Source organism: Pinus tabuliformis, chromosome 7, assembly GCF_031772625.1.
Source record: "Pinus tabuliformis cultivar Carrire ecotype Pingquan chromosome 7, CPIR1, whole genome shotgun sequence".
Taxonomy (NCBI): domain Eukaryota; kingdom Viridiplantae; phylum Streptophyta; class Pinopsida; order Pinales; family Pinaceae; genus Pinus; species Pinus tabuliformis.
In genome coordinates this window covers 282876849-284030281 of record NC_142293.1, presented here as the reverse complement: position 1 = coordinate 284030281, position 1153433 = coordinate 282876849, and the positions used below count along the sequence as shown (strand labels likewise).

Genomic DNA, 1153433 nt, shown 5'->3' with positions numbered 1-1153433 from the left:
ATACATCATATCAGTTTAATGACCTAGGCATGCAAGGAGGAAGAGGAAATGATAGAGGTGGTTATGGTGGATGCTGAGGAGGTTATAATGGACGAGGTTGAGGTTGATATGTTGTAACATGCATTTTTATTGTTTATAATATTCATTTTTCATTTAAGAATCACTTGAACATACTTCAAAAAGAAGAGATAAAAGCAAGATGAAGAAGTGATAATGGCATAGCGGAATCGCTAAAGGAATTGTAAAAGGATCGGCCCCAGAGTAGCTAAGGTTGCTATACAAATCACTATATAAATGGTTATATGGAGCTAGACCCAATATATATATATATGTGTGTGTGTGTGTGTGCATATTGAAACAAAGTAATATATCAGATTTGCAAAAGGAACAAGCGTTAAAGGGTTAAAGCCAGACCCGAAATACTATAAGTTGTGTTTTATAAAGTTCAGCGGGTCTGCAATGATATGTATGATTGGTTTCACTGATAGCGTCGATTGTGATTTGGGATCGCAGGTCGGACCCGAAACATATATACACTGTGTTTAAAAGTCTCGTCGGGTCCGTCGCACCGTAGAGCTATGGACATTGGGTTCAGCCAATTGTGACTTGCAATGGTGGACCCGAAAAGATATATATTGCATTTATAATGCTGTTGGGTCCGAAATAACACAGAGTGCTTATTATATATGTATGTGATCTCGCCGATTGCGATTTGAGATAAGGGCTAGACCTGAAATATATATATATATATATATATATATATATATATATATATATATATATATATATATATATATATATATATATATATATATATATATATATATATATAGATATATTTTGTTGTAAAGTCCCGGCGAGTTCGCGAGGCGTAGGAAAAGGCGGATTTAAAGTTACAAGTGGGATTTCGGGCGGAGCAAAAATGGTAAGTGGTTTTTATTGGAGCTCACCTGATCCCACTTATCATTCGACATGTAGTAGCTGGGTGGAGAGAGAAAACCACCCATTTCGGGCGAGTATTCTCCGGGCTTATGTCCCACCCGAAATCTTTGTAGACTGTCTGATCCACTAAGTGCAGATCTACGGTGGGGATCTATCGGGCAAATCTGTTGCCTAGAGAACTGTGCAGAGGCTTTGAAAAGTGCGGAAAAGGTATGTTATGCACGCTTTATGGGTATGTTCATTATAGATGGTTTATAATGAATTTAGCGCGGATATAAGGGTTTATAGGTAAAGACCATGGTATAACCAATGTTAAGGAGTGACTTAAGCAAACATATATATATATATAGATATTTGGGTTAATAAAAGAATATAGAAGGTTTAGAAGGGTTGATTGAATCCCGATAAGTGAATGTGATTAAGGGTTAGTCTATGTTGGGTTTAATAAATCATTCCGCATAGGGATTTATGAAAGGGGCCTTAACCATTATGGATTAAAAGTTTGACTCGGAAGATCATTAAAGACATAGGTCCTGGTACATGCATAAGCCTAGGTTTACACAAGTCAACACAGTTCATTACGGATAAAGTGAATTAAACATCATTTAGGGCATTTACAGAGGAACTCAACAACGGATTAACAGAGTAAGCCAGCAGTTATCGTCTTCTTCTAAATTCAGTTATGTTCCTATTATTTCATGTTCTTTGAGGTTTCTTTTACCCTCTGTAAAATTCTGTAATAGTTTTTACTTCATATAGTTAGAGAAGCAGTTAAATAATTTGGGGAGTTTCAGAAATCAACCACTGTTCCACAATGTATAAAAAGATGAAAATTTAAAAAGAAAGGGTTTGAATTTTGGAGAACCCGGAGACTAGGCCACTGTATTCCTAATATCATCGTTTATTAATGGAAGAATCAGAAGTTTCCATGAGTTGTTGGGTATAATTTTGTAACCTTCTCTGTCATGTGTCATGCTATGTTTTCTTCTTTCAAGTATAGTAATGAAGTTGCAGGTCTCTATTTGCTTATGTAGATAAAGTTAAAATTCCTTAAAAGAGCGCTCCTATACTTGAAGTTTCCACCTTCCTTTATAAGTTATAGATAATAGTTTCTGTGAGAGACAAGCATATTATATTTAATTTCTCCAAGAGTCACAGATAGTAGTTTCTGTGTTAAGCAGCATATTGTCTATGATTCAGTTCTCATTTTGATAATTCTTCTAAGTTACAGATAGTAGTTTCTGTGAAAAACCAACATATTATCTTTAACTTCTCCTTCAAGCTTTCTTCACTCATCATTTATATCTAGCAACAAATGGAATTTTGAAATGTTCCGGTCATACATGTATTAAGGGTTAAAGACCAAGTTTTCCAAGTCCTTCAGTTGAGAACACCACAAACAATAAGTGACAGTAAATAGTATTTATTAATGTCTTAAGCACAATTTCTCTACAGCCAGGAAATTGGTTTCTTAAGGTACAACATAGGTCATGGTCGAAGAATATTATAATGCTTCACAAGTTCGCAATAAGGCCACGTGGTGACTAGTTTTCCTTTAATGGATAGAACTAATTGAAAATTACGCAAAATGTGTGGTTTGGGTGATCACTCTCTAGAATAATTCCTAATATTTCTAGAAAAAATACTGAATAAAAGAGCTATGAATCTTCTTCAAACTATCCGAAATCTGGATTTTTTGAACTCAAAAAATCTCCACATTATTACTATCTGAAGTTAGTCAAGATAATACTTTAGGAAATAAACAAGTTGTTCGGCTATCCAAGAACACTGCCAAATATCTAGATATGAAACAACATAGTGACAAAATGGAGAAGCTAATGAAGATGGTAAGAAGAGCTCGACAAAGGGTAATATATTGGATGGATTTATGGAACTGTTGAAAGAAGAGAAGTCAGTTGGTTGTTTAATCAAACTTTGCAATAAACCGAAATATTACAATGAGGAGAGAAATTAGTGTGGAAAATTGTGCCAGCTATCCCAAGGAAAACACTTGGAAGATTACGATCCCCAACTAGACCTGGAGAGAGTCAAATATATGAAAAATAAAATCATGTTAGACTTTGGCTCTTAAGTGAGCATCCTTCCAAGACAAATGTGGATAAATACGAGAAGGATAACTCTCCAAATAATGACCAACTATCTTAAGCTTGTAGATCAAGGATTCATCAAACCCATTAGAATAGTAAAATAAGTCAAGACATCAATTATGGGGATACTAAAATTTGTCAATTTTGAGGTAATTGACCTAATTAATGGAATACCAATGTACCTAGCTCCAGTTAAAAGATCATGGGGTCGAAGAATGAAAGCAACAATCTCCCTGGAAAAGGATAGAATCAAGCTAAAGGAGAATAAGAAAAATATTATAATTCCACTTGAACATAATGAAGGGAAACCCTAGGTTGAAGCATGTGAAGGCGATATAGAAACAAGGAGTTTACACTAGATACTAAATGAGGACAAGGGTAATGTGGATCCTAATGCATTTGGGTAAATTTTATCAGGATCCCTACTCTCCATAGGAAAAAATATAGATACCGATTTTTATGAATGAAAAATTGAAACCTATGAATCCAAATTGAAAACTATGACTATATGGCCTTGCTTTTCTATAAAAGCATTGTCTATCATTCCAGAAAGGAATTTAAAGAAAACCCCAACAATGCTACCATTTTACTTAAGAAAGGATTTCAATGCCTCACTCATATTTAAAGAATGAGCTTCCCTTTTAAATCATGTCAAGCAATTAACTAAAGCCATTACAGAATAGGGAAAATGCAAAGCTTAGTCCAAAACTTCACTTAACAAGCATATTCTCGATGGGACATCCACGCTTCCCAACTTTAGACCTAAACAACAACAACAACTTACTTTATAAAAAGGTCCAGAGGACAAAATTGTTAGCACAAGTGAATATCCCAAGTTTTAATCTTGAACAAGATTGTATGATACACATACAAAATTATGAATCGGAATCGAAAATAACCAGGTACAAGAGTGAGAGAGTGTGGCTACTTATGTTCCACAACACTCTCAACGAATTTTCCTAACAAATGGTACAAGCTTGAAGAATATCTAGGTCATCCACTCCAATGGAGTGACTTAAAAGGTAATTTTATTAAATATTTTGAATTACGACCAAAAGAGAAATAACTAGTCAAGAAAACTCAACTATTAAATAATTTTTTAAAATGAGTCAACTACTTATCATAAAGAAAAAGGAAGAATAATAGTTGACTCCTTGTAAACTTATGTATGCAATTACATATCAAGCTTATCAAATTAGAATTCAACCAGACATTTAGAAATGGAAAATATCCATACTCTGGGACAAATCTTCCGTTAGAAAAAGGACCATCCCGAAAATCTTAAGTTAAAACAATATTTAAAGTCAAAAAGGATGAAAATTATAAACTTGATAAACTAGACTTCACACCCGTTTATCAAGAAATAAAAATTGGGCGCCAAGGACTTGACAAGTCGAAGGATCTCGACAGGATGGATACAAAAATAAAGATCAAGTAAGTCAATATTTTAAACAACTACTGACAAAAAATGGCCTGATTGAACAACTATTGGTCAAATAAACAAACAATAAATTTTATCAACTACTTAAAGAGTGCTGATATAGATTTTCCCACACATATAAATATCTCAACGGATTTGTCAAAAAAATTGGGGTGATGAAAATCGACCTCATTCAAGGAGCAAAGCCAATAAAGAAAAGGAAATGCAAACTAGCTCACAAATACAAGCCAATTATTCAAAAGGATATAGAAGGGATGCTAGATGTTGGCATCTTCTATCCTATTGAAAAATCAAAATGGGACAGGGCCATGGTCATGCAACCCAAGGAGCACGACCTGAGCAGATTGAGAATGTGTATCGATTTCAATGGATTGAATAAGTTGACAATAACTAATCCATTCCTTACACCAATTTCAGACATGATCGTAAAAAAAGTTGTGATTCATGAATATTGTTCCTTCATAGATGATTTCTTAGGGTACAATCAGGTACCCATTGCAAAAGAAGACCAAGAAAAGACTATTTTGTTACAAAATTCAGCTCAGCTCTTTTGAATATATAGCAATGCCTTTTGGTATAAATAATGCACCAACATTTTTCTTTAGAATAATAGTAAAGGCATTTCAAGAGTATATTTATAAGATGATGCAAGTAAATTTTAACAATTGGACTGTGTACACATTGTTAAAATAACTTTTTTAATGGTTAAGACTCATGCTAGAAAGATGTAGAGAAATCCAATTGTCTCTAAATATTAAGAAATGTATCTTTGCTACTCTTATAGTAATATTTCTAGGATATTTCTGATGGTGCTAGACCCGCCAACATTCAGGGGATCTCCCTGATATGAAGTCCCAACCATACCTCACACCGTTTGGAGTAGGAGTCCCAACAATGGGTGGTAATGTTATGCCTTTACCGCGGAAACTCGCATAGGGAAGTATGATAACTTTGGGTGAGAGCAAGTGTGTGACCCCGTAGAGAGTCAAGTGTGATGCATGAAGGTTCTAACACATGAAGGGAAAATGAAGTGCACCCCTTGAAAGCCTATAATAGTATGCAACTTGAAAGGAACACATGAGCGAAATGACATCACAAGCTAAGATGTAGAATAGTCCACATGTTAAAGTGATGAGTTAATACAACAACACACATTCAACAAGATTCATACAAATACAAACGAAATAGTTCATAAGCACATGTGTAACTTAAATAACATACATTTCCAATACAACAAGAATACTCCTACTATATTAACAACATATGCATGAAAGAGTGTTGGCTTTGATTTTAGTATTATAATTGAAAGTTCCATCCATACATACACCATTGATGACCACTAAACTCAATAATGGAACATTACAGTCAAGAACACTTGTTCCTCCAAAGAATTATACTCGCTCTATGCTATGGAGAAGCCAAGGCTGTTCACAATACTTCCAAGATCTTCCTAAGCCTAAGCCTAGCCAAAATCTTGGCTCCCAAAAGCCTGTTACATGAGTTATGAGGTTCGATTTATAACAAGAGGGAGGTGACTCTTCAACTCCCCCTTTGTGACCTTTGGACTACCCTCATGGATCTTCAAATTCTTCACAAAATAACATATTACATTACATGACGATTTTTCATATTCCAATATTGACACTTGGAATTTCACTTACAACATAATTACAAATAATATTTCATTTTACACTTGTACCCATATAAGGCAAAATAGGGTAGAGACAGCTTGACATACTAACAAGACAAGACACTATGATTCTTGAGTTTGGGAAGACTTTAGCTCGACAAATTCCACTTGATGCTTCTTGGTCACGCAACGATGCCAAGTTTGGTATTGTAAGATGACATCTCCAAATTGCATGATGGTGTCAGGGTAGAAGTAGACTCTAGCCTCCATAGCATCCGGGTACAATGATTTGGAACCAGTCTTAACTTCTTTCTTGAGCAAGAGCAACATGGTTCTGATTTGGATAGGACCATCGAAGTAGTTTTGCATGTTTTGTCTATTCAACTCTAAATACTCCTTGGTGGTAGCTTGTATCAGCTGCTCCAAGTACTCTTTAATCTCCTACCTAAATTGTTGTTTGTGTTTAGCTTTAGTGAGTGAGCTAACTGATGGGATATTGTGGGTTCTCACCATGAAATCCAAATTATTGTATAACTATACATATGCGGCCTGAATGTTTCCAATGAACGAGGCAAGCTACTTGTTGTTTTGAATCGACATTCGAACTCTTGGTTTCTCCAGCTCTGCCTACGGCTTCATCTTATCTACCAAAGTAAGTGGTGCCCCTTTGTATTGCATTGTCCATTCTTGTATGGTGGTGATGGTAGTTTATACATTCCTAAGAGTCTTGAAAAATTCCTTGATCTATTGTTGCAAACCATGCAAGCGGAAAACTACCTTATGTATGGTCATGAGCTCCTCATAGAGGTCCTACATGGTCTCTCCAAGTGTTGATACTTCACCAGGTATCACTGCTCTCATTTCCCAAAGTAGACCTATGCGGGAGCTACATTCTGCACTGCGCCATGGAGTTGCTCTATATATTTCTAGGAAACATGTAGATTATGTATCAATTGCTTACTCTAGGGCACTAAATACTAAGTGTTTGATCTTTTCTCACTCGTGAAGGCCAAGTTGGCTTCAACAATGGCATTTGGATTCTTGTTGGTGTCTGCCACTATCACTCTTTCTCTATTGGATGCAAGTGATGCATAACCATCCAGAAAATGCTCTTTTCGCGCTTGTATCATCCTCTTATGAAGTTCATTATATGACAGATTGTACATATCCATTACCAGATCATTATCAAGAGGAGCTATGTCCCCTTCCTTGCTCAGGGATAATTTTGTGGCTAGAGGTAGTGGAGACTGAATGGTGACTTACGGTGCACTATAATTCAGGTCAACATATTCATCCTGTGGTTTTGGTTCCACCTCCATGTCCTCAACTTCATTCAAGTCTTCAATCTGTTGAGAAAGCTCCCGATCCTGCATCTATTTGCTCTCCCCCTCTGTTGATGGTTGGTTTTGTCCTTGCTCTTTAACTTGAATCGATGTTGTTTCTCCTAAAATTGCGCCTTGCCTTTCTTCTTCTTGCTACTTCTACTTCTCCTCTTGCTCTCTCCTCCTTTGTTCCCATTCTTCCCTCAGTTCTTGTTCTACTTTCAATGCCCTCAGTTCTGCTTCCTACAATCTTTGCTTTTCTCTCTTCCTCCACTCTTCTCTCTATCTCCTCTACTTCTTCTGCCAAAGTTTCTTGTATAAGGATTGAATCCGCTTTCACTCCGTAACTTTGTTCTCCCTCTTTTCTATTAGAAACCTTTCTCTTTACCTGATCTTGTACTAGATTTCTTCCTTCTGTTAATGTTGTTGGAATTTCTACCATGTTAGTTTTGACTCCTTTTCTATAAACAATTGAGTGTCTGTGTATTGGAAAGTTAACTGGTGCTTGCTTAATTTCTTCCCTAGTACTACTTTCAGTGGTCTCTCTTGAAGCAGATCTCTTTGGTGCCATGGTAACAATGACTGCTGGAGACAATTTATTCACAAGTGTGGTACCTGTGGTACAAAAATGACACTCATGGAAAGAAAACATTAGCTTCAACAAATCAACTTTCAAGGCATGATCAAGCAACAAAATGGGCATCTGATGGGAAGGATTGTGCAATTTACATTGGCAGGAGGGACTAGCTACCTGTGGAAACTACGCACTGTGTAGTCCCAACAACCAAGGTCGAAGCTTGAGGCTTAGGACTGCACAATGTGTAGTCCCATCCTAAGCAGAGACTGGGAGAGACTACACATTGCGCAGTCTTAGTGGACAAGGTGACAGGATGACCCCTGGAACTGCACAATGTGTAGTTTGATCCAGGCTGTACTGTGCACTATGTAGTTCCATAGGCCAAGCTTGTGGCTTGAACCTTAGGATTGCTCAGTGCCCAGCTGGGCAAGTTTAAACTGACCGAGGAAAGTGCAGTTCTGCCCCAGGGAAGTGTGAAAAACGAGAAGATCTAAATGATGGTGTTAACTTGAATGTAGATCTAACTAAGTGTGAATGAATCATGATAGATCAAGTGAAAAGATGAATGAATCAGAAGAGAATCAAATTGGTGAGGAGAGTCATCAGAACGATGACCATCGGTGCAAAAACAAAGAAATAGATGCACAAATTGTGAAAGGCTAATGATAACTTGAAACAACACTTCTACATGCTAAAATATGTTGAAACACAAACAACCATGAGGAGAAACAAGTAGAACAAGAATCACACAAGTGAAACGACAAAAAGTGGCAAAAAAGGTGATAAAAGAAAAACTCACTTGAAAAAGCGATGATGACCCCACCGAAGGTTTCTTGCTCTCTTTGGGAATGCTAGAGCTCCAATATTGAATGTCCATATGAGTTTTAGAGGCATCAATTAACTAGATTTGAGCAAATGAGGTTTTATGACACGTATGGCTGAGATTTAAGGACAAAGGTGACACTTGGCAAAAACTTCTAAAAATAGCAATGTGCCATCTTCGGGAAACTAATAATAGACCCCTACTTCCTAGGGATGTTTTTTCCATTTATTTTTTTTCTTTTCCAAGGGGAAAATTTCCATGCACACTTTCGAGAAAGACTGTGCAGTTCTGGGGAACTGGGCAACTTTCTAGCTCAGTGTGCACATTTCATTTTTTAAGGTTAGTGAGGGATGTATAATTTTTGGGCTCAGTGTTGGGCTTCCTTCCATGATTGTGCAATTTCTGATCTCAACGCTGACTGCCAGTCATGACTGTGAATTTCCTATCATCAAAGTTGTTTCCCTCATGGATTGTATAATTTTTGGAGGCAAGCCCAAAACTACTGTATGACCAAGTTGGGAGATCAACTTGTGACTTAGAAGAATCAACTAAGTGAGAAACACAAGAAAAAATGAAAATATAAGTCTCATTCGAAGCATGAATACCTGGATTAGTGTAAGATCAGTTGTTGTAGATAAGAAGGGAGGTTCCAAAATCAAGGCATAGGAATTTTTTTGGAGGGTGGTTGTAGCCACTACAACATTGGCGACACACTGGTAGAATCAACTCTCTGTATGGACCTTGTCTCATTCAAAAAAGGTCCAACTCTTTCGGAAGTATTGTTTAGTTCTTCAATTATCAAAGCTTCTTCACTTAGCTTGAGTTAAATATGTAGTCCCTACCACTCTCTTCATGAGCAGCACACATACCAAGCCAAGTCAAGTTGTTTCAATTGGGGATGAGGAGTATATAGATGCACAAGTAAACGAGGCTATCAAAGTTTTTGGTTTCATCCCTGATGTTGCTCCACTGCTAGCAAGCCTGGAAAATACCTCAGTGGAGTCACTTCAGGAGCACAAGAATTTCTCCACTGCTAATGAGCCTAGACAATACCCCAACAGAGTTACTTTCTTCACCTCTCTTTGTAGGAATCCTTTCTCTTCTTTCACCCTTTATTTCTTTTTTTTTTCAAAGAACTGTGCATAGGGACTTATTTATTTCATAGGGAAAAAGAGGGACGCTAACTTATTGAGAGAAGAAGAGGTTGTCCCTTCAGAGAAGGATATTTATATATACCTCTGACATACTTGTTAAGGTTTTCCCCCTCTCCTTATCTACTCAATTTAGTTGACAAGGGTTAACCGAAAATACAAGACCGACTAGAGTAGGTGGTACTAGTTAAAAGTGCAAGAATTGTGATTTCACAATGACTCTCACTGAAACGAATGGATTTTACATTAGGGTATCATCAACTAGAAGAAATGAAAGATTCGCATCAGGAGAGGGAATAGGCATATAACCAAGCATTGATAACAATACAATTTCTTCTTGGACTTCAACTAGCTTACCTAGAAGCCAAACACAGTTTCATGTGGAAACTAACCTACAACTAAAAGAAAACAAACTAAAGGAAAGAAGAGAAGAAAATGAAACGAAGAAAAGTGAATTAAATCAAAGAAATAACAAAGAAAAGAAAAACTACTCCTACTCCTAACCTAAGTAGAACGTAGGCCATACATATGTAAGATGATACTTCTAATGCAGCCACCGATGCATTGGTTGGCCTATATAGGTGAGGGAATGCATGTCAAGAAAGATATACAAGCATACCAACAAGCAAGAAAGATAAGTCAATACAAACCAAAATGTTCAAAGTTTGAATGCACCCACAGAAAAGTAAAAATGGAAAGCGCATGAAAGGCACTCTATGGATGTACCATGGTGTCCAAATAGATTGCGAGCGGAAGACAAGTAGGCACACACTTTCGAACTATGAAGGCGAGAGAACATGAAGAAAGAAGAAATTTTTTATTTTGCAACAGTTCTCACCACGTACGACTCCTCCAATGATTGAGTGATAGAATTGTGTAATACAGATGGAGGGTTCGATAATTGTAAGATAGATTGATTTTAACTATGTGTGATAGAGTGATGAAGAGCCTCAGAAGATTCATCATTATTTTGATCGGAAGTGGAATTGACCTCAAGACTACGAGAACCTGACATAACCATCATCTTAGCCTAGAGTGCATTGATAGCTTGGGGAAGTTCCAACTCATTAGTAGGTAGATCGTCACAGATCGGTGATTGGGAAAGATTAGCATTGGAAAAATCAAAATCATGATCAAATGAATAAATGAAGAGGTCATGAAATACATGATAAGAAAGATCAAGATCAAAGACAGAGGCATCCTCATGATCTGATGAATCAGAAAGAGGGGAAGATGAAAAATGATAAATTTCACCCTCTAAGTTTTCAGAAAGATGAGAGATCAGGAAGATCAAGAGTAGAAGATTCATCCTCTCAACATCTAGATGAAAAACTAACATCTGAAGTGTTCTGTGAATGATCGGAGGTAGTAACAGCATCAGGAACTCAATTTTCACAAGATTCAATAGAAATTACAAAATAATGGGAAATGTCAGAATGATGGAGAGTTGCGGAAGGAAGAGAATCCTCCTTTGTCATAGATTCTTGTTTAGCTATGGGTTCCTCGACATAATCATCGTGAATGATATTGCAGGTTGGTTGTTCAACATCAAATGCATCTAGAACTTGATCCTCATCAACATCACATGATAAATTGAAATAGGTGAACACAACACATCAAAATTTGGAGGATCATAAGGACCAAAGGATGTTGGATGAGGAAATAAAACATCATCACAATCATTGGAGTCACAGTCCAAATATATGCTGAAATTATAAGTAAGCGGGGTAGGAGAAAATGGTGGTAGATCAACAAATGAATTCTCAACTTCTCCCACCTCGACCTACGGAAATAGAGTTGTTTGATGAGAAGGGGACGGAGGATCACTTGAAATAGCAACCTTGTCTGTCTCATATTTAGAAACTCTAACACCGAGGTATGTTGGGAGAGGTTCAAAAGATTCTAATCCGCGTGGATTTTTTGAAATGTGAACAAGATATAGAAATCTATCTACCAAGAAAGACCAATCAAATTCATCCTCATGAAATTCAAAGCAATAATGAATGAAACGACCGTGAAAATCCTGCACAGATTCATCAGGTGTTTTTCGCAATTTCAAAATTTTCTTATTAAGAGCTTTACGATCATAGAGATCGAAAGGAATACATGACTCTATGAAAATTTGTTTGAAAGAGTGAATGGAGTCATTAGGAAATGTAGTACACCAGTCTTGCACGTTCCCTTTGAACCTGAGAATGCGAAACCTACAACCAACATCCTCACAGTGGATATTGTGCTTTGTGCAGAAATAAAGAAACCGTGCAGTGTGTTAAAATAAGGTTGTTTTACCCTTGTTTTTGAATTTTAGATTGGAAAAGTCATCTATAATTCTTGCTGGTGCTTTCATATTTGCGGATTTAGAAAAAAATGTCAGGGTTATGATTTGGTGAGAAGTCATGTAATAAGTGTAAAAATTCAAAAACATACTTCAAGAGCTCAGCTTGTCATCTAGCCCTCCTTCTAGTGCCAAAAATTTTGATGGTGCTGGACCCACCAATATTCAGTGAATCTCCCCAATATGAAGCCCCAACTAGACATCACACCATTTGGAGTAGGAGTCCCAGCAGTGGGTGGTAATGTTATGCCTTGACTACGAAAACGCGTAGATGGAATCATGATAAATTTGGGTGAGAGAAAGTGCGTGACCTTGCAGAGAATCAAGTGTGATGCATGAAAGTTCCAACACATGAAAGGAAACGAAAGTGCGCACCTTGGAAGCCTGTAACAGTATGCAGCTTGAAAGGAACACACAAGAAAAATGGCATCCCAAGCTAAGATACAGAATAGTCCACAAGTTAAAGTGATGAGTTAATACAACAACACACATTCAACAAGATTCATACAAATGCAAATGAAATAGTTCATAAGGATATGCATAAGTTAAATAACATACATTTCCAATACAACAAGAATAGTCCTACTATATTAACAACATATGCATGAAAGTGTGTTGGATTTGATTTTATTATTATAAGTGAAAGTTCCATCCATACATACACCATTTATGACCACTAGCCCTAATAACGGAACATTACATTCAATAACATCTGCTCCTCCAAAGAAGTATAGTCACTCTACGCTATGGAGAAGCCAGGGCTCATCACAATACTCCCAAGCTCTTCCTAAGCCTAAGCCTAGCTAAAAGCTTGGCTCCCAAAATCCTGTTACAAGAGTTATGAGGTTCTCTTTATAATAAGAGGGGGTTGAATCTTCAACTCCCCCTTTGTGACCTTTGGACTACCCTCATGACTCTTCAACTTCTTTACAAAATAACACATTACATTATATGATGACATTTCATATTCCAATATTGGCACTTGAAATTTCACTTACAACATAACTGCAAATAATATTGCATTTTACACTTGCACCCATATAAGACAAAATAGGGTAGAGACAACTTGACAACCTAACATGACAAGACACTATGATTCTTGATTTTTGGAACACTCTAGCTCGACAACTTCCACTTGATGATTCTCGGTCACGTATCTATGTGAAGCTTGGTACTGTGTGATGACATCCCTAAACCACATGATGGTGTTAGGATGGAAGTAGACTCTAGCCTCCATAAAATCCAGATAGAATGATTTGGAACCAATCTTAACTTCTATCTCGAGCAGGAGCACCATAGTTTTGATTTGGACATGACCATAGATGTAGTTCTACATGTTTTGTTTGTTCAGCTCTAAATCCTTCTTGGTGGTAGTCTGTCTCAGTTGGTCCAATTTCTCTTCAATATCCTGCTTGACTTGGTGTTTGCATTTATCTTCGGTGAGTGAGATAACTGATGGGATCTTTTGGGTTCTCACCATGAAATCCAAATTGTTATACAACCATACATTTGAGGCCAGAATGTTTCCAATGAACGAGGTGAGCTGCTTGTTGTTCTGAATCAACATTTGAACTCTTTCTTTCTCTAGATCTGCCTGTGGCTTCATCTTCTTCACCAAATTAAGCGGTGCCACTTTATATCACATTTTCCATTCTTGCATGACAGTGATGACAATTTTTACATTCCTAAGAGTCTTGACAAATTCATTAATGTGATGCTGCAAGATATGAAAGCAAAAAATTGCCTTATGTATGGTCATGAGCTCCTTATAGAGGTCCCACACGGTATCTCCAAGTGTTGATACTTCACCAGGTATTTCTTCTCTCAGTTTCCCCAAGCAGACCTATGCGGGAGCTTCATTTTGTGTTGCACCATGAGGTTGTTCTATCTCTTGCTAGGAAACCTGTAGATTATGTATCAATTGCTTACTCCTAGGTGTCAAATACTGAGTGTTTGATCTTGTCACACCCACGAAGGCCAAGTTGGCTTCAACAATGGTATTTGGATTCCTGCTAGTGTTTGCCACTATCATCGGTTCTCTAATGAATGCAGGTGATGCATGACCATACTGAAAAATTCTCTATTCGCGCTTGCACAATCCTCTTCTAAAGTTCATTATATGACAGATTGTACACATTCATTACCAGATCATCATCAAGAGGAACTATGTCCCCTTCCTCGCTCACGACTAACTCTACAGCTTGAGGTATTGGAAATTGAATAGTGACCTATGGTGCACTAGGCATCATATCAACATATTCATTCCGCGGTTCTGGTTCCACCTCCATGTCAGAAACTTCAATCAACTGTTCAATCTATTGAGCAAGCTCCCAATCCTTCATATGTTCACTCTCCCCCTCTGCTGTTGGTTGGTTCCGTCCTTTCTCTTCTACTTGAGCCAACATTGTTTCTCCTCACATTGCACCTTTCCTTTCTTCTTCTTCATGCTTCTACATCTCCTCATGTTCTTTCCTCTTTTATTCACATTCTTCCCTCAGTTCTTGTTTTTCTTTCTATGCCCTCAGTTTTTCTTCCTGTAGGATCTTCTTTTCTCTTTTCCTCCTCTCTTCTCTCTGTCTCCTCTTCTTACACTACCAAAGATGCTTGCATAAGGATTGAATCCTCTTTCACTCTACAAATTTATTCTCCCTTTATTCTGTGAGAAACCTTTCTCTTTCCCTGATCTTGTACTAGATTCCTGCCTTCTGTTACTGCTGCTGAACTTGCTTCCATGTTAGTGTTGGCTCCTTTTATATAAACATGCGAGTGTTCGAATATTGGAAAGTTAATTGGCGCTTTCTCAACTGGTTCCCTAGTACTGATTTCAGTGGTCTCTCTTGAAGCATCTCTCTTTGGTGCCATGGTAACAATGAACGCTGGAGATAAGTGCTTCACATGTGTGGTACCTGTGGGAAAAATAGGACACTCATGGAAAGAAAACATTAGCTTCAACAAATCGAGTTTCAAGGCATGATCAAGTAGCAAATAAGACATTTGATGCGAAGGATTGCATAATTTTGATTGGCAGGAGGGACGAAATACCTATGGGAACTGTGCACTATGTAATCCCAATAGCCAAGGATGAATCTTGAGGCTTGGGACTACATAATGTGTAGTCACAACCTGGGAAGAGACTGGGGGACACTGCACATTACGCAGTCTCAGTGGCCAAGGTGACAAGCTGACCCTTAGAACTGCGCAGTGCGCAGTTGGAGCCAACCTGTACTACACATTGCGCAGTTCCAGAGGCACAGCTTATAACTTGAACCTTAGGATTGCGTCATGCCCAGCTAGGCAAGGTAAAACCTATTGAGGAAAGTGTAGATCTACCCCAGGTAAGTGTGAAAAATTAGTAGATCTAAGTGATGGTGTAAGCTTGAGTGCATATCTAACTAATTGTGAATGAATCATGATAGATCAAGAGGAGAAACTGAATGAATGGGAAGAGAATCAAATCAATGAGGAGAGCTACCCCAACGATGACCATTGATGCAAAAACAAAGAAAATGATGTAACACTTGTGAAATTACTACGATAAATTGAAACAACACTTCTACAAGCTAAAATATGTTGAAATTCCAGCAACCATGAAGAGAAACAAGAAAAACAGAGTTCACACATGAGAAACGACAAAAAGAGACATAAATGATGTCAAAAGGTGATAAAATAAAGACTCACCCAGAAAGCGACGATGATCATGTTATCACCTGGATTGAACCTCAGGCTGAAGGAAGGCAATGCCAGGGTAACCACAAACCATGCATAGCCAAGTAGCTAGCCCTACTAGGGCGGGAGAGGGATCTCTCCGTAAGGATCTCAACCAAGATGAATGGATCAGGAAAAGGATTTTAGGCTAGGTATAGTAGCATGAAGTTTTGATTGGATTTTAAAGGCGTTTTGCTAGATCAAGAGGAGTTGGCAGTTTAGGTCTAGGGAATTAGGTCAAAATTGCAGGGTGTTCAATGGGGCAAGGTAGGCATAAGCTTTAGTACTCTAGGGCTTGATGGGATGAGATGTTTAAGACTGGTGAGAAGCTAAGAAGAGCATGTGAAAACCATGGATTCTTCCTAGACTGCAGAAATCATGAAATGGTGAATGGTTTCCCAAGGCAGAGCACTGATGTAATGAATTCTGCCTATCAACTTGAAAACATTCAACTAGAAGCAATGAAATGATTAAAAGAATAAATAAAACACATTAAAAAATGATCATAGAAGAAGAAACTGTACTAAAACTCCATACCACATGGATCCCATAAAAATAACTACAATTCTTATTAATCTCCTACTAAATTGCTGCAAAATGGTGTAAAATCAAGGTCTGAGCATCCAGCTAAGTCCAACCCTTTACAATGAGAAAGAAGAAGAAGATATAGACATGAATTCAACCTCCTCCCATCCTCAGGGGTCGAATCCATAAGATGAGGAACTAATATAACTAATACTAAACAACAAACAGGAATATAGGCATCTCAACAACTTGCCTGTAAAAGTGAAAAACTGATTCATTTGAGCTCAAACTGACTTCTAAGGTAATGAATCTACAATCTATTACTATTTATCTATCAAAGTTACATGCAAAGTCATCATTTACAAAGTTAAATCATCCTCCATGAGAGAGAATCCATTATCAAAGTCAAAAAAATGGAAAACTAGCAATCCTGTGCAAAAACTGCCATATGCACAGCGCCACTGGCCCAACGCGCAGCGCCACTTCAGGTCCCGTTTGGAAGCCTTCATGGCATGACAATTGAGCTCATGATAGCTCATTAGAAAGGTCTTGAATTCTAGTTTCCAAAACACTTAGAATTTTTTCATTTGAAGCTCATTTGACACCTCAAAACGTGCTTTTCCCAAGACTGCTTCTGTGTGTCTAAAAAGTGGTAGAAAGGTCATTGTTAGGGTTTTTTTTTACATTTTGGTGGACTAGTTCTACCCCAAAAACTTTGAAAATCTCTTGGGTGCATGTCCTCATTGCTATGAATCCAAAAATGCAAACCATTTCTCATTTGAGTGCCCCTAGGAAAAGCGCAGCGATTTTCCTATGTAAAGAATTCCAAAATTTGCAAGTGACAAACATTCCTCCAAACTTGCCCAAAATTGGTATGAAGCACCATCACAAAGTGTCTTGAGGAGCCAAGGAAGCTTCAAAAAGCATCCTAAGACTATCCTCCTCCTTTTTCTCTTTCAAAGCCCACCTAAGCCTAGCTTTCATTTTCTTGACCCTCATATTGCAAATATTGTTTCGAGTCCTGTAACGATAGGCCATGTGTCTGATCATCTGATTTTCTCTATTAGCCTTCTGCAACAGCTTCTCAAGGTGAAAATTTGACTCTCTCAAGCCAAGTTTCTCTATCCTCTTCAATCTCCTTCTCAATAGGAGTCAAAGGGATTTGTGCCTCTTTTCCACTTTGTCGTTTCATCTTGAGCATTTCTAGATCCATGAGGACTTGTTTGTCTCTCAATTGCTTGTTTTCTTGCTACAAATATGTGATGACATATTTGGCCCTCTCCAAATTGTTTGCCAAAGCCTGTACTTGAGCTTCCCTTTCTAATATGATGATATCTTTGATGGTTTCTTTGTCCTGAGCCTCCAAGTCAATGATTTCCACTCCATGATGGGCATAGCACTGCTCTGGCTCATCATGCTCAGTCAAGTCAAAGCCCCTTTCCTCCTCATCATCAAGACTTTGCTTTGGTATCTTTTCCTTCCCTTTGTGTAGCTGCTACACCTGTACCTATTGTGTCGATGAAGAAGGCAAAGCCCCTTCCACATCCCGTGGAGCTAGCATTTGCCTATGGACCGATGTAGAAGGAAAGTTCCCTTCCACATCCCGTGGAGAAAACACTTGCCTATTGGCTGCAAATAATCTCCTTGTGACCCTCTGATATGTCATGTAAACTGGCACCTCATCATTTCTAGTCTTCTTGGCTTCCTCATTCCCCTGAACACTGCTAGAAGGTCCTCCTACTTCTTGAGACACTAGTGGAGGAATTTTAGGACCCCTAAAGAGCTACTGAGGAGACTGAGATGATGAAGCACAATGATCTTGATCAGGGAGTAGTGATAGAGATTTCTCATCTGCTGAGGGTATGGCTTCTTCTGGGAAAGATGATCCATCTTCTAAATATTTCTGAACAAGAAGTAAAGGAGGTTTAACATCCTCACCCTAGTAAAATGCGTGAGAAGCCTAATGTGATAGGTGTATAGCCTGGAGAATCTGCCCTCACAAGTGAAATACTTCATGATGGTTTTCATCATGGGAACATACTTGTCTTCGAGAAATATGAAAAGGAAAAGTCTCTTCACCTCATATCTGTACTGGGGTTTGATATAAGGCTCATAGTAGTGTTCATCTTGGTCCTGGTCCTTATACCACCTCTCCCCTACATTCAAAATCCTAGTGGCATATGAGATGATAGAAGGTGAAACTGTGAATGTTATCCCTGCAAGAGTCACCCTGTTGTCCCGAAGATGAGCTACAAAACGTCTAGTGAGCTTAGGGTGATGCTGAAATCTCTCTACCTGCTCATAGAACTCATAGCAGCCAAGGTAGCTGAAACATGTGACATCCAACTGAGAGGCCTCCAATTCCCTAAGTTTTGATGGCACTTCTCTGATAATCCTGTCTCCCTTGTGTAGTTTTCTTTGTTGCCTAGCTCTATCTCCTGAGGTGTCACTATCTGTGTTTGACTCCTCCTCATAGTCTCGGTCCTCTTGGTCCATGTTTGCAAGGTTGAGGTTGTATGAAGGGAATGAGTGAAAGTGTTTTTAGGGATGAGGGGATGGGAGATGAGCTTGTTGCTAGGAAATGAATGAAGGAGTAGGAAAGGAGAGGGAGGGCTTGTTTTGAGAAATTTCCCTTAGGGAAGAGGGATGAAAGGGATGGGAAATATGAAATAGGGATAAAGGGAAAAAGGGATAGGGGATAGGGAAATAGGGATAGGGTTTAGAGCTATAGCGAGTGATAGGAGGAACAATAATAGTTTAGGGTTTTTAGGCATACAAGGGAGATTTTTATGGTTTCATGTTTACCAAGGAAAATGATGCTTATGATGTGGATATGCAAACAAAAACCGAAGTGAGGGATGTCAACTCACTTGTGGGAAGGTGAGAGAGAGAAAATTTGGAGTTTGTTGGAAGTTTTGAGGCTTTTCTAGCCTTCCTGCTCAACGTGTAGTGCCAGTGCCCAGACGCGCAGCGCCACCCTGGAAGCGCAACGCCAGTGTAAATTTACACTATGAATTTTTGCCAGACGCACAAAGTTGGTCTCAACGCATAGTGCCAACCTGTCTGCCTTAGAAGCGTAGCGCCACTCTATCAACGTGCAACGCCACTGCTCCACTTCTCCAGAAGCGCAGCTCCACCTTCCAGAAGCGTAACGCCAAGCTTCCTTCACCCAAAAATCACTCAAGATTGCCTCTTCTTCTCACTTTTTTGACTCCTTGCTTGCCAATGAGAATAATGAATTTGAAAATGAAATGTGGGAGCTTAAATAGGAGTAGATTTTGATTTTTGACTTGAAAATCCCACTTTCTAATGTTTCTTGTCCTTCTCAAATTTCTGTTTTAATGCCCTTTCTTCTTTGTCTCTTTGCAGGTGGATAAATGTTAGACTTGAACTAATTTTTGTAGTGTTTCTTTGTCATGCATTAAGGAGAGATGCTCTTGTGCATCTGGGATCACTTATTACATATAGTGACTTAAAATTATATATGAAATACAAATAAACTCAAAATACTCTATTTTCACCTCAAAAGGATGTTTTTAAGGTGAAAATTACATTAGGTTAAAAGATAGTTATTTCAGTGGCTATCACCTACAAGCCATCATGCTTAACTTATTCATGATCCTCATACCCGTGCTGACCTTTATTTACACAGAAAATCAGGCATCTTGACCTTGGTGATGAAAACCTATAACCTAATGAAAACATTGCCTATGGCCTAATGGACCATGATTGAAAATTGACCATGAAACCATAACTAAAGACAACTTGAAGAAGGGTAAACAAGTATACTCTATGAGGGAAAAATTTAACTTCTAGAGGAGAAGAACCATCAGTGGATCAATGTGACATGACCTAATGGAATGATGAAAAATTTTCAGTATGGGACCCATAAAATGACAATGCAAAGAGAAAATTTTGATCCCTGATGGAAGTATGCAGATACTGACACTAACATTGGCCTTATTGGGGATGGTAGCTCCTTGGAGGTGTCAAGAAAACCGTAGACCAAGTGCCTCGTCCATTGGGCAATACGGTCAAAACAAAAAAAAGTGAAAAAATGACTGAATACAAACTGAAAAATGACAAATTGACAACACAAACTGACTTTTAATCAACTAAAAACCGACTCGATACTAAAACACAACTAACAAACTAGAAAGGATGCTCAAAATGGAGATTATTCAATAAGACCTACTCTAACTATTCCATTCATCACCTGATCAAGTGAATTGAAACAACCAATGCAAACAAGTAAGCATTCTGGCTGCTGTTTGAATTCTCTGCAAGTGCTTGTTTATGAGAAAGAAGAGAGAACTACTGAAATGCAAACTCCCATGAAAACTTGTAAACAAATCCAAATTTTCCTTGATTGAATAATATGGATTCTCTATCTGACTCCAAAAACACAGCATGAGGATCTTGAAATTCATGTGTAATGGCACTTAGCTCATCCAATGGATTACTTTGCTTCTCCTCATACCATGAATGAAAACTTTCATCTGAGCTTTGTGACGAGACCCCTGCTGAAAATGACCAAGAAACTGGCTGTCGGATCAAGTTTGTATCAATACTTTTTTCAAGCTCACAGTTAGCTAATGGAGAAGGACTTTGACTGCAGATATCATCCAACACATCAACTATTGGATCATGAAAAACTTGAAAAGACTGTTGCAACCCATTTTTTATTGGTTCTAATGAGATTGCATGATTTTCTATAGGCTGCTCATCCTTTATTGAAGATATACTATGAAAATTTCCCTTCAAAAACTGAAATGATTCAAAACATAATGGTACGGAATCATCTTGCATCATCTGATCAAATGTTCCAGCTTCCAAGTCTTCATCTGCAACCTAACATTCAATGGAATTCGGGGGCTGCAAATCTAGATATGAGAAGTCTTGAACAAGGATTTCATTACCTTTTAGATGGTCCAGATCAAAACTTATCGACCGTTGATTTCTAATTGCAAGAAAGTTGTCTCTGATGAACTAAAATGAAGTAAAACAAAGAGGCAAAGATCCTTCACTTACTTCAAAATTTTCTGCACTTTCCTCCTCACTTCCATAGCGAATATGCATCGGTTGATCACTGTATTCGAGCTGCTAAAAGTGAACTTCCTCTTTCAACAAACCAACTGTTGTTTTGTCTGCAAGACTAGCTTCTGTTTGGAGAACATAATCATCATCATATTGATCAAACTTAGGGAAATCATCATTATAAAACACATCATCAAGCATACATGTCAGATCAATAGATCTCTCTTCTGTGAGCTGATCTATAAAACAATCATTATTAGATCTATGAAAACTGGGATAAGAAAGGAAATGTTTTAGATCAGCCACTTGTTTTTCTTTAGTTAGCGAGCCATGGTCTTGAACATCATACTCATTCCTTGTGGTGATCTTTTGCATCATCTCTTCCACTACACTTACCAAAATGTCGAGCTTTACCTCTAAAGATGTCGGTTCCTCTAGACCTATGTTCTTCATCTCTTCTTCCTTCAACTTTTCCCTTCTGATCAGCATATTAGCCTCTACATCTACTACACTGTTTTGTATCTCTTCAAGTGTTGCAAGGTTCCTTTCTCTCAGTTGAAACTCCATTTCTGGATCAAAGGCTTTCGGATAATGAAAGAGAGTTGAATCAGGAGGAGGTCTTATATTAGCAGGCATCGAAAAATAGACTTGGTTAAACTTGGCAGAAAATTGTTGTACTATCTCCCCTGGCTGTATTTTCAACTGGTTATACTCTTCTAGAATCAAGAAAGGGTTATGTTTGACCACCCACTTGTCGAGGAAAACTTTGACGAACTGCTGGAAATATGAGATTCTCGCATCAGGCAAGGTTTTGAACCAAATCTTGACTTTGCCTTGCAAAGAAAGAGCAAAAAGCCTAATACTGACATCCTCTTCATCAACTTCAAAAAGGTCAAGAAAAGAATCAAAATTCAGTACATGTCTCTAAGCAGTGATGTTGTCACAATCACCATCAAATCTTGGTAGATATAGGTAATGATTTTTAGGGAAAGCATGGGATATAGGAGGTAAAATCAGAGGCTTGTATCTACCCAGAATTTTACAAGGTATAGGAGTATATACAAAAGCTGTAGAATCAGTCTTGGTCTCTTTAGGTTCATCAGTTTGAAGACCGCCATCATAAGATTCGGAGGTAGGGTCTTGATCAAGATCAAAGGCATGCAAATATTTTGTATTCGCAATCTTCAAATGGAAGGAATCACATGCAGGTCTAAGATATTTTCTGAAATATAGTATACTTTGTAAAGCCTTCTTGACATTCTCAGGAAAAGAGAAGAAATAATTTATAACAAAGAACATAATGTCTTAGATGAAATTCCAACTTGAATACTTGATCTTTCCATATTGTCCTTTCATGTTTTTGCTGGTTGGATTCATCCTCCAATGAAGTCCTTAGATCTAATCTCGAAATTGATTTAGAGTCACAAGGTGAATGATTTCAGCCTTCCGGTGTCTGATCATTGTCCACCATCAAAAATTAGATCTGAACTTGATACATTTTGCTGAGGAACATAAAACTACGTTCCCTAGTATGGTTGCCACTATGTTATCACCTGGATTGAACCTCAGGCTGAAGGAAGGCATTGCCATGGTAACCACAAACCACGCTTAGCCAAGTAGCTAGCCCTACAAGGCCGGGAGAGGGTTCTCTCCATAAGGATCTTAGCCAAGATGATTGGATCAGAAAAAGGATTTTAGGCTAGGTATATTAGCACGAAGTTTTGATTGGATTTTGAAGGGGTTTTGCTGGATCAAGAGGAGCTGGGCAGTTGAGGTCTAGGGAATTAGGTTAAAATTGCAAGGTGTTCAATGGAGCAAGGTAGGCATATGGTTTAGTACCATAGGGTTTGATGGGGTGGATTTTTAAGACTGGTGAGAAGCTAAGAATAGCATGTGAAAACCATGGATCCTTCCTAGACTGCAGAAAACATGAAATGGTGAATGGTTTCCCAAGGTAGAGCATTGATGTAATCAATTCCGCCTATCAACTTGGAAACATTCAACTAGAATAAATGAAATGATTAACGGAATACATAAAAAACATTAACAAATGATCACAGAAGAAGAAACTTTACTAAAACTCCATACCACATGGATCCCATAAAAATAGCTGCAATTCTTATTAATCTCCTGCTAAACTACTGCAAAATGGTGTACAATCAAGGTCTGAGCATCCAGCTGAGTCCAACCCTTTACAATGAGAAATAAGAAGAAGATATAGACATGAATTCATCCTCCTCCCATCCTCAGGGGTCGAATCCCTAATATGAGGATCTAATCTAACTAATACTAAACAAGAAACAAGAATATAGGCATCTCAACAACTTGCCTCTAAAAGTGAAAAACTGATTCATTTGAGCTCAAACTGACTTCTAAGGTAATGAATCTACCCTCTATTACTATTTATCTATCATAGTTACATGCCAAGTCATCATTTACAAAGGTAAATCAACCTCCATGAGAGAGAATCCATGATCACAGTAAAAAAATGGAAAACTAGCAATCCTGTGCAAAAACCACCCTACGCGCAGTGCCACTCGCCCAACACGCAACACCACTTTCAGGTCCCTTTTAGAGGCCTTCCTGATATCCAAATTGAGCTAAAGATAGCTCATTGGAAATCTCTTCAAGTATAATTTCCAAAACACCTGGAATGTCTGCATTTGAAGCTCATTTGACCCCTCAAAATTGGATTCTCCCAAGACTGCTTCTGTGTGTCCAAAAAGTGGTAGAAAGGTCATTTTTAGGGTGTTTTTTGACCTTTTGGTGGACTAGTTCTGCCCCAAAAACTTTGAAAATATATAGGGTGCATGTCCTCATTGTTCTGAATCCAAAAATTCAAACCATTTCTCATTTGGGTGCCCCTAGGAAAAGCGCAGCACCAGTGCCATTGCGCATCTAGGCACTTTTCCTATGTAAAGAGTTCCAAAATTTGCAAGTGAAAAAAATTCCTCCAAACTTGCCCAAAATTGGTGAGAAGAACCATCACTAAGTTTCTTGATGAGCCAAGGAATCTTCAGCAAGAATCCTAAGCCTATCTTCCTTTTTTCCTTTCAAAGCCTGCCTAAGCCTAGCTTTCATTTTCTTGACCCTCATATTGCAAATCTTGTTTCGGGTCCTGTAATGATAGGCCATGTGTCTGATCATCTAAATTTCTCTATTGGACTTCTGTAGCATCTTCTCAAGGTGAAAGTGACTCTCTCAAGCCAAGTTTCTCTATCCTCTTCAATCTCCTTCTCAATAGGAGTCAAAGGGACTTGTGCCTCTTTGCCACTTTGTCGTTTCATCTTGAGCATTTCTAGCTCCATGAGGACTTGTTTGTCACTCAATTGCTTGTTTTCTTGCTCCAAATATGTGATGACATGTTTGGCCCTCTCCAAATTGTTTGCCAAAGCTTTTACTTGAGCTTCCCTTTCTTTTATGATGATTTCTTTGATGGTTTCTTCATCTTGAGCCACTAAGTCAATTATTTCCACTCCATGATGGGTATACCACTGCTCCAGCTCATCATGCTCAGTCAAGTCAAAGTCCCTTTCCTCCTCATCATCAAGACTCTGCTCTGACATCTTTTCCTTCCCTTTGTGCAGCTGCTGCACCTGTACCTATTGTGTCGATGAAGAAGGCAAAGCCCCTTCCACATCCTGTGGAGCTAGCATTTGCCTATGGCCCGATGAATAAGGAAAGTTCCCTTCCACATCCCGTGGAGAAAACACTTGCCTATTGGATGCAAATAATCTCCTTGTGCCCCTCTGATATGTCATGTAAACGAACACCTCAAAAGTTCTAGTCTCCTTAGCTTCCTCATTCACTTGAACACTTCTAGAAGGTCCTCCTACTTATTGAGACACTGGTGAAGGAATTTGAGGACCCCTGAAGATATCATGAGAAATAAAGGTCTCCCAAGAGATGTTGAGGAGACTGAGATGAATAAGCACAATGATCTTGATCAGGGAATAGTGATAGAGATTGCTCATGTGCTGAGGGTATGGCTTCTTTTGGACAAGATGAGCCATCTTCTCAATATTTTTGAACAAGAAGTAAGGGAGGTTTAACATCCTCACCTTGGTAAAATGCATGAGGAGCCTGATGTGATAGGTAGACAGCCTGGAGAATCTGCCCTCACAAGCGAAATACTTCATGATGATTTTCATCATGGGAACATACTTGTCTTCGAGAAATCTGAAAGGCAAAAGTCTCTTCACCTCATTTTTGTACTGGGGTTTGATATAAGGCTCATAGTAGTGTTCATCTAGGTCCTGGGCCTTATACCACCTCTCCCCTACATTCGGAATCCTGGTGGCATTTGAGATGATAGAAGGTGAAACTGTGAATGTTATCCTAGCAAGAGTCACCCTGTTGTCCCGAAGATGAGCTACAAAAAGTCTAGTGAGCTCAGGGTGATGTTGAACTCTCTCTACCTGCTCATAGAACTCATAGCAACCAAGGTATCTGAAACATGTGACAACCAACTGAGAGGCCTCCAATTCCTTAAGGTTTGATGGCTCTTCTCTAATAATCCTACCTCCCTTGTGTGGTTTTCTCTGTTGCCTAGCTCTTTTTTCTGAGGTGTCACTGCTTGTGTTTGCATCCTCCTCATAGTCTCAGTCCTCTTGGTCCATGTTTGCAAGGTTGAGGTTGTATGAAGGGAATGAGTGAAAGTGTTTTTAGGGATGAGGGGATGGGAGATGAGCTTGTGGCTAGGAAATGAATGAAGGAGTAGGAAATGAGAGGGAGGGCTTGGTTTGAGAAATCTCCCTTAGGGAAGAGGGATAAATGGGATGGGAAATATGAAATAGTGATAAAGGGACAAAGGGATAGGGTATAGGGAAATAGGGATAGGGTTTAGAGATGTAGTGAGTGATAGGAGGAACAATGATAGTTTAGGGTTTTTAGGCATACAAGGGAGATTTTTAGGGTTTCATGTTTATCAAGGAAAATGATGCTTATGATGTGGATATGCAAACAAAAACCAAAGTGAGGGATGTCAACTTACTTTTTGGCAGGTGAGAGAGAGAAAATTTGGAGTTTCTTGGAAGTTTTGAGGATTTTCTAGCTTTCGTGCTCAATGTGTAGCACCAGGGCGCAGACGCACAACGCCAGTGTAAATTTACACTGTGAATTTTTGCGAGATGCGCAACGCCAGTGTCAACGCGCAGCGCCAAGCCTTCAATGTGCAGCACTGCTCTGCCAATGCGCAACGCCACTGCTCCACTTCTCCAAAAGCACAGTGCCACCCTCCAAAAGCGTAACGCCAAGCTTCCTTCACCCAAAACTCACTCAAGCTTGCCTCTTCTTCTCACTTTTTTGACTCCTTGCTTGCCAATGAGAATAATGAATTTGAAAATGAAATGTGGAAGCTTAAATAGGAGTAGATTTTGATTTTTGACTTGAAAAACCCACTTTCTAATGTTTCTTGTCCTTCTCAAAACTCTGTTTTAATGCCCTTTCTTCTTTGTCTCTTTGCAGGTGGATAAATGCTCGACTTGAACTGATTTTTGCAGTGTTTCTTTGTCATGTAGCAAGGAGAGATGCTCTAGTGCAGTTGGGATCAGTTATTACATATAGTGACTTAAAATTACATACGAAATACAAAAAACTCAAAATACTCTGTTTTCACCTCAAAAACATGTTTTTGAGGTGAAAATTACATTAGGTTGAAAGATAATTATTTCAGTGGCTATCACCTACAAGCCATCATGCTTAACTTATTAATCATCCTCATACCCTTGGTGACCTTTATTTACATAGAAAATCAGGCATCTTGACCTTGGTGATGAAACCCTAAAACCTAATGAAAACATGCCATATGACCTAATGGACCATGATTGAAAATTGACCATGAAACCATAATTGAAGACAACCCGAAGGAGGGTCAGCAAGTATACTCTATGAGGGAAAAATTTAACTTCCATAGGAGAAGACAACCATCAATGGATCAATGTGACATGACCTAATGGAATGATGCAAATTTTTTAGTATGGGACCCCTAAAATGACAATGCAAAGAGCAAATTTTGATCCCTGATGGAAGTATGCAGATACTGACACTAAAAGATCCCACCAAAGGGTTCTTGATCTCTTAGCGAAGGCTAGAGATCCAATATCGAATGCTCAAATGAGCTCTAGAGGCGTTTATTAACTAGATTTGATAAAATGAGGTTTTATGACATGCATGCCTGAGATCAAGGACAAAGGTGACACTTGACATAAACTTCTAAAAGTAGTATTGTGCCATGTTCGAGAAACTAATAATAGATCCCTACTTCTCAGGGATGATTGTTTCCTTTTATTTTTCTTTCTTTTTCAGGGGGGACTTTCTGTATACACTTCCGGGAAAGACTGCATAATTCTGCGAAATTGGGAAACTTTCTGGGCAACAGAGTTTCTAATATTAGTGAGAGTTACACAGTTTCTAGGCTCACTTATGGGATTCCTTCCATGACTACAAAGTTTCTGAGCTCAAGGCTGACTACCAGTCATGATTGCACAATTCCTATCATTAAGGTTGTTTGCCCTCAAGGATTGCGCAGTTTTTAGAGGCAAGACCAGAACTGCTATGAGACCAAGTTGAGAGATCAGCTTGTGACTTAGAAGAATTAGCTAAGTGATAAAACACAAGATAAAATTAAAATATAAGTCTCATTTGAGGCATGAATACCTAAATCGGTGCAAGATGAGCTGTTGTAGATAAGAAGGGAGCTCCAAAATTGAAGCATAGGCAAAATTTTGGAGGGTAATTGTATCCACTACAACAAGTATGCAATATCCAATGATGGGATCAAAGTAGATATGGAAGAAATCAAAGTGATCATTGAATTAAAACCCCTTGTTAATCAAAAGGATCAAGATATTTTTGGGGCACACAGGATATTACAATTTTTTTTTCGACATTACTCTAATTTCACTTTCTCAATTGACAAATTCCTGAAGAAATATGTTCCATAAATTTGGACAAAATAATGTGATGAACCCTTTCAATTACTTAAAAGAAAGCTATTTGAAGCCCCTATATTAAAATCCCCCCACTAGTCCAAGAAATTCCATGTACATGTCAACACATGTAACGTTGCAGTCAAGGTTGTACTAGCAGAGCCAAATAATGATTCCACAGACCATATGAATGCTCATGCTAGTCGAAAAGTAAAAAAAGATGAGAGAAATTTTTCAATGATGGAAAAAGAGGCACTTTCAATGATATTCGCTCTCCAAAAATTCCGCCATTACCTCCTAGCAAACCCTTTCATTTTTTTACAATTCATCAAGCCTTAAGGTACCTTATTAATAAACCTACCCATCAAGGTCATATCTGTCATGGTTATTGTTACTATAAGTATTTGAATTAGAAGTAATAGTCCTTCCAAGAAAGAAAATGGCAGTCCCAACCATTTGTCTTGACTAGAGATAGGGGAGGGATAAATAGATATCGATTATGATCTACCTAATGCTCATCTATTCAAAGTTGAAGCAATCCCTATGGAATTGAAATAAATTTCCTAATTATTACACACAGGGAAAGCACCTAATGAATTGTCTAAAAATAAAAATAATACCTTAACAATCAAAGAAACACCATTTTCGTTGATAATTGGTCAATTATATAAGCTAGGAACCAGTGGGATACTTAGAAGGTGTCTAATAGAACATGAAAGGGAATTTATTATTGAGGAAGCTCACAAAGGAGGTGTTGGTGGACACTACCAAGGATACACAATTGCAAGAAGAATCCTACATGCTAGATTATGTGGTCGACCCTATTATGAGACTATCAAACACAAGTCCATAAGTGAAATGTCTGTCAAAGGCTATGTTAACGATTACAGAGAAATCATATGCCACTCCATTCTATAAACCTAAATCTACATTTTGATATTTGAGCGATTTAATTTATCAATTCTTCTCCCAAAAGAGGTAAAAGAATGGGTGTAAAATACATCATTACAATAGTGGAGTAATTAACAAAGTGGGCAGAAGCAAAGCGAGTCAAATCCTGTACAAAGGAAATAATTGTAAAATCATTTATGAAAACACAGTAATAGGATTCTGCTACCCCCTGACTCTAATTAGTGATAGCATACACATTTCGTCAATGATACAATCCAAACAATGTTACAAAAATTTATGATTGAGAATAGAAAAATTACATCATACTGCCCACACGCTAATGGTGAAATAGAATCATTAAATAAAAAGTTGCACAAAAGACTTACAAAAATATGTAACATCGATAAGGGTGATTGGGACGATAAAATCCTAGCGGTCTTGTAGGCATATCAACTACATACAAATAGTCAACTAGATACACTGTTAAATTTATTTTATGGACAAGAAACAATTATATCTTTCCACTACACAACAAATGTTGCAAATTTATTGACCGTGTTAAAATATGATGATAAGAAAGATGAAAAGGAACGACTGTGCCAATTGTAATGTCTAGAGGAAGAGAAAATCCATGCATTACACCAATAGCAATTAAGCAAAAAAAAAAGTAAGAAAGCATGGCATGATAGAAATTTGCAAACAAAAAAATATCCTACTGGGAGACTTAGCATTATTATACGATAGTCGAGTAAAGGGGAATCTAAGGAAATTAGATATTGCATGGCTTAGCCCTATTGTGGTTGAAGACATACATTCTTCAGGGGTTGTACATCTAAACACACTGCAAGTGAACTTATTCAAATAACTGGTAAATGGTTCCTGATTCAAGAAATATATCAGTTGGCAACATCAACATGTGACTAATGAAAACCTATCTTAGGCACCAGGAACATGGGATAATTTGAAAACCACATTGTGACAATCTAGCTAACCAAATAAATGTATATTATTTTTCTTTAAGTTAATTTAAGTCATTAAAAGTAATGAATAAATAGGATTATTGTCACCACTTATAAGGCCAGTAAAATAAGAGTTCCAATTATACTAGCAAGTGTCGAAAAGTAATGGAGTGAGGACAAGACTTAAGAAAATTCCTAAATAGCAAGTCACATGAAAATGAATGTCAACACTGACACCTACAACATCAAGAAAAGAGAAAATACTGATGAATTAGATTCAAAGAAAATTTCAAAAGAGAGGTTGACTTAATTAAAAGGAGAGAAGAAAGATCGCAAGTCAGAAGCCGAACCAACTAAATGTCTATAATTGACCAAGACACCATAAATGATGACAGGAACAAATCACATTTAAAAACTCACAATAAATTAGCAATTTTAAAAAGAAAATTATCCACAAAATCTTGAAAAGCAAGGTGGCCACGTTGCACTGCACAAATCAAGAGTTATGGAAAAAGAGAGTATTAATGGGGCAAGACACATTCAATGACAGGTCGACGCACTTAATTCGAAGAGTACTTCAAAATGAAGAGGAAGTGAGTCCATTTCCAAGTCAAGGTGATGCCAACAAAGCCAAGAACTAAGGTTAAATTTAACAAAAGCATAGCAACAAAGTTGGGTGTTCAAATATATATTATCTAATAGGCCAAAATGAATGATCCATCTTGGGAAACACACCTTGAAGCCTTTAAGAAATGGGCATGGTCAACAAGAAATGGACCACGAATATGTGGATGATTCACCAAGATGACATACAGGACTATTTGGGTCCATCAATGGTCTTATATTTTTAAGGAATTAAGGAGGACGCCACAACATTTATCTTCAATTGTTACACCATGATGGTACCCTATGGTTGAAAAACCATTAAACATCATATCCACAACCATTTATAACATCGTTGGTCTACTACACATTAGGGATAAAATACCAAAGACGGTTGACCCAATTTCTTGGATCAAAGAGTTTACAAGTGGATCAACAACAAATAAATCCAAATGATTAATAATCAGTCAAGTCTAAGATCCCTAGGTGAAATGGGTATGCATCATAGTCTCTTTGTGTCTTACTCTATCTCAATGAGAATCTAACGTAAAACTAAACATGCGTCAAGCTATCAGACAAATCACAAGGCTGGCGAAACAATATAATTATGCGGACCATGGCACTGACATGGTAAAAAACAACTGCAAAGAATGCCAAAATTCTAGTAAATTTATTCACCTCCCATTACTTTTGATTTGGTTAGCCATGATGTAGGTGTCCCTAGCTAGAAAAATACTATTTACAAAGAAAAGTGTCCCTATGATGAATAACTACAATATTTTTGTACATGGTTGGTCAAAATCCACTGATTCGGTCTCACCACAAGAGTTGTTTATAAATTGGTTGATGAACTTAAAACTTATGAAAAATAGATGGAGGATCTTGCAACAAATTTGATGCATACTTCAAAGTACTTCACATATCCAATTGGGCCTTGAAACAAAAAATATATGGTACATTGTTTATGACAATGTTCAACCCCAAGAACTTCCATACTAGACTTCCATTCAATATATTTTCGGAAAGCTTAGTTAGCTAAAAAATACAGTCTTCCTAATACCAACAGTTTCTTGGGAACCCTAAACTAAAATATATTTTCCACTAACATATGGGGAATGGGAGGAAGAAAGGGAAGCATAAATGTGCGCAATGCCTTTCAAGGTCAACTTGTTGGGCCCCTTTCCAAAATCCTCAAAGAAACTAAAGAACAAAAAAATTGACATATCAGTCAAATTTGGGTAGAAAGGATTCAAAATCAACTAGAAAGAGGTCTTAGTTGATATTACACTGAATGACACAAATATGCAACAACGCCTTGACACAATAGAAAAGCGGGTGTTGGAGAAGACAATAATGAAGGGCCAAGCACCAAAGCAGCCAAGGAAGACACAACAATTTTTGGGGTCATTTGTTAGCTTAGATATTATACAATATTTGGGTCACGCTAAAGAAATATTTATCGATACATTTACACAAAATATGTTGTTGAAATAGGACAAGGAAGCAAGACAACATATAATTCCATTGTAGTCAAGTGCCAAAAGGGGAACATTGCCAACAAATTTAACCAAAGGCCAATCGAGTGGAGGTGATAAACAAAAAAACAATTCCATGATATTGACCTTACAGGAGACTCACCACCTGTCACTCTAAAACCAATTGTAGGGGTGAATGGTGGTTAACATACACATAATGGAAAATAGGTCAACATCCAAGAAACATCATCATAATATATCAATCCAATTGACATGGGTAAGGGCACTCCGGTTAAGACACATACAACACACCCCAAATTTAGCATCAAGCTACATAGTCGACCCTGGTCAAGACATCTACCGGAAAAATAAGGCTAGGATCGTCGAAGAAGCCACATGAAAATAATGACAAGGGAAAATCTACAAAAGAAAAACAACAAAAAAAATTGACCTCTCTACCTTATGATATTACTTATGCATTTGTCAAGCTTTCTTTTTCTTGCTTAGAATATACAACAAAAGAAGCTAGGGGGAGATGGCAAAAGAAAGCGGCCTATGATGACAAATTAAGAAAAAGAAAGCAGTAAGAAGAGGAGAATTGTTCAAACTGTATGAGCTTCATAGCAAAAAAACTTAATTTAAACATTTCGGCCCAAATTAATGATCCAGTTGTTGCTATTCAACAGTTGGTCTACCAATTAGTAGACGAAAATGTGCGAATAAATGAACAGGTTGGCCAGCTACAATAGCAAGCAAAGAAACAAGGAAACCAAGAACTATTGATCGCCATTCCAAAAGAATACAAAGCATTTGTGAAAGCTAAACAATGTTTAAATAAAAACTTGGACACGGTTTCCACACTTGGAACAATTTTGAAAAATTAGACGACTTACTTATCAAAGATATGCAGTTGACTATGAGTACAACATATGATAATTCGTGACTTATTGTCATGGAAACATACTATATTTGAAATTCGGGCTAGGATTGAACTAGAAAACCACATCCAATAAGAAAATAAGTTAGAAATGTAGTTAATGTAGGAGAAAAAGGAAGTGGCTTACGGAAGGAATGAAGGCACGAATTGAAGCAGATAATGCCACTGAGCATCTATAATATATCAAAGTCAAAATCCAATAATTAAAAAATAGGGAATGCCTAAACAATGGTTGACCCAACATACTTCAATGGCTGATAAAGTGTTGTACTTGGAAGACATGAAAAATTTGGAGGTGCAAGCCCAATATTTTGCAAAATATTGGTTGATTTTTGACCAACACCTTCAAACACTTGCACTAGTAATTTATTAGATGTCTTTTTAAGAAGCACCTATCCAACCACTATTATCTCAACCAACCCCTCCTTGGACTAAATTACAATTTTTTGAAGCCAAGTACGTTGGAATGTGGACCAACACCTTGGAAACATCCTGGAATTCCATAGTTGTAAGTTGAGGGTTCATAACTAGTCACTGGTGGAGAATAAAATAAGAGTAATTTACATTTTAAGTCCCCAAAGAAGAACACAAGTAAAATTTATGACCAAGCTACAAGGATTGTTTTCCATCCATCCCGAGAGAAACCATAAGGTCAACCATCACGATCGATAACCAAGTGATATTCAACCAACCAATATTATTCTCTCTCTCTCTCTCTCTCTCTCTCTCTCTCAATAGTATATATGTTGTATTCTATTCATTCTTCCTTTTACTATTCATGTTGTAGAGGAGGTTTTTATTGTATATAGGGAATGATTGAAATCTTCAAAAAAAAAAAATAACAATTTTAAAGAAAAGAAAAAAGAAGAAAAAAGGGGGAAGGAGGAAAAGGTAGCGGTATGTGGGCCTCCCCCGCTTTTTTCATCCAATGGTTAAATAATAAGAACCTATTGTTGGGTGGATTTTCATTTGTTCTGGAGTGGTCCAATCCCATCGGGGTAACAAGCGAGACCATTAAGTCAATGGCTACCCCTTGAAGAGTCAAAGTAAAAAAGGGAAGCACCTCATATCAACGACCAAGATTGATTTCATGGGGTTGAGCCTCATTCCCAAACCCTTCGAGGCACCCTAAAGGAGGGTGGTAACTAGGCATTCCTTTGGTCATGCTAGAGCAACAACAATGTTAGCAATTCAGGACCAATCATCAAGCGAGCGTGGCAGGTGAGCACGAACCTCTCAATAATTAGTCGCCCCCCTCCACTTCTCGTCTAATTCTATCATGCCATGTATCACCTCCATGTCACTCCTCATTTTTCTTGCCTACACACCGGCATAAATTGACCATTCCGATTCAAATTTTCCCATTTTCTGTTGTTCCGATTTATTCGCCAATGTCCTTCACCTGATCGTTGACCAGTGCAAGAACCTATTGTGCCCATAGTGTCCAATCGCCTCCAATCAATTGGTAACTCATAATTCCCCATCCTTACAACATCATTATCATGATTAAAATGAAGAAAGTTTTACCTAAGGTGTCCAAACCTCAAGAAACAAAACCCTCAGGCCACAAAAAACTGCTTATGGACACTGAAGTGGAGATTCATGACCCTTTTTGCCCTCTACACCTAGTCGACCTCTTTTTTGACTTATACGACAACTATCTAAAAAAATAAGACTTGTTTGAGTCATTGATTTTGGATTATACTACCTTATCACCCCAACTATGTACCTTCCCTCTAGTTTGTATCCTGGCTTATGACCACCTATATCAAAGAGAAAAAATGCTGCATATCATCCACTGGGAAGAAAATTCTAGAAGTCACTCCAAAATTGAACCAAAATGACTTTGTTTACCCAAGATCCATAATTTTCAAGAAATTCAATGAGACCACCGTCATTTCCAATTACAATAGACTCTCAATTGAAAAAAGACAAGCCCTATTCCAACAAATTGCAGTGCCCAATGCTCAATTACCCTCAAATTCATAAACATTCCCTATTTCCTTGTTTTCAGAAACCGTGCAACCCATCTTGGACATAATTTTGTTGCTTCTAGGCTAGGATGAAGCAACAAAGGTCACCAAAGAATCTCTATGGTTCTTACATTCAATGATCAAGCCTGGCAATATTCTTGACAGTCTTGGATTTCTTGCTGAAGATATCAAGTTTCAGTTTAACCATTTTTACTTGCCTTCTATTTAAGATACTACTCCATACTTGTCTACTTGTTCTTGTACACTCATGTAGAGGAATTTGACTACCTAAGCCTGTGTATGATAGACTCTAACACACAAAGAAAATATGTAGTTGACTTGGATAGTGCCTTGAAGAAGAAGTCCAACAATGAAATGTTTTCCCAATTTATTTCCACCTTTATGTCTAAAACATATAATATCATCAAGAATGTTTCTCCCCCTAGAGTCCTGCCTAAGTAGAGAGATCTCTTTCAACTTAGCAAGGATACCAGGGTAGGTGACTAGTTCTTATTTGGATATTATACTAAAATGAGAGTGTATGGGTTTGAACTACCTCCTTATCAATTACCTATGTTTATGCCTATGAGGGTCTTTTCCTTAGAGTTTATCAAGAAAATCTTAAATGTTGACCAAATCACTTTGTCGCTGCCAAGAAAGGTTACATGTTTAAGCTTGGAAGAACTGTGGACCCTTGAATTGTGAACAACAAGTAAGCCTTCCAACAGGTAAAAGATATGTTAAAGGAATTAAACTTTGAAATAGGAGAAGTTTGGAACTATGATCCTCATGGTATTATATCTAAGAGGAGGAAATACGTCAATACTTCTTATTATGAACATGAATCTAGACCTGATTTAAAATGAAAAGCTAATTTAGACTCTTGGCCTATCAACAAGAAATGGAAGTCGAAAAATCATCCACAAAAGAAAAAAGCTAGAAAAGGAATGTTGATGAGGTTGAAGATATGATGATGGAGAAGGCACCATTAACCAAAAAGGTCAAAATGCAGGAAAAAAATGATTAAGAGATTGAGGTCAAATTGACCGAGGGAAATTTGGATTAATTAGGTTTCCAAGTGCTTTTAAAATATCCCCACCAGGATGTCACCTCTAGTTCAAAAAAGGTAGCCATTATTGGCCCTTTAGGGAGTACATAAGTAGCAGGCCCTAAATGCGAGGAAGGGAAGATGATGGAGGAGATTAAAAATAAGGTTAGAGAGGAAATTATATAACAACTAACATCTCATTAAGTCCCATACCAAACCAGGATTTTAGCTTCCCTGGACCTAGAAATAAATCATTTTTTTTTTTACTATATCATCCTCCAATGCAGTCCATTCCATCTAGACCACAATTCAGGATAGTATATTTGTCATTGGACATGGATAGTGTCCCTTTGTAAGACAATATCAACTTGCACAGACATGTAGGAGAAATGATCAACATTGAACTAAGCAGAGGAGCCTTGACTATTAGCAAGGCTAAGAAACTATTGGAAAAATATACTACCAAGATAAAATAGGAGAGGGACAATTCAAGAGCCCTTAATTTACAAAATGAAGGCTTCAAGGAATTTATTATGAAACTTGGGGTAGACACAAATCACAAACCTATTGTAGCGGCCATTATCCAAGGCTCACAGTTCGAAATTCAATCATTGAGGAAACAACTTAAGATGCCTACAATATAACATGTACAAACAAAGGAGTTGACCTAGGTACAGAATGAGAAGTAAATTCTATCCAAAGAGTTGACAGAGAGAAATAATGAGGTGTTGTCCCTAAAACATAAAGTTGTAAAGCTTCAACAAATTATTGACTCTCATATTTGTGTTTTAATTGTACTAGACAACCCACAAAACCCTATAGAACAATTGAACAAACCTCTTACTGATTTGCAACAATCAGAGAGTGAGCTCAAAAAAATACAAACTGACCCGGAAAATACCAAGTACGTGCTCTCAAACAAGGAGAAATAACTTGATACAACCGTAGGGAAGTGTAGAGCAGGATAACATTATTTTGTAGGTTGCAAAGGGTGAGATCAAAGCGCTTAATAATAAATTGAAAGGTAGTATGTCTCTCATTCAAGTTAGGAAAATAATTTGAGACAAGACTATTTCTGAGGTGAAGTATATATGGGATCATATGAATTTAGTTGTAGAACAAAGAGCTACAGTTAAGAGCACTGCATATTTCATCTTGTCACCCAAGAATGAGGATGTTAAGAATGCGAAGACTGCTAAAACGTTCATCAAGTACCTCAATGAAAAATAAGCCAATGACCTGAGAGCCATGTATATCATAGAAAAGACAAGGGTAATTATTGAGATTACCAAAATTATTCAGAGGGAAGTAGAAAGGGATAGAGTTGAGGCATGTTTGAATGATTTGGAAAAGTTGGTAGTTTCATTAATTACAATTTTGATCATTGATTAGTTGTTGGGATTTTCAAGGGAACTCGCTTCCAAGGGAGAAATATGAGAAATTGTTGGTTGAGGCCAAGAGGAAGGTGGATTCTTCACATGAAAATACTACCACTCTCAAGAGCAGAACTATAGTCAATTATCTGCAAAGGGATTTTCAACTATTATGGTCGGTAGAAACCTCGTTCGTTTACATCACACCCATTCACACTCCTACACTAGATTCAACACTATGGCAGAAAAGTGAATAATTTATAGTCTACCGTAGGTCCAGATAGTGGAAACTGGGTCCACCTTGAGATATCAAAGGAGTGATCAATGAAGATATTTTGATTTAGGAAATCATGACATATCGATCCTATTTGGCAACTTTGTAAATATTTTATTTTCAAGAAGGAATCAAGTTGTTATGCAATCATTAAGACAAATAAGATAGTTTCAGTCTCGCACAACTGAGTAGCTTAGATAGTTGTTGCATTTCAATATATTTTATAACTTTTCTTGTTTTGATTCTCCCTATAAAAGGGAAGAAAGACTCATTAGTAAGGGTTCAATTTTCTACGAAGGAGGTTGCCATTGTTCTGAAAATTTTACAAGTTTTGGACTTATGAGATGTCTATTATTCTTGAAGATTAATGAAGAATTTTCCTGGTGATTCCAAGCATTGAGATGTGTAGTATTTGTTTATATATTTGTTTATCACTTCATATGTGTTCTTATTCTCCATAAATCATGTAATTGTAGCTGATGGTTTCAATTTTAAGTTACAGATTTACCTATGTTATGTGATGGAAAATGGTACCTGTGATATGTCCAATTGCAAACCTTAAATGTGCTCCATGGTTTCTACATTTCATGTTCTTCATCCTAATTTTTTATTCTAATGGATTCTATTGCATAGGATTCTAGGTTTAGCCTTTTTCATTTCATTTCTTTCTTTGAATTTCCTCTTTCACCTCAAGTACAATAATCAATGAAATTAAATTCCTTGTGTGTAGACCACCAGATTTGAGCACTAACTCTCGGGATGGTATATTGTTTATCTATAATTAAATTTTCCTATGAGTGGGTTAATTGGACTAGTAATATCAATTTGTATCTAATCTTTGAGCAGAATGATTTTATCCATAAGACACATTAAATGTCCTAGGCATTAACCTCTCCCCAACCTGGAGGTTGTCTCTAGGAACCACAAAATATTATGGTGTCATTTACATGAATGAATTAGAATATATTTCCCTAGGTATGATTTTTGTGCATTCCTTTATCCGATGAGCAAAGGAAGTGTGGGTTGAGATCTCTCACCTAGGAAATTTTTTTCAGATTGTAATCCAGACTTTTAGGAGGCCTAACACTCGTTCAGATACTTCTTAGTAGAAAAATCCTCTTGTCCCTGACCCAAAACAAGTTATAGCTAAGAGAATATGGAAATAAAGAACCCCCAGTGCTCCAAATCCAATTGTTTTTACCCCAGAATCCTCAACTGCTAGTTCTCAGAGAGCTAAGATAAATTCTCCTGAAACCTCATCCAGGCTTTTGGAATTTTGGGAGGAATGATTTCTGCCACCTATTTTTCACCTTTTAGAACCTAAGGCCAAATAAGTCTTTGCTAGTTTTGTTCCTTTCACATTTCATATCTTCCTTGAATTTGAAGAGATTAAAGATATTCTCCTTCATAGTGTACCCCAAACTTCCATAGCTATTTCACATCCAATCTCAACAACTATTTTCCACTCTATTCCCCTTCCAGTACCTGCAATAAATATTCTTCAACATCCTTTGCAAAATATGGCTATCCCTGGATCTTTACTCAACATATATGTCCCTTTGAACTTGCAACAACATATGAATGCAATGCCTTAAGACTACCTCAAATGTAGAAATTTTGAATAATATGACACTTATTCAACATAGATTATCCCGATTATACACTATTGCAGAAAACATGCTTAATACATAACCTCCTCTACGTTGATCATCAATTTAGAGAAGCAGAAACAATAACATGCGCACATAGAAGCATGAATCACACATATCAACACAATATTTTCCCAGGGAAAGCATCTCGCTAAAACCCCCAACTATCTGTATATTATATTGATTGAGAACATTTAACATAACATAGTACAATACTCCTCTCAAGTATCCAGCACTATCTCCGCATGTTACACACAAAACTAGCTCATATTTGATCTCTGAATCTCCCTCGTTGCTTTGCCTACCTCCACTGCACAATCCTGCCAGAGAATGAATGAGAATGGCTGATCCAAACTCCTATTTACCTTGTGAAAATCACCCACACTGTAAATCACGTGAGCAAAAGCTATATTTCACTTGGTATTGGCCCACACTACGCAGAGATCATTGGCATAACTCAATCCCATGCATGTGCACAATCTCATGCACAACTGATAGCAATCTCAACCTCTAACACCTGTCTCCACTGAACTGTACATGCACTGAGTTAACTGATTTATTCTTCAGTTGCATTATGAGTTAATAATTAGTGAATTAATTAATAACTAATTCACACAACTCATCACTTAGTCTATTGATCAGCTAGACTAAATACATCTAGTTCAACTAAGTCAACCTGAACACAACTCCATTAACTGCTCATCCAACTCCACAGAACTCAACCACATGAGTTCTAACTGATGTCCTGCATGCACCAACTCAACTGACTCATAAAGAAAGCGTATTTCCTTCTGACAGCTACATGTGCCACATCTGTAGCTCAAACTGAAGTGCTCCAAGAGGATAAGATAAAGTTTATAGTCTAAATATTATTATGAGACAATGATATTTGAATTTTTCTATTTTTGACTAGTAGTCTAAAAATAGACCCTTATCACTCTTGTTGTGATCCAAAAATAGACTTTACGCCATAATTTGCCTGTGGGCCCACTTAGTGAAGATGACTCCTTTCCACTAAGCTCCATCATCTTGTTGCATTCTCAACAAGCATTTCTTGTTGAACACTTTTCAACACTCCCTCTCAACAAGAAAGGCTTCCTCTCAAACCTGATCCTATAACTCTGGAATGTTCTGCATGCAACACATCTACCCGGTCCACTTTGCTCCAACAACACTTGGAACAAAAACACTCCCAATTGACCACTCTGTTGGGCTAGCAACATACTCTGATGTTGAAGCTCTACCTGCTGCTGACAAGTGCCCCCTCTCTGAAATCTGTGCTACTGCAACATCTCCATGCATCTCGCACCATTGCACACCTCTATGTGCCACCTAGCACTGTGCAAAACACTTGTGCCTCTCGCATTGTTGCAGCCTGCATGTTATGCGTTGTCCTGGGATTCCCTGCACTGTCACTCTCTTTTCTGCTCCATCCACATATGTCTCTACCCAATCAGTCAATTCCTGCTACTCCACATCGGGGCTCCCGTAGCAAGGTCTCATCTAAGAGGTTGGGTACCTAAAGGATCCTGCCCCTCCTCCTTGGGACGATCACGCCACATCGCCCCACCTCATACCTGGAGGTATGGCTGCATGTGGTCCCTCAACCCACCTGGCTCGAAGTTTCCCCCTTCTGGAGGTCTCTGCATCAGTAGATGTCTCTACTCGATCTCCTCTCAGCTTCCCTTGTTGTGGCTGCTCCACAACCTCCTGAAGCTGCTGCACCAATCGTGGCTCCTCCACCATCGTCTGAGACTTCTTCTGGCTCTGCATGTTGAGAGGTAATATACGCTCCCTCTCAACCACCAAGTGACAAGTCTCCATCAGTTTCCTCGCTGCTCAAGGCTTTTCATGCATCTTGAACCTCAAGAGCATACAGGTTCTTGACCCATGAACCAACCTGCTTCACCTGTCTAGTGATGATGTGTCTAAGGAAAACCTTTCCCTTACTGAAGACTACATCATAGCCTCTGTCTTCCAGTATCGCGATCGGCAACAAGTTTCTCTTAGTCCTGGTACATACTTGACATCGGTCAAGGTAAGGTGAGCTCCATGCTCCCTCTGAAATATAACCATTCCTACACCTGAGACACTATACTTCTCATCATTACCCATCGCTATGAGTATCTGGAGATCTTTCTCCTCCAAAGTACTGAACAAACGTTTGTCACCGGTCATATGGAAAGAAGCTCCACTGTCAAGAAACCAACCACTTCCCACCATGGATGAAACCATGCATGTGGAGAGTGTGAAGTCCAACTCAAACTGTGAAGCAAGTGAGGCTGCCTCACCTTCAGATCCTTCCCTGGATCCCTTCTTGGACTTCTTCTTTGGGCAATTAGTAGCATAATGGCCCAACTCATGACAATGAAAGCATCTCACCTTCGACTTGTCAACCTTCTTCCCATCATTGGAAGAACTGGATTTGGAAAGAGAAACCTTCCCCTTCCCCTTCCCCTTCTTCGCCTTACTCGCTAAGGCACAATTCTCCTCATCATGCATAGATGAAGAATTGTCTCTGGTGCGCCGTCTAATCTCCTCTTGCACAAGATCCGACCAAAGTCTCTCCCATCCTGGCAATTTCTCCCTTCCATTCACTGAGTCCTGGTAGCTATGCCAACTCTTAGGAAGGCCAAGGAGTGCTAGACTCACCATATCCTCATCCTCAAAAGTTACCCCCACACTTCCCAACTCATCCCAACATTGGGTGAACTTCGTGAGATACTGGGGCATACTGTCTCCATTCTCACACCTAATGTTTTTGAGTTTATCCTTGAGCGCCATTCCACCAACTCAAAACTCAACCGCTTCTGATCTAAAATTCGTGAGAACAAAGTATTTCTTGTACAGAGATCGACTGTATGGGCATTCACCGGATATCTCAACTTCCAAAAGAAGGATGAATCCAAAGGCTACCTGGCCCGATTACAGACTCTGCCTGAAGAAATAAAATGTAAACACTTTCTGAATAATAGATCTGATGATCAATCCTCGCTTTGATATCCTATAGAACTTTTTCTACAAATCAACCAGCTCCGATACCATGTAGAAATTTTGAATAATATGACACTTATTCAACATAGATTATCCTGATTATACACTATTGCGGAAAACATGCATAATAAATAACCTCCTCTACGTTGATCATCAATTTACAGAAGCAGAAACAATAACATGCGCACATAGAAGCATCAATCACACATATCAACACAGTATTTTCTCGGGGAAAGCATCTCGCTAAAAACCCCAACTATCTGTATATTATATTGATTGAGAACATGTAACATAACATAGTACAATACTTCTCCCAAGTATCCAGCACTATCTCCACCTGTTACACACAAAACTAGCTCAAATTTGATCTCCAAATCTCCCCCGCTACTTTGCCTGCCTCCACTGCACAATCCTGCCAGAGAATGAATGAGAATGTCTGATCCAAACTCCTATTTACCTTGTGAAAATCACCCACACTGTAAATCACGTGAGCACAAGCTATATTTCACTTGGTATTGGACCACACTATGCAGAGATCATTGGCATAACTCAATCCCATGCATGTGCACAATCTCATGCACAACTGATAACAATCTCAACCTCTAACACCTGTCTCCACTGAACTGTACATGAACTGAGTTAACTGATGTATTCTTCAGTTGCATTATGATTTAATAATTAGTGAATTAATTAAAAACTAATTCACACAACTCATCACTTAGTCTATTGATCAGTTAGACTAAATACAACTGGTTCAACTAAGTCAAATTGAACACAACTCCATTAACTGCTCATCCAACTCCACAGAACTCAACCACAAGAGTTCTAACTGATGTCCTGCATGCAACAACTCAACTGACTCATAAAGAAAGCGTATTTCCTTCTGACAGCTGCATGTGCCACATCTGTAGCTCAAACTGAAGTGCTCCAAGAGGATAAGATAAAGTTTATAGTCTAATTATTATTATGAGACAATAATATTTGACTTTTCTATTTTTGACTAGCAGTCTAAAAATAGACTCTGATCACTCCTGCTGTGATCCAAAAAGAGACTTTGCGCCATAATTTTCCTGCGGGCCCACTTAGTGAAGGCGACTCCTTTCCACTAAGCTCCATCATCTTGTTGCATTCTCAACAAGCATTTCTTGTTGCACACTTTTTAACATCAAACCCTTGTCTAGATTCATTTGGGAAGATGATATCACAACCCATAAACATATTGAAATGTTTTGTGCCTTACAGAAAACTTGAATGTTGAGCATTTAGATGTGTTGTTAAGGTTATTTGTATAATCTTTAGATGGGGAGGCTAGAGAATGGTTCAATGATTGTAAGGTTAATTTACTAAGTAAACTAACACATGTGTTTTAGTTGTCAATCCGGGTTTGTAGACTTGGAAGCATGTCCAAAATATATGGATTTCAGGTGAAATCAAATTAGGAAATAAAGACTATAAAGTTAAAGGAAGTGCATATTACAAATACAATCTAAGTTTTAAAATACTAACAAGTTTCCTGTTCAAGATGCAACAAGCAAGAGAAGAGGCTCCTAACTTAGGAGGTCTTGGTTGTCCTTCCTCACAGTATTGTCCCCAAGAAGAGAAACTAAAGAGCAGTGGTTTGTAATGTGTAGTTATAAAGAGAAGAGGATCCTAACTTAGGAGATCATGGTTGTCTTTCCTCACAAATCTACTCCAATAACATTACCATTGCATCAAATAAAATTGGAATTCAAGAAATAATACAAGAAATGTAAAAAGGATGATTTTAGCTATGATTCATAACTTGTTAGAAAGAGAATTTAACTTAAATTATTGTTTTTCCTTTCATATGAAAATTTGATTTTAAACTATCATCATCCCAAAATCACACAAGAAGCATCACACATCTAAATAACTGAAGCATAAATATGAAACAAGAAATACTGAAATTAAAATTATACTAATGTAATCAAAGTGTACTTAGCTTGGTATGGGGGCCCTCCAACCTTGCCTTGTACACCTAAGGAACTCTCAACTACAACTAACTTATGAAAATATCCACAGCATGAACAACAACTTAGAACAGTAGAAAGTATTCTTCAAATTATCAAAAGGTCTCCAATAGTCTGAATACAAATTACATACATGAATGGTTCATAAACTCAATTTAAATAAGAAAATTATAAACAAACTTAGCTACAATAGCTCTAACAATCTTTATCTATCCTAATCCATCCATCCAAGTCGAACTCATTAAGTCTGGTTCACAAAATTAGGCAAAATCCCAAAAAATAATATTCTGCCCCTTTTTAATAGGGATTTCTAAATAACATGTCAAGTTTGACCAGCGTTGACTGAGGTTGTATTTGCTCATTTTGACTGAACCAATAGGTTTTCATCCATCCTTTGTTCCCAATCTTTCCAAATATGTGCTCACCTCTCGCCCAGGTGTCCTACACATATGACTTTAACAGAGATATTACGGGAATTTTTATTGTAGTCCAAATTTACTCTTAAAACCCAATTTTTACAAAAATCTCTAAAAATTGAAAAACTTAATTTACTTATCTGAATATGGAAAATGAGTGTGAAATGAAGCATATGTAAGTGAAATATGATGGAATATGGTGGTAAATGGATGGGTTTAGGATAGGCAAAAATGACAAAAATTGAGAGCCAACATCTCCCCCTTGCTGATACTCAAGCATGTCATCATGCTTGATTCCTCTGTTTGGACCTTTTCAGTGATGTTGCTCCTGTTGTACCTGAACAATTTCTAAGTAAAATATCAATTCCCTCATGTTCCTCTGCTTTGTAGATGGCAATGTTTACTTTTTGTTTTTCATATTTATATTGCCATAACTTCTTTTCTTTTAACCATATATAGGCTTGTTTAGAAATGAGCATGTTATGTGTTTCAAGCCTTTTGATTTGCTTGTTCAATTTATTTTTTTCTTGGACTATGTTGTTATTATTTTCCTTGTACATTTTTCTCTCTCTCTTCAAGTGTCTTTCCATGATTTTAGTGTGCTCTAGCTCACTAGTCAACTCTGCTATTTTCATCAAATATTTCTCACTGTGCAATTCTCTAGATTCTTCTCTTGCCTCTTTAGCATATGAATGAGATGAGGTAGCTCCAACCCAATCATCCTCAAAATAATAGCCTTTTTCTATGGGCTCTTCTCGAGCTTCCTCCTCCAATCTCTGAATGATCTCATCAATTTGTTTTGATGTTTGTGGAGGTTCAGTTTCAACAATCTCAATTTTTGGGTCTTTCCCTTGGTTGTTTGGCTCTTCTTGTGACTTTCTTCTTGATCTCCTAGGAATGGAAAAAAATGATTTTTCTTTCTCAATCATAACACCATCCTGCTTCTTTTTCAATCTTGTCCCTGGATATAAAGGAGAATTCATGATACTTTTTGTGACATGTAATTGCTCAAACCTTTCCTCATTCCCTGTTAATTGGTCTTCAAAGTGATTTTTGGCCAAAAACTCATTCCAAAGTATCCCTTTGTTTCTTGCTTGATACTCCACAAGGATCTTAATCAACCCACAATGATAGACATTAGCCTCTTTCGCTTCAGTTTTTTTTAAATATTTTCTATCATTTTAGTCAAGATCTTTGAAAAGAAGTAAGGAATATTGATTTTACAGTCTCTGATATGTTGAAGCAATTTTATATGGTCAAGGTAGACTACAATGTGCCTATTGTCACAAGTAAAATATTTTTGGATGATCACAACTAATTCTGACCAAGGCTCTCTGAATCAATCCCTTAAAATTCCTTTTTTCCTATCAAAGTTCCATTTCCTTTGTTTTTATAGGAAAAAGGTCCATCCTTTCTCCTTAAAATGTAAACCTTTGTGATGTTATTCTCCTATTAGAGGAAGTTCTAATGCTTGAGATATGAAATTTAGATTCACTGGTATAGGAATTTCACCCACTTTAGTTTTCCCATTGTCAAAATTTTCTATGAATTCTTATGTAATTCTGTCATTGTGAACATTAAACTTCCTAGGGAACTCCAATAGTCCTTGAAACAATTTTTCCATTGCTTCCTTACTCCAATTTTCTACTCTGAATTCTTTGGGTTCCATTTTTGTTTCTATTTGCATATTATCTATATACCAATTTATATAACCTTGTCTAGTAACTAATCTCATTACGAAGATATTAAACAAAACGTTTTTTTATTCATGCAATAACAATCTTGGTAAATGCATTTACCGAATCTCCTTAGCTTTTGAAAACAAGTGAGTTTACTTCCTTTTCTTATAAATCTTCAATTTTCTTGACTTCTGCTGCAAATAGTATCAACACAAGGTTCTCTGTTTATAAATCTAATTGAAGAAATATTCCGACTATGTAAAAATACCCAAAGGAAAATATCGACTATAAGAAAACCTCTCACTATTTTTGCAAATTGTATTTCCTCATAAAAATTTATGAAAAAACCTTCTTTTTTTTAGAATCTGCGTACTTTGTTTTTGAAAAAAGATTCATTGTGCAAAGTTTTTGACAAAAATTGCATGAGGAAATCGTGGTTTTGATACCTGAACTGCAAGAAGAGTTTGTAGAAAACCTTGTAGAAACCTCTTGTTAATTATTTGTCTTCCCTATGTAAAGATATAGTTTCAATTAAACTCATTTCTAATATCTTGAGAAATCATGGATTCTACAAGTGGCAGAGGATTTTGAAGATGACAAATCATTAAAAATATAGAACTGAAGTCGCATTTTTCTCCCATTGTGACACATCTTAAAAAAAATCTGGAGTTTAACTTTTCGAAATCGTTCTAGTTGTTTGAAGAGTCTTTTATGCTTACCTTATCACTAAGATTCATTTCATTAATTGAAGAATTATCTGCGTATTTTGTGGATTTTGTTGGAGCTTGGCGCAGATGGAATCCCAATCGCTTTCTTGTTCCTCAAACAACCAAGTTCCTTTAAATTCTCTTACGCAACACAGGGTTTTCCTTTCCTTATTTCTCCACTGCTGCTCAAGGTTCTTCTCTTTATTTCACCACGTTGCTCTTCAATTTTTCACACTGCTCTTTCATAATCTCTGCACAACATAGGGTTTACTATTTGTGTTTTTTTCTTTGGTTAGAGCTTCATTACACTGTGGGTGAATGCGTACTATTTCTCTCTGATTTTGAGCTGAGTTTTGCTATAATGATGAAGGAGAATACGCAGAGTAATATTTCTCTCTGATTCCTTTGAAATGTTTTTGACCATTTCATTGTTTAGCTGTCTTGTCCATTTTGGTTTGCGCTGCCACTTGTGTTAACACATCACGATTCATTTACTTATGACCGTGCTACCTTTCGTATACCCTTAGACACTTGTTTATATCACTAAGGTCACATCATAGTTTGTATGGTTAGAGTTTTGAATACTCATAACCATTAGGACCCTAGTTTATGATTTCATTTTGTATGCAACCTTAGCTTAAAATTTCGTATTGCATGCAACCTTAGCTCATCATTGTTTATCCATCATAGTTATATACATGTTGCATATTCGTGTTTTTATCATTGTAACTTTTGTCCTTTTTCATCATATACTTATGTATTTGATTTTGAAATGACCATAGTTCTAGGTGATTTCAAATCAAAATTTTCTTCATATTTTTACAATGATACTAACTTCTTGTTCTTGTTTTGTAGATGCATAAACCAATCCTTCAGGTTGTATCAACAATTTCTCCATGATGCATTTTTTTTAAGGAGATGTGGCCAACAATATTGGTAAAAAATTGCAAATGATATGATTGAGTAATGAGATGTGAATGTATGGTTTGGTGATGAAATGAAATGTGAATGTGTGGTTAAGTGATGAAATGAATGAATATGTAGGGTGATATAGGATAATGTACAATGTACATGGCTAGAAGTATTGCATATTCAAATTTTAAACTAAGTTATCAATCTTTAGAAAAATTTTCAAAATAAAAGGCTTTAAGAATGCTTTTAAACTTATAGTAATTTTCCCTTTTACTTGATAGTTCATTGTCAATGCTTTGATTCTTTTGTTAACACTTGACCTTTTCAAAATGAATTCTTGTCAATGCTGGACTGTAAATAGATGTTTTTAGCTGATTCTTAGGTCCCTTTGTTTTTTATTTGAAACAAGTCCCTTCTGTATATGATATTGATCTTATTTGAAACATGCCCCTTACCTATAAATGTTGATTTTGTTTGAAACAAGTGTCTGCTATAGTACAACTGCTTGATATTAAACCATTGCATGGTTTGTTGGTTTATTATGAATCTTCCCCCTTGCTGATATTAAGACTTTTCCTCAAGTCCTTAAGTTTTTGGAGGATGATTGTACAAAAATAAAAATGAAAAACATAAAATAGAGAATTCATATTGGCCAAAGATGTTGGTTTTCCGATATGAATTCGAGTTTGTATTGTGTCAGTATCCTGGATTTTCACAAGCAAACTCCTTTATTATTTTCTAACTTGTATTTCTATTTTTATTATTCTGGAAATAGGGAACGCATATTACTATGTTGTTCCAATACTTCCATATTGTCTTCTACCGAGACTCTGTTCAAAAATTCTTCTTTATTGATAGGTTTGTTGTAAACTTTGAGTCTATGACCATTAACTAGAAATGAAATTGTTGCTTCATTGATTGTTTTTATCTTGACTGCTCCATTTTCAAAGATTTCTTCTATTTCATATGGCCTAAGCCAATGAGTAGTGAACTTAGCTTTGAAATCTTTGTACTTGGAGTCAAAAAGAAGTGTCGAGTCTCCCTTATGAAATTTTTTGTTTTTGATAAATATGTCACGCCATTTGATTCGTTGTTGTTGTACTAGTGAGGCACGTTCAATTCTCTGTTGTCTGGTCTCATCTAGTTCATTCAGTTGCATAAGTCTCTGTTGTTGAGCTTCTGACAGATCCAATCCTAATTCTGCTGCAAGTTTGAATGTATGAATTTGAAATTCGATTGGTAGCAGAACTTCTTTACCATATACCAGTTGATATGGACTGAATCTAATAGTATTTTTCCATGTAATTCTGTATGCCCATAATGCTTCTTTCAATTTGTCTGACCAATATTTTCTGTTCATTTGTACTTTCTTTGTTGTGATGTTTTCCAAAACCTTATTAGTAGATTCCACTTGTCCATTTTCTTGTGGATGATACAGAGTAGACTTTCTATGCTTGATTTTGTATTTTTCTATAAGATCTCGAACAAGTTTAGAATTGAATTGCGTTCTCTAGTATGTAAAAATTTGTCTTGGAACTCCAAATCTTACAAATATTTCTTCAAAAAGGAAAGAAACTATTGTTTCTTCTATTGCTCTTGCCACTGCTTTTGCTTCAACCCATTTTGTAACATATTATGTACATACTAAGATGTACTTCTTTCCATTTGAAGGTGGGTTAATTGGTCCCACAAAATCTAGAGCCCATTGTTCAAATGGTTCTATAAGTACTTGTGGTTTCAATGGCATCTCATTTGATACTACAGGTCTTCCAGTTCTTTGATAGATATCACATATTTTGTAATAGTTCTTTGAGTCTTTGAAAATTGCAAGGAAATAGTAGCCAAGTTTAAGCACCTTGTATGATGTCCGTTTATCTGAAAAATGGCCACCACATGGTTCATCATGACATGATTTTAGAGTATCAAGAATTTCATCTTCTCTCATACATTTTCTTATCAAAAGATCAAGACTAGTATAAAAGAGGTCACCATTGACCCAAGTATATCTAGCACTCTGTTTAATTATTTTCCTTTTCTGCTTGCTAGTGAAATGGGATGGTAATATTCTAGATGACAAATAATTTTCTATATCTGCAAACCATGGGGTTTTAACTATTACAACAAATAGATGTTCATCAGGAAAGTTGTCTGAAACAGGGATAAGATCATCAGGAGAATTAAGTCTTGACAAAAAATATACTACTTGATTATCTTTTCCTGGTCAATCTAGAACAGTGATATTGAATTCTTGCATTAGTAATAAACATCTAGTAATTTTTCCATTAGTTATTGTTTTGTTCATTAGATATTTAATGGCTGAATGATCTATATGAATAAATACTTGATAGCCTATTATGTAATGCCTAAATTTATGGACTGCATGCACAACAACTAACATTTCTTTTTCAGTTACTGTGTAATTTAATTCTGCCAAAGTTAAATTTTTTCTTATGAAATAAATGGCATAGTTAAACTTATTTTCTTTTTGTCCTAGAGATGCTCCTATAGTTGTTTCTGATGCATCAGTGGATATGTGGAATGACAATGACCAATTTGGTCCTCTGAGAATGGGTGCTACAGACTGTTCGTGTCTAAGTGTGAATGAAATATTCAACCCTTTCCTACATGAATTCAACAATCCGGGTGCATACAACTTTCAAGGTAACGCGCAAGGTATATGCAGGGGCAAGGTTACAGCCTTACATCAACCAAGGATTCGTGATTACGAAATCAACACATTGTTGTAACAGTAATAAAAATTAAATCGCAGAACTTAAAAGGCATTCAAAACAATCTATAGAGATTCATAACAATAATAAGAATTAAACACAACAAGTAAAACAACATAAAAAAAGGAAATGTGCAACACCTGATCAGAAGAGTGGGCCCAACTCTTTGATCAGGGCTACGTTAAATTACAGCTAGAGATAGAACAACAAAATTTCTTGTATTTTATTAATCTGTAAAGAGGCTATTACAATACATATATCTGCGCGGCTAACCCTTAGCAGAGGAATAAAACCCCTTTTATAAAATACATGGGTAATAGCATATTCCCCAAAACCTGGCAACTAAATGCCCAAAATATACAACAATTTAGAACAACACTAGTCGCTGAGAGAGCGAGAATAGAAACAATCCAAAATAGGCTTGAAAACAACTGCGAGTTGGTTATGTTGTCTTAGCATTGCCGAACAACTGCTGTGAATTGCAGAACTGCTGCTACATGCTGCAAAAGAGATACCTGTTCACCAGAATCTGTGGACATAACAAGTTTTAGTAGTTCGCATAGGCAAAATCCTCATGACTTTACTTCATTAATTAAATATTCCAAGAGACATAAGAAAGAAGGGTTACCTCATAGGTTTATCATAATAAATTCATGTCAATTAGTGTAAAAAGGATGAAGGGATGGGAAAAAATGTGAGGAAAAGATAAGTAGATTTCGTGCCCAACATCTTCCCCCAACTAGCCCTCTACATGCCCTCATGTAACTTGCTGCCTTTGCAGGTCTGGGTTAGATCGACTATGATCATAGTGGAGTTGGGCGAGGTCATATTCTTCTACCATGTCTTTTCCTAGGACCTTGTATCCCTCTGAGAGAATGAATTCCTTCCACCAATCATCTGGTACATTGTATGCTGGGGTATAGTGCTCCACTGGCAACCAAATGATGGGGAACCTGAACTGGATTCCCATCCATGGGACCCTGCACGTTTGAACACATGCCACATATTTTGGCACTCGACTAAGTGCCCGTGCAAAATTTGGTGCTCCAAAAGGTTCCCTGTTCTGGACAGATGTGGGTGACATCATCCACCTTTTCTGGCAACTATCAAGGGCCTCATCCTGGAATGTGACTATTTGTTTGACACAAAGATCGATGCACCACCTCTATGTCCTCATCATCCGTTCTCTATTTCCCTCGATCTCTAAAAATGTGGTGTGCTTATTGTACATGGTTACTGACTGTTTGTGCTCTCCTCTCATCATAAGAGGCTTCGTGGTTTGATTTGACTCAAACATATTGGAAGCCTTCTACCAGTTTATCTGATTGAGAGTGTAGGAGGTAAAATCCCTTAAATGAATGTCCCCCCCATATGGGACCGGATTAAATTATTTGTCCGCACACATGAGGTATCCATGCAGATAGAGCTCACACATCAAGTGTTGGGTTTCTAAGTCATGGATTCTCATTATACGAAGGAACTGTACATCATCCTCGATCTCATGACTAATCTCCTTTTTAATGCTTTCCAAACTAGAGAAAATAAATCACTCATGCAAGAACAAGGCATAGCTAGAAGCAGGAGAGTGACATGCCATTACCTCTTGTGCCAAGTTGAACATCTGTTCTTTGTCAGCCTTCAATTCCTTCACTTGTTCTTCCAACCATTCTACCTTGAGTTGTTTCTTCACATACCTCAGCCGCAATATGTCCATGCACTCTACATATTCGAAAATAGCTTTGGATGCCTGCTCCTGGGCTCTTTTTACCTCACTCTGGTAGCGGGCTGCAGTGGATTTCCACGTTTGAATCTCAGCTGTCAAGGAGAATTCACGACCTTCGAACAAGTGCTTGATAGGGTCTATCTGAGTAGCAACAGAGGTCGTCGGCACATTGTCTACTTGTGTTTCTGCCTCGGCCACCGTTTATACTTCCTTACCTGTTTATTGAGTCGATGCACTTGCTTCCTCAACCTCCTAACCTCTGTTTTCAACCATATTGTATCCTTGAATTGTCGATGGTATTTATTTTTAAGGGGCGGCCTTCGTTGCTCGCACAATTTTATCCACTCCTGCTTAAAAACCACTTCATCTTACTTTGCAGCTGGTCCAGTAGGTAGTGGATTACTCGGAGGAATATCTTCTGGGCCTTTTGCTGGGTTCTCTTGCCTCGGTTCCTCTCCCTCAATTACTTCTTGCTTGAAAACCACCTCAATCAACCTTGTAGTTGGTTCATCAGGTGTTGGATTACTCAGGAGAGTATCTATAGGTTCATCTATCAGGACCGTCTTGATTGGTCCCCCTTCATTGGGAGAAACTGCTTCTTTCTTAACAATTACATCGACCTGCTCTAAAGTTGTTTCGGCAGGTGGCAGGTCGACCAAAGGAGTGTCCACCGATATTTCGACTAGAATCTCCCTTCCTGGTTCCCCTGTTTCAGAAGCACCCGCTTCTTCCTCTCCTCTGGGTTCCAGGGCCTCTGCCCGAGCAATGCCTTCATCACCCAGCTACTGTTCTTGTTGTTCTGCGAGGTGTTCTTCCTCCCTCTGTCCTTCGGGACGGTCTTTCTGGGAGTTTGCAGCTAATAGACTAGCAACAATTGAGCCTTTAATCGACCCATCAAACTTCAGAATAGGAGGAACAACAACCTCCTCCTCTGAGCATTGGGGAGAATGAGACACCCTCACCCCTTTTAGAATGGAGGCACAAAAAGAAAACTGAAAAATGTTTTCTGCCTGGTTTATAACAGTCCTAGCTATGACTTCGAGCTCTTTTCCCTTATCGGCAACAATTCTGCTCTAGCCCGAGACTTCCTCCTATGCGGCCTCCTATCCCGCAGTTGACACTGGTTCTTGTGGAGCAGTGTCAACCTCAGGATTTAATTCTTCCACATTTTCCAGAGCCGAATGGGTTGGTGGTGGTTCTTGTGTGACACCACTGCCCGTATCCAACATTTCCTGAGTAGATGACGCTGGCACTGTTTCCTCTGGCACGTCATTAATAAAGGTGGACTCTTGTATCACCGTGTCAACCCCATCCATTGTGTCCATAATTCTTTCCTCTGTCGGCTCCATGGTCTCTTCTGCCCTGGTCCGTCTTCTTCCATTGGCCTCACAGTCGAGGTTGTTTCTTGTGGAACAGCCTCGGCTGTGGCACTAACAAATTCTTTTGTTTCAGCTCTTTCCTCCCTTGGTCTGTCTTCCTCCATTGGCCCCACGGTCGAGGCTAGTTCTTGTGGAACAACCTTGGCCGTGGTGCTAACAATTTATTTCGTCGGTTCCACAGTCGAGGCTGGTTCTTGTGGTACAACTTTGACTATAATGCTGCCAATTTCTTCCATCTTTGACCTTACTTGTTCAAGTCTGTCTTCTTTGTTGGATCCATAGTCGAGGTTCGTTCTTGTGTAACAAACTTGACTATTCTTTCCACTTCAATCTCCCTTCCTTGCTCTGATTCTTCGGCCTCCATTTCCATCTCTTCTGGCTCTTCTTGATCTACATGTTCATCCTCTGCTACTGCTTCCTCCTCCATTCCTTCTGGTTCCTCTTCCCTAGCATCTATAACAACTGCTATCTCTTCTTCTGTCAATTCTCGAAATGTTTCCCACGGAATTTGAAACCAAGCTAGTGCATGCGTAACCAGTAGTCGAACCAGCCCATGGTTGGTAATGACTGCTGCAACTTGTTGTGAGCATCGAGCATATTGCGCCATCAGTTGGAGGCTTTTTAACAAAAAGAAAGGCATGTTCAACGAGAAGACCTCCAACTGTGGAAATCAGAGGTGAGCTAGCACCCTGAAGTGATACTTGAATATAGTGGTGTACCTCCCTTTGCAAGTTATGTATTTCATTACAAAACTTGCTACATCGCCCCATGGATGTGGTAATGAATTCCGGTCATACCCCCAGCCTTTTTGAACGATGCTCTCACCAGCTTGCAGGAATGCTTCAGGGAACTCCAAGAGGGAGGTTCTCCGTGAAAACCAGCTCTGTCCTTGCTGGGGTAATCCACTAACTTCTGCGATGGCTTCCTCTGTGATAGGGATTTCTATCCCTCTAACCCGTGAGCTTTCTTCGCCCAAGTTAAGTGCGAATTCTACTGCAATTCCTTCGTCGAACCCTTGCAACCTGTCGAGATAAACATCCCAACCTGCATTAACAAAGATCTGCCACACTTCCCTATTGTTGCGAACCAATGTGGTATCCTCCAGCTTGTGACGCACAGCCAACCCACCCATCGTTGTAGAAACAATAGTAGCACAGTGGACACAACCAATTGTTAGCGAGAGAGTAGCGACAATCCACACTAACAACGGAAATGTTAATAGCATGGTGGGGGCATGAGGTAAAAGGACAGTGAAAATAGCCGGTAAATTTTGGGAATCGCAAAGAATGATGGTGAATTAAGATAGTACGATGGAATAATTAAAATAATTAATTTCGATGCATTAGGAAAAGACCTATAGGTTATTGGTGTACAAAATTCAAATTCCAATGCATCGTGGCCATTATTACAAAATCAAGGTATTTTTGGGTTACCATTCGCATCAGATTTAGTAATGATGTATCATTATTGTGGTTTAAGTATGCCATCGTTTATTCATAACGGGAACCCCCAACTTAAATGTGGTTGTTCGTAGCACGTATATGTCTCATTAATGGAATATTTTAATTGAATCCGTAAAAGTCAATGGAGGCGTACCTGGCGACCTACCTGGTGATGGAGTAACAACAAAGTAACCGGTGGAGTAACAATAGTGGAGGAGTAACAACACCAACGAAGTAACAATAGTGGCGGAGTAACAACATCGATGGAGTAACAGCATTGGCGGAGTAACAACAGTGGCAGAGTAACAGCACCAAATGCCCTGATCTTTGTAGCGTGTACTTTAACCATTCCACACAATCCCCCATGTTCTTGTCTTCTTTTTGCATGAAATTAAAAAGTTCTTCCTTAATATCTCGAGATTTACAATAGTCCTAATACTTCTCTAGGAAAGAGGTTTTCATCTCATCCCATGTGGTGATAGTCTTTCCTCCTAGACCCATAAACCATCGCAGGGTTATCCCTTTTACTGTAGTAGGGAAGATTTTCAATTTTTGAGCATCCGTTATATAGTCATATCCCTGAAATACAATATAAAATTGAAACAGGAATGTGTCGAGATCCTCCGAAGTCAGCCCATGGAAGTTAGGTAAAGTTGTTAAAGGAATGGGCTTTGTTGGTGCGCCAGTCCCAAGATCCCCAATTGGGAATTCAATAGTAGAGGTTGTAGGTGCCATGAATATCCTCCAATAATCACTGGGGATTTTAGCAAGTTTTGTAGGAAGTGGTGGAAGGTTTCTTATCACAGGAGTTTGAGTTGCTTTAATAGCACTCCCTTTATCCCTTGGTGATAAAAGAACCCTACAAATTCTTCCTCTCTGTCACAATGGCTTGGATTTTTAGACCCCTTCTCTGCGACTTCTTCTTCCTTACTGGAATGGGCTGATCCCTCAGATCTTCTGCTTATAGCTTCTTCTTCCTCTATTACCAACAACGGTACTCCTTTCTCGGGTATACTGTTGTATAACTCTTTTGCTACTGGAAGGGTATGCTATGTTGAATCAACAGGGGGTACTATGGATAGCACTCGTTGTTCTACAAATTGTCCCACAGCTCTTGTTCAAATACATGGCCTTACAGGAGCACGAAAAGATGCCTCTGATTCAACTTTTTCCATGATTTGCTGTATATAAGTATTCCTTCCCAAATCCTGTCCTCCCTTCTTTGGGGCTATTCCTCTACCCATTTTATTAGAATCTCTATCCATACAATTCGGTGAGAGGAAAATATCTAAATTAAGTCACTATGCTCAAGACCTGGAGTAGGGTGTCAAAATACCATTCCCTCCCCAGGGAAAGAGATCGATTTTTAGCAAACAAGAAAGGAAAGACAACTTAAAAAGAGATCTAGGGTTCAGGGCTTGGAGCAGGGTTTCAAAAGACCCTTCCCTCCCCAGGTAAAGAAACCAAACAAGAAAAGAACACCAACATACAAGGATATCGACAGTGTTAGCGCTTGAGATTTTACCCTAGGCTGAGGAAGGTAAACCTTCAAGGCTACATCAAACCATTTCACCTCGTAGCTAGCCCTACGGGGTATGAGAAGGCTCTCTCCGGTCAAACTCGGTAGATCTTTCAATAGGATGAGCTGACCCAATTAGGAACACTGATATTAGGCTAGTAAACTGATAAGGAGGGTTGATTTAAAGTTTTTGGGGTTTTTGGTGGCAAATTGAGGATCTGCAATTTTAGGGTGCGGGGATTTGACACAGTTTCTGCAGGTGGGTCTTTGGGGCAAGGTAGGAGTTTGTGCTGATGCCTTTAGCTGAGATGGATGATCAAGGAAGAAAAAAGAGAAGCTAAAGAGGGCAAACAATGACTTTGAATCCTCTCTAGACAGTGGAAAACATAAACATTAAACAAATTTGAAAGCTGAGCATGGCAAGCATGAATTCAAACTTTATCACTTCATTTGTTTAATAAGCTGCAGTAAAGAAAGAGATGGAACACATAAACACACTTACAATTACAATAAGAGAACACACCATCAACACAAGAGTCCACAAGAATCCCAATGATGTCTGCAAAACCCTGGTCTTCCTTTTCCTCAAATTGTAGAGATACAAGTAAAATATACAATAGGAGCTTCTCCCTCAAAAGTCCAACCATGAAAATGAGCAAGAGAAGGCATAATATAGATGATCTAACTCCTTTCCCCACCTCTAGGGGTCGAGCTCAGCTTCCTAGGAGCTGTTTCAACTAATTCTAAACTGAGCACTAGATAATAGGCAGTCAAAACAACTTACCTCTAAAACTTAGGAAACCTATCCATGCATTAAATATTTACCCTTTACATGAATGAATCTTCTAGAAGTGTTAAACAAGAGTAAAAGTGTCTTAGAGTTATAATAATTACATCAAAGATAATCATCTTCCACCCCAAAAATTCAAACTGAGTCAAATCTGCGTTTTCTGGGCTATACAGTGCAATCTGGCAAAAAACTGCCTGACTGGTCGTGCCCCCCTGCCTAACTGGTCGCGCGCGGGGTGAGACCAGTCAAATGGCCAAAACCTGTAAAATTCCCAAAAATGCCAAAACTGCCTCAAAACTCTCAAAATTTCTTGGGTTTGCTGCTAGGAGGATGCTAATGAGTATCATGGTGAGTGAGAGAAGCCTCGGCCAAGATACGGAGGGGATTGGTCTTCTTTTTCCGTTTTTGTGCCTTGGCCAAACTCCTTGGATCCGGCGACTGTAATTTTGGAATTTCTCTAAAAACATGACACCTGTGCAAAAAGTGAAGGAGGTTTTTCTTCTTTGGCATGTTATGGACAAAAACCTCTTTCAGTTTTCCAAAATTCATCTTTTATTGCTCTGAAACATAATTTGAGTGCAACTTGTCCCGATGTGTGAAACAAGGGATTTTGTCGAAATGAAGCGAAATGAAGGGGATAGGGGGCTTCTAAATTCTTGGGTAAATTTTTGGGAGTGGGGAGGGATGTTAGGAAGTAGGGGAAAGTGGAATCTCAGAGATTGAGTGAGGGGAAGGGGTCAAAAAGGGCAAAACACAGGCCAAACCTAGAAAATTGCCAGGTTGTAGCTAGAAACTAGGGTTTGTGCAAAAATGAGGAATTTGGCGGATCTAAGGGATGGGAAGTGTTTGATAAGGTACTTTAAAGATAGGGGAAGGTGTATGAACATCAGGATACAAGTTTTGCTGATGATTTGACCGTCCAAGAGAAATTGGCTTTCAAAACCCTAGGAGAGGGAAATGACCTTGCCAAGGCACAACTGAAGCATGAATAAGGTGTGAAATGACTCATTAGACACTGACATGACAATGAAAACCCTCTGAATGATGATAGCCTCAGCTGAATGATGACATGGACTGACATTTGGGCAAACCCTAGACCTAATGCCTAGTGACCAAATTTTGCTTGAAGACTCACTGAAATGACAAAATTTGACCTTGACACTCTGAGACCACTTTGTAAGAGCATATTTGATCACTGTAGGAAGGCTGGGAAGACTGACACTAACATTGGCTCCAATGGGGATGGTAGCTCCTTCGAGGTGCCAAGAACCGTAGACCTCTGGGAGAGCAGACCAGTGTTTTCAACCATTGGGCAATGGAGTCAAAAACTCAAGCTGAAATGCATAACTGGAAACTGATAACTTGACAACAAGACTGAAAATGGACTAACAAAGGACTCATCTAAAAACTGACTCAATACTTAAACACAATCGACCAACTGAAAATGATGCTCAAAGTGGAGCTTATTCATCACAACCTACTCTAACAGTTTCATTCATCACCTGATCAAGTGAAATGAAACAACCAATGCAACCAAGCAAGTATCCGATCTGCTGTTTGAAATCTCCGTAAGTTCTCACTTATGACCAACAAAAGAGAACTACTGAAAGGCAACTCCCATGACAACTTAGAAACAAATCCGTAGAATGATATGAATTCTCTATCTGCCTGCAAAAACACTGCATAAGGATCTTGAAGTTCAAGCACACTGGAACTTAGCTCATCCAATATATTAATTCTCTTTTCCTCATACCATGAATGCAAACTGTGATTTGAGTCTTGTGATGAGACCTCTGCTAAAAATGACAAAGAAACTGGTTGCCGGATCAAATTCATATCAGCACATGTTTCAAGCTCACATGTGGTCAATGGAGAAAGACTTTGACTGCAAACCTCATCCAAAACATCAGCTATTGGATCATGAAAAACTTGAAAAGACTGCTGCAATCCCATTTCTATTGGTTCCATTGTGATTACATGATTGCCTACATGCTGCTCATTCTTCACTGAAGATGGACTATGCAAATTTCCTTTCAAATACTGAAATGATTCAAAACAGAAAGGTAGGGAACCTTCTTGTATCATTTGATCAAATATGTCAGCTTCCATGCTTTCATCTGCAACTTGACAAACCAATGGCATTTGGGGACTGCAAATCTGAATATGTAAAGTATGGAGCAAGGTTTTTATTGCCTTCAAGATGGTCTAGATCAAGACTTGTTGACAACTGATTTCTAATTTCATGGAAGTTGTCTCTAATGAACTGACATGAATCAAAACAAAAAGGAAAAGATCCGCCACTTACTTCAAACTGTGCTGCACTTTCCTCGTCAATGTCATAGCTGATATGTGATGGCTGAACATTGTATTCAAACTGCTGAAAATGAACTTTTTCCTCCCACAAACTAGCTGCTGGTTCGTCTGCAAGATTAGCTTTTGTTTGGAGAACATAATCATCATCATACTGATCAAAACGAGGAAAATCATCACTATAAAACACATCATCGAGCATGCAAGTCATATCAACAATTCTTTCTTCTCCAAGATGATCTACAAAACAATTACTACGACAACTAGGGTAAGAAACAAAATGTTTTGGATCAGCAACTTGTTCTTCTTCAATCAACACGCCATGAACATCATAATCTTTCCTTGAGTTGATCTTGTCCATCATCTTTTCCACTGCACTTACCAAAATGTCAAGCTTTACCTCTAGAGATGTTGATTCGGCCAGATCTATGTTTTTCATCTCTTCTTCCTTCATCCTTTCCCTTCGGATCAGCAAATGAGCCTCTACATCTACTGCATTGTTCTGCATCTCGTGAAGTGTTGCAATATTCTTTTCTCTCAGCTGAAACTCCATCTCCGGATCAAAGGCACCTGGATAGTGCAAGAGAGCAGATCTAGTAGTAGGCCTTATATCATCTGGCATTGAATAATAAACTTGATTAAATCTGGCTGAAAACTGTTGTACTGTCTCCCCTGGCAATCTTTTCAGCTGGTTATACTCTTTTACAATCAAGAAAAGGTTCTGCCCAATCATCCACCTATCGAGAAAAACTTTGACGAACTGCTGGAAATCTGAGATGCTCGCATCAGGCAGGGCTTTGAACCAACTCTTAACTTTGGCTTGCGAAGAAAGAGAAAAAAGCCTTATACTAACATCTTCATCATCAACTTCAAAAAGATCTAGAAAATTCTCAAAATTCTGCACATGCTGCTCAGCGTTGACATTCTTACTTTCACCATCAAACATCGGCAAGTATAGATCATAGTTTTTGGGGAAAGCATGAAGAAAAGAAGGTAAAACAAGAGGTTTATACCGATCTGGAATTTTACAAGGTATAGGGGTATGTACAGCAGGTATAGGTTCATCACAAAATTCGGAAAAAGGATCTTGATCAAGCTCAAAAGCATGCAAATATTTGGTATTCACAATCTTCAAAGGGAAAGAATCAACGGCAGGCCGAGGATCTTTTCTCAAGCATAATATACTTTGCAAAGCCTTCTTGACATTCTTGGGAAAAGAGAAGAAATAATTTATGACAAAGAACAAAATGTCTTGGATGAAATTCCAACTTGAGTACCTGATCTTGCCATATTCTCATTTCATGTTTTTGCTGGTCGGGATCATCCTCCGGTGGAGTCTTTGGATCTGATCTTCAAAACTGATTTAGAGTCGCCAAGTGAATGATTTCAGCCTTGCAAGTGTCTGATCGTTGTCCACTATCAACAATCAGATCTGAACTTGATACATGTACTGGGGTAAAGTGTCAATGAAGCGCTACGTTCACAAGCTCGCGGAGATTGACTGAAGCAGCGTTTATCTACTAACACTGATGTAAAACAAGAGCGTTTTCGAAGGCTACCTGGCGTAACTTCAGGCTCCGTCTAAGACTTATGAAATAACACGTCAATGAGCAAAGGATTAGATGTTCTCCCCAGTATGGTCGCCACTATGTTAGCGCTTGAGATTTCACCCTAGGCTGAGGAAGGTAAACCTTCAAGGCTACATCAAACCATTTCACCTCGTAGCTAGCCCTACGGGGTATGAGAAGGCTCTCTCCGGTCAAACTCGGTAGATATTTCAATAGGATGAGCTGACCCCAATTAGGAACACTGATATTAGGCTAGTAAACTGATAAGGAGGGTTGATTTAAAGTTTTTTGGGGTTTTTGGTGGCAAATTGAGGATCTGCAATTTTAGGGTGTGGGGATTTGACACAGTTTCTGCAGGTGGGTCTTTGGGGCAAGGTAGGAGTTTGTGCTGATGCCTTTAGCTGAGATGGATAATCAAGGAAGAAAAAAGAGAAGCTAAAGAGGGCAAACAATGACTTTGAATCCTCTCTAGACAGTGGAAAACATAAACATTAAACAAATTTGAAAGCTGAGCATGGAAAGCATGAATTCAAACTTTATCACTTCATTTGTTTAATAAGCTGCAGTAAAGAAAGAGATGGAACACATAAACACACTTACAATTACAATAAGAGAACACACCATCAACACAAGAGTCCACAAGAATCCCAATGATGTCTGCAAAACCCTGGTCTTCCTTTTCCTCAAATTGCAGAGATACAAGTAAAATATACAATAGGAGCTTCTCCCTCAAAAGTCCAACCATGAAAATGAGCAAGAGAAGGCATAATATAGATGATCTAACTCCTTTCCCCACCTCTAGGGGTCGAGCTCAGCTTCCTAGGAGCTGTTTCAACTAATTCTAAACTGAGCACTAGATAATAGGCAGTCAAAAAAACTTGCCTCTAAAACTTAGGAAACCTATCCATGCATTAAATATTTACCCTTTACATGAATGAATCTTCTAGAAGTGTTAAACAAGAGTAAAAGTGTCTTAGAGTTACAATAATTACATCAAAGATAATCATCTTCCACCCCAAAAAGTCAAACTGAGTCAAATCTGCGTTTTCTGGGCTGTACAGTGCAATCTGGCAAAAAACGGCCTGACTGGTCGCGCCCCCCTACCTGACTGGTCGTGCGCGGGGTGAGACCAGTCAAATGGCCAAAACCTGTAAAATTCCCAAAAATGCCAAAACTACCTCAAAAATCTCAAAATTTCTTGGGTTTGCTGCTAGGAGGATGCTAATGAGTATCATGGTGAGTGAGAGAAGCCTTGGCCAAGATACGGAGGGGATTGGTCTTCTTTTTCCGTTTTTGTGCCTTGGCCAAACTCCTTGGATCCGGCGACTGTAATTTTGGCATTTCTCTAAAATCATGACACCTGTGCAAAAAGTGAAGGAGGGTTTTCTTCTTTGGCATGTTATGGACAAAAACCTCTCTCAGTTTTCCAAAATTCATCTTTTATTGCTCTGAAACATAATTTGAGTGCAACTTGTCCCGATGTGTGAAACAAGGGATTTTGTCGAAATGAAGCGAAATGAAGGGGATAGGGGGCTTCTAAATTCTTGGGGAAATTTTTGGGAGTGGGGAGGGATGTTAGGAAGCAGGGGAAAGTGGAATCTCAGAGATTGAGTGAGGGGAAGGGGTCGAAAAGGGCAAAACACAGGCCAAACCTAGAAAATTGCCAGGTTGTAGCTAGAAACTAGGGTTTGTGTAAAAATGAGGAATTTGGCGGATCTAAGGGATGGGAAGTGTTTGATAAGGTACTTTAAAGATAGGGGAAGGTGTATGAACATCAGGATACAAGTTTTTCTAATGATTTGACCGTCCAAGAGAAATTGGCTTTCAAAACCCTAGGAGAGGGAAATGACCTTGCCAAGGCACAACTGAAGCATGAATAAGGTGTGAAATGACTCATTAGACACTGACATGATAATGAAAACCCTCTGAATGATGATAGCCTCAGCTGAATGATGACATGGACTGACATTTGGGCAAACCCTAGACCTAATGCCTAGTGACCAAATTTTGCTTGAAGACTCACTGAAATGACAAAATTTGACCTTGACACTCTGAGACCACTTTGTAAGAGCATATTTGATCACTGTAGGAAGGCTGGGAAGACTGACACTAACAGACAGCTCAGGACCTGGAGCAGGGCGTCAAAGGACCATTCCCTCCCCATGACAAGAGATTGGGTTTTAATAATGCAGAAAAATTCAAAACAGTTAACCAAAGAAAACAATTTGGCCTAAAAAACAACAAAAATCACAACACTACACTCAGGACTTAGAGTAGGGTAGCACTTCCCTCCCTAAGATGAGAGATTGATCCTCTAGTTGATACAGATCGTGTCTTGCACCTTGTTAGCCTCCTCGGAAATAGCGCCAAAATGTTGGTGTCTGAGTGTGAATAAAATATTCAACCCTTTCCTACATTAATTCATCAATCTGGGTGCGTACAACTTTCAAGGTAATGCGCAAGGTATATGCAGGGGCAAGGTTACAACCTTACATCAACCAAGGGTTCATGATTATGAAATCAACACATTGCTATAACAATAATAGAAATTAAATTGCAGAACTTAAAAGGCATTCACAACAATGTATAGAGATCTGTAACAACAATAAGAATTAAACACAACAAATAAAACAACATACAAAAAGGAAATGTGCAGCACCTGATCAGAAGAGTGGGCCCAACTCTCTGATCAGGGCTGCGTTAAATTACAACTAGAGATAGAACAACAAAATTGATTGTATTTTATTAATCTGTAAAGAAGTTGTTACAATACATATCTCTGCGCGGCTAACCCTTCACACAGGTGTTGGAATTATGATGCATGTGTTGCACTTGATGGCAACCCACTTATAGCAGAACAACTCTCTTGTATGTGGTAACTAAATGAATCCAAAGAAGAGATATCAGATGTGATAGAATGCATAACAATAGATGTGATGAAATGCAAGATAGTTTCAAGGAATCAGTTCAGAAGGAAACTCTCTCAGATGAAATATCACAGTATAGCAGGCAAACAACAAAGAGTGTTTACAGATGTGATGAAATGTAGGGCAACTTCAAGGGATCAGTTCAAAAGGAAACTCACTCAGATGAAAGATCATAGTATAGCAGGTAAATAACAAAGAATGACAGATCAAGTCTTCACAGAATGAAAAAAGATAGGTATATGCAAGTTCACCATTGACCAAGCTGCATATACATGCAGTTTCACTGTATATAAGTCACGTATACGTACACACGCACTTTCACAGAAGGAAAAGCGTGTATACCTTGGAAAACTAAATTTTGGTCCGAAGTATTTGGTCCATGGTATTTTGATCCATGGTATTGGTCCAAGGTATCTAGTCCGAGGTATTGACCCTAGGTATTTGGTCCAAGGTATTGGTCCTAAGTGGTTTGGTCCATGATATTGAGAAGGCCTAAAACTACATAAGGAGGAGAAGATCATTAGGCCAAGGCAGACATGTAATTGAAAATGTGATAAAGTGTGAGATCCAGTATGCAGGTTATGGGTTTATGATGCTTTGCTTGATCTGAGCCAAGCAGGAACCTTAGCGGTTGATGGAGTACTAGATCTAACGATGGATCAGGATCTTAAGACTTGGAATGAATTATCTTTATATGGTTTTATCATGTTTATTCTAGATCTATATACTGATGCATGTGTTGTTCTATAAATATTATGATCTGGGTATAACTGAAGTCTGGAATGGATGCAAAATTATGAATGAATATTTACAGATGTATACGTTGGTTGACTTGGTAAAAGCGCGTATACACGCAGGTTCGACACATAAAAGTAGTGTATACTTTATAAACTATGATGTTTGAAGTTATAGTTGGTGCAAAGTTCTGGGTTTTTGCTTTATGTTCTGGTGACTGCATTCTAGTGACATTGTTTAGATTGATTAAGTGTGATTTGCTTCAGTGATGATGGATGAGACCTAATGATGGAGAGGGATCATAATGACTTATCATTATGTGATTTGATGGGCTAGATCTGATTGCTAACACATGTTTTATCCTTTTTATGTAATGATCTAGGTATTTTTGAAGTTGGGAAGAGAAGCGAAGTTATAACTATGTATTTATAGATATATACGCCGATTTGATTTGATGAAGTTGTGTATACACCCTGGTTCGGCTCTTCCAAGTTGCATATACACTTTTATGCATGTTTTTGAGATTAAGCTGGTTCTGAATGATGATACAATGTTTTGGTTACATATCTATGTACTGGTTACAGTGATCTCACTATTCCATTTGAGTTGTTGAAGTTGATTAAAGTATGAATGAATAGTTGATTCAGTCGTGTTAGAGGTTCAAAGGTTGTCGGTGATTGATTGAGTTTGGTTGATTCAAAAAGTAATGATTGAGTTTCAGTGATTGGTTGATGCAAATGTAATTGATGGTTGTATTATAGTGGTGATTGATGTTGAGCTTCAATGTTGTTGATGGGTTCAGTATGAAAATTGGATGAAACGTGGCCTTCAGATTATGGTGTTGTGTTCCAGGAGTACCCAATATGAAAATTTATGAAACGTGGTCCCTGGAGGAAGAGAAAAATTTGTAGCCTTCTGTAGGTCGGCGCCTACATACTAGTAAACATATTGGCTAGTACAAGAGCTAGGGGGTTGTAGCTCCCTTCCAGTAGAAGCTGGAGAATGAGAGAAGGTTGTAGCCTTCTGTAGGTAGAAGCCTGCATACTGGTATGAGTCTACACTAGTACAATGTTGTAAACATATTTTCTTATTATTGAAAGAAGACAGAGATGACAATAGCAGGTCTTTTTACCCACATTGGGTTTCCACCTTAAATCTTGGTGTTCATGTGTGTTGCTTATGTGTGATGGTTCTTTCTATTATTAACTACACATGGTTACTGTTTAATGTTTAATAAAGTACAAATGCATAGATTAAAGATCAACATATGATGAATTAATTGAAACATTAGTTTGCTGGATATATGCTTTTTCCTTAAACACAGTTGTGTGCACACGCAGGTTAACTTCATTAAAGTAGTGTGTATGAAATGAAAGATATTATTGACTTGACTAATACTGATTCACCCCCCACCCTCTCAGTATTATTTCCAACAATTGGTATCAGAGCAGGTCCTTTGGTAGAAGCTTGATCGCTTGAAGGAGATCCATAGAACAATGGGAAAGAAGCTAAAGAAGAAAGTGCCTAAGAAGAAGAAGACATCTCAAAGGAACTATGACAGTGGGAGAGTCAATTGGGGATTATGTGGAAGCAACTCTTCAGATTCAGAATCACCTCAGAATGAAGATGAACAAGCAAAAGAACTATCAGGTATGAATTTGTTATCCTCTGGTGATACATTTCTCCATCCATTTGAAGATGATGAAAGTGATAGCGAAACAACTGAATTTTCTCTTATGGGTGAGGAAGAAAGATATCAAATAGAGGAAGAATTTAAAAGGCTTACAGGAAAAATTAGAGAACAACAATATGTTATAGACATTTTTGTGCCTTACAGCTCTAAGCATGAAATGTCCATAAACCAAGGGATCCTAAGTCCCTAAAAGTGTTGTTATTACTCCTAAAGGAACAAGGTCAACAAATTACAGCTTCTCCCAGAAGTTCTCCACTAGAAACTGCTCAGAACTAGTCAAATCAGGATCATTTCAGCTGATCATACACTGGCTAGGTGCGTTGCAACGCACTTGAATGCACTACCAGGGTGCGTTGAGCAGGAAATGACAAGTGGCAGATTCATTCCACGAGGTGGAGAGACAATGGAAGCTTCCAGAATCTTCCCCAATGACACTTGCCTCACTGAATTTGACCAGTGATGAGTAAGATGCTCTCAGTCTCCAAGTGGAAGCAAGAACTGATAGAGAGAAGCCACTAATCAATTCATGAGCTGACCCATCCTCTTTGCATACATCTATATATGGATCCCTCACCAAGAGATCCAGAGGCTGGAATTTTGTACATTGCAGAGATTTGCTGTTGGTTTTGAGATAGATATCAGAGTATTGGGTGATTTATGCTTTGTTGGAGGTGAAGAGGGGATTCTATGCTGGGAGGTTGATGCTGGATCAGGAATCATCGGTTGTAACTCCTCCTGGATCTTCTTTTTTTATCAATAAAACTATTTGAGTTTCTCCTACATGCTTGTATATCATTGATGTTTGTTATATTTGTATGTTTAGCTTAAATCTGATCCTAAGCTATTTATGAACATAAATCCATGTCTTTGTGTAGTTTCTTTCTTCTGTGATCTTACAGGAACTTAGTGAAGCTGGGCAAGTAAGAGAGCAGGTAGCTGGAAGCTATCAAAGAGGAGAGAGATTGGATCAAAGGACTAGCGCAAGACACAGGTTGGTTCATCCTATTCCTCTTCGTTTATAGTTCATAAAGGAGAATACAAGAGTAGTTTTCCCTGTTTGTTTCTGAGGTCACTGTCACACCTCAGTGGGATAGGGTCGTTCTAAATAGACACTTTTCCCGTTAACAAAATGGCGACTCCGCTGGGGATCGTGTCTAGTTAGTTTGTTTGTGTTTCTCTTGTTGTTTGTCTCATAAACTTAGAAGTGGCGAATCGAACTGCATTAACCATTAACAAATGCAAAGTAGACATCTACTGCTTCAATCCATTCACTGGATCTGTTTATGATTTGAACAGCTGATTCACAAATGATCTGATTACCCTTTGTGATAGCTCTTAAACCTCTTTTAAATCAACCCTCTGATTGTGCATTACTGATTGCTTTTACTCGGCCAAAAACCATAGATTAAACTGCAAACTGTGACCCAGAACCCGGATATAATTCTCATTTCTGCCCTAGCGCAGGTGCTATGAAGAGTTCCTGCATTTCAGCGCAGTTCCCGAGAGGGAAACCTGCGTTGCAATCCAGTTTCTCTGTGTACCAGGTCCATTGATCAGCTTAGCCCTGTGCAGCTGAGGTTCTTTGCTCATTTTTTCCAGTTTTGCCTCTGATTTTTGCAGCCTGTAATCAGTGTGTGTGTTTGTTTAAAAGCCCCTTTTCTTTGCCTTGATTCTGCCTCAGTTGTATAAGAGAAATTGTATTTGTTTTTGTGTGTTTGTTGCGTCATTTACAGTTTCCCATTGCAAAAGTAGAATAGTCATACTGTCGTCCTTTGATTTAGATCCGTCGTAAGTGTCGATTTTGATCTTAGGAAAAAGTTTATTTGCTGTTGACAGTTGATTATGCTTTTACTTTTGCCTTTGGCTTGAATTTGTGAATTTCTAGTGTCGAAACAAGTGTTTATTTCAAAATCATAAAGTGTCGTAATCGTCTCTACCTTTTGATTTCGAAAAGAAGCTTGTTTGTGTTTTTCACTTGGAAACGAATTCAAATTTGTACAACAACTTTCTTTTTAGGCATCAATATTAAGAAAGTGAAAAACAAATACATGCACATGTACATTTGCATATTGACAGTCTGTTTGGCTTGATTTAGGAAAAGTGCATTTATAGTGTGCTCTTTGCTCTTTAAGAAAAGATTGTGTCTTTCTTTTCCCTTTGTAGCTAGGATTTTCATTGCTGAAAAGAGATAAAAGCTTGCTTATCATCTTTAGATTGCATTTTAGGAATTACATCTACATCTCGTGGTGAACCCAAAAGGCAAACTTCATAAGAAAGATCAACCTAAAATAAATTCAATGAACTTAACAACGCTTTGTAACTTAACGCACAACATTTAGAGGTCTAGGCTAGAGACATATTCCGGCGTCGTAAAGCCTGGTAATTGTTGTCCTCACTGATGGTTGGGTGATTCCTCCACTTTGAGACAATAAGTGCCAGTACGGACTTGTGCTCCCATGTACCGTCGAGTATATATTGGGAGACCCCTATATGCATAAAACATTTATCCATAGGAAGCCGTGTCGGCTGCCCTACTGATCGCAATGCACCGAACACAGCATTCGGGAAGATTGACTGCCGTACCGTAAAAATTATTTTGCAGTTTTGCGATTGGTTTGGTACTCCCTCTACCTAGACCTCCAGAGCAGTCCCTTTCTTTCCTTTTCAGACTCCTTAACAGAAAAGGTCCATCTGAGCACTTGTCACTTCAGGCTCATTAAAAATCGACGGAGACTAGAGTCATCTTTTGTTTTTCCTCGACTCTTAAAAACTGAAAAGACAAGTTGTGTCAAAGCGTGTTAAAATTTATTTTAAACGGAATATTCATCCCCTTTTCCTACGTTGATCTTTGGGTTCAGAAAATGGAGCCTACCAACCAAGGAATTCCCCTTGGTGGAAATCCTAGTCCCTTCTCCTCTTGGGGAGATGTTGGTGCGCCCCATATGGCCACATTGTCGCTTCCAGGACTGACAATTGGCTTGCCAGTATGGCTCTTCTCAACCAATGTCGTTCAGAACACCATTATTCCTGAACAATCGAATCAGCAATTAGACGAGTCCAGAGTTACCCACCAGCCTTCTACTTCCTATAATTCTTCCTCTCTGCCTTCCTCTTCGCTTGATGGAACTGGTAAAGCTAAAAGCCAAGTTCCTAAGGAGAAGAAGGAAAAGAAGAAGAAAGAGAAAAAGAAGAAGGAGCCAAAGGCGAATGGGGGAAAACGAGTGTCGTCTAACGAAAATCCACACACAACACCAACCAGACCTAAATCACCATGTGTCATTTGCAGAGGATACCACTTTCACAGAGATTGTCCTTGCATCCCCCGGATACTAAGGGACTGGTCTCCTCGTTTGCACAATCCGGTGTCATCAAACTCTAGAGATCATGTTGAAAGCACACTGTCAACTAGTGAAAGTGAAGCCCCAGGACAAAGAAGGAAAGCTAGATTTCCTTGTAAACTATGCGAAGGCGACCATGCCCTCCACCGTTGTCCCTTCTTAGACGAGGCTAAAAGAGTTTTGGATGATCGTCCGTTTTAACCGTTACGACTTCCTCCTGGATATAAAAAACTCTTGCCGAGTCCGTCACTAGTTGAGAATCCAGCTGGCCCGCTCAGGTGGTCGGCTGAAGCGCCTATCATCGAAGATAAACCAACTGAATCCATACCAGACGAAAGTCAAAAGGTCGAGGCGACAGTTGACCCGGTCTTGCCTTCAGAGGTTTTATCTTCGGATGATACAGTCACTGAAGAGAACAAGGATGACCCCGTCCAAATTCTCTTCATCAACACAGACTCCGACGAACATGGGGGCAATCCACCCATTCCTTTACCGTAGGAAGGAAGTTCGTCAGAGCCATACCCGGCCGTCTACTCGGTCCCACCTCTAAGCAACCTAGTTGTATCCTTCGACTGGAATCAACTAGGCAGACCCCGTTTGCCGGCAAGCATACCGTTCCGAATTATCGTTCAAATATATAGAATGGTCATGGCTGGTACCATCATAGATGAGGGGGCTTCTGTGAGTATCCTTTCCTCTATTGCTTGGAAAGCGCTTGGTTCGCCATCGCTGTTGCCTGAAATGAGAAACCTGACAGGCTTTGATAAAGGAACCAGTCGACCTTTAGGGATCCTTCCCGATGTGCCCATAACATTGAGAGGGAAGACAATTCGCATGAACGTCATGGTCTTTCAAGGATCCTTGGATTATAACCTACTCCTTGGACGAGACTATATTTATTGCATGGGAGCCATCGTCTCCTCACTCTTTAGGGTAATGTGTTTTCCGCACGAAGGAAGAGTGGTCAAGCTCATGGACCAGCTTTCATTTCCCGGATCACACATAGCAAATAGTCATATACCGTCCCTGAATGGTCTCTTCACACAAGAAATGTCTCAATCCCCAGTCTGTCCTCCCGATGAGCGCGAGTAATTCGGAGGGATATGATTGAAACCCAGGGGGCATGCATCCTGGTCTGTTTTGGCAGGAAAACTTCGGGTATAGGGTAGGTTTCCGCGGGAGAATATGACTAGTCTGTACCCCGTCCGTGATTGGAAGAGGGGTTATTCTAGAATAAGATTCTCTTGTCAAGGTTATGTGAGTTGGCGGGCATCGTCATTCACCTTTGTTTATTTCGAGAGACATCACGGGAGAAGTGTTTTGTTTACACCATAAATTGAACAATCTTTGGGTAACCTGTAAGAGGTAGGCCTCTCCTGATAGAACAAATGTTTTGTCTGCAAATTGAGGGGTAACCTTGAAACTCTGTTTTATACCTGGGGGCATGCAAACATTTTGGAATGCAGGCGAAGAGCGACTATTTATTTTTTTAAATTTATAGGACCTCTAACCCTTTAAACTCGTAGGATTGGTTGTTTCCTAACTTGCATAAAGAAAGGATGTGGGGCGGCACTCGAAAGATTGCCATTTTTATATGAGAAATTCTTATCATATGACTGGATTAATCGAGCAGTTTTAGCACATAGTTCAAGCTCGTTAAAAAATAGACATAAGACCGAGCAAATGTTTCCACCCGCGTTTAAGCTCGTTAAAAAATGAACTATCCCCTGGTAAATAGCCACTGTGAATGAAGCATTTTCAGCCATTAAAGCCTTGGTCGTGTTTGCACCGTCACCTCCACTTTTCCATTGGCCGATCATTCACCTCCATTTGATTGTTTACCTATTTTGAGGAACAGCTGCGAAGAGTTATTTCACTAGCCATCCTTGTGACACTGCCGTGACTGGAAAATTCCAAACCTTACCTGGAATCAGCTGCTACCCATTTTATCACTCGTTCCTCAAAAGACGAGTCTTCTTTAAGCTCTTTTCATCTGACTCGTGAAATATGAAAAGATTGTCGAGTTTTGGCCTTCCAGCTCGTTAAAGCGACAGGAAGTGCTATCCCTCCTCTAGATTTTAATCTTTTTGGACCTGAGGGATTATTGCAGAAAAAGATCGAGCGCTTGTTTTGTTCGGCTCATTAAAACTATCGAAAATTCATCCCTTCTGTATTGTTTTATACTTTTTCAGACTCAAGGGATTAGATGACGAAAAAGGAATTTTGGAGTTACCTTTACGTACCTTTTCAGACTCTCTAAAAATGAAAAGGACCGAGTTATCTTTGTCGTTAGACTCGTTAAAAAGATCAATAGTGACAAACTTGTCTTTAGACGAGAACGAGTTTCACTATCGCTAGGCTCGTTAAAGCATAGCGATGGGTTTGCCCGAAGGGAAAATTATAGAACAAGCATATGTTATCCTCCTCAAGCTTGACAAAAATAAAGAGGTACTGGTCAGCAATGACTGGGGGGAAATTGGGAAGAATACTCAAAGAAACTTTATTGGTAGCAAGTCGCTCTTGAACATGACACTTCCACTCCGTGCCTGAGTCGGCTTGGGTTGTTTCATTGACCGGTCACATCACCATGGTCATGCCATACCATCCACATTTGGGGTAAATGCTACCAATCCATCACATAAGTGTCGCCGACGTGTTCAAGAGAAGTCATCCAGAGAAGTCACCCGTGTCCCATCCACTACCATACATTATACTTCATTCTTTCATGACCGCCACCCTGAACCATATATCATCAGATCGTTTTCACCTCCATCAAAATCATTTGCTCCGTTCCATGTCATTGATGTGGGATTCATTAAGGCCCTCCTTTGATGGATCGCTTCTTGTCGACATTAGCTCATTATCCAAGAAGTTGATCTAGGAACACCCCATTCAGTACTTTGAAGCTTCAATGCCTCAATGGCAAGTTTCTCACTTCCGGCGACAGGTATACATCAATGACCTTCGACTGAAAGATTTTGCGTGGTGTTCGACGCCAAGTCCTTTATTCACACCACGTGAATTGTACTGCAGTACCTTGAGGGTCATTATCATTATCGGTGATTCCTCTTGCGCTTGTTAACAGTTTACATCATTGACTGGTAATCAAGCGATGTCTTTCCATGTTCGACTTCAAAACATTTCTCACATGGATCGACTTGTACTTCGAGTAAAGATCGGACGAGATTGAAGACCCCGGATCTAGTTTCATCCATCCGGGCTGCGATATATATTCAGGAAAAATAAAGACATTGAAATGTACAACATTGCAGCACAGATAATCATCCTACCAAAAGGATGATGATTTCATCAGAATCATCAGTCTACCATCAGACAATTGTCTGTCCTATGTACATGAAAATGAATTTATAAAGCTGAGCATGGGAATGCCAACCTCAGCTAGATCATGAAAACAGTATGAAGATAATGTATTGTATTGTATCTTATTACAGGTCTCCTCCCAGCATTGAAAGAACTTCGGATCCTCCTAATAAAGCATTTCACCCGATAAACGGCTAGTGGGCTCCGGTATTGTAGCAATAATGCTACAACTCCTGGAGCTTCCTATCTCTAATTTTATCAACCCGGTAGTTCGTAACAAGCTTGGAAGCGACGGTGCTGTATGCACAAGTACTAGCTCTTGTCGCAGCTGGCACAAGTCCGCTAGGGCTCAAGCCAACTTCTATATGCTCTCATAAGAAGCTTTCTAAATGATGGACGAAGGTTGTGGCTTGCCCGTATTTATCCTAACACTTCTTCGAGCTTTAAAGTATAGAGGGGTCTCCCTATTTCTCTTTTCTTTTGGCTTAGGTGGCGTGCTGAGGCCAGCTAGTACAGCTGCTGCCTCCCTTTCAGGAATATCAACCTTCTTCTCCTTGGGTTTCACCTTTTCAGGGCTTCCTGTAGAAGACCCTGTTTTAGCCAATTTCGGGCTTCCTGTAGAAGACCCTTTTTCTGTTTTCGGGCTTCCTGTAGAAGACCCTTTTCCAATAATTTTCGGGCTTCCTGTAGAAGCCTGTTTCTGCTTTCTTGTAGACACAGGTGTCACCACCTTGGCTTGCTTTGCTGCATGGGTTTTGCTTTTTGATTTGGTTGCGGGTGATGATGAGGTACTTGTGCTGATGTGGACCTTCTCAGCTTTGTCCGTTCTGCTCTGCAACCTTTTCTCTCTTGCTGACAAGATGGGTGTGTCACCTTTTTCCTCAGCATCCTTTTTCTCATGCTTCCTCCTTTGTTCTTTCTTCTGCACTGTGGTCGGGGTCTTCTGGCCTGTTTCTTTCTTTCCCGCGGCCACTGCTTCTTTTTCCTCACTGCTGGAGGAACCATTTTCTTCAGTCAACATCCTTATGTCTCCATCTCTTGTCAAATTTATGAATGCTTCCCATGAGAGGGGAACCTTATATGAATGAAGCGCATCCTCCACAAGAAGTTTGATCAATCCATGGTGGGCTACCTGATCTGGTATGCCTTCTTTTAACTTTGTGGCACACTCAATTAGAGACTGTAGCAGGAAATAAGGGATGCTCAGTTTATTTTCTACAGGAAGATCAATCTGGTGCCTCAATTCAGTGAGAAACCGAAAGTGATACCCGTACACAATGCTAAAACGGCCTTCACAGGTTATATACTTCATGATCTGTAGGCTAACTTCATTCCATGGTGGCAGCAAACTGGTTCTACGCACCCCATTTTTGTCCTCCGTGAATTCCTCCTCAGGTGGAAAGAATTCTTTCTTTGCCTGCTGGCTCAACTTCCTTTCTTCCTTATCCCATGGCAAACCCATTGGAAGTTCAGTAATTCGACTGATATATTGCGGGGTGAGCTTGAGGCTTAGGCCCCTGAAGTTCATGGTGGCCAATGTTTTGGATTTTGGCCTCAAAGCTTGTAAAAATTCTTCTGCCACTTCGTCGTCATAACCCTGCAACTTGTCACAAAAGGATATCCATTGTGCTCATGTGAAGAGCTCCACCACCTCCTGGTTTTCTCTTAACTTTGATGAATCAGTAGGTTCCCGTCTAATAAACCCACCCGGCATGATAAAAATTGTTGCTAGAGGTGGCGAATGCGGAAGAAATTTAGCCTACTGAGACAGAGCATAGAATTACGCTTCTGTTGTGCAAATAATCCACAAAACTTATCCCTGAGGACCTTAACACAGTTTAATTACACTGTCATCCTGTAGAACGACAGTCTATGCACAGTAGACAACACTTGCAACAACTTTCTACGACCAGACTGTAGACGACGATTCCGCCACCTTTAAAAACCAATTGCATGGAGAGTTCAGGGTTACCTTTTTATCTGCCACCTATTTACGTGAGGAACCCGCCTTCCTGTAGAAACATCTTTCCTGTAGGAGTAGCGCGTGATTCCTGGGGAAGACTGCAGTTGGTCTGCGCTCTCGGTGTTGCTTCACAGACGTTCTGATAGCCAAAGGCTCGGAGTTTCGGACTGCAGAGGGATCTGAATGTTCACTCGAGCTTCAAACGGTGAATGATAAATGCATGCGGGCAATCTAGCCGATTAGATTTGAATTGGCGGAATCCGTGGCGCGGGGGTGAGCTGTCCCCGCCGGACCATTGGATGACGTCATTCCATCATTTGTCTGCGAGTTCACTTACTACTGCATCATCCCTCCAGCAGATCCGCCGCCGTTTCTTCTGCTAAATCCGTTTTTCTCGACGGGGATTGTTCTCACGTGTGTGTTGCACATTCCTTTTGTCACGGCCGCCACCCAAACATCTGACTGGACCATTAACCGGTCGACGTGGCCAGTCAACTGGCCATACAGCCGCTCAACCCATTCACTTCACACTTTGCAAACAATTCAAAGTAAAATTCATGCAATCTGACAGAAGAAAGGGTCGAGACACTTACCTGCGCGGCTGCAACACAATTTTTCGGGTTTTGGACGATGGTGAATGGATCTATCTGCTGCTGGTGAATTTGCACAAGCCCGGAGGTTCACGTTTACAGGCTGCCGATGATGGAGTTGATGCTTGGTTGCATGTGTCCACGTTCATTGCATATGGCCAGCGCTGTGAATAGTATACACTCTAGCGGGCTTAACTGTTACAGGATTCCCATGGGATGTCTTGTAACAGTTCTTCCTCCTTGGGTGCATGTTGCACGACGAAGGATCTGGCCTCCCGATCATGCTCCCAGGGCTTCTGGATGGCTGGGATGGATATGGTATGAGATCTTAGTGTTTTTTTCATTTGAAAATTGCTTTTTCTTGATAACTCATCGATCTGCTTTGCTGGTGCAGGTAACTTCGTTGCATGTTGACAAGGATGGCAGGCGAGGTGACAACAATGTGCAAGGGAGATAACAAGAGCTTGCATGCGTCCAAACCGATCCTTAGTCGTTAGATCTCCTCATAAAATGGATTTTGGGTCGTCCTGAACTTCTACAGGAAGTTTCCTGTAGAAATACAGAGCTTCCTGTAGAAAGGTTGCGTTCCCTGTAGAGAGTTTGCACCTTCCTGTAGAAAATCTGCGTCTTCCTGTAGAAAATCTGTGTCTTCCTGTAGAAGACTCAAGCCGTGATAAAATTGCACATACCTTGGAGAAAACGAGTACTCTTGGAGGAGGTGCTGGTGAGGTCTCCTGACAGCATGATAAGGATCCTTAGCTTTGAGTTGAGAGGCTTCCTCTCCTCCATAGTACACCTGCAACTTGCATGCAACTTTACTTTATGAATTTGCTGACCTTGTTTTTTTCTTATTGTTTTTTTTTTTCCTTTTTTTTTTTTGAAAGATAACAGGGGCGCCTCAATGAGGTTTTCACCCTTGCCATTTGCCTTAAGCGCCTCAGAGAGGTTTTCACTCAAGGATCTTTTTTCAAATCTCTTTTTCTTTTTTTTTCTTTTTTTTGAAAGACAATAGGGGCGCCTCAATGAGGTTTTCACCCCTACCACCTGCCTTGGGCGCCTCAGAAAGTTTTTCACCCAAGGATCTTTATTATTATTATTATTATTATTATTTTAGATCTCTCAGGGTATGCCCAAAGGAGAGGCAGAACCCTTCTCTATGACCAACACTGATTTCTCCATAGTTTTGATGAACTCTTGTCTTGAGAGAGGCTTCCTGTAGATCTTCAATCGATGCCCATTGACAAGCATGGGGATGGCTTCCTCATAAATGGTCCGAATAAGAACAGATCCATTGTCATGACATGTTTCCACTGCATATGGTCCTAGCCATCTGGTTCTCAGCTTCCCCTTGAAAGCTTTGTATCTGGAGTCATACAACAAGGCCCAATCTCCCGGCTGAAATTGCTTGTCATGGAGATGTTGGTCATGCCACACCTTTCTCTGAAGTTGAACCACTTCTGAGTGAAGGAGGGCCTGCATTCGATGCTCATCCAGTCCATTCAGCTGCAATAACCTTTCTTGTTGTGCATGGCTGAGATCTAGGTCCAGCTGAGCTGCCATCGTCAAAGTGTTGTATTCAAATTCAATGGACAACAAAGCTTTCTTCCCATAGACCAGCTCATAAGGTATGAAGCCGGTGGTGGTCTTCCAGGTGGTGTTGTAAGCCCATGTGGCCTCAACCAGGCGATCTGCCCAGTCCTTTCTGCTGCTGCTCACCACCTTAGTCAAGATCCCTTCTAATGCTCTATTGGTGACTTCCACCTGCCCATTTGCTTGAGGGTGATAGGGGCTGGAAGTCCTATGCTTGATCTTGTGGTGAGCTAGTAAGTCTTCAACCAGGTTGGATGTGAACTGGCTCCCTTGATCGGTGATCAGCTCTCTTGGGTAGCCAAACTTGTAGAAGATGTTTTCTCTTAAGAACTCGGCCACCTTTTCTTCTGTTGCTGCTTTGATTGCTTTAGTCTCTGCCCACTTTGTCAGGTAGTCAGTACACACAATGATGTAAGACCTTTGCCTCGAAGGAGGTTGATTGGACCCACAAAGTCCATGCCCCACTTCTCAAATGGCTCAGGAGTCACTTGAGGTTGGAGAGGCATCTCATCCCTTTAAGTCGGTTTCCCCATTTTTTGGCATTGGTCACATTGGCTGATATATCTTCTGACATCTTGATGAAGTGTGGGCCAATAGTAGCCTGCCTGCAGGATCTTGAAGGTAGTTCTCTTTGCTACAAAATGTCCTCCACAAGGCCCATCATGACAGGTGAGGAGGATATCAAGGACTTCCTCCTCCCTTACACAACGCCTTAAGATCTGATCGGGGCCAAGCTTGAACAGATTGCCCCCGATCCAAGTAAATGAGGCACTTTTTCTGATGATTCTGCTCTTCTCTCTTGAAGATAGGTGCGGAGGGAACTGTGCTGAAACAAGGTAGTTTGCTATATCAGCAAACCATGGAGAGAGTGCTGAGATAGCAAAAAGATGTTCATCAGGCATCTGGTCATCCACTGTTCCATCCTCATCTGCAGACAAATCCAATCTAGATAAAAAGTCAGCAACAACATTTTCTTTACCTGGTTTGTCAACAATGGTCAAATCAAACTGCTGCAACAAAAGTAACCATCTAATAATACGAGCATTCACATCTGGTTTATTCATTAAATATCTAATTGCAGCATGGTCAGTATGTACAAATGTTTGATAGCCAGTGATATAATGTCAGAACTTGTTGAGTGCATGGACCACAGCCAAAAACTCTTTCTCAGTCACAGTGTAATTCAGTTCAGCTTTGGACAAGTTTTTACTAACAAAGTAAATGGCATATGGAATTTTTTGTTCAACTTGTCCTAAAGCTGCACCTATGGCTTTGTTCGAGGCATCAGTGTGGATGTGGAAAGGTAGGGCCCAGTTTGGACCTCTCAAGATTGGGGCTGACACCAACTTGTCCTTTAATTCATTCAAAGCCCTCTGACAATCATCAGTCCACTTAAACTCCACATCTTTTGCCAACAGGCCAAATAATGGCGAGGCTAGCTTGCTGAAGTCCTTAATGAATCTCCTGTAATACCCTGCTAATCCTAAGAAACTCTGAACATCCCTTACCTTTTGAGGAGGTGGAACCTTCTTGATGAGAGCAATTTTGTTAGGATCCACCTGTAACCCTTGGCAAGAAATGGTATGGCCTAACACGGTCCCTTCAGTCATCAGGAATTCACATTTTTCAGGACTAAGGGACAGGTTCATCTCAATGCATTTGGTTAGGACTTTTCCCAGATTGGACAATGCTTCCTGGAAATTGGCCCCGTAAGGAGTGAAGTCATCCATATAGATTTCCACTGCATCATGGACCAGCTCCGAGAAGATGCTCAAGACAGCTCTCTGGAAGGTAGCAGGAGCATTGCATAGCCCAAAGGGAAGGACTCGGTAGGCAAAGGTACCCCAAGGACAAGTGAAGGTGGTCTTATCTTGGTCTTCCGGGCTGATTTGTATCTGGTTGTACCCGCTAAACCCATCCAGGAAAGAGAAGAACTTCTTTCCTGCCAGTCCATCCAACACTTGATCTATGAAAGGTATAGGGAAATGGTATTTCTTGGTAGCTTTGTTCAGTTCTCGGTAGTCCACACAGATTCTCCATTTCCCATTCTTCTTGGGAACCAACACTAGAGGGGACACCCATTCACTATCTGAGATGGGGTAAATGAATCCGGCATCCAACGGTTTTTGCAATTCTTCCTTGACAATGTCCTTAAGGGCTAGATTCATTCTCCTCTGAGGTTTCCTAACCGGTTTACAACCCTCTTTGATGTATATGTGATGGGTACAGACCGAGGGATGGACTCCTTTCATCTCCTTATAGCTCCAAGCAAAAGAATCTAGGTGACTGGCCAACAGGCTACACAGCTCCTTTTCCTGGGAAGGAGATAGGGAGGAGCTGATCTTTAACGTTCTCTCAGGGCAGAATTCCACATTTTTGACTCTGGGAGTGATAGGGTTGGTCGTACAAAGATCCACTAAGGTGCTGGCTTGGGCATCCTCCACCAATTTTTCTAAGGATAGTGCACTGGAAGGTGGATTCTGGATCAATGTCTCAATCAAGTCATCCTCGGTTGGGGGGTCTCTTCTAGTGGTATCTAGGGTGCAAAAAGGTGCTGAGTATACTTCATCCTCTTCTCCTTCCTCCAACCAAAGTGGTAAGTCATGCTCTAAGGAAGGTTGGGCAGGAGGGTATAGGACTAGCTGCTTGGACATAGGACCATTTTTGATGGTCATATTCCCTGCACGACAACTTATGTAAGCATCTGCAGTGGCTAACCAAGGCCTTCCAAAAATAAGAGGATATCCAGTAAGCTTGGCCTTGGGTTGCAGAACCAAGAAATCTGCAGGGTATTCCCAAGAGTCGACAGAGACCAAGACATCTTCCACAATCCCTTCGGGAGTCACAGTGGAGCAATCTGCTAGTTGCAGAACTGTCGAGGTCTTCCTCAAGGAACCCTGAAGATTGAGCTTGAGCATGGTATCCCTGGTCATCACATTAATGGCAGCCCCCAAATCAATCAAAGTGTGAGGTATGATGATGCCATTGATGTGGACATCTACTACAGACTCCCAGGATCTAGATACTTTGGGAAGATGACTTGTCCTAACATAAGGTCAGGCAGTTGTCCTAAGACATTGATGGTTGAAGCATCTCTCTTTCGCCTGCCTGGGTGTTTGAAACACTTTTCCTTAACCAGTTTGTTGTATATTGGCACATCCTTGATGGCTTGGAGAAGTGGTATTTTCACACACAACTGCTTGAGCTCACCCAGAATCTCATCCTCCTCTGGGTTGGGTTGTGTGGTGGCTGTTAGTCTCTCAGGAAAGGGTGGAATAGCCTTTGGTTCACTTTCCTGTTTATCTTCCTCATCCTCTGGGGGAGGAGGTTGGCGATCTGGAAGAGTCTTGCCAGATCGAAGATTGATCTCCTGGATCTCCACAGCATAAGTAGGGCATGATGTTTCCCCAGTGTATACCTGCTGGGCCTGTCTACTGTTGGGGTTCGGGTTCGATTGAGCAGGTATTTGAGGTTGCCTTGGAGGAGCAGAAGGTAATGGTTGAGGTTGAACTGGTGGTGGAGGCAAAATGGCAGGAGGAGTGTTGTATTGGGGCCTCCACCCTGACTGAGGTGCATTCCACTGAGGCTGTGGCTGGGCATGTGAGTGATAAGAATGAGTAGTGGGTTGAGTAGGGTACTGAGGTGGATAAGACCATGGAGGAGGCATAGACCAGGAAGGATGAGCAGGGGGACCCCAGGAAGGCATAGGAGTCGATTGGTTGGGGCTGTAATAAGCTTGAGGTGCCCCTTGCATCCCCTGCTGGTAAGGTCTAGGTCCTTGTGGCCTCCTTTGGTTGAGGTAATAGAGAGGTTCAGTGGGAGCTTTTGTCCCTTGGTACATGGCTTTAAATCCAGGTAAGGTTGGACATTGGTTTGTGGGATGGTCCTCCTCACAAACGAAACACACTTCAACCGAATGAAATGGACATTCGTTCTTAGGGTGTCTCCTGGTACATCTAGGGCAGAAGATAGCCAAGGCTCTCTCAGCTTCTTCTTTCTTCTGCTGGATCCTGAATGTGTCCAGCTGCATGGCAATGGTCTGTCTCACCTCACTCTTAAGATCTTCCAATTGATTTGCAAACTCATGTTTGGAGAAAGGGACACCAATTGAGAGGAGGTTTCCTCTACCTCGTTTTCGAGCTGCCCTGGAGTGGTTTCTAAACACAGTCTTGATGTCCTCATAAGGCAGTTGGTAAATGTCCCCCCCAGCTAACATGTGAAGGGTATCTAAGAGGTCTTCAGGGACTCCTTGGAGCAGGACCAACTTGAGGGATTCAGGGTCAAGTGTGCACCTGGCCCGCTTATAGCTAAGTTGGAACCTCTCCTCATAATCCTCTAAGGACTCATCATTTCCCATGGTCATCCGAAAGATTTCTCCCTTGGTTTCCTTGGACCTACAGTAGTCCCGGTACTTGGTATTGAAAGCTTGTTGCATCTGAGCCCAAGTAGTGATACTATTCCCAGGTAAGCCCATGAACCAGCGTAATGTTGCATCCTTAAGAGTGGAAGGGAAGAGTTTCAGCTTCTGCTCATCTTCAGTATAGTCATAGGTTCTACAAAGGACAAAAAACTTAAACAGGAAGGTATCAGGATCTTCAGTAGTCAGTCCATGGAAGTGAGGTAAAGCGAAGGGGCTAATGTTCTTCATTTTCATCTCTCCATTGGTCTCTCGGATGGGTAAGGCACCTTCTATTCTCTCATCTTCTCTTCTATTGTCAGCCATAGCTTCAGATGGGATGGTCTCTAATTCTTCTTCTGCTATAGGATCTTCGTATATCTCAGGAGGTTCACCTATAGGTTCTTCTGGATCACTGTCACCGAAGAAGAGAGAATGGTGACTCAGTGATGTGGTGGGGGTGTTGGGTAAGAATTTTCCTGTTTTATCTCGATTCCTACGAGGCATGAAATGGAAAGACTTGTTTTGATTGCTTTTGTTTTTTTCTTTGGTACCTGCAAAACTGAAACAGATTGATCTACAACTAACTATCTTACTGAAATAAAGATGTAGAATTAAATTGAAAGCAGGAAAGAACTAATCTACTTTTCTCAAATGAAATTGTAGGAATGGAAATACTAATCTACGCTTGCAGAAATGAAATGGCAGAACGGAAATGCTAATCTATGAAAGCAGGAAATGCTAATCTATGAAAGCAGGAAAGGCTAATCTATGAAAGCAGGAAATGCTAATCTATGAAAGCAGGAAATGCTAATCTATGAAAGCAAGAAATGTCTATGCTACTTTTGCAGAATGGAAATGAAATAAACTACTTAGCAGAAGGCAAGAGTAAGAAAATAAAAGAAAAGCAACAATTACTAATACTCTGACGCTTCCCCGGCAACGGTGCCAAAAAGATGGTGGGCTCCAGTATTGTAGCAATAATGCTACAACTCCTGGAGCTTCCTATCTCTAATTTTATCAACCCGGTAGTTCGTAACAAACTTGGAAGCGACGGTGCTGTATGCACAAGTACTAGCTCTTGTCGCAGCTGTCACTTGGTCAGCTGGCACAAGTCCGCTAGGGCTCAAGACAACTTCTATATGCTCTCAAAAGAAGCTTTCTAAATGATGGACGAAGACTATCTCAAAGGAAATTAACCTACTTTGCAATAATGAACTAAAAGCCAACAAAACAGGGAACCCTAGTAAACCCTAATCTGACTAGTCTAATCTCTATGATGCAATGGTGGGAGTGCAAACTTCTAGAAATGATGCCATTACTTCAAGTGATGTGAGATGCATGAATTTAAGCTACTTCTACTGAAAAGAACATTGTTTTTGTATTTTTGCTTAAGTGGTTGGAGTTATTATGATTTTGTTTCTTATTAGGGTTTGACTGTGCAGGGGTAGTTCGAAGGGAAAATAAAGCTTGGGAAAGGTCAGGAGGGTGTTGTGGTCACCAACAACCCCCCTCTTTGTTTGATATTAGTAATAACATCAAGCAAAGGGGGACCCTTAACCAAAAATCCAAAAAATATTTTTGTTTGAAAAATCTTTTGTATTAACTTCCTAAGAGCTATATCGCGTCGCAAAGGAAAAAGAGGCGCTCTCCCAAAGTGCATAAATACACTGAAAGGGAGCGACGCGAGAACTCATCGCACCGCGTGCATTAAAAGCGCTCAAAAAGGGAAAACCTAAAGAACCGCCGACGGCCGATATGCGACGTCGCACGTCGCAATGTCGCATAAGCAGCACAAAGTGACAAAGCGAAAAACTTGCGATCTTGCGATATGCGATTTGCGACCATGCAAAGCTGCGACCTGCGATCTATGGTTTGCGACGAATGAGACCATCAATTGCTGCGATACCACTTATTTACATCGCAATCTTCAACGCTGCGATGCAAATCGCAGAAGCCATTCATTGCAGGCATTCCTCGGCATGATCTGTGAGCCCAATATTAGGCGCGCACCTTACGGGAAATTAATGATTGTACGCCTGTGTATCCAAAGATGATTATGTTGCGTTTTTCGAAGAGTCAAGTCATAATGGGTGACATGATTATGCATTCATTAGAACTTAATTGCTTTCATGTCAATCTTTTCTTCTGTCTCTTTTCATTTACGTGAACTATAAGTCAGCAACTGATATAAATCTATATGCAGGAAACATCTAAGGAAAAGCGCCAGAGCTAGAAGAACAGAGAGGAGATGACTTCGAAGATGGATACCGCATACAACAGGGCCGTGGATTCCAGAGTATCACTCAACAAATGCTGATGGAAATAGGCTATCCAGGACTCAGAGTCAAAGGCGAACAAAAGCAAAGCGTTTATGAAAGATCTTGAGTCCCAAATTGGATAAAGCAAAAAGAAAAACGCTTAAGGGGAAAGACGTCTCAGAAAAGCCTGGAACAAAGAATGGAAACAAGTTTCAATTGAGAAAATCGTTCAGGCAACAAAATCCCCAGCTCATTGAGTCATTCGCACGACCGGAAACCGAAATAGCAAAAGCACAATCAGTTTGAAAGAAATCTGAGTTGTACTAAGTATACACGCCGTGAAGACACTCCTCCAGAAGAACACTTTCAAAAATATCTTCTAGTTTGTCAGAAAGAGGTGCCAGCTCTTGCTATTTCTAATTTTCAAGCTCGAACAAAAGGAAACGACAAGCAGCCGACTCTTTCACGGCAAACAGCACATCGCTTACAGCACTAAGGAGCAGATACAGAAATGGTTAGAAATTAGATTCAGTTTTTAGAAATAAATTTGTTTTAGTAAAAGGGCAGTCATTTGAAGCCGTTCCCTAAATTTTTGTAATTAAAATTAGCCGGTTAGTAGTATTTAACCGTTCTCGTTGCATTGGAGAAGGGTTCGGAAATTTTTCAAAAAACTTGTCCTCAGAACATGCACTTTTGCACCCTCGGAGGGGGTTTTTGATGAATGGACGGATCGAGATTTATTTATGTTTGCATTTTAATACCTGCTACTGATGTTGCACTTCTGTACTCTTAGTAGGCATTAGAAGTAAGTAGATATAGATCGTTATTGCTTAAGGTCTGTGAGTATAAAATCAGTCATAAATGGTACTTTTATCTCTTGACGAATTTCTGCTTGCATTCTTAGAGTAATATACACCTGATGTTGTTTATATGTTAATGTATGAATGAGTGGACTACCATTTGGCACTTTTGTACGGTGGAGTCATTGATTTGTGCTTAATACATGAATAACTGATTATGCGATATGTTGTTCACAACCGTTTTGCTTAACTTTTTATGCAGGATGGTTCATCTTAATTGATTTATATTCTCATAATAGCTGAATAATCTTCATTACCAGTTATTGTGTGAAATCTTTCTAGATCGCATAATGGAAAAAGTTCTATCCCGGGTTAGCGTAGATTAGATGTGTTGTTCTTGATAGATTAAAGTAGTATAAAATTCAGTCTCAGAGTTTAGAATTAAATTAGCTTAGAAATAATTCCAGATTTTCATTATCATATTCTACACACACACACATCACCAAACTCTACACACACACACCCCTTAGATCGGGAAGCTGGTCCCGTTATCCCCAGTCGGACCCGCTACACCAAACGGGCACGGAGCCGCCAACCAAGTTCCCGACCGGGTGGGTATCCCCCTTGTTGTTGACCCGATTTCAGGGCCCTCAACATATTTGGCGCTAGAAGGAGGGCACGAACTATGAATGGCACCTAAAGCAATATCTAAATACCATTCTGAGAGTAATACACCCTCATCAACTCCCTCGACTTCTCCAACATGGTTAAACCCGGAATTTGAAGTCGCTCGAGTATCTACCACTGCTACATATTCGAATATATCAGACCATTCTATCATTGAACCCCCTGAAATTCAAACTTTGATTCGTAAACTCCAGGGATTCTCTATTTTTAACCAGAAGTCTGATAAATCTAAAAGCAGCGTGTCTTCGCAGTACAACCCTGCTCATCCCCTTACCAGATTAAAGAGTGAAAAATTTGGCATACAACAAAGTGAACTCCCTCTTCCTACCAGGAAAAGAGCAAGGAAAACGCCACCAGAGTCTGACAGTAAGACTCCTTCATCCACTTCGTCCATATCAACTCCCTCACCGCGAAGTCAACCACCCACTCTTTCATTCCAACTCACTCACCCATCTTCTACAAACCTTCCTCTTCAAACATCAAAGATCTTAATATCTTCATCTTCTCAGCATCAGGGATCATCTTCTGCACTTCCACTAACTAGCAACTCAACGATGGCCCAGTCTCTATGGAACAATCCTGGGGCGGTTTTAATGCCTCCACCCCTGAGCCCTATACCGGCCCATCTTGAGAAATGGCTGCCTAAATTCAATCCGGAAGCAGGCATGCTAGCCGAGGAACATATCAATAATTTCATGCTTTCTGTTAATCTCAACGGAGTCACTAACGAAGACGTTGTTGTCCGGCTTTTTCCTTATACAATGCAAGGAACAGCCGGGTCATGGTACTTTTCGTTACCTTCCGGATCCATCACAAGCTGGGACATTTTTCAAAGTCAGTTCCTCACCAAGTTTGGTGATGACAGATCCACGGCAACATTGATCAATGACCTATCTAATCTTAAAGCTGAGGCTAGAGAACCCATTAAAGATTTTAACTTACGGTTCAATAAGATCCTCAACAAAATCCCCGCTGCTTCACAACCCAGCGAGGAAGTAAGATGTGAATGGTACATCACGGCTTTACCTCCAAACTTGGCTATCTTCGTAGATAGGGCAAACAAGACCACCTTAGTCGACAACTTGACAGAAGCGTTAGCAGTGGAAAAACGCGTGGTAGCCCTAGAAAAGAGATCTGCTATAGAAGAACGCAAATCTAAGAAGATCTCTTTCAAAGAAGACACCAAGAAGAAGCAAACGAGAGACCCTTTCGATTTGGAAGGATTACAAAAAGTGTTGAAATCCATGTCCAATGAGATGATTGATATTAAAAAACAAGTAGCAGAGACTTCTTCGAAAAAGCCCTTTAGGACTTTTAAAAGAAATCCTCCCATGGAGGTAAAACCACCTAGTGTTGTCTCAAACGTTGAATCTGAAGAAGACGAAGAAGAAGAGAATACCACTGAAGGGCAGACCGACGAGGAAGAGGTCGTAGAACTACAAGGAATGTGGGACTTCATCCTCCCACAAGAAGAGGATCAAGAAGCATTTCCTGTTAGCACGAGAAGAAAAAATCAACTTGATCCTCCCCTAACTACCCCAAAACAAAAGGGCGCAAACCCTGCAACAAAAGAAAAGGTCGCAACAAAAAAGACAACTGCTAAAGTGACCCAGCTTAGCCCAGTCCAATCTGATCAAACGCCTCCATCAAGAACACTAATAGTTTCGGATGAAATGGAATATAACATCATTGATGACATGAAGAAGACCAGGGCTAATATCACTCTGTATGAATTGATTAAATTGAAACACCAGCAGAAAATAATGATGAAAGAATTACATGTTGTGTCTACTACATCTTTACCTACAGCTGTAGCTTCCCACAATTTGGGAAGGCCTCCAACCAACACGATCAATAAAATTGGTCCAAATGACATCGCCTTGATTGGAGGAAGATCGAGATCTCATACTCCTCCTTTTCTTCTCACATATGAAATCTTCAATAAAAACGTGCATAATTGCTTGGTCGATTCTGGTGCTTCAACGAATATTTTACCCAGGTCAATATGTGCCAAATTGAATGTGCAACCTCAAAAATCCGCGGTACGTATAGTTCAACTTGATCGATCCCAAGTCGAAGTGATTGGTGAACTCAATCAGGTGACCATAAGATTGTCGTCTAACCCAAAAGTGTGTTGGGTTATCGACATTCTAGTAGCTGATATCCCTGAGTTCTATGGTTTGATTCTTAGCAGGGATCAAGGATAATTTTAGGGGCGAATGTTTGCCCTTTGGCGAAATTAAGGGGTTTTAAATTTTTAGTGGGCGAATATTTTGTATCATAGTACATTTTTACAAATCACCTCAAATAGCCCACCTTATTTTAAGGGAGAGGGTAAAAAAGGTAAATTTAGCCCTTGAAATTAGGACTTACAACCTTCCATTCACCCATTTTCAAAAATAGGTTTTATTTAAGTGAATCCATTCGCCCATTTTCAAGAATAGGTTTTATTTAAGTGAATCCTATGGGCCAAATACCATATTTATAAAAGAGGTATGGTAAATTAATAAAAATATAAATAAATGAGAGGTATGGTAAATAAATGAAACATTTTTTATATTTACTCCATAAGTCACCTTATATACATGTAAGGGTGTAAACAAATAAAAATATAAGTAAAGTTGAGGTATGGTAAATAAATAAAACGTCTTTTTATACTTACTCAAAAGGTATGGTAAATAAATAAAAATATAAATAAACTAGATGTATCGTAACTAAATAAAACCTCTTTTTATATTTAGTCCATAACCCTCGTTCTATTTATGAAGGCTCAAGAAAGAGGTTTTATTTAAGTGAATCCTATGGGCCAAATACCATATTTGTAAAAGAGGTATGGTAAATTAATAAAAATATAAATAAACGAGAGGTATGGTAAACAAATAAAACATTTTTTTATATTTACTCCATAATTCACCTTATATTTAAGAACACTCAAAAAATGGGTTATATTTAGGTGAAACCTATGGCCAAAATACTATGGGACAAATACCATGGACTAGATTGTTATTAATACCATGCAAAAAACCATTATTAACCCTAATATTAGAATTAATAAAAATAAAAATGGCACATGGTATTGACCCATGGTATTCACCAAAATGGCACATGGTATGGACCCATGGTATTCACCTGGAATGTAGCCTATTTAAATGGGGGAATTAAACCAGCATGTAGCCTATGCTAAGATTCACTAGGACTTTACAAAGTTTTATTATTTAGTGAAAGACTCGCCAAGATCTTACAAGATTTTATAATTGAGTAAAATATTCGCCATGCCTGGTGAGAGATTCGCCAAAAAATTATATATACATATATTATTATTGATAAAATCGCCTTCCATTTTTCCTATATACCATGGAGATTCGCCCATTTATTATATTTATAAATTTAGGGGGGGTTCTTAAAATTTTCCCTGGCAGGGATTGGTCGGAAAAACTCCACGGATATTTTTCAACCGATTGGTCGCACATGTGGTTACCATACAATGGTAAACCAAATCAGATAAAGGTTGAACGAGAATTGCACCAAAAATACATAGTGACAGAACTGGAAGGAGAAAATGAAGCCATAACATACAATAGCAGCATTGTAGGCAATTACGCAATAGATTCTTTCCTAGGTAATTTCAATGCTCATATTTCACCATACTTAGAGAATTCAGTTTTATCCCAAGTTGAAAATTTCTCCCAAACTGATGACTCAAAATGTTTTAGTTTTTTAGATAATTCTGTAAATACATCTTTATTTTGGAAATTATATTTTGACGGATCTAAGTCCAATGAGGGAGCGGGAGCAGGATGCGTTCTGATTAACCCAGACGGGAACAAGATTATGCTCACATGCAGACTTGAGTTCGATTGCACGAACAACACAGTGGAGTACGAAGCCTTGGTTCAAGGCCTATACAAAGCAATCAGATTAAACGTTAAGTATCTTCAAGTCTTTGGAGATTCGGAGATCGTCGTAAAACAGGTACGTAACACCATACATTGCCTGTCAAGTCATTTAAAGCATTATCAATCATTAGTTCAATATCTCACTGCACATTTCATAGCATTCAACATCTCGTCAATTCCAAGAATTCAAAACGCGAGCGCAGACCTGTTAGCTAACGTAGCCTCTAGACTTATCCCTTCTGAAGATTTTAGTCCTGATAGGTTTTCAATAGAATTAATCTTTAGACCATCCATCCCTGACAATATCACCAATTGGAGAGTGTTCAAAGACGATCCTGACATCGTAAATTTCCTTACTTCTGAAGGATCCTACTCAAATCAGATAATCGACGAAGACCATCATGATCACCAAATACAACAAAATGGCTCTGACAATGCTATACCGAAATCGGTGGTCAAGTTAAAAGATTTATATGATTTCAAAAGTCGGTTTAAAAGGTCCGCCAATGCTAAACTTTGCAGTTCTACCCTGAACTATGAATTAGTAAACCTAGGGACCGATCAGAAGCCACAAAACGTTAACCTAGGTCACGGCCTAGCCCCTGAAGAGAAATCAGCATATATCCGTCTTCTGAGACAATACAAAAACGTTTTTGTGTGGGGGATTTACGCAGTGCATTATATTAGATATCATTTTTGGGATTCAACTGCGTTAAGTAAGTCATTCAAAGTATGACCATTTCCATGAGAGGTAGTCGTAAAGTGACTAATTTCTCATGATTTTTGAATAGTTCACTTAGCACTCATTGCATCGGGTGATGCTCACAGGGGTGAAGAAGTGGGATTGAAACTAGTGAAATGTGGAGAACGAATCACATAGCATCAATCATCACTTCCGGGGGCTTGCACCCGGTAACCAGGACTTCCCAGGAGGGGATGGGTGACCTCCTGGGAAGTCCTGGTTACCGGGTGCAAGCCCCGGAAGTGATGATTGATGCTATGTGATTCGTTCTCCACATTTCACTAGTTTCAATCCCACTTCTTCACCCCTGTGAGCATCACCCGATGCAATGAGTGCTAAGTGAACTATTCAAAAATCATGAGAAATTAGTCACTTTACGACTACCTCTCATGGAAATGGTCATACTTTGAATGACTTACTTAACGCAGTTGAATCCCAAAAATGATATCTAAAAAAAAACGTTTTTGCCTGGAATTACGATGAGCTAAAGACATACAACACTTCTATCATCCAACATGTTATCCCTATGATTGATAATGAAAAACCTGTAGAGCAGAAGCTCAGAAAAATACACCCTAACCTAGAAAATCAGATAAAAACTGAGCTTAATAAGTTGTTGAGATCCAGAATAATCTTCCCCGTAAGGCATTCTAAATGGGTATCCAATATGGTGCCCGTTAGGAAGAAAAACGGAGACATTAGAATCTGTATCGATTTCTGAAATCTCAACAAAGCCTGTCAAAAAGATAACTTTCCCCTCCCACCTATGGAGCAAATATTACAGGCAGTAGCAGGCTCAGAATTAATGTCATTCCTGGATGTATTTTCAGGATACAATCAAGTACTGGTGCATCCCAATGATCAGTTAAAAACTACGTTCCGAACCAAATGGGGCACTTATGCATATCAGAAGATGTCATTTGGTCTGATCAATGCCGGAGCTACCTTTCAGAGAGCCATGGACATCGCGTTTAAAGGGTTAGTCAATAGATCAGTAGTGATTTACCTGGATGATATAACAGTGTACTCCAAAAAACGAAACAACCATCTCAAAGATTTGAAGCAAATCTTTCAAAGATGCTTGAGGTATGGGATTTCGCTCAACCCAAAGAAATCTTTCTTTGCAATAAGCGAAGGGAAATTGCTCGGATTCATAGTGTTGAAATCTTGTATTCACATAGAACCCGACAGAATCAAGGAAATCTCCGAAATATCCATACCCCATAACATGAAAGTCATGCAATCCTTCTTTGGACAGATCAATCTTGTCAAAAGATTTGTCCCGGATTTTTCACGTATTATTTCTCCCTTACAAAATATGATAAAAAAGAATTCAAATTTCAAATGAGGTATGTTAGCGCTTGAAATTTCACCTCAGGCTGAGAAAGGTAAACCTAAAGGCTACATCAAACCATTTAGCCTCGTAGCTAGCCCTACGGGGCAGGAGAAGGCTCTCTCCGGTCTATCTCGTAAAATCTTCAATAAATGAGATGACCAATAGGGTAACACTGATATTAGGCTAGTAAACTAATTAAAAAGGTTGATTTGGGGTTTTTTGGGTTTTTGGTGGCAAATTGAGGAATTGCAATTTTGGGTGCGGGGATTTGACACAGTTTCTGCAGGGGGTTCTTTGGGGCGAGGTAGGAGACCGTATTGATGCTTTAACTTGAGATGGATGATCAGGAATGAAAGATGAGGAGCTAAAGAGAGCAAACAATGACTTTGAATTCCCTTTAGACAATAGAAAACATGGAAATTAAACAAATTTAAAAGCAGAGCATGGCTAGCATGAATTCAGACTTTAACACTTCATTTGTTTAATGTGCAGTAGTAAAGAAAGGAAATGAATCACATAACAAAGCTTACAAGAACATTTAGAAACACACCATCAACACATGAGTCCACAAGAATCCCAAAGATGACTGCAAAACCCTGGTCTTCCTTAGCCAAAAATTGCAGAGATACAGTGAAAATATACAATGATAGCTTCTCCCTCAAGAGTCCAACCTTCCAACCTCTGAAAATGATTAAGAAAATACATAATATAGGCAAGCCAACCTCTTCCCTTACCTCTAGGGGTCGAGCTCATCCTTCTAGGAGATGTTTCAACTAATTCTAAACTGAGCACTAAAATCTAGGCAGTCAAAACAACTTGCCTCTATAAGCTAGGAAACCAATCCATTTATTAAATCTTTACCCTTGACATGAATGAATCTTCTAGAAGTGTTAAACAAGAGTCAAAGTGTCTTAGAGTTACAAAAATTACATCAAAGATAATCATCTTCAACCCCAAAAAGTCAAACCAAGTCAAACTGTGCTTTTTCGAGCTGTACAGTGAAATCTGGCAAAATCTGCTCAACGGGTCGCGCGCACCCTGCTCAACGGGTCGCGCACATTGGGAGCTATGTTTGAGGCACTTCCCGGTGTCAGAATCAGGTGCATGATATCTCGTTGGAAAGTTCTTTGAGTCTACTTTCCAACCCAACTATAATTTTTCAATTTGGAGTTCATTTGCCCTATCAAAAATCAATTCTCCCAAGACAGCTTTCTGTAGTTCAAAAAAGTGGCAGAAAGTCAAATTTTTCATGTATTTTGACCTTCTGGAGGCCCAAAACTCCATAAAAACTCAAGTCCATCCATAGGCATATGTAACTTTGCATAAAAAATCTAGAAATGCTGAGTTTTTGCAAAAAGGAGCTGCCATGACAAAGGGTCTCACCGGGGGTGAGACCCGTTGAGGAGCCAAAACCTGTAAATTTCCAAAAAATGCCAAAATTACCCAAAATTCTCAAAAAATTTTGGGATTTGAGCTGTGGCTAGGCTATTGAGTGCCATGATCTTTGAGTGAAGCCTCAGCCAAGATATGGAGGGGATCGGGCCTCTTTCTCCTTTTTTGTGCCTTGGCCAACCGCCTTGGATCCGGCGATTGTAATTTTGACATTTCTCTAAAACCATGACACCTGTGCAAAAAGTGAAGGAGGTTTTTCTTCTTTGGCATGTTGTGGACAAAACCTCTCTCAGTTTTCCAAAATGCATCTTTTATTGCTCTGGAACATCATTTGAGTGTGACTTGTCCCGATGTGTGAAACAAGGAATTTTGTCGAAATGGAGCGAAATGAAGGGGATAGGGAGCTTCTAAATTCTTGGGGAAATTTTTGGAAGTAGGGAGGGATGTTAGGAAGCAGGGGAAAGTGGAATCTCAGAGATTGAGTGAGGGGAAGGGGTCCAAAAGGGAAAAACACAGGCCCAACCTAGAAAATTGCCGGGTTGTAGCTAGAAACTAGGGTTTGTGCAAAAATGAGGAATTTGGCGGATCTAAGGGATGGGAAGTGTTTGATAAGGTACTTTAAGGATAGGAGAAGGTGTATGAACATCAGGAAACAAGTTTTGCCGATGATTTGACCATCCAAGAGAAATTGGCTTCAAAACCCTAGGAGAGGGAAATGACCTTGCCTAGGCACAACTAAAGCATGAACAAGATGTAAAATGACTCATTAGACACTGACATGATAATGACAACCCCATGAATGATGATAGACTTAGTTGAATGATGACATGGACCGCCATTTGGACAACTTTAGAAGGATTAAAAGCAAACCCTAGACCTAATGCCTAGTGACCAAATTTTGCTTGAAGACTCACTGAAATGACAAAATTTGACCTTGACACTTCAAAATCACTTTTTAAGAGCACATTTGATCACTGGAGGAAGGCTGGAAAGACTGACACTAACATTGGCTCCAATGGGGATGGTAGCTCCTTGGAGGTGCCAAGAACCTTAGACCTCTAGGAGAGCAGACCAGTGCCTTCATCCATTGGGCAATGGAGTCAAAAACTCAAGCTGAAATGCATGACTGAAAAATGATGACTTGATAACACAAATTGACTCTCACTCAACTAAAAACTGACTCAACACTTAAACACAACCGACAAACTGAAAATGATGCTCAAAGGGGAGCTTATTCATCACAACCTACTCTAACAGTTTCATTCATCACCTGATCAAGTGAAATGAAACAACCAATGCAACCAAGTAAGTATCCCGTCTGCTGTTTGAATTTTCCACAAGTGCTTGCTTATGAACAACAAGAGAGAACTACTGAAAGGCAACTCACATGACAACTTAGAAACAGATCCATTGAATGATATGGCTTCTCTATCCACCTCCAAAAACACTGCATAAGGATCTTGAAATTCAAGCACACTGGAACTTAGCTCATCCAATGGATTACTTCTCTTCTTCTCACACCATGAATGCACACTTTGATCTGAGCCTTGTGACGAGACCTCTGCTGAAAATGACAAATAAACCGGCTGCCAGATCAAATTCATATCAGCACATGTTTCAAGCTCACATGTAGTCAATGGAGAAAGACTTTGACTGCAAACCTCATCCAAAACATCAGCTATTGGATCATGAAAAGATTGAAAATACTGCTGCAACCCATTTTCTATTGGTTCCAATGTGATTACATGATTGTCTACATGCTGCTCATTCTTTACTGAAGATGGACTATGCAAATTTCCCTTCAAATACTGAAATGTTTCAAAACAGAAAGTTAGCGAACCTTCTTGTATCATTTGATCAAACATGTCAGCTTCCATGCTTTCATCTGCAACTTGAAAACCAATGGCATTTGGGGGCTGCAAATCTGAATATGAGAAGTCTGGAACAAGTTTTTTATTGCCTCCAAGATGGTCTAGATCAAGACTTGTTGACATTTGATTTCTGATTGCATGGTAGTTATCTCTGATGAACTGAAACGAATCAAAGCAAAAATGAAAAGATCCTTCACTTACTTCAAAATTTGCTGCACTTTCCTCGTCACTGTCATAGCTGATATGTGATGGCTGAACATTGTATTCAAGCTGCTGAAAATGAACTTTTTCCTCCCACAAACTAGCTGCTGATTTGTCTGCAAGATTAGCTTCTGTTTGGAGAACATAATCATCATCATACTGATCAAACTGAGGCAAATCATCAGTATAAAAGACATCATCAAGCATGCAGGTCATATCAACAGTGCTTTCTTCGCCAAGGTGATCTACAAAACAATCATTATCAGATCTATGACAACTAGGATAAGAAACAAAATGTTTTGGATTAGCAACTTGTTCTTCTTCAATCAGCGAGCCATGAGCTTGAACATCATAATCATTCCTTGCGTTGATCTTGTCCATCATCTTTTCCACTGCACTTACCAAAATGTCAAGCTTTACCTCTAGAGATGTCGATTTTTCCGAATCTATGTTTTTCATCTCTTCTTCTTTCAACCTTGCCCGTCGGATCAGTAGATGCGCCTCTACATTTACTGCGTTGTTTTGCATCTCGTGAAGTGTTGCAATATCCTTTTCTCTCAGCTGAAACTCCATCTCCGGATCAAAGGCACCCGGGTAGTGCAAGAGAGCAGATCTAGGAGTAGGCCTTATATCAATTGGGATCGAATAATAAACTTGGTTAAATCTAGCTGAAAACTGTTGTACTGTCTCCCCTGGTAGTCTTTTCAGCTGGTTGTACTCTTCTATAATCAAGAAAAGATTCTGCCCGATCATCCACCTGTCGAGAAAAACTTTGACGAACTGCTGAAAATCTGAAATGCTTGCATCAGGCAGGGCTTTGAACCAACTCTTCACTTTGGCTTGCAAAGAAAGAGCAAAAAGCCTAATACTGACATCTTCTTCATCAAATTCAAAAAGATCTAGAAAATTCTCAAAATTCTGGACATGTTGCTCAGCGTTGACATTCTTACATTCACCATCAAACATCGGCAAGTATAGATCATAGTTTTTGGGGAAAGCATGAAGAACAGAAGGTAAAACAAGAGGTTTATACCGATCTGGAATTTTACAAGGTATAGGGGTATGTACAGTAGGTATAGAATTAGTTTTGGTCACTTGAGGTTCATCAACTTGAAGATGGTCATCACAAAATTCGGAAGAAAGGTCTTGATCAAGCTCAAAGGTATTCAAATCTTTGGTATTCACAATCTTCAAAGGGAAAGAATCAACTGCAGGCCGAAGATCTCTCCTCAAACACAGTATACTTTGCAAAGCCTTCTTAACATTCTTGGGAAAAGAGAAGAAATAATTTATGACAAAGAACAAAATGTCTTGGATGAAATTCCAACTTGAATACCTGATCTTGCGATATTCTCTTTTCATGTTTCTGCTGGTCGGGATCATCCTCCAGTGGAGTCTTTGGATCTGATCGCAAAAATGATTTAGAGTCGCCGAGTGAATGATTTCAGCCTTTCAAGTGTCTGATCGTTGTCCACTATCAACAATCAGATCTGAACTTGATACATGTATTGGGGTAAAATGCAAATGAAGTGCTATATTCACAAGCTCACGGAGATTGACTGAAGCAGCGTTTATCTACTAACACTGATGTAAAACAAGAGTGTTTTCGAAGGCTACCTGGCATAACTTCAGGCTCCGTCTAAGACTTATGAAACAAACACATCAATCAACAGACAAGTTTGTTCTCCCCAGTATGGTCGCCAGTATGTTAGCGCTTGAAATTTCACCTCAGGCTGAGAAAGGTAAACCTCAAGGCTACATCAAACCATTTAGCCTCGTAGCTAGCCCTATGGGGCAGGAGAAGGCTCTCTCCGGTCTATCTCGTAAAATCTTCAATAAATGAGATGAACAATAGGGTAACACTGATATTAGGCTAGTAAACTGATTAAAAAGGTTGATTTGGGGTTTTTTGGGTTTTTGGTGGCAAATTGAGGAATTGCAATTTTGGGTGCGGAGATTTGACACAGTTTCTGCAGGGGGTTCTTTGGGGCGAGGTAGGAGACCGTATTAATGCTTTAACTTGAGATGGATGATCAGGAATGAAAGATGAGGAGCTAAAGAGAGCAAACAATGACTTTGAATTCCCTTTAGACAATAGAAAACATGTAAATTAAACAAATTTAAAAGCAGAGCATGGCTAGCATGAATTCATACTTTAACACTTCATTTGTTTAATGTGCAGTAGTAAAGAAAGGAAATGAATCACATAACAAAGCTTACAAGAACATTGAGAAACACACCATCAACACATGAGTCCACAAGAATCCCAAAGATGACTGCAAAACCCTGGTCTTCCTTAGCCAAAAATTGCAGAGATACAGTGAAAATATACAATGATAGCTTCTCCCTCAAGAGTCAAACCTTCCAACCTCTGAAAATGATTAAGAAAATACATAATATAGGCAAGCCAACCTCTTCCCTTGCCTCTAGGGGTCGAGCTCATCCTTCTAGGAGCTGTTTCAACTAATTCTAAACTGAACACTAAAATCTAGGCAGTCAAAACAACTTGCCTCTATAAGCTAGGAAACCAATCCATTCATTAAATATTTACCCTTGACATGAATGAATCTTCTAGAAGTGTTAAACAAGAGTAAAAGTGTCTTAGAATTACAAAAATTACATCAAAGATAATCATATTCAACCCCAAAAAGTCAAACCAAGTCAAACTGTGCTTTTTCGAGCTGTACAGTGAAATCTGGCAAAATCTGCTCAACGGGTCGCGCACCCCTGCTCAACGGGTCTCGCACATTGGGAGCTCTGTTTGAGGCACTTCCCGGTGTCAGAATCAGGTGCAGGATAGCTCGTTGGAAAGGTATTTGAGTATAATTTCCAACCCAACTGGAAATTTTCAATTTAGAGTTCATTTTCCCTATCAAAAATAAATTCTCCCAAGACAGCTTTCTGCAGTTCAAAAACGTGGCAGAAAGTCAAATTTTTCATGTATTTTGACCTTCTGGAGGCCCAAAACTCCATAAAAACTCAAGTCCATCCATAGGCATATGTAAATTTGCATAAAAAATCTAGAAATGTTGAGTTTTTGCAAAAAGGAGCTGCCATGACAAACGGTCTCACCGGGGGTGAGACCCGTTGAGAAGCCAAAATCTGTAAATTTCCAAAAAATGCCAAAACTACCCAAAATTCTCAAAATTTTTTGGGATTTGAGCTGTGGCTAGGCTATTGAGTGCCATGATATTTGAGTGAAGCCTCAGCCAAGATATGGAGGGGATCGGGCCTCTTTCTCCTTTTTTGTGCCTTGGCCAACCGCCTTGGATCCAGCGATTGTAATTTTGAAATTTATCTAAAATCATGACACCTGTGCAAAAAGTGAAGGAGGTTTTTCTTCTTTGGCATGTTGTGGACAAAAACCTCTCTCAGTTTTCCAAAATTCATCTTTTATTGCTCTGGAACATCATTTGAGTGTGACTTGTCCCGATGTGTGAAACAAGGAATTTTGTCGAAATGAAGGGGATAGGGGGCTTCTAAATTCTTGGGGAAATTTTTGGAAGTAGGGAGGGATGTTAGGAAGCAGGGGAAAGTGGAATCTTAGAGATTGAGTGAGGGGAAGGGGTCCAAAAGGGCAAAACACAGGCCCAACCTAGAAAATTGCCGGGTTGTAGCTAGAAACTAGGGTTTGTGCAAAATGAGGAATTTGGCGGATCTAAGGGATGGGAAGTGTTTGATAAGGTACTTTTAGGATAGGGGAAGGTGTATGAACATCAGGAAACAAGTTTTGCCGATGATTTGACCGTCCAAGAGAAATTGGCTTCAAAACCCTAGGAGAGGGAAATGACCTTGCCTAGGCACAACTAAAGCATGAAAAAGATGTAAAATGACTCATTAGACACTGACATGATAATGAAAACCCCATGAATGATGATAGACTTAGTTGAATGATGACATGGACCGCCATTTGGACAACTTTAGAAGGATTAAAAGCAAACCCTAGACCTAATGCCTAGTGACCAAATTTTGCTTGAAGACTCACTGAAATGACAAAATTTGACCTTGACACTTCAAAATCACTTTTTAAGAGCACATTTGATCACTGGAGGAAGGCTGGAAAGACTGACACTAACAGGGTCTAGATGAGCACGAAGCGTTCAACTTAATCAAACAAGCTATCATCAATGCTCCATCTTTGGCCACCCCAAATTTTTCGGAATCTTTTATCTTGTACACTTTTGCCTCAGAGAAATCCTATGCCGCGATTTTGACCCAAGCAAATCAAGAGAAAGCGGAAGCTCGAATCGCATTCTTTAGCTCGAACTTACAAGGTGCTGAAATTAATTACTCAGACGTAGAGAAACAAGCATATGCTGTTTTCAAAGCGATCACATACTTCAGACCTTTCTTGCTTAAAGCCCACACTAAAGTCGTAGTACCGTTTCCGGCGGTAAGAAACCTTTTGGTGCAGAAAGACGTGGGCGAAAAGAGAGCTAATTGGATTACCGCTTTACAAGAATATGATCTTGAGATCAAACCAGCAAACATCGTAAGAGGTCAAGGCTTCTGCAAGATGCTAGTCGGAGCATCGCAAATCCTGGAGAACTCATCTGAAAAGGTACAAGCGTATGAGGTAAGCCTAAACGATGCAGAATCATCATATGTTGACACCATTTATTTTCTTAAGAACGGGTATGCTCCATCGCGTCTGGATCATACCAAGAAAAGAGCTCTGAGATTAAAAGCTAAACAATACCAGCTCATAAATGATGTCTTGTTTAAAAGGAATTACGATTCTGTGCTTCTTAGGTGTCTTGAGAAAACTGAAGCCGAAAAGGTTTTGCAGGAACTCCACGATGGACCAGCGGGTGGACACTATGCCGGAGATGCGACTGCACATAAAATCTTGCGTGTAGGATATTATTGGCCCACGTTGTTCAAAGACTCATACAATCATGTAAGGAAATGCCAAGTCTGCCAGACTGCTGCAGGAAAACAAAGGAACCGTCCATGCCGCTACAACCAGTCATCATCGACCAACCATTCAGTCAATGGGGCTTGGACATAATAGGTGAGATCGTTCCTCACTCTTCTAAGCAGCATAAGTATATCCTTACGGCAACTAATTATTTTACCAAATGGGTAGAAGCAGTTCCTCTCAAGACAGTTCATTCTGAAAATATTATTGAATTCATAGATCAATTTATCATCACTAGGTTTGGATTGCCAACAGAATTAATGTTTGATAACGCCTCATATTTTTCTGGAAATACTATGACTGAGTTTGCGCTTAAAAGAGGGTTCAAACTGAAATATTCTGCAAACTACTATCCGCAAGGTAATGGATTGGCTGAGTCAAAAAACAAGAACCTAATCAGAATTATCAAAAGAACAGTCGACCAAAACCAAAAGAATTGGCACAAAGCGCTGGTAAATGCTTTATGGGCTGATAGAATCACAAAGAAAGCTTCAATCGACACTTCTCCCTTTAATTTAGTTTATGGGAGAGAAGTGGTTCTTCCGACTCACCTAGTCATTCCCTCTTTGTCTTTAGTGCAATATATCGATGAAGTATCTACTTCCTCTTTACAATTAAGACAAATGGAAATAATCAAACTAGAAGAACAAAGAGAACAAGCTAGGAAAACCCATGCTCATCACCAAGCGCTAATAAAATCTTCTTTTGAATCAAGCATCATAACCAGAAAAAACTTTCAGATGGGTGATTTAGTTTTGAAATGGGATAAGGCTCATGAAGAAAAGGGCAAACATACGAAATTTCAAAAGCTGTGGCTTGGCCCTTTTCAGATTGTAGAAGTCGTAGGCCCGTCTACATTCGTGTTGCAGGATCTGGCAGGTAGGAGAGATTCTTTACCTGTCAATGGACTGATTCTTAAATTATACTTTCCATAGAAGAGAATTCTTCTAATTTTTGTAGGATAGATTTAGTTTTTAGTTTTTATTTTGGTTTTGTTTTTCTCTTTTTATGAATAAAACCCGTTGTAAATGATCATTTAAAAAGGATTCATGAAAGAGCACGCCAATTCTCTATCAGATTTTGATTTCACTTGTACAAATAGAATTTTTTTTGAAAAATCTGAATTTTATTATTGACAAATAGAGTTAACTTCACTTTGACTACGATACTTGTTTCAACCTCTAAAAAAAAAACTTTGACAAAAGCAACCTTTGGTAAAAGAATTGTTTTGTATCAGCACCATGAAAGGTATCATCAATAATAAAATAAGCATTCTCTGCAAATCTGTTGTTTTCAAAATCTCTATTATTGTCGTCCAGAGCTTTCTTAAGGAAAAACAATGACTTCCTCCCTGCTAAAAGGAAATTACAGCATTCAGAGAAACAATCCAAGGAAAACACTATATCTCAAAGAATAAGAGGTCTCATCACGAGTCGGCTTATCATAATCACAGATATTATAACTTGCTGACTTTGCCAATACTGTCTATCAAAACAGGGCAACGACTTAAGATTGTTGCAATCAAAAGACAAGAGGTCTCATCACGAGCCGGCTTGTTCAACAAAAGTGTAAATCAAGTGAATGACTGTGTCATAATTTGGCCACCAAACCAAGACATTGTTCTTTAGAGAATTAAAAAAGGAAAAGTGTGTCAAAAAGGATTTTTCTCTGGAATGTTGCGAATAACCTCAAACAGGAAAAAGGATCATTGCTGGATAACATGGTAACCCTGTCGAGGCTATGGACGCTTGCGGGCAGCAGAGGCTCTACCTACGACAAATGAGCATACTTTTAAGCCAGTACGCAGAGAAGACCTTATTTTATCTTTTATCAAGACCAAGTAATGTTTGATGCAAATGCAAGAAAAAACCTGAGGAAGCAAGCAATTGGGATATAAAAAGGGTTGAGACAAAATATCGTCGACAAGGTGAGGGGTAATCTACTCTATCTGTCCATAACAAAATTTAGACATATAAAAATTTTTCTGTTTCGGAAGTGAACGGTCAATAGAAATGCAGAGATAACTGGTTCTTCACAGTGAATCGCCATTGTTGTGGTCACCAACAACCCCCCTCTTTGTTTGATATTAGTAATAACATCAAGCAAAGGGGGACCCTTAACCAAAAATCCAAAAAATATTTTTGTTTGAAAAATCTTTTGTATTAACTTCCTAAGAGCTATATCGCGTCGCAAAGGAAAAAGAGGCGCTCTCCCAAAGCGCATAAATACACTGAAAGGGAGCGACGCGAGAACTCATCGCACTGCGTGCATTAAAAGCGCTCAAAAAGGGAAAACCTAAAGAACCGCCAACGGCCGATATGCGACGTCGCACGTCGCAATGTCGCATAAGCAGCACAAAGTGACAAAGCGAAAAACTTGCGATCTTGCGATATGCGATTTGCGACCATGCAAAGCTGCGACCTGCGATCTATGGTTTGCGACGAATGAGACCATCAATTGTTGCGATACCACTTATTTACATCGCAATCTTCGACGCTGCGATGCAAATCGCAGAAGCCATTCATTGCAGGCATTCCTCGGCATGATCTGTGAGCCCAATATTAGGCGCGCACCTTATGGGAAATTAATGATTGTACGCCTGTGTATCCAAAGATGATTATGTTGCATTTTTAGAAGAGTCAAGTCATAATGGGTGACATGATTATGCATTCATTAGAACTTAGTTGCTTTCATGTCAATATTTTCTTCTGTCTCTTTTCATTTACGTGAACTATAAGTCAACAACTGATATAAATCTATATGCATGAAACATCTAAGGAAAAGCGCCAGAGCTAGAAGAACAGAGAGGAGATGACTTCGGAGATGGATACCGCATATAGCAGGGCTGCGGATTCCAAAGTATCACTCAACAAATGCTGATGGAAATAGGCTATCCAGGACTCAGAGTCAAAGGCGCACAAAAGCAAAGCGTTTATGAAAGATCTTGAGACCCAAATTGGATAAAGCAAAAAGAAAAACGCTTAAGGGGAAAGATGTCTCAGAAAAGCCTGGAACAAAGAATGGAAACAAGTTTCAATTGAGAAAATCGTTCAGGCAACAAAATCCCCAGCTCATTGAGTCATTCGCACGGCTGGAAACCGAAATAGCAACAACACAATCATTTTGAAAGAAATCTGAGTTGTACTAAGTATACACGCCGTGAAGACACTCCTCCAAAAGAACACTTTCAAAAATATCTTCTAGTTTATCAGAAAGAGGTGCCAGCTCTTGTTATTTCTAATTTTCAAGCTCGAACAAAAGGAAACGACAAGCAGCCGACTCTTTCACGGCAAACAGCGCATCGCTTACAGCACTAAGGAGCAGATACAGAAATGGTTAGAAATTAGATTCAGTTTTTAGAAATAAATTTGTTTTAGTAAAAGGGCGGTCATTTGAAGCCGTTCCCTAAATTTGTGTAATTAAAATTAGCCGGTTAGTAGTATTTAACCCTTCTCGTTGCATTGGAGAAGGGTCCAGAAATTTGTCAAAAAACTTGTCCTCAGAACATGCACTTTTGCACCCTCGGAGGGGGTTTTTGATGAATGGACGGATCGAGATTTATTTATGTTTTCATTTTAATACCTGCTACTGATGTTGCACTTCTGTACTCTTAGTAGGCATTAGAAGTAAGTAGAAATAGATCGTTATTGCTTATGGTCTGTGAGTATAAAATCAGTCATAAATGGTACTTTTATCTCTTGACAAATTTCTGCTTGCATTCTTAGAGTAATATACAGCTGATGTTGTTTATATGTTAATGTATGAATGAGTGGACTACCATTTGGCACTTTTGTACGGTGGAGTCATTGATTTGTGCTTAATACATGAATAACTGATTATGCGATATGCTGTTCACAACCGTTTTGCTTAACTTTTTATGCAGGATGGTTCATCTTAATTGATTTATATTCTCATAATAGCTGAATAATCTTCATTACCAGTTATTGTGTGAAATCTTTCTAGATCACATAATGGAAAAAGTTCTATCCCGGGTTAGCGTAGATTAGATGTGTTGTTCTTGATAGATTAAAGTAGTATAAAATTCAGTCTCAGAGTTTAGAATTAAATTAGCTTAAAAATAATTCCAGATTTTCATTATCATATTCTACACACACACACACATCACCAAACTCTACACACACACACCCCTTAGATCGGGAAGTTGGTCCCGTTATCCCTAGTCGGACCCGCTACACCAAACAGGCACGGAGCCGCCAACCAGGTTCCCGACCGGGTGGGTATCCCCCTTGTTGTTGACCCGATTTCAGGGCCCTCAACAGAGGGCTAGGAGAGGTTCCAGGGGATCCAAAACGTCGTTCCACAGAATCCCACAACGTTCAGATGCTTGGCAACCGAGGTTACAGGTTTCTACAGGATGTCTGCAGGGGATCCTACAGGAAGCTCGGGATTTCTAGAGGAAGTCTGCTAACTTCTACAGGATGTTCTGTGGTTGGAGTTTTGGGTGATGGAGGAGTGGAGGAGTTGTATGGGTGGATAGGTAGAATGGAAAGGGAGCTTATGATGGCTCAGGGATAGAGATATGAGATGAGGAAAGAGTGGGTACAGTTGGTTGGTGGATAGAAGGGTGGAAGCAATGAAAAGTCCAAAAAGATGGAGCTACGTGAACAGTAGAAGTGTTGGGAGGAAAACAAGCTGAACAGATGTTGGGTAGGTGACTTTAGGCGTGGTTGAGAAGAAGAAGAAGATAACAGAGTGATGCAATGCAGTGTAAAGGAAACAAATCTGCACAAAACCAAGAATTCATCAACCTATCCTAACTGTGTTATTAAATCAACGAACAACAAGGTAAACTTCAGAGAAAAATCGTGCATGGAGTTGGAATGAAGAAATACTGCTCAAGATCAGAATGCATGGATGGATCTACGATTGAAATGACTGTGTTGCAGCTTGAATGAAAGTGTATGACTGCGTTTTTTTGGTGGCTGGTACGGTCTACACCCCCAATCTCTAAACAGAGATGGCAGTGAGTGCACTGTCAGCCTTTTCTTGGAGCTCTAATGAATGCTGATCCTCCTACTCTAATCTAAGCAACTAAAAGCACTTGAACCGTAAACTAATCCTACTCAATCACATAAAAGAAATCAAATCAGCAGACTGTAATTTCTAAATGCATGTCAAAACAGAGGAATAAAGTGCTGAAAAGAAAGACAAGTAACAATACAAGGAAGAGGAGGTCTATTGCTCTCAGGTTGGGCCCTAACCTGAGAGCTATAGCTCCCTTAAAAACTCAGAATTGAATCCAAAGCTGCCTGTCTTTATTGAATAATCATGAGTCTAATAACATGCCAAAACTGGCTTACAAAGAGCAAAAACCGAGCTGTAGCTCGTGCTTAGAAATTGCAACAGTAGTTCAAAAGTTCAAAAAGCTCCTATCAAAGGCTACGGCCTTAATATTTATACATGATGAGGATCCAGCTGGCTTCCTCAATACGTGGAGCTTGGCTGTCCAACTGAAAGTCAAACTGCTGTAAACTGTTGTTCCTGTAGAATCCGTTGGCTGCCTTTAAGCTCGGTGGGGAAAGCTGTTGGAGCTCGGAGTTAGGGTGGAGATCACAAGGGAGGTCATTAAGGCTGTAGACAACCTCCCTATAAACCTGCAATGCCACCTTTGTTGTCTCTTTGTCTCCTTCTGCGTGGTCTTTGCTCCCTTAAATGCCAAAAAACCTGAAATCATCATGTATTAGCCACATAGATATAATGTCTGCCCTTCTTCCTACAAATAACACGAATATACCAAGAAATGAATGCATAAGTGATAAAATATGAAGGGTTGAGCAAGTTAAGTAGGCCAAATGAGCCCAAATTGTTACCAAAAATTGGGGCTCATCAACGGCCTCATACTTTAGGGGGCAACTATTATAGACATTTTTGTGCCTTACAGCTCTAAGCGTGAAATGTCCATAAACCAAGGGATCCTAAGTCCCTAAAAGTGTTTTTATTACTCCTAAAGTAACAAGGTCAACAAATTACAGCTTCTCCCAGAAGTTCTCCAACAGAAACTGCTCAGAACTAGTCAAATCAGGATCATTTCAACTGCTCCACTAGTTAGCTACGTTGCAAAGCACCCAAATACACTGGCTAGGTGCGTTGCAATGCACTTGAATGCACTACCAGGGTGCGTTGAGCGGGAAATGACAAGTGGCAGAGTCATTTCACGAGGTGGAGAGACAATGGAAGCTTCCAAAATCTTCCCCAATGACACTTGCCTCACTGAATTCGACCAGTGATGAGTAAGAGGCTCTCAGTCTCCAAGTGGAAGCAAGAACTGACAGAGAGAAGCCACTAATCAATTCATGAGCTGACTCATCCTCTTTGCATACATCTATATATGGATCCCTCACCAAGAGATCTAGAGGCTGGAATTTTGTACATTACAGAGAATTGCTGTTGGTTTTGAGATAGATATCAGAGTATTGGGTGATTTATGCTTTGTTGGAGGTGAAGAGGGGATTCTATGCTGGGAGGTTGACGCTGGATCAGGAATCATCGGTTGTAACTCCTCCTGGATCTTCTTGTTTTATCAATAAAACTATTTGAGTTTCTCCTACATGCTTGTATATCATTGATGTTTGTTATATTTGTATGTTTAGCTTAAATCTGATCCTAAGCTATTTATGAACATAAATCCATGTCTTTGTGTAGTTTCTTTCTTCTGTGATCTTAGAGGAACTTAGTGAAGCTGTGCAAGTAAGAGAGCAGGTAGCTGGAAGCTGTCAAAGAGGAGAGAGATTGGATCAAAGGACTAGCGCAAGACACAGGTTGGTTCATCCTATTCCTCTTCGTTTATAGTTCATAAAGGAGAATACAAGAGTAGTTTTCCCTGTTTGTTTCTGAGGTCACTGTCACACCTCAGTGGGATAGGGTCGTTCTGAATAGACACTTTTCCCGTTAACACAATATCTATTGGAAAAAAGGGAATGTGCCTTCAAAGAATAAGCTACCAAACTAAAAGCTCATCTAGAGGAAGGAAACAAAGTAAGGAAGAAATTCAAGGAAAAAGAAGATCAATGTCAAAAGCTGTAGGATGAAGTGACATCATTAAGAAATGAAGTAAATGAAAGGAGCACAACAATCAAGAAACTCAGAGATAGATCCAGTTACTATGAAATTCTTGAAGCTAAGATCCTCTTGCTAAAAGGAGATCTTGAAAAATCAAATAAGCAGAGTAAAGAATTACTCCAAGCTCTTGGAAAACAAGAAAACAAAGTTCTTGAATTAAGGCAACAAATGGAAGAAGGAAAAAAAGCTGAAGGAAGCATGAAGAAGCAGTATCTTGAAAAGGAAGAGAAACATCAGGTTGAGGTAAATATTCTAAAAGGTAAATTAGAAGAAAAGGATAAGCTTTTACGATTTTAAGATAGTACTAAGATTTTGGATGATATTCTTAGTAGTCAAAGATCTCCTGCCATCAAATCTGGTCTTGGTTTCCATGAATCTGTTGAAGGTGAATATAGCTCACCAGTGAAGGCAAGGAACTCTAATGTAAAACCTGAAATGCTCAATAAGGAGATTAGAGGTCAACTCCATCAACAACCAAGGAAAGAAATTCTTCAAAGAAAATCTTTTACTCCTAAATATGGAAGTGATAGTCGGTTATTTCCTCAAATGAAAAATGTTGAATGTTTTATATGTCATAATCTTGGACATGTGGCAGCAAGATGCAGAAGTAGAATGGTTCAAGGCCATCACATAAAAAGATCATCAGCTTGCAGGTACTTTAAGGGATATTGTTTTTCTTGCAATATGTTTGGTCACAAAGCCATTTACTGCTATAGAAGAAATATGAAACATGTAAGATGTTATGCATGTAACAAGCTTGGACATATAGAAAAGGAATGCAAGAGAAAATATCGGGCACCATACCAAAAGGAGAAAACATCATCACATTCAAAGATATGGAAGAAGAAGGAAGTATAGTCAGAAAAATGTGGCATGGCACAGTGTACAGACATGATAGACATGGGAGAAGACAAAAGTATGAAACTTAAATGTTCTAAATCTCATACGCAAGTTTCATAAATACAAGTCGCATATATACGTGAGTTCAAAGCTGCACAGTCACGTATATGTAGTTTGAGAAAAATGCAGTGGGACAGACTTAGAGAAACTAATTTGATATGATTCAGACAATTATCAGTTATCTTTTTTGTTGTGATGATAGATGACTACAATTTGTGTATGTTATTTAGAAGTGTTTTTAATCCTCACAAGTTGTTGATAACTTGATGTATATCTAATTGATGATGATGCCTTGATATTTCTTACTGATATATGCAGTGATCAGATCTAACAATGAACAAGTGGAACAGGTTCAGGGGGAGAACATGCTATGCTTCTAATAAAGCATTGTTGGCATTATGTTTAGAATTCTTTGGTACCTAATCAATGATGATGATGCTTATATATCTAAATGATACAATGATACATCTTGCTATGTTATGGTTATAAGTTGCCCATGATAAAGTCTCATATGATACTTGGGGTCACATAGTTGGTATTCAGATCAGATTTATGGATGATTGTGGATGACTCTTTGATGATGCATATAGTCGATATATGTTGTTTACATGGTGATCTTCATAAGGACAAGGAGAAGTACAAAGCTTCAGTATACAACTTCATTATTTGATTATGAGCCACTCATTTCTTTTATGTTGTTGTCTTCATGCCTTCAAAAATGCATAGAGATCATATGGTGCAATTATGATGTAGGATTTCTATAGTTCTTGACTCTCACATGGTTGAGGATTATTGTTGTTGAGGATATCAAGAAATCTTGACAAATGACCATGAGCTCGTGATTTGCTAGATACATATTGATATCTCTTTGATGGATACATGGATGATTACATAAGTTGCATATTGTTGGTTGGCCAAGAAAATGGTATTATTGCAGGCCGCATGAAGACATAGCTATTTGAAGACATGGATATTCAAAGACATGGCTTACTTAACCACATAATGATGATGATTTATTATCTTATGATGATTGGTTGATACTCACATATGTTGATTATCATGGTTAATTCTTATCAGATGTGGGATGTTCCCTAGTGATGATACATGGTTGATATATTGAAGGTTATTGTGGAAAGATAATGAAGTACTTGATGATAATAGATGATGTCTATGGTATTTTCACATACATATGATATGATGTGAATGATTTGGTGGTACCTCTTGGAGATATGACATTTGCTTAGTTGATTCATGGAAGGTTATGGAAACGAAGCAAGTTGATCTTGATGAGATCAAGAGGATGAGTTGATATGAAAACATACTTTGTCACAAGTTGATGATATTTGCACTATCATATCTTGGGAACTAATTATGGACATATACAAGTTGTTGGTATGGATGCTGTTGACAGAAGCTTATGGAGCAGATCATGCTTGGTGTATGATAGTTGCTGAAGATTATCATCGTCTTGTTTAGATATTTGGTCTCTATTATAAATGTCATGTATATCATTCAATGTAAAGGGAATATATAGACCTATGATGTAATAATTTTTCTCTATCTCTCGTAGTCTTTTAATGAGTCCTTTTGATCACATGATGTAATTTGTACCCCCTCTATGCATGGGAAGGATGATGTAATAATTTCTATATTTCAGTCATGTATAAACAATTGATATATCTCTAGTTGGTTGGGTGGATGAGTCAAGTTTGGTATATCCCCACTTGGTTGGGAGAATGGATGTATGTATGAGTCATTAATGATAGGAAGGTCAAAATCACATAGTTGAGTTATAGAGTCATGTTTTCTTCTTGAAAATATTTGCAGACTCTGCATGTGCTCAGGGGGAGCATGGATGATACAATATATCTCAGCATGAACAAAGGGGGAGTTTTATCAGAGAACTCATCACGTGCTTAGAGGGAGCATGATCACTGTTTATATTAAACTATTTAGATATGGAAGTCTTCTTTTTGGTTAGCCCTTTTCCCTTGATATCAAAGGGGGATAATATCTTGGTTCGCCCTTTGCCCTTGATGTCAAAAGGGGAGAGTATTTTGGTGTTGCTTGTTATCTCTAACAGTTTCTACAACTTGCAATAATCAACACCAACATGGTTGTCATCAAGTCCAAATGGGGTGATTGTTGGCATTATGATGCATGTGTTATGCTTGATGGCAACCCACTTATAGCAGAACAACTCTCTTGTATATGGTAACTAGATGAATCCATAGAAGAGATATCAGATGTGATAGAATGCATAACAATAGTGTTTACAAATGTGATGAAATGCAGGGCAACTTCAAGGAATCAGTTCAGAAGGCAACTCACTCAGATGAAAGATCATAGTATAGCAGGTAAACAACAAAGAATGACATATCAAGTCTTCACAGAATGAAGAAGGAGAGGTATACACAGGTTCACCATTGACCAAGTTGCGTATACAAGCAGGTTCATTGTATACAAGTCACGTATACATACACATGCACTTTCACAGAAGGAAAAGCGCGTATACCTTGGAAAACTAAATTTTTGGTTCGAAGTATTTGGTCCATGGTATTTTGATCCATGGTATTGGTCCAAGATATCTGGTCCAAGGTATTGACCCTAGGTATTTGGTCCAAGGTATTGGTCCTAAGTGGTTTTGGTCCATGGTATTGAGAAGGCCTAAAACTATATAAGGAGGAGAAGATCATTAGGCCAAGGTGGACATGTAATTGAATATGTGATAAAGTGCGAGATCCAGTATGCAGGTTATGGGTTTATGATGCTTTGCTTGATTTGAGCCAAGGAGGAACCTTAATGGTTGATGGAGTACTAGATCTAACGATGGATCAGGATCTTAAGACTTGGAATGAATTATATTTATATGGTTTGATCATGTTTATTCTAGATCTGTATACTGACGCATGTGTTGTTCTATAAATATTATGGTCTCGATATAACTGAAGTCTGGAATGGCTGCAAAATTATGAATGAATATTTATAGATGTATACGTTGGTTGACTTTGGTAAAAGTGCGTATACATGCAGGTTCAACACATCAAAGTATCGTATGCCTAATAAACTATGATGTTTGAAGTTATAGTTGGTGCAAAGTTCTGGGTTTTTGCTTTATGTTCTAGTGATTGCATTCTGGGGACATTGTTTAGATTGATTGAGTGTGATTTTCTTTAGTGATGATGGATGAGATCTAATGATCAAGCAGGATCATAATGACTTATCATTATGTGATTTGATGGGCTAGATCCGATTGCTAACACATGTTTTATCCTTTGTATGTGATGATCTGGGTATGTCTGAAGTTGGGAAGAGCATCAAAGTTATAAGTAAGTATTTACAGATATATATGCCGGTTCGATTTGATGAAGTTGTGTATACACGCTGGTTCGGCTCTTCCAAGTTGTGTATACACTGATGCATGTTTTTGAGGTTACTGTTGGTTCTGAATGATGATACAGTGTTCTGGGTACAGATTTGTGCACTGGTTACAGTGATCTCTCTATTCTAGTTGATTTGTTGAAGATGATTAAAGTATGAATGAATAGTTGATTCAGTTGTGTCAGAGGTTCAGAGGTTGTCGGTGATTGATTGAGTTTGGTTGATTCAGAAAGTAATGATTAAGTTTCAGCGATTGGTTGATGCAGATGTAATTGATGGTTGTATTACAGTGGTGATTGATTTTGAGCTTCAATGTTGCTGATGGGCCCAGTATGAAAATTGGATGAAATGTGGCCTTCATATTATGATGTTGTGTTCCAGGAGTATCCAGTATGAAAATTTATTACACGTGGTCCCTGGTGGAAGAGAGAAGGTTGTAACCTTCTGTAGGTCGGCGCCTACATACTAGTAAACATATCAGCTAGTACAAGAGCTAAGGGGTTGTAGCTCCCTTCCAATAGAAGCTGGAGAACGAGAGAAGGTTGTAGCCTTCTGTAGGTAGAAGCCTGCGTACTGGTATGAGTTTGCACAAGTACAATGTTGTAAACATACTTTCTTATTATTAAAAGAAGACAGAGACGACAACAGCAGGTGGTTTTTACGCACATTGGGTTTCCACCTTAAATCTTGGTGTTCATGTGTGTTGCTTATGTGTGATGGTTCTTTCTATTATTAACTACACGTGGTTACTGTTTAATGTTTAATAAAGTACAGATGCACAGATTAAAGATCACATATAATGAATTAACTGAATCATTAGTTTGTTGGATATACACTTGTTTCCTTAAACACAGTTGTGTGCGCACACGGGTTACCTTCATTGAAGTAGTGTATATGAAATTGAGTATGAAATCAAAAATATTATTGACTTGACTAATACTGATTCACCCCCCCCCCCCCCTCTCAGTATTATTTCCAACAACAGGAATAAAATCCCTTTTATACAAGACATGGGTAATAACATATTCCCCAAAACCTGGCAACTAAATGCCCAAAACATGCAATAGTTTAGAACAACACTAGTCATCGAGAGAGTGAGAACATAAATGGTCCAAAATAGGCTTGAAAACAACTACGAGTTGGTTATGTTGTCTTAGCGTTGCCGAACAGCTGATGTGAATCATGGAACTGCTTCTCCATGCTGCGAAAGAGACACCTGTTCACCGGAATATATGGAAATAACAAGTTTTAGTAGTTTGCATAGGCAAAATCCTCGTGACTTTACTTCATCAATTAAATATTCCAAGAAACATAAGAAAAGAGGGTTACCTCATAGGTTTATCATCATAAATGCATTTCAATTAGTGCAAAAAAAATGAAGGGATGGGTGAAAATGTGAGGGAAAGATAAGCAGATTTGGTGCCCAAGAAAGACAATGTTTGTTTCAGTTTTTCAAATGCATTTTGACAATTTCTAGTCCATTGAAACTCAATGTATTTTGAAAGTAATTTGAACAAGGTTAAAGCTATCTTGCTGATGTTTTCAATAAAATTTTTGTAGTATCCTACATATTGAAAGAAAATTCTTACTTCTTTCTGTGTTTTTGGTGGCATTAAGTTTACAATTACTTGTATCTTTGTTGGGTCTACATTAATTCCAGAAGAAGAAATGTGGTGTCCCAACACTATCCCTTCAGTTAACACCATAAAAAAATCCATTACTGAGGGATAAATTTGTCTCTATGAATCTCTTTAGAACTTTTTCAAGATTATTTAAACAATCATCAAATGTACTTCCATAAACAGTAAAATCATCCATGTATACTTCAACACATTCATGTATAAGATCTGCAAATATAGATAATATTGCTCTTTGAAATGTAGCAGGTGGATTACATCGTCCAAAGGTAAAACATTATAAGTATATGTTCCCCATGGACATGTAAATGTAGTTTTTTCTTGATTTTCTAATGCTATCTTGATATGATTATATCCACTAAATCCGTCAAGAAAGGAAAAGAACTTTTTCCATACTAATGAGTCTAGTACTTGATTAATGAATGGTAGTGGGAAATGATATTTCAATGTTGCTTTGTTGAGTTCCCTATATTCTACACATATTCTCCATTTGCCATTTTTCTTTGGTACCACAACTAGAGGAGAAACCCATTGAATATTAGAGATAGGGTAGATAAATCCTACTTGTAATAGTTTTTGAAACTCTTCTTTCACTATCTCCTTCATCATTGGATTCATTCTTCATTATGGTTGTCTTACTGGTTTGATTGTTTCATATGTGTAAATGTGATGGATACATGTTTTTGGATGGATTCCTTGCATGTTTGTATAGTCCCAGGTAAACTATTTTGAATATTTATGTAATAATGCAATTACCTGCTGTTCTTGTGATGATTGTAGATTATTACCATTATGTAAATTCTTGCAGGATTGATTTCAATGATTTTGCTTTGAGAATTGGTAATTTAGTTGATAGGAAACATGCTTTCAAATGCATTTTGTAATGATTGAATAGTACAATTTTCCTGAAAACATTGATTTAGAATATGTTTTGCAACTTCATATTGTGTTATTCTTAGCTGCTCAGAAATATCAAGTTATGGGATAAAAAGGTCTATTAAATCCTCATTTTCTTCTTGTTCTCTAAAATTAAAGGCTTGATTAATACTTAAAATATGTAGAGTTTCTTCCTGTTGATCATCAGACCATGATAGTAAAGAAGGTGATTGAGCAGAAGGATAAAGTGTGATATGTTTCCTTTCATGTCCATGTGCTATGATCATGCTTATTGATCTGCATCCAATGAAGGCATTTGTTATGGCTAACCATGGGCTGCCAAGAATTGAAGGATGGCCTCCTAAATTAGTTTTTGGTTGCAAGATTAGAGAGTATAATGAATATTCCCATGAATCCAAAGAAACAATGATGTATTCAAGTATTCCTTTCGGTACTACTTTAGATCTCTCTGCTCATTCTAAAATTGTAGTAGTAGATCATATATTTGGTTGTTTTAAATACTTCATAGTTTCTATTGTCATGACATTATAGCAGCTCCTAGATCAATTAATGTTTTAGGGAATGAAAAATTATTGATTGAAATGGTAACCATAGGTATCCATGGATCAATATATTTTTCAATTGTTGTTTTTACAGACATGAGACTAGCTATTTTTCCAGTAACCTGGATTGCAGGTGAATCTCTTTTCTTTCTGCCAGTTTTCTTAATGCATAATTACTTTATTGTTTTTGTATATATTGGAATATCTTTGATAGCTTGAAACGAAGGAATTTTGACATAAGAATTCTTTAATTTATGTATGATATCATATTTAGGAAGAGAAATTGAAGCTTTCTGATCAACTAACCTTTCCGGGAAAGGTGGTGTTTGAGTCATAATAGTTTTTCTTTTCTGAATTTGATTCCTTGGATTAGATTTTTCAAATTGTTCTCCTTCTTCAATTTGTTCTTCTATGATTGGTGGAGAATATTTTTGGAGAACTTTTCCTAACCTCAAGTGGATGTCTTGAATAGGAAGAATAGAATATGTAGGAAATAATGTTGTTTCTTCCACATTATAAGCTAGCCTCTCCACTCTGTTACTCGGATTTGCTACTGGCTGAGCTGGTAATTGAGTTGGTCTGGGTGGTGGTTGGTTAGAAGGTAGCTGAAGCTGCTGAGGTTGAGTTAGTGCAGGAATTGATTGTTGTGTGAATGGATTTGATTGAGGGGATTGTTGGAATTGTTGATATGGGAAGTTGAGGATGTGGCTATTGATATGGCTGATAAGATTGATATTGTTGAGGGTAAAATTGTTGGAGAGGTTGAGCTCCATAAGCATATCCTTGCCAAATTTGTGAAGGTTTGTTTTGGTTTTTATGAGGAGGCCAAACCTGCCATGGCATAGGAGGATTCCATGAATTTTGATACTGAAAAATCTGGTGAAATTATTGAGGAAACTGCTGAGATGTACCTGCAAAACGTGGTTGTCGAGCTCTTCTACCATATAATAAAATCCTTGAGTTTCTTCTAATTGATCTGCTTGCAACTCTTTTAATGTTGGACAATCGTCTGTAACATGATTTTCTATACAAAGTCCACAAACATGTATATTATCCAAAGGACATTCTCGTAAAAGATGCTTCTTCCTACACTTAGGACAAAATATTGACATTGTTTGTTCTTCTTCTTGTTGTTTCTTGTTTGCTTTTAATACATCAACTTGTGTTCCTAAGGTGCTCAAAATATTTGTTTTAAAGTTTTCTAACAAACTCCCTATTTCTGCTCTTGTTACTCCTCCTGTTGTTGATTTAGAAGCTCTAGAAGTTATATCTCTTTTTCCTATTTTGGATCTTCCTCTAGGGTGATTTTGACATAATTCAACAATTTCATGAAATGGTAAGTATGAAATATCTCCTTTACCCATTACATTGAGAATATCAAGATACTCATCTCTTATTCTTTTAAGAAAAATCATTCTAATGGTATCAGGATTTAGAGAGTGTTGTTTGGGTTTTTGCAGGTTGTAAAGAAATCATTCCAAATATTCTTCCAAACTCTCATATTCTTGTTGAGACATTCTAAAAATATCTTATTTTGAATCTCTAGGCCTACAATAGGCTTGATATTTCTTAAGAATTTTTTTCTTCATTTCTTCCCAAGAAGTAATAGAGTGTTCTCGTAATCCCATAAACCATTTTAAGGACGTTGATTTAAGAGTAGTAGGAAAAAGGTGAAGCTTTTGTGTATCATCAGTATAACCATAAGTTCAACATAAGATATCAAATTCAAACATGAATGAATCAGGATCTTCAGAATACATTCCATAGAAATTTGGTAAGACTGAAGGTGGAATATTCTTCATTTTTACCTCTTCCCCTAGAATTTCTCTAGTATCTACAATTGGGAATCCAAAAGTAGCTCCTTCATTATTTTCTATTTCTACATCTTGTATTCTCTTATGATCATATTTTCTTTTGACATCTTCTATTTTCCCTTCTGCTTCTCTACTTGTCTCTTCTTCTCTTCTTCTTTGCCATTCTTTTTGTTGTTTTTCATATTGTAACCTTTGTTCTGGAGTGAGGATATTTGATCCTTTCCCTTCTTCTGCCACATCTTTTTCAAAAGTTTCAAATGTTTCAATAACAACTTGAGATTGAACTTGTTTTATTTGTTAAAACATAGGCCGATCTATTTGTTCACGAATAGGTTGGTCAATTGGTTTTGTTGTCTCTCTTTTTTTCCTATGGAAGATATTCCTATATGTTTCTATTTTATCTTCATTTCATAAGCTAACAAAGTTTGTCTTTCAACAAGAGCTAACATTTGTCCTGAACGTTGTTTTTCCTCCAACTCTTCTAAACTTGGTTTTCCAACAATTCGTGTAGTTAATTCAAATGGAGGTAGTCCTTATTCTACTAGTGGTTTAGTAATTGGGGGGTCTTGTTTTATGTATCTACCTTTTTCATCTCTTTGTCTAGGCATAAATGACCATAATGAAAAATCCTATTTACTTTTTATGTTTTTGTTTAAATCTTCCTATTTTTATTAACTTTGAATAAGCTTCCCTGGCAACGACGCCAAAAATGTAAGGTCAATTTACTAAGTAAACTAACACATGTGTTTTACTTGTCAATCTGGGTTTGTAGATTTGGAAGCATGTCCAAAATATATGGATTTAAGGTGAAATCAAATTAGGAAGGCAAGACTATAAAGTTAAAGGAAGTGCATATTACAAACATAATCTAAGTTTTAAAAGACTAACAAGTTTCTTGTTCAAGATGCAACAAGCAAGAGAAGAGGCTCCTAACTTACGAGGTCCTGGTTGTCCTTCCTCATAGTATTGTCCCCAAGAAGAGAAACTAAAGAGCAGTGGTTTCTAATGTATATATAGCAAGAGAAAAAGCTCCTAAGTTAGGAGATCTTGGTTTTCCTTCCTCACAGATTTACTCCAACAACATTACCATTGCATCAAATAAAATTGAAATTCAAGAAATAATACAAGAAATGTAAAAAGGATAATTTTAGCTATGATTCATAACTTGTTAGAAAGACAATTTAAATTAAAATCTCGTTTTTCCTTTCATATGAAAATTTTATTTCAAACTATCATCATCCCAAAATCACACAAGAAGCATCACACATCTAAATAAATGAAGCATAAATTTGAAACAAGAAATACTGAAATTAAAATTATACTAATGTAATCAAAGTGTACTTAGCTTAGTATGGGGGCCCTCCAACCTTACCTTGTACACCTAAGGAACTCTTAGCTACAACTAACTTATGAAAATATCCACAACATGAACAACAACTTAGAATAGTAGAAAGTATTCTTCAAATTATGACAAGGTCTCCAATAGTCTGAATACAAATTACATACATGAATGGCTCATAAACTCAGTTTAAATAAGCAAATTATCAACAAACTTAGCTACAATAGCTCTAGCAATATTTATTTATCCTAATCCATCCATCTAGGTCAAAATCATTAAGTTTGGTTCACAAAATTAGGCAAACTCCCAAAAAATAATATTCTGCCCCTTTTTAATAGGGATTTTTGAATGACGGGTCAAGTTTGACCAACAGTGACAGGGGTTGTATTTGCTCAGTTTGACCGAAAAAATAGGCGTTCATCCATCCGTGGTTCCCAAGCTTCCAAATATGCACTCAGCTCTCACCCAGGTGTCCTGCACATATGAATTTAATAGAGCTATTATGGGAATTTTTAGTGGAGTCCAAATTTACTCTTAAAACCTTATTTTTACAAAAATCTCTAAGAATTGAAAAACTTAATTTAGTTACCTGAATATGAAAAATAAGAGTGAAATGAAACATATGTAACTGAAATATGATAGAATATGATGGTAAATGGATGGGTTTAGTATAGGCAAAAATGACCAAAATTGAGGGCCAGCAATGATTTGGATAACAACTCAATCAACACGTGGGAAGAATTAGAGAACATATTTATACCAAAATGGGGTGATAAAAAGGGCCATGGATACTTTCTAACTGAATTTAATGAAATAAAGAAAAGACCAAATGAAGATGTCACCAAATTTATAAAAATATTTAACAAATTTTATAGTAGTTTGCGTGGTTAAACCCCCACAGGTAGTAGCCAACGCGGTATTCGTTGGAGCCTTTGAAACAGATTTTGGATTTAATCTAAGGGAAAGGGAATTCCCCATGGTGGACGAGATACAAACTTATTCTTTGGAGGTAGAGGTGAATTTTGCATCAACAAGGAAGTTGAAGGTAAATTTAGAACATAGTGATAGGAGAAAATGGAAAGAGGAAGCCAGTTTCTCTGCTCAAGCTCAGGAGGCTCAAGAGAATAATTTGGATGAGATGAGTAAGATGATAAAAAAACCTCTCAAAAAAATTAGTGAAGTTATAATTGGAGAAAAAAGACCCTCCTAGACAAATACAAGATGGTCCTAACAGAAACTTCAATCCCCAATATAGAACATCTCCATTGCAACTTCTGCAAAGAGAAAGAAAAGACCAGCAATACCAAGCACAACCTCCCTTAAAAGGCATTAAAGACAAACTTAAAACTTAGGAAAATTAATACTCAACTCTTTTTGAAAAGGAGCATGAAATAGAAGCACAAGAAGAAGAGGAGGATGATCTGAATGCTCATTTGGATAAAGAAGAGATAGATGCTTATTTCAAACAATTTGCAGATTTCATGCAATCATAGTTGCATAGGAAATATGACTTAAGGTGTAGAAAAAGATCTATTACACAATATCAAGGTGAATAGCTTTCCCGACATGCCACCCACAAGCAAATGGATAAGGGGAAGCAACCTGTTAATCCTGACCAAACAACCAAAGAATAAACATCCCATCCCACACATTCTAAGCCTGAATATGCAAACACAGAACAACAACCTGTGCAACCCAAAATAAAAAGACAATTGATCAAGTAAAAATGGATAAGAATACCTCTACCTTTCGTTAAAAAGAATAATTGGAGAAAGTGAAGATATTTTTTCCTTTAACTGAATTGTTGAAACAACCTTCCTATAAAAGGAAAATTTATGATTTCATTGATGTGTCTCATGTTACCTCAACACAAGATAGTTTTAATTTGTAGGAAGAGAGACTCGTGGTTATGTTTGGCCCACATGTGGAGGAGCAGGACCCTTCCACCCCTCCATTCTATGTTACATTGGTGATTCATGATCTGTTGTTGCATAATTATATGCTTGATTCAGGGGCTTCTCATAATATAATGCCTTTATCTATCATGGAGTATTTAGGCCTATAAATAACAAATCCATACATATATTTATATTCCTTTGATTCTAAAAAGTTAAAATGCCTTGGGATGATCAAGGACTTGATAATTAATTTGGCTCAAATCCTTGTGAAGATTGTGGTAATGCACATTGTGGTTTTAGACATCCCTACAAGATTTAGCATGCTCCTTTCCAAGTCATGCAGAATGAATCTTAAATGGTCCATAAAACTTGAACTCAGATATGCCACTATTCCAGTGTTTGGAGTAGAAGAACGTTGATTGTACAAAGAATCCAGATTTGTAAAAATTGTCACTAGAGTGGATAGTTCTAATAATTTTCCAATACATAGTGAGGAGAAATATATTTCATGCCTTTTTTTGGAAATGGATAATCAAATTATGGAGGACACTAAAGTGGAAATTCCTTGATAGGTCAGTAAGCATGAAATTGAAATTGAATAAATTTGGAAATTATACTTTGATGGGGCCTACTCTAAGGAATGAAATAGAGTAGGTGTGTTGTTGATACCCTCATAAGGTGACCTCATCCCTCTCTCATATAAATTAGAATTTTTCACTACAAATAATATTGCCGAATATGAAGAATTATTTTTGAGCTTACAAGCTGCCAGAAATCTAAAAATTGAATGTTTGACAGTTTTTGGAGATTCTGAACTAGTTATAAACAAATTAGGAATCAATGCCAAACCAAACATCCCAAGTTGAAATCCTATAGGAATGAAGTATGGGAGTTGATTGAGAGTTTATTTTTGGTGTTTAACATTCATTTTCTACCTATAAAGCAAAACAAAATGGTTGATTCCTTAGCAACAACAACCATCACTTTGAAGCCAACACAAAATCCCCTTCTCAAATATGAAGTTGATATTAGGCACATATAATATAAAATATTGGTAGTGTTTGAGGATGAGGATCAGATTAAACAATTTATAGATTTGAATTGTCCAGATCTATTCGTAAGTAACTTCACAAGTTGGTTCTAGGCCCGACTAAGAAGATCCTATTGTTTCAGGAATTTGATTTGGAGAGGTGTTGGGAATGTAGAATTTTCTCTACAAATCAGCTAGCTCACTGATATCATGTAGAAATTTCACCTGCAGATAAAACTAATATATGCAATGTACTAAAGCATAATACTAGATCTACATCTACCATAAACTTTGCGGAAGCTTAATTGAACATGAGCAACATCAAGCATGAACAGATATAACTGAGAATGATAAGTAATCAACCATAACACAGAAGATATAACCTGGGGAAAGCACCAACCTAAAACCCCATATCTGTATTATCAATCAAGTGGAAATCCTCAACAACATACAAAAAGAATCATCTCAAAAGCTATCCTGCTCTCTCTGTACTCTGATGATGTAGCTCATGGACTACCTAGGCGTGTATATGTAGGTTGCACAAGTCCTCCAAGCTCCTATTTCCTTGCGTAATTTTGATTGGGGTCCAATGTCATAACATGTGTGAATTGGCCACATCATACCTGCTATAACCTCAGGTCCAACTACGCAATCCATAAGGAATAATATTCCTTCTGCATGCGAGGAATATTCACCAGGAATATCCTAGCAACTGATAGTACATTGTCCCTCCATTTGATCTCAACTAGGTCTCTGTCTGAACTGACATGCATGAGTTATCCATGAGTGAATCTTCAGTTATCTGAAAATACCAGTTGTTACATGCAAGCAAGCGTTAACAAACTGAATCTCATTAATTTAACAACTTGTTAAATTAATCTAACTGGACTTGACTCAGTTAACTAAGCCAACTATTTACAACTCATCCTCATCCTTTAACTGATGGTTAAATCTCTCAATCAAAGGATAAACTATTGCATGTCCTCACATAGACTTCAATTTCATAATTCCTTAAGTAATTAACTCAAATTGAATTGATTAATTAATTTACAAACCACTGTTAATATCAAATTCGAATTTTACTTCCTATTTCTAGTCGAGGGACTGACTAAAATAGGAATCCACACTGAACTGCTAAAAATAGAACTTCTATTTTTAGCACTTCCATTTTTCATTCCCTATTGCCTAATCTAGCACTGATACCCAAACTGCTATTTTTAGCAGTGCTATTTTTAGCACTTCTATTTTTAGCTATTTTTTGTTGCCATTTTTCAACACTCCCTCTCAACAAGAAAGGCTTCCTCTCGAACCCGATCATGTACCTTCGGAATGTTCTGCATGCAACACATCTACCAAGTGTGGTTGCTCCAGCAACTCTCGGAACAAAAACACTCCCAACTGACCTCTTCGTTGGTCTAGAAACATACTCTAATGCTAAAGCTCTACCTGCTGCTGACAAGTGCTCCCTCTCTGACCTCTGCGCTACTGCAACATCTCCATGCATCTCCCACCGTTGCACACCTCTCTGTGTTACCCTGCACTGTGCAACACACTTGTGCCTCTTGCATTGCTGCAACTTGCTAGCTCTGCGTTGTCCTGGGATTCCCTGCACCGTAGCTCTCTCTGCTACTCCATCCGCTTTTGTCTCTACCGAATCAGTCAGTTTTTCTACTCCTCATCGGGGCTTCCGTAACAAAGTCAAATCAAGGAGGTTGGGTACTTCAAGGATCCTGCCCCTCCTCCTTGGAAGGATCACTCCACATCACCCCACCTCCTACCTGGAGGTATGGCTGCATGTGATCCCTAAGCCCACCTAGCTCGAAGTTTCCCCCTACTGGAGGTCTCTACTCGATCTCATCTCAGCTTCTCTAGTTGTGGCTACTCCACAATCTCCTGAAGTTGCTGCACCAATCATGGCTCCTCCATAATCGTCTGAGACTTCTTCTGGCATTGCATGTTGAGAGGTAATATACTCTCCCTCTTAACCACCAAGTCTCCATCAGCTGCCTTAATGCTCAAGGCTTTGCATGCATCTTGAACCTCAAGAGCATACAGGTTCTTGACTCGTGAACCAATCTGCTTCACCTGTCTAGTGATGATGTGTCTAAGGAAAAGCTTTCCCTTACTGAAGACTACATCATAGCCTCTGTCTTCCAGCATCACGATTGACACCAAGTTTCTCTTCAGTCCTGGTACATACTTGACATCGGTCAAGGTAAGGTGAGCTTCATGCTCCCTCTGAAAAATAACCGTGCCTACACCTGAGACACTATACTTTTCATCATTACCCATCGCTATGAGTATCTGGAGATCTTTCTCCTCCAAAGTATTGGATAAACTGTTGTCACCGGTCATGTGGAAAGAAGCTCCACTGTCAAGAAACCAACCACTTCCCACCATGGATGAAACCATGCATGCGAATAATGTGAAATCCAACTCGAACTGTGAAGCAAGTGCCTCACCTTCAGATCCTTTCTCGGATCCCTTCTTGGATTTCCTCAGTGGACAATTTGTAACAAAATGGCCCACCTCATGACAAAGAAAGCATCGCACTTTTAATTTGTCAAACTTCTTCCCACCATGAGAAGAACTAGACTCGGAAAGAGAAACCTTCTCCTTCCCCTTCTTCGCCTTACTCGCTAAAGCACAGTTCTTTTCATCCTCTATGGATGAAGAACCGTCTCCAATTCTTCTTCTTATCTTCTCCTGCATCAAATCCGACCAAAGTTGTTCCCAATCTGGCAATTTCTCTCTTCCATTAATCGAGTCCTGGTAGCTATGCCAGCTCTTAGGAAGACCGAGGAGTGCAAGACTCACCATGTCATCATCAGAGGTCACAATCCCTACACTTCCAAGCTCATCCCTGCATGAGGTGAGATTATTCAGATACATAGGGATCGTGTCCCCACTTTCACACTTGATCTTTCAAAGTTTGTCCTTCAGTGCCAGCTTCCTCTGATCACTGCTATTTTGATAAAGATATTTCAATGTTTTCCACATCGAAAGCAGATTCTCCTTCCCATGGAGGCTCGAGGCAATGTGATCTGGAACTCCCTCCAAGAGGATTCTCCTAGCTCTAGCCACACACTCCTTCCATTTCGCCAGTTGAGTAGCATCAGTTGGCTTCTGGACTTCCTGATCAATGAAGTCTTTTAGGCCATTATCTTCTAATACTGCCTCCATGCGATCCTTCCAGGCTATATAATTCGAACTGCCATCAAGGGCATATTCGAGTCTCAAACCATAGAACGCCATTGGTGAAATAGATGTGATAAGAACTCAATTCAATATTCAGAAACCAAAAACTTCAACTTCTCGCTTCTTATATATTGTTCTTCCTTGATCGCCTGTGCTCTGATATCATGTAGAATTTTCTCTACAAATCAGCTAGCTCACTGATATCATGTAGAAATTTCACCTGCAGATCAAACTGATATATGCAATGTACTAAAGCATAATACTAGATATACATCTACCATAAACTTTGTGGAAGCTTAATTGAACATGAGCAACATCAAGCATGAACATATATAACTGAGAATGAGAAGTAATCAACCATAACACATAAGATATAACCTGGGGAAAGCACCAACCTAAAATCCCATCTCTATATTATCAATTAAGTGGAAATCCTCAACAACATACAAAAAGAATCAACTCAAAAGCTATCATGATTTCTCTGTACTCTGACGATGTAGCTCATGGACTACCTAGGCTTGTCTATATAGGTTGCACAAGTCCTCCGAGATCCTATTTCTTTGTGCAGTTTTGATTGGGGTCCAATGTCATAACATGTGTGAATTGGCCACATCATACCTGCTATAACCTCAGGTCCAACTACGCAATCCATAAGGAATAATATTCCTTCTGCATGCAAGGAATATTCACCAGGAATATCCTAGCAACTGATAGTACACTGTCCCTCCATCTGATCTCAACTGGGTCTCTGTCTGAACTCACGTGCATGAGTTATCCATGAGTGAATCTTCAGTTATATGAAAATACCAATTGTTACATACATGCAAGCATTAACAAATTGAATCTCATTAATTTAACAACTTGTTAAATTAATCTAACTAGACTTGACTCAATTAACTGAGCCAACTAATTATAATTCATAATTACAACTCATCCTCATCCTTTAACTGATGGTTAAATCCCTCAATCAAAGGAGAAATTGTTGCATGTCCTCACCTAGACTTCAAGTTCATAATTCCTTAACTAATTAACTCAAACTGAATTAATTAATTAATTTACAAACTGTTGTTAATATCAAACTCGAATTTTACTTCCTATTCCTAGTCTAGGGACTGACTAAAATAGGAATCCACACTGAACTGCTAAAAACAGAACTTCTATTTTTAGCACTTCCATTTTTCATTCCCGTTGCCTAATCTAGCACTGATACGCAAATTGCTATTTTTAGCAGTGCTATTTTTATCAATTTCTTGTTGCCAATTTTCAACAGGGAATGTTGTTGCCTTGTCCAAAAGGAGTATGATGTGGGTGGGTGGAGTTATAAACCATAAAAAACTAGTTTCCCTCCTTGTAGCACCATATATGTTGATAGTGATGTACCTGGAAACATTCAAAGGGGTATCCCCGATATGCGGTCCCAGTTAGACCTCACATCATTTGGTATAGGAGCCCCATCTGGAATACGACCTGACTGTCATTATCTTAAAGATATACCTTGGATTTAGTTGTTAGAAAGAGAGAGAATCGCATATGCGCCTTAGAGAAACAAGCAAGTGTGTGTTGTGAGTGTCCAATTATAGATGTATCTAAGTCCTTTGACTGTGGAGGAGAAATAAAGTGAGCCTTTGAGAGAGAATTAATAGTACTACCCTAATAGAGACACAAGAAAAACGAGAAATATTTTCCTAGCATCAAGCAAAATAGTTCAGATAGATGTGGCAATCATTGTTATCATTACAACACATTTCCAACAAGAATCACTGAAGTAACCGAAATAGTTCAACTAATTTAGTACTAATGAAAGCAACCATGAAAATCCAAAGAATAATCTCAGAAACATTCACAATCCATATGTGGAAAAATGTTGGCCTGTAAGGCTTCAATATTAATTAAAAATCTAGAGAAACATAAATACAATGGACAACACTAGCTCCAATAGTGGAGCGTTAGAGCCACTCCTTGCTCCCAAAAAGTACTAACTTTGTCTCTCTAATGCCTTATGGGAGAAGCCAAGGTTAAAATTTCTTTAAATGAGGAATAAGGATCTATTATAACTTGAGTGACCTTTCACATCCTCATGACTCTATACTTTCTATCTTTTAGTGACCTTTAGAGTTCCAAATGACTTTTGGAATTACATATGACTTTTGATATTACATGTCTTGTGGATTTCCGTGACCCTTGAGTTCATACATGACTCTTAGACTTCTACTTGTTTGTATTTTTCAATGATTACAATCATACATCTTGACTTCCACGTCATCATATGATGAAACTGGACACATCACTATCTTAAATGACTGGGGCTGACAGTGGCTGATGACATGGATTTTCTTTAGTGGTAACATAGTTGCCACTGTATCTTCTCTTTGTTCATCTTTTGTTCATAACATTTTCACCCTGTCTTCAATATTGGAGTATTTAAGGTGCTTCTATCATCAAGTTCTAGGTGTGTTCTTTGTTCTTTTCGTGATTCCTTTGTGTATCCTCTTTGCCTGATCTTCCTCGTGTGTGCTTTCCATGAGGTCCCTAGAATACCTATTTCTGTAATCACTCATGATGAGTAACTATCACTCTAAAAATCTCCTACTCTACCATATTTTATGTATATTTTCCTGTTCATGCATTTTGGTGTGCTCAATACAGTCAAATGAGCTTTAGGGAGCACTTTGGAATGTTGAAGGACCGAGGGGAGGCTTCATCGTGTGCTCATGCACTCAAGGAAAAAAATCACTTAGGGAAGGGCGCACGTTGCAAGTTTGAAGGAATAAGAGGAAGACTTCAGGCTTCCCAAGTGCACGATGCGCTCAAGGGAGGGAGGGAGGATGCAGGGTGCACTCCCGAATGTTGAAGGTTGAGGCTTAATGTGTTCGGGGTGTGCTCATGCACTCAGGAGGCCTTAGGAAGGATGCAAAGCACACTCGTGAAGGTTGAAGGTTGAGGTATCATGCCTTCAAGGTGCGTTGGTGCACTCAATAATTTTAGGAGGGTGCATGGTGCATTGGGGAAGGCTAAAGGATTGATATTTGGGTATTTAGGGTGCACCAATGCGCTCAGGGAGTGCACTTATTCAAGTCGAAGGAGTGCGCTCAAAGAAGACTTCGTCATTTTGGAGGGCGCAATTCATAACAAGGAATGGGATTCCTGATTTTGGAGTGCATTTATCTCTCAAGGAGGGTGCAGGGTGAACTTCTGAACAATGAAGGGTCTACAATTAGGGCTTCATAGTGCGCTAATGCGCTCTTGGCCTTAATGGGCTCGTTTTGCAACCGAAATTTGTCCAAGTGTGGATGATCAATCACAGGGTGAGAAAGATGAGTTCTAGACATAAAACCATGTGTGAAACATATTAAATCATCGAGAAAAAATAGAAAAATTTGATCAACAAGGAATATACATCAAAACGCCACTTTATGAACATTCCCGAAGTATAACTAGTGAATTGTGTGCGACTGCGACCCGAAAGAGTCGTTTACAACAACAAAGGTGTTATGACCATGAAATGCGTATAGAGATGTTCTATTCAATGCAACGACACTTGAGGAAAATTAAGAACACTTAAGTGATATAAAATAACCCAAAATGACACTTGACGACAGAGGTGACACTTGATACAAAAATGAAGTAGGCTGCAAAATTTGAGTGTAGTGAAATTTTGGAGGTTGTTGTAGCAGTGAAAAAACTTAGTGACTAACTGGGCGGACTTCATCTTCTTTGTCCAGGAATAGCTTTCAGTTAAGGTTCAAACCTTCAAGAAGTATTGATTTCCCCAAGTTCCCCCTTTCGACCTAGTTTCATACATAGCATCTTCTCTTTTCTCTACTTGGTTGAACTCGCACAAAGATACATCGTATCACAATCTGTTCAATTCAATAAAGGGTAATGTGCACATCGAGTTTTTAGGTTATTTAGAGTATAGAGTTTTCATCATTGGTATTTCTTCATTGTCAGCAGGCTTGGATAGTACCCGGGGGAGTCACTTTAGGATCGCAAACATTGCTTCATTGTGAGCATGGTTGGAAAGTACCCCGGTGAAGTCGCTTGCTTCACCTCCCTGTACAGGAAACCTTTCTCTTGTTTCACCCTTTATTTATTTATTTAATAGAATTGTCCATTGGAAGTTATTATTTTCAACCGGCTGAAGAGAGATCCGGACTTATTGAGAGCAGAGGAGGTTTTCCCTTCAGAGATGTATTGTAAGACCTATGATATTGGTTTGCTCACTTTAGATTTCCCCCTTATCCTTTCTCTACTATGTTAGATAAGAAATAACACACAAGTACACATATATCAAGTAGTTTATGTACTAGCATATGCATGGATCTAATAGGTTCCCTCAAGGTTCTCATATTGGAAGAATCATATTTTCCATATTAACTCAACCTATGACATCTTCTCAAACAAAGAAGGAGAACAAACAAAAAGTTAAGCATTGTAGGTGTCACACTTGCCTTTGATTACACTACAAAATATTTGGTCCATGCACTTTACACATAGGTATTATTTATCTACAATGACCGACAATAATACCTAACAAGACATGATGACATACAGACAGACAACTACCAAAATAACAAAAGAAAAGAAAACACAAATCAATATATACAAGAAGTGCAACTCGTAGTTGCTACTGAAAATAATGCTTAAGGTCTCAGCCATTTACGGGAAGGTGATCAATCCTCCTATCCAAATATTTTAGCTTGAAGGCATTGCGGCCAAGCCTCTCTTCAATCATTAAAGGTCCAATCCACAATGGTTGGAACTTAGTGTGTTTACATTTGTCGGCATGGGGTTTATCTGATTTTAGGACTAGGTCACCCACATCAAATATCTTTTCCTCTGCGGATTTGCTATCAAACCAATGCTTTACACGATTTTGATGTATGGTAAATTGGTCTTTAGTTTTGAGCCTCTCTTCCTCGAGTTTGAGTAAAGTGTTTATCCTGTTCTAAACCGGTAGGCAGGGCTTGCCTTGTAACACTTGGGAGAGCTGCAAGGCAGGGAGATATAGGTTCAGGGGAAATAAATTCTTTAGCATTCTCTAGAAAGTATGGCAAGGTTTTTAGGGAAGGATTTGGAGTTACACGGTTGGCCCAAAGTGCATATTCAAAGAAGTATGCCAGTTCTCTTGTTCAGAGAAAATGGTCTTCTTAATTAGGAAAATAAGGTTTTTATTTGTTGATTCAATTATACCATTTCTCTAGGGATAATAATTATATGCATGCTTTAAAACAATCCCATTCTCTAATGTAAATTCACAAAGTCTTAATGATGAAAATTAAGTTTCATTATCAAAGACAAGTGATGTAGGAATGCCAAACCTGGTTATGATGTTGTATTATAAAAAGTGAATGACTTCCTACTGACTTGCTTGCCTGAGAGGAACTGCGTGTGACCACTAGGTCAAATAATCTGTAGTTATAAGGATATATTGGTGTTGCTTTGACGAGTGTTGGAAAATTTCTCCGATAACATCAAGACCCCACGGTTGAAAGGTTCTTCAATAGCTACTGGAAGCAGTGGGACAACTGACCTTTGATCGTGACTGACACATTTTTAACAAGCTTGGAACTTGAACAAATAAGCGTGCACATCTCTAAAAAGAGTGGGCCAATAATAACCATCCATCATAGCTTTGCATGTTGTGGTGTCGCCTGCATAGTGGCCACATGTCGGTCCATCATGTAAATCCTTAAGGACCTTCTCTGTATCTTTTGGATCAAGGAACCTTAGTAGAAATCCATTGTGGTGCTTCCATAAAATCACTCCATGGACCAATTGATAAGATAGAGCCTTTAAATTAATTTCCATTTTCTGTTTGTTCAATAAGTGTGAGGGCAAGGTGCCATGCTCCAAAAATTGTCGCAGATATATATACCTAGGCATTGTAGACGTGGACTAGGAAATGTGATCGATATTGCACATTTCTATATCCTGCTCCCATCTTGAAACATCATGTCTGGGAGTGTCTCATGCCTTGATTTCTAGTCTGCATAGGCCATGACCCTTTATAATATGAACTAGTTTGAATTCTATGTCATACTCTTGAAGATAGGTAATCCATTTAGCCCCTTTTTCAACCAATTCTTGTTGTATGAGCAATGTTCTTACTACTAGATGAGGCAAAAATATAGTCATATGATATTTGAGTAAATAGGACCTAAATAATTAATTGCCTTGTATATTGCATATGCTTGTTTATCAATGGCAAGGTAGTTTAATTATGGCCCTTGTAGACTAGCACTCATAAAAGAAATAGGTCGCTCATTTCCTTCACTGTCCTTTTGAGTTAACACAACCACAATTGATAAATCTGAGGCGAACGTATAGATCATGAAATATTTTCCATGTTTTGGACTGAATAATGCGGGTGCATTGACTATAACCTGCTTGATCTGAGAGAAAGTTTCTTTCTCCCATTTTTCCCATTTGTATCATTGCATCTTTCTTGATCATCTCCTGTATAGGTTTGACTATCTGAGCGTAAGCAGGGAAGAATTTTCTGAGGAAATTAATTTTCCCTAAGAAATACTGCATGCATTTCTTGTTCACCGGAAACAGGATCTATGTGATAGCGTTGACCCTCTCAGGATCAATTTTAATTCCACTTTTTGCTATGATGTGCCACAATAGAATCCCTACAGACACACCAAAGATGATTTTATTGGGATTAATGAAAATCCCATACTTCTGACACCGCTCAAATATATGCTTTAGATGATGTACATGACCCAAAATTTTCTTTGAAAACATAGTAACATCAACTAAATAAACAACGCTTTGGCCTATAAGGCCACAAAAGGTGATGTCCATTTCTCTTTGAAAAGTTGCACTGATATTGATTAGTCCAAATGGAATTATCTTGAAAGCGAACGTTTCCCATTTAGTTCGTAAGGTGGTTTTCAGTTTGTCTGGTTCCGTTACTAGTAATTGATTATAGCCTAAAAATCCATCTAGTAGAGAAAACATTTCAGACCTAGATACTATCTAGAGTATCTACTCCGTTGATGGCACTAGATATTTATCTTTGTTAGAAGCCCAATTAAGATTCTCCAAATCAACACATAAACGTATTTCACGAGAATTCTTTCTAACCAGGACCAAGTTGGAAACCCATGTGGAATGCTTAACTTTGAAGATTATCTAGGCATCCGACAAATTTCTCAATTGCTTCTGAATGAGGGGTTCTAGCATTGGATGGAATTTCTGTAGTTTCTTTTGGAACGGTTTAACCCCTTGTTTTATAGGAATTACGTGTTGGATAATATGAGTGTCATAAGTCATCAAATAATCATATGTCCATGTGAACATGTCTCGATACTGCTTGAATAGGCGAATAAACGCTTTTCGTTCCTGCGGGGAACAACATGTACTGAGGTTCACATATTTCAGATATTGTGGGGTTCTAAGTTTGACTTGTTTAGATGGAAGCTTCAAACTCTGAGTCTTTATGTTAGTTGTTTTTCTAAATTGGTTCTGCAAGTCATATAATTTCTCTAGATACACCACACATTTTGGCATAGTGTTTCCTTTGGGTGCTTTGGGTGCTTCCTATAGAGCCTAGTCATTCTCATCCTCCTTTATGAAAGCGCCTTTGAATATGTTAGAATTTTCCATAAAGTGTAGTATTTGTTGGTCATCATTGAAAATGCATAAATTAGTAACATTGTCAAGGACAGCTGGTTTATGTAAAATTTCAATAGAAAAACCATTTTCAATGGAAACATCCTAACAACGACATTTATTAACGCATCTCTGCGACATTTCTAACTCTAGGAATAGAAACAATATTGAAATCTTTGAAATGATTTATCAAACACAATACCTCTTGTTGGTAGTTTTTAAGATGAGGTGAATCACAATGTATAGTATCTCATACTTGACGAGTGACCACATATGATTCATCGATTACCTTTAGGAGCTCTACCTTCAGGTCAATAGCTTTCTTCAATCCAAGTACGAGTGATTCATATTTTGTAGTATTATTAGTGCACTCAAACTCAAGATAGCATGAAATTACATGTTTCTTGTTATGCAGGTTTGTAATTACATAACCAACTCTGAAACTGTCCTGCATCTTAGAACTATCAAAATAAAGAGTCCAAAAATTGTGAGATACTAAGTTGTTTCCTCGATTATTATTCTTACTAATACTAAAATTACTACTATTATGTACATCTATATTACATGATTCTTTGCACCAGCTGGAGAACAAGTAAGGAGTTCCCGCTAAGTATATGTTGGAATGGGTGATGGTTGTGCAAGGTAGCACCCGATGTGAGTTTCCAAAAAGTAGTTTCTGAAAATTAAGTCTCTGAAAGCAATAACCTCGTTTTTCCCTTCGAAGGGTGTAATAGTTTGTTTCATGTAAGATTCTGATTCCACCTAGATTTGGTTATTCTTGCCCTTGTGTGGAAGCCATAAATGGGATCAATTGGTAGAAAAATATCCCTGTAATTTGCTAGACTAGTCTCTACTTAGCAATACACCATAGGCCTTCGAAATGTCCATAATCACTATGTTTATGCATTGGTGAACTCGGTGATCAAATGATAAGCGAATAAGAACATTCCTGAGTTCACCAATAGCTTGGGCAAGAGACATGTCTAGCTAAAAAATATGTGCATTGGTCTTATCCCATTTGGCATTGATTTTCTTGGCGATAGACAATGAAATTACGCTTACGGATGCACCAGGATTGACTAAACAATTATGAACATTGTAATTGAAAAATTTAAAAGTCAATAAAAATGGAGGGAAGAGAGTATTAGCTTGTAATGTTACAATGTTAAAAACTGATTCCAAGGGACCAAAAGACTTAGTAGACACCTTTTGGGAAGAAGAAATATTATCACCTGATGAAGGTTGGGAAAGGGCTCGACACCTGTAGTCTCTTCAGTCACAACATATTCTTCCTTTTCTTCCATATTTTTAGTCTACTCATTTGAAAGTACTGAGTCATTAATGTGCACAGCCAAAGCGTTCATGTTGTGATTCCACTATGGACATGTATTTTCTGAATGATATTCTTGATGAAAATAATAGTATTGGTCCATGCCCATGATTTCGACATTCAACATAACATTCGAGCTCTGTGTGGACCTAATCTACTGATTACTGTTGTTATTGTTATTATTAGTCCTTCTCAGGAATTTGAACTTGGGGGGCTTGCTGTTGACAATGGTCTCGCTTATACTTTGTTTTAATTCTTCCAATTCATTGGAAAAGTCTTTATGGTTCAGGTCAAGCTTTCAAGAACAATAAATTATTTATCCTTAGCCTTGTTTGAATAGGTCTAAGACCTTTTTCCAGTCTCCTTGGAGTCTTTGGATGATTCATAATTGAAAATAACTCCAATTTCACCCAAGTCCTTTTCAACATCGATAACTTCTTCAAAATTTTGCACCAAAGTTTCTTTCGTCATTCTCGTTACGAACCGAGCAATGCTTATCGACAAGGTAGAAGTGTAGTAGTCAATTAAGATGGAGTCATGAGGCTTCAAGTCTGTGGAAAAATTATTCAATATCTGATTGAACCTCTAATTAAAATCCTTGACATTTTTTTTTATCCATATTTATATTCCCTAAATCCTTTAGTAACATGGTTGGGGATTTTTCATCAATGAACATTTTAAGGAACAACCTTTTAAACCCCCTCCAATTCTAAATTGAATTTACAAGAAGATTATGGTTCCAAGCAATTCCTCTACCATCTAAGGTACAAAAAAAGAGTCTACATTCAACATCTCCATAACATACACCAAGCATTGTAAGGTGTAGTTAGACATTGTTGAAATAGTCTTCTTCTTTGATCAACTTGTCAAGGTCATATTTTGTTAACAATTTTTTTAGGTATCTTGGCATATTGTCTAAAATACAGGAACGGAGAGTGGGCCCTGAGTCATCCAATCCAGATCTTGGTCTACCATATTTTTGTCTCTGTGCTCCTCCTCATCTTCAAAATTAGATGAATCCTCTCTGTGATCGCATATTCCGTGGAAAATTTCATTTGAAATCACAATGTTATCCTCGTATCCTTCATTGTAAGGTGGAAGTTGTTCTTGGTGTTCTGTGTCTTCCGTGGATTTTTCTAACTCTTCAAGAGTAGAAAAATATATATCTTCCACTGTAGTAACCACTATGCTAGTAGGAGTTGTTTCTTTTCTCTTCAAAAAATGAGGAAGATGTTTTGCTATAGGAATCAATTCAATAACCTTCATAAATCGACAGGTTATAGGTAAAATTTCCCAGATATTTTCTTAAGTAACTTGACAAATTGGTTTCGGGTTGGACTAAGAATATCCTCCTGTTTCAGGAATATGATTCTGAGAGGTGCTGGGGATGTTTCTTCCTTTTCCAAAAGGAGTGTGAAGTGGGTGGGTGGAGTTATCAGCCATAAAAAAAAGTGGCTTCCCTCCTTCTAGCACCAGAAATGTTGACAACGCTAGACTTGCCAACATTCAAAGTGGTCTCCCTGATATGCAGTCCCAATTAGACCTCACATTGTTTGGTATAGGAGCCCCATCCAGAATACGGCTCGGTTTTCGTTATCTTAAATATATGCCTTGCTTTAGCTATCAACAAGAGAGAGAATCATAGATGTGCCTTCGAAAAATAAGCAAGTGGGCCATGTGAGTGTCCAATTGCAGATTTATCTAAGTCCTTTCACTATGAAGAGGAATAAAGTGAGCCTCAGAGATAGAATTAATAGTACTACCCTAATAGAGACACACACAGAAAGAGAAAGATTCACATAGCATCAAGAAACATAGTTCACATAGATGTGACGATCATTTCTATCATTACAACACATTTCCAAAGTAAGCAATGAAGTAATCAAAATAGTTGAACTAATTCAGTACCAAGGAAAGCAACCATAAAATTCCAAAGAATAGTCTCAGAAACATTCAAAATCCATGTGTGGAAACATGTTGGCTTATAAGGCTTCAATATTAAGTAAAATTCTAGAGATACATAAATATAATGGACAACACTAGCTCCAATAGTGGAGTGTTAGAGCCACTCCTTGCTCCCCAAAAGTACTAACTTTGTCTCTCTAATGCCTTATGGTAAAATCCAAGGTTAAAATTCCTTTACATGAGAAATGAGGATCTATTTATAACTTAAGGATTGACCTTTCACATCCTCATGACTCGAATTTCTATCTTCTAATGACCTTTTGACTTCTGCAACCTTTGGAGTTCCAAATGGCTTTTGGAATTACATATGACTTTTGGTATTACATGTCCTTTGGAATTTTGTGACTCTTGAGTTCATACATGAGTCAAGTACTTCTACTTGTTTGTCTTTTACAATGATTACAATAATACATCTTGACTTCCACATCATCATATGATTAAACTAGACATGTCACTATATTGGATGACTGGGACTGGCAGTGACTGAAGACATCATTGCCACTATATATGCTCTTTTTCCATCTTCTGTTCATAGCACTTTCACCCTCAAAAGGGTCCTCAATCTTGGAGTCTTTAGGGTGCTTCGATCATAAAGTTCCAAGTTTCGTGCTTCCTTTGTTTATCATCTTTGCCTGATCTTCCTCGTGTGTTCTTGTCATGAGGTCCCTAGAATATTTGTTTCTACAATCATGCATGACGAGAAAATATTAGTCTAAAAATATCCTATTGTACCATATTTTATGTATATTTTCTTGTTCATGCCTTTTCGGTGCACTCAAAACAGTCAAAGGAGCTTTAGGGCGTAAGGGTGCACTTTGAAAGGCTAACGAAATGAGTAGGGTAGGCTTCGGGGCTTCGTCATGTGCTCAAGGAAAAATTGCAGTTAGGGAAGGGCTTCCTAATTGTGATATGCGCTCAAGGGAGAGAGGGAAGGTGCAAGGCGCACTCTCAAAAGTTGAAGGATGAGGCTTCGTGCCTTCGGGGTGCAAGATGAGTTCTAGACATAAAACCATGTTCGGCACATACTAACTTATCAAGAAAAATTAGACAAACTTGATGAACAATGAATATACATAAAAATGCCAAATTATGCACATTCCCCAAGTATAACCAGTGAAGTGTGTGAGACTGTGACCTGAAAGTGTTGTTTACAACAACAAGGGTGTTATGACCATGGAATGCATATAGAGATGTCCTAATCAATGAGATGACACTTGATAACATTCAATAACACTTAAGTCATATAAAACAACACAAAACAACACTTGACAATTGAGGTGACACTTGTTATGGCAATGAAGAATCCTCCAATATTCAATAGTAGTGAGATTTTTTAGGGCGTTGTAGCAGTGCAAACATAAGGGAATTTAATCCCGAAGGGGCTAGTTCCATTAGAAAGATTATTTAATGCTAATGATGTTGGAGCCAAACCAACCAAGAAGGAGCATGAGGAGGATACAAAAGACTTTAACATTGGTACAAAACAACAACCTAAACTAGTTAAATTAGCCAAGGGGATCAGAGAAGGATACAAACAGAGGTATCTTGACTTGTTCAAAGAATATGCTGATATTTTTTCCTGGTCCTATGATGATTTAAAAACATACGATATTACTAATATCATTCAACATAAAATTCCTTTAAAATCAGGAATCAAACCTCATAAACAAAATCTCAGGCAAGTTAATCCTCTTCTTCTTCCCCTGATAGAGAAAGAAGTGAAAAAAATGCTCCAAGCTAAGATCATTGTACCTTTGAGATACTCAGATTGGGTGGCTAATCTAGTTCCTATCAGGAAGAAAAATGGAGAGATTAAATTGTGTGTGGACTTCAGAAACCTAAAAAGGGCTTCTCTAAAGGATAATTATCCTTTTCCCAATATGGATTATGCTATACAAAAAGTGGTAGGATCATCAAGGTTGTCCACGATTTATGGGTTCTCTGGTATAACCAAATTGTTGTGCATCCTAATGACCAGAAAAATATTGCCTACACCACATCTTGGGGAACATTCATGTATGCCAGAATACCTTTTGGCCTCATGAATGTTGGTGCCACTTTTTAGAGAGCGATGGATATAACTTTTGTTGGGGAGAAGGGTAAATTTGTGGTCATTTACCTGGACGGCATAACAATGTTCTCAATTTATGATGAGGAGCACTTGCAACACTTACACCATACATTTGAAAAAATCGAGAAATATGGATTTTAATTGAACCCAAATAAATCCCAATTTTTCCTCAAAGAAGGTAAATTTTTAGGATGCATAATGTCAAGAGGAGTGAAGATCAACTCCAAAATGATGGAAGCAATTAGTAGTATCCCTTTTCCATGAAACAAAAAAGGAGACTCAAATTTTCTTAGGTAGGATAAAATTCTTGAGAAGGTTTGTATCCAACTCTACTGAAATTGTGAGGGAGATTACAGATATGCTAAATAAAGATAGAGAGGTTAAATAGACGAAAAAATCAAGAGAATCATTTATCATAATAAAAAAGGCCTTTGGAAAGGCCCTAGTGTTGGAAAGCTCTGATTATCAAAAGCCTTTTCTTATATTCTCCTTTGCATCTCCTAACGATGTTGCAATTGTCTTATTTCAGAAAAATGAAGAGGAGAAGGAGCAACCCATTGCATTTTTTAGCCAGGTATTGAGTGATGCAGAACTGAAATATAACATTTTGGAAAAATAGGCCTATGATCTCGTCAAAACCTTGAAGTATTTCCAGACTTACATTTTGCAGTATAGGATAATTTCTTGTGTTCCTATAGTATATGTAAAATAAATTCTCACATAGGGAGATAGTGAAGGCAACACAGGAAAATGGATAGCTAAAATTAAGGAATATGACATGGACATCAAGACTACCAAACTAGAAAAAGGGCAGGAATTGGCTAATATTTTTTCAGAAGCGATTTACCAGGCATTAGGTATAAATTTACTGGTTGAAAATTTAGAACAAGACAAACAAGACAAACAAGAAAATGCAAAGGGAGAAGCACAAAAAATTGCAATGAAGTATTTGATTTCTGAGTGGTACAAATTTATTGCCCACTATTTGTTATTTTTGGAATACCCACCTTAGTTTGGCAGAGCTAAACACAGGGCTTTGAGGTTGCACAAACACATTTTTTTATATCTTAAATGGTCAATTGTATTGGAAGGACTCTGTGGGAGTTTTACTACTTTATTTGGTTCAAGGAGAAGCCAACCAAAAAATAGAGGAATTTCATGGTTTGTGTAGGACACTACAACTGGAAGAAATCTGGTTACTATTGGCCTAAGTTTTTTGGTGACATGCATGATCGAGTGAAGGCTTGTAAATAATGTCAAATATTTGCTAAAAAGAAGAAGTTGGAACCCATGCCTTTACTCCTTGTTTTCGTCGAAGAACTATTTAGACAATGGGGGCTAGATTTTATTAGGGCAGAAGTGGTCCCTGCTAGGAATTAAACTAATAAAGTGGTCATTAAATTCATGGAGTAAAACATTCTAGCTAGGTTTGGTTGTCCAAGAAAAATAGTCACTGATAATGATCAAGTATTTAAATCTGCCAAGTTTATCATTTTTTTGTTAGAGCTATAACATTATTCTGGGGCACTCCACCACTTATTACCCACAAGTAAATGGGTTGGCAGAATCATCAAATAAGACCTTGGTAAGGATTCTTAAGAAGACCATAACATAAATAAAAAAGAATTATGATTCTCAACTCAAGTTGTTATTGTGGTCAAATAGAGTCACCACTAAGAGATCAACTAGTAAGTCTCCATTTAAGCTAGTGTATGGGGCTTCAACAATTTTTCCTACTCAATTGACTAGGAGGATGAAATAGTTGGTAGAATTGCATGAGAATAATGAACAAGTGACTTAGAATTTGGTCAAGTACCAGGACAAGATGAAGGCCCTACTTGACAAAAACGATAAGGACAAAACTTTTCAGCCAGGTGACCTTGTACTCAGATGGGATGTCAGGAGAGAGGACAAAGGAAAACATGGGAAATTTGATCCTTTGTGGTTTGGGCCCTCCAAAATAGTTGAATCCAAAGGGAATAATACATTTATGTTGGAGAATCTTGATGGTGAAGTGTTTCAGCTGTCTGTGAATGGGAAGTACCTCAAGCATTATTTTTAACACTAAAGTCATTTGTCCATTTCCATTGTAAATATCAATGATCCATTGTATGTATCAGGGTGTTTTGTTTTAATTTTTAGTTTTGTACATATTTTAACTCCATGCCAAAGATGAAAGAACTAATCAGCAGGTTCTCAATGCCTTGTTAGCAAGACACTGTCCTTAGTTGGATCCAATGTTGAATCCTCTTCATTCTTCCTTTTACTATTCATGTTTGAGAGGAGGTTGTTCTTGTATGTAGGGAATGATTGAAAGCTTTACAAAAACTAAAACTAAAACTAAAAGAAAATCAAAAAGAATAAAAAAGGTGGAAGGAGGAAGAGGTAGCAAGTGTGGACATCCCTCATATTTTACATCCAATGGTTAAAAAATAGGCACTTGTCAAGCGGGTTGCCATCCATTATGGAGTGGTTCAATCTCGGAGAGACTCTGGCGAGGTAACAAGCGCGTCCATTAAGTCGATATGTACCCCCCGAAGAGCCAAAGTAAAAAAGGGAAAAGACATAGATCAATGACTAGGATTGATTCTAGGGGGTCGAACCTCGTTCTCAAATCCTTCGAGGCACCCCGTTGGAGGGAAGTAATAAGGTATGCCACCTATCATGACAATGTGACAACAATTTCAGTAATTCGGGACCATTCGTCAAGCGAGCATAGAAATTGAGCGCAAAACTGTCAAGAATTAGTCACCCTCCTCCACTTCGCGTCCAATCTAATCATGCCACATGTCACCTCCACGTTTCCCCTATTTTTTCCTTCTTACAACCCTCTGTAAATTGATTTTTCCCATTTTCTAATTCTCCTCTTGTTCGCTAACATCATTCGCCCGATCGTCGAACAGTACAGGAAACTATCATGCCCACAGCTTCCAAACGCCTCCAATATCTAGGTAGCCTTTGATTCCCTAACCTTACAACATCATTATCATGATTAAAATGAAGAAAGATGCACCTAAGCTCCCCAAACCCCAAGGGAAAAAGCCCCCGAGCCACACAAAACTGTTTATGGACACTGAAGCAAAGATTCATGACCCTTTCTACCCTCTACACCTAGCTGACCTCCATTTTTTTAATTATATGAAAATTATCATAATAAAGAAGACTCATTTCAAGTCATCCAGTCTGGATTATACTACCTTATTGCCAAAACTATGTACCCTTTACTTTAGTTTGTGTCCTAACTTATGATCACCTATATGAAAGAGAAAAATTGTTGCATTTCGTTTTGTCGGGGAGAAAATTCTGGAAGTCGCCCTAGAATTGATCCAAAACGCCTTTGTTTACCCAAAATCAAAAAATCTAGAGAAATTCTCTAATACCACCCCCATTTCCAATTACAATGGACTCTCAGTTGCATAAAGACAAGCCTTATTCCAGCTTATTTCAGCTCCCAACGCCCAATTATCCTCAAATTCAGAAAAAATCCCTATTTCCTTGTTTTCAGAAACTGTGCAACCCATCTTGGCCATAATTTTGCTATTCCTAGGCAAGGATGAAAAAAGAAATGTCACCAAAGTAACTCTATGGTTCTTACATTCAATTATGAAGCTCGACAAAATTCTTAACATTCCCGCATTTCTTACTAAATCTATCAAGTTTAAGTTTAACAATTTTTACCTTGCCTCCTATTTCTTATGCTACTCCATACTAGTCTACATGTTCTTGTACACTCATGTAGAGGAATTTGACTACCTAGGCCTGAGCATCATAGAATGTAACAAGCAAAGAAAATTTGTAGTTGACTAGGATAGTGCCTTGAAGAAGAAGTCCAATAATGAAGGGTTTTCCCAATTTATTTCCACCTTTATGTCTACTCAATATAAGATCATCAATAATGTTTCTCCCCCTAGAGTTATGCCTAAACAAAGAGAGATCCTTAATCTTATATGGGATACTAGGGTAGGTGATTGGTTCCTATTTGAATATTATATTGAAATCAGAGTATATGGATATGAACTACCTCCTTATCAATTACTTGTGTTTATGCCTACAAGGATATTTGCCTTAGAGTTTATCAGGAAAAGCTTAAATGCTGACCAAATCCACTTTGTCCTTGCCAAGAAAGGTTACATGTTTAATCTTGGAAGAACTGTAGGTCCTTTCATTGTGAACACCAGGCAAGCCTTCCAACAAGTAGAAGATATGTTGAAGGAATTAAACTTTAAAATAAGAGAAGTCTAACACTACGATCCCCATGGTATTATATCTAAGAGGAGGAAAGACATCAATGCTTCTGCTTATGAACATGAATCTAGACCTGAGTTAAAATGGAAAGCTAATTTAGACTCTTTCCCTTTAACCACAAAAATGGAGGTCGAAAAACCACAAAATAAAAGACCCAAAAAAGGAATGGAGGAGGAGGCACCATTAACCAAAGAGGCTAAACTACAAGAACATAATGATGAAGAGATTAAGGTTAAATTGATCGAGGGAAATTTGGACCAACCAGGTTTCTAAGTACTTTTATATGATCCTCAGTAGGCTGCCACCTCTAGTTCAACAGAGGTAGCAATTCTTATATCTTTAGGGAGTACATCAGTGGTAGGCCCTAAATGGGAGGAAGGGAAGATGATGGAGGAGAGGAAAAAGGTTATAGAGGAAATGTTATCACAACTAGCATATCATTCAATTTCATGCCAAATCAAGCTTTTAGCTACCATGGACCTGGAAAGAAATCAAATGAATTTTTCACTATATCATACTTCGGTGCAGTCCATTCCATCTGGACCACGATTCAGGACAATAGATTTGTCATTGGACATGGCTAGTGTGCCTTTGTAAGACAAGATCAACTTGCATAGGAAATGATCTATAGTGAACTAAGCAGAGGAGCCTTGTTTATTAGCAAGGCTGAGAAACTGTTGGAGAAAGCCACTGCCAAGATAAAACAGGAGAGGGAAAATTCAAAATAGCTTAATTTACAAAATGAAGGCTTCAAAGAGTTTATTTTGAAACTTGGGTTAGACTGAAATGAAAAGTTGTTGTGGAGGCCATTATCTGAGGCTCACAGTATGAAATTCAATCATTGAGGAAAAAACCTAAGATGCTTGCAGCGAAACATGTACAAACAAAGGAGTTGGCCCAGGTAGGAAATGAGAAGGAAATTTTGTCCAAAGAGTTGATAGAGAGAAATAATGAGGCAGTGGCCCTCAAACATAAAGTTACAGATCTTCATCAAAGTAATGACTCTCATATTTGTGATGTAATTGGATCAAACAACCCACAAAACCCTACATAATAGTTGTGAAAAGCTCATACTAATTTGCAGGTGTCAGAGAGTGAGCTCAAAAAAATACAAATTGAGTTGGACAATACCAAGTACCTTCTCTGAAACAAGGAGAAACAACTTGAGACAACCAAGGGAGGCATGGAGCGGGATAATATTAATTTGTACGTTTCAAAGGATGAGATCAAAGAGTTGAAGAATAAATTGAAAGGTAACATGTCTCTCATTCAAGCTAGACAAATAATTTGGGACGAGATTATTTCTGAGGTGAAGAATATATGGGATCATATGAATTTAGTTTCAAAAAAAAGAGTTGTAGTCAAGAGCGTTGAATTTTTCATCCTGTCACCCAATAATGAGGATGTTAAGAATGTCAGGATTGCTAAAAAATTCATCAGGTACCTTAATGAAAAAATAGCCAATGACCTAAGATTCATGGATATAATAGACAATATAGGGGTAACTATTGAGATTACTAAAATGATTCAAAGGGAATCAACGAGAGATAGAGTTTAGTCATGTTTGAATGGTTTGGAAAAGTTGGTAGCTGCATTTAATTCCAATTTTGATCAGAGAACTAGAGCAAGATTTCCTAAGTGTTCAGACTTTCAAGGGAACCTTCTTCCATGAGAGCAGTATAAGCAATTGTTGGTTGAGGCCAAGAGCAAGGTGGATTATTCGCATGAAAAGACATCACACTAATTCACACTCCTACACGAGAACCACCACTATGGAAAAGTGTGAACAATTTATCAATCCACCACAGGTCTAGACAGTGGAACCTGGGTCAACCTCGAGAGATCAAAGGAGTCATCAATGAATATATTTGTATTTAGGAAATCATGTCATTTTGCAGCTTTGTATATATCTTATTTTCAAGAAGGAATCATGTTTTTTATTCAATCATTAGGACAACTAGGCTGGTTACACGCTCACACAACTGAGTAGCTTAGACAACTGTTGCATTTCAAGATATTTTGTAATTTTTCTTGTTTTGATTATCCCTATAAAATGGAAGAAAGACTCATTAGAAAGGGTTCAATTTTCTGCGAAGGAGGCTACCATTGTTCTGCAAATTTTACAAGTTCTGGACTTATGAGATGTATATTATTCTTGAAGAATAATGAAGAAGTATCTTGGTGATTCTAAGAATTTATAAGTGTACTATGTGTTTCTATCTATGTTTATCATTTCATATGTATTTTTCTTCTCCAGAAATCGTGTAATTGTAGTTGCTAGTCTCAATTTTAAGTTATAGATTTACCTATGTTATGCGATGGAAAATGGTGTCTATGATATGTCATATTGCAAACCTTAATGTGCTCCATGGTTTTTTCATTTCATGTTCTTCAACCTAATTCGTGATTCTACTAGAATCTAGTGCATAGGATTATGGGTTTAGCCCCTACATTTGGTTTCTTTCTTTGAATTTCCTCTTCCACCTATACTACAACAATCAATGAAAGTACACTCTCTGTGTGTATACCACCAGATTTGAGCATTAACTCTTGGGATGGTATATTATTTATCTATAAATTAAATTTACCTCTAAGTAGGGTATATTATTTACTAGTACTATCAATTTGTATCTAATATTTGAGCATAATTATTTTATCCATAAGACACATTATGATGTCTTAGGCACTGACCTCTCCCAAACCGAGAGGTTGTCTCTAGGAACCACAACACTATCCTCTTCACTGAATTTATCTATTTGGTAATTCTCCAAATATTCCCTTTCTTTAGGACAAAGAAGGCATTGGGGGTGGGGGAGATGTTTAAGGGGTTGTCGAGTTGACACACAAAAAACTGTATTGTAATTTAGTCAATTCCTTAGTCGAGTCGACCAACAGACTTAATCTGGTAAAGTTGGTTCAGGTAATTAAACTAGCATAACTGTCTATTCAAAGCATGTGTGTGTGTGTACTCGACTCTATGTACTAGTCTTGATTAGAATAAATTTTTGAGGATATCATGAGCTAGCTATTGGATCTTGATGCTGCTTGGGGTGACATAAGTATGATTTTTTATTTTAATATTATTTCCTTTGTATGATTTTTATATCTTTATGAAATAAATAATCAATAACGAAGGAAATAATTTTGGCATGGAAAGATGTATAACAAAATATATTGATAATGAAAATGTGGGAGTAGTATGACCATAAGTGTATCCTTGTCATTATCATAGAGGAAGACGAGAAGATGAACTACACAAAGAGGTAGATAGACTTCTTTGAGTTATGCCATGGAACTTAAAGGGTTTGACTTTCCATGTGAAAATGGAACAAATATAAGATATCCTAGAGTAGATTAATGATGAGTGGTAGGAATATAAAAAGAGTGGGTGCACTTGTTTTGATGATTAACCAATGTTATTGCCTATTACCATGAGATCCGTCATGATTGAGGTCCTCGAGCCTAGATTTTATATATTTTTTAGTATTTATATGTGTACATGTGTGAGTGTGTGATCAGGGGCATTGGACCCAATATTAGAGGACATTTGTCGATATCATTTACTTGAACTTAAATATATATATAGAACTATTTTACTTGTGTGTAAATGATGAATGTATTTGCATGATTGTGCTTTCAATTTATTAATGTTGTAGATCCCTACATAACACAAAATTTACCAATTCATTAGTGATATGATTTCTGCTTTGAGAAACATGAACATATATCATATTAAAATAGAGTTCAAGAATCCTTACTTGAAAAAACCCACAGAAAAGAGTAGGATCACAAATGATTTACTAACAATTCAGTTGAGACATTACTAGTTTGGAACCTAAATGAACCACCAAAGATTGAATTCCATGGGAGATGGACTCTAAAATTATAAATTCAATTACAATGCTATACTTTGTGATATTATTGGTTGCAATTCCAATGCAAGCACTACTAAAAGCAACCAACTAGCTTGTTGGAGACTAAATTACCAAGAAAAAAATATGTATTCCAAGTGTGATGGCTAGCATCATCAACAACCCCTATAAATGTCACATCATCCATAAACATTTGCCAAGAATATCAAAACATAATAAAAAAAAAAAACAAAAAACAAAAACTAACAAAAATTGTAACTATCAATGTACAATAGTTACAAAGGACAAATTCCAAAGCATTATTGTTCAAGCGTAGTACTTCTTGAGGTAGATCCCATTTCAAGGATCACTCAGCACATTTCCATCATAATCCTCAAGTTAGTGAGCCTATTTTTTGAGAACAACCTTTACAATGTAAGGCCCTCACTACAGAAACTTAAATTTTCTTGCCCCTAAAGTGTCCATGTCATGATCATAGGCAAAAACAACATATACATCTAAGAATATCTAAAGGTGGATAGACATGTCATATAGAATCTTGATATTCCTCCTATGTGCCTCATTCACTATAGTGGCATATTGACACTACTCATAAAGATGTTCTAAGTGAATTTCGTGCTCTCTAAGACTTGACATGTCAAGTAGAAGCTCGACTACTAACTTTAAATATGAAATATCACATTCAATAGGGAGAAACACTTGCACCCAATGAGCGGGTTGTAAAGAGGTAAACCCTGTAGTAGCGTTTACCAAATTTAGATATGCTTAAAGTGAAATATAAAGCATGATGTTCCTATTGGACTTATTTGAATTTATAATGTGTTCCAAAATGGCCTTTAAGAATTTTATGATTTCTTATTTCCTTCGATATAATATGGATATGAGTGATTTTGTCTAAACCATAATTTTGAAGCCAACTCGACCATCAACTTATTTTGAAAGTGATTGTCCTGGTTAGTGACAATCTCTCTTGGCAACTAAACCTAGTAATAAATTGATTAAAGATAAAAATTGTTGCTTTCTAATCATCATTTGAGAATGTTGGCATTACCTCACCCCACTTTGTAAATTAGTTTATGGCCATGATAATATACTAATACTCCCTAGAAAAATATGAGTGGCATATCATGAAATCCACCCCCTTCTTATTGAAAGAGCAGACAAGAAGGACAAGAAAGAGAGTAGCAAGATGCACACACATTTTCCTAGTAAAAATCTAGAATAGGTGACACTACTTGACTATCTCCATATAATATTTAAAGATTATCTAGATTCAAAAGTATCCCACACACATAATTTTTTGGGCTATAGAAAATCCCGACAAATATCTACCACATGCTACACTATGGAAATTATTCAAAATTTTCTTTGCTTCCTCATGAGTTAAAAAACACTGCAAAATTGAATCTACCCCATGAAAATACAAAGTGTCATGTTTATGAGGTAGTCTTTTGCTAAATAATGGATACAATGTTGATCATTGTATGAGAAATATGGAGGTAACTTCATATCCTTGAGATATATAAGGATATTACCCTACCAAGGATCACTAAAGGAAATGAAAAGTAAATGCTCATTTGCAAAAGGGTATATTTTGTAAGTGTTCTTATTTTTTCTAGGAAATTCCAAAATTAACTCTACAAAGATTAGAGATTTCTTATATTTTGTTGATGTAAACCTGATTGAACTCTTGAAAAATCAAAATACACATTGAACTTTCCTTTGAAGACCCGCCTATTCAAAACAAATTGGAAGGGATTGACATCAGCTATAACAATGGTCTTCTTCAACATAATATAATGAAAAAGATTTTGTACCACATAAAGTACTGCTAAAACTAATTCTCCATGCCATGAAAAAAAAATTAGTTTGGGGCATATCAAATCTTAACATAGATAATGGATGGCATGCTCTTTTATCTCATCATATTCCTTAACCAAAATCGTATCGATGGTAGATTATGTTGTTGCAATATACAATAGGAAATACCCACTATAGTCTGAAACATGGCAGGTAGAGATTAAATTCTTTTTCAAAGCATGAAAAGATATCTCGGAAAAATTGCCCCACTTTTACTATTTTTTCCACCTAGACCTCCAATCAATTTCATTAGTTCCCTTGATTATAGTAACATTTACTATTTTTATCCATTTTTCGAGTCTTGAACTTTCAGAGCTATTTCGACCCCATAAACGATGTTTTTTTGAGATCGTCATAGGTCCATATCCATAGACAAGGGCTTGCCACAAATTTTGTATTACTCGGAGAGATATTTCTAACAAGGTATCATACGCGCCAAATAGAGACCATATGACCAAGTTACGCCCTCGGGAAGTTGGCTTCCCAACTAACCCCAACAGGGCCCACAAAATCTTGGTGTTCCATCTCCTACGGTTAGCCTTTGTTTTTCAATAATAAAAACGTCTCTTGAGCCTCATTGTAACAAAATTTAGAGGCATGTAGCTATGACATATCTTCTCACAGATAAGCTACCATCCGCCAAGCTAGTTTATTTCCATTCCGTATGTAAGCATATTTCAGTTCTTTGATGTAGAAGTTTTATTTTAGCTGCATATCTGTGTTTATGTTTATATCTGTTTACTGTTTCATTCCTGCATAAGTTTGGATCAGTGGTATCAGAATTTTTTTCTCTTTATTTGTTTTTATTTACATGTCCCCAACTAGGCCAGGGTATAAGGAGTTAGGGCTCAAACTAGTTGAACATTTGCAAGACCAGCCTTGTAAACCTTGACGGCCTCCCATGGCGGAAGAAAAGAAATATGAGCAGGCAGGAGATCCTTTCAAAATATTGTTCGAAGAACCTCTCAAGCGACAAAGGAATGCAATGATGGACAAATTTGCCTATATCCTTTGGTAGCTACCCACAGAAACACATTATAATCTAGCAGCCGTTGTGGAGGCGCAACTCCCTTTAAGTTACAAGTCAAATTTGACATTCCCATATTTGAATTCCGGATAGCTGCAGACGTCGTAGAGAGATGGTTAAAACAATTTTAAGGATATTTTTCGGTTCATGACTTTTCTAATTGGGAAAAGATTATTTTTTCACTCCTCAAAGCCACCCCCAAGTCAAGGACTAGTGGGAAACCTACCGTGAACAGAAGGACGCGAGAGAAACCTCAATGTTTTCAGCTCCACACACTTGGAATTATTTTCTAGACACCATCAAGGAACAATATTACCTTGTCAAGGGTGATGAAGATAAATACATAAATTGGACCATGCTACAGCAAGGAAGGGACCAAGACGTGTTAGAGTTGATTTTTTTTTCATACCCTCGCACGAAGTTTGGTATCAAGGATTCTGAGCAACATTTGGTACTCAAATACCGCGACTATCTACACAAGTACATCCAATATGAGATGGAGCTCCTGGACATCTCCTCATTTGGCATTGCCTATTGATACATTGTCAAGATTAAGCAAAAATTTAAACAAAAGAAGCAAGAATTTGGAGCTGCGAATATGAATCAAGGGAAAGGCGCCCAAATCGTAGAACAGAGGACAAAGCTAAGGTGGGGAGACCCAGGAAAAGATTTTGAAACTGCAAGGAAAGAAAAATACCACGAAGATAAAAAAGGACACAGGAAAATGATGTGAGTTCCAATAGAGCCCCACGCACAACACAAGTGAGTTTCGAGCGAAGCCGTCACTAGTGGTCGAGTTGAAGGCTTTTGAATCAAACGCATGTTCCAAATCAAGTCAGGACTTGACAAGAGAAATGAAAAATGGAAGAAGATTATTGATGCAAAGCCCAGAGCCATCGTTTCCACAACCAAGATCAAGAAGATTGAGCTTGAAGATCCAAAGAAGGGGGAGTGTCTCTTCCACTCATAGATGTGAGTAAAGGGTTCTCTGTTATAGTTCATTGTCAATAGTGGGAGCCAAAAGAACCTCATTTCAGTAGAGTTCAAGAAGCAGTTGGGCCTACTAACCACACCACACCTGAAGCCATACACTATTGGGTGGCTTCACCAAGGACGAGATCTTCACATCAACCAACAATGTCTCCTTCCCTTCAACATCAAGCCCTTCACAGATGATGTACTATGTGATGTTGCTCGTATTGAAGTTTGTGATGTACTATTAAGCCAACCATACTTGTCAAAATTTCATGTTGTGTATGAGTCTAGGCCTCGCATTGTTATTATTACTTTGGGTATTAAGTTATACAGGATACCATAGGTAGCACCGTCTATCGCCATCTCTTTGATATTTGTGAAGCAATGCCGTAATATCATTTCCTAGACTGAGAAATTTTTGTTACTTATGATTCACCCTTAGGAAAAGAATAATATTGTGGCCACATCCACAGCCTCTAGACAAAACTCCTCTACACGGAAACAATAGATGTACAAGATTGTGGAGGAGTATAGGGACTTCTTCACCTCAACCATAGGGGCACCCCTACACTTCCAAGTACTCTATCACTCTGACCCTGGGTATGCCACTACCCGATGAAACGATCTATCAATCATCTGTTCTGGAGGATGATGAAACCAAGAGGAAGATTTAGGAGTTTTTGCAAAAAGGGAAGATCAAGCCAAGTTCATCACCCCGTGGGAGCCCAATCATGTTGGTAGAGAAGAAGGATGAGACTAGGAGACTTTGTATTGACTATTGGGCACTAAATAAGATCACTGTCCGGAATAGGTATCTAATCCCACAGATTGATGACCTTTTAGACTAGCTCAAGGGGGAAAATATTTGAGCAAGATTGACTTGAAGTCCATTAATCACTAGGTACCAATCAAACCCTCTGATGTGTGGAAGACTACCTTCAAATCCAAGGAGGGCCTTTTTGAATGGTTGGTCATGCCTTTCGGGTTGACGAATGCCCCTGCAACCTTCATGAGGCCGATCGAAGACGTCTTGAGACCCTTCACCAACTCATTCATGGAAGTGTATTTGGATGACAACATGATCTTCAGCGAGAGTTTGGAAGAGCACCTTCACCATATTGAATAGGTCCTCCAAACCCTGCGTCAACCCAAATTGTGTGCCAATTTGTAGAAATTCACTTTTGGTATGACCCAGGTTCAATATCTCGGGTACATCATTGGCGAGTGGGGTGTGCATGTGGACCCAACCAAGATAAAAGCTATTCAGGATTGGCCAGTCCCAACCACTCTAACAAATCTCTGCATATTTTTGGGCCTTGCCAATTTCTACTTCAGGTTCGTGTTGGGTTTCTCTCATATCACTTGGCCTTTGATTCAAGTCACCAAGGGCGAAGAAAAAGAAAAGTTCTTTTGGTCTGAATCCCAATAGAAGAATTTTCCAAGTTGAAGCATAACCTCTCCTGTGCACCAGTGCTCACAGTACTAGACCTACAACAACCATTTGAGAATGGCACAGATGCCTCCGATTATTCTATTGGTGTAGTTCTTACTCAACAATGACATCCAGTGACATATCATAGTGAGACACTTTTAGACAGATTCTGAAAGTATCCCACCTATGATAAATAGATGTATTCCATTGTGTAGGTCTGCTGACAATGGAAACATTAGATTCTAGGGAAGCAATGGTCATCCACATAGACCACTGACCCCTACAGTTCATACAAACACAAGGAAAGTTACAGAACGATTTCCATCAGAAATGGTCCACATACCTGCAACAGTTCCATTTGAACATCAAGTACGATAAGGGTAGAATCAATAATGTTGCAAACTACCTCAGCGGACTTTCGGTCATGGTGCTAACCACTGTGCTCGATTCTTGTGGACACGAGACTTCAGAATGGCCACATCTTACAAGAGTGACCCAGAATTCAACATCGCATACTATATGCTTCTGAAAGGTTAGAAGGCTCTAGAATTTCATCTCCAGGATGCACTATTATTCTACCTGGGACACCTCTGTGTACCTTCGAGCGAGTGTGCCAAGATTATTTTGGAGGTGCACTACAGTCGAGTTGTTGGACATTTTGGGGTAGAAACGATAGTGGCAGTGCTGCAGAAATATTTTAATTGGCCAAACCTTTGACACGATGTTGCAAAGTACATTAGGTCCTGCACTACCTGCACCATTGCCAAACCTACAATCAAGAAGCAAGGCCTGCATACTCATATTCCTACTCCTACTTGGCCCTAGGAATCCATCTCCATGGATTACATGGCGATCCTTACTTCTACCAAGTATGGCGACGACTGTATTTTCATGGTCGTCGACAGATTCTCTAAGATGGCCATTTTGGCTGTTTAAAAATAGCAACAAGAAATTCCAATTTAATTTGTCCTTGAATTAAATTGTGAATTAAAATTGAATTCTATTCTCATAAAAACTTTTAAATAGATAATTAAGTTTAATTAACTTAATTGACTTAAGAATTTCGAGTTGGAAGTCTATATAAAGTCATGTAGAGTGATCCCTAAATTTTAGGGGCCCAGGTTGAGTTCTTTTGAGTTGTAATTAGATAACCCAATCTAACTGAGTTATAGTGAGTTAAACTAGTTCTAACTGTTGGAGAAACTAGTAGGAGTCTAGTAGTGGGTAAGTGCACCAATGCATCCTTAGTACCACACCAGTTAACTGAAGATTCACTCATAATTAACTCATGCATTTCAGTTCAAAGGAAGACCTAGATGAGATTAGAGTGCAAGGAAAATGTACCATCAGTTGTATATTTTTCTTAGTTGTACAGATGGTGCATGGAATTAGTTGACAACCTAAGTTTGGATTGTACAGTTATGGAGGAAGGTTTTTCCCAATTAAATATGGAGTGATTCTCTCAATAATTGCGCAAGGAAGTAGGGGCTTGGTAGGTAGCAGAATTGGCTAACTGTTGGCTAGAGAGAGCTTGTAAGGCAGAGAGTTAGATCATACTTGTGCAGGGATTTTTCTAGTGAGAAAAAGCATTGTATTTTCTTCTCAGATATTTTGGTTAATGCAATATAGATAGTTGGGGTTTCGATCAGTTGCTTTCCCCAGAGAAATATTGTGTTATGTGTGATTGATATTCTTCCTCTTTCTAATTATTATTTTCATCGATCATCATTGGTTTCCTTTGTAAAGAGTAGAGTAGATTCTTGTCTCGTGTTTTAGTACATTACATGAGTTGTTGAATCCATAGTAAAAATATACATGGTATCAGAGCTGAAGATGGTATAGAAGAGGATATTTTGAGGTTGTTGTGCAGGTGAAAATCGACTTTGCAGTTAATACATCATATCAACAACATGTTTATCTACGGTTGCGACTTTAGTATACCTTGGAAGGAAGATCAAATTACATAGCATGGAAGGACAAGATGGAAGCAGTGTTGGAAGACAATGGCCTCAAGGAATTCATTGATTAAGGCATTCCTAAGCCTCCAACATCAGATGATCAAGATCTGGCTGAATGGAGAAAGTGTGTGGCAAAGGCAAGGTGAATTATTCTTGAGGGAGTTTGAGACCACATTGGCTTGAGTATTCATGGAAAGGAAACTCCATACTCTATGTGGAAGGCATTGACAAACCTATTCCAGAATAGCAATGACCATAGGAAGTTGGCACTGAAGGACAAACCCAGAAAGATCAAGATGGAGAAGGGCGATTCAATTCTGAAATACTTGAACAAGTTCACTCATTTTCATGATGAGCATGGAAGTGTTGGGATTACTATTTCCGAGGATGATATGGTGAGCCTAGCTCTTCTAGGATTCCCCAAGAGTTGGCACAGTTATCAGGACTCTTTCAATGGGAGGGAGAGGATGCCAGATTGGGAACGCCTGTGGTTGGATTTGGTACAGGAAGAGATTCAGAGGAGCACTAGGGAAATATCCTCATCAAAGACTGATGATGAGGAAAATTGTGCCTTGGCGGGTAAGGAAAAGAAAGGGAATGGGAACGCATCCCATTCCAAATCGGTTTCTTGTCATGGAGGTAAGAAGAAGGACATGTTGAAAGTCAAGTGCTTTCATTGTCACGAGTTGAGACATTTTGCTACAAATTTTCTGCTCAAGAAGTCTGAGAAGAAGTCCTTAGGAGGAGTGGCAGTGGAGGCTCTTGCCTCACAATTCTAACTGGACTTTACCCTCATCGCATGCATGGCATCATAGACGATGGGTAGTGTATGGTACCTAGAAAGTGGAGCTTCTTTCCACATGACTGGTAATAAGGAGATCTTCAGTGATTTGGAGGAGAATGATCTCCAGATGCATATCGAGATGGGTGATGATGGGAGGTATAGTGCTATCGGGTTGGGTACAGTTACCTTTCAGAGGGAGTCGAGTGCTCCCCTCACTTTGCAAGATGTTATGTATGTTCCTGGTTTGAAGAAGAACTTGGTATCTGTTGCCATTTTGGAGGATAGAGGCTATGATGTGATCTTTAGGAAGGGAAAGGACTTCCTTCGTCACATAGCCACGAGAAAGGTAAAGAGGATGGGGATAATTTGGGTGAAGAATCTCTACAAGTTGGAGGTAGAAGATTGTGTTTCCTTGAGCAAAAAAGTAGAGACGATGCAGAGCCGAGACATTGGTGAGTTGTGGCACAGGTGGTTGGGTCACTTGCATCATGGTGCTTTGAAAATCATGCAACAAATATCTACCAGTATTCCCAAAGGTACACTAGAGAAAGTTGATGCGTGCAAAGGCTGTACTTTGGGAAAATTCACCAAAGTTTCCTTTCACGAAAAATACAGTTGAGCAAAAGTGATCCTTTATCGAGTCCATTCAAATGTGTCTCGACCATTATTGACAACATCCATGGAAAAACATAGGTATTATGTCATATTTGTTGACGATTTTTCTCGTAAATGATGGATCTTTTTCATGCAGAAGAAAGATCAAACTTTTGCAAAGTTGTGTGAATTTAAAGCATTGGTCGAAAAAGATACTGGCAGGAAGGTTAAAGCTCTTGGGAGAGATAATGGTGGAGAGTATGTGTCAAATGAGTTAAAAACTTCTGTGCGGAAGAAGGGATTAAACGAGAGTTGACAAAACCTCATAACCCATAGTAGAATTGGGTGGCTGAAAGTAATAATATAAGCATTGTAGGGGCAACACAAGTGATGTTGCATGATCAGGGCCTACCGCTACACTTGTGGGATGAGGCATGCAAAACAACTACTTATTTGTAGAACAGAAGTTGCCATCGGATTCTTGGGATGAGTACACCAAATGAGGCTTTCTTAGGGAAGAGACTAGATGTGGGTCACTTCAATATTTTTAGGTCATTGGTATATTTCGATGTGACCAAATATGCACAAAAGAAGCTTGAGCCGACAACAAAGTTGGGGGTATTTGTGGGGTACACTGATACACCTCACAGCTATCGGGTGTACCTTTCGACCAGAAAGATGATAGTGGTTCACATGGATGTAAAATTTGATGAAGAGAAGGCCATGAAATGTTCCCTTGAGAGGGAGCTTCAACTATATACAGTTGAGGAGATTTTAGCTCCTAAGGAGGAGCCTCAAATTGATTTGAAGCATCCACTTGCAGAGGATCTGGGAGTGGAGACATCCACTCAGGCATAGTCTTCCAGAGATGGGAGGAATCACACCAGAGAGGCTAACATGTTATTGTAGGATGCGAGAGAGAATGTGGGACCACCCACATCACAGTGCAGGCAAAGGAGATCACCTGAGAGGTACATTGGATACATGGCTCTTATGAGCAGATGTTTTGAGACAGAACCATCTTATTTTGCGAAGGCAGTGCAACAATCGTTTGGGTTGATTCCATGGTGGAGTATGAATTCGTTGTTTGTAACAGTGTTTGGGATGTAGTCCCTAGACTGGCAGACAAGTCAGTGGTGAGATCCCGATGGATTTACAAGGTAAAGCAAGCAACAGAAGGTAGTGTGGAGAAACATAAGGCTAGGTTTGTGGCCCGAGGCTTTTCTCAGGTAGAGGAGATTGACTATGATGATAACTTTGCTCCTGTTGCAAGGTACTCATCAATCAGATCCATTTTGGCACTATCAACACAGATGGGTTGGAAGATACATCAGATGGATGTAAAGACAACCTTCCTTAATGGCATGATTGAGGAAGAGGTCTATTTTGAGCAGCCTAAAGGTTTTGAGACCTTTGACCATGAGTCACATGTCTGCCGACTCAAGCGAATGTTGTATGGGCTAAAGAAATCACCCTGTGATTGGTACACCAAGATTGATAGCTACTCACCAGGTTGGGCTTCACCAAAAGTGAAGTAGACGTGAATTTATACCATATTGTGGTGGAAGGTAAATTTTTTATTATTGTTTTATATGTCGACGATTTTATTTAGAAAAGTGATGATAAGTTGATCAATTCTTGCAAGGAGGATCTTGCAAGAGAGTTCGAAATGAAGGACTTGGGGCTCATGCACTACTTTCTAGGCATGGAAGTATGGCAAGGTAACGGGGAAATTTTTGCCTCTAAGGGAAAGTATTCCAATGAGATACTGAAAAGGTTCCACATGGAGAGCAGTAAACCCATGGAGACTCCTCTAGTAGGTAACTAGAGGAAGGAGGATGCTACTTTGGGTGAAGTAGTAGAAGCTATTGTTTACAGGAATCTTGTGGGTTCACTCATGTCTTTGTTGAACACATGACCAAACATGTGTTATGCAGTGAACCAGCTTAGTAAAGCGATGGTTATGCCTACCAATTTGTATTGGAAGGTGGCCAAGTGTGTGTTGAGATACCTCAGAGGCACTAATCAATATGGATTGTGGTACAGATAAACAGAGGGAGTGAAGCTTGAAGGCTTCACTGATGTAGATTGGCAAGGGAGTCCATCCAAAGAGAAGAGCACAACAGGAGGGATCTTCAGTATTGGGTCAGCAGTTGTTTCTTGGTACAGTAGCTCGTCCACCTTCCCCCTTGGCACGCAAAGGAGAGGTGGTCTATACCTAGTACATTATTGCTGAGCATTCAACACCTACGTAGTCACTGCAACCAACCAATATTTAAGACGCTATTATCCATTAATGGACGGGGTTGTATATGTCCACCCCTAGATAAACACTCTGTACTTTCAGATTTAAAAAAAAATAGTGTGAAATTTATTTTTACTGTTAAAAACAAGATTCAAACATTTTTAGTATAAAAAACCGAATAGATAAATACTCTGTACTTTTAGATTAAAAAAATAAAAAATGATCTAACAATTTTTTACAGTAAGTGCAAATTTCATGCTTAGGTAAACAAAGACAACTTCTTCTTTTTTTACATCGTTTCTCTCTACATTGGAATGAAAATGAAAACAAAAAAAATGAAACTGAAACTTCTGTCAATATCATATCATTTTGATCAGCAACTAAGATTCATCTTAACTCAGGACTAATTTATATGCATAAAAATAGCCTACCTAAAATCCTTCTCATCAAACTCAAATGAAAAGAGATGGCAGCTTCTTCACCCAACAACCTCCTCAAAAACTGCAAACTCTAAGCTTGTTGTTTCTTTGTGTCAAAATGAAGATCTTGTGATCAAGTCAATGTCTACTTCATCTGTAGCTGTAATGTATCAATTTTTTTGATAAGCCTCTCAATCCTTTAAACTAAAAACTATTGTATCAATTTTTTTATAATTTGACATTACAAATTCACTATTTGCAAATATTTAATTTTCCAATTTCAAGTATTTTAAATGTCTAAGACCTAATTCCAAACATTTTTGGATAATATCATTATTATGAATGCAATTACATTTCACTATGATCTTAATTTTTGTCATATTAACTTTTTTTTTGAATGATGGGGAGAGGGTGGTCAAGGCTAAAAATAAGTAACCTACCAATGGGCATTAAATGAACGAGGGTTGTATACACTCATAGTTAGATTTTGGCCAGTTATCCAATGCTTAGATTTTGGCAGGCCAGTTATCCAACCCTAGGCATATACAACCCCCGCTCATTTAATGCCCATTGGCAGGCTGTATATTTGTTGTCGGGTGGTCAACACCTAGTACTTTCAACAATATGGGGGACGAGATGGTCTATACCTAGTACATTATTGTTGAGCATTCAACACCTACGTAGTCACTGCAACCAACCAATATTTAAGACGCTATTGATCCATTAATGGACGGGGTTGTATATGTCCACCCCTAGATAATGTACTTGCTTAAATCCAACAATGGATATATACAACCCCATCACATTAATGGATCAATGATACAATAAATATTAGTTACCATGTAACCATTGCGTCCAAAACTAAGTTGTGTCATGTTTAAGGCCTTAAAAAAAAACAAAAAAAATTAAATAATATTTATTTAAAAAATACTCGATTTTAGGAAAAAATAAAAGTCCCCATTTATACTAATGGAAAAGATAGCTTAATGAGTTCGGAATATCAACAAATATGTAATAAATACCAACTTAAAATGACCGCATTGCAGTTAAATACATCATTTGATATCAAAGTTCTAAATATAATTTTTCTTTTGTTCTTTATATTATCTCGCACATCTTACAATCTTTTGATATCAAAGTTCTAATTATAATTTTTCTTTTGTTCTTTATATTATCTCGCACATCTTACAATCTTTTGATATCAAAGTTCTAATTATAATTTTTCTTTTGTTCTTTATATTATCTTGCACATCTTACAAGGCCTCCTGTTGTAACATAATTTGGTTTTGATAAGTTAGTATATTAGTCAAAAGAAATAATTTTAAAATGATAAGCTAGGATATGGATGCAAAAGAAAGAAGAATTAAATGTTAGGACAATTTGATATTTTATAGGCATCCATATTAATAAAATGATAGGTGTTAGCTGCCCTAAATAAAGAAAGAAAAAGAAAAATAAAATGTTAGGGAAGCAAAAAAAAAGAAAGGCTTCAATTTCATATTATTATAAATGCAAAGGCTGCTAGTCCAAATGCGCCACATCAGAAAATGTCAAATTATGTTAATATATAATTACTTCCTTAATCAGGATTAATTCTTTGATTATAAACTTTGGCATTTCAATTATTTTATAACGTGCAAGTTTGATTTGACCCAAATCAATAAGCGACAAAAAGTCTTGTCGATTTCGAATAACGAACGCGCATGATCCGACGGTTGATTTATTCCCTGTCTAGATCAACGACGGGGAGATATTTCGCACCCCCCTCCACTATTTCATGTTAACGCAATGGGGGGAGGGTTCGCAAAACGGTTTCCATGGCAGATTCCCCGACCTTACGTGTTGTCCCCACATCTCCCCGCACAAAACCACAAACAACTCCTTACCCCCCCGGAAACCAATCATGGTTTTCTCCGCCAATGGTATTGTCACCCCGCCAAACCCGTTATCTCTCCACTAATCCCGAGATGACACATCACCTATCCATTGCTTATTCCTCCCATCCATTACCTCTTTACATGCTTATCCTCTCGTTTGGCATATCCATTGTATTCATCCGTTGCAGTCCCACTCCTTTGCATTTAAAGTTGGTATGATTATTAACAAAACCATTACCCTTTCCCGCATCTTATAAATAAAACGAAATGGCCTCATTGTCACTTTCTTCTGATTATTCTCCATTGTTTGCAGGTATACAATGATTGCAGAACTTCTGGTTTTTTGCTCAGACTGTCACTTATAACCATATTTCTTTCTGTCTGCCACCATGGCCACAAAAGCAAAATCAAGAAGCAAACCACAGAGGAAAGTACTGTCACCCTGAACCCAACTTGACCTTGACCATATTCCGATTGTTGATTCACTATTCAAAGTTGCAGAGGCCAAGTGTGAGTTTGATTTTTATGAACTACACTTGTGGCTTAAACAAAACTATCTCGACCAACAAGATCCGATTAGGTTTTAGGAATCCCTGTTACCTTTTTATAGTTTCCCAAAGACACATGAATTCCATGACCTTATTTCCCAGTGTCAAGCCAAGTATGACCTTGTGAAAAGGGCAGTCATGGCTCAGAATGGAGACATTCTGATAACTATCTCTGCTCAAACCATAAATGAAATGCTCTTAGTTCCTCAAATTGACTCCTTGACTCAATTTTCACCAGCAACACTTATGGATCTGTACCATAAGTTAACTTTCCCACAGAGAGCCCAAATATTCGAAATCTTTTTGCCTGAAGATGCAGAATTGCCCAAAATAAATCCACCTTACTCATCTGCCATGTTTCCTGAAGCCTCTAGACATTGCATTTCCCTGCTTTCCTATTTATTAGGATACCCTAATGACCAGTCCGTTGATGAGGTAATCCTTGGTTTCTTATCCATTTTCAATAAAGACCAACAACCAACATTCATGTATAATTACAACAAATTTTTGGCTGATAATATACATGAAAAATTCATAAACTTTACTGTGCAGGGAGTGTTCAATTACAACTCTATAATTGTCTACATGCTTCTTTTCCAACAGGGTGATCTATTACTAATCAAACTTAGTAAGCATGATGAACAAAGAGTGAATCAATCAGTGATTCACTGGACAAAAATGGTCAGGGCAACTTCTACCACTTCATCATTTGCAGAATTTGTGGATGCATTCATACATCCAGTGGTACATCTCCTTAACAGCTAGACAGAGCCCAGGATTGGGAATGAAATTAAAAGGATCCTACACCTAAGTGAACAAACCAAAACTGGTGACCGGTATTTATACCAGAATTATAATGAGATAAGAATATATGGTTGTGAGATTACCCCATACAAGCTGCCTAAATATGTTCCTTTGAGAATATTACTCTAGAATATATCAGGTAGATGATTCACATGGATGAGCTACATTTTGTGTCAAGTAAAAGAAAGTCTCAGTTCAAGCTAAAAGCACAGAATAGGTCATCTATTTGCAACACCGGATCTGCTGGTGTTGAGTCAGATGCATTATTGAAGAAGATCCAGTTTCACCTGGTCCTATGATCCTTTTGGCATCATTTCTGCCTTAAGGGTGAATTTCAAGATGACTCCTTATAACCATACTCCAAGGCAAGAAATTGAAAAGTTTATCAATCAAGAAATATGGATTGATGGGACTCTTCAAGAGGCAAATGAGCAAGTCGTGTCTACTCCCAGTGACTAGACTCCAGTTGCTTAGAACAAGCAACATAAGATGCTGAGAGAGGAAACTTCATCCACTGAAGATGTGCTGAATGGGTTCATTTTTCAGGGAAGGAAGCCTAAAGTCAACTTGGCCACATTAGCAGAATAGACTCCACCAGTGATCACTAATTTTGGAGATCCGGAAGTATCTACATCAGCAGGAGTTAGTACATCAACCACTCCTCCCATAGTTAGTGCTTCAACTACTCCTCCTACAACTTCACCTTCTAGAGAGCCTCTAGAAATTATTCAGTCAACAGGAACCAACACTTCAAATGATTCAAACATATTTTCAATATTTCTGGAAATTAAGCAGAAAAATGAGACTTTAAAGTCCAATGTGTACAGTCAGTTCTGGAAGAAAACTTCAACCTCTCAACATAGGCTCCTTTCTGCTTTTGATAGTGAGAAGGGCAGAATGAAAATGGCTTTCTTACAAGCCCATATTCCATTTCCTAAATCACCATCTGATTACAAGAAGACTGTGTTTTCATTTGACACTAGTCAAATCCATCCAATTGACCAGATGGACATGCATAGACAAACTGGTGAGATGTTGTTTTCTACTATGACAACCACATCCATGTCTCTTTCTAAACTCAGGACTTCTCTATCAAATGTTCAGTCCCAACTTAAGTTAGAAAATATCTCCTCTCTAGCTAAAGACAATAGAATAAAATCACTAGAGGATTTTGTGATTAAAGTGGGATATGATCCCAAGGATGTAAAAGCTGCAGAACTACTCCTTAAGAAGAAAGATGCAGACATTGCTGCATTGAAGAAACAATTGAAGCTACCTTCAAAAGAAGATCTCCTAACCAAGGATATGCAGAAACTAAACAACAAAAGGAGGATATGCTCAAGCTTATTATTGAGTAGAATATATAGTTGAATAAGATGGAAGAACAAATTGAAGAGCTATCGAAGGAAAATGAAACAACACAATTTTCCATGGTGACCATTACAACAGTCCCAATAGAAGTTGCAGGTATAGAGCCTAGTTCCTCGTCTAAAACCATTGAATCTACATCAACAATAGCTGACCCAACCAGATTAGCACAAGAACTGTCAATCCAGAAGCAGGAAAACCAGAAGCTACTTCAAAAATTTCAAAATCTGGAATTGCAGAAAGTGAAAAATGATACTAAGTATCTAGAAGAAATGCATAAGACTCACAAACTAGAACTTAAAATCTAGAAGTTGGAGAGTGAGTCACTAATGGAAGACACTTTGGCTCATGCCAAGGAGAGTCAATCCATGACAGATGTATGGCCATCCATACAGATTATTTTTGAGCAGCATGAACTCATTACTAGGTGCAGAGCAGTGATTGAAGAACAAAAAATAGCCTTGAAGACCAAGCCAACAAAAGCCACATATATGATCAAGGTTTTAAATTCAAAGAGAAAAGAGGAATTAGAAGAAATAAACATCTCTGACAGAACAACCACCATCTTAGAGATCAAAAAGGTATTACAGAAAAGGAATTTGATCAATCAATTGGAAACTAAGTGTAAAACCCTGGAGATTTCTGTCAAGAGATTTCATTCAAAATTTAATGTTTTAAATCAGAAAGGATTGCTAGGATTAGTAGGTTTGAATGATAAGTTGATTAGATTAGATGATTATTGCAAGGAGTTATATGCTATTGCAATAGATAGAGCCAAATTTGCAGGAGTGAAAGGACAAATAACAGGGAGGGATTTTCTAGAAGCCTTGGAATATGATTTAACCATCTTACATGAAATCAAGCACTTGTTTCTCACCAAGCCTAATTTCGAAAGATATACAGAGGTGGATGAAACATTCAGGAAGATGGTAAATGTAGAAATCCCAAGTGAACAAAGATGGGATCATTGGTGTGAAACAATTGAGTAATTCCTCATTGTGACAACAACACAACTAATTAATGTTTTCAGGACAACACATCAGTGTTTTTAGGCCAGATCATCAACAGATTCCCAAAGGATAGAGCCACCTCTTCAACATTTTTGTGGTTCCTATTATATTGTTCTATTTTTGTAATTTTGTACTATTTTGGTATTCTATTCCGAAGAGATTGTAGATCATTTGTTAAATTTTGTATAAACAACTCCTCCTTTGAGTTATTATGGGTTGAACCCTTGAACAAGGTATCAAGCAAATTTGCACTAAGCTGGAGCATTTTTGAGATAATAAAAGACTCTGGATTTGATTCATATGGTTTGTCTCGCAGTGAGTTGTATTTCATCTTGTCTATTCATTTTGTTTTCTTCATATAAATTAAGTCTTTTGCAGTCATTCGATTTAAAATTTAATTGAATATCAGTTTCATTTTGAATCCTCTGTGAAGTTGTAATTTAAATGAGAGGAAAATTTATAGAACTATTTGTTATGGCAAATTCCTCTTTGAGTATAAATTACACTAGATCTCTGTAATAGCTTGATTATATTTTGTTGATTAAGAAAGCATTGTTTTCTTAATTTCTTCTTATAAATGTTAAATACTCAGTTTGAATATTAAATCAATTATAGCTCTGCATACTCTACTTCTCCATCCCATTAAAATCAAACTAACCATGTGCAGTTAAAGAACAACCTTTTATTTTATTAAGAATTTATCTAAGTTTAAAGCTCCTGTTTATAAATAGTTCACTGGTCATCCAATCACTCAAAACAACAAAACATTATAGATTCTTTGGAATAACTAATTGACCTTAGGTTATCTCAAAGGACAACATCAGATTGGCGTTGTTGCCAGGGAGCGAAGGATTGAAAGATAAGTTTTCCCTGGGGGCAACAATTTTAACTTTTCCTTTAAGGTGAATAAAGGATAGCATATAGGTCAAAATATTTCACCTGGCGATTCCACTGGTCCAAGCTAGCTCCTTTTAAGCATACTAGATCAAGTTCTGATTCTGAGATTGTTAACCCTCTGTTAGCCTCCTGCTGCAGCAGGTATTCATCTTTCATGATTGACATTTTTACATGCCAAATATGTCATACTTTGCAAGCTGCAGTGTTCCATATTTCCAGAAGAGACCAAAGAACAAGCCATGAAGTGTGTTAGTCCAAAGGCCACTTATGTATTCCAGTTTTGGAGAGTTTTTAGAGGGAGGTCCAAACAGTCTAATCTTGGTCTCCCTAGGTTTCAATTTCATGTTTTAGATTATAGAGAATGATATCTGTCCAAACAGTTCAATCTTGGCAGATCTGTAGATAGGTAGAGAATCAAAGGGACCCAACTGTTTAATCTGGGCCCTGGCAGAAATAAGTGTAGATTTAGATAGGAAAAATTCAAAAGAAAAATTGTAAATCTGGGTTTGCAAGTCTAAGTGCACCCACCCAAAAAAGAAGAAAAATGTTAGAAAAGTAGGCTGGGTACGTAGCTGTATGGTTGCAGAATGATAATTTGTGATCAATTTTGTGGTACAAATTGTTTTATCTTTTCAGATCACAGTGCAGAGAGTTTTCGTGTAAAAGGGCTCAAAGGTGGACATCACTAACTCCCCCTTCTTCTAAATCCCTGAGTCACTTACTAACTTCCCAAAGAGGTCAATATCTGCTTGATTCCTCTTAGTTTCATCAACATCCATATCAGTTGCCTTGGTGAAGATCTGCTTCACTTAAGGACTCCATTTTTGTGCAAGTCCTTTTTCCCAAATTTAGCCTAAGGTCCTCGACCTTAGCGCTTGCTGATCACCTTCATATTAACTACTAACAGTATTATATAACTCCCTATCAGTTTCCCCCTTCCCCTACTAAAACTTTGTATATAAAATTCCCCTATGTGAATATTTCCTCCCTGGCAATATAGCCTTATTTTTTATAAGTCCGGGAAAAAACGGTCCATCCGGGGCTGTTTTTAGCCCATCCGAGTCATCACAGGGGTTAGATGACACCTGGTCATGCTAACAGCCTCTTCCCTAGCCCTAAAACCCTCAAAACCCCCTTTTTTCCGCCCCTAACCCAAAGTTTTTGCATAAATACATTAACCCCGCGCATTTTTAACCCAAAAACCCCCATTCCCTAGGTCTAAACCCCACCGCGCGCATATGTAATTCAGAATATTCCTTGAATATTCCCTGCCCGTATACCCCCGCCGACTCACCATCGCCGCCAACCGTTGGATCATCCGCCCCGCAGATCTACGGCTGACGGGCCATCCCATCTCCGAACCGCCCGAAGGTTAGCGTCCGGGAGATGGGCGGTATTCCCGCCGTACCTCCCGCCACGCGTCACCTCCTGGGCTGTGGCGGAGCCCCCTCTGACAAAACCGCTCAGGCCCAAGGGCGGTGCGCCCAGAAACCGTTTACCGCCCTCTCCCCTGTGACGTAAGCCCCACGTCACCTGCCGCGTCACCCCCCTTGCCCAGTTACCGCGACACGACATCTGCCTGCGTGTCCTGCCACCGTACCGCCGAGTCATCTACCACGTGTCCTGCCACCGTACATGCCACATCACCATCCGTACAGGATGATGTCAACATGCTGACGCCATCCTGCCACATCATCGTGCTGACGTCACCCGCCGTACGAAGTCGCATCCGCTGACGTCATGCTGACGTCATCATCACTTTTTGGGCGCAAAGGCGAAAATCACACTTCAGAGCCCCAGAATCAGTTTTTGAGGCAGTTTTTGATGAGCGATTTGCGCTAGATTTTTTGGGTCTGAATGGGGAATCTTCAGGGAATCTTTTCATTCTGCAGCCCCCAAGAAGTCCGAAAGGCGCTGAATGAGCCGTTTTTCTTTGCGAGGCACTCTGGAAAGAGCAGAAAGCAGTTTTGAAGGAAACAGAGAGCCGAACAGCGGCCATTAATTTGTGATTAGACCCACAACACGTCAAAACAGCATCGGTTTATTGCCAAAAGAGTATCAGAGGAATAAGAGAAGCCAAAGAGTATCAGCCGAAGATTTTTAGGGGCTCGAAGCACCTGAACATTGATGAGCCCCCCAGAAAGTCAAATCAGGAGGCGTAAGCCCATCAGAGCTCTCAAATCACCGTCAAAAGCATTCAATACCGCCGAACAGCAAGGGTGCAAAGACCAATGCACAGTTATGACAGATGAACAGCACAGAGCCACCAGGACAGACATTAACTCATTTTGATACAGCTGCCCCCAGCATAGCTCAAAGATATTTTCTTGCATTTATTTCTGGATAAGATTAGGTTAAAGTAATCAGTTTTCTGTCAGACCTGTTAGGTCGGCTGTAATAGATAATTTTGATAAATCTTCCCTATATATACTACCCTCTGTATTGTTTAAAGGGTCGGTTGGTTGATAGTCTTCAGTGGAGACTCGCACTATATACTTGATATATTTTCTGTAATCAAAGACTGCTAAAAGGCTTGGAGGAAAGACTGTCTGCTCTGTGTCTAATGGTTTTGAAGAAGTGAATTTGGAATTCTTGTGCTGCAACATGACTCAATAAGTTTTCCTACCTCTATTTTTCCATTGATATACCGTCTAAAATAGTAGAAAGAAAGAATAGTCTAGAATTGGTTTAACTGCCCTCTATGCTCATTTTCTGCTATTTCTTTATGTTTTCATCTGGGTTAGTAATGAATATGAATTCCCTATGGCTCATATTTCCCCTAATCCATTCATCTTTGACAGTTGTCTAGGAATTCTTAATTGCTCCTAGATAGAGCTCATTCACCTTTCCCCCTTTAAGCTGAGTGAGAGATTCTTTGTTGCCTCTCATTCCTTATCCCTCATTCCATCCTTTTAAGCTTTAAGTGTTGTTTCATGAGCAGCTACCTTGCTCCTTATTTCTCTTGTGACCAAGAAAATGCACCAGCAGTCCGACTCCTTGACTCCACGCCCAATGGTTTGAAACTTACCAGACTATGTTTTGCCTCTCTACTTGAGACATCTTCCTTCCCACCAAAATCAAAACAAAAACCCCTGAACTCGATAACTAGCCTAAAATCATTTTCAACAAAAACTAAATCTGAAAGAGAGAGCCCTCTCTGACTGCATGTAGGCTAGGACCTGCAGCCCAAAGTTGGTTTGTGGTTACCTCGGCCGTACTCCCTTGGGAGTCAAAGGGAACAACCTGAGTGATAACATAATGGCGACTCCGCTGGGGAACTCACCTGTTTATTACTGTAAATTCCCAATTTTGACCAGTTTGCCTTTCGCTTCAAAAACTTTTTGAAAAATCCCAAAACAAGAAATCAAACCCTAGAGAAAATCTCCCTTTCTTCAGGATTATTTCTTGCTTAAATCTGGTCTGTGTCGGTGGTCAGAGATCAGACCCCTCAAAATTGATTTATCCACCTGGCGACTCCACATCATCCTCATAATAAAGACTCCACTGGAGAAATGAACCCAAAAGAAATTTATGAGCAGATCAGGCTTTTGACCTGGATTATTATCCAAGAGGTCATGTTCTTTCTCCTCCATAAAATCTTACTATACATATTGTTTGAACTTGACTTTTATGTTTTTCCCGTTGAAAATGTTGAAGAAAGCCCTCCTTGCACACCAGAACAACATCCTTTAAATGCTGCTAATGCTCACCTTATAGTCAAGGAGGACACTACTGTCAAAGCAAATCATCCTATCCCTGTTCATACCGAACCCAGTCATTTAGTCCCTGTACACAATCACGTACCTCGTAAGGTTCCTGATAGATATAAGCCACTCATTCTGCCTCCCGTGCTTAATCCTTTGCCCAAAAATCATCCCATGTATCTCCCAAAATTTGATGGAGAGAATGGAGTTACTGCCCAAAAGCATATTCAAGCTTTTGAGGATTATTTAAACATTTTTGAAGTGGAGGATGAGGATGTTAGTATTAGGCTGTTTGCCCTTTCTTTGCAAACTAAAGTTAGGACTTGGTTTAAAGCATTGCCTGAGGCAAGCATCTCAAATCTCCAGCAGTTGTTCAAACTCTTCCTTGATAGATGGATGATCAAAGTCAATTTCCTCGTGCTCATAGAAGAATATAATCAGTTAAAAAGGATTCCAAATGAATCTGTTCAGCAATTTTCTGACCGATTCAATCAAGTTTATCATTCTATACCATTGAATATAAGACCTCCCCCTAATTTGGCCCTATTACATTATCCAACAGCATTTGATCCAGAAATGGAATTTCATCTGAGAGAAAGGAGCCCCTCTACTATGCAACAGATGCAGAACATGGCAGTAGATGTAGAGGTTAATCTGAAAGTTAGGGAGGGGAAGTTAAAAGCAGAAAAAGAGGATGAACTTGATATCTTTTTAAAGAAAGCAGAGGAATTAAAGTAGATGTGCACGATAGAAGTTAAATGTTCAGAGCACCAAAACAGATCTGTTTTGCAAAAGGAAAATAATTATATTCATGAACAAAACTGCCACAAAACGGATGGCATATTCATACCGCCACACATGATGGAGCAGTCTCCTGATATAAACTATGAATGTAATAGCTTCTCTTCTTTCAATTGTCTGCCCAAATATGATCAGTATGATGATGATTGTGAGCCTAACGACCAAATCAGTCTTGCAGAGGAGTTACATCTTATTTTTGCAGAGAGCACAGTTCAGGCTCAGTTGCCTGAAACCAATGACCAGCATGCCCATTTCAGCTATTATGACGAAAAGGAGGAAAAGGCAAGAAATTTTGATTTCAGCGAAGGAACTTTACCATTTTGTTTCAAGTCTTTTCAGTTTAGTAGGGAAAACTATCATGCCATTAATAATCAAGTGTCACCATGTTATGTTACTGATCAACCAGAAGAAAGTTCAGGCCCCGCTTCTAATGCATTAGCACTAGATTTGCAGCCCCAAAGTGCCAGTGAATATCAGATTGAGGAAGACTCAAAAACGACAGCATGTGACCCGATAATCCAACTGGATTCCCTGCCTATTGGTTTTCAGCCATCTCGGATGATTGAAGAAGAAGAGGAACAGTCAGCACAAATCTGTCAAGTGCCATCTGAGCCAGCTTTCAAAAAATTACAGGTACCATCCCATGTTTTGCATAATTCATCTGATGGCAAGCTGTGTGATGAGATAAATCACTGCTCTTTTCCATTAAAAGGCTGCAAAGATCAAAATCAAGTTATTGATGATTCCCCAATTCCGAAGCATGATCTGTATCCCAAACTTTTGTACAGTTCTTTTATTCAGTCCAACAATAATGTATATATGCTACAGGACCCTTTTGTACAGTTTCTTATTTCAGCAAAGAAGGTCAGCAGTTACCTAATATTCTCAAAAATTAACAAAGTCATATCAGATTGCAAGATCTCCATTTCAGATAACAGCAAACACAAGCAGCAAAGACCATTCATGTTCACGATGCTTAAATGGCTGCATTGGCTGTTTCATTACACCTAACAGCAAAGTAAATGTTGGTTAGGGTAGGTAGGTAGGACTAATAAGGCAGCCGACCAAGCAAATTTTGCAGAATACAGCAGCAATTGAATACAAGGCAGTCTGACCTGCTGTTCTTGGCTTTTCACAAGGAAAAGCCATCCCCAAGTGGAGCCACTGTTAGCCTCCTGCTGCAGCAGGTATTCATCTTTCATGATTGACATTTTTACATGCCAAATATGTCATACTTTGCAAGCTGCAGTGTTCCATATTTCCAGAAGAGACCAAAGAACAAGCCATGAAGTGTGCTAGTCCAAAGGCCACTGTTGTATTCCAGTTTTGGAGAGTTTTTAGAGGGAGGTCCAAACAGTCTAATCTTGGTCTCCCTAGGTTTCAATTTCCTGTTTTAGAATATAGAGAATGATATCTGTCCAAACAGTTCAATCTTGGCAGATCTGTAGATAGGTAGAGAATCAAAGGGACCCAACTGTTTAATCTGGGCCCTGGCAGAAATAAGTGTAGATTTAGATAGGAAAAATTCAAAAGAAAAATTGTAAATCTGGGTTTGCAAATCTAAGTGCACCCACCCAAAAAAGAAGAAATTTTTTTAGAAAAGTAGGCTGGGTACGTAGCTGTATGGTTGCAGAATGATAATTTGTGATCAATTTTGTGGTGGAAAGTGTTTTATCTTTTCAGATCACAGTGCAGACAGTTTTCGTGCAAAAGGGCTCAAAGGTGGACATCACTAACTCCCCCTTCTTCTAAATCCCCGAGTCACTTACTAACTTCCCAAAGAGGTCAAGATCTGCTTGATTCCTCTTAGTTTCATCAACATCCATATCAGTTGCCTTGGTGAAGATCTACTTCACTCAAGGACTCCATTTCTGTGCAAGTCCTTTTTCTCAAATTTAGCCTAAGGTCCCCGACCTTAACGCTTGTTGATCACCTTCATATTAACTACTAACAGTATTATATAACTCCCTATCAGTTTCCCCCTTCCCCTACTAAAATTTTGTATATAAAATTCCCCTATGTGAATATTTCCTCCCTGGCAATATAGCCTTATTTTTTATAAGTCCGGGAAAAAATAGTCCATCCGGGGCTGTTTTTAGCCCATCCGAGTCATCACAGGGGTTAGATGACACCTGGTCATGCTAACAGCCTCTTCCCTAGCCCTAAAACCCTCAAAACCCCCTTTTTTCTGCCCCTAACCCAAAGTTTTTGCATAAATATATTAACCCCGTGCATTTTTAACCCAAAAACCCCCATTCCCTAGGTCTAAACCCCATCGCGCGCATATGTAATTTGGAATATTCCTTGAATATTCCCTGCCCGTATACCCCCGCCGACTCACCATCGCCGCCAGCCGTTGGATCATCTGCCCCACAGATCTACGGCTGACGGCCGGTCCCATCTCCGAACCGCCCGAAGGTTAGCGTCTGGGAGATGGGCGGTATTCCCGCCGTACCTCCCGCCACGCGTCACCTCCTAGGCTATGGCGGAGCCCCCTCTGACAAAACTGCTCAGGCCCAAGGGCGGTGCGCCCAGAAACCGTTTACCGCCCTCTCCCCTGTGACGTAAGCCCCACGTCACCTGTCGCGTCACCCCCCTTGCCCAGTTACCGCGACACGACATCCGCCTGCGTGTCCTGCCACCGTGCCGCCGAGTCATCTACCACGTGTCCTGCCATTGTGTCCCTGCCACCGTACATGCCACGTCACCATCCATATAGGATGATGTCAGCATGCTGACGTCATCCCGCCACGTCATCACGCTGACGTCACCCACAGTACGAAGTCGCATCCGCTGACGTCATGCTGACATCATCATCACTTTTTGGGCGCAAAGGCGAAAATTGCACTTTGGAGCCCCGGAATCAGTTTCTGAGGCAGTTTTTGATGAGCGATTTGCGCTAGATTTTTTGGGCCTGAATGGGGAATCTTCAGGGAATCTTTTCATTCTGCAGCCCCCAGGAAGTCCGAAAGGCGCCGAATGAGCCGTTTTTCTTTGCGAGGCACTCAGGAAAGAGCAGAAAGCAGTTTTGAAGGAAACAGAGAGCTGAACAGCGGCCATTAATTTGTGATTAGACCCACAACACGTCAGAATAGCATCGGTTTATTGCCAAAAGAGTATCAGAGGAATAAGAGAAGCCAAAGAGTATCAGCGGAAGATTTTTAGGGGCTCGTAGCACCTGAACATTGATGAGCCCCCCAGAAAGTCAAATCAGGAGGCGTAAGCCCATCAGAGCTCTCAAATCACCATCAAAAGCATTTAATACCGCCGAACAGCAAGGGTGCAAAGACCAATGCACAATTATGACAGATGAACAGCACAGAGCCACCAGGACAGACATTAACTCATTTTGATACAGCTGCCCCCAGCATAGCTCAAAGATATTTTCTTGCATTTATTTCTGGATAAGATTAGGTTAAAGTAATCAGTTTTCTGTCAGACCTGTTAGGTCGGCTGTAATAGATAATTTTGGATAAATCTTCCCTATATATACCACCCTCTGTATTGTTTAAAGGGTCGGTTGGTTGATAGTCTTCAGTGGAGACTCGCACTGTATACCTGATATATTTTCTGTAATCAAAGACTGCTGAAAGGCTTGGAGGAAAGACTGTCTGCTCTGTGTCTAATGGTTTTGAAGAAGTGAATTTGGAATTCTTGTGCTGCAACATGACTCAATAAGTTTTCCTACCTCTGTTTTTCCATTGATATACCGTCTAAAATAGTAGAAAGAAAGAATAGTCTAGAATTGGTTTAACTGCCCTCTATGCTCATTTTCTGCTATTTCTTTATGTTTTCATCTGGGTTAGTAATGAATATGAATTCCCTATGGCTCATATTTCCCTTAATCCATTCATCTTTGACAGTTGCCTAGGAATTCTTAATTGCTCCTAGATAGAGCTCATTCACCTTTCCCCCTTTAAGCTGAGCGAGAGATTCTTTGTTGCCTCTCATTCCTTATCCCTCATTCCATCCTTTTAAGCTTTAAGTGTTGTTTCATGAGCAGCTACCTTGCTCCTTATTTCTCTTGTGACCAAGAAAACGCACCAGCAGTCCGACTCCTTGACTCCACGCCCAATGGTTTGAAACTTACCAGACTATGTTTTGCCTCTCTACTTGAGACATCTTCCTTCCCACCAAAATCAAAACAAAAACCCCTGAACTCGATAACTAGCCTAAAATCATTTTCAACAAAAACTAAATCTGAAAGAGAGAGCCCTCTCTGACTGCAGGTAGGCTAGGACCTGCAGCCCAAAGTTGGTTTGTGGTTACCTCGGCCGTATTCCCTTGGGAGTCAAAGGGAACAACCTGAGTGATAACACCCTCTACTAGATCCAGAAAGACTTATTAGGGGAGACTCTTTAAGGAGAAGACATAGAACCTTCTTCAGCTTTACACCCTGAAGACATCTAATCTGTAGATCCTTTTTCATTTGTGCCATCCAATCCTGATTGGACTCAACTACCTCCTAGGGTTTCTGAACTCCATTCTAGAGGAGTAGATCTTCCATCAGCCTTTTTAATACAATCACTTGAGTCATATCAAGTTCCATCCATTCCTATAAATTCACCTTCATTTGAGGAAGAATTGGGTTTACATTTACCTGAATTCCAACCTACAGACTTCATCTCGCCAACTCCTTATTCTATTCCATCAACCTCTACTAATATTGAAGAGACATTCTCTGTCTATTCAAATCCTTTGTTTGATAATAAAGAAGACTTTCCACCAAGAATTCAGAAGTTGGTTATTAAAACCCCTTTAAAATCATCAAGGATGCCTCCTCCCTCTTTCTCTCCTCCTCATACTAATACCCCTACTGATTCATCTTCATCCCCTTCATCTTCATCATCTTCCTCTTCCTCCTCATCGTCCACTCACTCACCCCATACTCCTCCTGCCAATATGGCTTTTCGACCCATTGTGCAAGCAAGGTATGCTTCTCTAGTTCTCCCTGCAAAGTTGGAAAATTTTCTTAATGGATATCTAAAACATATACCAAGATTTAATGGAGAAACAGGTCCCTCAACAGAGGATCATGTATCAACTTTCCTAGATTTTGCTGACAATATGAACCTAGAACAGGAAGATGTTTATATGAGATTATTTGTGCAACCCTTATAAGGAAATGTTAGGATCCGGTTTAGGCAACTTATGGCTAACTCTATTACAACACGAAATGATCTCATAACTATCTTTAAAAATCAATGGGGGGTAAAGAAGGATCATGTCTATTTTCTCACTGAATTTGAAGATTTGAAGAGAAACCCCGATGAACCAGTTGCTAAATTCATGAAAAGATTTAACAAAATCTATCATAAAATGCCCGTTGATTGTAAACCACCAGTAGCAGCTGCAAAAGTTAGATTTTCCAAAGCATTTGAAGATGACTTTGCAGTCATGCTAAGGGAAAGGGTTTCTAATACATTAGAAGACATGCAGACAAATTATATAGAGGTAGATGCTAATAGGTCTGCTTCTGGTAAACTTAAGGCTAAAGCAGAGAAGGAAGAAAGAAAATTAAAAGCTAGGGTTGATGACTCATCTTCTTCCAAATCTAAACTTGAAGATTAGAAAATTGATGAAATTACATCTTTTCGTAGAAAGCTTTCTAATAGTATTTCTAAAATTGAAACACAACCTAGAACTGCTCAGCAAATTGTTGTCAGACCTCAAGCTCAAACTCAATTCCGAAGAGCTCCTTAAATGCAGATTCTTCAAAGACCAGGTTTTGATCAAAACATTCAACCACCCTTGTTGATTGATGATCAACAACCACAGGATTGATACCCTTTAATCACTGAAGATTTCAATAATATTGATTCTTCAACAGTACAAATGGCAATCGTTCCTTCATCTTCACCTCAGTCTTTTGAACAAGAACAAGGATATGCTCAACTTCCAAAATACCAAGCATTCTATAAATTTCTGATTGTAGAATTAAATAAGAGGTATGATCTAAGACCTCGATTAGGTACAGGTAGACCTTCAAAATCTACCACTATAATTGAACCTACAATAAAATCTATTCAAACGCAAACTCCAACACCTCAGACTACAGAGTCATCCACTAAAACCTTTTCATTTGACAAGACCATTTTGACAACTTTCAATATTGAAAAGGAATTGGAAAGGGTCAAGATCCCTATCCCTTTAGCTGAACTTTCCAAAAACCCTGGTTATAAAAATCAAGTGTCTAAATGGATACAGTCCTCTAGTGTAGATGTTGAGGGAGATGTTATTAGTTTGCAAGATGAAAAACCCTCAGTAGTGTTTGGCCCTAGTTCTGATATGATTGATGAGATTGTTCCACCATTTTATGTAACTTTAAAGGTTCATGAAATTCTTTTGTATAATTGAATGTTGGACTCTGGAGCTTCTCATAACCTTATGCCAAAGGTGATTATGGACCAACTTCAGTTACAAGTTACTCGTTCTTATCATGATATTTACACCTTTGATTCAAAGAAAGTACCATGCATAGGATTAATCAAAGACCTAGTTGTGACCTTAACCCAAATACATGTCAAGAGTATAGTTTTAGACATAGTTGTCATTGATATTCCTGCCAAGTTTGGCATGCTCATGTCTAGATCATGCTGTGCTAAACTTGGAGGATCACTTCAGATGGAAACGTATTTTGCTACTATTCCAGTCTATGGAGGTGAACATTTAAGGTTTTATAGGGAAGTCAGAATCCTTCATACTGTTTGTAGGTCCGATCAAGCAAAAAATCACCATATTTATGCAGTTGATCAGGATTTTGGTTGCTTTCAGTTATCTTTACAAAACTCATCAACACTCAACTTGCCATTAAAAATATAGTTTCCAAACTTAAAATTGTAGAATCAAATATCTGGAAAATTTATTTTGATGGCCATTGCTCAAAGGAAGGAGCGGGAGTAGGAATTGTTCTAATTTCATGAAATAAAGAAAACATAACTCAGTCATGTAAACTTGAATTTGAGGTCATCAATAATGTGGCTGAGTATGAGGCTTTTCTTCTTGGTCTTGAGCTAGCTAAGAGTATAAAGGTTCAAAACTTGAGTGTCGTTTTTTATTATGAGCTAATAGTGAAGCATGTTAGAAATCTGTGTCAAACAAAGCACCCAGGGATTAGCTCCTATAGAAATGAGGCTTGGGATACAATTGAAAATTTATTCCAAGGATTTAACATAACTGCTATAGCCAGAGATGAAAATATGCATGCTAAGTCACTAGTTGTCTCAGCAAGCTCTTTCAAAATCCCTGAGCCAGTATTGTTAGAATATCAGATTCAAGTCAAGTATAGACCATCGATTCCTGATATTAAACCTTAAACACTGGAAGATTTTTGACGATGATGAACAACCAAAATCTTTCCTTCAAGTCATTGATGAATTTTCAAATATGAAAATTGAAGAAGATCAAAAAGATGTTCAGGAATCAAATTACCAAAGTCTAGAAACTTCATTCGGTCCTAAAATTCTTGATCATGACATCATCCAATTATCTAATAATTTTATTCCTAAAGGATTAGTTCCATTAGAAAAACTATTTGATAATAATGATGTCTGTAAAACCCCTTGTTTAACTCACCTGAAGAAGAAATCGAAGAATGCAATATTGGGACTTTGAATGATATGAGGAATGTTATATTATCATCAACCTTGCCTTTGGATGTAAAAGTCAAATACTTGAATCTTCTTAAAAATTACAAAGATGTTTTTGCTTGGTCTTATAATGAGTTAAAAACTTATGATACATCTTTGATTGAGCATAAGATTCCTTTGAAACCAGAAGCAAAACCCTTTCAACAAAAACTAAGAAGAATAAATCCTATACTGCTTCCAACTATTGAGAAAGAGTTTAAAAAGCGGCTTGATGCTCATATCATAGTACCTTTAAGGTATTCTGACTGGGTAGCCAACTTATTTCCAGTCAGAAAGAAAAATGGTGAGATTAGGCTATGTGTACACTTTAGAAACCTGAACAAATCATATTTAAAGGACAACTATCCATTGCCCAAAATGGATCATCTACTTCAGAAAGTTTCAGGTGCAAATAAGATTTCTATGCTAGATGGATTTTCTGGTTACAACCAGATCATGGTAAGTCAAGATGACCAAGACAAAACTGCTTTCACCACTCCTTGAGGTACATTCATGTATGCTAGAATTCCATTTGGATTGACAAATGTTAGAGCCACTTTATAGAGAGCCATGGATCTAAAATTTGTAGGTAAAACATCTGAATTTGCTGTCATTTATTTAGACGATTTAACTATTTTCCCTGATTCTCATGAAAATCATTTAAAACACTTGAGCAAGGTTTTTGACGGGTGTAGGAAATTTGGCATATCCATCAATCCAAAGAAATCTTTATTTGCTGTAAAGGAAGGGAAATTACTAGGGAATATAATCTCCAAGGAGGGAGTTATAATTGACCCAAAGAGAGTTTCAGCTATTCAGACCCCATCTCTACCAAGGAATAAGAAAGAGATAAAAACCTTCCTCTGGAAGATTAATTTTCTCAAAAGGTTCATCCTTAATTATGCAGAGATAGTTAAATATATAACTGATATGCTAAAGAAAAACAATGAAGTGAAATGGACAATTTCTGCTAGATATTCTTTTGATCAAATAAAAAAGGCTATATCTAAGGCTCCTACATTAGCTAGTCCTGATTATTCTTCACCTTTTAGCATATTTTCTTTTGCATCTGAGACAACCTTAGCTGTTGTACTTTTACAGAAGAACACAAATGGTGATGACCAACCTGTAGCCTTCTTTTCCAAAGTCATAAGGGATGCTAAACTTAGGTACGATATTATCGAAAAACAAGCTTATGCCTTAATTCAATCCCTCAAAGCCTTTAGAACCCATGTCTTGCATTCACACATTACAACTTATGTCCCTAATCATGATGTTAAAACTGTTTTGACCCAGCCTGATACTGATGGAAGAAGAGGGAGATGGATTACCTAAATCCTTGAATTTGACCTTGAAATTAAGACCACAAATCTAGTAAAGGGCCAAGGCCTGGCCAAATTGTTCGCTGAATCCAATTGCAAAGTATTGGGGATAAATCTAGTTTCTAAAATTTCATCTGTGGAGAATCCACAAGAACCTTCCTCAATTTCATCTGGGGAGAATCCACAAGAACCTTCCTCAATTTCGTCTGGGGAGAACCCACAAGAACCTCTTTCTTCAGATCAAGCCATTCTTGTTCACATAGATCAGAAATATCTACTCTTTGATTGGTACTCTGATATTGTGCAGTTTCTTAGGGATTTTCAATGTCCAACTGATCTTGATTTGAAGTAGTGTAAAGCCTTGAAGCTTAAAGCAGTAAAATACTACATTATCAATGCTAATCTATACTAGAAAGACCCTCTTAATATCCTTCTTATTTGTTTAATTGAAAATTAAATAGAGGGAATTATAGATCAGTTCCATGCAGGGTTTTGTGTTGGACACTATGCCTGGAGGGCAACAACCTACAAAATTTTAAAAGCAGGTTTCTACTGGCCCATACATTTTAAAGAAGTTGCATACCATGCTAATTATTTGTAGGGAAACAAAAACTGTCAACAATTCCTTTAGTTCCAGTATTGGTTCATGCTCATTTTCTACAATGGGGGTTGGAATTTATAGGGGAAATTCATCCACAATCAAGTAATCGACACAAATGGATTTTAATTGCTACAGACTATTTTACCAAGTGGGTAGAAGCTATACATGTTAAAAATGCATCTGATACTGTTATGATTAAATTCCTTGAAGAAAATATCCTATCAAGATTTGGATGTCCTTAATAGATTGTTACAGATAATGCAATGACTTTCATCAGTGTTAAAATGATTGAGTTTTTTCAAAAGTATTTAATCCTATTACACCATTCTAAACCATACTATCCACGGGGTAATGGGCTAGCAGAGTCCTCCAACAAGAGCTGAGTTAAGGTCATTAAGAAGACTCTTCAAGACCATAAAAAGAGTTGGGACAACCACCTAATCCATGCAATTTGGGCAATCAAAGTTTCTCCTAAGAGATCAACATGCAAGTATCCTTTCCAATTAGTTATGGAAATGAAGCAGTTTTTCCCTCTCATTTATCTTTACCTGTTATGAGATTCCTTCAGGAATCCTATGAAGAAAAAGATGATTTCTCAAGAAGGATTAATCAAATTATTGAGTTGAATGAAGAAAGGGATGAAATTCAGTACAAGCTAAGGAAATACCAAAATAATATGAAGGAACTATTTGACAGAAAGGCTAGAGAAAGAAATTTCAAGAAAGGTGACCTAGTTCTTAGATGGGATACAAGGAGAGAAGATAAAGGCAAGCATGCAAAATTTGACAACCTTTGGTTTGGTCCATTTAGCATTGCAGAAGTCAAAGGGAACAATACATTCATCCTATAGAATTTGGAAGGAGAGTATTCCTCATTGCCAGTCAATGGGAAATACTTGAAACATTACATTTAGTATTAACTTTTCGTCCATTTATTCATCATCTATAAATATCTGGAGAGTTTATTTTATTTTTGAAAAATTTGCAAGTGAGTATCTATTTTAGCAAAGACTCCATAGCCTGAGGAGAAGGCACTTGGATCTACTTGTTCTCTGCATCCCACAGGGGGAAGCAGTCCCTAGCTGGAGCCGATGTTGTAACATAATTTGGTTTTGATAAGTTAGTATATTAGTCAAAAGAAATAATTTTAAAATGATAAGCTAAGATATGGATGCAAAATAAAGAAGAATTAAAATGCTAGGAAAATTTAATATTTTATAGGCATCCATATTAATAAAATGATAGGTGTTAGCTGCCCTAAATAAAGAAGACAAAAGAAAAATAAAATGTTAGGGAAGAAAAAAGAAAAGAAAGGCTTCAATTTCATATTATTATAAATGCAAAGGCTGCTAGTCCAAATGTGCCACATCAGAAAATGTCAAATTATGTTAATATATAATTAATTCCTTAATCAGGATTAATTCTTTGATTATAAACTTTGGCATTTCAATTATATTATAACGCACAAGTTTGATTTGACCCAAATCAATAAACAACAAAAAGTCTTGTTGGTTTCGAATAATGAGGGCACATGATCTGACGGTTGATCTACTCCCCACCCAGATCAACGGTGGGGAGAGATTTCACCCCCCCTCCACTGTTTCATGTTAACACAATGGGGGGAGTCTACAAAGCGATTTCCATGGCGGACTCCCTACCCTTACGTGTCGTCCCCGCACCCCCCAACACAAAACCACAAACAACTCCCCCCCCCCGCAAACCACTCGTGGTTTTCTCTGCCAACGACTCTTTCACCCCGCCAAAGCCATTATCTCTCCACTAATCCCGAGTTAACACCTCACCTATCCGTTTCTTATTCCTCCCATCCATTACCTCTTTACATGCTTATCCTCCTGTTTTGCATACCCGTTGTATCCATCCATTGCAGTTCCGCTCCCTTGCATTTAAAAACGCTACGGTTATTAACAAAATTGTTACCCCTTCCTGCATCTTATAAATAAAATGAAACTGGCCTCATTGTCACTTTCTTTTGATTATTCTCCATTGTTTGCAGGTATACAGTGATTGTAGAACTTCTGATCTTTTTTCTCAAACTGTCACTTATAACCATATTTCTTACTATTTGTCGCGACCCAACTTGAACTTGACCATATTCCGATTGTCGATTCACTATTCAAAGTTGCAGAGGCCAAGTGTGAGTTTGATTTTTATGAACTACACTTGTGGCTTAAATAGAACTATCTTGACCAACAAGACCGATTAGGTTTTGGGAATCTATGTTACCTTTTTATAGTTTCCCAAAGACACATGAATTCCCTGACCTTATTTCTTGTTGTCAAGCTATGTATGACCCTATGAAAAGGGCAGTCATGGCTCAAAATGGAGACATTCTGATAACTATCTCTGCTCAAACCATAAATGAAATGCTCTTAGTTCCTCAAATTGACTCTTTGACTCAATTTTCACCAACAACACTTATGGATCTGTACCATAAGTTAACTTTCCCACAAAGAGCCCAAATATTTGAAATATTTTTTCCTGAAGATGCAGAATTTCCCAAAAGAAATCCACCTTACTCATCTTCCATGTTTCCTGAAGCCTCTAGACATTGCATTTCCCTACTTTCCTATTTATTAGGATACCCTGATGACCAATTTGTTGATGAGGTAATCCTTGGTTTCTTATCCATTTTCAATAAGGACCAACAACCAGTATTCATGTATAATTACAACCAATTTTTGGATGATAATATACATGAACAATTCATGAACTTCACTGTGCAGTGAGTGTTTCAATTACAGCTCTATAAGTTTCTACATGCTTCTTTTCCAACATGGTGATCTATTACCAATCAAACTTAGCAAGAAGGATGAACAAGGAGTGAATCAATCAGTGATTCATTGCACAGAAATGGTTAGGGTAGTTTCTACCACTTCATCATTTGCAAAATTTGTGGATGCATTCATACATCTAGTGGTACAACACCTTAACAGCCAGACAAAGCCTAGGATTGGGAATGAAATTAAAAGGATCCTACACCTAAGTGAAAAAACCAAAACTAGTGACTGGTATTTATACCAGAACTACATTGAGATAAGAATATATGGTTATGAGGTTGCCCCATACAAGCTGCCTAAATATGTTCCTTTGAGAATATTTTCTCTAGAATATATCAGGCAGATGATTCACATGGATGAGCTACATTTTGTGTCAGGTAAAAGAAAGTCTTAGTTCAAGCTCAAAGCACAGATTGGGTCATTTATTTGCAACACCATATCAGCTGGTGTTGAGGCAAATGCATTGTTGAAGAAGATGAATTTCCAGCCTAGTTTCACCTGGTCCTATGATCCTCTTGGCATCATTTATTCCTTAAGGGTGAATTTCAAGATGACTCCTTATAACCATACTCCAAATCCAGAAATTGAAACGTTTATGAATCAAGAAATATGGATTGATGGCACTCTTCAGGAAGCAGATGAGAAAGTCGTGTCTACTCCCACTGACCAGACTCCAGTTGCTCAGAACAAGCAATAGAAGAGGCTGAGAGAGGAAACTTCATCCACTAAAGATGTGATGAAAGGGTTGATTTTCCAGCAAAACAAGCCTAAAGTCAGCTTGGCCACATCAGTAGAAGAGACTCCACCAGTGATCATTGGAGATCTGGAAGTATCTACATCAATAGGAATGAGTACATCAACCACTCCTCCCATAGTTAGTGCTTCAACTACTCCTCTTGCAACTTCACCTTATAGAGAGCCTCTAGAAATTATTCAGTCAACAGGAACCAACACTTCGGATGATTCAAACATATTTTCAATATTTCTAGCAATTAAGTTGAAAAATGAGACTTTAATGTCCAATGTGTACAGTTAGTTCTGGAAGCAAACTTCAACCTCTCAACATAGGCTCCTTTTTGCTTTTGACAGTGATAAGGGAAGAATGAAAATGGATTTCTCACAAGCCCATATTCCATTTCCTAAATCACCATTTGATTACAAGAAGACTATGCTTTCATTGACACTAGTCAAATCCATCCAATTGACCAGATGGACATGCATAGACAAACTGGCGAGATGTTGTTTCGTACTATGACAACCACAACCATGTCTCTTTCTAAATTCAGGACTTCTCTATCAAATGTTCAGTCCCAACTTAAGTTAGAAAATATCTTCTCTTTAGCTAAAGACAATAGAATAAAATCACTAGAGGATTTTGTGATTAAAGTGGGATATGATCCCAAGGATCTAAAAGTTGCAAAAATACTCCTTAAGAAGAAAGATGCAGACATTGCTGCATTGAAGAAACAATTGAAGCTACCTTCAATAGAAGATCCCCTGACCAAGGATATGGTAGAAACTAAACAACAAAAGGAGGATATGCTCAAGCTTATTATTGAGCAGAATATATAGTTAAAAAAGATGGAAGAATAGATTGAAGAGCTATTGAAGGAAAAGGAAACAACACAATTTGCTATGGTGCCCATTACAGCAGCCCCAATAGCAGTTGCAGGTACAAAGCCTAGTTCCTCATCTACAACCATTGAGTCTACATCAACAAAAACTGACCCAACCAGATTAGCACAGGAACTGTCAATCCAAAAGTAGGAAAACCAGAAGCTACTTCAGAAATTTCAAAATCTAGAATTGCAGAAAGTGCAAAATGATACTAAGTATCTAGAAGAAATGCATAAGACTCACAAATTAGAACTTAAAATCCAGATGTTGGAGAGTGAGTCAATGATGGTAGACACTTTAGCTCATGCCAAGGAGAGTATTTGGAAAAAATCTGTCAATCCATGACAAATGTATGGCCATTCATACAGATTATTTTTTAGCAGCACGAACTCATTACTAGGTGCATAGTAGTGATTTAAGAACAAAAAGCAGCCTTGAAGACCAAGCCAACAAAAACCATAGATATGATCAAGGTTTTAAATTCAAAGAGAAAAGAGGAATTAGAAGAAATAAACATCTCTGACAGAATATCCACCATCTTAGAGATCAAAAAGGTATACAGAAAAGGAATCTGATCAATCAATTGGAAACTAAGTGTAAAACCTTGGAGATTTCCGTCAAGAGATTTCATTCAAAATGTAATGTTTTAACTCAGAAAGGATTGCCAAGATTAGTAGGCTTGAATGATGAGTTGATTAGATTAGATGATTATTGCAAGGAGTTATATGCTATTGCAATAGACAGAGCCAAATTTGCAGGAGTGAAAGGACATATAACAGGGAGGGCTTTTCTAGAAGCATTGGAATATGATTTAACCATCTTACATGAAATCAAGCACTTGTTTCTCACCAAGCCTAATTTCGAATGATATATAGAGGTGGATGAAACATTCAGGAAGATGGTAAATGTAGAAATCCCAAGGTAACAAAGATGGGATCATTGGTGTGAAACAATTGAGTAATTCCTCATTGTGACAACATAACAACTCATCAGTGTTTTTAGGACAACACATCAGTGTTTTCAGGCCAGATCATCAATAGATTCCCAAAGGATAGAGCCACCTCTTCAACAGTTTTTCGGTTCCTATTATATTGTTCTATTTTTGTAATTTTGTACTATTTTGGTATTCTATTCCAAATATATTGTAGATATTTTGTAAAATTTTGTATAAATAACTCCTCCTTTGAGTTATTATGGGTTGAACCCTTGAACAAGTTATCAAGAAGATTGTACTAGTCTGGAGTGTTTTTGAGATAATAAAAGATTCTGGATTTGCCTCATATGGTTTGTCTCTCAGTGAGTTGTATTTCATCTTGTCTATTCATTATGTTTTCTTCATGTAAATTAAGTCTTTTGTAGTCATCCGATTTAAAATTTAATTGAATATCAATTTCATTTTGAATCCCCTGTGAAGTTGTAATTTAAATAAGAGAAAAAATTATAGAACTATTTGTTATGGTAAATTCCTCTTTGAATATAAATTACACTAGATCTCTGTAATAGTTTTATTATATTTTGTTGATTAAGAAAGCACTATTTTCTTAATTTCTTCTTATAAATGGTTAAATACTCAGTTTGGATATTAAATCAATTATACATTTGCATACTTTACTTCTCCATCCCATTAAAATCAAACTAACCATGTGCAGTTAAAGAACAACCTTTTATTTTATTAAGAATCTATCTAAGTTTAAAGCACCTATTTATAAATAGTTCACTGGTCATCCAATCACTCAAAACAACAAAAAATTATAGATGCTTTGACATAACTAATTGACCTTAGGTTATCTCAAAGGACAACACCTCCCATGCCCATGAATTAAAATATCATATTTTATAAATGCAATGATTCTGGAAAGGGTGAGTGCTTGGTGAATCTTGAAATTACAAGTGGCTCGGAGGCTGCGATTCTTTATATTATGAGTCATTAGACTTGCCATGCCAACTACATTATTATTTTATTTTTATTTTTTTTTTTTTTTTTTTTTTTTTATTTATTTATTTTTATTTATTTATTTATTTATTTATTTTTTAATTTATTTATTTTTTTATAATGGAGGTCCCACATGCCACGTCATCACCTTTAATCGCATAAGCGCAATTTCATAAAAAAATCAGAGGTTTTGCAAGTGTGCACATGCTCTGTCCTCCGATGAAGCAGATGCGATATTCAATGAACTATTTTTAATGAATCTGTCGGATCCACAACTCTATCGCAATCAGAGGTTTTAACATCCCTTTGAAACTTGCGATACTGCGGATGTGATATTACATTAAACAGTTGTTAATAAATCCGTCGGGTCTATAGCCTTATCGCAATCGACACTTTGCGGGACTTCGACTAGTACATGGATTAAAAATGGCCTTAACCCTCGCAGTTAACCGTGATCTAAGGGTTGACTATGAGATCGATGACTAGGATTGAGTGCAGGACTTCAGCCACGATCAAGGAAGTCCGTACTTTCCTACCCCCACTCTTCCGATAGTTGTTCTTCTTTACTCCTCTGTTATCATTGTTGCTCTTTGTTCTTTCGATAACACTTACCCTTGGGCATATGCGATAACCTACTTCTCTTGCTCCGATGACTTGTTTCTTTGATGGCTTTTGATAAACTCTTCATCTTACTCTTTGGCTTCTTGCTCCTGTTGCTTTACTGGATCTACTGCATCATTTGTTGTTCAATTGTTGTTCAATTGACCTCCTACGTCATTTGTTGTTCAATTGTTGTTCAATTGACCTCTTGTTGTTCATTGCTGTTCAATTGACCTCCTGCGTCATTTGTTGTTCAATTGACCTCCTGTTTTTCAATTGTTGTTCAATTGACCTCCCGCGTCATTTGTTGTTTAATTGACCTCCTACGTCATTTACTGTTCAATTGACCTCCTACTATTCAATCCACTTGGGTCCTCCATCTCATCATATCATCATATATCAAAATTTCATCACTATGAACATTATGATCAATGGGCATCAATGGGCAATCATGTATCAAAGAATTTGCCATCCCAAAAACTGCTATATTGACATCAACGACAACCTAGATTAACAGTTTGTTTATCTTGGAGAAAGGAAGAGTATCAAGGGGGTGAGGGAGGTGATGGGTGAGTTAAAATCATGCAGAAACGCAATTAGTTCACCATGTAGAGAAGATTCTACTTCAGTTTGGATTCTACTTCAGTTTGATCCCTTTCTCTCTCACACACTCTACTCCTTGAACATTTTTCTTTGATTAGCTTTTGTTCTCTAGCCACCAAATCTCGTCTACTCCAAGAACATTCTTCAAAGCAATGTGAATAACACTTATCAAAGTGGAACAAATTTTGACTGCTATGTGAGTGTTTCTTAAAATGAGAGCATCCTTACACAATATATACTATTCCAATTGGATTGTTGCAACTACTCATAAATAGGCGCTTTTTTTTTTCCATTGTCAATAGATCCAAGCCCATAACTAGTATTTCTTAAAATGCTAGCATGATACCTTTTCTGTTGGTCGAAGTATAATTACAAAAATTTCTTAGAGAAGGTCCCAAAGTGAGGTATACATATGGCTTCCTTAGTGTTGTTAGTAGTTATTTCTATCTCCTGAAAATAGTTTCCAAAGTGTTGCCATAATCCAATTCTCAAACCACTACATAGTCATCATTTGAAAGTACATCAATTGGTGCTCATGTGGAGGGCTGAGATGCTATATAAGAATAGGGAATATTGTTGGTAAATTTAACAAATATAAGTGATTTTTCTCATGCCAATGTCACCTTCAAATTCACTTTCACAAAGCTGTCACAGAGTACTGTTCATGTGGCCTCACTACTGGAATAATATGTGATGCTGCTATAGGTGTTGTTTGAAACATATCCTGGGAAGAAAATAGCCTTAAACCAAGAAATATTGCTGCATTCTAGTCGTAATGCAAGTAGCCTTGCATAATACTCACCTTCAAGACTTCAGGTACAGAGTGATGTCATAAATAGCTTGAAATAATAATCTAGAGCAAGATCAAATACACACAAGAGTGAGGAATCTACAACAAGGCCGAATCATCAATATGTTGCATTGTTGCACTAAAGAAGCCATAAAATTCACCTTAGACAGGCATATAAATACTTTTCATATTAAAGATGAAGAGAAGTTGGTCCTAATTTCTCCATTTGAAACATGCCAGGTCTATTAGAAATGAGTTTATTTCAATGTTTTTATTTTTTAGACTGATGTAGATTTACAAAAATAAGGCATTGATGTTTTCCATTTATCAAAAATTGGAAAGCAACGATATTACAACTACAGTGGACACCTTGAGCTATGTAGAAAAGTTTGCAACAATGGGCCTTTCTTATAATTTTCTTAATGTAGAATTTAGAAATGTTCCAAGATATTTTGCCTTGTATTTGACAAGGTACAACTAAAACTCATTAATATACATCATAAAATATTTTTCACCAATGTTGCAAAAGTTGTACTTAACAATAACTCAAGAAGGGCCTGAAAAAAGAAAATCAGGGAAAAATTATAAAAACCAGCAAGAAATTGAAATAAAAAACCAGAAAACCTATAAAAGAGAAAATTTATGCTTATATGAAAAGTAGGAGCTTGAAACCCCATGAGGTGAGGGAAAACCTGATTCTGCAGAAGTTTGAGGCTTTGTCAACACATGAGTGAAGATTGTGACAACAATATGGTCATCAAGAGTTGAACGTGTCACTTGTGGGAATTGCTCTTGGGTTGGAAGGTTAACACTCCTCACAACCACCCAACCTAGCCCCAATTTACAATTTTTTTTTGGAATATATATCCTGGCACTTCCTCTCATTCTGAGGATTGTACCCAGGGTAAACCCAAATTATTTGGGGCTCAGGGCAATCAACAATACATTCATTAAGAGGTCAACATGACACTTGTGAGAATTGGTCCTGGGTGTGGAGGGATAACATTACTCCTCAATTCCCTGGGCTAGACCCAATTGACTAAAATGCTTTTTCCAAAATATATCCTGAGAAAACCAAGGGAACTTTGCCTCATTCTGAGGATGGAACCCAAGATTAAGCAAATTCCTTAGGGCCAAAGGCCATATCAACATGTCATTGGTGGGAATAGAACCATTGTAGGGAGGATAACAATCATTCCACCTAACCAGTGGAGCTAGACCCAATTGACATCAGATGTGTTTGCAGTTAGACAAAGGTGTAGGAATTTTGGAAATGAGTTTTTTGGTGTTTTTGGACAGTCAGATATTGCTCTTATTTTGGTTGTTTTCCAGTGTGCTAAAAAAGAGCAGTCGTTTCTTTTTCCTTTTTACTTGAAACTTTAAAGTATCTTAAAAAATAGTTCAACAATGGTAGATGGTCCTTAGTACGCTAGCCAAACAAAAAAAATTCTTACTAACTTAAAACTTCTCTAGGAGGTCCCACCTTACCAATTTTCAAAAAGGTGCAGTCCAGGAGTCCCAGAAGAACTTATCCATCCACTTGACTTTCAATTCCTGTTCCAAGTGAAAAATGAAATACTATTCTACTAGTAAATTGTTCCATAAATAGAGCAATGACTATGAGGGGCTTGTTGGGATTCGAGTTCATTTGAACTTCACACAAGTCTGTTGCTCCCAGTGTTATTTTCCATGTTTGATGCATCTGTGAGTTGCATTTTCTCCCTTTTGAATGCAAATAATGGAATTTTTGCACTACATTAAATGATGATTTCCTAAATTAATTTCCAGTCCCCTGTTAGAGGAGGTTAGAAGAGGGCTTCTTGATAGGATTAATGATTAAGCCTATGTGTCATGTTTTGGGCCTTATACACAGTGAAACTGCAAGATCTTTAGAAGTGAGGGAAGTTGGGGTGAAGTTATGGGCTTGAAGAGAGGGAAGTTGGGGTTCCATTGTATTGCATAACTTTTGCACAACACTCGGTAGGGATCTTAATTTGGCCAAGCATCATTGATCTTAATTAGCTCTATGATTATTCTTGCATAGATCATCCCATCAATAACATTTACTTTTTTTCTATTGAACTCATTGGACATTCAAGTTTTATTTCCATTTGAAATACATATGGGAGACATGGTGATATTGATGCATGATTTAAAACTTTCTTCACTTGTTTTGCATTCAACGGGATTTGGCAACTGTGGTTCCAGGTCTTGAGCCAGCAGGAATTGATCTTCTCTCAGTGAGGACAAACATTATCTTTGTTCTTTGGAATATGATCAAAGGATGTCAGGTAACAATTTTTCTTAATGCTGACAACTTTGTTGCTTGTTTCTTTGTTTTTCTGCCACCATGTTCCCTCCCAGAAAATGTTGTGCCTGGAGCCTAGTAGATGCATCACTGCTCGTAGTGCTCAGGAGCATGAGTATTTCAAAGATCTAGGTTTTGTACCCTGACCTATATATTAGTTGTGGGGATAAAAAGATTATTGGCATGTTGTAGTGTAGCCTGCATCATCTCACCAGTGAGTTGCTCTTTGGAGACTAGTAAAATAGATGGAAACATGTATAAGTAACATGATCAAGTATACCATGTTTTAAAAAAAAATGCCACATTTGTTAAGGATTTGCACCATTGGTGTAGCTGGATTGTGGTGGTTCTAGTTCTTCAAGACTATTGAGCAAAACTTTATTTGGAAATTAAGTTGTTTATGATTGTCAAAAATCACTGATCATTTGAAATTCTTTTCCATCTGTTGTCACTGACGGGGTATTTTATAATATTGTGCAATCTGGTTTTCTATGCTTTATAGCACGAGTATTTACTTGTTATGGTGATGTGTAGAGGATATGATATTCAAGAGGTTTTTATGCTGGTTTTGATGATAACATCTCAATGGTGATGGAACCCTTGCTTTGAATCATGCAAGGTTCCAATGGTGAACCGTGAAAGAGAATGCTTATTTTGGATTCTAACCACGAAACTTTTCTCAAAAGTCCAACCCATAGAAAAAGGTGAAATGTTGTATATAAATGATGTTTGTTTCTGAGCAAGAAATCTTGTTAAAATTTGCAATATGATATATATTAGTGACTATGTTTTTGAAGCAAGTTTTTTGCTTGGGAGGCATAGTTTTTTTTCCAATTATATTTCAAAATTTAACCGTGCTTGTTCTTGATGGTTTTACAAAGGTTTTTAGTGACATTGTATTCCTTGTTGAATGAATGCTAGGGGTGCCTTGTTGAGAATAAGGGTATCTTCTATGATATTGATGTATTTTCTTCAATGGATTTCATGCACCATATGTTTGCAGTGATGATCAAGTAACTCTGTGATTATCTTGATCTACATGGATAACTCATTGTTGGTGTTGTTTGGTCATGGGTATCACTGCATTATTGAGCTCTTTGGATTAATGATGGAGATGATCACTGCTCGTTGCTTCATGTGATCCTGTGCTTCTTCAGAAGAGGTTGGCAAAGTAGTTGATCATTGTTTTTCCACCACGGATGTAGCATTCTCTTGTTTGTGTAAGAAATTATGCCTGAATTTAGGTTCTTACATTGTTTCATTGGTGATTGACATGTCTTCTTGCTAAAGTTGTTTTGGTTATGATCAAGTTGTGTGAAGTTTTAATAGTGTTGACGCTCTTAGTTGCTTTGTGGTTAGGTGCATGTTCCCAGAAGAGCTTATCCATCCACTTGAATTTCAATTCTTGTTCCAAGTGACAGCTGAAACATTGTTCTACTAGTAAATTGTTCCATAAATAGAGCAATGATTATGAGGGGCTTGTTGGGATTCTAGTTCATTTGAACTTCACACAAGTTTGTTGCTCCTAGTATTATTTTCCATGTTTGATGCATCTGTGAGTTGCATTTTCTCCCTTTTGAATGCAAATAATGGAATTTTTGCACTACATTAAATGATGATTTCCTAAATTAATTTCCAGTCCCCTGTTAGAGAAGGTTAGAAGAGGGCTTCTTGATAGGATTAATGATTAAGACTATGTGTCATGTTTTGGGCCTTATACAAGGTGAAACTGCAAGATCTTTAAAAGTGAGGGAAGTTGGGGTGAAGTTATGGGCTTGAAGAGAGGGAAGTTGGGGATCCATTGTATTGCATAACTTTTGCAGAACACTCGGCAGGGATCTTAATTTGGCCAAGCATCATTGATCTTAATTAGCTCTATGATTATTCTTGCATAGATCATCCCATCAATAACATTTATTTTTTTTCTATTGAACTGAGTGGACATTCAAGTTTTATTTCCATTTGAAATACATATGGGAGATGTTGCAGCCCATTTTGGTACAGCTAAAACGTCAAGGACAAGAGAGAATCATTTTGTTATTTCTTCTGATGTTTCACCAGAAATAGTGCAATCGAACTTTAAAATGAAAAGTTTAACTACACATAACTGGTCACTCAAATAAGCAATAGTTGTAATGAATATTGGCATTTAAGCACTGCTAAAACAGAAAAAACTATTCAAAGATCTCTGCCCGAATATTCATTGATGAGGAAGTGGAGGTTTCTTCAGATGATGACTTGTTTACAGATGATAATGATGAATGTGATAATATCATTGAAGGAGAATTAGAATCAGATAGCTTTATAGACGATGGGATAGAGCCAACAGTAGGATCTACTCGATCTGAAGGTGATCCAATTGACATAATGGCGGTCTACAGGAGGTCCTTATTTACACAGTCACCACTAGCCGAAGAGTGGAATCATTGGGCTCATTCTTGTCCGGCACAGGACTATGATGGGAGTGGAAGTTCAGATCCTTCAGGGAGTGATAATGCTTTTGTAGATAACAATATTGGATCAGATAACAAGATCTTTAGATGACATGTCTAGCGAAAACATGTTTTCCCAATACATGCTCTGGACTTGCACTGTTTTGTGAAGCCAGTTTCCTTCTCGCACAATGCCATTGACATCAAGTAGTCAAGTAGGACATCTGTGGAAGCATCTATTATAGATAATTGCATTAATGGAAAAGTTAATATGAAAGATCATATGAAGCCAGCGAACAGAAGAAAGTAACCACTGGGTAAACCAATTTTCGCAAGTGGCTCAGTAGGTGAATTTCGATTGCTTATTATTGGCAAACAAAGCCAAATTTTAAAAATCCACGATCTGGGTTTTGTGCAGAAAGGCCCTAATTGACTTCCGCGAGAAATTTCCATAAATTCAAAGTGGTTTCACATATTTTCTGAGTTCTTTCAAACACTAGTTTTCATAAAAACGCCCTGCAAACTATGTATGATCACTGGAATTCGATTTGTCTTTTCGATTTTGATCAAAGGGAAAAGTGGAAAGTCAACCAGAGAAATTGTTTACAGACAAGCTGAAAAAATTTCACATGGGAAAAGATTTGATTTTGCACTGATATTGTGAAAGGAACCTAAGTCATCGAAAAAGCCGATTTTGGCATGTCTCTAACCTCACAGATAAACTCAACGACAAACCTATTTTTGGTGAGATGTTTGGCGCTATAAGACTCTTATCCAGGGGAATCGAGTAAGAGCCATTTAGGAAATTTAGTCTGATCTTCTAATCGGGTGGATTGTAGGGGCAAAGCTTTAATTCGTGTTGGAAATTATTATAAATGATACCAGAGCACTGTCATCTGCATTGTCTTCAGGGTTTGATGTTAATGTCAGAGGAATTTCTTCAGAAGTGTCATCTAGGCAAATGAGCCTAGTCCTGTTTTACCTATTCTGAAATTTGGTAGAAGGGATAACTGAGCATCCGTGCAAATTCTGGGCAATCATCTAAACAACGTTCAAGTTTCCAAATCGATGGCTCATGATAACAATGTTCTAAATCAGTGGAAGCCCGACAGCACAAACCGCATGGGATTTATGTGAAGAAGCGCCTCTGGGATTGGTTTTTCCCAAACCACTTATCAAAAAATTAAAGGTCAATATTTACTACGGCATTACTCATCCTTATTTCCCAAAACCACCAGAGGTACTCCCGCAAGTAGTTTCCGGTTTTGATAAATGACATATGCGTGAAAACAGTTGACACGCACGGCGATATTCACCCTCAGGCACAGAGACTTGGGCCCGCATATTAAATGCGTATACCTAAAGACCCAAAATGTATATGTTTGAGGAGTTTATTTTAGAGAATAAGGTCTATATTAAATATATATATATATATATATATATATATATATATATATATATAATATATATATATATAATATATATATATAATATATATATTATATATATATAATATATATATATATATATATATATATATATATATATATATATATATATATATATATATATATACATACAGAGATTCACTGTCGTCGTTTTTATCGGACTTTCTACTGTTCAAGAAGAACAAGTATTACTGGAGGTTACCTGGCGATAGACAGACTCTGCCTCAGAAATCTTTAACAGACATTTACAAACTGAAAGACTCTTCTAATGGTTCAGTCACTTTAGTTTCTCACCAGTGTTGAGCACACTGATGCGCAGGCTTCTAAAACACCTAAGGACTTGAGTTATTCTTTCGTGGTGCAAGCAGATCAGACCCTTAGGTCCGCAGATGCAGAGCAGGAAATACACTCGACTCTGAAGACTCACAAAACTCACACAAGACTCTTCGACTCTCTAAACTCCGATGCCAAACAAATGAGCCTTACCCTCTTTATATAGGAAGCGAGGGGGGACAAACATTACTGTTGGTCGGAACAAAGAAAAGACTTAAAGCTAAAGGAATCATTGCTTTTCAGCCTTTATCAGAGCGACGTCCGCACAAATATTCAAGTCATTTGAATGGACCGAATAATTGCTTTCGGGTAACGCTAAGATATTGTCTGTAAAGTAGATTCGTGTACCTAAAGAAAATCTGACAGACATCATGACTCTCTACACAGTGGATGCTTTTTGTACTAAAAGCCCACAAGAAAAGACTAATTACATAGTGAATGCTTTGGAACAGCAAAGCTCACGAGAAACTGGCCACAATTAAGCCCTTGTGACTGGTACGAATCAAAATACAGTCAGATCAGGGAATCTGCCTCTTTTGTAAAGTATATCATCACATGCTTTGGTGTAGATCCGGCGAACTATCATTGGTTTCCCAAGGATAATTTGATGCTGAACTTTGGTTAGGATATACCATTCTAAATGCTCTCTCATATACTCTTGGAGTGAATAATTTATTCTATGAAATGGATCCCACTCCTTGACTGTCATTTCTTTGACCGTCTTATAGATGCTATGAAAACATTCCCCAATATTATTTTCAAAACATTTGTCACAGAGTTCTCTTTCGTAATTTTCATGATATATTGGGTCCATAGCGGTCCTGCTTATTCCATAATCTGTACACCAATTCTGAAACCACTGACATTGTTGATTTCATTGGGATGCTGCCAGCGTACTAAATTTCAGCTTTGTATAATGGGTCTCCTCTTTATCATCAACATTTAGGAAGTCCCACCATAACTTCTTGTAGTCTGCAAAATCATAAACGGTGTCAGGAAAAATTACCCTGGGATCATTTCTGGGCCACCTGGCACATGGTTGGACAGGGAATTGCCCTGGTTCATTCCACAAATCTCTTGTCCGGTAGATACAATAGTAGCTTTCATAAACTCCTGTACTGCGGCCTCCATGGTACCAAATGCCGGCAATATCATGAAAATTTTGTTCTAGGACCCGACGAGCAGTCCCGGCGTCTGCTTTTGCTTTGTCATATATCATATCATGGATCCATTTTCTGCCCTTAGGGTAGACTTTTCTTTCAGGTACATAGTGCTGAAGGTCAGTGTGAGGCTGCAAATTTGCATCAAGGACTTTTGTATTCCTTAGTTGCCATGTGGGTCTCCAGTTATTTTTGTATGTTTCCCAGTCTTGATCATCTGGGATGGTTCTCAAGACTTCTTGCTTTTGCTGCTGGTCCCATTCAGTAATAATCATCATAACATGTGCTTCCTTTTGATCAATGTATTCTCAGCTAAGAAATTCAGGAAGACTGTTATCTTTACCTTTGATATGTTCTACTGAAAAATCAAAATTTGCAAAGAGTGCCAGCCATCTAGCAAACTTTGCTTCTCCAGCTTTTTTGATATCTTTGGATAAAACCTTCTGCAGTGCTGAAGCATCTATTCTAAGAAGAAAAGGCTTGTTTATTAGATATACTTCGAATTTTCTTATACAATTCCATGTTGCCTTTACTTCTCTTTCAATGACAGAATAGTTTTGTTCTGCTGAATTCCAGACCCCTGATGCAAATTGCACGACTTGTTCTTCTTTGCCAATTCTTTGTTTCAGGATTCCTCCCCACCCAATATTACTAGCATTAGATTGGACTATCTTAAAAGCCTGATCATCAGCTACATACAATATAGGTAAAGATTTTACCTTGGCTTTAATTTCTTGGGCTGCCTTGGTGTGGAGGTCTGACCATTCAGGGGGATTTTTACCAAGCCTTTTGTTGAGCACCTTCTTGTCGTTGGCACAACCCTGGTAGAAATTGCTGACATAATTTAGGCATCCCAGAAACCTTTGCAACTGTGTCTTATCTTTAAGCACATCTGGGAATTTGTCTGGAAATTCAATGGCATGTTGTTGCAGAGAAATTTACCCGTTACAAATTGTGTGTCCCAAGAATTTTATAGAAGTCTGGAACACTTCTATTTTCTTCTTGCTCAGTACTAGGCCATTTCTCTGAACTAATTTCATAAAAGTATTTACATGTTTAAAATGGTCATCAATTTTTTTGGAAAAAATTAAAACATCATCAATATAAACAATCAGCCAGTCAAAATATGGCTTGAAGATATCATCCATGGATTTCTCAAACTTTGAGGGAGCATTTTTTAGACCGAATGGCATGACATTCCATTCATAATGCCCTGCTGGAATGCTAAAAGCAATCTTAAATTTATCAGCTTCATCAATGGAAACCTGCCAAAATCCTGCTTTTAAATCAAACTTTGAAAATATCTTGGCACCTGCAATTCTCCTGATCAAATCTCCCTTGTGCGGAATTGGGTAGGTGTCATCTACCAGAACTGAATTTAGAGGCTTATAATTTATTACAATTCTAGGAATACCTCTACTCTGTTCATCTCTTTTATTCACATAGAATCCATAGCAATTCCAGGGGCTATTGGATTCTCTTATTAATTTTCTATTAAGAAATTGCTGGATTTCTTCTTGGCAAAGTTTTCTATAGTCTTTGCTCATTGGGATGGCTCTGCTCTTACAGGGTTTTCCAGTATATCCTTCTTTGTAAGACAATTTGATAAAATGTTGTTTTTTGTGCCAGAAAGCATTTGGTTCTTCTGAACAGCATGTTTCCTCCAATTTTTCTTTTAGGTCCTGGATTTTTCTTTTGACTTGTGGCAGTTTTAGCTGTTCTTCAAACCTCGGTGTGCCTTTCAGATCCTTGAGATCTGACAATAGAAATTCTGCTCTGTCCAATTTTTGCATAGCTTGGACCATTGTTGAAATCCTTGGACTTGAAACATAAGGAAGTTCAATTCTTTTTCTTTTGCCTTTTGATGTGGGTACTGAAATGAAATAGCCAGCTCTTCTTCCTTTTAGCCTGGCTGAGCCATGGGGTTCTACTGCAGCTAAAAAGACATTTCCTAATATACAGTCGACAGGGATTTCTGCAATGGCAAACTTCATATATACACAGTGGGTATCAAAACATAATGACGCTCTAGGAATTTCATATTTGAGTTTTTTGTTTCCTAGTCCTACAACTTCCCTTTCAGCTGAAACCCAATATTTCGTTGGAACATTCTTAATGTTAAGAATGTTAATATCTGCACCAGAATCTAATAATGTAGTCATGTGAAAGATTTGTCCTTGGATACAGATTTTTACCTTGACATGGTGTTGCTGGTAGGTGATGGTGAACAACCTCATATCTTTGAAACCAAAATTTGGGTCTTCCATTCCTTCAGCAACTTGCATTTCTTGATGATATGTTGTAGGATTCCAGGAATCTTCTTCTTTCTCTTCTGCATTTCTTTTTCCTTTTTGTATTTCTACAATCTGAGCTTTAATTGCAGAGATTTCTGCTTTAAGATGGTGAATTTCACCACTTACTTCTCCAAGAGTAAGTGACCTTACTCTTCCTGGTTTTTGATGATGCATTTGAAATGACTTAGTATTTCTTTCATAAGATGCATCAATAAACAAAGGCTTCTTACCTGATTCTTTAGAAGCTTTGGTTTTGAGCTGGTCAGTGAAAGCTTCAATCAGGAGATTCTTCATGTTTCCTTCCTCCATTGCCCTGATCTAAGACAAAATCTTTAATTCTGCTTCTTCTTCAGTAGATGCCATGAAAATTTTTCTTTCAGAGGCTTAGGCTTTTCTTCTTCACTGCAGTTGGTGTAATATTCTGAATCATTTTCATATATGGCATGGCAAACACACTCATCTGAATCTGAGCATGAACATTCTGGTGAATCTGATTCATAACACTGGCCAATATTTCCCTACAACTCTTCTTTTGATGTAGAACTAAAAGAATCAAGAGAAGATTCTTTTAGTTGGTGTTGTTGGGTTGTGTCCCTGATGGAAAGATTTGGGCATCTTTCTGTAACATGTGTCTTGGATTTGCATCCAAGACAAAAAAATAGGTCCTGAATGTTCTTGCTTGACTTGTTTGGACTTCTGAGCATATACAGTTGTTTTCTTTCCTTTATTTAGCTTTGATTCTTCTCCTTGAGGACATCTGGAAGCTGTATGCCCATTCTGGCTACACAGCCAACAAGTGATTTTATTCCACTTTTCTTGTTTGTTGGAGTGCAAATGAATATCAGGGGGGTTGTAGTAGTGAGTCTTCGGAACATATCTGTAATAACGCTTCTTTTTGTTCCTCTGATTTTTATCCTTTGCAGGATATCTTCTTTTGTCCTTTGGATAATTTCTTTTATTCTTGTAGAAAGTTTCTTTAAATTCTCTTTAAGCTCTCTTTCTGGACTTTCTTTTCCTCACCAAAGGATCATCTACTGTGAGTCCATACTTGCTGCAGATGGACTTTTTGTCTGACAGTCTTGATAATTTTTCCAGTGACCTGTTCACCTTTGAACTGGTACAAAGACTCACCAATATCTTTGTAATATGGGAATATATCTCACCCCATGTGTAAGATTCAAAAGGTAACTGGAAAATCTCTTGCATCCTAATATAATCAACAAATCTAGAAGGTAGAGCAGCAAGGTATACCTATTTCCACAACAGGTTCTTGGAGTCTTTGACCTCATAGATCTGCTGCATCCAGTCTCTATGGAAATCATCAAACTGTGACATCTTATGGCACTTGAGGTTCATCAGGATAACCTCATGTTTATTTGCTATCTTTGTCTCACTGCCGCACCAATGTTCCATTATATACATACATACATACATACATATATATATATATATATATATATATATATATATATATATATATATATATATATATATATATATATATATAATTTTTATATATGTAATAGTTTTAAATAATTTCAAACAAGAAATAGTTTTATAACTGTTATGAAAGCAGTTTATTAACTGTTTTGAGAAATCAATTTCTAAAACTGATTCGATAGTTAATCAAAGAGGGAGAGAAAAATCCCAAAAAGGGGGGCGAATTTTGGAGAACCTGGAGACAACACTATTTTGTAATTATTGAATTGATGATTAATAAAAGAATCAAGAGTTTCCATACATGTTGGGTACGATTTTGTTATTTCTCAATTGTGTGTCATTTTTGTTTATTCATCTTTTTAAATATGGTAATGAAGCAGCTAGTCTTTATTTATTGATGTAAATGAAGTTAAAATCCTTAAAGGCGCTCCCATATTTAAAACCTTTTTTCATATGTTTCCTCTAGAGTACAGAGAATAGTTCTTGTTAAACACAGCATATTGTCTTTAATTTCCTTACATATTCTTCTCATCACATTCATATTCAGCATCTCATGGCATTTTGAAACTTTCCAAGTCATCTAAATATTGAGAATTTAAGGTCAAGTCCTTCAGAGTCTTCAAATAAGGAATTGAACAGAGATACAAGAGACAAGCATAATAAATCATTAATGTCTTAGGCACAATTTCTACACAGCTAGGAAATTGGTTTCCTAAGGGACAACAGGAGACATGGTGATATTGATGAATGATTTAAAACTTTATTCACTTGTTTTGCATTCAACGGGATTTGGAAACTGTGGTTCCAGGTATTTATCTAGCAGGGATTGATCTTCTCTCGATGAGGACAAACATTATCTTTGTTCTTTGGAATATGATCAAAGGATGTCTAGTAACAATTTTTCTTAATGCTAACAACTTTGTTGTTTGTTTCTTTGTTTTTCTGCCACCATGTTCCCTCCCAGAAAATGATGTGCCTGGAGCCCAGTAGATGCATCACTACTTGTAGTGCTCTGGAGCATGAGTATTTCAAAGATCTAGGTTTTGTACCGTGACTTGTATATTAGCTGTGGGGATAAAAACATTATTGCCCTGTTGTAGCGTAGCAGACATCATCTCACCAGTGAGTTGCTCTTTGGAGACTGGTAAACTAGATGGAAACTTGTATAAGTAACATGATCAAGTATACCATGTTTAAAAAAAAAAATGCCACATTTGTTAAGGATTTGCACCATTGGTGTAGCTGGATTGTGGTGGTTCTAGTTCTTCAAGGCTATTGAACAAAACTTTGTTTGGAAATTAAGTTGTTTACGACTGTCAAATATGACTAATCATTTGAAATTCTTTGCCATCTGTTGTTATTGATGGGATATTTTATAATATTATGCAATCTGGTTTTCTATGCTTTATAGCGCGAGTATTTACTTGTTATGGTGATGTGTAGAGTATATGATATTCAAGAGGTTTTTATGTTGGTTTTGATGATAACATCTCAATGGTGATGGAACCCTTGCTTTGAATCATGCAAGGTTCCAATGGTGAACCATGAAAGAGAATGCTTATTTTGGATTCTAACCACGAAACTTTTATCAAAGTTTAGCGCATAGAAAAATGTGAAATGTTGTATATAAATGATGTTTGTTGATGAGCAAGAAGTCTTGTTAAAATTTGCAATATGATATATACTCGTGACTCTGTTTTTGAAGCACGTTTTTTGATTGGGAGGCATAATTGTTTTCCAGTTATATTTAAAAATTTAAACCTACTTGTTCTTGATGGTTTTACAAAGGATTTTAGTGACATTTTATTCCTTGTTGAATGAATTCTAGTGGTGCCTTGTTGAGAATAAGGGTATCTTCTATGATATTGATGTCTTTTCTTCAATGGATTTCATGCACCATATGTTTGCATTGATGATGTAGTAACTCTGTGATTATCTTGATCTACATGGATAGCTCATTCTTGGTGTTGTTTGCTCATGGGTGTCACTGCATTATTGAGCTCTTTGGATTATTATGGAGATGATCCCTATTCGTTGCTTCATGTGATCCTGTGCTTCTATGAGAAGAGGTTGGCCAAGTAGTTGATCATTGTTTTTCCACCACGGATGTAACATTCTCTTGTTTGTGTAAGAAATTATGCCTGAATTTAGGTTCTTACGTTGTTGCATTGGTGATTGACATGTCTTCTTGCTAAAGTTGTTTTGGTTATGATCAAGTTGTGTGAATTTTTAACAACATTGACCCTCTTAGTTGCTTTTTGGCTAGGTGCATGTTCCCTGAAGAGTTTCTCCTTTGAGTTTAGGTGCATGTTCCCTAAAGTGATTGGCTTTCACTACCTTAAATACAAACATTATGCAATCATTGAATGCTCTTGTTTCGATCATCAATGTCTTGCATACACTTGATTGCTTATAACTAGGTGTAAAATTCCAAACAAGAAAACTTCCCAATTGACCACAAATTTCAGAATTTTTTCAATGAATATTTCAGCTAGAAATTTTGTCAAACACATCATATAGATGTTTTTGTAGGTGTTATCTTACGATAGTGAAAAAATAACATACCATTGAAGCCCCAAAAGAGTTCAATCTGATATATTCATTACTCAGAAATTTACATACAACTGATACATATAATTTTGACCACCAACTCAACACAATATCACAAGGAAATAGATTCTGGAAGCACAATTTCTTGTATTCAACGACAGTAAGATTTACAAGCCTCGATTCCTACCAAGATTACATGCACAGTAGGTAGTGAGAGGAAATATTGAAATGGGTTAAACTATAGAGTGAATCAGGGCATCAATGGTGTATAGTGGATGTATACAAGTCTTTTTTAATTTGGAATTGGATATATATTTGATTATTTTTTTTAGGAAATTCACATGAACATATCCAAGTGACACCACCGTATTTGTGGATGATACAGCTAACAAACTTGTAACATTGATTAATGTGTTTCATCTAGGAAGATTTGATTTTGGTACCTATTGGCATAGAACTTGCCAAATGTCCAACGATATTGGAAACAACTAGTTGATTTAACCTCTTGGACTTGTATATATTTGAAATATATTTTTATATGCTTGCACATTAGTCATACATACCACATTTGAATTAATAGGCAACAATGGAAATACATTTTTAAGTGGTCACACATTAGTCCTATTGTGAATTCGATGGCCACCTTGGGCAATTAGAAAGAAAGAAGCACAAAAGGAAGGTGAAGTTGCAATGGTGATTATTAAGTTAGTTGTTAAAAAGTTGCACACTTAATGAGATAGACACCTATTGATATATAAAGATGGGGAATCTATCATCCTTCCTTATTAAGTGCTCCCCACTTCCTTAGTGCGAATTGCAATTTTTTTGTTTAAAACTAAGATCAATTGATCAAAATTTTATCATCAATGTCATAAAGCTCTGACATAAGGATTGCCAGTTGACATGAATTATGCAATGATTGCTTAACTAGATAGTCCATGCACCTAGTATAAATAAAAAAAGTAATAGTTAATCCCTTGTGCACTTTACAAAATGGTTTTTTCTTGCTTAATTTTTGAATTATAATCTAGTGCATTAAAAGTTAATTGGAAAGCAATGCATAAATAGGGATTGCATGTATGAGATATTTTTTTTTTTGGTTGAATAGCTAGTTACATAGTCAACATTGATATCTAGTGTTGGTTGGAAAATATAAATGATTAGAATGATTAGAGAGAGAGGAATTCATGTGACCCCAAGGAGACGATCCTTGCAAAAGAAACAATAAGAGGATGAGTTTGTTTTGCTACTTTCCTCTAGGCTCTAGAATGAAGGTCCCATAACAATATTACTTCTGCCAACCATGATAACATCTGGATTTACATGTTTCAATTTTTCATGAGTGCCATTACATGGAATTTTTTTCCTAATTAACTCTTCTTCACTTTGGGTAGAGAGTGATCAAGAATGAAAACTACGTAAGCAATACATAAAAGCATGGAGCAAGAATATGTAACAAACACATGACAAATTTGTTATTCATGAATGATATGTTGAAAACGAAAAACAAGTTTAATACTCAAGGCTTTATTAATATGAAAAACAAGTTTAATACTCAACGTTTTTTTATTTTGTATTATTTGTTAGAAGATTAAAAATGTGAAAGAATAAAATTAATAAATGAGAGATTTTAAAGCTAAAATGAATTGGTTTGTACCTATCCAATACTATTGAATGCATTCATTGTTTAGAAATAATAGCAACAGGATGATATACCAACATGAGAAAACAAATAAACAAACCCTGTCCTTATTCTTCTATTACTAGTATTATGGAAACCTAAAACCCTTCTATTGCTAGGGTTTTGACCTAGGAATATACTTGTTTTGGTTTATGAATTGCTTAACAAGGCTTGAAGTCATTACAAGAAATACTCATTATGAATTTTGTTAGCCCTTTACAAAGTCTTTATTATTTAGTGAGATTCACCAAGTTCTTATAAAAGTTTATAATTCCATGAAATATTCGCCTTGATTTTACAAGATAATATAATATGGTGAGAGATTCGCAAAAAAAATTATATATACATATTATATTATTGATAAAATTGCCTTCCATTTTTCCTATGTATCATGGGGATTCGCCCATTTATTATACATATAAATTTAGGATGGTTCTTAAAAGTTTCCCTGGTTTTGAGGCCCTAAACGACGTTTTTTGGAAAATCTGGGAACAACATGGGTCCATGGACCGATGTTGCTCTTCCCAAAGTTGTAGTTCTCTGATAGATATTTCTAACGAGACATTGTGCATGTCAAATAGAGATCGTATGCCAAAGTTACGGCCCCCGGAAGTTGATGTACCAATTTACCCAAACGGGGCCCATAGTTTGGTGTTTCATCTTCTAGGGTTAGGCTTTTGGATGTTTAGGGTTTTCCATTGTTTCTCAACAATAAATAGGCCTTCGAGCCTCATTGTAACACAGTTCAGAGGCATGTAGCCACCACATCTCTTCTAAGAGATAAGCTACCATCGCCCTAGCTATTTTATTTCCATTTCTGTTTGTAAGCATATTTCAGTATTTTACATTAATGAAATGAAGTATTATTTCTGCTGCATCTCTGTGTTTATGGTTATCTGTGTAATTTATTTAATTCTTGTTTAAATCCGAACCAGTGGTATCAAAGCGGTCTTCCTTTCCTCTGATTTTCATTGCATGTCCCCAACAAGGTCGGGATATAAGGAGTTATGGCTTGAATTGGTCGAACCTTTGCAACACCAGCCTCACAAATCCCGACAGCCTCCCATGGTGGATGAAAAGAAAGACGATGGGGGAGGAGATCCTATCAATATCTTACTCGAAGAAGCCCTCGAGCAACAAAGGAATGCGATGATGGACAACTTTGCCCAGATCCTTCAGTGGCTACCTAGGGGCGATGCATCAGCTTCCAATAGCTACCCTGGAAACGCCACATCGTTTAAGGTACAAGTTAATTTTGAAATCCCCATATTCGAGGGTCAGATAGATGCAAATGCCATCGATGAATGGTTAAATCTGCTAGAAGGTTATTTTTTTGTTCATGATTTTTCCAGTCAGGAAAAGATTATTTTTGCTCTTCTCAAAGCAACCCCCCACGTTAAGGACTGGTGGGAAACCTACTGCGAGCAGAAGGATGAAAGTACAGGCTCACTATTTTTAGCCACACCCACTTGGAATTCATTCCGAGACGCCATCAAGGAGCAGTACTACCCTGTTAGAAGCTATGAGGATCAATACATAAAGTGGACCACGCTACGGTAAGCAAGGGACCAAGACGTGCCGGATTTTACCAATATTTTCCATACCCTTCGCATAAAGTTGGGTATCAAGGATTCGGAGCAGCATTTGGTACTCAAATACTGCGGCTGCCTGCACAAGTACATCCAGGAAGAAATAGAATTCATGAACATCTCCTCGCTTGGCACGGCATACCGATATGCAGTCAAGGTTGAGAAAAAGTTTAAACAGAAGAAGCGAGACTTTGGATCTATGAATCTGAAGCAAGGGAAAGGTGCCCCCAAACCGAAGAACAAAGGACAAAGCCAAGGCGGGGCGGCCCAAGACAACCTGCCAAAGCTGTAAACAAATAACAGTGACACAAAACTGAAAAAGGACACAGGAAAGTGGTGTGAGTTCCATAAGAGCTCCACTCACAACACAAGTGAGTTTTGGGCCAAGCAGTCACTGGTGGCTGAGCTAAAGGTTTCAGAATAAGATGCATGTTCCGACTCTGAGTCAGAACCCAACAAGGGGAATGAAAAAGGGAAGCAGATTATCGATGCGGAGCCCAACGCCATCGTTGCCACCACGAAGATCCAGAAGGAGGAACCCGAAGATCCAGAGGACGAGGAGTATCTCTTCCACTCCCAGACGTGGGTAAAGGGCTCCCCACTATAGTTCATTGTGGACAACGGGAGCTAAAAGAACCTCATTTCGACAGAGGTCGTGAAGCGGTTGGTCTTACCGACCACAGCACATCCACAATAATACACCATCGGGTGGCTTCACTAAGAATGGGATCTTCGCGTGAGCCAACAGTGTCGCCTTCCATACAACATCAAGCCCTTCATGGATGAGGTATTGTGTGACATTGCTCCCCTTGAAGTTTTTGATGTATTATTAAGACAACCATACTTGTGGAAATGACATGTTGTGTATGAATCAAGGCCTCGCGTTGTTATTGTTACTTTGGGAAATAAGTTGTACAGGATACCGGAGGTAGCACCACCTTCTAACTTAGCCACAGGAGAACCCACAGTAAAAACCATTTTTTGTCAATGTTTCAAATCCCAACAGGGATCCATCATCAAGACTGTTATTTATTTTTGATAGTAGAAGAACTCAATTGCAGCTCTTCTTGCTATCTTCACCCTAAATTTTTTGAGTAAAATGATTTCACTCCATGTATCCCCTCCGCATAGGGAAATGATTCTAGATTTAAGACTTCTGTGGTTAATATCTTCTAACTTAGCAACAGGAGAACCCACAGTAAAAACCATTTTTTGTTAACGTTTCAAATCCCAACAGGGATCCATCATCATGACTGTTATTGAGTTTTGATAGTAGAAGAGCTCAATTGCAGCTCTTCTTGCTATCTTCACCCTAAATTTTTTCAGTAAAATGATTTCACTCCATGTATCCCCTCCGCATAGGGAAATGATTCTGGATCTAAGACTTCTGTGGTTAATATATTCTAACTTAGCAACCAAAGAACCCACAGTAAAAACCATTTTTTTTCAACGTTTCAAATCCCAACAGGGATCCATCATCAGGACTATTATTGATTTTTGATAGTAAAAAGCTCAATTGAAGCTCTTCTTGCTATCTTCACCCTAAATTTTTTGAGTAAAATGATTTCACTCCATGTATCCCCTCCGCATAGGGAAATGATTCTGGATTTAAGACTTTTATGGTTAATATCTTCTAACTTAGCAACCGGAGAACCCACAGTAAAAACCATTTTTTGTCAACGTTTCAAATCCCAACAGGGATCCATCATCAGGACTGTTATTGAGTTTTGATAGTAGAAGAGCTCAATTGCAGCTCTTCTTGCTATCTTCACCCTAAATTTTTTGAGTAAAATGATTTCACTCCATGTATCCCCTCCGCATAGGGAAATGATTCTAGATTTAAGAGTTCTGTGGTTAATATCTTCTAACTTAGTAATCGGAGAACCCACAGTAAAAACCATTTTTTGTCAACGTTTCAAATCCCAACAGGGATCCATCATCAGGACTATTATTGAGTTTTGATAGTAGAAGAGCTCAATTGCAGCTCTTCTTGCTATCTTCACCCTAAATTTTTCGAGTAAAATGATTTCACTCCATGTATCCCCTCCGCATAGGGAAATGATTCTGGATTTAAGACTTTTGTGGTTATATCTTCTAACTTAGCAACCGGAGAACCCACAGTAAAAACCATATTTGTCAACGTTTCAAATCCTAACAGGGATCCATCATAAGGACTGTTATTGAGTTTTGATAGTAGAAGATCTCAATTGCAGCTCTTCTTGCTATCTTCACCCTAAATTTTTCGAGTAAAATGATTTCACTCCATGTATCCCCTCCACATAGGGAAATGATTCTGGATTTAAGACTTCTGTGTTTAATATCTTCTAGCTTAGCAACCAGAGAACCCACAGAAAAAACCATTTTTTGTCAACGTTTCAAATCCCAACAGGGATCCATCCGCCATCTCTTTGATTACTGCAAAACAATGCAGTAAGCTCATTTCCAAAACTGGGAAAAAAAATTTCCTGATGATGCGCCCTCAAGGAAAGAAGAAGACAGTGGCCATGACCTCCAGACAGGGCCCCTGCGCATGACAACTACAGATGGACAAGGTCGTGGAGGAGTACGAGGACATCTTCACCTCCCCCGCAAGGGTTCCTCTGCACTGTCAACTCAAGCACTCCATCGATCTGACCCCAGGTGCGTCGCTACCCAATGGACCAATCTATCAGCACTCTGTTCTAGAGAAAGATGAAATCAAGAGGCAGATTCAGGAGTTGTTGTAGAAAGGTCACATCCGCCTGAGTTCATCGCCCTATGGGAGCTCGATCATGTTGGTACAGAAGAAGGATGGGACTTGGAGACTCTGTATTGAATATCGGGTGTTGAACAAGATCATTGTCCATAATAGGTACCCGATCCCACGAATTGATGACATCCTGTACCAACTGAAGGGGGCAAAATGTTTCAGCAAGATCGATTTGAAGTCAGGATATCACCAGGTACCGATTGAACCCTCTGATGTGTGGAAGACTGCCTTCAAAGCCAAGGAGGGCCTTTTCGAATGGTTGGCTATGCCTTTCGGATTGATGAATTCTCCTGCAACCTTCATTAGGTTAATGGATGACATCTTGTAGCCATTCACCAACTCATTTGTAGTGGTATACTTGGATGACATCTTAATCTTCAGCCAAAGTTCGGAAGATCACCTCCACCACATCCGACAGGTTCTCCAAACACTGCGACAACACAAGTTATGTGCCAATTTGGAGAAATGCAATTTTGGCATGACCCAGGTTCAGCATATGGGATACATTATTGATGAAGAGGGGGTGCATGTGGATCCAACCAAGATCCAAGTCATTCGGGATTGGCCATCTCCAACCACTCTGACAGAGCTCCGCAGCTTTCTAGGTCTTGCCAACTTCTACCGCAGGTTCGTGTTGGGATTTTCTCATATCACTTGGCCCTTGAGTCAAGTCACCAAGGGAGGAGCGAAAGCAAAATTCTTTTGGTTTGAATCTCAACAGAAGGCATTCACAGAGTTGAAAGATCACCTCTGCTCAGCACCAATGCTCACATTACCAGACTTGCAACAACCATTTGAGGTCCAGACAGATGCCTCTGACTATGATATTGGGGCAATCCTTACTCAACACGGGAATCCAGTGGCATATCACAGTGAGGCACTTTCATACACAGTCCAGAAGTATCCCACTTATGACAAAGAGATGTATTCCATTGTGGAGGCCTGCCGACAATGGAAGCATTACATTTTAGGGAAGGAAACGGTCATCCACACAAACCACTGTCCCCTGCAGTTCATACAGACCCAAGGGAAATTGTAGAATGATCGCCATCAGAATTAGTCCACATACCTGCAACAATTCCATTTAAATATCAAGTATAAGAAGGGCAGCACCAATAATGTTGCAGATTGCCTCATTCGACCGCCGATCATGGTGTTAACCAACGTGCTCAACTCTTATGGGCACAAGACTTCTGATTGGCCACTTCTCTACAAAAGCGACCCGAAATTCGGCCACACATACCTGTTGGCATTATGATGCATGTGTTGTACTTGATGGCAACCCTCTCATAGAAGAATATCTCACTTATGTATAACTGGGTGAATCTTCAGAAGAGATATCAGATGTGACTGATGGAGGACAGCTCAAAGGAATCAGATGATGAATCTTCAGAAGAGATATCAGATGTGACTGATGGAGGACAGCTCAAAGGAATCAGATGATAGTTCTAAGTATGACAAGTTAGCTTTGCCATCAAGTCCAAAGGGGGAGATTGTTGGCATTATGAGATAAGTGTTGTCCCTGATGGCAAACCTCACTGATGTCAAATCATAGTACAGAAGGTCAGCAGCAAGGAATTGATGATCAGACTATAAGAAGAAGAGAAAGTTCATACACGCAGGTTCGTTAAGCCCAAGTTGCGTATACACGCAGGTTGGCTTCAGCAAAAGCGCGTGTATGTGGAAAAGTACCTTTGGTCCATGGCGGTTAGTCCTTGGAAGTTGTGCCTATGGTTTCGGACCATTGTGTCTCGACGGGCGTGTCGATCCCTAGTTTTGAAGTTGATGGTATTGGATTTCTATGGTTTTGGCTCTTGGTATTGAACAAGGCCTAAGGCTATATAAGGAGAAGGAAATCATTAGGCAAGGGCATCTGAAATGGCTTGAATATCTGATGAAGCATTAGATCCAATATACAGGGTTATGGGTTGATGATGCATTGCTTGATCTGAGCTAAGGAGAGATCTCACCGGTTGATGGAGAACTAGATCTAAGGAGAGATCGGGATCAAATGGTTTGAAATGAACTATCTTTATGATGCTTATTCTAGATCTACATACTGACGCATGTATAGTTCTATAAGTATTATGAGTATGACTGATGTCTGGTACAGCTGCAAGTTATGAGAAATTATTTTTAGATCTGTACGCGGGTTGTCTTTGGTAAAAGCGCGTATACACGCGGCTTTGATTCATCGAAGTAGCGTATACATTGTAAAGCTTGATATTTGAAGTTGCAGATGGATCTGATGGTTATTACAGAGTTCTGTATCTGTTCTGTGTTCTGGTGACTGTTGTTAACAGGGTTTCAGAGTTTGATGATTGTTTTGAGCTTCAATGATAGTTATGGGTCCAGTATGAAAATTGGATGAAAAGTGGCCTTACAGATTATGTGTTGTGCTTCAGTGTATCCAGTCTGAAAATTGATGAAACGTGGTACCTGGAGGTGAGAAGATTGTAGGCAAGCACCTACGTACTAGTATCTAAGCTAGTACAAAAGCTAAAGGAGATCTTTGGAGCATTGTAGCAGGTAGCAGCCTGCGTACTAGTAAATGGATCGGCTAGTACAAGAGCAAAGGGGGTTGTAGCTCCCGTACTGGTATAAGACTGCACCAGTACAAATATTGTAAAAGGATTTTCTTATTAAGAAGAAGATTGAGATGACTTGCAGCAGGTGGTTTTCACCCACATTGGGTTTCCACCTTATATCTTTGTGTTCATGTGTGTGGCTCTTGTGTGATGTTCTGTTCTGTTATTCTGCACCTGTTTACTGTTAATATGCTTAATAATGATCTGATGCATTTACTGAAGATTAAGCTAACTGAATTATAAGATCTCTGGATATACGCGAGTTTCATTAGACACAGTAGCGTGTACACGCGGGTTTACTTAATTGAAGTAGCGTATATGTTTCTGAGTATGAAATTGAAAAGTTTGATTGATCTGATAATACTGATTCACCCCCCCCTCTCAGTATTATTTCCAACAATTGGTATCAGAGCAGGTCCTTTGGTAGAAGCTTGATCGCTTGAAGGAGATCCGTGGAACAATGGGAAAGAAGCTTAAGAAGAAAGCTCATAAGAAGAAGAAGACATCTCAGAAGGACTATGACAGTGGGAGAATCGATTGGGGATTAGGTATAAGAGGCTCTTCAGATTCAGAATCAGATTCAGAATCATTATCAGGTATGAATGTGTTATCCTCTGATGTTCCTGCTATATTTCCTTGTGAAAGTGATGGAAGTGATAGTGAAACTACTGAACATGCTTTTATGGGTGAGCAAGAAAAGTATCAAATAGAGGCAGTATTTAGAAGGCTTACAGACAAAGTTAAAGATCAACAAGATCTATTGAACAAAAGGGAATGTGCTTTCAAAGAAGAAGTTACCAAACTAAAGGCCCAACTAGAAGAAGGAAACAAGGTAAGAAAGCTACTCAAGGACAAGGAAGACCAATGTCAAAAATTGCAGCATGAAGTGACATCATTAAGAAAAGAAGTCAACGAAAGAAGCACAACCATCAAGAAACTCAAAGATAGATCCAGCTACTATGAAAATCTTGAAGCTACGATCCTCTCACTAAAGGAAGATTTTGAAGAATCCAAGAAGCAGAATGAAGATCTACACCAAGCAATTGAAAAACAAGACAACGAAGTCATCAGCTTAAAATCACAGTTGGAATGTGCCTTCAGAGTTCGTCAAATTCAGCAGGATCTGTATGAAGAACAAGAAAAGGAGATTCTCAAACTAAGGGAACAAATGGAAGAAGGAAGGAAAGATGAAGAAGATTTGAAAAGGCAATCTCTTGAAAAGGAAGAACAGCTTCAGGTTGAGGTAAATATCTTGAAAGGTAAACTAGAAGAAAAGAATAAGCTTTTACGATTTCAAGATAGTTCTAAAGTCTTGGATGATATTCTTAGTAGTCAAAGGTCTCCTGCTATCAAGACTGGTCTTGGTTTTCATGAATCTGTTGAAGGTGAATCTAGCTCACAAGGTGAGGCAAGGAACTCTAAAGAGAAAACTAAAATGATCAACAAGGAGATGAAAGGTCAACCCCATCAACAATCAAAGAAAAGGACTCCTCAAAGAAAATATTTTACTCCTCCTATGAATAATATTGAATGTTATGTATGTCATAATCTTGGACATGTTGCAGCTAGATGTAGAAGAAGGAGAGTTCAAGACTATTATGCGGACAGGTCATCTCAATCAAGGTACTTTAATGGATATTGCTTTGCTTGCAATATGTATGGTCACAAAGCTGCTGATTGCTACAGGAGAAACATGAAACATGTAAGATGTTATGCATGTAACAAGCTTGGACATATAGCAAAGGAATGCAGGAACAAAGGATGGACATCACATCAAAAGGAGAAAACCTCATCACACTTGAAGATATGGAGGAAAAAGGAAGTACAGTCAGCACAATGTACTGAGACACAGCACAGCATAGACATATCAGACTCAGGGGGAGCTGAAAGTGTAAACCTTCAGTGTCCTGAATCTCATACCCAAGTTCCTTAAAGGGAAGTCGCGTATATACGCGAGTTAGACACTGCAAAGTCGCGTATATGTCAGTCTGAGGAAAAGCAGTGGGGACAGGCTCAGAAAAGGGATCTGATATGATTCAGTCCATTATTTGCTCTATTGGTTAATAGTTACAGTCTGCTGAGGATGTGTAAAAATGTTTTGATACTTGTAAGATGTCTAGAAGTGTTTTGATCCTAACCCGATGATGATGATGATGTCTTGATGCTTATTGCTGATATATGCATGATCAGATCTAACAGATGGCACAGGTTGAGGGGGAGCATATGCCTTTAATAATTCATTGTTGGCATTATGGTTAATAGTCCTTGGTGATGATTCTTATATGGCTAAATGATATATCTTGCTATGATGTGGTTGTGAGTTGTCTATGATAAAATCACATATGATTCTTGGGGTTACATAGTTGATGATCAGATCAGATTTATGGTTGATTCTTTGATGATGCATATATGGTGCTTACATGGTGATCTTCATAAGGACAAGGAGAAGTACAAAGCTTGAATATACATCTTCCTCACTTGATGATGGGTCACTCATATACTGCTGTTGTCATATGCATAAAAATCATACAGTTATGATGCAGGCACTCTTGTGGATAAGGATTGTTGCGGTTGATGATATCAAGAAGTTTTGTCAAATGAGCTTGAGCTCAAGATACATAATGTTGATACATGGATGACTACTCAAAGTTGCTTTATTGGAGACATGGTGATGAGTTCTTATCTATATGATGATAGGTTTATACTGTTAATTGATGCAGATGTCCCCAAGTAATGATACTTGGATCATGTAGAGCTTGATGAAATGGCTATGGTGGTTTCACACATGATACAATGTGAATGACTCTGAATTCTGTTCAAAGGGATGAATTGATGCAGACATACCTTGTTATAGGTTGATGACCTATTCTCTACAGGACATTTACAGGTTGCTGATATGGAAATTTGTGTACGCGTGTTGTTTAAAGGATATCCGCGTGCATACGCTGTTTTACAAGGGGATAGTCGCGTATATGGTGTACGCGTGTTGCGTAAGAGATATCTGCGTATATACGCCTATTTATGTGTATACAGACGCGTATATGGAGATTTGAAGGAAATCAGCAGGGACAGATGTTGGTTGCAGAAAGTCTGATATAGGTCTGACAAAGATCATCTGGCACAGGTTCAGGGGGAGCAGATAATCTTCCAATGATGCATTGTTGGCATTATCTTAAAGCTTTTGGTTCTAGTTCACATTTGGTGTTGATTTCAGGAGGAACAAAGGCGAAAGGAGAACAGAAGGATCTCTTGGTTGCTGATCTGAATGGTGATTATCAGATGCTGCTAGTGACTTTCATAAGTCTTGGTCTAGTTATTTCGTCTCTATGTCATATATCTCTTTTGTGGTATCTCTTTCATGGTGTCAAGGTCATGTAACGGCCTATTTTGGTTTCCCCACTATGCCTGGGATGATTGATGCAATATGATTGGTTGTCATATGTAAACTTTTGATGTATCCCCACTTGGTTGGGTGGATGAGTCAATTTTTGTATATCCTCACTTAGTTGAGAGATGGATGTATGTATGAGTCTTTGGTGATAGGAAGGTCTTTTATGATGTATAGAGTCATGTTCTTCTTGAAGAACATCTTATGCAGATCTTGCCTATAGTCAGGAAGAGCATGAACAACACACTTCAGCAGTACAGAGACTTGGCATGTACTCAGGGGGAGCATTGACAGATTGGTACACCTTGGCATATACAAAGGGGGAGATTATTCAGAGATTTCAGCAGGTACTCAGGGGGAGTATGGACAGTGGAATGATTCAGCAAAGGAAGAGAATATCTTGGTCCACCCTTTGCCCTTGATGTCAAAGGGGGAGATTGTTGGCATTATGATGCATGTGTTGTACTTGATGGCAACCCTCTCATAGAAGAATATCTCACTTATGTATAACTGGGTGAATCTTCAGAAGAGATATCAGATGTGACTGATGGAGGACAGCTCAAAGGAATCAGATGATGAATCTTCAGAAGAGATATCAGATGTGACTGATGGAGGACAGCTCAAAGGAATCAGATGATAGTTCTAAGTATGACAAGTTAGCTTTGCCATCAAGTCCAAAGGGGGAGATTGTTGGCATTATGAGATAAGTGTTGTCCCTGATGGCAAACCTCACTGATGTCAAATCATAGTACAGAAGGTCAGCAGCAAGGAATTGATGATCAGACTATAAGAAGAAGAGAAAGTTCATACACGCAGGTTCGTTAAGCCCAAGTTGCGTATACACGCAGGTTGGCTTCAGCAAAAGCGCGTGTATGTGGAAAAGTACCTTTGGTCCATGGCGGTTAGTCCTTGGAAGTTGTGCCTATGGTTTCGGACCATTGTGTCTCGACGGGCGTGTCGATCCCTAGTTTTGAAGTTGATGGTATTGGATTTCTATGGTTTTGGCTCTTGGTATTGAACAAGGCCTAAGGCTATATAAGGAGAAGGAAATCATTAGGCAAGGGCATCTGAAATGGCTTGAATATCTGATGAAGCATTAGATCCAATATACAGGGTTATGGGTTGATGATGCATTGCTTGATCTGAGCTAAGGAGAGATCTCACCGGTTGATGGAGAACTAGATCTAAGGAGAGATCGGGATCAAATGGTTTGAAATGAACTATCTTTATGATGCTTATTCTAGATCTACATACTGACGCATGTATAGTTCTATAAGTATTATGAGTATGACTGATGTCTGGTACAGCTGCAAGTTATGAGAAATTATTTTTAGATCTGTACGCGGGTTGTCTTTGGTAAAAGCGCGTATACACGCGGCTTTGATTCATCGAAGTAGCGTATACATTGTAAAGCTTGATATTTGAAGTTGCAGATGGATCTGATGGTTATTACAGAGTTCTGTATCTGTTCTGTGTTCTGGTGACTGTTGTTAACAGGGTTTCAGAGTTTGATGATTGTTTTGAGCTTCAATGATAGTTATGGGTCCAGTATGAAAATTGGATGAAAAGTGGCCTTACAGATTATGTGTTGTGCTTCAGTGTATCCAGTCTGAAAATTGATGAAACGTGGTACCTGGAGGTGAGAAGATTGTAGGCAAGCACCTACGTACTAGTATCTAAGCTAGTACAAAAGCTAAAGGAGATCTTTGGAGCATTGTAGCAGGTAGCAGCCTGCGTACTAGTAAATGGATCGGCTAGTACAAGAGCAAAGGGGGTTGTAGCTCCCGTACTGGTATAAGACTGCACCAGTACAAATATTGTAAAAGGATTTTCTTATTAAGAAGAAGATTGAGATGACTTGCAGCAGGTGGTTTTCACCCACATTGGGTTTCCACCTTATATCTTTGTGTTCATGTGTGTGGCTCTTGTGTGATGTTCTGTTCTGTTATTCTGCACCTGTTTACTGTTAATATGCTTAATAATGATCTGATGCATTTACTGAAGATTAAGCTAACTGAATTATAAGATCTCTGGATATACGCGAGTTTCATTAGACACAGTAGCGTGTACACGCGGGTTTACTTAATTGAAGTAGCGTATATGTTTCTGAGTATGAAATTGAAAAGTTTGATTGATCTGATAATACTGATTCACCCCCCCCTCTCAGCATTATTTCCAACAATACCAGACACTCTTGGAGGGTCAGCATGTTCCAGATTTTCACCTCCAGGATGCCCTGTTATGCCATCTGGGTCACCTTTATGTTCCTTCAAGCGAGTGTGCCAAGATGATTTGGGAAGCACACTACAGTCGGGCTGTTGGACATTTCGGTGTCGAGAAAACGGTGGTAGTACTGCAGAAGTATTTCTATTGGCCAAATCTTCGACAGGATGTCGGGAAGTACATCAGATCATGCACTGCCTGCACCATTGCCAAACCGACCATCAAGAAGCAAGGCCTCTATACCCCATTTCCTACCCCTAGTTGACCTTGGGAATCCATGTCCATGGATTACATGTCAGGCCTTCCTTCCACTAAGCATGGAAATTACTGTGTTTTTGTGGTCGTCGACATGTTCTCGAATATGGCCATTATGGCGGCCTGCAAGAAGAATATCACAACAGAAGCCACTGCTAAACTCTTCTTTAAACGAGTGTGGGTACACTTTGGGATCCCACAGTCTTTCATCTCATATCGGGACAGTAGGTTCCTCAGTACATTTTGGTCCAGTCTCTGGTCGATGTTGGACACCAAACTCACTAAGTCCGCAGCCTTCCATCCTCAAACTTATGGCCAGACAGAGGTTATCAATAGGGTGATCATACACATTCTGTGCATGTACAACTCAAAGCATCCACACACATGGGACGAGAACCTCCCCTATGTTCAGAACAGCTACAACTGGGCTCTCCACAGCTCAATTGGCCACAACCCTTTTCAGGTGGGCTTGGGATTCCAACCACTATGTCCCATTGATGTGGCCATGCCATTTGCAGCTACTCACGTAGATTCGGCTCATGTCCAGTCCAAGAAAGATAAGGAAAATAGCTTCATTTAGCACATCCAACATATTCGCCAGCAGTTCCATGAAATTTATGAGAAAAAATTTCGGCGTAAATCACATGATCTTACATTTGTCGATGCATTTCGAACCAACCAGTGTGGTTCATCGTCAGGAAAAGTAGAAGAATCGGATCTAGGTTGCATGTTAAATGGTTAGAGCAAGATCTGAAGAAATCAAATGCCAAGTACAAGCAATGACATTATCAACATCAGGTGCCACACAAGTTCCAGGTGGACAACAAAGTCTGGTTGCATTTGCAAAATGAATGCCTTACCAGAGCCTATCGGAAACTTAGACCACTCTGATATGGTCCTTACACCATTACTAAGGTTGTGGGAGACAATGCATTTAAGCTCAAAATTCTCCCATTCCTTGGCCTGCACCCAGTGTTCAATGTGGACCACCTTCGACCATACTTTCCACCATTACTAGACACATCCGACATTGCAGAACAGCTCACACCCACAGAGTTAAATCCAAATTGCATGGAACAAGCTGCAACTAATCAGATCATGGACACACATCAAGCACACTCGCCAGCAGAATATCTAACTGTATCGAGTTGTCAAAGCAGGCCAACTCCTTCACCAGGGCAAGTGGCTCACCAAGGACCAAGTTCAGCAGAAGTTCCCTCATCTCATGGAGGAACTCAACACAATGGGGACCATTGCTTCCTAATGGGGGAGGAATGATCTAGGTGGATATTGGTGGCCACCCACCAAGTCCATTTGGACCCCCACCATTGTTTCTTTCAGCTTTTCAGTTTCCTTAATTGTAGCACAATTTACTATTTTTAGCAGTTTTTCAGGTTCTGAAATTCCGGAGCCGTTTTGAGGCCCTAAATGACGTTTTTTGGAAAATTTGGGAGCAAACGGATAGATCTTTCTAATGAGACATTGTACACATCAAACGGAGATTGTATGCCAAAGTTACGACCCCGTGAATTTGATGTACCAATTTACCCAAACGGGGCCCACAGTTTGGCGTTTCATCTTCTAGGGTTAGGTTTTTGTATGTTTAGGGTTTTCCATTGTTTCTCAACAATAAATAGGCCTTCGAGCCTCATTGTAACACAGTTCAGAGGCATGTAGCCGCCACATCTCTTCTCAGAGATAAGCTACCATCGCCCTAGCTAGTTTATTTCCATTTTGTTTGTAAGCATATTTCAGTATTTTACATTAATGAAATGAAGTATTATTTCCACTGCATATCTGTGTTTATGGTTATCTTTGTAATTTGTTGCGTTCTTGTTTAAATCCGGATCAGTGGATGCCTTCAATTATCTTAGTCTTTGGTAAGTGTAACTACATTTTGTCACTCTTAGCTAAAAAAACTTGCTTGATAATACTATTATTTCGCTAAACACTTGGTATGTCAATAGTATTTTTGAGTATTACGTAATTCTTTGGGCAAAAGTTTTGTTTTTTTGTCATCGGCTTCCCTAGTGGCAAACCACAATAGGAAAAGGATTGTTTTATGCTCTCTTTTAGATAATCAATAGAATATCAAGCTTAACAAAAAAACACTTAAAACACTTAGACTTCCTCATTTTAGAAAAATGTGTGTATATGTATATATGTATGTATGTATGTATTTTAAAACACAATAAATATACATAAAGAAATCCTAAACTTTTTCTCTAGAAAAATGTTAGAAAGTGTAACAAGAAAGGCTCAATTTGACTTTAGCCTTAGTCAAATTGAATAAATCAAAATTCCACATCAGCGGGACAACTTGGAGGCAGTTAATTTGTGTGACATGACTCTTGTCACTTAGATCAACAAATTTGAGTTGGTGGGCTTGGAGTTCAGTCATGCATGTGTTGATTGTTAATTTATAGCAATCTAGTTCAATTATTTTTAGTTGTACTAAGTTAACTGGCCTCTAACAATTAATGGAGTCAATGGAGGATTAGTTGTGCAGTTAGACATCATGTAACTCAGATATCTGTTAGTTAACTGATCAGTTAGCCCAAAATAGCTTATGCATGCAAGGAATTCGTATTGCTTAGTTGTGGTGGAGATTCCAAGGTAGTGTAAAATTAATTGTATACTAGACAGTGTATAGATTTTGCATGAGGTCAGGTGATCAATCCTTGGGAATTGTGCAAGAAGATAGGAGAAAATTCATATCTTTTAGCAACTAATTTTCTCAAGAATTGCGCAAGGAAATATGATACTAGGGGTAATAAAAATAGTCTAAGTGTTGGTCAGTGTTGTTTATTCAGTAGTGAGAACAATTATTCATTTGTAGCTGGTGCTCAGAGCTAGAGCATGCAATTGTATTAGTTTATCTATTCAATTGATTAATGCAAAAAGGTTAGAGGCATTTTTCCCAGTTGGGTTCCTCTAGAAACATTTGTGTACTTGTGAATTTGATTGATGTATTTATGTGCATGTTGTTCTAAATTTTGAATTCCTTTCCGCAGAGCAGTAGAGTAGAATCATGTCTCTTGATTTCAGTTTAATTTGTTGAGCAGTTTTAATTCTATCACCAAAATTTGTACATGGTATCATAGGTGGAATCACATTAGAACCAATATTTCGAAGTTGTTACTCAGGAATTTAGAATTTGCAGCTTCAGTGTAGCAGGTTATCTTCAGAGTCAGGACAATGGCCTTCAACCCTGGATTGATATTAGAGTAAGCACTTGAAGGCAGCTCGAGTTTCATTTCTTGGAAGGACCACATGGAGGAATTGCTTGATGAAAATGGCTTGCTAGAATATATCAAGAAAGATATTGCAAAACCACAATCATATGATTCACAGAACCTAGCCAAATGGAAGAAAGATGTAGCCAAGGTGAGGAGAATAATTCTGGAGGGAGTGAGAAACCATGTGATCTCAAATCTCCATGGGAAAGAAAGCCCTTTTGCAATGTGCAAGATATTGATTGAGCTATTTGAAAATAGCAGTGACCATATAAAATTGGCCCTCAAAGACAAACTTTGAAACATAAGGATGCAAAAGAATGAATTTGTGGTCTAATACCCGACAAGGTTCACTCAAGTTCGAGATGAACTTGGAGGGGTTGCGGAGAATGTTGCAAATGTTGACCCGGTGAGCCTAGCTATTCTAAGCCTTCAAAAATCCTGGCATAGCTACTAGGACTTTATGAATGGAAGGGAGAAATTACTGAATTGGGAAAGATTGTGGTCCGATTTGGTACAACAAGAGTTCTGTAAAAATACCATAAATGGAGTTTCATCCATAGAAGAGGATGAAGATAATTTTTCCTTGGTTGGAAAGGGTAAGAAGGGAAAGAGGAAGAAATATCCAACCAAACCAGAATCCATCCAAAATAATGGAAATAATAAAGACTTGAGCAAGACAAAATCCTTCAATTGCCATGAATACGAATACTATGCTATAGAGTGTCAACATGAAAAGTCTAGCAAGAAAAACTCAAGAGGAGAAATAGGTGAAGCATTGGCTTCACAATTCGAGTTAGACTTCACCTTAATCACATGCATGGCCAACACTATGATGGGGAGTATGTGGTACTTGGATTCAGGTGCCTCGTTCCACATGACATGGTGTAGAGAGTTCTTCAGTGACCTGGAGGAGAAATATCTCTTGATGCATATTGAAATTGGGGATGATGGAAGGTACAGTGATATCGGAATTGGAATTGTAACCTTTAAGAGGGAATTGGGCTCTCCTCTTCGCCTCAAATATGTTATCTTTGTACCAGGCCTAAAGAAGAATCTAATCTTCGTAGCAGTTTTGGAAGATAGGGTCTATGATGTAATTTTTAGTAAGGGGAAAGCCTTTTTGAGACACATAGATACCGAGAAGGTGAAGTAGATAGGTGTTCAAGTCAAGAACCTATATAAACTTGAGGTGGAATCTTGTGCTATATTGAGAAGTAAAGCAGAAAAGTGCAAAGTCATGACATTGGTGAACTCTGGCACAAGAGATTGGGCCATTTGCACCATGGCACCTTAAAAATTATGCAACAGATTACCACCAATCTCCCTAAAGGATCCCTTAAGTAGCATGATTTCTACAAAGGGTGCACCTTGGGGTAATATGTCAAATCCACATTCCAAGATCGAGAGAGCAAAGCTAATGCAATCTTGGTGCAAGTCCACTCTGATGTTTTTAGACCCTTCTTTGTAGCCCCCACAATAAAACATAAGTACTATGTAATTTTTATTGATGATTTCTCAAGAAAATGTTGGATTTTCTTCATGCGGAAAAAGGATGAGGTGTTTTTCAGATTTGTATAATTTAAGGCATTAGTTGAGAAGGAGACTAGGAAGAAGGTGAAGGCTCTCATGAGTGAAAATGGAGGTGAATTTGTTTCGAATTCCTTCAAGGACTTATGTGCCAAAGAAGGAATGTGAAGAGAAATGGCAACTCCCCATAACCCAGAGTAGAATGGGGTATCTAAGAGGAAGAAAAAGATTGTAGTTGGAGTTGTAAGAGCTATGCTACATGATTAAGGTCTGCCACTAGATTTGTGGGAAGAAGCATTTAACACAATAGTCTATTTGCATAACTAGAGTCCTCACAGGATACTTGGTATGATCACATAGGAGGAAGCTTTCTTTGGGAGAAAGCCTGATGTGTCTCATTTCAAAAAAATTGGAGCTTCAATTTATTGCCATGTCTCCAAGGATTATAGGAAGAAACTTGAGCTTACAACGGAGTTGGGAGTTTTTGTAGGATACACAGAAACTCCACACAATTACCGCATGTATTTTCCTTCGCTCATAATGACAGTTGTACGAAGAGATGTTAATTTTGATGAGGAGAAATCTATGAGAATCTCTCTTGAGAGGGAGTTGCATATCGCACCGGAGCAGGAACTTTTAGTTCCAAAGGAGGAGACTCAAGATGAGCTTCAGGAAGTTATGGACCAAGAGCAAAGAGGAGGTTGAATGGAGACAACCACTCAATCAAAGACATTTAGAGAGGGGATAAAGAGAACCAAAGAAGTTGATAGATTGGTACAGGATGTGAGGGAGAATGTGGGAGCTCCATCATCTTTGTGCAAGTAGAGGAGGTCACCTGAGAGGTGCATTGGATATATGGCTCTCATGACTGAGCTCATAGAGACAAGGCCATCCTCTTTTGAGGAATCAATTGAGCAACCTATTTGGGTCGATGCCATGGTGGAAGAATATGAATCCATCATATTAAAGAATAGTGTTTGGGAAGTGGTCCCAAGATCCGAAGATAAATAAATGGTGGGTTCCAGATGGATCTTCAAATTAAATCATGCATGTGTTGATTGTTAATTTATAGCAATCTAGTTCATTTATTTTTAGTTGTACTCAGTTAACTGACCTCTAACAATTAATGGAGTCAACGGAGGATTAGTTGTGCAATTAGACATCAGTTTAACTCAGAGATCTGTTAGTTATCTCATCAATTAGCCCAAAATGTCTTATGCATGCAAGGAATTTGAATTGCTCAGTTGTGTTGGAGATTCCTAGGTAGTGTAAAATTAATTGTATACTAGATAGTGTACAAATTTTACATGAGGTCAGGTGATCAATCCTTAGGAATTGTGCAAGAAAATAGGGGAAAATTCATATCTCTTAGCAGCTGATTTTCTCAAGAATTGCACAAGGAAATAGGATACTAGGGGCAACAAAATAGTCTAAGTGTTGGCCAGTGTTGTTTATTAAATAGTGAGAACAATTATTCATTTGTAGTTGGTGCTCAGAGCTAGAGCATGCAATTGTAATAGTTTCTCTATTCAACTGATTAATGCAAAAATGTTTGAGCCATTTTTCCTATTTGGGCTCCTCTAGAAACAATTGTGTACTTGTGAATTTGAATGATTCATGTATGTGCATGTTGTTGTAAATTGGGAATTCCTTTCCGGGAAGCAGTAGAGTAGAATCATGTCTCTTGATTTTAGTTTAATTTCTTGAGCAACTACAATTCTATCACCAAAATTTGTACATGGTATCATAGGTGAAATCATATTAGAACCAATATTTCGAAGTTGTTCCTCAGGAATTTCGAATTTGCAGCTTCAGTGTAACAGGTTATCTTCAAAGTCAAGACAATGGCCTTCAACTGTGGACTGATATTAGAGTATGCACTTGAAGATAGCTCGAATTTCATTTCCTGGAAGGACCACATGGATGCATTGCTTGATGACAATGGTTTGCTAGAATATATCAAGAAAGATATTGTAAAACCACAATCATATTATGCATAGAATCTAGCCAAATGGAAGAAAGATGTAGCCAAGGCGAGGAGAATAATTCTGGAGGGAGTGAGAAACCATGTGATCTAAAATCTCCATGGGAAAGAAACTCATTTTGCAATGCGGAAGACATTGATTGAGCTATTCGAAAATTTCAGTGACCATAGAAAATTGGCCCTCAGAGACAAACTTTGAAACATAAGGATGCAAAAGAATGAATTTGTGGTATAATACCCGACAAGGTTCACTCTAGTTTGAGATGAACTTGGAGGGGTTGGGGAGAATGTTGCAGATGTTGACCTGGTGATCCTAACTCTTCTAGGCCTTCCAAAATCCTGGCACAACTACCAGGACTTTCGGAATTGAAAGGAGAAATTACTTAATTGGGAAAGGTTGTGGTCCGATTTGGTACAAGAAGAGTTCTACAAAAATACCATAAATGGAGTTTCATCCAAAGGAGAGGATGAAGAGAATTTTTCCTTGGTTGGAAAGGGTAAGAACGGAAAGGGGAAGAAATATCAAACCAACCAGAATCCATCCAAAATAATGGCAAGAATAAAGACTTGAGCAAGACAAAATGCTTCAATTGCCATGAATACAGGTATTATGCTATAAAGTGTCCATGTGAAACGTCTAGCAAGAAAAACTCAGGAGGAGAAATAGGTGACGTATTGGCTTCACAATTCGAGTTAGACTTCACCTTAATCACATGAATGGTAAGCATTGTGATGGGGAGTGTGTGGTACTTGGATTCAGGTGCCTTGTTCCACATGACATGTAGAGAGTTTTTCAGTGAACTAGAGGAGAAATATCTCGAGATGCATATTGGAATTGGGGACGAAGGAAGGTACAGTGCTACCAGAATTGGAATTGTAACCTTTAAGAGGGAGTCGGGCTCCCCTCTTTGCTTCAAATATGTTATCTTTGTAATAGGCCTGAAGAAGAATCTAATCTTTGTAGTCATTTTGGAAGATAGGGGCTATGATGTAATTTTCAGTAAGGGTAAAGCCTTTCTGAGACACATATCTACCGAGAATGTGAAGTAGATAGGTGTTCGATTCAAGAACCTATATAAACTTGAGGTGGAAACTTGCGATGCATTGAGCAGTAAGGCAGAAAAAGTGCAAAGTCACGATGTTGGTGAAATTTGACATAAGATATTGGGCCATTTGCACCATGGCGCCTTAAAAATTATGCAACAGACTACCACCGATGTCCCTAAAGGATCCCTTGAGCAACATGATGTCTACAAAGGGTTCACCTTGGGTAAATATGTCAAATCCACATTCCAGGATCAAGAGAGAAAAGCTAATGCAATCTTGGTGTGAGTCCACTCTGATGTTTTTAGACCCTTCTTTGTAGCCTCCACAACAAAACATAAGTACTATGTAATTTTTAATGATGATTTCTCAAGAAAATGTTGGATTTTCTTCATGCCGAAAAAGGATGAGGTGTTTTAAAAATTTGTAGAATTTAAGGCATTAGTTGAGAAGGAGACTGGGAAGAAAGTGAAGGCTCTCAGGGGCAACAATGGAGGTGAATTTGTTTCGAATGCCTTCAAGGACTTATGTGCCAGAGAAGGAATGTGAAGAGAACTGACAGCTGCCCATAACCCACAGTAAAATGTTATAGCTAAGAGGAAGAAAAATATCGTAGTTGGAGTTGCAAGAGCTATGCTACATGACCAAGGTTCGCAACTGCATTTGTGGGCAGAAGCATATAACACAACAATATATTTGCATAACTAGATTCCTCACAGGATACTTGGTATGATCACACTGGAGGAAGCTTTCTTTGGGAGAAAGCCTAATGTGTCTCATTTCAAAAAATTTGGAGCTTCAATTTATTGTCATGTCTCCAAGTATTATAGGAAGAAACTTGAGCCTACAACGGAGTTTGGAGTTTTTGTAGGATACACAAAGACTCCACAAAATTAATGTGTGTATTTTCCTTCGCTCATAATGACAACTATGCGAATAGATGTTAAGTTTGATGAGGAGAAAGCTATGAGAATATCTCTTGAGAGGGAGTTGCATATCCCACCGGAGCAGGAACTTTTAGTTCCAAAGGAGGAGACTCAGGATGAGCTTCAAGAAGTTGTGGACCAGTCACAAATGGACGAGAAAAGAGGAGGTTGAATGGAGACAACCACCCAATCAAAGATATTTAGAGAGGGGATAAAGAGAACTAGAGAAGTTGATAGATTGGTGTAGGATGTGAGGGAGAATGTGGGAGTTACATCATCTTTGCGCAAGAAGAGGAGGTCACCTAAGAGGTACACTGGATATATGGCTCTCATGAATGAGCTCATAAAGACAGAGCCATCCTCTTTTGAGGAATCAATTGACGAAGTAGTTGAGCAACCTATTTGGGTTGATGCCATGGTGGAAGAATATGAATCCATCATGAAGAATAATGTTTGGGAAGTGGTCCCAATATCGGAGGATAAATCAGTGATGGGTTCCAAATGGATCTTCAAAGTAAATCATGCAGTGGACGGCAGCGTCTAGAACTACAAGGCCAAATTTGTAGCCAAAGGATTGTCTTATGTAGAGAGAGTTGACTATGAGGAAACATTTTCCCTGGTGGCAAGGTATTCCTCCATCAAATCAATGCTTGCATTGGTTGCGTAGATGGGGTGGAAGATCCACTAGATGGATGTGAAGACCATCTTTCTCAATGGTGTTGTTGAGGAGGATTTGAGACATATGATCAATAGTCTCATGTGTGTAGATTTAGGAGAGCATTGTCTGGTCTCAAACATGCGCCTCGAGCTTGGTACACTCGGATTGAAAACTATCTTAGTGGATTGGGCTTCACAAAAAGTGAAGCAAATGTGAACCTATATCACATTGTGGTAGATGGTATGTTTCTTATTCTTGTTTTATATGTTGATGATTTAATATTGAGAGGTGATGACCATCTAATATGCTCTTGCAAACAAGATCTTGAAAGGGAATTTGAGATGAAAGACATGGTCCTGACGCGTTACTTCCTCGAGCTAGAAGTATGGCAGGGTGATGGTGAATTGTTTATGTCTTAGGGGAATTATGCCACCGAGATACTTCAGAGATTTCACATGGAGAATTGTAAGCCCATGGACACACCTCTAACTACAAACTATAGGAAGGAGTATGCTACTTCAAGTGAGCCAGTAGATGCTACTATTTACAGGCAGCTTGTGGGGTCTTTGATGTATCTTGTGAACAAAAGAACTGACATGTGCTATGCAATAAACCAGATGAGTCAATTTATGGTTAGGCTTACCAAATTGTATTGGAAGGCATCAAAGCATGTGTTACAGTACCTCAGAGGTACTACCCAGTATGGATTATGGTACAGACGGACAGAGGGAGTGAAGATGCAAGGCTTCAACGATGCAGATTGGGCAGGGATTCCATCTGACAAGAAAAGTACATCAGATGGGATCTTCAGTGTTGGGTCCGTAGTTATTTCGTTGTACAACAGGAAGCACATGTCTATGGCACTCAACTCAGCAGAGTCTAAATACATGGTTGCAAGTCAAGCAGTGATATATTGTGATAATCAGAGTTGCATTAAGCTCTCTGAGAATCTGGTATTTCATGACAGGTCCAAGCACATTGATATTTGGTATCGTCATTTATGGGACTATGTGCAGAGGAGAATTATGTTGCTATAATACATTCCAACCAAGAAAAAATATGTTGACATCTTGACAAAGGCATTGTCAAGAGGTAGATTCGAATTCCACATGTGCAGGATAGGGGTGGTTCAAAATCCATTTCTTGCTAAGAGGGATTGTTAGAAAGTGTAGCAAGAAAGGTTCAATTTGATTTTAGCCTTAGTCAAATTGAGTAAATTGAAATTCCACATCAATGGTGTTAGAGTCGGTCTGGTCAGCCCTTCGTCAGAGATCAAAACTCTTTATGCATTTCATTTTTAGGTGTCCTGCTCCATTCACTCAGTTGTATTCCGCTAGGGGCATGCCATGATCTGACGGAGAAAGTCATGCTAGTCATTTCCCCTCATGTCTGGCTCTTGCTGGCTTATGTCTTTGTGTCAAATAATCAAAAAGTCCATGACAGTCAATTTTTGGTCCTACAACGAAAAAAGGTCATTTTTGGTCATTTGGTCTAGGAATTAAAACAATTTGGTCTTTAATATGCCCAGTAAAGCCATGCAGGCCAGAGGGCTATTCTTGCAAAGTAATGATCCGCAGAGTTTCATCATCATATTGATAGACTTCGACTATTCTTCAAAACTCTGTTTCGAAGAAAAGTCAAATAGTGTCATTTGTGACAAAATTTTCAAAAAGAGTCGACAGTTGATTTCTTCAGGTGCAGTCATGGTTCCCGTGACCAGATGCTCTGTCATGCAATCCCTGCAAAAAGTGTCAAAAATTTCATCGTTTGAGCCAAAATTTCAGAGGAAAAGTGAAAATCATGGTTATATTAAAATCATTGACAAAATGTTGAACAGAACATTAGAAAAGTGGGTTTTTTAAAAAGTAAATTTAAAACATGACCTCCAAGGCTATATATACAAGTTTTCATCAAAATCAAAGGCATTGTGCTAATCCAAGCCTTGGAGAAATGTTGCAAAGGGTGTGAGTGTGCATCGTGAGTGTTTAAGGGAGTTGGAGGCAGTTTGAAGGCGTGCGGTGCACACAGACAGGGGCGCAGCGCACACACCGAGCGCGGCGCACACAGAGCCTGCCCGTAGTTCAAACTTTCCACAAGCACGGCGCATACCCAGCGCGTGATGCACTGGGCTTTGCGCGCGGCGCACAGGGACAAAACGCCCATAACTTCACCAAATCACCTCAAATATTTGTGGTGCTCATCTATTTGAAAGGTAGGCATGAAACATAACTTGTGCATCAAATTTTTATGGTGGTATAAGGGTTTTTATGCTTGTAATTAAATGCAAAAAAAAATCATAAAGCAAACACAAGAATACATCAAAGAAAAACTATTCTTCTAGGGTTTGTGCCACAGTGTTGTTGTTGCCAAGGTTATTTTTCCTACCCTACCCCTGTTCCTTATTCCCCTATTGCATTCTTCCTACTATCACTACCCTAAACACTACCAAACTCATTATTCCCTTACCCCTCCTCCTATCACTCAATACAAACCCTAAAACCCTACCTTGCCAAAAAACCAAACCCTACTCTATCAAAATACCCCAAAGCCCCCTACATATCCCTGAACAAAATTCTCCTACAACCCCTATTCCCATTATATTACCCCCCTCCTAATGCTCCCTTGTTTCATTGTCCCCTTGGTAGCAGATTATCAAAACAACCTAGCTTTCATCATCATCAAAGGGGCAGCCTAAATTCAGTTTATAAAACAGCAGTCATGGAAATCGAGGTTTCATCAGAGTATGAGGAGGAAACCCACAGTGATACAACTTTAGGAGAACAAGCCCCCAGGAGACATCACCGGAGTGGCAAACATGTTAGAGATGAGCCAAACACCCTCACCGAGTTGCAGGCATGCCCTCTTGCTATGTCATGTTTCCAGCATTTAGCATGTCTTGAATTTTGTCAAAGGGTGGCAAATGTCAGAGTTCATCATGAGTTGGCCCGTCTTTTTGCACTTCACCTACATGGAGGTCAATCTATCTTGGCTGGGGTCACCTTCACATTAACACCTGAAGCCATATCAGTGGCAACAGGCATACCAAATGTTGGAGAACAGTGGCATAAGAAGAAGAAGGTGGAGAGGCATCATTATGAGCCTTACATTAAGGCCAGTTGTTTGAGTCAGCTCACGAGAGTTTTCCCGTTTAGATTTTTGAGAGATGAGTATGATCCGCTCATGAAACTGATCATGAAATACTTCAATTGTGAGGGGAGGTTTTCTTGCCTTTATGCCTATCACATCAGGTTGCTCATGCACTTTACCAGGGTGCGAATGATGAACCTCCCATTTTTCATCTGCGGGAACATAGAGAGGATGAAAAATTCCATGCAGCACAAGACCCCTCAACAGCAACTTAACAGTTTTTATCACTTTTCTCTTATCCGGATTTTGGTAGATCATCAGTTGGGATTGCAGGGTATTGCTTGGGAGGACTTCATCTCCTGTGACTTCTTCAGTGCTCCACAGGTAGTATCAAAGGCAGAGCATGAGATAGGTGGTCCATCTCATCAATTTGAGCGACATGAGACTGCTACTATGCCAGTATACATCACCTATCAGAGAGGCAGTAGACCCTTATTTACGGCAGCAAAGTGAGTGTTATCTCCACCCGGGGTGGAAGGGGCCTCGCTTCCGACATCAGCATCACATGAGCAGGGCAGAGGTAAGGAGCCAGTGCAAGAGGAAGGGCCATCAGGTGAACGAGAGACTGAATTCGTTCTCCTCCATGATGATGAGACAGATACAGAACCAACAAAGGCAGAGCTTACAGAGATCATCCAGGAGCAGATTTCAGTGATTGAGTCCTTATACCTTGACTTGGAGAGGGCCAAGTGTAACATGAAGTACCTGGAGCAGAGAAACAAGCAGCTTGAGGATCAGCAGACGATTATGGAGCTGCAAAACATTCGTGAACATCGCCAAGCTACTCAAAGGAAAAGAGTTGAGCTCACATCATTGGAGAAAGAAATCAATGAGGAGCGGGAGGCCCATCTCGAGAGCGTGACATGCACTTGGAGAGGCTGCTATACAATTCCCATCAGGACCTTGCCTTACTGAGACACATGGCTTATCGTTACAGGACATGAAACATGAGTGCAAGGGCCCGGATAAGGAGTTTGAAGGCAAAATTGAGGAAAGCAACAAGAAAGGAAAGTGAGGCAAAAGAGCAAGATCGGCTTCGAATCTTGGCTGAGGCTTCCTTGGCCCATCATAACACCCCATAGAGAACCTCCAGCCCAAATTTCAAGAAATTTGCGGAATTTTTGGTCACATGACAAGTTTTTGGGCAAAACACAGGGTTTTTCTCCCTGTGGCACGGCGCTAAAATTATAGAGCTTCAAATGAGGAATGGTTTGCATTTTTGGATTCAGCATGGAAAATCACGACTACTAGTGCCCGGACAAGAAATTTTGGCAAGGTATGAGTCTCCAAAAGGTCAAAAAACACCCAAAAATGGCCTCTCTGCCCCTTTTTTGACACACGGGAAGCAGTCTTGGGAGAATGAAGATTTGGAGGGGCAAATGAGCACCAAATTCAAAAATTCTAGTGGGGTTAGAAAGTAGACAGGACAGGATTTCCAACAAGCCCACTTTCGCACATTTTGGAGACCTGCAAGTGCCCCAAAATAGGCCCCAAAGTAGCGCGGCGCACAGAGGAAAAATTGCCAAATTTGCTTCCGTTTCGCGAAACTTCGGTTTGCGACTTCTCCAAGTGGGCCCACTCATCTACACTTTGGTTTTTTGGCACCAAATGCGGCCTTTAAAGTATTTTTTTTCCAGATTGAATTCTATCCAAGTGGCGAAGGAAGGCAAATGGTCACCCAAGCCAAATGTCATGTTTGTAGTGCTGCACCTGTAGCTGATGGTTGGCTCTTCATATCCATTTTGTAATGATTCGAGTAACTCCCCAACCCTTGGGCGTTCTATCTCTTCCTTACACATTCTATATATTGTACGCAAGCTATTTGCAAAATATTGGTTGGCTTGTAACTTCTGGGAGACTATGGGAAAGAAACTCTGTTTCTTCACTGTGTATTTTTGACAGAGAATTAATGAAAGGCAACGGCTTTGTTTCATGAGATTCTAGTGGTTGTGAGTGTAGAAAATGTGTCTTTTATGTTTTCATATGTATTTCGTTATGTTTCATAATTCAATTCATGTTCATTTCTAGTGAAATTTTCTGAGTGAGATTAGGTAGAATTCAATTTTATTGCTCTGCCTGTGGGAAAATTTCATGTTCAGTGTTTTTCTTCTGTTGAAAAGGATTCATGTAACTATGCCCTTTTCACTTTCTTCAGCAATCTATTCATGCTGCGTTACCTCAAACTAAATTGTTACATTTTTCGCCTACCTTGCCTCACGGAATAATCTATGCCTTTGTATTAAATTCTTTGTTCCTTACTGACCGTTGGTCCCATACCATCCCAGAAGCTCGGTCATTCATGAAAATGGTTTCTTGTATCCCTATTCACTTACTAGCCTAAGATCAATATTGCATTGTAAGTCATCTCAGACCGTTTTTTCTTATATATTCACTGAGCGTGACTCAGAGAGAGCCCTCTCCTGCTCTGGTAGGGCTAGCTACCAGACTGAGCGTGGTTTGTGGTTACCCTAATTTTTGCCTTCCTTCAGCCTAAGGCAGATTTAGGTGCTAACAAATGGGACAACTTGGAGGTAGTTAACTTGTGTGACATGGCTCTTATCACTCGGGTAGATCAAAAAATTCAAGTTAGTGGGCTTGGAGTTCAGTCATGCATGTGTTGATTTATAATTCATAGCAATATATTTTAGTTATTTTCAGTTGTACTCAGTTAACTGACCTCTAATAATTAATAGAGTCAGTGGAGGATCAGTTGTGTAGTTAGACATCAGCTTAACTTCGAGATTTGTCATTTAGCCAATCAATCATCCCAAACTGGCTTATCCATGCAATGAATTTTAATTTCTTAGCTATGGTGGAGACTCCAAGGCAGTGTAAAATTAATTGTATACTAGATAGAGTTTACAAATTTTGTGTGAGGTTAGGTGATAAATCCTTGGGAATTGTGCAAGAAAGTAGGCGGGAATTCCTATCTTTTAGGAGCCAATTTCCTTAGGAATTGCACGAGGAAATAAGATACTAGAGGCAGAAAAAGTAGGCTAAGTGTTGGTCGGTGTTGTTCATTTAGTAGTGAGAACAGTTATTCATTTGTAGGTGGTGCTCAGAGCGAGAGCATGCAATTGTAATAGTTTCTCTACTCAACTGATTAATGCAAAAAAGCTTGAGGGGTTTTTCCCAGTTGGGTTCCCCTAGAAACATCTATGTACTTGTGAATATTATTGATGCATATATGCACATGTTGTTATAAATTGTGAATTTCTTGCCGCAGAGAAGTAGAGTAGAATTGTGTCTCTTGATTTCAGTTAAATTTCTTGAGCAGTTGCAATTCTATCACCAAAATTTCTACAAAAGAAATAATAATAATGTAAATATATATTGAAGAATAATAATAATAATAAATTTTCCCCAATGATGTGTTATCGTTGGTTTAAATGCATGCAAAGGATGATATGATGGAGCCTCCCACCACCCCACCTCCCTGCATGCTCTTGTTGGAGCCAAAGTTTAATATGCCTCGTCGACCAGGGCGACTTGTGGATCAAACTAAGAGAGTGTTAACTCTCTCCCGGGCCAAGGCTTCCAAAGCTTTCATTGTGATGTTAATTCTTGAGGGTGACTTCCTATTTTCTTTGTTGCTACTTCGCATCCTCCTCATGTCATTTGATGTTCCTACCATGACATTCAACCAAGGCACTTTTTCTTGGGTGCTACTTAACACTCTCCCTCCATCAACCTTCCTATCTCCATCACTAGTGTTTTTTGACATAGAAGGATTTGTCCAGATCCTCTATGTTTCACAGCCCTCTTGGCAAGACAAAGTCTCCATCTTCTTTGGCTTGGGGCTTCTCTAGAACCCTATTCAAAACCTTCTTAGTTTAGTCTGTGTGTTTTTTCCTCTGGCAAGCATGACCCAACAACGAGCCCATAGTTGCAAAGGAACAAGGGCCATGGTACCATGTGTGGATATAAGGCACAATTTTGAGTGGATTCCTCTACCCAAAACTCAGTTTCATACACTACCATAGTTCTAGTCCAGACTCCATGATGTGGAAGAAGAAATTCACTAGGAAAGGCAAGAGATTCTTGACTCTAAGGTATCGGAGGGGGTCGCTCCATGGGTTTTTGATCCAGATCATTTCACTTCATGGATGCATATAGAATTGCATTTAAAAGATCATGTAACCATGAATGAATACACATAAAAGAAGTGGAAATTCAAAATGAAACCATCAGAAATATAGAGACACACAAGTTTATAATGGAGTTCACCCTGTGTGGCTTACGTCTTTGGGCCCTCAACAATGTGGGGAAGCCTCTTTTATTAATCTTTAGCAAAATAAAAAATAAAAAATAAAAAATAAATAAATAATAATAATAATAATAATGCATACAAATCAAATTTACACCTTATACCTCCACTTCGGGAATGGCCTAAAAATGCATATCTCTACTGAAGAAACAGACTACGTGGTTGGATTCAGGGTGAAATTTTGTGAAATTTGACTATAAAGTTGGCCCAATTCTGTTCTCGTGACTACTGGAGCTCTAGGGAATCTAAATATTCCCAGTAGATTCTCTATGGAATATCCTAGGGAATTCTACTGAATATTTTCCTAGAATATTTTCTCGAAATCCGCACTCGGTCAGGTCCCTAGGTGCATGGTTCTGGCATCGAGGTTCCACAAAATACATTCCTCTCATCAGTCATGCGACCCTCTCTCCCCCCTGTCTTGTCGATAAACAAGGTTTAAATACTTGAAAGTGGGTGGACCTATCAAGGTCCGCCACTTGGGCGCATTAGTCTCTTCCCATAACAGTGCTCGAGAGACCCAGGGTTGAGTCCTATGTGGTGCATTGTTTTGGCATTTTTATTTTTTAAGTTCGGCAGTCGGGCGGGTTCGATCCCCACCAGTCCCCTCCAATCGTATGACGTCATTATAACGATGGGCGGGGTCCTAGGTTACCAGCGGCCCCTGACCCAACTTGATTTGTATTTTAATATATAGCATGGTTGTTGGTTCGGTCAACAGGGTTTTATTTCCTGTCAACCACCCTTTTTTATATATTTTTTTTTAAATTCAAAAATCCCTAACCACTAAGTTTTTCCAATGAATTTTCAGGAGTCATTAGGAAAATTAAGTAGGAGATAATTTGGTCACTTCCATCTGCCATAAAGATCCAAAATTTCGCTTCGTTAAGAAAACCAATTGGGTGCCACGTGGCGCATTATGATTTGTATGTACTGACTGGGTTGTTGTGTGCTATTGAAGTCATCTACCACATGTCACCTCTTGATTGGTTTCCTATTGATTGTATCGCCATGTCACCTTGCTCACATCAACACCTATACTATTGATGTGCTATTGAACTCATCTACCACATGTCACCTCTTGATTGGTTTACTATTGATTGTATTGCCATGTCACCTTGCTCACATCAACACCTATACTATTGATGTCAGCTGCCACATGGCAGCCTATGGGTCTTGCCTGCAAAAGACTTTAGTTGTTTCACAAAACCTTCAGTGAGCCATAACTTTCTCATACAATGTTGGATTGAGGTTCCATTCACATTATTGGGTTCACAATGACAAGCTCTTAGATTTGAGATAGGTTTTGTTGAGTTTTGAGGACTTGAAAAATTTGGCCTTTTAGGATCCTCCCAGATCGTTCCTCCCCACTAATGAGCTTTTGGGCCTCCAAAAGCCTTATCATTCAATTGGAAAGTGAGGAAATTTATCCCTCACTTTCTCCTTTTCAATCCAATGGTCCTTACTTGGATGCATTCCCTTGAAACCAATACGAAGGTACTCCACGTCTCCCCGTCATGAAGTCCTAGTCCTCCTGTTAAGAATGATATCTTCAGGTAGCTTATCCAAGTATTCAAGTGCAAAATTATCCATTGTATGAACCTTCCAAACCTCCTCGGTGTGCATGATCAAAGGAGGCTCATAGAGCTTCAATTTTTCAAAGTTCACCACTGATTACATCTGCATGTATGTTGGCAAGTCAAGGCGAAAATAATTGTCTCTAATCCTCTCTAATATGGTGAAAGGACCATATCAAATTGGTCTCAATTTCTTGCCTTCCCCTTTCATTTTGTACTTGTTGATATGGAGCCACACCCTGTCTCCAACTTGGAATTGGTTATCAACCCAGTTCCTATCATGTTGAGCCTTGTATTGAGCTTGACTTTTCCCCAATTTCTCATGCACTCCCTGGTGAATCATATGAATTCGTTGAATAAAATTATGTTCCTTGTCCATGTCACTTTGTTCTTTGCAATGTTCATCTCTCTTGAGATCATGTCTAAGGTATCCTTTGGAAAATATCCAAAACATGTCTCAAACGGTGACCTGCGATTAGATGAATGCATAGCCCTATTATACGCATGGTGCACATAAGGAAGTTGCTCATCCCAGATGAAATTGTTGAAGAAATACCATCCACCTTAAATGATGTGTCTATTGTAGCTTGGCCTTCGATTGGAGGTATTGTAAGGGTTGGTGATTTGTGTGAATAATTGTCTCCTTACCAATCAAGTAGTGCTTCCAATTATTCACACTTTACATTGTTAGGGCCTAAATCTACCTCGGGCTGAGAAAGGCAGGTCTAGGGTAACATCAAACCACGCTTAACCTAGTAGCTAGCCCTACCAGGTCGGGAGAGGGCTCTCTCCTTGTCAATCTCAAAGAAAATATGGCAAGTAAGGATTGAGATGACTGATATGAATTCTAATTTTAGGCTAGGTATGTTTTCTCAGAGGATTTTGTTTGATTTTAATGGTTGGTTACTAGATCAGATGGGGAAGGCAGCTTTGGGTCCGGGAAATCAACTCAGATTTGTAGAGGTTTCTGTGGGGTGAGGTAGGGAAGTGTTTTAGCACTTTGAAATGAATGTGATGGTGAGCCTAAAGACTGGTGAGGATTTGGAGAAGGCATGCAAATGTCATGAGTCCTCTTCAAACAGTAGAAAACATGTAGAACTAAATAAACCCCAAGGTAGAGCACTGAAACACCAACGAATTTCACCTTTAAAATTGATTCATTTAGTTATGCAGAAAGAGAGATATGATGGCACACATAAACATAAGATCAACTGAATTACAAATAAGAACACAATGCTAAATCACATTACCACAAGAATCCCACAAAATGTTGCAAAACCTTGGTCTATTTCCTTGCCAAACTACAGAGATGAATGTACAGTAATGCTCAAAGCATTCACAAGAGTCCAACCTTCTACCAAATTCCAACCCCTACACTATGAAATTCATAAAACGTATACATTTTTTCATCCTTGTACTAAGGGAATTGATCTCAACCATTTTCTTCAAAATAGAATCAGTGACATTAAACTTGGACCAAATTTCTGAAAATAGGTGTTGAAGATGAACTCGTATCTCCTAAACCATAGCACCTGTTACAAAACTGAAAGAGGTTTTTGTAGATAAGATCATGTTAGAGAAAAACCTCTCTCAGATAATGTAAATTCATTTCCATTTTCTTGTAATATTTGCCACAGAATCATCTCTAAAACAGAAAATCATTAAAAATTTAAATCTGTGAAAATGAGCTATAAATATCTAGTCACATATCCCAATTCATAACACTTGTGAATAAACTGAAAGATATTTTTGTTATATGACTCGTGATTAACAAAAACCTCCTTGGGTTTTGAAAAATTAATTTCCATCTGTTGTAAAATGGCACCGCACTAAAATGACTAAAACAGTAAAAAAATATGAAAATTTTGCTTTGTTTTAATGTAGGTTCCAAATATCACTGTATATCTCCCACATAGTAGCACCTGTGCATAAACGGAATGAGGTTTTTGTTATTTGGTATGTGATGGACAAAAACCTCTTTCACTTTTAAAAAATGTCTTAGCATTATTTCAAAAATTGATTTTGTACTAAACTTGTCATTGTGTGCAGCAACTGACCTCAAAACATGCATAACCAAGAATCACTCATTCATTTCGATCATATCTTCTAATCCGGGAGCCGGTTATGGGAATGTGGTATACCGTTGGAAATATCTTTCCAAGCTTCTTCTGATGGACACACTTGTGACATGTTTTGTGCTGAACATCACGTGCAAAACATCTAACAAAACCAGACATAGTAAGATCTCATGTTGATCCCTGGTGATAGGTTGCAAAGACTGGAACTAACATACACCAAGGCATAAAACTCCTTGTCATATTTGGGATAGTTCACAACAACTTGGGAGAAAGTATTTGAATGGTAACATACATGTTTCCTTTGTTGCATCAACCCAGCTCCCATGTCGTAACAACTGGCATCTGTTTCAATTTCAAAAGGTTGTTGGAGGTCAGGCAAGGCCAAAACTGGTACGGTATTGATCTTCTTTTTTAGTTTATCGAAATAATTTTTTTACTTTACTCCCCACTGAAAGGTCTACTTCACACTCATCAAAGCATGCAAGGGAGATGCTAGGATGGATAAGTTGGCAATGAACCTTCTCCAATATTGCACTGCACCCAAAAATATATGAACCTTTGTAAGATGGGTGGGCTTGGGCCACTTTACAATCACATCAACTTTTGAAGGCTCTATTTTTAACTCTCCACCTCCAACAATGTGACGTAAGTAAACTAGAGATGTTTTACCAAATTCACACTCAACTTTTCTTTTTGGAAAACATCAAGCACCTTCTTAACATGACTCACATGATCTTCCCAAGTTCTACTAAAAACAAGAATGTCATCAAGGTATACAAATACAAAATCATCAAGAAAAGGTTTGAAAATGTCATTCATCACCCTCATGAATGTGGTTGAAGCATTGCACATTCCAAATGGCATTACCAACCATTCAAACAATCCTTGTTTTTCCTTTAATGCAGTCTTCCACACATCATGTTCTGCAATGCTAACCTGATGATAGCCACTACGCAAGTCCAATTTTGTGAAATAGACAACATTTTTCAATTCATCTAATGAATATCAATGCGAGGGAGAGGGTATCATTTTTTCACCGTTATTTTGTTGAGTTCCCTGTAGTCCATGCACAGCCTCCATGTGTCATCCTTCTTTGGAACCAAGATGATGGGTGAACCGCATGGAGAAGAACTGGGCATTATGACTCCTTGGTTCAAAACTTCCTGCACGTGTTTCTTTATCTCCTCCATTTCAATGGCTGACAACTTGTGCATAACAATGTTAGGTAAAGGAGCATCCTGTCAAATATGAATTTCATGTTGGATCTCACGCTTTTGAGGCAATCCACTTGGTTCCTGAAAAACCCTATTATAGTTAGAAATAATCTCATATAACTATTTTTTGTGAGTGGGAACACAACCTTGGAAAGCTTTAGAGGCTTCTACATTTTTTCCCTTACTACTATGAGCATGCGCCCTTTGTTGAAATTGATCAAACTCTTCATCTCACCTGCACCAACAAGACTTGCATTGATCTTTGCACGATGAGCCAAGACAATGTACTCCACCTCATCTTTCTTGAGATGGTACTTGTTTTCATGTCAAAAGAAAACTACTTTCTTGTCATACAAATATGGATTCCCCAACATAATGCCACAGATATCCAAAGGTACAACATCAAGATCAACATCATCTACAAGTTTGGATGCAATCACAAATTGAGCCCTGCACTATTTGGTTACATGCAATTTCACTTTGTCACAAACCTAACCAAGAGGTTAGGGTTTTGGATGAGGCTTGGCCTCCAACCCTATATTTTTAACCAAGGATTCTGAAATCAATTTTACTTGAGAGCCCGAATCAAATAATGTTTCCACTTTAATATGTTTCATCACAACCCTAATATGGAACAATTCACTCCTCTTTCGTTCATTAACAAGAGACTCATTCGAAGAACTTGTACTTGCATGCATTTCAGAATTTACATTAACATGAAGAGAACAGTTACCTTGTATGCCCACTATTGTGATCTATGTCTCATCACAAAAGTCAGATCCAAGGTCCCGCTACATAATTTCCATTGTCTTTTGCTTGCCTTTTCCATCAAATCTCTTTGGATTCAGTTTTGGATGCAATTTCCAACAATGTTCATCATCATGGCCTTCCTTCTTGTAATGTGTGCAAGATGGTTTTCTATTAGAGAAAAATTCGGTTTAAAAGTGCCTAAGAAATTTTCACGTAATTTCCATGTCATAATATGTAAACCAATCCGAAATCTTTAAATTTAAAAAGAGGTACATGTCCTAAATAATTTTAAATTGTTTAATTTGGGTGTTCGTGAAATATTTTATTAATGTTATTTACCTACCTTACCCATATGAATTAGAATATTGAAAAAGTTATTAATACAATGTAAATATTGATAATAGTGAGAAAATATAAATTAAAAATGTGGTCCCATTCGACATTAATACCCATGCCAAAAAAATAAATAACAAAAAAAATAATATAAATTATATATAGACGGTCAAATATAAAATAGTTAAATAGTTAAAAAGTAGTTAAATATAAAATATAAAATAGTTAAATATTTAAAAAGTATATATATATATATATATATATATATATATAATAGTTAAAAAAAAAAAATATTCCAAAAATGAGTAATTAACATATTTCAACAAAAAAAATTATAGAATACATAACTAAATATAAAATATTTAATAGTTAAAAAATATTTAAATGTAAAACAGTTAAATAATTAAAGAAACATATTCCAAAAAAGATAAATTATTGGACAAAATACCAAAACAAAAGTTAAATATAAAATATATAAACAGTTAAATATAAATATATATAGACAGTTAAACATAAAATATAAATATAGACAGATAAATTTAAATATAAAATATAGGTGTAGTCTAATTTATAGATGAAATAGTTTTTTTGACAATCATTTTTCTGATTAATTTTAAACAAAATCTGGCAGAGATTTTTAAAAAATTGAGTTTAAGTTGTTTAATTTGTAAATTCAAATGCCCCGTGCGTTTTTTAGAGTGTTGAATCCATTTATGCATTCAAAAATGTATTTTAAACAACAAAAAATCACATTCTTATTTGAAATTGTATCATTGGATTGGATTCTGGTGAAAAAGGTTATTTTGTCTATAAATTAGACTATGCCTAAAATATATATAGACTATGATTTTAGTAAAAGACTCATATATTAAGGGATTTCAATACAAGTAAAAAATTAGAAATAATATATTAATTTTTTTTAATTAAATCTCATGCTAATAAATATTGTGGAGCATAGATAAAAGCAAAGTAATATTAAAAATTTCTCTACATGACCATTTTTATTGATTTCTTAATTTTCCATAGGATGCCACTTTTAGGTTGAAATTTCCTCTAATGAGAGTGACATCCAATAAATTAGAATGGCCTTCAGGATTAATTTGATAAGGAGTAATCCTCCCACCCTTGATAACCAACACGTGCTCCATGCTTTGAGTCTCTTTTCCATTTTTTATAAGAGCCATTTCTAATATGCACTAGTATATGAATTGGACTCTAGTAGGAACCCAAGATATTTGAAGTCATTCTCCAAATTAGCCTGATTGAAAGGAAATAAATGCATATATAACCTGAGCTCGCCTTTAGAATGACCGAAAGGGGTGATGGTTGATTTTCAAATATTGATTTCCATTCATGATGTTGCTTCCAAAAGAGAAAGAGCTTCCTTTATTGAGCAAGTGTCATTCTGGGAACCGTCACCAGGGATAAGGACATCATAAACAAAGAGGTGGGTGATGCAAAGAGTGGGTGCCACCCTTAGACCCATTATATCATGTCTTCTGTGGGCTTCCTCAAGGGATCTATTGAGGCCTTCTTCCACCAAGAGAAAGAGGAGGGGAGATAGAGGGCAGCGTTGCCTTAATCCACAATCAACTTTGAAGAAAGGAGAAGTAGAGCCATTTATGAGGACTGAAAATGGATGTCATGGAGATGCAACTCATAATCCAATAGATGAAGTCTATGTTGAAGCCAATGTGGGTAAGAAGAAGTTGAATGTATAACTAGTTGACTTGGTCGAAGGCTTTTGAGAGATCAATTTTCAGAGTGGCTCCTTTCAAACACCGTTGTTTGAGACTATGGAGGCCTTATTGGGCCACTCCAATGGCTTCGTGGATTTGTTTCCCTTCTAAAAATTAAAATTGTTCCTAAGAGATAGATTTCAAAAGGATGGGTTTAAGCTGAAGAGCTATGGTTTTGGATATAATTTTTTAAATGCAATTATAAAGAGAGAGAGGTCAGAAATCATCAAAAGAAGATGGATCATCAAATTTGGGAATTAAATGTTGTACACTTGACCTGCGAAGAATACCTGAATGCCAGAAATATGAAACAATATTGCCAAAAACATAGAAATAGCACATGAATTGAGACAACCTGCAAAGATATTTTATTATTCAAAAGCATAATACAATTTTTACTTGCCTCTTTGAGGGGGTTGTTAATTTTCATAGGGATATATTGTTATTTGCTTTGATAATTGCATTTCTTCATTAATACATTAAGTTCACCCCATATCATCATTATATAATTCAGATCTACACCATTATTCACAAATGCAGCAAAACATAAAGGAACAATAGAAGACAAGCATGCACACGCATAGAGACACCAGGATTGATCTGAGACCAGGGAAAAACCCACAATGGGGAAAACCCTTGCAAATGTTATTCTTCTTAGATTGTCATCAAATTATTTAGCAAAAGAGAGTGCAATGATACATAACTTTATCTATGCAACAAAACAACTATGATATCCATAAAACAAATCTAATCATGCTTATAATCAAACCCCTCATTTTGATGGTTGTAATGTGTTGTCACTGAATGTAGTCAACTATTGGATATTGTTGAACATTGAGCGGAATATTTGGAATACTAAAATATCATCTTTGAGTCTCGGACATAGGGAGGAGGAGTTGTACAAGTTTCTATAACAGTCGACGCTCTCTACAAAACTGGAAGACTGCATCCGGAACATATCTGGACACTCCCAAGTGAACTGGATGAGGGTGCCCGAGGTCAAAAATACTCAGATCTACTTCAAACCCTATACGCTCTCATAATTATTCTATGTGAGTGCTTATGGTAGCCTGGACACTCTCAGGACCATATAGTGTGTGCGTCTGGGGACCAATGCAGACGAACTGTCTTTGAAACCCTAAACGCTCCCTTAGGATTTTGTGCCAACGTCTAGGGCTTTCTAGATGTTGTTTTGACCACTGTGTGCCAATGTCCATGGACTAAAATTCCCATTTTTTTGCCAGCGTCCAGGAATCAGAAAACCCTATATCAGTAGGAGCTTTACCCCTAAGATTTCGGACCCTTGCATGAACTTTTCTCCGACAGACCTGTGTGAACCAAGACAATAAGAGAAGAGAAGATAATTTGATCAATGTGATGAAATGAGCTTGAGGACTCTTCTATTTATAGGATTTCATGAGGGTCCACTTGAGTTTGAGGCCAACCTATCTAATTTAACATGTGCTTAGGGCCGACCTAACCCAATATACATGAGTGAATAAATAAATTCAAAAATCAACTTTCGCTTGTCCAAATAAGGTGATATTTAGGTCGATTTTGGTCCTCTCGAAAAGAAGAATGTAATGCAATCATAATCTTAGTCATTTGAGTTGTCCAAGGTGGAATTTGACCGTGGTTGCAAAAATTAACACTCCCTCGCAACTAGGGATAATTCCACTTGCCAATATTTTTCCATCGATCAAAATGTCATTTTGGTGTCTTCAAGTGTCATCATGTATCATCCCTGATCATCTTTGTCATGTATTCATCATTCCATGACCACCTCAAGTATCTCATCATCACAAATCATCAATGTACATCTCGATCTATCCCTTGCTTATTCTTGTTTATCTCTTTATTGTTCCTGCTCATATGCTGAACATTATTGAATTTAGAAGAAGAAGAATTTTTTACCGGATAGGAGCTTAAGCTACCACCCTTTATCCATCATGCTACTACCTAGAATCTCTACCAATGGGATACTACCCCCAATATCATCATCAATCGTCATTAGAGGGCATATCATCAAGGAGCACATATCAACCTAGAACCACATCGGGGAAGACATCTCGACCTGAAATCTCATGGGGGAGATATACATCTACAACCCCATATCGAGAAATAGTATATCAAAACACACAGGGGATAACATCTCGACCCTGGGATCTCAACAGGGAGCTCAATCTCAACCTCGAATCGCATAGGATTATCTCAACCCATCTGTTGGGTGCTAAAAGGTGTGTCTTTTAAGAATCCTAATTACCTCACATTAATTATCAACCTGGGTGAGTCCTTTTGTTCCAAGAGTGTACACAATATGTGCAAGCTATGAATCTAGAGAGTAAAGCTTTAAAACAAGTTATTAAATTCAATACAAGTATAAACGGATGCAATCATAAATCTCAAGCTTGTAACTTTAAGGGAAGTAATCATATAAGCATCACGACTCAATCTCAAACAAAACCATAATTCAATCTTAATTAACCAATTCAAATGATAATCAATCGAGAGCACCGTAGCATTAACTGAGCTCTTTCAGCTGGACTTAAACTACTGGATAGAAGGAAAGAATTTGATCTAATCAATAACACTCTATCCTTTAATTAACCAGAAATGATTCTTTAACTGATGACTAATTCAATCCATGACATGAATAAATAAAACCAATTAGAATTGCGCATTAATGAAATGAATACCCGAAATCCGAATTAACGAAAGTAAATCAACTGCAAAGTTGTAAAGCAGAATAAACTTGCAGGAAACGGAAAAGTATAAAACAAGGAACAGTAGTAAGATCCACCAGAGATCGGGCCCTAGCCACCAGCGAATACTGCTTAGCTACTTCAGAATATCTGAATGAACAGCAACGCAAGTTATATATTAATCATCAAATTCACTTGTCATTACAATATGATCTCGTTCTTCAGAATCATGCTTCTGTAAATTAAAATTACAATTGAAGTAAAAGGCGAGAGATCCCTTTCTTCCTTCAATTTTCCCCTTTATAGTCAAAAGGAAAAAGATAAATGTGATCCCTCAGGATCAGGAGATCCTGAGGGATTCACAACTAAATGCTATCTTCAGACAATTCTTTCATCTTGCGTTGATCCTCTTGATTCATTCCTTGGTTCGACCGCACATGATGCGCCTCATTTCCCTTGATTAGCTTTTGTTGTTCCGACTTTGGAACAGCAGTTATTCCATCTATTCTTTTTCTACATAAAAACAATGAGGGTTAGTTTGGACGGTCAAATCGTATCAAGAGCAATTTCATTCATCCCTTATCAAAATCCTATCAATATGTTATTATATCATGGCACAAAATGGATAAGAAAAGATGAAAAAGACAGTGTAATCAAGATAAAATGCATACCTATTGCACGGCTCAACATACTCCCCTGCTTATCTTGTTTCATGTCCTCATGAAAAATGAATAGTTCCTGTGTAATGTAGTTAAGGAGTAAGCTGGAAAGAAAGTTTCTTCATCAAGCTAAAAACCGTGATGTTGTGCTAGAATTGCAAAGGATGCCTTTTCGTGTCCTTCAGGCAAATCATAGTCAAACCGATACCCTTCAGGAGGATACCAAATAATGGGACTCCTAAATCGACATCCCAACCAATAAGGCCCTTCCCTCAAGATAAGATTGTTGTATGTGATCAACCGGCTCACAACAGCTTTGAAATTCCCATAATTAAATGGTTCTCTTTCCTTAACACTGTTAGTTGAGATCATCCATCTCATTTTGGATGCAATCAGGGATCTTTCCTGAATGGAGAGGAAATATGTTGTTCCTTTCTGCACAATTTCCTTATGTATGGGCCCTAAAATTTTAATCACGCCCTCTTGTGTCATCAGCCTTTTATGTTTAGCAAACAGTTGCAAAGGGTGAGCAAGCTCACTCCTTACCCAGAGATCCAACCCATGTTCCTGTCTTTGGAAAGAATTATAAGCCTTAAACCACTTAAGTTGATTAACTACAAAAGAGATAAAAGCCTGGAACTAAATGCCCCAACAAAAGGGCTAGGATTCTTATCCACTTCTTCTTCTAATACGAAATTATGCAGATAAAATTCGCAAAGAAGCCGTTGGACTTTTGCCCCATGTTCCTTACAGCAACTTATAAATTCTTCAGTTGTCTTTAATTCGATTGGCTTGCCATCTTTTACGGCTTTAATCTTTAACAATAAGTAACGTTCTAATAAGAACAGGGCATAATTTGTGGCAGGAGACCTACATGTCAAGACATCCAAACATAGTGAGCAAATGGTGTTTATCTAACTCATGACTCTGTCCAGCTTGGTATTCACCTTCTTCAACTTTTCTTCCTCCTATCTAAATCTATCAAAATTCCATTCTCAGTTATGGTTAATTCCCTAAACTTCTTTTGCAACTCCTGATATTTTTGCAAGGGAACTGTCTCCTGTTCACATCATTCTAAAGCAAGCTGGGCTTGCGTCAGCTCCTCCTGTAGCTTTAGAAGAATAGGGTCATTGCTTGACAGGATATCCTTGGCTTGCTCTTCTATCTGAGTGTCTGTGCTCCGAGAGGATATATCCTCGGTCTACACTTTCTTATTGTGGGAGGACCAACTCTCCACTTGAACGGCTGCATCCACTAAGTCTGCATAAAAATTTGCCTGGGTGGCTATTGTTTGAGTAGGAACGAGTTCAGTTTGGGTTTTTGTTGCCCTACCCTTACATATTTCCGTTTGCGTAGCCACAGTGACTACCTCAGGAGTAGTGCTCTGGGCTTTTCCATTTGCAATTTCTTTTAACTTCCGATGTAGCCTTTTAACTGTCTTTTGAAGCTTTTGGTATTTTTTTCTCAGCTTCTTTAGTTTTTCTCTGGCTACTCGCCTCTTCCGAGGAGCATCTTTTACACTAACGGGCTTGTCAATAGCTTCTGTATCTAAATATTCCTGTTGTTTATCATGGTTGTGCTCCAATAGAACCGTGTCACTAGACTGGTTGTCGGATTCATGAATAACTTCTGTGTCTGCTTCCTCTTCCTGGTCTATAGCCTCTGGAGAAGGTAGAATTTCTGTATGACCAGAATCCCCTGGGGATTGGGCTTCCATTAGGTTAGGATCAAGTGATCCTCTAGGCTGCATGTATGCATTCATATTTGCCAGGACCTAAGCCATCCCTATCTCAAAATCCTACAAAAGATCATTTTTGGGGCTCATGGTTAGTGTTTGAGGAGGCCCTATTTCATTTTCTAGTTCATCATCAAAATGTTATGCTCATTCTTGCTCTGAGTCTGGTTTATCCTCTTCCTTGGGTTCTTGTTTTGAATTGGCCTCTTCCTCGAGTTTTGATTCTAAATGACATCCTTCCCCTTGTTCAGGTGCTTCTTCCGGCTTTGGCTCAGAATTGCCTGGTTCCTCTGATTCTGGTTCGGAGTCCTGTATATTAACTGGGCTAGATGATTCCACTGGTCATTTAGTGCTATCTTGAGGACCCTCAGGTTTCCTTTAGACTGGGTTCAACCTTGCAGACTGTTTGATCTTGTGAGGTCTACTTTTTGAAGGAGTTGTCCTTTTTCTCTTTGGAACAAGGTTCTGTTGGCTAAGTTCCAAGGTTACAGAGCTTTGGGCTAAAAGGCCTTCACCACTCTCAAGGGCCACTATGAGATCATTCCATGTTAAGTTTTGTTCAGCAAGATTATGACTAACTATTAGTCTGATCAAACAATGGTGACTAACTACAGTGTCGGGATGTTGAGCCCGTCTTATCCTATCGGCGGTGTCATGCAATAATGAATTCAAAAGTGATGGCAAATGAATAATGAGATTTTGCTTTAGAACGGCTAAGAGTTTGAGTTGGTGTGGCCTTACAACATCTCGTCGATCATCACAGGTAATGTACCTCTGGACAACTCTTTCCAATTTTCCCCATGGTTCTTCAAGAGAGGATGGTCGAATGCCCTTGCCTTTCTTGGCTAATTCTTGTCCTGCATCTCTAAAAATCTCCACTGCATCATGCAACATTATGTGCTTTTTAGACCATACTGCTCCTTCCGTCAGCAGCCCAGAAACTTCGGCTATCACAGCGTTTGATACTGTGATTCTTCTACCTCTCACCAAGGATAGCCCATTCTGTAGATGATGTAGATGATGTACCCATAATCTCATTTATAATAGACATAGAGGATTATAACCAGAGAAGTGGAACCATCATGGTAAAGATGATCAATCAGTATCATATACAGCAGAAATCAATACAGTAAAGTAATATATAAATAATTGTGTCCCTTTCGTTTTTTTTTTAAATATATCATCAAGAAGTTGTCTTGTTAAAGATCATAACATTAAGGGTACTCACCTGCTTCAATAGAATCCATAATTATTGTCTTCATAAAAGTATTGTACTTCATGCCATGAAAGGGAATCAGAAAAATGGGCTGAGATGAGCTAGAAATAATCCCGCAAGAGGAAGGAGGTGTTGTTCAACAGAAAAATAATGCAAGGAAAAAGGTGCTATTCAGAAAACACAAAACTTAACAAGAAGCAAAAATGTTGTTCCAAAGATGGAACAGCAGTTGTTCAAAAGTGGGAACAGCAAAACACACTAAGAGAAAAAGGTGTTGTTCAAAAGTTTGAACAACAAACAACAAAAAGTGTTGTTCCAAAGTTGGAACAGCAAACACGCAAAAAGTGTTGTTGCAAAGTTGGAACAGTAAAAACACAAAAAAACAAAAAAGGGTGTTGTTCCAAAGTTGGAACAACAAACACACAAAAAGTGTTGTTCCAAAGTTGGAACAGCAAAAAGGTGTTTTTCCAAAGTTGGAACAGCAAAAACGCCGAAAATTGTTGTTCCAAAGTTGGACAGCAAAAATGCAGAAAAGTGTTGTTCCAAAGTTGGAACAGCAAAGAGATGTTCCAAAATTGGAACAGCAAAGACGCAGAAAAGCGATGTTCCAAAGTTGGAACAGCAAAGACGCAAAAAAGTGTTGTTCCAAAGTTGGAACAGCAAAGGCGCAGAAAAGTGTTGTTCCAGTGTTGGAACAGCAAAGACAGAGAAAAGTGATGTTCTAAAGTTGGAACAACAAAGACGCAGAAAAGTGATGTTCCAAATTTGGAACAGCAAAAACGCAGAAAAGTGTTGTTCCAAAGTTGGAATAGCAAAGACGCAGAAAAGTGTTGTTCCAAAGTTGGAACAGCAAAGACGCAGAAAAGTGTTGTTCCAAAGTTGGAACAGCAAAGACGCAGAAAAGTGTTGTTCCAAAGTTGGAACAGCAAAGACGCAGAAAGGTGTTGTTCCAAAGTTGGAACAGCAGAGACGCAGAAAAGTGTTGTTCCTAAGTTGGAACAGCAAAGACGCAAAAAAGCGTTGTTCCAAAGTTGGAACAACAAAAACGCAAAAAGTTTTGTTCCAAAGTTGGAACAGCAGACAAATAGAGAAAAAACATAGAAAATCAAATAAGTAATCATATTTACATTTTTTATAAAAAGAAATAACTTTTTACAAAAATGAAGCTGCCGAAGGATTGCCTTCTGTAGGTAGAACTTGCATGGTGGATTCCTCGTGTATCTACTAGAAAAAATATTCTCTTGTAAGTGGTTTTTTTGGTAGAGGTGCACCAGATGCCCATTTTCTTTAAAGGAAAAACCAAACCCACCAATGGTGGCCAATGTAAGAGTTCCATTGTCATGCACTTCCTTTATTTCATAAGGGCCTAACCACCTAGTCTACAGTTTACCAGGGAAGTCTTGAAACCTAGAATCGTAAAGAAGTGCCCAGTCGCCCTCATGAAATTTCTTTTTCTTAATCAAGGAATCATGACATTTGGCTCTTTGTTGTTGAATGAGTGCAGAATGTTGTAGAGCCAATAGTCGAATTTCATCTAATTCATTTATTTGTTGTAGTTTGTTAATCTAGGCTTCAGTTAAATCCAGTCCCACCTCCTGGGCTATCCTTAGTGTTTTATCTCAAATTCTATAGGGAAAATGGGTTCCTTACCAAATATCAGCTGATATGGAGAGTGTCCAGTAGTGTTCCTCCAAGTCGTGCAATATGCCCACAAGGCCTCTGGCAGTCGAGTAGCCCAGCGTTGTATGTGCGATGAGACTGTCTTCGTAAGAATAGCTTCAATTACTTTGTTGGTACTCTCCACCTTCCCGTTCGCCTGCAGGTGATATGGAGAGGTAATTCTATGCATAATGTGATGATTCTTTAGTGTAGCGGCGATCTTGTGGCCTACAAATTGTGGCCCCCCATCATCAATTACTTCTCTGGGTAATCCATACAGCACAAAAATTTCGAAAAGAAAATTAATCATTATTTCCTCTGTTACTCTTGGTAACGCTACTGCCTCGACCCATTTAGTCGCATATTTTATTGCAACCAATATATATGATTTCTGATTGGATGATGGGTTGATCAGCCCGATGAAATCTAATGGCCAACACTCAAAGGGTTCTATCACCAGCTGTGGATGCAGGGGAATCTCATCAGATTGGATAGGGTGGCCCATCCTTTGGCAACTATCACATGCCTGGACAAATTTCTTATCATCCTTAAAAATTGTGGGCTAGTAGTAGCCCATTTGTAAAATTTTATGTCCAGTTCTGCGGTCTGCAAAATGTCCACCGCAAGTTCCATCGTTGCAGGCTTTTAAGATATCATAAATTTTGTCTTCCCTGATACACCTACAGATGTGCATATCGGCCCCTGTGTGAAAAAGGTATCCTTCGATCTAGGAGAACCGAGTGTTGCGATTCACTATCAATTTCCTTTCTCTGGGTGTCAGATGTTTGGGCAATTTTCCCACTGCTAAGTAATTCGCCACATCTGCGTACCATGGTGTTTTTATGGCCACAGCAAATAGGTGTTCATCCGGGAACTGGTCTTCTACCGCCACTACATCATCTGTTCTTGGCACTCGGGAGAGGAAGTCTACCACAAGGTTTTCCCTTCCTAGTCGATCCCTTATAGTTATGTCAAATTCCTGCAAAAGTAGTAACCAATTTGTCACTCTTCCATTTGTAATGGGTTTAATAGCTAAGTACTTGATAGCAAAGTGATCAGTATACAGGACAATAAGGTATCTAGTTATATAGTGTCTGAATTTGTTAATAGCATAAATAACAGCTAGAAACTCCTTCTCTGTTACTGTGTAATTCAACTCAGAAGGAGTTAAGTTTTTGCTAATGTAATATATAGTGTAGGGTTTCTTGCCTTCTTCTTGGCGAAGAACTGCTCCAATGGTTGTATCTGATGCGTCTGATGAAATCTGGAATGGTATATCCCAATTCGGGCCTCGTAATACTGGTGTTGTTGATACTAGTCGTTTCAAATCTGTAAAGGCAATGTCACATTTGTCAATCCATATAAAATCAATATTCATGTCAAGGCATATAATGGTGCAGCAATCTATGAAAAGTTCTTTATAAATCTATGATAATATCCAGCGAATCACAGAAAACAACGTACCTCTGTTTGAGTGCAGGGAGTAGCTAATAGGAGGATTACCTGTATTTTTGCTGGATCTACCTGAATTCCAGCTGCTGAAATGTAATGACCCAGGATCAGGCCCTCTGTCATCATCATATGGCACTTCTCATGGCTTAAGCATAGCCTAGTAGCAATACACCGCTCCAAGACTTTCTCCAATGTCTGTAATGCCTGCTCAAAGTCATCTCCATAGGGTGTGAAATCATCCATGTACACTTCCAATCCTTCATTTATCAAGTCTGTAAAAATACTGAGTATGGCTCTTTGGAATGTAGCAGGTGCATTACACAATCCAAAAGGCAATACCCTGTAAGAAAACATTCCCTAGGGGCAGGTAAAAGTAGTCTTATCTTGGTCTTCGGGGGCAATTTGGATTTGGTTGTAGCCACTAAAGCCATCCAGGAAAGAGAAGAATTTCTTTCCTGCCAATGTATCTAGAACCTGATCGATAAATGGAAGGGGAAAATGGTGTTTTTGCATTGCCTTGTTGAGTTCTTTATAGTCAACACATATCCGCCATTTCCCATTCTTTTTGGGGACCATAACTAATGGAGAAACCCATTTACTGTCAGATATAGGATAGATAAAATTCACATCTAACAGTTTTTGAAGTTCTTCTTTAACAATATCCTTTAGGTGAGGATTTAATTTACGTTGAGGTTTTCGAATGGGTCTTGCATCCTTTTCAGTGTAGATGTGGTGCATGCATAGCTGAGGGTCAATCCCTTTCATGTCTAGGTAATCCCAAGCGAAAGCTCCTTTATATTTCCTAAGGACTTGAATAAGTTTCTATTGCTGGTCATCACTCAGATTACTGTTAATGTTCAGGATTTTCCTTGGCTATCCACATCATGACAACAACCCATGTATCAAGAGCAGTTTCATTCATCCCTTATCAAAATCCTATCAATATGTTATTATATCATGGCCCAACATGGATAAGAAAAGAGGAAAAAGACAGTGTAATCAAGAGTAAATACATACTTATTGCACGACTCAACACCATCCTATTGTCTACTGATCTTCCCATCGATGACCCTGAATAGTCATGTGGTAGAAGACCTGCATCATAATAAACTTGGTTTGTACACCCCAAGTACACTCTCAACTTATTGGCCAAATGAGGAGCGGTATTCCCAACAAGCGCAACTTGTGGGTATGGTGCCAACTGGGGTATACTCTGCAAAGACCAGAAAGGGGAGCAACATTCTTCGACCATATGAAGATAGGGGAGTAGCATCTTTAACCCTATGGGTAACAGATAGGGGTCATACCCTATTTTTCAAAGTTCCCTCAACCCAGGATCCCTCTATCTCAATTCCTCACCCTGGGAGATCAAACATGGAGGAAGAGTTGGCTCAGTGTCCTCGATCACTGTTGCTCTCATCATACTCAAATCTAGTATCAGCTTGTCTCAATAGCATATGTTTCATGTTCATATAGGACATCAAACCAAATATCATGTCATAACATAAATAAACATATAAATCACAAAAGGATACCATAATCATTCTCCCTCTCAAAGAGGTGTCAACCACAAGCCTAATCTTGTTTCAAATAGATGCATTGTGTCAATATATGAGAGCATCTCGGCCCCAACTATAATTATGGGATTTTATGCCAATCGGATCTCACTCTATGTCATCATAATGTAACCATGTCATATCCAAATCATGCTCAGACAACTCTCTAAGGAGCTTCTTCATCCTACCTCACAGCTAGCCATGATAGTAACATCGTACTCATCCTCAATCATACTATGGACCTATCATGGCAGATCTCATACTAAAGCAACATCCAAAGGTGCTTAACAATAATCTCTATCACCAACAATACATCCATGTAGTCACATACCATAGGAGAAATATCAAAGCCTCAAAAATAAAATATCTCATGCAGATATTTCAAGGGATGCTCGGTGGCAACTCTATGTGAATGAAGCGGCTCACTCATGCATTTATTCAAGTTCTATGCACATCATATACATATAGATGGATGTTCAAAATGGAATATCAATGCTCCAATCAATAGTCGGATGCCATGTCAAGTTCAACAAATCTTTGAACTTCAAATCAGAGTATCAAAGGATTTGCATTTTCATTATTTAAAAACATTTTCCAATAGCTTTCCAATATATAATTTATGTTCCAAATTCCAGAAATCGATTCATCATGGCATGATACATAATTTCGAGCTTCAAAAGTTATCTCCCTCTGATTTAGATCATCAGAGGCTCATCACCTTTCAAGAGTGGACTATCAGGATATAAAACCAAAACCATAATCAAAATCAACGCCATACCTTGGAACTCATCATCCTGACTTCATCAGATAACTGTCAAATATAGACATATCTAGATCAGATAGCTTTCTTCATGCAATGCTCTAATAATAATGCCTTGCTAAGCCAGCATAATCAGCCTTACATAAATCAATTTTGTGCCATCACATCAGCAAAGTTAGCTTATCAAAGTTTAGAAGTCAGATCACAACCATTATCAAAGACATCAACATCAAAGTATCAATTCTTTCAACCAGGAGACAGGGAGAACTCATATCAAGTCGTGACTTCATTTATTATTATGCCAACAAGTTTTCACCAACCATGCATTATCAATCTAAACTTGAAAAATTCATTCTCATAATCATAATGCAATTCATTTCTGTCACTAGGTGCAAATGCATAAACCAAGGATGAGTCATGCAAGTTCCATTTTCATGTTGAATCACAACTATCATTACCTCAACCATTGTGCTAGGAACGAGGACACTAATACAAAATCATTTTTCCAAATACTCACGTAAGTCATTATGTCCACATATCATAGACATCAGAACAAACCAACAATCATCAAATCATATCATTAGTTATCAGATCAAGTCCAAATTCGCTATCACAGGGAGATCTATAATCAAAACATATCTCAATCATCAATTAAGAATTCCAAGTTATTATCAAGTATCATGAAACAACACTAAATACTACTCATCTATATCAATCATCTAAATCATGCCAAACTCTTGTAGCACAAACATAGTGACATATCTATGTCCCGATCACCTACAAACACAGGTTTAGTTTGCATGTTCAAGTTATGGAAAACATTCAAGATTTTCCTACTTCCAGATTTTGTTATCTGCAACAAATTTGTGGTATTGGCATCTTCTAGGTATCCATCCGATTTCATGCATAATACTTCATTTTATTGATTAGTAATTTAACCCAACAACTTCAGAAATCATATTACAGTGGCAGAATATGTCAGAGACACCTAGATTCATACTTCAGATAGCTTCAGAAAGCTTCAGATGATGGTCAATTGTAGTCAAATCCTTGGACACTCCCTTCAGGTTAGCATGGGAGCATCTTTAGCTACCTGGATGCTACCTGGGCCTTAGCATGCATGCGTCAAGGGACAAGAAATCCTAGTTCAGTGCCTGCGTCCGGAGCAGAAACCCTAATTTATGTACAAGCTTCAGATCTAAGACTTTTTTGTAGATCAATTATTTCAGATGCAAATAAATGATACTTCAACAGTACATAATGAAAATAGCAATAAGAGTAAGAATCTTGAGAAGAGATTCTTCCTCTCACTGAGAATCTATGTCATCAGTCTGTCTCTACTAGAGTCAAGCAACAACAGATCTGTTAGATCATAAACATATATCTATCATGGCTATCCACATCATGACATCAATATTTAGACTCAAAGCATCATATAAATGCAACATCGTATCTCAAATATTATGAACATAATAGCACTTTCTATCAAGTCACTTCATCAAGTTAGGATATTCAGTTTAACCATATGCCATCAAGACATGACCACGGGTAGTAAGAGATCTAGCGTATCAATCTCATAGTTATACCTCTAACATCGTGCTTATCGTGATCAATGAGATCAAGTTAGGTCATTCAATAAAGCTTTACCAAAACAACAAGAGTGTCAATATCTATTTCCATATGCTTTCATCATGATTATCATGAACATTATCAACATACTCATATATAGGATTCAATGAGTTATCCCTCTATATGAAATCCATCATGACAAGTATCAAGAGTATCATTTACTAGAGTCAAGGTACTAGCCTTATTTATAGGATCAAGATGTCCAATGGATGGATGTTAGCCAAACATCAAGTGTATCGAAGTATCAACATTAGATAGTCTCATAGAATTCAAGAAGATCAAAATGTTCAACACCAAGTGCATCATTTCATCATAGGAAACATAGATCCAAGTCACTTTCATATGCATGTATGAGCCATCAAAGAAAGAGACATTATCATCATACCTTAGGGATTACTGAGTCATCCAACGTTACAGTTGAAATATAACATACCATTCATACCTTGTGGTATTCAAATACATGTGCACCTTTTCATTAGACATCGGTTGCTTGAAGCACTATGTCATCTTTTGTATAGTGCCTTTTAACCTTTTCCAGATATAGCTATCCTTCTTGCATTTCAAACTATCCTCAAGAGGGATTTCTCTCATCAAGGAGGTTAGAAACATCCATATACTCAAATACATATGCAGGAAGTATAATAATAATCAGATCCATAAGTCTAAACAAAAGTAAGAGGCATCATAAGTTAAGAAATATTTATCTTCAATGAGAGGTGATCCTCTCCCTCTTGAACCAATCTTCAAGAGCCATCAATGTCCATGATCCATATACCCATGTTGCCTTCAATTATCCAACCTACTTTGCTAGGAATTATCCCATATAGCGCTTCATCCAATCTTTGTCAAGTGCTTGAGCATCTTCACATTGACCAGCTAGCTTCCATATCTCATATTGTTTCCATAAACCAAGGTTTTGCTCTCCAACCCTAACCTCTTAGAATCCATCAAACACTAATCATCAAGTTTCCTAGGGTTTTCTTCAAACCTTAGAATTATTTTAGGTATCCACCATCCTCTTCTTGCTTCCATAAAAGGTGTCATCATCAGGGTGACTATCTCCATGGCTATTCTTCAACCCAACTCTGATACCATGTTAATTTTTCATATGGATGCATGGTTCTTTGCTTTTATAATTTCATTTATTCATTGATACATTAAGTTCACCCCATATCATCATTATATAATTCATATCTACACCATTATTCATCAGTATATGCAATTATATAAAAAGAACAACATCATCATCATCAATGCAGTGGAACATAAAGGAACGATACAAGAAAATCATGCACACACATAAAGACACCAGGATTAATTTGAGACCAGGGAAAACCCTACTATGGGGAAAACCCTTGCAAATCTTCTTCTTCTTATATCATCATCAAATGATTCAGCAAAAGAGAGTATAATGATACATAAATTTATCTATGCAACAAAACAACTATGATATCCATGAAACAAATTTAATCATGCTTATAATCAAAACCCTCATTCTGATGGTTGTAATGTGTTGTCACTGAATGTAGTCAACTACTAGATACTCAGCTAAACACTGAGAAAAATCTTTGGAATATTGAAATATCATCTTTGAGTCCCAGAAGCAGGGAGGAGGAACTGTATGAGCGTCTATCGCAGTCTTGGACGCTCTCTCCAGAATTTGAAGACTGCATCCAGAACAGATTTGGACGCTCCCAGGTGAACTTGATGAGGGTGTATGGGGTTAAACATACTCAGATCTTCCTCAAACCTTGGAAGCTCTCATAAGGCTTCTGTGCAAGCATCTATGGCAGCCTATACGCTCTCAGGAACATATTGTGTGTGCGTCCAAGTACCAATAAACCCCAAACTGTCTTTAAAACCATGGACGCTCCCTTAGGCTTCTGTGCCAGCATCTAGGGATTTTTGGAAGTTGTATTGACCATTGTCCGCTAGCGTCTAGGGACTAAAATTCCTAGTTTTGTGCCAGCATACAAGAATCAAAAAACCCTAGATCAATGTGAGCTTCACCCCTAAGATTTCAGACACTTGCGTGAATTTTCTTCTGACAGACGCGTGCGAACCAAGACAATAAGAGAAGAGAAGATGGCTTGATCAATGTGATGAAATGAGATTGAGGACTCTTCTATTTATAGGCTTTCATGAGTGCCCACTTGGGGTTGAGGCCGACCTATCCAATTTAACATGTGCTTAGGGATGACCTAACCCAATATACATGAGTTAATAAATAAATTTAAAAATCAACTTTTGCTTGTCCAAATAAGGTGATATTTAGGTCGATTTTGGTCCTCTCGAAAAGAGGAATTTAATGAAATCATCATCTTGGTCATCTTAGTTTTATAAGGTGGAATTTGACCACAATTTCGAAAATTAATAGGTGCAACCTCCAACATAGTAGAGCTCAATTACAATAAAACTCGATGATTCTTTCCTTATTATCTAAGACTATTTATAGCTTTATGACATCCAAAACCCTATCTACTAGTGGTCCCTTGCATAATATGGCTTAACCACTTTATTTATTAACTATGGTTTGTTTATAACTAATTTTGGTCCCTTTTATATAATGTGGGTCAACCACTTATAATCATTATTAATGCAGAGAACCTCTTATGGGATTTATTGACTCAATTAACTAACTATGACTCTGACGAGGCCCCTTGGGATTATCACATAAATAAAGGGGTTAGGGTTGGACCCTAACATGCCCTCCCCCATCAAAAGCAGCATTGTCCTCAAGGCTGAAACTACAAAAACTGCTGAAGAATAGTGGTGGGATCCCATGTCGCATCTTTTGGACAAGTGTCTTTCCACTTCATGAGTACTTCCTTTATCGTTCGGCTACAAAGATGTGTTTCTCAAGTATCAAGGACTTGTTTAGGCCGGACCCAAAATGAACCCCCTTGTCCAATTATGGCTTACTTGTTTGAACCCTACAATCGTTCCCCACAACTTTCTTGAGGCAAGATACATGGAATACTAGGTGGAGTTTTGAAGTAGTTGGCAGGGCTAGTTTGTAAGCAGCTTCTCCTATACATGAAGTACCTGATAAGGCCCTAAAATTTTGGGGATAGTTTCTGGCAGACCTTTTCTTTGAGAAGTATGCTTATAAGGCTGGAGTCACAAAAACACCTGGTCACCTACTTGAAATGACCTTTCTGAATGGTGTTGTCCATCCTGTTGCTTCATTCATTTTTGAGATTGGTGTAGATTATCTTTGAGATGAGTGAGCCCGGCGGCACATTTCTACAGGATCTTATCAAATGCATGTACTTTGAAAGTTCTGGGGATATAAGAAGTTGGTGAAGATGGGAGTTGGCCATACACTACTACCTCATATGGCATCATCTTGGTGGCTTCATGATAGTTAGTATTATACCACCATTCAACTAAAGGCAGCCATTGTACCCATTGGTGTTGTTTGTCTAAAGTGAAGCACCACATATAGGTCTCCAAACATTTGTTGATTGATTTCGTTTGACCATATGTTTCGTAATGATAAGTTGTGCTTATTTGGAGTTATGTGCCCTGTAGCTTGAAAAAATCCAGCCAAAAATTGCTGGTCAAAGTGGGGTCTTGATTAGACACAATGGAAGTCAGCATGCCATGCAGTTTGAATATTTGGTCCATGAAAACTTGAGCTGCCAATGTTGGGGTAAATGGGTGCAGTAGAGCACAAGAATGACCATATTTGGAAAGTCTTTCAAAAACCACCATGATGATTGATTTATTGCCTGAATTTGGGAGACTTGTAATGAAATCCATGGAAATATTTGTCCAGATGGAAGCAGGGAGTGGAAAGGGTTATAAGGTTCCCAGTAGCTTGATCGTTTCCCCTTTTTTGTGCTAACATACTTCACATTTAGCTCTAAAAGTAATAATGTCGAGCTTCATGCTGGTCCAAAAGAAAGAGCGATGTGCTCGTTCATAAGTCTTCTAAAATCCTCAATGTCTTGCGATGGGAGAGGAGTGAAATTCTTCCAAGATGCGAGTTTTGAGGGTGGAGGTCAGGGATAGCACTACCTGATCCTTATAGAGAAGAACCTCATCCTTCCAAGAGTAATCCTCTGAGGAATTATGATCTGCTCCAAATTTGTTAATGAGTTGGGACAGAGAAGGTTGGGAGAATCATTCATGACGGGCTTCTTCAATCCAATCTGGTATGGGTAGAGAGAAGGATTAAAGGGTGCCCTCTTCCTCAAATTGGCACGATAAGGCATCACCCACTACATTTTCATGTCCCTTCTTGTAAATTATCTCATAATCATATCCCAGCAATTTTGTGAGCCATTTATTTTGTTGTGGAGATGATAGACGATGCTCTAGGAAATATTTTATGCTATGATGGTCAGTGCGGATTTGGGAACGACACCCTAATAAGTATGGTTTCCAAGTTTTTACTGCATGTAATATGGTCATCATTTCTTTCTCATACGTAGATTGACCTAAATTCTTTCCACTAAGTTGTTGACTAATCAAATCCAATGGTCTACCTTCCTGCATTAATATTGCTCCAATGTCCATACCTAAAGCATCACATTCAATCAAAAAAGGTTTTTTGAAGTCTGGTAGGGCCAACACTGGAGTGGAGCACATGGCCCATTTGAGAGCCAAGAAGGCTTGCTGAGCTATGTCAATCCAGAGAAATTTTTGTTTTTTAGAATATTAGTGAGGGGTCAGGAAATGTGTCCATAATTGCTGAAAAAATTGCAATATTAGCCTGTGAGACCCAAGAATCCCCTCAAAATCTTCAACATTTTTGGTTGGGGTCAATCTTGCATTTCCTTAATATTTTTCAGATCAACCCTCACTCCTTCACGGCCCATAATGTGTCTGTTATAGACAATTTTGTGCCTTACAGCAACAGGCATGAATTGTCAATCATCCAAGGGATCCAAAGTTCCCTAAACATGATGTTCCTACCCCTAGAGGAACAAGGTCAGCAAACCAACAGCTCTCAGATCAGTTCTCCACCTGAAAACACTCAAAAACAAGCAATCCTGAAATCAAAGCAGGTGCTCCACTAGGCTTCTGCGCTGAAACTCAGATCCTCCATGGTGTACCTGCGTTGCAAAGCAAGTGGAACAAAGGCCACCTGCGCTGAGCGAGATGGGACAAGTGGCACACTGAGTCATTGCTCTGGAATCTTCCAAAAATGACACTTGGATCAGGGATTTCGCCTTGTGATGAGTCAGAGGCTCTGTTTCTCCAAGTGGAAGCAAGGTTCTCCAAGTGGACTCAAGAACTGAAGATCAACTAAAGATTAACTGAAGAGAGAGAGGACACAAGGCAGCTACACATCAGTTGCAAGCTAACTCATCCTTTCTCAATTCATCTATATATTGAGCTCTCTCCTATGAGCTCAGGAGGCTGGAATTTTGTGCAAAGTAATGATATGCTGTTGGTTTCACTATAGAGCTATTGGGTGATTGCTTGAGAGAGGTGAAGAGGAGAAATTCTTTCTGCTGGGAGGTGTTGCTGGATTTGGGCCTTCAATGGTTGTAACGCTCTCAGAACCTTTACTTCTTCATTAATAAAAGCTATTGAGGTTCTTCTATATGCTCTTGTTTCAATGATATATTGTGATAATTGTATATTTGGTTTACACTAATCCTTGAACCAGTTATGATTGCATGCCTCTTGTAGTTTCCTTCTTTGTTATTTTGCAGGATCTCATTGTAGCTGGGCCAGCAAAAGAGCAAGGAGCTAGGAGCAAGCGGCCAAAGAAAAGAGTTTGGATTCGACATTAAGCGCAAGGCAACGGTTAGTGCATTTCTCCGCTCTCTTTTTCTTTCATAAAGAAGTAAACCTTAAGTAGTTTGCTTTACAGTTGTTGCTGAGGTACTATCACCCTTAGAGTGGGATAGGGTCATCCGAGTCGGATACTTTTCCCTACAACAAACTGGCGACTCCGCTGGGGATCGTATCCGTTTGATTGTGTTTGTAGTATTTTGCTATTCATTTCTTGAACAAAAGAGTACCAAATCGAAAAGCTTTTGACTATATCAAAAGCGAAGTAGAGGGCAGCTACTCTAGCTCATTTCTGAGCAAGTTCATGATTTGAAGAGCTGATCTACAAGTATCCTTGTAAGCTCTTAGTGATAGCTTTTCACCTTCCTTATCATCCCTTTGAGTGTGCTTGACTGATTGCTTCTGATTTGAGCAAAAACTGTGCATTTTTGAGAAAATTATGACCCGGAAACTGTGAAAACGCAACTTTCGTTTTCCAAAGCAGGTAGTACACAGGCTACCTGCTTTGCAACGCAGGTCCCGAAGGGGCTACCTGCGCTGAGAGCCAGACTGGCTGTGCAGCACCTGCGTTAGCCCAATTTTGCCTAGTGCTGTTGGGGTTTCCTCCTTTTCTCTTGCCTGTTTTCACTATAGATTTGGCTGCCAGTTACCAGTCTTGCACCTGTTCTGAAACCAACATTACTTGCCATCATTCTGCCTCTGTTATATAACGAAATTGTACTTGTTCTTTTGTATTTCTTAATCATTTACAATTTCCCATAACGAAGAGTAAACTAGTCTTGCTTTTGGCCTCTTAGATCTGAACCTGTGTTAGGCATTTTGCTGGTCTAAAGAGTTAGCTTGTTTGCTGTCCATAGCTGATTAGTCATTTTACTTTCGTCATTATGGTTTGATTTCATGTATTTCCAGTGATTAAACAAGTGAATCTTAAGGTGTCTTTTGATTTTGGACAAGCTTGTTTGTTTTCACTTTAAATCGAAATCAAAGTTATATAACAACTTTCTTTTTGTAACCCATCTACATTAAGAAAGGGAAAAGAAAATACATGCATTGTGCATTTTGCATTTGACTGTTTGCTTGACGATTTAGGAAAAATTTGCATTTAGTGTGTGCTCTATGATCTGTGTGAAAAGATTTGCCTTTCTTTTCCCTCAGTAGTTAAGGTTTTCAAAGTTGAAAGATTGAAAAGTTTGCTTCTCATCTTAGACTGCATTCAGGAATTTGTTACATACATCTCGTGGTGATCCTTAAAGGCAAACTGCTAAGCAAGATCAACATTAAAATAAATCCAATTTACATAACAACGCTTTGTAACATAACGCAAACACATAGAGGTCTAGGTAGAGACGTGTTCCGGCGTCGTTAAACATAGTGACTGTCGATCTCTACGAAGGTGGGTGATTCCTCCTGAGAGTCGGTGGCACTAATACGGACTTGTGCTCCCACGTACCGTCGCGTATATATTGGGAGACCCCTATAGGCAATTATCCTTTATCCATAGGAAGCCGTGTCGGCCGCCTTACTGATCGCGATGCAGTGAACACAGCATTCACGAAGATCAACCACCCATACCGTAAAACGTATTCTGTGGTTTCGCGAAAGGTTTGGCACACCCTCTGCCTAGAACTCCAGAGCAGTTTCTTTTGGCCTTTTTCAAACTCTATAACTGAAAAAGTCCAGCCGAGCATTTGTCACTTCGGGCTCGTTAAAACATCGAAGGCGACTAGAGTCATCTTTAACTTTTTCTCGACTCTTAAAACATGAAAAAGCAAGTTTGTGTCTAAAAGCGTCGTTAATAAAATTTATTTTAATCGGAACATAATCACCTGTTATTCCCACGTTGATCTTTCAGTTGAAAAGTATGGAGCCCACCAACCAAGGAAGTAACCTTGGTGGAAGTCCAAATCCCTTCTCCTCTTGGGGAGATGTTGGTGCGCCTCATATGGCCACATTGTCACTTCCAGGATTGACAATTGGCCTACCTGTATGGCTCTTTTCAACTAATGTAGTTCAGATCGCCACTAATCCTGAGCAGTCGAATCAACAGTCAGACCAGTCTAGAACTACCCACCAGCCTTCCACTTCTTACAATTCTTCCTCTGATCCTTCATCTTCACAAGGTAGAGCTGGCAAAAGTCAGCCTCCCATGGAGAAGAAGGAAAAGAAGAAAAGAGAAAAGAAGCAGAAGGGGCCTATGGCGAAGGCGACTGGGGGCAAGCAAAAGACAGCTGACAAAAATCCACACACTGCACCGACCGGGCCTAAATCGCCATGTGTCATTTGCAAAGGGGCCCACTTCCATCGTGATTGTCCTTGTATTCCCCGGATACTAAGGGACTGGTCCCCAAGGTTGCACAATCCGGTAGCATCAACCTCTGGTAGTCATGTTGATTGCAGTCCGTCAACTAGCGAGAGTGAAGGACGAAGAGGGAGACCAAGATCACCCTGTATGTTGTGTGAAGGCGATCATGCCATCCACCGATGTCCATTCTTAGATGAGGCAAAGAGAGTTTTGGAAGATCGTCCAGTTTCACCGTTACGACTTCCTCCTGGATACCAAAAACTCGCGCCTAATCCCTCGATAGTTGAAAATCCAGCTGACCCGCTCAAGTGGTCGGCTGAAGTGTCGATCATTGTGAATGAACCTACTGAATCCAGACCAGACGAAAGTCTAAAGGTCGAAACGGCAGTTGACCCGGTTCTTCCTTCAGAGGTTTCATCCTCCAATGACTCCGTCATTGAAGACCCATCTTCAAATGACACCCTCACTGAAGAGGATAAGGATGACACCGTCCATGTTCTTTTCATCAACACAGACTCTGATGAGCATCAGGGCAATGCGCCCATTCCTTTATCGCAGGAAGGAACATCGTCAGGGTCGTATCCGGCCGTATATTCAGTCCCACCACCAAGCAACCTAGTTGTATCCTTTGATTGGAATCAACTAGGCAGACCCTGGTTACCAGCTAGTATCCCATTCAGAATCATAGTCCAAATCTACAGAATGGTGATGGCTAGAACTATCATTGATGAAGGGGCATCTGTGAGTATCCTTTCCTCTATTGCTTGGAAAGCACTGGGTTCCCCGGCGCTTTTACCTGAGATGAGAAATCTATCAGGTTTTGATAAAGGAACCAGTCACCCGTTAGGGATTCTCCCCAATGTTCCAATTACATTGAAAGGGAAGACAGTTCATATGAACATCATGGTCGTCCAGGGACCCTTGGTTTATAACTTACTCCTTGGACGAGACTATATATATTGCATGGAGGCAATAGTGTCCTCGCTCTTTAGAGTCATGTGTTTTCCGCACGAAGGAAGAATGGTCAAGCTCGTAGACCAACTTTCATTTCCAGGATCACGCATTGCAAATAGTCAAATACCATCCCTTAACGGTTTATTCACTCAAGGAATGCCACCACCCCCGGTTCTACTTCCCGATGAATGCGAGTAATTCGGAAAGAAAGAACTGGGACCCAGGGGGCATGCACCCTGGCCTGCCTTGGGCAGAGAAAACCTTGGGTATAAAGTTAATTTCCGCAGAAGAATGGACTAGTCCGTACCCCGTCCGAAAAAGGAAGAGAGGGTTGTTCTAGGATAAAATTCTTTTGTCAAAGTTATGTGAGCGAAAAGATCGTCTCCCTTTGTCTAAAAAAGTAGGCTCTCCTAAGGAGGAGATCCATTTGTGGCAGCAAGTAGCCACCGTCTTTGAATGTCAAGCCTCACCCATTAAAACAATATGTTTTGAAGGATAAGTAGGGGCAGTCTCCAAAGAAAGAGATGAAATTGCTGAAACAAGTAGTCACCATCCTTAGCAACCTAATGATAGACATCGCCGAAAAGAGAGTTTAGTTTGCGGTAGCGAACAAAACCATTTTTCGGATAATAAGTAAGAGGACAGAATCTCGAAATTATACTTTATACCTGGGGGCATGCAAACCTTTTGGAGTGCAAGCACGGGACGACTATTTATTTTTTAAATTTTTAGGTCCTCCCTTTAAACCTGTAGGTCTAACCCATTAAACTCGTAGGATTAGCCGTTTCTAGCTTGCATAAAGAAAGGATGAAGGGCAAAAGTTAAAACCTGCCAAATTGGAGTAATTAGTGAGGTATCGCTCCTTAAATAAGAATACCTCACCTAAGGCATTCCTTGTATTAAGACTGGTATAAATCGAGCAGTTTTAGCAATGTTCATGCTCGTTAAAAAATAAACGCAAGAATCGAGCAGTTTTAGCAATGTTCATGCTCGTTAAAAAATAAACATAAATTGTGAGAAATCTTTCCCTAACAGTTCAAGCTCACCCAGAAAAAATGAACAGGTAAATAACCTTGAGAAATGTAACCTTTGACAGCCATATTAAAGCCCTTGGTCGTGTTTATATGCCGTCACCTCCATCCGTTCATTTGGCCAATCGTTCATCTCCATATGTTTGTTTACCCATTTTGAGGAACAGCTGCGAAGAGTGATTTCACTTAGCCATCCTTGTGACACTGTCGTGATTGGAAAATTCCAACATGTACCTGGAATCTGCTGTTATCCCTGTTTATCACTCGTTCCTCAAAAGACGAGTCTTCTTTGAGCTCTTTTCACTGACTCGTAAAATATGAAAAGTTTGCCGAGTTTTGGCCTTCCAGCTCGTTAAAAGGACCGGAAGAGCTATCCCTCCTCTAGATTTTAATCTTTTTGGACCTGAGGGATTATTGCACAAAAAGATCGAGCGCTTGTTTTGTTCGGCTCGTTAAAGAAATCGAAAATTCATCCCTTTTGTATTGTTTTATACTTTTTCGGACTTAAGGGATTAGATGACGAAAAAGGAATTTTGGAGTTAACTTTCCGTACCTTTTCAGACTCTCTAAAAATGAAAAGGACCGAGTTTTCCTTGTCGTTAGACTCGTTAAAATGATTAAATAGCGACAAACTTGTCTTTAGACGAGAACGAGTTTCCCTATCGCTAGGCTCGTTAAAACATAGCGATGGGCTTGCCCGAAGGGCAGGTTATAGAACAAGCATATGTTATCCTCCTCAAGCTTGACAAAAATAAAGAGGTACTGGTCAGCAATGACTGGGGAAAAATTGGGAGAACCTCACAGCATTAATGGTAGCAAGTCGCTCTTGAACATGACACTTTGTCCTCCGTATCACATCGGGTTGGGTTGTTTCATTCACCGGTCTCATAACCATGGTCCTCGCCACACCATCCGCAATTGGGGTAATGCTACCAATCCATCACATCAGTGTCGTTATATGTTCAAGAGATGTGGTTCTGCAAAGAGTCAACCGTGTCCCATCCACTGCCATACATTGTCCTTCATCCATTTCATGACCGCCACCCTGAATCATACATCACAGTTTGTTTTCACCTCATCACAATCATTAGCTCTGTTCCGTGTCACTGATGTGGGATTCATTAAGGCCCTCCTTTGACGGATCGCTCCTTGTCGACATCAACTCATTATCCAAGGAGTTGATCTAGGAACAACCCCTTCAGTACTTTGAAGCTTGCATGCCTCAATGGCAAGTTTCTCACTTCCGGCGACAGGTATACATCAATGACCTTCGACCAGAAGATTTTGCATGGTGGTCGACGCCAAGTCCTTTATTCCCACCATGTGAATTGTACTGCCGTACCTTGAGGGTCATCATCCTTATCGGTGATTCCTTTCGCGCTTGTTAACGGTTTACATCATTGACCGGTAATCAAGCGATGTCTTTCCATGTTCGACTTCAAGAAATTCTCACATGGATCGACTTGTACATCGAGTGAAGATCGGAAGAGATTGAAGACCCCGGATCTAGTTTCATCCATCCGGGTTGCGATATATATTCAGGACATAAAGACATTTGATATGTACATCATTACAGCAGATGATCATCCTTCTCAAAGGATGATAATTTCAGCAGAGAATTATCGGTCTACAATCAGACGATCGTCTGTTCTATGTACCAAAATGTATTTATAAAGCTGAGCATGGGAATGCCCGCCTCAGCTAGATCATGAAAATGTATGAAAAATAATGTATTGTATTGTATCTTATTACAGGACACTTCTCAGCAGATTGAATGAACTTCGGATCCTCTCAATAAAGCATTTCACCCGATAAACGACCTCATACTTTAGGGGGCATCTGTTATAGACAATTTTGTGCCTTACAGCAACAGGCATGAATTGTCAATAATCCAAGGGATCCAAAGTTCCCTAAACATGATGTTCCTACCCCTAGAGGAACAAGGTCAGCAAACCAACAGCTCTCAGATCAGTTCTCCACCTGAAAACACTCAAAAACAAGCAATCCTGAAATCAAAGCAGGTGCTCCACTAGGCTTCTGCGCTGAAACTCAGATCCTCCATGGTGTACCTGCGTTGCAAAGCAAGTGGAACAAAGGCCACCTGCGCTGAGCGAGATGGGACAAGTGGCACACTGAGTCATTGCTCTGGAATCTTCCAAAAATGACACTTGGATCAGGGATTTCGCCTTGTGATGAGTCAGAGGCTCTGTTTCTCCAAGTGGAAGCAAGGTTCTCCAAGTGGACTCAAGAACTGAAGATCAACTAAAGATTAACTGAAGAGAGAGAGGACACAAGGCAGCTACACATCAGTTGCAAGCTGACTCATCCTTTCTCAATTCATCTATATATTGAGCTCTCTCCTATGAGCTCAGGAGGCTGGAATTTTGTGCAAAGTAATGATATGCTGTTGGTTTCACTATAGAGCTATTGGGTGATTGCTTGAGAGAGGTGAAGAGGAAAAATTCTTTCTGCTGGGAGGTGTTGCTGGATTTGGGCCTTCAATGGTTGTAACGCTCTCAGAACCTTTACTTCTTCATTAATAAAAGCTATTGAGGTTCTTCTATATGCTCTTGTTTCAATGATATATTGTGATAATTGTATATTTGGTTTACACTAATCCTTGAACCAGTTATGATTGCATGCCTCTTGTAGTTTCCTTCTTTGTTATTTTGCAGGATCTCATTGTAGCTGGGCCAGCAAAAGAGCAAGGAGCTAGGAGCAAGCGGCCAAAGAAAAGAGTTTGGATTCGACATTAAGCGCAAGGCAACGGTTAGTGCATTTCTCCGCTCTCTTTTGCTTTCATAAAGAAGTAAACCTTAAGTAGTTTGCTTTACAGTTGTTGCTGAGGTACTATCACCCTTAGAGTGGGATAGGGTCATCCGAGTCGGATACTTTTCCCTACAACAGTGTCCCAAATACTCCACTTCTTCCATGCCAAAGGAACACTTGGATAATTTGACAAATAATTTGTGATCCTGGAGAAGTCATAATACCTAGTCAACATGTTGAAGGTGTGTGTCCCATGTTATGTTGTAGATGATAATGTCATAAAAAACGACCTGGACAAATTTTTTGAGATATGGTTTCAGAAGGTGGTTCATGAGGCTCTAAAAGGTGGATGGGGCATTACATAGACCAAATGGAATTACCAGGAATTCATGATGATCATTCATGAGTTCAGAAGGTTGTCTTGGGAATTTCAACTTCCTTCATCTGTATTTGGTGATAACCCTAGTGGAGGTCCAGCTTGGTAAAACATTTGGCACCATGCATTTCATCAAGGAGATCATCAACTACTGGGATAAGAAATTTGTCCTTAATAATGAGCTTGTTAAGGGCCCTAAAATCTGGACACATGCACCATTCATTGTCTTTCTTTGAAACCATTACCACTAGAGATGAATAAGGGTTGGTGATGGGACAAATAACATCAGCTTCGAGGAGTTCCTTGTTTATTTTTTTAATTTCATTATTTTGTGCAAATGGATATTTATAGGGATGTACATTTGGTCATTGGGTACCCGAAAGCAAAGGGATGTTATGATCATGTTCACCCCTAGAGGGTGGGAGCTTGTTAGTTTTTTCAAAAACCCGTTGGTGGAGATCAAATACCTGTTGCATATTAAGATGAATGTTAGCAGGAGTGGATTCAATGGCATGGATGGCATTGAATTGTGTATGAGTGTGGCCATTCTACTTAAATCTCATATATAACTCCTGGAAGTCCATCATGATAGGGCTCAATGTATGGATCCATTCAATGCCAAGAACAATGTCATAAACACCCATTTCAATGGAAAACATGTAGGTTTTGAGGTGATAATCCATCTTCTGAAACTTATATTTTTCACGACGTCCTTCACATTTAATGGTCCCCCCATTACTATTAAGGACTTGGAAATTAGATGCCACCCTAACAAAACAATGAACGAGTTTGAATACCCTCTTATGGACAAATCTATGTGTGTTGCCACTATCAATCAATGCCACTACTGGCCCATGTTTAATAAAGCCTCTGATTTTGAGAGTAGGTGGAGAAGAAATGTCGGTCAAGGCATGGAGTGAGATAATTGGCTCGTATGGCGTAGCTGTAGTATCAGTTTCTGGCATTGTTTGGGATTCACCCTCTTCCTCCTCAAGCACTTCAGTGGATGGAGCTTCATCAGTGGAGCTATTTTTAGTAGTGTCGATTTGAAATAATTTTGGTTCCTTACATTTTTGTCTCACGGAGTATTTGTCATCACAGTAGTAGCAGAGTCCTTGTTTCCTTCTTTCGGCCATTTCTTTCGACGACACCTTTTGAACCTTAAGTGTTTGGGTGGGGCTCGTGGTAGGGGTGGGATGTGCCCGTGTGATGAAATTTGGATCACTGGATTGGGCATTTAAAACTACTTCTGCATGCAAGGCCTTGTCACATGCTTCCAACCAAGTAGTTGGGTGATGCATTCGAACATGGGCTTGGATGGCTTCCTTTAGGCCATTTATGAAATATTCCATGTAAAAGCCATCTCCTAGTCCCTCAGTCTAGATGGCCAATTTTTTAAAGGCTACAATGTAGTCCCATACAGTACCCATTTTCCTTACCCTAGTGAGACGACCCAGAAAGTGAGATTCTAGATCAAAGCAGTCACAAATGGATTTTGAGAATATGTTCCAAGTTGGCCTCCCTAGATAGCATTTTTTATGCCACTACCATCACTCTCGGTCCAAGTAAAGAGCTTCAACATGTAGTTTAGTGTCATCATCCTAGATATTGTTAAGGTGGAAATATTGCTCCATTTGTGTGACCCATATTATCAGGTTAGAGCCATCAAATTTGTACATGTCAATATTGGGTGTCCGGTTTGTTAGCGCTTGAAATTTCACCTCGGGCTGAGAAAGGTAAACCTCAAGGCAACATCAAACCACTGAGCCTCGTAGCTAGCCCTACGGGGCGGGAGAGGGCTCTCTCCGGTCTATCTCGATAAATATCTTCAATGGGCGAGATAACCAATAGGGTAACATTGATTTTAGGCTATTAAACTGATCAAAAGGGTTGATTTGGAATTTTTAGGGCTTTTGGTGGCAAATTGAGGAGTGGCAATTTTGGGTGCGGGGATAGGACACAGTTTCTGCAGGGGGTTCTTTGGGGCGAGATAGGATACAGTATTGATGCCTTAGATTGAGGTGAATGGATGAGAAAGACAGGTGAGGAGCTAAGGAGAGCAAACAATAACTTTGAATTCTCTTTAAACAGCAGAAAATATTGAAATTAAACAAACTTAAAAGCAGAGCATGACAGTCATGAATTCTACTTTAACACTTCATTTGTTTAATGTGCAGAAGGAAAAGTAAGGAAATGATTCACATAACACACTTACAAGTACATAGAGAAACACACCATCAATACATGTAACCACAAGAATCCCAAAAAGGACTGCAAAACCCTGGTCTTCCTTAGCCAAAAATTGCAGAGATACAGTGCATAATACAATGATAGCTTTTCCCTCAAGAGTCCAACCATGAAAATGAGCAAGAAAGTACATAATATAGATCATCTAACCTCTTTCCCTGCCTCCATGGGTCGAGCTCACTATCCTAGGAGTTGTTTCAACCACTTCTAAACTAAGCACTGAAAACTAGGCAGTGAAAACAACTTGCCTCTATAAGCTAGGAAACCAATTCATTCATTTAATTTTCACCTATTTCATGAATGAATCTTCTAGAAGAGGTACATAAGTGTAAAAGTGTCATAAAAGTACATTAATTACATCAAAGAGGATAATAATCCACCCCAAAAAGTCAAACAGGGTCAAACTGCGTTATTCTGAGCTGTACACTGAAATTTGGAGAAATTTGCCTCACGGGTCGCGCGCCTCTGCCTGACGGGTCGCGCGCCTTTGGAACCACTTTTGGGGTACTTCCAGGTGTCCAAATTGAGCAAGAGTAGGCTTTTTGGAAAGGTATGTGAGTCCACTTTCCAACCCAACTGGAATTTCTGAATTTGGTGGTCATTTGCCACTCCAAAATTTCAATCTCCCAAGACTGCTTTCTGTGTCTCAAAAATGTGGCAGAAAGTCATTTTTTGCTTGTTTTTTGACTTTCTGGAGGCCCAAAACTTCATAAAATCTCTTGGCCATGGATGAGCATATGTAACTTCTCATGAAAAATCTGGAAATTCTGAGTTTTTGCAAAATGGAGTTGCCAGGATGAAGGGTCGCGCGGGGGGTGAGACCCGTTAATGGAGAAACCCTGTAAATTGCCTGAAAAAACCAAAAATTACCAAAAATGCTCAAAATTTCTTGGGATTTGTGTTGTGGCTAGGCTATTTAGTTCCTTGGTCCTTCAGTGAGGCCTCGGCCAAGATATGGAGGGGATCGGGCCTCTTTCTCCTTTTTTGTGCTTTGGCCGACCTCCTTGGATCTGGCGATTGCAATTTTGATATTTCTCTAAAACCATGACACCTGTGCAAAAAGTGAAGGAGTTTTTTCTTCTTTGGCATGTTATGGACAAAAACCTCTCTCAGTTTTCCAAAATTCATCTTTTATTGCTCTGGAACATCATTTGAGTGCGACTTGTCCCGATGTGTGAAACAAGGAATTTTGTCGAAATGGAGCGAAATGAAGGGGATAGGGGGCTTCTAAATTCCTGGGGACATTTTTGGGAGTGGGGAGGGATGTTAGAAAGTAGAGGAAAGTGTAATCTCAGAGATTGAGCGAGGGGAAGGGGTCCAAAAGGGCAAAACACAGGCCATACCTAGAAAATTGTCAAGTTGTAGCTAGAAACTAGGGTTTGTGCAAAAATGAGGAATTTGGCGGATCTAAGGGATGGGAAGTGTTTGATAAGGTACTTTAAGGATAGGGGAAGGTGTATGAACATTAGGATACAAGTTTTGCCGATGATTTGACCGTACAAGAGAAATTGGCTTCAAAACCCTAGGAGAGGAAAATGACCTTACCTAGGCGCAACTGAAGCATGGACAAGGTGTAAAATGACTCATTAGACACTGAGATGATAATGACAACCCTATGAATGATGATAGACTCAGCTGAATAGTGACATAGATGGGCATTTGGGCAACTTTGAAAAGAGTGGGAGTAAACCCTAGACCTAATGCCTAGTGACCAAATTTTGCTTGAAAACTCTTTGAAATGACAAAATTTGACCTTGACACTCTGAGACCACTTTGTAAGAGCATATTTGATCACTGGAGGAAGGCTGGAAAGACTGACACTAACATTGGCTCCAATGGGGATGGTAGCTCCTTGGAGGTGCCAAGAACCTTAGACCTCTGGGAGAGCAGACCAGTGCCTTTCAATCATTGGGCAATGGAGTCATTATTTGACAAACAATACAAGACTTTGACTCATTTATTGACTGAAAACTGACTCAAGCCGACACAATTATGAAACCTACATGACTGACTTAACTAAAACAAGAACTTACAAAGCTTATTGAAGGGCAGCAGTCCATCAAGATTTGAAATCATGATGACAACCACCTGTGTTTCTTACAAGACAATATACATCAAACTATATCAAAATGCCAATGCAACCAATCAAGCAGATGCCTTCTTGACTGATTCTCCCAATCAGATCTCATGATCAACAATAGATACTGGTAACTGGGCATCCAAAAACATAGCTGACCATATTCTCCTTCATCACTGAATACTGCAATAATCACCTTCACTACTGACTGTAACAAATTTGCCATTGGATCCTGAAAAACATGAAGTTTTGCCACTACCACGTCCTGCTGAAAGAACAAGGTGTCCTTTGTTTCAAATCCAGATCTGCCTTCATCATGTGCTTCAGAAAGAGTATGTTCCTAGGCCTCAAAAAATTCTGAACAGGTAGATGAGCAGATCTCCTCTTGTAAAAACATTTCAACACATGAGACATATGAGGAAGAATCTGAAATGGAATCCTGAATGGTATGATTTCCTGTAGTCTGAATATATGGTAAGTCATCCTCATATGATATGATAGCCAGATTCTCATTACATTCATCAATCATGAGAAAAGAAATTTCAGATGTTTCGTGAAACCCAACACTAACATTTCTATCAGCTATCATAGATTCATCGATAGAAACCTTTTCACTTGCTTGAGCAAAGATCTCACCTTGCTGTTCATGAGCTGACTGAATGACCTCCTCATGAAGACTCGGTTCTAATGACAGACTGGTAGCACGACTAAGAACATTTGAATCCATACCGTTGTCTATGATCTCAACAACAAAATTCTCCTTTTCAGCATTCAGCACAAGGTATGCTTGGTCATCACAATCTGAAGCTAGAACTGAAGTAGCTGTCTTGTCTTCTTCAATCTGCATGTTGTCTTCTTCTGTGGGCAGATCTGAAATAGAACCCTCTCTTTCATCATTTTCAGCCATATGGCCATCTTCAAGCTGCTGATCTTGATTCTGCTGCAAAATTTCTTGATCATCTTGATGGGTATCCACTAGGTTCTCTTCATGTTGCTAAAATGGATTCTCATACAGAGCCTCCATGATCTCAATGTCCATAAAATTATCATCTTCATAATATGTCTCAAGGCTTTCAATAAAACTATAAGCATGCTTGCAACAGTCTTGAACTAAATTTAATGATGGATAAGAGTCCTTATATCGTTCAATGAACATAGCATGAAAATCCTTTAAACAGTAAATACAGGCAGGCGGCAAACTTTCATACCATATTGGGCTTCACCTTCCAGAGTGGCCAGGAATATCTTCATCAAGCAATCTTTAGGAAAATCCACCTTCAACTTGCGAATATGCATATGAAATCTAACTAGATGTAAAGCAGCATCCTTCTTACCATCATCATTAAATGTAGGCAAATTCCTTGACCAATCTACCTTCGAAAATTTATTTGGAAAACCTAGAATGTGATCTCTGCTCAAGGGAGCATATCTTCTTGCGATCCGATCCATCTTGAAAAGCTCAAAGCTACTGATCTTCCTGCAGTGAAGTCACCATGAAGCACAAGTTGCTGGATTCTTCAGTGAAAAGAGTCGCCAGGTGAATGATTTCAGCCTTGTCAGTGTCTGATCATTGTTCACCATCAACAATCAAATCTGAACTTGATACATGTACTGGGGTAAAATGAAAATGAAGTGTTGTATTCACAAGCTCACGGAGATTGACTGAAGCAGCGTTTATCTACTTCCGCTAATGCAAAGCAAAAGCGTTTCGAAGGCTACCTGGCATAACTTCAGGCTCCGTCTAAGACTTATGAAACCAACACATCAATCAAAAAGCAATTTGTTCTCCCCAGTATGGTCGCCAATATGTTAGCGCTTGAAATTTCACCTCAGGCTGAGAAAGGTAAACCTCAAGGCAACATCAAACCACTTAGCCTCGTAGCTAGCCCTACGGGGTGGGAGAGGGCTCTCTCCGGTCTATCTCGATAAAGATCTTCAATGGGTGAGATAACCAATAGGGTAACACTGATTTTAGGCTAGTAAACTGATCAAAAGGGTTGATTTGGAATTTTTAGGGTTTTTGGTGGCAAATTGAGGAGTGGCAATTTTGGGTGCGGGGATAGGACACAGTTTCTGTAGGGGGTTCTTTGGGGCGAGATAGGATACAGTATTGATGCCTTAGATTGAGGTGAATGGATGAGAAAGACAGGTGAGGAGCTAAGGAGAGCAAACAATAACTTTGAATTCTCCTTAAACAGCAGAAAACATTGAAATTAAACAAACTTAAAAGCAGAGCATGACAGTCATGAATTCTACTTTAACACTTCATTTGTTTAATGTGCAGAAGGAAAAGTAAGGAAATGATTCACATAACACACTTAAAAGTACATAGAGAAACACACCATCAATACATGTAACCACAAGAATCCCAAAAAGGACTGCAAAATCTTGGTCTTCCTTAGCCAAAAATTGCAGAGATACAGTGAATAATACAATGATAGCTTTTCCCTCAAGAGTCCAATCATGAAAATGAGCAAGAAAGTACATAATATAGATCATCTAACCTCTTTCCCTGCCTCCATGGGTCGAGCTCACTATCCTAGGAGCTGTTTCAACCACTTCTAAACTAAGCACTGAAAACTAGGCAGTGAAAACAACTTGCCTCTATAAGCTAGGAAACCAATTCATTCATTTAATTTTCACCTATTTCATGAATGAATCTTCTATAATAGGTAAATAAGTGTAAAAGTGTCATAAAAGTACATTAATTACATCAAAGAGGATAATAATCCACCCCAAAAAGTCAAACAGGGTCAATCTGCGTTTTTCTGAGCTGTACACTGAAATTTGGAGAAATTTGCCTGACGGGTCGCGCGCCTTTGGAACCACTTTTGGGGTACTTCCAGGTGTCCAAATTGAGCAAGAGTAGGCTTTTTGGAAAGGTATGTGAGTCCACTTTCCAACCCAACTGGAATTTCTGAATTTGGTGGTCATTTGCCACTCCAAAATTTCAATCTCCCAAGACTGCTTTCTGTGTCTCAAAAATGTGGCAGAAAGTCATATTTTGCTTGTTTTTTTACTTTCTGGAGGCCCAAAACTTCATAAAATCTCTTGGCCATGGATGAGGGTATGTAACTTCTCATGGAAAATCTGGAAATGCTGAGTTTTTGCAAAATGGAGTTGCTAGGATGAAGGGTCGCACGGGGGGTGAGACCCGTTAATGGAGAAAACCTGTAAATTGCCTGAAAAAACCAAAATTTACCAAAAATGCTCAAAATTTCTTGGGATTTGTGCTGTGGCTAGGCTATTTAGTTCCTTGGTCCTTCATTGAGGCCTCGGCCAAGATATGGAGGGGATCGGGCCTCTTTCTCCTTTTTTGTGGTTTGGCCGACCTCCTTGGATCTAGCGATTGAAATTTTGATATTTCTCTAAAACCATGACACCTGTGAAAAAATTGAAGGAGGTTTTTCTTCTTTGGCATGTTATGGACAAAAACCTCTCTCAGTTTTCCAAAATGCATCTTTTATTGCTCTGGAACATCATTTGAGTGCGACTTGTCCCGATGTGTGAAACAAGGAATTTTGTCGAAATGGAGCGAAATGAAGGGGATAGGGGGCTTCTAAATTCCTGGGGAAATTTTTGGGAGTGGGGAGGGATGTTAGGAAGCAGGGGAAAGTGGAATCTCATAGATTGAGCGAGGGGAAGGGGTCCAAAAGGGCAAAACACAGGCCAAACCTAGAAAATTGCCAGGTTGTAGCTAGAAACTAGGGTTTGTGCAAAAATGAGGAATTTGGCGGATCTAAGGGATGGGAAGTGTTTGATAAGGTAATTTAAGGATAGGGGAAGGTGTATGAACATCAGGATACAAGTTTTGCCGATGATTTGACTGTCCAAGAGAAATTGGCTTCAAAACCCTAGGAGAGGAAAATGACCTTACCTAGGTGCAACTGAAGCATAGACAAGGTGTAAAATGACTCATTAGACACTGAGATGATAATGAAAACCCTATGAATGATGATAGACTCAGCTGAATAGTGACATAGATGGGCATTTGGGCAACTTTGAAAAGAGTGGGAGCAAACCCTAGACCTAATGCCTAGTGACCAAATTTTGCTTGAAAACTCTTTGAAATGACAAAATTTGACCTTGACACTCTGAGACCACTTTGTAAGAGCATATTTGATCACTGGAGGAAGGCTGGGAAGACTGACACTAACACGGTGGCTCGAATATTGGTGACCTCCATGGAAATGAATGTGATGGTTGGATTCTCCTTCTAAGTGTGCATCAACATTGTTTTCTTCACCCATGGGTTCTTGAGGCTTGATCAAGGCTTGCAATACTACTACTCTGATTTGTCTTCAAAGGATGCTTGGAAGTCATTGAACTTTTTCTCGAAGGCTTAAAATTCATTTGCAGCCATAACTTGAGACCTAGTACTGAACATACGCTACCCCTGGTCAAATTTTAAGCTTACTTAAGAGTAGTATGGTTGGAAATAGGGAAATCTCGGGATTCTAGTGATGTGGGTCACTTGAAGTCGCTTCGGGAAAAATTTGGGACCACTTGAAAATTGGGGAGCTTACAGGTGAATGGTACCACTACGATCAACTCGTCATCTCGAATCTTATGGGATAGGTCTCTTGCAAGTGTCCCGTGATGAGCCCAGACTTTTTTTTTACTCAAAGGATTTTTACTCCCAACTTATCAAGACTGCAATGGTTAAGATCCAAAATGATTGATATTCTCAATTATCCTACGAAAAATTGGGTTGGGCTGTAGTAGCAGAAACTCCAAAGTCTTGGCATTGTAAAATGTTCTGCAACAATCTGATCTGGACTTTAGCAGCCAAAACCCTCACTACACAAAGAGTTTGATCTGTGTTGTGAAACCGCAACTGTTGAATATGATCTATACACCGGGGGCAGAACCCCAACTTTTGGATATAATTTGTTTAACGACAAATAAACCCAAATTGTTGGATCTAATATGGAAAAAAAGGTAAGAGGGAAATCTTCAAATAGTTGAGGGAACTATGGTCATGAAGGAGTGTCAGGTGCTACAGATCATGATATACGCAAGGGTCTGAAAGTAGTACTTGGCCCAATCTTTCAGAGCACCAACTAAGGAGGATCGGTCGTACCCTTATCTGTAATACCCAACTACCCTTTTGTACATGCGAGTAATCTCCCCGAGTGTTGTTCTTAGTGTATTGTAGCAGCAAGACGATCAACAGCTTATCTAAGGTTAGGTTTCAAGTTACCCTTGGGGGTGCTTCTGATATACCTAAGGGTACGTGGAAGTGCAGTTCGTGTGTGGTTATGTCTAATGTGCTACTACTTAAAGGGGTACCCACAAGGGTTACAGGGGATTCTAATAAGCATGACCACCTCTTGTAGTTCCCACGTGCATGCCTCCCCAAATCCGCAATTTTATGTGCTCAATGATAGATCTCGTGGTTTAAAGACGTAGGAACATGTCTCTAGCCTAAAACAAATTCTGTCAAAGTTGGAGGTATAGTTGGCCCGAGAAAGTTCTTTGATACCACTTGTTATACACTTGACCTACAAAGAATACCCAAATTCTAGAAATATGAAACAATATTGCCAAAAATATAGAAATAGCACATGAATTGAGACAAGCAACAAAGTTATTTTATTATTCGGAAGCAGAATATAATGTTCACTTGCCTCTTCGAGGGGGCAACATCCAATAGAGCATAGCTCAATTATAATAAAACTCATTGATTCTTCCCTTGCTATCTAAGACTATTTATAGCTTTGTGACATCCAAAACCCTAACTACTAGTGGTCCCCTACATAATATGGGTTAACCACTTTATTTATTAACTATGGCTAGTTTATAACTAATTGTGTTCCCTTTTCTATAATGCAGGTCAACCACTTACAATCATTATTAATGAGAATAACTGCTTACGGGCTTTATTGACTCAACTAATTAACTATGACTTTGACGAGGCCCCTTGGGCTTATACATAAATAAAGGAGTTAGGGTTGGAACCTATCATTAAATCAAGGAAAGTGGAGTTGAAATAGGTGGGGATGTGACCAGTAGATTTGGATACTTCAATGACTCTAACGAGATCATCACCAAAGAGCTCAAAAAAATCCCGAAAGAATCTAGTTGTCCACCCATATGGCCTTGGCCTATTTTCATTTTGGAAACCACTAAAAACCTTATTGATATATTCATAAGTTATAGGTTCCATCAACATATCGTTTTTGTCTAGAGTTGAGAATCTAGGGAAGAACAGGGCTAATCTGACCACCTTGATTATAGAGGCCCTATGGGGTTCTTTGAAAACAAAACTAGAATGGCTATCCCCATTATAGCAAGATTCTCAAAGGAGGAGGTTTTATTTCCTTCTAGGTCCCTTAGCTTCCATATAGTATTGCCCATTTTCCTCCCTTTGGTGTAGTTTTTCAACAATTTAGTGTTCTCATCACTTATCTCCAACCATATGGCTCAACTTTTGAGTCTCGAGGAAGCCTCTATGTCAGCGAAGAGTTTTTTCTTCCTCCTTTCCAAGTGAGTTAGGAGATTCTTGGATTCATTTGTGTCATATCATTTTGACATGATTTCTAATAAAACTTTTAGATCTGTTTCCACTTTGCAAAGCTCTTGAGCATCCCTCTTCCTTTTTTCCACCAACCATTTTGGTGAGCCCCAGTATCGCAACAAGAGGGTTGCAACTCCCAAGGTTAGCAGCTTTAATTATTACTCTCGGGTTTGTACAAACTTAATAGGTGGCAATGTTATATGCATAGTAGGTCAAGTTCTACTCATGCCACCTTCAAGCAATGGACCAGACCAAGGCATTCAAAGAGCACTCTATCAGCTAACTCAAGGAAGGAAATTACATAAAAAGAGAGAATTCTATTTTAATTGCAAGAATGGAAACATTATTCTACTTGCAAAAATGAAGATGCTATTTATCCAAAGGTAAAGGCTAACCCTAGTAGCAGGAATGTAAAGGTTATGTTATTTCTAGAAATGGGAACACCAATTTACTTGCAGAATGTAAACTCTATGCTATTTGAAATAATGTGAGCACTAGTCTAATTGCAGAAAGTGAAAAGTTGCTTTGAAAAGGAAATTCATGCAATAACAATGCTTGTAATTGAAACCCTAAAGAAGCATAAATTCAAGGAAACATGCCTAACCTACTTTTCATTGATAAATCACCCTTTAATAATTGTGTTCAAATAAACTTAGCTTTAGTGATAGAGTTCAATAGGCATTTCACAAGAAAATCATCATTGCTCTTCAAAATTCAGAAATTTGTCCTCTAACCCTGATCGCATAATTATGTTGCAGTGAGGAAAAGGCAGTTCTAAAGTGATCTTTGGTCCTCCTCAATCATGGTTTCAAAGCACAAGGATCATTATTCAAGCCTATGAGACAAAAATCAATCTTTTGGAGCAAATATGGTTGAGTTTACACGGTGCTACAAGATGTTACAGGATTGCTACATGATGCTACAAGATTGCCCTATTTTGCTACAGGATTGCATCTGTGAGTATCCTGAGGGTGGAAAATATGGTTTAAAGGTGGGAAAGGGTGGATGAAGGTGTATTAATGCTATATGAATCTTTTTCCAAGCTTTTCACCTCTTAGAGGCCCATCTTGCACAAAAAAAAATGCACACGGTGTCCTTCAATGACCTAGGAATGTACTTTCGGTGGTAGAGTTTTGAGGGTTATATGAGATGAGGAGTAAGAGGTTGATGATGACAAGAGAAATTTAGTATGAGTTTGAAAACCCTACAAGCCACTATTAGTACCTTAAAACCAAACAAACGGTCCTTTTTTCACTTGAAAAGAATGCCACACAAATAACCAATTAGCAGTAAAATGTACTAAATAAAAAAGGATGAGTTGAATTTTATGAAACTAAGTGGAAAGAAGGATGAGTTGAATTTTATTGCATCAAAATATAATCTCAAATGTAGCATGAATTTTACCTACATCCATGAAATATTAAAGAGAAATGTGATTTAACTCCTAAGTATGCAAAAGAGCATTGATCTAAGGTCTATCAACTGCAAAGGAAAATAACCACATATTTTTGGCTTGCTAATGCATATTATTCAACCACACTTCCCACAAGAGAGGTGGTAACTAGACTTGCACCATCAAATTTTGCAATCAATCCTCTACTAAGGAAGAAAGAAATATTGCTGCAAAAAGTAATGCATAAATAAGACACAAAAAGAGAGACTAGAGCCTTTGGGTTGGGCCCTAACCCGAGGGGACTCAGTCCTCTAAAATAAACTTAGATGTAAGACAATAATAATATTTTCATTGACATAAAATGAAGTTCAAGTACATCATGAGAAAGAAATGAAAATGACATTTTGAAGCTCCTAGCTCTTAGTAGCTCTTCCCTTCTCAAAAATTTGAATCTTATTGAGCCGTAAGGATTTTTTATTTATACAAAGATGATTGAGAGGCAGCCTCCTTGGAAAGAGTATTTCTTCCCTCCAAGATCTCTATAAAATTGGATCTATCTCCCTTAGATCCTCGCAATAACTTGAGTGCAACGGCTGCTAGTAGATCCTCGAGTTGTAGGTGAGTGATTTTATAGATCAGGTCGAGTTGTAGGAAAGTAAATGCATTGTACAAGCCTCCTACATCTCCTCTAGTTACCTCCAACGTGCCTTTGCATAGTAAATACACTCAAAAATTCTCTTTTTCCTACACATTAACCACACTAGGCCACGAAGTATGACAAACATCCTCTAGTCTCCCTATTAAGCACATTATAGCCAAAAAGATGTTAATTAATGTGAGAAAAGAGGAAATTATATGTTGGAGGATAGAAAAATGGGCCTTATAATATACCTATTGATGGAGCCCATCACATTTGATAGTGGCTTCCATCACATATTTGAGGTTCTGTGAAAATTTTCTTCCCACTAACTCATTCGATAGAGGGACAAAAGGTCTCTGGGTTGCTTTTACTAACTCGATGAAACTCACTTTTGTAAGCTAGGTTGAGTTAAATTTGAACGGGTTGGGTGGTTTTTTCCCTGAATATTTGATTTTTAGGAATATCGAGGATTGGTCTGAGCCTCCACCTTCTCCAAACCATTGCATTATAACAGGGAGGTTTTCAACCATATGCTCGGACAAAAGGAAATGGTTAATGCATTTTGCAATATGGTCCTCCCCTGTTCTTTTGTTACACTGGGAAGGTTTGAGCTTAATGCGATTAATGTCGATGAGGTTGTGATTTTGGATAAAATTGGAGAAAAAATATGAGTTTCAGTCGGCCTATGCTCTAGGCCCCCAACTCTCTGCTTCACCAATAGATAAGTTCAAATCCCCATCAATGATGAGGTTGGCCTCTCCTAGGAAATATTTCGAAGATAAAGAATCCCAAAAGGGGATTTTGTTTTGGGGGGTCCATAAATATTGAGGATGAGGAGTTCATGATTGAGCTCCACAGATCTAAACTTGATTCTGATGACTGAGTTTGTCCTCCATAAGCTTATTTCATTGATAACCTGAGGATTCCATCTCGTCACTTGGCCCCCTAAGTGTCCTTTAGGATTGGTTCATATGAAGTTCCAACCAAGTAAAGTCCTTTTTCGGATGTTGGATAAGAGGTATCTCGCTCCCAAATTTTCTTGAAGAAGGAGAATGACAATTCCCTCAAGGTCGACAAGCCATCACAGAGCCTGTTTTTCATGGATATTGGTGAAGCCCCTGCGGTTTAGGGAGAGAATGATCATTTGGAAACCCCCTTAGGTGAAATCGTTACTCTAAGCGCCCCATCAATTGAGATTTTTCACCCTTATGTCATATCGAAATGGGCTTTGTTCTGAGCATGTACCAATTTGGATTGACAACCTCTGCCTTTCCCAATACAGATATCAGGGGTATTGAATCCAAGGCCTCTGGAAGGGAGAGGAGGGTTTGGATAGCATGGGAAAAAGAAATATTACGGTTTAGATGAACCCCATAGAGAAGAGGAATCAACAGATGTATGAGGGGCTGAGAAAAATCCACGAATGAACGGCATAGGGAAAGAACAAGCTTAGGGTCCGATGAGATGTGGAAGGACCAACAGATGTTATAATCCTGGAGAGACCCCAACCAAAAACATAAATCCTTGAACAAGAAGATGTATGAGCCAAAGAAGCAGAGAGTGTAGTAAAATGAAGAGTACTCGGGAGTGATGCCTTCTCACTAGAAGAGGTGGAAGTCTCCTAGCTTGTAGGGGCGACCAGATGCCTATTATGTTACTTCTGCGAGTATTGTTGTGTCTTCGGTCCCGGTGGTGATGTTGAAGGGGAGACCAATATCACATCCTCTCATTCAAAATCTAGTGCAGAGTGCGGAATGGTATCTTCTACCATAGGGTTTGATTCAACTTATGGGCCTTGTTGGGATTTTCCTAAACATTGTATGCCAATGAAAGGCAGCTTGCATTGATAGACATTGTGTCTGTACTAATGAAAATGTATGCACTTGAAGGGGATACCCTCGTAGTCCATATTCTGCTTATATTTTGTTCCTTTATATTTTATCTCAGTTTCAACCCATAAGCCTGCATAGACATCCAACAACACCAAAACCCTTGCTACCTTACATTATTTTGTCTACAAGAAGCACAAATCAATGTCCATAAACTTGCCTAGGTTTGAGTTGATTGCAGTGAGAGCACTTTTTGTCTAGAAGATCATCGGTAAGCCTGGCATGCAAATTCGTACAGGGATTTTATCCATTCTTTCTTTGTTGGATTCGAAAAGGAGGTTTCATCTTTTGATAAGAAGCGGGGTGGAGTCGATGTGCCAGGGTTTTGAAAGGGCCCAAGATGCATCCCCCTTATCCACAAAAATCAAAGAAAACCATCCTTTGACTTGTTTAGGGGTTTCTTGTAGTTGTTTGATGTGAGTTATCCATTCTCTCTTAACCCATTCCTCCAACGTGGCCTAAATGAAGTGTTGGCCTCTAGCATGGCCAGTTCATGTGTACTCCAACATATGAAGCACTTGATCAATTTCTATGTCCTCCCCGAGTACCATAGATTTTGATACAGAGAGTTTTTTGACTGATGGATGGGCTTTCCCTTTGGGATCACCTATAGGCATATGCAGAGGATGGGAGAGGGATTTGGATGAAGGGGGTCATGACCTTGTTCGATTCCATAGGTGGGATAAACCAAAGGGAGGACAGGGTTGTTGGAAGGGGAAGGAAAGGAAAAAGGGTAGGAGCAAGTAGGGAGAAAGATTTCTAGAAGGTGGAGGGGGTCAATAAGACCAATGATGAGGGAACAATGCTCACTCGATTAGTAGTCGGCCTAGATGAAAGGGGGAGGGTCTGCTAAAACCCTAGATTGAGAGAGGTCGATGAGAGGGGAGAGATATTTACAAGATGGGAAAGGTGAGGGCCAAAGGAGGAGGGGATCAAATTCGTTAGGGTTCTAACTTCAGTGAAGAGGGGATAATGAGACAGTGGGCAAATCAAGGACGAACTATCTTCAGTAAAGGACCAAATGGAGGGTGGCATGGATGATGAAGGAAGATAGTAGTGTCCAAACAATGATTGTTAAGGTAAAACCCTTCTAATTGTGAAAAATTGTGAGGAAGCTACGCCATCATACAAAAAAGAGAAAGAGGGTGTCGCGGGCTTACAAGATGGGGAGGCATGAAAGGGTAGTGTGAATTAACTGACGTCGGGGTTTGTAGTGCCTAAGGGAAAAAATGATCCAATAACATCCTCCAACAAGTATGTATGGCTTGTTTCCTTCACAAGTTGATTGTACAAATCGCTTCCTTAGAGAGGAAAATGTGCCATCGACGGATCCATTGTTTCCAAGCCCCTGAGGGGGTGCTTCTCGCCTCAAGGACGCGATGGCAGTGAAGTGAAAATGGCTTTAACCTGTCCTCCAAATAGTCGATTAATATTTCTTCCATGGTAAAAAAGGTTACCCTAAATGCTTGCATGCATTGACTCCTATGTTGTCTGGTTGTTATGGGGAGCTTGAACTTCGTTGATCTAACCTTGTCATTGAATCATACAATGTGGACATATCTGGTGCGTTCATCGAGATATGGAAGGGCAGGCTTAACCCGGGCCTCTGTCTCAACAAGAGCAAAAAAACGAATGCATGTTAGGCAGGGGATTGCATGGACCAACAAGAGAAAACAATAATATTGGGTCTTCTCTAATCAAATCAAAAGGTGCCACCAAAGGGCGTTGTTGGTGTGGAAGCTACCTGTAAGCCCCGCTTGCTCTACTACATCCTCAAAGTTGCCTCTTGCTATCGCCATCACTCCTCCAACTCTAACTCTCATATAATATCTAGTCTACTAAAATTCATTAAAAAAATATGAATGGTGTGTTTTTCAATATGAAGGAGATGTAATTTCTTGTTGAACATGAGGTTCACACACACATATATCCATTTTAATTTTAGATTTATGAGGTTCACACATATTATTTTGCTCTTTGGCTGGTCTAGGGTCTAAGTATGTTTAATTTGTTTGTTTTTTATTTTCATTGCAAGAACCATGTGATTGCGCATATTGGTTAGGGCACTCATGATCTCTATATGACCTGTGCTCCATGCAAAAGAATTTGTCATAGCCATCGCAACGGAAAGGCAGGAAATCCAACTGATTGTATAATTCTTGGCTGCAGTGCTTTCCAAGATACGAAAACAAAGGCGTTCCCTAGTATTATCTTACTCTCAACAGTGAGGGGAAAATTACTAAAATAGAACAAGCAGCCCAAGGATGCACGTCAACTGTTTGATGGAATTTGCCCACTAAATTTAAATTTGACAGTGACTCTAATACCAAGATGGCAGTAGACGGGTTTTCTCTAAATCCTTTGATGAATTTTACTGCTGATGAACAGACACAGACAAAAGAATGGGTTCCAAATCCAGGGATTGGATTTGTACAACAAGACGAATTGTGCCAAGATGACATGTTTAGCCTTGCTGAATTATCAACTGTTGAAAACCAGCAAGAGCAAGTGGTAGTCAACCCGGAGTCCCATTTCTCATTTTGGATAGTCTTGGTAAAACAAATGGTGCGTAAAATGGAATTTCTCGAAACTAAAAACAAACAGCTCCGTTCAGAAATACACACCCTCTTTGCCAAAGTTTCAAAGGTGGAGGGGGATAATTTATCCCTTAAGAATATTTTACATGAAACTAAAGACCAAGAAATTCTCCATCCTCCAAATGGTGCACTCCATGCAGAAATTCTTGACCTTAAAAGCAAGCAAGAAGAAATCTGATCCCAACAAGCCACCTTCAAACAAGAAACGGAGACACACATCAATTCTTGGGTACAGGTGGTTCGAGGGAAGGATTAAACTCCTACCCCTCTTGCAGCAGTTGAGGAGGTGATGCAAGCAAAACTTGGGGAAGAATGCAATAGACGGGCAAGAGAATTGAATCTCAAGGTGAGAGGTCTCCCCTTACCCCACCCCTCTCTGGATCCTATGGAGGTGGGGGCTAGGTTCCTTCAAGACACCCTTAGCCTCCCCGATATAGCTTTGGACAGAGCCTAGTTGGGCTACGACTCCACTATCTTCCTCAAGTTTCAGACTACACCTGATCGACTCTGCGCCCTCAGGGCTAACCGAAAGTTGTTTTCTCTTCCCAACAAGATTTTCTTGGACGAGGACCTCACTCGAGCACAAGTTGTGGAACTTAAACAATCTAGAGAACAAGTTATGGCAGCACGACAGGCAGGGAAATGGGCAGTTATCAGGAATCTTCGGGCAGTCATTCGGGACTCCTTCCCACCTGGGTGGAAACCCCGAACTGGAGGTTCCAAATGACAGGCGCACTTGGGGAGGCAACATGGTATAGGCATTTCTATCCATTTTTGGAATGGCAATAGATCTTTCTAGTCATCATCGGGACTCTTGTATGATGCTCTCGAATCAATGGACATCCTCTTTGTGACCGAGACTCATGCGAGCCCTGTTCGACCCCTCCCAAATATTGCAAGTTACCATTGGATCTCAGTTTGCAGGCAAGAGACGAGGAGCTCAGGAGGGGTCAAAGGATCAGGTGGAGTTGCTTGTTTGACTAGTGAATCACTCCGGAACAGGGTATCTTTGGTAGCCGAATATAAGTGTGCCAGGTTTTTGTGGATTCAGATTAGCGTCAAAGTCTCTCCTCCGAGAGAGATCTACATTGTAGTTTGTTACTTCCCCCCAGCCTCTTCACCATTTGTTGCCCATAATGGCTCAAATGGGGATCCCTTTATAGACTTGTACACCCACATCACCTAGTATTGTGTTGTTGGGGAAGTCATCCTCCTAGGTGACTTCAATGCTCACACTAGAGATCTCCAGATCCCTCTCCATGACCGATCAGAGGATGTATTTTGTACCCAGGGGATAGATCCAGATTCAGTAGGGCTTCACCAGATGTCAGATGATGCTTTAGGGCCCATTACAGTTTATGGTAAACATCTATTGCAGTTGGGGGAATCTCAGGAGTTGTTGATTCTAAATGGTCTCCCCTGTTTCCCAGACTCTCACTTTTTCACTTGCCGACCATATGGCAAGGGTGCGAGTGTAGTTGATTATGTACTCGCTAACCATAACGTGCTCCCTTTTATTCGCCATTTCTCAGTCTTCCCCCATCCCCCTTGTTGATCATGCACTTCTTTCCTTCTCTCTCCGGTTTGACCCTCCCCTTCCACCCCATCCCTCCCCTCGAGGCCCACCCCGAACTACCTTCTGATTTGAAAATGGAGACCCTGACATTTTCTCCTCTACCCTACGCAAGATGCTCCCATCGAAAACCCAATTCTCCTTGCTTGATTCTGCTTCCACTAAATACACGTCTTTCAGCTGCCATTTAGGAAGCAACACTTAAATCCTTCCCCCACTCCACTCATTCCACTTCCATATCCCCTAAAGTTGGATCTTGCCCCATGAACAAATGGTACGATGATGAATGCAAGACTCTACATCGAGAACTTCGATATACTTTCACCCTCTCTCAACCCTTCTACTCTGACCTCAAAGCTTCTTATCGTCGTCTCCTTCTTCACAAGAAATGACTCTTTGTCTCCCATAGAAGTCAAGAACTTTCTGCTCTCCTTACCCACTCCCCTAAACAATTCTGGCATACCATCCTTCCCCGACACTCCCTTCTTCCACCTGACCTCGACCCTACATCCATGTTCTCTCACACTTCCAACCTTTATGATATTCCCGGGCATGCACAAATTCATGTTACCTCCCCACCCTCTTCATGTTATCTATTCTTAAACAGAGATATAGAGAGGCTATTTGGGTGATGAACAGCATCAAAGTAGCCAATGAGGAAGGCTACCAGGCAGAGTTCTTTAAGCACAGTTTTCGTGCTTTGGTTAACTAATTGGATGATCTCTTCAACCATGTAGTCCGTGAAGGTTTTCCACCGACATGGGCACACCACATCATCCATCTGATCCACAAATCAAGTTCCAGCTCAAATCCCAATAACTACAGAACGATCATAGTGGGTCACACATTCTCAAAGTTGTATGATATTGTTCTACATAGGAATCTCTCCAGTGACCTTGAGCAGAGACAACTCAGAGCTAGGGGATAGGCAGGTTTTCGACCGAATCATCAGACCATTGACCACATCTTCACCCTTCGCGCCATGATTGAGAAGGCACAACACCGCTCTTCAAAAATCTACTGTTGTTTCGAAGATTTTCGGAAATATTTTGACTCGGTTCCGAGGGAGGCCTTGCTCCAAAGACTAAGTGATATTGGCATCTCTGCAACCCTATTGACCGCTATTATGTGCCTATATGAGCCCGTTCTTGGTCGTCTTCACGCAACCCATGGGATGTCTGATTTAATTCAAAGCACTATTGGGGTTAAACAGGGTTGTCCACTGTCCCCTACCCTGTTTGGGATCTATATTGATGAGTTGGGAGCATTTCTACACAAGCATATCCAAGAAACTGATGGCTGCCTCCTTCACCAGGTTCTGATATCCATTCTACGCTTTGCTGACGACGTGGTCCTCCTCTCCTCATCCCCAGAAGGATTACAGAGACAGCTGGATTCCTTATCTTTGTTTTGTGACCATCGACAATTGACGGTCAACCTGGGTAAAACCAACGTTATGATCTTCAATGGGGTGAAGAAAACCTCAGACCTTCACTTTCTATTTAGAGGGGAGGAGATTGAGATCACCAGTACGTATACTTACTTGGGGTGCAATTCTGAGGTCCCCGCTTCAGTTTGCGATCAGCACTTCAGCCTCGGATCAACAAAGGATATGGATCCTTATCCCTTCTCGAGAGACAGTTCTTTTGACATCACTTCCAATACATCTTGTCCAAGATGAGCCTCATGGACACCTTGATTCGTCCCAGTGTTCTATATGGCTCAAAGATTTGGGGACCATCTTTACTTGAGTCGGACTGGGCTTCAACTGAGAGAGTCCAGATTCTTCTTCTCCGCCGCTCATTAGGTGCAAAATGACAGTGCCACAACACATCATCCTTGCAGAGTTTGGAGCTCAGCTCTTTCTGCTTAAGACGGTTTTCAGATTGGTTTCATTCTTGCATCGTGTCCAAGGCTTGGCAAACTCGATAAAGAGTAGGGACCGTTAACCTTACTTGGCATATTGCTCTTTTGAGACTATTGCTCGTTCTACTCCCTCAGGCTGAGCTACATGTTGGTTTATAGGAGTTTCAAACCTCTTAGAGTCAGTGGGAATTCAGTTGGATCGTCTCCCTCCTTTCCAATATTCCTTAGATGCCCCTGGTCACCTTTTACCTACTAGACAGGAGCTAAACAAGATCATCAGGGAGGACATCTACAGGAAGTTTGTCCAAGTCACCTGGGTCAATCCTCTAGGAGGGTTGTGCCCAAAGTTGACCTTCTACGCTGAGCACTTCTTGGAGTTGAGAGACGGGCTCATTGTTCGACCCCAGTATACGTTTCACCATTGGATGCATGCACTTTGCATTCCTCTATGCCAGTTCAGAGTAGGTTCTCATAGACTTTGGGTAGAGATAGACGACCATATGGATAGACGAGACAGACTCTGCCAGGTATGTCATTTACAGGAAGTGGATACCGAGGTGCACTTCATCCTTGGATGCCCTGTCTACTACGATATCAGAGGAAGGTTTCATTGCTTGTCCAGAGATTCTCGAACCCTCGCCGACTTTTTCAGGTACCCCAATCAAATATGTTTGGCCCTATATATGCAGGAGGCTCTTAGGTTCCGAGCGCATATTCTTCAGCCTCCCATCAGACCAGAACCCACACAGAGGATCACGGCATTTTTCAGGGTACTACCTTCAGATAGGGGCACCAAGAGATCGATTGATACCAGTACGTATCTAGACTCCAGATCAGTGAGGATTCGTGGGACCTCACCCTGCCACGTGAGATCTCAGCAACAGTTTCACCTCAAATCCGCTCCTTAGAGACAGACTAGGTCCTCCAGCATTCAACAACGTGTGAACCCCCCAAGATATGATTTAGTGGACAGTCTGCACTTTCCATTGGCTCTTCATCGGGCCAACAAACTTTGTTGAGTTTCTTCAATGTTATTCATTCAGCCTCAGATGTTAGGATAGATGTGTCTGATCCTCAAACCTATTAGCTCTTGGATCTTCTCCACTAGGGCCAGATGCTGATTTACTTCATGCATTGTATCTTTGATTTACTTTATGCATTGTATCTTTTATAGGAGACCGGTTGGTTCTCCCGCTTTGTATATACATCAGTGTACTCAATAGTCCCTTTGACCTACTTTGTGGTCATTAGTTGGACATAAATATAATTATCTTATCTTATCTTCAAGCTATCTCTAGTCTCGACTTCCTTCATGCCTCAGGCTGGAAGAAGTCACCTCCTATTTTCCTTCTGCATTGTAGCCTCTGGTGATGCCAAGCTAAAAGACAATACAAATGGATATGGGGGAAAACAATCTTTCAACAATGACTCTACAAACATCAGCACTCCCTCCATAATTCCATAGATCCACCCACAGGTGTAGCATGGCAAGTAAGGAGATTGGGTCATTATTTTCCAAAAGAAACCAAAGACCCTAAATTCGAGATAAAATCTTCTTGAATAGAGCACTACATTTAATTCATGAAATACCATGCTATAATTGGGTAATTTTTGGGCTTCTAGCCCATGAAACATGCTCTTGTCAAATGGGTTCAAAACAAATGGAATCCGAAAGGACAAATAGATTTGGAATTGGAGGCCAAAGGCTTCTTCACTACAATATTTGCTAATCTAGAGTACCAAATGTGGGTATCTAAAAGTGGTTCATACTTCTTCAATTCTGGAAAACTTTACATTTGTTTATGGACTAAACGCTTTGTCCCAAATAAATAAATCTTTACAGTGACCTCAGTTTGGATCAGACTATACTCTCTACCAAGGGAATTTCGGGAGGAAGAAACCCTAGAGGATATAGGAAACACCCTTAGTCACTTTGTGAAATCTTTCAAAGTCACCAAACTAGGTAGAAATACATCTTATGCATGGATTTGTGTCTACATGGATATCTCTTGGCCTCTACCATCATCCAGTAATATCTATTTCAAAGACAGGCTTCAGAAATAGTCGTTGGACTATGAACACATCCCCATCTGCTATCAATATTTCCATGAATATGGTCATCTCTTCAAAGAATTCCCTCTTCACGCTGCAGTGACACAACAACTCAAGGACCTACCCAAATATACAAAAGGATTCACTCCACTTAATTCCAATCACGGGAATCAAAAGGCTTCAGCTACTTCTGAAATTGATCTAGGACTCATACCCAAAACATCTTGAAATCCATCGCTGACACATCCTCTTACACATCGCCAATGACACAAGCGCCTTTTTAACCAAATCCATATGTGACAAACATTAATCACACCAAGAGGAATCAACAATGCTTATAAGATGTTCCATACCTTTTATTCCCCCCCAATTAGTGTTTCGTACCAACCTTGAGATCTCAATAACAAAGGTGCTCTCTCAAGATATTATAGATGGAGGTGAGTATACAGAACCATGCAAGAAATGGCAATCATCTGGAAGAACAAGGATCCTAAGGCCGTTCTTGGACATCAAGTCTGAATCTTAAAGAAATCGCTCCTCAAACTTAAGACCAAGTTGCACTTAGAACGAGAGCACTCCAGTCATTTTCCCAACAATCTTCAAAACCCCAAAGATCAACATAAACCATTCAAGGAAGATAGCTGCAGAAGTAGGCGTAGCAATAGGAAATTCTTGTAAGAATTAGGATAATTCCTATCCAATTCAAGCATAATTGCTCTAATGACTAAGGCCTTTGCCTCAACTCCCCCTTCTACTCAATGAAAATCATCTCATGGAACATAATAGGCCTAAATTTCTTAAGAAAAGGCTTATTAAGACACATCTTCGTCGATGATTCAGGAAACAAAATGCTCTGATGAAAAAGTCCCTGCTATTATCTCCAAATGTCGGAAAGGAACCCAAAGCTTGGTCATTGATGCAAATGGTTAAGCAGGAAGTCTAACTATATATTTCCATCCTTACGAGGTTTCGTACATGGATTGTTGGTAAAAGAAAAAGTTTTAATAGCCAAATTAATAATTTTAGGTTCGGATTAAGCGGGTTGTATATCCAACATCTGTGCACACATTGCTAGTTAAAGATCGAACGTCCTTCACGCTCTAAAGGGACTAGGTTGGATGTTGAAATATCTCGCATGGATAATTGGGGGAGAATTTAATATGATAAAATCCATCTTCGAGACAAATTGATGTATTTGAAGGCTCAGTCAAGAGGCAGATCACTTCAATGAGGCCATGCATGTTTTGAAATTAGTGGATCTAGAGACCATCAATAGTACTTTCACCTAGAACAACTAATGTAAAGGAAAGCACCAGGTTATCTCCAAACTATATTTCTTCCTTATTTCTGAAAATATCATGGAAAAGGTTCTTACCATTGGCCCATTTATCTAAGTATTGACAACAAAACTAGTCCTATGAATTAACCTTTTCAGTTTGAGAGTTTTTGGCTCTCATGTGCATCCTTCTTGGACAAGGCCAAAACATAGTGGAAAAAATCTCCTTCAGATCCAAGCTCTCCCATGAAATATTTTCAGCAAAAACTCAAATATCTCAAAAGATGCATCAAAATCTAGAATAAGAACAAATTTGGGAACATCTTTCAGGCTTAGGGAGCTCTTGAAAACACATGCAAGAAATAAAACAACAAATCATCACAGATGGAAGATCAGAAGACCTTGCAACAGAAGAAGAAACCATCATCACTCATCTCAAAAAATAGGAGGATATTCTCTAGCATCAAAAATAGCACGCCAAATGGCTCAAAGAAAATTCTAAGTTTTCCATCGCTCCATGCTTAATCATAGAAGCAAAAATAGAATCTCCGCCTGAAAAATTTAGCATACATTAAACTTTGTAAGCACATTGATATTGAAGTTAAGCTTGTTTCATATTACCAACATCTCTTATTGGAGTCTTCCCCCTCTAGAGTCAAATCCATCAAAAAAATCACTCGTTGCATCCTTACCTTAGCCCTGAGAAAAATGAGGCTCTACTTTGTCCTACTATGATAAATAAAGTAGAAGCGACCATCTTTAGAATGCCCAAAAGAAAAGCACTAAGGCCCAATCGCTTTACTTATTATTTCTATCAAGCATGTTGTTCATTCATAAAAAGTGGATGTTTGAAGAGTTGTGGAGAAATCTTGATTAATAAATTTTGTCGTACAAGCCCTCAATACTACTCTTCTTACCCTTGCACCCAAAAAAGCCAATTCAAAGGACCCTAGTGGTTTTCATCATATTTCCCTTTGTAACACTATCTACAAAAGTATCTCTAAAGTCATTTTCAATAATTTAAAACCCCTTCTTCCATCACTCATCTCTTCGGAGCAGACAGGCTATGTTGAAGGAAGACAAATTTTGGATGGGATAATAGTGGTTGAAGAGCTAGTTCATTCCCTTCATCATTCAAGAAAACCACGTATGCTCATCAAGCTCGATCTATCTTAGGCTTTTGATAAATTAAGTAGGCCTTAAATTTCACAGATTCTCGAAGCATTTGGTTTCTTAGATGCCTGGATCACCTGGATTTTTCCCCTTATATCCTCCCTCTTCTTCTCTATCTTAGTCAATGACTCTCCCTCTAAGGCCTTCAACCCTTTTAGAGGAATGTTTCAAGGTGATTCTCTTTCCTTCTTTATTTTCTTCCTCGTAGTCGAAGGGCTAGGATGGACCCTAAAACAAGTTGTTACTACTAGTGCGATCAAGGGCCTACACTTCTCCAACTCTAATGAAAAAGCCTCGCACTAGCAATTTGTGGATGATACAATATTCAAGGGTGCTCCCACTATTTGAGAAGTGTCAGCGTTTCAAAAAGTCTTGGATGATTTCACGACTTCCTCAAGCATGGACATAAATTCACAAAAGTCTAATATCTTCTTCTTCAATACTCCCCCTATTATTCAACATCATCTCACTAATCTCTTGGGCTTTAAGAAAAGCACCTTACCCGCTACCTATCTAGGCACCTCTTTAGTTCCCAATTCCCTGTGTACCAAAATTTGGTCTAAACTCACTCAAAAGTTTACTAGCATATTGGATAGATATATTTTCCCCTCACCTAACATAGCTCGCAGAACTATCCTCCTTAAATCTCTCTTGCAACACCCAAAAGCATCCTTCATCAAATCAAATTGCTTTAGCAAATTTTCTTATGGGGAGGAAAGAAAAGCAAGAGAAAAAAGGGAACTATTTTCTTGGGAGAAATTATGTCTCCCCAAAAAATCAAGAGGATTCAGAAGCTCTAAACACTATCATAAGAGCCAAACTTTAATGGCACTGGTTGCAAGAAGTTCATGACTTATGGAAGAAAATATGGTCCAGTAAATACAACAACCACATTTCTAATGAACAACGCAAGGATGTTGAAGATGCGGACGCCTTGAAGAGGTATCCGGTTTTGCAACAATTTCAAGATGTATTTCCAATAGATATTTCAGAGTTGCCTCCTTGTAGGGAAGTGGATTTCTCTATTGAGTTGGTACCAGGTGCAACACCAACATCAAAAGCACCTTACAGGATGAGCACTCTAGAGTTAGTCAAATTGAAGCTAGAGTTGAAGGAAATGCTTGACAAGGGATACATAAGGCCAAGTGTATCACCTTGGGGTGCACCAATATGGAAAAACTACTCTCTTTTGGGAAGATTATTGGCATTAATTTCCCAAACTTTATTCCCAAGGACATCTTCAAGATACACAGTATTATATGCAATCTTCGAGGAAAATCCTTATGTCTAGCTACTGGGAAAACATCACCTTAGATACCAGTTCTCACCAATGCCAATCTCCTTCCTTCCAGGACATCCCCTTATGAGCCCAAGCTCTTGAATAGTTCAAGGAAGCTTTTCTACATTGACAAATCCAATTTTTTGAAGATCTGGACAAACTTCAATGTGGATGTTAGCCACAGGGTTCTTTCACCATCAAAGAAACTTACTTCCTTGTGACCAATCACACTCACACTCCTAATCAACAGGTATGGTATAAAATCTAGCGCTTGAATCTTTGGCTCAAGATAACTTATTTTCTCTAACTTCTCCTCCATAAAAAAAAAACATTAACCTTGGATAAGCTTCTCTCTAGGAGGTACGTTAGTCCCTTACTATGTTTCTCATGCAGATCAAGTGAAGAAAATTGTGAACATCTTTTCCACTCTTGTCCTTCGACCCAAGATCTTTGGAATCGGTTCTTCAATCTCTTTAGACAATCTTTCTAACCAGAGACTTTCCCCTATACTTGATCAGTAATTTGCCTCCTTTCCCATTCTACAATCCCATTCTCAATAGACCTTTGATTCTTGCACCTGGCATTGTCCTCCCCTTTCCTTCTCCATGGCTAAAAATCTTGTGACATGTTTTTTAAATGCATATATGTAGGTATCTTTTTTAAAACATGTAGCAAGATTTTTAGCCACAAAGATTCACCCCAACTTTATCATGGAGATTCTTAACCTATACAGCTTGAGTGGGCCTAATGGTTAAGAGCATGTGTTTCCTCCTAAGAGGTCACAGGTTCAAAACCAGAGGGGGGTAGAGTATGTATGCCTTCGTAGACTTTGCAGTCAAATCGCTGTGCGGAGGTGGGTCCCTCGTCCCACAAACAAGGGGGTCTCATACACCAATTTGGTGTCTGGCTTGGCCGTGACCTTAAAAATGGATTATAATAATAATAATAATAATTACAATACCACAAGCCAAAATTATTGATTAATAATATCAAATGCCCAAAAAGCCATAACTCATATTCACATGAAACATGTTCATTTAACATTTTCATGTAATTAATCAATTTAATTAAAAAGGTAGAAAAGGCATAACTATGTTTGAGATTTTTGATTTGTGACTATTATTAAGAATATTCTAGAATATTCCATAGAGACTAAATCCCTACCTTTCATCTAATAATTATTGATAACTAAATTAAAATTTGAAAACCTTATCCTAAAATAGACACATCTATCAATATAATTATTGATAATTAAGATGAAATTTTGAAAATCTTATTTCAAAACAAACTCTTTTGTTCGTAAAACAAAATATATATATATATATATATATATATATATAAGAAATGAAGAAATTACACTCTAGAGATACATTGAAATACAATATGTTCATGAGTTTGATTGACAATACAAACTAGAAATATAATATATCTAGATAGGTTATATATAATTTATTTATATTTTATATGTCATATAGCTATAATATATATTATATTATTAAATATTGTTAATAAAATTTAATTAATTACATAAATTTCTAAAATTTAACTTTTAATTTTGTTAATATTTTATTTAAATACAATTATTTTTTTAAACAAATTACTATATTTATTATTAAAAAATATTTAAAATATAAAATAATCTAAATTTAGAATTAAAAAATGAAATAAAAAACTTTATTTGATAGACAGTAGATTAGCATGAGCAACTATATTCATCATGTCAATTTCAAGCGTATAATTATTTATTTATTGGTAAAAGTTTGGTGGTTTTCTATTTTGTTGTTTTTTTGGGTATATTTTGGGTTAAATTTGTTTGAAATTTAAAATGCATTTTCTCCCACAAAACTATTATCATCCCCCATTTCCATGGGAAAATATAGGTAGATCAACTCGAAAAAATCTACCCACCGACCAAACTAGCAAGGTCTAATTTGACCGTAAGACCTCCCGATTATCGAAATACTTATGAATATATAAATAATACATAATATATAATTATTAGAAGTATTATAAATTTATTAAATCTACCAAAACCAAATTAAATTAATACTCCATCTAAAAAGCTTTCACTTTAAAAATCAATTATATATATATAGATATATAATAGCAAATTTATTTGGAATCTAAAATGATTAGAAAACTCAAAAATATTTTAAAAATTAAAAATATAAAATATATAGTAAATTTATTTTTAAATAATTGAAAATCCAAAAATTAATATTAAAACTGTAAACTGACATATTGAGAAACAGAATCCAAAAATAATGTTAAACATTTTGAACCACCACCTTGTATGTTCTGAATTTAAGTTTGTTTGACGTATGTATTAGGTTGCAAGCTATCGAGACTCTGTAATCTGCAATGAATGGACTATGCATTAAAATTAATAATAATCAAAAAGTCAGGATGGTTTTGGACAGTGAACGCAACATCTTACTTTAATTACAGGCATAGAACAGTAAGCAAACACCATATGCATAAAGAAGCTGTGCAAAAGAATAACAAACTTTAAATAATAATAACAGACTTTAAATAAATAACATTATGTTTTCTATTTAACATGTTTATAGTTGGTTATTTAATTTTAGTAATAACTTTGATTTGGGATAGAAAGATATATTTTGCAATCCAACAAAAACTTGGCTAAAACATTAAGATATAATTTAAAAAATAAAAATAAAATAATTAATTTGCAAAATTAAAAAATATACATTATGTTTTTATTTTTGAAAAAAAAAATTAATTTAAATATATATAAAAAGTACATCATGTTTCTATTTTTTTGGTTTTATATAAGAAAATTATATATATATATATATATATATATTAAAAATTCAGAGCATATAGACATTATGCTTCTACTCACTTTTTGTGTTTTACCTAAGAAATTTTTGTGATGCTCCTGCTTTTATCGACATCACTGTTCTTAGTAATTCCATTGTGGTAGGCCATTTATTAGACATTAATATAATTATGATATGTTATGGTGTTATGAAAATGCAAATAAATCATGTGGAAACTCTAGCATTGATATCTAACTAGTGCATAAGAATGCACACTCATAGAATACATGTGAAAAAGTATGGGTTAGCCAGTTGCCATGTCTTGTAAACAGAATACCATGTCAGATCATCCCAGTCGTTGCATCCTGAAAGGATAGGAATGATAATAAAGTTAAAATACTGAAGTTGCCATGTCTTGTAAACAGAATACCATATCATCCCAGTCGTTGCATCCTGAAAGGATAGGAATGATAATAAAGTTAAAATACTGAACCTTGACTGGGAACAAAATATGCAAATACCAGCAGCAAATGCCCTTAGATTTCCATTCATCCCTAACTTCAACTTTACAAATATTGATCCCACACTGCATTCACCCGCAGCATATAAAACTCTACAACTTTACATGTTTGCAATCAATCTACATACCATAACAAGGCTTCCAAAGAAGATGAAAGTGAGGAGCTCTAACTTTTAGACAAAAACCGTATCATTGAATGGGCCATCAGTACATGCGACATGCAGTGGAGACAAATTGAGAAAATTCAGAAGCGTTTGATTACAAACAAATTTAAGATTAGAAGTGTAATTCCTTATGATATCTTGTTAAGTGAAACAGGGACTACTCCTATTGAAGCAATTGCTATGGTGCGAGTCATAAGGTATTTAGAGAAAATTGAGCAAATAGAGGAGGGTAGATGGCCTAAGGTTGTCTTTAATGACAGATTGTGCAAGAGCAAAAAAACTTGGATGCAGAAAAGTAACAAATGGTTTAGTAAATGGGGTATTTGCTTGAACGCGTGTCCCATAAACAGCAAAGAAATAAAAGCTTTTGTTATGGAAAAGTTCCACAAGCGTACCTGAGATAAGGAGCTAGGAAGAAAGAAAAAGTATTATATTGAAGTGTTTAATCCCACTCATAGCCATCAACCAAAAGCATATATAGAAGCCAATATCTCTTGGAGAGCAAAAATTCTTATTGCTCAGTTAAGGACTAATTCTCATCAACTCTGTTGTGAAACAAGGCGCTGGAAAATGCCCAAAGAAGTGTGGGAGGAAAGAGTATGCATTTTTTGTTCTTCCAGAAAAGCGGAAACAGGAAACATTTTATTTTAGAATATGAGACCTTCAAAAACAACAGGGAAAGTTATGCAGATATGCTAGCAGCTAGCTCTTGGGATAATCTATTTAGCGAGGGGTTTGTCGAGAAGCTGGGAGCATTTATTTTGAAGCTTCACAGAAAAAGGGCCGAATACATCAAGCAAATGAAGAAGCAATCTGTCCCACAGGCTATCTTTAGCCTCGTAGATGTTAAAATAATTTCTTTCTTTCTTCTTTCACAGGGGCTATGAAATCCCGAGAGCCTATATCTAAACACTGTCTGACTAATGACTCCTTGTCAAAAAATGGAGCCAGGGCCCTGTATAATTGTTCCACTTCAAAAGGTTTTGGGACACACCCATACATGCAACATCACAGGCATTCCTCATGGGTTGCCTGAATTACATCGGCCGTCATTGCTAAGATTCGCACATGCCATCTATTGTTGGTAGCCAGCATTTCACCACCGTTGCTTGCACAGTCCATGTTAGCAAGTTCTGCTGCTCTGATCTGTCGCGTAGCCTCAAACCTGAAGAATGGAGGAAGAAATATGAAAAGAAATTAAGATTGACATTTTCATTTCAAATTTTTACAAGTTATAACAAATGTATAGAGGTCAGTCTTCAAAAGTCTCTCTTTGGACAAGAGGCGTCAGCAATCTCATCTATAGTAGTGCAAACTTGCAAAGGACGTGTAAATTTTAGCTAGTGCAGTCTTTCCATGATAGTTCTCTACTGAAATAAGAGATGCACAAAATTTCTACTGATATGCATGCTCTTCAAATTTTCTAGAAGATGGGTTTAAACACCAAAAACTAGAATTTGCAGATACTGCAAAACCCAATTAAAGCAATTGATACCAGTCAAATTGCAGTCTTTAAATCACCAAAACAATACATGACCTCTTTTTGGTTAAATTGCAGTCTTTAAATCACCAAGACAATACCTAACCTTTTTTTTGGTTAATTATTCCCAGCTTAGTAGCTTTTTTCCAAGGTTTCACCCCGGGAAGACAGTCAGCCTCCCTCTACCCCAGAGGTAAGAGAGGGGTTGCTGGTACCATGGGAGCCCACGGTATAGACTCATTTAAGAGCGTAACATAGTTATTCTATTCCAAAGCATAAACATGTCAATTTACAAGAATAACAATTATTCCGCCCAACCACTCAACCTAAACTCAATTGATATACCAGCTTAATAGCTATTCTCCATATTCTATAATGTATATCCTGTTTAGTAGCTATTCTCCATATTCTAAAATTTTGTATCCTGCTTCTACGAAATGTTTAGTTCATGCTTCATGCTATAGACATTCCAAAACAACATCAAATAGAACAGGAAAGACAATTCAGAAGAACAATCCATTTCCTACAAATGTACAGAGGTCAATTGGGAAAAGTGGGAACCCATCCATTTCTGGAAATTGTGTGCCTGTCGAAGCATGGAAATTGCAGATTTCCTACCGTCTGTGCAAATAACATTGGCACCATACTTCTTCAGTGCACCAGCAGCCACTCGACGATTGACAATGTTGCCATCTACGACAAGTACGCCTTTTCCAGACAATACATTACTTAAAGGAGAGGAGGTCTTCAAAGGTTCTCTTAGATGCTCTCTTCTGTAGCAAAATCCAAGAGCTAGCTGAAGACAAACAGCCAACAGGCTAGCACGTAAAGGCTTCAGAATAACTGTCTCTGCAAAACCTGCAGCTTTAGCTTTCTGAGTTTCTTCAGCTGTCAGCGATGTAGCCAAAAGAATAATCTTTAATAAACCCTTTGACTGTAGAAAGGGTACTCTTCGAAAGAGACTCACTCGTACTTGAGAGGAAATAGGATGCCAGTATCTGGACCCCAAGAATCCTTCTCTATTAGCACCATATCTATGCCATCTTTTGCACTTCCAGTTGCAACAATATGAAAAGGAACAAGTACCATTAAATAGCTATAGTAATGAATAGATAGTATTCAAAGAATGGCTTGATAAATTTGCACAATGCCCAAAGGTTACTAGCCTCTGGCTCTAACTTTTACCTTTAAGAATGCAAAATGGATGAAGGCCTGGAAACATACCTACAACCTTCTGTTGGAAAACCATCCATTCCATTCAGCATAGATAGAGCCACTTTAGAACTAGTAATGCTGTCCACCTCTATGCCAAGCCTCTGTAAATGGTATTTTGTCACCAGGGAACGTACTGGGTTACCATCCAATACAAGTGCCTTCATGCCCTTGAAATTAGTCGGTAGCCTTGCACCTCATAGTAAATCATTGTCACCATCAGCACCCACTTGGCCCACATTGAACAAAGCAGTGAAAGAAAATGTACTTCCTGGGCGGCTTATAAATCTTATCTCACCACCCATTAATTCAAATTTCAATCAAGCATCGGCTGATACTGAGGCCAGTTCCCGTACCCACATAAGTTCGAGATGTAGAGCTGTCTGCCTGCATAAATGAGGTGAAAACTCAATGTTGTGCAGGCATAGGAAATCCAATCCCTGTATCCTCCACACTAACTGCAAGCTTTACAACATCTGTCAACCTTGCAGACTGCCCTTTTCCATCAGGTTCAGAAAATAATTCATCACTGCCAATTTCATGTAATATCTTGAACGATTCCCAATTGTTTTTGCTATCCGCGGCTTCTGAACCACTCAAGATATTGGACAAATCGTAGTTATTTACTGCAGGATCCTCTCCAATTCTTTCGTAGGCAGATATGTGTTAGAACGTCAATTTCCTGTGCAAGATGAACAAAAACAAAAATGTGCCCATTCTCCGTAAACTGCAAAAGCCATGCTTGAAGACAGTATTAGTAGACATTCAAAGATTTGACATCAAAATAATTTGAAACTTAAATGCTATAAAATGAAAGATTAAGCAAACACAGCCTCAATTGTTATTGAGACATGCCTAAAATTTACAAATTCTTGCTTAATTGGATACTTCAAAAGTCAAAAGTTGCACATTGCAGATAAAATATGTAGAGTAGCAAATTGGTCCATTTAGGGGAGGAATAGCAATATTGTGTGTTGTGTTCATTTTTCATGAATCAAAACCATATTTAGGATCACTTATCCGATTATTCAATCACATGAACAAAAAGTGCATGGAAATCTGTTGTCAAATACCAGGTTCAAAACTATAACATGAAATAAATTTAGTTGCTTTCACTCTGAATATGACAAATACAACTAAGACCCACTAATTGAAGCATACAAAATAATTTTACGGGATGGTACAGCCTAAGCTCTCTTGCAGGATTTGGGTCCAATAGATACAGGTTGCTTTTCCTAGTTTGGATATTCCAAAATAATTCCAAAAATTGTGGTAATTTTCTTTCTAGAGTCTGCAGTTCAGTTGGCTGGACAGCGAAACCAGAGTGTTTTTCAACTGAATGAAAATCTTAACCTGAAATTTTGCATCTAGTCATTTGCTCTTACACGTGATGTTATATGCAAAAACTTGAAAGTAGAACTAATATGTTCTTGGGATGTCATAAATTTAAGATAATTGTTACCCACCACTTTGTGGGTGATATCCCTAGGAGAAATTTTTCTCCATAATGAGCCTCAGCCGGCAGCCAGCAGCCCCTTTGATGCCTCCTACTAGCGCGTTGTGTCATTTCTCTGCCACCTGAGCCAGCCATGTGGTCCCTCGCCCACCTATTGATCATATGTTTGAAGATGGGCCTCCCGAATCTAAAGGTATGTCTTGTCATTTGGTAATTGAGTATTGAGTTTATTTATCATGGATACTTCTGGGTATGGATTGGTGGGGGGATTTGGTGGAAAGAGTAGGCTTAGTTGTACTCCTGTCCCCTTGATCTCTTTTGGTTCCTACCCTTGGATCTTAGTCCCATGGGATCTCCTTTATTAACCATTCGGTTCTAGGGTGGTAGTACTTGGGAAACCCCAACATTGGGTGTGTGGTCCCGCTCCTTTACCCGCACATATTACTCCCTTTCCACTCACTATACCCCCATTCATCTTTTCTCCCACCTGGGTCCACATAGGGCTAGCCTCCCTATCCCCTTGCCCCCACCTTAGGTCAGGGCTAGAATGATGCCCCGGAGGTTGAAGCAATTAAAAGAAAAAGTCAAAAGCATAATTGGCCACATTTAACAGGAAATTGTACCACAAAACGTAAAAGATAGTTGGGACAAAAATAATTAGCACGTGGGAAAAATCCATTACATAAGCTCTACCCCAATCATTGGCCATCACCCTGGTTCCATAGGCCCTAAATGAGCCTCCTCTATCATTCAAGAACCCATGATTGTCCCAACCCCTGGAGGGCAATGAACCGCCCTACCTCAAAAGCGGTAATCACTGCTATATTATATACATCATGCTCTATTACTTTTAGGTAACAATGGTATGTTCTATGCTTAATAGCAATTTTACTTCAATTTCTTTATAGCCCAATATCAATATCCAATTCAGCAATCACATCAACGTGACAGTAAAACGCAGATAGAACATAAACATAAACAGTAGAAGACAAGCCAAGACAAGAGGACACAAGATGTGGCACCAACTAGGGACAAACCCCAATGTGGGAAAACCCTTGATCAATTCTTCTTATATTCTTCAATAGTTCAGCAGAGAGAGAGAGAGAGATAGTGCAATTTACAAATCTGATAATTTATGATAGCAGAAAAAAGCCCTAACCAGAAAAGTCAACGCTGGTCATGTTAGAGTCGGTCCTGTTGCCCTCCATCAGCGATCAAAGCTCTTTGCATTTGCATAAGTAGGTGTCTCATCAGTGTCAATTTTTGCATCCCATTAGGCATGCCATAACCCTGATGGAGGCGCTGGTGTCTTTGTCCCCCTCTTGGCATTGCTGGATCACGTCATTTCAGTCCTTAGTCACTTTCAAGCTTGTCTTGTCTTGTCTTGAGGTCAAATTCGTACGTCTAGGGTTTTGGTCAAGATGGTTTACAAGGTCATGTCTCTGAAGGTCAATAAGTGCTCAGCAAGCCAAAGGGATGATTTTAAAGACGTTTCTTCGCCAATTCCAATCTTGTACAGTAAATTTTCACCTTGGATTTAAAAACTCTGTTTTTAAAGCCAAGGTCATTTTTCAAATTTTTGTAAAAAGTGATGAAATTTCAAAAAGCTTCCAAGGACAGCATGAAACCCTGGCTCCCTTGCCAAGATCCCTCAGATGATGTTCCTGCAAAAAATATCAAGCAAAAGCATTAAATGAGTCAATTTCAGGATAAAGGAAACCAAAATAGTCAATTTTATAAAGTGTCAAAGAGAAACATTATAAAGTGGGTTTGAGCATGAACTTATTTCAAATCAAAGCTATAAAGGCCCAATCTCCCTCCATCGACCCTCATTGTGCATCCAAGTTGTTTGCAAGAGCGATTGAGTGAAAGATTGAGTGAATTTGGGAGCTGGACAGGCGCGCGACCCGTCAGACCAGGTGCGCGACCCGTCAGAGGCGCGCGACTCGTCAGCAGCGTTCCGGCAGTGCATTTTTTCAACGGGCGCGACCCGTCAGCGCCCTCCTTTCCAAACCGACTGCAAATTTGTCCAAGGACCCTACAAAATCGCCAAATTGCCTAAGGTAGGCTCTCCAACTTAAAAGTGGTTGCTTGTTATGGTTAAAGACATCATGAATTCATTTGTAAAGATCTCATTGTGCAAGGGAAAAGCTTCCATGTGGCTGTAGTTTGAAATTGTAAAAATGCCTAGGGTTTTATGTTGTTTGAAGGTATTCCCCTTGTAATCATTTTTCCCATTTCCCATGTCATTTTCCCTGTTTTTCTATATAAATTTCTCTTTTGAATTTGTAAAGAAAAAGCCAAACCCTACCCCTCTTCCCTAAAAAATGAAAAATTAAAGCCCTAACCCTACCTCTCATTACTCATGTAAACAATGTATATGATGATGCATGTGCAATGATTTTTTGCAATGGTTTTTCCTTAAATCCCTGTGTTATATATTTATTCCCATTTTCCCTTTAAAAGTGTCCCTCCCCTAACATTCCCTTCATGCTCCTTGTCCCCTTAAAACAACATTTTAATCAGCAGTTTTCAAAGCAGAAACAGCAGTACATTTCAGCCACTTTGCTCTTGAAACCATGTCAGAAACCGAAACCGACTATGAGCAAAGTGATGACCGTGAGTCAACACCAGAAGTTGAGCCTGCTCCGGAACATGAAAAACCACTATTGGGCCCGAATGCACGTGTACAAGGCAAAGATGAAAGTGCTCCAAAGGCGGTTGGTCAAAGCACAAAAACGGAGAAAAAGGCCCGATCCCCTCCACATCTTGGCCGAGGCTTCCTTGAAGGAGCATGGCACTAAATAGCCTAGCCACAACACAAATCCCAAGAAATTTTGAGCATTTTTGGTAAATTTTGGTTTTTTCAGGCAATTTACAGGTTTTCTCCATTAACGGATCTCACCCCCCGCGCGACCCTTCATCCTGGCAACTCCATTTTGCAAAAACTCAGCATTTCTAGATTTGTCATGAGAAGTTACATATGCTCATCAATGGACTTGAGATTTTATGAAGTTTTGGGCCTCCAGAAAGTCAAAAAACAAGTAAAATTTGACTTTCTGCCACATTTTTGAGTTACAGAAAGCAGTCTTGGGAGATTGCAATTTTGGAGGGGCAAATGACCACCAAATTCATAAATTCCAGTTGGGTTGGAAAGTAGACTCACAGACCTTTCCAACAAGCCTACTCTTGCTCGATTTGGCCACCTGGAAGTGCCCCAAATGTGGTCCCAAAGGCGCGCGACCCGTCAGGCAAAGGCGCACGACCCGTCAGGCAAACTTCTCCAGATTTCAGTGTACAGCCCAGAAAAATGCAGTTTGACCCTGTTTGACTTTTTGGGATGGATTATTAGGCTCTTTGATGTAATTATTGTACTTTTATGACACTTTTACTCTTATGTACCTCTTCTAGAAGATTCATTCATGAAATAGGTGAAAATTAAATGAATGAATTGGTTTCCTAGCTTATAGAGGCAAGTTGTTTTGACTGCCTAGATTTTAGTGCTCAGTTTAGAATTAGTTGAAACAGCTCCTAGAAGGATGAGCTCGACCCCTAGAGGCAAGGGAAGAGGTTGGCTTGCCTATATTATGTATTTTCTTAATCATTTTCAGAGGTTGGAAGGTTGGACTCTTGAGGGATAAGCTATCATTGTATTATTCACTGTATCTCTGCAATTTTTGGCTAAGGAAGACCAGGGTTTTGCAGTCCTTTTTGGGATTCTTGTGGTTACATGTATTGATGGTGTGTTTCTCTATGTACCTGTAAGTGTGTTATGTGAATCATTTCCTTTCTTTTCCTTCTGCACATTAAACAAACGAAGTGTTAAAGTAAGAATTCATGACTGTCATGCTCTACTTTTAAGTTTGTTTAATTTCAATGTTTTCTACTGTTTAAGGAGAATTCAAAGTTATTGTTTGCTCTCCTTAGCTCCTCACCTGTCATTCCTAACCATCCATCTCAATCAAAAGCATCAATACTGTCTCCTACCTCGCCCCAAAGAACCCCTTGCAGAAACTGTGTCCAATCCCCGCAGCCAAAATTGCCATCCCCTCAATTTGCCACCAAAAACCCTAAAAACCCCAAATCAACCTTTTTGATCAGTTTACTAGCCTAAAATCAGTGTTACCCTATTGGTCATCTCATCCATTGAAGATCTCACCGAGATAGACCGGGGAGAGCCCTCTCCAGCCCCGTAGGGCTAGCTACGAGGCTAAGTGGTTTGATGTTGCCTTGAGGTTTACCTTTCTCAGCCTGAGGTGAAATTTCAAGCGCTAACAGGTCAAACATGGCAGAACTCTTCCTCTATTCAACTCGGTCAAACCCAGTCAACTTCGGCCTCCGACAGCAAACCCAAATAGTCCAAAACAGCCCCGAAAAGTCTAGTCAAATGCTTGTCAACGAAAGTTAGATTGCAGCCAGCAACTAGGGCAGTCAACACTAGCCAAACCAGAGGTCAGATCACCTTGGTTTCTGTGCCAAAATCTATGGCCTACCAAGGAGAAGCAGCCACACCCAAAGCACAGTCAAGGAGAGGTCAACGAGCCCAAAACAGCACCTCTTCACTTTGGTCAAACTTGGTCAACGCAGCTAAACAGAAAATCCTCCTTCGCACGTGTGAGAGAAAGCTACTCGAATCTGCATACCCAATCAAGTGAGGAGAGAGAGATGAGTGAAGATGAGATGATGGAATAATGACTTGAGGTCTCCTTATATATGCAACGTTGAGAATGAACTGGGGGTAAAAATGCATGTTTTTATTGCTGGCCAACCTTGACAAATTGTCAATAATACAAATAAATTCATATCTTCAATTTTACATGTCGGAATCGGATAATCTTTAGATCAATCCTACACCTCTCGGAGAGAGAAATCCAAGAAAAATTATAGTTGTCATAAATAAGGTGACCCATATGGAGTTTGGCCCTAGTTGCCAATTTTAACACTCCCTCTCAACTAGGGAGAAATCCATTTTCTAATCCATCTGCCAGTTGGTACTATCTCTGTCATCAGTGCACTACTCTGCTCTGCTGAACTATGAAGAAGAAGAAGTGATTGAGAATGTATCATACCATTCTCTACTGACCCGAAGTCAGTCCCAGATAAAAGAGTGTCTCATACCACTCTTATAGACCCGAAGTCAGTTCCAATAAAGAGAGTGTGTCATACCACTCTTACTAACCTGAAGTCAGTTCCAATTGATCCCATAACGATATCATCCTAGCATAGGGAGTACGGTAGTACACGATGTGTCCATCGGTAGTACTATGGTCCCTATCCTCATTTCCCTACTCATTGGCCAGATGAGAGGTACTTCTCATGAGTCCCACACTACATGGGTAGGATGACTCAGCAAGAGAAGGATGAACCATTCTTCCTACCTACATGTCGGCACGGGGTATCACAGGGGAAGGCTGAACCACTCACCCTGTACACAACAAACCACTAGGGGAAGGTTGAACCACTCACCCTATGGTTGCTCATCACTCCATGAAGTACCCCAAGCCCCCCGTAGCTTCCAGAGCTCAATGTCTTATATCATACAAGACCCTCATAAGACGGTGTCTCCATGACTCCTAGTCGTTCTCGGAAAGTCAAGAATTTGACCTTTCCCAGGGGCTTTGTCAGAATGTCGGTGACCTGCTCATCAGTCCCAATGTGATGGAGCCTTATTGCTCCTCGTTGTACCATATCCCGGATAAAGTGGTACCTGATATCTATATGCTTGGAGCGATCATGAAACACAGGATTCTCTGATAATCAGATCCCACTTTGGTTGTCACAGAGGATCACAGTGGTATCCAGCACATGTCCAAACAGCTCACTGAAGAGCTTCCTCAACTTGACAGCTTCACAGGAGGCCATACTAGCAGCTATGTATTCGACCTCAGCGGTGCTCAAGGTAACCGATTTCTGCTTCCTGCTCATCCAGGATATCAAAGCAAAACCCAAAGAAAAACAATATCCAGAAGTGCTCTTGCGATCCACCACACTGCTAGCCCAATCAGCATCAGAATAACCATGCAGCCTCACATCTCCAACAGTGTATCTCAATCCATGAGCGATTGTGCCCCAAAGATATCTCAGAAGATTCTTGGCACCAATCCAATGTATATGATGAGGCTCAACCATATATTGGCTCAGCGTGTTAACTGCAAAACATATGTCCAAAAGAGAGTTCACCAAGAACATCAGTGCTCCTATTAGTTGATGATAATCAAAGGCATTTCCCAATTCAGGTCCGGTAGCACTACCACATAACTTCTTAAAGTTAAGTTCCATCGGGGTAGTCACAAGCCTGCAGTCCACCATCCCAAATCTTTCCAATATCTTTACAACATATTTTCCTTGAGATAGGAAATTTCGCCTGGCTTTTGCCAGACCTCCAACCCTAGGAAGTAGTGCAGCAGTCCTAGGTCCTTCATCTGAAATTTAGAAGCCAACTCCCTCTTACATTTATGAATGAGAGGATTTGCACTTGTCAGAAAGAGGTCATCCACATAAAGTACCAGTATGAAAAGTTTATCATTTTCAACCTTAAAGTAAAGGTTCAGGTTGGCTTCACTTCTAGTGAGTCTCAGCTTCATCAGATAGCTATCAATCCTCTCATACCAAACTCGGGGTGCTTGCTTCAAGCCATAGAGAGCTTTCTTCAACCTGCATAGATGAGATTCTCAGTCATGAACCTCAAACCCCTCGGGTTGTTCCACATAGACTTCCTCTTTGATCGAACCATGCAAGAAAGCAGTCTTAACATCCATCTGATGTAGGTTCCATCCTTGCAAGGCAGCAAGGGCTATGATCGAGCGGATGGTGGTGTATCGGACAACAGGTGCAAATATCTCATCATAATCTACACCTTCATTTTGAGAGAAGCCTCGAGCAACAAAGCGAACCTTAAACTTTTCTGCACTTCCATCAGCTCCATGCTTTGTAGAGCCACTTAGAGGTGACAATTGATTTTTCCAGGGGTCTAGGAACCACATCCCAGACATCATTCTTCATAATTGACTCGTATTCTTCATTCATAGCATCCTTCCATACTTGTTGCTTCACGGCTTCTTCAAATGATGAAGGCTCATTTTGAATCATAGTGCTCATGACAGTCAAGTATCCTTGATACCTGTTCGACTTCTTGCTTTCACAAAAAGTCCCTCTTGGTTGTCTCTCAGCGTCTTCGAGAATCTCCCTAAGCCATGAGGGTCTCCTCTTGGAGGAGGAGGGCTCTTGAGGAGGAGGATCAATAGGATCCATAGGTTCATCAACATTCTGCATCGTTTCATCTTCTTTTTCACCTTGACTTTCAGTGTCTACTTCTTTGTCCTTCCTTAGGATAGGAAGGTTGTTGATCTTGCTAAGAACCATATATCTAAACACTATCTAACTAATGACTCCTTGTCAAAAAATGGAGCCAGCGCCCTGTATAATTGTTCCTCTTCAAAAGGTTTCGAGACATACCCATACATGCCACATCACAGTCATTCCTCATGGGTTGCCTGAATTACATCGGCCGTCATTGCTAAGATTCGCACATGCCATCTATGGTTGGTAGCCAGCATTTCACCACCGTTGCTTGCACACTCCATGTTAGCAAGTTCTGCTGCTCTGATCTGTCGTGTAGCCTCAAACCTGAAGAATGGAGGAAGAAATATGAAAAGAAATTAAGATTGACATTTTCAGTTCAAATTTTTACAAGTTATAACAAATGTATAGAGGTCAGTCTTCAAAAGTCTCTCTATTGACAAGAGGTGTCAGCAATCTCATCTATAGTAGTGCAAAAGACATGTAAATTTTAGCTAGTGCAGTCTTTCCATGATAGTTCTCTACTGAAATAAGAGATGCACAAAATTTCTACTGATATGCATGCTCTTCAAATTTTCTAGAAGATGGGGTTAAACACCAAAAACTAGAATTTGCAGATACTGCAAACTCAATTAGAGCAATTGATACCAGTCAAATTGCAGTCTTTAAATCACCAAAACAATACATGACCTCTTTTTGGTTAAATTGCGGTCTTTAAATCACCAAGACAATACATAACCTTTTTTTTTGGTTGATTATTCCCAGCTTAGTAGCTTTTTTCCAAGGTTTCACCCCAGGAAGACAGTCAGCCTCCCTCTACCCCAGAGGTAAGAGAGGGGTCCCCAGAGGTAAGAGAGGGGTTGCTGGTACCATGCCAGCCCACGGTATAGACTCATTTAAGAGCATAACATAGTTATTCTATTCCAAAGCATAAACATGTCAATTTACAAGAGTAACAACTATTCCGCCCAACCGCTCAACCTAAACTCAGCTGATATACCAGCTTAATAGCTATTCTCCATATTCTAGAATCTATATCCTGTTTAGTAGCTATTCTCCATATTCTAAAATTTTGTATCCTGCTTCTACGAAATGTTTAGTTCATGCTTCATGCTATAGACATTCTAAAACAACATCAAATAGAACAGAGGTACACAATTCAGAAGAACAATCCATTTCCTACAATTGTACAGAGGTCAATTGGGAAAAGTGGGTACCCATCCATTTCTGGCATCTGAACATCCATGAAACATGCATTGAAATTGTGTGCCTGTAGAAGCATGGAAATTGCAGATTTCCCACCGTCTGTGCAAATAACATTGGCACCATACTTCTTCAGTGCACCAGCAGCCACTCGACGATTGACAATGTTGTCATCTACGAGAAGTACGCCTTTTCCAGACAATACATTACTTAAAGGAGAGGAGGTCTTCAAAGGTTCTCTTAGATGCTCTCTTCTGTAGCAAAATCCAAGAGCTAGCTGAAGACAAACAGCCAACACGCTAGCACGTAAAGGCTTCAGAATAACTGTCTCTGCAAAACCTGCAGCTTTAGCTTTCTGAGTTTCTTCAGCTGTCAGCGATGTAGCCAAAAGAATAATCTTTAATAAACCCTTTGACCGTAGAAAGGGTACTCTTTGAAAGAGACCCACTCGTACTTGAGAGGAAATAAGATGCCAGTACCGGGACCCCAAGCATCCTTCTCTATTAGCACCATATCTATGCCATCTTTTACACTGCCATTTGCAACAATATGAAAAGGAACAAATACCATTAAATAGCTATAGTAATGAATAGATAGTATTCAAAGAATGGCTTGATAAATTTGCACAATGCCCAAAGGTTACTAGCCTCTGGCTCTAACTTTCACCTTTAAGAATGCAAAATGGATGAAGGCCTGGAAACATACCTACAACCTTCTGTTGGAAAACCATCCATTCCATTCAGCATAGATGGAGCCACTTTAGAACTAGTAATGCTGTCCACCTCTATGCCAAACCTCTGTAAATGGTATTTTGTCACCAGGGAACGTACTGGGTTACCATCCAATACAAGTGCCTTCATGCCCTTGAAATGAGTCGGTAGCCTTGCACCTCGTAGTAAATCATTGTCACCATCAGCACCCGCTTGGCCCACATTGAACAAAGCAGTGAAAGAAAATGTACTTCCAATACCTGGGCGGCTTATAAATCTTATCTCACCACCCATTAATTCAATCAAGGGCTGATACTGAGGCCAGTTCCCGTACCCACATAAGTTCGAGATGTAGAGCTGTCTGCCTGCATAAATGAGGTGAAAACTCGATGTTGTGCAGGCAGAGGAATTCCAATCCCTGTATCCTCCACACTAACTGCAAGATTTACAACATCTGTCAACCTTGCAGACTGCCCTTTTCCATCAGGTTCAGAACATAAATCATCACTGCCAATTTCATGTAATATCTTGAAGGATTCCCAATTGTTTTTGCTATCCGCAGCTTCTGAACCACTCAAAGTATTGGACAAATCGTAGTTATTTACTGCAGGATCCTCTCCAATTCTTTCGTAGGCAGATATGTGTCAGAACATCAATTTCCTGTACAAGATGAACAAAAACAAAAATGTGCCCATTCTCCATAAACTGCAAAAGCCATGCTTGAAGACAGTATTAGTAGACATTCAAAGATATGACATCAAAATAATTTGAAACTTAAATGCTATAAAAAGATTAAGCAAACACAGCCTCAATTGTTATTGAGACATGCCTAAAATTTACAAATTCATGTTTAATTGGATACTTCAAAAGTCAAAAGTTGCACATTGCAGATAAAATATGTAGAGTAACAAATTTGTCCATTTAGGGGAGGAATAGCAATATTGTGTGTTGTGTTCATTTTTCATGAATCAAAACCATATTTAGGATCACTTATCCGATTATTCAATCACATGGACAAAAAGTGCATGGAAATCTGCTGTCAAATACCAGGTTCAAAACTATACCATGAAATAAATTTAGTTGCTTTCACTCTGAATATGATAAATACAACTAAGACCCACTAACTGAAGCATACAAAATAATTTTACAGGATGGTACGGCCTAAGCTTTCTTGCAGGATTCGGGTCCAATAGATACAGGTTGCTTTTCCTAGTTTGGATATTCCAAAATAATTCCAAAAATTGTGGTAATTTTCTCTCTAGAGTCTACAGTTCAGTTGGCTGTACAGCGAAACCACGGTGTTTTTCAACTGAATGAAAAACTTAACCTGAAATGTTGCATCTAGTCATTTGCTCTTACACGTGATGTTATATGCAAAAACTTGAAAGCAGAAATAATATGTTCTTGGGATGTCATAAAATTTAAGATACTTGTTATCCACCACTTTGTGGGTGACATCCCTAGGAGAAATTTTTCTCCATGATGAGCCTCAGCCGTCAGCCAGCAGCCCCTTGATGCCTCCTACTAGCGTATTGTGCCATTTCTCTGCCACCTGAGCCAGCCATGTGGTCCCTCACCCACCTATTGATCATATGTTTGAAGGTGGACCTCCCAAATCTAAAGGTATGTCTTGTCATTTATTGGGTTTATTTATCATGGATACTTCTGGGTATGGATTGGTGGGGGGATTTAGTGGAAAGAGTAGGCTTAGTTTGTGCTCCTGTCCCCTTGATCTCTTTTGATTGCTACCCTTCGATCTTAGTCCCGTGGGATCTCCTTTATTGACCATTCAATTCTAGGGTGGTAGTACTTGGGAAACCCCAACATTGGGTGTGTGGTCCCACTCCTTTACCCGCACATATTACTCCCTTTCCATTCACTATAACCCCCATTCATCTCCCACCTAGGTCCACATAGGGCTAGCCTCCCCATCCCCTTGCCCCCACCTTGGGTCAGGGCTAGAATGATGCCCCAGAGGTTGAAGCAATTAAAAGAAAAAGTCAAAAGCATAATTGGCCACATTTAACAAGAAATTGTACCACAAAACGCAAAAGATAGTTGGGACAAAAATAATTAGCACGTGGGCAAAATCCATTACATAAGCTCTACCCCAATCATTGGCCATCACCCTAGTTCCATAGGCCCTAAATGAGCCTCCTCTATCATTCAAGAACCCATGATTGTCCCAACCCCTGGAGGGCAATGAACCGCCCTACCTCAAAATGGGTAATCACCGTTATATTATACACATCATGCTCTGTTAATTTTAGGTAACAATGGTATGTTCTATGCTTAAGAGCAATTTTACTTCAATTTCTTTATAGCCCAATATCAATATCCAATTTAGCAATCACATCAACGTGATATTAAAATGCAGATAGAACATAAACATAAACAGTAGAAAACAAGCCAAGACAAGATGACACAAGATGTGGCACCAACTAGGGACAAACCCCAATGTGGGGAAACCCTTGATCAATTCTTCTTATATTCTTCAATAGTTCAGCAGAGAGAGAGATAGTACAATTTACAAATCTGATAATTTATTACAGCAGAAAAAAGCCCTAACCAAAAAAGTCAACGCTAGTCAAACAAGGCAGAATTCTTCCTCTATTCAACTCAGTGAAACCCAGTGAACTTCGGCCTCCGACAGCAAACCCAAACAGTCCAAAACAGCCCCGAAAAGTCCAATCAAATGCTTGTCAACGAAAGTCAGACTACAGCCAACAACTAGGGCAGTCAACGCTGGTCAAACCAGTGGTCAGATCACCTCGGTTTCTATGCCAAAATCTATGGCCTGCCAAGGAGAAGCAACCACACCCAAATCATAGTCAAGGAGAGGTCAACGCAACCCAAAAAAGCACCTCTTCACTTTGGTCAAACTTGGTCAACGCAGCTAAACAGAAAATCCTCCTTCCTTCGCACGTGTGAGAGAAAGTTGCTCGAATCTGCGTACCCAATCAAGTGACGAGAGAGAGATGAGTGAAGATGAGATGATGGAATAATGACTTGAGGTCTCCTTTTATATGCAATGTTGAGGATGAAGTGGGGGTAAAAATGCATGTTTTAATTGCTGGCCAACCTTGACAATTTGTCAATAATACAAATAAATTCATATCTTCAATTTTACATGTCGGAATCGGATGATCTTTAGATCAATCCTACACCTCTCAGAGAGAGAAACCTAAGAAAAATTATAGTTGTCATAAATAAGGTGACCCATATGGAGTTTGGCCCTAGTTGCCAATTTTAACACTCCCTCTCAACTAGGGAGAAATCCATCTTCTAATCCATCTGCCAGTTGGTACTATCTCTGTCATCAGTGCACTACTCTGCTCTGCTGAACTATGAAGAAGAAGAAGTGATCGAGAATGTATCATACCATTCTCTACTGACCCAAAGTTAGTCCTAGATAAAAGAGTGTCTCATACCACTCTTACAGACCCGAAGTCACTTCCAATAAAGAGAGTGTGTCATACCACTCTTACTAACCTGAATTCAGTTCCAATTGATCCCATATCAATATCATCCTAGAATAAGGAGTACGGTAGTACACGATGCATCCATCGGTAGTACTATGGTCCCTATCCTCATTTCCCTACTCATTGGCCAGATGAGAGGTACTTCCCATGAGTCCCACATTGCATGGGTAGGATGTCTCAGCAAGAGAAGGATGAACCATTCTTCCTGCCTACATATCGCCATGGGATATCACAGGGGAAAGCTGAACCACTCACCCTGTACACAATAAACCACTAGGGGAAGGTTGAACCACTCACCCTATGGTTGCTCATCACTCCAAGAAGTACCCCAAGCCCCTCGTAGCTCCCAGAGCTCAATGTCTATATCATACAAGACCCTCATAAGAGGGTCTCTCCACGACTCCTATTCGTTCTTGGAAAGTCAAGAATTTGACCTTTCCCAGGGGCTTTGTCAGAATGTTGGTGACCTGCTCATCAGTCCCAATGTGATGGAGCCTTATTGCTCCTCGTTGTACCATATCCCACATAAAGTGGTACCTGATATCTATATGCTTGGAGCGATCATGAAACACGGGATTCTCTGATAATCAGATCCCACTTTGGTTGTCAGAGAGGATCACAATGGTATCCAGCACATGTCCAAACAGCTCACTGAAGAGCTTCCTCAACCAGACAGCTTCACAGGAGGCCATACTAGCATCTATGTATTCAGCCTTAGCGGTGCTCAAGGTAACCGATTTTTGCTTCCTTCTCATCCAAGATATTAAAGCAAAACCCAAAGAAAAACAACATCCAGAAGTGCTCTTGCGATCCACCACACTGCTAGCCCAATCAGCATCAGAATAACCATGCAGCCTCACATCTCCAACAGTGTATCTCAATCCATGAGTGATTGTGCCCCAAAGATATCTTAGAATATTCTTGGCACCAATCCAATGTATATGATGAGGCTCAAACATATATTGGCTCAGCGTGTTAACTGCAAAACATATGTCCAGATGAGAGTTCACAAAGAACATCAGTGCTCCTATTAGTTGATGATACTCAAAGGAATTTTCCAATTCAGGTCTGGCAGCACTACCACATAACTTCTTAAAGCCAAGTTCCATCGGGGTAGTCACAGGCTTGCAGTCCACCATCCCAAATCTTTCCAATATCTTTACAACATATTTTCCTTGAGATAGGAAAATTTCTCCTGGTTTTTGCCAGACCTCCAACCCTATGAAGTAGTGCATCAGTCCTAGGTCCTTCATCTCAAATTCAGAAGCCAACTCCCTCTTACTTTTGTGAATGAGAGGGTATGCACCTGTCAGAAAGAGGTCATCCACATAAAGTACCAGTATGAGAAGTTCATCATTTTCAACCTTAAAGTAAAGGTTCGGATTGGCTTATCTTCTAGTGAATCTCAGCGTCATCAAATAGTTATTAATCCTCTCATACCAAACTCGGGGTGCTCGCTTCAAGCCATAGAGAGCTTTCTTCAACCTGCATAGATGAGATTCCCAGTCATAAACCTCAAACCCCTCGGGTTGTTCCACATAGACTTCCTCTTTGATCGAACCATGCAAGAAAACGGTCTTGACATCCATCTGATGTAGGTTCCATCCTTGCGAGGCAGCAAGGGCTATGATTGAGCGAATGGTGGTGTATCATACAACAGGTGCAAATATCTCATCATAATCTACACCTTCCTTTTGAGAGAAGCCTCGAGCAACAAAGCGAACCTTGAACTCTTCTGCACTTCCATCAGCTCCATGCTTTGTAGAGCCACTTAGAGGTGACAACTGATTTTTCCAGGGGTCTAGGAACCACATCCCAGACATCATTCTTCATAATTGACTCGTATTCTTCTTTCATAGCATCCTTCCATACTTGTTGCTTCACAGCGTCTTCAAATGATGAAGGCTCATTTTGAATCATAGTGCTCATGACAGTCAAGTATCCTTGATACCTGTTCGACTTCTTGCTTTCACGAAAAGTCCCTCTTGGTGTGATATGTCTCTCAGCATCTTCGAGAGTCTCCCTAAGCCATGAGGGTCTCCTCTTGGAGGAGGAGGGCTCTTGAGGAGGAGGATCAATAGGATCCATAGGTTCATCAACATTCAGCATCGTTTCATCTTCTTTTTCACCCTAACTTTCAGTGTCTACTTCTTTTTCCTTCCTTACGATAGCAAGGTTGTTGATCTTGCTAAGAGCCATATATTCGTCAAAGGTTACATCATGACTTATCTCAACTTCCCTTTGACCAACCACATAAATTCTATAGCCCTTCGAATTTCCGCTATAGCCCACAAAGATTCATTTCTTCCCAAATGCACCCAATTTGCTTCTTTTCTCTTTCGGCACATGAAAATATGCGGGACTTCCAAAAAATCTAAAATGAGAGACATCGAATTTCTTACTAGTGAACATTTCTTCGGGAATCTTGGAGTTCAATGTTGGATGAGGGCATCGGTTTTGAACATACACGACGGTATTCGCAACTTCGGCCCATAGAAACTTTGGAAACCCTTAATCATGAAGCATGGCACAAACAGCTTCCATAATAGTACGATTCTTCCTTTCAGCCACACCATTCTACTCAAGAGTGTATGGTGTTGTGGTCTCCCTCTTAATGCCAACTTCTCTGCAATCGTCATGGAATTCATTTGATTCGTACTCAGTCCCATTATCAGTCCTCAATAACTTGATTTTCTTCTCGGATTGATTTTCGATCATGGCTTTGATGTGACGGAACCAAATGAACACTTCATCCTTCTTTTTCAAGAAGTAGATCCAAGTCTTACGAGAATAGTCATTCGTAAAAGTGAGATAATATAAGTATCCTCCCAAAGAGTTTACGGGCATCATACCAGATATGTCAGAGTGGATCAACTGCAATATATCAGTGGTCTTACTATTACTTGAAGGGAATGGTCCCTTTGTAAGTTTTCCTTCGGCACATCCACGACATATACCTTCATGCTCTACTTTGAACTCGAGTATACCTGTCACCATCTGTCTCACATCGGGAAGAGCCTTATAATGAAGATGGGCAAACCTTCGATGCCATAGTTCGGATTGTAGAGATGTGTCGCAAGACATTGCTTCCAATAGACTTCCTCCAACTTGATACAAAGTGTCAACCCAGAACCCAAGAGTAAAAGCATCTTTAAAATTCCTTTTCCAAACACGTACCTTTCCATCAATGAATGCCACCTTGTATCCTTTTTCTTCCATTGCCGAAATGGACACCAGGTTCTTCCTGAGATCAGGTACATATAGTACTTCTTGTAAATGAATAGTGTTACTCTGATTCAATTGAAGGGTAACATTCCCTACTCCCTTTACGGAATATGTGGCATTATCTCCAAGGATAATCTCCAAGTTTGTCCCCTTCTCTATCAGATTAGAGAGAGCTTCCTTGTATCCGGTGAAGTGCCTTGAGGCACCACTATCAATTAGCCAATTCCCCAAAGTGTCCGGTGGAGAGGTAGTGGAGAGGGTCGATATAAGATAGTACTCCTTTGCTTATTATTAATAACATTTGATTCTTCATACCTGGAGTTCCTTTCTTTCTTAGAGGGTCGACCATTTCCTTGATGTCCCGCATTCCTTTTTCCTTTGCCATTGGACCTGCCATTCCTTTGATCGTTGTTGTTGAAGTTGCCCCTGTAATGATTGTGATCATCATCATGCGATGTGTCCCTTTTATTTTGACACTCCCTTGTATAGTGGCCAAACTTATTGCAAACAAAGCAGCTGCCCTTCCTTCCTCCCTTAGATCCAGGCTTTCCATTGAAATGACCTTTAGACCCTGCATTATTTCTCCTTTTGGCATGAGCGAAGAATGCAGTAGGGTTGCTTCTATTAGAAGGCATTTCTTGCTCCACCATTCTTGTTTCTTCTTGAATGCATCTCGACATCAATTCTTCAAATCCTAGAGTTTGATCATTATTGAGAATAGTGGTTCTAAATATATACCACTCAATTGGGAGTCCTCTAAGGGTAGTGATAGAAAGTTCCCTGCCAGGAATGACCTCTCCAATTGAAAGTAGATCATTCATGATCTCAGTGATCCTTAAGAAGTAGGATTGAATATCCTTGTCCTTGCCCTTCTTAATGTCCTTCAATTTATTTTTGAGAAATAAAATTTGATTTGCATCACTAACCTTGAACATGCTGACCAACCTGTCATAGATTTCCTTGGAGGTGTTTAGATAGGAGATGTAGGTCACCAAACGCTTGTCAATGGAATCTTTAATAATCTTCTTCGCTTTGACTTCAGCCTTGTTGTACTTGTTCTTTGTAGCAGCCAGTGCATTCGAAGGAGGCTTAGGGATTTTACCCCTCACATAGTCCAACACTTCTTGTTCTTCCAATGTCAAATCAACATACAACTTCCATCCATGATAGTCAGACTTTTCACGGAGCTTGTCTTCAACCGGGAATGACATGAGGAACCCATTGAGCCTTTGTCCTTGTCCAACTGTCTTCGATGATTGCTCTTTCACTCTTGCTTGGGCTTTGTCTTCACCTCAGCTCTGATACCATGTTAATTTTAGATAACAATGATATGTTTTGTGCTTAAGAGCAATTTTACTTCAATTTCTTTATAGCCCAATATCAATATCCAGTTTAGCAATCACATCAACATGATAGTAAAATGCAGATAGAACATAGACATAAACAGTAGAAGACAAGCCAAGACAAGAAGACAGGAGATGTGGCACTAGCCAGGGACAAACCCCAATGTGGGGAAACCCTCGATCAATTCTTCTTATATTCTTCAATAGTTCAGCAAAGAGAGAGATAGTACAATTTACAAATCTGATCATTTATGACAGCAGCAAGAAGCCCTAACCAGAAAAGTCAACGCTGGTCAAACAGGGCAGAATTCTTCCTCTATTCAACTCAGTCAAACCCAGTCAACTTCGGCCTCCAACAACAAACCCAAACAATCCAAAACAGCCCAAAAAGTCCAGTCAAATGCTTGTCAACAAAAGTCGGATTGCAGCCAGCAACTAGGGAAATCAACACTGGTCAAACCAGAGGTTAGATCACCTCGGTTTCTGTGCCAAAATCTGCGGCCCACCAAGGAGAAGCAACCACACCCAAAGCACAGTCAAGGAGAGGTCAACATTGGTCAACGCAGCCCAAAACAACACTATGCACTTCAGTCAAACTTGGTCAACGCAGCTAAACAGAAAATCCTCCTTCCTTCGCACGTGTGAGAGAAAGCTGCCCTAATCTACGTACCCAATCAAGTGAGGAGAGAGAGATGAATGAAGATGAGATGATGGAATAATGACTTGAGGTCTCCTTTTATATGCAACGTTGAGGATGAACTGGGGGTAAAAATCACTGTTTTGATCGCTGGCCGACCTTGACAATTTGTCATATCTTCATTTTTACATGTGGAAATCGGATGATCTTTAGATCAATCCTACACCTCTCGGAGAGAGGAATCCATGAAAAACATCAGTTTTCATAAATAAGGTGACCCATATGGAGTTTGGCCCTAGTTGCCAATTTTAACATGCTCATGTCCTTTGAGCCTCGAGTAGTTAATTAAAGAAAATTCATAAAAGGCAAAAGGCATATAAAGAAGGGCGACAAAATCGAGGTCGAGGCACCTCATGTACCAACTACTCCCTCCTATACATTATATACCCAAGTATGGGCTTCCCCTTATTTAGCTACCCCTATGCCCCATTATGGGCCCAGGGATACTTATTTTTCACTTGCCACCCCTATTAGAATGGTGTACCTTGGACATAATATCCCATCTAAGGGTTGAAACCACCTAATAAGGTACCTGGCCAACCTCCTTTGGAGCTTGCAAACACTAGTACAGGCCAAAGTCCACTACGGAAGGGCATGCCATTATGAAGTGCCCACTTTGTTATCCATGGTTTGTAAGCTCTTTTACCCGATTATTCTAATGACTGATTGTACTAGAATCCTAGGGCACGCATTGGATCTTATGCAGGATTGCAGGTGGTTTCCATTTAGGTTTGTCTTCCTTATATGGGATCCTAACCCCCAGAGGTCCACATTGGCACATGTAGGGTATGCATAGAGAGCCATCAACCTCCACAATAGTAGACAACACTCCACGGACCTTCATGGATGTTCAGAGACTACTAGCGATCCAATTTTGGATGATTGTGACATGATTGGTACACTATGCCTAGCAAGCCCCCACAGGAGCCCCACACTCCTGGCAGATGCCCCAGCACTTGTACGATGTCATGGCAGCATTCATTCCACCGCTTGGACCATTGCAGAGTACATCTCCGATCCATAGGGAGACCCATGGGGTCATTGATGTGCCCTTAGACCCTTTTTACATTTTCCTCATATGGGTTCACATTTGTCCATTGGGTCAACAAAGTGTTAGCATCCCCTTCCCCTTGCCCACACCTTGGATCAGACCTGAAATGATGCCCCCAAAGGTTGATGTGGTTAAAAAAAGAAGAAGATAAAAGCATAATATGGCCACATACAACAAGAAATATACCACAAAATGCAAAAGATGGTTGGGTCACTAAAATTTAGCACATGGGGAAAAGCCAAACATCAGCTCTACCCCCTATCATTACAGCCATCACCCTAGTTCCTAGGGCCCTTATGAGTGCCCCCTGCATCATTAAAGAACCCACGAATGTCCCAACCCTACCCCACCTTAAGGTGGTAACCATTGTTATATCTTACACATCATGCTCTCATTCCCTAGAGCCCCGAGTAGTAAAATGAAGAAAAATCAATAAAAGGCAGAAGGAAAATTAAGAAGGGCGGGAAAACAAAGGTTGACGTAACTCATGTACCACAATTACTCCCTCCTGCATTCATATACCCAAGGTGTGGGTTTTCCTCATTATAGCTACCCTTGTACTGTGGCTTGTGGCTTGGAGCCTTCCCTTTGTCCCCGCCTTGTTCCACCATTATTTCACATGACACCTGCCATTTGAAGGGTGTACCTTGGTCCTGTCAATCCCTTAGAGGTTGAAACCACCTAATTGGGTCCTTCATTAACCACTCCTACCCAAGAAGGTAACACTAATACATGTTCAAAGCCCCAATTTGGAATGGAAACACACTATGATGTGTCCATTTCTTCCCTTGATTAACTAGCTTATTTACTCAATTACATGAATGAATTATTGTTTTGGAAGGTGAGGAGACACATTAGATTGCAAGTGGGTTCTCATCTTGGATGTGGCCTCCCTATACAGGATCCAAGCCCTCCAGTGGATCACAATGGCATTTGTAGGATGAGTGTTGAGAGACATGGGCCTCCATTCATGCAAAGTATTGATTGCACACCATTGGCTTCTTCAACACCACCATTTACTTGTTCATGCCCCAGTTATTTAGAGATGATGATGCACTTGGACCAAGTATCCCCATCCGACTACATATTGCACCCAACGCTCGGCAGTTGATCCAATGCCCAAAGGAGTTTATGTCTTTCCTAGGGAGACGTGGGAGGGCATGTGTCATCTTCTAGTCCTCATGATGGAGCATCAACTTGATTTTGAATTACGCTTGTATAGAATTCTTCCTTAGTGTCTCCTCTAGGGATCCTCAAGTTTTGGTGGAATCCCCACAGTGGATTCTCCATAATTTTGGTGCCCTAATTGTCGCATCAAGAGGGAACCCTCGAAGCTAATCCTTTAACTTGGGGATTCTTTGAAGGCATTTGCTTTAGTGCTTATTGAAGTAGATCATACATCACCTTCTCTCTTATCTACCTTGACCTTGGATGTACTCATATCTCATTATACATCTCAACCCTAGGTCTCGTGTAGCTAAATTTCAAAGGGGTTTTTCATGGAAATTCTTACTAGCTTCCCCAAAAGCTCATACCTTTGTTGAATCTTTCCATTGAATGAGCTACCTTGCCTCACTTAGAACATATCATAGATTCACATCTATCACAAATGAGTAATACTAGGACTCCTCCCATTAGTAAAAATCTGAGAAGAGTAGGGGACTTAGGTTGTGGTGACAGTGGGCATCTGTCCCAAGTGTTGTTGTGCCCTCTATCTTTTGCATCTTCACAAGGCTTGTTAGTTTGTATAGCAATAGGGCCAATCTAAAGGCTAATCTTGGCCTAAAGAGTCTCAAATAGATTTCCCCAACACACAAATCAAAGAATATTCAAGGCTGCTATAAACTAGGGTTTTAACCCAATAAATTGCAGCAAAATAATAGTTTATGTAGCAGAAAATTTAGCTGTGAAAATTGTGAATAAGCTATGAAAATGAAGGCTAAATTAGAGAGTAAACTAGGGGCAATTATAGCAAATTTTGATGGATAGTAAGACATAAAACAACTAATAAAACCTTGACATTAACCCTAAAATGGATAAAAATGCATGAAAAAAATCAAATTTGCTTCTCTAAAGCACTTTTACGCAATGTCTAACCCTAGAGCATACATCAACAAGTCAGTGAATGTTGAAAATATAAGAATTAATATCATTTCAATGTAATTTACCATGAAATAAAAAGCAAAACGATTTTTATGTTTTGAAGGAATGACACAAGAGAGATAGAGACCAGTGCCTTCTCCATCTGGGGCATATGGAGTCTAGGTTACAAACAATTTTATGGTTTCCTCGAAGTGATACTATATCCAAACAACCTTGGGAAAATAAGCTAACTTACCCTAGGGTTTGAGATTTAGGCTCTTAGTTTTCCAAATGGTTAATGGAAAGAAAACCATATCTCTTCTCCTCAAATACTTGGAGGAAGGGTTTATCTCAACAAGCGACAACGAAGCAATACAAGATAGGCTGACTAGCAAAAGGACATTCATCCCATGGAACTTAATACAAGATAACACAAAAAACTACCATACAACATTGAAGAGAAACCATAAGCATCCATAAAAGGAGATCACATTACATCACAATTCTAGCCAAGATAAGTCGCTCAATTAGACCTTCGTAGTGCACAAGAAAGAAGAATCACTAATCAAGAGAATGTATGACCCAAGTGTGACAATCCACAATCAAGGAAATCGTTGACCTATTTATAATAGAGTAACAAAGCGATTAGGCCCACAATTAGGCTAGAATCCCTAAAAAGTACTAAATCCATGACACAAGGAGGAAAGGTCATCAGGCCAACTCCCAAATATAGCCAAAATGATGAAATGGCATGGTAATAAACCTCAATCATCCCACAAGTGTAAGCAATATACCCTCCAAAGGGTGACACCATCCCCAAAAGGTGCCTCGTTACCAAAATAGCCCTCTCAAGCCCCAACTTCACACTCCAAAAGACCTATGTCATTAGCATTTGTAGCATATGGGTGACATCATCAAGCTAACGCATGACATCAACATAGTAAAAGGTGCAATCCCCCATACAAAAGGGTCCATCGTCCAAGTCATTATCCTCGTCATCATCAAGATAAGATCAATCTCCATCAAAAAGGGACAATACCAACTTGGGGGCATCGTGCGATCTCAAAGGTGCACCAACTCTCCAAGTCAACATCCTAGCCTAGAAAGTCAATGTCTAAGGTCCTGAGCCTAGGGAAGGTTTTCATCAATTGTGCCATGTCAACCTCATGGTCAACACTCCTCAAAAAGTGCCCAATGTCCTATGTTAAAGTGATTGTACATCATCTAAAGTGTTGGAGAAGCATCATATCATCCCTTCAAGGATCGTGGCTGCACCTTGAAAACCCATCCATCACATACTCAAGGAATCAAGTGAGATCAACATCATGGGTACAAGAAACATATGAGCATCAAGGTGGCCATATTTAATGTCAAAGTCATCAAATTACTTCACACAAGTATCATCTTCAAATGTCTTACTGGCTTACAATTATATACAAGTTACCAAACTTGTTAATTTTAGGTATGTTCTATGCTTAGAGCAATTTATTTCAATTTTCACAGTTAGCTCCATATCTTTTCCAGATTAGCAATCACATCAGCATTAAAGTAAACTGCAAATAGAACATAAACATAAATCGCAAAAGACAAGCCAAAACAAGAGGACACAAGATGTGGCGCTAGCCAGGGACAAACCCCAATGTGGGGAAACCCTTGATCAATTCTTCTTATATGTTCTTCAGTAGTTCAGCACAGAGAGAGAGAGAGAGAGATAGTACGTTTACAACAGAAGTCAACACTTTGACTTATCTAGATAAGAGCATAGATCATCTCTAAGAAGATGACACATGAGATCAGTTGAAGACATGTTGCTTCAACTAATTCTCTAAGGTGACTCCTTCACCTATCGTTGTGTTGCATTTCGTCATCATGTTGCACCTCACCACGCTACACCATGCTGCACCCATCATCACTATGCTGCATCTCATCACGCTTCATTAATCATGACTATACCCATCACTATACTGCATTATGTGCCATTGCTGCACCATGTTGCCATCCTGACCTATGTGTTGGCTACACCTTGCTTGCTTGTTGTCCCTTGCTTGTTGGCCCTAGCATGCTTGTTGTCCTTAGCATGCTTGTTGTTGCATGCTAGCTATAACATTGCATGCTTGGTGTTGCTAGGTACCATACAACTGTCCCAATGTTAGTTAGTTGTCCCTTGCATGCTACTCTCCTTCGGAGATAAATGCTTCCGCTGTTTCAGCAGTTCTCGATAGTTCTGGCAGTTCCAGCAGTTCCCGGCAATTCCAGTTGTTCCGGTTGTTCCAGGCAGTTTCAACAGTCCTAGCAGTTCCAACTTTTCCGGCATTTCCAGCTTTTTCGACTTTTTCAACTATTTTGGCAGTTCCGGCTTTTATGGCATTTATGGCTTTTTCAGCAGTTCCGGTTTTTCTGGCTTTTTCGGCAGTTCCATCTTTTCCATCTTTTCCAGCAATTCCAACTTTTCCGGCTTTTTTAGCAGTTCTGGCTTTTCCGACATTTCTGGCAGTTTCCGGCATTTCCGGCTTTTCCAACAGTTCCGACTTTTCCGACAATTCCGGCTTTTCCTTAGGATCTCTCCTCCTACTAAAACCCAAAGACAAGTGGAGAGAGGAAGAGATCCCAAGTGTGTTGAAATGACTTAAAGGCCACCTCTATTTATACTAAAACGTTGAGCACATGTTGGGTTTATTTGGTTGCTGGCCGACCTTGACGAATTGTCTTATAACGCACATAAATTCATAACTCCATGAATACTTATCAGAATCGGATGATCCTTAGATCAATCCTACACCTCTCGATGAGAGGGATCCAAGAAAAATATCAGCTGCCATGAATAAGATGACCCACATGGAGTTTGGCCCTAGTTGCCAATTTTATCACTCCTTCTCAACTAGGGAGAACTCGATCCGTTGATCCATATTTCCGACTGTACTATCTCTGCCATCAATGCCCTATACTGCTCTGTTCTGCTCTGATTTGCTGAGCTCTGATCTGCTGAGCTCTGATCTGCTGAGCTCTGCTCTGCTCTGATCTGCTGAGCTCTGCTGAACCATGAAGAAGAGGAATTGATCGAGAATGTATCATACCATTCTCTATTGACCCGAAGTAAGTTTCATCTAAAGAGAGTGTGTCACATCACTCTTACTAACCCGAAGTCAGTTTTATTAATCCTAGATCAATATCACAAGAGTGTGTCAAACCACTCATATTGATCCCAGATCAATGTCACAAGAGAGTGTCTCAAACCACTCATACTGATCCCAAATCAATTTCATTGATCCCAGATCAATGGAGGTCATCCTAGCATAGGGAGTACGGTAGATACAATGATGCATCCATCGATAGTGCTACTATGGTCCCTATCCTCATTTCCCTGCTCATTGATCAGATGAGAGGTACCTCCCATGAGTCCCAAACTGCATGGGTAGGATGCCTCGACATGAGAACTAATCATCCTGTCCACAGGAGAGCGAATCATCCTGTCAGTGGATGCCACGGAGAACTAATCATCCTTGCCCACAGGATAACTAATCATCCTGTTCCATAGTCGCCACGGAGAACAAATCATCCTGGCCCACAGGAGAACTAATCATCCTGTTCCATAGTCGCCACGGAAAACAAATCATCCTGACCCATAGGAGAACTAATCATCTTGTTCCACAGTTGCCACGGGAGAACTAATCATCCCAGCCCACAGGAGAACTAATCATCTTGTTCCACAGTTGCCACAGGAGAACTAATCATCCCGGCCCACAAAAGAACTAATCATCCAATTCATAATGCACCACCAAGGGAGGGTGAGTTGCCCTGTGGTTGTATGTTGCTCTAGTAAGTACCCCAAGCCCCCAAGAGCTCCTAGAGCTCAACGCATGCAACATGCAGGACCCTTATAAGAAGGTCTCTCAACAACTCCAAGTCGTTCGGGAAAGTCACAGATTTGACCTTTCCCCGGGGCTTTGAAAAAATGTCTGCGACCTGTACATCAGTCTCAATGCAATGGAGCATCCTCGCTCATCAACTTACCATATCGCAGATAAGGCAGTATCTGATGTCTATCTGCTGGAGCAATCATCGAATACGGGATTCCTCAATAATCGAAACCCCCCTTTGGTTGTCACAGAGAATCACAATGGTACTCATCATGTGTAAAAACAGCTCACTTAAGAGCTTCTGCAACCATGCAGCTTCATACAAGATCATACTTGTAGCTATGTATTCGGTCTCGGTGGTGCTTATAGCAACCGACTTCTGCTTCCTGCTCATCCATGATATCAAAGCAGAATCCAAAGAGAACCAGCACTGAGAAGTGCTCTAGTGATCCTCCACACTGCCTACCCAGTGAGCATTCGAATAATCATGCAGTTTCATATTTCCGGCAGTGTATATTAATCCATCAGAGATTGTGCCCCGAAGATATATCAAAAGATTCTTGGCAGCAATCCAGTGAGGCTCAACCAAATATGAGCTCACCATGCTAACTACAAAACATATGTCCGGACGGAAGTTCACCAAGAACATCAACGCAAATGAGTTTATGAAACTCAGAGTCATTTCCCAAATCTGGTCTGACATCACTACCATATAACTTCTTAAAGTTAAGATCCTCGAGGTAGTCACAGGCTTGCAGTTTATCATTCCACATCTGGAATCCAACTCCCTCTTACTTCTGCAAATGAGAGGGTCTGCACCTGTCAGAAATAGGTCGTCCTCATAAGGTGCCGGTATGAGAGGTCTATCATCAACAACCTTCGGGTAATGGTTTGGATCAGTTTCACTCCTAGTGAATCTCAGCTTCATCGGAAGCTATCAATCCTCTCATACTACGCCTGGGGTGTTTTGCTTCAAGCCGTAGAGGGCTTTCTTCCACCTGTATACATGAGATTCTTGATCATGAGTCTCAATCTCCTCGGGTTGTTCCAAACCTATGGACTTGCTGCATGAGAGGAATGGTCCCCTTATAAGATTTTCCTTCGGTACATCTCAGACATGTACCTTCATGCTCTACTTGAATTCAGACATCCCTATCAGCATTTGACTCACATCAAGTAGGGCCCCATAGGTAGACCTCTGGTGTTATAAATGCAATTTGTCAATTGACATGATCCCGAATGGACCATCCTGCAACTTGATACAAATTGCCAACCCTGAACCCATGAGAAAAAGCATCTTTGAAAATTATATTTTTTAGCACATACCTTTCCATCGATGAATGCCACCCTGAAACCTTTGACTTCCATTTCCGAGATGGACACCAGGTTCTTCTTGCGATCAGGTACATAAAATAGATTCTGTAAATGAATCGAGTTACCCTTATTCAATTGAGAGTTAACATTCCCTACACCCTTTCCGGGATAGGTGGCATCGGCTCCAAGTATAATCCCACGATTTTTTCCATCTCTGCAAAATTAGAGAGTGCACCCATCTATCCGATGAAGTGCCTTGAAGCACTACAATCTATAAGCCAGATTCCCAAAGAATTTGAAGGAGAGGGCTAATACAAGATGACGCTTCTTTATCTTATCAGAAACAACATTTTATTCTTCATACCTGGGGTTCCTTGCTTTCTATGAAGAGTTAGCCATTTCCTTGATGACCTGCATTACCTGTCATTCCTTTGATCATTGAACATGTCCCTGGAATGATTGCTATCATTATCAAGTGATGTGTCCCTGCCATTCGGACATCCTTCGCATAATGGCTGAACTAGTTATCTGCGTTTCCTTCCACCCTGAGATCTGATCTTCCAATGAAGTGATCTTTAGGTAGGCCATATTCTGCTGCACCATTATGATAATATTCTCTGCTTCGACTTCACCCTTGGTGAATTTGAAGAGGGATGAGGAATCCACTGATCCTTTTGTCCTTTCCCAATTGTCTTCGGTGATTGCTCTTTCACTCTTGCTTGGGCATTGTCTTCACCTCAGCTCTGATACCATGTTAATTTTAGGTATGTTCTATGCTTAGAGAAATTTATTTCAATTTTCACAGTTAGCTCCATATCTTTTCCAGATTAGCAATCACATCAGCATTAAAGTAAACTGCAAATAGAACATAAACATAAATCACAGAAGACAAGCCAAGACAAGAGGACACAAGATGTGGCGCTAGCCAGGGACAAACCCCAATGTGGGGAAACCCTTGATCAATTCTTCTTATATATTCTTCATTAGTTCAGCACAGAGAGAGAGAGATAGTACGTTTACAGCAGAAGTCAACACTTTGACTTATCTAGATAAGAGCATAGATCATCTCTAAAAAGATGATACATGAGATCAGTTGAAGACATGCTGCTTCAACCAATTCTTTAAGGTGAATCCTTCATCTATCGTTGTGCTGCATTTCTTCATCATGCTGCACCTCACCGCGCTGCACCATGCTACACCCATCATCACTATGTTGCATCTCATCACGCTTCATTAATCATGACTGTACCCATCACTATATTGCATTATGTGCCATTGCTGCACCATGTTGCCATCCTAACCTATGTGTTGGTTGCACCTTGCTTGCTTGTTGTCCCTAGCATGCTTGTTGTCCTTAGCATGCTTGTTGTTGCATGCTAGTTGTCCCTTGCATGCTAGCTGTAACATTGCATGCTTGGTGTTTTTGCTGCTAAGTACTATACAATTGTCCCAATGTTAGTTAGTTGTCCCTTGCATGCTACTCTCCTTCGGAGACAGATGCTCCGATTGTTTCGGCAGTTCCCGGTAGTTCTCGCAGTTCCGGCAATTCCCCGCAGTACCGATTGTTCCCGACAGTTCCGGCAGTCCTAGCAGTTTTGGCTTTTCCGGCAGTTCTAGCGTTTCCGACGTTTCCGACTTTTCTGGCAGTTCCAGCTTTTCTGGCATTTCCGGCTTTTCCGGCATTTCCAGTTTTTCTGGCTTTTTCGGGGTTTCCAGTAGTTCCGTCTTTTTCGACAATTCTGTCTTTTTCGGCAGTTCTGGCTTTTCCGGCTTTTCTCGCAGTTCCGGCTTTTCTGGCATTTTTGGCAATTCCGGCTTTTCCATAAGTTCCGACTTTTCCGGTAGTTCCAGCTTTTCCAACTTTTCCGGCTTTTCCTTAAGATCTCTCCTCCTGCTAAAACCCAAAGACAAGTAGAGAGAGGAAGAGATCCCAAGTGTGTTGAAATGACTTGAAGGACACCTCTATTTATACTAAAACGTTGAGCACATGTGGGGTTTATTTGGTTGCTCGCCGACCTTGACGAATTGTCTTATAACGCAAATAAATTCATAACTCCATGAATACTTATCAGAATCGGATGATCTTTAGATCAATCCTATACCTCTCGATGAGAGGGATCCAAGAAAAATATCAGCTGCCATAAATAAGATGACCCACATGGAGTTTGGCCCTAGTTGCCAATTTTAACAAAACTTAAGTATGGAAGGGTTATCACGAGTCTTGTTACCCACCACTAGTGGGTGACCCCTATAGGAGAAATTTTCTCCTAGATTTATCTTCAGCCAGCAGCCCCTTGCAACCACCAGATAGTTTGATGTGCTACTATTCTCCGCCACCTGAGCCAGCCATTATGTGCCCTCGCTCATATGTTATGATCATATGTTTAAAGGTGGGCCATCCAACCCCGAAGGTAAGATTTTTCATTATGTAATTCAGTGTTAAGCTTGTTTTTCTTGGGCCAATGTTACTTGGGAGCGGGAGCGAATTTTCAGAAGCTCCCGGTTCGGGAGCGAATCTCGGAGCGATTTTTTTAAAATATATATATTTTTTAATTTTTTAATTTTTGATACATATATGTCAACAAAAACATGTAGAATGATGAATTAGATATAAAAAACATAAAAAAGCATAGATTGATCACTGAACCATATCACATCAATCATCTAAAAGTTATAATCTTCATTAACCATGTCCACAAGTTAGTAAAATACATATTACAACTGCAACATGTTGAGTCTCGTGAATCATGATTCATCAAATTCAATCTTAAAATTTCAACCTCAAGCTTTCAAAATTGAAAATTCAATATATAACATTTATCATCATTGATCACCAAAGTTGTACTTGTAAGCTAAGTTTAACCATTACAAGAAATAATATCTTAGATATTTCTAAGTCCTAACTTCTAACTGTTAACATGAAATGAAATGTTATAAAATGAAACATGAATAATGAAATGAAATGAAACAACTTTAGTCTTTCACGAAGCATCATATTCATAATTCACAATCATTACCAATGCGTTATAATTGCCAACTTCAAACTTCAAATTTTCATTGTCACAGTCATATATTGTTTACAAAAAATATCATTATGATATGAAAGAGTCAAGAGTCCAGGACTCAAGACTCAACAGTTATGAAAACTAATAGAAACTAGAAAAGACAAGTAAACTGTAAATCTACATGTGGCCCTTGCCACGAGAGTCTCCAGGAGTATAAGCAGGTCGTGGTGGTCTTCTAGGAGTCTCCCGCATAGACCGACGACCAGAACTAGAAGGCACATGCCCTCCACGTGAGGGTGTAGATGGAGGTGACGACAGCAAAGGAACAAGACTCAGACCTTGAGCACTGCTATTGGATGGTGGAGGTGGAGGTGGCATCGCTGCTGCAGCTGCAGCTGCTTCATCTTCATCCCTTATAAGTTCCTCTTCCAGTTCTTCAAGATGCACTATACCATCCTCCAAATTGTCATCCTCTGGGTGATTTTTCCAAATTTTATATGTGGGATCCTCATAAGCCCGATCACAGTAATGACTCAACAACCTCAAGTTGTAGTGCACATAAACCAAGCTTTCTGCTCGGTTTTCATTGAATCTGTTTCTTTTCACATTGTGTATGAAGCTGTAGGTGCTCCAACACCTCTCTGCAGAATAAGTATTCACAGCCTGTGATAGAACTTTTTTTGCCAATTTTGGCAAAAGTCCATGGCCGCCATATGTTTCCCACCATGTGAGAGCATCAAATTTGTCTCTGTCTTCCATTGCATAGAAGGTACCAAACAAACCAGTGCCACTGAAGTATTTGTCTATTTCAAGGCGCACAACTGCACATTCCTCCCTGTCAGATATCAACTTTTCTAATGCTTGCAAATATCCACTAGTTACCTCTGCATCTAAATGGGGTTTGGTCCTAATCCCACCCCCCGGTGCAGGTTGGCCCAACCAAGATGTAGAGTAGTATTTTGGCGTAAGGATATACGCCAAGCAATGTAGTGGAAGATTAAGTCTATTCCACCGTTCACACACACAATCGTGAATCAGTTTGTAAAAGTCGGGATCTCTGTTATGAACAATATCTTTTATTTGCCCCAACATGGTATCCATTTGCTCATACACCTCACCAATCACTGGTTTGTATGTATCTGCAAATCGGATCATGTGATAAATGGGCTTGGTGAAATCCAATACTTGCCTCACACTTGTCCAAAACTGACCATCAAGAGCGGCCTCCTCCACCAGTTCAAAACCTTGCCTGTCAGCTGCATTTGTAGCCCTTTCCTTTAATACCTGCCAATGTGGACTTGATACCATGCTAGCCAATGAATCTCTTACCTTCAAAAGGCACCTGAAGGTGAGGTAATAGCTACCAAATCTGGTCTTCACAATCTTCAACAACTCCAATCTCGAGTGATTGCGGAAAAGGCCATGGGAATTGCTATGATTTGTAATAAATTTTATCATTTGTTTGTCTTTCTTGTACAAATCACCAATCCATTGGTATTGTGCATTTTTGTTCTTGACAACATCATGCATTAGAAGGTTCAATGTGTGAACCAAACATCCAGACCAAAATATGTTGGGGTATTTATCCTCAATAATTGCTCCCGCTGCCTTACAATTAGGAGCATTATCAGTGATAACTTGGACGACATTGTATGGCCCAATACGGTCAATTGTTTCAAGTAATGCTTCTGCAATGTTGATGGCGGTCCTGAACTTGTCTGAGTAATCATGTGCAGTTAGAAAGATGGCACCACTAACAGACACAGCAAGAACACTTATCAATGGCTTGCCTTTTACATTTCTCCATCCATCAGATACAATGGACACCCCATGGTCAGTCCAAGAACTTATCATTCTATTCAAAGAATGTGATATTTTTGCTTTTTCATGATCAAGTCCAACGGTTCTTGCCTTGTCATACCCAGGGCTCTTGTATCCTTTAGGGGCATCATTTATGGCAGAAACCATTTCGTGCCAATAAGGTGAGCGAAGAACATTGAATGGTATCCCACATGCATAGAGAAACCTGTAAACCTTTGAATCCACATCATTCCTACACCCCTCATCAAGGAAATCTGATATGGTTCTACGCCTTAAAGCTGATTACCCTGTGCCTCCATATCCACTGCCTTGGGAGGATGCTGAAGGAGTTCTTTGTGCTTGTGATTGTGAGCTTGGTTCAAAGAAACCCCTTGATTTTTTTTATTTGTATTGGGCTTCCTCCTCTTCCCTTATGTATTTAGCTCTATCCGCTGGACAAATTTTTATTCCTATTTGTTTGTCTCCATCCCATGGCCTTTTCCTGCGGAGTTGTTTTCTGGCACGGGTGTATGAACCTGTGTAATCATTGTTGTAATGGGGGCAATGAAATTTAGTGGTTCCACCCCCTCCCTGCTTCAGGCCTGTTAACATATTTCCACAATGGGGTTTGGTCTTGTTTAGTTTTTTGAGAGTCATGTTCACCCTCCTCCAGCTCCTCCTCACCGGGGTTTTCATCAAATCCACTTTCTCCAGCTTCTTCATCCCCCTCTTCATTTTGGCCCCTCCGTTTCCTACTCTCCAGCACCATAATAACCATAAAAGGGACCAAGAAGAGGAAAATGCCAAGAAATATAGCCAGGTCCATGATGTTTGATATTTGTAGGCTTTTGAATCTGCAAATTAATTTAATTTATTTAAATTAATTAATTTAATTTAGATTTATGATTTTTTTACTAAATATAGTTAATAAACTAAATTAAACTAACTAAATTACTACCTAACTAAATTAAACTAACTAAACTAACTAAATTACTAAGTTACTTACCTCTTTGCAGGCTTGCTCCTTGCTCCTCGCTTCTCCTCGCTCCTTTGCTCTTGCTCTCATTCAAGTGATAATGAAATTTTTTTGCCCCATTGTGTATTTAAAACATAATTTTTTTTTTAAATTTGATTTTTTTTATGGTGTCTGCGATTTTTTTCTCGCCGGATCGCTCCCGTCATCGGCCGAATCGCTCCTGGAGCAAAAATTTAAAGCTCGGGAGCGATCGCTCCCTGATTGCTCCCGAGCTGTGATTTTTGCTCCGGGAGCGACGAGAGCGATCGCTCCCCATTTTGGCAGGGAGCAGAAATTTTTTTATTGGGAGCGCGCTCCCGAGCCGCTTCCCCCGGATCGCGGATTGGGAGCGGGAGCGGGGGGGGAGCGCTCCCCCGCAACTCTGTCTTGGGCACATTTAGGCATGGATTAGTGGGGGGATTTGGCAGAAAGAAAGGGCTTTGATTGTACTCGTGTTTCCTTGCCTCGATTGGGGGGTTAATCCTGTATCTTAGTCCCATGGGATCTCCTTTATTGGCTACTAGCTTTAGGAGTGGCACTACATGGGCAACCCTAATTTTGGTTATGTGGTCCCACTCCCCGATACCATATATCTCACTCCCCTCCACTCATTATTGTTAAGTTTCCTTAAGGCAACATTGTTCTTTACTATGATAGTTGCATTTCACCATTAATACTTTAAGTTCACCCCATATCATCATTTCATTATTCAGATCTACACTATTATACATCAACATGTGCAATAACATAGAAAGAAACAACATCACCATCATCATCAATGCAGCGGAATATAAAAGGAACAGTAGAAGAAAGCATGCACACATATAGAGACACTAGGATTGGTCCACGACCAGGGAAAAACCCACTATGGGGAAAACCCTTGCAAATCTTCTTCTTCTTCTTAGATTGTCATAAAAAGTTACAATAATGAGTACAATGAGCCCAATACATAATCAGTAGCAGGTAACAATAAACCAAATCTATAGATCTACAGATCTGTCATAACAGCAGAGAAACTCAGATCCATCGATCTATAGCAGAGAAACCCAGATCCACAGATCATTGATGTCGAGATGCCAAAACCCCAGATCTGAACTGGGTCGCTCTCATCAGTATTGTTTGTGAGCGACTGAAAACCTCAAAGTCGCACTCACGAAGACATTATCCGAGCAACTGTAACAGCAAAGTCGCTCCCAAGAGGTCTTTGTGCCTGCAACTATGGCCCTGAACAGAGAAGAACCAAAGTCGCTCTCTTGTTGGATTGTCCAAGCGACCAGCAAGTCAAAGTCGCACCCTCGCAATGCTATCCGAGTGATTGAACTAACAAAGTCGCTCCCTGGGCTACCTGAAGCCAACGACTGGGGACCGAAACCTTCCGATCTACCTCTAAACCCAAAGTCGCTCCCTCTGAACTACCTCCCAACGACTAGAGGGTCAAAGTCGCTCTCTTACCCACTTTGTGCCTGCGACTGAGGACGAAAAACCTCATATCTGTGCCAGTGACCGAGATCCAAAATACCCTAACTCAGAGAGAACCTTTCGCCTATGATCTCGGACCCAATGAAGACTTTCGCCGATGAACATGTGTGTGTCCAAATGAGCTCGAGGTCGCTTCCTTTTATAGGCTGTCTTGAGGGTTTACTTGGGGTTAAGACTGACCCAAGCATTGACTCGTGGTTAGGGCCGACCCATTCCATAATACATGTGTGAATAAAATAATTCATAACTTAACTTCCGCTTAACCAAATTGAGCGATCTTTAGGTCGATTTTGGTCCTCTCAAAAAGGGGAATCTAATGCAATCATTATCCCGGCCATTTGAGTTGTCTAAGGTGGAGTTTTACCGCAGTTGCAAAAATTAACAATTACAATCCCTTTTCACATTTTCCTCAATTGGGTCTGTTGACCACTACCGGTCAACTACCCTTGCAGTCCCCCCCCTTTTCTTTGCAAAAACGGGCAGCACTTGATCGACGTGTCCGTGCCATCCTGCAGTCATCAGCAACTTGATCATTTTAATTGTAAACCCATTCTGCATGTATGAATTGTAAATAATCTTAGCAGATATGAGTCGTTTATGTAAAATTGCCTAGGTGGACCTAACTTTCTAATGATAATCTACGTCCCGGAAGGTTTTTCGTCTCACCGATCTATGATCGGCAGAGTTTTCCTTTAGCCTGACCCCAAAGCCCGGATGCATTTTGTTATTAGAACTTTAGGAGAATCCTAGTGTGTTAATCTGCTAGATTATAGTTGTGTCGCAGAAACTGGGTGCTTTATGAGGGTCTATGATAAAGGGGTTTTCCCCCTTAAGATGTAAATTGTAAAAGTCATGATGTAATGTGTCTTGAGGGTTGGAAAATGTTTTAAATCCCCTCATGAGTCCTAAGTCCTAGATCCTAGGTGATGTTTCCAAAGGCTTAGTTCGATGATCCATTTAAGAAAATAAATAAAATAATAAAAAAATTAAAAAATGAAATAAATAAATAAATAATAAAAAATTATAAAATAAAGCAAAAAACCCTAAATAATAAAATAATAATATTTTGAGTAAATGCATGCAAAATATTATTTTTAATAATAAGTTAACCTATTTCGACGGATGAGATTAAGAGATGTCTTGATCCTCATCGACGGTCGAGATCATTTCGACATGGATCACCCGAGCTAGCCGTTGGGATCATTTCCTTTAAATAGGGTGCTAGGGGTCATTTCAGATTAGGGGATCTGTGAGTCTTGTGCTGAAGAAGCTCTCTTGTAGTTCATTTTTTGTGCAATAAAGAAGACTTTGGGGTTAAAAATCTTGCTGGTGTTACTCTTCTGAAAACGCTGTAAGATTGTTCTATTTGTTCTGCATAATTTATTTTCAGCCATTAATGATAGCTTAATGAAGATTGATCTAGGCATAGGTATCTTGTCTAATCTTTGAGGTTTGAATGATAGTTTAGATCCTAAAATATATTGGTAGGTATCTCCATTTGATCGGGGTTTCACTATTGTTTTCTCCTTCTATGTTGATGGTTGATTTTAAGCTGTGCAGGAAATCCTTTTTCAGATTACCGGGCGTTAGGGGAAGTTCTCGGCTGAACCAGCCAACTCCCGCAAGCATTTTCTGCTGAGCCCAGTTGGATTTGATCCTCGGTCTATCATTCAGTTTATTTTTCTTATTTGCATGAGAGATTTTCTGAAGTTCTTCACAATGAAAACCTGAAGTTTTTGTTCTTTAAATATTTCTGTTCTTATTGCTGAATCTGGCTGTTAAGGGGCCAAAATTTGTAAATTAATCAAGCTGATCGAGGGTTTCAAATTTTTGATTTATACAGATTTAAAATTAGGGTTTTTGTTTTTTTTTTGAAATTGTAGGAACAGGGTTTCTCTTCAAGGGTTTATGAGCAGAAAGTTTTGTGATCATATTCCAGTCCGCCATCAAGCTGAGGTCAAGTTAGATGTGTTTTCGGTGTTACGCACGTGGACATCAGCTGAGAAAATCTTCACGTGAGCCGCTCTTGCCCCAGCAAATGCCCAGCCTGTCAGCACGTCTTCCATTGCCTGCAATCTTCAACGCTGCCACTGTGGCTCTTATCTGCTCAGCTGCTTGCATAGTTCCCCTCACCTGCGCGCATTTCTCACGTTCTTTCCTCACCCACGAACTCCTGCAAACGTTTATACTATCTGCTTCACGTTGTCATAGAAGCCCACAAGCCAGCATATCTGCATTCTGATCCAGCGTAAGGATAAATCAAAATTGTTCAATGAGTGAATATCAAAGCCAGTTTTAAATCAAAATTTATCAGCACGGATTGCTCAGTGTGTTTCCTCCAATCGCCTCCGTCTGGTGCTGGAAGCCGCATACCTGCAAACAACTCAGATGATTTGCCTAAACGCCTCTGTCTAGTGCCGGAAACTGCAAAACCGTGGGCCTGGGTATCAAAGCCGTGAGAAGATAATAGTGTGCAGCTTCAAATCGCATTCATCACCGTTGTATGAAGGCCAAACGTCCCACGCGTTTTGGTGTAAGAAAACGTTCGTTCAGGTTAATCTACCATGCTCACCACCGGCTCAGGTAAATTTTTCACACGCCCGCAAAATCAATTTACGCTGCCACCGCCATCTGCTATCAAAACTGTCCAGGTAAGCTTCAAACGATTTTTGTTTTCCCTATCGCACTGAAATCTTATACGTATTCAGACATCGGCTTTTTCCAGGGTTACGACTCAGTGTTTTCATTTTCGAATTGTTTCTGAATACCATCGCAGTTTCCCTGGTGTGTGTTTTCAAGCTAATCCATTTTTCTCCTGCCGCCGCTAACTTTGCTTTCCGAATTTCCTTTCTGCGTGCTAAATTTTTTTGGTCGGGGTCGTTTAGCATCAGCGTTTTGCTGTAATGTCATGATATATGGATTCGACTTAGGTATATTTTAGGTTCTAGTTTAATTTTAGAGTTAGGTTTTTTCGATTTCATTTTAATTTAGATTTGTTTGCTTTGATTTTGTTTCTTTTAAAAAATATATATAAAAAATAAAAAGATTCATAGGTTGTAGGCTTAGTTTTAAATTTTTATAGTTAAGTTTTAGATTAAATTTAAATTTAGATTTTTATTTTTTTATTTTTTTTAAGGTTTTGTTTAAAAATAAAAATTCATAAAAAAGGGCTTTTACAGTCTTAGCTTTAGATTTAGATTTTAAATTTTGTTTTAGTACAGATATTTTTAGTTTTAAAGTTTTATTTTTGTTTAAAAAAAAAAAAATTGGAAATTTTCTTTTGCCAGATCCAGCTGTTTTCAGGAAATTATCATGCAGAGAATTCAAATTTATCGATGCGGAATGAATGTTTATTTGTACATGAATGATCATCTTTAAAAAAAATTCGCTGCATAAATGTGATATCTGGTTAGCGTTTAAAATCAAATCTTATCTTTTGAAGCTTTAATCGCTGGATCATCGTTTAAGCATCTTCTCTCGTTTTGGTAATCGTTGTTGTTTCAATCAATATCTTTCGTCGTTCTAGCTTTCATGATAGGTGCTTGCTCTGCATGGTTTCTATTGTTGCAGCATCTGATAATTAAACGATTAAACATTTACTCCACAAGGCACTGGTATTTTAACTTCTAAATCCATTTAGTGCTTATCATATCGTGTCTCCCACCCAACTGGTTCACAGTTGGTTTTCATCATTTTTCTGTAGGGTCTACCCCCCTTAGCCGCGGGAGACAGGCTTAAACGGAGAGATCGGGGATCAGGGTGACAGCCCCCGGTCTGAGCGTTGTCGTGTCAATCTGTGCGACAACATTTTTTGGCGCCGTTGCTGGGGACAGAGTTCTTCTGTTCCTGGAGTTTCATCGACATTCATTTTCTCATCTTTCTCATCTCTCATTTTGAGCTGGCAGATTCAACCTTTGGGGTTATCATTTGGATCTTTTATTGCCTTATTTGTCGCCATATCAGTAGCATCTCTTCGGTTTGTTTCTTGTTTGGGTGGCGACTCCATTTTCTCATTTTTCCCAAACAAGAAGCTTTCCTCATATCTGCTTGTGGTTACTTTTTGGATCCTAGAATCAAATTCATTGTTCAAGTGGCGACTCCACTGCTTTCATCTATTGACTTTCTCTAGCAGAGGTCTCGTTCTATCATCCATTTAATCCCTTATTATTCATCATGGATTATTCATTTAAACCATGTCATTTTACTGACCGTCTCCATGATTTTCCCGAGGAGGCCATTTCTAAATTACCTATTTTCTCGGGTGGTGATTCAATCGCTGTTAGAAGGCATCTAGGCTTGTTTACTCGCATAATGATCATATATTGTAGACCCCCTCAGTTTAATCATGAAGATATCAAGATGCGTCTTTTTGTCTTTTCTTTAGAGGGTGATGCCTTGAATTGGTTTAATAATTTTCCGAAGGATTCTTTCACTTCTTTACAAGACATTGTCAATGCTTTTAAAGATAGATATGATAATCCAAACAGTTTGCCTTCTGCCTCTAAAATTGTGAAACAGAATGAAAGTAATTTGATAAAAGGTCCAGCTGTTGACAAAAGATTTCAAGATCAGAATGTGTCATCCACCTGTACTATTGCAAATCAAGACCATGACAGTGGAAAATCAGGGACAAACGACAATGAAAAGGAATATCAAAAGCAAATTATACAAGAACTAATGTTGCTAGTGAAAAATATGGAGAGCAATCAAAATAATTATGTCAATGATGTGAAAACTTTATGCATACACCTTGAAAAACGTAATAGGGAGATAGAGATTATGCAAAATCAGCATGCTAAAGAAATTGAGGCCATGAAGACTAATCATGAAACAAAATTTAGATTCATGCAAAGCAAAAAGTCAAACTTAGAGGAAAATATGGCAACCATGAAAGTTGATCATGATAGGGAAATTGATTCTATGCAAAACAAGTTATTAACTATGGATGAGGAAATGACTATCATGATGTTTGATCATGATAATCAGTTGACCACCATGCAAGCAAATCATAAAGAGGAAATAAACTCCATGCAACATTGCTTGATGAACATAAAGGAAAAGAACGATAAAGTAATACAAGATATGGAAGAACACCATGCCAGACAAATCAGTGTTATAAAGGTTGAACACTCTAGTCAGATGGATGCCATTAAAATACAGGTTCAAAAGTTTCAACAATGGTCAAAGGATGAGAGAAGCCAGGGGACATCAACAGATCAGGAGCCCTCTCATTTGTCGCAACAAGTTCCATCTTATTATGAAGAGGTCATTGGTTCGATTGAAAGATGGTTAATTGAAGGTGATCCAGATAGACTTAAAAATGATAAAGATCAGATGCAGGATAAAGAAAGACATGTCACGCATATCTCACATACTTCATCTGATAGCTTTGAAACAGAAAGTTACATGTCATCAGTGATACAGCCTGCCAGAAAGAAAAAACGCAAGAGAAAGAAAATGAGAAGAAGATTTGATGCATCAGACGGTCGTGAGCAGCTTGATTTTCGGATAGGAAAAACTCCTACCATATACAGAATTGGACATGGAACATCCGACAAGCAATCGACAGATTTGCCTGAAAGCAGGCAAATTCTCAGTATACACTATATTGAACACATCTGATGCCACGGGGCATCTTTTGTATTGTATTTCTAACCCTACTTGTCATTTGAGCATTTTCATTTCGGTTTTAGGATTAGATTTGCTTTTCTAGATAGTTAATAAATGAAGAGCTTTTATCTTTCCTGTGCTTAATGTATATGATGATTTTTGGGATGGATGCTACTTATATTGTGTGTGTTGCGTGGATGCAAATTCTGGATTCTCACATTCCTACAGTGCAGCAACGTGTCCCCAAGTAGAGCCAAATGTTGACCACTACTGGTCAACTACCCTTGCAGTCCCCCCCCCTTTTCTTTGCAAAAAGGGGCAGCACTTGATCGACGTGTCCGTGCCATCCTGCAGTCATCAGCAGCTTGATCATTTTAATTGTAAACCCAGTCTGCATGTATGAATTGTAAATAATCTTAGCAGATATGAGTCGTTTATGTAAAATTGCCTAGGTGGACCTAACTTTCTAATGATAATCTACGTCCCGGAAGGTTTTTCGTCTTACCGATCTATGATCGGCAGAGTTTTCCTTCAGCCCGACCCCAAAGCCGGGATGCATTTTGTTATTAGAACTTTAGGGGAATCCTAGTGTGTTAATCTGCTAGATTATAGTTGTGTCGCCGAAACTGGGTGCTTTATGAGGGTCTATAATAAAGGGGTTTTCCCCCTTAAGATGTAAATTGTAAAAGTCATGATGTAATGTGTCTTGAGTGTTGGAAAATGTTTTAAATCCCCTCATGAGTCCTAAGTCCTAGGTCCTAGGTGATGTTTCCAAAGGCTTAGTTCGATGATCCATTTAAGAAAATAAATAAAATAATAAAAAATTTAATTAATTAAAAAATTAAAAAATGAAATAAATAAAAAAATAATGAAAAATTATAAAATAAAGCAAAAAACCCTAAATAATAAAATAATAATATTTTGAGTAAATGCATGCAAAATATTATTTTTAATAATAAGTTAACCTATTTCGACGGATGAGATTAAGAGATGTCTTGATCCTCATCGACGGTCGAGATCATTTCGACATGGATCACCCGAACTAGCCGTTGGGATCATTTCCTTTAAATAGGGTGCTAGGGGTGATTTCAGATCAGGGGATCTGTGAGTCTTGTGCTGAAGAAGCTCTCTTGTAGTTCATTTTTTGTGCAATAAAGAAGACTTTGGGGTTAAAAATCTTGCTGGTGTTACTCTTCTGAAAATGTTGTAAGATTGTTCTATTTGTTCTGCATAATTTATTTTCAGCCATTAATGATAGCTTAATGAAGATTGATCTAGGCACAGGTATCTTGTTTGATCTTTGAGGTTTGAATGATAGTTTAGATCCTGAAATATATTGGTAGGTATCTCCATTTGATCGGGGTTTCACTATTGTTTTCTCCTTCTATGTTGATGGTTGATTTTAAGCTGTGCAGGAAATCCTTTTTCAGATTACCGGGCGTTAGGGGAAGTTCTCGGCTGAACCAGCCAACTCCCGCAAGCATTTTTTGCTGAGCCCAGTTGGATTTGATCCTGGGTCTATCATTCAGTTTATTTTTCTTATTTGCATGAGAGATTTTCTGAAGGTCTTCACAGTGAAAACCTGAAGTTTTTGTTCTTTAAATATTTCTGTTCTTATTGCTGAATCTGGCTGTTAAGGGGCCAAAATTTGTAAATTAATCAAGTTGATCTACGGTTTCAAATTTTTGATTTATACAGATTTAAAATTAGGGTTTTTGTTTTGTTTTTTTTAAATTCTAGGAACAAGGTTTCTCTTTAGGGGTTTATGAGCAGAAAGTTTTGTGATCATATTCCAGTCCGCCATCAAGCTGAGGTCAAGTTAGATGTGTTTTCGGTGTTACGCACGTGGACATCAGCTGAGAAAATCTTCACGTGAGCCGCTCTTGCCCCAGCAAATTCCCAGCCTGTCAGCACGTCTTCCATTGCCTGCAATCTTCAACGCTGCCACTGTGGCTCTTATCTGCTCAACTGCTTGCATAGTTCCCCTCACCTGCGCGCATTTCTCACGTTCTTTCCTCACCCACGAACTCCTGCAAACGTTTATACTATCTGCTTCACGCTGTCATAGAAGCCCACAAGCCAGCATATCTGCATTCTGATCCAGCGTAAGGATAAATCGAAATTGTTCAATGAGCGAATAGCAAAGCCAGTTTTAAATCGAAATTTATCAGCACGGATTGCTCAGCGTGTTTCCTCCAATCGCCTCCGTCTGGTGCTAGAAGCCGCATACCTGCAAACAACTCAGATGATTTGCCTAAACGCCTTCGTCTAGTGCCGGAAACTGCAAAACCGTGGTCCTGGGTATCAAAGTCGTGAGAAGATAATAGTGTGCAGCTTCAAATCGCATTCATCACCGTTGTATGAAGGCCAAACGTCCCACGGGTTTTGGTGTAAGAAAACGTTCGTTCAAGTTAATCAGCCATGCTCACCACCGGCTCAGGTAAATTTTTCACACGCCCGCAAAATCAATTTACGCTGCCACCGCCGTCTGCTATCAAAACTGTCCAGGCAAGCTTCAAACGATTTTTATTTTCCCTATCGCACTGAAATCTTATACGTATTCAGACATCGGCTTTTTCCAGGGTTACGACCCAATGTTTTCATTTTCGAATTGTTTCTGAATACCATCGCAGTTTGCCAGGTGTGTGTTTTCAAGCTAATCCATTTTTCTCCTGCCGCCACTAACTTTGCTTTCCGAATTTCCTTTCTGCGTGCTAATTTTTTTTGGTCGGGGTCGCTTTAGCATCAGCGTTGTGCTGTAATGTCATGATATATGGATTCGACTTAGGTATATTTTAGGTTCTAGTTTAATTTTAGAGTTAGGTTTTTTCGATTTCATTTTAATTTAGATTTGTTTGTTTTGATTTTGTTTCTTTTAAAAAATATATATATAAAATAAAAAGATTCATAGGTTGTAGGCTTAGTTTTAAATTTTTATAGTTAAGTTTTAGATTAAATTTAAATTTAGATTTTTTATTTTTTATTTTTTATTTTTTTTAGGTTTTGTTTAAAAATAAAAATTCATAAAAAAAGGGCTTTTACAGTCTTAGCTTTAGATTTAGATTTTAAATTTTGTTTTAGTATAGATATTTTTAGTTTTAAAGTTTTATATTTGTTTAAAAAAAAAAAATTGGAAATTTTCTTTTGCCAGATCCAGCTGTTTTCAGGAAATTATCATGCTGAGAATTCAAATTTATCGATGCGGAATGAATGTTTATCTGTACATGAATGATCATCTTTAAAAAAATTTAGCTGCATAAATGTGATATCTGGTTAGCGTTTAAAATCAAATCTTATCTTTTGAAGCTTTAATCGCTGGATCATCGTTTAAGCATCTTCTCTCGTTTTGGTAATCGTTGTTGTTTCAATCAATATCTTTCGTCGTTTTAGCTTTCATGATAGGTGCTTGCTCTGCATGGTTTATATTGTTGCAGCATCTGATAATTAAACGATTAAACATTTACTCCCCAAGGCACTGGTCTTTTAACTTCTAAATCCATTTAGTGCTTATCATATCGTGTCTCCCACCCCTTAACTCTTCTAGCCTTCCTAACCCATATAATTAACTAACCTACCTAACCCATTTAATTCCTAACCTACCCTCTTAACTCAACTAACCTTCCTAACCTATATAATTCGCCAACCTACCTAGGCCATCTAACTCCTAACGTACACTGCTAACTCTAACATTGTAATCAATTAAATTATCTAAAATATCGACCCGCAATTCTACATAATATATTTTAACCTACTAACCTCTCTACAACTGTGATGTAGGAGCATCTTACACTTGAAATTGCGAAAAAAACAATTGAAATGTGGAAGGAATTAGAATTCCCTTACAATATTGAAACCCCTTTTGTAGCTTTTCTTCAAATATCTTGCTGATTCACTGCCTGACTCATCAGGTGCTCAAAATTATGCTCAACACTCAAAGTGGTAGAATCTTGATCAATTTAGCTTCAAATCAAAGTGCTCATCATCCTAATTCCAACGATGTGAACGACACTCGAATTCGAGCTCATATGAAGAAGTTAGAGCAAGTCAAAGTTCAGGTTTGACTTGGACAGATCGCAGGAGAAGATGACATGGCAACACTCTTCAGGGAATGGGGAAGCGCCAAGTGGTAGGACGCCATTGGCCCTGAATTTTACAAATCGCATATCGGAGGCAGGTCGGTGTTAAAGAGTCAGCCCCAGAGCAAGCCAGGGTGTGATGTGATAATTGCAATCGCACATCGCAATCGGAAGACATTAAAAATTCATCCCTAGAGCAAGTCAGGTTTGCGATGCGATTATCGCAATCACACATCGAAAAATGGAAGTGTTCAGAATCAGCCCCGACAAGATCAGGTAATGATTGCGATATCGCAAAGTGCAAAGTTTTGTGATATGTATTACCTTGGCTCTGCCAATTGTGATATATTTCAATTGCGATTTGTGATAGTTTATGGCCACCACGTGTCCTCTGAAAGGTGAGTTAAAATAATGGTTGGCAAGGTAGGTCGAAGGTCAGGCTCGATCCCGCGACCTCCCGTCTCACAACACTGAGGCCTACCGTTGCACTCGCACAATGGTTCTTACCATGTAACGATTGCGGCTTACATTTAATGTTTGTTGACTACAAGTTTGGGGGAGACCACCAGCGTAACCGCCGGTGGCCCTCCCATGTGACCACCTTGTTCGCAGCCTGCAACAGTTATGTTACTGCCACAAGCTGGAATTGTTGCCTTAACCGCCAAACCTAACCACCTTGCATATGACCACTTGACCTTAACCGCAAGATAGACAAGTTCATTAGCGAGACCACCAATTTCGGGGGATCTGCCAGAATTAACTCCAGGTAATGAATTTAATTGGCAGTTAGTGAGATTTGGAGGAGGAAATTGTGGAAAGACTCGCATAAGTCATAACTAAGGCAGTTTTCGACCAAATGGGGAGAAAAATGAGGTTAGGGTACCATTTTTGGACATTTTGGACTCATTGGAGTAGGTTTCAGAAACATTTGAGCATTGTAAACACATCTTTATACACTTTTGAGCATAATAGAGAGGCCCAAGCCATTGGAAGCTGGACTAAGGAGACATATCCCAAGAGGGGTGAACTCCTTTATCACGTTCCTATTGTAATGTGTTTTTGATGATGTTCAGAATATGTTTATGCTGTTGTTTAGTCTCTTATTTATGTTAAATTGGTCATAAAATTAACACAAAAACTCATCATTTCACTTGTAAAAATTCATGAATCCTTAAGCACAATGAAAGCATTTTGTTTCTAATCTGAGGAGGATCTTAGCACAACAATCTATTATTATAAATCAGATCATTTTGGTATCAGAGCTCTAGGTTTGCTTTATGAAACAAGGATTTAACTGTTTGCAAGTTTATGTCATGCTTACAAGGTTAAAACTCAAAAGAGGAGAAGGGAAGATGGTTGGAAGCCCTAAAGTTGGGTCAAGGGGAAGGAGAGCAAGGTTACCAAAATCTCCAACACCAGTTTAGCCTTGAGTTGCAGTTGAGACTCCAGAGATCATGTCTCATGAAGGAGAACCTACAAACATGAAAAAAGATGAGAATACCTTCAGAAAGGCTTTCTTTGATATGATAGAGATGGTAAAGGTCCTCTATGAAGAGAGGAATACCAGGTTTCAAGGGGAAAGTTCCAAACCTCCCAAAGGAGAAGGCTCTTCAAGAGGAGGTAATGGAAAAGGAGGTAATGGAAATGGAGACAAACCTCCACCCTCTCCACCATCTCCTTCTTCACAAGCATCTTCGCCCTTTTCCACTAACACAATCCTTACTCATACTCGTCATCATACTTCAAAGGGAACTCATAAGTCACCTTTTTTAAAACTTGGTGTTAAATTTGAGCTACCCACGTATAATGGTGAAGTGAATGCAGAGAAGCTTGATAATTGGATTCGTCAGTTGGAGGTCTATTGCAGGATTCAAAACCTTCAAGAGGATGACATAAAGATTCAATTAGCTTCCTTGAGAATGGAGGGTGCAACATTGGTATGGTGGGAATCAAAGACCCAAGAGGAGATTAAAAAACACAGTAAGATCTCAATTTCTTGGAATGATTTCATTGTTGCAATCAAAAGACAATTCTAACCTCCAACTTATTTGCAAAAATCCATCATGAATTGGCGGAACTTTAGACAGCTTAAGGTCAAAATGTGTAAGATTACACCCAAGAATTCAGAAAAAAAAAAAGGTATTTGATGTTAGGTGTAGATTTGCAATCGTAGGACACATTGCTGAAGTACATAGGGGGTTTACACAGTTACCTTAGGCATAATATCTTAATATTTAATCCCAATAATCTAGATGATGTGTGTGTGCAAGCCACCCATCTTGAGGCAACAGGGAAAAACACTCTAGAAGAAGGTAGTAAAATTCCATTGAAGAGTAAAGGGAAGGAAAAGGCTTTCAAAGGGAAGGCAAAGAAAAATGTGTCTATCAAAAAAGGAGAGAAACTTACATGCAAACATTGTTCTAGAGAGGGTCACGATGAAGCTCATTGTTGGAAGCTTCATCCCGAAATGAGACCAAAGAGAAACAACAACAAGGAAAAACAAAAGACAACTACAACCACTCAATAGGATTTGGGGTCTGATTCAGGCGATGAAACTAAAATCACAACCCTAAGGTTAAAAGGAAAAGAATCCATTGCCAGCACTTGTTTTTCAAACTCACAAAATGAAACTCCAAATGAAAAGAGGAGAAAATAAATTTTTCACATAAGGGTGATCTCAAAACACAACAAGATTGATATAGTTTTCGATACTGTCTCTCAAGCCAATCTTATCTCTGAAAACATTGTCAAAAGTTTAAACTTGGAAACCGTTCCACATCATAAACCATATCCACTTGGATGGGTGTGTGACAATGCACAATTCCAGGTTACTACAAAGTGTAAATTGAAATTCGCCATTACTGCAAATTTCGTAGATGAAGTGGAGCTTGATGTTGTGCCGTTAGATATCTGTGGCATAGTTTTGGGCAGCCCATACCTTTATGACAGAAAAGCTATCTTCCATAGACATGAAAAAAAATATCTTTTATTCAAAGATGGAGTAGAATATATTGTGAAAGCTGATAGCAAGAAAATAGACATTTCGCTTGTTAATGCAGGGCAGATGAAAAGACTAGTGAATTCGAGCAAGAATTTTGTGCTTCTAATGATCAAACCCAAGAATGATGTTGATAATGAAGCTTTTAAAGGTTGTGATTCAAATTTGAAATCTGAATTGGTTGACGTAGTTAACCAATATGATGAGATGTTTCAGGAACCAAAGGGATTACCTCCCAAGACAGGAATTCAACATGAGATACAGTTGCAACAAGATTGTCCTCTTCCTAACATTGGCATGTACAGGATGTCAGTGATGGAAAGCGTAGAAATTAAGAAGAAAATTCAAGAGTTGTTGAATAAAGGGATCATCAGACCATATTCCTCACCATGTGGTTCACCTATTGTCTTGGTGCCAAAGAAGGATGGAACATGGCACATGTGTGTGGAATTTCGTGCATTGAACAAAATTGCGGTAAAGAACCGTTACCCACTTTCTATAATAGATCATTTACTTGATCAATTAAAAGATGCAAAGTATTTTACTAAGCTAGACTTAAGAAGTGGCTACCATCAAATTAGAATAGTTGAAGGAGACATTTGGAAGACAACATTCAAAACAAAACGAGGTTTGTTTGAATGGCTAGTTATGCCATTTGGTTTATGTAATGCTCCCAGTACATTCATGCATGTGATGAACATGTCATGCATGTAAGAAAAGTACTTGATGTCTTGAAAAAAAACAGTTGTATCTTAAGATGTCAAAGTGCGAGTTTGGAAAGACTTGTTTAGTTTATTTGGGTCATATTGTTGGAGGAGGTGAGTTGAAAATAGATCCCTCCAAGGTTGATGTCATTTTGAATTGGCCAAGGCCCAAGACAGTTACAGAGGTAAGAAGTTTTCTGGGAGCACCCTAATATTGGAGGAAATTTATTATTATTTTTTCTCTTATAACAGCTCCTTTGCATGTGTCAAATAGCATGAAAAAGGTTTTTCAGTGGGGAGGCAAACAACAAAAGGCCTTTGATGCATTGTAGGAAAAAAATTAGTACAACTGCAGTACTCACACTTCCAGACTTGAGACAGTCATTTGAGATTCAGACAGATGCCAGTGACTATGCTGTGGGTGCAGTCCTCATGCAACATGGTAAGCCTATCTATTTTCATTCAGGAACTTTTAATGGTGCAATGATTAACTATCCTACATATGACAAGGAATTGTATGCATTGGTGCAAAGTGTGAAAAAATGGAAACACTACTTGATGGGTAAGGAAACAACCATTCACATTGATCATCAACCATTACAATACTTGTAATCTCAATCAAAGTTACAACAATCAAGGCTCTTCCGATGGATGGGTTTTCTTCAAAAATTCCACTTGGTAATCAGGTATAAGAAATGTATCTATAATAAAGTTGATGATATGCTTTCTAGGCCCATTGTTAGTGCAACTACTTTACTCAAGCATAATTATGTTTTACATGAAAGTTATCTTGAGAAATATGCTTTAGATAATGACTTTCAAGATGTTTATGCAAGCTTGAGTCAAGGCAACCAAGTAGAGGAATTGGATTATCATTTGCATGTTAACTTGTTGTACCATCTTAGCAAGCTTTGTATTCCACAGGGAGAAAGAGTTAACATCATAAGAGAGGCACATACTTCTCTTATTGTTAGTCATTTAAGCGTAAGTAAGACGGTGGCACATCTAAAGAGGTATTGTTATTGGCCTTGTATGCTTGAAAGTATGTCTCAATTTATTAAAGGATGTTCATTATGTGTAATCAGTAAGCCTGGCAATAGGAAGTTAGGATTGTACACACCACTTCCAATTCCTTCATGACCATGGGAGAGTGTTTCTATGGATTTTGTAGGAGGTCTTCCGTTGTAAAAAAGAGGTCATGATTATTTGTATGTAGTTGTGGATAGGTCAAAAAAATGTGTATTTTAATGCCATGTAAAAAGCAAGTTACAGCTGAACAAACTGCTCAGTTATTCTTTCAGAATGTTTGGGTGCATTTTGGTTTTCCCACGTCCATTGTTAGTGATCGAGATTCTTGCTTTGTTGGGAATTTTTGGTCAAGCTTGAGGGGATTCATGGACACCACTGAAAAAGAGTACAACTTTTCATCCACAAACAGATGGTTAAATAGAAGTGGTGAACGTAACAGTGATACATCTTCTTCGTGGGTATTGCAGCAAGCATCCTAAGTTGTGGGATGAACATTTGCACTATATTCAACATGCTTACAATTGAGCCAAGCACTCTTCAACTCAAACTTTTCCATTTGAGGCATGCTTGGGATACTTGCCTAAATCTCCTTTGGATTTTTTTGGCAAAGATGTTACTATTAAAGGTTATAGTAACATAGACAAAGAAAGAAAGTTCATTGAACAAATCCAAATAGATATGGTCCATTCAGAATTTTGGAAAAGATTGGTAACAATGCCTTCAGGTTGTATTTGCCTTCATATATGCAAATTTATGTTGTTGTTAATGTTGAGAATTTAAGGTTGTACGAGCCTCCTTTGATTGAAGATTAAGGAGAATATTCAAATTCCATCTATTGAATACTTTTCTCCAAAATTCCTTGATGAGCTTCAGCAAGACACTATACTTGATAGCAGAACAAGGACATCAAAAAGGGCAAGTATCGATTATCTCCGAGTGGGGCTCAAGGATACAAATCCTCTAAAATCCAAATGAATAAAGGTTGGAAAGGTGAGGGAACTGTACCATCCCCTAATGGACAATTGAAAGTGATCTTTTGGGGTCCAAAAGGCTTCCAGTGGGGAGGAGTGATCAGGTGCTCAAAACTCAAAGTGGAATAATCTCGATAAATTTAGCTTCAAATCGAAGTGCTCGTCATCCTAATTCCAATGGTGCGAATGACACTCGAATCTGAGCTCATATGAAGAAGTTAGGGCAAGTCAAAGTTCAGGTTTGACTTGGACATATGGCAGGAGAAGATGACGTGGGAGGACTCTTCAGCGAATGGGGAAGCACCAAGTGGCAGACCGCCATTGGCCTCGCATTTCACAAATCTCATACCAGAGGCAGGTCAACGTTAAAGAGTCAGAGTAAGCTAGGGTGCAATGTGATAATCACAATTGCACATCGCAACCGGAAGGCATTAAAGAGTCAACCCAAAGCAAGTCAAGGTTGCGATGCGATTATCCAAATCGCACATCACAGAATGGAAGTGTTACAAAATCATCCTTGACAAGATCAGGTTGCGATTGCGATATCGCAATGTGCAAAGTTCCGTGATATGTATTACCCTGGCTCCACCGATTACGATATATTTCGATTGCGATTTGCGAGAGTTTATGGCTGCCACGCGTCCTCTAAAAGGTGAGTTAAAATAATGGTTAGCAAGGCAGGTCAGAGACTAGGCTCGATCCCATAGCTTCCGGTCTTACAACGTCGAGGCCTACCGTTGCGCCTGCATAATGGTTCTTACCATGTAAGGGTTGCGGGTTACATTTAACGTTTTTTTACTACAAGGTTGAGAGGAGACCGCCATCGTAACTACCAACGGCCCTCCCATGTGACCACCTCGTCCGCAATCTGTAGCAGTTATGTTACTGCCACAAGTCAGAACCGTTGCCTTAACCACCAGACCTAACCACCTTGCATATGACCACTCGACCTTAACCGTGAGATAGACGGGTTCATTGGTGGGACCACCAATTTCACGGGAACTGCCAAAATCAACTCCAGATAATGAATTTAACTAGCAGTTAGCCAGATTTGGAGGAGGAAATTGTGGAAAGACTGGCTGAAGTCATAACTAAGGTAGTTTTCGACCAAATGGGGAGAACAAAGGAGGCTGGGGTACCATTTTTGGACATTTTGGACTCATTGGAGTAGGTTTCAGAAGCATTTGAGCATTGTAAACACATCGTTTTACACTTTTGAGCATAATAGAGAGGCCCAAGCCATTGGAAGCTGCACGAAGGAGACGTGCCCATGAGGGGTGAACTCCTTTATCATGTTCATGTTGTAATGTGTTTTTGATGATGTTCTGTACATGTTTATGCTGTTGTTCAGTCTCTTATTTATGTTAAATTGCTCATAAAATTAGCTTTAAAACTCATCATTTCACTTGCAAAAATTCATGAATCCTTAAGCAGAATGGAAGCATTTTGTTCCTAATCTGAGGAGGATCTTAGCACAACAATCTAATATTCTAAATCAGATCACTGACTGTTGATAAACTGTAGAGCATGGTTATCACATAGTAACTTACAAGAACTTCCTAACATAAGTTAGGTAGGATTAGGGAAAATTTTAAGGATGAAAGTTTATCTTAAAGTGTAAAAACTTTAGTGAAATTTACTAGTCCTAATATGCAAACTGTATTTTTTTTTAATATACACATTTCTAATGATTTTATATAATATCTATAAATTTTTAGTGATTTTTAAGGTACAATAATTTTTGTCTTATAAAATTTGGGCGAATCATATTTAGAAAAAAGAGAAATTGAAGTTGGTCTTCTCCTAAAAAAAGCTTGGAAAATTAGCCCATATGCAAAATTTAGCCCCCTAAGATTTATCTTGGTTAAGATGTTATTTGGATACTATATTGACATTTAAAAGATATTGTTTGGATACTTGTTATATAGAAAATACAATGATGAGACTAATGGGATGCTAATGAGACACTGGAAGAGGTTTATTTGGCACACAAAGATGTGATTGAAACATTATCAATATGCCCAAGAGATGCCTAGAAGATGCTAAGAAGACACTAATGAGAAATAAAGATGCTACTAGGGCACAAACAATAAGGATGCTAAAATTGATGTAAAATGATGCCACAAAAAACCCCTCATGCATATTTTTTCTTAATCTTGGCATAGAAGGATCTGAATGGTCATATTATAGTATTATGTCCACTGCAATATGCAAAATAATAATTTCTCAATGCTTGCCCTAGTTATCTTAGAGAATCAAAGGTTACCTAAAGATGTTGATCCTTTTGATAGTGGTTGAGGTCTCATTGTCCCATGTTCTAATCCAACTAATGATGGTCTGGGGCTCATTCTTAATGGAAAAAATAACCCCCCATCAAATTTGGTTCTCATCATGTACCATAAATTGTATGAAAATGTGTGAAAATTACTTTTTGTGCCTTAATGGAAAAACGATACGATGTTTATATTTTTGTGCCAAAGTGGCATTTAAGGACTGCTTGACCCATCCTCAATAGACCCTACCTAACCCATCTAACTCTTAACGTACCCTGCCCAAAGTGAACTTCGTAGATGGTGCTCCTCTAGATGAAAATCACTCCTTTAGAGCCTTTTGGACTTGGATTTCCTCTAATGGCTCCATTATAAAATATAGTTATTTGTGGAGGGATTGATACACAAAGTGAACTTTGCACATGGTGTCCCTCTAGATGAAAGTCGCTCCTTCAAAGGCTTTTGAACTTGGATTTCCTTTAGTAACTTTGTTATAATGTAACTTACTCCTTTTATCCACTTTTTTATATCAAAATCTTATGGGTATTTATGAACTTCCTTAATGAGTTTCTAAAACTACACACACATTACAAAGGAAATGACCTAATAGATTGAAAACTAGAAGCACCATGCCACATCTTAAACCTTTTTATAGGTGAGATAGAGGACATTGATGCTAACCCCACTCTATTACATTAATTAGAAACTAACTACATTGTTCACAAGGATGTAGATGCACACAATAACTAGTATAATTAACCTTTTTAAATCGAGAGGACAATAATCGCTCAAGACTTACACTTGGTAATACACCATAGAAGGCAAGCACATGTTTATGGGGAATTGGACTTGAGTTATCTCCACAACAAACACTCCAAGTTTTGATTATGCCATAACTCGAACGATGGACACACACACATAATTAAGTGTTGATTATAGCTTAACTTAAGGTGGGTGTATGCATTTGTATTTAATGGGTATTCGATTAGTGATATTGATATTGAGTTATCTCCAAGCAATGTTAATTGTTGTTATGATAGATGATATTTTCAAATTATCTCCCTAACTTTCTCACATTTGGTTCTAATTAGGCATTGTTGAAGGTTGGATTTCCCTATTTATGGAAAATATTGTGAGAGTTGAACCAACTAACAATGATTCAAAAGTTGGTTTAGAAGGTGCAATGTAGTAATATTTACATAAATAAGTAGTTAGCTAGTGATGATTGAGTCACAAACTAGACTTCACTTCTAGTGCATGTACATAAACTTCTAACCATTTTCAATAGAAAGAGGTTGGATGACCATCAAGTTTCCTTTCACATCCTTAAAAAAATAAGAGGAATTTGAGTTGAATACAAACAAGTTATTCCTTAAAATGAACCTACAAGTTGGTAAGTGTTTGCTTGAACATTTTGCCAACTTGACCTAAAGGGTTTGAACCACCAAAATCTTAGTGAACATGATGAATATTAATGATCACCTAAAATTTGTATCCCAAAATTATTTGGATTTATATGTCTAAGGTAGAGAATGCATCAATGTTTATTACTATTAGATCTAACAAAATATCTCGATGGTTGAATGAGGTTAATTCTCACTATTAATACTATTTTTAATGGTTTTTGAATTAGGTTTTCTTTTGAATTTTATAACTCTATGTTAATATTAAAACATTTATTTTTCATAAATGTGATCTAATATTTTGCTTATTTCACCAAAGTGATGTAGAGTTTCAAGCAAAAGGTGTTTTCTTTAAATTTAATACTTCAATGAAAGGCACTATGAAGAGCTTGGGCTTGGTATGATAAACCCTGCACATATAATCCACATAGTTTTATAGGGGTGAACCATTAATTTGAGGAACCAATTTATTAATTTGTATTATATAATTGAATTTAATAATTCGGTTAAAGGCATTATAACTGGCTTCATATGATAAACATTGCAGGTATAATTCACATAATTTTATTAATTTAACTAAGTTATTGATTTGTATTATATCATTTAGGTTATTAAGGATATGTACATGGTCTAATATTATAATATTTTTTTTGTGATAATTTTTTTTTTTTATTTAATAGAATTATCATTAATAAAATTTAAAATAGGTATATGGAAAGAGAACTTTAATTTTGATTATCTAAATTTATTAATTAGAAAAAAAAACATACATCATTTCACTCTACATAAATCTTAAATCATGATAAAAGTTATATTTAAAATTTCTAATAAATTCATAATTTAAAGGGTACTCCAATAATAACTCTTTTGCTTAAATCATGATAAAACTTATATTTAAAATTTCTAATAAATTCATAATTTAAAGGGTACTCCAATAATAACTCTTTTGCTTTTGTAATTAGCTGGGTTGAGATTAAGATCAATTTTTTAATAAGGTTGAGTTTAAGACCAGTCTTAAGGTTAGAGGAAAGAATGATATTTTTCCTTTTTTTTTTTAAAGAAAAAAGCATGATGATATATTATAGGCAAAATGTATATGACAGTACAAAAATCAACCATCTACAACTTGATTTGTATACTTTACTTCAGCTAAGTGAACTAGCGTGTACACACGACTATACTTAAAGAAACCAACGTATATGTAGAGAACTTTTGATTTAGCCAATTTATCATGCATTGAACTTTAACGCGTATATCAGAGATTTATTAGACAATGCAGTAAAATCAGAATAAAGCATCACACATAACACACATGAACACCAAGATATAAGGTGGAAACCCAATGTGGGTAAAAACCACTTGCTGTTGTCGTCTCTGTCTTCTTTTAATCTGTTTACAATCTTGTAATGGTGCAGACTCATACCAGTACGCAGGCTTCTACCTACAGAAGGTTACAACCTTCTCTCATTCTCCAGCTTCTACTGGAAGGGAGCTACAACCCCCTAGCTCTTGTACTAGCCGATATGTTTACTAGTACGTAGGTGGTGACCTACAGAAGGCTACGACCTTCTTTCTTCCTCCAAGGACCATGTTTCATAAATTTTCAGACTAGATCCATCAATAACGTCATAACTGCAATACAATCATTAAATACATCTGCATCAACCAATCACTGAAACTCAATCATCACTTTCTGAATCAACCATAACTGAATCAATCAATCACCCTCGTCGAATCACAATTAATCTGATCATTCAGAATACTGTCACCAGAACCCAGAACTATGCAACAACAAACATAAACAATTGAAACATACTTTATAAGGTATACGCTACTTCCATGAGTTGAACCAGTGTGTATACGCACTTTTATCAAAGCCAACCAACGTACACATCTGCAAATATTAATCCATAGTTCTACAATTATTCTGGACTTCAGTTATACCCAGATCATTATATTTACATAATACCACATGCGTCAGTATCCAGATCTAGACTATACATGATCAAACCACATAATGATAATTCATTTCAAGCCTTAAGATCGTGATCCATCATTAGATCTTCTCCCTCATCAACCGCTAAGGTTCATCTTTGGTTCAGATCAAGCACAACACCATAAGCCAATAACCTGCATACTAGATCTCACACTTCATCAGATATTCGATACTTGCACATTTGGCCTAATGATCTTCTCCTCATATAGTTTTAGGCCTTTCTCAATACCATGGACCAAAACCACTTAGGACCAATACTTTGGACCAAATACCTAGGGTCAATACCTCGGACTAAATACCTTGGACCAAATGCCTCAGACCAAATACCTCGGACCAAAAACTTATTTTTCCAAGATATACACGCTTTTCCTTCTGTGAAAGTGTGTGTGTATGTATACGCTACTTGTGTTCAGTGAACCTGCGTGTATACGCAGTTTGGTCAAGGTGAATCTGCGTATACCTCTATTTCTTCATTCTTTGTAGTCTGATCTGTAATTCTTTGTCGTTGTCATGATGTACTGTGATCTTTCATCTGAGTGAGTTGCCATTAAGGACAACACCTGTATCATAATGCTAACAATCTCCCCCTTTGGACTTGATGACAACAACAACACCAAGTCACTCTCCCCCTTTGACATCAAGGGCAAAGGGTGGACCAAGATAATTTCTCCCTTTGACATACAATATGTTGGTCGTGCTCCCCCTGAGTATATGTTGAATTCTCTGATTGAGCTCCCCTTTTGTACATGCTGAGATGTATTGAAACCGTCCATGCTTCCCCTGAGCACAAGCAAAGTCTGCAAAAAGATTTTCTAAAAGAATAACATGACTCTATAACTCAACTATGTGAGGATGACCTTCCTATCACCAATGGCTCATACATACATCCATCTCCCAACTAAGTGGGGATATACCAATTGTTTATACATGACAAAAACAAGAAATATCATCCATCCCATGTAAAGTGGGGATACAAATTACATCATTTGTCCAAGAGTACTCATTCAAATGTATGAGAAGACATATCACACCCTAGACTTTTACATGACTTGAGCAAAAAATGGTATAAATATCTGAAGCCATAGCTGGACTTAGCAACCATAATGCCAACAATGCTGAATGTACGTGAAGGCGAATGCTCCCCCTAAACCTGTGCTACTTGTGCATTGCTAACAGTTCAGTGATCAAGGCATCTTTGTCATCTAGATAAAATTAATGAACAAAGCATATTAATCATGAATATCAGTCAGAGCACCCATATCAGAGCCCGCCCCACTGTTTTTCTTGTCTGAAAAACATATATGCTCCTTGACCCACAAAAACCTGCGTGTGTACGCGACTATACTTCATGAAACACACATATAATAACTTTTCTCTGAAAAATTGGATTTAACAACAGGATGATGCAGTAACTACTCCCAGCTTTTGTCTGAGATATTCAAATGTCTCTCTGGGCAGTGGTTTAGTGAATATATCAACAACCTGTTCTTTGGAGGGAACATACTCCAATTTCAGCTTTTGTTCAAGAACTTGTTCACGTAGAAAATGGTATTTGATGGGTATGTGCTTGGTCTTGGAGTGCATGATTGGATTCTTTGAAATACTGATGACACTTGTATTATCACATAGAATGGAGATGGGTGGAGTACACATGATTTGAATGTCTTGCAATGTTTTCATCATCCAAAGTAGTTGTGTGCAACAAGATGCAACAACCTCATATTCTGCTTTAGCTGTAGATAACGCAATTGAACTTTGTTTCTTGCTGAACCAAGACACTAACCTGGAACCCATATAAAATGCACCACCACTAGTGCTTTTTCTGTCATCAACACTTCCTGCCCAATCTGCATTTGTATATGCATGAAGAGTAAGATCTGTATGTCTAGGATACCATAAACCAAAGTTCTGTGTTCCTTGAAGATATTTGAAAATTCTTTTGACTGCTTGAAGGGGTGATTCCTTTGGATTTGCTTGGAATCTTCCAACAATTCCTACTGCATGCATGATGTCAGGTCGGGTACCTGTTAGATAAAGCAGACTGCCAATCATGGATCTGTAAGTTGGTTGATGTACTGTTGTTGATTCATCATTTGAGCTGAGATTGCATCATGTTACCATTAGGGTACATATAGGTTTAGAATCTTCCATGCCGTACCTTTTCAAGATCTGTTTGAGATATTTGGTTTGTGAAAGAAAAATACCATCTTTATTTTGTTGAACTTGTAGACCAAGAAAATAGTTAAGTTCATCAAGCAAGGACATTTCAAATTCTTGCTGCATTACTGAAGCAAAATTCTGACTCATGGATTCTTCATTGCTACCAAAAATGATATCATTAACATAAACAACAATTATTAGCAATTTATCAGTGTCAATCTTTGTATATAAATTGCGATTTGCTGACCCTTTTGAAAAACCCTGTTGGTGTAGATATTTGTCAAGGCGGTAATACCAGGCCCTTGGAGCCTGTTTTAGACCATAAAGAGCCTTTTTGAGTCTGCATACAAGTTTTGCATCATTTCCAAGAATGAATCCTTTTGGTTGTTCAATATAGACTTCTTCTTCTAAATCTCCATTAAGGAAAGCAGATTTTTGCATCCATTTGGTATACTTTGAATTTTTGAAAGCTAGAAAGAGCAAGAAACATCCTTATGGCTTCAAGTCTAGCAACTTGTGCAAAAGTTTCTTCAAAATCTATACCTTCTTGTTGAGCATACCCTTTACACACAAGTCTGGCCTTCTTTCTAATAACTTCTCCATTTTCATTCAGTTTGTTTTTGAATATCCATTTAGTTCCTATAATATTTTTATCATGAGGTCTAGGAACTAATTCCCAAGTATTGTTTTTTTCAATTTTCTCAAGTTCTTCATTCATGGCCTTGACCCAACATTCAACTTTGCATGCTTCATTTACATTTTGAAGTTCAGTGGAGGATAGTAATGCTAGATAGCTTGAGGTCTCTATAATAGTTCTTCTTGTCTGCACACCTGCCTCTTTTTCCCTAAAATTTGAGTTTCTAGATGATTTTTCTGAACATACCTAGACAGGGTCTTTTCTTCTACCGTTATCTCTTTTTTTGGTGCTTCATTGGTTTCTTCTTTAGAATCATTGTGATTTGATGTGGGAAAATAATCCCCATCTTCTTCATTGTCATAATCTTCAGTTTTTATCTGTTTTGGATTTTTGCATGCTTCATCAACTACAACATCAATACTTTCAACAATTTTTCCAAGTCTTTTATTATAACATTTATATCCTTTGCTTCGAGAAGAGTAACCAAGAAGAATACCTCATCCGCTCTAGGCTCAAACCTACCAAGTTTTTCATCCGTCCTTTTGATATAACATTTGCTTCCAAAAACTTTAAAGTATTTTACAATAGGAGTCTTACCATACCAAAGTTCATGTGGAGTTTGAGTGTTGTTTACCCAAACATTTGCTTGGTTGAGAATGGTTACAGCGACGAATGCAGCTTCACCCCAGAAGGTTGCAGGAGTTCCAGATTCATTTAGTATAGCTCGAGCCATTTGTTGAACAGTTCTGTTCATTCTTTCTACCACTCCATTTTGCTGAGGAGTCCTTGCAGTGGAGAACTGCCTTTTTATTCCATGTTATTCACAAAAGTCAAAGAATTCATCCTATGTAAACTCCCCTCCTTGATCAAATCTGAGGCATTTGATTTTGCGATCTGATTCACTTTCAAGCAAAGCTTTGAAGGCTTTGAACTTTTCAAATGCTTCATCTTTATGTTTAGAAGACCTATCCAACACATTTTGGAAAAATCATCAATGAACAAAAAAAATTATTTTTCTCCACGAGGTGACTTTTTCCTTGATGGTCCACATAAATCAGTATGGATAAGTTCAAGAGGCTTACTAGATGACCCTTCTTTTTCAATGAAGTGAACTCTGATTTGCTTACCGAATTGACATGGTTTGCATATTGTATTTTCAGGGATGCTGATATCTGGAAGATCACGAAAAACCTTGAATCTGCATGCTTTTCTTATTTGAGAAAAGCTTAAATGTCCCAATCTTCTATGCCATAGCCAGTTTTCATCATTTTTCTAAGATATCACTGTTTTTGTCCTCCCTTGAGTATGTATAAGTTGTTTGGAGTTCTTGTACCTTTGATCACGGTTTCTCCTATATCAAGCTCACGAACAACACATCCGTTTGATCAAAACACCACTTCATTTCCTTGATCACACATTTGACTAATACTCAATAGGTTATGCTTTAGACCGTCTACATACATAACATTCCCAACTTTAACCTTTTCTTTCAAGAAAACAGAGCTTTTACCTTTTATGACAGCAGGAGTGTCATTTCCAAATGAGACATTCTTTTCCTTTTCTAAGGCATTGCATGAGTGAAGTTTTTCTTTGCTACTTGTCATGTGTTTTAAGCATCCACTGTCGATGTACCACTAATTTTCTTGTCCTTCTGCATGCAAGGCTATACCACATCTTTCTGTTTGAGGTTCTTTCCTTCTCCATATCTTGGGATTTAATGGAGTTTGCTCCTTTTGAGATGTTTGCCGAAATTTGCTTCCGCATTCAGATTTTTCATCGCTAAAGTTGTTATAGATTGAGCATTCTATTTCATTTTCGAGAAGAGAAAAGTTATTATAGGAACTTTTCTTGATCCCTGTCACATTCCTTTGATTTCATGATTCTCTAGTCATGATGGTTTTGTAAGCAACACATTGAGCAGCTTTTTGTCCAAAATTATGACATGAGAAACATTGTCCATTAAAGAAGTTCATGCGACTATTGAATCTATTGACTCGGTGATTGTAGTTTCTATTGATATTCATCTTTGGAGCAAATTGAGTATGATTTACCCGAGGTTGGTTGTGGCTTCTGTTCATCCATGAAGCAAATTGAGTCTGATTTACCTAGTGATCTGCTTTATGTCATTGTTGACGATTGTCATACTATTCACTGTTCTTTGCTGCATCAAGATAGCTTTTAGTGGAGGTTGACGGCTTTTGTGATTGAGATACTTCTTCAGTATATCCAAGACCTGTCTTTATCAGAGGAGAACGCTGCACTTTGATAATTTCATTTAAGGTTTCGGATCCTTTAGCAAATCTAAGATTGAGAGATTTCGTTTTCCTCAAGATCCTTTCTTAGACCCACAATTTCACATTCTAGTTTTTCATTGTGTTTTTCTTTTTCAGCAAGTTGGTATGTCAAGGTATCTATAATCATATTCTTTTCTTCTAAATAGATTTTGAGTTTAGAGATTTCTTCATGAAGGTCATCTTCTTCTAAAGCATTCCAAAAATTATCATCGTCATAAGCCATTAGAAGTCTATAGTCATTACTATTTTCATCTTCATCACTATTTGATAAACCATCGCTATCTTCATGAGTATAATAACTCTTTTTGCTTACAACTTGTTCTCTATTCCATTTTGCATATTCCTTCCCTTTTTCACATTTATCTTTATGAGGACAACCATAATGACCGACTCTACCACAGGCAAAGCATTTGAAGGGTAGTTTACCTTTAAATCTCCTAGAACTCCGTTGAAGCTTTTTGACAAAGTTTACTTCATCTTCTTCTTCTGAAATATGTCTTGATTCATTAAGTTCTTCCTTTCCTTTTGCTGAAGCTTTAAATGCGACTTCTCTCATATCTGATGGACCTCCTTTTCTCATCTCAAAGGCAGTTAAGATTCCGTGAAGCTGTGTCATAGTGATAGTCTGCAGATCTTGTTTTTCTTCTATGGCAGACACTTTTGATTCAAATTTAGCAGACAAGGATCTTAAAACTTTCTCAACTAAGGTAACTTCCTTTATATCTTCACCCAGATTCTTCATACAATTGACAACCTCATCTATACGTAAGAAGTAACTAGCTATACTTTCATCACTATGCATCTTAAGAGTTTCATACTGAATTCTGAGAGTTTGAAGTTTAACATGTTTTACCTGAGAGTCTCCTTCGTAGCTCAGAATGATTTTGTCCCATATTTCTTTGGCTGATTTGAGCTGCATGACTTTGACAAACTCTGATTGTGACAAACTTCCCAATAAAGTATTGACAAACCTGGCATTGGTTTCATATTGCTTTTTACATGCCGTATCTATAGGCATTGTTGTTGGAAATGTATATCCTTCTTCCACAATTTCCCAGACATTCGTTCCAGGAGATTGTAGATAGGCTGTGGTTCTTATTTTCTAATAAATAAAGTTGCTCCCATCAAAGATTGGGGGTCTGATGGATCCCACACTTTCTTGATTACTCATGATGATGGATCTCCCTTCAAGCGATCAAGCTTCTTCTGAAGGACCTGCTCCGATACCAATTGTTGGAAATAATACTGAGAGAGGGGGTGAATCAATATTATCAGATCAATAATTTTATTTTCCAAACATATTTGTATACGTTACTTCAGCTAAGTGAACTAGCATGTACACACGACTATACTTAAAGAAACCAACGTATATGCAGAGAACTTTTGATTTAGCCAATTTATCATGCATTGAACTTTAACGCGTATATCAGAGATTTATTAGACAATGCAGTAAAAGCAGAATAAAGCATCACACATAAGACACATGAACACCAAGATATAAGGTGGAAACCCAATGTGGGTAAAAACCACTTGCTGTTGTCGTCTCTGTCTTCTTTTAATCTGTTTATAATCTTGTACTGGTGCAGACTCATACCAGTATGCATGCTTCTACATACAGAAGGTTACAACTTTCTTTCGTTCTCCAACTTCTACTGGAAGGGAGCTACAACCCCCTAGCTCTTGTACTAGCCGATATATTTACTAGTACGTAGGTGGCGACCTACAGAAGGCTACGACCTTCTTTCTTCCTCCAAGGACCACGTTTCATAAATTTTCAGATTGGATTCATCAACAGCATCATAACTGCAATATAATCATCAAATACATCTGCATCAACCAATCACTGAAACTCAATCATCACTTTCTGAATCAACCACAATTGAATCAATTAATCACCATCGTTGAATCACAATCAATCTGATCATTCAGAATACTTTCACCAGAACCTAGAACTCTGCAACAATGTACAAAAACAACTGAAACATACTTTATAAGGTATACGCTACTTCCATGAGTCGAACCAGCTTGTATACATGCTTTTATCAAAGCCAACCAGTGTACACATCTGCAAATATTAATTCATAATTCTACAACTATTCTAGACTTCAGTTATACCCAGCTCATAATATTTACAGAATAACACATGCGTCAGTATTCAGATCTAGACTATACATGTTCAAACCACATAATGATAATTCATTTCGAGCCTTAAGATCCTGATCCATCATTATATCTTCTCCCTCATCAACCGCTAAGGTTCATCCTTGGTTCAGATCAAGCACAACACCATAAGCCAATACCCCGCATACTAGATCTCACATTTCATCAGATATTCGATACTTGCACATTTGGCCTAATGATCTTCTCCTCCTTATATAGTTTTAGGTCTTTCTCAATACCATGGACCAAAACCACTTAGGACCAATACCTTGAACCAAATACCTAGGTTCAATACCTCAGACCAAATACCTTAGACCAATACCTTGGATCAAAATACCTTGGACCAAAAACTTAGTTTTCCAAGATATACGTGCTTTTCCTTCTGTGAAAGTGCGTGTGTACCTATACGCTACTTGTGTTCAGTGACCCTGCGTGTATATGCAATTTGGTCAAGGTGAACCTGCGTATACCTCTCTTTCTTCATTCTTTGTACTCTGATATGTAATTCTTTGCTGTCGTCATGCTGTACTGTGATCTTTCATCTGAGTGAGTTGCCATCAAGGACAACACCTGTATCATAATGCCAACAAAAGTTTGGGAGAAAAAGGGAGAAAAAGGAAGAAGTATTTTGTTGCTTTGTTGATTTCAGAAAAGCGTTTGACTAAGTTCCTAGGGATAAACTTTGGCACAGAATGGAGGAACTTGGGGTTCCTAAACATTTGAGAGCAACTGTGCATAGGTTGTCTGAAGAGGTGAAAGTCAAAATTAGAACTTCAACAGGCATTTCTGAAAGTTTTAGAAGTGATATTGGGGTCAAGCAAGGTTGCCCACTGTCTCCTACCCTTTTTGGTTTATATATCGACAAGCTTGAGGAGTGGTTAAATTCGCAAGGGGTGATGGTATCTATTTATGCAAGTTTGTTATACGGCTTCTTTTGTATGCATATGACCTTATTATGATTGCTAAATCAACTCTTGGTTTGCAAGAGCACTTACTATCCCTTGAGCATTTTTGTAGAAGTGTGGGGATGCAAGTCAATATCAGCAAAACAAAAGTAGTGGTCTTCTCTAAGAAAAGAAAACATAACCAACATAAGTTCTACTTTGAAGGCAACATTTTGAAAGAAGTTGTGGATTACAAATACCTCGGAATTGACTACAACAAAAATCTAAGCTGGAATGGTTGTAGAAAGAAAAGAACTTTGGGGGGTTGGAAAGCATTTTATGCTTTTCAAAATAGGTGTAGAGAGGTAGAGTTATGGGACTAGAAGACCACTCAAACTCTTTTTTGGCTTCTAGTAATTCCGGTGATTCTCTATGGTTGTGAACTGTGGGTTAGCAGTACTTTCGACATGCAGTGGAGACAAATTGAGAAAATTTAGAAGCGTTTGATTACAAACAAATTTAAGATTAAAAGTGCAGGAAACAAGCACTGCTCCTGTTGAAGCAATTGCTATGGTGTGAGTTATAAGGTATTTAAAAAAATTTGAGCAAATGGAAGAGGCTAGATGGCCTAAGGTTGTCTTTAATGATAGATTATGCAAGAGCAAAAAAACTGGGATGCAGCAAAATAACAAATGGTTTAGTAAATGGAGTATTTGCTTGAACGCGTGTCCCATAAACAACAAAGAGATAAAAGCTTTTGCTATAGAAAAGTTCCACAAACGTTCCTGGGATAAGGAGCTAGGAAGAAAGAAAAATTACTATAATATTGAAGTGTTTAATTCCACTCATAATCATCAACCAAAGCATACATAGAGGCCAATATCTCTTGGGGAGCCAAAATTCTTATTGCTCAGTTAAGGACTAATTCTCATCAACTCCGCTGTGAAACAGGGCACTGGAAAAGGCCCAAGGAAGTGTGGGAAGAAAGGGTATGCATTTTTTGTTCTTCCGGAAAAGTGGAAACAAAAAACATTTCATTTTAGAATGTGAGGCCTTCAAAGACAACAGGGAAAGTTATGCAAATTTACTGGCAGCAAGCTCTTGGGATAGTCTATTTAGCGAGGGGTTTGTCGAGAAACTAGGAGCATTTATTGTGAAGCTTCATAGAAAAAACACTGAATACAACAAGGAGATGAAGAAACAATCTGTCCCATAGGTTATTTTTAGCCTCGTAAATGTTAAAATATATATATATATATATATATATTTTTTTTTTTTTTTTCACGTTAACTTAAATTAAATCAGCAAGATGAGCCATTTTTAGTTTTCAAAATTTTATTAAATCAGCAAGATGAACCATTTTTAGTTTTCAAAATTATAACCTCAAGCTGAGCCATTTTTAGTTTTCAAAATTATAACCTTTATACTTAACCTAAGAACAGTGTCACCATCAATCCAAGTCATCCTATCCGTACGTGTAATTTCCTAGCAGCTTCCGTGCAACGATTTCTGAGTGAACCATTTCGATTCCATTCCCTTCAAGGGGGTCGTACAAATACACACCAATATAAAGCTGATGATTTTTATAACCATTCAAACCACATTGCAACACGTTCAAAATAGAAATAGGCTAACTGGAGCAGGGCCCGAACGATAGAGCATGGAAGGTGGTGAGAATGAGAAGCGTATGGAAGGTGGTGAGAATAAGAAGCGTAGAATTTGCTCAGCTGCCTTTGACAATAAACAAATTATATATAATCCAGCGGCAAATGCAAGGGAAGAAGAAGAGGAGGAGGTGCAGGAAGAGCAAGGGCAAGCTTCCAATAACATCTGGATTGGAGGAGAACTCATAGTGGGTGGTTGTGAGTCAATTCTGAGCATTGAAAATGAGCTGGTGCAAGCTCTGAGTCAACTTAAATTTGGGCTTCCGGTTACTTGTGTGTAAGTCAATCTCTTATCTATGTGAGCCCATTATTACAGTACAATTAGCACAAGGGGTTTCATTGATTTTGATGGAAAGCTACCATTTTTTTCTCAATTTTTATTTAATAGGAGAGAGCATTTCGGTGGAAAGTGGGAAATTCACTTTCTGTTTAGCTCAATTCCAGGGCCAAGGGGGTTCTGTGATAAATTGAGACTGTCTAAGCGATTTTTTCCGTTAATAGTACTACTTCAGTTTTGAAATATTTGTTCTTATCAGGTTAGGGATGGCAAAGGTCAAACTGCCAGTCATCACAAATTGGAAGGCACGGTGTTAGAACTTAGAAGAATCATCATATGTCTCCCTTTTAATTACTGGATTGATATGCTATAAGGGTGGTTCCCTCTTTCTTTCTTTCTCTTAAAAATAAAACCATCTATACTTTGGGCTTACATAGCAATGATCTCTGCGGATTGAACCCAAGTCTGTATGAAGAAAGTTCGCTCGATCACTTGACCTCAACCCACTTGTCAAATGTTGATATTTTAGTAATATATTGATCAATGTTTTGTTTTTGGTAAACACCCACCAGGATTTGAATCTGTGACTTTTTTGAATGGAGTGTTTTTACTAAACACCTATTCACTGTCAATTCAAAGCCCATGAGCTTTCTTATAAAATTTGAGGTAGATCATGATGAGAGGAAAAAAATTCACTAAAAATAAAAACAATTATATAGTAAGATCCGGTTTATCTTTTTATTCTTCATAACAAAGTGTATGCGCATAAATTAGACATTTTCAAAGAGAGAAATCTTTGATGTCGAACTCTATAAACACAATACACATTTTAGATTACTAACTAATTATATATGGCATAGCATTATCCTATTGTTTTTTATTTTTTAATGTTGCATATATTAAATAAATTCGAAGTTCAAATCAGTATATCATTTTTTTTTTGTAAATTAAAGCACTTTATATTACCAAAATATCTCAAAGATACATAGCTGATATATCAAGTCAACTGAGAAGGTTTTTGTTATCTCCTAGGGATACAGGTGTATCCACAATGCCGACTTCTCTATTTATCCCAAAGTACAAAAAAGGCCAGCCAACTAGTCCTAGGTTACAAAAAGGACCATCATACAAGATAGACAATACAAAACATTGCGGAATTTAAAGTAGACCAACAAATATAGACATCATTTAGATTTAGAGGAAGAGATGGGAGCAGTGTCCCTGGCACTTGATCTAAGAGGTGTAGCATGTCTGAATCCCAATAAAGGTGCCCTTCCATTTGGGTTAGCCTTGAGTTGAGCCTGTCCAAGGTGAAGCACTATTTGCTTAACATCCTCTTAATGTCCTTCAAAGTAGCAAACACATTAAACCTTTCCACTTGTTTATCTTTCAAGACCGGACCAAGTAGAGTCTTCATCTGCCAGTTTATAGCAACATAGTTAAGATATTGCTTTTCTGTCCCCTGTTGTGTCCAAGATTCGAAATCCAACAAAAACCCTCATCCAAATCTTAAAGTTCAAGTGGGATTGTCTTTCCACTCTCGTATGAGTCTCTAATTTCCTCGTTTCTCATGTGTCTCATGGGGGACTGCGTTAAAATAGGTTGTTGTAGAGTCCTAGGCAAAGAGTTGAACCCTTCGTTGGCTTTGCGGGTTGCTTCCACCACACCCCCTTCTACATCGCATGCGTTTTCAGGGAGGCATAGCAGACAGTGTGAAAATTCCAATATCGGAATCCTATTGCTACAACTGACATTATTTCTTCTAACTGATAAATTAATTATTCAGTTTATTGCTACGATAACATCGAAATAAACATATTGCAACCTTCACAAATAAAAAAATGTGAAAATAAATAGCACTGGAACTGAGAAAATACTAGCACACACATAATAAAAATGACATCGTTGTTTTTGGACAAAAGTCCGGAAAAACCCAATGCTGGAAAATCGGTGCAACAGATGAAGGTTTTATTTTACTAAGCAACAGTGAAATCTGAGTACAATCTATGGATGCCCAACTGCAATCAAATTAGCAAGTATCTGACAGAAACAATTAGAGAGAAAAATTCTCTCACCCCACAAGCAATCCCGACACTAGCTTCTATAGAAAATTGGCCGTCCAAACCCCAATGTGAGCCCTTCTGTGCTGCCTTTGCGCGGTCCCTCACAAGTGTGGCTCAATTCTGCCTTTGAGCAAGCTGTCTAGCTTACCTATGTTGCTGGAAGTGACTCTCCGGCCCTTTGGAAGACTTTCCCGGCCTCTGGAAACTGAATCGACCTCCTCCTTAGCTAAATTGAACTGCTATGCGTCAACCTCTGTGTAGTCTCCACGCTACTTCTGCATGGATCACTTCTGTCACTTGTTGCTGCCTTTCCGGATCTGGAAAATCTCCTCCGGACTCAGTGTCCCTGCCCCTCACTCACTGCTTTGATCTCTGGTTTTCCGGCAGCTGACTGTTGCTACTATGGAAATCGATCTGCCAAGGAAATCGAATTTCTGGTGTTTTCAAGTGTCTTCTCCGAGTGCCCATCGACTTCCCCTTATAATCTTCTGTTGGAGCACCAACGATCAAGATTAAAACTTAATCGACGGCTAGGATCATCTTGGAATTGATCCGTGTGAGTTTCTAGATGATTCTCACCTTGACTTAATTAATATTGATTAATTAACCAGTTTTCCTAAGTTTAGACTTAGGAAACATTAAAAAAATGTTAATAATCTAATTAAGTCACTTCTAGGTGGAATTTCCAAAAACGATTTCTGAGTCTTGGAGATTTCATGTATTCTAGCCTCTCCACCAAATTTTGTGGCTAGAACACATCGATGATGCAAAATCAAATAGACAAGATGGGGTCACACCTTTGACAATCATTGAAACGATCACGACCTAGAAATGATAGGATAAAAACCTAGACAGGGTATTGCCAAAGAGCAAGTCGAACAAGACACTAAAGCAATCACAATGAACCATAAACCAGACTAAACCACTCAAGGGAACCCCACACTTAAACCCCTCGAAATTGTCGCTACTCGTTATAGAGCTCGTAACGACCTGATAATTTAACCGAACACACAACTAGAGACCTACCAATATACCAGACCTACGACATTTACGCCATAGTAATCTAGGACAGATGGGCGACAAGACATTGACCCACGAATATAGACTCGGCATGAGAAACCTCACCCACTGCACTAGATTTCCCACAGACTTCTCTCCCCAATCTAGGCAGGACCCAAGACCCAAATTGTACAGAGACTCTCCGACTACAAATAAACATATAGAATAGAGCTACTATGACTAGGAAAAATGTGAAACAAAAAAAGAAAAGCCAGAGGATTTGAAAACTGGGCTCCCAAGTCGACGTCGATAATTAGAAGCTTGCACGAACTTCCACAACTAGACTCTAGAGCCTGCCACCAATACTTCACTTTCTGTTCGGGCATATTTAGCCTCCTCCACTTCTCCAACGCCAACTAAGAATTATGACCCACAACTCTCCTAACAGGTAGCCAGACCCTCAACCTACTTGCCACACCGAAGTATAGACTGCTAGGCCACCATTCCAATAGCGAATTCTCCACTTGTTTGACTAAAATACTTGCCCACCACCACTTCTCCAGTTCCGAGCAGCGCCCACTCCCCACTGCACTAAATCTTGGATCGAAGACAACCCGTGGAAACTCAACATAGGAGATGGAAGAAGGGTCTAGCAGCAGGGAGGTCGGTTCCTCGACCTCACGCTTGCCCCAAACTCCATCGCTAACCACCGAGACTGATGCTCATTTTATTGACCACCCTCCACTATTTAATGCCATATGTGTGGATGCAAGCCCGGGGATGAGCCACACCCTTTGTTGATTTATGTAGCATCGGACGTGCTCTAGCCTCGAGATTTTGCAGAGAGGCTAAGACATGCATTCTCCAAGACCCAGAAATAGTTTGCGAAAATTCCACCTAGAGATGGTCTAATTAAATAAGTAATCATTTTTAATATATTCCTAAGTCTAAACTTAGGAAATGTGATTAATTAAAGGGTATTAATTAAATTTGGTGCGAATCTTCTAGAAGAAGACGAGGATCAACTCCTAGTTAATCTTAGCCTTTGATTATGTTTTAATCTTGGCCGTTGGTACTCCAACGAGAGATTATAAGAAGGAGCTTGATGGGCACTTGAAGAACACACTAAGATAATGAGATCTATAGATTGAATTTCTCAAGAGTAGCAGTGCTGAGTTGCAGGAGAAAGATCAAGTGATCTTCTTGAAGTGAGGGGTAGGGATAGTAGACGAGAGGGGATTTTTCCAGTTTCGGAGAGTGTAAGGAAGAGAAGGCAATGAGAGGTTCAGAGAGGCAGCGCAGTGCCATGCAGAGGCAACACAGTGCTTCAGAGGGAGTCCATAATTTTGCTGGGAGTAGTTGAGATTTAGTGCCTGACGCCGCGGTGTGAGACCAGAGGGCCAGAGAGTCGAGTTCCAGTTTCGATCAGCTGGAAGGGTGACGCAGCTCCTAGAAGTTGTGATGCAATGACTACGCAGAGGCAGTGTGGGGCTAGCCATCCAAAGCCTGGATCAAATTCGGATCGCCAGTGATAGTGTGAGAATATTTCTCACTACCTCTTTGCTAATTTATTCTCTGTATCAGATTGAATTTCTCAAGAGTAGTAGTACTGAGTTGCCTGAGAGAGATCGAGTGATCTTCTTGCAGTGAGGGGCATGTATAGTAGACTGGAGGGGATTTTTCCAGTTCCAGAGAGTGCAAGGTAGAGAAGGCAATGAGAGGTTTAGAGAGGCAACATAGTGCTTTAGAGGGAGTCTGTAATTTTGTTGGGAAAAATTGAGATCTAGTGTCGAAAGCCGGGGTGTGAGACCGGAGGGCAAGAGAGTCGAGTTCCAGTCAGCAAATCGATCAGCTGGAAGGGTGATGTAGCTCCTAGAAGTTGTGACGTAGTGATTACGTGAGCCCACGTAGAGGCAGCGTGAGGCTAGCCATCCAGAGCCTGGATCAGATTCGGATCACCAGTGACAGTGTGAGAATATTTCTCACTACCTCTTTGCCAGTTTATTCTCTGTATCAGATTGTCATTTGGGCATCTAAAGATTTGTATTAAGAAATTACTGCATAATAATTAAAACCCTCAGCTGCTCCATCGGTTTTCCCACATTGGGTTTTTCAGGGGACGTTTGTCCAAAAACAATGGTGTATGTGTGTGTGTTCATCTCTCTCCTGTGTAGTATTTTGTTTCCGCAGTATTCTATGTTGTGAAGGCTGCAGTAGATTTTATTTCTATGTTTACTATGTAACACTGTAAATAACTTGATTTAGAAATCAACAAGTAGGAAAAATTTAATCAGTTGCTGCAGTAGGGAATCGGGTCATTGATTTTTCACATGGTATCAGGGCATAGTTCTTAAACCAGAGAGATCAGAGCCGAAAGGGAGAAGGAGGTTCGAATTTCTGTGTAGGCAGCGATTCGAAAGCGTATTTCCTTGGCCAGGAGGGTCAATTTTTTGTGGAAATTTTACTTCTCTGGGTGAGTTGACAAAGAATAAAATTTTCCAAATTGAAGAGTACTAGAGGCAAAGGGAGTAGCAACAATTTCCTTATAGAGCAGATCTTCAGTTGGGACGCAGATTTTGCAGCAGTTTGCTAGTGCAAATAGCGTCAGGAGGAAGGAAGAGCACACACTGAGGGAATTCTTTCCTCAAGGGACTTCTAGCCAAGAAGTTCAAATTTTCCTAGTAGAGCAACAGTAGCTGTGTGCGGGATTTCTCACTCTAGAAGGGAGTGCGAATAGCTGGGCAGCAGCTGCGCAGAGGAGAAGAGGAGGAGTTCGACATTTTCAGAGAGATGGCATTAGCTGGGTTGAGAGATCAAGATCGGTTGGACGAAGCCTCCAACTATGTGATTTGGAAGGCTAGAATTTCCTACCTTCTAGATGAAGATGATCTCAAGACTTACATGATAGTGTAGTAGCTGTACTTGCAGATGCAAATCCGATTAAGAAGTAAAAGAAGGATATGGCGAAAGCTAAGAGGCTGATTCTCAATGGAGTTCGAGATCACGTGGTATCCCACATAGCTGGCAAAGATACTGCCCGACAGATGTGGGAAGCACTAACTACGCTGTACGAAGGATCTTCCGAGCAATGAAAGATTTATCTTGAGTAGAAGCTGAGGTGTACGAGGATGCAAAAAGGGGAGCGTATAGACTCCTTCCTTACTAGGCTTCAGGATGTCCAGGATCAGTTGGCTTCAGTAGGGTCAGTGCCCCAACCTACAGAGTTTGTACGATTAGCTCTGGACAATGTTTCTGAAGAATGACAAGTTTTCGTCTAGAGTATCATAGGCAGAGAGAAACTGCCAGTTTGGGAACGTGTGTGGGATGATCTGCAGCAGGAGGAGATGAGGCGGGATCTGGTGAAGAGAACCATTAGTGTTGCTAGCAACAACAGTGGGACGAAGCAAGTAAAAGAAGAGGAAGATGTGACCGTCGCATCTAAGGGGCAGCAGGAGCAGTGCAGGAGGAAGAAGGACATTTCCAAGATCAAGTGCTTCAAGTGTGGTGAGCTTGGCCACTACAACTCTCAATGTCCTCTCAGAAAGAAGGACAAAGAGGAGAAGCAGGATCAATAGGTTGCATCCACATAGTTCGATAGGCTATCCTCCAAATTGGAGGAAGAGTTTTCCATGATCATTGAGTTACCTCCAGGGGTGAGGTGGGGTGATTTGGAGTTGTAGCCCCAGAGAGCTACAAGATGGGCAGAGAGCTACAGGATGGGTAGGATTCTTGAGGAGGTCCACCTCATGAATCAATACCTTGCTACAGGAGCCCAAGACATGCAGTAGCAGGATGGATCAATGGCAGTTGGTGTAGTCAGGTGCCAGAGTGACAGATGCAGTAGCTAGTAGTGGTCAGAGACTGAGCAACGCAGAGTGGAGTTGGCAGCAGTGCAGTTGGCACAAAGCAGTGTCAGCAGCAGCGCAGAGGCTTCAGTGACAATGCAGAGTCTAGCAATAGTCAGGACTCGGGTAACAGATGCATCATATTGACCACAATTGGTTCAGTGTTTTGGATGCTTTTTCGTTGCTGTTATTGCAGTTGCAACAACGACGGTTGGAGAAGGTTGCAGTGCAGATATAGTGTTGGCAGCAGTTCAGCAGGGCCAACAACAACACGGATGCAACAATCAGAGTTGCGTAGTAGTTGGTGGGCAGTAGAGTTAGACATCAACAACGCAGCAGGAGATGGTGCAGAGGGAGAGTGATGCTTCAGTGGGTTGCTGCCAACACTAGAGCACATTGCTCGCTAAGAGGGAGTGTTGAAATTTGTAGCATTGGATGTGCTCTAGCCTCAAGATTTTGTAGAGGCTAAGACACATGCATTCTCCAAGACCCAAAAATTGTTTTGGAAAATTCCACCTAGAGATGGTTTAATTAAAATAATTAATAATTGTTAATGTATTCCTAAGTCTAAACTTAGGAAATGTGATTAATTAAATCTAGTGCAAATCTTCTAGAAGAAGATGAGGATCAACTCCCAGTTAATCTTAGCCTTTGCTTATGTTTTAATCTTGGCCGTTGGTGCTCCAACGAGAGATTATAAGAAGGAGCTTGATGGGCACTTGAAGAACACACTGAGATAGTGAGATCTAGAGATCGAATTTCTCAAGAGTAGTAGCGTTGAGTTGTTGGAGAGAGATCGAATGATCTTCTTGCAGTGAGGGGCAGGGATAGTAGACTGGAGGGGATTTTTCCAATTCCGGAGAGTGGAAGGCAGAGAAGGCAACGCGAGGTTTAGAGAGGTAGTGTAGTGCTTTAGAGGGAGTCCATAATTTTGCTGGGAGCAGTCGAGATCTAGTGCTGAAAGCTGGGGTGTGAGATCGGAGGGCCAGAGAGTCGAGTTCCAGTCAGCGAATCGATCAGCTAGAAGGGTGACACAACTTCTAGAAGCTGTGACGCAGTGATTGCGTGAGCCCACGCAGCAACTGTGCAGAGGCAACGTGGGGCTAGCCATCCAGAGCCTGGATCAGATTTGGATCGCTAGTGACAGAGTGAGAATATTTCTCACTACCTCTTTGCCAATTTATTCTCTATATCAGATTGCCAGTTTGGGCATCTAAAGGTTTTTACTTAGAAACTACTGCATAATGATTAAAATCCTCAGCTGCTGCACCGATTTTCCCACATTCGGTTTTTCCGCGGACATTTGTCCAAAAATAATGGTGTATTTGTGTGTGTTCATCTCTCTCTTGTGCAGTATTTTGTTTCCGCAGTATTTTATGTTGTGAAGGTTGCAGTAGATTTTATTTCAATATTTACTGTGTAACATAGTAAATAACTTGATTCAAAAATTAACAAGTAGGAGAAATTTAATCAGTTGTTGCAGTAGGGAATCGGGTCACTGATTTTCACACCCCTGTGATTTAATGCACCTCAGGTGGGCAGGGTGGTGGGCTTGTCCCCCTATGCCCCTCTCGGATCTCGAGCTCACCCCCATTAGGGAAGATCAAATCAGCACATCATTAAAAAATGTTTATCATTTTGTAATTATGTTTTTTTATGTAGAGTTAAATTTAAATTATGTTGTAACATACGAGGTAGGTATTGTTGAATTTTGTAGCTATGGTTGGTCTTCATATTAATACATTTGTATTAATATTAAATATTTATGTAAAGCATGTTCTTCATGCTCAAAAGAAAATTATATTCTTTATGTATTTGTCAAAAGAAAAATATAAGGCATGTTCTTCATGACCTTGTCAAAAATAAAATTTGAATTTTGATTCTTGAATTTTTATTTTTGGCTCCACAAGATGTCTAAGTCGGCCTGGCCCCTAAGTGGCACATATTCGACCCCCTCCAGAAGACTATAAATATGCATTCGTTCTCCCTCCCAAGAGGAAATTCGGATCACATTTATTAAGTATATTTCTTGTTAAAATATGCAACTAGGGCCAAATTCCACTTTGGGGAGCACATTTCAAGAAGATGATTATTGGATTAAATTCCTCTTTCTGAGAGGTCCAAAATTGATCTAAGGCTTATTGAATTTGGACAAGGAGAAATATTATTTTGAAGGTTAGCCCATACATGTTCAATTGGTCAAGGTCGGCTTGGGGTTAATTAGACAAATTGAACCCCTCTCCATCACATATAAATAGAAGAGACCTTCATCGTCATTTGGCACATCCACAACAAATATCTCTCTCTCTCCTCATCTGATTGGTTCATATATATGATTGGGCAATTATTCATCTCACACGTGCGAGTTTGTGAGCACTGATCTAACATGCGTTGACATTCTGTTTTTGGGAGACTTTGACCAGTGTTGACCGAGGCTCTTTTGACTTCATTTGACTGCATTCTTGGAGGGATTATCTTTGCTTCAGCAGCCGCATTCATTGGCATAGATTACGAGGCATTCTGGGTAGGTTGACATGTGTTGACCGCAAGCTTGTGTTAACTGATTTGATCACCGAGTTGACTTTTTGGTTGACCGAGTTTGACTGCTCCTTTGTTGATTGTCTTTGCTGTTGGTTGACCTCCAAGGAAGGCCGAATTTCTTTGACCTTGACCGAGTTCAAGGAGAACTCCTTTTCTGCTTCGTTGACCACTGTTGACTTTCTGGGTAGGGTTGTTTGACTGCTATTGACTAAGAGCAGAATTGTAGATTTTGATTGGGCTATTTGATCATCTATTTGGCAAGTCAACTTTGACTTTGACTTTGTGTCATTTTACTCTATTGGATATTCTCTCTTTGTTGAACATTTGATATTTGATAATAAGAAGCACTGATTAAGGGTTTTCCCCATCTTGGGGGTTTTCCTTGGCTTGAGTCAAATTCTTGTGTTCTCTTGTCTTTGCTTGTCTTTTGGAGTTGATCATTTATGTTCTACCTATTGCACACATTTTGTCAAAGTTCTAAGGAAGCGAAAGTACCAAAATTTTTCAACAAGATCGGATCATCTATCAGCAGTTCATATGTCATTGTAAACCCATTCTGCAAGTTATGTAATGTAAATGATGCTAGTAAGACTGTGAATGTATGTAACAACCTAGGTAAGCCTATTATTTTGGCGAGAGTTTCATCCTAGGAGGTTTTTCGTCTCACTGATTCATTTGTGTTTCTAAACACGGATGGTCGACAAAGTTTTTCCCTCTAGTCTCACCCCAAAGCTAGGGTGGAATTCTTCGTCAAAGTCTTAGGTGAGTCCTAGTGTTCTAGTCGAGTCTTATGTAAAAGTGATTTGGGAATAATTTAAGCTATTTGGCTAAATTATTTTATTACAAATCACTTGGTCTACTAGCTCATATTGTGTTGCAGATTGGGTATGTTTTTTGAGGGTCTAAGCCGAATGGGTATCCCCCTTTGAGGGTTGAAATTGTAAATCTTATGTAAAAAATATTTTAATGCATGGTCCCTCATACTTAGACACCATGGTTAAAATATTAGAGGGTGGAAAAAATAATTAATCCCCTCATATGTCAATTAATTAAATTTTTTGGCAAAATTAAATTAAAATCCTAAGCCAAAAATTTAATTAATTAGAGTCAAAATTAAAATGTCTTAGGAAAATTAAATTCTCCAAGTGAAAAATTCGTGGGTCTTAAAAGAATTAATTTTTGGAGGTCCTCCACCAAAGGAATATTGGATATTTCAAGAAAAATTGGACCCTTGGGCCTTGGTGGTTAAGTCAAAGTCAATTTTTTGAGGAAATTAGCTCAAAATAATTAATTTTGAGCTAATTAAAATGGAATTAAATGATAAATTCGAAAATTCCTTAAAAATAAAAATTCAATGGCTAAGATTAAAAGATGATCAAGTATTTTCGACGGCCAAGATTATTTTGACAAGGATCAAGGAAACTAGTCGTTATTTTTCACTTGGAGGATTTATCTATAAATTATAGAGTCATTTGAGTCTCTAGCCATCTGATTTCTGGCTAAGAAATTGTTGTTGAAGCATTTGTGTAAACTATTGTCCCGCTGAGAACTATTTTTTCTATCATAATAAAGACTTTGGGGTGCAACTCGAGGTGTCCATGTTCATTGATTTGTGGTATGTACTGACTACGAACTTTCCTATGTTGTGGTAATATATGATTATTTTGAGATAAATACATAGTTTTTGCAGGTACTTCAGTCCTTGGTCTCCAAGTTCACAAATTGTTGGCAAGGATCATTTTCCTTGGATCTTGAATATTTATGTGGTGGATTAAATCTTCGCTAAGGCTATAGTGTGCATGGGGTTTCTGAGGCATTTTTGGCCATTTATCAAAGAAAATAGCCAAAAAAATATTTTTCTCAAAAAATTTAAATTTTCATAACCCTTGTATATTTGTAGATTTTGTAAATATAAATTGTAAATTATGTTTTGCTAATTGGGTTTTGGGATTTTTAGAATTTTGTATATATATGGGGTTTGGGTTTTTATTTTCATTTTTGCAGGTTGAATCAAGAGATCAAGCTGAAGTAGAGCTAGATCTCGGCCCTTGAGGGTAAGATCTAGTCTCTAAAAACTTTTTGCAGGGCTATCCATTGAAGATTTTGTAGCTAAATTCAGATCTGGAAGGAAAAATATTTTTCTGAAGCGAGGGTTTTGTTTTTCAGGCCTCTCGTGCCTAGATCTAGCCCCTCCAGGGCTAGCGTCCCTCTCCTCAACCTCTGCGTCAGCGCGGTGATCCCCTGTGTCAGCATTTTCGGCCTCTCAGAGGCAGGGCATAGCCTCTAAGGGCCTCAACCCTCCCTTCAAGCACCTGTGTTGGGGTTTTGAGGCCTTAAGTGGCCTAGCCGTGGGATTTTTGAGCTGTGACCCCCCTCTGAGACCCTAAATGACTGCCTTAGGGCTAGCCGTGGGCTTTTTAGCCCTTAAACCCTAGCTGTTTGCCCCATTTTGGCTAACGTCCAGCGTTTTGAGACTCTTCTACTCCAATGTTAGCCTTTTTTGGTCACCTCTTGCCTCTTTGACCCCTGATCTGCTCTCCTAGCCTCCTCTTACCTCAATGCTAGTCCTTTTAGGCTTAGCGTTGCCCCTCCTTGGCCTATTTTACCATAGATTGCCCTTGTTCCATCTCTGATTTTTTCAAGACTAATACCTTGGTGGTTTTGCAGGGGAAATTTGCTAAAAAAACTTGTGTTATTAGGTGCAAGATCATCAGAGAAATTTTGGGCAACTTGGGCAAGTTCATATTCAAGGCTTTAAGCCTAGGGTTTGACCTCTAAACCCTAGCTTTTCACTGTTTTACTACTGCTATAAATTTTGTTTCATAACAATGATAATTAGGCCCTAAAATCCAATGTGGAAAAAGTCGAAGTCGGAATTAAATCGACAAGGGTCCAAAAGTTGAAAACCTTTTTAAATTCGAGAGTTTTTTGAAAAAGTCGGCAAAATAAAAAAAACACAAAAATATTCATTTTATTTTATATTTTTAGCATCTAGAGGATCCACAACATCAAATAAATGCATTTCCACATAGACATTTAAAGAAAGCTAATATATAATATGTATATGAAGTCTAGTGCTACATCACATATCAAAATAGTGAATCAACTCTTGAATCTTGAGTCTTGTCTAAGTCTCAGCTTTCAAGAGTCAAAATATCAACAAAAAATATAATAAATGTATATCATGAGCCATTTACTGTCACAAAGTAAATAGTCACTGAGATCCTCTGCCCCTTTTACGGGAATAGGGAATGGCTTTGCCTGTTCCTTTAGAGGAAGAAGGCCCAGCCCCTGGAAATACAAATGGAGTCAGTTGTCCTCTAGAAGCCAATGAAAGAAGTGGCCTCTGTCCTATGCTGCTGCAGCCCATCCTAGATGATGTCACCTCCTCCTCATCATCCTCATCCAACTCTGCCCCCTGACCTTGATGCTACTCCTCCTCCTTTACCTCTGGCTCTCCCTCCCGTGCAACTACTACCTCCTTCGGATCCACATCTAACAAATCGGGGATCGAGTCCATGGTTGGCCTCTCAGTGTCGACACTCCATGTAGCAGTGGTATCACTATTGTCTAATGAGATGGCTTCCACATCAGGAGGTTTCTAAAGTTGTCTCACCCACAATCGAAGATTGTAGTAGACGTAGACCTTGTCATTGAGGTGTTGGGACTCCAATCTGTATTAGGTTCATAGATTGTAAATTAGTACTTAGAAAATTTAAATATTAAAAAATAATCAAATGAATTCAAAAAATTTAATTTGATTTTTTTACTTGTTGCGCTTTCTGCTGTGTATTTTGTCAAATACACTCTAGTTGTGCTCACACCAAGAGGAACTGCATGTTTGGCTGAGCACTCAAATGGAAAGCTTTTGGAGATGGGATACTTTGCCACCATAACTTGCCCACCAAGAATCTACAAGTTAAAAGAAAAATGAGAAACATAAAAAAAACATTGAAATTCTAAACTTGAAAGTTTGAAACAAACTGAAGCTTACCTGGCATTTTGGTCGTCCTATTCATAATAGCCATGGTAAAACCAAATGTGTCACCTCCCATCCTATATACCTCCATTTATTTAGAAATATATTCACGTTCTTGCTCAAATGCCACCATCCTCTCAACACAAGTGAAGAATCCATCCATCAAATCTGAAACCACAGGCGTAAGAAAATGCGGGGTTGAGGTGGATACCTGCAGCATGAATGGGATGACGGAGGGTATTGTTCCATCACTCATCAATCACTCTCCATATGACTTGTTGTTTCTCTAACCCCTTGTCTCCCTTATTTTCATAATAAGCACGAATGGCTTCCTTTGCCCTATCCATGGCCTCATACAAGTAGACCATTGCGGACTTGTCTCCATCAACCAACCAAAGAATCCTTACCAAAGGTTCTGAAATGGCACTCACCTCCTCTACTCCTGCCCAAAAGCTCCGATCATATGAAACTAGTCTGCATATGGCCCCCCCCTCTGGTTTGTGGCTAATAGATAAAGCGCGCCAATTCGGTGAAAGAAACATGCTCGTCACATCCCACATAGAATTCAATAGAGACTGAAGAGATATGAAAGTAGTGGTAAATCGTGTAATGGCAGGACGCACCAACTCTTTGTTGATGGTGAATCTTCTCACCAAGCTAAGCATAGATGCATGATTATATATAAATTTTGTTATGCTCATGGATGATTCAACAATATCCCTCATAATAGGAATCTTACCTATATCCTCCAACATCAAGTCAATGCAATGAGTAGCACAAGGTGTCCAAAACAAGTTAGGATACCTCTCCATAAGCAACTTGCTAGCTGTAACATAATTTGCAGCGTTGTTCGTTATGACTTGGACAACATTGCTTGGGCCTACTTCCTGAATGAAGATGTCCAACAACACACATAATAAACGTGCATCTTTAATGTGTGCAGATGCATCGACATATTTCATAAACATTGCCCCCTTGGGACAACTAACCAAGAAGTTAAGAAGCGTCCTACCCTTCTGGTCAATCCAACCATCTGACATGACTGTGCATCCAGTGTGTTCCCATGATGCCCTAAACTCCTCCAATCTAGAACTGCAATCAGTGTTTTCATCTTGACGAAGAGGCCTTCTCAATTCTGCAAAGGTGGGGGCTTTGTACCCTGGGCCAACGACAACAACATCAAACATAAGTTGGTAGAATGGGTTTGTCTTGGGAATGTTGAAAGGAACATCACTCCATAGAAGACACTTACTGACCAACCTGTCAGCTTCTGCCTTTTCCTTTTTTTAAGTGCCGATTTGATGCCAGGTTGTGCACCAGGTGTGGTTCTAGGAACAAAAAAAGATGAGAAAGCTGAGGGGTTGGGACATATGGGTGTGGAAGGTGATGTTGAAGAAGCACTCTCACTTCCCCCCACTCTTGAGGCCCCTACAAGTTGGATTTTTAGTGCTGCCCTGGTGTCTTTTCCCTCCTCTTTATCCATCAACGATTGAATGGCTTGTTGGATGATTTCTGGAGATGGATTTGGGCAAAGGTCTGCATTTTGTCCTGGAATTTGCCCCAATTGGAATTTTAATTTGTTGATACCTCTTGACGTATGCTTGCCACACAACTTGCAAGTCAAATACATTCTATTGATCCCCCCAGATTCGGGTATAGTATCAGGTTCAACATATTCCCACATAACGTCCAAAAGCCTTGGTATTTTGTTTTAAACTTTGAACTTGAATTTGAACTTGGTCACAAAAAAATTGAAAAAAATTAAAAATTTCCAATCACATAAGAAGCAAACACAAATGCAATTGTTGATTTTAGATTTTAAATGCCTCTTCTCACTCACTTGAACACATTCAGATTTAGTAAACAAGGGTTTGAATTTTTGCCATTTGATTCTTGAAAGTTGAAGTTTTGCTTCAATCTAGATTCTAAACAATGTTTTGATTCAAAATTTGTAATATCCCGTTTTCGAGATATTCTCCTAAACCCCAGTGAACTCCAACCAAATACGTAAAAATGATATAATAACCGGGAAGCTCAAAATGATAAAAATAACAGTCGTGTAACATATAATAATATAAGCATGAGATATAAGCAGATACTCAAGAAATGCAGAGAGAAATGCTAAGCCATTTTATTATACTGAGTAATAGAATGAGTACAGGAGGTGATATAAAAGATGGCACCTCGACTTGCACAAGGCAAGTGAAGAAATACACTCAGAATAGCAAAGGAATGGCCTCTCTCTGAACTGCGTCCAAGTTGCTGGAGAACTGTCGTGCTGTTGTTGTTGGTGGAAATCAAATGAGGATTTGGCGCTGTTCCCCTTGTCAGAAAATGCTGAAACTCTGGAATCAGACTCTACTCAAGAAGCCCAGAAAACCTAGAAAGCTTTTCTGAAATGGCCGACCCTCGAAAATCGCCCCCTTGAGGACCCACACAATCCCCCCATGGCTCTGCGCTGCCACTGAAATAAACCCACCACAACTTTGCCTAAAACTCAGCCAAAATCCTCCAATATGCAAGGGCTGATCCCTGCTCAACCTCCCAGCACAAATCCCCCTGCAGACCTCAATCTAGAACTCCTGCCAGAAAGAACTGTGTCATCCCTCTCAAGACTACGCAGTCATCTAAGATGCTCAATCCTCCAGCCAAAATGCTAATGAAACTACTGCAAAAATACTGATGGAAATACCTTGCCCGAGCAGGCACTCGAAGTCCCTCGGGGCTAAGGGTGAGATCTCCGAACGGAGACACTCAATGCACTAAACAGTGTTGCAGATTAGCTAAACAGCCAGCGTGCTCTAAGTCGAAGTGACTAGCTCAAATGCACATAATCGAATGCCAAAATGAGGAGGCTCCTCTCTCCTTTATAGCGTTGGCCTCTCTCAATCTCAAGACTCACCTTCTCCAGCGTAGCTTTCCTCTTGCCATGTGTTTCTCACCATTTGCGCAATCACTCTAAGTATCTACGTGGGTCCCTCCTCTACGTGGTTCTTTGGCTCCCTTTGGCTCACCTTTTAAGTTACAACGTTGTGCTACTAGGGAGTGTCTTTATTTATGAAGTGAGTATGTCCCCCTCTCCTCACCTTTTTATTTATAAATAGCTATAGAAGGCAAAATTGAGTAAGATCGAATATTCCAATTAGCCATGGTTAATTAGGAATATTGCAGTCTCCCCCGGCAAAATGTTGCTTGTCCTCAAGCAATTGAAGTGATGGATGCTGCAAGATCTTCTCACTCTCCCAAGTGGCATCCTCATCCGGTAAATTCTTCCACCTCACCAAGAATTCCCGGATTGTCCTGCTCTGCAGTCGCTTCTCCTTGGTATCAATAATAGCCTCTGGTTGCAACACCGAATGCCCCTCATCATCCGTGGGTGGTAGCTCATCTGTCACTATCACATGCTGCCCCAATGCCTTCTTTAGGCATGATACATGAAAAATGTTATGAATCTTGTTGCCTTGGGGCAGCTCCAACTCATATGTAACCTGTCCAATCTTGCGTATCACCCTGTATGGCCCATAAAAGCGGGGCTTGAGCTTCTCAGCCCCCTTCTGCTTCAGTGACGACTGTAGGCATGGCTGTAATCGTAGGTAGACCAGGTCCCCTACCTCAAACTGTCTCTCCACTCGACCGCTGTCAGCGTACAACTTTTGCTGGTTCTGCGCTGTAGCCATATTATCCTTGAGAGCTCGAAGAATATCCTGACTCTCTTGGATCCAAATCTTGGCTCTTGGAGCCTTGCTAGAACCAAACATCACGTCAGCAAAGGATAAAGGATGATATCCATACACAGCATAGAATGGTGACATACCGATGGACATGTGATGTGTAGTGTTGTAGCAGTACTCCCCCAGATGCAGCCACTTCAACCATGCTCTCTGCTGCCCACTGACATAGTTACGCAAGTAGCCCTCCAACCACTTTTTAACTATCTCTGTCTGCCCGTCCGTCTGTGGGTGATAACTGGTACTCGGTGTCAACTCTGTCCCCACCAACCAGAAAAGCTCCTGCCAAACCCGCCCATGAAACGGCTGTCCCTGTCACTGATGATGGTCTTAGGAAAACCATGTAGCCTGAAGACCTCTCTGAAGAACAGCTCGGCCACCTGTGCTGCTGTGTAGTGTGCGGATATGGCGAAAAAGTGTGCGTACTTTGTCAGTCGATCTATGACAACAAAGATACAATCCTTGCCTTGCACCATGGGCAACCTTGTGATGAATTCCATCGAAATATTCTCCCATTTCCCCTCCGGAATGGGAAGAGGCTGCAATAAACCTGCGGGATGGCTCATCTCCCCCTTGTTCCTTTGGCAAACGTCGCACTCCCGGACATGCTGGAGTACGTCCTTCTTGAGGCCCTTCCATGAGAACCTCTCTCCAATGGCCCTGTAGGTTTTGGTAAACCCTTGATAGCTTGCCAATGGTGAATCATGTGATGCCTGAAATATCTTCTTCTTGAGCTGAGATCTCTCAGTCAAGAAGATCCGGTCCCTATAGTAGATGATCTCATCGACCACCCTGTACTTGTCATCCGCCACCTGCCCATCCAGAACCTCACATGCAAATCTGTCCTTGGAGTACTCTACTAAGAGTTGAGCCCTCCAGTCTGCGTCCAAGCTCATAAGAGACAACGTGGCTGGCCTACGTGAAGGGTCATCTGCTACCACGTTGTTCTTACCCTTGACATACTCAATGTCAAAGTCATATGCTTGGATCTTGCTGATCCACTTTCGCTGCCTCTCCTGTAGCTGCTTCTGCTCCAAAAAGAACTTGAGGCTGTTGTGATCAGTCCTCACCCTGAACCTGTTACCCACCAAATACTACCGGTACTTAGCCAATGCATGCATGATGGCCAGCATCTCCTTATCGTATATAGAATACAACCTCTCGTGCGGAAGGAGCTTCCGGCTCTCAAAGGCTATAGGGTGATCTCCTTGCATCAACACTGCGCCGATCCCCTCTCTCGACGCATCACACTCCAAAACAAATGGCTACGTAAAATCTGGCAACGCAAGCACTGGGCAGCTGCTCATTACCTCCTTGAGTCTGTCAAATGCCCGCTGCGCTGTTTCCGACCAACTGAATGCCCCTTTCCTCGTCAAATCTGTCAGGTGTGCAGTGAGCTGTGAGAAACCCTTGACGAACTTCCGGTAGTAAGTACAAATGCCAATGAATCCTTGAAGTTCCGTCACATTTCTCGGCTCTGGCCAATCTCTGATGGCCCTGATCTTCTCCTCGTGGAACCTCTCTCCGTCCACCCCTGTGATGTGTCCCAAGTATAACATCTCTGTCAACTCGAACTAACATTTGGAGAGCTTGGCATAGAACTGCTGCTCCTCCAAGATGCACAATACTGTCTCAATGTGCTGGAGATGCTCCTCCTAAGTCCTGCTGTAAATGAGGATATCATCAAAGAACACCAACACAAACTTCCTTAAGTGACTGCGGAAGATGTGATTCATGCAAGACTGAAATGTAGCTGGGGCGTTGGTTAGCCCGAAGGGCATCACCAAAAACTCAAAGTGCCCATAGTGACACCTGAAGGCAGTCTTGGGAATGTCTTGTTCCCTCATGCGAATCTGATGGTACCCAGATCTCAAATCAATCTTGGAGAAGAATCGGTCTCCTCTCAACTCATCCATCAACTCATCGATCTTGGGTATGGGGTACCTGTTCTTAAGGGTCTTCTTGTTCAGGGCCGTGTAGTCAATGCACATCCTTAATGTACCATCCTTCTTCTTCACCAACACCACGGAAGAAGAAAAAGGACTCGTGCTCGGCCGAATGTGCCCAAGAGCCAGCAATTCTTGAATGGTCAGCTCAATCTCATCCTGATAGGCCTTGGGATGCATATAAGGGTAGTAATCACTGCTTGTATGCCCTGCTCAAGCTCAATGGTGTGCTCAAACCCCCGGTCTGGTGGCTATCCTGGCGGAATCTTTCCAAATACTATGGCATACCGGTCAAGGATGGACTGTATCTTTGGGTGCACTGTCTGCCCTATAGTCCCTGCCTCTGATGCACGTAGCTCCACTGCCCACTCTATGTCTCCCTTCCGGAAGACTGCCTCCATTCGATGAGCCGAAACAGTCTGAGGCGGATGTGTGTGCTGTCCCCGTATCTTCTCATGCTTCCCTGTCTTCTCATCATCCCACTCCATCTCTAGGGTCTTCCAATTTGTCATGACCTTCCCTAGAGTGAAGCCACTGAACACCCAATATCATTTTGGTGTCCGGAATATCTACCACGAAAAAAGTGGTCAGTGAGTGTGTAGGTGCCCACTGTGGTGTCCGCTCAACCATCTGTGCATTGATGAAGTTGTGGGTTGCCCCACTGTCAACCAAAACTGATAACCGCTGGCCACATACTGTCCCCCGTATGCGCAACGTCAAATACTTGGGAACTCCTCGCAATGCTGCAAGGGCCCCTCCGGTAGGTGCAAAAGCTGCACCCCCGCTGCTGGTGGTGGAGGTGGCAAACGATCCTGTGCGGCATGACTACCTCCTGCCTCCACATCATCCTCTTCATCGCTGCTCTTGGAGAAGACCTCAATAAAATGTGCTTTACCAGCAGCACATCTATGTCCTGGTGCCCACGGCTCTTGACAGGTGAAGCACAACCGCTTCTTCTTCAACTCCCTCATGGCATCATCATCAATATGTACTCGTCCTGGATTCCCCTTCAGAGGCGGAATCTTCACATCCTTCCCCTTAGGCTGAAAAGCCTATCGCTGGGGGTAAGGTGTCCGGGTCCTGGGTAAGATATCCTGTAAGTCCCGGGTCCTGCTAATAGCATTCTGAAGGGTGGTTGGTCTAGCGGATCTGACTAGACCCCGAAGTGGCTCTGCTAACCCCTCAACATACATGTAGATCCTCTGTGCCACAGACAGATCTGGCACCATCACTGAAACCCTCAAGAAATCTGAAATGTAGGTCTCTGGGCTCCTAGTCTGTTTGAGCCTCGTCAGCTCCACAAAGTGTTGTTCTGGATCCCTCCGGTCAAACCTCTCCATCAATCTCCTGGTGAACTCGGCATATGTCGTCACTGTGGAGTGTCCGAGTGTAACCATCCCATGGAACCACCAATCTTGGGCCTCACCATCCAAATGTAATGTCGCCACCTTGATGGCCTCCGTCTCTGACATCTGGTTAAGCTGGAAGTAAATGTCCAGCTTCTCCACCCAAGACTTTGCCGAACTGTTTGATGAACCATCAAACGTAGGCAAGTGGAATCTACTAGCTGCATGGTGGGTGTCACCATCATGATAATGCCGGTACCCTCTGTGATGGTCGCGGGGTCTACTATCTCGCTGGAGCTGAACAAAGTCTCTGAATGAGAGAGCCTCCCTGAACTCCTGCCCATAGGCCTGGTATTCTGCAAAATAATCGCCCATATGACCGGGATTTGCCTCCTGCTGGGCTCTGGTTCCCGTGTTTGCTCCTAAGAAAGTGGGCATTGTAGAGTGTGTAGGGGCATGTGAAGCCACCTGATCCCTCACCAACCTGAAAAACCCGTGGGCTCTCACGTTGTCTAGCCTCTACTGCTGTGAATCTCTGCCCCATCACCTCAATCTGCCTCGACAAATCCTGTACTGATTTGAGGAGCATGTACGCAAATCTCTTCCTGTCATCAACTGCCATCGGATTCTCCTGCTCTGTGTCCACCACAGGCTCCTCTTGTCCTGCGTCCACCACAGGCTCCTCCTGTTTTGCGTCCACTACTGGAACACAGTCTCCCTCTCCGTAGGTGTTCTCCAACCTACGCCCAGTGTCTCTGTATCTCCTACCTCTGTAACAGATGTAGGGCTTTTCCCTCGGTGTCATAGATTGCTAGCTCCACAGGCTGAGCTAGATCTATGCTCTGATACCACTGTAATAGCCCGTTTCCGAGATATTCCCCTAAACCCCAGTAAACTCCAACCAAATACGTATAAATGATATAATAATCGGGAAGCTCAAAATGATAAAAATAATAGTGGTGTAACTAAGCAGATACTCAAGAAATGCAGAGAGAAATGCTAAGCCATTTTATTAAACTAAGTAATAGAATGAGTACAAGAGGTGATCAGAAAGATGGCATCTCGACTTGCACAAGGCAAGTGAAGAAATACACTTAGAATAGCAAAGGAATGGCCTCTCTCTGAACTGCGTCCAAGCTGCTGGAGAACTGCTGTGCCACTGCTGCTGCTGGAAATCAAATGACGATTTGGGGCTGTTCCCCTCATCAGAAAATGTTGAAACTCTATGGACTCTACTCAAGAAACGCAGAAAAACCCAGAAAGATTTTCTGAAATGGCCGACCCCTGAAAATCGCCCCCTTGAGGACCTATGTAATCCCCCCAAGGCTTTGCGCTGCCACTGAAATAAACCCACCACAACTCTGCCTGAAACTCACCCAAAATCCTCCAATATGCAAGGGCTGATCCCCTGCTCAACCTCCCAGCACTAATCCCCCTGCAAACCTCAATCCAGAACTCCTGCCAAAAAGAACTGTGTCATCCCTCTCAAGACTGTGCAGTCATCTAAGATGCTCAATCCTCCAGCCAAAATGCTGATGAAACTATTGCAAAAATACTGATGGAAATACCTTGCCTGAGCAGGCACTTGAAGTCCCCCGGGGCTAAGGGTGAGATCTCCGAACGGAGACACTCAATGCACTAAACAGTGCTGCAGACTAGCTAAACAGCCAACGTGCTCTATGTTGAAGTGACTAGCTCAAATGCACATAATCGAATGCCAAAATGAGGAGGCTCCTCTCTTCTTTATAGCGTTGGCCTCTCTCAATCCCAAGGCTCACCTCCTCCAATGTAGCGTTCCTCTTGCCACGTGTTTCTCACCATCTGCGCAGTCACTCCAAGTGTCTACGTGGGCTCCTCTTCTACGTGGTTCTTTGGCCCCCCTTGGCTCACCTTTTAAGTTACAACGTTGTGCTACTAGGGAGTGTCTTTATTTATGAAGTGAGTATGTCCCCCTCTCCTCACCTTTTTATTTATAAATAGATATAGAAGGCAAAATTGAGTAAAATCGAATATTCCAATTAGCCATGGCTAATTAGGAATATTACAAAATTCTAGGTAAAAATAAGATATAAACAAACTAATAGAATTATAGAAAGATTTAAGAAGCCATTTGTGTAACAAAGACTAAGAGAGAAATTAAAATACATACCTGGCAGCAACAATTCGGCACTTTGAATCTCTCACGTTGAGCAGTGGACAAATCTCCAAATCCCCACCACAAAACTAGCAAATCTCCTCCTCTTGGGCAATGGCAAACAACTACTCTCTCCACAGGGATGAATGGGAGCAAAAACAACAAGCAAATATGTTTTTTCGCCCTCTTATCCACAGCCTAGGAGAGATGGTCGACTTTTTCGTTCGACTCTCGATAAAATCGGGATTAATTCGATTAAATCACGATTTTTTCGGCAGTGAAAAATTCGGCAAAAAGTCGGCCGATTTAATCGTTTTGATGAAAAAATTAGGTTTTTGGGATTTAATCCCGTCTTTTTGCCGACTTTTTCCACACTGCTAAAATCACATTTAAGCTAGTCAAAATAACTCAAAATTACAAAATCTAAATTTTTATGAATTTTGGCCACTTGGGCATTGGTTATCTAGCTTAGATCTAGAAATTTTCTTGTTGGAATTTACTACATAACTGAATATATCAGATCTGCAATTTTCTGAATCATAAGCTCTAAAAACTCTAAAACTTGATTTTTTCTTCAGTTTTGCTGAAATTTTCCCAATTTTGAGCATAATGGGCACTTGTTGTAGCATCATTAGCTTGCTGATCTCTTGATTCGTTCACTGCTGTAATAAGTTATATCAGACCTGAAATTTACTGAATACTTCATCTTTAAGTGGGCTAAAATCATAAATTTGCATGTGCTAGTCATTGGAAAATTTTCTGTTTCACATACTTGGTGAATTTCATGATCTAAAGAGAATCTCTTACTGCTATCACACTAATAAGTTGAAATTTCTGAAGTATTATTGTTGAATCTAAATTTTGCTTATCTCATCTTGGTCATAAGAATTGTCTAAGTTTGCACTTGAAAACATTCAAGAATCTAAGTCTAATCTTGTTGATGAATAAAGTTAATTTGAGCATCTAAGATCTAATTGGCATTGTGATACTGACATAAGAATATTTTTTGAAGAACTTTGATTTACATCTTGTGTTGATAACCATTGGTGGATAAGTGCTCTAGTTTCTTTGAATTGTTGTCATCCTGTGGACTAATCTTGTGTTGATAACCATTGGTGGATAAGTGCTCTAGTTTCTTTGAATTGTTGTCATCCTGTGGACTAATCTCTAGTTGAAACTTGCACTTGTATCTTTAAGCATTTATCTTGTTTAAGATTGTTATCTCATCATTGTTAAGTACTTTTGTTATAAGATAATTCACATTAAGTACTTAAATAACATAAACAAATCTTAACTCAAGATAAATTTCACTCATAATCATTGCACAAGCATTATAGGACTTAGTTTGCATTAATAATTTTATTTTCAAGCATAAACTTGGTTGATAGACTCCTAGGGCAAGCCTTTTCCAATTAATTTGAGGGATTAGACTCTTTTTAGTGGTTAACACAGTGACCTTGCTGTTGTCAGAGCCAAAGTCTCTGCAGCGGCGGAGACACTGGGTGGGTGGAATATAGGGGGAGGTATCGTTAACCAGGCCATTTCCTGCTTCCTGTTGGCTTCCATTTCACAACTTACTCTGAAGATTGTTTCTTAAAACAATTAAGGGAGAGGTTAAACTTACACTAGGCATTTAAGCTAAAAATAACCAACATCCTTGCATCACACCTAGCTCTTAGGAATCACATGTCATATAGGATAGTCTTTCATATTAAGCATTGGGTGTCCATCCGGTTGCTTGGTTTCAATTTATAATAAGCAATAATTGTGACTCCATAAGACATTGGTCTCATACTTAAAATCTAATATAATCATTGATCTTGCTAAATTTTACCGAGTATCTAGGCCACTCATTTGTGTCTTCCAAGCGAGTTGGTTCCCATCTCGTTTTCCCCACCATAGCCCGCTATTGGGAGATAACTATAACGGTGTGGGAAGGGATCAGAGTGACAACCCCCGACCTGAGCGGTTGTCGCGGTGCCTGTACAATCCGGGCGACAACACTACCTACATTTACTGTCAATGTCAATTAATGGTTTATGTGATTGCTATTGGAAATTAAGTGGAAATTATCATTGAGCTAATAAAAGTACATTGAAGTAATTGTTGCAAGCATAGAACATACGGTTGTTATCTAAAATTATAATGGAATCAGAGCCCAGGTGAGGACAAGCCCAAGCAAGAGACAAAATCAATCACTAAGATATCTGTTGGACAAACATTATTGGACAAGTCTCCATGGCCTCTACATCTTACTTCAAGCCTGAGGACAAGCTCAATGACAAATATGACTATCATGCATGGAAGATGACTTTTGACTTGACTTTGGAAGAGCATGAAGTATTGGACTATGTGCAAGGCAAGGTGGTGTAGCCTCCTTCAAATGCACTTGTTGTTGCTAAATCGAAGTATAGAAAAGGTGAGGTCAAAGCTAAGAAAACTATAATTGACTCCATTCAAAAGATTTGGTTGCCTATATTTTTGATTTGGGAGCTTCTAAGGAAATGTATGATAGGTTGGTTGGGGTGTTCGAAGTGAACAATGCAAGTCAAATTCTCTTTCTCAAGAACAAGTTGAAGGATATCAAGATGGATAAAGGGGAGTCTATCTAATCCTACTTCATGAAAATAACTCAAATCGAGAATGATCTGCGATCTATTGGAGAAGTTATTGCTGACAGGTAACTCACGCTCATTGCTCTTGAAGGTCTTTCAAGACCATGGGATATATTTGTCACCACCATTCTCAACAATGACAGGATACCAGGTTTTTATGAGTTATTGGCTAGATGCACTCAAGAGGAAACAAGGATGATGGAGAGAGAAAAATCCAACAATGGAAATAAACCTACTGCTTTCTCTGCACATGCTTAGAGGAAGAGTGATGTTGGTCCAAGGAGGAAGGGTCAAGGATCTAAGAAAGGATTCAAAGGAAGATGCTACAATTGCAATAGGTTCGACAACTATGCTAGAGAGTGTCCTCACAAGAAAAATCCTTTTAGGGATGACAATAACAACAACAACAATTACAAAAGAAATGGCAATCAAGGAACAATAGGTATAACAACAAAGGAAAGAGGAATTCTCTCATTGCCTAAGAAGGAAATAATCGACCTTCCAAGAGGACAAGAAATGCCAGGTATGATGAAAGTAATGTTGTAGAAAAACAAGATGAGTTCTATCTTATTTCTACTCTATCTACTGTCTCTCCTTTGAATACTTTGGATCATTGGTTAATTAATAGTGGAGCCTCAAGGCACTTCACTGGATACAAGGAGGCCCTCTCAAATTTAATTGAAAAGAAAACTAATCTAAAGATAATGCCACGTACCCCGTGAAAGGGATTAGAACTGTCACTCTTTACTTGAATTATGGTCAAACCATACATCTACAAGAAGTGTTGTATGTGCCTGATTTGAAGAAGAACCTGGTGTCTATTTCTGTGATGGAAGACAAAGGCTTCAAGGTAGTTTTCATTTATGGAAAGGTATGTATATGGCATAGAAACCCTAAAGATGCTTTTACTCTTGGATTTAGGATTGATGGTCTCTATCAAGTTGGTGGAAGTCCTTTAGGAGATTTGGCAAGTGATACTTTTATTCAATGTGAGCTATGGCACTAGAGATTTGTTCACTTACATTACAAAGCCTTACCTAGGGTAAGGAAGATGGTCACAGGGATACTCGAGTTCAATATGAACCATGACGGGGTTTGTCAGGGATGTGTAGCTGGGAACATACAAAGGGACCATTCTCTTCCAGTGAAAGCAAGACAACTGATTTTCTTCAATTGATCCATTCTGATCTGTTTGGTGCCTTGCCCATAACGTCATTAGCAGGATACACATATTATGCAATCTTTGTGAATGTCTTCTCACGCAAAACATGGATTTATTTCTTGAAAAGGAAGGATGAAATGTTCAAATGGTTCCCTTCTTTCAAAGCATTGGTGGAAAATAAAACAGGGAAGAAGATCAAGACGTTAAGGACTGACAATGGAATTGAATATGAATCCAATGAATTCAATGACTTTTGCAGAGAGGTTGGCATTAAGAGGGAGACAACTGTTCCATACACTACAAAGAAAAATGGTGTTGTTGAAAGAAAGAATCGAACAATCATGGAAGCCACCTGTGCCATGATTTATGATCAAGGTCTACCAAAATTCTTATAGGGAGAAGTTGCCATCACTGCTATATACATTCAAAATAGGAGCTCTCATCAAGCCTTGGATTTCAAGACACCGAGGAAGTCTTCCTTGGGAAGAAACCTGATGTTTCTCATTTTAGAATCTTTGGTTGTCCTGTATACTTTCATGTGCCTAAAGAGAAAATGAACAAGTTGGAAGTTTCTGGGAAGAAAGGTGTATTCGTTGGATACAATCAAAATTCAAAAGCATATAGAATTTATGTACCTGGTCAAAGAGATGTAGAAGTAAGTAGGGATGTTGCCTTTGATGAAGACACTGCCCTTGGGAAAGCCAAAGATCTCCCCATGTCAAGGAAGGACAATGATGATGCTTCCAAAAAACAAGAACCTCCAATGGATGAAATTATGCCTGATGTTGATGGCCCGATGGATCCTCTTGATCGACCTCCTAGTGATCCCTCTACTTCAACGAAAAGACCACTATGGCTCAAGGATACACTTCAAGATGTTGAAAAGCATATTGCTCCAAGAGGGACATTTCGAGAAAGTAAGAAGCCTAATAGGTAATAAGGGTACTTGGTTGCCATGAGTATTATTATTCAAGCTGAACCTTGCATGTTCGAAGAAGCCGTACAACACCAAGTACGGAAAGATGCGATGAGTGAGGAGTATGAGTCAATCATGAAGAATGATGTCTGGGAAGTGGTGCCTAGACCCAAGGACAAGTCTGTGGTCACTTTTAAATGGATCTACAAGATAAAGCATGGAGTTGATGGAAGTGCTGAAAAGTATAAGGCAAGGTTCTTAGCTCGTTCCTTCTCTCTACCATGATGAAATATTTGCACCGGTTGCTTGATATACCACTATCTGATCTATTATTGTTCTTGCTAACAATCAAGGATGGAGCCTACATCAAATGGACATCAATACTACCTTTTTGCATGGCTCACTTAAGGAGGAAGTCTACTTGGAACAACTGCCAGGGTTTGAAGTACAAGATCAAAGGCCTCATGTATGTAGGTTGAAGAAAGCCCTCTATGAATTAAAGCAAGCCCCTGGGGCTTGGTATGAGAGGATTGATAGCTATCTTATGACGCTGAGATTTACAAGGAGCTATGCTGATCCAAACCTATACTTTAAGGTTGAAAAGGACATGCCACTTATTTTGGTCCGTTATGTTGAGGATCTCTTTCTAACTAGTATAGACCCTATCATTTATCAATGCAAGAGGGAGTTGACTTCCGAAGTCGAGATGAAGGACCTAGGACTGATGCATTTGCCTGGAAGTCTAGAAAAAGCTAGGTGAGATTTTCCTTTCTCAAGGGAAATACATTGTGACGCTATTAGAAATATGTGGGATGGTGGAATGCAAGTCTGTGTCTACTCCGATGGAACTAAACTTCAAGACGCTATGTGGAAGTGTTGCTGGTCTTGAATTGGCAAATCCTTCTGAATATAGACAACTTGTGGGGACCTTGATGTTCTTGGTAAACCCCCGACCGGACATACGCTTCGCTGTAAATAGTTTGAGTCAATTTATGATTGAGCCTCATCACATACATTGGGTTGCTCCAAAGAATCTCTTAAGATATCTTCGTGGCACTATCAACTATGGATTGAGATACACTGCCAGGTATTTGAGGCTACATGGATATTTTGATGTTGACTGGGCTAGCAATATGGTAGATAGAAAAAGCTCGTTTGGATATTGCTTCTCTTTGGGGTTCGCTTCAATTTCTTGGATGAGCAGGAAGCAAAAATCTTTTGATCTAAGCACTGCAGAGGCTGAATATATTGTAGCTAGTATGGCCTATTGTGAAGCTATTTGGTTGAGAAAGCTCTTCAGTGAGATATTTGAGCATGTGTTGGATACCACCGTTATTTATTGTGACAATCAAAGTGGGATTTTCCTTTCAGAGAATACCGTGTTCGACGACCGCTCCAAGCATATTGATATTAGGTACCACTTTATCCGGGATATGGTACAATGGGGAGCAATAAGGCTCCAACAAATCAGGATAGATGAATAGGTTGCAGACATCTTCACGAAGCCCTTGGGGAAGGTCAAGTTCTTAGCCTTCTGAGAGAGACTTAGAGTCGTGGAAGAACCCTCCCATGAGGGTCTCGCTTGAGTTGGACATTGAGCTTTGGGAACTCCTAGGGGCTTGGGGTACTTCTTAGAGCTATGTGTGACCATAGTTGTTGATTTGGGGTAGCATCGGATGTGCTCTAGCCACAAAATTTGGTGGAGAGGTTAGGACACATAAGATCTCCAATACCCAGAAAGGGTTTGGGCAGAGTCTAAACAGTTCAGGAGATATTAAAATAACTAATATTTTTAATGGAGTCCTTAAGTCTAAACTTAGGGAAATTAAAATATTAATGTGGATTAATATAAAACTGTGTTAGAATGGACCAAAAGACATGGATCAAGCCAGATCTAATCTTAGTCGTTGATTAGGCCGTTGATATGTTAACGAGAAAAGTATAAGAGGGGGCTTGAGGGTCACTTGGAGAACACACGAGAGTGATCAGTCATTCTATTCTCTAGAGCGGGGTTTTCTAAGAGAGATAGAATCAGTGATTGGAGTTGCAGCTGAGGGGCATTGAGTACGGAGAGATAGAGAAGCAGAGATGGTGCCGGGAGAGCAGCGCAGGAGCCAGAGAGAGTGCCGCAGTAGCAGCTAGGGCTCACGCAGGGCCACGCAGAGGCAGCCAGGAGCTGCGTAGTGCTTTAGAGAGGCCAGCGTTGCTGATGCAGAGGGCCAGAAGGCTGACGTAGACCCATTCAGGGTGACGCAGGGCCAGCGCTGGACAGAGAGAGGTTGACGCAGTCCAGAAAGGCAGACGCTGGGGTTTCTAGGGTAGATTAGAGCTGAGAGGAGCTACCGAAAGGTTTATCTGGGGTTTCTGCCGAGACATTTGTCTCAAACTGAGAGGTATTACTGCTAAGGAAATTCTCTATTACATAAGCCAGATTTGGCACCCAGATTGTACTCTGATATTGCTTAATAAGAAAACCCTCAGATAGCTGCACCGTTTTCCCACATTGGGTTTTTCCGGGGACATTGGTCCAAAAATAACGGTGTTATTTGGTGTGATTGTTTCTATTTCCTTCAGTTGTTGATCTGTAATATGTTGAGCATGCACTAGTGTTTATTTTCAGTATTTACATTGTAAATAACTTGTTAGGTAATGAAACACGTAGGTAGGAATAAATCAAATAAAGTGCATGGAGGGTTTCTAACTGTTAGACTTAGAAACTTCAACATGGTATCAGAGCGTGATTGTAGATCACAGGAGAACTGAGGACATCAGCCGAGCGGAGCAATAGCAGCAGAAAACAACTGTTCCGAGGTGATAGAAGCTTTTTCTAGCAGAGCAGCAACAAGGGAAGGGTGACGTAGTGCTTGTGTCATCAAGGGTGAGCTAGGAAGAGATAGCGTAGAGGCTAAGGAAGGCAAAGGGAGCCTCACGCAGAGCCACGCAAAAGCTAGGAGGGCTGACACAGTTGGCTGAGGAGGCCGGGTTGCTGGTGTTGGGATTGCGCAGAGCATAGGAGCTCTCACCTTTAGGTTGCTGGGGTTTAGAAGGCTGTGGGAACATTGCAGAGTGGAGCTGGTGAGGTATTGTAGTCAGAATAGTACCTGACAGAGCAAGGCCAAGAGGAGGGAGTTGCTACCGAGGGTTTCTAGCTGAGAAACCTGGATCAGTGGTGCAGTTGCACAGACGATCAGAGTAGGGGGAATCTCGACATCGGCAGAAGGATTTCCAGGAGGGAAATCGAGACTCAAAGGGAGTCAGATTGAGAACTTCTAGGAGGGAAGTAGAAGAGCATCATGGCACTACACGGAGTAAGAGACTAGGACAGGCTGGACAGAGCGTCGAACTTCGCAGTCTGGAAGGCCAAAATCTTATCCGTACTTGACAGAAATCGTGTCAAGCACTTCACCTTGAAGACGATAGCTATCACAGTTGACCCAGCTGAGAATGACAGGTATGAGGAGGCAATGGCGAGGGCCAAGAGCATCATCCTTGACGGGGTCAAGGACCATGTAGGACCACACATTGCCGAGAAGGAAACGACATATGAGATGTGGGAGGCCCTAAAGAAATTGTACCAACATACTTTTTGTGCAGAGAATGATGTTGCTAGAGAATCAGCCGAGGTCGTATCAGATGAAGAAGGGAGAACCGATTGACACCTTCCTCGAAGGACTGAATGAGATCCGAGATCAGCTGATTGCTATAGAAGGTACGCCGGATCAGGAATTGATGGTGAGGACAACCCTGAATGCTGTCTCAGAATACTGGGAGGTATTTGTCTAGAGTATACTGGGCAGAGGGACACTTCCACCTTGGGATGAGATGTGGGCGACTCTTCGCCAGGAAGAGATTAGACGACAGTGAAAGGCGGGAAGCAGTAGTAAGGGGATCAAAGTCAAGGAGGAGGAGGAAGATGTTGCCCTAGCATTTGAGGGAAAGCAAGAAAAGTGGAAGAAGAAGGATCTCTCCAAGATCAAGTGCTTCCACTGTGGGGAGCTGGGTCATTATGCGACCCAGTGTCCAAGGAAGAAGAGTAAGGGAGGGTCTTCCGAGACTAAGGCAGCGCCAACAAGGGAAGAGAAGGAAGTGTTGACAGACGATGACTGTGCTATGAGTGCACACGCACCACTTGAGCGGAAATGGGGAGACATCGAGCTGTAGTCAGGCGAACTACAGGCAGTGAGGGGCAGGATCCTTGAGGTACCCAACCTCTTGGATTAGACCTTGCTACAGGAGCTCCAAAGAGGAGTAGCATGACTGGCTGATGTGGGTAGAGATGGATGCAGATGAAGCGGCAGAGAGAGCTACAGTGCAAGATTCCCAGGACAACGCAAGGCTAGCAGGCTGCAACAGTGCGAGAGGCACGGGAGTGTTGCACCAGTGCAGGATGGCACAGAGAGGTGTGCAACGGTGCGAGATGCAGGGAGTTGTTGTAGCAGCGCAGAGGTCAGAGAGGGAGCACTTGTCAGCGGCAGAGGGAGCTTCAGCATCAGGAGGGTCTCTAGCCCAACAAAGAGGTCAGAGTTGGGAGATCAGTTACTTACTTCTCAGTAATTGAGTTGTAGTGCCGCAGTGGGCAGCGCGATGCAACATGATGAGAGGAGTTGCAGTGTTGGGAGAAAGGACCAGCAACAACACGGATGCAGAGGGAGTTGTCGTACAGAAGCAGCAATGACAATGGCAGAACCATGGGCAACAGTACAGGATATAGCAGTGCAGAGGATGAGACCAGAGTGATCAGTCATTCTATTCTCTAGAGCGGGGTTTGCTAAGAGAGATAGAATCAGTGATCAGAGTTGCAGCTGGGGGGCATTGAGGACAGAGAGACAGAGAGGCAAAAATAGTGTCGGCAGAGCAGCGCAGGAGCCAGAGAGAGTGACGCAGTAGCAGCCAGGGGAGAGCAGCGCAGGAGCCAGAGAGAGTGACGCAGTAGCAGCTAGGGTTCACGCAGGGCCGTGCAAAGGCAACCGGGAGCTGCGCAGTGCTTCCGAGAGGCCAGCGTTGTTGACACAGAGGGCCAGAACGCTGACGCAGGGCCTCTTGAGGCCGACGTAGACTCATTTAGGGTGACGCAGGGCTAGCACTGGGCAGAGAGAGGCTGACGCAATCCAGAAAGGCAGACGTTGGGGTTTCTGGGGCAGACTGGAGCTAAGAGGCGTTGCCGGAAGGTTTATCTGGGGTTTCAGCCAGGACATTTGTCTCAAACTGAGAGGTATTACTGCCAAGGAAATTCTCTATTGGGTAAGCCGGATTTGGCACCCAGATTGTACTCTGATATTGCTTAATAAGAAAACCCTCAGATAGCTGCACCAGGTTTCCCAAATTGGGCTTTTCCGGGGACATTGGTCCAAAAATAACGGTGTCATTTGGTGTGATTGTTTATGTTTCCTTCAGTTGTTGATCTGTAATATGTTGAGCATGCACTAGTGTTTATTTTCAGTATTTACATTGTAAATAACTTGTTAAGTAACATAACAAGTAGGTAGGAATAAATCAGATAAAGTGCATGGAGGGTTTACAATAGGGTGAGTGGTTCACTTGCCTCTATAGGTACGTTGTATATAGGGTGAGTGGTTCACCTTCTCCTATGGCATATGATTAGGATGAGTGCTTCACCTTCTCCTACAGATGCCCCAACATACATCCTACCCTTGTAGTCTGGGACTCTTGTGAAGTACTTCTCATTTGGCCAATGAGTTGGGAAAAGTGGTTAGGGACTGTAGTTTGAAAATTTTAAGTCAGAAATCCTATTGCAACAATTGCAATTAATTCTTATAATTGTTAATTAATTTAACAATTTATTTGCTACGACAAATATCTAACTAATCACACTGCAACCTTTACAAATAAAACTACGGAAAATAATGGCGCTGGAAACTGAGAAATATGCTAGCACACACATGAAATATGACACAATAATTTTTGGACAAAAGTCCCCGGAAAAACCCAACTTTGGAAAACCAATGCAACAGTTGAGGGTTTTATATTATTAAGCAACAGTGAAATTCTGAGTACAATCTTGGTGCCGAAAACTGGCAATCATACAAAGAAAATATTGGCAAAAAGTTCTTGAGGGAAATTACTCTCACTCCAAGCAATCTCGATGCTTTACTGCCATTGAAAATCAAGTTGTCCACCTCGCCCTGCGCAAATTTTGTGTCACCCTGGTGCAGTCTGCTACACTCTCAACCTGCACTCGCGCTGCCTACACTTGTGCTTCTCACACTTGCGCTGCCTACACTTGTGCTTCCCGCACTCACGCTGCCTGCACTTGCTCAGAACCACTGAAAATCAAGTCATCCTGCCTGCTACTAACTGGGAAAACGCTTCTCCGATTGTCTGGAACCTCTGCCCGACCTCTGGAACTGAAAACGTCTTCTTCCTTTAGCAAATTGAATTGCTCTCTGAAGCTTCTGCGCAACTTTCTCAAGAAATTTCAGCCTCTCTATAAATGCACTCATCGGATTTGGAAATCGTCCTCCAACTTCACTGCCCCTCCCCCTATGACACACGCAACCCTTCTAGCTCAAACTCTTCTTCCTTGTTGGACCTCTGTAGCTGGATAACTCAATATGCCAAGGAACTCGCATTATTGGTATATCTTCCATCTACCCATCGACCTCCTTATAATCTTCTGTTGGACCTCCAATGACCAAGATTAAAACTTAATCAAGGGCCAAGATCATATCAAAGTCGATCCGTGTGAGTTTCTAGATGATTCACACCTTATCTCAATAACTCTGATTAATTAACCAGATTTCCTAAGTTTAGACTTATAAAATATTAAAAAATAGGTTAATAATCTAATTGAGACACATCTAGGTGGAATTCCAGACGCGATTTTTGGCTTATGGAGAGCTCATGTGTTTAATTCTCTCCACAAAATTTCGAGACTAGAACACCTCTGATGCTACAAAAACTAACACATAGCACTACATATGGACGCATCATGTATATGCCATACTCCGTATGTCTAGGATGCATGATGTTCAACGACTTGATCGCTCAGGATAAAGTCTGATTGGTGTTCTACCCTTGGTTATGTGGACTGACTTTTGTTAGTGGAGGGTGGTAATGTCTTGTGACTCACTTTCAATCGATTCTTCTTGTTATCTATATCCATCTTCAATAGAGACGAGATGAGATGCAGAGATAGTACATGATGATGAAGATGGCATGATGATGGATGGATATTGCTAGGTGGAATTCTCCCTAGTTGAGAGGGAGTGTTAAAATATGAAACTAGGGCCAAATTCCACTTTGGGGAGCTTAGTTGAAGAAGATGATTATTGGATTGAATTCCTCTTTCCGAGAGGTCCAAAATTGGCCTAAGGCTCATTGAATTTGGACAAGGAGAAATATAATTTTGAAGGTCAACCCACACATGTGCAATTGGTCAAGGTGAGCTTGGGCTTAATTAGACAAATTGAACCCCTCACCATCACATATAAATAGAAGAGACCTTCATCCTCATTTGGCACATTCACAACAGACATCTCTCTCTGCTCATTTGATTGTTTCGTATATATGATTGGGCAACTTATCATCTCATAGGTGCAAGTTTGTGGAGGACTGATCTGACTTGCATTGACTTTTTGTTTCTGGGAGACTTTTACCAACATTGATTGAGGCTCCTTTGACTTCGTTTGGTTGCGTTTTTGGAGGGATTATCTCTATTTCAATAGGCCGCATTTATTGTCACAGATTACAAGGCATTCTTGGTAGGTTGACCTGCGTTGACTGTAGGCATGTGTTCACTGATTTGAATGCCGAGTTTGATTGCTCCTTTTTTGATTGTCTTTGTCGCTGGTTGACCTCCAAGGAAAGCCGAATTGCTTTGACCTTGACGGCGATCAAGGAGGACTCCTTTTCTGCTGCACTGACCACTGTTGACTTTTTGATTAGGGGTATTTGACTGCTGTTGATTGAGAGCAAAATTTTCAAATTTTGATTGGGCTATTGGATCATCTATTTGGCAAGTCAACTTTGACTTTGACTTTGTATCATTGTACTCTATTGGATATTCTCTCTTTGCTGAACATTTGATATTTGATAATAAGAAGATTGATTAAGGGTTTTCCCCATTTTGGGGTATTTCCTTGGTTTGAGCCTAATTCTTGTGTTCTCTTGTCTTGGTTTTTCTTCTGCATCTTATCATTTATGTTCTATCTACAGTTACCGTCAATGTGAATTAATGGTTTATGTGATTGCTATTGGAAATTAAGCGGAAATTATCTTTGGGCTAATAAAAGGGCATTGAAGTAATTGTTGCAAGCATAGAACATACCATTGTTATCTAAAATCAACATTTCTGCTCCTCTAAGCAAAGATAAAGAAGGTTGAGATAAGGAGTTCGAAGTCAGAGAGGAGAAAAAGAGACCTTGCACGTGTGGATCTTGACCTTCTGCAACTCGCATGTGTGACTGTTTTGGGCCGAGTTTTCTGTGGTTCTTTCTGTGGATAAGTCCTTTTGTCGCTCAAATTGTACAGGCACTGCGACAATGGCTCAGGGTGGGGGCTGTCACTCTGATCCCCGCTCACTTCGTTCTAGCTGTCTCCCAACGGTAGGCTATGTGGGGTAGTCCCTATGGAAATGATATGATGAAAGACAAGTTGGGAACCACCTTGTCTGGGCAACACAATTGAGTGGCCTAGATACTTGGTTAAATTTAGCAAGACTTGAGGATTTGATTAGGTTTAGAAATGAGACCAGTGCCTTATGTAGTCAAAACTCTTGCTTATTACAAATTAAGACCAAGTAACCAGATGGACAACTGCTGATTAAATGACTTACTAACCTATATGCTATGCAAATCCTATGATCTAGGTGTAATGCAAGGATCTTGGTTACTTTTAAATTTATATGCCTAGTCTAAATGGAACCTTCCTCTTCACTGTTTTGAGATCAGTCTTTCGATTAGGTTGTGGGATGGAAGCCAACGGAAAGAAAACAGAGGCTTGATTAACGATACCTCCCCCTGTGTTCCAACCACCCAGTGCCTCTGGCGCTAAAGAGATTGTGGCTCTGATGACTGCAAGGTCACTATGTTAACCACTAGAAAGGTTCTGAATCCCTCAAGCTAGGTGAGGAAGGGTGGCCCTCGTGGTCTATCAACCAAGCTTATGCTTGGAGGTAAATTATTAGTGCAAGCTAAGCCTAGAATGCTTATGCAATGAAATGGGTGAGTGGGTCTTGAGTTAAGATTGTTTATGTTCTTTAAGTACTTAATACTGATTACCTTATAGCGAGAGTACTTAATAATGAATTGAAAGACAATCTTAAAACAAGACAAGTGCTTAATGATACAACTGTCAATGTTGAACAATGGATCAATGCACAAGATGCTTAGCAATTTAGAACCTTTATCTAATTCAACAATGATTACTTGAGAACATTTAAGATATGCCAATGACCAATGTTAAGAGATTCTCACTTAGAATGATAACCAATGAAACTTAAGATGCCAAATGCTTAAGATAGACAACAAAGATATCAAAGCTTCTTAAGATTATGATCTTTAACTTAGAGCAATTATCCAATGATTTCTCAACAATGCTTCAATTAGATGCTAAACACAAAGATGCCAATTAGATCTTAATGCTCAAATAACTTAAACCATCAATGAGATTAGAAGATTTAAAGCTTAGATATTTGAGTGATTCCAGTGTCAAGTTAACAATTTTTTAAATCTAACACAAGACAAGCAATTGTTAGAACTCAACAACATAAAGCACCATGAGCCAATTTAATCATGAAAGAGCTACTTATGATGAAGTATAGAACAACAACAAGTATGTCACTTTGAATCAAGGAATTATCAAACATATGAAACTGAAAATGACCAATAAATAGCCTAATGACTTGCTAATTGATAAAACAACTTTGCCAATGTAAATTGATGAATTTTTAGCCCTCTTAAGATGTTATATTCAGAAAATATCAGATCTGATTATACCTTTTATGCAGAGATATCAGCCACTATAAATTAGAGATCTATGCCAAAAGATTGATGCCCAAGATGTCTAGAAGCTATGATAATATGCTAGATGCCACACCAATCAATCCTATACCCTTTAGAGTGTTCTTTTCAGTTTTATATCAGATTTGATCTATTCAGTTATGCAGAGATATTTCAACAAGCAAATGACTAGATCCAAGCTAGAAATTTAATATCCAAGTAGCCAAAACACTAGCAAAATTTTTATCATAAAAGTATTAGGGTGTTTAGACCACTTAGATGTGATTTTAGGGCATTTAATTCACTATTATGAAATGAATAGGACGGCAAAATCAAAACAGTGATAATGTGAGGGTTTAGAGAGAAAACACTGTGCCCAAGGCGTTGTAGATCACTTGCCCAAGTTGACAAAATTTTTTCAAATCACTTGGCACCTGAAAACACCAACTTTGAACAAGATCCTCCTTGCAAAACCCACCAATCTTTTGTCCAAAAAATTTCAGAGATGGACAGAGGTCAAACTAGGGCCAAAAAGGGCCAACGCTAGGCCTAATAGCAATGTGGAAAAAGTCGAAGTCGGGATTAATTCGGCAAGGGTCCAAAAGTTGAAAAACTCGTCAAAGTCGGGAGTTTTTTGAAAAAGTCGGCAAAATTAAAAAAACACAATTTTTTTTTTTTTTTTTAACATCTAGAGTATCCACAACATCAAATAAATGCATTTCCACATAAACATGTAAAGAAAGCTAATATATAATATGTATATGAAGTCTAATGCTACATCACATATCAAAATAGTGAATCAACTCCTGAATTTTGAGTCCTGTCTGAGTCTCAACTCTCAAGAGTCAAAATATCAACAAAAAATATAATAAATGTATATCATGAGTCATCTAAAAGTCATCAAGTAATCAGTCACTCAGATCCTCTTCCCCTTTTAATTTTTGTTTCCGCTAATTGTATTAAGAAATAAGTCATGCATTTATTCAGTAGATTGTAATCTGCTTGGGTAATAAGGTGTCGGGTGGTAGGTCCAATGAAAATTAATAGTGAGTATCATAGTAGATGTGAAAATTAACGCTTGGTGAATCCAAGCTGCTTATTTTTTGAGAAAACAGTAGATGTCAGATTATTAACCTAGCCTTGGCATCTATTATTCAAAAACTCTTGGAGGTAAAATCCACTTCTGATACATAACCTTTCCCCACATTTACAGGGAATTCACCACTAAAGAAGATTCCCTTTCGAAACGTGCTCTCATTGCAGGAAGGATCTTTGCTGTCACAAGATTTCACAGGTACTTTGTTCCTGTCTGAAAAATGGGTTCTTTTTTGAGGCATTGGTTTTGTTTTTTTTGGAAAGGTTGTTGCTATTTGATCTTCATGACCTCCTCTTTGTTGTTTCTCCTGGAAGCATTCAACAACTGTAACAATGTTTTTGATGGTGTGGGGTTCTTTCCACGGAAGACTATTGTATGCCTGTCCTTTTGGTACTTTTGTAATCTTTTGAAAGGGCAGTGGCTGGTAAGAGTCTGGATCACTGAAAGCCTGGAGGCTTAGCCAATGTATACTTTGCTTTCTAACTAGAAATATGAAGTATAAAGATTTGTTTTTCCTTGGAAAACAAAAACATATCTTAACCTCAAAACTAACAGATTACAAATGAGACTGCTATGCTCGCAAGAAGTATGACAAACAATACAATGCAATAACTTGAAAATGCATGGATGGAAGCTTCAATTTATAGTTTTTTCACCTTTGCGGCCTCTTTATCCACGACCTGGGAAGGGAGGAAGACTTTTTGGGTTGACTCCCGATTAAATCGGGAGTATAAGGAAAAAGTCGCGATTTTTTCCTTTGTGAAAAAGTCGCCAAAAAGTCGGGGGATTGAATCGTTTAGTTCAAAAAATCGTGTTTTTAGGATTAAATCGGGATTTTTTGCAGACTTTTTCCACACTGCCTAATAGGGCTAGCGATGGGGGAAAAGGGCCTAGATAGGCCTGCATTGAAGGGAGGAGGCCTAACAACCTAGGGAAAGAGGCTAAGGAAGGGCTTAATGGGGGAATGAGGAGGCCAAAAGGGAGAGCGAAGGCTGGGAAGAGATGCCGAAAGGAGGATGGAGGAGGGGCTTGAAAGCCAATGGCAAGCTGATTAGGGCATCCATCTTGGGTCAAGGAGGGGGCCCAAGGCCTTCTAGGCCCACGACAAAGCCAATAAAGGCCTTAAACCCTCAACCCAAGGCCAAGGGACGAGGCCTTGGCCCTTGGGGGCCTACGACAAGCCTCAAGGAGGCTAAAAATGACGACGCTGGACCCTCAAAGGGAGACATAGGGGCTGAGGAGGTTGACGCATGGCTTGGAGAGGGAAGATTCGGGCCTAGGAAGCCTAAAAAAATTAAACCCTTACTCCAAACAATTATTTGCTTCAAATCTTAAATTTCATTGCAAAATCTTCAATGGCTGACCCTGCAAAAATTCTATAGGGTAAATCTTACCCTCAAGGGCCTAGATCTAGCTTTAATTCAGTGCTTGTCACTTGATTTCACCTATACAAATGAATTTACAAATACCCAAAACCCCAATATATAAAAAAATCTGAAAACCCCAAAACCCCAAAACTCTAGTTAGAAAAAATAATTTACAAAATAATATTATACAAATTTATTTACAAGGTGTACAAATATGCAATGCTTTTAAAAGGAATTTTGAGATAAATTTTTTTTTTTTGATAGATGGCTAGATGTACCTTGTAAAATAAATGCAAGCTACAACCTTAGTGAAGTTAGATAAACCATAAAAATATTTGAATTCCAAACAAGGTCATCTTACGCCCACAATTTGTGAACTTGGAGCCCAAGGACCGAGGAGCCTGCAAACACTATATACTTCTTCACATATAAACTTTTAAAACAACAATGAATTGGATCATCTAAGATAAGCCCAAAACTTATCAATAGAGTATTCCTATCATCTACAATGAAATAACAATTTAATTAAAATTTAAATACAATATAGGAATGCCTGTACCCAACACATACCAAAAATCTGTAAACAATAAACACCATGAACTGCACCCCAAAGTCTTTATTATGATTCAAGAAACGTACCCAGTGAGACAGTAGCATACATCAACTTTTCTGCAAAATTACATTAGCCAAACATTAGATGGCTTTAGACACAAATGACTCCTAATTTATAGATAAATCTTCCAAGTGGAAAAATAACGGCTAGTTGGCTTGATCCCCATCAAAATAATCTTGGCCATCTAAAAATATTTGATCATTTTTTAATCTCCACTGTCGAAAATATTTGTTTTTGAAGAATTTTCGAATTTCTCATTTAACCCATTTTTTATTAGCTCAAATTAATTATTTGAGCTATTTTCCTTAAAAAAATTACTTTGACTTAACCATCAAGGCCCAAGGGTCCAATTTTTCTTGAAATTTCCAAAACTCCCTTGATGGGGGACTTCCAAAAATTAATTTCTTTGATACCTACGAATTTTTCCACTTGGAGAATTTAATTTCTCTAGGAATTTAACTTTGACTCTAATTAATTAATTTTTTGGCTTAAGATTAATTTAATTTTTGCCAAAAAAATTAATTAATTGACAGTTGAAGGGATTAAATATTTTTTCCATCCTCTAATATTTTCGCCATGGTGTCTAAATATGAGGGATTATGCATTAAAATATTTTTTACATAAGATAATTACAATTCAACCTTCAAAGGGGGAAAACCTGTTTGGTATAGACCCTCAAATTACACACCAAATTCTGTGACACAATATGATCTAGTAGACCAAGTGATTTGTAATAAAATAATTTAGCCAACTAGCTTAAATTATTCTCAAATCACTTTTACATAAGACTCGACTAAAACACTAGGACTCACCTAAGACTTTGACGACAAATTCCACCCTAACTTTGGGGTGAGGTTGGAGGGAAAAACTCTGCCGACCATCCGTGTTTAGAAACACAAATGAATCAGTGAGACGAAAAACCTCCTAGGATGAAATTTTCGCCAAAATAATAGGCTTACCTAGGTTGTCACATAATTAAACGGATGTACTAGCATCATTTACATTACAAACTTGCAGAATGGGTTTACAATGACACAATACGCTGATGGCTGACAATCTCGATCCTTTGAAAAAATTGGTATGTCTGCTTCCTTGAAACTTTGACAAAAATGAGTGCAATAAGTCCAAACTTCTTTGGAAGAGATAGGCTGAATTTCTTGTCTTTGTTGCAGGCCTTCACTGAGTTGAATATGAGCAGATTGAGGAGGGATTTGACTTGGCTTCTTGGTGGATAGTTTGCTGGTTGGTTTGTCTATTGTCTTGACTTTGATGTCTCTCCTGTTGAATTGATTCTCTATGGAAAGGTTCGCTGGGTTTTTCCCCATGTTGGTTTTCACAAGGTAAATACTTGTGTTAATTGTGTGGCTGTCTCTTTATGATCCTTATAACTTTTTTGTTTTACTATTGAACTCCTCTGTGTAATTGTTCTATGATGAAAAAGATCATAAGAAAATGATTAACCTAATGGAAATCGTAAGAAGTACTTATCAATTTAGAGGCACTAAATTCAGCATGGTATCAGAGCTATGGTGAAAGAGTAGTCCTGAAGAAAGAAGTCATAATTTATGGGTCAATTTGTCAACTAGCCCTAGATTCCCTAGTCCAAGGATTACATTACCAAAGCATTGTGTAATTTGTGCCCTAACCAGGGTTTGTCCATATAATGAAAAGAAGCAGAAAACTTTGCGTATTCTATGTATAGGAGAAGAATAAGCATGTAACAAAGAGATCTCAGATGGACCAAGTTTCATCTATGGTGGAAATAATACCTCTGTTTATGAAGGTAAAGCTCATAGAAGGAAGGACCCCGATCGAGATCTTCAGGTCAAAGCTTTTATTTTTATTTTTATTTTACATCCTTAGAGAAGGCATAAGCCCTAATCCAAAAGAAGAAGATCAAAGGAGGTCCGAAAAGTCCTAAGGTCTATCTCAGATAGACAGATCGAAGACCTCATAGCTAATGATAGAGGCCAAGTATCTCCATAAATGATCTTAGATAATCTCGAATTGGCTCAGTCAATTGAAAGGCCAGACTACATTTTGTTTTTGATCCTTTTGTGATTTGATCAAAGACCATCATTGGAACATACCTTGTTAAAAGGTTGAAGGCTGTCATAGGATCAAATGACCTCATTAGTCTTTGGACTAGTTGCCGAAATCCGAAGAGGGTGGAAGCACCTCAGATTAGGCCATAAGCCTTGAAGAAGTTGAAGGAGGTCCCAAAATAAGTCATGTTGTCTGCCAAAAGTTCTAGCACTTAATCAAACAGACCTAATTGAGTTTGTAATCCTCTTGGACAAATCTAGTTATCTTAGAAAGTCTAAAATACTTCAGAGACTATATTTGGGTACAGGAGGTCGAGACTCTTTGAATTATGCTCAGAAGATTGATTAGGGTTGAAGCATTTGAAGATTCATTTTTATGTCTATTCAAGATTGTGATGATTCCTTTGATCGAGTTATCTCAGAACTGAAAATATCGTGAATTACTACTGTGGTTCTAAAAGGTCACAGAAGGTGGTCAAGAAAATTCTTGACAATCTGAGGAATAAGACAATTGCAAAAGCTATCATTGCTTTGAGACAAAATTGAAGAAGTCTTAAGCAATCTCTTGATTGCTAAAAATTCAACATGATAATTGAGTTGGTGTTTCTTGGAAGGAAGCAACCAAAAGGAAGTTTTTGGAACATAAGCATGAGATCTACCTTTAATCTTTGAACTATGAAAGACACTGTTACTTAAATGAAGGGATTGGATTGATAACAAGCTCAAGAAGATGGATTGATGCCTTAAGTGGCTAGGTTGAAGTGTTGGAGATCTAAGCAAGCATTTGTTTCTATGCAAGCACACTATAATGATAAGTTGGAATTTTGAGACCAACAAGGCTATAATTTTGCAATTCAAATACTTGGAATACAAGGATCAGTAACTATAATCTACTTCTTAGTCAGTCCATGGGACTGTGATAAAGATGTCTTAAAATAGTCATAAGCAAATTCTTAAAGAAAGTCAGTCATAATAACTGTGAATGTTAAAGGAATCCTTTTTCAAGAAATCTGAAGCATAAAAAGTCATCTTGATACTTCAAGTAGTAATGACAGTATCAATTTAGATTGTGGCAATTCAAAGCCACTCAAGGGAATTATGTGATCTATGCACATATGCTAAATGTTTGGAATACATGTCTCGAACCTGTGTTTTTCTTTGTAGATATTACAATGTATATTCAGAAGTAGGACATTATGAAGCCATTTGTTGCGATGAACCTTGCATTGTTGAGCAAAAGTCCTCTAAGGAAAGATGAATGCTTTTTCAAAACTCGATGTGTATAGGCTCTTGGGTTGAAAGGCTTGAAATCAATGTTTAGCTGAATTTCTAGTAGTGCTCAACTATGATTGGTCAATGGGATATGGAAAGAAGAATTTTACACATTGCAAAGTCTGTTGAACTCACAAGAGATGTAAAATGGATTTGTGAAAAACTAGGGTTTGGAAGACTGAAAGTCTTGAATATGAAAATTCTAGGTTTTTAACATTTGAATTCTAGGGTTTGTAAACCCTAGCAAGAAACAAGGGATTGGATAAGAAAGCCCTAAGGTTCGTGGACAAAACACTAGGATTGAAGCTCTAGGATTGAACCCTACCCAAATCTCTGCAACTTGAGGGTCTAAAGCTCAAGGTCTCCCCACCTCTCTCTTGGAGGTATAGCTACATACAAAGCAAATTCGTCCTTTAGCCTGCTGGACAAATTGTTAATCTCTCTCGAAGTTGCTGCCTGCTCATGCTTCTCCTTCATGTCCTTCTTCCTCTTCGGACACTGGGTACTGTAGTGAGCAAACTCACCACATATGAAGCACTTGATCTTTGACAAATATTTCTTCTTCTTTTCTCCTCCTTGTGAGCCTTGCCCCCTGTGACCTTTCTTTGCCTTCCCCTTTGATGAAAGGGAAAAATTCTCCTCGTTGTTCACACTCTTTAGTCCTTTGTTACTGTTGCTGCTGATATTGCTCTCAACCAGAGCAAGCCTCATCTCTTGTTGTGTGAAATCAACGCACAATCGATCCCAACCAGGTAGATTATTTCATCTAGTGATACCTTGGGTGAAGGTAGTCCACTCCATAGTGAAACCATTGAGAGCTGTATGCACTAGCTCACTCTCTCGAGGTGCTTCTCCAACTGCAACAAGCTCGTCTCAAACATTCTGAATTCTAGTGAGATGAGGAGTGACTCCTTCACCCTTATGCATCCTGGTGGTCTTCAACTTCTCTTTCAAGAACATCTTTTGGTTCTCGGAAGGATTCTAGAGAAGAGTAGCAACTGCATCTGGTTACCGCTCAATTGAGTAGGGGTCCTTGGAGGGTTTCCAAAGGGGCTCAATGGATGTCTCCTTCTCTTTGTAGACTTTCACTGATGGGAGGAGTCCTGATATGGTGGGTGTTGACCCCTACTGGTCAACTACCCATGCAGTGCACCCCGTTTTTCTTGACAGAAAGAAGCAACACCTGATCAGCATGTCCGTGCCATCCTGCCATCATCAGCAGCTTGATCATTTCAGTTGTAAACCCAGTCTGCATATATGAATTGTAAATAATCTAAGCAGATCAGAGTCTGTAAAGCTGCCTAGGTGGACCTAACTTTCTATGATAATCTATGTCCCGGAAGGTTTTTCGTCTCACCGATCCATGGATCGGCAGAGTTTTCCTTCAAACCTGACCCCAAAGCCGGGATGGATTTTGTCATTAGAACTTTAGGAAAATCCTAGTGTGTCAAATCTGCTAGATTATAGTTGTGTCGCAGAACTGGGTGTTTTGTGAGGGTCTGTATTAAATGGGTTTGTCCCTTAAGATGTAATTTTGTAAAAGTCATGATGTAATGTGTCCTGAGGGTCGAGAAATGTTTTAAATCCCCTCATGAGTCCTAAGTCCTAGGTCCTAGGTGATGTTTCCGAAGGCTTAGTTCAGTGATCCATTTTAAAATGATTTAAAAAATTAAAAAATGAATAAAAATAATAAAATAATGAAAAATAATAAAAAATTAAAAAATGAAGTAAAAACCCTAACTAATAAAATAATAATATTTTAAGTTAATAAATCGACGGATGAGATCAAGAGATGTCTTGATCCTCATCAGCGGTTGAGATCATTTCTACATGGATCACTCGAACTAGCCGTTAGGATCATTTCCTTTATATAGGGTCTTAGGGGGTCATTTCAAAGCATTCGATCTGTGAGTCAAAGACTGAAGAAACTCTCTTGTAAATTTGTTTCTGGTTAATAAAGAAGACTTTGGGGTCCATATCTTGCTGGTGTTACTCTCTTGAAATGCTGTGAGATTGTTTTGATTTTCTGCATATGTGATTTTCAGCTGTTAATAATAGCTTTTGTAGAGTATTGTGGGTACAGGTATCTTGCTCACTTGCTAGGGTTTGGGTGCTGTTAGGGTTTCTGAAGTAATGGCAGGTATCTCCATTACTTCCTGAGATCTAGCAGCATTCTTGCCCTCTTTACTGATGGTTGTTTCTGAGCTGTGCAGAAAAACCCTTGCTGAAGAAGATTTGGTGGGCGTTAGGGGAAGTTCTCGGCTGAACCAGCCAACTCCCACAAGCATTTTCTGCTGAGCCCAGTGGATTTGATCCTGGGTCTATCATTCGGTTTTATTTTTCTGATCTGCATGAGAGAATTTCTGAAGTTTCTTTTTTACAGTGACAATCTGAAATTTCTTTTCTTTAAAATTTTCCTGTTCTTAATGTTAGATCTGGCTGTGAAGGGGCTAAATCTGTACATTTAATTAGCTGATCTAGGGTTTCAGATTTTTTACAGTTTTTTATTAGGGTTTTGTCTGTTGTCTTGAAATTGCAGGAACAGGGTCTCTCCAGAGATATCATCTTCAAATAGCTTCCTGCCACCAAACGAAACTGCTGAATGTGTATCTATCTGTTTCACCACGTGAGGGCATTGCTTGAATCTTTTGATGCTTTGAAATCACATGAGCGGTGGGCATTTTTTGTGGGATTTCAGAAATGCTGAGCCGTCAATAGTGAGAGTTTCTCTCTGCGTACGCAGCAAGGGTCCCTTTCAGTTTTATTAAATCTAATCACGATTTGGCTCGGATAATGTGTGAGGATGTGTGCAAATTGAGGTCGTTTCATTTCAGCCTCCACGTAATAGAATTGCCACTGGAGGAACGTGACTGAGCCGTCCGTTCTCTTCAATATCGGGCCAGAACCTGCAATCTATTGCTCAAAAACGTGCCTAGTTTCCCTCACGCCGACAAACAGTGACTTAACTCCAAAATTCGTCGATGGTGGCTCTCAATTCGTGCGATGCGTGACAGCTAAGAGTTCTGGAACATTCTCCAGGGGTTCGACAAATACATTACAATGTATTGATACGGCACCCACGTTCACTTCAACCGTCCAGCAACACAGGCGTCAGGTAAACTTCAATCCGCCATCTAAAATCGTCCGGTCGACCTGCAAAACTGTGTATGATTGCCGCTACTGAAGATTTCGTGGCCTTGCATCACCATCGTTTGAGGCAAGGTAGGCGTTCATGCTTGAAAACCCCGCGTCGAGAGCTGGAAGTCGCGATATCCATCACCGGGCAAGGTAAATTTTTTTATATGTCTGCGACTGTTTCGATTTTGTCATTTGTAATAACCTTCACGTCTCATTTTCTTTGTTTTCGTTTAGTTTAGATTTACGTAGGGTTTTTTTTAGATTTTGATTTGATTTTTTTAGGTTAATTTAAAATTTGTATAGTTTAGTTTATCTTTATATTTTAGATTAATCTTTAAATTTCATGGTTTAAAAAAAAAAAAAGAAATAAAAATAAAAAGATTTTATTTAGTTTTTTTTTAGACTTAGCTTTTACGTTTTCATATAGTTAATGTTTTAGATTTCATTTAAAATAGATTGTAAAATTTTCTTATTTAGGATTTAAATATGGTTTAGCTTTTTAGATTTTAAATTCAATTCCTAATGTTCCTTTTTTTAGATTTTTAGTTTAAGTTTCTTTTTTATTTAGATTTTGGCATAGTTTTTTTTTTAAATTTTTTTTATATAAAAATCAAAAAGTGTTTTGTTAGATTTTTTATTTATTTATTAAATTTTGGTTTAGTCTAGTTTTAAAATTAATTTAGTTTTAGAATTTTAAATTTTTTAGATTTCTAATATTGAAAAATAAAAAATTGAAAAAAAAAAAAAAAAAAAAGAGGAAGAAAGATTTAAATTTTTTTTTGAAAAATAAAAATTTTGTGGGAAATATTTTTTGCAAGTCTCATGAGCTTTCGCGTTATGCTGAGATGCTAAATTTTCAAGTTTGAGATGCGAAATTGATATCTGGTTGATGGTTTATGATTCTCGTGGTGATTTAAAGCATTCATCTTTTCAAATTTTTAGCTGCTGGATATCGTTTTTGTCATTCTAAGAGCATTGTGTTTTTAGCGGATGATAGATGATTGTTGTTCATGGTCCATCCTTTCATATCATTTAACAAGTAATCATTTTAATAACAATCTCTTAAGGCACTGGTCTATTAAATCTCTAACTCCATCTACTGCTTATCATATCGTGTATCGTGTCTCCCACCCAACTGTTTGGCAGTTGGTCTTTACTATCTCGCAGGGTCTACCCCCCTTAGCCACGGGAGACGGGCTTAAACGGAGGGATCGGGGATAAGAGTGACAGCCCCCGGTCCGAGCGTTGTCGTGCCAATCTGCGCGACAACAGTGGGAAATCACTAGAATGATGAGGTCAATAACAATGTACAATGTGATTTCCAAAGCCCATTCAAAGGAGAGGCTCAAATAATAGGTTGCTTGTTTTAGAAGCAAAAGAAGGGCTCTCCAAGAAAGGCTTGAGGGAAGGAGGCCTAAACCTAGGTGAAAGGATATTCAATAAAAGAGTTATGCCTAGATCAAGGTTTCCTAGAAAGGGAGGAGGACCTCTCTTAAGGTTTTGTGAAATATAGATCATACAAAGGTTGGGACCATAAGAGAGACCTAGGGGATCCAAGCAAGGCCTAGGGTTTGGGGTGATCATCAACAATATGACTAGGTCAAGCAAGGACCAGAAGAAAGGGTCGAATAAAGGTGATCTTCCTATGAGTTTTAGAGAGCAAATGACCCTAGAAATGCCTCTAAAGAAGGAAGGTGAAGAATAGAAACGGTTTTAGAGCTAGGGCTTGATATTTTTCTCAAACTAGACACAGGAATTGCTTGAAACTTTGAGGGAACTTACAGAAAGGGGCAATGCAGTAGCGTACCAATTTTCACCCCAAGGAGATGTTTCTAATGCAATTCGTTCTAGGACCTAGTTTGCCTTCTAGGGTTAGAGCAGAAAAATAAGAAAAGGGTCAAGGAAAAATATTTTTAGGGTTGACCATCAAGGATCTAGGACCAATGCTTAGCTATTGGGAAGATTGGAGTCAAAATGGTCAAGATTTGGGACCTTTTCTCTTCAAGTAGGCCTAAAGAAGCAAATTCACTACTAATGGATACAACTACATGACAACTTTAAACTTTTATACTTTGATATGCAAGATTTGATGGAGTTTCATGGTAAAAGGTGCACAATCTACCCCTAGGAAAATTCATTTTTCTTGCCAAGATGAATAACATATGTAATGAGCCAAGATTACAAGTGTTTCATAAAATCGCATTCATTTTTAGGGCACAAGCAAAATCAAGGCATAGCATTTCATACATTAGACATAAATTATCAGGAAATTCGCATGCAAAGAGCACTTACATGACAAGAGAGTATATCCATCCATCACATTTGCAAAGTAGAAGCTTCAAGAGAGAGCGAAAATATTGCTCACATCAAAATGCATTTAATCATCCAAATCATTCCACAAATTGCAGGTCTGAAATCTTTAGAAAGATATATCCCAATTGTTAGTGATGATGAGAGATCAAATGAACCTCTTTCATATTTATATGATCCTCCAAGGGATTAGAATGGCCTTATTATGCCTAATAATGCCCCTACAGTTAAAATAATGTGCGAAATAACATCCTTTTGGTGACAAGCCCACCAAATAGCTCCATAATATAGTGTGGAAAATGTTGCGATAAAATTGGCAAAGTCCGATTTTTTGAGCTGGCCGATTTTTTGGGGACTTCTTGGAAAACGAAAAAATCGGGGTTTTATTGAAAATGTCGCGATTTTATTGGGAGTTGATTGAAAAAATCGTGAAGTCCATCCAGGCTAAGCATAAGTGAGGGAAAGGGCCGGATACTTCACTCATTTTTCACTCTTCTTTCTGCCATTTGTCCATGTGGAGAGAGGAGGTGTTGGCCATTGCCCAAGAGGAGATTTACTAGTTTTGTGGTGTGGATTTGGAGATTTGTCCATTGCCCAACGTGAAGACTTAGGGTGCCGATTTGTTGCTGCCAGGAATGTATTTTAATTCCTCTCTCAGTTTTTGTAACACAAATGGCTTCTTAAAACTTTCTATTAGTTTGTTTTTAGCTTGTTGTTGCTTAGAAATTTGAATCAAAACATTGTTTAAAATCCAAATTGAATCAAAACTTCATAACATTTAGATTGTTTACATGTTTCAAGAATGAAAAATTCAAACCCTTTTATAGTGAATTTGAGTGTGTTCAAGTGAGTGAGAAGAGGCATTTAAAATTTAAAATTAACTATTACATTTGTGTTTGCTTCTTATGTGATGGGCAATTTTATTTTTTTTTCAATTTTTTTTTGTCCCCTAGGTTCAAATTCAAGTTCAAAGTTTCAAACAAAATGCCCAGGAATTTGGACGTTATGTGGGAATATGGTGAACTTGATCATATAATTGGCAGTGGGGGGGTCAATAGACAATATTTGTCTTGCAAGTTGTGTGGCAAGATCGGCTCACCACAACTATTATTGATGCAACTGCAAACACTGCAACTAAGAAGCATCCGAAATACTGGATCAACGGTCTCTGTGCTGCATCTGTCTCTTGAGTATCTGACTGCTACTAGCCTCTGCACTGTCCACTAAAGAATCTACGCTGCTGCTGACTCTGCACTGAGCCTCCTGCTTTGTTGTCAACATTGCTCTGTGCTCCTCAACACCTGACTGCAACTACTCTGCAACTGTCACTCGAGTATCTGATTGACACTGATCCATACTGCTACTAAATACTGTGGGCCCCTATAGCAAGTTAATGATCCATGAGGAAGACACATCAGTGGTCCCTACTCATCCGCTGCAACTCTGGAACTATAACTCCATATCGCCCCCCTCACTCTTGGAGGTATAGCTGCAAACATGGCAAAATATTCTTGCAGCCTGGAGGACAACTTGTCTATCTCTGCAAACACTGTAAGCCTCAAATTTTGCAAGGAGGCTTGGTCACATGTATTCCAGAGAACCCAGGAAGCGTTTTGGGAAATTCCACCTAGAAGTGATTTTATTAAAATAATTAATATTTTTAATGGGGTTCCTAAGTTTAAATGTAGGAAAATTAAAATATTAATGGGTATTAATCTAATCAGGGGTGAAACTTCTAGAAAAAGCCACAGATCAAGCCAAAATGATCTGAGCCTTTGATTATGATTTAATCTAGGCCATTGGTTGTCCAATAGGAAGATATAAGAAGGGGCTTGAGGGTCATTTGGAAAACTGAGAGATAGAGAAAATCGATTTTTTGAAGTGAGAAGTTCACAGGAGGAAAAATCGATTGAGGAGATCTCTTGTACTTGAGGGGTAGGGATAGCATCTTCCGAAGAGAGATTCTCAGCCGGAGATACATCAATAGAGAGAGACAGTGAGTGATCCAGAAGCCTTGATGCAGAGGCTGACGCAGGGCCAGAAGGGCCACGCAGAACCAACGCAAAGGGAGAGAGAGGAGTTTGAAATCTGCAGAGGAATCCGATTTTTAGAACCTGGGAGCCGGGTTGTGATACTGGGAGGCGGAAAGTGAATTTCTTGGGCAGCAGATCGACCAGCTAGAGAAGTGACGCAGCACCCAGAGAGCTTGACGCTGGGCTGACATAGACATTGCGCAGAGGCAGCCAAAAAAGTCGAGGGGCAATCAGTTTTGGGCTGGATCAGCTAGGATTTCTCAGTGATTGTGTGAGGTAAAACTCACAAAGCTTATGCCAATATCTCTCTCTGTAACTGAATAACCCTGTGACGTATTCAGTGATGCATTCATATTTTGCTACTGCTTAATAATAATAAACCCTCAGAGCTGCTGCACCAGTTTTCCCGCATTGGGTTTTCCCGGGGACTTTTGTCGAAAAATCACTATGTCCTATGTGTTTCTATTTTCCTTGCTCAGTTTCTATGTTTCAAAATCATATTTAATTGGTGGAGGCTGCTATAGTAATTTACTTCGATGTTTCATGAAGAAATCTGAAATGAGCTTGTAATGTAATTTACAATCTAGGTGAAGTAGATTCAGCTGGTTGTAGTAGGATTCCTGAGATTGTTAGATCTAGGAATTTTCACAGCTTGGTCCTGCTTCTCTTGCTTGGCCTTCTTCTTGAAAGGGCACTGAATACTATAGTGGCCAAACTCACTACACCTGAAGCACTTGACTTTGGATAGGTCCTTTTTTTTGTTCTTCTCCCCTTGTGTACCCTGTCCCTGACTGGGACCCTTTGACGCAAGGGCCACATTCTCCTCTTCCTTCTCACCCTTGCTACTGCTTCTGCTGATGGAGCTCTTTACTAGAGCTCACCTCATCTCCTCTTGCTGCAGGTCTAACCACATCCTATCCCATCTAAGCAATGTGTCTTGGCCCAAGATACTTTGGACAAAGACTTGCCACTCCTCTGAGACACTGTTTAGTGCTAAACACACAAGCTCTGTCGGTTGAGGCGCCTCCCCAACAACTGCAAGTTGATCGTGGACTTCTTGAAACCTGGTGAGGAAGGGATCTATGCCTTCACCCTTTTGCATCTTGATGTTTCTTAGCATCTCTTGCAAGAACACCTTCAGTTGCTCAGAAGAATTCTGATATAGCTAATCAAGAGCATCCCACATCTCCTTGGTCGTATTCTTTCCAGATATATGCGAGACTATATGGTCCCAGACTCCATCCAAGATCATTTGCTTCGCCTTTGTCATCGCTTTCTTGTACTCTTGGAGCCGATCCACATCAGTCGATACTTCCATCACGTTTTCTGCGTAGGTCTTCAGACCAAATTCATTCAGCAAGAAGGACAACCTCGCCTTCTAGATGACAAAGTTGGAGGATCCCTCCAACCTATCCTTAGCTCTGAGCCCAATTGTGGCCATCGTTGAATATGAACGGAAATTTCCCTGTTCCCTCTACTCGACTGTTGAATTTTCTATTCGCACTCCCTTCTGAAGTGATAAATTCTACTTGCAGCTATTGCTAATTGCAATTGGAAAATCGAATTTCTAAACTAGAAACAGCTTGAGAGAAATTCTCTCTATGTGTGCACTTCCTCTTCCACCTGGGGTTGATTTTGCTGCAGAAAATTGCTGCAAAACCCTTCTACGCCTAAACAAGGAATTTGGTCAGCGAAAATCTGAGCTACAATTACCTTTCTGCCTGCTGGAATCACTCAAACTAGCAAGCCAATTTTTTTCCGCCAACTTGCACTGAAAAAATCGAACTTGCTTAAGCAACTCGCTCTGCCAGGCTTAAGCTCTGTGCAACCACCAGAAATTCATCCTGCTCAAGGTTACTTGGGAGCAGGGAGTGACATTTTCAAAAGCTCCTAGTTCGGGAGCAAATTTTATAATATATATTTTTATTTATTTTGATCCATATACATCAACAAAAGCATGTAGAATGATGAACTAGATATAAAAAACATAAAAACATGGATTGAACCATATAACATCAATCATCTAGAAGTTATAATCTTCATCAACCACGTCCACAAGTTAGTAACATACAACATATTAAGTCTCATGATTCATCAATCTTAAAGTTTCAAGCTTTCAAAATTCAATATATAACATTTATCATCATTGATCACTAAAGTTGTATTTTAACCATTGCCATTAACAAGTAACCAAACTATAACAAAAAATATCTAACATGAAATGAAATGTTTCAACTTTCAACTTTCACGAAGCATCATATTCATAATTCATTACGAATGAGTTATAATTGCCAACTCCAAACTTCAAACTTAAATTGTCATATATTGTTTACAAGAAATATCATAATAAATATGAAAGAGTCAACAGTTATAAAAACTACTAGAAACTAGAAAAAACAAGTAAATCTCTAATTTCTAATGTCTAATTTCTGAGCAGGTCATGGTGGTATTTTAGGAGTCCCCTCCTACATAGTCGCACGACCAGAACCAGAAGGCACATGCCATCCATGTGAGGATGCAGATGGAGGCAGCTATAACAAAGGAACAGTTGTTGGAACTCGAGCACTGCTACTGGATGGTGGGGGTGGGGATGGTTGTTGTTGCTTCATCATCATCTTTCAAAAGTTCTGCTTCCAATTCTTCTAGATGTATAGAGCTATCCTCCAAATTATCGTCCTCACAATATGGATGAAGCTGCAGATGCTCTAACACCTCTTTGTAGAAGAAGTATTTACAACTTGCGAAAGCACTTTTTTTTCCAATTTTGGCAAAAGTCCCTAGCCGCCATATGCTTCCCACCATGTGATAGCATAAAAAATGTCTCTATCTTCCATTGCATGCAAAGAACCAAATGAACCAGTGCAATTGAAGTATCTGTCGAATTCAAGACGCAGATTAGCACACTCATTGTTAGGGACCAACTTGCCTAATGCTTCCATATATCCTTTAGATACCTCTAGATTTGTATGGGATTTGATCCTAACCCCACCCCCAGGTGCAGGTTGGCCCAACTAAAATGGAGAGTAGTATTTTGGCATAAGGATACACGCCAAGGCATGTAGTGGAACATTAAGTTTATTCCACTGTGCACACACAATTGTGAATCATTGTATACAAGTTGGGATCTTTTTCCTGAACAATATCTTTTATTTGCCCGAACATGCTATCCATCTGCTCATACAGCTCCCCAATCATTGGTTTATCTGTATCTGCAAAATGAATCATGCTATAGATGGGCTTGGTGAATTGCAAAACTTCCCTCACACGTGCCTAAAACAGACCATCAAGAGTGGTCTCCTCCACCTATTCAAAACCTTGCCTGTCAATTGTGGTTGGAGCCCTGTCCTTTAATACCTGCCAATGTTGACTTGATACCATGCTAGCCAATGACTCTCTTACCTTCAAAAGGTGCCTGAAGGTGAGGTAATAGCTAGCAAATCTAGTCTTCGCAATCTTCAACAACTCCAAACTTGAGCGATTGCGGAAAAGCCCATGGGTATTGCTATGATTGTAATAAATTTTATCATTCTCTTGCCTCTATTGGACAAATCACCAATCCATCTGTATTGAGGTTGTTTTTTTTTAATAATATCACACATCAAAAGGTTCATTGACCAAACACCCAGACCAAAATATGTCGGGGTATCTATCATCAATAATTACTCTCGCTGCCTTACAATTAGAAGCATTATCAGTGATAACTTGGATGACATTGTATGGCCCAATACGTTCAACTGTTTGAAGTAATGGTCTGTAATGTTGATGGCGGTCTTTAACTTTTTTGAGTAATCATATGCTAAAAGGAAGATTGCACCATTAATAGACACAACAAGAACACTTATCAATGGCTTGCCTTTTACATTTGTCCATCCATCAGATACAATGGATACCCCATGCTCATTCCAAGAATTTGTCATTTTACCCAAAGAATGTGCTATTTTTTCTTTTCTTTCATGATTAAGTCCCATGGTTCTAGCCTTGTCATACCCAGGGCTCTTTTATCCTTGGGGGGCATCGTTAATGGCAGAAACCATTTCATTCCAATAAGGTGAGTGAAGAACATTGAATGGTATCCCACACGCATAGAGAAACTGGTAAATCTTTGAATCCACATCATTCCTACACCCTTTGTCAAGGAAATTTGATATGGTTCTACACCTTAAAGGGATGTTTGTTCCTGTGCTTCCATATCCACTGCCATGGGAGGATGCTAATGGAATTCTTTGTGCATGTGATTGTGGGCTATCATGTTGAAAGACACCCTTTGATCTTTTAGATCTGTATTGGGCTTCTTACTCTTCCCTTATGTATTTGGTTCTTTTTGGCGCTGACACACTTAAACAAGTTTTGACTCCTATTTGTTTATCTCAATCCCATGGCTTTTTTCCATAGAGGTGCCTTTTGGCATGTGTGTATGAACATGTGTAAGTGTTTTTGCAATGGAGGCATGTAAATTTAGTGGTTCCACCCCCTTTCCCTCCTTCAGGCCTAGAAACATATTTCCACAATGGTGTTTGGTCTGGTTTCGTTTTTGTGCCCTCATCATCTCCACTCTCCTCTTCCTCCTCACCAAGGTACTCCTCCTCTCTAGGGTTTTCATCAAATCCACTAAAACCCACTTTTTCATCCTCTTCATCATGATCAACCCTCCTTCTACTCTCCAACACCATAGTAACAAAAAAAGGAACCAACAACAAGAGAATGCCAAGCCATATAGCCATGATGTTTGAAGTTTTGGGCCTGCAATAAAATGGAGGAATGAGAATGGGAAAGAGAGAAGAGAAAATTTTCATTTAGCAATGAAGATATAAAAACACAAATGCTAAATTAGAGTCTAGATCCTACCTCTTTGGCCTTCAATCTCAAGCTCCAATGTCTCTTGCAAGCTCCTCAAGTTCCCAAGCAATCCTCAAAATCTCCCTCCTCAACTCAAGTTCCAATTCCAAAAGCCCTCTCTTGCTCTCTCACTGTGAAAATGGTGAATAATGGGAGGGGAGGAGGGCCTTTTAACTTATTTTTCCCTCCCTTTCCCTCCCCTTCTTTGCCCGTCTGCCGCGCACCTTTTTCACCGGCGAGAGTGATCAGGGAGCGAATGCTCCCGACCGCTCCCTCATTCGCTCTCACAGGGAGCAAATTTCGGGAGCGCGCTTCGGGAGAAGATTCGAGGGGGGGTGCTCCCCCACAACCTTGGTCCTGTTGCTCCCTCTGAACAACGAGTTTCTGCTTCCGCTTTTGAGCTTCCCCATTTGATCAAAATCGCTCTGATACCATGTGAAAATTTTACTGCTGAAATCCTATTGCAGCAACTGGAATTATTAGTGAATTGCTATGACAACAACGAAATAATTACACTGCAATCTTCACAAAAATATTGGAGAAAATAAAAGCATTGGAAACTGAGAAATACTAGCACACACACATAAATTTGACAGTTATTTTTGGACAAAAGTCCTCGGAAAAACCCAACTTGGGAAAACCAGTGCAGCCGCTGAGGTTTTTTATTATTATGTAATAGCAAAATTTTTGAGTACAATAAAATGTCGCCAAAACTGATGATTCTACCCAAGAGAAATAGTGGTAAACTTTTTTGAGGGAAATTTACCCTCGATCCAAAAAATCCCGCAACAAACTGAGCCTCAAAACCAGCTCTGAAACACTTTTGCGTCAACCTTCTATGCTGCCTCTGCGCAGGCTCCACACGTGCTCCCCGAAAACTGCCTCTAATGTGATGTCTACACTGTTGCTAACACTGGAAGTGATTCTTCCAGCCTCTTGGAAATTTTCCTGGCCACTGGAAGCTAAATCGACCCCTGCTCTGGCTAAATCACACTGCTCTCCTTGAGACTGTATGCAACCCTTGCACAGCCTCCTGGAGCTGAAACTCAACCTCCTCTTCTGACTCTTTTGGATCTAGAATCCTCCTTCGGAAATTTGCTACTCTGCCCCTTTGACACCTGCTACTCAGTCACTGATTCGATCTCCAATGCTGAACCACCTGCCACTGGGAAATCGAACTGTCTGAGTAACTAAGTATTTGTCACTGGTGCATCCTTCATCTACCCATCGACCTTCTCTTATAATGTCCAGTTGGGATTCTAACGGCCAAGATTAAAACATAATTGATGGCTGAGATCATATCTGGTTCAATCTGTGTGAGTTTCTAGATAATTCTCACCTTTCTCATTTAATTCTGATTAATTAACCACTCTTCCTAAGTTTAGACTTAGCAAATATTTAAAAATAGACGAATAATCTAATTGAGACACTTCTAGGTGGAATTTCCAGAAATGTTTTTTGAGTTATGGAGAATTCCTATGTTTTAGCCTCTCTACAAAGTTTCGAGACTAGAACACCTCCGATGCTACAAAAGCTAAAATCAACCAAGCTTATGCTTTGAGGTAAGTTATTTAATGCAATACTACTCCTAAATGAAAAGTGTAGAATGAGTGATAAGCTTTAGGTGAGATTGTTAAGTGTTTTAAGTACTTTAAAAGCAAATTATCCAAATAATGATATTCAATTAAGAGCAAGGAAAGTACTTTTGTAATGGTAATGACAATCTTCACCAAAAGCAGTGCTCAATGAACGAATAGATGATGCCAAAAAATGTTATATACGACAATTCAAGATTAGCAATCTCAGAATGGACAATCACTTGATCAATAAATATAAAATGCACAAGTCCAATGCTTGTTAACAATGTTAAAGTGCCAATTAGAAAATGTTGATCTCTCAATAAGGTACCAAAAATTAGCAATTCTTAAGATCACTTATTAGATGATTTCAAGATTAATCTTATCACAATATAGAGATCAATTAAGTGCTTTAAGAGTGAGTTATGATATGCAAGATTATGAACTTAGATGTGATGCTCACTTGCAAAACACAATGAGTTAGTGCACCAAAGTAAATTCACAAAAGTGCTTATTCTACTCAAGATCATGAAAAGCAATATAACCAATTATCCAATGGTTGATTTTCTTTAGCAATGATAACAATGGCAAATAAGAATCCCTTTAAAGACCAATACAATAGATGCTAGCAATGTGTCAATGCTTTTCAATATATAAACCACTTGGGAACTTAAAAAAATAATGATATGCTTGATGTTTAGAGAGCAATGAGGGCAACAAGCTTATGTCATGCAACAATTGCCAATTTAGTCAAGAATGGCTTATCTTCTTATCTTTTCATTTATAGAATTGATTATATTTGCCAATTAGATGAGGATGCAAACAATGAAATGCCTATGCAAGAGTGCAATGTATGCGAGAGAATGCAACAATGATATGAGGCAGCAGTGGGAGAAGCACCCAAGCAACAAGAAGAACCCTTACCCAAGATGCATAGGGTATAAAAATTGGAAGCCCAATGCAATGAGATGACTGTCAACTCCTTCTATAGCACTGTTATGCTTATGTTTAGACCTCCAATTATTATGACAGTCCTCTAAGATGCCAAGCAAATGCAAGCACAGCCACACAAATGATTTACAATGATATGATATGATTATTAGCTAGCCTTTATGCCACTGCTAGGTGTTTATGTCACTGCTGTAGGTCACTTAAGGTGGCTTTAAGTGATATATCGGACTTTGGACTTCAACAACAACCCTCAAAATTTCACTTATATGCAACCAATACAACCACAAGATCAATATTTATTGCCTTAGGTAAATGGTTAATGAGTTTAGACTTGATTTATGTGTGCTTATGCTATATATATACCACTGTCAACATTGTATTCAGAGGCTGCAAATGGAACAGTGATAGAGAGGAGAGTTGAGAGGGCAAATGACTGGCCTTATGGCCTTGTTGGTGACTAGTGAGGCTAGTGATACTCTTCCGATGGACTTGCCCACTTGCAACCACAATGTTAGCTCCAAAACCACTGCAAAACAAAAATGCTAGAGCCAAATGCCAATGCCAACTCAAAAAATACCAAGGAGTGACTGGATGAGGGCTAGAAGAAGGGATAATAGGGTAACGGTGGGGCTTGAAGGCCAAGGAGAGGCAACGGTGGAGGAAGAGAGGCCTTGTAGGCCTGCGATGAGAGGAGGAAGGCCTAATAAGGTCATGACAAGGACAGAGAAGGCCCTAAAAGGATTGCCGTTGAGGGATTAGAGTCCCTAAGGGCCTATGGCTCAAGGGTTGAGGCCACAAGAGGATGTGGTAGAGGAAAAGGGCAAGGGGAAGGCCTACAACAAAGTGAAAGAGGCCTCCTGGAGGCTTGCGACAAGGAGGAAAGGTGCTGCAGCTAGCTTGGAGAAGTTAAAGGAGGCAACGACAAGGGTGAGAGAGGCTATGGCTAGGCCTTATAGGCCTAATTTTTTTATTATTGAAACTCCTGCAAACCACCAAAATTTAGTGAAACTCAAAAAATTTGCTACAAATACTTAAAAAAATCACCTTGTTGGGCCAGCGGCTTCCCTTCTTGTCTGAGCGTTACGCTTGGAGGAAGGTTAGAGGGTAGATCTTGCCTTCCTAGGCCTAGATCTACCTCAAAACCCCAACGAATTTGCTCAAGAAGGTTACACATCACACTTTGGAGGAGAGAAACCCTTCAAACCCCAGTGTTTTAGGGCTAATTCCTCCACAAAATAATTTGATCTCCTTGAGGGCTTGGAGATTCATCTGCACAAATGAATAGAAAAAATTCCCAAAACCCCAATATATACAAAAAATAAAAAATTCCCGAAGCCCCAAGTGCTACAAAATTAAAACAAGGGTTAGATTTATTTACAACTATACAATATTTATAAAAATCCAAATATTAGCTCATTAGCAAACTAAATCTTTGTAGCCCAAGATTAAATAAAATTTTTGAGAATTTGAAAATAAATATTATGGATTAATAATTTCGAAAAATATAACTAGCCAAAACCCTCCTGTAAAATAATTCGTCACAATGAAAGCTTAGAGCTCAAACAAGGTCAACCCTTCTCCATAGTCTGTTAACTTGGAGCCCAAGGGCTAGAGTACTTGTGAATCTCTATTCAATCTTGAAAATAACTGTTAGGTCATATAGTGAGTTAGAGCACCTAAGATAACTCGTACCAATAGAATGTTTTTATTGCCGACAAATGAAATAACAATTGCAATATTTGGCACAATGTAGAGCACAAACAAATAAACTAGCACAGACCATAGATCAGCAGATAGATGAACACCATGAACTGAAATCCCAAAGTCTTTCTATTATGAGAAAAAATTTCCAGCGAAGTAGAAACTCTGTACATCAGTAGCAAACAACCTCACCCAAAGATGGGAAATAGAAGCATGATAGCTTTCTTATATAGAGAAAACCCCTTCAAGTGGAAACTAATGGCTATTTGCCTTGATCCTTGTCAAAATAATTTCGACCGTTGAAAATAACTTAATGTTTTTTGAATCTCCACCGTCGAATTTTTATTTTTGAGGAAAAATTCGAATTTCTCTTAAAAACTATTTTTTATTAATCCAAAAATTAATATTTTGGATTAATTTCCTCAAAAAATTGACTTTGACTTAACCACCAAGGTCTAAGGGCACAAATTTTCTTACAATATCCATTTTTCCCTTGGTGGAGGACCTCCAAAAGTTGGCTTCCTTTGAACCAACGAATTTTTTTATTTTTTTCCACATGGAGAAATTAATTTGTCTATAATTATTTTTTGACTCAAAATTAATTTATTTTTTGGCTCAGGATTTTATTTAATTTTGCTAGAAAAGTTAATTAATTGACTCGAGAGGATTTAATTATTTTTCCACTCTCAAATATTTTAGCCATGGTGTTTGATTATGAGGGACCATGCACTAAAATATTTTTACATCAAAATATTACAATTAATTTAACCCTTAGAAGGGGAAATACACATTTAGACCAAACTCTCAAGACATTACCCAATTCTGTGACACAATATGATCTAGCATGAAACCAAGTGCGCTTATAATAAAATAATTTAGCGATGGTGTTCTAATTATGAAGGACGATGCACTAAAGTTATTCCTAGACACACTTTTACAATAGACTCGATAAACACTATTACTCACTTAAGACCTTGTCAACGAATTCCATCCTAGCTTTGCGGTTATTGTTGGAAGAAAAACTCTGCCAATTATGTGTATTTATAAAAACACATAATTCAGGGAGGTTAAAAAACTTCCTAGGATGAAATCCTTTGCCAAAATCAAAGGCTTACCTAGGTGTTGTTACATAATTAAATGGTCATATTAGCATCATTTACAATAGACCTTGCAGAAATTGGGTTTACAATGATGAATTCATGCTGACTGATGACTTTGTTCTTTGAAATTTTTTCTCCACTTCCTTGTACACTGCTCCTTGGGTTGTTGACAAAGTGTGGTCAACAGGCAATACCACTGCCTACTAGAATTGCTAGAGGTTGTTCGAACTTTTCTTGCACCTGCAATTGGGAATTGAACCCCACTGCCTTGCAATTCGCACTGTCTCACTGGAAAAAGTTTTGCTTAGAGATTCCCTTTGAAGCTGCAAAATTTCTCCCTCCATTTTGAGCTCTTGATCTATCTTCAATACTGCTCTTATACCATGGGAAAATTCCTTCAAATGCAACAACTGGAATTTACTCTTCTAATTGATTAATTATGCAGTTTATTTTGTTACGACAAAATAATGTATAAATCACACTGCAATTTCTTCACAATAAAAATGACGCGGAAAATAAACTGGAAACTGAGAAAAAGATGCACACATACACAATAAAAATTGTCAGGCAAGGAGTAACTCTAGTTTGGCAGAAAACTCAGAAAATTGATCCGTGTATATTCCATAGGTAACCCATTGTTATATACAATAGGGAGTGATTGTTCAGTTCATCTCCCGATGACTGTTCACCTTCCCAATTTATTTATTTACATAAAATTCCAAATCATGAAGATTAGGTGTCAACATTCCCCCCCCCCTTAATCTGAAGGGATGTTGGTGAGTCCAAGCATCATTCTGAATCGTTCAAGCTTTTCCCTTCCAAGTGCTTTGGTGAAGATGTTTGCAATTTGCTCATTTGTGGAACAATGACGGAGATGGATTGTTTTGGCCTCAACATGATGTCGAATCAAATGATATTTAGTATTGATATGCTTTGTTTGATCATGGAACTTTGGGTTCTTGGCCAACTTTATTGCAGAGGTATTATCAATCATGAGTGGAGTTGATTGTACTTGTTTTACCTGCAAATCTTCAAGAATTTTCCTGAGCCACACAATTTCTTTCGTTGCTTCAGCTGCTGCCACGTATTCTGCTTCTGTTGTGGAATTTGCTGGAACTGATTGTTTGCGTGATCTCCAGGAGACAGCTCCTGATCCAAGACTCATAACATATCTTGAAGTAGATACCCCAGTTTCTTTGTCTCCATCGAAGTCTGAATCAGAGTATCCAATCAAGCTGAAGTCGTCCACCTGTGTATACTTGATTCCAAGGTCTTGAGTTCCCTTCAAGTACCTTAGAACTCTTTTTGCAGCAGACCAATGTCCCTCACAAGGCTTTTGCATGAACCTGGAGAGGATTCCAACAGTAAATGAAATGTCTGGTCGGGTAGTAGTGAGGTAGATGAGACTTCCTACAAGCTGTCTATACTTTGTTGCATCCTCAAATTCCTTTCCTTCAATAGATGTGAGCTTTAAGTTTTGTTCCATTGGAGTAGAAAGAGGATTGCATTCTGTCATGCCAAATCTGTTTAACAAATGTATTTCTTTTGAGAAAGAAATATGGCTTTTGGATGTTGGGTTACTTCAATGCCAAGATAGTAATGAACATAGCCCAAATCAGTCATTTCAAAACTTTTCCCCAATTCCTTCTTTATGGATGCAATGTAGCTTTCATTGTTCCCTGTCATTAAAAGATCATCTACATATACCGCAAGATACACAACTGTTTTGCCAACTTTCTTGACAAACAAAGTTGCATCATCAAGATCAAAATGATTGAAGTCGAGTTTCAGAAGATGCTCAGTTAGTTTTTCATACCAGGCTCGCGGTGCTTGTTTGAGGCCATACAAGGACTTCACAAGTTTGTATACTTTATGTTCATGTCCTTTCACAGCAAGTCCTTCAGGCTGGGACATAAAAACATTCTCTTTTAGATCTCCATTCAAGAATGCAGTTTTTACATTCATTTGATGGACTTTCCAACCGTTCTGAGCTGCTAGTGCAAAGAGTGTCCGGATGGTGGCCCATTTTGCTGTGGGGGCAAAAGTTTCCTCATAATCGACCCCTTCCTTCTGTGCAAAACCTTTTGCCACAAGCCTAGCTTTGTGCTTGTCAAGTGAGCCATCAGCTTTGTACTTGTTCTTGTAGACCCACTTGCAGCCAATTGGTTTGGTTCCAAATGGAGGATCAACCAGCTTCCAAGTGCCATTCTTTATGAGAGCATCATACTCCTTTTGCATCACTTCTTTCCATTCATCATGAGAAGCAGCTTCTTTGAAGGAAGTTGGTTCAAAATCTGTAGACAAGTTCAATTCACAATCATAAGTAACATCCATATCAACAGGTGAATTAGAGTCATCTACATCACCTCCATTTTGTCGGTTTGAATTTCTTGTTCCTGTTTTTCCAATTTCATCAAGATGAACACTTTCAAGTGTCTTTGTCAGCCACTTTGGGGGACCTTTCTGAGATGGTCCAGGCTGCTCTGTTGATTGAGTTGGGACTGAATCAAGATTGAGTCTCCCAATTCTATCAATTACATCACTTAAAGCATCATCCGTTGTTGGAGTTTCATGCAGGGGAGATTGTTCTTCAGAAGAAGATTCCACATGTTGATCTAGTATAGGAATCCCCCCTTCAAGATGTGGAATCTGATTATCAAATTCTTGAAATGATTTCGTTTTTGCGAATCTATCCAAGCGATCAAGTTGCCGCTCAACAACATTGTCAGATTTGCATGATTCAAGAAAAATCACATCTCTAGATACAACAAACTTTTTATTTACTTCATCATAGAGGCGGTATGCTTTAGAGGTGTTTGAATACCCCAGGAAGATACACTTACGACTTCTAGCACCAAGTTTGTTTCTATGTACCTTTGGTATCAAAGCATAATAGGTGGAACCAAAGATCCTGAGATGTTTTACCGAAGGAACATGTCCATACCACAATTCATAAGGAGTCTTGTTTCTTATAGCATTTGATGGACATCTATTCTTTATATATGCCGCACATAGAACAACATCAGCCCAAAACATTATCTTTACATTTTTGAAGAAAAGCATGGATCGTACCATATTCAAGATTGTTCTATTCATTCTTTCTGCTACACCATTCTGTTGGGGATTATAAGGCACAGTTGTTTGATGTTTGATCCCATGCTGGCGAAGATAGTTTTCAAATTCATTTGATGTATATTCTTTTCCATTATCAGTGCGAATAGACCCAATATGAGTTTGTGCATCATTTTCAATCCATTTATGAAAATTCTTGAATGTTTGAAAAGCATCAGATTTGTTCTTCAATAAATAAACCCAACACATTCTGGTGTAATCATCAATAAAAGTCATGATATATTTATTTCCATTTGCAGAAGGAACATGCATTGGACCACATAAATCTAAATGAATGAGTTCAAGCTTCCTATGTGCTCTTGAATGTGAATCATGAAAAGACTGTTTGCTATGCTTTCCTAGAATGCAAGCATCACATTGCTTATGTTTCCTAGGAATTGTAGGCAAACCAACAACATCATTTTTCTTCAATAAGCGGAGACTGTCATAGTTTAAATGTCCAAATCTAGCATGCCATAATAAACTTGATGGAAGTGTACCTTCTTCATGATGAGAAATGTATGAGAAATGTTGTGCATGAGCAGGGGTTCCTTGCAGTTTGAGAAGTCTTTCTTCTTCTATTCCCCTCATGACAAGTGAGTGGTCAGATGCTTTTCTTACCTCAAGCTTGCCATCAAACATATGAATGGAGTGACCTTGCTGGTGGATGTGAAACAAGGACAGTGAGTTTCTCTTGAGCTGTGGGAGATATAGAACATGATCCAGAAGAAAGTCTGGAAGACCAGGCAGTTTAAGCCTGATTGTGCCAAGCCCTGATGGCTTGATTTTTGACTGATCTGCAAAGTATATTGCTCCATCAATATTGTCAGTGAAATCTTCAAAAAAATCTTTCCTATGAGTCATATGACAGGTTGCTCCTGAATCAAGCAACCAATCATTTTTCGAAGAAGCAAGTGAAGCATTAAACAAATGTTCATTTACTCTAATGTTACATTGTGCCTCAATATAGTGAGCGGATTCAGGTGCTTTACCTTTGTCTGTATCATCAGTTTTACCTTTCTGCTGGTTTCTTTTCTGCTCAATTTTGTCCCATGGTAGCGTGCATGTAGAAGCATCATGTGATCCATTTCGTTTGTAGCGAATGCAATGCATATCTGCTTTTTCTCCTTGAGAATGTCTGCCCCCCTGCCTCTGAAGTATCTTCCTCTTCCTCTTTGTCCACCTCTTCCTCTTGTAGAATCTTGAGCGAGATGCTTTTCTTTATGAGCAAGGCAAACAGTTTCTTCAGAAGATTCAGGGACTGTCTTCTTTCCAAAGGCTTTCTCTCTTTCAACAAACTTTTTCACAAGAGAGTCAAAGCTTATATCTTTAAGATTTCCATTTGCTTGTAAAGACTCAAGATAATTGGAGTAGGTAGGATAGAGTGCCTTGAGAAAAGCAATAAGAGGGATATCCAGCTCAACCTTAGTGGATTTAATATCATGCATTATAGACTTTACTTCAGATGCAAGAGCAAGAGGATCATTATTTTTCAGTTCAAGAGTGAAGAGTTTAATCATGAGCTGAACAACTTCAAGTGCAGAATGTGAGTCATAGAGTTCTTTCAGCTTTTGTAAAGCTTCAAAGGCAGTTGAATATGATGAAATATGGCGACTTACTTCTTCATTTACAGATGCTGCGATTAATGCATAGGCTTTGCTGTTCTTGTTTTCCCAAATGACGAGCTCTTTGTCTGATGTAGGCTGCACTGGGTCATTGTCTCCTTCTCCGACACACACTCCCTTCCACAACTCATTGAAGATGAGGGTGTGTTTTATCATCCGGGACCATTCAGGATAGTTCTCCTTGCCAGTGAGAACTATTCCTACCATAGAGATGATTGAATGCATTCTGTAAAAAATACTTCTGCTGAAAAAAAACTTCCTTACGTTACAGCCTTATGCACTATATTTTCTTCAAATCCCTCTAATGTTTGATAGAAGCATCAGCATTTCATTGAAATATTATGTACATATCACTTCAATATTACATATCACTTTAATGCTTTAACTTTTCAACGCAGCATTACCATTCAAATGATAAAAAAACTGTGCAATACTACTATGTCACCTCCACAAATGCTTTGAATGAACAAAACTGTGCAATACCACAAATGCTTTGAATGAACAAAACTGTGCAATACCACAAATGCTTTGAATGATATATAAAACTGCGCAATACTATTCGAACTCAACACGTATCCACGGACATTCACGTGGACTACCAAGACGGTGATGAGGATACCATGTCGCAGTTTTGTTACCATACCATGTTACTATTTGAACTCAACACGTATCCAGGGACATTCACGTGGACTACCAAGACGGTGATGAGGATACCATGTCGCAGTTTTGTTACCATACCATGTTACTATTTGAACTCAACACGTATCCACGGACATTCACGTGGACTACCAAGACGGTGATGAGGATACCATGTCGCAGTTTTGTTACCATACCATGTCAGTAATCGGACTCACGACATGCTTTCAGGGAGTTACGTTAACAACCATCAGACATTCAAATCAAAGGCTGTATTGATCCACAGGTAAGGTTGAAAGAGTGTTGAGCCAGGAGGAGCGGGCGCCAAGCTTGAATATACGTTCTGCAACTGCGGATGCCAGAGAGTATATCTTCCGAGAGTATGCGATTCACCAAATATGACAATCTCAGAAAATCTATGAGATTGGACGAAGGCTATGTGATTGAGACTGAATCTCAATTCCAGGAAGTCCAGAGGTCGACATCATTCAGTTCTTGGGGCCGAAGCAAATATCAGTACTTTAAGGGAAGATTCAATGTAGGAAAGTTTAACAGTAACGTGAATTTGCAGACAAACATAAGAAGAGGCCCACTGAACCTGAATCTTGTGAAACGAAGGAACCCAAATTGAAAATCAAAGTTAAGAAGAGGAACTCCTGGTTGCCCGACCGATCTTGTCGATGGCGTTTTCGCTGCGCATGGAATCCCTCAGAACGGTGAGAGCGTTGGGTGAATATTTTGGCCAAGGGCATGGGCGTTGGGTGAGAGCGAAATGAGGCACCAACGCATCTCTGGGCATGTCAGGCCATCGACAGAGGCAGAACAACGCTCAGCACTGAGGCAGTGGCAGACTATTTTAGGACAGAGGCAGTGGCAGAGATGAAGGGAGTTACGACTATTTTTAGGACTGGCTCTGATACCATGTCAGGCCAGGAGTAACTCCAGTTTGGCAGAAAAATCAGAAAATTGATCCGTGTATATTCCATAGGTAACCCATTGTTATATACAATAGGGAGTGATTGTTCAGTTCATCTCCCGATGACTGTTCACCTTCCCAATTTATTTATTTACATAAAATTCCCAATCATGAAGATTAGGTGTCAACAAAAATGACACTGTTATTTTTGGACAAATGTTCTCGGAAAAAACCATTGTGGGAAAACCAGTGCAGCGGATGAGGTTATTATTATTATTATTATGCAGTAGTGAAAATTCTGAATACAATCTGGATGACAAACTGACAATCCTCCATCAAAATCTCTATTAAAATAATTTGGAATTTGTTTTTCTCCCTTCTGCAAATTATCTCGGTCTCCCTCTGACCTACTCGAACCCTATCGAGAAACTCAGCTTCTAGGAATTCGCACTCCTTGGCCTGAGAAAATCGTACAACCTGCTAGCTTGGCTCCAAGTGAGCCGTTTTGCCTCTGCTACTGGAATAAATTCGCTTGGCCTTTTGGAGCTCGATTTGACCTTCGACAATACTGCAAACTCTTTTCTGACAACTCGTACTAGGTTTATGGCTGCTCGCACTGGCTATTCGGCCTTCATGCAGAAATATTTCAGTCTCCTAGTTTTGCTTCTCTGTTGCTGAGAGTCTTCACTGGAATACTCTACTGCTGCTTCCTCAATCTCACTCCTTCCTTCTGTATCAAACTTCTCTCCGTTGCTTAATCTCTGCAATTGGGTAGCTCGATCTACCAAGGAACTCATACTACTGGTGTTTCTATCTCCAACCCAATGTCTTGCTCTAATAATCTCTCGTTGGTGAACCAACGATCATAATTAGATCCCCATCAATGGATAAGATCATTTGAAACTCAATCCATGTGAGTTTCTAGAGCATTCTCATCTTTTTCAGTTAATTGCCGTTAATTAATCACTTTTTCTAAGTTAGACTTAGGAAATATTTAATTATTGATCAATTAACTTAATTGAACTGTCTCTAGGTGTTTTCTCCCGAAACATTTTCTGGGTTATGGAGATCTTGTGTTTCTTAGCCTCTTTGACCAAAGTTGAAACTAGAACACCTATTCGATGCTACAAAAACTAATAGTAAGCTAGTGGTGGTTGTCAAGGGCTGCATGACTAGTTGGATGGATGTAAAGAATGGGAGAAAATTTTTCTCCTATAGGGTCACCTTAGGGACATCAATGAGGGTTGTATGTTAGAGATAACTATTGGGCGAGAATTCTCAAAATTGCTCGTAAATTACTTCATATTCAGGTTGGAAGAGTGGACTACCATGCGTAAGCAAAATTTGGATTCCCCCTCATCATCCTCTACCCCTTCTCATGGTAGCAAAACTGATCCATGAATAATTTATTTTCCCACCTACCACTCATGTGATTCAATATGTGAGTGTTATGATATAGATGATTGTGATGCCTTCTTGTTCTATTCGGCTATTAACCATAAGGGTAAGAGGTGTGATATCGACCCAACGATATGTTGGCTACATTGGTTATATGACTATACTTAGTTGATGTATTGTATGCTAGCATAGGTTAGAATATGTAATTGCATTTGTATGTTAAATTGTAGATTTAATTGCATATACCCAAGTTTTATTTTCGATATGGATTTTATCATCATATAAAACCAGGGTGATAACCAACACCCAGTGCACATGCTTGCAAACAAGTTGACTTGGATGTGCAGGTAATAGGTCTACGAGCCCAGGGATTATTGGAGTTCTCATGAACTCCGCATTCGAGCATATGGATCATGCGCTCTACAGTGAGCTCATGTCCCTGAGTTGAAGCTAGATGTTACCTACCAAAATGGATAACCCCACAGGAGAAAACTTTTCTCCTACTTTGGACAATCAGCTGGAAAACCAGCCAAGCAACAACCCTTGACGTCCACTATTCGATGATGATATACCATGTGCCCTCACCATTGGCATTGGTCACATGCCTCTCCCCATTTGTCATTAACACTTGGATGAAGGTGGGTTGCTATTCAGAAGGTACTTTGATCATTTTGCAATCAGGTACTTATATTTGTTTGTTTTGGGCATCTAGTATGGATAAACGGGTGATCTAGAAGATTGACTGATCACGAATTTAAATTTGTTCTGTCACCTTACTAGGGGGTTCATCTTTAGCCCTAGTCTAGTAGGACCTCTCTTGAGGCCTTAGGGTCATAAAAGGGGCGCTACTTGGAAAACTTGGATTCAGATAGCATGTTTATTATCCCCTACACCATACTTGACACTCTCCATCACACGTTAGAAGCCCCACATACGATACCCATTCTTTGGGTCTAACTTGTCATTTGTTCTTTGGGATTTGGCACTCACATGTCCACACTCCTTGAGTAGGGTCAGAAAGCATTACTGTGGAGGTTGATGCAACCAAACGAATGGAAAAGCATATCATGGCCACAAGAAAAGAAAAAGAAAATCAAAATGCAGAAGATGGTTAGGACATAAGTTAGCATGTGGGCAAAAGCCTAGCATGAGATCTATCCTCCTCATTAGCCATCACTTGGTTCCTCAACACATGATGCTCCTTTACATCAACAGGGACCCTTGCACGTCCCAACCTTGATGAGTGATAAACTGTCTCGTCTTAAGGGGTAATATGAAAATGCTACATCATAAAGAGTGTTGATTTGGGGTAGCATCAGATGTGCTCTAGCCACGAAAATTGGTGGAGAGGCTAAGGCACATGAGCTCTCCAATACCCAGAAAGGGTTTGGGCAAATTCTAAACAGTTTTGGAGATATTAAAATAATTAATATTTTTAATGGAGTCCTAAGTCTAAACTTAGGGAAAATAAAATATTAATGTGAATTAATATAAAACCGTGTTAGAATGGTCCAAAAGGCATGGATCAAGCCAGATCTAATCTTAGCCATTGATTAGGGACTTAATCTCAACTATTGATTTGTCAACGAGAAAAGTATAAGAGGAGGCTTGAGGGTCACTTGGAGAACACACCAAGAGATCAAGATTTCTACTTTCTGGGGCTAGGTTTGCTGAGAAAGTTGAGAGAGTGATTAGAGTTGTAGCTGAGGGGCGATGAATATAGAAGCAGAGAGGCAGATATAACACCGGGAGGATCAGCACAGTAGCCGGAGAGGGACATAGAAGCAGCCAAGGGTTCATGCAGAGCCAGCTAGGGCTCACACAGAGGCAGCCAAGAGCTGCACAGTGCCTCAGAAGGCCAACGTGGGTGACGCAGAGGGCCAAAGGACTGATGCAGTGCCTCCAGAGACTGACACAGGCCAAGCCAGTGTGACGCTGGGCTAATGCTGGGCCAGATAGAGGCTGACGCAGTCCCTAGAGGCTGACGCTGGGGTTTCGTGAGGCAAATTGGAGCTGTGGAGCTGCCAGAGTGTTTATCCGGGGTTTCAGCCGGAATCTCTGCTTCCGAGTAGAGAGGTGCTACTGCCGAGATTTTTCTTTGTTGTGTGAGTCGGATTTGGCACCCAGATTGTATTCTGAAACTGTTTAATAAATCAAACCCTTAGATAGTTGCATCGGTTTTCCCGCATTGGGTCTTTCTGAGGACATTAGTCCAAAAACAACGGTGTCACTTGCGTGCTTGTTTCTGTTTCCTTCAGTTGATGATTTGTAATGTGTTGAGCATGTACTTGCATTTATTTCCAGTATTTACATGGTAAATAGCTTGGTAATTAATAGAACAAGTAGGTAGGAATAAATCAGAAAGTACATGAAGGGTTTCTAACGGGTTAGACTTAGAAATTCCAACATGGTATCAAAGGGTGGTTGCAAATCACAGGAGAACTGATGACATCAGCCGAGTAGGGCAGCAGCAACAGAAAACAGCTGTCCTGAGTGACAGAAGCTGTTCCTAGCAGAGTAGCAGCAAGGAAGGGGTGACGTAGTACCTGCGTCATCAAGATTGAGCTAGGAAGAGGCAGTGCAAACATTGAGGGAGGCAAAGGCAGGCTCACGCAGAGGCTAGGAGGGCTGACGCAGATGGCTGAGGAGGCTGATTTGTTGGTACTAGGAGCTCTAACTTTCAGTTTGTTAGGGTTTAGGACGCTGTGGGTAAGTTGCAGAGTAGAGCTGGTGGGGTACTGTAGTCAGAACAATACCTAACAGGGAAAGGCCAAGGTAGCGGGAGTTGCAACCGAGGGTTTTTAGCCAAGAAATCTGAATCAGTGGTGCAGTGGCACTAAGGATCGGAGTGGGGGCATCTGGACATTGGTAGAAGGGTTTCCAAGAGGGAAATTGAGGCTCAGAGAGAGTCATACCGAGAACTTCCAGGAGGGAAGTAGAGGAGCAATGAGATGGCGGTGAACGGGGTAAGAGACTAGGACAGACTGAACAGAGCCTCAAATTTCGTAGTCTGGAAGGCCAGAATCCTATTCGTTCTAGATAGGAATCATGTCAAGCACTTCGCGTTGAGGACGATAGCTATCCCAGTTGACCTAGCTGATAACGACAAGTACGAGGAGGCAATGGCGAGGGCCAAGACCATCATTCTTGACGAGGTCAAGGACCATGTAGTACCACATATTGCCAAAAAGGACACGACAAATGAGATGTGGGAGGCCCTAAAGAAATTGTACCAGCATACTTCTATGCAGAGAAGAATGTTACTAGAAAATCAGCTGCTGTCATACCAGATGTAGAAGGAAGAACAGATCGACCCCTTCCTCGGTCGATTGAAGGAGATCCGGGATCAACTGACTTCCATAAGGGCTACGCCGGATCAAGAATTGATGGTGAGAACAACCCTGAACGTAGTCTCAGAAGACTGGGAGGTGTTTGTCTAGAGCATACTGGGCAAGGCGACCCTTCCAGATTGGGAGGAAATGTGGACTGCTCTTCGCCAAGAAGAGATCAGAAGGTTGAGCAAGGCAGGAAGCAGCGGCAAGGGGATCAGAATCAAGGAGGAGGAGGAGGTGGATGCTGCCCTAGCATCTAAGGGAAAGCAGGAGAAACAGAAGAAGAAGGACCTCTCCAAGGTCAAATGCTTCCACTGTGGGGAGCTAGGTCATTATGCGACCCAGTGTCCAAGGAAGAAGAACAGGGGAGAGGCCTCCGAGACTAAGGCTGCGCCAGCAAGGGCAGAGAAGGAAGTGGAGACAGACAATCACTGTGCCATGAGTGCACACACGCCACTTGAGCGGAAGTGGGGAGACATCGAGCTATAGTCAGACATACTACAGGCGATGAAGGGCAGGATCCTTGAGGTACCCAGCCTGTTGGATTAGACCTTGTTACGGGAGCCCCGAAGAGGAGTAGCACTACTGGCGATGTCAATAGAGACGAATGCGGATGGAGTGATAGAGGGAGCTACAGTGCAGGATTCCTAAGACAGCATGAGGCAGCAGTGTGAGAAGCACGGGAGTGTTGCACCGGTGTAAGATGGCACTGAGATGTGTGCAGCGGTGCGAGATGCACAAAGTTGTTGCAACAACCCAGAGGTCAGAGAGGGAGCACTTGTCAGTGACAGAGAGAGCTTTAGCATCAGGAGTGTCTCTAGCCTGACAGAGATGTCAGAGTTGGGAGATCAGTTACTTACTTCTTAGTCACTGAGTTGCAGTGCAACAGTTAGCAGTGGTAGTGCTATGGGTAGCACGGTGCAACATGATGAGAGGAGTTGCAGTGCAGATGCAACAGTGGCAGTGGCAGGGCCATGGGCAGCCTCATAGATGCAAAGGGAGTTGCAGTACGGATGCAACAGTGGCAGTGACAGGGCCATGGGTAGTAGTACAGGATGTAGCAGTGCAGATGATGGGCAGCAGGCCTAGCATCAGCACATGGACCGATGCCGGATGATCAGGGTGATACTTAGTGAGGAGTATTGCTAGAGGACAGTCCTCGCTAAGAGGGAGTGTTGATTTGGGGTAGCATCAGATGTGCTCTAGCCACGAAAATTGGTGGAGAGGCTAAGGCACATGAGATCTCCAATACGCATAAAAGGTTTGGGTAAATTCTAAATAGTTTGGGAGATATTAAAATAATTAATATTTTTAATGGAGTCCCTAAGTCTAAACTTAGGGAAAATAAAATATTAATGTGAATTAATATAAAACTGTGTTAGAATGGTCCAAAAGTCATGGATCAAGCTAGATCTAATCTTAGCCGTTGATTAGGGACTTAATCTCGGCCGTTGATTTGTCAACGAGAAAAGCATAAGAGGAGGCTTGAGGGTCACTTGGAGAACACACCAAGAGATCAAGATTTTGACTTTCTGGGGCCGGGTTTGCTGAGAAAGTTGAGAGAGTGATCAGAGTTGCAGCTGAGGGGCAGTGAATAAAGAAGTAGAGAGGCAGAGATAGCACTGGCAGGATCAACGCAGTAGCGGGAGAGAGGGACGCAGAAGCAGCCAACGGTTCACGCAGAGGCAACCAGGAGTTGCACAGTGCCTTAGAGGGCCAGCATCGGTGATGCAGAGGGCCAACGTGGGTGATGTAGAGGGCCAGAGGACTGAAGCAGTGCCTCTAGAGGCTGATGCAGGCCAAGCGAGGTTGACGTTGGGCTAATGCTGGGCTAGAGAGAGGCTGACGCTGGGGTTTCGTGGGGCAGATTGGAGCTGTGGAGCTGCCGGAGTGTTTATCCGGGGTTTCAGCCAGAATATCTACTTCCGAGTAGAGAGGTGCTATTGCCGAGATTTTTCTCTATTGGGTGAGCCAGATTTGGCACCCAGATTGTATTATGAAACCGCTTAATAAATCAAACCCTCAGATAGCTGCACCTGTTTTCCCGCATTGGGTTTTTCCGGGGACATTAGTCCAAAAACAACGGTGTCTCTTGTGTGCTTGTTTCTGTTTCCTTCAGTTGATGATCTTTAATGTGTTGAGCATGTACTTGTATTTATTTCCAGTATTTACAAGGTAAATAACTTGTTAATTAACAGAACAAGTAGGTAGGAATAAATCAAAAAGTACATGAAGGGTTTCTAACGGGTTAGACTTAGAAATTCCAACAAAGAGCAAGCTCTGACCATTGAGCTATGCACCATTATACAAGGTATTTTCAAGAAAAATTAAAAGACGCACTAGAGGGGTGGAAATAACAAACCAAGTAAGGTAAATGATGCTTCCATGATTGCTCCCTCCTTACATTCATACATTTAGGATGTGGAATCCCATCAGCTGGTCCCCTTGACCATGGCACTTGGCCATGAAGCCTTTTCCCCTCCATTGTCATACATTTACACTAACACCTATTGATTGAGGGGTTGACCTTGGAAATACCACTTCCTGCAGAGGGTTGGAAGCACCTAATAGGGTTGACCATTAGCCATCTCTATCAAGGTAGGGAACACCTTTATGAGACTTGGTCTAGTTAGATATTGGAAGGTGATCCTTGTATGAAGTATTAATTTTCCTTTACATCCAAGTTTGGTCCACTTAGATGCTCATACGATTTTAGTCTCTAATGGATGGTTGCTTTCACTTGAGTTCATGTTGGTTTTGTTAGGTGGTCCACAAAAGCCCAACCCTTAATAGGAATTCATACACACTCCTTTCACTTCACAGTTCATTATGTACCGTTTATTAAATGTAACTTCATTTGGCATATGATATAGGAAGTAAAGAATCACTCCACGATGCTCAAGGTTTTCTCCCTTTTGAATACTCATTACTAGCCAGGAAAAATTAAGATCCCCTTCACCTTTAAACTTAGGGCTAGCTTGGGGCTTGGAACCACCACCTTCGCTAGCTGTTGACACATGAGAATAAGAATAGGAGGTGCAGCATTATTCTTGATCAGTAAAATCTCATTAACCCATATGTTCTCTGAACCGAGAACTCAACCACACCCACAGTGTTTGAGGTAGACAATAGTTCCCTCGAAACTATTGCTGTTTCCTTCATATTGCCATCAACCTACAGATCTTGAGTCACCTAAACTGTTTGGGTTTCTGATTGCATAGACAAACTTACAACAATTTTTTTCTTTCCATCTAGCAAATTTGACGAATTATTTGATGACAATGCGGGCCATTCTTCTTGTGATTTGAGCTTTGGGTTTGCAGCTGCTTAAAACTTTGCAGTCAATGAATGCACATTATTCCAACCAGATCCATTAAGATCTCCTCAATTAAAGTTAGATAATCTAGTGGAGAATACTCCCAAGAACAAGTGCTTGCATAAACACAGGCCTCTTCTTCAATGACCTGATGTGATAATCTCTCTCTTGCTACAATCAAATATGATCCACTGAGTGATCAGACACGACCCCGTTTTGAGACATGATACCATCCATGCCCACGTGTATCCTTATAGCCGTGCAGTCATGACTCATGAGATCTCTATCCTACTCTTGCATGGCTCTTCATTACTAGTGCAGTTCTTCCTCCAATATTTTGTGGTCTAATGGGTGATTTCCTCAATTTTCCCAAGGGTTTGTACTTCATGATTGCTATTATCATTTGAAATGCAGGTTTTGGAGGTGATAGATATTATAAATTGTAATGAGACATAATATAAAGGTTTGAGAGAGGGATGTCCTGACTGCAATATTATTAATAAAATTTAGTTTTTGTCCTTTACTTTCCACCTGTGTATGCATCTGCACCCTAATCTTCCACATCCATGCTGGAATGGGAGTGATTCCAACAAGTTGTGTGGCACAAAATTCTGTTGCAGATAGGTAGTCAGGGATGCATAATAATCATATCTTGCAGCTTCCCTTGTAGTTATTGAACTTGAATCGAAAGCATTTGTGATCTCATTGTGAAATGTTTTCCTGTGTGATTGAAAACAAACAACTACTTTGTGAGCCTTTTTGTTACCTTTGAGCAATGCTCTCTTTATGCACTGCTAGGTTTGATTGAAAACTAGGTGCCTTGTTACAAGGGATTGTATTCCAGTTAAACAAGAGGGAATTTGCATTACAATGGAATGCAATTCTAGTCATGAATACTCCTAATGATATTAAAACTCTTTCCTATGAGTTGTCTAGGTAGATAAAATAGACATCATAGAATGAGAGCATCGGATTAAATGTAACTGGAATAGAATTGCCAGTTCTGAGAAAGTTTATATGTATTGTTTAATTTCCTTGCTTTCTTTCTCACTTGACAAAACAGAAAGGTTGGTTATCTGTTTTGTGTTTCTTCAAACAAATCACCAATTAATACCTTGATTTATTGTTTGTAATTCAAAGTTTATATGTATTGTTTAATTTCCTTGCTTCCTTTCTCACTTGACAAAACAGAAAGGTTGGTTATCTGTTTTGTGTTTCTTCAAACAAATCACCAATTAATACCTTGATTTATTGTTTGTAATTCTGGCAGATATAATCCACTAGTATATGCCCAGGAGCTGCATGAGCAATATGTGAGGAAATATGGTCAGTATTCAGAGTTATTTTGAAAGGATTTCTTCTATTATTTTGTTTTCAATTGTATTAATATGGATTGGCTTATAAAAAGGAATTGCTTTACTATAGCACGACTTGTTTTAATGTTATGATGACTAATCTGGAGGCTGTAACTTTTAATATACTTCTTTCAATTTTGTGGACAAATCCAATGAGGAGGGAACACATCATGAATAACTGCTTTTTGGGACTCAGTTGAATTAAGCAAGAGCGAGCTTAATGCTTGTGATGAGCTCTATAGTATTCCCCATAACGTCTTAAGAAATTAAATGAAAAGAAAAATCGAAATTAGAACAAAAGGGCTTCTAGGTGCCTTTTTCCTATGTCATAGTACTTAAAACGGGTGAAGCTAAAATTAGGTCTTTTCAGAGGCAGGCCAGTGACAGAATTGCACAGAGTGAGGGTAAATTCCCTCTAGATATTTTTGCTAGTATTTTCTCTGCAGGGTGGCCAAATATTGGCATCTAAATCGTTGACCACTACGTGTCAATGACCCATAGCAGTACACCCCATTTTTTTGCAAAAAGGATAGTGCCTGATCGATGTGTTCGTGTCGTCCAACTGTCATCATCATCTTGATCATTATCTTATAATATAAACCCAGTCTACATGTGTATAATGTAAATAATCTCAGCAAATCCATGTCGTGTATATAATCACCTAGGTAAACCTATTTTTCTAGTGATGATCTACATTCCGGGAGGTTTTTTGTTTCATCGTCCATTCTTGGATGGTCGACAGAGTTTTTCTTCAGCTTTACCCCAAAGTCGGAATGGATTTTGTCTGGGATTTTAGGGGAGTCCTAGTGTTCTAGATCGAGTCTATGTAAAAGTGATTTGGGAATAATCCTAACTATTTGGTTAAGTTATTTTATTTAAAATTGCTTGATCTGCTAGGTTATATTTGTGTTGCGAAACTGGGTAGTTTGTGAGGGTCTTTTGCAAATGGGGTTTCCCCCTTTGAGATGTAAAAAATGCAAAAAATCATGATGTAAAGTGTCTTGAGGGTTAGAAAAATAATTTGTCCCCTCATAGGTTAATTAATTAAATTTTCTAGCCAAAATTAATTAAATTCCTAAGCCAGAAATTTGATTAATTCTAGGTCCTAGGTAAATTTAAATTCTCCAAAGGCAAAATTCGTTGGTCCTTAAAAAATTAAAGTTTAAGAGGTCCAAGGACTAAGGTAAATTAATTATTTTGCTAAATTTTAAGCCTTTGGTCCCTAGGGTTAAGTCAAAGTCAAAATTTTGAGGAAATTAATACAAAAATTTAATTTTTGAATTAATTAAAATGCATTTAATTGAAAAATTCGAATTTCCTCAATAATTTAAAATTTCGACAAATGAGAGTAAAAGAAATTTTAATCCTCATCAACGGTCGAGATTGCTTTGACGAGGATCACTCGAACTCGCCGTTGGAGGATTTATCTTTAAATAGGAGGCTATTTGTCAGTTAGTTCATCCGATCTCTGGATCATGTATTAAGTGAAAAACTCTCTTGTAATCTTTTTATGAGAAATAAAGAAAGACTTTGGGGTTAAATTTCTGCTGGTGTTACTCTTCCTGGAAATACTGTAAGATGTGTCATTTTCATGCATAGATTTCTTTTTGGCCATTGATGATAGCTTTCTAAAGAGCGATTTGAGTACAGGTATCTTGCTCAGTCGCTGGGGTTTGAATGATAATTTAAGTTTTGAATATAATAGCAGGTATCTTTATTTATCTGAATTTTTTTATCGTTTTCTTGCTCTATGTTGACAGTTAAATTGAGTTTTCCGGGAAATCCTTGATTATTAGATCATCGGGCATTTGGGGGAGTTCTCGACTGAACTAGCCAACTCCCGATCCGTGTTTTCTGAATAGCCCAACTTAATTTGATCTCTGGCTTATCATAAGATATTTTTTATGGGTGATTCATGAAGGGTTTTGAGCTCAATACCTCCTCTAAAATTAAAAAAAAATAAAAATTTCTGTGCTAAATCAGTAGATCTCGCTGTTGAGAGCCTCAGATTATGGGCAGAGTTGGACTCACACTCCCTAGATTTGATAGATCTGCCATTCATGTACATAGATTTGTAATTATTTTTAGTTTTCTAACTTGGGTTTTAATTTTTTAGGTCATTGTATATATCGTTTGGGTGTTTCTTATTGTCCTGCAGCTGCGGATCTAAAGCTGAAAGCTGTGCAGAGTCCAGATCTAGGCCCTGGAGGGTAAGATCTGGATTTCTAGGGTCCATCAACATCATCTTTGCAAGGAATATTATTCAGCCCTTGCAGTTCACAGGTTTAATTTTTTTTTAAACCTGGAAATAATTTCGTAAGGGTTCCAAAAAAAAAATTAGATCTAGATTTTTCTTGAGTTTTAGGGTTAAATCTGAGGGAGATTGACTCAAAATTTTAAACTAAGATTTTTGGAAGTTCTTTAAGAAGATTTGGTGGATTTAAAGAGGTTCTGGGCCACCATTTTTTCTTTCTATCTGCTGCCTAGGGTTTTCATTTTTTTTGTTGCAGGAAATTTTCGAAATTTTTGGGCAAACTGCTTGAAACCCTTATCTCATCGCTTGCCTTTCCTCCCGTGGCTATTTTCTGCAAGCTCCCACGCATCTATCATCCGCCTACTATTCAATCTAACACTCGACTGCTCTTTTGCTTCACTCATTTTTGCATTTTGTAGCCCTCCATACCCATCACGCTGCTGCCATCAAACCTGCACTTTCTTCATTCAAACTCCCGCTGCTATATCTGCATTCGAACTACAGTATAAACCCAACCTTGCGGCTCTCAACTGCTGCTTAATTCCTTGCCCAATCCACATTTCAAACCGGAACCCTTCATCTCCTGCGTGAACCCATCTCCCTCCATGCAACTTTCCTTCTACCGTTGCCTTACTCCATCGACCCGCAGCTCCTATCACTGCACGAATATGCCTGTCATTCCTCCCTTCCATAGACTCTCCATGCTGCTCCACCTGCAAACACACTCACCAAAGCCGCAAATCTGCAAGTTGGCTCTCCAACGCTGCCTCAGCTCCTCATTCCATTCCGCCAGACCTGCAGAAACAATACAACAACAAACATTTGACTTTCTCTTTTATGTATACGGTTTAGGGTTATGTTCATTTTTATTTTCATTCTGATATATGCGTTGGTTTAGTTTTAGGTTAATAAATAGCTAGGGTGTATATATTTTTTTTAGTTTCATTAAAATTTTAACTTAGGACTTCAACAAATAAAAAAAAAAGCGATTTAGTTTTTTTTTTTTAATTTATATTTCATTTCACCTTTTTATTTTAGTTTTTCATTTAAAAATATAAAAACTTTTCAAAAATTAACCTTTTCACATTTTATCTTTCCTTTCTTTTATTTATGATCTAAAAAATTCAATAAATCCTAAAAATTTAAAAAGAATCCTAAAAATTCTAAAACTTAAAAAAATCTAATATATTTAAAAATCTAAAAATTAAAAAAACTTTTAAAAAATAACCTTTTGACATTTTTTTGTTAAATTAAAAAAATAAATAAAAATTCATAAAAAGTTTAAAAAATTCTTAACATTTTTTGAAAAACCTAAAAAATCCTAAAACTTTAAAAAAAATTCTAAAAACATTTAAATTCATTTTAAAACATTTAAAAAATCTAAAATATTTAAAAATATAAAAATCTAAAAACTTTTAAAATCCTAAACATTTAAAAATCTTTAAAAAATTTTAATTTTTTTTCAAAAATAAAAAATCATAAAAATCTAAAAAAAACTTTAAAAATTTAAAATTCTTAAAATCTTAAAAAATCTCAACATTTAAAATAAAATAAAATTTAAACTTTGGTGACTAAGGAGTTTAAAAATAAATTGAAGGGATTTGTGCTTAAGCATTAAATTTTTTAATGTGGTCTATGGCCCATTGAAAATTCGATTTTTTTTTAACCCGTTGATTTGTTTTATTTCTTTAGTTATTACCTAAGGAACAATTAAGATTCAAATTTGAAGATCCTCAGTGTTATTAAATGCATGATTCTTCTATGGTCAAGGTGCAATAAACATTTATTGCTTGAGAAAGTTAATTGAATCTAGATTTGGGTCATTAAGTGAAAATCATTTTAAATCTGGAATCTTTTGCATGTTACATTGTGGGGCGTTTCTATTGATCATTCATGATTATCACTGTTCGTCACATATTGGAGAATTGTTTTAGATAACTTGTCTTCTTACTTAATCTTCGGTTAATTGAGCATAAAGGCACTAGTTTGTAATCTTTTTTATCTTGTGGTCGTGTCTTGGCTACATTAGCGTTTATCTTTTCATCTATGTTAATTGAGATTCGTTTACTTTCATCAAGTTTTCCATCATTAAAATCTCCTACAACCTATATTCACAGGCTATCCTCATCCATTTGCCTAGGGACTTCCCCCCTTGACTTGCCTAAGAGAGAGTTTAAACGGAGTAAGGATCGAGAGTGACATAATCAATGAATGAATTAAATTGAGTTACAATGAGCGATGAAGTTCAATAAATAATACAACTGTATTTACAGAAACAACAAGTTTCTACTAAGAAAGTAGAAACAACAAGTTTCTAACAAGAAACTACTAATTACAATCACAGTGAGCATTAAACACTAAGATAGCATTATTCTAATACCCTCCCTTAATGCTCAATCTATTTACAACACCTATAGAACCTCTGAATTTTACAAACTTATCAGGACCAAGAGGCTTGGTGAAGATGTCTGCTGGGTGCTCCATTGTGGGAACATATAGCAATTGAATGGATCCGTCTTCAACAAGCTGCCGAATGTAGTGACAATGGATTTCCACATGCTCTGTTCATTCATGGAAGACTGGATTCTTGGCGAGTTTGAGCACTCCCTGATTATCACAGAACAAGGGAGTAGGACCTGCCTGGGAAACATGCATATCCGCAAGCATACGTCGAAGCCAAACTGCCTCACAAGATGCCTTAACTGCTCCCCGATACTCTGCTTCTGTCAAGGAGAGAGCCACTGCCTATTGCTTCTTACTAGTCCATGTGATAGCGCCGGATCCCAGACTAAACACATACCCAGCTGTAGATTTACGGTCATCAACCGAACCAGCCCAGTCTGAATCTGTGTAACCACTGAGTGTAGGATCTGAACTCCGAGTGTACAAAAGTCCATAATCAGGAGTGCCTCTCACCTAACGCAGAACACGCTTTGCTGCTATCCAATGATCAGCGTTAGGAGCTGACATGAAGCGTGAAATGTTGCTTACTACAAAACTGATATCAGGTCGAGTGGCAGTAAGGTAGATGAGGCTGCCCACTAACTGCCTGAATAAAGTTTCATCCACAAGTGGTGAGGACGACTGAGCTGAAAGTTTGAGCCTTGGTTCCATAGGAGTCGTGGCAGGTTTGCAATCCTGCATCCTGAGCCTGTCCACAAGATTTCTGGCCTACTTGGATTGAGAGAGAAAGATGTTGTTCTCAGTCTGCCAGATTTCCACCCCTAAACAGTAATGAAGAAGTCCCAAATCTGTCATATCAAACGTGCTGCACAAATCCTGTTTGATCCCATGGATCAAATGTGTTGAACTGCCAGTAATGATAAGATCATCCACATAGACAACCACAAACAGAATATCATCACCAGTATGTTTGATATACAGGTTTGCATCAGATGGACTCCGCTGAAAGCCATGATCTGTTAGGTACTTGTCAATTTTCATGTACCAAGCCCGAGGGGCTTGTTTCAGACCATAGAGTGCTTTGACTAATCTACAGACTTTCTGTTCTTGACCGACAACCTTGAATCCTGGAGGCTGCGTCATGTAGACTTCTTCTTGTAAGTCACCATTCAAAAAAGCACTCTTTACATCCATCTGATGGACTTTCCAATTGAACTGAGCTGCTAAGGCAAGGACAAGCCGTATGGTACTCATCTTGGCTGTAGGAGCAAAGGTCTCCTCATAGTCTATGCCTTCCTTCTGTGAGAACCCTCGAGCAACAAGGCGAGCCTTATACTTGTCTAGGGTTCCGTCAGCTTTGTATTTCACTTTATACACCCATTTGCAGCTAATGGGCTTTTTCCCTGCAGGAAGATCAGAAAGAGTCCAAGTGTGATTCTTCTGAAGACTCTGGAATTCAGCTTCTATAGTCTGTTCCCACTCAGGTGTACCCTTAGCCTCTGAATAGGTTTGAGGCTCAAAAATATTGTGTAGGTTAGCCATAAGAGCAAAATTCACTGTAGGCTACTGTTTGCTCTTATTTCTGGAAGTTCTACCTTCAAGGAGCTCATTATCCCGGAGATCACCAATAGTTTTAGCCCACCATTTAGGCCGGAGAGTAGAGGAACCAATATCAGGAGGAGGTGGAGGAGGCTCAGGAACAATAGGAGCAGCAAGAGGAGGGTTATTTTCCGGAGGAAGCTCAGGTAGTGCATCATCAAATATTGATGCTGCATCATCCCTCCCATCAGGTGGACCTAACGGAAGAAGAACACTGTGAGGCTGATCCTCAGAACACTGCTCAGAAGGAGGAGACTGAAAGAACCCTTTGTCTTCATCAAATACTACGTCCCGACTGAAGCTAAGACGACCAGTGTCTATATCGATCAGCCTATAGGCCTTGTGGTGATCATTGTACCCTGTCATCATGAGTTTCTGGCTTTTGGAATCCAACTTAGAGCGCTTAGCAACTGGAATCCAAACATATGCAACCGAGCCAAACACTTTGAGGTGATTGATCTTAGGCTTACGGCCAGACCAAACCTCTTTTGGAGTCTTCCCCTTAACAGCCTGAGTAGGTGATCGGTTAAGAAGATAGACAACAGTAAACACTGCTTTAGCCCAAAATTTGTTTGGAACATTCCTGTGTTGTAACATGGAACGAGCCATTTCAACAACCGTACGGTTGCGACGTTCGGCAACACTGTTCTGTTGAGGAGTGTAGGGTGTAGTTAACTGCCGTTTGATGCCATGGGTATCACAGAAGTTGGAGAAAGCAGAAGAACAAAATTCCCCCCCGTTATCTGTCCTAAGAGTTATGATATTACAGCTAGAATCATTTTCAACTAAGGACTTAAACTTCTGAAAGATACTAAATACATCAGATTTATGTTTTAGAAAGTACACCCACATCTTTCTACTGAAATCATCTACAATAAGCAAAAAGTATTTGCAATCAGTAACATAAGATGTATTCATAGGACCACAAATATCAGCATGAATTAATTGGAGTACCTTAGATGCACGCCAAGATTCTCCATCCTTGAATGAAGACCGATGTTGCTTGCCAGCTTGACAGGCGCCACATACTCCCAACTGCTGAGTTTGAATATCAGGTAACCCTGACACAAGTCCCTCTCGAGATAGCTGAGAGAGATACTGAATGTTTAGATGCCCATATCTCTGATGCCACAAAGTGCTAATGGGAGAAACACAAGCTGCTAAAGCCACTTCTGGAGAATCACCAGTGTCGAGAAGCTTGTATAGGCCATGATCTTCTAGGCCAACAACAACCGTAAGACGAGTTTCCTTCTCAATAATGGAGCACTTATGTGCACTGAACAACACATCAAGCTAAGGAGAGTTCCTCATAATCTGGCTGACAGACAGCAGATTAATTTCCATATGAGGAACATAGTACACATTTGGGAAGATGAGTGTGCGCCACCAGACTAGATCTGAATTGTACCTCTACCAACCACTGTGTACTCCTCACCTCCACCGAATACCACGGAATCACTGAAAGATGAGAAGTCAATAAACCAGTCACGCTTGTGAGAGAAATGACATGATGCACCAGAGTCAATGTACCAAGCAGAAGACAGGGCATGATCTGAGGACCTCTTAGCCATAAAGGCGTAAAAAGCAGATTCCGTCTACTCGGAATGTTCTGCAACATTCGCTGTCTGATGAGACCCTCCCTGTTTCTTCTGTTCAGAAGCAATCCTCTGTCGACAATCCTTCTTCATGTGGCCAAACTTGTGACAGTAATTACACTGCACATTTTTCTTCCTAGCAGGATCAGAAAGCTGAGAAGAACCTTTCTGCTGAAAGGACTGAGAGGACTGATATTTGGCAGTAAAAGCATTTTCTGAGGAGGCTGATGAAGCAGTACTACCAAACCGCTGTTTCCAACGATCCTGCTGCAGGAGTTTAGTGCATAACTCCGGAAACTTCAGATCAACATTAGTGGTGGTAATCTTGAGTGTTTCTATGAAGTGTTCATAAGGTTTCGATAGACTTTTCAGAGTAATGACTACCATATCTTCTTCCTCCATGGTCCGACCAATGGCTTCGAGCTGATCTCGAATATCTTTAATCTTGTTAAGATGTTCCTATAAAGACATATGTTCATCCATCATGATGGAGATCAATTGATTTTTTAGAAAGAAAGCTCTGCTCTTGTCGGATGTTTCATGCAATTCCTTCAAATGTTGCGAGATTTTGGCAGCTGTCTTGCCGGAAGGGATCTGTGGTAACTGATCATCAGTCACAGAAAGTTTGAGAAGCATAACAGCCTCTCGATTTCAATCATCAAACTTATCTTGATCTGTACCAGGTATACTAGGACGGAGCTCTTTGCCCAAAACAAGCTGGTCAAGACACTTATACTAAAAAATGGTCAACATTCTCTGTTTCCAGATGTTCTAATTGGTGCCATTAAAGCGTTGACTACCTTCCAACATCAGATTGGTTAGCGAGGCCATCTTGGTTGGAAAAAAACGAGCCATGAAAAAAAATCACAGCAATAATGGACGAATTCTCGAGCTGGAGCCACCGGAATGATAATTTCTGTTTCGTTTGAATTCGAAGGAAGTGAGACAGGAGCTGTGTAGATCTGGAACCCACGGTCGAGGTTCGAATTTATTGGCACGGCCGGGGCTTCTGCGTCCTTGATGAATCCGAAGAACGTTGTCTCTCAGATCAAACGGTTGATTGAAAAACAATTCTGTGATCCCGCCCGCAACGTTCACTTTCCCCACGCAACTTTCACTTCAAAACCTTTCGTGAACTCAGTAGAGCCTATTAGCGGCAATCAGAGGAGAATTTCCTTACAAGGATGGGGAGTTTGATCCCGTATACATGAATTCCTTCATGATTGGGTTGGGTTTTGCGTAGTTAGGAAGATCACTTTGCAGGCGGATGAATAAACTAAACACAAAAAATTGTGAATGTTTTCTGGCTTAACGCTGAGCACGGTGCCGCCGAAACCACGATCACCACAATCCCGCTCTTCTCAATTTAAAGACCTTATACTTTGGTCTTTCCTGGCAATTGGCCGACTTCTGCATTCGACTTAGCCAAAGATTTTGAATTTTCCGGTGACAGAAACATTTGATGGCGTCGTCGTGTTTCTCACCGACAGCCGAAGCTAAGAGAAGACGACAATCGACGCATGTCGACGATCGCTTTTGTACGCTGTGTTCCTGCTGTTGTTCGTTACTTTCGCCTCAGCTGAAGTATTTTTTGAGGATCATTTCAATGATAGCTGGGAAAGTTGTTGGGTGCACACAATAGGGAAATGGAACGGGGATTTTACAGTGAACAGCGGCAGCGACGTGTTGTTTGCCAGCGGAAAAACAAATGCGACGTCCAAAAACAAATTTGGCTCAGAAATTGTGACGCTTGAAAAAATTTGGACTCCTAAAGAGCAATTTCAAAATGAAGCATGAAAAAAAATTATTTCGAAAAATACCCGAGCTCTGATACCATAATCAATGAATGAATTAAATTGATTTACAATGAGTAGTGAAGCTCAATAAATAATACAACTGTATTTACAGAAACAACATGTTTCTACTAAGAAAGTAGAAACAACAAGTTTCTACTAAGAATATAGCAACAAGAAGTTTCTAACAAGAAACTGCTAATTACAATCACAGATGAGCATTAAACACTAAGATAGCATTATTCTAATATGACAACCCTTACTTTGAGCGTTGTCGCGGTGCCTAGACACTTTGTGCGACAACATTTTTTGGCGTTGTTGCCGGGGACATTTTATTCTCGGCGTTTCAATGACATTTCCTTATCATTCTTCTCATTTCTCATCTTTTCGTTTGAGCCGGCAACGAAAACATTTTTTGGCGCCGTTGCCGGATACAGAGTTTTTTTATCCCTGGTTTTCTCGACATCGTTTTAATCATCTCATATTTTCCACCATTCATTAGCCGATCAAGCGACACAACATTTCCTGGCGTCATTTGATCTTTTCATCGCCCTATCTTTCGTCATCTCATTAATCGTTTCATCTGCACCTTTAGCACCTGGACATTTCAGTTCATTTCTTGTTTGGGTGGTGACTCCACTTCTTCCATTTATTATTTCTCAGACAAGAAGCTCTCCCTTATATCCGGTTGTTTGTTGCCTTTTGGATCCTAGAGTTAGATTCATGTTCAAGTGGCGACTCCACTTCTTTCATTTCTTACAAGAATTTCTAATAGAATCTCGCTTCTAGTGAATCTCTTGATTTTCTCGAGCAGAGGTCTCTCTCTAGCATCCATTTGGTCCCTCATTATTCCTTCAGTCAAGTCATCATGGATGATTCATTTACCCCGTGTCATTTTACTAATGTTCCCCATGATATTCCGAAAGTGGCTATTCATAAATTGTCTTTGTTCTCGGGTGGTGATTCAGTTGCTATTAGAAAGCATCTATGCAGGTTTACTCATACAATACTCAGATATTGTAGTTCTCCCCAGTATGATCATGAAGATGTCAAAATGCGTCTATTTTCCTTTTCTTTAGAGGGTGATGCTTTGAATTGGTTTAATAATTGTCTTGAAGATTCTTTCACTTCTTTACAAGACATTGTCAATGCTTTTACAGATAGATATGGTTATCAAGGTAGCTCGCCTTGTGCCCCTAAAATTATGCAACAGAATGAAAGTGATCTTGTGAAGGATCCAGCTGTCAATGAAAGATTTCAAGACAATTCTCCATATCAGAATGTGCCATCCACTTGTACTGTTGCAAGTCAAATCCATGACAATGGAAAAACAGGGACAAGTTGTCAAATCAGTGTCGACAATGAAAGGCAAAATGATAAGCAAATTATAGAAGAACTAAAGCAGTTGGTTAAAGACATGCAGTTCAGTCAAACGTAGCTGGTAAAAAATATGGAGCTTAATCAAGAGAAATTTGTGACTGATTACATCAAGGATATGAGAACTTTATACACTCAACTGGAAAAACGTGATGAGGAGATGGAAATCATGAAAATTAAACACTCCGATCACGTAACCATCGTAGTAGAAAAGTGTGCTCAGAATATGGAGGATATGAGGACCGACATGCAGAAGGAAATGGAAACCATGAAAGCTAATCATGGTAGAGAAATTAATTCTAGGCAAAGCAAGTTATTAACTATGGATGAAGAAATGACCATCATGAGATTTGATTATAATAATCAGTTAGCTACCATGCAAGCAAATCATAAGAAAGAGATAAACTAAATGCAAAATTGTTTCATGGGCATGAAAGCAAAGGATGAAAAAGTAATAAAAGATGTGGAAGCTAGTCAGATATGTCTTCAGAATAAGTTATTGACCATGGAGGACAACCATGCCAAGGAAGTCAATGCCATGAAGGTTGAACACTCTAGCCAGATGGATGCCATAACAATATAGGTACAGAAATTTCAACATCGGTCAGAGGATAAAAGAAAGGAGACATCAACAGATCAGAAGCTTCCTTATCTGCTGTAGCAAGCTCCATCTTATTATGAGGTCATTTGTTCCATTGAAAAGTGGTTAATTGAAGGTGACCCGGATAAAATTGAAATTGATAAAAATCAGATTGACGCACACATGGTTAATCCACCAGTCATAGAAGATCAAGTTATAACTCATGACACTGATCCGTCATTTTTGACAAAGCAGATGCAGAATGAAGAGAGACATGTCATGCATATCTTACATATTTCATCTAAGAGTTTTGAAGCAGAATGTTCCACGTCATCAGTGATACAACTTGCACAAAGAAAAAGCGCAAGAGAAAGAGAATGAGAAAGCGATTTGATGCATCAGATGGTCGCGAACAACTTGATTTTGGAATAGGAAAAAGTTCTACTGTATGCAGGATTGGACATGGCATATTCGAGAAACAGTCGACAGATTTGCCTGAAAGCAGGCAATTGCTTAGTATGCACTATTGAACGCATCTGATGCCATGGGGCATCTTTGTATTGTATTTCTAACCTTATGCCCTGTTATTTTAGTATTTGATTTTGTATTTAGATTTGGTTTTTCATGTTGTTAGACTAGTTAATAAATGAAGAGCTTATATCTTTCTTGTGCTTAACGTTATATGATGATTTTTGGATGGACACTACTTATGTTTTGTTGTGTGTTGCATGGATGCAAATTCTGGATTCTCATATTCCTCCTGTGCAGCCACGTGTTCCCAAGTAGAGCCAGATGTTGACCACTACGTGTCAACGACCCATAGCAGTACACCCCGTTTTTTCGTAAAAGGGTAGTGCCTGATCAATGTGTTCATGTCGTCTAGCTGTCATCATCATCTTGATTATCATCTTATAATATAACCAGTCTGCATGTGTATAATGTAAATAATCTCAGCAGATCCATGTCATGTATGTAATCACCTAGGTAAACCTACTTTTCTGGTGACGATCTACATTCCGGGAGGTTTTTTGTCTCACCGATCCATTCTCGAATGGTCGGCAAAGTTTTCCTTCAGCCTTACCCAAAGCCAGAATGGATTTTGTCACTGGGATCTTAGGGGAGTCCTAGTGTTCTAGATCGAGTCTATGTAAAAGTGATTTGGGCATAATCCTAACTATTTGGTTAAGTTATTTTATTACAAATTGCTTGATCTGCTAGATTATATTTGTGTCGTGGAATTGGGTAGTCTGTGAGGGTCTTTTGCAAATGGGTTTTCCCCCTTTGAGATGTAAAAAATGCAAAAATCAAAGTGTCTTGAGGGTTAGAAAAATAATGTCCTCTCATAGGTTAATTAATTAAATTTTCTGGCCAAAATTAATTAAAATCCTAAGCCAGAAATTCAATTATTTCTAGGTCCTAGGTAAATTTAAATTCTCCAAAGGCAAAATTCGTTGGTCCTTAAAAAATTAAAGTTTAAGAGGTCTAGGGACTAAGGTAAATTAATTATTTTGCTAAATTTTAAGCCTTTGGTCCCTCGGGTTAAGTCAAGTCAAAATTTTGAGGAAATTAATTTAAAAATATAATATTTGAATTAATTAAAATGCATTTAATTGAAAATTTCGAATTTTCTCAATAATTTAAAATTTCGACGAATGAGATTAAAAGAAATTTTAATCCTCATCAACGGTCGAGATTGCTTTGACTAGGATCACTCGAACTAGCCGTTGGAGGATTTATCTTTAAATATGAGGTCGTTTGTTAGTCAATTCATCCGATCTCTGGATCGTGTTCTAAGCGAAAAACTCTCTTATAATCTTTTTATGAAAAATAAAAAAAGACTTTGGGGTTAAATTTCTGTTGGTGTTACTCTTCCTGGAAATACTATAAGATGTGTCATTTTCATGCATATATTTCTTTTTAGCCATTGATGATAGCTTTTTGGATGGCGATTTGAGTATAGGTATCTTGCTTTGTTGCTGGGGTGTGAATGATAATTTACGTTTTGAATATAATAGCAGGTATCTCTATTTATCTGAATTTTATTATCGTTTTCTCGCTCTATGTTGATGGTTAAATTGAGTTTTGCAAGAAATCCTTGATTAGATCATTGGGCGTTCGGGGAAGTTCTCGGCTGAACCAACCAACTCCCGATCTGTGTTTTCTGAAGAGCCCAACTTAATTTGATCCCGGGCTTATCATAAGATATTTTTTATGGGCGATCCATGAAGGGTTTTGAGCTCAATACCTCCTCTAAAATTAAAAAAAAAAATATTTCCTATGCTAAATCGATAGATCTGGCTGTTGAGAGTCTCAGATTATGAGCGGAGTTGGACTCACACTCCCTAGCTCTAATAGATCTGCCATTCATGTACATAGATCTGTAATTATTTTCAGTTTTTTAACTTGGGTTTTTTGGGTTTTAGTTTTTTTGGTCATTGTATATATCGTTTGGGTGTTTCTTGTTGTCTTGTAGCGGCGGATCTGAAGTTGAAAGTTGTGTACAGTCCAGATCTAGGCCCTGGAGGGTAAGATCTGGATTTTTAGGGTCCATCAGCATCATATTTGCAGGGAATATTATTCAGTGCTTGCAGTCCAGGGGTTTAATTTTTTTTTTTAAACCTGGAAATAATTTCATAAGCGTTCTAAAAAAAAAATTAGGTCTGGATTTTTCTTGAGTTTCAGGGTTAAATCTGAGAGAGATTGACTCAAAATTTTAAATTAAGATTTCTGGAAATTCTTTAAGAAGATTTGGTGGATTTAAAGAGGTTTTGGGCCACCATTTTTTCTTTCTGTCTGTTACCTGGGGTTTTCATTTTCTTTGTTGCAGGAAATTTTCGAAATTTTTGGGAAAACTGCTTGAAACCCTCATCTCATCGCTTGCCTTTCCTCCCCTGGCTATTTTCTGCAAGCTCCCACACATCTATCATCCACTTGCTATTCAATCCAACCCTTGACTGCTCCTTTGCTTCACTCATTTCTACATTTTACAGCCCTCCATACCCATCACGCTGCTGCCATCAAACTTGCGCTTTCTTAATTCAAACTCCCGCTGCTATATCTGCCTTTGAACTGCGCTATAAACCCAACCTTGTGGCTCTCAACCGCTGCTCCATTGCTTGCGCAATCCACATTTCAAACTGGAACCCTTCATCTCGTACGTGAACCCATCTCCCTCCATGCAACTTTGCTTCTGTCGTTGCCTTACTCCATCGACCTGCAGCTCCTATCACTGCACGAATCTGCTTGTCATTCCTCCTTTCCGTAGACTTTCCACGCTGCTCCACTTGCAAACACACTCACCAAAGCCACAGATCTGCAAGCTGGCTCTCCAACGCTACCTTAGCTCCTCGTTCCATTCCGCCAGACCTGCAGAAACAATACAACAACAAACATTCGACTTTCTCTTTTATGTATACAGGTTAGGGTTATGTTCATTTTTATTTTCATTGTGATATATGCGTTGGTTTAGTTTTAGGTTAATGAATATCTAGGGTGTATATATTTTTCTTAGTTTCATTAAAATTTTAACTTAGGACTTTAACAAATAAAAAGAAAAAAATCGATTTAGTTTTTTTTATTATATTTCATTTCACCTTTTTATTTTATTTTTTCATTTAAAAAATCTAAAAACTTTTTAAAAATTAACCTTTTCACATTTTATCTTTCCTTTCTTTTATCTCTGATTTAAAAAATTCAATAAATCCTAAAAATTTTAAAAGAATCCTAAAAAATCTAAAACTTAAAAAAATCTAATATATTTAAAAATCTAAAAATAAAAAAAAATTAAAAAGAACTCTTAAAAAAATAACCTTTTGACATTTTATTTTTGTTTTTTTTTTAAAGCCTAACTAAAAACAATAAAATAAAAATTCATAAAAAATTCCTAAAAAAATTTAAAAAATTCTTAACATTTTTTGAAAAGCCTAAAAAATCCTAAAACTTAAAAAAAAAATTTCTAAAAACATTTAAATTCATTTTAAAACATTTAAAAAATCTAAAATATTTAAAAATATAAAAACCTAAAAACTTTTAAAATCCTAAACATTTAAAAATCTTTAAAAAATTTTAAATTTTTTTCAAAAATTAAAAATCATAAAAATCTAAAAAAAACTTTTAAAATTTAAAATTCTTAAAATCTTAAAAAATCTGAATATTAAAAAAGAAATAAAAAATTTAAACTTTTGTCACTGAGGAGTTTAAAAATAAATTGAAGGGATTTGTGCTTAAACATTACAATTTTTAATGTGGTCTATGGCCCATTAAAAATTCGATTTTTTTTAATCCGTCGATTTGTTTTATTTCTTTAGTTATTACCTAAGGAATAATTAAGATTCAAATTTGAAGATCCTTAGTGTTATTAAATGCATGATTCGTCTATGGTCAAGATGCGATAAACATTTATTGTTTGAGAAAGTTAATTGAATCTAGATTTGGGTCATTAAGTGAAAAGCATTTTAAATCTGGAATCTTTTGCATGTTACATTGTTGGGCGTTTCTATTGATCATTCATGATTATCACTGTTCGTCACATATTGGAAAATTGTTTTAGATAACTTGTCTTCTTACTTAATCTTCGGTTAATTGATCATAGAGGCATTGGTCTATAATCATTTTTATCTTGTGGTCATGTTTTGGCTACATTAGCGTTTAATCTTTTCATCTAAGTTAATCGAGATTCGTTTACTTTCATCAAGTTGTCCATCATTAAAATCTCCTAAAGCCTATTTTCACAGGTTATCCTCATCCATTTGCCTAGGGACTACCCCCCTTGACTTTCCTAGGAGAGAGTCTAAACAGAGTGAGTAAGGATCGAGCGTGACAGCCCTTACTCTGAGCGTTATCGCGGTGCCTAGACACTTTGTGCGGCAACACAGATTATTGTACTCAGAATTTCTCACTACTGCATAATAATAAAACCCTCAGCTGCTACACCAGTTTTCCCAAGTTGGGTTTTTCCGGGAACATTTGTCAAAAAATAACGGTGTGATATTTTTATGTGTGCTAGATTTTCTCAGATTCCAACGCTGTTTTTCTTCCACAATATTTGTTTGTGAAAATCACAGTGTGAATTATTTGGTATTTTTAGTAGCAAATTGCAAATAAATTGTTAAATAAATTAACAATTGGGAAAATAATTTCCAGTTGCTGTGATAAATGAAATTTTGACATGGTATCAGAGCGTGAGTGATCAGTTGGGATGCTCAGAAGCAGAGGAAATAATTTTTCTGCTCAGAGGGAGTAGTAGGCCAAAATTCTTAGAGGCAGTGTAGTGCTCAGATAGGAGGCCGAATTGTTGGGGCAGGAATTCAATTTTCAGTTGTAGAAAAGTTGAGTTTCTCGGGTTAGTGATTCCAACAGTCAAAGGGAGCAACAACAAATCAGATTTTCGCTGAACAAATTCCTTGGTTGGATGCACAGGGTTTTGCAACAACAAAACCAACGTCGGGTAGAAGAGAAAAGCACACACAACATAGGGAAAATTTCTCTCAGGGAAGTTCGAGTCTTAGAAGTTTGATTTTTCTAGGCAGATTGGCAGTAGCAGTTAGCAGATCTGCGCATTCCAGAAGGGAGTGCGACTAGCTGAACAACAACCAAGCAGAGGGAAAGAGGGAGTTTTCAACTTGATCAAAGATGGCCACAATAGGGGTTAGAGATCAGGATAGGTTGGATTGAGCTTCCAACTATGTTATCTGGAAGGCTAGGATGTCCTTCTTTCTAGATGAATCTGGCCTGAAAGCCTACATAGATAATGTGGTGGAAGTTCCCCAGGATGCGGATCATCTTCAAGAATGTTAGAAAATTATATATTACGGAGCAATGGAAAACATAAAATATTGCAGAAATATAAACACAGAAAACACACAAAACAAGAGAGACACAGATATACGTGGTTCACCCAGTTTGGGCTACGTCCACCCCGAACAGCCAGTCCTTCCTTTCTATTATCCAGCAAAATGAAGAGATACAACCTACAGCAAAACCGCTGTAATATCCTCTGTTTTCTCTCACAGTCTCACCTCTATGATTCTCGCTCACCGAATACACATCTATCTTACATCCTCAAATACAATGCCCTCATATAAAGAGAGGGGTTGCCTTCTAGGGCAAAAAACCCTAAACTAAACATAAGTTCTACCGTCAGATCATCCGCCTAATGAACGGCCCAGATTGACTAGAAATTACTATACTTTTACAAGGCAATTTTACAGCTGTTTTTAGCTTCGGGGGCGCTGCCCCCGAAATCGCCCCCCTGGACCCCCCACGGCAGCGATTATTTTACGGGCGGCGTTGCCGCCCCATTTTGAACTGGGGTCCAATATGCCGGTACTATAGAAGATAATCAGGCTCCACACCCAACAAAGAATACAAGAAAGAGATGGCGAGGGCAAAAGAATTGATCTTGGATGGAGTCCGAGATCATATAGTCTCACATGTGGCAGACAAAGGTACGACCAGAGATATGTGGGTAGCTCTCTCTACGCTATATCAGGGTACAGAGGAAGATGTTCATGTAAGAAAAGATTAGATGCATCAGGATGCAAAAGGGGGAAGACATAGATCTCTTCCTCACCAGGGTTCAGGAGGTCCGAGATCAACTTGTAGCTGTTGGGGTAGCGCCTCAACCATCAGAGCTAGTACAGTTGACACTAAACAATGTCTCAGAGGATTGGCAAGTCTTCGTCCAAAGTATATTAGGTAGAGACACATTGCCTAGATGGGACATGATGTGGGTCGATTTGCAACAGGAGGAAATGAGGTGAGCTTTGCTCAAGAGCTCCATCACTGTCAATAGTAGCAGCGGATTGAAAGGTGTGAAGGGGGAAGAGATTGTGGCCCTAACGTTTGAGGGTCCCAGTCAGGGACAAGGGGAACAAAAGAAGAAGAAGAAGGACCTATCTAAGGTCAAGTGCTTCAGGTGTGGTGAGTTTGGACACTACAATACCCAGTGTCCTCTCAGAAAGAAGGACAAGCAGGAGAAGCAGGATCAAGCAACAACGCATGTTGAGATAGATAGGTAGTCCTACAGGTTGGTGGAAGATTTTGTGATGTTCGCAGATATACCTCCAGGAGTAAGATATATTCGCAGGAGTTCTATGTTGATTTGGGGTAGCATTGGTTGTGCTCTAAGTCTCAAATTTTGCAGGGAGGCTTGGGCACATTTATTCCAAAGAAACCAGAAACCGTTTTGGGAAATTCCACTGAGAGACGATTATATTAAAATAATTAATATTTTTAATGGAGTTCCTAAGTCTAATCTTAGGAAAATTAAAATATTAATGGGTATTAAGTTAATTGTGGGTGAATCTTCTAGATAAAGACGAAGATCAAGTTAAAATGATCTGAGCCTTTGATTAGGATTTAATCTAGGCCATTGGTTGTCCAATAGGAAGATATAAGAAGGGGCTTGAGGGTCATTTGGAAAATACACCGAGAGATCAAAAGATCGAATTTCTGAAGTGAGAAGTTCTCAGGAGGAAATTCTGATCGAAGAGATCTTTTGCAGTAGAGGGGCAGGGATAGTGATCGGGAGGAAGATTTCTAGATCCGGAGAGGCAATAGCAAGAGGCTAACTTATTCCCAGTGCAGGAACGTGAGTGCAGGGACGTGAGTGCAAGAATGCGCCAGTGCATGAATGTGAGTGCAGGAACTCAAGTGCAGGAACATGCGAGTGCAGGAACTCGCGAGTTCAGGAACACGAGTGCAGGCAACACGAGTGCCGAGGTTTCTTAGGGAATATCTTTGCCAGATTTTCTTGTTGTTTGGATTGCCAGTTGGGCATCCATAGATGTACTCAGATTTCACTGCTGCATAATAAAATAAAACCCTGAGAACTGCTGCACTGGTTTTCTCGCATTGGGTTTTTTCGGGGACATTTGTCCAAAAATAACGGTGTCCTATGTGTTTGTATTTCCTTGCTCAGTTTCTATGTTTTAGAATCATATTTAATTTGGTGTAGGCTGCTTTAGTAATTTACTTCAATGTTTCAAGAAGAAATATGAAATAAGTTTGTAATGTAATTTACGATCTAGGTGAAGTAGATTCAGTTGGTTTTAGTACGATTCCTGAGATTGTTAGATGTAGGAATTTTCACATGATATCAGAGTTATTGATGTGAAACAGGAAGAGCAAATCTAGCACTGAAGCAAGGGCCAACTTGCTACAGTAAGTAGCAGTTTGAATCCCCTGAGGGATTGCACAGTTCTAGCTAGGAGCGCTATATTTCGTGGGCGTCTCTCTCTGAGTGCTCTGACAGAGAGGTAAGACTACTGGATCGAGAATTTTCCAAGGCAAAGGGAACCATGCAGAGCATCAACGTAGAGCTAGAGGGACACAATTTTATGCAAGCTGAGTGCTGGGCAGAAAAGTCATTGGAAGAAGGAAGCAGATCACATAGTGAGGGAATATTTCATCAGTGATTTCTTGTCGAGGAAATCAATATTTCTCATTTACTGAGTAGTAGAGGAGCAACAAACTTACCAACTCCATCAGGGAGTGCGTAAGCCAACCAAGAAGCTACGCAGTAAGAAGAAAGAGGGAGTTGTTCGACAATTTTCGGAGGATATGGCAACTAGTGGCTTGAGGGATCAGGACAGGTTAGACAGAGCTTCCAACTACATCATCTGGAAGGCTAGAATGTCGTTCCTTCTAGATGAGCATGCCCTCAAGACGTATGTTGATAGTGTGGTAACTAAACTTGCGGATGTAGATCCGTTGAAGAAGTACAACGCTAAAATGGCAAAGGCCAACAGGATGATCCTGGATGGAGTCAAGGATCATGTGGTGTGCCATGTTGCTAGCAGAGCAACTGCTAAGGAGATGTGGGATGCTTTGGCCACATTATATCAGAGATCTTCTGAGCAGCGAAAGATGTACTTGGAACATAAGTTGAGATCTGTGTAGATGCAGAAGGGAGAATGTGTGGATCCATTCCTCACGAAGCTGAAGGAGACCCGCGATGAGTTGTCGGATTCGGCGCATACACCTCAGGGTTCGGAGTTAGTGAGACTGGCCCTAAATTCTGTCTCGGATGAGTGGCAAGTCTTTGTCCAGAGTATCCTAGGCAGAGCAACATTGCCTAATTGGGATGAGATGTGGGCAACTCTTAAACAAGAAGAGCTGAGGAGAGACATGGTCAAGGTCAAACTTGATAGAAGCAATAGTAGTAGTGGGTCGAAGCCCAAAGTAGGGGAGGATAATGCCACCATTGCATCGAAGGGGCAGCAGGGGCAACGAAGATGAAAGAAGGACGTCTCCAAGGTGAAGTGTTTCAGATGTGGTGAGATGGGCCACTATGCATCTCATTGTCCCTTGAAGAAAAAGGACGAGGATGAGAAGCATGATCCTAAGGTTGCAACCACAAAGATTGAATAGGAGGAGGAGTTCGCCATGATAGCCAAGATACCTCCAGGAGGGAGGTGGGTTGATATAGAACTGTAGTTCGATAGAGCTACATATGGGTAGGATCCTTGAGGATCCCACCTCTTGGATCATCACCTTTCTACGGGAGCTCATGATCAGTAGTAGTGGGATGGAGGAGTTTTCAGTTGGTGCCATGGAGTGTTGGAGCAACAGATGCAGTAGTTAGCAGCACCAGAACTTGAGCAACACAGAGCAGAGATGTAGCAGTGCATGGAGGCACAATGCAAAGCTTTAGTAGCACAGTGGCTTCGAAAGACAATGTGGGACTAGCAATAGCCAGGCTTTCAGCACTGAGGTGTATTCGTGGGATACTTATCCAGTTTTAAGTGTTTTCAGTTGCTTCTCTCAGCAATTGAGTTTTAGTACGGATGCAGTGTTAGCGGTGGCAGTGCTAGCTGCATAGTAGATGGAACATTTCAGAGGGAGCTGTAGTACAAATGTAACATTGGCAGTGGTACAGTAGTAACAACAACGCAGTCGTTGGTGGACAGCATGTTAGACATCAATAACGCAGAGGACAATGCTTCAGAGTTAGAGCAGTATGCAATAGCAATATATTGCTAGAGCACATTCCTCGCTAAGAGGGAGTGTTGATTTGGGGTGGCATCGGATATGCTCTAAGCCTCAAACTTTGCAGGGAGGCTTGGGCACATGCATTACAAATAACCCATAAACCGTTTTGGGAAATTCCACCAAGAGACGATTATATTAAAATAATTAATTTTTTTAATGGAGTTCCTAAGTCTAAACTTAGGAAAATTAAAATATTAATGGGTTTTAATCTAATTGTGGGTGAATCTTCTAGATAAAGACGGAGATGAAGTCAAAATGATCTGAGCCTTTGATTTGGAGTTAATCTAGGCCGTTGGTTGTCCAATAGGAAGATATAAGAATGGATTTGAGGGTCATTTGGAAAATATACCGAGAGATCAAGAGATCGAATTTCTGAAGTGAGAAGTTCTCTAGAGGAAATTCTAATAGAAGAGTTCTTTTGCAGTAGAGGGGCAAGGACAATGATCCGAAAGAAGATTTCCAGATCCGGAGAGGCAGTAGCAAGAGGCTGAGTTATTCCCAGTGCAGGAACATGCGAGTGCAGGAACATGCGAGTGCATGAACTCGCAAGTGCAGGAACACGAGTGCATGAATGTGCAAGTGCAGGAACGTGAGTGCAGGCAACACGAGTGCTGGAGTTGCTTAGGGAATATCTCTGCCAGATTTTCTTGTTGTTTGGATTGCTAGTTGGGCATCCATAGATGTACTCAGGTTTCACTGCTAGATAATGAAATAAAACCCTCAGAACTGCTACACCGGTTTTCCCGCATTGGGTTTTTCTGGGGACATTTGTCCAAAAGTAAAGACATCCTATGTGTTTGTATTTCCTTGCTCAGTTTCTATGTTTCAGAACCATATATAATTTGGTGTAGGTTGCTTTAGTAATTTACTTCAATGTTTCAAGAAGAAATCTGAAATAAGTTTGTAATGTAATTTATGATCTAGGTGAAGTAGATTCAGTTGGTTGTAGTAGGATTCTTGAGATTGTTAGATCTAGGAATTTTCACTTTCTAAAATGAGAAACATTAGATTTCTTACTAGAGAAGACTTCTTTGGGTGTCTTGAAATCCAATGCTTGATGCGGGCTCCTATTTTGAACATATACAACAGTGTTGGCAGCTTCTCCCCATAAGAACTTTGGTAGCCTTGGTCATGAAACATGGCGAAGGTGGCTTTTGTGATTATTTGATTCATCCTTTCAGCAGCACCAATTTGCTCAGAAGCATATGCAATGGTTGTCTCCCTCTTAATGCCAACCTCTACAAAAACCATTTAATTCATTTGATTCATATTCGGTGATCTGAAAATGGGGCCTAAAGGCTTCTTGTTAGCTTACAAGAACCTCTCCCATTTCCAAAGCTTAAATATTTCCAAGATCTAGCTTATGATTAACCAATTGCGGAATTAAAAATGGTTGACATAGGTGTATGCGTTTATTTGCTTTAAGTTTATTTTCTTAAAACTGATATGTAGCATATAACAGTGAATGCAGCAAATAAACATCATACACATAGCAACAAGATGCAGCAAATAACCAAACCACATCGACAACAAGTTTAATATGGAGTTCACCTTGATATCTTTGGCTACGTCTCCTTGAGCTCTAATCAACTCAATTAGACTCTTTGGAATTATGGCTGGAATTTTTACAAGCTCCACGCTCAACTCCATCGGTTTACACTGAACCTATGGGTTTAGAATGCCATCTTACCCCTGGTTGTCCTCACTCTGCAGACAGATCTAGGCTTCTCTGGACTTGACTCCTTTAGTCAGTGCTTTGAGCTTCTTAAGCTTTTGGCTTCTCTGACTCCCTCGGAATTCTGTATTGTCTCTGGAACTCCTTCTTCTGTCTTCAGCACACTCTAGACACTAGCAACAACTTGACCATTTGATCTCTTCGTTGTTCTCTCGCCTGTGGCTGTGGTTGTGGCTCTCGCCCTGTGGCTCTGGCTATGGCTCTTAGCTCTGGCTCTTGGCTCTTACGAGCTTCTGGGTTTGCTTGACCTCCAAGCAACCCTCTGCTTCTGAGTCACCGACTCTGCAGACTGCCTCCTAGCATATACTGAGCTTTCCAATGGATTCCTTGACATGCAAACATCTCCGGGCTTCGCTGGACTACCTCTGCGCATTACTCTGCCTGCGCCTCCCCAGAATCCTGCTCTTTGTGTTATCTGTGTTTTTGTAACACATCGGTTACAAGCCTCCATCATTGAAGAACTCGACTGTTTCTTTACAATAATCAGTTTCCCATTTCAATGAACCGGTGAGCACAGGAAATCCAACCGTTCGGCCTTCCTCCTATAGAAAGCCCGCGTTCGAACACGTAACGCAATACATAGGGAAAACTAGCAAAAACACATCATTGGAGTGTTTAATTGGACTTCAAATATATGCAATCGCATCTATAAACCCATCGGGTCCGCCATTCCATCGCAAATCGCAATCGCATGGCGTATTGGCCAAAAAACCCAATACACAGGAAATACAAAGAAATCCCGCATTTTCGGATTTCAAATATTATGAAATCGCATCTATAATTCCCATTGGGTCTGCCCTTTATCGACATATCGCAATCGCAAGTCGCCATGTGCATTAGCCCTTTGTATCGAGGATCATCGATTGCCGATCACTCCGATCAGAACCTGACCGTTGATCTGACTCCTCGATCTGACGGTCAATATCGCATCATGGCATATCGCATATATAACGACCCGGGGGTTCTTTCCATATACCATGGATTGTGCCGACCCGATCTGCCGATCCAATCCCGTTTTATCGCAATCGGCTTCGCCTGGGACCCGATATCACATGCAGGCTACCTCCGACCCGATATATCGGAGATCGTTAATCGGGGGAGTCCTTCCACCTTTGGTCTAAGTCCTCCTTTTAACCCTCCGATGCGATTTTTCCTTAAAGAGCCTTTTAGGCCATTTTTATAAGAATTTTCCTCCTTTTCAAAGGACAATGGCAATCTTCTTTCTGCGATAACTTCTTCATCTGAAGTCCATTTTAGCCCATTCAAATTGCATTAGATTCAGATTGAAAAGATCTATGCAATGGGACTATTTTCAGAAGCATCCTTTGACTTTCATTTTTGAGTGAAAAGTCATCTAGGATCATTTTCTGATCACGCCTTCCCACTAAAAAGCTTTTGGTCTCCAAAAGACTGATATATTGATCTGAACAGTAAATGAGAGTAACAGTACCCTCTTCTTTCAGCCTCTGTACACTTGCCTTGCATAGTGCCTCTAAACCAAAGCCTTTTACCACTCTCCTTCCTGGATGTGCTGGTCCTCTAGGGAAGAAATGTTTTCCTCCTTGACTTCATGCAGAACTCCTGCTAAGAAGGTTACAAAAGGTAGTTTGAACTTCTCTTCCTTGATCATTGATCCAAGGTGGCTCAAACAAATGTGAAGTTGCATCTGCTTCACAAAATTTTCATTTGTACCTGTTTGACATACTGTCAACAACAACTGTTAACAACAACAAAAATACAAACAACAACTGGATGGCCTAAACTCTTGCTTCAACAAAAGAAACAAATTTTCACATCGTGTGAACACCTCCATGTCTTGCATCTGCATACAAATGATGGACTAGATAACAAGCCCACAAAACATGCCTTTAAAACAAATGACCCTTCAAGTCAAGCATGTAGAAAAGATCTCAAGGATTCTTTTCAAAAGATGAAACACTTCATCATTATCTCCATCTTGGAGACCAAATCAATTTTTCCCAAGTCAATATTGCATTACATGCATGCCAAAGCAATCAACCCTTCAAGTTAATCACACATACATGTTTAAATACAAGGAAATCATCAACATCCCTGTGTTCATGCATATCAAGCTTATGCATGCATTTCATCCTTCAACTTTCGCATAAGTACACTGTACTTTCAAAGCTGAAATGAAATATAATGTTGCAGCGATAAAGTGAGTCTCCTACTCAACTTTTCCATTCACCTTCTTGGTAAAATCTTGCAACTTGCATCTCATTAACAAAGAAATGAAAATAGATGCATCAAATCAAAAGACATGCAATCTTTAATTGGATAAGAACTCTAACCATTTCTTACCAATCCATTTCAAAGGTGCTACCTTTGTCTGCACATCAGCATCAACATGTGAATCATCTTGAAACACATCATTCATGGAATCTTTCTTTCCATTTTTGCCATTTTCTCTTTCCACCTTCTTCAAGTTTTGTGGAAGCATTGTTGGATTCAGAGTCCAACACTTTTCAGCAATGTGTCCTTGCTTATGGCAGTAAGTGCAACACATGTGCATCCTCTTGACAACATGATTTGCCTTGTCCAATGGACCTTTGGTTTCTTGCTTCCTTTCCTTCAAAAATTTACTAAATGTGGCCATTCTTTTCCAACATCTAGAAACACTATGGTTACCCAAACCACAAAAATAACATGCAATTCTTTTCCCATACTTATATGGAAATTTACCATGCTGAACATAATCAAAAGAAGTATGGTTAGAACCAGATTTATATCTTTCTTTTTCACCTCTATTGCCTTGATGAGGAGGTGAACTGAATGAAGAAGTAGCTCCCTTTGGAACATCATCAACCTCTTCAAGGTTTTCAGAGTTTCCACAACTCTCTGGTTCAAGTGTATGCTGATATACACCTTCTTTCTGCAAGGTATGCTTCACACCACTGCATTCCCCAAGAATACAATCTTCACAATCTTGAGGTAGAAGACCCGAAATGAAACTCCTTCTTGGAATTGTAGCTTTGGAACTTTCTCCATAAGACTGTCCATAGCCAAGACCCAAGTACTTAGGCCTTTCCTCAACCATTGTTGGCTCAACAATACCCTGTGCTTGTTTACCCAAGCCTTTTCCTTCATGGCCCATCTTGGACATTAACTTGGAACATATGCCTCTGGTATGTTTCAAAAGAACCAATATAAACATTCTTATAGGAAATTGAAGACAAACTGGAATTATTTACCTCTTCTTCAAGCTGATACTTGACCAAGGCTTCTTTGGCAACAAAGAGCTGTGTCTCCAACTCATGCATCTTTTTCAAGTTCGTATTTGCAATATGAAGTTTCCTCTCCATTTCCTGCAATTTGTCAGAAAGCAACTGCTTTTCTTCCTCCACGAAATTCAACTGCTCTCTAAGTATGTTGCTCTTCATTCCATCCTCATACATTTCTCTCACCTTGTCCATCATAATGAACAAGTCTTGCTTCATGTCTCCATCAAAGAATCTTGTGATGAAGGAGGAATTTGAGGACTCACTTGTAGAAGTTGACATTATCAAAATGAACAAAAGAACTTCAAACAAGATTAACAAAGAGCTTATTCAAGCAACCTTTTGCAACAAACTTTTTGTGCTTCAAGGATTGCCTTGAGGTCCTTTGGGACAAGAAGAATGCCTTCAACCCTTCTTCCTTTTTGTCCTCTCCTGGATTGAGCGATCAATAGCTTTCCCTTCACCTCTGCAAACTCAAACAATAGTCAGTTTACAAAAAAGCATACAATCAACCTCTCACTGTTTAAACACCTTTCAGACAAGCAATCTTTGCTCTGTTAATCAAGCATTCTGATCTAATACCACTTGCTTTGGTATAACCAGCTTTGATATCACCTTCTTTGAAGGTGGGGTTAATCAAACTTAAGCTCTGATACCACTTGATCTGAAAATGGGGCCTAAAGGCTTCTTGTCAGCTTACAAGAACCTCTCCCATTTCCAAAGCTTAAATATTTCCAAGATCTAGCTTATGATTAACCAATTGCGGAATTAAAAATGCTTGACATAGGTGTATGCGTTTATTTGCTTAAAACTGATATGTAGCATATAATAGTGAAACAGTGCAGGAAATAAACATTATACACATAGCAACAAGATGCAGCAAATAACCAAACCACATCGACAACAAGTTTAATATGGAGTTCACCCCGATATCTTGGGCTACGCCTCCTTGAGCTCTAATAAACTCGATTAGACTCTTTGGGATTATGGCTGAAATCTTTTACAAGCTTCACGCTCAACTCAATTGGTTTACACTGAAACTATGAGTTTAGAATGCCATCTTACCCCTGGCTGTCCTCACTCTACAGACAGGTCTAGGCTTCTTTGGACTTGACTCCTTCAGTCAGTGCTCTGAACTTCTTGAGCTTCTGGCTTCTCTGAATCCCTCGGAATTCTGTATTGTCTCTAGAACTCCTTCTTCTGTCTTCAACACACTCTGGACACCAGCAACAACTTAACCATTTGATTTCTTTACTGTTCTCTCGGCTCTGGCTCTTGGCTCTTGCTCTGGCTTTAGCTCTTGGCTTTGGCTTTGGCTCTGGCTCTTGGCTCTTATGAGCTTCTGGGTTCGCTTGACCTCCAAGCGACCCTCTGATTCTGAGTCACCGACTTTGCAGACTGCCTCTTGGCATACACTGAGCTTTCTAATGGATTCCTCAGCATGCAAACATCTCTGGGCTTCGCTGGACTGCCTCTGCGCATTACTCTGCCTGCACCTCCCTAGAATCCCGCTCTCTGTGTTATCTGTGTTTTTGTAACACATCGGTTACAGTCCTCCATCATTGAAGAACCCGACTGTTTCTTTACAAGAATCAGTTTCCCATTGCAATGAACCGGCAGGCACAGGAAACCCAACCGTTCGGCCTTCCTCCTATAGAAAGCCCGCGTTCGAACACGTAATGCAATACACAGGGAAAACTGGTGAAAACACATCATTGGAGCGTTTAATCAGACTTCAAATATATGCAATCGCATCTATAAACCCATCGAGTCTGCCATTCCATCGCAAATCGCAATCGCATGGCGTATTGGCCAAAAAATCCAATACACAGGAAATACAAAGAAATACCACATTTCCGGATTTAAAATATTATGAAATTGCGTCTATAATTCCCATCGGGTCCACCCTTTATCGGCATATCGCAATCGCAAGTCGCAATGTGCATTGGCCCTTTGTATCGGGGATCATCGATTGTCGATCACTCCGATCAGATCCTGACCGTTGATCTGACTCCTCGATCTGACGGTCGATATTGCATCATGGCATATCGCATCGACATATTGCATATGTAACGACCCGGGGGTTCTTTCCATATACCATGGATTGTGCTGACCTGATCTGCCGATTCGATCCCGCTTTATCGCAATCGGCTTCGCCTGGGTCCCAATATCGCATGCAGCCTACCTCTGACCCGATATATCGGAGATCGCTAATCTGGGGAGTCCTTCTGCCTTTGGTCTAAGTCCTCCTTTTAACCCTCCGATGCGATTTTTCCTTAAAGAGCCTTTTAGGCCATTTTTATAAGAATTTGCTTCCTTTTCAAAGGACAATGGCAGTCTTCTTTCTGCGGTAACTTCTTCATCTGAAGTCCATTTTAGCCCATTCAAATTGCATCAGATTCAGATTTAAAAGATCTATGCAATGGGACTATTTTCAGAAGCATCCTTTGACTTTCATTTTTGAGTGAAAAGTCATCTAGGGTCATTTTCTGATCATTCGGTTCCACTTGATCTTCTTCCTTGTTCTATTTTCCACCAAGGCTCTGAAAGAATGGAACCATTTAAATACTTCGTCCTTCTTCTTGAAGAAGTAGATCCATGTTTTGCGAGAGAAGTCATCCACAAAAATTGCATAGTATAAATATCCTCCTAATGATGTTACAGGCAACTTACCAGATAAATCAAAATAGATCAATTGAAGTATGTCGGTAGTTTGACTTTCACTTGAAGGGAATGGTCCCCTTGTAAGTTTCCTAGTTGCACAAAGCTGACAAACTCCTTCATGGTTCATTTTGAACTCGGGCATACTTGTGACCATCTTCTTTACCCCAGGTAAGGCTTTGTAATGAAGGTGAGCAAATCTTCGGTGCCATAATCTAGATTGAAGAGAAATATCACAAGTCAAGGCTCCCAAAGGACTTCCTCCAACTTGATAGAGACCTTCAACCCTAAATCCAAGTGTTAAAGCATGTTCAAGGTTCCTTTTCCAAATACGTACCTTTCCATCAAGGAATGCTACCTTGAAGCCTTTATCTTCCATCGCAGAAATAGACACCAAGTTCTTCTTTAAATCGGGCACATACAACACTTCTTGTAGATGAATGGTTTGACCTTGATTCAAGTGAGGAGTGACAATACCTATTCCTTTCACGGGATAGATGGCATTATCTCCAAGTATGATTTCCAAGTTAGTCTTTTTTTCAACCAAGTTTGAGAGGTCCTCCTTGTACCCAATGAAGTGCCTTGAGGCACCACTATCAATCAACCAATTATCCAAAGTGTCCGGAGGAGAGGCAGCAATGAGAGCAGAAATAAGATAAAATTCTTTTTTTTCTACAACATTAGTTTCTTTATACCTAGAGTTTTTCTTCCTTTTGGCAGGTCGACCATTACCATATCGAGTAGCGAGAGCATTCCTCTTTCCTTTATTATTGAACCTGTTGTTCCTTTGATTGCCATTGCCTTTGAAATTGTTGTGGTTGTTGTTGTTGTTGTCATCCCGTGGGGTATCTTTCTTGTGAGGACACTCTCTAGCATAGTGGCCAAAACTATTGCAATTGTAGCACCTTCCTTTTCTTCCTTCTTTGAATCCATGCTTGAATCCTTGACTTTGTCTTTTTGGACCAGCACTGTTCTTTCTTTTTACATGAGCGGATTAAGCAGTAGGTTCATTTCCATTTGAAGGCTTGTCTCTATCCATAATCCTCGTCTCTTCTTGAGTGCATCTAGCCAATAATTTGTCGAAACTAGAAATCATGTCATTGTTAAGAATGGTGGTGTTAAACACATCCCATGCTCTTGTGAGACCTCCAAGAGCGTGAGAGTGAGCTCCTTATCAGCAACAATTTCTCCAATAGATAGAAGATCATTTTTTATTTTTGTAATCTCATCAAGTAGGATTGGATAGACTCCCCTCTATCCATCTTGATGCCCTTCAACTTGTTCTTGAGAAAGAGGATTTGATTTGCATTGTTTACTTTGAACATCCCGATCAACTTATCATACATCTCTTTAGATGTTCCCAAATCAGAAGTATAGGCAACCAAATGCTTTTGAATGAAATCAATGATAATTCTTTTACCCTGGACCTCACCTTTTTTGTACTTTGTCTTTGCAGCGACAGGTGCATTTGAAGGAGGCTTCACCACTTTCCCCTGCACATAGTCCATAACATCATTCTCTTCCAAAGTCAAATCTAAAGTCATCTTCCATGCATGATAGTCGGATTTGTCCTTGAGCTTATCCTCGGATTTGAAGTATGATGTAGTCGCCATTGAGGCTAGACCAATATTGTTATCCAACAACTCTTTCTTAGTGATTGCTTTTCTCTCTCTTGCTTGGCTGTCTTCACCTGGGCTCTGATACCATGTTAATTTTAGTTAACAATGGTATGTTCTATGCTTAGCACAATTACTTCAATGTTCCTTTAGCAACCCAATGACAATTTCTAGTTAATCACATTGACAGTAAAAGTAGATAGAACATGAAGCAAAATGTAGAAGACAAGCCAAGACAAGAGAAAACTAGATTTGGCGGATGGTGGGGAAAAACCGCAAGATGGGGAAAATCCTTTGATCGATTCTTCTTATTATTATATCAAAATGTTCAGCAGAGAGAGAGAGTACAAAAGTCAAATTGACTTGCACAATTCATGTTAGTTTTTGTAGCATCGGATGTGTTCTAGCCACGAAATTTTGTGGAGAGACTAGAATACATGAGATCTCCAAAACTCATAAATCATTTTTGGAAATTCCGCCTAGAAATGACTTAATTATATTACTAGCCAGTGAGTTTTTAAATATTTCTTAAGTCTAAACTTAGGGAATATGGTTAATTAATCAGAATTAATTAAGTCAAGGTATGAATGTTCTAGAAACTCACACGGATCGAATTCCAGTTAATCCTAGCCATCGATTAAGATTTAATCTTGGCCGTTGGAGTCCCAATAGAGGATTATAGGAAGAAGTCGATGGGCACTTTGAAAAGGAACTTGAGAGGTTTGATTTCATCAGCAGATTGATTTGCAAAGTAGCAACAGTTAGTTGCCAGAGAGAGAGCTAGTGAGATTGAAGCAGTGAGAGAGGGACAGAGACAGTGAAGTCGAAGGAAGATTTCCAGACCCAGTGAGTGCATTTGCAAAGAGGCATAAGAGCCACAAAGAGGCCGACGTTGGGGTAGTGTAGTAGCCTCTAGAGGCAGTTTTGATTCTGCTGGGGAAAGACGAGTTTGAGTGCCAGAAGTTGGACAGAGGTTCCGGAGGCCAGGGGAGACATCTTCCTAGACAACAACAAACCAAATGACTTGAGGAGAAGCTGGTTTGAACTGAGTTCAGAAGGGAATGCACTGGTGTGACATAGTAGCTATGCAAAGCCAGTTTGGATGGCTCACCTGGAGCTAAGGTCAGAGCCCGAATTTGCTTGTGGAGTGAGGAAATTTGCTGACTATATTTTTTCCAATATTTCTTTGTAGGATTGTCAGTTTCGACATCCAGTTGTAATCAGATTATTCATTGTTGCTTAATATTAAAACCATCAGTTGCTGCGCCGATTTTACCAAGTTGGGTTTTTCTGGGGACTTTTGTCCAAAAATTACTATGTTATTTTATGGGTGTGTGCTAGCATTTTTTCCAGCGTTTATTCTTCCACAGTTTTATTTTTGTAGGTTGCAGTGTGATTTATTCAATATTCACTGTAGCAAACAATAAATAAATTGTTAAATTAAATTAACGATTATGAGAATAATTTCCAGTTGCTGCAATAGGATTCCGGTTTTTGGAATTTTCACAATACAAAGTCAAACAATCTTGTCAATTTCTGCAGCCAACTGCAGCCAAACTTCAGCCCTAACCAGAAAGTCAACGCTAGTAAAAAAAACAATAAATTATCCTCAAAACAACTTGGTCTTCCCTAGTCAATCTCGATCTCCAACAATGGTCAAATTCAGCCTAAAACAGTCACAAATTCTGTGGTCGAACTTGGTCAACTTGAAATTTGGTTTGCAGTCAAAGTGCTCAGATTGCCTTGGTCCCTGTGCCAAAAGATGCAGTCTGTTGAGACAGAAATATCCCTCAAAGATTGAAGTCAAATAATCCCTGTGTTGATTTGGGGTAGCATCGGATGTGCTCTAAGCCTCAAATTTTGCAGGGAGGCTTGGGCACAAGTATTCAAAAAAACCCAAAAAGCATTTTGGGAAATTCCACCTTGAAGTGATTTTATTAAAATAATTGATATTTTTAATGGGGTTCCTAAGTCTAAACTTAGGAAAATTAAAATATTAATGGGTGTTAATCTAATCGGGGGTGAATCTTCTAAAAAAAACATAGATCAAGCCAAAACGATCCGAGCCTTTGATTAAGATTTAATCTAGGCCGTTGGTTACCCAACAAGAAGATATAAGAAGGGGCTTGAGGGTCATTTGGAAAACACACAAAGAGATTGAGGAAATCGATTTTTTGAAGTGAGAAGTTCCTAGGAGGAAAAATCGATTAAAGAAATCTCTTGAAGTTGAGGGGCAGGGATAACAGCTTCTGGAGAGAGATATTCTCAGTTGGAGATACATCAACAGAGAGAGGCAATTAGTGATCCAGAAGCCTTGACACAGAGGCTTACGCATGGCCAGAAGAGCCACGTAGAAGCAGTGCAGAGGGAGAGAGAGGAGTCCGAAATCTGCAGAGGAATTCGATTTTCAAAAGCCGGAAGCCGGGGTGTGAGACCGAGAGGCAGAAATTAAATCTCCCGGGCAATAGATAGACCAACCAGAGAAGTAACGCATCACCCAAAGAGCTTGACGTTGGGCTGATGTAGACACTATGCAGAGGCAGCCAGAAAAGCCGGGGGGCAGTCAGTTTGGGGCTAGATCAGCCAAGATTTCTCAGTGATTGTGTGAGGTAAACTCACAAAGCTTCTGCCAGTATTTCTCTCTGTCACTGAATAACCCTGTGAGGTATTTAGTGATGTATTCAGAATTTTCTACTGCTTAATAATAATAAACCATCAGATCTGCTACACCGGTTTTCCCGCTTTGGGTTTTTTTGGGGACTATTGTCCAAAAATAACGGTGTCTTATGTGTTTGTATTTGCTTCGATATTTCAAGAAGAAATCTGAAATAAGTTTGTAACATAATTTACAATTTAGGTGAAGCAGATTTCGCTGGTTGCAGTAGGATTCCTGAGATTGTTAGATCTAGGAATTTTCACAACCTAGAAGGTCATGGTCAACGCTGGTCAAACTGCAAATTTCCTATGATTTTTAGCCCAATAATTCAGTCTGAAATTTCGTCCTCCTTGATCCACACATGTGAGAGAGAAGAGTGCCCAATGTAGTACGAACCAGTGAGAGAAGGAGAGAGAATGTGTGAGTGATGAAGATGCCAAATGAGGTGAGAGGTCACTTGTATTTATACAATTTGCTATGGGTGAAGAGACACATCCATTGGGCTTCTTGAGCCTACATGTTGATGAGGCCGACCTGAACAATTTGCACGTGTGGGAATAAATTCAAAATCAAACTCCCGCTTGTTCAAATTGGATGATCTTTATATCAATTTTGGTCCTCTCGAAAAGAGGAATTTAATGCAATCATCATCTCCATCAAATGAGTTGTCCCAAGGTGGAATTTGGCCCTAGTTGCCAATTTTAACACTCCCTTTCAACTAGGGAGTATTCCACTTGCCAATCCATCATCGATCATCATGCCATCCTATCGTCATGTACCATCTCTGTCGTCTCATCTCTGCTCTGGTGAACCATGATGTAACAATGAAGAAGAATTGATCGAGAGTGAGTCACAAGACCTTACCACTTTCCATTGACAAAAAATTGTCCACAGGTAGAACCTCAATTGATCCCAGATCAAGTTGTTGAACACCATGCATCCTAGACATAGGGAGTACGACAGTACATAATGTGTCCATCGGTAGTGCTATGGTCCCTATCCACTTTTCCCAACTCGTTGGCGAAATGAGAGGTACTTCCCATGAGTCCCGGACTACATGGTTAGGATGTATGCTGGGGCATTAGCAAGAGAAGGTGAACCACTCATCCTATGCATATGTCAATTGTAGGGGAAGGTGAACCACTCACCCTACATACATGTGTACGTAATCGTAAGGGAAGGTGAATCACTCACCTTACACACATGTCTACCATCATGGAGTATCACAGGGGAAGGTGAACCACTCACCTTGTACACAACGGACCAATAGGGGAGGTGAACCACTCACCCTATGGTTGCTTATAGCTCCAGGAAGTACTCCAAGCCCCCAAGAGCTCTGAGAGCTTAGTGTCCAACTCAAGCGGGACCCTCATAAGATGGTCTTTCCACGACTCCAGGTCTCTCTCGGAAGGCTAAGAATTTAACCTTCCCTAAGGGCTGCGTGAGGATGTCTACGACCTACTTATCAGTCCTGATGTGTTGGAGCCTTATTGTTCCCTGTTATACCATATCCCAGATAAAGTGGTACCTGATATCAATGTGTTTGGAGCTGTCGTGGAACACGGGATTTTTTGAAAGGCAAATCCCACTTTGGTTGTCACAGTAGATCACAGTGGTATCCAACACATGCTCAAATAACTCACTAAAGAGCTTCCTTAACCAAACAGCTTCACAACAGGCCATACTAGTAGCAATGTATTCGTTCTCGGTGGTGCTTAGAGAAACCGATTTCTTCTTTCTACTCATCCAAGAAATTGAAGCAAACCCCAATGAGAAGCAACATCCAAATGTGCTCTTACGATCCACCACATTGCCAGCGTAGTCAGCATCATGAAGAAATTTCAACCCCCACTCCAGTTATCAATTTTTCTTATCACTCCATGCATTTAGTTTTAAATACAAGCGTGATAAAAATTCTAAAATCTGGAAATCACAATATTTTATGAAAACACAAATTTAGAGATTTCACAACTGCTAAAATTGCAGAAATAAAACACAGCAAAATTATGACAGCCGCACATAGAAAATAACACAGTGATTTTTGGTCAATGTGACTCTGGGAAAACCCCCTACAACTCTTGGGGGAAAATAGTTTGAGAGCTCTTCTTTATTTCTGAAAATGCTTTTACAGAGAAATTGAAATACATAGTAAAAATTCCAGCAACCACAAATTACAACTTATCTCTATTTCTGTGTTTGAACTCCGCTTCTAAAATCGTGCCAATCAGCAAACAACCAAAACATAAATTTTCCAGCAATAAAACAACATTAAATGCTGTACGTCCAGCCTCGAAAAACGTGCCCAAAACTTGTTGTATGAATTGTACGGATCGTACAGATTTCAGCAGTACGGATGCCTCGAAATTCGTGCCAAATATGCCTTGAAATATGTGCCCTTGCTGTTGTCTCTCTTCCTCGATATCTGTGCCTTTACCCTGCTGTACAATTTTGCCTTGGGATGCGTGGCAATAAATGCTGCTCCCCAGATTTGCTGAAATGTCTTCTCGCTGCTCTCCTTCACTTGCTCACTGCTCAGAAATTTTCTCCTTGCTCTCTCTTCTCTTTCTCTCAAATGCTTATGAAAGAATGAATTGATTTTTTCCTCTTCTCTTCTCCTTTTATTCTCTAAATGATCTTTTGGGTTACCTTAACATCTAATGGTTGAGATTCATTTAGATTTAGGGATGAGAATAAATGTGCATTTAATTCTCACTTTCTATTTTTTAACTCACCCACTTAAATAAAAACACACTTAGCCTTTTATTTTCCATAGTCACTTTTTCACTTGTCACCTTTAAATTAGAATGTAACTTTACCACTTCTAAAGTCACTTTAGGAGGAAAGGAAAAAATAAATTTGGACACTTTTCTCTACTGAGAAGCAGATATTTCGGCTCAAACCTCAGATAAACACTCCGAGAGCTCCATAGTGTCAATCTACCCCACGAAACCCCAACGTTAGCCTCTAGGGATTACGTCAACCTCTCTCTAGCCCAGCGTTAGCCCAACGCCACTCTGGCTTGGTCTGCGTCAGCCCTTCACCCATGCTGGCCCTCTGAGGCACTCTGCAACTCCTGACTAGCTCTGCGTGAGCCCTGACTAGCTCCGCGTGAACCCTGGTTGGCTCTGCGTGAAGCCTTGGATGCTTCTAGGTCCCTCTCTTCGGCTACTGCATTGATCCTCCCAGTGCTATCTCTACCTCTCTGCTTTTGTATTCACTGCCCCACAGCTGCAACTCTGATCACTCTCTCAACTTTCACAACAAACCGAACCCCAGAAAGTCGAAATCTTGATCTCTTGGTGTGTTCTCCAAGTGACCTTCAAGCCTCCTCTTATACTTTTCTCATTAACAATTCAACGACCGAGATTAAGTCCCTAATCAATGACTAAGATTAGATCTAGCTTGATCCATGACTTTTGGACCATTCTGACACAGTTTTATTTTAATTCACATTAATATTTTATTTTTCCTAAGTTTATACTTGGGGACTCCATTAAAAATATTAATTATTTTAATATCTCCCAAACTATTTAGAATCTGCTCAAACCGTTTCTGGGTATTGGAGATCTCATGTGCCTTAGCCTCTCCACCAATTATCGTGGCTAGAGCACATCCGATGCTACTCCAAATCAACACTCCCTCTTAGTGAGGTCTGTGTTTTAGTAATACTCCTCACTGAGTATTACCCTGATCATCCGGCATTGGTCCCTATGTTGATGCTAGGCCTGCTGCCCAACATCCTCTGCACTGCTGCATCTTGTACTGCTACCCATGGCCCTGCCACTGCCACTACTGCATCTGCACTGCAACCCCTCCAATCATGCTGCATCGCATTGCCCATAGCACTACCATTGCTAATTGCTGCACTGCAACTCAGTTACTGAGAAGTAAGTAACTGATCTCCCAACTCTGACGTCTCCGTTAGGCTAGAAACACTCCTGATGCTGAAGCTCCCTCTGTCATTGACAAGTGCTCCCTCTCTGACCTCTGCGCTGCTGCAACAATTCCATGCATCTCGCACCGTTGCACACCTCTCTGTGCCATCCTGCACTGGTGCAACACTCTTGTGCCTCTCGCACTGTTGCAGCCTGCTAGCGTTGTGCTGTCCTACGAATTCTGCACTGTAGCTCCCTGTGTCGCTCCATCTACATCCGTCTATATTGACATCGTCGGTACTGCTACTGCTCTTCGGGGCTCCTGGAGCAAGGTCTAATCCAAGAGGCTAGGTACCTCGAGGATCCTACCCCTCATCGCCTGTAGTCCTCCTGACTGCAGCTCGATGTCTCCCCACTTCTTCTGAAGTGGCACATGAGCACTCATGGCACAGTCATTGTCTATCTCCACTTCCTTTTTTGCCCTTGCTGGCGCTGCCTTGGTCTCAGAGGCCTCTCCCTTACTCTTCTTCTTTGGACACTAGGTCGCATAATGATCCAACTCCTCACAATGGAAGCATTTGACCTTGGAGAGTGTTAGGATATTCCGACACATAGGAAATAGTTAAGTACAACTTGGTCTAGTATAGAGTTAGGTAAAGTGTGTTTCTTTACTATGTACATTTTGTAACTTACAATCCGACGATTCATTCTCTTCTCGGTATTACCGACACTTGATCTGTGGCTTAACACCCGATTGGTCCATGATTTCTATTTAAAGCGCATGGAGGGTCATTCGTAGGGTAATCCGTCTATGAGAGAAGCATATGTAAATTTTCATTCTTTTATTAATAAATTCCCTGAAGTGGCCGCGTTGGCTCAGGCCGTGGACTGTTTCCCTCTTTGAGGGTTTTAACCACGTCAAAACACTGGTGTATTGATCTGTGATTTGTTTGTGAGCGGTGTCCTTTGGTGTTCTGTCTGAGGAACTTACCCTGTAAATTCCTACATGGTATCAGAGCTATTTGAGGGCCGCGTCCATTGGTGATCCAAATCTGAAGCTGGTAGAACTACATCTGACAATTGTTTCCTAGATCTACTGTTTCTAACTGCTTTCGGGCCGAGAGGACTGCTCTTTTGTGTTGGGAGCATCTGTTCCAATGAGGAACCCCTTTCGTTTCACGCGAAAAGGTTTCCGGTAGCCCTAGCTGCGTCATTTTTAAGATTTGGAGGTATACAATGTTTATTTGCAGTTTACAGTCATTTTCTCTCTGTTTATTTCGGTTTCGGTTTATTTAGCCTTTTTTATTATCGGATCTGAACCTTTCATTTCTGCGTATGCTCTTTGCCCCGCGACTCTGTGCGATCTGGGCAAATCAGAAACAGAAAGGAAGGATTTTTCTCATGCGTATACTCTTTTCCGCTGCGCCTTAGTGTGATCTTGGAAAATCAGAAACATTGAGGAAAATATTTAGTTTCCGGCTAAAGCTAATTTCGAGCCGTAAGGTTCGTTTTTTTTGTATGTTCGTGTTGGGTTTTGTGTTTTTTGTTTTGTAGGGAAAAAAAGCTTTCTCATAGCAAGCACGCAACCCAAAGCATCACCCCCCCTCTCTCTCTCTCAAACTTTTTGTATAGCTCACTTGATGCAAAGCTAATTTATGAGAGTAGAGGTCTTGGGTTCAAGTCTCCATTTTGTGGGGGCGGATTTTTCATTTCCGCACATTCCCGCACTTCGTCGGCGACTTCATCAATTTATTTTCAAAAAGCCATAACTTCTTCATCAGGAAGCCGTTTTCAGAACCGTTTTTTGTTTAAACGGCCTAATTTTTCGAGATCTTTCCATTGGTACACTTAGTTTCAGCGTCTACAGCTTCAGTTTCTGTTAAAAATGGAAAGTCCATGCGAAGTCATTCTTGATAGCACTAACTACTTCCAATGGTGGTCCTACATTGTGGATTTACTTAGAAGTAAAGGTCTTTACAGAATAGCCACAGGCCAAGAGACCAAACCGAAAGATGAAGATAAGGCAGCTAAATGGGAAAATAGGCAAGACCAAGCACGTGGGTTGATAGGGATGTCTATTTCTCCAGATCTTAGATTCCATATTGCAGAACTTGATACTCCTGATGAAGCACTACAACAAATTACTAAAGTCTTTGGAATTAAAAATGAACTTAAAGCCCATCAACTTGAAAATGAATTGCTTACATTGGACCTCAATAATTTTTCTTGTATTGAAGATGTTTTGTCCAATTTCAAGACCCTTAGACTTCTCTTGGAAGGTGTTAAGGTTAAGAAAGAAGATAGTAGCCTTATCTACTCCATTCTTACTAAGTTGGGACCAGCCTATTCTATGTTTGTTTCCACCTTCCATTCTACAAGAGAAGCCTTCATTTCTCAAGGACAAACCTACAAGTCCCCTTCCTTTGATTCCTTTTGTGATTCTTTAATAAGCGAACAAGAAAAACTCTTACACCTTGGTTTTCTTCATCTTGGAAACTCTTCTAAGAAAGCGTTAGCCGCCCAACAACAACCAAATCCAAAGAATCCTAAGAAGTTGTATCCTAAAAAGAATTGTCCTAAACCAAACAAGGGTCCTAAGCAATTTCAGCCTCAAAATGAAAAATCATTTCAACAAAATGATAAGACAAATAAAAACAAGGGAAGAAGACTGATAGTCATTGCAACTTTTGTAATCGAGATGGCCACTTAGAATCCAAATGCTTTAAGAAGATGGAAGCCTTGGAAGCAGCAATGAAGAAGCATAACATCCATTTGGAGCACTCTTCAACTTCACTTCATCTTCAGGAATGGCACTTTCTGCATGTGGTTGTCAAGCATTTCGGTCTGGCTATGCACTAAATGTATCTTCTTCTTCTCATTCTCATGAGTGGCTCATTGATTGTGGAGCTTCTTATCACATGGCCAAAAACAAAGCCATGTTTTCTTCTTTAAATGATTATAACACCAAAAATATATATGTTGGTGATGATAGATCTCTTAGTGTTGTAGGGACTGGAACTGTACATTTAGACAATGGTCAGTTTAATGATGTATTATGTGTTCCAACCTTATCCTGCAACCTTCTATCTGTATATCAGATAACCCATTCAGGTGAAGGTAAAATCGTTGAATTTTCACCTCACGATGTTGTAATTAAGGACCTAAGAGATCCTAGATAGATTTTAGCTACTGGCATTGCTGATGATTCTAAAAGGTTGTATAAGTTTCACAACTTTGGGTCATCAAATCTTCCCTCAGTGTTTGTTGCTCATAATGATGAAGTGAGCAAACTTTGGCATGAGCGATTTGGTCACTTAAACTATCGCTCTCTTCAGAATCTATGTAAAGAAAATATGGTGATAGGTCTTCCAATGGTATCTTGCAGAGATGGTGTTTGTTCCGGATGTGTACTCGGAAAACATCATCGGGACAGTTTTGAAAAATGTGCCTCTTGGCACGCCTCATCCCTTTTACAGCTCGTGCATAGTGATTTATGTGGTCCACTTCTAGTTGCTTCATTCTCTGGCTACAAGTATTTCTTAACTTTCATTGATGATTTCTCCAGACGCACTTGGGTATACTTCTTAAAACTCAAGAGTGAATTATTTAACATGTTCTTGGCCTTTAAGGCCTTTGTTGAAAAACAATCTGGACATCAAATTCTTAAGCTAAGATCTGATAATGGCGAAGAATATGTTAAAAACACATTCATCAACTTTTGCACTGAGAATGGAATTCAAATGCAACATACTGTTCCATATACTCCACAACAAAATGGTGTAGCTGAAAGGAATAATCGCACCTTAAAGGAAATGGCTAATTGTATGCTTCAATCTAAAGGACTTAGCCTTAATTATTGGGCTGAAGCAATTAACTGTGCAAATTACATAATAAATCACACTCCTACTAAGGTTTTAAAGAATATCACTCCAGAAGAAGCATGGAGCTCAAACAAACCAGATGTAAGTCATTTTCGTGTTTTTGGAAGTGAAGCATGGGCCCATATTCCAGATGAGAAACATAAAGCTTTAGAACCAAAGAGTGAAAAATGTATTTTTGTTGGATATTCTGAAGATGTCAAAGGATATAGACTTATTCCACTTAAGTCCAAAAATGTTATCATTAGAAGAGATGTAAAGTTTGATGAAAATATATCGGCCTGTGAGCCTAGTTCGGCGGATGTGCCACCTCTCCCTATCCCTTCTACTTTTGAAAATATTTCTTCTTCAGATGATGAAAGCGAGGATGAAAATCCTCCCCCACCTTCTCAGGATCCTCCTTCAGCTCCTCAGCTTCCAAAATGGGTCCGTGCTACTCGGGATGCAGCAGGTGATCTTGCCGGTGATCCTACAGATAAACGACGTACACGTTCTCAGTTTGAGAGAGCCTCTTCTTTACTGGCTCAAGCTTCAGTGAATTATGATCCTGACACCTTTGCAGAAGCTTCAGGCCATCCAGATTGGGAAGCAGCTATGAATGAAGAATATCATTCATTATTGGCAAATGATACATGGGATCTTGTTCCTCTACCAAAGGGACGAAAACTTGTTAGATGCAAATGAGTTTATAGAACCAAGTATGAACCAGATGGGAAAGTTGATAAACATAAAGCTCGTCTTGTTGCTAAGGGTTTTGCACAAGTTGAAGGCATTGACTATACTGAAACCTTCTCCCCTGTTGCCAAAATGAACTCTATCCGCCTTGTTCTTTCCCTTGCTACCTCTTTCAAATGGGAAGTCCATCAGATGGATGTTAAATCCGCCTTCTTGCATGGGGACTTGCATGAAGAAATCTATATGGAACAACCGATTGGCTTTATACAAACCGACTCCAGCCTTGTATGTCGGCTTAAGAAATCCCTTTATGGTCTCAAGCAAGCTCCTCGAGCTTGGTATGCCAAAATGGATAACTTTCTTTTAGAAAATGGCTTTTCTAGGTGTCATTCTGACAACACTGTCTACACCAAGAAAGTGGGCAAGTCTCTTATCATTCTTGTTCTTTATGTTGATGATCTTATCCTGACTGGTAGTGATCCCAACCTTATAAACCATGTGAAGTCTAGCCTTAAAAGGAAGTTTGAAATGACAGACTTAGGACACTTACATTATTTTCTCGGTCTTCAAGTCTTGCAATCCAAGGAAGGTATTTCCCTTTCTCAGTCCAAGTATGCCTGTGATATTCTACGCCATTTTCACATGGAAGACTGTAAGCCAGCCCCTTCTCCCTTTCAGTCTGGAGTCAAACTTTCAGTCACTTGTACTTCTCCTGAAGTTGATGCTACCTTATACCGTCAACTTGTAGGAAAACTTTTGTATCTAACCCATACTCGTCCTGACCTTTCCTTTGCCATTGGCCTTGTTGCTCGGTTTATGCAAAATCCACATGAAAGTCATTGGAAAGCAGCTAAAAGAATACTTCGTTATGTTTGAGGTACAGTTCAGTTTGGGATTCATTACAGTGCCGAAGCAGCTCCTCTATTGGTTGGTTTCACTGATTCCGATTGGGCTGGTGACCTTGATGATCAGAAGTCTACTGCAGGTTATGTGTTCACTCTTGGTTCAGGACCTGTTACATGGGCTTGCAAGAAACAAGGTGCCATTTCTCTTTCTTCAGCAGAAGCAGAGTATCGTGGTGCCATAGAAGCTAGTAAGGAAGCCTTGTGGCTTCGTCAGATTCTGTCAGAGTTTGGCTTTCAGCAACAGCATTCGACTACACTTTGGTGTGATAATCAAGGTGCCATTCAGCTATGCAAAGATCCAATCCAACATCAGCGCAGCAAATACATTGAACTGCACATGCACTTCATCAGAAAGCTCATTCACGATAATGTTCTTGAAGTGCAATATTGTTCAACAGATGATCAAGTTGCAGATATCTTTACAAAGGCTCTCACAGAGGCGAAGTTCACTAAACTTCGATTTATGGTTGGAGTTCAGGAAGTTGTCACTAAGGGGGGATAGGCTCTTGTGCCTCCTTCCTTCTCCTATTGTGTCATATTTGTAAATCCTTCAATCCTATCCCAAGTTGTTCTTAAGGGGGGATGTTAGGATATTCCGACACATAGGAAATAGTTAAGTACAACTTGGTCTAGTATAGAGTTAGGTAAAGTGTGTTTCTTTACTAATCCGACGGTCACGATATGTAGTGATCCGACGGTTCATTCTCTCCTTGGTATTACCGACACTTGATCCGTGGCTTAACACGCGATTGGTCCATGATTTCTATTTAAAGCGCATGGAGGGTCATTTGTAGGGTAATCCGTCTATGAGAGAAGCATATGTAAATTTTCATTCTTTTATTAATAAATTGCCTAAAGTGGCCGCGTTGGCTCAGGCCGTGGACTGTTTCCCTCTTTGAGGGTTTTAACCACGTCAAAATACTGGTGTATTGATCTGTGATCTGTTTGTGAGCGGTGTCCTTTGGTGTTCTGTCTGAGGAATTTACCCTGTAAATTCCTACAGAGAGGTCCTTCTTCTTCCGTTTCTCCTGCTTTCCCTTAGATGCTAGGGCAACATCCTCCTCCTCCTCCTTCTTGATTCTGATCCCCTTGCCGCTGCTTCCCGCCTTGCTGAACCTTTTGATCTCTTCTTGGCGAAGAGCAACCCACATTTCCTCCTAATCTGGAAGGGTCGCCCTACCCAGTATGCTCTGGACAAACGCCTCCTAGTCTTCTGAGATTGCGTTCAGGGCTATTCTCACCATCAGTTCTGGATCTAGCGTTGCCCCTATGGAAGTCAGCTGATCCCGGATCTCCTTCAATCTTCCGAGGAATGGGTCGATTCGTTCTCCCTTTTGCATCTGGTATGATCTCAACTGATTTTCTAGTAGCATCTTCCTCTGCACGCAAGTATGCTGATACAACTTGGTCAAGGCCTCCTACATCTCCTGTGCCATGTTCTTCTCGACAATATGTGGTACTATATGATCCTTGACCCCATCAAGGATGATACTCTTAGCCCTCGCCATTACATCCTCATACCTGTCGTTATCAGCCGAGTCAACTGGGATAGCTATCATCCTCAAGGCGAAGTGCTTGACATGATTCCTGTCTATTATGGATAAGATTCTAGCCTTCCAGACTAGGAAGTTTGAGGTTCCATCCAGTTTATCCTGGTCTCTTACTCCGTGTAGGGCGATTTCACTGATCCTCTACATCCCTTCTGGAAGTTCTCGGTATGACTCCTCTGAGCCTCGATTTCCCTCCTGGAAACCGTTCTGCCAATGTCGAGATGCCCCTCTCCAATCGTTGGTGCAACTGCAATAATGATCTGGATTCCATGGCTAGAAATCCACCTCGTCAACAACTCCCTCTACCTTGGCCTTTCCTTGTTAGGTATTGTTCTGACTACAGTACCCCACTAGCTCCACTTTGCAACTTACCACAGCCTCCTAAACCCCAGCAAACTAAAGGTTAGAGCTCCTAGGCTCCGCACAATCCCGACACCTGCAAATCAGCTTCCTCAACCAACTGTGTCAACCCTCTTGGCCTCTGCGTGGCTCTGCGTGAGCCTGTCTTTGCTCCCTCAGCCTCTATGCAGCCTCTTCTTGGCTCAATCTTGATGATGCAGGCACTACGTCACCCTTTCCTTGCTGTTACTCTCCTAAGAACAACTTCTGTCACTCGGGACAACTGTTTTCTGCTGTTGCTGCTCTGCTCGGCTGATGTTCTCAGTTCTCCTATGATCTGCAACTACGCTCCGATACCATGTTGGAATTTCTTGGTCTGAAATGTTATAAACCCTTCATGCACTTTACTGATTTAATTCTACCTACTTGTTCTGTTAATTAACAAGTTATTTACCATGTCAATACTGGAAATAAATACAAGTACATGCTCAACACATTACAGATCATCAACTGAATGAAATAGAAACAAGCACACAAGTGACACTGTTGGTTTTGGACTAATGTCCTCGGAAAAACCCAATGCGGGAAAACTGGTGCAACTATCTGAGGGTTTGATTTATTAAGCAGTTTTAGAATATAATCTGGGTGCCAAATCCGACTCACCCAACAGAGAAAAATTTTGGCAGTAGTACCTCTCTACTCGGAAGCAGATATTCCAGCTGAAACCCCGGATAAACACTCCGACAGCTCCACAGCTCCAATCTGCCCCACGAAACCCCAACGTCAGCCTCTAGGGATTGCGTCAACCTCTCTTTGGCCCAACGTTAGCCTAGCATCACTTTGGCTTGGCCTGCGTCAGCCTTTGGAGGCACTGCGTCAGCCCTCTGGCCCTCTGCGTCACCCACGCTGGCCCTCTGAGGGACTGCGCAACTCCTGGCTGCCTCTGCGTGAAACCTAGCTGGCTCTATGTGAACCCTTGGCTACTTCTGCGTCCTTCTCTCCAGCTACTGCGCTGATCCTCCTAGTGCTATCTTTGCCTCTCTACTTCTGTATTCACTGCCCCGCAGCTGCAACTCTGATCACTCTCTCAACTTTCACAACAAACCTAACCCAGAAAGTCGAAATCTTGATCTCTTGGTGTGTTCTCCAAGTGAACTCAAGCCTTCACTTATACCTTTCTCGTTGACAACTCAACAGCCGAGATTAAGACCCTAATCAACGACTAAGATTAGATTTGGCTTGATCCATGACTTTTAGACCATTCTAACACAGTTTTATATTAATTCATATTAATATTTTATTTTCCCTAAGTTTAGACTTAGGGACTCCATTAAAAATATTAATTTTTTTAATATCTCCCAAACTGTTTAGAATCTTCCCAAACCCTTTCTGGGTATTGGAGATTTCGTGTGCCTTAGCCTCTCCACCAATTTTTGTGGCTGGAGCACATCCGATGCTAGCTCAAATGAACAAGTTCAAATTTCTAGTTGTAGATTGGCATTAGAAACTAGCAGAGCCACTAGAAACTAGCAACTGAGTGTTCATTTCGTGTAGCATCAGATATGCTCTAGCCATGAAATTTTTTGGAGAGGCTAGGGCACATGAGATCTCCAAAACCCAAAAATCGTTTGGAGAAATTCCTCCCGGATGAAGAGATATTAAAATAATTAATATTTTTAATGAGTCTTGTTGACTCTATCGCTGACACCTACCTATAGGTTAGTGGGAAAAACCTTCAACCCCACAAGGTGTGGTTGGTGGCAGGGAACTTAGAGAAGGGGCTGTCACACTAATCCCAACTCTCTCCATCTAAGCTATCTCCTAGGTTAGCTAAGGAAGGAAGGTGGTCCATAATGAAAAGTTAAGTTAAAAAGATGTGAGTTTCTAGGACAATTGTTAGAGTTAAATAGATTATTTCTTTAAGATTTATAAGCAAAACTGATATGAACAATAACCATAAAGACATAAGATAAAGATAAAATACATAAACAATTAATGCCTTTAAACTATTTCTATTTAAGAAATGAAATTATTTGCTTATAATGAAGTGAAATGCTTTCAAATGGAAAGCCAAAATAAACCTGAAAAGTGAAACAATAAATTGTTAGCACAAGATATTATTTTCAAGATGAATAAGTCTACAAATCAAAGCATAGAAACTATCTTGCTCAAAAAGATACAAAAATAACTCAAATGTTAGACCAAGATGAAAACATGCAATTAAGTTTGCAATCCAAAATAATAGTACTTGAAAGTGAAATCAACCATTTATGACAATAATTAAAGCACAAGATGAATTAATTTCCAAGTACAAGAAAAATTAAACTTGTTTCAAAATTAAAAGAAATTACAATGCTTGCATCTGAAGTGTCTCTTGAAATAAGATTTGCATGTGAAACTTTAAACCATCAAGATAGCAAGAAATTTAATAACTTTGCAAACAAAGCAAATATGGTGGAATGAGTTCTTGGTTTATTTTATTAATTAGCGCTAAGACAAAGTTACAGTTGAACTCTAGTCCTCAGACCTCATCCTTGCCCAAATGTTTGGATCTCACAATGAGGAGTCAAATAGAGGTAGAGGGTCTCTAAACATCTATTCAACCAACTTAAGTTGGAGGTAAGTTTTAATGAGACTTGGGGCCTTTCTATATTAAAATGCCTAGATGAAGTGCAAATTGTGTTAATTCCCCAAATTAAATTAATGCTTTATGCAAATGTTTCAAAGAGAAATAGTTTGCAAAACTTGAGAGCGTATGCATGTGGAAATTCAAATACAAGACTAGTAAAAATTTGCATGTGGAGTGAAATGTATTGATTTTAAGCATGCACAATATGAATTAAAAGCTAGAAAACTAAGAAAAAAACTAAAAGCAAGATTAGGCCACCCACAGGAATCCCTCTTCTAAATGAGGAAGGGGTATGCCATGGGAAAAATCCCGAACTTCCTCCAACCATTTTTTTTTATCTTTGATTAGCGCTTAAACCGGGTAAAAATGCCTCTAAGTGGGCAGCCCACAATGCGAGAGAGATTTTTATAAAGATGAAACTCTAACAAAGCTAGACTTTCTTCCCAAAAAATATAACAACAAACTTGAAGATGGAATAAAATCTCCAAAAGAGATTCACAAGGCTCAAAAGGACCACGGCCTCGATGAGTTTGCAACTCTCTCCCAAGTGTTTATGGCCTCCCTAGAAATCAGTCTTTGGATAGCGTGAGGGGGTCCTGCATACACGAGTGAGTAGTTTTCCAAAGCTTCGCCTCAAGCTCCTTGCTGCCCACTGCTCAAGCCTATGGGCTGCAAACACAAAAAAATACCAATTGTAAGTGTAAAATTAGGAAAAAGAAACCAAAACCAAACTTAGAATTTAATTTACAAAGTACTAGCTCAAGTAATGGGAGTGAACCCCCATTACTTGCCTATTTTTAGAAATGACTCTTGAATAGAAGATATAATTTTGAAAGAAATAGAATCAAAGAATTATTTTGAATTTTTAAATGGATGATCAAATAGCCATTATGTTAAGAAAACTCTCTTTTTCTCTTTTTTTGGATTGAAAACTTGAAGTGAAAAAATGGCTGAGTTTTGGATCGCTATGATTCTAGGAGTGGGTTGATCTAATTGATATTTCTCTCACTTCTAGATAGATTCCTGCACACAATGCAAAAGATGTTCCCCATACACTCGAACATGTATTAGTTTGCACAAGGTTAGAGCAATATAATGAATAAGATAAACCAAACATTCATCCTAAAATGAATTGGCAAGCTTATCCCTAGAATACTACTATAAATCAATGATATGTGCAAGATAGCTTGCACACATCAGTGCAAGCAAGATGACAAGCATAAATTAATATTAATTCAACATGCGAAAGAAATTAAACACAATAGCAGTAGTATGAAAGAACATCACCTCATAACGCCAAGATAACACTAGCCAGATATTCCCAAAGTTTGATTGTATTAAGAAAGTATGCAAGTACAAAATGACAAAGTTTCCTCAAGCCCAATAGCTTATTACATGATACAATATGAGAGCCCATGACTCTATTATATAGAGAGTTGGGAGCAAATCCTAATGAAGAATGACAGTGACAAATGGCATTGGAGCCAATCCCAATGTAGAAGTGATTAAACAAGTGGTATGAGGTGACAATCCCAAAGAAGAATTCGAATTTGTTGAATGAAGCTCCAATGCCAAGTGTAAAAATCGAATTATGGCAATTTGACTCCATTTTCTTCTTCCCTTATGTGCCAAATTCGAATTTTATGATAGAATGACAAGTATATATGGGTGGTAACACGTGGGGACAATTTCCCACAAAAATTTCCACCAAATATTCTCCCAAATCCTCCTGTTGACCACTACGTGTCAACGACCCATAGCAATACACCATTTTTTTTTCGCAAAAGCAACAACGCTTGCTCAATGTGTCCGTTCCGTTCGACTATCATCATCAGCCTGATCATGTTATCTTGTAAACCTAGTCTGCATGTGTAAATTGTAAATAATCTCAGTTGGTCCGTGTCATGTATGTAATCGCCTAGGTAAAACTAATTTTCTGGTGATGATCTGCATTCCAGAAGGTTTTTTGTCTCATCGATCCATGATCGGCGAAGTTTTCTTTCAGCCTTACCCCAAAGCCATAATGGATTTTGTCACTAGAATTTTAGGGGAGTCCAAGTGTGCTAGATCGAGTCTATGTAAAAGTGATTTGGGAATAATCCTAACTATTTGGTTAGGTTATTTTATTATAAATTGTTTGATTTGCTAGATTATATTTGTGTCGCAGAACTGGGTAGTCTATGAGGGTTTATATCAAATGGGTTTTCCCCCTTGAGATGTAAAAATGTAAAAATCATGATGTAAAATGTCTTGAGGGTTACAAAAATAATTTATTCCCTCATAAGTTCTAGGTCCTAGGTAAATTTAAATTTTCCAAAGGGAAAATTTGTGGGTCCTTTAAAAAAATTAAATTTTAAAAGGTTCAGGAACTAAGGTTAATTGATTATTTTGCTAAATTTTATGCCTTTGGTCTCTAGGGTTAAGTCAAAGTCAAAACTTTGAGGAAATTAATTCGAAAATTTATTTTTTGAATTAATTAAAATGCATTTAATTGATAATTTCGAAATTTTCTCAATATTTAAAATTTCGACAGATGAGATTAAAATAAATTTTGATCCTCATCAACAGTCGAGATCGCTTTGACAAAGATCACTTGAACTAGCCGTTGGAAAATTTGTCTTTAAATAGGAGGTCAGTTGTCAGTTGAGGTCATTCGATCTTGGAGTCGTGTGCTTAAGTGAAAGCTCTCTTGTAATCGTTTTTCATTTACAATAAAGAAAGACTTTGGGGTTAATTTTTGCTGGTGTTACTTTTTGTGGAAATGCTGTGAGATGTTTTATTTTCATGCATAGATTTCATTTTCAACCATTGATAGTAGCTTTCTAAAGAGTGGTTTAAGCACAGGTATATTGCTTACTCACTAGGGTTTGAATGGTAGTCTAAATTCTGAATATAATGGCAGGTATCTCCATTGAATCTGAATTTTATTGTCATTTTCTCTCTCTACGTTAATGGTTGATTTGAGTTGTGCAGGAAATCCTTGATTTGAGATCATTGGGCGTTTGGGGAAGTTTCTGTTGGACCAACCAACTCCTGATCAGCATTTTCTGAAGGGCCTAGCTTGATTGAATCCCAGGCTTGTCATTAGAACTTCCATTGTTGATGCATGAAGGGTTTTCTTTGAAGCACCTCACCTTAAATTTAAAATTTTAAAACATGTGTGGCATAATGATAGATCTGGCTACTTAGAGCCTGTTGTCGCGCGGATTGACACGACAACGCTCAGACCGGGGGCTGTCACTCTGATCCCCGGTCTCTCCGTTTGAGCCTGTCTCCCGCGGCTAAGGGGGGTAGACCCTGTGAGGTGATGAGACCAACTGTCGACCAGTTGGTTGGGAGACACGAGACACGATGTAAAAAAGCACGCGATGATTTGGTTAATTTAGCAGACCAGTGCCTTGTGGAGTCAATGCTTAAATGATTACTTTTTAAATGATAAAGAAACATGGACCATGAACAGCAACCATCTAGCATCAGCTAAATCATATGACCAAAACGATACCCGGCAACTGAAAATTTGAAAAAGATGAATGCTTTAAGCCACCACGAATCATAAACCATCAACCAGATATCAATTTCGCATCTCGGCTTTAAAATTCAGCATGAAAGATATAACAGGAAAACAACTGAATCTAACAAAAATAAATTTTCCACGAAATTTTTTTATATTTTTTCGAAATTTTTTATTTTTTTATTTTTTATTATTATATATATATATATATATATATATATATATATATATTTTTTTTTTTTTTCTATAAAAATGAAAATCTAAAAATCTAAAAAATTAAAATTTTAAAATCTATTCAAAAAAAAAATCTAAAAATTAACTATACAAACAGATGAACCTAAGATCTAACCAAAACATTTTTATTTTTTTATATTTTTGATAACAAAACATAAATCAAAATCCTAAGACTAACCATAGCATAAAACTAACGCTAACATCTAACTAATATCAAAAATAAAAAAAAAACTAATCACATAAAATAACTAAACAAAAAACTAAAATACAAAACCCCCTTTTTTTTTTATTTTTTTATGATTTTTAAAACAACGAATCTATAAAAATAAAAAGAACTTTAAATTAAACTAAAACAATAGATTAAAATATAGTTAAGAACTAACGCTAACCTAAACGTAAAAATTACGAGCTATGTAAAAAACTTAATGTAAAAGTTTATAAAATCTACCCAAAACTGAGCCGTGACCCTTCATATAACTCAAAACTGAAGACGTAACCACGCATTTCATATGCTATACAACTCAGAAACGTAAGACTGAAATGCGTGAAAGGGTTTTCGACATGAAAATGCTCAAATCGTTTTTTGAAAAATCACCTGAACGCTGCATAACGACTTCGATCATCACTCTCACTGCAAACGCATGACTGGAGACTCTTACCTGACGTTTATCTGATTGTCTTCGATTACCAGCTTCCGGCGTGAGTAAAGCTTGATGCCCCTGACGATCGATGCAGAGAAACTGTTGGTTGATTCTGCGGGCAGATCCTGAGGAAATTCTGATTTAACAAGAGGGAACTGCGTTTCTTGATGCTGTATCAGGTCTGTAACCTGCAAGAAGAAAACAAAATCTGGCCAATATACAAAATTTTTAAGAAAAACCCTAATGAAAACTGAACCAAAATATGAAACCCTAGAACAGAAAAAAAAATTTAAACCCTAAGACAGCCCAATAATTTACAGATTGTGGCCCCTGAAATGCCAGATTTAGCTATAACAACAGTAATACTTTCGAAATATCAGAAAAAACTTGAACTTCACTGTGAATAGAACGAAAATCTCTCAATGTAAAACAGAAAAAGAAACTTTTAATGATTAACCCAGGGAACAATCAGCTGGGCTCTGCACAGAAAGTGCTTGCGGGAGTCGGCTGGTTCAGCCTAGAACTTCCCCAAACGCCCACAATTTCCTTCAGAAAGGTTTTCCTGCACATCTCAAGCAACCATCAGCAAAGAGAGAGAGAAAGCTGCTAGATCTCAGGAAATAATGGAGATACCTGCCATTATTTCAGAAACCCTAGCAGCCCTCAAACCCTAGCAGGTGAACAAGATACCTGTGCTCACACTACTCTAAAAAAAAAAACAGGCTATGATTAACGGCTAAAAACTGAAATATGCAGAAAATTAAAGATCTCACAGCAATCCCAGAGAGTAACAGCAGCACGATTTGGACCCCAAAGTCTTTTTATTAACCAGAAAATCAGATTTACAAGAGAGCTTTTCAGTACAGACTCACAGATCAGATGATCTGAAATGACCCCCTAAGACCCTATATAAAGGAAATGATCCCAACGGCTAGTTTTGGGTGATCCATGTAGAACTGATCTCGACCGTTGATGAGGATCAAGACATCTCTTGATCTCATCCGTCGATTTATTAACTTAAAATATTATTATTTTATTAGTTAGGGTTTTTGCTTCATTTTTTTTTTAATTTTTATTATTATTTTTATTCATTTTTTAATTTTTTAATTCATTTTAAGATGGATCATCAAACTAAGCCGCTGGAAACATCACCGAGGACCTAGGACCTAGGACTCATGAGGGGATTTACAACATTTTCAACCCTCAAGACACATTACATCATGACTTTTACAAAATTACATCTTAAGGGACAAACCCATTTAATACAGACCCTCACAAAACACCCAGTTCTGCGACACAACCATAATCCAGCAGATTAACATATAAGACTCTCCTAAAGTTCTGATGACGAAATCCATCCCGGCTTTGGGGTCAGGTTTGAAGGAAAACTCTGCCGATCCGTGGATCGGTGAGACAAAAAACCTTCCGGGACGTAGATTATCATCAGAAAGCTAGGTCCACCTAGGCAAATTACATACATGACTTCATGTCTGCTAAGATTATTTACAGTTAATACATGCAGACTGGGTTTACAATCAGAAAGATCAAACTGCTGATGATGGCAGGATGGCACGGACATGTTGATCAGGTGCTGCTTCTTCTTGTCAAGAAAAGACGGGGTGCACTGCATGGGTAGTTGACCAGTAGGGGTCAACAGAGCCTTTAGCTTGTGATTACTATAATTGTTTAGCTCGTTTTTGGGGTTTTCAGGTTCATCATTGTATATCTGGGCGTTCTGTTTTTGCCATCACAAGTTGCAAATCTGAAGGGGAGTTCTTGTTTGAAGCCAGAACTGGGCCTTAGAGGGTAAGCTCTAGCCTTAGAAATCAGCGATTGTAGGGGTATTTATTTTAGATCTGGAAAATTTTTGTGGGGTTTTCATCAGGCAAATCTGAAGCAAAAGGATTTAAAATTTTTATTAGGGTTTCTGGAGAATTTTGAGGGTTTTTTGGGGCCATCTGTCTGCTGCTGCTTGGGGTTTCATTTTTTACAGAAAAAATTCGATTTTTGTTTTAAGGCGAAATGTGTAAAACCCTCACGCTGCTGCCAAAATCCTTGTATCCGCAGACCCTCTTCTTCGTTCCAACGCCATTTCCTTGTGCTGCCATATCCTCTGCGTTTTTAACCCTCATCAAAATTGTAGCAGCCATATATCTGCTTCTTCATTGCTCCCTCTCTTCCAGCGTGCCCTTTTTCCTCCTATCGCTGCTCAATCCGTCATTCCCCTCCCCTCATCGCAGCTCTTTCCTTGCTGCCCTGCGCGTGATCTTCATTAAACCCTGTGGTTTTTACCCTCGACGTGCTGCCTTGCAGCTATTCGAAACCCGCACATATCCTCGCTGCCAGCTCGGCCCTTGCACCATTTCCGACGCTGCCCTAAACTCCTCAAGCAGCTGCATGTAGTCTTCATCACACTCATCCACTCTTCTCTACCTTTTCCTCACGCAGCTGCCCATTCCCTTTGCGCGTTATTTCCCTTGGTCTCTTGATCCCTGCCCCACGGATCTGCAAACCCTTTCGCACCTCTAACCTGCGACATATTTCCTAATCCGTTCATCAAATGCTGCCATCCGTGGTTACCTACATCTTCATCCCTATACGGTGTTGTTGCTGCTCATCCTTCATTGCCACCGTCAAAGCTTTCTCACGCGTCACCTACCCAACCTGCGCAGCAAGCAAACACACCCGCGTTCATTCCATTGCATCTCTCAAACCATCACCCTCAGCCATACTCCTTCACCCTCACTCCCCTCGCTCGAGCTCCTTTGCAAACCTGCATTCACATTTATAACAAAGCATTATGATTTTTTTTTTTTTGTTTTGCGGTTAGCATATTCATAACATTTTTTATGATTTAGGGTTAGACATCCGTTGGTCTTATTTATTTATTTATATTTTTAGTTTACGTATTTAGATTTTAGTTTAGAATTTTATTTTGTTTATATTCCTTAGGGTAGGATATATTTAGTTTCATTTTGTTTGATTTTTTATCTAAAAAAACCAAACAAAAAAGAAATCTAAAAAATTAATAAAACTTTTTAAAAATTTTAACTTTTTTACATTTAGAAAAAAATATATTTTAAAAGGACTAATTGAAATTCCTTTTGGTGACTTTTTGCGCCAAGGACAAGATATAAAAAAAAATGGTGGTATTAACGTTTTCATGTGCTTAAATTTTTATATATGAAAATTAATTATTTGAAAGTGATAAATTTATTGGATTTGGGATTCCAAGCATAATCATTTTAATTCTAGGATTGGAACGGGTTAGCATTTAAATTTCGTGGTTGTTTAAGGCATTTGTATCTCTTGAAATTTAATTGCTAAGGCGTTGTGCATCTAGTGAAATTGATCATTTTGCTTAATTTATTTGATGCTCGTTACATGTTAGATGTTTGACAAATATTTTCAAGCAATTGTTAATTATTTCCTAAGCAACAATGATAATCATTTATTTGGATCATTGACTCCTTGAGGCACTGGTATTTATCACTTAAAATTTAATTAAATCTTGAGTCTTGCTTAGCTTTAGCCAAGTACTCGATTGCTTCGCTGTCTCCCAAACCGGCTGATTTCCAGTTGGTTCTCTTTTGTCCCATAGGGTCTAGCCCCCTTAGCCTGTTATAGGGAGGCGGCTTAAACGAAGAGATCGGGGATTAGGGTGACAGCCCTCGATTTGAGCATTGTTGCGGTGCCTAGACACTGTGCGAAAACATTTTTTGGCGCCGTTTCCAGGGATAGAGATTTTCTGTCCTTGTTTTCTTCGATATTCATCTCATTTCTAACCTCTCATCCTTTTTACGTCTCACCAAGATAAGTTCCTTGTCCTTGGCTCCTTGCTTTCTGGTTATTCCATGTTAGACTTTTTGTTCGGGTGGCGACTCCACTTCATCTATCTTCTGCAAGAGTGTATACTATAAGACATCCTAGTAGTTTGGTTAATCCTGCTCTCGATTCTAAAAGGGATCTCAGAGTACGATTACACAAACTCTCTTCTCGTACCCTTCTTGTTAATCTCAGACAAGAAGCCCTCTCTGATATCCATTTGCTTTTTACTAGCCCGGTCGAGCACGACATCATGGACATATTTGCCCCTTGTAACTTTGCTAACATTCAAGGTTATCCCAATGATATTCCAGAGCATGGGATGGATAAGTTGCCTATCTTTCAAGGCAATAATGCAATTAGCGCTAATTCTCATCTAAAATTTTTTAGTTCATGGCTGGGTAAGTATGCAAGGGTTGCTGATTTTAATCATGAAGATGTAAAAATGACCCTTTTTGTTCTTACCTTGGAGGGCGATGCTTTAGACTGGTTTACGGAAAAGCCTCAAAATTCATTTGATTCTTTGCAATCCATTGTTAATGCCTTTAAGGAAAAGTATGGAGATAAGAGAGAAGGGAGACATCTCGTAAAAGCTATCAGTGTCATTAAAAAGAGAGAAAATGAGACCGCAAAAGAATTTAACAAGAGGTTTAGTGATATTAATAAGGAATTACCTCAAGATTACAAACCTACCGACAAATCTCTTTGAGACTTTTATATTGATGCCTTTAGCCCTGAGCCTTCTTATGAGTTAAGACGTGCTAAACTTCTTGATTATAGGGATTGTCAAGCTTTAGCAGTAGAGCTTGAAAAAGATAAGGCAACATCTGGGAAATCTGAAATCTCAGGTTTTGATAGGGCTTCAAGAAAATTGAAAGAACCCAAAGGAAAAGAGGTTCAAGAACCTGATAACCACCTTGTTCAGAAATTGCTGCAAAAGATCGAATGCATGGGAATTAACCAAGCGAAATTAACCTCTAACCATGCTAAGGAGATCACTAATTTGCAGAATAGGTTGGTCCAAATGGAAAGAGCTCAAACGCAAAATTTCCAGCCTAGAAATAATAATTGGTAGAAGAAAGGTCAATCTAGTGAGCAGAGACCACCTAATCCGCTTGAACATACTAATTTGGTCGATGATGCTCCGCCTTATTGTCGAGCTTGTGATGCTCTTCATGAGGAGGCTACTTGCCCCATAGTTAGGAGGATTTTGGATAATGGAATGTTTGGGGCAGGTAATCAAATAAATGTAGTGGGTAAAGAGTTTCCTTTGTCTATGAGAGACTGGATGGAAGTTAAAGAAAACAGTCGAGATGTTATGCATCCCACATCAGCTTTTAGTATAAATAATTTCGAGAATGAAGATGATATTATGATTAAATTATATGGTGAAAAACCTTCTCCAGAGCAAATCATGGAAATTGCTAAAGATAAGGGTTTGACTTATCAAAGAAGGGATAAAGATCAAAGCGGGAATCAAATTTCCCCTCTAATTTTTACCCTGAGTTCAAGCTCTGGATTAGATGTTGATTTGGGAAGTTGGTTTAATAATGCAGAAATTTGGGTTCCTGTCTCCGAGATTGTGAAAATTCCTTCCCAAAGGGCTAAGTTACTAAAAGCTATTGAAGGTCCTCAAGTAAATGTTTCTCAACAGAAGGCACCGGAGGTTGATTATTAGTATGCTCCTATATATTTGCAAAGTTTAGATTCGGATAACAAGGAATATCAGCCTTTCCTTATTACTTTGATGGTTAATGTATATAAATTGAATAATTGCATGTTGGATTCTGGCGCATCAGCTTGTGTCATGACCAAGAGGGTCATGGAACAACTTAATTTAAGAGTTTCTAGGCCTTACTACAATATATGTGCCATGGATTCTAAGAAGATTGAGGTTCACGGTCTGATCAAGGATTTACAGGTTCATTTATCAGTTTACCCTGACATTATGATTGTTATGGACATTGTTGTTGTTGATGTGCCTGATGCTTGGGGTATGCTTTTATCTAGAAAATGGGCCTCTGATCTAGGAGGGAGTATTCAAATGAATTGGTCATATGCTATGATTCCTTCTCCTAGAGGTGATGGATTTGTGAGACTTAATAGAGAGCCCGAGAGAAGATTCCATGTTGAAGACCCTAAGAGACCTCATAATGAGATAATTAAAGAACAATCTGACATTGGGAATTATGCTATCATGTCTAATTTCATAGTTCTTCCCGATGATAAGGTTGATAAAAAGATTAGGGATCTCAATGATAAAGTTTGGTACATGTATTTTGATGGTGCATCGTCTAGGCATGGTAAAGGTGCAGGAATAGTGTTAAAATCACCCCTTGGTCATATTTTCAAGTTTGCCTATCGATTGGAATTTGAAGCAACCAACAACGTCGCTGAATATGAAGCTTTGTTGTTGGGTCTTGAGTTGGCAAAGGCTTTAAGAGTTAAGTTGCTTAGCATCAAGGGGGATTCTGACTTAATTATCATGCAGCTTAAAAATAAATTTACATGTAAAAATCAAAGGTTAAAGAACTATAGAAATGCTGTATGGGATACTATGGAGTACTTTGATGCCCTTGACTTGGAGGCTATCCCAAGAGAGTAGAATAGTTCGGCAGATGAGCTTGTTGTAGCTGCTTCTACTTTGCTCTTATCTGATGAGTTGATTAAGGATAAGATAAAAATGGAAGTTATATTTAGGCCTTCTGTTCCAGATAACTCAGAGCACTGGCAAATTTTTGATGACGAGAAACAAGTGATTCGTTTTCTTGATAATTTGGATGAGTTTTAAAATTTTCGGATAGATTCTAAGGAGGATGGGTCTGATGATCACGAGGATATCATAAATCCTACTCCTAGGAATGTGGTTTCTTTAGAGCAACGCTTTGACCAGCATGATGCCACAAAATTGAAGGAGGAAAATAAAATGGATCCAGGCGAATACATCGAGGTAAACATTGGTACTTCTAGGGATCCAAAGATCATTAAAATTGGTAAGGGTACTAATATTGAAGAAAGAAAAAAGTTAACCAATTTACTTCGTGAATATCGAGATGTTTTAGCATTTTCTTATGATGAATTAAAAGGTTATAGGGAAGATGTCATGGAACACACTATCCCTTTGAAAGATGAAAATGCTAAACCCTTTCGTCAAAAGCTTAGGCAGATAAATCCTAAGTTAGCCCCTTTGGTTCAAAAGGAGCTTTCAAAGATGCTTGCAGCAGGAATTATTGCTCAAACGAGGCATTCAACATGGTGTTCCAACCTGGTGATTGTTAGGAAAAAGAATGGTACAATAAGACTTTGTGTCGATTTTCGAAACCTTAATCTAGCATGTAAGAAAGATAATTACCCTTTGCCAAACATGGAGACTATGTTGCAAAGAGTAACTGGTTCTGGAATGATGTCATTGCTAGATGGTTTTTCTGGGTATAATCAGGTATGGGTTAAGAAGGAAGATCGTCACAAAACTACATTCACCACACCATGGGGTACTTTCGAATATATTAGAATGCCGTTTGGATTAACCAATGTTGGGGCTATGTTTCAGAGGGCTATGGATTATGCTTTCAAAGGTTTAATTGAGAAATTTATCGAAATCTATCATGATGATCTTACTGTTTTTTCTAAGGATGGGATTTGTCATATAAGTCATCTTAGGCAAGTTTTTGATAGATGTAGAGAGTACGGGATTTCTTTAAATCCGGCTAAGTTTGTGTTTGGAGTAACTGAAGGGAAATTACTTGGTCACATCATTTCTAAAGATGGAATCAAGATTGATCCTGAAAGAGTTGAGGCAATCCAAAAGATTCCTCTTCCCCATAATCTTAAATCTCTTCAGACTTTCCTTGGAAAAACAAACTTTCTTAGAAGATTTATTCCAAATTACGTTGAAGTAGCTAAAGCCTATTCAAAGTCTTCTGAAAAAAGATGTAAAATTTGTTTGGAAAGAAGACGACAAAAGGGCTTTTCAAGAGATCAAGTGTGCTATTGCAAGAGCCCCTGTTTTAGTCAATTCTGATTACTCTAAGGATTTCATGATTTTCTCTTTCGCTTCTGAGGATACCATTGCTGGTGTCTTATTGCAGAAAAATAAAGATGGTCACGAGCAGCGTATTTCTTTCATGAGTAGAGCGCTTCAAAATTCTGAATTAAAGTACAATACCATGGAAAAGCAAGCCTATGCCTTAGTCAAATCTCTTAAGCATTTCAAGACTTATGTGGGTTATTCCAAAATCATTGCTTTTGTCCCACATTTTGCTGTTAAGGATATATTAACTCAAACTGATTGCTTAGGGACTCGTGCTAGGTGGGTTACTAAAATACAGGAATATGATTTAGAGATTAGACCCACCAAGTTAGTTAAAGGACAAGGCTTGGCTCAAATGATGACCGAAGGTAATAAAAAGCTCTTGGTTTGATTTGTCTTAACGATTCATCTTCGCCTAAGCTGCAGAGATTAGGAGAGCATGAGTGGTACAAGGACATTGTTTATTACCTGATAAATCTTACATGTCCTAACCATTTAGTCGCTCATAAGAGAAGGGCTCTTAGATTAAAAGCCACTAAGTATTGCCTCATGAAGGATGGCCTTGGATGGAGAAATCCTGAGGGCATTGTACTTAGGTGTGTTGATGAAATTGAGTCCAAGAAGTTAGTTTCTGAGTTTCATTCAAGATTTTGTGGTGGTCATTATGCTGCTAGAACTACTGCCCACAAAATTCTGAGAGCTGGTTATTATTGGCCTTCGATTTTTTCTGATGTGCATAAGTTTGTTAGAAGTTGTCAAGCTTGCCAACTATTCACTGGGAAACAGAAGCTTGCTGCCCTACCCTTACTACCTGTGGTTGTGGAGGCAATTTTTCAGCGTTGGGGTCTGGACTTCATTGGGAAGTTTCATGAAAATTCTAACAATGGCTACTCATGGATTTTGACTGCTACTGATTATTTCACTAAATGGGTTGAAGCCATCCCTGCTAAGAATGCCACTGAAAGGTCATCATGGATTTCATTGAAAATAATATCATTACTAGATTTGGTGTCCCTGCTAAGATCACTACTGATAATGCCAAGGCTTTTAGTTCTTCAAAATTTTCGTTTTTTTGTTTCAAGTATGGCATTGTCTTATCTCATTCATCACATTCATCAAATTACTATCTTCAGGTTAATGGTCTTGCTGAATCAAGTAATAAAAATCTCATAACCATTATCAAGAAGATAGTAGAGGATAATAAAAGATCTTGGGATAGCAAAACCAAGTATGCTTTATGGGCAGATAGGATTACTAAAAAGAAAGCTATTGGTTAAAGTCCCTTGAATTAGTTTATGGCTTGGATGTAACCTTACTTGTGCACCTGAAATTGCCAGCTTATCAACTCCTTCAACATTTTTCCACTAATAAAGATGTTGTTCAAAATAGAATTGATCAAATTGTGGAGTTGGATGAAGCTCGTAGGACAACTTTTGATAATATATGTAAAAGTCAATCTAACATTAAGAAAAGCTTTGATAAATCATCTCGATCTAGATCTTTGCAGGTTGGAGATATGGTGCTCCTTTGGGATCGCAAGAATGAAAAACTGGGAAAACATAAGAAGTTTGACAGTTTGTGGCTGGGACCATATATTATTCGAGACATTGCTGGACCAAACTCATTCCACTTGAGCAGATTGGATGGCGAACCACTTGATTTACCTGCAAATGGCCAAATGCTCAAGCTATTCTTCAAAGATGACATCTGATGCCATGGGGCATCCTCTGTATTGTATTTCTAACCCTACACCTTGTCTATTTAGCATTTCATTTCTGTTTTAGGATTAGATTTACTTTTCATGTTACTAGATAGTTAATAAATCAAGAGCTTATATCTTTGCTATGCTTAATGGTATATGATGATTTTTGGATGGACGTTACTTATGTTTTGTTGTGTGTTGCGTGGATGCAGATTTTGGATTCTCACATTCCTACAGTGTAGCAACGTGTCCCCAAGTAGAGCCAGATGTTGACCACTACGTGTCAACGACCCATAGCAGTACACCCCTTTTTTTCGCAAAAGGGATAGCGCTTGATCAGTGTGTCCGTGCCGTTCGACTGTTATCATCAGCTTGATCATGTTATATTCTAAACTCAGTCTGCATGTGTAAATTGTAAATAATCTCAGCAGATCCGTGTCATGTATGTAATCGCCTAGGTAAAACTAATTTTCTGGTGATGATCTACATTCTGGAAGGTTTTTTGTCTCACCGATCCATGATCAACAGAGTTTTCCTTCAGCGTTACCACAAAGCCGAAATGGATTTTGTCACTAGAATCTTAGGGGAGTCCTAGTGTGCTAGATCGAGTCTATGTAAAAGTGATTTGGGAATAATTCTAACTATTTGGTTAGGTTATTTTATTACAAATTGCTTGATCTGCTAGATTATATTTGTGTCGCAGAACTGGGTAGTCTATGAGGGTCTATATCAAATGGGTTTTCCCCCTTGAGATATAAAAATGTAAAAATCATGATGTAAAATGTCTTAAGGGTTACAAAAATAATTTATTCCCTCATAAGTCCTAGGTCCTAGGTAAATTTAAATTTTCCAAAGGGAAAATTCGTAGGTCCCTTAAAAAAATTAAATTTTAAAAGGTCTCGGGACTAAGGTTGATTATTTTGCTAAATTTTATGCCCTTGGTCCCTAGGGTTAAGTCAAAGTCAAAATTTTGAGGAAATTAATTCAAAAATTTAATTTTTGAATTAATTAAAATGCATTTAATTGATAATTTCGAAATTTCCTCAATATTTAAAATTTCAACGGATGAGATTAAAAGAAATTTTGATCCTCATCAACGATCGAGATTGCTTTGACAAGGATCACTCGAACTAGCTGTTGGAAGATTTGTCTTTAAATAGGAGGTTAGTTGTCAGTTGAGATCATTCGATCTTGGAGTCGTGTGCTAAGTGAAAGCTCTCTTGTAATCGTTTTTCATGTGCAATAAAGAAAGACTTTGGGGTTAATCTTCGCTGGTGTTACTCTTTGTGGAAATGCTGTAAGATGTTTTATTTTCATGCATAGATTTCCTTTTCAGCCATTTATAGTAGCTTTCTAAAGAGTGGTTTAAGCACAGGTATCTTGCTTACTCACTAGGGTTTGAATGGTAGTCTAAATTCTGAATATAATGGCAGGTATCTCCATTGAATCTGAATTTTATTGTCATTTTCTCTCTCTACGTTAATGGTTGATTTGAGTTGTGCAGGAAATTCTTGATTTGAGATCATCGGGCATTTGGGGAAGTTTTCAGTTGGACCAGCCAACCTCCAATCAACATTCTCTAAAGGGCCCAGCTTGATTGAATCCCAGGCTTGTCATTAGGACTTCCATTGTTGATGCATGAAGGGTTTTCTCTGAAGCACCTCACCTTAAATTTAAAAGTTAAAAAATTTATGTGTGGCATAATGATAGATTTGGCTACTTAGAGCCTTTAGCTTGTGATTACCGTAATTGTTTAGCTAGTTTTAGGGGTTTTCAGGTTCATCATTGTATATATTATTTCTGGGCGTTTTGTTTTTGCCATCACAGGTTGCAGATCTGAAGGAGAGTTCTTGTTTGAGGCCAGTTTTGGGCCTTGGAAGGTAAGATCTGGCCTTAGAAATCAGCTCTTGTAGGGGTATTTAGTTCAGAGCTGGAAATTTTTTGTGGGTTTTTCATCAGACGAATTTGAAATAAAAGGATTTAAAATTTTTATTAGGGTTTCTGGAGAATTTTGAGAGTTTTTTGGGGCCATCTATCTGCTGCTGCTTGGGGTTTCATTTTTTACAGAAAAAATTCGATTTTTTTTTTAAGGCAATTTGTGTAAAACCCTCATGCTGCTGCCAAAATCCTTGTATCTGCAGACCCTCTTCTTCTTTCCAACGCCATTTCCTTGTGCCGCCATATCCTTTGCATTTTTAAACCCTCATCAAAATTGCAACAGCCATATATTTGCTTCTTCATTGCTCCCTGTCTTCCAGCGTGCCCTGTTTCCTCCTATCGCTGCTCAATCTGTCATTCCCCTCCGCTCATCGCAGCTCTTTCCTTGCTGCCCTGCGCGTGATCTTGATTAAACCCTGTGGCTTTTACCCTCGACGTGCTGCCTTGCAGCTATCCGAAACCCACACATATCCTCACTGCGAGCTCGGCTTGTGCACCATTTCCGACGCTGCCCTAAACTCCTCAAGCAGCTGCACGTAGTCTTCATCACGCTCATCCACTCTTCTCTGCCCTTTCCTCACGCAGCTGCCCATTCCCTCTGCGCGTTCTTTCCCTCGGTCTCCTCATCCCTGCCCCACGGATCTGCAAACCCTTCCACACCTCTAACCTGCGACATATTTCCTAATCCGCTCATCAAACGCTGCCATCCCCGGTTACCTGCGTCTTCATCCCTATACGGTGCTGTTGCTGCTCCATCCCCGCTGCTCATCCTTCATTGCCGCCGTCAAAGCTCTCTCACGCATCACCTACCCGACCTGCACAGCAAGCAAACACATTCGTGTTCATTCCATTGCATCTCCCAAACCATCACCCTTAGCCATACTCCTTCGCTCTCACTCCCCTCGCTCGAGCTCCTCTACCCGTCGTCGAGCATCCCTCTGCAAACCTGCATTCACATCTATAACAAAGCATTACGATTTTTTTTGATGTGGTTAGCATATTCATAGCATTTTTTATGATTTAGGGTTAGACATCCGTTGGTCTTATTTATTTATTTATATTTTTAGTTTACGTATTTAGATTTTAGTTTAGAATTTTATTTTGTTTATATTCCTTAGGTTAGGATTTATTTAGTTTCATTTTGTTTGATTTTTTTATCTAAAAAACCAAAATAAAAAAGAAAAAATTCTAAAAAATTAATAAAAATTTTAATTTTTTTTTAACTTTTTTACATTTAGCTTTTTATTTCCTTTAAAGAAAATAAAAAATTTTAAAGGACTAATTGAAAATTCCTTTTGGTGATTTTTTTCACTAAGGACAAGATATAAAAAAAAAAATTGGTGGTATTAACATTTTCATGTGCTTAAATTTTTATATTTGAAAGTGATAAATTTCCTGGATTTGGGATTCCAAGCATAATCATTTTAATTCTAGGATTGGAACGGGTTAGAATTTAAATTTCGTGGTTGTTTAAGGCATTTGTATCTCTTGAAATTTAATTGCTAAGGCCTTGTACATCTAGTGAAATTGATCGTTTTGCTTGAATTATTTGATGCTCATTACATGTTAGATGTTTGGCAAATATTTTCAAGCAATCGTTAATTATTTGCTAAGCAACAATTGATAATCATTTACTTGGATCATTGACTACTTGAGGCACTGGTACATATCACTTAAAATCGAATTAAATCTTGAGTCTTGCTTAGTTTTAGCCATTATTCGATTGCTTCGCTGTGTCTCCCAAACCGGCTGATTCCCAGTTGGTTCTCCTTTATCCCATAGGGTCTACCCCCATTAGCCTACTATAGGGAGGCGGCTTAAACGGAGAGATCGGAGATTAGGGTGATAGCCTCCGATCTAAGCGTTGTCGCGGTGACTAGACACTCTGTGCGACAACACCTCCCAAATGTGCATTAACTTCACAAAATCGAATTTCCAAGTAAACAACTTTCTCTTTTAATGCTAGAAATTCAATTTTATTTGAGCACATGTCATTTTCTTGATTTTAGGAGTCCACATCACCTTGAGACTTCACTTTAACTCCCCCATAATTTTCCACCTCATTTCCACAACATTTAGCATGTGTGGATATTTATTTTTCTCCATTTATTTGATTTTTGGCTTAATTAATTGCTAGATTTCTTACTAAACTTAGGAAAAGTGGGTTTTAAGGGTTCAAAACACATTTTTAACCCATCAAAGTGTGTCATGGTAGAATGTTGAAGGTGAGAGGTGCAAATTTCGTTACTCAAACCACATACAACTTCTCTAGACATCACTTATTACATTACAAGTATAATTTTATTAACAATTTCCGCAGGTTGGAAAATATAAAAAAATATAAAATAACTATTTAGACCTAACCAAATTCCACGAATTTTTTTATGTGATCTAGTATGGTAATATACATTGATTCTATACACTAAGATGTGTTATGGGCTCAACCCTCAAACCGTCACCCCGAATTTGGGGTAACGTGAGTGAAAAACCCAAAAAATTATCTGCCTTTGAAAAAGAAGGGATAAATAACCAAATAAAGAAAACACTCCAAGGTGTACTTGTTTGCTGGTCGAGTCCCAACATCCTAGGCTTGTTATAGACTCAAAACTCATCATTACTAGTATCACTTATTACAATTCCTCGTAGGGTGTGGAATCTGGGTACAAGAAAGATGATGAGAAAATAGAAGTAGAGTTAAAAATCTCGGTTGACTAATAATATCTGATGGTACAAGTGTCCTCTGGATCATCTTTGGGCATGGAGTCTTCATCAAATCATCAGGTGCCACTCTAGTGGTTAACATTTGGCATTCATATGGGGATGCATGCTAGATATGAAGTGATAGTGTGCAAGAACCTGGAATCTGCATCCATCGACAAAAGACTTATATCAGCGGTATCCATTCAAAATATCATCCAATGAAATAAACTACAAAAATGTAGACATGGAAATTTATTCTAAGAGCGTAAATGACAATTTATTCATGAAATCAAACTAATTAAACAAAAACGTCACGGGATAAGGTTAGAAATATGATACAAAAAGATGCCCCATAGCATCAGAGGTCCTTAATGAAGTTCATGCTGAGGACTTGCTTACTTTCAGGTAGATCCATGGGTTGCTTTTCTGATGTGCTCTGTCCAATTCTGAATATCTTAGGACTTTGATCCGTCCCAACACTGTGTTGTACATGACCATCAGATTTACCAAATACTTTCCGCTTTTTTCTTTTCTTCCTAATAGATTGTGATGTTGATGTTGAGGTGATCAAAGGAGATCTTTCTGTCCGATTTTGAAGACGATCTGATGAAAAATTCGAAGTATCCAAGACTTCTTTGACTTGCCTTTGTCTATTCTGCTCTTGCTCTGACATGGGTGATGGATCAATCTAATAAGTATAAACCTAATTCCCCTTTGTTTCCTTGTTATCCAAGTCTCCATCAATTAGCCATTTTTCAATGGAGTAAATGGCATCCTCATAATGAGATGAAGATTGCTTCAGTGGCTTGGGAGGTTTATGATTTGTTTCTTTGTTCTTTTCACATTTGTCATTTAACGTAAGTTGGAGTTTGTGTACCTATAATCTTTCCATTTCATCCAACTTATTTTGAAAAGTGATGTGATTAGCCTTCATAACACTTATTTCCTTGGCATGATTCGTTTCCATGGTGTTGATTGATTGAACTTGTTTTTCTTCTATGTCGAGCAACCTGTTTTGAATAGAGGTCATATCATTAGAATGATTGACTTCCATGGACTTCATTGCTTGTCCATGATTTAGCTCCATGGTCGTAATGAGTTGAACTTGCTTTTGCTGCATATCCTTAATCATTTGAGTCAACCCCTTAATGAGATCCTTATCATTCTCATTTGCTTTCGCTTCGATCTTTCTTTCATCTCCATATTTTTCTTCAAAGGCATCAATGATTGATTCTAGAGAGTCAAAACTGTTAGCATGTAATTCTATGAACTAATCCATTGCATTTCCATCTAATGAAAAGATGAAAAGTCTCATTTTAACATCCTCATGGTTAATATCATGGCACCATTTGCTCACAAAAATGTGGAAATTCCTAAGGTGAGTTTCAATACTGATGGCATTTGTTACCTAGAAAACTAGGCAACTCTTCGATAGCCTCAATGGCTTCATATGGAATAAAATTCGGATAGCCTAGAATGTTATTAAAATCACAAGGGGCGAACAAATCATTCATGATGTCATGCTCACTTGACCTTGAAAGAGAAAATGGATACCAAAGAGAGGCCCCTGTCCAAGACTAGCAGGAAGTCTACAAGAAGCAAGCTTCTGTTGATTTGGGATAGCATCAGATGTGCTCTAGCCACGAAATTTGGTGGAGAGGTTAGGATACATGAGATCTTGGATTTGAGGTACCCAGCCTCTTGGATTAGACCTTGCTGCGGGAGCCCCAATGAGGAGTAGCAGGACTAGCTGAGTAGGTAGAGACAGATGCGGATGGAGCAGCAAAGAGAGCTATAGTGCAGGAGTCCCGAGACAGCGCAGAGCTAGCAAGCTGCAACAATGCGAGAGGTACAGGAGTGTTGCACCAGTGCAGGAAGGCACAACGAGGTGTGCAACGGTGCGAGATGCAGGGAGTTGTTGCAGTAGTGCAAAGGTCAGAGAGAGGGAGCACTTGTCATTGACAAAGGGAGCTTCAGCATCAGTGGGTGTTTCTAGCCCAACAGGGAGGTCAGTTGGGAGATCAGTTACTTACTACTCAGTAACTGAGTTGCAGTGCAGCAGTGGGCAGCACAATGCAGCATGATGAGAGGGGGTGCAGTGCGGATGCAGCGCTGGGGGACAGGACCAGCAACAACACGGATGCAGAGGGAGTCGTCTTACAGATGCAGCAGTGGTAGTGGCAAAACCATGGGAAGCAGTACAGGAGGCAGTAGTGCAGAGGATGTTGGGCAGCAAGGCCTAGCATCAACACAGGTACCAATGCCAGATGATAAGAGTAATACTCAGTGAGGGGTATTGTTAGAGCATAGTCCTCGCTAAGAGAGAGTGTTGATTTGGGGTAGCATTAGATGTGCTCTAGCCACAAAGTTTGGTGGGGAGGTTGGGGCACATGAGATCTTCAATACCCAGAAAGGGTTTGGGCAGATTCTAAACAGATCAGGAGATATTAAAATAGTTAATATTTTTAATGGAGTCCCTAAGTCTAAACTTAGGGTAAATAAAATATTAATGTGTATTAATATGAATCTGTGTTAGAGTGGTCCAAAAGACATGGATCAAGCCAAATCTAATCTTAGCCGTTGATTAGGGACTTAATTTACGCCGTTGAATCGTCAACAAGAAAAGTATAAGAGGAGGCTTGAGGGTCACTTGGAGATCACACTAGATGATCAGTCATTATATTCTCTAGAGCTCGGTTTGCTAAGAGAGATAGAATCAGTGATCGAGAGAGCAGCTGAGGGGCATTGAGTACAGAGAAGGCGGAGATTGTGCTGGGAGAGCAGTGCAGCAGCCAAGGAGGGTGATGCAGAGCCAGCAAAGGCCCATGCAAGGCCACGCAGAGGCAGCCAAGTGTTGCGTAGAGCACTAGAGGGGCCAGCGCAGCTGACGTAGAGGCTCCCAGAATTGACGCGGGGCCTCCTGGGGCTGACGCAGGCATAGAAAGACTGACGCAGGGCCAGTGTGAGACAGAGAGGGGCTGACACAGTCCAGTTTGGGCAGACACTGGGGTTGCATAGCAGTTTTGTGCTGAGGAGCTGCCAGAAGGGTTTTCCTGGGTTTCAGCCAGGAGATTTCTCTCAAACTTTGAGGTATAGCTGCTAAGGAAATTCTCTGTTGGGTAGGCCAGTTTCGGCACCTAGATTGTACTCTGATATTGCTTAATATGAAAACTCTCAGATAGCTGCACCGATTTTCCCGCATTGAGTTTTTCTGGGGACATTGGTCCAAAATAATGGTGTTATGTGGTGTGTTTGTTCTTGTTTCTTTTAGTTGCTGATCTGTAATATGTTGAGTATGCACTGGTGTTTATTATTAGTATTTACTTTGTAAAGAACTTGTTAAAGAAAAATAACAAGTAAGTAGGAATAAATCAGAAAAAGTGCATGAAAGGTTTCTAAACTAAGTAAACTTAGAAACTTCAACAACTTCAAGCATAAATCCTTGTAAAAAATGAAACAAGTGGTGTTGCCACTTGAACAGGAATTTAACTCTAAAATCCACCATGCAAAAACCAAAAGTTAGTCAATATCCCAGGTACAAGTAGGCTTGTCCCCGACAACGGCGCCAAAGATGTTGACCCTACCGCCTACACCTACCTACAAGTTAGTGAGAAAAGCCTTCAACCCCACAAGGTGAGGTTGGTGGCAGGGAACTCAGAGAAGGGGCTGTCACACTAATTCCAACTCTCACCGTCTAAGCTATCTCCTAGGCTAGCTAAGGGGGGTGGTCCCTAATAAAAAGTTAAGTTAAAAAGATATGAGTTTCTAGGAGAATTGTTAGAGTTAAATAGATTATTTCTTTAAGACTTATAAGCAAAACTGATATGAACAATAACCCTAAATACATAAGATAAGCATAAAATACATAAACAACCAATGCCTTCAAAGTATTGCTCTTTAAGAAATGAAATTATATTTTCTTAGAATGAAGTGAAATGCTTTCAAATGGAAAGCCAAAAGATCCTGAAAAGTGAAACAATAAATTGTTAGCACAAGATATTATACATGCTTTCAAGATGAATAAGTCTACAAATCAAAGCAGGGAAACTATCAAAAGGATACAAAAATAACTCAAATGTTAGACCAAGATGACAACATGCAATTAAGTTTGCAATCCAAAATAATAGTACTTCAAAGTGAAATCAACCATTTATGACAATAATTAAAGCACAAGATGAGTCAATTTCCAAGCAGAAGAAAAATTAAACTTGTTGCAAAATTGAAAGGAATTACAATGCTTGCATCCAAAGTGCTTCTTGAAATAAGATTTGCATGTGAGACTTTAAACAATCATGATAGCAAGAAATTTAAGAACTTTACAAACAAATAAAATATGATGGAATGAGTTCTTGGTATATTTTATTAATTAGCGCTAAGGCAAAGTTACAATTGAACTCTAGTCCTCATACCTCATCTTTGCCCAAATATTTGGATCTCACAATGAGGAGTCAATAGTGGTAGAGGGTCCTTAAAAGTCTATTCAACCAACTCAAGTTGGAAGTAAGTTTTAATGAGGTTTAGGGCTTGTTGACCACTACGTGTCAACGACCCATAGCAGTACACCCCGTTTTTTCGCAAAAGGGATAACTCCTGATTGATGTGTCTGCACCATCCATCTATTGTCATCAATCTGATTGTCATGTTATAATGTAAACCCATTCTGCATGTATATTTTGTAAATAATCTCAGCAGATCTGTGTCATGTAATTGTCTAGGTAAACCTATTTTTTTGGTAACAATCTACATTTCGGGATGTTTTTTGTCTCACCGATCCATTCTCGAATGGTCGACAGAGTTTTCCTTCAACGTTACCCCAAAGCCGGAATGAATTTTGTCACCAAGATCTTAGGCGAGTCCTAGTGTTATAGATCGAGTTTGTGTAAAAGTGATTTGAGAATAATCCTAACTATTTGGTTAGGTTATTTTATTACAAATTGCTTGATTTGCTAGATTATATTTTGGTGTCGTAGAACTGGTAGTTTGTGAGGGTCTTTTGCAAATGGGTTTTCCTTCTTGAGATGTAAAAAATGTAAAAATCATGATGTAAAGTGTCTTGAGGGTTAGAAAAATAATTTATCCCCTCATAGATTAATTAATTAAATTTTCTAGCCAAAATTAATTAAAATCCTAAGCCAGAAATTTAATTAATTATAGGTCTTAGATAAATTTAAATTTTCCAAAGGCAAAATTCGTGGGTCTTTTAAAAATTAAATTTTAAGAGGTCCAGGGATTAAGGTTAATTGATTATTTTGCTAAATTTTAAGCCTTTGGTCCCTAGGGTTAAGTCAAAGTCAAAATTTTGAGGAAATTAATTCAAAAATTTAATTTTTGAATTAATTAAAATGCATTTAATTGAAAAATTCGAAATTTTCTCAATAATTAAAATTTTGACGGATGACATTAAAGGAAATTTTGATTCTCATCAACGGTTGAGATTACTTTGTCAAGAATCGCTCGAACTAGTCGTTGGAAGATTTATCTTTGAATAGGAGGTCAGTTGTCGGTGGAGATCATTCGATCTCTGGATCAGGTACTAAGCTCTCAAGCTCTTTTGTATACTTTTTTGAATTAATGCAAAAGTTTTTGGGGTTTCAACATGCTGTAGTGTTCTTCTTCATGAATTTATGGTAACATTGTTTTAATTTATGCTTAATATTATGTGAAAACTATCAATCAATAGCTCTTTGAATAATCTGAATACAGGTATCTAATTCAGTTTGTTGGATCTAGGGCAACATTTTTTATTTTGATGCAGGTATCTCTATTTTTTCAGAATTTTATTGTTGTTCTATTTCTCTATTTGATTTGATGGTTGATCTAATGTTTGCAGAAGATCTCTCAGGTTCTCATTGAGCGTTTGGGGATAGTTCTCTGTTGGACCAGCCAACTCTCAACACATATTTTCTAAAGAGCCTACTTCATATAAACCTCAGGATTTATCTAACGATAATCTTTTTTTTGCGGGGTGTTTTTGGGCTAGTACCTCTCTAAAATTTCAAATTCCTTTAAATATTTTGTGGAAATTTTGATAGATCTGATTATTAAGATTCTTAGATTATCAGATCTGGGAGCCGAGTTGGACTCATACTCTACAGATCTGATAGATCTGTAAATTATTTGTATAGATCTGTAAATTATTTGTATAGATATGTTATTTAATTGTGTAGATCTGAAATTTTGTAACATAATTTTGAATTTTAACACTTGGGTTTTTGAGATTTTCCTTATTTTTGTACATATTGAGTATTGAGTTTTTCTCTTTTCACTTGTGCAGAAATAGATTTAAGAAATCAGCGAAGGAAATCTTCAGATCTGAGCTAGGTCTAGACCCTGGAGAGCAAGATCTGGGTTCAAAGATTGTGTGCAGGTAGATTTAAAAAATCAACCAAGAAAATCTTTAGATCTTAGTCAAATCTAGACACTGGAGGGCAAGATCTGGGCTCAAAGATTGTTTGTAGGAATAGATCTGAGAAATCAGCCAAGTAAATCTTCAGATCTGAGATTTTTTCAAGTAGATCTGGGGGTTTTGAGACAGATCTAAGCTCTGGAGGGCAATATCTTGTCCCAAATATTTTTGCAGGGCCAACCATTAAAAATTTTGCAATAAATCTGAAGATCTGAAGCAAAATAATTTTTTTCAGAACAAAGGTTTCAAGTTTTGGGACTCCTAAGCCCATATTTGCCTTCTCCTAACCCAATGCTAGTTCTATTGGGCCTAATCCTAGTTCTCATTGGCCCTAGATTCCCTAGCTCCATTTTTTATTTGAATATTTGATTTTCTAAAGCTAATCATTAGTGGGTTTTTGCAAAAAATTGGTAAAATTTTGTGTTTCAGTTATTGAAATTTTTTTGGCAACTTGAGCAAGTGATCTTGAAGGCCTAGGGCCTAAGGGTTTGATTTCTAAACGATCTTTTTCCTCACTGTTTGTTACAACAGTCATATACCTTTCTAATAGTGGTGAAAAACACATCTAAGTGGTTTGAAATTTACTAAAAAATTGCTAAATACATTAATAAGTCATTTATGTTTGATGTGTATCAAGAATTTGGCCTAGATCTACATTTTGGGTCACTGTTATCTCTGAATAATTCTGTTTCTGAAGTCTGAAATATAACACTGGAAAAATTTCATGCAGGTTAGCTTAAAATCAGTTACTAAGTTGTATAATACATTACGGAATTAATTTTTTGAGTTGGACATTCATCATTAGGCTTATTTCATGTTTTAATTGCTGGTTGTAATAAGTATATCAGATTTGGTATAATTTCGGAAATCACATAACAATAGGCTGAAAAGTTTTGATAATTCATGTGGGCAAGTTTGAAAAAATTTCGGTGCATAAAGATATCATTGATAGCTTACTGTTTTCATTGTCATATTGCTGCAGTCATAAATTTTTTTTTACTACTGTTATAAAAACTAATTTCTGAAAATTAAGTACTCTGTCATGGAATTGTCTTTTGTTTCATAAACTGAGTATTTTTTGAGCATTTATTGATATTAATTGCAAAGAAGTTTTCGTTCTCTTTGAGCTATAACTGTAACAGAAAGATTTGAAATAAGCTTGTGTTTTAATTGTAATATCTTCAGGGGTTTAATTTTGAGTCTTCATTTAAAAAAATGAACATTTCATTTGAGTATTGGAAGTTTCTTCGACATAAGTGTTTTTCCATTCTCGAGTCTAACTTCATCTCATCTTCCAGTGCATTAGCATATAAGTTAACTTTGCATATATAAAATTTACTTCCAAGCATAAGCTTGGTTGATAGACAGATAGATCTCCATTTGTCTTTTTTTGAGAAACATGTTTTAATAGTACTTAAAACGGTGACCTTGCAGTCGTCAAAGCCACAGTTCTCTGTAGCGCCAGAGGCACGGGGTATGTTAGAATTTCAGGAGAGGTATTGTTAATCACACCTTAGTGTGCTTCTCCTGATCTTTTCTTTTCCAATTACTATGAAATCAGGCTCAACACAGAAATGATTGAAGGGTTCACATTTAAATAGACATTTAACTAAAATTAACCAAGATTCTCGCATCTCACATTAGTTTTAGAATTTGCATTTCATATAAAATAGTCATTCATCTAAGAAGCAATTTGTTGACCACTACGTGTCAATGACCCATAGCAGTACACCCATTTTTTTCGCAAAAGGGATAGCGCATGATCATCATGTTATATTGTAAATCCTTTCTACACGTGTAAATTGTAAATAGTCTTAGCAGATCCGTGTTGTGTATGTAATTCCCTAGATAAACCTATTTTTCTGGTGACGATCTACATTCCGGGAGGATTTTTGTCTCACCGATCTATTCTCGGATGGTCGGCAAAGTTTTCCTTCAGCCTTACCCCAAAGCCTGAGTGGATTTTGTCACTGGGATTTTAGAGGAGTCCTAGTGTTCTAGATCGAGTCTATGTAAAAGTGATTTGGGAATAATTTTAACTATTTGATTAGGTTATTTTATTACAAATTGCTTGATTTGCTAGATTATATTTGTGTCGCAGAATTGGGTAGTCTGTGAGGGTCATTTTCAGATAAATTTTCCCCTTGTGATGTAAAAAATGTGAAAATCATGATGTAAAGTGTCCTTCCTTTGACGTGGATCACTCGAACTAGCTGTTAGAGGATTTATCTTTAAATAGGAGGTCATTTTGTCAGTCAGGATCATCCGATTTTTGGATCGTGTACTAAGCTCTCAAACTCTCTTGTATACTTTTTTGAATTAATGCAAAAGTCTTTGGGGTTTCAACATGCTGTAGTGTTCCTCTTCATGAATTTACGGTAACATTGTTTTAGTTTCTGCTTAATATTATGTGAAAACTATTAATCAATAGCTCTCTTAGAATAATCTGAATACATGTATCTTATTCAGTTTGTTGGATCTAGGGTAACATTTTTAATTTTGATCGAAGTAGCAGGTATCTCTATTTCTTCAGAATTTTATTGTTTTTCTATTTCTCTACTTGATTTGATGGTTGATCTAGTGTTTGCAGAAGATCTCTCAGGTTCTTATTGAGCGTTTGGGGATCCTCGGTTGGACCAGCCAACTCTCAATACATATTTTTTGAAGAGCCCATTTCATATAAACCTCAGGATTTATCTAACAATAATTTTTTTTTTTTTTTTGCTGCAGGGTGTTTTTTCAAGCAGATATGGGGGTTTTGAAACAGATCTAGGCCCTAGAGGGCAGGGACAACCATTAAAGATTTTGCAATAAATCTGAAGATCTTAAACGAAATAATTTTTTCAAAACAAAGGTTTCAAGTTTTGGGGCTCCTAAGTCTAGATCTACTTTCTCCTAGCCCAATGCTAGTTCTATTGGCTCTGTGTTAGCTCTCATTTACCCTAGATTCCCCTTGCTCTATTTCTGATTTGAATATTCAATTTTCTGAAACTAATCATTGGTGGGTTTTTGCAAAAAATTTGTGTTTCAGGTATTGATTTTTTTTGGCAACTTGGGCAAGTGATCTTTAAGGCTTAGGGCCTAAGGGTTTGATCTCTAAACCATCTTTTTCCTCACTGTTTTGCTACAACAGTCATATACCTTTCTAATAGTGGTGAAAAACACATCTAAGTGGTCTGAAATTAACTAAAAAACTTTGCTAAATACATTAATAAGTCATTTATGTTTGATGTGTACCAAAAATTTGGCTTAGATCTATATTTTGGGTCACTGTTATCTCTGAATAATTTTGTTTCTGAAGTCTGAAATATAATAGTGGCAAAATTTCATATGGGTTAGTCTAACATCAGTTCCTAAGTTGTCTAATACATTAAGGAATTAATTTCTTGAGTTGGGCATTCATCATTAGGCTTATTTCATGTTTTAATTGTTCGCTGTAATAAGTATATCAGATCTGATATAATTCCGAAAATCACATCACAACAGACTAAATTTTTTTGATAATTCATGTGGGCAAGTTTGGAAAAATTTTGGTAAATTTTTGGCATAAAGATGTCATTGATAGTTTATTGTTTTCATTGTCATATTGCTGTTGTCATAAAGTTTTTTTTACTGCTGTCCTAAAAATTAATTTCTGAAAATTAAGTATTTTGTTATGGAATTATGATAAAATGCATATCATTTGTTTCATAAACTGAGTATTTTTTGAGCATCCATTGATATCGAATTGCAAAGTTGTTTTTGTTCTCTTTGAGCTAAATTGTATCAAGAAGATTTGAAATAAGCTGGTGTTTTAACTATAGTATCTTTAAGAGTTTATTTTTTAAGTCTTCATCTAAAAAAAAGGCGAGCATTTCATTTGGGTAATTGAGGGCTTTTGCGGCATAAGTGTTTTCCCATTCTCGAGTCTAACTTCATCTCATTTTCCGGTGCATTTGCATATAAGTTAACGTTGCATAGATAAAATTTACTTCCAAGCATAAGCTTGGTCGATAGACAGATAGATCTCCATCTGTCTTTTCTTGAGAACCCTGTTTTAATAGTACTTAAAACGGTGACCTTGCAGTCGTCAGAGTCACAGTTCTCTTCAACGCCGGAGGCACTGGGTATGTTAGAATTTCAGGAGAGGTATCGTTAATCACACCTTAGTGTGCTTCCCCTGATCTTCTCTCTGCCAATTACTACGAAATCAGGCTCAACACAGAAAAGATTGAAGAGTCCACATTTAAATAGACATTTAACTAAATTAATCAAGATTCTTGCATCTCACATTAGTTTTAGGATCTGCATTTCATATAAAATAGTCATTCATCTAAGCAGTAGTTGCTAATCGATTACTTGGTCTTAATTTCCCTAGCAAGATCGTTCACTCTATAAGTCACTGGTATCAATCGTTTAAAATCTAATCAAATCCTATAAGTCTTGCTAAATATTAATTAAGTACTTGATCGTTTCACTGTGTCTCCCGAACTGGCTGGTTCCCAACTAGTTCTTCTTCATTCCACTTTTCCATAGGGTCTACCCCCCTTAGCCTGCTGTAGGGAGACAACTTAAGCGAAGAGATTGGGGATCAAGGTGACAACCTCCGATCTGCGTCGTTGTCGCGGTGCCTAGACATTTTGTACGACAACACAGTTGCTAATCGATTACTTGGTCTTAATTTCCCTAGCAAGATCGTTGAATCCATAATGCACTGGTATCAATCGTTTGAAATATAATCAAATCCTATTAGTCTTGCTAAATCTTAATGAAGTACTTGATCGCTTCACTGTGTCTCCCGAACTGGTTGGTTCCCAACTAGTTTTTCTTCATTCGACTTTTCCATAGGGTCTACCCCCCTTAGCCTGCTGTAGGGAGACAAATTAAATGGAGAGATTGGGGATCAGGGTGACAACCCTCGATCTGAGCCGTTGTCGCGGTGCTTAGAAATTCTGTGCGACAATAGGGCCTTCTATATGAAAATGCCTAGATGAAGTGCAAATTGTGTTAATTCCCCAAATTAAACTAATGCTTCATGAAAATGCTTTAAAGAGAAATAGTTTGCAAAACTTGAGAGCGTATGCATGTGGGAATTTAAATACGAGATTAGTAAAAATTTGCATGTGGAGTGAAATGTATTGATTTTAAGCATGCACAATATGAAATTAAAAGCTAGAAAGCTAAGAAAAAAATTAAAGCAATATTAGACTACCCACAAGAATCCCTCCTCTAAATGAGGAAGGGGGATGCCATGGGAAAAATCCCAAGCTCCCTCCAACAATTTTTTTTTAATCTTTTATTAGCGGTTAAACCGGGTAAAAGTGCCTCTAAAAGGGCAGCCCACAATACGAGAGACATCTTTATAAGGATGAAACTCTGACAAAACTAGACTTTCCCCCAAAAATATAACAACAACAAACTTGAAGATGGAAAAAACTCTCCAAAAGAGATTTAAAAGCCTCAAAAGGCCCATGGGTTTGATGAGTTTGCAACTCTCTCCCAAGTGCTTATGGCTTCCCTAGAAATCAATGTTTGGATAGCATGAGGGGGTCCTGCATACACACGAGTGAGTAGTTTCCAGAGCTTCTCCTCAAGCTCCTTGTTGCCCAATGCTCAAGCCTATGGGTTGGAAATCACAAAAAATACCATTTGTCATTGTAAAATTAGGAGAAAAAAGCCAAAACTAAACTTAAAATTTAATTTACAAAGTACTAGCTTAAGTAATGGGAGTGAACCCCCATTACTTGCCTAGCTTTAGAAATGACCCTTGAATAGGAGATGTAACTTTGAAAGAAATAGAATCAAAGAAGTATTTTGAATTTTAAATGCACGATCAAGTAACTATTGGATTAAGTTAACTCCTTTTTGATCTTCATTGGATTGAAAACTTGAAGCGAAAAAATGGCCAAGTCTTGGATTGCTATGATTCTAGGAGTGAGTTGATCTAATTGAGATATCTCTCACTTCTAGATGGATTCATGCATACAATACAAAAGATCTTTCCCACACACTTGAACACGTATTAGTTTGCCCAGGATTAGAGCAATATAATAAATAACATAAACCAAACATTCATTCTAAAATGAATTGGCAAGCTTATCTCTAGAATACTACTCTAAATCAATGATATCTGCAAGATAGTTTGCACATATTAATCCAAGCAAGATGATAAGCATAAACTAATATTAATTCAACATGCGAAAGAAACTAAACACAATAGTAGTAGTATGAAAGGACATCACCTCATAACACCAGTCAGATATCCCCAAAGTCTTGATTGTACTAAGAATGTATGCAAGTACAAAATGACAGAGTTTTTTCAAACCCAATAGCTTATTACATGATACAATATGAGAGCCCATGGCTCTATTATATAGAGAGTTGGGAACAAAACCCAATGAAGAATGACAATGACAAATGGCATTGGAGCCAATCCCAATGTAGAAGTGATTAAACAAGTGCCATGAGATGACAATCCCAAAGAGAAATTCGAATTTGTTGAATGAATCTCCAATGTCAAGTGTAAAAATTGAATTCTGGCAAGTGGATATCATTTTCTTCTTCCTTTCTGTGCCAAATTCGAATTTTATGATATATTGGCAAGTGTATATGGGTGGTAACCCATGTGGGGACAATTTCCCACAAAAATCTCCACCAAATATTTTCCCAAATCCTCCCAAATGTGCATTAATTTCACAATTTCGAATTTCTAAGTAAGCAACTTTCTTCTTTAATGCCATAATTTCAATTTTATTTGAGCACATGTCATTTATTTGATTTTGGGAGTCCACATCACCTTGGGAATTCACTTTAACTCCCCCATAATTTTCCACCTCATTTCCACAACATTTATCATGTGTGGATATTTATTTTGCTTCATTTATTTAATTTATGGCTTAATTAATTACCAGATTTCTCACTAAGCTTAGGAAAAGTGGGTTTTGAGGGTTCGAAACACATTTTGAACCCATCAAAGAGTGTCATAGAAAAACGTTAAGGGTGAGATGTGCAAATTTCATTACTCATACCCCATACAACTTCTCTAGATATCACTTGTTACATTACAAGTATAATTTTATGAGCAATTTCCATAGTGCGAAAAATCTAAAAAATTAAAAAATAACTACCTAAACCTAACCAAATTCCACGAAATTTTTTGTGTGATCTAGTATGGTAATATACATCAATTCTAGACACTAAGATGTGTTAGGGGCTCAACCTTCAAACCGTCACTTCGACTTTAGGGTAAAACATGAGTGAAGAAAACCAGAAAATTATCCGCCTCTGAAAAAAGGGATAATTAATCAAATAAAAAAACACTCCAAGGTGTACTCGTTTGTTGATCGAGTCCCAACATCTTAAGCCTGTTACAGACTCAAAATTCATCATTACTAGAATCAATTAGTGCAATTCCCCGTAGGGTGTGGAATCCAGATACAAGAAAGATGATGAGAATATAGAAGTAGAGCTAAAAAATTCTGTTGACTGATGATATTTGATGGTACAAGTGTCCTCTGGATCATCCTTGGGCATGGAGTCTTCATATAATCATCAGGTGCCACTCTAGTAGTTAACATTTGGCTCCATATGGGGATGCATGCTAGATATGAAGTGATAATGTGCAAGAACCTGGAATATGCATCCACCAACAAAAGACATATATCAACAGTATCCATTCAAAATATCATCAAATGAAATAAAGTACATAAATGAAGACATGGAAATTTATTCCAAGAGCATAAATGACAATTTATTCATGAAATAACTAATTAAGCAAAAATGACACGAGATAAGGTTAGAAATATTATACAAAAAGATGCCCCATAGCATCATATGTCCTTAATGAAGTTCATGTTGAGAACCTGCTTACTTTCAGGTAGATCCATGGGCTTCTTTTCTGATGTGCCCTATCCAATTCTGAGTGTCTTAGGACTTTGATGCGTCCTAACACTGTGTTGTACATGGCCATCAGATTTACCAAATACTTTCCGCTTTTTTCTTTTCTTTTTAATAGATTTTTATGTTGATGTTGAGGTGATCAAAGTAGACCTTTCTGTCCGATTTTGAATATGCTCTGATGGAAAATTCGAAATATCCAAGACTTCTATGACTTGCCTTTGTCCATTCTGCTTATGCTCTGACATGGGTGATGGATCAATCTCATAAGTATAACCCTGATTCCCTTCAATTTCCTTGCTATCCAAGTCTCCATCAATTAGCCATTTTTCAATGGAGTAAATGACCTCATCATAATGAGATGAAGATTGCTTCATTAGATTGGGAGGTTTATGATTTGTTTCTTTGTTATTTTACCATTCGTCACTTAACGTAAGTTGGAATTTGAGTACCTGCAACCTATCCATTTTGTCCAACTTATTCTGAAAAGTGACCTAATTAGCCTTCATAACACTTATTTCCTTGGCATGATTCGTTTCCATGGTGTTGATTAATCGCACTCGTTTTTCTTCCATGGCGAGCAACCTGTTTTGAATAGAGGTCATTTGATTAGAATGATTGACTTCCATGGACTTTATTGCTTGTGCATGATTTACCTCCTTGGTCGTAATGAGTTGAACTTGGTTGAGTTGCATATCCTTAATCATTTGAGTCAACCCCTTGATGAAATCCTTATCATTCTCATTTGCTTTCGCTTTGATCTGTCTTTCATCTCCATATTTTTATTCAAGGGCATCAATCCTTGATTCTAGAGAATCAAAACTGTTAGCAAGTAATTCTATGAACTAATCCATTGCATTTCCATCTAATGAAAAGATGAAAAGTCTCATTTTAACATCCTCATGGTTAATATCATGGCACCATTTGCTCACAAAAATGTGGAAATTCCTAAGGTGAGTTTCAATACTGATGGCATTATTACCTAGAAAACTAGGCAACTCTTCAATAATTTCAATGGCTTCATCTGGAATAAAATTCGGATAGCCTAGAATGTTAGTAAAATCACAAGGGGCAAACAAATCATTCATGATGTCATGCTCACTTGACCTTGAAAGAGAAAATGGATACCAAAGAGAGGCTTCTGTCCAAGACTAACAAGAAGTCTACAAGAAGCAAGCTTCAAGCATAAATCCTTGCAAAAAATGAAACAAGTGGATTCGCCACTTGAACAGGAATCTAACTCTAAAATCCACCATGCAAAAACCAAAAGTTAGTCGATTTCACAGGTACAAGTAGGCTTGTTCCCGACAATGACGCCAAAGATGTTGACCCCACTGCCTACACCTACCTACAAGTTAGTGGGAAAAGCCTTCAACCCCACACGGTGTGGTTGGTGGCAGGGAACTCAAAAAAGGGGTTGTCACACTATTCCCAACTCTCTCCGTCTAAGCTATCTCCTAGGTTAGCTAGGGGGGTGGTCCCTAATGAAAAGTAAAGTTAAAAAGATGTGAGTTTCTAGGAGAATTGTTAGAGTTAAATAGATTTTTTTTTTTTAATATTTATAAGCAAAACAGATATGAGCAATAACCATAAATACATAAGATAAACATGAAATACATAAACAATCAGTGCTTTCAAAGTATTGTTATTTAGGAAATGAAATTGTATTTGTTTAAAATGAAGTGAAATGCTTTCAAATGGAAAGCCAAAATAATCTTGAAAAGTGAAACAATAAATTGTTAGCACAAGATATTATAAATGTTTTCAAGATGAATAAGTCTACAAATCAAAGCATGGAAACTATCTTGCTCAAAAGGATACAAAAATAACTCAAATGTTAGACCAAGATGACATGCAATTAAGTTTGCAACCCAAAATAATAGTACTTGAAAGTGAAATCAGCCATTTATGACAATAATTAAAGCACAAGATGAGTCAATTTCCAAGTACAAGAAAAATTAAACTTGTTGCAAAATTAAAAGGAATTACAATGCTTGCATCCAAAGTGCCTTTTGAAATAAGATTTGCATGTGAGACTTTAAACCATCATGATAGCAAGAAATTTAAGAACTTTGCAAACAAAACAAATATGATGGAATGAGTTTTTGGTTTATTTTATCAATTAACGTTAAGACAAAGTTACAATTGAACTCTAGTCCTCAGAACTCATCCTTGCCCAAATGTTTAGATCCCACAATAAGGAGCAGTGTTGATAATATCGGTATCGGGAAAATATCGGCGAGGGTCCAGAAAATATCTTATCGGCAATATCGGCGAAAATATCGGCAAATATCGGCAAGCATAAAAAATGCATAATATATTCATTTTTTTCAGATTTTTAAACATATAAAGCAATAACAACATGAAATAAACACATTGGCACATAAATATGAAGAAAACACTGATATATATGATGTCAAATAGAAATGATATATCAAAGGCGATACCAAATCGTGCTAATCCCTGATAATTGTCCATTCAAGGACTCAAATGTGGAGAACCAATACAAAATAAAATCACATATAATAATAAAAGTATCTCATCATCATGAGTTACATGTAGCATAACAAATAAAACTAGCAGCTATCTATCTACTGCCCTCTCCCCCTTTTACGGGAAAACATGATGGGCTGTTTGCCAGGCCTGCCCCTAGTAGTAGAAGGCCCTGACACTGCCTCTGCACCTAATGTCAAATAATGAGTGCTAGGCATGGAGCTATGCTCTCCTATATCTATAGCAGATGGTGTTGATGCTGATGCTCCCGCAGTGTCCTCCTCCTCCTGCTCCTCGCTGCTGCTCCTCTGACTCCGAGTCCTCCTCTTGCTGCCCCTGCTCTAATGGATCATCTGCCACTGGCTCTAACCATGAAGGTGACTCCTCCAATATGGGCTCCTGAGACTCCACCCTCCACGGAGACAATACATCAATATTGTCTAAGGAAATGGCATCTGGATCCACTGGTGATTCTATTTGCCTCACTCGAAGTCGGATGTTGTAATGCACATACACCAAATCGTTGAGGCGTGCGAACTCCAACCTGTAAGAGTGTCAAAAAAAGTAATGAGTCTTGACTCTTGACTCTTGACTCTTGACACTTGAAGGTCATAAATTAAAAATTAAAAATTACAATAAGTGTAATTGCTCAACTGAAGGCTTGAGTTCAAAGTTATATCTGTTGCGCTTTTTGGCGTGTATTTTCTCAAATACACTCCAATTGCGCTCACACCCTGAAGAGCTACATGTTTGACTCAAGATTCGTATAGCCAATTTTTGCAAATTTGGTGCCCTTGCACCATAGCTTCGCCACCAAATATCTACAACAAAATAATGAAATAAAAAATTCAAAAACTTAAAAGTTAAAAGTTAAAACATAATTAAATTCAAATTTCTAATTTCTAATGAGTGATGACTTGTCACTTACGTGGCATGAAGAGGGCCCTTTCCTTAATGGCATCATCAAAGCCAAATAGGCCAACACAATCCTGATAACACTGTACCTCGCGCTTGATTTTGCTACGAAGCTCAGAATCAGGTACCATCCTCTGAATACAGGAATGGAGCCCTTCCATCACCTCGCCATCAAAATCAAAGTTGCATTTGTATGCAAATGCAGGGTTGAGGAAGAGTGCTGCTGCATGAATGGGTCGATGAAGCATCCCTGTCCACCGACTATCGATCACATCCCATAACATCATCTGCCTATTAAGGCCAGCAGAACCCTTGTCTGCATAATAGGAACGAATGGCCTCCTTGGCCCTATCCATGCCCTCATACAAATAAGGCATTGCAGGCTTCTCTCCATCCACCAATCTAAGAACCTTTACTATAGGTTCGCTAACTGCACATGCTTCTTGTACTCCACGCCAAAATGTCTCAGAGTACACCATTTTTGCAATGGCTCTCCCATCAGGTCTCCTGCTGTATCTACAATTACGCCAATCATCAGACACAAACATTTGCTTCAACTCGAACTGACATCGAACCAAAGACTGAAGAGTAATAAAGGTTGTGGCAAAACGTGTGATGGCAGGACGCCGCAACTCCTTGTTTCTAGTGAACCTCCTCATAAGGCTAACAACAAAAGCATGGTTATAAATAAACTTGGGGATGCTCCTAGCCATATCAACTGCCTCCTTGATGAAGGAGAGTTTCCCCATATCCTCAAGCAACAAATCAAGACAATGCGCTGCACATGGAGTCCAGAACAATGTGGGATGCCTCTCCATAAGCATTCTGCCGGCAGACACATAATTAGCTGCATTGTCTGTTATGACTTGCACCACATTCTGCACACCAATCTCCCGAATGAACCCATCTAACAACTCACATATCGTTGCTGCATCTTTGATATGTTCTGATGCATCCAACGATTTAATAAACATGGTACCTTTAGGACAATGTACCAAGAAATTTAGAAGGGTCCTACCCTTCCTATCTGTCCAACCATCAGACATCACTGTGCATCCAGTGACTTCCCATGTCTTTTTCAACTCCGCCAATCTAGAGTTGATGTCCTGTTTTTCTGCTTGAAGAATTGGCCCCCGCAACTCCTCATATGTGGCACTTTTGTACCCTGGGCCCACAACAGCAATAGCATCACACATTGGTTGCCAAAATGGATTGGTTTTTGTGATGCTGAGAGGTAAGTCGCTCCAAAAAATACACCTCCCCATGACTCTATCTGCTTCTTGCTTCTCCTTTTTTTTAACAAGCGATTTTATGCCAGGTTGTGCTCCAGCTCCTGTTCGTGGAACAAAAAATGATGACCTCGCATTCACACTAGCAGTAGCGCTAGCATGTGATGGTGTGCCAGTTGTGGAGCCCCTCCCACTAGGGCCAGTAGGGCCACTACCCTCAACATCAAAATCAGGAGAAGATATCCCGAAAGATCTACCTGCACGTTCAGCTTTGTTTCTTTCTGCCTCTTCCTTCTTTCTGTCCTTTTCTTCAATTGCCTCAAGAGCTTTTCGTATAAGCTCCGGACTAGAAACTTCACAAATGCCAACATCATGTCCAGTGAGTCTAGCAAGATGGTATTTCAGTCGTGTAACCCCACCTGTCATCTTGGTCCCACACAATTTGCATGCAAGATATGCACGATTTGTCCCACCATCAGGGATCCCATACTCCCAAAATGGGTCCAAGTTTTTTGGCATATTTGTATTTTGTAGTGGGCTAACTCAAAAGGAAACCTACAACACCAAAAAAAATTTGGAATTAGTAACTTAATAAGTAATACGAAATTACAAATAAGTTAATAACCACATCATTTTACAAAACAACATCCTTATCTCTTAGATGATAGATCAGTGGAGGAAAGAAATTTTATTTCTGAGATTTTGCAATTTGTAATTGACCTCTCTGATTTAAAATTTTAAACTCTGCTGCGTAATTTTATTTCTGATACAACCAATGGTTTTTAACTTTTTATTATCTATAATTCAAATTTCAGAGACAACTCCCAGCCTAGATTAAATAAATTTTAAAAAATGTAATATATAACCCTTGTTTTTTTAATATATAAAATTCTTAAGAAAATGACAGTTAATTCGTTTTGTTTGCAAGATAGTATTCAACATAAGACTTTAAATTACTGGTTTGGGCTTGAAGATGAATGACGAATTTGCTTGAGCAGATCTGCAAATGTGCCTTGAGCTTCTCTTCACAAAAGTTATGCTTCAGGTGCACTGACACAGAAGTACGACCTCTTTAATTATTCAAACTTGACTGTAAACTTAGGCAAGAGAATAGACACAGATCTGCAACAAAGATGTATTCCATGGCGTCTTCAGATTTTTCAGTCGAATAACTGTCAAGAAGTGGGCAGAATATAGACTACTTTACAGGCCTCCATGTTGAAGGAATGGAAGAAGGAACCTCAACAGCAGAAGGAGCATGAAAGGTATCATAAGCAGCAATTCAAAATATTGATGCTGTCTTACTAATGTTTTGAGGTCTCATATCCACTATGTGGTTCCAAAGTTTTATGTGACCATTAAAGAGTGCAGAGTTAGCTCATGATTTATATTGAGGGTATTTTGTATCACTCAGGAAACTCAGAGACCAGGATGGCACATACAATTTAGGAGTCGATTCTCAAACGGGTGCATTAGAGGTCAAGATGTGGTCACATTCTTCAATCGCAGAAGGCAACAGGGGTTCCATTATTGCGTTAGAATGCTTGCTGAGGGACGTTTTATTAGATATCCATCATTTAGAAAGATGTGCTCATATGAAATATTTGATCATTTCAAGCCCGAGAGAATTCTATGGTATGCATTCTTTATTGGAGCCCTACCACTACATTGGGCATGAACTTAAGGTTCTATACCAAGTCAGGGGTAAAGATGCAAGTCAATCTCGAGAAAAGCACACCTGTTCTTGGCAGCCAAACCCTCCTTCGCAGCCAAACCCTCCTTCGCAGCGACCGCGTTCCGTCTCCAGCTCTCACAAAAACAAAATGACGTGAATAAAAAACCCAAAAATCAATTTATGCAGGCCGCGAGTCGATTTCAACCTAACCGGCGATATTTTCAATCGTCTCGCGATATTTTCTAAAATATCGCCGAAATATCGGAAATCGCGCGAGAATTTTAAAACAGGAAAATATCGCGATTTTTTGGGGGCGATATTTCGGCTCGCCGAAAATATCGCGATATTTGCGAATATCGCCGATATTTCGGCGATATTATCAACACTGATAAGGAGTCAATAGAGGTAGAGGGTTTCTAAAAGTCTATTCACCCAACTTAAGTTGGAGGTAAGTTTTAATGAGGTTTGTGGCATTCTTATACTAAAATGCCTAGATGAAGTGAAAATTGTGTTAATTCCGCAAATTAAATTAATGCTTCAAAGAGAAATAGTTTGCAAAACTTGAGAGCATATGCATGTGGGAATTTAAATACAAGATTAGTAAAAATTTGCATGTGGAGTGAAATGTATTGATTTTAAGCATGCACAATATGAAATTAAAAGCTAGAAAGCTAAAAAAAAACTAAAAGCATGATTAGGTCACCCACAAGAATCCCTCCTCTAAATGAGGAAGGGAGATGCCATGGGAAAAATCCCAAGCTCTCTTCAACAATTTTTTTAATATTTTATTAGCACTTAAACCGGGTAAAAATGCCTCTAAGAGGGCAGCCCACAATACGAGAGAGATCTTTACAAAGATGAGACTCTAACAAAGCTAGACTCTCTCTCCCAAAATTATAACAACAACAAACTTGATGATGGAAAATTCTCCAAAAGAGATTCACAAGGCTGAAAAGGCCCACGGCCTTGATGAGTTTGCAACTCTCTCCCAAGTGCTTATGGCCTCCCTAGAAATCAGTCTTTGGTTAGCGTGAGGGGGTCCTGAATACACACGAGTGAGTAGTTTTCCAAATCTTCTCCTCAACTTCTTTGTTGCCCAATGCTCAAGCCTATGTGTTGCAAAACACAAAAAAATACCAATTGTTAGTGTAAAATTAGGAAAAAGAAACCAAACTAAACATAGAATTTGATTTACAAAGTACTAGCTCAAGTAATGGGAGTGAATCTCCATTATTTGCCTAGCTTTAGAAATGACTCTTGAATAGGAGATATAACTTTGAAAGAAATAGAATCAAAGAAGTATTTTGAATTTTAAATGGATGATCAAGTAGCTATTAGATTAAAAAAATCCCTTTTTCTCTTTGTTGGATTGAAAACTTGAAGCAAAAAAATGGCCAAGTCTTGGATCGCTATGATTCTAGGGGTGAGTTCATCTAATTGAGATTTCTCTCACTCCAGATGGATTCATGCACACAATAAAAAAGATTTTTCCCACACACTTGAACACGCATTAGTTTGCACAAGATTACAACAATATAATGAATAAGATAAACCATGCATTCCTCCTAAAGTGAATTGGCAAGCTTATCCCTAGAATACTACTCTAAATCAATGATATGTGCAAGATAGCTTGCATACATCAATCCAAGCAAGATGGCAATCATAAACTAAAATTAATTCAATATGCAAAAGAAATTAAACACAATAACAGTAGTATGAAAGGACATCACCTCATAACGCCAAGATAACACCAACCAATTATACCCAAAGCCTTGATTGTATTAAGAAAGTATGCAAGTACAAAATGACAGAGTTTCCTCAAGATCAATAGCTTATTACATGATACAATATGAGAGCCCATGGCTCTATTATATAGAGAGTTGGGAGCAAATCCCAATGAAGAATGACAATGAAAAATAGCATTGAAACCAATCCCAATGTAGAAGTGATTAAACAAGTATCATGAGGTGACAATCCCAAAGAGAAATTCAAATTTGTTGAATGGAGCTCTAATGCCAAGTGTAAAAATCAAATTTTGGCAATTGGACATCATTTTCTTCTTCCCTTATATGCCAAATTCGAATTTTACGATAGAATGACAAGTGTATATGGGTGGTAACCCATGTGGGGACAATTTCCCACAAAAATATCCACCAAAGATTCTCTCAAATCCTCCCATATGTGCATTAACTTCACAAATTCGAATTTCCAAGTAAGCAACTTTCTCCTTTAATGCCTGAAATTCGATTTTATTTGAGCACATGTCATTTCTTTGATTATAAGAGTCCACATCACCTTGGGACTTCACTTTAATTCCCCCATAATTTTCCACCTAATTTCCACAACATTTATCATGTGTGGATATTTATTTTTCTCCATTTATTTAATTTCTGGCTTAATTAATTGCCAGATTTCCCACTAAACCTAGGAAAAGTGGGTTTCGAGGGTTCAAAACACATTTTGAACCCATCAAAGTGTGTTATAGTAGAAAGTTGAGGGTGAGAGGTGCAAATTTCATTACTCATACCCCATACAACATCTCTAGGCATCACTTATTACATTACGACTATGAAACAAGATTTGTTGGATTTTCCTCAAGTGTCTGAATCCTACGAATCGGACACGATTTGCCCGAATTCAAATCGTAAATTGGGAGACGTCGTGTCCTAATGGGACACGCTCGAATCCGGGTCGTGTCCCGGTAGGACACAATGTGTTCCAAAAACCGGATTCGAATCCGGCGAAAAGTAACCCGCAACCTTTAAAACAACGCATTCCTATTTTTATTTACCATTTTTTTTCATTCCTTTTGCAAACAGTGAGCTGTGGGTTTGCTATTAGAAGTTTGGAGCAAGGAGCCAAGGGTTTGGAGAATTCGGCAAGGAGATTCAAGCACCAGGTAAGTGCATTTCATCTCTATTTTTTTGCATTTGTATTACAACAGTTTGTAGATGCATTCATTTAACAAATTTGGGCATGTTTTGTTTATTTTTTTTACAGTATTCATGGCTCAATGAAGGGCAGCAAGCAGGGGGCAAAGAAAGGGGCAGAATGTCCCCATTGGAGATGCCCTTCCTCCCCCAATATCATGAGAGTCTGCTGCAAGTAATGTTGAGGGAAGACTTCCTCCTAAAGGTAATATTGAGAAATATCCCTTGTGGAAATATTTCACAAGAGAGGATGGGCCGAGCACCAAGGGGAAGGGAGGAGGCAATGTGCATTGGAGATGCAAATTTTGCCACAATATTTTCAAAAGCACATATTTTCGTGTGAAAGACCATTTGTTGGCTTACTAGGTTGTGGAGTTGGAGCTTATACAACTGTTCCTTTACAAAAGAGGAAAGAAATGGAAAAAGAACTCACTGTTGGTATGGCAAATGTGGCTACAAAATCAAGAAAAACAAAAAATGATGATCCCCTTCCATTTTTGAGGAAAGGCACCACCAAATTTCTATTTGAGAGTTCTATTGGGGAATGTGCAACAAAAGGAAAGACAATTTCACTTGGTGCAATGGACAAGATTTTTCAAAAAGAGAAACGGTAAGAGTTTGATCTCGCCATTGCCTTATTTTTCTACCAAAACTTCATATCCTTTAATGTTGCACGCTCACCTCTAGTTATTGAGATATGCCAAGCTCTAACTCACGGGTCTCCATCATGGTATGTGCCTCGTGGTTCAGAGAAGCTTAGAACCACATTGTTGATGAAGGCAAAAGAAAAGGTGCAAAAAATGCTTGAGCCTATTAAAGCATCATGACCAACATCTGGGGTTAGCATTGTTTCTGATGGATGTGTTAGCGCTTGAAATTTCACCTCAGGCTGAGAAAGGTAAACCTCAAGGCAACATCAAACCACTTAGCCTCGTAGCTAGCCCTACGGGGCAGGAGAGGGCTCTCTCCGGTCTATCTCGGTCAAAATCTTCAAATGGGTGAGATAACCAATAGGGTAACACTCATTTTAGGCTAGTAAACTGATCAAAGGGTTGATTTGGGATTTTTAGGGTTTTTGGTGGCAAATTGAGGAGGTGGCAATTTTGGGTGCGGGGATTGGACATAGTTTCTGCAGGGGGTTCTTTGGGGCGAGGTAGGAGACAATATTGATGCCTTAGATTGAGGTGAATGGATGAGAAAGACAGGTGAGGAGCTAAGGAGAGCAAACAATAACTTTGAATTCTCCTTAAACAGTAGAAAACATTGAAATTAAACAAACTTAAAAGCAGAGCATGACAGTCATGAATTCTACTTTAACACTTCATTTGTTTAATGTGTAGAAGGAAAAGAATGGAAATGATTCACATAACACACTTACAAGTACATAGAGAAACACACCATCAATACATGTAACCACAAGAATCCCAAAAAGGACTGCAAAACCCTGGTCTTCCTTAGCCAAAAATTGCAGAGATACAGTGAACAATACAATGATAGCTTCTCCCTCAAGAGTCCAACCTTCCAACCCCTGAAAATGATTAAGAAAATACATAATATAGGCAAGCCAACCTCTTCCCTTGCCTCTAGGGGTCGAGCTCATCCTTCTAGGAGCTGTTTCAACCAATTCTAAACTGAGCACTAAAATCTAGGCAGTCAAAACAACTTGCCTCTATAAGCTAGGAAACCAATTCATTCATTTAATTTTCACCTATCTCATGAATGAATCTTCCAGAAGAGATACATAAGTGTAAAAGTGTCAAAAAATTACATTATTTACATCAAGGAGGATAATAATCCACTCCAAAAAGTCAAACATGGTCAAATCTGCGTTTTTCTGAGCTGTACAGTGAAATTTTGAGAAAATTGCCTGATAGGTCGCGCACCTCTGCCTGACGGGTCGCGCGCCTTTGAGGGCACTTTTGGGGCACTTCCAGGTGTCCAAATTGGGCAAGAGTAGGCTTGTTGGAAAGGTCTGTGAGTCTACTTTCCAACCCAACTGGAATTTCTGAATTTGGTGGTCATTTGCCCCTCCAAAATTGCAATCTCCCAAGACTGCTTTCTGTGTCTCAAAAATGTGGCAGAAAGTCATTTTTTGCTAGTTTTTTGACTTTCTGGAGGCCCAAAACTTCATAAAATCTCTTGGCCATAGATGAGCATATGTAACTTCTCATGACAAATCTGGAAATGCTGAGTTTTTGCAAAATGGAGTTGCCAGGATGAAGGGTCGCGCGGGGGGTGAGACCCGTTAATGGAGAATACCTGTAAATTGCCTGAAAAAACCAAAATTTACCAAAAATGCTCAAAATTTCTTGGGATTTGTGCTGTGGCTAGGCTATTTAGTGCCTTGCTCCTTCAAGAAAGCCTCGGCCAAGATGTGGAGGGGGTCGGACCTTTTTCTTCGTTTTTGTGCTTTGGCCAACCGCCTTTAGAGCACCTTCATCTTTGCCTTGCACACGTGCATCCGTGCCCAATAGTGGTTTTTCATGTTCCGGAGTAGGCTCAACTTCTGGTGTTGACTCACGATCATCACTTTGCTCATAGTCGGTTTCGGTTTCTGACATGGTTTCAGGGGCAAAATGGCTGAAATGTACTGTTGTTTCTGCTTTATAAACTGCTGATTAAAATGTTGTTTCAAGGGGACAAGGAGCACAAGGGAAATGTTAGGGAAGGGATGTTTTAAAGGGAAATTGGGAATAATAATGAAACAGGGATTTAGGGGAAAATCATTTCAAAATCATTGCATATACATCATTATACAAATTTATTTACATGGATATTATGAGAGGTAGGGTTAGGGTTTGATTTTTATTTCTTAGGGAAAAGGGGTAGAGTTTAGGTTTCTTTCACAAATTTGGAAAGGAAATTTACATGGAATGACAAGGAATAAGAAATGGGAAATGGGGAGAAAATGATAACAAGGGGATACCTTAAAACAGCATATAAACCCAAGCCATTTTTACAACTTTAAACCAAAGCAAAGTGGAGCTTTTCATTTGCAAATGAAGGCCTTTGAGAATGCAATCATGATTTCCTTTAACCATGGCAAGCAAGAATTGTTTAAGATTGAGGGCCTACCTTACGAAGTTTGGCGATTTGTGGCTCCTTGGTGAATTTGGCGGTAATTTTACAAAGAGGGCGCTGACGGGTCGCGCGCCTCACCCAACGGGTCGCGCGCGTCTGACGGGTCGCGCGCCTCACCCAACGGGTCGCGCGCGTCTGACGGGTCGCGCCCGTTATAATTTTGCACTGGCGGAGGGTGCTCAACGGGTCGCGCGCCACTGACGGGTCGCGCGCCTGGTTCAACGGGTCGCGCGCCTGTCCAGCTCACAAATTTCGCCCAATCTCTCTTGCAATCACTTGCTCTATGATTTAGATGCACAATGAGGCTCAATGGAGGGAGATTGGGACTTTTATAACCTTATTTGAATTAATTTCATGCCCAAACCCACTTTACAATGTTTTTCCTTGACACTTTATAAACTTGACTTTTTGGTTTCCTTTGTCCTGAAATTGACTCATTTAATGCTTTTGCTCGATACTTTTTGCAGGGATATTATCTGTGGGATCTTGGCAAGGGAGCCAGGGTTACATGCTCTCCTTGGAAGCTTTTTGAAATTTCATCACTTTTACAAAAATTTGAAAATGACCTTGGCTTTAAAAACAGAGTTTTTAAATCCAAGGTGAAAATTTACTGTACAAGATAGAAATTTGCGAAGAAACACCTTTGAAATCATCCCTCTGGCTTGCTGGGCATTTATTGACCTTCAAAGACATGACCTTGTAAACAAACTTGACCAAAACCCTAGACCTAGGAATTTGACCTCAAGCCAAGACAAGACAAGCTTGAAAGTGACTAAGGACTGAAATGACTTGATTCAGCAATGCCAAGAGGGGGACAAAGACACCATCTTCTCCATCAAGGTTATGGCATGCCTAATGGGATGCAAAAATTGACACTGATGAGACACCTACTTATGCAAATGCAAAGAGCTTTGATCGCTGATGGAGAGCTACAAGACCGACTCTAACAGGATGGACAGATCCAACACGACACCCACTCATCAACTTCATGATGTCTTCCTTGAATGGTCCAATTTTCTTGAAAGCAGTGGATACACTTGGACAATACAAGGATGCACAATTTATGGGTGAATTGTTTATTAAAGTTATTGAAGATGTAGGTGTTGATTCTTGTGTGCAAATCATTACAGATAATGCGCCTGTTTGCAAGGCTGCTGGCATGTTTGTGGAAGCTAAATATCCACAAGTGTTTTGGACACCTTGCATTGTCCATTCATTGAACTTAGCACTGAAATCCATTGCTTCTGATGTGCATTGGATTGGTAACATTATTGAGGATGCACGACATATCTGTAACTTTGTGCAAAATCATACAAATTCCCTCACTATCTACAAGGAATACAACAATCTATCATTGTTGAAGATTGTTGATACACGGTTTGCCTCCTTATTCATCATGTTGAAGAGGTTGAGGGAGGTCAAGACCGCTCTTGGGGCCATGGTTATGAGTTTTGGTCTTTTTGGAGAAAGACAGATCAAGTAGCCTCTAAAAGAGTGAAGGACACAATGCTAGATGATGCTTGGTGGGAGAGGGTAGATCTAATTATTCAGATCATGGACCCTGTCATTTCTTTGCTTCGATTTGCAGATACAGATAAACCCATCCTAGGAGAGGTTTATGAGGGATAGGATTCCATGATTGAGTCTGTGAGGAGCATTATTCTACAGAGTGAGTGCCCCGATTATGAGACATCACCAAAGGCCTTTTGTGGTACTATACAGGATATTCTTATCAGCAGATGGGACAAGAATTGCACACCTTTACATTGTTTGGCTCACTCATTGAACCCAAAATACTACAGCCATGGGTGGCTGAATGGTGGACCTTCTTGCAGATTCCCTCCTCACATGGATGTTGAAATCTCATAGGGGAGGAAAGATGCGTTCAGGTGGGTTTTTCAGGATAGAGCATTGTTTGATGAGGTGGAAGATGTCTTTGCAGAGTTTTCCGCTGACACTGGTCGATTTGCGGGATATGATGTGATTAGAGACGGGGCTAAGAAGCCCTATTCTTTGTGGGAAAATCATGGGGCAACAAGCCCTCCTCTTCAGCAGTTAGCCATGAGGCTCCTCTAAGAAGCCCTATTCTTGGTGGGCAAATCATGGGTCAACAAGCCCTCCTTTTCAGCAGTTAGCCATGAGGCTCCTCTCTCAGGTGACTTCATCCTCTTGTTGTGAGAGGAATTGGAGCACATATGGGAATTTGTATAGTGTGAAGAAGAGCAGGCTTGAGCAGTCCATGGCAGAGACAATGGTGTATGTGCACACCAACCTTTGTCTTATTTACAGGCAGAGGGAAGAGTGGTTGAAGGGAAAGACAAAGATGTGGGATGTCTTTCCTGATGATATGCCTCTGGACAACAGTGTTGAGTTGGCATTGGCCAACATGGATCTCAATGATCCAGTGCTAGAGCCTGTTAGATTTGATGACGATGATGTTGTATAGGGGTCATCCTCCACACCAGCAGATGCAGAGGCGACTATGGATACAGGGGAGGAGGAGGAGGATGCAGAGGAAAGCAGTGGCGACCATGATGATGAGGACATTGATGCTGATTTTGATGATGACTATGAGGATTGATGACTCATGAGCCATGGGCTACCTACTGCCTTGAGGCTTGTATACCTGTAGTTGTTTTATATTTTCTATTTCTATTTGCCATTGGCATTGCACTACCTATGTAACACATTTTGATTTGATGACTTAATGAGAAAACTACAACTGTCAGTGTCTTTATCTTACTATCTTGTCCTTCTCCTATTGGATCATTGATGAATTGAATATGTATTATGATTTATGTGACATGTATTTGAATTTTATATGTACCATGCATTCTATAGTGTTACTAACTTATTTTGTAAACTGGTAAAACTAATATCTAGATGAAGATCTATGTTTGAAATTAATGAATTTGTATCATTAATGAGAATTTGTGCAAGAAATATCTAATTTTTAATATATATATATATATATATATATATTTAATAAAATAATATATAACGAATCCTACGTGTCCTGTTTTGGGGGGTCAACGTGTCCGAATCCGACACTCGAATCTCGTATCCTACGAATCCCGAATACCTGTGTCAGGTTACTTAGCATTACAAGTATAATTTTATTAGCAATTTCTACACTGTAGAAAATATAAAATTTTAAAAAATAACTACCTAGACCTAACCAAATTCCACAATTTTTTTTGTGTGATCTAGTATGGTAATATACATTGACTCTAGACTCTAAGATGTGTTAGGGCTCAACCTTCAAACCGTCACCCCTACTTTGGGTTAAAACCTGAGTGAAAAACCCCAGAAAATTATCCACCTATGAAAAAGAAGAGATAATTAACCAGATAAACAAAACACTCCAAGGTGTACTCATTTGCTGATCGAGTCCCAACATCTTAGCACTGTTACAGACTCAAGACTCATCATTACTAGTATCACTTATTACAATTCCTCGTAGGGTGTGGAATCTGGGTACAAGAAAGATGATGAGAAGATAGAAGTAGATTTAAAAAACTCTGTTGACTGATGATATAAGTGTCCTTTGGATCATCATTGGGCATGGAGTCCTCATATAATCATCAGGTGCCACTCTAGTGGTTAACAAGTCCTTAAGGTACATGAGATCTCCAAGACCCAGAAATTGTTTGGAGAAATTCTGCCTGGATGAAGAGATATTAAAATAATTAATATTTTTAATGAGTCCCTAAGCCTAGACTTAGGAAAATTAAAATATTAATGTGTATTAATATAAAATGGGTGAGAAATTTCTAAGTTTCGAGAATCAAGCCAAATCTAATCTTAGCTGTTGATTAGGGACTTAATCTCGGTTGTTGAATCGTCAACAGGAAAAGTATAAGAGGAGGCATGAGGGTTAGTTGGAAATACACCAAGAGAGATCAAGAATTTGATTTTTTGGGGTTGGGTTTGCTAAGGAAATCGAGTTAGAGATCAGTTACAGTGAGAGGCAGTTCATCAAGGGAGTTCGATCCAAGGCTGAAGAATACATAGTAGAGATGCAGTGAAGTGCTGGGAGAGAGGGCGCATGCCTAAGAAGGGCTGACGCAGAGGCCTGAGGAGCTAGCGCAGAGGATGCAGAGGGTCGTAGAGGTTGACGCAGAGGACGCAGAGGGATTCAAAGGCAGCGTTGGGATATTTTGTGGGGTAGACTGGGCGCTGGTTAGCAAATCCTGAGCTAGGAGAGGGTGACACAGTTCCAAAGAGGGTGACGCAGTTCCAGAGCAGTGCTTGGAGCAGCTTTCACTGTCCGACACAAGGAACAGTCAGAGTCACTGTGGGGTTGATCATCCGGTTGCTGATTTGCCGAAATATCTGTCTTCGGAGAGAGGTACTACTGCCAAGGATATTATCTGAAGTGTGAGGCATTTTTGGCACCCTAGTTGTATTCAGAAATATGCTTAATAATAAAACCCTCTATAGGCTGCACTGATTCTCCCAAATTGGGTTTTTTCGGGGACGATTGTCCAAATATAACGGTGTCCCTTGTTTGATTGTCTTAGTTTATTTCAGTGCATGATCTGTATATCTGTGAAGGTTGCTTTTGTGTTTACTTCGATGTTTATGCAATTAAATAACCTGTTAATATAAAGAACAAGCAGGAGATAGTAAACCAGACATTGCAGTAGGGGTTTCTGACGTGTTAGATTGAGGAATTTTCACATGGTATCAGAGTGATTGCAAATCATAGGAGACTGAAGGCACCAACTGGGAAATCTGAGAGTTTGCAACAGAGAAGCAACTATCCCGAGAGATAGCACTGTTCTAGAGCCAGAGACGCAGAGGCTCATGCAGTGCATGCGTTAGTATTCTGAGCTAGGAGAGGAAGAAGCAGTAGCTGTGTCAACAGTCCAGGCCAACGCAGAGGCAGAGGGGGAGCAGACTGAGTCTCAAGCTAATCCAATTGAATTTGAACCTTTGCATAGATTTCTTGTACATGGGTGCCTTGTTTAGTGCTTCTCTCATTCTTTGAGGAGAGTGGTACTCTCTTATGTTTAAACTGTATGACAATGTGTTCCATCTCCTTAGGCAAGCTTGCGTGCTGTCATCCCCTAACAACATGAAAATGTCCTCAAAATGTGAAATTGCTTTCTCTTGGGCAACAAGATACTTGGGTGCAAGCTGAGGATCATTTGTAAATAAATTATGTGTACTGATGAGGGCGATTGGATTGGACTGCTGAGCTCTGATCATAAGAGGCTCTGTTTGTTTTCTTGCCAATATCTTATTCATTTCTGCAGCCCTTGCCAAAGCCATCGACTGCAAATCTCCTAGCTTGGCATTAGGGTCCCATACATTCATGTTTGTTAAGGCCATGTTATGCAAATAAACCTCAGACATTTTGGCCCTGTCTTCCAATGTACTTTGATCACAAAGACCAGTGAACTGTCTATAATCCTGAAATGGCATAGTGCCTCTCTGTGCTAGGGTCTTGATTTGGAACTGCAACCACTGTTTCTTAAGGTATAGGGCATAGGATTTAGATGACATCCTGCACTGGATTGCTTCCAATGAGAGATTGGCCATACATTCCAATTGGTTCTCTCTTTCTTGCAGTTGTCCTTTCAACCATGCATTTTCTATCTCTAACTGATTTCTCATTATGGCCTCTCTGTCCCTCAAGCTACTTAGTTCTCTGCCCATCTCCTTGAGCTTCTCCTCCATGTGACCAATGTCTTCCACCCTCTTGGACTTGGCAATTTGCATCCATCTATGAGTTCTAGCTTTGGCTCTCTCCTTCTCAAGCTCAAAGAATAATGGAATAACAATTTTTTGTGGAATGACCTTGCCCCCTTCAATAAATCTGTAGTAGGAGTCAAGGTTAGGTTGGGGGCTAGGTTCCCTTAGCTTTGGGTTTTCTTCTTTAGTTTCTTGCTGTAGGCTTCCCTCCTTATCCAATTTTTGAGTCTCTTGTAGATTTAGCAGTCTCCTGTAGGACTGCTTCTGCTTCCTGTAGGTATTGCTGTGTATCTTGTAGGATTTCTTTTCCTTTGGATGAGGTGGATCTAGTTATAGGCCTTCTCACATAGGTGATAGGAGACTTAGGAGGAGGCATTTTCTCTTGCTGTTTAGGTGAGTCCTCAATTACAATGGGAATTTTAGTTGGAGTTTGGGGTTTCCCCTGCCTTATCCTTGTGCTTTTCCTTGTTTTGAAATATAAGGGGGTCTGCCTCTATCTTTTTCCTTTTTGTTTGATAGGGGTGCTAAGAGTAGTGAGGGCAGTTGCTGCTTCTCTCTATGTGGGTTCTGGAGACACCCTAGGTGACTCCTCCTTTTCTTTTGCCCCCTCTTTTCCATCACCCTTTTCCTTTATGTTTTTACCCTCTTCTTCTCCTTCTAGATCCTCATCTTGTTTATCAGTGTCTTCTTTTTCATCTTCCTATGTTTTCTCATCACCTTCATTCTCTTTCTCCTCTTCTTCCTCCTCATCTGTCTAATCTTCATCCCTCTCTTCTTCTTCTCCATCTGTTTCAGTTTCTTCTTCATCCTTTTCACTGACAGTAGGACTACTGTCATATTTGAGGGCATTGATATCCTTCTCTGTTTGCATGTCTCTGAAAATTTCCCATTGGATAGGAATTTTGAGGTTGTGGAGGGCATCTTCTATGATGATCCTAATTAACTCATGGTGGGCTAACTATTGGTGGTTTCCCTCCTATACCTTTATGCTTGTGTCCGTCATTGATTGCAGAAGGAAGTATGGTATGCTGAGCCTGTGGTGAGGAGGTGTTTCTGCTCCAAACCTCAATTCTTCAAGAAGCCTAAAGTGATACCCATAAACCAAACTATACCTACCCTCACATGATATGTATTTGATAAGGTGGTAGCTCACCTCATTCCAGGGGTATGGTAGGCTTGCTCTTCTTACTCCATTTTTGTCCTCAATGGGCTCTTCTCCCTCTAAAAAGAACTTCTTCTTGGCAATCTGGCTATCTCCCTTGTCTTCCTTTCTCCAAGGCACTCCTAGGGAAAGTGTGGTAATTCTGCTTATGAGTTCAGGGGTGAGCTCTATGGAGAGGCCTCTCACCACAACAATGGCATGAATTCTGGTCAGTGGAATGAGGGAGAGAGCAATATCTGGGGTCACTTCATTATCACACCCTCTTAATTTTTTAAAATACCCCATCCAATTATGCCTTGTGAAGATTTTTAACACCGGAGGGTGTTGGTGGATTCTCACAGTATTAATGGGCTCCCTTCTATTGAACCTACCTGTCATTTTGTTGGTGAATTTGGAGGAGCTGAGATGATTGACACAATTTTTTGAATGCAGAAGTAAATAACTGAAAGAACTGTGGAGACAATTCCCTTACACAACTGCCAAATTCACTCACTACTAGGGGATTTTCTGTTCAATTCGCTTTGAGAAACGGAAGTAATTATAGAGCCTACCTCTTCATAGTGTTTGTTGTAGCCAACCCCCGTGTTTTCCCCTCTGAACCTCCTCTCGGCCAATCTTGTAGACTGTTTATCTGTATCCTATAGGATTCTTGTGTGATCCTGTAGGATTTCCTGTGTAAACCTGTAGGAAGTCCTGCACAAGAGACAGATGGAATTTCCCTCTTCTGTAGGTTGCCTGGTTATGAGAGTGACTTTTTGCTAAAGTGAGCCTCGAGGTAATGCATGCATGAGTGCATGGGGATCAACGAGTATTTCTTCTTATGGCCGAGTTATGTGAGGTGGTGTGCTGGCAGCGAAGGTACGTCTTCTATTTTTGGGACCGTTGGTCTCCACTGCCACCTCATCATTCCCCTCTCCTCGTAATCAACTCCCACTTTATGCCTCCGTATCCTTAACTGTTTTTGTCCTTCTCTTTTCCTTTTTGACTTGACTGCTGCCACGTGTGGGAGGACCGACTGTTTTGTCTTTGTCGACTGAATGAAGGTGGCCAAGTTAACTGGCCACCTTTCGCTTATAAACCAACTTACTCGTAACCTTTACATATTTTGACTACATTATGCAAATGAGAGAGTGAAGCGAGATACTTACCTGTGGTGCTAATACCTTGTTGCAGTTGTTGAAGACCGGAGGTGCTTGCTGTGTGTTGGTTGCATGCTATTTTTTCTTCCTTTTTTATTGCTCTCTAATGATTCCTTTGATGTGCAGGTACTTGGTGTTGAAGATGATGGTGTTGCTGCTGCTCTGGAGCTCCTTCTGCCCTTGGATCTTCATGCTGGAAGCTTGCTGCAATCATGATTTGTATTCTGTGGGATAGGCTGCTACAGGATTTCCTACAGGATGTCCTGTAGCTGCTTCTCCCTCAGAACTTTTAATCATACACTCTGCTGGGATTTTGAGGATGGTGACATGGATTGAGAGGAAGACTAGGAGTGTGGAGAAATGAGAAATACTCAGGTGCTGCTCCCTTCTGCTCTCTATTTCATTTTTTCTTTCTGTGTTTTCTCTTGAAGACTGTGAATTTTTTTTTTGAGAACTGATTTTTTTATGATGAATGTAGGCGTGATGAAAGTGAAGACATGTATGGTAATGAAGTTTTGATATAGGGATGCAATTTTTTTGACATGGTAGGTCATTTTCTCGCCCTAGGGTCACTTCCTGTAGGATTCCCGAGGCACTATAATTCCTACACATCATCCTGTAGGTTTTCAGGGGATCCTGTAGGTTTACATGGGATCTTGTAGAAAACATAGTCCCCTTGTAAACTGAAGCAAATGAGTGAAAAAAATGGAAGAAATGGTGGAGTGATGAATGACAATGAGTGGAAGAATAAAAATGTGAGTGAAATAGGTCCCTTTTTGATCCTCCTTTGTTCTCTGATCGTCCTCTTTGCTGACCTGCAATATAGATCGTTGTGATTTTTTTTTTTTTTGAAAACTAGGCTGCCTCTGAGAGGTTTTCATCCTAGCTATTTGCCTTGGGTGCCTCAAGAGAGGTTTTTACCCAGGGATCTTTTTATTTTCTTTTTCTTTTTTGACACCATTGGGCTGCCCAAGAGATTTTCAACCCAATAGTGGGACTCAGGCGCCTGATGGAGGTTTTCAACTGAGTCCTTATTTTTGTTTTTTTGAAAACAACTAGGCTGTCGCTGGGAGGTTTTCATCCTAGCTGTTTGCCCTGGGTGCCTCAAGAGGGGTTTTCACCCAGGGATTTTTTTATTTCCTTTTGTGTTTTTTTGGCACCATTGGGCTGCCCAAGAGGTTTTCAACCCAATAGTGGGATTCAAGCGCTTCATGGAGGTTTTCAACCGAGTCCTTGGCAGGAGCTGAAACTTGCTCCACCACCAACCCTTTTTCACTGAGACCATCAATGGACTCTTGCTTTGACAATGGTCTTTTGTGAACTTTCAATCGGTGTCCATTAACAAGTAAAGGAATGGCATAGCCTCTTCATCTATGGTTTTGATCTGCACTGAACCATTATCATGACATCTTTCTATAACATAAGGTCTTAGCCATCTTGTCCTTAACTTGCCCTTAAAGTCTTTATATCAGGAATCATATAACAAGGCCCAATAACTTTCTTGAAATTGCTTATCCTTGACGTTCTTATCATGCCATATCTTCCTTTGAAGTTGGATTACCTCTATGTGTAGGAGGGCCTGCTTTCCGAATTCATCTAAACCATTCAACTGAAGCAATCTCTCTTTTTGTGCATCGCTGAGATTTAGATCTAGTTGGGCTGCCATCCTTAATGTGTTATACTCAAACTCAATGGACAACAAGGCCTTTTTTCTGTTAAACACATACATGGCAGCAAGATAATATGAAAGATAAAACATAAGAGTACATTTTTTATTAACAAAACATATACATTTATAGTACATGGTTTGACCGTTGGGTTCCACATCCCAAGGTCTCTTGGACTTCCTTAGTCTATTCCGCTTCCACACTAACCCATTCTGGATTAGGGGTCCAACATTCCCCCCCTTAATCCGAAGGGTTATGTATGAGTCCAAGAAGAGCGCTGTAATACAAAATGTGCAAAAAGTGCATGGCAGCACTAGGTTGAATGTGCTCTCTGAAATGTTGGTATAAAGGGCGGTGGTTTAAGGATGACCGCCAACACTGGAATGCTTAATGCAGTTCTCGGAACTCTTCCAAAACTGGCAAGAAGCTGAAGTCTTCTGCTAGAGGAAGTGCTCCTATTGTTTTGAAGAGGGAAACCTTCAACCATGAAAGGGAGGTCTCACCCTGCACAAAAGGGAGAACTTCAACCTGAAAAGGGAAGTCTCAATCTATGATGGTTTAAGGATGACCAACAACTCTGGGATGCTTAATGCAATTCCTGGAACTCTTCTGAAATTGGCAAGAAGCTAAAGTCTTCTGCTAGAGGAAGTGTCCCCAATTTTGTTCTTGGAATTCTTCCGAAACTGGCAAGAAGCTGAAGTCTTCTGCTAGAGGAAGTGTCCCAGAGTCTTTGAAGAGGCATTACCAAATGTAGGCATGCTTAGGGGCATCTTTGTCTCTGGCTACAACTCTGAAACTGGTGTGGTAGGTTGTGGCTCAGGCTCGCTTGATGTGGCCTTGAAGCTTGTAGATGACCATCATTTCCCCCCTGTTAGATACAACGTGAGATGATAGAAAAAACTCAACTGTAAGATTGTTCAATACTCTGGAACAAGTTCTGACATGTGATTGGAATATCTTCTTGGTTGTTGATGCCCATTGCCAAGAAGCGATCCATCCAAGATGAATCTTTGTTCTTGGAGGATGTTTGTTTTTGAAGCATCTGTGTGAAGAATGGGTGGTTTTATGACAGTGCTTACATGGATGAAGATCAAAACAGTGATCTTTCAAATGGCCAACTCGGTCACAGTGTTGGCATTTCACGATCTATTGATGTGAAAGAGGGGAAAAATCTCTAACAACTGGAGGTGAACTGTCATGAGGAGCAGGTGAACTGTCATGAATGAATCCAACACTTTGAAATTGGATTGGTTTGGAGTAGTCTGGAATATGAAAGGACAAGTCCTTGTCATATCCAAGACCAGTTCTGTGTTTGTTATGGACAAGCTCTTCCCAAGGTCTGATGATGGGCTTGGGAAGTGCAAACTGAACTTCTGCATCTGCATGTAACCTTGCTACTTTATGGGAGTCTGTTTCAATCTTCTGAACAGAAACAGGTTCATAATGACTCCTCTATTTTAATTCTTCTTGTTGTAGCTGAGATTCGAGCTACAAAAAATCAATTTTCTCTTGTGCATTTTGTAGACAGATTTGAATGTCTGTGAGAGAAACTTTGCTGATTTTTAATGTATCATGAGTAGTAGACAATATCAGAGTTTTGAGGAACTCTAATACTTCATTGATTCTGGCCATTTTTTTTTTCAATGTTAGAATTACACCTTAAAAACTGATCACAACTACTACTCAATGCAGAAAAGTAATACCCACTAGCAATATCCTTTATAAATGTGCAACAAATGATCAGTGTGCAACTAGCAAGCACCAATTACAATCCATTACATAAAAATAAGAGTTTACTCATGACCAGCAGCTAAACTTTTCTCCACAAAAGATTACTTTTATTTGTCAAAACAATCATTGCCTTTATACAACCCACCAAACTCTTATGCAGCAGTTGAATCAAGGAATCAATGCATATATATGTAGACAAAAACTATAATGAGTTTTAAATACAATGCCACACTGGGGCAGCAACAACTGCAAACTTGCTTGGATCCTTCAAATACTCCTTCACTTTCTCGGCCAGTGGAAAAGAATAGTCAAGTTCAATAGCGACTGCTAATACATTCTTGTAACCATTGATGATAGCATGTGGAACAGCTGCAATTGTGGGATTACAGATCGCCAGAGAAAGAGCTGTACATAATCTCATAAACTGCAAATTGCTTGCTGTGGTGTGCCAAAGCTGAACAACATATATATGTCAAAACAACAGTTATGAAAACAACGTATATATATATATATATATATATATATATATATCAAAACAACAGTTATCAAAACAACGTATAAATTTCTGCCTTTGGCCTTGACATCTGTTGGGGTCGAAGATAGACACAATCACCGACTATGAAAACCTGTATGGATTCATGAAGCGATTTGACAGGTTCCATGGGATCTTCCTTTCCCGCAGACTTCATACAAATCTTCAATAATTGCTTCCAAGAAATGCAGGAGCCCGTGCAATCTTTTTATTAGAAAATCGATCTGCATGATTACGTCCTCGGCAGATATGTCGCCACAGGGCATGCTCATTCCCTCAATAGACAAGCTCGAGCAGAAATTGGAATTGTCATAGCAATGGAATCCCTCAAAGCGGTCATATAAGTGAAGAACCAAGGTTTGTTAAATGTCGATGTTAATAGAGGTGACTTGTGGATCGAATGTGAATGAATAAACGAAGGAATAGATGAGTAGAAGCGATGGACAATGTACCGAGAGGCGGCTAGACTTGCAAAGCTAGCTTCTGCTCCGGCTGAGAAGACCAGTTAATTTTGATCTTGCGTACAGAGTGGATGGGGGAGAGCGTATGCAAGATTTTCAAAGTATGTAATCTTTACACCAACGCTAGGGTCGCCACAGGTGGGCTGAGGCCACTGCAAGAGATGGGTGGCGTGGATGTTTATCGGGCTACAACAGAAGAGGCGAAAATTCCTCCTCGATCATGGCTTGCTCCTCCGAGACTTGATTTCAATTCCCTGTTGACGCTTATCGCTAGGAATGACTGCAATACTTCACTCAACGAGAATGCACAGTCAATTTTACCAATACCAAATGCAGCCCTTCAAAATTTCAAGCGCAAAATACCAGGAGTCATGCATGGAGATCACACATTGTTTTGTATTCCTTCGACCTTCAAATCTTTAAAGAATGATTTAGCTCAGGTTCAGGTTCATTGCAAAAGTAGCAATGATCGATTCATAATTCATAAAATTCATGAACAATGCAACAATGATCAGTGTTTCCCTCTCTGTTCCAATGTCAATTCAATCCAATGACAATTGTTTTCCCTTCAACCAATGTAGGAACCTAGCATTCGAGTCAATCTATTGGCTTCACCGCAATGTGGTGTATTGCTCGAGCTTGAACTCAGTCATTGAAACAAAACAACTAGCACATTGCAAACTTCAACGAATTTTAAAACATACCATCTTTGTCCAGTGTTCAATTTAATGTAGTCAGCGTTCACCGCAGTTCTAAGAGCGACCAACACGAGTTCATCATTCATATTCAACTCCTTAGATCTCAGTGAGTATTAAGAGCCCATAAGAATTTTCTATATGCCTGCAACGAGCCTCCACCATTGTATCAATTGCTGCCTTGTAATGTTGCTTCGGTGAATATCAACAGTCCTCAACACAGAAAATAGTGAACGGTGAGGAGATAGAGCATTCAATGCACCGCGCGGGTTTTTGGCTTATATCGTAGTGTCATTATAGCTCGATAGGGCTTTTAAATTCAGTGGTTGCAAGGCCATAAAAATGTACGCAGTATCGCAACCACAGTTGCAGCAGATTGCCCAGCAGCAAGCCGGTGTTGTTCAGTCAGACCAACAATTGCAGCATTCAATGCACAACGCAGGGAATCAAAGACATATTTTCTATCAAGGGAGAGAGGAGTTACAAAGAGCTAAAAACTAAAAATAGGAGTAATATCACCAAATATGCACTCATCACACCATACTACCATGTCAGTGATCTCAGTTTCTGCAATATGGGCAGAACATAGGCAAAATAGGCAAATAGGCAGAAAAGGGAGTTACAAGGGCAGGAATGCTAAAAATAGGGCTGGAGAAATGACAGAGGTTGCAACTAGAATTTAGTTGAGAAAATATTCATGAAATGCATAAGTGATGGCAGAAATGACTTGCACATAAAGGCCATAAAACAAATGGCTCAAAGTAATTATGCAGGGCAGGAATACGCCTGCTCTGATACCATGTTAAACACATACATGGCAGCAAGATAATATGAAAGATAAAACATGAGAGTACATTTTTTATTAACAAAACATATACATTTATAGTACATGGTTTGACCGTTGGGTTCCACATCCCAAGCTCTCTTGGACTTCCTTAGTCTATTCTGCTTCCACACTAACCCATAGAGGATTAGGTGTCCAACATTTTCCATAGACTAGCTCATAGGGTGTGAATCCAGTGGTGGTCTTCCAAGTGGTATTATGGGCCCAGGTGGCCTCAACTAGTCTATCTGCGCAATCTTTCCTGCTGCTGTTAACCACTTTGGTCAAGATGCTCTCCAGTGCTCTGTTGGTCACCTTCACTTGCCCATTAGCTTGTGGGTGATAGGGAGTGGAGGTCTTATGCTTGATCTTGTGCCTGCTGAGCAAGTCTTCAATCATGTTGGAGGTAAACTGGTTGCCTTGATCAGTGACTAGTTCTCTAGGGTACCCAAATTTGTAAAATACATTCTCCCTTAAGAACTCAACCACCTTCTCCTCTGTTGTTGCCTTAATTGCCTTGGTTTCAGCCCACTTAGTTAGATAATCAGTGAACACAATGATGTACTGTTTTTGCTTGGAAGTGGGTCAATAGGTCTAATGAAGTCCATGCCCCACTTGTCAAATAGCTCGAAAGTCACTTGAGGCTGTAGAGGCATTTCATCCCTTGGAGTAGGCTTTCTCATCCTTTGGCACCGATCACACTGACTAGTATATCTTTTCACATCCTGATGAAGAGTGAGCCAATAATAGCCTGCTTGTAACACTTTGAATGTTGTCCTCTTTGCTGCAAAGTGACCTCCACAAGGTCCATCATGACAGGTCAGAAGGATGTCAAAGACTTCCTCCTCCCTAACACACCTTCTCAAGATTTGATCTGGGCCAAGTTTGAAGAGATTGCCCCCAATCCAAGTGAAAGGGGCGCTCTTCCTTATAATCTTGCTTTTCTCTTTGGAGGACAAGTTCGGTGGGAACTGTGCAGATACCAAATAGTTTGCTATGTCAGCAAACCATGGAGAGAGAACTGAAATGATGAACAAGTGCTCATCCAGTAACTGGTCATCAACCATTCCCTCTTCACCTGTAGGCAAAGTTAATTTGGACAAAAAGTCTGCAACAACATTTTCCTCAATTATCTGGGAGAAAAACTCTGTCAATTATCCGTGTTCACAAACACACATAATTTGGGGAGGTTAAAAACTTCCTATTAGAAAACCCTTTGAGAAGAATCATAGGCTTACCTAGGAGTTATTACATGGCTTAATAGTCATATTAGAATCATATACAATAATTTTGTAGAATTTGGGATTACAATGATGAAATCGAAGTTGAATGATGACAATGATCTTGAAAAAATTTTGCCCACTGCTTTGTACTTTGCTTCTTGGAACTGTTGACATGTACAAGATCAACAAAACTCGCCTTCCTTTGTGAGAGATCATCATCACACTTGGGATTTCAGCCTCTTTGGCTAATTCACACTTTTTCTTGGGTGATCTTGGGGGTTATCTTGGATGCACTATGATATTTGGAGCTGATTTTTGATCTTGTCTTGGAGCTACTTCTTGAGTATGGATGGATATATTGCATGATTATCTTGTAAGTTCTATTGTTGATGAAATCTTTCTTTTAAAATGTCTAATGTATGTAATTGTTGCAACTAAAGTGAATGCTCTTATGCCCTAATTTTGTTGAAGAATTTTTTGGAAGCTATTTGGTTGGCTCTTGCATATGTTACTCATGATATAACATGCAGTGAATGTTCCTAGTGATGAAATGCCATTTTTCTTCATGAAACTTCATATTCTAATATTAGGTAATTGTTCAAGGTTGGTAGTTAGGGCATCAACTTTTGACCTCCTTGAAGACAAATTTGGCCAATCGTAAGCATATAGGAGTCCATTGGTCCAAGGACAAAGGCAGTGGCCCAAGCCAATTGGTGACCAAACTCTTCTTTCTCCATAGTTCTTCTCCTTAATTTTGGTCCCCTCTCTCTTAGACGACTACACTAGGGCATCAAGCGAAATCTTCTAGAGAGTGAATTTTTGGATTCTGTGAGCACAAAACTCTTCCTTAAGGTCTTGTCTAGAGGACCTCCAAGTTTGGTAGGTTTCTCATGGTTTTCCACCCATAAAATATTTTGCCTTAAGTGTGTCCTAGAAGGGAAAAATCCAGCTTGTATGTCCTTGGTTTGGGGACTTCTTGAGGGTTGTATGAGTATAGTATTCATTGGAATAAATCATAAGAATCCCTTTCTTCTCTTTGCCTTGACCTTGAGAGTGCCTTTGTCCACCACAACTCACAAAACCCCAAGCTTTTTGCAAGTTTTTCTTAGGTCTCTTAATGTTAAGTTATGGTATGTTCTATGCTTATAACAATTTACTTCTTTTTCTTATTATATTCCTTAGATTAGCAGTCACATGTACATAAATTAAAGTGCAGATAGAACATTAAATGATCGACAGAAAATAAGCCAAGACAAGAGACACAAGATGTGGCGGCTAGCCAGGAATAAACCCCACAATGTGTGGGGAAACCCTTTGATCAATCTTCTTTTATCTTCAATAATTCAGCAGAGAGAAATAGTACAATAAATCTGATTTATGTCAGCAGTAGCAAACCCTAGATCAACAGCATTAGCATTAGCGGCTTCATCATCAAACTAGGGCAGACGATATCTCACAAACCGACCGTCGGATCGGCTTGATTCCACCACCAAAAGTTGCGAATTTCAGAGGAGGTTCAGATGAACCTACGACGCAGTTCAGATGAGGAGATCTTCTGGTCCATGCAGGTCGAACTTTACTTCTGCAGTTGCAGCGTTAGTTTCAGCAGCTTCCTTCAAACTAGGGTAGTGGGTATCTCGCACACCGACCGTCGGATTGACTTGATTCCACCACCAAAAGTTGCGGCTTTCAAAGGAGGTTCAGATGAACCTACAATGCAGTTCAGATGAAAAGATCTTCTAGTCCACACAGGTCAAACTTTACTTCTGCAGTTGTAGCTTCAGTTTCAGTAGCTTCCGGCTTCATATTTGTGAGAGAGACCCTTTTCTACGCAGTAGAGAAGAGACTCTTTCTGCGTAGTAGAGAGAGAGAGATGTGATGAGATGAGTGAGTCCAAATGAGGAAAAGTCCTCTTGTATTTATACACCACTGATGATGTTTGAATAAATGCGACTATTGGGCTTCTGAGCCTACATGAGTTGTAGGTTGGCTTGATAATAATTCCATAATCAAAATAAATTCATATCTCCATGAATACTTATCGGAATCGGATGATCTTTATATCAATCCTACACCTCTCGGCGAAAGGAATCTAATAAAAATATTATCAGCCATGAATAAGATGACCCACATGAAGTTTGGCCCTAGTTGCCAATTTTAACACTCCCTCTCATTTAGGGATAACTTCATCTACAATCTGTCTATCGGTCATTACTATTCATCCATCAAATGCACTGCCTTGTATAACCTAACCCTTGTCTTGCTCTGCTCTATTCTATTTGTTCTGCTTGGTCTTTTTCTACCCTGTATTGATCTGTACTGCTCTGCTTTTGTTCGAATTATGAAGAAGAAGAAATGATCGAGGATGTATCACACTGACTTAAAGTCAACCTTAGAGTATGTACCACTGGTCCCAAACCAGTCTCAACCGACCCGACGTCAGTGTCATAGTATGTACAACTCCTACTACTGGTCCAGACCAGTAACATCCTCCACTAACTCAAAATCAGTCTCAGAGTGCGTACCACTGGTCCCAGACCAGTCTCAACCGACCCGAAGTCAGTGTCATAGAATGTACCACTCCTACCACTAGTCCCAGACCAGTATCATTGATCCCAGATCAATGGAGGTCATCCTAGCACAAGGAGTACAATAGATACAACGATGTGTCCATCAGTACTACTTTGGTCCCTAACTTCATTTCCCTGCTCATTGATCAGATGAGAGGTACTTCCCATGAGTCCTAGACTGCATGGGTAGGATGTCTCGACAGGAGAACTTAATCAATCCCATCCTGACAGGAGAACACATCAATCCTGCTACAATCGCCATGGAGAACACATCAATCCAGGCTTCACAGGAGAACACATCAATCCTGCTACAATCGCCATGGAGAACACATCAATCCAGGCCTCACAGGAGAACACATCAATCCTGCTACAATCGCCATGGAGAACACATCAATCCAGGCCTCACAGGAGAACACATCAATCCTGCTAAAATCGCCATGGAGAACACATCAATCCAGGCCTCACAGGAGAACACATAAATCCTGCTACAATCGCCATGGAGAACACATCAATCTAGGCCTCACAGGAGAACACATCAATCTTGCTACACAGGAGAGCGAATCATCCTGTTCACAAGAGTGCGCATCATCTTGTTCCAGTGCGCACCACCAGGGGAGGGTGAGTCACCCTGTGGTCGTATGTTTCTCTAGTAAGAACCGCAAGCCCTCAGAGCTCCAAAAGCTCAATGTATGCAACATGCAGGACCCTTGTACAAGGGTTTCTTGACGACTCCAAGTCGTTTGGGAAAATCATAGATTAGATCTTTCCTCGGGGCTTTGACAAGGTGTATCGACTTGTACATCATCTTAATGCGATGGAGCCTCCTTGCTCATCGACTTACCATATCCTAGATGGTGTCTATTTGCTAGAGCAACTGACGAATACGGGATTCCTCAATAATCGAATCCCACCTTTGGTTGTTACAAAGAATCACAGTGGTATGTGTTCAAACAGCTCACTGAAGAGCTTCCCCAACCAAGCAGCTTCATACGAGATCATACTCGTAGATATGTATCCGGTCTCGGTGGTGCTTATGGCAACTGACTTCTGCTTCCTGCTCATCCATTATATCGAAGCAGAATCCAAAGAGAAACAACACTAAAAAGTGCTCCAGTGATCCTCCACACTACCTGCCTAATCAGCATTTGAATAATCATGCAGTTTCATATTTCCGGCAGTGTATCTCAATCCATGAGAGATTGTGTCCTGAAGACATCTCAGAAGATTCTTGGCACCAATCTAGTGAGGCTCAACCAAATATGAGCTCACAATGCTAACTACAAAACATATGTTCGGACGAAGGTTCACCAAGAACATCAACGCGAATGAGTTTTTGAAACTCAGAGGCATTTTCCAAATCTAGTCCGACATCACTACCATATAACTTCTGAAAGTTAAGATCTTCGAGGTAGTCACAGGCTTGCAATCCACCATACCAAATATTTTCAGAATCTTCACCACATATTTTCCTTGAGATAGGAAAATTTCCCTTGGCTTCTGCCACACTTCAAGTCCTTGGTTATTCATTTCAAATTCAGAAGCCAACTCCCTCTTACATTTGTGAATGAGAGTGTATGCACCTATTAGAAAGAGGTCATCCACATACAATACCAGTATGAGAGGCTTGTCTTCTTCAACCTTAAAGTAAAGGTTAGGATCGGCTTCACTCCTAGTGAATCCTAGCTTCATCAAGTAGCTATCGATCCTCTCATACCATGCTCGGGGTGCTTTCTTCAACCCATAGAGAGCCTTCTTCAACCTGCATACATGATATTTTCAATCATAAATCTCAAATCCTTTGGGTTGCTCCACATAGACCTCTTCTTTGATCGAACCGTGCAAGAACGCGGTCTTGACATCCATCTGATGTAGGTTCCATCCTTGTGAAGCCACAAGGGCTATGATCAAGCAGATGGTCGTATATCTGACAATAGGTGCAAATATCACATCATAGTCTATACCTTCCTTTTGGGAGAAACCACGAGCAACAAAACGAGCCTTATACTATTCCGTACTTCCATCTACTGCAACTTTACCTTGTAAAGCCATTTGGAAGTAACAACTGTCTTGTCCTGGGGTTTGGGAAATACTTCCCAAACATCATTCTCCATAATGGTCATAGCATCCTTCCATACTTGATGGTTGACGGCATCTGAGAATGATGAAGGCTCATTTTGTATGATAGTGCTCCTGATGGTCAGGTATCCTTGATACCTGTCAGGTTTCTTACTTTCATGGAAGTATCCTCGGGGTGTAGAATTTCCTTCAACATCATCAAGTATCCCCCTAATCCATGAAGGCCTCTTCCTAGAAGAGGAAGGCTCAGGTGGATAAATAGGATCCATGGGTTCCTCCACATCAGGCATTGTTACATCATCTACCCATAGAGATAGCTTCCACAATTGTACGGTTCTTTCTTTCCGCCACACCATTCTGCTCAGGAGTATATGGTGTAGTAGTCTCCCTCTTAATGCTAGCATCAGATATGCCTGAGTGAACCAACTGTAATATATTGGAGGCTTGCTTTGACTTGAGGGGAATGGTCCCCTTTTGAGCTTTCCTTTGGCACATCCCGGACAGACACCTTCTTTCTCTACTCGGAATTCGGGCATCCCTGTTACCATCTATCTTACATCGGGAAGAGCTTTGTAATGAAGGTGGGCAAACTTCCGATGCCAAAGTTTGGACTGAAGAGTTGTGTCACAAGACATGACACCTAGCGGACTTGCACCGACCTAATATAAAGAATCAACTCGAAACCCAAGAGTAAAGGCATCTTTAACATTATTTTTCGATACACGTACCTTGCCATCGCTGATGGTTACCTTGTAGCCTTTGTCTTCCATTGCCAAGATGGATACCAGGTTCTTTTGGAGGTCAGGTGCATTAATACATCCTGGAATTTCTAGCCTTCTTGAATGGTTGTCCTCTTCCTTGATTTCCAACATTCCTTTTACCTTTGCTATTAAATTTTCCATCCCTTCGATTACCATGAGAGGGATTTTGATCATCGTCACGGTGAGAGTCCTTTCTATCAAGGCATTCTCTTGCATAGTGACCTGTTTATTGCAAATGTAACATCGTCCTTTTCTTCCACCCTTAGGTCCAGCCATTCTTTTCGAAAAGATAGCAGGAGGACCTTTAGGCAAGGGCATTTCCTGCTCTTCTACCCTTGTTTCTTCTAGAATGCATCTAGCCATTAATTCCATGAAACCAGGAATTACATGATTGTTCAGAAGAGTAGTCCTGAACACATACAATTCGGATGGTAATCTTCCAAGAGTCACGAGTTCCATTTCTCTGTCAGTAATAGTCTCCCCAATAGATAGGAGATCGTTCTTGATCTCGGTGATTCTTAAGAAATATGATTGCATATTCTCATCTTTACGCTTCTTGATTTCCCTCAGCTTATTTCTAAGAAACAAAACTTGATTTGCATCATTAACTTTAACAAAACTCACCAGTCTATCGTAGATTTCTTTGGAGGTGTCCAGTTCAGAGATGTAGGCCACCAAGTGCTTGTCGATAGTCTCGAATGATCTTCTTTGTTTTGAATTCTCTGGTTTTCCATTTGTACCTAGAAGCAGCGGATGCATTTGATGGAGGCTCAACAATATTGCCTCTCACATGGTCCAACACTCCTTGTTCTTCTAGGATAGCCTTGCCTATCTTCTCTTCGGTGATTGCTCTTGCTTTTGCTCGGGCTTTGTCTTCACCTCAGTTCTGATCCCATGTTAAGTTATGGTATGTTCTATGCTTATAACAATTTACTTCTTTTTCTTATTATATTCCACAGATTAACAATCACATGTACATAAAGTAAAGTGCAGAGAGAACATTAAACAATCGACAGAAAACAAGCCAAGACAAGAGACACAAGATGTGGTGGCTAGCCAAGGACAAATCCCACAATGTGTGGGGAAAACCTTTGATCAAATCTTCTTTTACCTTCAATAATTCAACAGAGAGAAATAGTACAATAAATCTGATTTATATCAGCTGTAGCAAACCCTAGATCAGCAGCATCAGCGTTAGTGGCTTCATCATCAAACTAGGGCAGACGATATCTCACAAACCGACCGTCGGATCGGCTTGATTCCACCACCAAAAGTTGCAGTTTTCAGAGGAGGTTCAGATGAACCTATAGCACAGTTCAGATGAGGAGATCTTCTAGTCCATGCAGGTCAAGCTTTACTTCTGCAGTTGCAGCTTCAGTTTTAGTAGCTTCCTTCAAACTAGGGTAGTGGATATCTCGCAAACCGACCGTCGGATTGACTTGATTCCACCACCAAAAGTTGCGGCTTTCAGAGGAGGTTCAGATGAACCTATAGCGCAGTTCAGATGAGGAGATCTTTTGGTCCATGCAGATCAAACTTTACTTCTGCAGTCACAGCTTCAGTTTCAGCAGCTTCCGGCTTCATATGTGTGAGAGAGAGACGCTTTTCTGCGCAGTAGAGAAGAGACTCTTTCTGCGTAGTAGAGAGAGAGAGAGATGTGATGAGATGAGTGAGTCCAAATGAGGAAAAGTCCTCTTGTATTTATACACAGCTGAGTATGTTTGAATAGATGCGACTATTGGGCTTCTAAGCCTACATGAGTTGTAGGTCGGCTTGATAATAATTCCATAATCAAAATAAATTCATATCTCCATGAATACTTATCGGAATCGGATGATATTTATATCAATCCTACACCTCTCGACGAGAGGAATCTAATAAAAATATTATCAGCCATGAATAAGATGACCCACATGAATTTTGGCCTTAGTTTCCTGTAATATTCCTAATTAGCCATGGCTAATTGGAATATTCGATTTTGCTCAATTTTGCCTTCTATAATTATTTATAAATAAAAAGGTGAGGAAAGGGGGACATAACTCACTTTATGAATAAAGTCACTCCTTAGTAGCACAACATTGTAACTTAAAGGGGAGCCAAGGGGGCCCAAGGACCACGTAGAGAAGGGGCCCATGTAGACACTTGGAGGGACTGCGTAGATAGAGAAACACGTGGCAAGAGAGAGGCTACGTTGGAGGAGGTGGGCCTTAGGGTTTTGAGAGAGACCAACGCTATAAAGGAGAGAGGAGCCTCCTCATTTTGGATCATTCGATTATGTTGCATTTGAGTTAGTCACTTCGACTTAGAGCACGCTGGCTGTTTAGCTTGTCTGCAGCACTGTTTAGTGCATCAAGTGTCTTCGTTCGGAGATCTCACCCTTAGCCCTGGGGGACTTCGAGTGCCTGCTCGGGCAAGGTAGTTTCATTTGTATTTTGTAGGAGGAGCGATTTCTGGAGTTGAGGAGGAGCTGAGCATTTTGATGACTGCACAGTCTTGAGAGGGGGGGACGCAGTTTCTTTAGTAGGAGCTCCGGATTGGGTGTATGTGGAGGATTTGAGATGGGAGATTGAGCAAAGGATCAACCCTTGCATATTGGAGGATTTTGGCAGAGTTTCGGTTAGAGTTTTGGAGGATTCTCTTCAGGGGTAGCGCAGAGCCTTGAGGGATTGCGTAGATCCCCAAGGGGGTGATTTTCGGGGGTCAACTATTTTAGAAAAGCTTTCTGGGTTTATTGAGCAGAGGCTGATTCCAAAGTTTCAGCATTTTCTGAGGAGGGGAACAGCCCCAAATCCTCATTTGATTCCAGCAGTAGCAGCAGCACAACAGTGTGGACGCAGTTTAGAGAGAGGCCATTTCCTTACCATTCTGAGTGTATTTCTTCACTTGCCTTGTGCAAGTCGAGGTGCTATCTTTCTGATCACCTCTTGTACTCTGTTCATTACTCAGTATAATAAAATGGCTTAGTATTTCTCTTTGCATTTCTTGAGTATCTGCTTATATTCCATGTATACATTATTGTATGTTGCACAACTGTTATTTTCTCTTTGAGTTTCCCAGCTACTATACCACTGGGTTGGAGTTTGCTTGTGTTTGAGGGATATCTCTGGTAAGGGATATTACAGTGGTATTAGAGCATAGATCTGGCTCAGCCTGTGGAGCTAGCAGTCTATGACACCAAGGGAGAAGCCCTACATCTGTTACAGAGGTAGGAAATACAAAGATATTGAGCGTAGGTTGGAGAACACCTACGGAGAGGGAGACTGTGTTCAGGTGGTGGACACAGAACAGGAGGAGCCTGTGGTGGACGCAGAGCAGGAGGATCCGATGGCAGATGAGGACGGGGAGAGATTTGCGGACATGCTCCTCAAATCAGTGTAGGATCTATCGAGGCAGATCGAGGTGATGGGGCAGATTCACGGCGGTAGAGGCTAGACAGCGTGAGAACCCACGGGTTTTCCAGGTTGGTGAGGGATCAAGTACATCTCGCCACTTACCAGAGTAGGGTGTCACTCAGCGTGATACTACTCAGTAGATGGCCTGATATGCCCGTACACGCTCTACCATGCCCACTTTCCTAGGAGCAAACACGGGGGTCGGAGCCTAGCAGGAGGTAAAGCCTGGTCATATGGGCAATTATTTTTCAGAGTACCAGGCGTATGGGCAGGATTTCAGGGATGCTCTCTCATTCAGAGACTTTGTTCAACTCCAGCGGGATATTAGCCCCGACGACCATCACATAGGATACTGACATTATCATGATGGAGACACCCACCGCACAGCTAGTAGGTTCCACTTGCCTACGTTTGATGGCTCATCAAACAGTTCGACAAAGTCTTGGGTGGAGAAGCTGGACATCTATTTCCAGCTGAACCAAATGTCGGAGATAGAGGTCATCAAGGTGGCGACATTACATTTGGATGGTGAGGCCCAAGACTGGTGGTTCCATGGGTTGGTTACACTCAGACACTCCACAGTGACGACATATGCTGAGTTCACCAGGAGACTGATAGAGAGGTTTGATCAGAGGGATCCGGAACAACACTTTGTTGAGTTGATGAGGGTCAAACAGATTAGGAACCCAGAGACCTACATTGCAGACTTCTTGAGGGTTTCAGTGAGGTGCCAGATCTATCCGCGGCACGGAGGATCTACATGTTTGTTGAGGGGTTAGCAGAGCCACTTTGGGGTCTAGTCAGATCCACTAGACCAGCCACACTCCAGGATGCTATTAGCAGGACCCGGGACTTACAGGATGCCATACCCAGGACCCAGACAACTTACCCCCAGAGACAGGCTTTCCAGCCTAAGGGGAAGGATGTGAGGATTCTACCTCCAAAGGGGAATCCAGGATGAGCACAGATTGATGATGATGCCAGGAGGGAGCTGAAGAAGAAGCGGTTGTGCTTTACCTGTCAGGAGCCGTGGGCACCTGGACATGGATGTGCTGCTGGCAAAGCACATTTTATTAAGGTATTCTCCGAGAGCAGCAGGGAAGAGGATGAGGAGGATGATGTGGAGGTAGGAGATAGTCATGCTGCGCAGGATCCTTTGCCACCTCCACCACCAGCAGCAGGTGGTGCAACGCTTGCACCTACCAGAGGGGCCCTTGCAGCATTGCGAGGAGTTCCCAAGTATTTGATGCTGCGCGTGCGGGGGACAGTACATGGCCAGCGAGTATCAACTTTGGTTGACAGTGGGGCAACCCACAACTTCATCGATGTACAGATGGTTGAGCGGAGAGTTATACAGAAAGAGAGCTTCGATGGCTTTTCAGTTTTGGTCCCAGGAGATCAGACCATGGTGTGTGTTCGTTATGTTCCAGAGTTATCAATGATGATGGGCACCTACACACTGACTGACCACTTTTTCGTGGTCGATATTCCGGACACCAACATGATATTGGGTGTTCAATGGCTTATCACTCTAGGGAAAGTCACGACAGATTGGAATGCCCTAGAGATGGAGTGGGATGATGAGAAGACAGGGAGGCATGAGAAGATACGGGGACAACACACATATCCGCCTCAGACTGTTTCAGCTCATCGGATGGAGGCAGTCTTCCAGAAGGGAGACGTAGAGTGGGCAGTGGAGCTGCGTGCATCAGAGGCAGGGACTACAGGGTAGACAGTGCACCCAGAGATACAGTCCATCTTTGACCAGTATGCCACAATGTTTGGGGAGATTCCACTGGGACAACCACTAGACCGGGGGTTTGAGCACACCATTGAGCTTGAGCATGGCATACAGGCAGTGATTACTACCCCCTATAGGCATCCCAAGGCCTATAGGGATGAGATTGAGCAGGCCATTCAGGAGTTGCTAGCTCTTGGGCACCTTCGACTGAGCACGAGTCCTTTTGCTTCTTCCGTGGTGTTGGTGAAGAAGAAGGACCGTACATTGAGGATGTGCATTGACTACAGGGCCCTGAACAAGAAGACCCTGAAGAACAGGTACCCCATACCCAGGATTGATGAGTTGATGGATGAGTTGAGAGGAGCACGGTTCTTCTCAAAGATTGATTTGAGATTTGGGTACCATCAAATTCGCGTGAGGGAGCAGGGCATTCCCAAGACCGCCTTTAGGTGTCACTATGTGCACTTTGAGTTTTTGGTGATGCCCTTCAGGCTAACCAACGCCCCAGCTACATTCCGGTCCTGCATGAATCACATCTTCCGCAGTCACTTAAGGAAGTTTTTGTTGGTATTCTTTGATGATATTCTCATTTACAGTAGGACTTGGGAGGAGCATCCCCAACACATTGAGGCAGTGTTGCGCATCTTGGAGGAGCAGCAGTTCTATGCCAAGCTCTCTAAGTGTGAGTTTGGGTTGACGGAGTGAGAGTCCACGAGGAGAAGATCAGGGCCATCAGAGATTGGCCAGAGCCGAGGAACGTGACAGAACTTTGGGGATTCATTGGCATTTGTACTTACTACCGGAAGTTCGTCAAGAGTTTCTCACAGCTTGCTGCACCCCTGACAGATCTGACGAGGAAGGGGGCATTCATTTGGTCGAATACAACACAGTGAGCCTTTGACAGGCTCAAGGAGGTTATCAGCAGCTGCCCAGTGCTTGTATTGCTAGATTTTTCGCAGCCATTTGTTTTGGAGTGTGATGTGTCGGGAGAGGGGATCGACGCAGTGTTGATGCAGGGAGGCCACCGTATAGCCTTTGAGAGCTGGAAGCTCCTTCCACATGAGAGGTTGTATTCTATATACGACGAGGAGATGCTGTCCATTATGCATGCATTGGCCAAATTCCGGCAGTATTTAGTGGGTAACAGGTTCAGGGTGAGGACTGATCACAACAGCCTCAGGTTCTTTTTGGGGTAGAAACAGCTACAGGAGAGGCAGCTGAAGTGGATCAGTAAGATCCAAGCGTATGACTTTGACATTGAGTATGTCAAGGGTAAGAACAACGTGGTAGCAGATGCCCTTTCACGTAGACCAGCCACATTGTCTTTTATGAGCTTGGACACAGACTAGAGGGCTCGACTCTTAGTAGAGTACTCCAAGGACAGATTTGCATGTGAGGTTCTGGATGGGCAGGTGGCGGATAACAGGTACAGCGTAATCGATGAGATCATTTACTATAGGGACCTGATCTTCTTGACCGAGGGATCTCAGCTCAAGAAGAAGATACTTCAGGCATCACATGATTCACCATTGGCGGGCCATCAGGGGTTTACCAAAACCTACAAAGCCATTAGAGAGAGGTTCTCATGGAAGGGCCTCAAGGAGGACGTACTCCAGCATATCCTGGAGTATGATATTTGCCAAAGGAACAAGGGGGAGATGAGCCATCCCGCAGGCTTATTGTAGCCTCTTCCCATTCCGGAGGGGAAATGGGAGAGTATTTCAATGGACTTCATCACAGGATTGCCCATGGTGCAGGGCAAGTATTGTATCTTTATCGTCGTTGATCGACTGACAAAGTACGCACATTTTTTTGCCGTATCGGCACACTACATAGCAGCGCAGGTGGCCGAGTTGTTCTTCAGAGAGGTCTTTAGGCTACATGGTCTTCCTAAGACCATCATTAGTGACAGGGACAACTGTTTCATGGGCGGGTTTTGGCAGGGGTTTTTTTGGTTGGTGGGGATGGAGTTCACACCGAGTACCAGTTATCAACCACAGACGGACGAGCAGACGGAGATAGTTAACAAGTGGCTGGAGGGCTACTTGCGTAACTATGTCAGTGGGCAACACCGAGCATGGCTGAAGTGGCTGCATCTAGGGGAGTACTGCTACAACACTACACATCACATGTCCATTGGTATGTCACCATTCTATGCTTTGTATGGATATGATCCTTTATCTTTTGCTTAGGTGATGTTTGGTGCTAGCAAGGCTCTAAGAGCCAAGATTTGGATCCAAGAGAGTCAGGATATCCTTCGAGCTCTCAAGGATAATATGGCTACAACGCAGAACCAGCAGAAGCTGTATGCTGACAGGGGTCGGGTGGAGAGACAGTTTGAGGTAGGGGACTTGGTCTACCTACGATTACGGCGATACCGAAAGTCGTTACTGAAGTAGAAGGGAGCTGATAAGCTCAAGCCCCGCTTTTATGGGCCATACAGTGTGATACGCAAGATTGGACAGGTTGCGTATGAATTGGAGCTGCCCCAAGGTAGCAAGATTCATAGCGTTTTTCATGAATCATGCCTGAAGAAGGCATTGGGGCAGCAGGTGACAGTGACAGATGAGCTACCACCAACGGATGATGAGGGGCATTTGGTGTTGCAGCCAGAGGCTATTATTGATACCAGGGAGAGGCAACTACTGAGTAGGACGGTCTGGGAATTCTTGGTGAGGTGGAAGAATTTACCGGATGAGGATGCTACTTGGGAGAATAAGAAAATTTTGCAGCATCCATCACTTCAGTTGCTTGAGGACAAGCAACATTTTGCCGGGGGAGACTGTAATATTCCTAATTAGCCATGGCTAATTGGAATATTTGATTTTTCTCAATTTTGCCTTCTATAGTTATTTATAAATAAAAAGGTGAGGAAAGGGGGACATAACTCACTTTATGAATAAAGTCACTCCTTAGTAGCACAATGTTGTAACTTAAAAGGGGAGCCAAGGGGGCCCAAGGACCATGTAGAGAAGGGGCCTACGTAGACACTTGGAGGGACTGCACAGATGGAGAAACACGTGGCAAGAGAGAGGCTACATTGGAGGAGGTGGGCCTTAGGGTTTTGAGGGAGGCCAACGCTATAAAGGAGAGAGGAGCCTCCTCATTTTGGATCATTCGATTATGTTGCATTTGAGCTAGTCACTTCGACTTAGAGCACGCTGGCTGTTTAGCCTGTCTGCAGCACTGTTTAGTGCATCAAGTGTCTCCGTTCGGAGATCTCACCCTTAGCCCCGGGGGACTTCGAGTGCCTGCTCGGGCAAGGTAGTTTCATCAGTATTTTGTAGGAGGAACAATTTCTGGAGTTGAGGAGGAGCTGAGCATTTTGATGACTGCGCAGTCTTGAGAGGGGAGGACGCAGTTTCTTTGGTAGGAGCTCCGGATTGGGTGTATGTGGAGGATTTGAGCTAGGAGATTGAGCAAAGGATCAACCCTTGCATATTGGAGGATTTTGGCAGAGTTTCGGATGATTCTCTTCAGGGGCAGCGCAGAGCCTGAGGGATTGTGTAGATCCCCAAGGGGGTGATTTTCAGGGGGTCAGCTATTTTAGAAAAGCTTTTTGGGCTTTTCTGGGTTTATAGAGCAGAGGCTGATTCCAGAGTTTCAACATTTTCTGAGGAGGGGAACAACCCCAAACCCTCATTTGATTCCAGCAATAGCAACAACACAGCAGTTCTCTGGCAGTTTGGACACAGTTTAGAGAGAGGCCATTTCCTTACCATTCTGAGTGTATTTCTTCACTTGCCTTGTGAAAGTCGAGGTGCTATCTTTCTGATCACCTCTTGTACTCTTTCCATTACTCAATATAATAAAATGGCTCAGTATTTCTCTTTGCATTTCTCGAGTATCTGCTTATATTCCATGTATACATTATTGTATGTTGCACTACTGTTATTTTATCTCCTTGAGTTTCCCGGCTATTATACCACTGGGTTGGAGTTTGCTTGTGTTTGAGGGATATCTCTGGTAAGGGATATTACATTGCCAATTTTAACACTTAAAGGGAGCGAGGAGCCTCTTAGAAGTGTCGAAGCATCACAAAGAGCTTCCTTTAGAGGTCCTACCTCATCACCTAGAGTCTTGATCTTATGGATACCTATTATCTTCACATATCTCAAATCCTAAGTCTTGATCTCCTCATCTTCAGGCCTTTCTTGGAGAGCATTTAGCCTCTTTGAAGCATTGGGCCATTGTCGTGTTTCTCCTTGAATGGGCTTTGTGTAGTCACATCGTACCTAATCATTGATCTATTTTATTCCAAGTGATTTCCTTCCCACCGGGACTCCTCCCATCAGTGAAACTCTGTAAAAAGCAGGGGACATTGACTGTGGTGACAGTGGGTCATTGTCCCATTGTTATCACTTGGTCTAGCTCTTTGTCCCATAGGGTTTCCCTTCTTAGGGCCTGCTAGATTGTGCAGTAACAAAAATGACATGAAGAACATGTCTTACATTAATCTTTTCAAGGGATAATCAAAAAAATGACATGAAGAAAATGTCTTACATTTTCATTATATATTTCATGGGCTAAAATATAAATTATGAAGAGCGACCATAGCAACAAAATTCAACAATAACACCCTTGTGAGTTTGCCTCTAAGGTAATTACCCCTTAAGAGATAACAATGCCCAAGCACAAGTTTGCTACACAAGCGATGCAAAAGTGTACATAAAAGAATGAAATGACATTAACAAGAGAACACCAAAGATGTATGTATCCTTCGGCATAAAACACTTTATTAGAGGCATCAAGAAGATCATAAGATGATATAATACAAATGAGATTTGTGGTATATTTATACAAAAATAAGAGTTCTTGGGGCTTTTTTGTTATAAACACTAGGTAGTAGTGATAACACATCTTAGTGTCGTAAATCCTTATAAATATTAGTTTAATTATGTAGAATTTGAAATTGAAAAGCAAATGTTGAATGGAGTAAACTTTAAGATATTGCCTTGTCCTACATAGACAATTTATATATTAATTACTTTTGAGCTCACTAATATTATCTTACAACTCATCTAAGGATAACTAGAGATTTAATTTTTTTTTGGGCACATAACTAATTCACACTCCTGCAAATGTGCTCCACGTTAACACATGAAAACAAACTTTGATACAAGTCTATATAGATTCATAACATAAAATCTTGCATTTTGCTTAGAGATTAATCTACATGCAATTTTTATAAGAACAACCAAAAGATTAGCACAAATCACAATGTTATTTCTTATGAATAAATTGATGTACATTAGATAGCAAAAACAAGCATGTGGAGGTTCACTACATGTATTGAAGAAAGGATTATGATTTTAAAGAAATGACATATCTAGTGTCTTCTTTCAAAATAGAAGCTTAATTAGTCATTTCATAATCTTATAATGTTAAGTTCGATTAACTAATTCTTCCTTCTACGGGTACTAAAAACAGTGAATAAAGAATTAGCACATGAAAGCAAATTGTTATAAACTAATGAGAAGACTCACTCTTGAAATTGACTAAGTAGATTTATTTAGCAATTCCATTGTTTATATTGTAGGTGGGAGAAAGGTTGAAGTGTTATTAGTTGGGATGAACCCAGGACCTTATGGAATGGCCCAGGTGCTACTCTTGAACATTTTAATTTCTCTCTCTATTTACATTTTAGTTTTGCTTTATTGACATTTATTGGGGTTGATGTTTTGAGTAGTGTTAATACAATGTTACACTTTGTTTTTTGTTTTGCTTCTTTCTTGAATGAATGGTTTACGTTGAACTTTCAATAAAAGAAAATCATTTTTAAAACTAGAATACTATTGATAGGTTTGAGTGGATAAATGATAAGAAGATTATTTGAAATTTCATGCCACAAGATGTACTTGATCTCAAGTGCATTGGACCCAATTTTCAAGATAAAATTGCAAGAGGGGAAGTAGAACCAAGGGAAAAGAACAAAACAAAATCTATTGAAAGGATGGTGAGAAAAAAACGAATTCATGAGAATTTGTTACGAGATCAAAATAGAAAGTTTAATTACTATTTCAATGGTATCCTTCTACAAAGTAATTAATGACTAGTAGCTATGGAATCTAATATTGACATATCAAAATCGACAAGATGTCCTATTCCATAGTATGTAATAACTTCCTATTCTCTAACCTACAAGACATATCTTAATCACGCCTTTAATCAATTAGTAACCAAAAAATCACGCCTTTAATCAATTAGTAACCAAAAAGTCAAAGCAATATGAATAATAACAGGAACACTGGTGAAGTTGTAGGTTTAAATCACATGTAATGGGAGAAGATAGCATCCGTTGTGGGCTTTTAGGGATGTAGTGCATTAACATATACATTATGAAAACTAAAAATCCATTTCATCTTAGTAGAATTATCAACACTTAGTAATTCTAGAAGGAAGTTGGGCTATATTCTAGCCTCAAACTTCAATATACAAGAGTGTAAGCCATGTGAAATTTCCACAAACACACCTGTTACCCACCATTTTGTGGGTGATATCCCTAGGAGTTTTTTTCTCCAAGATGGTCCTTAGCCGGCAGATAGCAGCCCCTTGTAACCACCAACTATCTCGTTGTGCCATTTCTCTGCTACTTGAACCAGCCATGTGGTCCCTCACCCATTTGCCATGATCGTATGTTTGAAGGTGGGCCTCCCGAGCCTTAAGGTGTGCCTTCGTCATTTGGTAATTGAGTATTGTAGTTTCCTATCATGGACACTTATGGGCATGGATTAATGGGGACATTCGTCGGAAAGAGTGGGCTAGGTCTGTTCTCTTGTCCTCTAGACCTCTTTTGGACGTTAACCTTGGACCCTAGTCCCTTGGGATCTCTTTTATTGACCCTTGGGCTTTAGGGATGGTACTGTTGACCCCATTGCCTACACCTACCTACAAGTCAGTGAGAAAAGCCTTCAACCCCACAAGTTGTGGTTGGTGGCAGGGAACTTAGAGAAGGGGCTGTGAGCTATCTCCTAGGTTAGCTAAGGGGGGTAGTCCTTAATGAAAAGTTAAGTTAAAAGATGTGAGTTTCTAGGAGATTGTTATAGTGAAAATGGGTTACTTTTAAAGATTTATGGGCAAATATGAAGTGAACAACTTGAAATAACAATGCCAATCATTAATATGATTAAAAACCATAAAACCCGTGCCGTGCCTTATAAGGAATTTTCTCAAAAATTTAAAGATATGTTTGCTCAAAGTAAAATGCAATGCTCTCAAAAGAGAAAACAAAGTAACCCTGAAATGTAAATAAAAATTGTTAGGACAAGATATGTAAGATACAAAATGCTTTTGAGATAATCAACTTTATAAATCAAAACTTGTGAAACATATGTTGCCAAAACCCAAAAATTAGTAATTAACTTGGAAATGTAAAAGAAAGGAAGTGCTAAACCAAGACATCAATATGCAATTAGACTTGAAACATGAAAAGAAAGCACTTGTTTGAAATGATTACGATACTTGCTTTTGGAATAGACTTTGCATATGAAAACTCAAATCGTCAAGAGACAAGTAAAGTAAATGTAATGGAAAGTGCTCTTGGTTAATTTAATTAATTAGCTCTACAACAAGATTACAATTTAACTCTTCAATCCTCAGACCTCACCTTTGCCCAATGATATGGATCTCACAATGAGGAGTCAATAGAGGAGTAGAGGATCCCTAAGATGTCTACTTCAACCGACTTATGTTGGAGGTAAAATTTTAATGAGGTTTGGGGCCTTCCTACACTAAAATGCCTAGATGAAATGCAAATTGTGTTAATTCCCCAAATTAATATAATGATACATGCAAATGCTTCAAAGAGATTGATTTGCAATGCTTGAAAATGAAATATCGTTCAACATAAGTTGCAATTATAACTTCAATTGGAGGAATAAAATTAGCTTATACGTGTTGCATGTCTTTCATTAATGATCATTAATGAAATAAAATGATACAAGTAATTTGTTTGAAAGTAAAATTTGTTTCAAATAGACAATGACAACAAATTGCTCCAGTATTCAAGATAACAATGTAGCATAACATTGAAGCATGTATTCAAGTGCTCATGAAACAATTTACCAAGATAAATGGAAACGAATCAAAGTTTGTTAAGAATATAAAATGCTTGCATGTAAAGGATGAATTGCCCAAAGTAAACTGTAAGCTTGTAGCTCCAAGCAACAATGAGAAAAAAAATGCAAAGCTCAAATGAAATTGTAACAAACTTTAACTTAATGAAATGTGATAGTGAGGGTGTGTTAATTCCCAATTAAAGCATGCATGTCAGTGAATGAAATATGAAAGCTTAAACCATGCAAATGTCAATCCACCCAAGAGAAGCCTCCCTCTAAATGGGGAGACAGGATACCATGGGAGAAATCCCAAGCTCCCACAAGCAAGTTAGATCTTTTATTAATATTACAATGAGAAGAGGGCCCTTCAAAGTTCTCAACTATACTTCAAGGAGAGTCCTCACAATAATTGCTTGAAACTTGGACACTAGACCTCATTTCTTAAGAAAGTAGTGACAAGATCTCACAAAACTTGTGAAAGGAAAACAAGGTGTGAGTTTCCTCCAAATGCCCACGACTTAGAGAGGAAAATGGGCAGCCCTCTAGTGAACTTGACTTGGCCAAAATAAGCCTCAAAAGGGCTCACGACATACTTGGAAATCGAACCCCCAACACTTGCCAAAGGTCCTACAAACACTTGTTAGATGTTGCGGGAAGTTGCTCTTCAAAATCTGCCACACAAGAGTTAGCAAAAAATCCAAACAATGGCTACAAAATAAGTTAAATATTAATGGAAAAATCAGCAAGATAAAATGTATATGTACAATTATAATTTACAAAAGGCTAAGCTAAAGAGTGAGAGTAAACTCTCGTCTTTGCTTAGCCATCTTCAAGCTCTTAGATAGAAAATGAAAGGAATGAAATACAATGTTTTTTTTAAAGAGATTTAAATTTAGAATTTCTGGGCTTGTGTACAAGCTATGTGCCAAAATCCTTGCAAAACTATTTTGTAATATAAGACTATGAAAGTTCAAAGAACAAATGAGAGCTCCTTTAAGAATGTATCAAGAGTGGGTTGGTCTCTGTTAAAATTGGCAACTAGGGCCAAACTTCATGTGGGTCATCTTATTCATGGCTGATAATATTTTTATTAGATTCCTCTCGTCGAGAGGTGTAGGATTGATCTAAAGATCATCCGATTCCGATAAGTATTTATGAAGTTATGAATTTATTTATGTTATGGACAAATTGTTAAGTTGACCAACAACTTATGTAGGCTTAGAAGCCCAACAGTCATGTCTATTCAACCTCTACGTTTTAGTATAAATAGAAGAGGACTTCAAGTCATTTCTACACACACTTGGATCTCTTCCTCTCTCTACTTGTCTTTGGGTTTTAGTAGGAGGAGAGATCCTAAGGTGAAGCCGATGATGCCGGTGAAGCTGATGATGCCGATGATGCCGGTGAAGCTGGTGAAGCCGATGATGGCGGTGACGCTGATGATGGCGGTGAAGCTGATGAAGTCGATGTTGGCGGTGAAGCCGATGATGTCGGTGATGTTGGTGATGCCGATGATGCTGATGAAGCCGATGATGCCGGTGATGCCGATGATGATGATGTCCGTGAAGCCGATGATGCCGATGATGCCGGTGAAGCCGATGATGCCGGTGATGCCGACGATGCTGATACCGCTGATCTAGGGTTTGCTGCTGCTGATGTAAATCAGATTTATGTACTATTTCTCTCTGCTTAATTATTGAAGATAAAAGAAGATTTGATCAAAGGGTTTCCCCATATTAGGGTTTGTCCCTGGCTAGCCGCCACATCTTGTGTCTCTTGTCTTGGCTTGTTTTCTGTTGATCGTTTAATGTTCTATCTGCACTTTACTTATGTACATGTGATTGCTAATTTGTGGATAATAATAAGAAAGATAAGTAAACTGCTCTAAGCATAGAACATACCATAATTTAACATGGTATCAGAGCTGAGGTGAAGACAATGCCCAAGCAAGAGTGAAAGAGCAATCACCGACAACAGTTGGGACAAGACAAAAGGATCAATGGGTTCAAATTCACCGAGGGTGAAGTGGAAGCAGAGAATATTATCAGAATGGCACAACGGAAGTTTCTGATGGCCTACTTAAAGATCACTTCATTGGGAAGTTCAAATCTAAGGGTGTAGGGAATGTTACCCCTCAATTGAATGAAGGTAACTCGATTCATTTACAGAATCTATTTTATGTACCTGATTGCAAGAGGAACGTGGTGTCCATTTCAGCAATGGAAGTGAAAGGCTACAGGTGGCTCTCATCGATGGAAATGTACGTGTTTGAAAATAGATTTTTTCAAAGATGTTTTTGAGTTCAAGGTTGTATCAAGTTGCAAGAAGTCCACTGGGGACCATGTCCATTGACACAGCACTGGAGGTCTATGAGTCAGATGGTGACAGGGATGCCTGAATTCAAAAAGAGCATGAAGGTACATGTCTGAGATGTATCGAAGGAAAATATTACAAGGGGACCATTCCCCTCATGTAGCAGGTCAACAAGTTTGGAACAACCCGTGGAGTTTGAGATTCATGAATGGGAATCTCATGTATACAGGTGGAAGAAATCCCTTTATGGCTTGAAGCAAAACACCTCGGGCGTAGTATGAGAGGACTGATAGCTGTTTGAAGCTGAGATTCACTAGGAGTGAAACCAATCCAAACCATTACCCAAAGTTTGTGGATGATAGACCTCTCATATTGGCGCCTCATAAGGACGACCTATTTCTGACAGGTGCAGACACTCTCATTTGCAGAAGTAGGAGGGAGTGGGATTCCGAATGTGGAATGATAAATTGCAAGCTTGTGACTACCTTGAGGATATTAACTTTCAGAGGTTATATGGTAGTGATGTCGAACCAGATTTGGGAAATGCCTCTGAGTTTTATAAACTCAATCACGTTGATGTTCTTGGTGAACTCCGGACATATGTTTTGCAGTTAGCATGGTGAGCTCATATTTGGATAAGGCTCATTGGATTGGTGCCAAGAATCCTCTGAGATATCTTTGGGGCACAATCTCTCATGGATTGGGATACACTGCTGAAAATATGAAAACCGCATGATTATTCGAACGCTGACTGGGCAGACAATGTGGAGATCACTAGAGCACTTCTCAGTGCTAGTTCTCTTTGGATTCTGCTTCGATATCATGGATGAGCAGGAAGCAAAAATCGGTTGGTATAAGTACCGCCAAGACCGGATACATAACTACGAGTATGACCTCGTATGAAGTTGCCTAGTTGTGGAAAATCTTTAGTGAGTACACATGATGAATACCACTGTGATTCTCTATGACAACCAAAGGTGGGATTCGTTTATTGAGGAATCCCGTATTCAATGATTGCTCCAACAGAAAGACATCAAATACTGCCTTATCTAGGATATGGTAAGTCGATGAGCAAGGAGGCTCCATCGCACTGAGATGATGTATAGGTCGCTACACTTTGTCAGAGCCCCGGGGAAAGATCAAATTTGTGATTTTCCCTAACGACTTGGAGTCGTCGAGAGATCATTGTAAAAGGGTCCTGCATGTTGCATACATTGAACTTTGGGAGCTCTCTGGGCTTGCGGTTCTTACTGGAGCAACATATGACCACAGGGTGACTCACCCTCCCCTGGTGGTGCGCACTGGGACAAGATGATTCACTCTCTTGTGGGACAGGATGATTCGCTCTCTTGTGGACATGATGATTCACTTTCCTGTGAACGAGATGGTTCGCTCTCTTGTGGGACAAAATGATTTGCTCTCTTGTGGGACAGGACGATTCGCTCTCTTGTGGGACAAGATGATTCGCTCTCTTGTGGGACAGGTTGATTCGCTCTCCTGTGTAGCAGGATGATTAATTCTCCTGTGAGGTCTGGATGGTGTGTTCTCGATGACGATTGTGTAGTAGGATGATTAATTCTCCTGTGAGGTCTGGATGATGTGTTCTCCATGACGATTGTGTAGCAAGATGATTAATTCTCCTGTGAGGTCTGGATGATGTGTTCTCCATGACGATTGTGTAGCAGGATGTTTAGTTCTCCTGTGAGGTCTAGATGATGTGTTCTCCATGACAATTGTGTAGCAGGATGATTAGTTCTCCTGTGAGGCCTGGATGATGTGTTCTCCATGGCGATTGTGTAGCAGGATGATTAGTTCTCCTATGAGGACAAGATTGATTAAGTTCTCCTATCGAGGCATCCTACCCATGCAGTCTGGGACTCATGGGAAGTACCTCTCATCTGATCAATGAGCAGGGAAATGAGGATAGGGACCATAGTAGTATCGATGGACGCATCGATGTATCTACTGTACTCCCTATGGTAGGATGACCTTCATTGATTTGGGATCAATGATACTGGTCTAGGACTAGTGGTAGGAGTTGTAACCATTATGACGCTGACTTCGGGTCGGTTGAGACTGGTCTGGGACCAGTGGTACATACTCTGAGACTGACCTCTGGTCAGTGCAGCCTATGTCACACGGTTCTAGTTCGAATTCGAGTTCGACAACGATTAAGTTCGATTCGAATTCGAATTTTCTGATCAGGTTCGAATGAGGTTCTGCATTAGGTTCGACTATACATATTTTTCAATATATATATATTTATATATATATATCTATATATGACAAAATAATAGAAAATTCAAAATCGATCCATAAACACATGAATACAAATTCTTATTAGTAAACATACATGAATAATGTAATCATTCTAACATCTAGTTAAATGTAAACAGATGAATATACACTTGGTTTAGATATGGACTTTACACTTTTCCAATACAAGCATAAAGATTTTTCCAATTGGTCATGGAATAATCCTTGAAATTTTGATAAGCTTCGAGAAGAACATGGAGGTGGGATTTGGTCTACCTATGTGTGCACAAGTAGTGTATACTTGACTCGCATGTTTGATACTACCTTTAGATGCTCCCATGACTACCTTAACTCCTAGTTTAATGACTCAAGTAGTGCTATACTTAACTCACATCTTTGACCACTACCTTCAAATGCCCCAATGACTACTCTTACTGCTAGTGTAGTGACTAGTTTTTGATGTATAGCCTCGTGCACACCAAGAAGTGACCATTCTCCATGTCAATCTCTTCCATCTTGACCATTACAATACCCTCCAACTGTGTGCATGAGCTAGAGACGTGGGTCCAAAATGTAGCACTATTGACAAACACCTACGATACTTCTACAATATTTGATGCATTGAATCCTAGATGTGCACGCCAAATCTCATTGTGCACACACACATTTCAACACCTTGTATATGCACACACCAATGCCATATACAAACTCACCTTAACATTTATAACCCACATTAATGTCTTATGCATACCAATAACACTAACATTCACACTTATACGACACCAACAATATATAGCACCCAAAGGAATGAAAAATCATCGACAAATATAAAACCCAACAATATTTAAAAATTAATACACATTTTACAATAATACATATTTAACATACAAATACAACACAAGATTATTATTATTTAAAACAGAATTATACAACTGCTATTCTATACTCACATCTTTTTAAATTATATTATTTACCAGTTTTGATAAAAACATACAAATAAAATTTAGACAATAATTAAATATTGTTTATTTGCATTTTAAACCATGTAATTTTTTTCTTCTTCAGTAAAACCCATGTAAAATTTATACATTAAAAAAACCACCTATAATATTGGGAATAGTCCTAGAACAGAGAGTTACCCTGAATTTAATATATGATGCCAGTATGGATACTTTCGGACGTTTGAATATTATAACCTACCCGAATTTGCTTGTCTCCTTATTAACAACAAAACATTAATGTCCGTTTTGAATGGGTTGCTCGCCAAATAGACGAGCAAGAAAGAGGAAGAAGGATGCAATGGTAGTGGGAGAAAGCAATGGCAGGGGCAGTCGTTGATTCACCACTGTTGTTGCTCTCCACACCCTCGATGTTGTGAGAACTAGATTTCAAGGTATTTATATGTTACAGTTCATTTATATTCTTGGCAAATAAAACCGCCAAAAAAAACCATCGAATCAAAAAAAAAATCGTTGAAATTCGCGTTAAAGTACGTTCAGGTTCGAATTCATTCAGGTTCGCCATTCAGGTTCGGTGAATCTGAATGAATTTCAAATTTTTTTCAGGTTCGCCGAATTTCAAACCTGAACCTTCAAGTTCGGCGAACCCTGTGACATAGAGTGCAGTACTGGTCTGGGACCAGTGAGAGTGGTACATACTATGACGCTGACTATGGGTCAGTTGAGACTGGTCTGGGACCAGTGGTACACTCTCTGAGACTGCGATACTGGTCTGGGACCAGTGGTAGGAGTTGTACCCACTATGATGCTAACTTCAGGTCGGTTGAGACTAGTCTGGGACCATTGGTACATACTCTGAGACTGACCTCTGGTTAGTGCAGTACTGGTCTGGGACCAGTGAGAGTGGTACATACTATGATGCTGACTTCGAGTTGGTTGACACTGGTCTGGGACCAGTGGTACACTCTCTGAGATTGCGATATTGGTCTGGGACTAGTGGTAGGAGTGGTATCTACTATGATGCTGACTTCGGGTTGGTTGAGACTGGTCTGGGACCAGTGGTACGCTCTCTGAGACTGACTTTGAGTCAGTGGAGGATGATACTGGTTTGGGACCAGTGGTAGGAGTTGTACTCACTATGACGTTGACTTCGGGTTGGTTGAGACTGGTCTGAGACCAGTGGTACATACTCTGAGACTAACTTTGAGTCAGTATGATACATCCTCGATCATTTCTTCTTCTTCATAATTCAGACAAAAGCAGAGCAGAACAGAACAGATTAGAGCAGAGCAGTATAGATCGATACAGGGCAGAACAAGACAAAGCAGAATAGGCAGAATAGAGCAGAGCAGGGCAAGGGTCAGGCTGTACAGGGCAGTGCATTTGATGGATGAATAGTAGCGACCGACAAACAGATTGCAGATGAAGTTCTCCCTAGTTGAGAGGGAGTGTTAAAATTGGCAACTAGGGCCAAACTTCATGTGGGTCATCTTATTCATGGTTGATAATATTTTTATTAGATTCCTCTCGTCGAGAGGTGTAGGATTGATCTAAAGATCATCCGATTCCGATAAGTATTTATGAAGTTATGAATTTATTTATGTTATGGACAAATTGTTAAGTCGGCCAGCAACTTATGTAGGCTCAAAAGCCCAACAGTCATGTCTATTCAACCTCTACGTTTTAGTATAAATAGAAGAGGACTTCAAGTCATTTTTACACACTTGGATCTTTTCCTCTCTCTACTTGTCTTTGGGTTTTAGTAGGAGGAAAGATCCTAGGGTGAAGCTGATGATGCCATTGATGCCGGTGAAGCCGATGATGCCGGTGAAGCCGGTGAAGCCAGTGAGGCTGGTGATGTCGACGATGCCAGTGAAGCCGATGATGCCGGTGAAGTCAATGATGTTGGTGAAGTCGATGATGCCGGTGAAGTCGATGATGTCGATGATGCCGGTGATGCCGATGATGCCGGTGAAGTCGATGATGCCGGTGATGCCGATAATGATGATGCTGGTGATGTCGATAATGATGATGCCGGTGAAGCCAATGATGCCGGTGATGCTGATGATGATGATGCCTGTGAAGCCGATGATGCCAGTGATGCTGATGATGCCAGTGAAGCCGATGATGCTGGTGATGCCGATGATGCTGATGTCGCTGATCTAGGGTTTGTTGCTGCTGATGTAAATCAGATTTATGTACTATTTCTCTCTGCTGAATTATTGAAGATAAAAGAAGATTTGATCAAAGGGTTTCCCCATATTGGGGTTTGTCCCTGGCTAGCGCCACATCTTGTGTCTCTTGTCTTGGCTTGTTTTCTGTTTATCGTTTAATGTTCTATCTGCACTTTACTTATGTACATGTGATTGCTAATCTGTGGATAATAATAAGAAAGATAAGTACACTGCTCTAAGCATAGAACATACCATAATTTATCAGTCTCTCCAAAGACTTCCCCTCATGCTTGATTCTATAATCCCAACAAGATGTTCCCTCTACAAAACTTCAATCAAGTATTAGTTCCATTTAGATTTAGCAATAAAGAATGATAAGAAACTCTAGAGATTTATTTAAAACCAACTAGAGCATTCTATACCTAGAACATACTTCTAAATCAAATGTCAATGCAAGATAACTCTACATTAACAAATCTACAAGAGCATATGGAAGCAAATTAGATCAAAGCATGAGTAAAAGGAGTTATACCAATGCTCAACAATTCATTACAGTCGAAAAGGAGGAACACCTCATGAATGAAACCCCAAAGTCTTTATTGATATTTCTAAAAGTGTACAAGGCAACAACGCTTCCGCAAGCACAATAGCTAGTAATAATCTTATACAATGTGAGAGCCCATGGCTCTATTATATAGAGAGTTGGAAGCATATCCCAATGAAGAATGACAATGACAAATGGCATTGGAGCCAATCCCAATGTAGAAGTGATTAAAGAACTGGAATGAGGTGACAATCCCAAAGAGAAATTCGAATTTGTTGAATGAAGCTCCAATGCCAAGTGTAAAAATCGAATTCTGGCAAGTGGACATCATTTTCTTCTTCCATTATGTGACAAATTCAAATTTTATGGTGGAATGACAAGTGTATATGGGTGGTAATCCATGTGGGGACAATTTCCCACAAAAATCTCCACCAAATATTCTCCCAAATCCTCCCAAATGTGCATTAACTTCACAAATTCGAATTTCCAAGCAGCTTTTTCATTTAATGCCAAAAATTCGATTTTATTTGAGCACATGTCATTTCCTTGATTTTAGGAGTCCACATCACCTTGGGACTTTTCTTTTAACTCCCCCATAATTTTCCATCTCATTTCCATAACATTTGGCATGTGTAGATATTTATTTTTATCTATTTATTTAATTTCTGGCTTAATTAATTGCTAGATTTCCCACTAAATTAGGAAAAGTGGGTTTTGAGGGTCCAAAACACATTATTAACCACACAAAGTGTATCATAGTAGAAAGTTGAGAGTGAGAGGTGTAATTTTGATTACTCATACCCCATACAACTTCTCTAGACTACACTTATTACAATTTAAATACAATTTTCTTTGCAATTTTTGACCTGCGGGAAATAAAAAAATTAAAAAATGACTACCTAGACATAACCAAATTTCACGATTTTTTTTGTGTGATCTAGTATGGTAATATACATCGACTCTAGGCACTAAGATGTGTTAGGGGCTCAACCTTCAAACCGTCACCCCGGCTTTGGGATAAAACGTGAGTGAAAAAACCTAGAAAATTATCCGCCTCTAAAAAAGAAGGGATAATTAAGCAGATAAAAAAAACACTCCAAGGTGTACTCATTTGCTGATCGAGTCCCAACATCTTAGGCTTGTTATAGACTCAAAACTCATCATTACTAGTATCGCTTATTACAATTCCCCATAGGGTGTGGAATCTAGATACAAGAAAGATGATGAGAAGATAGAAGTAGAGTTAAGAAACTCTGTTGACTGATGATACCTGATAGTACAAGTGTCCTCTAGATCATCCTTGGGCATGGAGTCTTCATATAATAATCAGGTGCCACTCCAGTGGTCAACATTTGGCTCCATATGGGGATGCATGCTAGATATGAAGTGATAGTGTTTAAGAACCTGGAATTTGCATCCACCGACAAAAGACATATATTAGCCGTATCCATTCAAAATATTATGAAAAATAGTCAAGTACAGAAACAAAGAAATGGAAATTTATTCTAAGAGCATAAATGACAATTTATTCATGAAATAAAACTACTTAAACAAAAATGACACGAGATAAGGTTAGAAATATGATACAAAAAGATGCCCCATGGCATCAGATGTCTTCGGTGAAATCCATCTTGAGAACCTGCCTACTCACAGGCAAGTCCATAGGTTCTTTCTCTGATGTGCCTAGCCTAATGCTGACTATCTTGGGACTATCACTTGCCCCAATATTAACATGTTTGTGGCCATCAGATATACCAAACCTCCTCCTTTTCCTTTTCCCACTATTGATGCGTTGAGACTTGATCCTGCTCAAAACTGGTGGTTCATTTTTTTATATCTTTTTTCTTGGTTAGTTGCGATGGTGATGATGATGCATTTATTTCCAATCCTACTGCTTTGTCTTGAAAATGCTCTAATGGAAAATTTGAAGTACCCAATCTTTTTGAGCTATGCCTAATCTCTTCATTTTGAATCTGTTCTGTTAAGGGGGGAAGGAAATTTGTCAACACTGCATCACTCCATGTCTAGCATGATTTATAGATAATCTCATTGTTGGGTTTCCTTGGATCTTCAACATGATATCTTTTCTCTAATTCTCGATCAAGTCTGACAAAGGTATTATCAGGCATGGGGATGGTGGCATATGATAAGTCCATTTAAAGGCTGCCACCTAGATCTGATGCCCATTTTCTTGATATGAGCATTCCCCATGAATCTGGAACATCTATCACGACAATATCCATAGTCATTATTCTATCTGTGTATGCAACTAGGAAAACTTGTAAATCTTTAGTTATGCCACACACTTCAATTCTTTTAGAATCCATTGAACATATGCTGTGATAGGCCCTATAAACCCTTAAATTCAATTGCTCCATGACTTTCTTGGTCATGACATTTGATGAAGCCATGAATCAAGCATGTAGTTGTGTAAAAGAAGATCATTCACTATCAAAGAAACATAAAATGGTAGATGATCTTCATTCCCCACATAACAGTTCATTCCTTTCAATACAATTTCTTCATCTTCTAGTTCATCACTAGGCTTTTCTTCCCTTTGAGTAACTTCAATGGAAATTAGTAACTGGGCCCTTTGAGATGGTATCTTTAAAAGTTCTGTCACTAGAATAGAAACCTTTGCATTACTCAACCAATTGCCTAAGTCAAAATTCAATTTTGAAGTAGGAGGAGAAATTTTTTTGTGATTATTCTGGTCTTGGATATCCCTTCTCTGATAAGTCATTCCTTTGTGTTTTGCCATAGCAAGAATATGTCTAGATGTAGGTTTTTCCCCAAAAATCTTTGTGACCTCGTCAAAATTTGCAATCATATTGTAAACCCCAAGATTATTAGGCATATGGTCAATCTCTTGATTTCTCTCAATGGTGTATATCTGATCCTCCATGGAGAACATATTGATTTGACCAGTTGTCCCTACATGTTCATCTCCTATCATGCCACTTTCCATGATTCTCTTCACATATGGGCATGTGGCTTCTTGATGGAACTAATTACATGGCCTACAAAAAGGGGGAATTTGATCTACCATGTTGGTGGATTCCAATGGATTTGGAGGCCTATGCTCCTGTTGAGGGCTTATTCTTTTGCCATCTATCATTTGGCCTAGGTTTGAATCTTTGCACTTGTGATCTCTCCATGGCTGCCAACCTATTTTGCATGGCTTGCATTTCTTGAATGTTATTTGCTTCCATGCTCTTGATGAGTTGAGTTAATTCTTTTATAGGATCATGTGTAGTCTCTTCCTTGGCCTTGCCTTTGGAATCATTTGATTTTGATGGCCCTCTATTGAAACCAGGAATTTCAGATTTTCCTGATTGCTTTCTAGCCCTTTCTATCTTTAAGGATTCAGATTGAGCTACACTTAGATTCGTAGGCTCCTTCCTCCTCAACTCATAGGCAGTGTCAACCCCAAAAGCATCTAGATATGAGCATAAAAGAAATTCATCAGGAGGTTTAACAGTAGTAGGCATTCTTTTACTAATTCATTGAATCTCTTGTTAAACTCCTCCATGGTCTCATTCTCTTTTTTCTTCATGTTGCTAATGGCATTGATCAAATGACTATTTTCCTTCTTGTCTCCAAACTTATCTAAAAATGCAGTTAGAATGGCTTGTAAAGAGATATATGAGTTAGCAGGTTGCTTAGTCAGCCAATCAAGAGCATCCTTTTCTAAAGATAAAACAAAAAGCCTCATTTTCGCATCCTCATAATTAGCAGTGTTACACCATTTAAAGATACAAGCATTAAAGTTTTTCACATGTGATGTAGCACTTATGGCATTGTTACCTTGAAAGGAAGGCAAATTTTCAATAGCCTTGTCAGGAATATTGTAAGGATATCCATTTATGTTAGTGAAGTCACAAGGAGCAAAAAGATCATTCATGATGCTAGGCGTTACTTGTTCCTGAAAAAGCAAATGAATATCAGAAATAGCCTCTTGCCCAAGACTAGCAAGAGCTCTACTATGAGAAAGTCTATTCAACCTCTCTCTAAAAACCATTTCAGGATCAGGAGAGGGGCTAACTAGACCACTTGAATTTCTCCTAGTAGAGACTCTTGCAAAATTTGGACCTAGTGGAGTTGCCACTTGAGCAAGAATCTAAATCTAAAGTTCAAAAATGCTAAAACCAAAAGGTCAGTCGATTTTCCAGGTACAAGAAAGCTTGTCCCCGACAACAGCACCAATGATGTTGACCCTCCCGCCTACATCTACCTACAAGTCAGTGAGAAAAGCCTTCAACCCCAAAAGGTGTGGTTGGTGGCAGGGAACTTAAAGAAGGGGTTGTCACACTAATCCTGACTCTCTCCGTTTGAGCTATCTCCTAGGTTAGCTAAGGGGGTGGTCCCTAATGAAAAGTTAAGTTAAAAGACGTGTGTCTCTAGGTGTGTGTTATAGTGAAAATGGATTACTTTTAAGGATTTATGGAAAAATATGAAGTGAGCAACTTGAAATAATAAGGCCAATCATAAATATGCTTAAAAACCATAAAACCAGTGCCTTATAAGGAATTTGCTTAACAATTTAAAGATATATTTGCTCAAAGTAAAATTCAATACTCTCAAAAGAGAAAACAAAGTAACCCTGAAATGTAAATAAGAATTGTTAGCACAAGATATGTAAGATACAAAATTTGAGATAATCAACTTTATAAATCAAAACATGTGAAACATATGTTGCCAAAACCCAAAAATTAGTAATTAACTTGGAAATGTAAAAGAAAGGAAGTGTTAAACCAAGACATCAATATGCAATTAGACTTGAAACATAAAAAGAAAGCACTTGTTTGAAATGATTACAATACTTGCTTTTGGAATAGACTTTGCATATGAAAACTCAAACCATCAAGAGACAAGTAAAGTAAATGTAATGGAAAGTGCTCTTGGTTAATTTTATTAATTAGCTCTACAACAAGATTACAATTTTAGTCTTCAATTCTCAGACCTCACCCTCGCCCAATGATATGGATCTTACAGTGAGGAGTCAATAGAGGAGTAGATGTCTATTTCAACCAACTTATGTTGGAGGTAAAATTTTAATGAGGCTTGGGGCCTCCCTACACTAAAATGCCTAGATGAAATGCAAATTGTTTTAATTCCCCAAATTAAAATAATGATACATGCAAATGCTTCAAAGAGATTGATTTGCAATTCTTGAAAATGAAATAGTGTTCAACATAAGTTGCAATTATAACTTCAATTGGAGGAATAAAATTAGCTTACAAGTATTGCATGTGTTTCATCAATGAATTAAAATGATACAAGTAATTTGTTTGAAAGTAAAATTTGTTTCAAATAGACAATAACAATAAATTGCTCCAATATTCAAAATAACAATGTAGCATAAAATTGAAGCATGTATTCAAGTGCTCATGAAACAATTTACCAAGATAAATGGAAACGAATCAAAGTTTGTTAAAAATATAAAATGCTTGCATATAAAGGATGAATTGCCCAAAGTAAAGTGTAAGCTTGTAGCTCCAAGCAACAATGAGAAAGAAAGTGCAAAGCTCAAATGAAATTGTAACAAACTTTAACTTAATGAAATGTGATAGTGAGGGTGTGTTAATTCCCAATTAAAGCATGCATGTAAGTGAATGAAGTATGAAAGCTTAAACCATGCAAATGTCAATCCACCCAAGAGAAGCCTCCCTCTAAATGGGGAGATAGGATACCATGGGAGAAATCCCAAGCTCTCACAAGCAAGTTAGATCTTTTATTAATATTACAATGAGAAGAGGGCACTTCAAAGTTCTCAACTATACTTAAAGGAGTGTAATATTCCTAATTTGCCATGGCTAATTGGAATATTCGATTTTGCCCAATTTTTGCTTTCTATAGTTATTTATAAATAAATAAAAAGTGAGGACGGGGGACATAACTCACTTTAAGAATAAAAAGTCACTTCCTAGTAGCACAACGTTGTGACTTAAGGAGGAGCCAAGGGGGCCAAGGGGGGACACAGAAATGTGGGCCCACGCAGACACATGGAGGGACTGCGCAGGAGGGAAGAACACATGGCAAGAGGGGAATCATGCAGGAGGAGGTGAGCCTAGGGATTGTGAGAGGCAGAGACTATAAAATAGAGAAGAGCCCCCTCATTTTGGATCATTCAGTTATGTGCATTTTGAGCTAGTTGTTTCAACTTCTGAGCACGCTGGCTGTTTAGCTAGCCTGCGACATTGTTTAGTGCATTGAGTGTCTTCGTTCAGAGATCTCACCTTTATCCCTGGGGGACTTCGAGTGCCTGCTTGGGCAAGGTATTTCCTTTGTCATTTCAGCAGTAGTTTTATCAGCATTCTAGCAGCAGTTTCAGCAGCGTTTTGGAGGACTGCGCAGCACTGGGAGAGGGACACAATTCTTTCTGGCAGTAGTGTTGGATTGGGGTTTTTGCAGGAGGATTTATGTTGAGTGATTGAGCAGGGGACCAGCCCTTGCATCTTGGAGGATTTTGGCAGAGTTTCAGGGAGAGTTCTGGTGGGGTTTCTTCAGTGGCAGCGCAGAGCATTGAGGGACTGCGCAGATCCCCAAGGGGGTGATTTTCGGAGGTCGACGATTCTAGGAAAGCTTTCTGGGTTTTTTTGGGTTTTTGGAGTAGAGCCCAATTCCAGAGTTTCAACATTTTCCGAGGAGGGGAGCAGCTCCAAATCATCATTTGTTTTCTAGCAGCAGCAACAACACAACATCAGCGTCCACGCAGAGAGGCCATTCTTGTCATTCTGAGAGTATTTCTTCACTTGCCTTGTGCAAGTCGAGGTGCCATCTGTCTAATCACCTCTTGTACTCATTTTATTGCTCAGTATAATAAAATGGCTTAGCATTTCCGCTGTGTTTCTTTTGTATCTGCTTATATTTCTGGTTTACATTATTATATGTTGTTCCACCGTTATTTTATCGCTTCTGGGTTATTATATCATATGCACATATTTGGTTGGATTTTTTGCTGGGGTTTGAGGAATATTCTGGGTTAGGAATATTACAGTGGTATCAGAGCATAGATCTGGCTTAGCCTATGGAGCTAGCAATCTATGACACCAGGGGAAAAACCCTACATTTGTTACAGAGGTAGGAGGTACAGAGACACTGGACGTAGGTTGGAGAATACCTACGGGGAGGGAGACTGTGTTCCTGTGGTGGACGCAGAACAGGTGGAGCCTGTGGTAGACGCAAAACAGAGAGAGCCAGTAGTGGATGCAGAACAGATGGCCGACGAGGATGGGAAGAGATTTGCGTATATGCTCAAATCAGTGCAGGATCTGTCGAGGCAGATTGAGGTGATGGGGCAGAGATTCACAGCAGTAGAGGCCAGATAATGTGAGAGCCCACGAGTTTTTCAGATTGGTGAGGGATCAGGTGTATCCCATCACTTGCCAGAGCAGCTTGATATTGCGCAGCAGGTGGCGTCACATGCCCCTACACGCTCTACCATGCCCACTTTCTTAGGAGCAGACATAGGGGCCACAGCCCAGTAGGAGGCGGAGCCCGGACATATGGGCAGGTGTTTTATAGAGTACCAGGCCTATGGGCAGGAGTTCAGGGAAGCCCTTTCATTCAAAGATTTTGTTCAGCTCTAGTGGGATAACAGACCCCGCGACCATCACAAGGGGTACCAGCATTACCATGATGGCGACACCCACCGTGCAGCGAGTAGATTCCACTTGCCTACGTTTGATGGCTCATCAAACAGTTCGGCAAAGTCTTGGGTGGAGAAGCTGGACATTTATTTCCAGCTTAACCAGATGTCGAAGGCAGAGGCCATCAAGGTGGAAACATTGCATTTGGATGGCAAGGCCCAGGATTGGTGGTTTCATGGGATGGTTACACTCGGGCACTCTACAGCGACGACATATGCTGAGTTTACCAGGAGATTGATGGAGCGATTTGACCAGAGGGATCCAGAGCAGCATTTTGTTGAGCTAACAAGACTCAAATAGACAGGGAACCCAGAGACTTACGTCGCAGATTTCTTGAGGGACTTCGTGATGGTGCTAGAACTATCCACGGCGCGGAGGGTCTATATGTATGTTGAGGGGTTAGCAAAGCCACTTCGGGATTTAGTCCGATCCACTAAACCAGCCACACTCCAGGACGCTATCAACAGGACCCGGGACTTATAGGATGTCTTACCTAGGACCCGAACACCTTACCCCCAGAGACAGAATTTTCAGTCTAAGGGGAAGGATGTGAGGATTCCTCCTCCAAAGGGGAATCTACGATGAGTACAGCTTGACAATGATGCCAGGAGGGAGCTGAAGAAGAAGCGGTTGTGCTTCACCTGTCAGGAGCCATGGGCACCAGGACATAGATGTGTTGCTGGCAAAGCACATTTTATTGAGGTCTTCTCCGAGAGCAGTGGAGAAGAGGATGACGAGGAGGATGTGGAGGTAGGAGATAGCCATGCCATGCAGGGGCCTTTGCCACCTCCACCACCAGCAGCAGGTGGTGCATCTTTTGCACCCACCAGAGGTGCCCTTGCAGCGTTGCGAGGAGTTCCCAAGTATCTGACGCTACGCATACGAGGGACAGTACATGGCTAGTCCGTATTAGTTTTGGTTGACAGTGGGGCAACCCACAAATTCATCGATGCATAGATGGTTGAGCGGAGAGGTATTCAGACAGAGAGCTTCAATGGGTTTTCAGTATTGGTCCCAGGAGATCAGACCATGACGTGTGCTCGTTATGTCCCAGAGTTTTCAGTGACGATGGGCACCTACACATTGACTTACCACTTTTTCATGGTCGATATTCCAGACACCAACATGATATTGGGTGTTCAGTGGCTTATTACTCTAGGGAAGGTCACGATGGATTGGAAGACCCTAGAGATGGAGTGGGATGATGAGAAGACAGGGACGCATGAGAAGATATGGGAATAGCACACATATCCGCCTCAGACTGTGTCAGCTCATCGGATAGAGGCAGTCTTCCGGAAGGGAGACAGAGTGGGTGGTAGAGCTGCGTGCATCAGAGGCAGGGACTACAAGGCAGACAGTACATCCAGAGATCCAGTCCATCCTTGATCGGTATGCCATAGTGTTTGGAGAGATTCCACCAGGACAACCACTAGATCGGGGGTTTGAGCCCACTATCGAGCTTGAGCAGGGCATCCATGCAGTGATCACCACCCCCATAGGCACCCCAAGGCCTATCGGGACGAGATTGAGCGAGATATCCAGGAGTTGCTGGCTTTTGGGCACATTCGGCCGAGCACGAGCCCTTTTGCTTCTTCTATGGTGTTAGTGAAGAAGAAGGACGGTACGCTGAGGATGTGCATTGACTACAGGGCCAAGAAGACCCTGAAGAACAGGTACCCCATACCTAGGATCGATGAGTTGATGGACGAATTGAGAGGGGCACATTTCTTCTCAAAGATTGATTTGGGATCGAGGTATCATCAGATTCGCGTGAGGGAGCAGGACATTCCCAAGACTGCCTTTAGGTGTCACTATGGGCACTTTGAGTTCTTGGTTATGCCTTTTGGGCTAACCAATGCCCCAGCTACATTTCAGTCCTGCATGAATCACATCTTCTGTAGACACTTGAGGAAGTTTGCATTGGTATTCTTCGATGATATTCTCATTTACAGCAGGACTTGGGAGGAGCATCTCCAACACATTGAGATAGTATTGTGTATCTTACAGGAGCAACAGTTCTATGCCAAAATCTCCAAGTGTGAGTTTGGGTTGACGGAGATGTTGTATATGGGACACATCATAGGAGTGGACGGAGTGAGAGTCCACGGGGAGAAGATCAGGGCCATCAGAGAATGGCCAGAGTCGAGAAATGTGACAGAACTTCGAGGATTCATTGGCATTTGTACTTATTACTGGGAGTTCGTCAAAGGTTTCTCACAGCTTGCTGCATCCCTGACAGATTTGATGAGGAAGGGGGCTTTCAGTTGGTCAGATACAACGTAGCGAGCCTTTGACAGACTCAAGGAGGTTATGAGCAGCTGCCCAGTGCTTGCGTTGCCAGATTTTACGTAGCCTTTTGTTTTGGAGTGTGATGCGTCGGGAGAGGGGATCAGCGCAATGTTGATGCAGGGAGGTCACCCTATAGCCTTTGAGAGCCGGAAGCTCCTTCTGCACGAGAGGTTGTACTCTATATATGACAAGGAGATGCTGGCCATCATGCATGCATTGGCTAAGTACCGATAGTATCTGGTGGGTAACAGGTTCAGGGTGAGGATTGATCACAACAACCTCAAGTTCTTTTTGGAGCAAAAGCAGCTACAGGAGAGGCAGCAGAAGTGGATCAGCAAGATCCAAGCATATGACTTTGACATTGAGTATGTCAAGGTTAAGAACAACATGGTAGCAGATGCCCTTTCACGTAGATCAGCCACGTTGTCTCTTACGAGCTTGGATACAGGCTAGAGGGCTCGTCTCTTAGTAGAGTACTCCAAGGGGAGGTTTGCATGTGAGGTTCTGGATGGGTAGGTGGCAGATGACAGGTACAGGGTGGTCAATGAGATCATCTATTACAGGGACCAGATCTTCTTGACTGAGGGGTCTCAGCTCAAGAAGAAGATACTCCAGGCATCGCATGATTCACCGTTGGCAGGACATCAGGGGTTTACCAAAACCTACAGGGCCATTAGGGAGAGGTTCTCATGGAAGGGCCTCAAGGAGGACGTACTCCGGCACATCCGGGAGTGCGGTGTTTGCCAGAGGAACGAGGGAGAGATGAGCCATCCCGCGGGATTATTGCAGCCTTTTCCCATTCAGGAGGGGAAATGGGAGAGTATTTCGATGGACTTCATCACAGGGTTGCCCATGGTACAGGGCAAGGATTGCATCTTTGTCGTTGACCGACTGACAAAGTACGCATACCTTTTTTTCATATCCGAACACTATACAACAGCACAAGTGGCCGAGCTGTTCTTTAGAGAGATCTTCAGGCTACATGGTCTTCCTAAGACCATCGTCAGTGATAGGGACAACCGTTTCATGGGCGGGTTTTGGCAGGAGCTTTTCTGGTTGGTGAGGACGGAGTTGAAATCGAGTACCAGTTATCACCCACAGATGGATGGGCAGACAGAGATAGTTAAAAAGTGGCTGGAGGGCTACTTGCGTAACTATGTCAGTGGGCAGCAGCGAACATGGTTGAGGTGGCTGCATCTAGGGGAGTACTACTACAATACTTCACATCACATGTCCATTGGTATGTCACCATTCTATGCTTTATATGGGTATCATCCTTTATCTTTTGCTGACGTGATGTTTGGTGATAGCAAGGCTCCCAGAGCCAAGATATGGATCCAAGAGAGTCAGGATATTCTCCGAGCTCTCAAGGATAACATGGCTACAACACAGAACTAGTAGAAGCTGTATGCCGATAGGGTTCGGGTGGAGAGACAGTTCGAGGTAGGGGACATGGTCTACCTACGGTTACAGCCATACCGACAGTCGTCACTAAAACAAAAGGGGGCTGAGAAGCTTAAGCCCCGCTTTTATGGGCCGTACAGGGTGATACGCAGGGTTGGACAGGTTGCATATGAGTTGGAGTTGCTCCGAGGCAGCAAGATTCATAACATTTTCCATGTATCATGCCTGAAAAATGCATTGGGGCAGCAGGCGACAGTGACAGATGAGCTACCACCCATGGATGACGAGGGGTATTTGGTATTACAGCCGGAGGCCATCATTGATACCAGGGAGAGGCAGCTGCGGAGCAGGACGGTTTGGGAATTCTTGGTGAGGTGGGAGAATTGCCGGATGACGATGCCACGTGGGAGAGTGAGAAGATTTTGCAGCATCCGTCACTTCAGTTGCTTGAGGACAAGCAACATTTTGCCGGGGGAGACTCTAATATTCCTAATTAGCCATGGCTAATTGGAATATTCGATTTTGCCCAATTTTTGCCTTCTATAGTTATTTATAAAAAAAAAAAAAGTGAGGATGGGGGACATAACTCACTTTAAGAATAAAAAGTCACTTCCTAGTAGCACAACGTTGTGACTTAAGGAGGAGCCAAGGGGGCCAAAGGGGGACGCAGAAATGGGGCCCACGCAGACACATGGAGGGACTGTGCAGGAGGGAAGAACACATGGCAAAAGGGGAATCACGCAGGAGGAGGTGAGTCTAGTGATTGTGAGAGGCAGAGGCTATAAAATAGAGAGGAGCCCCCTCATTTTGGATCATTCAGTTCTGTGCATTTTGAGCTAGTCGTTTCGACTTCTAAGCATGCTGGCTGTTTAGCTAGTCTGCAACATTGTTTAGTGCATTGAGTGCCTTCGTTCGGAGATCTCACCCTTAGCCCCGGGGGACTTCGAGTGCCTGCTTGGGCAAGGTATTTCCTTTGGCATTTCAGCAATAGTTTTATCAGCATTCCAGTAGCAGGTTCAACAGCGTTTTGGAGGACTGCGCAGCACTGGGAGAGGGACGTAGTTATTTCTAGCAATAGTGTTGGATTGGGGTTTTTCCAGGAGGATTTACGTTGAGTGAATGAGCAGGGGACCAACCCTTGCACCTTGGAGGATTTTGGCAGAGTTTCAGGGAGAGTTCTGGTGGGGTTTCTTCAGTGGCAGCACAGAGCATTGAGGGACTGTGCAGATCCCCAAGGGGGCGATTTTCGGGGGTTGGCGATTCCAAGAAAGCTTTCTGGGTTTTTCTGGGTTTTTGGAGTAGAGCCCGATTCCATAGTTTCAGTACTTTCTGAGGAGGGGAGCAACCCCAAATCATCATTTGTTTTCTAGCAGCAGCAGTAGCACAGCAACAACATCCATGCAGAGAGGCCATTCTTATCATTCTGAGAGTATTTCTTTACTTTCCTTGTGCAAGTCGAGGTGCCATTTGTCTAATCACCTCTTGTACTCATTTTATTGCTCAGTATAATAAAATGGCTTAGTATTTCTGCTGCATTTCTTGTGTATCTGCTTATATTCCGATTTACATTATTATATGCTATTCCACTGTTATTTTATCACTTCTGGGTTATTATATCATTTGCACATATTTGGTTGGAGTTTTTGCTGGGGTTTGAGGAATATTCTGGGTTAGGAATATTACAAGAAGAGTCCTCACAATAATTGCTTGAAGCTTGGACACTAGACCTCATTTCTCGAGAAAGTATCGACAAGATCTCACAAAACTTATGCAAGGGAAACAAGGTGTGATTTTCCTCCAAATGCCCACGACTTAGAGAGGAAAATGGGCAGCCCTCTAGTGAACTCGACTTTGCCAAAATAAGCCTCAAAAGGGCTCACGACATCCTTGGAAATCGAACCCCCAACACTTGCCAAAGGTCCTGCAAACACTTATTAGATGTTGCGGGAAGTTGCTTTTCAAAATCTGCCACACAAGAGTTAGCAAACAATCCAAACAATGGCTGCAAAATAAGTTAAGTATTAATGGAAAAATCAACAAGATAAAATGTATATGTACAATTATAATTTACAAAAGGCTAAGCTAAAGAGTGAGAGTAAACTCCTATCTTGCTTAGCCATCTTCAAGCTCTTAGATAACAAATGAAAGAAATGAAATACAATGTTTTTTTTTAAAGAGATTTAAATTTAGAAGTTCTCAGCTTGTGTACAAGATATGTGCCGAAATCCCTGCAAAACCACTTTGTAAGATGAGACTATGAAAGTTCAAAGAACAAATGAGAGCTCCTTTAAGAATGTATCAAGAGTGGGTTGGTCTCTCCAAAGACTTCCTCTCATGCTTGATTTTGTAATCCCAACAAGATGTTCCCTCTACAAAACTTCAATTAAGAATTAGTTCCATTTAGATTTAGCAATAAGCAATGATAATAAATTCTAGAGATTTATTTAAAATCAACTAGAGCATTCTATACCTAGAGCATACTTCTAAATCAAATGCCAATGCAAGATAGCTCTACATTAACAAATCTACAAAAACATATGGAAGCAAATTAGATCAAAGCATGAGTAAAATGAATTATACCAATGCTCAAGAATTCATCACACTCGAAAAGGAGGAACACCTCATGAATGAAACCCCAAAGTCTTTATTGATATTTCTGAAAGTGTACAAGGCAGCAGCGCTTCCGCAAGCACAATAGCTAGTAACAATCTTATACAATGTGAGAGCCCATGGCTCTATTATATAGAGAGTTGGGAGCAAATCCCAATGAAGAATGACAATGACAAATGGCATTGGAGCCAATCTCAATGTAGAAGTGATTAAACAAGTGGCATGAGGTGACAATCCCAAAGAGAAATTCGAATTTGTTGAATGGAGCTCCAATGCCAAGTGTAAAAATCGAATTCTGGCAAGTGGACATCATTTTCTTCTTCCCTTATGTGCCAAATTCAAATTTTATGGTGGAATGACAAGTGTATATGGGTGGTAACCCATGTGGGGACAATTTCCCACAAAAATATCCATCAAATATTCTCCCAAATCCTCCCAAACGTGCATTAACTTTAGAAATTCAAATTTCCAAGCAGCTTTTTCATTTATTGCCAAAAATTCGATTTTATTTGAGCACATGTGCTTTCCTTGATTTTAGGAGTCCACATCACCTTGGGACTTCACTTTAACTCCCTCATAATTTTCCACCTCATTTCCACAACATTTAGCATGTGTGGATATTTTGATTACTTATACCCCATACAACTTCTCTAGACTACACTTATTGCAATTTAAATACAATTTTATTTGCAATTTTTGACCTGCAGGAAATCTAAAAAATTAAAAAATGACTACCTAGACCTAACCAAATTCCACGAATTTTTTTTTGTGATCTAGTATGGTAATATACATCGACTCTAGACACTAGGATGTGTCAGGGGCTCAACCTTCAAACCGTCACCCTGGCTTTGGGGTAAAACGTGAGTGAAAAAACCTAGAAAATTATTCGCCTCTGAAAAAGAAGGGATAGTTAACCAGATAAAAAAAAACAGTCCAAGGTATACTCATTTGTTGATCGAGTCCCAACATCTTAGGCCTGTTACAGACTCAAAATTCATCATTACTAATAAGTAATATCACTTATTACAATTCCCCGTAGGGTGTGTGTTGGCTAGTTGAATTGTTTATTAATTAAACCGTCAAGTACCACATTAATTTGTCAACCTGGGAAAGTCTTTTATTTCAAAGGCTACCGCGTACTGTATGTACTTAATTTTTAAAAGCATTAAAGAGCTGTAGTATACGCAATTCTGTTTCTCACTCTATGTTATAATAGTGCATTGCAAAAATAAAATAAAAGCAGTTAACTAAGAACACAAATCTTAAAAAAAAGAAGTGATGGATGCTCTGTTAGCAGAGGATCAGGACCCTATCCTCCAGGTAAGGACGTTCAGCACCTGCCCCTGTAACCAGATTGCTAATACACACTGCAACTCTAATTCACCGGTGAAATATCCTTCTACAGCTTCAAGCAATTAACAGAACAGAGTACTAGCAAAAAGGAAATCATCAGAGGTAATGCTACAGAATCCTAAACAGAGTACCAGCAAAAAGAAATTACCAAACACACTTACACACTTGATAGGAAAGTAAATGGGTGAATCTTGTGAGGAAGGTGGGCCCAGTCCCTCTCACAAGATTCCCCAGAACACAAATGCTAGATTAGGTGCTCAGAACAATCTTCTATTCATCTGCCAAAAGATCCAGTTACAATAAAAGTTCAGACTTTGCTGTTGTCTTTCAAAATTTCCCTTACAGAACTATTTTTCTATGTAGATGTCTCCTCTTTATAGAGGAGACATCTATTACAATAGACTATCATAGTTCATTCAGTTAAACCTTTCTGTCAAAAATAAGAGTTACAGGATGCTGTTACAACAGTGTGACAGTGTATTCTTTCTTGGGTTTCTTACTGTTACACAGCTGGTAACCGAACTTCGACCGTCTTCTTGGGATCCTCGCACTATCCTTTGCCGTTTCCCCATGGTTGCTGATTTAGTAAACCCGTGCTGTTCCTGATATTTTAGCAACTGTAACTGTGTTTTACCCTTTTTGGACAGTTGTTGATCATGCTGCGTCAGCGTGGAATTCTGGCGATCTTCAGATAGTTGCCGTTTGTTATTTCCAGTTGTTGCAAAATAGCATTCCCCTACTTTAGATAGTTGTCGTTGCTGGCTGTAGCAACTGCGTAGTTGCTGCTTCTAGTGTTGCAACAACTGCGTAGTTGCTGTTTCTGGTGTTACAGCAACTATGAATTATAATTCATGCAGACTTTAGACAGTTCAACGGTTACTTGGCAACTTAGTTAGCTTTTCCAAAGATAAATATAAAGATAACATGAATATGTAATGAACAATTAAACATATAGATATGCGGAGAGTTACTTCATACCTTGGGGTGATTAAGTCATTATGTAATCAAAGCTTTCAACTTATGAACTGAAAAAGGATAATATTATGGCAAAAATATAAGGTCAAAAATGGTCAATTCTGAGTCCTAACAGTGTGGAATCTGGGTACAAGAAAGATGATGAGAAGATAGAAGTAGAGTTAAAAAACTCTATTGATTGACGATATCTGATGGTACAAGTGTCCTCTGGATCATCCTTGGGCATGGAGTCTTGATATAATCATCGGGTTCCACTCCAATGGTCAACAGGTATTACATGGGAAACCCTGATTTTGGTTGCATGGTCTCACCCCCTAATACATATATTACTCCTCTTCCACTCATTATAACTCCATTCATCATTTGTCCCACCTAGGTCCACATTCCTCCACTGGGTCCACATAGGGTTAGCCTTTCCCTTCCCCTTGCCCACACCTTGGGTCAGGTCTGGAATGATGACTGGAGGTTGATGCAACTGAAAAGAAAAGTGAAAGCATAATTGGTCACATTCAACAGGAAAATGCACCACAAAATGCAAAAGATGGCAAGGACAAACACATTTAGCATGTGGGCAAAAGCCAATACATGCGCCCTACCCCCCATCATCATGGCCCTTACCCTGGTTCCTACAAGCCCTAGATGAGCTCCTTTATCATTTAGGAACCCATGATTGTCCCTAACCCTAATGGGCAATAAACTGCCCTACCTTAAAGGGGGTATCCACTGCTATATTTTACACATCATGCTCCTACCCCTTGAGCCCCGAGCAATTAATTAAAGAAAAACCATAAAAAGAAAAAGGCATATAAAGAAGGGTGGAAAAATCAAGGCCGGGGCATCTCATGTACCACGAGTACTCCCTGTTGACCACTACTGGTCAACTTCCCATGCGGTACACCCTCTTTTCTTGGCAGAAAGAGATAGCACCTGAACGACGTGTCCGTGCCAGCCTACAGTCATCAGCAGCTTGATCATTTCCATTGTAAACCCAGTCTGCATGTATGAATTGTAAATAATCTAAGCAGATCAGAGTCATGTATGTAAAATTGCCTAGGTGGACCTAACTTTCTATGATAATCTATGTCCCGGAAGGTTTTTTGTCTCACCGATCCATGGATCGGCAGAGTTTTCCTTCAAACCTGACCCCAAAGCCGGGATGGATTTTGTCATTAGAACTTTAGGAGAATCCTAGTGTGTTAATCTGCTAGATTCTAGTTGTGTCGCAGAACTGGGTGATTTATGAGGGTCTGTATTAAGTGGGTTTGTCCCCTTGAGATGTAAATTGTAAAAAAATCATCATGAAATGTGTCTTGAGGGTTGAAAATGTTTTAAATCCCCTCGTGAGTCCTAAGTCCTAGGTCCTAGGTGATGTTTCCAATGGCTTAGTTCGATGATCCATTTAAAAAATGAAATAAAATAATAAAAATTTAAAAAATTTAATAAAAAATAATAAAAAAAAAATTAAAAATTAAAAAATTTAAAAAAATGAAATAAATAAAAAAATAATAAAAAATTTAAAAAATAATAATAAAAAATAATTTAAAAATTTAAAATTAATTAAATCGACGGATGAGATCAAGAGATGTCTTGATCCTCATCAACGGTCGAGATCATTTTTACATGGATCAATCGAACTAGCCGTTGGAGCATTTCCTTTAAATAGGGTGCTAGGAGTCATTTTCAGATCATTCGATCTGTGAGTCAATACTGAAAAAGCTCTCTTGTAATCTGATTTCTGGTTAATAAAAGAAGACTTTGGGGTCCATATCTTGCTGGTGTTACTCTCTTAAAATGTTGTGAGATTGTTTCATTTTCTGCATATGTTATTTTCAGCCGTTAATAATAGCTTTTCATAGAGTATTGTGAGCACAGGTATCTTGTTCACTTGCTGGGGTTTGGGTGCTGTTAGGGTTTCCAAAGTAATGGCAGGTATCTCCATTACGTCCTGAGATCTAGCAGCATTTTGCCCTCTTTATTGACAGTTGTTTTGAGCTGTGCAGAAAACATCCTTGAAGGAAATTTTGTGGGCGTTCGGGGAAGTTCTCGGCTGAACCAGCCAACTCCCGCAAGCATTTTGCGTTGAGCCCAGTCGGATTTGATCCTGGGTCTATCATTCGGTTTATTTTTCTAAGTTTGCATGAGAGATCTTCTGATATTCTTCACAGTGACAGTCTGAAAATTTCTGTTCTTTTAAAATGTTTCCCGTACTTATTGCTGAATCTGGCTGTTAGGGGGCCAAATCTGTAAATTATTAAGCTGATCTAGGGTTTCAGTGTCAAATTTTTGCTTTATGCAGTTTTGATTAGGGTTTTCAGTTTTGGTTTGAGGTATATATCATTTTTTTTTCAGATCACCGCCATGGCATGAGTGTGAGCAGGAGGGTTCTGTTTTCTCAGCTCGTGGTCTTGAATGCTGTGATGAGATATCAATTACCGGCCGACCTGCATACAAAACATACTTTGCGTGGATTCGATTTAAGTTCATATTGTTTAAACGCCAGCAAATTGAAAGCAGTGCTCAGGGAAATTTGCTTGATTTACACGTGATCAAATCTTTGCTGCCTTACGCACAGTCTCACCTTCTTGCCGCCGACATTTCTCCATCGAAATCTTGTGGATTTGCGCACGTCCTGAGTCGTCCTTCACGCAGATCAGGGTTTCTAGCACGCGTAAGTGAGTTTCGAAATTTTGAGAGGTGATTCGCCAGGGTTACGTCCTGTTTGAGGCCATAAAGCATGCGTCGAACTGCTCTCTGCGTGCACCTGAAGAGTTAAAACGTGACTGCGTTTTGCTGCGTGCACTCGAAAAATTGTTCTTTACTGCGTTTGAGCTTATGCCCTTCAGGTATGCGGACAGGTAAAACCGATCCGTTTTCTTTGCCCTCCTCCGTCTAATTGTCCTCTCGACTTTGCATTTTGCGTTTCAATTTGTCTGGCGGGGTCGGGATTTCCATATTGACGCAGTGAGTGGCATATAAATCAAGCTCTGGGTATAGCGAAAAGCCGTGACATTAAACTGGGATAGTGCGTGGGTTCGATTTATCCATTCTGTTACATCTGCACCGTTATCAAACAGGTAAATCGAATTTTTTTTGCATTTCGTGGCCATATCCGTAGCTCAGAACACTCAGGCCGCAATCGAATTTCCTGTCTTCTCTCTGCGTTGCGCATTTCTTGTTTTCGGATCTAGATCATAGTTTCGATTTTTTTAGGATGCTAAATGTGTGTTCGATTTTTTTTTTTAGATGCTAAATGTGTGTTAATAAGTTTACGTAGGCTTTGTTAGATTAATCTTATGTTTAGGTTAGCGTAGTCTTTAAGTAGATATTGTTTTTCTTTTTAATTAGATTTTAATTAGATTACATTTTTGTTTTATTTTGGTCTTTTTTTTTTTTTTTTTTAAATAAAAAAAAAATAAAAAAAATAATAATAAAAGATAGGGTTTCATTTTATTTTTTTTTAGGTTCTTTCTTAACTTAGTTTTAGACTTTAATTCATTTTAGTTTAAATTTTAATTAATCTTTGATTTTGTTTTTCTTAAAAAAAAAAAAAAAAAAAAAAGAGAGAGAAGAAGATTTTTGGTTTAGTTTAATTTATAGTTTAGTTTTAGATCTTTTTTAGATTAACAAAAAAAAAAAAAAAAAAAAATTTGGAAAATTTTAGATCCAGTTATCTTCGGGAATTGTCATATCTTTCATGCTGAGATCTAAATTTTCAAGTCGAGATACAAATACGATATCTGGTTACTGATTCTTGTGGTGGTCTTAAAAATAGCAGTCTCATAAGGCACTGGATCTATCAAATTAATAAAATCATCTTAGTGCATCTCGTCTCCCGAACCAACTGGTTGATAGTTGGTCTCCTTCACCTCGTAGGGTCTACCCCCCTTAGCCGTGGGAGACAGGCTTAAACGGAGAGATCGGGGATTAGAGTGACAGCCCCCGGTCTGAGCGTTGTCGTGCCAATCCGCGCGACAACACTCCCTCCTGTACATTATATACCCAGGTGTGGGCTTCCCTTGTCTTAGCTATCCTTGTACCTCAGCATGTGACCCAAGGCTACCCCTTTCATTCCGTACTCCATTCATCTCTCCATCACATGCCACCACCCTTTTAAAGGATGTGCCTTGGACATACTTGCTAGTTTTTGTAGCATTGGATGTGTTCTGGCGTTGAAATTTTGTCGAGATGCTAGAATACATGAGATCTCCAAAACCCAGAAATCGTTTATGGAAATTCCACCTAGAAATGACTTAATTAGATTATTAGCCAATTTTTAAAAATTTCCTAAGTTTAAACTTAGGGAATATGGTTAATTAATCATAATTAATTGAGTCAGGGTGTGAAAGTTCTAGAAACTCACATGAATCGACTTCAAGTTAATCCTAACTATCGATTAAGACTTAATCTTGGCCGTTGGAGTCCTAACAGAGGATTATAGGAAGAAGTCGATGGGCACGTTGAGAATACAATTGATTTCATGAGTAGATTGATTTCCAGAGTTACAACTGTTAGTTTCTGGAGAGAGAGCTAGTGAGATTGAAGTAGTGAGCGAGGGGCAGGGACAATGATCCGGAGGAAATATTTACCAGATCTGGAGACGCAGCAACAAGTGAGCTGATTTATCCCAAAGAGGCAACGCTGAGGGGCAACGCAGTTGCTTTAGTCAAGAAGTTCGATTTGGAGAGAAAAAAAAGTCGTTCTCAATCCCAGATGTCGGAAGGAGTCCCAGAGAGTTAGAGAGACAATTTTGCTCATAATCCAGAGGCAGAACGACTTCATCAGAGCCCAGTCCAAAGCAAGCCGTCCAACCATCTACGCAGAGCAGCGCACAGTGTCATGCAGAGCTCCAGGAGGCCAAGTTTTGATAGGGAAAGTCGAGCTAGAGATTGCTTGTGGGAGAAAGGTAATTCCCTTCAGTATTTTAATCATATTTTCTTTCTGTTTGGATAGCCAGTTGGGCATCCATAGATGTACTCAAATTTCACTGCTACATAATAAAATAAAACCCTCACTATTGCACCAGTTTTCCCAAGTTGGGTTTTTCTGGGGACATTTGTCCAAAAATAACTGTGTAAATTTATGTGTGTGTGCTAGCATTTCTTCCAACGTTTATTCTTTCGCAGTTTTATTTGTGTAGGTTGTAGTGTGAGTTATTCAATATTTGTTGTAGGAAACAGTAAATAAATTGTTAATTAAAATAACAATTAGGTGAATAATTTCCAGTTGTTGCAATAAGATTCTGGGTTTTGGAATTTTCACAATACTATCCCCTTTAAAAGTAGAAACCACTTAATAGACTTGGTTAACCCCATTTGGAGCTTTGAGAAATTACCACATGCCAAAGCCCACTATGGAAGGGCATGCCATTATGAAGTCCCCACCTGTTGTCCATGATTTGTAAGTTTTTTAACTTGATTTCCTTTAATGACTTGTTGTAAAGGCTAGGGGACGCATTGGATCTTATGCAGGATTGCAGATGGTATCCATTTTGGGTTTGGTCTCCTTATACGGAGTCCTAACCCTCAAAGAGCTACATTGGCACATGTAGGGTGTGTGTTGAGATACATGGGCCTCCACTATAGTAAACAACACTCCATGGATCCCCAGAGATGTTCAAATATTGCTCAAGATTCACCTATTAGACGAGGAAGATGCACCTAGTTCACCTTCGCCGAGCCAACCCCATAGTTGTACCATGCACTTGGCAGATGACCCAGGATGTGTATGCTGATTTGGCATCACTTACACCATCATCTGAGCCCTTACAGATGGTCTACAAGCATCTTCGACTTACTTGGAGACCCATGAAGTCACTTGTGTGCCCTCACACTCATGTGGAGCACCACATGTTTATTATGTGGAGAATAAGGGGTCCTTCCCTTGTCCATCACTTTTGGAAGTCCTATTCATCATTATGGCACTTATGGACTTCATCAAGCTTCTTAGAGAGCCCAACGATATGTATTATTGATCATTCGACCTCTTGAGAGGCTTGTTATTTTGTTTATGAGCTACTTTGGTGGACTTGTCACCAAAAGTTAGTTATTTGCACATTATTTTTATTTTAGGCCCTAGGGGCTAATGTAGGCTCAAATAGCTAAATCAAACTCATTAGGAGTGTATAAATACAAATGATGAGGGTTGATTTCTCATCATCACGTGGTTTGGACTTGTATCTCTCTTAAGATTTTCGCTATTCCTTCTTGGCGGGAATAAATTTTGGAAAATGGATGAATTTTGATGTATGGATTGTCTTATCTTATCTTGGAGCTTCATGATTAGCAAGTTTATTGGTGGTTGGATATATTCTCTTACATCTAAGTACAAATTAATGCTATTTATTCTTTTACTTTCTCACATGCATTGATGATGAGATTTTCGCTATACTAGGGCTTGTTGCTACATGCATTTACTGCGAAATTGTGGAATTATGTTTCTATATAGTATATCTCTATGTTGTTGATTTGTGTAGCTTGGGAGGTACTCCAAGCCCTAGGGTTCAGGGTTTGGAGGGCAAAACACCACAAGGGTCACTTGTGGACTTGGAACCCAAGTATGGGGTTTTGCACCAAAATGTGTTTTGCGGGAGCACATTTCTACATGTGATGACATATGACGATAGAGGGCGGAAAGGATAATCGAACGCTTCGAGGGTAGTTGAATTCCGAATTGTAGAAGTGGAGAAATGAATTTTTGAAGTTGACAAAAAATTATTTGGTATTGAAGTCATGTAGGCTTGAAGTAAAATTGTCCAAAAGACATGTTTCTTCCTAAATTCGCGGAGCCCCTCATTTGTGTATAAATAGAGGGTGAAGGAGGAGCATTTTCTCATCCATCTTGTGCAACACATTCTCTAGGAAAGGACTCGTTGAGGAGGAGGACATCTCTTGCCCTAGTTGCAACATAAGGAGGCAGGAACAATGAGGAGACAAGGGACTATTTCAGGGCTAAAACAGGGGTCCGAGTTGCTATCATGAAGGCCGAGGTTGTTGGCTGTTAGGTCGAGCCCTTGAGGGCTAAACACTGCTGGTTTGGACACTTGTTTGGGCATTGTTTTGGGGAACTGAAGGCTACAGGATTGTTGTGTGCTAGGCCACAGGCCATAGCACCACAACAAGGCTTGCATAGGGGCAGTTCAAGGGTTGATATCCATCCTAGGCAACAGTGTAGCTAAGGAGGTGTCCTTCAAGGGTGTGCCACAACTATTTAGGGGATAGTTTGTGGACTGTTGGAGGAGTTTAGGGCTGCAAGAATTGCCCTAACCAGAACAGTCACGAACAATAGTGTGCAAATTGATTTGGAGCAGTGTTTTGGAGGAGTGTTGGGTCAAAGAAGTTGACTAGAATTGGATCAGATTTGGAGCAGCCTGTGGGAGCCAATTTGGAGGCTTGTTTGAGTGACCATAAGCCTTCATCGGTGCAGATTTTGCAGTGTAGTATTGGGTGCCACTGAACTAGTGGAGGGCAGTGTGTTGGCTACCCAAAGTAGCCTTAGACAAGCTATCTTGAAGTGACGAAAGAGGCGCTGAAGATTGGGTGAAGTTTGGTGCCGAAATGCAGCACCTTGATGGATAAAGATGACTGCGAGCCTGGCAGTTTGGAGCTCGAAAATTAGGCCCAGAGAGTAGATTGGATTAGCCCATGTACATGCTACAAAAGTGACGTTCAATGGTGCTAGGAGGCAGCCCTCCTGGAGTCTCGATGTGTTGTCCTTTGAAGGACTAAGGGATAGCTAGTGAGTAGTACGAGAGCGAAGGACCAGCTGGACAAGATATGACATAGAAGCTGCAACGAAGTTTGTCATTGTATCTTGTATACCATAAACTATTGTATTATTCAGATTTGGTTTAATATATCGAAGATTGGGGTTGTACATTATTGTACAATTTTGTTAAAAATTGTGTCTACTCGTGCATATGTGATTTACTGATTTATATTTTCTGCTGTGCAAAGTAGTTCTTGTTGAGATTCTTGGTTTGGTAGCGTCAAAGATTTTAAGATTCTAACTTAGACCCAAGATCGTGGAAATTCAACATGGTGTTAGAGGGTGTCTGAGATACTTTGGAAGTAAGTAAATCAGAGTTGTGCGCAACAAAGTACAACGTGACAGGGAGTTGGTGACATTGTAAGTGAAGGGCTCACTACAATGTCAAGGTTGCAGGCAGGTCTCTGGTAGCGTCAAAGATTTTAAGATTCTAACTTAGACCCAAGATCGTGGAAATTCAACATGGTGTTAGAGGGTGTTTGAGATACTTTGGAAGTAAGTAAATCAGAGTTGTGCGCAACAAAGTACAACGTGACAGGGAGTTGGTGACATTGTAAGTGAAGGGCTCACTACAATGTCAAGGTTGCAGGCAGGTCTCTGGTATGAGGATAGGTTGGAGGGGTTGTCCAACTATAGTCCTTGGAAGTAAAGGATCAAGTTGGTCTTGCAGGTCAATAGGATTTGGGAGTTCGCCAAGAAAGGGATCAAGAAGCCAACTGACCCTAAGGAGCTGGAAATATATGAAGATTTGGATGCGAGGGCGAGATTGATCATCCTAGATGGTGTGAAGGATGCCCTAATACCTCATTTTCCCCGGAAGAACAATGCATATGAGATGTGGATGGCTCTTTAGAATTTGTTCCAGAATAAGAACAAGAACTAGGTATTGGTATTGGAGGATAAGTTGAAGTCCACCAAGATGATAAAGGGTGAAAGCGTGACCTCGTATTTGACGAGATTGTCTCAGGTCAAAGATGAGCTTGCTGCCATCAGTGTGACTATCTCAGATGGAGATATGGTAAGGATTGCCTTGAAAGGGTTCACTGAGGAATGGAAGCCCTTCATCAAAGAGATTGTTGCCAGGGAGACGCTGCCAAACTGGGATAGGCTGTGGGATTACTTTATTCATGAAGGGTTGTGAGACGAGGATCTTCATCCAAAGAAGAAGTCTTTCGATGATGACGTGACACTTGCAGAGCGAATGAAGGGCAAGCAAAAGGATGTGAGCAAAGTCAAGTGTCTCAACTGTGGCGAGATGGGTCATTATTCGTCGAGATGTCCGATGAATAAAAAGGGAGATGATGAGAAAAGGAAAGGAAAGCAAGTCATCGGTGTTGCCACTTCAGCTGAGATAGTCTCACTAGGAGATTGGAAGAGGAAGACTTTGCTACTTCATTCAGGAAGAGTTGTGAGATGAGGATCTTCATCCAAAGAAGAAGTCTTTCGATGATGACGTGGCACTTGCAGCGCGAATGAAGGGTAAGCAAAAGAAGGACTTGAGTAAAGTCAAGTGTTTCAACTGTGGCGAGATGGGTCATTATTCGTCGAGATGTCCGATGAAGAAGAAGGGAGATGATGAGAAAAGGAAAGGAAAGCAGGTCGTCGGTGTTGCCACTTCAGCTGAGATAGATGATCTCACTAGGAGATTGGAAGAGGAGGACTTTGCTATGATTTCTCATTTCTTGCAGGGTACTATCAATGAGGATGGATGGTACGTGGACAGTGGTGCAACGAAGCATATGACAGGGTCACAGGAGGTTTTTGAGACTCTAGTTGAATGGGACTCAAAGTTGCACATGGTGTTGGGCGACAAGAGTTAGTTGGAGATCCGAGGATCGAGTGTTGTGCCATTTAGGATGGAGACAAGACGTGTGATGCGGGTCCAGGATGTACTGTTTGTACCAGGACTTAGATATAGCGTGATTTTCGTCTCGATGATCGAGAGGAAGGGGTTTGAGGTCTTGTTCTAGGATGGGAAGGCAAGACTCAGGCCTAGAGGCTCTAAGTCCGATGGGATTGTACTCAGAGTTAGAGAGCATGGTCTCTACAGGTTGACAGGCAAGCCTGTGGATCATGGGAAGAAGCAGGTGGAGCAGGTGCAAGTTCTAGAGAAGCAGGAGTAGGTGTAGGCTTTAGAGGAGCAGGTACAGGTTCTTGAGAAGAAGTTACACTTTCCAAAGAAGAAATTCTAGGTTCCAGAGACTCAGAGGGAGTCAAGTTCGAGAGGGAGCTTGCAGGTTCAGAGGGAGACTTTGTAGCCCAAGAAGAGTGCGTGGTTAGTGGGGAGCAAGGGTGCTCCTACAACTGCCAAGAAGGAATCATGGAGAGATTGGAAAGCGATGCAGGAGAAGAAGAAGAAGCAATACATGAGAAGAACAAGAAGTAGGATGCTTCCAGTGACAACGACACTTCCTTGAAGGGTGTAGTTCACCGTACAGGGATTGTGGCGATTGTGAGTGCCAGGAGTTGGGCAAGTGTTGCGAGCAGTGATGATGATGATGAGTTACTTCCTAGTCCTGGAAGTACCTTCCTCGCTAAGAGGGAGTGTTGATTTGTGTAGCTTGGGAGGTACTTCAAGCCCTAGGGTTCAGGGTTTGGAGGGCAAAGCACCACAAGGGTCACTTCTGGACTTGGAACCCAAGTATGGGGTTTTGTACCAAAATGTGTTTTGGGCATTTCTACATGATGGCATGAGACGATAGAGGGCGGAGAGGAGAATCCAACGCTTCAAGAGTCGTCGAATTTCGAGTTGTAGAAGTGGAGCGATGAATTTTTGAAGTTGACAAATAATTATTTGGTATTCAAGTCATGTAGGCTTGAAATAAAATTGTCCAAAAGACATGTTTCTTTTTAAATTCGTGGAGCCCCTCATTTGTGTATAAATAGAGGGTGAAGGAGGAGAATTTTCTCATCCATCTTGTGCAACGCAATCTCTAGGAAAGAACTCGTTGAGGAAGAGGACATCTCTTACCCTAGCCGCAACATAAGTGTGAAAATTCCTGAATCTAACACATTAGAAACCCCTACTGCAATTACTGGTTTACAATCTCCTACTTGTTTTTTACATTAACAAGTTATTTAATTGCATAAACATCAATGTAAACACTATTGCAGCCTTCACAGATATAAAGATCATGCACTGAAATAAACAAAAACAATAACACAAGGGACACCGTTATTTTTAGACAATCGCTTCTAGAAAAACCCAATTCGGGAAAACTGGTGCAACATATAGAGGGTTTGTATTATTAAGCAGATTTTGTGAATACAACTAGGGTGCCAAAAATGGCTCACCCAACAGAGAATATCCTTGGCAGTGGTACTTCTATCCAGAGAGATTCTGGCAAATCAACAACCAGATGATCAAACCCCATAGTGACTCTGGCTGTTCCCTATGTTGGACAGCGAAAGCTGCTCCAAGCATTGCTCGAGAACTGCATCACTCCTCCAAGAGTTGCGTCACCCTATCTTGTTACAAAATTTGTTGATCTGCTCCCAGTTTGCTCCACAGAATCTCCCCAATGCTGCCTTTGAATCCCTCTACGACTTCTGCATCAGCCTCTATGGCTTCTGTGTCAGCCTCTGCAACCCTCTGCGTCAACCCTTCTAGGGCCTGCGTTGTCTCTCCCGACACTGCATTGCCTCTTTGCTATGTATTTTTTTGCCTCTTGCCAAACTTCCCCTCACTGCAACTGATCACTTGCTCGATTTCTTCAGCAAACTTTGCCCCAGAAAATCGAACTGACTGATCTCTCTTGGTGTGTCTCCAACTGACCCTCAAGCCTTCTCTTATACTTTTCTTGTTGACGAATCAATGGCCAAGATTAAGTCCCTAATCAACGACTAAGATCAGAATTGGCTTGATCCTTGTCACGTAGAACTTTCTCACCCATATTTTATTAATACACATTAATATTTTAATTTTACTAAGTTTAGACTTAGAAACCCCATTAAAAATATTAATTATTTTAATATCTCTTCATCCGGGTGGAATTTCTCCAAACGATTTCTGGGCCTTGGAGATTTCATGTGCTTTAGCCTCTTGACCAATTTTCATGGCTAGAGCACATCCGATGCTACCCAAAATCAACACTCCCTCTTAGCCAGGAATGTGCTCTAGCAATGCTTCACCATAGAAGCATCACATTGATCTTTCGCATCAATCCTCTGTGCTAATGCTTGGCCTGCTGCCACATCCACTGCACTGCTGCCTTCTGTACTGCTACCCATGACACTGCCACTGCCACTGCTACATCTGTACTACAACTCCCACTCAAAATGTCGCCTCATGCTGCCCATAACACAACCACTGCTAATTGTTGCACTTCAACTCAGTTACCGATAAGTAAGTAACTGACTTCACCCAAACACTGACATCCTGGTCAATCTGGAAGCCTCGTGATGCTGAAGATACCTTTGCTATTATCCTGTGCTCCTTTTGCTGCCACTGCGCTGCTACAACCTCTTCTGTGTCTCTCACATTGCTGTAACCTCCACTGCGCTGCTACAAACTTTTGCACTCTAGCATTGCCTTGTCGCTCCATCACACCTTGCTCCACCCGACATCTGTTGTCATGCTACTGTCTTTAAGGGCTCCCGTAGCCGGATGTGATCCAAGAGTTTGGGCACCTCAAGGATCCTGCCCCTGCATGTAGTCCTCTCGACTACAACTCTATGTCTCCCCACCTCTTCTCTAGAGGCGCATGAGCACTCATGGCACAATCATCATCAGTCTCGACATCCTTCTCCACCTTTGCTGGAGCAGCCTTTGAGTTGGAAGCTTCTCCCTTGCCTTTCTTCCTGGGGCATTGAGAGGCATAATGTCTCAACTCCCCACAGTTGAAGCACTTGACCTTGTGGATGTCTTTCTTCTTCCTCTTCTGTACTCCTTGTTGTCTCGTTGATGCAAGAGTTGTATACTCCTCCTCCTTCTTGATTCGAAATCCCTTACTGCTACTCCTCGCCTTGGTCAATCTCCTGAGCTCTTCCTCTCGAAGAGCTGCCCACATCTCCTCCCAATTGGGGAGAGTCGCTCTGCCGAAAATGCTTTGGACAAACGTCTCCCACTCCTTGGAGACTGCATTTAGGGCAGTCCTGACCATGAACTCTAGATCCGGTGTAGACCCCACGAAAGTAAGCTAGTCATGAATTCCTTGCATCCTGAGAAGGAATGTATTTATCTCCTCTCCTTTCTGCATCTGATATGACCTCAGTTGATTCTCCAATAACATCTTCCGCTGCACAAAAGAGCCCTGGTATAAGGTGGTTAGCGTCTGCCGCATCTCCCTTTGCTATGTTCTTCTCATCAATATGTGGTATTACATGATCCTTGACCCCGTCTAGGATCATGCATTTTGCCTTCACCTGGGCTTCCTCATACTTCTCATTTGCATCAAGATCAACTAGGACAGCTACTATTCTTAAAGCATAGTCTTTGATGCGATGTTTATCTAGGATTGCCAGGATCCTGGCCTTCCAGATGACAAAATTGGAAGCCCCATCCAATCTGTCATGATCCCTCAATCTGTTCACTGCCATCTCTGCTCCTCTTCTCTAGACTCCCTCTAAGTCTTGATTTCCCTCTCAGAAATCCTCCGGCCAACTATTGAATCACTCCTCTCCAATCCTCCTTTGCCGCTGCAACCTGAATCTAGATTTCTTGGCTAAAAATATGTCGAGGTAGTGCTTCCCTCTACATTGGTTCAGTCTCCTTAGACATTGTTTTGTACTGACAGAAACAACGTCCCACCAGCTCCTCAAATTGAAATCTGCTCAGCTCCCTTAGCCCCGACAATTGAAGAATCTGAGCCCTTCTGGCTCTGTGCAATCACAGTGAGAGCTGGATCAACTCCTCTTGGCCACTGCGTCCCGTCCTGGCTCAGAAAGATGACCTGGCACTATGTAAGTCTGATTTGCCTCTACCTCTGCGCTGGCTTGGACAACTGACGCAGGTACTGCATGGGCTCCTCCTAGTTATTGCGTCACCTTCATCTGGCTTATAGTGCTGATGCAGGCACTACGTGAGCCTCTGTGTCACCTTTTCTGCACTGCGTCACTCCTCCTTTTGTGTCTCTGGCTCTGGAACAATGCTACCACTTGGGACAGTTGCAAATTCTCCGGATTTCTTAGTTGGTGTCTTCAGTGGCCTACGATCTGCAATCGCTCTAATACCATGTCAAAATTCATGAACCTAACACATCAAAAACCCCTACTGCAATCACTGGTTTACAATCTCCTACTTGTTCTTTACATTAACAAGTTATTTAATTGCATAAACATCGCAATAAACACAATTGCAGCCTTCACAGATATACAGATCATGCACTGAAATAAACGGAAACAATAACACTAGGGACACCGTTATTTTTGGACAATCATTCCCGGAAAAACCCAATTCGGGAAAACCGTTGCAGCATATAGAGGGTTTGGATTATTAAGCAGATTTCGTGAATGCAACTAGGATGCCAAAAATGGCTCACCCAATAGAGAATATCCTCTGCAGTAGTACCTCTATCCGGAGATAGATATTCTGACAAATTAGCAACTGGATGATCAAACCCCACAACGACTTCGGCTGTTCCCTATGCTTGTTAAATTATGGTATGTTCTATGCTTATAACAGTTAACTTCTTTTTCTTATTATATTCCACCGATTAACAATCACATGTACATAAAGTAAAGTGCAGATAGAACATTAAATGATCGACAGAAAACAAGCCAAGACAAGAGACACAAGATGTGGCGGCTAGCCAGGGACAAACCCCACAATGTGTGGGGAAACCCTTTGATCAAATCTTCTTTTATCTTCAATAATTCAGCAGAGAGAAATAGTACAATAAATCTGATTCATATCAGTAGTAGCAAATCCTAGATCAGTGGCATCAACATTAGCGGCTTCATTATCAAACTAGGGCAGACCATATCTCACAAACCGACAGTCGGATTGACTTCATTCGACCACCAAAAGTTTTGGCTTCCAGAGGAGGTTCAGATGAACCTACAACGTAGTTCAGATGAGGAGATCTTATAGGCCACGCAAGTCAATCTTTACTTCTGCAGTTGCAGCTTCAGTTTCAGCAGTTTCTGACTTCAAACTAGGGCAGTCGATATCTTGCAAACCGTTCGTCGGAATGACTTCATTCCACCACCAAAAGTTGCGGCTTTCAAATGAGGTTCAGATGAACCTACAGCGCAGTTCCAAAGAGGAGATCTTCTAGGCCACACAAGTCAATCTTTACTTCTGCAGTTGCAGCTTCAAATTCAACAGCTTCCAACTTCACATGTGAGAGAGAGAGAGACCCATTTCAGCGCAGTAGAGAAGAGACTCATATCTGCGCAGTAGAGAGAGAGAGATGTGATGAGATGAGTGATTTCAAATGAGGAAAAGTCCTCTTATATTTATACACAACGTTGGTGGGTGAATAGATGCGACTGTTGGGCTTCTGAGCCTACATGAGTTGTAGGTCGACTTGATAATAATTCTATAATCAAAATAAATTCATATCTCCATGAATACTTATCGGAATTGGATGATCTTTATATCAATCCTACACCTCTCGACGAGAGGAATCTAATAAAAATATTATTAACCATGAATAAGATGACCCACATGAAGTTTTGCCCTGGTTGCCAATTTTAACACTCCCTCTCAACCATGGAGAACTTCATCTGCAATCTGTCTATCGGTCGTTACTATTCATCCATCAAATGCACTGCCTTGTACAGCTTGACCCTTGCCCTACTCTACTCTAATTTGCCTGTTCTGCTTTGTCTTGTTTTGCCCTGCACTGATCTGTACTGTTTTGTTCTGTTCTGCTCAGCTCTTGCATTGTTCTGTTCTGCTATGCTTTTGTCCGAATTATGAAGAAGAAGAAATGATCGAGGATGTATCATACTGACTCAAAGTCAGTCTCAGAGTATGTACCACTGGTCCCAGACCAGTCTCAACCAACCCGAAGTCAGCGTCATAGTGAGTACAACTCCACTCGTCCTAGACCAGTATCATCCTCCATTGACTCAAAGTCAGTCTCAGAGTATGTACCAGTGATCCCAGACCAGTCTCAACCGACCCGAAGTTAGCGTCATAGTATGGTACAACTCCTACCACTGGTCCCAGACCAGTATCATTGATCCCAGATCAATGGAGGTCATCCTAGCGTAGGGAGTACGGTAGTTACAACGATGCGTCCATCGGTACTACTATGGTCCCTAACTTCATTTCCCTGCTCATTGATCAGATGAGAGGTACTTCCCATGAGTCCCAGACTGCATGGGTAGGATGCCTCGACAGGAGAACTAATCAATCCTGTCCTCACAGGAGAACACATCAATCCAGGCCTCACAGGAGAACACATCAATCCTGCTACAATTGCCATGGAGAACACATCAATCCAGGCTGCCATGGAGAACACATCAATCCAGGCCTCACAGGAGAACACATCAATCCTGCTACACAGGAGAGCGAATCATCCTGTTCCACAAGAGAGCGAATCATCTTGTCCCATAAGAGAGCGAATCATCTTGTTCCAGTGTGCACCACCAGGGGAGGGTGAGTCACCCTGTGGTCATATGTTGCTCCAGTAGGAACCGCAAGCTCTCAGAGCTCCCAGAGCTCAATGTATGCAACATGCAGGACCCTTGTACAAAGGTTTCTTGCCGACTCCAAGTCGTTTGGGAAAATCACAGATTAGATCTTTCCTCGGGGCTTTGACAAGGTGTATCAACCTGTACATCATCTTAATGTGATGGAGCTTCCTTGCTCATCGACTTACCATATCCCAGATGATGTCTATCTGCTGGAGCAATTGATGAATACGGGATTCCTCAATAATCGAATCCCACTTCTGGTTGTTACAGAGAATCACAGTGGTATCCAATGTAAATCCAAACAGCTCACTAAAGAGCTTTCACAACCAGACTGCCTCACACGAGGTTATGCTAGCAGCAATATATCCTGCTTCGGTGGTGCTCAAAGCCACCGACTTCTGTTTCCTGCTCATCCAGGATATCGAAGCAGATCCCAAGGTGAAACAACACCCGGAAGTGCTCTTACGGTCCTCCACATTGCTTGCCCAATCAGCATCTGTGTATCCAAATAGTCTCACATCTCTGGCAATGTATCTTAACCCATAAGTGATAGTGCCACGAAGATATCTCAGTAGATTCTTGGCATCAATCCAGTGTATGTGGTGGGGTTCAACCATATGCTGGCTCAACGTGTTGACTGCAAAGCATATATCTGGACGGGAGTTCACTAAGAACATTAATGCTCCGACGAGTTGCTGATACTTGGTAGCATTTCGTAAAACAGGTCCAACAACACTACCGCTTAACTTCTTGAAGTCAAGCTCCATCGGAGTAGTTACAGGCTTGCAGTCCACCATTCCGAATCTTTCCAATATCTTCACCACATATTTTCCTTGATATAGGAAAATTTCTCCTGGATTTTGCCACACTTCAAGTCCTAGGAAGTAGTGCATCAGTCCTAGGTCTTTCATTTCAAATTCAGAGGCCAGCTCCCTCTTACATTTGTGAATGAGGGGGTCTGCACCTGTTAGAAAGAGGTCATCCACATACAACACCAGTATGAGAGGCTTGTCATCTTCAACCTTAAAGTAAAGGTTAGGATCGGCTTCACTCCTAGTGAATCCCAGCTTCATCAAGTAGCTATCGATCCTCTCATACCATGCTCAGGGTGCTTGCTTCAGCCCATAGAGAGCTTTCTTCAACCTACATACATGAGATTTTCGATCATAAATCTCAAATCCTTCGGGTTGCTCCACGTAGACCTCTTCTTTGATCGAGCCATGCAAGAACGCAGTCTTGACATCCATCTGATGTAGGTTCCATCCTTGTGAAGTGGCAAGGGCTATGATCGAGCGGATGGTCGTATATCTGGAAACAGGTGCAAATATCTCATCATAGTCTATACCTTCCTTTTGGGAGAAACCTCGAGCAACAAAACGAGCCTTATACTTTTCTGTGCTTCCATCTGCTGCATGATTTATCTTGTAAAACCATTTGGAAGTAACAACAGTATTGTCCTGGGGTCTGGGAACTACTTCCCAAACATCATTCTTTATGATAGACTCATATTCTTCGGTCATAGCATCCTTCCATACTTGATGCTTGACAGCATCTGAGAATGACTAAGGCTCATTTTGTATGATCGTGCTCATGATGGTCAGGTATCCTTGATACCTATTAGGTTTCTTAATTTCACGAAAGGTTCCTCGGGGTGCAGCATGTCCTTCAGCATCAAGTAACCCCTTAAGCCATGAAGGCCTCTTCCTAGAAGAGGAATGCTCATATGGAGGAGGATCAATCAGATCCATGGGTTCTTCTACATCAGGCATTGATTTATCATCCTTTTCTTTCGGTTCCCTGGTGTCGGCTTCTTGAGAGCTCCTCAAAGTCGGAAGATTGATCACCTTGCTGAGAGCCATATCTTCGTCAAAGGTGACATCATGACTGATTATGACTTCCCTTTGACCGGCTACATAGATTCTATAGCCTTTAGTATTTTCACCATAGCCCACGAAAATTCCCTTCTTTCCAGATGCTCCCAATTTATTTCTTTTCTCTTTCGGCACATGAAAGTTTACAGGGCTTCCAAAAATTTTTAAAATGAGAAACATCAGGTTTCTTACCGGTGAATTTTTCTTTAGGAGTCTTGGAACCCAATGCTTGATGAGGGCATCGATTTTGTACATATACGACAGTGTTTGCAACTTCAGCCCATAGAAACTTAGGAAGACTTTGATCATGTAGCATGGCCTGGACAGCTTCCATAATTGTGCGGTTCTTCCTTTCTGCCACACCATTTTGTTCAGGAGTATATGGTGTAGTAGTCTCCCTCTTGATGCCAGCCTCTTTACAAAAATCATGGAACTCATTAGATTCATATTCAGTCCCAATGTCAGTTCTTAAGATCTTGATCTTCTTTTCGGTTTGATTCTCGATTAGGGCTTTGAAGTGTCGGAACCAAGGGAACACTTCATCCTTCTTTTTCAAGAAGTATATCCAGGTCTTTCGAGAATGGTCATCTGTAAAAGTAAGATAATATGAGTATCCTCCCAATGAGTTCACAGGCATCATACCTGATATGTCTGAGTGAACTAGTTGTAATATATCGGAGGTCTTGCTTTGACTTGAAGGGAATGGTCCCCTTTTGAGCTTTCCTTCGGCACATCCCGGACATACACCTTCTTTCTCTACTAGATTATAGAGTACTTCTTTGTAACTAGTGAAGTGTCTTGAGGCACCACTATCAATGAGCCAAATTCCCATTGAGTCCGAAGGAGCGGAGGTAGATAGAGCAGCTGGCAGATAATATTCAGCCTGCTTATTGTCAACAGTGTTAGATTCATACCTGGAATTTCTAGCCTTCTTGAATGGTTGCCCTCTTCCTTGATTTCCCGCATTCCTTTTTCCTTTGTTGTTGAATTTTCCATTCCTTAGATTACCATGAGAGGGATTTTGATCATCGTCACGGTGAGAGTCCTTTCTATCAGGGCATTCCCTTGCATAATGACCTGCTTTATTGCAAATGAAACATCGTCCTTTTCTTCCACCCTTTCTTTTCGATTTAGACCCAGAATTATTTCTTTTCTTAGCATGAGAAGAAAAAGCAGCAGGAGGACCTTTAGGCAAGGGCATTTCCTGCTCTTCTACTCTTGTTTGTTCTTGAATGCATCTAGCCATTAATTCCTCGAAACTAGGAATTACATTATTGTTCAGAAGAGTAGTCCTGAACACATATCATTCAGATGGTAATCCTCCGAGAGTTGTGAGTGCCATTTCTCTGTCAGTAATGGTTTCCCCAGTAGATAGGAGATCGTTCTTGATCTCGGTGATTCTTAAGAAGTATGCTTGCATACTTTCATCTTTACCCTTCTTGATTTCCCTCAACTTATTTCTAAGAAACAAAACTTGATTTGCATCATTAACTTTAAATAAACTCACCAGTCTGTCGTAGATTTCCTTGGAGGTGTCTAGGTCAAAGATGTAGGCCACCAAGCGCTTGTCGATAGAGTCTCGGATGATCTTCTTTGTTTTGACTTCTCCATTTTTCCATTTGTTCTAGGCAGCAGCAGATGCATTTGATGAAGGCTCAACAATATTGCCTCTTACATGGTCCAACACTCCTTGATCTTCAAGGGTTAGATCGATAGACATCTTCCATTCGTGATAGTCAGCTTTCTCACGGAGCTTGTCTTCGGGAGGAAAGAGTGTTGTGGACCCCATAGTTCTTTTAGAATAGCCTTGTCAATATTCTCTTCGATGATTGCTCTTGCTCTTGCTCGGGCTTTGTCTTCACCTCAGCTCCGATACCATGTTAAATTATGGTATGTTCGATGCTTATAACAATTTACTTCTTTTTCTTATTATATTCCACTGATTAACAATCACATGTACATAAAGTAAAGTGCAGATAGAACATTAAACGATCGACAGAAAACAAGCCAAGACAAGAGACACAAGATGTGGCGGCTAGCCAGGGACAAACCCCACAATGTGTGGAGAAACCCTTTGATCAAATCTTCTTTTATCTTCAATAATTCAGCAGAGAGAAATAGTACAATAAATCTGATTCATAGCAGCAGTAGCAAACCCTAGATCAGTAGCATCAGCATTAGCGGCTTCATTATCAAACTAGGGCAGACCATATCTCACAAACCGATAGTTGGATTGACTTCATTCCACCACCAAAAGTTTCGGCTTCCAGAGGAGGTTCAGATGAACCTACAGCGCAGTTCAGATGAGGAGATCTTCTAGGCCACGCAAGTCAATCTTTACTTCTGCAGTTGCAGCTTCAGTTTCAGCAGTTTCCGGCTTCAAACTAGGGCAGTCGATATCTTGCAAACCGTTCGTCGGAATGACTTCATTCCACCACCAAAAGTTGTGGCTTTCAAATGAGGTTCAGATGAACCTACAACGCAGTTCCAAAGAGGAGATCTTCTAGGCCACGCAAGTCAATCTTTACTTCTGCAGTTGCAGCTTCAAATTCAACAGCTTCCGGCTTCACATGTGTGAGAGAGAGAGACCCATTTCAGCGCAGTAGAGAAGAGACTCATATCTGCATAGTAGAGAGAGAGAGATGTGATGAGATGAGTGATTTCAAATGAGGAAAAGTCCTCTTATATTTATACACAACGTTGGTGGGTGAATAGATGCGACTGTTGGGCTTCTGAGCCTACATGAGTTGTAGGTTGGCTTGATAATAATTCCATAATCAAAATAAATTCATATCTCCATGAATACTTATCGGAATTGGAAGATCTTTATATCAATCCTACACCTCTCGACGAGAGGAATATAATAAAAATATTATTAACCATGAATAAGATGACCCACATGAAGTTTTTCCATGGTTGCCAATTTTAACAATGCTGGACAGTGAAAGCTGCTCCAAGCATTGCTCAGGAACTGCGTCACTCCTCCAAGAGATGTGTCACCCTATCCTGGCTCAGAATTTGCTAATTTGCTCCTAGTTTGCCCCACAAAACCTCCGCATCGCTGCCTCTTTATGACTTATGCATCAACCTCTACGACCCTCTGCGTCCTCTCTGTTAGCTCTTACAGCCTCTGCGTTAGCCGTTCAAGAGCCTGCGTTGTCACTCTCAACACTGCACTGCCTCTCTGCTATGTATTCTTCAGTCCCCTGCTGAACTGCCCCTCACTGCAATTGATCACTTGCTCGATTTCCTCAGCAAACCTTGCCCCAGAAAATCGCACTGACTGATCTCTCTTGGTGTGTCTCCAACTGACCCTCAAGCCTCCTCTTATACTTTTCCTGTTGACGAATCAACAACCGAGATTAAGTCCCTAATCAATGACTAAGATTAGAACTAGCTTGATCCTCGTCACTTAGAACTTTATCACCCATATTTTATTAATATAGATTAATATTTTAGTTTTCCTAAGTTTAGACTTAGGATCCCAATTAAAAATATTAATTATTTTAATATCTCTTCATCTGGGTGGAATTTCTCCAAACGATTTCTAGGTCTTGGAGATCTCATGTTTCTTAGCCTCTCCACCAATTTTCATGGCTAGAGCACATCAGATGCTACCCAAAATAAACAATAAGGAGATAGGAACAACAAGGAGACAAGGGGTTGTTTCAGGGCTAAAACAGGGGTCCAAGTCACTGTTGTTGGAATTTCTAAGTCTAACCCATTAGAAACCCTTCATGTACTTTCTGATTTATTTCTGCCTACTTGTTCTGATTATTTAACAAGTTATTTACCACGTAAATACTGAAAATAAATACAAGTACATGCTCAACACATTACAGATCATCAACTGAAGGAAACAAAACAAGCACACAAGTGATACTGTTGTTTTTAGACCAATGTCCCTGGAAAAACTCAATGCGGGAAAATAGGTGCAGCTATCTGAGGGTTTGATTTATTAAGCAGTTTCAGAATACAATCTGGGTGCCAAATCCGGCTCACCCAACAGAGAAAAATCTCGGCAGTAGTACCTCTCTACTCGAAAGCAGATATTCCGGCTGAAACCCCGAATAAACATTCCGACAGCTCCAATCCGCCACACGAAACCCTAGCGTCAGCTCTCTCTAGCCCAACGTTAGCCCAGTGTCACTATGGCTTGGCCTGCGTCAGCCTTTGGAGGCATTGCATCAGCCCTCTGGACCTCTGCGTCACTCACGCTGGCCCTCTGAGGCACTGCGCAGTTCCTGGCTGGCTCTGCGTGAGTCTTGGCTGGCTTTGCGTGAACCCTTGGCTGATTCTGCATCCCTCTCTCTGGCTACTGCGTTGATCCTTTCGGTGCTATCTCTGCCTTTTTGCTTCTATATTCACCGCCCCTCAGTTGCAGCTATGATCACTCCCTCAACTTTCTCAGCAAACCTAGCCCCAAAAAGTCGAAATCTTAATCTCTTGGTGTGTTCTCCAAGTGACCCTCAAGCCTCCTCTTATACTTTTCTCGTTGTCAAATCAACGACCGAGATTAAGTCCCTAATCAACGGCTAAGATTAGATCTGGCTTGATCCATGATTTTTGGACCATTCTAACACAGTTTTATATTAATTCACACTAATATTTTATTTTCCCTAAGTTTAGACTTAGGGACTCCATTAAAAATATTAATTATTTTAATATCTCCCAAACTGTTTAGAATCTCCCCAAACCCTTTCTGGGTATTGGAGATCTCATGTGCCTTAGCCTCTCCACCAGTTTTTGTGGCTAGAGCACATCCGATGCTACCCCAAATCAACACTCCCTCTTAGCGAGGACTGTGCTCTAGTAATACTCCTCACTGAGTATCACCCTAATCATCCGGCATTGGTCCTTGTGCTAATGCTAAGCCTCCTTGCCCAACATCCTCTGCACTGCTGCATCCTGTACTGCTATCCATGGCCATGCCACTACCACTGTTGCATCCATACTGCAACTACCTCTGCATTCGTGCTGCTGCCCATGGCCCTGCTACTGCCATTGCTGCATTTGCACTGCAACCCCTCTCATCATGCTGCATCGTGCTGCCCATAGCACTACCACTGCTAAATGCTGCATTGCAACTCAGTTACTGAGAAGTAAGTAATTGATGTCCAACCTCTAACATCTCCGTCAGGCTAGAAACACTCCTGATACCGAAGCTCCCTCTATCACTTACAAGTGCTCTCTTTTTGACCTCTGCACTGCTGCAACAACTCCATGCATCTCGCACCGTTGCACACCTCTCTATGCCATCCTGCACTGGTGCAACAAGCCTGTGCCTCTCGCACTGTAGCAGCCTGCTAGCCTCACGTTATCTTGGGAATCTTGCACTGTAGCTCCCTCTGTCGCTCCATCCGCATTCGTCTCTACTGACATCGCCAGTACTACTACTTTTCGGGGCTCCCGTAGCAAGGTCTAATCCAAGAGGCTGGGTACCTCGAGGATCTTGCCCCTCATCGCCTGTAGTCTGCCTAACTACAGCTCGATGTCTCCCCACTTCTTTTGAAGTGGAACATGAGCACTCATGGCACAGTCATTGCCTTTCTCCACTTCCTTCTTTTCCCTTGCTGGTGCTGCTTTGGTCTCGGAGGCCTCTCCCTTACTTTTCTTCCTTGGACACTGGGTCGCATAATGACCCAGCTCCCCATAGTGGAAGCATTTGACCTTGGAGAGGTCCTTCTTCTTCTGTGTCTCCTACTTTCCCTCAGATGCTAGGGTAGCATCCTCCTCCTTCTTGATTCTGATCCCCTTGTTGCTGCTTCCCGCCTTGCTCAGCCTTCTGATCTCTTCTTGGCGAAGAGCAGCCCACATTTCCTCCCTGTATGGAAGGGTCGCCCTGCCCAGTATGATTTGGACAAATACCTCCCAGTCTTCTGAGACTGCGTTCACCGCTGTTCTCACCATCAATTCTAGATCTGACGTTGCCCCTATGGAAGTCAGATGATCACGGATCTCCTTCAATTGGCCGAGGAATGGGTCGATCTCTTCTCCCTTCTGCATCTGGTATGATCACAGCTAATTTTCTAGTAGCATCTTCCTCTGCACAAAAGTATGTTGATACAACTTGGTTAGGGCCTCCCACATCTCCTGTGTCGTGTTCTTCTCAGCAATATATGGTACTATATGATCCTTGACTCCGTCAAGGATGATACTCTTAGCCCTCGCCATTGCATCCTCGTACCTGTCGTTATCAGCGGGATCAACTGGGATAGCTATCATCTACAAGGTGGAGTGCTTGACATGATTCTTGTCTAGTATGGATAAGATTCAGGCCTTCCAGACTACGAAGTTTGAGGCTCCGTCCAGTCTATCATGGTCTCTTACTCTGTGTAGTGCCATTTCGTTGCTCCTCTACTTCCCTCTTGGAAGTTCTCGATATGACTTCTCTGATCCTTGATTTCCCTCCTGGAAACCCTTCTGCCTATGTTGAGATGCCCCTCTCCAATCGTCTATGCAACTGCAACACTGATCTGGATCCCTTGGCTAGAAATCCACCTTGGCAGCAACTCTCTCTATCTTGGCCTTGCCCTGTTAGGTACTGTTCTGACTATAGTACCCCACCAGATTCACTCTACAACTTACCCACAACCTCCTAAACCCCAACAAACTGAAGGTTAGAGCTCCAAGGCTCTATGCAATCTCAACACCCGCAAATCAGCCTCCTCAGCCACTGCGTCAGCCCTCCTGGTCTCCGCATGGCTCTGCGTGAGCCTGCTTTTGCCTCCCTCAGTCTCTGCGTTGTCTCTTCCTGGCTCAATCTTGATGACGTAGGCACTGTGTTACCTCTTCCTTGCTACTACTCTGCTAGGAGCAACGTCTGTCACTCCAGGCATCTGTTTTTTGCTGTTGCTACTCTGTTTGGCTGATGTCTTCAATTCTCCTTTAATCTGCAACCATGCTTTGATACCATGTTGGAATTTCTAAGTCTAACCCGTTAGAAACCCTTCATGTACTTTTTGATTTATTTCTGCCTACTTGTTTTGATTATTTAACAAGTTATTTACCACTTAAATACTGAAAATAAATAAAGTACATGCTCAACACATTACAAATCATTAACTGAAGGAAACAAAACAAGCACACAAGTGACATCGTTGTTTCTAGACCAATGTCCTCGGAAAAACCCAATATGCGAAAACCGGTGCAACTATCTGAGGGTTTGATTTATTAAGCAGTTTCAGAATACAATCTGGGTGCCAAATCCAGCTCATCCAACAGAGAAAAATCTCGGCAGTAGTACCTTTCCACTTGGAAGCAGATATTCCCACTAAAACCCCGGATAAACATTCAGGCAGCTCCATAGCTCCAATCTGCCCCATGAAACCCCAGCGTCAGCCTCTATGGACTGTGTCAGCTCTCTCTGGCCCAACGTTAGCCTAGCATCACTCTGGCTTGGCCTGCGTCAGCCTCTGGAGGCACGGCATCAGTCCTCTGGCCCTCTGCGTCACTCACGTTGGCCCTCTGAGGCACTCCGCAGCTCATGGCTGCCTCTGCGTGAGCCTTGGCTGGCTCTGCGTGAACCCTTGGCTGCTTTTGTGTCCCTCTCTCCGGCTACTGCGCTGATCCTCCCGGTGCTATCTCTGCCTCTATGCTTCTGTATTCACTGCCCCTCAGCTGCAACTCTGATCACTCTCTCAACTTTCTCAGCAAACCTAGTCCCAGAAAGGCGAAATCTTGATCTCTTGGTGTGTTCTCCAAGTGACACTCAAGCCTCCTCTTATACTTTTCTCGTTGGCAAATCAACGGCCAAGATTAAGTCCCTAATCAACGACTAAGATTAGATCTAACTTGATCCATGACTTTTGGACCATTCTAATACAGTTTTATATTAATTCACATTAATATTTTATTTTCCCTAAGTTTAGATTTAGGGACTCCATTAAAAATATTAATTATTTTAATATCTCCCAAACTGTTTAGAATCTGCCCAAACTCTTTCTGTGTATTGGAGATCTCATGTGCCTTAGCCTCTCCACCAATTTTTGTGGTTAGAGCACATTCGATGCTACCCCAAATCAACCGCTGTCATGAAGGCCGAAGTTGCTCGCTGTTAGGCCGAGCCCTTGAGGGCTAAACGCTGCTGGTTTGGACACTTGTTTGAGCATTGTTTTGGGGAACTGAAGGCTATAGGATTACTATGTTCTAGGCCGCAAGCCATAGCACCACAACACGACTTGCATAGGGGCAATTCAAGGGTTGATATCCATCCTAGGCAGCAGCGTAGCTAAGGAGGTGTCCTGCAAGGGTGTGCCACAACTATTTAGGGGACTGTTTGTGGATTGTTGGAGGAGTTTAGAGTTGCAGCAATTGCCCTAATCAGAATAGTCACGAACAACAGAGTGCAAACTTATTTGGAGCAGTGTTGGGTCAAAGAAGTTGACCAGAATTGGATCAGATTTGGAGCAGCCTGTGGGAGCCAATTTGGAGGCTTGTTTGAGTGACCATAAGCCTTCATCGGTGCAGATTCTGCAGTGTAGTATTGGGTGCCATTGATCTGGTGGGGCCAGTGTGTTGGCTACCCAAAGTAGCCCTAGACAAGCTATCTCAAAGTGACGAAAGAGGAGCTGAAGATTGGGTGAAGTTTGGTGCCGAAATGCAGCACCTTGATGGACAAAGGTGATTGCTAGCCTGGCAGTTTGGAGCTTGGGAATTAGGCCTACCGAGAGAGCAGATTGGATCAGCGCGTGTACATGATACATAAGTGACATGCAACAATGTTAGGAGGCATCCATCCTGGAGTCTTGATGTGTTGTACTTTGAAGGACTAAGGGGCAGCTAGTGAACAGTACGAGAGCAAAGGGCCCACAGGACAAGATACGACATAGAAGCTGCAGCGAAGTTTGTCATTGTATCTTGTATACGATAGACTTTTGTATTATTCAGAGTTGGTTTAATATAACAAATATTGGGGTTGTACATTGTTGTACAATTTTGTTAAAAATTGTGTATACTTGTGCATATGTGATGTACTCCTTTACATTTTCCACTGTGCAAAGTATTTGTTGAGATTCTTGGTTTGGTAGTGTTAGATATTTTAAGATTCTTACTTAGACCCAAGATCGTGGAAATTCAACATATGTATGGGCGATGTATGTTGAACGAATTCTCCTCGGGATAATTCTATGCTCGAATCTATCTTGAAAAGCCACCTTACCTTGCAAAAGGATGTATAAAAGCTCTTAAGGTCACTCTCTTTTGCCCTATTGACAAGCGAAGTTGATCTTAGAGCCTACTTGACATAGAAACAAAGTCCATTTTTATATTCGTCTTGATTCTAATCTCCCCAAAGGATTAGGGACAGGTCTACCATAAGGTGATCACCTAAAGAATTATTTTTCTTCACCTCTCTTTCTTTACTCTAAGTCTAGCCACTCTACTCTAGGTCTAGCCACATTAGGGTACCTAGAGCATCATTTTCACGACAAGCCACCCATAGAAAAACTTCGATCTCTTGGCCTCAATGGTGCTGGTGTCTCTTCTAGGCCTCCTCCAAATTTGAGGAAATTTGGATGGTGGGGTTATGAGATATCCCAAGCCCTAGCCCTGAGATTGGTTTTGCCCAAGTTTCCCTAGGCTAGTTCCTCATAGGGATCATTTTGCACCTTTGAGTGAAAATCACTTCTTTGATCCCTTTCTCCTCCTTGTTTAGGTCAAATCTATGATTGGTCGCTAGACTCCTTCCGCTTGACCTAACATGGGTCCAGTTGGTCTTGTGTGGTCCCATACCTTTGAAAAATCAACTCTTCAAAAACCACTTGGGAAGCCAAGTTCAACAAGGATTTTAGGGTTTTGGAAGCTACTTTACAATTCACATTCCTTAAACCTAGCCCCTAAATCCTCATCTCCTTCTCCTAGAAAGCCTTGTACCTTGCTTAAGAAGCAAGGAATTCCCATTCTTGAGCCTCCCCTAGGAAAGCGTCCCCGAGATCACTTCACACCTATCTTAGTTGATCTATCCTTCATAAGTGATTCTCTATATCTCGGGTCTCCTCCCATCGGTGAAAGTCCGTAAAGAGTAGGAAGATTTCGCTGTGGTGACACTGGGCTTTAGCTTCATTGTTGCTCTTGACCTAGCAAGTGATCCTTTAGGACCCCATGCTAGTTGGAGCGGTAACATTTTGGTGCTGTTTTCGGGGAGGAAGAAGGTCTACCTCCCTAGTGAATCATTGAGAAATTGATTCATTAACGACATCTATAAACATTCCTTTAGCGACTCCATTCATTGTCCAAACCCCTAGTTTACTTGAAGGCGACAACATTCCTTCTTTAACTAGGGCTGCTGCAAAAAGGGGAGAACGAACTCCATCACCTGTTAGAACCGCCCTTCTCCCTGAATTTGAGAAAGTCAGTGATCCTTCCCCAAAGATGGCATCTAGTTCTAATATTGACCCAAAGCAATACCAACCCAAGATGACCAAAAGCGAATGACACTTGGTTAGTGTCTTTGCCCATTTGAAATTGTGTGATGATCCCAAACTAGTACCTGAAACATATAACCGATGGTTACCCAAGTTTAAAGGGGATGCTACTTGGACTGCCCGTGACTTTCTATTGGTAGATACTAGAACACCTTAGATACTAGAACTTGTCTGATGCTACCAAAAATCCATAAACTAACAAGCCATTGGGTTAAATTCTATTCTTTTTCAAATTATAGCTATTACTCTAGGAGGGACTTTTGTTAATTGTATGAAATCCATACAATAGTCCTCGAAAGGCCTAGTACATCAAAGATCATCACTTGCATGATATTTGTATTACTTGAGAGGAGTATTGAGAACCCTTGCAACATTAGACAATTGGCATTTGATGGATATTTATATTTTTGAGGATATGCTTCTTATATTAGCAAGGAAATTATGTAGAAGGAAAAATATCTCACAAAGAGATATATACATGAAGTTAAACAAAAGGCGACCACAAGGGTTGAGTCAAGATTCGAATATGCAAGAACTTTAGCATTTTGAGAGTAGCAGGAGAGGTTTTTGATGTATATCTCTAAAAGTTGATGTTGTAGATATTTGTATCATAATAAAACTTTTGTTCTTGGGATTGCCAAGATATATTTTCACACAATTGCCTACAAGGACTATTGTAGGGTTTGCTTCCAACAACCTACCTAAGCGGAAATAAAACCAGCAATACTTATTGTCAACTAACAATGTGTACACGTATTCTTACTTTCATGTTTTCCAATCTATTTGTTGAGAAAATGAAGCCCTGGAGGGCTTTTCTAGGTTCTCAAATATCCTTCAGATTCAAGGGAATGATCTCAAATCATTTCATTGCAAAACTTCTTAATTGTCTTTCTACTTGACGCTCTTTCTGAATTCTCTCTATTTGTTTTCATATTTTAGTATAATGACTTCATATGATTGTCCTTATTAGGCCCTTTATTCAATATAGGCCTTTTTTCCCCAGGTTGAAACTATCGTCAAATTGACACAAAAGCATGCAAAACATGAGACAAAAAGTTAGTTTCTCAAATATGAAACTTTAATATGCTTTATGAAAACAAACACGATTTGATTGTTCTGTAGAGTTAGATTTTCTAGTTTAATCCACATAAGATGTTCTAAAAAGCCATTGGTTATGATATTCTTTTCTTTTTCATGCGTTTAGTAATTAGTTTGTTCTTGAATAATTCTTATTTGAGTTCAATTTTGCTTTGTTTTCATGGCTTTCACTTTTATGTGTATGCAAAGAAGTTATTCTGATCGTAAATTTGCAATTGAATTGGGTTATTAGACTGGCATTCCTTTTGGAGACAGCACTACTGTTCGTGATTTCTTGAAGATAAGTGGCAAGGTATGGGGACCTTTCTTTCCATTAATTATTCAAAAATATTTGGGTTGAAACATTTCCTACTATTTTCAAGACCTCTGAATTTTGTGATTGTTGACTTCATTCAATTTGTAGCTTCTATTTTGTGTCAAAGATTTTTCTTTTTGGTTAGTTTATGTCTCATAGTGGTTGATTTTTAATATCATTCTGGGAACCCTTTATATTGATGTGCCATACACCCACAAACTTATTAGTTGATGTAGACTCTTTCCAATTTTTTTGCTAATTCAAGACTCATTCCTTCTAGCCTCTAGACAGTTTCAATCACAAGAGACCTTATGAATAAATGTCTAGAAAAAGGCCAGTCAAGTAGCAAACACTCCAAAGTACCCAACTAGCAGAAAGCATGAATTTCATCACTAAGTTATTCTCAGACTTGGATGTTCGGAGAGTTGATGATTAACAACAAATATGTTTTGGGCTTCTTTCTTGCTGCCCATCATATCCTCCCCCATTTTGTTATGTTGTACGTCCTAGTGCTTGGTTGTCTCTTTTTTTGGAACTCCCTATATACTTTTTTATTTTTGTTCTTTCACATTTTTAAAAAATATGCTTTGGCATCTAGGTTGCACGAAATGGGGAAACGGGTATGAGTTTCCGAAATGGGAACCGATACGAAACACGACCTCCCAAATTTTGGAAATGGGGAAACGCAAATATATATATATATATATTAGGACATTTAAGAAATATGTGCAATCATAAAGCATATATGATACATTCTAATTTATTACATTATGATAAAATTGTCAATTGTCAATGCATAAACTATAAGTCTCTAAATTTACATCACATTTACTCATGAATGATCACATAATGAAAATAGAAATATCCAAAATCAGCCACGAGAAATTTCTAATTTCTTGTCTCGTGCTTGATTGGGAGTCTCCTCCTACATAGTCGAACAACCTTAGTGCTCTTGAGTAAATACAAATTTCATACCCTAGTACCCTACATGCTCTTCATTATTGGGAGTCTCCCCTGCATAGAGGGCTTGGTTCTCTTGATTAAATACAAGTTCCATACCCTAGTACATGATAAAATCCAATGGAAACATTGCAATCCCCCAATCCTGAAAAACAGATAAGTCTGCTGGATTTTGAGTGAGATCTAAAATTCTACTTTCTCCATATGAAATCCAATGAGGGCGAAACCACTCTCAAACATCCTGAGTCATTTAACATATTCTCCTTTATTTTTCATTTTCATCCTTTTACTTTAAGAATTTAACATTACCATGAACTGCATATCAACACTAGGGCAAAAGTTCACTTTTATAACTTTACACAGGCATCTAGAAGCAACTAGAAGTCACTAGGATAACCTAAAAATAAATTACAAAACAAATTAAAAAAAAAAATTTAAAAACACAAGTAAAACGCTGAAACGTGAGTCGTACGGCGCTGAAACGCGTTTCAGGCCCTACTGGCCACGTTTCAGTTTCGTGAAATGTGGCAGTACGACCTGAAACGCGTTTCAAGGCTGTACCATACGCGTTTCAGCGTTTCGTACTCGTTCCGTACGGAAACGCCCTCTTGCCCTACATTTCCTACAACATAGTTTAGCATTCACAATGATTAACTTATCTTTGTAAGTTTTACAATCCAATTAGTTTGTTTTCTTGCAAAAGGACCTGTTGCCACACAATCTAGCAAGGGTCCTAGGAGGGCTACCTGAGGGACAACTACTAAACCACTCGACAACAATGGGACAAAGACCCACTGTCACCTCAGTCAGTGTCCCCTGCTCTATACAAACTTTCACCAATGGGAGGAGTCTTGGTATAAAGGAAATCACTAGGATGATAGGGCTAATGGCTAGGTATAGTGTGATTTTCAATGTCCATTCATGTTAGTTTTTGGTAACATAGGAAGTGATTTAGTCTTGAAAATTGGTGGAAAGGCTAAGGCACATGAGTTCTAAAGAACCCATAAACCATTTGGTGAAATTCCACCCGGATTGTATTTTATTAAAATAATTAATATTTTTAATGGAGTTCATAAGTCTAAAACTTAGGGATATTAAAATATTAATGGGTATTAATCAAAATATGGGTGAGAATGATCTAGAAGCCGGATAAAGTCATGATTTAATCTTAGCTGTTGATAAGAGACTTAATCTCGCCCGTTGAGGACTCAACAGGAAAAATATAAAATCGAGGCTTGGGGTTCATTTGGAAACAGAGAGAGAGAGAGAAATGATCTGGAGTTCGATTTCTGGGGCTAGGAAGTTGAAAAATTCAAACTAAGTGATCATTCAGCGACAGAGGGGCAGTGAAAATCTGGGAGGACTTTCCGAAGAATACTGACAGAGAGGCGGAGAGAGCTTGCAGAGAGGCAATGCAGAAGCCGGGAGAGCTAACGTTGGGCCAGTTTGGGCTCACGCAGTCCTGACGCAGAGCCAGAAGGGCCAGCGTAGAGCAGAAAAGCTGCTTGTCACGCATAATCTAGAACTATCGGGAACACCTAGAACTGCCGAAACAGTCGGGATAGCTGACGCAGAGGGAAGAAGAGGTGACGCAGAGCCTGGAAGGTTGACGCAAGGCCTACGCAGGGCCAACACAGAAATAGTCGGGGTTAGCTAGTTTTGTGCTGGATCAGCCGGAATTCTGCCGGGTGAAGTGAGGTAAAACTCACTCGGATTTTCTGCCAGTATTTTCGATGTGAAGGATTCTAGTTGAGCATCCTAGATTTGTATTAAGATGTTTCTCCTTCATAATAATAAACCCTCAGAACTGCTGCATTGGGGTTCCTAGAGTGTAGGAATTTTCACAATTCAAATGAGAGACTCAGATAATGGCTTGGTTGCTTCAAGGGAAAGATAATGGCTCTCCAAGAAAGGCTTATGGGGAGGCCTAGACCTAGGAGGAAGGGATACTCAATACAAGGGATACACCTAGATCAAGGCTTCCTAAGGGAATAAGGGACCTCTCTTAGGGTTTTGTGAGATAGTGATCATATAAAGATTTGGGACCACAAGAGAGACCTAGGGGAATCCAAGCAAGGCCTAGGGTTTGCAAAATCAAGAGAGGAATAAGATGCCTTAGGTCAAGCAAGGATAAGATAGGTCAAGGAATGATTAACTTCCAACGAGTTTTCAAGAATAAATGACCTATGAAAATGTCGCTAACCAAAGAAGGTGAAGGATAAAAATGGTTTTGGAGCTAGGGCTTGATATTTCTCTCAAACTAGCCATGGGAATTGCTTGAAACTTTGAGGGAAACTAGAAGAAAGGACAACGCAGTAGTGTGCCACTCACACCCCAAGGAGATGTCTCTAATGAAATTCAAACTAGGCCCTAGTTGGTCTTCTAGGATTAGGGAAAAAAAATAGAAAAAGGGAGAAAAGATAAGTTTTAGGGTTGATCAACTAGGATTAGGATCAATGCCTAGTTAATTGGGAGAAATGAAGTCAAGATCAACTTTGATGAAGGAACTTTACTCTATCAAGGAATCTTATGCAGCTTTTGCTAACTCTAATAAGGCAACTACCCTGCAACAAAGGATTTAATTCTTTCGCTTGGCAAAGAATAATGGAGTTTCAAGGTTGTAAGATCAAACAAGCCCTTAAGAACATTCATTCACATCTCCAAATGAATAATGTATGCAATACTTCAACAATCCAGTGCTTTTTCAATAATTTACATTAAATTAGGGCGAAACTAGATCACGACAAGACATTCCATACATTAGACATGCAATAACAAGAGATATAACATCAAAATTAGCACTTACAAGGAATTGCGAATATCTCCATCCATCATATTTACAAGAAGAAGCTCCAAGATAAGATAACAAAGTATCCAAACATCAAAATGCATCAAGATCACCAATTCCGTCCATCAATTGCAGGTCCGAATTCTTTTACAATAGGAAATCCCAATCCAAATAATGATGAGATACAAATGAGGCTCAAATTTTATTTATATGAGCCATAAGGAGTTCGATTTAGTATAATTAGCCTAATGAGCCCCTAAAAATAACTTTAATATGCAAAATAACAATCATATTGGTGACAAGGCTACCAAATAGCTCATCAGTACAAAATAAGTCTTCGTAATGAGTTTGAAATGATAAAATAGTGGTGCAAAGCGCTGTTGGAAAGCCTATTACCCACCATTTTGTGGGTGATATCTCTAGGAGAAATTTTTTCTCCAAGATGGTCCTCAACCGATAGCTAGCAATTCCTTGCAACTACCAACTAGCTCATTATGCCACTTCTCCACCACCTGAGCCATCCATGTGGTCCCTCACCCATTTGTCATGATTGTATGTTTGAAGGTGGACCTCCCAAACCTAAAGGTATGCCTTGCCATTTGGTAATTGAGTATTGTAGTTTACTTATCATGGAGAGTTTTGGGCATGAATTAATGGGGGGATTCAACGGAAAGAGTGGGCTAGGTCTGTGCTCTTGTCCCATAGAACTCGTTTGGATGTTACCCTTGGACGATAGTCCTGTGGGATCTCTTTTACTAACCTTTGGGCTCTCAGGATGGTACTTCATGGGAAACCCCGATTTTGGTTGCATGGTCCCACTCCCTCATCCACATACATCACTCCTCCTCCACTCATTATTGTTGATTTTGGGTAGCATCGGATGTGCTCTAGCTCCAAAATTTTGTGGAGGGGCTAGAATACATGAGATCTCCAAGACACAAAAATCGTTTGGAGAATTCCACCCGGATGACGAGTTATTAAAATAATTAATATTTTTAATGGGTTCCTAAGTCTAAACTTAGGAAAATAAAAATATTAATGGGTATTAATAAAGATAAGGGTGAGAAGCTTTTAAGAGACGAGGATCAAGTCTGTTTTAATCTTAGCCATTGATTAGAGACTTAATCTCAGTCGTTGATTCATCAACAAAAAAAGTATAAGAGAAGACTTGAGGATCATTTGGAGACACACCGGCAGATACTTAGTATCCCAAGGAAAATCGATTCTCAAAGAGAAGGAGATCGATTTCAGAGGGAGAGTTGCAGGGTGGAGGAAGAGGAGGGCATTAACAGCAGTCAGTGACTGAGGAGGAGGTGACGTAGGGCTATCGAGAGACAACGTAGAGGGAAGACACAGTCCTCATGCAAGCTGATGAAGAGGGAATCAAAGTGACAGAGGTGACGCAGAAGTGGGAGAAGGGTCTCCAGGGTGTCAGAAAGTTTCCAGGAGAGGGATGAACTTTGCCTCAGGTGTTTTCTCTCAGTAATGTCTTAGTTTCTATGTAAAATTATTCCTTGTAAAGTGATTGTTGCTGAAGATTAATAAAACCCTCATCTGCTGCACCGATTTGTAGAAATTTCTGTTTTCCCACCCCGGTTTTCAGTTTCTCCTTATTTCTCCCATGTAGTTAAATGCCCATTCCCATAACCATACATTTAATAGACTGAAAAAAATAAATATTGCTGAAAACACAAATTCTGGAAAATTTTCAGAATGCTGGAAATTGCAGAATTAAAAATCAACAATCAAAAACAGCCATTAAAACACATTAAAACACTGATATTTTTGGTCAACTTGACCCTGGAAAAACCCCCTACAACTCTTCGGGAAAACCAGTTTGAGAGCTCTTCTTTATTTCTGAAAATTGCCTTTTTACAGTGAGAATTATTCAGCAAAAAATCAGCGAGCAAATTTACAACTTATCTCCTTTCCCGTGCCTCACAGCAATCTGGAAATTACAGCAAACAGGACAACAATAAATGCTGTACGGCCTCCGTTTTGTGTGCAGAAAAATCAGCAAACTGCTCCTCGATTTTTGTGCAAAAATCTGCCTTTCACTATGTGCTGAATCAGCTGTACAAATCTGCTCAATTGCTGCCTTGGAATGTGTGCCAAGCTGCTATCTCCTTCTCCTCCCTGCTCAGAAATCTCTCTTGCTCTCTTGCTCTCCTTCTCCCAATCTGCTCATGAAAGAATGAATGACCTTTTCCTCCTTTTCCTCCTTTAATATAACTCCAAGTGACTTTTGGGTGATCCAAGTGACTTTTGGGTGATCTCTAAATCCAATGGCTGAAATAGATTTAGATCAATGGCTGAGATTAAATGCTCATTTAAATCTCACTCTCTATTTTTTAATTCACCCCACTTTAATAAAGACCCACTTAGTCATTTATTTCCAAAGTCACTTTTCCTTTCTAATTTTTCATTTACTTTATAAAAGTTACTTTAAAATTAGACTTAGTAACTTTATCGCTTAAAGTCACTTTTAAATTAGATTTAACTTTATAAAATTATAAAGTTACTTTAGGAGAAAAATTAAACTCTTTTGGACACTTTTCCCTAGGCGAAAGATCAAAGCCTTAGGGAACCACCTGTCCTCCGGTACCAAATTTCAACACTCCCTCTTACCGAGGAAGGTGTTCCTCACCACACCCATCTTGTCTCTGAAGTAGACATGCTTGCCCCGTGGTAAGGCTTTGGTAAGAATATCTGCAACCTGCTCATCAGTGGAAATATACTCAAGCTTCACAGCTCCCTTCTGAACATAGTCTATAATGAAATGATATCTGATCCCGATATGCTTTGACCTGTCATGAAATACTGGATTCTCCGTGAGTTTAATGCAACTCTGATTATCACAGTAAATCACTGAAGGTCTCAACGGCTGACCAAATAAGCCAAACAACATCTTGCGAAGCCAGATAGCCTCACAACTAGCTAGACTGGCTGCCATATACTCTGCTTCCGCTGAACTCAGTGCTACTGACTGCTGCTTCCGGCTGAACCATGACACTACTACTGAACCCAACCCAAAACAACACCATGAAGTGCTCTTCCTATCAGAAGCACAACCTGCCCAATCAGAATCAGTGTATCCTGCCAATCTCACTCCATCTCCCTGCCTGTAGTCCAGACCATAATCCACTGTCCCCTGCAAGTACCGCAAAATGTGTTTTGCAACCACCCAGTGAACCTTCCTAGGCTCACACATAAACTGACTCATCGTGTTGACTGCAAAACAGATATCTGGTCTAGTGTTGACCAAATACATCAAGGAACCAATCAGCTGCCTGTACAATGTGGGATCCACCAACTCGGAATTCGAAGCATGAAGCTTCTTCCAGTTGGTGATCAACGGTGTCGACATGGGTCTACAATCCTCCATGTGGAATCTGCTAAGGATGTCCACAATATACTTCCCCTGCCCCAGGAAGAAATGCCCCTCCTCCTGCCACACCTCCAAACCCAAAAAGTAATGCATCAGGCCGATGTCCTTCATCTCAAACTCCGCCGCAAGCTCTCTCTTGCAGTGCTCTATGAGTCTCTCTACACCTGTAATGATCAAGTCATCCACATACAGCACCAGAATGAGAGGCTCCTCACCAATCACAATAAAGTAAAGGTTCGGATCTGCCTCACTCTTTGTGAAACCCATCCCCTGCAAGTATGTATCTATCCTGGAGTACCAAGCTCTGGGAGCTTGCTTCAGGCCATAAAGGGCCTTCTTCAGTCTGCACACATGGGACTCCTTCCCATGCACCTCAAAGCCCTGTGGCTGCTCAATGTACACCTCCTCATGTATGAAGCCATTGAGAAATGCGGTCTTCACATCCATCTGGTGGATCTTCCAACCCATCTCTGCTGCTATCGATATAATGGAGCGGATCGAAGTATATCGAGCCACGGGAGCGAAGGTCTCCTCATAATCAACTCCCTCTACCTGGGAGAACCCTCTAGCCACAAACCTCGCTTTGAATTTCTTAATGCTGCCATCTGCAGCATGCTTTACCTTGTAAAGCCATCTGGAAGTAACCACGGATTTGCCCTCAGGCCTCGGCACCACCTCCCAAACATCATTCTTCATGATAGAAGAATACTCCTCCTGCATGGCCTCTCTCCAGACCTGCTGGCTAGCTGCCTCCTCATAGCTAGAAGGCTCAGAGTCAAGGATGCTGGTAACCATCGCCATATAGCTACAAAACCTCTCAGGTGGTCTACTCTCTCTGACCGGCCTCTTCGGCTCAGCAACAGATGTGGCATCTCTCAAGGTGTCCTGAAGCCACTTGGGCTTCCTCTTCCCTGAGCGCACTTCTCCCACCGGAGAATGAAACTCCTCCTCCTCATCATCATCAGTAGCCTGAACTCCTGACTGTCTGTCTGTTGTCCTCCTGCCTGCACCTGAACCTGTAGAAGCTGAGGTACCGTGTGAACTGTCCATCAGTGGACTGCCTAGTGAACTGCTCTGCATGCTGCCCGGAGCACCACCCCTCTGGCTCGGCGAGCCACTGCTCACTGATGGACCTGACATCCTCATGGATGTACCTCCGGATCCTCCTGATCCCTGCCCACTGGATCCCTGTGACTGACTCAACTGCTGCTGAGGGTCTGGCTGATCCAGATACTCTAACTCCCGTGACCTCCTAAAGGCCCTGTCCTCCTCGAACTTCACATCCCGTCTGACAACAACTCTCCTCTGTGCAGGAATGTAAATCCGAAAGGCCTTTGAGGTCTCACTGTAGCCCACAAAGATACCCTTCTCTGCGGTGGGCTCTAGTTTGGTCCTCTTCTCCTTGGGTATATAGGAGTATGTAATACATCCAAAGATATGAAGATGACCAATGTCAGGCTTCTTCCCAGAGAAAGCCTCCTCCGGAGTCATGTGCCCCAAGGCACGATGCGGACTCCTGTTCTGCAAGTAAACAACTGTGTTGCAGGCCTCTGCCCACAAGAACAATGGCAACCCCTGATCATGTAACATGGCTTTGGCAGCCCCTATGATGGATCTGTTCTTCCTCTCTGCAACCCCGTTCTGCTGGGGGTTGTAAGGAACAGTGAACTCCCTCCTAATGCCTGCCTCCGCACAATAGTCAACAAACTCTCCAAGGGTGTACTCTCCTCCATTGTCCGACCTCAAGGACTTGATCTTTCGACATGTCTGAGTCTCCACAAGAGCTCTGAACTCCTGAAACCGCTTGAAGACCTCACTCTTGGTCTTCAAAAAATAAATCCAGGTACTCCTGGAGTGATCATCAATGAATAAAACATAGTACTCATATCCACTCAAGGAAACATGAGACATCCGACCGCTCACATCGGAATGAATCAAATCAAGTATCCCCGTCGCTCTGCTGCCACTGCTGGGAAAAGGGGATTCGGCAAACTTGCCCATCGCACAACCTCTGCAAGTATCAAAGTGATCAGTACTGAAATCTGGCACACCTGTAGTGATCTCCCGCAATGTCCTCAAGGCTCCATGATACATATGTCCCATCCTGCGGTGCCAAATCTCACACAACTCAGAACTGCTAGCTCTGCTGTTGGTACTACTGCTCAATGCCAAAAGGGGCTGGAATGCAAACTTGTACACCTTTGCATGGCGTACACCTATCACTCTAGCTGAATCAGTTGGAGTGTCCCTGGGATACATCAACACCTGTCCTCCCCTGAACAGTACCTCATATCCTCTGTCCTCCAAAGCTGAGACGGATATGAGGTTCTTCCTCATCCCTGGCACATAAAGAACCTCTGACACCTTCAAGGGAGGTTTGGACTCCCTCTGAAATGTCACTGTCCCCACCCCGACTGCTCTAACAACTCTGTCATCACCGAGTACTACCTCAATATCAGTACCACTCTCTGAAAGCTCTGAGAAGTACTCACGGACTCCTGTCATGTGACGTGAAGCCCCACTGTCCACATACCAGATACTTGTAGATGCTCCGCTAATCGAGGGAAAAGCATGCTCCCTCTGAACCTGTGTGGCAGGTGATCCTGCACTAGAGGACTCACATGTAGTGAACGCAAACTCCCGGTCAAAACGACCTGCAAAGTCCTCAATCTCAGCTGAAGTTGCCACATCCTGGTTCTTCCCCTTCTTCTTCTTCTTCTTCTTCTCCGGACACACAACTGCATAGTGTCCCATCTTTTGACAATTCCAACACTTCACCTTGGAATAGTCCTTCTGTGTGTTCCCCTGTTTACCTTTACCTTTGCCTTTGCCCCCACCACTGCTTGTGGAAGCCTGCTTCTTCCCTTTGCCTTTCTTGCCTCCTGCCACTAGTGCTACATCCTCATCCTGCTCAACTGGCTTGGCTGCCCCAAGCTGTCCTTTCCTGATCTCTGTCTGAATGCAATCATCCCAAAACCTCTCTCATGTGGGAAGGGTCTCACGTGCACAAACCGCATCAGCAAAGTTCAACCATGAACGGGGGAGGCCATTCACTGCAATACGCACCAACTCAGTGGATGGAATGGCCTCTCCAATCGCTGCCAACTCATCTCTCACATTGGTAATCTTTGTGAGATATTTAGCTGCACTATCATTCCCCATCTTAATGTTCTTCAGCTTCTCCTTCAGGACCATCTTCCGGTTCTCATTGGTACTCTGGTAGAGATTGGACAATGCTGTCCACATCTCATGGGCATTGCTCTTTCCTCTCACATGAGGAATGCAATGGTCTTTGATTCCGTCTAGAATCAGCCTCTTACCCTTATTGTTCTTCTTTTTATACTCAGCCAACTGAGTAACATCAGTGGGCACAACAACAGGGTTCTGTGCGGTATGCACCATGATATCCCAGACTTCTGTCTCCTCAAAGATACTCTGCATTCTCTCCTTCCAAACACTGTAATTTGTATGCCCATCCAACCTATCCTCCACCCTCAATCCCAATGACATCCTGCTGTCCTAAAATTGAAAAATAGCACTGCTGTAGTAAAGATAAAACTGATGTTTATGAAAAAATCAGCTTGCTGGAATTTTCTGAGTGAAAAATTAGCAACTGTAATTTTTCCTTTTGCTGTCTCAAACTGCCCTTCAGCACTCAAGCTCCGAAACCATGTAGAAATTTCTGTTTTCCCACCCCGGTTTTCAGTTTCTCCTTATTTCTCCCATGTAGTTAAATGCCCATTCCCATAACCATACATTTAACAGACTGAAAAAAATAAATATTGCTGAAAACACAAATTCTGGAAATTTTTCAGAATGCTGGAAATTGCAGAATTAAAAATCAGCAATAAAAAACAGCCATTAAAACACATTAAAACACTGATATTTTTGGTCAACTTGACCCTGGAAAAACCCCCTACAACTCTTGGGGAAAACCAGTTTGAGAGCTCTTCTTTATTTCTAAAAATTGTCTTTTTACAGTGAGAATTATTCAGCAAAAAATCAGCAAGCAAATTTACAACTTATCTCCTTTCCCATGCCTCACAGCAATCTGGAAATTACAGCAAACATGACAGCAATAAATGCTGTACGGCCTCCGTTTTGTGTGCAGAAAAATCAGCAAACTGCTCCTCGATTTTTGTGCAAAAATCTGCCTTTCACTATGTGCTGAATCAGCTGTACAAATCTGCTCAACTGCTGCCTTGGAATGTGTGCCAAGCTGCTGTCTCCTTCTCTTCCCTGCTCATAAATCTCTCTTGCTCTCTTGCTCTCCTTCTCCCAATCTGCTCATGAAAGAATGAATGACTTTTTCCTCCTTTTCCTCCTTTAATATAACTCCAAGTGACTTTTGGGTGATCCAAGTGACTTTTGGGTGATCTCTAAATCCAATGGCTGAAATAGATTTAAATCAATGGCTGAGATTAAATGCTCATTTAAATCTCACTCTCTATTTTTTAATTCACCCCACTTTAATAAAGACCCACTTAGTCATTTATTTCCAAAGTCACTTTTCCTTTCTAATTTTTCATTTACTTTATAAAAGTTACTTTAAAATTAGACTTAGTAACTTTATCACTTAAAGTCACTTTTAAATTAGATTTAACTTTATAAAATTATAAAGTTACTTTAGGAGAAAAATTAAATTCTTTTGGACACTTTTCCCTAGTCCAAAGATCAAAGCCTTAGGGAACCACCTATCCTCCGGTACCAAATTTCAACACGATTTTCCCACATTGGATTTTTCTAAGGACGGTTGTCCAAAAACAACTGTGTTGATGTGATTGGTTCTTGTGCTTGTATATCACTGTTATTTTTTCTATGTAATTATGTGATAATTGCAGTACAATTTATTTTAATATTTACTGAAGGGATTTTGTAAATAACTTATTGTGAGAAATAAGTAGGTTAAATAAATTAGTTACTGCAGTAGAATTTTGTATTTGGAAATTTTCACATGGTATCGGAACAAAGATCGGGCAACAGGAGGGAAGAATCTGCTATGAGTCAGGATCATAATGCTGAGGCATCAATTCAGAGGGGCTCACACAGATCTCCAGAGAAAGAAAAAAACACGAAAACATGGATCATGATTATTCTATGTTAGCTTCCAGACTAGAAGAAGAAGTCGCTTGCCTAGCAAGTTCTGCCTCCTATGAGGTTTGGCATATAGATAGTGGAGCTTCCTGGCATATGACAGGAATGCGAGAATGTTTTTTGGAATTATCAGGCAGAAAGGATGAATTTTCAGATCACCATGGGAAATAAGGCAAAATGTACCCCCGTAGGAAGAGGTACTGTAGTCTTTCAAATAAATTCAGGAGATCGGCTTTGAGCAACCAATGTGCTGCATGTGCCAGGATTGGGGATGAACTTACTCTCCGTATCTCAACTTCAAAACAAGGGCTATGGCGTTTTCTTCATTAAGGAGAAAGTATATGTCAAATACCTGAGTTGGAAAAAGAAGGCCCAGATTGGAATCAGAAGTAACATGCTGTATAGATTACAGCTAGAATCTCCAATGCCACTGATAGGCAGCAGTGTGGATAAAGATTTGAATGAACTATGGCATAGGAGGATGGGACACTTACACCATGGGGCTTTGAGAATTCTCGGGAAAATAGTATCAGGAGTTCCGGAATTAAGTATTGAACGACATGATGTATGCAGAGTATGCGCTCTAGGTAAGTATGCCAAAGCAACTTTTTCCAGAAGCAACAATAGGTCTCAGAGTGTTCTAGGATTGATACACTCGGATATCTGCGGACCTATGTCCACAAAAGATTTTAGTGGTGCCGAATACTTTGTCACCTTCATCGACGACCATTCTAGGAAGACTTGGATCTACTTTTTGAAAACCAAGGATGAGGTTTTTGGTCAATTCAAAGAGTTCAAGGCTCTAATAGAGAATCTGACAGGAAAGAAGATAAAAGTGTTGCGCTCAGACAATGGTGTAGAGTACATTGACAAGAACTTCACCAGTTTTTGTGCTAGGGAAGGTATCAGAAGAGAGTGGACAACTCTCTACAATTTGGAGAAAAATGGAGTAGCAGAAAGGAAAAACAAGACTATTGTGGAAACAACTAGGGTGATCTGTATGATCAGGATATGCCCAAAATCTTTGTGGGCAGAAGCATGCAACACGACAGTTTATGTCTAGAACAAGACTCCACATAGGGCATTGGGCAGGATCACTTCGGAAAGTGTCTTCAGGGAAGACACCTGAAGTCAGTGATTTAAGGATATTTGAGAGTTTGGCGCCTTGCCGTATACCCAAAGAAAAGAGAAAGGACTTAGATCAAACTGCTGAGAAAGGATATGTTGTGGAATATAGCGAGAATGCTTAAGGCATATAGAGTCTATCTTCCATGGAGTAGAAGGGTAGTAGTCTGGCGGAATGTAAAGTTCATGGAGGACATAGCTTTCAGGAAATCCCGAGAAATACCTTCCGAGGAGCAGCCAAAAGACAATTCGTTGCTCCAACCATTTCGACTTGCAGAAACTAGTACCAACAATTCTCCTAAAGGCAATGCTTCAGAACATAAGGAATGTCAGGAAGAGGAAGAGCTGGTAGATGTACCCACTACCAGTGGAATAATGAGTCAGGAACTCCGACAGATTCTACGGGATGAAGAGGACTTCATTGGTGCACCAAGGAATGATAAAAGAGAGTGATATACCAGGCCTTAGTAGCTCAGGTTGGGGAACCCTCTATTTTTCAGGAGGTTGTTTGGCATCAAGTATGGATAGATGCTATGGTGGAGGAATATAGTTCTATAATGGTCAATGTTGTCTGGGAAGTGGTACCTAGGCCTTAGGTGATCTAGGTGGCTCCAAAGACACACACAGGACAAAGAGTACTTATGGAAGTTCAAAAATCAAAGTGATCGGAATGCTTTCGAACCAAGACCAAAGCGTAGATCTTGTCGTTCTGATTGCAACGGGGCGAATGGTTCGTCAATTCGAGATCGTATGAGGGAGAATGAGCCAGTTGAAGTTTTGGTTGACTTTCGTTGACTAGGCAGGCTTAATGGAGACACAATTTGGAAGTTTTCCGGCAGACGAAATCCAGCCAATTCCCGGCGAATTTATGGCCTGTTTAATTTGTCTCCTTCGGTCATTTTTCGATTTTTCAAAAATGGCTAATTATTGTTAAATAAAACAAAAAAAGTCTATATATGGTGGCGGGCCACCATCCCCGCCACCCCCAAAATATATTACATTAAAAAATCAAAATTTTTATGGGCCGATGAGCCATGACCCCCGCTGGCCCTCCTGCAACCACATAACGATTTAAGTTTAAATGTGGCTCAGCAGCCATTACCCCGCCGAGCCCTCCAACCTCCATTGCACCATATCAAACTTATATGACATGGGGTCGGCAGGTCACCTCCGGTGGCCCCAGCCCACACCCCCAAACCAAACAACATGTGCGCATATTAAGGCGGGGCTGACGGGGATCAAACCCGCACGGCCCACGTGGCCCGACCCCCACCAGGCGGCCCCATGTGGTGGCATACGTACCAACTATCACCTCCCAAATAAATTAACGCGCCACCAAAACTTTAATGCCACCATTCCAACAACGCCCCAATTTAATACAAACGCGCCTAAATAAAAATTTTACGCGGATTTTGGGGAGGCATGATTTGATCCCCCGACCTCCCCATAACTAATTGCCTTTTTTGACCAATGGGTCAGTGGGGCTTTATTGAACAATCCGCCCAAAAAAATTTATATAAACCCATTCGTTGCTCAGTGCACGGAGGCCAAGGCGCGACATGGAAATCGAGACAATTTGTAATTAATTTATTGCAGGTGGAACCATGATTGGGCGAAATTCTTAGGAGGGTGAAATTTTTGCAGTGTCCAAATTGGAAAAATTTTATGTTGATCTTACACCTCTCAGTGATACGAACCCGATGGCACAGTCAGTTTCTTGATTTGAGCAGCAGATTTTTTGAGGACCCGGAGGAGGGGATCTTTGAGGAATCTAGGGGCAATCTAAAAGATTCCTTGAGCCCTAGATTTTCATTTTCTCAGAATTAAGAAATTTGACAGTCGATCTTGCACTATTCGACGCCACAAATCTGATGGTGCATTCAGATTTACCATTTGCTCATTTCATTTTTCGGCCACTTTTTCAAAGTGGAGTGCAGGGGTCAGTGTTCAACATGCAAGCAGTTATTTCCATGAGATTCAATGCCGCGAGATGGATGGTCCAGCTAGCTTCAGCTATTTGACATCCTTTTCTTCAGATGGCCTCTGGATGTGAGGTATATGCAGTGTGTTCATGTACTTCTTTTTGCTATGCATTGTGCTGCACAGATCCCTGTTTGATGTTTGATGTGGGATCTTGTTTTCTTACTTGTTTCATGATTCCTGCTTGATGTGATGCAGAATCATTTGTGGGATGTACTTGTTGTCATGATTCGTCATGTTTTGTTTGAGATCCCTTTGTTGTTATGTTGATGGGATACTCATGTGTCGCCATGTATGTTTGCATTGAGATCCCTTTTATGCCATGTTGGCGGGATGTTCATTATCATCATGCATGAGTTTAGGTCATATTGATAGGAGTCCTTTTTGACTGAGAGTTCTTGTAGCAGAACATCTCTTGGAGCCACTCATGCGTGAGGGCATTTTCTTTGTATGATAGCGACATCACCTCTTATTTAAATCATCACTCTTTCCAGCATTTAATGCAACGACCTACACCATCTTGACACCGAGGCCTGGAGATATAGTCCCTCCTGGACGAATTCCATTATCAACATCTTGAGTTTTATGTTGCTGATGATTGTCATGTCCCTTCTTCTTTACAACATGCAGATGTATTCATTTATGTTCTTTTAAAAATGGAATTTAACACATCACATAAGTAAAAGGTCTTGGAAAGGTCCTTTGTCACACCCGGACCCTGATCAAGTGGTATCAGAGCAGTCTTTGCGTGGATGTGAATTGCAAGCGTGAACAATGGAACATGCAGCGACAGAGGATGAAGAAAGCGATGTACGAGACTGTGCTCAAAATTTCCAAAAGGGTGGAAATAATGTATGAAACTCTATAGAAAGAGATAGAGGAAAAGGAGCGATCGCAGCATCAGTTGCGAGCCACAGAAGAGGCCCTGGAAGAACTGAAGCACAACAACCAGAATCTTCAAACAAAGAATGCTGAATTGAAGATGCTTCTACATGAAGAGAAAGAGGAAAAGCAGAGTTTGTTACAATAGCTGCAAGCTAAGGACGAGGCCTTGGAAAAGCTGCAGCGTGACCTATGTGAGGTGAAAAGTAGTTTTCTGAATTCATGTATGTATCCTGATGATGATTTTGTTGTTTTTTAAAGTCATACCATAGGAATTGGCTTCGAACTATTGAAGAGAATGGGGTATGAAGGAAAAGGCTTGGGCATTAATGGCCAAGGAATTGTCAACCCCATCAAAGTAGAGGAATTACCTTGTCGAATAGGACTTGGGTATGTGAGAAAAGAAGTTGGGGAATGCGCCGAGACAACAAGCGAACCACCAACAACAGAGGATGAGAAGCCCTCATCAGTTCTTTCCAAATCGAGAGAGGAGGTAAAAGATGTTGATTTTCTTTTGGTTTCATCTTCACATAGTATGATTTCTGTTGGAGATTTGGAGATCCCAATTACATGGACAAACATGAGCCTCCTTATAAGGACGAGGCTCGAGGAGGAAGAAAAACTTGGTGTTAATAACCAAGCCATAACTCAACCTTTGGAGGTTGTGCAGAGACCTTAATTTGTAGTCGTGGGATACACCAAAGGAGAATGCTCGAAGGTGTCATATGCTTCCGAGACATCGTCGAAATCGTCGAGGAAAGAGAATGATGGGAACACATCGCCATCATCCCATGGCAGTGGCCATTGCAGGGAGAGAGCTGAGGCCAACTCTCATCGCCATACTTACACCAGAGACAGCAAGGAAAGGTATAACCAGTTTCGATATTCGAATATTTATTTCGATTATAATCATGTTGTTAAAGATTAACGTAAATCATGGAATCGAAAAACATGTACCTTTTGTGGATTAGATAACCATACATTTTCTAAGTATTGGAAAAGAATAGTAGCACACCAAAGGAGGAGGCATGAAAGACCCTTTCAACAGTAGGTAAAGAAACATGTTAAGCAGATATGGAGGAAGAAGATGTATTGTAGTCATTGCGACAGAAGTGGCCATCAAAGAGCCACATGTTGGAGGCTCCATCCAGAGCAGCGCCTTAAAGACAAAGTGTCGGTGCATGAACCAGATGAAACGATTGTTCGACAAGCAAAACCACCACAAGGAGGTGACCCATTCACATTGATAAGTGAAAAATGGTTTCTAGATATGTTAGCTTGTCATGGTCGTGCTTTTGTAAATCATTTGTTGCATTTTAAAATGTAAAAGTGATGATGTGTTTTCCATCACTTGTTAAGCAACAATGATGTTTGGTATTATTTTTTGTTGCATGATAAACTTTGAAAGTGATGTTTGTGTTTCCATCACTTGTCAAAACAAAAATAGTGTTTGCCCTTATTGTTGTAAATCATGTGTTGCAGTGATGATGTGTTTTCCATCACTTGTTGAAGCAACAATGATATGTTGGCCTTGTTTTTGGTAGCTGGGGTATTGTTTCCATTTCGATGTAAACTTGACCACCAAGTATGTGTTATAAACTCGTGGCAAGTATGGGATGCTTGGGTCATTAGTTGGTCATGAAATTCAAGCATGTAATTTGCAAAACAATGTACTATAGGTTGCAGGTGTTAGCTCATCGCTTAAGGCTTTGAAGAACAAAGGTGAAGGAGATGGAAGCGAGACCTTTTCAAGACTCTTGTGATGCAGACAAGGTATAAAGAAGTTGCAGATTATTTTTCATTCTTTTGGAGGACCAAAAGCTCCTCAGTGGGGAGGATTGATCCAGGTGGCTCCAAAGACACACACAAGACAAAGAGGGCTTATGGAAGCTCAAAAATCAAAGTGATCGGAATGCTTTTGAACCAAGACCAAAGCGTAGATCTTGTCGTCTTGATCGCAACGGTGCGAACGGTTCGTCAATCCGAGCTCATATGAGGGAGAACGATCCAGTTAAAGTTTTGGTTGACTTTTGCTGACTAGGCAGGCTTAATGGAGACACAATTTGGAAGTTTTCCGGCGTACGGAATCCGACCAATTTTGGCCAGATTCTAGGCGAATTTGTGGTCTGTTTAACTTGTCTTCTTAGGTCATTTTTTGATTTTTCAAAAATGGCTAATTATTGTTAAATAAAACAATATATATATATATATATATATATATATATATATATATATATATATATATATATATATATATGAGGTGGCAGGCCACCACCCCCGCCACCCCCAAACTATATTACAATAAAAAATCAAAATTTTTATGGGCCGATGGGCCATGACCCCCGCCGGTCCTCCCACAACCATATCAAACTTAATATGACATGGGGTGGGCAGGCTGCCTCTGGTGAACCCGGCCCACACACCCAAACCAAACAACATGTGCGCATATTAAGGTGGGGCTGGCGGGGATCGAACCCGCCCGACCCACGTGCGTCAGCGCCCACTGGGCGGCCCCATGTCGTGGCATACATACCAACTATCACCTCCCAGATAAATTAACGCGACACCAAAACTTTAATGCCATCGTTCCAACAGTGCCCCAATTTAATACAAACGCGCCTAAATAAAAAATTTACACGGATTTTTGGGGAGGCAGGATTTGATCCCCTGACCTCCCCATAACTAATTGCCTTTTTTACCAACGGGTCAGTGGGGCTTTATTGAACAATTCACCCAATTTTTTTTTTATAAACCCATCAGTTGCTCAGTGCATGGAGGCCAAGGCACGACATAGAAATTGAGACAATTTTTAATTAATTTATTGTAGGTGGAACCATGATTGGGCGAAATTTTTGCAGTGTCCAAATTGGACAAATTTTATGTCAATCTTACACCTCTTGGCGACACGAACCCGATGCTACAGTCATTTTCTTGATTTGAGCAACATATTTTCCGAGGACCTGGAGGATGGAATCTTTGAGGAATCTAGGGGGAATCTAAAAGATTCCTTGAGCCCCAGATTTTCATTTTCTCAGAATTCAGAAATTTGACAGTCGATTTTGCACTATTCGATGCCACAAATATGATGGTGCATTCAGATTTTCCATTTGATCATTTCATTTTTCAGCCACTTTTTCAAAGTGGAGTGCAGGTGTCAGCACTCAATGTGCAAGCAATCATTTCCATGAGATTCAGTGCCGCGAGATGGATGGTCCAGCCAGCTTCAGCAATTTGAAATCCTTTTCTTCATATGGCCTTTGGATGTGAGGTATATGCAATGTGTTCATGTACTTCTTTTTGCTATGCATTGTGCTGCACAGATCCTTGCTTGATGTTTGATGTGGGATCTTGTTTTCTTACTTGTTTTATGATTCCTGCTTGATGTGACATGGAACCATTTGTGGGATGTACTTATTGTCATGATTCATCATGTTTTGTTTGAGATCCCTTTGTCGTTATGTTGATGGGATACTCATGTGTTGCCATGTATGTTTGCATCGAGATCCCTTTTATGCCATGTTGGCGGGATGCTCATTATCATCATGCATGAGTTTAGGTCATACTGATAAGAGTCCTTTTTGACTGAGAGTTCCTGTATCGGAACATCTATTGGAGCCACTCCTGCATGAGGGCATTTTCCTTGTATGATAGCGACATCACCTCTTATGTACATCATCACTCTTTCCAGCACTTAATGCAGCAGCCTACACCATCTTGACACCGGGGCCCGGAGATGTAGTCCCTCCTGGACGAACTTTGTTATCAACTTCTTGAGTTTTATGTTGCTGATGATTGTCATGTCCCTTCTTCTTTACAGCATGCAGATGTATTCATTTATGTACTTTTAAAAATGCAATTTAACATATCATGGAAGTAAAAGGTCTTGAAAGGGTCCTTTGTTACACTCGGACCCGGATCATCAGGACAGGTCAGTGGTAGGTTCAAGATGGAACTACAAAGCCAAATATGCTGCAGACTACAGTGTGGAGAAATACAAAGCCAAGCTTGTGGCTAAAGGGTATGCTCATAAGGAAGGGATAGACTATGAAGAAACCTTCACCTTAGTAGCCAAGTATACTTCTATTAGAACCGTGATATCCCGTGCAGCACCGATGGGGTGGGATATTGACCAGATGGATGTCAAGACGACGTTTTTGAACAGCGTGATAGAAGAAGAAGTATACATTGAACAACAAGAGGGTTTTGAGACACATGAGAAGGAATCTCATGTATGCAGGTTGAAGAAAGCTTTGTATGGGCTTAAACAGGCACCTAGAGCATGGTATGGTCGAATTGATGGCTACTTGCAAAAGATGGGGTTCGTCAAGATTGACACATATCCTAATCTCTACTATCTTGTCATAGAGAATGAGCCTCTAATCCTTGTGTTATATGTGGATGATCTTTTCCTGACATGATCATCCAGGTTCATCAAAGACTGCAAGAAGAACCTAGCCACAAAATTCGACATGAAGGATCTGGGACAGATGCATTATTTCATGGGGTTGGAAGTTTGGCAGTAGAAGGGTGAGATCTTCGTTGGACAAGGGAGATATGCTACAGAGATCTTGAAAAGATTCAAGATGCAGGACTGTAGACCTATGGCTACTCCAATGATCACCAACTAGAATAAGATTGATGCATCAGAAGATAAAGACGTTAATCCCACCTTGTACAGGCAGCTTATAGGGTCCCTGATGTATCTGGTCAATACTAAGCCAAACATTTGTTACATTGTCAACACCCTCAGTTAGTTCATGGTGGAACCTAAGAGGGCGCATTGGGCAACAACCAAACATGTTCTTAGGTATATACAAGGAACAATCGAGCATGGACTATTGTACACCCAAGGCAATGACATCAGGCTGAGTGGGTTCACTGACGCAGATTGGGTTGGAAGTTTAGTAGATCAGAAAAGTACAATTGGGTACTGTTTCAACATTCGACCAGGAATGACATCTTGTTGTAGTAGAAAACAGAAATCCGTGGCTCTGAGCTCAGCTAAAGCAGAATATATGGCAGCTAGCACAACTTCGTGCGAAGCCATATGGCTTAGGAAATTGCTTGTGAATCTATTTAGGAGAAGGATGGAAGCGACCAGGATTTTGTGTGATAATTAGAGTTGCATCAAGCTCTTTGAGAATCCAATATTTCATGATCGGTTGAAACACATTGATATTAGGTGTCACTTTGTTAGAGACTGTGTCCAACGAGGGGCAGTATAGTTGAGGTACACTCCAACAGGAGAACAGGTGGCAGACATCCTCACCAAGGCTCTCGGAAGAACAAATTTTGTTTATTTCAGGGAGAAGATGGGGATGGTGAAGAATCCATTTCAGTAGCAGAAACAGATAGTATTGGGAGTTGCAGTGCAACAATCAGCAATGGTGGTGCTATGGCCAGCATGATGCAGCATATTCAGAGGGAGTTGCAGTATAGATGTAGCAGTGACAGTTGCAATGTCATGGGCAACAGTATAGGTTGCAGCAGTGCACTAGATGAGGGGTAGAGGACCGATGCCATGGATCAGTGTGGTGCTTCTATTGGGAAGCACTGTTGATTTTGAGTAGGATTGGATGTGCTCTAGCTCCAGAATTTTGTGGAGGGGCTAGAATACATGAGGTATCTAAGACCTAGAAATCGTTTGGAGAAATTCCACCTGGATGAAGAGTTATTAAAATAATTAATATTTTTAATGGGTTCCTAAGTCTAAACTTAGGAAAATAAAAATATTAATGTGTATTAATAAAGATAAGGGTGAGAAGCTTCTAAGAGACAAGGGCAAGTCTGTTTTAATCTTAGCTGTTGATTAGAGACTTAATCTCGATTGTTGATTCATTAATAGGAAAAGTATAGGAGAAGACTTGAGGATCATTTGGAGACACACCGACAGATACTCAGTATCCCAAGGAAAATCGATTCTCAAAGAGAGGGAGATCGATTTTAGAGGGAGAGTTGCAGGGTGGAGGAAGAGGAGGACATCAACAGTAGTCAGTGACTGAAGAGGTGATGCATGGTTATCGAGAGACAGCGGAGTGAAGACATAGTCCTCACGCAGGCGGACGAAGAGGGAATCAAGGTGACGTAGAAGTGGGAGAAGAGTCTCCAAGGTGTCAGAAAGTTTCCAGGAGAGGGATGAACTTTGCCTCGAGTGTTTTCTCTCAGTAGTGTCTTGGTTTCTATGTAAAATCATTCCTTGTAAAGCGATTGTTGCTAAATATTAATAAAACCCTCATCTGCTACACCGGTTTTCCCACATTGGGTTTTTCCGGGGACAATTGTCCAAAAACAACTGTGTTGATGTGATTGGCACTTGTGCCTGTATATCACTATTATTTTGTCTATGTAATTATATGATAACTGCTGTAGGATTTATTTTAATATTTACTGAAGGGATTTCATAAATAACTTATTGTGAGAAATAAGTAGGTGAAATAAATCAATTGCTGCAGTAGAATTTCGTATTTGGAAGTTTTCACAATTATAACACCATTCATCATTTTTTCCACCTGGGGACAGATTCGTCCACTAGGTCCACATAGGGTTAGCCTCCCTTTCCCCTTGCCCACACCTTGGGTCGGGCCCTGAACGATGCCTCAAAGGTTGATGCAGCTGAAAAGAAAAGTAAAAGCATGATTGGCCACATTCAATAGGAAAATATACCGCAAAATGCAAAAGATGGTCGGGACAAAGACATTTAGTGTGAAAATTTGGAGACCCAAATTTCTACTACAACAACTGATTAAGTATCTTCTATTTGTTAAATTACCGAAAAAATTATTTACTGCATCCTACAACAAATACCGAAACTAATACACTGCAGCCTCCACCAATTAAATTAAATGCAGAAACAAGAAACTGAGCAAGAAAGAAATACACAACACATGACACCGTTATTTTTGGACAAATGTCCCCGGAAAAACCCAATGCGGGAAAACCAGTGCAACAATTGAGGGTTTATATTATTAAGCAGTAGTTTTCTAAATACAATTCGTTGGATGCCAACTGTCTATTCGATACAGAGAGAAACTGGAAAAAAGGTTAGTGAAAGAAATCTCACACTGTTTTGGGAGATTCGATTATGATTAGAGGCTTCCTAACTGGCCCCATGCTGCCTCTTTGCAGCTTCTGCGTCAACCCTACGCAGAACTGTGTCACTCTGGCTGGGCTTTGCTTCAACCCTTTGCAGAACTGCATCACTCTGGCTAGGCTTTGCGTCAATCCCTTTGTTGACCTCCTGCTAACTGGAAATTTGATCTCCAGGCCTTTCGGTCTCACACCCTGACTTCCTGCACTGAATCTCGTCTCTCCTAGCTTGAATTCAAACTCCCTCTGAAGCTCTGCACTGCCTCTACATGGCACTGCGCTGCCTCACTGAACTGCTCTCTGCCTTCTTTGCCTTGCACTCCTCGGATCTGGAAAGCTTCCTCTGGTCTACTATCCCTGCCCCTCACTGCAAGAAATCACCTTGATCGATTCTCTAGCAACTGCTGAGCTGCCTTCTCTAAGAAATTCGATCTCTTGATCTCTCTCCGACGTGTTTTCCAAATAACCATCGAAGTCCTTCTTATATTCCTCTACTTGAGTAATCAATGGCCCAGATTAGATTCTAATCAATGGCTCAGATCATTTGGACTCGATCTCTGTCTTCTTTTAGAAGTTTCACCCTCACTTTGATTAATACCCTTTAATGATTTTAATTTCCTAAGTTTAGACTTAGGCATCCATTAAAAATAATTAATTATTTTACTAAAATCGTCTCCGAGTGGAATTTCCCAAAATGATTTCTGGGTATTCTGGAATACATGTGTCCAAGCCTCCCTGCAAAATTTTGAGGCTTAGAGCACATTTGATGCTACCAGAAATCAACACTCCCTCTTAGCGAGGAATGTGTTCTAGTAATGCAACCTGCTGAAGCATCACCCGGACTCTGTAACATCTCCCTTTGTGCTGCTGATGTCTAACATCATTGCCCATCAACCACTGCGCAAATGTTGCATCTGTACTGCTGCTGACCCTACCACTGCAAATACTGCATCTGTACTGCAACCCTCATAAGTTCCACATCTGTGCTGCTGCTGGCACTGCCACTGCTAACACTGCATCTGCACTGCAACCTTCTCTAAATGTTGCTGCTATTGCATCAACAACTGAAAAGCGTCCAAAATTACTGAACAAGTGTTTAGCATGATGCATCTGTTGTTGGAGTTCTGATTGTTGCTAATCTTTGCGCTGACTCTCTGAAGCCTCTGCGCTACTGCTAACTCTGCACTGCGCCAATTACACCGCTGCCAATTCTTCTCTACACTGCTCAGTCTTTGGCGCTCCTAGCCACACAACTGTCACTTTGGCACTCCTTTGCGTCAACTGATCTTGGTCCATTCTACTACTTCTGAGTTGGGCTTCCGTAGCAAGGTATTGATTCGAGATGTGGACTCCTCAAGGACCCTTCCTATCTGTTGTTCTTTCAAAGTACAATACTAGATCACCCCACCTCTCCCCTGGAGGTATCTGGGCAATCATGGCAAACTCCTCTTCCTCGACCTTTGTGGATGCAGCCTTCGGATCATGCTTATCATCTTTGTCCTTCTTCTTGAGAGGACACTGTGTAGTGTAGTGACCAAATTCACCACACTGAAAACACTTGATCTTCGAGACTTCCTTCTTCTGCCTCCGCTGCTCCTATTGCCCCTTAGATGCAAGGGCCACTTTCTCTTCCTCCTCCTTGGGCTTTGTCCCACTGCTGCTGCTACTATCAAGTTTTCACTTGACTAAGTCTCTCTTCATCTCTTCTTGCTAAAGAGCGACCCACATCCCTTCCCAATCTGGCAATCTCTCTGCCCAGGATGATCTGGACAAATACTTGCCATTCTTCTGAAACAGAATTCAGGGCTAGCCTCACCATCTCAGTAGGCTGAGGTGTTGACCTCACAGCTGCCAACGAGTCTCAGGTTTCCTGAAGCTTCTTTAGGAATGGATCATTGCATGCCTGAAGGGAAGGGAAAACCATTCTCATGCTCACCCTCCTTTCAGATGTCGTAAATGGGAGCACAATCAAATTGAGGACCAACAATTTCCCATTTCTCCTTTTCAATGTGAAAATAATATTCTATGTCACTTTTCAAGGGGATAAGGGGATCATCTCTCTCAATGTTTTCAAAAGAGGATTCATCGGGAGTAATATCCTTGAGAAAGGTAGGGTTTGTCTCAATGTCATTTTCCATAAATTCATCCTTCCCAGCACGTGTCCTCAAAATTATCATTTTCATCATGTGGACCCAAGGACGACTCATCTTCTTGTTCATTACCTAGATTCTTAATGTCTTGATGATGCTCGATGAAGGCTTACTCTTAGATGCTTAATGCAGAGTGTACTTGAAAATGTCTAAGAAAGTCCTCAACGAACTCTTCGATAGATGAAAGCTCCTAGGTTCATCATCATGCAACCATGAGTTATGACCACTGAACGATTCCATGAACAACAACATTAGGAAATCTTGGTGGACAATCTTCTCTCTTGAAGCATGTGCATTACATTCTTCTACGTGGTCAATTGCGGAGAATGGATCACCATCAAACACGAGCAACCCACATACCATCCTTCGTGCGACATGATTAGGTTGTCCAAGGATGCTAGCAATGTGCAAAGCGGGAAATTTACGAAATAATGACAACCTATTTGAGGTATACATGAAACATATGTAGGAATCATGAGGATGAAATTAAAGATGCCTAGAATAATGCTTGCTTCAACCTACAAGCATCGACCTTGAATATCAATGAAGAAATAGTGCTTCGTTCCTCCAATGGAGTCGCTAAGAATGATATGTCAATATATCGTATGGGGAACAAAACACACGTTTCGTGTCCCCGGAATCGACGCGAAAATGTTACCGTTCAAACTAGCAGGGGACCTAAGGGGGATCCCTAAAGGGAAAATACTAGACCAAGGGCAACAAATGGAGACTTAGCCCACTGTCACCTCAGCTAAGGCTCCCTTCTATTTACGGACTTCCACCGATGGGAGGAAACCTAGTATATTATGGAATCACCAATGAAGGATAAATCAATGAATGGATGTGGAGTGACCCAAATAATTCCCTTTCTAGAAGAGGTTGAAGGATAGATCTTGCTTGCTTTGTAAGCAAGGCACTATGTATTCTAGGGAAAGGTAGAGAGGACTTGAGGGTTAGGTTTATGGGATAAGACTTATGAAGGAGTTACTCAATCCTTAAAATCCTTGTTAGAATTGGTATCCTGGATGGTTCTTGAAGAATGGTCTTTCAAAGGAGCGGGACCACACAGGGCCAGTCTAGGGTATGAGCAAAGAATGTGGAAACCAATGATATTCTTTACCCTAGACAAGGTGGGGAATGGATCAAAGAAATAATTTTCACTAGAATATGTTTTGACCCTATGACGTACTAACCTTGCGGATGGTAGGGCAAGGTTTGATCCTAGAGCTAGGGCTTGACTTTTCTCCCAACTCCATCGTGGAATGGCTTCCAAATTGGAGAAGAGCTTGAGGAAAGGCCAACGCAGGAGACCCTAGGAGATCGAACTTTTTGGATTGTTAGCTTGTCGGGAAATTCATGCCCTAGGTACCCCAACTTGGCTAGACCTAGAAGGAGGTGAAAGAATATGATTTTTAGTGACCACCCTTGGTAGATCAATGCCTTAAACTTTGGGAGAATGGAGTCCATGATGAATGTGAGTAGGATTTCTTGGGTCCCAGTCAAGGAGGCCTCAAGATCACTTCGCTAGCCTTCTAGGTCAAGAAGAATTAACCTTGCAGCTTTTATACTTCAATGTGCAAAAGGAATGTGTTAATTTTAGGAACCAATGGTATGTTCTATGCTTCAGAGCAATTTTACTTCAATTTCGTTATGAGCCCAATATCAACTTTAGTTTAGCAATCACATAAACATGTAAGTAAAACACTGATAGAACATAAACATAATGTTGATTTGGGATAGCATCGGGTGTGCTCTAGCCATGAAAATTGGTGGAGAGGCTAAAACACATGAGATCTCCAAGACCGAGAAATGGTTTGGGTAGATTCTACCTGGTTTAGGAGATATTAAAATAATTAATATTTCTAATGGAGTTCCTAAGTCTAAACTTAGGAAAAATAAAATATTAATGGGTATTAATATAAAGCTGGGTCAGAAGGTTCTAAAAGACATGGATCAAGCAAAATCTAATCTAAGCCGTTGATTAGATATGTAATCTCGGTCGTTGAAGGACCAACAGGAAAAGTAGAAGAGGAGGCTTGAGGGTCAGTTGGAGAATACACTAGAGGGATTCGTCATTCGATTTTCTAGAGCAGGGTTTGCTAAGAAAAGTCAATTCAGTGATTAGTTTGCAGTGAGAGGCAGTGAGTACGAAACAAAGTGGCAAAGATAGTGTCGGAAGACCAATGCAGAGGCAGAAGCTAGAGGGAGCCATGCAAAGGCTAGCAGAGATAGTGTAGACGCCAGGAGGGCCTTGCAGAGGCTGCTGGAGTGACGCAAAGAGCTAGAGAGGCTGCACAGAGCCTCATAGCGCTGACGCAGGGGGTTTTGAGGTTGATGAAGAGCCTAGGAGCGCTAATGCGATGCTTCAGTTGTGCTGGAGAGGGTTTCGTGAGGCAGATTTTCTGAATATCTGCTTCCAGATAGAGAGGTATTACTGCCGGATTATTTTCTTTGTCGGGTGAGCCGGTTTGGCACTGAGTTGTACTCAAATAGACTGCATAATAAAATAACCCTCAGAATTGCTGCACCGGTTTTCCCAATTTGGGTTTTTCCGGGGACGAGCTGTCCAAAAATAACGGTGTCACCTATGTGTTTGCTATTTTTTTCAGCTGTTGATCTATAGATGGTTGATACTGTATTGTGTTTATTTCGATATTTATATGTTTAAATAACTTGTTCGTAATTAACAAGTAGGAGAAATAAACCAAAGAATACAGATAAAATTTCTAACAGGTAATACTTATAAATTTCAACATGGTATCAGAGCGTGGTTGCAGATCACAGGAGAGTTGAAGGCACCAGCTGAAATAGAGAATTTGCAGCAAAAATCGCTGTCCCAAGTGACCGAAAGCGGTTCCTAGCAGAGAGCGGTAGAGAAGGGTTGATGCAGAGGTACTGCATCATCAGATCGGGTCAGGGAGAGGTCAACACAGAGGCTAAGGAGGGCAGAAAAAGGCTCACGAAGAGCCATGCAAAGACCAAGAGGGTTGATGCAGTTGGCTTGGGAAGCATTTCAGCCAGTGCCGCGATTGCGCAGAGCCTAGAGGGTCAGCCCTTTGGGTGTTGGGGCTTAGGAAGCTATGGGCAGTTTTCGAGGAGGGAAGTTGGTGGGGTGTTGTTGTTGCTGAGATAGAATAGTACCTAACGGGGCAAAACCAAGGTAGAGGGAGTTGCTACCTAGGCGGATTTCTAGCCAAGAAATCCAGATCAGTGTTGCAGGTGCATAGGAGATTGGAGAGGTGCGACTCGACGGTTGGTAGGCGGATTTCCAGGAGGGAAATCAAGACTTAGAGGGAGTCTAGCAGAGAACTTCTAGACGGGAAGTAGAGACTCAGAGGGAGTCTAAGAGAGAAGTTCCAGAGGGCAGTAGAGACTCAGAGGAGTCGAAAGGAAGTGCAGAGAGATGGAAATGAATGGACTGAGGGATCAGGCAGGCCGGACAGGGCATCCAACTTTGTAGTCTAGAAGGCTAGGGTCCTATCCATTCTAGATAGACATCGCATCAAAGCCTTCGCCTTGAGAACAGTGGCTATCCTAGTTGACTTGACTGACAATGAAAAGTACAAGGAGGCAATGGCCAAGGCGAAATGCATCATCCTTGATGGGGTCAAGGATCATCTGGTCCAATATATTGCCGAGAAGGAGACAACAAAGGAAATGTGGGACGGCTTGAAGACGTTGTATCAGCATACTTTTGTGTAGAGGAAGATGTTACTAGAGAATCAGGTGTGGTCATACCAAATGCAAAATGGGGAGCCGATAGATCACTTCCTCGACATATTGAAGGAGATCCAAGACCAACTGACTTCCATAGGGGCTACACCGGATTAGGAGTTGATGGTGAGGACTGCTCTAAACACAGTCTCTGAGGAGTGGGAGACATTCGTTCAAAGCATTCTGGGCAAGGCAAATCTCCCAGATTGGGAAGAGTTGTGGGCAGCTCTTCGCCAAGAAGAGATCAGATGACTGTTCAAGAGGGGAAGGAGCAGCAAAGGAGTCCAGATCAAGAAGGAAGAGGAAGAGGATGCAGCTCTGGCATCTGCGGGGAAGTAGGGGGAGAGGAAGAAAAAGGACCTCTTCAAGATTAAGTGCTTCAACTGTGGGGAACTGGGTCATTATGCGAACCAATGTCCAAGGAAAAAGACTAAGGGAGACGCACTTGACTCCAAGGCAGTGCCAGCGAAGGCGGAAAAGGAGGTAGAGGAGGATGACGATTGTGCCATGAGTGCTCATGTACCTCTAGAGAAGAGGTAGGGAGACATCGAGCTGTAGTCAGGAGGACTACATGCGATGAGGGGCAGGATCCTTGGGGTACCCAATCTCTTGGATTATGCCTTGCTACGGGAGCCTCGAAGTGAGAAGTAGCAGGATGGTGGATTTCGGTAGAACTGGAAGCGGATGAAGCGACAGAGAGTGCTATAGTGCAGTAATCTCGGGCAGTGCAGAGCTAGTAGTGTGTAGCAGTGCGAGAGGCACGAAGGAGGTTGCAACAGTGCAGGATGACACAAAGAGGTTTGCAGCGGTGTGAGAGGCAAGGAGTTGTTGCAGCAGCGCAGAGGCAGTAGAGGGAGCACGAGATAGCAATAGAGAGAGCCTCAACAGTGGGAGTGTTTCTAGCCTGACAAGGATGTCAGTAGTTGGGTGGATCAATTACTTACTTCTCAGTAACTGAGTTGCAGTGCAGTAGCAGTTAGCATTAGCACGATGCAACATGATGAGAGGGGGTTGCAGTGCAGATGCAGTGTTAGGAGAAAGGACTAGCAACAACACGGATGTAGAGGGAGTTGCCATATAGATGCAGTAGTGGCAGTGGCAGGACCATGGGCAGCAGTATAGGATGCAACAGTGCAGAGGATGTTGGGTGGGGAAGCCTAGCATCAACACAAGTACTGGTGTCGAGGCCTAGCATCAACACAAGTACCGGTGTAGTATAATTGGAGTAATGGTCATGTGGAGTATTACTAGAGCACAGTCCTCGCTAAGAGGAAGTGTTGATTCGGGGTAGCATCGAATGTGCTCTAGCCATGAAAATTGATGGAGAGGCTAAAACACATGAGATCTCCAAGACTCAGAAATAGTTTGGGCAGATTCTACCTAGTTTAGGAGATATTAAAATAATTAATATTTTTAGTGGAGTTCCTAAGTCTAAAAGACATGGATCAAGCCAAATCTAATCTAAGCCGTTGATTAGAGATGTAATTATTGATTTGGGGTAGCAGCGGATGTTCTCTAGCCACAAAATTTGGTGGAGAGGTTGGGGCACATGAGATCTCCAATACCCATAAAGGGTTTGGGCAGATTCTAAACAGATCAGGAGATATTAAAATAATTAATGAATATTAATATGAATCTGTGTTAGAGTGGTCCAAAAGACATGGATCATGCCAGATCTATTCTTAGCTGTTGATTAGGGACTTAATCTCGGCTGTTGAATCATCAACAGGAAAAGTATAAGAGGAGGCTTGAGGGTCGCATGGAGATTACACTAGATGATCAGTCATTCTATTCTTTAGAGCGGGGTTTGCTAAGAGAGATAGAATCAGTGATCGGGAGAGCAACTGAGGGGTATTGAGTACAGAGGAACAAAGAAGGTAGAGATTGTGCTGGGAGAGCAGCATAGCAACCAAGGAGGGTGATGCAGGGCCACGGAGAGGCAGCCAAGTGCTGTGTAGAGCAGCACTAGAGGGGTCAGAGTAGCTGACACAGAGGCTCACAGAGCTGACGCAGGCCAGGAAAGGCTGATGTGGGACAAAGAGGGGCTGACGCAGGGCCAACATGGAACAAAGAGGGGCTGACGCAGTCCAGATTGGGCAGACGCTCGGGTTGCAGGAGTAGTTTTGTGCTGAGGAGTTGTTGGAAGGGTTTTTTGGGGTTTCAGCCAGGAGATTTCTCTCAAACTGTGAGGTATAGTTGCTAAGGAAGGTATTTCTCGAGATTTTCTGAAAGCCCTGTCCTCCATGAACTTCACATCTCGTCGAACCACTACCTTCTTGCTCCCTAGAAGATAGATTTTGTATGCCTTAGCGTTCTTGCTATATCCCACTAGATATCATTTTTCCGCAGTTTGATCTAGAATTTTCCTCTTTTCCTCGGGTACGCGGCAATATGCTAAACTCCCAAATATCCTGAAATGACTAGCTTCAGGTGTCTTCCATGTGAAAACTTTCCCTGGAGTAATCTTGCGCAATGTCCGATGAGGAGTCTTGTGCTGAACATAGATTGCTGTGTTGCATGCTTCTGCCCACAAGAATTTTGGCATATCCAGATCATACATCATGGCCCTAGCTGCTTCTACAATAGTCTTGTTCTTCCTTTCTGCTACTCCATTCTGCTCCGGATTGTAAGGAGTTGTCCACTCTCTTCTGATGCCCTCCTTAGTGCAAAAATCAGTGAAGTCCTTATCGACATACTCTCCACCATTATTTGAGCGCAAAACTTTTATTTTCTTCCCAGTCAGATTCTCCACCAGAGCCTTGAACTCTTTGAATCGATAGAAAACCTTGTCCTTGGTTTTCAGAAAATAAATCCAAGTTTTCCTTGAGTGGTCATCAATGAAGGTAAGGAAGTACTCGACACCACTAAGAGCTTTAGTAGACATAGGTCTGCAAATATCTGAGTGTATCAATCCTAGTACACTCTTGGCCCTATTTTTACTTCTAGGAAATGTTGCTTTGGCATACTTTCCTAGAGAACATCCTCTGCATACATCATCTCGTTTTGTACTAAGATTCGAAACTCTTGTTATAGTGCTCCTGAGAATTCTCAGAGCCCCATGGTGCAAATATCCCATTCTTTTGTGCCATAGTTCGTTCAAATCTTTGTCTCCATGACTGCCTATTAGTGCCTTTGGTGATTCTAGTTGTAGTCTATACAACCTGTTACTTTTGATCTTGATCTGCACTTTCTTTTTCCGGCTCGGGCGTTTGATGTATACTTTCTCCTTGATGAAGAAGACGTCATAGCCTTTGCCTTGAAGTTGCGACATGGGAAGCAATTTCATCCCCAAGCCTGGTACATGTAGCACATTGGTAGCACGGAACCGCTCTCCCGATTCTATTTGAAAAACTATGTTCCCAAGCCTGGTACATGCAGCACATTGGTAGCACGGAACCGCTCTCCCGATTCTATTTGAAAAACTATGTTACCCCTCCCTACTGGAGTACACTTTGCCTTGTTCCCCATGGTGATCTGAAAGTTCATCTCCTCCTCCCGATAATCTGAGAAACATTCTCGGATTCCCATCATATGCAAAGAGGCTCCACTGTCTATATAGCATACCTCTGATGATGCAGAACTAGTCATACAAGCCACTTCTTCTTCCAGCCTGGAAGCCAACATAGAGAAATTGAAATCACTTTCTCTTGTGCAATTTTTGAAAATCTGTGCGAGTCTCGTGACATAGATGCCTTTGCATGATGGTCTCGACCCATAATTGATTTTCCCTTCCTATCTCTGATTACTTGCTCTGTTACCATGTGAAATTCTATCACTACAACAACTGATTTACTTTACCTACTTATTTTCCTATATGTTGTTTATGAAATTCCTTCAATAAACATTAAAATAGATTCTGCTGCAAATATCACACCATAATACAGAAATAAACACATACACAAGAATCAACACATTGACACATATATTTTGAACAACAATCCCCGGAAAAACCCAATGTGGAAAAACCGGTGTAGCAAGGGAGAATTTTATTATTCAGCAATTCTTTAGTACAACAGGGTGCCAAACTGGCTTACCCAACAAAGAGAAAATTCTCTAGCACTTCTCCCAGTCTTTGCGTCAGCCTGGCTGACCTCTGCGTAGCTCCCAGACACAATGCGTCAGCCCCTGCATCTTTGCATCAGCACTGGGCCTCTTTGCGTCACCCACGCAGGCCCTCCAGTGACTGCGTAGTCTTCTACTGCCTCTGCGTTTGCCTCTCCAACGTCTGTGCTGGTCTTCTTGTGCTATTCCCGACTCTCTGTTCCGCACTTGCTGCCTCCTGCTGCTCTCCAGACCACTAGTTTGAATTTCTCAGCTAACCCCGTTCTAGAAATCGAACTGACTGGTCTCCCTCAGTGTGTTCTCCAACTGACACTCAAGCCTTTTCTTATACTTTTCTCGTTGGTCCATCAACGGCCGAGATTAAATCTTTAATCAACGGCTAAGATTAAATTTTGCTTGATCCATGACTTTTGGACCCTTCTAACCCAGTTTTATATTAATGCTCATTAATATTTTATTTTTCCTAAGTTTAGACTTGGGAATGAAAACTTAGGAACTTCATTAAAAATATTAATTATTTTAATATCTCCCAAACCAGTTAGAATCTGCCCAAACCATTTTTGTGTCTTGGAGATCTCATGTGCTTTAGCCTCTCCACCAATTTTCATGGCTAGAGCATATCCGATGCTACCACAAATCAACATGGAGTTCCTTGATTTCTTGGAGGGTCGACCATTTCCTTGATGTCCTGCATTCCTTTTTTCTTTGCCATTGGACCCGCCATTCCTTTTATTGTTGTTGTTGTTGTTGAAATTGCCCCTAGAGTTGTTATGATAGTCATCATCTTGAGGTGTATCCCTTTTATTAGGACACTCCCTTGCATAGTGGCCAAACTTATTACAAACAAAGCGCCCGCCCTTCCTTCCTCCCTTAGATCCAAGCTTTGCATGGAAATGACATTTAGACCCTGCATTATACCTCCTTTTGGCTTGAGCGGAGAATGCAAAGGGGTTGCTTCTATTAGAAGACATTTCTTGCTCCACCATTCTTGTTTCTTCTTGAATGCATCTCGACATCAATTCTCCAAACCCTGGAATTCGATCATTGTTGAGTATAGTGGTTCTAAATACAAACCACTCAAGTGGGAGTCCTCCAAGGGTGGTGAGAGTAAGTTCCCTGTTAGGAATGACTTCTCCAATCGAGAGTAGATCATTCTTTATCTCGGTAATCCTCAAGAAATAGGATTGAATGTCCTCGTCCTTGTCCTTCTTAATATCCTTCAACTTATTCTTGAGAAAGAGAATTTGATTAGAATTACTAACCTTGAACATGCTAACCAACCTGTTGTATATCTCCTTGGAGGTATTCAATTCAGAGATATAGGCCACCAGATGCTTGTGAATGGAATCCCTGATAATCTTTTTTTCTTTGACTTCGGCCTTATTGTACTTGGTCTTCGCAGCAGCCGATGAATTTGAAGGAGGCTTAGGGATTTTACCCTACACATAATCCATCACTTCCTTTTGTTCCAACGTTAAATCAAGAGACATCTTCCATCCATGATAGTCAGATTTATCATGGAGCTTGTCTTCAACTGGGAAGTAGGATGAGGAACCCATTGAGTCTTTTGTCGTTGTCCAACTGTCATTGGTGATTGCCCTTTCACTGTTGCTTGGACTTTGTCTTCACCTCACCTCTGATACCATGTTAATTTTAGGTAACAATGGTATGTTTTGTTAGTGTCAGTCTTTCCAGCCTTCCTACAGTGATCAAATGTGCTCTTACAAAGTGATTTTGAAGTGTCAAGGTCAAATTTTGTCATTTCAGTGAGTCTTCAAGCAAAATTTGGTCACTAGGCATTAGGTCTAGGGTTTGCCCAAATGTCAGTCCATGTCACTATTCAGCTGAGTTTATCATCATTCATAGGGTTGTCATTATCATGTCAGTGTCTAATGAATCATTTCACACCTTGTTCATGCTTCAGTTGTGCTTTGGCAAGGTCATTTCCCTCTCCTAGGGTTTTGAAGCCAATTTCTCTTGGATGGTCAAATCATCGGCAAAACTTGTTTCCTGATGTTCATACACCTTCCCCTATCCTTAAAGTACCTTATCAAACACTTCCCATCCCTTAGATCCGCCAAATTCCTCATTTTTGCACAAACCCTAGTTTCTAGCTACAACCTGGCAATTTTCTAGGTTTGACCTGTGTTTTGCCCTTTTCGACCCCTTCCCCTCACTCAATCTCAGCGATTCCACTTTCCCCTACTTCCTAACATCCCTCCCCACTCCCAAAAATTTCCCCAAGAATTTAGAAGCCCCCTATCCCCTTCATTTCGCTCCATTTCGACAAAATCCCTTATTTCACACATCGGGACAAGTTGCACTCAAATGATGTTCCAGGGCAATCAAAGATGAATTTTGGAAAACTGAGAGAGGTTTTTGTCCATAACATGCTAAAGAAGAAAAACCTCCTTCACTTTTTACACAGGTGTCATGGTTTGAGAGAAATGTCAAAAATACCGGCGAGAACGAAGTTGCTCCAAGGACGGTTGGCCAAAGCACAAAAACGAAGGAAAACGCCCGATCCACTCCAAATTTTGGCCAAAGCCTCTTTGATTGAGCATGGTACTTGATTGGGGACTCCCAGCCCAAATTTCAAGAAATTTGGAGAAAATTTTGTCATTTGTGAATTTTTTGTACAATTTTACAGGTTTTGGTCATTGGAGTGGTCTCACCCCGCGCGCGACCACTCGTGGGGACAGCTCAGAACGGGGAAAACTCTACATTTTTGGAAAGGGCATGCAAAAACTAGAATTACCTATACTTGGGGTCAACTTGATTTTGAGATTTGGGCCTCCAAAAGCTCAAAATACATCAAAATTTTGACTTTCTGCCCACTTTTTGAGTTGCAGAAAGTGACCTTGGGAGAATTGACTTTTGAGGGGTCAAATCAACTCCAAATCCAGAAATTCCACTTGGGATGGAAAGTAGACACACAGAGCTTTCCAATGAGCCATCTTGCACTTGATTTGGACAACTGGAACCCACTCAAAAAGTGCTGCAAAGGGGCGCGACCACTCGAGCAGGGGGTGCGACCACTCGAGCTAAAATTGCCAGTTTTGACTTTTCAGGCCTGCAAACTCTGTTTTTTACCTTGGTTGATCATTTGTACTTGTAAATGATGGATGTATGGATAATTTTCATGGCACATTGATAGATTTAATCTCTCTTAACCCTTCTAGAAGCTTCCTTGATGTAAATAGTGAATATTTAATGCATGGATGAGTTAGTTAAGTTTTAGAGGCAAGTTGTTTTGACTGCCTATTATGTAGTGCTAAGTTTAGAATTAGTTCAAACTGCTCCTAGGAAGCTGAGCTCGACCCCTAGAGGTGGGGAAAGGAGTTAGATGGTCTATATTATGCCTTCTCTTGCTCATTTTCATGGTTGGACTCTTGAGGGAGAAGCTCTATTGTATATTTTACTTGTATCTCTGCAATTTGAGGAAAAGGAAGGCCAGGGTTTTGCAGACATCATTGTGGATTCTTGTGGATTATTGTGTTGATGGTGTGTTTCCTACTTGTCATTGTAAGTGTGTTTATGTGTTCCATCTCTTATTCTATTGCTGCTAATTAAACAAAAGAAGTGATAAAGTTTGAATTCATGCATGCCATGCTCAGCTTTCAATTTTGTTTAATATTTATGTTTTCCACTGTCTAAAGAGGATTCAAAGTCATTGTTTGCCCTCTTTAGCTCCCTCTCTTTCTTCCTTGATCATCCATCTCAACTTAAGGCATCAGCACAAACTCCTACCTTGCCCCAAAGACCCACCTGCAAAAACTGAGCTCAATCCCTGCACCCTGAATTGCACTCCCTCCAATTGCCATCAAAAACCCCAAAAACTTTAAATCAACCCTCCTTATCAGTTTACTAGCCTAATATCAGTGTTCCTAATTGGGTCAGCTCATCCTATTGAAAGATCTACCGAGTTTGACCGGAGAGAGCCTTCTCATACCCCGTAGGGCTAGCTACGAGGTGAAATGGTTTGATGTTGCCTTGAAGGTTTACCTTCCTCAGCCTAGGGTGAAATCTCAAGCGCTACCATAGTGGCGACCATACTGGGGAGAACAAACTTGTTTGTGGGTTGATGTGTTCGTTTCATAAGTTTTAGACGGAGCCTGAAGTTACGCCAGGAGCCTTCGAAAACGCTCTTGTTTGGCGTTTTCGTATGTCTTGATCTCATGCTGGACTATAGATGGATCAATTCTAGGCATTTCCTCATAAGACCAAGCGAACACATCTCGAAATTCTTTGAAGAGATTGGTGTAGATTTGAATTTCTTCAGGGGAATAGTCAGCTCCAATGAAGACATTTTCGATTACGTTAGGATTCCTAGAGATGTTCACAGGTACAGTTCGTGAGATAACCGACATGTTACCTTCGGCAGAAAATTGTGCTAGAGCCAAAGGGTTTGAAACTGTATAAACGTAACTAGTAGACAAATTGGAAAAACTAGATTCAACTTCATGCAATGGAGGGAAAAAATATGAACGATGATGTAAATCATCCCATGGTTGATCCACACCCATCATTGCTTCCAAAATTGCTTCTTCAGATGGTAAGATTGTATCCAAGCAATCCAGAGCTGAAGTAGAATCGAGGGTCCAAGCCGGAGCCACATCGCCATCTAACTCCTCTAGTGAAAAAGGAGTGGGACGGTTGTCTGCAGAGTTAACGATAGATTGATAAGTGAGTTCCACTGCAGACATGGGAAATGTCATTCCACGTATCTGCCCTCCATCTAGTGTGGTGGTAGATGAAGGTAAGGGCCAAGGGTTCAAAAAATAATGAGTTCGAAAGAACTCTTTCTGAGAAGGTCCCCTAGAGGATGAAATCGCATTAATTCTAGTTGTAGGAGCAGGGAGGTCGAATATACCCATTAACGAAGAGTACATCCCAACTCCTAAATTCTCAATAGGTTGACGGGGATTGTCCACCAATGGAACGGTAGAATCCAAGTTGCATGAGAGTCACCTGGAGAATAATCTAACTGATCAATTCTAACAATCCTCCCCTCATGAGGAAAACAGAGGATGCGGAATAATGATGAAACTATGGCATCCATCTCATAAATCCAATTCCTGCCTAAGAGGAGGTTATAATCCAGGTTCGCATCAATGATTTCTACCTCAATATTCACTACCTTTCCCCCAACACAGATAGGAAAGGTCGAGATAATCCCGTGCGGCCTATGAGAATGTCCATCAAATGCCGTCAAAAGAGTTGGTGAAGGAACAACTGAAGGTGATCCAATGGCCTTCCAACATGACATAGAAATCACGCATGTGGAAGCTCCCTCATTTATAACAGTCTGAAAAATATTGGTCTTTCGGTATGTGGACTTTATCTGGAAAGCCATATGGTGAGGAAGTCTCTTTTTGACATTCAACATATCAAAAGTGAGCACTAAAGAATTCTTTGGGTCTACTGCACTGATCGTCGAAAGCAAAGCACTTCTCTGAGCAGGGCACGACTGGAGTACCTCCAATGTTGACATAGCACAAGGACTTTGAGCCAGATCTTCTACAATCGAGTAGTTCTGGGCTGCCCTAGCATTAGGGTTAATAGTCGAGCGCTTTGCGGAGCCTTTCGGTATCCGAGGTATAGACTCAACAGAGGGCCCAGTGGCTTCGAGAACAGATTTAGCCTTAGATGTTTCCGATTCACCATAATCGCGTGCTCGCATAGTGACGTCGATATGAGAGCTCATCATATAAACATTTGACGAATTTTCCCCTTCCTGGTTGCCCCCGGCGGAGGTACCAGCATTAGAATTCGCGCCAACAAGTAATTGTTGCCCTTGGGGAAAAGGGTTAGTCAGAACAACTTGGGAGCTAGAGGACCCTTGTTGTACTAATAAGCGCTGAGTGTCTTGCATCTTAGGGCAGAGGTGAGTCAGATGATCTCCATTGCATAACTTGCATGGAAATTTTACCTTTTTCTTGGACTCTTTCCTACCCTCTCCGGCATCATTGTCGGGTTTGTTTGCATTGCCTTTTCCTTCCTGGTTCTTCTTCTTACCTCGTCCCTTCCTCTTCCCATCGGATTGTTGATTTCCTTTGGGTTAGTGGTCTGGACGGCATTTATAGAGGTAGGTTGGGAAGGTGTAGGTACAGACGGTGCTGCTTGGGTAGAAGAAGCAGTTTGTAGAGACAATTGCTGTAATTGATTCAATAGGTTCACCGTATTAACATCAATCGATTTGACTATACCATCGGCATGGGGACCTGGTTTCGGTTTGGCTAAATCGACCTTAGATCTAGGAGCATTAGGTAGAATTTTCTGAAGAACCCCAGACTGAGAATATATCAGTTCCAATTGCTGGGCTCTGAAAATGGCTTGCTCTTCTGTATAAACACCAGAGAGAGACACATCCTTTGAGATCTTAGGTTGTAATGATTTGAGAAACCATTCGAGAAGGAACTCTGGCGGGATTTCAGCTTTGATAAGCCTTTTCCTCCTCCTCCATTCCTGGATGTGATCCGAAATGTGAGTTGCGGTGTCTTGCTGAAAGTTAGCCAGAAGTTCAGTTCCAGCTTCATATCAGACAGGCAACTGAAAATGGTTCAAAAAGACATTAGCCAAATCACAAAAAGAAGTATAGGTTCCCCCTGGCAACTCTATATACCATTTGGCTGCATTTCCGGTTAGGGTGCACTGAAATAACCTCAACTTGATCGAATCATCTATCAGGGAGTTGGATGAGCACCATAAGTGAAATGTGGTTACATGGTCTCCCGGATCTTCACCACTCTTCCCTTCGAATTTTGGGATATCTGAGGGAAGTTTAGTTGGGACTGGAGGCCAAGCTGGATTGTACCGAATCGGATCATTTTTCAATTTAGTTAAGTTTGGCAAGTTCAGCGTGGCCAGAAAAGGGAGTTGTGGCGGACCTTGGGAATTCCATCCAGTGCGGGCGAGGTTCCCAAAGGTCTGAAAAGAATGACCTGGATTTTGAAAAACACCAGGTTGCCTGAAGTAACTCGTAGAGCCTATCAAACCAAAAGGTGCTCCTTGTGGTCCAGCAAAATTCAGAGTTTGACCAACTCCTGCCGAAAATCCTCCGTAACCAGTGAAGTTACCCCCTAACAAAGTGTTAAAAGGAGCTGATAGCCCTTGATAAGGATTCCATGCATTAGCAAAGGGTGGAAAATTCTGAAACGAATTAACTGAAGAATACGGCACATTCCCTTGTTGGCCGCAATAAAATTGATTCCCAACTCCTAACCCACTAACTGCAGGGTTTGTTCAACTCTGGAATGGGTTATTATGGAATGGGTTATTACCTTGACCTGTAAAGGAAAAAGGCATTGACCCTACTGTTGGATTGGAGTGTGGTACATGACCACTTCCAAATGGGAAACCCTGAAAAGAAGCCGATCCATTCATCATGGATGTGGAGGTGGTCGATGATATGTTCAAAGGAATTGAAGGAATCCCGTGAAACGACATTCCATAAGGGATAAATCCAAAACCAGATGCAGTAGCCTTAGAACTTCCACTCGTTGACAGAATGGAAGTAGGCCCAAATATAGCCGTGCTGGGAGTAATAGAAGGGATGGAAATAGTTCCTCCTCCTTGTACAGATAAGGGAGTTTGCACGTTTTCAACACTCATCATAGATGCCATGCTTCCAACAGTGGTCATCGAAGGAATAGATGGGTGTAAACCTGGGCGGAAGGCCTATGAGTCAGGGTTCCGACATACAATAGAACGTCTGGATGATTAGGAGGAAGAGGAGAATTCAGAGCCGCAACCGACTCTAAAAGCTCTTCAACTTTGATATTATCTTCCGACTGAAAAAGTACTTGAGAAAGAACTGGTGTGTTCCTCTCTAACTCTCTACTGGTGCCAGGTCTATCTTGTGAATTAATGACCCCAAGCAGAGGATCAATCTCCGATGCGCCTGTTGCCACTGGTTGAAAACCACTGGCAGAATCGCTCCTACGCCTTCTAGGGGAAGGCTCAGGACTCGTAGGTGATAGCCCACAAAGTCTCCTAGACCGTTGAGATGGTCGATCAACCACTTTGAATTATTTAAAAGATCTACTTAAAGACTCAAAAAATTATAAAGCTAGGCTGACTAGGAGCAAAGAACACTCACTAAAAAGTCCCTAAAGATATCAACAATCAAACAAATCTCGAGTATTTCCGCTCCAGGTGATTAGGATCGGACACCAAAATACAAGAAAGTTAATAACAAGGGCCTTCCGAAAATAGACTAGGGTAATTACGCCCCAGGCCTACTAGCGAAGGTATCAGAGGCAGTTACGCTGACCTCCAGACAACAGCCTTTGCCGGTGCAAGCACCCAAGCTTCGCAAGGGTACCCTCCAGAAGTATTGTTGAACATGATACAACGTCAGCCTCAGGTGCCACGAGATTCCCTTCGCAGCCACTTGTGTGATCCCTAGGATATGCAACTATGGTCACCAATTCATATCAGAAGCCGGTTGGAATAGTTGTGAGGCGGGATCCGTCAAGTAAGAGAGGGGGTACCTCTCGTCCTTATCTTCACTCTCCCTCGTGCTTTACTCCCAGTTACGGAGCTTTCCCGGTCTCCCTAACGCTATTGGATTTCGCTCATTAATCAAACTTCTATGTTTTGTAATTTTGAGCGGCCTTGGAGAGTTAACTCTCCTCTCGCCTAATCCAAGGCCCTAATAAACCTAAACTTGTTGGTGTATTCTGATGACAACATAAAAGTTCTAGTTTATTTTAATTAATCGCTTGATTTTAATGGTTGTTCTTTAAGTCAAGGGTAAAGATGGGAGTGAAACCAATGATGTTTGTATGACGCAACAGAAATCAATGAAAAACTAACTACATGAATGCAGTCATTTTTTCTTCGATGAAAAGAGATCTCTATACGGGTTCTACGAAACTTCTACAAAGCAAAGTACTTTTTCTCTTCTTTTCTTGAAACACACTTCACACACCCAAAAACTAAAAGACTATGAATGCTTTAACAATGCAAACTACCCTAATGCAAGATATAATGGAGATGCAAGATCCTAAATAACACTCAAAAAGCAAAAGCAATTATTTATAACTAACAATGAGCCAACTTAAGTACTGAAGAGGATACAAATTTTGAACACAAAATTCTCTCCAAACAAGAAGGACAAATTGTAAAAGATTGCAATTCACTTTCAACAACAAAAAGAAACCATAAACCAAACTTGGCAAAAGAAAAACAAAAAAAAGTTTTTTGAGATCTTTTCTTTTTTAAAGAAGCAACCAAAACAACTTTTTGAAATCACCAAAATGCTACTAAAACTCAAAAGATCGAAAAAAGAGCACAAGGAGTCTTTGCAAGTTACAAACTTGAAAATGAACGAAAACTTGAGCAAAAAGACTTCAACTTGTACAAAACGACCGAAATAGCAGCAAAGAGTTTGAAAAACTGACCAAGAAGCCAGGAAAGAAATACTTCCAAATTCGTCAAAAAGAATTTCAAAAAGCAAGAAAAGCTATGAGGCCACAAAACAAAGGAGAGCAAAGCAAGTAGATTTGAAATCCGGGCTTGACACTAAAACTGAAAATAATCTCGTGTTTTGGAGGACCAGAACAATCAAGAACTTCAGGACGAAGTCTTGTGTGCCAAAACACTAATTACAAACTTTTTAAAGAAGCAAACCTAGACCAAATCTTTTCAATGAGGAAGAGACTTCAAAACAGTAAACTTGCAGAATAATTGAATTCTTCAGACAACAGTTGACCACACAGAGACTGAAAAGACCAGGCAACAAATCTATTTGGGCTAAAAGATTTGAGAAAACAATGCAAAAATTTACATACGCGACTGTGTGTAAACACAGAGGTGTGCACACGCGCTCCTGACACAAGAAACTCGCGTATACGCGAGTTCACTTTACAGAAACAAGCATGTATACGCGACTGTAAACAAAGTAAAGAGCGTATACAAAGCTTTGCAAGAAAAAATAAAAAACAAAGTTTGATCCAAAATATCAGATTTGAGGCCTGGGACTCTAGTAGACCAAATAAGACTATAACCGCAAGCAAACCAAAGACTGAGCCCTGATTGAGAATGAACAACCCAAACCAGGAATAACAAGATTGTTATCCCCAGTGGAGTCGCCAATTCTGTTTCGAGTGAAAGCACCCTAGGGCTTTGGGTTAGAACCCCAACAGAGCAGAAGCAAACTACAACAAGAAATACTCAAACAGCTCAGGCAAGATGCTTATATTATCAAACTACGTAAGAGTGACTGTACTCGGATTTCCTTCGTTCGAGTAGGTCCCGCAGGGTTCAGACCCTCTGCAACTTCCAATGTTCTTCAAACCTGAAAATCATTCAATTTGAACATACATAACAGTATAGAAGTAAAGCATATTCACGAAATTGACTTTATATTATATAAACAGATGATTGATCATACATCAAAACAACATTTATATATGAATTAAAACATAATTTGATGCATAGACATAGTTAATTTCGGAAACAAGACAGCATTTCTTTTATTGCAGTAAGCTATAAATAACATGGAGAGAATTCACCTGAGTCTTTTTCTGGCTCCAAGTGGAACCATCCTCTGGATTCATCCTATCCCAGCTTTCAACAATCTTCTTCCATCACCAACACCATGATATCTCAACCAAAAGGAAGGATATCTATAATCAAGGAAACAAGGGTTTCTTGAAGCTTGGGGAAGTGCATGAGGCATAGGGATTCATCAACTCAGTTAGGGATAATCTCAGTACAATAACTCTATCCCTTCTCCTCCCCTTAAGGCCTTCCCATAGAGGTCTATTCATACCTCTCCCAATTAGTTTTTTAGTTAGGAAACAGTTGGGAAATAGTTGGGCCACAGGCAATAGGAGGTAATCAACAGGTAAAACCCGTGAACTCCGCCTAAAATTAAGGAAATTTAATTTTTTAAGTGTTTTAATACATATATGTGGGTTGGATATTGACTGACCTGTGTGTACATTCTTTTAGTTTGGGGAAAAGTAGTGTGCAAGAAATAAAACACTGTTTTTTATATATTTGGACCAAGTGTGGAAGGAGGGGTTGCCCTAGGCCATAAACAAAGCATCATATATACCAAGAGCGGTAAATGGTGCTATAACAGGCCCCAGTTGCCAATTTTAACATAATGGCTTATCAACGTCAAATTCTTTGATATAATTACCCCTAGGAGATTTCTCTCATATTACATGGCCCATACATTGAGAGATGCTATAATAGAGACAAATTCCATAATTTTAAGCAGTGAATGCATGCAACAATTAGCTTTAGAACAACAAAAATCCTAGTCCAATGTATATGAAAAAAGTAGACAAGAATAACATTAAAAAACATGTACCTACAGGTAACAGAGTATATCCAACCATTTACAATTGACAAGAGAGAAGCTCCAAGAGAAGATAGACCAATATCCACACTTCAAAATTCATCGATAAAGCTCCAATTCATCCTGTAGAAAAAGTGTGAAAATCTCAAGAGAGATAAGAGATCCAAACCAAAGTGATGATGAACAAATGAGTTTATCTCACATGTAGTTATACACAACTTAGGAGTTTGAATTAGCCTCCTTGCCTACATAAGCCCCAAAAATAAAATAATGTTCTAATAATTCAACTTTTGGGGACAAGCCCACCAAACTAGCTCATGAATGAAAAATTAAGCCTCTCAAGAGGTCAAATAATAATCTATGCATTTCGTAGGGACTTCTAAAAAGCCTAACGAGGTCCATGGGTGTCACAATGAAGAATGGGACCCTCAAAAGCAGTGGACAAGGGGTTGGCCCTTTGTAATAAGTGGTGGTGCTCCAAATGACATGTGGGGGCACAAAGTGTCCTCATGTGTCTCTAAACCAATCGAAGATGCTTGTAGATCGCCTACAAGGGCTAGGATGATGGTGTAGGTGATGCCACATCATCGTGCAAGTCCTGGATCATCTACCACGTGTATGGTGTAGATATGGGGCCAACTGAGCATGATGGATTAGGTGCATCCTCCTCGTCCAATAAGTGAACCATGAGCAATCTATGAATGGCTGTGGGTATCCATGGAGTGCAATCTGTTGCTGCGGAGGCCCATGGCTCTCAACGCGCACCCTACTTGTGCCAATGTAGCCCTCTGGAGGATTAGGACCCTATATAGGGAGACCAAACCCAAGATGGAAACCATCTGCAATCCTGCATAAGATCCAATGCGTCCCCTAGCCTTCCAGGACAACAAGTCATTAGAGGAATCGAGTAAATGAGCTTACCCAATCATGGACCACAGGTGGGGTCTTCATAATGGCCTGCCTTTCCATAATTAGCTTCAAGATGTGCCAATGTCTCATAAAATCCAAATGGGGTTAACCAATAATCCTATTAGGTGGTTTCTACTTCTAAAGGGGATAATATAGTCGAGGTGCATCCTTCAAAAGGTGGTGGCAGGTGATAGATAAATGAATTTGGGAATGAAAAGGGGCAGCTCTGGGTCACATGTTGGGGTACATAGGCAACTAATAAGAGGGAAGGCCAGACTTGGGTTATAATGTGTAGGAGGGAGAAACCGTGGTGCATGAGGTGCCCCGACCTTGATTTTTTCACCCTTGTTTATATGCCTTTTTCCTTTTTATTTTTTTCTTTGATTAACTGCTCGGGGCTTAAGGGGTAAGAGCACGATGTATAAGATGTAGTAGTGAATTCCCCCTCTTAAGGTGGGGCGGTTCATCAGTGTTAAAATTGGCAACTAGGGCCAAACTCCATGTGGGTCATCTTATTTATGGCAACTGATATTTTTTTGGATCCCTCTCATCAAGAGGTGTATGATTGATCTAAAGATCATCCGATTCCGATAAGTATTCATGGAGTTATGAATTTATTTGCGTTATAAGACAATTTGTCAAGGTCGGCCAACAACCAAATAAACCCCACATGTGCTCAACGTTTTAGTATAAATAGAGGTGGCCTTCAAGTCATTTCAACACACTTGGGATCTCTTCCTCTCTCTACTTGTCTTTGGGTTTTAGTAGGAGGAGAGATCCTAAGGAATAATGTTGCCCTGATCTAGAGGGCAGAAAAGCCGGAACTGCCGAAAAAGTCGGAAATGCAAGAAATGTCGGAACTGCTGGAAAAGTCGGAACCGCTAGAAAAGACGGAACTGTCGGAAAAGCCGGAAAAGCCGGAACTGCCAGAAAAGCCGGAAAAGCCGGAAATGCCTGAAAAGCCAGAACTTCTAGAAAATTGGAACTGTCGGGAACAGCTGGAACTGCCGGGAACAGCCAGAACTGCTGGAACTGCCGGGAACTGCCGAAACAGTTGGAGCATCTATCTCCGAAGGAGAGCAGCATGCAAGGGACAACTAACTAACATTGGGACTATTGACCACTGCCGGTCAACTACCCATACAGTACACCCCCTCTTTTCTTGGCAGAAAGGGGTAGCACCTGAACGACGTGTCCGTGCCAGCCTACAGTCATCAGCAGCTTGATCAGTTTAATTGTAAACCCAGTCTGCATGTATGAAATGTAAATAATCTTAGCAGATCAGAGTCATGTATGTAAAGTTGCCTAGGTGGACCTAACTTTCTAATGATAATCTACGTCCCGGAAGGTTTTTCGTCTCACCGATCTACGATCGGCAGAGTTTTCCTTCAGCCTGACCCCAAAGCCGGGATGCATTTTGTTATTAGAACTTTAGGAGAATCCTAGTGTGTTAATCTGCTAGATTATAGTCGTGTCGCAGAACTGGGTGATTTATGAGGGTCTATGTTAAGTGGGTTTGTCCCCTTAAGATGTAAATTGTAAAAGTCATGATGTAATGTGTCTTGAGGGTTGAAAAATGTTTTAAATCCCCTCATGAGTCCTAAGTCCTAGGTCCTAGGTGATGTTTCCAAAGGCTTAGTTCGATGATCCATTTGAGAAAATAAATAAAATAATAAAATAAATAAAAGTTAAAAATTTAAAAAATGAAATAAATAAAAAGTAAAAAAAAAATTATAAAATAAAGCAAAAGCCCTAAATAATAAAATAATAATAGTTTAAGTGAATGCATGCAAAATATTATTTTTAATAATAAGTTAACAATTTCGACGGATGAGATTAAGAGATGTCTTGATCCTCATCAACGGTCGAGATCATTTCGACATAGATCACTCGAACTAGCCGTTGGGATCATTTCCTTTATATAGGGTGCTAGGGGTCATTTCAAAAGGAATTCGATCTGTGAGTCTGGTACTGAAGAAGCTCTCTTGTAATCTTTTTTCTGGTTAATAAAAGAAGACTTTGGGGTCCATATCTTGCTGGTGTTACTCTCTTGAAATGCTGTGAGATTGTTTAATTTTCTGCATATTTTATTTTCAGCCATTAATAATAGCTTATCGTAGAGTATTGTGAGCACAGGTATCTTGTTCACTTGCTAGGGTTTGAGTGTTGTTAGGGTTTCTGAAGTAATGGCAGGTATCTCCATTACTTTTTGAGATCTAGCAGCATTTTTGCCCTCTTTACTGATGGTTGTTTTGAGGTGTGCAGAAAACATTTTCTGAAGAAATTTTGTGGGCGTTCGGGGAAGTTCTCGGTTGAACCAGCCAACTCCCGCAAGCATTTTTTGCTGAGCCCAGTTGGATTTGATCTTGGGTTTATCATTCGGTTTATTTTTCTAAGTTGTATGAGAGATTTTCTGAAGTTCTTCACAGTGACAATCTGAAATCTTTGTTTCTTTAAAATATTTCTGTGCTTATTGCTAAATCTGGCTGTTAAGGGGCCAAATCTGTACATTAATCAGTTGTTTTAGGGTTTCAAAATTTTCTGATCTAGGGTTTCAATTTTAGTTTTGCTTAGGTCAGGTTTATTTAGGGTTTTGATTTTGGTTTTATGTACATATTATTTTTGGGTGATTTCAGGTGGCAGAAGCAAACACCAGATATCGATCTGAGGGCCAAGCCAGGTCCAAGCAGCGAAGTATTTACATCTGCTCCCAGCATTCAAGTGAATAGATGGTGGCATTTACGCATTAAATCTCGGAAACAATCTACGTCTCTGCCATCAATTGGGTCCTTTTTCTTTTGGGAGATTTGTTTGCTGTATATGAACTTTTTGATAGCGCCACCGGGCTAGAAGAAGCGTGTTTGAGATCTTCATTCCTCCTCTGTCAGCATTCTATTTCATCCCATTTGCAATCGATTCAAAGCCGCCATATCAACATTCTGAGTATTGTCCGCCGACAGTCAAAGCAAACGCTAGGCAAATTGAAACATTTACAATGTAGACAAACGACCATATACACGCCACCGCCGTCTGCTATCAAGGCTGTTTGGTCATTCCTTGATCTGCCCTGCGTCAGGCAGCAAGCAAGCCGTCTTGCTCTTAAGCAATCTGCCATCAATCGAAATTTCTGAGGGGAAAGCGTATCTGCTCCTGCGGCTACCTGTCAGACAAAAAAGGAATACATATATCGCTGAAGCAAACAATGAATTTCGGGTTTTATGACCATTATATTTGTTGAGCCCGAGTATAGTCAGCACGTCCAGGGCCATCACGCCAGAGTTTGAGCACAAATGAAACTCACGCGACCGTCATCCTTCGCTGAACTGGTCCCTTGCACATGATCGATTTCTGAGAGGTGATTTAAGCGTCGGCCTGTCAATACATCAGCGAAAGACAGAGAAAAATCAAAAGATTGCGTGAGCGCCAACCCTCGTCGGTGTATAATCCAACCTTACGCCCAACAGGTAATCGTTTTGGGCTTAGGTAAATTTTACGCAGCGTCATTTCAATTTACATCTCCGTCCGAACATGCAGCTCTAACCTCATTTACGACTCACGTCTATTTTTTGTTTAAAATGCTGATAGCGTAGGCGTATTTTCGACTTTTGTATATACGGATTCTTTTTTATGTCTTAGCTTTAGCTTTAGGTTTGTTTTTTTTTGACATTTCGTTTTGACATTTTAAATTTAACGTAGCCTTAATTAGATTTAAAATCGAATTTGCTTTATTTAGTTTAGAGTTTATAGATTTAGGATTTTCATTTCTTATGAAAATTAAAAAATAAAAAATATATATATATAAAAATAAAAAAAAGGGATTCATTTAAATTAATTTAGGTTTAATTTTATATTTTTAGGATAATTTCTAGTTTTCATTTTTTAGATTTTGAAAAATAAAAATTTTGTGGAAAATTATTTTTGCCAGATTCAGTTGTTTTCATGTTATATCTTTCACACTGAGATCTAAAATTTTCAAGTCGAGATACGAATATGATATCTGGTTAATGGTTTATGACTCATGGTGGTTTAAAGCATTCATCTTTTTTAAATTTTCAGTTGCTGGATATCATTTTGGTCATTCTAAGAGCATTGTGATTTAGCTGATGACAAATGATTGCTGTTCACGGTTTATGTTTTTTATATCATTTAACAAGTAATCATTTTAATAACAATCTTTTAAGGCACTGGTCTGCTCAATTAATTAAATCATTTTAGTGCTTATCTTGATCGTGTCTCGTGTCTCCCAACCAACTGGTCGACAGTTGGTCTCATCATCTCACAGGGACTACCCCCCTTAGCCGCGGGAGACAGGCTTAAATGGAGGGATCGGGGATCAGAGTGACAGCCCCCGGTCTGAGCGTTGTGCCAATCCGCGCGACAACATTTTTTGGCGCCGTTGCCGGGGATAGAGTTTTTCTGTTCCCGGAAGTTTCATCGACATTCACCTTCTCATCTTTCTCATCTCTCATTTTGAGCTGGCAAATTCAACCTTTTGGGTTATCATTTGGATCTTTTATTGCCTTATTTTTCGCCATATCAGTAGCATTTCTTCGGTTTGTTTCTTGTTTGGGTGGCGACTCCACTTTCTCATTTTTCCCAGACAAGAAGCTTTCCTCATCTCTGCTTGTGGTTACTTTTTGGATCCTAGAATCAGATTCATTGTTCAAGTGGCGACTCCACTTCTTTCATCTCTTAATTTTCTTAAGCAGAAATCTCTTTCTATCATCCATTTGATCCCTTATTGTTCATCATGGATTATTCATTTAAACCATGTCATTTTACTGATAATCTCCATGATCTTCCGAAAGAGGCCATTTCTAAATTATTTAAGTTCTCGGGTGGTGATTCGGTCGCTGTTAGAAAGCATTTAAACATGTTTACTTGTGTAATGATCATATATTGTAGACTTTCTCAATATAATCATGAAGATTTCAAGATGCGTCTATTTGTCCATTCTTTAGAGGGTGATGCCTTGAATTGGTTTAATAATTTTACTAATGATTTTTTCACTTCTTTACAAGACATTCTCAATGCTTTTAAAGATAGATATGATAGTCCAAACAGCTTGCCCTCTACCTCTAAAATTGTGCAAAAGAAAGAAAGTAATCTTATAAAAAATCCAGCTGTTGAAGAAAGTTTTCAAGATCAGAATGTGTCATCCACCGGAAATATCGCAGACCAAGTTCATGATAGTGAAAAATCAGGGACAAATGACAATGAAAAGGAAGAGCAAAAGCAAATTATACAAGAACTAATGATGCTGGTAAAAAATATGGAGGCTAATCAAACTAATTATGTCAATGACGTGAGAACTGTTATGAAACCAGCTCAAGAAAAGATAGAAAAGATAGATCAACGCCTTAGAATGCAGCCTCTTCGAGGGGGCAACCTCCTTTACATTACATAAATGAACAATTCTTGGATGATACAAATGAAAATACCTCCTTTCTATATATAAGAGTCTAAGTGGTCCCAATACAATCAAAGCCTAGATAACAATAATATTGTAGGGCACAACAGTAACAATGGTGGGCTTCTATGTGGCATAATAGTAACAATATGGGCACTACATGGGTACATCAACATAATAAGTGGGTTATACTAATAACAATAAGGGGTTACACTAGTAGTATAGGGGCCTAACATGCCCCTCTCCTTCAAAAAGCATTGTCCTCAACGCTTGAGTAGTTCTTGATGCTTCTATATAAAATTCTTGTCCTCCCATGTGGAATATTCAGCGTGTAAGTTCTTCCACTTGATGAGATACTCTGAAATTGATCGATTTCGTAGCTGTCGGGTTCTTGTTTCTGTGACTGCTCCAGGTTCCAATATGATTTTTCCTTCCTCTTCAATTTCTGGCAATATTGCTTGAATTGGGATCTTTTGCAACTTTCGAATAATTGGCCATACTTCTTCGTTCTTCTTCCATTCATCCGTTGCTTCGTTTATCCAATTTGGTTGGATAATATAAATAGCACAAAACAATGCTTCCACATCCTCATCCTTGAAGCGTCTTCCCATTCGGTAAGGTCGCCATTTTTTAAGTGCATGTAGTATTGCCAACATTTCCTTCTCATAAATAGCTTGCTTGAGATGTAGCAGTAAAAATACCCAATCACTCACATCAAAGCATTTTTCACTACGATGTTGATCTACCTGTTGTTTCATTTGATTTTGCACCGAAGTGGCGTTATCCTTTAAAAGTTGGAGAACTTGCTGTTGATGCTCGATATGATCTTTCTCTACTTGAACCTTTTTCTTCTTGATATGTCCTTCTATCTTTTGAGGAGTGGTAATTTCTTCCAGTCCTTTACAAGATATGGTCGGATTCATTTCTTGATGCTCGATGTGATCTTTCACTTCTTGAAAATTTTTCTTCTTGATGTGTCCTTCTATCTTGATAGTTTGAGGAGTGGTAATTTCATCCATTGAATTACAAGATATGGTTGGATTCATTTCCTCTTCTTTTGATGTTTCTTGATCCTTTTCTTCCTCCTCTTCATATTCTATGTAAAATAATTTCTTCTCAGCACACCTATGACCTTTAGTGCATTTGCTATCACAATTGTAACAAAGCCCTTTTTCTCTTTTTTCTTCCAATTGTTGTGGTGTAACCCTTGTAGGTTGTGGAAGGCTGGGAGAAACAACACTTCCATCTTTATAGTTGTGAGGGGTATGCTTCCTGGTTTCCATAATTTTTCTTTCCATTATGTCACAAAGCCCTTTTACTCTTTCCAATTGTTGTGGTGTTGCTCTAAAGAAGGTGTTGCTTTTTATATCCTCATAATGTGCTATCATTTCCTCCGTGAAAATTGACCACGTAACAAGTTTTTTACGAGAACAAAGCCCTTTGTACCATAAAAATTGATCTGGTTCTAAATATGAAGATGCAATACATACCTTTTGTAACAGTTGTACACCATGTATATCAAAATATTGCTCCATCTGAAGTATCCAATTTACCGGATCCTTGCCATCAAACTTCCTCATCTTGCTTTTTCTTGATTTTAGGAGATCTACCTTGAAACAACTGTAACTCTGTACTTTCGGATCTTTAAGTTCTGAACTTGTGACCTGTAGTAGCCCTCTGTGTCCTCTTTCCAATGCCACAAGTCTGATCCAAATTGGATTCTCCAAGAAAGAGTTATGCACAATCTCCCGCAGTGACCTGATTATAGACTAGTTCAGTAGAGCGAACTTGTATGAAGTACCACGTGTCACTGTTTCAACCTTTGACTCTGCAAAATATATAAACAGAAACTAAAGTCCGTCCTCTTTCTGTACCTTCTTACGAAATTTCAATCCGATGCTCAGAAAGAAAGTTATGACGATTTTCCCTTGGTCACCTGTTTTTATTAGAATATATCTCTATATCTCTATTTAGTAATGCTCAGTCTTTTAGATGTTTCTATTCTTATTCTTTTAGCAGTTTCTTAGATGAAACTGTTTGTTCGATATTCTACATAGAAACCTGATGTTTCTATTCTTGTAAATATCTTTGTATTATCATTGAGCTGTTTGCTCCATGTGAATTAATTCATTCAACATTCTTTTATGGTATCAGAGCAAGGTTAAGAGATTTTTTCTTGAACAGTATTTCTCTTTGCATCAAAATCTCTTGAGTCCTTTCTAAGGTCGAGCCTTCTGTAAGCCAGGCAGCCTTCACTGAGTCTTAGCCTCGGCTTTGCTCGCTGTGATAAAAGCTTACAGTCGTCCATCTCGATACAGAAATGGATTCTTCTCTTGCATGATCAGTTTATTAAAGAAATAACTTTGTGGCGGTGACTATCTTCGTGGGAGCGGGATTCTTCACCTGGCAGCTACTCGACCACATCGAGGAATTTCTCAGCATTCATGATCCAGGTGTTTTCTCTCAAAACTCACTTGTGTTTTTTGAAAGACAGAATCGTGGTTTGAAAATTATATCTGCGGGCAAATTCGTGATTATTAGTTTCAAGACTGTCAAACCCGTGGATACGCATTTTTTTTATATAAAACTCGTGGATATTCTTTCTGAAGCCCAAGGATCTATATTTGAAGTCTGTGGATACTCATTTGAAATCTGAGAAGATATATATTGGAGTGGATATATATTTCTGAAACCCCGTGGTTATTTATATTTCCGAAACCCGTGAGTATAATTTTTTCAGTCAAAATCCGTGGTGATTATATAATTCCACATCCTGTGATTATAATTTTTTGCAGTCGTTCTGAAACCTGCCCGTATGCTGATAACCCATGGATAACCCAAGGATATACAGTTTGTGAATCCGCGTGTATACAGTTTTTTGAAACCCGTGGATTTATAAGTCAAACCCGTGGAAGTATATTTATAACCAGTGGTTCATTATATTTCACGTAACCTGTTTCTTTTGCAATCGCTGTATCTTGCAAATATTGTTATGTAAACCCCGTGGTTCATTACAGCTCTGTCATACGCCCGTGGTTCATTATTTTTCGATTGGTATTTCACGTAATCTGTGTAGTTCACGTATCCGTGGTGATTATATAGATCTGAAAACCGTGATTATATTTCCGGCCCATATTTGATAACCCGTGGCAGTTTGAAGTTTGAAAATCCGTGGTCCAGCCCGTATGTGATAACCCGTGGCAGGTGTCTTTTGAAAAATCCGTGGTCCATTTATATATTCTGTTGCAGCCCGTGGCAGTCGAAACACGCTGAGACGTTTCCAGTTGAGACGTAAAGCCGTGGGCCATAGTGGTTAGATAGTGGGATTTAATTTATCAACGTCACCAATCCGTGGTGTCTGCCGGAAATTGTTTTCCGTGGTTTTGGTTGCCGTCATTTCCATCAGCAGTTCTGGTTGTTAGAATTTTATCAGCGGATTTTGTTTGGTATCCTGTGGAAAATTTGCATGCTCCTGTGGGAAAATAAATTCTCAGAAATTTATATTTTTTGTGCTAGCGGGATTATCATTGATTTAGACTGGAGAGATACCTCTGTTGAGTAAATTTTTTTTTAAGGACAAATTCTGTTCTCTAATTTACATCAGATAAACAGTCAGCTACATTGTTCTTGTGTGTCATACTTCTGTAGTTTCCTGGTGAAAATGGCCACACTTACCAATCTGATGTTAGAAGGAAATCAACGGTTTAATGGCAGCAACTATAACATTTGGAAACAAAGACTGCTGACCATTTTTGAGTACAGGCGTCTTGATCAACTCATTTTGGGCAAAGAGCTTCGTCCAGGTACAGCCGGGACCGATCAAGATAAATTTGATGATCGAAATCGAGAGGCTGTTATGCTTCTCAAGCTCTCTGTAGCTGATGATCAGTTACCACAGATCCCTTCTGGCAAGACAGCTGCTGAAATCTGGGAACAGTTGAAAGAATTGCATGAGACATCTGATAAAAGCAGAGCTTTTTTTCTAAAAAATCAGTTGTTTTCCATCATGATGGATGAACATATGTCTTTACAGGAACATCTCAACAAAATTAAAGACATTCGAGATCAGCTCGACGCCAGTGGTCGGACCATGGAGGAAGAAGATATGGTAGTCATTACCCTGAAGAGTCTACCAAAATCTTATGAACACTTCATTGAAACACTCAACATTACAACCACAAATGTTGATCTGAAGTTTTCAGATTTATGTACCAAACTTCTGCAGCAAGATAGGTGGAAACAGCAGTTTGGTAGTGGTACTTCATCAGTGCCCTTGGAAAATGCATTTGCTGCAAAATATCAGTCCTCTCAGTCTTTTCAGCAGAGAGGATCATCTCAGTCTTTTGATCCTAACAGGAAGAAAAGTGTACAGTGTAATTACTGTCACAAGTTCGGTCACATGAAGAAAGACTGCAGGCAGAGGATTGCTGCTGAACAAAAGAAACAGGGAGGGTCACATCAGACAGCGAATGTTGCAGAACATTCCGAGCAGACAGATTCTGCCTTTTACGCCTTTATGGCTAAAAGGTCTTCAGAACATGTACCTTCCTCTGCATGGTACATTGATTCTGGTGCATCACGCCACTTCTCTCACAGGCGTGATTGGTTTATTGACTTTTCACCTTTCAGTGATTCAGTTGTATTTGGTGGAGGTGAAAAGTACACTGTTGCTGGCAGGGGTACAGTTCAAATTCAGTCTGGTGGACGCACGCTCATCTTTCTAAATGTATACTATGTTCCTGGTATGGAGATTAATCTGCTCTCTGTCAGTCAGATTTGGGGTACATATCTTGCTGGTGTTACTCTCTTGAAATGCTGTGAGATTGTTTAATTTTCTGCATATTTTATTTTCAGCCATTAATAATAGCTTATCGTAGAGTATTGTGAGCACATGTATCTTGTTCACTTGCTAGGGTTTGAGTGTTGTTAGGGTTTCTGAAGTAATGGCAGGTATCTCCATTACTTTTTGAGATCTAGCAACATTTTTGCTCTCTTTACTGATGGTTGTTTTGAGGTGTGCAAAAAACATTTTCTGAAGAAATTTTGTGGGCGTTCGGGGAAGTTCTCGGCTGAACCAACCAACTCCCGCAAGCATTTTTTGCTGAGCCCAGTTGGATTTGATCTTGGGTTTATCATTCGGTTTATTTTTCTAAGTTGCATGAGAGATTTTCTGAAGTTCTTCACAGTGACAATCTGAAATCTTTGTTTCTTTAAAATATTTCTGTGCTTATTGCTAAATCTGGCTGTTAAGGGGCCAAATCTGTACATTAATCAGCTGTTTTAGGGTTTCAAAATTTTCTGATCTAGGGTTTCAATTTTAGTTTTGCTTAGGTCAAGTTTATTTAGGGTTTTGATTTTGGTTTTATGTACATATTATTTTTGGGTGATTTCAGGTGGCAGAAGCAAACACCAGATATCGATCTGAGGGCCAAGCCAGGTCCAAGCAGCGAAGTATTTACATCTGCTCCCAACATTCAAGTGAATAGATGGTGGCATTTGCCATTTACGCATTAAATCTCGGAAACAATCTACGTCTCTGCCATCAACTGGGTCCTTTTTCTTTTGGGAGATTTGTTTGCTGTATATGAACTTTTTGATAGCGCCACTGGGCTAGAAGAAGCGTGTTTGAGATCTTCATTCCTCCGCTGTCAGCATTCTATTTCATCCCATCTGAAATCGATTCAAAGCTGCCATATCAACATTCTGAGTATTGTCCGCCGACAGTCAAAGCAAACGCCAGGCAAATTGAAACATTTACAATGTAGACAAACGACCATATACACGCCACCGCCGTCTGCTATCAAGGCTGTTCGGTCGTTCCTTGATCTGCCCTGCGTCAGGCAGCAAGCAAGCCGTCTTGCTCTTAAGCAATCTGCCATCAATTGAAATTTCTGAGGGGAAAGCGTATCTGCTCCTGCGGCTACCTATCAGACAAAAAAGGAATACATATATCGCTGAAGCAAACAATGAATTTCGGGTTTTATGACCATTATATTTGTTGAGCCCGAGTATAGTCAGCGCGTCCAGGGCCATCACGCCAAAGTTTGAGCACAAATGAAACTCACGCGACCGTCATCCTCCGCCGAACTGGTCCCTTGCACATGATCGATTTCTGAGAGGTGATTTAAGCGCCGGCCTGTCAATACATCAGCGAAAGACAGAGAAAAATCAAAAGATTGCGTGAGCGCCAACCCTCGTCGGTGTATAATCCAACCTTACGCACAACAGGTAATCGTTTTGGGCTCAGGTAAATTTTACGCAGCGTCATTTCAATTTACATCTCCGTCCGAACGTGCAGCTGTAACCTCATTTACGACTCACGTCTATTTTTTGTTTAAAATGCTGATAGCGTAGGTGTATTTCCGACTTTTGTATAGACGGATTCTTTTTTATGTCTTAGCTTTAGCTTTAGGTTTGTTTTTTTTTTACATTTCGTTTTGACATTTTAAATTTAACGTAGCCTTAATTAGATTTAAAATCGAATATGCTTTATTTAGTTTAGAGTTTATAGATTTAGGATTTTCATTTCTTATGAAAATAAAAAAATAAAAAATATATATATATATAAAAATAAAAAAAGGGATTTATTTAAATTAATTTAGGTTTAGTTTTATATTTTTAGGATAATTTCTAGTTTTCAATTTTAGATTTTGAAAAATAAAAATTTTGTGGAAAATTATTTTTGCCAGATTCAGTTGTTTTCATGTTATATCTTTCACACTGAGATCTAAAATTTTCAAGTCGAGATACGAATATGATATCTGGTTAATGGTTTATGACTCGTGGTGGTTTAAAGCATTCATCTTTTTTAAATTTTCAGTTGCTGGATATCGTTTTGGTCATTCTAAGAGCATTGTGATTTAGCTGATGACAAATGATCGCTGTTCACGGTTTATGTTTTTTATATCATTTAACAAGTAATCATTTTAATAACAATCTTTTAAGGCACTGGTCTGCTCAATTAATTAAATCATTTTAGTGCTTATCTTGATCGTGTCTCGTGTCTCCCAACCAACTGGTCGACAGTTGGTCTCATCATCTCATAGGGACTACCCCCCTTAGCCGCGGGAGACAGGCTTAAACGGAGGGATCGGGGATCAGAGTGACAGCCCCCGGTCTGAGCATTGTCGTGCCAATCCGCGCGACAACAGGGACAATTGTAGGTACTTAGCAGCAAATACACCAAGCATGCAATGTTACGGCTAGCATGCAAGGGACAACTAGCATGCAACAACGAGCATGCTAAGGACAACAAGCATGCTAGGGACAACAAGCAAGCAAGGGACAACAAGCAAGCAAGGCGCAACCAACACATAGGTCAGGATGGCAACATGGTGCAACAATGGCACATAATGCAGTACAGTGATACGTACAGTCATGATTAATGAAGCGTGATGAGATGCAGCATAGTGATGATGGGTGCAGCATGGTGCAGCGCGATGAGGTGCAGCATGATGATGAAATGTAGCACAACGATAGGTGAAGGAGTCACCTTGGAGAATTAGTTGAAGCAGCATGTCTTCAACTGATTTCATGTATCATCTTCTTAGAGATGATCTATGCTCTTATCTAGATAAGTCAAAGTGTTGACTTCTATTGTAAACGTATTATCTCTCTCTCTCTGCTGAACTATTGAAGAACTTATAAGAAGAATTGATCAAGGGTTTCCCCACATTGGGGTTTGTCCCTGGCTAGCGCCACATCTTTGTCCTCTTGTCTTGGCTTGTATTTTGCGGTTTATGTTCATGTTCTACTTGTAGTTTACTTTAATGCTGATGTGATTGCTAATCTGGAAAAGATATGGAGCTAACAGTGAAAATTGAAATAAATTGCTCTAAGCATAGAACATACCTAAAATTAACATGGTATCAGAGCTGAAGTGAAGACAATGCCCAAGCAAGAGTGAAAGAGAAATCATCGAAGACAGCTGGGAAAGGACAAAAGGATCAGTGGATTTCTCATCCCTCTTCAAATTCACCAAGGGTGAAGTCGAAGCAGAGAATATTATCAGAATGGCGTAGTGAAATTTGGCCTACCTAAAGATCACTTCATTGGAAGACTGGATCTTAGGGTGGAAGGAAAGGCAGATAACTAGTTCGGTCATTATGCGAAGGAGTGTCCGAATGGCAGGGACACATCACTTGATGATGATAACAATCATTCTAGGGACACCTTCAATGATCAAAGGAATGACAGGAAATGCAGGTCATCAAGGAAATGGCCAACTCTTCATAGAAAGCAAGGAACCCCAGGTATGAAGAATCAAATGTTCTTTCTGATAAGATAAAGAAGTGCTATCTTGTATTGGCCCTCTCTTTCAGATTCTTTGGGAATCTGGCTTATAGATTGTAATGCTTCAAGGCACTTCATCGAATAGATGGGTGCACTCTCTAATTTGGTAGAGATGGAAACAATCGTGGGATTATACTTGGAGTCGATGCCACCTATCCCGGATAGGGTGTAGGGAATGTTACCCCTCAATTGAATGAGTGTAACTCGATTCATTTACAGAATCTCTTTTTTGTACTTGATCGCAAGAGGAACCTGGTGTCCATCTCAGAAATGGAAGTCAAAGGTTTCAGGGTGGCATTCATCGATGGAAAGGTACGCGTTAAAAAATAGGATTTTCAAAGATGCTTTTTCTCATGGGTTCAGGGTTGGCAATTTATATCAAGTTGCAGGATGGTCCATTGGGGATCATGTCAATTGACATATCACATCTATAACAACAGAGGTCTACCTATGGGGCCTTACCCGATGTGAGTCGGATGGTGATAAGGATGCCTGCATTCAAGAAGAGCATGAAGGTACATGTCTGAGATGTATCGAAGGAAAATCTTATAAAGGGACCATTCCCCTCATGCAGCAGATCCACAGGTTTGGAACAACCCGAGGAGTTTGAGATTCATGATCCGGAATCTCATGTATACAGGTGGAAGAAAGCCCTCTATGGAAAAAGCAAAACACCCGGGGCGTAGTATGAGAGGATTAATAGCTGTCTGATGAAGCTGAGATTCACTAGGAGTGAAACCGATCCAAACCATTACCTAAAGGTTGTGGATTATAGACCTCTCATACTGGCACCTTATGAGGACGACCTATTTCTGACAGGTGCAGACCCTCTCATTTGCAGAAGTAAGAGGGAGTTGGATTCCGGATGTGGAATGATAAACTGCAAGCTTGTGACTACCTCGAGGATCTTAACTTTTAGAAGTTACATGGTAGTGATGTCGGACAAGATTTGGGAAATGCCTCTGAGTTTCATAAACTCATTTGCGTTGATGTTCTTGGTGAACTTTCGTCCGGACATATGTTTTGCAGTTAGCATGGTGAGCTCATATTTGGTTGAGCCTCACTGGATTGGTGCCAAGAATCTTCTGATATATTTTCGGGGCACAATCTCTCATGGATTGAGATACACTGTTGGAAATAAGACACTGCATGATTATTCGAAAGCTGACTGGGCAGACAGTGTGGAGGATCACTAGAGCACTTCTCAGTGCTGGTTCTCTTTGGATTTTGCTTCGATATGATGGATGAGCAGGACGCAGAAGTCAGTTTCTATAAGCACCGTCGAGACCGAATACATAGCTACGAGTATGATCTCGTGTGAAAATGCATGGTTGCAGAAGCTCTTAAATGAGTTGTTTGTACACATGATGAATACCACTGTGATTCTCTGTGACAACCAGAGGGGGGATTTGATTATTGAGGAACCCCGTATTCGATGATTGCTCTAGTAGATAGACATCAGATACTGCCTTATCTGCGATATGGTAAGTCGATGAGCAAGCAGGCTCCATCGCATTGAGACTGATGTACAGGTCGCAGACATTTTATCAAATCCTCGGGGAAAGGTCAAATCTGTGACTTTCTCGAACGACTTGGAGTCATTGAGAGACCTTCTTATAAGGGTCCTGCATGTTGCATGCATTGAGCTCTGCGAGCTCTGGGGGGCTTGGGGTACCTACTGGAGCAACATATGACCATAGGGCGACTCACCCTCCCCTGGTGGTGCGCTATGAATAGGATGATTAGTTCTTCTGTGGGCCGGGATGATTAGTTCTCCCGTGGCAACTGTGGAACAGGATGATTAGTTCTCCTGTGGGCCAGGATGATTTGTTCTCTGTGGTGACTATGGAACAGGATGATTAGTTCTCCTGTGGCCCAGGATAACTTTTTCTCTGTGGCGACTGTGGAACAGGATGATTAGTTCTCTGTGGCATCCACTGACAAGATGATTCGTTCTCCTGTGGACAGGATGATTAGTTCTCATGTCGAGGCATCCTACCCATGCAGTTTGGGACTCATGGGAAGTACCTCTCATCTGATCAATGAGTAGGGAAATGAGGATAGGGACCGTAGTAGTACTATTGATGGATGCATCGCTGTATCTACCGTATTCCCTATGCTAGGATGACCTCCATTGATCTGGGATCAATATGAGTGGTTTGAGACACTCTCTTGTGACTTTGATCTGGGATTAGTATGAGTGGTTTGAGACACTCTCTTGTGACATTGGTCTGGGATCAGTATGAGTGGTTTGAGACACTCTTGTGACATTGATCTAGGATCAGTAGGAGTGGTTTGAGACACTCTCTTGTGACATTGATCTGGGATCAGTATGAGTGGTTTGAGACACTATCTTGTGATTTTGACCTGGGATCAATAAAACTGACTTTGGGTTAGTAAGAGTGATGTGACATGTTCTCTTCAGATGAAACTGACTTCGGGTCAGTAGAGAATGGTATGAGACATTCTCGATCAATTCTTCTTCTTCATGGTTCAGTAGAGCAGATCAGAGCAGAGCAGAACTCAACAGATCAGAGCAGAGCAAAGCAGTGCAGGGCATTGATGGCAGAGATAGTACAGTCGGACATATGGATCAATGGATGGAGTTCTCCCTAGTTGAGAGGGAGTGTTAAAATTAGCAACTAGGGCCAAAATCCATGTGGGTCATCTTATTTATGGCAACTGATATTTTTCTTGGATCCCTCTCATTGAGAGGTGTAGGATTGATCTAAAGATCATCCGATTCCGATAAGTATTCATGGAGTTATGAATTTATTTGTGTCATAAAACAATTCGTCAAGGTCGGCCAACAACCAAATAAACCCCACATGTGTTCAACGTTTTAGTATAAATAGAGGTGGCCTTCAAGTCAGTTCAACACATTTGGGATCTCTTCCTTTCTCTACTTGTCTTTGGGTTTTAGTAGGAGGAGAGATCCTCAGGAATAACATTGCCCTGATCCAAAGGGCAGAAAAGTCGGAAAAGCTAGAAATGCCGGAAAAGCCGGAACTTCCAGAAAAGCCGGAAAAGTCAGAATTGCCGGAAAAGACGGAACTGTCAGAAAAGCTTGAAAAGCTGGAAATGCCGGAACTGCCAGAAAAGACGGAAGTACCAGGACTGCGGGAACTGCCAAGAACAACCGGAATTACCGGAACTGCCGGGAATAGCTGGAACTGCCAGAACTGCCGAAACAACTAGAGCATCTGTCTCCAAAGGAGAGCAACATGCAAGGGACAACTAACTAACGTTGGGACAGTTGTATGGTACTTAGCAGCGAATACACCAAGCATGCAATGTTACAGCTAGCATGCAAGGGACAACTAGCATGCAACAACAAGCATGCGAAGGACAACAGCATGCTAGGGACAACAAGCAAGGTGCAACCAACACATAGGTCAGGATGGCAACATGGTGCAACAATGGCACATAATGCAGTACAGTGATGGGTACAGTCATGAATAATGAAGTGTGATGAGATTCAACATAGTGATGATGGGTGCAGCATGGTGCAGTGCAGTGAGGTGCAGCATGATGACGAAATGCAACACAACGATAGGTGAAGGAGTCACCTTGGAGAATTAGTTGAAGCAACATGTCTTCAACTGATCTCATGTATCATCTTCTTAGAGATGATCTATGCCCTTATCTAGGTAAGTCAAAGTGTTGACTTCTGTTGTAAACGTACTAATTTCTCTCTCTCTGCTGAACTATTGAAGAACATATAAGAAGAATTGATCAAGGGTTTCCCCATATTGGGGTTTGTCCCTGGCTAGCGCCACATCTTGTGTCCTCTTGTCTTGGCTTGTCTTCTGCGATTTATGTTTATGTTCTATCTGCAGTTTACTTTAATGCTAATGTGATTGCTAATCTGGAAAAGATATGGAGCTAACTATGAAAATTGAAATAAATTGCTCTAAGCATAGAACATACCTAAAATTAACAATCACCCACTAGGGGTTGAAGAAATCATGGGTTCCCATATGATGAAGAAGGTTCATGGAATGTGTAGGAACTAGGGTGGTGGCCATGATGATGGGGTAGTACTCATGTATTGGCTTTTGCCCACATGCTAAATGTATTTGTCCCAGTCATCTTTTGCATTTTGTGGTACATTTTCTTGTTGAGTGTGGGCATATATGATTTTATCTTTCTTTTCAGTTGTGTCAACCTCTAGGCTTCATTCCAGGTCATGACCCAAGGTGTGGGCAAAGGGAAGGGGCAAGCTAACCCTATGTGGACCCAATGGAGGAATGTGGAACCAGGCAGGAGAAATGATGGATGGGGTAATAATGAATAGAAAGTGGGTAATATAAGCGGATAAGGGAGCAGTGCCACACAACCAAAATTGGGGTTTCCCGTGAAATACCATCCCTGGAACCAAATGGTCAGTAAAAAGAGATCCCACGGGACTTGAATCCAAGGTTAATTCCTAAGAGGGGTCTATGGGACAGAAGCATAGACCTAGCCCATTCTTTCCGCCGAATCCCCCCATTAATCCATGCCCAATAGTGTCCATGATAAGCAAACTACAATGCTCAATTTCCAAATGACAAGGTAAACCTTTAGATTCGGGAGGCCCACTTTCAAACATATGATCATGGTAGATGGGTGAGGGACCACATGGCTGGCTCAGGTGTTGGAGAACTGGCATAATGAGCTAGTTGGTGGCTGCCGACTGAGGAATACCTTGGAGAAAAAATTTCTCCAAGGGATATTACCCACAAAATGGTGGGTAATAGAGCCCACGAGTTTGAGAAGGAGAGGACATGCCAATAATACTACAAAACATTCACTTTTCCAAATCAAATCCAGGACATGAGCCATTCTTGCTCACCTTAGCTATCAAATACCTCCTCTTTCATAAATGTATGCTGGATTTAAAGGCTTCCACAAATATCATGCCATTAAAAGTCACGAAGAAACTGAATCTTAGCATTACCTGTGAATATAGGGCGGTTTGTGGTTTCAACTCCAAGCCTATTGAAGTAGAAGGCCTCATAAAGGATCTGAAGGTTTCCTTAGCCATGAACCCCGATATATCCCTACTCATGGACGTTGTGGTCATAAATATTCCCAATGTGTGTGGAATGCTTTTATTAGGAAATGGGGTGCTAGTGTGGGTGCTCAACTCCAAATGGACTTGTCCTATGTCACCATCTTGCACTCTGATGGAACTGTTTGAAATACTGAGAGGGGGGGGGGGGGGTGAATCAGTATTTCTTTTTTTTTAATTGTTCTTTTTATCACCAAAACATTTATATATGGAACACAGAAATAGATAGCTGGAATAAATGCTTTTATTAACACAAACAATGCAATGAAATATATACAATATATAAATGGTTGCAATCAGTTGCCAAGCACCAACTTGGACTTTCGTGAGGCTCCAACCCTTTATGATCAACTGTTATAAACTGTTTTGCTGTAGTTCTCTGCTCCCAAGCTTACTGAGCTTATGCTTCACTCCTATTCTCCTGCTTCTCCTGCATCTGCCCGAACTTCAACTTTCTCTTGCTCTGATTATACGCACACCAAAACCCTTTCCTTGTTTTTCCTATTTTATATGTTCCTAATGCCTCTGACTGTTAATTTCTGCGTTCCGCTGGCTCTTCGGCTTCCTCAACGCTCGCTTCAGCTTCCTCTGTGCTGGCTTGTCCTTTGGCTTCCCTTTTCTTCATCGCTTTGGATTCCTCTGCGCTGGCTGGTCCTTCAGTTTCTCGGCTTTTTGATTTCCTCTACGCTGGCTTGTCCTTCGGTTTTCCGGCTTTTCAGCTTCCTCTGTCTCTTCGTGTTCACCAACACTTTAGGGACACATTGATTCAACAGCGAGGACTGAAAATACTCAGAGAAGACTGTTGCACTTTAAAACGGTAACAGAGGCCCTTTTTAATAATAATGTGCATCCAGTGGACTTTATTGTTTATGGAGAGATTTTATTGGAGGGATAGTAACAATGAGGAGGCCCCACCTGCCACGTCACCATCGCAATCACAATCGGCTTTGTTCAGGTCTACTGAACGATCGGAACCCTAATTATAAGCTTTTTGGCCTAAAAAACGCCGGGCAACACAAATACTGAAATACATAGGAAATATATGAAAATCTCGATCGAAACGCTTAAGGGCGGACTTCAAAGAACTTTACACCCGCATTTATAACTGCTTCGGGTCCACCTTTGGTCGCTATTGCGAGTCCACCGTTGATCTGCGGGATCCTCATTCCAGCGGTGGATATTCATTTTCGGGTGGCCCAGAAGTACGGAGGTTACCTGCCCGAAGAAAGCAGTTTCTCTCTTTCCTCCACCAGCCACGTGTCACCCATTATATGGGATCGGGCAGAGCCAACCCAATACCATTTACTGCCTAAGGCCCACCCAAAATCCCACTTACGGAACTTAAGTACTATAGGGCCACTTCTAAAAGTCCTTTCGGGTCCGGTCTTTATCGCTTCGGGGCTTTCCCTTTGTATTTCATTTTTTACACCGAAACCCGCCAATACACAGAAAAAACCATTTATGCGCGGTGTTGACCTCTACTGGTCAACTACCCATGCAGTGCACCCCGTTTTTCTTGACAGAAAGGAGCAGCACCTGATCAGCATGTCCGTGCCATCCTGCCATCATCAGCAAATTGATCATTTTGATTGTAAACCCAGTCTGCATGTATGAATTGTAAATAATCTAAGCAGATCAGAGTCATGTATGTAAAATTGCCTAGGTGGACCTAACTTTCTATGATAATCTATGTCCCGGAAGGTTTTTCGTCTCACCGATCCACGGATCGGCAGAGTTTTCCTTCAAACCTGACCCCAAAGCCGGGATGCATTTTGTCATTAGAACTTTAGGAGAATCCTAGTGTGTTAATCTGCTAGATTATAGTTGTGTCGAAGAACTGGTGATTGATGAGGGTCGGTGTTAAGCGGGCTTGTCCCCTTGAGTTGTAAAAAGTCATGATGTAATGTGTCTTGAGGGTCGAGAAATGTTTTAAATCCCCTCATGAGTCCTAAGTCCTAGGTCCTAGGTGATGTTTCCGAAGGTTTAGTTCGATGATCCATTTTAAAATGTATTAAAAAAAATTAAAAAATGAATAAAAATAATAAAAAAAAAAAAAATAAAAAAAAAAATGAAATAAATAAAAAATAATAAAAAATTTTAAAAATTTAAAAAATAAAATAAAATAATAAAATAATAAAAAATTAAAAAATTTAAGTGAATAAATCGACGGATGATATCAAGAGATGTCTTGATCCTCATCAACGGTCGAGATCATTTCTACAGGGATCAATCGAACTAGCCATTGGATCATTTCCTTTAAATAGGGTGCTAGGAGTCATTTTCGATTCATTCGATCTGTGAGTCAGATACTGAAGAAGCTCTCTTGTAAATCTGTTTCTGGTTAATAAAGGAAGACTTTGGGGTCCATATCTTGCTGGTGTTACTCTCTTGGAATGCTGTGAGATCATTTCATTTTCTGCATATGTTATTTTCAGCCATTAATAATAGCTTTTCGTAGAGTATTGTGAGCACAGCTATCTTGTTCACTTGCTGGGGTTTGGGTGCTGTTAGGGTTTCTGAAGTAATGGCAGGTATCTCCATTACTGTTTGAGATCTAGCAGCATTTTTGCCCTCTTTGTTGATGGTTGTTTTGAGCTGTGCAGAAAACATTTTCTGAAGGAAATTTGTGGGCGTTCGGGGAAGTTCTCGGCTGAACCAGCCAACTCCCGCAAGCATTTTTTTTGCTGAGCCCAGTTGGACTTGATCCTGAGTTTATCATTCGGTTTATTTTTCTAAGTTTGCATGAGAGATTTTTCTGAAGTTCTTCACAGTGACGATCTGAAATTTCTGTTCTTTAAAATGTTTTTCGTGCTTATTGCTGAATCTGGCTGTTAAGAGGCCAAATCTGTACATTAAATTAGCTGATCTAGGGTTTCCAAAATTTTGCTTATATACAGATTTCAGATTAAGGTTTTGTTTTCTTTGTGTTTACAGGTATAGGGTTTTGTTTCCTTAAAATCGCAGGCTCCTCATCAAAACTGCCAAGCTTTGGACGAGTTCTGAGATCTTTTCACAAGTTGTCTCTTTCTGAGCCACATCCTGTCCCTTTGCTGCGATTTTCTGCCATCATTTCTCCATCGAAAGTAAAAGCAAAACCAATCCAAGCACGTTGCTGTCAAGACAGAGTTGCCCAGCATTCATCTACCGTCAAAATCCTTTGCAGTGTAGTGCGTGGATGCGGATCCGAATCACCAGGGTCACAGTGCCTCTTTTATTCATCGGCTGGATCGTATTACTGTTTATTTGTTCTGATCGAAAACCCTCAACTCTACGTCCAAATGAGAATGGCAGCGATTCGGTGATCCAGGATTCATCGTCTTACGCAACCGTTATCACAAGCTTCAACGATTTACAGCTCGAGGGTAATAGTCTCAGTGCTCAGTTATACACCGGTTCCTGTCACACATTGTTTTAGCGTAGATCTCGTGAATGCGTCGGCAGCCAGGTAAAAAAATCATCCGCCAGCAGCTGAGGTAATATCGTTTCACGCCATTTCATTCACGCATAGTCTCAGAACCGCAGGTAAATGTATCGTCAGGTAACCATTGATCCATCTCCTTTGCTCACCAGCTAATCTCAATCTGCGTTTCCGTTTTCCTTGTCCAGGTTTTCATTGCAGATAAGACTTCGACGTTTCGTTACCTTCTACAAAAAAAAAAAAAACTTCGATTGAGCTTCAACATGTTTTAAAATTTTTGCATTTGGACGTATGATTGAAATGATTGATTCGATTTCCGTCCAGACTGGCAGCCCGCAAATTTTTTTACTACCTGCGTTTATCATTTGAGCTTCTTTCTTTACTTTTTTATTAGCGTAGTTTTTTTTATCAGATTTCATGTACATATCTGCTAAATCGATTTTGATTTTTGATTTAGTATTGGCATAGGCGTAGAGTTAGCGTAGTTAGTAATTAGATTTAGGTGTTTAGCATAGGTAACAAAATCGATATTTTCTTTTTTGTGGTCTTGTTAGCGTAGATGTAAGTTTCATATAGTTTGTTATGTTTTAGATTTTTTTTAGATTTTATTTTTTTAGGTTTAGATTTCTTTAATTTTAATGTATTAGTGTTAGTTTTATTTGTAGTTAGATTTTAAATTTGATTTTGTTTTATAAAAAAAAAAAAAATTTAGATTTAGTTTCATTTTTATATAATTAGGTTTTTTTAGATTTGACTTTAATTAGATTTTAATTTTAATTTTTGTTTTTTTTTCTAAATAAAAAAAATATAAAAATATAAAAAGATTTTTAGGTTTTGTTTTATTTTTTATATAGTTTAGTTTTAATATAATTTAGTTTTTAGAATAGATTTTAAATTTTAAATTTTTTAGATTTTAAATTTTCATTTTTATAATATAAAAAAAATAAAAAATAAAAAAATAAAAAAGATTTAAATTTTTTTTTTTTGAAAAAAGTATAAAAAATTTTTGTGGAAATTTTTTTTCCTCAGATCCAGTGATTTTCGAGAATTATTATCTTTCACACTGAGATCTAAAATTTTCACGTCGAGATGCGAAATTGATATCCGGTTAATGGTTCATAATTCATGGTGGTTTAAAGCATTCATCTTTTTAAATTTTCAGTTTGCTGGATATCGTTTTCATCATTCTAAGAGCACTGTGATTTAGCTGATGATAGATGATTGTTGTTCATGGTCCATATTTCTACATCATCTAACAAGTAATCGTTTCAACCACTTAAGGCACTGGTCTGCTAAATTAATCAAATCCATCAAGTGCTTTTTACATCGTATCTCGTGTCTCCCAACCGATTGGTCGGCAGTTGGTCTCATTCATCTCACAGGGACTTACCCCCCTTAGCCGCGGGAGACAGGCTTAAACGGAGGGATCGGGGATCAGAGTGACAGCCCTCGGTCTGAGCGTTGTCGTGTCAATCTGCGCGACAACATTTTTTGGCGCCGTTGCCGGGGAATTGTTTTCTCGGCATTTCAACGACAATCTTCCTTCTCATTTTTATCTTTTCATCTGGCCCGGCAGCGCCAACATTTTTTGGCGCCGTTGCCGGGGACATTTTGTTCTCGGCGTTTCAACGACTTTTCATTCATCTTGTCATCTTTCTCATCTCTCAGTTGAGCTGGCAGATTCAACCTTTAAAGCTATCATTTGGATCTTTTATTGCCTTATTTTTCGCCATATCAGCAGCATCTCTTGGGTTTGTTTCTTGTTTGGGTGGCGACTCCATTTTCTTATTTTTTTTTTCCAGACAAGAAGCATCTCGTATATCTGTTTGTTGATTGCTTTTTGGATCCTAGAATCAGATTTATTGTTCAAGTGGCGACTCCACTTCTTTCATCTTTTGATTTTCTTGAGCATAGATCTAGTTCTATCATCCATCTCATCCCTTATTTTTCATCATGGATTATTCATGTAAACCGTGTCGTTTTACTCACCGTCTCCATGATTTTCCGGAGGAGGCCCTTTTTGAATTACCTATTTTTTCAGATGGTGATCCAATCGCTGCTAAAAGGCATATTGACTTGTTTATTCGCATCATGATCATATATTGCAGACCCCCTCAGTTTAATCATGACAATATCAAAATGCGTCTATTTGTCCTTTCTTTAGAAGATGATGCTTTGAATTGGTTTAACAGTTTTCCTAAGGAATCTTTCACTTCTTTGAAAGACATTATCACTGCTTTTGAGGATAGATATGGTTATTCGGACAGCTTGCCTTCTGCCTCTAAAATTGTGCAACAGAATGAAAGTAATTTGATTGGAGGTCCAGCTGAAAGATCCCAAGACGATTCATCATGTCAGAATGTGTCATCCACCGGAAATATTGCAGATCAAGTTCATGATAGTGAAAAATCAGGGACAAATGACAATGAAAGGGAAGAGCAAAAGCAAATTTTACGAGATCTAATGATGCTGGTGAGAAATATGGAAATCAATCAAACTAATCATGTCAATGATGCGAAAACTTTATGCACTCACCTGGAGAAACGTAATAGGGAGATTGAGGTCACACAAAGTCACCATGCTAAAGAAATTGAGGCCATGAAGACTAATCATGAAACAGAAATTAGAATCATGCAAAGCAAGATGTCAGTCTTAGAGGAAAATATGGTGACCATGAAAGCTGATCATGATAGGGAAATTGACTCTATGCAAAATAAGTTATTCACTATGGATGAGGAAATGACTATCATGACATTCAATCATAATAATCAGTTGGCTGAGATGCAAGCGAATCATGAAGAAGAAATAAATTTTATGCAGCATTGCTTGATGGACATAAAGGAAAAGAATGTTAAAGTAATAAAAGACATGCAAGAACACCATGCCAGACAAATCAGTGCTACAAAGGTTGAACACTCTAGTCAGATGGATGCCATTAAAATACAAGTTCAAAGGTTTCAGCAACTGGCAGAGGATAAGAGAAACTAGCAAACATCAACAGATCAGGAGTCTTCTCATTTGTTGCAACAAGATTCATCTTATTATTGGGAGGTTGTTGATTCGATTGAAAGATGGTTGATTGAGGGTGATCCAGACAGACTTAAGAATGATAAAGATCAGATGCAAGATGAAGAAAGACATAGCACGCATATCTTACATACTTCATCTGATAGCTTTGAAACAAAAAGTACCAGGTCATCAGTAGTTCAACCTGCCAGAAAGAAAAAACGTAAGAGAAAGAAAAATAGAAGAAGATTTGACGCATCAGACGGCCGTGAGCAGCTTGATTTTCGGATAGGAAAAAGTCCTACCTTATGCAGAATTGGACATGGTACATCCGACAAGCAGCCGACAGATTTGCTTGAAAGCAGGCAAATGCTCAGTATGCACTATATTGAACACATCTGATGCCATGGGGCATCTTTTGTATCGTATTTCTAACCCTACTCCTTCTTTTTCCGCATTTTCATTTCTGCTTTAGATAGTTAATAAATGAAGAGCTCATATCTTTTTTATGCTTAATGTTATATGATGATTTTTGGACGGACGCTACTTATATTTTGTTTTATGTTGTATGGATGCAGATTCTGGATTCTCACATTCCTGCAAGCAGCAACGTGTCCCCAAGTAGAGCCAGATGTTGACCTCTACTGGTCAACTACCCATGCAGTGCACCCCGTTTTTCTTGACAGAAAGGAGCAGCACCTGATCAGCATGTCCGTGCCATCCTGCCATCATCAACAAATTGATCATTTTGATTGTAAACCCAGTCTGCATGTATGAATTGTAAATAATCTAAGCAGATCAGAGTCATGTATGTAAAATTGCCTAGGTGGACCTAACTTTCTATGATAATCTATGTCCCGGAAGGTTTTTCGTCTCACCGATCCACGGATCGGCAGAGTTTTCCTTCAAACCTGACCCCAAAGCCGGGATGCATTTTGTCATTAGAACTTTAGGAGAATCCTAGTGTGTTAATATGCTAGATTATAGTTGTGTCACATATTGATGAGGGTCTGTGTTAAGCGGGCTTGCCCCCTTGAGTTGTAAAAAGTCATGATGTAATGTGTCTTGAGGGTCGAGAAATGTTTTAAATCCCCTCATGAGTCCTAAGTCCTAGGTCCTAGGTGATGTTTCCGAAGGTTTAGTTCGATGATCCATTTTAAAATGTATTAAAAAAAATTAAAAAATGAATAAAAATAATAAAATAATAAAATAATAAAAAATTAAAAAAATTAAAAAAAAAAAATTAAAAAAAATGAAATAAATAAAAAATAATAAAAAATTTTAAAAATTTAAAAATTTAAAAAATAAAATAAAATAATAAAATAATAAAAAATTAAAAAATTTAAGTGAATAAATCGACAGATGAGATCAAGAGATGTCTTGATCCTCATCAACGGTCGAGATCATTTCTACATGGATCAATCGAACTAGCCGTTGGATCATTTCCTTTAAATAGGGTGCTAGGAGTCATTTTCGATTCATTCGATCTGTGAGTCAGATACTGAAGAAGCTCTCTTGTAAATCTGTTTCTGGTTAATAAAGGAAGACTTTGGGGTCCATATCTTGCTGGTGTTACTCTCTTGGAATGCTGTGAGATCATTTCATTTTCTGCATATGTTATTTTCAGCCATTAATAATAGCTTTTCGTAGAGTATTGTGAGCACAGGTATCTTGTTCACTTGCTGGGGTTTGGGTGCTGTTAGGGTTTCTGAAGTAATGGCAGGTATCTCCATTACTGTTTGAGATCTAGCAGCATTTTTGCCCTCTTTGTTGACGGTTGTTTTGAGCTGTGCAGAAAACATTTTCTGAAGGAAATTTGTGGGCGTTCGGGGAAGTTCTCGGCTGAACCAGCCAACTCCCGCAAGCATATTTTTTGCTGAGCCCAGTTGGACTTGATCCTGGGTTTATCATTCGGTTTATTTTTCTAAGTTTGCATGAGAGATTTTTCTGAAGTTCTTCACAGTGACGATCTGAAATTTCTGTTCTTTAAAATGTTTTTCGTGCTTACTGCTGAATCTGGCTGTTAAGGGGCCAAATTTGTACATTAAATTAGCTGATCTAGGGTTTCCAAAATTTTGCTTATATACAGATTTCAGATTAAGGTTTTGTTTTCTTTGTGTTTACAGGTATAGGGTTTTGTTTCCTTAAAATCGCAGGCTCCTCATCAAAACTGCCAAGCTTTGGACGAGTTCTGAGATCTTTTCACAAGTTGTCTCTTTCTGAGCCACATCCTGTCCCTTTGCTGCGATTTTCTGCCATCATTTCTCCATCGAAAGTAAAAGCAAAACCAATCCAAGCACGTTGCTGTCAAGACAGAGTTGCCCAGCATTCATCTACCGTCAAAATCCTTTGCGGCGTAGTGCGTGGATGCGGATCCGAATCACCAGGGTCACGGTGCCTCTTTTATTCATCGGCTGGATCGTATTACTGTTTATTTGTTCTGATCGAAAACCCTCAGCTCTGCGTCCAAATGAGAATGGCAGCGATTCGGTGATCCAGGATTCATCGTATCCTTTCTTACGCAACCGTTATCATAAGCTTCAACGATTTACAGCTCAAGGGTAATAGTCTCAGTGCTCAGTTATACGCCGGTTCCTGTCAAACATTGTTTTAGCGTAGATCTCGTGAATGCGTCGGCAGCCAGCAGCTGAGGTAATATCGTTTCACGCCATTTCATTCACGCATAGTCTCAGAACCGCAGGTAAATGTATCGTCAGGTAACCATTGATCCATCTCCTTTGCTCACCAGCTAATCTCAATCTGCGTTTCCATTTTCCTTGTCCAGGTTTTCATTGCAGATAAGCTTCGACGTTTCGTTACCTTCTACAAAAAAAAAAAAACTTCGATTGAGCTTCAACATGTTTTAAAATTTTTGCATTTGGACGTATGAATGAAATGATTGATTCGATTTCCGTCCAGACTGGCAGCCCGCAAATTTTTTTTACTGCCTGCGTTTATCATTTGAGCTTTTTTTTATTAACGTAGTTTTTTTATCAGATTACATGTACATATCTGCTAAATCGATTTTGATTTTTGATTTAGTATTGGCATAGGCGTAGAGTTAGCGTAGTTAGTAATTAGATTTAGGTGTTTAGCATAGGTAACGAAATCGATATTTTCTTTTTTGTGGTCTTGTTAGCGTAGATGTAAGTTTCATATATTTTGTTATGTTTTAGATTTTTTTTAGATTTTATTTTTTTAGGTTTAGATTTCTTTAATTTTAATGTGTTAGTGTTAGTTTTATTTGTAGTTAGATTTTAAATTTGATTTTGTTTTATAAAAAAAAAAATTTAGATTTAGTTTCATTTTTATATAATTAGGTTTTTTTAGATTTGACTTTAATTAGATTTTAATTTTAATTTTTGTTTTTTTTTAAATAAAAAAATAAAAAATATAAAAAGATTTTTAGGTTTTGTTTTATTTTTTATATAGTTTAGTTTTAATATAATTTAGTTTTTAGAATAGATTTTAAATTTTAAATTTTTTAGATTTTAAATTTTCATTTTTATAATATAAAAAAAAAAATAAAAAAATAAAAAATAAAAAAGATTTAAATTTTTTTTTTTGAAAAAAGTATAAAAATTTTTTGTGGAAAATTTTCTTCCTCAGATCCAGTGATTTTCGAGAATTATTATCTTTCACACTGAGATCTAAAATTTTCACGTCGATATGCGAAATTGATATCCGGTTAATGGTTCATAATTCATGGTGGTTTAAAGCATTCATCTTTTTAAATTTTCAGTTTGCTGGATATCGTTTTCATCATTCTAAGAGCACTGTGATTTAGCTGATGATAGATGATTGTTGTTCATGGTCCATATTTCTACATCATCTAACAAGTAATCGTTTCAACCACTTAAGGCACTGGTCTGCTAAATTAATCAAATCCATCAAGTGCTTTTTACATCGTATCTCGTGTCTCCCAACCGATTGGTCGACAGTTGGTCTCATTCATCTCACAGGGACTACCCCCCTTAGCTGCGGGAGACAGGCTTAAACGGAGGGATCGGGATCAGAGTGACAGCCCCGGTCTGAGCGTTGTCGTGTCAATCTGCGCGACAACACGCGGAACTTAAAATTTATAAAGTCGGGTTTATAAAACCCATCAGGTCCGCCTGTGTAATCGCAATCGGCAGTAGCATGCATTATTGGCCCTGCTCCTTTGCATTGCGGCGATGCAATATTGTGATTGCTGATCATCGCAATCGCATGTTGCATGGCCCCGGGGGTCTTTCCCTTGCCTCATGGCATCACTGATGCCGATCTGCCGATATATATGTATTTGCCACCTCCGATAGTGTATTCCGAAATATACACCATTTTCCGCCTCCAATAGTGATATTGCATATGTATATGTGTTTTCGGCCTCTTTTAACTCTTCCGCCTTCTTTAACTCTTTTATGGCATATATTGCTCCCAATAATGTATTCTTTGGCATACCTTTCTCCTGATATGGCTCCTCCTGAGCTCCGATAGCTTTGTTTTGCTCCTCCGATAGGTTCTTCTTAGGCATATATGTATGACATAAATATTTCTCCTCCTGTAGCTCCGATAGCTCTGCTTGGCTTCCTTTGGCTCCTAGAATATTGCCATATTGACATCGATGACAATCTATGTCAACAGGAACTCCCTTTACCCTTTATAGAGAACCCATATACCCTACTCACGTGGTAAAACCAGGACCCGTGCCTTATTACAAAATTCTGGAAGCCAAGGAACCATCCCCTATTCTCCCTTCTTAAGAGGTCTATATCCTTAAGAGACCCAATCATAAGACAGACAAGAAGAGGAAGCCCAAAAGAGTATACAAGGTTGAGGATTTGGTCTTGGTAGATAAAAACCCTGTGCCTGTTAAGATTCATGGAAAGGTCAGAGAAGATTATTATTACATTTCCAAACTTAAACGACGAGCTTTGGCCACAATTGGTCAAATTGAGCTGTATCACCCTTTCCTTGACTCTTGACGTTGTATCATATGCATGTTAGGGTAGGATGCATTGCATGCTAATTTTCTCATTAGAAATAACATCATACGATATTATCATGATTGACTAGCTGCGTCTAGATTAAAATTTCATTTAGAGTACAAATTTTATTTTCTTATTGATTTTATGGCCTAATACTAAGCATGGGTGATCATAAGGCACCACACAAAAATGTTGCCCTGTGTGCTTGACCTTAAATATGTGTAGGTAACTAGTCTATAGTCCCAAGATATTGCTGGTGTTCTCATGACCTCTCGTTTGAGTACGTTTGTGCTCTCTTACAAGAGCTCGTCCCAGTCAGAGCCAAATGTTACCCATCATCCGTGGGTGGTATCATAGGAGGAATTTTTTTATACTAGATGGTCCTCAGTCGGCAGCCAACAGTGCCTTGTGGCCACCAGATAGCTCAATGTGCCACTATCTCTGCCACCTGAGCCAGCCATGTGGTCCCTCGCCCATCTATTATGATCATATCTTTCAAGGTGGGCCTCCTGACCCTAAAGGTATGGCTTTTCATTGGTTTAGTTGAGTAATTTTGTTTACTTATCATGGACACTTTTGAGCACGAATTGGTGGGGGGATTCGGCGGAAACAATGGGTTATGTTTGTACTCTGGTCTCCTTTTTCCGATTTGGTAGTTAGCCTTGCATCCTAGTCCCGTGGGATCTCCTTTACTGGCCGGTAGCTTTAGCACTGGCACTACATGAAAAATCGTGATTTTGGTTGCGTGGTCTCGCTTCCCGACGCCATATAAATCACTCCCCTCCGCTCATTTTAACCCCATTCATCATTTTCCCATCTAGGTCCACATTTGTCCACTGGGGCCACAAAAGGGTTAGCATTCCCCTCCCCTTGTCCACACTTTGGGTTGAGTCTGGAACGATGCCCCGGAGGTTGATGCAGCTAAAAGAAAATGAAAAAGCATAATTTGGCCACTCTTAACAGGAAATGTACCACAAAATGCAAAATATGGTCGGGACATACAAATTTAGCACGTGGGCAAAAGCCAAACATGAGCTCTACCCCTTATATATGGCCATCACGCTGGTTCCTATGGGCCTGAGATGAACCCCCTTCACATTAAGGAACTTGTGATTGCCCCACCCCTTGGTGGGCAATGAACTGCCCCACCTTAAAGGCTGTATCTATTGTTGTATCCTACACATCTTCTCTCATCCTTGGAGCCTCGATCAATTATGAAGAAAAATCAATCAAAGGCAAAAGGCATATGAAGAAGGGTGGAAAACAAAGGTCAAGGTAACTCATATACTACGATTGCTCTTTTCTACATTCATATACCCAAGTGTGGGCTTCCCTTATTATAGCTACCCTTGTATCATGGCATGTGGCTTAGAGCCTTTCCCTAATCCCCATTCCATTCCATCATTATATTGCATGTACCTATCTCTTGATGGCTGTACCATGGACATGTCATGCCCTTTAAAGGTTGAAACTTGAAACCACCTAATAGGGTCCTTGGTTAACCCCTTATTGAGCTTGGAGACACTTGTACATGTCAAAGCCCACTATAGAAGGGCATGCCACCATAAACTGTCCATTTGGTTCTATGATTTGTAAACTCTTTTACTTGATTACTCTAATGGTTTGTTGTACTGGAGGGCAAGGGGACGCATTGGATCTTATGTAGGATTGCAAGTGGGTCTCCGTTTGGGGTTTGGTCTTCCTATACGGGGGTCTAAGCCCTCTAGAGGGCCACATTGTCACTTGTAGAGTGAGCATTGAGAGCTATGGGCCTCCACCATAGTAGAGAGTACTTCATGGATCCCTAGCACCATTAAGTGATTTCTTGTGTTCAACCTTTTGGATGAGGATGATGCACTTGGATCACCATGCCTAGCTGGCTTCACACTTGTATCACACATTTGGCGAAGGTTCCAGGGTCCAGATGAGGATGCGTCTCATTGTAGAAGACAAAGGGAGGGCTTATCTCAACATCCTAGCCCTTACCGATGGTTTACAGGCATTATCAATCCACTTGGAGACCCATGAGGATGTCATTGTGCCCCCACACCCACTTGGGGACACCACATGTGACTTGCTTGGATATCAAGGGGCCAACCCCTCATTCACTATGTTTGGAGCCTATTCTCACACATTGGCACACTTTGGACTCCACTAGGCCTTCTCAATGGCCCAACAACTCATCATGTTTACTATTTTGCCCTCTTGAGAGGCTTATCTTTCTATTTTGAGCTATCTTGGTGGGCTTGTCACCAAGGAATGTTATTGTTGCACATTATTTTATTATTTGGGGCTCAATTAGGCCAATTAGGCTATTTGAACTCCCTTATGGATTGTATAAATTGATGAGAGGCTCATTCATTCCTCTCATCATCACTTGGATTGGATTAGTATCTCTTGAGAGATTTTTGCACTTGTTGTTGGGATGAAATTTTTGGAATTTTCTTAATGCACTATGATGTTTGGATTTTCACTATTGTCTTTGGAGCTTCGTTCTAATGCGAAGTTGATGAATGGATATACTCTCTCTCTCATATAAGTGAACTTTTAATGTATTCTTGTTATCTTACTTGTCTAATGCATGTTGTTGTTATCATTATTCTTATATGTGTGTAAGTAATGCAAAATTCTTCTAGAGACCTTGAATAAGTGATTTAATGCATGCGTTGTGAAAATTCAGAAACCCGAATCCTATTGTAGCAACTGGAAATTATTCTCCTAATTGTTAATCAAACTTAACAATTTATTTACTGTTTCCTACAACAAATACTGAATAACTCACACTGCAACCTACAAAAATAAAATTGCGGAAGAATAAACGTTGGAAGAAATGCTAGCACACACACATAAATTTACACAATTTTTTTGGACCAATGTCCTTGGAAAAACCCAACTTGGGAAAACCAGTGCAACAATGAGGGTTTTATTATTAAGCAGCAAAGAAATAATCTGAGTACAACTGGTTGTCGAAACTGGCAATCCTACAGAGAAATACTGGCAAGAATTTGGAGAGGAATTTTCCTCACCCCATAGGCAATTTCTCAGCACCACTTGCCTTCAGAATTTCGGCCTTCTTAGGCACTGCGTTAGCCTCTGCGCTGCTCTACATAGCTGGCTGGTCGTTCTGACTTCTGTGGGATTATGATGAAGTCGTTCTGCCTTCTCTTGACCAGAAAGACGCTTCTATGACATTCTAGGACTGCTTCTCGGCCTCTGGAACTGAAAACGTCAATATCCCTCAGCAAATCGACTTTGCCTCTAGAGACTACTGCGCAACTCTGCCTTAGCCTCATTGTGGCTCACTTGCCTCTCTTCAAATGCACTTACTGGATCTGGACTCCTTCCTCCGGCTTCATTTCCCTTGCCCCTCTATCATTGCTTCAATCTCACTGGCTCTTTCTTCGGCAACTAACTGCTGCTACTCTGGAAATTGATCTGCTCATGAAATCAAACCTCTCAAGTGTGTTCTCCAAGTGCTCTTTGACTTCTTATAATCCTCTGTTGGGACTCCAGCGACCAAGATTAATTCTTAATCGATGGCTAGGATTAACTTGAAATTGATCCATGTGAGTTTCTAGAACATTCACACCTTGACTTAATTAATTATGATTAATTATCCATATTCCCTAAGTTTAGACTTAGGAAATATTTAAAAATTGGTTAATAATCTAATTAAGTCATTTCTAGGCGGAATTTCTAGAAACAATTTCTGGGTTTCGGAGAACCCCTGTGTTTTAGCCTCTCCACAAAATCTCGTGGTTAGAAAACATCTGATGCTACAAAAACTAACACTCCCTCTTAGCAAGGAATGTGTTCTAGACTCTAGTGCTCTATTGCACATCCTATAGCAACACCCTATTTCTGCATCATCTCCTGTCACATTGCTGATGTCTGGCCATACTGCCCACCAACCACTGTGCAACTATGATATATGCTGCATCTGTGTTGTTGCTAACACTGCATCTACACTGCGACTCCCTCTCATCTGTTGTTGCTGCAACTACAACAACTGCAACTGAGAAGCATCCTAAATACTGAATCAACTGTGATCAGTATGGTGCATCTATATCCCGAGTCTTGACTGCTACTAGTTACTTCTTTGTCTACTGAAGACTCTGTGTTGCTGCTGACTTTGCACTATTGTCAACTTTGCACTGTGCTCCCTAGCATTTGACTGCTACTAGTTTGCAACTATCATTCTGGCATTGACTGCATCTACTGCCACTGATCCATTTTGCTACTAAATATTGTGGGCCCCTGTAGCAATGTATTGATCCAAGAGGTGGACTCCTTAGGGATCCTGCCCATCTGTAGTGCTTTGGGCCTACAAAACCAAGTCACTCCACCTCACCCCTGGAGGTATATCTGCAAACATGGCGAAGTCTTCCTCCAGCTTGGAGGAAAGCCTATCTATGTCAGCATGTGCTGCTTCCTGGTTCTACTTCTCCTCTTTGCCTTTCTTTTTGAGAGGACACTGGTTATTGTTGTGGCCAAACTCGCCACACCTGAAGCACTTGACCTTAGACAGGTCCTTCTTTCTCAGCTCCCCTTGTCCCTGATTGGGACCCTTAGATGCGAGGGCCACATTCTCCTCTTCCTTCACCTGCTTCGATCTGTTGCTGCTGCCACTGATGGAGCTCTTCAATAGAGCTTGTCTCAACTCCTCCTGCTGCAAATTGGCCCACATCCTATCCCACATTGGCAGGGTATTTCTACCCAAAATACTTTGGACAAATACCTGCCACTCCTCGGAGACACTAGTTAGTGCCAATCACACTAGCTCTGTGGGTTGAGTGTAATGACCCATCATTAATATAGCGAGCACAAGAATATTAGCATGCATACGATGCATGCATATGATAGCTACATATGCATGTATTGTATGCACCGCACTAGTAACTATATTATAAATTAACTAAAAATATTAAATATCTTGACACTCCTTCAAATAGAAAAGTCGCATTCACCCATCAGTACACACATTACTTAATGCATCATGATTAATGAGCAATTACCAATGATATTAAGTTAAAAAGTATAAAGTAAAAGGGTTATAAAAGAAATAGATGTAAAAATTAAGTGAATTCTTAAAAGAGGTTATATAATTATCTATCTCAGAATTTTAATAAAGTATATTAATAATTATTAAAAGGATAAATTAAACCAAAATAAAGTTCCTATGTATGAACTTAGGACTTTTTAATTAAACAAATAAAATCTTTAATCAGAACAAAAACACACATGTCAATATATCTTTAAAAGAAAGATAAGACTCACGTTACATTCAAGAGGTGTCGCTGAGAAAGGAAGCGGTGGGCTCGCTGGTGGAGAGAGCGACCATCGCTAAGGAACAGTACATAAGGAGAGGCCGAAGCTAGAGACGGGGGAAGAGGAGAAACAGGAGGAAAATTTGTACACAGAGTTTATCATCAGGAACAATTGAGCCTTGCTTGTTCTGAAGTTTCTGGGCACGGGGGAACAGTTTGCATCAATTGAGAAGCATACTGGACTGAGTATCTAGGTTGTACTCGGTTTGGCTGGGTGGTTTCGGTCTTTTGGTAACGGGAGCGAACTGGAGAAGTTCTGAAGCATCTTCATCCGCAACAGACCAGGTAAGTACTTCTCATCGAATCAATCAATTAGATATACGAAGTTTTGTATAAATTTAGAACAGGTTCATAAGGTTTCATACTCTGTTCAGGATAGATGGCTCTTTAAAACTCCTTTACAATCTTTACAGTTTCATTCAATCTTTATAGTTTCAGTAATGGCTCTGCAGATTAGTTCGACTCTTACATTGAGGCACTGCCCCAACAACTGACCACTTGTCCTAGACCTCCTGAATCCTAGTGAGGGAAGAGTCTATGCCTTCCCCCTCCTACATCCAGATGAGCCTCAACTCTTCCTCTAAGTACATCTTTCGTTGCTCGGAAGTTCTCTGGTACAACGTTGAAAGTGTATCCCACATCTCTTTGGCCGTTCCCTTGGCTGCTATGTGTGATACAACATGATCCTGGACACCATCTAGGATCAATCTCTTTGCCCGCGCCATCTCCTCTCTGAACTCCTTAGCTAATTTGCATCCTAGGGTGCTGCTACCACTGCATCAATATATGGCTTCAAGCCATATTCATCCAAAAGGAAGGACATCCTTGTCTTGCAGATGACATAGTTGGAAGCTCTATCCAACCTGTCCTGATCATGAAGTCCAACAGTGGCCATCTCAACAAATGTCGAAAATCTCCTCCTCCCTTCTGCTTAGCTATTGCTAGGCTATTCGCACTCCCTTCTGGATTGAGAAACTCTGCTCACAACGACTGTCGATCTGCAAGGGAAATTGAACTTCTTGAGACTAGAAGTTCCCTGAGGAAAATTTTTCCCCAGTTTGTGCTCTTCTTCTACCTGACGCTAACTCTGCTCTAGCAAACTGCTGCAAAATTACTGCATCTAGCTAGAGATCTGCATTGTGAAAACGCTGGGCTACTCCCTCTGCCTCTGGAATCCCTTGATTTGGAGAGATCGAATTTTTCTATCCCTTACTTAGAAAAATTGAATCTCCTCGAGAAACTCGGCCTCTCGGCAAAGTGACTGTGTTTCCTTTGAGGTTTTGATTAATTGCCCACACTAAACAACGAAAACTCCTTTTTTCGCTACTGATCTCTCCAGCTGATCATTTGCGCTCTGATACCATGTGAAAATTCGGAAACCCAAATCCTATTGTAGCAACTGGAAATTATTCTCCTAATTGTTAATTAAATTTAACAATTTATTTAATGTTTCCTACAACAAATACTGAATAACTCACACTACAACCTACACAAATAAAACTGCAGAAGACTAAATGTTGGAAGAAATGCTAACACACACACATATATTTACACAGTTGTTTTTGGACCAATGTCCCTAGAAAAACCTAACTTGGGAAAAACGGTGCAGTAGTGAGGGTTTTATTATTAAGTAGTGAAATAATCTTAGTACAACTGGATGTCGAAATTGGCAATCCTACAGAGAAATACTGGCAAGAATCTGGAGAGGATTTTTCCTCACCCCACAGGAAATTTATCGACACTTGCCTTCAGAATTTCAGCCTTCTGAGGCACTAGGTCAACCTCTGCGTTGATTTGCATAGCTGGCTGGACGACTTGCCTTCTGCTGGATTCTGATGATGTCGATCTGCCTTCTCCTGACCAGAAAGACACTTCTCTGGCACTCCGGAACTACTTCTCGGCCTCTGGAACTAAGAACGTCAATCTTCCTCAACAAATCGACTTTGCCTCTAGAGACTACTGCGTAGTGTGGCTCACTTGCCTCTCTGCAAATGCACTCATCGGATCTGGAATCCTTCCTCAGGCTTCACTGTCCCTGCCCCTCTATCATTGCTTCGATCTCATTGTCTCTTTCTCTGACAACTGACTACTGCTACTTTGGAAATCGATCTGCTCATGAAATCGAACCTGTCAAGTGTGTTCTCCAAGTGCCCTTCGGTTTCTTCTTATAATCCTCTATTGGGACTCCAACGACCAAGATTTAATTTTAATCGATGGTTAGGATTAACTTGAAATCGATCCGTATGAGTTTCTAGAACATTCACACCTTGACTTAATTAACTATGATTAATTAACCATATTCCCTAAGTTTAGACTTAGGAAATATTTAAAAACTGGCTAATAATCTAATTAAGTCATTTCTTGGTGGAATTTCGAAAAACAATTTATGAGTTTTGGAGATTTCCTATATTCTAGGCTCTCCACAAAATTTCGTGGCTAGATAACATCTTACGCTACAAAAACTAACAGGGGGTGCTCTTTGAGGGATTGGGTGAATGTTCCTAGAGGCAACTCTTAGGTTGAAAGACCCCGAAACTTTATCTCCTATGCAAATTTGAAGTATAAATCCCTAATAACCTAGTTGATTCCCTTGGAAAGGCTAGCGAAAGTCAATTAGGGCTCCTTAGTTTGCGAAAATTCTTGATCTATGTGTATCTTAACTCCATTAAGCCCAAGAAGCAGGGCACTGATCCTCACATCCCTTTGGTGGTCAAATTTATCTCTCTTTTCACCACTTTTCTCAATTCTAGGTGTAAGCCTAGAGGGTCACCTAGGGCATCTAGCGAAATTCCTTGTATCCATCCAAAACCCTTGACTTTTGGTCTGTTGTCGCGCAGATTGACACGACAACACTCAGACCGGGGGCTGTCACTCTGATCCCCGATCCCTCCGTTTAAGCCTGTCTCCCGCGGCTAAGGGGGTAGACCCTATGATATGACGAAGACCAACTATCGACCAGCTCGTTTGGAGACACGATATGATATGATAAGCACTAGATGGATTTAGAAATTTAAAAGACGAGTGCCTTGTGGAGTAAATATTTAATCGCTTAATTGTCAGATGCTGCAACAATAACCATGTAGAGCAAGCATTTATCATCAAAGCTAGAACGATGAAAGATATCAGTGAAAACGACAACGCTCTTATAATGACAAAGGCTCAACAACGATATTTTAACAATTAAAGATCATGTGCAAACATAAAATAATAAACATTTCATCCCGAAGAAATTTAAATCTCAGCGTGAAAAAAAAATAACGTGATGAATTCCCGAGAAAAACTGGCAAAATCCCACAATGCCCCTTTTATGATTTTTTATTTTTTAAACATTAAACAAAAAACCAAAAGAAAATTAAAAAAATTCTAAATTAAAAATAATTAATCTAAAACTTAATCTAACAATAAAAAAAATAAAACTAAATCTAAAGCCTAAAGATTTTATAAATGAATCCTTTTTTATTATTTATTATTTTTTCATGTTATAAAAAAAAAAAAAAAAACTAAAGGAGAAACAATTTAAAAGTGAAATTTAAAATCTAAGAATTATAAAGCTAAACTATATTTAAATCCTAAATAAATAAAAAGAAAAATTACAATCTATTCTAAATATAAATCAAAACTAAGAAAAATTTAAATCTAAATGAAACTTGAAATAATCCTAGATCGAAAACTAACCTACGTAACTATATACATATCGAAAAACCTAAAAGAAAAACGCTGAACGATGATACCTCAACCACCGAGAAAAGGAAATATCGTGACCCAGCCTCAAAGCCAAAGAAAAAATTTGACGCGGAAGCCATAAACCTTCGACCAGGGAATAGCTGATGGTGACGGAATTGATTTCAAGATTACCTGGAGATGATGATTGCAGATAACCTGGGCGATTTTGATTTACCCTGGCTAGGAACGGCTTCACGTTAACTGCTGCGTCTTTATACTTTATACCTGGACATTGACGGCGGACAAATGAAGATCACGAGGGCTTTCGATAGCCAGAAGGGGAACGCACGAGCTCTCAGACAAGTTTAGTGTCTCTGGTGCCTCCTTCGTGTCTGAGAGTGAGAATTCTGTTGCGTCCTCCAATTTACAATTTCGAGGAGCTGGCCAGCGTATGCGTTCAGGCTTATCCTTCCAAAACAATGCTCGTCTCCGTGAATGCAGTGGCAACTTCCGCGTGAAAATACCTGACTTCTTCCCCGCTTCCGAGAGCTAGTTAACGCGTGCACAAAAAATGGCATCAGCTTCCTCGCTGTCTTAGGCAAGAGATTAGTCGCCAGCGGATGGATTTTCTCTTTGCAGCTTTAAAAAAAATCGAACTCCTTACTGTTCAGTGCAAAGAACAAAACCTGGCCCGATTGTGAGGACGACGGGCGTATTGCAGTTATTGAAGATTTCTGGCCGATATACAGTATGTCTGCGTACATATTCAGGTATTTTCATTACATCATTTGTTTTGAAACGTGCATCATCCAATGGAGATTTATAAAACGCATTTCTATTTCCCTTTCCTGATTGGCCTGTAAATGGTTTCGGCCCGTATATGCAGCAGCGAGGGTTTTCTGTAGGCTCACGGATTGTTCTGGCGGACAGGAATGTACAAAGTCGCTGTTGATAATGTGAAGAGCCGTCAACAGCTTAAGGACTGATGACAAAACTTTCTGTCTTTCTTGCTCATAAACCCCTGAAGAGAAACCCTGTACCTACAATCTCAAGAAAAACAAAAACCCTAATTTTAAATCTGTGCGTAAAGCAAAAATTTGAAACCCTAGGTCAACTTGACTAATTTACAGATTTTGGCCTCTTAACAGCCAGATTCAACAATAAGCACAGAAATATTTTAAAGAATAAAAACTTCAGGTTTTCACTGTGAAGAACTTCAGAAAATCTCTCATGCAAATTAGAAAAATAAGCTGAATGATAGACCCAGGATCAAATCCAACTGGGCTCTGCAAAAAATGCTTGCGGGAGTTGGCTGGTTCAGCCGAGAACTTCCCCTAACGCCCGACAATCTTCTTCAGTAAGAGTTTTCCTGCACAGCTCACTTCAACCATCAGTAAAGAGGGCAAAAATGCTGCTAGATCTCAAAAATAATGGAGATACCTGCCATTACTTCAGAAACCCTAACACCACTCAAACCCTAGCAAGTGAACAAGACACCTGTGCTCATAATACTCTACAATAAGCTATTATTAATGGCTGAAAAATAAAATATACAGAAAATAAAACAGCTCACAGCACTTCCAGAGAGTAACACCAGCTAAATTTGGACCCCAAAGTCTTCTTTTATTAACCAGAAACAGTTTACAAGAGAGCTTCTTCAGTACAAGACTCACAGATCCAATGATCTGAAATGACCCCTAGCACCCTACTTAAAGGAAATGATCCCAACGGCTAGTTCGAGTGATCCATGGCGAAATGATCTCGACCATCGATGAGGATCAAGACATCTCTTAATCTCATCCGTCGAATTTGTTAATTTATTAAAAAATGAAATTTTGCATTTATTTACTCAAAAATATTATTATTTTATTATTTTAGGTTTTTGCTTTATTTTATTAATTTTTTATTTTTTATTTATTTTATTTTATTATTATTATTATTATTATTATTTTTAATTTTTAATATATTTATTTTTTAATTTTTCAATTTTTTCAATTTTCAATTTATTTTTAAATGGATCCTCGAACTTAGCCTTCGGAAAAACACCTAAGAACTAGGACTTAGGACTCATAAGGGGATTAAAACATTTTCTAACCCTCAAGACACTTTACATCATGACTTTTACAACTTTACATCTTAAGGGGGAACCGGAAAACCCATTCGCATAGACCCTCATAAACCACCCAGTTCTGCGACACAACTATAATCTAGCAGATTAACACACTAGGATTCTCCTAAGATTCTAATGACAAAATCCATTCCGGCTTTGGGGTTAGGCTGAAGGAAAACTCTGCCGATCATGGATCGGTGAGACGAAAAACCTTCCGGAACGTAGATTATCACTTAGAAAATTAGGTCCACCTAGGCAATTTACAGACATGACTCATATCTGCTAAGATTATTTACAATTTATACATGCAGACTGGGTTTACAACATAAATTGATCAAGCTGTCGATGACTGCAGAATGGCACGGACATGTCGATCAAGCGCTACCCCTTTTTGCGAAGAAAAGGGGGTGTACTGCTATGGGCAGTTGACCGGTAGTGGTCAACATCTGGCTCTACTTGGGGACACGTTGCTACACTGTAGGAATGTGAGAATCCAGAATCTGCACCCATGCAACACACAACAAAATATAAGTAGCGTCCATCCAAAATCATCATATACATTAAGCACAGGAAAGATAAAAGCTCTTCATTTAGTAACATGAAAAGTAAATCTAATCCTAAAACAGAAATGAAAATGCTGAAAAAAACAAGGAGTAGGGTTAGAAATACAGCGGATGCCCCTAGCATCAGATGTGTTCAATATAGTGTATACTGAGCATTTGCCTTCTTTCAGGCAAATCTGTCGGCTGCTTGTTGGATGTGCCATGTCCAATTCTACATATGGTAGGACTTTTTCCTATCCGAAAATCAAGCTGCTCGCGACCGTCTAATGCATCAAATATTCTTCTCATTTTCTTTCTCTTGCGTTTTTTCTTTGTGGCAGGCTGTATCACTGATGACATGTAACTTTTTGTTTCAAAGCTATCAGATAAAGTATGTAAGATTTGCGTGACATGCCTTTCTTTATCTTGCATCTGATCTTTTACCATTTTTAAGTCTATCTGGATCACCTTCAATTAACCATCTTTCAATCAAACCAATGACCTCCTCATAATAAGATGGAACTTGTTGCGACAAATGAGAAGGCTCCTGATCTGTTGATGTCCCCTGGTTTCTCTCATCCTTTGACCATTGTTGAAACTTTTGAATCTGTATTTTAATGGCATCCATCTGACTAGAGTGTTCAACCTTTATAGCACTGATTTGCCTGGCATGATGTTCTTCCATATCTTTTATTACTTTATCGTTCTTTCCTTTATGTCCATCAAGCAATGCTGCATGGAGTTTATTTCTTCTTTGTGATTTGCTTGTATGGTGGCCAACCGATTATTATGATCGAACGTCATGATAGTCATTTCTTCATCCATAGTTAATAACTTGTTTTGCATAGAATCAATTTCCCTATCATGATCAACTTTCATGGTCGTCATATTTTCCTCTAAGCCTGATATTTTGCTTTGCATGAAACTAATTACTGTGTCATGATTAGTCTTTATGGCCTCAATTTCTTTAGCATGCTGATTTTGCATAATCTCCATCTCCCTATTACGTTTTTCCAGGTGGGTGCATAAAGTTCTCACATCATTGACATAATTATTTTGATTGCTCTCCATATTTTTCACCAGCAGCATTAGTTCTTGTATAATTTGCTTTTGCTCTTCCTTTTCATTGTCATTTGTCCCTGATTTTCCACTATCATGGACTTGATCTGCAATAGTACTGGTGGATGACACATTCTGATCTTGAAATCTTTCTTCAACAGCTGGACCTTTAATAGGATTACTTTCTTTCTTTTGCACAATTTTAGAGTCAGAAAGCAAGCTGTTTGGATAACCATATCTATCTTTAAAAGCATTGACAATGTCTTGCAAAGAAGTGAAAGAATCCTTAGGAAAATTGTTAAACCAATTCAAAGCATCACCCTCTAAAGAAAAGACAAAAAGACGCATCTTGATATCTTCATGATTAAACTGAGGGGGTCTACAATATATGATCATTATGCGAGTAAACAAGCCTAGATGCCTTCTAACAACGACTGAATCACCACCCGAGAAAATAGGTAATTTAGAAATGGCCTCCTCCGGAAAATCATGGCGATGGTCAGTAAAACGACATGGTTTAAATGAATAATCCATGATGACTAATAAGGGATCAGATGGATGATAGAATGAGATCTCTGCTCAAGAAAATCAATAGATGCAAGGAGTGGAGTCGCCACTTGAACAATGAATCTGATTCTAGGATCCAAAAAGTAACCACAAGCAGATATGAAGAAGGCTTCTTGTCTGGGAAAATAAATGAAATGGAGTCACCACCCAAACAAGAAACGAACAGAAGAGAAGCTATTGGTATGGCGAAAAATAAGGCAATAAAAGATCCAAATGATAACCCCAAAGGTTGAATCTGCCAGCTCAAATGAGAGATGAGAAAGATGAGAAAATGAATGTCGATGAAACTCCAGGAACAAAAAAACTTTGTCCCCGGCGACGGCGCCAAAAAATGTTTGCGTTGTCGGGCCAGATGAAAAGATAAAAAATGAGAAGGATGATTGTCGTTGAAACGCTGAGAATAAAATGTCCCCGGCAACGGCGCCAAAGAATGTTGGCGTTGTTGGCTCAAACGAATGATAGAAAGATGCACAATGAATGATAAAAAGTCGTTGAAACACTGAGAATAAAGTATCCCTGGCAACGGCGCCAAAAAATGTTGTCGCGCAGATTGACACGACAACGCTCAGACCGGGGGCTGTCACTCTGATCCCCGATCCCTCCGTTTAAGCCTGTCTCCCGCGACTAAGGGGGGTAGACCCTATGATATGATGAAGACCAACTGTCGACCAGCTGGTTGAGAGACACGATATGATATGATAAGCACTAGATGGATTTAGAAATTTAAAAGACCAGTGCCTTGTGGAGTAAATATTTAGTCGCTTAATTGTCAGATGCTGCAACAATAACCATGTAGAGCAAGCATTTATCATCAAAGCTAGAATGATGAAAGATATCAGTTAAAACGACAACGCTCTTATAATGACAAAGGCTCAACAACGATATTTTAACAATTAAAGATCATTCATGTGCAGACTTAAAATAATAAACATTTCATCCCGAAGAAATTTAAATCTAGCGTGAAAAAAAAAATAACGTGATGAATTCCCGAGAAAAACTGGCAAAATCCCACAATGCCCCTTTTATGATTTTTATTTTTTAAACATTAAACAAAAAACCAAAAGAAAATCTAAAAAAATCTAAAGTAAAAATAATTAATCTAAAACTTAATCTAACAATAAAAAAAAATAAAACTAAATCTAAAGCCTAAAGATTTTATAAATGAATCCTTTTTTATTATTTATTATTTTATTAATTTTTCATGTTCTAAAAAAAAAAAAAAACTAAAAGAGAAACAATTTAAAAGTGAAATTTAAAATCTAAGAATTATAAAGCTAAACTATATTTAAATCCTAAATAAATAAAAAGAAAAATTACAATCTATTCTAAATATAAATCAAAACTGAGAAAAATTTAAATCTAAATGAAACTTGAAATAATCCTAGATCCAAAACTAACCTACACAACTATATACATATCGAAAAACCTAAAAGAAAAACGTTGAACGATGATACCTCAGCCACCGAGAAAAGGAAATATCGTGACCCAGCCTCAAAGCCAAAGAAAAAATTTGACGCGGAAGCCATAAACCTTCGACCAGGGAATATCTGATGGTGACAGAATTGATTTCAAGATTACCTGGAGATGATGATGGCAGATAACCTGGGCGATTTTCATTTATCCTGGCTAGGAACGGCTTCACGTTAACTGCTGCGTCTTTATACTTTATACCTGGACATTGACGGCGGACAAATGAAGATCACGAGGGCTTTCGATAGCCAGAAGGGGAACACACGAGCTCTCAGACAAGTTTAGTGTCTCTGGTGCCTCCTTCGTGTCTGAGAGTGAGAATTCTGTTGCGTCCTCCAATTTACAATTTCGAGGAGCTGGCCAGTATATGCGTTCAGGCTTATCCTTCCAAAACAATGCTCGTCTGCGTGAATGCATTGGCAACTTCCGCGTGAAAATACCTGACTTCTTCCCCGCTTCCGAGAGCCAGTTAACGCGTGCACAAAAAATGGCATCAGCGTCCTCGCTGTCTTAGGCAAGAGATTAGTCGCCAGCGGATGGATTTTCTCTTTGCAGCTTTAAAAAAAATCGAACTCCTTACTGTTCAGTGCAAAGAACCAAACCTGGCCCGATGGTGAGGACGACGGACGTATTGCAGTTATTGAAGATTTCTGGCCGATATACAGTATGTTTGCGTACATATTCAGGTATTTTCATTACATCATTTGTTTTGAAACGTGCATCCTCCAGTGGAGATTTATAAAACACATTTGTATTTCCCTTTCCTGATTGGCCTGTAAATGGTTTCGGCCCGTATATGCAGCAGCGAGGGTTTTCTGTAGGCTCACGGATTGTTCTGGCGGACAGGAATGTACAAAGTCGTTGTTGATAATGTGGAGAGCCGTCAACAGCTTAAGGACTGATGACAAAACTTTCTGTCTTTCTCGCTCATAAACCCCTGAAGAAAAACCCTGTACCTACAATCTCAAGAAAACAAAAACCCTAATTTTAAATCTGTGCGTAAAGCAAAAATTTGAAACCCTAGATCAACTTGACTAATTTACAGATTTTGGCCCCTTAACAGCCAGATTCAGCAATAAGCACAGAAATATTTTAAAGAATAAAAACTTCAGGTTTTCACTGTGAAGAACTTTAGAAAATCTCTCATGCAAATTAGAAAAATAAACTGAATGATAGACCCAGGATCAAATCCAACTGGGCTCAGCAAAAAATGCTTGCGGGAGTTGGTTGGTTCAGCCGAGAACTTCCCATAACGCCCGGCAATCTTCTTCAGTAAGAGTTTTCCTGCACAGCTCACTTCAACCATCAGTAAAGAGGGCAAAAATGCTGCTAGATCTCAAAAGTAATGGAGATACCGGCCATTACTTCAGAAACCCTAACACCACTCAAACCCTAGCAAGTGAACAAGATACCTGTGCTCACAGTACTCTACAATAAGCTATTATTAATGGCTGAAGAATAAAATATGCAGAAAATAAAACAGCTCACAGCACTTCCAGAGAGTAACACCAGCTAAATTTGGACCCCAAAGTCTTCTTTTATTAACCAGAAACAGTTTACAAGAGAGCTTCTTCAGTACAAGACTCACAGATCCAATGATCTGAAATGACCCCTAGCACCCTATTTAAAGGAAATGATCCCAACGGCTAGTTCGAGTGATCCATGGCGAAATGATCTCGACCGTCGATGAGGATCAAGACATCTCTTAATCTCATCCGTCGAATTTGTTAATTTATTAAAAAATGAAATTTTGCATTTATTTACTCAAAAATATTATTATTTTATTATTTTAGGTTTTTGCTTTATTTTATTAAGTTTTTATTTTTTATTTTTTTATTTATTTTTTTATTTATTGTATTATTATTATTATTATTATTATTATTATTATTGTTATTCTTATTTTTAATTTTTAATTTATTTATTTTTTAATTTTTCAAATTTTTCAATTTTCAATTTATTTTTAAATGGATCCTCGAACTCAGCCTTCGGAAAAAACACCTAAGACCTAGGACTTAGGACTCATGAGGGGATTAAAACATTTTCTAACCCTCAAGACACTTTACATCATGACTTTTACAACTTTACATCTTAAGGGGGAAAACCCATTCGACATAGACCCTCATAAACCACCCAGTTCTGCGACACAACTATAATCTAGCAGATTAACACACTAGGATTCTCCTAAGATTCTAATGACAAAATCCATTCCGGCTTTGGGGTTAGGCTGAAGGAAAACTCTGCCGATCATGAATCGTCGAGACGAAAAACCTTACGGAACGTAGATTATCACTTAGAAAATTAGGTCCACCTAGGCAATTTACAGACATGACTCATATCTGCTAAGATCATTTACAATTTATACATGCAGACTGGGTTTACAACATAAATTGATCAAGCTGTCGATGACTGCAGAATGGCACGGACATGTCGATCAAGCGCTACCCCTTTTTGCGAAGAAAAGGGGGTGTACTGCTATGGGCAGTTGACCGATAGTGGTCAACATCTGGCTCTACTTGGGGACACGTTGCTGCACTATAGGAATGTGAGAATCTAGAATCTACACCCATGTAACAGACAACAAAATATAAGTAGCGTCCATCCAAAATCATCATATACATTAAGCACAGGAAAGATAAAAGCTCTTCATTTAGTAACATGAAAAGTAAATCTAATCCTAAAACAGAAATGAAAATGCTGAAAAAAACAAGTAGGGTTAGAAATACAGCGGATGCCCCTGGCATTAGATGTGTTCAATATAGTGTATACTGAGCATTTGCCTGCTTTCAGGCAAATCTGTCGGCTGCTTGTCGGATGTGCCATGTCCAATTCTACATATGGTAGGACTTTTTCCTATCCGAAAATCAAGCTGCTCGCGACCGTCTGATGCATCAAATCTTCTTCTCATTTTCTTTCTCTTACGTTTTTTCTTTGTGGCAGGCTGTATCACTGATGACATGTAACTTTCTGTTTCAAAGCTATCAGATGAAGTATGTAAGATTTGCGTGACATGCCTTTCTTTATCTTGCATCTGATCTTTATCATTTTTAAGTCTATCTGGATCACCTTCAATTAACCATCTTTCAATCGAACCAATGACCTCCTCATAATAAGATGGAACTTGTTGCGACAAATGAGAAGGCTCCTGATCTGTTGATGTCCCCTGGTTTCGCTCATCCTTTGACCATTGTTGAAACTTTTGAATCTGTATTTTAATGGCATCCATCTGACTAGAGTGTTCAACCTTTATAGCACTGATTTGCCTGGCATGATGTTCTTCCATATCTTTTATTACTTTATCGTTCTTTTCCTTTATGTCCATCAAGCAATGCTGCATGGAGTTTATTTCTTCTTTGTGATTTGCTTGCATGGTGGCCAACTGATTATTATGATCGAACGTCATGATAGTCATTTCTTCATCCATAGTTAATAACTTGTTTTGCATAGAATCAATTTCCCTATCATGATCAACTTTCATGGTCGTCATATTTTCCTCTAAGCCTGATATTTTGCTTTGCATGAAACTAATTACTGTGTCATGATTAGTCTTTATGGCCTCAATTTCTTTAGCATGCTGATTTTGCATAATCTCCATCTCCCTATTACGTTTTTCCAGGTGGGTGCATAAAGTTCTCACATCATTGACATAATTATTTTGATTGCTCTCCATATTTTTCACCAGCAGCATTAGTTCTTGTATAATTTGCTTTTGCTCTTCCTTTTCATTGTCATTTGTCCCTGATTTTCCACTATCATGGACTTGATCTGCAATAGTACTGGTGGATGACACATTCTGATCTTGAAATCTTTCTTCAACAGCTGGACCTTTAATAGGATTACTTTCTTTCTTTTGCACAATTTTAGAGTCAGAAAGCAAGCTGTTTGGATAACCATATCTATCTTTAAAAGCATTGACAATGTCTTGCAAAGAAGTGAAAGAATCCTTAGGAAAATTGTTAAACCAATTCAAAGCATCACCCTCTAAAGAAAAGACAAAAAGACGCATCTTGATATCTTCATGATTAAACTGAGGGGGTCTACAATATATGATCATTATGCGAGTTGTTGACCACTACCGGTCAACTACCCATGCAGTACACCTCCTTTCTGTTGGCAGAGAGGGGTAGCTCCTGAGCGACGTGTCCGTGCCAGCCTACAGTGATCAACAACTTGATCATTTTTGTTGTAAACCCAGTCTGCATGTATGAATTGTAAATAATCTAAGCAGATGAGAGTCATGTATGTAAAATTGCCTAGGTGGACCTAACTTTCTAATGATGATCTACGTCCCGGGAGGTTTTTCGTCTCACCGATCTACGATCGGCAGAGTTTTCCTTCAAACCTAACCCCAAAGCCGGGATGGATTTTGTCATTAGAACTTTAGGAGAATCTTAGTGTGTTAATCTGCTAGATTATAGTTGTGTCGCAGAACTGGGTGTTCTATGAGGGTCTGTATTAAGTGGGTTCATCCCTTTGAGATGTAAATTGTAAAAAATCATGATGAAATGTGTCTTGAGGGTTGAAAAATGTTGTAAATCCCCTCATGAGTCCTAAGTCCTAGGTCCTAGGTGATGTTTCCAACGGCTTAGTTCGAATGATCCATTTAAGAAAATAAATGAAATACTAAAATAATAAAATAAATTAAAAAAAAAAAAAAAAAAAAAATTAAAAAAATGAAATAAATAAAAAAATAACAAAAAGTTCATAAAATAAAGCAAAAACCCTAAGCAATAAAATAATAATATTTTTGTGAATGCATGCAAAATATCTTTTTTTAATAAAATCGACGGATGAGATTAAGAGATGTCTTAACCCTCATCAACGGTCGAGATCGCTTCAACATGGATCACTCAAAACTAGCCGTTGGGATCATTTCCTTTATATAGGGTCTTAGGGGGTCATTTTACAGTTTTTATCTGATCTGTGAGTCTGTACTGAAAAGCTCTCTTGTAATCTGATTTTTGGTTAATAAAAGAAGACTTTGGGGTCCAAATTGTGCTGGTGTTACTCTCTGGAATTGCTGTGAGATCTTTAATTTTCTGCATATTTCAGTGTTCAGCCATCAATCATAGCTTGCTTTTTAGAGTATTGTGAGCACAGGTATCTTGTTCACTTGCTAGGGTTGAGTGTTGCTAGGGTTTCTGAATAATGGCAGGTATCTCCATTATTTCCTGAAATCTAGCAACATTTCTCTCTCTCTCTTTGCTGATGGTTGCTTGAGATGTGCAGGAAAACCTTTTAGTAAAGAATACTGGTGGGCGTTTGGGGAAGTTTTGGGCTGAACCAGCCGACTCCCACAGGCTCTTCTGTGCAGAGCCCAGCTGATTGTGCCTTGGGTTAATCATTTAAAGTTTATTTCCTGTTTTACATGAGAGATATCTTTCTGTTCACAGCAAAGTTCAAGTTTCTTTCTGATATTCTGAAAATTTTATGTTTTTATGGGTAAATCTGGCTGAAGAGGGCCCAAAAAAAAAAAAAAAATTTGTAGACTAAGCAGCTGTTTTGGGGTTTTGCTCATATAGGTCTGATTAGGGTTTTCAGTGATATTTTCCTTCTCAGGTTGCCATGAACCAGTGAGAGCTTGCAGTTCAGCTACGTGGATTTTTGTCAGCTAAGAGAGGTAGCATCCGCGTAGCTTTATTCAGTGCGAAAGCTTCAAGATCCCAGGTATTCGCAAACCATTTTCGCGTGCTGAGTTTTACGCCATAATATCTCTTGCCTGTTGTCGTTTTGTATATGAGTCATGCTGTTTGATACGTGATCACCTTCATGGCTTTCCCTCATTGAAGTAAATGCACTTTAGATTTCTCTTTTTCTTTTCTGAGCCAGGGCACGACTTCGCTTCTTTTGGGCATTTTTTTTTGTTTGTCGACTTCCCGCTTTTCGTTTCTGGTTGCTTCTGATATCCGTTTACTCCTATTGTGACTGCGTTTTTGGGTTGGGCCTGAGGCCGTGTTTCATTTAGGTTCTCGTTTCCAGGTTTTGGGCGTGTCTGCAGTCGTTGTTGTGGTTCATCGATTTTTTTTTTGGGTTTGATTTATTCCTTAAAGCAGTGAGATTTCATGCATACTCTGGTTCGATTGAGGCAAGGAGAGCAGCATAAACCCTTTGACGGCCTGGGGCATCAACTCCGCTGAACCAAAATCGTTTCTCTGCATCCCGTAACCTCACCTCCCACCCTCCGTCTGCACGTTCAAAGCTGAATCGCACTTCGAGTTTTCTTGTTTCGCAGTCTTGTTTTATGCAGGGCGCAGTCACAGTTACGCATCTTTGAGTTCGTTTTTTTTTTTGTTTCTGACTGTCAGTGTGAAGGGATATACGCACTTCAGCTCTTCCCTTTCGGCGTTCAGCTCACCCCTTCCACGCATCTGGTCACTCCTTCCTTCGTTTAGCCTCGTCCTGTCGCGCAAACCTCTCCTGCCTCCGTTTCTGCGTGCTGGTCCGACTGTCGTTTCCATACCATCGTTTCTTTTGTTGGGCTCAAGCGTTTACGTGGTCACGTATGCTAGTTTTGACCCATAGAGCTTGTTTGGTTTGATTCGATTCAAATAGTCTTTTAACTATACGATTTGGCTCTGGAAACCCTTTTAATAAAGTTTCATTTTATTTTCTTTTAAATTTTTTTTTAGAATTTAGAGTTAGCTTTGTAAAATTTAAATTTTCTTTTTTTTAGGGTTTGTTTTAAAAAAAAAAAAAAAAAAAGGGTTAGCATAGATGGTATTTAGATTTTAATTTATTCTTTAAGTTAGGTTGTATCTTATTTAGATTTAAATATAGTTTTAAATTTTTTGCTTAGTTTAGATTTTTAGTTTTTTTATTTTCATGAAAAATAAAAAATAAAAAATAAAAAGATTTTTGAAATTTTCTCTTTTGCCAAAATCCAGCTGTTTCCAGGAAATTATCAGGCTAAGATTCGAATTTATAAATGCGGAATGAAGGTTTTACCTGTACATGACTGATTATCTTAAAAATGGTGTCTGATAAATGATTTGTGATTGCATTAGTATTTTCTTATCTCCTGGATATCAATATTGAGATTTGGTCATTTTGGGACTTCGTGGTTTTACTGAACATTTAAGCAGTCCTAGTTATCTGATGATAGATGATTACTTTTCATGGTTTACGTTCTTACATCATCTAGCAGGTATTCATTTAAAAGGTCAATCTCATAAGGCACTGGTCCACCAAATTAACAAAATCATTTTAGTGCATCGTGTCTCCCAGCCCAATTGCTTGGCATTTGGCTTTCATCATCTCACAGGGTCTACCCCCCTTAGCCGTGGGAGACAGGCTTAAACGGAGGGATCGGGGATCAGAGTGACAGCCCCCGATCTGAGCGTTGTCGTGTCAATCCGCGCGACAACATTTTTTGGCGCCGTTGCCGGGGATAGAGTTTTTCTGTCCTTGGTTCTTTCATTTCGAGCTTTTCTGTGCTTAACTTCTTGTTCAAGTGGCGACTCCACTTCTCATATTATCTTCAAGAGTGTACACTAGAAGACATCCAAGCAGTCTGTGCAACCCCACTCCTGATCCTGAAAAGGTTTACAGGGTGCAATCACACAAACTCGCTTCTCGTACACTCCTTACAAATCTTGGACAAGAAGCCCTTTCTGACGTTCATTTGCTCTTTAGGGGTCAAGTTAGGCGTAGCACCATGGGTATGTATGCTCCTTGGGATTTTTCTAACATCCCAGGGTACCCCAATGATATTGCATCTGTTGGGATAGACAAATTACCTAACTTTCAAGGAGACAATGCTATTACTGCTAACTCCCATTTGCGATATTTCAACATATGGTTGGCTAAGTATGCTAGATCTCCTGATTTTGATCATGAGGATGTCAGGATGACTCTTTTTATCTTGACTCTAGGAGGTGATGCTTATGACTGGTTTACAGAAAAACCTCCAAATTCATTTGACTCTTTACAAGCAATCATTAATTCATTTAAAGAAAAATATGGAGACAAGAGAGAGGGAAGACATCTTGTAAGAGCTCTTACTCTAATGAAAAAGAGAGAGGATGAAACTGTTGAAGAATTTAATAGAAGGTTTAATGGTATCATTAGAGAATTACCTCAAGACTATAAACCTACAGATAAAACTCTCCAAGATTTTTACATTGATGCCTTTGGTCCTGAACCTTCTTATGAGTTAAGGCGTGCTAAACTTGGTGATTATCGAGATTGCCAAGCCTTAGCTATAGAACTTGAAAAGGACAAGGCAACTTCTGGGAAGTCTGAAATCCCAGGTTATGATAGGGCTGCTACAAAACTAAAGGAACCTAAGGGAAAAGCAGCCCAAGAGCCTGAAAATGAACTTGTTCTCAAGTTACTTCAAAAAATTGAAACCATGGAAATTAATCATAACAAGGAGATAAACACTTTGCAGAATAGGTTGATTCAAATGGAAAGAGCGCAATCACAAAATTTTCAACCTCGAAATAACAATAACAGAAACAGTAATTGGCAAAAAAAGGGTCAATCTAGTGAGCAGAGGCCTCCTAATCCGTTTACTAATCTGGTTGATAATGCTCCTCCTTACTGTCGTGCTTGCGATGCTTTTCACGAAGAGTCTTCTTGTCCCATCATCAGAAGACTTCTAGATAATGGAATGTTTGGGATAGGTGAGCAACTAAACGTAGTAGGGAGCAAGTTTCCTTTGCCTATGAATGATTGGATAGATGTTAAGGAAAGGAGCTATGATGTTGTGAATCCTCAATCTGCTTTTAGTATAAATAACCTTGAAGACGAAGATGACATTGTGGCTAGGTTATATGGTGAGAAACCTTCTCCTGAGAAAATTCTGGAAATTGCTAGAGATAAGGGTTTGACATACCAGAGAAGAGATAAAGATCAGAGCGGGAATCAAATTCCTCCTCGAACTTTAAACCCTGGTATAAACTCTGGAATAGATGTCGATTTGGGGAGTTGGTTTAATAATGCTAAAATCTGGGTTCCCGTATCTGAGATCGCTAAGATCCCTTCCCAAAGAGACAAGTTACTAAAAGCAATTCAGGGTCCTCAAGTCAACGCTTCTCAACAGAAGATTCGTGAGGTTGACTATCATGATGCTCCTATTTATCTGCAAAGCGTAGATGCTGATAACAAGGATCATCAACCCTTCTTTATCACCTTATTAGTCAATGGGTATAAATTGAATAACTGCATGTTGGATTCAGGTGCATCTGCTTGTGTTATGACTAAAAGGGTTATGGAACAACTTAACTTAAGAGTTTCCAGACCCTACTATAATATATGTGCCATGGATTCTAAGAAAATCGAAGTACATGGTTTAATCAAGGATTTGCAAGTTCATCTTTCGGTTTACCCAGACATCATGGTTGTTATGGATATTGTTGTCGTTGATGTACCTGATGCTTGGGGTATGCTGTTATCTAGAAAGTGGGCCTCTGATCTAGGGGGAAGCATTCAGATGAATTGGTCATATGCTATGATTCCTTCTCCTAGCGGTGACGGTTTCGTTAGACTAAATAGAGAGCCTGAGAGGAAATTTCATGTTGAAAATCCTAAAAAGCCTCATAACGAAATAATTAGAGAGCAATCTGACATCGGGAACTATGCTATCATGTCTAACTTCATAATTCCTCCCGATGAAAAGGTCAAAAGTCTTAAAGATGAAGTCTGGTATATGTATTTCGATGGTGCGTTCTCTAGTCATGGTAAGGGTGCTGGAATAGTGCTTAAGTCTCCCCTTGGTCACGTATTCAAGTTTGCCTATCGTCTAGAATTTGAAGCAACCAACAATGTCGCTGAGTATGAAGCCATATTGTTGGGCCTTGAATTGGCCAAAGCTTTGAAGATTAAATTGCTTAGCATCAAGGGGGATTCCGATCTGGTTATCATGCAGCTCAAAAACAAATTCACATGCAGAAATCAGAGATTAAGAAATTATCGAAATGCTGTGTGGGATACTATGGAGCACTTCGACGCCCTTAACCTTGAAGCAATTCCTAGAGAGCTAAATAGTTCGGCAGATGAACTTGCCGTAGCTGCTACCACTTTCCAGTTGTCTGACGAGTTAATTAACGATAAAATTAAAATGGAAGTAATATTCAGACCATCTGTCCTAGACAACTCAGAGCATTGGCAAGTTTTTAATGATGAAAAACAAGTCGTTCGTTTTCTCAATAGTTTAGACGAGTTTGAGGATTTCCGGTTAGTTTCTGGCGAGGATGGGTCTTTAGATCATAGACATATCATAAATCCCACTCCCAGAAATGTGGTTGCCTTAGAGCAACATTTTGATCGGCATGATGCCACGAAGCTGAGAGAAGAAAACAAGTTGGACCCAGGTGAGTACCTTGAAGTTAACATTGGTACTTCTGAAAATCCGAAAATAGTTAAAATCGGTAAAGGTACTAGTTTGGAAGAAAGGAAAAAGTTAACCGATTTACTTCGCGAATATCGAGATGTTTTAGCTTTTTCCTATGATGAGTTGAAGGGCTATAGGGAGGATATTATGGAGCATACCATTCCATTAAAGGACGAAAATGCTAGACCCTTTCGGCAGAAACTTAGGCAGATTAATCCTAGGTTAGCCCCCCTGGTCCAGAAAGAGCTTGCGAAAATGCTTGCAGCAGGGATCATCGCTCAAACTAGGCATTCGACATGGTGTTCGAATTTAGTGATTGTCAGGAAAAAGAATGGTACAATAAGACTTTGTGTTGACTTTAGAAACCTTAATCTAGCGTGCAAGAAGGATAATTACCCTTTGCCAAAAATGGAAACTTTGTTGCAAAGAGTAACTGGGTCTGGAATGATGTCATTGCTAGACGGTTTTTCTGGGTATAATCAAGTTTGGGTTAAAAGGGAAGATCGACACAAGACCACATTCACAACACCATGGGGCACTTTTGAATACATCAGAATGCCATTTGGGTTAACAAATGCTGGAGCTACTTTCCAGAGGGCCATGGATTATGCCTTCAAGGGGTTAATCGGGAAAATTATCGAAATTTACCAAGACGATCTTACTGTTTTCTCTAAAGATGGTATCAGTCATATAGATCATCTTAGGAAAGTTTTCGATAGATGCAGAGAATATGGAATTTCTTTGAATCCGGCTAAATCTGTTTTTGGGGTAACAGAAGGGAAGTTACTGGGTCATATCATTTCTAAGGAAGGAGTCAAGGTCGATCCCGAAAGAGTCGAAGCAATTCAAAAGATTCCTCTCCCGCATAACCTCAAGTCCCTTCAGTCTTTCCTTGGAAAGATAAATTTTATTAGAAGATTCATCCCAAATTATGCGGAAATAGCTAGGCCCATTCAAAGCCTTCTGAAGAAAGATGCGAAATTTGTCTGGCAAGAAGAGGGCAAAAAGGCATTCCAAGAAATCAAGTCTGCTATCGCGAAAGCTCCTGTCCTAGTTAGTCCTGATTACTCCAAGGATTTCATGATTTTTTCTTTCGCTTCTGAAGATACCATTGCGGGTGTCTTGCTTCAAAAGAATAAAGATGGTCATGAGCAGCCTATTTCTTTCATGAGTAGAGCACTTCAAAACTCTAAATTGAAGTACAATACCATGGAAAAGCAGGCTTATGCCCTGGTCAAGTCTCTTAAGCATTTTAAAACTTATGTGGGTTATTCTAAGGTCATTGCTTCCGTCCCACATTCTGTTGTTAAGGACATATTAACTCAAACTGATTGCTTAGGGACTCGTGCTAGGTGGGTTACTAAGATACAGGAGTATGATTTAGAAATTAGACCCACTAAGCTAATCAAAGGCCAAGGTTTAGCTCAAATGTTAGCTGAAAGTAATGAAAAGACTCTTGGTTTGTTCTGCCTTGACGATCTATCTCCGTCAGAATTAAGAAGGTTGGCTGAGCATGAATGGTATAAGGACATAGCTTACTACTTAACAAATCTTGCATGTCCTAACCACTTAGTCGCTCATAAGAGAAGGGCTCTTAGACTAAAAGCCACTAAGTACTGCCTTATGAAGGATGGCCTTGGATGGAGAAATCCTGAGGGCATAGTGCTTAGGTGTGTTGACGATGTTGAGTCCAAAAGATTAATCTCCGAATTTCACTCAGGATTTTGTGGTGGTCATTATGCTGCTAGAACTACCGCCCACAAAATCCTGAGAGCTGGCTATTATTGGCCTTCGATTTTTTCTGATGTGCACAAGTATGTTAGAACGTGTCAAGCTTGTCAACTGTTCACTGGGAAGCAGAAGCTTGCTGCCCTTCCTCTACAACCTGTTGTTGTAGAGGCACCTTTTCAGCATTGGGGTCTGGACTTCATAGGGAAGTTCCATGAAAATTCTAGCAATGGCTACTCATGGATTTTGACTGCTACTGATTACTTCACTAAATGGGTCGAAGCCATTCCTGCTAAGAATGCCACTGAAAAGGTGATTATGGATTTCATTGAGAATAACATCATTACTAGATTTGGTGTCCCCGCTAAAATCACTACGGACAATGCCAAGGCCTTTAGTTCTTCAGAGTTTACATCTTTTTGTTTCAAATATGGCATTGTCTTATCTCATTCGTCGAATTACTATCCTCAGGGTAATGGTTTGGCTGAATCAAGTAATAAAAATCTCATAACCATTATCAAGAAAATAGTAGGAGATAACAAGAAGTCTTGGGACAGCAAAATCAAGTATGCTTTGTGGGCAGACAGAATTACTAAGAAGAAATCTACTGGTAAATCTCCCTTTGAATTGGTTTATGGCTTGGATGTTACCTTCCCTGTGCACCTAAAATTGCCAGCTTATCAGCTTCTCCAAAAATTTTCCACTAGTAAAGATGTTGTTCAGAATAGGATAGATCAGATTGTGGAATTAGATGAGACTCGTCGGACAGCTTTTGAAACTATACGTAAAAATCAATCTAATATTAAGAAAAGCTTTGATAAATGCTCTCGATCTAGATCTTTGCAGGTTAGAGATATGGTTTTACTTTGGGATCGCAAAAATGAAAAACCGGGAAAGCATAAGAAGTTTGACAGCTTGTGGCTGGGACCATACATCATTAGAGATATAGCTGGGCCAAACTCATTCTACTTGAGCAGATTGGATGGCGAACCACTTGATCTACCAGTGAACGGCCAAATGCTCAAGCTGTTCTTCAGAGATGATATCTGATGCCATGGGGCATCTTTTGTATTGTATTTCTATCCCTACTCCTTGTCTTTTCAGCATTTCATTTCTGTTTTTAGGATTAGATTTACTTTTCATGTTATTAGTTAGTCAATAAATGAAGAGCTTTTATCTTTCCTGTACTTAATGTATATGATGATTTTGGAATGGACGCTACTTATTTTTATTTGTGTGTTGTATGGATGCAGATTCTGGATTCTCACATTCCTACCAGTGCAGCAACGTGTCCCCAAGTAGAGCCAGATGTTGACCACTACCGGTCAACTACCCATGCAGTACACCTCCTTTCTGTTGGCAGAGAGGGGTAGTCCCTGAGCGACGTGTCCGTGCCAGCCTACAGTCATCAACAGCTTGATCATTTTTGTTGTAAACCCAGTCTGCATGTATGAATTGTAAATAATCTAAGCAGATCAGAGTCATGTATGTAAAATTGCCTAGGTGGACCTAACTTTCTAATGATGATCTACGTCCCGGGAGGTTTTTCGTCTCACCGATCTACGATCGGTAGAGTTTTCCTTCAAACCTGACCCCAAAACCGGGATGGATTTTGTCATTAGAACTTTAGGAGAATCTTAGTGTGTTAATCTGCTAGATTATAGTTGTGTCGCAGAACTGGGTGTTCTATGAGGGTCTGTATTAAGTGGGTTCATCTCTTTGAGTTGTAAATTGTAAAAAATCATGATGAAATGTGTCTTGAGGGTTGAAAAATGTTGTAAATCCCCTCATGAGTCCTAAGTCCTAGGTCCTAGGTGATGTTTCCAACGGCTTAGTTCGAATGATCCATTTAAGAAAATAAATGAAATACTAAAATAAAAAAATAAATAAAAAAAAAAAAAAAAATTAAAAAAATGAAATAAATAAAAAAATAACAAAAAGTTCATAAAATAAAGCAAAAACCCTAAGCAATAAAATACTAATATTTTTGTGAATGCATGCAAAATATCCTTTTTTAATAAAATCGACGGATGAGATTAAGAGATGTCTTAACCCTCATCAACGGTCGAGATCGCTTCAACATGGATCACTCAAAACTAGCCGTTGGGATCATTTCCTTTATATAGGGTCTTAGGGGGTCATTTTACAGTTTTTATCTGATCTGTGAGTCTGTACTGAAAAGCTCTCTTGTAATTTGATTTCTGGTTAATAAAAGAAGACTTTGGGGTCCAAATTGTGCTGGTGTTACTCTCTGGAATTGCTGTGAGATCTTTAATTTTCTGCATATTTCAGTTTTCAGCCATCAATCATAGCTTGCTTTTTAGAGTATTGTGAGCACAGGTATCTTGTTCACTTGCTAGGGTTGAGTGTTGCTAGGGTTTCTGAAATAATGGCAGGTATCTCCATTATTTCCTGAAATCTAGCAGCATTTCTCTCTCTCTTTGCTGATGGTTGCTTGAGATGTGCAGGAAAACCTTTTAGTAAAGAATACTGGTGGGCGTTTGGGGAAGTTCTGGGCTGAACCAGCCGACTCCCACAGGCTCTTCTGTGCAGAGGCCAGCTGATTGTGCCTTGGGTTAATCATTTAAAGTTTATTTCTTGTTTTACATGAGAGATTTTCTTTCTGTTCACAGCAAAGTTCAAGTTTCTTTCTGATATTCTGAAAATTTTCTGTTCTTATGGGTAAATCTGGCTGAAGAGGGCCCCAAAAAAAAAAAAAAAAATTGTAGACTAAGCAGCTGTTTTGGGGTTTTTCTCATATAGGTCTGATTAGGGTTTTCAGCGATATTTTCCTTCTCAGGTTGCCATGAACCAGTGAGAGCTTGCAGTTCAGCTACGTGGATTTTTGTCAGCTAAGAGAGGTAGCATCCCCGTATCTTTATTCAGTGCGAAAGCTTCAAGATCCCAGGTATTCGCAAACCATTTTCGCGTGCTGAGTTTTACGCCATAATATCTCTTGCCTGTTGTCGTTTTGTATATGAGTCATGCTGTTTGATACGTGATCACCGTTATGGCTTTTCCTCATTGAATTAAATGCACTTTCGATTTCCCTTTTTCTTTTCTGAGCCAGGGCACGACTTCGCTATTTCTGGGCATTTTTTGTTTGTCGACTTCCTGCATTTCGTTTCTGGCTGCTTCTGATATCCGTTTACTCCCGCTTATTGATATTGTGACTGCGTTTTTGGGTTGGGCCTGAGGCCGCGTTTCATTTAAGTTCTCGTTCCAGGTTTTGGGCGTGTCTACAGTCGTTGTTGTGGTTCATCGATTTTTTTTTTGGGTTTATTTATTCCTTAAAGCAGTGAGATTTCATGCATACTCTGGTTCGATTGAGGCAAGGAGAGCAGCATAAACCCTTTGACGGCCTGGGGCATCAGCTCCGCTGAACCAAAATCGTTTCTCTGCATCCCGTAACCTCACCTCCCACCCTCCGTCTGCACGTTCAAAGCTGAATCGCACTTCGAGTTTGCTTGTTTCGCAGTCTTGTTTTATGCAGGGCGCAGTCACAGTTACGCATCTTTGAGTTCGTTTTTTTTTTGTTTCTGACTGTCAGCGTGAAGGGATATACGCACTTCAGCTCTTCCCTTTCGGCATTCAGCTCACCCCTTCCACGCATCTGGTCACTCCTTCCTTCGTTTAGCCTCATCCTGTCGCGCAAACCTCTCCTGCCTCCGTTTCTGCGTGCTGGTCCGACTGTCGTTTCCATACCATCGTTTCTTTTGTTGGGCTCAAGCGTTTACGTGGTCACGTATGCTAGTTTTGACCCATAGAGCTTGTTTGGTTTGATTCGATTCAAATAGTCTTTTAACTATACGATTTGGCTCTGGAAACCCTTTTAATAAAGTTTCATTTTATTTTCTTTTAATTTTTTTTTTAGAATTTAGAGTTAGCTTTGTAAAATTTAAATTTTCTTTCTTTTAGGGTTTATTTAAAAAAAAAAAAAAAAGGGTTAGCGTAGATGGTATTTAGATTTTAATTTATTCTTTAAGTTAGGTTGTATCTTATTTAGATTTAAATATAGTTTTAAATTTTTTGCTTAGTTTAGATTTTTAGTTTTTTTATTTTCATGAAAAATAAAAAAATAAAAATAAAAATAATAAAAAAAAAAATATTTTTGAAATTTTCTCGTTTGCCAAAATCCAGCTTTTTCCAGGAAATTTTCAGGCTAAGATTCAAATTTATAAATGCGGAATGAAGGTTTTACCTGTACATGACTGATTATCTTAAAAATGGTGTTTGATAAATGATTTGTGATTGCATTAGTGTTTTCTTATCTCCTGGATATCAATATTGAGATTTGGTCATTTTGGGACTTCGTGGTTTTACTGAACATTTAAGCAGTCCTAGTTATCTGATGATAGATGATTACTTTTCATGGTTTACGTTCTTACATCATCTAGCAGGCATTCATTTAAAATATCAATCTCATAAGGCACTGGTCCACCAAATTAACAAAATCATTTTAGTGCATCGTGTCTCCCAGCCCAATTGCTTGTCATTTGGCTTTCATCATCTCACAGGGTCTACCCCCCTTAGCCGTGGGAGACAGGCTTAAACGGAGGGATCGGGGATCAGAGTGACAACCCCCGATCTGAGCGTTGTCGTGTCAATCCGCGCGACAACACGAGTAAACAAGCCTAGATGCCTTCTAACAACGACTGAATCACCACCCGAGAAAATAGGTAATTTAGAAATGGCCTCCTCCGGAAAATCATGGCGACGGTCAGTAAAACGACATGGTTTAAATGAATAATCCATGATGACTAATAAGGGATCAGATGGATGATAGAACGAGACCTCTGCTCAAGAAAGTCAACAGATGAAAGCAGTGGAGTCGCCACTTGAACAATGAATCTGATTCTAAGATCCAAAAAGGAACCACAAACAGATATGAAGAAGGCTTCTTGTCTGGGAAAATAAATGAAATGGAGTCGCCACCCAAACAAGAAACGAACAGAAGAGAAGCTATTGATATGGCGAAAAATAAGGCAATAAAAGATCCAAATGATAACCCCAAAGGTTGAATCTGCCAGCTCAAATGAGAGATGAGAAAGATGAGAAAATGAATGTCGATGAAACTCCAGGAACAAAAAAACTCTGTCCCCGGCAACGACGCCAAAAAATGTTGGCGTTGTCGGGCTAGATGAAAAGATAAAAAATGAGAAGGATGATTGTCGTTGAAACGCTGAGAATAAAATGTCCCCGGCAACGGCGCCAAAAAATGTTGGCGTTGCTGGCTCAAACGAATGATAGAAAGATGCACGATGAATGATAAAAAGTCGTTGAAACACTGAGAATAAAGTATCCCTGGCAACGGCGCCAAAAAGTGTTGTCGCGCAGATTGACACGACAATGCTCAGACCGGGGGCTGTCACTCTGATCCCTGATCCCTCCGTTTAAGCCTGTCTCCCGCGGCTAAGGGGGGTAGACCCTATGATATGACGAAGACCAACTGTCGACCAGCTGGTTGGGAGACACGATATGATATGATAAGCACTAGATGGATTTAGAAATTTAAAAGACCAGTGCCTTGTGGAGTAAATATTTAATCGCTTAATTGTCAGATGCTGCAACAATAACCATGTAGAGCAAGCATTTATCATCAAAGCTAGAACGATGAAAGATATCAGTTAAAACGACAACGCTCTTATAATGACAAAGGCTCAACAACGATATTTTAACAATTAAAGATCATTCATGTGCAGACTTAAAATAATAAACATTTCATCCCGAAGAAATTTAAATCTCAGCGTGAAAAAAAAAATAACGTGATGAATTCCCGAGAAACACTGGCAAAATCCCACAATGCCCCTTTTATGATTTTTTATTTTTTAAACATTAAACAAAAAACAAAAGAAAATCTAAAAAAATCTAAATTAAAAATAATTAATCTAAAACTTAATCTAACAATAAAAAAAAATAAAACTAAATCTAAAGCCTAAAGATTTTATAAATGAATCCTTTTTTATTATTTATTATTTTATTATTTTTTCATGTTCTAAAAAAAAAAAAAACTAAAAGAGAAACAATTTAAAAGTGAAATTTAAAATCTAAGAATTATAAAGCTAAACTATATTTAAATCCTAATTAAATAAAAAGAAAAATTACAATCTATTCTAAATATAAATCAAAACTGAGAAAAATTTAAATCTAAATGAAACTTGAAATAATCCTAGATCCAAAACTAACCTACGCAACTATATACATATCGAAAAACCTAAAAGAAAAACGCTGAACGATGATACCTCAGCCACCGAGAAAAGGAAATATCGTGACCCAGCCTCAAAGCCAAAGAAAAAATTTGACGCGGAAGCCATAAACCTTCGACCAGGGAATAGCTGATGGTGACAGAATTGATTTCAAGATTACCTGGAGATGATGATGGCAGATAACCTGGGCGATTTTGATTTATCCTGGCTAGGAACGGCTTCACGTTAACTGTTGCATCTTTGTACTTTATACCTGGACATTGACGGCGGACAAATGAAGATCACGAGGGCTTTCGATAGCCAGAAGGGGAACGCACGAGCTCTCAGACAAGTTTAGTGTCTCTGGTGCCTGCTTCGTGTCTGAGAGTGAGAATTCTGTTGCGTCCTCCAATTTACAATTTCGAGGAGCTGGCCAGTGTATGCGTTCAGGCTTATCCTTCCAAAACAATGCTCGTCTGCGTGAATGCAGTGGCAACTTCCACGTGAAAATACCTGACTTCTTCCCCGCTTCCGAGAGCCAGTTAACGCGTGCACAAAAAATGGCATCAGCGTCCTCGCTGTCTTAGGCAAGAGATTAGTCGCCAGCGGATGGATTTTCTCTTTGCAGCTTTAAAAAAAATCGAACTCCTTAGTGTTCAGTGCAAAGAACAAAACCTGGTCCGATGGTGAGGACGACGGACATATTGCAGTTATTGAAGATTTCTGGCCGATATACAGTATGTCTGCGTACATATTCAGGTATTTTCATTACATCATTTGTTTTGAAACGTGCATCCTCCAGTGGTGATTTATAAAACGCATTTGTATTTCCCTTTCCTGATTGGCCTGTAAATGGTTCCGGCCCGTATATGCTGCAGCGAGGGTTTTCTGTAGGCTCACGGATTGTTCTGGCAGACAGGAATGTACAAAGTCGTTGTTGATAATGTGGAGAGCCGTCAACAGCTTAAGGACTGATGACAAAACTTTCTGTCTTTCTCGCTCATAAACCCCTGAAGAGAAGCCCTGTACCTACAATCTCAAGAGAAACAAAAACCCTAATTTTAAATCTGTGCGTAAAGCAAAAATTTGAAACCCTAGATCAACTTGACTAATTTACAGATTTTGGCCCCTTAACAGCCAGATTCAGCAATAAGCACAGAAATATTTTAAAGAATAAAAACTTCAGGTTTTCACTGTGAAGAACTTTAGAAAATCTCTCATGCAAATTAGAAAAATAAACTGAATGATAGACCTAGGATCAAATCCAACTGGGCTCAGCAAAAAATGCTTGCGGGAGTTGGTTGGTTCAACCGAGAACTTTCCATAACGCCCGGCAATCTTCTTCAGTAAGAGTTTTCCTGCACAGCTCACTTCAACCATCAGTAAAGAGGGCAAAAATGCTGCTAGATCTCAAAAGTAATGGAGATACCTGCCATTACTTCAGAAACCCTAACACCACTCAAACCCTAGCAAGTGAACAAGATACCTGTGCTCACAATACTCTACAATAAGCTATTATTAATGGCTGAAAAATAAAATATGCAGAAAATAAAACAGCTCACAGCACTTCCAGAGAGTAACACCAGCTAAATTTGGACCCCAAAGTCTTCTTTTATTAACCAGAAACAGTTTACAAGAGAGCTTCTTCAGTACAAGACTCACAGTTCCAATGATCTGAAATGACCCCTAGCACCCTACTTAAAGGAAATGATCCCAACGGCTAGTTCGAGTGATCCGTGGCGAAATGATCTCGACCGTCGATGAGGATCAAGACATCTCTTAATCTCATCCGTCGAATTTGTTAATTTATTAAAAAATGAAATTCTGCATTTATTTACTCAAAAATATTATTATTTTATTATTTTAGGTTTTTGCTTTATTTTATTAATTTTTTATTTTTTATTTATTTTATTATTTTTTTATTATTATTATTATTATTATTATTATTATTTTTAATTTTTAATTTATTTATTTTTTAATTTTTTCAATTTTTTATTTATTTTTAAATGGATCCTCGAACTTAGCCTTCGGAAAAAACACCTAAGACCTAGGACCTAGGACTCATGAGGGGATTAAAACATTTTCTAACCCTCAAGACACTTTACATCATGACTTTTACAACTTTACATCTTAAGGGGGAAAGCCCATTCGCATAGACCCTCATAAACCACCCAGTTCTGCGACACAACTATAATCTAGCAGATTAACACACTAGGATTCTCCTAAGATTCTAATGACAAAATCCATTCCGGCTTTGGGGTTAGGCTGAAGGAAAACTCTGCCGATCATGGATCGGTGAGACGAAAAACCTTCCGGAACGTAGATTATCACTTAGAAAATTAGGTCCACCTAGGCAATTTACAGACATGACTCATATCTGCTAAGATCATTTACAATTTATACATGCAGACTGGGTTTACAACATAAATTGATCAAGCTGTCGATGACTGCAGAATGACACGGACATGTCGATCAAGCGCTACCCCTTTTTGCGAAGAAAAGGGGGTGTACTGCTATGGGTAGTTGACCAGTAGTGGTCAACATGGTCCACTACTGTGTTGGAGTTTGCTCAATTGGTCCTCCAAGTTTAAAGCAAATCCCATAGTGGAATCTCGAGATATAGCAACCCCTAGCCACGAGACCATTTCTTTCCCTAGGTTGATTTAGGTTAGTGTCCTCACTTGGATCATTGCATTGAAATCTCGAAAGAAAATTAGTCCTTTGATCCTATTCTCTTCCCTAATTAGGTCAAGCCCCTCTTTGGTTGATCAACTCCATACCCTTAACCTAATTTGGGTCCACTTGGGTTCTTTGTGGTCTCACAACTTTATAACTCAAATTTCACAATAACTACATAGAACCCATTTCTCCACAAGGATCCTTAAGTCTAGGAAGCCCCGTGTCAAGGCATATACTCCAAACTTAGGCTAGAGTATCCTCTTAGCCCTTCCTAGAGATCCTATCACCTTGCTTCTCAAGCAAGTAAGCTAGTTAATTGAGTCTATTTTGTGAATAGGCTCTAGGAATCTCTCTCCACCCATTCATTGGTCCATTCATCCTGGTGATTCCTCTTATATGGAGTCTCCTTTGATAAGTTAAAGTTCGTAAAGAGCAGGGAGCTTTAGCTGAGGTGATAGTGGGCTATCTCTCCATTGTTGCCGCTTGACCTAGTAGTTAGTTGCTTTTAGGATCCCCTCCTAGGATCCTTGCTAGTTTGAGCGGTAACATTTTTGCGTTGTTGTTGGGGAGGAAGCAGGTCTACCTCCCTAGTGAATCATTGAGGAATTGATTCATAAACGACAATTCAAATATTCCTCTGGTGACTCCATTCATTGTCCAATCCCCTAGTCTACTTGAAGGTGACAACATTCCTCCTTTAACTAGGGCCGCTGCAAGAAGGGGAGAACGAACTCCATCACCTGTTAGAACTAGCCTTCTCCCTGAATTTGAAAAGGTTGGTGATCACACCCCCGAGATGGCAACCGACTCTACCACTGGCCTAAACCAAGACCAACCAAAAATGTCACGAAGTGAGAGGCATTTGGTTAGTGTCTTTGCCCCTTTGAACTTGAGTAATGATCCTAAGCCTTTACCCAAAAAATATAATAATTGGCTACCCAAGTTCAAGGGTGATGCTACTATAAGTGCTCGTGACCATGTTGAAGAGTTCTATTGGACCATTTCTCCTAGATTAGTATTTGATGAAGATAGGATCATGATGCTTTTTGCATTATCCTTTGAGGGGCAAGCTAGGGAGTGGTATCTGAGTCTTCCCCCAGGATGCGTAGAAAACTTTGACCAATTTGAGGATATGTTCATGAGAAGATGGTCATGTGATGCACAAGGAACTTTCAACATTGAAAATTTTTACCAAATAAGTAGGGGAAGGGAAGATATCAAAGAGTTTATCCAAAAATTTGATAACGTAGTTAGGGATATCCCTGACCATTTGAGACTCCCTGATGCTAGTATACTTGACAAATTCATTAAAGTTGTGGGTGGTCATTTGACATATACATAAGGGATAAGAAACTTAAGACCTTGGCTGAGGATAAGGAGTTAGTGATGGAAGTTGAACAAAACCTGTGAATTTCCAAAATGGATATGGATGGACATCTTAAAGCTAAGGTTGAAGTCAAGAAGGGAAAATCCAAGGACCAAACCGAAGAAACCCTTCTAGTGCTCATTAAGAGACCTAGAAATAAGGGCACAAGACCTAGGGTTCAATAGATTTGACTAGTGTTGGAGCAACTCAAGGCCAAGGCAAGGAGAAAAGCTTTCATACATTTCTAGAAGGCACTATCCATGTTTGATGACTTCATGCCTTCATATCTTGATGTTTAGTTAGCATGATCTTTTGGAGTTATTGATTATAGGTGAAGGATAATTTTTAATTTAGAAAACGGTGTGTATTTGATTTGGTAGTCTAATAAACATGTACCAAAATTGTCTAGGAATCACTTGTATTTATTAGGGGTGATTACTTCTCTGAGGGAAATGTTCTCCCTCAAATTGGGCTCCTTGTTATACAACATTCTTTGATAGTAAGTTTGCTAAGAAAAAGGGATAATTTTATTTTTTTTGGTGAAAATACTTTAAAAAGTGATGTGGAAAGAAGGTGGTAACAAATGCTAATCTTACCTTTAAATGAATTACAACCTCATACACTGGTACTAACCATTCTCTGTAATCTTCACAGAATTCAAGAATACAAAATTTAGGATGCTTGTAAATTTTATAAACCCGGCAAAGACTCTAGAGACTCCTATTGTTATATCTATTGTCATTAGTGTAATGGAAGCTTTATTTAATCAAACTTTGTATTCCATTTAAGAAAATCGTGTAATTGCAATCACAATCATTCATGTAATTTTGATATATCTCATTTATCATACTCTAACTTGATTTTATGGTTACGGTAGGTGAATTCTCCTGGCTCAGTTCATTCAAGGAGGCCAATTTATGGATTGGATTGTGCAAGAAAAGAGGTGGAATTAAAAAAACAATTTTTATTTAGAAAAATTTAGAGTCTTGGTGATTTAGGATTTCTGATTATACGTTCAATTGCTGGGAAGATGGTTTAACATGAAAATATTTTTAAAATATGTTGTTTTGGTATGGCTTTTATCAAGACCTTTTTGTGCTTGATAAAACTATCCTAGACTTATCTGCGTCAAACACATATCTTAGCTTTGGCTCTATCTAATTGTTGTTATATTAATAGATTTAATGTCAATTTTTATAGTGAGTTATCAAATAATTTTCTTAGTTTACCTGTATTACTATCAAATACTAGTCTTACCTTCTGTCAATCAGGGACTTGACTCTACGAAAAGCCACTGTGAGAGATTTTGGATGGCCATTCATGTTTGTTGTTGGGTGATTATGCATTTTTTTTCCTCTGTAAAATACGTCTTATATTTTCAGTGTTACCTTCCCAACCTGCACTTCTTGTGATGATGTCCCAAGGCATAAGCAAAACCTTGGAGGAACCAAGAGGGCCTACCCGCTGTCACCACAGTAGCACCCTCTCTTACTTTAGGCCAGCTCTCCTCCAGCACAAGGGGCATATCCCTAGGATAGTATTGCCAAAGATATACATTGGAAGCTTAAGGTGAAATGCAGAGTTAATCTTTTGCAAAACAGTTTTTTGAAAATAAATTTTTAAAAGGTGATTGGTGGCCCAAGCCTAGTGTTTATCCATTGGGCAAGTGGATTCAAAATATAATCTAGGTAGGGAAGCAACTATGAGCTTCTTTCTTATATGATACAGGAGCATGAAGCTGAAATGAAAAAGCTACATAAATCCTATCTAGATGTCCACAAATGCATAATTTTATTTTTGAGGAATCTTAATAAGGAAAACTTCTAAAACATTTGTGAGGGTGTATTTATTAATAGACAGTGGGAATGGATACATATTGATGTTTCCAATTGTGAGTTTTAGGGCATCCTCGAAACTGATAATTACTTTTTATGTTTTTTACATTAGGTTAATCTTTTCTTGTAGTCTTTTCCATCATAAAGCAATTACATAGAGGAGCTCAACAGTAAAACAAAATACCGTAAGGATCATAAAGAGACAGCCACACAATAATGCAATTATTTACTTTGGGAAAACCCACATGGGGGAAAAATCCAGTAACCTTTTCCTTAGAGAAATTGTTAGTTTTTGTAGCATTGGTTGTTTTCTAGCCACGAAATTTGGTGGAGATACTAGAATACATGTAGTCTCCAAAACTCAGAAATTGTTTCTGGAAATTCTACCTAGATACGACTTAAGTAAAATAATTAATCATTTTTTAATGGTGCCTATGTGTAAACACAGGAAAATTGATTAATTAAAGGGTATTAATTAAGTCGTGGTGAGAATCTTCTAGAAGAAGACATGGATCGAGTCCTAGTTAATCTTAGCCATTGATTATGTTTTAATCTTGGCAATTGATGTCTCAACAAGAGATTATAAGAAGAAATTTGATGGGGGTTGGAGAACACACTTGAGACACCAATAAATTCTATTTTTCTAGGAAATCGATCTTCAGAGTCGCAGCATTCAGTTGTCGGAGGTGATTCAGTAAGATCGACGCAGTGAGAGAGGGGCAGGGATAGTAAGGTCGGGAGGAAGGTTTTTTAGTTCGGTGAGTGCATAACAGAGAGACAAAGAGTTCCACAGAGAGGTAGCACAGTGCTTCAGAGGGGATTCTGTATTTTTCTAGGGAGGAGCAGTGATTTAGTGCCAAAAGCCGGAGTGGGAGCCCGGAGGCCAGGAGTGTCCATTTCCCAGACAACAGTTGATCAGTTAGTGACAGAGATGCTGATCCGAGTTGTGTGATGCAGAACTACTTAGGCTGACGAAGGGACTGCGCAGAGGTATTAAAGAGCAGCTCATCTTAAGCCAAGATCAGTGTCGGATCATCGGTGAGAGTGAGATTTTTCTCACTAAAATTTTGTCAGTCATTTCTCTTTATGGATTGCTAGATTTGAGCATTCATAGATTTGTACTCAGATTTACTACTGCATAATAATAAAACCCTCAACCGCTGCACTGGTTTTCCCAAGTTGTGTTTTTCGGGGGACATTGGTCCAAAAATAACTGTGTATTTGTGCATCTATTCTTCCAACATTATTTTTTCTTCCGCACTATTGTATTTGTGAAGGCTGCAGTGTATTAGTTTCAATATTTACCGTAGGATGCAGTGAATAATTTGTTCAAGTTTATTTAACAAATAGAAGAAACTTAATTAGTTGCTGCAGTAGGATTCGAGGTTTCTGAATTTTCACATGGTATTAGAGCACATATCGTAAGCCGGAGAGCTCAGTAGCAGAAGGAAGGAGGAATTTCGAATCTCTGCAGAGGCAACAATTTGAAACCCTCAAGAGGTAGCACAGTCCTTGGGCCAGGAGGGTCAGTTTCTGAGGAAAATTTATTTCTCTGAGAGAGTCGACAGAGAATAGATTTTCCAGATCAGAGGTTACCAGAGGCAGGAGACACAATATTTTTTTGCAGAGTAGATCTTGAGCTAGGATGTAGTTATTTTGCAGCAGTTTGCTAGTGCAAAATAGCATCAGGAGGAAGGAAGAGAACACACTAAGGGAATTCTTTTCTCTGGGGACTTCTAGCCCAGAAGTTCGAATTTTCCTATCAGAGCAGCAGTAGTTGTGAGCAGGTTTTCCCACTCCAGCAGGGATTGTGAAAATCCAGTCAACAACTGTGCAAAGGAGAAGAGGAGGAATTCGACAATTATGCAGAGATGGCATCAGTAGGGCTCAGAGATTAAGGTCGATTGGAGGGAGCCTCCAACTATGTGATTTGGAAGGCAAGAATTTCCTATCTTCTAGATGAGTATGACCTCAAAGCTTTTACATCGATAGTGTGGTAGTTGTACCCGCAGATGTAGATTTGCTAAAGGCCTACAAGAACGAGATGGGAAAAGCAAAGAGGTTGATTCTCTATGGGGTTCGAGATCACATGGTGTCTCACATCGCTGGCAAAGATACTGCTTGGCAAATGTGGGAAGCACTTGCCACGCTATACGAGGGATCTTTCGAGCTACAAAAGATGTATCTTGAGGAGAAGTTGAGATGCACAAGGATGCAAAAAGCGGGGTGCATAGACCCTTTCCATACTAGGCTTCAGGATATCCGAGATCAGTTGTCTACAGTAGGTTCAACACCTCAGCCTACAGAATTAGTGCGGTTAGCTCTACACAATGTTTTCGAAGAATGGAAGGTCTCCGTTTAGAGTATTCTGGGCAAAGAAAAGTTGCCAGATTGGGATCGAATGTGGGTTGATCTGCAGCAGGAGGAGATGAGGCGATATTTGCTAAAGAGCACCATCAATGGCAGTAGCAGCAACAGTGGGAAGAAGCAAGTAAAGGAAGAGGAAAATGTGGCCCTCGCATCAAAGGGGCAGTAGGAGCAATGTAGGAGGAAGAAGGACCTTTCCAAGGTTAAATACTTCGGATGTGGTGAGCTTGGCCACTACAGAACCCAGTGTCCTCTCAGGAGGAAGGAAAAGGAGGAGAAGCAAGATCAACAGGCTGCATCCGCAGAGATCGACAGGTTGTCCTCCAGATTGGAGGAAGAGTTTGCCATGATCACTGATATACCTCCAGGAGTGAGGTGGGGTGATTTGGTTTTGTAGCCCCAGAGAGCTACAGGATGGGCAGGATTCTTGAGGAGGTCCACCTCATGAATCAATACCTTGCTACAAGAGCCCATAACATGTAGTAGCAGGATGGATCAGTGGCAGATGGTGCAGTCAGGTGCCAGAGTGACAGATGCAATAGCTAGTAGCAGGTCAGATACTGGGCAACACAATGCAAAGTTGGTAGCAGTACAGATGGCACAAAGCAGAGTTAGTAGCAGCGCAAAGTCTAGTAGTAGTTAGGACTCGGGTGACAGATGCATCATACTGATCATAGTTGATTCAGTGCTTTGGATGCTTTTCAATTGCAATAGTTGCAGTTGTAGCAGCAACAGATGAAGAGGGAGTTGCAATGCAGGTGCAGTGTTGGTAGTAGTTTAGTAGGGCTAGAAGCAGCACAGATGCAGCGTTATTAGAGTTGCACAATGATTGATGGGCAGTAGCAGACAGACATTAGCAGCATGACAAGAGGTGGTGCAAAGACATGGTGTTGTTTCAATGGGTTGCAGTGCTAGAACACATTCCTCACTAAGAGGGAGTGTTAGTTTTGATAGCATTGGTTGTGTTCTAGCTACGAAATTTGATGGAGAGGCTAGAATACATGTATTCTCCAAAACCCATAAATCATTTCCGGAAATTCCACCTAGAGATGACTTAATTAAAATAATTAATATTTTCTTAAAGGTGCCTAAGTCTAAAATTGGGAAAACTGATTAATTAAAGTGTATTAATTAAGTCATGGTGAGAATCTTCTAGAAGAAGACATGGATCAAGTTCTAGTTAATCTTAGCCATCGATTATGTTTTAATCTTGGCCGTTGATGTCTCAACAAGAGATTATAAGAAGAAATTCGATGGGGGTTGGAGAACACACTTGAGACACCAAGAAATTTGATTTTGCTGGGAAATCGATCTTCAAAGTAGCAGCGTTTAGATGTCAGAGGTGATTTAGTAAGATCGAAGCAGTGAGAGAGGGGCAGGGATAGTAAGGCTAGGAGGAAGATTTTCCAATCCAGTGAGTGCATAGCAAAGAGACAAAGAGTTCCATAGAGACGTAGCACAGTGCTTCAGAGGGGATTCCGTATTTTGTTGGGGAGAACAATGATTCAGTGCCAGAAGTTGGAGTGGGAGACCGGAGGCCAGGAGAGTCCATTTCCCAAACGACAGCTGATCAATTAGCAAGAGAGACGTTGGTGCAATTTGTGTGACGCAAAACTGCGTAGGCTGACGCAGAGACTGCGTAGAGGCAGTAGAGAGCAGCTCATCTTAAGCCAAGATCAGTGTCGGATCACCTGTGAGAGTGAGATTTTTCTCACTAGACTTTTGTCAATCATTTCTCTGTATGGATTGCTAGATTTGAGCACCCATAGATTTTTACTCAGATTTACTACTACATAATAATAAACCCTCAATTGCTACACTGGTTTTCCCAAGTTGGGTTTTTCTGGGGACATTGGTCAAAAAATAACTATGTAGTTGTGTGTGTGTGCATCTATTCTTCCAATATTATTTTTTCTTCCATAGTATTGTATTTGTGAACGTTGTTGTGTTAGTTTCGATATTTACCATAGGATGCAGTAAATAATTTGTTCAAGTTTATTTAACAAATAGAAGAAACTTAATCAGTTGTTGTAGTAGGATTCGGGGTTTTTGAATTTTCACATAAATAATCAAGTTCAACAGAGATACATTAGTCAAATACGAGGTCAAGCAGACCAAGAATGTAGCTAGATCAAATCTGGTCCACTACCTCCTAATCAAGTCAAACATTGCTCAATAACTTCGGCCTGCTCCTATACCATTCAACTTGGTCCTGCAACTCATTTACACTTCAGAAGTTCGGTCCTATAACACTGGATTATCTCAAGAACGTGACCTTGCTATGTCTCAGAACTTCGACCTTATCTGCCTCAAGAATTTTTTCCAAAGATCGTACCTCAAAAACTCATCTTTCTTTCCCGAGGAAGGTGCCTCAGAAACTCTTTTTCTTTCAGTAATGTGCTTCATAAATTTGTCTCTTTCTCTTGCCTTAAGAAGACCAAATTTTGCTTGAACAGAACAAATCTGAATCGTGTGTTGATAAGAGGTAGAATGCTTCATATCAATGTTGCACGACTTGCATAAGACTCGTCTGGGTAGTGACTCGTCGACTCGTATAAGACTCGGGAACGACTCGTACAAGAATCGTCAAAATACAAAAAAAAACTTAAAATATGGTAAATTTTAAGTACAAAAAAGAAACTAATGACAATTCCAATCCTTATAAGTTATAAAAACCACAATATATGCCATCATTCATAACATCATCTCATATCTATAAAGTACAACCTAACATATTCGATTTTTGTAAGAAAAACATTTATATACTAAATAAGGAAAGGAATCATGATTCCATAATTAAAATAAAAAATGGCAGCAAGTTCAAAATTAAAATACATGTCGTAAATGATAAATGATTTTCTCATGACAATCTTGAGTCTCATCACTCATGGACAACTACGCCGACAATAAGCCTTCGTGGAGCTAGTGCCAACATCGGAAGGTTGAAGCAACTATGAGGTAGGTGTATTTGGAGCCTTCATTTGAGATGGAAAACTGGAAAGATCCTCAATCTCTTCATCAAGCCAGCTCAAATCAGGGGAATCCTCCTCCACAACCCAATCAAACTCTAAATCAATAGTAACCAATAAAATTGGATTTGTGTAATGTCCTTTCCTAAATTATTTTGGAACAGGATTAATCTCTACATTTTGGGGCCCATTTGATTTTATTAGGAAGCTTAGGCATTAGTCGTAAGTTAGTTTGGGTTTCGTTTAGTAACACGTGGGGGCCACCCACACTAGGAAAATACTAACTCCCTAGTTCAAATTGCATGAGAGGGGAAGTCGATGGTTAAGTGAGGGACCCAAGAGGGAGGGAAATGGAGTAAAAAGTGCTCCACGAAATCTATAAAAGGAAGGCATCACTCCTCATTTGAGTATCTTTGGCATGTCAAATTTCTACTTGGTTGCTCACCCTTTCTTTAGGGGACTTTAAGTGCCATCCTAGGGAGGTTCAACCATATTATTTCGGAGGAGATTTTTAGTGTGGTTTCCAACAGTTGTATTTATTGTCTCTAGGTGGTGCATATTTCTAGAGGACGTAGTGGGAGAAGCCGAGTTGTGATTTTGACATTCTTTAGAGGAGCTTTGGCCGAGAGAAATTTCGGAAAGAAGGCTCTAGAGTTTTGTTACCATTGGGTGAGTTTTTGGGTTGGAGGAGAGAACTATTATTCCGTGCGGTTTTTGCACTTCTTGGGCCAATGTAGAAGGAGAATATTGGGCACACTTGGGAGGTGGAGACTCAGCTATTGAAGCTGATCCTTGTCGGGAGAGAGAAGGGAAACACTAATGGAGGTGATTGCTACTTTTCCGGAGTATTGGAGGGCGATTTTGTTGGAGTATTGGCTGGTAGTGTGCTTCAGCAGTCTTAGAGGGCGTAGGGCCTTTTGGGAGTCAAATTTGGGAGGTCAAAACTAGACCAAACCATTCTGGGTTTTGGTCAAGGAGCTTGAGGTTAATTTTGCTGCATTTTTTGAGGATTGGAGGTTGGGGTTCTAGTAGTTCCTTTCCAGCAGACAGTGCAGATTTACTGGGCAGTGCAGAGCATCATTGGAGCAACTATTATCAGCATTTGGCCTTATTGTTTTATCACCTGGGCTTTGTCATGTTTGCCATTGAGGTAAGCCGAGGTGCACTTCTTCTATACTATTGTACTTGCTCCATTTGATTAAAAGAATGGCTTAGTTGGTTCTTACTTCTAGAGTTTTTATGAGTATTTGTTGAATGCTTGAAATTTCTAGTGTTATATTTGTTTTTTCTTTACATATCATTATTTATCCAAGTTTGGAATATTGTATTGGTATTAGATCTCAGATATTGGCTCAGCCATGGGGGATTTTCCTATGAGTAAGGAGGACCGACAAAATATTACTTACAGGAGGCAAAAGTATTGGAGCAAGGAGAGGGAGTTGGAGATCACTCCAAACATAGAGGACCGTGGGAACGCAATGGAAACAGAAGACATGGGGGAGCCCAAGAGCATAGAAGAGATTTCCTTTGATAGTCTTTTGAAGGCTTTGAGTGATTTGGCAAAAGGGCAGAAGGAGATGCTAGATGAGATCAAAATGTAGAACCGGGAGCGGAGCACTCACCGGGAGTTTCTATTTGGAGAGACTTCGGGGGCCTCTCAACAGTTTGATCATCATTCACCCACTACGCAGCCTCCATCCTCGAGTGGGCCAACTCGAGCCACTCTACCTTCTTTCTTACCTTTGGCACAAGGTGAACCGAGAGGAGTTGAGGATTAATCACCTATGGGAGAGCATTTCAGGGAATGGCAGTCCATGGGAGCAGATTTCAGAGATGCACTATCTTTCAAAGACTTTTTCCAGCTCAAACAAAATGAGAAGGGGAAGGGCTATGGAGCCCATGGTACGCAGAACTATGAGCTGCATCGCACCATTGGGAAGATGTACTTCCCCACCTACGATGGCACTACCAACTGCATAATACGTGCTTGGGTTGAGAAGCTGGACACATATTTCTAGCTCAACAGGATGACAAGGTAGAGGCCATTAAAATGGCCACATTTCATTTGGAGGGGGAGGCACATGATTGGTGGTTTCATGGATTTTCCACTCTGGGGCATGCCAAGGTGACCTCCTATGAGGATTTCACACGGAGAGTAGTGGAGCATTTTGATCGGAGGGATCTGGAGGCTCACTTCAAGGAGTTGACCCAGCTCACGCAGGCAAGACATCCCGAGCATTATATTTCAGAGTTCCTGAGGGTCTCAGTTATGGTGCCAGATTTGTCAGATGCTAGGGGAGTATACACATTTGTGGAGGGGTTGATGGAGCCACTGCAGGGACTGGTGAAGTCATGCAAGCCCTCTACTCTACTAGAGGCAGTGACTTGTACGAGAGACTTGTAGGGGGGCATCCCCAAGACTCAGGCACCCTTTCCACCACACACTCCCTACCCTCAAAAGGGAAGTGACGCGAGAGTGCCCCCAGCACAGAGAGCAGCCCGAGGGCGAGGATAGTTGGACGATGAGACCAGGAGTTACCTGAGGAGGAGGAAGTTGTGTTTTACATGTCGGAAGCCATGGGCACAAGGCCATTGATGCACAATAGGCAAGGCCCATTACATCGAGGTCTTCTTGGACTGCGATCAGGAGGATGAGGTGGAGTTGGAGCTTGGTGGGGGAGATAGTGAGAATCCAACAGAGAGGGGACCACCACCACCACCACCACCACATGGAGGTGCACCTTTTGCACCAACTGGGGGAGTCCTAGCTTCTTTGTGTGGGGTTCCCAAATTTTTGACCATGAGGATCAGAGGCACAATGCAAGGGTAGCGTGTCTCAGTTTTAGTAGACAGTGGGGCCACCCACAATTTTATTGATGCTCAGATGGTCCAGAGGAGAGGCATCACCACTATAGAGTTTGAGGGGTTTTCAGTTCTCGTACCAAGTGACAGAACTATGCAGTGCACTCGATATGTTCCCGCTCTGACAGTAACCATGGGGAACTATTCGATGACAAACCATTTCTTCATGGTGGATGTACTGGACACCAATGTGGTGATGGGTTTCCAATGGTTGTATTTACTTGGCCGAGTTACCATCGATTGGAGGAAACTAGAGATGGAGTTTACCTGGTTAGATGGTAAGCTAGTGGTTCTTCGGTGCATGCATTCATATCCTACACAGACAATTTCCGCCCACAGGATGGAGGCTGATTTGAGGTATGGAGACATAGCATGGGCAGTAGAGCTGAGGATTTCTGAGGGTGGGGGTAGGGCCAAGCCACCACATCCAGACATACAGGCAATACTGGACAAATATTTGATAGTCTTTGGAGATATACCACCAAGGAAACCACCTGACAGGGAGTTTGAGCACACTATAGAGCTGGAGTCTAGTGTGTAGGCAGTCATTACTACACCCTATAGGCATCCCAAAGCCTATAAGGATGAGATTGAGAGGGCCATCAGGGAGCTATTGATGTTGGGCTGCATCAAACCGAGTTCTTGCCCATTCATGTGCATTGACTACAAGGCACTCAACAAGAAGACATAGAAGAATCAATATCCCATTCCATGTATTGATGAGTTGATGGATGAGCTTAGAGGAGCCAAATACTTCTCTAAAATAGATTCGTGATCTGGGTATCATCAAATTCGAGTGAGGGAGCAGGATATTCCGAAGATAGCTTTCAGATGTCATTATGGGCATTTTGAGTTCTTCGTCATGCCTTTTGGGTTGACCAATGCACCTGCTACCTTTCAGTCATGCATGAACCATGTGTTCAGAGGTCAACTGAGGAGATTTGTATTGGTATTCTTTGATGACATCTTGATCCACAGCAGGACGTGGGAGGAGCACTTGCAACATCTACAGATGGTGTTGTGTATCTTGGAGGAGCAACAGTTCTACGCCAAGATGTCCGAGTGCGAGTTTGGGCACACAAAGATGCTCTACTTGGGGCACATCATAGGCGTAGATGGGGTCTGTTGTCGCGCAGATTGACACGACAACACTCAGACCGGGGGCTGTCACTCTGATCCCCGATCCCTCCGTTTAAGCCTGTCTCCCGCGGCTAAGGGGGGTAGTCCCTGTGAGATGATGAGACCAACTGTCGACCAGTTGGTTGGGAGACACGAGATACGATATAAAAAGCACTCGATGGATTTGATTAATTTAGCAGACCAGTGCCTTAAGAGATTGTGGTTAAAACGATTACTTGTTAAATGATATAAAAAATATGGACCATGAACAGTAATCATCTATCATCAGCTAAATCACAATGCTCTTAGAATGACCAAAACGATATCCAGCAATTGAGAATTTAGAAAAGATGAATGCTTTAAACCACCACGAATCATAAACCATTAACCAGATATCAATTTCGCATCTCGACTTGAAAAAATTCAGATCTCAGCATGAAAGATATAACATGAAAAACCACTGAAACTGGAAAAACTAATTTTCCACAAAATTTTAATATTTTTTAAATTTTTTAAATCTTTTTTCAATTTTTTATTTTTATTTTTAAGTTTAAAAAAAATAATGAACTAATTAAAAAACTAAATATTAAAATCTAATACTAAAATCTAAAATAATTAAAATCTAAAAATAAAACTAATCTAACAAAGCCTAAGTCCTTTTTTATTTTATATTATAAAAATCTAAAAAAAAAAGGAAAAATCTAAAACTAAAATCTAACAAAACCAAAATATAAACATTTTTATTTTATTTTTATTAATATGAAAACTAACTAAAAGCAAAATCGGATTTCTTTTGTTTTTTTTTTTTTAATCTTTTACAAAACTAAAATAAACCAAAAGTAAATCCTACATTAAAAGATCGAAATTTTAATTTGAAAACTGATAAACTAAAACGAAATAAACGTAAGCTGTTAAAAAAAATTCGAGCTGCCAGTTCAGACGGAAGCCGTAACCCTAGATCACAGGTTAACCACGTATTGCATATATGATGATAAAGAGCTGAAAATTACCGAATGCGTGGAGAAAATCTCGACAGGGATAGAATGCCGCAGACAGAGAAAGACTTAAATCGATTTGGAACTTACCTGAGTGTGATTTACCTGGCCCGATGGAATCTTTTCAATGCGTTGAACGATTTCGATACCTGGTGTCCGCTATGTATCAACCAGATTTCGATTGCCACCTACGCTGAAGCCGGCTCATTTGCGTGAATGAGACTGCTGGTCAATTTTGTACGGCGGACAGAGCAGTGTGGAGACGGGTACCCGCGCGGAATGATCCTTGACACTCATCCACAGGCTTTTGAAAGATTTCACGCAGCAAAAAATACGTTTTCAGATTATACGCTGAAGGTTCTCCTTGTTTGGGATTGAGGATTTTTCCTCTGTTGGCGGCTTCAATAAAATCGTCGAATCTGTGGCACGAGAATGGCTGAATCGTAACCCTTGATGACTGGCTGCGTAAACAACTACGTCTCTGGATACGTTATTTATGACTGAATTACTTGCACTGCAATGGCGACTTAAAAATGCAGGACCATAACCCGGCTCAAGCAATACAAGCACAGTTGGTGATAGCAGAGAAAAAATTCGGTCTCCCTTTTTATTTGCCTTACGTTCCTGGAGATGATGATATGTGGAGTTTACTCGCTCACTGAAGATTAAACTGCAACCTGTATGATGAAATCCCCAAAAAATAATATGTACATCAAAATCAAAATCCTAAATAAACCTGACCTAAGCAAAACTAAAATTTGAAACCCTAGATCAGAAAATTCTGAAACCCTAAGACAGCTGATTAATTTACAAATTTGGCCCCTCAGCAGCCAGATTCATCAATAAGCACAGAAAATATTTAAAGAACAGAAATTTCAGATTGTCATTGTGAAAAAACTTCAGAAAATCTCTCATGCAAATCAGAAAATAAAACTGAATGATAGACCCAGGATCAAATCCAACTGGGCTCAGCAAAAAATGCTTGTGGGAGTTGGCTGGTTCAGCCGAGAACTTCCCCGAACGCCCACAAAATTCCTTCAGAAAATGCTTTCTGCACAGCTCAAAACAGCCATCAGTAAAGAGAGCAAAAATGCTGCTAGATCTCAGAGAGTAATGGAGATACCTGCCATTACTTCAGAAACCCTAAAGCACCCAAACCCTAGCAAGTGAACAAGATACCTGTGCTCACAATACTCTTAAAAAAAAGCTATTATCAATGACTGAAAATAAAATATGCAGAAACTAAAACAATCTCACAGCATTTTAAGAGAGTAACACCAGCAAGATATGGACCCCAAAGTCTTCTTTTATTAACCAGAAACAGATTTACAAGAGAGCTTCTTCAGTCTTAGACTCACAGATCTTCCAATGATCTGAAAATGACCCCTAGCACCCTATTTAAAGGAAATGATCCCAACGGCTAGTTCGAGTGATCCATGTAGAAATGATCTCGACCGTTGATGAGGATCAAGACATCTCTTGATCTCATCCGTCGATTTATTAAAAAAATAATATTTTGCTTGCATTCACTTAAAATATTATTATTTTATTATTTTAGGGTTTTTGCTCTGTTTTATGATTTTTTATTATTTTATTTATTTATTTTTTTAATTTTTTAATTATTTTATTAATTTTTTATCTATTTTATTATTTTAATTCATTTTAAAATGGATCATCGAATTAAGCTTTCGGAGACATCACCTAGGACCTAGGACTTAGGACTCATGAGGGGATTTAAAACATTTTCATCCCTCAAGACACATTACATCATGACTTTTACAATTTACATCTTAAGGGAGAAAAACCCCTTTAACATAGACCCTCACAAATCACCCAGTTCTGCGACACAACTATAATCTAGCAGATCAACACACTAGGATTCTCCTAAAGTTCTAATGAAAAAATCCATCCCGGCTTTGGGGTCAGGTTTGAAGGAAAACTCTGCCGATCCATGGATCGGTGAGACGAAAAACCTTCCGGGACGTAGATTACCACTAGAAAGTTAGGTCCACCTAGGCAATTCACATAAACGACTCATGTCTGCTAAGATTATTTACAATTCATACATGCAGACTGGGTTTACAATCAAAATGATCAAGCTGCTGATGACTGCAGGATGGCACGGAGATGCTGATCAGGTGCTGCCCCTTTTTGCAAAGAAAAGGGGCTGTATTGCATGGGTAGTTGACCAGTAGAGGTCAACAGGGTCAAGGTACACGAGGAAAAGATCAGGGCCATTTGGGATTGGACAGAGCCTAGAGATGTGACATCCTGAGAGGATTCTTGGGCATCTGTACTTATTACCGAAAGTTTGTTAAGGGATTCTCGCAGTTGGCAACACCCCTTACTCATTTGACTAAGAAGGGGGCTTTTGCATGGATAGATGGAGCTCCGGCAGCATTCGATCGCCTCAAGGAGGTGATGAGTTGTTCCTGGTATTAGCACTCCCAGATTTCACACAACCCTTCACATTGGAGTGCGATGCATCGGGTGAGGGGATCGAGGCAATCTTGTCCCACAATGGGCACCCCATTGCTTTTGAGAGCCGAAAGCTCCTACCACATGAGAGGTTGTATTCCATATACAAAAAGGAAATGTTGGCCATAATGCATGCATTGGCCAAGTTTAGAGAGTACTTGGTGGGTAATCGGTTTTGGGTGAAGACGGATCGGAACAATCTTTGCCACTTCATGGGGCAATAGGGCCTCAATGATAGACAACAGAGATGGGTCAACAAGGTGCAGGTCTACGATTTTGATATTGAGTATGTTCGGAGGGAGCGCAATGTGGTGGCAGATGCACTATCCAAGAGACTTGTAGTACTTTCATTCATGAGCATCTGCCGTGATTGGAAGGCACAACTATTAGTAGAGTATTGCAAGGATCGTCGGGCATGCGAGATCTTGGAGGGAAACTATGCAGATGAGTGCTACAGGGTGATGGATGAGGTTATATACTACAAAGGGCGCATATTCTTGGTTTTGGGGTCACAGTTGAGAGAGCGCATCCTTCGTGCAGTTCACGATTCTCCTTTGTCTGGGCACCAGGGGTTTAGGAAGACCTATATGGCAGTGAGGGAGCGCTTTACTTGGAAGGGCCTTAAGGGGGACATATTGAGATATGCGCAGGAGTGTGAAGCTTGTCATAGGGAACGAGGGGGAGTTGACCCATCCAATAGGACTATTGCAGCCTATTCCCATTCTTGAGGGGAAATGGGAGGGTATCTCTATGGACTTCATTGCCGGGCTTCCCTTGTTGCACGAAAGGATTGAATTTTTGTGGTAGTCGATCGACTGACCAAGTTCGCACATTTTTTTGCCATTCCGACACGGTATTCAGCTTCGTAGGTGGCAGAACTGTTCTTTAGGGAGGTCTTCTGTCTGCACAAACTCCCTAAGACTATAGTCACTGACCGAGATAGCCGATTCATGGGGGGATTTTGGTAGGAGATTTTCATGCTAGTTGGCACCAAGCTCACCTCGAGCACCAGTTACCATGCACAGACCGACGACCAGACAAAGAGGGTGAACAAATGGCTAGAGGGTTATCTCAAGAACTATGTGATAAGGCAGCAGAGGGCTTGGATTCGATAACTGCACTTGGGAGAGTATTGTTACAACACTACACATCATATGTCCGTTGGTGAGACTCCTTTCCGTGCTCTATATTGTTATGATGCTTTATCTTTTGCTGACATTGTTTTTGGAGACAGCCGGGCCCCAAAGGCCAAAGATTGGATCCTAGAGAGCCAAGATATCATAAAGGCTCTTAAGGATAATATGCAGACAACTCAGAATCAACAGAAGATATATGCTAACAGGCATCAGGTGGAGAGGCATTTTGAGGAAGGAGACTTGGTGTACCCTTCGATTGCAGCCATACCAGCAGTCCACTCTGAAATAGAAAGGGGCCGAAAAGTTGCAATCGTGATTTTTTGTGCCCTACAGGGTGATCAGGAGGGTTGGAGAGGTAGCTTAGTTGTTGGAGCTACAACTGGCGAGCAAGATCCACAACATTTTCCATGTTTCATGCCTCAAGAGGGTGTTGGGGCAACAGGTTACAGCAGTTGTGGAGTTGCCTCCACTTGATGATGAGGGGCATTTGGTTTTGGAACCGAAAGCCATCTTGGAGACTAGGGAAAGGAAGCTAAGGAGCAAGATAATTAGAGAATACTTGGTGCGTTGGAAGAGCTTATCAGATGAGGATGCTACTTGGGAAGGCGAGCACATATTGGAGCATCCAACATTGAAGTTGCTTGGGGACAAACAATATTTGGGAGGGGAGGACTGTAATGTCCCTTCCTAAATTATTTTGGAACAGGTTAATCTCTACATTTTGGGGCCAATTTTGGAGATGGGGCCCATTCAATTTTATTAGGAGGCTTAGACATTAGTAGTAAGTTATTTTGGGTTTTGTTAAGTAACATGTGGGGGCCACCCACACTAGGAAAATACACATTCCCTAGTTCGAATTGCATGAGAGGGGAAGTCGATGGTCAAGTGAGGGACCCACAAAGGAGGGAAATGGAGGGAAAACTTGTTAAATTGCCAACTAGGGCCAAACTCTATGTGGGTCAGCTTATTTATGGGCAGCTGATATTTTTATTGGATCCATCTCGTCGAGAGGTGTAGGATTGATCCAAAGATCATCCGATTCTGATAAGTACTTATGGAGATATGAATTTATTTTGTTTATGTAATTATTATCAAGCCGGCCAGCTCTTATGTAGGCTCTAGAAGCCCAAACGTCATGTCTATTCAATCATCCTCTTTTAGCATAAATAAGAGAGGATTTGGAGTCATTAGAACAACACATCTCTTGTGATCTCTATCCGCGTGTTTGGGTTTTGTGGACAGAGAGATCTAGAGGAGAATATGTTGTTCTAGCCTTACCCTAGCTGCAGTCAAAGAAGGCATAATCACAGTCTGATTGGAGCTCAAGTGCCCTAGCCGCAGGTCAATCAGCAACCCTAATCTATGCAGTCAAGGAGGCTTCCATAACGCAGTAAAGGGAGGCTTGAACGCTGTCAAAGGAAACCCTAAACGAGATGTAGCCGCAGTCATAAAGGTTATCTAAGCCGCAGTTGGGAAGGCCTGAACCAGCTGTATGTGAAGGCCTAAATTTGCAGTTCTAAAGAGCCCTTATACGCTATCCAAAGAGGCCCTTACATGCTAAACAGAGGTGCCCTAAATCTGCAGTCTATTGGGCCCTAAATCTCTGTTTTATTGGGTGCAGGTAAGGGCATTTCCAGTGAAGGAAGAAGGGATGTTTAGGTCACTCCTATGATTGTTTTGGAGTGAAAATTAACCAGCAGAAAGGCCACAATAAAGGAGACAAAATTCTGGGCTGATTTGAATATTATGTGTGGGCTGGAAACTCTGTTTCAGCAAGCCGTGGGTACAGGAAGCCACCTGTGGTAGGCCGCAGGCCCTAACCCCACTGAAAAGGCATTGTGTGGCACTGTTTTGGGGCTAGATTGAGCCCTAAGCAACAGCGTGGAGGCAGAGGACTTATACAAGGGTAGGGCGCAGTTTTTGAAGGCTGTTTGGTGACTTGGTTAAGGGTTGTTGCAGCATATGGATGGCCTAACCAGTCATAGTTAGGAACAGCATCGAAAACAGATTGGAACAACAATTTGTGCCTTGTGTTGGGTCAAGAAAGTTGACCAGTTTTGGATCAGATTGTTGGGCAGCCTGTGGGAGCAAATTTGGAGGCTTGATTGGGTGATCGTAAGACTTCATCAGTGCAGATCTGATAGTGTTGTAGTGTTGCAACATGATGATGCAAAGGCAGCATGATGACGATGATTCATACCAGCATGCGCAGCATGGGCAGCATGAAGCATGATGATGCATGAGCAGCATGAAGTATGAAGTCATGGACAACTTGATGTATGGGCAACACAGTGATCATGAGCAACATGAAGATGCATGATGCAGCATGATGGTGCTACACGGTAAGGTGCAACAGATGAATGAAATGGATAGGTGAAGTCGTCACCTAGGAGATTCAGTTGAAGCAGAATGTCTTCAACTGATCTCATCATTATAGGAAATGATCTATGCTCAGATCCAGATAAGTCAAAGTGTTGACTTCTGTTGTAAATGTATTATCTCTCTCACTCTCTTTCTCTATTGAACTTTGAAGATAAAAGAAGATTTGATCAAAGGGTTTCCCCACACATTGTGGGGTTTGCCCCTGGCTAGCGCCACATCTTGTGTCGTCTTGTCTTGGCTTGTCTTCTGCGATTTATATTCATGTTCTATCTGCAATTTACTTTATGCTGATGTGATTGTTAATATGAAAAGGAAATTAAATAAATTGCTCTAGCATAGAACATACCAAAAAAATTAACATGGTATTGGAGCTGAGGTGAAGACAATGCCCAAGCAAAAGTGAAAGAGCAATCACCAAAGACAGTTGGGACAAAACAAAAGGATCAATGGGTTCTTCACACTTCACTTAGGGTGAAGTCGAAGCAGAGCTTATTATCAGAATGGCGTAGTAGAACTTCTGATGGCATACCTAAAGATCACTTCATTGGGAAGTTCGGATCTAAGGGTGGATGAAAAGGTAGATGTCTTGGTTATGAGTTCGGCCCTTATGCGAAGGAGTGTTCGAATGACAGAGATGCAGGTCATCAAAGACATGGCCGACTCTTCAAGGAAGCAAGGAACCCAGGTAAGAAGAATCAAATACTGTTTCTGATTGTAACAACCCGGCTAAATTAACCCATTTATAAAGTTTCAAACTTATAAATAAAACCAATTATGAGGAAACTTAATCTATAAGTATGTTAAGCTAATAAATACAAATTAAATTTAACAATATATAAGTTAAAAGTTTATAAAATAGATATCTAGACTTTATATATATATATATATTAAATTTACATAAAATAATTGAATTTTATATATATGTATATATATATTATATGGGACTTTATAAAATAGAAATATTATAAAGTATGTATGGGATTTTATAAAACAGAAATATTATAAAGGATGAATGGAACTTTATAAAATAGAAATATTATAAAGTATCTAAAATTAAAACCTTTCAGATTATATAAACGTCCTTATGCTATAAACTAAATAATTGGAGTCATGAGGACGTGTGCGATAACCTACCTGAGCCACCCCAGCCCATTAATAAAAGCGTGTCCGAACCAGCTGAGTATTGATTACAGAACGCAGAAGTCAGTGAAGAAATATCTGAGGGACTTTAATGCATGGAAGGCGGTGGCTGCAAGTGGGGGGGGCGGCCACCGCCAGGCCAGGGAATAAATAGCGGAGGCCTGAACCTGGAGTAGGGGGCAGAAAAACCAGAGGGGTGTACATTCGTCAACAGGAAACCAGGAGAAGAGACTTTCAGAGGAAGAGCTTTGAGTGATCTGAGTTCTGGGCACTGAGGGACAGAGAACCTATGTGGAGAGCTTTCTGGATTGAGCAACCAGGTTGCTCTGTCAGGTTGGGTGGTATTGGCCATCTCGAAATTGAATCAAATCAGTCAGCAGTTCAGGATCGCCAGTTCAGTAACAGAATCGGAAGTCCGCCAGCAGTTCAGGTAGGTGCAGCTTACAGTTTTATGCATTATTGTTTTCAAATTTTATGTGTATTTATGTGGTTGCTGTAAATTCGAAATTAGGGCACTACACATGGTATCAGAGCCCTGTTCAAACCTTCGGACCTCCCAACCCTACGCTCCTGTACGTTGCGATTTAATTCTGCCCAGGACCTGCTGATTCCGCCTTCTAGTCGCTCAAGAATCCCCTTCTAATTCGTCCTGTCACCTCTCGTCCAAGAAATGTTCAGGCCTTACCACTGGCCACCTTACCCAAGGGCCACCGCATTCTGGATTTCATTTTCTTCAGAACCTCTGGCCTGAGCATGTGCGTTTGCGGAGTTACGGCTTATGATTGAATGGCATCGTGTAATTTTCTGTTGAGCTGCTGCCTAAAATTTTTTATCAAATAAGAAATTTACGGTTACGTTCTGTGGTTGAACTCTATGTAATCACGAAATTTAATTATGAGTGAATATATGAATGAATTTCTTAGGCCTTGTCAATCTATATTTCTAATAGTCTCCGCGCTGGTGATAATATCTCGGTTGTCGTAATATCCAGAAAATTTACGGGGAAAATAATCAATTTAGTTAATATAATTGAATGTGCAATTGGAGTCTCAATATATATATATATTTTTTTTGTCGTGCTGTCTGTTGTAAGAATCGCAATGATCGTTCCTACTCGTCAGAGTCGAAAAATGGAGTGAGGTAACCCTCTTCTAGTGTGCATCCATGAAATTACTCAATTAATATGCCGGGGAGTCAATTGATGTTTTAATTTCTTCTCGGCTCTGCCTTGATCGCGTATGAGTGAGGTTAGCGTTTATAGCTATTACTCATAGTTTGTCCTTCGCAGAAGGTAGGCTTCGAACCTGGGTGGATACTTTATTTGTTTATGTCATTTATACGAAAACTAATTAAAAGAGAGACTATGCCATTTCCAAATAGAAACTAATTCAATTAATAATAAAAAAAGTAAAATATTTAGCTCTCTATATATATTTGGTGTCGTGACAGAAATTAGAATGATTTTCAAGTTCGATTCTATTAGTGAATTAATACGACAGTGTTTGGTTCATGGATCAATGCACAAAAGACAGAGTTAAAACACCAATAATTTTATTTATTTTTTTTAATTTCTGGTGGCCCATTTACTTTTCAGAGGCCTTTTCTGATCCATGAGATGCCATACCGTTACCCATTAATGAATGTAATGGTAATCATAGTTGAAATTTTTATATACCGTGAGATTTGCAAAGTAACATTTTGTTTTTAGGGTTGTTAATGAAATTAGTTATAATATATAACTTATGATATATAACATAAGCAATAGATTAATCTACATAGAAAATGAAACTGGTAATGTTTAAATTAGAGTGGGTGGATTGCACGTGTTATGTTGAGGATTCTCTCATCCCACCGACTTTCTGAACCGCAATTTCATGATATATAAATTATGAGAGGCAGAGAACCGCAAGGATTTCTTATTGTTCGGGCTGTTGGAAAACAAATACACCGTTAGCCCGTTATCCAAATTGTGTTTCAACTTCATATTGGAGCACCACGATAAAACTGTGAAGATTAATGGACACGTCTTGCATATACCCTCATGGGCTCCTTCCCTGTGACTTGACGCTTGGTCTTGGTCAAAGCGCTGGACCTGTGTCGAAAAGGCACAGTCTGGTGGAGACGTGAAGGCATATGGCTCCTGTGGGATTTGAAATACGTGACGGTTTGGAGGTGTGGTGGCCACATGGTACACGGGCTTGGCACGTCCTTTGTATCTTACGGGTTTGCTGTGGATTATGATGTAACACGTGGATGTAGGGACAAGTACCAAGAAGAGCGGTTGAAAACTTTGCTTTTCTACTATGAAGCCATGAAATTGTTTAAGAATAGATTCCTTAAAACATTACCATGTCAGCATGTTTTTATTTTGTTTTATACACCCGGTATTGATATAAAACCTCGCTGACAAAGCCATTTTTGCTATTGGGACCCTAGGATACATCATAAAAGCTCTATGCTAAATTTTTTAAATAATAATGTACTTTTATGAAAAGCATAGAATTCGTTTTCCTAACAACAACAATATTCACGTTGGGATGAGACTGACCATGCATGCTTACATGGAAATTTAATGTAGATTATAGGCATTAAGTAAAATATAATATTAAATTAAATATATACTTTGTACGTAGGGTAAAAGTAAGAGTAATTTTCAAGGTCGAACTTTAATCCAGCAGTCAAACTTGATATATGAAATGTCAGTCTACATAGTATGAGATTTTCCAAATTCTGTCTGTGGAAAATGTGCATTATTCATAATTATATAACAAAATTTTATTAAATATTTCTGCACAATAGACTATGCAGAGATATCAGTAAATTCTAGATCAGAATAAGAAGGCGAAAATTCTGCGTCTGTCATAATGAGACATGGACCTTATGGAACACATCATTTTTCTTCCTAGGTTTTAGGCTAGTAAGGAAAGGAACCAATCCTTCTTTTATGGATTAAATCCTCATCCCAGTAATATATTCGGGACATAAATATATATGACCCCTTAAATGTAATAGTCAGGTTAAGGTATGACGGGTATGTTACCGATGTACCTTGTGATCGAGACATCTAACATTTTCATTTTGTGGGTGTTGTTAGGTAAATAAGCCTTGGGATGTCTTACCTTAGGGGCTAATAACCATACACTTCTGCATTATTCATTTTTAGAAAACCCTGCATTAGGACAAGGAGGTCGCGTGACCACCCTCCTTGACCTCGGTACCAGTAAGATCCGCCTAGCGGGTAAAAATAGCAAAACTATACCCGTTTTAAATGTGAAGTTGCAAAGAAATTGGTGTGTTAAAATTTGGTTATCCGCCTCAATTTTTTTTTATATATATACATTTTATTTGTGTTCAGGGACCATTACGATGGTAAAGACGTATGAGCGACGACGACGTGATCAGGCAGCATCATCACCATTAATGCCGCCACCGTCACCATCGCCATCCCCCTCACCCTCGTCACCACCAAGGCAACCGTCAACATCAAACGCTCCAACGCCAGAGTTGACTGTGATAATGAACTCTTTGGAGGCCTTGTTGGAAACATTAAAGGAATCAACTAAGGCTAAAAACAAAGAGGAATTTCAGCATGTAGCCACCAGTTCAGCGGAACCACATAATTTGGAGCCCAGAGGATCGAGAGAAGACATCTCTAGAGAGCTTCAGAAAATTAGACTCCCAGAATTTTCGGGAGGTCGAGCTGGTGAACGCGCTGAGGCATGGTTGGAGGGGATGAACCGGTGCTTTAGGTTAAGAGAATATTCGCCTTCAGCAAAAACAAAAATTGCCGTGTTTCAACTAAAGGAAAGTGCCCTGATTTGGTGGGGAAACCTGGAAAAGCAGCTACACCTTACATCAGACAACGTTCCTTGGGATCTGTTTGAGGAAAGGTTCCGCGCGAAGTATTTACCTCCATACTTTCAACAGCAGCAAGCCAGAGCCTTTCATACACTAATTCAGGGAAGTAAAACGGTGGAAGAGTACGAAATAAGGTTTATGGAGCTGGTAAAATACATTCCCTACTTAGACTCTGATGAACGTCAAGCTGAACGCTTCATATTTGGGTTAAACCCTCGCATCAGAGCCTTGTTAAGTATGTGGAAACCATCATCGGTAGCCGAGGCAGTCGAATGTAGCCGTTATGCAGAAGAACACCTTGGAATCAAAAAGGATATAGGGCCAGCAGGGCCTTTACAATCAGGACTTCCAGGGAAGGCTCCCCGGAACTTTTTCAGAGGAGGTAGCTCGAGGCCACCTTACGGTAACAGGTTTACCCCAAGTATGGGAACAAGAGTTCCCATGGCTGTAAACACTATAGCTGCGGAATCGTCCAGCACCAGACCGTGGGCATCGCGAGGGACTACCGGTAGAGGAAGGGGTGCGAGAGGAACCAACATGGGAGGACGCGGCTCGTTCTCTAGAAATTCACACCTCGATTCAAGAGGATCAGCGCAGCTCAATTGTTGGGGATGTGGGGGGCCGCATTTCCAGCGTAACTGCCCAGAAGCGTCATCGGACATATTGCAAAGCACTAGGAGGGAGCCGATATCAGCCAAGCGAAGTAATCATAGGATTCATGCAGTAGTCAACCACGACCAAGCAACCCATCAATCCACTGTAGTGGAATCTTCAGGTATTATCAATGGCGTAAAACTCAAGATCTTATTTGATACTGGTGCCACAGATAGTTTCATTTCGTCATATGCATTAAACAAATGTGGGTTGGCAGCTCGTAGACAAAATGATTTCCACCAAGTGGAAATGGCCTCAGGAGAACTCCAAACCGTGGGCTTGAGTGTAGATCAATGCACCATTGACCTAGGGGTCTGTTCAACTAAACTAAAAGTCTATGTCACAGCCCTAGGGACGTATGACCTTATCATAGGTATGGATTGGCTGGAAGCTCACCAAGCGTGGGTAGATTGTTATGGGAAAAGGATTTTGGGCTTAAATGATGAGGGAGAAGTAATCCAAATTCAAGGAATTAAGAGAGAAATTTCTTTGCGCTACATTTCGGCAATGCAAGTGAAGCGTTGTTTAAGAAAGGGTTGTTAGGCTTATGCAATTCACGAAGTAAGCCAGGAAAAGGGACCATCCTTAGAACAATATCCGGTGCTAGCCGAGTTCCCGGATGTATTTCCAAAAGAACTACCTGGATTACCCCCGGTAAGAGAATTGGATCTCACTATTGAATTAAAGCCAGGTACCCAACCGATCTCTAAAACACCTTATAGAATGACAGCTCCAGAACTTCAGGAATTGCAAATCCAGTTGAAGGAACTACTCGATATAGGGCTTATCCGGCCCAGTACCTCACCTTGGGGCGCTCCTGTAATTTTTGTGAAGAAGAAAGATGGGTCCTTAAGATTATGCGTAGACTATCGGGACTTGAATCGAGCTACAGTAAAGAATCAATACCCTATGCCGCGAATCGATGATCTTTTCGATCAAATGAAAGGAGCTTCTGTATTTTCAAAAATTGATCTTCGATCAGGGTATCATCAGCTAAGGATTTCTGAAAATGATATCTCTAAGACAGCATTCCGGACACGTTTTGGGCACTATGAATTTACTGTGGTACCATTTGGGTTAACAAATGCGCCAGCCGTATTCATGAATCTTATGAACAGTGTTTTCCGTCAGTATCTTGATAAATTTGTACAAGTCTTTTTAGATGATATTCTCATCTATTCCAAGAATGAAGAAGAGCATAAAGAGCATTTGCGGTTAGTACTGTCCTGCCTTAGAGAACGTCAGTTATACGGAAAACTGTCCAAGTGTTCCTTCTTTCAGGAAAAGATTCATTATTTGGGTCACATCATATCAGGGGAAGGGATTTCAGTAGATCCTGAGAAGGTAAAAGCAATCATGGAATGGCCAATACTAAAAAATGCACATGAGATATGAAGCTTTATGGGCTTAGCAGGTTATTACCGGAGATTTGTGGAGGGATTCTCCAAAATCGCAAAGCCAATCACAACCCTCCAGCGTAAAGGTGTTAAGTATGAGTGGACCGAGGAATGTAATAATGCATTCTCTGAACTCAAAAGACTACTCACCAGTGCACCAATCCTAAGAGTCCCTGATATGGGCAAGGACTTTACGGTATGTACTGATGCATCCAAGCAAGGGCTGGGTGCAGTGTTAATGCAGGACAGGGGAGTGATAGCTTATGCTTCCAGAAAGCTAAAACCTCATGAAGAACTCTATGCTACTCACGATTTAGAATTGGCCGCTGTAATGCTAGCTTTAAAGATCTGGAGACACTATCTGGTGGGACGACATTTTACACTTAAAAGCGACCATCAAAGTCTACAATATTTGTTCACCCAAAGAGACTTAAATGCCAGGCAAAGGCGATGGAGTGAATTCCTAAGTGAATATGACTTCGGAATATCATATATTAAGGGAAAAGAAAATGTAGTAGCCGATGCCTTAAGCAGGAGACCCCGGATATTTTCTCTCATACCCATTAAAGTGGATTTAAGACAACGAGTACTAGATCGTCTTATAAAAGACAGTTGGTATTTAAAGGTGAGGGCAAGTCTTGAGGGGATTAAGACAAAAGAATCTAAGTTCGAGGGTTATGAATTAGAAAGCGATGGGATCTTGCGATTCCATCGAAGGATGTACATTCCTGATGATAAAGATCTTCGAGATACCATCCTCAGGGAAGCTCACAAAGCCGTGTATTGTGCTCATCCTGGAGTAGGGAAAATGTATGCGGATACCAAGAAACTCTTCTTTTGGGCAGGCATGAAGCGTGATATCACTCAATTTGTTGCAAAATGTATGGAATGTCAGCAAGTAAAGGCAGATCATTGTCACCCAGCGGGTCTCTTACAACCCCACGACATTCCTATGTCTAAGTGGGAGACCATTTCTATGGATTTTATCACTGGACTACCTCTTACTTCTCAAAGACACAATGCCATTCTGGTAGTGGTGGATAAATTAACAAAGAGCGCCCATTTCATTCCGGTAAGAGATACTTATGATGTTGCTGACGTAGCTCGAGTATTCATAAACGAAATTATCAGATTTCATGGAGTACCTAAGAAGATCATATCCGATAGAGATTCGCGATTCACTTCCAGATTCTGGACGTGCATGCAGACAGCCTTAGGTACTCAGCTAAATTTAAGCACGGCTTACCATCCTGAGACTGATGGGCAGACTGAAAGAGTAAATCAAGTACTTGAAGACATGTTGCGGATGTATGTAATGGATCAGCAATCCCACTGGGAAAAGTATTTACCCTTGGTTGAATTCGCATACAACAACAGTTACCACAGTTCGATTGGGATGCCTCCATTTGAAGCTTTAAATGGCAGACCTTGCAGAACGCCGTTAAGTTGGGACAGGTTAGAAGATCGAGTGATAATAGGACCAGAATTAATCCATGAAATGGAAGCGCAGGTCAGACAGATTAGACAGCGATTAAAGGAAGCACAGGATAGACAAAAGAGTTATGCTGATGCTCACCGAACTGATAGGAGGTATGAAGTAGGGGACCAGGTCTTCGTCCGCATCAAGCCAAATAAAAGTACTATTCGATTCGGAAAAGGGACAAAGCTGTCACCCCGATTTATAGGACCGTTTAAAATCGTGGAAAGAGTTGGACCTGTTGCCTATCGTCTTGCCCTGCCACCTCACCTGCATAGAATTCATAATGTATTTCATGTTTCTGTGTTACGACATTATGTAGCTGATCTATCTCATAACATCCAGTGGAAAGAATTGCAGGTATCGGACGAGGGAGTCATAACGGTCGAACCGTTACGTATACTGGAACGTAGAGTCCGACAGCTGAGGAACCGTCTGGTGGACCAAGTTAAGGTCCAATGGGACAAGTATAGTCCTGGATCAGCAACTTGGGAAGATACAGAAGACATATGTCAGAGATACCCTAGTTTATGTCCATTTTGAAGAACTTTACACTATGTTTAGTATATATTTACTTCACCTCTGTCAGAGAACCAAAAACATTTGAATGATTAGTGATAAACATGAAACTTTGCGGCATAATATATGTTTAAATTCCTGCTGGTACGTGGATACCAAAATAATATATGTTTAAATTCCTGCTGGTACGTGGATACCAAAATAATATGTGTTTAATTCCTGCTGGTACACGGATACCAAAACAATATATGTGATTATATTACTAAATTATAAATGTTGAAGTAAAGATAAGACCGTCAAATGATCTTACTTCTGGTAGAAATTGAAACAATATAAATCTGTTTTATTTTATGCATGTCAAAATGAGCAACTGAAATAAAAGACAGGAAGTGAATACATCCTATAGAAAAGTCAGAATACATGCATGGAAAATAACAAAATTCTGTTATGCTATAGTATCATATGTAGATAGTACATAAGTTATTTCGAACATGCTGATGCACATTTTACAAATGCTGGGTAAGTGTAAGATTGCAGATAAACTTGCAGATAAACTATGATTGCAGATAATTGATCCAATTTTCGAGATGACCACGTGATGACAGAACTCAGATCAGTTAAAGCTCAAAGTGATTCTATGATAGGGTAGTAGCCCTGATACTACTGGAGGGGTGGAGGTGTTACCCACCGTTTATCCTCCGAAACCTGGAGTCATGGGAGGACTGTGCGAGTCACGCTCCCCTAGACGTGTGATGATGACTGCCGGATGCCTACCGAGGATCAGGTCGGTATACCCGACGCTGTCTCCTTAGAGTTATGAGTGGTTAGATCAGTGAAACTGACGCCACGGCATACTCCAGTAGAGGACGGATAGGATGGGAGTGGAAGAGATTAGGAAGGATAGGATGATTTTGAATAGCTTGGGGGCCAGGATAGAAAAGGTCATGTCCATCTAAAACCTTGAACCTAAAACTCTAAACTTCGGGACAAAGTTCTCTGAAGGGGGAACTATGTAACAACCCGGCTAAATTAACCCATTTATAAAGTTTCAAACTTATAAATAAAACCAATTATGAGGAAACTTAATCTATAAGTATGTTAAGCTAATAAATACAAATTAAATTTAACAATATATAAGTTAAAAGTTTATAAAATAGATATCTAGACTTTATATATATATATATATATATATATATATATTAAATTTACATAAAATAATTGAATTTTATATATAAATATATATGTATATATATATTATATGGGACTTTATAAAATAGAAATATTATAAAGTATGTATGGGATTTTATAAAACAGAAATATTATAAAGGATGAATGGAACTTTATAAAATAGAAATATTATAAAGTATCTAAAATTAAAACCTTTCAGATTATATAAACATCCTTATGCTATAAACTAAATAATTGGAGTCATGAGGACGTGTGCAATAACCTACCTATGAGCCACCCCAGCCCATTAATAAAAGCGCGTCCGAACCAGCTGAGTATTGATTACAGAACGCAGAAGTCAGTGAAGAAATATCTGAGGGCCTTCAATGCATGGAAGGCGGTGGCTGCAAGTGGGGGGGGCGGCCACCGCCAGGCCAGGGAATAAATAGCGGAGGCCTGAACCTGGAGGAGGGGGCAGAAAAACCAGAGGGGTGTAAATTCGTCAACAGGAAACCAGGAGAAGAGACTTTCAGTGGAAGAGCTTTGAGTGATCTGAGTTCTGGGCACGGAGGGACAGAGAGCCTCTGTGGAGAGCTTTCTGGATTGAGCAACCAGGTTGCTCTGTCAGGTTGGGTGGTATTGGCCATCTCGAAATTGAATCAAATCAGTCAGCAGTTCAGGATCGCCAGTTCAGTAACAGAATCGGAAGTCCGCCAGCAGTTCAGGTAGGTGCAGCTTACAGTTTTATGCATTATTGTTTTCAAATTTTATGTGTATTTATGTGGTTGCTGTAAATTCGAAATTAGGGCACTACACTGATAAAGAAGTGTTATCTTGTATTGGCCCTCTCCTTCAGATTCTTTGGGAATCTGGCATATTGATTGTAGTGCTTCAAGGCACTTCATCAGATAGAAGGGTGCACTCTCTAATTTGATAGAGATGGAAACAATCGTGGGATTACACTTGGAGCCGATGCCACCTATCTTGAAGAGGGAATGGAAGTCAAAGGTTTTATGGTGGCATTCGTCAATGGAAAGGTATGTGTTTGAAAATTGATTTTTCGAAGATGTTTTTGAGTTCATGGTTGTATCAACTTGCAGGAAGTCCACTGGGGACCATAAACACAACACCAGATGTCTGTGAGTCAGATGGTGACAGAGATGCCTAAATTCAAAAGAGCATGTAGGTACATGTCTGAGATGTATCGAAGGAAAATCTTACAAGGGGACCATTCACCCTCATGTAGCAGGTCCACAGGTTTGGAACAACCTGTGGAGTTTGAGATTGATGATCAGGAATCTCACATATGTTGGTGGAAGAAAGCCCTCTATGGCTTGAAGCAAGACACCCCGAACATAGTATGAGAGGATCAACTTCTGTCTGATGAAGCTGAGATTCACCAGGAGTGAAATCTATCCAAACCATCCGAAGGTTGTGGATGACAGGCCTCTCATACCGACACCTATGTCTGATAGGTATAGACCCTCTCATTTGTAGAAGACAGAGGGAGTTGGATTCCGAATGCGGAAAGACAAACTGCTAGCCTGTGACTACCTCGAAGATCTTAACTTTCAGAGGTTATATGGTAGTGATGTCGGACTTGATTTGGGAATGCCTCTGAGTTTCATAAACTCATTCGCATTAATGTTCTTGGTGAACCTCCGTTCAGACATATGTTTTGCAGTTAGCATGGTGAGCTCATATTTGGTTGAGCCTGACTGGATTGGTGCCAAGAATCTTTTGAGATATCTTCAGGGCACAATCTCTCTTGGATTGAGATCCACTGCCGAAAAGATGAAATTGCATCATTATTCGAATGCTGAATGGGCAGGCAGTGTGGAGGATCACTAGTGCACTTTTCAGTGCTGGTTCTCTTTGGATTCTTCTTCGATGCAGGAAGCAGAAGTCGGTCGCTATAAGCACCGCCAAGACCGAATACATGGCTACGAGTATGATCTTGTATGAAGCTGCATGGTTGCGGAAGCTCTTAAGGCAAGAGGTGGGATTCGATTATTGAGGAATCTCATATTCAACAATTGCTCCAGCAGACAGACATCAAATATTGCCTTATCTGGGATATGGTAAGTCGATGACCAAGGAGGCTCTATCGCACTGAGATGATGTATAGTTCAGAGCCCCGGGGAAAAGATCAAATTTGTGATTTTCCCGAACAACTTGGAGTCGTCGAGAGACCTTTGTAAAAGGGTCCTCCATGTTGCATACATTGAGCTCTGGGAGCTCTGGGGGGCTTGCGGTTCTTATTGGAGCAACATACGACCACAGGGTGACTCACCCTCCCCTGGTGGTGCGCACTGGAACAAGATGATTCACTCTCTTGTTGGAACAGGATGATTCACTCCCCTGTGTAGTAGGATTGATGTGTTCTCCTATGAGGCCTGGATTGATGTGTTCTCCATGGCGATTGTAGCAGGATTGATGTGTTCTCTTGTGAGGCCTGGATTGATGTGTTCTCCATGGCGATTGTAGCAGGATTGATGTGTTCTCCTGTGAGGACAGGATTGATTAGTTCTCTTGTTGAGGCATCCTACCCATGCAGTCTGGGACTCATGGGAAGTACCTCTCATCTGATCAATGAGCAGGGAAATGAAGTTAGGGACCATAGTGGTACCGATGGACGTATCGTTGTATCTACTGTACTCCCTATGCTAGGATGGCCTCCATTGATCTGGGATCAATGATACTGGTCTGTGACCAGTGGTACATACTCCGAGACTGACTTCGTGTCAGTGCAGGACTGTTCTGGGACTAGTGAGAGTGGTACATACGATGACGCTGACTTCGGGTCAGTTGAGACTGGTCTAGGACCGGTGGTACACTCTCTGAGCCTACGATACTGGTCTAGGACCAGTGAGAGTGGTACATACTATGACGCTAACTTCGGGTCAGTTGAGATTGGTCTGGGACTAGTGGTACACTTTCTAAGCCTGCGATACTGGTCTGGGACTAGTGAGAGTGGTACATACTATGATGCTGACTTCGGGTCCGTTGAGACTGGTCTGGGACCAGTGGTACACTCTCTGAAACTGCGATACTGGTCTGAGACCAGTGGTAGGAGTGGTACATACTATGACGCTGACTTTGGGTCAGTTGAGACTGGTCTGGGACCTGTGGTACGCACTTTGAGATTGACTTCGGGTCAATGGAGAATGGCATGAGATATTCTCGATCAATTCTTCTTCTTCATAGTTCAGCAGAGCTAAGTTGAGACAACAGAGTTGAGCAGAGCCAGCAGAGCTAAGCAGAGCAGAGCGGAGTTGAGCTGAGCAGAGCTAGCAGGGCTGAGCTGGGGCAAGTAGTGCAGGGTACTAATGGCAGAGATAGTATAGTCGGACTTATGGATCTATGGATGGAGTTCTCCCTAGTTGAGAGGGAGTGTTAAATTGGCAACTAGGGCCAAACTCCATGTGGGTCGGCTTATTTATGGCAGCTGATATTTTTATTGGATCCCTCTCGTTGAGAGGTGTAGGATTGATCCAAAGATCATCCGATTCCGATAAGTATTTATGGAGATATGAATTTATTTTGTTTATGTAATTATTATCAAGCCGACCAGCTCTTATGTAGGCTCTAGAAGCCCAAACGTCATGTCTATTCAATCATCCGCTTTTAGTATAAATAAGAGAGGATTTGGAGTCATTAGAACAACACATCTCTTGTGATCTTTATCCACGTGTTTGGGTTTTGTGGACAGAGAGATCTAGAGGAGAATACGTTGTCCTAGCCTTACCCTAGCTACAGTCAAAGAAGGCACAATCACAGTCTGATTGGAGCTCAAGTGCCCTAGCCGCAGGTCAATCAGCAGCCCTAATCTATGCAGTTAAGGAGGCTTCCATAATGTAGTAAAGGGAGGCTTGAACGTTGTCAAAGGAAACCCTAAACGAGATCTAGCCGCAGTCATAAAGGCTATCTAAGCCGCAGTTGGAAAGGCCTGAACCAACTGTATGTGAAGGCCTAAATCCGCAGTTCTAAAGAGCCCTTATACGCTATCCAAAGAGGCCCTTACACGCTAAATAGAGGTGCCCTAAATCTGCAGTCTATTGGGCCCTAAATCTTTGTTTTATTGAGTGCGGGTAAGGGCATTTCCAGTGAAGGAAGAAGGGACGTTTAGGTCACTCCTATGACTGTTTTGGAGTGAAAATTAACCAGCAGAAAGGCCATAATAAAGGAGACAAAATTCTGGTCTGATTTGAATATTATGTGTAGGCTGGAGACTGTTTCAGGAGGCTGTGGGTACAAGAAGCCACCTGTGGTAGGTCACAGGCCCTAACCCCACTGAAAAGACATTGCGTGGGACTGTTTTGGGGCTAGATTGAGCCCTAATCAACAGCGTGGAGGCAGAGGACTTATACTAGGGTAGGACGCAGTTTTTGAAGGCTGTTTGGTGACTTGGTTAAGGCCTGTTGCAGCATATGGATGCCCTAACCAGTCACAGTTAGGAACAACAGCGAAAACGGATTGGAACAACAATTTGTGCCTTGTGTTGGGTCAAGAAAGTTGACCAGTTTTGGATCAGATTGTTGGGCAGCCTGTGGGAGCAAATCTGGAGGCTTGATTAGGTGATCGTAAGCCTTCATCAGTGCAGATCTGACATTGTTGTAGTGTTGCAACATGATGATGCAAAGGCAACATGATGACGATGATTCATACCAGCATGGGCAACATGGGCAGCATGAAGCATGATGATGCATGAGCAGCATGAAGTATGAAGTCATGGACAACTTGATGTATGGGCAGCACAGTGATCATGAGCAGCATGAAGATGCATGATGGTGCTACACGGTAAGGTGCAGCAGATGAATGAAATGGATAGGTGAAGTCGTCACCTAGGAGATTCAGTTGAAGCATAATGTCTTCAACTGATCTCATCATTATAGGAAATGATCTATGCTCGGATCCAGATAAGTCAAAGTGTTGACTTCTGTTATAAATGTATTATCTCTCTCTCTCTCTCTTTCTCTGCTGAACTTTGAAGATAGAAGAAGATTTGATCAAAGTGTTTCCCCACACATTGTGGGGTTTGTCCCTGGCTAGCACCACATCTTGTGTCCTCTTGTCTTGGCTTGTCTTCTGCGATTTATATTCATGTTCTATCTGCAGTTTACTTTATGCTGATGTGATTGCTAATATGAAAATGAAATTAAATAAATTGCTCTAGCATGGAACATACAAAAAAAATTAACAAAAGTGCTCCACGAAATCTATAAAAGGAAGGCATCACTCCTTATTTGAGCATCTTTGGGATATCGAATTTCTTCTTGGTTGCTCGAGTTGCTTAGCCGGGTCGCTTGCTGTTTAGCAAGAGTTCTTCAAGCAGAGAACTCACCCTTTCTTCTGGGGAGTTCGAGTGCCACCCTAGGGAGGTTCATCCTTATTCTTTCGGAGGAGATTTTCAATGTGGTTTCCAACAATTGTATTTAGTGTCTCCAGGTGGTGCGTATTTCTTGAGGACGCAGTGGGAGAAGATGATTGTTATTTTGACATTCTTTAAGGAGCTTTGGCTAGAAGAAATTTTGGAAAGGAGGCTCTGGTGTTTTGCTACCATTTGGGTGAGTTTTTGGGCTGGAGGAGAGAGCTACTATTCAGTGGGGTTTTCGCACTTCCTGGACCAGCGCAGAAGGAGAATATTAGGCACACGTGGGAGGTGGAGACTCAACTATTGAAGATGATCCTTGTCGAGAGTGACAAGGGAAACATTAGTGGAGGTGATTGCTACTTTTCCGGAGTATTGGAGGGGGGTTTTGTTGGAGTATTGGTTGGCAGTGTGCTTCAGCAGTCTTGGAGGGTGTGGGGCCTTTTGGGGGTCGAATTTGGGAGGTCAGAACTAGACCAAACCATTTCTGGGTTTCGGTGGGTTTTGGTCAAGGAGCTTGAGGTTAATTTTTCAGCATTTTCTGGGTACCAGGGGATGGGTTTCTAACAGTTCCTTTCCAACCGACAACGCTGATTTACTGGGCAGTGCAGAGCATCATTGGGGCAACTGTTATCAACATTTGGGCTTATTGTTTTATCACCTAGGCATTGTCACACTTGCCATTGAGGCAAGCCTAGGTGCACTTCTTCTATACTATTGTACTTGCTCCATTTGATTAATAAAATGTCTCAGCTAGTTCTTGCTTCTAGGTTTTTTATGAGTATTTGTTGAATGTTTGAAATTACTAGTGTTGTATTTGTTTTTTCTTTACATATCATTGTTTATCCAAATTTGGAACATTACAATTTGTATCCTTTGGTTGCACTTGTTTTGTGAGGATACGAAGGTTGTAGAAGATGAAAACCAGCGTCTCCAACCTCTCATGCTCCAACTTGTTTCTCTTTTTGATATGGATGTGCTTAGACACTGACCAATTGCGCTCATAAGAAGAAGCACTGCAGGGTTGACTTAGAACTCTGATGACGAATTCTTGTAATTGTGGTGTCTCAGTGCCACAATCTATCCACCAATGAGCTGTAAAAAAATAACAACAAAGATAATCAGTTTGCAATACCAAACATATAAGAGAGAACTAGCAAAATTACAAGCTAAGTTCTAACGATTTTCACTTACAAGGCATTTTCTTGTCCTAGATGTTGGCTTGAGATGAATCCAAACATGCCAGATGCTTCCTTGTACATATCTCGTTGTATGTTGATTTTGTCTTGAATATCTTGATTCAGGAACATCTTATCAATGCATATCACGACACTTCTCATCACTTCGGGATCTCTTTGAATGTTAGATCCCTCATTATAGAATAAGCTCGGATTGAGATATGCTCCTACTGCATGAAATGGTGAATGTAGTTGCTTGTCCCACCTGGAATCAATAATTTTCCATAAACAGAGATATTTAGATTCATTTCCCTTATAGAAAGTCTTGAAGGCCTCTTTGGCCCTGTCCATGCCCTCATAAATATATCCCATTGCAGGTTTCTCTCCATCCATCAATCTCAAGACTTTCACAAGGGGCTGAGTGAAGCTGACAATCTGAGTGATTTTGTCCCACAAACTACCACCAAAGACAGATTCTTTCACAGACAATGCTTCTGGTTTTGTGCTATCTTTCCAAAATACCCATTGATGGCTAGAAAACGTTCTTCTCAAAGCTTGGTACTCATACAAAAGGCTTTGGAGGGAAAGAAAGTTTGTAGCAAACCGTGTGATAATTGGGTGACTAAGCTCACCCTGTGTGAATTCCCTCATAAGGTTCAACACCCAAGCATGATTATAAATATACTTGGTAATTTGCTTGCATTCTTGCACAACATCTTGGACCCACTCCAACTTCCCAATGTCCTCTAGTATCATATCTATGCAATGGGCAATACATGGAGTCAAAAAATGGTGGGATATTTGGCACAAAGCAACCTTCCAACTGCCACATAATTTGCTGCATTGTCTGTGATTACTTGGACAATATTTGCAACCCCAACTTCCTCCACCACATCAGCCAACAATGTAAAAATCAAATGTGCATCTTTTACATGTGCAAATGCATCAATGGATTTTAGGAACATGGTTCCTTTAGGGAAAGCTACAACAAAATTTATTATTGTTCTACCCCTATGATTTGTCCACCCAGCAGACATAATTGTACGACCTGTAAATTTCCATGAGCTTTTAATGCTCTCCAATTGTTCCCTGACACACTCAAGCTCCTCATCTAGCTCTTTCCCCCTAAGTGCATTATAAGATGGGGCTTTGTATCCAGGGCTAACACTTGCAATGGCATCCACCATGGGCTGATAAAAATAAGACTTTGCATAGTTGAATGAAAGATTGTTATGGTACAAAAACCTCCTCACTACCATATCTGCCTCCTTCCTCTTCTTTTCATTAAAACTATCCAAGGTTGGTTGAGATCTTGGAGTTGTACGAGGACTAAAGAAAGAAGAGGTTATACTCTTATTTTCCACAACACTTGAAGAGGAGTTACCAATACTTAGACTTTGAATCTGTGTTTCACTCTGAGATGAAGATCTACCTATCCCAACAATCTCATCCTTCCTTTTTTCCCTCTTAGAACTTTCTTCTTTAATGGCTTCCAAAGTAGTTGCCATTTCAGTTGTGACTTCATCAAGGTAATTTTGACAACATCCCACACCATTCCCAGGAATTCTAGCTAGGTGGTATTTTAGTCTGTTTATGCTTGCATGCATTGTGACATTGCAATAATTGCACTTGACATGGTGGTCATTACTGGCAATGATTCATTGACCATGTGCTCATGTTGGATCACGATAATTTCTAATACCTTTTGGTGGCATGGTGACGGAATCTGGAAGAAGAAAATTAAATTTTTTAAATTTAATTGATATATATTTTTTTTAATTTACAATTTTTTTGGGCCCTGTGGCTGAGTTTTTCAACCAGACATGGGCCCTGTGTGTTGAGAAACTCAACACACAAGGCTCGTGTGTGGCTGAAAAACTCAGCCACAGGGCCTGTGGGTTGAGGAGATAGTCTCCTTTGCCCGCAGACCCTATGGCTGAGTTTCTCAGCCATGCACAAACTCTCTGCCTACAGGCTTGGTGGTTGAGTTTCTCAGCCACACATGGACTCTCCTCAGCTCGCAGGCCCTGTGGCTGAGTTTCTCAGCCACACACGGGCCGTGTGGCTGAGAAACTCAGTGACATGGCCCAAAAACAATTGCAAATTAAAACAAAATTGAAAACCAAAAAAAAATTAAACTGAATACAAAAAAGATTATATGGAAAACATTCAAACAAGGTTCTTGAAGCCTACCTGTTTGTGATGAAGTTGGGTCTAATATGATGAAGCCTCCTTTAGCCTCCTCCAAGAGCTCCTTTACTGTGCATGGAGTCACTCAACACTCATAGAAAGGAGTCAAACACTCAAATGACAAGTGAATGACAAATGGAAGGGAGAGGGGTGCTTATAAAGCATTTTTTTGCTTCCAATTTCCTTTTCCCTCCACCTCATTTCCAAAAACAAAGAAAAAAATTTGCAATTTTAGGGTCGACGGGTTTTATAAGGGTCCGGTACAGGTCTTATACCAAACCTGTGGGTCCTATGTGTGTAGTCGGGTTTAGTGAGGGTTTAGCTGAGTACGAGCCTTAAGTGTGGGTTCTATGCGAGTGACCCGTCTTGTTATAGAACCCGCCAAGACCCGCGGGTACTCGTGGGTCTTATGTAGGTGGCGCTACACTACTTCCTATATATAGAGATCCAATAGGCCGAATTGGTGCCTTTCTTGACAGAGCTAACTTGAACATTTGAGGGGGACGACTTTACTAGGAGGAGGCCGACTTGGCTTCTTCTGGAGCCAAAAATTCCATTTAAAAATTCAAATTTTGTTCGTTTGAAAAGAGCATGAAGAACGTGATTTACAATATTTTTCTTTTGACGCAAAAATATTTTTCTTTATAAATTTATTACAAATACATCAGGAGTAAAAATATCAATTATGAAGACGGACCATAGCTACAAAATTCAACATCCAGCGACTAAAAAACAAAGAATTCAAAGGGAAAATGAATCAAAATTAAACTTATTCTATTGTAGGAATGATGTTACTGTTAATTTTAGGGCTAGAATGTTCTTTTGAAGATAATTGCATTTTCAAAACTTTTTATCATTTACACATTACATTCACCCCATTACATCATATCATCATTAGCAATTATGTAGAGATAACAGTAGCATCAACAATGCAGCGGAATAATAAAGAACAATAGAAGAAAGCATGCACAAGAAAGACACTGTGATTTAGGTCAAAGACCAGGGAAAAACCCCACAAGGGGGAAAACCCAACTAGATTATTCTTCTGTTAGATATTCATAGTTGAGATGCAAAGTAGTCAAGTTGAGACGAGATGAGATGAGATGGTTATCTTGTTGATGTAGCTGAGATGAAGGTCTTGGAACTTAACCGAGAGACTAGTAGGGTTTGGAGGATCTAATTGATCTCCCTTGCTGTCGGTTGTAGATTATTATTCTTCTGTAAATTAAAATGAAACGAGATGAGACATGATGGAGCATACTTGTATATCTGAGATGAGAATTTTGATGCAGATGGAAATTCATCCCTAGTTGAGAGGGAATGTTGAAATTTGGGTAGCTTTGGGACAAATTTCCCCAAAGGGAAACCATAAGCCCCAAGGAAAGGTCGTGAACCCTAAAGATAATTTATAGTGGTTGATGAAGAATTCAAATGGATAAAGAAATGTTATTAATTAATGTAACAACATTATTTGGGGCTAGCCATCATCAAAATCAATATGGGCATTAAATTTTTAAGGCTTGTGAAATATACATTTAAGGAATTTATTATTATGAAATGGGGCTTGTTACCCACCACCTGTGGGTGACAGCCTTTGGAGAATTTTTTTCTCTTAGATGGTCCTCGGCTGGTAGCCAGCGACCCTTTGCAACCACTAGATAACTCGATGTGCCACAATCTCCACCACTTGAGCCAGTCGTTGTGCTCCCTTGCCCATCCATTATGATTGTATGTGTTATCTGTTAAAATTGGCAACTAGGGCCAAATTCCATATGGGTCATCTTATTTATGGCAGCTGATATTTTTCTTGGATCCCTCTCATCGAGAGGTGTAGGATTGATCTAAAGATCATCCGATTCCGATAAGTATTCATGGAGTTATGAATTTATTTGCGTTATAAGACATTTCGTCAAGGTCGGCCAACAACCAAATAAACCCCACATGTGCTCAACGTTTTAGTATAAATGGAGGTGGCCTTCAAGTCATTTCAACACACTTGGGATCTCTTCCTCTCTCTACTTGTCTTTGGGTTTTAGTAGGAGGAGAGATCCTAAGTAATAATGTTGCCCTGATCTAGAGGGCAGAACGCCGGAACTGTTAGAAAAGGCGGAACTACCGAAACTGCTGGAACTACTAGAACTACCAGAAAAGCTGGAATTGCTGAAAAAGTCAAAACTGTCAGAAAAGCTGGAACTGCTGGAAAAGCCGGAACTGCTAGAAAAGCTGGAAATGCCGGAAAAGCCGAAATTGCTAGAAAAGCCAGAAAAACTAGAAATGTCGGAACTGCCGGAAAAGCTAGAATTGCTGGAAAAGCTAGAACTGCTAGGACTGCCGGAACTGCCGGGAACAACTTGAACTGTCGGAACTGTCGGGAATAGCCGGAACTGCTAGAACTGTCGGGAACTACCGAAATAGCCGGAGCATCTATCTCCGAAGGACAGCAGCATGCAAGGGACAGTGAACTAACATTGGGACAATTGTATGGTACTTGGCAGCAAATACACCAAGGATGCAATGTTACAGCTAGCATGTAGGGGACAACTAGCATGCAACAACAAGCATGCTAGGGACAACAAGCAAGCAAGGGACAACAAGCAAGCAAGGTGCAGCCAACACATAGGTCAGGATGGCAACATGGTGCGGCAATGGCACATAATGCAGTGCAGTGATGGGTATAGTCATGATTAATGAAGCGTGATGAAATGCATCATAGTGATGATGGGTACAGCATGATGACAAAATGCAGCACAATGATAGGTGAAGGAGTCACCTTGGAGAATTAGTTGAAGCAGCATGTCTTCAACTGATCTCATGTATCATCTTCTTAGAGATGATCTATACTCTTATCTAGATAAGTCAAAGTGTTGACTTCTATTGTAAACGTACTATCTCTCTCTCTCTGCTAAACTATTGAAGAACATATAAGAAGAATTGATCAAGGGTTTCCTGTTAAGTTATGGTATGTTCTATGCTTATAACAGTTTACTTCTTTTTCTTATTATATTCCACCGATTAGCAATCACATGTACATAAAGTAAAGTGCAGATAGAACATTAAACGATCGACAGAAAACAAGCCAAGACAAGAGACACAAGATGTGGCGGCTAGCCAGGGACAAACCCCACAATGTGTGGGGAAACCCTTTGATCAAATCTTCTTTTATCTTCAATAATTCAGCAGAGAGAAATAGTACAATAAATCTGATTCATATCAGCAGTAGCAAACCCTAGATCAGTAGCATCAGCATTAGCGGCTTTATTATCAAACTAGGGCAGACCATATGTCACAAACCGACAGTCGGATTGACTTCATTCCACCACCAAAAGTTTCGGCTTCCAGAGGTTCAGATGAACCTACAGCGCAGTTCAGATGAGGAGATCTTCTAGGCCACGCAAGTCAATCTTTACTTCTGCAGTTGTAGCTTCAGTTTCAGCAGTTTCCGGCTTCAAACTAGGGCAGTCGATATCTTGCAAACCGTTCGTCGGATTGACTTCATTCCACCACCAAAAGTTGCGGCTTTCAAAGGAGGTTCAGATGAACCTACAACGCAGTTCCAAAGAGGAGATCTTCTAGGCCACGCAAGTCAATCTTTACTTCTGCAGTTGCAGCTTCAATTCAACAGCTTCCGGCTTCACATGTGTGAGAGAGAGAGACCCATTTCAGCGCAGTAGAGAAGAGACTCATATTTGCGCAGTAGAGAGAGAGATGTGATGAGATGAGTGAGTCCAAATGAGGAAAAGTCCTTTTATATTTATACACAACATTGGTGGGTGAATAGATGCGACTGTTGGGCTTCTGAGCCTACATGAGTTGTAGGTCGGCTTGATAATAATTCCATAATCAAAATAAATTCATATCTCCATGAATACTTATCGGAATTGGATGATCTTTATATCAATCCTACACCTCTCGACGAGAGGAATCTAATAAAAATATTATTAGCCATGAATAAGATGACCAACATGAAGTTTTGCCCTGGTTGCCAATTTTAACAGTCCCTCTCAACCATGGAGAACTTCATCTGCAATCTGTCTATCGGTCGTTACTATTCATCCATTAAATGCACTGCCTTGTACAGCCTGACCCTTGCCTTGCTCTGCTCTATTTTGCCTGTTCTGCTTTGTCTTGTTCTGCCCTGCACTGATCTGTACTGTTTTGTTCTGTTCTGCTCTGCTCTGCTCTTGCATTGTTCTGTTCTACTCTTCTTTTGTCCGAATTATGAAGAAGAAGAAATGATCGAGGATGTATCATACTGACTCAAAGTCAGTCTCAGAGTATGTACCACTGGTCCCAGACCAGTCTCAACCAATCCAAAGTCAGCGTCATAGTGAGTACAATTCCAATGGTCCCAGACCAATATCATCCTCCACTGACTCAAAGTCAGTCTCAGAGTATGTACCACTGATCCCAGACCAGTCTCAACCGACCCGAAGTCAGCGTCATAGTATGGTACAACTCCTACCACTGGTCCCAGACCAGTATCATTGATCCCAGATCAATGGAGGTCATCCTAGCGTAGGGAGTATGGTAGTTACAACGATGCGTCCATCGGTACTACTATGGTCCCCAACTTCATTTCCCTGCTCATTGATCAGATGAGAGGTACCTCCCATGAGTCCCAGACTGCATGGGTAGGATGCCTCGACAGGAGAACTAATCAATCTTGTCCTCACTGGAGAACACATCAATCCTGCTACAATTGCCATGGAGAACACATCAATCCAGGCTGCCATGGAGAACACATCAATCCAGGCCTCACAGGAGAACTAATCATCCTGCTACACAGGAGAGCGAATCATGCTGTTCCACAATAGAGCGAATGATCTTGTCCCACAAGAGAGCGAATCATCTTGTTCTAGTGCGCACCACCAGGGGAGGGTGAGTCACCCTGTGGTCATATGTTGCTCCAGTAGGAACCACAAGCCCTCAGAGCTCCCAGAGCTCAATGTATGCAACGTGCAGGACCCTTGTACAAGGGTTTCTTGCCGACTCCAAGTCGTTTGGGAAAATCACAGATTAGATCTTTCCTCGGGGCTTTGACAAGGTGTATCAACCTGTACATCATCTTAATGTGATGGAGCTTCCTTGCTCATCGACTTACCATATCCCAGATGATGTCTATCTGCTGGAGCAATTGACGAATACGGGATTCCTCAATAATCGAATCCCACCTCTGGTTGTTACAGAGAATCATAGTGGTATCCAATGTAAATCCAAACAGCTCATTGAAGAGCTTTCGCAACCAGACTGCCTCACACGAGGTTATGCTAGCAACAATATATCCTGCTTCGGCGGTGCTCAAAGCCACCGACTACTGCTTCCTGCTCATCCAAGATATCGAAGCAAATCCCAAGGTGAAACAGTACCCGGAAGTGCTCTTACGGTCCACCACACTACTTGCCCAATCAACATCAGTATATCCAAGTAGTCTCACATCTCCGACAGTGTATCTTAATCCATGAGAGATTGTGTCCTAAAGACATCTCAGAAGATTCCTGGCATCAATCCAGTGAGGCTCAACCAAATATGAGCTCACAATGCTAACTGCAAAACATATGTTCGGACGGAGGTTCACTAAGAACATCAATGCGAATGAGTTTTTGAAACTCAGAGGCATTTCCCAAGTCTGGTCCGACATCACTACCATATAACTTCTAAAAGTTAAGATCCTTGAGGTAGTCATAGGCTTGCAGTCCATCATACCGAATCTTTCCAATATCTTTACCACATATTTTCCTTGAGATAGGAAAATTTCCCTTGGCTTCTGCCACACTTCAAGTCCTTGGTCCTTCATTTCAAATTCAGAAGCCATCTCCCTTTTACATTTGCGAATGAGAGGGTTTGCACCTGTTAGAAAGAGGTCATCCACATACAACACCAGTATGAGAGGCTTGTCATCTTCAACCTTAAAGTAAAGGTTAGGATCAACTTTACTCCTAGTGAATCCTAGCTTCATCAAGTAGCTATCGATCCTCTCATACCATGCTCGTGGTGCTTGCTTCAGCCCATAGAGAGCCTTCTTCAACCTGCATACATGATATTTTCAATCATAAATCTCAAATCCTTCAGGTTGCTCCACATAGACCTCTTCTTTGATAGAACCATGCAAGAACGCGGTCTTAACATCCATCTGATGTAGGTTCCATCCTTGTGAAGCCACAAGGGCTATGATCAAGCGGATGGTTGTATATCTGGCAACAGGTGCAAATATCATAGTCTATACCTGCCTTCTGGTATAAACCACGAGCAACAAGATGAACCTTATACTTTTCCATACTTCCATTTGCTGCATGCTTTATCTTGTAAAGCCATTTTGAAGTAACAATTGTCTTGTCCAGGGTCTGGGAACTATTTCCCAGACATCATTCTCCATAATAGACTCATATTCTATGATCATAGCATCTTTCCATAGTTAATGCTTGATGACATCTGAGAATGATGAAGGTTCATTTTGTATGATTGTGCTCATGATGGTCAGGTATCCCTGATACCTGTTAAGTTTCTTACTTTGATGGAAGGTTCCTCAGGGTGCAGCATGTCCTTCAGCATCATCAAGTATCCCCCTAAGCCATGAAGGCCTCTTCCTAGAAGAGGAAGGCTCATGTGGATGAGGATCAATCGGATCCATGGGTTCTTCTACATCAGGCATTGATTCATCATCCTTTTCTTTCGGTTCCCTGGTGTCGGCTTCTTGAGAGCTACTCAAAGTCAGCAGATTGTCCACCTTGCTGAGAGCCATATCTTTGTCAAAGGTGACATCATGACTAATCACGACTTCCCTTTGACCGGTGGTGAACATTTCTTCAGGAGTTTAGGAACCCAATGCTTGATGAGGGCATCGATTTTGTACATATATGGCGGTGATTGTAGTTTCAACCCATAGAAACTTTGGAAGTCTTTGATCATGTAGCATGGCCCGGACAGCTTCCATCATCGTGTGGTTCTTCCTTCCAACCACACCATTCTGCTCAGGAGTATGTGGTGTAGTAGTCTCCCTCTTAATGCCAACCTCAGGTATGCTTGAGTAAACCAATTGTAATATATCGGAGGTCTTGCTTTGGCTTGAGGGGAATGGTCCCCTTTTGAGCTTTCCTTCGGCACATCCCGGACATACACCTTCTTTCTCTACTTGGAATTCGGGCATCCCTGTTACCATCTGTCTTACGTCGGGTAGAGCTTTGTAATGAAGGTGGGCAAACCTCCAATGCCAAAGTTCGAACTAAAGAGTTGTGTCACAAGACATGACACCTAGCGGACTTCCATCGACCTGATATAATGAATCAACACTAAACCCAAGAGTAAAGGCATCTTCAACATTATTTTTCCATATACATACCTTGCCATTGCTGAAGGTTACCTTGTAGCCTTTGTCTTCCATTACCAAGATGGACACTAGGTTCCTTTTGAGGTCAGGTGCATTTAATACATCCTGGACTTTCTAGCCTTCTTGAATGGTTGTCCTCTTCCTCGATCTCTAGCTCTCCTCTTACCTTTGCTATTGAATTTGTCATTCCTTTGATTTGTCATCAGAGGGATTTTGATCATCATCCCAATGTGAGTACTTTCTATCAGGGCACTTCCTTGCATAGTGACCTGCATCATCGCAGATGAAACATCGTCCTTTTCTTCCACCCTTAGATCCATCCTTTCCTTTTGATTTAGACCCAGAATTATTTCTTCTCTTAGCATGAGAAGAAAAAGCAGCATGAGGACCTTTAGGCAAGGGCATTTCCTGCTCTTCTACCCTTGTTTGTTCTTGAATGCATCTAGCCATTAATTCCTCGAAACTAGGAATTACATTATTGTTCAAAAGAGTAGTCCTGAACACATACCATTCAGATGGTAATCCTCCGAGAGTTGTGAGTGCCATTTCTCTGTCAGTAATGGTTTCCCCAATAGATAGGAGATCGTTCTTGATCTCGGTGATTCTTAAGAAGTATGCTTGCATACTTTCTTCTTTACCCTTCTTGATTTCCCTCAACTTATTTCTAAGAAACAAAACTTGATTTGCATCATTAACTTTAAATAAACTCACCATTCTGTCGTAGATTTCCTTGGAGGTGTCTAGATTAGAGATGTAGGCCACCAAGCGCTTGTCGATAGAATCCCGGATGATCTTCTTTGTTTTGACTTCTCCATTTTTCCATTTGTTCCAGGGAGCAGCAGATGCATTTGATGAAGGCTCAACAATATTGCCTCTTACATGGTCCAGCACTCCTTGATCTTCAAGGGTTATATCGATAGACATCTTCCATCCGTGATAGTCAGCTTTCTCACGGAGCTTGTCTTCAGCAGGAAAGAGTGTTGAGGACCCCATAATTCTTTTAGGATAGCCTTGCCAATCTTCTCTTCAATGATTGCTCTTGCTCCTGCTCGGGCTTTGTCTTCATCTCAGCTCTGATACCATGTTAAGTTATGGTATGTTCTATGCTTATAACAGTTTACTTCTTTTTCTTATTATATTCCACCGATTAGCAATCACATGTACATAAAGTAAAGTGCATATAGAACATTAAACGATCGACAGAAAACAAGCCAAGACAAGAGACACAAGATGTGGCGGCTAGCCAGGACAAACCCCACAATGTGTGGGGAAACCCTTTGATCAAATCTTCTTTTATCTTCAATAATTCAGCAGAGAGAAATAGTACAATAAATCTGATTCATATCAGCAGTAGCAAACCCTAGATCAATAGCATTAGCATTAGCGGCTTTATTATCAAACTAGGGCAGACCATATGTCACAAATTGACAGTCGGATTGACTTCATTCCACCACCAAAAGTTTCGGCTTCCAGAGGAGGTTCAGATGAACCTATAGCGCAGTTCAGATGAGGAGATCTTCTAGGCCACGCAAGTCAATCTTTACTTCTGCAGTTGCAGCTTCAGTTTCAGCAGTTTCCGGCTTCAAACTAGGGCAGTCGATATCTTGCAAACCGTTCGTCGGATTGACTTCATTCCACCACCAAAAGTTGCGGCTTTCAAAGGAGGTTCAGATGAACCTACAGCGCAGTTCCAAAGAGGAGATCTTCTAGGCCACGCAAGTCAATCTTTACTTCTACAGTTGCAGCTTCAATTCAACAGCTTCCGGCTTCACATGTGTGAGAGAGAGAGACCCATTTCAGCGCAGTAGAGAAGAGACTCATATCTACGCAGTAGAGAGAGAGAGATGTGATGAGATGAGTGAGTCCAAATGAGGAAAAGTCCTCTTATATTTATACACAACGTTGGTGGGTGAATAGATGCGACTGTTGGGCTTCTGAGCCTACATGAGTTGTAGGTCGGCTTGATAATAATTCCATAATCAAAATAAATTCATATCTCCATGAATACTTATCGGAATTGGATGATCTTTATATCAATCCTACACCTCTCGACGAGAGGAATCTAATAAAAATATTATTAGCCATGAATAAGATGACCAACATGAAGTTTTGCCCTGGTTGCCAATTTTAACATTTCCCCACATTGGGGTTTGTCCCTGGCTAGCACCACATCTTGTGTCGTCTTGTCTTGGCTTGTCTTCTGCGATTTATGTTTATGTTTTGTTTGCAGTTTACTTTAATGTTGATGTGATTGCTAATTTGGAAAAGGTATGGAGCTAACTGTGAAAATTGAAATAAATTGCTCTAAGCATAGAACATACCTAAAATTAACATGGTATCAGAGCTAAGGTGAAGGCAATGCCCAAGAAAGAGTGAAAGAGAAATCACCGAAGACAGTTGGGAAAGGAAAAGAGGATCAATGGATTCCTCATCCCTCTTCAAATTCACCAAGGGTGAAGTCGAAGCAGAGAATATTATCAGAATGGCGCAGCAGAAGTTTCTGATGGCCTACCTAAAGATCACTTCAATGCGAAGTCTGGTTCTAAGGGTGGAAGGAAAGGCAGATGCCTTGGTTGCAAAAAGTTCGGCCATTATGTGAAGGAGTGTCCGAATGGCAGAGACACATCTCTTGATGAAGATAATAGTCATTCCAGGGAATGACAGGTAATGCAGGTCATCAAGGAAATGGCCGACTCTTCAAAGAAAACAAGGAACCCTAGGTATGAAGAATCAAATGTTGTTTTTGATAAGATAAAGAAGCGTTATCTTGTATTGGCCCTCTCCTTCAAATTCTTTGGGAATCTAGTTTATTGATCGTAGTGCTTCAAGGAATCTCATCGGATAGAAGGGTGCTCTCTCGAATTTGGTAGAGATGGAAACAACTGTGGGATTATACTTAGAGTCGATGCCACCTGTTGACTGCTACGTGTCAACTACCCATAGCAGTACACCCCCGTTTTTCGCAAAAGGGATAGTGCTTGATCATCATGTCTGTGCCATTCGATTGTCATCGTTTGCCCAATTATGTTATGTTGTAAACCCAGTCTGCATGTGTAAATTGTAAATAATCTTAGCATATCTGAGTCATGTATGTAAATTGCCTAGGCAAACCTAATTTTCTAGTGATGATCTACGTTCGGGAAGGTTTTTTGTCTCACCGATCTATGATCGGTAGAGTTTTCCTTCAGCCTAACCTCAAAGCCGGAATGAATTTTGTCATTAAAATATTAGGGGAATCCTAGTGTGCTTCAAGTCTATGTAAAAGTAATTTGGAAATAACTCTAACTATTTGGTTAGGTTATTACAAATTGCTTGATCTGCTAGACTATAGTTGTATCACAGAACTGGGTGGTCTATGAGGGTCTATGTCAAATGGGTTTTCCCCCTTGAGATGTAAAATTGTAAAAGTCATGATGTAAAGTGTCTTGAGAGTTAGAAAATGGTTTAATCCCCTCATAAGTCCTGAGTCATAGGTCCTAGGTGATTTTTCCAAAGGCTAAGTTTGAGGATCCAAAAATGAAAAATGAAAATAATAAAAAAATTAAAAAATAATAAAAAATAATTAAAAAATTAAATTAAAATTAAATAAAATAAAATTTAAAAAATAAATAAAATATTAAAAATTAAAAAATAAAATAATAATAAGTCAAAGTTTTGAGAAAATAAATGCAGGGTTTTAATTTTTTAATATATTAAAATGCATTTAAAATTTCGACGAATGAGATTAAAAGGGATTTTGATCCTCATCGACAATCGAGATTAGTTTGACATGGATCACTCGAACTAGCCGTTGGGAAATTTTCCTTTAAATAGGGTGTTAGGAGTCATTTGAGATGAGATTGGATCTGAGAGTCTGGTGCTAAAGAAAGCTCTCTTGTAGTCATTTTTTGTGCAATAAAGAAAGACTTTGGGGTTAAAAATCTTGCTGGTGTTACTCTTCTGGAAATGCTGTAAGATCTTTTATTTTTCTGCATAATTTTATTTTCAGTCATTGATAATAGCTTGATGAAGATTGATTAAGGCACAGGTATCTTGTCTGATCTCTGGGGTTTGAATGATAGCTTAGATTCTGAAATATAATGGCAGGTATCTCCATTTGATCTGGATTTCACTATTGTTTTCTCCCTCTATGTTAATGGTTGATTTTAAGCTGTGCAGGAAATCTTAGTTTTGAGTTTATTGGGCATCAGGGGAAGTCCTCGGTTGAACTAGCCAACTCCTGGATTGTGTTTTCTGAAAGAGCCCAGCGAGTTTTTGATCCTGGGCTTATCATCTGAAAATTTTTATGAATGCATGAAAGGTTTTCTGAAGTATTTCACATTAAAATTAAATTCTGAAAATATTATTGTGGCTTACTGACAAATCTGGCTGTTGTAGAGTCATAAAACTGTAAATATTGTAGCTGTTTTGTAGGATTTTAGTCTTAATCCTTGCATATTTTGCTTCTGGTTTTTCTGTTTTTGCAGGTTGCAAGAAGAGATTCTTGTTGGAAGCCAGATCTAGGCCTTGGGGGGTAAGATCTGGCCTCACAACCAGTTTTTGCAAGGTCACCGTTTTGCTGTCGAGGGTTTCAAATTCATTCACTATTAAATCTGGAAATTTGTTTCAGGGTTTTGAAGCAAAGGGAATTAAATTTTCTTTCATTTTTCAGAAGGAGCTCAAGGCTGTACAAGCCATACCACTCCTGCATGAATCCCTTTTTTCTGATTACGCTGGCACACCCATGCTGCCAGTTACAGAACCACAACCTCATTACGCTACCTGCATCTTGTTTCTGCCTTCAACGTTTGTTTCTGTGGCAACTCAACCTCTTACTCATGCTACAAATCCATCCCTTCTGCGATTTCTTCAATCTGGCATCAACTCTCCTCGCTGCTCACTAATCATCCTGTCACCATTCGCTTCCCAGCTCCTGTGGCTCACCCTCGCCCTTCCATTTCGCAAGTTTCTGTACCTCTCCACATATTTTTCTCAGAACCCCGCATCTATACCTCAGTTCTCTCTGCCTGCGTTCAATGTCCAGGAATCTTTCTACGCTGCTCCACATTCAGCTGCCATCGATTTTCCAATTCCCTGCAGCAAACTACCTTCGTTTTCCACACTAACCTGCAAACGAATCCCCAAACAGCAAACCTGCAAGTCGAAAACCTCCCACGCGCAGCCAATCCACCTGCAAAAAACTACTTGTCCCCGCACCTACAAGCAACATTCAAAACCCTCGACGATTCCTTAGCTGCTCACGTCGGCTCTCCTCCACGCAATCTCCTCCTTTTGCCGTTGAGCTCCCAAGCCTGCGTAAATCAAAAAGAAAAAAATTTCATGCATTTGGATTTTAGGTTTAGAGTTAGATTTACTTTCATTTGATTTTTTTTAGTTACGCTTTAGTTTTAGGACTGTACATATTAGCTTTAATTTAGTTTTATCCTAGTTTCTAGTTTAGAATTTTTCTTCCTTAGGTTAGCGTATTTTTTTTTTAAATAGATTTGAGTTTTAATTTTCTTAACTCTTAGTCTAGTTTAGTATTAATATATATATATTTTTTTTGTTTAAGAGTTTTATTTACTCTGATTTTGCTTAGTTAATTTTCGTTCTATTAAAAAAAAAAAAATATTGGGGTACCAAAAAGGTTCTTCTATGGTTTAGTATTTAAATTAGATTTAAATTTAGATTAATATTTAAAGATTTTGAGTTATTTTGTTCAGTTTTTCTTTGAAAATAATTAATTTAAAAAAAAAACATAAAAAATCCTTAAGTTTTTTTTTTAGTTTAGATCTTTATTTAGATTTAAGTTTTATATATTTAGATTTTGTCTTGTTTTAGTCTTTAAAAAAAAAGAAGCTTTATAAAAAAATAAAAAGAATATATAAAAATCATAAAAAGTTTTTTTTTTTTTTTGAAATATTTTTGTGTCACATTTAGTCTTAGCATATTTTGTCACGTTGCCGAATTTTGGTATATTTCGCTAAGGCTAGTAGATTTTGATGTGGGACCAATATTTATCATTTTTTATGTGGTCAAATGTTCATTTGAAGATTAGCTATATGAAAGTGATAACTGGTTAGCATTTAAAATTACGTGGTTATTTAAAGTATTTAATCTTTCGTATTTTAATTGCTGGAATATCGTTAAGCCATTGAGCATTTATCGATTATCTTGCATTTGGCAAAAGTTAACCTTTGTTTGAGTTGTTTGATGGTAAATGATTGTTAATGAGCTCATATTTCTGCAAGCATTTGATAAATAATCATTCAGTCATTAGGTCCATAAGGCACTGGTCTATTAACTTAATAAAATCAAATAATTTATTGTTTTCCCTCGTGCCTCCCAACCCAACTGGTCCACAGTTGGTCATCCATTGTCCCATAGGGTCTACCCCCCTTAGCCGCGGGAGACAGGCTTAAACGGAGAGATCGGGGATTAAGGTGACAGCCCCCGATCTGAGCGTTGTTGTGACAATCTGTGTGACAACACCACCTATCTCGGAAAGGGTGTAGGGAATGTTACCCCTCAATTGAATGAGGGTAACTCTATTCATTTACAAGAATCTCTTTTATGTACCTAATTGCAAGAAGAACCTGGTGTCCATCTCGGAAATGGAAGTCAAAGGTTTCAGGGTGGCATTCATTGATGGAAAGGTACGTGTTAAAAAAATAGAATTTTCAAAGATGCTTTTCTCATGGGTTCAGGGTTGGCAATTTGTATCAAGTTGCAGGATGGTCCATTGGGGATCATGTCAATTGACATATCGCATCTATAACACCAGAGGTCTACCTATGGGACCTTACACGATGTGAGTCAGATGGTGATAAGGATGCCTGAATTCAAGAAGAGCATGAAGGTACATGTCTGAGATGTACCGAAGGAAAATCTTATAAGGGGACCATTCCCCTCATGCAGCAAATCCACAGGTTTGGAACAACCTGAGGAGTTTGAGATTCATGATCAGGAATCTCATGTATACAGGTGGAAGAAAGCCCTCTATGGCTTGAAGAAAAACACCCCGGGCGTAGTATGATAGGATTGATAGCTGTTTGATGAAGTTGAGATTCACTAGGAGTGAAACCGATCCAAACCGTTACTCGAAGGTTGTGGATGATAGACCTCTCGTATCGGCACCTTATGAGGACGACCTATTTCTGACAGGTGCAGACCCTCTCATTTGTAGAAGTAAGAGGGAGTTGGATTCCGGATGTGGAATGATAAATTGCAAGCCTGTGACTACCTCGAGGATCTTAAGTTTCAGAAGTTATATGGTAGTGATGTCGGACCAGATTTGGGAAATGCCTCTGAGTTACATAAACTCATTCGCGTTGATGTTCTTGGTGAACTTCCATCTGGACATATGTTTTGCAGTTAGAATGGTGAGATCATATTTGGTCAAGCCTGATTGGATTGGTGCCAAGAATCTTCTGAGATATATTCGGGGCACAATCTCTCATGGAATGAGATACACTGTCGAAAATATGAAACTGCATGATTATTCGAATGCTGACTGGGCAAGCAGTGTGGAGGATCACTAGAGCATTTCTCAGTGTTGGTTCTCTTTGGATTCTGCTTCGATATCATGGATGAGCAGGAAGGAGAAGTCGATTGTTATAAGCACCGTCGAGACCGAATACATAGCTACAATTATGATCTTGTGTGAAGCTGCATGGTTGCAGAAGCTCTTAAGTGAGCTGTTTGTACACATGATGAATACCACTGTGATTCTCTGTGGCAACCAGAGGGGGGATTCAATTATTGAGGAATCCCGTATTTGATGATTGCTCCAGCAGATAGACATCAGATACTGCCTAATCTGGGATGTGGTAAGTCGGTGAGTGAGAAGGCTCCATCGCATTGAGACTGATGTACAGGTCGCAGACATTTTGTCAAAGCCCCGGGTAAAAGTCAAATCTGTGACTTTACTGAACGACTTGGAGTCATTAGAGAACTTCTTATAAGTGTTCTGCATGTTGCATGCATTGAGCTCTGGGAGCTCTGGGGGGCTTGGGGTACTCACTGGAGCAACATACAACCACAGGGCAACTCACCCTCCCCTGCTGGTGCGCTATGAACAGGATGATTAGTTCTTTTGTGGGTCGGGATGATTAGTTCTCCCGTGGCTACTGTGGAATAGGATGATTAGTTCTCCTGTGGGCCAGGATGATTAGTTATCCCATGGCAACTGTGGAACAGGATGATTAGTTCTTCTGTGGGCTAGGATGATTTGTTTACTGTGGCAACTATGGAATAGGATGATTAGTTCTCCTATGGGCCAGGATGATTTGTTCTCCGTGGCGACCGTGGAACATGATGATTAGTTCTCTTGTGGGCCAGAATGATTAGTTTTCTGTGGCATCCACTTACAGGATGATTCGTTCTCCTGTGGATAGGATGATTAGTTCTCCTGTCGAGGCATCCTACCCATGCAGTCTGGGACTCATGGGAAGTACCTTTCATCTGATTAATGAGCAGAGAAATAAGGATAGGGACCATAGTAGTACTATTGATGGACGCATCGCTGTATCTATCATACTCCCTATGCTAGGATGACCTCCATTGATCTCGGATCAATGAAAATAATCTAGGATCAGTGTGAGTGGTTTGAGACACTCTCTTGTGACATTGATTTGGGATCAATGAAACTGATCTGGGATCAGTATGAGTGGTTTGAGACACTCTCTTGTGACATTGATATGGGATCAATGAAACTGATCTGGGAACAGTATGAGTGGTTTGAGACACTCTTGTGATATTGATCTGGGATCAATAAAACTGACTTCGGGTCAGTAAGAGTGATGTGACACACTCTCTTCAGATGAAACTGACTTCGGGTCAGTAGAGAATGGTATGAGACATTCTCGATCAATTCTTCTTCTTCATGGTTCAGCAGTGCAGAGCAAAGCAGAGCAGAGCAGAGTAGAGCAGAGCAATGCAGGGCACTGATCGCAAAGATAGTACAGTCGGACATATGGATCAACGGATGGAGTTCTCCCTAGTTGAGAGGGAGTGTTAAAATTGGCAACTAGGGCCAAACTCCATGTGGGTCATCTTATTTATAGCAGCTGATATTTTTCTTGGATCCCTCTTGTTGACCACTACGTGTCAACGACCCATAGCAGTACACCCCATTTTTTCGCAAAAGGGATAGTGCTTGATCAATGTGTCCGTGCCATTCAACTATCATCATTAGCCTGATCATGTTATACTGTAAACCCTTTGTGCATGTGTAAATTGTAAATAATCTCAACAGATCCGTGTCATGTATGTAATTGCCTAGGTAAACCTAATTTTTTGATGACGATCTACATTCCGGAAGGTTTTTTATCTCACTGATCCATGGTCAGCAGAGTTTTTCTTGAGTGTTACCCCAAAGCCAGAATGGATTTTGTCGCCAGAATGTTAGGGGAGTCCTAGTATACTAAATTGAGGCTATGTAAAAGTGATTTGGGAATAATCCTAACTGTTTAGTTAGGTTATTTTATTACAAATTGCTTGATCTCTAGATTATATTTGTGTCGCAGAAATGGGTAGTCTGTGAGAGTCTTGTCAAATGGGTTTTCCCCCTTGAGATGTAAAAAATGTAAAAAATCATGATGTGAAATGTCCTAAGGATTAGAAAAATAATTTATTCCCTCATAGGTCCTAGGTCCTAGGTAAATTGAAATTTTCTAGAGGTAAAATTCGTGGGTCCTTTAAAAAATTAAATTTTAACTAGTCCACGGACTAAGGTTAGTTGATTATTTTGCTAAATTTTATGTCTTAGGTCCCTGGGGTTAAATCAAAGTCAAATTTTTGAGGAAATAAATGCAAAATTTTAATTTTTGAATATAATAAAATGCATTTAATTGAAAAATTCGAAATTTTCTCAATACTTAAAATTTCAACGGATGAGATTAAAAGAAATTTTGATCCTCATCAACGGTCGAGATCACTTTGACAAGGATCACTCGAACTAGCTGTTGGGAAATCTATCTTTAAATAGGGAGTTAGTTGTCAGTTGAGATCATTCGATCTTTGAGTCGTGTGCTAAGTGAAAGCTCTCTTGTAATTTTTTTTTTATGTGCAATAAAGAAAGACTTTGGGGTTAATTTTTGCTGGTGTTACTCTTCATGGGAATGCTGTAAGATGTGTTATTTTCATGCATAGATTTCTTTTTCAGCCATTGATAATAGATTTCTAAAGAGTGGTTTAAGCACAGGTATCTTGCTTGATCATTAGGATTTGAATGGTAATTTAATTTCTGGATATAATGGCAGGTATCTCTATTAGATCTGAATTTTATTATCGTTTTCTCGCTCTATGTTAATGGTTGAATTGAGTTGTGCAAGGAATTCTTGATTTTGAGATCATCGGGCGTTCGGGGAAGTTTTTAGTTGAACCAGCCAACTCCCGATTAGCATTTTCTGAAGAGCCCAGTTTGATTGAATCCCGGGCTTATCATTAGAAATTTCATTTATTGATGCATGAAGGGTTTTTGGCGAATCACCTCCCTTTAGATTTAAGATTTTAAAATTTTTTTGTGCAAAATTGATAAATCTGGCTTTTCAGAGCCTTAGATTATTAATCTGAAACAGAAGTATGACATCTTAATTATTTCTGGGAAATTTTTGAGGGTTTAATTTTCTGTCTGCGTTTGGGGTTTCTCAGAAAATTTTCTGATTTCTTTATCCTTTGTCCAAACCCTCCTCTCTACTGCCATTCTCGCTACCTCTGCCTGCGTATTTTTCTCATAGCTCCTCTCTTATCTCCAAACCCTCAAAATCCGTCCTTGCTCGCACTCCCTGCTACCCATTTGCTAACCCTCCATTGCTCCTTCGCTGTTCTTCCAGTTCTGCCCTACACACAACCTTCATCCTCTTACATCATTCCACCTTCCAAATCTTCGTTGGCTGCCACAACCCTGTCCATTCTCCATAAATTTGTCCCTGTGCTGCTGCCCACGCCACTCCTCACGCAACTGCCCATCGTGCTCCCTACGCAGCTCCCTATCTTCCATAGACTCCCGCGTTCCTCCTTGCCGCCGTCGACTCGCCTTCAACTTGCACACGCAAGCTACCTTCAAACTCCAGACCTGCTTATTTTCCTTCCGTAGCTGCCTGCTCTCCCTCGTTCCTTCGCTGCCATCATTTCCCTTCAACCCTCGCGTGATTCCATACCTTGATCTTTCTTCCGCCATTGAGCTCTCTTTCTGCCTACCGTCGAGCATCCTTCCGCAAACCTGCATTCACATCTATAACAAAACATTACGAATTTTTTTTATTTTTATTTTTTTAAATTTGTATGGTTAGCATATTCATAAATTTTTTTTTCTTTTTTTTATGATTTAGGGTTAGACATCTTTTGGTCTTATTTATTTCTTTATTTTTTAAGTTTATGTATTTAGATTTCAGTTTAGAATTTTATTTTGCTTATATTCCTTAGGTTAGGTTTCATTAAAAGGAAGAAATTCCGATTTAGTTTTGTTTCATTTTTTTTAAAACATATATATATATATATATATATATATATATATATATAAACATTTAAAAAAAATAATAATAAGAATAATAAAACTTTGAAAAGGACTAATTAAATTTAAAATTTAAAATTCCTCTTGGTGACTTTTTGTGCTAAGCTAGGATATAGAGAAAATTTTTGTGCTTAAATTTTCATATCTGAAGATTAACTATTTGAAAGCGGTGAGTTTCCTAGATTTGGGTCATTGAGCATAATCATTTAAGTTCTAAGATCTAAACTAGTTAGCATTTAAATCTCGTGGTTGTTTAAAAGTATTTGCATCTCCTGAAATTTAATTGCTAAGGCATTGTGCATCTAGTGAAATTAATCGTCATTGCTTGGATCATTTAAGGCTTGTTACATGTTAGATATTTCGCAAAGATTTTCAAGCGATTGTTAAAGAGTTTTCATATCTTTGTTTTCTAAGCAGCAGTTGATAATCAAATCCATAAGGCATTGGTATTTGTCAGATAAAATCCAATTAAATCTTAAGTCTTGCTAAGCCTTAATCAAGTATTTGATTGCCTCGCTCTGTCTCCCGAACCGGTTGATTCTCAGCTGGTTCTATTTCATCCCATTTCTCCATAGGGTCTTTCCCCCTTAGCTTGCTGTAGGGAGACAACCTGAATGGAGAGATCGGGGATTAGGGTGACAACCCCCGATCTGAGCGTTGTTGCGGTGCCTAGACACTCTGTGTGACAACACCTCTCATCGAGAGGTGTAGGATTGATCTAAAGATCATCCGATTCCGATAAGTATTCATGGAGTTATGAATTTATTTGCATTATAAGACAATTCGTCAAGGTCGGCCAGCGACCAAATAAACCCCACATGTGCTTAACGTTTTAGTATAAAGAGAGGTGGCCTTCAAGTCATTTCAACACACTTGGGATCTCTTCCTCTCTCTACTTGTCTTTGGGTTTTAGTAGGAGGAGAGATCCTAAGGAATAATGTTGCCCTGATCCAGAGGGCAGAAAGTCGGAATTGTTGGAAAGGCCGGAATCGCTGGAAAAGCTAGAATTGCCAGAAAAGCCGGAAAAGCCAGAACTGCCGGAAAAGTCGGAACTGTCGGAAAAGCCGGAACTGTCGGAAAAGCCGGAACTGTTGGAAAAGATGGAACTGCCGGAAAAGCCGGAAAAGTCAGAAATGTCGGAAAAGCCGGAATTGCCAGGAAAGTTGGAATTGCCAGAAAAGTCGGAAAAGCCGGAACTGCCGGAAAAGTCGGAACTGCTAGGACTGCCGGCACTACCGGAACTGCCGGGAACAACTGGAACTGCTGGAACTACCAGGAACAACCGGAACTGCCGGGAACTACTAAAATAGCCAGAGCATCTGTCTTCGAAGGAGAGCAGCATGCAAGGGACAACTAACTAACATTGGGACAATTGTATGGTACTTAGCAACAAATACACCAAGCATGCAATGTTATAGCTAGCATGCAAGGGACAACTAACATGCAACAACAAGCATGCTAGGGACAACAAGCAAGCAAGGTGCAGCCAACACATAGGTCAGGATGGCAATATGGTGCAGCAATGGCACATAATGCAGTACAGTGATGGGTACAGTCATGATTAATGAAGCGTGATGAAATGTAGCATAGTGATGATAGGTGTAGCATGGTGCAGCGTAGTGAGGTGTAGCATGATGACGAAATGCAACACAACGAGAGGTGAAGGAGTCACCTTGGAGAATTAGTTGAAGTAGCATATCTTCAACTGATCTCATGTATCTTCTTCTTAGAGATGATCTATGCTCTTATCTAGATAAGTCAAAGTGTTGACTTCTGTTGTAAACGTACTCTCTCTCTCTCTGCTGAACTATTGAAGAACATATAAGAAGAATTGATCAAGGGTTTCCCCACATTGGGGTTTGTCCCTGGCTAGCGCCACATCTTATGTCCTCTTGTCTTGGCTTGTCTTCTGCGATTTATGTTTATGTTCTATCTGCAGTTTACTTTAATGCTGATGTGATTGCTAATCTGGAAAAGATATGGAGCTAACTGTGAAAATTGAAATAAATTGCTCTAAGCATAGAACATACCTAAAATTAACATTATCACTTAGAGAAAAGCTTGGTTGCGGGAAAAACTATAAGGTAACCTCAAACCGCTTTGAGGCTGAAAGATGGCCCTTCAACCTGGAGAGGGATCTCTCTCTAAAACTCAGCTACCGAAGGTCATAGTGGTAGAAGGCTTGCAATAAGTCCTATGGCCAGATTTATTTAAGAAAAACTGAGGTTGGTTGGACTGTAGGAAAATTTCACCATTGGGCATGGAGTTTGACCCAGTTAGCTTTATATAATCATAGGTTTAGTGAGAAAACATCACAAAAACGAGATAGTAACAATTCCTTTGACAATTTTTAGGAAAGTTGGAGGATAGTGAAGGAAATTAGTGTGATATATATGTGAAAAACAAGTATTTAAATATCTGAAACATAAAGAAAATGGAGCACAACAATATGAATTCCAATTTCAAAACCACTTAGCATTCAGATATTGAAGAAAATATTAAACCAAGAGACAGATAGGGAATTTTTACACAGGAATTTCTGCAAAACTGCTCACATAGACTGCTTTATTATAATCTAATCACACAGTACATAAAAAGGCTATCTTTCAAAAGTTCCAACCCTCTTTCATTTTTCAGAAATTGTCTTTATAGAATAGACCATAACTTACAACATTTTTTTAGCAAAACTTAATTACAAAATCTAAAAATAATAGCGTACTTTATCAAATACATGCATATAGAAAACTTGCTAATCCTATCTACATCTAAAGACCAAGATGTTGCTGGAGTCATGGCTAGAGATAAGGATCACCAAGTCGAATTTTATGAGGTGTCATCAAAGTCAACAATTGTCCATGAGCTCTTCCCTCATGAATTCCTGAAAAATAGGGTCCAATGATCCCTGCGAAACTCCAAAACCATGATAGCTGTTAGAAAACTGAGATAGGTTTTTTTAAATGGGTCTGTTCTGTGTTAGTTTTTGTAGCTTCGGAAGTGTTCTAGCCACGAATTTTGTGGAGAAGCTAGAATACATGATATCTCCAAAACCTAGAAATCGTTTATGGAAATTCCACCTAGAGATGGCTTAATTAGATTATTGGCCGATTTTTAAATATTTCCTAAGTCTAAACTTAGAGAATATGGAATTAATCAAAATTAATTAAGTCAAGGTGTGAATGTTCTAGAAACTCACACGGATTGACTTCAAGTTAATCCTAGCCATCGATTAAATCTTGGTTGTTGGAGTCCCAACAAAGGATTATAAGAAGAAGTCGACAGGCACTTGGAGAACATACTTGAAGAGTTCGATTTCATTGACAGATTGATTTCCTGAGTAGTAGCAGTTAGTTGCCAGAGAGAGAGTCAGAGAGATCGAAGCAGTGAGAGAGGGGCAGAGACAGTGAAGTCAGAGGAAGTTCATTTGCAGAGAGGCAGAAGAGTCACAGAGAGGCTGATGCTGGAGTAGTGTAATAGCCTCTAGAGGCAATTTTGTATCTGCTGGGGAAAACCGGGTTTAAGTGCCAGAAACTTGATAGAGGTTCTGGAGGCTAGGAGAGACATTTTCCCAAATAGCAGCAGACCAGACGACTTGAGGAGAAGCTGGTTCGAGCTGAGTGCAGAAGTGACTGCGCTAGGGTGACGCAGTAGCTGCGCAGAGCCAGTTTGGATGATGACTCAATTTGAGTTGAGGTCATGGAGTGAGGAAATTTCCTCACTAGATTTTTCTTGCCAGTATTTCTCTGTAGGATTGCCAGTTATGACATCCAGTTGTACTCATATTATTTCACTGCTTCTTAATATTAAAACCCTCAGTTGCTGCACTTATTTTCCCAAGTTGGTTTTTCCGGGGAATTTTGTCCAAAAATAATTGTGTTATTTTATGTGTGTGTGCTAGCATTTCTTCCAGCGTTTATTCTTCCGCAGTTTTATTTGTGTAGGTTGCAGTGTGAGTTATTCAGTATTTGTTGTAGGAAATAGTAAATAAATTGTTAATTAAAATAACAATTAGGTGAATAATTTCCAGTTGCTGCAATAGGATTCCGAGTTTTAGAATTTTCACATGGTATCAGAGTGTAGTTGATCATTTAGAGAGCTCAGTAGCAAAGACAGAAGGAGTTTCATTGTTCAGTGTGGGAAGTAGATCGAAACCCCAGAGGCAACATAGTTACTTTGCCAAGAAGCCGAGTTTCTTGAGGAGATTTGGTTTTTCTGAGAGGGACAGAAAAATTTGATCTCTCTAGATTGAGGGATTCCAGACGCAGAGGGAGCAACCCAGTACTTTTCCAGAGTAGATATCTAGCTGGACGCAGTAGTTTTGGAGAAGTTTGCTAGAGAAGAGCTAGCGTCGGGTGGAAGAAGAGCACACATTGAGGGAAAGGGACTTTTGTGGTATTAAGCATTATAACTTCTCCATAGTCAAACACACTTAAAAAAATATATATCTAAAGATTGACTATAGGAAAATGAAAAATTTTCCTAGATTTGGGTCACTAAGCATAAATCATTTTAATTCTAGGACTGTGAATTGATTAGCATTTAAATTTCATGGTTTTTTTAAAGTATTTGGATCTCTAGAAATTTAATTGTTAGAATATTTTGCATCTATCGAAATTGATCATCATTGCTTGAATTATTTGATGTGTGTTACATGTTATAGATATATTGCGAATATTTTCAAGTAATTGTTAAAGTGCTCTGTCATGAAATTATAATAGATTGCATATCTTTGTTTCCTCAGCTGTGCATTTTTGAACATCTGTAGACATTGATATTAAATTGCAAAAAAGTTTTTGTTCTCTTTGAGCTATAGTTGTATCAAGAAAATCTGAAATAAGCTTGTGGTTTAATTGTAATATCTTCAAGGGTTTATTTTTAAGTCTTCATCCAATAAAATGAGCATTTCATTTTGGTGATTGAGGGCTTTTGCGACACAAGTGTTTATAATCCTCGAGTCTAGCTTCATCCCATCATCTGGTGCATTCGCATATAAGTTAGCTTTGTATAAATAAAATTTACTTCCAAGCATAAGCTTGGTCGAGAGAGAGATAGGTATCCATCCATCTTTGCTTGAGAAGCTTGCTTTTAATAGTACTTAAAACGATGACCTTGCAATCGTCGAAGCCATAGCTTTTTGCAGCGTCGAAGGCAACGGGTATGTTAGATTTTGAGGAGAGGTACCGTTAATCACACCTTAGTTTGCTTCACCTTATCTTCTCTCTTCCAATTACTAAGAAATCAGTCTTAACATAGAAAGGATCGAAAGATTCACATTTAAGTAGGCATTTAACTAAAATTAACCAAGATTCTTGCATCTCACATTAGCTTTAGGATTTGCATTTCATATAAAATAGTCATTCATCTAAGAAACAGTTGCTAATCGATTACTTGGTCTTAATTTCCTTAGCAAGATCGTTGACTCCATAAGGCACTAGTATCAATCATTTAAAATCCAATCAAATCTTATAGGTCTTGTTAAATCTTAATCAAGTACTTGATCGCTTCACTATGTCTCCCGAATTGGTTGGTTCTCAACTAGTTCTTCTTCATTCCATTTTTCCATAGGGTCTACCCCCCTTAGCCTGCTGTAGGGAGACATCTTAAATGGAGAGATTGGGGATGAGGGTGACAACACCCGATCTGAGCCGTTGTTGTGGTGCCTAGACATTCTGTGCGACAACATTTTTTGGCGCCGTTGTTGGGGACCAATTTCTTGGACTTTGGCCTTACGACATTCGACATTCATCTCATTTCATTCTTCTCATCCTTTCATCTCTTGCCAAGATAAGTTCCTTGTCCTTGGTTCCTTGCTTTCGGGTTATTTCGAGTTAGATTTTTGTCCGAGTGGCGACTCCACTTCCTCTATCTTCTACAAGAGTGTGTACTAGAAGACATCCAAGCAGTTTGGTTAATCCTACTCATGATCCTGAAAGGGCTCTCAGAGTACGATTACACAAACTCTCTTCTCGTACCCTTCTTGTTAATCGCGGACAAGAAGCTCTCTCCGATATCCACTTGCTTTTTCCTAACTCGGTTGAGCACGACATCATGAATGTGTTCGCCCCTTGTAACTTTGCTAACATTCAAGGTTATCCCAATGATTTTCCAGACCATGGGATGGATAAATTGCCTTCCTTTCATGGCAATAATGAAATTAGTGTTAATACTCATCAGAAAGATTTTGGTTCTTGGTTGGGTAAGTATGCAAGGGTCTCTGATTATAATCATGAAGATGTAAAAATGAGCCTTTTTGTTCTTACCTTGGAGGGGGATGCTTTAGATTGGTTTACGGAAAAGCCTCATAATTCATTTGATTCTTTGCAATCGATTATTAATGCCTTTAAGGAAAAGTATGGAGATAAGAGAGAAGAAAGGCATCTCGTAAAAGCTATCAGTATCATTAAAAAGAAAGAAAATGAGACCGCAGAAGAATTTAATAAGAGGTTCAATGATATTATTAAGGAATTACCTCAAGATTATAAACCTCCTGATAAATCTCTTCGGGACTTCTATATTGATGCCTTTAGCCCTGATCCCTCTTATGAGTTAAGACATGCTAAACTTCCTGATTATAGGGATTGTCAAGCTTTAGTGGTAGAGCTCGAAAAAGATAAGAAGGCATTTGGGAAGTCTGAAATCCCAGGTTTTGATAGGGCTTTGACAAAATTGAAAGAACCTAAAGGAAAAGAGGTTAAAGAATTTGATGACGACCCTATTCAAAAATTACTGCAAAAGATTGAAAGCATGGAGCATAACCATGCGAAATTAATCTCTAACCATGCTAAGGAGATAACTACTTTGCAGACTAGGTTGGTTCAAATGGAAAGAGCTCAAATGTAGAATTTCTAGCCTAGAAATCATAATAATAATTGGCAGAAGAAAGGTCAATCTAGTGAGAAGAGACCACCTAATCCGCTTGAATCTACTAATTTGGTCGATGAAGCTTTGCCTTATTGTCGGGCGTGTGTTGCTCTTCATGAGGAGGCTACTTGCCCTACAGTTAAAAGGATTTTGGATAATGGAATGTTTGGGGCAAGTAATCAAATAAATGTAATGGGTAAAGAGTTTTCTTTGTCTATGGAAGATTGGATGGAAGTTAAGCAAAACAGTGAAGATGTTAGGCCTTCCACATCAGCTTTTAGTATAAATAATTTTGAGCATGAAAATGATATGATGGTTAAATTATTTGGGGAAAAGCTTTCTCCAGAGCAAGTCATGGAAATTGTTAAAGATAAGGGTTTAACTTATCAAAGAAGGGATAAAGATCAAAATGGGAATCAAATCCCCCTTTGAATTTTTAAACCAGGTTCAAACTCTGGATTAGATATCGATTTGGGAAGTTGGTTTAATAATGCAAAAATTTGGGTCCCTGTCGCTGAGATTTCATAGATTACTTCCCAAAGGGATAAGTTACTAAAAGCTATTGAATCCCCTCAAGTGAATGTTTCTCAACTGAAGGCACTTGAAGCTAATTATCAGGATGCTCCTATATATTTGCAAAGTTTGGATTCAGATAACAAGGATCATCAACCATTCTTTATTACTTTGATGGTTAATGGATATAAATTGAATAATTGTATGCAGGATTTTGGTGCATCGGCTTGTGTTGTGACCAAGAGGGTCATGGAACAACTTAATTTAAGAGTTTCTAGGCCTTACTACAATATATGTGCCATGGATTCTAAGAAGATTGAAGTTCATGGGTTAATCAAGGATTTACAAGTTCATTTATCGGTTTACCCTTGACATTATGATTGTTATGAACATTGTTGTTGTTGATGTGCTTGATGCTTGGGGTATGTTTTTATTTAGAAAGTGGGCCTCTGCTCTAGGAGGGAGTATTCAAATGAATTGTTCATATGCTACGATTCCTTCTTCTAGAGGTGATGGGTTTGTAAGACTTAATATAGAACCCGAAAGAAGATTCCATGTTGAAGATCCAAGGAGACGTCATAATGAGATAATTAAAGAACAATTTGACATTGGGAATTATGCTATTCTGTGTAATTCCATAGTTCTTCCCGATGATAAGGTTGATAAAAAGATCGGGGATCTCAAGGATAAAGTTTGGTACATGTATTTTGATGGTGCATCGTCTAGGCAAGGTAAAGGTGTAGGAATAGTATTAAAATCTCCCTTGGTCATATTTTCAAGTTTTCTTATCGATTGGAATTTGAGGCAACCAACAACATTGCTGAATATGAAGCTTTGTTGTTGGGTCTTGAGTTGGCAAAGCCTTTAAGAGTTAAGTTGCTTAGCATTAAGGGGGGATTCTGACTTAGTTATAATGCAAATTAAAAATAAATTTACATGTAAAAATCAAAAGTTAAGGAATTACCAAAATGTTGTATGGGATACTATGGAATACTTTGATGCCCTTGACCTTGAAGCTATCCCAAGAGAACAGAATAGTTTGGCAGATGAGGTTGTAGCTACTTCTACTTTGCAGTTATCTGATGGGTTGATCAAGGATAATATAAAAATGGAAGTTATATTTAGGCATTTTGTTCTAGGTAACTCAGAGCATTAGCAAGTTTTTGATGTTGAGAAACAAGTGAGTCATTTTCTTGATAATTTGGATGAGTTTGAAAATTTTCGGATAGATTCTAAGGAGAATGGATCTAATGATCATGAAGATATTATAAATCCTACTCCTAGGAATGTGGTTTTTTTAGAACAACCCTTTGATCAACATGATGCCACAAAGATGAAAGAGGAAAATAAAATGGATCCAAGCGATTTCATCGAGGTAAACATTGGTACCTCTAGTGATCCAAAGATTACCAAAATTGGTAAGGGTACTAATGATGAAGAAAGTAAAAAGTTAACCAATTTACTTCGTGAATATTGGGATGTTTTAGCATTTTCTTATGATGAATTAAAAGGTTATAGGGAAGACGTCATGGAGCACACTATCCCCTTGAAAGATGAAAATGCTAAACCCTTTAGTCAAAAGCTTAGGAAAATAAATCCTAAGTTAGCCCTTTTGGTTCAAAAGGAGCTTTCAAAGATGCTTCCAGTAGGAATTATTGCTCAAACGAGGCATTCAACATGGTGTTCCAACTTGGTGATTGTTAGAAAAAAGAATGGTACAATTAGACTTTGTGTTGATTTTCAAAACCTTAATCTAGCATATCAGAAAGATAACTACCCTTTGCCAAACATGGAGACTATGTTGCAAAGAGTAATTGGTTCTGGAATGATGTCATTGCTAGATGGTTTTTCTAGATATAATCAAGTATGGGTTAAGAAGGAGGATTGTCACAAAACTACATTCACCTCACCATGGGGTACTTTCGAATATATTAGAATGCCATTTGGGTTAACCAATGTTGGGGCTACATTTCAAGGGGCTATAGATTATGCCTTCAAGGGTTTAATTGGAAAGATTATCGAAATTTATCAGGATGATCTCACTGTTTTTTCTAAGGATGGTATTAGTCATATAGGTCATCTTAGGCAAGTTTTTGATAAATGTAGAGAGTATGGGATTTCTTTAAATCTGGCTAAGTCTGTTTTTGGAGTAACTGAAGGGAAATTACTTGGTCACATCATTTCTAAAGATGGAATCAATATTGATCCTGAAAGAGTTGAGGCAATCCAAAAGATTCCTCTCCCCCATAATCTTAAACCCCTTCAGTATTTTCTTGGAAAAACAAATTTTCTTAGAAGATTTATTCCAAATTACGCAGAAGTAGCTAAAGCCTATTCAAGGTCTTCTAAAAAAGGATGTAAGTTTTTTATGGAAAAAAGATGGCAAAAAGGATTTTCAGGAAATCAAAGGTGCTATTGAAAAAGCTCTTGTTTTAGTTAGTCCCGATTACTCGAAGGATTTCCTGATTTTCTCTTTCACTTCTAAAGATAACATTGTTGGTGTCTTATTGTAGAAAAATAAGGATGGTCACGAGCAACCTATTGCTTTCATGAGTAGAGCGCTTCAAAATTCTTAATTAAATTACAATACCATGGAAAAGCAACCCTATGCCTTAGTCAAATCTCGTAATGTTAAAATTGGCAACTAGGGCCAAACTCCATGTGGGTCATCTTATTTAGGGCAGTGGATATTTATTTTGGATCCCTCTCGTCGAGAGGTGTAGGATTGATCTAAAGATCATCCAATTATGATAAGTATTCATGGAGTTATGAATTTATTTGTGTTATAAGACAATTCGTCAAGGTCGGCCAGCAACTAAATAACACCCACATGTGCTCAACGTTTTAGTATAAAAAGAGATGACTTGAGAGTCATTTCACACACATTTCTCTCTTGATTTCTCTCCACTTGTCTTGGGTTTTAGTGTGAGAGAAATCTAGGAGGAAGTAGCCCTAAAACGCAAGAGGAAAGGAGGCTTAACAATCTGCCCTAGCCGCAGTCCTAGCCCTAACTTCTATGCATGACCTAGACACTGTCCTAAAGATGCCCTAGACGTTGTCGTAAAGAAGCCCTAGACACAGTCCTAAGATGCCCTAAACGCTATCCTAAAGAAGCTCTAGACACAGTCCTAAAGATGCCCTAGACGCTATCCTAAAGAAGCCCTAGACGCAGTCCTAAAGAAGCCCTAGCTGCAGTCCTAAGGATGCCCTAGCTGCAGTCCATTGTGCAACACACAATACATCAGAAAGGAGCTTGTTGAGGAGGATAACTTCTGAGTTAGGCTGCAACAAAGAAAGGAAATTCCAGTGTGGATTTCAGAACTATCTTAAGGGAAAACAGGGGTCCGAAAGTGTTGGAAGGGAGTTGTGATATTCATTGCGATAGCAACAAATAGGATGGTGTTTCTAACACATTGGAACAACGACAATAAGATTGGGAAAACAAACACATTGGGACAACAAACACATTAGAACAACAAAGGCTACAATGGGACAACAACTAATCATAGGGGCAACAATCACTAACAGTGGTACAACAGTGCTAGGAATGTGACACCGAGGTGACACACGAAGTTTGAATGCATGATAGTGCAGCAAGATGCATGGGCAGCATGATAGCAATGACCACATGGTACAACAATGTTACAATGACAACATGATAGCAATGATGGCATGGTACAACAATGTCACTAACAGTGGGACATCAATATGGCACATGGGACAGCGATGGCTAGCATGGTGCTGCTATGGCACATGGGACAGTTGTGGTAGCATGGTGCAACAATGGCACATGGGACACCAGTGGCAGCATAAGGTGCAATGTTATGAAACCAACTCACAAAAAGATAGAAAAGATAGATAAACTCCTTAGAATTCAGCCTCTTCGAGGGGGCAACCTCCTTTACATTACACAAATGAACAATTCTTGGATGATTCAAATGACAAAAGCTCCTTTCTATATATAGGAGTCTAGGGGATCACAATATAACCAAGCTGACCTAACAATAATAATATAAAGGCACAAAAATAACAATAGAGGGATTATGTGGGGCACAGTAATAACAATATGGTGACAATAGGGGCACAACAATATTAATAAGGAATACAACTACAATAGTAATGGGGGAATCACTAGTATTATAGGGACCCAACATGCCCCTCTCCTTGAAAAAAGTGTTGTCCTCAACGCTTGAGTAGTTTTGGATGCTTCTGTATAAAATTCTCATCCTCCCATGTGGAATCTTCAGTGGATAAGTTCTTCCACTTGATGAGATACTCCGAAATTGATCGATTTCGTAGCTGTCGAGTTCTTGTTTCTATAACTGCTAGCGGTTCCAATATAATTTTTCCTTCCTCGTCAAGTTCTGGCAATGTTGTTTGAACTGGGAGCTTGTAGACTATAACCTTCTTTAAACATGAAACATGGAAAACAGGGTATACTCGAGAAGCTGCAGGAAGATCCAATTTGTATGCCATAGTACCAGTCTTTTGCAACACCTTGTACGGACCATAATACTTTGGTGATAATTTATTATCCTTCTTAGCTTGCTTGAGGGACATTTGTTTATATGGTTGTAGCCGTAGGAATACCCAGTTGCCTACATCAAAACTTCTTTCGCTGTGATGTTGATCTTCCTGTTGTTTCATTCTATTCTGTGCCAACACGAGGTTATCCTTTAAGAGTTGGAGAACTTGTTGTTGATGCTCAATGTGATGTTCCATTGCTTGAACCTTAGAATTTTCTTTTAAATATGATGTGATGGATGGTGGTTGATATCCATAAAGTGCCATAAATGGGGTCATTTTTGTTGTAGTATGGAAAGAAGTTTATACCACCATTCAGCCAGAGGCAACCATTTGACCCATTGTGTCTGTTTATCAGATACAAAGCAACGGAGATATCCTTCCAAACATTTGTTTACTATCTCAGTTTTCCCATTAGATTGAGGATGATAAGATGAGCTATGAGCTAACCAAGTACCAAGACAAGAAAATAATTCTGTCCAAAAATTTCCAGTGAAAATGGGATCGCTGTCACTTACAATAATCTTTGGGCTTCCATGTAACTTTTGAATTGTTTTCATAAATGCAGTAGCAATTGTACTGACTTTAAATGGATGTGATAATGCACAAAAATGTGCATACTTGGTAAGTCTGTCAACTACCACCATGATGACACTCTTTCCTTTAGACTTGGGTAAACCTGTGATAAAATCCATTAAAACCTCCTCCCAACGTTGGCTTGGAATGGATAAAGGTTGTAATAGACTTGGGGTCTTAATTGTTTCAACTTTATTTTATCGGCAAACCAAACATTCTGCCACAAACTTTTGAATATTGATTTAAGGCCAACGCAAAAAATTCCTTCTTAACCCTGTGGTAAGTTTTTAAAAATCCTGAGTGCCCTCCTAAGGGAGAAGTGTGAAATTCCATAAGAATCTTTTGTTTGAGTTGGGAATTCTTACAGAGATATAAGCGATCTTTGTACCATAACGAATCATTTTTCCAACTTAATGTATCAGATGTACTAAAATCTTGTTGTAATTTTCGAATAAGTGCCAATCCTTCTTTATCATTCTTCCATTCCTTCCTTGCTTTGTTTATCCAATCTGGTTGGATAATAGAAATGGCACACAACAATGCTTCCACATCCTCATCTTTTCTTGAGAGTGCATCTGCCACAACATTTTGCTTCCCTTTTTTGTAGATGATTTCAAAATCATAACCCAATATCTTTGTGACCCATTTTTGTTGCTCTTCAGAGGATAATCTTTGTTCTACAAAGTATTTAAGGCTATCATGATCCGTTTTTACCTTGAAGTGTCTTCCCATTAAATAGGGTCGCCATTTCTTAAGTGCATGTAGTATTGCCAACATTTCCTTCTCATACATAGCTTTGTGTAAATACTTTTCCTTGATTAGACGACTTTTGAAAGCAATGGGTCTTTCATCTTGCATTAAAATAGCACCAATTCCATTTCTTGAAGCATCACATTCCACAATAAAGGTTTTTGTGAAGTCCGGTGTAGCTAAGACCAGTGCTTGGCACATTGCCTCTTTAAGATGTTCGAAGGCCTTTGTTTCTTCTGGAGTCCATGAAAATGCATCTTTTTTCAATATTGTTGTTAGAGGTGTTGCTATTCTCCCATAATTCTTAACAAACTTGCGATAATACCTTGTCAATCCGAGAAATCCCCACAGATGCTTTATGGATGTGGGTATGTTCCATTCCTTAATGGCTTTAATTTTTCTAGGGTCTACGTTAACACCTTCATGAGATACAATATGACCCAGATATTCCACCTCTTATACCCCAAAGAAACATTTGGAGCTTTTTGCATATAATTGTTTCTCCTCCAATAGTTGTAGCACCCTGTCAACATGTTTAACATGATCCTTCCAAGACTTGCATGTTCCATTCCTTAATGGCTTTAATTTTTCTAGGGTCTACCTTAACACCTTCATGAGATACAATATGACCCAGATATTCCACCTCTTGTACCCCAAAGAAACATTTGGAGCTTTTTGCATATAATTGTTTCTCCTCCAATAGTTGTAGCACCTTGTCAACATGTTTAACATGATCCTTCCAAGACTTGTAGATTGGTATATCATCGAAAAATACTAACACAAATTTTCTAAGGAAGGGTTTGAAAATGGAATTCATCAAACCTTGAAATGTAGAAGGTGCATTGGTAAGGCCAAAAGGCATGACCAAAAATTCATAATGACCCTCGTGAGTTTTAAACGCTGTTTTCGAAATGTCTTCAATCTTCCTGATTTGATGATATCCTGAACGAAGATCCAACTTGGTGAAGTAAATTGATCCATACAATTCATCCAATAATTCATCAATGACAGGAATGGGAAATTTATCTTTAATAGTGAGCTTGTTGAGCTCCCTGTAATCCGGACACATGCGCCATGATCCATCCTTCTTGTGCACCAATACTACTGGAGTAGAGAAAGAACTTTAACTAGGTTGAATTATACTGGCCTCTAGCATTTCTGCAACCATACGTTCAATTTCACTCTTTTGGGCATAAGGATATCTGTACGGCCTGATGTTTAGAGGAACACTTCTTGGAATCAAATGAATAGCATGATCTTGATCGAATAGGTGGGAGACCTTTGAGAGTCTCAAATACCTTGGAATGATTGTCCAAGAAGTTTTGGAGATCTGGAGAAATAGGTGATTTCGATGTGGAAACATCTAGCGAACATAATTGTGCAATTACACCTCATTGTTCCTTTTTTAGAAGCTTTGTCATACTGTTAGAGTTGATTATCTTTCCCGGTTTCCTTGCAATACCCCTTAATTCAACTTCCTTTCCATCCACAAAAAAATTCATGAAAAGTTCTTGAAAATGAAAAGCTATTGTACCCAAGGATTGTAACCATTGGACTGCTAGTACAACATCAGCACCTCCCATTAGAATGGAAAGCATTGGGCTATTCAATACATACTCTCCCATAGATAGCTTGATATTATGACACTTTCCAGAGCAATTTATGGTTCCTCCACTTACAATCATCACTTGACACTTTGGTGCTAGATATAAGAAGCAATTCAATTCTTTGGCTATCTTACAATGAATAAAATTATGTGTACTTCCCGAATCAATCAACACTATTACTTTTTTCTTCTTGATATTCCTTCTATCTTGATAGTTTGAGGAGTGGTAATTCCAGCTAATGCATCACAAGATATGGTTGGATTCATTTCTTCTTTCTCTAGGGTTTGTCCCTGGTGTATATCCTCTTCTTTTGGTGTTTCTTGTTCCTTTTCTTCCTCCTTTTCACAATCTATGTAAAATAATTTGTTCTCAGCACACTTATGACCTTTAGTGTATTTGCTATCACAACTATAACAAAGCCCTTTTGCTTTTTTTCTTCCAATTGTTGGGGTGTCAACCTTGTAGGTTGTGGATGGTTGGGGGAAACAACACTTCCATCCTTATAGTTGTGAGTGGTAGGTTTCCTTGTTACCATAATTTTTCTTTCCATTTTTCTTGCCAACCTGAATGCCTTTTCCAATGAGTTAGGTTCCCAAAGGCGAACCTCATGTTGGATGTTATCCTTTAAAGTCCCTATGAACGTATCAATCCTATGCTCTTCTAGAATATTTGTTACCCTTATATTCAATTTTTGGAAGTCCTCAATGTGCTCCCTCATTGAACCCTTTTGTTTGAGGTTTATCAATTAGCTAAAGAAAGTGTTGTTTTTCGTATCCTCATAATGTGCTGTCATTTCTTCCGTTAAAATTGCCCAAGTCACAATTTGTTTATGAGAGCAAAGCCACTGATACCATACAAACCAATGTTGCATTAATCATTATCGGGATTAAATCGGCGCGGGGGAAAAATCGGAATTATCGGAAAAAATTGGGAGATAATCGTTTGATACAAAAATATTCATTTTTTTTCAATTTTTTTAATATCTAAACCATCTACAACATAAAATAAATATATTGACACATACATATGATAAAAAAAACTAATATATAAGATGTTTAATATCATTTCGATCGCTAAAATCACACATAACATTGAATCATGTCCTGAATAGTAAGTCCTGACTCCTGAATCTCAACTTAGCCTCAAAATATCAACAAAGAATATGATAATGTATCTCATCATGTCATAATGTCATATACAATAAAATAAAGAAAATAACTAAAGTCTAATCCTATTGATTTCCTCTGTCCCTCTTGCAAGAAAATGCCACAGCTTTCCCTTTCCCTCTAGATGTAGATGCTGGTGCTGGTGGAGTTGGCAGTGGAGTCTGCTATGCTCTAGAAGCTGAAGAACTAGAAGTAGGAGCCATAGGAGGTAGACCACGTCCTCTATTGGTGGCAGGGGTAGCCCGGGTAGGTGGTGTCACCTGGAAACATTACAATCTCCCAATCCTGAAATCCTGAACAACTGATAAGTCTGCTAGATTTTGAATGAAATCTAAAATTCTACTTTCTCCATATGAAATCCAATGAGGCCGGAACCACTCTCAAACATCCTGAGTCATTTCATGTTAATGTTAAAAATTGTTAAAAATTTAAGTAAAAGGATGAAAATAAAGATTAAGGAGAATGTCACTTTTACTTTAAGAATTTAACATTACCATGAATAGCATATCAATACTAGGGCCTAAACTTGATCATTAAGCTGCCCCACTCAAAAATTATTTGTTTCTTTAAAAAAAAATTGCATTTCAAACATTTAGCATCCCTTAAAAAACCAAAAAAAAATTATAAAACCTCGCTTCCATCTGTCGTGACCCCGACGATTTTTTAAGTTTTTATCGCGATTTTTTCGTTTTTATCGCGATTTTTTCATAAAATCACGATTTTTTCATAAAATCGCGATTTTTTCAATAAAAATCGACAAAAAAATTTGGCGATTTTTTTGTTTAATTATCGCGATTTTATCGGAAGAGAGAAAAAATCGCGATTTTTTCATTTTATCGCGATTTTCATAACACTGATACAAACTAGTTTGGTTCCAAATATAAAGTTGCAATGCGTACCTTTTGCGTGTTTTGCACATTATAGTGATTGAAAAATTGCTCCATCTGTAGTATTCATGTTACAAGATCTTTGCCATCAAACTTCCTCATATCGATCTTTGGAACATGGTGGGTCTTTGTTCCAATGTTAGAGTCTATGAAATCATGATTAACATTTATTTTTTTCTCATCATGAGTTTCCTCTACAACATTTTTTCCATTAAAAAGTCTTTCTTGTAGCAACTTTGTCAAACCTTCCTTCAATCCTTCAATGTCTTTCTTCAAATCTTCCATGTTATCATTCTTCAAATCATGATTAACATTCCTTTTGTTCTCATTATGAGTTTCCTCTCCTACCTTTTTTTCATTAGAAAGCCTTTCTGGTAACAATGTTTTCATGCCATCCATCTTATCTTCCATCTTAGCTTCCATGTCGTCCATCTTAGTTTCCACACCATTTATCTTAGCTTCCACGCCCTTTATCTTAGATTCCATGCCATTTATCTTAACTTCTGTTAACTTTTGTGAGAATGACATTTGTTGCACTTGATCTTGTAATTTTGATATATCATATAGCTTTTCTTCCTCTTCTTCATGAGTCATGTTAGAGCTTTGAGGTTGTTTACTAAGTGTTTCCATTTTCTTTCTTTAGGGCATCAATTACCGATAATAATGCTTCACTATTCCCTTTGAATTCCTTCAAACTATTTTTTCAAACCAAGCTTATGAAAATATTAAAAAAAATACACATTTTTTCACTTTGTAGGCACTCGATATTGAAGTTGATGTATCTCTGTAATTTCGGATCTTCTAGTTCTAAAATTGCGACCTGCAGTAGCACTCTGTGTCTTCTTTTCAATGCCACCAGTCTGATCGAATTTAGATTCTCCAAGAAAGAGTTATGCACAAATCTCCCCAGATGACCTGATTATATACCTTTTCAGAAGAGTGAACTTGTATGAAGTGCCACGTGTCACTGTTTTGACCTTCAGGTCTAAAAAATATACACAGGAAACTACAGTCCGTCCTCTTTTTTTGACTTCTTACGAAATTTCAATCTGATGCTCAAAACAAAAGTTATGATGATTTTCCCAAAGTCACCTGTTTGGAATGTAATTCAGGAGTCTGCAAAAAGACCAACTTCCTCAGATCATATCTCCGCAAATATAGCGCGAAAAGCTCTTAAATTCGGACCCGCGGTTCAGCGCAATTTCTTCTCAAATGGGTTTTTCTTTGGCTTCTAAAACATCGCAGAAAAAAAGTTATAACGAAAATATCACGATGACCTATTTGGGGCAGCGAAACCCTAGAATCCAAAGCTCTTATACCAAATGTTATGAAACCAACTCACAAAAAAATAGAAAAGATAGATGAACGCCTTAGAATTTAGCCTCTTCAAGAGGGAAACCTCTTTTACATTACACAAATGAACAATTCTTGGATGAGTTTGTGAGAGATTTTTCGGCGAAAATCACATGGAATACCATTTGTCGACGCGTTTCGAACCAACTAGTGTGGTTCATCGTCAGACAAGTTGCTTCATCGTTGAATTCTTGGATGATTCAAATGACAAAACCTCCTTTCTATATATAGGAGTCTAAGGGATCACAATATAACCAAGCCGACCTAACAATAATAATATAAAGGCACAAAAATAACAATAGAGGGATTATGTGGGGCACAGTAATAACAATATGGGGACAATAGGGGCACAACAATATTAATAAGGGATACAACTACAATAGTAATGGGGAAATCACTAGTATTATAGGGACCCCACATGCAACAATATGATGTGTGCAACATGGTTATGAGGTTCAACATAGTGATGATGGGTGCAGCATGGTGCAGCACGGTGAGGTGCAGCTTGACGACGAGGTGCAGCACAATGATAGGTGAAGGAGTCACCTTGGAGAATCAGTTGAAGCAACATGTCTTCAACTGAGTTCAGCTATTTCATGTATCATCTTCGTAGAGATGATCTATGCTCTTATTTAGATAAGTCAAAGTGTTGACTTCTGTTGTAGATGTACTCTCTCTCCGCTAAACTATTGAAGAATATATAAGAAGAATTGATCAAGGGTTTCCCCACATTAGGGTTTGTCCCTGGCTAGGGCCACATCTTGTGTCCTCTTGTCTTGGCTTGTCTTTTGTGATCTATGTTTATGTTCTATCTGCAATTTATTTTAATGCTGATGTGATCGCTAATCTGGAAAAGATATTGAGCTAACTGTGAAAATTGAAATAAATTGCTCTAAGAATAGAACATACCTAGAATTAACACTTAAGCATTTCAGAACTTATGTGGGCTATTCCAAAATTATTGTTTTTGTCCCACATTCTGTGGTTAAAGATACATTAACTCAAACTGATTGCTTAGGGACTCGTGCTAGGTGGGTTACTAAAATACAAGAATATGATTTAGAGATTAGACCCACCAAGTTAGTCAAAGGTCAAGGCTTGGCTGAAATGATGATCGAAGGTAATGAGAAAGCTCTTGGTTTGATTTGTCTTGACGATTCATCTTCACCTGAGATACAATGATTAGGAGAGCATGAGTGGTATAAGGACATTATTTATTACTTACTAAATCTTACATGTCCTAACCATTTAGTCGCTCATAAGAGAAGGGCTCTTAGATTAAAAGCCACTAAGTATTGCCTCGTGAAGGATGGCCTTGGATGGAGAAATCCTGAGGGCATAGTACTTAGGTGTGTTGATGAAATTGAGTCCAAGAAGTTAATTTCTGAGTTTCATTCAGGATTTTGTGGCGGTCATTATGCTGCTAGAACTACTGCCCACAAAATTCTGAGAGTTGGTTATTATTGGCCTTTGATTTTTTCTTATGTGCATAAGTTTGTTAGAAGCTATCGAGCCTACAAACTATTCACTGGGAAACAGAAGCTTGCTTCCCTGCCCTTACAACCTGTGGTTGTGGAGGCACCTTTTCAGCATTGGGGTCTGGACTTCATTAGGAAGTTTCATGAAAATTATACCAATGGCTACTCATGGATTTTGACTGCTACTGATTATTTCACTAAATGGGTCAAAGCCATCCCTGCTAAGAATGCCACTGAAAAGGTCATTATGGATTTCATTGAAAATAATATCATTACTAGCTTTGGTGTTCCTGCTAAGATCACTACTGATAATGCGAAGGCTTTTAGTTCTTCAAAATTTTCATCTTTTTGTTTCAAGTATGGCATTGTCTTATCTCACTCATCAAATTACTATCCTCGGGGTAATGGAATCGCTAAATCAAGTAATAAAAATCTCATAACCATTATCAAGAAGATAGTAGGAGATAATAAGCGATCTTGTGACAGTAAAATCAAGTATGTTTTATGGGCAGATAGGATTACGAAAAAGAAAGCTACTAGTAAAGGTCCCTTTGAATTAGTTTATGGCTTGGATGTAACTTTACCTATGCACCTGAAATTGCCAGCTTATCAACTCCTTTAGCATTTCTCTACTAATAAAGATGTTGTTCAAAATAGAATTGATCAGATTGTGGAGTTAGATGAAACTCGTAGGATAGCTTTTGATAATATGTGTAAAAGTCAACCTAACGTTAAGAAAAGCTTTGATAAATCGTCTCGATTTAGATGTTTGCAGGTTGGAGATATGGTACTCCTTTGGGATCGCAAGAATGAAAAACCAGGAAAACATAAGAAATTTGACAATTTGTGGTTGGGACCATACATTATCTGAGACATTGCTGGGCCAAATTCATTCCACTTGAGCATATTGAATGGCGAACCACTTGACTTACTTGCAAATGGCCAAATGATCAAGCTATTCTTCAAAGATGACATATGATGCCATGGGGCATTCTTTGTATTGTATTTCTAACCCTACAGCTTGTTATTTCAACATTTCATTTCTGTTTTAGGATTAGATTTACTTTTCATATTACTAGGTAGTTAATAAATGAAGAGCTTATATCTTTCCTGTGCTTAATGTTATACGATGATTTTTGAATGGACGCTACTTATGTTATATTGTGTGTTGCGTGGATGCAGATTCTGGATTCTCACATTCCTCCGATGCAACAACGTGTCTCTAAGTAGGGCCAGATGTTGACCACTATGTGTCAACGACCCATAGTAGTACACCCCATTTTTTTCGCAAAAGGGATAGCGCCTGATCGATGTGTCCGTGTCGTCCAGCTATCATCATCAACCTGATCTTCATGTTATGATGTAAACCCATTTTGCATATATATGATGTAAATAATCTCAGCAGAACCATGTCATGTATGTAATTGTCTTGGTAAACCTACTTTTTTTGTGACGATTTACATTCTGGGAGGCTTTTTGTCTCACCGATCCATTCTCAGATGGTGGGCAAAGTTTTCCTTCAGTCTTACCCCAAAGCTAGAATGTATTTTGTTATTGGGATCTTAGGCGAATCCTAGTGTTATAGATCAAGTCTATGTAAAAGTGATATGGGAATAATCCTAACTATTTGATTAGGTTATTTTATTACAAATTGCTTGGTCTGCTAGATTATATTTGTGTCGCAGAAATGGGTAGGCTGTGAGGGTCTATTACAGATGGGTTTTCCTCCTTATGATGTAAAAGATATGAAAATTATGATGTAAAGTGTTTTGAGCGTTGGAAAAATAATTTATCCCCTCATAGGTTAATTAATTAAATATTCTAGCCAGAAATTACTTAAAATCCTAAGCCAAAAATTTAATTAATTCTAGGTCCTAGGTAAATTTAAATTCTCCAAAGACAAAATTCGTCGGTCCTTAAAAATCAAAATTTAAAAGGTTCCGGGACTAAGGTAAATTAATTATTTTACTAAATTTTAAGCCTTTGGTCTCTGGGGTTTAAGTCAAAGTCTAATTTTTGAGGAAATTAAATCAAAATTTTTATTTATGAGTTAACTAAAATGCATTTAATTGAAAAAATCGAATTTCCTCAAGAATTTAATATTTCGATGGATGAGATTAAAAGAAATTTTAATCCTCATCAACAGTTGAGAATGCTTCGACGAGGATCACTCGAATTAGCTGTTGGAAGATTTATCTTTAAATAAGAAGTCATTTGTCAGTTGATTGATCCGATCTTTGATTCGTGTGCTAAGCAAAAAGCTCTCGTGTAATCTTTTTCTTTAATAATAAAGAAAGACTTTGGGGTTAATCTTCACTAGTGTTACTCTTCATGGAAATACTGTAAGATGTGCCGTTTTTCATGCATAATTTTTTTTAGCCATTGATAATAGCTTTTGAAGAGTAATTTGAGTACAGGTATCTTGCTCAGTCGCTAGAGTTTAAGTGATAATTTAAATTTTGAATGTAATAACAAGTATCTCTATTTATCTGAATTTTATTATTATTTTTTCGCTCTATTTTGATAGTTGAATTGAGCTTTGCAGGAAAGTCTTGATTTTTTAGATCCTCGGGTGTTAAGGGAAGTTTTCAGTTGGACCAGCCAACTTCCAATCCATGTTTTTTGAAGAGCCCAACTTAATTTGATCCCGGGCTTATCACAAGATTTTTATTGGTGATGCATGAGGGTTTTGAGCTAAGCACCTCCTTTAAAATTTAAAATTTTAATTTTTTATGTACGAAATTGACAAATCTGGCTGTTGAGAGCCTTAGATTATTAGATCTGGGAGTAGAGTTGGACTCACACTCCTCAAATTTGATAGATCTGTCATTTCTGTGCATAGATCTATAAAAAATAATTGGTTTTCTAACTTGGGTTTCTGGGGTTTTATTTATTTATTTTATGTATATCTGGGTTTTGGGTGTTTTTTTGTTTTCAGGTACAAGTTGCAGATTTGAAGGTGAAGTTTGATTTGAAGCCAGATCTAGGCCTTCGAGGGTAAGATCTAGCCTCAAAACTAGCTTTTGCAGGGTCATTATTTTTTGAAGTTCAAAGGTTTTAGTTTTTTTTTTTATCTGGAGATGATTTTACAAGGGTTTCACTGATAAATCTAAAGCAAAATATATCAACTAAATTAGAAGTTTCTCGAAAGGTTTTTAAGGGTTCATTTAGCTACCGTCTGCTGGAATCAGAATTTCTTTTTCTTTGAAAAATTTTCGAAATCGTTTTGCTGCCTTGGGTTTATTCCTCTTTTGTTGCATTTTTCTCTGGGAGATTTTGAATTTTTTTTATTGCCTACGTTTTTTATCTCCATCTCAATGTTGATCCTTACCTCTCTGTCGTCCCTCAGTCGCTGCCATAGTTTCACTGCTCAAGTCACTATTCTTCTCTCCATCTGTTTGCTTGTCTGCAACAACCTCCACCTTCATGCGTAGCTACCATCTGCTCCATAACTGTATCCTCTCCTCACTGCCTTCCTGCGTTTTTCTTTTCTGCCTTGCAATCCCTCACTGTAATCCGTAGTTACAAGTTGCCATTCCTTTCCTTCAGTTGTCAACATTGGATCTGCGTCACCAGCCAACCCAAATAACTTCACTCCTCTAGACCGAACTCTTTCCTCCCGCCGTGAGACCTGCAAGCAAACACTGTCATTTCAATTTTCGTTTTCCTTTTTTTTTATCTTTTGTTTGTGTTAGATAGGGTAGATTAGGTTTTATGTATTTTTGATTTATGATTTTTTTTATTTATTTAAAAAATATAAAATTCTAAAAAATTTCCGAACATTTAAAAAACCCAAAAAGGTTCATTTTATGTGACTATATTTATTTATTTTTTCCGCATTAAAAGATTTTTAATTTTTTTTTAGTCTTTTTGATTTGTTCTGCTTTGGTCACGTTAAAAAAGAAAAATCTTAATTGATCATTTACAGCATTAGTATTGTTTCATAAAGCCTAGCACATTTTTCCTAGGGGATAATCTATAGTTCCTTCTTGGTATTATTTTTGTGTGTTAAGGGTAAAATCTAAAAGAGAACTTTTGTGGTATTGAGCATTCTAACTTCTCCATAGTCAAACACACATAAAAAAAATCATATCAAAGATTGACTATAGGAAAGTGATAAATTTTCCTAGATTTGGGTCACTAAGCATAAATCATTTTAGTTCTAAGACTTTGAATTGATTAGCATTTAAATTTCATGGTTTTTTAAAGTATTTGGATCTCTAGAAATTTAATTGCTAGAATATTTTGCATCTATCGAAATTGATCGTCATTGCTTGAATTATTTGATGTGTGTTACATGTTAGATATATTGCGAATATTTTCAAGTAATTGTTAAAGTTTTCTATCATGGAATTATAATAGATTGCATGTCTTTGTTTCCTAAGCTAAGTATTTTTGAATATCTGTTGACATTGATATTAAATTGCAAAGAAGTTTTTGTTCTCTTTGAGCTATAATTGTATCAAGAAAATTTGAAATAAGCTTGTGGTTTAATTGTAATACCTTCAGGGGTTTACTTTTAAGCCTTCATCCAATAAAGCGAGCATTTCATTTTGGTGATTAAGGGCTTTTGCGACACAAGTGTTTATAATCCTAGAGTCTAGCTTCATCCCATCATCTGGTGCATTCGCATATAAGTTAGCTTTGCATAAATAAAATTTACTTCCAAGCATAAGCATGGTCAATAGAGAGATAGGTATCCATCCATCTTTTCTTGAGAAGCCTGCTTTTAATAGTACTTAAAATGGTGACCTTGCAGCCGTCAGAGCCACAGCTCTCTGCAGCGCCGGAGGCACCGGGTATGTTAGATTTTCAAGAGAGGTATCGTTAATCACACTTTAGTTTGATTTTGCCTTATCTTCTCTCTGCCAATTACTACGAAATCAGGGTTAACAGAGAAAGGATCGAAGGATTCACATTTAAGTAGGCATTTAACTAAAATTAACCAAGATTCTTGCATCTCACATTAGCTTTAGGATCTGCATTTCATATAAGATATTCATTCATCTAAGCAGTAGTTGCTAATCGATTACTTGGTCTTAATTTCCCTAACAAGATCGTTGACTCCATAAGGAACTAGTATCAATCATTCAAAATCTAATCAAATCCTATAAGTCTTGCTAAATCTTAATCAAGTACTTGATCGCTTCACTGTGTCTCCCAAACTGGTTGGTTCTCAACTAGTTCTTCTTCATTCCATATTTCCATAGGTTCTACCCTCCTTAGCCTACTATAAGGAGACAACTTAAACGGAGAGATTGGGGATCAAGGTGACAACCCCCCGTCTAAGTCGTTGTCATGGTACCTAGACATTCTGTGCGACAACAATGCTCATTGTGGAGTATTACTAGAGCACAGTCCTCGCTAAGAGAGAGTGTTGATTTGGGGTAGCATCGGATGTGCTCTAGCCATGAAAATTGGTGGAGAGGATAAAGCACATGAGATCTCCAAGACCCATAAATGGTTTGGGCAGATTCTAAACGGTTTGGGAGATATTAAAATAATTAATATTTTTTAATGGAGTTCTTAAGTCTAAACTTAAGAAAAATAAAATATTAATGGGTATTAATATAAAACTGGTTTAGAAGGTTCCAAAAGTCATGGATCAAGCCAAATCTAATCTTAGTCGTTGATTAGAGATTTAATCTCAGCCGTTGATTAGAGATTTAATCTCAGCCGTTGAAGAACCAACAGGAAAAGTATAAGAGAAGGCTTGAGCACCAGTTGGAAGATACACCAGAGTGATCAATCATTCAATTTACTAGAGCGGGGTTGCTAAATAAAGTCGAATCAGTGATCAGCAGCAAGGGGCAGTGAGTATTGGACAGAGAGGCAGAGATAGTGCCGAGAGACCAGCGCAGAGGCAGAGAGCCAGAAGCAGAAGCCAGAGTAGGCCACGTAGAGCCCAACAGAGATAGCACAGTGGCCAGAGGGCCTGTGTCATCGACGCAGAGGGCAGCAGGAGTGATGCAGAGGGTCCCAGAAGCTGCGCAGTGCCTCAGAGGGCTGACGCAGTGCTTTAGTGTTGTTGGAGAGGGTTCCGTGAGGCAGGTTTTCTGAATACTTGCTTCGAATAGAGAGGTATTATTGCCAATTATTTTTCTCTATCGGGTGAGTCAGTTTGCCACCCAATTGTACTCAAGGATATACTGCATAATAATAAACCCTTAGAATTGTTGCACCGGTTTTCTTGCATTGGGTTTTTCCGGGGACGAGTTGTCAAAAAACAATGGTGTCACTTATGTGTTTGTTTTCTTTCACCTGTTGATCTGTAGATGGTTGAGATTGTATTGTGTTTATTTCGTTATTTATGTGTTTTAAATAACTTGTTCAAAATTAACAAGTAGAAGAAATAAACCAGAAGAATACAAATTAAATTTCTAACTGATAGACTTAGAAATTTCAACATACCCTAGGTAAATTGTGCCCTTTTAAAGCCTTAGTTTGCCTAAGCTTCAACTTGAGGCTAATTGAAGGCTTCTTGTGCCCTAAATTGGGAGTATACATCTATTGTGAGCCTTTTCTTGGCCTTGTGATCCTAGATAATCTTGTTAACTTTGTTTATTCTCCAACCCTAGGTATATTGTGCACTAATTAGGCCCCTTGGAGAATGTGCATTGCCCTAATTGTGCTAGTTGAGCCTTGTTCCTAAGAAGGGCACCTCTTCTTGGCCTAATTTATCACTTTCATCCCTTGGACTAGACATATCCTTTAGGTGACCTAATATAGGGAAGTTGTTAGTGTTGATTTTGGGGTAGCATCAGATGTGCTCTAGCCACGAAATTTGGTGGAGAGGTTGGGGCACATGAGATCTCCAATACCCAGAAAGGATTTGGGCAGATTCTAAACAAATCGGGAGATATTAAAATAATTAATATTTTTTGGAGTCCCTAAGTCTAAACTTAGGGAAAATAAAATATTAATGTGTATTAATATGAATCTGTGTTAGAATGGTCCTAAAGACATGGATTAAGCCAGATCTAATCTTAGTTGTTGATTAGGGACTTAATCTCGGCCGTTGATATGTCAGTAGGAAAAGTATAAGAGGAGGCTTGAGGGTCACTTGGAGAATACACCGGAGTGATTAGTCATTCTATTCTCTAGAGCGGGGTTTGCTAAGAGAGAATAGAATTAGTGATCGAGAGATGCAACTGAGGGGCATTTGAGTACAGAGAGATAGAGAGGCAGAGATAGTGTCGGGAGAGCAACACAGTAGCCAAGGAGAGTGATGCAGAGGGACAGAGGGTTGACGCAGGGCCTCGTAGGGCTAACGCAAACCCATCTGAGGTGACACAGGGCCAGCGTGAGGCAGAGAGGGGATGATGCAGTCCAGAGAGAGGCTGACGTTGGGGTTTTTGGGGCAAATTGGTGCTGAGTAGTGCCAAAAGGATTATCTGGGGTTTTAGCCAGGAGATTTGTCAGAAACTGATAGGTATTACTGCCAAGGAAATTCTCTATTGGGTAGGCCAATTTCAGCACCCAGATTGTACTCTGATATTGCTTAATAAGAAAACCCTCAGATAGCTACACATGTTTTCCCACATTGGGTTTTTCCGGGGACATTAGTCCAAAAATAATGGTGTCATATGGTGTGTTTGTTTTTGTTTCTTTTAGTTGTTGATCTGTAATATGTTGAGCATGCACTAGTGTTTATTTTGAGTATTTACATTGTGAATAACTTGTTAAGGAAAATAACAAGTAGGTAGGAATAAATCAGATAAAGTGCATGGAGGGTTTCTAACTAAGTAAACTTAGAAACTTCAACATAGTATCGGATCGTGATTGCAAATCATAGGAGGACTAAAGGACATCAGCCGAGCGGAGCAATAGCAGCAAAAAAGAGTAGTCCCGAGGTGATAGAAGCTGTTTCTAGCATAGCAGCAACAAGAAAGGGTGACGTAGTTGCCTGCATAATCAAGGGTGAGCCGGGAAGAGGCAGCGCAAAGGCTAAGGAAGGCAAAAGAAGCCTCACACAGAGCCACGCAGTAGCTAGGAGGGTTGACGCAGTTGGCTGAGGAGGCCAGGTTGCTGGTGCCAGGATTGCGCAGAGCCTAGGAGCTCTCACCTTCAGGTTGCTGGGGTTTAGAAGGCTGTGGGAATATTGCAGAGTGTATCTGGTGAGGTACTATAATCAGAACAATACTTGACAGAGCAAGGCCAAAGGAGTTTCTACCGAGGGTTTCTAGCTGAGGAACCCGTATCAGTGGTGCGGTTGCAGAAGACTATCAGAGTAGGGGGCATCTCGACAGTGGCAGAAGGATTTCCAGGAGGGAAATCAGGACTCAGAGGGAGTCCAGAAGAGAACTTCCAGACGGGAAGTAGAGATTTAGAGGAGTCGAACAAAGAACTTCCAAGAGGGAAGTAGAGGAGCATCATGGTACTACACGGGGTAAGAGACTAGGATAAACCAGACGGAGCATTGAACTTCGCAGTCTGGAAGGCTAGAATCTTATTCATACTTGACAGGAATCATGTCAAGAACTTCGCCTTGAAGGTAATAGCTATACCAATCGACCCCAATGATATTGACAAGTACGAGGAGGTGATGGTGAGGGCCAAGAGCATTATCCTTGACCAGGTCAAGGATCATGTAGTACCACACATAGCCGAGAAGGCAATGACATTTGAGATGTGGAAGGCTCTCAAGAAGCTGTATCAACATACTTCTGTGCAGAGAAGAATGTTGCTTGAGAATCAGTTGAGGTTGTATCAGATGAAGAAGGGAGAACCAATTAACACCTTCCTCGAAGGACTGAATGAGATCCGAGATCAGTTGACTACTATAGAGGCGACACCAGATCAGGAGTTGATGCTGAGGACAGCCCTGAATGTTGTCTCAAAAGACTGGGAGGTGTTTGTCCAAAGTATACTGGGTAGAGGGACTCTCCCACCTTGGGACGAGATGTGGGCAACTCTTCGCCAGGAAGAGATCAAACGGTAGTCGAAGACAGGTAGCAACAACAAGGGGATCAAAGTCAAGCAGGAGGAGGAAGATGTGGCCCTAGTATCTGAGGGAAAGCATGAGAAGCGAAAGAAGAAAAACCTCTCCAAGATCAAGTTTTTCCACTGTGGGGAGCTAGGTCGTTATGCAACCCAGTGTCCAAGGAAGAAGAGTAAGGGAGAGTCTTCCGAGACTAAGGCAGCGCCAGCTCGAGCAGAGAAGGAAGTTTTGATAGACGATGACTGTGCCATGAGTGCACAAGCACCACTTGAGAAGAAGCGGGGAGACATTGAGCTGTAGTCAGGCGGACTACAAGCGATGAGGGGCAGGATCCTCGAGGTACCCAGCCTCTTGGATTAGACCTCGCTACAGGAGCCCCGACGAGGAGTAGCAGGATTGGCTGATGTGGGTAGAGACGGATGTGGATGGAATGGCAGAGAGAGCTACAATGTAGGAGTCTCGAGGCAGCATGAGACTAGCAGGCTGCAGCATTGCGAGAGGCATGGGAGTGTTGCACCAGTGCAGGATGGCACAAAGAGGTGTGCAACGGTGCGAGATGCAGGGAGTTGTTGCAGCAACGCAGAGGTCAGAGAGGGAGCACTTGTCAGTGGCAAAGGGAGCTTCAGCATCAGTGGGCCTCTCTAGCCCAACAGGGAGGTCAGATTGGGAGATCAGTTACGTATTTCTTAGTAACTGAGTTGCAGTGCAGCAGTGGGCAGCACGATGCAACATGATGAGAGGAGGTGCAATGCGGATGCAGTGCTAGGAGAAAGGACCAACAACAACACGGATGCAGAGGGAGCTGTCGTACAAATGCAGCAGTTGAAGTGGCAGAACCATGGGCAGTAGTATAAGATGCAGCAGTGCAGAGGATGTTGGGTAGGAAGGCCTAGCATCGGCACAGGTACCAATGCCAGATGATCAGAGTAATACTCAGTGAGGAGTATTGCTAGAGCACAGTCCTCGCTAAGAGGGAGTGTTGATTTGGGGTAGCATCCGATGTGCTCTAGCCACGAAATTTGGTGGATAGGTTGGGGCACCTGAAATCTCCAATACCCAGAAAGGGTTTGGGCAGCTTCTAAACAGATCGGGAGATATTAAAATAATTAATATTTTTTGGAGTCCCTAAGTCTAAACTTAGGGAAAATGAAATATTAATGTGTATCAATATGAATCTATGTTAAAATGGTCCTAAAGACATGGATCAAGCCAGATTTAATCTTAGCCATTGATATGTCAACAGAAAAAGTATAAGAGGAGGCTTGAGGGTCACTTGGAGAATACACCAGAGTGATCAGTCATTCTATTCTCTAGAGCAGGGTTTGCTAAGAGAGATAGAATTAGTGATCAGGAGATGCAGCTGAGTGGCATTTGAGTGCAAAGAGACAGAGAGGTAGAGATAGTGCCGAGAGAGAAACGTAGTAGCCAAGGAGAGTGACGCAGAGGGCCAGAGGGCTGACGCAGACCCATCCGAGGTGACGTAGGGCCAGCGTGAGGTGGAGAGGGTCTGATGCAGTCCAAAGAAAGGTTGACGCTGGGGTTTCTGGGACAGATTGGTGCTAAGTAGTACCGGAAGGATTATCCGGGGTTTTAGCTAGGAGATTTGTCAGAAACTGAGAGGTATTACTGCCAAGGAAATTCTCCGTTTGGTAGGCCACTTTCGGCACCCAGATTGTACTCTGATATTGCTTAATAAGAAAACTCTCAGATAGCTGCATTGGTTTTCCCACATAGGGTTTTTCTGGGGACATTAGTCCAAAAATAATGGTGTCATATGGTGTGTTTGTTTCTATTTCTTTTAGTTGCTGATCTGTAATATGTTGAGCATGCACTCGTGTTTATTTTCAGTGTTTACATTGTAAATAACTTGTTAAGGAAAATGACAAGTAGGTAGGAATAAATCAGATAAAGTGCATGGAGGGTTTCTAACTATGTAAACTTAAAAACTTCAACAGTTAGAAAAATCAGAAAGGCAGAAAGATTTTTTTATCTTGATAATCACTTGTGATGCATTTAAGTTCTTATTAATTTCTTTTATGTATTCTTTTATCTTCTTATCATCAAGCAACTACCAAAACATAAACACATGAAGATCAAAACAACAAGGACACAAGATGTAGACTCTCAGCCAGGGAAAAATCCCTTTCTTAGGGGAAAACCCAACAAAATTCTCTTATCTTATTCAAGAACAAAATCAAATGAGACAACCAAGACCCTTAGATAACAAGTCCTCCAATCCACCAAGTCAACCTCTCAAGAAGATTAATCAAACTATAGTCAATTTCTCCAAGAATCAACACAACTCAACCCTTCCAAAACTAGTCAACAAGGGTCTCGACCCTCTCTTCAACTTCTAAACTTCGGCCTGCAACACTACGAACCTGCAGTGACCCTAACAACTCGCATGTGTGACTAAATAGAGATAATTTTGGTCTCTTTTGCTTGACAATTGTATCTTCCTTCCTTGCTAGGGTTTGTCTTCTCTTTTCTTCAAGTTTGAACTCCTTTTAATTCACCAAAATTGCAGATCAAGTTCCTTGCTTGGATGATAGCTGAATAGGTTGAATGCGCTTGCTTATATATAGTCTCTTGTGTGGTCGAATTCCCTTTATGGGGCTGACTTGATGGATGTTGAGGCCGACTAGGTGGAGGAGGGTAAATTTTCATTTTTGACACAAACACATATTTCTTTTCTTGAAACAAAAAGCCCAAGAAGGGTCTATTACATAATGAAAAGGAACACACAATGGGTGCTTAGGCCTAGAAACATAATAGAATAAGCATGAAACCCATGTTTTTATAAAAATAATTTTTCATTTGATCTTTTACAATTATTTTATTTTCTTCTTTTAACAAATACTTATGAATTAAATCATGTCATGAGCTAGACAACAATTATGAAGACTAATACTAGTTACATTGTCAACACTCCCTCTTAACTAGAGACATATTCATGATTGTTCAACTGGTACAAGGATGACCTCAATTTGAAGTGTTCCAAGAAAAGTACAACAATATATTCAATGCTAGATACCATCACGGCCAAAAACTGCCGAGGTATCAATCAAGTGTCGTCAAGGCTACCTGCCAAGACACTAACTCAACAGGGACTGAGGTGTCATCAAGGCAACTTGCCACTATAGGTACCATCAGGGTACAACACTGGTATCATTCAAACTGGATATAGATACCATCTAGGCCTCCATTCCAAGACACAAACCCTCACATGGATCAAGGTATCATCAAGGTCAATATCATCACTAAAACAGAGCTCCACATCATCAAGGCCAAAATAATGTTAGTTTTTGTAGCATCGAATGTGTTCTAGCCACGAAATTTGGTGGAGAGGTTAGAAAACATGAAATCTCCAAAACCCAAAAATCGTTTCTAGAAATTCCACCTAGAGATGGCTTAATTAGATTATTAGCCGTTTTTAAAATATTTCCGAAGTCTAAACTTAGGGAATATGGTTAATTAATCAGAATTAATTAAGTCAAGGTGAGAATAGTTTAGAAACTCACATGAATCTACTCTGATATGATCCTAGCGATTGATTGTTTTAATCTTGGTTGTTGGTTCTCCAACAGTGGATTATTAGAAGTCGATGGGCACTTGGAGAAGACACACCAAAAGTTTGATTTCCTTGGCAAATCAATTTCCTTGGCAGCAACAGTTGTTGGAAAGCCAGAGATCGAAGTAGAGAGTGAGGGGCAAAGACAATGAGGTCAGAGGAAGTTTTCCAGATCCGGCGAGTGCATTGCAGAGAGGCAAAAAGAGCCACAATGAGGCTAACGCAGGGTCTGCATAAAAGCCTCTAGAAAGCATTTTGATTTAGTTCGAGGAAGGGTCATTTCAGGTGCTAGTGGTCGGAAGAATTTCCAAAGAGCCAAGCTAGAGGATTCCAGACCAACGGTAGTCAGTTGAAAGCAGATCAGAGGCAGTTCCCAGACCAGCGTATTTTAGGCCTGTGTAGAGGTTGACACAGGGCGCACGCAGAGCTAGTTGGGAAGCCAATTCGATTGACTTGATTGAGCCGGGATTGGTTGTGGGGGTGAGAAAAAATTCTCAATATTTCTGCCAATATTTATTCTCTGTTTGGATTGCCAGTTGGGCATCCATAGATTGTACTCAGAATTCACTGTTGCATAATAATAGAAACCCTCAGTTGTTGCACCAGTTTTCCCAAGTTGGGGTTTTCAGGGGACAATTGTCCAAAAATAATGGTGTCATTTTTATGTGTGCGCTAGTATTTTCTCAGATTCCAACACTATTTATTTTTTGCAGAATTTTATTTGATAAGGTTGCAGTGTGTTTAATTTGATGTTGTCGTAGCAATAAACTGAGTAGTTAACTTATCAGTTAGAAGAATTAAGACCAATTGCTACAATAAGATTTCAATTTCGAAATTTTCACATGGTATCTAATCGTGTTTGATTAGTGGGGAAGCTCAGTAGCAAAGAAAAGAATTTCGCTGCTCAGAGGGAGCAGCAAGCCGAAATTCTCAAGGGCAGCAAGCCGAAAAATCGAGTTGCCTAGGTTAGCGATTCTAGCAGTCAGTGGGAGCAGCTACAGCTCATATTTTCGCTAAGCAAATTCCTTGGTTGGAAGCAGAGGGTTTTGCAGTAGCAAAATTAGCGTCGGGTGGAAGAGAAAAGCACACATAGCATAGGGTAAATTTCTCTTAGGGAACTTTGAGTCTCAGAAGTTCGATTTTTCCAAGCAGATTGGCAGTAATAGCTAGCAGATCCACACATTCCAAAAGGGAATGCGAGTAGCAGAGCAGCAGCCAAACAGAAGGAAAGAGGGGTTTTCGATAGTTTTCAAGATGGCCACAACAGGGCTTAGAGCTCAGGATAGGTTGGATGGAGCTCCCAATAATGTCATCTGAAAGGCTAGGATATCCTTCCTTCTAGATGAATATGGCTTGAATGCCTACACAGATAATGTGGTGGCAGTTCCCTAAGATGCAGATCAGCAAAAAGAAAATAGGAAGGAGATGGCAAGGGCGAAGCAGTTGATCTTGGATAGAGTCCGAGATCATATAGTCTCACATATAGTGGCCAAGGGAGTGGCCAAAGAGATGTGGGATGTTCTCTCCACGCTATATCAGGGTACTTCTGAGCAGCAGAAGATGTTCCTGGAAGAAAAACTAAGATGCATCAAGATGCAAAAGAGGGAAGGCATAGATCCCTTCCTCACCAGGATTCAAGAGGTCTGAGACCAACTTACAGCTGTTAGGGCAGCGCCTCAACCATCAGAGCTAGTACGGTTGGCACTAAACAGTGTCTCAAAGGATTGGCAAGTCGTCATCCAAAGTATATTAGACAGAGACATGCTACCAGGATGGGATGGAATGTGGGCTGACTTGCAGCAGGAGGAGTTGAGGCAAGCTCTGTTAAAGAGCTCCATCAGTAGCAGCAGTAGCAATAGATCAAAGGGGGTGAAGGAGGAGGAAAATGTGGTCCTCACATCAAAAGGTCCTAGTCAAGGGCAGGGGGAGCAGAGAAAGAAGGACCTGGCAAAGGTCAAGTGCTTCTGGTGTGGTGAACTCGATCAATATTGTTGATTTGGGGTAGCATCAAATGTGCTCTAGGCTTCAAATTTTGCAGGGAGGCTTGAGCCCATGTATTCCAAAGAACCCAGAAAGAATTTTGGGAAATTCCACCTTGAGACAATTTTATTAAAATAGTTAATATTTTTTAATGGGACCCTAAGTCTAAACTTAGGAAATTAGAAATATTAATGGGTATTAATCTAATTGTGGTGTAACTTCTAGAAGAAGATGAGGATCAAGCTAAAATGATCTTAACCATTGATTAGCTTTTAATCTGGGCCATTGAATGTCAACGAGAAGATTATTTAAGGGAGCTTGAGGGTCATTTGGAAAACACACCGAGAGATCAAGAGATCAAATCTCTTAAGTGAGAAGTTCTCAGGAGGAAATTTTGATCGAGGAGATTTCTTGCAGAGAGGGGCAATGAGTATCCAGAAGAAGGAAGTTTTCCTGGGCTGGAGAGTACGAGGCATAGAGAGGGCAAAACAACGTCCAGAGAGAGGCAGACGCTGGCCCATGCAGAGCTAACACAGCGGCAGCGCAGGCCTCAGAGGGAGATCGAATTCCTGCTGAGGAAATCAAGTTTCAGTGGTTGGGTTCTGGGGTGTGAGACCGGGAGGCAAAGATTCAAATTTTCCAGCTAGCAGAGGGTCCAGAGAAGGAGTAGCATGATACCCAGCAGGGGTGACGTAGGAACTATGTAGGAGTGACGCAGTTTTGCGCAGAGGGCACACAGAGGCTCCAGTTCAGCATGATCTGACTCAGATTCTCCTAGTGGCAGGGTGAGATCATTTCACCATTCACTTTGCCCAGTTTCTCTCTGTATCAGATTGCTAGTTAAGCATCGAAGAACTGTACTCAGATTTTCTCCTGCATAATAATAAAACCCTCAGATCTGCTGCACCAGTTTTCCCACATTGGATTTTTTCCGACGACATTTGTCCAAAAATAACGGTGTCATTTGTGTTGTATTTTCTTTCTTTCTTAGTATTTGTTTCCACATATAATCTAATTAAGTGAAGGATGTAGTGTACGTATTACGATATTTGTCATATGAAATAGCAAGTAATTTGTTTAAAGGAATTTAACAAATAGGAGTAATATTATCAGTTGCTGCAGTAGAGATTCCGATTGTGGAATTTTCACAACTACAACACACAGTGTCCTCTCAGGAAGAAGGACAAGTTAGAGAAGCAGTACCAGTAGGCAACATCTGCGGAAATAGACAAGCTTTCCTCCAGGATAGAGAAAGATTTTTCTATGTTCGCAGATATACCTCCAGGTGTGGGGTGGGGAGATTTGGTGTTGTAGCCCTAGAGAGCTACAAAGATGGGCAGGGTCCATAGAGGTGTCCACCTCATGGATCATTACTTGGCTACAGGGGCCCACAATATTCAATAGCAGGATGGATCGGTGCCAGAGGTGCAGTGAAGATTTCAGAGTGACAATTGCAAACTAGTAGCAATCAGGTGCTCAGGAGTGCAATGCAGAGTTGGCAGTAGTGTAGAGTCAGCAACAACGTAGATTCCTTTGTGGACAGTGCGGTAGCTAATAGCAGTCAGGACTCGGGAGACAAATGCATCATACTGAACATTGTTGATTCAGTATTTTGGATGCTTCTCAGTTGCAGTAGTCGCAGTGGAAATAGCAACAGATGAGAGGGAGTTGCAGTGTAGATGGAGTGTTGGTAGTAGCACGGATGCAACATCAGAGTTGTGCAATGGTTAGTAAGCAGCAACAACTAGACATCAACAACGTGACAGGAGATGATACAATGACAAAGTGTTGTGACAGGGTGTGCAGTACTAGAACACAATCCTCGTTAAGAGGGAGTGTTAGTTTTTGTAGCATTGGATGTGTTCTAGCCATGAAATTTGGTGGAGAGGCTAGAATCGTTTCTGGAAATTCCACCTAAAGAGGGCCTAATTAGATTATTAGTTGTTTTTAAATATTTCCTAAGTCTAAACTTAGGGAATATGGTGATTAATGAGAATTAATTAAGTCAAGGTGAGAATAGTCGGATCGACTCGGATATGATCCTAGCCATTGATTAATTTGTCAAAAATCTAGAGATCGAAGCGAAGAGTGAGGGGCAGGGATAGTGAAGTCGAAGGAAGTTTTCTAGATCCGATGAGTGCATTGCAGAGGGGCAGAAAGAGCCACAGTGAGGCTGACGCGGGAGCTACGCAGAAGCCTCTAGAGGGCATTTCAATTTAGCTAGAGGAAGGGTCATTTTAGGTGCTAGTGGCCGAAAGAATTTCCAGAAAGCCAAACCAGAGGATTCTAGGCCAGCAACAGTCAGTTAGAAGCAAATCATAGGCAGTTCCCAGACCAACGTATTTCAGGCCTGCACAGAGGTTGATGCAGGGCCCACGTAGAGGCAGTTGGGAAGCCAATTCGATTGGCTTAATTGAGCCAGGATTGCCTCTGGGGGTGAGAAAAAATTCTCACAATATTTCTGCCAGTGTGTTTTCTCTATTTAGATTGCTAGTCGGGCATCCATAGATTGTACTCAGAATTCACTCCTGCATAATTATAGAAACCCTCAACTCCTGCACCAGTTCTCCCAAGTTCGGTTTTTCCAGGGACAATTTTCCAAAAATAATAGTGTCATTTTTTTTTGTGTGTGCTAGTATTTTCTTAGATTCCAGCACTATTTATTTTCCACAAAATTTTATTTGTGAAGGTTGCAGTGTGTTTAATTCATTGTTGTCGTAGCAATAAACTGAAAAATTAATTTATCATTTAGAATAATTAATACCAATTGCTGCAATAGGATTTCAGTTTTGAAATTGTCACAGATACCCTCCCACAGAGGGATATAGACATCATCAAGGCCAAAATATAATTGAGATCTCGATACCAACTAGGCCAAGATGTCCTCCCAAGTACCATCATGCAGGCATGCAAACTAAGGTACTCATCTCTCCCTTTCAACCAAATCAGAGATATCCACCATTCCAAGCATGCTTGTCAAATATTCAAACTTCGCAGGGAGAGATCAACATATCAGCTACTTGTTCATCCATCATAACATATTGTAGCTTCATGACCCCAACCAGTATCAAACTTCCAATATATTGGTTCTTGTTATCAGTGTGGAAAAAGTCTGCAAAAAATCCCGATTTAATCCTAAAAACACAATTTTTTTGAACTAAACGATTTAATCCCCCGACTTTTTGGCGACTTTCTCACAAGGGAAAAAATCGCGATTTTTTCCTTATACTCCCGATTTAATCGGGAGTCGACCCAAAAAGTCTGCCTCCCTTCCTAGGCCATGGATAAAGAGGCCGCAAAGGTGAAAAAACTGTAAATTAAAGCTTCCATCCATGCATTTTCAAGTTATTGCATTGTATTGTTTGTCATACTTCTTGCGAGTATAGTAGTCTCATTTGTAATCTATTAGTTTTGAGGTTAACATATGTTTTTGTTTTCCAAGGAAAAACAAATCTTTATACTTCAAATTTCTAGTTAGAAAGCAAAGTATACATTGGCTAAGCCTCCAGGCTTTCGGTGATCCAAACTCTAACAACCACTGCCCCTTCAAAAGATTACAAAAGTACCAAAAGGACAGGCATACAACAGTCTTCCGTAGAAAGAACCCCACACCATCAAAAACATTATTACAGTTGTTGAATGCTTCCAGAAGAAACAACAAAGAGGAGGTCATGAAGATCAAATAACAACCACCTGTCCAAAAAAAACAAAACAAGTGCCTCAAAAAAGAACCCATTTTCAGACAAGAACAAAGTACTTGTGAAATCTTGTGATAGCAAAGATCCTTCCTGCAATAAGAGCATGTTTTGAAAGGGAATCTTCTTTAGTGGTGAACTTCTTGTAAATGTGGGGAAAGGTTATGTATCAGAAGTGGATTTTACCTCCAAGAGCTTTCGCCAAGGCTAGGTTAGTAATCGGACATCTACTATTTTCTCAGAAAATAAGCAGCTTGGAGTCAACAAGCGTTAATCTTCACATCTACTGTGATACTCACTGTTAATTTTCATTGGACCTACCACCTGACACCTTATTACCCAAGCAGATTACAATCTACTGAATAAATGCATGACTTATTTCTTAATACAATTAGCGAAAACAAAAATTAAAAGGGGAAGAGGATCTCAGTGACTGATTACTTGATGACTTTTAGATGACTCATGATATACATTTATTATATCTTTTGTTGATATTTTGACTCTTGAGAGTTGAGACTCAAACAGGACTCAAAATTCAGGATTGATTCACTATTTTGATATGTGATGTAGCACTAGACTTCATATACATATTATATACTAGCTTACTTTACATGTTTATGTGGAAATGCATTTATTTGATGTTGTGGATACTCTAGATGTTAAAAAATATATAAAAAAATGAATAATTTTGTGTTTTTTTAATTTTGCCGACTTTTTCAAAAAACTCCCGACTTTGATGAGTTTTTCACCTTTTGGACCTGTTGACCACTACGTGTCAACTTCCCGTAGCAGTACACCCCCTTTTTTCGCAAAAGGGATAGTGCTTAATCGACATGTCCATGCCATTTGATAGTCATTGTCGACTTGATCAATTTATGTTGTAAACCCAGTCTGCATGTGTGAATTGTAAATAATCTTCGCAGAGTTGAGTCATGTATGTAAATTGCCTAGGTGGACCTAATTTTCTAGTGATAATCTACGTTCCGGAAGGTTTTTTGTCTCACCGATCCATGATTGGCAGAGTTTTCCTTCAGTGTAACCCCAAAGCCGGAATGGATTTTGTCATTAGAATCTTAGGAGAATCCTAGTATGTTGATTTGCTAGATTATAGTTGTGTTGCAGAACTGGGTGGTCTATGAGGGTCTATGTCAAATGGGTTTTCCCCCTTTAGATGTAAAATTGTAAAAGTCATGATGTAAAGTGTCTTGAGGGTTAGAAAATGTTTTAATCCCCTCATAAGTCCTAAGTCCTAGGTCCTAGGTGATTTTTCCAAAAGGCTAAGTTCGAGGATCCATTTAAAAATAAATTAAAAATTAAAAATTGAAAAATTGAAAAGATAAAAAACAATAAAAAAAGGAATATATCTAATAAAAAAAATAATAAATATATATATATATATAAATAAATAAATAAAATTAAAAAAATAAAAAAATAATATTTTTGAGTAAATAAATGCAGAATTTCAATTTTTTAATGCACTAAAAATTCGACGGATGAGATCAAGAGATATCTTGATCCTCATCGACGGTCGAGATCATTTTGACATGGATCACTCGAACTAGCCGTTGGGAATGTTTCCTTTAAATAGGGTGCTAGGGGTCATTTGAGATCAGATTCGATCTGTGAGTCTTGTGCTGAAGAAGCTCTCTTGTAAACTTTTTCTAGTGCTAATAAAGAAAGACTTTGGGGTTGAAATCTCGCTGGTGTTACTCTCTTGAAGTGCTGTGAGCTATTTTATTTTCTGCATATTTTAATTTTCAGCCATTAGTAACAGCTTATTGTAGAGTATTGTTGAACACAAGTATCTTGTTCACTTACTAGGGTTTGAATGGTATTAGAATTTCTGAAATAATGGCAGGTATCTCCATTGCATCTGAGATCTAGTACTGTTTTTCTCTCTTTATTGATGGTTGAAGTGAGCTGTGCAGGAAACCCTTATTGAAGAAGATCAGTGGGCATTTGGGGAAGTTCTCGGCTGAACCAGCCAACTCCCGCAAGCATTTTCTTGCAGAGCCCAGCCAGTTTCGATCCTGGGTTTATCATTTAAGTTTGTTTTCTAATTTGCATGAGAGATTTCTGAAGTATTTCATAATAAATCTGGAATTTTGATAATATCTCTGTTGATTATTGATAAATCTGGCTGTTTAAGAGTCGAGAAATTGTAAATACTGTAAATTTTTTGTTGGGTTTAGGGTTTTCAGTTTCGTTTCTTGCACATATTATTTTAGGTTTTCTTTTCTTTTGTAGGTTACAGGTGCAGATTTTGAGAAATTTTCATGGTTTTCTTAGACAAATTTGGAGCAGGGAGTTTCAAATATTGATTTTGTGGAAAGCTTCAGTGGTTTTTCTGGGTAATCTGGGAAATCTGTTCCATCTCCATAGCTGCCAAATCCACAGGAATATTCCCAATCTGTCAAACCCTCATGCTGCTACTGATTTGCATTCCCCATTTGCGTTCCACGCAGTTCCTTCTGGCATTCTCAGTCACCAGACATTCCATCGCCCTCGCAGTCCCTTGCTTTTTCAACGTATTCTTCATGCACCCTTCGAAAACAACACCGTCCACGCTACTCGCATCCTCACTCTGATCCCTGCGGCGCTCCTCCACACAGTCTTCACGCATTCCTCTTTCCTTCTATGCATTCTGAGCTGTCCAACCTGCAAATTAAATCCACTCAACCTCCAACGTGCTCCCTTTACCTGCGCAGTTCCTTCCTCGGTCACACGATGTCACCTCATATCTGCAAACGAAAGCTCAGAACCCGCAAACCTGAAGGCGAAATACCAGACATGGTTTCAAATCATTCCCGTCTCCTTCACACTATCGCCGTCAGATTCCCTCAACCCTGTAAGCATTACGCAGCAAGAAACGCTTCAAATTTTTATAGTTACTCCCTCAGTGTTGACCTGCTCTTCGATCTACACCTGCAACTGCTCGACGGCTTCATCCGCGCTACGCTCCCTTGCAACCTTCATCGCAAACCCGTCGAAGCACCCTGCCGTAACATGTGCTCACTGAACAGTAAATCATCACGATTTTTTTAAATTGTATTTGTGTATGGTTAATGCGTTCTGTGGTTAGTTTTATTTTTTTTATGTTGCGTGCTTTAACATATATTAAAAAGAATCAAAAAGGAAAAACTCGATTTTTTCATTTTTTCTATTATCTACTTAGATTTTAGTTTTGGTCAATTTCGACTTTAAATTTAGAATTTTATTTAATTTTTGTTTAGTTTAGGGCTTTAGATTATTTTTTGATTTTGTGTTATGTTTACATCATTTTTAGATTTATTTAAAAAATAAAAAATGATAAAAGTAATAAATCATAAAAAATATAAAATATAAAAAAATCCCTTGTTTAGACTTTAGTTAGGGTTTAGGTTTTATATTTTGTTTAATTTTTTAGATTTAAAGCTTTAGATTTTAATTTAGATTTGATTTTTATAGTTTTAGATTAGATTTTATTTTTCATTTTTTAGTTTTGTTTCATTTTGAGTTTAAAGTTTTAAAAATCATAAAAAAATATAAATTTTAAAATCATAAAAATTATGAAAATTATAAAAAAAGGAGTTTTTTTTCTTTTAAGTGTAGATTTTGATATTATTTAGATTTTTAGGTTTCATTTAGTTTAAATTTTTGTTTTATCTGAAAAACATAAAAATATGTTGGAAATATTTTTCAGTCTTGGCTCAGGGATTTATCACGTTTTATCTTTTCTGCTGAGGCTAAAATTTTGATGTGGAATTAATGTTTATCATTTTTATGTGATTTAGCATGCTTGAATGATCATTTTGAAGATTAGCTACATGAATGAGATATCTGGTTAGCGTTTAAAATTACATGGTTGTGTATCGAACTTTATCTTTCGAAATTTTAAATTGTTGGAGTATCATTAAGCCGTTAAGCATTTTCTTGCATTTGATAAAAGTTAATCTTCGCTCAAGTTATTTGAATTTAAATGATTGCTCTACATGGTTTACATTTTTGCAACATTTAGTAAGTAATTATTTAAGCATTAACTTCATAAGGCACTGGTCTATTTATTTAAAAAATCAATTGAGTGCTTGTTTCCTCGTGTCTCCCAACCCAACTGTTTCACAGTTGGTCAATCATTTTCCCATAGGGTCTACCCCCCTTAGTCGCGGGAGACAGGCTTAAACGGAGAGATCGGGGATCAGAGTTACAGCCCCCGATCTGAGCGTTGTCGTGACAATCTGTGGGACAACAGGACCCTTGCCGAATTAATCCCGACTTCGACTTTTTCCACATTGCTTATTATCAATATGCTACCATAAAATCTGGGGTCCTCAACCATTCTGATGTTGCTTATAATATCAAAACAAATCTCGACAGAAGCTTCCTTTTCCGACCTCTCAAGCAACACTATACTCAGCCTCATCACTGCACGAAACATTCGAGTCTTATTCATGGTACATCAAAACTAACCACCAGTGATGCTTTAGCTATTCTCTGATCTCATTCTCTTCTCATGGCCTTCACTAGACATATGGTTGTTAGTCTTGGTCTAGTCCATGACAGATGAAGTAGAGAATCATGTTCTCCCTCTCAACTAGGGAGATATGACCATCATCAACAACTTTATTCTTCCAGCTACTCAGGCTCTTTCTTTTGCATCATCATGTCATCGAAGAACTTTGACCTTCAAGAACATCATTTTTATCTTCATATGGCAACAAGGTCATTGTTCAATCATCATTGTAAACTTCAATGTCATCAAGGTTCTTACAACTCCCTCTTTTCGTCATGCTCAACATCATCATAAAGTCATGATCAAGTATGACGTAGGCATACATCTTTACAACCTCTAGTAAAGTATGTGCTTACAAATCTTAACAAGTACAACCAAGCACACAAATATATATGTACAAGAGCATGAAGTTGACTTTATCAATCTAGGGTTATCATGTCAACACAATGAGAGCATCTAGGGTAATCAAAGCTTTAATATTAAACCTTAGATATCCAACAACTAAACCATATTAGAGCTTCAACCAAAACGGAAGCATTTACACCTAGGGTTTCATTTTCGTACCCTAGGATCTTATATCAACCTCTAATAGGTTTTTTGTCATAAACTGTAGATATTATCATCAAACCCTTAAAATCTAGTGTTTTACCTAAGTGAACAAATAGCAAAAGATAATACTACAAGGGTTGATTTTAATCTAGAGATCAAACATCCTAACAATATATGAATCTTCGTGATTTTATAGCAAAACCCTAGAAATGAGAGAGTCACCAAGAAAAAATTTTAAAGACAAAATGATTGTACCTTCTTTTGTGATGGAGGCCTTCTACAACTCCTATAATCTTAAATATACCTTGAGTTACTCCTTCTACAAACCTTGAAGGGCTCCCTCTCACCATGACATTCTCCTTCAATGAAGCATCCACATCGTCATGGTCCATTTTCATATGAATCTACCTTTATCAGAGTGCCCAAGGATTCAATTTGATTACCAAGTTACTATTCTCTTCATTCATCATGCTTTTCATGGCATAAGATCAACATTTCTTTATGTACCTGCAACATTCACTGACAAGTACCACCAAAAGTATACAAGTACAAGAGCATGATTATGATTTTGACAATCTAGGGATTTCATGGAATCTTTAGAGGGAGATTTTCTAGGTTTCCGGGAACCAAACCCTAAGTTTCTTGATGTTACCTTTCAAAACATCAACCCTAGGGTTTGAATTTCAAATTCAATTCTACCATCACTAGAGTTTTCCATTTCTCTCTAGACTACTGACAAACCCTAGAGACCAAAAGCTAGGGATTCTATGAGGGAACAAAATATGATAGGGTTATGGTTTTCTTTTGACTAGGGTTTCCAAATACCAACTAGGGATTACAAGAACTTAGATGCCAACAACCTCCAACAATATGAAGGCTACAAACCCTAGACCCAAAAATGAGATCTCAAAACCCTACTCTAATTTGATATAGACCTTATATAAATAAAAAAATTATACGTACCTCAAGGACTACATGCCTTAATCCTTCAAGATCACAAGAAGTCTACTGCAATGGTTTCTTCAAGATGCCATGATCTTTTTGCTGCTATAAAGGTGTTGAGGTCAAGGATTGAATTTAAAGGTATTGTAACTTTCATTGATGTCAAGGTCTTCTTAATGCTAAGGTGATTAATTGTAGCTTCTATTGACTGTCATAACACACTTCATCAATTTGAATCTGAATGCAAATATGGATGTAACCTGTCTGTTTTCCATTGAGATTATATAACAGGACTACACAAGCCGCCCTGGATTCTTTGCTAGACGTCATTACTATATAGGAATATATCTATGCTGCAGTCCCTTCACAATGTAACCATAATACGTTTTCCAAACAAGGCCTTTTAACATGCCTTATGAAACTCTGAAAATGGTAATATGGGTGACAATTCCAGCTTCTTTTCTTCACATGAACTTTGAGTAAAATATGTCAGTAGTTGATGCTAGGAATGAGGCTCTTTCTTCGATCTTTATGAGTTTCCTTACTTGATGGCTACAAGTTCTGAAATGTCACTGCAATTTTTCAGATGGGTAACTTTTCACTGTAATTTCGGGTCTCTCAGATCTTGGGTATCCTTCTGCAATAGATCTCAGACTCCTTCACTTCTTAGATTTTTTCATAGGTAGTTCATGTTCAAGACTTTGGTCCCTTAACTAGAAGACTATACTCTTAATGCTACTCATGTAGCTTCATGAAATTTGTATTCTTGTATTATTTATATGTTGACTCCTTTCACTGGCTATGTAAGACTACTTCAAGATCTTTGGAATTATGAATATACTTCTTCAAAATATGATGAGAGCTATTGATCTTCAAGCTGCCTTTTTCCTCTTCTATTTCACCTTAGCTTTGATACCATGTTAGAAAATCAGAAAGGCAGAAATATTTTTTTATCTTGATAATTACTTGTGATGTATTTGAGTTCTTATTAACTTCTTTTATGTCTTCTTTTATCTTCTTATCGTCAAGCAACTACCAAAACATAAATACATGAAGATCAAAACAACAAGGACATAGAATGTAGGCTCTCAGTCAGGGAGAAACCCCTCTCCTAGGTGAAAACCCAACAAAATTATCTTTTCTTCTTCAAGAACCAAATAAAATGAGACAACCATGACCCTTGGACAACAAGTCCTCCAATCCACCAAGTCAGCCTCTCAAGAAGATTAGTCAAACTATAGTCAAGTTCTCCAAGAATCAACAAAAGTAAACCCTTCCAAAGCAAGTCAACAAGGTTCTCGAAGTCGACACTCTTTGCAACTTTTGAACTTCGGCCTGCAACACTTCAAACTTGCAGTAACCCTAACAGCTCGCACGTGTGACAAAACAGAGATAATTTTGGTCTCATTTGCTTGACTATTGTTTCTTCCTTCCTTGCTAGGGTTTGTCTTCTCTTTTCTTCAACTTCACACTCCTTTTTCTTCACCAAAATTGCACATCGAAATCCTTGCTTGGATGACATCTCAATAGGTCGAATGCACTTGCTTATATATAGTCTCTTGTGTGGTTGAATTCCCTTTATGAGGCCAACTAGGTGGAGGAGGGTAAATTTTCATTTTTGACACAAATACATATTTCTTTTCTTGATACAAAAAGCCCAAGAAGGGTCTATCACATAATGACAAGGACAATGACTCATGACTCAACCCTAGGAGTACACAATGGGTGCTTAGACCTAGAAACATAATAGAATAAGCATGAAACCCATGCTTTTATAAAAATATTTTTTCTTTTGATCTTTACAATAATTTTATTTTCTTCTTTTAACAAATACATATGAATTACATCATATCATGAGCTAGACAACAATTATGAAGACCGATACTAGTTACATTTTCAACAGAAGCCTCCCTTGTGGTGAAAGTCCACTAAAGAGTAGGAGGTAGTGGTTGTGGTGACAGTGGACCACACCTCATATTATTGTCCCTTGGTCTAGTTCTTGTCTTGTGAACTACCCTCACAAGACCTGCTAGATTTTGAGGCAACGATTCAGTGCATATATATTATATAAATAAATCTCTATAACTTAAACCCAAGTGAAAACATTTTTGTACTTTAAAACATTCAATATTTGATGTAACAACCTACTTTATGAAGTCTAGTATGTTTGGGTAAGAAGATCCAAAGTCATTGAAAATCAAAGGCTCCATTAAATTGTTTGTTTTTGATTAAAGATTTGGAAGAGATTGAAATAACAATGTTAAATGTTTAATAGAGTTCTTTGCTTTATGAATTTGTCACTTAAACATTGTTTGAATGTCGTCGAGGTGGTCAAATTACATTTGTTTTCCTTGTGATAAGAAACAACATTATACTTAATTTTGTTGTCATTAATTTTGTGCAGATTAGTGGACAAAGGTTTTGGGGCTGGGCTCAAAGGCAATTTCATTCTCCCACAAATTTTCTTAACCGCTTTTGGATTCACAACTATTGTCCTCTTGTTTTTATGGAAGCTTCTGGCAAGTAAGCTTATTTTATTGAATGTTAAATAACTAATTGAATGCATATCCTTTTAGATAATTCTCATGATGACGGAATTACTTGATTGTCCTTTCAAGTCCCATTTACCCACTCTTGTGACCATTCATAGACATTAATAAAAGTGCATTATCTTATCTCCAAGCAGATCGGATGGAAGGCTGATCATGGACAAGGACAAAACCAAGATGCCTATGCATGTCCTTGTATTCCTCATTGGTCCACCAGCCCATGGGACAGATACTAGCATGTGGGCAGGAGTGTAATGGTAGATAGTGTCAGGGTGGCATCCCAATTCCAAAGGAACTTAGATAATAAGTCATATTTGGCTTTCACCGTATTGGGGAAAGAGAAATGGAAGATGTGTGGGAGAATCTAGTTATGTGGGAGGGGCTGGTGGGGAGGGAGGTTAGAAGATCTAAAACATCCCTTCTAACTTAATAAGTTGAGAGGCATAGTTTATGCAATAGTGAAAACTACCAACACTTGAGATTACACATCTATTAGAATACCTGAGAGATGAATGTTCTTAAATAGACGGAGACCATTACATGTGCATTTCTACCTTTCATATGGAAGTTAAATTTACTAAAAACATAGAAAACTAAAATATAACTAAATCTGATAAGTCTTATAGTAAAATAACACTAAATTACTGTAGTAGCATTTACAAACATTATGAGCACAAACAATCTAATGCTAAAATCTCAATCCTAATGTTAAACTGGTTATCATTGACATTCTGGAAAACCATGGCATTCATCTGATGTGCACACACTAGATAAGCCAAGTCCTACTTAATTTACCCAAATCATATCCCCATTTTTATTTTCCTCCATAGTACAGCTAGGGTGGATTTCCAAGTCATAGGATGGCCAAATCATGGGAGCAAGTTTATGTCATCAAGGGTTCCGAGAGAGTTTTGAGGAGTTTTTATGGTATTTGATGGCATTTGCTTGGCATGTTCCATCACCCACACAGTTTGCTTTTCATTCCGTTGCCTTCCGACAACTTTCAAAAAATTGCATTATTATGGAGCCTAAATTAATTATGCTCGAGGTGGCATTCCAGGAGGATTAATTGATGAAACACCTCAGTGTAATAGCTCGTAGGAACCGGAACAAGAAGATCTACAGGATGGGATGATGAGAAGTGGCTTTCAATGGTCGAAGAGAGTATGGTGGCCAATTTACCATTTTCCCACATTAAAAATAATATTTTAATTGAAATAAAAAGAGACGCCAATCGGGGTGCGAGTTGTTGGTTGGGCAACAGAATGGAGGATTAATGGATTCTACGCCCGATTACAGTACCGCCGCCCCCCACACACTCGAGGTGATGGGTGCGGTGGCCCTTTGCATGATGGCATGTATTGAAGATGGGAAAGGTGGCAGTGGGAGTTATGATAGTGTTGGGCCTAACAACAGCAAAGGGAGGAAGTTGGGTATTGTTGTTTGGATTGCTTGTGGACGGGGAGACTAGTGCAATGGATGGGTTCGGCGACACCATCCACAGCAACAAGTATATTGACTATTTGCGGGAGTTAACGGGTATGTATTCAGATATCTCTCAACCCTCGTAATGTTGACCTGTTCTGGTTTTCATTTGAGGGAGAGGGGAAGTATTATGGGTGAGAATTGCGAAATCGAGCAGTGTTGGAGGAATTGGGGGTGGAGGCTGGTGGCATTTGCCTGGTCTTGTGTTTGTCTCTTGCACCTGCTTGGTATTTTATCCATATCTCTTTGCTTTGAAGTCCTTCTTTCCCGCATGGGAATCCTGGTGATACTGGTCAGAGGGCCAAGTGGTGCAGCTCGTAGGGGTCCTGCTGGTATAGGTAGAGAGACAGGCTCGGGGTAGAGTATGCCAGTCCACCTACAATCTGGGTGATATCCCTTGCTTTAGATGCATGTGTAGCCGTAGGGAGATAGGTAGAAACCTCGGCATGAGGGAAAAGGTCAAGAATTATGGGCAGGAAGTCTGGCAAGGGAGCGGAGCTAGCTATGACAGGCAGATAGGCAATGGTGGCATCATGGGGCTCAGGGATGAGGGGATGACTGGGTTGGGTTCTCTGTGTGCGTCCAGGGAAGAGGGGAAGGGTATGCTTTCCTTGGTCAGCTGAGTGATGGAAAGTGGCAGCGCTCACCAACCTATAACTGGGGAGCAGAAGCTAACCTGCTTGAGGCTGAGAGGAGGTGTTTGTGGCGAAGGGTAACCACTGGGGCTGGTAGTGGGTCAGTCCCCTCTGGGGAATTGACCTACAACCACGAAGGGCCTAGCACTGCAATTAATGGGGGAGGGGAGGAAGAAGGTGGGTTGGCAAGATGTAATATTACCACGTGGGTGCAAGGCTACTGTTATATTATGTTAAATTGGCACTGGTTAATGACTTGTTGCAATGAATAGGGTTGGGATAGTGGAACAATGGCCGTGGAAGAAGGGCCCAAGCGATGAGGAGGGACACAGACCTGGGCACGTCTAAGGTCCACAAAGGTTGGAAATCTGTGGAAAGACTAATCAGTGAGGCGGCAGAAGCGTACTGTAACGACCTATCTATAAATATAGAGAACGTAATAATAATAGCAGGCATACCATGCATGCATATGATAGCTACATATGCATGTGTTGCATACACTGCACTAGTATTTATATACTAAATTAACTATAAGTATTAAATATCATGACACTTCTTCGAATAGAAGTTCTACTCACCCATCAACACCCATATTGCTTAATGTACCATGATTAATGGGTAAATACTAAAATATGGCTATATAAATTATATATTTCAGATTATTAATAAAAATTATATTAATAAATTAACAAAATGATTAAAAATATATATAATAAATTAATTAAAAGGGTACTTAGTATAATCTTATAATCTTTATATTAAGAGAAATACTTTAGTGAAACATAAAGAAATACAATTTAATTAAATCATAAAGGATATATATATATATATATATATATATATATACGTGACCATAAAAGGAATAGAGGATATGATACGTGACATGGAAGGGTGTCACCAGGAGACTAAGCGGTGGGCTACTGGTGGAAGAGCAGCCACTGCCAAGAAACCAGATAAAAACCACCAAGCAGAATTTTAGAAGGGGGTCGGGGAAGGAAGGAAAAGAACGGAGGAAAGGGAAACTAAAGGAGGAAGGACATCATAAACTAAAATTACCCACATGAAGAGCACAGATTGTTCTGAGGTTTCTGGGCACGGGGGAACAGTCTGCTTCAACTAAGAAGCTTACTGGACTGAGTAGCGAGGTTCTGCTCAGTTTGGCTGGGTGGATTCGGTCTTTTGGTAACCAAAGCAAAGTAGCTGGAGGCATCATCAACCGCAAGTGCATAGGTAAGTACCTTCAGTAATTCTATTAGTTAATTTTGTAAAAATTTCATGAAATAAAATTACAGGCTCATGAATCTGCTTTATGGCCCTGTCATTTGGTATTAGAGCCAAGTTTAAAACCCTTTCAACCTCACAGGCCCTACGCATCGTGTAATTTTCTGTTGAATTTTAATATCAGTCTTTACTTTCTGTTGAACTGCTGCATGAAATTCTTATAAAATAAGTAATTTAGGAGTCATTTTTTTGCTTTCTGGAGAACCCTTTAAGTTAGAAGCAACTTCATTGTATTTAAACAGGTAATTCACTATGAACTGGCAGCTTTTGGTTTTTAAAACTGACTGGTAATGAAAATCTTGAATATTTGTAGTGGAATGGCCAAACTTGTCCAGCTCCCTTCCTCAGACAAGAGTTTCACTGAGGTTGAAGGTAATTGCTGAGACTTTTGGATTCGGTTGGCATTACATTGGCTGTTATTTTTTTCTAAACCCTAAGTAGTAACCATCAAAAACTACGACCATATTTAAGTCGAAAGGTGGTCGTTTAGGTTCCAGTTCTCCATTTCTTTCATCGTTGTCTGCGACCTTATCCTCATCCACAGGTTGCAAGAAGAAATTGCTCATTAGAGCTCGACGGCTTACCACTCTCTCCCACAAAAGTGGCCTTTTCTAGTACAGGTTCTTACTTCTCTTCTGTAAGTGTGCATTTCTGAGATACAAGATGTTGCGACGTAAAGCCCAACTGAAATAAGAGACTCTCTCCCGACTGCTTTGCTTACAATCCCGAGTCTCATGCAACCCGTGGCTACTGTATTTCTGCATCCTTTGCAAATTGCCCTGCCCGACTTTGCATAATCCACTAAAATCTTCGTAGGCATTATTTTTCGCTTGTAATGTAAGACCTTAAGCAGAGAGAAAGCAATCGAAAACCTCCTACAACTTGTGGAAATGAATGTGTGAGCTTGCATGCCCTCCGCCGCCACTGGTGATATTTCTTTTCACCGGTCGCTTCCAGCTGGAGTGGGAGGAGAGGGGATCCCTGCCACGAGTTTCGTACCCGCAACCCCGCGTGTCAGCATGGTTCCACCTCTCGATTGGTCGGACGTCGGGTGTCGGGCGTCTTATTTGCCAGTCTCATCGCTATGGTGACTTGGCCGTCAATTTAAAAAAAAAGAAAAAAAACCACTCCAGTTCGACATCCTCCCATCTAGGCGACTACGTGTTAATTGTTGCGTGTGATCTGTAGTTTACCGAATGCGTAATGCGTCTTTGTGCCTTGTGGGCTACTCCTTTAGTGCTTACTTTTAGTGGGGATGGAGAGGGATTCGAACTCGGTTATTCTAATTAATTCTTCGGTTTTAAAGACCAACTCTTTTATCCGCTCAGACATCCTGTGATAACCGACTACACCACAACACCTCGACTAATTACAAATAGGATATAACTATACACCAAAAATATTATTTATTGTGGAGAGGGTATGGCGCGACATTAATACATTATTTGGCACGTAATGGATTGTATGCCCCGTGGGCTCTAGCTATGAGGACCATAAGTCATAATATGAAACATCTATATTATCGTGTCAATATTATCATTGTGTTTGTCGCTGTGTAATAGCTGATAGATATGGGTGCATGAATATAATGTTGTTTCCTTTTAATCTTATAAAGATGCCTGAATGACTTTAAAATATTTATAAATAATAATGACTTTAAAATATTTATAAATAGTACGGACTTATATTTATTTTGAAAATTAATAAGATTTTGTTTTGTTTTAAATAATAAATTTTATTCTTCCGCACCTAGATATTTAGTTCTTTAATCGGTATCATCTAAGTTACTTGGTTCTATTAGATTTTGACCCTTATATTTATTTTATAGAAATATATAAATTACTAGCCTACCATAATTTTTATGTAAATATTTTAAATTTCTTTTATAAAATTGCAATGAATATGTTATAGTTATAATTGATATTCCGATAGTATACATCTAAGTAACATATTCAACATTATAACTATGTGTGTCCTTTAAAGGTAATAGTTAGTTTGAGGTGTGATGGGTATGTTGATGATGTTCATTATAACGAGGCATTTAATATTTTAATTTTGTGAATGTTATTTAATAATTAATTTTGGATGATCTACCTTAGGAATTAATACCATACACTTCTGCATTATTTCATATTAGAATAGAATACCCTGCATTAGGACAAGGATGTCGCAAAACTACCCTCCTTGACCTCAGTACCAGTAAGATTTGCCTAGCAGATAAAAATAGCAAAAACTATACCCGTTTATGAATGTGAAATTGAAAAAAAAAAAACTATATGTTAAATCTGAATGTCTACCTCAAATTACAGGAAACATTACAATGGTAAGGACATATGAGTGACAACGACGTGATCGGACAGCATCACCGTCATTAATGCCACCACCGTCGTCATCATCATCTCCATCGCCACCACCATCATCATCGTCTCCACCGAGACCATCATCAACACCAATCGTTCCAGCACCGGGGTTGACTGTGATAATGAACTCATTAGAAGCCTTATTGGAAACATTAAAAGGGTCAACTATGGCTAAGACCAAAGAAGAACTTCAACCCTTAGCAACCAATTCAGCGGAACCAAAGAATTTTGAGCATAAAAGATCAAAAGAAGATATTTCTCGGGAGTTTCAGAAAATTAAACTCCTAGAATTTTCAGGAGGTCGGGCAGGAGAACATGCTGAGGCATGGTTAGAAGGAATGAACAGATGTTTTAGATTAAGAGAATATTCTTCTTCTGCAAAAACAAAAATTGTTGTATTTCAATTAAGGGAAAGTGCCTTGATTTGGTGGGGAAATCTGGAAAAACAACTGCACCTTAAATTGGATAATGTCCCTTGGGAATTGTTTGAGGGAAGATTCCGCGCAAAGTATTTACCTCCATATTTTCAACAACAGCAAGCGAGAGCCTTCCATACATTAGTTCAAGGTAATAAAATAGTGGAAAAATACGAGATAAGGTTTATGGAGCTTGTAAATTACATTCACTACTTAGATTCTAATGAACGTCAAGCTAAACGCTTCATATTTGGGTTAAATCCTTGCATCAGGGCCTTGGTGAGCATGTGGAAACCATCATCAGTGAAGCGGTAGAATGTGGTCGTTATGCAGAAGAACATCTTGGAATCAAAAAGAATGCAGGGCCAACAGAACCTTTACAATCAGGATTTCCAAGAAAGACTTCCCGAAATTCCTTTAGGGGAGTTAGCTCAAGGCCACCTTATGGTAATAGATTTTCTCCAAGAAATGTAGGAACAAGAGCTCCCATGGAAATTAATGCTATAGCCGTTGAATCATCCAACACCAGTCCATGGACATCTCGTGGAACTACTAATAGAGGAAGAAATTCGAGAGGAAGCAACATGAGAGGACGAAGCTCTTTATCTAGAAATTCACGTTCTGATTCAAGAGGACCAACGCAGGTTAATTGTTGGGTATGTGGAGGACCACATTTTCAACGTGATTGTCTAGAAACTTCATCAAGTATATTGCATAGGACTATAAAGGAACCAATATCAAATAATCAAGGAAATCATAGAATTCATGTAGTAGTCAACAACGACCAAGCAGCACATCAATCCACTGTAGTGGAATCTTCAGGTATTATTAATGGTATAAAACTAAAAATATTATTTGATACTAGTGCCGCAGATAGTTTCATTTCGTCATATGCATTAAACAAATGTGGGTTGGCAGCTCGTAGACAAAATGATTTCAGATAGGTAGAAATGGCCTCAGGAAAACTCCAATCCATAGACTTAAGTGTGGATCAATGCAAAATTGACCTAGGGGTCTGTACAACTAAACTGAAAGTTTATGTCACAGCCTTAGGAACTTATGATCTTGTCATAGGTATGAATTGGCTAGAAGCTCATCAAGCTTGGGTAGATTGTTATGGGAAAAGAATTCTAGGTATAAATGATGAAGGATAAGCGATCCAAATTCAAGGAATCAAGAGAAAAGTATCTTTACACTACATATCAGCAATGAAAATCAAGCGCTGCTTAAGAAAAGTTTGTCAGGCATATGTAATTCAAGAAATAAGTAAAGAAAAAGGAGCATCCTTAGAACAATATCCGGTGTTAGCCGAATTTCTGGATGTATTTCCAAATGAACTACCAGGATTACCCCCTGTAAGAGAGCTAGATCTCACTATTGAATTGAAACCCAGTATTCAACCAATCTCGAAAACACCTTATAGAATGACAACTCTGGAACTTCAAGAGTTGCAAATTCAATTGAAGGAACTATTGGATATAGGACATATTCAACCTAGTATATCACCTTGGGGTGCTCCTGTAATTTTTGTCAAAAAGAAAGATGGATCCTTAAGATTATGCATAGATTATCGAGACTTGAATAGAGCTACGGTAAAGAATCGATATCCTATGCCTCGAATCAATGATCTTTTTGATCAAATGAAAGGAGTCGCTGTCTTTTCAAAAATTGATCTTCGATCAGGCTATCATCAGTTAAGGATTTCTGAAAGTGATATTTCTAAGACTGCATTCTAAACATGTTTTGGACATTATGAATTTACTGTGGTACCATTTGGATTAACAAATGCACCAGCAGTGTTCATGAATCTTATGAACAGTGTTTTCCGCGAATATCTTGATCAATTTGTACAAGTCTTTTTAGATGATATTCTCATCTATTCCAAGAACAAGAAAGAGCATGAAGATCATTTACGGATAGTATTGTCCTGCCTTAGAAAACATCAGTTGTATGGAAAATTATCCAAGTGTTCATTCTTTCAGGAAAAGATTCATTATTTAGGTCATATCATATCAGGTGAAGGGATTTCAATAGACCCTGAGAAGGTAAAAGCAATCATGGAATGACCAATACCGAAAAACGCACATGAAGTACAAAGCTTTATGGGTTTAGCCGATTACTACCAAATATTTGTGGAGGGATTCTCTAAAATTGCAAAGCCGATTACAACCCTTCAGCATAAAGGTGTTAAGTATGAATGGACTGAGGAATGTAATAAAGCATTCTCTGAACTCAAAAGACTACTGACCAGTGCACCAATCTTAAGAGTCCCTGATATGGACAAATATTTTACGGTATGTACTGATGCATCCAAACAAGGGCTGGGTGCAGTATTGTTACAGGTTAGAGGAGTAATAACGTATGTCTCAAGAAAGGTAAAGTCTCATGAAGAACTCTATGCTACTCATGATTTAGAGTTAGCCATTGTAGTACTAGCTTTAAAGATCTGGAGACATTATCTAGTGGGGCAAAGTTTTACACTTAAAAGCGACTATCAAATTCTACAATATTTGTTCACCCAAAAAGACTTAAATGTTAGACAAAGATGATGGAGTGAATTCCTAAGTGAATATGACTTTGGAATATCATATATTAAGGGAAAAGAAAATGTAGTAGCAGATGCTTTAAGCAGAAGACCACGGATATTCTCTCTCCTACCTATCAAAGTAGACTCAAGGCAACGAGTGCTAGAATATCTCATAAAAGATAGCTGGTATTTAAAGGTGAAATCTAGTCTTAAGGGTAAAAAGCCAAAAGAATCTAAGTTTGAAGGATATGAATTAGAAGATGATGGAATCTTACGATTCCATGGAAGGATGTATATTCCTAATAATAGAGATCTTCGAGACACTATCCTTAAGGAAGCCCACCGAGCAGTGTATTGTGCACATCCTGGAGTAAAAAAAATGTATGCGGATACCAAGAAACTCTTCTTCTGGTCGAGCATAAAACGTGATATCGTTCAATTCGTTGCAAGATGTTTGGAATGGCAACAAGTAAAAGCAGATCATTGTCATCCAGCGGGTCTTTTACAACTTCATGACATTCCTATGACCGAATGGGAGAATATTTCTATGGATTTTATCAGTGGGCTACCTCTTACTTCTCAAAGACACAATGCCATTCTGGTAGTAGTGGATAAATTAACAAAAAGCGCCCATTTCATTCTCGTAAGAGATACTTATGAAGTTGCTGACGTAGCTCAAGTATTCATAAATGAAATTATCAGATGTCATGGAGTACCTAAGAAAATTACATCAGATAGAGATTCACGATTCACTTCAAGATTCTGGACTTGCATGCAGTCAACCTTAGGAACTCAACTAAATTTGAGCACAGCTTATCATCCTGAAACCGATGGGCAAACAGAAAGGGTAAATCAAGTACTTGAAGATATGTTGAGGATGTATGTTATGGATCAGCAATCACACTGGGAAAAGTACTTATCCTTAGTCGAATTTGCATACAATAACAGTTACCACAGTTCGAATGGAATGCCTCCATTTGAAGCATTATACGGCAGACCTTGTAGAACACCGTTAAGTTGGGACAGGTTAGAAGATCAAGTGATAATAAGACTAGAATTAATCCAAGAAATGGAAGAGCAGGTAAAACAAATTAGACACAGGTTAAAGGAAGCACAGGATAGACAAAAGAGTTATGCTAATGCTCACAGAATTGATAGGAAGTATGAAGTAGGTGATCAGGTTTTCATCCGCATCAAACCAAATAAAAGTACTATTCGATTCAGAAAAGGAACAAAGTTGTCACCCTGATTTATTAGACCATTTAAAGTAATAAAAAGAGTTGGACTTGTTGCCTATCATCTTGCACTGCCACCTCACTTGCATAAAGTTCATAATGTATTTCATGTATCTGTATTAAGACATTATATAGCTGATCAATCTCATAACCTTCAATGGAAGGAACTATAGGTATTGGACAAAGGAATCATATCGGTCGAACCATTACGTATACTGGAACGTAGGGTTCGACAGCTCAGGAATTGTCTGGTAGACCAAGTTAAGGTCCAGTGGGACAAGTATAGTCCTGCATCAGCGACTTAGGGAGATATAGAGAACATGTCAAAAATACCCTAATCTGTGTCAATTTTGAAGAACTTTAAACTATGTTTTGTATATATTTACTTTACTACAAATCAGGGACTCAGAACCATTTTGAATGATCATATATAAACATGAATTTTTATGACATAAGATCTGTTTAAATTCCGCTGGTACATGGCTACCAAGACAGAATATGTTATTGATCTTACTAAATTATAGTTGTCAAAGTAAAGTTTAAAATATTTAAGTGATTTTGCTTCTGATGGGAATTAAGATATTATAATTTTTTTTTTTTTTATGCGTATCAATATGATTGATGAGATAGAAATCAAAGAATAATTACATTTTAATATGAAAGTCAATAACATGAATAGAATATGGAAAAATATGTTATATTGTAGTTGACATGTGTGAGTTATACATAAGTTATTTGTTTTTGAATATGTTAATGCACATTTTATAAATACATGGACAAGTGTTTATGATTGCAGACAATATTTGTTACCAAAATGACCACGTGACGACAGAAACCTCGGAACAATTAAGGCTCAAAGAGATTCTATGATAGGGTATTAACCCTAATTCTATTGGGAAGGGTGGAGGTGTTGCCCACCGTTTATCCTCTGAACCCTGGAGTCATGGGAGGATTATGCGAATCATGCTCCCCTAGACGTGTGATGATGACTGTCGGATGCCTACTGGGAATCAGGTTGGTATAGCCGACACTGTCATCTTTAGAGTTTATGAATGGTTAGGTCAGTATAACTGACGCCATGGCATACTCCAGTAGAGGACGGATAGAATGGGGCGAAAGAGATTAGGAAGGATAGGATGATTTTGTAATAGCTTGGGGACCTGATTGAAGTAAGACATGTTCATTAAAGTTGTAAACCTAAAAATATTAAAAAAAAAACACCAATTTTGTGGTGTCTTCACATTAAATAATAATTTAACCTCGATGCACAATCCTAAGGAGAATGTACTAATTGCTATCATAAGTAATCATATAAAATAAAAACTCTAACTTCGGTATGAAGTTTTTTGAAGGGGGAGTGTATGTAACGACCTATCTATAAATATAGAGAACGTAAGAATAATAGTAGGCATACGATGCATGCATATGATAGCTACATATGCATGTGTCGCATACACTGCACTAGTATTTATATACTAAATTAACTATAAGTATTAAATATCATGACACTTCTTCAAATAGAAGTTCTACTCACCCATCAACACCCATATTGTTTAATGTACCATGATTAATGGGTAAATACTAAAAGATGGCTATATAAATTATATATTTCAGATTATTAATAAAAATTATATTAATAAAATGATTAAAAATATATATAATAAATTAATTAAAAGGGTACTTAGTATAATCTTATAATCTTTATATTAAGAAAAATACTTTAGTGAAACATAAAGAAATACAATTTAATTAAATCATAAAGGATATATATATATATATATATATACTAGGAGAGTAAGCAGTGGGTTGCTGGTGGAAGAGCGGCCACCGCCAAGAAACCAGATAAAAACCACCAAGAAGAATTTTAGAAGGGGGCCGGCAAAGGAAGGAAAAAAACGGAGGAAAGGGAAACTGAAGGAGGAAGGACATCATAAACTCAAATTACCTACAGGAAGAGCGCGGATTGTTCTAAGGTTTTTGGGCATGGGGGAACAGTCTGCTTCAACTAAGAAGCTTACTGGATTGAGTAGCAAGGTTTTGCTCAGTTTAGCTGGGTGGATTCGGTCTTTTTGTAACCAAAGCAGAGTAGCTGGAGGCATCATCAACTGCAAGTGCACAGGTAAATACCTTCAGTAATTTTGTTAGTTAATTTTGTAAAAAATTCAAGAAATAAAATTACAGGCTCACGAATCTTCTTTATGGCCTTGTCACGTACCGTGAAGGCACAAATGAAGGAATTCGCAAAATTCTAGGGGAATGGGAAGAAGTTAAACAATCAAGCGAGACGGACATGGAAATAGAGGATTGGAGGACCCTTGTCCCAGATGTAGAAATTTCTCATTTCCCACCCCGGTTTTCAGTTTATCCTTATTTCTCCCATATAGTTAAATGCCCTTTCCCATAACCATACATTTAACAAGCTGGAAAAAATAAATTTGCTGAAAACACAAATTCTGGAAATTTTACAGAATGCTGAAAATTGTAAAAATAAAAATAAGCAGTAATAAACAGCGATTAAAACACATTTAAACACTGAGATTTTTTGTCAATGTGACCCTAGAAAAACCCCCTACAACTCTTGGGGAAAACCAGTTTGAGAGCTCTTCTTTATTTCTGGAAAATGCCTTTTTACAGTAAGAGAAATATTAAGCAAAAATCAACAAGCAAACTTTTACAACTTATCTCAGCCTTGCTGAAACTTCGCCTTGTTGAAACTCCGCCCTGCTGAAACTCCGCTGTACAGACTTGCTGGAACTCCGCCCTGCTGAAACTCCACTGCTGAAACTCCGCTCTTCTGAAACTCCGCTGCTGAAACTCCGCAGCTCACTGTCCAGAAATCTCCCTTGCTCTCTTGCTCTCCTTCTCTCAATCTGCTCATGAAAGAATTAATGACCTTTTCCTCCTTTTCCTCCTTTAAACTAACCCCAAGTGACTTTTGGGTGATCCAAGTGACTTTTGGGTGATCCCTAAATCCAATGGCTGAAATAGATTGAGATCTAAGGCTGAGATTAAATGCTCATTTAAATCTCACTTTTTATTTTTTAATTCACCCCACTTAGTCATTTATTTCCAAAGTCACTTTTCTTTTCTAATTTTTCATTGACTTTATAAAAGTCACTTTAAAATTAGACTTAGTAACTTTATCACTTAAAGTCACTTTTAAATTAGATTTAACTTTATAAAATTATAAAGTCACTTTAGGAGAAAAATTAAATTCTTTTGAACACTTTTCCCTAGGCCAAAGATCAAAGCCTAAGGGAACCACCTGTCTTCCGGTACCAAATTTCAACACTCCCTCTTACGAGGAAGGTGTTCCTCACCACACCCATCTTGTCTCTGAAGTAGACATGCTTGCCCCGTGGTAAGGCTTTGGTAAGAATATCTGCAACCTGCTCATCAGTGGAAATATACTCAAGCTTCACAGCTCCCTTCTGAACATAGTCTCTGATGAAATGATATTTGATCCCGATATGCTTTGACCTGTCATGAAATACTGGATTCTCCGTGAGTTTAATGCAACTCTGATTATCACAGTAAATCACTGAAGGTCTCAACGGTTGACCAAATAAGCCAAACAACATCTTGCGAAGCTAGATGGCCTCACAACTAGCTAGACGGGCAGCCATATACTCTGCTTCCGCTGAACTCAGTGCTATTGACTGCTGCTTCCTGCTGAACCATGACACTACTGCTGAACCCAACCCAAAACAACACCCTGAAGTGCTCTTCCTATCAGAAGCACAACCTACCCAATTAGAACCAGTGTATCCTGCCAATCTCACTCCATCTCCCTGCCTGTAGTCCATACCATAATCCACTGTCCCCTGCAAGTACCGCAAAATGTGTTTTGCAGCCACCCAGTGAACCTTCCTAGGCTCACACATAAACTGACTCATCGTGTTGACTGCAAAACAGATATCTGGTCTAGTGTTGACCAAATACATCAAGGAACCAATCAGCTGCCTATACAATGTGGGATCCACCAACTCGGAATCCGAAGCATGAAGCTTCTTCCAGTTGGTGATCATCGGTGTCGACATGGGTCTACAATCCTCCATGTGGAATCTGCTAAGGATGTCCACAATATACTTCCCCTGCCCCAGGAAGAAATGCCCCTCCTCCTGCCACACCTCCAAGCCCAAAAAGTAATGCATCAAGCCGATGTCCTTCATCTCAAACTCCATTGCAAGACCTCTCTTGCAGTGCTCTATGAGTCTCTCTGCACCTGTAATGACCAAGTCATCCACATAGAGCACCAGAATGAGAGGCTCCTCACCAATCACAATAAAGTAAAGGTTCGGATCTGCCTCACTCTTTGTGAAACCCATCCCCTGCAAATATGTATCTATCCTGGGGTACCAAGCTCTGGGAGCTTGCTTCAGGCCATAAAGGGCCTTCTTCAGTCTCCACACATGGGACTCCTTCCCATGCACCTCAAAGCCCTGTGGCTGCTCAATGTACACCTCCCCCTGTATGAAGCCATTGAGAAATGCAGTCTTCACATCCATCTGGTGGATCTTCCAACCCATCTCTGCTGCTATCGAGATAATGGAGCGGATCGAAGTATATCGAGCCACGAGAGCGAAAGTCTCATCATAATCAACTCCCTCTACATGGGAGAACCCTCTAGCCACAAACCTTGCTTTGAATTTCTCAATGTTGCCATCTGTAGCATGCTTTACCTTGTAAAGCCATCTGGAAGTAACCACGGATTTGCCCTCAGGCCTCGGCACCACCTCCCAAACAACATTCTTCATGATAGAAGAATACTCCTCCTGCATGGCCTCTCTCCAGACCTGCTAGCTAGCTGGCTCCTCATAGCTAGAAGGCTCAGAGTCAAGGATGCTGGTAACCATCGCCATATAGCTACAAAACCTCTCAGGTGGTCTACTCTCTCTGACCGGCCTCTTCGGCTCAGCAACAGATGAGGCATCTCTCAAGGTGTCCTAAAGCCACTTGGGCTTCCTCTTCCCTGAGCGCACTTCTCCCACCGGAGAATGAAACTCCTCCTCCTCATCATCATCAGGAGCCTGAACTCCTGATTGTCTGTCTGCTGTCCTCCTGCCTGCACCTGAACCTATAGAAGCTAAGGTACCGTGTGAACTGTCCATCAGTGGACTCCCTAGTGAACTACTTTGTGAACTGCTCTGCATGCTGCCCGGAGCACCACCCCTCTGGCTCGGTGAGTCACTGCTCACTGACGGACCTGACATCTCATAGATGTACCTCCTGATCCTCCTGATCCTCCTGATCCCTTCCCACTGGATCCCTGCGACTGACTCAACTGCTGCTGAGGGTCTGGCTGATCCAGATACTCTAACTCCCATGACCTCCTAAAGGCCCTGTCCTCCTCGAACTTCACATCCCGTCTGACAACAACTCTCCTCTGTGCTGGAATGTAAATCCGAAAGGCCTTTGAGGTCTCACTGTAGCCCACAAAGATACCCTTCTCTGCGGTGGGCTCTAGTTTGGTCCTCTTCTCCTTGGGTATGTAGGAGTATGTAATGCATCCAAAAATATGAAGATGACCAATATCAGGCTTCTTCCCAGAGAAAGCCTCCTCCGGAGTCATGTGCCCCAAGGCACGATGCGGACTCCTGTTCTGCAAGTAAACAGCTGTGTTGCAGGCCTCTGCCCACAAGAACAATGGCAACCCCTGATCATGTAACATGGCTTTGGCAGCCCCTATGATGGATCTGTTCTTCCTCTCTGCAACCCCGTTCTACTGGGGGTTGTAAGGAACAATGAACTCCCTCCTAATGCCTGCTTCCGCACAATAGTCAACAAACTCTCCAAGGGTGTACTCTCCTCCATTGTCCGACCTCAGGGACTTGATCTTTCGACCTGTCTGTGTCTCCACAAGAGCTTTGAACTCCTGAAACCGCTTGAAGACCTCACTCTTGGTCTTCAAAAAATAAATCCAGGTCCTCCTGGAGTGATCATCAATGAATAAAACATAATACTCATATCCACTCAAGGAAACATGAGACATCCGACCACTCACATCGGAATGAATCAAATCAAGTATCCCAGTTGCTCTGCTGTCACTGCTGGGAAAAGGGGATTTGGCAAACTTGCCCATCGCACAACCTCTACAAGTATCAAAGTGATCAGTATTGAAATCTAGCATACCTGTAGTGATCTCCCACAATGTCCTCAAGGCTCCATGATACATATGTCCCATCCTACGGTGCCAAATCTCACACAGCTCAGAACTGCTAGCTCTGCTGTCGGTACTACTACTCAATGCCAAAAGGGGCTGGAATGCAAACTTGTACACCTTTGCATGGCGTACACCTATCACTCTAGCTGAATCAACTGGAGTGCCCCTGGGATACATCAACACCTGTCCTCCCCTGAACAGTACCTCATATCCTCTGTCCTCCAAAGCTGAGATGGATATGAGGTTCTTCCTCATCCCTGGCACATAAAGAACATCTGACACTTTCAAGGGAGGTTTGGACTCCCTCTGAAATGTCAGTGTCCGCACCCCGACTGCTCTAACAACTTTGTCATCACCGAGTACTACCTCTATATCAGTGCCACTCTCTGAAAGCTCTGAGAAGTACTCACGCGCTCCTGTCATGTGACGTGAAGCCCCACTGTCCACATACCAGATACCTGAAGATGCTCCGCTAATCGAGGGAAAAGCATGCTCCCTCTGAACCTGTATGGCAGGTGATCCTACACTAGAGTACTCAGACGTAGTGAACACAAACTCCCGGTCAAAACGACCTGCAAAGTCCTCAATCTCTGCTGAAGCTGCCACGTTCTGGTTCTTCCCCTTCTTCTTCTTCTTCTCCGGACACACAACTGCATAGTGTCCCATTTTTTGACAATTCCAACACTTCACCTTGGAATAGTCCTTCTGTGTGTTCCCCTGTTTACCTTTACCTTTGCCTTTGCCCCACCACTGCTTGTGGAAGCCTGCTTCTTCCCTTTGCCTTTCTTGCCTCCTGCCACCAGTGCTACATCCTCATCCTGCTCAACTAGCTTGGCTGCCCCAAGCTGACATTTCCTGATCTCTGTCTGAATGCAATCATCCCAAAACCTCTCCCATGTGGGAAGGATATCACGTGCACAAACCCCATCAGCAAAGTTCAACCATGAACGGGGGAGGCCATTCACTGCAATCCGCACCAACTCAGTGGGTGGAATGGCCTCTCCAATCGCTGCCAACTCATCTCTCACATTAGTAATCTTTGTGAGATATCCAGCTGCACTATCATTACCCATCTTCTTCAGCTTCTCCTTCAGGACCATCTTCCGGTTCTCATTGGTACTTTGGTAGAGATTGGACAATGCTGTCCACATCTCATGGGCATTGCTCTTTCCTCTCACATGAGGAATGCAATGGTCTTTGATTCCGTCTAGAATCAGCCTTTTACCCTTGTTGTTCTTTTTATTATAAGCTGTCAACTGAGTAGCATCAGTAGGCACAACAATAGGGTTTTGTGTGGTATGCACCATGATATCCCAGACTTCTGCCTCCTCAAAGATACTCTGCATTCTCTCCTTCCAAACGCTGTAATTTGTATGCCCATCTAGCCTATCCTCCACCCTCAATCCCAATGACATCCTGCTGTCCTAAAACTGAAAAATAGCACTGCTGTAGTAAAGATAAAACTGTTGTTTATGAAAAAAATCAGCTTGCTGGAATTTTCCGAGTGAAAAATCAACAGCTGTAATTTTTCCTTTTGCTGTCCCAAACTGTCCTTCAGCACTCAAGCTCTGATACCATGTAGAAATTTCTCATTTCCCACCCCGGTTTTCAGTTTATCCTTATTTCTCCCATATAGTTAAATGCCCTTTTCCATAACCATACATTTAACAAGTTGGAAAAAATAAATTTGCTGAAAACACAAATTCTGGAAATTTTACAGAATGTTGGAAATTGCAGAAATAAAAATCAACAGTAATAAACAGTCATTAAAACACATTTAAACACTGAGATTTTTGGTCAATGTGACCCTGGAAAAACCCCCTACAACTCTTGGGGAAAACCAGTTTGAGAGCTCTTCTTTATTTCTGGAAAATGCCTTTTTACAGTAAGAGAAATATTCAGCAAAAATCAGCAAGCAAACTTTTACAACTTATCTCAGCCTTGCTGAAACTCCGCCTTGCTGAAACTCCGCCCTGCTGAAACTCCGCTGTACAGACTTGCTGAAACTCCGCCCTGCTGAAACTCCGCTCTGCTGAAACTCCGCTGCTGAAACTCCGCAGCTCACTGTCCAGAAATCTCCCTTGCTCTCTTGCTCTCCTTCTCTCAATCTGCTCATGAAAGAATTAATGACCTTTTCCTCCTTTAATCTAACCCCAAGTGACTTTTGGGTGATCCAAGTGACTTTTGGGTGATCCCTAAATCCAATGGTTGAAATAGATTGAGATCTAAGGCTGAGATTAAATGCTCATTTAAATCTCACTTTTTATTTTTTGATTCACCCCACTTTAATAAAGATCCACTTAGTCATTTATTTCCAAAGTCACTTTTCCTTTCTAATTTTTCATTGACTTTATAAAAGTCACTTTAAAATTAAACTTAGTAACTTTATCACTTAAAGTCACTTTTAAATTAGATTTAACTTTATAAAATTATAAAGTCACTTTAGGAGAAAAATTAAATTCTTTTGGACACTTTTCCCTAGGCCAAAGATCAAAGCCTAAGGGAACCACCTGTCCTCCGGTACCAAATTTCAACACCAGACCCTGACCATACAAGGGGCAGAACCACTCAATATAAGCAAACCCTATACCTGTACTGGCTGATGAAAACCATGTTGGGTAAGGCTATGGAGCAGATCTCGGTGGGCATGGTTGTCATTGTCCAAGGCATGCCGAATTATAAACAGGAATTCCAGAACGTGCAGCTTCAACTGCATAAGCAGGATGTTAGTATTGGCAGAATTGAGAGGCATATCCCTTGTATCCTGGAACCAACCGAGCTATTGGGAACGAATGCCAAAGACCCAACGCCTATGGAATCAACTTCTACTGAACAGCATGACTAGAAAATCTCTCTTGTTGGTTTTGTTTATATATGCGGATAGCTTTTACATTTCCTTATGCAAATATATGTGTAGGTAGAAATCTAGAGTATGGACATGAATCTAAGACTTATATAGCTTGGATAAAAAGACTGAAACTCTTTTGTTACTAGATGGCATACAATGCGGATAGGTGGCCAACAGACTTGGTTTCCCACTGGGCAAGTTGAGGCCACCTAGCCAATCTATGTGGTGTAAATTTTGTTTATAAACTAATGAAAAGGAGGATCTACCAAGCTTAACACAAAAAAAGAGGGAAAAGTGCTCCATGATTAAAATAATAAAAGAAATAGGAGGTTCTAGAGGGGGCCATCAGATTTATAAAAGAGGAGGAGGAGGCCATTAGGGGACATCTTGGATTTGGTATTTCTTCTTGCATGAGAGGTTGGAAACTCGGTTCTCTACTTCAGAAGTAGCCCCAGGATGGAAACCCTCGGGTGATTTAGTGGGATTGGCGAGTACCCATCTCCCCTTGGTGAATTCATCCAGAATTCACAGGAGAGCTCAGCATTGACATTTCAGTTCAGTTTTGGAGGGCCAACACAACATTGGAGCAAATTCTTGAGGCCAGTTTCCATCTCTGCTATTTTATTGTATCAACATGTAAACCCTAGCTTTTATTATAATAAAAGTTGAGATTATTTTTGTTCTGCGTATTATGGAATTGCATGCACTCTTTTGTTATATTTTACATGGCAATCTTTTGTTAATAGAATGGTGATTTTACGATGAAATTTTGGTTGAGTTAAATTTTTGCATATTTAATAAAATATCCCTTTTGGGATATTACAGTGGTATCAGAGCTGGTTTTCCTACCAGCATGAGGGATTTAGCATTTTGAAGCCTATTATCTGTTGTAGTAACGATAAGTTTTCATGTAGGATGAAAACCTATCTTCTCTAAAATTTGTCAAGGTTGTGTTGTTGGTTTGTGATCGGATGGGCGTGTTGGATCAAATTACATGCATGACAAGAGATTAAAGGTGGAATTGACCATAGTTGACTCTTAGAAATGAAGTCAATACCTTGATATGGGCCCAACACCTTGTATGGTCTGTGAGCGGTGATGCATGGGTATGGAATGTTGTTGATGCATTGAAGTGTCGAGCATATGTAGACCGACATTCTCTTGCAACGAATGCTGCCTCCCTGCAGTGCACTAGCATTTCTGGTGTGCGATGGAGGGGGCTTAATACACTTGTAGCGTTTGACAAAGTGTGCAGAGCAAGGTTGACATTGTACATTTAAAGTTCAACTGTATGTCTGTGGATCATTGATTCATGAGGACATGACACAGTCAGGGCCGAGTTTAGCGAAGAATTTGCAACTTTTATGAGGTCGTCGGGTTATCAATGTGACAAATTATTTGAGATCAATCCAAGTCGCCTAGTGGGGCAATCCTCTGTTACATCCACATGCCATATCCAGATCAACAATCTTGCCACGGGCATAGTTTAATTATAGATGGGGCTGAAGTTGGAAATCAATGGCATCATGAGCGTCTGTGATGAGATTTGGTGCGATGGTTGAATACATGCACGTGAGTGGTTGTGTCTAGGTGTATTGATCAGCTCTCATGGGACGACCAAAAGGTATATCAAGGGGGAAGCAATTGTTGTTTTAGAAGTGCAGAATCGTCAACGGAACAAGCTTGATAGTGCCAGATCGATCTATTCTTTTGCCTATGCGCAATTCTTGCAACAACATTCTCCAGTGGAGTGGCAGTCGTTTTGTGGGTTCTAGAGAGGGAGGGTCGCCTGTCTGTCCACATATTCTGGGCATGGCTGATAGTAGAGGACCAAGTCACAATGAAGGTTGAGGATTAATTATTTCAGTGTCGATCTGCAGTGGACAAGTAACTCGTATCTCAGGAGTGTCGCAGACATCCAAAGTTGTGTGATCGAACTACGTGATGAAGGTTGAGACCGTCACATATTAATAGTTGAAACTGGGGTCATTGACTGTTGAGTTCATGGTCTAAGTTTGGAGCCGCTGCAAAGGAAATCAATCTTTGGATATAGCATTGGGCCAAGTGGACTACGAGGAAGGTCAAGTTGTGTTCACTTCCTGAGAGCCATGTTCATTGCCTAAGGGACGAGATCGCGTGCAACTAGGCCGAATCTTTACCTTGGCGACTGAGTTCATCGATCAATTGTTACATAGTCATCAATTTTTTTGAGTCAAGGCCCTCAAATTGCATAGTCGCATTCATATTCTGAACAAACCTGACATTCGATGAAGCTAGTTTGCGGATCAAATTGTTTTCAGCTGCATTGCCTGTTTTGGGTTATTGAATCATGAGCTGAGGTGGAATTTCCTTCCTATGAAGTATCTGTCAGGGTCAATTGCAGTGCTTGTGGTTTGTCAAGCATTGGATAGGTTGTGAGTAATATGCATTGTCAGCATTTGGTTATATCGAGTTGGTTATCAATTCTCTAGAGAAATTTGTGTTGGGAAATGAGGCCACTGAAAGGGCCAAGTACCTATTGCAAGGAGACTGAGTCATCTACTGTTGAATTAAGGGTCCATTCATTTACTGGGTGAAGGCCGCAATTCCTCTACAACAATGTGTAAATCATTTGAGGTTGGGGGTGAATACTTGTTGGTGGTGACATCCAACACCAACATTCCATTTTTGGGCAGCGTGTTACCTTGAGCTGATCTGAAGGGCCTATTATGGTGGGTGGTTACCAGAAATCTCTGTTGAACCAGAGTTGAGGCAAAGATCCACATCTAGTCTGCCATGCTTTTACAAGAGGGGAGTTAGTGCCTTATGTTCAAACCATAAAATCCCGAACCAGTTGAGTTGATCCCCGAAATCGTGTGGATTGACTACTACAGGAAAATGAAATGATTTCAGGTTCCTTCATGCCATCTTGAGCTTTTTATTCTCATTACTTATCTCTATAATTAATTGGAAATAAATATATCAAACATTGTACCTGAAGTTGAGGGTTGGTTGTGTTATGTGCTAATTTGATGTAGTTGTCCATATATTACTTCCATATACCTCTTTGTGGTTGAGTCATTATGTCTATGTATGATTGATGAGTATGGATAAGTGAGGAAAGAACAAGGTTTGCAACTACATTTGTCATCTTTTAAGTTATGGTTGGGGGATGACCAATTTTGGTTGATGGATTGAGTCAAGTTTTGATGCCATGTGAAGGGTTTGTGTATCAATTTAGTTGGTCATTTTATTGTGTACTACTATTGTGTTGTTGACAAAATCTTGTATGAACAACTCCAGCTAAAACATGGATCAAACCTTCATAAAATCCCTTAATAAACTAGCAACAACAATCAACAGAACCCTTTCCAAGGAGATTCTTACTATGCTACAACAAGAACAACCATAGAAAGAACATGAGTTGGGACACAAAATCTTTAAACTTGGGACATATTTGAAACACATGAGGGTCACAATGAAATCTCTTTTCAAAATAGATGAATTGGATGCACTCCTTTCTGAAGTGAACCAGTTAGAAGGGAAGAAACTAATTAGGGCTCTAAAACCAGTTATTCTTGCTCTCATACAACCCAAGTTTTTGGAGTACCCTTGTGAAGGAGTCACACTTCCAGTTGCCTCTTGTCTTAGTAGCATCATGGACCACCCCTATAGCTCCTTACAATAATGATGTTATGAAGAGAGTCTTCAAGTTGATGGTAGAAACTTTACGAGACTTGGATAACTCTGTGGGTCCTACATTTGGGAAGAAGCTTCAGGTTTTGGAAATTATGGCCATGACTAGGACTTAAAAAATCATGTTTGATCTTGAGTGTGATGATTTGATTCTATAGATGTTCCAATGCTTCTTCCGCATTAGGAAACAACATCCTGACACAGTCATAGCACACATGTAGTCCATTTTGTCCTCATGTATGGGAGGTCGTGATGCTATTTGCAGGAGGTTGCGAACTAGATTGTTGACCATTTGGAGGAGAGAACAACTGGTCTCACTTGGTGCTTATGAACTAACCGAAAGGTTGGTCGAGCAGAATATTGGGTCGTTCCGAAGACAGTTGACCAGGGAGGAGTTGCTCAAGTTTGGTGGATCATGCAGCAAGAATGAGCTGAAGAGGAAGGGACTTTGCTTCATCTACAAGGGACCTTGGGGACCTGACCACTCATGCTTGAGTAACGCTGAGGAGATGACAAAGGTAGAGCAGGAGGAGATTCCGTCTGACTTTCAGGGTGAGGATTCTTCTTTGGACCAACCCATGGGTTCATACGAGGATGCCTCTGAGGAGCATGAGTCATGTGGAGTTGTTGACAGCAGGCCCAATTTATATTTTGGTGTGTATGATGAGCAGTCAGTGGACCCTATGGGAGACATTCAGGATGATGAGTCAGCAATGATGATTCAACATGAGCAGCATATGGTGGAGCATGATTCAGCTGAGGAGGAAAATGTGCACAATATGCATGATGAGCCTTTTGGGGAGAGCTAGTTGGAGGTTCATATTGAGACCATGATGGAGGAGGATGAGCAGCCACCCTTGGGGTCAACCATTGATGAGGAGCAGACACATGTATAGATAGCTAGCAGGGTGGTTATTGGAATTTCTAAGCCTAATTGTTAGAAACCCTTCATGCACTTTACTGATTTATTCCTACCTACTTGTTCTGTTAATTAACAAGTTATTTACTATGTAAATACTGGAAATAAATACAAGTACATGCTCAACACATTATAGATCATCAACTGACAGAAACAGAAACAAGCACACAAGTGACACCGTTGTTTTTGGACTAATGTCCCCAGAAAAACCCAATGCGGGAAAACCGATGCAGCTATCTGAGGGTTTGATTTATTAAGTAGTTTCATAATACAATCTGGGTGCCAAACCTGGCTCACCCAACAGAGAAAAATCTCGGTAGTAATACCTCTCTACTCGGAAGCAGATATTCCGGCTGAAACCCCGGATAAACACTCCGGCAGCTCCACAGCTCCAATCTGCCCCATGAAACCCCAGCGTTAGCCTCTAGGGACTGTCCCAGCCTCTCTCTGGTCCAGCATTAGCCCAGCGTCACTCTGGCTTGGCCTGCCCCAGCCTCTGGAGGCACTGCGTCAGCCCTCTGGCCCTCTGCATCACCCACGCTGGCCCTCTGAGGCACTGCGCAGCTCCTTGCTGCCTATGCGTGAGCCTTGGCTTGCTCTGCGTGAACCCTTGGTGGCCTACATCTCCGACCTGAACACCTCCAAGGAAATCTACGATAAACTGGGAAATGGCTCTCTCAACCCTTGGAGGATTACCATCCAAATGGTACATGTTCAGGACTACTCTTCTAAACAATAATGTAATTCTTGGTTTCAAGGAATTAATGGCTAGATGCATTCAAAAATAAACAAGGGTAGAAGAGAAAGAAATGCCCATGCCTAAAGGTCCTCCTGCTACCTTTTCTTCTCATGCTATGAAAAGAAATAATTCCAGGACTAAATCAAAAGGAAAGGTTGGACCTAAGAGTGGAAGAAAAGGATGATGTTACATTTGCGATAAAGCAGGTCACTATGCAAGGGAGTGCCCTGATAGAAGGGACTCACACCGGGACGATGATCAAAACCCCTCTCATGGCAATCAAAGGAATGGCAAATCAAATAGAAAAGGTAAAAGGAGTGTTGGAAATCAAGGAAGAGGACAACCATTCAAGAAGGCTAGAAATTCCAGGAATGAATCCAACATTGTTGATAATAAGCAGGATGAATATTATCCACCAGCTGCTCTATCTACCTCTACTCCTTCGGACTCAATGGGAATTTGGCTCATTGATAGTGGTGCCTCAAGGCACTTCACTGGTTACAAAGAACTTCTCCATAATCTGATAGAGAGAAACTAACCTGGAAATTGTCCTTGGAGATAATATGAAATATCCCATGAAAGGTGTAGGCAATGTCTTTTTTAAATTGAATCAAGGTAATATGATTCACTTACAGGATGTATTATATGTACCTGACCTCAAAAAGAACTTGGTGTCCATCTCGGCGATGGAAGACAAAGGCTACAAGGTGACCTTCAGCGATGGCAAGGTATGTATATGGAAAAATAATGTTAAAGATGCCTTCATCTTGGGTTTCGAGTTGATTCATTATATCAGGTCAATGAAAGTCCGCTAGGTGTCATGTCTTGTGACACATCTCTTCAGTCCGAACTTTGCATCAGAGGTTTGCCCACCTTCATTATAAAGTTCTACCCGATGTAAGACAAATGGTAACAGGGATGCTCGAATTCTGAGTAGAGAAAGAAGGTGTATGTGTGGGATGTGCCGAAGGAAAGCTCAAAAGGGGACCATTCCCCTCAAGCCAAAGCAAGACCTCCGATATATTACAACTGGTTCACTCAGACATATCTGGTATGATGCCTGTGAACTCTTTGGGAGGATATTCATATTACCTTACTTTTACATATGACTATTCTCGAAAGACTTGGATATACTTCTAGAAAAAGAAGGATGAAGTGTTATCTTGGTTTCGACACTTCAAAGCCTTGATCTAAAATCCAACCGAAAAGAAGATCAAGACCTTAAGGACTGATAATGGCACTGAATATGAATCTAACGAGTTTCATGACTTTTGTAAAGAGGCTAGCATTAAGAGGGAGACTACTACACCATATATTCCTGAATAGAATGGTGTGGCGGAAAGGAAGAATCATATGATTGTGGAAGTTGTCCATGCCATGCTCCATGATCAAAGACTTCCAAAGTTTCTATGGGCCGAAGTTGCAAACACCGCCATATATGTACAAAACCAATGCCCTCATCAAGCATTGGGCTCCAAGACTCCTGAAGAAATGTTCACCAGTAAGAAAACTAACACGTATCGGGGATATCTGACCATCATAAGCATGATCATACAAAATGAGCCTTCATCATTCTCAAATGCCGTCAAGCATCAAGTATGGAAGGATGCTATGACCGAAGAATATGAGTCTATTATGAAGAATGATGTCTGGGTAGTAGTTCCCAGACCCCAGGACAAGATAGTTGTCACCTCTAAATGGCTTTACAAGATAAAGCATGCAGCAGATGGAAGTTCGGAAAAGTATAAGGCTCGTTTTGTCGCTCGTGGCTTCTCCCAGAAGGAAGGTATAAACTATGATGAGATATTTGCACCTGATGCCAGATATACCACCATACGCTCGATCATAGCCCTTGCAGTTTCACAAGGATGGAACCCACATCAGATGGATGTCAAGACCACGTTCTTGCATGGTTCGATCAAAGAAGAGGTCTACGTGAAGCAACCTGAAGGATTTGAGATTTATGATCGAAAATCTCATGTATGCAGGTTGAAGAAGGCTCTCTATGGGCTGAAGCAAGCACCCTGAGCATGGTATGAGAGGATCGATAGCTACTTGATGAAGCTAGGATTCACTAGGAGTGAAGCCGATCCTAACCTTTACTTTAAGGTTGAAGATGACAAACCTCTCATACTGGTGCTGCATGTGGACGACCTCTTCCTAACAAGTGCAGACCCTCTCATTCACAAATGTAAGAGGGAGTTGGCTTCTGAATTTGAAATGAAGGACCTAGGACTGATGTACTATTTCCTAGGACTTGAAGTCTGGTAGAAGCCAAGGGAAATTTTCCTATCTCAAGGAAAATATGTGGCGAAGATATTGGAAAGATTCAGTATGGTAGACTGCAAGCTTGTAACTACCCCAATGGAGCTTGACTTCAAGAAGTTAAGCAGTAGTGTTGTTGGACTTGTTTTACGAAATGCTACCGAGTATTGGCAACTCGTCAGAGCATTAATGTTCTTAGTGAACTCCCGTCCAGATATATGCTTTGTAGTCAACACATTAAACATATGGTTGAACCTCACCACATACATTGGATTGGTGCCAAGAATCTGTTAAGATATCTTCATGGCACAATTACATATGGGTTAAGATACACTGCCGGAGATGTGAGACTACTTGGATACATTGATGTTGATTGGGCAGGCGGTGTGGTGGATCGTAAGAGCACTTTTGTGTGTTGTTTCTCCTTTGGATCTGCTTCGATATCCTGGATGAGCAGGAAGCAGAAGTCGGTGGCTCTTAGCACCGCTGAGGCAAAGTATATCGCTGCTAGCATGGCCTCCTGTGAGGCAGTCTGGTTGCAAAAGCTCTTCAGTGAGCTATTTGGATTTACATTGGATACCACCGTGATCCTATGTGACAACCAGAGTGGGATTCGTTTGTCAGAGAATCTCGTATTTCATGATCACTCCAAGCATATCGATATCAGGTACCACTATATTCGAGATATGGTGCAACAGGGAGCTATAAGGCTCCAACATATCGGTACAGATGAACAGGTCGCCAACATTCTAACAAAGCCCCTAGGAAAGGTCAAATTTTTGACTTTCTGAGAACGACTTGGTGTCGTTCAGAAACCCGCTGATGAGGGTCTTGTAGGATGTATGGAGCTCTTGTAGCTCTGGGGGCGTGCAGGGTACTTCTTGGAGTGACATATGACCACAGGGTAAAAAAATCAAAACTCTCCTTGTGACACGCCGTGGCAACTATGTAGCAAGATGATTAGTTCTCCTGTGAGGTCTGGAGAATGTGTTCTCCATGACGATTATGTAGTAGGATGATTAGTTCTCCTGTGAGGTTTGGATGATGTGTTCTCCATGACGATTATGTAGCAGGATGATTAGTTCTCCTGTGAGGTCTAGATGATGTGTTCTCCATGACAATTATGTAGCAGGATGATTAGTTCTCCTGTGAGGCCTGGATGATGTGTTCTCCATGACGATTATGTAGCAGGATGATTAGTTCTCCTGTGAGGTCTAGATGATGTGTTCTCCATGACGATTGTGTAGCAGAATGATTAGTTCTCCTGTGAGGACAGGATTGATTAGTTCTCCTGTCGAGGCATCCTACCCATGCATTATGGGACTCATGGGAAGTACCTCTCATCTGATCAATGAGCAGGGAAATGAGGATAGGGACCACAGCAGTACCAATGGACGCATCGCTGTATCTACTGTACTCCCTATGCTAGGATGACATTCATTGATCTGGGACCAGTGGTACACACTCTGACACTGACTTTGAGTCAGTGGAGGATGGTATGATACATCCTCGATCATTGATCTGGGATCAATAATATTGGTTTGGAACTAGTGATAGGAGTTGTACCCACTATGACACTGACTTCGGGTCGGTTGAAGACTGGTCTGGGACCAGTGGTACACACTCTAAGACTGATTTTGAGTCAGTGGAGGATGGTATGATACATCCTCAATCATTTTTTCCTCTTCATAATTCAGACAAAACAAAGTAGAGCAGAACAGAGCAGATCAAAACAGGGCAGAACAGAACAGAGCAGGGCAGGCAGAATAGAGAGAGCAGAGCAGGGGTCACGCTGTACAGGGCAGTGCATTTGATGGATGAATAAGTAGCGATCGACAGACGAATTGCAGATGGAGTTCTCCCTAGTTGAGAGGGAGTGTTAAAATTGGCAACTAGGGCCAAACTCCATGTGGGTCATCTTATTCATGGCTGATAATATTTTTATTAGATTCCTCTCGTCGAGAGGTGTAGGATTGATCTAAAGATCATCCGATTCCGATAAGTATTTATGGAGATATGAATTTATTTTGATTATGGAATACTTATCAAGCCGACCAGCAAATCATGTAGGCTAAGAAGCCCAACAGTTGCATCTATTCAATCATCAACATTTGTGTATAAATACAGGAGGACTTTTCCTCATTTTCACTCACTCATCTCATCACATCTCTCTCTCTCTCTCCTGCACAGAAAAGAGGCCTTCTCCTATGGCGCAGAAAGAGACTCTTCTCTCACGTGTGGAAGGAAGACGTAGAATTTAGGGCTGCAACTATAGATCGGAAGTTTGACCAGCGTTGACCATCAAACTCTCTCTCAGAACTGCGTTGTAGGTGGAACTGACTCTCCTCTGAAGGCCGCATTTTTTGGTGAAGGAATCAAGCCGATCCGACAGTCGGTTTGCAAGATAGTGTCTGCCCTAGTTTGGCTGATCTAGGGTTTGCTGCTACTGATGTAACAGATTTATGTACTATTTCTGTCTGCTGAATTATTGAAAATAAAGGAAGATTTGATCAAAGGGTTTCCCCACATTGGGGTTTGTCCCTGGCTAGCTGCCACATCTTGTGTCTCGTCTTGGCTTATTTTCTATCGATCGTTTAATGTTCTATCTGCACTTTACTTTATGTACATGTGATTGCTAATCTGTGGATAATAATAAGAAAGATAAGTAAATTGCTCTAAGCATAGAACATACCACATATCAGAGCTGGTGAACTAAATCAAGGAGTTGATTGTACGAAGGCCGAAGACTTGAAGTTCAAGTTTTACAGGTGACAGGTGGTATCAAGGGTGATTTAGGGGAATGGTGGATGGTCTATACTAGATCACAAAGGAAGCTGATGGCAGAAATTGCAGGTGAATCTCATGTTGTGGTGAGTGAATCTAGCCACAATGCAACCGAAGCTTTCATAAATAAGATATTGGAAAGGATGGAAGAATTGGATTCTTTCTGGACTTCGAAGATGGCCAGGGTCACTAAAGATCAAGAAGGCAATGCGAAGATGAGAAAGGAATTTGACATCCTGCATTAGTGCAACACTCCCGTGCCTCTCGCACTGTTGTGGCCTACTAGCCTTGCGATGTGCTGGGAACCCTGCACTGTAGCTCCCTCTGTCGCTCCATCCGCATCCGTCTCTACTTACATTGCCAATACTGCCACTCCTCTTTGGGGCTCCCGTAGCAAGGTCTAATCGAAGAGGCTGGGTACCTCAAGGATCCTGCCCTCATCGCTTGTAGTCTCCCTGACTACAGCTCGATGTCTCCCCACTTCTTCTGAAGTGGCACATGAGCATTCATGTCATAATCATCGTTTGTCTCCACTTCCTTCTCTGCCCTTGTTGGCGCTACCTTAGTCTCAGAGGCCTCTCCCTTACTCTTCTTCCTTGGACACTGGGTCGCATAATGAACCAGCTCCCCACAGTGGAAGCATTTGACCTTGGAGAGGTCTTTCTTCTTCCATTTCTCTTGCTTTCCCTCAGATGCTAGGGAAACATCTTCCTCCTCCTTCTTGATTCTGATCCCTTTGCCGCTACTTCCCGCCTTGCTCAGCCTTCTGATCTCTTCTTGGCGAAGAGTAGCCCACATTTCCTCCCAATCTGGAAGGGTCGCCCTACCCAGTATGCTCTGGACAAACACCTCCCAGTCTTTTGAGACTGCGTCTAGGGTTGTTCTTACCATCAATTCTGGATCTGGTGTTGCCTCTATGGAAGTCAACTGATCCCGGATCTCCTTCAATCGATCGAGGAATGGGTCGATCTATTCTGCCTTCTTCAACTGGTATGATCGCAACTGATTTTCTAGTAGCATCTTCCTTTGCATAGAAGTATGCTGATACAACTTGGTCAGTGTAATCTTCCTAATTAGCCATAGCTAATTGGAATATTCGATTTTGCTCAATTTTGCCTTCTATAGTTATTTATAAATAAAAAGGTGAGGAAAGGGGGACATAACTCACTTTATGAATAAAGTCACTCCCTAGTAGCATAACATTGTAACTTAAAAGGAGAGCCAAGGGGGCCCAACGACCACGTAGAGAAGGGGCCCACGTAGACACTTGGAGGGACTGCGCAGATGGAGAAGGAACACGTGGCAAGAGAGGGGCTACGTTGGAGGAGGTGGGCCTTAGAGTTTTGAGAGAGGCCAACGCTATAAAGGAGAGAGGAGCCTCCTCATTTTGATCATTCGATTATGTTGCATTTGAGCTAGTCACTTCGACTTAGAGCACGCTAGCTGTTTAGCCTGTCTGCAGCACTGTTTAGTGCATTGAGTGTCTCCATTCGAAGATCTCACCCTTAGCACCGAGGGACTTCAAGTGCCTGCTCAGGCAAGGTAGATTCAGCAGTATTTTGCAGGAGGAGCGATTTTTGGAGTTGAGGAGGAACTGAGCATTTTGATGGTGCGCAGTCTTGAGAGGGAGGACGCAATCCCTTTTGGTAGGAGCTTCAGACTGGGTTTTTGTGGAGGATTTGAGCTTGGAGATTGAGCAAGGGATCAGCCCTTGCATATTGGAGGATTCTGGCAGAGTTTTGGGTAGATTTTTGAAGGATTCTCTTCAGGGGTAGCGCAGAGCCTTGAGGGATTGCATAGATGCCCAAGGGGGTGATTTTCGAGGGTCAGCTATTTTAGAAAAGCTTTCTGGGGCTTTTCTGGGTTTATTGAGCAAAGGCTAATTCCAGAGTTTCAGCATTTTCTGAGGATGGAAACAACCCCAAATCCTCATTTGAATCCAGTAGTAGCAGCAGCACAGCAGTTATCCGGCAGTTTGGATGCAGTTCAGAGAGGGGCCATTTCCTTACCATTCTAAGTGTATTTCTTCACTTGCGTTGTGCAAGTCGAGGTGCTATCTTTCTGATCACCTCTTGTGCTCTTTCCATTACTCAGTATAATAAAATGGCTTAGCATTTCTCTCTGCATTTCAAATGGCTTAGCATTTCTCTCTGCATTTCCATGTATACATTATTGTATGTTGCACTACTGTTATTTTTCTCTTTGAGTTCCCTGGCTACTATACCACTTGGTTGGAGTTTGCTTGTGTTTGATGGATATTCCTGATAAGGGATATTACAATTAGTCAGGGCCTCCCACATCTCTTGTGTCGTGTTCTTCTCGGCAATATGTGGTACTATATGATCCTTGACCCCGTCAAGGATGATACTCTTAGCCCTCACCATTGCATCCCCGTACCTATCGTTATCAGTCGGGTCAACTGGGATAGCTATCGTCCTCAAGGCGAAGTGCTTGACACGATTCCTGTCTAGTACGGATAAGATTTTGGCCTTCCAGACTACGAAGTTTGAGGCTCCGTCTAGTCTGTCCTAGTCTCTTACTTCGTGTAGTGCCATTTCATTGCTCCTCTACTTCCCTCCTGGAAGTTCTCGGTATGACTCCTCTGAGCCTCGATTTCCGTCCTGGAAACCCTTCTGCCAATGTCGAGATGCCCCTCTCCAATCGTCTGTGTAACTGCAACACTGATCTGGATTCTTTGGCTAGAAATCCACCTCGGCATCAACTCCCTCCTCCTTGGCCTTGCCCTGTTAGGTATCATTCTCACTACAGTTCCTGCCAACTCCACTCTGCAACTTACCCACAACCTCCTAAACCCCAACAAACTGAAGTTAGAGCTCCTAGGCTCTGCACAATCCCGGCACCGGTAAATTAGCTTCCTCAGCCAACTGCGTCAACCCTCCTGGCCTCTGCGTGGCTCTGCGTGAGCCTCTCTTTGCCTCCCTCAGCCTCTGCGTTGCCTCTTCTTGGCTCGACCCTGATGACGCAGGCACTATGTCACCCCTTCCTTGCTGCTTCTCTGCTAGGAACAGCTTCTGTCACTCGGGACAGTTGTTTTCTGTTGTTGCTGCTCTGCTCGGCTGATGTCCTTAGTTCTCCTATGATCTGCAACCACACTCTGATACCATGTTGGAATTTTTAAGCCTAACTGTTAGAAACCCTTCATGGATTTTACTAATTTATTCCTACCTACAAGTACATGCTCAACACATTACAGATCATCAACTGACGGAAACAGACACAAGCACACAAGTGACACCTTTTTTTTGGACTAATGTCCTCGGAAAAACCCAATGCGGGAAAACCGTTGTAGCTATCTGAGGATTTTATTTATTAAGCAGTTTTAGAATACAATCTGGGTGCCAAATCCAACTCACCCAAGAGAGAATAATCTCGGCAATAGTACCTCTCTACTCAGAAGCAGATATTCCCGCTGAAACCCCGGATAAACACTCCGGCAGCTCCACAGCTCCAATCTGCCCCACGAAACCCCAGCGTCAGCCTCTAGGGACTGCGTCAACCTCTCTCTGGCCCAGTGTTAGCCCAGCGTCACTCTGGCTTGGCCTACGTCAGCCTCTAGAGGCACTGCGTCAGCCCTCTAGCCCTCTGTGTCACCCACGCTGGCCCTCTGAGGCACTGCACAGCACTTGGCTGCCTCTGCGTGAGCCCTGGCTGGATCTGCGTGAACCCTTGGCTTCTTCTGCGTCCCTCTCTCCAACTACTGCGCTAATCCTCCCGGTGCTATCTCTGCCTCTCTGTTTCTGTATTCACTGCCCCTCAACTGCAACTCTGATCACTCTCTCAACTTTCTCACCAAACCCAGCCCCAGAAAGTCGAAATCTTGATCTCTCGGTGTGTTCTCCAAGTGACCCTCAAGCCTCCTCTTAAACTTTTCTTGTTGACAAATCAACGACCGAGATTAAGTCCCTAATCAACGGCTAAGATTAGATCTGGCTTAATCCATGCCTTTTGGACCATTCTAACTCAATTTTATATTAATTCACATTAATATTTTATTTTCCCTAAGTTTAGACTTAGGGACTCCATTAAAAATATTAATTATTTTAATATCTCCCAAACTATTTAGAATCTGCCCAAACCCTTTCCGGTATTGGAGATCTCATGTGCCTTAGCCTCTCCACCAATTTTTGTGGCTAGAGCACATCTGATGCTACCCCAAATCAACAGTGGCAGTGTTTTCAGACACTTGTCCTCAAGAGGTGTTGGAGGTTGACAGGGTAGTGTTTCAGGAGGCTAGTAGACGACAGAAGCATGGAGTTTCCAATCAGAGGAGGGAGGATTTGTTGGAGATGCATCCATCTGTGGGTTGACCCACTAATGAGGTGCGGGTAGATGCACAGGAAGCTAGCAGAGCTGCAGTACTTTTAGGGAGCAACCCTCTCTAGGAGTACATAGATAGGACTTGCAACATAGTTTGGCCACTTGTACCCGTTATAGGGAGAGAGGCAGGGTTTTCTCAATGGATATTGTTGACTGACCAAGCAGGGTTGCGTGAGCAGAGCACAATGTAATAGGGGACTTATTACATATACAGGTGCCTATGCATTCGATCCTCCCCACAAGATGGATTGGCAAGAGATCATGAGTTGGTATCCTTTTGATTGGGTATCATCCTTAGTCTGGGGCACAGTACAACATGAGTCGTTAGATGAGAGGGTTACTACATGTTTCAGTGGGCAATGGGATGTTGACTGATAGTTCATCAGTATCAATAGTACTAGCCTAGCATCATCAGAGTGGGGTTGACCTCGACCTGTGCCAGAGTTTGGATTGGAGAGAGGTGATGAGTTGGTATTCACTTGATGGAGCAGTAGCTATAGTCGAAGACAGAGCACAGTCCAAGCCATGGGACTTGGGCAATGATTGGCCATGGTGGCATTGGGATCCAGGTGGGACTACTAGTAGCTGATTGAGGCAAAAATGGGTAATGGGATCTAGGTATTGAGGGATCCAATCATGTTTGGATTGCTTGGAGGCATGACGTGGACCAATGGTTCATATAGGATCCTGGTGTCAGTTTTCAGATGCCCCTACAGTGGACAGGTGCAGATTGCTTGAGGGCAAGCAATATTGGGGTACGAGGATTTTTCATATCCCCATTTTTATTTTCCTCCATAGTACAACCAGGGTGGATTTCTAGGGCACGGGATGGCCAGATCATGGGAGCAAGTTTATGTCATCAAGGGTTCTGAGGAAGTTTTGAGGAGTTTTTATGGTATCCAATGGCATTCGCGTGGCATATTCCATCACCCACACAGTTTTCCTTTCATTTCGTTGCATACCGACAACTTTTAAAAAATTGCATTATTATGGGGCCTAACTTAATTAATTATGCTCGAGATGGCATTCTAAGAGGATTAATTGATGGAACACCTCAGTGTAATAGTTCATTGGAATCAGAATGAGAAGATCTACAGGATGGGATGATGAGAAGTGGCTTTCAATGGTTGGAGAGAGTATGATGGCCAATTTGCCATTTTCCCACATTAAAAAGAATATTTTAATTGAAATAAAAAGAGGGAAAAGTGCTCCATGATTAAAATAATAATAAAATAGGAGGTTCTAGAGCGGGCAATCAGATTTATAAAAGAGGAGGAGGAGGCCATTAGGGGACATCTTGGATTTGGTATTTCTTCTTGCATGAGAAGTTGGGAACCCAGTTCGCTACTTCAGCAGTAGCCCCAAGATGGAAACCCTCGGGTGATTCAGTGGGATTGGGCGAGTACCCATCTCTCATTGGTAAATTCATGCAGAATTCACAAGAGAGCTTAGCAGTGACATTTCAGTTTAGTTTTGGAGGTCCAGTACAACATTGGAGCAGATTGTTGGGGCCAGTTTCCATCTCAACTATTTTATTGTATCAGCATATAAACCCCAGTGTTTGTTATAATAAAAGCTGAGATTATTTCTCTTCTTCGTATTATGAAATTGCATTGTTCTTTTGTTATATTTTTCATGGCAATCTTTTGTTAATAGAATGGTGATTTTACGATGAAATTTTGGTTGAGTTAAATTTCTGCATATTTAGCAAAATATCCCATTTGAGATATTACATTAACCGCTTTTGGATTCACAACTATTGTCCTCGTCTTTTTATGGAAGCTTCTGGCAAGTAAGCTTATTTTATTGAATGTTAAATAACTAATCGAATGCATATCCTTTTAGATAATTCTCATGATGATGGAATTACTTGATTGTCCTTTCAAGTCCCATTTACCCACTCTTGTGACCATTCATAGACATTAATAGAAGTGCATTATCTTATCTCCAAGCAGATTGGATGGAAGGCTGATCATGGACAAGGAAAAAACCAAGATGCCTATGCATGTCCTTGTACTCCTCATTGGACCACCAGCAGCCCATGGATGATGGGACAGATGCTAGTGTGTGGGCAGGAGTGTAATGGTAGATAGTGTTGGGGTGGCATCCCAATTCCAAAGGAACTTAGATAATAAGTCATATTTGGCTTTCACCATATTGGGGAAAGAGAAATGGAAGATGTGTGGGAGAATCTAGTTATGTGGGAGGGGCTGGTGGGGAGGGAGTTTAGAAGATCTAAAACATCTCTTCTAACTTAATAAGTTGAGAGGCAGAGTTTACGCAATAGTGAAAACTACCAACACTTGAGATTACACATCTATTAGAATACCTGAGAGATGAATGTTCTTAAATAGAGGGAGACCATTACATGTGCATTTCTACCTTTCATATGGAAGTTAAATTTACTAAAAACATAGAAAACTAAACTAAATCTGATAAGTATTATATTAAAATAACACTAAAGTACAGTAGTAGCATTTACAAACATTCTGAGCACAATCTAATTCTAAAATCTCAATCCTAATGTTAAACTGGTTATCATTGACATTGTGGAAAGCCATGTCATTCATCTGATGTGCACACACTAGATAAGCCAAATCCTACTTAATTTACCCACCCTCCCTTCCTCATAAGCATCCACCCTCCTATGAATTGAGATGGCTAAAGTCATATTCACACAATCCCTAGGCAACCTAGCAAGCTCTTAAGAGAATGTAAAATAAGGCTCCATATGTCAGTTCTTTATGGAGAATGCAAGGAAAATGTCTTAATTTTGATTTTATGTTTAATATCTACTTAATGCCATCCAATGAGACCATTCTGGTAAGTATTGCAGAGCTAAAACATGTCATATGAGAGAGAGACAGAGAATTTCTTAATGCTAGTTAGCTATTATATTTACATGGGTCAGACTTAACTGGAAATGGTTAGGCAGGATTTGCATGTACTCACTATTTAAATTTTTTTGAGTTTTAAATGGTATATGATTTGTTACTCGTGGTTATTATGAATTGTATGACATACAGAAATCGTACACCTGATAAACTTCCTGCTAGTGAGCGAGAGTTACTAGATACTTCTTGCAACAAGGCACTTGTTGCTACAATCAATCTAATACAACCCCGTTTTGTCATTGGAATTGGTAAGCCCTCCTCTCTGTCTCGCACTTTCCCCTTTGGATCTCCATGTTCATTAAAAAATTGACTTGAGCATGTCTGCCCATGTCCTTTACATATTTTCAATTTTCAATTAAACAACAAGGGCAGGATCATATCAGTTCTAAAGCAGGAAGCGAAGCATGTAATTACAAATTAAAGTACCAATGTTCTCTGGAGATGCTAAATATAATCAATGGAATCAGAGCATACTTAAAGACATATAGGATGGTAGCCAGTCAGAACTTTGAACCCTTGAAGGAACATTTTGATATTATTCCATTTTAATTGAGGTGGACGGTCCACAACAGTTGTCATTTTCAGTGGACAGGTTTCTCAGCCATCATCAACCACATACCGCTTATGGTCTCAGTACTGAAGTAATACTTTACTGCCTTGTAGTTGTGTTATATTTGGGATACATTTTCTTTATTGTTTTGGTAGTTAGCTTTAAAATGCCTTGTGCAGTCCATGAATTATATGTGACGTATTTTACTATCCAATTGACTGCTTTATCTTATGGATTCTCTATTTCTACAATTTTTTTGTGAGTCAGAAATGATGTATCACCAGTTAAGATTCTTATCTTAGGGGTTTGAGTTTACTCATTAATTTTTCAGTCTAATTAAACGCCGATTGAAAGAAGTTTAAGTACAAAAGATATTGGAAATTTATTCATTTATGATCTTATTCACCATTTTGCACATTTAATTGCTCCTAATGTTTTCATTTACTTTTTTCCTACTCACCCAAGATTTTTTTTTTAAAAATGTGATTTTCTTCATAGTGACAATGTTGGATCAAGTTTTCACGTGGATAATATTTGTCTTTGTATGCTAGCTTTTTTTTACCAATCCCTTTAAATGTTTATGCAAACATGGATTCATTCAAATAAATAGAACTTATATTGCATTTCATACATAGTATTTCCATGGGTTGAGAAATATGCATTTCCAATATCTCTTTTTGACTACTGCGCATTCAAAGTTTTTATTGAAGGCTTGGAAAAGATATGCGTAGATGGCAGTGATCGTGAAGGATGGAAATAGATTGTTCTAGCCAATGTGATTTGGAGGATGTGTAAGCTAGTTTATCTGAACCTCTGGTTGCATTGCAGTGTTGCCCACAAATGTGCTGCTATCCCACTGTGTATAAGCAAAATCAGCTTCTAAAGTAATAATTGTGAGCTCAGGAATGCCATGGTTCTAAGTTGCACGAAACGGGGAAACGGGTACGAGTTTCCAAATTTATCTGAACCTCTAGTTGCATTGCAGTGTTGCCCACAAATGTGTTGCTATCCCACTGTGTATAAAAAAAATCAGCTTCTAAAGTAATAATTGTGAGCTCAGGAATGCCATGGTTCTAAGTTGCACGAAACGGGGAAACGGGTACGAGTTTCCGAAACGGGCACAGGTACGAAACGTGATCCCCCCAAATTTTGGAAATGGGGAAACACGATATATATATATATATATATATATTAGGACATTTAAGAAATATGTGCAATCATAAAGCATATATGATACATTCTAATTTATTACATTATGATTAAATTGTCAATTGTCAATGCATAAACTTTAAGTCTCTAAATTTACATCACATTTACTCATGAATGATCACATAATGAAAATAGAAATATCCAAAATCAGCCACGAGAAATTTCTAATTTCTTGTCTCGTGCTTGATTGGGAGTCTCCCATGCATAGAGGGTTTGGTTCTCTTGATTAAATACAAGTTCCATACCCTAATACATGACAAAATCCAATGGAAACATTGCAACCCCCCCAATCCTGAAAAACAAATAAGTCTGCTGGATTTTGAGTGAAATCTAAAATTCTACTTTCTCCATATGAAATCCAATGAGGGTGAAACCACTCTCAAACATCCTAAGTCATTTCATGGTAATGTTAAAAATTTAAGTAAAAGTGATATTCTCCTTTATTTTTCAAAGGAGAATATCACTTTTACTTTAAGAATTTAACATTACCATGAACTACATATCAACACTAGGGCCATAGGCTTGAACATTTGGCTGCCCCACTCAAAAAAATCCTTTTTCTATAACTTGAGAGACATCTAGAAGCATCTAGAGGATATTTGAGTCACCCAATAAAAAATTAGCAGCGAAAAAATATAAAAAAATACAAGAAAAAGTCGAGTTACAAGAGGAAACTCTGATGTACATCCCGGAAACTCGTTTCTGGCCGTACTGGTCACGTTTCCTCCTCGAGAAACGTGCCAGTATGGCCGGAAATGAGTTTCTGGGCCGTACCGTATGGGTTTCCCCGTTTCCATTTCGTTTCTGTACAGAAACAAACCCTAGACCCACATTTCCTGCAACTTAGCCATGGTTTGAAATCTGCCTAGGAATTTTTGGTCAAATGTTTCCAGCATGTCAAAGAGTTTCATAGTCACTTGGGAACTATGTTTTCCTGTGGTTTGGGAAGGCTAGTGGGCACTGGGTAAATAGGGCTATTGGAGGACAATATTCTAGAATGGGTGGAGAGAACCCCCAGATTTCATCAGATGGGCAGAAGATGGTAAGTTGTGGGAAATTGAGGACCCCAGACATCCCCTTTGGGTAATGAATAGCTCCAGAACATACTCAAGCTGTGTCATGTGTTTTCGCAATGCCTTTATGTGGATACGCCCTTGTGCAACGCCGCTTGGGAATTTTTTAAGTGTTTGAAATGGTTGAATGTTCTAAAGTCTTCCATAGTGACCAATTTTAAGTTTGGAACTCCACTGAAACTGGTTGTGACCGGATGATCTCATTTTCATGACCATGTGAAACTTTAGCATAGAATGTAGTGCATTAGCTATTCTAACACCCTGAAGGAAAAATGACATGTTTTTGGATATTCAAGAAAGCCATGTGTTGAGATGGAGAACTGATGCACTTTGTCCAAAAGATAAGAGCACATTGCTAGCCTTTGTGAGATTCATTCCTTGATAAATGAGATTATATCTAATACAAATAGTTGATGCTGTAATATTCCAAATACAAATTTCACAGAATATCACTTCAGAAAATTATGTCGTCAATTCAATAAACAATTTGCGCAGATTGAACCATAAAATTAACGGCAAAATCTGGCAATATAATATGCAACTGAAGAATAAATGAGATAAACATGCAGAAGAAGTCAACCTTCATTTATTAATATGAAATAGTACATATAACACTGGAAATGGATGAGAGAATGGCCTCCCAAAATATCTGCTACAAACTACATCAGGCCTCCAAAATAACTAAATTGACGAGTACAACCTATGAATTATGAATGAATTCACCCAGGGGAGAGATGGGTTCTCTCCCACTCTCACTAAATCACCTGAGGGTTTTCATCCTAGGGCTACTAAAGCATAGGACTAAATTCTCCAATCTAAACCAAAGACAAATACTCAAAACCAAGATGTCCCCAAATGATCTCTTCCTCCTTTTAAAGGTTTGATAGATAGATCTTCAATCTTCTAGAAGTATTTTATTTTATTATTTTATTATTATTCTAGAAGCTCCTCCTTGACTTCATCTTAAGTGATTTTTTAATTCATTTAAGTCACTTTTGGCTTTTTCCATTAATTAATCTTTTCCCTTTTTAATTGATTAATTAAAGTCACTTTTCTTTTTTCTTTTTTTTTTGATTTAGTCATCGGAGATTCCACAGTAAGAAAATTATTCTGCCAACGTTTCAAATCCCAACCGGGATCCATCATCAGGGCATCTTGAAGCTTGATAGAAGAAGAGCAGCTAATTAGGTATAAATAGAGATGAGGAAAGAAGAGGGGAAGGTCGGCTCTAAATTTCTTGAGAAGTCGGCTGCCTCTTTAATTAATATTTATTTTAATAATTTTTAATTAATTTTAATTTTTTTTTTTTTTTTTTTTGAATATTACTTTAATAATTATTATACATACTATTATAAATTATTATTAAAAATGAACTAATAATTTATTATAATGATTAATATAATAATTAGATATATTAATTATTATAATTTTTTTTTTTTTTTTTTAATTAAAATAATAAATAATTAATATAGAATTTAATAAAATGATTAGTAAAACTTGTAAAATTAAATAAATAATAAATAAAATAATATAGTTATTTTAATTCTTATTATAAAGTAATAACTAGTTATATTAATTATTACTATAATAGTTATAAAAAAAATTTATAACTATTATAGTAATAATTAATATAACTAGTTATTACTTTATAATAAGAATTAAAATAACTATATTATTTTATTTATTATTTATTTAATTTTACAAGTTTTACTAATCATTTTATTAAATTCTATATTAATTATTTATTATTTAAAAAAAAAAAAAAAAAAAAAAATATTATAATAATTAATATATCTAATTATTATATTAATCATTATAATAAATTATTAGTTCATTTTTAATAATAATTTATAATAGTATGTATAATAATTATTAAAAAAAAAAAAAAAAAAAAAAATTAAAATTAAAATTAATTAAAAATTATTAAAATAAATATTAATTAAAGAGGCAGCCGACTTCTCAAGAAATTTAGAGCCGACCTTCCCCTCTTCTTTCCTCATCTCTATTTATACCTAATTAGCTGCTCTTCTTCTATCAAGCTTCAAGATGCCCTGATGATGGATCCCGGTTGGGATTTGAAACGTTGGCAGAATAATTTTCTTACTGTGGAATCTCCGATGACTAAATCAAAAATATTGCACCACAGAGGTCTCAAATCCAGAAAAGTCACTTTTATTCTGGGAAAATGGTAAATCGCCCACCATATTTTCTCTTGCCACTGGAAGTCACTTCTCAGCATCTCATCCTATAGATCTTCTCATTCCAGTTCCAACGATCTATTACACTAAGGTGTTCTGTCAAATATTTCTCGCAGAATGCCACCTTAAGCATTATTAATTAAGTTATGCTCAATAATAACCGTGTTTTATGGGAATTATCAAAAAGCAATGGAACCAAAAACAAGTGTGGAACTGCTCCTAATGATGAATACGCCAAGCGAATGCCGTAAGATCCCATTAAAATCCCTCAAAACCCCTCCAGGACCCCTAATGATGTAATCCTGCTCCTATGGCTTGACAATCACATACCCTAGAAATCCATCTTGGTTGTACTATAGAGGAAATTGAAAATGGGGACATTACAAATTGCCTTGAATCTAGCTTGAGTGTGGATGCTCCAAATAGATTGCTGCCACAAGAATTCCAGTCTCTTGCTACCAGTTTAGCAAACATTTCTTTCCTTTATCAAGACCTATTACTTGATTCAGTTGCAATCACAGAATAAATCAAAGTATCATCTCTTGCATATTTTCTATTTAGCCATGTCAATCCTCAACAAGATATTATTATCCTGTCAGTATTCAATTTTTTGTATCAATATGTATTATTCTAAAAGAGTATTCTGCAAAACTGAATACGATGATGATAAATCATATACACCCTGGAAAAACTAACAATTAAAACATGGCATAGAAATGCCCCTCATAGCATGGCTGCTTAGCCAAAGGACCGCTGTATATTGAAAAAAAGCAAGGAAATGCTTTTCATATGATAAATTTGGGTAGATTTTGTGCTGAATAGTTTTCTTGGACAAACCTACTTATACGTAAAGGGAAGTTTCTATCTACTAATCAAGAAATTCAAACAAATTAAAGGGATTGACTCCAAATTAAAATTATACTATTTAACAGTCATTATGATAGTGTTTTTTTCGTTTATATCCATGGGTTCATCATCTATTTACTAGTTTGATTTGTATTTTTATTTCATCTCGTGATTTCACGGTACTTCATCTTCCATGTTTTATTCTGTGATAGTTTCTTTGGCATCCCTTCCATTAAATTGTTTGCCAATAACTAGATTAAAAATTCAAAATTTTCAAGTTTTTCATTGATGTTTCATACAATATTTTTTTCTTGAGCTGTATTGCAGGTAAATATTCTACAAAGAGGATTCGAGCAAGTGGAGCACAAGATATTGTGATTGGTGAAGTGATGCATCCTAGTCCAGCAAACCCCAAGGCCAATAAAGAGTGGGTGAAAGTATTTGAAACACAACTAAAATCTCTTGGTGTGATTCTATGAAATTTGTAAGATTGACATGATGCTAACTAATCCTACATGTCATACAAAGATGAGACAGGTTACCCCTTTGATCTGTACTATAGTCACAAGCTTAGATCGTATGTAATTATGTAAATTCTTGAGAAGTCTCAACTATGCTCCTAAGAATTCTTTGACAGGAATGCCAACCCTTGGTTAGAAGGGTTGGTCCCAGCCTTATCTTCATTCAGTAGAAGGATTGGTCCTGTGCATGTCTTTAGTTAGAAGGGTGGGTTGGTCATCAGTCAACTCTTTGTAGTAGTTGGGAGTTTTGATTCCATGGAAGCAAAAAGTGCTAGACTCGATTGTTCATTTAGATTCCTGGTTGACTGAACTGTTGTATAGAGATCATGAACTACATTTAAGACATTTACATTACTAATCTACGTGATTGGAATTTTTTTATACCATCCAATGCTGCCATTTTTTTGGTAATTCTGATATTATGATGAAATACCTTTTCAATGCTTGGCTTCATATTTGATGTAAGCAACTCAAAAGAAACAATGAAACAGCTGGTAATAGATATTTTACATCTCAATCCTTATGAGTTATCCTAGTTCCTTTTACAACTTTTGATACCTTATAAAGTGTATGACTTCATCTTTTTCTGGTAGTACTAAATTATGCATGTCATAATGATCTACAAGAATGGGATAACGTAGTTATAAAAACTGTTCATTTTTTCTGGTAGTACTAAATATGCATGTCATAATGATCTACAAGAATGGGATATTGTAGTTATAAAAACTGTTCATTTTCATGTTCTCCATTTGAAATATTCGTTTATTTTGGAAGTTACTTTTGAGAAACACGCCCTGAGGCTAGGGGCTGCACCACCTAACATGGAATTCTCTCTACTTAGGTGGGGAGGTTTCAGAGGTATCTATTCCATCAAATTCAGTCAAGGTCCAAAACTTGCACTTGGCCTCATCCCTTTTTGGCATGTCCTTTGGGTGCACAATAAGAGTAAAACCTTGTTGGAGGGCTTAGTACTCTATCAACCTCACCATTGAACCAAAAGACCTTTGAGATCTTACTTGTCCAGTGGCATTAAGATCCCAAGCATGTTACATCATAATTGATCAATGCCTATTTTAGTTTTTTTCTAAAGTAGGGTCATCTCCGAGTACCATCTTCATCTTCAAAAGGAACTTCATAAACAATGCCCTCACAGCTTTGAGCATGTAATTCATTGAAAAGAATGTACACTTTGCCTTACAGAAATTAAGTGCTTGAAATAGTGTTAAAGGAGAATTTGGTGTTGAATTTAATCAACATCACCTATGTCTTTTTCTCTCGTTCCAAAATGCTAGCTTTAGTTCATCATACATGGTGAAATTGGAAAACTTTCAAACCTCACCTAGCTGATACAATAAATTTTAGATAGCGGTGTGACTAAAACTCTCACATAAGAGGAAAGTTCCTAACTTCAATGGGAAATCCAAGAGGCAACTCTCAAGCAAGCAACCCACTGTCACCTTGGTGGGCTTTCCTCTCATTTTAAGGCCGAGAAAGAAAGGTTCCTAAGCTAAGTAGGGAGTCCCTAAAGGTCAAAATAAGTCAAAGTCATCAAGTACAAAAGGGGAGCTCTATGACTTGGTTTGACTACAACAACTTTGTACTACCCATTGAGAAATCTAGGGGGCAACAAGTGTAGGTGATTTCTCTTACTTTGATAATTGTTTGTGATGTATTTTTACTTTACTTGATTAACTTCTTCTTTTCTTATTATTATTAGTGTTATTTATCATCAAACAACTACCAAATCATAAAGAATAATGAGACAATAGGACACAAGATATAAGCGATCATTCAAGGCAAAACCTCTCCAACTGAGAGAAAAACCCACCAGAGTCATTCTCTTCTTATAGAGCTTCAATTGACAAATTCCAAGACCTATGACCATTGACCAAGACCCTCCAAGACCAAGTCATCCTTCCTTCTTGATGAGCTTTCCTTACACAGCTTCCAGCAACAAACTTCGACCTAGTAGCATCACAACTTTGACCTTGATGTAGCTTCAGCAACTTCGACATAACAGCTTCACAGCTTCAATCTAGAGGCCACTTCACAGTTTCGACCTTGTAGCTCTAGAATTTCGTCTAGCCCAGACACTATAGAAACCCTAACGAAAGAGAGAGAGAGAGAGGCACAAAAAATTCGATCTTGATCTTTTTCTTCTTCATCATCATTTTCTAGCTTCTATCTTGAGGAGATCGAACTTTCTTGAGTGAGTGTGCAAATGAGGTCGAATTCCTTCTTATTTATAGGCTTGTGAGGGGTACAAATTGCTATCTTGAGGCCGACTTGTCCCTTCATGTAGGCCGACTTGATCTTTGTGCCATGATGAGGTCTTGGAGGGTCTTTTGACTCTATTTTGACTCAATAAATTTTTCTTTACAATATGTAACATGCCCAAATGGATCTTCAATACATGACAATGACTCAATTGACTTTATGACAAACCTAGAAGCACTCAATGGGTTCTTGACCTAAAAATAAATTCCCCTTGAGCATGAAACCCATGCCTCAAGAATACAAATAATAAATTTATTAGTCTTGAGGCTTCTATGAATAGTATTTTGTGTCGAGTTTCTTCCGAGATTATCGCATCCATAATTCTTTGTATCGACGTTTCGAGCCATCTACTGTGGATGATGAGCCATAGTAGATGGCTCGAAACATTGATACAAAGAATTATGGATGCAATAATCCCGAAATAAATTTATTTTTCTCTTTTCATTAAATACATAAAATCATGATTACATATGCCATTATGAAGACCGAACCTAGTTACATATTTCAACACTCCCTCTTAACTAGGGAGGTATTCATAATCCATACAAGGTACATGGAGATTCTCAATTTGAGGTATTATCATAAGAAGAGTAGGATCCATAACCCATATGTATAGCATCATATCATCCAGCATTGTCACATAGCAAGCCTCTATCTCTCCTCATGATCAAAGCACAATGCTAGCATACCCTCATCATTGTCTCTCTCGGAACATACCCCACCCAGGTTCTCTCAGAGTATGTTCCACTAGGACTATTCTTATCTTGGATTCCCAGTCCTCAAAGAATATCAGTCCTCTACGACTACTTTTATCTTGGATTCCCTACCACATCCTCAAAGGGTATCGAATGCCAAATTCTTACGCAATCCTCCATTCTATCTTCCCAAGTGAAGACAAGAATGATGTGTCTATCTCTCCCTCTCAACTAGGGAGGATATGCCCATTCCAATGAAGGAATGTACCCATTACTATAAAAGGAATGTACCCAAGCTCCCTCTTAATCAGGGACTTGACCAAGCTCCCTCTTGACCAAGGACTTGCGTCCAGCAGCGCTTTAGGTGGACACCATGGGAGGAGCTACTTGAAGAGCTCCTCCTTTTGATGTCATGGACTTCTTTTTCTTTATTCAGGAATCTTCATCTTTTTGGGACTTCTTCGTAGGGCATTGACCATCCATCACTTTCATTCATGAATCATGTCAGTCATGTCATCCTTTATTTCATTGGAAAGTGATCCATTAGTCTATATCCGACCTTTCCTTCATACCTTGCTACCCTCTTCGCATCATGTTTCCTTCAAGATCTTTCATCCTACCACGAGTGTCAGTGGTGGATGACATCTACAACTCTTCCTTTGGTAGCCCTGCATTAGCCCATCTAGATATTGTTAAAAAATAGAAAATGAAAATTAAATCAAAAATACATTTGTGATGGTCTTTCATCATGACATCTCCTTGTTTGCATTAGCATCCTACATATATGTTGACACATCTCCAAAAAGATATACAACGTCAAGGATCTCTCTCTTTTTTATACTTTATCAGTATCTTCATATCTTTCCCATGGAGATATCATAGTCAAATCTTCTAGTCCTTGGATGTTGATGTCCTCCATAGTTGCATTTTTCAATATCTCTTCCTTTCTTTATTCACACATTTCCTCCCAGGAACTTCCAATCAAAATTCTTTTGACTTTGTCAACCACCTCATATTTCATATGAGGACATATTATGTTGATTTCATCTAGTCAATATGTGAACCATGCCTTCATGCATGCTTTCATGGGAGGAGATCCTTTCTTTTAATCATGCTCTTGAGGTAGAGCACTCATTCATGATATTTGCAACCATATGACATGACTCTATTTTATCAAGCACAAGCATACATACCTCATCTCTTTCTTTTGGTCATCTAACATTTTTTCGGAAGCTTCCTTGATTGAAAGAACTTCAATCCCTTGACCTGCTTCACTTCTTTTGACATTATACCATCATTCCCTGAATCCCATACAAGTTGGAATTCCAGGTGAGACACTTTCTTCTTCCAAAAGGTGAATGTTCTAATGAAGATTCCAGTAGAAGATCTTGATCATCCTCATTGTGCAAATTCTCCTTTTGAATGATATATAATGAGATTTATACTAGATGAATTTCTTTTTCCCATAAGTACTACTTATGTTTCTAATGAGATTACCAAGAGATACATCCTTCTATAGGTGACAGCCATATACTTTTATTTCAGCTATCTTTCATGTTTATTTATGATGATGTAACGAGCTCTTGTTTCAATCGTATGCTACTATGATGCCATCTCCTAACATGATGCATCATATCATGCTTCTAATGATTCCTACCGTGATAGTTATACTTTACAACAGAAAACTTGAAACATAAACTTGAAAAGAACTAGATGAGGAAGACTATCTCAATCATAGTAGAGATATTTGACTTCCTCTTTGAATTTCTTCTTTTCGGCTTCTTTCACTTCTTCAGTGATATGAGCTTCTTCCATTCCTATTTTTCTGCTGTCCTTCTTGAACTTTGGACAATCTTTCTTGTAGTGCCCATATTCATGACAACCATAGCATTAAACCTTCGACATGTTCTTTTTCTGAGGACCAAACTTCCCAAACTTCCCCTTTCTTCTAGCCATGGCAACAAATGCTTGAGCTTGCTCGCTTGATCACATCGATTGTTGCATTCAGCCTTGTTTCTTTGATTTTGCACACTGACCATAGTTCATTGAATGGAGTAGCTTCCTTCTTCCCATAGATGCTTGATGTGAAGTTTCCCCATTCCTTTGGTAGTGCATTGAGCACTATGGTAGTCATTTCCTTGTCAGCCATTATTTCTCCCAACTCTTGGAGTTGGTCTCTTATTTCTGACACCGTCATAAAGTATGAGGCTATTCCTTCTTTTGATATCTTCATTTTGTAGAGCTTAAGCTTCTTCTTTCGGCAGTTCGACAATTAAACCCTTAACATGACCAATGACTTCATTTTCTGTGAGGATCAAATCTATCCTCTTCTTCCATGTAAGAAAGTTTGACGACCCAACCAATTTGTTGCTCTCCTTGCAATATGAATTCATTTTGACATATTCAAATATAGATATGAAAATACTTACTTGTCAAGTGAAGATACTTCTAGATGATGAAATCTTCAACTTGATGCCTTCTTGATTTTGATAATGATGTAGATAATAGATGTCTTCTTGGTGAATATGTCTTTCTTCAAAAGTGGTCCTTGACTCAAAGGGAGATCACATTGATTCCTTAATGATGATGACAATGCTTTTCCCTGCTTTTCTTCCTTCAAGACAATGCCAGTTAAACTTGTTTCACAACCTCAAATTCCATCCCTTATTCAGAATTTCGGCTTGTTGTAATAGTTATGCAATTTCGGCCTTTCCTGCGATAACCCTAGATGATGGACAAATTTGCCTCCTTTATACTTCATTTGACTTGACTTCTTTTTCTTGTTATTTCGGCTTGCAAAGGAGACCTTTCTTAGCACAAACTTGATCCTTGATGGTGGTTGCAATTCGATACTTGTCGCTGCAAAAGGATGTCTTAATACTTCACATGTGTAGAGAAAATGGTGCTTTGCTCTTCCTTCCTCGTGATAATGATTGTAGAACGTGTGAGTTTCCTAAGAACGCTTCAAGTGTGGAACCCTTGTTTGGATGAGCTAGGGTTTTGAGGTTTTCTTTGATGCTCTTAATTATCCCCTTTTAATATGATGAGAGGTTTAGTCCTTCTCGATGATTGTTGATTTTGATGTTTCCAAGATGATCTCTTTATACTTTGACCATAGAATATCCTTCTTCGTGTTTCCCTTCTTGATGTAGTCACCTTAGTTTTGATACCATGTTGAGAAATCGAGGGGGCAACAAGTGTAGGTGATTTATCTTACTTTGATAACTGCTTGTGATGTATTTTTACTTTACTTGATTAACTTTTTATTTTCTTATTATTATTAGTGTTCTCTATCATCAAACAACCACCAAATCATAAAGAACAATGAGACAATAGAACACAAGGTATAGGCGACCAGTGAGGGCCAAAACCTCTCCAATTGAGAGGAAAACCCACCAGAATCCTTCTCTTCTTATAGAACTTCAATTGATGAATTCCAAGACCTATGACCCTTGACCAAGGCCCTCCAAGACCAAGTCATCCTTCCTTCTTGATGAGCCTTCCTTACGCAGCGTCCAGCAACAAACATTGACCTTCTAGCAGCAATTTATGCAACTTCAACCTATGTTATGCAACCAACTCACAAAATAAAATAAAAGATAGATCAACGCCTTCAAAATCAACCTCTTCGAGGGGGCAACATCCTTTACATTACACAAATGAACAATTCTTGGATGATACAAATGACAACACCTCATTTCTATATATAGGAGTCTAAGTGGTCCTGTTATCACTCCAGGAAGCTCTCTTAGGTTGCAGCTCGGAGATGCCTGGTAACATATAATCTTCAATATTGTTCTTTGAACTATTGGAATGGATGATGGTTTGGATCAAGCTAGATAACCGTTTTAACTCTGTTTTTACTCAAGACATGCATGAACACCCTCAGCTTTACAAAACTTTAGACCACTAATGCTCAATAGTTTGTAGATTCAATGGATAGGTGGAGAATACCGACTGTACCAACAGATGCATATACAAACACATATGAATGGCTAGATTCAGGAAGTAAATGGAGCTTGCAAATCTAATTTATCAACGCAGAGATAAGATGACTGTTATCTGGCATTAGACACAGAAGAAACATGAACAACCTGTTCAAGTGCAAGCTTAGAACATAAGAGTAAATGGAAATTGAACATATAACAACAAAAGAAACTTATATTGTTAGAATGAAGATGAGAAGCTTGAGTAGCAAAGTATCCACAGTCTCCAGAAGTTGAACCCTTGTTCCTTTGATCTTACAAATATTTATAGCCCTATTTACAATGCTCTCGAGCCTTTTGAGGCTTGAGAGGTCTTAATCTATCCCTCTGTCTTGTTAACTGTTTGATGCCCTGACTAGGCAAGCATGGGCTCAGAGGTTCCTTCTTCTGACAGAAGAGTAACCGCATTTCGTTAGTTTGTTGCACTGTCTGCTCCATGATATTTCCATTTCGGGCTACATTGTGCTGTGGTGCGCCATGATCGCTTTTCGGCCTCTTTTTTGTAATGGAATGGGTCTTCGGGCCTATGTAATCCCTTCAATCAACCCCTTTCTATTAACACAAAGCAACATTGCCATATTGTGGACTTCCGCCAAAATAATAATTGTTTTCTGTTTTAAATAGAAAATGTTGCAACAATGAGAAATCCCACCCATCTCTGTTCATTTCGGACTTAAAAAGTCCTTAAACATGGCCTATTCCTCTATCGGGTCCGCCCTCTGGGTCGCTATCACAAGTCATAAGTGGTCTGGTCCCTTGCTTCCCTTTGTATTTGGAATATGTTTAAAAACACTGAAAATACATAAAAATTGGCTTTAGCGGACCTGAAAATTTATATATTTTCATTCCCGAACCCCTTCGGGTCCGAGTTTTATCGCATCATCACTACCCCTTTGTATTTCGTTATATAACAAAAATACACAAAATACATTAAAAATGGCCTTTCCCGCGGACCTGAAATCTTATGAAATGTCATGTATAACACTGTCGGGTCCGGTTCATCAAGTCACACACATGCCTATATAATAGCCCCGCCCTATGTTTAGCGCTCCTTAATTATCTCCCGATAATGACCCTGCGACACGATGTGGGACGTCGATCTGCGCGCTTGATCGATGGTCCACATTGCATCATTGATCGCAATCGCAAGTTCCACTTGGTCCATGCTTACTCTGCTGACTTGCCTCCGTCGATTGCGACCCGCCGATCCGATCATCAGAGATCGTTGATTGAGGGTGTCTTGCGCCCAACCTGAAGTTGTTCTCTGTGCTTGGCCGATTGCAATTTTCTACTTAGATCTGGGCCGTTGATCGGCCAGATCTAAGGACTGTTGTGCATCATCTCTATGTATGCCTCCGTTACTTGATTTTTCATTGTTTTTGAGTGTTTTAGCCTCTCAATAGTGCTTTTCCGCCCTTCCAAGGGCTCTTGGCATGCGATTGTTGTGATTTTTGAATGATCCTTAGGCAATTTTTGAGGACTTCGAGAGTGTTAAAGAGAATATTTGGATCCATTTTTGGGCCATTTGCCAACAAGGCTAACACTAGCTCATTCTGGGGATGAAAGCCTCCCTGTGAGGTTTCAAGAACTACAGAACAATGCCTTTCTTAAAAAAACAAAATCAAACTTGCCTCCTAGTGTTCCATTGGGCATGGAGTCTATTTTGCAATGAAAATAAAAATTGGAAAAACATATTTACAATACCAAGGCTTTAAAGCCTTAAATGAAATAAAGTTTCAAGAACCACCCATTGACTGGGCTACCAAAAACATCTCCTCCTTCCAAACTGTGTAGAATAAAGGTACTGTTCTGCTGAGTTTGAGCAATGACAAATGGATCTATCCATAAGGAGTCAAACTTACCATGATTACCTTTATTTTCCTTAAATGCATCCCATTTGAGAACCCAATCACCAACTTGGAAATTGTCCACTTTTGCCTTCCTGTCAAAGGTTTCTTTGATTTTCTTCTGATGGGCTTTTGACTTCTCAACTAACTGCTCTCTGGTCTATTGTAGTTCAACCAGGTTATTCATTCTCCTTACCATGTCATTCTCTTCATCTTGTTCTTGCAAGAATTTGGCCACAGGTAGAATCAGCTGGATAGGGAAAACATCATTAGCACCATAAACCAGCTTAAATGGAGAATTTCTTATGGACTTTTTGATGGTAACTCTGTCAGCCCACAGTGCAAATTTCAACTTGGAATCCCTACTCTTTTTGTTGTCCTCTAACAGTTTTTTGGTTACCCTTACCAGACTCTTGTTAGATGATTCCGCCAGGCCATTGCCTTAACGATAATATGAGGTAGAATGCACCAATTGAATGCCCATGGATTCAGTCATGTCCATCAGTTCTTTTGCCTTGAAATTTGTTGCATTATCAGTGACTAGTTTGGTTGGGCAACCAAATTTAGTGAAAATATTCTCATTCAAGAACTTTATGACAACTTGATGAGTGGCATTCTTAGTGGGTATAGCCTCAATCCACTTGGTGAAATAATCAGTGGCTACCAAGATCCATTTGTGTTGGCCACTAGAATGTGGGTTGATCTCACCTATAAAGTCCAAGCCCCACTACTGGAAGGGACCATTGACATGTACTAGCTTCAAGGGCAGAGATTTTAGTTGTTGTCTTCCTACAAACCTCTAACATTTGTCACAAGATTCCACAAAAGAAAACACATCAGAGAACAAAGTAGGCCAATAATACCTAGCTCTCAAGATTTTGTGGGCTGTGGTTTTCCAATAATGATGCCTTCCACAGATGCTAGAATGGAACTAGTGCATGACTTCCACAGATTGTCCTTTATCTAGACATCTCAAGAGGATTCCTGATGGGTCTTTCCAATAAAACAGATTTTTATTAATGCAGAATTTCGCTGATCTGAGTTTAATGGCTCGGGCTTGACTTGAGCTAAGCCCTGGAGGGACTTATAGCTTCTGCAAAAAATGAACTATGCTAGAATACCATTCATAGGTGGCTAGATTTTGAGCCAAAGACTGATTATGCTTTTTCTCTCTGCTGCTTCCTCTATCTGCTCATCATCTGAATTTGAACCCATGCAATTTATGTCTAAAAAACTGCAATTTTCCTTAGCCATAAGTTTAGCCAAGCCCTGGCCTTTGATGAGCTTAGTGGGCTTCACCTCTATGTTAAACTCTCTGAATTTTTCAATCCATTTAACTCTCTTTCCATCAATATCTGGCTGAGTTAAGACATCTTTTACTGAGGCTGAAGGTACATATGCAACCACTTTGGAATGCAAAATATAAATTCTCAATGCCTTTAAAGATTTGATGAGAGCATAAGCTTGCTTTTCAATAAGGTCATACCTTAGTTCAACATCCCTTAAGAGTTTCGTTGAAAAAGGCCACAAGGTGCTCTATGCCTTCATCATTTTTCTGCAACAGAACTGCTGCAAGTGTATCATAAGAGGCAAAAGAAAAAATACCAAACTCCTTAGTGTAATCTGGGCTAATTGGAGCTTCCATGATAGCTTGTTTGATGGCTTCAAAAGAGCTTCTTGAGCATCTATCCATTTTATTTATGATCATTTCTTCAGCATGGAAGTGATGTGCTTCACTAGCTCTGCAAAGTTTGGAATGAACCTCCTTACAAAGTTAATCTTACTGAGGAAGGATTGAATGTCCCTTTTTGACCTTGGGATGGACAATGTCTGAATTGCTTGAAATCTTGCTAGATCAAACTTCACACCTTCAGCAGAAACAATATGTCCTAGAAGTTTGCCTTTTTTTAGAGCAAACTGTGACTTCTTTGGGTTCACCAAAATTTCAAACTGTCTGCACTTTAGAAAGACCTTCTTCAAATGCTACAAATGGTTCTTGTGACTGCTGGAGAAGACTGTTATGTCATCAAGGTAAATAAGAACAAACTTGTCCTTCTCTCCCACAAAAGCTATGTCCATGGCCCTCTGAAAAGTAGCCCTAGCATTCATCAGTCCAAAAGGCATCTTGGAGTAATTGAAAGTGCCCCAAGGAGTAGTGAAGACAGTCTTTTTATGATCTTCTGGATGTACAACAATATAATTGTAACCTGAAAATCCATCTAAGAAAGACATGACTCTAGCCCCTGAAACATTTTACAGCAAGTGTTCTATCTTAGGCAGGGGGTAGTTATTTTTTTTAGAGCATTTGTTCAGATTTCTGAAGTCAACACAAAGCCTAATTTCTCCATTTTTCTTTCTTACTACCACAAGGTTAGCTATCCACTTTGAATACCTTAGGGAAACTATGATTTTGGCATCCAACAGCTTCTTGATTTCTTTCTCAATCAAAGGCAATAACAGAGGGCTGATAGGTCTTAATTTCTTCTTAAAAGGGATGGTGTTCTTTTTCAGTAGAATCTTATGCTGAATGACATTTGTGTCATAGGTTTTAAGATCACTGTATTCCCAAGCAAAAATATCAGTGAATTGCTTCATGAGGGTGCAATACTCAGAATTCTGGGCAGAAGACAAATGAGTGGACAGATTTATGTATTTCGAATGGGCTGGGCTCCCTATATTATGTTTACGAACATCAGACTCATTTTCTGTTTTGGCAGGCTTATAAGGCACATCGTTATGATTGAACAACTTCTCTAGAGGCACCAATCCTTTGGGTATATGGTTACTAGGCAGCGGGACCAAGCTTCCTCGACCAATCTCATCCTTTAGCTTGGACTGACCGCATTCTTCCATGGTTTCATTTTCTTGGTTAATGTGTGTTTCAAAAAATTCCTCAACGACTTGTAAAAACCTATTAATTTCATCATCGTCTTCAAAAACTTTCCAGTATTTGACGTTGTCAAGTAGAGACAGTTTATATTTCACTTAAACTTCATACATCAATTTAAGAGGAAAAGGAGGAATAAACGTGCTAGCCGACACAACAAGGGAATCGGCAAGCTGGTTCTTCATTCTCGGGATGTAAAAAATGTTGAAAAATATTAAAAGAGTCCTTGAGCTTCCATACCTCATCTCTGTATGCTTTTAGCCTTGGATGCTTTGCTTGGAAAGTTTTATTGACCTGCTGAATGATGAGGTCTGCGTCTCCAAACACTTTCAGGCCTTTGATGCCCAATTTTTTAGCAACGTTTAAGCCCAACATCAAAGCTTTGTACTCTGCTATGTTATTTGTGACCTGAAAGGTTAATTTGAAAGATAAATGAATGTATTCCTGTGTGGGGGACACAAGGACTACACCTGCCCTTGCAACTTCCTTAGAGCAAGCTCCATCAAAGAACATGTCCCAAATTTGTGGGCCTTCTTCCTCTGTGATCTGGAAAACTAGTTTCTTAAGCTGTGTGGAGGCCAACTGAGATTCTTCAATTTGAAAAATACAAGCTCCAAAATCAGTGTCGACAACATAGATGGGATGATTAGTGGGATTCTTTTCATCGCTGATGATATAAGCCAATTGAGCTTCTCTGTATAATCTCTTGCTCTCACCTCCAAAAACTGGGACAGTAGCATAGGACAGATCATTTTGTAATGATCCACCTAATCTCTTGATCCAACCTCTGGAAAGTAACATGCCAAACTTGGGGGTACATCTGCTACCACAATATCCATCATCATGCTCTTCATGGGCAGCTGAGACAAAGTGATGGCTAGGTCCTTGATTAATCCCAGGCATTTCACTTTTCTAGAGTCAAAAGAAAACAGGTCATGATAAGGCTTGGTAATGTCAAGACCCAACTCATCCATGACAGCCTTGGGCATTAGATTATAGTTGGCTCCAGTGTCCAGAAAGAAGTTGTGAAGGATTTTATCATGAATAGTCAAAAAGACATAGAATGATGGGGAGTTGTCTTCACAATTTTCAATCATTGGGCTGAGAATAACAATTGGTTTGTCATCTTGCAGATTTACATAGTTAGTGGAGGCTTGGATGGCTTTAGGCTCAAGGGCCTTGAGGATGGATCTTTTGAAGGACTCATTCTTCACTAGTTCAATCACATGCATAGGTATTCTTAGCTTCTGAATTTCTGATTGAAAACTGAAAGGAGAAGGAGACTTGTCAAGGCCTCTTACCTCATGAGCTGGAGCTTTGAGGATGATGGGATCAACTGTCGGTCGCTTCTGCTTATTAGCTTGCTATACTGCAAGGACAACAACTCTTTGAACAAGAGTTTCCTTGGCATTATTCATCTTCGACCTCAGATCATATCTGTGTTGATCTTCAGTTTGTAGAACAGCTTCACCATCCCATTCTTGGTTAATCTAGTCATTGAATAATGAATTTTCATAGGCAGCTGAGGTAAAAAAGGAGGCACTGCCTTCGTCTTCAAGACAATGGATCTCATCATATTCTTCAAACTTCTCTTCCTCCATGACTGCGTTCTAAAAAGGGGTCTTTACCCTTTGGTCTTCATTGTCATCTTTACTTCTTTGCAGAATCTGCAACTGCTCATTTACTCTTCTATACGGATTTGGATTTCTGGGAGCAAAGGTATTAGGAACTCTTCCTTCCCAGAGTGTTGCTCAACTTTTAATTTGGAGATTTCAGAGGCTAATGACTCTATCATCTTAGTCATTTTATCTATCTTGGGATCTGAAGATGATGAAGACTCGCCCTTTTTGTCTCCTTCTATCAACATTTCCCTTGAGCTTCTCTGCAACCAATATGTTTGATTCTACTTCCAATGATGCATCCTGCATATCAGCCAAAGTAGCACATCTCCTCTCCCTCAACAGTAGGAAAAAGTCAGAATCAAAAGCACTGGCATAGGTGAGTTTAGTAGAGGTAGAGGTGGGTTTTACTTTAGCTGGTATCTTGTTGTACATGCAGTTAAACCTCTTATTAAATCCAGACAGCAACTCACCATTTTCCCTCTTTAAGTTCCCAAACTCAGTGTGGTAGTAGAGGAGATCCTTCTTATCCCCCCAATGCTTTAGGAATGCATCATCTAAATCCTCAATATCTGTTATAGATTTTGGTGTCAGTTCTCTAAACCATTTTCTAGCCTCTCCTCTAGGCTTTGAACAAAGACTCTCATCCACACATCATCTTCACTAATGTCTAGGTTATCAGCATAGCTATAGAATGACTCAAGATGTTCTTCAGTTGTAACACCTTCAGTCCTAGTGAACTTAGGCCTATATTTCTGATATTCTCCAGTAGGCATGGCATTCAAAGGAGTGGGCAATATTAGCGGTCCATGCCTAGCAGCTCTGATTCTTTCCATTTTGGTGGATGCTCGTGGTCCTGCCATAGCTGTAGTGGTTGTAAGGGTACTGGAAGTCTGAATAATAGAGGGCTGAGGAGTGACTGCTAAGACTAAAGGAGTATGATGGATAGGAGGTGAGGTTTCCTTTGGGCTTACAAAAAAAGGAGAACCTAAAGAATAAGGAGATTTATGAATCTCTGAGAGTTTTTCTTCACTGCTAGTATTAGATGCTATACTTTCAACATATATTTGTTCTATCGCAGGATTTTCTTGAAGAGATATGGAATATTGTTTAGGTTTACCTGAACCTGATGCTCCTTTCTGCAATGCCTTTCTCTCTTTGATGATTTTTTTAAGGTCAGGTACTGGGTCAGCTTGTGGCTTCTGAGGATTTCTCCAAGTATACCTCACAAACTGAGCCAGAACTATGAAGTGGAGTCGCCAAGAGGTTTTTCCTTTAGTAGGGTCGCCAGATAGATGATTACAACCAAAAAAGTGCCCAGACTTTGTCTATCATCAAAGCTGGATCTGTGTCGTTTCCTAGGGAAGCTGAGCTTCAATTTTCTCTCCCTGGAAATGGCGCCAATTATGTTATCACTCCGGGAAGCTCTCCTAGGTTGTAGCTCAGAGATGCCTGGTAACATATAATCTTCAATATTGTTCTCTAAACTATTGGAATGGATGATGGTTTGGATCAAACCAGATAACCGTTTTAACTCTGTTTTTACTCAAAACATGCATGAACACCGTCAGCCTTACAAGGCTTTAGACCACTAATGCTCAATAGTTTGTAGATTCAATGGATAGGTGGAGAATACCGACTGTACCAGTAGATCAATATATAAACACATATGAATGGCTAGCTACAGGAAGTAAATGAAGCTTGCAAATCTAATTTATCAACGCAGAGATAAGATGACAGTTATCTGGCATTAGACACAAAATAAACATGAACAACCTGTTCAAGTGCAAGCTTAGAACTTAATAGAAAATGGAATTGAATATATAACAGCAAAAGAAGCTTATATTGCTAGAATGAAGATGAGAAGCTTGAGTAGAAAAGTATTCACAGTCTCCAAAAGTTGAACCCTTATTACTCTGATCTTACAAATATTTATAAGCCTATTTACAATGCTCTCGAGCCTTCTGAGGCTCGAGAGGTCTTAATCTATCCCTCTGTCTTGTTAACTGTTTGATGCCCTGAGTAGGCAAGCATGGGCTCGGAGATTCCTTATTCTAACAGAAGAGTAACCACATTCGGTTAGTTTGTTGCGCTGTTTGCTCCATGATATTTCCGTTTCGGGCTATATTGTGTTGTGGTGCTCCATGATCGCTTTTCGACCTCTGTCTCTCGGCAACTGTTTCCTGGCCTCTTTTCTGTAATGGAATGGGTCTTTGGGCCTATGTAATCCCTTCAATCGGCCCCTTTCTGTTAACACAGAGCGACGCTGCCATATTGTGGACTTCCGCCAAAATAATTACTGTTTTATGTTTTAAACAGAAAACGTTGTAACAATGAGAAATCCCCCCATCTCTCTTCATTTCAGACTTTAAAAGTCCTTAAACATGGCCTATTCCTCTATCGGGTCCGCCCTCTGCATCGCTATCGCAAGTCACAAGTGGCCTGGTCCCTTGCTTCCCTTTGTATTTGGAATATGTTTAAAAACACTGAAAATACATGAAAAATTGGCTTTAACAGACCTAAAAAATTATATGTTTTCATTCCCAAACCCCTTCAGGTCCAGGTTTTATCGCATCGTCGCTACCCCTTTGTATTTCGTTATATAACGAAAATACACAAAATATATTAAAGACGGCCTTTCCTACGCACCTGAAATCTTATGAAATATCATGTATAATACCGTCGAGTCCGATTCATCGATTCGCACACATGCCTGTATAACGGCCCCCCCCCATGGTTAGCGCTCCTTAATTATCTCCCGATAACGACCCTGTGACGCGATGTGGGTCGTCGATCTACACGCTTGATCAACGATCCACATTGCATCGCTGATCACAATCGCAAGTTCCACTTGGTCCATGCTTACTCCGCCAATTGCGACCTGATGATCCGATCATCGGAGATCACTGATCGGGGGTGTCTTGCACCCAACCTTAAGTCATCCTCTATGCTTGGCCGATTGTGATTTGCTGGTTAGATCTGGGTCGTTGATCGACCAGATCTAACAGCTGCTGTGCATCATCTCTGTGTATGCCTCTGGTACTTGATTTTTCACTGTTTTTTAGTGTTTTAGCTTCTCGATAGTGCTTTTCTGCCCTTCTAAGGGCTTTTGGCATGCGATTGTTGTGATTTTTGAATGATCCTTACGCAAATTTTGAAGACTTCGGGAGTGTTAAATAGCATATTTGGATCCATTTTTGAGTCATTTGCCAACAAGGCTAACAGGCCCCAATATAATCAGAGCCTACATAACAATAATATTATATGGGCACAACAATAACAATAGTGGGCTTCTATGGGACACAATAATAACAACATGGGGACTACATGGGCACAACAATACAATAAAGGGGTTGCACTAATAACAATAAGAGGATACACTAGTACTATAAGGACCTAACATGCCCCTCTCCTTCAAAAAGTGTTGTCTTCAATGCTCATTCTAAATGTTTCTATATAAAATTCTCGTCCTCCCATGTGAAACCTTCAGCAGGTAAATTCTTCCACTTTATAAGATACTCTGAAATTGATCGATTTCGTAGTTGTCGGGTTCTGGTTTCCGTGACTACTTCGGGTTCCAATATGATTTTTCCTTCCTCATCAAGTTCCGATAATATTGTTTGAACTAGGAGCTTGTCACCTATAACCTTCTTTAAGCATGAAACATGGAGAGTTGGGGGCACTCGGGAAGATGCAGGGAACTCCAATCTATATGCCATAGTACCAATATTTTGCAACACCTTGTAAGGACCATAGTACTTTGGTGATAATTTATTATCATTCTTAGCTTGTTTGAGGAACATTTGCTTGTATGTTTGTAGCTGTAGAAATACCTAGTCGCCTACATCAAAACTTCTTTCGTTGCGATGTTGATCTACATGTCTTTTCATTCTATTTTTTGCCAAAGTGAGGTTATCCTTTAAGAGTTGGAGAACTTGTTGTTGTTGAGGGTCTACCTTAACACCTTCATGAGATACAATATGATCCAAATATTCCACCTCTTGTAATCCAAAGAAACATTTGGAGATTTTTGCATATAATTGTTTCTCCTCCAATAGTCTGAGCACTCTATCAACATGTTGAACATGATCCTTCCAGGAATTGTTGTATATTAGTATATCATCAAAAAATACTAACACAAATTTTCTAAGGAAGGGTTTGAAAATGGAATTCATCAAACCTTGAAATGTAGAAGGTGCATTGGTAAGGCCAAAAGGCATGACCAAAAATTCATAATGACCCTCATGAGTTCTAAATGTTGTTTTCAAAATGTCTTCAGTCTTCATTATGATTTGATGATATCCTGCATGAAGGTCCAACTTGCTAAAATAAATTGCTCCATGCATTTCATCCAATAATTCATCAATGAGAGGAATGGGAAATTTATCTTTAATAGTGAGCTTGTTAAGCTCCCTATAATCCAGACACGTGTACCATGATCCATCCTTCTTGTGTACCAAAACTACTGGAGCAAAGAAAGAACTTTGACTAGGTTGAATTATACCAGCCTCTAGCATTTCTGCAACCATACATTCAATTTCACTCTTTTGTGCACAGGGATATCTATAAGGTCTGATGTTTGGAGGAACACTTCTTGGAATCAAATAAATAGCATGATCACGATCATGAATAGGTGGGAGACTTTTGGGAGTCTCAAATACCTTGGAATGATTGTCCAAGACTTTTTGGAGATTTGGAGAAATAGATGATTTTGACGTGGGGACCTCTAGCGAACATAATTGTGCAATTACGCCATGTTGTTCTTTCTTTAGAAGATTTGTCATGTCATTAGATTTGATTATCTTTCCCGATTTCCCTGCGATACCCCTTAATTCAACTTCCTTTCCTTCTGAAAAAATTTCAAGAAAAGTTCTTGAAAATTAAAAGTTATCGTACCCAAAGATTGTAGCCATTGGACTCCTAGTACAACATCAGCACCACCCATTGGAATGGAAAGAATTTAACTATTTAACACATATTCTCCCATGGATAGCTTGATATTATGGCACTTTCCAGAGCAATTTATGGTTCTTCCATTTGCAACCATCACTTGACACTCTGGTGCTGGATATAGGAAGCAATTCAATTCCTTCGCTATCTTACAATGAATAAAATTATGGGTATTGCCTCAATCAATCAACACTATTACCTTTTTCTTCTTGATATGTCATTCTATCTTGATAGTTTGAGTGGTTATTCCGGCCAATGCATTACAAGATATGGTCGAATTCATTTCTTCTTTCTCTAGGCTTTTTTCCTGGAGGGTATCCTCTTTTTTTGATGTTTCTTGTTCATTTTCTTCTTCCTCTTCACAATCTATGTAAAATAATTTCTTCTCAGCACACTTATGACTTTTAGTGTATTTTCTATCACAACTGTAACAAAGCCCTTTTGCTCTTTTTTCTTCCAATTGTTGTGGTGTCAACCTTGTAGGTTGTGGAAGGCTAGAGGAAACAACACTTCCATCTTTATAGTTGTGATTGGTAGGCTTCCTTGTTGCCATAATTTTGCTTTCAATTTTTCTTGTCAAACTGAATGCCTTCTCCAATGAATCAGGTTCCCAAATGCAAACCTCATGTTGGATGTTATCATTTAATGTGCCTATGAACATATCAATCTTTTGTTCCTCTGAAATATCTTTTACCATTATATTCAATTTTTGGAAGTCCTCAATGTGCTCCACCATTGTACGTTTTTGTTTGAGATTTATCAATTGGCAAAAAAAAGTTTTTTTTGTATCCTCATAATGTGCTATCATTTATTCCGTAAAAATTTCCCAAGTGAAAATTTGTTTATGAGACTAAAGCCATCGATACCATATAAACTAATTGTGTTCCAAATATAAAGTTGCAATGCATACCTTTTGTGTGTTTTGCACATTATGGAGATCAAAATATTGTGCCATCTGTAGTATCCATGTTATGGGATCCTTGCCATCAAACTTCCTCATATTGATATTTGGAACATTGTGGGTCTTTATTCCAACATTAGAGTCTATGAAACTATGATTAACATTTCTTTTGTTCTCACCATGAGTTTTCTCTATTACCTTTTCGTCATTAGGAAGTATTTCTTGTAGTAACTTTGTCAAACCTTCCTTCCAACCTTCCATGTCTTTCTTCCAATATTCAATGTTGTCTTTCATACCATCCATCTTATCTTCCACGTCTTTCTTTAAACTATCCATCTTAGCTTTTGTTACTTTTTGCAAGAGTGAAATTTGTTGCAATTGGTCTCGTAATTTTGATATATCATGTTGCATTTCTTCCTCTTCTTCATGAGTCATGTTAGAGCTTTCAGGTTGCTTACTAGGTGTTTCCATTTTCTTTCTTTGGGGCATCAATTAATGATAATAATGCTTCACTATGCCCTTTGAATTCCTTCAAACTAATTTTTCAAATCAAACTTATGCAAAATTTTAAAAAAACTACACACATTTTTTCACTTTGTAGGAGCTCGATATTGAATCTATTGTATCTCTGTAATTTCGGATCTCCAAGGTCTGAAATTGCGTCCTGCGGTAGCCCTCTGAGTCTTCTTTCTAACCCCGCAAGTCTGATCAAGATTGGATTCTCCAAGGAAGAGTTATGCCAAATCTCCCACGATGACCTGATTATAGACTAGTTCAGTAGAGCGAACTTGTACGAAGTGCCACGTGTCACTGTTTCGACCTTAGGACCTGAAACCGATACACAGAAAACTACAAGTTGCCCTCTTTATCTAACTTCTTATGAAATTTCAATATGATGCTCAGAAAAAACGTTATGACGATTTTCGCCAAGTCACCTATTTGAGATATAATTCGGATCCTAAAAAAACCCTAACTTCCTTGGATCATATCTCCGAAAATATAGTGAGAAAAGAACTGAAATTCAAACCTGAGGTTTAGAGAGATTTCCGCTCAAATGGGTTTTTTTTTAGCTTCTGAAACGTCGCAGAAAAACAGTTATAGCGAAAATTCCACGATGCCCTATTTGTGATGGAATTTTGAAGCTTGTAAAAACCCTAACTCCCTCAGATCATTGTTGGAAATAATACTGAGAGGGGGGTGAATCAGTATTATCAAATTCTTTTAATAAATCTTCCTTATTTATTCTTTGAATTATTTTTGCATGTCAGTACCATAAAATAATGAGTATGAACAAAGAAAACAGATAGTCACACCAAAGAACACAAGATGTAAGGTGGAAACCCAATGTGGGTGAAAACCACCTGCAGCAATATGTCTCTATCTTCTTTCAAATTAGAAACTCCTTTTACAATGGTTTTGTACTGGTGCAGTCCTTTACCAGTACTCAGGCTGCAACCTGCAGAGAGCTACAACTCTCTCTTGTTTTCCAGTCTCTCCTGGAAGGGAGCTACAACCCCCTACTTCTTTTCTTTCAAGGACCACTTTTCATAAATTTTCAAACTGGATCCAAGAACATCAAAAACCCATCAACTACACTTGCATCATCAATCTCTGATTTCACCAATACAGATCTGCAAATATTTCCTTATAACTTTGCAGTTGTTACATCAGACATACCCAGATCATAACATGTGTAAAATAAAACATGCATCAATAATTCAGACCCAGATTATTAGATTTATAGATGCAGCGTATGCCACATATCACAGATCAAAATCATATAGAGATACCACTATTCCAGCCTTAAGATTTTGACCCATCAATAGAACTTATCCTTCTCCTTACGCTCAGGTTCCTTCTTCATTCAGATCCAGATCTGCACCAAAACCCAATCACAATATTCCAGATCTAGCACTTTATCAGATATTCGATAATTTAAAAGATGCTTTGCCAAATGATCTCCTTCCTCTTTTATAGTCTTAGGCCTTTCACAATACCACGGGCCAAAACCATAGGATCAAAAAACTATCAGACTAATACCATGAACCAACCATGAAATTGCGTGAGATCAACACTTTTGACGAGGTACCATGGTCCAAAACCATAGGTTCAAATACCAAGGACTAACTACCATGGACCAAAGGTAAGTTCTCCAACATATACGCGCTTTTCCTCATAGGTTCAAATACCAAGGACTAACTACCATGGACCAAAGGTAAGTTCTCCAACATATACGCGCTTTTCCTCATAGGTTCAAATACCAAGGACTAACTACCATGGACCAAAGGTAAGTTCTCCAACATATACACGCTTTTCCTTGCATGAAAGTGCGTGAACTTTTTCTCTACATGAAATAAACTTTTCTCTGCATAAAAGTGCGTGAACTTTTCTCTACATGAAATAAACTTTTCTCTGCATATAAGTGCGTGAACCTTTCTCTACACTATAATTTATTATCTGAGATGAGTGGGTTGCCATCAAGTACAACATATGTATCATAATGCCAACAATCTCCCCCTTTGGACTTGATGGCAACAACAACCAATCACTCTCCCCCTTTGACATCAAGGGCAAAGGGTTATGCTCCCCCTAAGAACATGCTCCCCCTGACTATAAACCAGATCTGCAAAGAAGAACCATAATCCATGACCATGAAAGAGATAGAAACGTATTGCAGCAATATTCAGACCAGCATCCATGATCTCCTTCTGTACTTCCTCCATAATGCCAACAATGCATGATATGCTCCCCCTGAACCTGTGTCATTCGATCTTTGACCAATCCGCAACCCAGCACATGTACGCATATACTTCAGATGAACCTTGCGTACAACCAACAATCAGAAGAGATTCAACAACAAGATGATGCATCAACAACCCCCAACTTTTTCCTGAGGTATTCAAAGGTCTCCCTAGTGTTAGGATATTCCGACACATAGGAAATAGTTAAGTTCAACTTGGTCTAGTATAGAGTTAGGTAAAGTGTGTTTCTTTACCGTTGTACATTTTGTAACTTACAATCCGACGGTCACGATATGTAGTGATCCAACGGTTCATTCTCTCCTCGGTATTACCGACACTTGATCCGTGGCTTGACACCCGATTGGTCCATGAGTTCTATTTAAAGCGCATGGAGGGTCATTGTTCGGATAATCCGTGCATGAGAGAAAGCTTATGTAAATTTTCATTCTTTGATTAATAAATTGCCTGAAGTGGCCACGTTGGCTCAGGCCGTGGAATGTTTCCCTCTTTGAGGGTTTTAACCATGTCAAAAATACTGGTGTATTGATTTGAGATCTGGTTGTGAGCGGTGTCCTTTTGGTGTTCTTTCTGAGGAACTTACCCTGTAAATTCCTACATGGTATTAAAGCCAAGTTGAGGGCCGCGTCCGTTGGTGATCCAAATCTGAAGCCGGTAGAACTGTATGCGGCTGTCGTTTCCTAGATCTACTGTTTCTGACTGCTTTCGGGCCGAGAGGACTGCTCTGTTGAGTTCAGAGCATTTGTTCCAGTGAGGAACCCCTTTCGTTTCACGCGAAAAGGTTTCTGGTAGCCCTATCTGCGTCATTTTTAAGATCTGGAGGTATACAGTGTTTATCTGTAGTTTACTGTTATTTTCTCTCCGGTTATTTTAGTTTCTGTTTATTTAGCTTTTTTTATTACCGGATCTATACCTTTCATTTCTGCGTATGTTCTTTGCCCTGCGACTCTGTGCGATCTGGGCAAATCAGAAACAGAAAGGAAGTTTTTTTTCTCATGCGTATGCTCTTTTCCCTGCACCTTAGTGTGATCTTGGAAAATCAGAAACATTGAGAAAAATATTTAGTTTCCGGCTAAAGCTAACTTTGAGCCGTAAGGTTCGTTTTTCTTTGCATATTCGTGTTGGGTTTTGTGTTTTTGTTTTGTAGGAAAAAAGAGTTTTCTCAAGCACGCAACCCAAGGCCCCCTCCTCTCTCTCTCTCTCTCTCTCTTTTGTATAGCTCAATTGGTTCAAAGCTATTTTAAGAGAATAGAGGTCTTGGGTTCAAATCTCCATTTTGTGGGGGCGTTTTTTTTCATTCCCGCACATTCGCGCACTTTGCCGGCAACTTCAACATTTTGTTTTTCAAAAAGCCATAACTTCTTCATCCGGAAGCTTTTTTCAGAGCCGTTTTTTTTAAAACAGCCTAATTTTTCGAGATCTATCCATTGGAACACTTAATTTCAGCATCTTCAGCTTCAGTTTTTTTTAAAAATGGAAAGTCCATGCCAAGTCATTCTTGACAGCACTAACTACTTCCAATGGATAGCTTACATGGAAGATTTACTTAGAAGTAAAGGTCTGTACAGAATAGCCACAGGCCAAGAGAAGAAACCAAAAGATGAAGACAAGGCTGCAAAATGGGAAAATAGATAAGATCAAGCACGTGGTTTGATAGGGATGTCTATTTCTCCTGATCTTAGATTCCATATTGCAGAACTTGATACTCCTCATGAAGCATTGGAACAAATCACTAAAGTTTTTGGGATTAAAAATGAAATTAGAGCCCATCAACTTGAAAATGAGTTGCTTACATTGGATCCTAATAATTTTTCTTGCATTGAAGATTTCTTGTCCAAATTCAAGACCCTTAGATATCTCTTGGAAGGTGTTAAGGTTAAGAAAGAAGATAGTAACCTTATTTATTCCATCCTTACTAAGTTGGGACCAGCCTACTCTGTATTTGTTTCCACCTTCCATTCTACAAGGGAAGCTTTCATTTGTCAAGGAAAAGACTACAAGGCCCCTTCCTTTGACTCTTTTTGTGATTCTTTAATAAGAGAACAAGAAAAACTCTTACACCTTGGTCTTCTTAATCTTGGAAACTCTTCCAAGAAAGCGTTAGCCACCCAGCAGCAACCAAATTCAAAGAATCCTAAGAAGTCATATCCTAAAAAGAATGGTCCTAAACCAAACAAGGGTCCTAAGCAAACTCAGCCTCAAAATGATAGGACTAATAAAAACAAATGGAAGAAGACTGATAGACATTGTAACTTTTGTAATCGAGATGGCCACTTAGAATCTAAATGATTTAAGAAGATGGAAGCCTTGGAAGCCGCAATGAAGAAACATAACATCCATGTGGAGCATTCTTCAACTTCAACTTCAACTTCATCTTCAGGAATGGCACTTTCTGCATGTCGTTGTCAATCATCTCAGTCTGGTTATGCATTAAATGTATCTTCTTCTTCTCATTCTCATGAGTGGCTCATTGATTCTGGAGCCTCTTATCACATGGCCAAAAACAAAGCCATGTTTTCTTCTTTAAATGATTGTAACACCAAAAATATATATGTTGGTGATGATAGATCTCTTAATGTTGTAGGGACTGGAACTGTTCATCTAGACAATAGTCAGTTTAATGATGTACTATGTGTTCCAACCTTATCCTGCAACCTTCTATCTGTATATCAGATAACTCATTCAGGTGAAGGTAAAATTGTTGAATTTTCACCTCATAATGTTGTAATCAAGGATCTAAGAGATCCTCAACAGATTCTAGCTACTGGTATTGCTGATGATTCCACAAGGTTGTATAAGTTTCACAACTTTGGGTCATCAAATCTTCCCTCAGTATTTGTTGCTCATAATGATGAAGTGAGCAAACTTTGGCATGAGCGATTTGGTCACTTAAACTATCGCTCCCTTCAGCATCTATGTAAAGAAAATATGGTGACAGGTCTTCCTATGGTATCTTGCAGAGATGGTGTTTGTTCCGGATGTGTACTCGGAAAACATCATCGGGATAGTTTTGAAAAACGTGCCTCTTGGCACGCCTCAGCCCCTTTACAGCTTGTGCACAGTGATTTATGTGGTCCACTTCCTGTTGCTTCATTCTCTGGCTGCAAGTATTTCTTAACTTTCATTGATGATTTCTCCAGACGCACTTGAGTATACTTCTTAAAACTCAAGAGCGAAGTATTTAACACTTTTTTGGCCTTCAAAGCCTTTGTTGAAAAACAATCTGGACATCAAATCTTAAGCTAAGAACTGATAATGGTGGAGAATATGTTAAAAACACATTCATCAACTTTTGCACCGAAAATGGAATTCAAATGCAACATACTGTTCCATACACTCCACAACAAAATGGTGTAGCTGAAAGGAAAAATCGCACCTTAAAGGAAATGGCTAATTGTATGCTGCAATCTAAAGGACTCAGTCTTAGTTTTTGGGCCGAAGCAATTAATTGTGAAAATTATATAATAAATCGCACTCCTACTAAGGTTCTAAAGAATATCACTCCAGAAGAAGCTTGGAGTTCCATTAAACCAGATGTAAGTCACTTTCGTGTTTTTGGAAGTGAAGCATGGGCCCATATTCCAGATGAAAAGCATAAAGCTTTAGAACCTAAGAGTGAGAAATGTACTTTTGTTGGATATTCTGAAGATGTAAAAGGTTATAGATTTATTCCATTTAAGTCCAAAAATGTTATCATTAGAAGAGATGTAAAATTTGATGAAAATAAATCGGCCTGCGAGCCTAGTCCGACGGATGTGCCACCTCTTCCTATATCTTCTACTTTTGAAAACATTTCTTCTTCAGATGATGAAAGTGAGGATGACAATCCTCCCCCACCTTCTCAGGATCCTCAACTTCCACGATGGGTCCGTGCTACTCGGGATGCAGCAGGTGATCCTGCCGGTGATCCTACAGATCAGCGACGTACACGTTCTCAGTTTGAAAGAGCCTCTTCTTTACTGGCTCAAGCTCCAGTAAATCATGATCCTGACACTTTTGCAGAAGCTTCAGGCCATCCACATTGGGAAGCAGCTATGAATGAAGAATATCATTCATTGTTGGCGAATGATACATGGGATCTTGTTCCTCTACCAAAGGGACGCAAACTTGTTAGATGTAAATGGGTTTACAGAACCAAGTATGGACCAGATGGGAAAGTTGATAAACATAAAGCTCGTCTTGTTGCTAAGGGCTTTTCACAGGTTGAAGGCATTGACTACACTGAAACCTTCTCCCCTATTGCCAAAATGAACTCTATCCGCCTTGTTCTTTCCCTTACTGCCTCTTTAAAATGGGAATTCCATCAGATGGATGTTAAATCTGCCTTCTTGCATGGGGACTTGCATGAAGAAATCTATATGGAACAACCCATTGGCTTCATCCAAACAGACTCTAGCCTTGTATGTCGACTTAAGAAATCTCTTTATGGTCTCAAGCAAGCTCCTCGGGCTTGGTATGCCAAAATGGATAGCTTTCTTTTAGAATCTGGCTTTTCTAGGTGTTATTCTGACAATACTATCTACACCAAGAAAGTGGGCAACTCTCTTATCATCCTTGTTCTTTATGTTGATGATCTTATTCTTACTGGTAGTGATCCCAACCTTATAAACCATGTGAAGTCCAGCCTTAAAAAGAAATTTGAAATGACAGACTTAGGACACTTACACTATTTTCTCGGTCTTCAAGTCTTGCAATCCAAGGAGGGTATTTCCCTTTCCCAGTCCAAGTATGCTTGTGATATTCTTCGTCATTTTCACATGGAAGACTGTAAGCCAGCCCCTTCTCCCTTTCAGTCTGGAGTCAAACTTTCAGTCTCTTGTACTTTCCCTGAAGTTGATGCTACCTTATACCGTCAACTTGTAGGAAAACTCTTGTATTTAACCCATACTCGTCTTGACCTTTCCTTTGTTGTTGGCCTTGTTGCTCGTTTTATGCAAAACCCCCGTGAAAGTCATTGGAAAGCAGCTAAAAGAATACTTCGTTATGTTCGAGGTACAGTACAGTTTGGGATTCATTACAGTGCCAAAGCAGCTCCTCTATTAGTCGGTTTCACTGATTCTGATTGGGCTGGTGACCCTGATGATCGGAAGTCTACTGCCGGTTATGTCTTCACTCTTGGTTCAGGACCTATTACATGGGCTTGTAAGAAACAGGCTGCCATTTCTCTTTCGTCAGCAGAAGCAGAGTATCGTGGTGCCGTGGAAGCTAGTAAGGAAGCCTTGTGGCTTCGTCAGATCCTATCAGAGTTTGGCTTTGAGCAGCAGCATCCAACCACACTTTGGTGTGATAATCAAAGTGCCATTCAGCTATGCAAAGATCCAGTCCAGCATCAGCGCAACAAACATATTGAACTACACATGCACTTCATCAGAAAACTCATTCATGACCATGTTCTTGAAGTGCAATATTGTTCAACAGATGATCAGGTTGCAGACATCTTCACAAAGGCTCTCACAGAGGCGAAGTTCACTAAAATTCGATATATGCTTGGAGTTCAGGAAGTTGTCACTAAGGGGGGATAGGCTCTAGTGACTCCTTCCTTCTCCTATTGTGTCATATTTGTAAATCCTTCAATCTTATCCCAAGTTGTTCTTAAGGGGGGATGTTAGGATATTCCGACACATAGGAAATAGTTAAGTTCAACTTGGTCTAGTATAGAGTTAAGTATAGAGTTAGGTAAAGTGTGTTTCTTTACCGTTGTACATTTTGTAACTTACAATCCGACGGTCACGATATGTAGTGATCCGACGGTTCATTCTCTCCTCGGTATTATTGACACTTGATCCGTGGCTTGACACCCGATTGGTCCATGAGTTCTATTTAAAGCGCATGGAGGGTCATTGTTCGGGTAATCCGTGCATGAGAGAAAACTTATGTAAATTTTCATTCTTTGATTAATAAATTGCCTGAAGTGGCCACGTTGGCTCAGGCCGTGGACTGTTTCCCTCTTTGAGGGTTTTAACCACGTCAAAAATACTGGTGTATTGATTTGAGATCTGGTTGTGAGCGGTGTCCTTTTGGTGTTCTTTCTGAGGAACTTACCCTGTAAATTCCTACACCTAGGCAATGGTTTGGTGAGTATATCAGCAACCTGTTCCTTAGAAGGAACATACTCCAACTTGACCTTTTGTTCAAGCACTTGTTCCCGGAGAAAGTGATACTTGATTGGTATGTGCTTGGTTTTTGAATGCATGATTGGGTTCTTTGAAATGCTGATTGCACTTGTATTATCACATAAGATGGAGATGGGTGGTGTACAAGTGATTTGAAAATCCTGCAAGGTCTGCATCATCCAAAGGAGTTGAGTGCAGCAAGATGCAGCAGCAACATATTCTGCTTCAGCTGTAGACAAGGCAATCGAACTCTGTTTCTTGCTGAACCAAGATACTAATCTGGAACCCATAAAGAATGCACCACCACTTGTGTTTTTTCTGTCATCCACGCTTCCGGCCCAATCTGCATCTGTATAAGCATGAAGTGTGAGATCTATATCTCTAGGATACCATAAGCCATAGTTTTGAGTCCCTTGAAGATATTTGAAGATTCTCTTTACTGCCTAAAGATGAGTTTCCTTTGGATTTGCCTGAAATCTTCCAACTATTCCCACTGCATGCATGATGTCTAGTCGGGTACCTGTCAAATAAAGTAGACTTCCAATCATAGATCTGTAAGTTGGTTGATGCATTGCTGTTGATTCATCATTTGCACTGAGGTTACATCCTGTGACCATGGGGGTACATACTGGTTTTGCTTCTTCCATACCATATTTCTTCAAAATCTGCTTGAGATACTTGGTTTGAGACAAGAAGATCCCTCCTTCATTTTGTTGGATTTGCAAACCAAGAAAATATGTCAGTTCTCCCAGCAAGGACATTTCGAATTCTTTCTGCATCACCAAGGCAAAGCTTTGACTCATAGCTTCTTCATTGCTCCCAAAGATAATGTCATCTACATACACAACAAGTATCAGCAATTTGTCATTTTCAACTTTTATATAAAGATTGATGTCCGCTGATCCTTTTGAAAAACCTTGTTGATGAAGATATTTGTCCAAACGATAGTACCAAGCCCTTGGAGCTTGTTTGAGGTCATAGAGATCCTTTTTCAATCTGCATACAAGATTTGGATCATTTCCAAGAATGAAACCATTTGGCTGCTCAATGTATACTTCTTCTTCCAAGTCTCCATTCAGAAAGGCTGATTTCACGTCCATTTGAAATACTTTGAAGTTTTGAAAGCTTGAGAGAGCAAGGAACATTCGGATGGCCTCAAGTCTTGCAACAGGAGCAAAAGTTTCTTCAAAATCTATTCCTTCTTGCTGCACATACCCTTTACAAACAAGTTTGGCCTTGTTTCTAATTACTTCTCCATTTTCATTCAATTTATTTTTGAAGACCCATTTTGTTCCTATAACATTCTTATCCTTTGGTCTAGGAACCAGCTCCCAAGTGTTGTTCTTTTCGATCTGCTCAAGTTCTTCATCCATTGCTTTGACCCAACATTCATCTTTGCATGCCTCTTTCACATTTTGTGGTTCAGTGGAAGAGAGTAATGCCAAATAGCTTGAAGCTTCTGCAATTGTTCTTCTTGTTTGTACACCTGCTTCTTTCTGTCCCAAAATCTGAGATTCTGGATGATTCTTCTGAACATATCTGGATCGAGTCTTCTCTTCTATCCTTATCTGCTCCTCTGGTTCTTCTTGAGGTTCTTCTTCTTCATCATTCTATCTTTGAGGATGGCCTTCATCTTCTTCGATATCTTCATGATTTACTTGCCTAGGAATGTATCCCTTCTCATCAACCACTACATCAATGCTATCAACAATTCTTCCAAGTCTTTTATTATAACACTTGTATGCTTTGCTGTGTGGAGAATAACTAAGAAGGATGCCTTCATCTGCTCTAGGTTCAAGTTTGCCAAGTTGCTCATCAGTATTTTTAATATAGCATTTGCTCCCAAAGATTTTGAAGTGCTTTACCGAAGGAGTCTCACCATACCAGAGCTCATGAGGGGTTTGAGTGTTGTTCACTCGGACATTTGTTTTGTTGAGAATAATAACCGTAGCATGTGCTGCTTCACCCTAGAAAGTTGCGGGAGTTCCAGATTCATCAAGCATAGCACGAGCCATTTGTTGGACAGTTCTGTTCATTCTTTCCACCACTCCATTTTGTTGAGGAGTTCTAGCTGTAGAGAATTCTCTTCTTATCCCATGTTCTTCACAGAAATCGAAAAATTCGTTTGAGGTAAACTCCCCACCTCTGTCGGATCTAAGACACTTAATTTTGTATCCTGATTCATTTTCAACCAAGGCTTTAAAGGATTTGAATTTTTCGAATGCTTCATCTTTTTGCTTCATAAGTTCTAACCAGAAAAACCTGGAGAAATCGTCAATGAATAATATCAAGTATTCTTCTCCTCTAGGTGTCCTTTTCCTGAATGGACCACATGTATCTGTATGTACTAGCTCAAGAGGCATGCTAGCTAATCCTTCCTTTTCCGGAAAGGTAGTTCTGGTTTGCTTTCCAAACTGACATGATTTGCATATGGTGTTGTCTGGAACTTTGATATCTGGAAGACCACGAACTGCCTGATATTTGCATGCTTTCCTTATTTGTGAAAAGCTTAGATGCCCCAACCTCCGGTGCCATAACCAGTGCTCATCATCCTTGCTCAGATAGCATTGCTGTTGTCCTTCTTCAAATATGTATAGATTATTTGGAGTTCTTTTACCTTTGATCACTGTTTTACCTGTATCAAGATCACGAACAAGACATCCATTTGATCTGAATATCACCTCGGTTCTTTGATCACACATCTGGCTGACACTTAGAAGATTATGTTTCAATCCATCAACATACAAAACATTTCCAGCTTTGACCTTTTCTTTTAACTGAGCAGTGCCTTTTCCTTTTATAGTTGTAGGAGTATCATTTCCAAAAGAAACTTTCTTTCCTTTTTCTAGAGCAAAATATGATTCAAGTTTTTCTTTATCACCTGTCATATGCTTCGAACATCCACTGTCAATGTACCATAGATTTTCCTGTCCCTCTGCATAAAATGCTATCCCACATCTTTCTGTTTGTGGTTCCTTTATTCTCCATGTTTTGGTGCTTGAGGCTTATTCCTTTGTCTACTGAAACCTGCTCCTGCATTCAGAATCTTCATGACCAAAGTTATTGCAAATAGAACATTCAACTTCATTTTCAAGAAACGAAAAGTTGTTATAGGTCCTTTTTGTAATCCCGGTCATACTTCTTTGTTTTTGAGCTTCTCTAGTCATGATCGTTTTATATGCAACACATTGAGCTGCTTTGTGACCAAAGTTATGGCAAGAAAAGCATTGTCCATTGAAGAAATTTCTGCGGTTATCAAATCTTCCGGCCAAACGATTGTAATTTCTATTGTCATTCATTCTTGAAGAAAATTGAGAGGATTTTACCTGTGGCTGGTTGTAGCTTTTGTTCATCCTTAAGACAGATTGCCCCTGATTTGCCTGATAGTATTTGTTTGTAATTGGTCCCTGCTTTACTTGGTGATCTCCATTGTGCTTTTGCTCATTCCTTCTTGCTGCATCAAGATAACTCTTTGAGGTGGATGCTTGAGAAGTTTCTCCATTATAGCCCAGACCTGTCTTGTTTAGAGGAGAGCGTTGTACATTGATGATCTCATCCAGAGTTTCAGATCCTTTGACAAACTTAAGATTAATAGCCTTTGTTTTCTCAATCTCTTTTCTAAGACCAACAATTTCGCCTTCTAACTTTTCAAGATATTTTTCTTTTTCATCAATTTGAAGTTGTAGAGTATCAATGATCCTATTCTTTTCTTCTATACATGTCTTGAGTCTAGAAATTTCTTCACAAAAGCTATCCACATCTATAGCATCCATGTAATCATCATCTTCAAATGCCATTAAGAGTTTATAGTCATTACCTCGTTCATCTTCGTCACTATTTGATAGACCATCACTATCTTCATGAGTGTAGTAGCTTTTCTTATTTGCAATCTGTTTCTTGTTCCATCTAGTAGGTTCCTTTCCTTTATCCTTATGAGGAAATTTTGCAGCATAATGACCTACTCTTCCACAAGCAAAGCATTTAAAAGGTAACTTACCTCTGAACCTTCCAGTTCCCCTTTGAAGATTTCTGACAAAATTTGATTCTTCTTCTTCTTCTTCTGGCACGTGACTTGCTTCATAATAGTCTCCTTTGCCTGAAGCCTTGAAAGCAGCTTCTCTTCTGTCTGATGGACCTCCTTTTCTCATTTCATAAGCAGTTAGAATTCCATGTAGCTGAGACATAGTAAGAATTCGTAGATTTTCCTTTTCTTCTATTGCAGACACTTTAGATTCAAACTTGGGGGACAATGATCTTAGAACTTTTTCAACCACAATAGCCTCTTTTATTTCTTCACCCAAGTTTTTCATGCAATTAACAATCTCATCTACCCAAAGGAAATAGTTAGCCACACTTTCATCATTATACATTCTGAGATTCTCATACTGAATCCTGAGGGTTTGAAGTTTAGCACGCTTTACCTGTTCATCTCCTTCGTAGCTCAAGACAATCTTGTCCCATATTTCTTTTGCAGATTTATATTGCATAAACTTCACGAATTCTGTTTGAGATAAGCATCCCAGCAAAGTATTGACTGCTTTAGCATTTGTTTCATATTTCTTCTTTTCAGTCGTATCTGTAGGAGTAGCTGAAGGAAAAGTGTAGCATGTATCTATGATATCCCAAACTTCTGTACCAAGAGATTGAAGATAGGCAGTAAATCTTACCTTCCAATAATTGAAGTTTGTTCCATCAAAAATTGGTGGCGTGATTGATGCTTCCCTCTCGTAGTTGCTCATGATGAATGATCTTCCTTCAAGCAATCAAGCTTCTCTGAAGGACCTGCTCTGATACCAATTGTTGGAAATAACACTGAGGGGGGAGGGGGGGGGTGAATCAGTATTATCAAATTCTTTTAATAAATCTTCCTTATTTATTCTTTGAATTATTTTTGCATGTCAGTACCATAAAATAATGAGCATGAACAAAGAAAACAGATAGTCACACCAAAGAACACAAGATGTAAGGTGGAAACCCAATGTGGGTGAAAACCACCTGCAGCAATATGTCTCTATCTTCTTTCAAATTAGAAACTCCTTTTACAATGGTTTTGTACTGGTGCAGTCCTTTACCAGTACTCAGGCTGCAACCTGCAGAGAGCTACAACTCTCTCTCGTTTTCCAGTCTCTCCTGGAAGGGAGCTACAACCCCCTACTTCTTTTCTTTCAAGGACCACTTTTCATAAATTTTCAAACTGGATCCAAGAACATCAAAAAACCATCAACTACACTTGCATCATATACAGATCTGCAAATATTTCCTTATAACTTTGCAGTTGTTACATCAGACATACCCAGATCATAACATGTGTAAAATAAAACATGCATCAATAATTCAGACCCAGATTATTAGATTTATAGATCAAGCGTATGCCACATATCACAGATCAAAATCATATAGAGATACCACTATTCCAGCCTTAAGATTTTGACCCATCAATAGAACTTATCCTTCTCCTTACGCTCAGGTTCCTTCTTCATTCAGATCCAGATCTGCACCAAAACCCAATCACAATATTCCAGATCTAGCACTTTATCAGATATTCGATAATTCAGAAGATGCTTTGCCAAATGATCTCCTTCCTCTTTTATAGTCTTAGGCCTTTCACAATACCACGGGCCAAAACCATAGGATCAAAAAAATGTCAGACTAATACAATGAACCAACCATGAAATTGCGTGATATCAACACTTTTGACGAGGTACCATGGTCCAAAACCATAGGTTCAAATACCAAGGACTAACTACCATGGACCAAAGGTAAGTTCTCCAACATATGCGCGCTTTTCCTCATAGGTTCAAATACCAAGGACTAACTACCATGGACGAAAGGTAAGTTCTCCAACATATACGCGCTTTTCCTCATAGGTTCAAATACCAAGGACTAACTACCATGGACCAAAAGTAAGTTCTCCAACATATACACGCTTTTCCTTGCATAAAAGTGCATAAACTTTTCTCTGCATAAAAGTGCATGAACTTTTCTCTACATGAAATAAACTTTTCTCTGCATAAAAGTGCGTGAACTTTTCTCTACATGAAATAAACTTTTCTCTGCATATAAGTGCGTGAAATTTTCTCTACACTATAATTTATTATCTGAGATGAGTGGGTTGCCATCAAGTACAACATATGTATCATAATGCCAACAATCATATCTCCAAAAATATAGTGAGAAAAGATCTAAAATTCGGACCCGAGGTTCAAAACTATTTTGGCTCAAATGGGTTTTTATTTTAGTGCCTGGAACTACGGAGAGAAAAAGTTATAGCGAAAATGTCATGATAACTTGTTTTGGAGCAGCGAAACCCTGGAATCCAAAAGCTCTAATACCAAATGTTATGAAACCAACTCACAAAATAAATAAATAAAGATAGATCAATGCCTTCAAAATCAGCCTCTTCGAGGGGGAAACCTCTTTTACATTACACAAATGAACAATTCTTGGATGATACAAATGACAATACCTCATTTCTATATATAGGAGTTTAAGTGGTCTCAATATAATCAAAGCCTACATAACAATAATATTGTAGGGCCACAACAATAACAATAGTGGGCTTCTATGGGGCACAATAATAACAACATGGGGACTACATGGGCACAACAATACAATAAGGGGGTTTCACTAATAACAATAAGGGGATACACTAGTAGTATAGGGACCTAACAACCTAATAATTTTAGCAAATTCGACCTAGTAGCTTCACAGCTTCGACCTTGATGTAGATTCAACAACATCGACCTAACAACTTCACAACTTCGATCTAGAGGTAGCTTCACAGCTTCGATGCAACTTCAAAATTTCGTCTAACCCAAAAACTGTAGAAACCCTGATGAAAGATAGAGAGAGAGAGAGAGGCCCAAAAACTTCGATCTTGATCTTCTTCTTCTTCTTCTTCTTTTTCATCCTTTTCCATCTTCTATCTTGAGGGGATCGAACTTGCTTGACTGAGTGTGCAAATGAGGTTGAATTCCTTCTTATTTATAGGCTTGTGAGAGGTACAAATTTCTATCTTGAGGCTGACTTTTCCCTTCATGTAGGCTGACTTGATCTTTGTGCCATGACGAGGTCTTGGAGGGTCTTTTGACTCAATAATTTTTTCTTTACAATATGTAACATGGCCAAATGGGTCTTCAATACATGACAGTGACTCAATTGACTTTATGACAAACCTAGAAGCACTGAATGGGTGCTTGACCTAAAAATAAATTTCGCTTGAGCATGAAACCCATGCCTCAAGAATACAAATAGTAAATTTATTTTTCTCTTTTCATTAAATACATAAAATCACAATTACATATGCCATTATGAAAACCGAACCTAGTTACATATTTCAACACTACCCACTCTCAAAGTAAAGGGCAAGCTTCCATAGGTGTGAGTGAGTAGTAGATCAAATTACTAAATATGAACTTGGTTATATATCTATCTTAGACAAACATTGCTTATCCAAGTGATTTTTGGAAATAAAAATGAGTTTGTACTAGATCATGCACAAAGTAAATCACAAGTGCTCAATCGCACCTTGAAATTCAAAGAAATTATAGCTAAGACAACACATCCCATAGATGATAAACAACAAGTTATATTTGCAAATGAGACCATGAAAGCAACTCATATACTGTATGCTTTTAAGATAACATAAATTTAACAAGAGTTATACCATGTGTTTGAACGTTTCATAATCCACAAACATTGGTTTGACTTGAATTTAGTGTTTGATTAGCTTTATTAATGTTCTCAAGTGAAAAGTAGGGTAAACAATGGCTAGTTAACAATTATTCAAGTGTTATCATAACCAATATGCCAACAGTAATGCATTTGTGAGATCTTAGAGTAGTTATGAACATAAATATATCATTTAACATGGATCTTCAAGGCATTATGTGCCAACAATACTTAGAGAAAGATAAAATACATCATTTAAAAAAACACACTCTGCTATGGTATTCAAGAGAAGAGCATTTAAATATGTAACTGTAGAGTAATATGTTTGATATTAGTGTCGTTACAGCAAGATATAGCACCTTAGTACAAAGTCTCACTAGGAAACCCAGATAGAGTGAGACAATAGGGGTGTCACCATTGTCACCTCAACAACATTTCCCCTCATTTTAGTGATGGATAAAATCCAACACAAGGAAGACTTCCCTAATAGATGTTAGAGATCAAATCATCCAATTAGCTCAAGATAAGTGCCTCCTAAGGTTTCTACACTATTTCCACCCAGCGACAAGAATAAGAAATTAGGGTTTAGGGTCATATATAAGATAGATAAGATAATTCTATTAGTTTCTGACAAGTGACCACAAAAGTAGGTCAATGGGATTGAAGAGTTCAACTAGTATGAATAAAATGTGGGAGTGCAAGCACGCCTCCTAGAAAATGTCGAAAAAAATACAAAGAAACAAACCTACAAAAGTATATCATCAAAACATGTGTATAGTACCATGACAAAGATACAATGATAAAAAACACTAAGCAATTTTTTCCAGGATTGGAAAGGTGGACAACCCTACCCAAGAACTTTTCAAGAAAGAGAGAGAGGAGGGAGGGAGGGGGAGATCAGATGGTGAGGTAAATGATATCTAGGTTCCTTGAGTCTGATGGTCGAGGGTGTCGGGGGTGACTTGGGCACTGGATTGCTATCAGATTCCTTTGGAAGCATCAAGGATCCTAGGGGAATGTATGAGCGAGGGATAATCCTAGTGTTTGGTCATTTATTTGATGTTAAATTACTCGCGTGAATTATCAACCAAGGCTAGTAAATTGATGAAATGTATGTGTTATGAGTCTTTGTCACTCATTCAATTCCTAAGTTAATTTGAGTTATAGAAATGCACATGTTCTTCTATAGCTATGTAACTTATACAAATTGAAGTCAATTCTACTTTACTTGCTTGAATAATGATCACACTCACACTTGCTTTAAAATAAAATCACTCTTGCTCTTAAAATCACACTTGCTTAAATTAAAAACCACTTTTGAAAACCATAACTGCTTAAATGTAAATCACTCTCAAAATCACACTTGTTTAAATGTAAATCACACTTCCTTGAATGAAAATCACTCTTGAAAAGCACACTTGTTTAAATGCAAATCACACTTGTACTCGAATCAAATAACTCTCTACAATAAAATCATGATACAAATGAACATGTTCTAACTTAAATAAAGATTAGTTTTGTAATTGAAAAGCACTACAATGTAAAGCTTATTCTTCTACTGCTATGTTATATTATACTCTATCCATGTGCATCTGAAATCTCTCTTCACCTGAACAATAAAATGATTAGCAAAAAAATAATCTCAAACTTATATCTAAGAATCAAAACTCAATTACTCAAATGAATTGACAGAAATCTATAGGAAATATACACTGAAATACTAATTGTTAATTAACGAAGACCTTACTATCTTGAGGGGTCCCTCCTACAAGAAGCATGTAGCACTATCAAGCTTTCACAAGTTAATTATCCATGCATTGAGATCACATAGTAGGATGGAATTGAAATAGAGTTTTTATTTATCAAAACGGAGTGCTTATAAATAAAATTCAAGTCTCCTTTAACCATGCCGAGAGGTATATTTATAAAACCCTTATGCAATAAATGTTTTTAGAGATTTACACCTATGTTAATTGAAATTGGCTATAATTAACTAAAGATATAAGATATCATAATCTTTCTCATGATTTGATATCAACGCAGCAAGTCATGAGGTGGAAAACCTATATCTCGATCGCTCGATTTTCCTTTCATGATGGTTGACTGTCCTTGGACAAAACTAATAGAGTGCCTTCTTCATTGTTAAAATTGGCAACTAGGGCCAAACTCCATGTGGGTCACCTTATTCATGGCTGATAATATTTTTCCTAGATTCCTCTCGTCGAGAGGTGTAGGATTGATCTAAAGATTATCTAATTCCGATAAGTATTTATGGAGATATGAATTTATTTTGATTATTGACAAATTATCAAAGTTGGCCAGAAACTTATGTAAGCTCAGACACCCAACAAACACATCTATTCACCTTCAACATTTGGATATAAATACAAGATGACTCCTCGTCATTTGGTCACTCACTACTCATCATATCTCTATCTCTCTCCTGCGCAGAAAAAGAGTCTCTTCTCTCCTGCATAGAAAGGCTCTCTCTCTCACCCGAGTCAAAATAGGTCATTCGAAGTCTTGGACTGGTGCACGGCAAAGTCTTAGACTGGTGCACGGAGAAGTCTTGTATGGGTGCACGGCGAAGTCTTGGATTGATGCGTGGCGAAGTCTTGAACTGGTGCAGGGTGAATTCTTGGACTGGTGCACGACGAAGTCTTGGACTGGTGCACGACGAAGTCTTGGACTGGTGCATGGCGAAGTCTTGGACTGGTGCACGGTGAAGTCTTGGACTGATGCACGGAGAAGTCTTGGCCTGGTGCACAATGAAGTCTTGGACTAGTGCACGATGAATAATTCACCGGTGGAGACTTGACGAGTTTGATCTAGGGTTTGTTGTTGTTGATATAAATCAGATCTTTGTACTATTTCTCTCTACTAAATTATTGAAGATAAAAGAAGATTTGATCGAAGGGTTTCCCCATATTGGGGTTTGTCCCTGGCTAGTTGCTACATCTTGTGTCTCTTGTCTTGGCTTGTTTTCTGTTGATTGTTTAAATGTTCTATCTGCACTTTACTTAATGTACATGTGATTGCTAATTTGTGGATAATAATAAGAAAAATAAGTAAACTGCACTAAGCCTAGAACATACCATAACTTAACATGGTATTAGAGCTGAGGTGAAGACAAAGCCCAAGCAAGAGCAAGAGCAATCACCGAAGAGAAGGCTGGCAAGGCTATCTGAAAGAAATCATGGGGTCCTCAACACACTTCCCTACTGAAGAAAAAATCCGTGAGAAGTCTGACTATCATGGATGGAAGATGTCTCTTGATATAACATTAGAAGAACAGGAAGTGTTGGACCATGTGAGAGGCGGAATTGTTGAGCCTCCATCAAATGCATCCGTTGCTACTAGGACTCTAATCTGGTAGAGAAAGAAACCAACCTGGAAATTGTTCTTGGAGACAATTCAAAATATCCCATGAAAGGCATAGGAAATGTCACTCTTCAACTAAATCAGGTTAATACCATCCACTTACAAGATGTATTATATGTACATGATCTCAAAAAGAACCTGGTGTCCATTTCGGCAATGGAAGACAAAGGCTACAAGGTGGCTTTCAGCGATGACAAGGTGCATGTATGGAAAAAGAACTTTAAAGATGCTTTTACTCTTGGGTTTCAAGTTGATTCATTATATCAGGTCGAAGGAAGTCCGTTGGGTGTCATGACTTGTGACACATCTCTTCAGTCTGAATTATGGCATCAGAGGTTTGCTCACCTTCATTATAAAGCTCTACCTAATGTAAGGAAAATGGTAACTGGGATGCCCAAGTTCAAATTAGAGAAAGAAGGTGTATGTCCAGGATGTGCCAAAGGGAAGCTCAAAAGGGGACCATTCCCCTCAAGCCAAAGCAAGACCTCTGAAATATTGCAGTTGGTTCACTCAGACATATCCGGTATGAAGCCTATGAACTCTTTGTGAGGATATTTATATTACCTCACCTTTATAGATGATTATTCTCGCAAGACTTGGATATATTTCTTGAAAAAGAAGGATGAAGTGTTCTCTTGGTTTCGACACTTCGAATCCTTGATCGAGAATCAAACCGAAAAGAAGATCAAGATCCTAAGGACTGATAATGGGACTAAATATGAATCCAATGAGTTTCATGACATTTGCAAAGAGGCTGGCATTAATAAGGAGACCACTACACCCTATACTCCTGAGTAGAATGGTGTGGTGGAAAGGAAGAACTGTACGATTGTGGAAGTTGTCCGTGCTATGCTCCATGATCAAAGACTTTCGAAGTTTCTATGGGCCAAAGCTGCGAACACCGTTGTATATGTACAAAACCAATGCCCTCATCAAGCATTGGGTTCCAAAACTCCTGAAGAAATGTTCACCAGTAAGAAACCTGACATATCTCATTTTATAATTTTTGGAAGCCGGGTATATTTTCATGTGCCGAAAAATAAAAGGAATAAATTGGGTGCATCTAGAAAGAAAGGAATCTTTGTGGGTTATAGTGAAAATACTAAGGGCTATAAAATCTATGTAGCTGGTCAAAGGGAAGTCGAGATTAATCATGATGTCACCTTTGACGAAGATATGGCCCTTAGCAAGGTGGACAATTGTTCCTACTTTGAGGAGCACTCAAGAAGCTGACACCAGGGAACCGGAAGAAAAAGAAGAGGAGACAATGCCCAATGTGGAAGAACCCCTAGATCCTATTGATCCTCCTCTGCCTGAGCCCTCCTCTTCAAGGAAGAGGCCTTCATGGCTTAGGGGAACACTTGATGATGCTGAAGGGCACACAACACCCCGAGGAACCTTCCGTGAAAGTAAGAAACCGAACAGGTATCAGGGATACCTAACTATCATGAGCACGATCATCCAAAATGAGCCTTCATAATTCACAGATGGCGTCAAGCATCAATTATGGAAGGATTATATGACCAAAGAATATGAGTCTATTATGAAGAACGATGTCTGGGATGTAGTCCCCAGACCCCAAGACAAGACAGTTGTCACTTCAAAATGGCTTTACAAGATAAAGCATGTAGTTGATGGAAGTGCAAAAAATTATAAGGCTCGTTTTGTCACTCGTGGCTTCTCCTAGAAGGAAGGTATAGACTATGACGAGATATTTGCACCTGTTGCCTGATATACCACCATCTACTCGATCATAGCCCTTGCTGCTTCGCAAGGATGGAACTTACATCAGATGGATGTCAAGATTGTGTTCTTAGATGGTTTGATCAAAGAAGAGGTCTATGTGGAGCAACTCGAAGGATTTGAGATTCATGATCGAGAATCTCATGTGTGCAGGTTGAAGAAGGCCCTCTATGGGCTAAAGCAAGCACCCCGAGCATGGTATGAGAGGATCGATAGCTGTTGATGAAGCTGGGATTCACTAGGAGTGAAGCCGACCCTAACCTTTACTTTAAGGTTATAGATGACAAGCCTCTCATACTAGTGCTATATGTTGACGACCTCTTTCTAATAGGTGCAGACCCTCTCATTCACGAATGTAAGAGGGCACTGGATTCTGAGTTTGAAATGAAAAACCTAGGACTTATGCACTATTTCCTAGGGCTGGAAGTCTAGCGAAAACCAGGGGAGATTTTCCTATCTTAAGGAAAATATGTGGTGAAGATATTGGAGAGATTCGACATGGTGGACTGCAAGCCCGTAACCACCCCGATGGATCTTGACTTCAAGAAGTTAAGCGGTAGTGCTGCTAGACCTATTTTACGAAATACCACCGAGTACCGTCAACTTGTCAGAGCATTGATGTTCCTAGTGAACTCTCGTCCAGATATATGCTTTGCAGTCAACACATTGATTCAACACATGGTTGAACCTCACCACATACATTGGATTGGTGCCAAGAATCTGTTGAGATATTTTCATGGCACAATTACTTATGGGTTAAGATACATTGCCGGAAATGTGAGACTACTTGGATATACTAATGCTGATTGGGCAGGCAATGTGGTGGACCGTAGGAGCACTTTCGGGTGTTGTTTCTATTTGGGATCTGCTTCGATATCCTGGATGAGTAGGAAGCAGAAGTCTGTGGCTTTGAGCACCACCAAGGCAGAGTACATTGCTGCTAGCATGGCCTCCTGTGAGGCAGTCTGGTTACGAAAGCTCTTCAGTGAGTTGTTTGGATTTACATTGGATACCACCGTGATCCTATGTGATAACCAAAGCGAGATTCGTTTATTAGAGATCCTGTATTCCATGTGTTAGCCTCCTGTTGCGACAGGTGTTCATTTTTCATGATTGACATTTTTACATGCCAAATATGTCATACTTTGCATGTTGCAGTGTTCCATATTTCCAAAAAAAAAGGGGGGTTAAAGAAGATACTATGAAAGAGTGCTAATCCAAATGCCACTGCTGAATTCCAATTTTGATGACTCAACCATTTTTGTCCTATAAAAGGGAGGGCCAAACAGCTTAACCTTGGTCTCCCTAGGTTTCAATTTCTTGTCTTAGAATATAGAGAATGATATCTGTCCAAACAGTTTAATCTTGGCAGATTTGTAGATAGGTAGAGAACCAAAGGAGCCCAACTGCTTAATCTGGGCCCTTGGCAGAAATAAGTGTAGACTTAGATAGGACAACAGAAAAAAGAAAAATTTTTGTAAAGCTGGGTCTGCAAGACTAAGTGCACCCAAACCAAAGAGAAGAAAAAATGTTAGGATGGTAGGCTGGGTAGGTAGTTTTGAGGTTGCAGAATGATGATTCATGATCAATTTTGTGTTTCTAAGTGTTATATCTTTTCAGATCACAGTCATGATGCACTTTCATCTGAAGGAAGTCAAGCTGGACATAACTAACTCCCCTGTTCATTCTTATTCCCCAAATCACTAACTAATTTTCCCAAAAGAGGTCAAGATCTGCTTGATGCCTCTTAAAGTCATCATTTTCCACATCATTGGCCTTGGTGAAGATCTGCTTCACTCAAGGATTTCTATTCTTCTATTACAAAGTCATATCCCCCCAAAATGACCTAAGGTTCCTTACCTTAGCGCTTTCTCATCATCTCCATATTAACTCCTGACTATATTATATAGCCCCCTATCTATTTCCCCTTCCCCTACTAAATCTATACTAAATAATTCCCCTATATACATACCCCGCCCTCTAGCACTATAGCTATGTATTTATCAGTTCTGGGACATAATAGTCCTCCTGGGACTATCATGAACCCATCCGCGTCCTAACAGGAGTTAGTGTGACACCTGGTCATGTTAACAACCTTTTCCCCTAACCCTAAACCTACAAAACCCACTTCTTTTCCCTTATCCTAAAGTTTGTTCATATATATTCAAACCCCGCTCGTTAACACCCACGAAAACCCTCATTTTCCTAAGTCTTCACCCTCCCCGCTGCACTATATCAAAAATCGAATATTCGCGCCCATCCATTATTCTCCCGCCAGCTCCGCACTCCGTCCACCGTCGGATCGGGCCCTCCCCATCTGATGGCTCTTGGCGATTTCAGAGGCGCCCCGCTGCTCGGTCGTTAGCCTCCGATAGTGAGGCGGTTTTTCCGCCGTACGCAAAGACACTTGTCCACTTCCTATTGCATCGGAGGGGCTCTGACGGATACCGTCCCCGTACAGAAAGCGGTCTGATGAAACTGCTTTCCGCCTTTTGTACGCACGCCCCATGTAACCTATCCTGTCCTACGTACCTGCTGAGTCACTGCACCACATCACCTGCAGAACATCGGCCTCCTGCCACATCATCCCTGCCACGTTATCTACCGTACATGCTGACATCACCCTGCTGACGTCATCCTGCCACGTCATCCGTCGTACCATGGTCCCACCCGCTGACGTCATCATCAATTTTTTAGGCAAAAGGCGAAAATCGTGCTTAGGAGGCCCGGATTCAAATTCCGAGGCAGTTTTTCATGCGCGATTAGTGCCTGGCGCTAATGGCACATGGCTACGGGAAAAGAGCCGAAGTGGAAAATCCCTCATTGCGCAGCCCCCAGCAAACCCAAAAGGCACCGAATGACCCGTTTTTCTTCGCGAGGCATGCAGAGATGAACAAAAGACAATTCTAAAGAAAACAGAGGGCCGAACAGCGACCATTAAGTTTGATTTGACCCGCAGCGAGAGAGAAACCAGCCCAATTCATTTGTCAAAGAGTACCAGAGGAGAGGTAAAGCGGCAAAGAGTATCAGTTAATTTTTTGATAGAAATCTTCAGTTCCCAAGGCAGGTCAGCATTGATTAGCCTCTAGCAGAGTCAAGTCAGGAGGTGTAAGCCCATTCCAGCTCTCAAATCATAGTTAAAGCACTTAAAGCCACTGAACTACAATGGAGCAGAAGTCCATGCGCAGTTATTACAGAAGCACTGCACCAAGCCACCGAGGACAACGCATTGATTCAATTCTGATACGGCTGCCCTCAGTGCAGCGCATAGATATTTTTTGCATTTATAAGTTTAGGTTAAAGTAATCATTTACTTTCAGACCTATTTAGGTCACAGCTATAATAAACAATTTTGGAGAATCTTCCCTATATATACCACCCACTGTATTGTTTCAAGAGTTGGTTGATTGATAACTTTTCATTAGAGACTCGCACTGTATGTCTGATACTTTTCTTTAATCAAAGATTGCTGAAGAGATTGGAAGAATGACTGCCTGATGTGTTGTTACTGGTCTCTAGAGATAGAATGATGGAATTCTTGTGCTGCAACATGAATAAATAAGTGCCTCTTACCTCTGTTTTCATTTTTCACCATCTAAATAGCAAAAAGAAAGATTAGTTTAGAACTTGTTTAACTGCACTCTAGGCTCAATTTATGCTATTTCTTTATGTTTTTTCATCTGAAATGAACTGGACATGAATATGAATTCCTTGTGGCTCATATTTACTCTTATTCACATGTGTTTGACAGTTATCTAGGGATTATTTACTGCCCCTAAATAGAGATCATCCACTTTCTCTGTTAAGCTGACTGAGAGATTCTTAATTGCCTCTCTTTCCTTAGCATTCTTTCCATCCTTTAAAATTTGGAAAAAAATTTCATGCGCAGCTACCTTGCTCCTAATTCCTCTTGTGACCAAGAAAACGCACCAGCAGTCTTATTTCCTTGACTCCATGCCCAATGGTTTGAAACTTTCGCACTACACTTGCCTCTTTACTTGAAAACATCAATTTTCCCACCAAAACACAAACAAAACACGAACAAAAAAATCCTTGAACTCAATAGCTAGCCTAAAATCATCATCAACAAATCTAAATCATAAAGAGAGAGCCCTCTCTGACTGTAAGTGGGCTAGAACCTGCAGTCCAAAGTTGGTTTGTGGTTACCTCGGCCGTATCCCTTTACTCTGACCTGGGGGACAACCTGAGTGATAACATAATGGCGACTCCACTGGGGACATCCTTAGTTAATTTCACTAAGAAGGTTGGAAAAATCCACTAAGCGAATCAATTTTCTAATTGCTGTATATCCCTTAAAACTACAGATGAAGCTTGAATGTCAGCCAGGAAGCCTTTGAAACTGTTCCTGTTTTACATTAACAGAAGCAAATAAAAGCTTCTTCAGTCAATCTTCATTCTAGCTTTAAGCTATACACAACCATTTCAAAATCTGACAATTCCTTGCCAATTTCAAAAATATTCCCATAAAGATACCAAAAAACAACATTCGGAAACTGGCTCCCAAGAAGAATCCACGATATAGAAGGTCAAATCAAGATCCAGACCCTCCAGCTGTTTTTGAAAATCAGAACCTAATCCCAAAGATCCTTAGGAACCAAGAGCAAAGACAAGATGTTGCTAATTTGAGTCCTGAAGCAGCTCCTCCAAGTTGTATTCCAATCCCTGTTAAAGTTTTATTTCGTTCAACCCCTACTTCCCCTATTCATCATCTACATCTCAAAGTACTCCATCCACACCTCCATTCACTGCACATACTATGAAACTACAATTGTTGTTCCAGTTACTTCTGTTATCCCTATTGTGCCTGTTATCCCCGCCGTCCCACTTATCCCTGCTAATATGGCTAATATATATGCACCCCTGCAATTGCCTGCTAATCCCGGGGCTTTACCTCAGGAGTACCAATCTAAAATTACCTATTTTGACAGCACCGGTCCTTTCACAGCCCTTCAGCATACCAAAAAGATGCAAGACTATTTTGAAAACTACGAGATAGATGATGATAGCGTGAGAATGAGAATTTTTGTTCAAAGTTTAACCGGTGATGTAAGAACTTGGTTTAGATCACTTGCTGCAAATTCCATAACTACTCCAGATGAGCTTTACCAATCCTTTACCAACAGATGGGAGAAAAAGAAAGACCCCTTGCACATACTAGTTGAATATGATACAATTAAAAGAGATCCTCAGGAGACTGTCTTGGAGTACTGTGCAAGGTTCAACAATGTCTATAATGCAATAGCACAGAACTTAAGACCCCCACCTGACCTTGCCTTGTATAAGTTCCCTGATGGATTCGATCCGGATATGGCATACCAGTTAAAAGAAAGAGCTCCTCAGACCCTTGCAGACATGCAAAATGTTGCTTTCAGCGTAGAGGCCAACCTAATTGCCAAAAGAAACAGAGCCAGAATGGAAAGAAGAACCACCTTTAAGGAAGAACCCTCAGCCTTTGATCACAAGCTTGATGCGATTATCAGTGGCCTACAAAGGCTGGGAGAAAGAGTAGAAAATGTTGAGAGAAGATCATCATGGAAAGGGCAACAGTCCAATACCATAAGGAACCCAAATTTTAGGAAAACGCAAAACACAAATGTTGGTAGGTCAAGCCCAGACCATGACATAAGACCCCCTTTTCAAGATAATTATGTTGAAGGATCTACATCCAATGAGCAAACAGAAGACACTCACATGAATCTGGTGGATCTAAAGGGTGAGCATCAGACTTTTCTGAGCCAAGAAGACCAAGATGAGCATAACTTTAGTCAATTTCAGACTAAGTCTGGCGAGTCTTTTGATTTTAAACAAGGATATGATACTGCTGTGTATGAAGTACACAAACAATACAAGCTGAGAATTAGAACCATTGACATTTCTAAACCTAACAAAATAAAGGATGGCAAACAGCCCAACAAGATTAAGAGCAAGGTTGTCATAACAGAACCAGCTGATATAACTGTCCCAAATCCGCATCAAGTAACTGTAGAAGACATTACAGAAACGCAGCCTTCTGTAGATCAGCTTTTGCCACCCTCTTCCTCTGAGCAAAGCTCGAACAATGTTCCAAAAGGCCTTCCTGAAGTTGAAAAACCGCAACCAATCAATTCCCATAACACTGGTAAAAAAGAGCAAAACACTGATAATTCAAATGAAACAGAAAAAACTGCCAGCATCAATACCAAGACTCCATTGGAAAAGCCATTTTATTTAGAGGCAGAAATAGCCAAGTTGAGGATATCCATCCCCCTCTCAGAACTTGCCAACATGATGTATATAGGCAAAAAATTCAAAGATCACTTCAAATCGCAGAGAATAAGGACGATGTGAATGTCCTGGATGATACCCCTGAACTGTTGTTTGGCCCAAAAGTTAATGGAAAATCAACATATGGACCTATTCCTCCCTTTTACGTCAGTTTGCATATGCATGACAAAGTTCTGCACAACGCTATGTTTGACTCAGGAGCATCACACAATCTGATGACCAAAGCAGTTATGGAAAAACTGAACCTTGATATTACAAGACCCTACAAAGATTTGTACTCATTTGACTCAAGTCAAGTCAAGTGTTTAGGCCTCATCAAAGACTTGTGTGTCTCCTTAGTCCAATATCCCAATAAGACCATCCTCATGGACGTGGTAGTGGCTGACATCCCACCAAAATATGGTATGCTCCTATCAAGATCATGGGGAACAAAGCTCCAAGGATCCCTTCAACTAGACCTCTCCTATGCTACTATTTCGGTCTTTGGGCAACCAAAGAGACTGTACAGAGAAACCCTCATGAAATATGTGGTAAGTAGTGAGAGCAAGCCTGAAAATTTTCCTATTTACTCAATCCATTCTGATATGGATTCTTTTATTTTGTTTAATGATAATACAAATTCTCTAACTGATGATGAGCCGTTGGCTCTAGAACAATGAGCACAAATCAATGAAGAATCGGTTGCATATACCCATGAGACTGTCACAACAATTAGTGCAACCAGCATGATAGAAGAAACTCCCCAAACAGAAATTTCAACTCTGCCCAATCCTAACATAGCTGAAACTCTTGGCACAAACCACAAGCAAGAAATCACATGGTATTTAGAGTTTGATGGCTCTGTCAACAAGTTAGGAGCAGGGGCAGGTGTGTGGATTCACAATACACATGATAACCATGTGGAAGGTCATGCCTACAGACTGAACTTTAAATGCACAAACAACATGGCAGAATATGAGGCTCTGCTTTTAGGCCTTAAACTGCTCAAAGCTCTAGGAGCTGCAAAGGTGTCTATTTTAGGAGATTCTGACCTAGTCATACAGCAGATGAAAGGTAACTTTGTAACCAATGACAATAGAATGAGGGCCTATAGGACTGTTGCCACTAATATACTCAATGCATTTACTTAATTCAAAATGGCCAAAATTTCAAGAGAGCATAACATTCATGCACACAGCCTAGCCACCTTTGCTAGTACATGCAAGCTTCCTTTTGACCCAAACCATCACTTCACAGCCGAAATAAAACATAGGCCCACTGTCTCAAACAACGTGAAAGATTGGCAAGTGTTTGAAAATGACACCCAGATCAACAATTTCCTCACCCTTGAGCATGAGTTCTCTAATATCAACATTGACTTGGATGTTATGAACTATGTCCAACAGCAAACAAATGAAAACCAGCAGGTTGTAACAACTACAACAGCCAAACAAGTCCTAAACCCCACTGTTTTTTACAAAACAAACATAGAACAACTGAAACAAATACATTTGGAGGAAATTGCCAAAACAGAGGCATAGATCATTGACCTGAAGGATAATTTTCTGCCTGCTAGCCTAACCCCATTAGAAGACATGTTTGATGCCAATGATGTTCCCAGAAAGCCAAAATTACAACCATTGAACACTGTTATAGAAGAACACAACATTGGGACAGCAGAGAATCCCAAAATGATCAAATTATCCAGAAATTTACCACCTGATCAAAAGCCCAAGTACATTGATTTGTTCAAAGAATTCCAAGATGTATTTGCTTGGAGTTATGAGGATTTGAAATCCTATGACACCTCAGTGATCCAACACACAATTCCCTTAAAACCAAACCAGAAACCTTTCAAACAGAAACTTAGGAGAATTAACCCTATGCTTCTTCCCATGATTGAGAAGGAAGTAAAGAGGATGTTTGAAGCAGGCATAATAGCACCCATCAGATTTTCTGAATGGGTATCCAACCTCATTCCTACAAGAAAAAAGGCAGGTGAGATTAGACTTTGTGTAGATCTGAGAAATTTAAACCAAGTCTCCCTAAAAGACCACTATCCTTTGCCCAAAATGGGCCACATCTTATAAAGAGTAGTGGGGTCATCTAGAATCTCTTTGCTAGATGGCTTTTCAAGTTTCAATCAAATACTTGTTCACCTGGATGACCAAGACAAGACAGCCTTTACCACACCGTGGGGAACATTTAAGTATGTTAAGATGTCATTCGGACTTAAAAACGCTGGTGCAACCTTTCAAAGAGCAATGGATATTGCTTTTGCCAAAGAAATACATGACTTCCTAGTTGTCTATCTTGATGACCTAACCCCGTTTTCCAAATCTGATGAAGAGCACCTCAAGCATCTTAGGAAAATATTCATCACATGCAAGAAATATGGCATTTCCTTGAATCCCAAGAAGTCTCTATTTAGCCTTGAAGAAGGAAAATTACTCGGTCACATCATATCAAAGGATGGGATTAGAATTGATCCTAAAAGAATCCAAGCCATCCTCCAAATCCCATTTCCAAGAAACATAAAAGAGCTACAAGCATTCCTTGGGAAAATCAACTTCCTAAGAAGATTTATTCCAAATCTAGCTGAACTGATACGACTGTTAAGCAATATGTTAAAAAAAGATGCCAAGGTAAAATGGTCTCTTGAAACCAAACAGGCATTTGAGAGTATCAAATCCGCCTTAACACAAACCCCTGTCCTCACCAACCCACAATTTGACAAAGATTTTATCATTATTTCTTTTGCATCTGATCATACTATAGCTGTTGTTCTTTTGCAAAAGGATGAGCAGGGAGCTAAAAAGCCGATTGCATTTTTCAGCCGTGCTTTGAGAGATGCCCCTTTGAAGTACCCAATCATGGAAAAGCAGGCCTATGCACTTGTTAAGGCCATCAAGGATTTCAGAGTGTACATTTTATATTCCCATGTGATTGCCTATGTCCCACACGCTGCTATAAAAGACATATTGACCCAAGAGGGATTAGAAGGCAAAAGAGGCAAGTGGATAGCAAACATCCTTGAGTATGACATAGAAATAAAACCAACCAAGCTGATAAAAGGACAAGGTCTAGCCAAACTGATGTCCGAAACAAAATTTCAAGCCTTAGACATTAACCAACTGGACGATGAACAGGAGTTGGCGACTCCACGGATCAGTGAGACCTTCTTGCAATCTCCCTGGTATGCTGATATATGTTTTGTACTGTTAAACCTGTTTGCTCCCCCAGGATTGTCCAGAACCAAGAAAAGATTTTTGAAAATGAAAGCTTTAAAGTTTTGTGTCATAGATGGTCCATTATTCTGGAGAAATCATGAAGGTATATTGCTTAGTTGTTTAACCATGAACGAAACTAACAATGTCATGAAAGAATTCCATGCAGGTGACTGTGGAGGACATCTATATTGGAAGTCCACTGCTAATAAAATTTTAAGGGCTGGTTTTTATTGGCCCTCTCTTTTTGCAGATGTAAAGGAGTTTACCATGTCATGCCACAAATGCCAAGTCTTTGAGGGCAAGAGAAAGCTATTACCTTTGCCCTTGAAACCCATCTCTACCAAGAAGCCTTTTCAACAATGGGGTCTTGACTTCATTGGAGAAATCCATCCCTCTTCCTCAGGCCAGCACAAATGGATCCTAACAGCCACCGACTATTTCACTAAGTGGGTCGAAGCCATTCCCTGCAGGCAAGCCAATGACATCGTCATTATCCAATTCCTTGAATGCAATATCCTTTCTAGATTTGGCTGCCTTGAGAAAATCATCACTGACAACGCTGCTACTTTTAAACCCAAAAAGATGATTAGTTTTTGCCACAAATTTCATATTACCTTGGGCCACTCTACAACCTATTACCCTCAAGGCAATGGATTGGCCGAATCTTCCAACAAGAGCCTCATCAACATCATAAAGAAAGTGCTGGAAGAGAACAAGAAGAACTGGCACAAAAAGCTGGTAAATGCCCTATGGGAAAACAGACTTTCAAGCAAGAGATCCATTGGAATGAGCCCTTATGAGCTGGTATATGGCATGGAGGCCAGATTCCCATCATCCCTGGGCATTCCTACTATCAGACTGTTACAGGAAATTCAGGCTGAACCAAATGACATTCAAAGAAGGATAAATCAGACCATTCATCTTCAGCAAACCAGAGAAAATTTTTATGACAGAGCTCAAATTTTGCAAGAAAAACTCAAAAAGATGTTTGATAAGAGAGTTAAAGCGAAGGATTTCTACATTGGTGACAAAGTTCTAAGGTGGGACTCACGAAGAGAAGACAAAGGAAAACATGCCAAGTTTGATTTTTTATGGAAGGGGCCATTCGTTATTTCTGTTGTTCAAGGAAATAACACTTATTTTCTCAAGTCTGTAGGGGATTGTTCTGTTGAAGAAGGCCCTGTCAATGGTCGTATGTTAAAACATTACCATGATCCCTTTTAAGGGACACAATGTAGCTTTGTATATATCTTTTGTACAGTGATATTTGTATATATCAGTACTTTGTTCTCATTTTTTTTTATATAGCCAATCTATTGTCAAGGGAGCACTAGTAAATTTTGAGAAGACATAGCCAATACAAGTGCTCCAGTTCAAAAGCTCTGTCTCTGCACTAACCTCAACAAAACAACAAAAATGGCACAGTCACATCACAACAACTCATGGTAAAGGGAAATTGTTGGTAATCTTCAGTCAAAGGTAGCAAAACAGAGTAGTATTTCAGTTCATATCAGCACCCTTGGTCAAAGCAAAGTAAAGCAAACATATCAGTTTTGATCCATGTTTTGAAAATGTTTCAAAGGCAATGCTCAAGCAACATTCTACATAATAGCTAGCACGCAGAAGAAAGCAGGCAGTGCTATGCATTGCACAATATTTCAGTTGAGGAGGAGGTTGTTTATATTACAAAGTTTTAATTATCTAACAGCCAGAATAAAGAAGTTCCTTCAATCCACAACAACCACAGAAGATCAAGGCAGTCTGACCTGTTGTTCTTGGCTTTTCACAAGGAAAAGCCATCCCCAAGTGGAGCCACTGTTAGCCTCTTGTTGCGACAGGTGTTCATTTTTCATAACTGACATTTTTACATGCCAAATATTTCATACTTTGCATGTTGCAGTGTTCCATATTTCCAAAAAAAAGGGGGGGTTAAAGAAGATACTATGAAAGAGTGCCAATCCAAATGCCACTGCTGAATTCCAATTTTGATGACTCAACCATTTTTGTCCTATAAAAGGGAGGGCCAAACAACTTAACCTTGGTCTCCCTAGGTTTCAATTTCCTGTCTTAGAATATAGAGAATGATATTTGTCCAAACAGTGTAATCTTGGCAGATTTGTAGATAGGTAGAGAATCAAAGGAGCCCAACTGCTTAATCTGGGCCCTTGGCAGAAATAAGTGTAGACTTAGATAGGACAACAGAAAAAAGAAAATTTTTTGTAAAGCTGGGTTAGCAAGTTTAAGTGCACCCAAACCAAAGAGAAGAAAAAATGTTAGGATGGTAGGCTAGGTAGGTAGTTTTGAGGTTGCAGAATGATGATTCATGATCAATTTTGTGTTTCTAAGTGTTATATCTTTTCAAATCACAGTCATGATGCAGTTTTCATCTAAAGGAATTCAAGCTAGACATAACTAACTCCCTTGTTCATTCTTATTCCCCAGATCACTCACTAATTTTCCCAAAAGAGGTCAAGATCTGCTTGATGCCTCTTAAAGTCATCATTTTCCACATCATTGGCCTTGGTGAAGATCTGCTTCACTCAAGGATTTCCATTCTTCTATTACAAAGTCCTATTCCCCCAAAATGGCCTAAGGTTCCTTACCTTAGCACTTTCTCATCATCTCCATATTAACTCCTGACTATATTATATAGCCCCCTATCTATTTCCCCTTCCCCTACTAAATCTATACTAAATAATTCCCCTATATACATACCCCGCCCTCTAGCACTATAGCTATGTATTTATCAGTTCTGGGACATAATAGTCCACCTGGGACTATCATGAACCCATCCGCATCCTAACAGGAGTTAGTGTGACACCTGGTCATGTTAACAACCTTTTCCCCTAACCCTAAACCTACAAAACCCACTTCTTTGCCCTTATCCTAAAGTTTGTTCATATATATTCAAACCTCGCTCGTTAACACCCACGAAAACCCGCATTTTCCTAAGTCTTCACCCTCCTCGCCGCGCTATATCAAAAATCGAATATTCGCGCCCGTCCATTATTCTCCCACCAGCTCCGCACTCCGTCCACCGTCGGATCGGGCCCTCCCCATCCGACGGCTCTTGGCGATTTCGGAGGCGCCCCGCTGCTAGATCGTTAGCTTCCGATAGCGAGGCGGTTTTTCCGCTGTACCCAAAGACACTTGTCCACTTCCTATTGCATCGGAGGGGCTCTGACGGATACCGCCCTCGTACAGAAAGCGGTCCAATGAAACCGCTTTCCACCTTCTATACGCGCACCCCATGTAACCTATCCTGTCCTACGTACCTGCTGAGTCACCGCGCCACATCACTTGCAGAACATCGGCCTCCTGCCACGTCATCCCTGCCACATCATCCACCGTACATGCTGACGTCACCCTGCTGACATCATCCTGCCACGTCATCCGTCGTACTATGGTCCCACCCGCTGACGTCATGCTGACATCATCATCAGTTTTTGAGGCGAAAGGCGAAAATCATGCTTAGGAGGCCCAGATTCAAATTCTGAGGCAGTTTTTCATGCGCGATTAGCGCCCGGCGCTAATCGCACATGGCTACGAGAAAAGGGCCGAAGTGGAAAATCCCTCATTGCGCAGCCCCCAGCAAGCCCAAAAGGCACCGAATGACCCGTTTTTCTTCGCGAGGCATGCAGAGATGAACAAAAGACAATTCTAAAGAAAACAGAGGGCCGAACAGCGGCCATTAAGTTTGATTTGACCTGCAGTGAGAGAGAAACCAACCCAATTCATTTGTCAAAGAGTATCATAGGAGAGATAAAGCGGAAAAGAGTATCAGTTAATTTTTTAATAGAAATCTTCAGTTCCGAAGGCAGGTCAGCATTGATTGGCCTCCAGCAGAGTCAAGTCAGGAGGTGTAAGCCCATCCCAGCTCTCAAATCACAGTTAAAGCACTTAAAGCCACCGAACTACAATGGAGCAGAAGTCCATGCGCAGTTATTACAGAAGCACTGCACCAAGCCACCGAGGACAACGCATTGATTCAGTTCTGATACGGCTGCCCTTAGTGCAGCTCATAGATATTTTTTGCATTTATAAGTTTAGGTTAAAGTAATCATTTACTTTCAAACCTATTTAGGTCACAACTGTAATAAACAATTTTGGAGAATCTTCCCTATATATACCACCCACTGTATTGTTTCAAGGGTTGGTTGATTGATAACTTTTCATTAGAGACTCGCACTGTATGTCTGATACTTTTCTTTAATCAAAGATTGCTGAAGAGATTGGAAGAATGACTGCCTAATGTGTTGTTACTGGTCTCTAGAGACAGAATGATGGAATTCTTGTGCTGCAACATGAATCAATAAGTGCCTCTTACCTCTGTTTTCATTTTTCACCATCTAAATAGCAAAAAGAAAGATTAGTTTAGAACTTGTTTAACTGCACTCTAGGCTCAATTTCTACTATTTCTTTATGTTTTTTCATCTGAAATGAACTGGACATGAATATGAATTCCTTGTGGCTCATATTTACTCTTATTCACATGTGTTTGACAGTTATCTAGGGATTCTTTACTGCCCCTAAATAGAGATCATCCACTTTCTCTGTTAAGCTGATTGAGAGATTCTTAATTGCCTCTCTTTCCTTAGCATTCTTTCCATCCTTTAAAATTTGGAAAATTGTTTCATGCACAGCTACCTTGCTCCTAATTCCTCTTGTGACCAAGAAAACACACCAACAGTCTTATTTCCTTGACTCCATGCCCAATGGTTCGAAACTTTCGCACTACACTTGCCTCTTTACTTGAAAACATCAATTTTCCCACCAAAACACAAACAAAACACAAACAAAAAAATCCCTGAACTCAATAGCTAGCCTAAAATCATCATCAACAAAGATAAATCATAAAGAGAGAGCCCTCTCTGACTGCAAGTGGGATAGAACATGTAGTCCAAAGTTGGTTTGTGGTTACCTCGGCCGTATCCCTTTACTCCGACCTGGGGGACAACCTGAGTGATAACACTATGTTCGCTCCAAGCATATCGATATCAGGTACCACTATATTCGTGACATGGTGCAGCAAGGAGCTATAAGGCTCTAACATATCGTCAAAAATGAACAGGTCGCCGACATTTTAACAAAGCCCCTAAGAAAGGTCAAATTTTTGACTTTCTGAGAACGACTTAGAGTCGTTCAGAGACCCTCTTTTGAGGGTTAAGTATGATGTACTGAGCTCTGGGAGCTGCAGGGGGCACGGGATACTTCTTGGAGCAACATATGACCACAGGGTAACTCACCATCCCCTGTTGGTGCACTTTTTACAGGGTAAAAGGTTCAACCTTCCCCTGACACCCTGTGGCGACTATGGAACAGTATGATTAGTTCTCATATGGACCAGGATGATTCGTTCTCCATGGAGATTGTGGAACAGGATGATACGTCCTCTTGTAGGCCAGGATGATTAGTTCTCCGTGGCATCCACTAGACAAGATGGTTCATTCTCCTGTGGACAGGATGATTAGTTCTCCTGTCGAGGCATCCTACCCATGTAGTCTGGGACTCATGGGAAGTACCTCTCATCTGATCAATGAGCAGGGAAATGAGGATAGGTACCATATTAGTTCTATCGATGGACGCATCGTTGTATCTACCATACTCCCTATGTTAGGATGACCTCCATTTATCTAGGATCAATGATACTAGTTTGGGACTAGTGAGAGTGGTACACCCTCTGAAATTGACTTTGGGTCAGTAGAGGACTGGTCTGGGACTAGTGAAAGTGGTACACACTCCAAACTAACTTCAGGTCAGTGGAGAATGGTATGAGACATCCTCGATCACTTCTTCTTCATAGTTCGAGCAGAGCAGAACAGAACAAAGCAAAGTAGGGGTCAAGCTATACAAGGCAGTGCATTTGATGGATGAATAGTAGCGACGGTTAGACAAATTGCAAATGGAGTTCTCCATAGTTGAGAGGGAGTGTTAAAATTTGGAACTAGGGCCAAACTCCATGTGGGTCACCTTATTCATGGCTCATAATATTTTTCAGATTCCTCTCGTCGAGAGGTGTAGGATTGATCTAAAGATCATCCGATTCCGATAAGTATTTATGGAGATATGAATTTATTTTGATTATTGACAAATTATCAAAGTCGGTCATCAACTTATGTAGGCTCAAATGCCCAACAGACACATCTATTCACCTTCAATGTTTGGATATAAATACAAGAATACTCCTCCTCATTTGGTCACTCACTACTCATCATATCCCTCTCTTTCCTGCGCAGAAAATGAGTCTCTTCTCTCTCCTGTGCAGAAAGGTTATCTCTCTCACCCGAGCCGAAACAGGTCGTTTGAAGTCTTGGACTAATGCACGGCAAAGTCTTGGACTGGTGCATGGTGAAGTCTTGGACTAGTGCACGACGAAGTCTTGAACTGGTGTGCGGCGAAGTCTTGGACTGGTGCACGGTGAAGCCTTGGACTGGTGCACAATGAAGTCTTACACTGGTGCACAGTGAAGTCTTGGACTGATGCGCTGCAAAGTCTTGGACTGGTGCCCGGTGAAGTCTTGGACTGGTGCACGGTGAATGAATCACCGGTGGAGACTTGACGAGTTTGATCTAGGGTTTGCTACTGCTGATATAAATCAAATCTTTGTAATATTTCTCTCTACTGAATTATTAAAAATAAAATAATATTTGATCAAAGGGTTTCCCCATATTGGGGTTTTCCCTGGCTAGCCGCCACATCTTTTGTCTCTTGTCTTGGCTTGTTTTTTTTTTATCGTTTAAATGTTCTATCTGCACTTTACTTAATGTACATGTGATTGCTAATCTGTGGATAATAATAAGAAAGATAAGTAAACTGCTCTAAGCCTAGAACATACCATAACTTAACATTCATCAATCCATCTTCTGCTAATAGGAACAAATCGTTGTCCCAACTAATTTTTAACTACCCATGTGACATGTTTCTCGGCTGAGGCTCTGCAACTTATCAAACTTTAGACTTAGCTGCAAAAACATTCATCAGCTACAAAATCGTTGTAATTCGGTAGCTCAAGTAGATATTAAGTTAAATAATAAAGACAAATGAAGTTTATGAAATATAAGATGATTATGTACATGTTATGCTTTCAACCTTGTAAAGTGATACCCAAATTGTAGTGATGAAGGTCAAAAAGGAAGGATTTGAGTGAAAAAGTATTGTAAAAAAGAAGCAATTATGGGGTTCAACATTCCCCCACACATAAGACATTGTATATCCTCGTGAAAAATTTCAAAATTTGTGAGTCCTTGTTACTGAACCTCCTCAGATACTTGAGCAAGGGCATCCAAGTTACTCCTCCTTGATTTCTTAGCAGTGATTTTCATCCTCGGCTTTTTCATCAGAATTCTGTGTTGCAGGCCCATAATCTTCCTCTTACAAAATTTGTTCTAAACTGTCAATTTCTTGTCTTTATTATACCATAGACCAAGGTGTAGCAAGATGTTGTCATTCTAAGTTACGTGGATTTCATTTTGTGTTTTTACTGCTTCATTCTACTGCTTTAGATGTCTATTCAATATTTCTAATTCATAAATTTCTTGTTTGAGGGTTTCTTCAAATTGATGTTCTTCTGAGATATTAGAATGGACTGCTTCATTTTCTCCTTGATTTGAGGATGATTCAATGATTTTACCTGTATCTTTTCTTTCCAAAGACTCTATATAGCACTAAATTTCCTGCTACACAGGATCAATCTCTGGAGTTCTTCTAAATGGAATGGAAGTTGGGGGTGATGGTGTCGGTGATGATGGAATTGTCAGTGATGGTATTGGTGATGATGGAACTGTAGGTTCCATTTCTTCTTTCTCTAAATAAACAAATTATGGGAACTTTGGAGAGTGTCCATGCATTTTTTTATTGAGCATTACACTTCGTCTTATGGAAGATGATGTTTTGGATGATAATTCAGTAATAAGGGGTTGCTCCTTGACCTTTCCTTGCTATGTTTTCTCTTTAGATGAACTTCCTTCCTTAGTGCTAATTACCTTTCTCTTAAGATTTGTCTTTTTAAGATTTACTAACATATATGCGAGAGGAGTCTCATATTTTGAATGTTTCTCTTGTTCTGGAGGTGAATTATATTTTATGGGAAGCTTCCTTCTACTTCTCTTTGTTTTACCACTAGGTTCTTCTATTTCTGCTTCCTTAAAATTATTTCTAACTAAGAAATCTTCCCAATTGTCTCCATTGTTTCTAAGATGTGCTTTAATCAAGATTTTTACTAGACCATGATGATATAGAGCACTATCGATAGATTGATTTTTTCTTTGAATGCTATCAACCATTTTTCTTAAGCTTTGAAGTAGAAAATACGCTAGGTTAATTTCATTTCCATCTAGAAAATTCATCATTAATCTTGCATGATAAAATAACATATTACCAAATCTTCCTTCACAAGTTATAAACTTTTGAATGATTAGCAACAGGTTTCTCCATTTATTCTTCAAATATGTGACTGGTATTCCCTTTTAAACTCAGAAATATTCATACCTAGATTCTTGAGAAAAACCCTCCATTCTTTTTCTTCAACTCTTCTGTTCTTAAACCAACTTTCTCCAATTCTTGGCAATCCTGTCGCTTCTGCTATGAAGGATTTTTTCAACACCAGCTTCACGTCCCTAATTTCTACTTCAATGTCGTCATATGACCTAGCAACATATTTTGTTACCTCCTTCTCATGGCCTTTGAATTTCTCCACAAATTCTATCCATCGAGCTTGCTGCAACATTTGTTTAACCTATGGATATCCCTCCAAAAACCTAATTCCATTCGGCTTTGTCCTTACAATGACCGCCATGGTAGAGGAATTTAACCCACAATCACTCTTTTGATAGGTTTAAGGAATGGGAAGGAATTTTGAGTATGAAACGAGTTAGGAAAACAAAGTTTAGGCAAGAGCGGTCTTAGTGCTAAAACATGGTTGAGTGAAATGGAAGTGTTTGACATGCAGAGGAATGATTAACGGAGAGGTGAGGGTGATTTTTGAACTATATCACGATTAAACCTCGACTTGGTTGACAATACATTGACATTTTCATTAAACCAAAGTCGCGTGAAAAAAAAATAAGGGTAATCATTATTCAATATGGTAGTAGCAATGGTTACTCGTCTTTTTATTTCATAATTCAAATGTTTTACCTTTATTATATAACTCAATATTAACATACCTTTGCTCCTTTATCTTACTACTTTTGATCTGTCTTTTATAGGTTGTCCAGTTTCTTCAGCTGCAATCTTCATTGGATTTTGCTTTTATCATCATTTCCATTTTCTCTAGTCACAATCTGCCAATTCAGCTACGGAATTTTGTAAGAGTTGCAGATTGTTGACAATTTCATAGATGGATTATTTCAAAGGAGAAAAAGAAAAATAAAATGAAAATGGGATTAAAATATGGAAAATAAAATCTAAGCTACCAAAAACTCTTGGTTTTCAACTTGGATTTTTTTTATAAACATGCCAACAATGTTGGTTTTCATGTTTATACATTTTTTTTATCTTTTTTATTTTTTATTTTTAAAAAGAAAGTAAAAGACTAAGCTAGAGAGGAAGAAGAGTCTTCCTTGACCAACTTCAAATCAAGATTGTCTTGCATATTTCTTATGAATTCCTCCCTTGTTAATGGTTTATGATATATTCGTAATCTATGACCATTTAACAGGGAGGTCACCTTCTTTTCATCAATAATTCTAATTCTGACTGGTCCATTATCAAAGATAGTTTCAATCTCATATGGACCAAGCCAGTGAGTTTGAAATTTTCATTAAAAATCTTTAAATTTTGAATCAAAAAGCAATGCCAAATCACCAGGCTAAAATTTTCTTTCTTTGATAAACTTATCATGCCACCTAGATCTTTGTTGTTGGACTAGATTGGTTCTTTAAATAACATACTGTTGCATCTCATCAATTTCATCCAATTGCTCCATCCTTTGCCTTTGGGCTTCTAATCAATCAAGACCCAATTTGACTAATGTTTTAAAAGTCTTTATCTAGAACGCAATAGAAACAGGACTTGTTTTCCATAAACAAGTTCATAAGGAGTGTGTCCAGTTGTGTTTCTCCATGTGGTATGATATGCCCACAAAGCTTCTGAAAGCTTTTCTGCCCAATCCCTTCTATGAAAATGCGTAGTTTTGGTAAGAATTGATTCAATTAATTTGTTGGTAGATTCAACTTGTCTATTGGCTTGTGGATGATATGGAGTTTGTTTATTTCTGGTAGCATTAGATGTGCTCTAAGTCTCAAATTTTGCAGGGAGGCTTGGGAACATGTATTCCAAAAAAACCAGAAAGCATTTGGGAAATTCCACCCAGAAACAATTTTATTAAAATAATTAATTATTTTTAATGGGACCCTAAGTCTAAACTTAGGAAAATAAAATTATTAAAGGGTATTAATATAAATTGTGGTTGTAACTTCTAGAAGAAGAAAAGGATCAAGAAAAAATGATCTTAGCCATTGAATGTCAACAAGGAGATTATTTAAGGAATCTTAAGGGTCACTTGGAAGAACACATAGAGAGTTCAGAAGTTCGATTTTTTGAAGCAGAGCATAGGAACTATCGGGATAATTTTGATAATGAGTTGTTGTTGTGAGGGGCAGGGATAGTTGGGTTGGAGTATCTTCTCCCAGACCCAGGATAAGCAGTAGAGAGACACCAAAAGGGTTGACATTGGGCCAGAAGGGCCAATGCAGAGCTTGACGCTGAGCCAGAAGGGCTTGCAGAGACAATGCAGTAATCTAGAGCAGAAGTTTGTTTTTTGCAGAGGAGATGACATTTTTGAGCCGGAGGGGCTGGAAACTACTCCAGAAGGAAATGCATTTCCTAGTTGACCTGGCGCAGAGCCTTTTAAAGCTGATGCAAGGCCTACGCAAGTCCAGTGCAAAGATAGTCGTAGACAGTTGGTTCAGCTGCTGGAATAGCTGGGACTTGCCGAGTAGAGTGAGGTAATCTCACTAAGTTTTCTTGCAGATTATTTTCTCTGTAACTGGATTGTCGGAAGGGCATCCAGAGTTGTATTCAAAAACTACTTCTTAATAATATAAAACCCTCAAAGTTGATGCATCGGTTTTCTCGCATTGGGTTTTTCCTGGGACATTTGTGATGGACCTCATAAATGAGTAATTATATGGGCTCATTTTACCTCCTAACCTAGTCAAATAAACCATTCTCTTAGCTTATTGTATGATTTTATGATTATATTTATGCTTATGGAGTGAGTTGAGTTAGTTATGATACCATGTGGTCTAACATGTGTTTAATGCAGATTGTTGATGAATTTTGAGGTCAAATTCAAGGATCCAGTGGAAAATTGGCAGCAATAACTCGAAGTGGACAAAGGAGAGGACTTATAGGAGGGAATCCCCCTCATTATTCCTCCTCACTTTGAGTTCCCCTTCATTCACCTCCGAGTACAAGCTGCCAAATCATGCACTAGAAGGCAGCCGAGCAAGTGGAGGATGACTAATGATTATCTCGAGTTTTGGGAGCCAAGCCTCCCTGATTTTAAGGAAGTTGTTGGTAGCTTCATTTGTATAAGTAGAAGGGCCTAGGGCCTCACTAGGGTCAGATTTTTGTTGGATTTTTGCTTATGTAAACTCTGCTTAACTTCGAGCTTATTATTTTGTGACAGTTTCATGTAATCTTGCTATTGTTTTGGAAATAAAGATGGAATCATTTTTGAGTTAGCACTGAGTTACCTCAAAGGGTTGAAGCTCTTGGGTTAGGGCCCAATCCAAGCATCCAAGCTCCTTTTTACTTGTATTTGTATGTTTATTTTAGTTTGTAGATTAGGTTGCTATTAGATGTATTTCTTTTATGATTAAGAATAGGTTGCTTTTGATGATTCAGTAGTTTGATTCCATTTATGCTTTCTATAGCAGGTTAAGCAGTGATAAAAAGAAGATTCATAAGGCTAACAACAGTGCCTTGGCCTCTCTTCCTCCCTTTGGGACCATGATTTGAGGCAAAGACCCTCTTGCTGCCCCAAAAACACAGATTTTCATCATTCATAGGACTTCTAGTGTTTGCAGCTTTTATTAGGTTAATAGTCCAACTTTTCTTTGCTTCAGATCTTTTTCATCATGCTCAATTATTTATTTTCAATAGTATTCTTTTATGCTTTACTTTCTTGCATCATCTCTTATCATTTCCTTTCATAGATCATATTTTAGACCATTTTTATGCAAAACTCTGTTTCTCTAGATGCACTCATTTCATTGCTTGTTTGATCTTATAGGTTGACTGTCAGTTCCTTCGCAGCAGATCTCTTCTAGCACTAGGCTAGCCTATCAGCCATCCCATCCTCCATCTGATCCATGCCCTGCAGGTCATCCAAGCCTCACCTCAATTCTTCCTTAGCTTCCTGCATTTTCCATAGAACTTCTTCCTCTCTCCTTGAGCAAACCCAACCATCTTCCTCTCTCCTGGTGATTCTTGGTAGACCCTAGGTGCCCTAACACCTCATTCCAACCTTCATCCACCTTTTCCACCCACTCTCACACCCTCAAAATAGTGAAAACTGCTCTCGGCCTCCTCCTGTAGGCCTCCTGTAGTTGCCTTGTTTTCCTCTTATAGATTTCCTGTGTCCTCCTGTAGATTTTCCTGTAGGCTTCCTTTTGAAGGCCGAGTGTGGGAAAATCCTCCAGAAGGCCATCTGAGACCTCCTAGGACCCATTCACACCATACTACATCCTCTCAAGTCCCAAAGCCACCCTCCAACGCCACTATTCACTCCCACATTCACACACAATAAATTATATGCATGTCAAATTCACATAAAAATACATAAAAATCCAAAAAGATGTTTTTTGCTTATTTACTTCCAGAAATAGCTTAGGTAGATGTTGTTTACTTCCTTGAGTAGGTAATGGCATTCCTTTCATGGTTCATAGTGCTTCTGTAAAAGTAGGATTAGTTGGTTAAGTAGGGTTTACTAGGTTTGCTTTACATTTTAGTCTTTCTCCTTTCTACATTTAGAGTAGCATCTGTAGAATAATCTCTCTCCTTTCATCACATATAGAGCTTCTTTTGGAATCCATAGAAGTTGGCTTGAGATCCTAGTAATCTTGCGTCGACTGACTAAGTGACAGCCTGCAACAAGAACTAGTACTTGTGCATATAGCACCGATGCTTCCAAGTTTGTTACGAACTACCGGGTTGATAAGAGTAAAGTAGGCAGCCCAAGAGTTGCAGCATCATTGCTGCAATACTGGTGCTCACCACTTTTTGGCACCGTTTCCGGGGAAGTGTCAGAGTATTCTGTAATTACTGCTTTATTCTATTTTCTATTGCAATATTGCTAATAGTTTATTTCAGCAAAAATAGACTAGTCATTTCTCTTATTTCAAGTTCTGCATTTCCTTGCTTTCCTCTTCAATTTTGCAAATTTCATTTCAGCAAAGTTCGTTTCAGCTAGTTGCAATTTGTTTTGCTCAATCAATTTTAGTTTCTACAAGTACTATCAGTGTGGGGAAAAAGATACAAAAACCAACCAAAAAATATTTCCTTTCATGCCTCGTAGGAATAGAGATAACTCAGGAAAAATTTTGCTCAACACCCCCATTGCTTCACACAACCAACCTTCTCTCTTCTTCAGCAGCTGCGATCAAGAAGAACCCTTAGGTGAACAGCAAGACATATTTGAAGAACCTATAGGGGAATACAAAGAAAAAAACATTCCTTTGGAGCCAATAGCTGAACACAGAAATGTTAGGGGGAATGGAGAGAGAATAGAGGATACCTTTCCCATTCGGGAGACCAATGGGGATACAAAAATGAAGAATATAAGCCCTTCTGCCCTACCTCATTTCCATCGTCTGACTATAGAATATCCTGGCACCTTTTTATTCGAGTTTGTTGTTATCTGTCAAACCTATGACTATGCAGAGGATGAGCAAAAGTTGAAACTGTTCCCTTCTACTCTCAAGGATGCAGCACTACGCTGGTTCATGGAATTACCTGACAATAGCATCACAACTTGGGCTCAGATGCAACAATCCTTTAACAACAAGTATCGAGACTATTGTAGGTCAAAAGATACTAAATAAGAAATTTTCCGAATGACTATAGGAAGTGATGAGTCCCTGGAAGACTATGAAGAGAGGTTCCAACTCGGTTACAAAAGGGCCGGGTGTACACTTGACCCTGATTCTTTGAAGCTGGTACTGCTCAGGGGAATTCGGGAATATCTTTTAGACACCCTCCATCTATTGGCCAGGCGAGACATCTACCAACTATCCTATGAGGACATAAAGACTTTTTAGAAACCATTCTAGAAAAGCCAGAAAGAAAGGTAGGGGGAGTCAACCCATAGCCAGTACCTCTTCCTCTAACTCATCCATTAAAGGAGAAATTGGAAACATACTGGAAGACTTCAAGAGTGATATATGTTGTAGACTCTTGCCATGCAAATGGATACCTTTCATATCAAAAGGAAACAAGAGGAAGCAGAGAGGGCTTTGGCCATTTTTTGCTATAGATGCATCAGGAGGCATCCTAGGAATGAATGCCCATTGAACTTATAGAGGTTTGTTCAGTGTGTGAAGAAAATCATTCTATAGATAAGTGCCCTTCCTTACTCGGACTTAAAGCTGTATATCAAGGGCCTGAGGGAGTCATTGAACAACTCTATTACATAAACCAAAGGAGGCTGCATGGACCTAGACCATACCAGCAAGGGATGCAAGGGACATCTCAGGCATACTACAACCCCAACCAAGTCACCTCCATGCCTTCTTGGGGCCCTCCTGCTCATCCTTCCTGTTCCACGCCTCCTCCCTGGTTCTTCACATCTCAATATCATTTCCAACTAGCCACCCATTCATTTCAATACTATGCTCAGCCACAACTTCAGTGGAATGCACCTCATCAGAGGTGGAGGCCCCAACACAACTCTCTTCCCGCTCTTTTGCCTCCACCACCTGCCCAACCACAACCGTTATCTCCTGCTCCACCAAAGCAACCCCAAATGCCTACCCAGCCAAATCCGAACCCGAACAACAGACAGGCTCAGCAAGTGTATAGTGGGGAACCATCATGCCCAACTTATGCTATGGAGATTCAGGAAATTAACTTGCGATCTGGGAAAGTTGTCCTAGATAGCCAGCCTCCACCCAGGGAGGTTGAGGAAGATAAAGAGGAAAGTGAACCTAAATAAATTCCACCCTTTCTTGAGAGACTATCCGTGACAATTCAACCTACCCCAGAAGAAACAGAACTCCTGGGAGAATTGAAACATTTATGTGTGAAGATACCACTTATCCAAGCCATAAAATATGTGCTTATCTACAATAGGTTGATCAAAGAGAAGTGCTTTATGCATATAGGAAGTTGCAATAAAGATTCCCCAACCATCAATGTCATAGGGCAACTGTCTGACCTGATGCTAGGGCAGGTAATCTGTCCAAAATATCTGGACCTTGGAAGCCCAGTAGTTGATGTCCACATCAATGACACCATGATCCCACACACCTTGATTGATCTGGGAGCTACCATTAATGTGATGACAAAGGACACAATGCTCAAACTCAACCTCCAGGGCTCCTTGAGGAAGACCACGACTATGCTACAGCTAGCAGACCACTCCACCGTGACCCCTGAGGGGATTGTGGAAGATGTGATGGTCTCCATTGATTCTTGGGAGTACCCTGTTGATTTCTTAGTTCTACAACCAAAGGAAAAGCTCACTGGGTATCCTCTCATTCTGGGAAGACCCTGGTTCGCTACCGTCGATGCCTACATCAGCTGTCGAGCTGGGAACATGACCATAAAGAACGGGCACATGTCCAAACATTTAATCATATATCCTCCTGCCCAACCCTTGCTAGAACATGATCTACCTCTCTGGTTAGAGGAGGAAGATAAGGATGAAGTCTATTCTGCACCGCTTTGTGCATTAAAAATTGCCATGGGGGGGGAACCGCCAGATGAGGATGATATGATTGAAAATCTGATTCAGAATCCACCTCCTAGTGTATCACCATTAGAGGACATAGTAAGAGAAACCCAAAACAACCCTTCAACTGATCTCTGTGCGACCAACTCCACTCTCTATGTTAAGAATATAGAGTTCGGCCGAGAAAGAACCTTGACAATCAATCCATCCCTATCCACTTCTTAGGAGAAGGAACTATGTAGCTTGCTGAGAAAACACTTAGATTCCTTCACCTGGAGTTATAAGGAGATGAAGGGAGTGCACCCTTCAATATGTATTCATCATATATACATCAAGGAGGATTGCAAGCCAGTCAGGCAGCCTCAAAGGAGGATGAATTCAACACTTAAAGATATTGTTAAGGAAGAACTGTAGAAATTGCTTGATGTAGGATTCATCTATCCCATATTTGATAGTGAATGGGTCTCTCCTTTGGTGCTAGTGCTAAAGAAAAATGGTAAGTGGAGAATCTGTGTCGACTATCGGGAATTGAACAAAGCCACTAAAAAGGACCATTTTCCTTTACCTTTCATAGATCAAGTGTTAGACGGTCTGGCAGGGAAAAAGTTTTTCTCTTTCCTAGATGGATTTAACGGGTACAATCAAATTCAAATCAGCCCGAAAGACCAAGATAAGAACACTTTCACTTGTCCTTGGGGTACCTTTGCATACCAGGTCCTTCCTTTTGGTTTGTGTAATGCTCCAGCCACTTTCCAAAGAGCGGTATTGAGTATATTTTCTGAACTGGTTCATGATGCAGTAGAAATATACATGGATGATTTTACTCTGCGTGGCTCTGACTTTTAGGAAGCTTTGTTTAACTTAGGAAAAGTTCTGGATAAGTGTATTGAGATGAACCTGTCCCTCAGTCCGGAAAAATGTGAATTCTTGATGACTGAAGGGACCATGCTAGGTCATGCAATATCTCAGCAAGGATTGCAGGTGGACCCCAACAAAATTGCCATCATCCAAAGAGTCCCACCTCCTCAAAAGGTGAGAGATGCCAGAAGTTTCCTAGGCTAGCTGGGTATTACAAGAGATTCATTAAATATTTCAGCAAGCTAGCCTCTCCTTTGTTTGGCTTCTTAGGCAAATATGTCGAGTTCATATGGTCGAAAAACTGTTAAGAAGCCCTAGATACCTTGAAGAGCAAGCTCATGATTGCCCCAATTCTAAGAGGCCCAAACTGGGCCCTACCTTTCCACATTCACACAGATGCCTCGAACAAAGCAATAGGAGTAGCCTTAGGACAAATTGATGAAAAGTTATCTTATGCCATATACATTATAAGCAAAAACTTGTCAAAGGCAGAGTTAAACTATATAGTGACCGAGAAGGAACTCCTCGTTGTCGTGCATTCCTTAAACAAATTCAGACATTATATCACAGGCCATCAAACCTTTGTGCACACTGATCATGCTGCAATTAGATATTTAATTAACAAACCAAACGTAAATGCTTGCATTATTAGATGGTTGCTTTTATTGCAGCAGTTTGATTTGACCATTATTGATAAGCTTGGTAAAGAAAATGTTGTTTCTAACTTTTTCTCTAGAGTAAATTTTCCTGCAGGTGAAGAAGGATGGTGGATGACCAAATGCTAGATGAACACATGTTTGTTATCTCAGTACTCTTCCCATGGTTTGCTAATATAGCAAACTACTTGGTTTCGGCACAATTCCCACCACACTTGTCCTCAAAAGAGAATAGCAATATAGTAAGGAAAAGTACCCCTTTCACCTGGATTGGGGGCAATCTCTTCAAACTTGACCCAGATCAGATCTTGAGAAGATGTGTCAGGGAGGAGGAATTCTTTGACATCCTCCTGACCTGTCATGACAAGCCTTGTGGAGGTCATTTTGCAGCAAAAAGAACTATCTTCAAGATATTGCAAGTAAGCTACTACTAGCCCACTCTTCATCAGGATGTGAGGAGATATACCAGCCAGCATGATCGGTGTCAGAGGATGGGGAAACCTACTCCAAAGGATGAGATGCCCATGCAACCTAAAGTGACATTTGAGCCATATGAGAAGTAGGGCATGGACTTTGTGAGTCTTATTAGCCCTCCTTCAAAGCCGAAACAATACATCATTGTGTGCACCAATTACCTGACAAAGTGGGCAGAGACAAAAGCAATCAAAGCAGCGATAGAGTAAAAAGTAGCTGAGTTTTTGAGAGAGAACATATTCTACAAGTTTGGGTATCCAAGAGAGTTGGTCACAGATCAAGGTAGTCAGTTCACTTCCAATTTGATTGAAGACCTGCTCACACATCATAGAATCAAGCACAGGACTTCAACTCCTTACCATCCACAAGCCAATGGGCAAGTGGAGGTCACTAATAGAGCATTGGAAAGGATCCTAACCAAGGTAGTGAGCAGCTGTAGAAAAGACTAGGCGGATAGATTAGTTGAGGCCACTTGGACCTACAACACAACATGGAAGACCACCACAGGGTTCACACCCTATGAGCTGGTCTATGGGAAGAAGGCGACTGTCAATAGAATTTGAATTCAATACCCTAAGGATGGAAACCCAGCTGGACCTAGACCTCAGCCATGCATAGAAAAAAGATTACTTCAGCTCAATGGATTGGATGAACACAAATTGCAAGCCCTTCTCTATACAGAGGTAGTTCAACTTCAAAGAAAGATATGGCATGACAAAAATATCAAGGAAAAGCAATTCCAAGAAGGAGATTGGGCGCTACTTTATGATTCAAGATACAAAGATTTCAAAGGCAAGCTGAGGACAAGATGGCTGGGACCCTACACTGTGGAGAAATGCAATGACAATGGTTCAGTTCTTATCAGAACCATTGATGATGAAGCCATCCCATGCTTGTCAATGGACACTGGTTGAAAGTCTACAAGAAACCCCTCTCCAAGCGAGAGTTGATTGAAGATCTGAATAAGACAGTGATGGTAGTGGAGCATGTCTTAGCCTCCACTTCACCCACTCACTGAAGAAAAAGAAAAAGAGAAATAAAAAAAAATAAGGACTCGAGTGAAAACCTCCATGAGGCTCTTAAGTCCCATCATTGGGTTGAAAACCTCTTCTGAGGTGGCCTAGTGATGCCAAAAAAAAAAGAGAGAGAAAAATAAGATCCTGGGTGAAAACCTCCCTTGGAGGTGCCCAGGGCAGACAATTAGGGTGACAACCTCCCTGAGGTTCCCTAGTTGTTTTTAAAAAAAAAAAGAGAGAGAAAAAGAAAGTGAATTTTCATTTTCATTGCAGGTTGTAGAAGGACTACAGGAAGCAAAAGAAGGTGCCAAGGGAACCCTGACATCCACACCAGTATCTATCCTCCCTTCCCACACTCTTTTCGATCATTTTTGGCATTTCTTTCACCCCACTATGCTTGTTTTTCAAAAACTGTGTTTTCTACAGGAGGCTCCTGTAGGAATTACAAAGAGCCAGAAATGGATTTAAAAGGTAGCTTGAGGGACATAGAAGTTTCATAAAGAACCTATAAACCCTCCTACAGTCTTCAAACCTCCTTGCCATCATTTCCAAGCCTGCATCACACCCTAAGCATCATTATTCTTCCTGTCCAAGAAACACATAGAAAAAAAAAACAGTTTTTCAAGAAAAGAAAAAAAAAAAACAAAAAAATAATAGAGGAAGTAGCACCATCCACCTCACCTAAAGCCTACCTATTACCTTTCCATATCTATCTACATCTCTGACATCCTCCTCGAAGCTCCAAGCACAGAAAGAAGCTGAAGTTTCAATGAGAGAAACAGCTATAGGAGCTCCTATAGTAATTCCTATAGTAGCTAATCCCATCAAAACCCAGCACCAACAACAAGAGAATGCACACATGAAGATTAAGAAGGCACCTGAAGCTTAGACCCAGCCAGAGAAGAACCTACAGAAGACACAACCACACATCAGCAAGCAGACAACATGCATCAAAAGAAATCAAAGCATGTAGCAGAGAGAGAGCCACAACACCTCATAGCAAATACATTCAGATCACAAGTAAGTAACTAACCCGCTCCTCTGTTTGCATTTGTGTAATTAGAGGTCATGCAAAAGCACGTGAGATGGTTGAGGTTGAATGAGGGAAAGGTGGCCAGTTAACTTGGCCACCTTCATCTAGTTGACTCCACTCATCTGAGATGTCACCCACACGTGCATACAGTCAACTCAAGAAAGATTTCAAGGACAGGTAGTGGAGGAAGTGTGAACTCCGATGCAATCATGAGGGATGATTACAAGGAGGGGCCATGATGACAAGGTAGGTGGGGACCAACGGCTTGAATATGGCCAACGTATACTTTTCCAGCTCACCCCCCATCACCGGAAATATCCATAAAGGGTAATAAGTACTCCTATCCAAGCACTCTCACCATCGTTTCCTTCATTCTCTCCTCGTAACTCAAGCACAATAGTCTCCTTGTGCCCCCACAGCCTTGTAACCATCATCCTCCATCGATCTCTCCCATATTCCTACTCTCGACGTTTTCTACAGGAGCACTTACAGGTTCTACAGGAGAACCTATAGGAATTCTATAGGAGGGACAGTGGTGAGCTCCAGTATTGCAGCAATGATGCTGCAACTCCTGGGACTCCCTACTTTACTTTTATCAACCCGGTAGTTCGTAACAAACTTGGAAGCAACGATGCTATATGCACAAGTACTAGCTCTTACTGCAGGCTGCCACTTGATCAGCTGGCACAAGTTCGCTAGGAGCTTAAGCCAACTTCTATGAGTTCTTAGAAGAAGTTTTTAACTGTGATGGACGAAAGCTAATTCAAAAGAGGCTAGTCTACTTGCAAAAAGAAGATGAAAGCTAAAAGGAAATGCAAACCCTAGTTTTACCAACTAACCCTACTTGTGCAAGAAAATATATGTAAGCTACTGTAATGGATGCCATTGACTATTGAATAGGTAAAATGCATGTGTTTAAGCTACTTCTGAAAGGAAAATATGGAAAAATCATCTTTCTGTATTTTTGAGCAATTTTATGCAGAATTATTATGCATGTGTTTTAACTATTTTTTACTGTGTAGAGGTTTATTAGCAAAAGGAAATGGAGTGGGAATATGCAGGAGGTTGGGAAGGTGTGGAGAGGACCTAGGGGGTCCCTAGCACCCTTCTGGATATATCCACCACACTCAGATCTCGAAAAATCGCTCGCGTGAACTTCTACAGGAGGCTGTAGGGGATCTACAGGAAGTTCTACAGGAACAGGCCGAAAGTGGTTTTTAGAGGGTTGATGGTGGAAAAACGGTGGGAAAGTGGAAATGAAGGATGGATAGGGATGTTAAGCGATCTAGGACCTAGTAAATGAAGCTCAGGAGTGATGAAGATGGTTGGATTTGTTCAAAGATAAAGAAAGCAATGTCGCACAAAAATGTAGAAATTAGGGCGATTTGGGAAAGTATGGCGAATGAGTGAAGGAGATCTTGAGCGAGGGACCGGAGTAGATGTATGATGGAGAAAGGATAGGTTTGAGTGTCTTACAGGTGTTCTGCACACTACTTTCCAGAACTGATCCAAGCAAAGACTAAGAAAAAGAGATTTATCTATTTTGACCTAATTCTGACCTAGAAACCAAGAACGTGATGGACAAAAATTTATAGACAGGAAATCAATTAAGAAAGCTATGGAAACTGAGAAAGAACAGATCTAAGCATGAAAACACAACTAATATCAACTTTTCCAACTCAAAATCTAACACTAGCAATTGCATTAGAAGGCAAAAACAATGTTTTTGTGGCAGCAAATGTGCCTTGGTCTCAATTCATGGTCCCAAGGAGGGAGAAAAGAGATCAAGGACTGTTCGGTAGCCTTTTTGTGGATCTTTTTTGTTATCAAACTATCAATTCAACCTAAGCATGAACAACTGTCTTAATCATCAAAAACAACCTAAGTAACAAAGCAAGACTTAACCTATATAACAGAAATTATTCTATGAATGCAGTAAAAACACATAAAAGTACACAAAGGAGGTACTGGGCACTTGGGTTGGGCCCAACCCCAAGAGCTACAACCTCCTAAGAAAGATCAGAGCTGGTTCAAAGCTGGATTCATCTTCATTGATAAAAAAAATAGTTACATTACAAAAATTGTCTGCAAAAGAACTAAAAAATGATCTGATTACAAGTCTGCACTAAAGTGCGAAAGTGGACTATCAAATGGCTAAATTACTAATGCTTGAAGCCTTCCTATTTATGCACATGAGGACTCCCAACAATCCTCCTTAACTTTAGTAGCTTGGCTACCCAAAATTGCAGTTAATAGCCACTTCACTAGACCTACTCGGCTGCCCCTTGAAATCATCTTTGGTGGGCTGTTGAACTCCGAGCTGTTGGTGGAGAACTCGAGGAAGGGGTCATTTAGTGTAAGAGACACCCCTCCTATAAATCTTTAGCCTTTTTTTTCGAATTTGGCTGCCAATCTGCTCATAAATGCTTGTTCTTGGTCCAAAAATGTCCAAAAATCTGCAATAAGCACGTATTAGACTTTGTGGTAAATTGATTATTCCCATTCACTCAATTAACATAAATATATTCAAAAGCATGCATAAAACTTTGGAGAATGGTGGATTAAATGAGAATAATAGGAAAAATGAGCCCATATAGTTACCCATTTCTGGGGCTCATCATCACCCCCCTGCTGAATGTGTTGCTCATCCTCTGAGCAACTAATCTAGTTCATTATCTTTGATTGCTTTGACTGCCTCTCTGACATCCCAAGCCTCTGAGGTGATGTCCTCTTCTCTATCATGAAAACTTGCCTTTTTGTCCACTTCCTCCCATCGTCTTTGTTCATTTTCTTCCTTGACCCCTTCTAACAGCCCTAGATGTAGTAGAGGGCTGAACTTAAGGCCAATCCAGTTGGCTTTCAAGTTCTGCATTGATTGTTTGTATAGGGGTACTCTTCTCATAGCCTCCCTCATTCTGGTTTTGGAGTGATACTCTCTTATTTTCAGACTATGGAACAATGTGTTCCATCTCCTTGTGCAAGCATGAATGCAATTATCACCAAATAGTCTTTCCATATCTTCAAAGTGAGAAATGGCCTGAGCTTGCCTTTCAACATAGTCAGGTACAATGTGAGGGTTGTCTGCAAGGTGCCGATGGGAATATATTAGAGTTGAGGAATCTTCTGGTTCTGCCCTTATCATGAGTGGCTCACTTAGCTCCCTGGCCATAATCTTCTGAATCTCTACTGCCCTCTTTTCCTCGTGGCTTAACCAAGAAGCCATGGCAATGAGTTGCAGAACTCCTAATGCAGTGTTTGGGTCCCATAGATTCATGTTAGGAGGGGCCAAGTTGTGTAAATAGAATTCTTCTATCTTGGCCTTATCTTCAGATGAGCTACTGTCACATAAATGCGTAAACCGATTGTAATTCTGAAATGGGATGGTGCCCCTTTTGGCCAATGTGTTAATTTGAAATTGCAACCATTGGTCTTTAAGATATAATGCATAGGATTTAGTAGGTTGCCTACATTGTAAGGCTTCTATTGCCCAACTGACCATGCAGGCCATTTGGGCTTCTTTTTCTTGCAATTGCTATTTTAAAACCTGTACTTCTTCTATTGACTGAGACTCCTTTTCTTGCAGCAGTTTCATTAGCATCTCAAAATTAGCTTGTAGCTCTCCCTCTTTCTGTTATTTCTTGGTTGTTTACTTGTCTGTTGGAGGGCCTTCTTGCTGTTGTTACCCTCCCAAAATGGACTGACTATCTCGCTTATGAACTTCCTGTAGCTACAACTGCTTTTTCAGCAGCTCATTCTCTTCTTGTAGCTGGCCTCTTTTACTGCTTTCTATGTGCCTCACCATGGCCAACTCCCCTCTTAATTCCTCTAGATTGTCCTCCATGTGGCCTATGTCCTAAACTCCTTTAGATTTGGCAATTTGCATCCATGTGTGGGTTCTGACCCTTTCGTTTCTAATTCAAAGAATAAAGGTATAGAAAATTACTGTGGGATGATTTTCCCACCCTCTAACAAATTGTAATATGAGCCCAAATTAGGCTAAGGGATTGGTTCAGGTATTTCTTTGGCCTTGCTCTTCCCCTGTGACTATTTGGCTGCCTTCTCCTCCAATTTCTAAGTTTCTTTTAACTTGGCTATAGTTTCCTGTAGAGATGTTTTAGCTTCCTGTAGAACTGCCTTTGATTCCATCAACTTAATTCTCTCTTTCCATGTGGAGGTTTTTGGGCTTTCTCTTTCATAGGTGATAGATATCTTGGAAGGAGACTCTTCCTTCTTTTTAGTGGGTGTGTCCTCAATGACAATTGGTTCCTTTGATGGTGGTTGGGGTTTGCCCACTTTAAACATTGTGCTTCTTCTGGCTTTAAAGTACATGGAGGTTTGCCTTTTTCTTTTTCTTTTTTGTTTTGTAGGTGTGCTTAATGCAAAAGACACAGCTGTTGCTTCCTCTGCCAACATTTCAGGGGATGTTTCTTTCTATTGTTCGTTTCCTTCACTTCCTATAGAAATACCTATGCCCATTGTTTCTACTTGTGTTACTGATATCTCAGGATGTGTCTTTTCTTTCTCTTGTTGGGTCCTTTCCTTGGCTGTGGCAGTCTTCTTTTGGTCTTTCTTGGCCTTTTTCTTTCCAATCTTTGTCCTTTTTCCCTTCTCTATTTTTGATGTTGTCTCCTTTCCTGCCTTAGGCTTAGCAGTCTTGTCAAATTCCTATTTTTCTTCCTCCCTCTACTTGAATGTCTTGTGCTCCCTCATCATTGTTCTTCTCAATTTCTTCAGTTTTCTCCTCCTCATCACTACTAGATGGGATAATTTCCTTAGTCAAAGTTCTGATGTCATCATCCCTGGACATATTTCTAAAGATTTCCCAGGCTATGGGGACAGTATAGGTGTGTAAGGCATCTTCCACCAATAGTTTGATGAGCCCATGGTGGGCCAACTGATCCGGGACCCCTGCATTTAGCTTTGTACCACATTCAATTAAATACTAAAGGAGGAAATATGGGATGCTCAGTTTTCTAGTTGGAGGCAAGTCCATCCCATACCTCAATTCATGTAACAACTTGAAATCATAACCATAAATGATGTTGAACCTCCCTTCACATGTGATATACTTCATTATTTGGTAATTGACTTCACTCCAGAGAGGAGGCAAGCTTGTCCTTCTGACCCCGTTTTTATCTTTTACAGGATGCTCCTCAGGCAGAAAAATGTCTTCTTAGCAACTTGTCCCAATGATTTCTCCTCTTTGTTCCAAGGGAGACCGGTGATTCTACTGATGAAGTCATGTGTAAGCTCTAGGGTCAAACACCTAAAACTAACTATGGCATGTGTCTTCGAATGTGGTCTTAGGGACATCAAAATCTCTTTAGTCACCTCGTCATCATAACCCTAAGTTTTGTCAAAAAAGGATATCTAGTTTGCCCTAGTGAAGAGGTCCACCACCTCAGGGTGCTCATACAATTTACTAGAGTTTAAAGTTTCTTTTCTCATGAATCATCTTGGCATGAGGTTGAGTGCTTCTTTTTGTGTTTTAACCAGAAAAGATAATGCTCAGGTGGAAAAAACAGTCAATCACTGAAACAGAGGATCGCTGAATTCGATTTTTTTCTAAAACCAAGAAGGAATTTCCTGTGTGCTCCTTACAACATCAAATGGCAATAATTCCCCTATTTTAAATTGTTGTCACCCTGAATTTGACTTTTTGTTTTTGAAAAGAATTTTTTTTTTCTACAAAACAGAGGATAAGGACACAAGTTCTTTTCTCAGCAAGTAGATAGATATGATTTTTTTTTTTTTTTCACACACACAGGTTGGCCTCTACTGCTGCATGTATCTTCCTTACAGGAGAATTTGAAAAAGGATGAGGAGATTTCGGATGCAGAGAAAAAAAGAAACTGTGTAGACTCAAGGAAATATGCGGGCAGACTTTCACTTTTTTCAATGTGTAGGTAGACTTTCACTCTCTTTTTTCAATCTAATGTCATGTTTAATTCACCACCTTACTCAAACAAATCATGTCCAGAGAATTTTTCCCGAGCCTATCTCGTTTTGAGCTTGAATTTCGACGAAAATCCTGGGTTTTCTTTCTGCAGAGCTATTTTTTGCCTTTCCTGTAGAAATCTCTCGTCTCCTATAGAATGATACTGTGCTCCTGTAGAGCTCGGTAGGAAGGAGATTTTTAAAAAACATGCAGAAAACTGGCAGAGGAGGACTAGTTAGCTGCTCTGGAAGTGGTAGGTGTGTACTTCAATCGAGAACATTGTGAATGCAAAATGAACAAAGGGTGGTGAATGTTTCAACTGAGCTGTCTTTTAACTACTGGCATGATTTGTGGTGAGGAGATGAGGTGGCCGGATGGGTACGTTATCCCCATCTGGACCATTGGTCCTACGTCATGGTCATAATGTTTCTGCATGCCGTTTGACCGCCATCACCTCCCTTACTCCTGTTATCCGCCGCCACCACTACTAGTTCTGACTGTTTCTTCCTGAATGGACATACCACACGTGCTGGCTGCGTATCTGATCAGCAGTTTTGAATTTGACAGGGCTCGTTTGAATTCCACGAGGATGTGTAACTGAACGAGGGTGGCCCGTTAACTGGCCACCGATTCCATTCAATTGGAACCATTCCCATAGTCATGCAGCCTTGAAATATGATTCATGTAATTGAGGAATAGGTTTAGGCACTTACCTGCTCAGTCACGGTCGTCTTATGCATATTTCAGATTTTGGAACCCATTTCTTCATTGTTGTTGTTGCTTGCGCTCTATATGCTCGACCTCAGGCTTTTTTTGATGTTTTCACGTTCAAACAGAGCTCGTTGCATATTTCATATGCCCTACTTTGTTGTCCTTGTCTCTGGAGTATGTTTTTCAGAGGGATTAGCTGCTACAGGAATCCTGTAGGATTTCTTGTAGCTGCTTCTCCTTCTGAAATTAAAGCTAATATCGGAGTAGGGCTACAAGTACTGATGAGGGTCTAGGCTGACAAGGAATCACAAATGGAAGGTATCAGGTAGGGTGAGTGAAAAGGTTGTTGCTTTAATTTGTCATTAAATTTTTTTGTTTGCAGCATGAAGGAAACAGAATTTTTGTGTGTGACTGTGCAAGGACATAAAAATGAGTGCAATGAAAGTGTACAGAGATGGAAAGGCGACATAGGGTGATGGATGGAGGCAGGGAGGTTCACAGGCCTCATCGACAAATTTCCAACCTTCGGGTCATCCTCTGAGATTGATTTTGGCCTTTCTGTAGTTTCTATAGGATCCTCCTATAGAAGATACAGAGTTTCCTGTAGGATGTGAAATTTCAGACCAAATGAGACCAAATCTTGGGGAAGGGTAATGGTGATGGAGGAATGGACTGTGAGGGATGCATGTAGCCTAGTCATGTCCTCTGTCTTTGTCTTGTGTGATCCTTCTAAAACCTGTAATGACCTTCCTGCAACCTACAATTTATTCAAAAGAAATTAGGTTTATTTTTTCTTTTTTTCCTTCTTTTTCTTTTTTCTCTTTTTTTTTTTTTTAGTCTGAGACAACTGGGGCACCTCTGGGAGCTTTTCACCCTCACTGTCTGCCCTGGGCGCCTCCAAGAGGTTTTCACCCAAGGATATTTTATTTTTTTTTTTTTTTTTTTTCTGTTTTTTTCTTTTCCCTTTTTTTTTGTTGTTTTGCTCATGGTGTAGGTGGAGTGGAGACAAGGACCTGCTCCACTACCAATACTGATTTACCAAGAGTCTCAATGAACTCCTGCTTGGAAAGAGGCTTCCTATAGAATTCAATCTATGCCCATTGACAATCATCGGGATGGATTCTTCATTAATGGTCCAAATAAGGACTGAACCATTGTCATTGCATGTTTCCACTGTATATGGTACCATCCATCTTGTCCTTAGCTTGCCCTTGAAATCCTTGTATCTTGAATCATATAGCAGTGCACAATCTCCTGACTGAAATTTCTTTTCTTTGAGGTGACGGTTATACCATATCTTTCTTTGATGTTGGACTACCTGTGAGTGGAGAAGGGCCTGCATTCTCTGTTCATCTAATCCATTCAGCTAAAGTAATCTTTCCTATTGTGCATCGCTGAGATCTAGGTCCAGCTGAGCTGCCAACCTCAATGTGTTATATTCAAATTCTGTGGACAGCAAAGCCTTCTTCCTGTAGACCGGCTCATAGGGTGTGAAACCTGTTGTAGTTTTCCAAGTAGTGTTATAGGCCCAGGTGGCCTCAACCAGGTGATTTGCCCAATCTTTTCTGCTACTGATCACTACCTTAGTCAAAATCCCTTCCAAAGCTCTGTTAGTAACTTCCATTTGTCCATTTTCTTGCAGATGATAAGGGGTGGAAGTTTTGTGCTTAATCTTGTGATGAGTGAGCAGGTCTTCTATCAGGTTAGAGGTAAACTGACTTCCTTGATCTGTGACTAATTCTCTTGGGTAACCAAACTTGTAAAAGATATTTTCCCTCAAAAACTCAGCTAGTTTTTCTTCTGTTGTTGCTTTGATTACCTTTGTTTCCGCCCACTTTGTCAGGTAATCTATGCACACAATGATGTAGGACTTCTATTTTGAAGGAGGATTGATAGGACCCACAAAGTCCATGCCCCATTTCTCAAATGGCTCGAAACTCACTTGAGGCTGCAAGGGCATCTCATCCTTTGGAGTAGGTTTCCCCATCCTTTGACATCTGTCACATTGGCTGATATATCTCCTGACATCTTGATGAAGAGTGGGCTGATAATACCCTACTTGTAGAATTTTGAAGGCAGTTCTCTTTGCTGCAAAGTGGCCCCCATAGGGCCCATCATGACAGGTTAGGAGGATGTCAAAAACTTCCTCCTCCCTGACACACCGCCTCAAAATCTGATCTGGGCCAAGTTTAAAAAGATTCCCCCCAATCCAAGTGAATGGGGCACTTTTCCTCACGATCTTGCTCTTCTCTTTTGAGGACAGCTATGGTGGAAACTGTGCTGAAACCAAATAATTTGCTATATTAGCAAACCATAGAGAGAGTACTAAAATAGCAAACAGGTGTTCATTTGGCATTTGATCATCCACCATCCCTTCTTCACCTGCAGGCAGATCTAGTCTAGACAGAAAATCAACAGCAACATTGTCAGGCCAGGGTAACTCCAGACTTGGCAAAAAAAACTAATTGATATATTTCATTAGGTAACTATTGTTTATATACATGAATGTGACCGATCAGTTCATCTTCTTGATGATTGTTCACATTCTGGGTACACCCAACCGCTGAGGATTAGGTGTCAACAATTCCCCCTTAATCTGAAGGGACGTTGGTGAGTCCAAGCATCGTTCTGAATCTTTCAAGCTTTTCTCTTCTAAGCGCTTTGGTGAAGATGTCTACAATTTGCTCATTTGTGGAACAATGACGGAGATGGATTGTTTTGGCCTCAACATGATGTCGGATCAGATGATATTTAGTATTGATGTGCTTAGTACGATCATGGAACTTTGGGTTCTTGGCCAACTTTATTGCAGAGGTGTTATCAATCATGAGTGGAGTTGATTGTACTTGTTTTACCTGCAAATCTTCAAGAATTTTCCTGAGCCACACAATTTCTTTCGTTGCTTCAGCTGCTGCCACGTATTCTGCTTCTGTTGTGGAATCTGCTGGAACTGATTGTTTGCGTGATCTCTAGGAGACAACTCCTGATCCAAGACTCATAGCATATCCTGAAGTAGATACCCCAGTTTCTTTGTCTCCATCGAAGTCTGAATCAGAGTATCCAATCAAGCTGAAGTCATCCACCTGTGTATACTTTATTCCAAGGTCTTGAGTTCCCTTCAAGTACCTTAGAACTCTTTTTGCAGCAGACCAATGTCCCTCACAAGGCTTTTGCATAAACCTGGAGAGGATTCCAACAACAAATGAAATGTCTGGTCTGGTAGTAGTGAGGTAGATGAGACTTCCTACAAGCTGTCTATACTTTGTTGCATCCTCAAATTCCTTTCCTTCAATAGATGTGAGCTTTAAGTTTTGTTCCATTGGAGTAGAAAGAGGATTGCACTCTGTCATGCCAAATTTGTTTAACAAATCTCCAATGTATTTCTTTTGAGAAAGAAATATGGATTTTGGATGTTGGGTTACTTCAATGCCAAGATAATAATGAACATAGCCCAAATCAGTCATTTCAAAACTTTTTCCTAATTATTTCTTTATGGATGCAATATAGCTTTCATTTTTCCTTGTCATTAAAAGATCATCTACATATACCACAAGATATACAACTGTTTTGCCAACTTTCTTGACAAATAAAGTTGCATCATCAAGATCAAAATGATTGAAGTTGAGTTTCAAAAGATGCTCTGTTATTTTTTCATACCAGGCTCGTGGTGCTTGTTTGAGGCCATACAAGGACTTCACAAGTTTGCATACTTTATGTTCATGTCCTTTCACAGCAAATCCTTCAGGCTGGGACATAAAAACATTCTCTTTTAGATCTCCATTCAAGAATGCAGTTTTTACATCCATTTGATGGACTTTCCAACCGTTCTGAGCAGCTAGTGCAAAGAGTGTCTGGATGGTGGCCCATTTTGCTGTGGGGGAAAACGTTTCCTCATAATCGACCCCTTCCTTCTATGCAAAACCTTTTGCCACAAGCCTAGCTTTTTGCTTGTCAAGTGAGCCATCAGCTTTGTATTTGTTCTTGTAGACCCACTTGCAGCCAATTGGTTTGGTTCCAAATGGAGGATCAACCAGCTTCCAAGTGCCATTCTTTATGAGGGCATCATACTCCTTTTGCATCGCTTCTTTCCATTCATCATGAGAAGCAGCTTCTTTGAAGGAGGTTGGTTCAAAATCTGTAGACAAGTTCAATTCACAATCATAAGTAACATCCATATCAACAGGTGAATTAGAGTCATCTACATCACCTCCATTTTGTCGGTTTGAATTTCTGGTTCCTGTTTTTCCAATTTCATCAGGATGAACACTTTCAAGTGTCTTTGTCAGCCACTTTGGGGGACCTTTCTGAGATGGTCCAGGCTGCTCTGTTGATTGAGTTGGGACTGAATCAAGATTGAGTCTCCCAATTCTATCAATTACATCACTTAAAGGATCATCCGGTGTTGGATTTTCATGCAGGGGAGATTGTTCTTCAGAAGAAGATTCCACATGTTGATCTAGTATAGGAATCCCCCCTTCAAGATGTGGAATCTGATTATCAAACTCTTGAAATGATTTCGTTTTTGTGAATCTATCCAAACGATCAAGTTGCCGCTCAACAACACTGTCAGATTTGGATGATTCAAGAAAAATGACATCTCTAGATACAACAAACTTTTTATTTACTTCATCATAGAGACGGTATGCTTTAGAGGTGTTTGAATACCCCCAGAAGATACACTTACGACTTCTAGCACCAAGTTTGTTTCTATGTACCTTTGGTATTAAAGCATAACAGGTGGAACCAAAGATCCTGAGATGTTTTACCGAAGGAACATGTCCATACCACAATTCATAAGGAGTCTTGTTTCTTATAGCACTAGATGGACATCTATTCTTTATATATGCAGCACATAGAACAGCATCAACCCAAAACATTATCTTTACATTTTTTAAGAAAAGCATGGATCGTACCATATTCAAGATTGTTCTATTCATTCTTTCTGCTACACCATTCTGTTGGGGATTATAAGGTACAGTTGTTTGATGTTTGATTCCATGTTGGCGAAGATAGTTGTCAAATTCATTTGATGTATATTCTTTTCCATTATCAGTGCGAATAGACCCAATATGAGATTGTGCATCATTTTCAATCCATTTATGAAAATTCTTGAATGTTTGAAAAGCATCAGATTTGTTCTTCAATAAATAAACCCAACACATTCTCGTGTAATCATCAATAAATGTCATGATATATTTATTTCCATTTGCAGAAGGAACAGGCATTGGACCACATAAAATCTGAATGAATGAGTTCAAGCTTCCTATGTGCTCTTGAATGTGAATCATGAAAAGATTGTTTGCTATGCTTTCCTATAATGCAAGCATCACATTGCTTATGTTTTCTAGGAATTGTAGGCAAACCAGCAACACCATTTTTCTTCAATAAGCGGAGACTGTCATAGTTTAAATGTCCAAATCTAGCATGCCATAATAAACTTGATGGAAGTGTACCTTCTTCATGATGAGAAATATATGAGAAATTTTGTGCATGAGCAGAGGTTCCTTGCAGTTTGAGAAGTCTTTCTTCTTCTATTCCCCTCATGACAAGTGAGTGGTCAGATGCTTTTCTTACCTCAAGCTTGCCATCAAACATATGAATGGAGTGACCTTGCTGATGGATGTGGACCAAGGACAACAAGTTTTTCTTGAGTTGTGGGAGATATAGAACATGATCCAGAAGAAAGTCTAGAAGACCAGGCAGTTTAAGCCTGATTGTGCCAAGCCCTGATGGCTTGATTTTTGACTGATCTGCAAAGTATACTGCTCCATCAACATTGTCAGTGAAATCTTCAAAAAAATATTTCCTATGAGTCATATGACAGGTTGCTCCTGAATCACGCAGCCAATCATTTTTCGAAGAAGCAAGTGAGGCATTAAACAAATCTTCATTTACTCCAATGTTACATTGTGCCTCAATATAGTGAGCGGATTCAGGTGCTTTACCTTTGTCTGTATCATCAGTTTTACCTTTCTGCTGGTTTCTTCTCTGCTCAATTTTGTCCCATGGTATCTTACATGTAGAAGCATCATGTGATCCATTTCGTTTACAACGAATGCAATGCAGATCTGCCTTTTCTCCTTGAGAATGTCTGCCCCCCCTGCCTCTGAAATATCTTCCTCTTCCTCTTCGTCCACCTCTTCCTCTTGTAAAGTCTTGACTAGGATGATTTTCTTTATGAGCAAGGCACACAGTCTCTTCAGAAGATTCAGGAACTGTCTTCTTTCCAAAGGCTTTTTCTCTTTCAGCAAACTTTTTCACAAGAGAGTCAAAGGTTATATCTTTAAGATTTCCATTTGCTTGTAAAGACTCAAGATATTTGGAGTAGGTAGGATAGAGTGCCTTGAGAAAAGCAATAAGAGGGATATCCAGCTCAACCTTAGTGGATTTAATATCATGCATTATAGACTTTACTTCAGATGCAAGAGCAAGAGGATCATTATTTTTCAGTTCAAGAGTGAAGAGTTTAATCATGAGTTGAACAACTTCAAGTGCAGAATGTGAGTCATAGAGTTCTTTCAGCTTTTGTAAAGCTTCAAAGGCAGTTGAATAAGATGAAATATGACGACTTACTTCTTCATTTACAGATGTTGCAATCAATGCATAGGCTTTGCTGTTCTTGTTTTCCCAAATGACAAGCTCTTTTTCTGATGTAGGCTGCACAGGGTCTTTGTCTTCTTCTCCGACACATACTTCTTTCCACAACTCATTGTAGATGAGGGTGTGTTTTACCATCCGGGACCATTCAGGATAGTTCTCCTTGCCAGTGAGAACTATTCCTACCATAGAAATGATTGAATGCATTCTGTAAAAAATTACTTCTGCTGATAAAAAAAATTTCCTTACGTTACAGCCTTCAAATCCCTCTAATGTTTGCTAGAAGCATCAGCATTTCATTGTACATATCACTTCAATATATCATGCAATACTACTATGTTTTGAAAAAAATGCGCAAGGGATCACTTCAATATATCACTTCAATGTATTAATATATCACTTCAATATATCAATATATCATGCAATAATACTTTGAAAGCAACGGAATATATAAACTCTTTGAATGATATAAATGTTTTGAATGATACTGCACAATACTCAACACTATGAGCAAACGTTTTGAATGGTATACACTGCACACAGCGTTGATTGCTTTGAAATACTGCTTATGCAATACTTTGACTCACAGCATTACCATTCAGACATTCACTTGGCTCTAGGCTCCACGACTTTCACGCCGCCTCTTCGGCTCTGCGAAGTGGATCAAATTCTCGACAACTTTATGACGCAGAAAATCGCAGGACAAATTCAATTGTATAAGAAACGCATGGCCTCCACCGTGGCTATCCACGGTGATTTCTGACGATGAAGATGCAACTTCATTGATCTGATGGGTTTCCACCTCTAGAAAACGATCTGGCTCCTCTCCTTCGGAAAATGGACTGCAAGACTGGCAATCGTTCCTTCAGAAAGTAGACAATGTTATTCACAAAATTTCTTGAGTCCAACTGCTAAACAGTCTTGAATCTTGATGTCTCTCACACCCGCCATACCCTTCGGAAGCTTGCATTTCCGAAGGAGGGTCCTCTCAGACAGCAGTCGCTTTCCCTTCAACCGCCACAACGGATCTTTGGCATCGAAAGCTCAGTGGACAGATGCGTTAGTGGACAGAGCCCAGAGACGCTGGAACAGTTTTGGATTCTGGGTGAATTCAGGGCAGCGCAGGTGTGGCAGAATGACGGAGCCGTTTGAGGACAGAGCGCTGGCAGAGGCAGATTATTAAGAACAGAAGGGAATAAGGCAGAGGCGTTAACCAACGGATGCAATTACACTAAAACCAGCAGGCAGAAGAAGGGACCTGCGCTCTGATACCATGTCAGGCCAGGGTAACTCCAGACTTGGCAGAAAAAACTGATTGATATATTTCATTAGGTAACTATTGTTTATATACATGAATGTGACCGATCAGTTCATCTTCTTGATGATTGTTCACATTCCGGGTACACCCAACCGCTGAGGATTAGGTGTCAACAAACATTTTCCTTACTTGGCTTATCAATAATGGTCAAATCAAATTGCTGTAATAAAAGTAACCATCTAATGATACACGCATTTACATCAGGTTTATTCATCAAATACCTAATTGCAGCATGATCAATATGCACGAATGTTTGATAGCCAATGATGTAGTGTCTGAACTTGTTTAGGGAATGGACTATAGCTAGGAGCTCTTTCTCGGTTGTAGTATAGTTTAACTCTTCCTTGGACAGGTTTTTACTGACAAAATATATGGCATATGGTAGCTTCTCTTCAACTGTCCTAAGGATGCTCCTATGGATTTGTTTGATACATCTGTTTGAATGTGGAAAGGTAGGGCCTAGTTTTGACCTCTCAAGATTGGGGCAGTTATCAGCTTACCATTCAAAGCATCCAGAGCCTCTTCACAGTTGTCAGTCCATATGAACTTAGCATATTTTCCCAAAATATCGAACAATGGAGAGGCTAGCTTACTGAAATATTTAATGAATCTTCTATAATATCCTGCTAAGCCTAGAAAACTTTGAACATCTCTTACTTTTTGAGGAAGCGAGACCCTTTGGATGATATCAATATTGTTGGGATCCACCTGTAAACCTTTCTGAGAAATTGTATGACCTAGCACGGTCCCTTCAGTCATTAGGAATTCACATTTATTAGGACTGAGAGACAGGTTCATTTTAATACACTTGGCTAAAACTTTCCTCAGGTTAGTCAGAGCTTCCTGGAAGTTAGAACCATAAGGGGTAAAATCATCCATATAGATTTCCACTGAATCATGAACCAACTCATCGAATATACTCAGTACTGCTCTCTGGAAAGTGGCAAGAGCATTGCATAACCCAAAGGAAAGGACTCGGTAGGCAAAGGTACCCCATGGACAAGTGAAAGTGGTCTTATCTTGGTCTTTCGGGCTGATTTGGATCTGTTTGTACCCGCTAAACCCATCTAGGAAGGAAAAAAAATTCTTCCCTGCCAGGCCATCTAACACTTGATCTATGAAAGGAAAAGGGAAATGGTCCTTCTTGGTGGCTTTGTTAAGTTCTTGATAATCTACATAGATTCTCCACTTCCCATTTTTCTTGGGCACAAGCACCAAAGGAAAAACCCATTCACTGTCAAAGATGGGGTAGATGAATCTTGCATCCCAAAACTTTTACAGTTCTTCTTTGAAAATGTCCTTAAGGGTTGTATTCATCCTCCTTTGAGGCTGCCTAGCTAGTTTACAATCCTCTTTAATGTAAATGTGATGGGTATAGACTAAAGGGTGGAATCCTTTCATCTCCTTATAGCTCCAAGCAAAAGCATCCAAATGGTTGTTTAATAAGCTACACAGCTCTTTCTCCTAAGAGGTGGATAGGGATGAGTTGATCTTCAAGGTTCTTTCATGGCCAAATTCCACATTCTTAACTCGAAGAGAGGTTGGATCAGCCACACAAAGATCAACTAAGGCACTGGCTTGGGTTTCTTCCACCAACTCTTCTAATGGCAACACACTAGGGGGTGGAGTTTGAATCAAATTCTCAATAAGATCATCCTGGGTTTGAAGACCTACTCTGGTGGCTTCCACTGTGCACAATGGTGTGGAGTAGACTTCATCCTCATTTTCCCCCTCCAACCAGAGAGGTATGTCATGTTCTAGCAGAGGTTGGGCAAGAGGATATAGGACTAGCTGTTTGGACATATGCCCATTCTTGATGGTCATGCTCCCAGCTCAACAACTGATGTAAGCATCTGTAGTAGCTAACCAAGGCCTTCCCAAGATGAGGGGATGCCTAGTAAGTTTTGCCTTTGGCTGAAGAACCAAGAAGTCAGCGGGGTACTCCTAGGAATCAATCCCCTCAGGAGTCATAGTGGAGCGGTCTACCAACTGCAGTACTATTGAGGTATTTCTTAAGGAAATTTGAAGGTTGGTTTGAGCATATTGTTCCTGGTCATTACGTTAATGGCAACCCCTAGGTCAATCAAAGTGTGGGGGATTATGGTGCCATTGGTGTGGACTTCAACTGCAGGACTCCTAGGGTCCAGATATTTTGGACAGATTACCTGTCCCAACATCAGGTCAGACAGTTGTCCTATGACATTGATAGTTGGGGCATCTCTCTTGCACCTGCCTGGGTGCCTGAAACACTTCTCTTTGATCAATTTATTATAGATTGGTACATCTTTTATGGCCTGAAGAAGTGGTATTTTCACACATAATTGTTTAAATTCTCCCAGAAGTTCAGTTTCTTCTGAGTTTGGTTGCATGGTTCCAGTTAGTCTCTCAGAAAAGGGTGGAATGGCTTTGGGTTCACTTTCCTATTTTTCTTCCTCATCCTCCTTAGGAGGAGGTTGGCTATCTGGGAGGACCTTACCAAATCATAGGTTGATCTCTTGAATCTCCACAGCATAGGTAGGGAATGTCGTTTCTCCAGTATATACCTGCTGGGCCTGTCTGTTATTGGGGTTGGGGTTTGGTTGAGCAGGTATCTGGGGTTGTCTTGGAGGAGAAGGAGGTAATGGCTGTGGTTGGGCAGGTGGTGGAGGCAAAAGAGCGGGAGGAGAGTTGTATTGGGGCCTGCACCCCTGATGAGGTGCATTCCACTGAGGTTGTGGCTAAGTGTGAGAATGAAACGAGTGAGCAGTTGGTTGAGTATGGTATTGAGGAGGATACGACCAAGGAGGGGGTGTAGACCAAAAAGGATGAGTAGGGGACCCCCAAGAGGGCATGGAAGTGGCTTGATTGGGGGTGTAATAAGTCTAGGATGTCCCTTGCATTCCCTGCTGGTAAGGTCTGGGTCCATGTGGCCTCCTTTGATTCATGAAGTAGAGTGGTTCTGTGGCTCCTTCAGCCCCTTGGTACATAGCTTTAAATCCAGGTAAGGAAGGGGACTGATTTGTAGGATGGTCTTCTTCACAGACAAAACATACTTTTACAGAGTGCAATGGACATTCGTTCCTAGAATGTTTTATATTGCATCTGGGACAAAAGATGGCCAAAGCTCTCTCGGCTTCCCCTTACTTCTTTTGGATTCGCAAGGTATCCATTTGCATGGCAATACTCTATCTCATCTCACTTTTTAAATCCTCCATTTGATTTGCAAATTCATTTTTAAAGAATGAACTAGATAAGGGGGTACTGGCTAAGAGTTGACTTACCCTACCTCTCTTTCTGGCTGCCCTAGAATGGTTCCTAAACACAGTCTTTATGTCATCATAAGGTAGCTGGTAAATGTCTCCCCCGGCCAGCAAATGGAGAGTATCTAGAAGGTCTTCAGGGACTCCTCTGAGTAGAACCAACTTCAGAGATTCGGGGTCAAGTGTGCACTTGGAACCTTTTATAACTGAGTTGAAACCTCTCTTCATAGTCTTCTAAAGATTCATCACTTCCCATGGTCATTCGAAAGATTTCTTCCTTTGTATCCTTTGACCTACATTAGTCCGTGTATTTGTTGTTATAGGCTTGCTGCATCTGAGCCCAAGTTGTGATACTATTTCCAGGTAGCCCCATGAACCAGCGTAGTGCTACATCCTTGAGGGTAGAAGGAAAGAGTTTCAACTTTTGCTCGTCTTCTACATAGTCATAAGTTCGACAAAGGATAAAAAACTCAAACAAGATGGTATCAGGCTCTTCAGTAGTCAATCCATGGAAGTGAGGTAAGGTTGAGGGACTCATGTTTTTCATTTTTTTGTCCCCATTGGTCTCTCGGATGGGAAAGGCACCTTCTACTCTCTCCCCATTTCCCCTACCATTTCTGTTTTTATCCATGGTCTCAGGAGGAATGGTTTCTTGCTCTTCTTCTATTATAGGATCTTCGTATATCTCTGGAGGTTCACCTATAGGTTCTTCTGGATCACTGCCACCAAAGAAGAGAGAAGGGTGACTCAATGATGTGGTGGGTAGGAATTTTCCTGAATTGTCTCTGTTCCTACGAGGCATGAAAAGAAATCTCTTTTTTGGGTGATTTTTGTTTCTTTTTTTTCTGCTTGTACCTGCAAACACTGAAATAGATTGAACTGCAACTAACTAAAATCTATCTTGCTGAAATGAAAATGCAGAATTGAAATGAAAGTAGGAAAGGACTAATCTTTGTTGCTGAAATGAAATTGCAGAATTGAAATGAAAGCAGGAAATACTAATCTATGCTTACTGAAATGAAATTGAGGAATTGAAATGAAAGCAAGAAATGTTAATCTACGCTTGGTGAAATGAAATTGCGGAATTGAAATGAAAACATGAAATGGTCTAATATAATTTTTCATAATTGAAATTGCAGAATTGAAATTGTAGAATTGAAATGAAACAACTACTCTACTCTTGCTAAAATAAACTACTTTAACAGAAGGTTATAGTAGAAAATAGAAGAAAAGCAGTCATCAGAAAATACTCTGGCACTTCCCCGGAAACGGCGCCAAAAAGATGGTGAGCTTCAGTATTGTAGCAATGATGCTGCAACTCATGGGACTCCCTACTTTACTTTTATCAACTCGGTACTTCGTAACAAACTTGGAAGCGACGGTGCTATATGCACAAGTACTAGCTCTTATTGCAGGTTGTCACTTGATCAGCTGGCACAAGTTCGCTAGGAGCTTAAGCCAACTTCTATGAGTTCTTAGAAGAAGCTTTTAACTGTGATGGATGAAAGCTAACTCAAAAGAGGCTAGTCTACTTGCAGAAAGAAGATGAAAGCTGAAAGGAAATGCAAACCCTAGTTTTACCGACTAACCCTACTTGTGCAAGAAAAGAGATGTAAGCTACTGAAATGGATGTCATTGACTATTGAAAAGGTAAAATGCATGTGTTTAAGCTACTTCTGAAGGAAAATATGGAAAAATCATCTTTTTGTATTTTTGAGCAATTTTATGCAGAATTATTATGCATGTGTTTTAACTATTTTTTACTGTGTAGAGGTTTATTGGTGAAAGGAAATGGAATGGGAATTTGCAGGAGGTTGGGAATGTGTGGAGAGGACCTAGTGGGTCCCTAAAATCATTCTAGAGATTTCCACCACGCTTAGATCTCGAAAAATCGCTCGTGTGAACTTCTATAGGAGGCTGCAGGGGATCTACAGGAAATTCTACAGGAAGTTCTACAGGAACAGGCCGAAAGTGGTTTTTAGAGGGTTGATGGTGGAAAAACGGTGGGAAAGTGGAAATGAATGATGGATAGGGATGTTAAGGGATCTAGGACTTGGTAAATGAAGCTCAGGAGTGATGAATATGGCTGGATTTGTTCAAAGATAAAGGAAGCAATGTTGCAAAAAAATGTAGAAATTAGGGCGAGTTGGGAAAGTATGGCGAATGAGTGAAGGATATCTTGAGCAAGGGACTGGAGTAGGTTGTATGATGGAGGAAGGATAGACTGGAGTGTCTTACAGGTGTTCTGCACACTACTTTCCAAAACTGATCCAAGCAAAGACTAAGAAAACAGATATTTATCTATTTTGACCTAGAAACCAGAAACGTAATGAACAAAAATTTATAGATAGGAAATCATGCAAGAAAGCTATGGAAACTAAGCAAAAACAGATCTAAGCATAAAAACACAACTGATATCAACTTTTCCAACTCAAAATCTAACACTAGTAATTGCATTGGAAGGAAAAAACACTGTTTTGTGGTAGCAAGTGTGCCTTGGTCTCAATTCATGGTCCCAAGGAGGGAGAAAGGAGATCAAGGACTGCTTGGTAGCCTTTTTGTGGATCTTTTCTATTATCAAACTATCAAATCAACCTGAAGCATGAACAACTATCTTAATCATCAAAAACAACCTGAGTAACAAAACAAGATTTAACCTATATAACAGAAATTATTCTATGAATGCAGTAAAAACACATAAAAGTACACAAATGAGGTACTGGGCACTTGGGTTGGGCCCAACGCCAAGAGCTACAGCCTCCTAAGAAATATCAGAGCTGGTTCAAAGCTGGATTCATCTTCATTAATAAAAAAATATTAGTTACATCACAAAAGCTGTCTGCAAAAGAACTCAAAAATTATCTAATTACAAGTCTGCACTAAAGTGCGAAAATGGACTATCAAATGGCTAAACTACTAAGGCTTGAAGCCTTCTTATTTATGCAAATGAGGACTCCCAATAGTCCTTAACTTTAGGAGCTTGGTTGCCCAAAACTGCAGTTAACAACCACTTCTCTAGACCTGCTCGGCTGCCCCTTGAAATCATCTTTGGTGGGTTGTTGAACTCCAAGCTGTTGGTGGAGAACTCGAGGAAGGGGTCATTTAGTGCAGGAGACACCCCTCCTATAAATCCTCAGCCTTGTTTCTTCAAATTTGGCTGCCAATCTACTCATAAATGCCTGTTCTTGGTCCAAAAATGTCCAAAAATATGCAATAAGCACGTATTAGACTTTGTGGTAAAGTGACTATTCCCATTCACTCAATTAACATAAATATATTCAAAAGCATGCATAAAAATATGGAGAATGGTGGATTAAATGAGAATAATAGGCAAAATGAGCCCATATAGTTACCCATTTCTGGGGCTCATCAGACAGTAGGCTTCTACAGGAGGGGCAATGAGTTGTTTTGAAGGGATAAAACACAGGTTTAAGCATGATATTTGGTCTAAGGAGGTAGGTTCTATGCATGCCCCCATTGAATATCAATATATTCAAGTAGTGGTTTCAATTTGAGGAGGAAATACATAAAAAATAATTGCTTATTTGAAAAAAAAAAAAAAAAAAAAAAACAACAACACAATCTCCTCTATTTCTCTGTTTTTCTCAAAAATTGTTGTCTCCATCTCCAAATTTGGTTTCCCAAAAGAGTATAAAAAAAATGACAGGAGGATTTATGAGAAAGGAGCCCACCAACTCCACTAGGCTCCATGCACATCCACAAGTGGTGGACATCTTCACAAGGGCAAATTTGATGAATTTCTTTGAAAAATTTCAAGGGTTCGATGAGGAGATTGCTCAAGAGTTTTCTCTCTCTCTAGTACCCCACACAAGAACTCATGCCACTATCACCTTTAGAGGTCTTTCCATGGAGATAACCCCTGAATTTATCAGTAGGGTCACTACCCTTCCTCTTGGGTTGCCTTGGAGTAAGGATGAGAAACCAATTAGCCAGGCTGCCAAGAAAAACTTTTTCCAAAACAATGAAACCCTTGTAGAGGATAAAAATGGCATTAGAAGGGCTAGCGTACCATATCCTTGGGATGAGGTTAGCTACCAAATAATCAAATACATTTCCTTTGATAGGAGGTACAACATTGTCTATGGTTATCACTTTAGAATCCTCCATGAATTAAGGTATGGCATGGACACTCTAGCCCCTCAGAATCTCAGCATCCCCTACTTCCTCCTGCAGTCCCTCATTGACTCCAGTACTAAAGTTCAAGCAGGGAATTCAAAGAATTTAGCTCACCATGGGTTAATCAAAATCCTAGTGGAAGAAGCCCTCCATACATTTACACTATCTATAGCATGGGAAGTCTTCTGAAACATGACAACTGAGGATGACATAAAGGCCCTAACCTATGATATCAGTCCTACTAGCAGTGAGGAGGAAGAGCAAAAAGGGGGAGAAGCTGAAGCCACTGGTGAATTAGCAGAACAAGGAAGGAAGGAGGAAGAAACTAAGATAGAGGAGGAGAAAGCTGAAGAAACAAAGCAGGAAGAAATGGAGCAAACAGAGACAAAAAAGGAGACAAGGAGAAAAAGAGGCAGAAAAGGCATAACAAGGAGAAGGGTCCCCTGAGACTCTGGAAAGGGAGGCAGCAGCTGCCCTCACTGCCCTCAGTACACCAATCAAGCCAAAGTAAAAGAGGAAAAGGTAGGCCTCCATGTATTTCAGGGCTAGGAAGAGCACAAGAATCAAAACAAGCAAACCTCAGCCCTCTTCAAAAGTGCCAATTACAATTGAGTATTCACCCTCTGCCCAAGGAAAAGAATCCCCTTCCAAGTTACTTATCACATATGAAATGGGGACTCCTAGATCTCCCACATGGAAAGAAAAAGTAGAACTACAGGACCCAAAAACAGTCCTACAGGAGGCTCAGACAGTTCTACAGGAGACACTATCAAAACTACAAGAGACCTAAAATCTTGCTGAAAGGATGGAAGGACAACCACAAGTAAAGGAGGAAGAAACAAAGCTACAAGGACCTGATCCCCAACCTAGTCCTGCCTCCTACTACAATCTACTTGAGAGAGGAAGGATAATTCCACAAAATTTGCAATTCCACTATTCTTTGAATTAGAGAAAGAGAGAATAAGAACACATAGGTGGATGCGAATAGCCAAATCCAAAGGAGTTGAGTATATTGGACATATGGAAAAAAAACTCATAGAAATGGGCAGAGAGTTGAGTGCTATCAAACACAGGGAAGCAATTACAAGAAGTCACCTTGAAACTGAAAATGAATTTCTAAGGAGGCAACTGCAAGAGAAAGAGACCCAGCTGGCATGCATGGCCAGCTTATCCATCGAGGCAGTGCAATGTAGAACACCGACAATATCCTATGGCCTATATCTCAAGGACCAATGGTTACAATTTCAGATAAAGACTTTGGCACAAAGAGGCATAATGCCTTTCCAAGATTACAGACAGTTTATGGATCTGTGTGACCAAAGCACATCAGAGGATAAGGCAAAGATGGCAGAATTCTACCTACATAACATGGCCCTCACAAACATGAATGTGTGGGACCCTAATGCCAGGCTAGGGGACCTGCAACTAATGGCCATGGCCTCATGGATGAACCATGAAGAGTTGAGGGTAGCAGAAATAAGAAGATTGATGATAAAAGAGCAAAATGAGCCATTAATGATAAGAGCTGAGCCATCAGATCCCATGGCACTCATCAGCACACACAACCTGCTTGCCAATAATCCTCATATTGCCCCTAGATATATAAGTGATCAGGCACAAGCCATTGCACACTTTGAGGATATGCAAAGGCTACTTGGGGATGACTGTGTGCATGCATGCATGAGGAGATGGAACACCTTACCACACAGTCTGCAGATCAGGTAATATCATTCCCCCATGAGGATGAATGAGGCATTAAGAAGAGTGCCAATGTACAAGCGCTCCATGCAGAGGCTGAAGGTCAACTGGATTGGCCTCAAACTGAGTCCCCCACTGCTGTTAGGCATGCTGGAAGGCAGAAGAGAAGAAGAAGAGGAGGAGCAGTGGGAAGAGATAGAAAGAAAGGTAGGATTCTATGACAAGGAAGAGGAGACCACATCAGAAACTTGGGATGCTAGGGAGGCCACCAGGGCCATAAAAGATGAGGAGATGGACTAAGTTGCTCAGAGGATGAGCAACCCCTTCAGTAGGAGGGTGATGATGAACCTCATAAATGGGTAATTATATGGGCTCATTTTACCTCCTAACCTAGTCAAATCAATCATTCTCTTATCTTATTGTATGATTTTCTGATTATATTTATGCTTATGGAGTGAGTTGAGTTAGTTATGATGCCATGTGGTCTAACATGTGTTTAATGCAGATTATTGATGAATTTTGAGGTCAAAGTCAAGGATCTAGTGGACAAATGGCAGCAATAACTCGAATTGGACAAAGGAGAGTACTTATAAGATGGAATCCCCCTCATTTATTACTCCTCACTTCGAATTCCCCTTCATTCAGCTCAGAGTACAAGCAGCCAAATCATGCACTAGAAAGCAGCCGAGCAAGTGGAGGATGACTAATGATTATCTCGAGTTTTGGGAGCCAAGCCTCCCTGATTTTAAGGAAGCTATTGGTAGCTTAATTTTTTTAAGTAGAAAGGCCTAGGGCCTCACTAGGGTCAGATTTTTGTTGGATTTTTGCTTATGTAAACTCTGCTCAACTTCGAGCTTATTATTTTTTGATAGTTTCATGTAATCTTGCTATTGTTTTGGAAATAAAGATGGAATCCTTTTTGAGTTAGCACTGGGTTACCTCAGAGGGCTAAAGCTCTTGGGTTAGGGCCCAATCCAAGTAGCCAAGCTCCTCTTTACTTGTATTTGTATGTTTATTTCAGTTTGTTGTTAGATGTATTTGTTTTATGGTTAAGAATAGGTTGCTTTTGATGATTTAATAGTTTTCTTCCATTTGTGCTCTCTATAGCAGGTTAAGCAGTGATAAAAAGGAGATTCAAAAGGCTAGCAATAGTGCCTTGGCCTCTCTTCCTCCCTTTGGGACCATTATTTGAGGCAAAGACCCTCTTGCTGCCCCAAAAACACAGATTTTCCTCATTTATAGGACTTCTAGTGTTTACAAATTTTAGTAGGTTAATAGTCTAGCTTTGCTTTTCTTTAGATCTTCTTCATCATACTCACTTCTTTATTTGCAATAGTATTCTTTCATGCTTTCCTTTCTTGCATCATTTCTCAGCATTTCCTTTCATAGATCATAGTTTAGACCATTTTTATGCAAAATTCTGTTTTTCTAGATGCACTCATTTCATTGCTTGTTTGATCTTATTGGTTGAGTGTTAGTTCCTTCGCAAAAGATCTCTTCTAGCAGTAGGCCAACCTATCAGCCATCCCATCCTCCATCTGATCCATGCCCTACAGGTTGCCCAAGCCTCACCTCAATTCTGCCTTAGTTTCCTGCATTTTCCATAGAACTTCTTCCTCTTTCCTTGAGAAAACCCAATCATCTTCCTCTCTCCTAGTGATTCTTGGTAGACCCTAGGTGCCCTAACACCTCATTCCAACCTTCATCCACCTTTTCCAGCCATTCTCACACCCTCAAAACAGTGAAAACTGCTCTCAACCTCCTCCTCTAGGCCTCCTGTAGTTGCCCTGTTTTCTTCCTGTAGATTTCATGTGTCCTCCTGTAGATTTTCCTGTAGGCTTCCTTCCGAAGGCTGAGTGTGGGAAAAGCCTCCAGAAGGCCATCTGAAACCTCCTATGACCCATCCACACCATCCTACATCCTCTCAAGTCCCAAAGCCACCCTCCAACACCACCTATTTGCTGCCACATTCACACACAATAAATTATATGCATGTCAAATTCACATAAAAATACATAAAAATCCAAAAAGATGTTTTTTTTCTTATCTACTTCCAGAAATAGCTTAGGTAGATGTTGTTTACTTCCTTGAGTAGGTAATGGAATTCCTTTCATGGTTCATAGTGCTTTCTGCAAAAGTAGGATTAGTTGGTTAAGTAGGGTTTACTAGGTTTGCTTTACATTTCAGTCTCTCTCCTTTCTGCAGTTAGAGTAGCATCTATAGAGTAATCTTTCTCTCATTTCATCACATATAGAGATTCTTCTGGAATCCATAGAAGTTTGCTTGAGCTCTTAGTGATCTTGCATCGTTTGACCAAGTGAAAACCTACAATAAGAACTAGTACTTGTGCATACAACACCGATGCTTCCAAGTTTATTACGAACTACCAGGTTGATAAGAGTAAAGTGGGCAGCCCAGGAGTTGTAGCATTATTGTTGCGATATTGGTGCTCACCAATTTTTCCAAAAAATATTGTGTCAATTTTGTGGATTTTCTCTCTATTGTTATGTTCTTGTTTTGGGCAAATTAATTAATTAAGTGAAGGTTGCAGTTGTATTAGCGTTGATATTTGTTGTAGGCAGCAGTAAATAATTTGTTTCAAAAATTAACAAATAGGAGAAGTTTAATCAGTTGCTGCAGTAGTAGATTCGGGTGAGATTCTCAAATTTTCAAATGGTATCAGAGGATTGCAAGTGAAGCAAGAAGAACAGTGCCAGAGAACCCATCGTTGATCAGAAAATTAGATCAAAATACTTGCAGGAGGTAGCAGTTCGAAACCCCAGAGGGGTTTGCGCAATCCTAACCGAATGGCTGAATTTACAAGCAGTTTCTCTCTGAGTGAGTCGACAGAGAGAAGGGATTTCAAATCGAAATCTTGTCATGGTAGAGGGAGCAGCATTGAAGCCTCAGCGTGAGGAAGAGCTAGTGGGACATAGTTTTTCTGTAGGTCGTTTTGTTGGGCAGACATACATCAGAAGAGAAGAGAAGCATTGTGTGGGAATATTTCCTCATAAGACTTCCCACCAAGAAATATGTTTTCTTATTGGCTGAGCAGTAGTAGTAAGAAGCAGAGTGGAGCAATTCAATAGTTTTTCTGGCAGAAATGAAAACTAATGGTTTGAGAGATCATGATAGGTTGGACGAAGCATCCAACTATATCATCTGGAAGGCTAGAATGCCATTCCTTCTAGATGAGCATGCCCTCAAGACATATGTCGACAGCATGGTGACTATGCCTGCAGATGCAGATCTGTTGAAGAAGTATCAAGCTAAGATGTAGAAGTCGAAAAGAATAATCCTCAACAAAGTGAAGGATCATGTGGTCTGTCAGATTTCTAGTAGAGGGACTGCTAAGGATATGTGGCACGCATTGTCTATGCTATATCAAGGATCTTCCAAGCAGCAGAAGATGTACTTGAAGCAGAATTTAAGATTTTCTTAGATGCAAAAGGGGGAGTGTGTGGATCCATTCCTCATGAAGCTTAAGGAGACCTGTGATGAGTTATCTGATGTGGGGTCTAGACCTCAAGACTCAGATATGGTTAGACTGTCCCTCAATTCTATCTCATATGAGTGACAAGTCTTTGTCCAGAGTATCCTGGGCAGGGTGACTTTTCTGAATTGGGATGAGATGTGGGTAGTTCTCAAACAAGATGAGTTGAGGAGAGACTTGGTCAAGTGCAATCTTGACGGAAGTAGCAGTAATGGGTCGAAGCCCAAGAAGGAGGAGGATAATTCAGCCCTCACATTGAAGGGGCAGTAGCAGTAGTGGAGACGTAAGAAGGACATCTCGAAGATAAAGTGCTTCAGGTGTGGTGAGATGGGTCACTACGCTACACAGTGTCCTCTCAAGAAGAAGGACAAGGATGAGAAGCATGATCTGAAGGTTGCGCCTACGAAAATCGAGGAAGAGGAGTTCACCATGACAACCGAGATACCTTTAGGAGGGAGGTGGGATGATTTGGAGTTGTAGTTCGAAAGAACTACATATGGGCAGGATCCTTGAGGATCCCACCTCTTGGATCAATTCCTTGCTACGGGATCCTAGATCAGAAGTAGAAGGATGGACTAGTGTCAAATGGTGTCGAGGAGTGTTGGAGAGATTGTTGTAGTGGCTAGGAGCACTAAAGACTGAGTAGAACAGAGCAGAGTTGGCAGCAGTGCAGATGGCACAAACTAGAGGTCAGCAGCAGTGTAATAGATTCAAAGGATAAGTGCAGAGACTAGAATCAATTAGGCTCCATTATTCACATGGTATCATACTGAACATAGTTAGTTCAGTAATTTGGGATGTTTTTCCATTGTTGATGCAGTAGCAGCAACAGTTTGCAGTGCAGTGGCAATGCCAACAGCAGCATGGAAGATGAAATTCAGAGGGAGTTGTAGTACGGATGTAGTGTCAACAGTGGAAGGGTCAACAAAAATACCGATGTAGCATTTGCGTAGTGGTTGATGGACATCATGTCAGACATCAGCAGTGGAGAGGACAATGTTATGAAGTCAGGGTGATGCTTCAGTGAGAGACATTGCTAGAGAACATTCCTCGCTAAGAGGGAGCATTGATTTCTGGTAGCATCGAATGTGCTCTAAGTCTCAAATTTTGCAAGGAGGCTTGGGCACATGTATTCCAAAGAACCCAGAAATAGTTTTATTGAAATAATTAATTATTTTTAATATGACCCTAAGTCTAAACTTAGGAAAATAAAATAATTAAAGAGTATTAATATAAATTGTGGGTGTAACTTCTAAAAGAAGACAGGGATTAAGCAGAAATTATCTTAGCCATTGATTAGCTTCTAATTTGGGTTGTTGAATGTCAACGAGGAGATTATTTAAGGAATCTTGATGGTCACTTGGAAGAACACACAGAGAGTTAAGAAGTTTGATTTTCTGAAGTAGAGCAGAGGAGCTGCGGGGAGAAATTTGATAGTGAGTTGTTGCAATGAGGGGCAGGGATAGTTGGGTTGGAGTATCTTCTCTAGGACCTAGGATAAGTAACAGATAGAGGCAAAGAGACACTTGAAGGGTTAACGCTGGGCTAGAAGGGCCCACGCAGAGCTTGATGTTGAGCCAGAAGGGCTCACACAGAAATAGAGCAGTCATCCAGAGAAGAAGTCCGAGTTTTGCAAAGGAGCTGACATTTTTGAGCTAGGAGGGTTGGAAACTACTCCAAAAGGCAAGAAATTCCCAGTTGAGATGATGCAAAGCCTTTCAAGGCTGACGCAGGGCCAACCCAGAGGTAGTCGAGGATAGTTGGTTCAACTGCAGGAACAATTCGAACTTGTCAGGTAGAGTGAGGTAATCTCACTAAGTTTTTATGCCAGTTTATTTTCTCTATAACTAGATTTCTGGAAGGGCATCCAGAGTTTTATTCAGAAACTACTACTTAATAATACAAAACCCTCAAAGTTGTTGCATAGGTTTTCCCACATTCAGTTTTTCTGGAGACATTTGTCCAAAAAATATTGTGTCCCTTGTGTGGATTTTTTCTCTATTGCTTTGTTCTTGTTTTGGGCAAATTAATTAATTAAGCGAAGGTTATAGTTGTATTAGCTTCGATACTTGTTGTAGGTATCATTAAATAATTTGTTTGAGAAATTAACAAACATGAGAAGTTTAATCAGTTGCTGCAGTAGTAGAGTCGGGTGGGATTCTTAAATTTTCACATAGTTGACCTTCTATGTTTGATTTTGTATTCCTCCATTATCATCTGTACCAGCTTGGATGTGAATTGAGTGCCTTGATCTATCACAATTTACCTTGGAACACTAAAAAAAGTGAAAATTTCTTCAAAAAGAAATGAAAGTACAACATTTTTAGTAGCAGAAGAAAGTGCTTTAGTTTCTACCCATTTTGTGACATAACCTGTACAAACAAGAATATACATTTTTTATCTAGATGGTGGATTCATTGGACCAACAAAATCTAGAGCCCATTTCCAAAGTTCAATAAGTACCTGAGGCTATAAAGGCATTTCATCTGAAGGAACAGGTTTTCCCATTCTCTGACAACTGTCACATCTCTTAACATATTCCTTAGCATCCTTTAAAAGAGAAGGCCAATAATATCCTAAGAGAAGGATTTTATAAGCACTTCTTTTATCAGCAAAATTTCCTCCACGTGGTTCATCATGACAAGCCTTCAATATTTCTAGTACTTCATCTTCTCTAACACATCTTCGAATGATTAGGTCAAGTCATGTCTTGTACAATTCTTCATTTATCCATGAATAGGTTGCACTAGTTTGAATAACCTTCTTTTTCTCTCGAGGAGACAAGTATGATGGTAACTTCCATGTAGCCAAATAATTAGCAATATCTGCAAACCAAGGAGATTTAATAGATACTACAAAAAGATATTCATCAGGAAAATTATCCTCTACATGAACATCATTATTATCATTTTGGATTCTAGATAGAAAGTCAGCAACTATGTTTTGTTTTCCAAGTCTATCCAAAATAGTAATATTGAATTCTTGTAATAACAATAGCCATCTTGTAATTATGCCATTAGTAATTGGTTTATTCATTAGATATCTAATTGCAAAATGATTTGTGTGTATGAAGGTTTCATAACTAGTGATGTAATGTCTGAATTTATTGATGGCATGTACAACAGCTAAAAACTCCTTTTCTGTTACAATGTAATTTAACTCTGCAAGAGTCAATTTTTTATTGGTGTAGTAAATGGCATAAGGAGTTAAATAATTTTTTCCTAATAAAACTCCTAAAGTTGTATCTAAGGCATTAGTTGAAATGTGAAAAGGTAGTTTCCAATTTGGTCCTCTTCAAATGGGTGCTTTAGAGATCTTTTCTTTCAATGTTTCAAAAGCTTTTTTGCAGCCAAAATTTGAGATGAATTCACAATATTTTGTGAGAAATTTGAAAAGTGGAGAGGCTATTTTTGTACATTTTTCTATGAATCTTCTATAATAACCAATAAAACCAATAAAACTTCTAACATCTCTTTGATAAGTTGGAACTGATAATTTAGAAATAACTTCCACTTTAGATGTATCCACTCTTATTCCATCCTGAAATATGGTGTCCTAAAACAATTCCTTCAGTAAACATCATAAAACATTTTTCATGAATTAATGATACATTTGCTTCTTTACATCTAATGAGAAATTTTTCCAAATTTGTAAGAGCTTCTTCAAAAGAATTTCCATTGACAGTAAAATCATCCATGTAAACTTCTATACAATCATGAATTACATCAGATGCCTAAAACTATCCTTTGGAATGTTGCAGGTGCATTACATAACCCAAAAGGAAGTAATCGATAAGAAAAGGTTCCCCATGAACAGGTAAAAGTGGTTTTATCTTGATCTTCTCGAGCCACTTGGATCTGGTTATATCCACTAAACCATCCAAGAATTAAAAATATTTTTTTCTTGCCAATGTATCTAAAACTTGATCTATAAAAGGAAGTGGAAATGATCCTATAAAGTAACTTTATTCAATTCCCTATAATCAATGCATACTCTCCATTTTCCATTATTTTTCGAAACAATTACCAATGGTGAAACCCACTAGCTATAAGATATTAGATAAATGAAATTCACATTTAAGAATTTTTTTAATTTCTCTTTAACAATTTCCCTTAAATTTGGATTCATTCTTCTCTGAGATTTTCGGTTTGGTTTGGCATTTTCTTCAATATAGATATGATGTATACAAATGTTAGGATTAATTCTTTTGATATCAGTGTATTCCCATGCATAAGCAAAGGAATGTTCTTGTAACATCTTTATCAATTCTTCCTTTTGAGAATCTTTCAAACTATCATTAATATTTAAAGTTTTCCTTGAAAAAAAATTCTATTAAAGGATTGCCAATTTTTTCCATAGAATGTAAAGACATTTAACGAGACGATAGATATTCAATATTGCATTGTTCTTGAAAACTTTGACTAGATTCACAATATGAACATATTCATTACTTTCCATTAGATTTAAAATATGATCTTCTTCATCTATTTGTGGAGTAGTAAAGATTTGTCGTATATAAATATCATCAACTATCCACTATTCACTTTCTACTTCTATTGTTGTTTTTGTAGCAGGATATAATGTGAATTTCTTTGTTGAACTTCCATCAGAGATAAACATATCACCGGATATACATCTTATAAAAGGATCAGCTGTAGCTAGCCATAGTCTTCCTAGAACCATTGGGTGTCCTCCTAAATTATTCTTGGGTGTCAAGATAATAAAGTCAACATAATATTCCTAAGAATCTAAGGATACAAATATATCTGTTACACAAAAATATTGTCACCATGATTATTTGCAGTCAGTATGGGTCTATCATCACTTGTACTGTCCTCCTAAGCAAGTCTCAGACCTCATCTCTTCAAATCAAGCTTTGGAAATGAGAGAAAGACATTAAAAATCAATGTAACTCTGGTTCCGCACTTTCTCTCATGGTCACCTGTGGTCCCGCACCTTCTGTGTACAAAAATTGCGGACCTGCCCGCTATGTCCCTAGCAGTGTAGGTGCGTACCCCTGTGAAAGTCAAAAGGCGCAAGTTTTATCTTAAAAAACTCACTTTGGGTTAATTCTAGAGGTTTCTAGAAGGAATTTTGACGTGAATTGTTCGCTATGAGGTGGTTCATGTATTCCAAAAGAGAAGGAGCTAATCCCTTGATGAGAGGATCTATCCCTTTGAAGGAGGGCTTTATCCCTTTGAAGGAGGACCTAGTAACCTCCCTTCATTGCACTATAAATACAGGCATTGGGCTGGTTGCTGGAGAGGTTAGAAGCTGAACATTTTTAGGGTAAATGCTGGTGAAATCAAGACTTCCTAGTTGAGCTTAAGAGGAGAGATCACACATCTTTTTGGCTTCATTGGGGAGTGAGTGAAACTTATCAAAGTAGAGGAGACTTCTTGCTGGACCCTGGGAGGAGCTTGTACAACGTCAAGGCAAAGGTTGTAAAGTTCTTCTTCTTTTGAATTAATACAATCAAACTCATTTTTCTCAACAAGTATCTTATGTTATTTGTTTCATGGACTCCTTGACTTGCATGTTAAATATGTTTTATGCAATTGGCTTTTCAGGTGCTATTTAATTTGTTTGCCTTGTTTGTGTTTGCAGATTCGCGAAAAGGAGCTCACTTGGATCAAAGGAGCGAGGGCATCCACAAGCTTGCGGTGGACCTAAGGTAGGCCCTAAAAACACTTGTTTGCTATTTGTTTATCAAAGCATATTTAGAGAAAGATAGTGTCTGGTTGGTTTGCTTGTCATTAGGTCTTCTTTAGATTCTAGGAAGGTCTATCTTGTCCGCAAGATCAACTTATTCCGTGCGACAAAATGGCAACTCCACTGGGGACTTGATTGTTTTCCTTGTTTTTACTTTGACCTGAGAAACTCTATTTTTCTTTCTATTTTTGGCTTGTTGTGTGTAAAAGTGGGTAGAGTTTTTAGATCCAGGGTTATTTTTCGTTTTTCATAGCTTTTGGAGAGGACCACACCCTAGCCGTTTGACACAGTGCGTACTTACCCGCAGCTTGGCTTTTAGCACAGAGCGGGACCGCACTTGTGCCAACTGTGGGCCTGCGGACCCTGTCAAAATTTTGAAAACCCTAAGATTTCCTTTGTTAGTCAGCTTAGTTTGTCTTTAGAAATTGTTATCCACTGCCCAGACCTGCATATAACTTGTCAGAAGCTTTCCTTGGATTGATTTCGTTAGTGTTAGGGTTTTAGGAGAAATTCCTAGGAGTTTTGCTTGTTGGGTTTGTTTTTCATTGTGGTTGTGTAGTGGCTCTGAGCTTAGAAGCTGTAGGGACTTCAGATCACCTTAGTGTCTACCAGCCTTCTTATGAGTCTGACCATTTATGAAATCTCCCCTTGTTTGAGGAATTCGCTTTGAGTTTTCTCTTTACAAAACTTCGAAAAGCTTGTATTTGAAAGTTTGGATTTTCATTTTCAAAAAGAAAACAAAATTGGTTGTTCTTGACTTATTTGTGATTCTGCATAAATTGGTCCTTAGCTTACATCTAGCTAAGTAAAACATCCTTAAAAAAGACTTTTAGTAGGCTTTGACTTCAAATAGGTTTTTATAATTTGTAGATCTCAAAGTTATTAATTTTCATTAGTTTTGAGTGTTTTATAAAAAATATATAAAAAAAAAAACCTCTTTTGAAAAAAGTTTGTTTTTTGTAGTGATTGAGTGCTTTGAAACGAAAAAGGGAAATTTTTGTGAAATAACTAGTTGTCTCGTTTTGAGTGCTTTGGAAAGGAAAAGCTCTTCTTTTAATTTGTTTAATTGAGAAAGATTTGTGTTTACAAAGTATTTGCATTCTCAAACTCTTTCTTAGTTTAGAAGTTCATCGAAGAGAAAAAGATTATTTAGATCATCTTAGGTGCATTTTTAGTGATTTTGAGTCGAGTCTTCATACCACGAGTTTCATCTCCGCACCTCTGGACTTAAACAAAAACCACTAAAATTAACGCTTAAAGTAAAATTCACCTAGTAACATTTTTATTTCTAGGGCTCTGATACACCAACTTAGCCTAGGCTAGTGTCTTGGAGTAGGAGAGTAATTAACTCTCCAAGACAGTAAAAACAAACAAGTAGTTGTATCTTGTGGTAGGGAAGAAATCCAATTGTTGCATTTATGCTCTGGGAAAGCTCCTCTTAAAGGAGAAGCACGAGATCGTGTCCGAACCAGTGTGGGAATCAATCCTCCTCATTGGGAACGACGCCAGATATTCACGTATTAAAAACGGTAAACCTCGGATTAACCATTGTCGAGGAGCCTGGGGTCACTTGTTGGTAAACCTTGGATTATTTCAAGGAGCCTTCAAGGGGATTGAGCTTGCTACTCTACCCTTGCGTGCGTATCGGATCGTAGACTGTTCCCCCAGGTGTATTTGTCTCAGTTGGTAACCTTAGTGGCCATATTCTTTAGGACTCTTCCTAAGGTGACAGTGGTGGGAAGATCCCACTGTACCTGGAGCAGATGTCGGCTAGACTCACTTGGATTTTCTGGGGGGTTCACTTCACTCGAGACGGTTAAGTGGAGGAACTTGTGCCAGTCTATTCATTAAGCAGGTTGTCGGGGTAACTGTTCCAACTGCCATTTCTGTATTGAACTCTATGATGTTGGATTTCATCACTAACTAGTGTTTTCAGTCCGGAAAGTTACTGTTTGTGTGTGTTTGATCTCCTAGATTCTTTAGGCGTGCGATTCAAATTTGTTTGGTTCTTTAGAGACTTTAGGTGCTTTTCATTGAGATTTTACTTTGTTTACGTGTGAAGTAGTTAAAAGTTTTCAACTGTGGCTGAATTACCAAGACAGTCCCGTAGACTTCGGGGCCAGTCTCCTGAGTTTGTAAACGTGGCTGAGTTATTGAGGAAGTCCCGTAGACTTCGGGGCCAACCTCCTGAGGAAGTACCAAGCCAACTTGAAGGCTTAAAAGTCCTCGTAACTCCTAAAGACAGTAGAGTTGGGTCACCTGAGGAAGGAGAATCTTCTTTGATAGTACATCCTGATTTTCAACCATTAGTAGCAGAGTATAATCCGCAGTCAGTGTTTGTCTCTGAAATCGCTGGTATCTTTTCATCTACTAGTGATATAGGTGAAGAACCCGAAATATCTGAGCCTGAAAGTGAATTTGCTGCTACTCTGACATCGGGATTTGTTTCTCCAACTTCTAGTGGTCCTGGTTCACCTAGGGTAGAAAGAGTAATCACCCAAGATCTTCCTTCTGGACTTATTGCTATTAAAGAACTTGCTCCGGAAGAAGAAGTAGGCATCCCTATCCCTAAAAATCAATCTGTTATCGAACTAAGGGAGCGTGAATCAATTTTTTATAGTCCACCTAGGAGTAGTTCTTGGTATCTTTCTTTGGCTAATTTTCTAGAAAACTCAGGGTCAAGTTTTTCACCACCTCATGCTCCTTATCACCCAACACCTAGAGGTTTTTATACTCCTGTCAATATGGCAGGACAGTCATCCATGTTTACTCAATCGCCCGAATCTTTTTTGTACGGTGGTCCTTCTGTTCCCTCCGGGTATCAGTCACTTTCTGGTACTTTTTCGGGAGCATCTCCTCAACCCATTGAGCAAGGGTTATTAACTGGAAACAATGGTACTAAGCTGTTGTGCGTAGAAGACATTCTTATGATGTCAGGTTCTATTCGCAATCCTCAACCTCAAGGTGGCCAGTTACTGCCTGGGGGGCAGCCTCAATTAACGCCTGGGGGGCAACCTCAAAGTACACAATTTGCATCTGGGGGGCAACCTCAAGGACAGTACATACCTATGGGACAATACGTTCCTCAAGGTCAACCCCAGACTCAATATGTACCCCAAGGTCAACCCCAGTATCAGTATGTGCCTCAAGGGTATCAACCCCAAGGTCAATACTCGAACCAAGGTTTCCAACCACCCCAAGGTCAAACGTTTGTTCAAGGAACGGGAAATGTACCTTTTAATTATCAATCCTACCCTCAACCCGGTTATGGTCCTCAGTATTCTCAACCAGTTATGGGTTAGTACCCCGTAATGAATATAGTGTGGGATCCATCGCAAACCCAACAGGTGTTGCAGCCAAGTGTACAGTTGTCATCTCAAACTGGACAACCCTTAGTTTCTGGTACACCCCAGCAACCAGTCCAGTCTAACATTAAAACTTTTGTACCTTCGGTAGTTTCTCAGCCTGGTCCTAGTACACCTCGTACTCCGCCTCAAACGACTGCTACAACTGCCGCAACATCTGTTCAATCTACCCCACCTACTTCTGGAGTATCGATAGCTCCGGTTTCTACTGTTCCTGTATCTACTCATCAGACATCTTTACCACTGTCTGGATCTATGATTCAAACTTCGGTTCAGATGCCTGTAGGACAACCTGGTTTAAGTATGGTTGTCACAAGTCAACCACAATTCACCTATCAACCGTACTAGGGACAGTACCAATTCGGTCTTGCTGTGCAGTAGCCAGTCTATCAGTATCAACCGTATCCTAGGTACACTTATCAACAACCTCAACAACCCCAGTACGGTCCGATTAATCCTGGTTTTCCAGGAGGATACAATAACCCGAACGTGATTCCTATTCCTAGTTATCCTGGATATCCTCCTCTTGGGGCTGGTCTCATGACCCAGAGTTTTAGGGATCCTAATTGGCAGTTACCGTTTATCGCAACTTTAGACTTACCTGACATGTCGCGCCTAACAAACAATCCCATTAATTATCTTCCGTTTTGGCCGCCAATTCCGAATAAGTTGCCCAGTGACATTCCCAAGTTCGAAGGTAAATCAGGAGAGGAGCCGTCGAACCATGTGATGACTTACCACCTCTGGTGTGCGTCTAACTCCATTACAGATGATTCAATCCGTCTTAGACTTTTCCAGCGCACTCTAATTGGTCTCGCAGCCAAGTGGTACATTGAGTTACCATGAGGCACTTTTTATAATTTTAGTCAGTTAGCTACCTCGTTTTTAACTCATTTTCAGTTGCCAGTCTGATATGACAATGGCACGGAATTTTTAACTTCGCTAAAACAATCGACATCCACTTCGTTTTTAACTCATTTTCAGTTGCCAGTCTGATATGACAATGGCACGGAATTTTTAACTTCGCTAAAACAATCGACATCCACTTACATTTCAGATCATATTCATGAGTGGAGAGGTTGACGTCATTTAGTGAAGGTATTTATTCCGGATCAAATCTTGGCTGAGTGGTTTGTAAAATCTTTGTTGCCAAAGATCACTGAAGATTTTGCTAAAGCCGGAGTTGTTACTGAGGAGCAAGTCATTTCTCAAGCACAGTACCTTGACTTGGTCTATACTCAGTCGGGTACGTTACACGAAAAAATCCCCGATCTTCCCAAGCAAAATCAAATCGCTGCAGCTCCTTCGGCATCTCATGTCGCCGATGGTATGATTGGCACAGTTAACACTAAAAGTAAGAAGAAGTATTCCAAGAATTCTTCTCCCATTATAACCTTGCTTGATTCCGCAACAGGAGATTCTTCTGCAGAGATTTCCGCCGATATTCACGTTGTAGAGTCATCTACAGCCAAATCAAAATCCAGTGGGAAGAAGAAAGGAAAGAAGAATAAAACGGATAAAAGTTTAAAGGAGAAACCTGAAAAGGCAGAATCCAATGATGAAAAGCGCAAACCTCGCTATCCTTGTCTCATTTGTGACGATGAACATTTTACAAGAGACTGCCCTCATCGTGCAGAGGTTGCGAAAATTGTAAAGGGTTCCCAAACTCCTGTTGTTTTGAAGGATCCTTTTCCGGCTCAAGACAGTAAGATGATAGGTTCATCCTCGAGCGCCAACGAAGAACCCATACTGATGATGTCCCATGTTAGGATTGTGAATCGATCGCAAGATTATGGTAGTAAGAGTCCTGTTGATGGTAAAGAAGCAGAATCTTCTCATTCTAATCCATCAACCTCAGCTCCTAGTTTCGATCCACTACAGATCGAGAAACCTAATCCAGACTTGGTAATCAAACCGCCCGCCAAGGGTATACTTCGAAAGTCAGCTTTCAATCCACATGCAAGAGCAGCTCAGAATTATAACATTGTTGAGGATTTCGCTGTTTCACCCTCAGCAATGTCAGCTTTGGAAGTGCTACAATCATGCCTAGCACAACGTAAATTACTTTTGTCGGCTATAGGAGCTGTTGATGTTCAGGACCCGAACCTAATAATTTTCGATCTAAAAAATAGTACACCGCGGTTGCCTCATCAAATGGCTTTCTAGATTCCAGTAATAGTCAAAAACAGGCCTATTCATCGGACTATAATTGATGAGGGAGCCTCAACGTGTATTATGTCGATACAGTGTTGGAGATCGCTTGGTTCTCCTTCGCTAAATCAATCCCCGACAATTCTAAAGGCCTTTGATGGCCGTGGGTTTCATCCTTTTGGCACTCTACAGGATTTGCCTATAGGGGTTGAAGGAAAAACCGTTAGTCTAGATGTGGAGGTGGTTGATGCCCCTCTAGATTACAACCTTCTCTTGGGTCGAAGTTGGTCTTATGCTATGACAACAGTCGTTTCATCGGTCTTTTGAGTAATAAAGTTTCCACACAATGGAAAGATCGTAACAATAGACCAGTTGGCTTACTTTTCATCCGACCCAGCCTCTTCGGAGAGTATTCAGCATGTTGGTAAAACGATTATCCCATATAAGGATGTTGGAGTAGGATTAGTTAAAGATGCCGATTTACTGGGAACTTTTCCTTTTCCTCCAATCAGAATATCATCTTCATTTGCAACCATTAATATGATTACATCAGACACCATTATTTATGATGATCCTTGGATCATCCCTTCTGAATCTGAGATAGACTCATTTGGTAATTCCATGCCTTTGAGTCCATATGAAATTGCCTATGAAGCCGTGCAGTCTTTTTCCGACCCCTGTTCAACCGAAAATGACTTAATGAATGTGTTCCGTGAGGAATCACTTTTCACATCAACCTCGGATTTAACTACGTTTTCTGAACTTGTTCACTCTGATGAGAAAATTCGTGAAATCCTATGTGTAGATGATTTATCATGGGAATATCTCCATCACAGATCTTCGTTTTTACCTGAGGATGATCGTTTTGAAAATGATTTCTCATCAATTTTTACAACTGAATATGTCAAGGAACCTCAAAATCCAATGAAACATCTCGATTCAGAGTTAAATTTGGGAAACATCTCTCGAACTATTCCTATTGACATTTCGGTTAAGCCTGGAATTTTTGAGAACATTCATATAGGTGCCTCGTGTACAGATGACGAAATTCAATTATATAAGGCCCTATTTCAAGAATTCCGCGACGTGTTTGCCTGGTCCTATGAGGAAATGCCAGGAATTGATCCCGCAATTGTTGTTCATGAAATCAAGACTTACCCAGATGCTAAACCCATCCGGCAACGTTTGCGTCAGATTCACCCACGAAAAGCTGCTGCAATTAAAGCAGAAGTTGAAAAACTGTTGAAAGCAGGTTTCATTTATCCGATCCCGTTAACGGATTGGGTATCGAATATTGTTCCAGTTAACAAAAAACAGGGAACAATAAGAATATGCATCGATTATAGGGACATTAATCGAGCCTGTCCAAAGGACAATTACCCAACTCCTTATATCGATGAAATCATTGATGATTGTGCCGGAAGCGAAATATTATCCTTTATGGACGGTTTTTCCGGATACAATCAAATCAACATTCTACCTGCCGATCAACTGAAAATGGCTTTCGTTTGTCCATGGGGGACATTTGCTTATTACAAATTACCTTTTGGGCTTAAGAATGTTGGAGCAAATTTTCAAAGGGCGATGTCTTATGTGTTTCATGACATCAAGCACATTGTGCAACCTTATCTCGATGACTTTCCTGCTCATTCATTACATCGAGCTGATCACCGCGTCCATTTACGAGCAATCTTTATGAGGTGTAGGCATTATCGTATTCAGTTGAACCCACACAAATGTGTCTTCTGTATAGAAACGGGTCGATTGCTGGGGTTTGTAGTTTCGAAAGTCAGAATTCGCGTTGATCCCTCAAAGGTCGAAGCTATCATCAAATTTCCTCCTCCTTCGAGTCTTCGCCAACTCCAAAGTTTGCAGGGGAAAGCAAAATTTTTACGACGATTCATTCCTAACTACACCAAGGTTACAAAGGGCTTTACTCGGTTGTTGAAACAGAATAATCCATTCTATTGGGATGAGATAGCTCAGAAATCTTTTGATGCACTCAAACACACATTGACCCATGCACCGTTGTTGCATCCTCCCAACTACAACCAGGATTACTTCTTGTATCTCACCTCTTCTCGTTCCACCATTGGAATGGTCTTAGTTCAGGAAGATGAATCAGGAACTGAACATGTGATATATTACTTTAGTCAAACTTTAAGTCCCACTGAGCTAAAATACTCACATGTGGAGAAATTGGCATTGGCAGCCGTTCAAGCTATCCAACGTTTTCGTCACTACATTCTACTACGTAAAACTATAGTAATTTCAGATTGCAACCCTATGATCTACATTTTGACCAAGAAATTGCTGGGGGGCAAGTACTCTAAATGGATCATTATCCTACAAGAGTTCGACTTGGAATTTGAGAAAGCCAATTCTAAGAAATCTTTAGTTTTTGCAGAGTTAATGTGTGACTTCCCGCGTGCTGACACGGAAACTGTGGTGGAGGAGCCCATTGCGGACGAATCCTTGTTTCTAATCAGCACTTTAGATCCGTGGTATGGGGATATTATCATTTATCTCCAGACCCAATCCTTTCGGCCAGAAATTTCAAGGTCAGAACGTCGGAAAATTCGATTCCAGTCCCAACAATTCAGGATTATTGGAGATACTCTTTATCACCGTGGGGCAGATTCTGTTTTTTGACGTTGCTTAACTCACGAGGAAGCTGAAAGGTTTCTAAATGACTGTCACTCTGGAGCGTGTGGCGGTCATATGTCTGGGTTTGCCACAACCCAAAAGATATTGCGCGTTGGCTACTTCTGGCCGTCTTTATTTAAAGATTGTATTACGGCGGTCTGAAAATGCCACAATTGCCAGATTTTTTATCGTAAGATGCGTGCTCCACCTGCTCCTCTCCACCCTATAATTGTCGTTGGTCCTTTTTCCAAATGGGGTATCGATTTTATTACATGTAACCCTCACTCGGCCGGGGGGCATGCGTATATCATCCTTGCAGTAGATTATTTTACTAAGTGGGCCGAGGCGATGCCTACATTCGAGGCAGATGGCAAGACAGCTACAATTTTGTGTTCAATCATATAATTTCTAGGTTTGGTGTCCCACAAGCAATAATCACTTATCATGGGCGTCATTTTCGAAACGTTATGATGACCGAACTTACAGGCCAGCTTGGTTTACGTCACGATAGTTCAACCCCTTATTATCCACAAGCGAATGGTCTGGTTGAGTCCATCAACAAAGTTTTAGTTATCATGATCCGACGAATCATTTGGATTCATTGGTCGAATTGGCACAACATGCTATTTTTAGCGCTTTGGGCGTACCGAACTTCAGTAAAAACATCAACAGGGTTCACTCCTTTCCAACTAGTCTATGGTTTGGAAGTCGTGTTACCCATTGAATGCGAAATCACGTCACTGCAAATGGCCATCGAGTTACTTCCAGCCACTTCCGAAGAGGAAAAGCGTTTGTTATACTTGGCTCAATTAGATGAGAATCGACGTGATGCTGCATTGGCAATCGAGACTCACACAAAACTCATGAAAGCTCAGTATGATCGAAATGTGACCCCTCGAAATTTTTCGGAAGGAGATCTAGTCTTAGTTTATGATCAAGCTAATGATAAATTAGGCGCTGGAAAATTCGTTCCTATGTGGCATGGTCCCTATGTTGTCAAGCGAAAGCTAGCCAAAGGGGCTTATGAATTGGTAGACTTTGATGGGGACTCTTTGAGTAAACCCAGAAATGGCCTTTACTTGAAGAGGTATTATGCTTAAAAGAATGGGTATGGAGATTTAGTTAGGATAGTTTTCTCTTTCTAGCTGGTGTGTTTTAGTTTAAACAATGTGCTTAGCTTAGAGAGTGTTTTTTTCGTCATTGTTCCTACTTATCTTGGTTTTACTCTTGATATTGCAGATGTCGATGCCTCTCCAAACATACATTGGTTTCGCTGATGGTGCTTGTCGTAATACATGGAACATCTCTTCCGCAGCTTGGGTTATCTATTCGCCCTCTGACGAGTTAGTATCTATACATGGGGTAAGCCTCGGTCAAACAGTGAACAACATTGCCAAGTATAGTGCAGTGATTGAGTTATTATCTGAATATATTTCATTTGGGATTCAAAGTTTGATAGTGAGGTTAGATTCTGAACTCGTTGTATTACAGCTTAATAGAGTGTATGCCATTAGAAATCCAGTGTTATTAAGATTATTTTTTAGAGTGCGTCTCTTGGAACGTGAATTTGATTATATTGAATATCAGCATATTCCAAGGTATTTAAATACATTAGCAGATGCAATTGCTTCTCTAATGTTAAATAGACATTTGCAATAATCATACATGTAAATTTAAAACCATTCCATAACATGATTTACAATATAAGCCGGTAATAGTGATATATATATAGGAGTGTGTCAAAAAATACATCATCCTAGATCATAGGTTGAAAAAACACCTTATGATCGGCAAAAATGATAAGTACAAAAAACAAAAATGTCATATGTGCCCACAATAGGCGATCATCCTATCACTGGTGATGATCTCTATAAGAAACCACTGCACGGGCCACCTTGCAAAGGAACCTCCTAAAAGGTCCCGGGACTCCAATCACATAGCGCTGAAGTCGACGAGGAATGTCGTCTATAGTGATCTCAGGAATATCTCCTGTCAAGCGCTCAAGATGACCCTCCAACTCGGCCAAAACCTCTGCTGATTCGTCCTGTGGGGCTGGCGCAGTGCAACTGGTTGCCTCCTCTCATAAGGCCGGAGAGCGGCTGGTCGCTGTGGACCCACATCTGCATTTGAAATTTTTACTATCAGTTTTGAGACGATGGAAAAATAACAAAAAAATTAAAATAGGAAAAATGTTGAAAAGGATTTTACGTGACTCGTCCCACTGCTCTCCTATTGGAAGAACCATGTCTGGGTCACCACGAAAATCTATCCCAGCGTAAGGGAAGTCCTGAATGGAAAAGACCTGGTTTTCTAGCCATTGGAAATACTCAGGTTTGAATCGAGCAACCTCTATCCTCTCGTCCGGGTGACGGGCCATGACTGTGACCCATCGCATCAGTTTGGGCTCTCGAGGAAGCCCAGCTCCAACAGTAAGATGTTGTGGGATCAGCATAGGAACCCTCTCCAGGCCAAAACTCACGACTAAAGCCCCATAACCAAAGGTCTTTAGTCGTCCGTTCTTGGCCCTGGTCAGTTGGCCTTTTACATTGGCCAACACGGCATCGCACCAGTTGAAGATGGTGCCTCGAAAGAAATCAACTGCCATACACATCTGGGATCCGGTGGCAATATGTAATGCGGCAGCTCCGCAAAGTCTGGTGACAGTGAATGCAATCACCATGAGCTCAGGATGGGATATCGTCTTTATGTCTATCACTTTGTCTCTAGCCTGGCTGTTGCAGTACTCTAGCCGGAGGCTATCGACAGACTGGCCACCTGGCCTAGTCCTGTGCAGAGTCAAGTCTTCGCCTCTCTTAGGCAAACCAGTCAAGAAATATATGTCCGCCGGCTCAATTTCGAGCTGATGGCCACCAATGAAGAAGCATTGGTCCTGTATGCTCCATCTGTCAACCAGCCACTGTAAGAAATCCACCTGAGCCCTCATGCCAGGAATGGCCCAGAATTTGTACAATCTGCATGCCCTCAAAGCATCAAGTGAAGGCTGACGATTCCATGCGGCTGCATCCATGTCCTCATGCTCTCGTTCACGCCAATCTAGCATGATGTACTCTATGCATCAAGTATAAAGACAAATTAAAATGCTAGAAAAGATTTTGTGTGGTCCATTTTTGAGAATTTTTGGGTTCAAAACCCTTGCGGCGAGGACCGCACCCTCCAGGTTAGACACAGTGCGTGGGACGCACTTTGTCTACACGGAAGGTGCGGACCCCGAGCTTTTTCCCAATGGAGAAAAAGTGGGGTCCGCAGGCCCGCAATGGTAAACCTGCGGGCCCCCGCGCGCGGGTTTTGCGCCTAAGAACCCTCCCAAAAATGAAACAAAGGACTAAAACAAAAAATTAAACGGTTAAAAATGAAGAGTGGGATGATGTGGATTACCTGGAGAAGACGGCGTTCGATTCCGACGGTTGGATTTTCCGCAATCTTCACGAGACGTTTTCTGAGCAAAAGCACTATTTTCTCACCCAAACTCAAACGGTAAAAATGAATTGACAAAGGCCCTTTTTATAATTTTTTTGAGTAAATAAATTGCAAATTTGTTTATGTTTCACTTTGAAAAGGTATTTTGCGACATTTTTATCCATTTCAAACAGGTATGAGTAATGTTTGTGTTTTTGTGCAGAATAAAGGATTATTCAGGCGAAATCTATCATTTTCGACGAAAAAACATGTAGAGTCATCTTTAAGCTCTTTTCTGACTCCTAAAACATGAAAAGATTGCCGAGTGTTTCTTTTAAACTCGTTAAAACGGAATTAAAAGACGGTCCACTTACAGCTCTTTTCCGACCGTAAAAACATGAAAAGATTGTCGGATTTTTGTCGTTTCAAATTCGATATCGATCATAAAACGATGTGTCATTGATCGTTTTTTTACTTTTTTGGGTCAAGGGCACTAATAACGAAAAGTACTCCTTGGTCGTAAAAGATCAAGCGGTTCTCTCAAGTATTATTTTATACTTTTTCGGGCTTGGGAGACACAAATTTACGAAAAAGGTCAACCCTGGAGTCTTCTTAAGTTTTTTCAGACTCTCTAAAATTGAAAAACGCCGAGTTTCTCCTATACTGGACTTGTTAAAATTTCACAGTAAAGGACCTGTTCAATTACAAACGGGAACGAACCACTCCTTAGGGTTCGAATTTAAACTAATTTGGACTCATCCGAAGGATGAGCTTATAATCAAGCAAATGTTATCCTCCTCAAGCTTGTCAAAAATAAAGAGGTACTTGCCAGAAATGGTGGGGGAAAGAGAGAAAAATGAGCCTGTTTGTCATACTTTGTAACCACTCTTGAACACGACACTTTCATTCACCTGGGTTGGGAAATCCTTTGCCTAACAGTTGATCAAACCTCATTGAAAGTCTTCAGCCGGTTTCTGGGTATTAACTTTGGGTCAATTGTCACCAAGCCATCTATCATGTCGTTATGTGTTCAAGAGGTCACTGCCAATAAGCCATTCATCTGCAAAATATCTGTCATCCATCTTGACCATCCCTGAGTCCTTGCAACTAAATTTCTTCAACTTGATCTATTATTTCATGTTGTGGGCTTGCCTACGACGGATCGCTTTCTATCGACATCAACTCATTATCTATAAAGATGATCTAGGAATCATCAGTACCTTGGAGTCTGCATGCCTCAATGGCAGGTTTCTCGCCTTTGACGACAGTTTGCATCATTGACTTTCGATCAAAGGATTCCGTGACATGTTCGACATCAACACATTTATTTGCATCTCATGGATTGTACTGGGTACTTTGAGATCCATTGACATCATTGGTGGTTTCTCTCACACTTGTTAATAGTTTACATCATTGACTGGTAATCAATTGGTTTCTACCATGTTCGACATCAACACATTCATTCACATGGATAGAATCGTACTATTTCGGGAAAGTAGAAATGAATACCCTGGATCTAGTTTCCACAATCTAGGCTGTGAGGAATTTTGTATTCATTATATAATGGACTATTCATAAACAGATGGCTACGTCCATACTGTGTCCACATGAGTCTATACTTGTGATGTTTTACAAGATCATTCCTGTATCAGAGCAGTAGTTAGTTTTTGTAGTCAGTTTTGATCTGAGCATGGGAATGCCTAGCTCAGCGATGATATGATTTGTTATGAAACCAACTCACAAAAAGATAGAAAAGAGAGATCCACGACTTAGAATTCAGCCTCTTCGAGGGGGCAACCTCCTTTACATTACATAAATGAACAATTCTTGGATGATACAAATGACAAAACCTCCTTTCTATATATAGGAGTCTAAGGAGTCACCATATAATCCAGCCGACCTAACAATAATAATATAAAGCCACAAAAATAACAATAGAGGGATTCTATGGGGCACAGAAATAACAATATGGGGGTAATAGGGGCACAACAATATAAATAAGGGGTATAACTACAATAGTAATGGGGTAATCACTAGTATTATAGGGACCCAACATGCCCCTCTCCTTCAAAAAAGTGTTGTCCTCAACGCTTGAGTAGTTCTGGATACTTCTGCATAAAATTCTCATCCTCCCATGTGGAATCTTCAGCGGATAAGTTCTTCCACTTGATAAGATACTCTGAAATTGATCGATTTCGTAGCTGTCGAGTTCTTGTTTCTATGACTGCTTCTGGTTCCAATATAATTTTTCCTTCCTCATCAAGTTCTGGCAATATTGTTTGAATTGGGAGCTTGTCACCTATAACCTTCTTTAAACATGAAACATGGAAAACTGGGTGCAATCGAGAAGCTGCAGGAAGCTCCAATTTGTATGCCATAGTACCAATCTTTTGCAACACCTTGTATGGACCATAATACTTTGGTGATAATTTATTATCCTTCTTAGCTTGCTTTAGGGACATTTGCTTATATGGTTGTAGCCGTAGGAATACCCAATCACCTACATCAAAACTTCTTTCACTGCGATGTTGATCTGCCTGTTGTTTCATTCTATTTTGTGCCAACACGAGGTTATCCTTTAAGAGTTGGAGGACTTGTTGTTGATGTTCGATGTGATGTTCCACTGCCTGAACCTTAGAATTTTCTCTTAAATATGATGTGATGGATGGTGGTTGATACCCATAAAGTGCCATAAATGGGGTCATTTTTGTTGCTGTATGGAAGGAAGTGTTATACCACCATTCAGCCAGAGGCAACCATTTGACCCATTGTGTCTGTTTATCAGATACAAAGCAACGAAGATATCCTTCCAAACATTTGTTTACTATCTCAGTTTGCCCATCAGATTGAGGATGATAAGATGAGCTATGAGCTAACTGAGTACCAAGACAAGAAAATAATTCTGTCCAAAAATTTCCAGTGAAAATGGGATCTCTGTCACTTACAATAATCTTTGGGTTTCCATGTAGCTTTTGAACTGTTTCCATAAATGCAGTAGAAACTGTACTGGCTTTAAATGGATGTGATAATGCACAAAAGTGTGCATACTTGGTAAGTCTGTCAACTACCACCATGATGACACTCTTTCCCTCAGACTTGGGTAAACCTGTGATAAAATCCATTGAAACCTCCTCCCAACGTTGGCTTGGAATGGATAAAGGTTGTAATAGACCCGGTGTCTTAATTGTTTCAACTTTATTTTGCTGGCAAACCAAACATTGCCACAAACTTTTGAATATCTGATTTAAGGCCATCCCAAAAAAATTCCTTCTTAACCCTGTGGTAAGTTTTTAAAAATCCTGAGTGCCCTCCTAAGGGAGAAGTGTGCAATTCCATAAGAATCTTTTGTTTTAGCTGGGAATTCTTACAGAGGTATAAGCGATCTTTGTACCATAACGAATCATTTTTCCAGCTAAATGTATCAGAAGTACTGGAATCTTGTTGTAGCTTTCGAATAAGTGCCCACACTTCTTCGTCATTCTTCCATTCCTCCCTTGCTTCGTTTATCCAATCTGGTTGGATAATAGAAATGGCACACAACAATGCTTCCACATCCTCATCCTTTCTTGAGAGTGCATCTGCCACCACATTTTGCTTCCCTTTTTTGTAGATGATTTCAAAGTCATAACCCAACATCTTTGTGACCCACTTTTGTTGCTCTTCAGAGGATAATCTTTGTTCTAAAAAGTATTTAAGGCTATCATGATCCGTTTTTACCTTGAAGTGTCTTCCCATTAGGTAGGGTCGCCATTTCTTAAGTGCATGGAGTATTGCCAACATTTCCTTCTCATAAATAGCTTTGCTTAAAAACTTTCCCTTGATTGGACGACTTTCAAAAGCAATGGGTCTTTCATCTTGCATTAGAACAGCACCAATTCCATTTCCTGAAGCATCACATTCCACAATAAAGGTTTTTGTGAAGTCCGGTGTAGCTAAGACCGGTGCTTGGCACATTGCCTCTTTAAGATGTTCAAAGGCCTTTGTTGCTTCCGGAGTCCATGAAAATGAATCTTTCTTCAATAATGTTGTTAGAGGTGCTGCTATTCTCCCATAATTCTTAACAAACTTGCGATAATACCCTGTCAACCCAAGAAATCCTCGCAGATGCTTTATGGATGTGGGGATTTTCCATTCCTTAATGGCTTTAATTTTGCTAGGGTCTACCTTAACTCCTTCATGAGATACAATATGACCCAAATATTCCACCTCCTGGACTCCAAAGAAACATTTGGATCTTTTTGCATATAATTGTTTCTCCTCCAATAGTTGTAGCACCCTGTCAACATGTTCAACATGATCCTTCCAAGACTTGCTGTAGATTAGTATATCATCAAAAAATACTAACACAAATTTTCTAAGGAATGGTTTGAAAATTGAATTCATCAAACCTTGAAATGTTGAAGGTGCATTGGTAAGGCCAAAAGGCATGACCAAAAATTCATAATGACCCTCATGAGTTCTAAATGCCGTTTTTGGAATGTCTTCAATCTTCATTCTGATTTGATGATATCCCGAACGAAGATCCAACTTGGTGAAGTAAATTGATCCATGCAATTCATCCAGTAATTCATCAATAACAGGAATGGGGAACTTATCTTTAATAGTGAGCTTGTTGAGCTCCCTATAATCTGGACACATGCGCCATGATCCATCCTTCTTGTGCACCAATACTACTGGAGCTGAGAAAGAACTTTGACTCGGTTGAATTATACCAGCCTCTAGCATTTCTGCAACCATACGTTCAATTTCACTTTTTTGGACATAGGGATATCTGTACGGCCTGATGTTTGGAGGAACACTTCCTGGAATCAGATGAATAGCATGATCATGATCACGCATAGGTGGGAGACCCTTGGGAGTCTCAAATACCTTGGAATGATTGTCCAAGACTTTTTGGAGATCTGGAGAAATAGATGATTCCAATGTGGAAACATCTAGCGAACATAATTGTGCAATTACACCTCTTTGCTCCTTTTTTAGAAGCTTTGTCATACCATTAGAGCTGATTATCTTTCCTGGTTTCCCTGCAATACCCCTTAATTCAACTTCCTTTCCTTCCACAGAAAATTTGATGAAAAGTTCTTGAAAATTAAAAGCTATTGTACCCAAGGATTGTAGCCATTGGACTCCTAGTACAACATCAGCACCTCCCATTGGAATGGAAAGCATTGGGCTAGTCAATACATATTCTCCCATGGATAGCTTGATATTATGGCACTTTCCAGAGCAATTTATTGTTCCTCCATTTGCAATCATCACTTGACACTCTGGTGCTGGATATAGGAAGCAATTCAATTCTTTTGCTACCCTACAATGAATAAAATTGTGGGTGCTTCCTGAATCAATCAACACTATTACCTTTTTTTTCTTGATTTGTCCTTCTATCTTGATGGTTTGAGGAGTGGTAATTCCTGCCAATGCATTACAAGATATGGTCGGATTTATTTGTTCTTCATCTAGGCTTTGTTCCTGGAATATATCCTCTTCTTTTGACCTTTCTTGCTCCTTTTCTTCTTCCTCTTCACAATCTATGTAGAATAATTTCTTCTCAGCACACTTATGACCTTTTGTGTATTTGCTATCACAATTGTAACAAAGCCCTTTTGCTCTTTTTTCTTCCAATTGTTGTGGTGTCAACCTTGTAGGTTGTGGAAGACTATGGGCAACAACACTTCCGTCTTTATAGTTGTGAACGGTATGCTTCCTAGTTGCCATAATTTTGCTTTCCATTTTTCTTGCTAACCTGAATGCCTTCTCTAATGAATCAGGTTCCCAAAGGCACACATCATGTTGGATATTATCCTTTAAAGACCTTATGAACACATCAATCCTATGCTCCTCTGGAATATCTTTTACCCTTATGTTCAATTTTTGGAACTCCTCAATGTGCTCCATTATTGAACCCTTTTGTTTGAGACTTATCAATTGGCTAAAAAAAGTGTTGCTTTTTGTATCCTCATAATGTGCTATCAATTCTTCCGTAAAAATTGCCCAAGTGATAAATTGTTTACGAGAACAAAGCCATTGATACCATACAAACTGATTTGGTTCCAAATATAAAGTTGCCGTACGTACCTTTTGTGGGTTTTGCACATTATTGAGATCGAAGAATTGCTCCATCTGTAATATCCATGTGGCGGGATCCTTGCCATCAAACTTCCTCATATCGATTTTTGGAACATGGTGAGTCTTCGATCCAACATTAGAGTCTATGGAATCATGATTAACATTTATTTTGTTCTCATCATGAGTTTCCTTTACTACCTTTTCACCATTAGTGACCCTTTCTTCTAGCAACTTCTTCAATTCATCCATCTTATCATCCATGCCATCAATTTTAGCGTCCATGCCATTCACCTTAGCTTCCATGCCATCCATCTTAGCTTCCATGCCCTTTATCTTAGATTCCACGCCATTTACCTTAGATTCCACGCCATTTATCTTAGATTCCACGCCACTTATCTTAGCTTCTGTTAGCTTTTGTGAGCGTGACATTTGTTGCACTTGTTCTTGTAATTTTGATATATCATGTAGCATTTCTTCCTCTTCTTCATGAGTCATGCTAGAGCTTTCAGGTTCCTTACTAGGTGTTTGCATTTTCTTTCCTCGGGGCATCAGTTACCGATAATAATGCTTTACTATGCCCTTTGAATTCCGTTAAACCAAGCTTACACAAAAAATTTAAAAAAACTACACACCTTTTTTCACTTTATAAAAGCCTGATATTGAATCTGATGTATCTCTGTAATTTCGGATCATCCAGTTTTGAAATTGCTATCTGTAGTAGCCTTCTGCGTCCTCTTTCCAATGCCACAAGTCTGAGCCAAATTGGATTCTCCAAGGAAGAGTTATGTGAAATCTCCCACAGTGACTTGCTTTTAGACTGGTTCAGTAGAGCGAACTTGTACGACGTGCCACGAGTCACTGTTTCAACCTTTGAATCTGAAACTCACCCACATGAAACTACTGTCCGTCCTCTTTCTGTACCCTTTTACGAAATTTCAATCCGATCCTCAGAGAGAGAGTTATGATGATTTTCCTCAGGTCACCTGTTTTGAATGTAATTGAGGAGTCTGCAAAAAGGCCAAATTCCTTAGATCATATCTCCGAAAATATCATGCAAAAATCTCTGAAATTCGGACCCAAAGTTCAACGCCAATTCTTCTCAAATGGGTTTTTTTTTCGACTTCTGAAACATTACTGAAAAAAAGTTATAGCGCAAATGCCACGATGACCTATTTGGAGCAGCGAAACCCTAGAATCCAAAGCTCTGATACCAAATGTTATGAAACTAGCTCACAAAAAGATAGAAAAGAGAGATCCACGACTTAGAATTCAGCCTCTTCGAGGGGGAAACCTCCTTTACATTACATAAATGAACAATTCTTGGATGATACAAATGACAAAACCTCCTTTCTATATATAGGAGTCTAAGGAGTCACCATGTAATCCAGCCGACCTAACAATAATAATATAAAGCCACAAAAATAACAATAGAGGGATTCTATGGGACACAGAAATAACAATATGGGGGTAATAGGGGCACAACAATATAAATAAGGGGTATAAATACAATAGTAATGGGGTAATCACTAGTATTATAGGGACCCAACATGATCTCATATATATATTTTGCATTGAATGTTTTTACAGGTTCCAACCGGGTTCTCCACAAGATGATCCTCGAAATGATAAAGCACTTCACGCTTCCTAAATGATAAGAAATCCTCATCTACTATAGACTTCGCACTTTAGGGGGCAATCTGTTACACAAAAATATCGTCACCGTGATTATTTGCAGTCAATATGGGTCTATCATCACTTGTACTGTCCTCCTAAGCAAGTCTCAGACCTCATCTCTTCAAATCAAGCTTTGGAAATGAGAGAAAGACATTAAAAATCAATGTAACTCTGGTTCCGCACTTTCTCTCATGGTCACCTGTGGTCCCGCACCTTCTGTGTACAAAAACTGCGGACCTGCCCGCTCTGTCCCTAACGGTGTAGGTGCGTACCCCTGTGAAAGTCAAAAGGTGCAAGTTTTATCTTAAAAAACTCACTTTGGGTTAATTCTAGAGGTTTCTAGAAGGAATTTTGATGTGAATTGTTAGCTATGAGGTGGTTCATGTATCCCAAAAGAGAAGGAGCTAATCCCTTGATGAGAGGAGCTATCCCTTTGAAGGAGGGCTTTATCCCTTTGAAGGAGGACCTAGTAACCTCCCTTCATTGCACTATAAATACAGGCATTGGGCTGGTTGCTAGAGAGGTTAGAAGCTGAACATTTTTTAGGGTAAATGTTGGTGAAATCAAGACTTTCTAATTGAGCTTAAGAGGAGAGATCACACATCTTTTTGGCTTCATTGGGGAGTGAGTGAAACTTGTCAAAGTAGAGGAGACTTCTTGCTAGACCTTGGGAGGAGCTTGTACAACGTCAAGGCAAAGGTTGTAAAGTTCTTCTTCTTTTGAATTAATACAATCAAACTCATTTTTCTCAACAAGTATCTTATGTTATTTGTTTCATGGACTCCTTGAATTTCATGTTAAATATGTTTTATGCAATTGGCTTTTCAGGTGCTGTGTAATTTGTTTGCCTTGTTTGTGTTTGCAGATTCGTGAAAAGGAGCTCACTTGGATCAAAGGAGCGAGGGCATCCACAATCTTGCGTTGGACCTAAGGTAGGCCCTAAAAACACTTGTTTTCTATTTGTTTATCAAAGCATATTTAGAGAAAGATAGTGTCTGGTTGGTTTGCTTGTCATTAGGTCTTCTTTAGATTCTAGGAAGGTCTATCTTGTCTGCAAGATCGACTTATTCCGTGCGACAATATCTTCTAACACACCATCAGGTTTGATAATAGATCTATCTACTAATTGCAATATGTAGGTGTATATTGAAGATTAGGAAGTTTCAATTTATTCATAGTTTACTCATGATGTTTATGGCTGCTCCTAAATCAATCAATGTGTTTGTAATTTCAATACTATTGATGTGTGTTTTCACGATGGGACTTCATGGATCAAGATATTTTTGAATTGTTGTTTTTTCCATCATGATATCTGCAATTTTTCTGACTAATTGAATTATTTTTACTTCTTTTCTTTTTCTTCCAGGTTTTTTAATACTTAACTCCCTAATTGTCTTTGCAAATATTGGTATTTCTTTAATAGCTTGTAACAAAGGAACTTTTATGCAAACATTCTTCAGTGCATCTATCGTATCATAATCAAGAAACACAATTTGTTTTTCTACCCCTTTATTAATTGTCAATCTTTCAGGAAAAGGTGGTGTTTGAACAGAAATTGAAGGTTGTTCTATGATGGGAGTTGAGTTTGTTGGAACATCATCAGGATGTGTAGGGGTGGTTTTGTTTTTAGAATTTTTCTCTTGATGAAGAGATGTCTCTTCCTCAGAGAGGTTTGCTTTTTCAGAATCTTGAATAACAGTAGATGGTGACTTATTTTTCAATACTCTACTAGATCTAAGTTAAACATTGTTTAGATCTAATGGAGTTATCATGTAAGTTTGGAAATTTTGTCTTTCCATATTGTATACTGATTGTGGACTTTTATTATTATTTGGATTTGCAATTAGTTGGGCAGGCAGTTGATTTGGTCTTTATGAAAATGGTAATGAAAGTTGTGGATATGAATTTTGAGATTAAGATGGATGAACAGGTTGAGGAAAATATTGTGGTGGAAAAACAGGATAAGGTTGTTGAAATTGAGGATATTGAGGATATTTTCCATAAGGATTTTTCCATCCTTGTGCCCAAGTTTGAGGCCAAGGTTGCCAAGGCATGGGTGCAGTCCAATTACTTTGTGATGGTTGTGCATATGTTTGAGTGTTGAAACCCTAAGTCATATTTGATTGTGGATTTTGCCATGGTCTCTTAGCAATAAAAAAGGGGTTCATTGTATTTTGATTTCATGTTTTAAGTGAATCATTGTGAAGAGAAACTATCTTATTCATGGATAAATCGTATCTTGTTGGCACTTTAATAAATTGACACATGTTCTTGTTGCTAATATTGATTTTTTCAGTCATTAATTAAGTACTCTTGTCACAAGGCTAATCTCAACCAAAGTACTTAAAACATTAAACAATCTTAGCTCAAGAAGAACTCACTTAACATTTGTGCATTGCATCCTAAGCTAGTATTGCATCTTAAAACTTACATCCAAGCATAAGCTTGGTTGATAGAGAGATAGGAACACCCTTTCATCTTTGCTTGAGAAGCCTAACCTTTCTAGTATTTAAAACGACGACCTTGCAATTGTCAGAGCCATAATATCTGTAGCCCAGGAAGCACTAGATACATTAGATTTCAAGGAGAGGGATTGCTAATCAAACCTTCGTTTGCTTCACCTTGACTTTTCTTTGCCACTTACTATAGAGTTGAGACTCAATATAAATAAATATCAAATTTTATACTTAGATTAGACATTTAATTAAAATTAACGAAGATCTTTTCATTTCACATGTCTTAGGAATTGCATCTCATATAGGATAGTAACGCATTAAAGCAATAGTTGTCCATATGGTACTTGGCTTTAAATTTATAAGGCAAGAGCATTAACTCCATAAGGCACTGGTCTCAAATATATAAATTCAATTTAATCCTGAAAACATTACTAGATTTAATCAAGTGCTAGGTCACTCAACTGTGTCTCCCAGACTATTTGGTTCCCAACTTGTCCTTCTTCATCTCATTTCCATAGGGTCTACTCCCCATAACCTGTTGTTGTGAACAACTAGAACAGAGAGGTTGGGGATCAAGGTGACAACCCCGGCTTGGGTCGTTGTCGTGGTGCCTGTACAACTTGAGCGACAACATAGCCAAAACATATCAATTCTTTTAGACATTATTCAATATATTATATTTTTTTCTCAATGGATTACCTTATATTCCAAGTTCACTGTATTATTTAACTGTGAGCCAGGTTTGGTTATCACATTTGGTATTAAATCCTTTTTTCTTATTTCAGTCATTGGCCATGTAGGTTTTTAGCCGCATTGAAAAAATAATCAAAGTTTCTTTGTTCTTCTGATCTTGACCATCCCTTTGGATTTTGCCCGTTTAATATCAAAAATCCCATAGAAGAAAATTACCATTTTTCTACAAATTTATAAAGAATATGTGTGTGTGTGTTGGGGGGGGTGTATCAGAGCCTTGTTTTTTTCCTTAGTTATTAGCCACGTAGTCTTTTAGTCATATTGAAAAAATATTCAGAGTTTCTTTGTTCTTTTGATCTTGACCATTCCTTCGACTTTTGGCCATTTAATATAAGAAATTCCATAGAAGGAAATTACCCTTTTTCTATCAATTTAGAAAGAAGTGTATATATATATATATATATATATAATTCAATTGCATATTTATTGTAGCAGTATCGCCATCATTTGTTGTAGCAATACTTTGCCCAATTTGTGAAGCGATCATACATCATACTAGTAAATTAAAGTCCACCATACAATCAACAAACTACAATCGTGATTAAAAAAGAATTATTTAACGAATTTGTAATAGCGCAATTTGTTTGTACATTCGTAAAAAATAATTGTTGTGCTAACTATATAGTCGCACAATTCATCCCCTAGTAGACTGTTATCGATATCAACCACATTTAGACCATCTAACACATTCCCATTTTCCTAGGCCGTGCATGACCTCCTCACAATTTTGGTTGATTAAGAAAAGTTGTAGCCATACACTGATTATTGTTGTACAACAACCAACAATTTTGCAATTTTGTATACAACCTCTAAATCTAATTGAACAATCCATCATTCATTGTTGGCATATGTATAGATTTGTTACATTGGTCATATAATTCCATAGTCATTTCTACAAACACATCCATATAATCCATTATTGTTACTGGGTTTTACAGTTTCACCATATATAGTCCCATTGCACAGACCATCATCTACATGATCACTACTATGGAAGAGAATCGACTATTTCATTTAAAAACAAATACAAATTTACAAAATAAGGATCTATCATAAAAATAAAAGATACATGGAACTACACAATAATTTAGTAGTTCAAAAGGGTATATTTTAACTTTAAAAAATAAAAATAAAAATAAAAAAAATAAGGTGATATATATTACATATTTTTAAGGATCTATAAAGAGGTACTTTATAAAAAGGAGTATGGAGAAATATATAAAGAAAGAAAGAAAGAAATTATTTCTTTCTTTCTTTTTATATATATGCCAAGTAAAGTTATATTTTTATAAATGGAAAAGCACCATTATTAAATATAATTATAATTTTTAGATATATATATATATATATATGAGAGAATAATTTGAAAATAATGGAAGGAAGATTCTCTTATAAAAGTAGCATGTTCTCATCTTAATATCATTATCAATGATAACTCTAAGGAAAATTACATTAATGTTAATTTGGAAATCAATTATTATTCTTTATTCTAGAACTAAATATATTATGAATAAAAATGTCTTGTACTTTGAAGCATAATACAAATTTATAAAAAAAGATATATCTATATATATATATATAGATATATATGGATGGTATCAGAACCTTGTTTCTTTTCTCAGTGATTAGCCACGTATGCTTTTAGTCATATTGAAAAAATATTTAGAGTTTCTTTTTTCTTTTGATCTTGACCATTCCTTTGACTTTTGGCCATTTAATATAAGAAATTCCATAGAAAAAAATTACCTTTTTTCTATAAATTTAGAATGAAGAAGTGTATATATATATATATATAAATAATTCAATTGCATATTTATTGTAGCAGTATCACCATCATTTGTTGTAGCAATACTTTGCCCAATTTTTAAAGCAATCATACATCATACTAGTAAATTAAAGTCCGCCATACAATCAACAAATTACAATTGTGTTTAAAAAAGAATTATTGAACGAATTTGTACTAGCACAATTTGTTTGTACATTCGTAAAAACTAATTGTTGTGCTAACTATATAGTCGCACAATTCATCCCCTAGTAGACTGGTATCGGTATCAACCACATTTAGACCATCTAATACATTCCCATTTTCCTAGGCCGTGCATGACCTCCACACACTTTTGGTTGATTAAAAAAAGTTGCAGCCATACACTGATTATTGTTGTACAATATCCAACAATTTTCCAATTTTGCATACAACCGCTAAATCCAGTTGAACAATCCATCATTCATTTTTGGCATATGTATAGATTTGTTACGTTGGTCATATAATTCCATAGTCATTTCTACCAACACATCCATATAAGCCATCATTATCACTGGATTTTACGGTTTCACCGTATATAGTCCCATTGTACAAACCATCATCTACGTGGTCACTACTATTGAAGAGAATCATCGTTTGACTTAAAAACAAATACACATTTACAAAATAAGGAGCTATCATAAAAGTAAAAGATACATGGAACTACACAATAATTTAGTAATTTAAAAAGGTATATTTAAAATTTTAAAAATCAAAAATCAAAATAAAATAAGGTGATATATATTACATATTTTTAATAATCTAGGAAGAGGTGCTTTATAAAAAGAAGTATAAGAAGGAAAATATTTATTTCTTTCTTTCTTTTTATATATATACCAAGTGAAGTTATATTTTTATAAAGGGAAAAGCACCATTATTAAAGATAATTATAATTTTTAGAAATATATATGTATAGAAGAGAATAATTTGAAAATAATGAAAGGAAGATTCTCTTATAAAGGTACCATGATCTCATCTTAATATCATTATCAACGATAACTCTAAGGAAAATTACATTAATGTTAATTTGGAAATCAATTATTATTATTTATTTTTAGAACTAAATATAGTATGAATAAAATTGTCTTGTATTTTTGAAGCATAATACAAAATTAAGAACTTGCAAATAACAATGGATGATTATGAATGTATATCTCAATTCAGTGTCATAACTATGTTTAAAGTAGAGATCGATATAATTCTCAATTTACCTTGGTTTAAAAAAAAAGGTACCGTCATTTTAAACATGGAGAAAAAAAAGTATTGTTTCCCTATAAGAAGATGGAATTCCAAGACATGAAAATGGCATCCAAATTGGCAATACCTTCATTAGACGACTTTAAAAATATCTTGAAATTAATACTTCAAGAAAATCAAAATCAATATCGAGGATGTAAAAATAATCTAATGAAATTATTTTTAGTGAAAAACAAAGAAATTTATCGCTTAAAAGATGACAGCCATAAATTACTTGCACAAGTCAAGAAATCCAAGGCTATGAAGTAGATGTTGGAAAAGAAAATACAACAACTTATCCAAACAAAATCATCGAAGTCTTCAAGGAAAAATGTCCAAGTTGAGGAGAAGGGAACAAATACAAATCCCATTAATCTTACAACTCAAAAAGATGCCAATGTAATTGTAGTCAAAACATAATCAAATGTTGCAATATGAATGATGGAAACTCCAAGTGAAGATTCCACAATCAACTTAGGAACATCTATACCAAAATTAAATCATGAAATCACCACAAGCATGATAAGGGAAAATTAGGTCACAATAACTCTTAATAGGCATCCAAGTCATAAGAATAGACATCTCGAGTAGTCAACATATCAATATCACCTACGAAAAAACAGTTCACTTACATTAAAAGATATTGATGCCAACACAATTAAGTCTTGTAATAATAATTCATCCTAGGTACCAAGTAAGTGCAAAGTTCCATAGAAGATTGAATTGTGATGGTCAAATCATTTTTCATTTCAAAAATTTTGCTCGGCACTCAAAAGTTCACATCGTCTTATATCATCAAAGATGATATTTCCAAGAATGGGGAAAGACACAAAAACATTACAAAACAGAAAAAGATATCAAACATTTTCATCAATATGCTTTGAGGACAAAGCATTTCTAAAGGGGAAGGCAATGTTATGAACATAAATATATCTCAATAAATAATAATAATTAAATAGTATAATTAATATATATGAAAGGATATGTCTCAAAGGACATAATTGTTCATGAAAGAGAAACCCACCTAAGTATATATACAGGGCCCTCATTCATAACCAAAACATATCAATTATTTCATACATTATTCAATATATTATATTTTATCCTTAATGGATTACTTTATATTCCAAGTCTTCTGGATTATTTAATTGTGAGCTAGGTTTGGTTATCATAGTGAGGCCATGTATAAGGTATCCTAAACATTATGTCATGTTCAATATTATGTTAATATGTTTGGTCGGACCATGGCTAGTCCCTTTGAGTTCATTTCAGGTTCCTTCATCCTGGGTGGGATTGGAGGAATTTGGAATAAATTTTCTTTAAATTTGGTGTAATAATCCCAATGAGGTCACCAGCCAAGGGAAACCTACGACAAGAAACAATCCTTGATCTAGGGCTTGCAATATCTCGAGATCCCATCGTCAGATTTGCTTCAAATTTGGAGGGACTTTAGAGAAAACTCCAGCATAGTTGTGGACCAAAAATCGAAATATTTTGGATGGCTAGATTGTGATATAAGTGATGCCCTAGGTGACCTATGTAGGCTAGGCTTAGAAAGAAATGGAGAAGATGAGAAAAATATGCTTTAAAGTGATCACCTAAGGAAGACCAGTGCTTATTCCTTTGGGAGAAATGGATTCAATAAGATTCCAATTATTTGGATGGTTTCATTCATATGTGATCACCATAAAGCATATTTTTCTGATCTTCTCCCTTTCTTTCAGGCCTAGCCTACATAGGTCACCTAGGGCATCACTTATCTCACAATATATCCATCCAAATACTTTTATTTTTGGTCCACTATTGCATTAGAGTTTTCTCTAAAGGCCCTCAAAATTTGAAGCAAATTCGGCGGTGGGATCTCAAGATATTGCAAGCCCTAACTCGAGGAGTGTCTCTTGCCCTAGGTTTCCCTTGACTCGTGAAATCATTGGGATTATTGCACAAAATTCAAAGAAAATTTCTCCTTTAATCCCTTTATCCCCCTCAATTAGGTCAATCACACCCTTGGTTGATCAATTCCATCCCCTTGACCTAATTCTGGGTCCACTTGGTCCCGTGTGGTCCCATAACATTTTAAAGATCAATTCACAAATACCATTTGAAATCCAAGTTTCCAAAAGGATTTTAGGGGATAGGTATCTCCTTGACAAGTCATATACTCAAACCATTGCCATTGGAATTCCCCTAATCCCTTCTTCGAGAGCCTTTCATCTTGCTTTCCAAGCAAGTAAGCCACACATTTGAGCCTCTCTTGTCAATTGGCTTCTAGGATCACCTTTCACCCTATCATTGATCCATTCATCTTCGTGATCCTCATTATACCAGGTCTCCTCCCATCGATGAAAGTTTGTAAAGAGCAGGGAGCCTTAGCTAAGGTGAGAGTGGATTATCGCTCCGTTGTTGCCCTTGACCTAGAAGCTACCCTATAGGACCCCACTCCTAGGACCCCAGCTAGTTTGAGTGATAATATATTGGCGTCGTTGTCAGGGACATGAAACGTGTGTTTTTCCCCATATGACATATTGACATAACACTATTGGTGACTCCATTGGAAGAGCGAAGTCGTAGTTCTTCATTGAACTTTAAGGTCGATGCTTGTAGGGTGAAGCAAGCATTTTTCTAGGCATCTTTAAATTCACCCTGGAAAATCCTACATATTTTTCATGTATATCTCAAATAGGTTGTCTTTCTTTGACAAATTTCCTGCTCTTAACCTTACTAGCATCCTTGGGCATCCTAATCATTTCGCGGGAAGAATGGTACATGGGGTGCCTGTATGTGATGGTGATCCACTCTCTGTAATTGACCGTGTAGAAAGATTTAATGCACATGCTTCAAGAGAGAAGGTTTTTCACCAAGATTTCCTTATGTTATTGTCCATGGGATCTCTCGGTGGTCATAACTCATGGTTGCATGATCATGAATCTAGGAGAATCTCATCCATTGAAGAATTCGTTGATGGCTTTCTTAGACTTTTTTAAGTATACCTTGCATTAAGCATCCAAGAGGAAGCCTTCATCGAGCATCATCAAGACATTGAGAATATAAGTAATGAATAGGAAGATGAGTCCTCCTTGGGTCCACATGATGAAAAGGATGATTTTGATGACACGTGTTGGGAAGAATGGGTCTATGGGAAGTGAAGTTGAGACTAACCTTACCTTTCTCAAGGATAGTACTCCCGATGATTCACCTTTTGAGAACCTTGAGGAAGGTGATCCCATTAGCCCCTTAGAAAACGACATTGGAGATTATTTCCATATTTAAAAAGATAAATGGGAAGTTGTTGGCCCTCAATTTGACTATGCTCCCATTTATTACACCAACAAGGAGGATGAGGTTGAGAGTGGTCCTCCCTTTGTCCCGGGCACTATTTATGAGGACATATCCATCGATACCCTTGGGAAGGATAATTATCACTTTGCCTTGCATGAAAAGGAGAAATTGGAGATAATTAGTTCTCCTTTTTGGGAAGACCCTATCTTTGATACCAACAATGATATGATTGATAAGGCCCTGGCTCATACCTACCTTCCTTAAGATTTCGGGAGTATATTCAAATCACATGAACCTCTAGAGTTGGATTTTTAGAAAAGGGTCCCATTGAGACTTCATCTTCCCCTTTTACCTTTTCTATTGTTCATCATCTTGACTCTTCATCAAGTGATTCCCTCACCCCTTATCATATGATCTCAAGTGACCATGATCCCTCCCCCCTTCTAAGTATAGTGTCCAGGAAGAGCCCCTCATTGATTATACTTTACCTCCTTGGACACACCCTCAAGGTTTTGATCACTCCATGACCTCCCTATCTAATGTGACCATCACCTTGGGTGACCTATTTATTGCTCACCTTCTTTCCCTCACCCTTCATTCCCCTCTCATCACGACCTTGTGACATCTACAAAGCATGATATTATAAACAATGATTGTGATAGGGAGTTGTTGGAAGTGATCTTTCATTCCACCATTGCATACTTAGAGGGAAAGCCATGCACTTATATATTGGCTTATTCTCCTTCTCCTAAGGATTCATTTTACCTCGAATGGAGATCATTTTTTCCCACCTCCCACCCACTTCATCCTCCATACAAATGTATATGTATCTGCTTCGGGATTTGCTACATGAGTAGTCATACTAGCAAGAATATGTATATTGATATGATGATATGTTGGTTGAACTAGCTTTATGATTACACTTAACATTAGCATTATTATATGCATGTTAGGGTAGGATACATTGCATGCTGATTTTTGCATTAGAACTAATGACATGATATTTCTCATGATAGATTGGCTAGATTTAGATTTTAAAACTACATTTATTTCTATAAGTCAATTTTATGGGTCTAATCCAAGCATGTGAGATCATGAGATGTCGTGAAAGCATGTTGCCTCATATTTTTCATTTATTATATGTGCAAGTAACAATTATACTATAACCAAGAGATTGTTGGAGTTCTCGTGACCTCTCGTTCGAGTAGCTTCATCCACTTATTCGAGAGATCACATCCCAGTTGGAGCCAGATGTTACCCACCATTTTGTGGGTGATATCCCTAGGAGATATTTTTTCTCCAAGATGGTCGTCAGTTGGTAGCCAACAACCTCTACAGCCACCAACTAGCTCGGCGTGCCATTTCTATGACACCTGAGCCAACCATGTGGTTCCTCACCCATTTTCCATGATCATATGTTTGAAGGTGGGACTCCCAAACCTAAAGATATGCCTTGTCATTTGGTAATTGAGTATTATATTTTTCTTATCATGGACATGTTCGGGCATGGATTAATGGCGAGATTTAGCAGAAAGAGTGGTCTAGGTTTGTGCTCTTGTCCCCTAGACCTCTTTAGGATGTTGACCTTGGACCCTAGTCCCATGGGATCTCTTTTACTGACCCTTGGGCTTTAGGGGTGGTATTACATGGGAAACCCTGATTTTGGTTGTGTGGTCTCACTCCCTCATACATATATATTACTCCCCTTCCACTCATTATAACCCCATTCATCATTTCTCCCACTTGGGTCCACATTCCTCCACTGGGTCCACATAGGGTTAGCCTTCCCCTTGGCCTTGCCTACACCTTGTTTCGAGCATGGAATGATGCCCCGAAGGTTGATGTAGCTAAAAAGAAAATTAAAAGCATAATTGGCCACATCCAACAAGAAAATGTACCACAAAATGCAAAATATGGTGAGGACAAACACACTTAACACATGGGCAAAAACCAATACATGATCTCTACTCCATCATCATGGCCATCACCCTGGTTCCTACAGGGCCTAAATGAGCCTCCTTTATCATTTAGTAACCCATGATTGTCCCAACCCCTGGTGGGAAATGAACTGCCCTACCTTAAAGGGGGTATCCATTCCTATATCTGACACATCATGCTCTTACCCCTTGAGCCCTGAGCAGTTAATTAAAGAAATATGATAAAAGACAGAAGGCATATAAAGAAGGGTGGAAAAATCAAGGTTGGGGCACCTCATGCACCGCGATTTCTCCCTCTTGTACATTGTATACCCAATTGTGGGCTTCCCTTATATTAGCTACCCTTGTAACCCAACATGTGACCTAGGGTTTTTTCTTTCATTCCTTACTCCATTCATCTCTCCATCACATGCCACCACCCGTTTAAAGGATGTACCTTGGACAGACTATCCCCTTTAGAAGTAGAAACCGCATAATAGGATACTTGGTTAACCCCACTTGGAGCTTGGGGACATTAGCACATGCCAAATCCCATTATGGAAATGCATGCCATTATGAAATCCCCACCTGTTTTCCATGGTTTTTAATCTCCTTTACTTGATTTCCTTGATGACTTGTTGTACTGAAAGGCTAGGGGACGCATTGGATCTTACGCAGGATTGCATGTGGTCTCCATCTTGGGTTTGGTCTCCCTATACGGGGTCCTAACCCTCCAGAGGGATACATTGGCACATGTATGGTGTGTGTTGAGAGCCATGGGCCTCCATAGTAGTAGAAAACACTCCATGGATCCCCATAGATGTTCAAAAATTGCTCTAGATTCACCTATTAGACAAGGAAGATGCACCTGGTTCACCTTTGCCTAGACAACCACACAATTGTACCATGCACTTGGTAGATGACCCAAGACTTGTATGTTTATGTGGAATCACTTACATCATCATATGAGCCCTTACAGATGATCTACAATCATCTTTGACTTACTTGGAGACCCATGAGGTCACTTGTGTGCCCTCACACCCATTAGGAGCACCACAGGTTTATTATGTGGAGAAAAATGGGCCAAACCCCTTGTCCATTACTTTTAAAAGTCATATTCATCGTTATGGCACCTATGGACTTCATCAGGCTTCCTAGAGAACCCAATGATATGTATTATTGATAACTCAACCTCTTGAGAGGCTTGTTATTTTGTTTATGAGCTAGTTTGGTGGGCTTGTCACCAAAAGTTAGTTATTTGCACATTATTTCTATTTTAGGGGCTAATGTAGGCTCAAATAGGTAAATCAAACTCCTTAGATATGTATAAATACAAATAATGAGAGTCCATTTCTCATCATCACTTGGTTTGGACTTGTATCTCTATTGAGATTTTCGTTATTCCTTCTTGAGGGATGAAATTTTGGAGCATGGATGAATTTTGATGTATGGATTGTCTTTTCTTATCTTGGAGCTTCATGATTGGAAATTTTATTGGTGGTTGGATATATTCTCTTATGTGTAAGTACAAATTTAATATTATTTATTCTTTTACTTTGTCACATGCGTTGATGATGAGATTTCCGCTGTACTAGGGCTAGTTTTTGCATGCATTTACTACGAAATTGTGGAATTATGTTTCTATGTAGCATATATGTATGTATGGGTCATGTATGTTGAACGAATTCTCCTAGGGATAATTCTGTGGTTGAATTTATCTTGACAAGCCACCTTACCTTGCAAAACGAAGTATAAAATCTTTTAAGGTCACTCTCCTTTGCCTTAATGACAAGCGAAGTCGATCTTAAAGCCTCCTTAACCTAGAAACGAAGTCTATCTTCATATTCTTCTTGACTACAATATACCTAAAGTATTAGGCATTGGTCTACCATAAGGTGATCAATTAAAGAAACATTTTTCTTTATTCTAGGTCTAGCCCCATTAAGGCTCCTAAGGCATCATTTTACCAACAAACCACCCATAAGAAAATTTTTATCTCTTGGCCTCTACTATGTTGGTGTGTCTCCTAGGCATCCTCCAAATTTGAGGAAATTTCAATGTTGGGGTTGTAAGATATCCCAAGCCCTAGCCTCGAGATTGGTTTTTACCCTAAGCTTCCCTAGGCTAGTTCCTCATAGGGATCATTTTGCACCTTTAACTGGAAATCAATTCTTTGGTCCCTTTCTCCTTATTTAGGTTAGGTCTATCATTGGTTTCTAAACTCCTTCTAATGACCCAACCTAGTTCCACTTGATCCCTTGTGGTCCCATACCTTTGAAAGTTCAACTCTTCAAAAATTATTTAGGAAACCAAGTTCAACAAGGGTTTTATGGTTTTGGAAGCTCCTTTACAATTCACACTCCTTAAAAATAGCCCTTAAATCCTCATCCCTTTCTCCTAGAAATATTTTTACCTTGTTTAAGAAGCAATCAAGTCCCATTCTTGAGCCTCCCCTAGGAAAGGGTCCCTAATATCACTTCACACCCATCTTATTTGATCTGTCCTTTATAAGTGATTCTCTATATATCGGGTCTCCTCCCATCGGTGAAAGTCTGTAAAGAGTAGGATGCTTTAGTTGTGGTGACAGTGGGATTTAGCTTCATTGTTGCTCTTGACCTAGCAAGTGCCCCCCTAGGACCCCCTTCTAGTTTGAGCGGTAACAGGGAAGATGCGTGAAAATCCCAACAAGCCTAGCTTATGGATAGGATGCATGTTGGGGTATGCTTGGTCAAGTCCTAGACTTGAAAGTAGGAAAAAAATACCACTTACTATGGCAAGGATTAGACATGACTCAAGAAGAGATACAACTTGCCATAAGTGGCAAGGATCAAATATCCCTCCAATGAAAATCATGAGAGTTGGGTACAAATAGAACTTGCCACAAGTGACAAGGATCAGCCACACCCTATCATCGGAGCTCTTTGGCTCCATTCCCCTCCTTAGAGCTCCAAATATATGGGGGAGAGTGTAGCTTAATGTTCTCAAACAACCGTGACCACTTCTCAAAAGGGTCACATCCACCAATCCAAGCTGCTCTTTGAAGAAAAAAAAACTTCTCTTCTGGAAAAGGCTTGGTAAGTATGTTGGTTATCTCCTCATCAATCGAAATGTGATGGAATTTTATGGCTCCTCTCTGCACCATATCCTGGATATAGTGATATCTTATCTCAATATGCTTGGAATTATTGTGGAACATGAGATTTTCTAAAAGTAGAATCCCACTCTTGTTGTCATAGTATATCACAGTCGTATCCAATACCTGCTCAAACAACTCTCCAAAGAGCTTCCTCAACCACATTGCCTCACAGTTAGCCATGCTAGCAGAAATGTACTCATCTTTGGTCATACTAATGGAAATAGACTTCTTCTTCTTGCTCATCCAAGATATCGTGGAAGACCCCAGGATAAAGAAAACACCCCAATGTTATCTTCATGTCAACAACATTTCCAACCCAATCAACATCAGTGTAACCATGAAGTCTCATGTCTCCAGTAGTATATCTCAGTTCATAATTAATAGTCCCATGTAGTTGTCATGATTATCACTTGCTTAGCAGCAACCTAGTGTGCATGTAGTGGCTCTATCATAAATTGACTCAAAGTGTTGACAACAAAACATATGTCTAGTCTAGTGTTCACCAATAACATTAATACCCAAATCAACTTTCAGTACTCAGAGGGATTTTCAAAGTCAAGTCCCGCAGCTTCTCCACATAGCTTCTTAAAATTCATCTCCATTGATGTGGTCATGGACTTGCATTCCACCATGTCACATCTCTCCAACAACTTGACAACATATTTCCCTTGAGAAAGGAAAATCTCACCAAGTCTTTGCCACACCTCTAAGCCTAGGAAGTATTGCATCAAACCAAGGTCTTTGGTCTCAAACTTAGAAGTCGGCTCCCTCTTACACTAGAGAATAAGAGGCTCTCCACCTGTCAATAGTAATTCATCAAAATATAATACCAAAATCAGGGGCATACCTTGGACGAATTTGAAGTAGAGATTTAGATCAGAATTGCTTCTCGTAAATCCAAGTTTCATCGTATAGCTACCAATATGGGCATACCAAGCCCTTGGTGCTTTCCTCAATCCATAGACGGATTTTTTCAACCTACACCATGAGTTTTCCTGTCATGTTTTTCAAAACCCTGTGGCTGCTCCAATTATTCTTCTTCGTTGAGTATGCCACGTATAAATGTGTTCTTCACATCCTTTTGATGAAGTGTCCATCCCAAGCTAGCAACAAGAGCAAACATAGATCGGATTATAGCATATCAAGCAACATGTGCAAAAATCTCATCATAGACCTCTCCCTCTTTATGGGATAAACCTCTAGCCACAAATCTCATTGTGTACTTCTTGATACTTCCATCCACATGATCCTTGATTTTGCATATCCATTTAGAAGTCACAACAGACTTCCCTTCGGAGTCTTAGAATCACTTCCCACACATCGTTCTTCATGATGGATTCATATTCATCGACCATAACATCCATCCATACTTTTTCTTTCATTTCTTCTTCAAAAATGTGCGGTTCATCTTGTATAATGTTGCTCATAGCTACAACATATCCCTAGTATTGGCATGGGTTCTTGCTTTCCCTTAAGGTTCCTCTTGTAGTAGCATGTCTCTCAACATCTTGTAGAGTGTCATAAAGCCATAATGGTCTCTTCATAGTAGGAGGATCACACAGAGGGGGATCCAAGGCGTCCATGGGTTCCACGGGGTCATCAGTAAAATCAGGTTGTTGCTCAGGCATAAGAGGTTCTTCTTGTTCATCCATGGAATCATCCCTTATTCCAATATTGGCATGGGGAGGAGTGTCCCTTACTTTCCAAGGGAAACATCTTCACCAAATGTCACATCCATGCTAAACTATATATTCCTTTGACCAGGTACATAAATTCTATAAGATTTAGAATTTTCACAGTGACCAATAAAAGTTCCTTTCTTTCATGAATCTTCCATCTTGATCCTCTTCTCCTTCGACACATGAAAGTAGATGGGGAATCCAAAGATCCTAAAATGTCCAACCTAGGGCTTTACACATTTGAAAGCTTCTTCAGGAGCCTTGTCACCTAAGACTTGATGATGACTTCTATTTTGAACATAGACAACAGTATTCGCAACTTCTCTCCATAGAAACTTTGGCAACTTTTGATCATGCAACATAGCCCTATAAGCTTCCATGATAGTCCTAATATTCTTTTCATATACACCATTTTTCTCAAGGTTATATGTTACAATGGTATCCTTCTTGATTCCATATTCCTTGCAAAATTCAATGAATTAGCTTGAAGTGAATTCTCCTCCATTGTCAAACCTAGAAATTTTAATCGTCTTTCTGGTTTGATTCTCTACCAGTGACTTGAAGTCCCCAGACATGTCAAATTCTTGGTCCTTATTCTTAAAAAATAAAATCCATGTCTTATCAGAGAAGTCATCCACAAATATTATATAGTACAAGTAGCCACCAAGAGATATCACATGCATGGATCCACAAAGATTAGAGTGAATGAATTGAAGTATTCCATTGGTCCTGCTTCTAATAGGAGGGGATATTCCCTTCACATGTTTTTCGCTTGCACATCCTTAACAGACACCTTCGTCATCTACTCTAATCTCAGGCATTCCAGGAACCATCCTTTTCAAACCAGGTAGGGCTTTGTAACGAATGTGTACAAATCTACGAAGCCACAATTCACAATGATGAGTATTATCATGGACCAATGCTAGGATTGGTCTTCCATTTACTTTTTAAAGCCCTTCAATTCTAGATCCTAGAGTGAAGGCATCCCCTAGGCTATACTTCCTTTACTAAGCCAGGAACTTTCCATTTATGAAAACAACTTTATATCCTTTGTCCTCCATGGAATATATAAATACAAGATTCTTTTTCAATCCTAGCACATATAGAACATCTTGCAAATGTACAATTTGACCAAAATCCATATGAAAAGAAACAGACCAAAATTCCTTAATAGGATATGTAGTATTGTTTCCAGGAATAAGCTTCAAATTAGACTCCCTCTCAACCAGTTTTTAGAGGACTTCATGATACACGTTTAAGGGTCTAAAGACCCCACTACCTACTAACTAGCTATCAAAAGAATCTAGATGAGAGGCACTAGAAAGAGTAGAAATTGGATAATGTTTAGATTGAGTTTCAAATGCATTATTATCATGCCTTGGATTCCTTGATCTCTTGGGAGGATGATGGATATCTTCATGAGAAGCAAGAGCTTCTCTTCTTCTTCTATTGTTGGAATTGTTCTTCTTGTTGCCAATATTGTTGTTATTGAACCTTGGAGCACTTTCATTTTCTGAACAATGTCGTGCATAATGGCTATGCGTGTGGCATTTGAAACATTGAACTTTTCACAAATCCTTTTTAGGTCTTCTATTGGAGTTCTTGAGTGTTGGGGCGACCTATATTGAATTAGATGGTCCTCCTCTTTCTTTCCTCTTCTTACTTTGGGCTTAGAAGGTAGAGGGCTCTCCCTCTTCATGCTTTTGAATTCTTCCTCTAGAGATCATCCTGGACTCCTCTTGAGTGAATTTGCGTAATAATTCATCAAATGAGGGAAACTTGTCATTGTTGCTAATAATAGTAATAAATGTCTCCCATACCATAAGAAGACCTCCAAGGGAAATCAACATTAGTTCTCTATCAGATACAATCTCACTAGCAGCCAAAAGTTGATCCTTGAGTTTGAATATCCTCGTGAAATATGCTTGAATGGTCTCACCCTTGTACTTTATTTCCTTGAGTTGATTCTTCAAAGCAAGAATTTGGCTCAAGTTGTTGAACTCATACATCCCAACCAGCTTATATGCATTTCCTTAGACTTCTTCAATTTTAAAACATAAATGATCAAGTGATCTCTCAAAGAATCAATAACAACTTTCTTAGCTTAATCTCACCTTTCTTGTACTTGGACTTGCTAGTAGCATTTTCACTTTCCATCGGTTCATGTGCCTTCCCTTCAACAAATTCCATGGCATCATTCTCTTCCAAAGTCAAATCCAGTCTAGCCCTCCATGGAACAAATTTTGATGAGTCATTTAGCTTCTCCTTAATATTGAAGTATGAGGTAGAAATCTTGACCAAGTCAAATTAACTTTAGCAACAACTAAGATCTCTTCAAATGGGTGATTTCTCTTGTCTCCTTGGGCTTTTCTTCACCTCACCTCTAATATCATGTTAAGTTTTCAATGTTCTATGTTGTAACAACCACTTAGGCAATTTCTTCTTTCAGTAGCAATCAATTTTCCAATTTATTTTCAATCACCCAATGATAGTATGCAATTGTAGATAGAACAACAAACAATATGCCCAATAGAAGATAACCAATATCAATGAGACAGAGATTTAGGTCAAAGGCTAGGAAAAAAACCCGCAAGGGGGAAAACCAACCAGATTCTTCTTCTATTAGATGTTCATGAAATGTTCAGCAGAGATACATAGTCTAATTACGTCCAATAACAATAATCGAATTCAAAGCCTTGACTTTCTAATCAACCTATCAAATATAGAGAGAGAATATCAAATCTGGTCAAAGCATTAGTTCTACAATTTTTGGCCCTGGTCAAAGTTCAGTCAATAACAATCAATGCAACCCTAAACATTAAAGGGTCACCATTCAAAGTACCCAGAAAAAATTGGTCAAAGTAATAACAAACTCAACCTTCCTTGCTTGGTCAAACCCAGTCAAAACAATCCGCAAATCTTCCTCCAAAATCCGGTCAAATCAAGGTCAACCTATGAAAACCCTAGCTTCATATCTATGGTCAAAGATGGTCAAAGTGACCAAAAAAATTCAGTATTCTTCTCCCTAAATTTGGCCTTCCAGAACAAGTCCAAAAATCAGGTCAAACCAAGACAATTCTTCCAAAATCAACACGAGTCAAAGATGCCAAAAAAGAAAATTTAACGCAGTCAACAAAAGTATCTCTCTCCTTTTCACATGTGTCAAGTCAACCCTACAATTTTAGAATATGTACGAACCAAGTGAAGAATGAATGATGTGTTATGAGATTCTTCCAAGTGATTCCATCTTAGGTGTATTTATATATGGTTGAGAAGGTCAAATTTCTCCTTTCTATCGACTTGTAATTTTAGTGTTGACTTGGGCCAACAATGAAATAATATTTTTCCATGTACAACAATTAATTTTTCCAAGTGAAAGAGGGGTCTCCTTAGGGTTTGTTGGGCTTCTCCAAGGAAGGAATTGCTCCTTCAGCTGCCAATTTTCAACACTCCCTCTCAGCTAGTGACGAATTTATGACTACATCATAAGTCTCCTCTTGGATGTACCTTATCATCATCACTACATTAAATCACATCTTGTCTCATCTCTTTTGATATTTTCTCATCTGTTGAACAATGATGTCTCGAACTAAAGAAGAAGAATCATCATAGGCGAGATTAATATTCCACCCTATATCTAATGACAATATGCAAGAGGTAAGGATCACACGCATCCTATTGTATGTTGATCTTCCCACCTTGATCCTCAAGAATCAAGCAGTAGAGCACTTACATCCTGAAGAAAGATACCACTTGTCATAAATGACAAGGATCAGACACGTCTAAAATATCCTCACCCATTGACCAAATGGGTGGCAATCCAAACAAGCCCAACTTGTGGGTAGGATGCATACTAGAGTATACCCAATCAAGTCCTGGACTTGATAGTAGGAAATAGATACCACTTGCTATGGCAAGGATCAAACCTGCCTCAAGAATAGATACAACTGCCACAAGTGGAAAGGATCAGACCTACATCCTAAAGATAGATACCACTCGTCATAAATGACAAGGATCAGACATGTCTAAAATCTCCTCACCCATTGACCAAATGGGTGGCAATCCCAACAATCCCAACTTGTGGGTAGGATTCATACTAGGGTATACTCAGTCAAGTCCTAGACTTGACAGTAGGAAATAGATACCACTTGTCATGGCAAGGATCAAACGTACCTCAAGAATAGGTACATCTTGCCACAAGTGGCAAGGATCAGACATCCCTCCAATGAAAATCATGAGAGTAGGGGATATATGCAACTTACCACAAGTGATAAGGATCAGACATGCCCTAACATCCTCAACCCCAAGAAATCTTTGGTTCCATTCCCTTCCACGAAGCTCCAAAGGTAGGGGGAAGATCATACCTCACTGTTCTCGATTAGCCATGAACACTTCTCGGAAGGGTCACATCCACCAGTCCAAGTTTCTATCTGAATACCAAGAACTTCCCTTTCAACAATGGCTTGGTAAGTATGTAGGTTATCTACTCATTAGTAAAAATATGATGGAGCCTTATGAATCCTCTCTGAACCATATCTCGGATATAGTGATATTCGATATCAATATGCTTGGACCTGTCATGGAACATAAGATTTGTTGAAACTCGAATCCCACTCTAGTTGCCGCAGTATATCATAGTCATATCCAATACCTACTTAAAAAACTCTCCAAAGATATTCTTCAACCATACTACCTCATCGCTAGCCATGCTAGCAACAATGTACTTAGTTCCAACCATACTAAGGGAAACATATTTTTGATTCCTGCTCATCCAAGATATCATGGTAGACCCTAGCCTAAAACAACACCTTGATGTGCTCTTCCTGTCAAAAACATTTATGTACCAATCAACATCATTGTAAATATGAATTCTCATGTCTTTGGTAATATATCTTAGTCCATAGTTAATAGTCCCATGTAGGTATCACAACCCATGCTTAACAGCAACCCATGTGCATGTGGTGGCTTTGCCATAAATTGAATCAAATTGTTGAAAGAAAAACATATTTCCAGTCTAGTGTTCACCAAGAACAACAGTGCCCCAATCAACTATCGGTACTCAGAGTGATTTCCAAATTAATGTCCCACAACTTCACCACGTAGCTTCTTAAAATGCATCTCCATCGATGTGGCCATGGACTTGCATTCCACCATACCAAATCTCTCCAACAACTAGACAACATGTTTCCCTTAAGAAAGGAAAATATCACGAGCTCTCTACCACACATATAAGCCCAAGAAGTAGTGCATCAAACCAAGGTCTTTCATCTCAAACTCAGAGGCAAGCTCCCTCTTACACTAGAGAATAAGCGTCTCTCCACTTGTCAAGAATAAATCATCGACATATAATACGAAAATCAAGGGCATATCTTGGACGACTTTGCATTATAGATTTGGATCAACATTCCTTCTCATAAATCGAAACTTCATTAAATAGTTATCAATGTGAGCATACCAATCCCTCGGGGTTTGCTTCAATCCGTAGAGGTATTTCTTCAACCTGCACACAAGATTCTTCTTGTCATGTTCTTCAAAACCCTATGGTTTCTCGAAGTATACTTCTTCCTTGATTATGCCATGTAGAAATGTGGTCTTCACATCCATTTGATGAAGTTTCCATCCCTGGAAAGAAACAAGAGAAACAATAGATCAGATTGTAATATATCGGGTAATAGGTGCAAAAATATCATCATAGTCCTCTCCCTCTTTCTAGGAGAAACCTCTAGCCACATATCTCTCTTTGTATTTCTCTATACTTCCATCTGCACCATGCTTGAATTTTTATATCCATTTAGAAGTCACAACATATTTCCCTTCAAGTCTCGGAACCACTTCCCATCGTTCTTCATGATGGATTCATATTAATCAGCCATAGCATCCTTCCATACTTTTTCTTTCACTGCTTCTATGTGTGTGGTTTAGCCTGTATAATGTTTCTCATAGCTACAACATATCCCTGGTATTAGCATGGCTTCTTCCCTAAACATTCCTCATGCAGTAGCATGTCTCTTAGTGTCTCGTAGAGTGTCACAAAACCATAATTATATCTTCCTAGTAGGATGATCACAGGAGGGGGATCCAGGGGGTCCATGGCTTCCATGGGATCATCAGCAAAAGCATGCTTTAGCTCAGGGATAGGAGGCACTTCTTGTTCATCCATTACATCATCCCTTCTTCCAACATTGACAGGGGGAGGAGTTTCCTTTGCTTTCCCAAGGGCAACATATTCATCTAATTTCGCAAACCTACTAAACTCTATATTCCTTTAACCAGGTATTCTATAAGTTTTATATTTTTCATAGTAACCAACAAAATTACCTTTATTTCCTGAAAATTCCAACTTGGTCCTCTTCTCCTTTAGCACATGAAAGTAGACAGGGAAGCCAAAGATCCTCAAATGTCCAACCTCAGGCTTTACACTTGTGAAAGATTCTTATGGAGTCTTGTCACCTAAGACTTGGTGAGGACTTATATTTTTAACATAGACAACAGTGTTTGAAGCTTCTCCCCATAGAAACTTTGGCAACTTTTGATCATTCAACATAGCCCTATTTGCTTCCATGATATTATTGTTCTTCCTTTCAGCTACACCATTTTTCTCGGGTTTATATGGTATAATGGTCTCCTTCTTGATTTTAGCTTCCTTTCAAAAGTAAATGAATTCATTTGAAGTGAATTCTCCTCCATTGTCAGACCTGAAAATTTTGTTCTTATTTCCAGTTTGATTCTATAACAGTGCCTTGAAGTCCCTAAACATGTCAAATGCTTGGTCCTTTTTCTTTAAAAAGAAAATCCATGTCTTTTGAGAGAATTCATGCATAAAGATTATATAGTACATGTAGCCACCAAGAGATCTCACAAGCATGTGTCCACAAAGATCAGAGTGAATGAGTTGAATTATTCCATTAATCTTCTTCTACTAGGAGGGAATGGTCCCTTCACATGCTTTCCACTTACACATCCTTGACAAATGCCTTCTTGATCTACTTTAATCTCAGGAATTCCATAAACCATCCTTGTCAAACCAGGTAGGGCTTTGTAATGAAGGTGTGCAAATTTATGATGCCACAATTCACAACGATAAGTATTATCATGGACCAATGCTCATATTAGTCTTCCATTGAATTTGTAAATCCCTTCAATTCTAGATCCCAGAGTGAAGGCATCACCGAGGCTCAACTTCCTTGGCTAAGCAAGGACCTTTCCATTTATGAAAGCAACTTTATATCCTTTGTCCTCCATGGCAGATATAGATACAAGATTCTTTTTCAATCCCAACACATATAGAACATCTTGTAGATGTACAGCTTGAACAAAAATCCAAATGAAAAGAAACAAACCCAAATATATTAATAGGATATGTAGTATTATCTCCAAGAATAGTCTTCAAATTATACTCCCTCTCAACCAGGTTTGAGAGGAGTTCACAATAACTAATGAAGTGTCTGGAGGCCCCACTATCTACTAACCAGCTATTAAAAGAATCTAGAGGAGAGGCACTAGAAAGAGCAGAAATAAGATAATGTTCAAATTGTGTTTCAAATGCATTATTATCATGCCTTGGATTCCTTGATCTCTTGGGAGGACGATGGTGTTCTTCACAAGTAGCAAGAAATTATCTTCTTCTTCTATTGTTGGACCTATTGTTGTTTTAGTCATGATTGTTGTTGTTGGATTGTTGTTGCATAAATTAGCAGACCTAGTAAATAGGCTAGAGCTAGAGGGCACAACAACACCTTGGGACAAAGGCCCACTGTCACCACAACCTAAGTCCCTTTCTCTTCTTAGATTTTCATCGACAAGAGGAGTACAAGTATCCCTCACTTGTGATTGATGTATCTAGGATAGATTTGAAGTGAGGCAAGGTGGCTCATTCAATGGAAAAGTTCAATTAATATATGAGCTTTGGGATAAGCTATTATGACTTTCCACGAAAAACCCCTTGAAGGAAAAGACTATACGAGACCTAGGGTTGAAATATTTGACAATATAAAAGTTCATCCAAGGTCAAGATAGTCAAGAGAAAAGGTTATGAATGATATACTTCAATAAGTACTAAAGCACAAACCTTCAAAGAGTCCCCAAGTTGAAGGATTAGCACCTAGGGTTACCACTTGATGTGATAGTTAGTGCATCAATTTAATTAAAATTCCACCACCAGAATTTGTTCAAAACTTGTAGATGCCTAGAGGGGACACAAAGGACGAATTTTGTCAAGATGGAATTCAAAAATTCCTCCTCCCTAAAATTTTGCACCAAGCCCTGGAAATCATCCTTATCCTGAAAGGAATGAATAAAAATAGGTAAAGAAGGTGAGATAAAGTTGATTCGTTGAGTTGAGGGTGATCACCAAGGATCTAAGACCAATTCCTAGCAATTGGGAGGGTTGGAGTAAAAAATGATCTTGATTTGGTTACTTTCTACTTCAAGGAGGCCTAAAGAAGAAGCTTCACTATTTAGCGATATAGCTACATGGAAACTTTAGACTTTTATACTTCGATGGAAACAATTATGGAGTTTCAAGTATGTAAATTATCCTCTATGAACATTCATTCATTCATCATATTATGAGTAAAATAAGAAAAAATTCTCTAACAGTATCAAGGCCTTAAACAATTTTTCATGGATTAGGGCACAATAATAACCATAAGACAACAATCCCATGCATTAGATATTTATTAGTTCATAAATGTAGCATTAAAAGACACTTACAAGAAAATAAAGAGTATATCCTCAAGGATACAAATTATCCTCTAGGAACATTCATTCATTCATCATCTTATGAGTAACAAATGCAAAAATTCTCCAATAGTATCAATGAATAATTTTTCATGAATTAGGACAACATAATAACCATAAGACAACAATCCCATGCATTAGACATTTATTAGTTTAGAAATATAGCATTAATAGACACTTACAAGAAAATGAAGAGTATATACATCCACAAGAATTCCAAAGAGAAGCTCCAAGAGAGAAAATGAACTTTTCCAAATATGAAAATTCATTAGCTTCATCCAAATCACTCCGTAAAAGTCTGGGATGAAAATTATCTAATGAGGTAGCTGAAAATCACAAGTGTGATGATCCAAGTGAGAGTGACTCTCACTTATTTATAAATGTCATATGAGTTCAAAATTAAAATATAAAGCCCCTCCTATGCCTAAAGTGACTAGTAACCCACCCATGGTTATAATTCAACCATGATAGCTCAATAAACAAGTTGAATAAGCCTTCTTAGGGCCACATTAGGTTTATGTGGGGGCCTACAAGGGCAACTTTGAGGCCTCATGTGCTAAGGATGAAAGTGAGGGCCTAAAAAATGATGGATAAGAGGGGGATGCCCTCTAAATGCTACAAAACATATCTAAACCCCAATTTGGGCTCTATGGGGTCAAAATGGGTCTCATGAGTCTCCTAATGGATCAAGATCAAGTCGACGTGTTAGAAAATTATATATTACGGAGCAATGGAACACATAAAATATTGCAGAAATATAAACACATAAAACGCACAAAACAAGAGAGACACAGATATACGTGGTTCACCCAGTTTGGGCTACGTCCACCCCGAACAGCCAGTCCTTCCTTTCTATTATCTAGCAAAATGAAGAGACACAACCTACAGCAAATCCGCTGTAATATCCTATGTTTTCTCTCTCGGTCTCACCTCTCTGTTTCTCGCTCACAGAATACACATCTATTTCACAGCCTCAAACACAATACCCTCATACAAAGAGAGGGGTTGCCTTCTAGGAAAAGTCCCCCCCGCACCCCCCCGCGTGGAGGGGTGTACAAGACTTCCTGGGGTATACATCCGGCTGAAACAAAGACCTTTGAACAATCATGCTCCACACATAACAATCTCCCACTTGGAGAATGATTGTAGCAACTCCACTGCTGCTTCATTGCTGGACAATGACTCCTCTTTGGACCTGGCTGTTTTTCATCTTCATCGTCATCCTTGAAGACCAATTGAAACTGAGCATGTTCTCAGTTTCTCCCTGGTTACAACTTTTGTTAGCATATCTGCAGGATTCTTGCTAGTGTGTATCTTTTCCAGCTTCAACTCTCCATCTTCCAACACTAATCGTATGAAATGGTACTTGAGTTGTATGTGTTTAGTCCTGGAATGAAATGATGAGTTATTTGCAAGATGAATGGCACTTTGACTATCACTGTATAACGTGCCCATATCATGCTCCTTACCCAATTCACCCATAAACCTTTGTAATCAAATCATTTCTTTACTAGCCTCTGTAGCAACAACATACTCTGCTTCTATTGTTGAAAGTGCAACAACACTTTGGATTTTTGAAACCCAACTGACAGCTATTCCTCCAACAGTAAATACATATCCTGTAGTGCTCCTCCTGTTATCTCTGTCACCTTCCATATCTGCATCAACATATCCTTGTAGGGAGATGTTTGAACCACCAAAGCATAATGCTTTATTTTTGGTACCTTTCAAATATCTGAGAATCCATTTCACTGCCATCCAATGTTCCTTTCCTGGATTGTTCATGTACCTGCTTACAACTCCCACTGCATGTGCAATATCAGGCCTTTTGCAGACCATTGCATGCATTAAGCTTCCAACTGTTGATGCATATGGAACTTTAGACATATAATCCATGTCTTCTTGGGTCTTTGGGCACATTTCCTTGCTAAGTTTGAAATGGCTAGCAAAAGGTGTACTAACTGGTTTTGCATTGTGCATGTTAAATCTTTTCAACACCTTTTGTATGTACTCATTCTGAGACAATGTTAATTTACGATTTTTCCTGTCTCTAGTTATTCTCATACCAAGGATTTGTTTTGCAGCTCCCATATCCTTCATTGCAAATGAATTTGCCAATTTTCTTTTGAGCACATTTATTTCCTACATGTTAGATCCTGCAACAAGCATGTCATCTACATACAATAACAATATAATATAGCTGCCATCATTTTTCTTTTCAAATAAACACAATGATTAGAGTGACATCTAGTATAACCTTGTTCAGACATAAACTTGTCAAATTTTAGATACCACTGCCTTGGAGCCTGTTTTAAGCCATACAAGCTCTTCTTCAACCTGCACACTAGTTTCTCCTTCCCTTTCACCTCATATCCTTGTGGCTGCTGCATATATATCTCTTCCTCCAAATCCCCATGGAGAAAGGTTGTCTTTACATCTAACTGCTCAAGATGCAAATCTTCAGCTACTACAAGACTTAAAATGGTTCTGATTGAAGTCATTTTAACAACAGGAGAAAATATTTCATCAAAATCAATACCTTTCTTCTGTGCAAACCCCTTCACCACAAGTCTAGCTTTATACCTCTGTTTTCCTCCATCTTCTTCCTTTAGCCTGTAAACCCATTTATTCTTAAATGTATTTTTTCCTACAAGCAACCTGACTAAATCCCAAGTCTGGTTATGCATTAAGGAGTCCATCTCTTCTTCCATGGCTACCTCCCACTTCTTCCTGCTTTCAACCTGCATTGCTTCTTCATAACGTTCGGGTTCACCAGAATCAGTCAATAATAAATAATATAATGAAGGAGAGTATCATTCAGGGGGTCTACTTATCCTGGTAGATCTTCTAACACCACTTTCAAGTGTTTGGGGTGCCTGTTGTTGTTGTGGTGTTTTCTGTTGTTGTGGTTGTTGATTATTATTATTTTCAGGCACCTTTCCTTTTTCAGTGATTTCCTAAAGAACTGCGTATTCCTTGTTTTCCTTTTCCTGTTTCTTTTCCTGCAACTGATTCTTATACAAGACCTTTTCATTTAATATTACATATCTGCTCCTAATGATTTTGTGATTTTCGTAATCATATAAGTGATAACCAAAATCATTAACACCATATCCAATAAAGGTACATTTCTTTGACTTTGCCTCAAGCTTTGTTCTATTTTCTTTATCAATATGGACAAAGGCCTCACAACCAAAAGGCTTTAAAAAAGAGTAGTTTACCTTTTTACCTATCCATGCTTCCTCCGGAACACCACCATCCAAGGAACTTGAAGGCCCTCTGTTTATTAGATAAACAACAGTATCTACAACATCTGCCCAAAACTGTAAAGGCAATCCTGCATGCAATCTCATGCACCTTGCACGCTCCATGATTGTTCTGTTCATCCTTTCTGACACACCATTTTCTTGTGGTGTTCTTGGAACTGTCTTCTCTCTGCGAATTCCATGTTCTGAATAGTACCTATCAAACTCTTTGTTGCAATATTCACCTCCATTGTCTGATCTAAGACACTTCAATTTATTTCATGTCTCAATCTCAACCAAAGCTTTCCATTTCTTGAAAGTATCAAATACATCAGATTTATTCTTAATCCAAGTTTTCCTAGTTGCATCATCAATAAAAGTAACATAATAACGAGAGCCACCGAGAGATGATACCTGAGTAGGTCCCCATACATCTGTATGCACAAGCTCTAATTTTTCGCTCTTCTTTTCTTTCCCAACTCTGAGAAATCTGACTCTCTTCTGTTTTCCATAAATGAAATTCTCACATAAATCCAAATCAACATTATTCAAACCCGGCAAAAAATTCCTTGAGTGAAAAATCTTCATCCCCTTTTCACTCATGTGTCCGAGCCTATGATTCCATATTGCTGCATTTGCTCCTTTGGAAGTTAAAGCATTAACAGAGTTAGAAATACCATTGCATAAATACAATGTACCAACCTTTTCGCCTTTTGCTATTACCAGGGCTCCTTTGGTGACCTTCCAAGCTTTATCTGTGAAAGTTGTCACACAACCTTCACTGCCTAACTGCCCTGTTGAAATCAGATTTTTCTTTAGATCTGGAACATGCCTTACCTCCTTTAATATCCATTGGTTTCCATTTTGCTGTTTTACAAGAACTTTACCCATTCCAACGATTTTACAGGGTTTATCATCACCGAGACGAACTTATCCAAAATCTCCTTGAACATAGTCATGAAAGTATTTCTTTTCAGGTGTGGCATGGAATGAAGCCCCTGAATCTACCACCCAAGAATCAGTAATATTTTCGAAAGAAAGAATCAAAGCATCTTGTAACACCTCACCTGTCACATTTGCTTCATGATTGTTTTCTTGTTGTGCATCTCCTTCTTTTCCCTTCCGAGATCTACAGTCTTTCTTTAGGTGTCCTTTCTTTCCACATTTCCAGGACACTATCCCCGATCTGGACTTGGATCTACATTTCCTTGATTTACTGTGATATCCTGAGCTCTTTCCTCTTTCCATTTTTCTTCCTCTAGACTCTGCACTGAAAGCATTTCCCGATGTCTCACCGGAGCTTTTCCGTCGCATTTCCTCGCTAAGGATAGCACCGACAACATCATCAAACTTTAAAGTACTAGATCCAGAAACGGAGTTACTAATGGCCATTACCAAACCATTCCAACTTTCTGGTAATGAGCACAAGAATAACAGAGCTCTAACTTCATCATCAAAGTTTACCCCTACAGAACTTAACTGACTTGTAACTGTATTAAAATCATTTAAATGGTTTGCAACAGATCCACCTTCTGACATATTCATATTAAATAACTGTTTCATAAGAAATACCTTGTTTGAGGCCGAGGGTTTTTCATATAGTTTCGACAATGTCTGCATCAAACCCTCTGTCGTGGTTTCCTTCGAAATGTTGAAGGCGACTGATGCAGCATGGCACAACCGTATTGTTCCGAGTGCCTTTCTATCAAGAAGGTTCCATTCTTCATCTTTCATACCCATTGGCATCTTTTTTTTTCCGCCCAATGGTAGGTATAGATCTTTCTGATACAGATAATCTTCCATCTGCATCTTCCACATCGAGAAGTTTTGGCCGTTAAATTTCTCGACCCTAAACTTACCATCTTCCGCCATTGCTCCCACTCGAACCAGGAACCCTTCTTTCCTGCGAGTTTATCAGCCAAATAGACCTTCGGCTCTGATACCAGTTGTTAGAAAATTATATATTACGGAGCAATGGAACACATAAAATATTGCAAAAATATAAACACAGAAAACGCACAAAACAAGAGAGACACAGATATACGTGGTTCACCCAGTTTGGGCTACGTCCACCCCGAACAGCCAGTCCTTCCTTTCTATTATCCAGCAAAATGAAGAGACACAACCTACAACAAATCCGTTGTAATTTCCTCTGTTTTCTCTCACAATCTCACCTCTCTGTTTCTCGCTCACAGAATACACATCTATTTCATAGCCTCAAATACAATACCCTCATACAAAGAGAGGGGTTTCCTTCTAGGGAAAAAAACCCTAAACTAAACATAAGTTCTACCGTCAGATCATTCGCCTAATAAACGGCCCAGATTGACTAGAAATTACTATACTTTTACAAGGCAATTTTACATTTGTTTTTTTAGCTTTGGGGGCGCTGCCCCCGACCCCCAGCCGGGGGGGATCAGCCCCCCGAACCCCCGCGGGGTGGACAAGTCCCCCCCGCACCCCCCCCGCGTGGAGGGGTGTACAAGACTTCCTGGGGTATACATCCGGCTGAAACAAAGACCTTTGAACAATCATGCTCCACACACAACACGATGCTCCATTAATGAGGGATAGGAGTTGACACATGCCCTCCCATATCTCCCTAGAAGATACAAAACCTCCTTTGGGCCTTAGATCAACTGCCAAGTGTCAGGTGTAATGTGTAGTCAGTTAGGCAACGTGGTCCAAGTGCATCATCATATCTGTATAATTGGGGAACGAGCAAGTAATGTGGTGCTATAGAAGGATCCCATGGTGTGGCAATTAATGCTCAGCATGGATGGAGGCCCATAGCTCTCAACACCCACCCTACAAGTGACATTATGACCCTCTAGAGGGCTTGCACCCCATATAAGGAGACCAAGTCCAAGATGAATACCCACCTAAAATCTTGTATAAGATCCAATTTGTCTCATTAACTTCCAATATAATTAATCATTAGTGCAATTGAGTAAATAAGCTTGCTAATTAAGGGCATAAGTGGCCACCTTATAGTGACATGCCCTTCCAAATGGGTTGTGAACATGCATGGTGTTGCCTTGCTCAACAAGAGAGTTTAATGAAGGACCCTATTAGGTGATTTCAACCTCTAAAATAATTATAGGTCCATAGTACATCCATCAAATGGTAGGTGTCATGTGAAATAATGATGGAACGGAGTGGGGGAAAGGGATGATTCCAAGCCACATGCCATGGTACAAGGGTAGTTATGATGAGGGAGGCCAACACCTTTGGTGTTTGAATGTAGGAGAGAGAAATCATGGTACATGAGTTACCCTGACTTTCATTTTCCACCATTCTTCATATGTCTTTTACCTTTTATTAATTTTTCTTCATTTTACTTCACGGGGCTCAAGGGGATGAGAACATGATGTGTAATATGTAGTAGTGATTACCCCATTAAGGTAGGGAAGTTCATGACCGACCAAGGGTTGGTACAATCATGTATTCCTTAATGATGCAAGGGGAACTCATAGGGGCCCTAGGAACCAGGGTGATGGCCTAATGATGGGGGCTAGAGCTCATGTTTGGCTTTTGACCATGTGCTAAATCATTTTGTCCCAGAAATCTTTTACATTTTGTAGTACATTTCATGTTGATTATGGCCATATTATGCTTTCATATTTATTTTTAGTTGCATCAACCTCTGGGGCATCGTTCCATGGCCAAACCAATGTGTGGACAAGGCAAAGGGGAGGCTAACACCTTGTGGACATAATGGACAAATGTTGACCCAGATGAGGAAAATGTGAAAAGCTCTTGTAGTGAGCGGAGGGGAGTGAGATATATGGTATCAGGAAGTGAGACCATGCAACCAAAATTAGGTTTTCCCATGTAGTGCTACTCCTAAAGCTAATAGACAGTAAAGGAGGTCCCATGGAACTAGGATACCAAATTAACCCCAAATTTAGTTAGGGGAACAAGAGTATAGTCAAAGCCCATTCTTTTTGTTGAATCCCCCCACTAATCCATGTCAAAATGTGCCCAAGAAAATAAATCATAAGCACCCAATTACATAATGAAAAATCATACCTTCGGGGTTGGATGTCCCACCTTCAAACATACAATCATAACAGATGAGTGAGAGCACACAGTGATTGGATTATGTGGCGGAGAATAGTAGCACATCGAGCTATCATATGGTTGCAAGGGATTGTTAGCTTCCAAATGAACACAACTCTAGGAGAAAATTTCACCTATAGGGGTCACCCGCTGGTGGTGGGTAACATGGACCTTAGAGCACTTTCAATTTCCGGACAATCTTGGGCATAATGATCATGCTTGTGGCATTTGAAATATTTAACTTTTGATACATTATTTTTAGCTCTTCTATTCGAGTTCTTGAATGTTGAAGAAAACTTTCTTGAATTAGTTGGTCCTCTGTTTTTCCTCTTCTTGGCTTAGGAAAATAAGGTAGTGGGCTCTCCCTCTTCAGCAGCAGCTAAGATCTCTTCAAAGGGGTGATTTCTCTTGTCTCCTTGGCCTTGTTTTCACCTCACCTCTGATACCATCTAAATTTTTCAATGTTCTATGTTGTAACAATCACTTAGACAATTTCTTCTTTCAGTAGCAATCATTTTTCCAAATTATTTTCAAGCACCCAATGATAGTAAGAAATTGTAGATAGAAAAATAAACATTATGCATAATAGAAGATAGCTAAAATCAATAACACAGAGAGATTTAGGTCAAAGACTAGGGAAAACCCCCACAAGGGGGAAAACCCAACCAAATTCTTATTCTATTAAATTCTCATCAAATTTTCAGTAGACACATGGTCCAAGTAAATCTAATAACGATAGTCAACGTCAAAGCTTTGAATTTCTAGTCAACCAATCCAATATCCAATCAAATATGACATAGAAAGTCAAATCTAGTCAAAGCACCAGTTCTACAATTTTCTTCCCTGGTCAACAACAATCAACATAGCCTTAACTAGTCAAGATTCAATGGTCAAAGTGCCCAAAAAAAATTGATCAAAGCAGCAACAAATTAAGCCTTCCTTGCTTGGTCAAAACTAGTCAAAATAGTCCACAAATTTTCCTCCAAAATATGGTCAAATTCAAAATCAACCTGCAAAAACCCTAGCTTCAGATTTGCATTCAAATATGGTCAAATTTCTCAAAAAATATCAGTCTTCTTCTCCGTGAATTCAGCCTTCCAAAACAAGTCCAAAGATCAATTCTTCCAAAGTCGACACTGGTCAAAGATGCCAAAACAAAAAATTCAAAACCGTCAACAAAACTCTCTCTCTCCTCTTCTCACGTGTGAAGTCAACCCTGCAATTTCATAAGATGTACGAACCAAATGAAGAATGAATTATGTGTGATGTTATGCCTCCAAGTGCTTCCATCTTAGGTGTATTTATATGTGGTTGAGGATGTCGAATTTCTCCTTTATGTTGACTTGTACTGTTAGTGTTGACTTGGACCAGTAATAAAGTAATATTTTTCCATGTGCAAAAGATTAATTTTTCCAAGTGCAAGAGGGGTCTCCTTAGGGTTTACCGGGCTTCCCCAAGGAGGGAATTTCTCCCTAGGTTGCCAATTTTCAATAAAAGGTGGTCAAGTCCGAGTTATTATGCATGAAAGTTTAGTCAAAGAGTGTGATAGTTGTTGGAAAGGTCAAGGAGAACAATGGAGCATTAAAGGTTGTTATTCTTCATTTTGTTGACTTCCAAATATTTTGCAAGTGGAACATTAGGCTTCCATGGATGTTGTGAAATTAAATTCGACACCTTGGTGGGAAATGTCATGAATTTAATGTAATATTTCATTAAAAAATCAACTAGTCTCTGACATGTGGATGACTAGTAAATGTTATTTTCTAAAGGAAGTCAAGCCAGTTGTTAGAAAAAAAGAATATTATAAAATTATAGTCTCTCCTTTGGTAATTGTGGTTGATTGTGAGATCATTTGATGCCATTAATACAAGAAACCAATTTGGAAAAAATCCTCTCATTTGGGTTTTTGAGTTTTATTGAGTTGAATTTTCTATACTTTTCTTTCTTGATATTTTCTCTCTATCACTGTGCGTTCTGAATTTGTTTTGTAGGTGTAATTTTCTCATCACATGATCAAAGTAGGAATTCGTTTAGAGATATACAGTCATGTGTAAGGGAAGACCAAAATCTTTCCCTTTCGTAGCCACTAAAAATGCATATTTCCGAGTGGTGGGCAAGCCCTCTAGGGGGCATCTCCATTTGAAATTTTGGGCAATTGGTGCTACAATTTCTACTTTGGTTGGGGCATCTCAAATGAGCAAGTCCTCCTAGTGCACTAGGATTTCTAGTGAGCAAATTCAAGGCTAAGAGAGTGGAATAATTTCACCCCCAACACCTACCTCTTTAGTCTCAAAAGAAAATATTGACAAAAAAAGGGTTGTGATCACGACTTTACAAACTAGTAAGGTAATGAGGAAAGGTAACAACTCACTCTTCAACTCCTATTTTATTTCAAAAAATCTAAAACAACTTTTTCCTTTTATTTAAGTTTTATTTACTTTCTTGTTTAAAAATTCCAATATTTATAGCTAGAAAAACTCTTGGAGAAAAGAGCCTAAATTTTGCTATTAACCAAGGAACAAATATGTATGGTTTTCTTGAGTTTATTTTACATATTTTGTATTAGTATGTCTAGTTTTTGGTGTACAAATCTAAATTTATATATTGTTGTAACAAACCTTGATATTGCTAATTTTACGCAATAAATCATTCAACAAGAAATTGTATAACAAGAACATTTTGGTTGTTTTGTTTTAGCTCAAATTCAATTTCATAGCTTATACTTTAAATATGTAGGTTAGAATTTTTCATTTCAGCCCCATAAAAATTTAGCTATAAGATAAAATAAATCTTTGGGTTGTGTACCTAGGGGGTTTTGACATCAAGGCCTCTAAAATTAAAATTTTAGCTTGTTGGAAAATTGAATTTATTAAAGAAAATTTTGTGGGATCCATCCACCCCCCAAGGATCCATAGGTAGAACCATGTCTCATACGGATATGCACTTATCCTTCGACAGAATTGCGGACCCAAAAATCAAATCCGAGGTTTTGTGATTTTTTGGCGATTCCTGGAAAATCGGATCCGTGGGGGCCTGATCCACGGTTCTAGGTGCATTATCCGCAAATCCAAAAAGGATCGGGTGTGGATCCACCGCAGATTGTGAGTGGATCCAAGAGAAGGTGGATGATTCACACGGTTCTGCAGGGCATTTTTGTTTTTTGGAAATTTCAAACTGTTATGTGAGGAAGTACGTTTTCCGAATACTCCCAAGGTTCCCCTTGATGCTCCCTAGACGCTTCCTGGATGCTCCCTAATGGTAATGTTAAATTCTTAAATTAAAAGTGACATTCTACTTTATCTTTCATTTCCATCCTTTTACTTAATTTTTTAACATTACCATGGGTTAATATCCTATATTCATAGTAGTCAAAAATAAATCTTGTCTTTCGAATTTTGTTAAAAGCATAAAGTATGGCTATGATCTTACAGAAGATCAAGTTTTAGGTCCTAGGTGGGAATAAAAAATTTATTATCCATTGTAAATATGTCAAAGTGTGTTAAGAGTTACAAAGATAGTCTTTTTATCTCAACGGGTCAAATTAACTAGGTCTAGATGTCAAATTACATCAAGTGATCATGAGAAAGATTGTGTTGCCATGATTTGTCATCATGGCATAGAATAATAGGTGTCTTGAGTCAGTTTGGATATCAAATCATGATTGATCATGCCATCAGCAAGGATACAACGGTCAAAAGGACAGTTGTTGCGCTTTGATCTTTCAATTTTAAATCATAATTATCGCCATCAAAATCCACTCTCGGTCATTTTGGGAGGCTATTTGCAAAGTTGTCTTCATACAAGTTTTATTAGATCTCCATTATTCCCATTGCAAGTGATGGGCCTCTAAATTAGACATAAATTAAGGCCCATGCCTCTAATTTAAAACATAAATTAAGGCCTATGACCATCCTTCAGCACATTAAACCTCTCTTTTTGCATTAGATAACTTATTTTTAACTTTAATATATTCATTTGGAAGGTTTATGAATAATTGAATATTTGTGCCTAATATTATTTATTTTTTGTGGAATATTATGAGAATATTGGGCAGATTATGAAGAGTTGGAGGAGGAGATAATTTAGGGACATGTTCCCTACTACTGGAGGATCAATAGTAAATAATAAGTCAACAAGATATTATGGAATTATGGCACAAATTGTGCAACTCCAATGATTGAGAAAAGCTAGGAATGTGTTCCACTAATCAAGGGAGCAGATCCACCAATCAAGGGACTAGATCCACTAATCAAGGGATTTCGGTGGGGAAAGCTTCCTCCATCCATGGGGAATGATTCTTAATCATTTTTTATAAGTACCAAGTCAAATTTGCCTCTAGGAAATGATTGAGAAAATCTAGGAATATGTTCCCTGCCATGTAATGCAAATACTTAGTATTGGGGACTAGATCCACTAATCAAGGGATTTTGGTGGGGAAAACTTCCTCCATTCATGGGGAATGATTCCTAATCATTGTGTATAAGTACCAAGTCAAATTTTCCTTCAGGGAGAGATTTTCATTAGTGTTATTGTGGAGAGAGCTTGTATTTTTGCAGCTCCATTGTATTTTCTTGCAAGGATGTAATTCTATTGATGAAAATAATGAATATTGGTGTCATGTTCAGCTAATAAATCTTGTTCTCCTCCATAGGTCTCTGAGTTTCCTTGGGCTTGGCCATCCTAGGAACCTCAGAGCCCTCTTGTATCATTTTCTTCCCTTCTTTTCATTGCTTATTCACATGCATCTCTAGTTTTTATTTATTTCTATTTCTGCATTTAGTATTAATGATTTCTTGTTGTAGGATTGAGTTAAATGGTTGATGTAAGTTCTTTTGCAGGATCACAAGCATTATTTCATCCTTGGAAAATATTTGGAAGTTCATAGGAATCATTAAGTTGCTTGGATTAGTCTTCTTATTCCCAAATCTAGATTGTTGGACCTCCTTTTTAGAAAAGAACAATAAATTTCTGCTATTTTTTAGAGCATGCTAACGAGCTTCAATCAACTTTATTCCACTTGCATTAGATCAAAAAAACATTCTAGTTCATAAAAAAATTACCCCATTGCATTTGCACTTGATTTGGTTAGGCATTTTTTATATTTACTAGCTCACTAGTTCTCGAATTTCTAGATTTTCGACTAGTAATGTTTTTTTTTTTTTGCATGGGTTAACAGAGGTATTTTTGAGTGATTCCACTTGGAATAGGGACCTAAGACATCCTAGTTAATAAAAAAAATTGTCCCATCCAATTTGGATTTGATTTTCTTGGTCATTAAACCCTCACCAATTTCATCATTTCACAAGGAAACTTCTCCAAGATTTTTGAGCAAATCCATCCATCTCCCAACTTTGGTTTTGAGTTCTAAGTGATCCTAGGCATTTTCTCACTCCATTCCACCCATATACCACCTTCCCTAAGCCTTCCATCACCTCCAACACCTCACATTTTTCTCTCAGTTGTATCCTGTAGGTTCACTGTAATTCCTACAGGATCATCCTGTAGGTTTCTAGTACATCCTATAGGTTTTCCTGAAATGGCCTGTTTTGAGGCCGAATTGATGAAAAACCTCTAGGAAGTCACCAAAATCATCCCAAGGGTCTCCCACGCCATCCAACCATCTTCTAACTCTTCCATCCAACCTCCAACATCCTTAATCCACCTGCCACATCACCAAAGGAAATTAGTTTGCATATTTGATTTTGCATGAAAAGACAAAAAGACAAAAACAGATTTCTTTCAGTCCCTGTACTTGCACATTAGTGATGTTTGATGCTTCTTACTTCCATGCTTAGATAGTAGCATTTGGTTCATGATAATTTAGCATTATTGCAAAGCATAGTTTCTTGGAAGTTAATTAGGAAATGGTGTGATTTAGCATTGAATTTTCGTCTTTTTCCTTGTACTTTGTTTCTTGCGATAGGTTAAGGTTCCATTTCGAACATTTGATTTTTTGTAATTAGTTTAGGATTTGAGTTCAGTACATGCACTCCATTACATCATGACAGCAAAGGAAGGACACATTGTATGCCGCACATATAGTGCCGACACCTCTTAAGTTTGTACGAACCCTGGGTTGATAATTAAAGTCAGTAGCCTTGGGAGTTGCAACATTCTTGTTGCAATACCGAGGCTCATCAGCAAGTTCATTAGTCACTTTTGCTTAGTTGTTGTGCAAAGGAGGCAGGGGAGCATTGCATTTCCACTCAGTGTTTTGTTTCTCCCCATCCGATGATCAATTCTCTCCCACGGGTGTAAACTCCATTTTTTTACAGTCCCTTGCTCTTGAATGGTTCCAAATTATAGGCATGAGCTGAGAAGATAGCATAGAAACCTACAAGTCACCTAATTTTCAACATCGTTGCATTTTTGTAATCATTGTGCTTTTCTATTCACTGTGGTTTCTCCTAATCGTTGTGTTTTCATCATTTCTATGTTTTTGGGTTTCTCTTTCCCAAGTTTGTGTTTTTTCCTATGTGGAGCCTCCATATGAAAGGTGTTACATGCCTTTGAACCGAATTTAAAGCTCCTACTATGATTGTCTTTGCTTCAGAAGTATTTGAAAGCATGTCTTCTCATGTGTTGCACTTCTAGCGCTGCACCTATCCTTTTAATTTTTTGCCACCATAATCAAATGTATACTACTTGTCTTGGGATTTCCAACAGGTATTTGTGGTGATTGGACTGTGATACATAGGGGTCTCTTCCCATTATTTCTATTACTTGTTGCACAAATTAAGTTTCCATTTAAAACCCTATAGTATCCTATGTTTCAAACAAGAAACCTTGTCAACTCGAGAGGGAAGAAAGCACAAGGGAGGTTCTATTGTTAGATTTGAACTGCAAGACCTCACATTCATCAATGCAGAACCAACTATCAGTGTTTCTTTTCAGCAAGTGGGATCTATTAGGTTTTAGGAAAATATTCAAGGGAATAATACACAGTTTACTAAGGAGTTTGCAATGAGATTTTACGGGTTAGAGGCTAAGGTTGGAGGACTCACCTTTGTAGTAATAGAGGTCACAATAGCAGCTACAATAGAGATTCCCCTTCAGAGAATAATGGTTCAAGGGTATGCCCCTTGATATTGCACATTATAAAGATTTTTTGAAGCCTGATTATAGAGATAAGGAGTATCGGGCCATTGTTCCTAAAGAACATCTACTTGACCATCACAACAGACTTTTGCAAGTTATTCAGAGGTATTTCACATGTGAGGGAAATTTGGAAGGATTTACCAATACCATTTCAAACTCTTTATGCATTTTATTGGGAAGATTCTCTTGACTTTCTATATATTTAGGAGTCTTAGTAAGATGGCTGACAACGTACATGGAAAACAAAGTCAAGTGGAACCAAGCCTTTTCCATGTTTCCCTAACTAAGTTATTGGTATTGGACGAGCTGAATAAAATAAAGCAATCATGGCAATCATTTTTTGATTCTTCAAAGTTGGTGGATAATGTGCCAACTACTCCCTTGAATAAGAAGGAAACACCCTTAGTAGTGGTAAAGGACATTCAATCACCAACTGGAAGTTCAGTGAAGAGGCCTTCAGCTACAGTGAAGTCTACAGGAAAGAAGAAAGGAAATAAGCTATAGTTTTCTCCAGAAGTGGTGGATTTCCCTAAGAAACCTCTCACTAGGTCTACTGCAAAAATGCTAGCCTTGGAGCACACATTTGAGACCATGGAGACCATACCATAAGATGAATTTATTAATGATAAAGTCTGGCAGGTTGCATAATTGAAAAAACAATTGAAGAAATCCCATTTTATGATTGCACAGTTGCAGTAGGAAAATAGGCAACTAAAGAAGGCTATTATAGAAAGGAAAAATCAACCTAGTGAAGGTGTGTCAATGGTTAAAGCTAAACCTGATTCTTCCAAATCCAAGGGAAAATAAAAGGTAATTAGAGAGGATTTTAAGAAGGTAGAAGTTCCAGCAACTAGGATCACCAAATCCTCATCTTGGAAGTTACAAATCCAAGAAGAGAAAATAGTGCAAGATGAGAAGATAGAGGTAGATGAGGGGGAGAACACTTTTAATAGGTTGAAAAGGAAACTAAAGGAATCTCACAGGGAAATTTTTGAGCTCAAGCAACAAGATGAAATGGCCAGGAAGCAAATGAGTGACCTTCTAGACATCTATCACCCAGCCATGGACAATGCCAAATACATGTTAAGAATATCCATTCCACTACACAAGAAAATGAAAAATGTATGCAGGGATAATATATCTATGAGGAAAGGAATACGAAACACCAAACAACAGTTAAGGGATTTGCAGGATAAAGATAGAGGGAAATTAGACCTATTGGTTGAGGCAGCCAAAATTTGAATGTTGGAAGAGGAAAATAACGCAGTTTTGATTTTTAACTTTTCCTAAAGTATGCATGTTATGGGGTTGAAGTTTTAGGTGATAATTTTTTTTCTTGCATTCCATCTTGCACCATATCTAGTCAGGTTGTGAAGAAGCAACTTCCACAGTATTTTGTACCCTAGCTAACCTTAGGGTTATGGTTTTTGGTGTGGATTTGAACATTTTTCATTTTTGGTGAAGGAAGACTTGAAAGAGGTATATGGCATGATTATTGTAGTGTCAGCATCATCATCAACCTGTGAAGTTTGTCCAGAATCATTCATGTCATTCAAACCATAAAAAAGGATGCAATTGCACTTTTGAAGTTGTCATTTCTTTTTTGCTACAGAAGAATTTGTCGAAGTTTGAGGCTTTATGTGGTAAAAGAAAACTTCTAAAGGGGAAAATGTTCATATTCATACTTGTTTATACATGTTGAAGTCATAAAGCAACTCAAAAGTCAACTGAAGATATGAAAACCCTAGAGCATTGTGTTTCTTTGCTATGTTTTTACATTTTTGGAGAATTAGGGAAAAGCACAGCGCCAGGCACTGTGTTTCCAAACAGTATTCTTTTTGGGTGAGTTTACCTACTCAAAACTTGATGTAATTTTTTTTATGCTATTAGTAAATGTAATAAATTAGTCATTAGCTCACAAGCTCATTTTGGGCTAAAAAATTAATGAGAAATGCTTAGAAAATATTTAGTTATGCAGTCCCTAGTCTTTAGCAGTCAGTTCTATTTTCATTGCAGAAGTTAGAAACTGAAATATTAATGAGGAATTCAACCCCTAGGGGTGGAAACTGATTCATTTTGGCCTATTTATGAGATGATTTTAAAGTAGAGAAGGGTTGGATAGGTTGAGAATAAAATACTTTTGTTCATGGTATTTCTCTGAATATTTTCCAGTGAATGAAAACAAAGGTGCGATATATAGGGATTCTTGTGTTTGCTCTTGATGATGTTTTACTTCTCTCGTGTTGTAATTTTATCTTATGTTATTTCCACATATTTAATGTATGTCTTCAGTTTGTCTTAAATCAATATTGTCTCAGAATTCATTTTAATAATGCTCTAATATAGTTTTTCAGTTACTCCATGTTTTCTTCTTGAAACAAATCTTAGAATTCATTTATAGTTTGATGCTCTATGTGTTGTCTCCACATTTCTTATACTCACCTCCTACATCGAATTGATCTTATTTCACCACCAAGACTACCTACCTTGCCTCTATAGAAGACTCCTTCTCGTTTCATCCTATCGCTAGGAAAAACAATCAACTTGACATGACTCCATGCATAATGGATCTGACTTTTCTCCTACTAGCAAACCTTTGAAATTCATACCTTATTGAGCACTATACCTAGCCTAACATCTGAGAAATTGAACTTCCTAGACAGAGAGATACCTCTCTAAACCTAGAAGGGATAGATTCTAGCTTATAAGTGATTTTGTGGTTACCTCTGAAAGTTCTCTCCTCAGCCTAGGGAAATTACAAAGTGCTAACATTTTGGCATTGTTGTCGTGGAAATGAAGGCTAAATTTTCCCTGGATAATCATTTGTTTTGAAAGCTTAATTCTAGCTCCTTTGGGTGATAGTGAGTTAGGCATCAATCAGGCTTAATCTTCACCGAAAATTTATGTTTAGACCTATTTGTAGTCATATTGTTTTGAAAATGTGTCTTCTAGAAAGATCCATACAAGATCACATCCATATCATGATCCCCCTAAAGTTGTAAGTGACCTTGAGAAATTGTTTAGAAATAAGAGGTTTGAAGAAGGTGAAGCAAGTAACATCCCTCTAATGAGATCTTACACTCTTCCTGAAAGTATTGTAACAGTTGAAGACATTGATTACGATCTTCCATTTGAGTGAAGTCTTTTCAGATCCAAATTTGAATCTTTTGTGTCTAAGATAGTCATTGATGAGTCTAAAATAAAACCATATATCCCATCTCAGAAAATTGGTATTTCAAAGTTCGATAGAGACATTTAACAACAATTTTATAAGCTTGAAAACTTGGTTAATCAACTGCACAAGGCTGCTGAGAAGTCACTTATACTTCAGTAAACTATCCCAACATATTTTACTCCTCCATTTACCTTGCCTTTGAGTCCTCCATATTGTTTTGCTCCGATTGTATTTGTTGTCTATACTCCTCCCATCACAACAACCCAGCAGATCACAGTTCCACCACCTCTTTCATCTTCATCATCAAGTACAAAAGCTAGTACAACTACATCTCATACTACATTCATGGTTGCTCGCTATGCCCCATTGGATTTACAAGGCCAACTACATGATATGCCACAAAAATATGCCCAATGATTGCCTCTATTTGATGGTATAGGGGATTTGACAACACAACATCATCTTGATAAGATGATTGATTTTATAGATCTAGAAGAGGTTGACCATGATGATGTTAAAATGTGATTGCTAGCTCGGAGTTTTTCCGGAGAAGTCAAGAAGTTGTTAAGATGTTTTCTAGTTGCAAGTATTACTAGTTTCCAACAGCTTGAAAGAAGTTTTCTGGGCAGGTGGAAGTAAAAAAGAACCCTCTTCAAATACTATTTGAATATAAAAACTTGAAGAGAACTCTGGGAGAAATAGTCCAATATTTTTTAACTAGATTCAATAAGGTTTACAATTCCATCCCTACAGACATAAAGCCTCCCCTAGGATTGTCCCTACTTCAATATCTAGATGGATTTGATGCTTAGATGGCCTACCAACTAAGGGAGAGAAACCCATCTACCTTGGAAGACACGCAGAAGAATGTTGTCAGCATAGAAGCTAACTTGTTGGCCAAGAAATCTAAGATGAAGATTGAAAAGAGGGTAATTATCAAGGAGGAAATTTCTACATCATCAGGTGCTAAGGTGGACACTTTGGTGAAGACCATGGAGAAGATGATGGATAGAATGACTCCAGGAGACAGAGTTGTTGCAAGAGAACCATAGGGAGGTCCCCAAATCAAAAATCCTAATTTATAAGGTACCAGATTCAAATTAAGCAAAGAGAGCAGAAGAATCCAGTTGATCAGCAATAGATCAGACCTCCTTTTCAAGAGAAATATGCGGAAGAGGAGGAAGTTCTAATAGAAGATCAAGATCAGGTTCAAGATCACATTCATTATTTTGGTGAAATGGAGGACACCATCCTTTTAACAGGAGAAGAGAAATATTTGTCCTCACAGTCATGGAAAGATATCATGTCTACAGAATCATAAGAGTACAATAAGGGGTATCAAAATGTAGTTTTGGAGGTGCAAAAATAGTATGATTTGAGAAATAGAAAGGTGCCTGTTAATCCTCCGAAAAAATCCCAAGATGATGCAACTTCTACAAGCCAGAAGAAAGTTGGTCCCTGTTAATCCTCTGTAAAAATCCCAAGATGATGCACCTTCTACAAGCCAGAAGAAAGTTGATCCTCCAACCTTCTACAAGCCAGAAGAAAGTTGATCCTCCAACCTTCTACAAGCCAGAAGAAAGTTGATCCTCCAACCTTCTACAAGCCAGAAGAAAGTTGATCCTCCAACCTTCTACAAGCCAGAAGAAATTTTATCCTCCAAAGGAGATTCCTGAAAAGAAAGATGTAGCCACCAAAGAAGTAGAAAAGGGTCAATCATATTTAATTTTGGAAAATGAGATATCCAAAATCGAAATTTCTATCCCATTTACTAAACTGGTCAAGAATGGAACGTACAAAAATCAAATTATCAAAGCATTAAAATTTGGAGATGTTCCAAATATTGTGAATTTGAATGATGATCATCCTGAGCTTTTTTTTGTTCTAGAAATTGAAGAAGGTTCTCAACATGGAAATGTGCCACCATCCTATGTGAGCCTGAATATACATAATTTGATCCTTCACAATGCCATCTTATATTTAGGTGCTTCACACAATTTAATGTCAAAGGTTGTCATGGAAAAGTTGGGTTTAGATATTACAAGGCCTTGCATAGATATTTTCTCTTTTGATTCCAGTAAGGTGAAATGCTTAGGTTTGATTTTTTGTGTCACTCTTACTCAAATTATATTAAGAGTATAGTTATGGATGTATTTATAGCTAACATTCCTCCAAAATATGGTATATTTTTATCGAGATCTTAGGGTGCAAAATTGAAGGGTTCTCTACATATGGACATGTCATATGCTACTATCCTGGTGTTCGTACCGCCAAGGAAGTTGTACAGGGAAACTATGGCGAAATACATGGTAAGCATTCAAGATAAACCAAATAATTATCCTATTTATTCTTTACATTCTGATATAGATTGCTTCATATTGTACAATGATTCATGTTTGGAGGAAAACAATCAAAATGGGGTCATCCTGTCAGAAGAAAAGGGAAATGAGTTGTAGAAAAAAGAATTGGAAATAAAATCAGCACACATTGATGATGAAGAGGGACTTTGGAACATGGACTTTGATGGAGCAGTCAATAAGGAAGGGGTTGGAGTTTGTGTATGGATTATGAGCCCAAAAGTAGACAATTCAAAGCTCTATTCTTATAAGCTTGCTTTTGAACACACAAACACTGTTGTTGAATACGAGCCATTGATTTTGGGACTGTAAGTATTGAAGAGATTAGGATCTAAGAGGATTTCAGTCCATGGGGATTCGGAACTAATCATTTAGAAAATTAAAGGTGAGTATCAAACCAAGCACCCTAGAATGAGGGCTTATAGAAATTATGTCTTGGATTTTCTACAATGTTTTTCAGAATACAATTTGTATGTGATTCCTAGAGAACATAATGCAATTGCTGATAATTTGGCCACCTCAACCAGTACATTTAGGATTCTCGTTCATCCTAATAAGAAATATGAAATTAAATTTAAACACGGGATAGTTGTCCTAGACAATATAAGGTATTGTTGGAAATAATACTGAGAGGGGGGGTGAATCAGTATTATCTAGCAATTTAACAAATCTTCCTTATTTGATCTTTTGAATTATTCTTGCATATCAGTACCATAAAATAATGAGCATGAACAAAGAAAATAGACAGTCACACCAAAGAACACAAGATGTAAGGTGGAAACCCAATGTGGGAGAAAACCACCTGCTGCAATATGTCTCTATCTTCTTTCAATTTAGAAATTCTTTTACAATGATTTTGTACTGGTGCAGTCCTTTACCAGTACGCAGGCTGCAACCTGCAGAGAGCTACAACTCTCTCTCGTTCTCCAGTCTCTCCTGGAAGGGAGCTACAACCCCCTACTTCTTTTCATGAAGAATCAAATGATCAACAAGTATACAACAGTTACAGTCCACTACAGTTATCAGATCAGTAATCACAGAACTAACCCAGAACACCTTATGAACAGAAAAATACAGTCAACAGATCATCTTAAGACAGGGACGCAATTTTTCTTTCTGTGGCCTGCGACTGGACGCAGTTTTACCTTCTGCTGCTCTGCGTACCGACGCACTGTTCCTTTAAACTGCTCTGCGTACCGGCGCACCCAACAATACTATCGCGCCGTGTCTTTTGCTTCAGAGACGCACCCAATAATACTATCGCGCCACGTCTTTTGCTTCAGAGACGCACCTGAGCCCTTACTGTACTGCGTCTCGGCGCACTTGCACTTCACTGAACCTGCGTCCCTTCAGATATAAAAGATATGAAGACTTCAGAACTAGCCCAAACAGTCAGATCTGCAGATCTGATCATGCGCCATAGAGATCACAGTCCATTAGAAGATTCGCCCTCATAGATCTGGACTAGATCACACCAAAAGATATTCAACCAAAGATGATGATTAATCCAAATGAACTCCTTTGCTTTATATAGGCAAGCTCCTCCCCAAAACATGGAACAATACCACGAGCCGACACCATAGAAACACAAAACCGTCGGCTAGATACCACACAAGAAACCCCCTCGTGCTTTTCTCTGTCTTGAAATGTGTGCACTGGGTGGACGCACCCCCTGAACGGCTGGCCTGCGTCCCTGGACGCGGGTTCTGCATGGTATACCTGCGGGGACGCACTTTCTGAACAGATTTCCTGCGTCCTTCTTAAAAATAGAGAGCTGATCATCAAGAATAGTGATCTACCACCTGAATGGGTTGCCATCAAGGACAACACCTGAATCATAATGCCAACAATCTCCCCCTTTGGACTTGATGGCAACCTCATGATCTTCAGCTTCATTCTCCCCCTTTGACATCAAGGGCAAAGGGTATGCTCCCCCTACGCTCATGCTCCTCCAGATCTGCAAATAACCAGAAATCCACCATGAAAGAGATAGAGACATATTGCAGCTATTTCCAAGATCTCCTTCTTCATAATGCCAACAATGCATTATGTGCTCCCCCTGAGCCTGTACCACCAATAAGAAGAGGTTCAACAAGATGATGCATCAACAACCCCCAGCTTTTGCCTGAGGTATTCAAAAGTGTCCCTGGGCAACGGTTTGGTGAAAATATCAGCAACTTGTTCCTTAGAAGGAACATACTCCAACTTGACCTTCTGTTCAAGTACTTGTTCCCGGAGAAAATGGTACTTGATTGGTATGTGCTTGGTTTTTGAATGCATAACCGGATTCTTTGAGATGCTGATTGCACTTGTGTTGTCACATAAGATAGGGATTGGAGGTGTACAAGTGATTTGATAATCCTGCAAGGTCTGCATCATCCAAAGGAGTTGGGTGCAACAAGATGCAGCAGCAACATATTCCGCTTCAGCTGTAGACAAGGCAATTGAACTCTGTTTCTTGCTGAACCAAGATACCAGTCTGGAACCCATAAAGAACGCACCACCACTTGTGCTTTTCCTGTCATCCACGCTTCCGGCCCAATCTGCATCTGTATAAGCATGAAGAGTGAGATCTGTATCTCTAGGATACCATAAGCCATAATTTTGAGTCCCTTGAAGATATTTGAAAATTCTCTTCACTGCCTGAAGATGAGTCTCCTTCGGATTTGCCTGAAATCTTCCAACTATTCCAACTGCATGCATGATGTCTGGTCGGGTACCTGTCAAATATAGTAAACTTCCAATCATAGATCTGTAGGTTGGTTGATGTACTGCTGCAGATTCATCATTTGCACTGAGACTACATCCTGTGACCATGGGTGTACATACTGGTTTTGCATCTTCCATGCCATATTTCTTCAAAATCTGCTTGAGATACTTGGTTTGAGATAAAAGGATTCCTCCTTCCTTTTGTTGGATTTGCAAACCAAGGAAGTATGTCAGTTCTCCTAGCAAGGACATTTCAAATTCTTTCTGCATGACCGAGGCAAAGCTTTGACTCATAGCTTCTTCATTGCTGCCAAAAATAATGTCATCTACATACACAACAAGTATTAGCAATTTGTCATTTTCAACTTTTATATACAGATTGCTATCTGCTGAACCTTTTGAAAAACCTTGTTGATGAAGATATTTGTCCAACCGGTAGTACCAAGCCCTTGGGGCTTGTTTGAGACCATAGAGAGCCTTTTTCAATCGGCATACAAGATTTGGATCATTTCCAAGAATGAACCCATCTGGCTGTTCAATGTACACTTCTTCTTCCAAGTCTCCATTCAGAAAGGCTGATTTTACGTCCATTTGAAATACTTTGAAGTTCTGAAAACTTGAGAGAGCAAGGAACATTCGGATGGCCTCAAGTCTTGCAACAGGAGCAAAAGTTTCTTCAAAGTCTATTCCTTCTTGCTGCGCATACCCTTTACAAACAAGTCTGGCTTTGTTTCTAATTACTTCTCCATTTTCATTCAATTTATTTTTGAAGACCCATTTGTTCCGATAACATTCTTATCCTTTGGTCTAGGAACCAGCTCCCAAGTGTTGTTCTTTTCGATTTGCTCAAGTTCTTCATCCATTGCTTTCACCCAACATTCATCTTTGCATGCCTCTTTCACATTTTGTGGTTCAGTAGAGGAGAGTAATGCCAAATAGCTTGAAGCTTCTGCAACTGTTCTTCTAGTTTGTATACCTGCTTCTTTCTGTCCCATGATCTGAGATTCTGGATGGTTCTTCTGAACATATCTGGATGGAGTCTTTTCTTCTATTCTTGTTCGTTCTTCTGCGTCTTCATGAGGTTCTTCTTGAGATTCTTCTTGAGGTTCTTCTTCTTCATCATTCTGTTTTTGAGGGTAGCTTTCATCTTCTTCGATGTCTTCACGATGTATTTGCCTAGGAATGTATCCCTTCTCATCAACCACTACATCAATGCTGTCAACAATTCTGCCAAGTCTTTTATTGTAGCATTTGTATGCTTTGCTATGTGGAGAATAGCCAAGAAGAATGCCTTCATCTGCTCTAGGATCAAGTTTGCCAAGCTGCTCTTCAGTATTCTTGATATAGCATTTGCTCCCAAAGATTTTGAAGTGCTTTACCGAAGGAGTTTTACCACTCCAGAGCTCATGAGGAGTTTGAGTGCTGTTCACCCGGACATTTGTCTTGTTGAGAATAATAACCGCAGCATGTGCAGCTTCACCCCAGAAAGTTGCGGGAGTTCCTGATTCATCAAGCATAGCACGAGCCATTTGTTGGATTGTTCTGTTCATTCTTTCAACAACTCCATTTTGCTGAGGAGTTCTAGCTGTAGAGAATTCTCTCCTTATCCCATGTTCATCACAGAAATCGAAAAATTCATTTGAAGTAAATTCCCCACCTCTGTCGGATCTGAGGCACTTAATTTTGTGACCTGATTCATTTTCAACCAAGGCTTTGAAGGATTTGAATTTTTCGAATGCTTCATCTTTGTGCTTCATAAGTCCTAACCAAACAAACCTGGAGAAATCGTCAATAAATAATATCAAGTATTCCTCTCCTCTAGGTGTTCTTTTCCTGAATGGTCCACATACATCTGTATGTACTAGCTCAAGAGGCATGCTAGCTGATCCTTCTTTCTCTGGAAAGTTAGTCCTGGTTTGTTTTCCAAACTGACATGATCTGCATATGGTGTTGTCAGGAATTTTGATATCTGGAAGATCGCGAACTGCCTGATATTTGCATGCTTTCCTTATTTGTGAGAAGCTTAGATGTCCCAACCTTCGATGCCATAACCAGTGCTCTTCATCCTTGCTTAGATAGCATTGTTGTTGTCCTTCTTCAAATATGTATAGATTATTTGGAGTTCTTTTCCCTTTGAGAACTGTTTTCCTGTATCAAGATCACGAACAAGACATCCATTTGATCTGAATATAACCTCGGTTCTTTGATCACACATCTGGCTGACACTTAGTAGATTATGCTTCAATCCATCAACAAACAAAACATTTCCAGCCTTAACATCTTCTTTTAAAGGAGCAATACCTTTTCCTTTTATAGTTGCAGGAGTATCATTTCCAAAAGAGACTTTCTTTCCCTTTTCTAAAATAGAATAAGACTCAAGTTTTTCTTTATCACCTGTCATATGCTTCGAACATCCACTGTCAATGTACCATAGATTTTCCTGTCCTTCTGCATAAAACGCTATCCCACATCTTTCTGTTTGAGGTTCCTTTATTCTCCATGTTTTGGTTCCTGAGGCTTGTTCCTTTTTCCGCTCTTGTTCCTTTCTTTCCTGAAACCTGCTTCTGCATTCAAAGTCTTCATGACCAAAATTATTGCAAATAGAACATTCAACTTCATTTTCAAGAGCCGAAAAGCTGTTATAGGTCTTTTTTGTAATCCCTGTCATACTTCTTTGTTTTTGAGCTTCCCTAGTCATGATTGTTTTATACGCAACACATTGAGCTGCTTTGTGACCAAAGTTATGGCAAGAAAAGCATTGTCCATTGAAGAAGCTTCTGCGGTTATTGAATCTACCAGCCAACTGATTGTAATTTCTATTTTCATCTATTCTTGAACCAAACTGGGAAGATTTTACCTGTGGCTGGTTGTGGCTTTTGTTCACCCTTAAGCTGGATTGCCCCTGATAGTTTCTGTTTGAAGTTTGTCCCTGCTTTACCTGATGATCTTCATTGTGCTTTTGCTCATTTCTTCTTGCTGCATCAAGATAACTTTTTGAAGTGGATGCTTGAGAAGTTTCTCCATTATAGCCCAGACCTGTCTTATTTAGTGGAGACCGCTGCACACTGATAATCTCATCCAAAGTTTCAGATCCTTTGACAAACTTGAGATTAATAGCTTTTGTTTTCTCAATTTCTTTTCTAAGACCAACAATTTCACCTTCTAATTTTTCAAGATGTTTTTCCTTTTCATCAATTTGAAATTGTAGAGTATCAATGATCATGTTCTTTTCTTCTATACATCTCTTGAGTCTAGTAATTTCATCATAAAGGTTATCCACATCTACAGCATCCTCATAATCATCATCTTCAAATGCCATTAACAACCTATATTTATTACCTTGTTCATCTTCATCACTGTTTGATAAGCCATCACTATCTTCATGGGTGTAGTAGCTTTTCTTATTTGCACTTTGTTTCTTGTTCCATCTAGCTGGTTCCTTTCCTTTATCCTTATAAGGACATTTTGCAGCATAATGACCTACTCTCCCACAAGCAAAGCATTTGAAGGGTAGCTTACCTCTGAACCTTCCAGAACCCCTTTGAAGATTTCTGACAAAATTTGATTCTTCTTCCTCTTCTTCTGGAACATGGCTTGCTTCATAGTGATCTTCTTTGCCTGATGCCTTAAAAGCAGCCTCCCTTCTGTCTGATGGACCTCCCTTTCTCATTTCATAAGCAGTTAGAATTCCATGTAGCTGAGACATAGTGAGAACACGGAGATTTTCTTTTTCTTCTATTGCAGATACTTTAGATTCAAACTTGGGGGATAATGATCTTAGAATCTTTTGAACTACTATAGACTCTTTTACTTCTTCACCCAAATTTTTCATACAATTAACAATCTCATCTACCCGAAGAAAATAATTAGCCACACTTTCATCATTATACATCTTGAGAGTCTCATATTGAATCCTGAGAGTTTGAAGTTTAGCTTGTTTTACCTGTTCATCTCCTTCATAGCTCGTGATCATTTTGTCCCATATTTCTTTTGCTGATTTGAAGTGCATTACCTTCATGAATTCTGTTTGGGATATACTTCCTAATAGAGTACTGACTGCTTTTGCATTTGTTTCATACTTCTTTTTCTCAGCTGGATCTGTAGGAGTGGCTGAAGGAAAAGCATAGCCTGTTTCTACAATGTCCCAAACTTCTGTACCAAGAGATTGAAGATATGCAGTAACTCTTACCTTCCAATAATTGAAGTTTGTCCCATCAAAAACCGGTGGCCTGATTGATGCTTCTCTCTCGTAGTTGCTCATGATGAACGATCTACCTTCAAGCGATCAAGCTTTTCTGAAGGACCTGCTCTGATACCAATTGTTGGAAATAATACTGAGAGGGGGGTGAATCAGTATTATCTAGCAATTTAACAAATCTTCCTTATTTGATCTTTTGAATTATTCTTGCATATCAGTACCATAAAATAATGAGCATGAACAAAGAAAATAGACAGTCACACCAAAGAACACAAGATGTAAGGTGGAAACCCAATGTGGGAGAAAACCACCTGCTGCAATATGTCTCTATCTTCTTTCAATTTAGAAATTCTTTTACAATGATTTTGTACTGGTGCAGTCCTTTACCAGTACGCAGGCTGCAACCTGCAGAGAGCTACAACTCTCTCTCGTTCTCCAGTCTCTCCTGGAAGGGAGCTACAACCCCCTACTTCTTTTCATGAAGAATCAAATGATCAACAAGTATACAACAGTTACAGTCCACTACAGTTATCAGATCAGTAATCACAGAACTAACCCAGAACACCTTATGAACAGAAAAATACAGTCAACAGATCATCTTAAGACAGGGACGCAATTTTTCTTTCTGTGGCCTGCGACTGGACGCAGTTTTACCTTCTGCTGCTCTGCGTACCGACGCACTGTTCCTTTAAACTGCTCTGCGTACCGGCGCACCCAACAATACTATCGCGCCGCGTCTTTTGCTTCAGAGACGCACCCAATAATACTATCGCGCCGCGTCTTTTGCTTCAGAGACGCACCTGAGCCCTTACTGTACTGCGTCTCGGCGCACTTGCACTTCACTGAACCTGCGTCCCTTCAGATATAAAAGATATGAAGACTTCAGAACTAGCCCAAACAGTCAGATCTGCAGATCTGATCATGCGCCATAGAGATCACAGTCCATTAGAAGATTCGCCCTCATAGATCTGGACTAGATCACACCAAAAGATATTCAACCAAAGATGATGATTAATCCGAATGAACTCCTTTGCTTTATATAGGCAAGCTCCTCCCCAAAACATGGAACAATACCACGAGCCGACACCATAGAAACACAAAACCGTCGGCTAGATACCACACAAGAAACCCCCTCGTGCTTTTCTCTGTCTTGAAATGTGTGCACTGGGTGGACGCACCCCCTGAACGGCTGGCCTGCGTCCCTGGACGCGGATTCTGCATGGTATACCTGCGGGGACGCACTTTCTGAACATATTTCCTGCGTCCTTCTTAAAAATAGAGAGCTGATCATCAAGAATAGTGATCTACCACCTGAATGGGTTGCCATCAAGGACAACACCTGAATCATAATGCCAACAGGTATTGGAAAGGCTTTTATAATGATAAACAACTGGACATTTTTTGCAAATGAAATGAGAATTTTCAAATCTGCACATTGATGAAGCAAATGATTTTGGAAAATATGAATGGGAAGCCTACATAAATCAAATCAGAGAATATCTTGACAAGCATATAGTATATCTTCAAGTTTTTCAGCTAAAAGATAATGTGATCCCGAGAGGTTTAGTCCCACTAGAGGATTTTTTTGTTCGCAATGATGTGGCTTATAATCCTAAAATACTTCCTACTGAAGCTGGGGTGGAAGATTGCAACATAGGAACATAAGACAGACCTAAAATTTTGAAGCTCTCTAAATCCTTAGGTCCTGAAGAAAAGAAAAAATATATTGATCTTATGAGAGAGTATTCTGATGTCTTTGCATGGGGGTATGAGGACTAAAAATTTTATGACAGGAGCATTATCCAACACACCATTCCTATCAAGGAAGGTAAGAAACCTTTTAAGAAGAAGCTAAGGAGAATCAACCTTGTTTTGATGCCCCTCATTGAGAAGGAGGTAAGGAAATTATTTGATGCAAAGATCATTGTCCCTTTAAGGTTTTCCAAGTGGCTATCAAATTTAGTCCCAATAAGGAAAAAGACAAGAGATATTAGACTGTGTGTTTACTTCAGAAATATTGATAAGTTGTCTCTTAAAGATAATTACCCCTTGCCAAAAATAGATCACATATTGCAGCGGGTAGTTGGTTTCAGGAGTATTTCATTACTTGATGGTTTCTCTAGGTACAATCCAATTTTAGTACATCTGTATTATCAGGACAATCAACTTTTATTATGCCAAGAGGGATATTCATGTAAATAAAAATTCCCTTAATATTAATGAATGTAGGGGAAACCTTTAGACGGCCATGGAAATCAAATTTGCTGATGAGAAAGATAGTTTTATTGTTACTTATCCTAATGATATTATTATGTACTCTAAATTTGATGAAGATCATTTGCAGCATTTGAGGATTGTTTTTGAGAAGTGCAAGAGATACGGTATCTCTTTGAACCCGAAGAAGTCCCTTTTTGGAATGGAAGAAGGTAAGTTTCCTGGAAACATAATTTCAAAAGATGGCATCAAGATTGATCCAAGAAGAATTGAGGCAGTCTAGAAGATTGATACCCCAAGGAATAAAAAGGAGGTGCATTCTTGTCTTGGAAGGATTAATTTTTTGAGGGGGTTCATTCCAAATATTTCTGAAATCATAAGGGCCATGACAAATATGTTAAGAAAGGATAGTGAAATCAAGTGGATTGTTGAAGAAAAGAAGTAATTCAATGAGTTAAAGTTAGCCTTAACTCATGCTCATGTTTTGGCTACCCTGATTACACAAAATATTTCATAATTTTCTTCTTTGCCTTGGAGCACACCATTGCAGCAGTGTTGATGCAGAAAAACTAGCAAGACCATGAGCAGACTATAGCATTCTTTGGCAAGATTTTAAGGGATGTTTATCTTAAATATAACATTATGGAGAAGCAATATTTTTCATTGGTGAAGGCTTTGAAGGATTTCAGGGTTTGCATATTCCATTCTCACATAATTTCCTTTGTTCCTAATGTTGTAGTGAAGGAGATTCTTACCAAAACTAACCCAGAAGGAAAAATAGGTAAGTGGATAGATGTCATTTTGGAATATGATGTTGAAATTAAGCCTAATGTTTTGATAAAGGGTGAGGGATTGGCTAAAATGATGGCTGATTCAAATCTGCATGCATTGGATATTAATTTCATTGTTGCCCTGTCATAAGACAATGATGAGGAAGTTGCTCAATAGGTGTCACAAAATTTCCTATCGTCTCCCTGGTGCACCGATATCATCTGTGTTTTGCAACAACTACAAGCTCCACCTGGATTACAAAAACAAAAGAAATGTTTCTTAAGTTGAAAGCTGTCAAATTTTGTATTCTAGATTAGTCTTTATATTGGAAGGATTCAAGAGGTCTATTGTTGAAATTTTTGTTGGAAGATGAGGCACATAAGATAATGGAAGAATTCCACAAAGGAGATTGTGGAGGGTGTATTTCCTGGAAGACCACAGCTAATAAAATATTCAAGGCTAGTTTCTACTGGCCTACGATGTTTGGTGATGTATGCAAGAAGGTTTCTAGTTGTCATGAATGTCAAATATTTGAAGGGAAGAAGAAACTTTTACCATTACATCTGAAACCCATTTTAGTGGAGGTGTCGTTTCAATAGTGGGGGTTAGAATTCATCGGAGAAATTCACCCATCTTCATCAGCTTAGCACAAATGGATCTTCACAACCATGTTTATTTCACTAAGTGGATACAAGCGATTTCAACCAGGCAAGCCACAGATTTAGTTATTATTCAATTCCTAGAAGGTAACATTCTTTTGAGATTTGGTTTTCCTCATAAGATTATTACTGATAACACTGTTGCATTTAAATCTAACAAGCTAATTGATTTTTGCAATAGATATAACATAGTATTTGGTCACTCTACTGCCTATTACCCACAAGGTAATGGTTTGGTTGAGTCCTCTAATAAGAGCCTAGTGAATATCTTAAATAATTTGTTGTAGGAGAACAAGAATACTTGGCATAAGAAGTTAATCAACAAATTATGGGTTGATAGGGTAAGTACCAAGAAATAAATTGGGATTTCTCCCTTCCAATTGATTTATGGATTTGATGTTGTTTTTCTTACTTCCCTAGGGATACCAGTAGTGAAATTATTGCAAGAGAAGAGGTAGAACCTAACGATATGTAGAGGAGTATTAATCAGATGATACAGTTGCAGCAGACTAGAGAGGAGGCCTAAAAAAACACTGAGTTGATCCAAGACAAGATCAAGAAGATTCATGATAAAAGGATAAAGGCAGATGATTTTCATATTGATGATCTTTTGTCAAAATGGGATGCTATAAATGAAGAGAAAGGTAAGCATGGAAAAATTGAGGATCTTTGGAAGGGACCTTTTAAAATTTCAGCTTTCCATGGAAACAATGCCTATTTTTTGAAATACTTGACATGGGATCTACTTGGTGGAGGGAATGTTAATGGCAAGCTTATCAAGCACTATTTTATTTGAATTTAGCTGGTCTGAACACATCATTGTACATACAATTTTGATTTTCAATACTACAGGTGTGGGTGGTTGTCATCCGAATTTGAAGCTCGAAGTGAAGGCCCTACGGTTATGATTAGTTGCTACCATATGTAATAAAAATTCATAGTTAGTCGAGCCAGTTTGAGTCAGCTTGGAGTTAATTCAAAAACTTAATAAGCCTAATGGTTAGGCACTTGGTCTACGATGTTCTTGGAACTCACGGGGAAGATTCCATCCCTATTGGATCCAATGTTAGTATCCTATAGTCATAGTAGTCAAAAATAAATTTTATCTTTCGGATTTTGTCAAAAGCATAAAGTATGGATATCATCTTGTTGTAGTGTCTACAACCACCATCCAAAATTTTTCCTATGATTTGTTTTGGAGCCTCCCTCCTTGTTAGAAAATTATATATTATGGAGCAATGGAACACATAAAATATTACAGAAATATAAACACAGAAAACGCACAAAACAAGAGAGACATAGATATACGTGGTTCACCCAGTTTAGGCTACGTCCACCCCGAATAGCTAGTCCTTCCTTTCTATTATCCAGCAAAATGAAGAGACACAACCTACAACAAATCCGCTGTAATATCCTCTGTTTTCTCTCACAGTCTCACCTCTCTGTTTCTCGCTCACACAATACACATCTATCACACAGCCTCAAATACAATACCCTCATACAAAGAGAGGGGTTGCCTTCTAGGGCAAAAAACCCTAAACTAAACATAAGTTCTACCGTCAGATCATCCGCCTAATGAACGGCCCAGATTGACTAGAAATTACTATACTTTTACAAGGCAATTTTACAGTTGTTTTTAGCTTCGAGGGCGCTGCCCCTGAAACCCCCTGCCAGGGGGAGCCCCCAAAGGTCGCAGCCACCCCCCCTGGACCCCCCCTGCAGCGAATATTTTATGGGCGGCGTTGCCGCCCCCATATCGAACTGGGGTCCTATGTGGTGATACCTTTGAATATAGAAGATAATCAGGCTCCACACCCAACAATCTCCCACTTGGAGATTGATTGTAGCAACTCCACTGCTGCTCCATTTGTTGGACAATGACTCCTCTTTGGACTTGGTTGTTTCTCATCTTCATCGTCATCCTTGAAGACCAACTGAAACTGAGCATATTCTCAGTTTCTCCCTGGTTACAACTTTTGTTAGCATATCTGCAGGATTCTGCCTAGTGTGTATCTTTTCTAGCTTCAACTCTCCATCTTCCAACACTGATCGTATGAAATGGTGCTTGAGCTGTATGTGTTTAGTCCTGGAATGAAATTATGAGTTCTTTGCAAGATGAATGGCACTTTGGCTATCACTGTATAACGTGCCCATATCATGCTCCTTACCCAATTCACCCATAAACCTCTGTAACCAAATCATTTCTTTACTAGCCTCTGTAGCACCAACATACTCTGCTTCTGTTGTTGAAAGTGAAACAACACTTTGGATTTTTGAAACCCAACTGACAGTTGTCCCTTCAACAATAAATACATATCCTGTAGTGCTCCTCCTGTTATCTCTGTCACCTGCCATATCTGCATCAACATATCCTTGTAGGGAGATGTTTGAACCACCAAAGCATAATTCTTGATTTGTGGTACCTTTCAAATATCTGAGAATCCATTTCACTGCCATCCAATGTTCCTTTCCTGGATTGTTCATGTACCTGCTTACAACTCCCACTGCATGTGCAATATCAGGCCTTGTGCAGACCATTGCATACATTAAGCTTCCAACTGCTGATGCATATGAAACTTTAGACATATAATCCATGTCTTCTTGGGTCTTTGGGCACATTTCCTTGCTAAGTTTGAAATGGCTAGCAAAAGGTGTACTAACTGGTTTTGCATTGTGCATGTTAAATCTTTTCAACACCTTTTGTATGTACTCATTCTGAGACAATGTTAATTTACGATTTTTCCTGTCTCTAGTTATTCTCATACCAAGGATTTGTTTTGCAGCTCCCAAATCCTTCATTGCAAATGAATTTGCCAATTTTCTTTTGAGCACATTTATTTCCTGCATGTTAGATCCTGCAAAAAGCATGTCATCTACATACAATAACAATATAATATAGCTGCCATCATTTTGCTTTTTCAAATAAACACAATGATCAGAGTGACATCTAGTATAACCTTGTTCAGACATAAACTTGTCAAATTTTAGATACCACTGCCTTGGAGCCTGTTTTAAGCCATACAAGCTCTTCTTCAACCTGCACACTAGTTTCTCCTTCCCTTTCACCTCATATCCTTGTGGCTGCTGCATATATATCTCTTCCTCCAAATCCCCATGGAGAAAGGTTGTCTTTACATCTAATTGCTCAAGATGCAAATCTTCAGCTGCTACAAGACTTAAAATAGTTCTGATTGAATTCATTTTAACAACAGGAGAAAATATTTCATCAAAATCAATACCTTTCTTCTCTGCAAACCCCTTCACCACAAGTCTAGCTTTATACCTCTGTTTTCCTCCATCTTCTTCCTTCAGCCTATAAACCCATTTATTCTTCAATGTAGTTTTTCCTACAGGCAACCTGACTAAATCCCAAGTCTGGTTATGCATTAAGGAGTCCATCTCTTCTTCCATGGCTACCTCCCACTTCTTCCTGCTTTCAACCTGCATTGCTTCTTCATAACATTCGGGTTCACCGGAATCAATCAACAATAAATAATATAATGAAGGAGAGTATCGTTCAGGGAGTCTACTTATCCTGGTAGATCTTCTAACACCACTTTCAGGTGCTTGGGGTGCCTGTTGTTGTTGTGGTGGTTGCTGTTGTTGTGGTGGTTGTTGTTGTTGTGGTTGTTGATTATTATTATTTTCAGGCACCTTTACTTTTTCAGTGATTTCATCAAGAACTGTGTATTCCTTGTTTTCCTTTTTCTGTTTCTTTTCCTGCAACTGATTCTTATACAAGACCTTTTCATTGAATATTACATCTCTGCTCCTAATGATTTTGTGATTTTCGTAATCATATAAGCGATAACCAAAATCATTAACACCATATCCAATAAAGGTACATTTCTTTGACTTTGCCTCAAGATTTGTTCTATTTTCTTTATCAATATGGACAAAGGCCTCACAACCAAAAGGCTTTAAAATAGAGTAGTTTACCTTTTTACCTGTCCATGCTTCCTCTGGAACACCACCATCCAAGGAACTTGAAGGCCCTATGTTTATTAGATAAACAACAGTATCTACAACATCTTCCCAAAAATGTAAAGGCAATCCTGCATGCAATCTCATGCACCTTGCACGCTCCATGATTGTTCTGTTCATCCTTTCTGACACACCATTTTCTTGTGGTGTTCTTGGAACTGTCTTCTCTCTGCGAATTCCATGCTCTGAACAGTACCTATCAAACTCTTTGCTGCAATATTCACCTCCATTGTCTGATCTAAGACACTTCAATTTCTTTCCTGTCTCAATCTCAACCAAAGCTTTCCATTTCTTGAAAGTATCAAATACATCAGATTTATTCTTAATACAATAAATCCAAGTTTTTCTAGTTGCATCATCAATAAAAGTAACATAATAACGACAACCACCGAGAGATGATACCTGAGCAGGTCCCCATACATATGTATGCACAAGCTCTAATTTTTCATTCTTCTTTTCTTTCCCAACTCTGAGAAATCTGACTCTCTTCTCCATAAATGCAATTCTCACAGAAGTCTCAATCAACATTCTTCAAACCCGGCAACAAATTCCTTGAATGAAGAATCTTCATCCCCTTTTCACTCATGTGTCCAAGCCTATGATGCCATAATGCTGCATCTGCTCCTTTGGAAGTTAAAGCATTAACAGAGTTAGAAATACCATTGCATAAATACAATGTACCAACCTTTTCTCCTTTTGCTATTACCAGGGCTCCTTTGTTGACCTTCCAAGCTTTATCTGTGAAATTTGTCACACAACCTTCACCGCCTAACTGCCCTGTTGAAATCAGATTTTTCTTTAGATCTAGAACATGCCTTAACTCCTTTAATAGCCATTGGTTTCCATTCTGTTGTTTTACAAGAACCTTACCCATTCCAACGATTTTACAGGGTTTATCATCACCCAGACGAACTTGTCCAAAATCTCCTTGAACATAGTCATGAAAGTATTTCTTATCAGGTGTGGCATGGAATGAAGCCCCTGAATCTACCACCCAAGAATCAGTAATATTTTCGAAAGAAAGAATCAAAGCATCTTGTAACACCTCACCTGTCACATTTGCTTCATGATTGTTTTCTTGCTGTGAATCTCCTTCTTTTCCCTTCCGAGATCTACAGTATTTCTTTAGGTGTCCTTTCTTTCCACATTTCCAGCACATTATCCCTGATCTGGACTTGGATCTGCCTTTCCTTGATTTACTGCGATATCCTGAGCTCTTTACTCTTTCCATTTTTCTTCCTCTAGACTCTACACTCAAAGCATTTCCCGATGTCTCACCGGAGCTTTTCCATCGCATTTCCTCGCTAAGGATAGCACCAACAACATCATCAAACTTCAAAGTACTAGATCCAGAAATGGAGTTACTAATGGCCATTACCAAACCATTCCAACTTTATGGTAATGAGCACAAGAATAACAGAGCTCTAACTTCATCATCAAAGTTTACCCCTACAGAACTTAACTGAATTGTAACTGTATTAAAATCATTTAAATGGTTTGCAACAGATCCACCTTACGACATATTCATATTAAATAACCGTTTCATAAGAAATACCTTGTTTGGGGCCGAGGGTTTTTCATAAAGTTTCGACAACATTTGCATCAAACCCTCTGTCGTGGTTTCCTTCGAAATGTTGAAGGCAACTGATGCAGCAAGGCACAACCGTATTGCTCCGAGTGCCTTTCTATCGAGAAGGTTCCATTCTTCATCTTTCATACCCGTCGACATCTTTGTTTTTCCACCCAATGGTAGGTATAGATATTTTTGATACATATAATCTTCCATCTGCATCTTCCACAGCAAGAAGTTTTGGCCGTTAAATTTCTCGACCCTAAACTTACCATCTTCTGCCATTGCTCCCACTCGAACCAGGAACCCTTCTTTCCTGCGAGTTTATCAGCCAAATAGACCTTCGGCTCTGATACTAGTTGTTAGAAACCTCTGTTTTCTCTCACAATCTCACCTATCTGTTTCTTGCTCACACAATACACATCTATCACACAGCCTCAAATACAATACCCTCATACAAAGAGAGGGGTTGCCTTCTAGGGTAAAAAACCCTAAACTAAACATAAGTTCTACCGTCAGATCATCCGCCTAATGAACGGCCCAGATTGACTAGAAATTACTATACTTTTACAAGGCAATTTTACAGTTGTTTTTAGCTTCGGGAGCGTTGCCCCCGAAACCCCCCGCCAGGGGGGGCTCCCAAAGGTCGCAGTCACCCCCCCCTGGACCCCCCCTGCAGCGAATATTTTACGGGCGGCGTTGCCACCCCCATTTCAAACTGGGGTCCTATGTGGCGATACCTTTGAATATAGAATATAATCAGGCTCCACACCCAACACTCCTCAAAATCTCAGTAGCATGTCTTGCAATGCTCAGGTACTTGTGTTTTCATTTGAAGTTATCTTTTGTTTGCAACTTGTGTTCGCTAACTTGTTTTGTTGACCAACCACAAGTTGACTCTGTGACTTGGTTCACATCTGGTTCTTGCGTTGTCTTGGAAAAATGCACCATCCTACAGGGAAACCGGCCTTACTCTCAGGAATTGTGCAGAGTAGCCCGACAGTCATCCCTGATCTCCAAAATGTGTAGAGCAATTTGGTAGACAACCTTGCTCAGATAAATTGCGTAGAACATCTCGACATTAGGCTTCGGTGCAGGAATTACGCAAACCCATCTAACAGTTTGTCTTCAACTAGGAAATTGCATAGAGCATGAGAGGCATGCAGAGCCACTTAACCCGGGAATTGCGCAGAAGCAATCCTTATGTTGTTTTTTGATGCATGTGTTGGAAAGTTGCTCTGTTCCCTCCAAAACTACACAATATTCCCATGCATGCATGACAGTCTTTCCCTAAAAAACAAAAAGAAAAAGAAAAGCACAAAGCATCCCTAAAAAATAGGGATCTATTTTTTAGTACCGAGAGTTACATGCAAGTTGATTTTAGAAACTTCTCGCCAAGTGTCGCTTTTTCCAAGATTTGTGGCATGCATGTCATAGACCCTAAATCTACCAAATCTATTTAATGGACACCCCAGAGCTCATTCGACACATTCAATCTTAGACCTCTGGCATTCCTAAGGCATCTAGGAACCTTCGGCACAACCAATGTAGCTTTTCCGAGTAAGTTGTGCTTTTCAAGTCTTTTGTTGTTTTTTCTATTACTTTTATTTCCTTGCCTTGTGTGAGTGTTGTTTTTCATGTTTTATTGAATGATCGATGGCGTTTTAGTTTGTTTTAACTTGTAGAAGTGTTATTTAAAGTTTAACATTGTATTTCTTAAGCGTCGCATGCATAACATTGTTCTTTCACTAATGGTCGTTGTTGCGTCGACCCTCTCCACCAACCTCCTTGTTCATCTATTTGTCTGATTCCTGCGTTGATTTTGATTGCATGCATGATCATTCACTCATGTCTGAACCATCCTTTACTTATGCTTTCAGGTCTACTCATTTTCAAGTTGCCCATGGACAGATATGGGATGCCTTAGCTCAAATCTTATGTTCCTCAGCATGCTCTGCGCATTCCTGAACTCAAGGCTTTGCCTTGGCTCCTGGAATTGCGCAAAGGCTAATTGTCACTGGCCTCTAGTTGTGCTCTGTGCAGTTCTAGGAGTCAGTGCCCAATCTTTCCCATTAGGATCGTGAAAAGTGCAGTCTGATCCAGCATTCAAGTCAGACTAAAATGCACATTGCGCAATTCTAGTCCACACTCAACCCAGCTGGACTGCACTCTGCACAGTTCCATTCAGCAATAGGTCTCATTGGTAGCTGAGACTTCACAATGCACAGTTCCAACTGACAGTTTCCCAGCCTTGAGAATCACTACTGTGCAATCATGCCTAGCAGGCACCATCTTTGTTGCATGATTGATCCTTGAAGTGCATTGTTTTTTTAAACTGACATTTTCTTGTCGTGAGTGTCCGCTTTGTTTCTAGGTACATCAATTGTTGTGAAATCTCTCTACGTTACAGGAATCATGGTTTCTAAGGGAGTTGGATCAAAGGACACTGTATAGAGTAGCATTGGAGACGTGGTTGAACATGTTCCAATCAACTTTCCCGTCTACGGAAACATGCAGTTGTTCGTAGAGAAGGACGTGAAGATCACATGGAAAGAAATAAAGGACATATTTGCAGGAACTTTCAAGGAATATCTGGAAGATCGACAAGTCTATGTCAACATTCACAAGTATAGGGTTGCATGCAGGTACCCCGCCTTCCCATGTGCAGATATCATTCACTGGGTTGTCTCACATACCTATCCCGAGACAATGACACTAAGCAGCACCAGTGGAACATAACTTGCCACCTTCAGGATGGAAAACTACTATCAGATGTATCATTTTCTGCAGTCGGTGAACTACATGGATGCATTGTTCTTCACTCCCAACAACAATGTGAACTCAAGAGATATCTTGAAGCGTTGGGTGAAAGAGCCATCGAATTTTAAGACGACACCTAACCAGGTCTACAAGATGAAGTCACTCAGGAAGGCTTACCAACTCTTGCTCATATTTGCATGTCACTTGTATGGCCAAGAGAGCATGGATACCTTCTTGCAGAGTTGGGTTATTATGTTGGATCAGTTGGAAAATGAACGAAGGCCTTTCAACTGGTTGGAAATGTTGGATCTTTAGCTAAAATTGCATGTGTTAAATGCCTGAAATCTGCCTAAGGATGGATAATCAATATTCTACATGTCCACGTACCTGCTTGATGCAGTTTGTGCCCAATAGCATTTCCCTGGCATGGGTTAGACATGGACACCATGAGAGGAAGTTGTGTGAATGTTTATTGCAAGTTTCTCTCTAAGTGCAGCTATCGAGAAGTCATGACAAGGTTGTCTAACCACTTCATCACCCCTTTTTTATAGGACGATACTTGAACAGGACCCAACTTGCATGTCCCAGGAAGCGATGCAGGCATTTCTTAACATTGTAGGTTGGTATGCCTCACCTAGTGGTACCTTCATTAGGATGTTTGGTGCAGAGAAGCCTCCGCATGAGTTATTGAGGTTTTCCATGAAAAATATATTCATGCAAGACGTTGCATATCACATCTCCATAGGGTTATCAATAGGACTACACAGGAAGAAGAAGGAACCATGACATGTTATTTCTTTGTGGGTTGGGTTGTACGATATCTAGAGCTTGAAGGATGCAGATGTCGAGACCAAGGACTTGAAGAAGTTTGAGTTGGGCACCAAGAGTTATAATCTGTATGACCCCAACCACATATGCGAGAACCACTGTGTGAAGGTGTACAACCCATGGATCCACGGGGCATGTCATTTTCCAGAGGAAGATCCTTGGAGGTATTGCTACAACTCCTCTAGGCTAAATGAACCGGTCATCATGGTTGTAGAATGGAAAGTAGCATTGCAGGAAACAACACCATAGAAAGCAACAACAACAACAATAGTGAACAACAAATCAGCGCAAGACAAAGGCAAGAGGAAGATTTCTGAGAGCACAGAGGTTTAGCAAAGCTACAAGTTCAAATAAGATCCACTTGTTGAAAGAGTATATTTGGAGATAGATGCAAAGAGGCGACAACGCAATAGGAGAGTAGCGCAAAAAAAGAGGGAGAGGTAAAGGTTGGAAGAGACAAAAAGGAGATTGTTGGAGATAGAGAAGAAGTTGAAAGAAGAACAAGAGCTCACAAGGAAAGAGAATGAAGAAAGTTAGAAATAGGAACAGGAATAAGGACAAGGTGCATTGACAAAGAAAACTACGCAGATACATGTTGAGATAGTAGAGCAGCTAGCAAATGATGAACAAGGTGAACAGGTGCAGGTTCGGGAACTCTCTCAACAAATTAAGCAATTGGTTGAGGCAACATACATGGAGACGGAACAGGAGTAAGAGGACCAAGACATTGATCTCATGCTGAGGGCATCTGAGATCATACGATAGACTCCACCACCTCCAGAAGCACAACCAGTCCCAAGCGAGCAAGTAGAATCTTTTCTCCTTGATGATGATTTAGAGATGGATATCTACAATCTCGCATCTGACGAGCCACAACAGAGGATTGTATAGGCACGAAGAAAGAAAATCCTAAATGAGCATACATCACCTATGCAAATAGAAGAAAAAGTTATTGTACCAGATCTTAGAATACATCCAGTTGCCATGGCCAAGGCTTCTAAGGCTTATGCAAAAGCCACAAGTTCAACAGTTAAGTTCTTGATAGCATAAAATGATCGGATGGCGAAGGACTTACAACAGGTCAGCCAGAGAGAATAGCAGTCCGTAGAATCCACCATGACAAAGATGAAGAAAGCAATAGTGATAGAGATATCAACCTTGGAGGCCACCATGCGGACAGTGTATAGAAGATTTGTCACTGTGCATAAAGTGGTTTTCCATTTATACGGTTTTCAATCGCAATGTGCGCAAATGGTGCAAACTCTCAAAAAAATTCACACTGCTATTGTGCACATGCAACAATGGACAATGAGGTACAAGGGAGCCCCACTTTACTTGAACAAGAAGATCAAGCCACAGGCTTAGCTAGAAAAAGCACGGATTCATATGCAGATCCGAATTATGAGCAGCTCCCTCCACTCATCACTAGCATTGAGGCTTCCTATATATGGTTGTTCAGGAGTTTGGATGTCATAGTGCAAACACACAAGATCCCTTCCATCATAACCCTCACACCATCCATGACAAATAACCAATTCATGTTAGGTGTCAACAAGTACATAGAGTAGTTTATGTGCATAGCCACCAGCAATGACTTGCAGCTCAATGCAGAGAACATGCAAAGGTGCATTATTGGTCCAGCCACACTCATGACAATGTTGTGTGTGCTTCAAGATGAGCTGGACATAAGTTTCAGAACCATATACCAGGAAGCCTGGAGGCAAGGTTCCACTTCGACAAAAATGCCATCAAACAGTACGGAGACACAATAGAGAAGTACCAATCTTGGTATCAATTCGTCATTGAAGATCACCACAAGGATGTTACCAAGTTGGTCTTTCCCCAAGACCCCGAGTGATTTTGTTTGCCTTGTTAGGCTGACTCAAGGCTATTTTTATCCCACATGGGTATATGTGGAAATTGTATTATTGTAAATGTATTGTAAGTGAAATTCCAAGTGTCACTAAAGGAATGTGAACAGTCACTATTGTAATGTGAGGAGTCATGAGGGTAGTCCAAGAGTCAAGGGGGAATGTTAAGGGTCACCCCACCCTTTGTTATATATATAGCCTCATAACTCATAGTATAGACTTTTGGGAGCCAATCTTTTGGCTAGGCATTTCTTAGAGAAGGCTTGGAGAGTCTTGTGACAAGCCTTGGCTTCTCCATAGTGCAGAGCAAGTATATCTCTTTGGAGGAGCAGGCAGTGCTAATTGTAATGTTCCGCTATTGGGGCTAGTGGTTGTCAATGGTGTATGACTGCTCCATCATCCTGAGAAAATCCCACCCGCCCAAAAGCAACATTTCCAAACAAGAATATTTAGCACTCAAAACCTTAAATCAAGACCCTAATATTGTAGTCCTAAAAGCTGACAAAGGTGGTGCAACTGTCATAATGAACACAATTGATTATAATGAAAAGATGATAGACCACCTCACCAACAGTGGCTGTTACATTAAATTAAATAAGAATCCCTTAAAAAAGATATCCAGAAACGTACATAATCTGATAAAATCAAGTAAAGAACACAACATTAAAAATTAGAAAACAACCCATACACCCCCAGAATCTATGGAGCCCCGAAGATACACAAATAAGGCATCCCCATAAGACCCACTGTCAATACTAGAGGAGGTCCCACTTACCAGTTGGAAAAATACCTAGCTAAAAAATTAAAACCTCTGGTAGCCAATACTAGTTCCTTTGTCAAAGACTCCACCCACTTCATCAATGAGATCAAAGACCTAAACCTAGATACCAATCACATATTAGTTAGTTTTGATGTAAAATCTCTCTATACCAACATTCCCATAGATGAAGCCATGGAAGTGATCCATAAAATCACAAACTCGAACACAACCAAATTAATTGAGGTCTATCTCAAATCTACCTTCTTTAGTTTTAAAGATGAAATTTATGAACAAACGTGCGGTGTAGCCATGGGATCCCCTCTATCTCCTATCATTGTCAATCTCTTCATGGAGGATTTTGAAACCAGGGCCATTGAATTTGCCCCATTAAAACCCAAACTTTGGAAAAGGTTTGTCAATGACACATTCATTATCTGGCCTCATGGAAGAGAAAAATTAAACACTTTCCTGCAACACCTAAACAATCTATCCAATTCTATCAAATTTACCATGGAAATAGAGGAAAACGATAGCCTTCCCTTTCTTGACATCCTAATCAAAAGGAAAAAAGATGGCTCCATATCACACCAGGTATATCGTAAGAAAACCCACACAGAACATTACCTACATGCCAACTCTCACCACCATCCATCCCAAAAAATCGGCGTTCTCAACACTCTAGGAACCAAGGCCGTTCATATTTCGGATGAAAATCACTTTGAAGATGAGAAGAACCATCTTATGAATGTATTCGTAAAGAATGGAGATAATAAACACCAAGTGATCAAGGCCTTTTGATGAGCCCCAATTTTTGGTAACAAATTGGGCTCATTTGGCCTACTTACCTTGCTCAACCCTTCATCTTTTATCACTTATGCATTCATTTCTTGGTATATTCGTGTTATTTGTAGGAAGAAGGGCAGGCATTATATCTATGTGGCTAATACATGATGATTTCAGGTTTTTTTGGCATTAAAGGGAGCAAAGACCACGCAGAAGGAGACAAGGAGACAGCAAAGGTGGCATTGCAGGTTTATAGGGAGGTTGTCTACAGCCTTAAATAACCTCCCTCGTGATCTCCACCCTAACTCCGAGCTCCAACAGCTCTCCCCACCGAACTTAAAGGCAGCCAACAGGTTCTACAGGAACAGCAGTTTACAGCAGTTTAACTTTTAGTTGGACAGCCGATCTCCATTAATTGAGGAAGCCAGCTTGATCCTCATCTTGTATAAATATTAAGGCCGTAGCCTTTGATAGGAGCTTTATGAACTTTTGAACTACGGTTGCAATTTCTAAGCACGAGCTACAGCTCGGTTTTTGCTCTTTGTAAGCCAGTTTTGGCATGTCATTAGACTCATGATTATTCAATAAAGATAGGCAGCTTTTGATTCAATTCTGAGTTTTTAAGGGAGCTATAGCTCTCAGGTTAGCGCCCAACCTGAGAGCAATAGACCTCCTCTTCTTTGTATTGTTACTTGTCTTTCTTTTCAGCACTTTATTCCTCCGTTTTGACATGCATTTAGAATTTACAGTTTGCTGATTTGATTTCTTTTATGTGATTGAGTAGGATTAGTTTATGGTTCAAGTGCTTTTAGTTGCTTAGATTAGAGTAAGAGGATCATCATTCATTCGAGCTTCAAGAAAAGGCTGATAGTGCACTCACTGCCATCTCTGTTTAGAGATTGGGGGTGTAGACCGTACTAGCCACCAAAAACGCAGTCATACACTTTCATTCAAGCTGCAACACAATCATTTTAATTGTAGGTCCATCCATGCATTCTAATCTTGAGCAGTACTTCGTCATTCCAACTCCATGCACGGATTTTCTCTGAAGTTTACATTGTTGTTCGTTAATTTAATAACATAGTTAGGATAAGTTGATGAATTCTTGGTTTTGTGCAGATTTGTTTCCTTTACACTGCGTTGCATCACTCTGTTATCTTCTTCTTCTTCTCAACCGCGTCTAAAGCCACCTACCCAACCTCTGTTCAGATTGTTTGCCTTCCAACACTTCCACTGTTCACGTAGCTCCATCTTTTTGGACTTTTCATTGCCTCCACCCTTCCATTCTCCAACCAGCTGCACCCACTCTTTCCTCATCTCATATCTCTGTCCCTGAACCATCATAGGCTCCCTTTCCATCCTACCTATCCACACATACAACTCCTCCACTCCTCCATCACCCAACACTTCAACCACAGAACATCCTATAGAAGTTAGCAGCCTTCCTGTAGAAATCCCAAGCTTCCTGTAGGATCCCCTGCAGACATCCTGTAGAAACCTGTAACCTCGGTTGCCGAGCACCCGAATGTTGTGGACTTCTATGGAATGATGTTTTAGATCCTCTGGAACCTCTCCTAGCCCTCCTGACCTTTCCCAAGCTTTCTTTCCTTCGAACTACCCCTGCACAGTCAAACCCTAATAAGAAACAAAATCATAATAACTCCAAACCACTTAAGCAAAAATACAGAAACAATGTTCTTTTCAGTAGAAGTAGCTTAGTCTCATGCATCTCATATCACTAGAAGTAATGGCACCATTTCTAGAAGTTTGCACACCCACCATTGCATCATAGAGATTAGACTAGTCATATTAGGGTTTACTAGGGTTTCCCTGTTTTGTTGGCTTTCAGTTCATTATTGCAAAGTAGGTTAATCTCCTTTGAGTAGTCTTCGTCCATCATTTAGAAAGCTTCTTCTGAGAGCATATAGAAGTTGGCTTGAGCCCTAGCGGACTTGTGCCAGCTGACCAAGTGACAGCTGCGACAAGAGCTAGTACTTGTGCATACAGCACCGTCGCTTCCAAGTTTGTTACGAACTACCGGGTTGATAAAATTAGAGATAGGAAGCTCCAGGAGTTGTAGCATTATTGCTACAATACTGGAGCCCACCATCTTTTTGGCGCCGTTGTCGGGGAAGCGTCAGAGTATTAGTAATTGTTGCTTTTCTTCTATTTTCTTACTCTTGCCTTCTGCTAAGTAGTTTATTTCATTTCCATTCTGCAAAAGTAGCATAGACATTTCCTGCTTTCATAGATTAGCATTTCCTGCTTTCATAGATTAGCATTTCCTGCTTTCATAGATTAGCATTTCATTTCTGCAAGCATAGATTAGTGTTTCATTTCTGCAAGCGTAGATTAGTGTTTCCATTCCTGCAATTTCATTTGAGCAAAGTAGATTAGTTCTTTCCTGCCTTCAATTTAATTCTGCATCTTTATAGTTAGTTGTAGATCAATCTATTTCAGTTTTGCAGGTACCACAGAAAAACAAAAGCAATAAAAAAAGTCTTTCCATTTCATGCCTCGTAGGAATCGAGATAAATCAGGCAAATTCTTACCCAACACCCCCACCACATCACTGAGTCACCCTTCTCTCTTCTTCGGTGATAGTGATCCAGAAGAACCTATAAGTGAACCTCCTGAGATATACGAAGATCCTATAGCAGAAGAAGAATTAGAGACCATCCCATCTGAAGCTATGGCTGACAATAGAAGAGAAGATGAGAGAATAGAAGGTGCCTTCCCCATCCGAGAGACCAATGGAGAGATGAAAATGAAGAAAATTAGCCCCTTCGCCTTACCTCACTTCCATGGACTGACTACTGAAGATCCTGATACCTTCCTGTTTGAGTTTGTTGTCCTTTGTAGAACCTATGACTATACTGAAGATGAGCAGAAGCTGAAACTCTTCCCTTCCACTCTTAAGGATGCAGCATTACGCTGGTTCATGGGATTACCTGGGAATAGTATCACCACTTGGGCTCAGATGCAGCAAGCTTTCAATACCAAGTACAGGGATTACTGTAGGTCCAAGGAAACCAAGGGAGAAAACTTTCGGATGACCATGGGAAATGATGAGTCCTTAGAGGATTATGAGGAGAGGTTCCAACTTAGCTATAAGCGGGCCAGGTGCACACTTGACCCTGAATCCCTCAAGTTGGTCCTGCTCCGAGGAGTCCCTGAAGACCTCTTAGATACCCTTCACATGTTAGCTGGGGGGACATTTACCAACTGCCTTATGAGGACATCAAGACTGTGTTTAGAAACCACTCCAGGGCAGCTCGGAAACGAGGTAGAGGAAACCTCCTCTCAACTGGTGTCCCTTTCTCCAAACATGAGTTTGCAAATCAATTGGAAGATCTTAAGAGTGAGGTGAGACAGACCATTTCCATGCAGCTGGACACATTCAGGATCCAGCAAAAGAAGGAAGAAGCTGAGAGAGCCTTGGCTATCTTCTGCCCTAGATGTACCAGGAGACACCCTAAGAACGAATGTCCATTGCATTCGGTTGAAGTGTGTTTCGTTTGTGAGGAGGACCATCCCACAAACCAATGTCCAACCTTACCTGGATTTAAAGCCATGTACCAAGGGACAGAAGCTCCCACTAAACCTCTCTATTACCTCAACCAAAGGAGGCCACAAGGACCTAGAACTTACCAGCAGGGGATGCAAGGGGCACCTCAAGCTTATTACAGCCCCAACCAATCGACTCCTATGCCTTCCTAGGGTCCCCCTGCTCATCCTTCCTGGTCTATGCCTCCTCCATGGTCTTATCCACCTCAGTACCCTACTCAACCCACTACTCATTCTTATCACTCATAGGCCCAGCCACAGCCTCAGTGGAATGCACCTCAGTCGGGGTGGAGGCCCCAATACAACACTCCTCCTGCCATTTTGCCTCCACCACCAGTTCAACCTCAACCATTACCTCCTGCTCCTCCAAGGAAACCTCAAATACCTGCTCAACCGAACCCGAACCCCAACAATAGACAGGCCCAACAGGTATACATTGGGGAAACACCATGCCCTACTTATGCTGTGGAGATCCAGGAGATCAATCTTCGATCTGGCAAGACTCTTCCAGATCGCCAACCTCCTCCCCCAGAGGATGAGGAAGATAACCAGGAAAGTGAACCAAAGGCTATTCCACCCTTTCCTGAGAGACTAACAGCCACCACACAACCCAACCCAGAGGAGGATGAGCTTCTGGGTGAGCTCAAGCAGTTGTGTGTAAAAATACCACTTCTCCAAGCCATCAAGGATGTGCCAATATACAACAAATTGGTTAAGGAAAAGTGTTTCAAACACCCAGGCAGGTGAAAGAGAGATGCTTCAACCATCAATGTCTTAGGACAACTGTCTGACCTTATGTTAGGACAAGTCATCTGCCCAAAGTATCTAGATCCTAGGAGTCCTGTAGTAGATGTCCACATCAATGGCATCATCATACCTCACACTTTTATTGATTTGGGGGCTGCCATTAATGTGATGACCAGGGACACCATGCTCAAGCTCAATCTTCAGGGTTCTTTGAGGAAGACCTCGACAGTTCTGCAACTTGCAGATCGCTCCACTGTGGGATTGTGGAGGATGTCTTGGTCTCTGTCAACTCTTGGGAATACCCTGCAGATTTCTTAGTTCTGCAACCCAAGGCAAAGCTTACTGGATATCCTCTTATTTTGGGAAGGCCTTGGTTAGCCACTGCAAATGCTTACATAAGTTGTCGTGCAGAAAATATGACCATCAAAAATGGTCCTATGTCCAAGCAGCTAGTCCTATATCCTCCTGCCCAACCTTCCTTAGAGCATGACTTACCACTTTGGTTGGAGGAAGGAGATGAGGATGAAGTGTACTTAGCACCTTTGTGCACCCTAGATACCACCAGAAGAGACCCCCCAACCGAGGATGACTTGATTGAGACCTTGATCCAGAATCCACCTTCCAGTGCACTATCCTTAGAGAAATTGGTGGAGGATGCCCGAGCCAGCACCCTAGTGGATCTTTGTACGACCAACCCTGTCACTCCCAGAGTCAAGAATGTGGAGTTCGGCCCTGAGAGAATGTTAAAGATCAGCTCCTCCCTATCTCCTGTTATCACAAAACCAGTACTAGGGGCTGCAACCAAGCAAGGTTTCATGTAACTGTTTCAGACCAGACTTTAGACTAGGAATTAGCCTTCCTAATCAGAGAGGGCTCTCTCACAAGCTTTTGATAGAAAATTAATCACAACAACAGAGGGCTAACTCTTCACACATTTATAAAAATATAGCTGGCTGGACATACATCAAATTAGTCTTCATTCGGCTATGGAGTCTCTCACAGTTAATAAACAAAATCACAGTCATCTCATGGAAGTCAAGGCTCTTTGCATCATCAGATGTTCAAACATAATTTACCTAAATCAAAGCTTGCTAAACATACAGGAAGTCAGAGCATTAAAAATGAATTCTGAGTGATGTTCAAACATGCTTCACCAAAACCCACAGCTTGCCAAACACACAGGAAGTCAGAGCATATAATATGAATTCTGAGGGATTGTGCTATAACAAGGCTGTAAAAAGAACATTAAGAAACTAAACCATCATCACATTTGAACACAGTGATCCATTGAGAATCTTGAGAAGAAACAACCTGTTTTACCATTACTGTAACAGTCTTTACATATGCTCAAAAAAAACTCTGTTTTTGTATATACAGTCCAACCCCTATTACATTCTAATTTTCACCATATATAGGAATACATTTCCTCCCTCTAGAATGAGTTCGAATCTCCTATTAACTACTCCTACATGCCTTTAACTAACTGCATTAATTACATACATGCTAAACTATAATTACATAAAGTCCTAATCAAACTAAAACAATAATTCTTTTCTCCTCGTAGACTTGATGCTTTCTTGAATGCTTTGACAGCTGTCCTCCTTCAATTAATCTGATATGGCTGAGCTACAGGTGCAATGGATGCTGATTTAGGATGCTTAAGAGCGCTGATGGCTCATTAATTGACCAGAAGAGATGCTCCTATCTTAACGGTCTCTGTCTCCCAACATTCTCCTAAAGTATAGCAGCATGTTCCCAAATCTTTTAATAACTCCAGGTATGGAATGATGCCAGGTTTCAGATGTGCTGTAGGTGGTCTTGATAAACAGCTGTTCCTTTTCCTCAACTCCTGCTCACCGTGTCAGACTAGCTGCTCACAGTATAACACTAGCTGCCCTGCGCTTTAAATCATCACCTACAGCAGTTTCGTAGCGCGCTACGAAACTGCTGTGTGATTTAAAAACACAGTCCTCCTCACTGGTTTTCTGCTAACACTGTGCTACATTTATTAATGATCTCCTCATTCCAACAAATGAACAACAATTTACAAATAATCCTGTTTAGCTGCCAGGTTTCAATGTCAATAGCCTTTCCTAAAAACAAACTCAAACAGCATGCCCGGATTCCTCTGTTTTTTAGAGATACTTTGGCTGGAACATAGTTTACTAGTTTAGCATTTAGTCCCAGCTCTCTTTCCTCAGTCTTCCAACTCGATCTGAAACACCTACAAACAAATCATCAAAGTTTTCCAAAGAGGATGATGATGAAACATTTGTAAATTCATGGTCTGCTATGTCTAGCTCCTGAAAGAGGAACAATAGAGAATCCTTCTAGAAATATAGTTTTTCTTGGACAAACTTATATTCTGCTTCTTGAGATTTTGTTTTTAGACCATGAAGAGCTTGGTTAATTTTATTCTCAAATTTTAGCGCTATGATATGAACCAGTGACTTAAGTAAACCCGAGGATCCATTTATTTCTTCTGAAAGCAACCTCAATCTGCTCTGGAATATATCACGAACATAAACACCCATTGTGGTCACCCTTCCATTTTATCCTGGAGAAAATTCCTCCTCGTCCTTAACATAAGGCTCAACCCAACCCCATAACATCCTAGGATCTGCAACATAACGCAGGTACAAGAAACCAATACATCTCATGTATGGAGAATCCTCGTGCTTAAGAAGCCCATGCATTTGCTTCACTGTCAACTTCATGGTAAAAATTTGTAGAGAAGACAAAACAATAACTTCATGGTAGGTCTTCAGCCTTTACAATTCCTTGAAGTAATCTGAAGACAGGATGTTTATACAGAGAACCTTTTCAAGCAAAGAATCAATAAGCTTTCCACATGTTTGTACTTCCATATTCTTCCCCAATAAACTTCCTTGAGCTCAAAGCTTGATGTCTTCCTTTGTGAATGATGAGTTATAAAAGACGAATAAAAAGCAGCAAGGGATTCTTTGAATTGGCAAGGTAGAATGCAAGAGTACTGAATCTCTCTCTGCTGGGTTTATGCTTGTATCTCAAACCATCAATGTTAAATCATCGCTGCAAGAGACCATTCTGTCTCTGGAAAAGTCAAAAGAAACCGCCCACAGTGTTGATGTATGGCCGCTGACAGAATTTCCCAATGTTTGCAGGCATGCTTAGTCACCACCGTCTCTATCGTTTGCCCAAAACTTAATACATCTCAGGGTGGAACGGAAATTCTCAATTTTTGGTACCAACTGAAGTATTAGCAAGCGATAACTCAAGGGAACATTTGCATTCTTCACACATCGAACCTCTGAAACTTCTTGTGTGTCCTTAAAACAATGAAATATATAACCTGGTCCAACACACAAAGTACCAACATCTGCTTCTGGTCCATGTACCCCTAACTGATACGACTTCAAAATTGAATATTTTTGCATTACTGCTCGATTCCCATCAAGGCACCCGAATACTCTGCACTTGGTTGCGGCAATTTCATGACAATTTGGTTTCTTCATCGGCATATATACATCACAAGCCTCTTTCTTTGTAAGAACATGTGAAGCCGTATGTATATGAGTCACTTTTGGTAACTGTAATGGTATTGTTTATTTGTTATGAGAAGCATATACATTCGAGGACGCCAAGTGTTATCAGAGATTATTTATTAGATGCTCTGCACGTGCCTCTCTGATCTGCGCAACAAGTTTACCATCTCCGAATGTTATCTTAGAACAATACAGGTGTGCCGCCATGTCACCGACAATATATCATTAATCAAAGAATTCGAACTTGCCACGAAACCAAGGGACTCTTTTCAAGACTGAACAAGAGGAACGAAAGTGACCAAGTCATGCTTGAGAACGAAAATACACCAGATCAGGAGAATTATCATGCCGCTGTCCGCCGTATGATGCTTGCAATCTAACTCCAGATTGTCGACCTTGTGGCAATCGAATTTTTATAGGAACCGCTTGACACTTGTCATTTAATCACTTAGGACTGCGTGTATTTTCTGCAGCATCAACCATATGAGGCCGGTGATCTCCACCATTCAATTGCAGACCAACCCTCTTCTTCTCTACTGGCTGGCCATCGATCTAGTAGCCAAAAGCCCTGGTGTAGCACCTGTATTTTCACAAACTGATGCCCACCACATCAGGATATTCGCAATGCGCCATCTCGAGCTTTCAATAAATCACTTTATCATGGCAATAAAAGCAATATCGCCCCCATTACATTAAGAACCAGATTAGAACACGATTGCAGAAATGTATAATGAAGGACTTTCCCACTTGTCACCAAACCAATTCTTGAAAAGTTTGCCAAGACCAATTGGGTTATCATCAAACATACTGCAGCACCCAGTATTAGCAGTTGCTATTAAACCAAACAGGAATCCCTGATCATCTTAGAGAATATGCTCACCTACAGCCCTTATTTTCTGGAACTCTAACGCTCTAAAATCTTTCTATGAGTGCAAAGGCTACAGATTTGACAAAGAAGCCATCACACGCTTGTATCTCACTTTAGAGCACTGTCATTCGGGAAGCATTCCCTTTGTAAAACCTCAAGGATTGAACTCGATGGCTAGAAGCCACTAAGATGAAATGAAAGAATCTGGACAATTATCCTCGAGTGACCAAACCACTACAAACAAAGAGGTAGTAGATGGACCATCAACCTCATAGAAGATACCAATTTTAACAAATAGGCATCATTTCTTTTTGCTGCTATAATGTGATAAAATTATATACATTTTTTAGAACAATCATTACAAAGAGGTCTGCTGTAATGGGTGTAGGGTAGGATTTATCAGCTATTGGCCACAAGTTTGAATCCCAATTAAAGCATACTGCAGCATCTGACAGTGGAATGCTATCAAACTTGAACCCCAGATCATCATAGGCAATATTCTCACCGCAGTTACCTTGTTCTACTCAGTCATAATAACCTTCTCATCATGGCTTAGGAAGTCCACCATCTATACTAATAACATTAACAGGTCCATTATTTGAAATACAAGCAGTCTCTGTTTCACCCAGATTTTGCATGTCATAATTAGCTTCTGGGACAATCTTAAAGCCAGCAAACATTGAAGCGGCTTCAACTGCATTCCTTACATTGCCTTTCTCATCAAATGTGCAGCCTTCCAAGAGGCCACGAATTCTATGGTTCTGAATATTAAAATAATGCCAAACTGGATTTAACTCGGGCTCCAACTTCAATAACAGTATGATGGTGTTCTCAAGCTAAGATACATCAGATGCAACAAGCCGAGGCTCGTACTGCATTCAAGGGTGCACAGTCCTTCCCTTAAATATCTGTCATTTCCCAATTTCGCAGCGCAGCCACTGTAAGGTCAGTGTTTTCGCTACGAAATCACTAAAACATATGGCGCTGCGAAACTGTTAACAAGTTTATGCGCTCCGAAAACACCCTGCCTTTTAGATATGCTAAAAATTTTTGACAACAGCATTTTCAGTGATAACAGTGGCTCCACTAGGGATAGTGTGCCCTTGTGGTGCGCTAAGAACACGCAGCTCCAGTGCCTTACCCATTTGTGACAAACAGAAATTTGCTTGACAAGCATGACTGTAGGAGAAAGAAACTAATGCTACTGAAAAATAAATGCTCAGCTAACCTTGAGCTTATTTGCAATTTACCTACCTACCTACCCTAACCATTCAAACTTCCCTCAGCTCAATCAATATGAAACTTCCAATGCAGCCAATCATTTGCTTTGTCTGACATTTGATTTCTTTGCCTGTCCCGGAATTCAGAACCAATATGACAGTGTAATGACCGCTGCCACTGAAATCTTCCCTGACTGTATCGGATTTCAGAACTAATGTGATAGTGTAAAGACCGCTGCCACTGAAGTACTCTCCGATCTTCATAGGTAAATTGAAACACTGGAGAGCAAAACTCTTCCATATAATCAGCTACAGGATCCCAGAACACATGATCAGCTTGTCCTTCCACGACACTTTCCAGCTGTGCAAACTAATCTTCAACCACAGTGTTCAGTTCCTCAATCGTAAAAGAGAGGGGAACCAGCATAGTCTCCTTGCGTTCAGTCATAAAAAATTTCTGGGAATAATGATCATGATCATGAAAATTGTATGCCTGAATTTGTCCTTCTAAACCTTCAATTTCTTTCTCAATGTCTTTGGCAAATTCATCAAAAAAATTCATCTTATCCTCTGACTTGCAGTCAAAAGATTTCAGATATGAGGACAGGGACAAAGAAAAAGATTCATTTGTTTCTTCTTTATTATGATCATCATTCCACTGTTTAAAACCTTCAACTGAAGGAGAGTTTACTTCCACCTCTGACCTATCTATCCATTCCTCCAAGAACATAAGCCAAAAGTCTGGCAATGACTTAATGGACTTGGCAGGCAAGCATTCAACCCACTGTTTGCATTTCCCTTGGAATGAATCATAAAATAACCTTATGCAAACATCCTCATGTTTAATTCTAAGAAGCTGTGCAAATTCACAAAAATCTGATATATGATCCAAAGTTAAACTCAGATTCTCTCCGTTAAATTTTGGACCATTCCTTAGAAAGTATGCATCCTTGGGAAAATGATTTGGGAAACCATGAATTCCTGAGAAATCTATGCATGCATACCTTGAACAAAGAAGAGCAGCTTCTGGGTCTTTCATAACTCCAGTGGAATCACCATGAATATATAAACCTTGAATTCTTCAACAATGGAGTCGCCAAGGTAGTTTTGCAGCCTTGAAAATCATTTGAACTCCTGCTACCTTCAGAAATTCAATCTTAATCTCCCGGCAGACGCACCAAAATGTTATCACAAAACCAGTACTAGGGGCTGCAACCAAGCAAGGTTTCATGTAACTGTTTCAGACCAGACTTTAGACTAGGAATTAGCCTTCCTAATCAGAGAGGGCTCTCTCACAGGCTTTTGATAGAAAATTAATCACAACAACAGAGGGCTAACTCTTCACACATTTATAAAAATATAGCTGGCTGGACATACATCAAATTAGTCTTCATTGGGCTATGGAGTCTCTCACAGTTAATAAACAAAATCACAGTCATCTCATGGAAGTCAAGGCTCTTTGCATCATCAGATGTTCAAACATAATTTACCTAAATCAAAGCTTGCTAAACATACAGGAAGTCAGAGCATATAATATGAATTCTGAGGGATTGTGCTATAACAAGGCTGTAAAAAGAACATTAAGAAACTAAACCATCATCACATTTGAACACAGTGATCCATTGAGAATCTTGAGAAGAAACAACCTGTTTTACCATTACTGTAACAGTCTTTACATATGCTCAAAAAAAACTCTGTTTTTGTATATACAGTCCAACCCCTATTACATTCTAATTTTCACCATATATAGGAATACATTTCCTCCCTCTAGAATGAGTTCGAATCTCCTATTAACTACTCCTACATGCTTTTAACTAACTGCATTAATTACATACATGCTAAACTATAATTACATAAAGTCCTAATCAAACTAAAACAATAATTCTTTTCTCCTCGTAGACTTGATGCTTTCTTGAATGCTTTGACAGCTGTCCTCCTTCAATTAATCTGATATGGCTGAGCTACAGGTGCAATGGATGCTGATTTAGGATGCTTAAGAGCGCTGATGGCTCATTAATTGACCAGAAGAGATGCTCCTATCTTAACGGTCTCTGTCTCCCAACATTCTCCTAAAGTATAGCAGCATGTTCCCAAATCTTTTAATAACTCCAGGTATGGAATGATGCCAGGTTTCTGATGTGCTGTAGGTGGTCTTGATAAACAGCTGTTCCTTTTCCTCAACTCCTGCTCACCGTGTCAGACTAGCTGCTCACAGTATAACACTAGCTGCCCTGCGCTTTAAATCATCACCTACAGCAGTTTCGTAGCGTGCTACGAAACTGCTGTGTGATTTAAAAACACAGTCCTCCTCACTGGTTTTCTGCTAACACTGTGCTACATTTATTAATGATCTCCTCATTCCAACAAATGAACAACAATTTACAAATAATCCTGTTTAGTTGCCAGGTTTCAATGTCAATAGCCTTTCCTAAAAACAAACTCAAACAGCATGCCCGGATTCCTCTGTTTTTTAGAGATACTTTGGCTGGAACATAGTTTACTAGTTTAGCATTTAGTCCCAGCTCTCTTTCCTCAGTCTTCCAACTCGATCTGAAACACCTACAAACAAATCATCAAAGTTTTCCAAAGAGGATGATGATGAAACATTTGTAAATTCATGGTCTGCTATGTCTAGCTCCTGAAAGAGGAACAATAGAGAATCCTTCTAGAAATATAGTTTTTCTTGGACAAACTTATATTCTGCTTCTTGAGATTTTGTTTTTAGACCATGAAGAGCTTGGTTAATTTTATTCTCAAATTTTAGCGCTATGATATGAACCAGTGACTTAAGTAAACCCGAGGATCCATTTATTTCTTCTGAAAGCAACCTCAATCTGCTCTGGAATATATCACGAACATAAACACCCATTGTGGTCACCCTTCCATTTTATCCTGGAGAAAATTCCTCCTCGTCCTTAACATAAGGCTCAACCCAACCCCATAACATCCTAGGATCTGCAACATAACGCAGGTACAAGAAACCAATACATCTCATGTATGGAGAATCCTCGTGCTTAAGAAGCCCATGCATTTGCTTCACTGTCAACTTCATGGTAAAAATTTGTAGAGAAGACAAAACAATAACTTCATGGTAGGTCTTCAGCCTTTACAATTCCTTGAAGTAATCTGAAGACAGGATGTTTATACAGAGAACCTTTTCAAGCAAAGAATCAATAAGCTTTCCACATGTTTGTACTTCCATATTCTTCCCCAATAAACTTCCTTGAGCTCAAAGCTTGATGTCTTCCTTTGTGAATGATGAGTTATAAAAGACGAATAAAAAGCAGCAAGGGATTCTTTGAATTGGCAAGGTAGAATGCAAGAGTATTGAATCTCTCTCTGTTGGGTTTATGCTTGTATCTCAAACCATCAATGTTAAATCATCGCTGCAAGAGACCATTCTGTCTCTGGAAAAGTCAAAAGAAACCGCCCACAGTGTTGATGTATGGCCGCTGACAGAATTTCCCAATGTTTGCAGGCATGCTTAGTCACCACCGTCTCTATCGTTTGCCCAAAACTTAATACATCTCAGGGTGGAACGGAAATTCTCAATTTTTGGTACCAACTGAAGTATTAGCAAGCGATAACTCAAGGGAACATTTGCATTCTTCACACATCGAACCTCTGAAACTTCTTGTGTGTCCTTAAAACAATGAAATATATAACCTGGTCCAACACACAAAGTACCAACATCTGCTTCTGGTCCATGTACCCCTAACTGATACGACTTCAAAATTGAATATTTTTGCATTACTGCTCGATTCCCATCAAGGCACCCGAATACTCTGCACTTGGTTGCGGCAATTTCATGACAATTTGGTTTCTTCATCGGCATATATACATCACAAGCCTCTTTCTTTGTAAGAACATGTGAAGCCGTATGTATATGAGTCACTTTTGGTAACTGTAATGGTATTGTTTATTTGTTATGAGAAGCATATACATTCGAGGACGCCAAGTGTTATCAGAGATTATTTATTAGATGCTCTGCACGTGCCTCTCTGATCTGCGCAACAAGTTTACCATCTCCGAATGTTATCTTAGAACAATACAGGTGTGCCGCCATGTCACCGACAATATATCATTAATCAAAGAATTCGAACTTGCCACGAAACCAAGGGACTCTTTTCAAGACTGAACAAGAGGAACGAAAGTGACCAAGTCATGCTTGAGAACGAAAATACACCAGATCAGGAGAATTATCATGCCGCTGTCCGCCGTATGATGCTTGCAATCTAACTCCAGATTGTCGACCTTGTGGCAATCGAATTTTTATAGGAACCGCTTGACACTTGTCATTTAATCACTTAGGACTGCGTGTATTTTCTGCAGCATCAACCATATGAGGCCGGTGATCTCCACCATTCAATTGCAGACCAACCCTCTTCTTCTCTACTGGCTGGCCATCGATCTAGTAGCCAAAAGCCCTGGTGTAGCACCTGTATTTTCACAAACTGATGCCCACCACATCAGGATATTCGCAATGCGCCATCTCGAGCTTTCAATAAATCACTTTATCATGGCAATAAAAGCAATATCGCCCCCATTACATTAAGAACCAGATTAGAACACGATTGCAGAAATGTATAATGAAGGACTTTCCCACTTGTCACCAAACCAATTCTTGAAAAGTTTGCCAAGACCAATTGGGTTATCATCAAACATACTGCAGCACCCAGTATTAGCAGTTGCTATTAAACCAAACAGGAATCCCTGATCATCTTAGAGAATATGCTCACCTACAGCCCTTATTTTCTGGAACTCTAACGCTCTAAAATCTTTCTATGAGTGCAAAGGCTACAGATTTGACAAAGAAGCCATCACACGCTTGTATCTCACTTTAGAGCACTGTCATTCGGGAAGCATTCCCTTTGTAAAACCTCAAGGATTGAACTCGATGGCTAGAAGCCACTAAGATGAAATGAAAGAATCTGGACAATTATCCTCGAGTGACCAAACCACTACAAACAAAGAGGTAGTAGATGGACCATCAACCTCATAGAAGATACCAATTTTAACAAATAGGCATCATTTCTTTTTGCTGCTATAATGTGATAAAATTATATACATTTTTTAGAACAATCATTACAAAGAGGTCTGCTGTAATGGGTGTAGGGTAGGATTTATCAGCTATTGGCCACAAGTTTGAATCCCAATTAAAGCATACTGCAGCATCTGACAGTGGAATGCTATCAAACTTGAACCCCAGATCATCATAGGCAATATTCTCACCGCAGTTACCTTGTTCTACTCAGTCATAATAACCTTCTCATCATGGCTTAGGAAGTCCACCATCTATACTAATAACATTAACAGGTCCATTATTTGAAATACAAGCAGTCTCTGTTTCACCCAGATTTTGCATGTCATAATTAGCTTCTGGGACAATCTTAAAGCCAGCAAACATTGAAGCGGCTTCAACTGCATTCCTTACATTGCCTTTCTCATCAAATGTGCAGCCTTCCAAGAGGCCACGAATTCTATGGTTCTGAATATTAAAATAATGCCAAACTGGATTTAACTCGGGCTCCAACTTCAATAACAGTATGATGGTGTTCTCAAGCTAAGATACATCAGATGCAACAAGCCGAGGCTCGTACTGCATTCAAGGGTGCACAGTCCTTCCCTTAAATATCTGTCATTTCCCAATTTCGCAGCGCAGCCACTGTAAGGTCAGTGTTTTCGCTACGAAATCACTAAAACATATGGCGCTGCGAAATTGTTAACAAGTTTATGCGCTCCGAAAACACCCTGCCTTTTAGATATGCTAAAAATTTTTGACAACAGCATTTTCAGTGATAACATCTCCTACCCAGGAAAAGGAGTTGTGTAACCTGTTGGCCAGTCACCTAGATGCTTTTGCTTGGAGCTATAAGGAGATGAAAGGAGTCCATCCCTCGGTCTGTACCCATCACATATACATCAAAGAGGGTTGTAAACCGGTTAGGCAACCTCAGAGGAGAATGAATCCAGCCCTTAAGGACATTGTCAAGGAAGAACTGCAAAAACTGTTGGATGTCGGATTCATTTACCCCATCTCAGATAGTGAATGGGTGTCCCCTCTGGTGTTGGTTCCCAAGAAGAATGGGAAGTGGAGAATCTGTGTGGACTACCGAGAACTGAACAAAGCTACCAAGAAAGACCATTTCCCTCTACCTTTCATAGATCAAGTGTTGGATGAACTGGCAGGAAAGAAGTTCTTCTCTTTCCTGGATGGGTTTAGCGGGTACAACCAGATTCAAATCAGCCCGGAAGACCAAGATAAGACCACCTTCACTTGCCCTTGGGGTACCTTTGCCTACCGAGTTCTCCCCTTTGGGCTATGCAATGCTCCTACTACCTTCCAGAGAGCTGTCTTGAGCATGTTCTCGGAGCTGGTCCATGATGCAGTGGAAATCTATATGGATGACTTCACTCCTTATGGGGCCAATTTCCAAGAAGCATTGTCCAATCTAGGAAAAGTTCTAACCAAATGCATTGAGATGAACCTGTCCCTTAGTCCCGAAAAATGTGAATTCCTGATGACTGAAGGGACCGTGTTAGGCCATACCATTTCTTGCCAAGGGTTACAGGTGGATCCTAACAAAACTGCTCTCATCAAGAAGGTTCCACCTCCTCAAAAGGTAAGGGATGTTCGGAGTTTCTTAGGATTAGCAGGGTTTTACAGGAGATTCATTAAGGACTTCAGCAAGCTAGCCTCGCCATTGTTTGGCCTGTTGGCAAAAGATGTGGAATTTAAGTGCACTGATGATTGTCAGAGGGCTTTGAATGAATTAAAGGACAAGTTGGTGTCAGCCCCAATCCTGAGAGGTCCAAACTGGGCCCTACCTTTCCACATCCACACTGATGCCTCGAACAAAGCCATAGGTGCAGCTTTAGGACAAATCGAACAAAAACTTCCATATGCCATTTACTTTGTTAGTAAAAACTTGTCCAAAGCTGAGCTGAATTACACTGTAACTGAGAAAGAGTTTTTGGCTGTGGTCCATGCACTGAACAAGTTCCGACACTATATCACTGGCTATCAAACATTTGTACATACAGACCATGCTGCCATTAGATATTTAATGAATAAACCAGATGTGAATGCTCGTATTATTAGATGGTTACTTTTGTTGCAGCAGTTTGATTTGACCATTGTTGACAAACCAGGTAAAGAAAATGTTGTTGCTGACTTTTTATCTAGATTGGATTTGTCTGCAGATGAGGATGGAACGGTGGATGACCAGATGCCTGATGAACATCTGTTTTCTATCTCAACACTCTCTCCATGGTTTGCTGATATAGCAAACTACCTTGTTTCAGCACAGTTCCCTCCGCACCTATCTTCAAGAGAGAAGAGCAGAATCATCAGAAAAAAGTGCCTCATTTACTTGGATCGAGGGCAATCTGTTCAAGCTTGGCCCCGATCAGATCTTAAGGCGTTGTGTCAGGGAGGAGGAAATCTTTGATATCCTCCTCACCTGTCATGATGGGCCTTGTGGAGGGCATTTTGCAGCAAAGAGTACTGCCTTCAAGATCCTGCAGGCAGGCTACTATTGGCCCACACTTCATCAAGATGTCAGAAGATATATCAGCCAATGTGACCAATGCCAAAGAATGGGGAAACCGACTCAAAGGGATGAGATGCCTCTCCAACCTCAAGTGACTCTTGAGCCATTTGAGAAGTGGGGCATGGACTTTGTGGGTCCAATCAACCCTCCTTCGAGGCAAAGGTCTTACATCATTATGTGTACTGACTACCTGACAAAGTGGGCAGAGACTAAAGTAATCAAAGTAGCAACAGAAGAAAAGGTGCCCGAGTTCTTAAGAGAAAACATCTTCTACAAGTTTGGCTACCCAAGAGAGCTGGTCACCGATCAAGGGAGCCAGTTCACATCCAACTTAGTTGAAGATCTACTAGCTCATCACAAGATCAAGCATAGGACTTCCACCCCCTATCACCCTCAAGCAAATGGGCAGGTGGAAGTCACCAATAGAGCATTAGAAGGGATCTTGACTAAGGTGGTGAGCAGCAGCAGAAAGGACTGGGCAGATCGCCTGGTTGAGGCCACATGGACTTACAACACAACCTGGAAGACCACCACCGGCTTCACACCTTATGAGCTGGTCTATGGGAAGAAAGCTTTGTTGTCCATTGAGTTTGAATACAACACTTTGAGGATGGCAGCTCAGCTAGATCTAGATCTCAGCCATGCACAACAAGAAAGGTTATTGCAGCTGAATGGACTGGATGAGCACCGAATGCAGGCCCTCCTTCACTCAGAAGTGGTTCAACTTCAGAGAAAGGTGTGGCATGACCAACATCTCCATGACAAGCAATTCCAGCCTGGAGATTGGGCTTTGTTGTATGACTCCAGATACAAAGATTTCAAGGGAAAGCTGAGAACTAGATGGCTAGGACCATATGCAGTGGAAAAATGTCATGACAATGGATCTGTGCTTATTCGGACCATTGATGAGGAAGCCATCCCCATGCTTGTCAATGGGCATAGATTGAAGATCTACAGGAAGCCTCTCTCAAGACAAGAGTTCATCAAAACTATGGAGAAATCAGTATTGGTCATAGAGAAGGGTTCTGCCTCTCCTTTGGGCATACCCTGAAAGGTTCAAAAAAAAAATTAAATAAATAAAAAATAATAATAAAGATCCTTGGGTGAAAACCTCTCTGAGGCGCCCAAGGCAGGTAGTAGGGGTGAAAACCTCATTGAGGCGCCCCTATTGTCTTTCAAAGAGAAAAAAGAGATTGGAAAAAGATCCTTGAGTGAAAACCTCTTTGAGGCGCTTAAGGCAGATGGAAAGGGTGAAAACCTCAATGAGGCGCCCCTGTTATCTTTCAAAAAAAAAAAAAAAAAAAAAACAAAAGAAAAAACAAGGTCAGCAGATTCATAATGTAAAATTGCATGTAGGTTGCAGGTGTTCTATGGAGGAGAGGAAGCCTCTCAACTCAGAGCTCAGGATCCTTATCATGCTGTCAAGAGACCTCACCAGCACCTCCTCCAAGAATACTCATTTTCTCCAAGGTATGTGCAATTTTATTACAGCTTGAGTCTTCTACAGGAAGACGCAGATTTTCTACAGGAAGATGCAGATTTTCTACAGGAAGGTGCAGACTCTCTACAGGAAACGCAACCTTTCTACAGGAAGCTCTGTATTTCTACAGGAAACTTCCTGTAGAAGCCCAGGACGGTCCAGAATCCATGTTATGAGAAGATCTAACGACTAAGGATCGGTTTGGACGCATGCAAGCTATTGTTATCTCCCTTGCACATTGTTGTCACCTCGTCCTGCCATCCTTGTCGACATGCAACGAAGTTACCTGCACCAGCAAAGCAGATCGATGAGTTCTCAGAAAAAGCAAGTTTTAAATGAAAAAAACTCTGAGATCTCATACCATATCCGTCCTAGTCATCCAGAAGCCCTGGGAGCGTGATCGGGAGGCCAGATCCTTCGTCGTGCAGCATGCACCCAAGGAGGAAGAACTGTTACAAGACATCCCGCGGGAGTCCTGTAACAGTTAAGCCCGCTAGAGTGTATACTATTCACAGCGCTGGCCATATGAAATGAACGCGGACGCATGCAGCCAAGCATCAACTCCATCGTCGGCAGCCTGTAAACGTGAACCTCCGGGCCTGTGCAAATTCACCAGCAGCAGGTAGATCCATTCATCATCGTCCAAAACCCAAAAAATCGTGTTGCAGTCGCGCAGGTAAGTGTCTCGACCCTCTCTTCCGTCAGATCGCATAAATTTTACTTTGAATTGTTTGCAAAGTGTAAAGTGAATGGGTTGAGCGGTTGTATGGCCAGTTGACTGGCCACGTCGACCGGTTAATGGTCCAGTCAGATGTTTGGGTGGTGGCCGTGACAAAAGGAATGATCAGCACACACGTGAGAACAATCCCCGTCGGAAAAAACGGATTTAGCAGAAGAAACGGCGGCGGATCTGCTGGAGGGATGATGCGGTAGTAAGTGAACGCGCAGTCAAATGATGGAACGACGTCATCCAACGGTCTAGCAGGGACAGCTCACCCCCACGCCACGGATTCCACCGATTCAAATCTAATCGGCTATATTGGCCGCATGCATTTATCATTCGTCGTTCGAGCCTCGAGTGCACATTCAGATCTCTCTGCAGTTCGAAACTCCAAGCCCTTGGCTATCAAAATGGCTGTGAAGCACCACCAAGAGCGCAGACCAACTGCAGTCTTCCCCAGGAATCACGCGTTGCTCCTACAGGAAAGCTGCTCCTACAGGAAAGCTGTTTCTACAGGAAGGCGGGTTCCTCACGTAAAAAGGTGGCAGATAAAAAGGTAACCCTGAACTCTCCATGCAATTGGTTTTTAAAGGTGGCAGGATCGTCGTCTACAGTCTGGTTGTAGGGAATGGTTGAAATTGTTGTCTGCTGTGCATAGACTGTTGTTCTACATGATGTCAGTGAATTAAACTGTGTTAAGGTCCTCAGGGATAAGTTGTGAATTATTTGCACAACAGAAGCGTAATTCCACGCTCTGTCTCCGTAAGCTAAACTTCTTCCGCATTCGCCACCTCTAGCAACAGTTTTTATCATGCCGGGTGGGTTTATTAGATGGGAACCCACTGATTCATCAAAATTAAGAGAAAACCTGGAGGTGGTAGAGCTCTTCACACGGGCACAATGGATATCCTTTTGTGACAAGTTGCAAGGTCATGACGACGAAGTGGCAGAAGAATTTTTACAAGATTTGAGGCCGAAATCCAAAACACTGGCCACCGTGAACTTCAGGGGCCTAAGCCTCAAGCTCACCCCGCAGTATATCAGTCGAATTACTGAACTTCCAATGGGTTTGCCATGGGATAAGGAAGAAAGGAAGTTGAGCCAGCAGGCAAAGAAAGAATTCTTTCCACCCGAGGAGGAATTCACGGAGGACAAAAATGGGGTGCGAAGAACCAGCTTGCTGCCACCATGGAATGAAGTTAGCCTGCAAATCATGAAGTATATAACCTGTGAAGGTCGTTTTAGCATCGTGTACACGTATCACTTCAGGTTGCTCACTGAATTGAGACACCAGATTGATCTTCCTGTAGAAAATAAACTGAGCATTCCTTATTTCCTGCTACAGTCTCTAATTGAGTGTGCCACAAAGTTAAAAGAAGGCATACCAGATCAGGTAGCCCACCATGGGTTAATCAAACTTCTTGTGGAGGATGCGCTTCATTCATATAAGGTTCCCCTCTCATGGGAATCATTCAGAAATTTGACAAGAGATGGAGACATAAGGATGTTGACTGAAGAAATGGGTTCCTCCAGCAGTGAGGAAAAAGAAGCAGTGGCTGCGGAAAAGAAAGAAACAGGCTAGAAGACCCCGACCACAGTGCAGAAGAAAGAACAAAGGAGGAAGCATGAGAAAAAGGATGCTGAGGAAAAAGGTGACACACCCATTTTTTCAGCAAGAGAGAAAAGGTTGCAGAGCAGAACGGACAAAGCTGGGAAGGTCCACATCAACCCAAGTACCTCATCAGCACCCGCAACCAAACCAAAAAGAAAAACCCATGCAGCAAAGCAAGCCAAGGTGGCGACACCTGTGTCTCCAGGAAAGCAGAAACAGGCTTCTACAGGAAGCCCGAAAACAGAAAAAGGGTCTTCTACAGGAAGCCCGAAAATTATTGAAAAAGGGGCTTCTACAGGAAGCCCGAAAATTACCAAAACAGGGGCTTCTACAGGAAGCCCGAAATTGGCTAAAACAGGGTCTTCTACAGGAAGCCCTGAAAAGGTGAAACCCAAGGAGATGAAGGCGGACATTCTAGCAAGGGAGGCAACAACTGTACTAGCTGGCCTCAGCACGCCACCTAAGCCAAAAGAAAAGAGAAAGAGGGAGACCCCTCTATACTTTAAAGCTCGAAGAAGTGTTAGGATAAAGACGGGCAAGCCACAGCCTTCGTCCAGCAGCCCGATTGTCATTGAAGATACCCCTGCTTCTCCCAAGGAAAAGTCCCCCTCAAGTATAACCGTCACCTATGAGAAGGGGAGTCCAAAGAAAAATACGTGGCAAGAAAGGTTAGACCTGTTGACTGAAAAAGCTCGGCTACAAGAGGCTGAAAATGTTCTACAGGACACTCTGGCCCGGCTATAGGAAACAGAGAAGAGGGAAGGAGAAGGGCCCTCATCACCACCAAGGGAGGGTGAGATAGAGCCACCTAAAGAGGCAGAAAAAGAACATATACCAGAGCCCAGCCCTCAGCCTAGTCTGAGTTCATACTACACCTTTTTAGAGGCGGGCAAAATCATACCGCAGAAATTTACTGTACCCCTGTTTTTTGCATTAGAGGAAGAAAGAGTCCGTACCCACACATGGATGCAAATCGCCAAGTCAAAGGGTGTGGTGGACGTAGGTCCCTTACAAGAGAAACTCAAGGAGGTCAGGAGTGAATTCGCCATGGCTAAACATGTGGCTAATTGCCAAAGAGTGTACCTACAGGAAGAAAACCAGAAGCTAAGATTGCAGCTACAGGAGCTGAGGGCAGGGGCAGGTACATCCTCCAAAGACACCACAGAAGAACAACAAGACAAAAAGGAGCTGACCACCGGTCTTGAGGAGCCAATAACACTTCTACAGGAAGCAGAACAACAAGCACAGATTGAAGTGCAAGCTCTAAAAGAACAGCTGCAGCAAAAGGAAGCACAATTGGCCTGCATGGCCAGTTGGGCCGTGGAGGCAATACAGTGCAGACAACCTGCAAAATCCTATGGTTTGTACTTGAAAGATCAATGGTTGCAGTTCCAAATAAATACCTTGGCACAAAGAGGTATTTCTGAGATCCAAAACCCACAACAATTTTCTGAGTTGTGCAGTACTAGTTCGTCAGAAGACAAAGCCAAGTTAGCAGAGTTCTACCTCCACAATTTGGCTTTGCCTAATGAAGTCTCCTGGGATCCCAATACTGCCTTGGGTGATATGCAATTGATGGCGTTCGCTTCATGGTTGAACCATGAGGATCAAAGAGCAGCTGAAGCAAAATCGGTCATGAACCGAGAATTGAAAGAGCCATTGTTCATTTGAGTAGAACCAGAGGATCCGGTTGCACTCATCTCAGCACACCAACAGTTGTCTACTGATCCCACAGCTTCCTTGAGATTTATGGACCAACAGGCCCAAGACATAGCCCATTTTGAAGACATGGAAAGACTGTTAGGAGAAAATGTTGCCCAAGCATGCACACGCAGATGGAATACCTTGGCACATAGTTTGAAAATCCGAGAGTACCATACCCCAACTCAGATGAGGGAAGCTTTGGTAAGGGTAGACCTTTACAAGAAATCCATGCAAAGCCTCCAGGCCAGCTGGATTGGCCTTCAACTCAGCCCACCACTGTTGCTAGGATTGACTGAAGGCAACACAGAGGAGGATGACAGTGAACAATGGGAAGAGGTGAACAGGAAAGCTGGGTTTCATATCAGTAAGGAGGACACTACCACAGAGGCTTGGGATGTAAGGGAAGCAGTAAAAGCAATGAAGGATGAAGATTTGGACTAAGTTGCTCAAGGATGAGCAAATATTTTAGCTGGGGGGTGATGATGGGCCCCAATTTTTGGTAACAAATTGGGCTCATTTGGCCTACTTACCTTGCTCAACCCTTCATCTTTTATCACTTATGCATTCATTTCTTGGTATATTCGTGTTATTTGTAGGAAGAAGGGCAGGCATTATATCTATGTGGCTAATACATGATGATTTCAGGTTTTTTTGGCATTAAAGGGAGCAAAGACCACGCAGAAGGAGACAACAAAGGTGGCATTGCAGGTTTATAGGGAGGTTGTCTACAGCCTTAAATAACCTCCCTCGTGATCTCCACCCTAACTCCGAGCTCCAACAGCTCTCCCCACCGAGCTTAAAGGCAGCCAACAGGTTCTATAGGAACAGTAGTTTACAGCAGTTTAACTTTTAGTTGGACAACCGAGCTCCATTAATTGAGGAAGCCAGCTTGATCCTCATCTTGTATAAATATTAAGGCCGCAGCCTTTGATAGGAGATTTTTGAACTTTTTAACTGCGGTTGCAATTTCTAAGCACGAGCTACAGCTCAGTTTTTGCTCTTTGTAAGCCAGTTTTGGCATGTCATTAGACTCATGATTATTCAATAAAGACAGGCAGCTTTTGATTCAATTCTAAGTTTTTAAGGGAGCTATAGCTCTTAGGTTAGGGCCCAACCTGAGAGCATTAGACCTCCTCTTCTTTGTATTGTTACTTGTCTTTCTTTTCAGCACTTTATTCCTCTGTTTTGACATGCATTTAGAATTTACAGTCTGTTGATTTGATTTCTTTTATGTGATTGAGTAGGATTAGTTTATGGTTCAAGTGCTTTTAGTTGCTTAGATTAGAGTAAGAGGATCATCATTCATTTGAGCTTCAAGAAAAGGCTGATAGTGCACTCACTGCCATCTCTGTTTAGAGATTGGGGGTGTAGACCGTACTAGCCACCAAAAACGCAGTCATACACTTTCATTCAAGCTGCAACACAGTCATTTCAATTGTAGGTCCATCCATGCATTCTGATCTTGAGCAGTACTTCGTCATTCCAACTCCATGCACGGTTTTTCTCTGAAGTTTACATTGTTGTTCGTTAATTTAATAACACAGTTAGGATAAGTTGATGAATTCTTGGTTTTGTGCAGATTTGTTTCCTTTACACTGCGTTGCATCACTCTGTTATCTTCTTCTTCTTCTCAACCGCGTCTAAAGCCACCTACCCAACCTCTGTTCAGATCGTTTGCCTTCCAACACTTCCACTGTTCACGTAGCTCCATCTTTTTGGACTTTTCATTGCCTCCACCCTTCCATTCTCCAACCAGCTGCACCCACTCTTTCCTCATCTCATATCTTTGTCCCTGAACCATCATAGGCTCCCTTTCCATCCTACCTATCCACCCATACAACTCCTCCACTCCTCCATCACCCAACACTCCAACCACAGAACATCCTGTAGAAGTTAGCAGCCTTCCTGTAGAAATCCCAAGCTTCTTGTAGGATCCCCTGCAGACATCCTGTAGAAACCTGTAACCTCGGTTGCCGAGCACCTGAACGTTGTGGACTTCTATGGAATGATGTTTTGGATCCTCTGGAACCTCTCCTAGCCCTCCTGACCTTTCCCAAGCTTTCTTTCCTTCGAACTACCCCTGCACAGTCAAACCCTAATAAGAAACAAAATCATAATAACTCCAAACCACTTAAGCAAAAATACAAAAACAATGTTCTTTTCAGTAGAAGTAGCTTAGTCTCATGCATCTCATATCACTAGAAGTAATGGCACCATTTCTAGAAGTTTGCACACCCACCATTGCATCATAGAGATTAGACTAGTCAGATTAGGGTTTACTAGGGTTTCCCTGTTTTGTTGGCTTTCAGTTCATTATTGCAAAGTAGGTTAATCTCCTTTGAGGTAGTCTTCGTCCATCATTTAGAAAGCTTCTTCTGAGAGCATATAGAAGTTGGCTTGAGCCCTAGCGGACTTGTGCCAGCTGACCAAGTGACAGCTGCGACAAGAGCTACTACTTGTGCATACAGCACCGTCGCTTCCAAGTTTGTTACGAACTACCGGGTTGATAAAATTAGAGATAGGAAGCTCCAGGAGTTGTAGCATTATTGCTACAATACTAGAGCCCACCACCTTTAAGAATGCAGAGAATCCTAGAAACAAACAATCACTAGATGATCATTTAGGTAAGGTGCACCTCCCTTACATATTAGGCACAACAGATAAAATTGCACACATTTTAAAAAAGAACAAAATTAGAACCACTTTCAAACCCATGAACACCATCAGCAGATGCCTAAAATCTGTCAAAGATCCCATCGATCCCAAATGCCACAAAGGAGTATACATGGTTCCATGTTCATGCGGAAAAACATACATTGGAGAAACTGGTCGATCTATCCACACTAGGATTCAAGAACATGCCGCCAATATAAAACATAACCGCTCAAAAACCTCAGCCCTAGCCAAACATTCCAGCAAAACCAATCATCATGTCTGCATTGAAAACTCTAGGGTAGTAGCCAAAATTGATCATTATCACCATAGAAAACTGAGAGAAGCCATAGAAATAGGTAAACACCCTAACAACCTCAATCGAGATGAAGGATGGAAAATAAGTGACAACTGGATTCCTACTTTAACATCCTAGAACACCCTCTCCTAACTCAACCCTTCCCCCAGTACGCTTGACCTCTCACCTCACTCTCCAACCTCACTTCTCTCTTCTTAAAATTTAAATATTAATTTACAGTTTAACTAAAAACAAAGAATCTTAGATAATTGAGAAATTTTAACAAAATTTTTAAAATAATTAAAATTAGTTTCATACATCATTACTAATATTGACATTAATATTAATACTTTTCATAATAATAATACCAATTCAAATTAACTTATTTTATGAGACTAAACAAACAAATAAGTAAATTAGCTTTCATTACTAATAATAACATTAATATCAATTAATATTAATACTACTCATTTATATTATTAAAAATATAATCCAATTCAAAAATTTATATAAGAATTTCATTTAAGAAAATTAACAAGATTCTTAGTCAAGATTAAAATCAATTCATAGATCATAAATAAAACAAAAATCATTAAAATTATAAAAATTTCTAGAAACAACACTAATATTAATAATTAGTATTAATCAACACTAATAAGATTATTATTAAGATCAATCTAATTAATTTATTCTAAAGGTAAGAACAAAACCAGAATAAAAACTAATTATAAAATAAAAACAAAAACTAATATAAAATAACTAGTTACAAATAAAAATCAATTAAAATAAAAAATAATTAAAATTCTTATTATATAATTAAATACTTCAATTTAAATCATTCTATTTTTATTATTATTATATAATTAAATAAAAACCAAATATTATAAAACAATTATGACAGGGTCGGCTTCCATTCCCTTTACATCCCCTAACTTTATTTATTCATACCAATGAGATTTGTCTTACACAATTACTGATCTATCCTGATGATGAGCCATGGTGGATGGCTCGAAACGTCGATGCAAACAATTATGTATGCGAGAACTCCAGAAGAAAACTATACACAAATATAATAGAGCTAACATGTTTTCATACACATGTTGTTATTGTAGTTGGATTACTCTAGTTTCTTTAGCAATGTATGTTATTTAACTTACGCATTTTTGTATGAACTATTTTGCATGAAATTGTATGAATCTTGTTGTAATCGTGTTGTTGGTTTAACCCATCACTTTGGTTTGTAGACTATTATGCTTTCCATCTTGTGATGTCATTCGGCTCGTGTGTTCCCTTTAAGCTACGTACTATTACAAACTTCTAAGGGACACACTTCCTTTTCCCCTCCATGTGTTAGAACCCCCATGCATCTCACTTGGCTCACTATAAGGTCACACACTTGCTTCCGACAAAGATATCACACTTACCTTTGTGCACTATCGCAATTAAGGCATTACTTTACTACCAATTGTTGGGAATCCTACTCCAAACGTATAAGGTCTAGTTGGGACCTCTTACCGAGGAGATATCCTAACATGTTGGTGGGTCCAGCACCGTCAACATTTTTGGTGCTATAAGGAGGGCCAGATAACAAGATGAGTCCTCAAAGTCTGTTTTGAATCTCTACACATTCTTCATGACTTACATTACAGTTAATCCTCCAACATGTTTGTCTCATGGATGTGATTTTCAAGTGTCGAAGTATCTCCTTAATTACTTTTCACGTAACACATATGATGGTGAAGGTGGAGCAACTTTTCGTAGTCACGGAGTTGCCTTCATGGGCTTTTGTGAAAGGAATGAAATCAATGAAGCTCACATTGCCTGCATGTTATTCGCATTCACATTCTGAGGGCACACACTACAATGGTGTGTTAGGTTGCCCGCACCCTCCATTCACTCTTATGATCATATGATCGGAGAGTTGGCTCGTTGCTTTCTATCATTATAATCGTAAAGCACTCAATAAAAAAAAAATTGGAATTATAGAAAACACCTAATGGATCCCTTTTGCACTTATGGAAGCGCTTCCAAAATCTAGCTTTTAAAATCCCAGAAGATGAAATTGGTTGGAAATTTCTCAATGAAAGATTTAAGTATCTTCTTCACATATCTGCAAATCCACAAGTGTTAGAATCATTCAAACGCCTCCCAGCATACCTCAGTCTTAGAGATGTCAAACCTAAGACGAACAAGGTTGCTATCATAGCTGACCCTCCGATCATTTCTCATCAAACATCTCTAGCTCTGTAGTGCGAGGTGGGAGAAGTTGTGAAACCATCTGTTGAACTATCACATCCTCTCACCCCACCTACTCTGGATATCTCTGCAGATTTTGCTAGTAGGCTTGTTGGTTTTCATGTGAACTTGTTCTCTCAACCTTCATCCTCTCATTCTGTTGATCCTCCGGATTATACTGTGTTGTGTTCTCCCGTTCCAGACTCCACACTTGTATTTCACGAGGATCAAGTTGTTGATAGAGTTGGTATTGAGCATCCAACCTGCGTTGTCATTTATGATGAGTATGTGCGGGAATCTGAAGAAGAACCCGCGGTGAAGGATTACCTCCTTCTTTCTGCACCTCATCCGATTTTTCCTAACATCTTTTATGATTCTGCCATTTCTGATTTGTCTTCTGAAAATCCATCCCTAGATGTTTTTACTTCTAATCATTCAGAGAACGCATCAGATGTCAATATGTCATTTGATTGCAAAGAGGACACATTTGTATTTCCCAATCCACCCAATCTATCAAATTTTCTTTATAGAAACTCAGAGGGTGAACATTCTTGTTTCTCATCAACCCCTATGTATGATTTGTCAAATCATGAGGATTTCGATGAACATATTGAATTTTCTGATCGTGGCTATCGTGATCTCTTTACTCCTTCATTCAATCATGATGTTGATTCATCCATTGTTGATATTTCTAAGCCACTAGTATTTGATGATATACCTGATGATGAAGTGGAAACCCCTCAAGTTGTTGAGGAACTTCAACTCGAGCTTATAGTTATGTCAATTCCTCGTTGTCTTGAGGTCAGTTATGCTCCCGTTCAGAAATTTGTTGAAACACCCCAGTCTCCTCATCACTCTCTTGTTTGCATTGAATATCAATCTAGTTTACAGATTTTAGATCCTCCACCTCAATCACTTGATCCCATCGCTCAGGAATTGGAAAAATCATACACAATGAGCACTCTTTCTAAGCGAAAGTTGTCTTACTTTTTTATTTTTGCTCGTTTGTCACGGTCAAAAGAGTGTACATGCTCATTGTCTACGCACAGTGTGTTGCAACACCATGGTACATCCATAAAGTGTTTGTCTTGCACTTTTACTCTTTTCTTTTTTGTGGACGCATTCAAACTTCGAGCATTTTGGTCTTTATTGTCTTATATTTCTTGTGTGTTGGTTTACTTGTATATCTTTCTTGTCAACCATGCCTTCACCAACATGGGTCAACCAATGCACTGGTGGCTGCATTGGAAATATCACTTCACGTGAATAGGCCCGTGCATTGTTTAGTTTAGGAGTAGGAGTAGTGTTTTCTTTCTTGTTTTCTTTGCTTTCTTGTTTGGTTTTCTTGCATGTTTTTCTTTTGTTTACTTTTGTCCTTTTCTTGTTTGTTTGGTTTGCTTGTTATGCATCTGTAGGTTTAGTTTCAGATGAGACTGTTGTTTGGCTCTTGAGATAAACAGGGTGAAGTACAAGAGGACTTGTATAGCTATCAACAATTGGTTATCTTTTGTCCTCTCCCTTTATGAAGAGCTTGTTGTCTTCAGTCGATGATGCCCTGATGGAAAATACATTCTATTCAGAGTAAGTCTTGGTGAAAACACAACGCTTGCACTTTTAACTAGTACTGCCTACTCTAATCTGTTATTCTATATTCGGTTAACCCTTGTCAACTTGGTCAAGTAGATTAAGATGAGGGGGGAAACCTTAACAAGTGTGTTAGAGGTATATATAACATACTTCTCTGAAGGGACAACCTCTTATGCTCCCAATAAGTCGAGATCCCTCTTCCGCCTCATGAAAATAAATAAGTGCCTATGCACAATTCTTTGAAAAATGAAAAATGAAAAATAAAATAAAGGCGAAATAAGAGAAAGGATTCCTACATAGAGAGGTGATGAAAGTAACTCCATCGGGGTACTGACCAGGTTCACTGGTAGCGGAGCAATGCTTGTGTTCCTGCATGACTCTGTCAGGGTACTGTCAAGGCCTGCTATCAACGGAACAACACCAGAAATGAAACTAAAACTCTGACAGTCATATTACTTGTGCATCAATATACCCCTCATCCCCAATCGAAACAACTCAGTTGAATTAGCTTGGTATGTGTGTTGATCGATCAAGAGAATGGCAGGGATTATATATTTGACTCAAGCTAGTGAAGAAGCCATGGCAATCAAAGAATCCAACAATACTTCCAAAGGAGTTAGACTCGCTTTACATGAAACAAGGTCCATACAGAGAGCTGGAGTTCTACTAGTGTGTCACCAATGTTGTAGCAGCTACAACCACCCTCCAACATTTTTCCTTTGCTTTGTTTTGGAGCCTCACTCCTCAAAATCTCAACAGCATGCCTTGCAATTCTCAGGTACTTGTGTTTTCATTTGAAGTTATCTTTCATTTGCATCTTGTGTTCGCTAACTTGTTTTGTTGACCATCCACAAGTTGACCCCATGACTTGGTTCACATTCAGCTTTTGCGTTGTCTTGGAAAACTGCACCATCCTACAGGGAAACTAGACTTGCTCTCAGGAATTGCATAGAGTAGCCCTACTCTCTAGAAATCCGGAGAGCAGTCTGGCAGATAACCTTGCACAAAGAAATTACGCAGAACATCCTAACATTGGGCTTCGGCTTAGGAATTGGGTAGACCCAGCTGACATCTTGTCTTCAGCTGGGAAATTGTGCAGAGCATGAGAGGCAGCCAGAGCCACTTAGCCTAGGAATTGCGCAGAAGCATTCCTCATGCTGTTGTCCAATGCATGTACCAGAAAGTTGACCGGTTCCCTCCAGAATTGCGCAATCTTCCCATGCATGCATGAAAATCTTTCTTGAAAAACAAAAAGAAAAAAAATCAAAAAAACATCCCTTAAAAATAGGGATCTATTTTTTAGCACTGGGAGTTACATGCAAGTTGATTTTAGAAACTTCTCGCCAAGTTTCACTTTTTCTAATATTTGTGGCATGCACGTCATAAACCCTAAATCTACCAAATCTATTTAATGTATGCCCCAGAGCTCATTCCACACATTCAATCTTGGAGCTCTAGCATTCCCAAGGCATCTAGTAACCTTCGGCATAGTCGACACAAATTTTCCGAGTAAGTTTTGTCTTTCAAGCCTTTTGCCGCTTTTTCTATCACTTTTATTTCCTTGCCTTGTGTGAGTGTTGTTTTCCATGTTTTATTAAATGACCATTTGCGTTTTGGTTTGTTTTAACTTGTAGAAGTGTTGTTTAAAGTTTTTCATTGTCTTTCTTAAGCATTGCATGCATAACATTGTTCTTTCACTAACGGTCGTCATTGTGGCGACCCTCTCCACCAGCTTCGTTGTTCGTCCATTTTTCTGATTTCTACATTGGCTTTGATTGCATGCATGATCATTCACTCATGTATGTACCATTATTTTCTTATGCTTTTGGATATAGCCATTTTCAAGTTTCCCTTGGGAATTTATGGGTTGCCTTAGCTTAGATCTTATTTTCCCTTACATGCTCTGTGCATTCCTGAACTTAAGGATTTGCCTTGGCTCCAGGAATTTCACAGAAGTTGTTTGTCACTGGCCTACAGTTGTGCTCTACACGGTTCTAGGAGTCAGTGCCCAGTATTTCACAATGTGATTACGCAATGCGCAGTCCCAGCCAACAGTCAAGTCGAACTGAACTACGCAGTTCCAGTCCACAGTCAACCCAGCTGGACTATCCTCTACGCAGTTCTAGTCAGCAGCAGGGCTCACTAGTAGCTGAGACTGTGCAATGTGCAGTTCTAGTTGAAAATCTCCCAACCTTGAGAGTCACTACTACACAATCTTGCCCAGAAACCACCCAGTTTGTTGCATGATCGATACTTGAAATGCATTGTGTTTTTAAACTGAAATTTTCTTGTTGTGAGTGTCCACTCTATCTCTAGGTACATCATTTGTTGACCAGTCTCTCAGCAATACATGCATCATGGTTTCGAAGAGAGATGGATCAAAGGACACTGAAGAGAGAAGCACCAGAGATGTGATTGAACATGTGCCAATCAACTTTCCCATCTATGCAAACACACAGTTGTTCGTAGATAAGGACATGAAGATCACATGGAAAGAAATAAAGGACATATTTGCAGGCAATTTCAAGGAAGATCTGGAAGATCGACAAGTCTATGTCAAAATTCACAGGTCAGGCTTATAAATGGTTGCATGCAAGTACCTTGCCTTCCCATGCGCAGATATCATTTACTGGGTTGTCTCACATACCGATCCCAAGATGATGAAACTTAGCAGCATCAGTGGAACACATCTTGCCACCTTCAAGACAGAAAACTACCATCAAAAGTATCACTTGAAGCAATCGGTGAACTACATGGATTCATTGTTCTTCACTCCCAACAACAATGTGAACTCAAGAGATATCTTGAAGCATTGGGTAAAAGAGACATCGAAGTTCAGGACGGCACCCTAACAGGTCTACAAGACGAAGTCACTCATGAAGGCTTACCAACTCCTAGTCATCTTTGCATGTCGCTTGTATGGCCAAGAGAGCACAGAGACCTTCCTACAAAGTTGGTTTATTATGTTGGATCAGTTGGAAAATGAATGAAGGCCTTTAACCTAGTTGAACATGTTGGCTCTTCAGATAAAAGTGCATGTTTCAAATGCCCAGAATCTACTTAAGGATGGAAAAGCAATATTCTATATGTCCACATACCTTCTTGATGCAATCTGTGCCCAATAGCAATTCCCTAGCATGGGTTGGACATGGACACCATGAGAGGAAGTTGTGAATGTTTATTGCAAGTTTCTATCTGAGTGCAGATATGGAGGAGTCCTGACAAGGTTGTCTTATCACTTCATCGGCCCATTGTACAGGATGATATTTGAACAGGACCCACCTAGCATGTCCTAGGAAGCAATGTAGGCATTGCTTAACATTTCATATTGGTATGACTCACCCGGTGGAACCTTCATCAGGATGTTTGGCACAGAGAAGCCTTTGCATGAGTTGTCAAGGTTTTCCATGGACAAGCTCGTCATGCAATAGGTTCCATATCACATCTCTACAAGGTTGTCAGCGGGACTGCATAGGAAGAAGAAGGCACCATGGCCTATTCTTACTTTGCGAGTTGGGTTGTATGAGATCTGGAGCTTGAAGGATGTGGGTGTCGAGACCGAGGACTTGAAGAAGTTTGAGTTTGACACCAAGAGTTATAATCCATATGACCCCCACCGCATATGTGAGAACCACGGTGCGAAGATGTACTACCCATGGATCCATGGGGCATGTCATTGGCCAGAGGAATATCCTTGGAGGTATTGCTACAATGCCTCTAGGCTCAATGAGCTGGTCAGCATGGTTGTAGAATGGAAAGCAACACTGCAAGCACTAGCACCATAGAAAGCAATAACAAAAACAGCAGTGAGAAACAAAGTGGCACAAGACAAAGGCAAGAGGAAGATTGTCGAGAGCACAGAGGCTGAGCAAAGCTACCAGTTCAAAGAATATCCACTTGTTGAAAGAGTAACTTTGGATATAGATGCAAAGAGATGATAGTGTGATAGGAGAGTAGCATAGAGAAAGAGGGAGAAGCAAAGGTTGGAAGAGACGGAAAGGAGATTGCATGAGACAGAGAAGAAGTTGAAAGCAGAAAAAGATCTTAGGGGGAGAAATAATGAAGGAAGGAAGAAATAGGAACAAGAAGCAGTCCATGGTGCATTGACAGAGAAAACTACACAAATATAGGTTGAGATGGAAAAGCAGCCAACAGATGATGAAAAGGATGAGCAGGTGTAGATTCCGGAACTCGTGCAGTAGGTTGAGCAGTTGGTTGAGGCAACATACATGGAGAAAAAATAGAAGCTAGAGGACCAAGACATCGATCTCATGTTGAGGGCATCCGAGGTCATACCACAGTCTCCACCACCTCTAGAAGCACAACTATTCCCGAGCGAGCAAGGAGAAGTTGTTCTCCTTGATGATGATTTGGAGACAAATGTGTACAATCTGGCATTTGACGAGACACAACAGAGGATTGTAAAGGCACGAAGAAAGCAGCTCTCGGATGATTATACATCACCTATGCACACAAAAGAAAGGGTGATTGTACCAGATGTTAGAAGACATCCAGTTTCCATGGCCGAGGCTTCTAAGGCTTATGCAGAAGCCACGAGTTCAATGATCAAGTTCTTGATAGTAGAAAATGATCGAATGGTGGAGGACTTGCAAGAGGCCAAGCAAAGAGCATAGCAGTCTGCAGGATCTGCCATGACAGAGATGAATAAATCAATAGCGGCAGAGATATTAACCTTGGAGGCCACCACGAGGAAAATGTACATAAGATTTGTCACCATGCACAAAGCGGTCGTCCATTTATATAGTTTTCAACAGCAGTGCGTGCAAACAACCCAAACTCTCAAAGACATTCACATTGCTATTGTGCACATGAAATAATGGAAAATGAGGTACAAGGTAGCCCCACTTTACTTGAACAAGAAGATGAAGCCACATGTTAAGCTAGACAAAGCATAGATCCGGATGTAGATCTAGAATTATGAGCAGCTCCCTACGCTCATCACTGTCATAGAGGCTTCATATACATAGTTGTTTAGGAGTTTGGATGTCATAGTGCGAACACACAAGATCCTTTCCATCAGAACCCTCACCTAGGTCATGAGGAAGAACAAAGTCATGTGGATGTTGACAAGTACATAGAGCAGCTGATGTGCATAGCCACCAGCGATGACTTGCAGCTTAGCGCAGAGAACATGCAAAGGTACATTAGTGGTCCAGTCACACTCAGGACAATGTTGCATATGCTTCAGGATGAGTTGTCCAGCCACGCGTTCAATGGTCAAGTTCTTGATAGCAGAAAATGATCGGATGGTGGAGGACTTGCAAGAGGCGAACCAGAGAGCAGAGAAGTCTGCAGGATCCGCCATGACAGAGATGAAGAAATCAATAGTGTCAGAGATATTAACCTTGGAGGCCACCATGTGGACAATGTACATAATATTTGTCACCATGCACAAAGTGGTTGTCCATTTATATAGTTTTCAACAGCAGTGTGTGCAGACAGCCCAAACTCTCAAAGACATTCACACTGCTATTATGCACATGCAATAATGGAAAATGAGGTACAAGGTAGCCCCGCTTTACTTGAACAAGAAGATGAAGCCACAAGTTGATCTAGACAAAGCATGGATTCAGATGCAGATCTAAAATTAAGAGCAGCTCCCTCTGCTCATCACTATCATAGAAGCTTCATATGCACAGTTTTTTAGGAGTTGGGATGTCATAGTGCAAACACACAAGATCCTTTCCATCAAAACCCTCACCTAGGTCATGAGGAAGAACCAAGTCATGTGGATGTCGACAAGTACATAGAGTAGCTGATGCGCATAGACACCAGCGATGACTTGCAGCTTAGCATAGAGAACATAAAAAGGTACATAAGTGGTCCAGCCAGACTCAAGACAATGTTGCATATGCTTCAGGATGAGTTGGACAAAGGTTTCAGAAACATATACCCGGAAGCCATGGAGGCAAGGATCTACTTAAACAAAGATGCAATCAAAAATTATGGGGAAAAAATAGAGCAGTACCAAGCTTGGTATCAGTTCATCAATGAAGATCACCGCAAGGAGGTTACTGAGTGGTCTTTCCCCAAGTCCCTGAGTGATGTTGTTTGTCTTATCAAGCTGACTCAAGCTTATTTTTGTCCCACATGGGTATATGTGGAAATTGTATTATTGTAAATGTATTGTAAGTGAAATTCCAAGTGTCATTAGTGGAATGTTATGCTCTTAACCTGCAAGACAATTACCAGAACACCAAATATGCAAAGAAATATACCCAGAACATAGAATAATGAGAAACAAGAGCAAGTATTTTATTATTCAGAAAGCAATGTTCACTTGCCTCTTCGAGGGGGCAACCTCTAATAGAGTAGAGCTCGATTACAAAATAAGACACGATGCTCCTCGTAGGGAGTCTCTATCCTTTATATATGACTCATACATGCAATACCATGGATCAATACCATGGTTCTTATTAATACCATCTATCTAATACCATGGCCCATTTTCAACTAATTGTGGTCTCGTCATTAATTGCGGGCTAACCACTTACAATTATTAATATGGGCTTTATTGACTCCTTACTTAACTATAACTATGACTCGATCCTACTACATAAATAAGGGGGTTAGGGTGGGACCCTAACATTCCCTCCCCCTTAAGAATAGCCTTGTCCTCAAAGCTGGAGCTGCAGAAATTGCTGAAGAATAGTGGTTGGTTCCCAGGTTGCATCTTCCGGAGAGGTGTCTTTCCACTTGATGAGGACTTCCTTGATCATGCGGCCACGCAGGTGCCGTTCTCGTGTGTCTAGGACCTGTTCAAGTTGCAGCCAGACTGACCCTTCTTCATCCAATTCAGGTAGACTGGTTTGAATTCTGCAATTGTTCCCAATCACTTTCTTGAGGCATGAGACATGGAAAACTGGATGGATTTTTGCAGTGGGTGGCAAAGCTAGCTTGTAGACCACTTCTCCAATGCGTTGAAGTACTTGATATGGTCCATAGAATTTTGGAGATAGTTTATGACAACCGTTGTCTTTGAGTGAAGTTTTCTTATATGGTTGCGGCCTCAAAAATACCTGATCCCCTTCTTGAAATTGGCAATCTGAGCGATGCTGATCTACCTATTGCTTCATGCGGTTTTGAGCTTGATGAAGATTCTCTCTAGTATGGGCGGGCATGGTTGTGCAGTTTTGTAGGAGTTGATCCACTACTTGTACCTTTGAGCACCCCTTGATATAAGAAGTAGGGGAAGGAGGGAGTTGACCATAAACTGCTTCATAGGGAGTCACTTTGGTGGTGGCATGATAGTTGGTGTTATACCACCATTCAGCTAGAGGCAACCATTGTACCCATAGATGTTGCTTTTCTGAAGTGAAACACCTAAGGTAGGTTTCCAAACATTTGTTGACGGCTTCAGTTTGACCATCCGTTTGTGGATGATAGGAAGTACTGAGTTTTAGTTGGGTGCCTTGTAGCCTAAAGAGTTCCTGCCAGAAATTACTGGTGAAGATCGGGTCACGATCAGACACAATAGAAGTGGGTATGCCATGCATTTGCAGATTTGATCGATGAAAGATTGAGAGACCAAAGTCGATGTAAACGGGTGGGGTAGGGTGCAGAAATGAGAATACTTAGAAAGTCGGTCCACAACCACCATGATGACTGACTTGTTTCCTGACTTTGGAAGACCTATAATGAAATCCATAGAAACCTCCGTCCATATAGATGTTGGGATGGGCAACGGTTGTAATGTGCCTGGGGCTTTGACAGTCTCCCCTTTGTGGCGTTGACAGACATCGCAATCCGCTACAAAAGTAAGGATGTCCTTTTTCATGCCTGTCCAAAAAAATGATCTTCTAGTGCGAGCATATGTCTTCTGAAAGCCTGAATGTCCTGCAATGGGGGATGAGTGCAATTCTGCCAAAATGCGGCTTTGGAGGGTGGATGTTGGTGATATTACGACTCTGTCCTTGTAGCAAAGAATCAAATCCTACCACGAGTAGCCCTTGGTGGAATTTGGATCCACCTACAATTGAGTAATGAGTTGAGAGAGCCAGGGATGTGAAAACAACTCCCTGCGAGCCTCTTTAATCCATTCTGGAATGGGAAGGGAAATTGCGAGCAAGGTACTTTCCTCCTCAAATTAGCGAGACAATGCATCTGTGACAGTGTTTTCGCGCCCTTTCTTGTAAATGATCTCATAATAATATCCCAGCATTTTGGCGAGCCATTTATTTTGTTGTGGGGAGGATAGGCATTGCTCCAAAAAATATTTAAGACTGTGATGGTCTGTGCGGATTTGGAAACGTCGCCCCAGTAAGTAAGGTCGCCAGATATCTAGTGCATGTAAGATGGCCATCATTTCCTTCTCATAGGTAGATTGTCCCATATTCTTCCCACTTAGTTGTTGGCTTGTGAAGGCCAAGGGTCGACCTTCCTACATTAAGACCGCCCCAATACCCGTACCTGAAGCATCACATTCAATGACAAAAGATTTGGTGAAATCAGGTAGTGCTAAGACTGGAGTGGAACACATGGCATTTTTTAGAGCTGTAAATGCCTGTTGTGCATCATCATTCCAGAAGAATGAATTTTTCTTGAGGAGTTGAGTGAGGGGCTTCGCAATGCGACCATAATTGCGGAAAAAATTGCGATAATAGCCTGTGAGACCCAAAAATCCTCTCAGGCTCTTCAAGGTCTTAGGTTGAGGCCAATCCTGCATTGCTTGGATCTTTTTGGGGTCCACCTTGACACCTTCATGCCCCACAATGTGGCCCAAATACTCAACTTATTCCATGCCAAAAGAACATTTGGACATCTTAACAAATAATTTATGCTTGCGGAGCAGTTGCAAGAGCAGATCTACATGTTGAAGATGTGCGGCCCAAGTGCAACTATAGATGAGGATGTCATCGAAGAAGACAAGGACAAATTTCCTGAGATATGGTTTGAGAAGGTGGTTCATAAGGCTCTGAAAAGTAGATGGGGCATTACAAAGAATGAATGGCATGACCAGGAACTCATAATGGCCTTCATGAATTCTGAAAGCAGTCTTTGGAATGTCGATTTCCTTCATGTGAATTTGGTGGTAGTCTGAGTGAAGATCCAACTTAGTGAAGAATTGAGCCCCATTGAGTTCATCCAGCAAATCATCAACAACCGGGATGGGAAATTTATCTTTTACTGTCAAATTATTGAGGGCCCTGAAGTCTGGACACATCTGCCATTCCCGATCTTTCTTGAGCACCATGACCACCGGTGATGAATAAGGACTAATGCTGGGACGAATGACACCTGCTTCCAAAAGTTCCTTGATTATTTTTTCTATTTCATTCTTTTGGGTGAACGGATATCTGTATGGGCGCACATTTGGTGGTTGGGCCCCTGGAACCAAGGTGATGTTATGATCATGTTCCCCTCGCGAGGGTGGAAGCTCATGAGGCTTGTCAAAGACTGGCATATGGTTAATTAAAATCTGTTGCATCTCAGGATGAATCGGCAGAGAATTGGGTTCGATGGCCTGGATGGAATTAAATTGAGCTATAACTCCATGATGGCCCTTTTTTAGCAATTTTTCTATCCTATGTGAGCTGACGATAGAGGGAGCTCCCGCCTGGAGTCCACAGAGGGTATGTGTGGAGTTGTTCTGCTTAAAGCTCATATATAACTCCTGGAAATCCATTGTGATTGGCCCAAGAGTGCGAAGCCATTCAGCACCGAGGACAATGTCGCACCCTCCCATGTGTATGGCAAACATGTGGGTTTTCAACTGATAATCCCCCATTTGAAGTTTGACATTTTCACAACGGCCTTCACATTTCATTGTTCCCCCGTCCACAATTTGGACTTGGAAGTTAGAAATTGCTCGTACAAAACAATGCACTGCTTGCGCAACTTTTTGATGGATGAAATTATGTGTAATTCCACTACCAATCAAGACTACTATTGGGCGATGTTTAATGAATCCTCTTATTTTGAGAGTTTGAGGTGAAGAAATCCCTGCCAAAGCATGCAACGAAATAACTGGTTCGTCAGGGACATTGTCCTTCTGGTTGTCCTCTTCTACCTCCTCTGGTTCCTCAAGTGGGGGGGCTTCCTCCGATGAGTTGTAATCAGTGGCATCAATTTGAAAAAATTTGGGCTCCTTGCATTTATGACCTGGGGAGTATTTTTCGTCACAGTAGTAACATAATCCCTGCTTTCTTCTTTCGGCCATTTCTGCAAGTGACACCTTTTGAACCATAAGTGTTTGAGTCATGCTGTGAGCCTGTGGGGGGCGACCCTTGGAGGTGAAATTTGGGCGAATGGACTGGGTTACTAATGCACATTCCATGTTAACGGCTACCTTGCAAGCTTTTGACCATGTGGGAGGGTGGTGTAGACGGACGTGGGCTTGTATGGCCTCTTTAAGACCGCTGATAAAACATTTCGTGTAGAACGCATCTGGGAGATCCCTAGTGCGGAAAGCTAAGGCTTCAAAGGCCGTAACATATTCATCCACTGTGCCAGTCTGTCGAAGCTTAGTGAGACGACCCAAAAAAGAAGATTCCTAGTCAAAGCGCTTTGTAAGAGCTTTTTTGAAGGCGGCCCAAGTCATAAAACTTCCATTGCAACGTTGATGCCATTCCCACCATTGCCATCTTTCATTGTCTAAGTACATGCTCCCCACCATAAGCTGAGTCTCATTATCTACGATGTTGTTCAGATTGAAATACTGCTCCATTTGTGCTACCCATGCGGCCAGGTGAGAACCATCAAATTTATGCATATCCAGCTTGGGAGGTCACCGACGGGATTGTTGGTGGGTGCCCCAATGGTGAAGAGAGTGGCTAGACTTACCCTCACTGTGTCCATTGCCAATATACGCCTCCTCGCGAGCTTCCTCCTTGCCCTTAGAGAGTGCGTCTGTTAGTTGGTCAAGTTGAGCTTGGATGGCTTACAAGGATTGTTCAAGTTTGTTGATCTTCTCATTGGCCATAGCTTGAGCTCTAGTTTCTACCATGCACCGATCCGATGTACTTGAAATTTGGGACCACCCGAATTTTTTTTTCAATAAAAACTGAATGGTACCACCTTGCTCAGCTCGTTTCCCTGATTCTTATGGGCTAGATCGCCAATAAGCACCCCGGGGGGTCTCAGAAACTCCTAACGGAGTTTTACTCCTTCCTTAGGAATACTGCAGTAGCCAAATCCTCAAAATGTCAATGCTGCCAAAAGTCCTGTGAAAATCACGCCCCGGTATAGGAACCCCACACAACTACTCAGACCTGGTGGATCTGAGAGATCTGAATGGCTGATCGGATAGCTCTGATCGGCGGACAAATTGTTGTTGCAGATTTGATGGATCTAATAGATCGGAAAGGCTGGTCTGCTAACTCGGAACTGCGGGACTGATGTCTGTTGTTGCTGCAAACCCCCTTGCTAGATCTGATCTGGCAGAGATTATGCGTGATCCCAAGATAGAAAAGGGAACTACGGTCTCGACGAGTGCCAGGTGCTATAGATCGCAATATACATAAGGGTCTAACAGTAGTACTCAGCCCAATGTTTCAGGGCTCTAACTAAGGAGGATCAACCATACCCTTAGCCATACAACCCGACTACCCTATCATACGGGCAAGTAATCTCTCCGAGTGCCGTTCTCGGTGTACTGTAGCAGCAAGACAGCCGACGGTTTATCTATGGCGAGGTTTCAAAGGAGCTAGGGGGCTTCCGATATACCCAGAAGGTACTTGGAAGACAGTCTGTGCGCGGTTCTGTCTAATGTGCTACTACTCGAAGGGGTACCCACAGGGGTTACAAGGGAGTCCAACAAGCGTGACCACCTCTTGTATTTCCTGTGTGCATGCCTCCCCAAATCCACAGGTTTATGTGCTCAACGACTGATCCCGTGGTTTAAAGACGCTGGAACACATCTCTAGCCAAAAAAAAAAATTGCTAAGAAATGGAGATCCCAGCTGCCCTAGAAAGTGCTCTGATACCACTTGTTATGCTCTTAACCTGCAAGACGATTACTAGAACACAAAATATGCGAAGAAATATACCCAAAACATAGAATAATGAGAAACAAGAGCAAGTATTTTATTATTCAGAAAGCAATGTTCACTTGCCTCTTCGAGGGGGCAACCTCCAATAGAGCAGAGCTCGATTACAAAATAAGACACGATGCTCCTCATAGGGAGTCTCTATCCTTTATATATGACTCATACATGCAATACCATCGATCAATACCATGGTTCTTATTAATACCATGGCCCATTTGCAACTAACTGTGGTCCCATCATTAATTGCGGGTTAACCACTTATAATTATTAATATGGGCTTTATTGACTCCTTACTTAACTATAACTATGACTCGATCCTACTACATAAATAAGGGGGTTAGGGTGGGACCCTAACATGGAATGTGAACATTAACTATTGTAATGTGAAGAGTCATGAGGGTAGTCCAAAACTCAAAGGGGAATGTCAAGGGTCACCCCACCCTTTGCTATATATAGAACCTCAAAACTCATAGTACACACTTTTGGGAGCCAAGCTTTTGTATAGGCATTGCTTAGAGAAGGCTTGGAGAGTATTGTAATGAGCCTTGGCTTCTCCATAGTGCAGAGCAAGTATATCTCTTTGGAGGAGCAGGTGGTGTTGACTGTAATGTTCCACTATTGTGGCGAGTGGTTGTCAATGGTGTATGTGTGGATGGAAATTTCACTTTATATAATATAACAGAGCCATCATGTTTTCACGCATATGTTGTTATTGCAGGTCGACTACTCTGGTTGCTTTAGCAATGTATGTTATTTAACTTATGCATTTGTGTATGAACTATTTTGCATGCAATTGTATGAATATTGTTGTAATGGTGTTGTTGGTTTAACCCATCACTTTGGAATGTGGAATATTATGCTTTCCAACTTGTGATGTCATTCAGCTTGTGTGTTCCTTTCAGGTTGCGTACTATTACAGGCTTCTAAGGGACACACTTCCTTTTCCCCTCCATGTGTTAGAACCCCCATGCATCTCACTTGACTCGTTGCAAGGTCACACACTTGCTTCCGACAAAGATATCACACTTAACTATGTGCGCTATCACAGTCAAGGCATTGCTTTACTACCCACTACTAGGACTCCTACTCTAAACGGTCTGAGATCCAGTTGGGATTTCTTACCGAGGAGATCCCTTGACACATTGGCGGGTCTAGCACCGTCAACATATCTTTAGAAGATCAAGTTTTAGGTCTTAGGAGGAAATAAATTTTTTATTATTCAGTGTAAATATGTTAAAGTGTGTTAAGATTTACGAAGATGGTCTTTTTATCTCAAGGGGTCAAATTAACTAGGTTTGGACATCAAATTACATTTAGTGATCATGAGAAAGATTGTGTTACCATGCTTTTTCATCATCAGCACAGAATAATAGGTGTCTTGAGTCAGTTTAGATATGAAATCATGATTTATCATGGCATCAATAAGGGTACAACGGTCAAAAGGACAGTTTTTGCGCTTTAGCCAAGTGTTGTGCTTTGATATTTCAATTTCAAATCATAATTATCACCATCAAATTCTGCTTCTGGTCATCTTGGGAGGCTATTTACATGATTGTCTTCATATCTCCATTATTCCCATCACAAGTTCATTAGTGGTCATGCTTAGTTGTTGCTCAATGGAGGTAGGGGAGAACTGCGTTTCCACACAGTGTTGCGTTTCTCCCCATCCTGCGATCAAATCTCTCCCATAGGTTCAAACTCCATTGTTTAAGTTCCTTGGTCTTGAATGTTTCCAAATTACATGCATGATCTAAGAAGATAGATTTGAAACTTGCAAGTCACCTTATTTTCACCATCGTTGCGTTTTTTCAAACACTGCGCTCTTCCATTAGCTTTGTTTTCTCCTATTCGTTGTGTTTTCGTCATTGTTGCGTTTTTATGTTTCTCATTCTCAAGTCGGTGTTTTTTCCTCTATGGAGACTCCATATGCAAGGTATTTCATACCTTTGAACTAAATTTAAATCTCCTACATTGATATTTTGTGCTTTATAAGTATTTGAAAGTGTTGTAGCATCCATTGTCCATTGTTATTTAAGTTTTATTTTCAGTTTTATTACAAAATGGAAGGAAAATCAAAAAATATGAAAAGAATGGTTGATTTTATATTCTCAATGGTTTTGAAAGTGATAAACCTACGAGAATATCTGCGTCATCTAATCAACAAGCCATAGATCCAACGATAATCGCACAAGTTGACTAGAATGGGTTTATTTCGGAGATCAGACGCAACAGTGTATCAAACACAGTTTAAATTTGCTGAAGTCCAGGATAATCTCAGTCGTCCATTGAAAGAAATAGGATCCGACACATATCGGGTCTTATATCGAGTCGCAATATCAGGTCAAAGAGTAATCAAGTTCCATCTTTTAATTAGACTCGATAAACCATCAATTTCAGTTTTATTTCCTATTGGGTCCGAAGATCGGGTCGGCAAAGTCATCGAGTTTTGTCTTTAATATCGGACCTGATGAATCATTAATTTCAGTTTTATGTCCTATCGGGTCCAAAGATCGGGTCGGAAAATCGTTGGGTTTAGTCTTTAAATATCGGACCTGATAAACCATTAAATACAGTTTTATGTCCTATCAGCTCCGTAAGGGAGTTAAGGTGCGTTGAAAAGATGAACGCGGCAGGTTCTATGAACTAGCGTTAATTCTTTTTAATTTCTGTGGGCCCACCATCATTTAAATGTCATACAAATTCAACAAGCGCGATCAAGCGATAGTTTGATAAGCACTTTGAGGTGCACTACGAGGAAGCAATGAGCAAGAAGGTTAATCAGAGCTCTACCTCCACAGTTGACTGTGACGTCAGCACGGCTGACCGGAATGTGTGACCAGAAATCATTGCGGGGGTTCAACCTCGTTGATGTTGTCATACACTCTTTAACCCCTGTGGTGCTCCCAAAGCCTTCCGCACTTCATCCACTGCCTGGTTAAGGCTCAAGATACAGATTCGAACAGAGAACGGAAATCATATTTTAATTTCCATTACTTCATGTTATTTTGTGTTCTTCATAATGAGGTGTCTTTTACCCTCTTTGTAATATTCTGTAATAGTTTTTACTTAGACAGTTAGCATAGAAAAATGTTCGCCCTTTGGCGAAATTAAGGGTTTTTAAACTTTTAGTGGGCGAATATTTTGTATCATAGTACATTTTTACAAATCACCTCAAACAGCCTACCTTATCTTAAGGGAGAGGGTAAAAAAGGTAAATTTAGCCCTTGAAATTAGGAGTTACAACCTTCCATTCGCCCATTTTCAAGAATAGGTTTTATTTAAGTGAATCCATTCGCCCATTTTCAAGAATAGGTTTTATTTAAGTGAATCCTATGGGCCAAAGGCCCAAATACCATATTTATAAAAGAGGTATGGTAAATTAATAAAAATATAAATAAATGAGAGGTATGGTAATTAAATAAAACATTTTTTATATTTACTCCATCAGTCACCTTATATACATTCAAGGGTGTAAACAAATAAAAATATAAGTAAAGTGTAAGTATGGTAAATAAATAAAACGTCTTTTTATACTTACTCAAAAGGTATGGTAAATAAATAAAAATATAAATAAACTAGACGCATGGTAAATAAATAAAACCTCTTTTTATATTTAGTCCATAACCCTCGTTCTATTTATGAAGGCTCAAGAAATAGGTTTTATTTAAGTGAATCCTATGGGCCAAATACCATATTTGTAAAAGAGGTATGGTAAATTAATAAAAATATAAATAAACGAGAGGTATGGTAAAAAAACAAAACATTTTTTATATTTACTCCATAAGTCACCTTATATTTACGAACACTCAAAAAATGGGTTATATTTAGGTGAAACCTATGGGCAAAATACTATGGGACAAATACCATGGACTAGATTGTTATTAATACCATGCAAAAAAACATTATTAACCCTAATATTAGTGTTAATAAAAATAAAAATGGCACATGGTATTGACCCATGGTATTCACGTGGAATGTAGCCTATTTAAATGGGGGAATTAAACTAGCATAGATCCATCTTTACTCTGGATCTACTAACCCCCGAGAGGTATCAAATATCGTGATATGCAAACTAGCATAGAGTGCAAAAATATTTGATCCAATCAAGAGTAAAAATGGATGTTGTAATTTAATGTATGTTAAACATTTTAGCTTGGTTAAAATAAAAAATAAAATAAAAATCAACTATTAATTTTATTAATTTTTATAAATTACTAATAGTAATTTTCAAGCTCCAGGTTTATGATAACCCATGGTATTGACCCATGGTAATACCATGGTATTCATGTGAGCATAGACTATTTAAAGGGGAAATTCTATCATCTTAGATCCATCTTAATTCTGGGTCTACCAAGTGTTCAGAGGGATAAATAGTTTTCATCCCCCTAAGAGTGGTAGATGTGGAGTTAAGATGGATATAGGTTGGTTTTTATGATAATGAAGATATTAAATAGACTTAGGAAATTATATTGTAAAAACATCTTAAGGTGAATGGTTAAAGCATAGATATTAGACAAGTATATTTGTATACTTCTATTTTAAACTGAAACAAATCCAGGGCTAAAAGGAATGGACTAATTGCACTAGTCATCCTTCTATAACTTTCCAACATATGTTGGAGTAAACAGAGTGTAATTTGGGTAATTTTTCTAATTGCAAACAAGAACATACTTTTGTATTGGCAGGGTGGTTACGAGGTCCCTAGAAGTGATGAATTTGAATTTTTCTTGGTTTTATATATAGTATTAGGTTTTTTCTCATGCTTTCTATGAATGGCACGGGTGAATTTTATCCTACACCCACTAGGTTATCAATATGTAATTTCGGTAATTTTGATTTCAAAATATATTTTAAAGAAATGCAATGATTTCATTTGTGTATTCAATAAACACAAGATTTTATAATTGAGTAAAATATTCGCCATGCCTGGTGAGAGATTCGCCAAAAAATTATATATACATAGCATATTATTGATAAAATCGCCTTCCATTTTTCCTATATACCATGGAGATTCGCCCATTTATTATACATGTAAATTTAGGGGGGTTCTTAAAATTTTCCCTGACAGTTAGGGAAATAGTTAAGTAGTTTCACTGTTTTGGAGACCACCAACTCTTTCATAATGTATAAAAAGAGGAAAATTTAGTAAGAAAGGGTTTGAATTTTGGAGAACCTATATACTAGGCCACTGAATTCCTGATACAATTGTTGATTAATGAAAGAATCAGAAGTTTTCCATACATTGTTGGGTATGATTTTGTGCCTTCTTTGTTATGTGTCATATTATGTTTTCTTCATTTAAGTATGGTAATGAAGATGCAGGTCTTTATTTGCTTATGTAAACGAAGTTAAAATCCCTTAAAAGAGCACTCCTATACTTGAAGTTCACACCTCTGCAATTATTCTAAGTTATAGATAGTAGTTTCTGTGTAAGGCAGCATATCATCTATAACTTCTCCAAGTGTCACAGAAAGTAGGTCCTGTGTAAAACAGCATATTGTCTTTGACTTATTCAAGCTTTCTTCATTCATCATTTATATTCAACAATCAAATGGAATTCTGATATTTTCTGGTCACTTAAGTATTGAGGGTTAAAAACCAAGTCTTCCAGGTCTTTCATTTAAGAACATAACATACAATTAAGTGACAAACAAGTGACAATAACTATAAACATTAATGTCTTAAGCACAATTTCTACACAACCAGGAAATTTGTTTCTTAAGGTACAACATTAATTGGCGATGTTTCCAGGGAGAGAAGACAAGAACACTTTTCCCTGGGTTTTCAATAGTTTCCTCTAGTTGTTCAGTGAGGAGGAAATTTTGGTTGTTTTGAATAAAATCAATAATTCTAGCTCCAAGAAGACCCCATACAAGATCAGACACCTCATAACAGAAGGTTAAAACCCTTTCAGATCATGAAAGGCTAGTTTCTAAGAAGGTTGGAAGGTCTAAAACCCCACTTACACCTATTCCTACACTATCTGCATCACGCAACAACTCACCCAAACATTCATCTGATCCAGAGTCACCTTTTTCATCATCTTCATTTCAAGAACCTAATTGTCAAGAGTAGCCTTTAGAGTCTGTTACTTTTCCATTATCTGCTATAATTTTTCAACTTGAACCCATAACTACATTACCACCTCTGCACACTCCATTTACCCCTCAGTCAGGTTCCACATCTGTTGGTAATCAAGGTTTAGTAAATTTGGGAGCAAACATGGCAGCTCTAACATTCTTGATGAATAGGTATGCACCTCTTCAACGCCACAACTGTTGAATCAAATGCCACAAGAATACCTCAAGATTCTTCCTCGTTTTACAGGGGAAGATGAACAAACAGCAGAGAATCATGTATCAGTATTTTGTAATTTTGCAGAAAACCTAAATCTTGAACATCTAGATGTTGTTCTAAGACTTTTTGTTCAATCCTTGGATGGAGAAGCAAGGAAATGGTTTAAAGGGCTTCCCAATAACTATATTCCTTATTTGGAAGAGATGGAACACCTATTCACCCAGAGATAGGGAGAAAAAAGAGACCATGGGTATTTACTAACAGAGTTTAATGCTATAAAGAAGAAATCTGATGAAACTGTAGTTGAATTTGTTATAAGATCTAATAAATTGTACAATAATCTTCTAGTGGAGATTAAGCCCCCTCCTGCTGGTGCAAAAATAACTTTTGCAGGGGATTTTGAGTCAAATTTTGGATTCACATTAAGGGAAAGAAGATCCCCAACCCTTGATCAGATGCATTAGAGATAGAAGAAAATCTGGTGGCTACAGGAAAAGCACCAAAGACACAACCTATCCAAGACAAGGGAAAGGCAAAGAGAGAATCCTCTCAAAGTCAAACATTAGAGGATATGAGTAAAGTAATCAAAACTTTGTCAGATAAATTGATTAAGTTAGAATTGGAAAATAAGAATTCTCATAGACAAACACAATCTAATAATAACTTTAATCCCCAATACAGAAGACAACCTTTGAAAATCTTGCAAAAGGAGAGAAAAGATCAAGATAATATTCAAGCACCATTGTATATAGAGGCAGATCCTAGAGAAGTACTAGAGCACCCTAGGGATCATGAAGATCAAATTTCTAAGTTATATTCAGTAGATGAAGATGAACTTGGTATTGAAGGAGAAGAGTATGAATATGTCGAAACATATGCCATTTATAATGAAAATAAAATTGATGAATATTGGAAGCAATTCTCTGATTTTATGCAGGCAGAACTACATAAGAAATATGATTTGAGGTCAAGGAAAAGATCAAGAAGTCAGGAAAATGAAAGTGAGCAGCAAGTTTCAGCTTCCTCACCAAAGGAGACTCCACAAGAATCTCAGCCTGCAAAACAAGTAAATAAAGGAAAGCAACAATAGAATGAAAATGGCAAGACACAAATACTTCAAGGTGAGTCTTCTCAAGACCAAAGTGAAAAAATTCCTTTGGAGAAACTTGTTTCAATTCCCCAAGTAATTTCAGTCATGAGGAAATGTGAAGATGAAAATGAAAGACTACTAAACAGGGTCATTTGTTTAGTCTTACTAAAGAGTTGGAAAAGGTTAGAATTCAAGTTCCCCTTACAGAATTAGCAAAAACACCAGTTTATCAAAGGGAGATTGCTGAGTTTATTAATTTAAAAGAGAATGTGAATATAAATAACATTGTAAATCTGTAGGAAGATAAACCAGTAGTGGTTTTTGGTCCACATGTAGAGGAAATAGATCCTTCAACACCTCATTTTTATATTTCCTTATTGATCCATGATTTCCTCCTGCATAATTGTATGTTCGATTCAGGAGCTTCACACAATCTTATGCCATTGTCATTGATGAAGCAACTAAATCTACAAGTTACCAAACCCTATAGAGAACTGTATTCTTTTGATTCAAACAAAGTCAAGTGTCTAGGGGTCATTAAGGATCTGATAGTGTCACTAGCCCAAATTCCAACTAGAAGCCAAGTCATGGATGTAGTAGTAGTAGATATCCCTGCTAGATTTGGAATGCTACTATCTAGGTCATGGGGGGCTAAGTTGGGTGGTGTTCTGAAACTAGATTTTACATATGCTGTTATACCGACTTTTGGTGGGGAAGAGAGGAGATTGTACAGAGAAACTAGATTTGTAAAAACAATTACAAAAAATGGAGCAAGTAATTCACCTGTATATATCCATGAGAAAGATGACTTTGCTTGCTTCATGTTGCATGATAATGCAGATTCGGCTGAAGATAATCAGAAGTAGCTTGCTTCAGCCAATGTAATTACAGAGCTGCAAATTGAAGGAGTGTGGAAATTCTTCTTTGATGGAGTTGATTCCAAGGAAGGAACAGGTGTTGGTTTCCTTCTAATTGCACCTCGAGGTAATATGTTCCCTTTTTCATTTAAATTAGAGTTCGAAACAACAAACAATGTGGCAGAATATGAGTCCTTGATTATTGCTCTACAAACAACTAAACAGATGGGAGTTAAGTCAAATTCTGTTTTTGGAGATTCGAAGCTGATTGTCAAACAAATACAAAATCACTGCCAGACAAAACACCATAGGCTTAGGGCATACAGAAATGAAGTATGGGATTTGGTTGAGAACTTTCTCGAAGCTTTTAACATTCAATTTATTCCAAGGGATGAGAACAGATTAGCATATTCATTGGGTGTGGCTGCTAGTACTTTCAAGCCTCTTATTAATCCAAGACTAAGATATGAGGTAGAAATGAGACACAAACCTTATGTTCCTGATAATGTTAAATATTGGCAAGTTTTTGAAGATGATCAGCAGATTAAAGAATTTTTTACTATGGTTGAAGAGTTTCAGGGCACAGAAATTGATCAGGATGAAGATGAAACAGCAGAAGTTGCAGAAGTTAGTGGTTTAAAAGATTCAATAGCTAATCAAAAAGTTTTTCAATTGAAAGATAATATTTTTCCAAAGGGACTTGTCCCCCTTGAAAGGCTTTTTAACCCCAATGACGTGGTTTTTGACTCAGGGAAAATTTCACATGATGAACACATTCAAGATCATAACGTTGGAACTCAAGAAGAACCCAGGTTAGTAAAATTATTCAATGGAGTTTCACCTAATTATCAAGAGAGAGATATTAAACTTTTCAAGGATTATGTTGATGTCTTTGCATGGTCCTATGAGGATCTCAAAACATACGATGTAAATATTATTCAGCACAAGATCCCCTTGAAGGAGGGAATTAAACCCTTTAAACAGAAGCTTAGACAGATAAATCCTCTGCTTCTACCATCAATTGAAAAAGAGGTCAAAAAGTTGCTTGATGCCAAAATAATAGTTCCACTCAGGCACTCCAATTGGGTGGCTAATTTGGTGTGTGTAAGAAATAAAAATGGAGAGATAAGGTTATGTGTAGACTTCACAAATCTCAATAGGGCTTCCTTGAAAGATAATTATCCATTGCCTAAGATGGATCATGTGTTGCAGAAGGTAATAGGATCTTTTAGAATGTCAATGTTGGATGGATTCTCTGGGTATAACCAGGTGGTTGTGGATAGAGAATATCAAAAGAAGACAGCATTCACAACTCCCTAGGGAACCTTTATGTATGCCAGAATGCCTTTTGGATTGATGAACGCAGGTGCTACATTTTAGAGGGCTATGGACATTTCTTTTGTGGGAGATAAGTTTTTAGTAATATATTTGGATGATATTACTGTTTTCTCAAAGTCTGATGAAGAACATCTGGACCATCTAAAAAAGACTTTTGAAAATGTAGAAGATTTGGGCTTTCCTTAAATCCCAAGAAATTCATTTTTTTCTCTGGAAGAGGGTAAACTATTGGGGCACATTGTTTTTAGAGATGGAGTGAAGATAGATCCAATGAGAGTACAAGCTGTGCAAAAAATACCACTGCCTAGGAGTAAAAAGGATATTCAAAAGTTTATGGGAAAAATAAACTTCTTAAGGAGGTTTGTGTCCAATTATGCAGAAATTGTAAAAGAAATTACTAATCTGCTGAAGAAGGAGAATGAAGTGCATTGGACCAGGGAATATAGAGAATCGTTTTCCAGGATTAGAGAATCATTTCCCAGGATTAAAGAATCATTGCAGGCAGCTCCAGTCCTAATCAGCCCTGATGATCAAAAGCCTTTCCAAGTTTTTTCATTCGCATCTCTGAGTTCAATAGTTGTTGTCTTGCTGCAGAAGAATGATGAAGAGAAGGAGCAGCATGTTGCATTCTTTAGCAAGATTATCAGGGATATTAAGCTAAAGTATAATATTCTTGAAAAGCAGGTGTATGCTTTGGTAAAAGCCCTAAAAGCCTTTAGAACTTATGTGATGCAGTCACAGATCATTGCTTATGTGCTAAATGTTGCAGTAAAATATGTATTAGTACAGGGAGAAAGATGGATAGCCAATATCCAAGAGTATGACTTGGACATAAAACCCAAAAATTTGGTGAAAGGGCAAGGATTGGGAAAAATGCTAACAGAATCAAACTTTCAGGCATTAGGAATTAAGTTGCTGACACATGTGGATGAAGGAACAATTGGAGAAAATGAAGAAAAGCCAGATCTAGGTATGAAGATCAGGTATAAATTTTTATGTTCAGAATGGTACAAGCATATAATCTGTAATTTGTGTTTTCTTTCCTGTCCCCAATCCTTGGATAGAACAAAGTACAGAGCATTAAATATCAAATCACAGCCATATGTGATTGTGGAAGGCAAATTGTACTGGAAGGATCCTGTAGGAATTTTGTTGCTATGTTTAACAGAAGATGAGTTTACAGAGGCAATCAAAGATCATCATGAGGGGTTATGTGGAGGACATATTAGTTGGAAAGTTACTACACATAAAATCCTTCAGGTGGGATTTTATTGGCCTACTTTATTTGGTGATACATATAAGTTTGTCAGAAGTTGTCAGAAGTGTCAGCTTTTTTATGAGAAGAGGAGGTTAGCCCCCTTGCCTTTGATTCCAGTCTTCATAGAGGAACCATTCAGACAATGGGGATTGGACTTTGTTAGAGAGATTAACCCACCTTCAAGTGAACAACACAAGTGGGTTCTCACAGCTACTGATTACTTCACCAAGTGGGTAGAAGTTATACCTACTAAGAGGGAAAATGATCAGATAGTGATGAAGTTTTTAGAGGAGAATATTTTCAGCAGCTTTGGATGCCCCATCAAAATCATAAAAAACAATGCTCAAGTCTTCAATTCAAGTAATTTTATTGCTTTTTGTCAAAATTATAATGTTATTTTGTCCCATTCAACATCTTATCATCCGCAGGGAAATGGATTAGCTGAATCTACTAACAAAATTTTGATGAAGATCCTTAAGAAAACTATTGCAGAGAACCAAAAAGACTAGGATTCTAAGTTAAAGTTTGCTCTATGGGCTGTTAGAGTGACTACAAGAAGGTTTACAGGCAAATCACCTTTTGAATTAGTATATGGAACTCAGGCTTCTTTTCCAAGTCAACTTGTGAAGCATGTGATTGCAATGATTCAGGAGGTGAAAGAAGAACCCAGTGCTTTGATATGACTAATTAATAAAGTAGTGGAGCTAAGTGAGAATAGGGACAAGGTAAGAGACAACTTGATTATGTATCAATCAAAGATGAAAAGTATTTTTGACAGAAAAGCCAAGGAGATTGACTTTAAAGTTGCAGACCTAGTATTAAGACGGGATACCAGAAGAGAAGATAAGGGTAAGCATGGGAAGTTTGATCCTCTCTGGTATGTCCCTTTAAGAATTGTTGAAGCAAGGTCCAAGAACACTTTCCTTCTTGAGAATCTTGATGGTGAAACTCTACAGCTGCCTGTCAATGGGCAGTACCTCAAGCATTAGTTCCAGTTCTGAAGCATAAGCATCTTATCATTGTAGATACCGGAGTGAAATCAGTGTACAAATGCCATAGAATTTAAATTTATGTAAGCAATATATGGCTCCATGCCCGAGGTGAAGGCACTAATCTATGGTTCTTATTGCTTCTGTGGCAAAAGCACTATCCCCAGGTGGAGCCAGATGTTGTAGCATCCATTGTCCATTGTTATTTAAGTTTTATTTTCAATTTTATTACAAAATGGAAGGAAAATCAAAAAATATGAAAAGAATGGTTGATTTTATATTCTCAATGGTTTTGAAAGTGATAAACCCACGAGAAGATCTGGGTCGTCCAATCAACAAGCCATAGATCCAACGGTAATCGCATAAGTTGACTAGAATGGGTTTATTTCGGAGATCGGGTGTATCAAACCCAGCTTAAATTTGTTGAAGTCTGGGCCAATCTCAACCGTCCATTGAAAGAAATGGGATCTGATGGATATCGGGTCTTATATCGGGTCGAAGAGTAATCAAGTTCCATATTTTAATCGAACCTGATAAATCATCAATTTCAGTTTTATTTCCTATCGGGTCCGAAGATCGGGTCGGCAAAGTCATCAGGTTCTATCTTTAATATCGGACCCGATGAATCATTAATTTCAGTTTTATGTCCTATCGGGTCTGAAGATCGGGTCAGAAAATCGTTGGGTTCAGTCTTTAAATATTGGACCCGATAAACCATTAAATACAGTTTTATGTCCTACCGGGTCCGTAAGGGAGTTAAGGTGCGTTGAAAAGACAGACGCGACAGGTTCTATGAACTAGTGTTAATTCTTTTTAAGTTCCTTGGGCCCACCATCATTTAAATGTCATACAAATTCAACAAGTGCGATCAAGCGATAGTTTGATAAGCACTTTGAGGTGCATTGCGGGGAAGAAATGAGCACGAAGGTTAATCAGAGCTCTACCTCCATAGTTGACCATGACGTTAGCACGGCTGACCGGAATGTGTGGCCAGAAATCATTGTGGGGTTTCAACCTTGTTGATGCTCTCACACACTCTTTAACCCCTGCGGTGCTCCCAAAGCCTTCTGCCCTTCATCCAATTCCTGGTTAAGTCTCAAGATATAGATTCGAGCAGATAACGGCCATCATCTTTTAATTTATGTTAATTCTTGTTATTTTATCTTCTTCAGAATGAGGTGTCTTTTACCCTCTTTGTAATATTCTGTAATAGTTTTTACTTAGACAATTAGGGAAATAGTTAAGTAGTTTGACAGTTTTGGAGACCACCAACTGTTTCATAATGTATAAAAAGAGGAAAAATTAGAAATAAAGGGTTCGAATTTTGGAGAACCTGGATACTAGGCCACTGAATTCCTAATACAATTGTTGATTAATGAAAGAATTAGAAGTTTTCCATACATTGGTGGATATGATTTTGTGACTTCTCTGTTATGTGTCATCTTATGTTTTCTTCCTTTAAGTATGATAATGAAGTTGCAGGTCTTTATTTGCTTATGTATATGAAGTTAAAATCCATTAAAAGAGCGCTCCTATACTTGAAGTTCACACCTCTGCAATTCTTCTAAGTTACAGATAGTAGTTTTTGTGTAAGGCAGCATATCATCTATAACTTATCCAAGTGTCACAGATAGTAGGTCCTGTGTAAAATAGCATACTGGCTTTGACTTATTCAAGCTTTCTTCATTCATCATTTATATTCAACAATCAAATGGCATTCTAATATTTTTTGGTCACTTAAGTATTGAGGGTTAAAAACCAAGTCTTCCAGGTCTTTAATTTAACAACATAACATACAATTAAGTGAAAAACAAGTGACAATAACTATAAAAATTAATGTCTTAAGAACAATTTCTAACAACCAGGAAATTGGTTTCTTAAGGTACAATAGAAATCATATCTCCTCATGCGCTACGCCTATCCTTTGAATTTTCTACCACCAGAATCAAAAGTATACTAGTTTTCTTAGGTTTTCTAGTAGGTATTTGTGACGGTTGGTCTGTGATACATAGAATTTCTTTCTGAAATTTCTATCAAAGATAAAATTGGGGGTCTCTTTCCATTATTCCTATTACTTTCTGCACAAATTAAGTTTCCATTAAAAACCATATAGTATCATCTGTTGCAAACAAGAAACCATGTCAACTCCAGAGGGAAGAAAGAACAAGGGAGGTGATATTATCAAATTTGAACCACAAGACCTCACATTGATCAATGCAAACCCAACTATCAGAGTTTCTTTTGAGCAGGTGGGATGTATTAGGTTTTGTGAAAATATTCAAGGGTATAACACACAGTTTACTAGGGAGTTTTCCATGAGCTTTGATGGGTTGGAGGCTAAGGTTGGATCACTCACCTTTCCAGTTACAGAGGTCATAATAGCATCTGTAATGGAGATTACCCTTCAGGGAGGATAATGGTTCAAGGGTGTGCCCCTTTATATTGCACATTATAAATATTTTTTGAAGCTTGAGTATAGAAACAAGGAGTATGGGACCATTGTTCCTAAAGAATATCTAATTGAACATCACAACAAATGTTTGCAAGCTATTCAGAGGTATTTCACATGTAAGGGAAGTTTTGGAAGGATTTACCAAAACTATTTCATACTCTTGATGCATTATATTGGAAAGAGTCTCTTGAATTTGCCTTTCTATCTATTTAGGAGCCTCAGTAAGATGGCTGACAAAGTACAGGGAAAACAAAGTCAAGTGGAACCAAGCCTTTTCCACTTTTCCTTAACTAAGTTGTTGGTATTGGAGGAGCTGAATAAAAGAAAGCAATCATGGAAATTATTTGTTGATTCTTCAAATATGGTGGATGATGTGTCAACTACTCCATTGAAGAATAAGGAAACACCCCCAGTAGTGGTAAAGGACATTCAATCACCAACTAGAAGCTCAGTGAAGAGGCCCTTAGCTACAGTGCAGTCTACAAGAAAGACGAAAGGCAAGAAGATATAGTTTTCTCCAAAAATGGTGTATTTCCCTAAGAAACCTCTCACTAGGTCTGTTGCAAAAAAAATTCCCTTGGAGAAGACATTTGAGACCATGGAGACCATACCAGAAGATGAAGTTTTTCATAATAAATTCAGGGAGGTTGTAGAATTGTAAAAACAGTTGAATAAATCCCATTCGATGATTGCACAGTTGCAGCGGGAAAATAAGAAACTAATGATGGCTATTATAGAAAGGAAAACTCAACCTAGTGAAGATGTGCCAATGGTTAAAGCTACACTAGTTGTTGCCAAATCCAAGGGAAAATAAAAGGTAATCAAAGAGGATGTTAAGAAGGCAGAAGTTCCAGCAACTAGGATTACCATATCCTCATCTAGGAAGCTACAAATCCAAGAAGAGAAGATAGTGCAAGAGGAGAAGATAGAGGTAGATGAGGGTAAGCACACCTTTAATAGGTTGATAAGGCAACTAAAGGAAGCTCACAGGGAAATTTTTGAGCTCAAGCAACAGGATGAAATGGCCAAGAAACAAATGAGTAACCTTATAAACATCTATAACCTAGCCATGGATAATGTCAAATACATTTTGAGAAGATCTATTCCACTACACAGTAAAATCAAAAATGTATGCAAGCAGAATATATTTATGAGGAAAGAACTAAGAAACACCAAGCAATAATTAAGGGAGTTGCATGAGAAAGATAGAAGGAAATTAGACCTATTGGACGAGGCAGCAAAAATTTGAATGTTGGAAGAGGAAAATAACATAGTTTTTATTTTTTCTTTGCCTAAAGTATGCTTAGTTATGGGGTTTGTTAGAGCCTAGTTTGACCTTAGGCTGAAGGGAGGCAATCCTAGGATAACCACAAACCAAGCTTAACCTGGTAGCTAGGCCTATAGGTTGGGAGAGAGCTCTCTCCTTGTCAATCTCAATTAAGATGACTAAATCTAATATGGATTTCAGGCTAGGTATAGTAGCTCTAGGGTTTTTGGTTGATTTTGAAGGTTTTGTTGCCGGATCAAATGGAGCAGGTAGCTTTGGGTCTGGGAAATGAAGTCAGGATGCAGGGTGATTTTGTGGGGCGATGTTGGTAAGTGTTTTGGCACTTGTAATCGAGTTAGATGGTAGGTCTAAGACTAATGAGGAGTTGAGGAGGGCATGCAAAGATCATGTATCCTCTTCAAACTGTAGAAAACATCAAAAACTAAATGAATTCCCAAGGCAGAGCATTGTAACCAATGTATTCTACCTATCTATCTTGATTCATTTAGTTTAGAAGAATGAATTAGATTTTGGCACACATAACACATGAGAAAAAACTAATGACAAAAGGAGAAACTATGTAAAAACACTTTACCACAAGTATCCCACAAAAATAGCAGCAAATCCTGGTTTATTTCCTTGCCAAATTGTTGTAGTGATGTACAATGTAGCTCAGAGCATCCAAGAGAGTCCAACCTCAACAAATGACAAAGAAAACACATAATATAGACATAAAACAACTCATCCTGACCTTCGGGGTTAAATCCATGAGGAAAGGGGTTGTTTCAACCATTTCCTAACTAAGAACTAGAATATAGGTAGTGGAACAACTTGCCTCTATAAGCATGGAAACTGATTCATTGACCCCCAAACCACCTCAAAATGATGAATCTACCCTCTAAGGTCATTTCACAATTACATTTACATAGAATAGCATCATTTACAATCATAAATTCATCCAAGATGAGAGAAAAAATCAACTTGTAAAAAAACTAGGCGAAATTTGGCTTTTTAGGCAGACTGGCTCTATGCATAGCGCCACTGGCCAGGTGCGTAGCGCCACCTCTTAGCTGATTTTGGAGGCCTTACCCTTAGAAAAATTGAGCCAAAGATAGCTCATTGGAAAGGTTTTCCTGTCTAATTTCTAGAACATCTTTAATTTTTGCATTTCGAGGTCATTTGCCCCCTAAAAAGTGGAATCTCCCAAGGCTGCTTCTGTGTGTCCAAAAAGAGGCAGAGAGGTCATTTTTTGATGGTTTTTTTACCTTTAGGTGACCAAGTTTTGCTCCAAAATTGTTGAAAATTTCAGGGATTGATGCTCTCATCATGCTGAATCCAAATATGCAAACCATTTCTCCAGAAAGTCTTCCAATCAAAAGCATAGCGCCGGTGGCGCTACGCACCTAGAGCAATTTTCTATGTTGGAAAATTTCAAAATGACAAAAACTCACCAAAACTTGCCCAGATTTGGCACAAGGCTCCCTCATTAGTTGCTTTGATGGGCTAGTGAGGCTTCAGCCAAGATTTTTAGTTTGTCTTGCTCCTTTTTTCTTCTCAAGGCCTTCCTCAACCTTGCCTTAAGCTTCCTCATCCTTATATTGCATATTTTGTTCCAGGTCATATAGTGATAGGCCATGTGGCGAAGCATCTTATTATCTCTGTTGGCCTTCTCAAGCATCTTGTCAAGTTGTATGTTGACCCTTTCAAGCCAAGTTTCCTGGTCATTCTCAATCTCTTTCTCAATGGAGGTCATCTTAACCTTTGCCTTCTTTTCCTTTTACCGGTTCTCCTTGATCATTTGCAACTCCATGAGGACTTGCTTGTCGGTCAATTGTTTATTTTCTTGCTTTAGATAATTGATGACCCATTTAGCCCTCTCTAAATTTACTGACAAGGCTCGTATCTCAACCTCTTGTTCCTTAATGATCATGTCTTTGATAGTCCTTGGATTTTGAGCATCCAAGTCAATGACATCCACTCCTTGTGCCTCCTCATGATCAACAAGGAAAAAATATCTCTCTTTCCCATCACTAGAATCCTTCTCATGTATCTTTTTCTTACCTTTACCTTTTCCCTTGTGTTGCTACCCAACCTGTACCTGTTTAGCTAAAGAAGAAGGCAAAGCCCCTTCCACTCTTTGTGGAGATAGCATTTTCCTTTGGCCTGAAGATGAAGGCGAGACCCCTTCCACACCTTGTGGAGATAATACTCACCTGGCAGCTGCAAAAGGTTTCCTAGTGCCTCTCTCATATGTCACAAATACTGGCACTCCAACAGTTTCAGTCTCTTGGACCTTTTCCTGTCCTGAAGGTCCACCTTCTTCATGTGGCACTGATGAAAAGACTTGAGGGCCTTTGAACATTTCATGAGAAATGAAAGTTTCCCATGGTATGTCAAGAAGGTTCAGCTGATGCAAAACAATGATTTTAATCAAAGAGTAGTGGTAGATGTTGGTTAACTGCTGGGGATATGATTTCTTCTTTATAATGAATGCCATCTTCTCTATGTTTCTGAACATGAAATAGGGGATATTCATCATTCTCACCCTAGTGAAATGCATCAACAGTCTAATGTGGTAGGCATACAATCGGGAGAACTTGCCTTCACAAGTAAAGTACTTGATGATGATCTTCATCAATGGAGCAAACTTGTCCTCCAAGAATTTAAAGGGGAATACTCTTTTGAGTCTGTTATGGTATTTAGCCTTGATGAAAGGCTCATAATATTCTCTGGCAATGTCCTGACCTTTGTTCCACTTTTCACCCACATTTGGAATACCTATAGCCTCTGAAATGACAGCTGGTGACAAAGTGAATGTGACTCCAACAAGGTGTACCTCATTGTTGTCCAAATGTGTCACAAACAACCATGCTAATTCATGATGGGATTTAACCCTTTCCACCATTTCAGAGAAACTGAAACATGACTGATGTCTAAAACAGGAAAGGGAAAATGGGCAGGCTTGTAGCTCCCTCAAACTGGTGGGCTCCTCTCTGATATGTTTTCCTCCCCTATGAGGTTTTCTGCCCTGTGTCTCTCTCTCCCTGGAACTGTCACTATGGGTTTCTTCCTCCATTTCATACTCACTGTCCATCTCCATTATTGTACAGTTGTTTCTCTTTGTTGTGAATGAAGAGTGGTGGATTGGTGGATGAAGGTAAGATGAGTATGAAGAGATTTAAATAGGAAAACAGGTGAGGGTGAACTAGAATGGGAAAGGGATGTAGGGAGTGAGTGGGGTTTAGTGAATAGTGTAGGGTTTAGGAGCATTGTAGGGTTTGAGATGTATGGGTATAGGGTTTGGGATGTATGGGTATAGGGTTTGGGATGTATGGGTTTTAGGGAAACAGTAGAAGATAATATGGGACAACAGTAATAAGTGTATTTTTACAATATATGAGATAGTTTAGTGACAATTAGGGTTTGATGTTTTTGAGAGACAACACAACCCAAAACTAATGCAACAATTCTGTTTAGCAAGAATAGTGATGTTACTTACTTGCAATGGAGGAATTTGGGAATTTTGAGGTGATTTGATGAATTTTGCAACTGTTTGTAGCCTGATTTCCAGGTGTGTAGCGCACTCTCCCAGGTGCGTAGCATTGCTTTGGTGCATAGCGCCAGTTCAAAATAACACAGTGGAGAAAACCCAGGTGCGTAGCGCTAGCTTTTGGTGCGTAGCACCAGGAAAATTTTCCCAAAAACACAACACTCTCCCTCCCTTTGCTCAATAACACCTTAAATCATGTTTTTGCTCATGAAACTCAATTCAAACAATGAAATAACTTGAGAGAGAAATGACCTTTATATGGCTTGGGCACTTTTGATTTTTCATTCTTCAAAACCCACTTTATAATGTCTTTTGGCTTTTTCAAATACTCTTTTTTTTGGATGCTTGACTTTTTGTTTGAATTATGTGAACTGATGCTTGATAATCTTTTGCTTTTGCAATGGCATGTACTTGGAAATATCTCCAGGTGACCAGGAGCAGCATGAGACCATTAATTACATATGAGAAATGATAAATTACATGAAATTTACAAATAAAAAACCAATGCTCTGTTTTCACCTCAAACTAGTTTTGAGGTGAAAAACTTATTAAATTTAAAAATTATGAAATTAAAAGTTTCCTAATGATTATTGTCTTCCTCATGTGTCTGTTGACCATTATTTGTCAATGGTTACTGAAAATTTTTCCATGGTAAAACCCTAATACCTAATGAGACTATAACCCTAAGACCAAAGACCTATTTAATGAAATAAACTAAAAATGAACCTGAACTTGAACCATTGACTGAATTACACATGAAAAGAAGTCAACAGATATGTGTCATGAGGGAAAAAATGGAATGTATCCTACCATCAGCTGATCCATGACCTAATGGAATGCAACTCATTGAGAATCAGACTCCTAATATGAATGCAAAAGAGTGAATTTTGATCACTGATGGCAGTGTAAAGGCACTGACACTAGCAGGGTTGAAGTTTCAGGTGATAATATTTTTTCTTACAATCCATCCTGTACCATATCTAGTCAGGATTCTGAATTCAGGTTGTGAATAAGCATCTTCCATAGTATTTTGTACCCTAGCTAGCCTTAGGGTTAGGGTTTTTGGTGTGGATATGAACATTTTGCATTTTTGGTGAAGAAAGGCTTGAAATAGGTATATCGCATGATTATTGTAGTGTCAACATCATCATCAACATGTGCAGTTTGTGTAGAAGCATTCCTGTCACTCAAACCATAAAAAAGGATTGCGTTGCGCTTTTGGAGTTGTCGTTGCGGTTTTGACTACAAAAGAATTTGTTGAAGTTTGAGGCTTTAAGCAGTAAAAGAAAAATTCTAAAGGGGAAGTGTCGATGTTAAATTCAATCGAAGATATTAAAACCATGGAGCGTTGCGTTTATTCACTGCATTTTTACATTTCTAAAGAATTAGGGAAAGTGCAGCACTAGGCGCTGCTTTTCCATGTAGTCTTTTTTTCGGGCGAGTTTATCTTGTCAATACTTAATGTAATTTGTTTTTATTCTATTAATAATTGAATAAAGTAGTCAGTAGCTCACATGCTCGTTTTGGGGCTGAAAAATTAATGATAAATGCTTAGAAAAGATTTAGTTATGTCGTCCCTAGTCTTTAGCAGTCAGTTCTATTTTCATTTTAGAAGATAGAAACTAAAATATTAATGAGGAATTCGACCCCTAGGGGTGGGAACTGATTCATTTTGGCCTATATATGAGATGGTTGTAAAGTAGAAAAGGGTTGGATAGGTTGAGAAGAAAAGAATTTTGTGCATTGTATTTCTCTGAAGACTTTCTAGTGAATGAATACAGAGGTTTGATTTACAGGGATTCCCGTATCTGCTCTTGATGGTGTTGTGCTTCTCTCATGTTGTAAGTTTATCTTATATTATTTCCACATCTTGAATGTATGTCTTCAGGTTTGTCTTAAATCAATATTGTCTCAAAATTCATTTTAATAATGCTTTGATATAGTTTTCCAACCACTCCATGTTTTCTTCTTGAAACAACATTTAGAATTCATTTACAATTTGATGATCTATGTGTTATCTCCACATTTCTTATACTCTCCCTCCTACATAGAATTGCTCTGATTTCACAACCAAGGTTGCCTACCTTGCCCATGTAGAAGACTCCTTCATGTTTCACCCAATCATTGGGAAAAACAATCAACTTGACATGACTCCATGCCCAATGATCCGACTTTTCTCCTACCAACAAACCTTTAAAAGTCATACATTACTGAGCATTATACCTAGCCTAACATCTAAGAAATTGAACTTCCTAGACAGAGAGAGACCTCTCTAAAGCTAGAAAGGCTAGATTCTAGCGTACAAGTGGTTTTGTGGTTACCTCTGAAATTTCTCTCCTCAGCCTAGGGAAAATTACAGGGTTGTTTGACAGTGGTTCCAACCTCATCAGACTTAAAATGGAGAAAATATAATTTCATATCCCATTCAAAATTAAGCAAACTTAATAGTTTTCAAGATCAATGGTATTGTGGTGTTTCACTGGATTATATAATATATGAGGGCATGTGATTGACATTTAATCAAGAGTAACGAGCCCTATATATACCCCAGTGTTAGTGTTGTTGATTGTTGAACTCCTTTGTCATGGCCTTAGCAAAAATGTACCCTTCACTCAAGTCAAATTCATTGATCATGCATGTTAAGCTTTTCTCTACCATATTATAAGGCTTTGATTAGGTTGCTTGATCAAAATTGGGTAATGTTGACTAATATCCCTAGAGAATCAAAGTAGAGGCAAAGGCTAGACAAGAGAAGAGGAATTTAGATTCTAGATGGTTGATGTTGGAATAATTAATCATTGATGTACAATGGATGCCATATCTATCTTAATTTATGTACAAATATACATGTTTTTATGTCTTCTACAACTAATTTTGTATTTTGGGTGTTTTTTTTAATAAAAATACTATATCTATATATATATATATATATATATATATATATATATATATGCTTATGAGACACTTCATCCCTGCTTCGTGCAACATTGATTGCAAATCCAATATTTAAAGGTGGTTCATATTGACCATCCTTTGGTTATTTAGTCTCTACACCCCTAGATCGAAGATCTAGAAGTGTTCTAGCACTTTTGGGTGGTTTATAAAGGGGTTTTCTTGCTAATTCCTGCATTTTCTGCAAAAATTATAGCCCTGCTAAAAATAGGGCAACAAAGAATTTTACGAAGGCAACCTATTAAAAAAGAATTCAATCATTGAATTATTTCTATAAACAATTATAATACCTACACTACATTAAATTTGACTTCTCACGTGCCACATCTAACACCATTTTTAATATCTTTGCTTGTTATTAGATATTTATTTGCAAATACGCATACCTATAAAAAAAAAATAGGGAAACAAGTTGTTTTACATGGCAACCCTAGCAGTTGCGGCTGGGACAAGAATCGAAATAGAGGGCAGGATGCTTCTGGATAGATTGATGGCTTGCACCCTAATAAAATCTTTTATTCGTAAAAGTATTTACCTATTTGATTAGCTAATTTTCGTACACCAAAATTGACTAGTCAAAACATGAAAGAAAGAAAATTTGTATGGTAATTCTTCTTACTAGGTGATAAATCATAGAAATAATTATGTTTTTGTTTAGTATATTTTTAGTACATTAAATTAAACTATGGATATTTTATATATTTTCATTACTTAGTGTATTTGTTTGTTGGTTTAGTACCTACCTTATTTATTGTAGATTTTCATAACTAAGCTTGCAGGCCAATAGTAAAAAATTCCTTTCTTCACCTATCAGACCCCATTATAAGGCATTTTTCTTGTAGTTGTTGGTTGGAGTTAGCTCACAAGAAAACTCCCATAACCTTGTGGAAGGAATTGGGAAAGGAAAATTTTAAGGATGGAAAATTTTCTTGAAGTTTAAAAACATTGGAAAATCTCACTAATCCCTAATATGCAAACTATAAAATGTTTATTGATATATTTGTAAAATTATTCAAATTTATAATGATTTTATATATAGTCTCTATATAATGTTGGCTATTTTTAAGGTAAAATAATTTTATATTCTAAAATTTGGGCAAATCATCTTTTATAAAATTGGAAATTGGCAAATCTTTTTTGTGGAAAAATCATGGCAAATTAGCCCACTAGGCGAATATTAACCCATAAAATTTTCCATGGAATTAGGCTTAAGGAGTCGAGACCTAGGCAGAGGTGAGAGTGGACCTCTATCCTAGGTGTGTTGAACATAGTGAATTTTAAAGATCTTCAAAAACCTACTCAATGGACTGGTACCATTTTTTAGTGTCATTGTCATGGAGGAAGATCTTCAAGTCCTGGTTACACATTGTTACCACTCAAACTAGCAGGGGATCCCTAAAGGAAAATGTTGGATCGAGGGAAACAAATCAACACTTATCCCACTGTCACCTTAGCTAAGGCTCCCTACTATTTACGTACTTTCACCGAAGGGAGGAAACCGGGTATATTATGGAGTCACCAATGAAAGGTAAATCAATGAACAGATGTGTTTGACCCAAATGATTCCTTTCTAGAAGAGGTTGAAGGATACAACTTGCTTTCTTTCTAAGCAAGGTACAATGACTTCTATGAGAGGAATGAGAGGATTTGAGGGTTAGGTTTAGGGGATACGATTCGTGAAAGAGTTTCCCAATCCCTAAAATATTTATTAAAATTGGTATCCCGGATGGTTATTGAAGAATTTCCTTTTCAAAGGAATGGGACCACACAGGACCAAATGGACCTAGTCTAGGGGTAGGAGGAAAGAGTATGGCAACCAATGATGTTCTTACCCTAGACAAGGTGGGCAAAGGATTAAAGAAATAATTTTCACTTAAAGATGTTGAATTGATCCTATGAGGCACTAGCCTTCGGGATGTTAGGGAAAACATTGATCTCGGAGCTAGGCTTGGCTTTTCTCAAACCTCCACCGTCAAAATGGCCTCAAATTTGGAGGAGGTATTGAGGAGACACTAGCGCAAGAGAGGCTATGACATCGAACTTTTTGGAGGGATAATTTACCTGGAAAATGATGCCCTAGGTGACCCAATTTGGCAAGACCTTGGAAAAGGTGAAAAATGTATGATTTTAGGCGACCACCTCTTGGTACATTAGTGCCTTTGTCTTGGGAGAATGGATTCTATGATGAAAATGAGAAAGGACCTTTGGTTCTTGGTAGAGTAGGCCTCAAGACTATTTCGTTGGCCTTTTAGGTCAAAGAGAAGCAATCTTGCAGATTTTATACTTCGATGTGAAAAAGGTGATGGCTTATCAAGATCAATTCATTAATAGAATTACCGCTAGGATATTTCATTCACATTACATGGCCCATACATTGAGAGATGCTATAATAGAGACAAATCCACAATTTAAAGCATTAAATGCATGCAGCAATTAGCCCTAACAATAGCGAAAATCCGAGTCCAATGTATATGAAAAAGACAAGAATAACATTAAAAACATGTACTTACATGTAATATAATATATCCATACATCCATAATTTGACAAGAGATTCCCTCCAATATAATATAGATCAAATCCACACGTTAAAATTCATCCATAAAGCTCTAATTCATCCACTAAGAACAAGTGTGAAATTCTCAAGAGAAAGAAGAGATCCAATCCAAAGTGATGATGAGAAAATGAGCTCATCTCACTTGTATTTATACACAAATTAGGAGTTTGAATTAGCCTCCTTCACCTACATAAGCCCAAAAAATAAAATAATGTTCTAATAATTCATATTTTGGTGACAAGCACACCAAACTAGCTCATAAATGAAAAAGTAAGCCTCTCAAGAGGTCAAATAATAATCTGTGTGTTATAGGGCCCTTTAAGAGGCCTAATGACGTCCATGGGTGCCACAATGAAGAGTATGACCCTCAAAAGCAGTGGACAAGGGTGTGGCCCCTTGTAATAACATGTCGTGCTCCAAATGACATGTGGGGGCATACAAGTGTCCTCATGGGTCTCCAAACAAATCAAAGATGCTTGTAGATCGCCTGTAAGGGATAGGAAGATGGTGCAGGTGATTCCAGATCATCGTGCAATTCCTGGATCATTTTCCAAGTGTATGGTGCAAATATGGGGCCGATTGGGCATGATGGATCAGGTGCATCTTCCTCGTCCAATAAGTCAACCACAAGCAACCTCTAAATGGTTGTGGGGATCCATGGAGTGTGGTGGCATGTGACAGATGGGTGAATGAAGTGGGGAATGAGAAGGGGCAGCCCTAGGTCACATGTTGGGTTACAAGGGTAGCTAATAAGAGGGAAGCCCGCACTTGGGTTTATAATGTGTAGGAGAGAGAAATCGTGGTACATGAGGTGCCTCGGCCTTGATTTTTCCACCATTATTTATATTATTTTTACCTTTTTATGGTTTTCTTTGATTAACTGCTTTGGGCTCAAAGGGTAAGAGCATGATGTGTAAGATGTAGCAGAGAATATCCCCTTTTAAGGTGGGGAGGCTTATTTCCCACCACGAGTTGGGATAATCATGGATTCCTATATGATGAAGGAGGCTCATAGAACCTATAGGAACTAGGGTGGTGGCCATAATGATGGGGTATATCTCATGTATTGGCTTATTCCCACATGCTAAATGTGTTTGTCCCGACCATATTTTTCATTTTTAGGTACATTTTCCTGTTGAATGTGGTCATATATGCAGTTATCTTTATTTTTAGTTGCATCAACCTCTGAGCTTCATTCCAAGACATGACACAAGGTGTGGGCAAGGAGAAGGGGTATGCTAACCCTATGTGGACCCAAAGGAGGAATGTGGACCTAGGTGGGAGAAATTATGAATGGGGTAATAATGAATGGAAAAAGGGTAATATAAGTGGATAAGCGAGTGGGACCATGCAACAAAAATCAGTGTTTCCCATGGAATACCTTCCCTTAGAGCCAAATGGTTAGTAAAAGAGATCCCATGGAGCCAGAATCCAAGATTAATACCTAAAAGGGGTCTAAGGGACAAGAGCACATACCTAGCCCATTCTTTTCGTCAAATCCCCCCATTAATCCATGCTTAGAAGTGTCCATGATAAGAAAACTACAATACTCAATTTCCAAATGACAAGGCATACCTTTAGGTTCGGGAGGCCCACCTTCAAACATACGATCATGGAAGATGGGCGAGGGACCACATGGTTGGCTCAGGTGGTGGAGAAATGGCACAATGAGCTAGTTGGTGGCTGCAAGGGGCTGTTGGCTGAGGACCATCTTAGAGAAAGAAAAAACAAAAAACAAAAAAGCCTTCAAGGATATCACCCACAAAATGGTGGGTAACATCTGACTCGAAATGGGATGTGATCTCTCGAAGTAGACGAAGCTACTAGAACGGGAGGTCACGAGAACTCCAACAATCTTTGGTTATAACAGCATATTTCGGTAAAATTCACATAAGAGATATTCTCGTCGACGCGTTTCGAACCAGCCAGTGTGGTTCATCTTCAGGACAAGATGAGGAACCAGATCCAGGCATTGTAATAAATAGATGTAGAGAGCTGCTAACTAGCCGTTAGGGAGTAACAACTAGTTTGACTAAGGGCAGAAATTAGTAATAGGTTTTGACCAAAAAGGGTAAGGGAATCTAATTAAAGAATTTAAAAAGTATTTTGATAAAATAATATTATAAATCAAGTAGTTATAATATGTTAACTTAATAAAATAATTAATTTTTATTAAAACTTTTTATAACCCTATTAATGAATATTATTATATATAATATTCTAAAAATATTAATATTAGCCAGTTTAAGCCTATTCATAACCCCAAATATTAACTAATATAAAACTAATTTTAGAGAGTCATAACTAAATAGTTAGGTGAATTAACAAATAATAATATTATAAAAAAAATATAATTAGTAATAATATTAAAAAGTGATAAAAATAATAACAATATTGTTAATCAAGTAGTTAGGGGAATAACAAATATTATTCTAAAAATAATTAGTAATAATATTAATTAGAAATAAAATTGAAATATTATAAACAAAATTGTTTAAAAAAATTTAAAAATAAAAATAAATATATATATAAAAAAATAGAAATATATATTAAAAAAATATAGGAAGAAAGAGCGGGAATCCAGCATCTGCTGATACTCCAACCATCATCTCTATTTAAATTAACAGGTCTCTTTTCAATTTCTAAGGCCTCCCTAAATTTACGATGATGAAAATGGTCAATCCTAGCAATGACCCTCGCCTCTTCAATGCAGATGTGATGATTGGTTTTTTCTGCATGCTCTACCAAAGCAGAGGAGCGAGACCTTCCATGCTTGATGTCTGCAGCATGTTCACAAATCCTTTGGTTTATTGATCGATCAGTCTCACCAATATAAGGAGTTCCACAAGAATAGGGAATGATGTAAACACCCTTCCCATCCTTGGGGTTAACCGGGTCCTTAACAGAATGAAGAGAACTCTAAATAGTGTTAAGGGGCCTAAAAGAAGAATGAATCTTATGTTTCTTCCAACAGCAGATTAGGTAGAGATCGGATCTCTACTCTTCATGCTTGGGTTAACAACTCGGCGCATCAATCAAAACCAAATTTGTTAGCCAGGGCGAACGTTGTTCCTGATTTTCGGGGTTCGATTACTGAAGGTTCATCAAGCGGTGCTCGTCTTCAGTATTCTCCACATATTGTTCATCGATGTTCACTAATTGCTGGAATTTCATCGTGCGTTGTGGTGGCTTCTTCAGACTCTAACCCATCATTCCTTCTTCCCTCTGGTTCGGCCCCATCATTTAGCGTGGATTCCATTCCCATCTTATCTAATTCCCTTTGCCCTGATCCATCTTCCAATCCTTCAGCTGAATTTTGGTTCCCTCCCTCCCCTTCGCATTGAAGCGGTGGAGTCTCATCCTCTGTCTTGGTAGATTCTGTTTGTCCAAGCGATGAGATCCCAACCTCGCCCTCTCCTCACCCATTTGATAATTCATCTCGTAGTCACTCGATTGCCTCCATAGTAGAAGGTTAGACATCTTCTTTGAGCGGATCAAATGGTTCTCCCTACATTATTCCCTTCTCCCCTCCGTCCAGCGTCCTCTTGTTTCGGCCAATCCACCCTGCATTATTCCCCATCTCTCCTCCATCCAGCATCCTCTCATCTCAGCCATTCCTAATCTTCTCTCGGCCCCTCGTAATCTTCGCTCGCCTTTGAGTGATTGGTCATTGGTTGATTTGGAGGTCCCAAAAATTGGGGTTTCAAATTCTCCCACGCCCCCTTCACAATTCTTCTTTTTTGATAATTCTAATAACTATTTCTATAATAATAAAACTGAATCTGATAATAATAATGATAATAATAATAATAATAAATTTGAGCTTAATAGTAATAATAAGAATGAAAACCATTATATTAATCTTGATCTTAATAATAATAATAATATTATTATTATTATTATTATTTAGTAATAATCATTCTTCTATTTCTTTAGAAAATATAACTAGTGATAAAAGGTTTCTTATTCAAGCAATAAGGTTGTTAATCTTTCCAATTTCTCTTTTGATTCCCATGTTTTTAGTCTTTTAGAAAAAGGTTTAAACTTTGTTGTAGCTCCTAGAAAAATTCCTATGAATGATATTATTTGTGACATTGAATTCGGGATTCGAGATTTACCCGATTCCACTAAAGATATTATTAGGCAGGATTGTGCGGTTATCCTTAGAAAGGCTAAACCCCCTAGGAACAACCTTAGCAAGCCTGAGTTTGAAGCTCTCAAAGCCTTGAACAATAACAAGGACATTGTTGTTCTAAAAACTGACTGACAAAGGGGTGAAATTTTCATTCTTAACAAGGAGGATTACTGGAAAAAGATGTTAGATCACCTTTGCAATAGTGGAAGCTATAGAAATCTTGCTAAGAACCCCCTAAAAAATATTTCTAAAACAGTTGCTCTAGCCATAAAATCTAGTAGCATTGTTAGCTCCCTTAGCAAGAAGCTTATCGAAGGAAACCCTCTCACTCCTAGGATCTATGGTCTCCCAAAGATCCATAAGGATGGGGTCCCCCTTCGCCCCATTGTCAATACTATTGGTGGGCCAACTTATCTTTTAGTGAAATTTCTTGCTAATAAGCTCAAACCTCTTGTTGGTCGAACTGAATCCTTTGTTAAAGATTTGTCTTCGTTCATTAATGAGTTAAAGGATTCTAGATTTGATCCTGAGGATCAACTAGTGAGTTTTGATGTGGTCTCCTTATTCACTAATATCCCTATTAATGAGGCCATTGATGTCATCAATCACATCACTAATCCTGATACTGCTTTTTTAGTTAAAATTTGTCTCACCTCTACTTTCTTTAGTTTCGAGGGTGAATTCTATGAGCAAACCTATGGTGTGGCTATGGGTTCTCCCCTTTCCCCCGTTGTGGCCAATCTCTTCATGGAGGAATTTGAATCCAAAGCCTTGTCTTCTGCTCTTTACCAACCCAAACTTTGGAAAAGGTTTGTGGATGACACTTGTGTCATCTGGTCTCATGGTAAAGAAAATTTGGAATTGTTTTACCATCATCTTAATAATCAATCGAGTTACATAAAGTTCACCATGGAATTTGAAGTTGATGGTAGCCTGCCTTTTCTTGATGTTCTTATCTCAAAGAAGGATGGCGGTTCTTTCTCTCATCAAGTTTTTTGGAAGAAAACTCACACTAAGCAATATCTCCATGCTAATTCCCATCATTTTCCTGCTCAAAAGCTAGGCGTTCTCAACACCTTAGCCACTTAGGCATTACGAGTTTCTAATGAAAATCACTTGAAGATGAGAAAACCCACCTCCTTAAAGTTTTTAATAAGAATGGTTATAGTAGGTCTCAAGGTCTTAGGGCTTTTCTAAATGCTGAAAAAGGTCCTAAGAATAATATTGATCCTAAGCATTGGTCTTCTGGAGTTCATCTTCCTTTTATTCAAGGGACCACTGATAAATTCGCTAGGACCTTGAAGAAACATAAGATTCATTCTTCTTTTAGACCCCTTAACACTATTCGGAGTTCTCTTCGTTTTGTTAAGGCCCCGGTTAACCCCACGGATGGGAAGGGTGTTTACATCATTCCCTTTTCTTGTGGAACTCCTTATATTGGTGAGACCGATCGATCAATAAACCAAAGGATTTGTGAATATCTTGCGGACATCAAGCATGGAAGGTCTCGCTCCTCTGCTCTGGCAGAGCATACAAAAAAAACCAATCATCACATATGCATTGAAGATGAGAGGGTCATTGCTAGGATTGACTATTTTCATCATCGTAATATTAGGGAGGCCTTATAAATTGAAAAGAGACCTATTAATTTAAATAGAGATTATGGTTGGAGTATCAGCGGATGTTGGATTACCGCTCTTTCTTCCTAAAGATATTTATTTTTTTATTTTTTTTTATTTTTTAAACAATTTTGTTTATAATATTTTGATTTTATTTCTAATTAATATTATTACTAATTATTTTTAGAATAATATTTGTTATTCCCTAACTACTTGATTAACAATATTGTTATTATTTTTTATTACCTTTTTAATATTATTACTAATTATATTTTTTATAATATTATTATTTGTTAATCGACCTAGCTATTTGGTTATGGCTCTCTAAAATTAGTTTTATATTAGTTAATATTTGGGGTTATGAATAGGCTTAAACTGATTAATATTAATATTTTTAGAATATTTTATATTATAATATTTATTATAGGGTTATAAGGGGTTATAAAAAGTTTTAATAAAAATTAATTATTTTATTAATTTAACATATTATAGCTACTTGATTTATAATATTATTTTATCAAAATACTTTTAATATAAATTTAATTCAATAATATTTTTTAAATTCTTTCATTAGATTCCCGCACCCTTTTTGGTCAAAACCTATTACTAATTTCTTCCCTTATTCAAACTAGTCGTTACTCCCTATTGGCTAGTTAGCAACTCTCTACATCTATCTATTACAATGCCTGGATATGGTTCCTCATCTTGTCCTGAAGATGAACCACACTAGTTGGTTCGAAACGTGTCGACGAGAATATCTCTTATGTGATTTTTACTGAAAGATGTTGTGTTACAGATCCATTTGGGCACATCACTTGCATCATCCATATCATTATTTTAAGGCTCATCAAACCCTAATTCCAGTTGCTACATACCCTAAACAAGTCACCCCTTTGAATGCCTCCTTCCCAGACAGTTTCATGACTTGAAGACATCCATAAATAGCCTCTAGAGTGACCAGCGCAGGTAGGCCCATGTAAGGGTGCACTGCAAAGCAGTTAAGTCTATGCCAGGGTGATCTGCAAAGCACTTAGGCTTCCTTTCACCTACAATAGGCAATTTTGAGTGAAATTCACATAGGGTTTGGGAATATTCTTATCTTGTGGAGTCATCTGGAAGGTTCCCTCACTTATCAACTCCTATGAGGTCGAAAATGGATGAGGAGTGAGTTAAGATGCATCCTATCCTCTCATCCCTTCCTCCATGGAACTAATTCTAAGTATGGAAGGCCATTCAATACCACCATTTATGACAAAACCTCCTTCATCTTCCTATAAATTGACCACTCATCTAAGTGATCAGGGTTGGATTATGTTGAATTGTAAGGAGATAATGTTGCTATGAGAATTGACTTTGAAGCAAGTATTGTAATGCTACAATTTTGTCATGCTTTTGATGTGATGTGGATGGGATCCAAGTTGGAGGGATGAATTTGAATCAGACACAATGGTTGTAATTCCTTCTTCTATTCAATAAAGTGTTTGAACCTTTCTCCCATATGTTTGTATTGTCTTATAATGCTTATATGTGTGAAATGTATCTGATTCCATTCACTTATATTCAATAGATCTTTTGTTGTGATCGATTCTTTGTTTTCTGTTTATGTTTACAGGTACTTGTCAAGCGTATTAAGTACGGGAAGGAGCAATAGGATCGATACAAGGGAGATGAGAGGAAAGCAGAACTACAAGTAGGTCTTCTCATCTTCTCTTGTTATCTATTTCTTATAGGAACAGACTAAAATACTTTAAATTGTTGTTCTAGATATGGCTACTTATCTAGGGAATTAGTATTTATTTTGTAGATACCAAAATATCCAAAACAAATTGGCGATTCCGTTGGGGATAGATCCTCTTTCCTAGTAGCTTATCCACCTCCTAGGACATTCTTGCATACCCTACTTGTGTTCATTAATTGTATTTCAGCTCTTTTGTATTGAATTTTTGGTCAAAACTGTGTCAATTTTCCTTTTGAAATGGCTCACTGTCACCAGTGTAGGCTTGTGAGGGACACAGTGCGCTGCAGAGCACCCTTGGCTTAGGGACAGTGCTCTGAAGCACATTGTCTCCCATTCAGGGCTGCGTTGATCCTCCTAGGGTCAGTTTCCCACATTTGGAATGAGTTTTTGCCAACTTTTCTCTGTTTGTTTGTTTGTTGATTGATTAATGACTGTCATGTCTTAGAGAACAAGTTTCTATCTCCTTTTCTAGCCCTACTTTGACTTAATTGATTAATGTTTCTTAAGTGTTTTCTTTGTCATTACAGATTATAGTCAAAGTTAGAATATAGTTGATTAATCTTTGTTCGAAAGAAAGTGTCGTAAAAGTCTTCTTTTCCTTCGAAACAAAATTTTCGTAAAGTCTTCGTTCTTGTTAAAGATTGATTGATTGTATGTGCATAGTTTCCTTTTTTGTTCATCATAACATTAATGGAATCGAAAAGAAAAACTTGCATCATTCATATTGTAGTTTGTGAATGCTTGAAAGGAATAGCTAGAAAAATTGCATTAGATGTGCTCTTTGCTCTTTGTCAAAGATCTGATTGCTCTATCCCTACTAGCTAAGGCTTTCATTGTTCAATTGAATGAAAATAATGCTTATCATATTAGTTGCATTTTAGGAATTGCAAACATACATCACGTGGTGAACCTTGAAAGGAAAATTCTAAAGAAGATCAACTTAAAATTTATATGAATTTATCTAATGGAGCATTGTGACCTAACGAAAAACATTTAGTGGTTCTAGGCTAGATACGTGTTCTGGCATCGTAAAACAAAGAAGTTGTCACTAACTTGTCTGTAATACATCCCGAGTGTGGTACCTCATTCCACGTACGTGAGTATATCGTAGCTCGTCCATGTACCTTCGAGTATATAGGGTGGTGTTACAGTATGTAAAGTATATGGGAATGCTCTCATTGTGCGGTTTTGCATTAGACAATGCTTATACAGATTGGGCCTCCACGTACTTTTGGGTATATATGGGAGGAAAACACTAGGTTGCTATCCATCCTTAGGTAACCAATTTGGCCACCTTGTACACTGTGATACATCGAACACAACATTCGGGGAGATTTCCTGCCCGTACTTCTCAGTTCGCCGGGAGGTATTTTGCAGTTCACAGTTGCTTGGTAAACCTTTTGCCTAGATTATCCCTTTTTGTTTTGTTATGTTACTTTGATTAAAATAAAATTAATTGACCGTGGATAACATCCTCCACACTCACTCCTTAGTTGATCTTAGGTTAAAACATATGGCGACAAATCCGGAGTCCACCGATCAAGGAATTCCTTTTGATGGGAATCCTAGTCCTTTTCCTCCTTTTGGAAATATTGGTGCTCCTTATATGGCTACATTGTCCCTTCCGAGATTTACCATTGGCTTGCTAGTATGGTCGTTTTCAACCTCCTTGGTTCAAAATTTCATGATTTCTCCATAATCGAGTAGTCCTCCAACTGGACAAAATCGGCCTCCAATTGATCCTAAAGTTGACCCTTTGCCTTCTTCCTCGGTTGTTTCTTCCTCCCCTTCTTCCTCTTTGCCTGGTGAAAGTATTGGTACTATTAACCAGGTGGCTAAGAAGAAGAAGAAAGGGAAGAAGAAGAAGAAGAAAATTCATCAGAGGGGCAACCAAGCAACCATAGCTTTGAATGCAATATCTGATGAGAAACCGTCTGTCAAGCCTCACAAAGTTCGATATCCATGCAAACTTTGTGCAGGAGACCATCTTCTTCGAAATTGTCCCGATATTCCTCAGATCTTAGAAGAATGGTCCTCTCGTTCACATCATCTTGTGTCATCAACTTCTGGAGATCATGCTGGTGACACACCATCAACTAGTGGTAGTAAAGTTCATGGAAAGAAGGGTAAAGTTAAGTTTCCATATAGGTTATGTGAATTGAATCACCCCATTCACCTTTTTCCCTATCTGGATGAAGCCAAAAAAGTGTTGGATAATCGTCCTACTTCACCGCAGCGACTTCCATCTGGTTACAGGAGACTCTCCCTTAATCCTTCACTAGTTGATGAATTGACTGACTCAAATCAACCGTCAATCAAACCCACTCTCTCTGAAAGTGAATCCTATGAGTCTATACCCGACACAAATCAACAAGTCGAGGAAACAGTTGACCCGATTTCACCTTCAGTTAATCATACCTTTCCCGAAGAGAGTGAATATGATACCACTCAGGTTCTTTTTGTTTCTACAAATTCCAATGAGCTTGGAGGCAACCCTCCTATTCCATCAAGACAGGAGGAAAACCTCCCGTTCTCGTAACTCAAGGGGATAATTCTCTCGTTCTTACAGTACCCCCTCCAAGTAGTCTAGTCACTTCCTTTGATTGGATTTGATTGGCAAGATTATGTCTTCCTTCTTATGTGCCTTTCCAGATCATAATACATGTTTGTAATATGATTGTATCTGACACTATTATAGATGAAGGCGTGTCTGTGAGTATCCTTTCCTCCACTGCTTGGCAAGCGCTCGGTTCACTGCCGCTTGTGTCAGTTACCTAGAATCTGTTGGCTTTTTACAGAGGAACCTGTCAACCATTAGGGATCCTTCCTCAGTTGTCTATTACTTTGGGCTGAAAAATCATTTATCTGAATGTGATGGTAGTCCCAGGACCTTTAGATCAAAATTTACTTCCTGGGCACGACTATGTTTATGACATGGGAGCTATTGTTTCAACACTTTTTCAAGTGATTTGTTTCTCGCATGAAAGTAGAATTGTCATCGTTGACCAGCTTTCATTTCCCGGTCCAAAGATGGCTTCCAGTCAACCATCTTCCCTAAATGGTCTTTTTGTACCAATGATATCATCCCCGCCACGGGTTAATTATGTGGCAACCCGTTCTATGCCTACATCAACGGACAATCAATTCCATGATGTTGTACATTATTACCGAGGGCATTGGAACCAGATCTCTCCTTCTAGAGCATTGTTCTCCCATTTGATGAGAACCTCTTTGAATTCATTACCTCTTATGAGTCGTGATCGGGGAAAATGAGGATAGTTCCTTGTCTTGTGTCAACCTCATTGAAAAAAGAAAACAAGGAAGATGAGGATAGTTCCTTGTCTTGTGTCAACCTTGTTAAAAAACGAAAACAAGGAGTATGAGGATAGTTCCTTGTCTTGTGTCAACCTCGTTAAAAAATGAAAACAAGGAGTATGAGGATAGTTCCTAGTCTTGTGTCAACCTCGTTAAGAAATGAAACCAAGGATATGAGGGTAGTTCCTTGTCTTGTGTCAAGCTCGTTAAAAAATGAAACAAGGGTCTATGAGGATAGTTCCTGGTCTTGTGTCAACCTCGTTAAAAAATGAAACAAGGAAAATGAGGATATTTCTTTTACTGTGTCAACCTCATTAAAAAATGAAACAACTCTCATGAGCATAGTTCCTTGTCTTATGTTAAGCTCATTAAAAAATGAAACAAGGAAGATGAGGATATTTCTTGGTCTTGTGTCACCCTCGTTAAAAAATGAAATAAGGAATACAAGAATAGTTCCTAGTCTTGTGTCAGCCTCGTTAAAAAATGAAACAAGGAATATGAGGATAGTTCATGGTCTTGTGTCAACCTTGTTAAAAACTGAAACAAGGAACATGAGCATAGTTCCTTGTCTTGTGTCAAGCTTGTTAAAAAATGAAATAAGGAATCTAAGTAGGTTCCTTGTCTTGTGTCAAGCTCATTAAAAAATAAAACAAGGTCCCCTGGAGAAAAGTTCCAAGTCGAGTCTTTGAGTAGATCTCGTAAAATCCCAATCGATTCTTTCACTTGATCTCGTAAATGAACCTTCATTTCATCCACCTCATAGCCATGAGTAGTCTATTTAGGTGAATGAAATGAAGCTTGGGGGGCATGCACCTAGTCTCGAGTCATCATGTTGGGGGCATGTAAACCAATCTCAAGCATAGTTATTCGTTTCAAGCTTGTGTAAAAATGAAAGTGAATCCAAGCATAGTTTTTCGTTTCAAGCTTGTGTAAACATGAAACTGAATCCAAGCATAGTTCCCCATGGTTCAAGCTTGTGTAAAAATGAACCCATTTCCATTATTAACCCTCGTGATTGCCATTCTACCAGTATTTTTCATCAGATGAGCCTTGGTTGTTTTCATCCCATCACCACCATCTCCTTGGCCAATAATACACTTTCACTTGTTACCCTTTTTGAGGAACAGTTGCAATGAATGGTCTTGTTAGCTAGCCTCTTCACATAAATTAACATGTTTCCAGAAGTTCCCACATCACCAAAACCATTTTCTATCATAAGACACCACTCGTTCCTCTATGTGGAGTCTTGTTTAAGCTCTTTTTAGACTCTCTAAATATGAATACGTTAACTGAACATGGTCAATAGGTTCTCTCTCGTAAAGCATTTCATTCGTAAAGCATTTCATTCGACATTTGCATTTTTCTGACTTCATGCGTTAGGGGGCAGCTATTACAAATCCATTTGGGCACATCACTCCCATCATCCAGATTAGTGTTTTAGGGCTCATAAACCCTAATTACAATTGCTACATGCCCTAAACAAGTCACCCCTTTGAATGCCTCCTTCCCAAACAGTTTCATGACTTGAAGACATCCAAAAATAGCCTCTATAGGGACCAGCGCAGGTAGGCCCATGTAAGGCTACGTTGCAGAGCAGTTAAGTCCATGCCAGGGTGTTTCACAGAGCGCTTAGGCTTCTTTTCACCTGCGTTGGGTGAGTTTGAGCGAAATTCACATAGGGTTTGGGAATATTATTATATTGTGGAGTCATCTAGAAGGTTCCCTCACTTATCAACTCCTATCAGCTTGAAAATGGATGAGGAATGAGTTAAGATGCGTCCTATCCTCTCATCCCTTCCTCCATGTAACTAATTCTAAGTATCGAAGACCATTCAATACCACCATTGATGACAAAACCTCCTTCATCTTCCTATAAATTGGCCACTCATCTAAGTGATCATGTTGAATTGTAAGGAGATAATGTTGCTATGAGAATTGAATTTGAAGCAAGTATTGTAATGCTACAAGTTTGTCATGATTTTGATGTGTTGTGGATGGGATCCAGGCTGGAGGAATGACTTTGAAGCAAGTATTGTAATGCTACAAGTTTGTCATGCTTTTGATGTGTTGTGGCCGGGATCCAAGCTAGAGGAATGACTTTGAATCAGACACAATGGTTGTAATTCCTTCTTCTATTCAATAAAGTGTTTGAACCTTTCTCCCATTTGTTTGTATTGTCTTATAATGCTTATATGTGTGAAATGTATTTTATTCCATTCACTTATATTCAATAGATCTTTTGCTTTGATCGATTTTTTATTTTCTGTTTGTGTTTATAGGTACTTCTCAAGCGTATTAAGTACAGGAAGGAGCGACAGGATCGATACAAAGGAGACGAGAGGAAAGTGGAACTACAAGTAGGTCTTCTCATATTCTCATGTTATCTATTGCTTATAGGAAAAGACTAAAATACTTTAAATTGTTGTTCTAGATATGGCTACTTATCTAGGGAATTAGTATTATCTGTAGATACCAAATTCTCCAAAACATGTTTTTATAAATATTATGGATCACAAAATTCTAAATTCAAAAAATCTCTTGGTTACCGTCGACCTATCACCTGCACATATGATAGATGAAAAACATGGGGCAGCATTCTTTCACAGCGTCTCATGATCGCATATGCTATATGTTAGGCCATAAAATCAACAGAAAATAAAATATGCAAATATGCATCTATCTACCATGAGAAATATCATATGATGTTAATTCAAATGCTGAAATGAATATGCAATGCATCCTACCCTAACATGTAGATGACGAAGATATTATTAAGTGTAAAGAAATTGCAACCAACATATCATCAATTCAATATAAATATTCCTACCCATATGATTACTCATGCAGCAAATCCCAAAGCGAATGCAACCCAAAACACATGGAGGATGTTGTGGGTGGGAGGTGGGAGAATATGATGCCCACACATGGATGATTATGTGAGAAGAGGAATTCCATAAGATCTTCTATTTCAACCAAAATATATAGATGTCGACAACCAATATCATAAACATTTGATGAATGGAAATCTATGGCATATCACTTCCACCATTGTCCTTATTATTTATGTCATGGCGTATGGCCTTCATTAGATTATGATTAGAAGGAAAGGGAGGCCAAAAAGATGGACAAACACAAGTAGGTTGCACAGGATAATTACACTTGAGAGGAGAGACTATGGAGTGATCAAAATCCTTACGGTGCGTCCAAGGAGGAAATGTATAATCGATGAAGGGATTTTCCTTGACACTATACTTGGGAGGGGGAAAGGGCTCACAGTTTCTTAGGATCATATGACTAGGAGTGAGGGAATCACTGATGAAGACTCAAGATGATGACCAATAGTAAAAAGGGGGGAAGAAGTATTGTATTCAATGGGTTTTTCTTTCCCTAAATCATAATCTAAAGGATCAAGTGATATGAACATAGAATCATACTCATGAGAAGTGGGAGCATTATCAATTTCCTTAGTATCAAGGATTGGGTATATTATGGAGTCACCAATGAAAGATAAATCAATGATTGGATTTGTTGTGACCCAAATGATTCTTTTCTAGAAGAGGTGAAGGTTAAAGCTTACTTGATTTCTAGGAAGGGTACAATGACTTCTAGGAGAGGAATGAGAGGATTTGAGGGTTAGATTTAGAGGATATGATTTGAGAAAGAGTTTCTCAATCCTAAATCTTCTTTATTGAAATTGGTATCCTGGATGGTTCTTGAAGAATTTTCTTTTCAAAGGAACAAGACCACACGGGACCAAATGGACCCAGTCTAGGGTAGGAGGAAAGGGTATGGAAACCAATGATGTTATTACTCTAGACAATGTGGGGAAAGGATCAAAGAAATAATTTTCACTTAAAGGTGTTGAATTGATCCTATGAGGCACTAGCCTTGGGGGTGCTAGGGAAAAGTTTGATCTTAGAGATAGGGCTTGGATTTTCTCATAAATACACCATCGGAATGGCCTCAAATTTGAAGGAGGTATTGAGGAGACACTAATGTAGGAGGGGCTAGGAGATATAGATTTTTGAAGGGATAGTTTGCTACAAAAATGATGCCCTATGTGACCCAATTTGGCTATACCTAGGAAAAGGTGAAAAGGGTATGATTTTAGGTGACCACATATTGGTAGATCAGTGCATTAGTCTTTGGAGAATGGATTCTATGATGGATATGAGTGAGGACCTTTGGTTCTTGTTCAAGGAGGCCTCAAGACTATTTAGTTAGCCTTCTAGGTCAAAGAGAAGAATCTTTTAGCTTTTATACTTCGATGTGCAAAAGGTGATGGCTTATCAAGATCAATTCGTTAATAGATTTTCCCCTAGGAGACTTCATTCACATTATACGGCCCATACATTGATAGAGGCTATAATAGAGACAAAATTCCATAATTTAAAGCAGTAAACGCGTGCAACAATTAGCCCTAAGAATAGCGAAAATCTAAGTCCAATGTATATGACAAAGTAAGACAAGAATAACATTAAAATAATGTACTTACATGATATAGAATATATCCAACCATCCACACTTTTACAAGAGATAAGCTCCAAGATAAGATAGACCAAATCCACACATCAAAATTCATCCATAAAGCTCCAATTCATCCAATAAGAAAAAGTGTGAAATTCTCAGGAGAGATAAGAGATCCAATCCAAAGTGATGATGAGAAAATGATCTCATCTCACTTGTATTTATACAGAACTTAGGAGTTCAAATTAGCATCCTTGGCCTACATAAACCCTAAAAATACAATAATGTTCTAATAATTCACCTTTTGGTGACAAACCCACCAAAATAGCTCATTAATGAAAAAGTAAGCCTATCATGAGGTCAAATAATAATCTATGCCTATTGTAGGGCCCTCTAAGAGGCCTAATGAGGTCCATGGGTGCCATAATGAAGAGTAAGACCCTCAAAAGCAATGGACAAGGGGGTGGCCCCTCGTAATAACCTGTCTCACTCCAAATGACATGTGGGGCCACACAAGTGTCCTCGTGGGTCTCCAAAAAAATAGAATAAGTATGTAGAATGCCTACAAGGGATAGGATGATGGTGTAGGTGATTCCACATCATTATGAAAGTCCTAGATCATCTTCCAAATGTATGGTGAAAATCTCAGGCGAACTAGGGATGATGCAGGTGCATCTTCCTCGTCTAATAAGTGAACCACGAGTAATCTATAAATGGTTGTGGGGATCCATGGAGTGTTGTCTATTGTTGTGGAGGTGCATGGATCTCAACTAACACCCTACATGTTCCAATGTATCCCTTTAGAGTATTAGGACACTGTATAGGGAGACCAAACCCAAGATGGAGACCATTTGCAATCCTGCATAAGATCCAATGCATCCCCTAGCCTTCCAGTACAAAAAGTCATTAGAGAAATTGAGTAAATGAGCTTACCAATCATGGACCACATGTGGGGAATTCATAATGTCTTTCCCTTCCATAATGGGCTTCGGGATGTGCCAATATCTCCTATACTCCAAATGGAGTTAACCAATAATCCTATTAGGTGGTTTCTACTTCTAAAGGGGATAATATAGTGAAGGAACATCCCTCAAAATGTAGTAGAAGGTGACAGATGGATAAATGAAGTGAGTAATGAGAAGGTACAGCCCTAGGTCACATGTCGGGGTACAAGGGTAGCTAATAAGAGGGAATCCCACACTTGGGTTTATAATGTGTAGGAGGGAGAAATCGCGGTACATGAGGTGCCTCGAAATTTATTTTTTCCACCCTTCTTTATATTCCTTTTTCCTTTTTATGATTTTCTTTGATTAACTGCTCAGGGCTAAAGGGGTAAGAGCATGATATGTAAGATGTGGCAGAGAATATGCCCTTTCAAGTTGGGCCGGTTTATTTCCCACTAGGAGTAGGGACAATCATGGGTTCCTATATGATGAATGAGGCTCATAGAACCTGTAAGAACCAGGGTGATGGCCATGATGATGGCGTAGAGCTCATGTATTGGCTTTTTCCCATGTGTTAAATGTGTTTGTCCTGGCCATATTTTTCATTTTGTGGTACATTTTCCTGTTGAATGTGGCCATATATGATTTTATCTTTCGTTTTATCTGCATCAATATTTTGGCTGCATTCCAAGCCATGACCTAAGGTGTGAGCAAGGGGTAGGAGCATGATAACCCTATGTTTACCCAGT

The 1153433-nt window shown here is 39.5% G+C and overlaps 2 protein-coding genes and 1 pseudogene across 15 annotated transcripts; 1 reads left to right on the top strand and 2 right to left on the bottom strand.

The window, feature by feature from the left end:
- Window positions 1-295414: 295414 nt before the first annotated feature.
- LOC149246974 (histidine kinase CRE1-like) lies at window positions 295415-297922 on the bottom strand. Its single transcript, XM_089442994.1, has 3 exons — window positions 297893-297922; window positions 297105-297639; window positions 295415-296228 (listed from the first exon to the last, which is right to left on the bottom strand). Exons 1-3 carry the CDS (start codon window positions 297920-297922, stop codon window positions 296119-296121), a joined length of 675 nt encoding a protein of 224 aa, XP_089299120.1. The 3' UTR covers window positions 295415-296118.
- Window positions 297923-303494: 5572 nt separating this feature from the next.
- On the bottom strand, window positions 303495-308717 carry LOC149246973 (histidine kinase CRE1 pseudogene; annotated as a pseudogene). The gene is made up of 3 exons (XR_016263255.1): window positions 308544-308717; window positions 307728-308245; window positions 303495-306837 (listed from the first exon to the last, which is right to left on the bottom strand). The product of XR_016263255.1 is annotated as a histidine kinase CRE1 pseudogene (transcript).
- A 31429-nt stretch (window positions 308718-340146) lies between these two features.
- Window positions 340147-880040, top strand: LOC149246972 (uncharacterized). 13 transcript variants are annotated; one of them, XR_016266584.1, is made up of 10 exons: window positions 363459-363906; window positions 402353-402433; window positions 440783-440838; window positions 564617-564678; window positions 621639-621698; window positions 735206-735271; window positions 812891-812949; window positions 836524-836558; window positions 873365-873480; window positions 879436-879664. XR_016266584.1 is itself a non-coding variant. In XM_089458076.1 (9 exons), exons 1-9 carry the CDS (start codon window positions 363626-363628, stop codon window positions 879585-879587), a joined length of 936 nt encoding a protein of 311 aa, XP_089314202.1. In that variant the 5' UTR covers window positions 363456-363625; the 3' UTR covers window positions 879588-880040. The 13 variants fall into 13 exon arrangements, 11 of the variants coding, with proteins under 11 accessions (XP_089314211.1, XP_089314207.1, XP_089314202.1 ...); XR_016266583.1 differs by having other exon boundaries at window positions 363469-363906; window positions 836524-836642; XM_089458076.1 differs by lacking the exon at window positions 873365-873480 and having other exon boundaries at window positions 363456-363906; window positions 836524-836642; window positions 879436-880040.
- The last annotated feature ends 273393 nt before the right edge of the window (window positions 880041-1153433 follow it).

Coding starts and splice junctions, on each gene's coding strand:
- LOC149246972 (XM_089458075.1), top strand. CDS start 363,626: ATGGAAGGTGGTGAGAATGAGAAGCGTATGGAAGGTGGTGAGAATAAG. Junction 402,434..440,782: donor GCTGTCACAAGATTTCACAG/GTACTTTGTTCC, acceptor TAATTCTGGCAG/ATATAATCCACTAGTATATG. Junction 440,839..564,616: donor GCAATATGTGAGGAAATATG/GTCAGTATTCAG, acceptor TTTATATTGTAG/GTGGGAGAAAGGTTGAAGTG.
- LOC149246974 (XM_089442994.1), bottom strand. CDS start 297,922: ATGAAGGCACTTGTATTGGATGGTAACCCA. Junction 297,640..297,892: donor TTGTATTGGATGGTAACCCA/GTACGTTCCCTG, acceptor TCATTACTATAG/CTATTTAATGGTACTTGTTC. Junction 296,229..297,104: donor CAATTTCCAGAAATGGATGG/GTTCCCACTTTT, acceptor TCCATTCTTCAG/GTTTGAGGCTACGCGACAGA.